Source organism: Rana temporaria, chromosome 2, assembly GCF_905171775.1.
Source record: "Rana temporaria chromosome 2, aRanTem1.1, whole genome shotgun sequence".
NCBI classification, from domain to species: Eukaryota; Metazoa; Chordata; class Amphibia; order Anura; family Ranidae; genus Rana; species Rana temporaria.
Window position 1 is genome coordinate 189,676,792 of NC_053490.1, and position 807,500 is coordinate 190,484,291.

The 807,500-nt window shown below is 42.2% G+C and overlaps 4 protein-coding genes and 1 long non-coding RNA gene across 9 annotated transcripts in view; 3 read left to right on the forward strand and 2 right to left on the reverse strand.

Moving 5' to 3' along the window:
* Positions 1 to 60,449: 60,449 nt before the first annotated feature.
* Positions 60,450 to 551,738, reverse strand: CLYBL (citramalyl-CoA lyase). The gene is made up of 8 exons (XM_040336168.1): positions 551,598 to 551,738; positions 254,016 to 254,223; positions 174,377 to 174,565; positions 154,352 to 154,453; positions 137,279 to 137,372; positions 125,072 to 125,239; positions 96,626 to 96,750; positions 60,450 to 60,720 (listed from the first exon to the last, which is right to left on the reverse strand). The coding sequence occupies exons 1-8, from the start codon at positions 551,639 to 551,641 to the stop codon at positions 60,625 to 60,627; spliced, it is 1,026 nt and encodes a 341-aa protein (XP_040192102.1). The 5' UTR covers positions 551,642 to 551,738; the 3' UTR covers positions 60,450 to 60,624.
* Positions 118,476 to 118,815, forward strand: LOC120926339 (small EDRK-rich factor 2-like). The gene has a single exon (XM_040336169.1). The coding sequence runs from the start codon at positions 118,553 to 118,555 to the stop codon at positions 118,724 to 118,726; it is 174 nt and encodes a 57-aa protein (XP_040192103.1). The 5' UTR covers positions 118,476 to 118,552; the 3' UTR covers positions 118,727 to 118,815.
* LOC120926340 lies at positions 205,013 to 205,883 on the forward strand. Its single transcript, XR_005746944.1, has 3 exons — positions 205,013 to 205,111; positions 205,368 to 205,463; positions 205,600 to 205,883. It is a non-coding gene; the product is annotated as an uncharacterized LOC120926340 (long non-coding RNA).
* A 20,169-nt stretch (positions 551,739 to 571,907) lies between the features above and the next one.
* On the reverse strand, positions 571,908 to 631,930 carry TM9SF2 (transmembrane 9 superfamily member 2). The gene is made up of 17 exons (XM_040336170.1): positions 631,664 to 631,930; positions 621,443 to 621,510; positions 615,914 to 616,007; positions 613,874 to 613,998; positions 611,859 to 611,988; positions 609,802 to 609,926; positions 603,123 to 603,231; positions 601,300 to 601,379; positions 598,655 to 598,763; positions 594,614 to 594,746; positions 594,210 to 594,329; positions 592,753 to 592,810; positions 591,248 to 591,407; positions 582,495 to 582,646; positions 574,928 to 575,039; positions 573,939 to 574,110; positions 571,908 to 572,554 (listed from the first exon to the last, which is right to left on the reverse strand). Exons 1-17 carry the CDS (start codon positions 631,805 to 631,807, stop codon positions 572,487 to 572,489), a joined length of 1,959 nt encoding a protein of 652 aa, XP_040192104.1. The 5' UTR covers positions 631,808 to 631,930; the 3' UTR covers positions 571,908 to 572,486.
* Positions 631,931 to 717,395: 85,465 nt separating this feature from the next.
* Positions 717,396 to 807,500, forward strand: part of TPP2 (tripeptidyl peptidase 2) — a 94,973-nt gene continuing 4,868 nt past the window's right edge. Inside the window, exons 1-28 of one of the 5 annotated variants that reach the window (XM_040336175.1) lie at positions 717,396 to 717,674; positions 721,530 to 721,658; positions 727,282 to 727,377; positions 728,267 to 728,371; positions 730,898 to 731,022; positions 731,113 to 731,276; positions 733,333 to 733,487; positions 735,937 to 736,013; positions 738,458 to 738,585; positions 739,200 to 739,299; positions 743,019 to 743,167; positions 744,102 to 744,217; positions 747,249 to 747,417; positions 750,417 to 750,574; positions 752,720 to 752,796; positions 755,905 to 756,011; positions 756,956 to 757,110; positions 757,931 to 758,047; positions 759,284 to 759,384; positions 764,993 to 765,089; positions 767,672 to 767,809; positions 769,642 to 769,886; positions 771,879 to 771,957; positions 780,146 to 780,184; positions 785,873 to 786,024; positions 788,519 to 788,633; positions 800,510 to 800,651; positions 802,920 to 803,045. In XM_040336175.1, coding sequence (XP_040192109.1) covers positions 717,513 to 717,674; positions 721,530 to 721,658; positions 727,282 to 727,377; positions 728,267 to 728,371; positions 730,898 to 731,022; positions 731,113 to 731,276; positions 733,333 to 733,487; positions 735,937 to 736,013; positions 738,458 to 738,585; positions 739,200 to 739,299; positions 743,019 to 743,167; positions 744,102 to 744,217; positions 747,249 to 747,417; positions 750,417 to 750,574; positions 752,720 to 752,796; positions 755,905 to 756,011; positions 756,956 to 757,110; positions 757,931 to 758,047; positions 759,284 to 759,384; positions 764,993 to 765,089; positions 767,672 to 767,809; positions 769,642 to 769,886; positions 771,879 to 771,957; positions 780,146 to 780,184; positions 785,873 to 786,024; positions 788,519 to 788,633; positions 800,510 to 800,651; positions 802,920 to 802,948 — 3,426 coding nt within the window. In that variant the 5' untranslated portion in view covers positions 717,396 to 717,512 and the 3' untranslated portion in view covers positions 802,949 to 803,045. Of the gene's footprint in view, positions 717,675 to 721,529; positions 721,659 to 727,281; positions 727,378 to 728,266; positions 728,372 to 730,897; positions 731,023 to 731,112; positions 731,277 to 733,332; positions 733,488 to 735,936; positions 736,014 to 738,457; positions 738,586 to 739,199; positions 739,300 to 743,018; positions 743,168 to 744,101; positions 744,218 to 747,248; positions 747,418 to 750,416; positions 750,575 to 752,719; positions 752,797 to 755,904; positions 756,012 to 756,955; positions 757,111 to 757,930; positions 758,048 to 759,283; positions 759,385 to 764,992; positions 765,090 to 767,671; positions 767,810 to 769,641; positions 769,887 to 771,878; positions 771,958 to 780,145; positions 780,185 to 785,872; positions 786,025 to 788,518; positions 788,634 to 800,509; positions 800,652 to 802,919; positions 803,137 to 807,500 lie in introns of those variants that run through there. The other 4 variants (XM_040336171.1, XM_040336172.1, XM_040336173.1 and 1 more) reach the window with 4 other exon arrangements.

The following is an 807,500-nucleotide window of genomic DNA, read 5'->3' on the forward strand; positions in this document are numbered from 1 at the left end:
GACGTCATTTGCTTCAAAGTGAATGGCGTCCAGCGCCATTCACGAATCACTTACGCAAACTACGTAAATTTGAAATTTCGCGACGCTGGGGAACGACGGGTATACGTAACATTGGCTGCCCCTGCTAATAGCAGGGGCAGCCTTACGCGAAAAACGCCGTACGGAAACGACGTAAACTGCGTACGCAGGGCTCGCGTAACGTTGTGAATCGGCGTTAGTATGCAATTTGCATACTATATGCTGAGCACAACGGGAACGCCACCTAGCGGCCATCGCAAGAATGCAGCCTAAGATATGCGGGCATAAGAGCCTTATGCCGCGCATATCTTAGGCTGCAGTCGGCGTAACGAGGTTCCTGAATCAGGAGCATTCATTACGCCGGGGCAAGTAAGCAATTGCGCTGTGTAACTATGGTTACACAGGCGCAATTGCTTCTTGAATCCGGGCCCATGTCTTTATGGATCTTGCTTTGTGCACTGGTCCAAATCATTTGGTGGAGGGGGGGATTATGGTGTGGGGTTGTTTTTCAGGGCGGTATTACCGCAGTATTACAGCGGTTTTCCCTTTGATTTCAATGGGAAGGCGCCGTATAGGAGCGGTAAACACCCGCTCCTATACCGCTCCAAAGATGCGGCTAGCAGGACTTTTGGAGCGGTCCTGTTACCGCACCGTTTCAGTGTGAAAGCCTTCGGGCTTTCACATTGAAGTCTGCAAGGCATGATTTTTTCATGCGGTATAGCAGCGCTATTTTTAGCGCTGTACCGCATGAAAAACGCCTCAATGTGAAAGGGGCCTTAAGGTGTCGGCATACCAAGACATTTTGGACAATTTCATGCTCCCAACTTTGTAAGAACAGTTTGGGGACGGCCCCTTCCTGTTCCAACATGACTGCCCACCAGTCCACAAACCAAGGTCCATAAAGACATGGATGAGCGCGTTTGGGGTGGAGGAACTTGAATGGCCTCAACCGTTAAACATTTTTGGGATGAATTAGGAGCAGAGACTGCAAGCCGGGTCTTCTCTTCCAACATCAGTGCCTGACCTCACAAATGCACTTCTGGAAGAATGGTCAAACATTCCATAGAGAGAAATAGGTGAACACATTTGTTGTCGGAAAATTTGAGAGGATGGCTATCCCACATTTGTTGTCGGAAATTCGACAAGAATTGTCCGATGGAGCCGACAAAAACCCTGCCATCACACAATTGTTGTCGGAAAATCTGATCGTGTGTACAGGCCTTTACAGTGGAGTTCCACCCAAAAATGAAACTTCCACTTTTTGGAACCCACCCCCCCCCCCTCCGGTGTCACATTTGGCACCTTTCGGGGGGGGGGCAGATAGCTGTCTAATACAGGTATTTGCTCCCACTTCCTGGCGTAGATCACCTCGGTGATCTACGCCACTTCCGGCGCCTACTCTGTACCCCGCTGTCTTCTGGGAGACACACAGCTCCCATAACACAGAGGGGACCAGTGAAGACGGGCAGTGCAACTCGCGCATGCGCAGTAGGGAACCCGGGAAGTGAAGCCGCAACGCTTCATTTCCTGATTCCCTCACCGAGGATGGCGGCGGGAGCAGCTGAGAGCTGAGCAATTGTTCGGCTTTGGCTGCCGACATCGCGGGCACCATGGACAGGTAAGTGTCCATATATTAAAAGTCAGCAGCTGCTGGTTTTAAAATTTTTTTTTTAAGTGGGACCTCCGCTTTAAGGTAGACGTCCCAATACTATTGATAATACAGTGTATATGCGGCCTCACAAAAGTGGGTCTTTATCCATGGGGCTGCATAGATGCGCCGCTGTGTTTGTGCTGAGAGGGCGCTGCACTAGGGTGACCACATTTCCAAACTACCATTCAGGGATTACCCCCCTTCCCAAAAATCAGCTTGTGCTGTAACGAATCACAGCACAGTGATTGGACACAAGAGGTGGGATTTATGATTTCTCCAATCACAAGCAGGGGGCGGGGACTGTGCTCCTCCAGGCATTCCTGGCCAGGACAAGTACTGTCAGTGAGTAAAGTGGTGAGGTGGCGGCCTTTTTTGGGGGCATTAGTTTGGCCCGGGGGGTGGCTGTGTCAGTTTCATTCCGGGACACTGTATTGTCCTGGAATGAAGGTGCCCGGGACAGACCTGCAAAATGACGGACTGTCCCGGGCAATCCGGGACACGTGGTCACCCTACGCTGCACAGCTTCTGCAGTGGTGCTGATAGCTTGTCTGGGGGTAGGGACAGGGTCGATCCTAGGCAGGGTGCACAGGGTGCTATGCACCCAGGAGCTTGCAGAGGTGGGGGCGCTAAAGTGCAAGAGTTCTCCCCTCCCTCCTTGTTTGTGTCCATCCAGAACTAGTGTTCTGAGCATAGGTGTGTGTCCGTCCAGAACTGGTGTGTGAGCATAGGGCAGCCCGTCCAGCGTGGCAGTGCTCGGGGGAGGGGCCGCTCCTTCCTGACATAAGGGTTCTAGTTTTCAGTGGCTGCTGAGTGCTGATGTGCAGGAATACATGTGCTCTGGGCTGCCCCTGCTCTAGATGTTTTATGGCATGATAGATTGCATAGGATACACAGCTCATGTCCCTTTCTGCGCCTCAGTAGTCTGTCTACAGATGTGATGTATAATGAGATGTACCAAGAGCCCATTTCACACTGACAGTGCGGGGGCGTCTGCAGTAAAGCGCGGCTAGTTTTAGCCCTCCAGGTCCCAATAAAGTACTCTGCTTCTCTTCCTGTATTTTGTTTATTGTTAAGAGATCATGTAAGGATCCCAGAGTAAAATATACTTTGTGGGGGATTATCCCTGTGGTTGAGTCGTTGCCATATAAACATTTGTAAAGGGGAGGAGTTAGTAAAATGACCATGCCCATGTGGGGGCGCTAGAAATATTTCTGTACCCAGGCACCTGTGACCCTAGGATCGGCCCTGGGTAGGGAGGTTGTCCGGTGTTAGTTTATCTTAAAAAAAAAAATCTGTGAAGTGAACTAACACTTTAATGGTTTATTGCAGAGACCAAGAGGGAGCACTAAACAGACGTTCATTGTTAGGGGTCTCCATATACTTTAATTGTATTATTAATTAGCGGAAAGGGACGTCGGGACTCCGGGACTCCTCCCTGGCTGGTGAAATGGTTTTGTTCTTTTCTTGCAGACAATGGGAACAATGCCAGATATTACTGACCGATCTTCAGAAGTTTTTCTTTAAAGTGGAGTTCCACCCATAAATATAACATTACATCAGTAGTTTTAAAAAAATGTCATTAATCCTTTACGAAAATTTTTGTTTTTTTTAGATGCCTTCAAAGTGTTGTTGCTAGGCAGAATAGTTAATCTTCCCTCTTCCTGCACCTAGGTGCTTAATGCTTCCTAACCTACACCGCACAGACTCCTGGGAATGTAGTGGGTGTAACTTTCCAGGAGTCTGTGCACTCCCCAGTCTCAAAGAATCATGTGACTTGGACAGTACAGGTGCTGAAACCTGATCTGACACTGCTTGTGCAGCACTGAGCATGTGCAGGATCTGCAAGGCTGAAATCCAGGAAGTCATACAGTCTGGCTTCATGATGCCCACACTTAAGATGGCCCCAGTCAATTTCTATTTTATAAAGTGTCTAAATGCTGCAACAACCTAACAAAACGGACCTTAGTTTACAGACTAACTTTACTAGAATACATTAAGCTTGTGTATTACAGGGATATTTATATTTAAAAAGTGAAATTGTGGCCGGAACTCCGCTTTAAAAGTTTCCACAATGGTCGAGTATTCCGGTTCTAGTCCCCGGTGCGTCCAGATCTCGTATGAACCAATTTTCCGCCTTTGCCTGTATTGTACGGGGAAGTTATTTCTGTCATACGATATCTGCATAACACTCCATATTGTATTTGCCAAAAGATAATGGAGTTGTGAAAACATTTCATGCCAAGACTCTCCAAGGTGTCACATTGTTCATAGGCAGTATAATTACAGCTTGTAAAGAAATGACAATAAACTGGATTGGAAACGTTGATCCACCCAATCCTCTTTGCATAATTCTACAACAAATATTATTACTAATAACAGCAATCAATAGAAGCAGAAGGTTCCAACACTACTTTGCCTTAACCACTTGTCTACCACGGAATTTCTTTATTTTTTTTTTGCTTGAAGTTACCTTAAACCCCCAAACAGTTATATATTCCCTGAATGCAGAGGCCCTGAAGAATAAAATGGTGGTCGTTGCAATTTTTGTTGCACAGTATTTCTGAAATGGATTAATGCAGGTTTTCAGGAAAAATACACTGCCAACAAACACAATATACCATATATACTCGAGTCTAATGCAAGGGCGGATCCAGAGTCTAGTCTCGGGAGGGGCACTGCCAGAAAATAAGTTGTTGCTTACAGAACTCAATTAGGTGTCCGGTGTGTCCGCTGCAATGTTGTAGTACCGCTAAAAAATCAATGATCGCCGCAATTACTAGTAAAAAATATTTAAATATAAATGCCATAAATCTATCCCATAGTTTGTAGACGATTGTCAGAGACTGCAGACATGGTACAAGAGATGGTCAGAGACTGCAGACATGATACAGGAGATGGTCAGAGACTGCAGACATGGTACAAGAGATGGTCAGAGACTGCAGACATGATACAGGAGATGGTCAGAGACTGCAGACATGGTACAAGAGATGGTCAGAGACTGCAGACATGGTACAAGAGATGGTCAGAGACTGCAGACATGATACAGGAGATGGTCAGAGACTGCAGACATGGTACAAGAGATGGTCAGAGACTGCAGACATGGTACAAGAGATGGTCAGAGACTGCAGACGTTGTACAAGGGATGGTTAGAGACTGAAACGTGGTACAAGGGATGGTCATGGTACAAGGGATAATCAGAGACTGGAGACATGGTACAAGGGATGGTCAGAGACTGAAGACATGGTACAAGAGATCAATGCAGCCTCATCAGTGCCCATCATTGCAGCCTCACTGTACATATGAATGCAGACCCACTGTATATATGAACGCAGCCCCACTTTTGTATATAAATGCAGCCCCACTTTTGTATATGAATGCAGTCCCACTTTTGTATATGAATGCAGTCCCACTTTTGTATATAAATGCAGCCCCATTTTTGTATATAAATGCAGCCCCACTTTTGTATATAAATGCAGCCCCACTTTGTATATGAATGCAGCCCCACTTTGTATATGAATGCAGCCCCACTTTGTATATGAATGCAGCCCCACTTTTGTATATGAATGAAGCCCCACTGTGCATGGCACTCACCATGGCATTGCCTGGATCACAAACAGCAGGTATCTCTCTCCCGGCGTGTGTCATGGAACAAACAGGAGCTGTAGGTCTGTGTTCGACAGGGCAGTGTGCTCTAGCAAGGTCCCCCCCTAGACGGGCTTGTGTGATAGACAAAACACTGATTCAATCAGTGTTCCATCTCCATCACACAAGCAGGTCTAGCACCGGCAGCATAGCCGAACACAGACCCAGCTCTCACACACAGCGAGAGATGCCTGGTGTCATACACGCAGGAGAGAGGGGGAACGCTGCAGTCAGCTACAGCTCAAAGCAGCCTCAGGACAGGCAGCCTACCGGGCTGGGCCAGTCTGGCCCTGGTGATGAGAGAGAGAGTGAGAGACTCGGCAGCAGGTGCTGCAGGCACCGCAAAGCAGTTTAAAAAAAATGATATAAAAAATGTTTTTAAAAGCCAATGTGACATGATTGTCTCGGAGGGGGGGGGCAATTGCCCTGTTGCCCCCCCCTGGATCCACCGTTGGTCTAATGCCACATACACACGGTCAGACTTTTGACCGGGCAAACCTCCGTCGGAAATTTCCAACCGATAAATAGAGAACCTGCTTTCTATCTAAGTCTGTCAGAAATTCCAACAGAAAAAGTTTGATGGGGCGTACACACGGTCAGAATATCCGTCGAAAAGCTCCCATCTGACTTTTTCCATCTGAAATTCCGACCGTGTGTATGCGGCATTAGCCGAGTTTTTCAGCACATTTTTTTTTAAAATGGTCACAGTGAGGCTGAAAATGGGCACAGTGAGGCTGCATATGGACACAGTGAGGCTGCAAATGGGCACAGTGAGGTTGCAAATGGGCACAGTGAGGCTGCAAATGGGCACAGTGAGGCTGCAAATGGGCACAGTGAGGCTGCAAATGAGCACAGTGAGGCTGCAACTAGGCACAGTGAGGCTGCATATGGGCACAGTGAGGCTGCATATGGGCACAGTGAGGCAGCAAATGGGCACAGTGAGGCTGTATATGGGCACAGTGAGGCAGCAAATGGGCACAGTGAGGCGGCATATGGGCACAGTGAGGCTGAAAATGGGCACATTGAGGCGGCAAATGGGCATTGTTGACCCTCTTTTCCACTTAAAGTAGCTGCTGCATTTCCCACCCTAGGCTTATACTCGAGTCTGTACGGTTTTTTGTGGTAAAATTAGGTGCCTCGGCTTATATTCGGGTCGGCTTATAATCGAGTATATACGGTAATACTGAAATATGAGGTTGTGGTGAGTATAGATCGCAAACAAGGCTTAAAATTGTGTGCGCCCGTGAAGCTTTAACCAGACACTGATAGAAGCCACAAGACTGCTATATACTGCTGATAAGAAAAGGCATTTGGCAGTTTATATTTACTAAAATAATTTCATTTCCATGTTCTGTGTTCTGTGGGAGAGCAGATATAGTGAATACAGGCTCCTGGGTTTAGTAACACTTAACTTTATTGCCATCACATGAGAACTAACAAGCCCACTATGTGATAACATTGGGTAAGTGACAGGTCCTTTTTATAGGAGACATCGGGGTCTTCTATATGTCCAATGTCTCCCCTGCCTCCACTGCAGCTAATCAAGCACAGATCGTACTTGATTAGCTGCCTCCCATTCTATAGTAACTGAGGAATGACAGCTGTGAACTTGGAAGTGACATAAAACTAGCCATGTCCGGGTTCATTAGTTGCAGGGCATCGGATCATGGATGTTCCCTGATCACCTCCAGCTCTTGATGTAGGAAACATTTATTGCGGTCAGGGGGCCGGATTCAGAAAGAAGATACGACGGCGTATCTCCTGATCCGCCGTCGTATCTCTGAGTTCCGTCCGTCGTATCTATGCGCCTGATTCATAGAATCAGTTTCACATAGATATGCCTAAGATCCGACAGGTGTAAGTGACTTACACTGTCGGATCTTAGGATGCAATTCCAGGCCGCCGCTAGGTGGCGCTTCCGTGTCTTTTACGCGCCGAATATGCAAATGAGCATTTACGCCGATTCAGAAACGAACAACCGCCTGGCGCTTTTTTTTTACGTTGTTTGCGTTCGGCTTTTTCCGGCGGAAAGTTACCCCGGCTAGAGCAGGGGTAAGTGCGGCGTATCCTATGTTAAGTATGGCCGTCGTTCCCGCGCCGAGTTTTGAATTTTTTACGTCGTTTGCGTAAGTCGTTCGCGAATACGGCCGGACGTAATTTACGTTAACGTCGAAACCAATGACGTCCTTGCGACGTCTTTTGGAGCAATGCACGCTGGGAAAATTTGCGGACGGCGCATGCGCTGTTGGATCGGCGCGGGGACGCGCCTGATTTAAATACTACACGCCCCCTAGCCGCAGAGTTTGAATTCCGCCGGGGGATTTACGATACGCCGCCGCAACTTTAGAGGCAAGTGCTTTCTGAATAAAGCACTTGCCTCAAAAAATAGCGGCGGCGTAACGTAAATCAGATAGGTTACGCGGATCTAAAGATCCGCTAACCTATCTGAATCTAGCCCACAGACTACAGGGAGGGCAGCACCTTTGGAGCCCTGTGGAAAGTGATCAGGAGGATCTAGACCCAATTAAAATCAGTGAGAGAGAGGGGGGCGGGGCCAGGTCGCATCTAACTGGACTCAGGTGTCGCCATAGCTTGCTGTGGGGGCAACCAACAAGAGGGAGGGGCCAGGAGTACCGAAGAGGGACCTGAGAAGAGGAGGATCTGGGCTGATCTGTGCAAAATCACTGCACAGAGCAGGTAAGTATAACATGTTTGTTATTTGTATATATAAAAAAAAATAGAATTTACAATCACTTTAACTGCTGAAAGGGGAGTAAGATTTTCAAGGCAGGTAAATATTTGCTTGTGGTAGGTGGGAATGTAATACGGATATACTAGATGTGGTCGGGCACAGTTGCTGTAAATTGACGCGTCGGTCGCAGTAAGCATATTAGGATGTTGGTAAAATATGATAGCTGCTAATTCCATCCCAGAGCTCCGCTCTCAGCAACCCCCACCCAGAGCTGACATTAACCCCGGACACAAGGGTCAGGCTGCATATCCTTAGCTGCTTGCTGTCCGGCTCAAACTTCATCATTGCTTCTATAGAAAATAATCTATTCCCAGCAGAAGCACCAAAATCCAAATCCACTGTACTAACATTTAAATGACGTTTACTTTTTAGATAAACTTTAAATTCTAAGGACAATATGGAATCACCCACCTGGCTTCTCACATCTTTGATGGCACACCATCTTACCACAAAAAAAATGGGAAAAAGTATTGACTCGAGTATAAGCCTAGGATGAGAAATGCAGCAGCTACTCTAAGCGTAAAAGAGGGTCAACAATGCCCATTTGCACGCCTCACTGTGCCCATTTGAATACCTCACTGTGCCCAACCTCACTGTGCCCATCCTCACTGTGCCCATTGCAACCTCACTGTGCCCATCCTCACTGTGCACAATGCAGCGTACCTTAAATACTTGACAGGCTGCGCTGCGGGTGTCCATTTTTTTTTAGAACTCTGGGCTTCCTCCTGGTCCCGTTCTGTGATAGGCGTTTTGACACTGTGTTAAGTGTTCCGCCAATCACGGATGTTCTTTCATCCTCGGACAAGAGAAGGTCCGCGATAGGCGGAACACTGAACACGGTGTCAACCGCCTATGACGGAACGGGGTGGGACCAAGGGGAAGCTGCGAGTTTTAAAAAATGGACGCCCAAGGTACACTGACTCGAGTATAAGCCGAGGGGGGTATTTTCAGCCCTAAAAAAAGGGCTGAAAAACTTGGCTTATACTCGAGTATATACGGTAATAAAATATTTACAAAAATGTGAGGGGCATACTCACTTTTGTGAGATACTGTGTGCATGGGCGTCCGCTAAAATTTTTCAGGGGGGGGGCGCTTCGGCAGGGCGATACACAGTCGCATTTAACCCTTTCTTCAAACGCTAGCAGGGGTTAAAAGCGCGTTACCGATAATGCGGCCAGCTGGCAGTGTGAAATAGCTCTTGAGATAATTCAGCTTCACGCCTTGCCCATATAAATATAGCTTAGAGAATGTACAGACCCCCCTTCAGCACAGACTTCCCCATTCTGCACAGACCCCTCCTTCAGTACAGATGGACCCCCTTTAAGCACAGACCCCCCTTCAGAACAGATCGACCCCCCCATTCAGCACAAACCCCCCCCTTTAGCACAGACGGACCCACCCTCCCCCCATCCCATTCAGTACCTCACATCAGCCATCAGCGCGGCACAGGCAGCAGGTTCCCTCCCCCTGTGTACACGTAAACACTGGAGGGGGAGGCGGCTCCACTCTGCTCGCTGCGCCTGTGTGACATCCGGCCCGGGACTGCTCAGACAGCCTGCAGCCGCAAAACTCTTCAACACCTTCTCGATTTTCCAGGGGGGTCAATTGCCCCCCTTGCCCTATGGAGCGGATGCCCATGACTGTGTGTTTATATATATATATATATATATACACACACTGTTGTACGCCATGCAATAATATATATACACTCTATTGTACCCTATAATAGAGGCTTATCTGACTGTTGCAAATGAATATGTACAAAATCTAGAAATTATATTCCTTACAACACACACATAGGGCCAGATCCACATACCTTTACACTTGCGCCGCGTATCAGAGATATGCTACGCCGCCGTACCTTACCTGGCGTACTTTCAAATCCTCAAAGATTTTGCGCCGTAAGTTACAGCGGCGTAGTGTATTTCTGGCGGCGGAATTCAAATCTGCGGGTAGGGGGTGTGATTCATTTAAATGAAGCCTGTCCCTGCGCCGATTGAACTGCGCATGCTCCGTTTAGAAATTTCCCGCCGTGCTTTGCACGAAATGACGTCGCCACAAAGTCATTTTTTGAACTTAGACGTGACTTACGTCCATTCCTATTCACAGACGACTTACGCGAAAAAAAAAATTCAAATTTTGACGCGGAACGACGGCCATACTTTAACATTGCAAGTCTATCTATACACCGGATAATACCAGCTTTAACTATACACCGGAAAAAGCCGACTACAGACGACTTTAGAAAATGCGACGGCCGCGCGTACGTTCGTGGATCGTCGTAAATCGCTAATTTGCATACCCGACGCGGAAAACGACGCAAACTCCACCCAGTGGGCGCCGAAGTATTGCACCTACGACCCGAAGGCGTACGAAGCTGTACGCCTGTCGGATCGAACCCAGAAGCCGTCATATCTTGGTTTGAGGATTCAAACTAAAGATATGACGTGGGTAATTTGAAAGTAAGCCGGCGTATCAGTAGATACTCCGGCGTACTCCCTATGTGGATCTGGCCCATAGTGGTCATTGATGCTCCATCCACAGAAGTTATTCCGTTGACCTTCTGCCAGGCTGTGATTTAACTGAAACCAGGTGGCTTGGTGTCCTGTGAATGCCTTTTGCAGCGTTGAGAAAAATCCTACGATTGACATTTAGTAACACAATGACCTCGGTCTGTGGCGGTCCGTCACCCTGGTGCTGTTGACCTAACCTATTTGTAGGAAGGAGGGGCGGCTTCGTTGCGATGTCATAATGCACCTGTTGCCATAACTCTCCCTATATAATGTTTGTATTTTATGTTTACTCTCTTGTCAGAGAGAAGTTATAATAGGAAACTATTTGCACCAATGTTACTAAAGGTAACAATGTAGTAACTTGAGATCTTAAAGTGCACCAGTCACAACCACAACCTACTTTGCACATGAAAACTAGGCAATACCAGCTTTAGGAGCCATTGGCACAGCACCCGGAGTTCTCAGAACCCTCCACCTGTGGTACGCAACAGTTGACAATGAGGAGACTCTCCAGAGCGCCCTACAATACACTGCAGGTTTTCGGGCACCTGAAAATAAAAAGCACGCCAGATTGGGACATGTGAGGGCGTCACTTAAATCCATTGTGACTTTATAAGCCCAAATGTAAAATGCTCCTTACTGCAAAAGCTTTAACCACTTCCATACAGGGAATTTTCACCCCCTTCCTGCCCAGACCAATCGCACTGTCGCACTTTGAATGACAATTGCGTGGTTGTGCAACGTGGCTCCCAAACAAAATTGACGTCCTTTTTTTCCCCACAAATAGAGCTTTCATTTGGTGGTATCGATGGTGGCCATCGGGTCCGCGGGTCCCGCGGGCAGGGTCACGGAGCTTCGGACGGGATCACGTGCGCGTGCTGGCGGCGCTCGACCCCACGGCTGGGCTTAAAGAGACACGTACATGTACGTGATTGTGCCCAGCCGTGCCATTCTGCTGATGTATATCGGCGTGAATGGGTCCTTAAGTGGTTAAAGGGGGCTCCCAGATTCCGATAAGCCCCCACGCCCGCAGACCCCGACAACCAACGGCCAGGGTTGTCGGGAAGAGGCCCTGTCCTCATCAACATGGGGACAGGGTGCTTTGGGGTGGGGGGGGTCGCAGGGCGCCCCCCTGCCCCAAAGCACTCACCCCCCCATGTTGAGGGCATGCGCGGCCTGGTACGGTTCAGGAAGGGGGGGCGCTCGCTCGTCCCCACCCCCTTTCCTGACCGACCGGGCTGCATGCTCGGATAAGGGTCTGGTGTGGATTTTGGGGTTCCCCTTTAAATCCGTACTTTACGTTTTTTTAATTTAAAATTTGGCATGGAGTTCCCCTCAAGATCAGCAGAGTACAAGTCGCATGCCAAAGTCGGATCATGCAAGACAGCGTGCCGACTTTGATCCGACTTCAATGATATTCAATGGGCCTGAAGTAGGATCAAAGTCGGACCAAAGTAGTGCAGGGAGCATTTTCAAAGTCGGTACGACTTGTGTTGGACCAGTTAAGACGGCACCCATAGGGAAACATTGATTTTCACACGTCATGCCGCATGAGCTCCCAATGTCGGAGCGTTTGTCGGGCCAGTGTGAACCCGGCCTCAAGGCCCATACACGCGATCAGATATTCTGACAACAATTGTCTGATGGACGTGTTTTGTCAGATAATCCAAACGTCTGTATGCTCCATCGGACAATTGTCAGAATTTCTGACAACAAATGTGGGATAGCCGTGCTTTCAATTTGTCCGTCAACAAATGTGTTCCGTCAGACTAAAATCCATAGTACAAACACGCATGCTCCGATCCAATGCTAACCATCAGACAACATTAGCAGAAGTTGCCCAAAGGGTGGCGCCAAAGAGCTGAAAAACCACATAGTTTGGTGTATGTAGAACAAGTTCACGGCCAACACCCATCGGACAAAAATCCACGAATTTGTCTGATGGAAATCTGATCGTGTGTACGAGGCTTTAGACCCCATGCACACTATACATCTTGGGCCAGATTCACAAAGAAATACGCCGACGTAACTCCGAATCTAAGCCCGTTGTATGTCTAAATGTATTCTCAAACTGAGATACACTTAAACATGCCTAAGATACGACGGCCTGCGCCATCGTATCTTAGGGTGCAATATTTACGTTGACCGCTAGGTGGCGCGTCCACTGAGGTAGGCGTAGAATATGCTAATGAGTAGTTACGCCGATTCACGAACGTACGCTTGCCCTTCGCAGTAAAGATACGCCGTTTCCGTAAGCGATACGTGGCGTAAAGATAGACATGCCCTCTAGGTGGCGTATCCTATGTTAAGTATGGCCGTCGTTCCCGCGTCGAAATTTTGAAATTTAACGTCGTTTGCGTAACTCATCCGTGAATAGGGCTGGACGTCAATTACGTTCAGGTCGAAACCAATGACGTCCTTGCGACGTCATTTAGCGCAATGCACGTCGGGAAATTTTAGTGACGGCGCATGCGCATTAGGTTCGGCGCGGGAACGAGCCTAATTTAAATGATCTACGCCCCTACCCGGCTGATTTGAATTACGCGGGCTTGCGCCGGGGGATTTACGCTACGCCGCCGCAACTTTACAGGCAAGTGCTTTGTGAATCAAGCACTTGCCCGTAAAACTTGCGGTGGCGTAACGTAAATGCTATATGTTACGCCGCCGCAGATCTACGTGAATCTGGCCCCTTTTGTTTAGCTAGATTCAGAGAGGTTTACACCGGCATATCAGTAGATACGCCGTCGTAACTCTAAATCTAAGCCGTCGTACATTTAAGTGTATTCTCAAATTGAGATACACTTAAATGTAGCTAAGATACGACCTCCTACGCCGTCGTATATTAGCTGTCTAGTTCCGCCGGCCGCTAGGGCGTGAAAGCCTTTATTAAGCCTAGAATGCGTAAATCAGCGAGATACGCATATTCACGAACGTACGCTTGCCCGTTGCAGTAAAGATACGCCGTTTACGTAAGGCATTTTCCGGCGTAAAGTTAGTCGAACAAAAAGCTGGCCTAGCCAATGTTAAGTATGGACGTCGTTCCCGCGTCGAATTTTGAAATTTTTATGTCGTTTGCGTAAGTCGTTCGTGAATGGGGCTGGACGTAATTTATGTTCACGTCGAAACCAATACGTCCTTGCGGCGTACTTTGGAGCAATGCACACTGGGATATGTCCACGGACGGCGCATGCGCCGTTCGTTAAAAACGTCAATCACGTTGGGTCACGAGTCATTAACATAAAACACGAGTCATCCTCATTTGAATTAGGCGCGCTTAGGCCGGCCCATTTACGCTACGCCGCCGTAACTTAGGAGGCAAGTGCTTTGTGAATACAGCACTTGCCTCTCTGACTTACGGCGGCGTAGCGTATATGTGATACGCTACGCCGCCTCAAAGTTAAGCCAGTCTTTCTGAATCTGGCTATATACATCTTTTGTTGTCTGATTTCCTTTAGATTTACCAAAACCATGTAGTGCAAGGGCATGTCTGATTGCATAAAGTATATATGCGTATAGTGACACCTATCTGTGAAACAGTGTATCAATAAATATATAAAGCAGCGCTTAAAATAAATAAATAAAAATGCACATATAAAATTAAATAAGTAAATTGGTGAATATACACCCTATATGTGAATCCAAAAACATACAGTGATAAATAGGACGGTTATATCTATAACCAGTGAACTAAATGAATGTTAGTGAAACTAAAGTTCATAAATGTTGGTTTTTATTTAGGATCTTCAAAGAATCTTCCACCACACCAGGGCTCAAGTCCTGCGGGAACGCGTGGGAACGGAGTTCCTGCACTTTTTACACAGCAGGAACGCCCGAGCCCATCCTTCACTAAGCGGCGATGCCCAGCTCGAGTCGCTGTCAGGGGCAGGCGAACCTTAGTAATCCTTTATGTTACTGGCCGCTTCCTGTATATGGATTCATCAGGTAGTGTGCGGACTCACCACAACAATAGGCCTCACACTCACACGCTTTGGCATAAAAGCATAGACAGGACCACTCAGATCAATTGATAGGAATCCGTTCCAAACAGTGTAATCCAAGAATGTTTCCACATACCGTATTTATCAGCGTAAACCGCGCACTTTTTTGCCCTGAAATTCAGGGCAAAATCGTGGGTGCGCGATATACGGCAATACCCGCTTCCCGCAAAGAGTTTGAACTACTGCGCCGGCATATACCGAGCGCAGTACACTCGTGTATAGTCGGGCAGGCTCAGGTTCTCTCGCAGTCACGTCCTGGACATACAGGATGTGACCGCGAGAGGAGCCGTGCCTGCCTGACTATACACGAGTGTACTGCGCTCGGTATATGCCGGCGCAGTAGTTCAAACTCAGCGCGGGAAGCGGAGATCGAGCGGGGAGGACACCGCAGAAGGACGCCGGACCCGACGAGGAGGACACCACCGAAGACGCAGACGGACGCCGCGCAAGACACCAAAACTGTAAGTACTAAAATCTTTTTTTTACAGGAATTGCGGGTCCACTTTAGGGGTGCGCGCTATACGCCGGAGAGCGCAATACCCCGATAAATACGGTAAATGATGAAGAAAAAGGTGCACAATAGTGTAATACCGTAAAAAGCAGTTTTAATAAAACACCATGCAAAAAACTCTTCAAAATATGCACTCACAAACAAACTCTTTAAACAAGCGGTGAATCACTCCAAATCAAAAAAAAATAATTGCTATTGCTCATTTTTTTCTCCAGCTGAGCGCAGTGGGGGTAGTTAAGCAGGCGGCCTTTTTCTTTACTACCAATTTGTTCATGTCTGATTGCATACAAATTGAAACTCTTAAAGGGGTTGTAAAGGTACAATTTTTTTTCCTAAATAGCTTCCTTTAGTCCTCCTTCACTTACCTCATCCTTCCATTTTGCTTTTAAATGTCCTTATTTCTTCTGAGAAATCCTCACTTCCTGTTCTTCTGTCTGTAACTCCACACAGTAATGCAAGGCTTTCTACCTGGTGTGGAGTGTCGTGCTCGCCCCCTCCCTTGGACAACAGGAGAGTCAGGACGCTCTCTACGTTGCAGATAGAGAAATGAGCTGTGTGTTAGTGGGCGTCCTGACTCTCCTGTAGCCCAAGGGAGGGGGCGAGCACGACACTCCACCCCAGGGAGAAAGCCTTGCATTACTGGGTGGAGTTACAGACAGAAGAACAGGAAGTGAGGATTTCTCAGAAGAAATAAGGACATTTAAAAGCAAAATGGAAGGATGAGGTAAGTAAAGGAGGACTGCACTAAGGTAAAGGAAGCTATTTAGGGGGGAAACAAATTACCTTTACAACCCCTTTAACATAATAAGACTTATACAAGATTTTAGTGATTGGGGTAAGTCTACTTCAAAATGTCACCAGAGCATTAATGTTATGTACTGGAATGTACCTTGTAGCCAGAGCCTAGTGTGCAGGAGGAGGCCTCTCTTACAGCCCCGGCTCTGGAGCTGCTGGAGTGGGGACAGCAAGCTGAGTCAGAGCAAGCCAGGGGTCAGATCGGAGATGTTCGGGTGGTCAGACAGAGCCGGGTCAGAGTGTCACTACTGCTGCTGTTTTTTTAAGGCAGAGTGGCGCCAATCGCGCGTTAACGAGCACGCGCGTGTTCCCGCCGCGCGTGCAATCGTCGTACACGTGCGCGTGTATTTGGCGCATGCGCGCGCGCACATTTGGCGCACAGATGCAAGCATTTGGTGCACAGATGCGAGCATTTGCCGCGCGCCTGCGCACAGGCACAGATGACTGCTGCTGGTTCTGGCCATTAATATGCATGCACATGCGTGCGCGCCGGAGCCTATTGGCAGGTCCCTGACAATTAATGTCTACAAAAATCTTCCCTTAATATAAGAAGTGCCTTTAATGTATTTAATGGATGTTATTTACCTGTAAAAGCCTCCCTTGTGTAGGCATCTATAAGCCCCGAGAAGGCTGCTGGATACCACCATCTTGGATGTGATATCCACCGCCCCAGCAGACTTCATGCTGTCATTCAAGTATAGTATTTCTTTTTACTTTTCCTCTTGCATAAAAGCATATGTAGAGAGGTGAAGGGGTGGGTGGGGCAGAGGAGCTGGGCCAGCACAGATAGACACTCCCAGAGGAGAAGAGGGCTATGACATGCAAAGAGGGAGGGAGCTGTGCTACGGAAGAGGTTTTCTAGCAAATACAAATGCACATTATACATAAATAAAAAATATTTTATGGAAAGGTTAAACAATGCAAGCGGGAGTTCAACCAATTCTTTTTTTTTTATATTTTCCCCTTAGCTTCATGCTCGTTCGGTCTAGGGGAATCGGCTAGTTGTTTTAAAATATGTGCAGTACTTACCCGTTTTCGAGATGCATCTTCTCCGCCGCTTCCGGGTATGGGTCTTCGGGAGCGGGCGTTCCTTCTTGATTGACAGTCTTCCGAGAGGCTTCCGACGGTCGCATCCATCGCGTCACTCGTAGCCGAAAGAAGCCGAACGTCGGTGCGGCTCTATACTGCGCCTGCCCACCGACGTTCGGCTTCTTTCGGAAAATCGTGACGCGATGGATGCGACCGTCGGAAGCCTCTCGGAAGACTGTCAATCAAGAAGGAACGCCCAGTCCCGCAGCCCATACCCGGAAGCGGCGGAGAAGATGCATCTCGTAAACGGTAAGTACTGCACATATTTTAAAACAAATAGCCGATTCCCCTAGACAAAACGAGCATGAAGCTAAGGGGAAAATGTGTTCGCTATGGGTGAACCTCCGCTTTAAAATCCTTTTTTCTTTCTTTTTTTTTTATGCTTTTTTTTAAGTTGATGACAGGGTCTCTTAAAGCCAGGGAATGACCTTGTGGTGAATGATAGAACAAACTAAACAAAGAAAAAAACGTATCTGATTTTTGTTGGGATACAGTTCCCTCTCCGGTGCCCCATCTCTTGAAACATCCTTATAATATAATATCCCATCACCAGTTTTCTTTTCCTGTTTAACTTCACTTATTGTTTCAACACGCACACAATCTGTATTTAAAACACATAATTTGTAATAAGGCGACACTTCCACATTCCTCAGCTATTCCTGTCACTTCTGAGAATCTGGGATGGTGCTCCGAAGAAACCAGAGAAGACAAACTTCTTCCTAGAGTGGGAAAAAGAGAGAGAAAAAATAAAAAGACCTGCAAGCAAAAGTAAAATGTAAAGCCTCTAGGACAGGGGTGTCCAAACTTTTTTCAAAGAGGGCCAGATTTGATGAAGTGAACATGCGTGAGTGCCGACCATTTTGCCTGAAATTATTTCAACCATTAAAATTCGGTCTAAGGGGCAGATTCACAAAGATCTGCCCCGGCGCAACGTATCTGAGATACGCTACGCCGCCGTAACTTACTTTTTTAGTTTTGAATCCTGGAAGAATTTACGGTGGTGTAGCATATCTCTCGCGGCGTAACGGCGCCTAATTCAAATCGGCGAGTAGGGGGCCGTGTTTCATTTAAATGAAGCGCGTCCCCGCGCCGAACGAACTGCGCATGTGCCGTCCCTAAATTTCCCGCCGTGCATTGCGCTAAATGACGTCGCAAGGACGTAATTTTTTTGGACGTGGACGTAAATTACGTCCATCCCGATTCACGGACGACTTACGCAAACGAAAAAAATAAATTCTAATTAAAAGCGGGAACGACGGCCATACTTAACATGGCAGGTTTAACTATACGCCACAAAACAGCAGCTTTAACTATACGCCGGAAAAAGCCAACTAGAGACGGCGTAACAGAATGCGATGGCCGCACGTACGTTCGTGGATCGTCGGAAATAGCTAATTTGCATACCCGACGCGGAAAACGACGGGAACTCCACCCAGCGGACGCCGAAGTATTGCATCTAAGATCCGAAGCCGTATGCCTGTCGGATCTAATCCAGATGCCGTTGTATCTACGACGCGGGAAATTTGAAAGTACGCCGGTGTATCAGTATATATACGCCGGCGTACTCTCTTTGTGGATCTGCCCCAATGTGTGTTCCTCCGAGCACTAATACACGGCCCAACAAGAATTCTCTTGCCTTTGTGGATGTGTGTGGTGAAGGGATGAGCTTGGGCGTGTTATTTGGATATACCGTATTTATCAGCATATAACACGCACCTTCACTTTAAGAGGTAAGTTTCAGACAAAAAAATATATATATTAAATTAAGAACTGTGAAGCAAAATAAGTGTCAGTGCCCATGAATGCAGCCTAATCAGTGCCCATGAATGCAGCCTTGAATGCAACCATTGCCATGAATGCAGCCTCACTATTGCCATGAATGCAACCTCACAAGTGCCATGAATGCAGCCTCACCATTGCCATCAGTGCAGCCTGATCAATGCCCATCTGCAGCCTCCGATGGGACGAGCCCCAACAGATTGCATACAGGAGAATCTCCTGTTTACATGGCAGCTTCTTTAATACAAAGTCCCGCCTCCTATGATAGACAAAACAGTCATCCAATGGCAGCCCAGGACACGGGACTTCCTATTACAGACAGCACAGAGTAAACAGATTCTCCTGTATGTAATCTGACTGCACTCATCCCACACCCCTCCCTATCCGAGACAGTGCCGATAAATACAGGGCTAGATTCAGGTACGAGATACGACAGGGTATCTACAGATACGCCGTCGTATGTCTGAGTTGCGGCGTCGTATCTATGCGCCTAATTCTTAGAATCAGTTACGCATAGATTTGACTAAGATACGACGGGCGTAAGTCCCTTACGCCGTCGTATCTTAGTAGCAATTTTACACTGGCCGCTAGGTGGCGCTTCCGTCGATTTACGCTAGGAATATGCTAATTAGGTAGATACACCGATTCACAAACATACGCACGCCGGCGCATTTTTTTACGTTAGGCTTTTTCCGGCGTAAAGTTACCCCTGCTATATGAGGCGTACGCAATGTTAAGTATGGACGTCGTTCCCGCGTCAAATTTTGAAATTTTTACGTCGTTTGCGTAAGTCGTTCGCGAATAGGGCTGTACGTAAGTTACGTTCAGGTCCAAAGCATTGACGATTTGCGGTGGAATTTCGAGCATGCGCACTGGGATTCTTTTACGAACGGCGCATGCACCGTTCGTAAAAAAAAGTCAAATACGTGGGGTCACATGTAATTTAGATAAAACACGCCCACATCATCCAAATTTGAATTAGGCGGGCTTACCCCGGAGCACATACGTTACGCCGCCGTAACTTAGGGCGCAAGTTCTTTCTGAATACGGAACTTGCGCCCTAATTTACGGCGGGGTAACGTATTGGAGATACGTTACGCCCGCACAACATTACGCAGGGCTATCTGAATCTAGCCCATTGTATTTATCATTTGTGACCCTGGGGGCCACAAAACATATATATATCCAAATTACCAGGGGGGCCACATTAAACCAGAACACGGGCCGCAATTGGCCCCCGGGCCGGACTTTGGACGTGCCTGCTCTAGGAGAATCCTTTCATCTCTGCAATATCCTTGTTCTCCTCCATGGCAGGCACTTCCATCCTATCCCGTCTTCTTCCATGTCTGGCATTTTCAGCCACTTTGATTGGCTGGGCTGGATGATTTTGTATCTCGTCTACAAATTTTTTGGAATGTATCTATATATAATGCAAATCAATATATTGATTCTAGATGGATCAGACCCTTGAAATGGACCTACTTTGTACAGCTTACAGGCCCTGTCCCAAAGAAGTGGACCCAGCCGTCAAATACCTTAACCAATGCGGCAGTTGCACAATATTGTCCTAATCTCTACAAGGTAGGTGTGTGTGTATTGCAGTATATACCTGTAGATCCAGTACAATTGTTTTCAAATGAAATTTTGGAATGTATTTTATGTATAAAACAATTATTAAATTAATATAATTTTTTTTTTATACACATTGTTGACTGTATGAGTCCTTTGTGTTGCAATACAAATCTATTTTGTGTTCTGGATGTGTGTGTGTGTGTGTGTATATCCACTTAAGACCCGGACCAAAATGCAGCTAAAGGACCTTGCCCCTTTTTTACGATTTGGCACTGTGTTTTAACTGACAATTGCGCGGTCGTGCGACGTGGCTCCCAAACAAAATTGGCGTCTTTTTTTTCCCCACAAAGAGAGCTTTCTTTTGGTGGTATTTGATCACCTCTGCGGTTTTTAGTTTTTGCGCTATAAACAAAAATAGAGCGACACTTTTGAAAAAAATGCAATATTTTTTACTTTTTGCTGTAATAAATATCCCCCAAAAATATGTATATAAAAATATTTTTTTTCCTCAGTTTAGGCCGATACGTATTCTTCTACCTATTTTTGGTAAAAAAAAAAATCGCAATAAGCGTTTATCGGTTGGTTTGCGCAAAATTTATAGCGTTTACAAAATAGGGGAAAGTTTTATTGCATGTTTATTAATTTTTTATTTTTTTACTACTAATGGCAGCGATCTTTTTTCGTGACTGCGACATTATGGCGGACACTTCGGACAATTTTTGGGACCATTGTCATTTTCACAGCAAAAAATGCATTGTTTATTGTGAAAATGACAGTTGCAGTTTGGGAGTTAACCACAAGGGGGCGCTAAAGGGGTTATGTGTGACCTAATATGTGTTTCTAACTGTAGGGGGGTGTGGCTGTAGGTGTGACGTCATCGATTGTGTCCCCCTATAAAAGGGATGACACGATCGATGCCGCCACAGTGAAGCTGTTCTGTATGAACAGAAGATCAGTCATTTCCCCTAGTGAGGCCACCCCCCCTACAGTTAGAACACACCCAGGGAACATACTTAACCCCTTCCCCGCCCCCTAGTGTTAACCCCTTCCCTGCCAGTGGCATTTTTATAGTAATCCAATACATTTTTATAGCACTGATCGCTATAAAAATGCCAATGGTCCCAAAAATGTGTCAAAAATGTCTGAAGTGTCTGAAGTGTCCGCCAAAATGTCGCAGTACCGGGAAAAAAAATCGCTGATCTCCGCCATTACTAGTAAAAAAAAATATATTAACAAAGATGCCATAAAAATATCCCTTATTTTGTAAACGCTATAACTTTTGCTCAAACCAATCAATAAACGCGTATTGCGATTTTTTTTTACGAAAAATAAGTAGAAGAATACGTATCGGCCTAAACTGAGGGAAAAATATATATTTTTTTATATATATTTTGGGGGATATTTATTATAGCAAAATGTTAAAAATATTATTTTTTTTCAAAATTGTCTCTCTATTTTTAATTATAGCGTAAAAACTAAAAGCCGCAGAGGTGATCAAGTACCACCAAAAGAAAGCTCTATTTGTGGGGGGAAAAAGGACGCCAATTTTGTTTGGGAGCCACGTCGCACGACCGCGCAATTGTCAGTTAAAGCGACGCAGTCCCGAATCGCAAAAAGTACTCTGGTCTTTGGGCAGCAATATGGTCCGGGGGGTAAGTGGTTAAGCTGTTGCATTGTTGGTTCACTTACCTTTTCCTTTCATTTCCCTTCTAAAAAATTTTTTTTCTTTGTCTGAATTTCTCACTTCCTATTCCTCCTCAGTAAGCTTGCCCCCATCATCCGAGCCGTTCTGGGTGGGGGTTAGTTAGCGTGCTCGCCCCCTCCCTTGGGACTACATCCCTACAGAGAGACGCTGTGAATTTACAAAGAAATTAAGGGTCTATAGCAGGGATATGCAATTAGCGGACCATCAGTTGTTGAAAAACTACAAGTCCCATCATGCCTCTGCCTCATGGTACTTGTAGTTCTGCAACAGCTGGAGGTCCAATCATTGCATATCCCTGGGCTATAGTTTTTATCATAGGTGTATTTTAAATGATAGAGACAGAAAAAAACAATATAAATGGAGTTGCAGTTAAGCAAGTAAAATAAGTATTTGCTCCCCTACCAACCAACAATAATTCTGGCTCCAGTATGTCCTCATGTGGCACACAGATTAGTCCTGTTAATATAAGAAGGTGTTCCTAACGACAACTCGTTATGTGTACAAAAGGTTTGGGTAGAGCAATTGTCAGTTAAAGTAACGCAGTGGCGTATCGCAAAAAATGGCTCGGTCATGAAGGGGGGTAAATCTTCCGGCGCTGAAGTGGTTAAACAACCATGTGTGAAAAAGGGATGCATTATCCAAGGTTTCTCTTTTTAGCCTCCATTCTTACGCCTGATGTTCTCCACAGAATGCCATAGTTGACTAGATATATAAACCGGGACACGGGAAACGCTCCCACAATGCAATAGTAGGATCTGCGCAATTATTCAGCACGATGCAAAACTGATACAGCCGCTGATTCTATTTAGTGATCATAAGAACTTCTCACATCCATTTTTTTTAGCTAGACTGGAGTTCTACTTTAATAAGTCAATACACTTTGCGCTCTCTGATTGGTGGAGGACGGGGAAATTAGTCCCTGGTGTACCGAGAGCCAGCTCAGTGACAGCTGCAGGATTCCAGGCCTGAGCTTCTTAGTGGAAGGACTTGGCGTCCTAGGGACTCCCGAGTGACACCCCAGCTGTGAAAGCGCCAGGATAGAAGGGGGGAGGGGGGAAGCTCTGTCTAATTTTGGTCTCTGCTAAATATTGTCAAGGCAGGACCCATTCCTTAACCTGTTCACTGCCCACCCCCCGGCGTGGCTTCAAACCGGTGTAGCAGTAAGATCGGCATCCCAAGAAAATTGGCATCCCTTGTAGCAACTGAGCATGTGCCGATTTCAGTCCATTGAAATCGAGCGCAGAGCTGCTGCACTACAACACAGCTGAGTGAGATTAACTCTGCACGCGCCGAGAGCTATTGCCGAGGAACACTGCATCAGGATGACCGCGGGGGACACAGACTTGTATAGGCTACCTGCTACCTACGGGGGGGGTCAGTCTGTATGTCACAAGGGGGGGTCAGTCTGTATGTCACAAGGGGGGGTCAGTCTGTATGTCACAAGGGGGGGGTCAGTATGTATGTCACATGGGGGGTCAATCTGTATGTCACAAGGGGGGGGGTCAGTCTGTATGTCACAAGGGGGGGTCAGTCTGTATGTCACAAGGGGGGGGTCAGTCTGTATGTCACAAGGGGGGTCAGTCTGTATGTCACAAGGGGGGGTCAGTCTGTCGCAAGGGGGATCAGTCTGTATGTCGCATGGGGGGTCAATCTGTATGTCACAAGGGGGGGGTCAGTCTGTATGTCACAAGGGGGGGTCAGTCTGTCGCAAGGGGGATCAGTCTGTATGTCGCATGGGGGGTCAGTCTGTATTTCATGGGGGGGTCAGTCTGTATGTCACAAGGGGGGGTCAGTCTGTCGCAAGGGGGATCAGTCTGTATGTCGCATGGGGGGTCAATCTGTATGTCACGGTGGGGGTCAGTCTGTATTTCATGGGGGGGGCAGTCTGTATGTCACGGAGGGGGGGGATCAGTCTGTCGCAAGGGGGGGCAGTCTGTATGTCACAAGGGGGGGTCAGTCTGTATGTCACAAGGGGGGGTCAGTCTGTCGCAAGGGGGATCAGTCTGTATGTCGCATGGGGGGTCAGTCTGTATTTCATGGGGGGGGGCAGTCTGTATGTCACGGGGGGGGGGATCAGTCTGTCGCATGGGGGGTCAGTCTGTATGTCACGGTGGGGGTCAGTCTGTATTTCAGGGGGGGGGCAGTCTGTATGTCACGGGGGGGGGATCAGTCTGTCGCAAGGGGGGGCAGTCTGTATGTCACAAGGGGGGGTCAGTCTGTATGTGACGGGAGTCAGTCTGTATGTCACGGAGGGGGGGGTCAGTCTGTCTGTCACGGGGGTCAGTTTGTATTTCACAGGGGGGGCCACAGTCAGCATGTCACGACCAGACCACATGTCCCGGGGGGGGGGGGGGGCAGACTGCATGTCACAGGGTGGTGGCTGGAGCCCAGGGGTCATAAGTTGAGAGGTGACAAACTATCAGAGGTGTCGCTCTCTTGTTGGGGAATGGGGGTATTTCAGTATTTTAAAGAGGAGATGCAGATTTTCATGGCCTGTAATATTATAAGAGGAGATGCAGATTTTCATGGCCTGTAATATTATAAGAGGAGATGCAGATTTTCATGGCCTGTAATATTATAAGAGGAGATGCAGATTTTCATGGCCTGTAATATTATAAGGGAGATGCAGATTTTCATGGCCTGTAATATTATAAAGGAGATGCAGATTTTCATGGCCTGTAATATTATAAGAGGAGATGCAGATTTTCATGGCCTGTAATATTATAAGAGGAGATGCAGATTTTCATGGCCTGTAATATTATATAAGAGATGCAGATTTTCATGGCCTGTAATATTATAAGAGGAGATGCAGATTTTCATGGCCTGTAATATTATAAGAGGAGATGCAGATTTTCATGGCCTGTAATATTATAAGAGGGAGATGCAGATTTTCATGGCCTGTAATATTATAAGAGGGAGATGCAGATTTTCATGGCCTGTAATATTATAAGAGGAGATGCAGATTTTCATGGCCTGTAATATTATAAGAGGGAGATGCAGATTTTCATGGCCTGTAATATTATAAGAGGGAGATGCAGATTTTCATGGCCTGTAATATTATAAGAGGAGATGCAGATTTTCATGGCCTGTAATATTATAAGAGGGAGATGCAGATTTTCATGGCCTGTAATATTATAAGGGGGATGCAGATTTTCATGGCCTGTAATATTATAAGAGGGGGATGCAGATTTTCATGGCCTGTAATATTATAAGGGAGATGCAGATTTTCATGGCCTGTAATATTATAAGAGGGGATGCAGATTTTCATGGCCTGTAATATTAAAAGGGGGCAGATTTTCATGGCCTGTAATATTATAAGAGGGGATGCAGATTTTCATGGCCTGTAATATTATAAGAGGAGATGCAGATTTTCATGGCCTGTAATATTATAAGAGGGGGATGCAGATTTTCATGGTCAGGGGGTCACCTTTCTTCAAAGTGGAAGTTCCATTTTTCGGTTGAACTCCACTTTAAATGCTTAAATGGACTATTGTTGTATAGGTTGAGTCTTGCTGTCTGAGATTTGGTGTCGGTTATTTATTTACTTTTATTTTTCATGCCCTGTTTTTTTTTTAAATAAAATTCCCTGTTTTGAAAAGTTTATAAATCATATGTTTCAACATCAATAAAATGGTCGGTGCCTATTTTTGCTCATACGCTTGCCTTGTTGCCTTTTTCCTTAACTTTTGTCTTTCAGTTTGTTGTTTGTTTTTGACCTCCGGAAGCTTTTACCCCCTTTATGACCATAGTATTGTTTGCTATCCAGCACTGTGCTACTTTTACACTGGGGCGCTATGGGCGTCGGCGGTAAAGCGCGATATTTATAGCAGCGCTTTACCGTAATTTTTGTGGCTTTTAAATACCGCCACTAGCGGAGCGGCCGAATAAGTGCTTTTTCAGCGGCGCTGCCCATTGATTTCATGGGCAGGAGCACTTAGGAGAGGTGTATTCACCGCTCCTACAGTGCCTCAAAGTATGCAGCTAGCAGGACTTTTTTTCTGTCCTGCCAGCGCACCACTCCAGTGTGAAAGCCCAAATGGAACGAAGAACTTCTTTCTAGGCGCATTGCAGGCGCTATTTTTAGCGCTATAATAATCCTGCAAAGCTCCTCAGTGTAAACGTAGCCTTAGGGGCTGGGTTCACACGTGTCCTACAAACGGTCCTACATTGGAGCTCATGTAGCATGACGTGTGAAAATAAATGTTTCCCTATGAGAGACGTCTTAACTGGTCCTACACAAGTCGGTCCGACTTTGAAAAATGCTCCCTGTACTACTTTTGGTCCTACATTGATCCTACTTCAGGCCCATTGAATTATCATTGAAGTCGGACCAAAGTAGTATCCTGTTCATGGATGTAGGATCAATGTAGGATAATGTAGGACCAATGTAGCAGAGCAAAGTAGGATGAAAGTAGTGAGTAGTGTGACCCAGCCTGAGGCTGGGTTCACACTGCACACTGGAGCGGCTCACAGCAGGGGGTCCAGTGAGTCCTGTTCACCGTTTCAGGTCTGAATTTTGGGCTGAAACAGGACAAAAGACGCACATAGAGATCCGGTCACGATCTCCTGACATGCGAATTGGATGCAGAGAAATCCTCATCCAATTCGCACTAATGTGAACCCAGCCTTAATTGGAAATTACTCGGTCATGCAATACTTTACCCAAATGTCTGGGTCCCAAATTTGGCAGAGATAGGAAAGGTCTACCTCTGGGGGCCACTAGTATCCCTGTACCAAGTTTGCCTGTACCTAGCACTTCTGGGTTTTTGGTCAGCTTGGTGTAGTATGGGAAGCTTAGAGTGGGCACAGCTTTGGCCATGAACATGTACCGGGGTCCAAATTTGGCACAGCGTTAGGGGAGGACCTAGCCCGAATTGTTCTGGTCAACTTTTTCATGGGCCACTTGGGAGTGTGTGGCCCTTGGGCAGTATCACGGCGCAGGGAGTGCTGAGTACTCCAGGAATCTCTGGACTCTTAACTATTTAACAGTACCTGCAGAGCGGGGCTCCTCAATGCCTAGAAAACTTCATATTCCAAGTGCACACTTTCCTGGATAAGCTCTCAAAGTTTTGGTTCTGCAGCAACAACCAGCTGGATATTGGTTCAAGTCAAAAAATTGATATTTGCCAGCACCACCATGGATTGACAAAAAAGTAGCATGCAAATAGGTTAATTTATTGCATGATCACAACATAAGAAGAGTTCACTCTCCTCAATGCCTGTGTCCACAGCTCAAGCCCCTGGACATGTTTGGGGCCCAAGCTGTGGCCCCTCAAAGTTCTTGATAGTGTGCGATAGATTAAAATAGTGGGCCAAGCTAGCCTAAATTTAGGGCCCCCTTGGTAGCCAAACCACGTAGCCCAGGGGCACCAAACTTGGTACCACACACACATTTTTGGTCCAATGCTTCATTTTCAGGTGGACCTGCATTGGGGTAGAATTTGCCCGGACCATTGTGGGACACAGGAATTGTATCCATAAATTCGGTCCATAAATGTATATATTCTCAATGCACAACTCTTTCATCCGCTTTGGTTGCAGGGATCTGTCACTGGTTGCGACTGACCCTTTAACATAATCTCCCTATGCAATCAAGCTTACCCCGTGTCCTTGACACCATTGCTTCTGGTTCTTTAACTCTGATCCCCGGGTGTTCCACGTATGTGATTAATTATGGGGGGTTTGGTTATCTGATTAGGGACAGATGTACCATATATACTGGAGTATAAGCCGAGGCACCCGATTCTACCACAAAAAAAAAAACTGGGAAAACGCATTGACTCGAGTATAAGCCTAGGGTGTCCATGTGCATTCCTCACTGTGCCCAATCTCCCTACCTGATCTCCGGTGATGTGTGACTAGACTGACGTTTAACATAGGAGTCTATGGAAGGGGTGCCCGGGTTTGAAAAATCGGTGCTCCCCATCCGTAGGTCCTCCGTACAACAAACTTTGCACACTTGTAGATGAAGAGTTGGGGCTACATGTGTGCCAAGATTGGTGTCCAGGGGACCTATGGCAAAAGTTGAAGATGGACACAGACTCGAGTATAAGCCGAGGGGGGAATTTTCAGCATAAAAAAATTGTGCTGAAAAACTCGCTTATACTCGAGTATATACGGTATGTCTTTTTTCTATATGTGTATTTATATATTTACCTAGTGATTCTTTTTTTCTTCTCTTTTATTCATCCCCACTTATCCTTTTTTGTTCATCTCTTCTCTCCTTCCCTTCCTCCCCACGTCCACCCCTTCCCCCCCTTTTACTTAATTTATTTCCCCTTTTTTACCTTCCCTCCCTCCCTCTTCCCCCCCCCCCCCTTTCCTTTTTTGCCTTCCGCCCCGTTTCCTCCTTTTGTTGTTTATTGACATATGTTCTTGTCCATAGACCTCCAGTTATACCCACTGCTAGAAAATTGCATTTTTTATTTTATTTACTGCACCATGAAGTGCCTCCCGTGTCTGCTGTGGGGGGATTTACCTGTATTGGGTGCCTCTTCTTTTGTGTTTTTTGATGTTCCATTGGGCTTTCATTTGTAAGCCATGCATGCCTATATAAATCTCTAACATTATTTATCCTGAAGAAGCGGCCAAAGCCACAAAACATGCAGAGGAATACGTCAGGACATACATCTCCATTCCTCACAATACTTGTGAGGTTTACCTGTTCTTTGTGAACCATTTATATCAATTTTGCAACAACTGTTTATGTTCTGCTGTACAAAATGTTTTTAATTATGTTTACCTTCTTAATAAATTTAAATTTTATACTTACTTACTTTGGCCTAATCCTTGGGTACCGAGATCGTCCTCAACTTTCACAGTACCGCGGGGCAAATTTGAAGCAGCCCCTGGCACACCCCCTTTCCAATATCCTAATACAAAGGATGATGGTAGCCACCTCTATCCCTAGACGTAACTAATTGAGGCAATATTCTATATTGTACGCTGAATAAGGGTACATTTTCACTGTACACAACAATGAAAATGACATGATCACTAACACACAGATAAACAAACAACACACAGAGTTTTTAGAGGTGAAAATGTTTTTATTGGCAGAATAAACAGTACATCAGAAATACATTTGACATATCACTTATAAGAAAGCGGTAATGAGCGCGCCAAATAGCCATCGCCTACAGCGGCACTTGCACCCAAAGGTTTAATGAATAGGCTTGGATCAGAAGATCAGGAGGTAAAGAAAAAGGGGGAAGAAAGATAAAGGCAGAAAGGGTTGGAGAGGGGGGAAATTGGGGGGGGGGGGGGGGGGGGGGGGGGGTCTGCAGGGAAAGCCTGGGGTGGAAACAGTAACTTGGTAAATGAGGGGTATCCCTACATTTTTAAGGAAAGGTACACACAGAGTTTAAAAAAAAAAAAATTATTTAAATATTATAAGCACTCTAAGGAATGAGGAAGCCTACTTACTCCAAACCAAAAAATAATTAGGAAACCCCACCGCTGGCTACACAGACGGATAGACCCCCCCATGGACTGAAAACCCACAAAACAAAATACTGACACCTCAGATTGACCCCCCCCCCAAACTGAAAGACCAGACTGAACCCCCCCCCGCCACTAATACATGTCACCCCCCAAAATAAAGACAATGATAATTGCTTTCTAGCGGCTTGCTTTTCCACCTCTATGGCAGTTTGATGGGTTAAAATGGTGGTCCTCCCACAATATTAAAGCGGATGAGCGCTGAAAAAAATATATAAAAGTCAGCAGCTACAAATACTGCAGCTGCTGACTTATAATATCAGCACACTTACCTGTCCTGGAGTCCAGCGCCATCCGCAGCAGAGGAGGAGCGATCACCGCCATCCATGGTGAGGGAACCAGGAAGTGAAGCGCTCCGGCTTCACTGCCCGGTTCCCTACGGCGCATGCGCGAGTCGCGCTGCGCCTGCCGATTGGCTCCGCTGTGTGCTGGGAGCTGAGTGTTCCCAGAACACAACTGGGGGTGGGAGGTGTCTTTAGACAGGTATCTGCACCCCCCTCCCCCCTGAAAGGTGTCAAATGTGACACCGGAGGGGGGAGGGTTCCAATCAGGCGTAAGTTCCACTTTAGGGTGGAGCTCCGCTTTAATAATCCAGACTGTGAAATGGTGTATCCTCCCTAATATTACAGCCTAATATTACAGCCTCTAATAGGCATATAATCTGCACATAATATAAGGCATGAAAATCTGCATCCCCCTCTTAAAAATATTACAGGCCATGAAAATCTGCATCCCCCCTCTTATAATATTACAGGCCATGAAAATCTGCATCTCCTCTTATAATATTACAGGCCATGAAAATCTGCATCTCCTCTTATAATATTACAGGCCATGAAAATCTGCATCCCCCTCTTATAATATTACAGGCCATGAAAATCTGCATCTCCTCTTATAATATTACAGGCCATGAAAATCTGCATCCCCCTCTTATAATATTACAGGCCATGAAAATCTGCATCCCCCTCTTATAATATTACAGGCCATGAAAATCTGCATCTCCCTCTTATAATATTACAGGCCATGAAAATCTGCCATCCCCCCTCTTATAATATTACAGGCCATGAAAATCTGCATCCCCCTCTTATAATATTACAGGCCATGAAAATCTGCATTTCCTCTTATAATATTACAGGCCATGAAAAATCTGCATTCCCTCTTATAATATTACAGGCCATGAAAATCTGCATCCCTCTTATAATATTACAGGCCATGAAAATCTGCATCCCCTCTTATAATATTACAGGCCATGAAAAATCTGCATCCCCTCTTAGAATATTACAGGCCATGAAAATCTGCATCCCCTCTTAGAATATTACAGGCCATGAAAATCTGCATCCCCCTCTTATAATATTACAGGCCATGAAAATCTGCATCCCCCTCTTATAATATTACAGGCCATGAAAATCTGCATCCCCCTCTTATAATATTACAGGCCATGAAATCTGCATCCCCCTCTTATAATATTACAGGCCATGAAAATCTGCATCCTCCTCTTATAATATTACAGGCCATGAAATCTGCATCCCCTCTTATAATATTACAGGCCATGAAAATCTGCATCCCCCTCTTATAATATTACAGGCCATGAAAATCTGCATCCCCTCTTATAATATTACAGGCCATGAAAATCTGCATCTCCTCTTATAATATTACAGGCCATGAAAATCTGCATCCCTCTTATAATATTACAGGCCATGAAAATCTGCATCCCCTCTTATAATATTACAGGCCATGAAAATCTGCATCCCCTCTTATAATATTACAGGCCATGAAAATCTGCATCTCCCTCTTATAATATTACAGGCCATGAAAATCTGCATCCCCTCTTATAATATTACAGGCCATGAAAATCTGCATCCCCCCTCTTATAATATTACAGGCCATGAAAATCTGCATCCCCCTCTTATAATATTACAGGCCATGAAAATCTGCATCCCCTCTTATAATATTACAGGCCATGAAAATCTGCATCCCCTCTTATAATATTACAGGCCATGAAAATCTGCATCCCCTCTTATAATATTACAGGCCATGAAAATCTGCATCCCCTCTTATAATATTACAGGCCATGAAAATCTGCATCCCCTCTTATAATATTACAGGCCATGAAAATCTGCATTCCCTCTTATAATATTACAGGCCATGAAAATCTGCATCCCTCTTATAATATTACAGGCCATGAAAATCTGCATCTCCTCTTATAATATTACAGGCCATGAAAATCTGCATCCCCTCTTATAATATTACAGGCCATGAAAATCTGCATCCCCCTCTTATAATATTACAGGCCATGAAAATCTGCATCCCCTCTTATAATATTACAGGCCATGAAAATCTGCATCTCCTCTTATAATATTACAGGCCATGAAAATCTGTACCCCCTCTTATAATATTACAGGCCATGAAAATCTGCATCTCCCTCTTATAATATTACAGGCCATGAAAATCTGCATCTCCTCTTATAATATTACAGGCCATGAAAATCTGCATCTCCTCTTATAATATTACAGGCCATTGAAAATCTGCATCCCCTCTTATAATATTACAGGCCATGAAAATCTGCATCTCCTCTTATAATATTACAGGCCATGAAAATCTGCATCCCCTCTTAGAATATTACAGGCCATGAAAATCTGCATCCCCTCTTAGAATATTACAGGCCATGAAAATCTGTACCCCCTCTTATAATATTACAGGCCATGAAAATCTGCATCCCCTCTTATAATATTACAGGCCATGAAAATCTGCATCCCCCTCTTATAATATTACAGGCCATGAAAATCTGTACCCCCTCTTATAATATTACAGGCCATGAAAATCTGCATCCCCTCTTATAATATTACAGGCCATGAAAATCTGCATCCCCTCTTATAATATTACAGGCCATGGAAATCTGCATCCCCCCTCTTATAATATTACAGGCCATGAAAATCTGCATCTCCTCTTATAATATTACAGGCCATGAAAATCTGCATCTCCTCTTATAATATTACAGGCCATGAAAATCTGCATCCCCTCTTATAATATTACAGGCCATGAAAATCTGCATCCCCTCTTATAATATTACAGGCCATGAAAATCTGCATCCCCTCTTATAATATTACAGGCCATGAAAATCTGCATCCCCTCTTATAATATTACAGGCCATGAAAATCTGCATCCCCTCTTATAATATTACAGGCCATGAAAATCTGCATCCCCCCTCTTATAATATTACAGGCCATGAAAATCTGCATCTCCCTCTTATAATATTACAGGCCATGAAAATCTGCATCCCCTCTTATAATATTACAGGCCATGAAAATCTGCATCCCCTCTTATAATATTACAGGCCATGAAAATCTGCATCCCCTCTTATAATATTACAGGCCATGAAAATCTGCATCCCCTCTTATAATATTACAGGCCATGAAAATCTGCATCCCCTCTTATAATATTACAGGCCATGAAAATCTGCATTTCCCTCTTATAATATTACAGGCCATGAAAATCTGCATCCCCTCTTATAATATTACAGGCCATGAAAATCTGCATCTCCTCTTATAATATTACAGGCCATGAAAATCTGCATCCCCTCTTATAATATTACAGGCCATGAAAATCTGCATCCCCCTCTTATAATATTACAGGCATGAAAATCTGCATCCCCCTCTTATAATATTACAGGCCATGAAAATCTGCATCTCCTCTTATAATATTACAGGCCATGAAAATCTGTACCCCCTCTTATAATATTACAGGCCATGAAAATCTGCATCTCCCTCTTATAATATTACAGGCCATGAAAATCTGCATCTCCTCTTATAATATTACAGGCCATGAAAATCTGCATCTCCTCTTATAATATTACAGGCCATGAAAATCTGCATCCCCTCTTATAATATTACAGGCCATGAAAATCTGCATCCCCTCTTATAATATTACAGGCCATGAAAATCTGCATCCCCTCTTATAATATTACAGGCCATGAAAATCTGCATCCCCTCTTATAATATTACAGGCCATGAAAATCTGCATCCCCTCTTATAATATTACAGGCCATGAAAATCTGCATTTCCCTCTTATAATATTACAGGCCATGAAAATCTGCATCCCCTCTTATAATATTACAGGCCATGAAAATCTGCATCTCCTCTTATAATATTACAGGCCATGAAAATCTGCATCCCCTCTTATAATATTACAGGCCATGAAAATCTGCATCCCCCTCTTATAATATTACAGGCCATGAAAATCTGCATCCCCTCTTATAATATTACAGGCCATGAAAATCTGCATCTCCCTCTTATAATATTACAGGCCATGAAAATCTGCATCCCCTCTTATAATATTACAGGCCATGAAAATCTGCATCTCCTCTTATAATATTACAGGCCATGAAAATCTGTACCCCCTCTATAATATTACAGGCCATGAAAATCTGCATCTCCCTCTTATAATATTACAGGCCATGAAAATCTGCATCTCCTCTTATAATATTACAGGCCATGAAAATCTGCATCTCCTCTTATAATATTACAGGCCATGAAAATCTGCATCCCCTCTTATAATATTACAGGCCATGAAAATCTGCATCCCCTCTTATAATATTACAGGCCATGAAAATCTGCATCCCCTCTTATAATATTACAGGCCATGAAAATCTGCATCTCCTCTTATAATATTACAGGCCATGAAAATCTGTACCCCCTCTTATAATATTACAGGCCATGAAAATCTGCATCTCCTCTTATAATATTACAGGCCATGAAAATCTGCATCTCCTCTTATAATATTACAGGCCATGAAAATCTGCATCTCCTCTTATAATATTACAGGCCATGAAAATCTGCATCTCCTCTTATAATATTACAGGCCATGAAAATCTGCACCCCCTCTTATAATATTACAGGCCATGAAAATCTGCATCTCCTCTTATAATATTACAGGCCATGAAAATCTGCATCTCCTCTTATAATATTACAGGCCATGAAAATCTGCATCCCCTCTTTAAAATACTGAAATACCCCCATTCCCCAACAAGAGAGCGACACCTCTGATAGATTGTCACCTCTCAACTTATGACCCCTGGGCTCCAGCCACCACCCCGTGACATGCAGTCTGCCCCCCCCCCCCCCCCGGGACATGTGGTCTGGCCGTGACATACAGACTGACCCCCCCGGGACATGTGGTCTGGTCGTGACATGCTGACTGTGGCCCCCCCTGTGAAATACAAACTGACCCCCTGTGACAGACAGACTGACCCCCCCCCTCCGTGACATACAGACTGCCCCCCATGACATACAGACTGACCCCCCCTTGCGACAGACTGACCCCCCCCCCCTCCGTGACATACAGACTGCCCCCCCATGACATACAGACTGCCCCCCCCCCATGAAATACAGACTGACCCCCTCCATGACATACAGACTGCCCCCCCCCATGAAATACAGACTGACCCCCACCGTGACATACAGACTGACCCCCTCTGTGACATACAGACTGCCCCCCCCCCATGACATACAGACTCCCCCCCCCCCCATGAAATACAGACTGACCCCCACCGTGACATACAGACTGACCCCCACCGTGACATACAGACTGACCCCCACCGTGACATACAGACTGACCCCCACCGTGACATACAGACTGACCCCCACCGTGACATACAGACTGACCCCCTCTGTGACATACAGACTGACCCCCCCCTCTGTGACATACAGACTGCCCCCCCCCATGACATACAGACTGACCCCCCCTTGTGACATACAGATTGACCCCCCATGCGACATACAGACTGACCCCCCCTGGACATACAGACTGACCCCCGTGACATACAGACTGACGCCCCCTTGTGACACAGACTGCCCCCCCCCCTGTGACATACAGACTGATCCCCCCCGTAGGTAGCCTATACAAGCCTGTGTCATCCTGATGCAGTGTTCCTCGGCAATAGCTCTCGGCGCGTGCAGAGTTAATCTGACTCAGCTGTGTTGTAGTGCAGCAGCTCTGCGCTCGATTTCAATGGACTGAAATCGGCACATGCTCAGTTGCTACAAGGGATGCCAATTTTCTTGGGATGCCGATCTTACTGCTACACCGGTTCTTTCCACCTAACTACAGTAAATTGAATCTTTTTGATACTGTACTGTTCCAACAGTCACTTCACATAGATACTCAAAAAAGACCACTATTCTTGCTTCAATCCTTATACAATAATTATCGGATTAATTAAGTGTGGCAGATTGCAGTAACTGGAAACTGTCATAATTAGGGTCTCTGAACACTGTCACTTGGTCCCACCTCCTACCCACCTCCCAGTACCACCCTCTTTAGAGCATACAGAATCAAGTAGAATTTTGTGATGCTAAGTAATTTGTATAATTTGTTGATGATAACAAAAAAGGCAGTAAATTACATTACCTGTAGACTTTACCAGTGCCTGTCCTGTTCATGGATGCCCTTCTCCTGATATATGCCTGGGGCTGTGCCACCCTTGGCCTCCCCATCGGCATGCCACTGCTCCCATCATGCTTTGTGGTGCAGATTCATGTGTTTTCTTATGCATGTGGTACCCAAATAGCTGGTGGTTTTACCATGGCTAATGCACTACAGGCAAACACTGCAGACCACAATGGTGCTGTCCAAAGCAGATGTGTTTAAAAATGTCCAAACTGCAGATCTCTGTGGATAAGCTCTGGGGATATCAGTGGCTTGTACTTGTCAGGCAGTGTCATTTGGTGGAAAAGATATAAAAACACAAACATTTTTATAAAAAACCCTAACAAAACAAGGGTGGAAGGTTTAACAATAATATGTAGCCCACTGCACTGAAAATTACAGTAATGAAGCACAATATAGCACTACATGGCAGCAACCAACTCTCCCCAATCACAGTTCTTTCTACTACTCCAACACATGCTAACAAAATGGCTACTGGGAAGAACTGTGGCTAGGTTATGGGTATTTAAATATTTACAAATCCTTAAGAGGCAATAAATAAGCTTTAACTATTTTTCTATCAAGGTACATTTATAAATGCCCTGGTATCAAGTCATTAAATCAGGGTCACGGCTGCTGCAGTTTCCAATAAAAGTGATTGGGAAGCTCTAGAGTTGTTTGATCAAAGTTGTGCCACCCCACTGGCAGTGATGTCAGCACCCGCAGTGGAAAGTACTGCTTCCCTGGGGAAAGCAGGAGGAACTCGGGGAACATCCATTTCCCAATAAGTGACTCCAGAAGCTATATGTATTAATTGTCTCTTCTGGGGTCACAGCTGTAATTCCTTTGCTAATGTAGCTGAGGATACAGCTAATTCAGCACGATGGCTGCGGAGATATTGGGGGTCTAATAGTCACCTGCCAATGCTAACACATCACAGGCTAATAAACGCCATACGTGATGGCAATAAAATAAATTAAGATTTTTTTTTTTTTAAATTGTATAAAATAAATAAAAAATTAAAGCACCCCGTCATCCTCACACACACTGCATAACATAAGTGCAGAGTAGGCAAGCACATGTATGTATTGCAGCACACATAAGAGGTATTGTTACGAACGTCAGGGTGAGAGCAATAATTCTACATCTCTAGTTCAAGGTCAACTCTAAACTGATGACCTGTAAAGGATTGGGAGAACAGGAAACTGCTTCCCTAGTGAAAGCAGGAGGAACTTTGGGAACAACCATTTTCCAAAGAAGGGACAGAACACACGGAGTGGAGAGAAAAATGCTGCTCACCCCGTTATAGTACAAAAGAGAAAATTTCCCAAGTGGGGTTTTTATGCAGCTCAATTAGACAAATGGGATACAATGTGGTAAAAATGTATTTATTCACATATATCAAAGTTATCATATTCTATTTATGATCCCACAATTTTCCCCTTTTTTGATAACTTTGAAATATGTGAATAAATACATTTTTACCACATTGTATCCCATTCGTCTAATTGAGCTACCTAAAAACCCCACTTGGGAAATTTTCTCTTTTGCAACCATTTTCCAATACTTTCTGTGACTGATGACCTCAGAATCGACATGTATTATGTCACTTCCAGGGTCACAACTGTCATGTGATCTGCGCTGGAATAGTTGCATTGGAGGACAGGGAAGACATTGGGCACATCGGGGGTATAATAAACCCCCAATGTCTTTATAAAGAGGACCTGTCACCTGCCCATGCTATCACATTACGGGCAAACAAGCCTCCTACAGTATGGCGGATAGAATAGCAATATTTGCCCCCGGGAGACAGCCTGTGCTGTACAATTCCGACAGTGCGTAGGCCCCATCGGACTTTTTCTGTTGGAATTTCCGACAGCAAAAATTTGAGAGCTGGTTCTCAAATTTTCCTTTAAAAGTTCTCGTCGGAAATTCCGATCGTCTGTATGCAATTCTGACGCGCAAGAAAACACGCATGCTCGAAATTCAACGCATACTCGAAATCATTGAACTTCATTTTTCTCGGCTCGTTGTAGTGTTGTTCGTCAACGCGTTCTTGACGGTCGGAACTTTGTGTGACTGTGTGTATGCAACACAAGTTTGAGCCAAAATACAGTCGGAAAAAAATCCACTGTTTTCTTGTCGGAATTTTCCGATCGTGTGTATACGGCAAACCCCTCTGCTACCAAATAAACATTGCACATGCGCAGTTCCAGATGTAGTCAATTCAAGTTCACACTAGCTTTGTTCAACTACAGTTTAGATTTTTACATGGTTGCATATCAATATCTTGTAATTTGTGCCATGAAACACAACAGGATATTTCACATGGAGTCCATTAATGGAAAAACAACGAACACTGCAGTGTGCTTTAAGTCCATCTAAATCTGCATGTAAATCAAACACTAACCTCTGCCCAGATTGACAAATGTTCTTGTAGCTCATCAGTTGATCCTTCATCCAGAGTGGAGATACCCTAAAACAGGAAGTGTGTTACTGGATGGACCGCCAGGAAAAATGAAGGTTAAAAAAAACTAAAAAAAATAAGAAGATAAATGCAGCCACTACATTTAAGGATTGCTAAATAAATAAAAATATTATGTTATTTTCATGTTGAACACTGCATTAAAACTGAATTATTAGATTTTTTTTTAAAGTGTCAATTCATGCAAACTGATAAATGGTAGTTTGCTTATCAGACTATCCAGACTTCAACTCCCCATACCATAATCTAGCTTGACCCAGATTCCCAGTGATAGAGCCTATCAGCTTTGGTGGGATTATCCATTTTTGTTTATGAGATTATAAACGCATGTGTAAGTAATGAAAGCCTAGTACACATGGGCCAAATGCCAGGTGACATCAGCCGATTCAATAAAAACCCACCAACATTCGGCCGTGTGTAGGGCAGCCGTTCCGCCAGTTTCTATCAGACAAGCTTGCTGGAAAACAAGCAGTCGACTGGCTCCTCATCAGCTGACCAGAGGGTTCTGGCGGGGGGGGGGTCGCCCCCCTGTCAGAACCCAATAGCTCAGCAGGGGAGAATGCTGTACTGACATCAGATTGTTAGTTCAGTGGCTCTGATGTTAGCTGGCAGTTTTTTTTTGTTCAACCACTGGGTTGAATGAAAAAAAGCTGATAGTGTGTACTAGACTTTATGCTGTCAATAAATGGTGTGTACTTCTTTCCTGCAGCCACTGGCTGCAGGAAAGAAATTTGCATGATTCCCCCATCAGCACAGACAGCCATGCAGGGAAAGGCATGCAGCAAGACACCACATGTGTAGGAATGCTGTCTCCTATGGCAACAGTCTTAGAACAGTTCCCAACACAAGTTGTAACAAACTCCTTCACTCTTTCCACAATCACTTCCTGTTGATTCTCAACCCACTGAGCTCCCAGTCTCTCTCAATAGACTTGCTAATTCACTGCCACAGAATCCCTTGACCTCTTCCAAACTTCACTTAAGTATCTTCCTCAAGTGTCACCCCCACTTCTCTGCTGGGCCCCTAGCTTGGCACTCCCGACACTACTTAAGCCACACCCTACTGACCTACTCGGTCCCTGGCTTGACACACAAGGCTGCTCTGCAAGCGTCACCTCTGTTGGCTGGGTCCCTGGCTTGACACCTGCTGAAGTTTCCAAATTCTTCACCGTCCCCGTTTAGTGAGAATACTTCTCCAGGGCTTGCTTCAGCTACTCACTGTGGTGCCTGGTAATATGGTGGTTGGTCCCTTAGTGGCGACAGTTTACCCTTTACCTCTGACCACAACCAGCCTAGCAGCCAGATGTGCCTGGAATAGGCCGAAACTCCAGCCTAGCAGCCCGGGCAATACCACACACGTCCACCCAGACAGCCGTCCAGGTAGCACAGAACACTGATCACCTGAGTCCATCGAAAAATATAGAGGTTCTCCCAGCAGGCCAAGGGATTTAAGAAAACCCCTGCTTATTGGCTGAGATACACCTATATACGCCAAGGTAAACTACACCTGGCAGATACATGTAGGAACAGCCCTGCCTAAACATCAGGGAGCTACAATAGCTATTCCTATAAAATGTTACAAAAAAATATGGCTGTGAGGGATTTCCTTTCTACCATAATTCTACTGGACTTACAATTGCAGCACCTATTTCAAAGCACTTCATCTTTCCACTGAGTGTGTTCCACTTGTAACTGCATGCATGGGTTTAACCTAAGATCAAATTAGTGCAAGTTGCATTATATTAGCAGCAAAGTGGCTGCCATTTCCCAACAAAGGATGTATTATTCATCTGCAATTATAGGAATGTTATTGTTCACAGCAATAATGTACAATAATGCAGACACAGGCCCCCTTTGTTCAAGGCAACTACCGTTTAGATTATTACATGGTTGCATATCAATATCCTGAAATTTGTGCCGTAAAACACAACAGGATATTTCACATGGAGTCCATTAATGGAAAAACAACGAACACTGCAGTGTGCTTCAAAAACAAAGAATATCTTATCCAATAAGGGAATCTGAGCAGCCACACTAGTGACAGGTTTCTTCCTGAATCCAACACTTGCAAATAGCTTTAAATTATATTTTATGGTCTTAAATAATTGAGTAAAAACATTTCTAATTTTAAAGGATTCTGGAAATGATGATATTCACTGGCAGATGAATAAAAAATAAAGATGAAATGTAATTAAATTGCTATGTGCTAATATGACAACACAGTGTGACATAGGAAAAAAGTAAATGTTGTGTGTGTTGACTGTGGTGCTTTTGTTTATTTGCCTTTACCAAAGTAAATTACCATTATACACAGCATTTTCTTTGTATGCAAAAAAAACATTAATGGTAACATTGCTCAAAAGATGCTTCAGCTTACTATAGAACTCTAGATCATTAGATGGTACAGATATAGGTGTTTGCATAAATTATACTTGTGGACGATTTACTGTTACATTGCTGTGCTGGAATACTTCCTAACATGAAATTATTAATTTTCCAAAGAGCAAGACTGCAAATTAAGTGTGCAACATGAATCTATGAGACGTACAGAAGGGGTTTATTAGGTATTTGTCGGCACTCTTTTCTGAGCCTGCCTCGCTCAAGAACTGTAGTGCAACCTTGTCCCAGTTATAAGTCACAGGAAAGCATTAGTTTACATGGCACCCTGTTCAAAATTTCAGTAGATGTCTTCATTGTAAAAGAAAGGTGACCTTGTTCACTGTTGCCCACTCTTGCTGCTGAAGTGAAATTTCTTTCTGACCTCCCATGACACATTTTATGTTATCTGCATTATGCATAGTATCAGCTTCCAGTGCAGTATGCATTTTATTTTTTTTTATTTTTTTTGCGAAGCAGAGAAAATTAGGAATTAAATGGAGGGGATCAGGTGTCACAGCTAGGAATCACATGGAGTTACTAGCACTGTGCCTATTAAATACATTTTAATAACTGACTTAAAGAGGTGAAAATGTAGCACTCGTGGATCACACAGATTGAACATAGTTTAGGGGCCAAATGCTGCATATGTGGTTTCTAGGGTAATATGTTGCGTTCTGGTAAACCTATTGCATTCATGCTCTCTGGTACCTTCATGTACATGGCTTCTTTACCAGGGTCTTCCCCACATTCTCACTCAGCAAAGGACATTTTTTGAATGCAGCAAAGAAACTATTTTCACTTTAGAATATAAATATGGGAACAAAGGGTTAATATACATTCACCACAGAAAAAAGCTGTAGCAGACATTTTGGTATGTGCAGCCGGTAAAATCAGTATTGAACACATCACCATTTTTTGAGATAAATATATTTCTAAAGGTGCTATTGAAATGAAATTTTCATCACATGTTGGTAACAACCCATGCAATCCATACATACAAAGAAACGAAAACAAATAAGTTCAGAAATTAAGTTATGTGTAACAATAGGAAAGAACACAGGGAAAAAGTATTGAACATGATGCAGGGGGTTGATGCAGGCAGGTGGTGCCTGTGCAATCTAGCAGGTAACTAGGGTCACTGAGACAGTGGGTAGTAGGTTCAAGCCAAGGTTTGGTGCCAGGTGGGTTGCAGATGAGACAAGGTCAGGTGGGAGCCGAGGTCAAGACAGGTAGCAGGCAGAGGAGATTCTTTAAACAAGGTCAAGGTCAGGTGGTGGGCAGGAGACAGGTCTGGAATAAGCCAGGTCAGTAATCAAGAATCACAGGAAACACAGGAATGTTGGTAACAGCTGAGGATCAAACAACACTTCAGCCAATGGTTGGCTTGCTTATAAAGGCCCATGTAACGTGCTTGCGGAGATACAGGGTCCTAGAGCCCTTCTCCTGCCCTAACAGATGCTGGATGTCCTTGATAGTGCACCCCCAAAGGGCAGCCTCCGGATACCCAACTGGGCCAGCTTTCTTGGATATCTGGCATGGAATTCCCGTAAGAGTCTAGGAGCATGGATGTTGATCTTTGGTTCCCAGGAGATTTCTTCAGATGAAGATATTGGATTTGCCTGCTTTGCTTTCTTCAATCCAATACTGACTCCACCTGGGTAAATAAGAAAGTGGTTTCCGCGCCAAAAATAATTTAAAACTAAAAATGTGGAATAAAATAAAATATGTCAAAAAGCTGCTCCCCTAGAAAAAAAGAGAATAAATAAATCTCTTGATTCAGTGAATATTTTGGTGATAGGGGGCGCTATACCAATAAAATTGACCTTAGTCAGGTGTATCAAAAAAAGATGTGCACCGATAAAGACGCACAAAAATGTGAATAAAAAAGTGCAATTGTAACACTCACAGTAGAAATTGCAAATAGGGTGATTTATACAAAACTAAAATATAAATAAACAGTGCCAAAACCCATGGGTAGGTGTAATGGTGACCAATTTATAAACAAAACACAAGAGACAAAAATAGTCCAAAGGAAAAAATTATAAACACTGTCCATGTAATCCTAAAGTGATGGTTAACACTTTCCCAAATGGTAACAATTCAGCTTGAGTGAGGAAAACAGAGGAACATGCAATCTTCTTAAATCATGTGCATATAATTAGATTCTTCCACCACTTAAAAGATGACACCCAGGAAGTGCTGGTAAAAATGGACTCTTACCAGAGCGATTGGGCTTGCTTAATTAAAAGGAAGCCAAAATCGCTTATGCAGATATATGCCTGCAAGCATATGAAGCGTCATCCACTGCTGTCACAGACTATCTCTCTCCAGGAGGTTTACAGATGGGACATGAAAATACAAAGACAGCTCATAGTGCAACCGGTTTTATTTAAAAAAATAGTTTAAAACAAAGCAGGGCCAAGTGGCCACTTACGCTAACAAGTGCCCATCCCGGCACTGGGTCTGCAGGCTTAAATAGGAGGCGACAGCCTCAACTTGCGTGTCGGCGTGTGTCCTTAGGATTTCCTCGCTAGAGCCAAATGCGGATGGGGGATCGTATTCAAAGCGTGACCAGGCTACGCCGCCGACGATCGTTTCGTGATTACGTCTTCAGGGGGGCGTCCTCTGTTTTCCTCACTCAAGCTGAATTGTTACCATTTGGGAAAGTGTTAACCATCACTTTAGGATTACATGGACAGTGTTTATAATTTTTGTCCTTTGGACTATTTTTGTCTCTTGGCTTTGGGAGCACCTTTTTTCTATTGTGTTTTGTTTATAAATTGGTCACCATTACACCTACCCATGGGTTTTGGCACTGTTTATTTATATTTTAGTTTTGTATATATCACCCTATTTGCAATTTCTACTGTGAGTGTTACAATTGCACTTTTTTATTCACATTTTTGTGCGTCTTTATCGGTGCACATCTTTTTTTGATACACCTGACTAAGGTCAATTTTATTGGTATAGCGCCCCCTATCACCCAAATATCCACCTGGGTAAAGCTGTAGTCATAAAGGGATGGACATGGTCAGCAACAATACCTTAGGTAGGCCATGGTATTTAAACAATGCTTAATTGGTACTAAAGGGCTCAAAGTGGGCCAAGAAAATATCCCCCACACCATTACACCACCAGCCTGAACTGTTAATACAAGGCAGGATAGATCCATGCTTTCATGTTGTTCATAATGTTGTTCATAATGTCGCAGGTGAAATCGAGACTCAGACTAGGTAACTTTTTCTAATCTTCTATTCTCCAATTTTGGTGAGCCTGTGCTATTGTAGCATCAGTTTCCTGTTCTTAGCTGACAGAAGTGGCACCCGGTGTGGTCTTCAGCTATGGTAGTTCATCTGCCTCAAGGTTCAATGTGTTGTGTGTTCAGAGATGGTATTCTGCATACCTTGGTTGTAATGAGTGGTTGGCCTTTCTATCACCTCAAACTGCCCATTCACCTCTGACATCAACAAGGCATTTTCGTCCACATAACTGCTGATCACTGGATAATTTTTATTTTTCGGACCAGTCTCTGTAATTCCTAGGGATGGTTGTGCATGAAAATCAGTAGATAAACAGTTTTTGAAATACTCAGACCAGCCCGTCTGCCACCAACAACAATGCCACATGCAAAGTTACGTAAATCCCCTTTCTTCCCTATTCTGATGCTCGGTTTGAACTTCGGCAAGTCATCTTCACCACGTCTAGATGCCTAAATGCATTAAATTGCTGCCATGTGATTGACTGATTAGCAATTTGTGTTACCAAGCAATTGAACAAGTGTACCTAAAAAGTGGCTGGTGAGTGTATATTTACCTAGAAAAATAGTAACGTGTTTTGTACACATCAACAGTCAATATACTATCAAATATTTCTTAAAGGGGTTGTAAAGGTAAATGTTTTTCACCCCAATGCATCCTATGCTTTAAGGTGAAAAAACATCCAACAGTAAAGCCCCCCCCGAGCCCGTTTTACTTACCTGACCCCTCGAAAAGTCCCGCGCTTGCCCCCGTCATCCTCCTCGGTTCTCAGCCTGGGCGTTGATTGGCTACACTGGATTGGTTGAAAGCAGCGTAGCCATTGGCTGGCGCTGCTGTCAATCACATCCAATGACGCGGCGCGCTGGGGGGCGGGGCCAAGTGATACAGTCGGCGGCTAAGGCTCGCTCGCATGTAGGTGGAAAGCTCTTGGGGGGGGGGAGCCGAGACAGCCGCCAAGGGACCCCAGAAGACCAGGTTCGGGGACACTCTGCGCAAAACAAGCTGCACAGTAGAGGTAAGTATAACATGTTTGTTATTTTTTTTTTATCTTTACGGATCCTTTAAAGCTGAACTCCATGCAATAGGTTTTAATTTATGTTACACATTACCCTAAAAACATAATTCTTGTATCCAAGTTTTTTGTATCCAAGAATACCAAGTTTGGTAGAGTTTGCAATGCCCGTTTTATAGAAATAGAACAAGATTTCCATTAACATGATTTTGTTTATTTTTGAAAACTACAAGGTTAGGGAGACTGCGCATTATTGTTTTTAGAGTTGTGGTATACACAGTCTGCATTTAATACATATAATAATTGTGATTATTTGAATATTCTTTTAGATAAGTAATTGAGCTGAAGGAGAAGAGCTGTAGGGTGGTGTCTGTGGTTTTGTAGGTAATGCCTCTCCTCACAAAGCTCCAGCAGCAGACAGTCCCAAAATACATAGAATAGGGTGTCAGGGGTCTGATTGAGTCCTTAGCACAATAGTGAGGAGTCCAGGAAATTCCTGGACAACTTTTGGAATGTTATACCATTTGAAGAGAAGTTGCTCACCATTACATATAAATAATCTTTGTTTTCCAAGTATTCATTTAATACATATTATCTTTCTGTTGAGTTTTGCTCTGTTTTGGAGTATACCAGCTTCCAGACAATCCAGTCTCAGCACATGTCCCTAGCCACTTTTCTGCTTCATATTGTGTAATAAAACTTTTGGCTTTACACTACATGACCTAATTATCACTGCCCACAGCTGCTGTGTTTGAGTGCCAGTAGGCACACTGAACCTAATGGCACTGGTAGCTGCTAAATATGGGGAATACTGCTGAGCGCCAGAAACTGGTACTGGAATAAATTACACTCATGCCTCGTACACACAACCCAGTTTTCCTGGCAGGAAAACTGCCATGAGAGCTTTTGGTCGGGAATCCCGGCCGTGTGTATGCTCCATCGCAGTTTTCCCGACAGGAAAACCGATGGAAAAAAAAGAGAACATGTTCTTTTTTTTTTCCGCCGGGATTCTCATCGGTTTTTAAGCCGGCAGTTTCCCTATGGGGAAAACCTGTGATGGAGCATACACATGGCTGGGTTTCCCAACCAAGGCTCTCATGGCAGTTTTCCTGTCGGGAAACCCGGCCGTGTGTAGGGGGAAAAAGCTACCGAGCAGGTTCTCGCTTTTCCCCTCGGTTTTCCCCGATGGACTTTTTACCGCCGGGAAAACCAATCATGTGTACAAGGCATCAGTGTCATTATAAAACCCATCAAAGCCACACCCCTTACATGTTTTCTTTTAATTATACAAACCTGTTTGCAAATCTGTACTTCAAGGAAATCTTTCAAAAAACAAAACATCCAAATGATCAGGTTTGGATTAAAGCAGCCTTATCTGAGCTATAAGTAGAACATAGCACAAGACAATAATGGCTGCTTCTATGGACACTATGCACAAAAACACTTTACTGAGAGGGACATTACCTCTTAATTCCAAGTAATACCTTATTTTTTATTAAAGCTGCAAACACCCCGATGTGTGGCATAGCAACTTTGCCGAAGTGATTCATGACCCCCATATGTCTGCCATTGGAGCATAGTTGTTACTTATGAGCTTCTATATATGGACAGAAAAGTCATAAAGAGGTTGCAAACCCCCCCCCCCCAAAAAAAAGAAAACCTGTAAGACAAAGGCATAATGAGCCAGTATGCATTGCATACTAGCTCATTTTGAAATACTTACATTAGAATGAAGGCCCCACAGCGGCACCTGCACCTGCACACCGCTGAGATGGCTGACACCTTCACCGATGTTTCCACGGGGTTCACAGGCTCCAGTGCTGTGAGTGTCTGGAGCTGCGATGACGGGACATGGCTCACAGCTCTGAAGAAACAGCACAGGTGGCCGTCCCTTCAGAGCGCATGCTCCAATGACGTCATCGCAGGGTATACAGTAAATAGCTCCTAAACGGTGCAAGTTTTGGAGAAATTTACAGTACCCATAGGTAAACCATATTATGTGCATACCTATAGGTACAAACAAATCAGGGTAGTTTACTTCCTTATTAATCTAATATTATAGTTGTGCACATCCATTATTCAACTATGATCTAACAAAAGTAGCAAGAAGGAAAGTTGTGTGATGCATAGTGTAAAGCATATGATGTATAACAAGAAAAATAAAGCATTTGATACCACATCAGGCTTGGATCTTCCTATAGATATGGCTGATTAACTCAATGGGGGGATTCAATACAGCTAATTTAAATAGATATTCATCAATATGTAAACAAATAAATGGCTGCTGTGATAATGTGTGCTTCTCACTTGGCTAACAACTGGATCATGCATGTTTGAAAGTAACAACAATTTGAAGGAAACTACTGTTAATCAGTTGTCATGTCCTTCTATTTGTCATTAACTCATTAAACACAATTTTGCTTCCATTTTACAGATGAATAAAGCACTGCATTTCCTCAGTGAAAATATTGTTGGGGGATATGTGTGTGAGAGCTGCAAGAGATTTTATTGATAATAAAAACATGTTATCTCCTGATAATAATGTTAATGTGATATCTAGTGCAAACATATTTACATTTGCAGAATACCCACACAAAATACAAGATAATTCTCACTTAATATATATGACTCCATTAAATTAGTTGTTGTCTGGGTATTCTATAAAATTTCCTTCAATGTCTATTAAATATAGAAACATTGACGCGCGATGGCAGAAAAAAGAACTAGTGGTTCATTAAGTCGGCCCCCTTTTTTATTTAGTTTTTCTTCGCTTTCTTTATGCTTTATTTAACCATTTTGTCTGAGCATAGATCTATGTTTGTCCCAGGCAAACACTCAAGCCCCATACACACTATCAGTTTTCCTTCAGGTTTTTCTCTTTAGGTTTACCAAAACCATGTAGTGCAAGGGCCGGCCTGATTGCATACAAATTAAAACTCTTGAGGTTTGACCTCATATTAGATGGTTTTGGTAAACCTGAAGAGAAAAACCTGCAGGAAAACTGATAGTGTGTATGAGGCTTTACTGTTAACTTACTCTCTTCCTCTGCTGCAAGTCTGTTCCAAGCGTCAACTCTTTTGGTCTAAAAGATAGTTTTAAACTTTCATCCATTTGAAGTGGAACTAAATCCTCATTACCTTTTCAGCTAGGGAAGCTGCCATTTTAGCCTCTGTTTGATCTGCAACTGCCATGGTGCTGCACATGTATAAATTATGACTCAAACCATTTGATGATTCAAAAGTTTGGTTGCAAGCACAAGCAAATTGGGGAATCAATGACCTCTATGTGTGTATATATATATATATATATATATAATATATATATATATATATATATATATATATATATATATATATATATATATCTTTGAAAGCTGAGTGAACCATATATACAGACTAAGATGATGAAAGTCCAATATAGATGGATTAGTCTCTTCCAGTGCCTAGAAGGTAAACACATTTCACCAAATGTTTGGTTTCTTCAGGACCCAGACAAATTAAGTAACTATGTAAAACAACACATGCAGTGTATTAATGAACAATATGGAAAAATTTGTATCGTGAACAATGTCATTAAATTATTAATTATTATATTAAATATGCATGCTCACACAGGTTGATCTATATGGGATATATAGATCAACCTGTGTGAGCATGCATATTTAATATATTATGTGATTGTTCGGTATAAAAATATTTTCATATTGTTCATTAACCACTTCCTTACTGGGCACTGTAACTGTACTATTGACACTGGCTGGGAAGGGGTTAAACATCTAGGGCAATCAAAGGGCTAAATGTGTGCCTATCCAGTGTTTATGTGTACTGTGTCTGGTGCTTTTACTAGGGGAAGTAATAGATTTTATTCCCTGCTTTGCGGGGAAAGAAAATATATTACTTCATCGCTTACAGGACATGGCTCTGTGTAAATTCATGATGATCGGGTGCCGGCGGTAATTCATTGAAGCTGATTGGTTTCTATGCAGAGCTGCACCAGATTTTGCACAGCTTTAGTAAATCCCCCACATGAGTTAGCCAGACTCCTGTCCTGTCCTGTCCTGTCCAGCCAGCATTGCAGGAAACACTGGATAGACTTAGAGGAGCTTGAGCGGAGACCTATCTGTAAGTTTTATGAGGTTACATGAGTTTTTACCTGCATTTTGTATGCACAGGACAGTGGCTGCTAATCAAAGCTCCCTGCTCTTAGCTGCAGATGGAGTTGGCTTGCTCGAGCAGGTGGGAATTGTATGGCCTTGCAGAGGCTGTCAATCTATCCCTACTGCTGGAAAAAAAAAATGGGGAACGCAAAGTGCTGAACACGTTTAAAAAAAATAAACACAAGATTCTATACAATTTAATGTGATTTAAAGTAATGGTTTTAAATACCTTTATCTGTGTACTAAATCCCATTCATATCTGTGCAGTGTGCTGCAGTGTGTTACCACATTCAAGGTATATGTTTATCTATTTTTTTTATATATCTGTTGTGTATTTGGAATTTAACATTTTATTGTATGGTCCTTTGGACAAATCAGGGGCTGCACTTTGGGGGGGGGGCCTTCTGTATTTACTAGATTGACCACCACTAATTTTAACAATAGAAAAAACAGGAACAGAAACTCGGTAGCCTAATGAACTTGTGTTTACTTCAGCTATGCAGAGTGCAGATACATTTCCTATCATATTATATTCCCCTGCTTGGTGGAAGGGACCTCTGGGCCAATCTACAAATTACTCCTTTTGTAAAACCTGTGGTCATTGTTTACAGTGTTTAGTGTCAACAGTTGTTGGTTTAACCTTTTTAAAAATAGATGTACAAACTCAATTTCATAATGGGCCGCATGAGCATTATGATTGTCCGCAAAAGGGCCGGATGTATCTGTAAGATTAGATGTCCAGCGCATCACCTCCTCTTACATTAGATGTCAAGAGCCACCCCACCATCAGAAGTTGAGGCTCCCACCCTCCCTTACATTACAAGAAGCTGAATGCATTGCCTGAAAGCAGAAAGTAAAGGTCTATAGGAGGACCAGAGGAGGGCTTGAGCTCTCCTGCAGCTGCAGGAGAGGTGCGAGGGCCACATGAAATGGCATGGAGTAATGTTCTAGAGTAATGCTAATCCTAGAAGCAATGGCCCGGATTCATAAAGAAGTTACGCTGGCGTATCTATTGATACGCCGCGTAACTTCTAGTATGCTCCGGCGTTTTTACGTTGTTTACGTTAGGCTTTTTCCGGTGTAAAGTTACCCCTCATAAAGCAGGGGTAAGTCATGTTAAGTATGGACGTCGGAAACGACCGAACAGCGTCGTATTTTACGTCGTTTGCGCAAGTCGTTCGCGAATAGGGCTGTACGCAAGTTACGTTCACGTCGAAGGCATTGACAGTTTGCGGCGTAATTCGGAGCATGCGCACTTGGAAACGTTCACGGACGGCGCATTCGCCGTTCATAAAAAAATGTCAAATACGTGGGGTTACAATTAATTTTGGTTGTTTTTGGTTCTCAAGGAACCTTTAAGCCTAGTTAGTACACATGGACAAAATGTGAGGCGACATCGGCTGGTTAAATAGAAACCAACCGACATTTGGCCTGTGTGTACGGCAGTCAGGCTGGTTTCTGTTGAAGGGTCATAAATGGAAAAAAGCTCTGCTAACTGGCTCCCAATTGGCACTCTCATCCTATGGCTGAGAGCACTGATCGGAGTATTCTGGCAGGGGGGGCGTTTCCCTGTCAGAACACAATAGCATAGCAGGGCAGATTGATGTACTAACATCGGATTGTTAGTACAGCGCTTCCGATCTAAGCTGATGTTTTTTTTTTCCATCAACCTACTAGTTTGAACAGAAAAAAAAAATATTAGTGTGTACAAAGCTTTACTCTTCATGCCAGAATACAATAGGGGGGAATTCAATAAAGCGGCTGCACCACTTTTCTGCCATTAATCCTTCTTGTTAATGTATTGCGCCAAATTCATGAAGCATTTGTGACACATTTGATTCTGACAGCGACTCATGTACCTAATTCAGGTAGTTCTAAAATGTGCCACTTTTACACTGTGTCACATTAAAGGCGCCAAATGTAAAAGTGGTGCTTATTAAGACCAACTCTCTTGTGGCGTACAGAAAAAAAAACAGGCTTTGCAAAAGTGTCTTTCTTGCATTCCAAAAGTGGCGCAGTATGTGTCAAATTCAAGTACAAGATTTAGACAGGTATATCAGTTTGGCACATTCTTCACCACTTTTAGAATGCATAACACTTTGGCAAAATCTGTCTGCACCAGTCTTTATGAATTGCAGGGAATATGTGTTCAAAAACAAAAGTTCTTAATAATGAGGTGGCTTTAGCAGTATTACTGTGCTTGCAAACTGTATTAGTATTGCATGGACCTTGAAGGAGGGTACAAAAGCTAGTCCAGAAAATGTGGATGTTAGCTCAAATAAAAACAATTATCACAGACAGTACTCATTAATAAAAAAAAAAATGATGCACTGCATATACTCCTAAAATTGTGCCTGTAAATCATTATTGGCCTCATCATACAAAATATATATATAACACCTAAGATCTAAAGTTTTACATACAAATATTTTTTTTTAAAACAATTCAAATTTTTTTAATTATAGAAAATATTTGTTGTGCCAATAAACATTTAATACAGGGTTCTCCTCTGACACAGAATCCACTAAGCAATATGGGTTTCTAAGGAGCAAGCACAGCAGAAGCTCTTTTCTTTCATACAGACTGTCCCTAATATACATTTTGCAGGATTCCCTTTTGAAGTATACATTTATACTAGCTTTGACTTATTGATATGTTTGAACATTTTAGTTAGAGATTTTTTTTCAGCAAAGTGCACACGTGAGAAGAAGACTAAAGCCGTGTACACACGATCAGTTTGTCCGATGAAAAAAGACCGATGGACCGTTTTCATCGGACAAACCGATTGTGTGTGGGCCCCATCGGTCTTTTTTCCCCATCGGTGTAAAAAAATAGAACATGTTTTATATTTTTCTATGGTTAAAAAAACAATAGGAAATTCCGATCGTCTGTGTGGAACTCCATCGGAGAAAAATCCACGCATTCTCAGAATCAAGTCGAAGCATTGAACATTATTTTCGGCTCGTCGTAGTGTTTTACGTCACAGTGTTTTGGCACGGTCAGAATTTAGTCTCATGGTGTGTAGGCACGACTGATGAAAGTCAGCTTCATTGGATATCCGACGAAAAAATCCATCGGATTAGATTCCATTAGAAATCTGAATGTGTGTACAGGGCATAAAAATATAGATACTGTCTGAAATTAAAAAATACATTTTTTATATGCAGGAATTCATTCAGCCCCCCCAAATATAAAATATTTTATTTACCATCTATTTTTTTAAGCCCTGACCACAAAAACAAAAAAAATATACAGATTCTCTATAGCAATATCAGGGCATAAGCTGAAGACAGTGAGGTACAAGTGCTTTTAAGTAAACTCTGCACTATACTAAAATAGGAAAATTCTGTCAGTTTACCTGCACTGTATCCATATTTCACAGACCATCTAACACGCTCAGTAGCAGGTGCACAGCTTGTTCAGTGTAATGTCCTCTCTCTGTTTTCTGCATTTCCAATCACATTTGCACCTTCAAGGCTGGTTTCAATCAGATTGGTGGCTATAAGAAATTTCTTAAAACTACCTTTTTTTATGTGTAAAAGATGTAGGAAGGAACCCGCAGGGATGTTTTAATATCAGAAGCAGGTGGGTTTCAAGAGGCTGGATAGCTTTCTATAATACAGCAATACCCATGCTTTTTAGTGTACCCATTTGTGTGTGTGTGTATATATATATATATATATATATATATATATATATATATATATATACACACACACACATTCAGCATTTATAGGATATAATTACATATTTATTTCTAGTTTATGAAGAATCAAGTAAATATTGAACTTTCTAAATTGGTAATGATACATTTATAGGCTTAAATATTTAAAAAAGGAAAAAACAAACACTAACATTACAGTTAAACATTAACAAAATAAGATTTTTTTTTTTTTTACTTTTAAACTTCCTGCTGTCCTGTTCTTGTAAGGCAAGAAATATGTGACTGGAAACAGGCAATTACCACCATGGGGATATGTGCTGGAGCTTAGTAAATATGTGCATTTTCTAAAGCTTATAATCCCATACATATCATTGACAGCAATGTCCAAAGCTGCTCATAGACAGGACAATTTTAAAAACAGTTGATGAAGATTCAACAGATATTCAAAACCTCAAATTACATTGCAGCATGCTGGACCCAAAAGCAATAACTGACAACAAATAAATAGACATCTATCAAACTTATGTTTGAAAATTATTTTCTGTAGGCAACTGATTTTGATAAATATCAGTGTAAATGAACATTTAGCATGCAGAGCAGGTATAGTCTAAAAGCTATTCTTAAAGCCCTACTATAGCGAAAAATATTGTATTCTGGTAACTGTAAAAAATACCTATAATTAAAGTAGTCGGTATATGCTTTTTTTTTTTTATTCCACATGCCTTTATTTATATATTTGGCCACATTCACATCTATACCAAGCTGCCCGGCAAAATAATAGCTACAGGGGTTATGGCAACCTTTAACCTTGCCATGGGTGCTTACAATGATCAGTTTTTACTCAGGAACAGGGCTTTAAATTGTTTTCTGTTTCTGTCCATCTAAAAATACATGTCTATAAAAGACTACCCTGTCAACAGGGTGACAACCCTGCTGTGCATTTTACCAAAGAACTATGTTGCAGGGGAGATTTAGAGGAACAAAAACTGCTGTAAAAAAAAGCTTTGACAGACTTTAGCATTCATGTCATTTTTTATTTTGCTTTTACTTTAATCATTTTAACTGTCATACTTGTATATCCCCTATGGACCTGAGCAATTTTTACAATACTGCTATGAGACTATTTATTTTGCAGCAACTTTGTCATTACATAAAACAACAAAGTATATATATATATTTTTTTAGGACAAACGGTATCTTTGAATGTTGCAAAATGTTTGTTATCTTTTATGCAATCCTTAAACAAAAAACATAACAAAAATAACAAAAAAGGTTGATATATATATATATATATATATATCAACCTTTTTTGTTATTTTTGTTATGTTTTTTGTATAAGGATATTATATATATACACACACACACATTTTATTGTATAATTTGTCCCTTTTAAAATGACACAAATTATGATTTTGTACAAAGCAAAACATTTTCACATATAAAATAAAGGCTTTTTTTCAATATTGTCTCTTTTCACACTAAAAAATTAACAAAACGAATTAAAAAAAAACAAGTAAATAGTTGTTTAAAAAAAAAAAGAAATAAAAAATCTACAGGAAAATAAATTTCAACGGAAGAAGGGGAAATAAAAGATATTTAGCACTGATTGGAGTAAAGTAAGTGGTCATTTTTTGTTTAATTTTTAACTTGTAAGGTTACGTTACCTCCTTTGCTCCTTAGATACAGTAAACGAAACAGTGGAAATACCAATTAAAAATAATATTACATTCGCCCTATGTATTTCAGTTACGTTTTTTGGGTGTACGCCTAATGTCCTCAACTGGTTAAAGTTATCTGAGAATGTGCAAAGTGCAATCATTAAGAAAGAACAACTAGTTACCCTAAAAACATACATGTCACAAAAGAAGGTGGCAAAAAGCATTCTTGTTTGTATACTTACAATTGTATCCAAAAAGACTGTTTATGGAATCTTCCCATCTATGGACAGCTTTAGAATGGTGGCCCATTAAACAAATCTACATTGTAATAAACTTAAAAAATAAATAAAAATCTTTATGTGGAGGGGAAAAAACCCCATTAAACTACTGCATGAATGATTAACAACAACAACAAAAATCTTCACTGAATTTTAGTTTTACATTGTAGACTGCAAACCTTTTTTCCTTTTTTTTTGTAGCAATTAATCAGAAGAATTATATAATAAAGGCAGCAGATTAATTGCAGTAAGAAATCAATGTATAAAGTGCATTTACAGAAGGTGGCCCTACATGAATACTTTGAAGTACAAGGCTCATTGTGCTAGAAACAAACTTACACTTTGGGCTATAAAAGAAGGGAAGAGAGTGACGGCAGTGCAGAGACACAACCACAGACATTATTGTTGCACTGTAACCATCTGATTAACATGCCCCGGACACTTTTTCTTAGTTTACCGGCATCCTAGCAACTGCTAACAAAGAGCCTGGATTGTCCTGGGCGCCAAGGGACAAGGATCAGGCTTTGATCTGTGCCACCGTTTACAGTGATCAGGAAGCACGTGGAATGGTGGGGGTAGGCTAGGACCCCAGCACCAGGTACAATATACTGACTACACCAGCATAATCATAGATCGGTGCTATCCTGATCACAGATCAGCATTACACTTTCCTGATCACAGACAAGTGATGCAGTTGCCTAATCACAGACCAATGTCACTCCTTCACAACTGTCACTTTCAATATATAAGGACGTTGATGTGCTTTATACCCAAAACACAAATTTTGTGATAGAGAACTTGCACGCACCAAGTGCATAGATCCCACACATGGCAAGCTCACAAGGGCCACTTGTGTTTACAAGACAAGCAAAAATGATTTGTTTAAAGAATGATTTGGTATGTGATATAGGAGTACTGGAATGGCAGTGAGTGCAATGTCACACTAGAATGCTGTACAAATCTCTGTATGAAGTGATTCTATACAACACACATTACATGCACTTCATATATGCATCTCTAACTAGAGGCAAACCTATCCCTTCCACTCTTACAAATTCCCTGAGAATATTATGTGCAAGTTTCTTTGTTGCAAATTATCTGCAAACAAAATGTTTAATCATAGGTTCACCTATTTAATTAATTGTAAGATGTTTTGTTTGGACAAAAGAAATTACAAACAGTACACCAAAGCTACAATAACGAATATTAAATAAAAAATGAATATGTTACTAGAAATTACAATGTATTTTTTTTAAATGATTAGATCAAATATTACACGTTTTTTTGTATGTTTTCAGTCTGTCAATGAGTTTTGACATTTACAGTGAACCTTATTTGGTGCTCTAATGGTAACTATAATTTGATCTTACTATCATTAATTCTGTAAATTGTTATGAGATTGTCAAATTTTATGGAACATTTACACATTTTACAAGCAATCCAGGCAACAATCTCAGTACATGTTAGCACCAGTGCACATCAATACACATGTAGACACAAGACAACAAAGAATTGGTATAAAGCTGCAAGGAAGGTAAGAAACTGTGTGTGCATAAATCTCCACTCAAGGTGTTCTCTTTCATTAGGTACATTAGAATACAGTCTGCATTGTGTAGAATAGCAGGAGAGGGGTTCAGGAACTGTAATAATTACACCGCACTTTCCCCCCAAGTTCCCTGGAAAAAGCTCACGGGGGGGTCTTTGGACTAAAATGACTTCAGTGCTCCACAACTGCAATTACAGACCCATTAGGTGGCTCTTCACCACCATTAATATGCACAAAATCCCTGTGCTAATCTCATAATCTGTTTTGTTTCATCAATTGTCTCTTCAGAAATGCTGCCGAAAAAGACAAAACCTGAAAAAGCTTCCTAATGAAAATTGTAAATAGAGGGGTGGAAGAATCCTAAAAAGAGTCCTTAGTCACCTATACAAAACAGTCCTCATTAGAGAAAGAGTATAAGGAACATTAGAATTCCCATTAACACTGCTGATAGGAGAAACACATTGCTGAAGCTTCTCCAGCACACAACTTTACTGCAGGATGTAATGTCCTACACAGATTGTGTCACACAAGATAAATTAAGACATTACTGGCAGCCCCCCGGCATTGCATTAGACAATACAACAAACTGCACCATATGTGTCCTATAGAGAATCATCAAAGAATACATATATGTAAAATCATCTCATAAACAGGCTTAGTTTAATTCTCCTGTGTACACACAGGATAAAGTGTTATGTACCTAGGATTTATTAAACCAATATACAAGATCAGCCTCACTGTGCCTCACTCCATCATGTCTCAGCTCATTTCCTAAGTAATTGTTTCTCATTAGAATGTTTTAATAGTGTTAACGGTAATTTGGTCACCTGGGATCCAGTACCATGTTGAGCACAAAAGTGATGATGGGCTATGTAGGCTTAAACTATGTAGTCATCACATGGGAGATGACCTCATAGAGAAAAAGCTGTGACTAGATAAATTGTCAATAGACAGACAGACAAACCGATAGACAGATAGATAGATAGATAGAAAGATAGATGTCCTCAAAGACAAAATGCTGTGACTAGATACATTGTCAATACATAGATAGATAGATAGATAAATAGATAGATAGATAGATAGATAGATAGATAGATAGATAGATAGATAGATAGATAGATAGATGGATAGATAGATGGATAGATAGATAGACAGACAGACAGACAGACAGATAGATGACCTCATAGAGACAATTCAGAATTCAGGGTCAACTCTCCACATACAGAAACTGATGATGGATGGGTGAATGGAGCAGGTAGACTCAGAGACAAGGCTGTGCAAATGGAATCTCTACATACTGGAACTGATCATAGATAGAAAGATAGATTCTTGGATAGTTAGAATCATGCAATTTTATTTTACATCACATGGACAAATTTACAAAAGCAGCTATTTCCCTCCTATCCTGTGTTTACTACAAATATTCAGATTCAAGAGAACTTGGAAAGTATACTTTTTCCAAAACCTGAACGCAAGTTAAGCAAAAGCCCCTTTAGTAAATAACCCCTAGACTTGTCTTTACCATGGTAAAAGCTATGTATACATGAATGCCCAGGGTTGAGAAGTGGAGCTTTGTCCATTAACTGTTGATGAATGAGCTCTCTGTAATCAGTCGCTGAACGTCCCTCCTGTGTTCGCTGTCTAATCGTTGAAATATTTAATACACTGTTAATTGTCTCTTTCAGTGCGATGAAGGATCAGTGACAAGCGCTTATATAAGACTGGGTGCCCCTATTCAGGCTGTGGGAAGAGAGGATTATTTGGGAAAAGTCAATTTAAGATTATTCCAAGCAGATTTCATATGTATTTATTCTCAGTCAAATCAGGAGTGTCCAGCGCTCAGGACTATAATCTGCTTGCAATCCTGTGTAATCGAGATGAGCATAGGCTGTACAAAGACTGCTCTTACAGAAGTAGAGAAAAGGAGGAATCCCACACAATACTGCTGAAGGAACGGTGCCATGCATATACTGGTGACTTATTACATACCTATAAGGGAACCTGTCATACTTAACCATGCAGGAGTTTATTAATCAGACATAGTTTGCAAAGATTGTCATATTATTGTTACAAAGTAATCATGAATTAACATTAGGAGTTACTACTTTGAGCAGTCTCATGATGCTTCTGTGCAGTTCACTGTGATCTGTATAAAGCACTGATGTTTGAAATAAAACCACCAATTTATAACATTGATGGCTCAGCAAAGAGAACAAGCAATTAAAAAGTAAAACCTGTTTCTGAAATATCTCAGGTGTATGGGAAGTGATAGATTTGCTGTAAAAGGGGGGCAATATGTTACAGAAAATAATACAACTGTCTATATTTGATATGGATAGGCCCATACATATTACAGGGCATATCATCTACGAATACTGCTTGTTTGTAGCAAGTACCCCCATCAGTAAGCACAGCAGAAGAAAATCACTGACAGCACACCGATAGTCATAGGTTGGGCGGCCGGAACAATCAGCACATTTTGCACTTCGTTTTTTAAACATTAAATTTTTTTTACAGATACAGCAATGTTATGGCAAAATATTATATGTCATAAGGACAGAAAATGCAGAGGGACAAGTAAAGAAAAAATAGCTAGTCATATGAAAAAATGTCAAAGTGCATCTATAAAACAGAAATACACAAAGAGACTGGAAGGAACGACAATACAGTGAAAAGAGGGAAAAAGGATCTCTCATGCTCCAAAAAATGTAATTTGTGGGATAAATTCTTGTAAACGTTTGTTTAAATCTTTCCAGCAAGATCATGCCTGATTATATTTATCCATTTTACTCATCATAGAGTTCTGTTTTATAAATGTAATTTATCCATTACAGTAAACTAGGAGTTTCAGGCTAATCCAAACATTTAGGGATATGTTTTATGTCATGAGAACCTATGATAAATGATCTTCCTTTTAATCGATGTGTAACTAATTCCTGCCAATGCTACCTTGGCTGCTGTTAGATTTCGCTTTCCATAAACACACGTGCCTCTGGGGATAAATATGTACAGATCCAATGATGATTAAACCTGTCAGCTAAAGGTCTTCTCTAGCTAAAAACTTGCTGACAGTTTGAAAAGCTTAGACATGTCAACCTTGACCTGAAGTAATCTTTGATCTGGAGAGACCGGTCACTAATTACCAAAGGCCCAACCAGCACTTTTCGCACATTCACACCTTAGGGTGTCTCTCTCAATTTGTTACAATAAAATAAATCTTTCATATATTACACAATCTGTAATGGTACAAATGAGGTAACGCCATTGAAATTGTGAGGACTCGGATCACTGACTTGTTCAAATAAATTGGGCACAGATGTTAGCAGCTCTTTTTTAAATGTGTAGCTGGCCATCCTAATACCCCAGCTACTTACTGTACACCCCGATTGTATTCCGAGGAAGGATTCCTTTGCTAGCAGCACCTATAGAGGGGCATGCATGCTTCTTAGGAAGGGTTACAACTGTTTTCTATTTACATGTTTAAATAAACAGAACAGCCTTCCTGTGGAGTGTGTGTAAGGACAGCAGCACTGCCTCTATGTAGGTCATAGAAAGGTTGGTGCATGGTTTAAAACTTTCCATTCTGTTAATTTCTTAAAGAACAGTCCTTGGTGGCTGGGGGTACAAAGGCTCGTGATTTAATGAGGGACAGAAACAAAATCTCTGATTGTTGCTGTTTGAAACTTCATTCGAGTCCTTTGGCAACCACAAGTTGATCCTCTGCAGCTTCAATACCCTTTAGCCCTGAATATAAGAGTACACGCTGAATAGGGGACAATGGCTGGTTGTTATGTTTATTTACCCTTGCTACAAGCTAGGTTAACCTCTCCAAAACAGCTTTGCTAAGCCAGTTAACAACAAGAAGCATATGACCTGTAGCAGTATCTCCAGTGTCATGTAAATCTGCCTGGAGAGCCTAGAAGTAGAAGCTTGTCCTGCTTTGTTACCCTTATAACTCTACAAGTTTATTGCAGTTCAGCCCTTGTCACACTCTCTTAAAGGCATTTTTACATGTTTATAAGGGAAAAACTAATGAATGGCAGTGCTAGGGAATGCAAGGAGAAAAAAAATACTGGATTTGACATTTATTTTAATGAATGGTATACATGTACAGAAAATAAATGCATAACTATTCTGATATCAATAGACTGAAGCATCCCTGGTCGCATTTCTCAAGTCTCCCTCTTGGCATGGAAGACAAGTGCTGTATGGAGCGGACTCCTGGCGAGAGCTTCATTTAACACATCATTCGTTCTTGATGGCTCTGGCAAGCGTAACGATGTTCTGTGCCTGCTTAAGCAAGGGCATGTCTATCATGCTCCCATGGAAAGTGAATGCACCCTGCAACACATCAAAAGAAGACATCCACAGATCAGAGCTTAATATGTCTCTTTCTTTACACATAACAACAGCTTACAGGTGATCACAAAGTGCTTTGGGTTTTAAGCACTCACTAGAGCCAGGCCTGCAGGAGAAGGACACTATACACAAGTGACATTCATAGACCGCTGCAGAAATCCACATCTGCATGAAGACAATTCTTTGTGCAGATGTAAAAGGGTAGAGAGCTATCCACAGACATTGAGACAGTGATCTGAATGAACATTTCTTCATCTTCAAATTTAGAAAGTTCATGTGCATGTCTGTTTTTCATCTTCAGAAAATGAAACAACCACACACAATACACATGCAAACTCCTAAAACATAATTTCTATATTATCTGATAGCATTATATTTTCAAAGTATGAACTATAATTTAGGTGGATAAAATGATAACGGCATACAGAATGATCTTTGAATCTGACAGGCACGGTCTTATGTCTATGGTGAGCCTAGAAGGATAATACAAATCAAATTTGTAAACCCAACTTTAAAGATTAGGTTTGCAGGCGTTTTTAATGGAAATAAATGTATTTAGCAACGAAAACCTATGTACATTTTTAGTTATAGTTATATACATAAAAAAAAATGTCCATAAAACACAAATCTGCACCACTAACCATAAAATAGACAATATATATAAAAAAATGAAAATGGCTCTACTGTATAAACAGAGAAATTCTAAGAAACCAAATAATAAAATGACAATACAAAAACACAAAATAAACCCTTATAAAGAAATTATCCCATACACATTAAAAACAATTAAAATATAAAAACCCCAATACAACAGAGGGCCAGGCCAAATGTGTCAAATATTTTGCAAAAAAAGTGAACACCTCAAACTATCATAGACGTAGATAGCTTATCAACACCTAGACTACATAAGAAAGTGTAGATCTATAAAAGCCTATGTCAGGAGGAGTGATGTGTGAGCCTTGAATCAGTAAAAAATAGGTTGCTGCAACAGGACAAAGGCAGGGATGGCCAATGAATGCTGGGTGTGCATTGAGAGTGAACTGCTTCATTAGGAAGCTGTGCTTTTCCATGTTTCTAGCTTTTTTTTAGGTTGTATACTTTAATACAATAGGGCCATGTTTTGTACTTTTTTTTTTATTGTCTGCTGTATGGGTATTGGTACAGATTTGTTTCAGTGACACATTTGAAAAAAATAATAATAATAACAACAAAATAATAATAATAATTATATATATAAATATATATATATATATATATATATATATATATATATATATATATATATATATATATACATATATATATATATATACAAATACATACACGCATACACACATAGCCTGCATGCTGGGTGGTACAGGCTCCAGGTGATAAAGCATTAATAGTTATATAACACGGAAAAATAAAAATCGGTCTTACATTTTATGGCTGTTATGTTCTATCCTATGTAGCTTTAGACTACGGGCTTTCTTTAGTGTACCATCAGTTAACAGCAAAATCTGTGTGTTAATTTGTGTTGCATTACTGTGCGCTGACATTCATTAAAGATTGTTTCTTTGTTTAAGCATTTTACTCTGATGACCAAAATGGTAAATTACAGGTTTATTCTCCCAAAATACAGGACTTTTCACAACACATTGGTGGGAACAGGACTTAACTGGGAACAGAGTTAAAAAAACTTTGGGCAATAAATTGTGTTAAAATTAACTTCAATGTTTATTTATTTCACCTCCACATAATTTGATATAAAAAGTGAATATTTGAGAAGAGCAAACATAAGGAAAAAGGATTTTAAATGTACCATTCTTAACCCCAAGGAAGGGAATACTTAGTTTAATTTAAAATACCAAATGAATATATACACAGTTTATCCTAAGAAGATTCTCAACTTTAAATTAACCAAAACATATGTTCTCTAATTTTCAAGCAGCATGCAAAAGTTTAGCGACACTTGGCTCAAAGTTACAAATATAAAAGCAAGGAAAAAAAAGGTAACCTGAGTGATATGTATAATATATTATTTATTTTTTATTGTCATTTACTTTTATTTTATATTTATTGAGCTATTAAAATAAAATAAATTGACAAATCACACAAAAAAAACCCAGCAACAATATACAAAAGTACAAAACAACAAAGCTTGTAGATGACAAACAATAGTAATGCAGCATTTCACAAATGTTGGCCAGGTCCTAAAAACTGGAGTTAATTTATATAGAAAATAATGTGTAATTTTGTGTAAAGATTAAGATGTTAAGGTAAAATCTATAATTTTAAATATATCCAGTCTTGTCAGATATTATTATTATTATTTTGTAGTTCTTCTGCAGATGACCAGATACTGTTTTCTCACTCAGGCCAGCAGTCTGTTTATCTATATCATTCAGAAAATATAAAAATATGACTAGATTTCCATTGTCTGGATTTTTTTTTTTAGCTGCACTGAGTAGAAAGAAGTAAGATAATAAGGGTCACAATATGTGTTGTTACCTGGCTATACAATCAACTTTCAATTTACAAAATGTATGAAAAATGAGGCCCTAACCAATCTATGTAAAATGTTTGTACCTGATCAGACAGGCCCTTGCACTATGTAGTTGTTGGTAGAGCTATAAGAGATCCTACAATCAGATTGTACCGTGTAGTGATCTAAAATGTTTGCAATGGGATTGTTCCAAGTTAATTGTACAGTATATATTCCAGATTAATTGAAGTCTAGATTTTGGCTGTTATATGGGTTCCCCTAACAATTTATGTTCAAATATTTGAAGTAGTAATACCAAATGTGTGTACAAATATCCAGTTATATATTACATCTGCAACATATTGAACAGATTTTTGGATTAAAAAGTTGTATGTCTGTTGTATTTTCTTTATATTACTTCTATTTTACTGTTATCTATATTTAATAGTAAATTGAATGATTTAGAAAACATTTCTTAGTCTAATTCTAACACGTTTAATGAGATATCTTTATTGAAAATGTTTCAGTTAAAATTTCAACTGGAATAAAATATTACTAGTGGAGTTAACAAAAACCTTCAATATGAACACTTGTTAGCTAATGAACTCTTTATATACTTCTTATTATGTTCTATTCTCTGCCAGTCAATACTGTATTTCTATTGATGTTCTTTGTGTATGAACATGCTGTAATCTCATGTCTATCTCCATGTTGATTTGTGGTTTCAGCCTTAATACTGAGAAAAGTAGTAAAATACAGACAACCTATTTGATTACAGGTGTAGATGGATTCCAGGATTTTTAGGCCAAACTCAACAGCCAATTCACTTTGAACACTGAATATTCATTGAGCTTAGCAAATAACTTCAAACATCCAATAAAATGCAAGAAAAAGATCCTGATTTTTATTTACTATTGTACATGATTGGGTATCCAACGTGAACATCGCTTTACTTTACTTATTAAGAATTCACTTTCCTAAGTGAACAATCTCTTCTTTAATACATCAGCCTCACTATGTACTACACTTGTCAGCAGCCAATGTTAGATATTAACTTGAAGAAAGGTGACTAAAAGGTATGTTGTTAGTCTTTGCTTTCTCAGAGCCTTCCAAGGACTTTATAGACAAAAACCATCAGCTTGTAGATAAAGTAGAGATTGCAGCATTATTTCCGAACCTTGTAACTTCTCCCAGCAACCTCATCCCTACAGATCTTAATTCAGTTTTTTCTTTATTACCGACACATGTCCAGTTGTGACCAGACGAGCAAAAATAAAAGAAAACAATATAGCCAGAAATTAGAAGAGTTTTGTGTTCCTACTGACCCCACTTACCCTGCTGCCATTAGGCACTGACCCATAAGCTCTTGCTGAATTGTACTTTACATCAAGCGCAAGATAATACCATAAATTCATACCAAGGAATGCTTAGTTAAGTGTTAACTTCACTTTGCTCTGTGCTGTGTAAGAAACAATAGTGCCCGTGCTCTCATGCTCTTCAAGTGTGAGACACTGACAAAGAACAAACTAGTGGTGATTTAGTAAGGTAATGAGTCTGAAGGGAAGTTACAAATACAAATATAGTGCTTTGATGGATGAACAAGACTTGCTTTTAAGAGTATTGTCTTGCAAATATTAGTCAACATTCTATATATGCTATAGATATAAAATTGTAAAAAAAAACAAAGTATATTCTGCAAAAGAGCGAGATCATACTTACCTTGATTTGAACTGCATTGCAAAAAACAGCTGCTGAAAAATCTTCATAATCTGATAAACGTTCGGTTGCCTGGGATGCCTGCTGTTCTCAGTGATTTAATCAGACAGCCCTTATATCCCTACTGCGTTTACCCGAAAATAAGACCGGGTCTTATATTAATTTTAGTCACAAAAAACACACTAGGGCTTATTTTCAGGGTAGGGCTTATTTATTTACGGTATGTACATTAAACAACATTTAAAAACATTCCTTTAAAGCATACCGTAATAGACAACACAGTGTTTGTGCTGTATCATTTATCCCTCTTTTTTTCTAAAAAACCTGTTAAAATCTAAAAATTCTGTGTACTCTGTCTTCCAATCAAGTCTCTCCCCCCACCCCCCATTGTCAGGTCAGGAGTCAGTTTTTTACATCATCATGAAACTATTATAATATTTTACAGGTACAGTATGAGGTTCAGTGCAGTTTTATAAAAAAAAGTGCCTGTTTAACCCATTTTATTCTTCTCTAAGAATCTCTGAGGTGATGAGAAGAGAAGTGCCGTGATTGTGGTGACGTCAACACTGGCCAACATTTAAAAAGGGTTTTTAATGAGATTTACTAGGGCATATTTTTGGGGTAGGGCTTATATTGCAGCCCGCCCCGATAATCCAGATAGGGCTTACTTTCGGGGTAGGACTTACTTTCGGGAAACCACTGTATGTAGCGTTCAGCAGGAGGAACCACAGAGTAAAACGGAGGTCAAGGAATCCAACACTCCCAGAAATGTCTGATTCTGAAGATTCTTTAATACAGTGGAGATCGACAGCAGTGGTAGGGGAAATATGAATACGTTTTTGCAGGTGGCCCTTTGTTTTTAATTATTATTCCTTTTCTACTGACAGTTGATTTAAAACAATAACGTTAAAGATAAAAAGTGTGAATGTTATGATGTAGTTTGTCCTATTACCAGTACTATACAAAGCATGGGAAGTCAAAGGCATTCCTTTTACTATGTTTTTTTATTTATTTTATTATATTTACATTTTTAAAACACATTTTGCAATTTTTCAAGCCTTAAAGTTTTATACCTTAAAGAGAGAAAAAAGGGGTCACCTTTTCCTTGCTTTTTAGTAGACTGTGGAAGGATTTAGGCGGAACCAGCATATCACTGCAGTAGGGTCCACTCAAAAGTGGTTGACACAGCTTTGCCTAAATGTAAACTTTAAAAGAAAGGATAAATAGATGCTGTGTGCTGTATGTTTTTGCAGTCCAGATCACACTATACAACATAAGATAATAGTTTGAGCTCTTGTATAAGTGAATAATTCAGCACACATTATCACCTAATACAATAAAGAACATGCAAGTCAGTTCTACTCACTGAAAAATAACAATGTATTTACAAAGCGAGCAAGAAAGAAATTTACAGTACAGTTAGCTGCAGTTCCCAAGCCCTAGGATTCAGTGTGCACAGTGAATTGGCTCTGCAGCAACTCTTTCTTGTCTAGATGAAACTGGCTCTATGGAAGTTGGGTGCACCACATATGACAGAGCAGGAGTGTCTAGCACCTCCTGAAGCTCAGGGGGCACATCTAAGACAATCAGTTGGTCTTGTGGGAAAATGTGCCTGCTGCAATTCACTTCAAGGAATATTCAGATGCACACGGTGAGAAGGGGATAAAATTCAAAAGCAGCATAGTTTTCCACCAAGTACCAGAGACAGAAGGAGATAGGACAGAAATGTGTGAGGCTGGAATCCTGTTTGAATTGAGACTTTAGTTAAAAAACACTGCCTTCAAATTCCACTACAGAGTTATTTTTGAAAAATGCAATGCATCTAATTTACACAAGGTGTGCACATATCAAACTAAAGAACATTGGGCCAGATTCACAGAAGAGATACGACGGCGTATCTCTGATACGCCGTCGTATCTCTCAGAGTATCTATGCAACTGATTCATAGAATCAGTTACGCATAGATAGCCCTAAGATCCGACAGGTGTAATTGACTTACACCGTCGGATCTTAGGATGCAGTACCTCGGCCGCCGCTGGGTGGAGTTTGCGTCATTTTCTTGCGTCAGGTATGCTAATGAGCATTTACGGCGATCCACAATGGTTTTCTCGTTCGTTACATCGTCGCTAGTAATTTTTTCCCGTCGCAAATTTACACCTGCTTTAACATGGCTTAACTTTAGTCGAGCCATGTTAAAGTATGGCCGTCGTTCCTGGGTTGAATTAAAATTTTTTTTTGTTTTGGCGTAAGACGTTCGGGAATACGAATGGATGCTACGCACGTCGCTGTTCTAAAAAATGACGTCACATCGCGCAAAGCACGGCGGGAATTTCTAAACTGAGCATGCGCAGTACGTACAGCGCGGGCGCGCGCCTAATTTAAATGGTACACGCCCCATTTGAATTGGGCGGGCTTGCGTCGGACGTGTTTACGATACAGCGCCGCAAGTTTGCAGGTAAGTGCTTTGTGGATCAGGCACTTGCACTGAAAACTTGCGGCGGTGTAATGTAAACGGGTTACGTTGTGACGCCGCAAATGTACGAGAATCTGGCCCATTGTTTTTCCAGTATCTTTTAAAGATTTATAAAGATTAAGAGTTTAAACAATAGTTGTTTACCATGACACTCGAAAAATATTTTCATGACTAAAATTTTAAAAATTATGGAAAAATTAGATCAGCAAAAGTGCTGACGACAAACTCTGGAATATGTTTTTGTAACGCCATTAATTAGCCTGGATTTTTGTAATGCTGGTACAGTGTTCTAAAAACTATCCATCTTGATTCAGAGAAGCCGTACGAGATCGAATATTCATGCCCTGAAAGTTCCTTGTAACCAGCATTCAGCCTGGTGATCAGGTTTTAGGATGAAGATGTGGGGGAGCATATGTTTCCATGCGATAACCGTCTTTGATCTGTCTTTTTGCTTTTTTCTCTCTCCTAATGCAGCAAGCCAGTTAGTGAACAGGCTTTAAGCAATCTAAAATCTTCTTAATTGTGCTTGTCAAAGAAAAAGGTATACCACATATCCATTATTACAAGGAACTAATTTTATTCATTTTCAAAGTGGGTTCTCTGCTAAATACCAGTATATCTAAATCCAGCTTGTCAGTCGGATGATGGAAAAATTAAACAAAATGTGTGAATTGGATCTACAATGATTCTATGTGAATTCAAGCTGGCTGAGGAACAGGGCTTTCAGGATACAGAAGACATTAGATGTGGGATGTACCATAAACCTCTCACAGTGAATGCCTTGACTAACTGTAAAAACAGCTAGAAACTACATAGACAAAGACCAGGATATACGCCAACATGCTGAGAGTAATAGGAAGTTTATACCTAGTATCTAATGAAAAAGTTGTAGAAGGCTTAAACACAATACAAAGCAAAGTAGAAGGAAAGTTTTGGGGGTCTGTACACTATAGGGTCTGAAGGTTTTGTACTCATTACCATGAAATAATTCTAATGAAAATATGGTGGAATTCAAACAGTGACTGAAAAGATGAATAAATTAAGCCTGAAAACAATATAGAAAAAGATTTCTATTTCTCCATGGCCATTTGATTATATAAACAGATTTCATTATTATACACAAAATAGCTAATCTTGATTGCTTACCAACCAGCCGCTGTCATTATACTGCGGCAGGTCGACATGTTCCCGCAAGCCGTCGTAGCTGTACGCTGGCCCTTTAAGCGGGGATAGCAGGCTCACGCGCCAGTTGCACTTCGGGGGACCTAATGCCAGCCACACACAAATCCCTGTTCTGTGAGGAGAGGAGAGACAGATCGTGTGTTCCTACTAGCTAAAATGTGTCAAAAGTGTACGTTCTGTCCGCCATAATGTCGCAGTGCCGATAAAAATCTCAGATCACTGCTATTACTAGTAAAAAAAAATAATAATAAAAATGGCATAAATCTTTCCCATAGTCTGTAGATACTATGGGGCAGATCCACAGACAGAGTACGCCGGCGTATCTACTGATACGCCGGCGTACTTTCAAATTACCCACGTCGTATCTTTAGTTTGAATCCTCAAACCAAGATACGACGGCATCTGGGTTTGATCCGACAGGCATAGGGCTTCGTACGCCTTCGGATCGTAGATGCAATACTTTGGCGTCCGCTGGGTGGAGTTTGCGTCGTTTTCCGCGTCGGGTATGCAAATTAGCTATTTCCGACGATCCACGAACGTACGCGCGGCCGTCGCATTCTCTTACGTCGTCTCTAGTCGGCTTTTTCCGGCGTATAGTTAAAGCTGCTTTTTTGCGGCGTATAGTTAGATTTGCCATGTTAAGTATGGCCGTCGTTCCCGCGTCGAAATTTGCATTTTTTTCTTTTTTTTGCGTAAGTCGTCCGTGAATCGGGATGGACGTAAGTCACGTCTAAGTTTAAGAAATTACGTCTTTGCGACGTCATTTCGCGCAATGCACGGCGGGAAATTTAGAAACGGAGCATGCGCAGGTTATTCGGCGCAGGGACGCGCTTCATTTAAACGAAACACGCCCCCTAATCGCCAATTTGAATTACGCGCCGTTACACCGCCAGAGATAGACTACGCCGCCGTAACTTTTGGTGTGCAATCTTTCAGGATTCTAACCAAAGCCGGGAAAGTTACGGCGGCATAGCGTATCTCTGATACGCTGCGCGGGTGCAGATCTCTGTGGATCTGCCCCTCTGACTTTTGCACAAACCAATTAATATACACTTATTGCAATTTTTATTACCAAAAATATGTAGAATACACATCGGCCTAAACTGAGGAAAAAATAAATTGCGGATATTTATTATAACAAAAAGTACAAAATATTGTGTTTAATTTTTTTTCAAAGAAGTGCTGTAACACAAAAAATGGCCTGGTCATTAAGCAGGCAAATCTTCCAGGGCTGAAGGGGTTAAATTGTATAGCACCAACTAGTGCGCAACAACATATAGAGATCAAAAGTTTTATGTATACAAATCATGAAGTACACATCTTTAACCTTTCTTAGGACTTTTTTTGTGTGTTCTTATAAGTTCAATTTCCTGTGAAATCATTTGTAGCTTTATTTTATGCCAAATGCCTATGCCAAACAAATATAAAGCTCCTAACTGTCCCTGATTTTGAGGAACTGTTCCCCTGTCCATCTCTCCTCCTCATGTGTCCCTCATTTTCATTTGATTCATAAAATTGTATAAAAAAAAAACACTTTATTTCTTTCAAAACGTTTTTTTGAGCTATAAACAAAACAAAGAGCGACACATTTGAAAAAAAAAAAACACAATATTTTTTACTTTTTGCTATAATAAATATCCAATTTAAAAAAAAAATCCTCAGTTTTGGACGATATATATTCGTCTACATATTTTTGGTAAAAAAAATAAAATAAATCGCAATAAGCGTATATTGATTGGTTTGCGCAAAAGTCATAGCTTCTACAAAATAGGGCATAGATTTATGACATTTTTATAATTTTATTTCACTAGTAATGGTGGCGAGCTGCAATTTTTATTGCAACTGTGACATTGTGGCGGACACATCGGACACTTTTGACACTATTTTGGGACCATTCACAATTATACAGCAATCAGTGCTATAAAAATTTACCGATTACTGTATAAATGTGACTGGCAGGGAAGGAGTTAATACTAGGGGGCGATCAAGGGGTTAAATGTGTATCTTTAACGGCTCTGGTGAACGAAGTGAACCACAACTGCGGTTAGCAAGGATTTCGATGCACTTCTCTATGTGAGAATTCAGTATTGGACCCCAGGCGTCACTCACAGGAGTTTGGGGGTTCTCTACATCATCTCTCTCTAACCTAAAGATAGGCGTTTGAGCTACTAAGGATGGACACATTACAACATGCGACCAGAGCTTAGCGTTTAAAATTATAATATACACTTTAAGGACTCCAATGCACCTCTATATGCAAGTGATTATCAGTACGGGACCCCAGGCGTCACTCCACCTAAACAGGAGTTTAGGGGTTCTCTACATCATATCAATTTAACGTAGAGAATGCATTAGTTCGCTAAGGGAGTAAGTATGAAATACCTCAACCCTTAGCATAGAAAAGTTAGGGCGAACATGTTCAGCAACTTAGGGCATAGGCCCATAAAAAAGTAAGAACTTATGTCAAGCATGTAGTAAATATGGTTAGTTATAGCAACTAGTAATTGCATAAGAGAGGCATTTATAGCACAGTTAATTTGAGAGTTTATGTCCCTTTAAGATGCTCTACAGCGACAGCTAAAGACACACCAGTCAATCCCAAGAGGTATCTTAATAGTTAGCAAGCCAGAGTAATTACAATAAATGTTTAAGAGTAATTATATGTAGCAGGTTTTCCTGTAGAACTACAAGTGAAAGAATTGCTACTTATCCGTTTGCAGGTCTCTGCTTTCGTGGCTGTTTGGAACAAGGAACATATATACACATGTGGTGGAATTGTTAGATTATAAAAAAAATCTGGAAAAGGGTATTTTTACTTGCTTCAGAAATGTTTGAAATGACAATAATGCCAGATCCAGAAATTGTCCTTTTAAATATAAAACCTGATTTCTTGACTGGTAAACAATTCAAGCTATTCATACAACTTATGACGGCCGCAAAACAGACCATAACTAAAGCATGGAAAACTCCCTTACTAAACATAACAAAAATCAAACACAGAATGAATCAGTCATTGTTGCCTTTTCTTCTGCACCCCCCCCCCACCTTTCCTTCTGTCCCCCACAACTTTCCTTATCCTTATTTTATTTTTTTCCCTTTTTCTTCTCTTACTTATTTCTCTCTTATTATCATGTCATAAGGTACCTAACAGCAACAGGTGATATGGAATATATTTAAAATATCACACTCAGTAGTTTGATGCATATACTTTATTCAAGCGTTTAACACACATGAAAACACAAATACAGTAAAACCTTGGTTTGAGAGTATCTTGGTTTGAGTGCGTTTTGCAAGACAAGGATTTTTTTTTAATAAATTTTGACTTGATATAAAAGCGATGTCTTGATATACAAGTAGTGTCATGTCACAACTGAGTATAAAAGAGAAGAGAGGAGCCTCTGAGTGTAGCAATACAGTTACATTAAATGAAGGTACAACATTTAGAAACTCACATGTTTGATGATTAAAACAGGCACATCTAAGTATGGAGGCATCCGGGGTAAAGCTGTTCACATAGACCATCCTCCTCACCACCACTGATGTCGTCCTTTCCATGCTGCGCTCCACAAGTGGTTCAAGCCTCGCTTTCAGATCGCTCTACTGCAGGGTAGTCTTTCCTGTCACTATTGCAGACTGACTGTGAACAGCTTTACCCTGGATGCTTGCATACTTAGATGTGCCTCTTTTAATCATCAGCCATGTGAGTTGCTAAATGTTGTACTTTCATTAACCTCCTGGGCGGTGTTCCCGAGTCTGACTCGGGGTGAGATTTTTGGGCTAGGATCGGTAACCCCGAGTCAGACTCGGGCTCGCCTCGCTGGATGTACAGGGAGTTTTACTTACCTTGTCCCTGGATCCAGCGATGCCACCGCGCTGTGTGAGCGAGCAGGACCTCGCTCGATTCACACAGTGCCTCTGTGTGACGCCGATCTCCGTTCCCTGCGACGTTACGACGCACGGGGACGGAGAACGGCGCCAAATTCAAAAAAGTAAACAAACACTATACATACAGTATACTGTAATCTTATAGATTACAGTACTGTATGTAAAAAAAACACACCCCCCTTGTCCCTAGTGGTCTGTCCTGTGTCATGCATGTCATTTTATATAATAAAAACGTTTCTTTCTCCCTGCAAACTGTAGATTGTCCATAGCAACCAAAAGTGTCCCTTTATGTCAAAAATAGTTTTAGATCAGCTAAAAAACAGCGATAATAAATTATAATCACTTGCAGAATTGTGCGATAGCGATTTGTGGGGAAATTCGTCATAAAAAAAAAAAATAATGACAGCAACAATTCTGCAACTGAGCAAATTTCAGTGATTTTGATTTGATTACATTATTGAATAATTTTTATTATAATTATATTATTTGTTATAATTATTTATAATTATTTATTATATTATAATTTATCATTTTGTTTTTAAAAAATGTCATACCCGGGATGCCTATTAGAAGCTTGTTTGGTCAGATTTAAGTGAGTTATTTCTAAAAATGACAGACCTACAATATAAAACGCCAAATTTCCTTGCAAATAATGGTACCGCTTTCAGCATGTTTTTTCTGAAAGAATCATACCGCCAGGGAGGTTAAATGCAACCATATTACTACACTTAGAGGCGCCTCTGTTCTCTTTTATACTGTGGAGCTCCTGCTGGATTTTGCTTCTAATCCGCTTGTGGAGGTTTCCATTTGTGGTTGGACATTATGGCTACACAACATATCACATTGCTATAATCTTTTTATATGGACTATAAACTGAAGGAACAAATCATTTGAGTTTCCATTATTTCTCATGGACAATTTCGCTTTGATATACAAGTGCTTTGGATTACAAGAATGCTTCGCAATCCCAGGTTTTACTGTAGACCTAATTTGCTTTCATTGACTGATAATGATCCTCTAAATATTGATGTAAGCTAATATTGAAACAGTCTAAAAACTCTGTATCATTTTGATAAATAGAGAACGTATCCAACATTAATTTTACCATCTGCAATCTATATTAATACAATGCCGTAACCTGTTTATTTTACATGTACATACTAAAATACCTTTAATTGATACATTTTATTTGTTATCATATATTGATCTTTCAATAAAAACCTTTGAATGGGAAAATCTGAATCAGATGTCAAAAGTGGTGTACACACTATACAAAAATCAAACAATTGTTCCTTGTACCAATTTTTTTTTTTTTTACAATTTTGTCATAGTGTGTACCCCACTTAAGAGTTCCTGACTAGTGGAACTCTGCAAATCACATAACTCACATATTCAAATTGATTCAAACATTTTCCTAAAATGAGAGTGTCTGCACAATTTGCAAACATACACTCATCTATGCTCCTGACCTTTGTCAATTAGTGATTACAATCATATGGTTTTCACAAACCTGCTTCATCTAACTACAGTTTTTCCTGTATCCATAAGGCCCTGTTCACACATGCGGACAATTTGCCTGTTTTTCATCCATCCATTGACGGATGAAAAACAGTCATCAATGCATCTCTATGAAAACACTGATGTAAATGGATGATCATTCATTTACATCAGTTTACATCAGTTTCTGCCTGTTTTTTGGAATGGATCAAAGCCCTATTTTTCTTCTGTTAAAAAAACAGATCGGACGAAAAACGGATGTAAATGGACAAACGGTTCGTTTTTGCATGAACAAAAACGAATGAAAAACAGATGACTAACTGAAAAAAATGAATGACAAACTGATATGAACTTCATCCAATTTTTTCTTTGAAAAAACGTGACTGAACTGATAAAACTAATTGTCTGCATGTGTGAAAAGGGCCTAAATAAATGTTCTTGAGCTTCATTCCTCAAGTTATGAAAGGACTTCTGGTGTGCTAAAGTGGCCTCTCAAGCAATACACATGGGATAATTAGTGATGAGCAAAGTGCCCTGAATTCAGTTTGAGAAGGGTTGGCCGAACTTTAAAAAAGTTCAGATGTTGAACCCAAAATCAATAGGAGCCAAATCTGCCAAATTAAAAAATGACCATTTCCTGTGGTAATAGGCACTAGACCATGTACCAATGCAAATACATTTTTTTTTAATTCCACGTGGCCGGAAGCAATGATGTTTTTCGCAGTGACACCTACAAAGAGAAAAAATTGTTTTAAATTCATGGAAAATGAAAAATTACCCCAGAGGTTCCGCAAAATACAGAGCAGACCCCCTAGGGAGGTCTGTTTTTTTTTTTAAGAAGCCAGCAATACATTTTTATTGCCAGCAATTTGTGTCATTTATTTATTTGTAAATGTCACTTTTGCTGTAGCACATCTTACAGCAAAAATTAAACTTTTGCATAGAGACCCCCTTAAAATACATTCTATACAAAGAGAAAAATGTGGGAAGTTCCCCTAAAAATTCATACCCTTAAGGGAGCCCCCAGATACCATCCATTCCCCTACTGTAGATCTATCGTCCACCATAACACCACACCCCCGCCGGACCCGATGAAAGAAAAAAAATCTCATTCCACTACGAAGGCTAACCACCATCTGCCTACTCTGCCATCTGACAGTTCTTAAATAGGTAAGGGGCGGAGCCACCTGGCAATGTCACCTAGGGGCACTGTCCCAAGTGACATCACCAATTGGTGCATGCTGGGTTGGTGACATCAGGTGATGATGCCAGTTGACCCCACCCCTTACCTATTTAAGAACTGTCAGATGCTGGAGCAGGCAGATGGTAGTTAGCTTTTGTTGCGGGCGGAGTGTTTTTTTTTCTTTTTTCGGGTACGGTGGCGTCAGCATCGTGATTGACAATTGATATCGAGGGACATTGTAAACCTTTCCGGGGCTGAAGTGGTTAAGCATGCCTTAAAGGTTTACACTGTCTTTGTACCTGTTTTTACTATATATATATTGTAGGCTGGGCCAACAAAACAAGAATTGTGTCTATCCTATACTCTAACTGATACAATGCCTTGCAAAAGTTCTCATCCCCCTTGGCATGTTTTGTGTTTTGTTGCCTCACAACCTGGAATTAACATGGATTGTTTGAGGATTTGCACCATTTAACTTACAGAACATGCCCACAACTTTGAAGATGTTTTTTTATTATTATTAGTATGAAGCAAACCACAAATAGGACAAAATAACAGAAAAAGTAAATATAAAATAACTCTTCACCCCCCCTAAAGTCAATACTTTGCAGAGCCACCTTTTGTGGCTATTACAGCTCCAAGTCGCTTTGGATAAGTCTCTATGAGCTTGCCACATCTTACCACTGGGAGTTTTGCATTCCTCCTTGCAAAACTGCTCCAGCTCCTTCAAGTTGGATGGTTTGCGCTTGAACAGCAATCTAAGTCTGATCACAGATTTTCTATTGGATTGAGGTCTGGGCTTTGACTATGCCATGCCAACACATTTACATGTTTCCCCTTAGCTGTTTCTTTAGCTGTGTGTTTGGGGTCATTGTCCTGCTGGAAGGTGAACCTCCGTCTTAGCCTTAAATCACACACAGAGTGGTACAGGTTTTGCTCAAGAATATCCCAGTATTTAGCAGCATCCATCTTTCCCTCAACTCTGACCAGTTTCCGAGTCTGACTGGTGTTCTTTGGGTGATGTGATGTGTTGGGTTTGCGCAAGACATAGTGTTTTCTTTGATGTCCAACAAGTTCAATTTTAGTCTCATCAGACCAGAGCACCTTCCTCCAAATATTTTGGGAATCTCCCATATGCCTTTTCGAAAACTCAAAATGTGCCTTTTTTTTTTTTTTGCTGAAAGTAATGGCTTTCTTCTGGCTACTCTGCCATTAAGCCCAACTCTATGGAGCGTACGGCTTATTGTTGTCCTATGTACAGATATTCCAGTCTCTGCTGTGGAACGTTGCAGCTCCTCCAGGGTTACCTTAGGTCTCTGTGCTGCCTCTCTGATTAATGCCCTTCTTGCCTGGTCCATGAGTTTCAGTGTGCGGCCATCTCCTGGCAGGTTTGCAGTTGTGCCATGTTCTTTATGATAGATTTGATGGTGCTCCTAGGGATCACCACTACAATTTATATGCCTATTACACCCAAATCCATCTCTCTGCCCCTCAGCTCACCCCATCACCCATCAGTCTCCTCACGCATCACTAAGTTACTAACAGACATATCAGCCTGGATGTCACACCACTTCCTTAAACTGAATCTATCTAAAACCGAGCTCTTAATAATTCCTTCCCCAAGTGCCACTTTCCCTGACTTCTCTGTCAAGATTAATGGCACATCTATCAGTCCGTCAGCAGATGCCAGGGCAACCTTAGACTCTGAACTGTCCTTCCTGGCCCACATTCAATCCCTGTCCAAATCATGCCGCATTAGCCTCTGCAACATTTCTAGAATACACCCCTTTTTAACTAATGACACCACCAAGCTTCTAATTCACTCCCTGGTCATCTCTCGCCTCGACTATTGCAACTCCCTCTTCATTGGATTACCTTTAGATAGACTATCCCCCCTTCAACCATTCAGTGTTCTACACCCCTCTCTGCCAATCCTTCCACTGGTTTCCACTCACCCAATGAAAAAAAACCCGATAACAATAATTTACAAAGCTATCCCTAACTCTGCCCCCAGCTACATCACTAACCTAGACTCAAATCACCAACCAAGCAGCTGTCTTCAGTACTCCCAAGACCTCCTGCTCTCTAGCTCCCTTGTCAAGTCTTCCCATGCTCGCCTGCAGGATTACTCCAGAGCTTCTCCCATCCCTTAGAACTCCCTACCCCAATCTGTCCAGCTGTCCGCTAATCTATCCATCTATAGACGATCCCTGAAAACCCTTCTCTTTAAAGAAGCCTATCCACATTAAGATAAAAAGCCTTCTGTGTGCAGCAGCCCCCCTTAGCCCCCTTAATACTTACCTGAGCCCCCTCTCTATTCAGCGATGTCCACGAGTCTCTAGGCCGTCCGGGACTCTCCCTCCTTATTGGCTGAGAACAGCAGCACCATTGGCTCCCACTGCTGTCAAAGTCAGTTAGCCAATCAGGAGAGAGAAGGGACGGAACCCAACCGCAGCTCCATATCTGAATGGACACATGGAGCTGCTGCTCGGCTCAGATGCCCCCATAGCAAGCTGCTTGCTATGGGGGCACTCAACAGAAGGGAGGGGACAGAAACAGCGAAGAGGGACCAGAGAGGAGGAGGATATAGGCTGCTCTGTGCAAATCCACTTTAGCAAAGCAGGTAAGTATAACATATTTGTTATTTAAAAAAAAAAAGACTTTACAATCACTTTAAATGAAGGTCCAGCATATCAAAAACATTGTTATACTTATACTAAAGATAAGTAATAAAAAAAATCCTGTTTTATCACTTATAATGTAAGCAAACATTGTAAATCCAAGGAAATAGAAGCTGTCTCCTCTGAACTCCCGGAACCAAAAACAGATTTCCCCTTGCACCCCTTGTAGTTCAGTCACATCTTGAAACTACGGCTTATTGACTCACCAGGTTATTAGCAGTTCTGGCAACACATGACAATATTGAGAAATAATTGACTAAAGATCTGAATACACAACAATTTGTAATGAAACCAAACTTGCAGCATGCAAACTACATAGCCATCAGCAGTGGAAAATCATGAGTACCTGATTATTTAAAAAGGGTACCTAACAATGGGCTCCTGCAGTTACAACACACAAGAAGTGTTTACTAGCAAAATATCTTTATTTTTAAGATCATTAAGCCCCCTTAATATCATAGACCAAGAGTTCATCTTTAAGCCTCTATTCTTTGCAATAATGAGAAGTGTTTCTGGAAAATATTAATTTTAAAGTATCAGGTCTAGGACTAAGCACTGGGATTGATACCTGCACAAGGACAACAAAAGTGTGATCTCATGTAGCAGCAATGATTTTGCAAAGGCAGTTGTAAACCCCCCCTCCTATCATTTTCAGCCAAGAAAGCTGCCATCTTTGCCTATTTGTTTAATCTACAACTGCCATGATGCTGCACATGTGATCAGTTATGACACCAGCCATTGGATGGTTTGACAGTTTGGTTGAGAGCAAAACCAATGGGAGTGTTACATTTCCAGTACGTTCCAGAAATGAAACAGTATTATGAATGGAAAAAAAACACAAAAACTGCGCTACAACACAGTGATTTCAAGGCAGCAGCTATCGTGCGAGATACACAATCAACATAAATAAACAAAAAGCCGTGCCAAGTAGATATAAAACAAACCTCTCCTATAAAGAGAGAGGTTACCAAAAAAAAAAAAAAAGAGAGAGTCCTTGTATTGATAAGCAGAAGCTCCCAGTAAAGTATTCAACAAATGTAGTTCCTTAGGGGTTGCTCGTGTTAGAATAATGGATCTTTCAATCACCCGGTGACATATCATACAAATCGTGAGATCCCTCCACCGAGAATAATAAGCCTCTTACCAGATGGCAAATAACTAGAGCAATTGGCTATAGCCCAGCCACGGCCTTTGGATTTCCCAGAAGTCACAGGACAAGGCTGACAGCGTCACGACCTTAGCTAAAAACGATCGCTCCAATGCAGGGAGTATATAGAAGAAAAGACGCATATAGCGTAATACCGCTGGGTAACAGATTTTATTTAAAAAAGTATTGTACTTACAGCAATTCGAAGTAAAAACAGCATGTGTTTAAAATATAAATGCCGGCCGGCATGCAGGAGCCCTCCTCCCGAGCGTGGTGACGTCACTGGCGTAGCCTCCCAAACGCGTTTTGTCACAAGGGGACGTTCTCAAAGGGGACCCCCATTGAGAACGTCCCCTTGTGACGAAACGCGTTTGGGAGGCTACGCCAGTGACGTCACCACGCTCGGGAGGAGGGCTCCTGCATGCCGGCCGTCATTTATATTTTAAACACACGCTGTTTTTACTTCGAATTGCTGTAAGTACAATACTTTTTTAAATAAAATCTGTTACCCAGCGGTATTACGCTATATGCGTCTTTTCTTCTATATACTCCCTGCATTGGAGCGATCGTTTTTAGCTAAGGTCGTGATGCTGTCAGCCTTGTCCTGTGACTTCTGGGAAATCCAAAGGCCGTGGCTGGGCTATAGCCAATTGCTCTAGTTATTTGCCATCTGGTAAGAGGCTTATTATTCTCGGTGGAGGGATCTCACGATTTGTATGATATGTCACCGGGTGATTGAAAGATCCATTATTCTAACACGAGCAACCCCTAAGGAACTACATTTGTTGAATACTTTACTGGGAGCTTCTGCTTATCAATACAAGGACTCTCTCTTTTTTTTTTTTTTTTTTTGGTAACCTCTCTCTTTATAGGAGAGGTTTGTTTTATATCTACTTGGCGCGGCTTTTTGTTTATTTATAGTATTATGAATGGGTTTACTTCCTTTTAATCTTTTAGTGGTGACCTAGAACAGTGCTGTATTCATCTTTATACCAATAACTTACAGGTCTATTTTCTAAATGATTTCTCCCATGATTCATATAAATTTCTCCTAGGATTCACATATTTTCCTGTGAATACAATTTAAAAAAAATATTTGAATTGTGAAAGTTGTGTGAAAAAAATTTACATAACAAAACAATGCTGGAACAGCCCCATCTGGTTCTCCCTACATTTTTGTAGAATTCCCTTTAAATTTAATAGTTCCCTTTCCTTGTCAAATATATTTTTAAAATCCAGGTTTTAATATCCTAGACACAATGTTCTCAATCCACAACAATCTGACAAAAGCAGGAGACAAATATTAATAATTTCTGAAAGAAACAGCTGGCTATTTAACAAATAATATAGTTATGACCAAATGGTTATAACACTTTGCTCAACTAACTACTAATTTTTAATTGCACAAATACAAATATTTAGAAAAAATTTACATTTAGTCCTAAACAGATAAATGTTTTTTCACGTCTCTTACAAACCTTACATCTAACCTGTTAAATCCCACCAACATAAGCTTTTTGATGCCCAATTTTCAGAGCAAAATGTACTAAAACCTTGCTTAAAAAAGATACCCCTTGATAGAATTGTTCAGTATGTGGGAAAGTTAAGTCAACATTCTAAAACTGTCCACAAGAAACAAGTTATGAACTATGGAAAATTGAAATGGTATACTGAGAGAACAATAAATAATGATCTGCCAACACTACAACGTCTTCTGACTTAGAATAAAAGGTATTTCAACATAGGGATCAAGATAAAGACAAGAAAATCTTATATTTCCTCTATCTGGCCCTAATCTAAGAGATCCTATCACCTAAATTTGTATTTTATGTGAACTATCTTCTAAAACATTATCTCGCCAAATAACTTTAATATGCAATTTGCAAAACACTATTTTTACAAACATCTCTATAACTTTAAAAAATATTTTTTTTGAACGTAAACATTCATGTTTTTCTGTTTGGAAAATGCCAGTGAACATATAAAAGTGTAGTGGCAGCTTAACTACTGCTTTGTTTCTTTCCACAAAACATTTAAAGAAAACCAAAAATTAAATGCGAATCAAGGCAAATTATCAGGAACAAAATAAGAACAGCATCCTTGTACTATAAAACCTTTCTCCCCAATTCCCTTCTAGCAAGAGACAAACATCCTACTGAGAGAACGCAGGTGTGCACAGTAGCTAATACATATTTTGGCTAGAAAAAACTCTTCGCTCTAAAATTTAGCCAGAATATAATCACACTGTGACCCAGATACATTCTGAGCAGTCTAGATTAGATACCTTATCATGTCAATGAAAAACTACAACGTACTTTAAAATGCAGAACATTCAGACAAAGAGAAAAATATAATTTCTCAACAATTCTACAGAGCCTTTGAAGAAAAGAACAGTCACAGAAGGTATATATATTATCTAAGACTGAAAGGTAAAGGTTGCATTGTCATCAAGAGGTAGCATAGATCGTAGCAAAATAATAGAAAAAAGACATGCTAAATTTAAACAAAAGGGTATTATAGATTAAACTAATAATAATGCATTATACATATATATGTTACATTTTATTTTTATTTTAATAGAACAAAGTCTTCTTTAAACAGCAAGGGTAGGTTTATTCTAAGTGAAGGATTATGATGAATGGTACGTAGCTGCCTGCAACTTATACAATTGTTCTCATAAGTTTACATACCCTGGCAGAATTTATGATTTCTTGGCCATTTTTAAGAGAATATGAATGATAACACAAAAAACATTTCTTTCACTCTTGGTGTTTGGCTGAACCCAATTATCAATCAACTCTGTTTACGCTTTTTAAATCATGATGGCAGCAGAAACTACCCAAATGACCGTGATTAAAAGTTTACATACCCTGGTGATTTTGGCCTGATAACATGCACACAAGTTGACACAAAGGGGTTTGAATGGCTATTAAAGGCAACCATCCTCACATGTGATCTGTTTGCTTGTAATTAGTGTGTGTATAAAAGGTCAATGAGTTTCTGGACTCCTGACAGACCCTTGCATCTTTCATCCAGTGCTGCACTGACGTTTCTGGATTCTGAGTCATGGGAAAAGCAAAAAAATTGTCAAAAGATCTGCAAGAAAAGGTAGTTGAACTGTATAAAACAGGAAAGGGATACACAAAGATATCAAATGAATTGAGAATGCCAATCAGCAGGGTTCAAACTCTAATCAAGAAGTGGAAAATGAGAGATTCTGTTGAAACTAAACCACAGTCAGGTAGACCAACTAAAATTTAGGCCAGAACTGCTAGGAAAATTGTTCAGGATGCAAAGAAAAACCCACAAATAACTGTGAAATACAGGAATCTGAAAACATGTGGTGTGGCTGTTTCAAGATGCACAATAAGGAGGCACTTGACGAAAGATGGGCTGCATGGTCGAGTCACTAGAAGAAAGCCATTCCTATGCAAATGCCACAAAGTATGCCGCTTACAATACGCCAAAGAGCACAGAGACGAGCCTCAAACCTTCTGGCACAAAGTCATTTGGAGTGATGAGACCAAAATTTAGCTTTTTGGCCACAACCATAAATGCTTCATTTGGAGAGGAGTCAACAAAGCCTATGATGGGGAATTGAGTAATTTTAAAGTTAATTATGATAAATCTGAAATGCTAAATGTATCACCAACAGAAAAAACACAGATATTATTACAAAAAGACTTTCCGTTTAAATGGCAACAAGATTTAAATAAGTTACAAGAATTGAACTACAATGTGACAATCCGAAAAGTAATACAATTATTACAAAAATATGAAAAAACAACACACTCATGGATGGGAAGAATTAATATAATAAAAATTGATATATTACCAAAATGATTATATATATATTTCAAATGGTTTCTTTTGGCCGTTCCAAAGAAACCCATGATGGAACTAAGGAGAGCAATAGGAAGCTTTATTTGGGCCCATAAGACACCACAAATTGTAATTAGAACTAAGGAAAAGGGAGGACAAGCACAACCTGATTTTTCAAAATACTTACAAGCAGCCTCTCTGATTAGGATAGTAGACTGGTATCAAAGTATGGAGGACTAGCAATGGGTTAAATTAGAAGAAGACATTATAGATATTCAACTCAAAGCGCTTGCATGGATAAAACCTCACTTAAGACCTGGAAATAAAATATTACCAATATTTGTAAGAGCCACATTAAAAATATGGGACGCAGAACTAAAAAAACGGGAACCTATCCACTATGATGGGGCCAATGACCCCATTGTTCTCCAATCCAGAATTTCCAACAGCTCTAGCAACTACAAAGTACTTAAAATGGAATATATTGGAGAACGCAAGGGTGGCCCAGACCCTAGTGGAAGGGAAAATACCAAAAATGCAAGATCTTGGACCTGAATATAAACATAAATGGATGCATTACCAACAATTAAAAACATATATTGCAACAAATATAGTATTAACTTGAATAAATAGACCAAAAACCAAATTTTAACAAATTTTAATAGACGAACAAAAAACAACTAAAAAAATATCCAAGATATACGGTTTGTTACTCCCTTCTGGACCCCTTAGATAATTAATAGGAATGAAAAAATGGGAAAAGGAAATAGGGAGATCAATATCAGAGACAGAATGGGAAAAAATATTTTTAATAATTCATAAAACATCTTTAGCGAGTAAATACCAAGAAAGAAACTACAAAATAGCAATGAGATGGTTTTGGAGCACAGTAGCGTTAAATAAAATAAATAGTGGTCAAACGGATATCTGTTGGAGATGTGAGGTCGAAAGGGGGACTATGGACCATATTTGGTATAGTTGTCACTTGGTGAGAAGTTTCTGGGAAAAGGTTCACAAGATATATTGGAAAGTGTAGGGAGTAGAGAGGAATTTAAATATAGATATTTCCATGCTATCTTTAATTCCAGACACTATAAAGAGCATTAAGAAAGATATTTTTCACCATATGACAACAGCAGCTAAAACAATATTAGCTCGTAACTGAAGAAATAATAAAAACCAAATATAGTAAAGTGGATATGTGAAATTAATGAAATACAACATATGGAAAGACAGATCAGAGAAGAAGGATATATAAATAGTCAAATGCCAGTAATATGGCAAAATGGGATGAATTTCGGCTCTCAGAAGGAATGAAACAATATATATAAAGGGAAAATTAGGAGAAAACATTTAGGGGACAGGTAAAAGAAGTGGAAGATGAAATAGAAATAAGGGGGGTGCTTTTTTTTTTTTTTGAATAGTAATTGTGATGAGTGTATGTGGAGGATGGTGGAAATGGGTGTGGGTGAATGCTGAAGGGTATTGTGTTTTAATGACAAAGTAACTCGTACTCATCAAGATTCGGTATATTGAATAATTTATGTGAACAATGTATATTGTAAGTGAATCTTGTACAAATGTAAAAGTTTTATATCTGAGGAAAAGTTTAATAAAAAGAAAATAAATGAAAAACAAGGCCTATGATGAAAGGTACACCATTCCTACTGTAAAACACAGAGGTGGATCGCTGATGTTTTGGGGATGTGTGAGCTACAAAGGCACCGGAAATTTGGGCAAAATTGATGACAAGATGAATGCAGTATATTATCAAAAAATACTGGAGGAAGATTTGCATTCACCAGCCAGGAAGATGCACATGGGATGTACTTGGACATTCCAACATTACAATGATCCAAAACACAAGGCCAAGTCGACCTGTCATTGGCTACAGCAGAATAAAGTGAAGGTTCTGGAGTGGCTATCTCAGTCTCATGACCTCAATATCTCAAAACGTGTAGTTCATGCAAGACAGCAAAGAATTTAGAGGAACTGGAGGCTTTTTGCCAAGAGTAATGGGCAGCTTTACCATCTGAGAAGATAAAGAGCCTCATCCACAAATACCACAAAAGACTTCAAGCTGTTATTGATGTTAAAGGGGGCAATACACGGTATTAAGAAATGGGGTATGTAAACTTTTGATCAGGGTCATTTAGGTAGTTCAGGCACATTTAAACCTTTTGGGCCTATTCAGACCTTGGACTTTTGGTGCATTGTGATACCACATGCTGTGGCACATGGCAGCACATGTGCATTGGTGAACTGAGGATTCCATTCAAAATGAATGGCAATGTAACGCGCTAATGCAAGTCATGTGCATCACTTTGCGTTAAAATGTGTTGTGGTAATGCACATATTAATGTGCATAATAAAGCAAAGCAATGTACTGGAAAGGTGTGAGTATGCCCTTAAGAAAGTTCTAAATGGCTGAGAGAGTGGAAAGTTCACCAGAAATAAGGACACAAATTGTTATGCCCATGCAATACTTCTTGTAATGCAATTCATTAGCCATTTTGCAGGAGAACTGCTCAATTTTGTTTTCTCTGATGTTTCCAACTTACAAGAGGACGGGCAAGTATACCTAAATCTTATATATTCTGATAAGAGGAAATGCGTTGGCCGAGAGTGTTGATCAGGAGGTTGTCAGCTGCTGGTTTTCGAGCATGCTCCTCCGACAGAAGCCAACCAAACAGCCAGCTTCTATCGAACCGGCTGCCATACACATGGGCCAAATTTTGGATGTTTTTTATTGAACTGGCCCATGTCTCCCGACATTTGGCCAGTGTGTACGATGCTTATCTATGGCTAATTTGCCAGCCACCTAAATAATTTTGAAATGGTTTGTTAGGTTTTTTTGTTACTATTCTAAACCTGACATATCAATGCATTTTTTGTAATTTTATGCATGAAAGTTTTAAACCAAACTAATAGACCTGTTTCGCACAGCCACCTACAGGCTAAACAGCCAGCGTAGGATGTTCACATTGCTGCCTTTTGTTCACAGCACACCTTTGCGTCATCTGAAAAACCATTGTGCACTTAATCATTTCACATTCTTTCACTCGCATTTACCACACCCCTTATCCCCATTATATCATTAAAGTTCAGTATTCACCAGTTAGGCCTATTTTACCTGATTACAACTGTCCTGCCATTTTCCATTTTACACTGCTTTATTATCTGCAGTCTCTTAATACTTTGATGAATACATCCGACTATGCCCTGTGTATCTTGCAAATTTCAGCCTAATCTTGCTCTTTAAAACTGTTTTGCGACTAGCCAGTTTTTATACTACTTCCTCATCTTTGACCTCTTTATTGTTAATGAGAATTGGAGACAGTTCAACAGTAGGACAGTTTTACATCAGAGAGAAAAGGGACAACCTCAGTGATTTAGCCCCCTCTTCTCTCTCAGTCAAAGTGAATATTAACATGCAATGTAAACATACATTTTGTATGGTGAACATTCACTTCCCACAGTGCACATTCACTTCCCACAGTGAACAGTCTCTATTACTTTAATACAGTGGTCTCCAAACTGTGGCCCTTTGCTTGCCTATATCTCCTATATCACCATTCTTCCCAATGACACCATCAATGGCCCTATACTTCCTATTGATACAAACAATGGGGCCTTCTTTCCCCATTATAACCAAAGATGGGGCACCGTTTATGCCTACTGATGCTCAGGCATTTTCTACTCCCACTGGGCACAGTCCAGCCTCCCTAAAGCCTGAAGGACAGTAAACTGGCCCGTTGCTTAGAAAGTGTGTTGACCCCTGCTTTAATAAATCAACGCTAATGTTTGATACAGTGTTTACGACATGGCGATAACATAAAATTTACACTACACTTAACGTCACTGACTAAATACATTAGCAGGTGCTGTCAGTATGCATACAACCATATATTTTGCTTGTCAGGCTCCACAAAAAACGACTGTATATGTTTTGCAGTAAGTATTACTTTAATGTACGTTGGTGTAATAGTTTGGTTGTTTTGCTGCCACACTACCAGTGCACCATTAAATTATATAGGTAGACAAAAATCCTCAAAGAAGCCAACATCACAAAGGGTGACAAAAGGTGGTCAAACTTCTGTCCTAAATTTTTGCTAAATATTGTGGCAAGATCAAAAACAGGAACTTTTTTTCACACAGGGATGCAACTATTTAAAACAGTTCTCCATGTAGAAGAGGGCCCACGTTTCTGAACTGAGATTCTGGTCACTGGCTATAGAGAGCTTTGAAAGCTGGAGCTAACAGTTATCAACTCTGAAGAAACAAACTTTTTTTTCCTCAACAATGACAACACCTTTTATGATCTTTTATGCCAATGAAATGACATAGTAACAGTATTGCTGAAATTTGTGTTTATTGACATAATACTAGAACTAACTCAAACATTAAATTAAATGTGAAAAAACAATCCAAAGGGACAGGAAGAACTAATTTCTACAGCACTGTATATTTAGAAAAATTACTAGTACAATATTATATGAAATTATTCTTCAGAATGTATAACTTGAATTTATTCATCTTGTCAATTTTAAATCTGCGGTCAGTAAAGCACATACAGTATATTAAAAACAAAAAGTGACCCTGTTAGGAGTCTACAAATTCATGAAAAGGACCAAAAGGTAGGAAAACTGTTCTATACATACCTGTTTGTTGGCCCGCTAAAATTCTGTAGCAGAGCTTTCACTGCCATTCCGATTCCACACTTCTGGGTGTGTGGAATAGCATCTCCCTGTGGCCAATATGGTTGCTTCAGTTGTGTCCTGCAGCAACTAGGGGTACACAGTAGGCAGCTGGGGAACCCACTATTCAACCAGCCAATTGAATCAGATCAGTGCCATGACCTCTGCTACTGTATGGAGTTTTAGTAAATAGGCTGATGGACAGCTATGTAAAAAATATATTTTCCCTCTAAGTCAGTTCTTTGTGATGTTGTAGACACCCCACCTGGACAGGTTCACTTTAGGGATCTAATGGAGGCAAAAATGATATACAACTCCTTACTGCAGTTCACCATTAATAAATTAAAAACAAATCTGAAAGTTCAGTTTGCCAAAATTCTAACATTTAAAGGAAATAACATATACACTACTGTCTAGCAACAAGATAAACCTTGATTCAAAAATGTCTTTTAAGCTGGCCATGTACTGTATGAATTTCAGCCAGACAAAATTCACTTAGCAGACAGCCCTGTCAGCATTCTCTCACCCAACATACTTTGATTGATGGATTGAAGGGGTTGAGTGGAAAATTATCAGCTGAACAGTGGCTGCATCCAAACAGATACAGAGCTGGTTGTCAAAAGGTCAATAGCTGCAGAGGGATATTTGTTCATCTGTGCTAAATTGCGTGGATGGGGAAATGTGTTTGATTTTTTAATTTATCACACAAGCTTAACGAAAAAAAAAAAGATTTTAATAATAAGCCGACCCTTCTCAATGCAAGTTTGGTAGGGGGCGACTTACACTCACCTCCTGACACATTTAGGTGGGCCATCCCATTCATACATCAATGAGAACTATTTAGGCCAGGGGTGCTCAACCTATGGTCCGCAATGTCTTTTGATTTGGCCTTCAACCTCAAACCAAGAAAGCTTATGGCCATGCTTTGGGATGGCAGGTTGGCATGCTTAGATTGTGATCAATGGGTTGCTGTCCCGCTATCTCAGAGCATCTCAGAGCATCAGAGTCCCTGGCCTGGAGAAGGAAGCAGGAGCCGCATAAGAAGATGCTTCCTGTATACTGCCGGCTCCTGTCCCAGGCTGAGTGCTACCAGGTGCTCTAGGATCTTTCTAGCATTCTGAAGAGCGATGCCAGCAGAAGCTAAAAGAGGAAAAGGTCAATGTATGAAATATCACATACTCTACACTTTTGCAATGGGCATATTAGCACCTATAAAAAAAATTTTTAGGCTGCTTTCACACTGATCTGCAGATGCAGCGCAGTGCACCTGCGTTTTTCCTGTTGGTTAGCAGCACTGTGCCATAGACTTATTATATCCTCCTGGTTTGATTTGCTTTCTGAAAGCGCACCAACATTTCTGAATGCAGGGGTTTTGGTGCGTTTTCAGAAAGTGCACCACACCCACAGGTTGTAATTAGTGATGAGTTTCGAGTTCGAGTTAAATCATGTTCGACTTGAACATTGCCTGTTCGCCCGTTCCCTGAACAGCGAAGAATTTGGGGTGTTCGCGGCAAATTCGAAAAGCTGCGAAAACCCTGTAAAAGTCTATGGGAGAAATCTAAAGTGCTAATTTTAAAGGCTTATATGCAAGTTATTGTCATAAAAAGTGTTTGGGGACCCGGGTCCTGTCCCAGGGGACATGTATCAATGCAAAAAAAAGTTTTAAAAACTGTCATTTTTTCGGGAGCAGTGATTTTAATAATGCTTAAAGTGAAACAATAAAAGTAAAAATTTCGTACCTGGGGGGTGTGTATAGTATGCCTGTAAAGTAGCGCTTGTTTCCCGTGCTTAGAACTGTCCCTGCACAAAATGTCATTTCTGAAGGAAAAAAAGTAATTTAAAAGTACTCACGGCTATAATGAATTGCCGGCTTCCGGCAATACAGAGAAAAGTCATTGAAAGTCATTGATGAAAAAAAATGCATGGGGGTCCCCCCAAATTTAATTACCAAGCCCTTTAGGTCTGGTATGGATACTAAGGGGAACACTGTGTCAAATGTACAAAAAAAAATGTCGCAGAGTTCCCCCCACAAATCCACACCAGACCCTTTACCTGAGCATGCAACCTGGCAGGCTGCAGGAAAAGAGTGGGGGACGAGAGAGCGCCCCCCTCCTGAACCGTACCAGGCTACATGCCCTCAACTTGGGGAGGATGATTTGGGGGTCTGTGACCCCTCAAAGCACCATGTCCCCATGTTGATGGAGACAAGGGCCTCATCCCCACAACCCTTGTCCGGTGGTTGTGGGGGTCTGCGAGCGGGGGGGCTTATCGGAATCTGGAAGACCCCTTTAACAAAGGGGACACCCAGATCCGGCCCCGCCTATGTGAATTGGTAAGGGGTACCCTTACAAAGAAAGTGTAAAAATTAGTAAAAAAAAAACCACACATACACAGTTGGGATAAGTCCTTTATTAAAAAAAAAAAAAAAAAAATTCCAGTGGTGGTAATCCATTCTCAGTCTCCACTCCAGCGCTGTCAGTATCCTGCGATGCATGATCTGCTCTCCAGGCTCCAGCCATGATGTTAAGCGCAGCGAGTAACAGCATTCTGTCTCCACCGGAGAGACCCCGGGAATGACGTTGCGGCAGCCTGACAGGTCTTATGTGGCTGAGGACGGGGCCACCTGTCACGTGAACCTGTCCCCCTCTGACTCAAGGGGAAACCCGGGCTCTCACAGTGACATAACGGGTAGCCCCGCCCCCCACTCTGATGGAACGCAAGTTTCATGCAAACCGAACTGGGGGGTGTTCGGCTCATCCCTAGTTGTAATGGAAGTTTGTGGCTCAGTGCAGCTAACCAGCAAGAAAACCACAGGTGCACTGCACTGCATCCGCAAATCAGTATGAAAGCAGCCTAATAACCCTTTTTTATTGGTGCTAATATGCCCATTGCAAAAGTGCAGTATATGTGATGTTTAATACACTGACCTTTTTAAGCTTCTGCTGGCATCGCTCTGTTTGCACTGTTAATTTATATTGCTGCTTCATAACCAGCCATATCAGGTGACAATATATTAAGTTTGCCTTTACTAACTGGTTAATTGCCTGTTTTCTTTTATGTAATACTTCCACTGGGTACTAAGTATTACTTTCAGTGATTTTCTATGATATTTCATGCTTTGTATACTCAACCTAGTATGTCAGAGGGACTGAAGTTCTTAAAAAGGTTGAGGGAAAGAACAGAAACCTGTCAGGGAAGGCTTGCCCATAGTACTGACAATGCTTCTAGGTGCATACAGTACACGTGTGTGCAGGCACAGGCTGGCAAGTGTCCAGGTATATGTGCATAGGCATGTACACACACGTGTGCGTGCGTCTGTCACTAATACTGGAGCCAAACAGGCGATTTAAACTAGACTGCAGCACTGGCTCATTGCTGTTTGGTCTACAGCATTCTTTGTACGTTGTCGCTTGTTCCTGTGCCTGACTTATGATCCTGACCCGGCTTGCCTCTGACCATGTTTGAATAATACCTGCCCTGACCTCGGCTTGTTCTTTGAATCTGCTTTTGTCTCCTCTTTTTGCCTGATCTGCTTCACCATTGCTGACCTTGGCCTTTGTTCCGACTATTCTTCTGCCTGCCATTTATACCTGATTTGACTGTTACCGACTCGGGTTACCTAACCCTGGTTCCTGTTCATCCAGTCTGCCACAGCATCTCTGGTCCATTAAGCTCTCGTCTGGTCCTGGCTAACTTGCTAAGCATCTGCAGCTTGTTGCCAGCCAGCCAAGCACCTGCCAGCTTGCTACCAGCCAGCCCTGTGTCTGCTGCATCTATATGTTGTCAGCTGCCCCATGTCTCCTTGTTCCTTTCCTGTGAAACATTGGCTGCTTTCCTGTGTAGACTACAGGACTTACTACAGGCACTCCTACCTCACCATGCTCTTGAAGCCACTGTCTCACTCCCAGTAAATCCTGAGCCGAAGCTGTAAAAGAGGCCTCCCTCTTCACATCAGGATCAATAACCAAGTACATGACAGGAAACTTTGTAGCTTGTTTTAAAAAGACTTAATGTCTTGTTAAACATGCAAAATAAAACTAGTTATCAATATTTATAAGAAATAACATCATTGTTGATTCTATTCAGTTGATTCAATTGTTGATTCAATTGTTGATAGTATTAAAATATATTGTATTTATTGGTATCAAAAAAGTATTTAAAAGAAATTAACAGTATAAAACATACATACAAAAGTCATGAAACATGTGGTCTGTGGCCACAAGGCAAAAAAACACTAAATGAGAATACAATTGTTGTATATAAACCAATCGCCAACACATTTTTTGAGTCCCTAAAGCTCCTTCTTCAGGGAAGGTTTTAACAATCGTAGTTAAATAGTGATGAAAATAGTCAACACACAGTCAACAATGGGATAAAAACAGTGGAAACGGTAGAAGTCAGTCAATGAAAAGTAATGAGTATGTGAAGCAAAGGAAAAAGACAGAAAGACCTCCCCAGTCTTCAGGGTGAATCAAGGGGGAGGTGCTGGGATCACCTATAAGATGAAAAAATCTGCAGCCTAAGGGATAGCCTTTAGATCTTTTAAAGAGACCCTTATGGAACATCAATCCTATATAGCATAGCCTTGCTCAAAGCATATTCAAAATGGACTAGAAAAGCCTGAGCAGTATGATTGCAGATTACAGTATGATTGCAGGATAGTCATGTAACAGTGTTTCTCCGGATCCAACTGCTAAGATGATCCACACAGCTTTTCACGCTCTACTCATCTAAGACCAGACTGATTTTCTCTTTAATCATCTGCAGCTTTAGGCTCTGAGGAAGAAGGCATTCCTTCGAAACGCATCAGCCAGCAGAGGCCCTGATGTCTTCTCCTTTGTCATCTGAAGACTGTGGGGTTCAGGACCGATTGCCATTATTAGGTGGCCTTTACAAGCAACATTTCTCCACATGTTTGTGAGTAGCTTTTAACTGTTTTTTATCAATAAATATACTTGGGATAATGCACTAGGCTGGTGCACCCTCTTTTCTTATTTTTTTTCTGTGACTATTAGGATATTCCCTATCCTGGAGGGCTGTAAGGCCAGAGAGACCATCCCTTGAGCAATAGACCACCTGGACATCACACTAATGCGCAAGAGTGTTTGTTTGTTATTATCTGCAGCCTTAGGCCTCTTTCACATACGCCCTTCAGTTTTTTTAGGCAGACCCGATCGGACCATACATTGCATGTATGTTGACACTCGCTGACATCCGGTCCGATCCTATCTGCTAAAAACAGATGGATGGGGATCCTTTCCCAATCCGTTTATCGCATAGAATCAGATGGCTATTGGGTGTAAACGGACAGGCAGTCAGTTTACAGGCATAAGCGGAATGGACACGGACAAGCAGTTTGCCTGCTCAATGGGGATCAGCAGACAGATTTCCCACTAAGATGGAGGCGTTCGCCTCATGTGAGAGGTGCCTTAGGGTCTTGAGGATTTTAAATTAATTTAATTTTTTTATTTCCATGGACGTGTGTCTTTTTTTAACCTGACTAAATATGTAACTTTATAACTATTTCTTAGGCACTGAGGTTCTATTTAAACAAGACAAACCTGCATTAGGAACAGACCAGTCTGCCAGAAAAGAATTACTTCTATAAGATATATTCCAATTGAATAGATTTTTTTTTTTAGCAACCCTGGGAATTGTTTAAGCTATTAGGCAAGTGGTTTGATATGCTTTCTACATTCAATTCAGATTGCATGTGATCATATCAGGCAGACAGATGCCTGAAGGTAGATATAAAAATGTCAGTGTTTACCTCTTCAGAGTGTCAAGAGTTAATATGTTCACGGTGGATTTAAAAAAAAGAAAGGTAGAACTTAAATACTGTATATACTCGAGTATAAGCCGACCCGAGAATAAGTAGAGGATCTAATTTTACCACAAAAAACAGGGAAAACTTATTGACTCGAGTATAAGCTGAGGGTGAGAATGCAGCAGGTACTGTAAGCGGAAATAAGGGTCAACAATGCCCATTTGCAGCCTGACCTCACTGTGCCCATTTGCAGCCTGACCTCACCGTGCCCATTTGCAGCCTGACCTCACCGTGCCCATTTGCAGCCTGACCTCACCTTGCCCATTTGCAGCCTGACCTCACCTTGCCCATTTGCAGTCTGACCTCACCTTGCCCATTTGCAGTCTGACCTCACCTTGCCCATTTGCAGCCTGACCTCACCTTGCCCATTTGCAGCCTGACCTCACCTTGCCCATTTGCAGCCTGACCTCACCTTGCCCATTTGCAGCCTGACCTCACCGTGCCCATTGCAGCCTGACCTTACCGTGCCCATTGCAGAATCCGATCTTGGTTTCCCAGAAAACACTGTGTTCAGTGTTCCGCCTATCACGATCGCCCTCTCGTTTGTGATAGATGAGAGGACGAGAGGGCGATCGTGATAGGCGGAACACTGAACACAGTGTTTGCTGGGAAACCGAGTGTTCCACCTATCACGAAACAGCACAAGGAGGGGCACGATTTTTTAAAACTGCACGGCCGTCATCTATGTCACAGACTCAGGTACATAGACCGGATTCTGCAATGGGCAAGGTACTGACTCGAGTATAAGCTGAGGGGGTCATTTTCAGCCCAAAAAAAAAGGGCTGAAAAACGCTTATACTCGAGTATATACACTTATATTATGTTATTATTATATTTTCATATATACTAAACTGTTTCTGAATTGCGCATACAATATTTAAATCTTTGTTCAGCATGTAATCCCTGACTAACCAAAAAAACAAAATAACAGTCTACGGAACTTAAAAGGTGCAATGACTGGTTGTAGGAACAGTTAGCTTTTAAAGGGATTGTGTTTTACTTTAGTGTTGTATTAATCACTTCGGCCCCGAACCATTTGGCTGCAAAACGACCAGGCCACTTTTGGCGACTCAGCACTGCGTTGATTAAACTGACAATTTTTTTTGCGCTATAAACAAAAATAGAGCAACAATTTTGGAAAAAAAAGCAATATTTTGTACTTTTTGCTATAATAAATATCCCCATTTTTTTTAAAAAAAAGCTAATTTTTTCTCAGTTTAGGCCGATACGTACTCTTCTACATATTTTTGGTAAAACAAATTGCAATAAGCGTACGTTGATTGGTTTGCGCAAAAGTTATAGCGTGTACAAAATAGGGGGCATTTTTATCATTTTTTTACTAGTTATGGCAGCGATCTGTGATTTTTATCGTGACTGCGACATTATGGAGGACACATCAAACACTTTTGATGCTATTTTGGGACCATTCACATTTATACAACGATCAGTGCTATAAAAATGCATTGATTACTGTATAAATGTGACTGGCAGGGAAGGGGTTAACCAGTAGGGGGCGGGGAAGGAGTTAAGTGTGTCCTAGGGAGTGATTCTCACTGTGTGGGGGCATGGCTTACTGTTACACATCAATGATCGCTGCTCCTGATGAGAGAGAACAGGGAGATGCCTTGTTTACAAAGGCATCCACCCCGTTCTGCTGTTCCATGACCTGATCGCGGGACACCGTCGGTCATCGAGTATATGTGTATATACGTTGCTTTGCCTGCCCGTGCCATTCTGCCAACGTAAATGTGCGTGAGGCAGTCCGCAAGCGGTTAAATCAATGCAATCCAAAAATCTAAAATTTGACTAGCATTAGGTCCACAAGTAAATAACAGACACTGATATGCAAGCAGCTTGCTGATAGTATTTTCTGTGGCCAGGATACTTCATTTTTGAACAGTGACGCTCAATTTACCTAAATAGAAGACAGTTTACCAGTATACCTAATAGCTTTACATGATCATATATATTTTTAGGAATTTTAATATACAGGACATCCTAATTGCCCTGCAATCCTTAACAATAGCACCTTTTGTCCTCAAGCGTGTCCCTTATGCGCCGTCTCTCCTTTTGCCTTATTTGGGTTCTATCTGCTGCCATGATTGACGTCGTGTTCGAGTCTTATGCCAGTGCTCAGGCAGCCTAGCTTGAGTGAATGCTGCAGTGTATTCTTATTTTTTTTTATAGAAACCCACTACTGTGAATGCAAAGAGTTGATGTATTGTGCACAAGGAAATTACACATGTAGACAAAATTGTGATTCTTTTGAAATGATAGAAAATTGTAAAATAAAAAAAAAGTGCACTTAAGCTTTGTGAAAAACAAGATTGTTATCTGGGACAACTAGACAGTCTTTTGAGTATACTCTTTGCAAATAAGACCCCATATGCAACTAATTACTATACACAGCATGACGATACACAGTTCTGAGCAATTTCTGTTTAACGATTTAAGGTATGAGGTAAGGTACACTATGATACGCATTTAAAAAAAAATATGTCATTTTCCTTGTTTTTGTAGAGGGTAGAAAACGGGATTATTTCAAATAAACTAAGAGATAATTAGTAGACAATGCTAAAACTGGCATAAAACCTTCCTTCAGGCAACTCCTAATTTAAGTGTTACTGGCACAAAGTGGCGACAGATTGTGCTTCACTACTGCAATATTTACATAGCAGAAACCCACAGTGCAGAAAACGTGAGGCTCAATGATGCAGTAAATTAGCAACAACCATTTTCCAGTGTTAATTTGCTTCCTTGTATATATCCAAATCTTTGACTTCCAAACTGATATTCCACACAGAGTTATTTCTTAATCATTACAATTAAAAAGAATTATACGGCCATCAAATCCTGACCTGGCATAACACAGGCTTAATACTGCTAACCATCTCAAATGTTCTTTTCTTCAATCTGACTTGATTAGAATTTTACAAGTTGAATACACGGCTAATTTTGGTTAGAAACCACACATGCCGCCTGCTCGACAAGTAAGCCTTAAATAGAAATCTACTCTTTGTGTTTATACTAAGCATATGTGGAAATTTTCCAAGGCAGAAAGGAGAAAAAAATGGAAGCAGAAAGGAGAACATATAAGTGCCAAAGAACTCACGAAGGCAAAGTTGGTCAAGAAAAAAAGGTTAAAAATTGTCAAACGATGGGACATATTGGTGTTTTATCTAGATACAAAAAGAAAGCTAACCTAAAAAAAAAAGAATGGTGCATACTAAAAAAGAAAAAGAAAAACTTTATCACTTTTTCATAAAAATCACATGTAAAAACAGTGAGACACCGGACTATATATTTTTTTTACCTTTCCTAATCTTTGATGCTCTTCGAAAGCAGAAATCAATTCCTGGGCCCATTTTATTTTGTCAGCACTCGGAGTAAACTGCTCCTGGACAATAGGAATCTGGCTTGGGTGAATCACCTGCTTACCTACAAGAAGATTAATAACACCAGAAACATGAATCAACAACAGATGTTCACGCAAAATGTGTCAAACATTCAAAGATGGAGAATGCCTCCCGGACTAGACATTAAATAATAACAAATAATTACTGTAATAGCGTTCTTTTTTTATCCCTGGCACTCCAAAGCAGCATGAATCCTTTCCTTGTGCTCAGGAGGCATGGAAGGATAAATGCAGCCTTGGCTCAATTCAGTGCGCTTTAAAAGAATACAAATAATCAGTTCTGTTTTAAAGCAAACAAAAAAGGAGCCCCATTTTTTTGGTTTATTGTCTAGCTAGCAAAAAAGGGGCTGTGGCTGGAATAAACTCTGTTAGACGCAGAGGGACACTGTGCTTTTAAACAGGTTAAATGTGAAGCCTGTAAGGGGAAAAAACATTATGTACTCCTAATAAAAAATATACAAAGTCATGAAAACACAATATGTAGTTAAATGATACAGATCTCCTTTTCTTACTATTCACACCAAAGATCCAATGAACAACAGTTACAATTTTCATGGTAATGGTGAAACACATATCCTAATACTTTATTAGGGTTCTTGTTTTTTTTTGACCAAAGGGTTTAAATGTGTACAGCCATTGTACACAAGACCAAACTGTGTCCCAGCATATTAGCACTGTACAATGTATTGCGATGTGAATGCAAGGCAAAGCTTAATAATTGTAAAAAAAACAATCACTATTTTAAAAAAAATGCAATCTCAGGTTTAAAACATATATTTCTAGTACAAAATATTTCTGCCAGCTAGTGAACGCTAAATATTACTGTATTGTAGCCCAAAATTAAAAACATAACAAATCTGCATGCATTGATACTACTCAGTACAAACATTGACACATTGCCTGTGCTGCTGTTTGTCTTTTTAATTTATCATAATCCGTCTTTAAACTATGAGATCTTCATTTGGTCGCAAGAGGTAATTTTAAGTCCTTGAAAGCATCAAGTATTAATGCTGACTTTGATAATCATTTAATCCATTATTTAAAAAAAAAATTGCATGTAGTATAGCTTAGTAACCCTGTGTGCGCAGGAGATCCAACAATTTGCAAGAGTGTGTTTAATATATATATTTTTAAATACAATGGTCTAGAATCTAGACAGAAAATAATAAAAGCTAATAACAATTTTGTTTTTGTACCCTGTTAAAATAAATATATTATTAACAGTTGGATAGTAAATTAGAATATCTCTGGGCTTGAACGACATCAGATGTGAATATCATTCAGAATATCTATATATCTATATATATATATAAATATATATCTATATATATATATATATATATATATATATATATATATATATATACACATACACACACACACATATACATAAATACACACATATATAAATATACAGTATATATAGATCTATATATAGATTTATATATACTTTATCACACAATTTTCTTTTAAATCTCTTCAGGAAATGATTTAACATGTAAAGGAGCTAGGTGAAATGTGACACTACACTGGAGCTCTCTAATCTGTTCAAGCTCAAAGACTTCATTGTCTGCTCAGGTATCGAACACTACTTGACATATTGTTCTAGGTCAATTTGTCAGCTACAACAGGATTACAATATTTCTAACTCTTCGTATAAGGGTATTTAGCTGTAACAAAGCAAGGCATGCTTGTATGTAGCTCAGCATCATGCTCAGTAAATAATGTCTAAAATTTGCCGTGCTAAGCAGCTGCATTGTTTAATGGGATCCTGTAAATAAAACATGAATGATTTCTCACTTCTTCTGTTTTTATTTACAGCAAGGTAGGGATTTTTTTTCAAGGATAATCATGACAAATTAGTAGTAAAGTTGGATTCAAAGAGCATTATACATTTGTATAAGAGGATTAAACTTTCTCAGTGTTAGGTACAACTGTGCCCATTATTTCTAATGCACCTTGACCAGTTCTTATCAGAATTGCGCTAACAGATGGTAGTGTGCTGTGCTTCCTATTGTTGGCTTTACACAACATCAACTGACCTGTTAACTTGAACAGCTGTGGCAGACCACCTGAGTTAAGGGTATGCAGTACAGCTCAATAGGGAGAAGCTCTGCTCTTCTTATCAGCACAACACACCAATTCTCTTGCTATGTTCTTCATCCTTATGTGTTAGACATGGTTTGGCATATATCATATAGCACTTGGAGATGTAAAACCATTCCTGGCAAGGTTAAAGTGCCTTGCCATTATTAATTAACTTTTAGTAAATTGTAACTTGAAACACAGACATTTTCTCTTTATATACTATCATTTAAAGATAGCCTTGGCTTAATTCCTGTGCATCTAATGGTGGCAGCCATACTGCGAAAGTGCTGTAGGCAGCGTGTAGCCCTAATACTGTCATAGGAGTGTAGGGATCTGTTTCCCTTTACTGTTAGCTACTAATATCACAGTGTTATTTAAAATGATATATTAGCAGTTCCTGTCTCTGGGGGCATTACTAAAACGATAAGTTCACCTTTTGGGATAAAATAATAAATGCACATATTTTTGCAGGAAAAAAATGTGCAGGTATTATTGTTTTCCTAAGGAGCCTGGAAAGCATTGCACCAGTGATCAGTGGATCAGGGGTGCAATGCCAGAATCCTGAAAACAAGCCCTGTATCTTACAAGCCAAAGGGCTTATGAATGGACGATGAAGCCGATCATCAGCAACCTTGCAGTCCATTCAGAACTACAATCTGTCAGGCACAAAGGTTGATAGTACTTGTAGTTCAAGTAATTCATAGAAAACTGTGAATGAATGACCCGGCCATGTGGGAAGAGCCCCACATGGCTGCATTTGTTTCAAATAGCGACAGCGGGTGCCAGGAGAGGTTCCCGGTTTGCTGTCACTGGAAGGGGGGGGGGGGATGGTGCAGCTACTGAAACTTGCGACGGGTTCCACTTCCACCCTGAAACCTGCAACATGCTTCAAAAGTTGAACTTATTCTTAAAAAAAAAAAAAAACAGCAGGAAGAAGTACAGGAGATACATTACTGGAATATTGTATTTTTACCCAGATCAGAGGCAGAGACTATTAGGAAATTGTTACTGACTGTTTACCTGTAGCCACCCATAACTCCTTAATCTGAATCTTTGTGACAGACAAGTCTCTGTCCTACAATTATTATATCACATGCACAATGCCAGAAAGCTAGATCTGTGCTAATGTATGTGTTTGGTGGTCACCATCCAGAATCTTACTAGGTGAATCTGTTTATTGCAATAGAGTTTATAAGCAGCTCCTTTTATTTTGGTTAACCCGGTCTCTTCTGGTCTAGGATTCTATAGCTAGTTTTCGCTTAGTGCTCAATAACCAGCACAGGCTAGAGCCAGATTAGGCATTCGATGATCACTTCTGGTTGCATAACATTTTAAAAACTACTAGTGAGGGACTAAAGCTTAGAGTAGACAGGACGACTCTGAGCTCCAGTGCCACTCCACAGTTTCTGCATGTGAATAGTTGCGTTCAAGGCTGATTGGACAGTTAGAGGATCTTCTCACCACTGATCTCATCTTAAGGTCTCCAACACAAACACAGATACCACATCATGATTATCCTCAAGGGCCCCTGCAACTGAACTTTGCTGCAACAGTTATTTGGAGGTATCTCTATTAATAACTATATTTATACACTCCGGCATATGTGCATAATACCAACATGACTCCTACCAGTTCCTGCAGACTCTCAGCATAGCTATTTGCCCGTGCCCAAGAGCTAGAGGATCAATTAACTACGAGACAGTTCACCAGAACCCTCGCAGTTCATTGAAAACTGCAAGCTGTCAGCCAGTCATTCAATCACAGGAAACTGTAAATAATTGATGAGGCCATGTAGGTGGAGCCTCGCACGGCCATGCGGGTTTCAGTTAGTCTCAGTGGGTGTGGTGAGAAGATATCTGGCCTGCTGTCACAGGGACACAGGGAATCCAGCTATTACTTTTTCAGAAATTTTCCCTATCACATTCTACAGACAGAACAATAAAGTGAGAGAAATCTCAAAACAAAGAGAGATGCCATCTTTGACAGCTGCCTCCAAAATGGATGTCCGAATTTTTTCCTCACTTCCTGTTCCAGTGAACTGTCAACCACAGGGTTTTTTATTACTTTCTGGCCTGGAGACAAATGTCATGAAGGGAGGATGAAAGCCCCCTAGAGAAAAAAACAGTAATACAAATCTCAGTTTAAAGCCCTTTCTCATTCTAGCCAAAACTTAAAAAGTTTTGTCTAGAATGGGAAAAGAAAATGGCTGGAGTTCTACTTTAACCGTCTATCCCTGCATTAATTTGCAGCTAAAAGTATGTTTTATTTCACAGGAAATGCAGAGATGTAAAGTAGCTCTCATAGGTGTCCGTTTATGAAGCAGTGAATTCTATTCACTGCTTCGTTCTCCGGCTATCACAGTGAAGATTTTTCTCCTCTGTGTGCCGGTTTATCAAGCGGAGAAGATCGCTTCACCCTCGGAGGAGTGAAGTGATCTTCCAACGCTTCTAACACTGGAGAACGGCCCCTGATACTGGAATCTCGTGAGACTCTACGAGATTACAGTACCAGAAATTCACAGAAACACCGAGATGTCAGTTTATTGAGCGGTAATAAATTATCACCGCTCATTACACTGACAGACCGCGTGGTCAATGGAATTAAAATAACGAGTCCCCCTACATAATATATATATGTATACACACACATACACTATATATACATGTATATACACACACATTATATATATGTATGTATATATATGTATACACATAAATATTACAGGGGGACATGGTTACAGTGTTGGGGGGTCTGAACGAGGTAGAAGGAAATTAAAAATCTTCCTCCTTCCTCCTCAGAACCCCCGGGATTTCCTCTTCACTCCCCGCTTCACCAGCTCTGAGATGGTGAATCGGGGAGTGTGAATACTGACACAGATCACCAGTGAAGAGCTCAGATCACAGCTTCATAAACTGGCCGTTTCTGTGTCAGTCAATGAGACTTCACTGTGTGTAGAGATAATCGGCGGGAGAACAAATTCAAACACCTCTCCCCTGATTATCACTGTTTCATAAACTGTTTATGGGCTGTGATCACTGGTGATCCCTGGGATCACCGCTCTTCACTGCTTCATAAACGGACACCAAAGTAAGGAAAGCTATGTTTAGCCAACTTTATGGGTTCACCAGTTGTAGGTTACTCACAGAGGTAATGAACAGAGCAATGGAGAAATAATTAGTCCTTATTAGCTGCTCATAGTACGTGAATGTCAGAGCTAAGACTTCATGTATTGTAAGTATGGAGTTAGCTATGCTCAGGGTTGCCAACCGTCCGTTTTAGGGACAGTTTGTAAGTTTCAGGTGATTTACAAACTGTTTGTAAATGTATGTTATGGACAGTGGCCGCCGCCCATCAAAAAATATGGCCACAGGCCAGCTTCGGAACTGCGCATGTACAGTTCCAAAGCTAGCCTGCCTTGGCCATGCTCGGATTGGGGGGGGGGGGTGTCTGTTGCCCAGCGACTTCATGGAGCCCTTGGTGCCTTTTATGAATGAGAACGGAGTCAAGGCCACAGGACAGAGGAGCCCAGAGTGGGAGATTGGAGTTGAGATGTGATGGTAGAATACACACAGAAGATGGAGAGTGGGAGAATACAGAGAATGGAGTGGAGATGATGGTATAATACACAAATAGGATGGAGATAATGGTAGAATACACATGGAGAATGGAGATGATGGTAGAAAACAGAGGATCGAGATGATGGTAAAATACAGAGGATTGAGATGCTGAAATATATCTGCAGTACTGTAGGAGGACGGGTTGGGTGATGGGACATATTTTGGGGTAGGCAGGCAGCTCCAGCAACCACACAAAGCCTGGGGGGTGGGTCACTGATGTTACACAGCCGTTGCACGCCCGCGGGGGCGCGCAGCGATCGGAGGTGCTGTGTGCCAGTCTGACACACAGCAACTCTGATCGTGGTATGAAGCCTCTGACAGAGGCTTCTTACCACATGATCAGCTGTGACCAATCACAGCTGATCATCGCGTGAACCAGGAAGTGCCAGTAAATGGCTTTCCTTGGTTCACGCTGACAGGGAGAGCCGATTGGCAGTTCTATCTGTCAGAGGGGGGGGGGGTCTGTGCTGATAATCAGCACATTGATTATCAGCACAGCCCCCATCAAAAGGTGGCAATCAGTGCCCAACACCTGCCACCCTGCCCACTAATAAATGTCTGTCAGTGCACACATCAGTCCCCACAACAGTGCCCAAAAAAAGTGCCAATCAGTGCCCTATCAGTAATGCCTGTCAGTCCCCCAAAGTGCCACTCATTAATGCCTGTAAGTAGCTCCTCATCAATGCTGCCTATCCTGTGCCACCTATCAGTGCCACCTATCAGTGCCCATAAGTTTTTTTCTTTAAATTGTCAGTATTTTTTGTTAATAGCGCAAAAACTAAAAACCGCAGAGGTGATCAAATACCACCAAAAGAAAGCTTTTAGTTTAGTTTGGGTACAGTGTTGCATGATCGCGCAATTGTCATTTAAAGTGCGACAGCGCTAAATGCTAAAAATTGTCATGGGCTGGAAGGGGGATGCCTGGTATGGAAGTGGTTAAAAATTTATATTTATAATGTTTTTCACTGAAAATGGTAATTTTATGTACTTTTTGAAGTGTCAGTAAAAAAAAATGAGTGTTGCAAGTACATTTTTGTCATTCTGTCAGTAAATTTCACCTTTAGAAGTTGGCCATGCTTAGCTGATTTCGTACCAGTGAGGATGAGCAAAACATAGCCAAAAGTGTTCAGACACTGGGCTATTTATAACACATTTGAAGCTTAAAGTTGGAGAGCTTCACCATACTAAATATGCACATTTCAGTCACAGAACTGACCTCTGCTTGCTGCTTCAAAATTGTCTTCATGAGAAAATGTAGCCATGCTTATCATATATTTAGATGGTCAAGACAAGACCCTGCTTGGATCCTCCCACTCTGATGAATCAGAATAGGAGGATTCAGGCAGGGATCTGGTCTTCACCATCTGGATCAATAAAGCTTTTTAAGGACATTGGATATATACTGTGTACAGCAAATAAAAAATCATGTCTATTATAGATATTTGGAGAACTAAAAGCTAAAGAGTAGAAACGGCACCTGTCTGATGATGACAGGAGCCATTTGAGGTCTGAGAGTGATAACACTTTTTGCCTTAAAATTGTAAGTCATGGGAGCTGCGGTGGCTCAACGCGATTGGCACTGTGCTGACAAGCCATTCACCTCTGCAGCTAGAGGTTCGGATCCCGGTCTCGGCTTCATGTGAATTGAGTTTGGTGGTCTCAGCCCGGCTCCCGGTGGGTGTGCTATGCAAGGTAAGCCTGTGCTTAGTACGCCCACCCCCCTCCCACAAAAACCACCACACCTACACACGCACTCTAAATTGGGTTAACACACGCACTTTGACCACGCGGTCTCTAAAAGAGAGGCGAAGGACTAATGGGGCTGGTTGAGCGGGCTAATCCTCTCACTCCCTTATAGGGAGTCCCTCTGCCCCGTTGGGCTTCAAAGCGGAGCAGGTAGGGCGGGCTGTGTGGGAGGACCCCCTCACGCACCCGCCATTGCCACCCGGGGCATGGAGAAAGATGGCAGATTGCCTCTGGGGGAGGCCTGCCTACTCCCAACTCCTGCAGTCCGGCTCCTCTCTCGAGTACACGCACAAAAATACACAAAAAAAAAAGAAAAAAAAAAAAAAAAAAAAAAAAAATTGTAAGTCATATGATGGCTTTTCTATAAGTTGTAGTTCACATCACAGGGAGACCTATGCTGTACAGTTATGTGTGCTTATATGTACTTATATCTACTTTTCTATATACTGTAGTTCTATAACACTCTTATATCAGATAGCCGTGCTAGTAAGCTTCTTTTAAATCTCTGTACTTTCTGTCAATACGTTTTTACTTGTCACAATAAAATAATTACAAGGTTAACAGAATAACTGTCACATTTGCATATAATGATTAACATGTGGAAGAGCAGGCTTGTATATGCATAAAACAATGGAGACAAATGTTTAAACAGGAGAGTGATGCTCAGGAGTGACTTCAACTGTGGAAAGTTGTGCTGGGGGTCAACTTGCCTATTGTGAGACATTCCATGACAAAAAGTGCCAGAGACAGGCTGTAGCAGGGAGCGGGACAGTCACTGTGATTGTGGAAGTCTCTGTACTTTCAACTACCAATATGCACCATTGACATATCTCATTCGGTCCCAATATGCCCTGCGTGTCTCACTCTTTAAACTGTACAATTATATCTTTGAGCACGCTCCATTGGTTTCTTTTCTAGATCGGTAGGACTAAAAGTACAAGCATATGGTATCTTTAAACTTTAAACAAATCCTAGCATGTCCATTGGTGATTAAATTAATTGAAAACAAGCCCTCATTCATCTCTGACATTGGGAGCTCATGTCACATGCAGGCCCGGATTTCCCACAAGGCCACCGAGACCAGGCAGAGGGGCAGCAGGGCAGAGGGGCGGCAGCGGCATGGAGTACCCTGACGGCCGGAACATACAGTTAAGGGTGGTAAGTTGCTTTCTAGCAGGGCTAAATGTAGTGTGGGGAAATCCGCTCGCTCGTTAACAAGTGATTGTGGCGATGTAGCCGAAATCACTTGTAAAATGTGTGCTGCCGTCCGTCTTCCCCTTCCCCCCCACATACCTCTCTCTGCTGGCTCTGTCTTCGGGACTCTGTTCTCCCCCTAGCTGCCGAGTCCATCTCCTGTCCCTCCCCCGATGTACACAGTGAGAGGGGTGAGCTGTGCTCTTCCCATCTCAGCTGTGACAGGAGTTCTAGCACAGTGCTAGGACTCCTGTTTTGGAGGTGACAGGGTCAATAAAGAGAACATGTCACCTCCAATTGCTATCACACAGGGAATTGTTTTCTCCTGTGTGATAGCAATAAAGTTAGGTGGAAAAAAAATAAGAAATAATAATTCAATTAATAAAATAAAAAAGTAATTAAAAAGTAAAGAATAAGAAAAATAATATATATATATATATATATATATATATATATATATATATATATATATATATATATATATATATATAAAAGAAAAGTATACAAAAAAAAAGTAAACGACAAGCTACAAAAAAAAAAAGTAAAAAAAAAATATTTAAACTACCCGCGCCGCCCCTGCCATCCGGATACCATTCTCCGTTGATTTGGGGGGGGTACATTGCGGAACCTGGCCTTGGGGCGGCAGGGAGAGCAAATCCGGCCCTGGTCACATGATGTGTGCAAATCAATGTTTCCCTATGAGAGCCGTCTTAACCGGTCCGACACAAGTTGGTCTGACTTTGAAAATGCTCCCTGCACTACTTTGGTCTGACTTTGATCCTACTTCAGCCCATTGAATATCACTGAAGTCGGATTAAAGTCAGATCACCATCTTAACTGATCCGACTTTGGCATGTGACTTGTGCTCTGAAGATCTTGAGGGGGAACCCCATGCCAAATAAAAAAAATGGCATGGGGTTCCCCCTCCAAGAGCATACCAGGCCCTTTGGTCTGGTATGGATTGTAAGTGGAGCCCTCACGAAAAAAAACAGCGTGGGGTCCCGCCAAAATTCACACCAGACCCTTATGTAGCTCAGCAGGTCAGGAAAGGGGGTGGAGACGAGCGAGCGCAAGCAAGAAAATAATGCTGGTAACATCTTTTTGTAGTAGCGTTTTTGCATTTTTAGTTTTTTTTTAGCGTTTTTCAGTAAAAGGGGAAAAAAGCTCAAAAAACGCTATTAGTAGCGTTTAGTAACATTTAGGAACGTTTCAGCTGGAAAAACTCTCCAAAAAAATTCTACAAAATGTTTTATGCTCCGAGATGCTGAAGCTCAAAAAACGCCAATAGCCTTAAGTAATGTGCATGGACACATAGGATACCACTATTTAGCTTCTAGGAGCAGAAAAAAAAGTCTAAAAGCAGCTAGAGAGGTTATTGATGGCTTGTTTTAAAATTATTTTACAGATTTTTAAGTATGTGTAAATATTTTAATGTCCACAGCCTGGGCACGGGTACCCTTTATGGGTCTGTTTAAAGGATTCATGTATAATATTGCTTTTTTAACCACTTCCCGCCCGGCCTATGGCCGATTTACGTCCGGGAAGTGGTTATGAAATCCTGACAGGACGTTCTAGAACGTCCTGCAGGATTTCATGCCGCGGCGCCCGTGGGGGCGCGCATCGCGGCGATCGGTGATGCGGGGTGTCAGTCTGACACCCTGCATCTCCGATCTCGGTAAAGAGCCTCCGGCGGAGACTCTTTACCACGTGATCAGCCGTGTCCAACCACGGCTGATCACGATGTAAACAGGAAGAGCCGCCGATGGCTCTTCCTCACTCGCGTCTGACAGACGCGAGTAGAGGATAGCCGATCGGCGGCTCTCCTGACAGGGGGGGTTAGCGCTGATTGTTTATCAGCGCAGCCCCCCCTCGGATCGCCACACTGGACCACCAGGGATGCCCACACTGGACCACCAGGGATGCCCACCCTGGAGCACCAGGGTGGGAAAAAAAAAAAAAAAAGCCAAAAAAAAAAAAAAAGTCTAAAAAATAAATAAAAAAAAAAAACATAAAGAAAAAAGATGCCAGTCAGTGCCCACAAATGGGCACTGACTGGCAACAATCAGTGCTGCCACCCCAGTGTCCATCAGCGCCACCCCAGTGTCCATCAGCGCCACCCCAGTGTCCATCAGTGCCACCCCACAGTGCCCATCCATGCCCAGTGCCCACCTAGCAGTGCCCATCTGTGCCACCCATAAGTATCCATCAGTGCCGCCCATGAGTGCCCATCTGTGCCGCCTATGAGTGCCCAGTGCCGCCCATGAGTGCCGATCAGTGCCGCCTATGTGTGCCCATCAGTGCCGCCTATGTGTGCCCATCAGTGCCGCCTATGTGTGCCCATCAGTGCCGCCTATGTGTGCCCATCAGTGCCGCCTATGTGTGCCCATCAGTGTCGCATACCAGCGCCGCCAATCAGTGCCACCTCATCTGTGCCCGTCAGTACTACCTCATCGATGTCCATCAGTGCCATCTCATCGGTGCCCATTAGTGCCGCCATATCAGTGCCCGTAATTGAAAGAGAAAACTTATTTACAAAAAAATTAACAGAAAAAAATAAAAACGTAATTTTTTTTCCAAATTTTCAGCCTTTTTTTAGTTGTTGCGCAAAAAAAAAAAATCGCAGAGGTGATCAAATACCACCAAAAGAAAGCTCTATTTGTGGGGAAAAAAGGACGCCAATTTTGTTTGGGTACAGTGTAGCATGACCGCGCAATTGCCATTCAAAGTGCGACAGTGCTGAAAGCTGAAAATTGGCTTGGGCGGGAAGCTGCGTAAGTACCTGGTATGGAAGTGGTTAAGTCATCTAGAATAATCTTTCTAGTACATTATAAAAACAATAGCTGATAAATATCCAGACTCCCAGCTTACCTACTATTTACAAAGGTTGCCAATCTCCCGCAACTCTTTTTACTGACAAAACATGGAAAATTTAATGACATTACAATTGTTTTTTTACTGATAACTTGAAAAAGGACAGATCTCCGATTAGAAACTAAAACAATCAATGTTGAAACAGTATAGGCACAATGTGAAAACACTAACAATACCCATAAGTCATTTACCTAGTTTTCACTTAAAAAAGTCAGAGTGGTAAAATATCAATCACCCTGAGAAACATTCAAAAAACAAGTTCTGCTATGCATGCCACAGAGAGCAATGGGCATGACTTCATTGTGTCTAATAGTGTCAGTGGCTTAAAAGAGGAGGATTAAACAAACAGAACTCCCTCTGACCACCAACATCTAGCTGTTTGTGTGAGTACACGTTGCCATGACCTTGATGCTTAGCTTTATGGTAAAAAAGTTTTAACTGATGTCAAGTTTCACAGGAGGCACTGCCTATCAGGAAGGGGCAGCAGCATGTGTGAAAGAGGCCTTCATGGTGAAAGATCCACTTTAAGCCACAATTGGCTTGTTCTGACTTTTATACACGCCATTTATTTTGTGGATATATAGCTTGGTTCTGAGACTGCATCCCAGTGATGGTCAACTGATGAGCTTTCGGTGGCCTGAACTGCAGTACCTGACACACCGAAGGGCTGTGCATATTATTTAGTATTAGACATAGTACAGAAGATGATCAGAGACTGCAGACATCATATAAAGAGATCTAAACAGTATAGAAATGAATCGTCACAACCCCATCAGAGTGAAAATATAAAATATTGGCAAAATCATTAATCACTTGCCCAATAAAAATTGCGTACCTGTATGTCATTTGGCTTCAAGTGCTTGTACCAGAGTGATGCCTGCAGCTGGCATCACCCCAGTACCGTTTTTTAGAGCCGACGGTCAGCTCTCTTGCAATTACAACTGATGCTGCTTGGCTGCTATTACAAGCAGCGCCTCTTGCCGCCTTCCACCGATTCCCCCGGACTCTCTCATCCCACGGGGAGGCCGGAGCGACCAGCCAGCATGTCTGCCAGCTGGCCAGAGACCGGAACAAAGCCGGAATTGGAGCTATGGCCAACGGGCGTGCGCAATTTTATTGTATGACATGTTAGGTATCTATATACTTGGTGCAACATCATCTTTCACATTATACAAAAAAATTGGGCTAGCTTTGTTGTTTTTTTTTATTTTATTTATTAATTCAATGTATTTTAAAAAAAATGCGTTTTAAAGACCACTGCACAAACGCAGTGTGACATAAAATATTGCAACAACTGCTGTTTTATTCTTTAGGGTCTCTGCTAAAAAAATATATGTATAATGTTTGGGGATTCTAAGTAATTTTCTAGCAAAAAATACAGATTTTAACTTGTAAGCAACAAATGATAGAAAAAGGCCTGGTCTTTAAGTGGTTAAATTATACCCAGGATGCAATTTTAGTTCCAAGATAATCTGTTTCAAATGGGAAGAGAATAAATGGACTTTAATTTCGGCAAGGGCAATTTGTCATTATAAATACAACTAGTAAATATAAAAGTTACATTTTATATATTGCAAGAATCATGTAAAACACAAAATGCAACTCTTTAAAAATAAAAAGGGCCCTATTTATGCACACTGATGTCACAGCTATAAAAATTATTCTTGTCACTTATATTCGATATCACATAAATCACAAGCAGCGCACAATACAGATCATGAAGCACTCTAAATGAGTCAAAACTCATATATTGTTCATAGTAATGGGCAACTTAATAGAGGGGTAAAGACCAATCTCTAATGCGCATTAATCAGCAGTGCGCTACGTACAGAGTTCAGGAATGCGCCGAGTGCAGCGTTTCGGAGTGTGCGACATACAGAGTGCAGAGTTCAGAAGTGCACCAATAGTTTTACTCAGTACTTTGCACACTTCTGAACTCTGCACTCTCTACATAGCAAAATACTTTGTAGAGAGTGCAGAGTTCAGTTGTGTGCCAAGTACAGACAAAAGATCTCACTGGCCACTTCTTCCAAATCCCTCTCCTTAACAGTACCATGTAAAAAATGCTAAGCAGGAACAAAAATGGTCTCTGGACAGCCACACTCTGAACAAATTGTAGCCTTTATTAAAAGGACAGCACTACAATGCACAGCAAAATAAAATAAAACCTGACAGCTGACGCATTTCGCACTGAAACTAGTGCTTAGTCTCAGCTATGACTAAGTACTAGTTTCAGTGCAAAACGCGTCAGCAGTCGGGTTTTATTTTATTTTGCTGTGACTTGTAGTGCTGTCCTACTTTTAATAAAGGCTACAATTTGTTCAGAGTGCGGCTGTCCAGAGACCATTTTTGTTCCTGCTTTGCTAAGTGCGTTGCCTGCACCTGAGTTGTCTGCAGCGGAGGATATTCAACTGGGTTGCCACCTGGAGCGGCTACTCCCTTTTCCCATGTAAAAAATGCTGTTGCAGCTACAGATTACCCCAGGAGGAGAACAGAGAGTCCTGGCTGCTTCAACAGCTCCTGCTACCAGAGAAGTGCACATGGTATTGTCCCAATCTAACAACCTGGCATGTTACCATTTTCTGTTTTGAGCATCTCTACAGTTATATACTGTACCAAAATATAAATTTGCATATATACAGTATTTGTAATCATATACTGTGCCAAGTATAAATTAGTTTTATTATAAGTGTGTCTGTGTTCTAGGGTCCCATGCATGCAGCTAATTTGAAATACTGGCATACTGCAAATCACCTTGGATCTTAATGATCAGCACAGAAGGACTTGGCCTGATGCCATGTTATTTCATATGGCCATATACCTCTGTGATCTCTTCCAGTGTCACAAAGGTGCTGTATTATTGCACATATGAATATTTTAGTGTATTCACCTCTCTTCAACTTGCATCGCTTGACTGGCAGGAATGTACTATGTGATCATGCTGTGAGTCTGTCCGATATCAGCATCAGTTGATATACCTCCCAATGTTAAACAGCTGATCTAACATAGCAAAAATGTATTAATAGTGAAATCTGTATTTTCCTAGGAAAAAAATCTGCCCTTTTAAACTTTTCCTTGTATATAGTCATTCTGTAAATTAAACCAACCAAACTAACCATTATGTCTTACGGCATCAAGCAAATGCTTAGTTGTGACCTTCCATCAGTCTCTGCATTTGCCATCTGTCTATAAACCTTGCTATCTTGTTTTAAAATATCGGAATATAAATTGTGCATGTTTAACCCAATGTCTTAATCTGTAAGATGATGTGGGACTTATCATTAGCTAGTTTCTTTTCATCGAAAAATGACAGCACAGGACAAAAAAAACAAAAAAAAAACAAGAATAATTCCTGGTCCTCTAATCATTAACATACACTATATTGCCAAAAATATTGGGACAACCGCCTTTACATGAACTTTAATGGCATACCAGTCTTAGTCCATTGGGTTCAATATACCTTTGCAGGTATAACAGTTTCAACTCTTCTGGGAAGGCTGTCCACAAAGTTTAGGAGTATGTCTATGGGAATGTTTACCCATTCTTCCAAAAGCGCATTTGTGAGGTCAGACACTGATGGTGGACAAAAAGGCCTGGCTCGCACTCTCCGCTCTAATTCATTCCAAAGGTGTTCTATCGGGTTGAGGTCAGGACTGATAGAACACTGGCTCCATAGCTGCCAACCAGATTTACACTGCCAGCCACACTGCCCCCTCCCACTGGTGGCCCGTCCTTCTTCTGTGGTTCCTGCGCTGTCCCGTGCTTACTGAAGCCCAGGAACACATCCCCTGGCAGAGGGAGAGAGACTGCAGTGAGACTGAGGCAAATCCATGCCTCGATCTTATATGCAAACAATGAAACCGTAAGTGATGTCACTTCCGGTTTCATATGCACCATTTCCTGGCCAGTACAGCCAGGAGATACATTTGACCAAGCAAATCTGTGTTTGGTTAGATGGTGTGAAGGGCACGGGAGACATTGGGGTCAATTAGACCCCTAATGTTTACAAAAAAAACGATAATAAAATATATATATAAAAACAATTTTCCAAAGCCCCCGTTGCTCCGCACACCTGCGCAAACGCAAGACCATGATGCATACGCAGGCCTTTTTTTCAGCTGGAACTTGGTGGAACTCAGTTCCACCACCTCTGGCTCAGGCCATCTGCCCCTTGCTCACCACTATCACTTGTAAACACAGAAGTCCAGCTTCTGTGTTTACAAGTGACAGCTTGTCTCCCAATGGCTCCAACAGATCTGATCTCCTGAGCGGCTAACATTGAGTGTAGGTTGGGGGCAAGGAAGATATAGGTGCCTGGGGTGCAGTGCAGATCCCGACACCCCTTCTGGATGATCTCCCTGCAAGTGAGGAGGCAGAGCCATCTACAGTGTGTGTGGGGAGGTACTAGAGCCGCCTGGGTGCTTCAGCGTAATACAGCAACATAAGTAAGACATGTGGAGCTTTTAAGGAGGGAGGGAGAAGATCAGAGCAGTGGAAGGGGAGTTGCATACAGAGGTGTGAAAGTGAGATGTGGATGGGGAGGCAGAGGTAAGCAGCTGTGGAAGAAGGTTGAACTCTGCACTCTGTTTATAATGACCTGATCATCTCTGCTCTCTGTATAAAGCACACCTTTGAATTATGCACTCTGTATGCAGCACACCTCTGAATAATTCACTATGTACATAGGACCCCTGAACTCTTCAAGTAACGCACCTCTGAACTCTGCATGTAAAGCACTCCCGGTATAAGACCCTTCCACAGTTGGTGAAATTTGACCACATTTGATACGGTTCGTGTGTGTGGGTGGGGGGGTGGCTTTGGGGGGGGTCATCTCCTGTTGAGTACCTGCACCTATTTTCTGAGAAAAAAAGCCCTGTGCATATGTGTATGTAAACCGCAGTTGTACCACACATGTGACATATCGCTGTGAATGTCAGATTGAGAACAATAATTCAAGTACAAGAGCTCCTAGTTGGCTCTAAATTGATGAGCTTTTAAAGCGCCACCTATGGTGATTTTTGGGCACCATCGTTTTTGGCGCTATCCTGGGCGCACGCAATTTTAAAACATGGAATGTTAGGTGTCCATTTACTTGATGCAACCTCATCTTTTCTATTTTAAACAAAATATTATATGATGTGGTTTTGCACTGAAACTCATTTTGTTATATTTTTTGGGGGGAAAATTTGTGTTTAATAAACAGTTGTGCAAGTATCATGTGAAACAAAAATTTGCAACTATCACCTTTTTATTCTAGAGGGCCACTGCTTTCAGAAAATATATAGACCCAGATTCTCGTAGATCGGCGTAAAACTCGGCGGGCGCAACGTATCTCATTTACGTTACGCCGCCGCAAGTTTTACAGGCAAGTGCTTTATTCACAAAGAACTTGCCTGTAAAGTTGCGGCGGCATAGCGTAAATCACCCGGCGCAAGCCCGCCTAATTCAAATTAGCCGGGTAGGGGCGTGGAGCATTTAAATTAAGCGTGTTCTCGCGCCGAACGTACTGCGCATGCGCCGTCTGAAAAATATCCCAGGGTGCATTGTTCCAAATGACGTCGCAAGGACGTCATTGGTTTCAACGTGAACGTAAATGGCGTCCAGCCCCATTCACGGATGACTTACGCAAACAACCTAAATTTACAAATTTCGACACGGGAACGACGGCCATACTTAACATTGATTGCGCCTCATATACCCAGGGGCAACTTTATGCCGGGACAATCCTAACGTAAACGTCGTAACTTTACTGTGTCGGCCGCGCGTACGTTCAGGAATTCAAGTAACTAGCTAATTTGCATACTCGAGGGGTAAAACGACGGAGGCGACACCTAGCGGCCAAAAAAAAATTACATTTAAGATCCGACAGCGTAAGAGCCTTATGCCTGTCGGATCTAATGGATATCTATGCGTAACTGATTCTAAGAATCAGTCGCATAGATTCGACGGCCCAGATTAGGACTTACGACGGCGTACATGGCGTTGCACCGTCGTAAGCCCTTTGAGAATCTGGCCCATAATGTTCTAGGGGTTTATCTAATTTCATTTTATTGACAAAAATTATGATTTTTACATGTATGCGACAAAGAAAAAAAATTGCTCTGGAGCCAAACTGGATATATTGTGCTATATTTTCATTATATCGCACCATTGGGTTTACTTTATTCTACCTGTAACTTTACATTAAGACTTTGGAGAACAAATAAGGGAAGGGCTGGAATTGCCCAGGCTGGAGGAGGCAAATACCACTTATGTGAATGTCTCTCTACCCTCTGTAAAGTGGTCTAACACATAGGGGCACTATTTAAAAAGGGGGAATAAATTAATTAAATAAATAGTTACATCAAGAATTCTGTGCTCACTGCAGGTCATGTAGAGCAGAGCAGCTTCACAAGAGTTTTTCCCCTTGCATGTGAAACGGTGTTCTTGTATCCACCACCAGAGAAGCTACAACAGTTTTCCTGATAGAAACATAGGGCCAGATTCAGATACAAGATACGACAACGTATCTCCTGATACGCCGTCGTATCTCTGATTGCGGGCCGTCGTATTTATGCGCCTGATTCAGAGAATCAGTTACGCATAGATATCCCTAAGATCCGACTGGTGTAAGTGTCTTACACCGTCGTATCTTAGGCTGCATATTCACGCTGGCCGCTAGGTGGCGCTTCCGTATAGTTACGCGAGGAATATGCAAATTAGGTATTTACGCCGATTCAGAAACGTACGTCCCGCCGGCGAATTTTTTTTACATCGTTTACGTTAGGCTTTTTTCGGCGTATAGTTACCCCTGCTATATGAGGCGTAGCTAATGTTAAGTATGGCCGTCGTTCCCGCGCCGAGTTTTGAAATTTTACGTAGTTTGCGTAAGTCGTTCGCGAATAGGGCTGTACGTCATTTACGCACACGTCGAATCCAATACGTCCTTGCAGCGTACTTTAGAGCAATGCACACTGGGATATTTTACCGACGGCGCATGCGTTGTTCAAAAAAACCCGTCAAAAACGTGGGGTCAAGTAAAATTTAAATAAAACACGCCCCCAACATCCCCATTTGAATTAGGCGGGCTTACGCCTCCACACATACGTTACGCCGCCGTAACTAAGGGCGCAAGTTCTTTCTGAATACAGAACTTGCGCCCAAAGTTACAGCGGCGTAACGTATCAGAGATACGTTACACCAGCAGAAAGATCCACTGATCTTTCTGAATCCAGCCCATAATCTGTATATGTATTACTTAGCATTATTACAACTTCAGCTTGGACATACAATTTCTGTTTAATGGAATGTTTTATGTTTTATTAATTTAGAAAGAATGCTACCAAAGAAAAATCACAACCATGATAATTATATTTAGTTATGGTATGCAGAGATATGCTGCCCTCTATTGTCTGTATTTGTGAATACCTGTGATCTTAGTGCTGGTTCACACTAGTGCAATTTCTGATGCGACTTGAGTTGCAGAGAATCGCATGTCAAAGAAAATCACATTATATTCAATGGTGGCTGTAATCATCAATGCCACACAGCATGATGCAATTTTGAAAAAAGGTTCCTGTGCTACTTTGGTTAGATTTACAGTGCAACATGGCATATAGAAAATGCAAACAAGCAGCCAAGTTGCATCAGATTCACAGTACATAATCACACTGAAAATCGCAGGATAATCGCATCACAGTGGTGTGAGCTAAGCCTTAATATTACACAGACAATTATGTATGCAAATCCTGTCTCTGGGAGACTGGGTTAAAAAAAAACCCAGAGAGGTTTTTAGAGACCACACATACAGGAGCTGCTGCTGCATTTTATCGAGGCCATAATCAGAGACTATTAGGTAATTGTTCCTGTGTTTTGGTGGATTAACTGGAGCTTCCCATACGCTCTTGATTTGAACAACAGACAAGTCTCTGTCCTATCGTTATCTCACATACACAGTGCCAGAGAGCTAGGTCTGTGCTACTGTGTGTACAGTTTCTCACAAAAGTGAGTACACCCCTCACATTTTTGTAAATATTTTATTATATCTTTTCATGTGACAACATTGAAGAAATTACACTTTGGTACAATGTAAAAAAGTGAGTGTACAGCTTGTATAACAGTGTCAATTTTCTGTCCCCTCAAAATAAATCAACACACAGCCATTAATGTCTAAACCGCTGGCAAAAAAAGTGAGTACAAACATAAGAAAAAATGTCCAAATTTGGTACCAATTAGCCATTTTCCCTCCCCGGTGTCATGTGAATGATTAGTGTTACAAGGTCTCAGGTGTGAATGGGGAGCAGGTGTGTTAAATTTGGTGTTATTGCTCTCACTCTCTCATACTGGTCACTGAAAGTTCAACATGGCACCTCATGGCAAAGAACTCTCTGGAGATCTGGAAAAAAAGAATTGTTACTCTACATAAAGGTGGCCTAGGGCAGGGCTCAAAATTTCAAGTCCTGAGCCACTAGCCAGGCCTCAAGAGTTACTCTCCACCAGTTGCCCCACCCAATTCATACACTGCCCTGCACCTAATTGCACCCGTAAACACGCCCTCGTAGATTATCTCATGGAATGACAATGTTTTATGCAGAATCAAGTTACAAAATTAAATATTACCAACAACAACTTTAACAAAATGGGACAGGGCACTGGGGGCAGACCAGAGGGACAGGGCACTGGGGGCAGACCAGAGGGACAGGGCACTAGAACTGGGTCTCTTCCCCATTCTCTTGCTGTCTCCTCTGCAACTCCCATCCATCCTCTCTCTCTCTCCCATTCATCTCATCATCAGGAGCCTGTGTGTGCGGCTCCACGCTTGCATGTCCCCACTTTTTATTCAGGCTGGCAGAGAGGAGAGGAGCTGCAGCACAGCGGGAGGGAGTACAATCCAGCGCTGAGATCCACACAACTGCACAGCCATTGACACTATAGCACAGCGCACACTGACAGCACAGCGGGAGGGGGTACAATCCAGCGCTGAGATCCACACAACTGCACAGCCATTGACACCATAGCACAGCGCACACTGACAGCGCACAGCACACATTGAGACCAGTCTGTTCACAGTGCTCAGGCTAAACTTACATAGAGCACAAGGAGAAGAAAACTGCACAAACTAGAAGGCTGCCGCTCTCATGTCAGGGCAACTTTCAGTGAGCGCTGCACCGGAGTGGTAATTTTTGCAATCCTCCACCTCACTCATTACTTTCTGCTCTCCAGCTACATTGGTCGGGGCCCGGGGGAGGGGGGCAGGCTCAGAGAGGTCATACTGTTAGGTCCCATGGCTTAATGAGAATTGTAAGGAGAGCACCTGTGTACTGCTCTGCCTGTGCGCGGCTCAACAGACTACTTTTCCCGAGCATGCACCTTTCCTCTTCGGCCGCCAATCTCATCGGGACTCTAAGTGTAGGCACAGATTGGAGGGAGATTGGTCATGCAGCCCTGTCATCACTCGCCCCCAGCTTAAATCCACTCGCCAAAAGATAGTAGGCGAGTGGAAATTTTGGAAATTTTGAGGGCTGGCCTAGGGTATAAGAAGATTGCCAAGACCCTGAAACTGAGCTGCAGCATGGTGGCCAAGACCATACAGTGGTTTCACAGGACAGGTTCCACTCAGAACAGGCCTCACCATGGTCGACCAAAGAAGTTAAGTGCACATGCTCAGCATCATATCCAGAGGTTGTCTTTGGGAAATAGACGTATGAGTGCTGCCAGCATTGCTGCAGAGGTTGAAGGGGTGGGGGGGGGGGCAGCCTGTTAGCGCTCAGACCATATGCCGTACACTACATCAACGTGGTCTGCATGGCTGTCGTCCCAGAAGAAAGCCTATTCTAAAGATGATGCACATGAAAGCCCACAAACAGTTTGCTGAAGACAAACAGACTACAGACATGGATTACTGGAACCATGTCCTGTGGTGAGATGAGACCAAACTAAACGTATTTGGTTCAGATGGTGTCAAGCGTGTGTGGCGGCAACCAGGTAAGGAGTACAAAGACAAGTGTGTCTTGCCTACAGTCAAGCATGGTGATGGGAGTGTCATGGTCTGGGGCTGCATGAGTGCTGCAGGCACTGGGGAGCTACAGTTCATTGAAAGAACCATGAATGCCAACATGCACTGTCACATCACGAAGCAGAGCATGATCCCCCTACCTACGGAGATTGGTCCAACATGATAACAACCTCAAACACACCTCCAAGATGACCAATGCCTTGCTAAAGAATCTGAGGATAAAGATGATGGACTGGAGTAGACGGCGAGCTAGCTACCGCACGGAGGAGGAAGTTGTTGGAGCGGAGGGCGAGCGAGCGACGGGAGAGCTGAACGATGACTCGTGGAAACCAGCGTGAGCTTGCTCGAGCAAAGAATCTAAAGAAAACTCAGGATAAGATGAAGAAGTCTGAGGATGGATTATCCGCTGCTGCACGGAAGGAGAGAGATGCTCAGATAATGCAGCAAAAACAGAAAAAGGCTACGGAGAAAAAAGACGAGCCAAAATAGCATCTGTGGATGGCTGCGTGACTAAAGGCAGAAGACGATGACCTGAAGATCTATCATTTAGAACGTGAAAATAAAAACATTTGGCTAAAAAAAAAAAAAAAGATGATGGACTGACCAAGCATTTCTCCAGACCTAAAGTCCAGTGGCGGCCCGTCCATAGGAGGCGCCCGGCCCTGCCCCCCCTCCCAAAGTCAGTAAAGGAAAAAAAAAAAGGTCCTTAGGTGCACTGTGTCCGAGCGCCGGGCACAGTGAGGTGTGGGTAGCGCCACGTCTGTACAATCACGGGATTGCAGACGAGGCGCTACATTGGCAGCCAAAAAATGCCTTTGTGGCGCTCTCCATCGCACCACTGCTTCCGGCGCGATGGACTGTATTGTTATGGCTGGGCGGGTGCACACTTTCTGTGTGCACCCGCCCGTCTCTGTGCTAGTCCTGACGTCACTTCCTGTTTTTCCTGTGACGTCGGGACTCTCGAGCCCCCCCCCCCCTGCTTATTCAAATGTTTTTTTTATTTTATTTAATTGGTGGAAATAGCAGCAGGAAGGGAATCCCCCCCCCCCCCTGCTTATTCAAATGTTTTTTTATTTTCAATTGGTGGAAATAGCGGCCAGAATGGAATGCCCCCACCCCCCACCCTGCTTATTCAAATGTTTTTCTTTTTATTTAATTGGTGGAAATAGAGGCAGGAATGGAATCCCTCCCCCCCCCCCCTGCTTATTCAATTTTTTTTTATATTTAATTGGTGGAAATAGCGTCCGGAATGGAACCCCCTCGCGCTTATTCATAGTTTTTTATATTTAACTTTGGGTGGAAAATGCGTCTGGACTCTAATCCACCCCTCCGCCTATTCAAAGTTTTAACGCTTTTTTTTCATATCTAATATTCAGGGGCTACTTTGAAGTCGCTGTGACTTGAAGTCGCACAGATATGAACGTCTCTCATTGGAAATCATGGGGTACGACTTGTCATGCAACGTTGAAGTCCCAAGTCGCAGGACAAGTAATGCAGTATGTCCGCAGTCTCTGGTAATCTCGTTCAGTATGTCCGCAGTATCTGGTAATCTTGTGCAGTATGTGCGCAGTCTCTGGTAATCTTGTGCAGTATGTCCGCAGTCTTTGGTAATCTTGTGCAGTATGTCCGCAGTCTCTGGTAATCTTGTGCAGTATGTCCCCAGTCTCTGGTAATCTTGTGCAGTATGTCCCCAGTCTCTGGTAATCTCGTGCAGTATGTCCGCAGTCTCTGGTAATCTCGTGCAGTATGTCCGCAGTCTCTGGTAATCTCGTGCAGTATGTCCGCAGTCTATGATAATCTCGTGCCCATTTATAGTCCTTCATAACTAACAGTGTAATTTTGTTAGTTTGTTTGCGCCGATCTGTAAGGCTGCGCTATATACCATGATTTGTGATGCTGGGGCTATATACTCTGTGCTGTGATGCTGAGCTATATACTCCTGACACTATGAGTGGAAGCAAGTGGAATACAGGGGACGGAGTGGGTGTATTCTATATGGGGTGTGGCTTATGAGAAGTGGGAGGGGTCTTGCGCCCCCCCCATCCTATAACTTCACCAGTCGCCACTGCTAAAGCCTATTGGGCATCTGTGGGGAATTCTGAATTGGTAGGTAGAGGAGCGCAAGGTCTCCAAAATTCACCAGCCTGGAAGAGGACTCCAGTGGCAACCTGTGAAGCTCTGGTGAACTTCATGCCCAAGAGGCTTAAGACAGTGCTGGAAAATAATGGTGGGCACACAAAATGTTGTCACTTTGGGCCCAATTTGGACATTTTCCCTTAAGGGTGTACTCACGTTTGTTGCCAGCGGTTAAGAAATTAATGGCTGTATGTTGAGTTATTGTGAGGGGACAGCAAATTTACACTGTTATACAAGCTGTACACTCACTACTTTACATTGTAGCAAAGTGTAATTTCTTCAGTGTTGTCACATGAAAATATATAATAAAATATTTACAAAAATGTGAGGGTTATACTCATTTTTGTGAGATACTGTGTGTAGTGGTCACCTTCCAGTATATTAGCAGGTGAACGAGTTTATATGCAATAAAAAATATTTTAAGTTACCCTGTCCCTTCTGGTCTGGGATTCTTTAGCTAATTTTAGCTTAGGGCTCAATAACCAGAATAGGCTACAGCCAGGTTAGACATCCAATGGCCCAGTAGATAAAGGTACGATTGCATGTCAGATTAGAAGTTTTTAGGGACAAAAAAAGCAGAGTAGATAAGCTAATCCTGAGTTGCAGTACCACACCACAGTTTCTGCTGGTGAGAAGCTATGTTCCAGATCGGTTCAACAATGATTGGAGAGGCTTCCCGTCGTCACTGACTCAGTGTCTTCAGCTCTTCTAAACCAAGTCAGATGCTGCATACTGATCATCCTCAGGTGCCCCTGTGACATACATCTGAAAGTATCTCTGTTAATAACTATATATTATATACCCAGGTATATGTGCGCAATTTCACCAGGACTGCTGTCGGACCCTTTGTGGATATTACCTGTTTTTACATTAGATGTATGTACTGTTGATTATAGAAAGTGTATATTCTTCCTATACTGGCATGTACATTTGGAGATCAAAGTGGGAATAACAGTAGTATGGAGGAGCAATATAATCGAGAGCAGCATCCTCAACCTTCTCCTAAAATGCATAACTCCCTTCTAGATGCAATGGTAGACTGATCCTGAACCTTTTTACAGGCTAATGTAAAAAGAAAAAACCCTGTATTAGCTAGCTCATCTAACAGGGTGGACAATGATAGTGTTCACGTACTAGACTGGGAAGCCCAAGATAATAAGGGTGGACTATTGTGCAATTCCTGTCCAAACATTCCTGGTGGAGACTCCAAGGGCAGCAAAACGATACAGGTGCCAGGAAGCTGGAGCATTGCATTTGAGCTTTGAAACACAGGAATCTTCTCAGTGGCATTAAAGTGTCATGTCACAAGCTATGTTTGGCAACACCCAGAAAGACAGGTGCAGAAACACAATCAAGTTCAGGGTCAGGAACAAGATAAAGTCGGCTGGTGGTGAGGTACCAAGTCAGGAGGCAGAAGTGTGGTCAGAAGTCCAAGCCAGGGTTAATAACCCAGAGCACAGACATAACAGGCAAGGGTGATCCAAAGAGAGGTGTGAGGCATAGCTGGGTCAGTAACAAGGTAAGCAGTCCAGGAACAATCCAGCAATGAGGCTAGGCAGATCTCAGGTTTAAATAGGCTGCTGGGTTGCCAGAATCGGTGGGCACCTGCTGCACGGGAGTTAGCACTTTCTGTATGAGATTCCTGACAGTTCGTGAACACCCTAGTGATAATACAAGTGGTACTTTAGCTAAACTGACTGAAATGTTACATGCAGTACATTACAGAAAATTAAACGTGTTTCCTGGTAATGTCCCTGTGCCACACGGAGAAGAAAGTTTTGGAGTCTGTAAAAACACTCCTCAATGTCTAGTCTTGTTCAGAAGAAGGTAAGAAGGCAGTGTGCCACTGAAAGTCTACAGCCCCCAGCTGTGGAAATAATTCACCTGTACCAATACACTCATGAGGAAGTGCAGCGGACTACATACAGGTACTGTATTATCACTTTGAGCCACTGTATATCACACTGTTATACCTCCATTAGCAGTGGACTAGATAAGGACCAGTCAAGTAAGAGGCTTGCTACCTCATCATCCTCTTACACAGCTCCTCAAAATGAGGTTACCGTATTTATCGGCGTATACCGCGCACTATTTTGCCCTGAAAATCAGGGCAAAATCGTGGGTGCGCGGTATACGCTGATACCCGCTTTCCCGCGCCGAGTTTGAATACTGCGCCGGCATATACCGAGCGCAGTACACTCGTGTATCTTCGGGCAGTCTCGGCGCCTCTCACGCTGACGTCCTGAGCGTACAGGACGTCAGCGCGAGAGTTGCCGAGCCTGCCCGACGATACACGAGTGTACTGCGCTCGGTATATGTCGGCGCAGTATTCAAACTCGGCGCGGGAAACGAGCGGGGAGGACGCGAGGATGCCGCAGAAGGACGCCGGACCCGGCGAAGAGGACACCTGAAGCCGCAGACGGACGCCGGACCCGACGAGGCCGCCGATGGACGCCGCGCAAGACACCAAAACTGTAAGTACAAAAAACTTTTTTCCACAGGAATTCGGGCAACTTTAGGGGTGCGCGCTATACGCGGGAGCGCGCTATACCCGATAAATACGGTATCTGACTGAATTCCTTTTTTCCATGACTTAATAAAGTTAGTGAATAAATACAAGTCTGTCTTGACACAGCTACGGTATTACTGGACACTAATTGTATAGCAGTACATAGTGCTTTCCAGAAGTTTCTTGAAAAAGGTCAGACAGTTTCTTCTGAGCACATTGATATGCACAAGGGCAATTTTTGACAAGTCTTAAAAAAACAAAAATAAAAAAAATGTCCCCCAGTGTACATTCATTGTCAACCACGATGCCCACCACCACCACCGTTTCGAAGAAGAAACAAAATCTTCGCCTGGACAAATGCTCCTGCCGCCTGACAGCTCCATCACCTTCCACTGCTAAATAAAGTAAGGGACGGGGCCACTCGGCGATGTCTCTGGGTGGCCCCGCACCTTGGTTTATTTAGTGGCAGGAGGCGGCAAAGATGTCAGATGGTGGGAGCAGCGGGCATCATGATTGATGATGGATCTACACTGGGGGGACATCAAAAACTGCCTCCAGTGTTTTTTGGGATAAGGGGTCGCTCGCTCGTGCCCGCCCCCTCCTGACCGGAAGGAGGTGAGGTAAATCTTCAAACTCTTGGAAGAGTTCCAGCCTCTGCTTCATGCCTCCCTTGCTCAGCACTGCAGTTCCTGCTGCTGAACTCCATGTCACTATTGTGTTCTATAGTGACAAGAACTACAATGTCAAATAAGGGACAAGCTGTCTAAAAGGGTTGAATAAAAGTGGTGCCCTGAGCTCTGCAAACGAGTGAAAATTGACTTTTGCCATCCACACATAAGTGAGGATAAAGCTTCTTCAACAAAGCACTTTTACTTTTAACTTTTAAGCTGGCTATAAGCTGTTTTTTTTTTTTTTACAGATTTCACCATTAATACTAGGGTTGTCCAGATACCGATACTAGTATCGGTATCGGGACCGATACCGAGTATTTGCAGGAGTACTCGTACTCGCGCAAATGCTCCCGATACCTAAATAGAATACTTTTTTTGTATTTATCAACATGTTCTACGAAAATTCTTTGAGTTTTTTACTACTGCGTGACAAGCAAATAAAACATTTTTATTCATTTTTACTCATTTTTATTCTTTTATAATGTCTTGAGTTAGAGTTCTTCATAATTCTAAAGAAAATATCCTTAGTCTGTATTGTGGTTTGAAAACTGTCACATGACATTTAAAAAAAGTATCGGTATTCGGTATCGGCGACTACATGAAAAAAAGTATCGGTACTTGTACTCGGTCCTAAAAAAGTGGTATCGGGACAACCCTAATTAATACCATACAACAGTGATGGATGAATCTCACGCTACAGCTATTGACAGCCACTGGCACTGATTGGATGCTTGGATTGGTCCATGATTTTCCACCTGAATCCTTCAATTGTTAGGTGGGAGAGGGCTGACAGCTCCACCTACTATGCAAATTACTCATGACTCGGCTAAACTTTGTACAGTACATGGCCAACTTTAATCTAAAGTATCAAGTATTACATTAGGTAAGGCTAAATAAGGTTAAAATCAAAATTTTCATAAGTAAATCTGCACAATTATGAAAGACTAAATTTTCATAAGCCAAAATGTGAATGATTCACTGCTCTTCACTTTATGTAATACATGTTCTTGAAGGGGTATAACTTCTTAAATTTGAATAATGACATTAAAACATACAGCACAAAATAACTCATAAACCATGTGGGGGTGCCACTTTTCTGGCATTAATCCTGCTGGTTAATGTACCACAACAAATTCATGAAGCATATGCAGCACTTTTAGCTCTGACAGCAACTCCTCCAAATTCCAAAATGTGTCACAGAGCTTGCCAAAGTGTCTTGCTTGCATTTTAACAGTGGTGAAGCATAAGTCAAATTGAAGTACAAGTTCTAGACGGGTACATGAATCATGCTGCACCACTTTTACAACTTATGAGAGACATTTTTGCAAAATTTGTCTGTGCCAATCTTTATGAACTCCTGGGGTGGTTTTCATATTTAACAATTGGACAATCCCCTAATATGATTCTCAGGATGCCACATTTTACTTTGGTTTGCTATTTCATTATTACTGTTATCCCCACAGGTCATTAAACAATGAAAATACTTCTTACGTTAATACAATTATAAGGAATACATACCAGAAAACCCCATCAGGGCTCCTTCCCTTGCTTGTCTCTGAAGTCCTTCTCCATCCTTGTAGTCTATGTAAACAAGATCAATGGCTTGCAGTCCAAATGCTTTCGCAACAACAATAATCTTCTGTCTGGCATACAGAACATCATGAGTGTCTTTGCTGCTTGTTGCACCTTTAAAATATGGATATGCAAGCATTAAGGATCAGCATCAAATATACTTTACTTGGAAGGTACATTTTATAATACACAACACTAATCTCAAAATAGCTGATGTGATAAAAGTAAGCAAACTTCAGTCAACCTTAAAACAACTGATTTCAAATGGATTTACTAAATACACAAGCATACATTTTGTCTATTCTGTATTTTTTACATTGATAATGGTTAATAATACTCATCTCACATGTACCCGACATATCATAGCTGAATGTCTATGAGTGAGCTCTCCATCATCACAAACATAAATTAGTACTAAAGTAAAAAATAGTTCAAACTACAGTATTTATGACACAAATTGAGAAGAATCAGCAGGTGCTTTGGATAACGTGCTCAGTGTGTGCTTGCAGGGCGCACATTTTAATCCATCATTCCTATATACTGATCAGCATATGTCTCGAATTCCTCACAATCACTCATTTCACAGAAAACAAGGCAAACAGCAGCAAAATACAAGTAATAAATAGAATGACATTACAGCACTGTTTACTTAATTGGCATTAATATAAACAAGAAAACATCATTAGATATTATGTTTGACAACTAAAGATGGAGGATCTAACTTAAAACTATTTGCACATATGAACTGAAAGGAATATTGTTTTGTCTAATGAAACAGTGTAGACCAAGGGTGTCAAACCCAATTTCATTGTGGGCCGCATCAGCATTGCGATTGCCCTCAAAAGGGCCGGTTGTATCTGTAAGATTAGAGGTCCAGCGCATCCCCTCCCCTTACATTAGATGTCAAGAGCCACCCCACCATCAGAAATTGAGTCCCCCACTCTTCCTTACATCACAGTGCACCCCCTTTCCTTATGCTGCTGGGAAAAAACTGGATGCATTGCTTAAAAGCAGAAAGTAAGGGTCCAGAGGAGAGCTGGAGGTGCGAGGGCCACATAAAATGGCCTGGAGGGCCGGATTCGGCCCGCGGGCCTTGTGTTTGATACCTATGGTGTAGACAGTGGTGGCAAAGCTTACTGTACAGACATGAGATAACAATAATCTTATCTAGATAGATCCCCTATCCATAGGCCTTCTGAATGGCAGTTCTTGGGAGGAAACAATGGATTAAACAAGTTAAAAAAACTATTTAAATCCTTTTTCTGGGATAAGGGGCACTGGCTGTGCTGCTCTACTCCTCCCCTCTACTATGTTATTTGAAACAAATCAGTAAGGTTGGCAGAGCAGATCTTGCAAGTTTAAAGAGCACTTTGCAGCTCTAATACTTATACTGTACACAGCCTTAGCTTTAGGGAAAAGCTTATCGCTCTGAAATCGGCAAACTACATATGTTTGAACACCAAAAACAGGTAACAGGTTGTGGCTCATGATGCCCAAATATATTTTTACCTGCAATGGAGGATATTCTACAAAGCAAGAAAGCTCAATAAGACTACCCACTTCTATAGAACAGCCAATAACTTATGCCCTGTACATACGAGCAGAATTCCCATCGGAAAAAAGTTGCATGGTTTTTCCGACGGAATTCCGCTCAAGCCTGCCTTGCATACACACGGTCACACAAAAGTTTGGTGAACTTTGAGACTGCCAAGAACGTGGTGATGTAAAAGACTACAACGAGCCGAGAAAATGAGCATGCGTCGATTTGTTTCCGGGAAAATAGACAACCTGCTCTTTATCTTTTTCCAGCAGTTTTTCTGTTGGAAAAAGTCTGATGGAGCATACAAATGGTTGGGATTCCCGACCAAAAGCTCTCATCTGACTTTTTCCATCGTGTGTACGGGGCATCATGATCCTCTTAGTTCTCTAATATGATTATGAATGAGGATCACCCTTTCAGTCCAGATAAGTGGCAAGATGTTGGGGCATTTTTATGGCTCAGCTGACTGCTTTGCACATTCAATAGGCAACCTAGTAACAAGAATTTGTTACTATTTTCCACTTAAATAAATTAATTTATTGAAATGACAGAATGTAAAATAGACTGTGGAGTCTTCTGATATCTCATAGCCCAGGACCTATAATGAAATGTTGCTGAGATTACAATGATGCTGGACTCAGCCCCGCTTAAGGTCTAGGGGGCTTTTTCTCTCAACTTTAACCCCTGTGAGGCCCCGTACACACGATAGAATCCATCCGCTGAAAAATCCCAGCAAATGGGTTTCAGCGGATAGATCCTATGGTGTGTACACTCCAGCGGATCTGTTTCTGCGGATATTTCTCCCCTGGGATGGATTCCAGCAGATCGAATATTTGCTGACATGCCAAACAAATCCATCTGCTGGAATCCATCCCAACGGATGGATCCGCTGGTCTGTATAGACTCACCGGATCCATCCGTCCAAAGGGATCCCCCGCATGCGTCGTAATGATTCGACGCATGCGTGGAATTCCTTATATGACAGCGTCGCGCACGTCGCCGCGTCATAATCGCGGCGACGGCGCGACACGTCATCGCCAGAGGATTTCGGCGCGCATTTCAATGCGATGGTGTGTACACGCCATCGCATAGAAATCCGCGGAAATCCTCGAGAGGATTTATCCGTGGAGGCCCTTGGACTGTCTTGTCACCGATGTGCGGAGCTTGTTGTCAGGATTCTGCCCTTTGCTCGGTGCGAAAAGTGCCGAGAGTATTTGTTCCATGTTGAGCAACCGACGGAATCTCCCTGTGAGTACCGGGGTGGATTGGGTCGCCGGAACAGTGACCACAGAAGAAGAGCTTCCTTGGCCTGCATCTACATCCACTACTACTGCAGCTGATGCTGATGTTGTGACTAGCTCTTCTACAACAATCATGCCATCGGCTGTTACTCCGATCATGTCACCCGAAGTAAGTGACTCTGAGGCTAAAGAAAGAAGAAAGTTTGCCTGCTGTGAAGGTGTATGCTGCCATCGAAACCGTATGCATGGCGGTGGTCCCTGCTTGGCTCACCTATGGAAAAATGTGCCCTGTCAAGGTCTCACACGGCTGTGGTCGAGCCCTACCTATGTGTGGACATGATAAGGTCAGTGTATCTGTAGCAGAACGTGTTTGTTTGCCTGCAGAAGAATATAACACTTCTGAACTTAATTCGTCCTCTGATGTGGGGGATGACCGGTGGTTTGACCCGGAGCTGCCCGAGTCACAATGGGGCAGAAACTCCCGTGCTTCCCAACCCCGCAAATCTAAGAGACGTTCCAGGGATGCCGCGCCACGAGCGGATGTCCCGCTGTTAACCTGGGGAGTGATGGGGGAGCCAAGCACCTGTGTTGTTAAAGAGATTGCTCCCATACCAGCTGCACTGCCTGTTGTGAAAAGAGCACCTGATGCAATTGTTATGCCAGGACTTGGACACCCCCGTACCCTGCCCGAAATTGGAGCCTCTTCAACGCATTGTGATGAAGAAGGTGGCCCAGGACTATGGGTGGGATTTCCCCTATGCGCCCCCATCTCTCATGACACTGATTGAGGAAATGAGGGAGGAGTGGTGCAAGGATGCTATCTGGGAGTACTTGGAAGTACCAAAGGCTGATCGCGGCACCGAGTATGCTTTTCTTTGTACTGGCCACCGGTTTGAAGGCTGCCTGAAAGAATGTAGCCCTGGTCGGTACATCTACAATGACAGAGTGGTCATCAAGAGTCCCGGAAAGGGGGATCGGGTCTATTAAGTTACTACAGTGAATGACCAAGGGGACGTTATTACTCCCGATCCCAGATTTTACCTGTAGGACCAATGCCTATGGTGTCACTTTTGTTTCTGCTGCTGCTTGAAGGAATCAAGGACAGGAGCGATCACCCCTTTTCATTTTTTTTTGTTTCCTTCACCTGATCCACATTTTGCGGTAATGTGAAGAACTTCGGGGGGAGGGAATGATAAGTTAGTAAGATTAGGGTCTTGCGGATTTCACCACGGCAAGAAAAAAAAAAAAGAAGAAACTTTTTTTTTTCTCCGATTGCTCTATATTTGAGCCTGGACTGCACTATACTGGTAGTACCAGCGCACTGATCACTAGGGGCAGTGTTCTGCAGCTTCTACCACTGCAGAAAGACAATCTTATATATATTTTCTCTTAGGCCCTTGCAGTTTGAGAAAATCTCAGCACTTATTTCTATAAGTGTCTCTTGGGAGGAAAGGAGGCTTCACCTTAGTTGGCAGAGGTGCAGCTTAATTTCACCCTCAGTGACTGTAATGTGTATTTTTGTGTGTGTTCTTTCATTTTTGTTTTGCAGGATTGTTGATCATCTATCAAGACTGTCGAAGGATGGGGCAGGATAGAAAGACAGGAATGTTTGATGTCAAGATGTACCACTGTGAATATTGTACAAAGTAATGGTTCATATTTTTTTTTATTTCTCTATCTTTTCTATTTCTCCACTTTACTGTTAAAGCAGATTCAGGTCAGGTGTTCAGGCTTGAACACCATTTGTTCGGACACTGAGGACAGTGTCTATTTAAGTGGGGGGAGTGTGTAGCGCCTGGTTACTTCTAAGAACCGGTGCCAATTTAAATTTAGAGGGGGTCAGAGAGTTAGTTGGCTCTGACCAGGCTGATTTGTTTAAGTTTGGGTCTCTGTCTCAGCTTGGCTGTGCTGTGAGCTCATTCTGTCGCTTCTGGGGTGCTAATCTCACCCCAGGATGACAGGTGGCAGCAGTGGAGTTGAGGTTTGGATGCTTTTCCCTAGCAGCCTATCAGGAGGGTTTTCCTTGCTGTGCATGCTGGGGGCGAGTATTTATGAGACAGACGCCATTGGTCTGGGTCTTCTTCCAGTGTGGCGCCCACTTTCAGGGTGACCATACCACGCGGCCCCGGCGAAATTGCCTTCCAGGCCAGGGTGCGCCTGCCACGCGGTGTTCCTGGTTCCGGAACCATGTTGGCCCGTTAACTCTGAGCTGTGATGTGGGCCGCTACTCCTAAGAAGATCCCAAGCCTTGTTCCTTTGAGGAAGCTGTTCGGTGGGGAGTCCGCCTGAGGAGAGCCAAGAGAGGCTGGCAATCCAATATGGCCTCAACCATCCACCGGGGATCAAGGTAACTGGGTACTGAGAGGCTGGACGTCGGTCACCTATCAATCGGTAACCTAACTGCAAACTACCTGAAGGAGATCCAGGTGTAAAGTCTATCAAGGAGGATTATCAACGCTATCTCAATTCTAAGGAGGGTCTGTGGCAGAGACTTTTTTTTCCTATGTTCCGAGTGATACTCTGGCTGCCAGGTCAGTGAGAGAGGCCTGTCCAGGTACACTAAGCCCACTCTGGCTAGAGTGGTGAAGAAGAAAGTTTTGTTGGGAGCAGGACTGTTTCCCTATTGCTACGCCTGAATCTGCAATTTCTCCTTCTCCTGAATCTTTACTCTTCACCACAAGTTTTATTTGGTACTAAAGAGCACAAAAAAAGACACTCCGTTACTACTACTTTCACCATACACCCCTTAGACGGCGGAGGAGCCACGAGGTAACATGCCACCCAAAACAAACCAGCAGCTCCTTCGGGGGTAGTGCTACATATACTGTATATATATATATATATATATATTACACACACATACACACACACACACTATATATATATAACTATATATATATATATATATATATATATATATATATATATATATATATATATATATATACATATACACATACACACACAGTCCAGTATATATATATATATAAAATATATACTCTGCATTCAGTGTAGCCTATATATATATATATAGTGCATTCATTCATTCAACAGTGGTGGTTGTGGGGCACGCTTGTCCTTTCTTTCTTCTGCTGGCCGTGTTATTGAGACACAACATGCAGAAGAGTCAGTGAAGTGGATAACAAAGCTGTCCTAATCCTTCTCATCCTCTGTCACCCAGGCTCAGAGTAGTTTGCCTTCCAACGCAGCTGCCAAAGCGGCCTATTCCACCAGCTCCTTGTCCACAGTCACTCCTTCCGTAGCCCTACCATCATGCACGGAGGAGTCCCCAAAAATTTTCAACCAGTGTCGGTTACATGCAGTGATTTGAAGGCTCCGATGTTGATTTCCAGGTTGAAGAAGGGAGTAACATGAGACTAGAGAGAGGGGGTGCCACAAAAGGGACAATAAACTGTCAGTCATGTTCCCCCAGCTGCAGCATACTGCCAAGTTTGCTCCAGTGATGAGGAGGGAGGGTATGATGAGGTCACTGACTGTACTTGGGTGCCTGAGAGAAGAGAGAGGGAAAGTGAGGAGGAGGAGGAGGCACAACTCCAATGAGGCAGGATGTCCTCCAGGGGGCAGCTTAATGGCAACCATCCTATTGCATCACACCACAGAGCTGCTGCTGACTCCCCATTGACTTTAAAAATTCCTTGGTGTAGGCCTTTTTTTGACACGTATGCAGCAGATTGCACTGTTGTCTGAACTATGTCTGAAGCAGATCAAGCATGGCCAGAACAACAGCCGCTTGGGCACCACATGCTTGACCAGACATTAGATGACCTGCCATGCAGTCCATTGGCAACAGCACTTGAAAGACCCACATCATAGAAAAAGGCAGTCTTCTCCTTGCTCCTTATCTGGGATCTTCAACCATACTATACCTGCAGTCCTCTCAAAAACCAGCACTGAGACCATAAAAAGAAATTCGGTCCCAGCCATCCACATGCTCAGCCTCTAAATGCTAGGCTGCCACATTGCTAGCACTGCAACTGCTGCCTTTTCAGATGGTAGACTCTGCCCCCATTTGTGAATTTGTGGAATGTGCTGCACCACAGTGGCAGGTTCCAAAACAGCATTTCTTTTTTTCACGCAAACCATTCCAGCTCTCTACCGGCATGTGGAAGGCAATGTTTTGGCCTTGTTGGACAGGGCATTCAGCAGTAAGGTTCATATTACCACTTACTCATGGTCCAGCAGGCATGGGCAGGAATGCTACTTTCCTTCACGGTGCAGCAGTAACCTCTGCTGGCAGCTGGGAAGGATGCAGGACAGGGTTCAGTGTTGGAGCTTGCATGCCTCCAAAAAGTTAATTGGTGATTCTGCCACGTCTGTATCCTCCCCTCCCCCCTCTTCTTCTTCCTCTATGGCTTCTTCTGCAGAATTGTCCTCTGAACCAGCAGTGCTCCCTAAGCGCTCTAGAGGCTACGCAAGCAGTCAGGCTAAAAGATGCCATGCGGTGCTTCAGTTGGTCTTCCTAGGGGACAGGAGCCACACTGGGGCAGAGATTCAGTCCGCTTTGCAGGGGCAGGCTCAGAGGTGGTTGACGCCACCCAGCTTCAGCCAGGAATATTTGTGTGCGACAATGACTCCAACCTTCTCTCCGCCCTCTGATGGGGACACTTGACCCATGTTTGGCACAAATCCTGAAGTTGGTGGTGCAGCGTTTCTTGACCAGGTACCCAGGCTTACAAGATCTCCTTAGTCAGGTCAGAAAAGTCTGCTCATTTACACCGGTCATACAATGCCAGTGCTCGGCTGGCTGACAGGGAATGCAATCTGCCCACCAACTGCCTTATTTGTGACACCAGAACGCAACGTTGGCAATGCTGCAGTGGCTTCACACATAGCAGAGGGCCATCAATGAGTACCTGTGCAAGTATGGTACCAGTAACAGGGTCAGGGGAGCTTGGCTTCTTTTTGCCACACCAGTGGCTACAGATAAAGGATGCATGCACTGTTCTGTCACCATCTGAGGAGGCCACAAGGATAGTGAGCAGCAAAAATGCATGCATCAGTGACACTGTCCCTCTAGTATTCCTGCTGGATCACACACATCCTGGAATCATGGACAGAGCGCTGGAGGCAGAACAGTGGGAGGATGAGGAGGACTTCCTTTACTCTCAAGTCCCCCTTTTATCCAGATAGCATTCCTGCGGGGTCGCCAAACACACAGGAAAAAAGAGGAGGTGGAGGGTGAGGATTGAGTCAGCATGGATGTAGAGGATAAAACGCAGCAGTCTTCAAGGGATGGTTTTCATTCCCCAGAAACCCAAGGAGTTGTATGTGGCTGGGAGGAGGTAGTTATGTATAATGTGATCCTTAGGCCTTGTACAGACGAGCAAACATGTACGATAAAACCGGTCCGCCGGACCGTTTTCACCGTCCATGTCTTCCCGGGGATTTCTGTATAATGGCTGTACTCACCATCATACAGAAATCCGCGCGTAAACAATACGCGGGGCGTGGCTGCACCGTCGCCGCGACGATGACGCGGTGACGTGGGCGGCCCTGCCAGTTCAATGCTTCCACGCATGCGTCGAAGTCATTCGACGCATGCGAGGGATGGCGGGCGCTCGGACATGTACGGTAGGTCTGTACAGACGACCGAACATGTCCGAGCGGACAGGATTCCAGCGGGCTGTTTCTAAACAAGTTTGGAAATATTTGCCCACTGGAAAAAGGCCCGGCGGGCAAATGTACGCTGGAATCCTGTCCGCTCAGGCCTACACACGACCGAACATGTCTGCTGAAACTGGTCCGCGGACCAGTTTCAGCAGACATGTTCGGTCGTGTGTACGGGGCCTTAGTGACCCAGAATCGAATGCCGCTGCAAACTTACGCTGCATGGCCTCCCTGATTCTGCAAAGCCTGTGAAAGGACCCTAGGATTCGTGGTATCAAGCAGAGGGATCATTACTGGCTGGAAACCCTTCTTGATCCACGTTACAAGAGGAAAGTTGAAGAACTCATCCTGCCTTCGCAGAGGGAGCACATGAAACATCTTCGGGAGGCCTTGAAGAAAAGTTTGCGTAACACATTTTCAGACCCTGGGAGGTTACCATTTCATGGTGCTTTGTTCAGTCAGAGGAAGAACGGCGGAGAAGGTGGCCGGCTGACCAATGCCTTTAAACAATTTTTCAGTCCTCAGCGCCAAGGTCTGATAGGTTCAAGCAGCCAGCGTCTGCATTATATAGGAATATCTAGGGGTAAGAGCAGACTTGGTAATACATTACAACCGCGAGCAGTTTTAAATGAAGATTTTTCCTTTAAAAATTTGATTTTGCTGCAGGACTGAACACAGGAACGTTGCACTACTTTACAGGCAGACTAAGGTGACCCCCCAGGCATGATGTTTAAATGAATACATAATTTTTATTGTTTCACTTTAACCACTTAAGCCCCGGACCATTTTGCAGCTAAATGCCCAGGCCAGGTTTTGCGATTCGGCACTGCGTCGCTTTAACAGACAATTGCGCGGTCGTGCGACATGGCTCCCAAACAAAATTGGCGTCCTTTTTTCACCACAAATAGAGCTTTCTTTTGGTGGTATTTGATCACCTCTGCGGTTTTTATTTTTTGCGCTATAAACAAAAATAGAGCGACAATTTTGAAAAAAATGCAATATTTTTTACTTTTTGCTATAATAAATATCCCCCAAAAACATATATATATATATATATATAAAAAAAAAATTTCCCTCAGTTTAGGCCGATACGTATTCTTCTACCTATTTTTGGTAAAAGAAATCGCAATAAGCATTTATCGATTGGTTTGCGCAAAATTTATAGCGTTTACAAAATAGGGGATAGTTTTATTGCATTTTTATTAATTATTTTTTTTTTACTACTATTGGCGGCGATCAGCGATTTTTTTTCGTGACTGCGACATTATGGCGGACACTTCGGACAATTTTGACACATTTTTGGGACCATTGTCATTTTCACAGCAAAAAATGCATTTAAATTGCATCGTTTATTGTGAAAATGACAGTTGCAGTTTGGGAGTTAACCACAGGGGGCGCTGTAGGAGTTAGGGTTCACCTAGTGTGTGTTTACAACTGTAGGGGGGTGTGGCTGTAGAACTGACGTCATCGATCGAGTCTCCCTTATAAAAAGGATCACTCGATCGATACGCCGCCACAGTGAAGCACGGGGAAGCCATGTTTACATACGGCTCTCCCCGTTCTTCAGCTCCGGGGAGCGATCGCGACGGAGCGGCTATAAACGAATAGCCGCGCCGTCGTCCCGGATCGCTCCCTGAGGGAATCCGCCCGCCGCCCGCAGCGGGGGGGGGGGGCCCCGATCAGATCCCCCACCCGCTAGAAGGTAGGGACGTATATATACGCCCATCTGCCTGTCCGTGCCATTTTGCGGACGTATATAGTCGTGCGACGGGCATTAAGGGGTTAAGCACTTAAAATCACTGCTGCTGAAAAAACTTCCATTTCCAAAACTTTTTTTTGCATTGATACATGTCCCCATACACTTTTAATGGCAATAACTTGCATATACGCCTTTAACCAATTCAATACCGGGCACTTTAACCCCCTTCCTTCCCAGATCAATTTTCAGGTTTCATCGCTGTTGCACTTTAAATGACAAATAAAAAAAGACCGAAAATTTTCAAAAAAAAAATTGAATTTTCTTAGTTTCTATTATAACATTTTGCAAATAAGTAGAAAAAAAATTATGCTTCTACATTTCTTTGGTAAAAATAACCTAAATCAGTGTTTATTTGGTGTTGGCAGTTATGGGGGGCAGTCAGATGTTTTATGGGGACACTGACATGTATTTGGGGACAGGGGTATCAGTGGTGCTTGGTGTACTGCTTGTGGTGTGATCTGTAACAGCTCTCTGTGTAAAATCATCCGCACACAGAGAGCTGTCACAGATCTGCAGATTCCCCCTCTCTCCCTGAGCTTGGCTGGAAGAACTGTCACAGAGACACGCGTCTGTGTTTACATTGTGACGCAGCCATCATGTGATCCCGAGGGCCAATCACAGCACCCATATCCCGATCTCTGCTCAGCTGGATTCTGTGATCATAATGATTACAGAATCGAGCCACAGTGCGCCTCGTGGCCACGCTGCGAGCACTCGTTCTGAGGGACGTAACTGAACATCCACTCAGAACGAGGAAAGGACCACCCAGCCATTTATGTACAGTGGCCGGGTGGGAGACGGTTAAAATTAGCACTTTTGATTTTTCATGTTCGTATCCCATAGACTTTAACGGTGTTTGCAAATTGTTGTTTGCCTGTTCGCATGTTCTGCTGCGAACTGAACCGGGGGGTGTTAGGCTCATCCATAGTTATTTTGTTTTAAGAAATTAAAAGCCCAATCACACGTGTGTGCATATTCATGTGCGTCACACACAATGTATTTTGGCAATGAAGGTTGTGGTACCTCTGCATGGGTCCTTAACAGGCATCTACACAACTTAAAGGAACTTAAAGGAACACTAAAGGCAGATTTTTTTTTTTTTTAAATAACAAACATGTTATACTTACCTCCACTGTACAGCTCGTTTTGCACAGAGTGGCCCCGAATCCTGTCTTCTGGGGTCCCTCACTGGCTGTCTCAGCTCCTCCTTGCAAAAGCTTTCTACCTTCATGCGAGCGAGCTCGCATGGTGGAAAGCTTTTGCGAGCGCGCTCCCGTGATACAGCGGCGGCCATAGCCGCCGACTGTATCACTCGGTCCCGCCCCCGGCGCGCTGCGTCATCCGCTGTGATTGACAGCAGCGCCAGCCAATGGCTGCGCTGCTATCAATCCGCCCAGCCTAGCCAATCAACGGCCATGCTGGGAACCGAACAGGATGACAAGCACGCGCCATAGGATGCATTAAGGTAAAAAAACTTTTACCTTTACAACCCCTTTAATGCAGATGTTCTTTTTTTCCCAATCTACAGGTATATGTGTGTATTGTGGTTTATCTGAGATATGTTTTACTAGATGGATGCAGGTTGGTGGCCTTTTAAAAATGAATAAGAGCACCCAAAAAATACATGCATAACACCTGTGTTTATGTAATACAGGGGCACTGGATACAGTGCAGTAATGCGCATTTTATCGAGGGGGTTACAAGGGAGATCTATTCAAGTGACAATGTACATTCCAAAGAAAGCCAACAACAATGTTATTTCTGATACAAGGCTGTATGAAGAAAAGCTGGCCCTTCATAGGCTTGTGTGTACAGTGCAACTGGACAGTAAACTTTTTCCCATCTCATCCAGTCATACTCCACCTGCCATATTTATTTTTTCATCCCATATGGCAAAGTGGGATGATTATAACAGTAGTATGATATAACATTGTGCAACATATCTACATTCCATATGTCCTATCGCAGAATTCATTAGCACAAACCTATACTGGCTCTAAAATCTTCTGCTCCAAATACGACTCCGTCTAGGTGAAGGCCAGCTTGAGGTCCTCTCCGCAATGCTTCTTCACAAACACTCTAAATGTAAGCAAAATTATAAATAACATTTTGCATAGCACAAACAGCACACTGATTTATTTTTATGTTTTCTAATTTGCAACTATATATGTAATAACGATTATGTTATGTAAAGCAAATCAACAATAATATACATATTCAGTTATTACATGTATATTTTCCATCACATTACCATTACATTGGTTGTCTCCATAGATTCATACAGAGCATATACTAAAGACGCACCTCAATTTTCAAGTAAGACTAATGCCTTGTACGCACGATCAGGAAGTCGGACGAAAAATACAGATTTCGAGAGCGGTTCATGACAGTTCCTGAGAAATTATATGAAGGGACAAAACACAAAAAAAAATCTCATATGATATCAGAACATATGATTTTCGTATAATCAGTACAAAATTAGTCGGAAAAAAACTGAAAAACCAAGACCACGCATGCTCAGAAATGACAGAATACATTATAATATAATACAATACAACACAACACATTGGGGGTTATTTATTAAAGGCAAATCCACTTTGCACTGTTATACAATACATGCATAACACCTGTGTTTATGTGATACAGGGGCACTGGATACTTGTGTTAACAAAGAATGGCACCACAGTGCAGAAATTCACATTATATCGAGGGGGTTACAAGGGAGATCTATTCAAGTGACAAACAAGGTACATTCCACATTGCCCTTAGTAAATAACCCCCAATGTATTGTATTATAATGTATTCTGTCATTTCTGAGCATGCATGATCTTGGTCTTTCCATTTTTTTCCGACTAATACTGTACTGATTATACGAAAATCCGATGTTCTGATATTGTATGAGAAAAAAAATTGTGTTTGTCCCTTCATATAATTTCTCATGAACTGTCATGAACAGCTCTTGAAACCTGTATTTTTCATCCGTCATCCTGATCGTGTGTACAAGGCATTAGTCTTACTTGAAAATTGCAGTTCGTCTTTAGTATATGCTCTGTTTCAAGTGCAAAGTGCACTTGAAATTGCACTGAAGGTGCACTTGGAAGTGCAGTCGCTGTAGATCTGAGGGGGACATGCAAGGAAAATAAAAAACAGCATTTTAGCTTGCACATGATTGGATAATAAAACCAGCGGAGCTTCCCCTCATTTCAGATCTACCCCTCAGATTTACAGTGACTGCACTTCCAAGTGCACTTTCAGTGCAATTTCAAGTGCAATTTGTACTTGTAGTTTGCACTTGTAGTGCAAAGTGGATTTGCCTTCAGTAAATAACCCCCATTATATCATTTCTGAAGTTGTATTGCAAAATAATTTTCACTATGAAACTAGCATGCAAAAAAAATGGACGATCATTTGTCCGATATTCTCATTGTTTGTTTGCTTAATGCTAAAGCTGATCAGCTAATTTTGTGGCAATTAAAGCTGACTTTTAATCATGAAAAAAAACAGAAGGATAAAGGCAACCTACCCCCAAACAACTTCTAGAGACACAGAAATAACCTAAAACTATTGGTAGTGGGTTGCCTAAATATATTTGATTTGTTTTTGGTCTCAGCAAAAGACAAAACATTTTTTAAATGTTGTCTACTGTATGGCCTTCCCAAAAGTTTAAAGTTACGCTGTGGTTGTTCTATGAATATTTGAGTATTTACAGATTCTTTCTAATCAGTAAATAAGCTTTAAAGCTGGCCCAAATATTATCATTGTCCTTCAGGTGTCCACATCACTACCTATGTAATGTAGACATTTCCTATTGCATGTCTGGCTGTGGAGTTCTCTCAGGAGAGAGAAGAGGACTGACACCATCACATGGGGACGGCAGGGGACTGGTGTTCTTGGGGTGCCATTTCATCACTGGATTAGCAATACTCAAACATCAGAACCATCTACGACAAAAGGACCTGGATGAGGCACTTATGGGAGTATAGCTTTCTTCACAAGTTAAAGTGAAAAAGAAAAGCTTGTCAGGAAAGGTTTGAGGTGGAATGCAGGTGTGGCAAAATAAACATGGAGAATGAACGTAGTCAGCCTCTAGGAAGTCAGATTCCAATTGCAGAAAAGGCATTTAGAGGAGGTTACGAGCAATAGAAGGTACCCTTTTGAGCTGAGAATATATACTTGAATATCATTTTTTATTTATTTTATCAGTTTGGTGTCACTTTAAGAAGAAATGATTTCTTGTTTTTTGGAACTGGTTTTCTGTATTGTTCATATTATGGTTTTGGAAAAATGTTATTACAAATGTGATTATTTGTATGAGAAGTGTTGCTTACTGACTCACATCAATAAAAGTGTTGTGTACACATTCATTTCACACATTTGTTTTTATTTGCACATTTGGATTGTATACTTTGTTAGGTGTAAAAACACACAAAGTCAAAGACACACTTGTCTGCTGACAGTTCACACCCCTTATGTCAAGCCAAATTGTAGTGGATCTATGACAGTTTTCTATATCGAAATTTGCCATGAGTCCCTCTGATAATTAGATAATCTGTTTGGTAAACTGCTGCATACCATATATAAGACAATATTGCTGTTTCAATACCAGAAAAACACTACACAATCTCTAATGTAAATATAGAACAGGTGCTCTGAGAGGCATAAGCAAGGGGAAATGCAAATTTGAGAGAAGGACTTCAGTGCTTTGACTGTGAACTTTGAGAAAACTAGATACATTGGGCCAGATCCACAGAGCAAGTACGCCGGTGCATCTACTGATACGCCGTTGTGCTTTCAAATTTCCCGCGTCGTATCGTTGTTTTGAATCCTCAAAACAAGATACAACGGCATCTGGGTTAGATCCGACAGGTGTACGTCTTCGGCTTTTTTCGGCGTATAGTTAAAGCTGCTATTTTTTCGCGTATAGTTAGACTTGCCATGTTAAGTATGGCCGCCGTTCCCGCGTTTAATTTGAATTTTTTTTTGCGCAAGTCGTCCGTGAATCGGAATGTACGTTAGGCCCCGTACACACGACCGAACATGTCTGCTGAAACTGGTCCGCGGACCATTTCCAGCAGACATGTTCGGTCGTGTGTACGGCCGACCGGACAGGTTTCCAGTGGACATTTGTCCAGCCGACCGTCTTCCAGCGGACAAATGTTTCTTAGCATGCTAAGAAACATGTCCGCTGGAAGCCTGTCCGTCGGACATGTTCGGTCGTCTGTACAGACTCACCGTACATGTCCGCTCGGCCGCCATCCCTCGCATGCGTCAAAGTGATTCGACGCATGCGTGGAAGCATTGACCTTCCAGGGCCGCGCACGTCGCCGCATAATCGTCGCGTAATCGTCGCGGCGACGGTGCGGCCACGTCACCGCGTATCGTGTATGCGCGGATTTCTGTCTGATGGTGTGTACAACCATTAGACAGAAATCTCCGGGCGGACATGTCCGCTGAAAACGGTCCGGTGGACTGATTTCAGCGGACAGTCCGTCCGTGTGTACGAGGCCTAAGTCACGTCTATGTTAAAAAAATTACGTCCTCGCGACATCATTTAGCACGGCGGCAAATTTTGGGACGGCGCATGCGCAGTTCATTCGGCGCGGGGACGTGCTTCATTTAAATGAAACACGCCCCCTTATCGCCGATTTGCTTTCCGCGCCCTTACGCCGCTTGAGATACACTACGCCGCCGTAACTTACAGCGCAAATTCTTTGGGGATTCGAACCGGCCTAATGTAAGTTACAGCGGCGTAGCATATCTCACATATGCTGCGCCGATCTATTTGTATGTGAATCTACCCCCTTGTTTCAAAGCTCATTTACCGCTTGTTTAAAATATGTAAATATTTTTTTTATTTTTATATATATATATATATATATATATATATATATATATATATATATATATATATATATATATTTACATTTACATTTGTAAATATAGCCTGGCCACAGGTTCACTTTTAGATGGTGATAATACCAAGTAAAGAAAACTCTATGGCCTCGTACACACGGCCGAGGAACTCGACGTGCCAAACACATCGAGTTCCTCGGCCAGTTCAGCCCTGAAGCCGCCGAGGACCTCGGCGGGGCGAGAGCTCCCAAAGAACAACGAGGAAATAGAGAACATGTTCTCTATTTCCTCGCCGAGCTCCTCGTCGGCTTCCTCGGCCGAAAGTGTACACACGACCAGTTTCCTCGGCAGAATTCAGCCAGAAACTCGGTCGGAAGCTGAATTCTGCCGAGGAAACTGGTCGTGTGTACGGGGCCTATGACTCAAATACTTTAAGTCACTGACCCAGAACAAGCATGCAAATCAGAGAATTCAGAGAAAAGTTAGAAGTTCTTAGTGCTATAACCCTTTATGATGCACCAGTTTAACATAAACATCTCAATACTAACTGCTCATCGTGACCTGCTCTACCCCGGGGTATTCCCTCAAAATTAACCTGTAAAGCAGATTTAACTTTTAGAAGTAAATGTCCTCCCTAAGAGCAGACAATGCAAAGTATCAGCTGTTATCTTGGCCAGTCAGAGAACATCTCTTGTTGGATGGATCTAATTACTGATTGGGGAGCATATGACTGATGCTCTGCCTTTTGGATAAGCTCAAGTATAGTATTTGTTCTTAACAGTGTCTATTAGGGGTACTTTGTTATAATTTTGGACTTTTGGCTGGGATAGCTGGCTGTATAGTATCTATGCTGGTATTATGGGAGTCCTAAAAGATCTTCCTCATGGGAAAGAAACCAAATTAAGCACCCACTGGTTAAGGTGGGGGTTGGAAGAACCTACCTGGTATGAAGGACTCCGAAGGGGCCCAGTGCCTCCACTGGTGACTCAGGGATGTCAGATTAACACTACGAGTTTTGAACCCCATTCTGCGAAATGGCACCTAACCCACAATACACATTTTTTCTCTGCACAGCTACTCGTGGGCTAGGCTTATTGGCCAAGACCAGGGCAATTTTTGTTACCAGGCCACAGGGCCTAGCCATTGTATTATATACTGTCACTTTTTATTTTCCTTCACTTTTATGTTTATTTTTTGCACACTGCACTGCAAGTGAAAAAAAAATCTGACTGATTCTAATCTATTTTAAAAGGTGGACCATGAAACCTTGCTGAAAAGCAACAATGGAGGGGGTGTGATGCCTACCACCCATGATGCAAAATGCTATCCAAACTGCCTGCAAAGATGTAGATCTAACCAGTCCAGCACTACTTTTGGCAGTATGTTAAAGTATGATGATTTGCATCAAATTAAGCTGAATATATATTTTTTTATCATTAAATAATTTTGATTGAAATTTCCAAATAACAGAAAAAATAAAGGCAGCTGGTAGTGGTATATATCAATCAGGTATAACAGTAAAATATTTACATACAAATCTCAATTAAAGTAATTGACAATAGTCATACAAATGATAAAATGAAGCATACATAAACAGTATAGTAAAATAACTGTTTACCCCATTGGGTTCAAGCTGTAAACATGCTCTAGCTAATATAATGACAACATTATCATGGATAATTCAAGAAATTTGAAAAATAATTGTGAAACCTTGATGTTACTCCTGGAATAATACTGAAATATGGTTTAAGAACTGCAGCTCATGTTTTTGAGGGAGGTAGAAGCTCTAGGATGACTAGTTCACATTTACCAGAGTTTTTCAAACTTGACCACGTTGTAATTTTTATACGCCAACGTCAACTCATATTGAGCTTGTGTATTCAACCGTATAACATCATCAGATAAGTTCGGTGCTTTGTTGGACTTCCATAGTTTTGTTATAGTCAACCTTACTGCTATTAATTTGTTTACTACTACTGTTCTATACTTTACAGAGTAAATATCCAAATTTATTCCTAGAAGGGCCATGCAGGAGTAAGGGGAAGTAAACTACCAGTGAGGTAAGCAATACATGTTGAAACTGATAAAGGAACTAGTTTGTTCATTGCATCACCAGCAAGTTGGGATGAGTGATGGGTAGATTTCGGAAAGTTTATATGGTGTAAGGTACCATCTGTTTAATATCTTTTGGGCATTATACCAAGGTTCAATGCAGGATGATGTCTTAGTACTCTGAATTATGGCCTTATTCCATTGTTCCCGAGAAATAGATAGGGAAAGATCCTTTTCCCAATTTAGCATATTATTGGTTTTAGTAGATTTTGAGTGAAGCACCTACACAGGAATGTGACAAAACTCAGACAAACGTGGATGGTAATGTAGCTCTACGTGTGAGCCAAAAAGCAATGGCTGTATACACCTAATGGGGTGTGACCATATATTGTGACACAAAGGATGTAATGGCAAAAATTGCACAACAACAAAATGTGAAATTAAAATCAATAAAGTGAACAATATAAACAACAATGTAATGTAGTGTCCATAAACAATAAAACGATGAAGATGTCATGAGATGCTGAGGAACTTTCCAACAGAAATCTTCAAATATGAGGTGGAATACATATGCGCTTACCGCAACTGTTGGACCCAAATGTTGTACGACAGTGGATCGATCGAGCTTGGAATGTCCCACAGAGATGTCACCGGAAGTCCAGAAGGAAATGGAGTCTACCTCCAAGCATCCAAACACGATCTGGTTCAGGTAAGTGAGAACCCTGGCATGGGTACTGGAAACCAACTAAAGAAGGCTCAAAAAAACCTTATCTTCCACAAATTCATGTAAAGAGAAGAAAAAACCGGGGGCTCCAATTGGGGTAGGTCATAAAGAGGTTTTAATGAAAAAAACAATATACATAATAAAATATAAAAAAAGTGATCACAATTCATAAGTACAGTATTAAAAGCAATTTAATACTTATGAATTGTGATCACCTTTTTTTATATTTTATCTCATGATATCTTCATCGTTTTATTGTTTATGGACACTACATTACATTGTTGTTTATATTGTTCACTTTATTGATTTTAATTTCACATTTTGTTGTGGTGCAATTTTTGCCATTACATCCTTTGTGTTACAATATATGGTCACACCCCATTAGGTGTATACAGCCATTGCTTTTTGGCTCACACGTAGCGCTACATTACCATCCACAGCTCCAGATTATTGATGGGATATTCATGCTTCTTTCTGGGTCAAATTCGATTACATTTTCAAAATGTAATTTTTATTTAGCACCAACTCTTTATAGGCTAGGGGTAGGTTGACATAGTAGTTAAACTCCTGTGAAATCTGATTATTCACGAGATACGGGCTTTACAGTAGTTCAGCACTCTTAAGGGCACAGGGAAATGATTTAGTTCACCTAGTTCGTTTGATTTAGAGAATATGGCCCGGATTCACATATATTGGCACATATTTATGCCGGCGTAGCGTATCTAATATACGCTACGCCGACGTCGCGCAGAGAGGCAAGCACCGAATTCTCAAAGCACTTGCCTCCCAAACTGCGCTGGATTCCCTTGGCGTAAGTTGTCGTAGGTGGAAGTGGGCGTGAGCCATGCTAATGGGGCGTGACCCCATACAAATAATGGGCCGAGTGCCATACAAGTACTTAAAACGAACGGCGCATGCGCCGTCCCGTGGACGTATCCCAGTGCGCATGCCCTATTCACGTACTACGTAAACAACATAAAATACGACGGCTGTGTTCCCTGGTCCATACCTTTGCATGGGTTGCGCCTCATATATGGGGAATAACTTTACGCCGGGCATACGACTTACGCAAACCGCGTATATTATGCGCCGGGCGCAAGTATGTTCATGAATCGGCATATCTCCCTCATTTGCATATGTGCATAGCAAATCAATAGGAGCGGCAAATGCGCCGATCGTAAATATGCGCCCATAATACGACGACGTAGGCAAGTTACGTCGGTCGTAGGAAGCCTATTTTTAGGCATATCTCAGATTGTTGGCACGGCGCATAGATACGACGGCGCATAGTTAGACTTACGTGGCGTATCTCGAGATACGTCGGTGTAAGTGCTTTGTGAATCCGGGCCAATGTGTTTTCAAGCTAGATTTTCTGCTCGGGTGCCGACGTCTTCCCCCATCAATGACTAGCCTATGTGACTGTTGGTGGTGAACCATTGGTCACAGTGGAGTTTATAACTCCTCATCCCAGGAATGGGTTATCCTATCTGGCTCGCACTTCTGGGCAATCACACACATTTTGGAACAAGTTTTTACATAGAGACCCCAGGTAATGTTGATGGTAGTCCTTTTTATCCCTCACGTTTTTTTTTCCCTGGTGTTCAGCTTTCTTTTACTTGTGCAACCGCTTAGCCAAACTACTTTGGTTTGGCTTTACTACATTGGATTTGATACACTCACCATCATATCACTTTTTACTTTACACATTATTACCCTATAGGACCAATACAGGGCTCATCAGGCATCCAACTCAATCCCCTAATATTAATACACTTAATTATATATTTATTCACAGATGTTTTGGGATGATCAACTTTGGATTGTCTGGTGGGAACCGGCTTTTCAGTCACATTTTAATAGTTATATGTTTATTCTCCTGTTCCTCTTTGCTGTGCCTTGTGCACCACCTCAGCTCCCATACTAGACGATGTCCTAAGCCTCTAAAATGTAAAGTAAAATAAGTAATACAATTCTTATTAATTACTACAGCAGTGCTAGTGGTCACTACAAGATTGTGACTCCTCTTTCCTATGACCATGCATAGAAGGAAATGTTTTTAAGATGAAGGGATATAAGCAAGAGTCCAGTGAAGAAAGTGCTCTATAAAGAATGGTGAGCTCTCTGCTGCAGGTGACATCAAACGTGCACACTCCACCCTTTAGGCTTCTCCCGTGTCATTCTCCCCTCAAGGGTATCTACTCACCAAAAGGCAGAGTTCAACAAGCTCTGAACCTCTGGTCCATCCAACTTCCTCCAACTACAAATCCAGCAGTTGATCAGCACGCTATGCTCCTAATATCCACCGGTTATAAAAGCACAAAAAGACTAGAGATGGTGTAATACCACTTTAAGTCTTTATTCCACAAGCTGTATCATTCAGCGTCTTGACATTATTAGCAGCAGTAATTAAAAGATCGTTTAAACAACAATCAAACGACCGGGCTGTTTCCTGGCTCACAGTGGGATATCCTGCATGTGTCAGTCCCGTCCACCGTGGATAGACACAGCTCTGTTTCCGCACACTGGAGTGCAGCTGTAACGCAGTGCACAGTACAATGCTTCCTGTGTGTCGTGGGGTCACGCCCTGATGTTTCGTCCTTCCGACTTCCTCTGAGGGTGTCCTAAGCCTACCTTCAGTGGTTGTTGCCACACTCCATACTCATGGTCAGCTTGTAAGTATGGGTGGACGTTTCATCATTCCCCCTCAATCTCCTACCTTTGCACTCAGTCTGACTTATTGTTTATACCTTTTGGACACCCTCTCCGCATCTGCTCCTGATGAGTGGTTTTAATATCAAAATGCGTCGAGATATTGATGCAATAACATGTATTCTGCAATTCAGAGTTTCATCAAGATATCTGTAACAATATGTCTGACCACACTTTTGTACTAGATACAAATCTTTCTACTATGCCAATTAGGATTCAAGGATTTTAGAAATTGATATGTTGCTAGCTACCATGAAATACTGTGCCCTGCCCTTGTATGTATGTGTATATGAGTTTACCATGTGTATATATATATATATATCCAATATCATACCCACATTTTATGTATATGTTGTTTTTGGTAATATCTGTGTATATATGCAATAAACCTTTTAAAGATTTACAATCCTTTACCTGTTTTCTAATTGCATGCTTCAAGTCCCAAACCCTCTCGTTTCTTTTTCAGAAACAGAGATGGAGGTAAGTTTGACCTACACGTCAGACCTCATTCAAAGTCCTGAAACCCCCCCCCCTCTTCAATTATATTAGGGATGGAGGCATGCATTCCTAGATGGCCCATTCTGACATGTGTCAGAACTTTCCTTTGCATGTCTAGGAATTTATTGATTTATAATCATTAACACATTTTCCTCAAGGTCCAGTATCCCTTTGTATGTTGGCCATGACTGTATGGTGGTGCTGTTGTCTCTCTAGCATTCGAGAGCTGTGGTGTGCAATGTGGGACCCTCCTCCCTCTTCATACTGGGTGGCTGAGGGCTTGGGTAGACGTCCCGCTGCGTATCGATGTCACGTGTCTGGCTCTCTTGGTTTTTTTTTACATATCAAATGTTTAAACTGCGAAAATTTAAATTTTTAGGGGAAAAATAAGTTATTTAGAAAATGATAGCAGCTGTACATCTCCACAAAGTTGGGACAGGACCATGCTTACCATGGAGTAGCATCCTCTCTTCTTTTAACAACACTCTCGAAACATCTGGGAACCAAAACCAGTTGCTGGAGTTTTGAAATAGGAAAAGGAGAGGTTTGATATATGATTCTAGCTGTTTAACAGACCTGGGTCTTCTTTGTAAAATGTTTCAAATTTTGCCAAAAAAGAATGTCAAATTTTGATTTGACTGACGACAGAACAGTTTTCCACTTTGCAACAGACCATTTTAAATGAGCTTAGGCCCAGAGAAGATGGCAGCGTTTGTGGATCATGTTCAGATATGTTGTTTTTTTTTTTTTGCATTATAGAGCTTTAACCTGCATTTTTGGACAGCATGGCGAACTGTGTTCACAGACAGTGATTTTTGGAAGTATTTCTGAGCTCATGCAGTGATGTCCATCATAGAATATTGCCTGTTTTTATTGCAGTGCCCTCTGATATCACCGAAGATCAGGCATCCAATATTGCATTTTAGCCTTGCCCTTAGCGCACAGAAATTTCTCCAGATTCTCTAAATTTTTATGATAGTACGTACTGTGGATGGTGATATATTTAAAGCCTTTGCAATTTTACATTGAGGAACATTATTCTGAAAATATTCAACAATTTTTAAATGCAGTTTTTTTACAGATTGGAGAAACCTCTGCCCGTCTTTACTTCTGAAACTCTCTGAAACTCTGAGACCTCGTACACACCGGTCAAAACCGATCGTGTGTGGGCCCCATAGGTTATTTAACCATCGGTTAAAAAAAAGCCAACTTGCTTTAAATTTAACCGATGGATTCCTAACCGATAGGTCAAAACCGATCGTTAGTAGGCACGACCATCAGTTAAAAATCCAGGCATGCTCAGAATCAAGTTGACGCATGCTTGGAAGCATTGAACTTCATTTTTTTCAGCATGTCGTTGTGTTTTACATCACCGCGTTCTGACACGATCGGTTATTTAACCGATGGTGTCTGGGCGCGACGGACCATCAGTCAGCTTCATCGGTTAACCGATGAGAACGGTCCTTCAGACCGTTCTCATCGGATGGACTGATCGTGGCTTAAGATGTTTTTTTTTATGACCAATCACGTTACTGACTGATCGTCAGTTAACTTAATTTTTAATAAATTATGCTTCATAATTTTTATTGTGGATAAAATATTTCTTCATGAAATTTGCAGATCATTGCATTCTGTTTTTACACAGCATCCTAACATTTATAGTATTGTTTATCTATCTATCTATCTACTGTATATATCTAATCTATCTACTGTATCTGTCCATCTAATCTACTGTATATATCTCATCTATCTACTGTATCTGAGAGTGAGTGAGTAACTTGTATAGCGCTACAAATGCAAACCAAATCGCCTCAAGGCGCTGTATCCAATGTCGTCGTCCAGCCACACTTCAGAATAGATGTGTCTTAAGTTTTTTTTTGAAGGCCTGATGGTTCACTTTTATCCGAATGTCTATAGGTAGAGCGTTCCATAGCCGTGGTCCTTGGACTGCAAATCTTCGTTCTCCTTTATCTATCTATCTCATCTATTTATCTATCTATCTCATCTATCTAATAACTGTACTTGGCAGTGGTTTAAAGGGTAGGTTGCTGGAAATTTAGCATAGGGGCCCTGTTGGTATGTATGTCCATCACTGCTTCAAAAAGACATAAATCATACTTAAAGTAAAATTTCGGGATCAATCTAACTAATCTAACACATATACTAATTTACTCTGTGGAAGAAAGATGCATATACTTACTGTGGCAGGTTGGGCCCATGCCACTGTTTAACCACTTAAGGACCGGAAAAATGTGCCCCCTCAATGGCCAGGCCATTTTTTGCGATACCGCTATGCCATGCTTTAACTGACAATTGTGAAGTTGTGCGACATTGTACCTAAACAAACTTGATTTTCCTTTTTTTCCCACAAATAGAGCTTTCTTTTGGTGGTATGTAATCATCTCTGTGGTTTTAATTTTTTGCGCTATAAGCAATTTTGAAAAGAAAAAAAAAATATATATATATATATATATAAACATTTTTGCTATAATAAATATTCCCAAAAATTGTAAAAAACAAAATGTCTTCATCAGTTTAGGCCAATATGGATTCTTCTACATAGTTTTGGTAAACAAAATCGCAATAAGCGTATATTGATTGGTTTGCGCAAAAGTTATAGCGTCTACAAAATAGGGGATTTTACTAATAATGGCAGTGATCAGCAATTTTTAGCGGGACTACGACATTACAGCGGACAATTCGGACACATTTTTATAGTGATCAGAGCTAAAAATAGCCATTGATCACTGTATAAATGACACTGGCAGGAAAGGGGTTAACACTAGGAGGCGATCAAGGGGTTAAGTGTCCTAGGGAGGAGTTTCTAACTGTGGGGGGAGGGAACTGACTGGGGATAAAGAGAGATTGCCATTTCTGATCACTAGAAACAGACAATTACACTGTACTCTGTCAGAATGGTGATCTGCTTTGTTTACTTTGGCAGATCCCCATTCTGTCTCTGAGGAGTGATCGCAGGTGGCCAGCAGACATCGCGGCCGCTGAACCCGCACATTGGCTCCCCCAGTATGCAGCAGGTGTGTGTGCCAACAGTGACTTTTGCACAAAACAATGTACGGGTATGTCATTAGGGCAGCCCTGCTGCAGTATATATGCGGTGGGCGGACTGGCTCAAATGGCGGCCTGGGCCAGGTTTTTCAAAAAACAGGCACACTGATGATGCAGGTGTGTGCTGGCTTTATGTTAGACCCAGAGTTAGAGGTCAGTGACCCCACCCTCCCGACGGGGTCAGTGTGTGAAGGGAGCTGTGAGGTGCAGGTCAGGACAGACAAAGGCCTAAGCCTGTATGGGTGTAGCAGCTGAGAGCTGCACGAGAAACAGTCAAGCAGACAAAAGGTACAGTGTTTTGTGCAGGAGCACTGGAACTGTGATGGTCTGGAGAACCAATGTAAGAGGCCCGAGCAGGGAAGCTGCAAAGAGAGCCACAAGGCTAAATTATATGTTTTGTTGCATTGATGGTGAGAACCCCCTGCGTGGGAAACTATTCATGTGTAAACTTTTTGCTTTGTTTTAAACAAAAGTGGTCCTCTCACTTGAACCAACTGCTAGCTAACAAAGGGAAGCCAATCACGTGACCAGACAGGAGTGGCTTGAAAATAGGTAAGTACTGTATATACATCTTTCTTCTACAGGGTAGTTAGTATAGGCATAGAAGGGAGTGGGAGCAGTTTTAAGATTAGTTCGATTGATCCCAGATTTCCATATTAATCTATACGAGGGGTTTATGCTACTGTATTCCTATTCTCTGTGTTTTCTGATTTACCTTATTAGAAACTGTATTTCTTGCTTTGGGCCTTGCATTGTTGCTTGGTAACCTGTAAGCAGTTATTTCTAGATATTACTTAAGCAGTGAAAGAAGCCTAAGACAGTGGAATTGTGATAATGTTTCACCCAGACTCAAGTGTAGATGAAAGTCAGTGCACACCATAAGCTGTTGGAAGGGGGGAGGAATGGAAGGGGTAAAAGTACAGCTAAATTGAGGGGTTTTACAGCCCCAACCACTATTGTGAATAAGTCCTAATACACATTGCTATAAGTTCTCCCTTTTTGGCAACCTTTGTGGCTATGTAGGCTTCATAAAGACAATATAAAAGCTGTATGCTTTGTTACTTATTTTTTTTCTTTTCCAGGGGAGAAAATAAGTGACCAAACCTGGCCATCTACTATTAAATCTTTAAAGGAACATTCCTGGAAAAATAAATACTGTCAGTACATTCGAAGACCTGTGTTGATAGGGTAATCAAGTGATTTTATTTCCTGCAACAGTGTTTGCAGGAAAGAAAATCACAGCATCTATGGCTGGCTTTAAAAAATTAAGGGAATATTCTTAAAATTTTAATATTCTAACAAAATAGTGTATTTGCAGCTTAAGTGTGAGCCTGGAAGCCCCCAATATAGGCTGCCTGTGTATGCTCAGGTCTAATGTACTGATAAACTCTTTCCAGGCTGCTGGATGGGGTAAAACAGTTTGTTAACAAAACATTTAGTTTTCTTTCATGTAATCCTGACAACACCTTAGTTATGTGAGAGCTTTACGAGTGTCTCTTATTAATATTGAGCTCAGGCAGAAGGCTAGAAACCCTCTATGGGAACCTTACAACCTGACATGTCTGATCTAACAAGGAAAGAATGCAAGCAAAGAATCAGTCACATATTTCCATGAGAACTAGAGCTGAACTGTTATAAGGATTTCTACAAATACGCATTAATGACTTGTTCATTATAGGGTAGCCATAGACATGAGGCATGCCTAGGATAACAGTAAAAAGCACTTTTACTTACCATACATTTTGTTCCACCAGCAGCCAGTGCTCACCTCATCTCTTTGATGCTCTGGTTTGTGGACAGGCCCTTGTTGTACTCACTTACAATGCAGGACTGATGGTCTTGCATTATATGTGCTGAGAGAAGTGGTTGGGGATATGATTCACTCCACAATGAGTCCAAGGAGGTACATGACATCTCCTAAACATATCGCTATTATTTATATCTGAAAGGTTACTTATACTGACTCACTATGCTATGAGATGGGAAAGAGAACACACAGGGAAGCTATGCCCTGTATCTAAAAGGTGGCTTACACTGACACTTGGGGCTGTGAGAGAGGAGAGAGAGAGTCACACAGGGCAGATTTTACCGCCCCTTCCTTTCTGATGCCCATTCAGAGAAGCCTTTGTATTTTGTTAATGAGTACATGGAGCCCTCGGATTCCTTCTGTATTGAATTGTATTGTAATTTTACTGTCTGTCCAACTGTTGTAAAACTCTGCTCAAACTGTTGACGCTATATAAATCCTGTATGATAATAATTATTATAGGATGGAGAGGGGCAGGCATAGGAGCTGCACTGACTCAAATATTGAATATGCTTAGACCTGAACCATCAGTGTAGGGCGCCCACAAAACTACAGTGATAGCCATCTTTAGGGAGCGCAGTAACACTGTCAGATCTAAATAATATAGATAAGTCCAGGGAATATCATGAATTTCCTTGGCCTTACCTCAGTGTGCCTTCACTTTTTACAAAGAAGCTCAATTCAGGCAATTCAGCTTTAAGGCCGTGTTCACACTGTCGCCACATGCGGCGCACAGCAGGGGTCCGGTGCGTGCTGGTTCACCGGTTCAGGTTAGATTTTAGCCCGCATTTTGATCTGAAATCTAACCTGAAACGCACCAAAAAAGGCACATGTTTTCCAGCACACCGCACCGGACCCGCTGTGGAGATATGTGAACCGGCTCAATAAAGAGACAGTCACATTCTCCTGCAATGCGAATTTGCATAGGTGTGAACCCGGCCTCAAAGGTAAAGTTATCAATAGATAGAATGCACATTTCATGCATGAAAATAAGCATACATTTTGCAATGTTGATGTTTCAGTTGCAGTCGGCACACCTTAGTAAGGTAATTCAATTAAAACATTGTTATTAATGAACAAATAACACTTTTTACAAATAAAAATCCCTGTATGCACTAGGTTGATTAGTAGAGATTATATATACCTAGAACCTATGCAAGATCCTCAGATATCAATAAGCAGAAAAAAATTGCTTATTTTAACATTTCCATTAGAGCTAAGAAACCACAATAGGTTCACTTTATAGGGACACCTACATGCACTATACTGATGTCTCACATACTCTGAAAATATAATTTAATGTGGTCCTTCTATAGCTTAATGTAAGTAAGATACAAGTATGAGGCAAATGTCCTGGTGAGGCAAGCCAAACTATTAAAATGAGCTTCAAGCAGTGGGGACTGTGTCTGGAGTATTATCAGTTTAACAGGTGCCAGCAGAGCTTTAGGGCTTGTAGACAGCAGTATTGTTTAATGCATGGACACTTAGGGAAATGGTTACTATGCTTTACTGCAATGAACACAGACTGCATTGTGTGGTTACTTTTATTCAACAGTCCTAGTTCACTTCAATGATTTCAACCTATTAGCACTGTGTCTACAATTATTAATAAAAATAATCGCTTACACAGCCCTAGAATTAAAAAAAGGAATATTCAGTTTGTAAGTGAAAAACATAAGAGTGTACATCTCTGAATTATAACATGCTGAATATAAAATATATTGCTACAAAAGGGTTTGACTACAATTTTTGCACATGTACTGTACACCATGGTTATCAAACATTTGATGCAGCATGCACATGCAGTGTTACAATAAGCCAAATGAGATGATTTACTAAAGGCTAATATGCTGTTTACATTCCAAGAGAATTTTCCCTTAGCACAGGGAATGTAAAAACTAATTTTGTAAAGACTACCCAAACACGTGCAAGAAACACAAAAACAGTATATTTGCTTACACATGATTGAAGGCATTACTAAAATCCAGAGGTAGCCATACCGGTACCTCTACTTCTAGAGCTTCATTTAATTCACTATGCTAAGTGAACAGCCTATTTACCTTTAGTAAATCAACCCAAAAAGTGAATGCAAGTTGAAATGTGGTAGGACACACATTAATGTGCAATGTAAAGTACATGCAATGAGTGATAAAAATGCATGGTAATGAATGTTGACATGTACTTTGATGTGTTATCATCCATTTCAATAGAAATTGCACCAGGTAAAGAACCCCCCCCCCCCCCCCAAATGCATATATAAATGGGCCCTAAAGGGTTTTGCAGTAACTACAGCAACCAATAAGAATTCATATTGCAGCGTTAATGGTATATTTTCTTTTGTACACTTACCTTAAAGTTGAGTAGTCCTATGGCAGTTTCCACAAAAGTGACCAAATAAATTGGCTGTGAAAGCTTTCGACATTTTAAATGGTGTAGATACTTTTCTGTAAACTGAAATGAAAAATAAATTAATTCCTTTATTATTTTCTAAAAAATAAAGATGTAATTTAGGAGTAATAGAAAGTGTAAAGCAGCTGGGCAATTATATCAGAATAAAAATAAAACTCACTATAATATCATGTACATTGATTCACAATAAATGAATTTTAGCAAATCACAGTAAAGGCCAACTACAGTACAATGATGGTATTCTTTAACACCTTTAGCTCTGGAGGTAATGTATACCTTGGTGCCAAGAACACTTGACCGTTTTTTCCTTTGTTAGATCAGCTTGGAAATTTCTAAGCACCTCTCTGTATCAAAGAAAATTTCACTTCGATTTTTTAAAAGGACAGGCGGTAATTTATTATACCTGAAAATAGTTATATACTCTTTTTTTGCATATCGTTTGACAATTTTAAGTGCTAACCCCTAAATTTAGCCATTAAAAACATTTACTAACCATCTATTAACCATTTACTTTAAACATTACTTTGTTTTTATCCAAACAACAACAACTTTAGTCTTCGGTGTCGATTAAAATAGCAGCATTGGCACATCTAGCTTTAAAGCATAATTCTGGCAACAAAAATTTACATTTTGGATAGAGAGTACACATTTGACAGTTTTTTTTTTCTGTCTGTGATCCCAATGGGTTGATAATCCCTCCCTGCCTGTTCCTGTAAAGCCCCTACACAAATTGTAGGGTGGCATCAACACCAGGACAGGAAGGCATGGACTGCAATAAAACACCATCAGATGCTCCATTCCACACAATAGAATTTTTTTTTCTAGTTTTGTCTATGTTCCTATTAAAGAGATTATCTATCACTTTCTGTCTTGACAGAGAAAACATTTAAACCTGAGCTAGAATGGCAGCTGATATGGCAAACACAAAACTGGCACTATGGTGCATGAATATGCACTACCTGGCAGAGGTAATATGAAATGTGTCCTTCTTCTTTTGTATTGTAACACATTTATGTATTAAAACACATGAATTAAAATAAAGTCTTGTAGAAACAGGGAGTTTAATTTACTAAAGGTTTTTTGTACTGTGCACTGCAAGTTGCTCTAGGTCTGAGGGGAAGATCTGAAATGAGGGGAAGTTCTGCTGATTTCTAGCATCCAATCATTTTCAAGCAAAAACGCTGTTTTTTATTTTCCTTGCATGTGATTGAGTATTCTTTGCAAAGTGATGCTTAACCTAATTTACTAAGCTCTGGAGCAAGTGCACTTGCAGAGTATATATTTTTTTAGTAAACCAACCCCAAAGTCTACTTAATTTGGGTGCAAAGTTACAGACTGAAGTTACAAAGGAGTAAAAGTAGACATGGGGTACCCAGAATTTTGAAGAGTAACGACCACTTAAGTGATTTGGTAACCGGTCACAGGACACAATGAACTATGGGGTTTTACCAACCCCCAAATGTAAATGTGCCCTTTCTGTCCTGAGCCCCCTATAAGGCTGCGTTCACACTGATGCGCTTCAGTTTGCCATGAATGTGGGTGTAGCACAGTGCACCTGTGTGACTTTCCTGTTTGCTAGCTGCACTGAGCCAGACTTCTATTACATCTTGCAGGTGGGGTGCACCTTCTGAAAATGCAACAAAACTCCCGCATTCAGGATTTTTGGTGTGCTTTCAGAAGGAACACCAATCCTATAGGAGGTAATAGAAATCTATGGCTCTAACTCACATGAAAGACGCAGGTGTTATATGTTTATTGCAAATGTGCAGTGTATGTGATGTTTAATACATTGACCTTTTCCTCCTTCTCTTCCAGCTTCTGCTAGCATTGCTCTAAGGCTGATAGAAAGGTCCCTTGGTATCACTCTGCTTGGGACAGGAACTGGTGCTACAGAGGAAGCATTGGCTTAGGCAACTCCTGCTCCCTCAGTGCCTGCCTGCTTTCTCCGTTGCTAGTGCCTGCTCCATGCACTCTGATGCTCTGAGAAGGGGGTTCAGCAACCTGTTGATCATGACCTGCCATCCCAGAGCATGGGCAGGAGCTTACTTGGTATGCGGTTGCAAGCCACTTTAGAGGGCTCCACAGGCCACGAGTTAAACACCCCTGAAGTAGACATTTACTAAGAGAAACATAAATGCTGCCATTGTTGACTTCTCATTTTGCAAATGCTATTTGCCTGACTGTCATGCAGAACCTCAGATTTTAATTGCGTAAACTTTGATCTGGAACAAGTATACAGATAATGACAAAATTTAAAAATTTTCTGACTTTTATGTCCTTTTCCAGGTCTACGCCTCATCAATGATTGAAACCAGAGGGTTAACATTAGAGCCAGGAAACTACTATTTTCAGAGAGAGGTCAGCATGGGCAGCCTTCATTTCTCTTGCAGTCATTTACTTTAAAGAGGAAATGAACTGTGGAAAATATGCCCCAATAAATGCAAGCCGATGATAAAGATTGTCGCCATTATTGACTGTGTTCTTTCTGCAGTGGATCATTTCCCGATTACTGACTTACCATGCCTTGTCTGCATTGTGTCTGTGCATGGAGGCAGCCATCTTCGTAGAGGCAGAGTTTTGCTTCTTCATGTAAGAGCCTCCAACAAGGAAAACAGGGAGAAGCACAGTAATGGCATCACCAAATCCCCAAGACCCAGAAGCAGCAGTGCCTTAGATCTCACACTGCAGCTATGAGGACCAAGGCACAGGAGCACCAATGCACCCATGCATATCAGGAAATGCACTGTTACATTTTATAGGAAATTCATGACAAAAGGTTGATATTATTATAGGCCATTGCTTAGGCACAATAAACATTTCTAAAAGTTTCCTATAAAAAACAAGTCAGGTCCACCTTAAGACTTTCTGCACATTAGCAGCTACATAGAAAATATACATAATGCAACAGAATGCCTGCACTTGTAATGTAATCTTTATATTGCGTGAAGTCAGAGCAGATTAAAGTGTCATGCCAAGTAAAGTCATGCATCCATGCAATCTTCTAAGTGGTATGTTTAGTGATTATCAGATATGAGGAGTACATGGAGTTTAAAGAGCCCCTATCCTTCCAGTACCTCTATCATTACTGATACTATTTTCTGCACAGTGATAGGACTAGAGTGAATATAGCAATATTGTATGCAGGGCATCTTAATATATTAGGTATATATTTATTTTTCACATCAAGGTACTGTATAAGCGATAGCCTACCTGTAGTAAAACTTAAAAATAGACAATTTCAGCTGCTGGAAGTGGAGTTTGTTCACATTAATAATTATTTAATAATAATTAATAACGGGAATAAACAACAATAATAATAACAATAGTACTTAATCACAGTACACAGCAAAGTATAGAGAAATGACCAACAAAAATAAAGCAACGCCCATACTACATCATAATACATTATCAATGGGAATTGTCCTATTTACTGGTAGATAAGAAATGTCTACAGGTACAATAAAGTTCCTTGTAAAAAAAAAAAAAAAAAAAAAATCACAGGTTTGTCCAATTCATTTTTTTCAAGAAATATGCAGCCATTGATGGATATCAAAGGAACTGAGAATTTTAATCATCTCTCTATTCAATCTCAGTTGGGTAAATCATATCTAAGAGATTTGCATAAATATAAACCATCAAAGACTTTTCATCTTCAAAGGGGGTTTCAAGACCCTATAAGCTTTGTACTGTAATCATCACAGGTCACAACCCTGCAGGAACAGGGCTGCTATGGCAACATAAAAAACTAATGCTTAAGGCTTAGCATAATATTCTGACTAATAGAAAGGAAACTCATTCTAAAAGCTGGCAGCCTATTTACCAGAAGCTGGATTAGAGGTGTTAGTTCTTCCCCTTTTAGCTTTTTCCCCACAGCCCCCCTTCTCAATCACTTGAACCATCCCCTCTTTCACCAAATCAAAACATCACATCTCTGAAATACGTAAAATATCCATCCTCTAAAATACAAGCTAATTAAAAAAAACACACAGGAACAAAAATGAATAACGCCAACTTAAAAAAGAAGACATATAAACTGCTACAATAAATATTGCACAACATTCTTACAATAATTCCTTTTTTTTTTTTTTTACCTCAGTCGACATAACTGATAAACACAGCACATGTTACGCTGGGGCTTGGGACTTTTGTTCTATGGTAGAAGGTCTTAGCACAGAAGAAAATGGTCTCCTCCCTGCTGATTTTAAGCCTGTACAACATACATTATCATACCACCTGGAAATATGAGAGCAGCTTACAGAAGAGAACATCTAAAATGTTACATTAGCCTTTCCACCAAAAAAAAATCTTTAAATCTTACAAAGAATTTAACTCGTTCTTCCCTGACACATAATATTTACTTAGTGATAAAACTTAAAAGGTGAGCTTCAGGGCACCTTTCAATTAATATTTTTTTTCTCTGCAAAAAGGGGACAATTAAATGTTTCCGGCCAGGCAAAGTGAGGAGGTGTTGGGGAGGGGGTGATAGAAGAAGAAAAAAAAACACAAAGAGATTGGGGAGGGGATGAAGTAGCAGCCTTCAGCACTTCTTTCAATTCCAGTGCACACCCAATAGTGTGCGAGGAAGAATGCCCACTGTTCAAGATTTGTGGGAGAATTGTCCCATGACAAAAGAGGTAGAGTTACGCTTGTTATTCTCCAATAAGCCATGCCAGTCAAACAAGTACCCATACTTAGGACAAAAGGAAAGCAAGGGATTGTAGCACAAAAGAAAACAAGTAAGCCCATCTTTCAGTTGTGCATCAGCTTCCAGGTTTTATGCTTTGCATAAATAAAAATGAGAGAATAAAAAAAAAGGATGTCTGGTGTAATAAAAAAAAAATCTCTTTACTTCAATAAAAAAAGAATTAGTTTAAAAAAAGGTGTTAAAATGTGTAACACATTCTTTAGATGAAAGGCTTTTCAGTGAATTGAGTGGCGGAAAGAGTAAGGGGAGAGTGCGGAGAGGAGGAGGCAGGCACCCAAAGCTGATTTTGAAAAATTTTCTTTGCTAAAATTATCTTAGGCATAAAGGTTAACCAAGAGAAAGGAGGGGAATGTGTTTTTCCTGGCTAGAAAAGGGTGAGGAGGAAAAGCTTAGAAGGGGCGGCCAATTTTTAGATATATTAAATTAATTCCTTAACCCCTAACTGAAAGAAGAGGAATGAAAGCCATTGCAAGGCAGACTGAAGCTCGGACGTAACTGACAGAACACGGCTTTGGAAAATGAGCAATCGTAGCAAACTCTGCCCAGGTGAAAAGTCTAAAGGCAGTCTGGGAGTGTCTGCACTGAGTTAGTAAGTAACCCCATGTAATGATTTGTAATAACTATAAAGCAAATCTTCTAAGCTCTCGCGAGCAGCTCTTTTTTATACATCTACTGTATGTATATACTGTATGTTATGTTCTTAATTTAACCAGCTAATTTTTGAAGACATTGTTACTAGAGTAAAATTAAACAATAGCGGTTAAAATGTAGTACAGACAATATACTGTTAAAAGGCCATAATGTCATCTAACATGTTACTGTAACCAAAATGTGAACGACTAACTGATTGAGCCAAGCCTCGATGAAACTGAATATAGAACATATTACATAAGCCTGGTTGGTTTACAGTACTGGTGGTAGAAATATGGCCTTTGAATTTTTTTTTTTATTCATGGCTTGTTCCTTTTAATCAGCATTGCTTTCCCTGCAATAGTTAGTAAAGGGCTAACCAAGAATGCCTAAACTCTAATACGCATAACTAAATAGAATAACCATGTTATTTAATTCAGAGATCAGTGTATAATGTTCCCTGGAACCTGTATGAATGTATTCAGCAATCATTTACCTTTGGGAAACAGAAATTCATTTTGCCCAATGGGGTAATGGCAATGCTGTAAGAATTACTACCAAATATGTAAAATAGTTTGTAGAATGCTTTTTGAGGATACTGTAAAATCCAATCTGCAATTGCAACCCCTTTTATAGCAAGTACATAAAAGTAAAAAATGTCTTTATAGCGATGGAAAATATGTATCCTGCTAGAGTATTATACTGTTGATATGTGTACTTGTTGGGAAAAAAAATGAATCCCGAAAATGCAAAAAAAGAAAACTCTGATGTATTAGTTTATTGAGATATTCCGCATAAAACATAACAATATTCTGATATAAAACATCATAAAGGTTCAACTGCTAGATTTTTTTTTTTAAACCAAAAGCAAAAAAACACCCTCATAACACAAATACCTTAAACTCCTAACACTCCTAAATTTTAAGGCTTCTGTTGACACTCCGCTACATGATGTAGTTTATATATTTGAAAGTAATATATAAATAATAACGTATAATAATTGTGATAATGAATCGATAATTGTGAATATTTAGGCAACCTTTTCTCCTGCGCCAAGTTTTAAATTATTAGGCCATAACACTTTTTACAGTCCAGGCTGTCATATTATGCCATGTGTGTAGATATAAACATATTAGGATTGGTTCTATATGTTTTGAACCAACCAATAACATAAAAGCCAAGCCAATGCAAATAATTTACTAACAAAGGCACAAAAAACTACATTGCCTTCTGGAAAATCTGGCATCACTAACAGATTAGCAAACCACTAGTGCACATTGCAGGCGATTGGCTAGTGACTAATGTAAAACACAGCAGGTTCTTATTCTGCTGAACTCAGACACAGTGCTGTGACCTGCAAAATATAATTCAAGACTAGAGAAATAATATGAAGCTGTAGGTTATACGTAACACTATACAATATTAAAATATTTAGACAGATTAAAAAGGGGGTAATATGTCCAATGTCTGCACATAGTAAACATTGCAATGTGGCACATTCAGGCTTGTGGCCCACTGAAAAATCACGTGACAATGGCAATCGCTATCTGTTTGTATTTGCAATGAAATGCAAGGAAAACAATGTTTTTATATTACAATGACTTTCTTTTAAAAAGGGAATATTTTTGTATAAGATACATCTGTTGCCCCAAAACAAAATTCACATATCATTGTCTAGTTTTAGGGTTCACCAGATTTTGACAACAGTACCAGAAAAAGATGGAAAAATTTGGTTAAACTGGAAACTGAAAAAACAAAGTATGTATCTAACTTCTATTAGTAACAGGTAAACCCCAAAATAATTAATTTTATTTTACGTTTACGCAACCTTTCTTAGATTAATGGCTGAGAGAATCTTGCAATTATTTCTCAATGTAGAGTACCGTAGTAATTTTTGTGGTGCTGCATGCACCTGGCTACTTATATCTGTATAGAAGATACCTGAAATGCACTATATTTAAATGTAATGTACCAATGGTACATAGGATGCCTTTATATTCTTTACATGGCATCATAAAAATTACATGATGCAATTAATTTGCTAGTTATAATTTCTTTTGTGCAATTAGATTATTTACACATTTTGTAAAGACATTTGACATGCCACTTAACATTTCCAGGATTTTATTGGCTGAAAACGCAGTCATGAAACACAAACACACCTGTCAGCAATTAAAAAAAGAAGAAGTAGGGAACAGTTCAGGAAATAATATCTGTGCTAATTAAAACACTAGTTAAAAGCTTCCTGTTTGCTCTCCCAGGTGCCCTGAGAAGTGACCCTGTCCCTTTTTTTTCTTTATAGCCATTTTGCCTCTAATGTTGATGTGTTCTTTTGACTATATTGATGTATGATATTGAACCTCTTTAAGAAGACATATTACAAGGTCTTGAACTGACTTTTAATTCATTGAGTAGCTGTGATAATGAAAATTAATAACTGGTCAGTTTGACAGACTTTTTGACATAATGATTAATACAGCAAATATGTATTAAAATGTTTTTTAATTTTTATGTGTGTCAAAGGAAAGCTGTCTAAATAGTTTATTCACCATGTCAATTCAAATCATTGTCCCACAAAAAAAGGTTAATAATTAGATAAGAGTAACGTGTTTCTGTGTCTGGATTAATATTACAAAAATCACACTGGATGTGACCATGTTGAATAATTATCTGTAACACCCAGACAGTGCTGCTCCATGCTGCTACTTTGCAGATATTCACAAAAGGGAGTTAAAAATAAAAGAAAAAAGCGTATTATTAATATTCAGAAATGGTAGCATGGATTTCAATTGTAAAATGATTTATTAATTATTGTTTTTGTTCTTACATGGGACAGATTTGGATAAAAAGGTGTTACGATGTTACATTTATTTCCCCCCATTTCACATACTATAATGCAGTAGACAATCTGCTGCTTACAGGGTTTGTTGGGATTTCTAGTTCCTCAACAGCTTTTAAAATGCTTAAGTTTGCTATATCATCTATTAATTAAAGCTACTGGCTAGCAATAGTTATTCAATGATACATTGCCTAACACGATGGACTTGGCAATTAAATGGCGGAAAGTGCAGTGAAGCCTAGTAACCAATGGCAACCAGAGGATCTCTTTAGTGGTGAGATGGTTTATTTGTTGGAGCTCGCTTTTACAGCATCTGACACATTAACTTGCTCTTTTGGGTTGCCATTTCAATAGCAGATTGTTATGCAATGACAGGCCATAAGGTGTGGGATATTGCCTACTCTATAGTAATTGCATTATAACTTACCTATTAGTTCTATATCTGGACAAGTGATACACATTGGGGTAAACCGTGGATCTATGAAATGACTGCATATAACCTTATAGATTATTTCCTATAAATTGTTGTGTAATTTTGTCAATTAAAATAAATATTATAGTTCATATTCGTTAAAACACTGAACAAAAAACACTGAATGGCTCATAAATGCAAATTCAAACAATGAAAACTGCTGCTCATATTCATACTTGAGATTCAAATTTCAGCAAAACTTTGTGTGTGTATATAAAGCCAGAACCCACTATGCTCTTTTTGGTGTCTAACACGCTTGAGGTCAGCACTGTGTTTTGATAAAAGCTCAACTATACTCGCCATTGTATATTAAAAGAAAATAATTATATAGTTTTGTAATACATCTTTATTAAACAAGTGACATTGTGGATTAAATGGTACTTTTTTCCAACGTGCACAATGTGCTACATTGTTATACTGTACTTATTTAAATAATTATGAAATGTACATTCTTATATGGCCACCCGATTCTTTAGTTCATACTTCATAAAATATTGACATGAAACGTGACCAGCAAAAGTATTCGTAATATATCATTTGGTAAAATTAATACATAATTATAGAGAGATATTTAAAAAAAAAAATGGTACTTTCTAGCAAACCAAAGCAAGTAAAATTATTTGTAAGCTTGGTCCAAAGAAATTTAGGGGTACATTTATATGTAGCAACATGAATAATAATATTGTTTCATGTTCAAGTTATACATGTATACCATGTCTGACCTCTCTTATGAAGTGGTATACATTCAGTTCTTGTTCCTTTTGAAAGGAATTTTATACTAAAAAAAATAAAATTGCTATTAGTGACCTCCTTCTAAAAATGCTAGATAACCGGCTGCCTCTGGGCCTCAATACTTTCTAAGTTATTGACCAGGAACACGCACTATATAAAGTCACAATTCCTTATCTATATATGTTTCTGGGTCAGCGACTTAGAAAGTATGGAATAACAGCCAGGTCATTTTATGGGTTTTCTTTAACATAGATGCAGTGACAATTTATGTTAGGTAAAAATATAGGGGCAGATCCACGTACAGCCGCGCATCTCTCCGCCGGGTGCAGCGTATCTAAGATACACTACGCCGCCGTAACTTTTTTTTTTTCGAATCCTCAAAGAATTTGCACCGTAAGTTACGGCGGCGTAGTGTATCTTTGGCGGCGTAATGGCGTGGCATTCAAATCTCTGTGATGGGGGCGTGTTTTATGTAAATACGTCGTGACCCGTAACCCGGAACAAGCCAATGCTCACAACGGTGACGTCATTCTACGCAAATTCCTATTCGTGAACGACTTACGCAAACAACGTAAAAAATTAAAAATGCGAGGCGGGAACGACGGCCATACTTAACATTGAGTACGCCACCATATAGCAGCTTTAACTATACGCCGGAAAAAGCCGAACGCAAACGATGTAAAAAAATGCGCCGGCCGGATGTACGTTCGTGGATCGCCGTAACTAGCTAATTTGCATACTCGACGCGGAATTAGACGGAAACGCCACCTAGCGGTCGCCGAAAAGTTGCATCTAAGATCCGACGGCGTACTAAGACGTACGCCTGTCGGATCGATCCGAGATGCCGTCGTATCTGGTTTTGTAGATACAAAACAAAGATACGACGCGCAAAATTTGAAATTACGCGGCATATCAAGAGATACGCCGGCGTAATTCTTTTGTGGATCTGCCCCATAATGTTTTGACTGTTATAGCACTTAGCTTGGGCTACATATGTTTAATTTTTTTTTATTGATTTCTATATTAAAAGGTGTAAATTCTTATATGGAAATATGTACTGCACAAGGGTAAGTGCACCTTAAATAACTATTTTAATTATTGGTGGAGTGTAGTGGGTTGAGTCACCCAAAAGCTTATTTTTCACTTGTGGGCTTCACACATCCTGGCCTGTTTTGATTACCTTGGAAAGCTGAGTTTCCTACACCTCATGTTGCAATAAATAAACTCAACAGTCCAACAACGCAAGTGGTGCCCCTCTTGTAGTGTCCAAGGAATATGGACAAGGATATGCAGGCCTGAGAGCCTAAACATACAGGGCTGCTACAGAAGGCCCTAATGAACTGTACACACGATCGGTTCATGCGATAAAAAAAGGTCTGATGGATTTTTTCATCAGATATCCGATGAAGCGGACTTTCATCAGTCTTGCCTACACACCATCAGTTAAAAAACCGATCGTGTCAGAACACGGTGACGTAAAACACAACGACGCGCTGAGAAAAATGAAGTTCGATGCTTCCGAGCATGCTTCTGAGCATGCGTTGATTTTTAACCAATGGAGTTCCACGCACGCTCCGGAGACCAACAGAGCACACAGCTCACAGCGCTCAGGATCCTTCATAGCTGACCCTACACTACTAAGCCTCGGTGCCGGGTTTGAGGCACCTCAAAAGTAAGCGGCCACTTGGCTCCCCTTGTACATATTTTATTGATCTATTAAAACAAGTTACACTATGTTTGGCCACATTTTATTTTACATGCACGCATCGGAAAATCATTGATTGCAATCATCACTGCTTTTTAGGACGCATCAAACTATAACACAGGTGATCCTGTTACAAGCTTTATTTGTCCTCCCTTTTTGGTATCAAAATTGGGGGCAATTCCATCTGGTAAGGAGCCTATATATCCATGGGCTAGTACAGAGGTATTGAATAAGGAGACCAAACAACAATTTGATACAACATTTTTATTTAACTTTGGTAAAATTGGCCACGGTGTCATCCATAAAATGTGGGGGCGGGGTTACAAAAATTTTCTCAATAAATAAATTAAATTACAAAAGGCCAAATTGGCTAAACTTAAAACTTTAAAATCAAATTAATTTCTGTCCATCCAGCAAAAGCTGGACGACTACTCCCCACCGGCCGGGGCCAACCGCGAAGCTGTTGGCCGAGGCCCCCCCACCACCGTGGCTGATTCGATCATGGACTGGATACCCATATTAAAAATGTCCAGGCCAATGCCTGACAGATGAATTTGGTCAACCCGAAACAACCCAGGCAAAAAACCCTCTAACTCGGAATGACGAAAGGAAGAGCCACCAATTGAAGGCATAAAACTATGAATCGTCCTATTTAGCCGTCTGCGGATTCTATCCACGTAGAAAAGGGTGCCGTGCGGCGACCATAACAGCCTGGGAACCATCTCAGAATATACTAACACTGAACCTGGGAACATTTGAGTTATGGAATAGAGATCCCTTTTCATTTCACATAACAAGTCCCATGTGTTGAATTTACCCAAGTCATTAGCCCCCACGTGGATAACTATCACTTGGGGTTGAGGCCAGACAGAAGACAAATAAGCTAGGTGGTCTTTTAAATTGCGCCACCGCATACCTCTAACACCTGACCATAAAATTAAAAATAAATCAGGATCAAGCCCCAGGTTAGCAGAGTATGATCTGGATCCGGAGTGCTTGTAAGCCCAGAACACGTAGGAGTGACCTATGACCCAAGCGATATTCCTGGATAAATCTGAAAGAGAATCATAAAGTTAGAAGACTGGGACGAACATATAACTTATATCTATTGCTGCCCCACCTGCCCACTTTTTTAACCTTACTCTCTGAAAAACCTATAGAATCAGCTGTGGTGGCAGCGCCAATTCGGAAAGAATGGGAAGAAAATTGGTACCCAGATAAATTCAAGCGCTTCAAACAGGAGGCCAAAACAGCTGAGAACTGGTACCTAGTTAGAGAGGACAAGTCTTCATGAATAAAAAAGGAATCGTTACTCAATGGTCTGACCAAAAGATAATTACGAACATGAAACACGGGACAGATAGCCTCATTAGGAGAACTGGATAAAGAAAACCACTGGCCAACCTGAGAGGACTTTGATCTGGACAAAAACAGACGGACAGAACCGACGTCAAACTGAACATGAGAAAAACGGAGAAATGAAAAAGCGTTTCTATTTGCTGCAGTAAACTCACCTAACCGAAGGGCTCCAAAGAATGCTATAGAGAAAGCAGCCTTAAAAAGCAAAGATTCGAAATTGGATGAGCAGACATCTTGAAGGATCTGAAGAAGATCGATCAAAATGGGGATAGATATGGGACGCCTATTATCTAAAGAGGGCCTAGACTTTTTGAGGCCCTTCAAAACCTGAGTGACCTGAAAGAAAGAGGTAAGAGCAGGAAGGCCTGCAAACTTAAGGAAAAAAGAAACTCCAGCCAATATTTTACCTATGGAAGCCGGGGACAGATTAGACTGAATGAGAAAGGACAAAAAAGACAAAGCCACGTAAGAAGATACATCTAGTGGATCCAAACCCAATGGTTGACAGAAAGAGCACCATTTGTGCCATGAAAGCCTATAATCCCTCCAGGTGTTTTCCGCTACTGAAGCCTTGAGATTCCGGAATATTATTCCCAAATTAAGCCCCAGAGGAAGTCTGGGCAAGGGGTGCCATGTTGATCCGCTGATGGCGCCAACTCTCGGAATCTCTTGAACTGTGAACGAGATAAAGAATCTGCTATGTTATTTTCTTTACCTGCAATATGCTCAGCTCTCAACCATATATTACAGTTCATACAATGAAGTACAAGGAAACGCAATAACCTCAGAACGGGATCAGACTTAGAGGACAGAGTATTGATGGCAAAAAAGACACCTTTATTATCCGTATGAACTAAGATTCTACGATTCCTAAAGATGTCTTCCCACACAACCACCGACACAATCACTGGAAAGAGCTCCAACAGAACTAGATTTTGAAGTATCTCCTTCTGGAGCCAATCAGGGTGCCAGGACTGGGCGCACCAGCGCCCATCCAAGAAAGCCCCGAACCCAGCAGAGCCAGCTGCATCGGTGAAGAATTCCAACTGAGAACTATTAATAAAGTCCATTTGCCAGGCCGAGGAACCATTAAACTCATTTAAAAAAGCATCCCAAATTCTTAGATCATCCTTGATGCTTTTTGAAATTCGGAAATGAGCGTAAGGGTTCACCATACCTTTTATGGCTAACGAGAACCTGCGCGAAAATACCCTCGCCATAGGGATGACTCTGGCTGCAAAAGCAAAAAGACCCAGCAAAGATTGTGCCTCCTTTAAGCACACCTTCTTACTGACAAGAAAGGTTGCAATCATAGACTTCATTTTATGTATCTTCTGTTGTGGCAATCTGAATTCCATTCGTTCGGAGTCAACCGTGATCCCCAAAAATTCAATAACTGACGTGGGAAAAACTGTTTTCTCCTGGGCCAGAGGCACGCCAAAGTCATGACAAACGTCAAAGAAAACCTGTAAAGCTTCCATACACACTGATGACCCCCGGGGACCTAAAAACAAGAAGTCATCTAGATAATGTAGGATAAGGCCTTGAGGGATGACGTCTGACACGACCCAATGTAAGAAGGAGGAAAAAGCCTCGAAATAAAAGCATGACATAGAAAACCCCATTGGCATGCATTTATCAAAATAATATTTATTCAAAAATTGAAAACCCAAAGAATTGAAGCCTTGTGGATGCACGGGAAGAAGGCGGAAAGCCGACTTAATATCAGCCTTTGCTAGCACAGCCCCTTGCCCTGCTTGCCTCAAAAGACACAAAGCCTCATCAAATGAGGCGTAGCAGACTGGAGCCTCCACAGAGGCAACTTCGTCATTGAGTGACGAATGCGGTGGGTAAGATAGGTGGTGGATCAGTCTGAACGCACCCAGCTCTTTCTTGGGTACGATGCCCAAAGGGGACAACCGGAAATTAGAGAATGGCGGGTCATTAAAGGGGCCAGCCACCCTACCCTCAGACAATTCTTTGCAAATTTTCTCAAGCACTAAGTTAGAGTGCATGGATACCGATAGTAAATTTTTAACTGGTGTACACCCTGAACCAGTAAAGGATGGCACTAAGAAACCATTGGCAAAACCTTCAGTTAGCAGAGCCGCCATCCTGTGGTCTGGATAGCGCTCGAGCCATGGGCGCATTCTTGCCAGGCTCACCGGAGTCGGGGCCTTTCCCATGTGTGTCCTTGGGTCCTGAATGAGAGGAACTAGCGGCAGCTTTACGAAAACATCTGCTCGCCGCGTGAGTACCGCCACAATAAGAACACTCATGTTTGTATCTACAATTCAATAAGAATTTACATTGACCCTCATTGAATGCAAAGCATACACCCTTCCTGACTGGACTCTGACCATTTGAAGCGGGGCGAGGGGTGAACTGGGGCCTAGGTGGCAGCATAAGGTTTAACCATAAACCAACGTCCTTAGCCCCCCAATGCAGCGATGGGTGCACAGCTAGTTTTTGACGGAAATTCTCGTCATATGAGAACCATGCGGAGCCGCCAAAGTGGCGAAAGGCCTCCGCAATAATATCCAGGTGTTGGAATAAACCTGAGCACTTCCCCGGGAAGCGTTCTCCCATAACTGCTGAATAGATACAGAACGCTTGCAGCCAGTTTTGAAATGTCTTAGGAACCGCTCTCCTCCTATCTTCCTCTGTTCTTACGCTGGACTGCCTGTCAGATTTAGCCAAAAACTCCTTAGAAGCAGGGAGAAGTGATAATATATCGAGATATTCACCCCTCCAAATTTTTTCTTTGACCGACTTAGACAGATGAAAACCCAGCGGGGATAAACTGCAAGGGAGGGGTTCCTTAAAGGAAGACTCGCTGACCATAGCAGCCGAGGATCTGAGGGGTAAAGTATTATAAACAGCAGGACACCTCACACTCGATCTGACAGTAACATCCTTATTTAGCAGAGAGGGATGACCAGCCTCATGCCACACCACACCAACCTCCTCCATATCAATAGCATTATCGCTATTTCCAGCACCAGTCTCCTGTGCACTCTGACTTACTGTGCATGCCTGAGTACTCAGACTCCCACCTGGTTGCACATACATATTTACATTTTGTGAGGTAAAATCCGCATCATGTATACCTTTGAACTGCTGCACAATGACAGACAAAGATTCAATTAGACTAGAAAATGCAGATAACTGGTTAACATTACTGAAAACAACTTCAGGTAAAACATGCTCACCCAAGTCCCCAGGAGGGGGGGAAGAGGCAGCGCTGCTCCCTTGCTGGCAAGAAGCACCTCTTGTTGCAGCTCCCTCAGCTTGAGGAGCTAAATTATTGGTCTTACATTTCTTTTTTCTTCCAGGCTGTTTCCTGGGGGCGCCCACGCTCATCTCTGGTACTGCAGCTGGGCTGACAGATAAAACAGAGCCACTCTCCTCAGACAGGCAACGCTTCAGCCACTCTTCACCTCCCCTGCTCTCCGCCTTCTCTAGGAGTCTACATAAGAGCTCCTCACGGCTGTCCTGCACAGCGCGCTTCATCCTGAGAGAGAGGGAGAGGCGGGCGATGCTGCTTGTCAGGAGATGTGACTGAGCAAATCGCCTCAGCCTCTCCCTTATATAGGCTCGTCCAGTGCAGGTTTTACCTCACGCGAACGGACCTATCAGAGAAGGGGGCTGCCGCAGCTGACCAATCAGAGGCTGTTACTACCCCAGAGCGCGGCAGCCCACTTCTCCCTCTGCTCTATCCCATGCAGGCTCAGCATACTGCCGTAGCCTCACATTCACATTGGGTGCTTGATAACGTTATGGTGAAGGTGGATCACAACTTTGATTGGAAGCACACTATATCTTTCAACTAAGAATTATCTATGGGAAGCATCTTTCCAGCCATTTATGTTTTCACTGGACTTCTTTATAGCAGTTTCACGTTTGATATATTAACACTATTGCTGCTAGCATTTTAGTGTTTCTGGATTTTCCGGCTTGATTCACATATATTTTTCTTTAGATGGTTTTTTTCTATCGGTTTTTTAACCATCAGATAACAGGTTCCACGTTTTTTCACCGATGGGAAAAAAACGATGGGGCCCACACACGATCGGTTCGTCTGATGAAAACGGTCCACCAGACAAACCGATCGTGTGTACGCTGCATTAGAGACATTAAACTCATCAGATGGTCTAAATGTTAACTGTGATAGGTCAGTTTTAGAGCTCTAAATAATGCAGTATGTGTGTGAACGAACATACCATGTTATTCCTTCAGATGAAGATGGCAGTGTAAATATACATTGATATATCAAATGTATTAAGGGATCCAAGGTGGAAACACAGTAGGTGAATGGACTGACACATAAAATCCTAAGTACTGCTGAGGTAATATGGGTGAGAGTGTAGATTACAGAAAATAAACATGGAATAGAAAAGAAAAAAAAACACTTTGCTTTAGCTTAGCAAAAGATTAGGACTGGAAAAATCTATAGTTTTTTATTTATAAATTCAGATACAAAATATAATATAATCTATTTTAATGATTGCTGGTACATTTAAAGTGTTTGTTACCCCGGAATTTCATATTCCATACCATGTGCTTGTATGAGAAAGCATCCTGTTTTCTTTGTATTGCTTCCTTTGTGTGAAATCCCCCTGGTGTTACTGCCAGTCCATTTGCTTTCCTATTAGGAACTGACCACACTAAGCAGGAGAGCACATTGTAGTCAGTTCTCTGGCTATGCTGGGAACTGAGATTGCTTTTCTCCACCAATGATCAGACTTGTCCTGATACATCCCCCCCCCCTTACTGCACAGCCTTTCATTGGCAAGCTCAGTGTACTGCTGTTTCTCTTCCCCCAGCTATTATGCAGCAGAGAACCGAGGGATTATGATCACTTTAAAAAAAGGCATTTATAGTGTTTTTTAATATCTATACACAGATGTTTTGCCTTTCATTTCAATTTTAAACTGAATGAGTTGTTTTACAAAGTGATTGTTTACAAATTATTCTAAAGAGGTTGTAAAGGCAGAAGTTTTTTTTATCTTAATGCATTCTATGCATTAAAATAAAAAGCCTTCTGTGTGTAGCAGCCCCCCTCACCCCCTAATACTTACCCAAGATCCCTCTCTGTCCAGTGATGTCCACGAGTGTCTCAGCCATCCAATATTCCCCCACCTTGATTGGCTGAGACACAGCAGAGGCACCATTGGCTGCCACTGCTGTCAATCAGAGTCAACTAGCCATCAGGGGAGAGAGGGGCGGGGCTCCGTGTCTGAATGGTCACAGGGAGCTATGACTCGGCTCAGGTGCCCCCATAGCAAGCTGCTTGCTGTGGGGGCACTCAACAGTAGGGAGGGGCCAGGGGAGCCTAAGAGGGACCCGAGAAGAGGAGGATCCGGGCCTCTCTGTGCAGAACCCCTGCAACAGAGCAGGTAAGTATAACAAGTTTGTTATTTTTATATGGAAAAATAGCCATCACTAGTGTGATGGCTTTCTGGCACCAACTGACATTTTTAACACTGCATAGGGGTGTCGCTGTGAATGCTTAACCAAAGGAGGGTAGCGCCCACATTTTCAAACTTCCATGTTCACACTGTATAAACAAATTCCTTTGTTATAGTTTAAGTAAACTCATTACATATTTGGGATAGTCTTGCTCCTGGATATGACCTGCTGGCTGTTGGTCCTGTATAATCTAGACATGGTTGCCAAAGTACGTAGAAATTTTGGGGACAGACTGTACTGTTTTGATGCATATATTTAAATTAGAAGCAATATAAATACAATAACTTTGTTATATCCCAGTAAATATTTTATGATGGTATTGTAGCATGCCATGGCTTACCATAACTAGCCAAAGTGCATTGGTTTAACAACTTTATGTCCCTGTAAACCATAGGTGGCAAACACAAGGACCGCTATGCAACACTCCCTCACTTTCAGGGGCCACCCTGGAGGCCCAGTGGCCGAGATCGGGCTCCAGGGGCCAAGTGAGAACCCTTCCGCACCTTTTGGGGCCAACCGCGAGGTTCCTGGGCTAAGATATGGCTTCTGGGGGCAACCAGGACCTTGCGCGGGTCTTACCGGGTCGAACCGCGTGGGTGTGACCGAGATCGGGCTCCAGGCGGCTAGTGGGAACCCTTCCGCACTTGTAGGGGCCAACCGCGAGGTTCTAAGTCCGAGAATTAGTTCCAGGAGAATAGCATTGTGGTTCCGCGGTCTATTGCCAAAAATGGGAGTCTCATATATCCGCAGCAACCTTTCCCGGTCGTACTGGTGTGCGGAGGGGTGACCAGGGGAAGAGGGGGGCCTAGAGGTAATGGGGTCCGGGTCCATGGAACCCCATCATGGACTCAGGAGGCAAATACAACCCCATATTCGACTTCCACGATTTTCCCTCCAAAAAAAGACAAAGACTTACTCGGCCAGCTTGAGATTGGCCAGCCTGCCGCGCAAGGCTCAAAAAATGACTAAGTCCTAGCTGGCCAGCTTGCATCCTCTTAGAAAATCAGTCGCTTAAAAAGTACCCGCGGAGGTTCATGCTTTCCGCATGGAACTAATTCTCGGATTGGGGACCTCGCGGTTGGCCCCTACAAGTGCGGAAGAGCTTTCAAACCGCGAAAAAGACTAAGTCCAGCTGGCCAGCTTGGTTTCACATTAGAAAATCAGTCGCGAAAATGACTAAGTACCCGCGGATGGTCATGCTTGCCGCATGGAAGTGATTTTGGCTTAGGAACCTCGCGGTTGACCCCAAAAGGTGCGGAAGGCTCCCCACTTGCCCCCTGGAGCCCGATCTCGGCCAAACCTTCGCGGTTAGACCCGGTAAGGCCGAATGCGGCCCTCCAGGCCATTTCATGTGGCCCTCGCACCTCTCCTGCAGCTGCAGCCCTCCTCTGGTCCTCCTCAACCCTTACTTTCTGCTTTTAAGCAATACATCCAGCTTCTTCCCAGCAGCAGCATAAGGAGAGGGGGTGCACTGTGATGTAAGGGACTCAACTTATGATGGTGGGTTAGCTTCTTGGCATCTAATGTAAGGAGAGGGGATGCGCTGGACATCTAATCTTACAGATACAACCGGCCCTTTTGAGGACAATCATAATGCTGATGTGGCCCACGATGAAATTGAGTTTGACACCCCTGCTGTAAACGAACATGTTTACAACTTACAACCATTTTTTTTAAGTTGTTGACTATTAATTTTTTTATCTCTAAAGTGTAATCTTGGCACAAATCTCAAAGTACACAAAAAGCCTATCCCCCTTATTTTTGTATTGTGTATGTAAAAATATCACAACTGCAAATAGATAATAAGGCTCATTTACTAAGGGATTTGAAAATGTTCACACAATAGATTGTGTGTTTACTTCAATGATCTAATCATGTTCCAATGAAATAAGTAATTCTCACATGACTGGATAATTGAAGAAAACCGTTACACAGTTTATAATGTGAACATTTTCAAATCCTTTATTAAATCAGGCTCAGTGTTTACTTAGCAAGGTTTGCTAGGTTAGAAAATATTGCAAACAACTGAATGAAGGGGCTGTGGAACTCACCCAATTTATGTCTTCAGCAGACTCCACCTTGGGGAGCATGATACAGGAGGGCAAGACTTTTGACTGCAAGATGACTTCCAGATCTTCTTCTGCAAGGCCGCTGGTCACAGAGTTAATCCGGACACACTTTTCAGAGTTCCCAAGATCACATTCTTCAAGTGTTTTAACAATATTCTTCCGTGCTTCAACCTAATAGTCATAAAAACACAGCTTTAGGTTTCTTAAAGTGTTAATTTTAGAAATGTTTGGCAGATAATACCAGTTCACTGACTCATGTATGTTTTAAGGTAAGTTTGTAATGGGTACACCAGCAGGCAGTGCATTAAAACCCTGTGCTACTAATCGGTTACCTGCTATTTTAATTTATAAAGGAGAAAAATAGAAAATAAGTGTAGACTATGTATGTACTTTTTATATTATTACTACTACTAGTAGTAAAAAAAGATATCCTTTCATTTTGCCAGATTGGTTCTACCAATATAGTTCTATGAATAGATATTCTATTATCACTACTACTGTTTATAATAATAACAGTTATTATTATTTTACCAAATGCAGAAAGAAATTCAAGAAAGAGTAAGCAGGTACATTGCACAATACATGTTGTTTCTATTTTTGTTAGTCTGAAAAAAAGCACACACATTATCCTAAATGTAATGTTTGGCACGTATAGAATTTGCAAACTCAAGCAATGGTTGATTAATTATTAGCAAATAGGCTGTTAGCTTTGCAAGGGAATTTTCTCTTAGCTTGGTGAATACAATGAAAATTTACTTTGCAAAGAATACCCAATCAAGTGCAAGGAAAAGAAAGAAAAAGCAGTTTTGTTTGCACAATTGGATGATGCAGGTCAGCAGAGCTTCATCTCATTCGCCAAGGGAAAATTCAGTGGAGTCAACACTCTACACAGGAGAAAGCTAGTAATCTCAGCACTGTAATAATAAAGGAATACACTGCCCAATATGTATATTTTATAAAAGCAGTTATCCAGTCAGGTTACCAGATATCCTTCCTAAAGGAAGCCTTAAAAATATAATACTTACTATTCATTCCACATTATGGTCAGTGGACATATTCATTTCAAACTATGAAAGTTTCTTATGTAATATCAGAAATTTCCAAATGTGAGTAGATAAAACATTATTCCCCAGATATTAATTGTATTTTTTTTGCGTGTGTTCATGTCGGATTACCTCTTAATATAATATAATATAGAATATTACTACATAAGATATATTAGATGCTTTATAAACTTAATTTCTATTTTTACCTAGAATTTGCCAGGCATTATAAACTTGATGAGCATAAGTGTTAAGTAAACATTACATATCAACAAGAATCCTTAACAGCATGTTGAAATTGGTGGACTGTCAAAAACCTAAACCCATGTAGGAAGCTAGACAGGGAATAGTAAGGGCAAAATGAGAGCAAAAGAAATAACATTCTACTGCCATACCAATCATCAGGACAACTGAAGTCAGCAGATGTTAAACAGATGAACATAAAACTAGGCAGAAATGCTTTAAAATGTGGCCCCAGTTATGAAGAGTGAGGAAACAGTAGCTTAAAATTGTCAAGCTGGATCTCCCAGATCAGGATCACAGAAAACAGCAGCCTGCGGAGCAATGATTTACAAGGCTAAACTTGCTAGCTAAAACAATACGTTGCTAAACAAAGCTTGGGTTTACCATTTTTTGGCAGACCGTAAGGATATCTGGCCAAAGAAACATTATTATTGTGTACCAAGAATTATATCAATGCATTGCTCCAAATGTGTAAAATATTGTATTAAAAAATTGCTGTGCAAGAGAAAATAATAACATGGTATTAAAACTCTCAATTTTTAAGCACTTTCAGCAGCTGATTTAATCACTTACTGAGTTTGAACCTTCTTTATCTTTTAATCCTATGGTTCCAGTTTAGGCTGGTGCTGTGACTGCTGCCCCAGGTTTTCCATTTCAGGGTGGCTCTTCTCTCTTGCAGCATTCCTATGGAGTCACCCTTGCATGAAGGGACTAAAGTTGTGGCTTCCTACACTGTGTGCATCAATAGAAACACACAGCCCCATACCTTAAGATGACAAGGAACTCAATTGCTCCTCCATCCTCCCTTCTCCAAGCTATCAAGACTGGCTGGAGACTGCACTTTCCACGCTTTCATGTGAAGACTTGAAGTTTGGAGAAACAGTACTAAAGAGCAGGAGTTAGCAGGATTTTTAAGTTATAAACTGCAAATACTAGATAAGAATTGTAACAATAGTTTACTGGGAAATGTTTAATTTTATTGGGCTCAGTCTGTTAACCACTTCAGCCCCAGAGGTTTTTACCCCTTAATACGGCCCTGCTTCGCTTTAACTGACAATTGATTAAATTGACAATTGACGCTGTACCCAAACAAAATTGACGTCCTTTTTTCCCCTACAAATAAAGTGATCTTTTTATTTGATCACCTCTGCAGTTTTTATTTTTTAGGGGTTTAAACAAAAAAGAGCGACAATTTTGAAAAAAAAAACATTTTTTTTACTTTTTTCTATAATAAATATCCCCAAAAAACATCGGTTTAGGCTAATATGTATTCTTCTACATATTTTTGGTAAACAAAAAATCACAATAAGCGTATACTGATTGGTTTACGCAAAAAAAAGTATAGTGTCTTCAAAATAGAGGATAGATTTATGGCATTTTTATTATAATTTTTTTTTACTAGTAATGGCGGTGATCAGGGATTTTTTGCGGGACTGCGACATTGCGGCAGACAGATGGGACACTTGTAACATTTTTTTGGGACCAGTGACATTTATAGAGAGATTAGTGCTATAAAAATTTGCTGATTACTGTATAAATTACACTGGCAGGGAATGGGGTTAACACTAGGTGGCGATCAAGTGGTAAAATGTGTTCCCTGGGAAGTGTTTCTAACTGGTGGGGGGGACTGACTGGGAGTACAGAGAGATTGCATTTTCTAATCACTAGGAACAGACGATCACTCTGTACTTCCTTGTCAGAATTTAAATCTGTTTACATTGACAGATTCCCATTCTGGCTCTCTGGGGAGCGATCACGGGTAGCTGGTGGACATCGTGGCTGACAGCCACACGCATCAGCCACCCCCCCCCCCCTGCACCAGCAATAGCTGTTAAAAGGGACCAACGTACAGCCACGGCGATTAGCATAAAAGAGCCAACCTGCCGCAGTATTATGATGGCGGCTGGTTGGCAATCGGTTAAACTATGCAACACTAAGGGCCAGATCCACAAAGAGCCGGCGTAACGTAAAAATTCCCATTTAAGTTACACTGCCTTCAAATTTCTACCTAAGTGCCCGATCCACAAAGCACTTACCTAGAAATTTTCGGCTGTGTAACTTAAATTCCGCCGGCGCAAGGCGTTCCAGTTTAAATGGGGGCGATTCCCATTTAAATTAGGCGCGCTCCCGCGCCGGCCGTACTGCGCATGCTCGTGATGTCATTTTCCCGACGTGCATAGCGCGAAATTACGTTACGCCGAGCTTTTTGGATTGCGCAGGGTCAATAAAGTTGCGACGGGAAAAAAAAAAGTTACGGCGAAAAAAAAAAAAATTTAAACAAAAAAAAAACCGCGTCGCTGGACAGAAGGGTCTACTTTTACAAGGTGTAAACAGTTTACACGTTGTAAAAGCAGCCCTAATTTTACGATTGCAAACAAAAACTTACGGAGAAAAAACGAAGCTGAAAAGCTTCGTGGATCTCTGTAAGTGCTAATTTGCATACCCGAGGCGGCATTTCGACGCAAAATGCCCCCAGCGGCGGATGCGGTACTGCATCCTAAGATCCGGCAGTGTAAGTCCCTTACACATGTCGGATCTTTTGTCTATCTCTTGGAAAACTGATTCTGTGGATCAGTTCCAAAGATAGAAACAGGGATACGACGGCGTATCAGTAGATACGCCGGCGTATCCCTTTTGAGGATCTGGCTTTAAGTGTTTAATATTACTTTATCTTTACTTTATTACTTTATGCTTTGATACCAAACATTTGATTGTTCACATTTAAATACCATAACTAACATTATCATCAGATCATAAAATCCCAATAGGTAAATCTAAATGTATTTTTATAACCAGAAGTGAGTCATAAAATAGAATGGTATTACATAAATACCTGTAATACTAGATAATTCTATGGAGGGAAAAAACATGCACGGATAACATTAGAACGCAAAAACCAAGGGGAAAAAATCCTCAGCTTTTTAAACTTTGAGGCATGACAATACAAAAGTCAACACAGTACTGTGAAATAATGCAATTTGATTTGTAGACATGTATTCATTGACATTTCTTAATGGCCAACTTTTCTTGTGTAGTAGTAACAACGGTGTAACGGTATTACAGTGTTGGATAAAAAGTTTTATGAAAGTGTTTTTATCTGTGTTGTTATTTATCGGTCTATAAAAAAAAAAAAAAGAGTATTTCCCCTGCAGCAAACATCAGACATTTTGTAGCTGAGGTCCACCTGCGGAAACATTTACAGAGCTAGAGCAAATGGAATAGGCTGTATATGTTGAGCTTTACAAGATTCACACTGCAGCAAACATTTGAAACTGGCAGCTGAGTTCCAGCTGTGGCAACATTGTGTGGAACCTATACAGTGCTAGAGCACCAGAGTAGGCTGCAAACTAAACACTAGAAATCTGGCATATATGGCCACCTGTGTGGCATGTTTACAGTGTTGGGAGCATGGGGATAGTCCAGGAGATTTGGCAGGAACTGGTAATAGTGGCTGGTATTTCTTCAGGGGGGGTGGGGGTGCAGCTCAGATGACAATTAAGTGTTTAGTCTGTATCTGCAATAAGGGGTATTGAAGTCTTGGTAAAAAAAACACTTGTTTGTTTAATAAAAATTAGCTGGTACACAGTGTCAGGGGACAGATGAATTTGTGTCTCCATAATGGAATTGTCTATGAGTGTTGCCTACAGCCAGGTCTGGCTGCTGTGGTTTTGGCATTGACAGTAGACCAGCCAGAACACCTTTGTAACAGGCATCTGGTAGAATGGCTACCCAACAACAGACCCTCTATTTGTTTACTCAAATCCTAGGGTTCTTGTACAGGCATTTGAGCATAAAAGACAGAACTTGCCACAAAACCCTTTTTGACATGAAACCTCTTGTGAGTCTTCCCTCCCTGTCACTAGAGGCCAAAGATGTTGTGGTGGATGTAGAAATAGCTTGTTTTGGAGAGGGAAGAGATGTGGACAGTGGAAGATGAGAAAAGTAGTAGGGACCCTTTGATGCCATATTGGGGGTTATTTACGAAAAGCAAATCCACTTTGCACTGAAAGTGCACTTGGAAGTGCAGTTGCTGTAACTCTGAGGGGAAGATCTGAAATGAGGGGAAGCTCTGCTGATTTTATCATCCAAGCTAAAATGTCGTTTTTTTTTATTTTCCTTGCATTTCTCCCTCAGATCCACAGGGCCTGCACTTCCAAGTGCACTTTCAGTGCAAAGTGGATTTCCTTTATTAAATAACCCCCATTGTCTCATACAGGTGCTGCTCCCAGTGAGCTCTGTGGTGCAGAGCCCTATGTTTTTCTCATGCATGTGGTACCCAAAAAGTAGGTACTTGCTCATACATTCCAGACACAGGCTGCAGACCACAACAGTGCTGTCTTCACCAGATACATTAAAAAAGGCCCACACTGCAAAGCTCTGTGGACTATCCTTGGATATAGGGGAAGTACTATAGGGGCAAATAATTAGGCTGGCTGATCCCACCAGTCCTCTGCAACCTGCCTCTCCCTTCCTTTCCAATGGCATCCATGAACAGTCTGCCACCTCATCATTTATCCCCTCCTCATCGCTAAAGTGAGGGTTGAGAGAGAGAAATGCAGGCCTTTTGCTGCCAACTTGTCTCATTGAGGTGTGGCATCCACTGAGCTCAGTGATGCAGTCACATGATGTCTCATAAATGTGATACCCAAACAGCTGGTAATTTTATCATGGCTGTTGTGCTGCTGGCAGAGGCTGTAGACCACTATCCACTGCAGAAAGGCCCAGAATGCAAAGCATTGTATGGTGGCCCTGGGCATAGAAGTGGCCTGCACCTTTAGGGCAATGCTGGCAGATAGATTAGAATAGCCGCTCCCTTCAGTCCTCTACAAGCTGCATCTGCCCTTGGAGAAAATCCACCCTCACTGTTCTTCTGCCTCCCCCTTTTTCCTCATTTCCAATGGCAACCACATTAGGTCTGGTCAGTCTGGTTATCCACCCCTTCCATTATCACTGGAGTCAACACTGCAGTAAGCTCCAGCTGCTGGAACAGTATTCCCTCTTTCTCCTCCCTGCCTGATATCCCCTCATTCTATGGTCATGGCCCCATCTTCCTCATCCCCAATGGCCCTATCTTCTACATCCCCAATATCTGAATTGAGCAATGCTTGTGTATGACCAAGATCACCGGCCTGCATTAAGTGAATGACCCTGTGATAAATCAATTCACCCAATTTTTTACTGCCAGTTTGAGAGGAGATCATATTATTAGCAGGAGGAGGAGAAAGAGTAAAAAGAAACATATGGAGTTTTAGCAGCAGTTGCAGTCAACTGACCATTCTTAAAGCTGGCATCTTTGCTTCTATTTAATCTACAACTACCATGATACTGCACATGTGATCAGTTATGACACCATGCATTGGATGGTTTGACAGTTTGGTTGAGATCACACCCAATGTGAGTGTTACAATTCTGGCACGTGCCAGAAATTAAACTTTTTTGAAACAGTTAAATGGATGGGTTTACTTCTGCTTTAACCTGGGAGGTGAAGAAGGCTTTGCAGCCACTATACCACCTCCTTTGCATGCTGTGGCTACATAGCATGGCCATTCTGCAGAAATGCCCTGCCTCTAGATGGTGAGTTCCGACAGCTGCTTTATCCTGCAGAACCTGCTTGCCCTCACTTTCTCTATGTGTCTCTCACTTTAGGCCTGCCTGACATTTTTTTTTTTTAAAAGGCGATTACCTAAACTAAATGTGGTATGGCAATGATATAGCAATAGAGGTCATTTGGTGCACGCTACTTTACCACAAAAAGTATGCAGTGTTGTGTTGCAAACAAAAGGCAGCTTAAGTGCCTAAGGCCCCGTACACACGTCCGAGGAACTCGACGGGCAAAACACATCGTTTTGCCCGTCGAGTTCCTTGTGAAGCCGCCGAGGATCTCGGCGAGCCGAAATTTCCCATTGAACAACGAGGAAATAGAGAACATGTTCTCTATTTCCTCGCCGAGATCCTCGTCGGCTTCCTCGGCCGAAAGTGTACACACGGCAGGGTTTCTCGGCAGAATCCAGCTCCGACCGAGTTTCTGGCTGAATTCTGCCGAGAAACTCGGTCGTGTGTACGGGGCCTTAGTCACAACATGTGTACAATGCGCACCCTGAAATTTAAAAAAAAGGCCCTAGCAACAGATAATACAAAATATTCACCTAAATAGTTTAATAAATGTGAATAAATGTGACATAAAAAAAGGGATTTTTAATACAGCTTACCTGTAAAATCCTTTTCTTGGAGTACATCACGGGACACAGAGCGGCATATTCATTACTATATGGGTTATATGGAGTACCTTCAGGTGTTGACACTGGCAATCTCAAACAGGAAATGCCCCTCCCTATATAACCCCCTCCCATAGGAGGAGTACCTCAGTTTTGTAGCAAGCAGTATGCCTCCCAAAATGGTCCCCAAAAAGAGGGGTGGGAGCTCTGTGTCCCGTGATGTACTCCAAGAAAAGGATTTTACAGGTAAGCTGTATTAAAAATCCCTTTTTCTTTATCGTACATCACGGGACACAGAGCGGCATATTCATTACTATATGGGATGTCCCAAAGCAATGCTCACAATGAGGGGAGGGAGAACATCTCCAAGACAAAAGGATTTAATTTAGAGAAATACTCAAATCATAATAAATCCAACTTAGTTGAGAAAAATAATCTTAAATTTTAAATTTAACTCAAAAAAGAGGAGCCCCCGGAATCCGAGGGTCTCAAACTGCAGCCTGCAGCACTGCCTGCCCAAAGGCTGTATCAGTATTCCTTCTTACGTCCAACTGGTAGAATTTTGTAAACGTGTGGACAGAAGACCAGGTTGCCGCCTTGCAAACTTGAGCCATAGAGATCTGGTGGTGTGCTGCCCAGGAGGCGCCCATGGCCCTAGTAGAATGAGCCTTTAATGATACTGGAGGAGGCAACCCTTTCAAGCCGTAGGCCTGAGTGATTAATTGCTTAATCCACCTAGAAATGGTGGACTTTGCAGCTGCCTGCCCCTTCTTGGGCCCATCCGGTAATATGAACAGCACATCTGTTTTCCGGATCTTCTTTGTAGCTTTAAGATAGGCCTTCATGGCCCTGACGATATCCAAGGTATGCAGCAACCCTTCCTTTCTGGAAGTAGGTTTAGGGAAGAAGGATGGTAATACCAAATCCTGGTTCAAATGAAAACTGGATATAACCTTCGGTAGGAAGGAAGGATGAGGGCGGAGAACGACCCTGTCCTTGTGAAAAATAAGATATGGTTCCTTACAGGATAAGGCCGCCAGTTCCGATACTCTTCTTGCGGAAACTATGGCGACCAAAAATACTAACTTCCTTGTCAGTAAAACCAAAGGAATTTCAGCCAACGGCTCAAACGGTTGTTTCTGTAAACTTGACAGAACAAGGTTTAAATCCCACGGGCAAAGCGGGGATTTAACTGGAGGTTTAATACGTAAGACCCCTTGAAGGAAGGTCTTAACCAGCGAGTGGGTGGCCAGCGGCCGCTGAAACCACACTGACAGAGCAGAAATCTGTCCTTTGATTGTGCTTAATGCCAATCCTTTATCCACTCCTAGCTGGAGAAAACTTAAAACTCTATCAATGGTGAATTTGCGAGAAAGCCATCGCTTGGACTCACACCAGCCTACATAGGCCTTCCAGACCCTGTAATAAATCACCCTAGAGACCGGTTTCCTGGCTCTGATTAGGGTAGAGATTACTTTCTGAGACAGACCTCTACCCCTGAGAATCAGGGATTCAGCTTCCAGGCCGTCAAATTTAGATGCCGTAAGGCAGGGTGGAGGATCGGACCTTGCGATAGCAGGTCTGGCCGTAGAGGAAGAGTCCAAGGGTCTCCCACTACCATCCTTAAGATTAGTGAGTACCATGCCCTTCTGGGCCATGCTGGAGCTACCAGGATGACTGGTATGTGCTCCACCCGGATCCTGCGCAGCAGGCGGGGTAGTAACTGGAGCGGGGGAAACGCATAAAGAAGTTTGAACTGATGCCAAGGGCAAACCAACGCATCGGTTCCGCAGGCCATCGGATCCCTTGAGCGGGACATGAACCTGTCTAGCTTCTTGTTGAGTCTCGATGCCATGATATCCACGTCCGGCACTCCCCATCTTTGGCAGAGTGCTTGAAAGGTTTGTGGATGCAGAGACCATTCCCCCGGCAATAGAGTCTGGCGGCTTAAGAAGTCCGCCTGAAAGTTGTCCACTCCTGGAATGAATATTGCCGATATGCAGGGCACATGAGCCTCTGCCCATAGGAGAATCAAGCTCACCTCTCTCTGAGCGGCTTGACTCCTGGTTCCCCCTTGGTGATTTATGTATGCCACGGCCGTGGCATTGTCTGATTGAATTCTCACCGGGAACCCCTGCAATTTTGACGTCCAAGCCCTGAGGGCTAGTCGAGCAGCTCTGAGCTCCAAGATGTTGATGGGCAACTGCTTCTCTGGCGTTGCCCAAGTACCTTGGCGAGTGCAACCATCCAAAATTGCTCCCCAGCCCGTCAGGCTGGCGTCTGTGGTCACTATCTTCCAAGCCACTGGGCTGAAAGACTTCCCCTTCAGTAGATTCTGAGGGTCTAACCACCAACACAGACTTTGTCGGACTCTTGATGAGAGCGGCAACGGGATATCCAAGGCCTGTGGCCTTCTGCTCCATGCTGACAGGATGGCTGCCTGCAGGATGCGAGTGTGACTCTGGGCGTATGGTACCGCCTCGAATGTGGCCACCATCTTGCCTAGTAACCTCATACATAGGCGAATAGTCGGTTCCTTCTTGCTTAGAACCAGTAGGATTAATTCCTTGATGGCTTTGACCTTCCTCAGAGGTAGAAACACTCTTTGTTGTTCTGTGTCTAATCTCATGCCGAGATATTCCAACTGCCTTGTGGGCAGGAAAGCTGACTTTTCTCGATTTAGGACCCAGCCGAACCTCTCGAGGTATTGGACCGTGAGGGCCACTGCTCGCTCCAAGCCAGGAGACGAGTGATCTATGACTAGGAGGTCGTCCAGGTATGCTAGGATCGTGACCCCTTGGATCCTTAGTTTGGCTAGGATTGGAGCTAGGACCTTCGTGAACACCCGGGGGGCCGTAGCCAACCCGAAGGGAAGCGCCACGAATTGGAAGTGACGCGAAGCCACCATGAAGCGTAGATATTTTTGATGTGGCTGATAAATTGGAAGATGAAGGTAGGCATCCTTTATGTCTATGGACGCCATGAAGTCGTCCTTTTGGAGTGTGGTAGCTGCTGACCGCACGGATTCCATCCGAAATGAGCGGATCTTTAGGTATGTATTTACCATCTTTAGGTCCAAAATTGGCCTGACATCTCCATTGGACTTCGGGATGATGAATAGGTTGGAGTAGAAACCTAGCCCCTGTTCCAGGACTGGTACCTCTACTATTACTTCCTGGGAAAGTAGATGATTTAATGCCAACATTAATGCGGCTCCTTTCTCCGGATCGTTTGGAATCCTCGACTCCTGGAAATGAAGAGGAGGAAACCTTAGGAAATCTAATTTGTAGCCCGTGGCCACGGAAGACCGTACCCACTCGTCGGGAATGCTGGCTTCCCAAACCTCTGAAAAGAGTCGCAGCCTTCCCCCCACCTTCGTGGGTGGGGGCGCCCCTTCATAAGGTCGGCTTGGGGGCTGGTTTTGCTGGTTTGCGAACCCACTGCTTTCTGCCTCTAGCAGCCTGTCCTTGTGATTTGCTGTTGAAGCCGAAGTTTGCTTTCGCAGGAGGCCGTCGATACTGTTTGGCCTTAGAGGGCCCCTGCCCAGGGGAGTACTGTCGTTTAAACGCAGGCCCCTGAAACTTCCTCTTAGTTGGCAAGAGAGTACTTTTGCCATTTGAAATGGTTTGAATGCATTTATCTAGGTCCTCTCCGAAGAGTCGTCCTCCATGGAAGGGGAACCCTACCAGGAGCTTCTTGCATGGGGGCTCGGCCTCCCAGCTTTTTAACCATAAGAGTCTTCTCATATGGATAAGGGATAACGATAAACGTGACGCTTGCTGGATAGAATCCTTAATTGCGTCTACTGTAAAACATATGGCCCTAGGGACATCCGAAAATTCTTCTGCCTGCTGGGCAGGAATAAGTTTAAGCATCTGCTTAACTTGATCCGATAATGCTTGAGCAACCCCAATCGCAGCCACAGCTGGCTGTACTACTGCCCCAGCAGTAGTGAAGGAGTTCTTAAGTAGTGCTTCCAAGCGTTTATCAACTGGATCCTTGAATACCTGTATGTTTTCTACAGGGCATGTTAATGATTTGTTAATACATGAGATGGCTGCGTCCACTGCCGGAGTAGCCCATTTCTTGGAAAATTTATCTTCCATAGGATATAGGGCAGAGAATCTTTTAGGTGGTAAGAAGATTTTATCTGGCTTGTTCCAATCTTGGAACAAAACTCCCTCTAGTAGAGGGTGGATCGGAAATACTGCATTGCTTTGAGGCGCCCTCAGTGAGCCCAAAGCTGAAACCGTAGATACCTGGAGATCTGGTACAGGCAAGTTGAATGCATTATGGACCAAGTCCGTTAAGGCTTGAATCCACCAGCTCTCCCCTTGGGAGACTGCTCCAGACTCCTCTGTATCCGGATCCTCGATCCCTGAACCTGCTTGGTCCTTGTCCAAGAGGTCGTCCAATTCCCCTGAGGAAAGGACCTCCTCTTCTGAGGGTCCGCGCTCGGGCGACGGAGATCTATTCCGCTTACTGCCCCGCATAGCTGCGGCTATCATTTTTCCCATGCTTTTCTGCATCTCTTTTAAAGAGGTGAGTAATACCTCCTCCGTGACCATCTTAGGGTTGGACTGACCCGCGCCAGCTCCAGCCCCAGATCCCGATGGCCCCAAGGCTCCCTGTGGGGAAAGCAGCGGCATAGCTTTGTCCGAGACCTCAGACTCTCTGGGGGAATCCCCCTGCCCAGGGGAGTCCCATCCAGGTACTAACCAGGCCCGACCCTGCTTAGCCTCCGAGATCAGACGAGATTGGGTGCTTTCAGGGTGATGTGGCCGTAGGCAAGCCTACAGCACCTGGTATTCCCAGGCGGTCTAGCTAGCCTATTGGTACCTGGGACTATAAATAGTTAAATGCCCAAACACCTGTTTGGGGGATAAAAAATGCTTCCTCTCCCCTAGATGACACTTTTTTTCTTTTTTTTTTTTTTTTCAATCTAGGAAAGAAAAAACATTCTGTCCCCCTGAGTAGTATTGCAAGAAAAACTATGAGATGGAAAAGAAACAGCCTATTCCTAGGCTTGAAAACAGTTTTCTGAAGACTGCAATATTCTTTCTGGCCACTGTGTGTCCTCGGCGCCCCGTGCTGCCGTTCTGGTCTTTCCTCCCTAGTTCCAAAGTATTGAATGGAACAAACAAGGAAGGGCCGCCCCTTCCTTAAGCCACTGACCCGCCCTTCCCCCCCCAGCAATCTCAAACAGGAAATGCCCCTCCCGACAGGGGGGGGGGGGGGTTGGGGGGAAGGGACCTCTCAGCTCCAGCAAACTGCAGCCTGCAGCCTGGAACCACGAGGAGGTCAGCGTTTTGCCTGCTTTGCAGGCTCTGAGGAGGAAGACTGAATGGAGCATCGCCTGGAGGCTTGCAGGTAAGCATAGCTCTCTGACACACACATATACTTTTATATCACACAGGCCCCACTCAATGCTTTTCCAACACTACAAGGGAGGTCACATCTTATGGGGAATAATACATATAGAGCCATCCTATCTTTATGATATGTGACTAGTTTGCCAGATGCAGTGCATAACTTTAGGCATGTCCCCTGTGACCCCCCAGAAAAAACCTGCTAAGAACCAAGTTCCGCAAGTTTTCCCCTCACTTACCTGCTCCATGCCGCAGGACTTTGCCAAGCAAGAGGCCCAATCTTCCCCCATCTCGGTGGGGATGTCTAGACCTTCAGGCCCTGGGTTCCTATGAAGGATCCACTGTCCTGGGCCCATATAGCACTCTGGCAACAGAAACATTAGGCACCCAAGGTTTCTAAGTTCTGGGCCCAGGGTCCAGCTCTCTAAAAAGAAAAGCATTATGGGCTATACCCCAAGGGTTTGGGGTCCGGTTACTGACCACTTTAGCGCTGAGGCTTTTTTGGACAGAACCGGTTAGCTCACCTAATCCCAAGGATGCGGAGGCAAGCTAAACCATGACTAACACCTAAGACACTGGCGTAAAAACTGAGGTACTCCTCCTATGGGAGGGGGTTATATAGGGAGGGGCATTTCCTGTTTGAGATTGCCAGTGTCAACACCTGAAGGTACTCCATATAACCCATATAGTAATGAATATGCCGCTCTGTGTCCCGTGATGTACGATAAAGAAAAAAATATAACAGCAAAAGAAACTACAAGGACAGTTTGGTTGGTCAACAGCTAAACAAACTACAGTTGTTGACACACACAGAAAAATAGTCCTAAAAAATAAATGTTGGGTCTCTGGGATTTGAACACAGGTGGGGGTGTATACAAGACTAGACAGCCTACCACAGTGAAATCCAAAGTAATTTAGTGCAATATAGCACAGCATACTGTAGCAACCAACTCTCCCTACAAAGACTGTCCACTCTCTCTAAAGCTTTCCAATCCCCTAAAGACTAAATTATGCTTATTTCATTGATAATTATTTGGAAAATTTGAAAGCATGCCAGTAAGACACCTTTACGACATATGGCCTTTTGATAGTAGTTAATCTATATTGGGTGCCCTTTTTTGTAGATTGATGATAAACAGGGCTATATAGAATATTGTAACAGGTCACTGCTCTTGGAAATCACATACAAGAAGATTTTTTTCTGGGATTACTATGCCCACGCAGTGGAAAAGTGGATTTTTATTCCTGTATAATGGCAATCTACAGTATACTGAAAACATTTTGCCTTGCATTGAACAAAAACTATCTGATATATACCATACCCATCTGCTTACTGGGAATATATCTTTGTGCTTGTTTGATGGTCATAAATTGATGGCTTTATGCCAATTTATCTCCACCTGGCACATAAGTACAGGATATATACCTAAAACCACAGGGTGGAAGTGCACTTAGACAGTGACTGAAGTATGGACCTTGATGAATGCATCTGGATGCTTGGATATAACACTAATTTCGAAGAGCACAGTCTATTTCCAAGCTGGGAAAACGCAGTAATTTGCTAGTGACAAAAGTAGTGGATTTACCATTGTTCCCATACTTCATGATATGAATTGCCAGATAGGATACATTTGAAAGTCACGTGGCTCTTTGCTAGCTAAAGCATAGTGTGATAATTGGGTATTGACTGAATTGATTTTGAATTTATACTATTATGTAACATGCTGCCTACGACCATTTAATTATTTTTGGATAATATGAATGCGTCTCACATTGACTATCTATGTACAGTTTACTGATTTTTTTGACACCCATATACAGATGTTCCTTTTTCTACATCTATGCTGATATGATTGTTTGAAATATATTATTCAAAATAGAACCATGGGCAAAACTTTTTATTTTGGATAGAGTAAGGGAGGGTTCATAACCCCTGTCAGTTTATTTTTTGCCACCTGTGTCCCATTGGAGAGACTTCCCTTCACTCATAGACAGGAAGTGAGTAGACAATCCTGCGAATTAAAGGAGTTGTAAAGGAAAAACATTTTTTGCCTAAAATTAATGTCTGCAAGGTAGACAGACAGAATAGTGTAATGATTCTGTTAAAAAAACGAATATATACCTATTAAATTCCTTCATCTACATCACCTCTGGCGTTCTAGTTTCTGTTCTCTCATTCACTTCCTGGTTTACATCGCTCGTTCATGTAAGAACTACATTTCCCAGTATGAATTGCGGCACGCCCAGTAATTCACACCTCCTTGAAGTCTCTAACACGTAGAGAGCATACTGCCACACAGATATAGTTCCCAGGAGGGGGGGTGAGCACGTTACTGACCACCGCAGTAAAGCCTACCTTCACGGTGGTCAGTAAAATCAGACAAGCAGGAAGTGAACAGAACAGAGAAGAAATAGAACAACTTCTGAGCAAGGGAAGCATTTTTTCCCTTTACAACCCCTTTAAAGAAATCCCTTGGGACACCCAGGTCACCAGAAATAGTGTCCCCATTGGAGGATTTCCCCTCTACTACTTTTCTGGGGACAACACAAAATGGGGGATTTTCTTTTACTTTCACCTTTCAAATGATGATAGTAAACAGGACATATAAAGAGGGTGAACTGACAGGTGTTCTAATCAATGTACACTCGGTCCAAAACAATTTTTTTTTTTACCTTTAGCTATACTTTAAGGTGGGATTAAAGGCTATTTTTTTTAATAAAATAATAAAACAGGTTTATATATACCTGCACTATGCAATTATATCCTTTTCTTGGGTACCCAGCCAGTGCTGTCTGCTCCTCCTCTTGTATGCATGCCCCTATAGCAAGCTGTGTGCTATGGGGGGTGCACACATGAGGATGTGCTCCCTAGTCGGGTTGTGTGTGTTCATAGACACACAGTACAGCTTGAATAGGGTATGAATGTAGGAGTGGCACTACCTTAAGAGTGCCTAAATAGTGAATGGTAAAATGTGCATTCAAAAAAATTATGCTTTTTAGTGTCTAAAAACAGTGTGCCAACCTGCAATTTGTGCAATGAATGGATGATGAAAGTATGTGCATAAAATGTGAATTAAATAAATAAAAAAATTAGATATAAATAAGATATTGTTACAAAGTGCTCAAGTATTAATACATGTGCTGAATGTCCATAATCAATAGGTGAATTGCTGTGCTCTCTGTGTCACAATTCAAAAGTGCTTATGCCAAGTGAACTTCTGTTCCAATGTTCCACTCAGTGACCACCTCAAACAGTGCTCTTATGTGGCCCGCACTTACCGGATACTTCACCCCCTCCTCCTGGGGTTTAAAGCGTTCACAGTGTGTGCCACTGTGCAGCACTCTGGCAGTTATCCGTCCTACTATAATCCTGGAGGTGCTTCCAATGATTACCCCATATGCAGGAGAGAAAAGGTCCCAATATAGTGTGATACCGTATGTACAAATAGTTTTTATTAAGTAAAATAGGGTACTCACATTTAGGCAGTAAAAACAAGCATTTCATGCAAAAGGGACGTGTTGTGATGTTCTGTCAAAACATTCGACCGGTTTCGTCGACCCGACGTCCTCTGGAGCGTGCAGAACATCACTATCACTTCCAATTTATAAAAAAAATACACACAGTGTCATATTCCGCCTTCTCAGAAGAAATAAGGACATTTAAAAGCAAAATCGAAGGATGAGGTAAGTAAAGGAGGACTGCACTTAGGGAAAAAAATTGTACCTTTACAACCCCTTTAAATATTTTCAAAGAATAGTATTTTAATAAATGGTGAGTGATAGGGGGCACTATGTGATAAATAAATAAATATGTGCTAGTCACTGTTGAATGGCAAATCTGGTGACTATATGACAATAGTAGTAGATGTATGTGGTAAACTAGTGTATGAACTAATTGGTCCCAAACAATATTCCAAACAAATGGTCTGTTTCTTGCTACCAGTGAAAAAAATAAATGTGAATAGAAAAAATAAAAATACATTTCACCACTATTGTGAGTGCTAATTAGTCAATAGTGTCGAATCCAATAGCTAGATGGCACCGTTGATTAGTGTATGTGGTAGACCTGGTATGTCACAAATTAACAAAAATTGCAAACAAAGGATCCCCAAAAAAAATCAATCTCTGTGTTTCTATCGAAGATACATAGATGATGTGATACTATTCTGGGAAGGCACAGCAACTAGTTTGGAAACATTCTTGGTGCATATGAACACAAATAAATATGGCCTGAAGTTTACAGCCGAAACTAGCCTGAGGGCAGTCAACTATCTAGATCTCACTATCAGCAAAAAGGGAACAAAATTTGAGACCAAAACATACTTCAAAACTACAGACAGAACTAGTTGCCATCATCCTCGATGGATAGGAGCCATTCCCAAAGGCCAATATATGCGGCTTAGGCGCAATTGTGCAACGAGTGAAGATTTCACTGCCCAAGCTGACATGTTAAACTAATTTTTGGAAAAGGGGTATTCCATAGAAACTCTACACAAAGTGGTAACCCAAGTTTCCCAAATGGAAAGGGAGTCTTTGCTAACAACTAAGCCAAACAAAACATTTGAAGGCCAAGTGGCCTTTATCACAGGCTTCCATCGACAGTTTCGACAGGTAGAAACCATTTTTAAGAAACATTGGCCGCTTCTGCTTAAAGATCCAGATTTAAAATCTACCATTACATCAAAACCAAAGTTTATCTATAGGAGGGCCCCAGGACTGAGAAACCGAATAGCTCGGAATGTACCGGATCCCCCCGGAAAGCTAAGTACTTTCCTAGATGGGCCCGGTTTTCATCATTGTACACGGTGCAAAGCGTGTCAAACTACTAGAAAACCAGGAGCTCCCAAAAAAAGACACATTTTCAGTCTAATGTCACCAGGGAACAGTTCAAAATTAAACCTTTGATAACATGCAATTCAGACCACGTGACATACGTTTTGGAGTGCCCATGTTCACTCCAATACGTGGGTCGAACCACACGGAAACTCAGAGTGAGAATCAATGAACATCTTGCAAACATTAAAAAAGGGTTTCCAAATCATAGTGTGTCCAGACACTTTAAAAGGTACCATCAAAGTGATCCAAGTCTATGTAAGTTTTATGGAATAGACAAAATTTCCAAATCATTGGAGAGGGACTCACATGAGAAGAGCCATCTCCCAAAACGAAACCATGTGGCTGTATAAATTGAAAAGTATGTAGCCACATGGTTTAAACATAGAATTGGATCTAAACTGCTATTTGTCTAACGATTGAATTGAAGGGATTGATTTTTTGGCATCTAAAAGTCGAACGATGAGGAATGTGCTAATGGCACGGCACAAACCCCAAGATAGCCAAACCATTGTGATCGCATCTCCCTGTCTACCATCAATGGTTTTCTCTACCTTTATCCAACACGTTCAATATTAGTACCAGTAATCCCACCCATTCTCTCCATTTGTGGTTCCCTCTACCTCTGTCCTAGCCATCTAATGAATTATAAATATCTACCTTCTAATATCCACTGGATGGAGGGATCATTATATTGAACATTATTCTCCAATAGGGAGATAATCTTACACGGTTGTCGCGAGTGATCGATTTGTTATACAAATCGATCACCTATTCTCATAATTATTATCAATATTTGCCTTTACATATAAAACCAATATACATTCCAATTATGGTGAAAAGCCTTAGAGTACCATCCACCTTGTCATTGCCTCGTTTTCCCTTTAGGGGCAACCACGGGAATGGCCTTAATGGTATCAAGGTATCTGACTCAAAGTAGGGATATATGTATTGCTGCACATAATAATTTGACACAGTGACAGAAAATTCCAGACAGGAAAGAGGAGGCCTGGGTGGAAGACAGGCCAATAGAATGGCTAGAAGAAGAGGGTACTAGGGCCCTAAGTATAAAAACTTCCACATCCACTGGACTGAAGTGCTGAGTCTGAGCTAGCAAATTTATTTGCCTTTTTCCTTGCATTTGTGATCTGCCATGATTGTGAAATATTGTACCTTAAGGCAGTGGTCATCAACCCTGTCCTCAGGGCCCACTAACAGGCCAGGTTTTATGTATTACCTTGGGGAGATGCAGTCTAGAATACTGCAATCACTGAGGAGCAAATGATATCAGCTGTGATGTATTTCAGTTATCTTGCAAACCTGGCCTGTTAGTGGGCCCTGCAGGACAAGGTTGGTGACCACTGCCTTAAGGGGTACTCGCAACCTCCACTACTGTGGAGAAGGAAGGAAAAGTCTCAGTAAAGGCATGAAAAGGCATACCCCTGCAGAGATCTTCATGAACAGGGCTAATTTGCAGGCAGACATCCCTGCACCTGTAAAGCACTCTGAAGTCAAAACCATGCATTGCACTGCATACCAAGGGAAGTACCTACAGCAGGATCCAGTGTATTTCAGCAACATTACAAGATGACCCTGCTTCTGCAATCCACTGAAGTCCGGGTATGGTCCCCTAAGCTCTGCTGAGGAGTCAACCAGTTGAGAAGCTGCAGCGGGAGCTGCAATAGCTATGGCACAGCAGGAATCACCCTTGTTGAAGAATAATTATCATGGAGAGAAAGAGAAAAAAAAATAAAAAACAGGAAAAAGGTACGCTTCTTTAAATATAGAAGCCATCACCTAAGGACACTAGCAAAAACTGAGACTAGGTAAGAGTTAGAGGGATTATATAGGGGGATGTCTTTGCAACCTTCTAATTTTGCCAGTACTCAATCACCTGAAGGTAGCTGCATACAGTCCAATGCAAATAATTACAGATCCTATGTCCCATACTGTATGACTAAGAAAAATAAACTTTTTTACATTTTTTTTTGTCTTAAACTTAACAACTAAGAGAGATATAGAAAAAATTATATAATCCCCTTAAAGTGTATCCTAAACCCCAAAATATTTATTTTTTTTATACTGCAGCTTACCAATCTCTAAACGTGGTGGCTGGAATAGTTTTTTTTCATGCTTTTTTCTTCACCTGGAAATGCTGTAGATACAACACTTCTTCTCCTTTTGTGTTTACAAGAGATGGGGTTCAAACTCTTGCTGTTTTTATGCCAAACAGGCAAAATGGGCACTTGCTGAATGAGCAAACTAAATAGTCTGTTCGCCCACCTGCGGAAGTGAAGTCCCTGTTGCTACAAATTTTTCAGTAGTATTACTTTTGTAACTACATTTGACAGCTTTCTGCTTAGGACCATGCATCAGCAACTGCCTGGATCTTAGCAACCTAGAAGGTCACCCATCTGTATCCTTGTAACCAATTATGTAATTTTTGCTAGGATGCTGATATTGGCACAGTTACTGGCTGTTATCTTATATTGCTCCATAAAATCCAATGATGCTGTCCAAAAAAAAAAAAAAAAAAAAAGCATTACATTGTTAATTCTTATTACGTGGTAGTAGGATGGGACGGATAGCTTATAAAAGAGATATAACATATATGCTGTTTTGAGCTCACAGGAACGGACAAGCATACTGCATTTTTGGCAAAGTTACCAGGTATTTTCTATACTTAGCCTGAAAAAAAAAAAAACGAAATTCAGCCACCACATCGAAGGAATGGAAAGCTGCAAAATATTCCATTATTGTGTTTGGGTTTAGATACACTTTAATTTGCTTAGAAACAGATTGGGTATTGGGTGTTTGAAGTGAACATAGGTTTACTTACTCAGCTAATTAACCCCATTGTCATTGTATCTGAAGTGCATTCAGAGAATTGTTAATTGTAATACATCTGAATTACAATGTACTGTAGTTTGTGAAAAAATTAAACCCCAGGCAAACATCCAATTACACAGATGAAAAGGTAGCTGTGTTAACGTCCTGCAGCAGTAGAGCAATATTAATACATACACTAGTCTCTTGCTGCTCTTTAAAACATTCTTCCCACATTTTGCCTCATTACTGAGGAGCACTCAGGAGAGGTGAATTGTATCCACTCTGACTTTGTTTACATTTACTCAGTCATGTAACCCCTAACCACTGAGTAAATATAAACAAAGTCAGAGTGGAGAAAGTTCTCTCTGAGGCCCCATTCACACCACAGTGTTTTGTAAGGACTTCCCATCGCATATATACTGCGGCAGGGTTTTTCTGCTCACATTATAAAACATAAAATAGCAATAATATATGAATAAATAAATGTAAACTAAATTCACAAATTAAATAACAATGGCCTCTTATAACAAAAAGTCCCTCCTATTATCATTAGTCAATCAACTCTCACAGGGTGCGCTTGCCCATGCACCCGGAAACCTAGGGAGGACGCCTAAAGATGTTTAGGACTATATTAAAGTAAATATGTTTGATGTGTGTTTTTTACTTTTAGGAAGGGTAAGATACATCTCTATCTCAATTTACCATTGAACCCTATCTCCTCTTAGTGCAGTGGTTCTCAACCTGGGGGTCGGGACTCCCTCGGGGGTCAAATGATGATTTTCCAGGGGTCCCCACATCCTGGGCTGTTCCTGAAGCCCACACCGCTCTCCCAGCCTTTTTGACTGATCAGAACTCTCCCCAGCATTGCCACTCATCCCAATTTCCCGCCATCACTGCCACTCATCCCATCCCCACCCCCCCCACAAGGAGCAAGAGAAGTAATAATAATAATAATTTATTTATTTGTTGTTGGGGCGTTTAGTTATTTATTATTATTATTTTATTCAATTTTTTTTAAGGGTTAGTGGTGGTTAGGGAAAAGCTAAAAATGCTGAAATACCTAGCAACAAATGATGCAACGGATTAAAAATGTCTATTGGCAAAAAAAAACATCAATAGCTCAAAAACGCATGGAAGTCATGCATAAAACGTGCCAAAATTGCGCATAAAAGTGAGCGAAAGAAGCTACACTAAGGTGTAAATTCAGTGCTGATTTAAAGACAATAGCTGTTGTTGGCTGTCCTGTGTACAAGGTAATGCACTGTGATTCAGCCTGAGGCTGTGTGTGAAACCTTAGGGCAAGTAGCAGATTACTTTTAGGAAGGGTAAGATACATCTCTATCTCAATTTACCATTGAACCCTATCTCCTCTTAGTGCAGTGGTTCTCAACCTGGGGGTCGGGACTCCCTCGGGGGTCAAATGATGATTTTCCAGGGGTCCCCACATCCTGGGCTGTTCCTGAAGCCCACACCGCTCTCCCAGCCTTTTTGACTGATCAGAACTCTCCCCAGCATTGCCACTCATCCCAATTTCCCGCCATCACTGCCACTCATCCCATCCCCACCCCCCCCACAAGGAGCAAGAGAAGTAATAAAAATAGAAAATACATGGAATATAGAGGAAAAGAGCGGGATGAAAGAAAGAAAAAGGGAGAAAAAGAACAAGAAAGACGGCTGAAGAGGGATGGAAAAAAAAAAGAAATTTGAATAAAGAGAGATAAAAAAGAAAGAAAGGAGAACAGAGAGAAAGAGTTGTACATCCTAAAATGTACCATAGGGGTTTTAATACTGTATGAGTGGAAGGGACTCAGGGAGTGCAAAATGTCCGTGGGTTTGTGGGTGCAAATTACTTGTCTTGCCTTGGGTGCTGACAACCCATGCTACATAAATGTATTTTTATTTTCTTAGTGAGTTTGGGTGCACTACCACATTTAGATATGGTATTATGGTTGATGGGAGGGGTTTTATTTATATATTGCTCTCATATCTTAGTTATTAGCAGCCCAGAGTCAGTATCTTATTGCCGTCAGGACGCTTTAATAAGTCCAGGAAGAATGGAATTACATTTAGAAGCATAGAGTAGGCTGATTTCTTATCCGTTGATTAGAACCCCTATACTTCCTTTATGTATTTCCTTCAGTTGTTTACTGCAGTATAGACTGAGCCACTAAGACAGTGGTTCTCAACCTTCTAGTGCCGTGACCCCTTGATAACATTTTCCAAGTTGTGGGGACCCCTAACAGTAAAATTATGTTTCACTCTAAGAATAAGCTTTGTTGGGGGTGTATAAAATAAAATAAGTGCTCAAAATGAAAAGTGCTGTAACCACCACATGGCAAATGACCCTAGGTCTCCTGGTGTGTGGACAGATGCACCCTGTGAAAGTTGATAAATTCACAAAATAACTAAAAATCATCATAAAAAATTTAATAAATTATTAATATGTAATAATACAGAAATAAATGATAATTAACCCCTAATCTTAAAAAAAATATTGCATTATTATAAATAATAATAATAATTTATTTATTTGTTGTTGGGGCGTTTAGTTATTTATTATTATTATTTTATTCAATTTTTTTTAAGGGTTAGTGGTGGTTAGGGAAAAGCTAAAAATGCTGAAATACCTAGCAACAAATGATGCAACGGATTAAAAATGTCTATTGGCAAAAAAAAACATCAATAGCTCAAAAACGCATGGAAGTCATGCATAAAACGTGCCAAAATTGCGCATAAAAGTGAGCGAAAGAAGCTACACTAAGGTGTAAATTCAGTGCTGATTTAAAGACAATAGCTGTTGTTGGCTGTCCTGTGTACAAGGTAATGCACTGTGATTCAGCCTGAGGCTGTGTGTGAAACCTTAGGGCAAGTAGCAGATGGCAGAGGAGCAACATTACCTAGGACCAGCACAGTCAAGGATCTGACACTCCTAGAAAAGGCAGGTTCCTATGAAACTTGCATCACTTAAAACTTCATGAAATAAACCGCTTTAAAGAGCAAAAAGCAAAAACTGAAAAGTATTAACTGTGCTCTTCAACTACAAGGTCTTAGATTAAAAAGTTAGATCTTGTAAGATGGCTTCTCTTTAAAAAAAAAAAAAAAATAAGACTTGCCCCTATAGCAGCCGCTAGCAATAATTGCAAGAGAATCTGTCAGGCTGGTTGTATCCAAGTTGATTGATCAACTTGGTACATTCAGCCTGCCCATTAACAGTTAGAATTTTGTCTGGTTCTGCTATTTTGCAAAGAAGAATGGGCAAAATGTCACCCTCTAGATGTGTAAAGCTGGTAGAGACATACTCCTCCAAAAATTGCAGCAAATGGTGGTTCTATAAAGTATTGACTCAAGGTGGCTGAATACAAATGCATGCCACACTTTTCAGTGGGCTACCCTCACGGGCCACTAACAGTCTAACACTCCATCTCCAGCTTGCAGCCGAATGGCAATGCCCCAGCTGGGCTGACCCCGAGTATTTGAGGAGTCCTGCTCCCTGCCAACCCATCTGTTGGGGATTGGTCAGGGCTCTCAGAATACTGCAGGCAGCTCCTTCTAACCTTCACTCCCATACTTCTAAGATCTTCTACCAGTTTCTAGAATTAGAGGGAAGGTCTCAGAGATGTTGCCTGTGAGTCATCCAGCCAACCCCCCCCCCCCCGAGTCACTCACCCAACCCAGATTAAAACACACAGACTTGGCTGCCACCCAAGCCTGAATTTTACCTACACTAACAAAACAAAAAGCCTAGCACTCTAGCAACCGAGCTAGGGGGTGCTACATAAAGATAAGGAGTTGTTAGTGCTCTGCAACCCACAGAGGGAAATTGAAATATTTTTAACGTATTTGAATTATATTAGATGGCTGAAGTGAAAACTATTTTACCTTATCCACTAGGTGAATATGTAGTTTCTAAAATGAACAGTCTCTATTAATTTTGTAAAAAAAACAAAACAAAAAAAAACAATATGTCTGTGCTAAACTGAACTGTGCTCACTTGTTCTGTGGACATTCTGATGGTGATCATGGGCATCAAGAGTGGCCAATTGTGGTGTCCTTTAGCTGCAGTGACACAATTGAATGCCAAAAAACTTCAACGAAAAGGAATCCCAAACTGAAGTTTTTAAATCAAGAGAGATAATTGAGAATAATGGTGTGGTATTTGTAATATACTAGAAATATAATAGGCGTATGGCAAACTCCAAACAAAATGTTTGCATTAAAGCCGTAATTGTTACCACTTCTGCTGTAACATTTGGATAATGTCAGTATTGTGGTCCTTGTTCTTTTCAAATCATGAAAAACAAACTTTATTTTGGAAGCAGGCAGGGTCCATCACTGTTGTGGGCTTCTGAAGCCCGCTTGTCTTCGTATTCGGAATTCGGTGCAGCTGGCTACCCAGCATGCACCTCCCAATCTTGCACCTGTGCAGTAATCTTGACAGGTTGAAAACTCCTCTCGTTCATAATTTCCAGTTAGAAATCACACAAGATTTCATTATTGGGCGATTCCCATGGACTCCAGGGATAGATGACGCCAATATCCCAATAGTCCATGGAAATCGCCTTGTGATGAGATTTACTAATTGCAAAACAGGTATTTAGAAAAAAACAAATAAAATAATTGCCATTTCAAATTGTATTGTGAATGGGCATGGGAATGATTGGACATTAAAAAAATGGTTGGAACTGCGCTTTAAGTTCTGTTCATGCTACAGTTAGGTCCACATATATTTGGACACAGGCACAATTTTCATGCTTTTGGCTTTGTATGCCACCAGAATTAAATTAAAACAAAACAATCCAAATTAATTTAAAGTACAGACTTTCAGCTTTAATTCGAGGGTTTGAACATAAATATCAAGTACACATTTTAGGACCTGCAACCACTTTTAAAACACAGTCCCCCCATTTTCAGGGGCTTAAATGTAATTGGACAAATGAATATAATCATAAATAAAATGTTAATTTTTTATATTTGGTTGAGAATCCTTTACTGGCAATGACTGCTTGAAGTCTGGAACCCATTGACATTACCAAAGACTGTGTTTCCACCTTTCCGAATGCTTTGACAGGCTCTACCTGCAGCTGTCTTCAGTTGTTCTTTGTTTGTGGGTCTTTCTGCCTTTAGTTTTGCCTTCAGAAAGGGAAATGCATGCTCAATTGGGTTGAGATCGGGTGTTTGACATTGCAGAATATTCCACTACCATTCCTGCAAAAGCTCATAGGTTGGTTTTGTAGTGTGTTTTGGATCATTGTCCATCTGTACTGGGTAAGCGCTGTCCAATCAACTTTGCTGCATTTGGCTAAATCTGAACTGACAGTATCTCTCTAAACACCGCAGAATTCATCCGGCTGCTTCTGTCTTCTGTCACATCATTAATAAACACCAATGACCCAGTGCTACTTGAAGCCATTCATGCCCATGCCATAACACTGCCTCCACCATGTTTTACAGATGATGTTGTGTGCTTTGGATCATGAGCTGTTCCAAGCCTTCTCCATAATTTTTTCTTCCCATCATTCTGAACTGGTCTTGCATTTTTTTTTGGGCAAAATCCAATCTGACGTTTCTATTGTTCAGGCTTATGAATGGTTTGCACCTTGTGGTGAACCCTCTGGATTTGCTCTTGTGAAGTCTTCTCTTGATTGTAGACTTTGAAAATGATACTCCCACCTCCTGGAGAGGGTCCTTCACTTGTCTGGATGTTGTGAATGGGGTTTTCTTTACCATAGAGAGGATCCTGCGATCATCCACCACTGTTGTCCATGGAATTCCAGACCTTTTTATGTTGCTGAGATCACCAGCACATTCTTCTTTTCTCAGACTGTACCAAACTGTTGATTTGGCCACTCCTAATGTTGCTGCTATCCCTCTGATCGATATTTTTTTTTAAAGCCTTACATAGGCCCGTTTCACTTGCATGGATAACTCCTTTGAACGCATGATGTAGGTTCACAGCAATAGATTTCAAATGAAAATACCACACTTAGAATCAACTCCAGACCTTTTAGATGCTTAATTGATGAAGAAATAATGAAGGAGTAGCCCACACCTGGCCATGAAACAGCTTTTGATTTAATTGTCCAATTACCTTTGCTCCATTGAAAAAAAGGAGGAGTGGCTATTCTTAAGAGCTGTAATTTCTAAACCCTTTCTCCAATTTGGATGTACACATCCTCAAATTAAACCTGACAGTGTGCACTTTCAGCCCATATCTATATATAACTATAGCTTGAATATGTTTTCGTAAATACCCGACTAAAACTAAAATTGTGCCTGTGTCCAAATATATATGGACCTAACTGTATATGCTGTTCAGGTGTTCTGAAGACTTAGATAGAAAATTTGATTTGGAAGACTGTATGGGCATTGATGCCAATCATGATGAAAATTAAAGGGCTTAATAACAACTTAGGGGCGCAACCGTGAACTGCAGGATAACTGTCTATAAGAACTAGACCATGTTATTCAATGATTGGATATGCCGTGCGCAGTGTATTCCAAAACTCATACATAAGTGTGGATGCACTTTACATGCAATACAAAAATAGGCATATGTTTATGGACGGACACCTTTAGAACATACTACTCTGAACACAAAGTATAAGGCAAAACTTTTTTTGTTAGGATAGAGCAGAGAGGAATTAGAAAGCTTGTCAGTTTTTATTGCTGTCAGTGATTCCGTTAAGGAGATTCACCTTCTTTGTTTACCATTATAATGGAAAGTGAACGTAAAAAACCCCCACAAATTTTGGGATGTCCCCAGAAAACTAATAGAGGGGAAATCTTCCAATAGGACACTAGTACTGGTGACCTGGGGGAATTACCTGAATTTCCAGGGATTTCCTCTCACTTCTAATTTGGCTATGGGAAAGGGGTTATAACCCTCCCTTACTCTATCCAAATAAAAAAAAAAGTTTTGTCTATAGTTTTACTTTAATAAAAAAACAAAGGTTGCATCATTGGTGTACTGTGCCCACATTAGAGTCAAAGGCTTCCTAAAAAGGATGACTATTACATGACTATCACATCTGAAATGTACAGGTTAAGTACAAAAACACTCCTTGATTTCAAGTAGTTACAATATCAAAACGTATTAGAGTATGTTTACAAACTTGGTGACCACAGATACATTAACTCTAAAAATGTGATCTCCGTGTACACCTCCCACTGCCAGAGGGCAGTGAAATCCAACATGGTGCTCACCCCAAACCAACACAGCTGGTGCCTGTTGACATTTGCTAAAACGGTGTTGTGACTGTACAGTATTCTTTCAAAACACATATTTTATGTGGATCCGCCTACTAACAAGTCCATTTTGAAGTGGTACAACAATTTCATTGAGAAAGGATGCATGTGATGTGATCAAAGGGACATTAAGTCCGACCATTGGTCTCTGAGAAAGTTGTTGATCGCATCAGAGAAGCCTTTCTGCGCTGCTCCAAGACATCAATGTGCAAGGCTAGCCGAGAGTTGCACATCCCGCAAAGCATGGTAAGCAAGTTAACTTTTAGTTTAGCTTTTTTAAGTGAAACCTGTAGTGATAAAATATATCCCAGCAGGGAGTCAGGTCCTTACTCCTACACTAGCAGAATGAACTGAGCTGCCTATTGCAGAGAGGGGGTTAACTACCAGCTAGGACTGCCCAAACATTGTAGTGATGTGTCTGTTTTTTTCTGCCTAGTGTCCTACTCCTAAAGGTGGTGATATAACCCTTCTATCAAGAATATGGAGAGCTGTGTCCATCAATGAACGATAGAGGAAATATGTAGGTTGTTACTGCTGTACTCTGAAAATTACAGTTGTCTGGCCTAGTGGTTTTGGGTCAGCGCCAAAAAAAAAAAAAAAAAGACAGCCAGGAAACTAGCATTTTAGAAGACCAGCAATAGCAGCATTCTTAATTCTTTCAGTACAGGTTTTATTTAACTGTCTACTGCATTGACATCCTGTTACAGGGGCTTCAGATGGAATTTACAAGTGGCTGTTTCAATACCCAAGATATGGGCATGTGGTCCACAGCTGTCGCCATCAGGAAACAAGCAGACAAAGGTCATACAAGCCATCACTGGTGTGCATGCATGCAAGAGCACAAATTTGCAGTGTGAGATTAAAAAATGTAACTTATAATTTTCTTTTAACAAATTGAGTGTTTATGTGCTAATTAATAATCTCTCCTTCATAACCAGTTCCTGACCAGCCTATTTGCTGTTCCAGGTGGTAGTCATATGACATCCTCCTGGAATGGGTCACAGTCTGCTGCTGCCGGAACCATGTGATCTATCAGACCAATCACAGATAGCATTGTATACAATGAATGGCTTTCATTTATTGTTTACAATTGTATTGATCTCTGTGATTGATCTCTGTGATTGATCACATACAGGGTACAGACAGGGCTAATCACAGCCCAACTGTACCATGTGATTAGCGGTGGCCAATCACAGCTAACTACAATAGTAAACACTGAATTAATAAAAAGGGTTGCTTATAAAGCAATCATAATGTATAAAACAAAATCCTGATCACTTCCCCAGAGTAGTACAGTGTTACCATTTGTTATTACGGTAACACTGTATTGTTCTGGTAACAATGTGTTAAAAAAAATCTTAACAATAAATAAATAAAGAAAAATAATATAAAATAAAAATAAATGTAACCACTTCCCGCCCAGCCTATAGCAGAATGACGGGCAGGCAGTGATTCAGTTATCCTGACTTGGCATCATATGACATCGGGCAGGATAACATGCCAGCGCGCGCCCACAGCGCAGCGATCAGTGGTGCTGTGTGTCACTCTGACACATTGCATCTCCGTTCGTGGTAAAGAGCCTCTGATGGAGGCGCCTTACCACATGATCAGCTGTGATCAATCACAGCTGATCACAGCGTGAACCAAGAAGTGTTGGTAAATGGCTTTCCTTGGTTTGCGCTGACAGGGAGAGCCGATCTGCAGCTCTCCGTCGGGGGGGTGGGGGGTTCTGTGCATTTATTATCGGCACAGCCCTATCAGATCTGGCAACAACAATGCCAATCAGTACCCATCAAAGTGCCCCATCAGGAACGCCTGCCAGTGCCCAAAGTGCCAATCAGTACTGGGAAAGTGTGGTGTAGACTCCCTCCAGAGGTCAGAGATGGTTCTGGCCAGCTCAGTAGATTGCTTTATAAAAGGCCTGGATTCTTTCCTAGCTGTACATAATATAACTGGGTACTAACATTTATAGGTAAAGTTGATCCAGGGAATATCTGATTGCCTCTGTAGCAAATCGGATCATGCTTTTCTGGGATTTTTTGCCTACGTCTTCCGCTGGATCAACTGTGGGTATATGATTGTGTATATGGTATTGTTTGGTTTTATTTTTTTGATTGAACTTGATGGACTTGTGTCTTTTTTTCAACCTGACTATGTATTTTCGGGGCGGAAGAAATGAGAAAGGAAAAAGAGAGATACCCCCCAGATGGGACTTTAAAGGCCAAACCACAGTATAGGTATAAAAAATATGTTTTATTCGGACAAAGTGAACCTGTTGACATTGGCTCAGAACGCACATAGAGAACCTAAGTACATAAAAACATAAAAAGCATATTCCATATCCATATGGAATCACCAAAAAATATATTAAAGCGTGTGCCGAGTGGCAAAGAGAAAAAACATAGCACAATACAATACACAACAAAGAACTGTAACATCAAATACACTCTCCGACTGGTAGATAATGCCCGACACGTTTCTGATTCTTATCAAACCATCATCAGGGGCTTCAGGAGTGGGTATTATGCGAGATTTGGCATTCTGTGTGGAAATAAAGGACAATATAGAAAAAATGACAGGAAACACAATGAGACATTGTATACATGAAAAGGGCACTCAGAATACAAAATAGTAAATACTCACGAATGCTGTGACACCTGGTGACTGGACAACATACCGCTGATAAGGTAGGTGTAGGTCTCCCCAATGTTGTTCATGTGCATGGATTAAATGCACGAGAAGGTACATAGTGGTAGCTTCACATGGAACACTCCTGGTGATGAACAAGGGTAGAAGGAAATATGAGAAAACTAGACTTAAAAAAACTTTGACCAACACAGAAATTGTGTCCTAGGATTTCCATGGACATCTGAATAACTACCTGTCTGTATACCAATCAGCAGGGCTTGGACCTTACCCTAGCTCCATATATTCTTTTGGGTAACTATATATATTTTTTGTAATATGGCCTACTTTTTTACTTAGTGTATTGCTTACCAGCACAATTCAGTGCCATCTTAGCCCCCATTTAGGTGCTTGCACTACTACCCCGCTGGGCCATCTCTGCCCTCCTCATTGTCCTGTATCAAGAGCATAGATCCCACCCTCTTCATTTTCTTTCCCACCCACAGTCTGCCTTTTATTTTTTTATAAGTCTAGTTTTCTCATATTTCCTTCTACCCTTGTTCATCACCAGGAGTGTTCCATGTGAAGCTACCACTATTTACCTTCTCGTGCATTTAATCCATGCACATGAACAACATTGGGGAGACCTACACCTACCTTATCAGCGGTATGTTGTCCAGTCACCAGGTGTCACAGCATTCGTGAGCATGTACTATTTTGTATTCTGAGTGCCTTTTTCATGTATACAATGTCTCATTGTGTTTCCTGTCATTTTTTCTATATTGTCCTTTATTTCCACACAGAATGCCAAATCTTGCATAATACCCACTCCTGAAGCCCCTGATGATGGTTTGATAAGAATCAGAAACGCGTCAGGCATTATCTACCAGTCGGAGAGTGTATTTGATGTTACAGTTCTTGTATTGTGTTGTTTTTTCTCTTTGCCACTCGGCACACGCTTTAATATATTTTTTGGTGATTCCATATGGATATGGAATATGCTTTTTATGTTTTTATGTACTTAGGTGCTCTATGTGCGTTCTGAGCCAATGTCAACAGGTTCACTTTGTCCGAATAAAACATATTTTTTATACCTATACTGTGATTTGGCCTTTAAAGTCCCATCTGGGGGGTATCTCTCTTTTTCCTATACACCAGGGATGCGGCCAACACCACTACTATTGGATCCAGCAGCACCTCCTCCTATAGCCGAAGAAATGAGAAAGGCCGCCAATACACCAGGATTTTCATATTATATATATATATCAGTTTGTGGACTCTATAACTTTCCTACAGACTAAATAATAAAAACTGATTTGGGTTATTTTCTCGAAAGAAATGTAGCAAAATACAGTTTGGCCTAAAATTATGAAGAAAGATTATTTCTTTGCAAAATTTTATAACAGAAAGAAAAAAAAACATTATTTTAATTTTTTCCAAAATTTTCAGTCTTTTTTATTTATCAAAAAACCCAGTGGTGTTTTTAATTCCACCAAAATAAGACTCTATTTGTGTGGGAAAAAAAACATTTCATATGGGTACAGTGTTGCATGACCGCACAATTGCCATTGCTGAAAGCTGAAAATTGGCCTGGGCAGGAATATGCACTATATTGAACTGGTTAAAGAATGCATACAGGTTATAGGAATGAGTGACACTTATAATGACAGAACATTACATGTAAAATGGCAATTTCTTTAAACACATATATTTTTCTTGTGTACATATTTTGCTTTAGATCTAAAGCCTAAAAAGGTATCCTTACCAAAATCCTGATACATTATCACTAAGAAAGAATCTCTAAGGCTCATTCTCTGCAAATAAATAAAACATAATAAAAAAAAAATGGACACTTTTTCTAACATATATAAGCGACATAAATAATAATCAAACGCATTTGTTTATCCAACAAGGACCATGTGTTGAATTGTGAATATATTTACTATAATAAATTGGCATCACATTGATCAGAAACAAGGGCATATTATTACACATTAGTTACCATAAGCTACTACCACCTAGGGAAGACAATGGGTATAGTGACGTACAAATGCACATAGCCTACCCTCCCCCATCTCTGAGCCACAGACCTGGCCAGGCACTGAAATTAGTGGAGAAAATATGCGTGCAGTTTGTTCAATTGGCGCTCATTATAGCTAATAACTAATCATCGTCACAAGATCTGAGCTCTGAATGATGCGATCTGCTAGGAAAACAACATCCGTCCACTTTCACACTCCACTGAAAGAGGTGGTCCCTCACGGCAGGGCTGCACGGTCTCACCATCTGGAGATTAAATCGAGTGTGAAGTACAGTATAGTGTAGGACCAGGCTCCGTGGCGGCAGCTCAGCAGTTACTTCATTAATTCCAAACTTCTAGGGATTACAGTGGCATCGGTTTGATTGTCATATGGGATAAAAAAAAACAAAGATGAGACTTGGGAAGAGATGTGATAACTAAAAACGAATACCATGAGTCTAAGCAGAGTGTTGCAAACATCAACAAATTCTGAAACTTGCACAGTTGCCTACATGTAGACAAAACGAGGCCATGCTTTAAAAAATGAAAAATAAATAAAAAAGAATCTGATTTGCAATATCATATGTTAACTAAACTAATTATTTAAAGAAGAATATTAATTAAGAAAACAAATATATTATATAACTTAAATTTTTAACCAGTTGTTATCTGCTTGGTGACTATTCTGATGAGATGGTAAATTCTGTCCTATGATAATTGCATTGCATGTATGTATTGCCATCTATTAAAAACCAAGTCATGAAAATAAAGCCAGACTTAGGTTAGAATCTTTGCATTTGGAGCGAACTTTACATCTAAAAAGGATCAGCAAGCTGCCTGTATGAAAGTGTGTGAAAGAAAACTAGATCTAGTTATCCACAGCAACTAAAATTCTTCCTTTTGTTTTTAAGCTGCACTTGGAAAATTTAATTCAAAGCTGGTTCACTGCTAAAGGCAATCACTTTTTCTTAGAGCAGACATAAAACAAAACTTTCTCTTATGTGAAGTGCTAGTAGAGAGATTATTACACAATGAACCTAAAGCACTTCTTTTCCATCAGTCATGCAGATATTATGGGGAACGACGTCTTTGCAGATGGCTTGAAAGGTGTGATGGAAATGAGAGAGAAAGCAAGGTGGTGTGCAACATACAAAATTCTCTGTATGTACATTGCTCTTGCCCTTCAAAATTAGGCTACCTTCATATTAATTGTATGAAGTGTATCTAAAACCCAAAGATAAATGTGTAATATATTGACGTTTGCCAGTCATTAGATGTGGTTGCTGCATTTGTATTTATTTTTTCCCTTTAAATTCACAAAGTGATCTTGTCAAAAATAGAGGGGTGGTGCTCTTCGGTTCATAGAGAGTACTGGGAACAATGTTAACTGATAACAGTGCAGAGCAGGCAGAGAGAGAACAGGGTTTTATTAGCTCAACAGATTTCTGCCAGGATCCACAGTATTTTTAAATCTAATCGACTGATACAACCAAACACTTTAACCCCTTCAGATCTGCGCTATAGCCAAATAAAGGATGCAGCGCGAACCTACTTTGCCTACTCAGCAGGTCCGTCAATAGACGTCCTCCCCTTTGCACGCTCCCCGCACGCCCCCTGCAGGGTGCCAAGTCAATGAGACTCAGGTGATCACAGATCGGAGTAAGGGGCGCTGTCGCGCCGACATCGGTCCCGAAGAGGAAAGATGCATAACCATCTCATCTGTGCCCAGCAGTACCACCTGCCAGTGCCACGAATCAGTGCCCACCAGTGCATAACAGTGCCAGCAATCAGTGCCACCTATCAATGCCCACGAGTGCCACCTATTAATGCCCACCAGTGGTGCCAATCAGTGCCTCATCAGTGCCATTTAGCAGTGCTGCCTATCAATGGCACCTACCAGTGCCGATCAGTGCCCATCACTGCCATCCATCAGTGCCCATCACTGCCACCTATCAATGCCCATCACTGCCACCTATCAGTGCCCATCACTGCCACCTATTAGTGCCACCTATTAGTGCCATGTCTCAGTGCCCACCAGTGCCTCCTATCAATGCCCTTCAGTGCCACCTTAGTGCCACCAATCAGTGCCCATCAATGACACCCATCAGTGCCCACCAGAGCCGCTTATCAGTGCCGCCTTATTAGTGCCCATCAATGCAGCCTATCGGTGCCCATCAGTACAGCCCCACCAGCGCACATCAATGAAGGAGAAAAATTACCTGTTTGCAAACTTTATAACAAAATATAAAATGGTTTTGTATATTTTTTTTTTAATGTGGGATTTTTTTATTTATTTTTTAATAAAAAATAAAAACCACAGAGGTGATAAAATACCACCAAAAGAAAGTTCTATTTGTGGGAAAAAAATATATAAAAATTTTATTTGGGTACAGCGTTGAATAATCGCTCAATTGTCGTTCAAAGAGTGACAGCGCGCAAAGCTGAAAATTGGTCTGGGCAGAAGGGGGTTTTAAGTGCCCAGTAAGCAAGTGGTTAACATATTCAAAAGACCAAAAGGGAGCAAATACAAAAATATAATGCACCAGCCATGTGCAACGCCTTCTGCAATATAATTTGGAATATTATTTCTTCAAATACTCAAAAAAGTACTAACTAGCATATAAAATATAGCACCTACCCAGTGTGAATCACTTCCAGTCTCCAAAATACAAATGACCAACTTAAAGCGATATAAAAGCCTTGTTTTTTTTTTTAAATAGCAAACATGTTTTACTTACCTGCTCTGTGGTTTTGCACAGAGCAGCCTGGATCCTTCTCTTCTCGTGTCCCACACGGCGCTCCTAGCTTCTCCCTCCTGTTGGGTGCCCCCACAGCAAGTGGCTTGCTGTGGGGGCACCAAAGCAGGCACACTCTTGAGTCGCAACTCTGTGTCCATTCACACATGGAGCCGCAGCTTGGCCCCACCCTACCCGTCTCCTGATTGGCTCACTGGCTGTGATTAAAAGCAGCGGGAGCCAATGGCTCACACTGCTGCCAAAAGCCAATCAGGAGTGCGAGTTGGAGAAGCAAGGCTCTTGTGAACATCGCTGGATCAAGAGGGGGCTCAAGAAAGTATTGGAGGAGGGCTGAGGCTGCTGCACACAGAAGGTTTTAGCTTCATGCATAGAATGCATGAAGGTAAAAAACTTGGCCCTTTGCAACCACTTTAACAACTTGCCCACCGCCCTACATACATATACTGCCAAGCGGCAGTTCCTACAGGCGAAATCACGTAGCTGTACGTGATTGCCTCTTCTGGCTTTGTTGTGCACAATGTGCCACCTAGCGACCACCTCTCGCTGTGTTTGGACACAGCAGGAGCCAATCAGCAGACCCCATGTGCATTAGGGCCCACTGATCATTCCTGACAGAGGCAGATTAAGGCAAGGCAGATCATCGTTCTGTGACAAAGGAAAACAGCACCCCACACATTTAGAAAGTACTCCCTAGGGACACACTTAACCCTTTAATCACCCCTGATGTTAACCCATTCCTTGTCAGTGTAATTAGTACAGTGAAAGTGCATATTTTTTAGCACTGATCACTGTTTTGGTGTCACTTGTCCCCAAAAAGTGTCACTTAGTGTCCAATTTGTCTGCCACAATGTTGCAGTTCCCTTATATGTCAAGTATATATAAATCCATAAAAATATCCCATAGTTTGTAGACGCTATAACTTTTGTGCAAACCAATGCATATACGCTTATTGGGACTTTTTATACCAAAAACATGTAGCAGAATACACTTGAGGATGGATTGTGAGAAATTTCATGAAAGGTTTTTAGAATTTACATACACCTTTAGCAGTATGTTGGTGATTCAAATAATTTCCCCTACAGATAAACATAATCTCCAGAGCAGACAGAGCAGACACTACTTGGCATTTCAAAACAATGCAATACAAGGGTAAAAAATATAAAACACATTCTCCTGAAATATAGGAGTAACAATGCTTGTTACATGGGACATTGTGCAAAATTATTAAGCAAAGCAAAATTTATGGTCCAGCTGCTTATCAAATAAATCCATTCAATACGGTCTTTAGAATTGGCTTTTTTTATCCTGATTCCTCTAAAAAATGTAAATAAATACATGGGCACACCTGTCAAATCCCATTAGCTTCTCTGGCTGATCATTCACCAACAACCTCTACACTACTGAGGCTGCGTGCACATCTAAACAGTTCCTAGTTGTATAACGCAGTTAGTACGAGGAGACCGCAGCAAGCAGAAATGTCAAACACATCAGGCTCTTTTTTTTAACTGTATATGGCAGTATGTTACTGAAAATTCAGTCTACGTGAATTTTTATGTATTAATGTGCATTTTAGAGATCCGCAAAAATCAATAGTAGCCCAGTAAAACACACACATTTTCATGCAGTATGAACGGCAAAATTAATGCAGTGAAATGCAGTGAAATGCAGCAAATCCAACTCAGGGCTTGTGTCGAAAGGATGACAAAGAACCCCTCAGGGATTGAGAAAAACAGTTCCATATCAAAAAAGACATGCACAGATACAAAAATGCAGTTCCCCTATAATAATATTACATACAATCACATGTCTTCACTCTAAAAGAAAAATGGCCCAAAGCAATGAAGATCTTAGGTATAGATCAAGTGAAAATAATTTGCGATGAAAAAGAGTGAGAGCTCTAGAGCAAAAGACATACAGGCAAACCCCCCTCCCCCACCTAGTCAATTAGAGCATGAGTACAAGTACCATGTATATTATTAGGCAATAGCAGTAGGACTATCCAACCAGATCTACCAGCCTTTTTCAAATTTCTTTGGGCAACCCCTGCTCAAGTATGTGGCTTTATACAGCGGTATCACTTTATTCACTAGCCCTTTCCAGTAGAGTATAGAGGGTGTCATGGACTTCTTCCAATATAGGATTAATGCCTTGTGGGCATAAAATAGCAACAAACTATATAAGGTACGTGGAACCCTAGTGGCTGCCAAGCCTTCCACTAGGTCAAGAATGCAGACTGCCACCGTCATAGGTACAGGAGACCACTGTTATACAGCAGAGGATTGAAGTCCAAAATTCGCTGACTACCTGACAATGCCAAAACACATGTCCAAACGTAGCTGGGGAGTGAGGGCAGCGCCAACACTCCCCTGGGTAGATTCTAGCCAGAGTATAGTATATCCTATGTAGGAATTTGAAGTGGATTAGCTGATCCCTCGCTGACACTAGGTGAATAAAAGGGAAACTCCACATATCATCCTAGTCCTCCCCTCCTAGCTCCTAGAAAGGGGTGGGGGAACAGGGCTGAGTTCTTTGTACAACTCGGAAAGCGTTTTTTTCATGGACTTGTCAAGTAAGATATTCTCCAAACTTGAGAGCTTGGTTCCCACCTTGGTGGAGCCAAATTGAGAGATAAATGTGTGTGGCCACTGTAGGTATCTAAAGACGTAAGGGTTAGGTAAATGAAATCTCTGTTTGAGGTCTGCGAAGGATAATAGTTTGCCCCCTCTAGTGACATTCCCTAATGATTTAATCCTTTTAGTTGCCCATATAATGGGATCTGGAATAGTAAGGAAAATAGAAAATTGGGGGTAAGTCCACAGTGGGGAGGCCGGTGAGAAGGAGTCACAGGCAGGCTTCAGCATGGCTTGAATACTGTCCCACACTTTGAGTGTGGCTCGCATTGCAACTGTATTTGACCTCTCCTGACCTGCATTTGGTTAGCTTTAAACAGGTTTTGTATTCCCATAGACTTAACCACTTCCCATTCCGCCCATGTACACATGACATCCACAGGATGGATATCCCATCCTGGGTGGATGTCACATGACGTCCTGGGCTTCCCCCTAGTGTTAACCCCTTCCCTGTCAGTCACATTTACACAGTAATCAGTGCAATTTTATAGCACTGATCGCTGTATAAATGTGAATGCCCCAAAAATGTGTCAAAGGTGTCCGATATGTCTGTTGCAACGTCAAGGTCACAATAAAAGTCGCAGATCGCCGCCATTACTAGTAAAAAAATGTAAATAAATAAAAATGCCATAAATCCCCTATTTTGTAGACGCTATAACTTTTGCGCAAACCAATCAATATATGCTTATTGCGATTTTTTTTTACCAAAAATATGTAGAATACATATTGGCCTAAAGGAAGGAAAAAAAAGCTTTATTTAAAAAAAAAATATGATATTTATTAAATCATAAAGTAACAAATATTGTGTTTTTTTTCCGAATTTGTCGCTCTTCTTTTGTTTACAGCGCAAAAAATAAAAACCGCAGAGGTGGTCAAATACCACCAAACGAAATCTCTATTTGTGGGGAAAAATTTGGGTACAGTGTTGTATGACTGCGCAATTGTCATTCAAGTGTGACAGTGCTGAAAACTAAAAATTCGTCTGGGCAGGAAGGGGGTGAAAATACCCTGTATTGAAGTGGTTAAAGGAGGAGATAAGTTCAGACAGAAACAAAAACCCACTGATACAGGCCCTTAAATACATAAACATGCATGCCATAGCGGGTGTTAGAAACACACAAAACTGCATGCATTTTCACAATAAGCATGAATTCAGCCTTAAAATATGTAGTTGCACCAGGAAAGTGCAGTGTAGTTCCTACCAAAAATGTTCATATTTACCAGTGAAAGGATAAAAACAGACATTCATGCTTTGAGGGTAACTCACACTAGGGAGAACAAGTAGCAAGACATATAATATCATGTTTTTTTAGGAAAAATAAAAAATTTTAACCACTATATATGCAATATGGCAATATACATAACATTGTGCGTCCATGTGGGCAGAATATATGTGTATATGTGTGGACAAAGATCAGCATAAAGGAATCAGGCAATCAATCATCCAGCATAAGCCTTGTGCAATGTTAGACTTACACAGTGTGGTGAACATAGCTAACTGAAATTTTACTTTGCAAAGAATACCCAGTCCTACGTATGCAAAGAAATAAAATAGTTTTCACTTGTACATAACTGGATGATTAAAGTCAGCACCGTTGCAACTTGCAACCTATTCATGGTGCCATCTCACTCTGCAAAGTGAGCATGTAAATGGACATATCAATGCGAGTAATCCAGAATATGTTGATATGTACAGTGCCTTGAAAAAGTATTCATACCCCTTGACATTTTCTACATTTTGTCATGTTACATCCAAAAATTTTATGTGATGGCCAACACAAAGTTGCACATAATTGTTAAGTGGAAGGAAAATGGTAGACGGTTCCAAAATGTCTTATAGATAAACATGTGAAAAGTGTGGGGTGCATTTGTATTCAGCCTCCCCTGTATTCAGTCAATACTTTGTAGAACCACCTTTCGCTGCAATTACAGCCGCAAGTCTTTTTGGGGATGTCGCTACCAGTTTTGCACATGTAGAGTGACATTTTTGCTATTCTTCTTTGCAAAATAGCTCAAGCTCTGTCAGATTGGTTTGTGAACAGCAATTTTCAAGTTTGCCACAGATTCTCATTGGGATTTAAGTCTATGCTTTGATCCAACCATTCCATTTTTGTCAGATTAGACCAGAACACCTTCTACCACATATTTGCTGTGTCCCCCACATGGATTATTGAAAACTTCAAACGGGACTTTAGATTAGATTTGTGGAGTGCACGACTTAAAGCCTTCCTGTGGACAGAATCTCCCACCTGAGCTGTGGATCTCTGTAGCTCCTCCAGAGTTACCATGGGTCTTGGCTGCTTCTCTGATTAATGCTCTCCTTGCCTGGCCTGTCAGTTTAGGTGGACGGCCATGTCTTGGTAGGTTTGCAGTTGTGCCATACTCTTTCCATTTTCAGATGATGGATTCAACAGTGCTCTGTGAGATGTTCAAAGCTTGGGATATTTATCTATAACTAATCCTGCTTTAACTTCTTCACAACTGTATCCCTGACCTGTCTGGTGTGTTCCTTGGCCTTCATGATGCTGTTTGTTCACCAAGGTTCTCTAACAAACCTCAGAGGGCTTCACAGAACAGCTTTATTTATGCTGAGATTAAATTACACACAGTAAAACTCTATTTACCAATTAGGTGACTTGTGAAGGCAACTGGTTCCACTAGATTTTACTTAGGGGTGTTAGAGTAAAGGGGGCTGAATAAAAATGCACGCCACACTTTTCAGATATTTATTTGTAAAACATTTGGAAAACCATTTATCATTTTCCTTCCACTTTGTGTTGGTCTATTACATAAAATCCCAAAAAAATATATTTACAATTTTGGTTGTAACATGACAAAATTGGAAAAATTAATACTTTTTCAAGGCCCTGAAAGAAAGTTGAGGTGACAATGTTTCCTTCTTTTACTGAAATCATTAAGTCCAAAAAATGAATTTCTACCGGACTTATCTCATGACTAAGGACACTATACCTCTGTTATTATTTAGATAGGCCAAAAACGCATTAACAGATTCAAGGTCACCATCCCATATGAAGAGGACATCATCAATGAATCTTTTCCACATAACAAGCTCTAATTGCTTGCTATGTAGAACTATGTCCTCTTCCCATTTCGACATGAAAAAGTTGGCCATGTTTGGAGCAAGCTTTGCCCCCATGGCCACTCCCTTTATTTGCAGATAGTATGCCCCATCATGCCAAAAATTATTATGTGTCAATAAAAACTCCAGCAGTTCCAAAATAAAATTGCTCTGTGTGATTGAAATAGTGGAGTCACGAAGAAGGAAGTGTTGTACCACCTCATATTCTGATTGCTGTATACAAAGATGCAACATCTGCAGTTACCAGTAAATATGTTGGTTTCCACTCAACAGTATCTAGTATATTAATGACATGTTTGGTGTCTTTGTGAGTATGTTTCCTTATCCATGATCACAGTAGCTTCTCCTTTATCTGCTGGGCGGACAATATCCCTCCTATTACACAGTATATACAATCCTTTCTTTATGTTGCGTTGAGGTTGCACAGGCCTCAATCTGAGGTTTCCCAAACCTTTTGTAACCAAATCACGAAAAACATTAACATTGGGAGCTGTGTTTCCAGGAGGATTAAAGAGTGATGCTTTAGACAAGCACGAATGGGCAATGACAGATGCATCCCTAACTAGCTGCCCATGCTTTTGTGTGGATGCAGGAATATTTTTTTTCATTCAGCCTGCTGGCTAAACGCAAAATAAAACAAAACGTCTATAGTTTTAGTGAGGAGCCAGTGAAGAACTCGCAGCATTCCAAAGAGCCTACATGGCAATGCAACCTGTCAGAAGCAGACAGGTCACTGAAGCCAATAACCACACTAGAAACAGCAACAAAAAAAAAAAATCAGACTTCCGACATTTACCATGAGTATTTTGCTTCTATTTATTAATGCTGGATAATAATTTTCTTAATTTATGACAATTGCTGAGAAAGTATTATGCTAGTTGCAAACACTGTCATGCCCAAAATCTGTACAGGTGCATTTTCTTGATACATTCATAGGTGCTTCTCACTACAGGATAAATATTTGGCACAAGTATCATATATTAAACAAGGGGATGGAAATCTGCTAAGATTACTGAAAATTGCAGAGGCAGATGGTAAACCAAAAAAGACACTTAATTGGCTGTTTAGAGACCAGCATTTTCTTTCTAGACACAGCAGAGGTTTTCATTTTACGTGCACAACTAAAGAGCTGTATTAAGACGACTATAGCAAGGGCAGTATACATCAAACACTTTCATTACAGAAAATACAAAGTTTTGCAAGTCCATCAGTTTTCAGTTTTAGTGAATTAAAAAGAGATACCAGTTCCTTCTAAAATCATACCTGCAAAGAAATCGCATTTGTCAGCATTAATCATCGTGATGTGAGACTGGGTTGTTTGACCATACAATTATTTTCTCTATCGGAAAATAAACGTTACTCCTTGATAAGCATTTACTTCTAATATTTTTAGTTTTCTAGTACTTGCTTAATATACAAAACTTTCACTTTTATGACTTTTTTTTAGAGTCAAATATATTTTTATTATGTTTGACAAAAAATAATAGTACAAACAAGGTTCAAACGTCCGCGAGATAAGAAAATACAATGCAAATCCCACGGTCTACCCTCAGCAGGGAACATTATTAACATAAACTCAGAGGCTCCACCGCCTACTTATGAATTTTTTTAGTAATAAAATTACACCGTGCTCAAATTTAAATTTAGACTTTTTTTGCTGTTATTTCAATTTTATCATTAAATGGTGTGATTTTTATCTTCTGTAAAAAAAAAGGTGTTATTTTTATATATCTTTATATATCTCAGTGGCATTTCAATAAAACATTTACTTTCTTGATGGGTTTATGTCTAGAGAATACCTGAGCAGATTGGACTTTTCTTTGGCTGGCGACCAGTAGTACACAAGGTGGGCGACAATCTAGATTGGTAACAATCTACACTGCTGGTAGTTAATACACATCAAACATTGTGTTGCACAATAATTACATTTTTCAGTATAGTAACCCCTCCCCAATGGGAGGGGTTATATATATATATATATATATATATATATATATATATATATATATATATATATATATATATATATATATATATATATATATAAATATTTAAATGCAGTTCTTCCACTGGTGAAGAATGATGAAAAAATATGCTTTTAAATATGTCTTAAACCATTGTTTTGATTAAAAAAAGAATATGTTCCAATAACACAACTTTATAAAAAAAGATTTTCACAGCAATTCAGTATTTTCAGAAAAGTAACTAATTATGCACAGTATAAAATAAATGAACCAAGATCAGATTTTTTCACTGTAAAATGATTGTCTCTGCATTCATTGTCCTGATTAACTGAATTTAAAAGGAATACAAATTTAAATTGTAATTTGAAGTACTATATTCAAATAAATCATGTCCTTTATATTCATTTTTGTACATGAACATTTAAAATATGTTAAGATCTCCCTAATTCATTGAAGGACACAGCCCTGCTTTATATACTTGCCAACTGGGCATAGTGCCACCTATAGGAGTAGGACATTATGTGCAACTGATAAACAAAATACAGCCCAGGGGGCCAACCACCCCCTACCCTTCCCCACAATGCGGAAGAAACGCAGTCAAATATAGCAGTGCAAACCAAAAAGTGATACAAAAAATCCTGTTTTCTCATTTATTCATTCATTCGAAGATGCAGATCTGGTTTAGATATCACCAGTAGGGTGGTCCCAATTCTGTGCCACCACGAGGCATGCAAAAAAAGAACAGACAAAAAGACTAATGCCTTAACCACTTAAGACCCGGACCTTTAGGCAGCTAAAGAACCTGGCCAGTTTTTGCAATTCGGCACTGCGTCGCTTTAACTGACAATTGCGTGGTCGTGCGAAGTGGCTCCCAAACAAAATTGGCGTCCTTTTTTTCCCACAAATAGAGCTTTCTTTTGGTGGTATTTGATCACCTCTGCGGTTTTTATTTTTTGCGCTAAAAAAAAAAATAGAGTGACATTTATTGAAAAAAATGCAATATTTTTTACTTTTTGCTATAATAAATACCCCCCAAAAATATATAAAAAAACAATATTTTTTCCTCAGTTTAGGCCGATACGTATTCTTCTACCTATTTTTGGTAAAAAAAAAAAAGCAATAAGCGTTTATCGTTTGGTTTGCGCAAAATTTATAGCGTTTACAATATAGGGGATAGTTTTGTTGCATTTTTATATAAAAGCATTTTTTTACTACCGTATTTGCCGGTGTATAAGACGACTGGGCGTATAAGACGACCCTCTAATTTTCCAGCAAAAATGTTGGTTTTGGGATATACTCACTGTATAAGACGATCCCTCACTGTGTCATTATACATGCCTCACTGTGCCATCTATACATGCCTCACTGTGCCATCTATACATGCCTCACTGTGCCATCTATACATGCCTCACATGCTTCAGTGTGCCGCCTATCACAGATGTGTGTGATGTCTGAGAAGGCATCCGTGATAGGCGGAATACTGAACAGAGGCTCTGCTGGGAAAATTAGTGTTCCGGGTATCACGGAACAGTCAGAGGAGGAGGTGCGGCTTTTGAATACTGTATGGCCGCCATCTGACAGACAGGTACCCGGCGTATAAGACGACCCCCGACTTTTGGGGCATGATTTTAGATGCAAAAAGTCATCTTATACGCCAGAAAATACGGTACTAATGGCGATCATCGATTTTTTTCGTGACTGTGACATTATGGTGGACACATCGGACAATTTTGACACATTTTTGGGACCATTGTCATTTTCACAGCAAAAAATGCATTAAAAATGCATTGTTTACTGTGAAAATGACAATTGCAGTTTGGGAGTTAACCACTAGGGGGCGCGGAAGGGGTTAAGTGTGACCTCATCTGTGTTTCTAACTGTAGGGGGGTGGGGCTGGACGTGTGACGTCATTGATCGTGTTTCCCTATATCAGGGAACACACGATCAATGACAGTGCCACAGTGAAGAACAGGGAAGCTGTGTTTACACACAGAGGAGGAGGTGCGGCTTTTGAATACTGTATGGCCGCCGTCTGACAGACAGGTACGCGGCGTATAAGACGACCCCCGACTTTTGGGGCATGATTTTAGATGCAAAAAGTCATCTTATACGCCAGAAAATACGGTACTAATGGCGATCATCGATTTTTTTCGTGACTGTGACATTATGGTGGACACATCGGACAATTTTGACACATTTTTGGGACCATTGTCATTTTCACAGCAAAAAATGCATTAAAAATGCATTGTTTACTGTGAAAATGACAATTGCAGTTTGGGAGTTAACCACTAGGGGGCGCGGAAGGGGTTAAGTGTGACCTCATCTGTGTTTTTAACTGTAGGGGGGTGGGGCTGGACGTGTGACGTCATTGATCGTGTTTCCCTATATCAGGGAACACACGATCAATGACAGCGCCACAGTGAAGAACAGGGAAGCTGTGTTTACACACAGCTCTCCCCGTTCTTCAGCTCCAGGGACCAATCGCGGGATTCCAGCGGCAATCGGGTCCGCGGGTGCCGCGGCCGCGTCACGGAGCTTCGGACCGGGTCGCAGCTGGGCACTTAAAGAGGACGTACAGGTACGTGCTTGTCCCCAGCCGTGCCATTCTGCTGACGTATATCTGCAGGAGGAGGTCCTTAAGTGGTTAAAGAAACATTCCCGTCAAACTGCCAATTGCAAGACATTATGCCCCAAATAGGCACTGGCTGATGCTGCCATGTTCACCCTGTAAAACTTGATCAATGTATAAACTGATGACCAAGTGGTCACTTTGCAAACCTAAGAAATTGATGCCTGATGGTGAAAATTACGGGATGTGCTTACCGCTCTCATAGAGTGCCCTGTAACCAGAAATGTTGGTCATAAGTGCTTGATGGCATACACATTGTAAGAAAACCTTTCGCTTCCATCAGGTGCGCACTCATGCACAAGCGCACACGCACGGGCGTCTGCAGATGCCTAGGTGTGCCAATGCGTATTCACATGCTCAGCGGACTGCATGCACGTGCAGGAACATGTCCCTAGCGCAAAGTGGCGCCAGGCGGCCTACTTAAGGAAGTGCCCTGACACCAGACGGTTGCTGACTGGTCTTCAGCTGTTCCCTTGCTACCCAGTATCCTGATTATCCTGTCTGATACCCGTTGCTGAACCTGGCTTGCCTTGACCTTGTCGCTGGACTCTGTGTTGATTACTTGTTCCTGATCCTGGCTTCCCATTGACCCTGCTTCTGCCTGCTACTTTGTACCCTGCTGCCCGCCTGCTACTGAACCCGGCTCTCCTCGAGACCCTGCTTCTGTCTGCTGCCTTGGACCTTGCTGCCCGCCTGTTACCGAACCCGGCTATCTTAGTGACCCTGCTCCAGCTTCCTGCTTGGCTCCTTACCACCACCCGAGTGTCTGCGACTACGGTCTTGTGACCTGCTGCAACTTCTTGCTGTAAGCCTGCCAGGAACTCTACATCATCTGATGTTCCAGTGTCACTGTTCAAAGGAAGACATGGAACTGGGTTTGGGACTTTGAATGAGGCATGTGAATAACACATGCCTCCATCCCTAAAAGTTGAAAGAAAGAAAGAAAGAAAGGGTTGGGACTTTAAATGAGATGTGTGTTGATGCAAACAGTAATTGTTAATTTGGTTGGTAAGTTTGAGCCTGGTTATTACGCTATACAATTTTACTTATTTACTTATACATACTGTTTGCATCAACACGCATTTCATTTAAAGCCCCAACCCTTTCTTTCTTTCAACTTTTAGGGATGGAGGCATGTGTTATTCACATGCCTCATTCAAAGTCCCAAACCCAGTTCCATGTTTACCAATAGGGATGGAGATGCGATTTTGATGCTTATACATTTAACCTTATGCGTTTTTTCCAGTGCTTTTTATTGCCATACCTATTTTAGATGGAGGTTGGCAGGTGACACACACCCCTAGTCACCTGCTCTCCATCTACTCATTAGCACTTGTATGCCTCATTGAGGAAACTAGAAAAGTTTAGTTAGGACCACAGTAATGCAGAGAGCCTTGTAAGCGGCCTGTGGCTTATCCATATATTTGCAAATGTGTGCAACCAATCCTCTGCTTTTAACATACGAAGTTAGACAGTTGAATTCGGCTTGTAATTTGGTTGGTAAGTTTGAGCCTGGTTATTTCGCTATACAATTTTACTTATTTACTTATACATACTGTTTGCATCAACACACATCTCATTTAAAGTCCCAACCCTTTCTTTCTGTTCAAAGGAAGTGCCTCTTATACCCCAGCTGGTCCTTGGTGCACGGCTGCCTTCCTGCACCTGATGGTTCTCCCGCTCTCCAGAAGTCGCATCCTCGGATACAAGTTTCCAGGTCTACAACTGCAGGCACTTGTGTTCCTCCTGTCCCTTGGTTCCCTCTGTTCCACTCCCAGCGGGACCATGACTGGATTTACAAGAGAGGCCGACCTTGTCCTTTCAGTCTCCCTTCAGGTACGTGACTCGCATGGACAGTGATTTGCCGGATCCAGCATGGGCCGGCCCTCTGTAACTTGGACATGATGTTCAAATACATCTAATCACCCTGACTACATCCAAAGAGTATAAGGCAACTTCCTTAGAGAGGACTGGCTTGGGTCAAAGTGATGGAAGCACAATGTCATCATTCCAGTGGAAAGCTTAGCACCTTCTGCATGAAAGAGTTTTGATTGCAGGATGACCTTATCTTGTGAAAGAGAAACATGGAGGCTAGCAAGACAACACTGCCAGTTCAAAGACTCTATGCACTAAAAGGCTACTAGGAATTTAATTTCCTGAGAAAGTGGTAGCAGCGGGATCTCTCTAATATCATTGAAAGGTGGTTTTCTGCAACACTGACAATTCCATGTAAGGTTGCATGGTGACAACAGTGGCCTGACTGGAATGGTCACATGTGTAACACTCTGGATAAATGTGAAGCAAAGTGTAAGCAATGCCAAATGATGCTGAAATAAAACCCCCAAAACTGACCTGAAGCTACCAATTCACAATTCCATTTGCTGGACACATGGGTTATCCAACAGTCCACAAGCAGTAGAAACATACTTTAAGCCTTGTACCAGCTGCTCTGCTAAGTCCCGATGCTAAAACTGCACGCAGCAAGAATACTGCAACTGTGTAAAGAGGTCTAGTGACTGCTTTCTCTTTCTGACGTTGTTTTAAGTATATTCCTGACCTAGCGCCGACACCAACTCCTTCTTTCGGAGTAAAGTTAAGGTGGTCTCCTCTTCCTCGCTTCCTGAGGAGGCAAACCCTGTATCTGTCCTCTCAGACGCTGAGATTGCTTTCTCTTTCCTATCTGTAGGATCTTTTAAGGATGGAGCATCCACCACCAGAATAACTGTGATTAGAATCTGGGGGATTTACCACATTTAGAGACACCAACTATTTTGTACACTCCTCCTCAAAGGCATAATGCACGGAAAGTGTCTTGGAAAAATAAACAGCTGCGTCAGTCGCTTCCACTCCATGTAGTTTATAGTCTGCAAAAAAACAAAAAAAAGAGTGGCAGGGAAAAACTTTGGTGGAACATTTAAACTCATGCATCCCAGAAGATGTATCAGGCCTCGTACACACGACCGGATCGGTCCGTTGGGATTTATCCGCGGATCAGTTCCAGCAGACAAATCCGGTCGTGTGTACGGCCTAGCGGACATTTTTCGGCGGAGATTTCTCCAGCCGACGGTTTTCAAGCGGATAAAAATTTCTTAGCATGCTAAGAAATCTATCCGCTGGAAACCTGTCCGTTGGACTGATCCGGTCGTCTGTACAGACTCACCGGATAAGTCCAAGCGATCCCCATCCCTCGCATGCGTCGAAGTGATTTGACGCATGCGTGGAAGTATTTACCTGCCAGGGTCGCGCACGTCGCCGCGTATGTTTTCAGCAGGGATTTTGATCTGATGGTGTGCATCAGATCAAAATTGGAAGCAGAAACGGCGGACCGTTTCCAGCAGATATCCTCTCGTCTGTACGAGGCCTTCGACACTGTTTTAGGTACTTTCTTGACCTAGTGCTGACACCATCTCCTTCTTTCGGAGTAAAGTTAAGATGGACTCCTCTTTCTTGCTTCCTGAGGAGGCCAACCCTGTATCTGTACCCTCATTAGATGCTGAGATTGCACTCATTGGCAGAAAAACTCCTTCTCTGAATCCTCGGAAGGTACAGAGGGAAAATGCAGTGCTTCTTACTCTGTCAGAGCTGAGCACAAACAAATTTTTCCTAAGAAACAAAACCTTCAAAAATGTACACCAAGGAGTCCAAGGATGTGGATGGCCCCTGAAATACCCAAGGCTAAGAGGGGGAACCAAAGGGTGGGAGAGATACTTCTGGTGAGGGTTTGCAGGACTCTTTGATTAAGCCCAATGTGGGTGAAACATGTCAGAGTGGTGTAACTGATGGGTGGGGACTTCAATTGAAGCCTGCCTTATTTACTTTACAACATAGTTGAATACAAGCACACTCCCACACCACAGGTTGAACTGGATGGACTGGTGTCTTTTTTCAACCTTAACAACAATGTAACTATGTAACTGTGTTACATGTATGCTACATTGTACCTGAGTAGAGTGCAAACCTGGGAGACTGATACAGATGGCTTGGAGCAGCACCAGTTTGTTATGGTAATGCACTATCAAAAAGGATGGGATTAGGTGTGCTTTTTTTGTCCTCTTAACCCACAAAACTGTAGCAGTGTGGGGTAAGGCACTTACAGATGTGAGGGTATGCAGTCCTGGTTGCAGCAGCTGGCAAACATCCAGTGGAACTAGCAGCTTGCAAAATCCCTGGAACAATAAGCAGAAATGTGTAGCCACATGTGGAGCATTGTGTAAAAAAAGTGTCATTCGCGCTACTAAAGTTAATCGTGAAATATAACAAAGTAATAAAAAGTGATACTGTGATCTCGCACAGTAATGTATTATCACTTTGCCAAAATGATCAAAATCACAAAAAAACTTGAATGAAATTCAAAAAATGTGTTATATAAAAAAGTCGTAGAAAATAAATATATAACTCTTCAATAAAAAGTTTAAACCAGTGTTCAAAAATAAATATAAGATTAGGAGAAAACTAATCCATATAATTGATACGGGTTTCTTCATATATATGAGGTGAGAGTTCTATGAGACTATCTCTATTGGATATTAAGGAATTTATATCGCAGACGGGGGATTATATGGATTTATACCACTATATTCTAGTTTTCTTCTATTTATTTTTGAACATCGATTTAGACTTTTTCTTGAAGAGTTATATATTTATTTTTTTGCACTTTTTTATATAACAATTTTTTTGAATTTCATTTAAGTTTTTGTGATTTTGATCATTTATTGGCAAAAGTGATAATACATTACTGCGCGAGATCACCTCTTTTATTGATCTCACATGTGGAGCATTACCAGCAGGCTTGAAGATACCTTGACTGGTAAAAACAGTCGCACACACAAAGCCTCCACAGGCAGCTGTATGCTGTAGACTGCCCCTTACTCAGCCTCCTTTCAGCTTACATAGGCACTCAGGGCAGAAGCCCTGCACAACAGCAGCCGCAGCTTTCTTTACCCCCACAGGAAACACGACACTCACTGTCACCCCACAAAGAGTATTTTTAGTGCCCAACCACTGCTCCTACACCTCTTGCATGAGTCATTATCACTCCTCCTGCACTACCATCAAACAGGGCAAATTGCCCTAAACTAAGGACTCAGCCACAGCTTCATCTGCATCCATACATCTGTATCCTAAAGGGGAAGATATCCTAAAGCACAATGCCCATATCTTCTGCCCCAGCAGTAAATCCACTAAGGGGACCCTGGAACCTACATTCACTCTAATACAATTACCACCTGCACAATAAAGAGAGGGAAAGAGGGAGGAGCTTGGACATGAGGAAAATGGGCTGTTGCAGTCAAACTTGCATGCAACAAGGAACTGCATGTGCTTGATAGCTGCAACTGAGGAGACTATCATGATCTGTATGATCTGGCCTATTGGCTTGCCCTCAAGCGTCTTTTGTTTTATACTTACATCCAATGTAATACTACTGCAGGTGGCACTATATCAGGTTGGTGATTATCTAAACAGAGTTGTGCCCTCCAAAGAACAAAAGAGAACTCAACATATTTTAAATGTCCATGTACAAAAATGGAAATTACATGTTTATTTGAATAAAGTACTTCAAAATTATGGATTTAAATTTCTATTATATCCAGTTATCCATGTCAGTTTTACTAAACAACGTTATACTAAAAAAAATAAAAATAAAAACACTACAGGACTTCTGAAAGTTCATGAAATTTCATGCATGATTCAGACTGGAATTGCACAAAATCATGGCCATATAAGTGGCAAACAACAGCCTTTGTAAACCCCATACAAATGGCAGACAGGCTGTAAAATGTTAAGCTTAATCCCTGGATCTTAAGCCAGAGTCATGTATATTGATCAATGGGCACAAGGTATATATGGCTAATCATTCATGTTGTATAAAAAAAAGAAAAACATGGTTATTGAAGTTCAATCCTGATTGTAGATTGCATTAGCTAGACCCATTCTTTCATCATATTTTAGCAATGCTTATTTAGAAACTACCTAAAAGATAAATCCACTAAGCATTGTATCCAACTGTTGCACAAATCCCACATAAAATTACTATTTTAGAAATGAAACAATGGAAAATATAATTTGAACACATGCATATAGCTACAAATTAGGGAAAATGGCAAACGCACAATAATCGTTATAATTTCTAACCTAAATAAGACATGACAGTGAAAGTCCCCAAATGAATCAAAATCTGATTTTCTAAGAGGGTAGCCTGGAGGAAGTGACTGCATGCATGACGATGATATGATCAGTAACAAGAGAGTAGCCTTGATCAACACTTCGGTCAGAGCTTTCAGGTTTAGTGCTTGATCAAGGATGAATCCCAAGCCACACACTTTATACACTCCCTTTGGTTGTGTTCCTTTAATTAAAGAGACAATGACCCTAGAGGCATACTCTACCAGACATCTTCTGTGTACAATTATGGAAGCCTGAAAGTAAGATGTATCTACTGATGACGTGCTGTATATATTTATTTACAATAGTGTTTTTCTAGTGAAAGCACAAAAAAAACTAAACTATATATGTAGTTTTCTTTCAATAGACCATATAGTGGCTTTGTAAATGATTTAATTTATTTAAAGTCAGGACTAAAACAATAACTTTAAAATATTTTTCCTTTTCATGGCATGTACATATTAGGTATTGCATATTAATAGTTAGCAGTCATTTTTTAACATAGGTGGATGTTTAGGATCATTTCCATGTTTTTTTAGGATCTTGCTGTAAATCCTGTTAATAAATGGATGACTTATCCACAGTGACTCATCCCTTATCAGGTAGCTTAGTCCCAAGTTTTAATCAAAGTAAGACAAAAGCCAGAAAGCTCTGGGAATCCTTTTGCATGTATTAAATGAAATGACAATTGCATTTAGACAGTTATATTTAGATACAATATAACTATTGTTTTTGGTATTCAATTAGAAGGTAATAGGTTAGGGGGGTTAAAGTAGATATACCTGTCTGCCTGCCCTAACTGAATATTTTATTTATCATAAACTGTTGTCATTATTTTAACGCATTAGCTGCCAGAATATATATTTTTTATTTTACGTACATGTTAAAACAAGCATTTAAGGTATGTATTTAATAGATAGGAAGGAAAATCATACCCTTTTGAAATTCTGTGTCAGTGCTGGCAGACAGTTGATCTCCAGACATTGGAGATCTGCTGTCCCCCCGACTCTGGTTGAATGGGTAAGCGAGATGAATAATATTATGCTCATGGAGGAAATGCATGCCAAATCTCTTGACATCCAGGCTGGATTTCTCTCTACTTGGAATGTATGGAAACAATACAGTACCTCGGATAGATTAAAATCTAGGCTGAGCTCACCTTAACTCTTTGTGAATTATTAAAAAAAAAAAAGTCGCCCTACACACCATTTCATTAGGTTGAAAGGTAGTCTTGAACCGGAAGATGCCGACTCCTTCTCCCCCTCCCCTCCCCTTCCCTACCCTCCCCCTCTCTTTTTTTCTATTTTCTTTTCTCTTTTCTTTTCTTGCTTTCCTTTTTAGCCTTTTCTTTTTGACTCTAGCACATATTATTAGTTCTGTTCTATTTTTTGCTATGTGGCCTCTACTTAGAGTTAATTAAACTAAATTGACCACTTTTTTTGTTTTCTCTTATCTGTTGTCTGCGGGCTTGGTATTTTGACCTGGTTCCCAGACAACGATGTATTTGTTTCTTGGTTTTCTCTCCGAGTCATGACTATATAAATAATATAGATATTGCCGCCCCAGTCTCGGCTGCAGTAGGTTCCCAGAGGGGCAGTCGGGACTCGGATGGCCTTAATTTCAATTTCATGTTTGGCTAGAATTTACCAGGTATTATCCATATATGTGCCTATTTAACATTTATTTCTATGTATCTTTCTTCTCCAAACATTGCTACGGTAATTTGAACGTAATTCATAACATTTATAACAAACATTTTCTTTTTTTTTCTCTTTTTCTATCGGGTAAACCTATGTTGGGTTTAAGACTCGGCTGTTGACGTTGTTATGTTTGTTAAATTTGAAAATAAAAATAAAAATATATTGAACTCTAATAGATAGGAAGGTATGTGCCATTTACTTGTTTTTAACTTTTTCTTTTTACATTTCTTAACCACTTCAGCCCCGGAAAAATTGGCTGCTCAATGACCAGTACATTTTTTTGCGATACAGCACTGCGTCACTTTAACTGACAATTGTTTGGTCGTGCAACGCTGCACCCAAACAAAACGTATGTCCTTTTTTTCCCCACAGATAGAGATTTTGGTGGTATTTGATCACCTCTGTGGTTTTTATTGTTTGCGCTATAGACAAAAAAAGGGCGACAATTTTGAAAAAAACACAGGCCCAGATTCTCAAAAGTTACGCCGGCATATCTCGAGATGCGCGGCGTAAGTGTATATATACGCCGGCGTATCTATGCGTCGTACCCACAGAACCAAATACGCCTGAAAATAGGCTTCATCCGATCGACATAACTTTTCTACGCCGGCGTAGCCTGGGCGCATAATTACGCTGGCCGCATCTTGCGCTCCCATTGATTTCCTATTCAAATATGCAAATGAGGGAGATACGCCGATTCCCGAACGTACGTCCGCCCGCGGTGCGCGTAAGCTGTACGTCCGGCCTAAAGTTACCCCTCATAAAGCAGGGGTAACTTTGCACCAGACATGTGCAGGTCAGCTGGAGAGCAGCTTCAGCAGCACCGTTACGGACGAGCTGAGCAACCACACTTGCAGGACAACACATCTGTATGCCAACATGCCAGGGGCAGGGATGGTCATAGCACTACTAGTGTGTGCCCAGGCACGTAGAAGGAGGAGGGCGCGGAAGAGGATATACCGAACGAGCATGAACGTCTTTGGCATGGGTGATTTGGAGGTGTATCGCATCTTCAGATTCAACACTGATGCCATCCTGGAACTAGCCACAACCCTGCAGGATGACATCACCAGCCAGACACACCGCTCACATGCAGTGCAGCCACTGGTCAAGGTACTGGCAACACTCCATTTCCTCGCCAGTGGATCTTTTCAGCGTACAAGTGGAGTTGTGGCTGGGATGTCACAAACCAGCATGAGCAGATGTGTGCACCAGGTTGTCCCCACAATCCTCAGACGCATGTCCCACCACATCATCAGACCCACCCAGGAGCACCTGTGGAATAAGGCAATGGCGGATTTTGTCAGAATTGCAGGATTCCCACGCACCGTGGGGGCCATTGATTGAATGAATGAATGAATGAAAACTTATATAGCGCAGCACATGCGAATTTAATCGCCTCTGGGCACTACGGCCCCCCGTGCCACAGAGCACATATACCACAATCGTAAGCACTGGCATTCCATCAACGTACAGGTGATAGTCGATGGCCAAGGCCTCATATGGCACGTCCGTGCCAAACACCTGCCTGAGGCTACCCCGTCTGCTGAGGGAACAGCAGTTAGGAGATGCCTCGTGGAACGCATCTTTGCACATTAAACACACACATTCATCATGGCACAAGGAGAATGCACGCATGCACACCACTGTGGTCCCTAGCTCACACACACCACATCCACATCACATTGGATTAGCCCAAGTCCAACATGCAGGACTTGGGAGCAGCAACGCCACGCCAAGGCTCCAATTATGTCGCTGACCATTCATACCACATTCACACGGGTCGTGGGGATAACTTCTCCCCAACGACCGAGGGTGACACCCCTTTGCTGGCAGGAGTGTCACCCCCCATTCACACACCAGTCACACTATAATCTGCACGCCTCACCGTGTGCAGTAATTGAAACAAAACAAAAACGCTCTTCACCAGAGCACAAAATAAATAAAAACGCTCTTCACCAGAGCACAAAATAAATAAAAACGCTCTTCACCAGAGCACAAAATAAATAAAACGCTCTTCACCAGAGCACAAAATAAATAAAAATGCTCTTCACCAGAGCACAAAAAAAGGCAAACCCAAAAAATCAGTTGTCCTGTCGTGGGCCAAGCCTGCTGCCACGGCCACGGCTCCGTAAGTGCCTGGTAGAAGGCTCAGGTGGGGGGGCATCAGGTGGAGGAGCATCCACCGGTCTCTCCATGGCTGGAGGCCTGCCCTCTAAAGCCACGGCAATGCGGGTGAGGATGGTGTTAGTCTCTGACTGCACCTGCCGTGACTGTCTCCCCTCCGCCTCAATGGCAGCTGTGTTGCCCTGACAGCCTCAGTCAGGGACCTCACCTCTGCCACAAGGGTAGCCGTTGTGGCCTGCAGCTCCCCAGGCAGGTGATCACAGCTGCAGTGTTGCCAGACACATCTTGTAGGGCGTCATTGATGTGTCCCGTGGAGGCCAGGCTGTCTGCCACTCGCCTCATCTCCACGGCCATCTCACCCATATGGCGGGTCTGAGAGTCCTGGCCCTGGTTAGATTTTCAGGCAGGAAGTCAGGAAGCCCCCTGATCTTCCTGGTTGCCTTCCTGGGGCCAGGAGAGGCTTGAGGCCTGGCATAGGAGGAGGGACTTGAGGGAGTGGGTGGGTTGGGGATGGATCCAGAGGGGCTGGATGAGATGAGGCTTGACGTCCGGGATGGATCAGCTGAGAGGGAGGACTCTTCCAGATACAGGGACACTTCACTCACCCAGATGTTTCGCATCCTCCTCAATCACCTCTTCAGTGGAGGTCTGGGCACCACTCCCCTCCACCAATGCCTCTTGGCTTCCCAGGGGGTCAGGGGCATGATGATCAGGGGGTGAAGGTGTGGGACAGGCAGAGGCACCAGATGGCCCAGCTCCCTCCTGGACATCTGCGGATGACACAAAACATTCACATGTTGGTGGACCCACACACTCACACATTCACATGTTCCCTTCCACCCCCTCACATGCTACACACCAGATAGGAGAAAAAACACAGTTACTTGTCCTCAAGGCTGGCTAGACTGAGTCATAGCTCTCAAATCCCTCCACTTGCTCCCTCTCAATGCAGCGGGCAACCACCTGCTCCTCAGAAGTCAGCCGAATAGTTGAGGCTGGTCCACCACCAGTGCCCCTGGCATGCCTTCTCATATTGGCCAGCTTCTCCTTGACCTTCCTGGGCAGATCATTCATTTTCTTGGCAATGTCCTGGGGCCTCCTCACCTCATTCCCTAGGGCAGTGGTCGTCAACCCCCGGGCCGCGGCGCCTCTACAGCTAGGTCGCAGCGGGCAGCATGACATTTTAAGGCGGCAGGTGAGAGCCCGGTGGATCTGACAGGCGGGCTGCGGGCGGATGAGAGAAGCGTTCTGCGAGCAGAGATGACCTCTCTCTCCACCCCCATCTAACGTCACTGCTCTTCCTCTACAGCGTGCGGAATGTCGTAGGTGCGGCAGGGAGAAGAGAGATTACATCATCTCTCTCCGCCCGCCTAGCATCAGCGCTCCAACGCCCTCACTCACAGCATGTTGAATGTCGGAGGTGCAGTGAGGAGCAGAGAGGGTACATCTCTCACCGCCCGCCCTGCATCTCCGTTCTCCCGCCCTCACTCAAAGACCACTGAACCAGTGCCACAAATGCAGTGACAATCCACACCTGGTGGCACTGGCAGGTGATGTGGCAAGTGGCATTCCTTATCTGGTGGCAGGCAGTGGACGTGGCAAGTGGCATTCCTCATCTGGTGGCACAGGCAGGTGACGTGGCATTCCTCATCTGGTGGCACTGGCAGGTGACGTGGCAAGTGACATTTCTCATCTGGTGGCAGGCGATGTGTAAAGTGACAAGCTGCATCTGGTGGCAGGCAACATGGCAAGTGACACGCTCATGGCTCCCACAGATTCTGCATTATGGTGAGTTGAACTATTTCATTTATATTACAATGTACTATAAGAAATAATGCGCTTTAATCATTCTGACACCATACCAACCATGGTGCTGTGATGATTGAAGCGCCAACAGCAGAACACCAGCTATTGCCCTGATAAATTGCCCGCGAAAAATCGCTTACCCCCCACATATGTGTGCATCCCCCCCCCCTCGCCAGGCCTTGGCACAATTTTTTTCCATGCCGCCGGTCCCCGGTGCCAAAAAGGTTGGGGACCACTGCCCTAGGGCATTCACCTGGGTGGTTATCCGCATCAGGATCTCATCCCTCTTCCCCTTGCTGGTGTTCTTACTCTGTGCCCCATGGAGGCGAGCATCATATCTCTCCATGGCCGCTATTATGATGGCCCTCTCCTCTGGGGAGAAGTTCTTCTTCCTACTCCCACTACGCCAAGCAGACATGGTCAACAGGAAGAGAGCAAAAGTACTTACACCACTAACCACCAGACGGGTGTACTTTTGCACTCGACGGGCGCATGTCTGGGCATATTTATGCCCTGGGCGTAAACGGTGGGTTGGCTTATCTCAGGATTTACGCCGGGCGTAGTTGTGAACATGGGCAGAGGGGCGCGGGACATACGATCACGTCACGGCGCATGCGCCGTTCGTTCGGCCCTTCATTTGCATGGGGTCACGGTTCATTTAAATGGATCACGCCCACTTCCTTCCTACTTTAAATTACGCCGGCTTACGCCAACGATTTTACGTTATGCCGACACAAATGCTTTGAGACAATGGAGCTTGCCTCTCTAAGTTATGTTGGCGTAACGCATATGAGATGCGCTACGCCGGCATAAAGATGCGCCAATCTACGTGAATCTGGGCCACAGTATTTTGTATATTTTGCTCTAATAAATAGCCCCATTTTATTTTATTTTTTAAAAAAGCTATTTTTTTCCTCAATTTAGGCTGATATGTTTTCTTCTTCATATTTTTAGTAATCAAAAACCCAATAAGAGTAAATTGATTGGTTTACGCAAAAGTTATAGTGTCTACAATATAAGGGGATAGATTTATGGCATTTTTATTATTTTTACTAGTAATGGTGGCGATTTTTATATCGGGACTGTGACATTATGGCGGACATATCAGACACTTTTGACACATTTTTGGGATCATTGGCATTTATACAGCGATCAGTGCTATAAAAATGCACTGATTACTGTGTAAATGTCACTGGCAAGGAAGGGGTTAACACTAGGGGCGATCAAGGGGTTAACTGTGTTCCCTATGTGTGTGTTTTAACTGTGGGGATGGGACTAACTCTATAGGAGATGAGAGATCGTGGTTCTCAGCTTGTAGGAACTCATAATCTCTCTCTCTCCTCAGAGAACTGTTACACGTCCCTGTTTTGCCTCTCGTGCCCGTGATCACATGTGGCCGGTGGTCATCACGACCGCCGCCCACAAGCATCAGCGGGCGTGTGCGTGCCTGCCATCCCGCTTAAAGGCACAGACATACAGCTACGGCGGTTCACGGGAATTTGGTGGTCGGCAATCGGTTACGTTGCTCCCTGGTTTCTGGCATAAGCCAAAATAATGTCATACATTCCAGGAGTCTTCATGGGCATTTTTTTCTTTCATCTGAAAGAGGGGCTTTCTCAGCTAAGCACACCTCCTGCCTACATGCCTAAACTAAGGGCAATAGATTTCAGGAGGTAAATAATACATGAGTCATCTGCCCTTACTCAAGGTGGCTATGGCTAAAAATGTTAGGTGATTTTAAAATTGATTTCTCAACAAATGAAAGCATGGAGGCATGGATGAATGCGTGAATTTGCATTCAAAGGCTAAATTCCATTCATCCCACCCTCCAACCTGCCTCCGAGGCTGCTCAGATAAAGGCATGCACCTCCAAATTTGGTGGACCTGTCAACTAGCTCAATTGTTTTGGGCTGACATTTTTGTATTCTTTCCTCCCTTTTGGGCAATACTTTAGACTCTGACCCAACCGCGGCCTTACTCAATAAAAAACCTTTAGACCTGACACAACTACAAGTTACCACTGCTGCCAAGCAAACTATTGTAACTGCCTGGAAAACTCCCCATCTCAATGTCACAGAAACTAAAAATAGAATTTCGGAGCAATGATACATGCCAAGGATTGAAGTAGTTCTCCTAGATAGGGTTAAAAAATATGAATGCTTGTGGAAACCATGGGTAGATCATTTCCTTCCTGCTGACTTTGATACCATCTTACTTTCTTCCTGAATTGTGTCATCACAGTCTCTGATAGCCCCAAAGTAAGGGCTCACCAACCCCCTCTCCCCTGGTGTTCTCCTCCCCCTTCTGTTCTGTCTGACCTTCTTTTCATTCACCTTCTTCTCTTTTTCTCTTTCCTTTTATTTTTTATTAAACTTGGTTTGTTTTCCTATGGGTCTTCCTTAAAGGTACTGACCCGCCTACATGTTCTGCACTGACAGGTCGCCAGCCACTTATGATAAGTCTCTTCAGACCCGAGATTTGAAGGCACGCCATAGTCACATCTTTTGTTTTTTTTTCCTTTATACCAGGACACTTTCACCCTGAGTTTCTCACTATTCATCAATATTTCATGGTTTGGATACTATGCTGCTTCTTTGATATACCACATTGTTGGACATCTGTGCTATTTTGTGTATATGAACCCTGTGCCTTTTCCTAGCTCTAACTGGTATGTCTTGTTAATGCCTGTTAGTGTTAGTTAGTGTCCCTGTCATTGTTTCATTGTACATCATATCTTGTTCCCTTTCTCTTGGGGATAATGATCGTTTGATTTTTTGCTATGTATGACTTCTTACTACCTTCAATAAAATATTTGAACAAGAATTTGCTTTCAATGAATTAAATAGTATTTTTGGTTTGTGGTGCTCAGATACATGTGGGGTAAAATTTTAAAGATAAACCTATTTTATGTAAATAGATACCAAACATGTTAAGCCCTGAAATTGTATGTTGTCGCATAATGGCAAAAAATTACAATACCCCAAATTTTTCATAGGTGACTCTTTCAAAACATTTCTAGCTCATCAATTTTAAAGTGGTTCTAAAACGCAGAAGGTTTTTTATGCATTAGGATAAAAAACATTCTGTGTGCAGCAGCCCCCCTCAGCCCCTTGATACTTACCTGAGCCCCATCTCAATCCAGCAATGTTGCTAAAGTGTTGTCTGTCCGGGGACTCTCCCTCCTCATTGGCTGAGACAGCAGCGGGCACCATTGGCTCTCGCTGCTGTCAATAAAAGTCAGCTGGTAGAGCCAAACTACGGTTCAGTGTTTGAATGAACACACAGAGCAGCAGCTTGGCTCGGGAGCCCCCATAGCAAGCTGCATGCTATGAGGACATTTGGCAGGAGGAAGGGGTCAGGAAGGCCGACACGTGACCCGAGAAGAGAAGGATCTGGGCTGCTCTGTGCAAAACCACTGCACAGAGCAGGCAAGTATAACATGTTTGTTATTTTTAAAACAAACAAAAAAAATACTTTAGTATTACTTTAAAGATAGCCATAACTAATAGTCATAGAATTATTCCTCTCACTCTGGCATGCGTAGCAATACTTTGTGATACCCGATCACTGTTCATGTACAAATGTGCATCCTAGGTGTGCGTATGCATGCATTAGGAATGAGCCGAACACCCCCCAGTTTGGTTCGCATCAGAACATGCGAACAGGCAATAAATTAGTTTGAACATCCAAACACCGTTAAAGTCTATGGGACACGAACATGAAAAATCTAAAGTGCTAATTTTAAAGGCTTATATGCAAGTTATTTTCATAAAAAGTGTTTGGGGACCCGTGTCATGCCCCAGGGGACATGTATCAATGTAAAAAAAAGTTTTAAAAACAGAATTTTTCGGGAGCAGTGATTTTAATAATGCTTAAAGTAAAACAATAAAAGTGAAATATTCATTTAAATTTCGTACCTGGTGGGTGTGTATAGTATGCCTGTAAAGTAGTGCTTGTTTCTTGTGCTTAGAACTGTCCCTGCACAACATGTCATTTCTGAAGAAAAAAAAGTAATTTAAAAGTACTCACAGCTGTAATGAATTGTCGGCTCCTGGCAATACAGTGAAAAGTCATTGAAAGTCATTGATAAAAAAAAAATGTGTGGGGGTCCCTCCAAATTCAATTACCAGGCTCTTCAGGTCTGGTATGGATAGACCTGAAGACCCTTTATCCAAGCACACAACCTGGCAGGCCGCAGAAAAAGAGGGGGTATGAGAGAGCGCCTCCCCTTCTGAACTGTATCGGGCCACATGCCCTCAACATGGGGTCTGCAATATTTTTTACTTTTTGCTATAATAAATATCCCCCAAAAATATATCCTCAGCTTACGCCGATATGTATTTCCCTTGAAGCCGACGTAACGCAAATATGCAGCCTTCGGCTTCAAAGGGTTGTACCGGGGTGATGCCTTTTTGCAAGCAGCGAAAGGGGACGCCCCCCGCTGCCTTCCATGGCTTGCCTAAGCTCTCACTGGGAGGCCCCAGTGACCCGCTGGCACGTCTGCTGGCTGACCGGAGACCTGAACAAAGCTGAAATCAGTTTTGATCGGGTCTCGGATCTAGAAACCCGGAAGCAATGTCATGATCTCACTTCCAGTTTACTGAAGACTTAAAGACCCCAGATTTTTTTTAAATTACAGCATTCAAAACAGCCAAACTTGGTGTTTTGAATGCTTTTAAGTGCAAACCCTAGATCCCTCCATAAAGAGTACCTGTCACTGCTTATTACTGTCACAAAGTATGTTTACATCCCTTGTAACAGCAATAAAAGTGATCAAAAATAAAAAGTTTAAAAGGGACAGTGTAAAAATAAAATAACAATTAAAGAGCCCCATCCCTCCGTGCTCACGCGCAGAAGCAACCGCATACATTAAGTCACGCCCACAAATGTAAACAGTGTTCAAAACACACATGTGAGGCATCGCTGAGCAAGAGCAATAATTTTAGTGCAAGACTTCCATATAACTCTAAACAGGTAACCTGTAGAAATTTGGATATGGAGATTTTTAAGTACCACAGTTTGTCGCCATTCTGCGAGTGTGCGCAATTTTAAAGCACGACATGTTAGGTATCTATTTAGTTGGCGTAACATCATCTTTCACATTATTCAAAAAAATTAGGCTAACTTTACAGTTTTGTTTTGAAATTTAGTAAAGTGTGTTTATTCCCAAAAAAATTGCGTTTGAAAGACTACTTTTTTTGCAACGATCACCATTTTATTCTCTAGGGTCTCTGCTATATATATATATTACAGTTGCAATAAAAAGTATGTGAACCCTTTTGGAATGATATGAATTTCTGCACAAATTGGTCATAAAATGTGATCTGATCTTCATCTAAGTCACAAAAATAGACAATCACAGTCTGCTTAATCTAATAACACACAAAGAATTAAATGTTGCCATGTTTTTATTGAACACACCATGTAAACATTCACAGTGCAGGTGGAAAAAGTATGTGAACCCCTAGACTAATGACATCTGCAAGAGCTAATTGGAGTGAGGTGTCAGCCATTGCCTGATGTGAATGATGCCTCGCACAAAAGAGCTCTCAGAAGACCTACGATTAAGAATTGTTGACTTGCATAAAGCTGGAAAGGGTTATAAAAGTATCTCCAAAAGCCTTGCTGTTCATCAGTCCACGGTAAGACAAATTGTCTATAAATTGAGAAAGTTCAGCACTGCTGCTACTCTCCCTAGGAGTGGCCGTCCTGTAAAGATGACTGCAAGAGCACAGCGCAGACTGCTCAATGAGGTGAAGAAGAATCCTAGAGTGTCAGCTAAAGACTTACAAAAGTCTCTGGCATATGCTAACATCCCTTTTAGCAAATCTACGATACGTAAAACACTAAACAAGAATGGATTTCATGGGAGGATACAACAGAGGAAGCCACTGCTGTCCAAAAAAAAAATTGCTGCACGTTTACAGTTTGCACAAGAGCACCTGGATGTTCCACAGCAGTACTGGCAAAATATTCTGTGGACAGATGAAACCAAAGTTGAGTTGTTTGGAAGAAACACACAACACTATGTGTGGATAAAAAGAGGCACAGCACACCAACATCAAAACCTCATCCCAACTGTAAAGTATGGTGGTGGGGGCATCATGGTTTGGGGCTGCTTTGCTGCGTCAGGGCCTGGACAGTTTTCTATCATCGAAGGTAAAATTAATTCCCAAGTTTATCAAGACATTTTGCAGGAGAACTTAAGGCCATCTGTTCACCAGTTGAAGCTCAACAGAAGATGGGTGTTGCAACAGGACAACGACCCAGAGCATATAAGAAAATCAACAACAGAATGGCTTAAACAAAAGAAAATACGCTTTTTGGAGTGGCCCAGTCAGAGTCCTGACCTCAACCCGATTGAGATGCTGTGGCATGACCTCAAGAAAGCGATTCACACCAGACATCAGGATATTTGCTGAACTGAAACAGTCCTCCAAAGAGGAATGGTCAAGAATTACTCCTGACCGTTGTGCACGTCTGATCTGCAACTACAGGAAACGTTTGGTTGAAGTTATTGCTGCCAAAGGAGGTTCAACCAGTTATTAAATCCAAGAGTTCACATACTTTTTCCACCTGCACTGTGAATGTTTACATAGTGTGTTCAATAAAAACATGGTAACATTTAATTCTTTGTGTGTTATTAGTTTAAGCAGACTGTGATTGTCTATTGTTGTGACTTAGATGAAGATCAGATCACATTTTATGACCAATTTGTGCAGAAATCCATATAATTCCAAAGGGTTCACATACTTTTATTGCAACTGTATATATAGGGGTTAAGTATAAATAATTTTTGTTCCTGATTTTAATGAATGAAATGTTAAACAATTGAATGTGAAAAAGAAAAAAGATAAATAAAGAATCAGAAAAAAAAGTCAGGGGAGGGCTAGACCAGGGGGCAGGGTGGCAATTGCCTCCCAGGCCACCCTAACTTATGTTTAAAACAGAGCAGCGCAGAGGAAACTATAACTCCCTGGGACTGGATTCTTGGAAGCAGGCAGAGGCAGGGCATGCCAGGGAGTCAGGATGCAGGGCTGCGCGCTGGCTGTAACTTGACCCCAGGACCAGGAACATTACCCCCCAGGAGGCCCTGGCGTGCAAGGACCTACTGAGCTGAGATAACTGAGGTGAGGGACCCTGACACTCCTAGCTGACCCCCATCCCCCCCCCATACACCCCATGTAACCTGCCCCAGTGATCAGGCTGCATTGATGGGCACTGGAAAAAAAATATATAGGGGTTAAGTAATTTTTAGCAAAAAATACTGATTTTGAATTGTAAGCAACAAGTGTCAGAGAAAGGCTTATACATGAAGAGGTTAAATAGTAATTAGAGATTAGAGACAAAGTAAAATGAGGCCAAAGAACCAGAATTAATGAAAAACAGTGAGCAAAAATCCAAGTGTAAATAATCTGGTTTCTGGTATTGAGTTATTACTAGTCATCAACACATATGGCTCTGTAAAAGCTTCCAAGAATGATTATCTCATCACTCCTCTTCAACAAACATCTATCTGCCACAGATAGCCTTTTTACTACAAGGGGATTAAATGACTATTGCATAGAAAGACAAATCAGTAAAACCAGAGAAAGTAAAACAAGGAAATGGTGAAATGTAAGATATGATTGTGTGATGCATTAGTATAGGGAATTAAGATATACGAGAATGAAATGACAGCTCTTATAACCTAGTCTATGTTGGAACACTTCCTAAAAGACCTGTTTACAAAAGGTTACTCTTAGCGTACTGCTCCTTGAAAAAAAAGCCTCCTGAATAGGTAGTGTTCATACAGAAACATCTATTGTACTATTTTCAGCTGGTAACAATTCGACAAGAGTTTGACTGTGTCCTACAGCTGTATCACAAAATGACAAACCAAACACGTAATCCTTCTTAACACTTTTGTGTTGAGTAATCATTTGTTCTGACCATCAACATTGTCAATGGCTTTCCTCACTCAAACAGGATAATCCAAAGAGCTCACACGGAACATGAAAAGGGAAGAGCAGGCGTGTTCGTTTGTATGTTTGATTCCCTTCCTATGGATTAAGTGCTTTTACCGACAGCTTTTTATGTTTGACCACCACACATATCTTTCTAAGCACACAAAAGACTAATCATTTTAGGAACACCAACCTAATGAGAAGAAATTTTGGATATTGCATTTTTAAATAAGAAAAGTGATCACTTAATGACCCTTTTAACTGTAAGCTGCAACACACCAACTCTTTTTTGAATATGTACCTTTATTATCATCAAAGCTTCTATAGATGATGGTGCTTTAACAAAAGAACAACAATAGCGGCAACACACTTTCATTCAACTTCAAACCAAACATTACCTTTGCATTTAAAATGCCTATACCAATCCACAGAAACTAGACAATTGTTTTCTCAGACAGATGTATGGGCTCTTACTTTTGTCTATGGTGAGAAAAACCTTTAGACCAATTACTGTTATGTGTGACCATATCCATTTAGCCATGATTGGCAATGGGTTAATAAGGCACTGTTGACATTTCTTGGACAATCAATTACCACTTTGTAAAAAAAAAGACACTGTGGTTGATTTTCACAATCAAAATAGCGATGCTTTGTGTTTTTTTTGTTTTAAGTGAACCAGAACAATGCAGAAATATATAATAAATAAAACAATGGCAAATTAGATCATTTAACCACTTGACAACTGGGCACTTAAACCCCCTTATCAACCAGACCAATTTTCAGCTTTTGGTGCTCTCACATTTTGAATGACAATTACTCAGTCATACAACACTGTACCCAAATGAAATTTTTGCTCTTTTTTCCCACAAATGGAGCTTTCTTTTGGTGGTATTTAATCACCGTTGTTTTTTTTATTTTATTTATTTTTATTTTTTGCGCTATAAAAGAAAAAAGACTCAAAATTCTGTATAAAATTGAGCAAATTTGTAATTTTTCTTCATAAATTTTGGCCAAAATTTATACTGCTACATATCTTTGGTAAAAATAAGTACAAATTGGTGGATATTATTTGGTCTTTGTGAAAGTTATAGCGTCCACAAGCTATGGTGCCAATATCTGAAAATTGATCACACCTGAAGTCCTGACGGCCTAGCTCATTCCCGTGTGCGTGCCCCAGGGGGCGCGCGGGAGCGTGATTCTGGGAGGACGTCAATGTACGCCCTCCCAGAGTTAACGACCCGCCCATAGACAAAATACGTCTACAGGGCGGTTTGTTAAGTGGTTAAGGTACATATTGTTTAGCATGAAAATAACAGTTTGATTTGGGATTCATAAAGTGATAAGCAGATATTCACCAGTGTAGCTCTAAAAATCATTATTTTGACAGATCAAATTATTATCTGCCAGCACCTGAATCCTCAAAAAAAGTGTTATGAATGTACATTCATCACAACATAATTGATATGCACGACTATATCACTGCATTACAATTAAAGATTTATCAAATGTACTAATATTATGACAACTATACAAAATGCTGCCATTTATTTTTATAAGAATAAAGCAGTATTATACCCAAAACCAAAAATGTAATATATTGCAACACACCAATCATTAGATGTAGTGACTGCATGTTTTATAGAAGCGTGAAGAAAACTCATCTGGGCCAGGACTCTTGCCATTTTTGAGGCCTTTAATGGCTTGTAGGAAGTCAGTTTCCAATAACGAAGACTCTAATGCCACGTACACACGATCGGTCCATCCGATGAGAACGGTCTGATTGACCGTTGAACGGTCCAAACCGATCGTGTGTGGGCGCCATCGGTTATTTATCCATCGGTTAAAAAAAAGCCAACTTGTTAAAAATGTTACAGATGGATTTCTAACTGATGGGAAAAAAACGATCGTTAGTAGGCACAACCATCGGTTAAAAATCCACGCATGCTCAGAATCAAGTCGACGCATGCTTGGAAGCATTGAACTTCGTTTTTTCAGCACGTCGTTGTGTTTTACGTCACCGCGTTCTGACACAATCGTTTTTTTAACTGATGGTGTGTAGGCACGACTGACCATCAGTCAGCTTCTAACTGATGAAAACGGTCCATCAGATCATTCTCATCAGATGGACCGATCGTGTGTACACGGCATAAGTCCTCAGTATCCGGTGCTGGAATGGTCTGAAGGGCCGTTTCTTGGATATAGGATAATAAGTCTTGTGTTGGTTCACCAACTTGGGGGGAGGAAGGTACTGCCTGAGGAGTAACATTATATAAGGTGGAATAATTTTGCCGTAATTCTTTGGCTATTGCTGAGTTAGTAAATAGAGTACCCTTGGATGGAGAGTGGATGAAGGGGATGGACTTGCGCGTGTGTCTGGGGCTTAGGACATGTGCCAGGTGTCTACCACATTTATTGGCTTGAGAATAGTGGGTGAAGCGTACCTTATCTCTTGCCACCAAGGAGTGTTCCATGAGGATTCATAGTAAGTCCCTCCTGGTATTGGCTGGGTCGTGAGGTCAGGGGAGCGTTTATGGGATCCTTCTAAGGATGCTCCTCCTGTATAAGGCCTCATGCACACTGGTTTCTTGTAACTGTTTATCCTGACAGGAGAAAATAAGCATTATAAACTCACCTAAGCTCAATTTTTGCAAAACAGTTTAGGCGAGTTTAGCAGAGTTTGGAGTTTGGGTATTTATTTATTTCTGGCCATTGAAATAAATAAACACTGAAGTGCTAACTGTGCCTAGAGTTTATGCGTGTTTAACAGCGTTCAGCATTTTTTACGGTCAGAATTCCCTCTCCTGAAGGGCGTTCAGAAAACAGCTTATGAACTCCTCTGCTGATAAACTGCTAAAAACGTCCATGTGTCCATGGATACATTGGATAACATAGAGGGGAGTCTAAGGGCAGGAAAAAAATACCCAAATTCACAAAAATTTGAGTTTAACAGCAGCAGTGTGCATGAGGCCTTAATGTGCTCCCACTCGGGATGAAGGAGCACAGCAGACAGCAGCATTGTCACTCCGAGGGAGGGGAGTCAAAAGCTGATAATTGTAAGCACCCCTGTCAGTAGTAAATGGTTTCTGTCATCCCTGTAAATGTATACATCTGGAAGAATGCTTGCTCTGTTTAAAACAAACAGATATACTATCTGGATCACCAAAAAATAGAAGAAAGCCTAAAAAATTAAAACCAATGGAGCCACTACATCTAAGAAGTGGTAAGTTCCAATATAATAAATGTTTGCTTTTGAGTTCAATACAACTTTAATATCTATAAAAAGAAGCCCACTGTTCAGTTTATATTAGTAACAAATTACAACATATACTGTAGTGTCATAAGATTTAGGCTGCTGGGTGTTGTAGCGATCCCCAGCTGGATACTGGAATTTATACGATATGTAGATATTCGCCAGCATACCAAGGATCATCAATTTCATCCAAATGTTTTTTTTTATTCAAGAAAGATCACATCACAAAGCAGTGTAGTGCAACGTTTCGGAGCCACGTAGGACCCCTTCATCAGGCATGTGAGGGTGCCTGTGTGGCTCTGAAACATTGCACTATACTGCTTTGTGATATGATCTTTCTTGCATAAAGAAAACGTTTGGATAAAATTGATGATCCTTGGTGTGCTGGCGGATATCTACGTATTAGATAAAAGGCACACGTTAAGGTTGTACAACCCAACACTTTTAGTAGCAGAGGACTTTAGGAGGACATATAGACAATAGCACCACAAAAATAATTACTATAAATTATTTTTGGATCCAACATGCTGCTCCTTTCAACGGAGTCCACCAGACTCCTCTGGACTGTGTTGGTGGGAGCAGCATATTAGGTTTTTGTTTGATATCATTATATATATATATATATATATATATATATATATATATATATATATATATATATATATATATATATATACATATACACACACACACACACTGGACATAAAAATCCACACACCCCTGTTAAAATGTCAGGTTTCTGTGATGTAAAAAAAAGAGACAAAGATAAATTATTTCAGAACTATTTCCACCTTTTATGTGAAATATAAACTGTACAACTCAGTTGAACAACATACTGAAATCTTTTAGGTAGAGGGAAATGAAAATAAAAAACTAAAATAATATGGTTGCATAAATGTGCACACCTTTAATTTAATATATTGCTGAAGCACCCTTTGAGTTTATTACAGCACTCAGTCTTTTTGGGTATGAGTTTTAGCATGGAACATCTTGACTTGGCAATATTTGCCCACTTTTCTTCTTTGCAAAAACACTCCACATCTGTCAGCTTACGAGGGCATCTCCTGTGCACAGCTCTCTTCAGATCACCCCACAGATTTTCAATTGGATGCAGGTCTGGGCTGTGGCTGGGCCATTCCAAAACTGTAATCTTCTTCTGGTAAAGCCATACCTTTGTTAATTTGGATGTATGCTTTGGGTCGTTGTCATGCTGAAAGATGAAGTTCTACTTCATGTTCAGCTTTCTAGCAGAAGTCAAAATGTTTTGTACCAATATTGACTGGTATTTGGAACTTTTCATACTTCCCTCTACCTTGACTAAGGCCCCTGTTCCGTCTGAAGAAAAACGGCCCAAAAACACAATGCTGCCATCACCATGCTTCACTGTGGGTATGGTGTTTTTTTGGTGATGTTGTTTTTGTGCCAAACATATCTTTTGGAATTATGGACAAAAAGTTTAACCTTGGTTTCCTCAGACCATAATACATTTTCCCACATACTTGTGGGAGACTTCAGATGTGTTTTTGCAAAATTTAGTCAGGCTTGGATGTTTTGCTTCTTACCCCACTCTACCCCATAGCTCAGACAGATGAAGAATACGGGAGATTGTTGTCACATGTACTGTACAGTACTTGCCAGTTATTCCTGCAGCTCCTTTAATGTTGCTGTAGGCCTCTTGGCAGCCTCCCTGACCAGTTTTCTTTTTGTCTTTTCATACATTTTGAGTGGACGTCCAGTTCTTACGGTAGTAATGTCACTGTTGTGCCACATTTTATCCACTTGATGATGACTGTCTTCACTGTGTTCCATGGTATATCTAATGCCTTGGAAATTCTATTGTACCCCTCTCCTGACTGATACCCTTTAACAATGATATCCCTATGGTGCTTTGGAAGCTCTCTGCGGACCATGGCTAGAACAGCTGAACTTTATTTGGGGTTAATCATAGGCACTTTAAATGCTGGCAGGTGTGTACTGACTCCTATTTAACATGAGTTTGAATGGGATTGCTTAATTATGAACATCCCCAGTTATAAGAGGGTGTGCACACTTATGTAACCACACTATTTTATTTTTTTATTTTTACTTCTCCCCTTAAAGATTTCAGTTTGTTTTTAAACTGAGTTGTACAGTTTATAGGTCATATTAAACGTGAAAAAAGTTCTGAAATTATTTATCCTTGTCTAATTTTTTTACATCATAGAAACTTGACACTTTAACCACCTATTTTGCAGACACTATAACTTTTGCGCAAACCAATCAATAAACGCTTATTGCGATTTTTTTTTACCAAAAATATGTAGAAGAATACGTGTCGGCCTAAACTGTGAAATTTTTTTAATATATATATTTTTTGGGGATATTTATTATGGCAAAAAATAAAAAATATTGAATTATTTTCAAAATTGTCGCTCTTTTTTTGTTAATAGCACAAAAAAAAAAAAATTGCAGAGGTGATCAAATACCACCAAAAGAAAGCTCTATTTGTGGGGAAAAAAGGACATAAATTTTGTTTGGGAGCCACGTTGCACGACCGCGCAATTGTCAGTTAAAGTGACGCAGTGCAGAATCGCAAAAAGTGGCCTGGTCTTTAATCACCAAAATGGTCCGGGGATGAAGCGGTTAACAGGGGTGTGTAGACTTTTTATATTTACTGTATATACCGTATTTTCCAACGTATAAGACGACCTTTTACACAGGAATTACACAGCCAAAAACCGGGGGTAATAACCTCTGCCAATCCGGACTGGAGTAATAACCTCTGCCATTTCGAGCAGGCTACATTATGTAGCCTGCTTGGATTGGCAGAGGTTGTTACTCCAATCCGAGCAGGCTTAGCATGCTTTGTCATCAACAGAGTGCATCGGGATTGGCTGAGCGGCGCATATACAGAATACATACAGCCTTACAGAGCACCCGGCGGGCTGCTGCCTCTTCGTTTTATAAAAATGCATTACTACCGCACAAGGGGGTCATCTTATACGGTGAGTAGACCAAAAAAACTCAGTTTTCAGCTGAATATTAGGGGGTCGTCTAATATGCCGAGCCGTCTTATACGCCGGCAAATGCGATATATATATATATATATATATATATATATATAAATATAAATATATTTTGCTAGAAAATTTTAGAACCCCCAAACATTATATATCTTTTTTAGCAGAGACTCTAGAGAATAAAATGGCAGTTGTAATATTTTATGTCACACTGTATTTGCACAGCGGTCTTTCAAACGCAATTTTTTGGGAAAAAACACACTTTAATGAATTTAAAAATAGGAAAAAACTAAACAGTAAAGTTAACCCAATTTTCTTGCATAATGTGCAAGATGATGTTACACTGCAAGAATTGTGATCTTTATTCTACTCTGCACAACAGAGCTCAGACTGGGGGAGAGAGGATTAGCACAAGAATTCAATCAGTTGTCTGGGGATAAATGGAGACCGTTAAAATAGAAGTATGGCCAAAGCTTCTTTGGCCTTACTTCTCTTCTAAGTTACAGATGTGCACTTTTGCTCTCCTGTAACCCAGAATAAGCCAGTCGATTTTGGCTGACAGCATAGAGCCAGTCCAGGATCTAGAAGGATCTCAACAATAATGTCAGGATCCATCCACCTGACTGACAGCTGGCTCAGGCAATCAGTGTACCATTCCCACCCCCTCCCCAGCCTGGCTCTCCAGTAAATGCTGGAGGGGCAGAAAAGAGAGCAGCAACTGACAGTACCTGCTCTCTGCTCAAAGCTGACTGAAAACTGAGTGATCAGTGGTAATGTGATCACTCAGTTCTCAGGCTTAGAGCAGGGAACAGCTGCAGCATCACACCGGTATATAAGCGTTTTTTTTTGTTTTTTTTTAGAATACCACACTTCTCCTTTAAAGCTGAAGTATGGGCAATTTTTGTTTTTCAAGCAAAGTCTATGCAAAAATCTTAATTAAGGTTAATTTACTTTTTCAGATTTAAATGACATGAGAACGTGGTTGGAGTAAGGGCTATTTTAGTACATTGTGACACTTTATTCTTCTTTCTTATTTTATGCAGCAAAAAAATAAAATGAAAAATTATACAGGTATTTTTGAAAAATAATATCACAAATGATGTATCAAAGCAACTAAATGTGTTTCTTTGTAGAGGTTTTATTGTATGACTAATGTTTTGCTTGTGGCAGTGATGGCAGCTTGTGGCAGTCTTTTTTTCTTTTACTCCGTCTTCTATTTCCATAATTGTAATACAATATTATGTCCCCTGAGTTTAGGTTTTTCGGGTGGAAAGCACAGGGCCATTTCACTGTGCTGCCAACTAAGAGAATCCATGTATTGTAGTACATTGTGTCAATTACTGTCACTTTTGAAGGGCTAATAGAAAACAGTCATTATTAATACATTTGCAGTTAATCCATAAAAATGTGTAAGATGTAATGTCATTGCATCTATCAACATAGTAATAGGATTATGTTTTCAGTGATCTAAAATCTTATTTGGCAGTAGGGAAAATATACATTTTACCAAGAGCTATAAACTCTAATTTAATCCCTGTTGGTTTTAACTAAACAGCCAAGAAACAAAATTCCATCTAGCTACACTTAACACCCTCTATAAATATATAACTTTCACTTTGAAGTTGTGAAATGAAAATGTTGAACAGGATAAGTAGTGTCTCAGGAGTCCAATCATTTTCCATCTCAAAGGCATCGCAAATGTTGTTTACATTTGAGGAAGATTAAGCAAAATTTAAACAGATTAAGCCATGTTTGCATTTATTAATCCCAATTTGAAGCGCTCATCATTGAAGGCAAATGAAGGAAGATAATTTATATAGTTTAGTATAGTTACTGCTTCTCTTACATCTATAATACTTTTTTCCACACTAACAAGTTGTGCTAGTTTGGCACTAAAAAGAATAAACATTGCGTGTTCGTGACCATCAAGCTTGCACTCTAGTATCTGACTTTATGACCAAATGAATGCACAGCATTATAGATACCGAGGTTGTATTAGGCCCCGTACACACGACCGAGGAACTCGACGTGCCAAACACATCGAGTTCCTCGTCGAGTTCAGTGTGGAAGCCGCCGAGGAACTCGGCGGGCCGACTTTTGCCATTGAACAACGAGGAAATAGAGAACATGTTCTCTATTTCCTCGCCGAGGTCCTCGTTGGCTTCCTCAGCCGAAAGTGTACACACGGCCGGGTTTCTCGGCAGAATTCAGCTCTGAACCGAGTTTCTGGCTGAATTCTGCAGAGAAACTCAGTCGTGTGTACGGGGCCTCAGGCTTACAATCAAGAATGCTGACATTTTCCAAAATGAACTTTCACAGATTTTTTTGGATAAGAAGTCTGTGTTTGCTGTACTGAGTAAACAGTCTTACAGTATTGATACATTCTGAAAAAAAAATGTATTTTTTTGATTTCCACACCTCTTTAAAGTCCCTGGCCCGGATTCAGAAACAAGATACGACAGCGTATCTCCTGATACGCCGTCGTATCTCTGAGATCCGATGGTCGGATCTATGCGACTGATTCATAAGAATCCGTTACGCATAGATCTCCCTTAGATCCGCCAGGTGTAAGTGACTTACACCGTCGGATCTTAGGCTGCAATCTCCCGCCGGCCGCTAGGTGGCGCTTCCATTTGTATACGCGACGAATATGCAAATGAGGAGATCCGCCGATTCAGAAACGAACGCCTGCCGCTTTTTTTTTACGTCGTTTGCGTTCGGCTTTTTCCGGTGGAAAGTTACCCCTGCGGTAAGTGCAGTGTATCCTATGTTAAGTATGGCCGTCGTCCCCGCGCCGAGTTTTGAATTTTTTACGTCGTTTGCGTAAGTCGTTTGCGAATACGGCCGGATGTAATTTACGTTAACGTCGAAACCAATGACGTCCTTACGACGTAATTTGGAGCAATGCACGCCGGGTAAATTTGCGGACGGCGCATGCACAGTTAAATTGGCGCGGCGACGCGCCTGATTTAAATACTACATTCCCCCTAGCCGCGGAATTTGAATTCCGCCAGGGGAGTTACGATACGCCGCCGCAAGTTGCGGCGGCGTAACGTAAATCAGATAGGTTACGCGGATCTAAAGATCCGCTAACCTATCTGAATCTAGCCCCCTGAGTTTAGTACAACTCCAGATTGGAAAGGGTAATTAATGCAGCTATGCATTCATTCATTGAAAATCAGTGAATGTATATTTAAAGTGGAGGTTCACCCTAAAAACGATTTTTTTTACATTAATAGTACAATAGTAATGACATTTCATTTTAGCAGGTTTTTTTTTCGCTGTACTTACCTTTATATCCGGATTTTGTCCAGGGCTTCCACGTTCTGATGACTCCGGGACTGGGCGTTCCTATCCCAGCCTCAGGGTTCCGATGACTGCGGGACTGGGCGTTCCTATCCTTCCGTTCGATGATTGACGTCTTGTGAAACAGGTGACCTGTCGCACAACGCGCGTCACCAGATTTCCGGAAATAGCCGAGCTGCGAGTCGGCACTATACGGCGCCTGCGCCCGCCGTGTAGAGCTGACTGCGCAGGTGCCGTATAGTGCCGACTCACAGCTCAGCTATTTCCAGACATCTGGTGACGCGCATTGTGCGACAGGTCACCTGTTTCACAAGACGTCAATCATCGAACGGAAGGATAGGAACGCCCAGTCCTGCAGTCATCGGAACCCGGAAACCCTGGACAACATCAGGATATAAAGGTATGTACCAAGAGAAAAAAAAATGACCTGCCGAAATGTAATGTCCTTAGTATGCTGGCTCTGCTAGATGTCATTTAAAAAAAAAATTTGGGGTGAACCCCCGCTTTAAGTACAGCCAGTGCAGGTTTATAATATTGGCTTGGTACTTCATTTTCACCTTCTTCTAAGAGTGTGCTTTTACCCTTCTGGATGAAGGTATCAAACAGTCCAAACAAGCACTTGCCCTCAAAGGGATTTCACAAAAATTCCACTGACCAGCACTTAAATCATGAGATCCTTCAAATATGGCACTCAACTGGGAAAGCTGTCTAATGGAGTCTTTAAAGACATTCAACAAAAAATTCAAGGTCCTCACAAAATCTTCCAGAAACTGCCATATGGCAGGATACCATGGGTCTGATTTTCTGGAATAAAGCATACGTTTTGCCCAAGATTTGAGAGCTTGGCCAACGCCTATTGCAGAGCTGCTCCTACTAGAGGAAAGCATGTCTTAAAAAAGTCCACTTATCTGTGGCATCTCCAGAGACCAGGATTCAGGAATGTCAGGGTCCTATTCAAGTAAAAAAATAGCTGGTTCAACAGCTGGAGAATCAAACTTCCTCCTCCTCCTCCATGGGGTACTGCTGAGTGAAACACTTTGTTAGTGAGAACACCTTCTCTGTGTCAGCATATCATAATGCATCACTTCCTTCCTTGAGGATGCTCAGAAAAGGATTTGGGATTTTTAGGAAGCTGCTAGGACCCAAATCCTGTGACTTTGGAAGAAGATGACTCCAGAAGAGGCAACCTCAAATTTGCAAGCACTGTGTTTGCCAGGAAGCCTACCATACTCTTCTGCGTCTGAGACAGCTGTGAGGACTCATTCACAGGGATTCCTGATTCACAATGGCTTCCTCCTCCTCATCCAGAGGATGTTGCTTTGACATCTCATCCCACCAGCGGAGAGTGCCCATGTTTGTGTCTCAGGTGTTCTAAACTTGTGAGGACCCACTTAGAGCCGATCCTGCAAACCAGAAAAGACTGCAGAAAATGATTGTGCCCCTAAAACAGTTGAAATACCAAACAAGGGCAGGGATTTCAATCTCAACTGACCCTTAAGGGAGCCATTCCAGCAAGGTTACAGGAGCGATGTCCACTAAATAAAATCCTAAGAGAAGCTCCACAGGCTCATTCATTACCTACGGACACTAGCAAAAAAAATAATAATGGTGCTTTGCCGAGCTGGGAGGGGATATGCCTGAGCTGGGGATCCTGACTTTTTTTTTTGACCAGTGTCCATTCACTTGAAGGTGATAGCATAACCCAAGTAGTCACAAATATAAAAATACCCTGTGTCCTGTGATGCAAGATTAAGAAAAATACTTTTTCTTTGCATTTTTACAAAATATGTAAAAAAATTTATACATTTCCTTATACTTTTCGTTAACCAGCCTTTTCGAGACTCAAGTGCTGCATCCCTATTCCAAAGTAATAAATAAGCGATCATTTAACCTCACTGCCCCATGTCTAAAACCAAGCAAATCAAATAGGGAATGACTGCTAACATAACCCTTCTTTGCTACTGCTGGCTGAGAGAGCTCTACTAGCACTTTACCACAGGTTATACTTACTTTCCTGCCCATGATGGGGAAATGCAAGCAACAGAAACCTTTTGTGTACACCTTAAGACAACAGATTTTAACCCACAGCGGTATCTAACACTTTTATTCACCCTCCCCTCTACTGTGCACAAGCTAGTGGTTGCCTCTTCACTTCCCAGGAGCCTCTGTACTACACTTCAGAATCACATGTGGGATCATCTCTGGACCTCACTGCAATGGCTTCTCTGGACTTACAAGCCTACAGTCACTTACTACCTACCATAAATGAACGTTATGGGCAACTATCGGACACCCAAAAATGAATTTCTTCTCTGGAAAGCCAGTATCCCCAACTGGTGACTGCAATGTAGACTCAGGTGAATGCAACCAAGTCAATGCCTGCAGAACAGATTATGCTATATAGGCTATTGATTATTATGAAAATTGTAACTGCAAAAAACATATCAGCATTCTGGGCCTTTCAGAGGCCAAAGGCCAGTAGAAGCTCATTCCCACATTTCAGGGTATTTTCAATTTCCTATTCTCCAACTACTAAGCTTCTTACTGAAAGGGCCTTTAGGGTTCTTGGAACCAAGAGCCCAGACCTCTTTAGGCCCCATGCACACGAGAAGCAAATGCAAACACATGTAAACTCAAGTTTTCAAAGGCAAAAACCGGCGTTTAAAACGCCCGTTTTTGCCGTGAATTTTGTGGCGTTTTGCCGCGTTTAGCGGCTGTCAGCTTTTACAACAAAGACATTGTAGACCTCTCCCAAAGCTTTGAAACGCAAAAACGTTTGCGTCTGAACCCAAAATTTTGCTTCTGAAAAAACGAGCCTAAACCCAACTGCTTTAAAACGCAAAAAAACGTGAATGTGTGCATGGACACATAGGATAACATTAAATGCCCAAATGCCTCTGAACTTGAGTTTACCAAGACTGTTATAAAGAGATTAGTTAGATACAAGGTAAACTGCTGAGAGGAAATCAAGGAAATCCTTGATGGCAAAAAATATATGCATGTGAATCTGTATATTCCTAACCAAGACCACTTTCAGATATTCAATATCTTACAAATCATATGAGCTTTGCAGAGGGTGTTTTATCATATTAGGAAAGGATTTGACTGGTGTGATGGACCCTTACCTAGACTCCTTAGTGGGAAGGGCTCTCTCCCCAGATCCCAAATGAAGAGACTTAAATATGTTCTGTGCCATCATCATTTGGACTTCTGGAGGATCGCTCATTCCACTGAAAGGGATGATAACCCCACCCCCGCCTGACATTCCAACCAATCTTTTCTATAGGCAATATCTTATGGTCCGACCATGCTCCTCTTTATTTGATCCTTATTCTATCTTAACTTAAGAAGCAAGCATGGTCTTGTAAACTAAAGGATGATCCCTTGCAGGATGTGGTGTCTTGTACCTCAAAAATATTTGAGATATATAATGTATAACACGGTACAAGGATGAACAAAAATCCTGCCTGGCTTAGATACATGGCGTCCTACACCAAATTGCAAATCTAAAAGAATTCCAGAAAAAAAACCTGATCCTGACACTCTCCTTCAACTATGTGCTAACATACAGACCCTGCCTTAAAAATGACGTATTTTTCTATAACCTCTATTCTATTGCTGAATGACCCGAAATGTCACACTACCCATAATCTTATCAAAACAACCTAACTCCTTTATTGTTTTTTTTTTTTTAAACGATAAAACATCCCAGGTAATTTTAGGGATGTGGACTCCTTATCTGTTACAGCTAAGATTAAGGACAATATAGAAGATACTGCCTTCCCCAATATAACACCAAATGTGGAAATGCTGGAAAAACCCTTTCTAGAGGAAGAAATTACATTACAAACCTGGATCCAAGTGAATTTTCTTTCCGATTTTACCATTTTTGTTCAGGATGCCCTTACCTACTTTCTCACTAAAACATTCTGTGCCATATCACCCTCATACCCATTTCCCACTCAAGCCCCAGGGGCTCATGTTGTAGTTATTCCAAACCTTGGTAAAGATTTCTCTTCCTGCAGTGGTTGTAAACCCATCTTTATCAAAAACATTGAGATATGAGTAAACTCCAAAATAATTGCGAATAGGCTCAAAACACTTATTCCTGATCTCATTCACCTAGATTAAGTAGGTTATCAAACATTATCTTTGATTGAACATGCCCAAAGCTGGAAGATCACTGCCTGATATATTTCTAATGATGCCAAACAAGGATTGGAGATTTGGGATTTTGAGTATGGACCCCAATTTTCTCCAAAAAAATACTAGCCCTTTGGCACAAATTCCAGCAGAGGGATTGTGACAATCAACTCCTTTTAGAGTCTATACAGATCTGCTATGGCATCTGCCAAGGCTGCCCTTATCTCCCCTGCTATACATTCTCACCATGGAGCATCTGGCCCATGTACTACATGATCATTTTAACATACCAGAGATCCAGCTTGCTAATAATTATTATAAATTGCCCATATGCTGATGATCTTGTCAAAGAATTTGCCAAATTTGGTTTGAACAATTTCAAGGGTGATTACGATAAGAAGCCTTGAACATTTCTATATACCAGCAAGACCCGTCCTCTGTGAAATTCGACTTCCCTTTCACTTGCAAAGTAAAATTATCAATATTCTTTAAACAAATTCCCCATACAGGCCATGCCATTGCAGACCCTTGAATTGCACGATAGCTTCTGGTGGAAAATGCTAGGCTTAACCATTTAGCACCTTTTCTACAACACTGAAGTTACTATAAAGCAACTGATTTTTTTTTTTTATAATTAGATTTGACATTTGGCAAAGATCTTTTTCTATTTAAAGTACATACCTTTTTATTGATGGCTACACCATCTTCACAGTCTAGCACTGCACAGTCTACATTGAGAGTAGCTATTTTTTTGATTTTTCTTTCATCATTTCCAGGTATATATAGTACAGCTCTTCGAGGTATGTACTTGTGAACTGTACGAATGTGGGAGTACAGACAGCTGGTTCTTTGTTTTCTCAGGAATCCACTTGCAAACACAGAACACTTTCTGTAGAAAAAAAACACATCTTGATAAACCTGAATCTCAATATGAAATCATAAAATTATGTAATAGGTCCAGCATTGTGATGTAAAACATATATATATATGGTAAAAAGTCTATATTTTTATAAAACAAAGAACATAGTAATTCATTGATTTTATGTTCACGCTATTACAGCCAGAAATAAAAGACCATGTTTTCCTAGTAGACAGATTAAAAATTAATGTGTTCTGTAATATTTTTGTATTATAATAACTATGTTTATTTGATACATGTTACACTTTTATTAGGAGTGTCAATAAAAAAAAACCAATACATTTCACTTTTATTGGTTGGCTCCCTTATACATTGACCTCCTATTTCCCCTATATCTTAAAACTTAGTATGATGCACATTGGCAAATCTGGCTCGTTAGCATGCTCAAACTAAGCGGTATTAAACCCAAAATCAAAAATGCATTATATTGCAGCTTACCAATCATTAGATGTGGTGGCCGCATCAGTTTTATTTTCTTTGGGCCAGATTCACATACATTTGCGGCCGTGTAACATAACACGTTTACGTTACACCGCCGCAAGTTTCCAGTTTTAGTGCCCGATCCACAAAGCACTTACCTGGAAACTTGCGGCGGTGTATCGTAAATACGTCCGGCGCAAGGCGGGCCAATTCAAATGGGCGTGTGCCATTTAAATTAGGCGCACTCCCTCCTAAGATCCGACAGTGTAAAACAATTACACCTGTCAGATCTTATGGATATCTATGCGCAACTGATTCATAGAATCAGTCACATAGATAGAAACAGAGATACGACGGCGTATCAGGAGATACGCCGTCATATCTCTTTTGTGAATCTGGCCCTTTGTTTTTTTCCCTGCTCTGTTTTTACCTGGTGATCAGGCCAGTAACACACCTCCTGTATTAGTGAGACACAACTCTGGAGGAATGAAAATAGGAGGCACAGCAGACAGCAGCAATGTCAGTCTGTTAAATGTGCAGTCATGCAGCACTGTACCCAAATAAAGTTTATGTGAATTTTTCCCCCACAAATAGAGCTTTATTTTAGTGGTATTTGAAAAAAAAAATATTTTAAACTTTTTGCTATAAAACATACCTAATAATTTTTTTTAAATCTAATTTGTTTATAAATTTAGGCCAATATGTATTGTGCTCCATTATTTTTGGTAAAATATTTTATTTTATTTTATTTTTTATACTAGTAATGGTGGCAATATTGCAGTGGACATTCTGACACTAAGGGATTTAATTACTAAAGCTGGAGAGTGCAAAATCACCAATCGGCTTCCAGATTTTATTGCCAAAGCTTAATTGAACCAGCTGCAGTTAGAAGCCGATTGGTTTCTCTGCAGTAGTGAGATTGATTTTACACTCACCAGCTTTAGTAAATAAACCCCTAAGGCCCCTTTCACACTTGTGCAACTTGTCCTGCGAATTGGGACTGCAAAGTCGCATGACAAGTCATACCCCATGATTTCCAATGAGTACCGTTCATATCTGCGACTTCAGGTCGCAGTGACTTCAAAGTCACGCGGCAAGGTTGTGTCAAAGTCGCGCAACTTTCAGGTCGTACAAGTGTGAAGGGGCCTAACTGACACGTTTTGGAGACCAGTGACACTAATACAGTGATCAATGCTAAAAATATGCACTGTCACTGTACTACTGACACTAGCTGGGAAGGGGTTAAACATCTAGGGTGATCGCATCCTACCCAGCAGTGAAGATTCACATATATATGCGATTATGGCCACCCTGTAGCACTAAATCTGCTATGGGGCAGTCGGCAAGTGGTTAAAAAGAGTTCTTGCTCAAACAAATGTGACTATTTTTGATACCAACACTTATGGCATCATTGAAAAGAAACATAAGAAGCTAGTTTGTTGTTAGACTTCCTTTCACTCATCTTTTCATCTTCCTCCCCTACTACCTTTAATCAACTATATGTTCTGCTTTCTCAGCACCAGAGTACAAAGTCTCTGGGAGATTAGTCTATTGTTACACATATGCAGTTTAACAGTGATGCAGCACCAGGGGAGTATCAAAGTCTGGGCAGCTGTAGTATGAAAATTCCTACCTAGGCTACATGGTCCCCCTATAATCACTCTATTGGCCATTGAATTGGATAGACAACATCACTAGGAAAACCAACATTTTAGCTGGAAAATTAGGGGGGTTGTCTTATACACCCAGTCGTCTTATACGCCTGCAAATACGGTAGTGTAGGAAGAAATAACAGAACTTTATTTCCATTTTAGCCAAATCGTATCCAATTATTCTGTATACTCCAACTAATCCAATTTGTTAAAGTGGTTGTAAGTTGTACGTTATTTTTTTTATTTTAGAGCCTTCTGTGTGCAGCAGCCCCCCTCATACTTACCTAAGCCCATCTCAATCCAGCGATGTTGCACAAGAGACTCAGCATATTTTTTTTTTGCACGGGTTTAAAATATAATTTTGGGCCTGATTATTACATAAAACTCCTAATTTTTATTTCACATGATATTACCGCAAAGTCTAGGCAATGCAAAGTTTCAGTAAAACATACACTAATGTAAATTTTAGGGCACACAAATGCAAATAAATTACACACTTTGTTTGTAAAATATAAAATAGGAGGTTGTACCGGGTAAATAGATGCCCAAGATTTAAAACTTCAATTTGCATGCACCTGGGAAATAGCGAAATACTTCAGTACCCTATATTTTCCATTTTGCAACATTTTAAAACCTATTTAGGTAATCAGTTTAGGATTATGAAGGAGGTCTCGTGCTAGAGATATTGCTCTCACTCCGGGGTGTACGACAATATAGTATTTATAGTAGGTGAGGTTGAAAAAAGACACAAAGTCCATTAAGACCAACCTATGTGTGTGATTATATGTCAGTATTACATTGTATATCCCTGTATGTTGCGGTTGTTTAGGTGCTTATTTAATAGTTTTTTAAAAGCATCAATTTCCCCCGCTGAAACCACCACCTGTGGAACGGAATTCCTCATCCTTCCTGCTCTTACAGTAAAGACCCCTCCATGCAGTTTAAGGTTAAACCTCTTTTCGTCTAATTTTAATGAGTGGCCACGTGTCTTTTTTTTTTAAAGATATTTATTAGGTTTAAGACAAACCAACAAACAGAAAAACATACAAAAAAAAACCACCAGACAACCTGGTCAAACATTAGGCAATACACTCAAACATAGAAAAATAAACTGACATCAGTGCAAAATGTGGCCACGTGTCTTATTAAACGCCCTACAAGTTCAGTGCTCGCAAACTTTCTTCATAACTAATATCCTCCAGACCCTTTATTAACTCTGTTGCCCTTCTTTGTACTTGCTCCATTTCCAATACATCCTTCCTGAGGACTGGTGCCCAGAACTGGACAGCTTACTCCAGGTGAGGCCGGACCAAAGTCTTGTAGAGTGGGAGAATTATCGTTTTATCCCTGAAGTTAATCCCCTTTTAAATGCATGCCAATATTCTGTTTGCTTTGTTTGCAGCAGCTTGGCATTGCATGCTATTGCTGAGCCTATCATCGGCTAGGACCCCCAGGTCTTTTTCAATCCTATATTCCCCCAAAGGTTCACCCCCTAGTGAGTAGATTGCATTCATTCTTTTGCCACCCAAATGCATTATTTTAAATTTTTCTACATTAAACCTAATTTTCCATGTAGTTGCCCACCCCATTAATTTGTTCATCTTCTTGCAAGGTTTCCACATTCTATGCAGAAGTTATTGCCCTGCTTAGCTTAGTGTCACCCGCAAATACAGAAATTGAACTGTTTACCCCATCCTTCAGGTCGTTTATGAACAAATTAAACAGGATTGATTCCAGCACAAAACCCTGGGGGACCCCACTTCCCCACCCCTGACCATTCTAAGTATTCCCCATTTATCACCACCCTCTGAACTCGCCCTTGTAGCCAGTTTTCAATCCATGGACTCACCCTATGGTCAATGCCAACGGACCTTATTTCGTACAATAAACGTTTATGGGGAATGGTGTCAAATGCTTTTTCAAAATCCAGATACACCACGTCTACAGGCCTTCCTTTATCTAGATGGCAGCTCACCTCCTCATAGAAGGTTAATAGATTGGTTTGGCAAGAACGATTCTTCATAAATCCATGCTGATTACTGCTAATGATACTGTTGTCATTACTAAAATCTTGTATATAGTCCTTTATCATCCCCTCCAAGAGCTTACATACTATTGATGTTAGGCTAACTGGTCTATAATTCCCAGGATGTATTTTGGCCCTTTTTTAAATATTGGTGTTACATTGGCTTTTCTCCAATCAGTAGACTGTCAGTAAAAATTAGGAACAATGGTCTGGCAATTACTTGATCGAGTTCCCTAAGTACCCTTGGGTGCAAGCCACGTGGTTCTGGGGATTTAGTAATGTTAAGTTTCCCAAGTCTATTTCTAATTCTGTCATCTGTTAGCCACAAGGGGGCTTCCTGTGATGTGTCATGAGGACAAACACTGCGGTTTTGGTTACTGAAGCCCCCCGATTCCCTTGTGCAGACTGAGGAGAAGAATTCCAGACCTTCGCCATCCCCCTATCCTTTGTAACCAGATGTTCTTCCTCATATGTAACATGTGTATCGCTATCAAAATTTTCAGGCGTAGGTGCCCCTGCTGTGGATGTTTACTTTTGTATGTGTGTATATCTGGGGGTGGGGTACTCAACATTTTTTGCAACTACAAATTCATTTATTTTAATTTTATTACATCACATAGAGGACACAAAGTCCCCTATGTGATGATTTGTTGGTGATAGGTTCACTTTAAGGAGACATCCGGGGTCTAAAAGACCCTGGAAGTCTCCCCTGTGTTCCATTGCATTTCCCAACCATGCTGGCCGGGGACACTGACAGGGTCCCAGAAGTGACTTGAAAACATGTTGCTTCCGAATCAGCAACAAAAAGGGGATACATAGTGGGGTGCGCACTGGGGGCACGTTACCGGGGGGGTGGAAGCGATTGGGTGACAGCGCAGCCACCAAGATGTTTCCATCTGACAGACAGCAAAAACATGCTAGATAGAAAAGGTGTGAACCAACTGCACTTCACACCCATAGCTCATTTATACAAACCCTTTATCCAGGGCATGTTGCTGTGAAGAACAGGTAAAGATCACAACCACTGGTTACAAAAGTTTAAAAAGAAAAATGACTTTGCTTAAAAAAGTGATTTAGAATTAAATCTTTGACTCCAGGATTATTGAGTAAATAGTCCGTTTTTCTTTATTTAACTGAAAAACCTTTACTTGTATTAAACTAACCCTATTAAAGAAATGATTGTCAAAAGAACCAACTGCCTAACAAAAATGTTCCAGAACAATTGTGGCATAAACACTCATATGGAGCTGAGCATGCATGTTTTGCTCTGAACAGACACACCTATTGCTGTCATAGTGAAATGAGACAGCTAGCCAATAAACATCTAACAAAGCCATACTTCCAGGGTTACATGAGATGACCAGACATGAAAATATTATCGCATCCATGTGGAGTCCTTAACCACTTGCTTTATTAACCTTAGAGTTAAAAACAGAACATAGCATACAAATGTGTTTATAAAAATTATTTTTAGATGACTAATTTTATCCTGTACAACAGTAGTCAAGACAAGAAATGCCTAAAGATGTTAAATGGTGTAGGTAAACAGCCCAACCATAATAGACAATCATCCTATGTCTATGGTAGCTTATGGCTTTCCTAACAATAATACAGTGATGGTTATGTTTGGGTATAATCTTGAATTTATTTTATTTGGATGGAAGGTTAGTTTATAATCTGACCGGAGATAAGAACCAATTAGTCTTCCAATTTAGGCAGTCTACTTTTAACGGCAGACATCTATAAATCCTTAGGCTTATTTCAGTTCAAGAATAGCCTTATCTATCCCAGATGTTTTTCACTCTTTCTTCTAGCAGGATTAAAGCCTGACCTTTTTTTAGTATTTCACTTTCTATGAAACTAGCTTCCTTACAAACTTTGCTGGACTCTCTTAATGCATTTGAAAGTTTCTATAACAGTCCCCCCAGTTACTCATTCAAGCTATACATATTAAGGCTTTAAATCTTTTGTGATAAGGTATATCCTGGGGCACTTTAAAAGGTTAAGCTGAACAAGCTTGGGATCTTTACACCATAACTAAAGGGATAAATACATAAAAAGTCCACAAAAAGAGTTTTTATAGCTTGTCATGGCCCCAGGTAAAAAAAAGGTACCTCCTATGTATGCTGACAACAAGACTGAATTTTTATTGAAGTAACTCATGGGGCTGAATTGTTTAAACACACATTTACACAGGCATATGTACACAAACCAGATTAAACAGTTGTAAAAATGGATAGAGTCAAATGAAAATTACTGAACATTTAAAACAATTTAGTTAAATTACTCAATATTAATGAATACAAATAAAAAAACATAAAAGGTGTAAAGAAGAAACTGACTAGTTGTCACAGGCATTACAGCCAGTTTTGTTTCTGTCACTTTAGGCCTGAGGCCCATTAAACTCTTTCTCCATGAAAATATCCCTAATATAACTACAGTGCCTTGAAAAAGTATTCATACCCCTTGAAATGTTCCACATTTTGTCATGTTACAACCAAAACGAAAATGTATTTTATTTGGATTTTATGTGATAGAACACAAAGTGGCACATAGTTGTGAAGTGGAAGGTAAATATTAAACAGTTTTATTTATTTTTTACAAATAAATATCTGAAAAGTGTGGCATGCATTTGTATACAGCCCCCTTTACTCCGATACCCCTAACTAAAATGTAGTGGAACCAATAGCCTTCAGAAGTCACCTAATTAGTAAATAGAGTATACCTGTGTATAATTGAATCTCAGTATAAATACAGCTGTTCTGTGAAGCCCTCTGAGGTTTGTTAGAGAACCTCAGGGAACAAACAGCATCATGAAGGCCAAGGAACACACCAGACAGGTCAGGGATACAGTTGGGAGAAGTTTAAAGCAGGCATAGGTTATACAAAAATATTCCAAGCTTTGAACACCTCATGGTCAATCCATCATTCAAAAATGGAAAGAGTATGGCACAACTGCAAATCCTACCAAGACATGGCCGTCTCCCTACACTTACAGGCAGGGCAAGGAGAGCATTAATCAGAGAAGCAGCCAAGAGGCCCATGGTAACTCTGGAGGAGCTGCAGAGATCCACAGCTTAGATGGGAGAATCTGTCCACTATTAGTGGTGCATTCCACAAATCTGGCCTTTCTGGAAGGGTGGCAAGAAGAAAGCCATTGTTGAAAAAAAGCCATAAGAATCCCATTTGCAGTTTGGCAGAAGCCATGTGGGGGACACAGCAAACATGTGGAAGAAGGTGCTCTGGTCAGATGAGACCAAAATGTAACTTTTTGGTCTAAAAGCAATGTGTGGTGGAAAACACTGCACATTGCCCTGAACACACCATCCCCACAGTGAAAGTGGTGTGGCAGAATCATGTTGTGGAGACCAGGAAGCCAGTTAGAGTTGATGGAAAGATGGATGGAGGTAAATACAGGGAAATCTAAGAAGAAAACATTTTAGAGTCTGCAAAAGACTGGAGACTGGGGCGAAGGCTCACCTTCCAGCAGGACAAGGACCCTAAACATACAGCAATACAGCCAGAGCTAAAATGGAATGGTTTATATCAAAGCATATTCATGTGTTAGAATGGCCCAGTCAAAGTCCACACCTAAATCCAATTGAGAATCTGTGGCACGACTTGAAAATTGCTGTTCACAGACGTTCTCCATCCAATCTAACAGAGCTTGAGCTATTTTGCAAAGAAGAATGGGCAAATATTTACATGTGCAAAGCTGGTAGAGACACACCCAAAAAGACTTGCAGCTGTAATTGCAGCAAGAGCTGGTTCTTCAAAGTATTGACTCAGGGGGGCTGAATACAAATGCACGCCACACTTTTCACATTTATTTAAAAAAAAATTGGAAAACCATGTATCATTTTCCTTCCACTTCACAAGTATGTGCCACTTTGTGTTGGTCTATCACAAAAAATATATTTATGTTTTTGGTTGTAACATGACAAAATGTGGAAAATGTCAAGGGGTATGAATACTTGTTCAAGGCCCTGTAAATAATAGTAGACATAGGGGTTGATTTACTAAAACTGGAGAGTGTAAAATCTGATGCAGCTGTGTGTGTGTGTGTGTGTGTATGTGCGTATGTGTAGCTAATCAGCTTCCAACTTCAGCTTGTTCAATTAAGCTTTAACAAAAAACACCCCCATAGTGTCTTTAAACAAAATGAAACACTTGGGTGAAACAGATAAGAATTATATTCAGGAAAACTCAGAATCAAAGCCTGGGGTTGGTTTACTAAAAGCAAAAACATTTTCACTTTGCAAGGAAATTAGTTTAGTGAATTTGGTGAAAATGTACTTTGCTAAGAAATCATTTATGAATCCGATTATGCTACATAACATCAACACACGAAAAAGGGAAATAATATATTATATTATACTAAAGCTTAGTAAAATGTGTAAGTGAATAAATCGGCATTTGTTCCAAAACCAACTGGGCAAAACACACGTCTTGATGCATGCACATTGACATGCAATGCCATGCATTTTTTTTTTACCGCACTGAACTGCATTTTTACATTTATTATAAGGAGTCTTCATTTAATAAGTAGTCTTCAGTTAAACAAGCCACTTCCTTCTTTTACAGGCGGCTTCTCATTGTTTGTTGTGTGGCATCCTTTTGTTAACAATGCTCTTGCATGCATTATTATAGTGCTGTCCATTTCCATGTTAAGATGTTCTAACTGGCTGAGGCATTTTTTCTCGATGCATCCTCTGATGACAGGGAGAAAAGGGGACAATTTTGGACCCTGTATACTTCCCTTAATTTACACCTAGACAAGTTTTTATTTTATTTTTTTATCTACACCTGCATGTTAATTGAAAGGTAAAGCAATAACTGCAATATGATGAATTTTGTTAGTATGAATGTGTTTACATGGATTTTTACGTGTGGCTTGTTATTTTTTTTTGCATGTGGCAGCAGGGAAGTGGGCCTTTGAGCCTTTATTCCACAATGCCACATATATTCATGGCTGTTTCTTTCAGAGTTTTTCCCAGTTTCCAAGTGCTTTTGGATGCTGATAGAAGCTGTACTAACTGACACCTTACCTTGGCTTTCTATTCTTTGTGGTAACCTAAATTATTATCATTATTTTTTTTTTACTTCTGGCATTTAACTGCTTACCTTTGTACTATTTCAGGTTATTCCCTGGACTTGAACTTCTTAAGTTTCTTTAGTGGTTATGTACATTTTTTGTTTTTATATCATGCTTAAAACCAAAAAATTACATTTGTGTATAAATTGACTACATTGAGAAGGTGGAGATTAAAAGTTGGTCATACATTATGCAATTTTCTTATTCAATTTCCATTTAGATTTACCTTCACCCATATAGTACGAGGGCCTGCTTGATTGCATACAAATTGAAAGCGTTTAGGTTTGAGTTAAACGTATATGTTTTTTGTAAAATTGTACAAGAAAATTGTATAATGAATGGCTGGCCTTATTCTTCCTTTTCTGTGTCCTTAGTTCCTTTGTTGAAAAAGCCTGAGTTCAGTAGCTGAATATATGATTTACAGTCAGAAGTGAGTGGCAGCAGTGACTTATCCTTATCAGAAGTTTCAGTTACTAGCAGTATACCTGAAAAGGAGGTAATGTAGGTTGTGCTTTATTGCTTTTTTTTAACCCAGAGTGCTCTGAGAACCCTGTGTCATGTAATAAATGCTTGTTAAACAATACAGAAAGAAATGAAAGAAAACGATGAGATATAAAACATTTGTTTAAAAAAACATACACACTAAATATTTACCTTACTTTATGTAAAAGTTAACATTAGATCCTACTGTAAATTTTTCATTTTGCTAGTTATTAAAAAATTCCCGGTACAGTATACAAAATAGTTGAGGTTTGTTCTGTCCTGAACCGCTTGCCGACTGCGGCACGACTATTTACGTCGTAAGAATGACACGGCTGCGCATATGGACGTACCTGCACATCCCCTTTAGGACGTGTGACCAGGGGATTGCAAAGGAAATATGAATTGCCCCAATCTACCTTTTATAGGTAGCTACAACTTAGACATGTGCTACATATTCAATTTAGTACTTGTGACACTGACTTCTTTTCTCTGAATACCTACTAATAAGAGTGCTTTGATTCTCGGGGCCCTAGGGGAGTTATCTCAACTCTGTATCTACATTTATTCTCTGCTATGACTAGTGGGGGTCCACTGGAGGTGCGCACCAAGTGGCAACAACTTGTCCTCGCTTTATCTGATGAGGATTGGGAGGAGGCCTGCTCCACCCATTTATTTGCATCTCCAGAGGTCAACAATAAATTAATCCACCTTTATACGATACATCAAACATACACGACCCCAGTCAGACTGCACACAATTCACCATATACCTACCTCTGCCTGCACTAGGTGCACCTGTCCACGTGCAGATTTTGATATGGCTCTGTCCAGTTATAGTGAGATACTGGCAACAGGTGACGGAGATACTGGCTGCGGTCTTATCAATGCCTGTTCCATGTACCCCACTGGTGTGTCTGCTGGGGATCCTTGACGAGGAGCAATGGCCAAGACATATTAGGACCATGCTACTGGAAACATTATTTATGGCCTGTAAAGCTGTAGCACTTAAGTGATCCAGGCCACACCTCCATCCATTGTGTAAGGGGTTTGCTCGGTAGCGGGGTGTGTGACCCCTTGGATGGGTTCACTACACACTGAATTTATACAGACAGGCAGTCGAAGACGGTTGAAAACAAAGATTTTGGTTTATTCTTCCATCTTGCTGGAAACAAGTGCAAGCATCCAAACAGCATAAACAAAATCAAACATAAAATAAACCCTGGCCACTTGGGGCGTCTATCTTCACCACACAGGAACCTATCTATGGAGTCTGGCACAGCCTAGTGCTGGGCAGACACTGCTGGTCATACAGCAGAAAAACAATAGTCTTTTGATTTTTATCACACAGAAAAAATCAATCACCTCCTCACCTTCTCAGAAAACTTTCAGTACACTGCTCTCCTTCCTCACAAAGCCTCATGATGCAGCAATTCAGTGGTAATCCTCTGGATTACTTATAGAGGCCTTAATTGCCTCATTCTGAACAGCTGACGTTTTCCAACGCCCTTAGACCTTTTCTGGCTAGTTTTGCAGCCAACGCCAATAACAATTGTGTCTAAACAAGGCAGAAATGTATGTCCCATCTGTGACAACACCCACAGATTTACCTGACTTCCTGTCACATACCCCCCCTCTTGTTTCAACCCTAGGGTTGGGACACAGGTTGCCAGGCAGGCATGCACTCAGGACAACCCATCTGCATTCCCCATTTTAGCACCGAGGCGATGCGTTACCACAAAACTAAATTCCTGGAGGGCCAGGAACCACCTATTTATTCTCCTATTGGTCTCTTTGTTCTGTGTCATCCACTTCAATGGGGCATGATCCGTCACCAGTTCAAACTGTCTACCCACGAGGTAGTACCGGAGAGAATCCAAAGCCCATTTCACCGCCAAACATTCTTTCTCAATGGTGGCATAATTCTCCTCATGGGCCTTCAACTTTCGGCTGAGGTACATAACAGGGTGTTCCTCCTCCTTGATAATCTGAGACAGTACAACTCCTAAGCCCACATTTGACGCATCTGTCTGAACCACAAAGTCCCGTGAAAAATCAGGCGAATTTAAAACTGGCTGACTACATAAGACCTGTTTTAAAGCCTGAAAAGCTGTTTCTGCTTCGGGAGTCCATTTGGTCATGACAGACTCCTTCTCTTTGGTGAAATTGGTCAGGGGAGCAGCCTGTGAGGCAAAATGGGGGATAAAGGGGCGATAATAGCCCGCGATCCCCAAAAATGCACGAACCTGTTTCTTGTTGGTGGGACGTGGTTAATCCTGAATAGCCTCAACGTTGTTTATTTGGGGCTTGATTAGACCTCTTCCAATGGTATACCCCAGATACTTCGCCTCTTCTAGCCCAAGGGTAAATTTTTTTGGATTGGCTGTAAACCCGGCTTTCCAGATGGAATCCAACACAGCCTGAACTTTTGGCAAGTGTGATTCCCAATCCTCACTGTGGATGACAACGTCATCGAGGTATGCAGCAGCATAGGCTCGATGAGGCCAAAGGGTCTTATCCATGGTGCGTTGAAATGTGGCGGGAGCATTCTGTAACCCAAAAAGCATCCTCCGATATTGGAAAGATCCGTCTGGAGTTACAAATGCTGTTTTTTCGCTGGCCGACTCCGAGAGAGGAATTTGCCAATAACCCTTGGTTAGGTCTAACGTTGTCATGTACCAGGCAGTGCCTAGGCGATCAATCAGTTCATCTATGCAGGGCAAAGGATAGGTGTCAAACTTAGTGATTTTATTCAGGTGGCGAAAGTCATTACAAAACCGCCAACTTGCATCTGGTTTGGGCACTAAGACAATGGGACTGGACCAATCACTATTTGACTCTATCACCCCCAGCTCAAGCATTTTTTTTACTTCCTGGCGAATTGCCTCTCGCCGGGCTTTTGGAATTCTATAAGGCTTCAACTTGACCTTATCCCCTGGTGTGGTGATAATGTCATGTTCAACTCCGGAGACCCAACCTGGCAGGTCTGAAAACTTCTTATTACGGAGCACAAATTCTTTAACCTCCTGTTTGAGTTTTGGATAGAGTCTCCGCTATCCCAACTTCAGGGACAGCCAGGTTAAATGGAGCAGAAAATCGGGTAGTCTTAGCGACCAAGGACTCTCTATCCTTCCATGGTTTCAGCAAGTTCACGTGATAGAGCTGCTCAGGTTTTCGTCTTCCCGGTTGGCTAATTTTATAATTCACCACTCCCATTTTTTCCAACAATTCATATGGACCCTGCCATTTGGCTAGGAATTTATTTTCGACTGTGGGGACCAGCACCAACACCCTATATCACCAGGTGCAAAGGAACGGACCTGGGCCCCACGATTGTAAATCCTTTGTTGAGCCAATTGGGCTTGGGCCAAATGTTCCTTCACAATCGGCATCACTTGGGCAATTCTATCTTGCATTTGGGCCACATGTTAAATCACACGTCGATGAGGGGAACTCTCACTCTCCCATGTTTCCCTGGCAATGTCCAGTAGGCCCCGGGGGTGCCTCCCATACAGTAGCTCAAACGGAGAGAACCCTGTGGACGATTGGGGAACCTCTCTTATTGCAAATATCAAATAAGGGAGCAGATAATCCCAATTCTTTCCGTCTTTATCCACCACCTTCCTCAACATTTGTTTTAAGGTTTTATTAAACCTTTCCACTAACCCGTCTGTTTGAGGGTGATATACTGATGTAAGTAATTGGGTAACTTTCAGGAGTTTACGAAGTTCTTTGGTCACCCTAGACATAAACGGGGTGCCCTGGTCAGTTAGGACTTCCTTAGGAAGACCCACACAGCTGGAAACCTGAAACAACTCTTTGGCGATGGTTTTAGCAGAGGTGTTTCGGAGAGGAATCGCTTCTGGGTACCGGGTGGCATATTCCATTATTACCAAGATGTGCTGGTGTCCTCTAGTGGACTTCAGTAAGGGGCCAACCAAGTCCATGGCGATCCTCTCAAAAGGGACCTCGATAATGGGCAGGGGTACCAACGGACTGCGGAAATGTGGCATGGGTGCAGTAATCTGACACACTGGACAGGAATAGCAGTACAATTCCACTTCTTTAGTGATCCCAGGCCAATAAAACCTCTGGGTGATCCTCTCCCGGGTTTTTTTCCACTCCCAAATGTCCCCCAAGAATGTGCCCATGGGCCAGTTCCAAAACCATCTTGCGGTACGGTTTAGGCACTACCAGTTGCTCAATGGTGTCCTCTATCCTCTGTGACACTCGATATAACAGGTCCCTTTCAATAATGAAGTAAGAGAGGGCAACCCTCTCGTCAGGGTTAACTAACTCCCCATCTATCTTCACTACATTCTCCTGGGCTCTTAGCAATGTGGGGTCCCTCAATTGCTCAGTGACAACATTTTCTCTGTGCACCTCGAGGTCATCAAACCCTATTGGTCGCTGTTCCTCTTCTGAGGTAGCAGGCTCCTCCCTAGGGACTGGTGTTTCCCCTGCCAATACTGAGAATGGAAATTCAGGAGAATCCTCACAGTTATAGGTTTCTGGAGTAGATGGTTCAGACTCAGAAGAACCACCTACTGGGGAATCTGGGCAGTCCCAGAGTTCCCAGAATTTTGGGAAATCCCTTCCCACAATGGCGTCATGTGGCAGTTTGGGAACTAAACCCACCTGGTGACACAAGTTACCAAGGGAGGTTTCAAAGGAAACCGTAGTCACCGGATATTCTCGAGTGTCCCCATGTACACAAACTCCAGCCATTTTCCTAGGATGTAAGGTTTTTCCCACCACTAGATCACTTTTCACTAAGGTGACCAGACTACCTGAATCCAACAATTTTTACCATCTAAGCACATTCTATATAAAGGTTTCTCATTTCCCTTTACTGCAGTGCATGTGGTTGCAAAAAGGGACTGTCGTCTCTCTGTCAGAAAGTCACACTGCATGGGTTCATCACCCGCTGGGCAAACCGCTGCTACATGTCCCTCTTCCCGGCAACGGTAACAAATCAACATTCTGGTCCTCTCCTGTGGGATGGGTCTTCCAGGCCGCTCTCGCCAAACATTAGCATTAGCATTAATTCCTCTAGCTGCTCCTTGTTACCTCTCTCCACCCCCATCCCTTGATGCAGTCTTACCTATAGGTGGGGAGGGTCTGGTCTTGGGGTGAAAAGTCTGTGCGTCTCTGGTGGAAGAGGACAAATTCTCTGTTGTTAGGTACCTTTCGACCAGGTCTACAAGTTTGTCTGCAGTTTCCGGACCACCATGGTTCACCCATTTCTGTAGGGTGTTAGGAAGAGACCTAAGAAATTTGTCCATGACTACTCGCTCCAAAATTTTTGGTCCGGACAGAGGTTCTGACTGCAGCCATTTCCTAGCCAAATGGATGAGGTCATACATCTGCGACCGCGGTGGCTTCCTCTGCTGATAACTCCAATTGTGGACCCGGTGAGCACGGACATCCAGGGTTACACCGAAACGTGCCAATATTTCCTCTTTTAATCGATCATAGTTTTTTGCGTCTACAAGCTCCAAATCAAAATATGCCTTTTGGGCTTCTCCAGATAATAGGGGGGCCACTAGTCCAGCCCACTGTTCTTTAGGCCAACTCTCTTTCCGCTGCTCTCTCAAATGTGGTCAGAAACATCTCAGGGTCCTCATCTGCAGTCATCTTTGGCAATAAGTGTCTTACCCGAAAAGTCGGTATGTTACTGGCCTGACTCCCAGCCTCGGTCTGCTGTCTCTGAAGCGGTTTCACGATGGCCTCCATTTGCTGCTGGTGTCTCTGTTCCAAGCCTGCAATGCTCTCTCGGTGAGCTGCAAGGCTCTCTTGGTGAACCTGTTGTTGAGCTGCCATGCTCTCTTGGTGAGCCTGTTGTTGAGCTGCGTGAGCCTGTTGTTGAGCTGCAAGGCTCCACTGCAAACCTACATTCATCTGCTGTTGATTTGCATTTGCTATAGCCAGCTGTTTCAGTATCTCCTCCATGTTGGGTTTACTTTAACTGCCCGCATTCTCCACTATGTGTAAGGGGTTTGCTCCTTAGCGGGGTGTGTGACCTTTTGAATGGGTTCACTACACACTGAATTTATACAGACAGGCAGTCGAAGACGGTTGAAAACAGAATTTGGTTTATTCTTCCATCTTGCTGGAAACCAGTGCAAGCATCCAAACAGCATAAACAAAATCAAACATAAAATAAACCCTGTCCACTTGGGGCGTCTATCTTCACCACACAGGAACCTATCTATGGAGTCTGGCACAGCCTAGTGCTGGGCAGACACTGCTGGTCATACAGCAGAAAAACAATAGTCTTTTGATTTTTATCACACAGAAAAAATCTATCTCCTCACCTCCTCAGAAGACTTTCAGTACACTGCCATCCTTCCTCACAAAGCCTCAGGATGCAGCAATTCAGTGGTAATCCTCTGGATTACTTATAGAGGCCTTAATTGCCTCATTCTGAACAGCTGACGTTTTCCAACGCCCTTAGACCTTTTCTGGCTAGTTTTGCAGCCAACGCCTAATAACAATAGGTGTATTGTCTAAACAAGGCAGAAATGTATGTCCCGTCTGACAACACCCACAGATTTACCTGACTTCCTGTCACAATACATACAATAAATGGCGTTGGCTAGTGAATCAGGTATTACCCTATGAAAAAAAAATTTGAACACAGGGGTTGCCCAACTAAGTATAATAAAGTGTGGGATGCTTGGTGTTCTTTTGCCGTTACTGTAACCAACACTTAACAATATCACTAAAAGATTTGAGAAATAGCTATGAATACTTTTGTGTTTCTTTGGTGTTTTCTATAACATGTGTATATGGATCAATATGCTGAGAAATGCAGTGTACTTGTAAAGATATAATGTAAAGATGTAAAGATATAAAGATGTAAGACAAAGAAATGTTTGCACTGTAAGATTTACCGTACTGTTTTAATACACTTATGTTGAGCGCATTTGATAACTGTCATTGTCGTGTACCTTTTTCAATAAAAAGAGTTACAAAATTATTATTTAAAAAAAAAAAAAGATCAGTAATGGGTGTTAGTGAAGATAATGACAGTTGCAGGTATGCAAAGGAGCATGATATTGGCTGAAGAGTAGGGATGCACCGATAACAATTTTTTAAGATGTTTTTGAGTATGAGTACCGATACTTTTTCTCAAGTACCAGCCAATACCAATCTTTGTTTTTATTATTGATGTATTCTACTTTCTGCTAGATTTAATTTTAATGGTGTTAGGGTATGCAAGAACCGCCACATGTCACATTTAACTTACCACAGCACAATCCATTAATTCAAACTGCTTAAAGGGGTTGTAAAGGTAAAAGTTTTTTTCGATAAATAGGTTTCTTTACATTAGTGTAGTCCTCCTTCACTTACCTCATCCTTCGATTTTGCTTTTAAATGTCCTTATTTCTTCTTAGAAATCCTCACTTCCTGTTCTTTTTTCAGTAGTTTCACACAGTAATGCAAGGCTTTCTCCCTGGTGTGGAGTGTCGTGCTCGCCCCTCCCTTGAGGAGAGAGTCAGGATGCTCTCTACGTTGCAGATAGAGAAAGGAGCTGTGTGTTAGTGGGCGTCTTGACTCTCCTGCTTGTCCCCTCCCCCCTCAAGGGAGGGGGCGAGCACGACACTCCACACCAGGGAGAAAGCCTTGCATTACTGTGTGGAGTTACAGACAGAAGAACAGGAAGTGAGGATTTCTCAGAAGAAATAAGGACATTTAAAAGCAAAATTGAAGGATGAGGTAAGTGAAGGAGGACTGCACTAAGGTAAAGGAAGCTATTTAGGGGATTTTTTTTACCTTTGCAACCCATTTAATATTAAAACAAAATGTTCTTATAATTTATACAGTATATATATATTTCAAAAGCACTTTAGTATTTTAGGAGTGTACACCTTATTCAGGTGACTGGTGCCAGGATGAAACCTCTTTTTTGGCAACTTAGGGGTGCAAAAATGTAGTACAACCACACACAGGTCTTTGTGTTAAAAGCTTTCAATACAGATAATGACCTGTGTGCAGATGCGCTATTTTTTTTAATACATTGTACTGCCAAAGATTTTTGTGTTTTCAACCATAGATAAAGATATATAAACAGTTGCACAATTAGTGCGATGGATTAAAGCTTAGGCACAGAAATATGCATGACGTTATTACTTCTAAATAAGTCCTAAAGCTTTTTAGTTTCTAAATATTTTTATCTTTCAGCATATTTGTTATCTTAATCTTCAAATACTATCATTTAATCAGTATAAATATTTCATTCATTATTGGAAATAATTTTTCTTGCAACCTCGTCCTCATTTTCCAGTTGCTCTACTCAGATTAGAAAATATACTAGCAAATAAGGGAGTCAACAGGAAGCTGAATATTCAAGACTTTGCAAATTTGATAGATATAACCAGAAATAAAGTTGACTAATAGCCAACTTCTCAGCCTTGCAAAAACGTATTTAGCTGTAAAGCCATTAAAATACCCAATGGTACGCTTATGTTAAACCACTGAAACATGAAATATTTGGAGTCAAGCAGAGTACACGGTAAGGGACATATTACTTGTCAGCATTTGCACATGATATCTTGCTAAGCTGAGGTTGAGTCCAAATGCTACAGAATAAATCAATGTCCTGATGTACTGAAAGATGCTGTTCAATGGTACTCAGCACAGCTAAAATGTATATTGCTAAACATATACGGTTCTTCATACAGAGATAGCTAGACATAAATAAGAAGCTGGAAATTTATTTGGTAATTTTACCAAATGCAATTTAAAAAATTGCTCAACTCCAAATTCTTCCAGATTAATGCCTTGCTTATTTCAGAGAACAACCACCCTGAAGCTCAGATGCAACTTCAAATATACTGTATGTTAAGCTTATTTTGAAAAAAAAAAAAAAAATTGGCTAAGGATTAAATACAATAATGTCCATATACTTCGAAGAATGAGTTATTCTGGAGTTATACAATTTGCAATTCAGCAACTGGTTAACAAATCATTTTAAACAATTAGAATAGAAAATTAATTAAAATGGTGTGTTTAGCTGTTAAAAAAAAGTAATTTGTAATTGATAATAAAGTATTAGCAAAAACTAAATACACTCCGACAATGGAATAAAAAAAAAAAAACAGTAATGCAACGAATGTTAAATGCTAAACATTGCCAAAAATACAACAATGATTGTCAAAGAAAAAGTATCAGCAGAAGATATATAAAAAGCTTTTTAACCCCTTTTACAAAGGGTGAGCTTTAAAACCACACTTTGCACATATGCCTCGCAGGACCAATTTTCGCCCCCCAATATCTATGCGAAAAATTAAAATGTCACAAACCCCAATCGCGTTCTGCGATCCACCAACCAAAATCTACTCCAGATACCCAAAGCCAGATATAAGTCCAAAGGAGAATGAAGATTTGGAATCCAAGGACCTAGACTATGGAATGCTCTACCAACCAGCATCCGGTTGGAGGTGAATCACCTGGCCTTCAAAAAAAAACTCAAAACCCATCTTTTCTGAGGGCAACAGTACAGTAGGGAAAGGATACTAAGCACCCAGAGGCGATTCAGTTTGCATGTGTTGCGCTATATAAGTTTCTCACTCACTCACTCACTCACTCAGGACAGTCAAGTTTAAGTGCTGAGAGCGCACACACAGCTCTTGGTCCAGACTAAAGATTGGTGGCTACCAGGACCAGCTCCTGATCATGATTGACGATCCTTTCTGCCCCCCAGTAGTTTAAAATTGTTTAAAAGGGACACCTGTGTGGGCAGGAAGAGGTAAATCCCCCATGGGACCATGTGCACAGTATATGTCCCTGTTCAAATCTGTGCTGTGGATTTTAAATTGAAGAAATGTAAAAAATATTGCGCAAACAATAAGAGTGATGAACGAAGTGAAAACCCAGAATTGTGTGAAAAGCTGCTACATATGAATGTGACAAATATTCAGATGTAATGGTGGAAAAAATTTAGCGCTAAAACTATGTGAAAATAGGAGTACACATATATAAAAAACATTTAGATGACCAATCAAATCAAATCTAAAGTCCGATGTGTCAATAAACATTCAATGTGGAAATATTAAATAATTAATCTAACGTGACATAAGGATATAGATGGATCTAATCCAGTAACCCTAACCGGGTCCTAAAACAAAACGTAAAGGATAAGTCCACAAAAATGAAGTGGTGATCGTCAAGTATAAAGAAACTGATGTAAGGGCATCCAGAAATAAATCTTCTCTAGACAAGTAGAAATGGGTACCCATACCGCAACTGGTGGACCTGTATGTCAACGACAACAGATCATAGTCTCATCAAAGTCTCATCAAAATTTACCAATGGCAATGTAAATGGTAAATGACCAAAGATCAACTGCCACAGGTAGTGAATAAACATGGTACATATGATATGTGGAGGTGGATACATAGATGAATAATGCAATAGAAATTGACATCCACAATATGCAAATAAACCTAACAACTAAAACAGATACATATTGAAATGTGACTGTATAAAAGAAAAACGAAAAAAGAGAATGAGTGGAAAACCATATACCCAAATGTGGACTGGTAAAGAGAAATAATGAAAATTGAAAGTTATGCCTGATTAATGTGGGGGAGCAGTTAGATGCCCCTGTTGATGTCCCCAAGGACGAAATGCATAGGTAAAGGTTCATTGCTCCCCACATTGCGTAATTTTTATGTGATCACTTTTATCATTTGTATGTTGGTATTAATAAACCTACTCGTTTGACCTATACCATTGGAGCCCCCCTCTCCTTTCTCCACATATCGTGTTGGGGTCACAGCCAGTGTGACGACTCCATTCAGTTGTCCACCCTTCCAGTTCGGTTGGGGTGTTGTGAGGTGCATTTGGAGGTTTCCATTGGAGATTCTGGGTCCATTCCACTGTTCTGGCTACAGCTCGGTCGGAATGTCACATGGTCAATAGAGAGTTTTCATCCGAGAGTCCGAGTCCTGTTCACCATCAGGGCTACATACTGATTTGGATATCCACGTTCATATTATCTGTTATCGTCAACATACAGGTCCACCGGTTGCGGTAAGAGTACCCATTTCTACTTGTCTAGAGAAGATTTATTTCTGGATGCCCTTACATCAGTTTCTTTATACTTGACGATCACCACTTAATTTTTGTGGACTTATCCTTTACGTTTTGTTTTAGGACCCGGTTAGGGTTACTGGATTAGATCCATCTATATCCTTATGTCACGTTAGATTAATTATTTAATATTTCCACATTGAATGTTTATTGACACATAGGACTTTAGATTTAATTTGATTGGTCATCTAAATGTTTTTTACATATGTGTACCCCTGTGGATTTTAAATGTCATGATTATTTTATTTCTGCCAGTGCTGGCTGTAGCTCGACATCCCGAAAGTCTGAAACATGGGTGTTCCTATGATTTAGTTACAGCCAACACTGAGCCTCACACCCTCTCTGTTTTGGAATCCCTGTCTCCTCATCTCTCACAGGGACTGTTCACACTGGGACATTGTGCTTAGGCATGTTCTGAAAATCTCCTACATGCAGCATTGTCCTGGCATATCCAAGTATTCACCTTCCTGTGTGGTATATGAAAATTCCCCTACTTTACAAATACTTACTAGTGCTGACTGTCAGCATGTGTTGCCAGAGACCAGTCTCTTTGGCAGTAGGGAGACAATCACCGACCAGCAGGATAGGTACACAAGCAGTCACCCTGGCAAATAACGTAGGGTCATCTGAGGTGAGGAGTCCTAAAAGTACTAAACAATGTTCACCAGAGCTCCTAAAGGTGGAGATGGGTTTAGCTGCATGTTAGACCTCAGGGTCGCCCTATCAGGAGGTGAGCAAGCCGGGTTCCAGATATAGCCAGGTAAAGATTAAACAAAAGCATAGTCTGTAAACAAGCCAAAGGTCAGTAAAAAGTAGTTGCAGGTTGGAATCAAGCTGAAGCATAGTCGAGGGACATGAAAAGGGTCAGTAACGAGTGGAAGCCAAGATCTGAATGGCAGCATTAAAGAAAAAATGTGAGATACTGTCTGGAGAGAGCACAATAATCCGGGAAACAGGAAGTACAGAGACATGGCTTAAAACAGGAAGTTTATCAGAGGAGCAAAGAGTTTAAGGTGCAAGAAAAACAAAGTTCATGGGCAGGATTGTTTAAAGGAATTATCCAGGGAACTGTCCAGCATTCCTGGTGGCTCAGCAAGAAGAGACATTGCCTGACACAGCAGAGGTTTCCTGGTACAAATCCAGGCCCTGACAAAAATATAACATAAGCCAATCACAACACAAGCTAGGTATTACACTTGCTTAAGAGAGACTAGTGCAGTAGCTTGTGTGTTTTGTTGTCTGCTTGTGTTTTTTTTAATGAAAGCACTCCTCTCCAGCCCCAATCATTCACAACAACTGTTGACAGTTTAGACTCTTCTTCTGCCCTGAATAGCTGTCGGCCAGTGGCAGGTCCAGATGGGCTCAGTCAGCATTAAGAATGACTTGAGCATTTCCAAGAAAGATCATTTTCATACAAATATTTATTTGTTTGAAATATTTATTTTTAAAATGCATTTAAGCACAGTGCCCTAGTGTAGGATGAGGGGACAGAGTTGAATATCCTGTCTGGCAACTTAGGAAGAGGAAATGGAGGGAGTTGTCACACTCATTCTCCCCCCTGTGCTGGACTCCATCTCCGTTGTTCAGTGTTGTCAGATAGCATGGGCCAACTATCTGACAATATGGTACAGATCCAAACAGGGACAAGTGCCATGTGCACCAGGTCACCTGGGGGAATTAAAACATTGTTTTGTCTTCTTCTTTATCTTCTTCTTATTATCTAATTATTATTTTAAATAAATATATAATATTATTTTAAAACACATTGATACTATACAGTTCATATTTTACTACTTCCCTTTTTTTACACTAATATTTAGGAAAGTGTCTATAACTTTATACTGACACTATCACCACAAAGTAGATCCGAGGTAACCATTTTGGACCTCTGCATCCTATATTCTATTTCTCTAATTTTTCTGTCATCTCACTGCTAGAGATAAAATAGAACTGGTAACAGTAATGCTCAACAGTTCTTAAATGTTGACACTGAGATAAATTTTTGTGTATGTATAGCCCAATTTTGGTTTTAGTTTTGGATAGAGTGGGGAAAGGTTAAAACCTATCATGGTTTTTTTTTTTTATAAATCTCTACAGAGTAATGAAAATAACCTGTCATATACATGTCACAGTAACATTTTAGATTTAACAACTCTGTCTGTCCCAGTGGCAATTATAATCACCCAGACAAATGTTATATTCAGCAAAACACAGCAACACAATCTTACAGAGGTTCTAATATGTATCTACTCCATCCAAAAAAAAAAAGAAGCTAAACAAACACTTTAATGTCTCGTACACACGGCCGGTGTTTCCGAGAAAAAAAGTCAGACGGGCTTTTTTTCTCGGAAAGTCTGGCCGTGTGTTGCCTCCGTCTGACTTTAGATAGAGAACCTGTTCTCTATCTTTCCGTCAGACTTCCGACGGACTCACGGCGGACTTTTGCATGGTCAAAAGTCTGACATGTGTACGAGGCATAAGGCTCTGTTCACAATGTCACATGGTAATGCACTTTATGTGCATTGGGGCTATGCGGTGCCATTCATTTTGAATGGCAACGCAATGCACCTTCTCAACACACTTGCATTGCAGTGCAGCACAGCACAAAATGTGGGCAAAAATGCTATATGCACCTTTGTTAGTGTGTTAGACAGTCCCCTAATTAAGTGCATGTTAGGATGTGAGGTAGTGAATTTAGCCAACAAGACGGTTCTACATTTGTGAATGGGCCAAAAAGGATTTATTTTCAGTGTGCAGACCTTCACATTTGTACATGTTTGGTCTTTAAGAAGTGTATATGTTTTTTATAATAATTAAACCGTTTCCCGACTGGCTCACGCAGATCTACTGCGGCAGAATGGCTCTCCTGGGCAAAATCCCATACATATAGCGCTTTGCCCAGGAGAGCCACCAGATGACACATGAGCGCCGCCAGAGTCACGTGTGTGCACCCTCTGCACAGTGGGAAACCCGATGCGCGTGGCTGGCAGGCGCGATCACCACCGGCCACATGCAATCGCATGCGTGTGTACAAAGTAGAAACGGCAATCTGTCATCTCTCCTAGTTAGTCCCATCCTCCTACAGTTAGAACACACACATAGGGAACACAGTTAACGCCTTGATCACACCCTAGTGTTAACCCCTTCCCTGCCAGTGACATTTACATAATAATCAGTGCATATTTATAGCACTGATCGCTCTGTAATTGTCAGTGGTCCCAAAAAATGTGTCAAAAGTGTCTGACCTCTCCGCCATACCTCTAAAAATTGCAGATCAACGGTCATTACTAGTAAAAAAATAATAATAATAAAAACGCCATATAAATGCCATACATTTTTCCTATAGTTTGTAGTTATAACTTTTGCGCCAAACCAATCAATATACGTACGCTTATTGTGATTTTTGTTTTACCAAAAATATGTAGAAGAATACATATTGGCCTAAATTGAGGATTTTGTTTGGGTACAAATTGCACGACCGCGCAATTGTCAGTTAAATCGGCACAGTGCTGTATCGCAAAAAATGGCCCGGTCATTGAGCAGCCAAATCTTGCGGGGCTGAAGTGGTTAAATACAGGCAATTGTAGATGTAGTCTCTCAGTAGCTCAGTGCCATCACAAATGTGGATATAAGATATAAGCTACAGAGTGTCTTCAGTAGGTCAGCAAATTCCAAGATATGTTAGATATAACATCATTTTATTTATTTTTTTAATTAGCCACTAATAAGATTATTTCCATAAATGTGTTTCACAAACTGGCGAATAAGGTATTTTTAGATATTGGACATCCAGTGTACAATAATACATTTTATACGGACAATATCTTTGTATATCATGAAACTGTATTTATTTCAGGTACGTATAAAGCACTGTCAGTTTACACAGCGTTTATATATATATATATATATATATATATATATATATATTATATATATATATATATATATATTATACATTCACATGAGTCCCTGCTCTCAAAGAGCTTATCTAAAGTCTCTAACTCACATTCACACATACTTGGGCCAATTTAGACAGGAGCCAATTAACACACCAATGTGTCTTTGGAGTGTGGGAGGAAACCAAAGGAGTACCTGGAGGAATTCCACGTAGGCACAGAGAAGAACATGCAAACTCTGTGCAGGAAGTGCCGTGGTTGGGATTTGAACCGATGACTCTAGTGCTGCTAGGCAGAAGTACTAAGAACTTAGCCTCTGTGATGTACATTTGATGTTTCACAAAGGGAAGCAAACACATTACGTAATAGTGTAAGAGAACACATTTATAAAGATGAACTTCTACGTAAAGCCTACCAATGAGTGTTACAACATCAGATAAATTACCACAGGGAACAGTCCAGACAGGTTGAATCTCATACTTCATTAACTAGATCCAGTACTACAAATTCCAGACAACATGCTACCATTAGGAAAATCCTAATGAGACATTGGCATTGGCTGCAGTCTGATGCACAAATTAATTCCACTTACACTACTAATTAAATTTAAATGGGCCACCTCCTTGAGTGATCGTTCAATACATAATCAAAAAAGAAAGATACATTTTGAGGCACATTTGAATGCAACAATTGCACAGGTTTGTAGAAAATAGTTTTCCAGCTTCCCAATGGCAAATTCCTAAAACCTCAAAATGTTGTTAATTGTGAAACTACAGAGGTTGTGTACTTTCTGAAAATGTGATTGCGGTAGGTACTATATTGGGAAAAACTAAAAGACAATCTAAGATCTGTTTAAATGATCATGTGATGGACATAACATTATATAACTTGCACTGCTGTCATCATTTACAAACACAACAAACCACAAAGCATAAATAACATGTCATTTGTTAGGTGATTTACTATTGAATACTTAAAGCGGAGGTTCACCCTAAAACAATTATATACCATTACATCCAGCATACTTCTGACATCTACAGTATGCTGTTTTTTTGCCGTACATACCGTTTTATTGTCATTTTTCCCCCGTCTTCTGAGTTCTGGCTCCCGCAGGAGTGGGCGTTTCTATCCAGAGGTTAGATGATTGACGTCTGGTGAAAAACTTCCCCTGGCGCATAAGGCGCGTCACCAGTTTTCCTTAACTAGCCGACCTGTAAAGCGGCTCTATATGGCGCCTGCGCAGTCAGCTCTACACGGCGGGTGCAGGCGCCGTATAGCGCCGTATAGAGCCGACTCGCAGGTCGGCTAGTTACAGAAAACTGGTGACGCGCCTTATGCGCCAGGGGAAGATTTTCACCAGAAGTCAATCATCTAACCTCTGAATAGGAACGCCCACTCCCGCGGGAGCCAGAACCCAGAAGACGGGGGGAAATTAACAATAAAACGGTAAGTACGGCAACAAAAAAAAAACAGCATACTGTAGATGTCGGAAGTATGCTGGATGTAATGGTATATAATTGTTTTAGGGTGAACCTCCGCTTTAAAGGGTAACTCCACTTTAAGTGTTACTAAAACCAGGACCCTGCATTCACTATATCTGGTCTCCCACAGTACACCGAACATGGAAATGCAATTATTTTAGTACACATAAACTGTTGAATACCGTTTATCACCAGTTAGAACAGTCTTTTCACATCCATCAGTCTCTGGCTAAGGCTGGGTTCACACTATCTTTTCATATGACTCACAGCAGGGGTCCAGTGGGTCCCTGTTCACAGTTTCAGGTCAGATTTCAGCCCAAATTTCTGGCTCAAACAGACTAAAAGATGCACAAGGCTCCTGTGCAAATTCGTACCAGAGCCGCAGCGGAGAGATGTGAACTGCTAATTTGCAATAGTGTGAACCCAGCCTAAAGACTGTAGGAGGAGTTTACATTCTCCCCTTACTGTCCTATAAGACTGCCAGACCCCTGACTCTCTGCCTGGAGTGCTGATTGGCCCTGTGCTGATCACATGCACTAACCCAAGACGAAGAAAAAACTCTCTAGCAATACACACCAAACTGGGCATGTGCAGCTTGTCCCCTAGACTCCATTCTATCAGGAGATGCTTTGGGGACTGTGGGAGGAACATAGAAGACAGAAGCAAACATCTTTTACATAATGCAGAAGATTAACCCCTTAGGTTACACAGTGAGTATAACAAGCATGATTTACTGCATATACAGACTGATTTTACTGTTGTGAGTTTAGTAACACTTTAATATAGCATATACTATTGCTACACATACCATATTGTAATCGAATGCTAATAACGATTATCTTTCCTTTTTATTTTGCAACGCTGCAGTTTTCTGTAAGATTCAACACAATATGGCAACCTGCAGGATATCTGTACACAGCTGGTTTCCTTTACAGCAAAAAATGTAATTTTGGCGAGATATTCTCAAAGAGTAAATTATTTCTAAAGGGATTCAGACCCTGCAACCTTCCTCATTAGAACACTTCAAGTGCACAGCTGATTAATAAAAAAGTCACTACCATTCAGATTCAACAGGTTTTTATTCAGAGCAGAGACAGGTACAAATCTGCAACAACGTTTGTTAAACTCCTTGCAATGTACATTGATCACCCGGGGTTAGTTTTCTTCCTCAACAAAAGAGCTTTTCTTGCACTAAAGAAACCGATAATGGCCAACAATAAATTCATATTCATTTAAATTCATGGTATTAAAGGAGTTGTAAAGGAAAATGTTTTTTCACCTTAATGCAATCTATGCATTAGGGTGAAAAAACATCGGATACTGCCGGCCGCCCCCGAGCCCCCCTTATACTTACCTGACCCCTCGAAAGTCCCGCGCGCAGTCCCGCGATCCTCTTCACCGCTCAGCCTGGCGGCTGATCGGCTAGCGCTGCTGTCAACCACATCCAGTGATGCGGCACACCGAGGGGCGGGGCCGAGTGATACAGTGAGCGGCTATGGCCGCTCGCTGTATCACGGGAGCGCGCCCGCAATAAGTGACCACCATGCGAGCTCTCGCATGACTGTGGTGACTAATTGCGGGGGAGGACCAGAGACAGCCACTGAGGGACCCCCAGAAGACATGGATCGGGGCCACTCTGTGCAAAACAAACTGCACAGTGGAGGTAAGTATGACATGTTTGTTATTTAAAACTCTTTAAGTAAAAAGTCAAATATAATAGAATATTATATAAATATATACATTTTAAAACTGTCATTTTTGGTTTCAGTTTCAGTCAAGTGCATCCTGAATTTTCGGTAACCAAATTTCCATTCGGTGCACCTCTATTTTCGGGGTGGAGTGACGTGCTGCCATCACTGTGCTTCTTTGATCGCGCAAAGACAGACGTTTGTGTACTAGTCGGTCAGCTTATATTTTTCTACTGCATTTTTAATGCTTCCTATATGCAAGTGCCATTTGTATTTTTTTTTTTAAGTTTTACGCTATGGCAAACCTTATATTTTTTGGGGGGAAACTTTGATGAGTGTAATATCCTGAGGGTGGATTCTATGTCATATGGACTCTGTGCAGGGTTCCAACCGAAATTGAGCCAAGATCGTTGCTGACCCTTATGCCTTGGGAATCCACGTATGAGCGGAGTTGCCATCTCCATATCCCTCCTGGATGGATAAAGGCCATGTCTAGGTGTAAGCCACAATTGTTTCTGACCTCCCGTTACCGGAGGTCCATAGCCAGATACCAAAGATAACTTTCCACAAATTTGTGGCAGTGTTGAATTGTAAGTTTGTTAACTTGCTGCACATTTTCACTGGCAAGTTGCACCTTCGCAGAGCACTTTAAGCACAAATTGTAGTTGATGCTTTTCCAATTTGTAGCAAATTTGCATGGCAAGTCTCTAGCAGTCTGTAGTGGCTAGTCTACAGCAAGAGCTTTGCAAGTGTTGCAGCATGAAAATTCAGTAACAGTGACCCCTGTGGTGGGATGACCAACAAAACTGAATCAGAACTTGCAGCAGACTTGCAGAATGTTTGCAAAGAAAGTTGATCTGGGGTCATGCAATGTGGAATTGCAGCAATTATGCAACAAACTTGTGAAGTCTGGCAAGTCTAGCAATAGCTTAGTAAGTCATTTTTAAACTTGCTATCTGGGTATAAGCTGGTAAGGGAGCACTTTATCTGGTGAAGGTCACATTTCAATTTGGGGTGTTTGATGGTGCCAATATCATTGGAAGGACTTCTCTCATCATAACTTGGATTTCACATCTCTCTATTATTTTTCACTATTTGCACTGGTGATTTAGCAATTAATGATAGCCCAACAGGGCTGGTCATTTCACACGAGAACAATTTTTTCCATCATTTGGACTATTTCTTGAATCATATATTATAATTTTTTTGGGAATTTTAGCGCCGCTCTATTTATAACTGTACCTCTAATTTGTTAAAGGACAGCCTAACTGCTATGTTTGCGCAGAAACAATATGACTGACATATGCTTATGATTGTGTTTTGCAATCAGCAGATACATAAATACAGCTTTTGTGTGGAATAGAAGACAAGGCAAGGAAAAAAAGCAAAGAAAAGCACAGCTAGGGAGCAGCATCCAAAATTACAAAACACCAGGATTTGCACAATAATGGTGCCTAATTAAGAAAAGAAGATATAAGTTGTTTGTTATAAACAACAGCAGGTCTTGTGCAAACACTGACAGCTCACAACAGAGTCTAAACACAACATTTGCTTAATAAAAATATACCTTCTAATGTGCTGAACTGCTACGCCTGCAGTTCATGCATTTGATCATACATGCTAACAAACGCAGTTATGGTCCTAATTTTAATCGTTTCTTCTGTGGCTAGTTTCTTGAACAATTAACATCAATGAATGGCCAAAATAGCTTGGATCATATATGTCTAATTGCAGTGAAGAGCAGTTCTCATTTGAATGTACATTTCAATTTCCTCTATGGGTAATGCTTGTTAATTGTATTTCTTTATATAGCAAGTGAAAAAGGCAGCTTGTTCAAAAAAAATAAAAGGAGAGACTGAGTGTTCTCTTCTTTTCCTTTGTTCCGACAAAAAGCTAAAGTCACTTCAAGAGCACTTAATCCCATCATCTGCGGTTACAACTGCCTTACAGCATCAATCAAAAGGAATCTGAAGTAAGATGATGCAGCTATATTGTGTAATTAAAAGCAATTCAGGTAGTTATTGCTTGGGGCACTTTGCAGGTCCAAGTACTTAAAATGGCACTGCAGGGTTCCTAAATACGGCAGTGTTTTAAAGTTGGTCAGCAACAACAACTCAAAGAGAAAGGGGAGGAATATGCAAAAATCCTCCTTTCCAAGTGCTCATTGTGTAGTGAAAGAAAAGGAGGAGGATCAGCTGATGAATTCATGACAAAAACCTACAACAGCCTTATTGATGAGCAAAAGGGAAAAAGAAAACAGAAAGACAAATGTTGGGGAAATGTACTATAGAGACAGATGTGGACCACTCATCTCAATTACACTTCTCTTCTTTGTATTCTACAGTAATTAAAGCAAAGTGTTTGTAAACATATGTACGTTCTTTGTCATCTTTGAGTAAAATGTGTATTTCTGGGATAAAGACTATTCTGATACATATTTACAAAGCAGGGGAAGACATATATATTACTTTCCTGTTAACCTGAATGACAATATTTCCATCAAAGAATTAAATTCTATTTAAAGCAAGCACGCATTTTGTCCATCCTTACCAAACAAACATGCTCTATAGGAGACACTGAGGGGAGTATTTACTAAGGGAAAATAGGCTGTACACTGCTAGTGCACTTGCTCCAGAGCTTAGTAAATGTGGCAATGCTTCAATTTGCACAGATTACCCAATCACATGCAGGGGGAATAACAAAAAAAATTTGCTTGCACTTAATTGGATGATGGAAGTCAGCAGAGCTTTTGCTCATTTACTAAGTTCTGGCGCAACTGCTCTTGCAGAGTGGAACAGCATTTTGCATGGTGCAAAGTCTATTTGCCTTTAGTAAATCAACCTATAGCCTAAAACCTACTGTACTTAGCTTACCTGCACTTCTCTATTACATTACAAGAAAATTCTGGTACATATTTAGACTTTTTTATTTATTTTTTTAAAGCCAAAATTTACTTAGGGATATAGAGCTATGTGCCTAGCCCATTGGCCTCTCAAGCATCAAGTTCGGCATTGTGGGGAAAAGAGAAAGTATGACATTTCCCCCCATATCAAGCAGCACTGAATATTTCTCATGGCTCTGGCAACAGATTGGGGTGAAACGTGTGTTAACAGGTTTTACTGTTTTTCCCTGTAAACAAAAAACAAAAAAACAGGTTTTACAGTAACTATTATTAGAAACGTTTAATCTAATACAGTAAATGAGTGATTTATGGTCCTGCTGGTCCATATTTTGACATTTCAACATGTAAAAAAAAAAAACACACATGATATTTTACTGCATGGCAAACTATTAAAAAGTGCAAGCAGCTTTTTACTAATTCAAGTTAGTGAAAACAGTTATATTCCTGACATTAAAAATATTCACAATTCTTGGACAGCCAGCAAAATTATAGTTGTCAGTTTCTATGGAGCATACAGCTGATTTGTATATCGAACTTAAAAAAATGTCCAAATAACTTTTAATTCTAGTACTATTTAGGGAGGTAGGAAACAATAAAATATTTCAAATACATAAAAAAAAAATGAAAAGCATCTACCAGTAACATTTAAAAAAAAGAGTTGCAAAAATTTACAATTTTTGCACGTGGACCAGTGAAAAGCACACTATTGTAGTAGCCATTGTAGTAGCCAAGTACCATGCAATAGGATTAACTTACTAAAACTGGAGTGTGCAAAATCTGGTGCAGCTCTGCATAGTAACAAATCAGCTTTCATTTTTTTGTCAAATCTTAAAGGAAAAAGCTAAAGTTAGAAGTTGATTGGCTACCATGCATAGCTGTACTAGATTTTGCACTCTCCAGTATAAGTAAATCAATCCCAATGTAATTAAAAATGGGCAGTGAACCGAAAAACATCTGGAACTGAATTTCATAAAAGTACTATGGATAGTACAAAGTTGCTAATTTTACACACTGTAAGCAAGTCAAGTGATTACAATTTTGTCAAAAAGTTTATATTTTACTTTTGCAACAAAATATCTAGAAAAATATACAGTATGTGAGGATTATTTCCAAACCCAACATTACGTTATCGACTATCTCAACACATTTTGTTCTGGAAGAGGCAGCTGATTTACTTGGAAAGCTCAACTTGTTGTAGGGTTTTTTCAGTTCGTGTCATATTCTGTACAAATAGAGACTCTTATGCGCAGTTTTATCTATAGCAGCCATCTTTCCCTTAAGGCTAGTATGCCTACTGGTTGTCCCTAGGCCCCCAAGATGCAGTGCAATGTTCACAGAAACAAGACACTCCTAAACAACCATCAGGGAGAGAGAGTTCACTTACAGTGCCATTTTAAGGCAGTTACTGTACTGCAATTACTGAACGAGTAACTAGGACTAGTAAATGGCTGAATGCCAAGTGTTCAGTGGTCAGAACTGGCTAAAATCAGGCAGAGTTTATTATCCAAGCAAGACTCGGAAAGTGGGAATCAATAGCCTATTGACTCAGATAGCAAACAAGTTTGAAAATGACTTGCTAAGCTATTGCTCGACTTGCCATGCGTCACAAGTTTGTTGCATAATTGCAGCAAGTCTGCATTGCATGACTCAAGATCAAAATTCTTTGCAAAAATTCTACAAGTCTGCTGCAAGTTCTGGTTCAGTTGTGTTGTGCAATGGTCATCCCACCACAGGGGTCACTGTGGCAAAATTTTCATGCTGTGGACTTGCAAAGCTCTTGCTGTAGACTCGTCACTGCAACTTTGCTCTTGCTAGTGATTTGCCATGCAAATTTGCAACAAATTGGAAAAGTGTCAACTACAATTTGTGCTTCAAGTGCTCTGCAAGTGTACAACTTGCCAGTGAAAATGTGCAGCAAGTTAACAGACTTACAATTCAATACTGCCACAATTATGTGGCAAGTTTTCCTTGCTATATGGGCAATATCCAGGCAAGGGTCAGGTCAGGTGGCACTCAGTATCATATCTGTTATCCAGGTAAGGGTGGCATTCAATAGAATAATCCATATCTAGCCAAGAGGTCAGGGCCGGCAGCAATCAGTAAAATAATCTGTATAAGGCAAGGGTCAGGCATGGGGTTAACAAGAGTAGCAATCCAAGACAAGGCAAGGCATGGGTACAGGAGCTATGAAGCACAATTTTATCATAAGCTCAGACCCTTGGGCTAGTAAAATGAGAGCAGGGGGTGCATAGATGCGCAGTTTAGGAGCACGTCCCATGCACCCAATCCTTTTACTATTAATACTGAGCTTGCCTCCTTTCCCCCCGAATCCTACCTGTAGATCCCTAAATGTCATGAGCTGGCCAAACATGGATTACAAAATTGGATGGTTCAGCAGGGACTAGCCAAATTTTGATCTAAGTATGGGCACCCTGGTTGTACAGAAAATAATCTACCGATGAACTTCTGTACAACTAGCCTGTTGGGTTTTTCCTGATCAATCAGTGCCACCGGCCATAAGCGGCAGCACTGATAATTGTATTCTGTCCACTGTCAGAACACAATAGCACAGCGGGAGGATTCACTCAACAAATGTGTGAATGGAAGAATTGTAAAAAAAAATTCTGCATTCAACCCACTGGTTAAAAAAAAAAAAAAAAAATCGATGAATTCCCCAATCCACGCTAACAGATCCAAATGATAAGCCAGCAGCATAAAGAGACACTTTATACATTATTGTCTGTTTTCTTCTACATGTGAAATCATACGCTCAAAGTCTAGGAAAGTCTTGGAAAAAGATATAAACTTCCTCAAAGGAACACAAGTCAAACATTTTTTTTCCATTTACTCTCCTGTGGTCCCTGACCCCGATGGATGAAGGACAATTTTTTTTTTTTTTTATTAAATCAGCCCTTTTTGCACCTGTCATTTAGTCTATATCTACTGTGGAGGGTTTCTGACATGTTGTCATTTCTCTTTTTTACTTTGACAGCAAATAAAAGCCCACTTAGTTGTCCCTTGTTACAGACTACAGCTATGGTCTGTTGTTGATATGTTATCCACTTCCCGACCTCCTCATGTACATATACGTCAGCAGAATGGCACGGACAGGCACATCCACGTACCTGTACGTCCTCTGCTAGACGTGGGTGGGGGGTCCGATCGGGACCCCCCCGGTACATGCGGAGGTCGGGTCCGCTCGGGGAGCGATCCGGGACGACGGCGCGGCTATTTGTTTTTAGCCGCGCTGTCGCGATCGCTCCCCGGAGCTGAAGAACGGGGAGAGCCGTGTGTAAACACGGCTTCCCCGTGCTTCACTGTGTCGGCGCATCGATCGCGTCATTCCCTTTATAGGGAAGACACGATCGATGACGTCATTCCTACAGCCACACCCCCCTACACTAGGAAACACACACAAAGTAAACCCTAACTCCTACAGCGCCCCCTGTGGTTAACTCCCAAACTGCAACTGTCATTTTCACAATAAACAATGCAATTTAAATGCATTTTTTGCTGTGAAAATGACAATGGTCCCAAAAATGTGTCAAAATTGTCCGAAGTGTCCGCCATAATGTTGCAGTCACGAAAAAAATCGCTGATCGCCGCCATTAGTAGTAAAAAAAATAAAAAAAATAAAAATGCAAAAAAACTATCCCCTATTTTGTAAACGCTATAAATTTTGCGCAAACCAACCGATAAATGATTATTGCGATTTTTTTTACCAAAAATAGGTAGAAGAATACGTATCGGCCTAAACTGAGGAAAAAAAAAAATTTATATATGTTTTTGGGGGATATTTATTACAGCAAAAAGTAAAAAATATTGCATTTTTTTCAAAATTGTCGCTCTATTTTTGTTTATAGCGCAAAAAATTAAAACAGCAGAGGTGATCAAATACCACCAAAAGAAAGCTCTATTTGTGGGGAAAAAAGGACGCCAATTTTGTTTGGGAGCCACGTCGCACGACCGCACAATTGTCTGTTAAAGCGACGCAGTCCCGAACTGTAAAAACCCCTTGGGTCTTTAGGCAGCAATATGGTCCGGGGCTTAAGTGGTTATAGATGCTTAGGGCTCATTCACACAGTAACATGCATTTTCATGATATGCATTGTACTGTAGTTTTAAAAGGCCTGATTACACAGACTTAACAATATGACACTTTACTGGTAGTGCAAATGAGTCCAGTAGAAAAAAATACATTTTTTGTTTTAACCACTTAAGCCCCGGACCTTTAGGCAGCTAAATGCCCAGGCCAGGTTTTGCGATTCGGCACTGCGTCGCTTTAACAGACAATTGCGAGGTCGTGCAACGTGGCTCCCAAACAAAATTGGCGTCCTTTTTTCCCCACAAATAGAGCTTTCTTTTGGTGGTATTTGATCACCTCTGCGGTTTTTATTTTTTGTGCTATAAACAAAAATAGAGCGACAATTTTGAAAAAAATGCAATATTTTTTACTTTTTGCTATAATAAATATTCCCCAAAAACATATATAACATTTTTTTTTCCTCAGTTTAGGCCGATACGTATTCTTCTACCTATTTTTGGTAAAAAAAAATCGCAATAAGTGTTCATCGATTGGTTTGCGCAAAATTTATAGCGTTTACAAAATAGGGGATAGTTTTATTGCATTTTTATAAAAAAAAATTTTTACTACTATTGGCGGTGATCAGCGATTTTTTTCGTGACTGCGACATTATGGCGGACACTTCGGACAATTTTTACACATTTTTGGGACCATTGTAATTTTCACAGCAAAAAATGCATTTAAATTGCATTGTTTATTGTGAAAATGACAGTTGCAGTTTGGGAGTTAACCACAAGGGGGCGCTGTAGGAGTTAGGGTTCACCTAGTGTGTGTTTACAACTGTAGGGGGGTGTGGCTGTAGGACTGACGTCATCGATTGAGTTTCCCTATAAAAGGGATCACTCGATCGATACGCCGCCACAGTGAAGCACGGGGAAGCCGTGTTTACATACGGCTCTCCCCGTTCTTCAGCTCCGGGGAGCGATAGTGACGGAGCGGCTATAAACGAATAGCCGCGCCGTCGTCCCGGATTGCTCCCCGAGGTAAGCCGCCCGCAGCGGGGGGGGTCCCGATCGGACCCCCCAACCGCTAGAAGGCAAGGACGTATATATACGCCCATCTGCCTGTACGTGCCATTCTGTGGACGTAAATAGGCGTGCGGCGGGCGTTAAGTGGTTAATGCATCTTGCTTCAACTGTAAGATGCATGTAAATTATACAAACCAAAAAATGTCACCCAAGGAAATTGTCTTTTCTGCCTACCAATCTCTAGATTAAGAAATCATTTTAATGTTAAATTTTGTTTAGAGTGAACTTCAAGAAAACCCAACATAACCCTAGACTCTGACCTCTCCTTCATTCAGCTCGCACATCCAATCACTGGCTACATCTTGCCACCTTAACCCCAATTCCACCTAAAAACTGTACCCGAGTCACCTCCATCAGACCATCCCACACAGCCATTACCTTTTGTACCACCTCCCTCTCCCTATAGATTGTAAGCTCCATGAGCAGTGCCCTCCTATTCCTCCTGTACTGAATTGTGTTGGAATTTTACTTCCCCCCCTGTACATTGTAAAGCACTGCATAAACTGTTAGCGCTATATAAATCCTGTAAAATACAGAGCATCAAAACTGCTTTGGGTGAAAATACCAGTTTATTTTAACCACTTGCCACCCGCCCACCTTCAAATGACGGCTGGGCAGTGAGGCTCCCCTTCTGGACGGGCGTAATGTGACGTCCCCGGCTTCCCGGACCTCTAGGGGGAGCGCGTGCACCTGCTGCATTACTCGGGAGCCGATGCGCGCGCCCAGCAATGTCTGCCGGGCACCCACGATTGCCCAGTAAAAGAGCAAGACCATGGATCTGTGTGTGTAAACACACAGATCCACATCCTGTCAGGTGAGAGGAAACCGATGGTGTGTTCCTTGTACAGAGAAACACCGTTCTGTCTCCTCCCCTTGTGAGTCCCCTCCCCCTACAGTTAGAATCACTCCCTAGGTAACACATTTAACCCCTTGATCGCCCCCTAGTGTTAACTCCTTCCCTGCCAGTGACATTTATACAGTAATTAGTGCATTTTTATAGCACCGATCGCTGTATAAATGTGAATGGTCCCAAAATAGTGTCAAAAGTGTCCGATATGTCCCCTATTTTGTAGACGCTATAACTTTTGAGTAAACCAATCAATATACGCTTAGTGCGATTATTTTACCAAAAATGTGTAGAAGAATACATATCGGCCTAAACTGAGGAAAAACATATTTTTTTAAAAAATTGGATATTTATTATAGCAAAAAGTAAAAAATATTGTGTTTTTTTCAAACTAGTCACTCTTCTTTTGTTTATAGCACAATAAATAAAAACAGCAAATGTGATCAAATACCACCAAAAGAAAGATATATTTGGGGAAAAAAATTATAAAAATGTTATTTGGGTACAGTGTTGCATGACCGCGCAACTATCATTCAAATTTTGAAAGCTGAAAAATGGCTTGGGCAGGAAGGGGGTTTAAGTGCCCTGTATTGAGGTTGAAAAAATATATATAATAACTATTTTTCGACTTTTTTTTGTTCTAAATTGTTTTTATTACACAAAATAAATTGTAATCAAATATATTTTAAAAGGTTTTTGGATTTTTTCATACACATATTATCATACTCTTATGTTGGTGCTCAGTTGAAATCACTTTTGCATGTTTGCACTTTATTACGGAAGGATTGCAGTTTAATCAATTTAGTATTGATTTCTATTCATATGTTTTAAAAGGTGCAAATCTCAGGTTTGCCCCATTGACAGCAGTTGACTATATGATTACAGAAGACAGGAGAAAAGGAAATGGCAGCCATTGGCTGCATGAGTTAATTAAGTGACATTTTTTTAACAGTGTCGTTTGAGAGAAGCAAATCATTAGATCAACTTCTCTGGAGCAAGAGCAGCCATAGATGGATCGAAATCCGGCCGTTCCCTGCTGAACTAGTCAAATTTCCGATCCATCTTTAGCCAGCTTACGTAGTAAAGCGGGGGATTGGCATGATAACTAGACACCTTGCAATGTCCACAAAAAGGTCTAAAATGGAAGTACCCATATTTCTATGGTAACAATTTATTTAATTCTAATAGAAAAACAGCTAGGTATGTATTGGAGTATGTAACAAAGTGCAGAAAGGAAACTGAGAATGTGTATGATATATGTAGGAGTGCATCGAATGTACCTGGGTTTGGATCATCGCACAACATGACTACAGTTCAGGTGTCATATCCAGGAGCCAACTGTTAAAATAAAAAAGTAATGGCCATTTTCTGGGCTAATGGGCAAGGGATAGTTAAACAAATGGCTGGGTGCTGCACTGGGGGGACACAGACAAAACAAATGTTAAAATCAAGTTTGGCAAGTAGAAGCTATTTTATTAACATTTTAAGGTCAAAATTTAAAATGTAAAACTACTTTAAATAACATGCCTGGCACCCCCTTAACCCCCCTGGCGGTATGATTATCTCAGATTTTAGGTGCTGAAAGCGGTACCATTATTTTGCATGGAAATTTGGCGTTTTATATTGTAGGCCTGTAATTCTTAGGAATAACTCACTTAAATCTGTACAAAGAGTCTAGTAGACATCCCGGGTATGATAAAGTTTGAAACACAAAATCATAAATTATAATATAATAAATAACTATAAATAATTTCAAATAATAATACAAAAACAATGAAATTTGCTCATTTGCAGAATTGTCGCTGTCATTACTTTCAGTGTCTGAAGACAAATTTCCCCACAAATCGCTATCGCTCAATTCTGCAAGTGATTCTATTTTTTTTCAAGAACATTTCTTTTTATAGAAAATAAGTAAAACAACTGTTAAAAATATCTTTAACAACGGTTCGATTCTAATTTATTATCGCCGTTTTCTAGCTGGTCTAAAACCACTTTTGAAATAAAGGGACACTTTTTGGTTGCTATGGACATTCTCCAGTTTCCAGGCAGAAAGAACAGTTTTTATTATATAAAAGTGCATGCAGGACACTGGGCAGACCACTAGGGACAAAGGGGATGTGTAATTATTTTATACAGTACTGTAATCTATAAGATTACAGTATACTGTATGTATTGTGTATTTTTACTTTTTTGAATTTGGCGCCGATCTCTGCCCCCGTGCGTCGCAACGTCGCAGGGAACGGAGCTCGGCGGCACTCTGGCACTGTGTGAATTGAGCGAGGAGACAGCTAGCTCACACAGCGGGTAGACATTGCAGGATCTAGGGACAAGGTAAATAACTCTGCCTGGATCCTGCAATGCGATCCCGAGTCTGGCTCGGGGGATACCGCTAATGGTACTGAAATTACACCCCGAGCCAGACTCAGGAATCCCGCTAGGCAGGTTAACCTGCCTCCAAATCTGTACATAACCTACTACAGAAAAACTGACATTTACAAAAAAAAAGGGGATTTTTAATACAGCTTACCTGTAAAATCCTTTTCTTGGAGTACATCACGGGACACAGAGCGGCATATTCATTACTATGTGGGTTATATGGAGTACCTTCAGGTGATGGACACTGGCAATCTCAAACAGGAAGTCCCCTCCCTATATAACCCCCTCCCATAGGAGGAGTACCTCAGTTTTGTAGCAAGCAGTATGCCACCCAAAATGTTCCCCATAAGAGGGGTGGGAGCTCTGTGTCCCGTGATGTACTCCAAGAAAAGGATTTTACAGGTAAGCTGTATTAAAAATCCCCTTTTCTTTTCCGTACATCACGGGACACAGAGCGGCATATTCATTACTATGTGGGATGTCCGAAAGCAATGCTTCCAATGAGGGGAGGGAGACATCTCAGCCAGGAGATTTAATTCAGAAAGTATTCTTTAAATCATAATAAATCCAAATTAAATCCAACAAAAAATAATTATTCTGATTAATTTAATTAATTCATTAATCAATCAAGGGTGCCCCGAGTCTAGAGGATCTCAAATCGCAGCCTGCAGCACTGCCTGTCCAAAGGCTGCATCGGCCCTTCGTCTCACGTCCAATTGGTAAAATTTTGTGAACGTGTGGACCGATGACCAGGTTGCCGCTTTGCAAACCTGAGCCATAGAGATCTGGTGGTGTGCTGCCCAGGAGGCGCTCATGGCCCTAGTAGAATGGGCTTTAACTGATAAAGGAGGGGGCAACCCCTTCAAGCCATAGGCTTGACCGATTACTTGCTTAATCCATCTAGAGATGGTAGCTTTAGCTGCTGCCTGACCTCTTTTAGGCCCTTCCGGCAGAATGAACAATGTATCCGTCTCTCGAATCTCTTCTGTAGCTTTGAGATAGGCCTTCATGGCCCTGACAACATCCAAGGTGTGCAGTAACCCTTCCTTTCTAGAAGAGGGCTTTGGAAAAAAGGATGGTAGGACCAAATCCTGGTTCAAGTGAAAACTGGACACCACCTTGGGCAGAAAAGACGGATGTGGACGGAGAACCACCCTATCCTTATGTAGAATGAGGTAAGGTTCTCTACAAGACAAGGCTGCCAGCTCTGAAACTCTTCTAGCGGAAGCCATAGCGACCAAAAATACCAATTTCCGAGTCAGTAAAACTAACGGAACTTCCGCCAGAGGTTCAAATGGCTGTTTCTGCAGTGCTGACAACACAAGATTCAAATCCCACGGACAAACCGGAGACTTGATGGGGGGATTAATGCGTAGGACCCCCTGAAAAAAGGTTTTAACTAAAGAGTGCGTGGCTAACGGCCTCTGAAACCATACTGATAAGGCAGAAATCTGTCCTTTAATAGTACTTAAGGCCAAACCCTTATCTACCCCTATCTGGAGGAAACGCAATACCCTGTCAATGGTGTATTTGCGTGGAAGCCATCTCTGGGACTCACACCAGCTTACGTAGGCCCTCCAGACCCTGTAATAAATTACTCTGGAGACTGGTTTTCTAGCCTTAATCAGAGTAGTAATAACTTGGCTAGATAGGCCCCTACCCCTGAGGATCAGGGATTCAGCCGCCAAGCCGTCAAATTTAGATGCCGTAAGGCAGGGTGGAGTATCGGGCCTTGAGAGAGTAGGTCTGGCCGAAGCGGAAGGGTCCATGGTTCGCCCACTGACATTCTCACGATCAGTGAGTACCACGACCTCCGGGGCCATGCGGGGGCTATCAGAATGATTGGTTTGTTTTCCACCCTGATCCTGCGCAGCAGGCGGGGCAGCATCTGTAACGGGGGGAAGGCGTACAGCAGATTGAACGGATGCCAAGGGCAAACCAACGCATCGGTTCCACAGGCCAGAGGGTCCCTTGATCGGGACATGAATTTGCTCAGTTTCCTGTTGAACCTTGATGCCATGATGTCCACATCCGGAGATCCCCATTTCTGGCAGATCTCCTGAAAGACCTGGGGATGGAGAGACCACTCCCCTGAAACCAGCTGCTGGCGACTTAAGAAGTCCGCCTGTAAATTGTCCACCCCTGGAATAAAGATCGCCGAGATGCATGGTACATGCAACTCTGCCCACAGGAAAATTAAGCTCACTTCCCTTTGGGCGGCTCGACTTTTCGTGCCCCCCTGGTGATTTATATATGCTACAGCCGTGGCATTGTCGGACTGCACTCTCACTGGAAACCCTAGAAGTTTGGACGTCCAGGCCTTTAAGGCTAAACGGGCCGCCCTGATCTCCAGGACATTGATTGGCAGCCCCCTTTCTGACTCTGTCCAAACTCCCTGCTGGACTTGCCCATCCAGGACCGCTCCCCAGCCCTTCAGGCTGGCATCTGTGGTTACCAGTTTCCAGATGATGGGACTGAATGACTTCCCTTTTAGGAGGTTCTGAGGCTTTAGCCACCAGTAGAGACTTTGCCGGACCCTTGATGGGAGGATCAACGGAAGATCCAGGCGTTGCGGATCTTTGTTCCATGCAGACAGGATGGTAGCCTGTAGGATTCGAGTATGCGCCTGAGCGTATGGCACTGCCTCGAAAGCGGCCACCATCTTTCCCAGTAATCTCATGCACAATCGTATAGTTGGCTGCCTTTTGCTTAGCACCAACTGAATCAATTCTTTGATCCCTTTGAACTTCTTTAAAGGAAGAAACACTCTTTGCTGCTCCGTGTCTAGCAGCATGCCGAGGTATTCCAATCGTTTTGTGGGCTGCAAAGCCGACTTTTCTTGGTTTAACACCCAACCGAATACCTCGAGGTACTGAACTGAAAGGGCTACCGCTCGACACAGGCCCGGAGCAGAGTGATCTATGATCAGGAGGTCGTCCAAATAGGCCAGGATCAAGATTCCCTGGGTCCTTAGATTGGCCAAGATGGGGGCCAGGACCTTTGTAAACACACGGGGGGCAGTAGCCAACCCGAAAGGAAGAGCCACAAATTGATAGTGGCGCCCTGCGATAGCAAAGCGTAGGAATTTTTGATGACCCTGAAAAATTGGGACATGAAGATACGCGTCTCTTATGTCTATTGAGGCCAAGAAATCGTTTCGCTGCAAGGCTGCGGAGGCAGACCGTATGGATTCCATCCGAAAGGACCGAATCCTCAGGTAAGAATTTAGAATCTTTAGATCTAGGATGGGCCTTACATCGCCGTTGGGCTTTGGCACGACGAACAGATTGGAGTAAAAGCCTAGCTTGTGCTCCTGAACTGGTACCTCTACGATTACCCCTTGGTTTAGAAGACGATCCAAGGCTGTTAGCAAGGCAGCCCTCCTTTCCGGATCGCTTGGAATTCTTGATTCCTGAAAATGCGGAGGGGGAAACTCCCGAAATTCTATTTTGTAACCAGTCGCCACCAGTGAAAGAACCCACTTGTCGGGGATCTTGGCTTCCCAAACCTTTGCAAAGAATCGAAGCCTGCCCCCCACCCGATTGAGTGGGGGCGCCCCTTCACAACGCTGACTTTGGAGCAGGTTTAACTGGCTTGCGGACCCATGGTCGCTTGCCACCCGCGGCCTGCCCTTGCGACTTATTACCAAAGTTTGACCGTGCAGGAGGCCGTCGATACTGCCTGGGGGCCGAGGGCCCTGGGGCTGGGGATTGCTGCCGCTTAAACGCTGGACCCCGAAATCTCCTTTTGACTGGTAAAAGAGTACTCTTGCCACTAGATATCGTCTGTATATATTTATCCAGATCTTCCCCAAAGAGCCTTCCTCCGTGGAAGGGAAAACCCGCCAACAGCTTTTTACACGGAGTCTCTGCCGACCAATTCTTTAGCCACAGGAGCCTTCGCATATGCACCAAGAACAGCGATAGACGGGAAGCTTGTTGGATGGAGTCCTTTATGGCATCCACCGCGAAACATAGAGCCCTGGGAAGGTCGGCCAGATCCTGTGCCTGCTGAGCCGGGAGCTCTTTTAGCATCTGCTTAGTCTGGTCTTTTAACGCCTGACAAACGCCAATTGCAGCCACGGCCGGTTGCACCACTGCCCCTGCAGTAGAAAAGGATGCCTTCAAAAGGGTTTCCAACCGCTTATCAACCGGATCCTTGAACATCTGTATGTTTTCTACTGGGCAAGTTAAAGATTTGTTTACGCAGGAGACCGCTGCATCCACAGCGGGAAGCACCCATTTCTTTGAAAAATTTTCCTCCATGGGGTACAAAACAGAAAACCTTTTAGGAGGCACAAAAATTTTATCGGGCCGGGCCCAATCTTGAAAGATCAGGTCTTCCAATAATGGGTGAACCGGAAACACTGCGTTACTTAATGGTGCTTTTAAGGAGCCCAAAGAGGATACGGCAGGAATCTGAGGCCCTGGCGAGGGCAGCTTAAAAGCCGAGCGGACCATGTCCGTTAAAGAGCAGCCCCCCTGTACCCACAGATTCTCTGCTTGAGATACCGAAAAAGGTTCCTCAATAGTGGACTCCTCAATGTCTGAACCTTCTAGGCCCTGCTCCGTTTGGTCCTCCTGGGATTCTAAATCCTCTGGGGAGAGAATCTCAGCATCAGAGGACACCAATTTAGGGGACGGAGATCTAGTCCGCTTTTTGGCTGTCAAAGAATTAGTAAGCAAAGTTGTCAGCCTCTGTTCTAACCCCTGCAGGGAGACAGATAACATATCCTGTGTGACAAACACTGGGTCGGGCAGAATGGGGCCAGCCACAGCACCCACCACATCTAATGGCTCCTCAAGGGCGGTATTTTCTAGCTTACTAGGAGAGGACAGAACCGGCATAGATAGATTAAGATCCTCAGAGCTAGAGGGGGAACCCTTCTGTTTCTTTGCCTGTTTAGCACCTTTAGTCCCCGAACCTTTAGGGCCCATGATACAATACCGAGGCACTCCGCTACTAACAACTGACTGTTGTAGCAAGGAGAATAAACCAAAAATATACAAGTAGCTTAAGGCACGAAACCTTATAAGCTTATGGGAAGGTAGTGCACACCTTTCCCCTGAAAGAAAACCTCTTTCCTTTTTTTTTTTTTTTTTTTTTTTTTTTGTCTTGTTGTTTTTTTTTTTTTTTTTTTTTAAATAGTTAAACAACCTTTTTTTTTTTTTTTTTTGCACTTTTTAAAGGGACTGTGTAAATTGCCAGACTGCTGTCAAAGACCCTTTGGCTAATAGAGAAAATTAGGGAAAACTTCCTATTTCCTCCCTTAATCAGTGAGGAGCTTAGCTCCAGACCTATACAGGTCTCTTTACCGCCACCAGGTGTCACCCTTTCCTCCGCTCTGTCCACGCTCTGTGTCCCTCCGGTCAGCAGACGAATCCCACACTGACCGGAGGACAGAACTGCTGCTGATACCAGCGAGGGGGGAACGCCCCCCTCTCCCCGCCGACGTCGCGACGCTCCCCGCCCCCTCAGCGCGCATCTACATCATGCGCGCGCGCGCGCGTTCCAGAGGGGAAGCATCCATGAGGAGAGGAGCAGCACGCCGGCGGCGCAAGAGGACCCAGAGCTGCAGGGGAACTCAATACAGGCAAGTCCCTGGTCTTTAAGCCGGGAGATAACGGGGGGTGGGCCTGCCCTGCTTTCCCTAGAACCAGGCAAAGGAGCCTCTACCCCCCAAAACCATGCGGGACAGCCACAAGCAGACACAGTCCGTGGGGGAGGGGGGTACACTAGTAAATGGGAGGTGACCATCCTGTCTAGCAGACATAGTGGTAGAAGTTGCCCATGCAGAGCATCCCAGGCTAAACCCAACTAGTCTTCCCCCTGAGGGACCTGCCAATGAACCAAGTTCCGCAGGCCCCCCTCTTACCTGCTCCACGCTGCAGGGCTTTGCAAAAAGCAAGAGGCCCAATCTTCCCCCATCTCCGTGGGGTCTGTACTAGACCTTCAGGGACCCGGGTCCGGTGGAACACCACTGCCCTGGACCTATATAGCATCCTGGCAACAGTGCCTTTTGGGCTTTTTGGAAAGCTCAAAGTTCTGGGCCCAGGATCCAGCCCCTTAGTGAAGGGGCATTATAGGCGAAACCCCACGACTTGGGGCCCGGGTACTGTCCACTTTGGCTCTGAGGCACTTTGGACAGATCCGGTATAGTCTGCCTAGTCTCAAAGACCTGGAGGCAAACTTCTCTGTGACCAACACCTAAGACACTGGCGAAAAAACTGAGGTACTCCTCCTATGGGAGGGGGTTATATAGGGAGGGGACTTCCTGTTTGAGATTGCCAGTGTCCATCACCTGAAGGTACTCCATATAACCCACATAGTAATGAATATGCCGCTCTGTGTCCCGTGATGTACGGAAAAGAAAATTGAATTTAAATTGCCAGCAAATGACAAGTTTGGCCATTACTTAAAACAAGCATGGGGTGCTCCCAAATCCATACCATTCCTGAAGGCAAAGTGTTAAGGGGGACCCTATACAAATAAACAGGAAACAAATAGGGAAATTACATAACAGATCGTGAACCAAGTATGCAAGCCTGGCAGGACACACGGAGACCCATGGCAAAGCATCTTTTCCCCATGTTTATGAGGACAAAGGCCTCTTACCCCACGATCCTGGCGCAGGGTACTTTTTGGAATTTGGAAGTCCACTTTACAAAAAAAATCAGGCTATTCCTACCCCAATGTATCTCTTGTTCCAAAGACATATGCATTTCCTATGCACCATCTAGTGGCAATAATGCAGTCTTTGAAAAGGGAGAGAGACACCGACACAGGCTGCAGGCTACATTAACGAATGCCCATATTAATAAAAGAACATTAAAAAATACTCCTTGTTGTCCAATTCACACAGAACAAATGTACATGCAGATTCAATGGATGAATAACTATGCAATCTTTTATTTTATTTTTATAACTAAACCCTTTGTTCTCTGCCATTACTACAGCACACCTAAACGTTCATCATCTTTCCTTAATTCACAGTTAGTAATGAGAAGCTCTGATACACGTTTGAAAGCAGAATCCATAATTAAGACACAGCGTATATGGAGGAAATTAGCCCCAAACACTTGCTAGTAGATCTAAAGGCAAAGCAAAGTACTCAATATTTGCAATGCAAATTCCACCTTCTTACACTTTAAAATTGTACTGTTTTTTTTAACAGAAAATTATATCTTCAACTCCATCAAAGATAATTATTTTACAGCCAGAATATCACACCAAAACAGATGGATGACTACATGCACAAACAACATTTCACAAGAATGTATGGAAGAGCTTCAACAAAAATCAAAGCAATATGATTTCTGTAAAAATAATAGCAACATATGGATCAACAATAAAAAACATTTGTCGACTGATAATATGGTGAACTATCCAACGGAAACTAAGAGAGAGCTTGGCCCTTTGCCATGTTTTTGTGCCAGCTATGAAAATGTTAGATTTTGAGCTCCAAGAGTATTTTTTGTGTCTTTAACCACTTCAGCCCCAGACCATTTCGCTGGTCATAGACCAGGCCACTTTTTGCGATTCAGCACTGCGTCACTTTAACTGACAATTGCGCTGTCGTGCGACGTGGCTCCTAAACAAATTTGACGTCCTTTTTTCCCCACAAATGGAGCCATTTTTTGGTGGCATTTGATCACCTCTGCTGTGTTTATTTTTTGTGCTACAAACAAAATAGAGCAACAATTTTGAAAAAAAATACAATATTTTTACTTTTTGCTATAATAAATATCCCCAAAAAATATATAAAAAAATATTTTTTTCCTCAATTTAGGCCGATACGTATTCTTCTACATATTTTTGGTAAAAAAATAAATAAATCGCAATAAGCATTTATTGATCGGTTTGCGCAAAAGTTATAGCGTCTACAAAATAGGGGATAGTTTTATGGCATTTTTAGCAATATTTTTTTTTTTTACTAGTAATGGCGGCGATCAGCGATTTTTATTGTGACGCAACATTATGGCGGAAACATCGGACACTTTTGACACATTTTTAGGACCATTGTAAATTTTACAGCGATCAGTGCTATAAAAATGCACAGATTACTGTGAAAATGACAATGGCAGTGAAGGTATTAACCATTAGATGGCGCTGTAGGGGGTAAGTGTGCCCTGATGAGTGTTTCTAACTGTACAGGGATGGGCTGTTTGTGACATGACACTGATCTCCGCTCCGATTACAGGAAGCAGTAATCACTGTCATTGTCACTAGGCAGAGCGGGGAGATGCTTGCTTATATAAGCATCTCCCCGCTCTATCTCTCCGTGAGATGTTCGCGGGTATCCCCACGACGATCGAGTCCGCGGGACCCGCGGTCAGACTCACGGAGAGGGCGGCAGGGTCGCGAGCGCGCCACCACATGGCGGCATCTTAAAGGGGACGTATCTATGCCTGTCCGTGCCATGCGGACGACGTAAAAAGTCATGAGATGGTTCTTAAGTGGTTAATGACTAGTGATATAGTTACTGCCTCATTTACCATCACTTTTAACATATGCACTTTTCTTTTTTTAATACATTTTTTACAAATAATTAACAATAAAAAAGGAATATGTTTTTATAAATTTGGATTTTGAATTCATGTGGAAATATGCGCATCTTGTGTGCTTACACCTAGCTTGCCATACTATCACATTATAGGATAAACCTGCAGGGGTAAAAAAAAAATAGTTGGGCTGTTTACTACATGCTACTACATGCTCCCTCTGGATAGGAACGGCCATTCCCCGCGGGGAGTCGGAATCGTCTCGCTAGGATTGCACTGTGAGTACCAGACTAAAAAAATAAATACAGGCATACTGTAGCTCGCGCTACTATGCCTCATTTTATGATGGAAAGTTGTCAATAAGGGTGAACCACCGCTTTAAGATGGCCATAGATGGTTAGGGAGGTGGCGACTAAATGAAAAAGAGAGATGCATCTATCCACACAAACAAGGTGTATGGAGGAATCCCCTCTGCAGGACCCGCCCCTTATCAGAATACACTGAGCAGCAGCTGAAGTCAAATAAACAGTGGGTGAGGAAAGGCGCAAGGCGCATTACAACAGCTGTGCAGGTGTGACACGTTAACCACTTAAGCCCCGGACCAAAATGCAGCTAAAGGCCCAGGCCAGACAATTGCGCGGTCGTGCGACGTGGCTCCCAAACAAAATTGACGTCCTTTTTTCCCCACAAATAGAGCTTTCTTTTGGTGGTATTTGATCACCTCTGCGGTTTTAATTTTGTGCGCTATAAACAAAAATAGAGCGACAATTTTGAAAAAAATGCAATATTTTTAACTTTTTGCTATAATAAATATCCCCCAAAAACATATATACATTTTTTTTTTCCTCAGTTTAGGCCGATACATATTCTTCTACCTATTTTTGGTAAAAAAAATCGCAATAAGCGCTTATCAATTGGTTTGCGCAAAATTTATAGCGTTTACAAAATAGGGGATAGTTTTATTGCATTTTTATTAATTTTTTTTTCTACTACTAATGGTAGCGATCAGCGATTTTTTTCGTGACTGCGACATTATGGCGGACACTTCGGACAATTTTGACACATTTTTGGGACCATTGACATTTAAATTGCATTGTTTATTGTGAAAATGCAGTTGCAGTTTGGGAGTTAACCACAGGGGGCGCTGAAGGAGTTATGTTTCACCTAGTGTGTGTTTACAACTGTAGGGGGTGTGGCTGTAGGTCTGATGTCATCGGTTGTGTCTCCCTATAGAGGGATCACACGATCGATGCAGCCGCCACAGTGAAGCACGGGGAAGCCGTGTTTACATACGGCTCTCCCCGTTCTTCAGCTCCGGGGAGCGATCGCGAGGGGGCGGCTAGAAACGAATAGCCGCGCGCTCATCCCGGATCGCTCCCAGACGATTTCCGACTGCCACATGTACCGGGGGGGGGGTCCCGATCAGACCCCCGACCCGTGGAAAAGCAGGGACGTACATGTACGCCCATCTGCCTGTACGTGCCATTCTGTGGACGTATATGTACATGCGGCGGTCGTTAAGTGGTTAATCCTTCAGTATTTAAACATCAAAAAAAGCAAAGCCCACTCTTTGGATAATTTTTGTGATTGGCTCACAGATTTTCTCAGAACTCTGCAAGATATAAGTTAGATTTTGCAATATAAAAATTAAGTGAGATATTCCCAAAGGGTTATTTACTTCTAAAGGGACGCAGACCTCACTCATTTCCTCATTAGAACACTGAAAGTGCATCAGCTGAATAATAATGACAAAGTCACTCCCATTCAGATTCACACTGCACAAAACATCCAGATATTTCCTCAGAGCAGAAGTAGGTAGGACTCTGCAACACAGTTTGTTAAAATCCCTGCAATGAATCACCCAAAGAGAATTGTTTTATTTTTTTTACAACGAAAATGAAGCTACGCCTTGAACTTGCTTTTATTGCTTTGTATTAAATATATTTGCTTAAAGGGAACATGAAGCCTTTATAATGTAGAATTGAATTTGTACATGGGGTAGCCATATTTGCTAATTACATATGCAGATTCCGTCTCCTGCATTGCAATCTTATAAAACAGTTGTGCTTTACAGTTATATTTCACAATACAAGTTTGAGACAACTGACCCACTGAAGTCTTTAAAAAGCATACTTATCCACCCAGCGAATTCAACACTGTCCAACTGAGTTCCACTGCATACTGGAGCTTTCTCTTCATGGTCTTAGCAGCCAGCCCTATGATACTTCACTGCACATACATACACTGTGCTCTACATAGCTATGACGCCTCCCAGAATGCATGATGTGGTATCCCAGGAGACTGAGCAGGGATGCTATGTTCCACGCAATAGGTTATCCGCCCCGCCCCCCAAAAAAATAATTTTGTGATTTACTGAAAGGGGGGAGAAGGAGTAAGGTGCAATAAAGTAGTAACAGTGAGTGAAGTTCTGGTAAAAGCAGAGGAAGAGTGATTTCACAGAGAGTTTCTTCTTGTGGTTAACCTACAAATCTCCATACCTAATATAACCATAAAAATAAAACTATCACATCAGAATTACTGTCCGCTAAAACTTCAATACCAACTCAAAATATATTTACACTTTATTCATTCATCCTCCAATCCTTTCTGTCTTGAATGTTCTTACATTTATTAATGCTCCAATTTTAATTTGTATTCAGTATTTACACTTTTGTTTAATGAAAACAAGCTAAAACAGTACCGATATAGAGAGATACAAACTTTCACAATTGCAGCCATTTTGTACATTCAAGTATGGTTCTTAACTGTCCATCTGTAACAATATGACTACAGTGTTTTACAAAAATAACTACCACTATTGAGATTAGGATTTGCAGACCCACAGGCTTAGTAAAGCAAGGATGGTGTACAGAGTGATATAATATAGAGCAATCGGAAAATATTAATTGACTATATTGGGCTAAAGGTAAGGTAAGGTAAAATGTAAGTGAAGATTGAGGCTGGGTTCGCACTGCAGCACGCTCCGGCTCACAGCAGTTTCCAGTCACCATTTTGGGTGGATGGCGATTGCTTGCATTTCACTAATGCCACTAGTCAAGCTATCCAATGTCAAGGTAAACATGAAAGTTTTGCATTAACTACCAAATTTTTCAGTTTGAGAGAGAATATATTGAAGATGCATATACAGTCATGCTCAAAAGTTTGCATACCCTGGCAGAAATTGTGACATTTAAGGACCACATCGTTTTTTGGATCCCTTTTAAGTCATAATGATAACAGAAATCACCCAAATGGCCCTGATAAATAGTTTACATACCCTGGAATGTTTGGCCTTGGTACAGACACAGAAGGTGGCACGCACAGGTTAAAATTGCCATTAAAGGCTAATTTTCCACATTTGTGGCTTTTTAAATCACAATTATTGTCTGTGCATAAATAGTCAATGAGTTTGTTAGCTCTCACATGGATGCACTAAGCAGGCTAGACACTGAGCCATGAGGAGGTAGAAAAGAACAGTCAAAATACCTGCATAACAAGGTAATGAAACTTTACAAAGACAGAAAAAATATATAAAAAGATATCCAAAGCCTTGAATATGCCAGTCAGTACCGTTTAATCACTTATTAAGAAGTGGAAAATTAGGGGCTCTTTTGATACCAGGCCAAGGTCAGGTCGACCAAGAAACATTGCCACCACAACTGGCAGAAGAATTGCTCAGGATACAAAGAAAAACCCACAGGTAACCTGCAGAAGAAATACACGCTGCTCTCTAAAAATATGGCGTGCTTGTATTTAACCACTTCATTACTGGGCACTTAAACCCCCTTCGTGCCCAGACCAATTTTCAGCTTTCAGCGCTGACGCATTTTGAATGACAATTGCGCGGTCATATAACACTGTACCCAAATTATATTTTTATAATTTTTCCCCACAAATAGAGCTTTCTTTTGGTGGTATTTGATCATCTCTGCGATTTTTATTTTTTGCGCTATAAACAAAAAAAGACAGAACATTTTGAAAAAAAAAAACACAATATTTTTTACTTTTTGTTATAATAACATCCCAATTTTTTTTTAAATAAAAAATTTCCTCGGTTTGGCCGATACGTATTCTTCTACATATTTTTGTTAAAAAAATCGCAATAAGCACATATTAATTGGTTTGCGCAAAATTTATAGCGCTTACAAAATAGGGGATAGATTTATGATTTTTTATTTTTTTACTAGTAATGGCGGCGATCTGCGATTTTTTTGTCAGGCCTGCGATATTACGGCAGATGTGACACTTTTGACACAATTTTGGTACCATTCACATTTATACAGCGATCAGTGCTATAAAAATGCACTAATTACTGTATAAATGTGACTGGCAGGGAAGGGGTTAACACTAGGGGGTGAGGAAGGGGTTAAATGTATTCCCTGGGTGTGTTCTTACTGTGTGTGGAGGGGGACTGACTGGGGGAGGTGACCGATGCTGTGTCCCTATGTACAAGGAACACAGCATCGGTCTCCTCTCTCCCTGACAGGACGTGGAGCTCTGTGTTTACTGTCCCCGCCGATCGCGGGTACCTGGTGGACAACGCGGCCGCCAGGCACACGCATCGGCTCCCTAGCGATGCGCCGGGCACAGTGTTTCCCCGCTGCGCGCCCCCAGCGGCGCGCACGGGGAATGTAAACAAACAGGACGTCCAAAGACGTCCACCCGGCACTTTAGAGCCGCGCTGTGGACGTCTTTCATCTATAGCGCAGATCCCAAGTGGTTAAGGAGCACAATTCAACGATACTTGAACAAAAAAACGCGCCAATGTCACAAAAATGTCAATGAGGCATGTCAAGGTGTTGTTGAGCATATTGTAACCAGGCTTTTTTGTGGAACTTGTACAGTAAAGGTTTCTTTCTGGCAACATGACCATGCCGCTCTTTTTTGTTGAAGTATCATCATATTGTGCTCCTTTTTCCAGAGCAGCCTTTATTTCTCCTGAGGTTACCTGTGGGTTTTTCTTTGTATCCCGAACAGTTCCTGTGGCAGTTGTGACTGAAATCTTTCTTGCTCTACCTGACCTTGGCTTGGTATCAAGAGATCCCCAAATTTTCCACTTCTTATTAAGTGATTGAACAGCACTGACTGGCATATTCAAGGCTTTTGATATCTTTTTATATCCTTTTCCATCTTTGTAAAGTTTCATTACCTTGTTACGCAGGTCTTTTGACCTTTTCTACCTTCTCATGGCTCAGTGTCCAGCCTACTTCGTGCATCCATGTGAGAGCTGACAAACTCATTGACTATTTATACACAGACACTAATTGTGATTTAAAAAGCCACAAATGTGGGAAATTGACTATTAATTGCCATTTTAACCTGTGTATCACCTACTGTGTTTGTACCAAGGCAAACATTCCAGTGTATGTAATCTTTTCATCAGGACCATTTGGGTGATTTCTGTTATGATTTAAAAAAAGATCCATGTGATAATATGTGATAATAAATGGCTTCATGTGATTGCTATCCTTAAATAAAAGACAGTTTTTTGGCACGATCAGTCATATTTTCAATGTCAATGCCAACATTTCACAATTTCTGCCAGGGTATGCAAACTTTTGAACACAACTGTATATTTATATGAAAAAACAGCCCCCTTTTAAATGCCAAAATAATATAATGGCAAACTTGTAAAACTTACAAATGATCCAACTTTGTTGCAACTGAAACTCTTCCTTAAAGCGGGAGTTCACCCTAAAATCGGGGAATCGGGTAGTTTTTTTTAAAAAACAAAGCAGTACTTACCGTTTTAGAGAGCGATCTTCTCCGCCGCTTCCGGGTATGGTCTTCGGGACTGGGCGTTCCTTCTTGATTGACAGTCTTCCCACAGGCTTCCGATGGTCGCCTCAATCGCGTCACGAGTAGCCGAAAGAAGCCGAACGTCGGTGCGGCTCTGTACGGCGCCTGCGCACTGACGTTCGGCTACTTTCGGAAAATCGTGATGCGATAGATGCGACCGTCGGAAGCCTGTCGGAAGACTGTCAATCAAGAAGGAACGCCCAGTCCCGCAGCCCATACCCGGAAGCGGCGGAGAAGATGTATGTCTAAAACGGTAAGTACAGCTTCGATTTAAAAAAAACTACCCGATTCCCCTTGAAAAAATGAGCATGAATCTAATCTTAAAAATTGTCATTTCCGGGTGAACCTCCACTTTAAGCACTATAAAATCCAATAGCTTAATACCAGGTAAAACCACTTTAAAAACCTAAATGTCACTAAATTCGCATAACATGTTAATTTGATGTATGCAAAATCTCAAGCACGAACTTTGGCATGCAAAAAAAAGAAAATAGGGTAAGGGTTAATAAGGCGCTATCATCAACCTTATATTATTGCACAGTGATCCAATAAATACTGAATAAACAAATATAATACATGAATGTCCAGTAAATCCTACACTAAATAATAATAATTAATGAAGTTCTTCCCAAATAAATAAGTAAAGTGCTTGCAAGATTTCTGACAATATTGAGAAAATGTCAGACACCACTCCTTAATAAGATTAAAATCTGAAGTACAACGATACCCAGATGATCAGGTTAAAAGTCTCTGATAATGTTCACATGTGATGGATTACTTTCAAGCCGTCATTGCTTTCAAGCATTCATAGATCCATGTTGCTCAAAAAGAAAAAGTGACATAACTCATTGCGCAGATAAATAAACTGGGAACAACATATGTGTGATAAAAAACACAGTTGCACTTACACATGCCCCGCAAAATGATTGCATATATGAAGGTCAGTTGCATATAAACAAAACAATCTCCTCACTTAGCTTTCAAGGGAAAAAGTCACGGGTCCAGTGACGCAACGCGTCGGGAGCAGGAGCCAGTAACTTCAGTGCTGTGTGAGCACGGAAAGCTATTATATTTGTTTATTCAGTGTTTATTGGATCACTGTGCAATAATTTAAGGTTGATGATAGCGCTTTATTAACCCTTACCCTAGTTTATTTTTTGTGATATCAGTACACAACACAATTATAGCTGCAATCATCATTTCATTATCTTATCAATTTTTGTTTCCCACTTATGTATTCACTTCAGTGCTTTAGTAACTCCAACACACAAAAAAAAAAAGAAATGACATCTTATGTCTCAGGAGCAAAAAAAATAATATAAAATGAATAGGGTTTAAAGGATTAAAAAAAAGTGTCACGTAAAAACATGCCAAAATAATAAGTGCAAACCTTTAGGGATGTTAATATCTTTAATAATGGAATGCTATCAAGTCTGAAGACATTTACAGTAAATACATATTGGGCAATCGCAGGAGCCTATTATGTTACTCAAACATGTTTCTCTTCAAAAGGGCTGTATTCCTATGCCTTTATTTTACAAATGTTTTACTGTATACTACAGAAGATAGAATTATTTACTTTTTAGATCATTTAATTTTTTTTCAATGATAACACTTCTTGCGACAGTGCAACAGGAGGCTCATGCTTGGCATTGATCGAAACAATATCATTTGCCCACCAACTGGTTAGAAAAATACAAAAGCAATGAAAAAGAAAAAAGCAGAAAGGTGGTAGATAGACAGATAATTTGTTTTGCTTGCTGCACACTTCCAAAAGTATATGGATATGTTATTTCTAGGTAGGTTTAGATTGTATATTTTTCCAAACAACAAAATGTATTCATGCATCTTTTTGTAAAACATCAACAAAACAAATGATGTGAATATCGTTATAAAAATACTGACTTAAAAGTAAACGTAATAGCGAGGACTTATGCCTACTTTCATGAGTTACAGATCAGTGGTTGTGCTTAGCACTGCATGGAGAGTTATGGATTTTTGTCATGTGAGATCAATTTATTACCCCTGAATCTATGGATCTAAGCAAACTAACAAAACACTATACTAAATACAGATCATGCTCTTTACGCCCAATCTTACAACTGGCAACCATGGCAACTGGCACATGCTGGTAACTATGCCACTCTGAACATGGCAGGGGCCAGAAGGCAGAAAAACCAACCTGCATTCTTTGCAGTGTTTTACTTGTGAATGGAACTCCTGACTGGAAAACTTTCAAATAGCTGTCTGGGAACGTTTCCAAATTAAGCTTACAACATTAAAAGGGCATGGTGAGGATGAAGAGCTACTCTTGCACCTCTAGCTATATAGCATACTAAAAAAAAAAAATCACCTGAAAACCAATTTTTTTGGCGGATACAACAAATAACTGCTGTGAGGTTTCACTCAGATTTCTAGTCCCCCTCCTTCATCCTCATGAATGAGAAAAATGTGTAAATAAATAATGCAAAAATTAGACCTCACATAGCAAATAAATTGGATGGAAATTACATGTTAATATAGCGACTGTACTTTTTTTCAGTGAACTAGAAACCTGAAAAAAACAAAAAAACTGTCCTTGTTCATCAAAGTAATTCAAGAATGGTCAGTTTTGGCTCAGGAGCACTTATCCGATAGCTCAACAAATGATCATAGAATGTGATTTGGTGTTCTGCCATGGACAGTTCTTACTTTAAAATCTTTGTAAATGAGGCCTATTCTCAGTTGTATACCGATATCAATACCACACAGTTCTTATTTTTAAAAATTACAGCATTTCTGAAAGAGTGTTCACATGCGAAATGGGCATAACACAGAACACATGGCTTTCCATGAAACAGAAAATCCAATCTATCAGTTTATAGATTTGTTTGGATAAATTGTCCAAATGACTAATTAACAATTAATCAAAAAGCCATCTGATGGCTGCTGTCAAAAATCGATTAGAGACGTTGTTGCAAAATCAACAGCCTGCTAATTTCTTCATGCCGAGGCCCCCTCCATGAACTCTATGCATACTAAGATTGTCAAATTAAAACCTTCCAAAAACTTAATTCAACACAATGTTCTGAAATTTGCTGAATATAAAAAAACACAAAAAGTATGCAGATATGTATTTAGTCCTAATAGATGCATTCATTCTAAAACCTAAAAATTCATAAATTTTACATACAGCTAGGACAAAATGAAATGTTAAAGGACTCCACTGTCTTCAATATGTAACACTTGTACATTCCAAGAAAGTTGTTGAGATTTTTATTGCCTGTGGAAAGATTTGTTTTGTTAAGTATGCCTTGATTGCCTCTGTACACCAATTCAAACCAGGTTCACAGCTGGAATGTAATGAATTGACTTTTTTTTCTGAATTCTCAACAAAGTGAAAAAATGCTTGCACAGGAGGGAACAAGCTAATGAGGATTGTTGTGTCTGCCCCTTGCACCCAAACATCTATCTCTGCACTTTTCATCACTTCAACAAGTTTGCCTTCAAATAAGTAAGGGAACATATTTGTTTACTAAGAGCTGTACTAAGCAGCTCCTACTCTACTCTACTATCTCTACTCTGCTATCTGTAGAATACGGTAGCAGAGTACGCACTTAGAGGTAAGACAATCACATGCTAGTTAGAGGAAGTGGAATACAATTTTCTGTATTACACAAACAAAGGAATACAATTTATGAGGTTAGTAACATACATCCCTTTAAGCAACTGATTAATGTTCAAAAATCACCATCTAATATTCTCTGTTCTTACATGAATTGATTTAATTAGCTTATGAAGAAGCTCACTAGTTCAAGGTCTATAGCTTTTCTGCATGTCATTAGACATTTGACTATTCAAATTAGTAACAGTGTCATACCGTGTAAGAACTTCATTAAGCTTAAGCTCCTATTACTTATCACAATAATCAGGAGTCTACACAGTCTTTCAATTATTTTTGCATGTTTTTCACACAGTGGTGCAAGTATGGTGGATTGATTTGTAATAGAAAATGTAAAGAATATAAAGCAAAAAAAGATAATTTTACATGGATGGAAGTTCAGTATTCTGGATATCTATATCTATATATATATATATATATCTATATATATATATATATATATCTATATATATATATATATATATATATATATATATATATATATATATATACATATGAGATAGATAGATAGATAGATATACACACACATATACATATACTTACAGTATATCTTAAATACATATTATTTACAGTACATTTCCCAAAATCGCTGATTCGATTTCCTGTACACAAAGTAATTGTACGTGTACAGAATTGTTCAGTCTGTCCCCAGTACACACAGTTCATATCTTTGTTTGTATAGCATTTGCAAGTACTGCTCCCTAAAACAGGTGACTCCTTTTCCACTATCCATGTCACCAGTGTGAATTGAACTTTAGCACATAGAGCTCACACCTCATTGTCCATGTCACCAGAGATATCTCTTCTCCAGCACACAGTGCTCAATTCCTAGTATCCATGCCACCAGCAAGATCCACACTTCATCACACAACATCTCATCCTCAAATTTCTTTGCCAATAATTAAGATGCAATCAAAATGCGGTCATGCATTCATTCAGCAGACTACCAATCACCGTCCACAAAAATTAAGGGCTATCCAAAGATAAGCACCTGGACTTGGTGAGATGAGAACAATCATGAGAACTTTAGAACTAGGAAGGTAGCTATATGACAGTACATAAAGTTAGAAAATCCTGTTTTCTGATTGGAAAAAAACAATGAAAGATGAACAATGGTAATGTTCACCTATTAAAAATACCTTATATGAACAATCTAGATGTGCATTAAACTTGGCTGCTCTGGCCAGAGCACTGAATTCCAGGTACGTCTCATTGCTCTTGCAGACTAATAGAATATCAGTGAGTGGGGGTGCCCTAAAAAGAAAAATCACTTTGCCATGAAAAGGCATTTTGACAGATTCCCTTTAGACCCTACACCGTCAGCCCAATTTGTTCATTTTTTTGTACACGTTAAAATGTGCATTTTTAGCTGAAAATATACTTAAACCTTTCCAAGCCATTATATATTTTCTAAAATGTTAATATTTTTGAAAGTGTGTGTGAGGCCGTGTACACACGATCGGTCAAAACTGATGAAAACGGACTGAAGGACCTTTTCATCGGTCCAAACCGATCATGTGTGGGCCCCATCGGTCGGTTAAACTTCGGTTAAAAAATTTAGAACTTATTTTAAAATTTAACCGATGGACTGATAACCGATAGGTCAAAACCGATCGTTAGTATGCAAAAGTATCGGTTAAAAACCCGCGCATGCTCAGAATCAAGTCGACGCATGCTTGGAAGCGTTTTTTCAGCACGCCGTTTTACGTCACCGTGTTCTGACACGATCGTTTTTTTAACTGATGGTGTGTAGGTACATCAGACCATCAGTCAGCTTCATCGGTTAACCGATGAGAACGGTCATCGGATGGACCGATCGTGTGTACGTGGCCTGAAACCTATTTTTTCTGTAAAAATACACTGGAAATAATTTTAGCACACACAAAACCAATATCCATTTTTTCTTAAAATAAAAAAAAAGGTCAGATTGTGTAAAGTAAATAAATATCAAATATGTCAAGTTTCAAATTGCGTACACCGACAAAATGGTACAAAAATACCCCAAATTATCAGTAACCAATGCTTTAAGAATCTTTCCAGCTCATCAATTTAAAGTTAGTTACAAATTGGGGTCTTAAAATGATTCCTCTTAGTCTGATATGCGGGGAGTTGAAACCATTGACTGCCATTAGGTGTTGGGAGGCACATAGCTTCCCAACAGGTGCTGGTAATCAATGAACAATTATACTAAAACTGGGAGGTTGTGGTAGACGTGGAGGTTTAGCTTTAAGGGCCAGTTCACACCAGATGCAGTTCCATACAGTTTTGTGTGCATTTTCTGCACTAAAAATGCATACACAGTGTTTTCCATGTATTCCAATGGCTCTAGTTCACACCGTGCAGTCAGTTTTCCATGCAGAAAATGACTGGAAACTGACTGCATGGTGTGAACATGGTGTGCAGAAAAAAAGCACATGGAACTGAACGGAACTGCGTCTGGTGTGAACTGGCCCTTCAATAAGATACCATGACAGAAGTGTGCATAGCAACAATACACACAGTAGCCATATTGCATTGGCATAGTCTCTTTCATGCAAAAATCTTAAAGCAGACAATGGTTTCCAGATGTGCTGTCCAAGCTTTTTCTACAGAAGAACATGCAGTGATCGGGCATGGAAACCCAGTGCAACAGAGTAAGGCCCCTTACACACGGTCGTTCAAAAACGATGAGAATGGTCAGACGGTCGTTTTCATCGGTTCACCGCTGAAGTGGCCTGACGGCCTGATATGCGTACACACCATCGTTCCAAAAACTGATCGGGTCAGAACGTGGTGACATCAAACACACGACGTGCTGAATAAAACGAAGTTCAATGCTTCCAAGCATGTGTCAACTTGATTCTGAGCATGCGCGGGTTTTGAACCGATGCTTTTCTGTACTAACCATCGGTTTGGACCGATCGGGCAGCGGTCCATCGGTTCGGTTTTGAAGCATGTTTTAAAATTTTGGACTGAAGGAAAACAGACCGATGGGCTATACACACGGTCGGTTTGGACTAGGGTTGCCACCTCATCCCTTTAAAACAGAACACATATGAATTACACAGGTTCTGAGGCTAATTTAATGCAGGTAAGGCACCAAATGAGTCTAATTACCACCTTAATTAGCCACAGAACCTGTGTAATTAATATGTGTTCTGTTTTAAAGTGATGAGGTGGCAACCCTAGTTTGGACCGATGAAACTGAACCTCGGTCCATTCTCATCGGTTTTGTCCGACCGTGTGTACGGGGCCTTATATATCAGGCTTACTTCCCTTCAAAACTGGAAATATCATCTCCGAAGTAGCAGAGGACATTGTCAGATAACGTTTTTATTAGAAATTTGTAATCAAAAAGCCATTCCTCTGGAGGTGAAAGCAATGTCAAACAGCTTACCTATACACAAAAACTCGAAGACTGGAATGCAGAAAAAAAGAGCAGCAGGTGCTCTGGACTGCTTAGTCAAATTGTAACATATTGGTATCTTTTTGGGGCTTGAGAACAGTAAATTGATGAATATATGCAGGTAATTGTGAAGCATGATGGAGGTTCTTTGCAGATGAATCTGACATTGAAGCAAGAATTATTCATCCAGATAAAATAAATAAATAAAAACAAGATTGTTGTAGCATGCCAATTCCAACCCTTAATCCAAAGTCTCTACTTCTAAAACATGAGAAAACACCTTGTCACATGGGTCAGGGAACACCCCTTTCACTAGGTGTTAAAGTAAGCGAATATGTATTGGACTAAATACAAAGTTTATGGTAGTTAAACTGGATAGATGCTGATCGACAAAGTCTGTCACCAGCTGGTTTAGTCAGCCAAAAGAAGACCGTTTGTGGTTTGAGAACAGTAGACAGATGATTGTCTGCAGACAACTGTGAAGAATGATTGAGTTTATTACAGGTTAGGGGCTGACTGTCTTCAGATGGAGTGACCCAAATACATGACCAAAGCCATAAAGAACCGTCTTTAGCAAAAAGAAGAACAAAGAATTGTGCTTGTGCAATAGATGGTATTTTCCGCCAGAGAGCCCTGGTCTCAAACTAATTGGACCATTATGGTATTAATTACAGAAATTAAAAGAAAACAACAGCCAAAGTTTACAGCAAAAAATATTGGACATTTCAAGTGGTCAGTCCACTTACCTATACCTATAAGCAGCCTTTAGAGTTCTTAAGCCTCATACACAGGATCGGACTTCCATCGGACAAATCCATGGATTTTTGTCCGAAGGGCGTTGTCAGTGAACTTGATCTGCATACAGACTGCAGAACATTTTCAACCAACATACACCAAACCACATGGTTTTCCAGCTCTTTACTGTCACCCTTTGGGCAATTTCTGCTATTGTTGTCTGATGTTTAGCATTGGTTCGGAGCATGCATGTTTGTACTTTGGATTTTAGTTTGATGGATTCGTGTACACATGATCGGATAATCCGACGGAACACATTTGTTGGCGGACAATTTGAGAGCATGCAAAGCCAATATTTGTTGTCGGAAATTCCGACAACAATTGTCCAATGGAGCATACAGACTCTTAACCACTTAAGACCCAGACCTTTAGGCAGCTAAAGGACCTGGCCAGTTTTTGCGATTCGGCACTGCGTCGCTTTAACGGACAATTGCGCGGTCGTGCGACGTGGCTCCCAAACAAAATTGGCGTCCTTTTTTTTCCAACAAATAGAGATTTCTTTTGGTGGTATTTGATCACCTCTGTGGTTTTTATTTTTTGCGCTATAAACAAAAATAGATCGACAATTTTGAAAAAAATGCAATATTTTTTACTTTTTGCTATAATAAATGTCCCCCAAAAATATATATATAAAAAAAATATTTTTTCCTCAGTTTAGGCCGATAAGTATTCTTCTACCTATTTTTGGTTAAAAAAAAAAAAAATCGCAATAAGTATTTATCGATTGGTTTGCGCAAAATTTATAGCGTTTACAAAATAGGGGATAGTTTTATTGCATTTTTTTTTTTTTTTTTTTACTACTAATGGCAGCGATCAGCGATTTTTTTCGTGACTGCGACATTATGGCAGACACTTCGGACAATTTTGACACATTTTTGGGACCATTGTCATTTTCACAGCAAAAAATGCATTAAAAATGCATTGTTTACTGTGAAAATGACAATTGCAGCTTGGGAATTAACCACAAGGGGGCATTGAAGGGGTTAAGTGTGACCTCATTTGTGTTTCTAACTGTAGGGGGGTGTGGCTGTAGGTGTGACATCATTGATTGTGTTTCCCTATAAAAGGGAACACACGATCAATGACGACGCCACAGTGAAGAACGGGGAAGCTGTGTTTACACACAGCTCTCCCCGTTCTTCAGCTCCGGGGACCGATCGCGGGACTCCATTGGCGAACGGGTCCGCGGGTCCCGCGGTCACGGAGCTTCGGACCGGGTCGCATGCGCGTGCCCGCGACCCACGGCTGGGCACTTAAAGAGGACGTACCTCTACGTGCTTGTGCCCAGCCGTGCCATTTTGCCGATGTATATGTGCAGGAAGCGGTCCTTAAGTGGTTAAAGGACTGTTTAACTTGTTTATTTTTTAAACTTGATTTATTTTGTGCACAATCATTTTACAGAAATACTACAGGAAGAGCTACTCAGCACATTGGGGGGGCACAGGAAATAGACACTTAAAAAAATGTCCTTTTTAGCAGATTTCAGGGGAAGTATTTATTTATTCCACATATAAACAGAAGCGAAAAGGGTGTTTTTTTTACTATGTACACATTTGGGTTATATGCAATTCTTTAAATATGCTCACAATATACCTTCTCATGTTTAGGGTCTCTTAACAATCAGGCCAGCCATTAGTACGAAGAGTAAAGAAGACACAACACTAGAAGGGTAGTCATCAAATGAATACAAGCAGATGTCTTCCTGTCTATGGTCAGCCTTAGTTAACCCCTTGGAGCCACCGCCTACTGGCATTTTAAGGGGTTTATGATGCTGGAAGTCGGGCAGGGGTTTATGATCATGTAACCGCCATTAGCCACCAGTAACTGTCAGGAGCACACATGGTGCAAGCTCTCAGCACAGCTGTTTTTGCACTAATGCACACAAATATGCGCCGCCTATTTGCGTACGGCTGGCACCAAGAGGCTTTAACTAACCTTTGACCTGGTTTTGGGCACTAAGTTTTTGTTATTTCCAGTTTGGTAAACATTTACTGAGTAATAACTTCAATACAACAAGTTCAAAAACTCATTTAAATGTACCAGAGCGAGTAAACTACACATTTAATAAAGTTACATTGCACCAGATTACCTAAATGTATCAAAAATTTAGACTTTAAATACACTATAATAAAGAGCAAGTGACCCGTTTAGACCCAAACGCAACATAAACCATGCCTCCAGCCCTGTAAAAAAGAAATGGGATTTTGGGACTTTAAATGAGCCATGGATACGGTATGTGTTTGTGGAATTATCTAGGATGCCTAAAATAGGTTGACTGTCACATTACCATAAAGAAATGCTGAAGAATCAACCCAATAAATGAAATTCAATTGATAAATGTGAATAATAATGTATCATAATATATAATACATAGATCATGCAAGAAAAGCATAATAAATAGTAGTAATCATGTTGACATATTTAATATTCATATTGGATAGATATAATTAGTACAAACAATTACAATTGCTAAATTGAATGGACATACAGATCAAGTGAACATACAGTAATTGTCCTAATAAATATAGGTATTGAATACATTTATTGGGGTAGGATGGTGGCCTTGAATGAGCTGTCTCCCCCCAGGGTTGAGGCTGGGACAAACCCCTCCAACTCTCCAGCAAGATAGAAGAATCAGAGAATGGGTAGCGGTAAACAAAGGCCATGGGGAGAATCGGACAGCCACCACACAATATCAGAGTGTGAGGTACACACATATGGGACACACATCAGGTTCTGGAAAAAAAGTAAAAAGATGTGGATAGAAATTGGCAATAACTAAAAGGCCACAAAAAAGAAATATAAATATGAAATGTTGGTCAAAAAGTCAGTGTATGTACTCACAGTAAATGTGTGTGAATATGAATAAAGTATGTGTAGTTGTACCATTGGCTGCACTGGGGCTAGTAAAAAATATTTGCCAATAAGTGATGGAAATTAAGTAAAATGCAAAAATATTACCAATGTGCTGGTATGTATGTGATGTAATGAGGTGTGTGTTAAGAGTGTGTGTACACCCTAATGATGGGATGTAGGTGTGTGCATGTGCGTGCGTATGTGTTATGTTGGTCCCAGAACTAGGACCTTCTAATTACCTGGAGTGTGGAAAAGGAAACAAAGAACCTCTCCTCATGTTTCACTGTGTGGAGTGAACTGCTGCCTCATCCCGGCCTAAGTATCCACAGCCAGGGGCGTGTCCCCGCCTACGTCATGCATCAATGCGTTGGCCATGTATTTGGACAACTGTGGTGTCTGCTCCATCCAAACATATGGCCAACGCATTGATGCATGATGTTGGCGGGGACACGCCCCTGTCTGTGCATACTTAGGCCGGGATGAGGCCTTTTAGTTATGGCCAATTTCTATCCACTTCTTATTACTTTTTTCCAGAACCTGATGTGTGTCCCATATGTGTGTACCTCACACTCTGGTATTGTGCGGTGGCTGTCCAATTCTCTCCATGGCCTTTGTTTCCCGCTACCCCTTCTCCGGTTCTTCTATCTTGCTGGAGAGTTGGGGGGGGATGTTTGTCCCAGCCTCAACCCCTGGGGGAGACAGCTCATTCAGGGCTACCATCCTACCCCAATATGGGGACTACTGGGTTATCTACCTGGGCTCTGCCATAGGTAATGTATAAATCTTCAAACTCTGCTCTCTTTTTATAAACATGACATATCATCTGAGACTTTATTGACCTATTTATCTATCCATTTATTCCACTTTTTAGCCAACATATATGCATTCCACTCCTGATGATTGGCTTTAAACGCCATGAAACGCATTGAGTCTACACTCCGGGATGCCAAGTCAAGTTTGTCCAAAATCATGAATTTTAAATACTTATATTTATTAAGACAATTATGTTCACTTGATCTGTATGTCCATTCAATTTATCAATTGTAATCGATTGTACTAATGTCTACCCAATATGAATATTAAATATGTCAACATGATTACTACTATTATGCTTTTCTTGCATGATCTATGTATTATATATTATGGTACATTATTATTCACATTTATCAACTGAATTTAATTTATTGGGTTGATTCTTCAGCATTTTTTTATGATTATATAGATCTCCCAAAAGGGACTGACAGTCAACCTATTTTAAGTATCCTAGATAATTTCACACACACATATCCATGCCTCATTTAAAGTCCCAAAATCGCTTTTCAATACACTATATCAAAGCTCCATTTTCCACCTATTCTAATGGGAACATGGGGGTTAATTTACTAAACTTGAAGAATTGAAAATTTGGTGCAGCTCTGCATAGAAACCAATTAGCTTCACGGTTATTAGGTAAATCTTAATTAAACAAGCTGCCGTTAGTAGCTGATTGGCTACCATGCACAGCTGCACCAGATATTACACTCTCCAGTTTAAGTCAATCAACCTCATAGTGTCAAAGCTTGTAAGCTTATCCCCCCTATTCTGCCCCTCTAGATGGCTGCACGTTATATCTGGTAGCAGGTTTTTTTTGTTTTGTTTTTTATATTGTTTGGTTTGAGAGCTGAGGTCCAATAGACATAAAAAGTACCTCTTGCTCCATTGTGTTTTTTCTTTATCACTTTATTAAAAGGAAAGAACTAGATAAAGTTCTTACATATAATATGAAAGTAGCTCCCGGCTCTTGTCTGTTGGCTATTTTCTAACGATCATAAGCTTGGCATCTAAAAACTCTTGAATGAAAAGTGTAAACTAAATACATTCAGCCTCTTTTTTGAGAGCACTAAAAAAAGTTTTGCCAAAACAAATCCAAGATCACAGATCACTCCCACCCCCCCACACACTCCACATTAATTAGATCTGGCTGAGACTTCACACTCTTATGACTGGTAGACTGCCAAGTCTTGTGGTGTGAAAATAGTCAAATGCCAGCTCCACTGAACTAACTACAAGTTAACTAAATCCCTGAAATTCATTTTAAAATTCATACCGCTTAAACTGAAACTAACAGATTTATGTCTCATGATAAATAGCAAGTAACGGAAGACCAAATGTAGAGGTTTTATTGACTTCTTTGAGACAAAATAACCTGGTATATTAGTGTGTGCATTCTGCAACAGACATTCAAATCCATTGTACTGCTCAGAAGAGTGTAAAAAGAAACCCTACTGTTTGAAATCCAGCGGAACATCCCCACAACAGAGCACAACTGTTCCCTCATGCATGAATGGGAAGGAGATGAAAGGAAAGATGGACTTCTGAGGTACAGCAAAAACAAAGACAACAAAAGTGCTGATCATGAGGGAATGACACAACTCATTGCTGAAAAAAAGAATGAGAGAAAGGAGCACAGACAATGGGGTAGACAGCTAAATGACACGGATAAGAATTGAAAAATCTACAGAAGTGTCCTTTCTCTATACACTTGATGAAAAACAATTAGATGTTGGTACATCTGTCATAAAGAGATCACTGAAACCTGTTACCATCATCCAATATACAGGAGGTGATCTGCAATAGCTTCCCCTAATTAAATTATTCTATCCACTATTTACACCTCCTAATAAAATATAAAAAAAAAGTCTGACTTGTCTGTTTTCATTTGTAGGATATCTTACAATGTATCTGCAAAGCTACATTAACCAACCTAGCACCCCATTTGATGTATTGACTGTAGTAAACAACTGCATAGACACCACTGACAAAGCAAAACCAGGAATTGAAAAGTTTTTGAAAATGTTCCAAAATATTGGCTTAATCAATGAGTGATTTCAATATATAACAGGGCTTAGTAATGAACTCCAGGAGAAAGGAAGAATACACTGCTATTTGTAACACAACCAATCAGGTGTTATCTTGAACGCCAGATAGTTATAAAAGATGCAAATGAATGCAACTCAGTAGTCAATAATACATCAATAAATGAGTTTATTCTTTTAAAATAAATCTAACCTGGTATCAGCCTCTTGAACTCCCTGTACAGCAGAGCTCAATTGTGAGAGAAAGCAACAGCACAAGGAGCCAATCAACGAATGTGCTGACAAGACGCATGCTGACAGGGGAACAAAGTAGTGCGACAAAGATCATAACTGTGCTGCTTCTCCATTAATTTTCTAGTTACAGGTGAGCGGCATCCAGGATGACCTAGATTCAGAGAAAACGGGGGTGAATGATGCTGGCCATCAGATTGAGGACATGCAGCAGTTGAAAAAAGTGCAAACTGCAAAGGTAATCTCTGAATTTGCTTAATAATGCAGCAAAAGCCGGTTTTGTTATTTTATCTTTTAATGAACTATCCACTTTTATATTGTTATTTTTGTCTTGAATATTGCTTTAAAGTGTAAGTTCAGACAAAAACAAACTAAATCTAAACCTGCTCTTTGCCACATTATAAACCTAATCTATCTAATCCTGTAAAGCAGTGGTCATCAACCCTGTCATCAGGGCCCACTAACAGGCCAGGTTTGCAAGATAACTAAAATACATCACAGGTGATATCATTTGCTGCTCAGTGATTTCAGTATTCTAGTCTGCATCTCCCCAAGGTAATACATAAAATATGGCCTGTTAGTAGGCCCTGAGGACAGGGTTGATGACCACTGTTGTAAAGAAAAAATTCCCATACTTACCTATTCTACAACCGATCAGGTCCGGTTTGGTTTCCAGTGTCAGAAGTTGTGTGCAGGAGAGGACGGACAATGGCTGTGAAATAGCAGGGAAGTGACATCACCCATAGACTTATTATGAGGGTTCCATTGTTGGCTGCCTCTCCTGTACCCATCTCCCCACTGAAGCCGCAGCTGACGGCTGATGCTGGGACCGGACCGAATTTATTGCAGAACAGGTAAATATAGAGATTTTTGCTTTATTGGATTAGATAGATTAGGTTTAGAATGTGGCAGAGAGCAGGTTTAGCGTTAGTTTTGCCTAAACTTACACTTTAAATCCGAACGGTGAAACTAAAAATTTGATTGGTGGCTATAACCAACGCTTCCTTTTTTTATTTGCTTCGCTTTTTTATAAATCTGCCCAACTTTTTAGAGTAAAAGAATACGTTTTACACAGAGCATATTGAATTTTATAAATATGCATCACCATGCATGGAAAAGGTATTAAATGCAACTAGTACCTTTTCCTTTATTAGCCTGAGAAAAAAAAAATGCTACTCTATTGACTGTTATTATTTACGGAGTAACACGGAAAAAGATCACAAAAGTGAAAAACACTTATTGACCCTGTCAAAATACCTGATTAATGGATAAACGCTGTAATTGATTAGCAGAGATGTGTGAATTAAAACAGAACTTAGCATCAATAATGAGTCTCTTACAAAGGTAGCTGACATAAAATGTAAAACGATAGCCTGCAGCTATATCTCATCAAAGACAAGCTTCCTTAAAAGGCAAATGGGGAAAACTGCCTCAGTGCCTTGTCCTCTGCAATTCTTTTGGTCCTTTCTTTTGGTAATGATGCTATGTATTAAACCACCAGCAAAATGTTATGGGAATTACTCATCAATCCACCTTCATACATCAAGCAAAGTGAAGCTGTTAAATGGATCCATTATCTTCCCACGTCTTTATCATTTAAAGAATCCCAAGCTTTCCTTTTAAATGAACTCACTGCAATTCCCAGAAAACTCAGAAAGCATTTCCTCTAAACTCTACATTTTCAATGTTAACTAGTCTATATAGTCAACAGTGACAGGGTTCTCAAACTGTAAAGCGTTCTTTAATACAGCAGCAAATCACATTTAATTTTCCAGCTGTATTCATTAATATAATTATTACCACATTATACGAAAATGTTATGATCCTATCGTCAATAATTTTAAAACTAGAGACAAAAGCACTCAAAAATATTTATGTTTTTAGACAAAAAGCCACGATGAACCGATGTTGTAATTTCAGTTTTACATTTGTCTATGCTTAGATTTCCGTTTTAGTGATATGAAAAATACAATCAATAATTTACAGAAAGCAAGCTCCTTATTTAATACAGTAAATAACGATGCATTGCCAACTAAGAAGTTCAGCCTACTTGCTGCACCATAAATGTTATTTATCATGGAATACAAGCTCCAAATGACTGATCAGAGCACAGTTACAAAATTGGCAGTACTTGCTTCCATCATTTTTACATACATTCACTTTTTATTTTCATCTTATGAGAATAAATTACCATTTGTATATTTTTGTACCTTATTTTTAAATTGCCACCATTCTCAGTCATGTAAGAACTGAGTAAAATTTTCAGAGAGGAAAAAAAAAAAATCAATGCTGCAAAGGTTAAAAATCCATCCACCCATATTACTTGAAGCACAAGGACACGTCTCCTAAGACATCTCTCTTGCCATATTTACTTGTTTTATTGCCAAACTGAGCGCACGTTCGATTTCCCTGCTCGAGAGGCAGCTGCTGATGGACATGAGAGATTGTGTTTAGTAGAGAAAAAACACAGTATTCATTCTGGTGCCTCCACAGCATGTATACCTGTCTAATTAGCAGCAGTGTTCATGTTGGACCTGCTGCACATGTTCAGCCTCTAGTGGGGTTGCTGGCTCATTTAGTTATTAAAGCTGATGACACTGCTAAACTGGTAACACAAGATGAGTGAAAGATAACACTGTGCAGGGACATAAAGAAGGAAGTTAGACTATTTGGGAAATCATAGTTATGATAGAGGTCAAAAACAAATAACAGAAAGGAAAATATTTGTCGTAAAATATGCATAGTTAACAGATTCTCAATGAAAATTATGATTCATTTTTTTGTTCGGTGTCTAAGATCTAGCATTCAGTAGTGTGATTTTAACATGGTTCCTAATGACTTTGCACCTCCTCCACAAAGCAGCACTTTTGCTGTACAATACAGAGAAGCCCTAAAAAATGTAAACTGTATAATTGTTGTCTATGTAAATCTTTGCAGGAAAATAAACTGCCATTTTGTATGTCCAGGAGATGGATTGAAACGCATTAGCTCCTAATTTTTGTAATTTATGTTGCCCTAACCAATCCCCCCATCTCACCACCTTACATGATCATGTGACATGTTACATACTTGAGAAGAGGGGTTTCCACCACTCCCCTCCAGTAGGTTCCCAAGCTGTTTTCTTCTAATACAACAATTATATGCAGGGAGAGAATTTGGTGTTAAACAATGGAAATGTGTTTTTTTCAGTGCCGTTTCCGGGTGGTTGATGTGCATTGAGTTCTAACTGCTTGCCTGTTTGATGTGTAATATTTACTTCACTAGGTAATGCATGCAATGTACACATTCCACAGATCCATGTATATGTCAGAAACATATTCATGAATTTTCAGGTTGGAGAAGTGGGCACAGCACTGAGGCTGGAGTGTCTTTACTGCATACACTCCTTTATCCTCAGTGCAACTCAGTAACACTGGGCCTGATAAAATCACAGGCTCAACATTACAGAGTTCCCTACCCTGAGAGACACAGCACGCAAGCATCTTCAGTGACTGGAAAGCCTGCCAGTAGAGTTGAGCTGTTGAGTGGATGGAGTCTCATAGGAAAGTTGAGAGACTAGTTCCCCATCAGGTTGGCCTTTCTAGTGATTGAAAGACGATGGAAGTGGGCAGATTTCATAGCCAAGGAATCCACCGATTGTTGTCTGTTGTCAATCATAGGGAATCACCTCATGGGGAACTAACCTCTCAACATCCATTAGGCTCTGTCCACTGTCAATGTTTAGCCTCACATCATTTATTGCTAGAATGCTAGCGCTCTAGCAACCAAAGGAGATAATCAGCCAACAGTCTATAAAGTTCTAGCAACCAATGACAAGTGGGGGTAGGTGGCGCATCCAAACATGCCCTGTTCTTTTTTTTTTTTTACAGAGAAAACATGTCCTGCTCTTTACTACACAGTTGCCCAATTCTGAGCACTCTGGTCTATCTCTATATGTCAACTTATGCCTCGTACACACACACGGACAGACTTTCCGAGAAAAAAAGTCAAACAGGCTTTTTTTCTCTTTCTGTCGGTCTTCCCACAGACTCACTGCAGACTTTTGCACAGTCAAAAGTCCGACCATGTGAACAAAGCATTAGGGTTGCTCTTATTTACCTCCAGTTTCTTCATCTACAAACTGGCAGTCATTTTTTTTTATTTGTTGCAGCCATAGCAAGACATTGTGAAAGTGGTGCAAAAAAGAGCTATTTGAATCTGTTGCATGTGTTAGAACTGTTAATGAAACTGTCGCAATGCTTTCATGAACTGGGTGCAAGATTTCTAATATGCTGACATCAGGGCCGTTTGAAGGAATTTGGGGGCCCCAAGCATAGAAAAGAAAATGTGGGACATTTTCAAGTTGAGAAGCGGGGGGGCTTACTGAATTTTGAGGCCTGGGGGGGATTGCTGCTGAAAACATTACTTCAGTTGTTAGGATTTCTTACAATCTCTAGCCTAGCCTGCATACACGTGTATGGGCAGCACTCCTCTCCCCACCAGCCAGAATACCGCTATACCCCCGCACAAGACACTCTACCTCTATCCTCTGCAGAGCCTCACAAGAGTGAATTTCACACGCCGGCATATGTTGGCATCCGCGCTGCAAGAGATTCAGTTTGCTGTTCCCGGGCCGGACTGAAAGGAAGTGAAGACTCAGTGTGTGCACTTCCTGTCAGTCCGGCCGGGAACAGGAAACTGAATCTCCTGTACCGCGCGGTTATGGTACCCAGCCAACCAGACTGCAGGAGAAAGCAGCGGTGCGACAAGGGCCCGCCGTGCTGGGGCCCCTGGCCAGCTCGGGGCCCCAAGCAGTTGTTTGGTTTGCCTGTCGTGTTCCGACGGGCCTGGCTGACACTACCAAAGCAAATGCTTTAAAAAAATTGCCCCAAATAAATATTATTACTATATGTGTTTCGTACTTGTTCAAAATTATTTCACACTTTCCAGATCTTCTGGGATGCTCAAGCTATCAAATTCTAATTATGCCGCAAAATGACTAAATGTTAACTGCACAGTGCTGTCTCTAAACTTCATATCATGGTTCCAAACAAAATATTAAATTAATTTAGAAAATGTGTATACATTCTGTTGGATCCTCTATGAAAATCTGAAAAATTTAATTTGTTTACATCAAGTTTCCCACATCATGCATGACAAGGAGGACAGCATATCCTGCACAAATAAAAATGCAAAAAGAAACTGAAATTCCTTAATAGCTTTCTTGACTTGCAGGTGGCCATCAGATGTCAAGAAAAATACGTAATTAAAGTCTATCCAACATTGTTTTCTATTTCAAACTTACTGCCAAGAATTCTTGAGCTTTGCTTTTAATACTTTGCTCTAAATGGGAAGTGCGAAGTCTGTCATCCTACTGGAAAACAAAGCTTCCTCAGTTTTGAGTACATTATTTATGTAAAAGAAACAAAGTTAAAAAGAATAATGATTTTAATTTACTTTATATAAATATGTGAAAATAGTAAGCCAAATGGAAATAATCTTAAAGTGGAACTTTAGTCAGAAAATTAAGTCCTGTTAGATCAGTTCAGGCTGGCTCCTTTTGCAGGTAAAGCTAGGTTAAACATTAAAAACAAGTGTCTATAGTGTTTAAAAAACAATAATGTATTGGTTTGTATCACCCTGCTCTGCACATGCTCAGTTTCTCTCTATTTTTAGGCACTGCTGAGTTTGTAGAGGCCAATCTGCTGATAGCCTTAACGTGGACTTAAATCATTCTATCCTTTACAGTAGGGGTGCAACGGATCACAATTGATCCGTGATCCGAACGGGTCACCCCCTTCGGATCGGAACAGACTGTGATCCGCGGATTGCCGCGGCTCCGGAGCTAGGCCGAAGCAGCGGCCTTTCCTAATGTTATGTCCGCGGCTCTGGAGCTAGGCCGAAGCCACGGTCTTTCCTAACGCTAGGAAAGGCTGCGGCTTCGGCCTAGCTCCGGAGCCGCAGGAATAACATTAGGAAAGGCCGCGGCTTTGGCCTAGCTCCGGAGCCGTGGCCATCTTGGTACACCCGGTGGCCCTCCTCTGTTTACACCCACAGAGGAGGAGCCCGCACTCGTGGGGAAGAAGCACACGCTGGGAGTATCTGTACTGCCCGAGGGGGGTCTCTTGCCCCTAGAGGAGGTGGGGGTCTCTTGCCCCTAGAGGAGGGGGGGTCTTTTGCCCCTAGAGGAGGGGGGGTCTCTTGTACTGAGAGGAGGGGGGTGTTTGCACCGAGGGGGTACTATAGTTGGTGGGGGGAGGTGAACAGTGGGGGGGAGATGTGTATATTACAGTGGAGGGAGATGTGTATATTACAGTTGGGGGGGAGATGTGTATATTACAGTGGGGGGGAATTTTTTATTTTATTTGCGGATCCGAAAAATGATCCGATCCGTGACTCCTAACCTGAGGAACGATCCGAACCGTGAGTTTTTTGATCCGTTGCACCCCTACTTTACAGTCAAGGAAGCTGCTTCTGCTTGATCTGCAACGGCCATTCTGTTGCACATGTAATTAGTTAGGACACCAGCCATTTGATGGTTTCACAGTTTGGTTGAAGACACAAGCACATGTGACAGTTAGCAATTCTGGCATTCCCAGAATGCAACTGTTTTTTTAAACCATTAAATCAATGGGTTTAATTCCGCTTTATGGATTTACGGCTGTTCAGGGGCTCTGAGCTTCAGCAAACTGGCAGCCTCCAGCAAGAAGAGACAGGAATGCTGGAGGTAATTTATAGCAACATACTAATTATAGCATAATTAGTCATGTGGAATGTATGTTCTTTCCTAAAGAACATTATTGTTTATCAAGTAGTTATGGGTAAAGTTCCTCTTTAAGAACACTGGGCCAGATTCACAGAAGAAATACGACAGCGTATCTCCTGATACACCGTCGTATGTCTTGTCGTATCTATGCTGCTGATTCATAGAATCAGTTCCGCATAGATAGCCCTAAGATCCGACAGGTGTAATTGACTTACACCGTCGGATCTTAGGATGCAATACTTCGGCCGCCGCTGGGTGGAGTTTGCGTTGTTTTCCTGCGTCGGGTATGCTAATGAGCATTTACGGCGATCCACGACGGTTTTCGCGTTCGTTACGTCGTCGCTATTAATTTTTTCCCGTCGCAAAGTTAGTCATGCTTTAACATGCCTTAACTTTACACGAGCCATGTTAAAGTATGGCCGTCGTTCCCGCTTCGAATTTCAAATTTTTTTGTTTTTGCGTAAGACGTCCGGGAATACGAAACACCGTAACTCACGTCGCCGTTCAAAAAAATGGCGTCACATCGCGCAAATCACGTCAGGAATTTCAAAACTGAGCATGCGCAGTACGTCCGGCGCGGAAGCGCGCCTAATTTAAATGGTACACGCCCCCCTTTTGAATTGGGCGGGCTTGCGCCGGACGTGTTTACAAAATACACCGCCGCAAGTTTACAGGTAAGTGCTTTGTGGATCAGGCACTTAAACTTGCGGCGGTGTAACTTAAACAGGTTACGTTGCGCCGCCGCAAATGTACGAGAATCTGGCCCACTATTTCTGTTAGTTTTAAAATAACCAGGAATATCACAATGTCACTATAAAATCTCCTTTAGATGAGCAATTACACTGTGTGAGGGCCTACCTGGTGTAAGGTGATTGATTTCAGTGGGCCCTCAATGTGCATCAGCAAACAAGTGCTTACAAAGTTTTCAGCAATAATTAACCAACATTTCACCAGTGGATCTGGCATCTGGCAGGTATTTGTTAACCTTTCAAACAGAACACAACAACCATGTCAATGCTTTCATCCTCAGGGTATACACATTAATGTAAATCCTTTTGCCACGCAGATACGTCTTTAAAGCAGAGTTCCACCCATTTAAAAGTCAGCAGCTACAAAAAGTAGCTGCAGACTTTTAATAATCAGACATTTACCTGTCCTATGGTCCAAAAATGCGGTCTCCCCCTCCTCTCTGCGGCACCAGCATCACTACTGTGTGCACTGCCCTGTGCACTGTGAATGGCCGGGCAATCTTCTGGGACCTGTGATGTGTCCCAGATTTCAGGAAGGAAGAGGGAGAGGTGATCTTCCTTCTGGTGTCACAGAGCCAGGGGAGGAAGTGGGAGCTGGGTGCCTGTAAAAAGGGGGGACCCGCCCCCACGAAAAAAATGACACGCCAAATGTGCAGTGTCAGGGGGTCACCAACACTTAAAGCGGAAGTTCTACTTTTGGGTGGAACTCCACTTTAAGTTCTTGACTGTGGGTATAACATCTTACACAGCTCAGCCTCATATTACATTATAGTTTTCCCCCTCCTAGGCAGCCATTGACCTATCTGGATGGATAGTCACATTCAAAAATGTAACTGAGGGTTTGCCAGACAGATTCCTGATCTTTGCCTATGGTAAATGAACATGATAGTGTGGAGTCCATTTTCTTGAAGGATGCACCTCTATTAGCAGGACAATGGTGCTTGGCTGCTCTGGAGGGCAACAGCATGAAAGAGTCAGTACAAGGATGCAAGGGGATATGGAGGACCAACCCTCCCTCTAAGAGCATCATTTAATGGCAAGAAAGGTCAGCTAGAAAGTCCCAGCCAACAGATGTTGCTTCCCCACAAAAAGTGAAAATGAACTGCAGTAGACAGCCTTAATCTAATACCTATTCAAGGTTTAGCCTCTTCATTATGAACACGCTAAGCCTGGGATATGTACTCAAGTGAAGTGGCCTACTTAATATGTCTGAGTGGTGCACATTGTAAATATCAGTGAAAAAAGATGGCAAACAAGCTTGTGATCCCCAAGTGGTAATTTCGACTCAATAATACTATCACACAAAGATCACACTATCCATGTTTTTCAAAAGGTATAAAAATGGAGAGTTGTAAAGTAAAGAAACTTATCGGGTTGTGATCTAATATAAAACAATATTTTATTATCAATGCAAATAGGATCAGATTTGTATATCCCCCGACTCTCCATGTATTAAGAAAATCCAAACAGCTTACGGACAAAGTATGGACAGTATTTTCTATATGATGGAACAATATTTTCTAGGAGATTTTATGTACTTATGTATATGTATTAATTATATTTGTACCTAGTTCATTAGATACTGTATAGGTCATGCCAGTTTTTCCAATATGGAGGTTTCCAATTATAGTTTACATGTCCTTTTCACTCTGTACACTGGGCTGTAAATGACAATCTCCTGGCCACTGCACGGTTTATGCTATATTACACAACAGTTGCTGGTTGCCAAGTAGTCATTATGTTAATGAAGTTCCTCTTAAAAAAAAAATGCATATGTAATTCAACAGTTTGATATTTTTTGTAACACATGATTGTGTTGAGGTTTATATGTTTGTTAGATTTTTACCTGTGGCACAATAATTACAGAATATTTTGGGGATACAAAGACTTTGGCACATGATGCTGTGTACGCAGTAAGAAGGCTCAAGTTTAGGACACATCTATAGGTAGATTCAGTAAGAGTTAGGCCGGCTTATCAGTAGATAAGCCGACCTAACTCAGAATCTACGCCGACTTATGTTTAAGCGTATGCTCAAACAGAGATACGCTTAAACATATCTAAGATACGACCGCTTGCGCTGTCCTATCTTAGATTGCAATATTTCGGATGGCCGCTAGGTGGCGCTTCCATTGCGGTCGGCGTAGAATATGTAAATGAGTAGATACGCCGATTCACTAACGTACGCCCGGCCGACGCAGTACTTTTACGCCGTTTACGTTAGAGATAGGCCGCCTAAAGTTAGAGCTTAGCCCTACATGGAATAGTAATGTTAAGTATGGCCACCGTTCCCGTGTCGAAATTCGAAATTTTTACGTCGTTTGCGCAAGTCGTCCGTGAATCGGGATTTACGTTGTTTACGTCCACGTCAAAATCAATAGGCCCGTGCGGCGTACTTAGCCACAATGCACACTGGGAAATGTGGGCGCCCAGCGCATGCGCAGTAAAAAAAAACGTCAAAAACGTAAGGTCAAGCCTTATTAACATAAAACATGCCCCCCTTACACACATTTGAATTCGGCGCCCTTACGCCCGCCCGCTTTAGGCTACTCCGCCGTAACATAGCAGGCAAGTACATTGTGAATCATGTACTTGCCTAGCTAACTTACGGCGGCGTAGCCTAAACACGCTAAGCTACGCCGCCACAAAGTTAGGGCAATGTTACTGAATCTAGCTACTAGTCTAGAATCTGGATAAGTATTGAAGCAAATGCAGAATAATCAAGAGCACAGAATTTCAAATGTAAAGAATGTCTACTCCTACATTGCTTGTGAAAAATGGATCTATTCATCCGATAATAATAAAAACTTATAAAAACGTACTTACTATTTTTTAGAAAATATTAGGTAAACATAGGTAAACAAAGAAGTATTTTATTCACAAACATATAAGCAAGAGTTGATACACTGTTGTAAAAATACAATAAGAATTAGTTTTAAATGTATACATTTGCTACATTAATACACAATCATCTTTTTTTATTATGCATTGTTATATAAGGATATTAACAGAACAATAAAGAGTATAGCTAATATCTCTACTGAAGATTAAATAAAAAAATTGAGGCATGGCAACAAACCTTTTATTGGATTTAAATATCAATATGCCTTTAATAATATACATTTAAACTCCCACTTTGGCTTACAGTAAAGAGTATCAGGGTTAGTTTCTGAGTGGCATACTTTATAAACATTTAAACAGCAATTTGAGTGTACGCTAACACCTTCTGGTGTTGTGCTATAAAATGGAGACTTGTTAGAAGAAACATAAAAAAAAGCATCATAACTCAGACACAAAGCTGATATTTTAACACAGTGAAACAATAGAATTTAAATAGAACCTTTAGAGGTTGTTCAGGAATCTACATTATTATTGGCGTATTTGTACTTACTTATACATATTTGCATTCTTTTTACTCAATGTCTGAAACTCTAGCTTGGTTAAGCCGGCCAAAGAAGGCTCGAATCATGTATGGGCAGGCTGAGTGTGATCGATGGATACAACCAGCCTGCCAGATTTGACATGCTATTATTGCTAGCAGCTGTTATAGCCACCAGTGATAATTACTGTGTTCTCCTGGTGGGAATGGCTTCCCTTACTGGGAGAACACAATGGCTCCTCTGGAGGGATTCCCCTGCCAACGCTGTCTGTGGTTGCAGGAAAGAAATTTGCTCCGTCTATGGCCGGCCTTAGAGTGTTAGCAGGTCAAATGAAACGTAACGGTTGCTGCCTTACAAATGCTTGACCTTACAAACTGAACAACAGCATAGCTGATTTACGAAAGGAGTAGAGTATGTTCACTATGCAAAGTGAATTTCCACTTAGCTTAGTGAATGAGACAAAGCTGTGCCGACTATATTCATCCAAGATGCATTAAAAAAACCTCAGTTACAGCATGTGAGGTCATGCAGTCCTTCATTTTCCTTCCCTCCTACTCTAGTTCTCTATGTTTGCATACATAAGAAACAAAATACACACGCAAGCATTGGTGTCCTCACACTGATCTCTATTTCAGAGGAAAAGAGAAGCCTATCAAACCAGGTCTTGGCAAGTCATGATTACCTGGTGCACTAGGTCCAATTGTAGTGTAGTTATTAATACTGTATAACAGGAAAGCATAGAGAACATTATAAAAAGGGTGATTAATAATACAATGTCTAATTGGCTGCATATATTTGATCTGTCATTGCTATTTAAGCTATTAAGCTTTAAATAGAGGGGTTCAAAAAGGTGACCATACACAAATCATCCGTCCATGCATATCGCTAACATGGCTCACAGAGCAGAGAACAGAAGAAGAGGACAGAAGAGAAGCCTCCTGCATAGAGCATATACATATTACAACGCTTACATTTACCTACCATCTGGTAAGCCTCTGTCCGTGTGGTGGTGGCTCACTATCAATATCGGTGCACCGGGTGTTGTTTGTCACAAGAACTTCATTAATTTTTGGACTTTTTTATTCACTTTTTTATTCATTTATTTGTGTTGTTCACAATGGACTTGAATGTTATTAATTAGTGGCGCAAAATTTTCTTTTCCATATATACTGGTGCTTTGTCACGTTTTTTGCTGCCTTTTCACATATTTATTTATTTTGTTTACAATTGGTGTGGTTAGCGCGATTTTTCTTTTTCCATCTACACTTTATTATCATTGCAGCTTACCATAATCCTTGATATGGATATTTTTGAATTCCGGGCCTCTAATACGGTCAAATTGGATGGGGTCTTTGAGGTATTTAAGGAGGATGAAGGTGACCTTGGCGGTATTTTCACCAGATTAAAAAACCTCCTAATATCAGAGAACCATACCAAATGGGATATTGCCTACTTGGAGACCTATATTAAGATACAGATGGTCCCTCGTAGTCTCCGTTGGGATGTGGCCCCCCAAAAGGGGGACATGGACCTCGAAGAGTGGTATAAATACTTTAACCAAGCTGGGGTATCATTCCTCAAATTTTTGGTCACTAGGAAGACCAGTAAATTACTTAAAATTGATGAGGAGGTTAAAAGTATTAAAGAGAAACTTGTTCCCTTTATCACTAGTGAGGATTATAAAGAAAAATCTCTGTCCCTTTCGAAAATTCTTGAAAAAGAAGACAAGGACCAGAGATCTAAGAAAAAGAAGAAATATAATAGGGACATTGGTGACTACCAGGGACATATAGTTTTTAACTGGCAGAAAAAGCTTTTGGAGGAGGCGGCCAAAATGGCATCCAATGAGATGGATATTTCTGCACCACCACCTGTGGGGGGTGTTATAGGCTTCTCGCAGGTCCCTCTTGGGGTTCCTAAAAAGAATCCTACTACTAATAGGGGGAGAGGTGGTTCCCTTTATCAATCTCCCAGGAGAGCTGCTAATGCTCCCAGGGGGGGTTCTACTCAACAGTATTATAGCCGTCCAACGGCTCCCCTTGGTGTACCTTACCATCAGGGTTTAGGCCCAATGTATCAAGGCACCCAATTTAAACCGAGGGGACATAACCCTCGAGGTAGAGGGTGGAATCATAATCCCCCTAGAGGAAGAGGGTCCTTTGTCGACCAGCCTGTGAGTTGGAGACCCAGTCAGGGGTCTGATTGGGGCCCTTACTCTCCATCCGCCTATCAGACAGTGGGGGCCTCTGGTTGGGACTACAATGTGCCAGTCCAGAATTCCTTTTTCCCACTACGTGATGGGGAGAGTCCAGACAATTATTGGGGATATGATCCTGCCCCCTCTTTCTTACAATATCCCAATACCAATAATTTTTCCAGCAATTCCGTCAACCCCCTGGTTCCACGGTCGTCTAACGATCAAGCCAGCTGGGGTTTTCACAAACCTCCCCAAGGCACAAAAAGACAGGGAGAAAGAGGAGAGGAACCAGAGGGGGGAGGCGTCTTAGAATTGCCAAAGCGGCCAAAAATGTAAAAGTAGGACAGGGTATTTTCAATCTGAGTTCTAAGGTTCTAACTAAACCCGAACAACTTATTTTAGATCAGGGTCTCAAGTTCGCACCCCCTAAGGGTCTGGACAAATTCCATACGTTCATGGACATACACAAATTTGTCAGAAAATTAAATATTAAGAGGTATATGGCCACAAATACTTTCTCTAATACTGTTGCCCCTAGTATTTATTCCCATTCAGGTTTATCCAATGCATCCCTATTCAACCCCCCAGGGAATTTGGCACCCTCTCTCAAAGTATTTCGTGACGTCCTACTTAGAGATTTGGACCTAATGGAAGTTAAAAAGGCACGTTTAAATAAAACTCTACAGGAGGGCCTGGACCAACTCTGTCAAGACAAGGAGTTGGTGGTACGACCCGCCGATAAGGGTGGAGGGATCGTGATACTCGATAGATCCGATTACCTGAAGGAGATGAATAACATCTTGGGGGATTCCAACACCTATTCAGTGTTGCAGTCAGACCCTAAAAATAAATATAAAAGGGAATTGGAGGCATTAGTGGCTAGGGGTTTTTATGAGGGGATACTTACCTCCAAGGAGAGATTCTATCTGGTCCCACTGGCACCTCGTACGCCAACTATATATTATTTGCCCAAGCTTCATAAGGATCCTGTCTGCCCCCCGGGGCGTCCCATTGTCAGTGGTATTGACTCGGTGACGTCTCGGGTGGGCAGATATGTTGATTTCTTTTTGCAACCATTGGTTAAGGGGATGCCATCATACATTAAGGATTCTAGGCATATCATTAACCTCCTGTCAGCTCTTTCACCTAGAAGTGGTATGTGGATGGTGACTATAGACGTAACGTCCCTTTATACCATTATACCCCATGAGTTGGGTTTCGAGGCTGTGCTTTTGTATTTGGGAAGAGATTCTGGCCTTCCTGCTAAGCAGGTGGAGTTTATTATGCTTCTTTTAAGGTTTGCCACATCCTCGAACTATTTTTGGTTCGAGGGGAAGTTTTACAAACAGGAAACGGGTGTGGCCATGGGGGCTAAATATGCCCCCAGTTTGGCCAACCTGTTCATGGCAAAGTGGGAGGAGGATGTCATCTATGGTGCTAGTGTGCCTGAGCTCATGTTATGGGCCAGGTACATTGATGACATCCTCCTCCTATGGGATGGCCCTCTGGACAGGTTGGAAGATTTCATGCTTGGATTGAACCAGAATCAGAGAGGTATTCAATTGAAGTTTGAAGCCAGCCAAACAGAGGTACACTATCTCGACCTTAATGTCCGGATCAAAGGTAATGAGTTCAATACCTCCACCTTTTTCAAGGTGACGGACCGCAACTCCTTTATACCGCTGGGAAGTTGTCACCATGACCAGTGGCTTAGATCGGTTCCGAAGAGCCAATACCTTAGGCTCCGTAGGAACTGCTCTGATCCCATTGAATTCTCAGAGCAGGCTAAGGTGCTGACTAGCCGCTTTTTAGAGAAAGGGTATGATATTAACTCTTTAGAGGAAACTTTGGGGTCTGTTAGATCTATTCCGAGAGAGGAACTTTTGGTTGAGCGACCCCGAGAGCATTGTGAGCAATTTCAGGGTTGTGCCCCGTTTATTACTACATTTTCCATTCAGCATGGAGGTGTCAAACAATTAATAAATAAACACTGGCACCTGGCGAAAAATGACCCTGTTCTCAAAGAACTTTTGCCAGATAGACCGAGGGTCATCTTTAGAGGAGCACCCTCTCTACGCAATCGCATTGCTCCTAATATCCTAAATCCTCCTTGTAGGATTTCAAGTTTTTTTGACCAGTTGACGGGTTTTTACAGATGTAATCGGTGCAGGGTTTGTTCCAACAATTCCTGCAGAAGTAGACGTACCACTACTTTTGTATCCACTGCCACTGGCAGTGAGCATTGTATAAAGCCGTTTATTACTTGTGGGACTACAGGCGTGGTGTATTTGTTGCAGTGCCCATGTGGCCTGCAATATGTAGGCCGGACTAAGCGTCCACTACGTGTTCGTTTGAACGAACACATCACCAATATTATGTCGGGCTTCAAAAATCATTCAGTGTCGAAACACTACCTCCTAAAACATAATAAAGATCCATCAAACACTCTATTTCTAGGCATAGACACATATAAGCCCAATTGGAGGGGTAGTTCTTTGGTGAGGGAAATATCAAAGTTAGAAATGGCCTGGATACACCGCCTTAAGTGCTATACGCCCTATGGTCTTAATGTGGATACCGATGTTAATGCGTTCATTAACAATGCTTGAATGTTTAAATGTTTTATCCATTTGTAATAATATTTTATTTAAAGTGTTCTAGCCTTGCTTTGATCCCACCAGGATAGAGCCTGTTTTTTTTAATATACAAAGCACGTTTTATTACGCACATGATTTTTGTAATTTACACATTTTTGCCCCTGTTTGGGTGGGGGCCGATTTAGGGGCATATATATACACGTTTATATTTAATATATATTTTTCTTCTATATTTATCTATATATATTTAAGTTTGGGAATGATGATTCATTTACTATTCCCTTAATTTATTTAGTTATAAATATTAATATTTTTATAACCAACTATATGTGGCACTTATTCACTTTCTATATCCTAGGCGTATTAATTAGGCCTTTGGATCACTGTAAATGTTTTGATATGAATATTTTCTTTTTTTTGAATAAAGGCTTATTATCCATCGAATTAGATGTTTATGGCATGTGATTCTCCGCTTTTTCCAGAAGGGGGAGTGACTGCCTCTTGTCTGTTATCGTCACAGACATATATTTACATTTTTGGCCGCACTAAAAAATTTTTAATAAAAAAAAAATAAAATAATTTTTAATGTTATTTGTGATAAGTCACATTAAGATTTATTTTTATTTTTTGATATGCACACCTGCAATTTAAATAATTCTATGGAATATTCACATGTTTTTTCCGTATAGATACATTTTTCCCTGCTGCCACTATGAGACCTCCAGTCTCAATCGCTGTTACAATACAGTTTCCCATTTCCAAAATGGCGTTTTCGCCACTTCCGGTTCCTGGCGATCAAAGCGAGGCCTGGCTATTTAATGCGATGCATCACTGCAGAGCCCATCCCATTGAAAAAGTTATTGTATAACGAAACGCGTCTGGGTACGGCGTGCAGTGACGTCATCGCGTGTTTACGAGGAGGAAGGGCTCCTATTCATGCCGGCCGGCATTTCTTTTATGCTGCTATTACATTTTATGGATGTAAGTAGATTTTAATCGGTTTTAAATAAACTACGTTGGACGTATTACACCATGTGCGGCTTTCCTTTTTACATGATATGCTGCTGAGTTCCCTGGAAAGGTCTTAGAGGTTTTTGTCTGTGCTGATCCAACCACATCCCTCCGTGGATGAGCTGTATCCCTGATCCCAACCTGTGTGTGTTCATGCTATCTGGATATCCTGCTGTGGATTGTATTACAACGCTTACATTTACCTACCATCTGGTAAGCCTCTGTCCGTGTGGTGGTGGCTCACTATCAATATCGGTGCACCGGGTGTTGTTTGTCACAAGAACTTCATTAATTTTTGGACTTTTTTATTCACTTTTTTATTCATTTATTTGTGTTGTTCACAATGGACTTGAATGTTATTAATTAGTGGCGCAACATTTTCTTTTCCATAGAGCATATACAGCTGGAAAGGTCAAATAGTTCAGCTTCGAGAAAACCAAAAAGAAGATATCCATGTATTGCTATAAAGTGTAAACGAAAGATCTTGCGAACTACCAATATTATATGTGTTTAAATCCTAGATGTTCAGCTGCTGGCATTGATCACATCCCATATGTTTGTGCTGTGAAAATTTCAATAAATATAAATGCTGCTCTATACTAATATTCATTAATTAAATTTGTATTAATAAATTGATATTATATAACAACAAATAAAGTGAGAATTGTGAATAAAGTGCTACAGTTCATATGACACAATTAAAAAATAATAATCAAATAGATAAAAACTGCATTATTAAATCATAAAGTCCATTTAAACATGATCCAAATCTTGCAATGGTGTTCCAAACGTGTTCTCGTGACAACACACTTGTGCTCCCCCATGTGTGAATCTGCCAACGGGACAGGACGGTGTAGGAGGCAAGAGCTGGTCTGTTTTAAAAACGGAGGGATACACAATCTCAGTGTTTTTCTGCTTGTACTAGAGTGGTGCACTGAAACACCTATACCATGTGAGTACCCTGGTTAAGGGGCTGTGGTTTAATAAATGCTTTTACAAAACGTTATCACACTATCCAGACCTGATCTTTTATATGTGTGTGGAGACAACGCTGCTGGACATCTCAGGATCCCACAGTTCTATCTTCACAGAACTCAGAGGTGGTTCGTTTGCGCGTTTAGACCAAACTCAATTGTGAGGTCACACGCCCTGAGGTGAGCAGATTCACACAGGGGGGGAGCACAAGTGTGTTGTCATGAGAACACGTTTGAAACACCATTACAAGATTTCGGTTTAATTGGACTTTATGATTTAATAATGCAGTTTTGATCTATTTGAAAATGATTATTGAATTGTGTCACATGCACTGTAGCACTTTATTTGTTACATAATATCAATTTATTAACATATATTTAAAAAATGAATATTAGTATAGCACGGTATTTATATATATTTAAATATTGCTATAAAGTACCATACTATTTTGTTATCATTCATGCAAATTGGTTTATTATAGTAAGGGGTCCACACCTAAGGTCGAATTAGCATACTTGCACATTCCATCTATGGCAAATGGATCCCCTCCATCTGCTGCCCATCACTTTCCGCTACTTTATTCAACTCACCGTCTTCTCTCTTCCTCTGGGTGGAGACTGATAATGTGCCTCCTGTCTATGTGCCCTGGAGTTACATTGTGCCAGCACCTTCTCCCAATCTTGGCATCCTATTGATGCTGAGTGGGCTAAAAGTGTATATGCAAAGTCTCTTCTGCCAAAAAATCCCTAAATACTACCAATTTTTTTTTAGTGTGTGTGTGTGTGTGTGTGTGTGTGGGGGGGGGGGGGGGTTTAAGTCCCCTAGGTGGATGTCATATGACATCCTGGGCTTCCAGTGGTTATACCGGGACGTGTACCTGCAGGCATCATCCAGGCATTAACCTCCCTGGCGGTATGATTATGTCAGATTTGTAGGCCTGTAATTCTTAGTAATTACACACTTAAATCTGTCCAAACAAGAGTTTAGTAGACATGACGTGATGAAGTTTGAAACACAAAATCATAAATTATAATATAATAAATAACTATAAATAGGGATGTCCCGATACCGATACTAGTGTCGGTACCGATACCAATGTCTTCTCCCCCTCCGTGCCGCTCTCCCCCGTGCAGTCTTCTCCCCCCTCCGTGCCGCTCTCCCCCCATGATGTCTTCTCCCCATCCGTGCCGCTCTCCCCCCGTGATATCTTCTCCCCCTCTGTGCTGCTCTCCCCCCGTGATATCTTCTCCCCCTCCGTGCTGCTCTCCCCCGTGCAGTCTTCTCCCCCCTCCGTGCCGCTCTCCCCCCATGATGTCTTCTCCCCATCCGTGCCGCTCTCCCCCCGTGATATCTTCTCCCCCTCTGTGCCGCTCTCCCCCCGTGCCACTCTCCCCCGTGCCGTTCTCCCCCGTGATGTCTTCTGCCCCTCCGTGCTGCTCTCCCCCCGTGATGTCTTCTCCCCCTCCATGCTGCTCTCCCCCCGTGATGTCTTCTCCCCCTCCGTGCCGCTCTCCCCCTGTTCCGTCTTCTCCCCCTCCGTGCCGCTCTCCCCCGTGATGTCTTCTCCCCCTCCGTGCCGTCTTCTCCCCGTCCGTGCCGCTCTCCCCATCCATGCCGCTCCCCCTCAGTGCCGCTCTCCCCCCTCAATTTGTCAGGATGGAGAGCAGAGGTAAACCCAGCTCCTACCTTTACCGAATGGACAGAGTCTGTGATCACGGACTCTGTCCATTCACATAAATGAGCATCGTAACCTGTGTTTACGATGCTTCAGTTTATGAATGGAGAGGAGCTTCTCTCCATTCATTTCAGCTGAGGCTGCAGAGAACGGGACTGGGGAATATGTGTCCTTAGTCCCTCTCTCTGTCTTAAAGGGGAGATGTCAGAGGTCTGTTAAGACCCCTGATATCTCACCAAAGCCCCCCCAACAGGGCTAATTAAAAAAAAGGAAAATGTTTTTTGCAATAAATAATTTAAAAAATAAAATGTAAATAATAATAATAATAAAAAAAATAAAAAAAAACACACACTGACAATCCACTACCCACCCTCTAAAAAAAAAAAATCACTGTAAAAAATGTTTGTAAAAACTAAAAATTGTGTAAAAAAAATAAAAAAATAAATACTGTCACATGACATTAAAAAAAAAGTATCGGTATTCGGTATCGGCGGGTAATTTAAAAAAATATCGGTACTTGTACTCGGTCTCAAAAAAGTGGTATCGGGACAACCCTAATAACAAGTATTAATATAATAATACATTTTATTCAATAATGTAATTAAATCAAAAACACTAAAATTTGCTTAGTTGCAGAATTGACGCGGTCGTCACTTTCAGTGTTTGATGACGAATTTCCCTACTATTCACTATTGCTCAATCCCGCAAGTGAACCTAATTTATTATCGCTGTTTTCTAGCTGGTCTAAAACCACTTTTGATGTAAAAGGGACGCTTTTTGGATGACATGGACAATTCTCAATCTCCAGGCATTTTACAGGCAGAAAGAACAGTATATGTGTAGCGCCCTGCCTGCTACTTTCATAGCTGGTGTTTAGAGGGTAGTCAGAGATTTAGTTACCTCTGACAATGTAATTTTTGCCAAGATTGGGCCTCTGTTCCAGCTATGGCTGTACTGTGAGTGACCACTATTGCTGCCTGAGGTGCCTGTACCACCCCAGGCCAAGGGTGGCAGCAGTCAAGTCAGGGTGTATTGGATGTTTTTCCTCAGCAGCCAATCAGTGGGGGTTGGTCGCCCTGCTGTGCATGCTGGGGGAGAGTACTTAAGGGACAGACGTCATTAGTCAACTTCGTGTTGAGGCCCGTCCCTGGATGTTGTCCCACCACCCCCCGTGTGTGGCCCTCATGGCCAGGGGTGCGTGTTCAAGTGTTCCAGGCTCCGGGACCACGTTGGTCCAGAGTGGTAATCTACCTTGTAGGCCCGGTAGTCAGACTGGGTCTACAGTTGCAGAGTGGTCCTATGCTGTCCGTCCTGAGGGAGGAAGCCCCCCGATGAAGAACCTGTCTGGGGGAATACCGAGCACAAGGCTGGTATCTCAGGAGAGGCCTTAGACTTCATCGAAGGACGCACCATTACCGAGAGGCTGGATGATGGTCGCCTGTCAGTCCTGAATTCAAGAAAGTTTATTCAGGGGAGATCCGGGTGCTTAATCCTGAGTTGAGAAGGATTCTGGACCAACAATATCTCCATCTTTGGGAAGGTCTGTGGCAGAGACTTTGCTATAGTTCCGTGTGACACTCTGGCTGCTAGGCTGGTGAAAGAGGCCTATCCAGGTGCACTATACCCACTCTGGCTAGAGTGGTGACAAGAGTTTATGACTGGAAGCAGGATTGTTTCCAAACCAAGTTATACGCCTGAACCTACTACTTACTATCCCTTCTACTATTTCAACTACTACCACTTTTATCATTTTACCCGTTGGGTAATAAAGCACAGAAAAAGACATCTAAAGTGTTTCTTCTCAGCTCTCATCGTGTACCTAAGGCCTCGTACAGACGAGAGGACAGTCCGCTGAAAACGGTCCGCCGGACCGTTTTCAGCGGACATGTCCCCTCGGAGATTTCTGTCTGATGGTTGTACACACCATCAGACAGAAATCCCTGCGTACACGATACGCGGGGACGTGGCCGCGACGATGACGCTGCGACGTGTGCGGCCCTGGAAGTTCAAAGCTTCCATGCATGCATCGAATCACTTTCACGCATGCGAGGGATGGCGGCCGATCGGACATGTACGGTGAGTCTGTACAGACGACCGAACATGTCCGACGGACAGGCTTCCAGCGGACATGTTTCTTAGCATGCTAAGAAACATTTGTCCGCTCGAAAACGGTCGGGTGGACAAATGTCCGCTGGAAACCTGTCCGGTTGGCCGTACACACGACCGAACATGTCTGCTGAAACTGGTCAGCGGACCAGTTTCAGCAGACATGTTCGGTCGTCTGTACGAGGCCTTAGACGGCGGAGGAATAGAGGTAACATGCTACCGAAAACTAACCAGCAGCTCCTTCGGGGGTAGTGCTACATATATAATATAAAACTGCAGGCAGGGGACTGGGCAAAGCACTAGGGACAAAAGGGAGGTGAAATGATTTGATAAAGTAATCTTACAGATTACACTGCGCTATGTGCGTTATGTATTTTTTTTTTCTTTTTGAATTTGCTGCTGGGCTCCACCCTTGTGGATCGCGACGCTTGCAGGGAACGGAGCTCAGAACAATGATGAATCAGGCAGATGATCCGGTACAGGACACAGCAGGGGGACCACGGTACAAGGTAAGTAAGCTGTACATGGATCGGGGTTTACCGCTTTTGGTAGTAAAAATTCACCCTGAGCCACCCTCGGGAATACCGCCAGGGAGGTTAAAACTTACAGCAGCTGATGCCCTGTTAAGCAGAAGTAAATCGAGTGGGTATCTAGTCACTCAATCTTTTCTGCAGGTGGCAGTAAGATGTCCCCTCTCCTGCCACTGTTGTTGTATTTCCTGGTGTCCCTGATCAGAAGGGAGAGCCCAGGACTGCTTCAACTGGCAGCACCAGCATCATTACACAGAGTGAGAGAGGAAGGGACATAGTTCCTCCCTCTCTGTGACCCTAGAAACCAGAAGTGACAAGGATTTCATCACTTCCGGTTATGTTTTATTGTTCACCTACCTCTAATAGACCCCAGTTCTCTTCATAAATAGGACCCGTCATGACCCATGCCATCACAAGGGATGTTGTTCTTCCTATGTGATAGCAATAAAGTTGATCATGGAGCTCCAGAACTCCTGTTGAACGCTAAACTGCTATCCTGTTTAAAGCATTGCCTATGGAGATATTTACCTTATATGTACCTTAGTTTGGCTCCATTCTATGGGAGTATGAAATTTTAAAGAGTGACATGTTAGGTATCTATTTAGTCGGTGTAACACCATCTTTCATATTTTACTCAAAAAATGTGGTATTTATCTAGTAAATGTGTGCAATAACTATCATTCAAGTGTATTCTTCCCCAAAAATTTGGATATACGGACCTGTTGGATGCCATCGGAGATTTCTTCAGAATTGAACTGTAGCTAAGACCCTTGTTTTATATAGCGCTAGTTGACCAAGATATAGCTGCTACCAGCCAGGGGCATTATAAATGTATTCAGCTGCTGTGGGAGTGAATTGTGTGCTTGGTAACACTGGACCAGTTCACTGCTCCCTCAACAAGGAAGGGGAAGTGTACTTTTTTTATGCATAGAGTCCCGATTAAAAAAATGTACCAGGCACCTTCCTAAAATAAAGATCCGATTTGGACTTTGAGGGGGGCCCCACTTTTTTTATTGCTTTTTTTCTTTGCAGAGCGTGTGACCTGTTATGTTTAAGGAAGGGGTGCACACTCACTACACTCCATTTCCTGACCTCCAAGGCTGCATGCATAGATAAGGGTCTGGCATGTATTATTAGGGGGCCTGACACAAAAAAACATTGGGCCAGATTCAAGAAGCAATTGCGCCCGTGTAATCATAGGTTACACGGCGCAATTGCTTACTTGCTCCGGCGTAGCGAATGCTCCTGATTCAGGAACATCGCTACGCCGACTGCAGCCTAAAACCTGCGCGGCATAAGGCTCTTATGCCACGCAGATTTTAGGCTGCATTCTAGCGAAAACCGCTAGGGGGCGCTCCCATTGTGATCTGTGTATAGTATGTATATTAGGTAATTTGTGTACGTCGGGGTTCCGCGCAACGTTACACATCCTAATAGCAGTCGCATCCAATGCTATAGGATGGCCACGTTCCCGCGTCGCGACGTTCAAATTTTACGTCGTTTGCGTAAGTGGATCGTGAATGGCGCTGGACGCCATTCACGTTCACTTCAAAGCAAATGACGTCCTTGCGACGTCATTTGCCGCAATGCACGTCGGGAAAGTTTCCCGGAGCATGCGCTCTACGCTCGGCGCGCCTAATTTAAATGATTCCCGCCCCCGGCGGGATCATTTACATTAGGCGCCCATACGCCGGGCAAGTTAACACAGCGCCCCCGCAATCTGCTCCGTGAATCGCAGGCAGCACAGAAAATTTGCACGGGCGCAGGGCAAAAACGCTGCCCTGTGCCTGCGTAAGAAAGGCGCAGATTCTTATTGAATCTGGGCCATTGTATACATGTATACAAAACCAGGCATGTACCCTGGCTAGCCAGGAGAGGGCACCCCTTTCTCTTGAATCATACCAGGCCACATGCCCTCAGCATTAACTTGGCAGAGGGGGCAAAAAAGCAAAGCACCTTGTCCCGAGGTTGAGAGGAGCAAATGCCTTGTTCCTACATGGTTTCATTTATTTTATTTATTTTTTAACTTTAGTTAATAAGTAAAAAGGTAGAGATTCACCAAAATTTCAGCAGCAGAAACATATCAGGCGAAAATGGTGTTATCAGCATCTTGTCCATAAGAGAAAAAGGTGCATATAATGGCACCAAAAATGCATGTGATTTTGCAGCGACTTTACCGCAATTTTGCAGCAATTTTACTATGCTTATGTTGCGTTTTTCATAGGTCATGTGACTCAAAAAACGCATAAAAACAAAGCACAAGTGCATTATTGATGCATTATCGCTGTGTTTTCAATGCATTTCAACTTTAGGTGCATTTTTTTACCTGACCAAAATTACAGCAAGCAGGATTTTTAACACCACAATGGAAGCGCAACATACCAGTGTGAAGACTTTAGAATTTAGAAGGATGCATTTTTCTTGAACTTTTCTTACACTAAAGGTGGCAGTAATGGCCGACAATTAATATTAATTTTAATTCATGATATTAACGAAAAAGTCGACTATAATAATACAATTCTATATAAAAATAACAGTTTTTAAAAAATATACATATTTTCGGTTTTCGGCCAAGTGCATCCTGCATTTTCGGTTTCGGCACCAAAATTTCCATACGGTGCACCGCTAGTAAAAGGAATACTGTGTATCCTTTACTTATTCACATGTGGTAAGGTTGAATATATGAAGGGCTCCATATTTTAAAGGGGTTTCCAAAAAGTCTCTCTCACAATCACTTGACCAGGAACCTGGTGAGAAGGCCAGTCTATTGTTAATATCAAAGATGGGGACAAGGTGCCTTACGGGGAGGCTTTCCACCTGGTATTGTTCAAGGTAGGGGTATACTCGATGACCGCCACCCCTTCCTGACAAACCAGCTGCACACATGGACAAGGGTCTGGTATGAATTTTGAAAAGTACCTATGCCATTGTTTTTTTCTTAAAAGGACAGTAAACATTGCTGTAGACAATGTATACTGGCTTGTTGGGGGGGGGGGGGGGAACAGTGTGGGGTACCCCCAGTATTTTTTTCTAAATGGCACTTTTGTAGGATTACATAATACAGATGTGAAACTTCACCTGCATTTTTAAGGCTCCTCTAAGCATGTTGTAATCGTGTATTAATAATGTTGATTTTTAATCCATATTATCCTCTTCAGACCTGGGTCATAGTAAAAAGATGGCCACAAGGTGGAATGCTGGAAGGCTGTCTTTTTACGGCCTCGGGTCCTCCAGCCACTGGAGGGCACGCACGCATGCCTGGCGCGTCACTGAGATGCCGATGCGCCCGCTTGGCGGCCGTGATGTCCGCCATGTACCCGCGATCGGCAGTGACAGAGCAGGGACGTGGATCTCTGTGTGTAAAGACAGAGATCCACGTCCTGTCAGGGAGAGAGGAGACCAATGCTGTGTCCCTTGTATATAGGGACACAGATCGGTCACATCCCCCAGTCAGTCCCCTCCCCCCACAGTTAGAATCACTAGTAGGGAACACATTTAACCCCTTCCTCGTCCCTAGTGTTAACCCCTTCCCTGCTAGTAACATTTATACAGTAATCAGTGCATATTTATAGCACTGTTCGCTGTATAAATGTGAATGGTCCCAAAAATGTATAAAAAGTGTACGATGTGTCCGCCGCAATATCGTGGTCCTGACAAAAATCGCAGATCCCCTCCATTATTAGTAAAAAAAATAATAAAAATAAATGTGAGAATTCTATCCCCTATTTTGCAGCCACTATAACTTTTGCGCAAACCAATCACTATACGCTTATTACGATTTTTCCCCCCCAAAATATAAAAAATACGGATCGGGCTAAACTGAGATAAATATATATATATATTTTTTTTAAATTGGGATATTTATTATAGCAAAAAGTAAAAAATATTGTGTTTTTTTTAAAAATGGCGTTTTTTTTTTGTTCTTAGTGCAAAAAAAATGAAAACTGCAGAGGTGATCAAATACCACCAAAAGAAAGCTCTATTTGTGGGGAAAAAAAGGGCGTCAATTTTGTTTGGGAGCCACGTTGCACGACTACGCAATTTTCATTTAAAAACATTAAAGCGTGAAAGCTGAAATTTCGCCTGGGCAAGAAGGGGGTATATGTGCCCAGTAAGCAAGTGGTTAAAAGACCTGCATGCCGCTAAACTGTGTTTTGTTTTTTTTGTTGTTTTTAATTGGCTCCTGTTCCCAATGGCAGTGCCTAGCTACCCCTGCTTTTTAACATGGGATTGATAATTGACCCCATTCACACCTGAGCATAGCGTTTTCAGGCAGAAAGTCGCGCAATTTTACCACGATTTTGCCGCAATTGTTTACAGCGTTTTTTACCTCGTTTTTGCAGTGATTTTGTACAGGTCAAAAGGTCACCAATGTAAAAAGCAGAAAAACTGCCTAAAAAAAAAAATCTACCTAAAAAAAAAGTCCCAGAACTTGTTTGAGCTTCAGGCGTTTTGGAGCTTCTGGCTTCAGGCGTTATGGAGTGGAGATGTCAACCATCTACATAGAGAATAATAGATTTTTTCCCCTCCAGCATTTTGTAGCTTCAGGCTTCAAGCTACAAAATGCCCAGGTGTGAATGAGGTCTAAAAAGCACGAAAAATATTGCAGGATTTGCCTCCAATAGACTTTATTGGGGTTTGGGCACTATGTTTGAGGTTCACATATTTCTTGCTTGGTTCCAGTCAGGCCAAATAACAGATGCACTTAACTGCTGTGCTCCACTGCTGAACATTACCTTCCCCTTTCTCCCATGGGCTCAGATCATCCACTGGGAGAAAATGTACCTGGTAATTCTGGGTATGAGGTATATGCGATTCACTCCCCATTCTTCACTTTGTAACTAGCCACAAAACTACTCAGTGTTGTCTCTTGGGGGTGGGTAGAGAGGAGTTTACACAGGTCTTTTTTCCCTTCCATGGAGCCACAATGAGCAGTGGGGGAGCTTAAGGAAACTATACTTTACAATGGAATCCAAGCATAAAAACAATAATTTTATATATTACAGTTTACCAGTCCATTGATGTGGTAGCTGCAAAAGTTTTCATGCATTTTTTTAGTTTATTTTACCTGGTCATTCTGCCAGTGACACACTTTTAGTTCTAGAATGATAGGAATCTTGAAACCTGCCCCTCCTCTACTGTCTATAGCACAGGGGGCCATGGTTCGGTTATCCTCAGAGAACAATGTAACGGAAACAGTCAGCACAAAGTTACCAGCTTTCAAGATTTCTATCAAGAACAACAGGTACTGCATTTTTTGAGCTTAGCAGACAGATATAACAAAACACTTTTATTGGTAATCCTAAAGCAGGGTATTTTTTGTTTAATCATATTTTATTAAAGGATTTTTTTTTAAATTTACATACAGATACCACTCATATCACAGAGATAAAGTAATGTAATTTGCCTGAAAATGTATGTTATCTTCCTGTATTGTTGCTTCAGTTAAGACATTGATCCGACTTCTGAGGCGACTTCCATTGAAATCAATGTGTACAAGTTGCCTAGAAGTCGGATTGAAGTAGTACAGGAACCTTTTCTGAAGTCGGAGCGACTTCAGTAGTGTACATTAAGGCGGCTCCCTTTCACTTCCATTGATTTTCTCGACCGCGCAACTTGGGGTGACTTGAAGTCGGATCCCAGGTTGCCCCAGTGTGAACCGGCTCTAAATAATTAAAGATTTTTATTTTTATCCAATCCTCCATAGTGATTTTTTAGTGCCATCAAGTGGTCCTGAAACATATCTGCTCAAGCACACAAAACCAAAAACACATACACAACTACAGATATAAACGTAGACATACCTACACATTCCTCTGGGAATCCCCCTCACCTACCTAGCTCAGTCAGATCCAAATCATACTAATTTTCACAAATAGAATCTCAGGGTGTCAGAGTTTAAGAACTCGATCCAAGGTGACCACATTTCCATAAACTTGTGATAGTGTCCCTGATTACTTGCTGTTATTTCCTCCATTATTTTTATTTGGTTAATTTCGGCTACCCACTCTTGGATAGTGGGGGCAACTCTTGTATTCCAATATCTGGGTATAATTATTCGCGCGGCAGATATTAGATTAGGAAACAATCCCTTTGTAACATCTTGCAAGGCCCCTGGATATATGGATAGTAAGGCTATTTCTGGAGATTTATGATAAGATTCACCGGCTAAAGCAGGGTATACATGCACATTTTTTTGTTCAACCACAAATTATATTCGTAAAGGGATCTCTCCTGCTGCGCTATGGTATTCTGACAGGGGGGACGCCCCCCCCTGCCAGAATACAAAGATCAGCACTTGCAGCCATTGGCTGCAAGCTCTGATCAAATTTTGGGTTTCCAGCATGACCATTTGACAGAAGCTGATCATTAGACTGGCTTCTGTTGAGCAGTTAGCAGTAAACACTGACTGAAATGCAGCCTGTTCCTGCTGAAATCGCCAAATTCCAATATGTGTGTAATGTGCAATTTAAAAAAATATATATTTTAGATATGTTTTTAATAAAAACACAGTTATTCCTACCATTAGCAGCACAATAAGAGCAGTAGTGTATTTAGGTTTTGTGCTGCCCTAGGCCTGACAAAACTTCTGCACCTCCTAATTTAAATATGACCCACCTCTTCCTGCCAAAGCCACACCCTGTTTTTGTAAGACCCGCCCTGAAATTTTCGGGGGGGGGGCACTAGTTCTGAGGGCCCTGGGGGTGGGGAATGTATTCCCTTAATTTGCATAGTTTTTCTTTCACTTCCTGTTTGGCTATGGGGCAGGAAGTGAAGGGAAATCGCCGCAAATTGGACAGGGATGGTAAAACATAAACTGACACGGGCTATTTTCCCCCTCTCCTCCCCCCCTTTCTCTATCCAAAATGAAAAAAAATTGTTGATTATAGTTCTACTTTAAGCACAATTTCTGATAATTTTATTGAGAGGACTAAGAAAATATAACCATGCCAATGCTGCAACAGAAACATAGCACAGTAAGGAAGGTTTGTGGTCCAGGATGATAGGACAGTCAAACTTAGAAGTGCCCCCCCACACACACAGTTGCGGAATGCCGAACGAAAGCAGAGCGTCCGCTTTATGGGGGCGCTAGACTAATTTGCCTAACAGTGTAGTGCAAGCCGGCATGGGACTCTTTTTGTGCTGCCCCCCTGCAAAGTGCTGCCCTAGGCCTGGGCCTTGTTGGCCTTAGCAGGATACAGCGTTGAATAAGAGCACACAGTCCATTAATCTATAGAATACATATTGCATATAGGATAAGAAATGCAAAAACTTTTGCTCTACTGTATAAGCATCACTAAAAATGTTGGGTACAATTCTAAGCAAGTAGGAATTACAACATAACACAAAGAAATGATATGAATTACATTGCTAATAATCAAAATATCCCCTATAGCAGTGATGGCGAACCTTGGCACCCCAAATATTTTGGAGCAACATTTCCTATGATGCTCATTCACTCTGCAGTGTAGCTGAGCATCATGGGAAATGTAGTTCCAAAACATCTGGGGTGACAAGGCTCACCATCACTGCCCTATAGCATGATACCATGACCTCCTACTATGCCCAATAATACTTTGATGTTGAAATATAGTACATAAACATAATATCAGGCTTGTTAGTCATCTCTAGGGGGTAGGTCATTAAACATCTCTTTTTCACAATCCAGTAATAGGACCAGTAGATGATAGTCACAGATGCATAACAGGGCGACACCCAAAGTAATGTGCATGCCACCATGAAAAACAGAGAATAGGGTACTATCCTAGCAGCCCGGTTAAAATGTGACGGATCCACTTTGGGTGTCCAGTCCTCCTATTTCTTTTCTTTTTTTTTCCCATACAAAAAAAAATACATACATATACAAATACATTTCACATTTTACATTTATCTGCTCTCTTCTAGAGCCTCCATAAAATTCCACTTAAACATAAATTTCACCCGACACAAATACCTTTTATACACTCATCTCCCTCCCTTTATTCAATGGTGTGGTTGACCTCTCCTTATACCCTATTTATCCTGAAACTGTCATAGGACGTTCTATCCAACTTGCCCATACTTTCTTGTATTTCTCCCCATGTCCTCTATTGCAGTATGTCTCCCTGTACAATGACAGCTTATCATTTACTAGATTTTTCCAATGTGCTACCAAGGGAGCTGCTACTTTTTTCCAATTTAAGACCATCGTCTTTCTAGCATAGAATAATAGGCCCACCTGTGTGCACCTTTCCATGAGACGATATTCCTCCCTACCAATCCTAGCAGACAGATCTCCACCTCCTGTTCCAAAACTATTGATGTTACTATAGCAATTATTCTTAGGACCTCCCTCCAAAATACCACTATATTCGGGCATGACCAAAATATATGCATGAAATTTCCTGGAATGTCTGCACATCTTCAGCAGTTCTGAGTTTGATGGGGAAATCTTATATAACGTATATGGTGTGTAGTGGCTCCTATGTATTATTTTAAATTGTATTAATTTATCTCGAAGTGATACCAATATCTGAAATGGGGATCTCCATACTTCCTCCCAATTCTCCTCCACCAAGTTTGGAACATCCCTTCTCCAATATTCACTTAATTTACTTATATCTGGCGATGTAGTCCTTAATAAATACGTATACAGGGTTGAAGTTGGCAGTTTTTCCGCTTTTTTCCCCATTTGCTCCAAACCTAGTTCCATTAATTGTGCCCCCCCAGGAAACTGTGCTGATAAGGCATGGATACGTTGCATATATCTGAAAGTATGACTCTCATGGATATTCCAAAATTGCCTAATTTCTGCAAATGAGAAAGATCTTTTCCCCTGTAATATTTGCGATAATTTTTTCACCCCATATTTAGTCCATGCCCCTGGATCCTGGATGGAATCTAGATGTGGAAATTCAGGATTTCTCTACAATGGGGTATTTGGGGATAGGTCGGTTTCTCAATATCCCTTTTTTACTATGGCAGCTTTCCATATTTTAACTGTTGTTATCATTGAAGGGGTTATATCTCGCCTAGATAGCCCCCTATACAGAAATCTCTTCAATGCCTCCACCGATTGGACTGCTGCTGCATCCAGCATAGTAACAGAGTCAAACTCATCAGGGTTCAAATATCTCCCCACCGTCACCAACTGTGTAGCTAAATAGTACTTTTAAAAATCTGGAAAGGCCAGCCCCCCCTGTACTGCCGGTCTCATAAGTGTACTCAATTTAATTCTAGCTGGTTTATTTGCCCATATAAAATGTGGAGAGAATTCCATGTAGCTGTACAAAAAAGCTTTTTGGCAAACATTATTGAGAATTCCTGAATATGTACAGAAACTTAGGTAGAATCTTCATCTTCGCCAGATTTATACGTCCTAATAACGACAGAGGCAACGTTACCCTTATCTTTAGTTTTCTCCCAAGCTCCCATATCACTGGATCCAGATTCAATGCTCGAAAATCCTCAACCTGTCTAGATATTATTATGCCAAGATATTTAAATTCCGTCACCTATTTCAATGGTATATTCGGGACAGAGGTATCCTGTGCTCCCTGATCAATAGGGAATAATAGGGACTTACCCCAGTTTACTTTAAGCCCTGTAAAGAGTGAAAAGGTATTTAGTAATTCTAAAGCTCCCTCTAAAGATGAACCCACGTCTCTCAAAAACAACAGCAAATCATCGGCATACAGGGCTACCTTCTCCTCCAGCCCCCCCACTCAAAGTCCTTAAATGTTTGGCAAAGTCCTAAGAGCCTCTGCCACTGGCTCTATTGCTATTGTGAAGAGTGCTGGGGAGAGAGGGCAACCCTGCCTCCTACCTCTGTATAACTGAAGAAAATATGATAGCTTTCCTCCCAATTTAACCGCTGACATGGGTCTCCCATATATTATTTGGTTCCACTTAATGAATGCTAGTGGGAATCCCATCCTTCTGAGTATTTCACCTTAGAAAAGGCCAATCAATTGTATCGAATGCCTTCTCTATATCTAGAGGCCACCATCCTGGATCCCTCCTGAATATGATGGGTATGTATATTTGTATATAGCCTATGTAAATTAACATCTCTTGTTCTCTGTGGCATAAATCCTGTCTGGTCTGAATCTATAATATTTCTGAGCAGGGATTGTAGTCTTAATGTTAATATCTTTGTCAGTATTTTAAGATCTATATTTAATAATGCTATTGGCCTGTATGAGGAACATCATTTTGGATCCTTTGTTTCTTTATATATTAATGTTATATATGCCTCTCTCATTGAGTCTGGGAGGGCCCCTTTCGAAATCCGCTTGTAAATACTTCTGCTAGTTTGGGGACTATTAAAGCTCCATATTTTTTATAAAATTCCACTGGAATTCCATCTGGAGCTTGTGCCTTTTCCCCCGGAAATGTACGTATAACCTCCATAATCTCCTCGGTCGTAATGGGACAGACCAATGCCCTCCTCTCCCTATCCGACAACCACCCGAGGGCTACCCGGTCTAAAAGATCTGTCATAGCATTCCGCCGGAAGTTGGAGGGGAGAGAAGAGGCATACAACAAACTATAGTACTCTCTGAAGGCCTCCAATATCTCCTCAGGTTCTTTTACTCTCTGTCCGTTTAAAGTCTCAATTTCTGGTATAATTGTGGCTTGGTATTCTTGTTGTGCTAATCTCGCCAAAAATCTCCCACCTTTATCCCCCTGCTCAAAGATATTCTGTCTATTTCTATGTAATACATGCCTTGTTATTTCCTCCATATGCAGATGTAAATCTCTTGTGTGGCCATCATTAGATTAAAGTTAATGCCACTGGGATCTTGACCATATTTTTCCTTCTGAAGTTCTATCTGAATTTTTAACTCCTGTATCTTAACCTTCTGTTTTTTATTAACCGCCAAAATATTTGAGATAAATTGTCCCTGCAAATACGCTTTGAACGCATCCCAAACCATATCCACGAGGACGATCCCGCATTATTCTCCCAGTATTCCATTATTATAGATGTAATTTTTTCCGGTATTTCCAGATATAACACCCACCATTTCTCAGGGTAAGAATGCGTATTGACAGAAATAGAGGGGAATGGTCTGAAACACCACTCGGTAGATATGTGGCTTCAGCAATGTCTGCTAACATTGCGGGATCCGCAAATGCTGAATCTATCCTAGACACCTTTTTTTTTAGGAGGATAGAGAAACAGGAGTACATTATTTTTCCAGGGTTCTTCCATCTCCAAATCTCTGTTACCCCCATCGCCTGCACCCAATTATACAAGTCTGCTGAGTGTTGTTTAGGAGGTTCTGGTCTATTCAACTCTTGCGATAAAACCAAATTAAAATCTCCAATAAGCAATAACTTTGCTGGGAGATATTGAATGATTTTTTCCATTATCTCATTCAAAACTCCCACCGAAAACGGAGGTGGAATATACACTGCCACTGTAATATACCTCTGTTGTCCAATCGCATAACAAAATAACATATTTTCTATTTATATCTGTGTAGGCCTTCTCTATTTCTCCAGGAAATTTACCAGAATCGATACCCCCCTCGCATAGGAAGAATAGGTGGAATGATATGTTTTTTGTATCCAAGCTTTTTCTAACGTTGTTAATTTTTTTCTATTGAATGTGTCTCCTGCAGTATAATCAATTGTGGGGTATATTTTCTTATATATTGAAACATTAATGCTTGTTTAAACTTAGAGTTTAATCCTCGAACATTCCAGGATAGTACAGAACAGCAATTTATTTTTTTTACTTGACATTATACCTAGCGTATAGGAGGAATAGATACCTCCATTTTTTAGGTTGCATCCATAGGGTAACTTAATCCAGACCATTAAAAATCCCATATACTGTATACTCCTTCCTTGCACTCACTTCGCCTTCCCCCTCCCATCCCACACTATCCATTTCCACTCCCCTCTCCATTGTACAACCCCATCCATTCATGGATGGGAGTGGAGAGGGACTTCTTCTATCCCCTTTTTTTACTGACCATAGTATCTGTTCTATACTCAGTGCCCATCATAACCCAACTCATATCCCAAAAGAAAAACAAAACAAACACTCTTTTATTCCATTGTGTGGTGGGCTCTCGACTATAAATCTTATCAGAATCTATATCAATATATGATACTTATCAAAACGAAAAAAAAAAAAAAAAGAATAAATTACTTGATTCCTCCCTCTTTTCTCCCTCCCTAAACATTCAACCCCTCTTCATCACCTAGAGCAGTGGTTCTCAACCTTCTACTGCCATAACCCCTTGATAAAATTTCTTGCATCAGTGACACCTATGCAGAAATCAGGAGATGGGGGGTCTCCTCCAGCCCATCCCACTTCACATTCCTCCTCAGTCAGCTGACCTCTGGTCTCTGCCCCCAGCCACAGGCTCCAGAGACAGCGCTGCTGGGTGGCCGCAAAAAGGCTGGGAGAGAGGTGCAGGCTTCAGGAATAGCCCAAGATTCGGTGACCCCTGGCAAATTATCATTTGACCCCCAGGTTGAGAACCACTGACCTAGAGGGAGAAAAAAAAAACACCTTTATCCTGCATTTTACATCATTGATATAAACCATCGATATATATATATTTATTTAATTATCAGGGTTTTATACCACCATATATATCCCCCCCCCCCCCAAAAAAAGGGAGAAAGAAAAAAGAACCAAGAACAGTCCATCTATTCAGTGTCCACCCACTCTGTCGCTAAGATTAGTGTTTAAAAAAAAAAAAGGGGTGTGTGTCCCGTCAATCACTCGTAATTTACTGGGGTATAACAGACTATACTTTAACCCCTTCTCTCTCAGTCTTTCATATTTCTGTATAGGCTCTTCTTTGCTGATATATCTCCAATGGATAGTCAGGAAAAAATTACAACTTAGCATTTTCATATTGTATATCTGCCCTTGACCCGGCTGTTGATAGAATTTGATCCCGGTCTCTATAACTCAAGGAAATCCTATGTGCTCTCTCCACCACAAATGTTGAGGATACTTCTGTTAAATCCAGTACTTCTGTCAACAATATTTCTGAAAATTTGGTTCCACACACACTCTGGCAAACCGAGAAGTCAAACGTTATTTCATCCTGGCGACTTTCTGTGTCTATTGCTCTGTCCTGTAGCGCTTATTTGTTTTTTCAATATATGTCATTCTCTATTATCTGTTTTTAATTTATCTTCTACTTTTAAGACATGGGTTTCTATTTCTGCAGTCCTTTGCTGAATTTTATCAAACTCATGCCTTATTGAGCAAACATCTACTGCCAGGGCATCAATTTTATTTGTCAGTACCTCACTGCTTGCTTTGATCGCCTTCATGATATCTTTCCCAGAGGGAGCATACTCTACCTCTGCTTCTATCCCAGACTGGGTCTCTACTGTTGTTCCTTTTGGTGGAGATTGTGGAGATTTCCCTGTTGTCTTTGCTGCCTTTGCAGCCATGGCTGAAGGGGGGAGCAAGGAGTTTGTGGTTTTCCACAGGGTCTATTGAGGGCCATTTAGCCACACAGTACAAACTATTTATTGTTTATCTATATTTTCTGCTTGTCCACTGTACTCTACTCCTATTCCACTTTCTGCCTGTCCCCTTATTTCTCTGTCAGGGCAATAAACAGCAAAAATAAGGAAAGATAAGGACTTACTGTTTAATTGTTTCCATCTACTCTGCTGTGGAATCGCTCCAATGAGGTCATTTTTCTGTCTCTCTGGCTATCTCTGCCAGTAGCTGATATCTGGTAATCGGGAACCAAAGAGACCAGATGCCAATAGCCAAGAGCCAGGAGCCAAGGACCAGAAAGCTGGAGAGGCCTGGAGCCAAGGGCCAAAGTCCTAGTGTTAAGGAGCCAGGAACCAAAAGCCATGAACCAGGAGTCAGGAGGAGCCAGGATCCCAAGGCCAGGGGGTAAAAGCCAAGAGCCAGGAGTCAGGGAACCGGGAGTCAAAGTCCATGCCCTATCCCCCCTGCTGCTCTGCTGTCCACACTGGTGTCTATAGTGAAATAGACTGGCGTCGGGAGCTGCCGGTGATCTTATCTCTCCTCCTACTGCTCTGCCACTCTGATCCCTTTGCCACTTCGTCCTTGGCAGTAAACCCCCAGATCCACCACAGAAAAGAGAGAACCATTCCACGGGGGGGAGAGAGTCATTCAGCAGCTCCGCGGTACGGCTAGAGCTGGCGTCTCACAACGCTAAAAACTTCACAAAGACGGATACCGCCCAGCACATCTCACATCACACGCTCACACCATCAAGCCCCGCCAATCCTCCTAACTATATATTATATATATTTTTTAAATGTATTATTTTTGATACATATATTTCTCCAGCCTGAGACAGAAATTTACCTTTATCCACAAATCAACTGTGGGTGCTGTTGGAGAGAGACACTTTTTTTGCCACCAACTTTCTAGAGATAAATATACAGTATTTCTTACTTTTACCTTTAGACCTCTTTCACACCGAGGAGTTTTCCAGGCACTAAAGGGCTAATAATAGCGCCTGCAAAACGCCCCCCCCCCTGCAGCCTCAGTGTGAAAGCCCGAGTGCTTTTACACTGGAGCGGTGCGCTTGCAGGAGGTTAGAAAAAGTCCTGTTAAAACTAGTGGCGCTTTACAATCAACGCCCGCACCGCCCCATTGTGAAAGAAGCCTAAGTCTGAATGAACTATCGTATTTATCGGCGTATAACACGCACCTTTTTCCTCTGAAAACAAAGGGTAAACAGTGCCTGCATGTTAGGCCTACCGTTTTCCTCGACAGAATCCATCAAGAGACTTGGTGGCAGAGCTTTTTTTTGCCAAGGAAAACGGTCGTGTGTATGTTTTTCATTGAGAAAACTGTCGAGGAACTCAACGAGAAAAAAAGACTACAAGTTCTCTTTTTCCTCGACGAGAGTCTCAATTTCCTCGTCGTGTTCCTCGTCGGGCTGGTTTTCGACGAGAAACACGTTCCAGTGTATGCTTAGAAACCCACGCATGCTCAGAATAAAGTATGAGACGGGAGCGCACCTTCGGTAAAAGTAGCGTTCGTAATGGAGATAGCACATTTATCACGCTGTAACAGACTGAAAAGTGCAAATCGTCTCTTTCCAAACTTTTACTTAACACGCAGTAACATGAGATTAGCAAAAGCAGCCCCAAGGGTTGTGCCAGTGAAATCGAACTTCCCCTACCGTCGTATGTGTTGTACGTCACCGCATTTGAGAACGACAAGATTTGGTCTTGACAGTGTGAACGCAAAGAAAGCTCGTCAAGTTTCTCGACAAGCCTAACAAGGAACTCGTCAAGGAAAACGATGTTTCATTTACAACGAGTTCCTCGGTCGTGTGTACGAGGCCTCATACACTGATATCATGTTTTACCAATAGGGGGCGGGAATCGGGCGGTCCGCCTCCCATGGCCCTGGAACAGCGCTCACTGCATAGTCTACAGTTGAGAAAAAAAAGGTCACTTGTCAGCCCCTTCTACACCGCTCCTCCTATGTCAGTGTCATTGTAAAACAAAGCTTAGGGTTAGGGGTTAGGGTTAGGATTAGAGGGTTAGGGTTTCCCATTGAAGAATATGGTTATTACTCAGAAATTGGAACAGGGACCTCCCCCAGAGGTCAAAGGTCAGAAGGCGGGTTCTAAGAGGTCAAAGGTCACAGTTCCGTTTTTTTCTGGCTGCTCTCCTCCTCCGAGTGTAGCTTTGATTGGAGGAGGAGAGCGGTCACATGACCATCTGTGTAACATCAGAGGAGAGCAGTCATGTGACCAGGTCAGTGAAAAAAAAACGGAGCCATTGAGGTATATGGAAGCTTCGTTTTGCAATGGGAGTTAACATGAGGAGCAGTGTGGAAGGGGCTGACAGTGAATTTTTTTTTTTACTTAACTGTAGAGAATGCTGGCAGCACTGTCCCGGGAGACTGGGGGTCTTCTGGGAGTGCAGGGGGGCTGTGTACTGGATGGGAGGGATGTATAATGGATGGGGGGATGTATAATGGATGGGGGATGTATAATGGATGGGGGGCTGTGTACTGGGGAGGGGGGCTGTATAATAGATGGGGGCTGTATAATGGATGGGGGGCTGAGTACTGGATAGGGGGATGTGTACTGCATGGGGGAATGTATAATGGAATGGGAGCTGTATACTGGGAAGGGGGGCTTTATAATGGATGGGGTGTGTGTACTGGATGGGGGGGTGGGCGTATAATGAATGGGGGGGCTGGGTACTGGGGAGGTGGGCTGTGTACTGTAAAGAGGGCTGTGAATTATTTTTTCCTTAAACTCCCCTCTTAAAATTGGGGTGTGTGTTATATGCCTGTGCGTGTTATAAGCCGATAAATACGGTAATTCAATTAAATCACAAACATGAAAATACTTTTATCACAAATACATACTACTGCCATGCCAATAATCCTGTCAATAACCACATTTTCTTGTACTGAAACCCACAATACTCAAAACTTCATAAACAAAAACTATGCTCCAAAATATGCTATGGCTACCAGGGAAAACAGAGCAAAAGCAAGCTAGGATAGTTGTTACAGGATAAATATTGTTTGACCTACGTCAAGTGCAAAGTTGCTGCAGCCTGGAGGTATTACATTATAAAACGCACAAACTTTTAAAAAAATAAATATGTCAGCAATTCCTCGATTTAATTAATTTGGTTATTTAGTAAATGATAGAACAATACCAATGTTGAAATAAAAAAAAAATCACTGTACTGTATTTATTGGCGTATAACACTCACTTTTTTACCCTGAAAATAGAGGGTAAACTGTGCCTGCGTGTTATACGCAGGGGGCTGTGGAAAGTTTATTTCCTGAAACTTCCCTCTTAAAGTTAGGGTGCGTTTTATACACCGATAAATACGGTATTCAAACACCAAAAATTTAACAAAAGCAAAAATTCAATTACATTGTCCCATCATGATCACTACTAATGTTGTCTTTTCTACTGCCAGCAGGAATAGCATTTGGGCGGATTTATTAACCACTTGCCGTCGCCGCACCGTCGAAATACGTCCACAAGGTGGCTCTCCTAGGCGAGATCACGTTATATGACGTCCTGCCTATTAGCCGCCACTAGGGGCGCACGCGCGCCGCCGGAGGCGCGCGCGCGCTCGCCCCCGACTCCCGTGCGTGTGCCCGGCGGGCGCGATCGCCGCCGGGCACACGCGATCGCTCGGTACAGAGCGGGGAACGGGAGCTGTGTGTGTAAACACACAGCTCTCGTTCCTGTCAGCAGGGGAAATGCTGATTTTCTGTTCATACAATGTATGAACAGAAGATCAGTGTTTCCCCTAGTGAGGCCACCCCCCCCCCCCACAGTAAGAACACACCCAGGCATACTTAACCCCTTCCCCGCCCCCTAGTGTTAACCTCTTCACTGCCAGTGGCATTTTTATAGTAATCTAATGCATTTTTATAGCACTGATCGCTATAAAAATGCCAATGGTCCCAAAAATGTGTCAAAAATGTCCGAAGTGTCCGCCATAATGTCGCAATACCGAAAAAAAAATCGCTGATCGCCGCCATTACTAGTAAAAAAAAATATTAATAAAAATGCCATAAAAATACCCCCTATTTTGTAAACGCTATAACTTTTGCGCAAACCAATCAATAAACGCTTATTGCGATTTTTTTTTACGAAAAATATGTAGAAGAATACGTATCGGCCTAAACTGAGGAAAAAAAAAGTTTTTTTATATATTTTTGGGGGATATTTATTACAGCAAAAAGTAAAAAATATTCATTTTTTTCAAAATTGTCGTTCTATTTTTGTTTATAGCGCAAAAAATAAAAAACGCAGAGGTGATCAAATACCACCAAAAGAAAGCTCTATTTGTGGGAAAAAAAGGACGCCAATTTTGTTTGGGAGCCACGTCGCACGACCGCGCAATTGTATGTTAAAGCGACGCAGTCCCGAATCGCAAAAAGTACTCTGGTCTTTGGGCAGCAATATGGTCCGGGGGGTAAGTGGTTAAAGAGTTCACGCAGTAAATTTTATTAATAGTCACTTTCGTTACAAGGTCGGGTGCAGAAGAAGTTAGTAAGAAGAAATTAGGTTTTCATAGAATTTAATTTTAAATATCTACCAAAAAAGATTCCATTATTTTATGCTGAGAAATATATAACATGTATCTAAACCCAAGAACAAAAATGTATTATATTGCCATCTTACTAGTCCTAAGATGTGGTGGCTGTTCTTTTCGTTTTCTGGCTTTTTTCACCTGGTGTTTAAGCCTCTTAAACACTTATCCTAATGATGTTTGCTCAGTGTACAGTTTCTCTGGAGGAGCAGCACTGTCACCTTATGCTGCGTACACACGATCGAACATTCCAATATCAAACCCGTGGATTTTTTTTCCAACGGATGTTCGCTCAAACTTGTCTTGCATACACACAGTCACACAAATGTTGTCTGAAATTGCGAATGTCAAGAACGCGGTGGCATACAACACTACGACGAGCCAAGAAAAATGAAGTTCAATGATTCCGAGCATGCATCAAATTGATTCTGAGCATGTGTAGGATTTTTATGCGTTGAATTGTGTACACACGGTCAGACTTTCCAACAAGAACTTTTATTGTCGTAAAAATTGAGAACCAACTCTCAAACATTTGTTGTCGGAAACTCCGACAGCAAATGTCCAATGGAGCATACACGGTCAGATTTTCCGACAACAAATGTTCGATGTGAGCTTGTTGTCGGAAATTCTGACCATGTGTATGCGACAGAGTGCTTTCTCCCTATTTTGACAATATATATACACATGTATTTCTGGGCAGGGCTGATAAGACTGCTTGGGAGTGCACAGGAAGTTAGAAGCCAATTGAATTTCTTGCTGGATTAACGGCATTTTTGAACTTCAAACAACTTTGAATCAGATACTGCATAACAAAACATTTCAAAGTGGAGTTCATTGTTAAGCCTCGTAAACACGACCGGTTTTCTCTGCAAAAACCAGCAAGAAAACTGCTTCTTGCCGAGAAAACCGTTCGTGTGTATGAGGCTTTCAGGTTTCTCGTCTAGAAATCTGCCAGAATCTCGACGAGAAAAAAAAGAGAACCTGCTCTCTTTTTTCTCATCGAGATTCTTGTCGGCCTGTTTCCCGACGAGAAACCCGAGAGTGTGTATACTTGCTTGTCGCCGTGGAAACCAGCGCATGCTCGAAATGACTTTGACGCATGCGCGGTAGCTTCCACGGCATAGGTAGGGTGAAGCAAGATGGCGGCGACGGCATCAAATGTGACGAGCGCATGCTTGTCGTACGCAATGACGTCACCGCGTTCTTGCCTTTCAAGAGAACCGTGGTTCTTTTGAAAGGTCAGTGTGTACACTTGGGTGGCAAGAGATTCTTGCCAAGAATCTCATCAGGGAAAACAACGTTTTTTCCCTGACGAGATTCTTGCCCATGTGTACGAGGCCTTAGGCCCTGTACACACGATCAGTCTAAACCATAGGTGGCAAACACAAGGCCCGTGGGCCGAATCCGGCCCTCCAGGCCATTTTGTGTGGCCCTCGCACCTCTCCTGCAACTGCAGGAGAGCTCCAGCCCTCCTCTGGTCCTACTCCAGACCCTTACTTTTTGCTTTCAAGCAATGCATCCAGCTTCTTCCCAGCAGCAGCATAAGGAAAGGGGGGTGCATTGTGATGTAAGGGAGAGTGGGGGACTCAACTTCTGATGGTGGGGTGGCTCTTGACATCTTATGTAAAGGGGAGGGGATGCGCTGGACATCTAATCTTACAGATACAACCGGCCCTTTTGAGAGCAATCATAATGCTAATGCGGCCCACGATGAAATTGAGTTTGACACCCCTGGTCTAAACCGAAGAGAACGGACTGAAGTTCAGTTTCATCGGTTAACCGATGAAGCTGACTGATGGTCTGATGTGCCTACACACCATCAGTTAAAAAAACGATCGAGTCCAACGCGGTGACGTAAAACACAACAACGTGCTGAAAAAAAACGAGGTTCAATGCTTCCAAGCATGCGTCGACTTGATTCTGAGGTTTTGAACCGATGCTTTTGCATACTAACCGTCGGTTTTGACCTATCGGTTACCAGTCCATCAGTTCAATTTTAAAGCAAGTTCTAAATTTCTGGACTGAAGAATAACTGACTGATGGGGCCCACACACGGTCGGTTTGGACCGATGAAACTGAACTTCAGTCCGTTCTTATCGGTTTAGACTGATCGTGTGTACAGGGCCTCAGTGTTATATTCACTTTAAGCACTTATCGGCCATGGCAATTTATTGTTTTACATATTACTTATTAAAAGCAGAGATCATGGAGAATAAATTAGTGGCAGTTTTGTTTGCCACAAAATATTTGCACATCCTTTTTATCAAATGTATATTTTCAATAAAAAAATATTAAAATGAATTGTACTGCAAATAACCAAAATATATTACCCAATTTTTGTGTGTCCGTAAAATCATGAAAAAAACAATTGTATCCAAATACTCCATATTCAGTGCTTTAACCACTTAAGCCCTGGAATGTTATACCCCCTTAATGACCAAAGAACTTTTTACAATTTGGCACTGCGCCATTTTAACTGGTAATTGTGCGGTCATGCAATTCTGTACACAAACAAAATTTGAGTCCTTTTTTTCCCACAAATAGAGCTTTATTTTGGTGGTATTTGATAACCTCTGGGATTTTTATTTTTTGAGACCTAAATAAAAAAAGATCAAAAAGTTTTAAACAAAAAATATTTTCTACTTTTTGTTATAAATAAAAAACCAATAAACTTAAGTCATACATTTAGGCCAAAATGTATTCAGCCACAAACTATGGTATATTTCCTGAAACATAAGCTTTTAGTTTATGACTGCGTATCACATTTGAGGTGCTATAATGGCAGGGCAGTACAACCCCCCCCCCCCCCCAATTACCCCTTTTTTGTAAAGTAGACAACCCAAGGAATGTGCTGAGAGCCATGTTGAGCCCATTCAATAATTAGTTTTTTTGTCATAAGTGATTGCTTCTACTGGAATACCACATGTGTGAGACTTTTTGGGAGCCTGACCACGTACAGGACCCCGAAAACCAATCACTGCCTTCAGGATTACTAAGGGAGTAAATTTAGAATTTCACTCCCCACTAACTGTGGTGCATGGCACTGCAGAAATGTCAATCAGCCCTAGCACCACCAGAGGGAACACACCAATTAGTACGCCACTGCCAGGTAACAACAGTTTTTGTTTTTCTAAGGCTCCCTGTAAGATCTTCTGTTTGTGACTGGTCGTATGGTTCCACATGCCTTAAATAATTATTGAACTTTCAGTCTTCCTAATAAGTTTTTACCTTTAATCACAAGGTCTAAAAACTATCTTAAGCAGATTTTTTTCTTATATTACGGTCTTATAATGTCTTTTACAATTCTGCATTTCGAAATGTATTCTCTTTGACTCATGTGCCTCTGTACAAACTTTGTGAGATATTGTACTCCTATTATTCCCCAAAAAAGTCAATAAACATATGAAAATGAACAAACGACAAACATAATTACCCTTCACTGTCCCCCAGGCTACAGATCGACAATACTAGTTATTACATAGATTCTGTACTTAGATATATATTTATTCCACGCTTTTGAGAGTTGTTACCCTACTTATTCATCTCAGGTACTTATATAGCGCCGTCAATTTACGCAGCGCTTTTATATATACATTGTACATTCACATCAGTCCCTTCCCTCAAGGAGTTTACACTCCAAGGTCCCTAACTCACAATCATACATACACATACTAGGGGAAATTTAGAATGGATCCAATTAACCTACCAGCATGTCTTTGGAGTGTGGAAGGAAACCAGAGTACCCAGAGGAAACCCACGCAAGCACAGTGAGCACATGCAAACTCCTGACAGGTAGGATCGTCGTTGGGATTCGAATCAGCAACCCTTTTTACTGCTAGGCGAAAGTGCTATCCACTACACCACTGTGCCTACTTGATTTTCTGTGCCTATATCTCTCATTTAATTAATACAAAATTCACAAAACCACTGTTACTATAGAGGCGAGCAGTTTTCTTCACCTGCTCCGATCAGTTGTCCTGCTGTCATGGATATTGTAGAAAATCTATAGAGTAAGGCAGCTCCACAAGCATGGAAACCAATCATCAAATAAAACACACAATGAATAAGTCATAGTCCTTTAAGGCCCCGTACTCACGACCAAACATGTCTGCTGAAACTGGTCCGCGGACCAGTTTCAGCAGACATGTTTGGCCGTGTGTAGGCCCGAGCGGACCATTTTCGGGCGGATCGGACAGGTTTCCAGCGGACAACTGTTTCCTGGACTTGCTTTAAAACAGTCCGCTTGAAACCTGTCCCCCCGACATGTACGGTCGTCTGTACAGACCTACCGTACATGTCCGGCCGCCCGCCATCCCTCGCATGCGTCGAATGACTTCGACGCATGCGTATTGTTTACGCGCGGAATTCTGTCCGATGGTGTGTACAGCCATCGAACAGAAGTCCCCGGGCAGACATGTCCGATGAAAACGGTCCGCGGACCGGTTTCATCGGACATGTCTGCTCGTGAGTACTCGGCCTAACAGAACCTTTACTGGCTACTTTTGATCTGGAATTGGACTACTAAATGTTAGTGGAACTTGGCACTGAAATTAGGTCTTAGTGCTTATTTAATAAAAAAATCAAGACCCGGTATACATAATAGGCCTAGAAATCAAGTGTTCCAAGCAGATAAAGGAATTGTCTTGAGGATTATCATAGGTGCATTCAGTCACCACAAGCAGATGCCTGCATTTCAGCAATATTGTTAGCTCAGACAGTTTTTATGAGCTGACAGGTTTACTTTATTCAAATTTTGAAATGTTCATAAACATATAATGTATTTCTTACAATGCAAACTGTGAAATGAAGCAACAATTTTCAGAAATGTAGTTGAAAGAGACTTAAAGGGAAACCAGACAGCCAGCCTTTATCATAAGATTGAAGAATGTGTAAAAGTAAACCTCAGTCAGTTCTTGGTAAGTGCATTGTATTAGTTTCATCTCTCACAGGATAGGTGTCCAAAAACCAAGATAATACTTTAAATAAACAGCAAAATGCATCCTTTATTCTTGATATGATCCAGCTTATTTATAATCAAAATAAATGAGAGTGCCTATGATTAAATAAAGTAAACTGATTCTATATACAGGACCTAATAGAAATGTAATAGAAAGACAGGGTGTGTTCTAGTTTCCGGGTCAACAACCAGACAAAAAGCTAGTTTGTGCCAACTTCATCCTATGTGCCACCAGCTGGACAGTCCTGACCTTTGCTACTTCACCAAGATAAAAAAGTTGGCAGCATGTTGTAGACCAAGTGACAGAGAACAGCATCTGTTAAAATGCTTTGTGGTGAAAGAGAAATTATTAGCAAGGTTTTAATTAGTGAAATACAGTATAAAGGATAGCAATAAGGCAGTGATGACTCTAGTAGATGAAATCTGCGAAGAAATAAAAAGATCTAATGAATAACTTAAGGGAACAGTTGTATGATGATTTGCTTCCCCACAGCTATGAACAAACATATGATCAAATATCTTGGAAAAACGTAATACCACAATGTATCCTTCTGTGTGACCGTTATATGCATGCTTTCATATATCTGGAAAACAATACAGCCCTCAGAAGTCTACATTTTCCACCTTCCACTACATCATCCAAATGCAAACCACTTCATATAGCAATCTATGCAATCTGCCAAATAACCACTGTACAGTATATACAGAATGAACCCTGAATTTCACAATAATATAGCACAGGCAATTTTATATTAATAACTCTTTAGTACATTTTGCATTTGCTTTTAGTTAGCAGTCATGTGACAAATTTTTTAGTGTTTCCACCCTGAAAGGCCAGGGCTGTGGGAGATGAGAAGCTGCTTGAAGCCAATTTCAGATGCTAAATGGTCAGTGAAGATGTTAATCAATCAGCAGAGGACATTGACTGAAGACTGGATAAAAGCATGACTACCTGTAGATTACACAGAAGGATGACAGCACTACCACAGCACTGGCTCTCATGGGATAGTATAGTTGCCTGGCCCTGGCAGCCCTTGGACAATATCTCTAGGAATAAGAGTTTCTCAAATCTCTCAAGATTACACTAGAGCACAGCAGGGTATTATATATTTCTGAGCTGTGTGCTACTCTGCATTTATAGGCATATCTGCCAAAAGCTACTGACACCACCTTCTCTTTGGTGCTGCGGGAGAACTTTGTTTTTTTCCCCCAATAGGTTTTGGCTTAACTTTTTTTTTTTTGCAGAGTTTTGAGATGCTGTAGAAGGGCCTAACTAAATAAACACATTTAGATTTTTCCCTGCAAAATCCGCTTTAAAAGCAAGGCCTCAAAGAAAGCAGAAATTGTCAGGGTCAGCAGGTAAGGTATTTAATAAACATATATTCACAACAATATTAAAACCTTACACATCTACATTTATTTTCAAGGTAAATAGGAAGCTATTTAAAATTAGTATTTTAGTTTACATACTGTTCAACCACTTCAATACTGGGTGCTTTCCCCCCTTCCTGCCCAGGACAAATTTCAGCTTTCAGAGCTATCACACTTTGAATGACAATTTAGCAGTCATGCAACACTGTACTACATTTTTATAGTTTTCTTCCCACAAATAGAGCTTTCTTTTGGTGGTATTTGTTCACCACTGGGGTTTTTATTTTTTGGTAAACAAACTAAAAAAGACCAAAATATTTGAAAACAAAAAAGTTTTTCTTTGTTTGTTATAAAATTTTGTTTTCTGCTTCACTGACGGGCACTGATGAGGCACCAACATGTAGAATTGATGGGCACTAATAGGCAGCACTAATATGCTGCACTGATAGACACCAATAGGTGGCACTGATATGCAGCACTGATGGGCATTAATAGATGGCACTGACCAGCAGCACTGATGATGAGGTACTGACAGTCATTACTGATGGGCACTGATTGGCACTGACTGGCAGCTGTGGTGGGTACCTCTGATGGGGCTGCATTGATAATAAATGCACTGAATATCAATGCACAACCCCCTCCCTCTTACAGGAGAGCTGATAATCATCTTTCTGTGAGGGCAAGCCGAGGAAAGCCATTTACCGGTACTTTCTGGTTACACGCTGTGATTGGTTACTACTGATCATGTGGTAAATGGCCTACGTCATAGACTCTTTGCCACGATCAGAGTTACGGTGTGTTAGAGTGGCACACCACAGACCGCTGTGATCGCGGATCCTGCTGGACGCCATATGATGCCCAATCAGAATAACAGAGCCCCATTGCTGATGTCAATCAGCAAAGAGGCGGGCGGGAAGTGGTTAAATACGTTCTTTTAATAGAGAACAGTTAATTCTTTAAACTTTCTAATATATGATCTACTTCCTGCAATGCTGAAGTTCCAAGTGTAATTTTTGAAATTATATGTGCTTTGTACATTGGTGGTATCTCGTTAAACTGGTGGCCCAGTTAAATATTCTGTAAGAATACTGCTCTCTGTTAGGCTTCATGTACACGGGACGTTTTTACAACCTCTCCTGAACAATTTAACTCGACAGATAGTAACCCACGTTTAAAACGTCCGTTTTGATTTGTTTAATTTTTTTTTAAATAACCAAAAACGAATAGTGCCTGTAAACGAAACGTGGCTAAATGCGAGATACCGCATTTAGTAGTATTTTGGTGCTTGAAATGCCTCTAAACTCTTCTTCTGAACCAATTTTTTTGCGTTCCAAAAAAAAGCCTCTAAACTCAACTGCCTAGAAAAGACTGTAAATGACCCTGTGTACATGTACTGATAAGATAACAGAGGAGAGTTCAGGAGCAGTTAAAAAAAATGTCCATTTGACAGCAGCAGTGTACATGAGGCCTTACTCCCCAATTCTATGGTGCCATGTGGTTTAATCTTCTAAACATGACCCGTAACACATTTATATTAGATGAATATTAAGGATTTGCTTAGGATTTAATAAACAAAAAAAATGTAATTACACAGTATGTCATTTTGTTTTACAAGAAAATATTTCATATATGACAGAGAATTCTTTGAACATTGCGGGTTAGCAAAGAGCACAGATGTAACAACCAAAAAAAAAATAGTTCATGGGGACACACCCTAAACATACATTTCTAAGGTTGGTGCTGCTATAAAGACCAATATACAAATAGAACCACAGAGAGTAGCACACACATACACAAAAAAATGGGGTACTTTGACCCAGTGGTGGACTTAAACACGGTATGGCCATATGGTGTGACTGAATCCCCATATTTACTTATTAAGATCGGGTGTTTCCAAATAGCCTTGCAAGATTTGAAAGCAACTTTTTTTTGTGAATGTGTGCCCTATTCTCTGTGATCCACAAAATGAAATAAATATAGCAATGTGTGTATGGCAAAGATTTTCACACTAATGCCTTTAATATATAGTATACATAATCCCACTTACAATTTAGTTTGACATAAATACCTTCATGTTTAAACCTAATAGATTAAAAAGAAAAACGACAATAAATGCTTTGGTAAATACAATGATAAGCATCTTTCCGATCATCAGAAATATTGATTCAAGATTTAGACAGCTTTGGGAAACAAATCTACAAGAAAAAAAGCAGAATGCGATGGAATTACTTATTGGGTATTACAGGAAGGTTAAATTAGAGGAGTTATTAAATACTGATCAAGAAGTACAAAAGCTACAGTATATTCACAGAATGCAACTTTGCCAACCCCTCCATTTGTTTGGTATTCAAGAGAAAGAACTTAGGGAACATCTGTAAAGATTTATTAAGGATTTAATTGCAAAAGAGGGAATGAATATGGCTCTAAAGCTCTCGCCCTGTTCTTGCAGGCTTTGCGGTCAGTCAAATCCTGGGATGAGGGCACATGGGGCGGGGCCAAGCCACGCTGTCTGTGTTTATGAAAGTAGGCAGCGTAGCTTAGGATCGGGAAGTGGCTATGGGGGCATTTGGAGAAAAGGAGGAAGCCAGAAGCATTGGCGGGGACCTAAGAAGATGATGTTCAGGGCACTCTGTAATTACACTGTACAGAGCATTTTTTTTAATTGTTGGCAATCTCCTGGGCAGTAAACTTGTGGGTGGAATCAGTGGGCAACAAAGTAGAGAGTTAAAAGGTAGACTGGATGAATGGGTGTTAATGAGATTGAGGTAGTAGGTTTTGTTTTGCAACATGGAGGCTCGAGTTGTGTTTTAGAAGAGCAGAGTTGTACATGCCGAGATTTAGTTTTATGCCACAGTTGCTAAAGAGTATGGTTGTGCCATCTGTTTACCAGGGTTGTAGCAGAGAGGGGAGTGTAGTGCCTTAAGGGAGGAAGAGCATGAGCTGTTGCAGACAGCAATGGCCAGGTCATGACAGAGGGGAGATTTTATTGTAAAGGAAGTCAGTATCAGAATGGAGAAGGGAAGTGGTGAAGTTTCATATGGTTAACTTTTCTGTTTGGGGAGGGATAAGACGTTGGACACGGGTAGAGTAAAAAACTAAAGAAATTTTGATCAGAGAGAGAAAAATAAATGTTTAAAGTGTGCAGAGGCAGAAGAATATGAGGCTGAGTAGGTTGGCATCAGAGTGAGTAGTAGTGTGTGTCCAATGCATTAAGGTAAAAGAAGAGGTTAGGTTGAGAAGTTCAGAGGTAGCTGAGGTGTTGACATTGACTGGACTGAGGATCATGGTCAGTATGTCAGAGCAGAAAAAGTAGGGTAGCCAGGCAAAGACGTTGCCAAGGAAGCATAACACTGGACCAGGGGGCTGATATATCACTGCAAACCTGAAAATGGAGAAAAAGCTTGCGCACAGTGAGTTTCAAAAGAGGACAGGGAGGGAGGTGTAGGAAGAACTTGAAAAGGTCCAACTTTACTGCCTTTTCATTTGCTTGGTCTTGGCATGTAAATGTAGCGGAGACCACAATGGGAGAAGGCAGCTGGAGAGGCAGAGTCAAATTCTTGAATTCAGGTTTTAGCAACAGCAAGTAGGGTAAAGAAGTAGGAGATTGAAAGGGTAATTGACAGAGCTGAGGTTGTTACAGACATAGCAGTCATTTCAGAAGGCACACAAGAAGGGGGGGGGGCTGGCTCATGGTAGCAGAGGAATAGAAATTAGAGTGTGAGGGTTGTGGTTACTGGCAGAAAAAGGATGCAAGTTCAGGGGGTAATAGCTAAATGGTGGAGGGCCAGGGTTAGGTTGTATTAGGGCACATGTCCCAGTGCCTTGGAGGTTATGACATGTGTATGTTCAGAAAGCACAATAGTTGATGATTGCAATAATAGTGGGAGGACAGGAATGAAGATGATATGTACAGGCTATGGGAAGGTATAAGAGTTACACAAGTATGTTTGCAGACTGTTTGGAGTGGAGCACTGTTTGTATTTGCCTTCTTGCCTTAGTAAAAGTGCCAAACACGTAAAAATTGTTATCCAGAGTATGTTAGTATTTGAAAGACGACTGAAGTCACTGGTTACCAGAGCAACAGCAAGGGGGATTTCACTTTCAGTCATGCACAGTAGATTAGAGTTTGAAAGATGACAGAGTTTGTGGTTACCTGAAGGAGCATTGTAAAGAAGACATGATGATAAGAGGAGGATGAGGCTTTACGATGTTAAATGTTCCACACAAAGCAGAAAATGTGACTTTAGATACAAAAATGGCTATGCCTGCCCCTCACTAATTCATGAACACTCTCCATAAATTGATCTTGAAAAAGAGATATTAGATGGAAACTAACACTAAAAGCCAAACTGATACAAGGCAATAATGAAGCGTTTAGTTATAAATCCTTCTGTTAATAGTATCTCAAGTAGATATGAGGGATATGATAGGAGTGAATTTGTACATGATTGGGGTGATCATTTCAACATCAGTGTAGTAGTCTATATTTTGTACATTATTTTGTGATTTATATAATATTGATAATCATGTTTATAGGTGATTTTATTCTACTTTGTTAAAATATATGCGGTTTTATTTGCTTTTGTATTGTAGTATTTTTGGTTAGCCATACAGGCTGGTTCTGCTGGATGCAAATTACTTCTTGTTTTTTGGAAAGTGGCTTTCCCAGGGGTGTGCCTGTTTTGCCACTCCTGGTCCGCCCCTGTTGCCCCCCGTCAGTGGGTCTTAAAGCGGTGGTTCCCCTAAAAATAAAATGTTGACATCGCATTTAGCAAATAAATTACAGTTAGAATCGGGTTGTTTTATTTAAAAAATACCTCCGTACGTATCGTTTCCATTATTCGGTCCCACCGCCACTTCCGGGTACGATGCAGGTGGTGGGCGTTCCTAATTGATTGACAGGCATCCGAACGACGCATCCATCGCGTCACGAGATGCCGAAAAAAGCCGAACGTCGGTGCGGCTCTATACGGCGCATGCGCACCGACGTTCGGCTTTTTCCGGCATCTCGTGACGCGATGGATGCGTCGTTCGGATGCCTGTCAATCAATTAGGAACGCCCACCGCCTGCATCGTACCCGGAAGTGGCGGTGGGACCGAATAATGGAAACGATACGTACGGAGGTATTTTTTAAATAAAACAACCCGATTCTAACTGTAATTTATTTGCTAAATGCGATGTCAACATTTTATTTTTAGGGGAACCACCGCTTTAAGTGTGTGCTGAGCCATTTGGCTTACCTCTTAGCTTGGAGGGCATGGCTAGGCCATTCGCCTTGTTATAGGTTTCGGCAAACACTGGTAACATCCTGCTGGGCTGAGACATTGAATGGGGGTGGATTATCCATCGATGGTCTTGGCTGATGCATCTGTGTTTCCCGATGTGCTCAAACTTGGAATACACATAAGGGAGCCATGTCTGCCCTGCTGCAAAGAAACTTACGATGTCCGTTTGGCAGGCGTGGTGCACATATGACATGGGATATGAAAGGAGCCCAGGTTCTCTCTGTTGATTGAGAGGGACTTCCTGCCCCAATTTGTCTTCTGGAGGAGGCTTTGTGAATTTCATTTAGGACAGTGTGTAGGTAAGAGCATCATAGTGTGGATGGAAAGTTGTGTTTTTCATTTATAGCAGGAGAAAATTTGGTAAATGCTGATATTATTCTCTATTCAGATACTTATTTACCAACAGTAGTATGTTTACACCATTACATCGATAATGACTTTTGAGTTTTGAACCATCTTTAACTGATCTGGGCAGCAGTAATAACTTAACAATATGGATGTTTATTGATATTGCAGCCCTCAGAAAGAGAACCTTCTGCTCATTTTAGTATGTGTAAGTTTGAGGGCATTTGGAGCCAGTTATTATAAAAAAATATGTATACAGTATTGCTTATTTTGGGTACCAACATGGAGGCCATGAAGATTCTAATATCCCCTTCAGTATTGTTGGATTGTGTGCCTGGTCTGGCTAATTCCGCGTACACACGATTGGATTTTCCATCAGAAAAAACATCCGCTCAAGCTTGGCTTGCATACACACTGTCACACAAAAGTTCTCTGAACTTTCATCCATCAAGAACGCGGTGACGTATAACATTATGATGAGCCGAGAAAATGAAGTTCAAATTGTTTCCGAGCATGCGTCGGAATTGCTAGAGACGATCGGATTTTCGGATAGGAATTTTTTTCCGTCTGAAAATTTTAGTACAAGCTTTTGTTGGCGGAAATTCCGACAGCAAAAGTCCAATGGAGCATACACACGGTCGGAATTTCCGTTCAAAAGCTCACATCGGACTTTTGCGGTCGTAATTTACGATCATGTGTACGGGGCATTAGTGTAAAAACAAAACTTTAATTTAATTGTATATCATTTATATAAGCTCAACAGGAGGTTTTGGGACAGTTAAAAGTTACTGCCTTAAGAGATAAATGAGCATATAGAGAACAAACACTATAATAACATCCAATCTTGTGAAATGTGATTTTAAATTTTTTTTAACATGAGCAGGAACTAAAGTATATAGAATTTTTAAAGAATATGGTCTTCAAAAATCCCATGTTTTTAATGGTATGTTTGCATTACGATATAATTGGGGATGCGGTACTGTGACCATAAATCATTCCCTTTATATTGTGAAATAAAAAATGCTTTTCTAACCCTGCTGTTAGAACCTGCTACCAATGACATAATTACTATAAGTAAAATCATATACATATTTTAATTGTGCCACGCTTGTACCCTCTGAGTAAAAAAAAATTAACTCCCTTCATCAGCGTTGAATACATATGATAATAACATACACTGTATTGTCAAAAGTATTGGGATGTTTGCCTTTACACGCACATGAACTTTAATGGCATCCCAGAGTTATGCCACGTACACATGATCGGAAATTCCGACAAGAAAATTTCCGAATTCCGTTTCAATTCTGAATTCAGCACAAAATTCGGGCGAACATCTGATCTGAAATGGTGAATGGAGACATACCGGACTCCTGCTGTCAGATGCTGCATGTTCCAGTGTGAACCCAGTCTTAAGAGTTTCTTTCATTGGCACTAAGGGGCCAGGCTCAACCCTTGAAAATCAACGCCACAACATTATCCCCCTCTCCACCAAATGATTTGGACCAGTGCACAAAGCAAGGTCCATAAAGTCATGGATGAGTGAGTTTGGGGTGGAGGAACTTGACTGGACTGCACAGGGTCCTGACCTCAACCCAATAAAACACCTTTGGTATGAACTAAAGTGGAAACTGCAAGCCTGGCCTTCTCATTCAACATAAGTGCCTGACCTCACAAATGTGCTTCTGGAAGAATGATCAAACATTCCCATAGACACACTCCTAAACCTTTTGGACAGCATTTCCAGAAGAGTTGAAGCTGTTATAACTGCAAAGGGGCGGGTCAACTCAATATTGAACCCTACGGACTAAGACTGGGGTGCCATTAAAGTTCATTTGTGTGTAAACGCTGGTGTCCCAATACTTTTGACAATAAAGTGTGTGTATATATTACATATACACACACACACACACACACAAACATATATATATATTTATTTATATATATATATATATATATATATATATATATATATATATATATATATATATATATATATATATATATATATACATATACACACATACACACACACACATGTACATATATATATTGCGCCATGAAAAAGTATTCATACAACTTGAAATTTTCCAAAATCTGTCATGTTACAAACAAAAACGTAAATGTATTTTATTGGGATTTTATGTTGGACCAACACAAAGTGCCACATAATTTTGAAGTGGAAGGAAAATTATAAATGGTTTTCAAATTTGTTTACAAATAATTATGTGAAAAGTGTGGTGTGCATTTGTATTCAGCCCCCTTTACTCTGATACCCTTTACTAAAATCTAGTAAACCCAATTGCCTTCAGACGTCTCCTAAATACTAAATAGAGTCCACCTGTGCGTAATGTAACCTCAGTATAAATACAGCTGGTCTGTGAAGCCCTCAGAGGTTTGTTATGCCTCGTTTCCACTGAGCGGATCGGTTCGGTACGGTACGGTACGCTTTTTTGGGTGTTTCCATTATGAAAGCGTGCCATAAAAGCGAACCGTACCGGACCATTCTGGGTCCTGCTTCAGATGTGGGGCCATAGAGAATGGAACGGTTCCATTAGGGCGGACCTACAAATACATCTCACTGATTGGTGGACGTGCTAGGCTTTTTTTCTAAACCTTGCATGGTCCCGGATGGTCCGATTTGCAGTGGAAATGCTCTGCAGAATAGACCGATCCCATTCTAACCGCTCCATTCTTTCTGACCCGAACCGATCCGTGCAGTGGAAACAAGGCATTAGAGAACCTTAGTGAACAAACGGAATTATGAAGATAAAGAAAAACACCAGACAGGTCAGGGATAAAATTGTGGAGAAGTTTAAAGCAGGGTTAGGTTATAAAAAAATATTCCAAGCTTTGAACATCTCATGGAGCACTGTTCAATCCATCATCCAAAAATGGAAAGAGTATGGCACAACTGTAAACCTATAAAGACATGGCCGTCCACCTAAACTGAGAGGCCAGGGAAGGAGAGCATTAATCAGAGAACCAGCCAAGAGGCCGATGGTAACTCTGGAGGAGCTGCAGAGATCCGCAGCTCAGGTGGGAGAATCTGTCTACAGGACAACTACTAGTCGTGCACTTCACAAATCTGGCCTTTATGGAAGAGTGCCAAGAAGAAAGCCATTGTTGGGAAAAAAAGCCATAAACAGTCCTGTTTGCAGTTTGTGAGAAGCCATGTGGGGGACACAACAAACATGTGGAAGAAAGTGTTCTGTTCAAATGAGACAAAAATTAAACTTTTTGGCCTAAAAGCAAATTGCTTTGTGTGGTGGAAAACTAACACTGCACATTACCCTCAACACACCATCCCCACTGTGAAACATGGTGGGTATGCTTTTCTTCAGCTGGTCAGAGTTGATGGGAAGATGGATGGAAGCAAATACAGGACAATCATAGAAGAAAACCTGTAATGCCGCGTACACACAATCGGTCTGATGGACCGTTTTCATCAGACCAAACCGATCGTGTGTGGGCTCCATCGGTTATTTATTCATAGCAATCTTGTTTTAAATTAAACCGATGGATACCTAACCGATAGAAAAAAACGATCGTTTGTAGGCACGTCCATCGGTTAAAAATCCACGCATGCTCAGAATCAAGTCAACGCATGCTTGGAAGCATTGAACTTCTTTTTTTCAGCACGTCATTGTGTTTTACGTCACCGCGTTCTGACACAATCGTTTTTTTAACTGATGGTGTGTAAGCACGACTGATCATCAGTCAGCTTCATAGGTTAACCGATGAAAACGGTCCATATACATACACACACACACACACACATACATACACACACACACAGTAGTATATTTAAAAAATGTTAAATGTGAATATTGATATTGTCACTTATGCTAGGAATAGATGTTATAATTACAAATAATAAATGCAGTTTTACATTTAACAAATTCAAAACGTGATAGAAAATATGTCAGTATATTTTTTTTTGACTAAGGGCAATAGTTTCTCTTCAGTAATATCCAACATGTATAAGATCATCAAAGTGTGGCAAGAATTGTTTAAATGAGGAATTAAAGCTAATTACTACAGAGTACTAAACCACCAAACTTTATTAACCAATATAACAAACTCTACATGCATTTACAATTATTTAATTCTCCTCACACCTGCACCTACAAGTATTATATTACACTGACTAGAAATTAAATTATTTGTACATTTTAGATACAAGTCCAATAATTGTAGAAACATTTCTTTACAGCAGCTCAAAATGGAAACGGATATAATTAAGAAACATTGCCTCCAACAGATTGACTGTCTTTAACAAGTTTCTCTCTTTCTTGCTACTCAAATATGCTATATTTCCTAATTATCACCTTTTAAGGGCCATCTGGTTCCCATTCCTTACCATCAGGGGGCAATTCCATTTGCATTGTTCATAAGCTTACTCATGATCAAATAGTCTGGTTGTAAAGTTCATTAGAATGGGGAAGAGACATTAAAATAAAGCAAATATCTACAGATATACATGCACAGTCCTAAACAGCAAAACTATTTGTTTTGTTTTTATTTCAGAAATACAAAATAATAAGTACTGGTATTTATTCATATACATGGCAAGTAAACAGTTTGGTTATTCTGAATGTCTTAAGCAAAAGACCTATATTAAAGCATTTTGAGGAGAACTGTTTTACAAAACAAAAAAGGAACAAAAATAAGTTCTGGAAAATATGCTAAAATGGTCAAATCTTGAAACTGTATTTTTTTTTAACACAAGGTGTTATACATTTCAATTTAAAAAAATATTAGTTTCTTCGAAACAATGGTGAACTGAGTACAAAAATAGTGAGTGTAGTATCACAATGTTTACTTAGGTTATGTAGCACAACATATTGGATATTTCACACCAGATAGGATGCCAAGGTTTATAATGCTTTAAACTATGAAAAAAATAAAGAGAAAAATAATCCAAGCAGAGTAGACAGGCTTTTTTCCCTAATGGTACATTAATTTTAGTTCTTCAGAAGGTCTCCAGCCAGCAGCACAGATGGGTGTTAAGAGAGATGGTACCAACTTCTTCTAGGATTGCCGCAGTGCAGCAAAACCTGAGATTCCACTAATGCAATCAATAGCACTGGCAGCTTTTCCTACCATAAAAACATGGTGAGCTTGCTAGCTTCAACATCTTTCTTTATTCTCAATTGTAACTCAAGTTATAAAAAGCTAAAGAGTTTGAATACTTACACCCATAGTGGAACAGGCTAAGATATATCAGTATGCTGTCTATGTTTGTTTCCATACGATTGTGGATTTTTTTCAAATTCTGTTAAAAAAAAAAAATCTAATTCAAGTTCTGCAAGATGTATAGTGTGCCTAGGCTTCCTATGCATTATGAGCGCTTAACATTTGTGCCTATCTACATATCTTGCCTCTTTGCAGATTTAGCAATTTTGTAGAACTGTCCTCAATTTCAGAAAAAAAAAAACAACGTTAATCAGATATCTACAGAACTAGGGATGCACCGATACCACTTTTTTGACACCGAGTACCGATACTTGACATCATGTACTCGCCGATACCAATTACGATACCTATCGCCTAGGAAAAGGTGATGTTTGGGAGGTTGCGGTAGTTGAGGGTGGGGTGAAATAGTGATTGTGGCGGGAGAGTTGGGATAGAAAGGGATGTGATCGCTGGGGGGGGGGGAGAGGATGGGAATAGGAGGGTTATTGGGAAACATGGGGGCAGGGGTGACAGCTGGTAGAGGGAAGGAGGAGGCAACAGGCATAAGTGACTGCAGGCATGGTACAGGAGACAGTCAGAGACTGCAGGCATGGTACAGGAGACATTTAGGGGCTGCAGGCATGGTACAGGAGACAGTTAGGGGCTGCAGGCAATGGCATGGTACAGGAGACAGTTAGGGGCTGCAGGCAATGGCATGGTACAGGAGACAGTTAGGGGCTGCAGGCAATGGAATGGTACAGGAGACAGTTAGGGGCTGCAGGCAATGGAATGGTACAGGAGACAGTTAGGGGCTGCAGGCATGGTACATGAGATATTTAGGTGCTGCAAGCATGGTACAAGAGACAGTTATGGGCTGCAGGCATGGTACAAAAGACAGATAGGGACTGCAATGAGGAGGGAGAGAGCCCTGCTGCTCAGTACAACAGGATAGGATGTACAGTGTCTTCACATACCTGTTCTTTGCCTCAGCTTCAGGGAGAGCCGCAGCGTCAGGGAGAGCCCGGATCCAGTGCTCTGTGTGGCCGGGAGCTGGAGGAGGGAGGTGTGCAGTGCAGAGACAGGCTGGTGGGCTGTTAGGACAGGAAGCCCGACGGGCCTGCACCACGCAATGACAATAGGAAGCAGCGGGGATAGCATGGCACTGTCCGGAGGGGAGGAGGAGGCGATCCGCTCCCACGCGACGTCACTTCCGGTATCGGCTCTCGGTAATTGAGCATTTTTGCGAGTAAACGATGCCCACGAAAATGCCTAGTATCGGCACTGATACCAGTATCGGTGTCGGTGCATCCCTACACAGAACTTATGTATAAAGGATTCTACGGTCTTGGCTGGGCAGGGGCATGGTATTTGGTGGGGTGTATGTGCCACCCAGAGTCCTGTCCTTTTTAGGTAGGCAGGTCAAAACCCAGAAGAAAGCAGTCAGTGCCAGCCCAGTCAGCCTCAGCCGGGGCATTCCAAACCCTGCAGTTGCACATACAGAAAAGGGCAAAATGCTGGCACTGGCCCTGGCACAAACATCTTCCTTACAGATTCAGACAGGCCCAAGCTCATCCCTAGTAGTAAGAAGCTGGAGAATGTGCTTCCAGACTGTAAGAGGTAGCAAGGCACGTGCTTATTTGTGTCAAAAAAACTATTTAGCCATACATATCTATAGGGAATTGTTAAAACCAGTGGCCCAAGCTCAGACTGAAAACAGCCACAAGACTTTTAGCTGGAGGGTCTGGCTGTAAATATTTTCAACGCTGAAATGCTGTATGGAGCATGGAGGTGAGGCAGATTAGTACAACCAATTCTCTCACTACCCCTCCATCTACATTACATTCCCAATCAGTTTTAAAGAAATCATTGTTACCAATAGAGTTGGGCCGAACACCCCCCGTTAGGTTTGTGCCAGAACACTCGAACATCGCAAAAGTTTGAGAGTTATGGGGGTCGGACCCAAACTCCGAAACCCATTAAAATCTATGGAACCCAAACTTGAAAAATCAAAAGTGCCTATTTTAAAGACTTATATGCAAGTTATTGTCCACAAAAAGGGTATGGGGGCCTGGGAACTGCCCTGGGGGACATGTATCAATGCAAACATTTTTTTAAAAAAAGATACTTTTTTAAAGGAGTAGTGATTTTAATGATGCATAAAGTGAAACAATAAAAATAAAAAGGTCCTTTAAATATAGTGCCTGGGGGGTCCCCTTAGTCTGCCTGTAAAGTGGGGCATCTGTACTGTATATAGAACTTGCTGCAGCAAAACTGATTATATATATATATATATATATATATATATATATATATATATATATATATATATATATATATATATATATATATATATATATATATATATATACATATATATATACATATATATATAAAGAAAAAAGGACATTTTCATAGAATTTTCTATAGAATAGCTTTCTTTATTTTGTACACAACGGCTTGGGGTGGGGCATGTATGATGAGGCCACAATTTAGTGCACTCGCAACAAGATTAGAGATTTTTTGGATAAATTCCGGTCTCTCTTTGGCAGACTTTGTATGGAAATAAAAAAAAAATTGCACCACAGTGCGCAAACCTTAAATGAGGAAGCCAAATTATTATATACAATTACTGAAATCACTCCATTGCCACAACTGTACACTCTAATTTGAAAACGAGAACGAAAGCAAATTGGACCACAACAAAATTATAAAAATTCTATATTTTATTATACATAGAAGACATAAAAGAAGATTTTTTCCACATGAATAGACACAATTAAAAACGTATTTACATCTGTACAAAGTTTGGCGCATCATGGCCAATTATTTGCAAATTTGTTGTACAAAGTAACATAGTTACATAGTTACATAGTTACATAGTTAGTCAGGTTGAAAAAAGACACAAGTCCATCCAGTTCAACCACAAAAAATAAAAAATAAAAATAAAAAACACAGTACAATCCTATACACCCAACTCCATACCCACAGTTGATCCAGAGGAAGGTAAAAAACCCCAGCAGAGCATGATCCAATTTGCTACAGCAGGGGAAAAAATTCCTTCCTGATCCCCCGAGAGGCAATCGGATTTACCCTGGATCAACTTTACCTACAAATCTTAGTACTCAGTTATATTCTGTACAATTGGGAAAGAATCCAAGCCTTTCTTAAAGCAATCTACTGAGCTGGCCAGAACCACCTCTGGAGGGAGTCTGTTCCACATTTTAACAGCTCTTACTGTGAAAAAACCTTTCCGTATTTGGAGGTGAAATCTCTTTTCCTCTAGACGTAAAGAGTGCCCCATTGTCCTCAGTGTTGACTGTAAAGTGAATAACTCAACACCAAGTTCACTGTATGGACCTCTTATATATTTGTACATGTTGATCCTATACCCCCTTATTCTTCTCTTCTCAAGAGTGAATACATTTAGTTCTTCTAATCTTTCCTCATAGCTGAGCTCCTCCATTCCTCTTATCAGTTTGGTTGCCCTTCTCTGCACTTTCTCCAGTTCTCCGATATCAAAATAAGTGAACATCTGTGTGTCAATGCATTTTGCTGAATTGCTTCCTCAGGACACACAAAAGGGTGATACAGAATAAGACACCATATACAGTGCCTTGCGAAAGTATTCGGCCCCCTTGAACTTTGCGACCTTTTGCCACATTTCAGTCTTCAAACATAAAGATATAAAACTGTATTTTTTTTTGAAGAATCAACAACAAGTGGGACACAATCATGAAGTGGAACAAAATGTATTGGATATTTCAAACTTTAACAAATAAAAACTGAAAAATTGGGCGTGCAAAATTATTCAGCCCCTTTACTTTCAGTGCAGCAAACTCTCTCCAGAAGTTCAGTGAGGATCTCTGAATGATCCAATGTTGACCAAAATGACTAAATGATGATAAATAGAATCCACCTGTGTGTAATCAAGTCTCCGTTTAAATGCACCTGCACTGTGATAGTCTCAGAGGTCCGTTTAAAGCGCAGAGAGCATCATGAAGAACAAGGAACACACCAGGCAGGTCCGAGATACTGTTGTGAAGTTTAAAGCCGGTTTGGATACAAAAAGATTTCCCAAGGAGCACTGTGCAAGCCATAATATTGAAATGGAAGGAGTATCAGACCACTGCAAATCTACGAAGACCTGGCCGTCCCTCTAAACTTTCAGCTCATACAAGGAGAAGACTGATCAGAGATGCAGCCAAGAGGCCCATGATCACTCTGGATGAACTGCAGAGACCTACAGCTGAGGTGGGAGACTCTGTCCATAGGACAACAATCAGTCGTATACTGCACAAATCTGGCCTTTATGGAAGAGTGGCAAGAAGAAAGCCATTTCTTAAAGATATCCATAACAAGTGTTGTTTAAAGTTTGCCACAAGCCACCTGGGAGACACACCAAACATGTGGAAGAAGGTGCTCTGGTCAGATGAAACCAAAATCGAACTTTTTGGCAACAATGCAAAACGTTATGTTTGGCGTAAAAGCAACACAGCTCATCACCCTGAACACACCATCCCCACTGTCAAACATGGTGGTGGCAGCATCATGGTTTGGCCTGCTTTTTCTTCAGCAGGGACAGGGAAGATGGTTAAAATTGATGGGAAGATGGATGGAGCCAAATACAGGACCAGTTTGGAAGAAAACCTGATGGAGGCTGCAAAAGACCTGAGACTGGGACAGAGATTTGTCTTCCAACAAGACAATGATTCAAAACATAAAGCAAAATCTACAATGGAGTGGTTCACAAATAAACATATCCAGGTGTTAGAATGGCCAAGTCAAAGTCCAGACCTGAATCCAATCGAGAATCTGTGGAAAGAACTGAAAACTGCTGTTCACAAATGCTCTCCATCCAACCTCACTGAGCTCGAGCTGTTTTGCAAGGAGGAATGGGCAAAAATTTCAGTCTCTCGATGAGCAAAACTGATAGAGACATACCCCAAGCGACTTACAGCTGTAATCACAGCAAAAGGTGGCACTACAAAGTATTAACTTAAGGGGGCTGAATAATTTTGCACGCCCAATTTTTCAGTTTTTTATTTGTTAAAAAAGTTTAAAATATCCAATAAATTTCGTTCTACTTCATGATTGTGTCCCACTTGTTGATTCTTCAAAAAAAAAAAACAGTTTTATATCTTTATGTTTGAAGCCTGAAATGTGGCAAAAGGTCGCAAAGTTCAAGGGGGCCGAATACTTTCGCAAGGCACTGTAGATAAAAAAAAATACAGCATATTTCAGAATGTCTATTTATTACATATATATATAATACTCTACATCAGTGGTTCTCAACCTTCTAGCGCCGTGACCCATTGATAAAATTTCCCAAGTTGTGGGGACCCCTAACAGTAAAGTTATTTGCGTGGCAAGACAAGCAATTTGCGCCCCTAACCCACAGACATATAGCGCTCCCTGAGTCCCTTCTACTCGTACAGTGTTAAAACCCCTTCTGGTACATTTTAGGATGTACCACTCTTTCTTTGTTCTCCTTTCTTTCCCTTGTATCTCTCTCTATCTCAATTCTTGTTTTTTTTCCCCCGATTCCTCTCTCTAGCTGTGTTTATTGTTATTTCTCTTATTCTTTCTCTCCCTTTTTCTTGGTTCCTCCCCCTTTTTCTCTCCCTTCCATCTATTCTCTATTTTTATTCCTTCACTTACTCCTTGGTGGGAGGACGCAGGAACATACCAGCTGGGCGGCCACAGGCTCCAAGGACAGCCCTGCCGGGGGGCAGCAAAAGGCTGGGAGAGCAGTGTGGGCTTCAGGAACAGCCCAGGATTCGGTGACCCCTGGAAAATCATAATTTGACTCCCGAGAGGGTCCCGACCCCCAGGTTGAGAACCACTGCTCTACATTGTACATACATCATAAACAATGCAATCAATTACATTTCCGTTGTCACCTTGTCTAGATGTAAGCATGCATACATATATGGGCGGGCAGTGGGGCAACAGGACAGATCAAATAGTCTGACCCTCACATGGTCTAGTATACTCAAAAATCTAAAAAATAGAAAACTGAAAATTACCATAATTAATCTAGTTATGGTCATTTTCCATTTTCTATATTATTTTAGCATTTTTTGTACACTAGACCACATGGGGGTCAGGGTGTTTTATCTGTCCTGCTGCTACAGTGCCCACCCAGTTGAGACACACTGTATGTATGCTCACATCCAGACAAGGTTAATATGAAAATGTAATTGATTCCATTGTTTATGATGTATGTACAAAGTGTGGCAATATATATATATGCAACAGACATTCTGAAATATGCTGTATTTTTCTATCTATATAATGGGGCCTGTCTTATCCTGTGTCGCCCTTTTGTGTGTCCTGAGGAAGCGAATCAGCGAAGAGCGTTGATGCACAGGGGCTCACTTATCCGTTACTACGCAATATCAAATTTGCAAATTGGCCATGGTGGGCTGATCTTTGTCTATTCATGTGGGAAAAAAATATTTTATGTTGTTTTCTATGTATAATAAAATATAGAACTTTTATAATTTGTTGTGGTCCAATTGGCCTATAAAGTCTGATCTAAGGGGTTTGTTCTGTTTTTTAAAGAAAAATTATAGTACACTCAGGCCAAGATTAAATTTTTTTTTAGATAAAGTCAGTGACCTCGTCATCATCATCCCCTCCATTCTCATTGTCACTGGAGCCAACCTGGCAATATGCTGCGGCTGGAGGAACATGATTGACAATTTGTTTATCAGTGTTCTCTCCTCTCTATAGGCTCATGTTACTACCTTCCTCAACCTCAGAACATCAGAATCAAGAAATGCCTATGCATAATCAAGAAGCAAATGGGTGATGCTATGTTCAAAAAATTCAGCTGACTCCTCCATGCATGATGCTGGGGCTATGGCAGAAGTAGCTCTGGACAAGGAGGCAGAATAAGCCACTCTGGCAGCTGCGGTGGACTGCGCACTAGCCTCAGCTTGGGTGATAGAGGATAAGGATGGTTTAGTAAGCCAGTTCAATACCTTCTCTGCATGCTGTGGTTGGATAGCACGGGCAACATTACGAAAGAGTGAAAACTATGACCTGTCTGAAGACAGACCATGTTCACCTTTGCCTGTGGACACAGATGCTGCTGGCCCCCTCATAGTGACATGGGAACGTCTGCTTCTTCTTGATGGCCTCCCAGACATGATGAGGGGCTGATTACCCAAATGTAACTGCTTGCCGACCAGTCGCCACAGTTATACGGCAAGTCAGCTCTGCTGGGCGAGAGGACGTAGTATAACGTCACCTCGCCCAGCAGCCAATAAAAGTGTCCGCCATAATGTTTATAGTGCAAAAACTAAAAACCGCACAGGTGATCAAATATCACCAAAAGAAAGCTCTATTTGTGGGAAAAAAAGGACGCCAATTTTGTTTGGGAGCCACGTCGCACGACCTCGCAATTGTCAGTTAAATGGACGCAGTGCCGAATTGCAAAAAGTGCTCTGGTCTTTGACCAGCAATATGGTTCGGGGGTTAAGTGGTTAATAGATGCTTGAAATGATGCACTTTATTCAATGAAAAGTGTTGTTTGGTGTACTTTAAATTGAGGACTGCCACTGACAGAAATGTCAAAACTATAAAAAATAAAAAGAAGTAAAAAAAAAGGGGAACAACAGTGTCGCAGCCAGAAAAACTGCGGGCAGGGGGCAAAAAACACAAAAATGCAGCAACCCAAAAAAAAAAAAAAAAGAGGGGGTATACAGTACTGTATACAGCAATAGATGTTTTGTAATGCTGTGTTTAACACACTACACTATACTCACGCTATACTGACACTCTACATTAAGAGTCACAATAACACACTAACACACTAGTAGCAAACTGAGCATTGCTCTAGCTATCTCCACTTCAATAAAAGATTGCAAAAGGTTCTTGTGGGAAGGAACCTTTTATAGTGTGGGTGGGACTATGAGCACTGAGCCATGATTGGGCAAAGTCATTGTAATTTTGTCCAATCATAGCTCGGACAGTGCTCTGTGCCGTGATTGGGCAAAGCCTTGCACCTGACCACCTTCATCTGAATAGGGGCCCTAGAAAGCACAATGCAGCGTGTCCCGTTGAACACCCCGCAAATTCAAACTAGTTACCAATCTTCCTATTTTCCTTTCTACAGTTACCAAAAGCACTTCTACAAAATGACACTAGGTAAAAAAAACATTTGGAAATACAGAGATTAGCACAGAAACTAAAAGCCTCATTCCACTGCCTTAAAGTGTGTTTCCACTTTTATAGTCAAATTGGGATAACATCAACTTTATACTATATTTATAATTTTATTCTCACTGCATAACTTTAAAAATTTAAAAATTAGCTTTTTACTTTCTTACAATTTATTTTACTTTTTACTACATCAAAGATTCTTGTGGAGAGCAAGTGGGTTGGGAAGTTAAAGTTTACCAAACTGGATTTGAACATCATATTAACAAAGGGTTACAGTAATAGAATCTGGACTCCTGCATTGTGGTATGTTAATGAGGGATACCTCAGTATGTTCCCAGTCTATGTGGGGACAGAGACACTGCAAGAATGTTCAGAAATGTTTGCAATATGCCAAGAGGTCTTCTCAGAAACATCTGAAAAGTAATATTTTTAAATTTTTAGGTATGCTTTTTAAATAGGATCACATAAGACCTCCAATAGGGGTACCTTATTGTACTGTAGGTGTTAACGGTTAATATTAACACCATCCATGCCCTCCATGTTATGCACTGGGTGCATAAAGGACCAAACCAGAAACAGAGTGTAGTAATCTCAATGGATGCAGAAAAAGCATTCGACAGAGTGGGCTGGGGGTTCATGGTCGGAGTTCTGAGGAAGATGGGCCTGAAAGAAAGCATGATGGGATGGGTGATGGCATTGTATGCAAACCCCAGAGCAAGGGTAAAGGTAAACAGGAGACTATCAGACTATTTTGAGATATGGAATGGGACTAGGCAGGGGTGCCCCCTGTCCCCACTGTTATTTGCTCTGGTGTTGGAGCCCTTTTTATGTACAATCAGGGGAAATAGGGAGATCAAGGGGATAGAAATTGGATCTACAGAACATAAGATATCAGCGTACGCAGACGATTTATTACTGTACCTTTTCTCACCTCAGGAATCCATGATGGAATTAATGAAGGAGATAGAGAAATTTGGTCTCCTATCAAATTTCAAAATAAATAGAGTTGGTAGTTATGCCAATTCATGTATCCCTGAGGTTGAGAAAAAAGTTACAGAGAGCTTTCCCCTTTGAATGGCGTACAGGCGCTCTATCATACCTTGGGACCTATATAACTCTGTTTGTAAAAGCCTTATATGATTTAAATTATGGTCCATTGGTAGTTTCGATAATACAAGATATGAAGAAATGGAGAGGCCACACTCTGACATGGTTTGGGAGGGTAAATGCGCTTAAAATGAACATAATCCCTAGGCTTATCTATGTCCTGCATGCCATTCCGATAACTCTGCCACAGAATTTTTTAAGCAAATAAGGAGTGCGCTCACGACCTATGTATGGGGAGATAAACACCCCAGACTGGCATATGAGATACTGAGAAGACCAAAGGGGGAGGGAGGGGTAGGCCTCCCGGATATAGGGATTTACTACAGAGCCATAGCCCTGGTTCATATTATGAACTGGTGCCATGATACAGATAGTAATAGAGAAAATATTGTCAGGAAGGAATTTGGCAGGGGCACCATGGATTCCAGCCGCTTATAGGGGACTATCAGAATATGTATCACCCGTGACCAAAACAACACTTACAATATGGGACAGAATGAATAAGACAGGAAGATTTGCCCCTCCGATATCACCCTTGACACCCCTGGAAGGTTTCCCCCAGGGGAAGAAAGAGGGAGTTTAGGGTGCTGGGGTAGGGAGGGGAAAAGGAACTGTGCGGGGGTGGCACCACAAGGGAAATTTCTTCCACTAGGGGATTTAGTAACGAACATGGAGGAGGTAGTAATGGCGGAATGGAAATATGGTCAGTTGAGGGATTGGTTTAATATATGGAAACATCAGGTTAGACCCGCCAATCCCCTGAAAATTTTTGAGGAGTGGTGTGTTAATTTACCAGAGCCGGGCCATATGTTTTTTCGTATGTATAAGTTGGTGTTGAGTACTCACGCCCATACTACTCCCTATTACATTCGTGAGTGAGAAAAGGAACTGGGCCACAATTTTACAATAGAACAAGTGGATAGATTGATGGAGACAACACACCATTCCTCAATTAGTTCTTATATACAAGAAATGTCCTCTAAATTTCTCACTAGATGGTACCGGAATCCGACTCGCCTGGGGCAGATGTACCCGTCCGCAGATATCAACTGCTGGAGGGGATGCAACCAGGAGGGGTCATTTTTACACTTATGGTGGTACTGTCCCGGAATTAAGACATTTTGGGAGGAGATAACACCCTGGATGAAAAAGCTAACACCTAGAGCTATAGAGCCCTCCTACTACATTTCCTTTTTCATGGGATGCCATCATCTATTACATTTTACAAAAGAAGTGTCTCTCCACACTTGCTAAATGCAGCTAAGGCACTAATTTCTAGATTCTGGAAACAATCAAGATGCCCCACGATAAGGGAGTGGAAGGGGGAGGTAGAGAGGATTATGGAAGCGGAGAGATGGGTACATACGGTGAGAGACCAACAGGACAAATTTAAGGATACATGGGCAGGATGGTTATACTACTCCTCCGAAATAGGGGCGGACTGACCCAGGGGGTGGGGGGGAGGAGAGCCAAGCCAATGTTTTTTTAATTTCTTGTTGGGGTTTGTTTTGTTTGGTGGTTGTTTCTCCCTTCTTCTTTTTGGAGAGTGGAGGACAAGGTGTGGATGTGAATGTTCCCCGCCGCCCAAGGGCGCCCTGGAGTGAAGAAATAGAAGGAAAAAAAGTAAAATAGGAGAATAGAGCCAGAGAAACCCTAGGGGAAAGGGGGATGAGTGTTATATGTTAAAAAGATCTTTATAAGGGTAAATTGTAAGCATTTTATTTGTCTGTCTTAGTTCAATGCTTTATATTTTTAATATTTGATTGTAAAGTGAGATTTATTATAATAAAGGAAAAAAAGTGATTATAAAAAAAACTGTTAATATTAGGACTAGGGATAAGCCGATCTTCAAGTCGTCCTGAAGGGCCTAGTATGGAATTTGGGGGGACCCCCACACAGTTTTTTTTTCCTTCAGAAATGTTATTTTGTGCAGGGACTGTTCTAAACACGGGAAAAATGTGCCACTTTACAGGCATACTATAGACACACCCCAGGTACAAAATTTAAAGGAATATTTCACTTTTATTGTTTCACTTTAAACTTTTTTTGCATCGATACATGTCCTCTGGGGCAGGACCCAGGTCTCCAAACACTTTTTATGACATTGGAAAGGATACTAAAATTGGAGATCATTGGGAAGTAGATGGCTTTTGTGTGTAAAAAGGTCTACCTCTGAAGAGCAGAAAATCTAAGTGATCTTCCTGAATATCTCTTTACAGAGACACCACTTTCCTCATTAAAGACCTCAACGGCTTTTTAAAATGTCAGTCACCCTTAATTTTGGAAAATATGAAAGACACTCCATACTGCCAGGAACTCTTGGTTATAGGAAATTAAGCCAAAAAGACCTAGAGACAGACTTACCTGGACTATAAGCTCTCCAAAAAAAAGCCTCCCAACCATTTGCTTTGGCACCTGTTGTAATCAAATGTTTTTACAAAGTCACCCCATGTAAGGGAAAAGTGTTAACATGAATTTGGAAGAATTTCCAACAAAATCCTTTCTCTGACATGAGATTGGATTTTTATAATTGATTATTTAACACAGTTTCCCCACAAAAAAAAGAATTACTATCAGTAGCAGGTCATCTGTCTGATGACTCAACTTTTGAGCAGGAATTTTTTTTTTTCATAATAAGCATCCTTTACCTGCAGACATTCCTCTTTTCACTTCCTCGTTGTTCGTTTTTGCTCAAAAGTTGCTCTATTTCTTCTCTGTTCTGTTCACTTTCTGCTTGTCCGATTTTACTGACCACCGTGATGGGAAGCTTTACTGCGGTGGTCAGTAACGTGCTCACCTCCTCCTGGGAACTACATCTGTGTGGCAGGACGCTCTCTCGTGTTAGAGACTTCAAGGAGGTGTGAATTACTGGGCGTACCGCAATTCATACTGGGAAATGTAGTTCTTACATAAACAAACGATGCAAACCAGGAAGTGAATGAGAGAACAGAAACTAGAATGCCGGAGGTGATATAGATGAAGGAATTTAATAGGTTTTTACTCATTTTTTTACAGAATCATTACACTATTCTGTCTATCTACCTTGCAGACATTAATTTTAGGCACATTTTTTTTTCCTTTAGTGACCCTTTAAACTACCATATCAACAGTCTCCATATTTCTTAGCACAGCACGCATGGTAGCTAGTAAAAAAAATAGGCAAACACAAGTAGAGGAATCTACCACTCAGACATCTCTCCCTTATGTTCAAAAAGCATCACATGTCTAAATAGCCTCCTAACAGGTTGGTGCTCTGAGGCCTCGTACACACGACCGGTCGTGTGTACATTTTTCATCGAGGAAACTGTCGAGGAACTCGTCGAGCCAAAAAGAGAGCATGTTCTTTTTTTCCTCAACGGGAATGGAGAAAATTGGCTCGTCGAGTTCCTCGACAAGCCTAACAAGAACTCGACGAGGAAAACGATGTGTTTCGCCCACTGAGTTACTCAGTCATGTGTACGAGGCCCAAGCCTAGCAACAGCCAAGAGGTACAATCTGGAGGAGATGGAAACTCAAATTATGCTTGGCAGTTTTTGTACTTGCACATAATAGATAGGGCTATTTGCATGTGTCAGTGTGGGACCTAAAATAATCCTAGTCCAGCACTGCCAGTGGTGCATGAGCATTTCTTCTGATTCTTCGCTTTTCTTCATGAAAAGTGACTGGAACTCATTAGCACCCTTTTGCAGTATAGAAACTGTCCAATAATTGCAAGTGATGTTCAGTATGATGTAATATTAACCAAGCCTAGATGAAATAGACAAAATGTAAATATACTAGTATAGCTTTAAAAAAAAAAAAACACATTAGATGCCTTTTTGAAGATTTATGCTACTTGATAGTTGTTGGCCAGGACTAAATAAAGATGCCTACAGACATGAAATCAGGATACAGTAATCTCATATTTACAAGTACCTTTAGGCATACCTCAGCAACTTTTGAAGTTGAGAATTAGGGACACTTCAGGGGGGGCAGCAGTGAAAAGTGTGTATGGTCTAAAAGTGGGTTTGGTTGAATTATGAAAGCCAGGAGGGGACAATGTGGCTCCCTCTAGGTGCCTAGACCGCTACTTCCTTCAACTGCAGAGGCAGAACCTGAGGTGTACAGTTTACTATGTTTCACTTATTAATGCACACAGGAGTGATCGTTAGCGATTGCTCGACGTGTTCATTCAGGAAAGGAACTGAATAGAACATATTTAACTCCCCCTCCCCCCGCTGTCTATCCTGAACCCTTTTCTGATTTGTTCTCCAGTAACTGACGAGAGAGAGAGAGAAGGAGAGATGGCAACGCTACAGAGGAGGCACACAGGGAGATTAGAGATGCAAGGGGGGGCTAAAGTGAAGTGGGGGAGAAGGATGGCACAACTGCAGCTGATCCCCCTGTGTGGCTCTATCTGCAGCAGCTGTAGGGAAGGAAAGGAGGAGAAGCCAGCAGCCTTGTGGTGGGGAATGGGAATTGGAGCAATGGGGGGTGGCGCTAATTAGAGCGATGAGGAAAGGGGTTGCTGGGTGCAGATATTGTAACCAATCCCCATGTAGCGGAGCTCATTGGAGGGATAGGAGGACAGGCAACTGTGTTGCAGGGGGATCTGGGATTTAGCCTGAATCGGCATGGTGAAGGGGTTTTAATGAAATCTTGGGATAGCTGGGAGGTATGGCTTTAGGCACCTGATGACACATCACGTGTGATGATCAGGCTGTGTTTCACCTTCTTCAGCATGAAAACAAGCACATACAGTGGTCAAGTGCACAAATCTCAATATGGACAGGAGGGACTGTGGATGGTATAGGCATTTAAGTACAGTAAGATATCTATTGAGCTTGGCAACTTTTGTTATTTATTACAAAAAAAGCAAACTGCTGTAAGTGTTATAATCATAAATGTAAAACTATTTTATTTGTCCAGCAATTAGCCCTTCTAATCCATTTTGAAAACATTACGTGGAGGTGCATAGATATGCAAATGAGTAATCAAGGTAAGCAAGATAAAATGGCCCCTGTTTGTTTTTATGTAAGCAAGAAGAGAAATCAATCCATAATTAACCGTTTTTTTCTGAGCACTTTTTCCAGCTTTTAATAAACCTTAATTAAATCGGAACAAGAAATCTTTTATGTTGCCTTTCTTAATCCAAAGTAATTCCCCCAGCAGGACATCAAAGATTCCAGTTAATTAAACTTCCTAAATGAGTGGCTAAAATTGTGCTCAAATTTTAACATGTAAAAATCAAATAAAGGTGTTTTGGCAGTTTAAAAAACAGACCTAGTAGCAAAAGAGATTTCATCTATGTTTAGAAAATGTATTTGTAATAAGTATGTGTATATATATATATATATATATATATATATATATATATATATATATATACACACATACACACACACACACACACACACACACACACACACACATATATATATATATATTTAGAGCTTAAATTCTCTATTGTACAAAAAGATATTGCAGCTAAATCATTTTCAAAGATACTTAAAAGAATGGCCAAAATGTCCCCTTTGTCTTTGTGTAGAAAGTGGTTCCTATATCATTTGGATTTTATGCCCAAGTTATACACAGCCTAACCTTCTTTCCGAGTCAAGCTTGCAGCCCTGAATTCTTGCTGAAAAGCCATACCCCTTTCATTCACATGCCAAAGATTTAATAAGCAGTAACAGCTTAGGCCCCTTTCACACTGGGCATGGGAGGTGCGGTGGCGGTACAGCGGCACGATTTTTAGCGCCGCTAAACCGTCATATTTGCTGTGATATTCGGCCACTGGCGGTGCGGTTTTAACTCCCCCCAGTGGCCAAAAAAGGATCAATACCGCCGGCAATGCGCCTCCGCAGAGACGCATTGCCGGCAGTATTACCGCGGTTTCCCATTGATTTCAATGGGAAGGAGTGGTGTAGGAGCGGTAAGCACCCCACTCCTTCACCGCTCCAAAGATGCTGGGGCTTTCCTCGGGCTTTCACATTGAGAATGCTGGGGCAGGATTATTTCAGGCGTTTTTTACGCACTATTTTTAGCGCTAAAACGCCTGAAATATGCTTCAGTGTGAAAGGGGCCTTAGTGTTTTACTGCTGAATGACAGGTGCTGAGCCAAGTACCAAGAGGGGGTGGGGCTTAATCTATACTTACAAAAAAAGTCAAAGCCATTAGTACAGCTTGAACCTAGATTTTAAGGGGTTTTATTTGGACAACGAGAACAATATACCGAATATCATAGATACTTTCAGGCACCAAAACTTGCTTGCAAGTCAACCTTTGGGCATTGTTTACACCCCATGCTGCCAGACTCTCTCTGTTGGCTGCCCCAGTGCAATACACTCCCATAGACATTTATAAGGCCATCAATCTGGCCAGCAGGTGAACTTGGACAAGCATGGCCAAGATAGGAAAACTTGCGGCATGAGATGTAAACAATCCATGAGAGCTGCAGGCAACAGAACTTGCCAATTATGGATTTGTGGAGGGTTGGGGGGGGGGGGGGACTTGCAGCATAGGCTCATTTAAAAAGAAGAAGTTTGGCCACACTGCAAATAATGCACATTTATAAAGCACAGTGACCTGCTTTACAAATATGCACCCCAAGCTTCAAAAGTCTGAGGCTGGAGGGAGGGGACAATGGAAATCAGTGTTTGCTTACAAGTTGTTTAAAAAAATTATGTGAGGCCATACAGTATAACAAGTATAATGGAGAACATGCTCTCTATTTTTAACACCTTCCCACCCGGCCTATAGCAGAATAATGGCTGAGTGGTGGCTTTAGGATCCTGACTGGACGTCATATGATGTCCTCTCAGAAAGTGCCATTAGCGGGGTGGCGAATTCACTGCTATAAGCCAGTGGTCTCCAAACTGCGGCCCGAGGGCCAGATGTGGCCCTTTGCTAGCCTTTATCCGGCCCTTGGGGCATTATTCCTCCCAATGACACCAATAATGGGATAATATTCCTCCTACTGATAGGGACACTATTCCTACTCCTCCTATTGACCATTAACCCTGAGGCCATATTTATTCTCTGGCCACAATCCGACCCTCCTAAGTGCCATTAGCGGGGTGTCGAATTCACTGCTATAAGCCAGTGGTCTCCAAACTGCGGCCCAAGGGCCAGATGTGGCCCTTTGTTTGAAAAGTTTGGAGACCCCTGCTATAAGCAATCGTAAAAATATATATATATATATATATATATATATATATATATATATATATATATATATATATATATATATATATATATATATATATACACACACAGGTGGTTCTCAAAAAATTAGCATATTGTGATAAAGTTCATTATTTTCTGTAATGCACTGATAAACATTAGACTTTCATATATTTTAGATTCATTACACACAACTGAAGTAGTTCAAGCCTTTTTATTGTTTTAATATTGATGATTTTGGCATACAGCTCATGAAAACCCCAAATTCCTATCTCAAAAAATTAGCATATCATGAAAAGGTTCTCTAAACAAGCTCTTAACCTAATCATCTGAATCAACTAATTAACTCTAAACACCTGCAAAAGATTCCTGAGGCTTTTAAAAACTCCCAGCCTGGTTCATTACTCCAAACCGCAATCATGGGTAAGACTGCCAACCTGACTGCTGTCCAGAAGGCCATCATTGACACCCTCAAGCAAGAGAGTAAGACACAGAAGGAAATTTCTGAACGAATAGGCTGTTCCCAGAGTGCTGTATCAAGGCACCTCAGTGGGAAGTCTGTGGGAAGGAAAAAGTGTGGCAGAAAACGCTGCACAACGAGAAGAGGTGACCGGACCCTGAGGAAGATTGTAGAGAAGGACCGATTCCAGACCTTGGGGGACCTGCGGAAGCAGTGGACTGAGTCTGGAGTAGAAACATCCAGAGCCACCGTGTACAGGCGTGTGCAGGAAATGGGCTACAGGTGCCGCATTCCCCAGGTCAAGCCACTTTTGAACCAGAAACAGCGGCAGAAGCGCCTGACCTGGGCTACAGAGAAGCAACACTCGACTGTTGCTCAGTGGTACAAAGTACTTTTTTCGGATGAAAGCAAATTTTGCATGTCATTCGGTAATCAAGGTGCCAGAGTCTGGAGGAAGACTGGGGAGAGGGAAATGCCAAAATGCCTGAAGTCCAGTGTCAAGTACCCACAGTCAGTGATGGTCTGCCATGTCAGCTGCTGGTGTTGGTCCACTGTGTTTTATCAAGGGCAGGGTGAATACAGCTAGCTATCAGGAGATTTTGGAGCACTTCATGCTTCCATCTGCTGAAAAGCTTTATGGAGATGAAGATTTCATTTTTCAGCACGACCTGGCACCTGCTCACAGTGCCAAAACCACTGGTAAATGGTTTACTGACCATAGTATTACTGTGCTCAATTGGCCTGCCAACTCTCCTGACCTGAACCCCATAGAGAATCTGTGGGATATTGGGAAGAGAAAGATGAGACGCAAGACCCAACACTCTGGATGAGCTTAAGGCCGCTACCGAAGCATCCTGGGCCTCCATAACACCTCAGCAGTGCCACAGGCTGATTGCCTCCATGCCACGCCGCATTGAAGCAGTCATTTCTGCAAAAGGATTCCCGACCAAGTATTGAGTGCATAACTCAACATAATTATTTGAAGGTTGACTTTTTTAAATTAAAAACACTTTTCTTTTATTGGTCGGATGAAATATGCTAATTTTTTGAGATAGGAATTTGGGGTTTTCATGAGCTGTATGCCAAAATCATCAATATTAAAACAATAAAAAAGGCTTGAACTACTTCAGTTGTGTGTAATGAATCTAAAATATATGAAAGTCTAATGTTTATCAGTACATTACAGAAAATAATGAACTTTATCACAATATGCAAATTTTTTGAGAACCACCTGTATATATATTATATATATATATATATAAAATGATAAAAGAATAGAAACAAAATATATATATATATATATATATATATATATATATATATATATATATATATATATATATTTTTTTTTTATTTTTTTTTCGTACTGTCATCCAGTCAGTGTCCCTGACGACCACCACCACACCAGTTATATGATGACTTTGTAGTGCACTGGTCATAGCATTTAAAAAAAAAAAGTTTTTTTTTTAATTATTTCTGCATTTTCCCAAAAAGTTATGACAAGAAATTACATCTTCAAAAACTCGCCATGCCTCTCTTACTAAATACCTTGGGCTGTCTACTTTCCAAAAAGGAGTAATTTGGGGGGTATTTGTACTGTCCTGGCATTTTAGGGTCTTATGAAATGTCAGTCTGTCAGTACATCAGGGTTGATCAATTTTTAGGTATACTGTATACCATAGTTTGTGGACTCTCTAACTTTCCTACAGGCTAAATAATATACACCCATTTGGGTTATTTTTACCAACAAAAATGTAGAAGAATATGTTTTGGCCTAAATTTATGAAGAACAATATTTTATTTGCAAAATCTTATAACAAAAACCAAGAAAAACATGTTTTTTTTTCTAAAAAAATAAATAAAAAAAATAACAACAGATGCAAAGGTGCTCTGTGGAAAACATAATCAAACTCTTGGCATCAAAAGCTGGTATTGTTCTCTGTAGCATGAACTACCATATTTTCCGGCGTATAAGACGACCCCCTAATTTTCCAGGAAAAATTTTGGTTTTGGGATATACTCACTGTATAAGACTACCCCCTTCTTACTAGTCTTTTTGGAAGCTGAGGGGTAGCCAGAACCGCTGACAGAAACAGGCTTTTTCAAATCTCACTGCACTGTGCCATTACAGTACTCACTGTGCCATTACATTACATGCCCCCACTGTGCCATGTCTTGCCCCTCACTGTGCCTGAACTTGCCCCTCACTGTGCCTGAACTTGCCCCTCACTGTGCCTGAACTTGCCCCTCACTGTGCCTGAACTTGTTGCCCCCCAGTGCAATCACCGCAAACACTCACTTTTTTTGCCGGCGGTGACAGTCTCCGTACTGCGAGCACGAGCGTCAATGATTTGGAAAACCGCGCCTTCTCTTCAGAGTGTTCTGTGATAGGCGGAACACAAATTTTCCCAGCAGCGCCTCTGTTCTGTGTTCCGCCTATCATGGACGTCTTCTCATCTCGTCCGAGGATGAGAAGGCATCTGTGATAGGAGGAACACAGAACAGAGGCGCTGCTGGGAAGATTTGTGTTCCTCCTATCACAGAACACTCTGAGGAGAAGGAGCGTCTTTTAAATCATTGACGCTCTCAGCACGGAGACGGTCACCGCCGGCAAAAAAAGTGAGCACGGAGAGCGTACCCGGCATATAAGACGACCCCCGACTTTGGATGCATGTTTTTGCATCCAGAAAGTCGTCTTATACGCCGGAAAATACAATACTTTTTTTGTGGGCATTTTTGTATAACTGCCCAAAGGTCTCAGACATGGACTCATGACACTGAAATTTTGACCACTTGTCAATGAAAATTTCCTTCAGTTGCAAGATGTTTGTGCTTTTCCTTGTATAAATTGCCTGTTTCAAAACCCCATAAAAAAATGTTAATGGTAAATAAATCTGAGCTTAGACTTGTCAGTCCATAAATGTATTTATTCTTTTCTCAGCCAGTCCATGGTGGGTTTGCTGGTGTGCTGCAGATCATTATCATTTTGAAAGACAAATTTCTGGTACATCTTCAAGTTTTGAAAATATGACCTCAGATTCTTAATAAGCACGCTTTAATATGATGCAAAATGTATTTTAAAATTAAAGTGTGATGACTGATTTACTAAAACTGGAGCACTCAGAATCTGGTGCAGCCGTCCATGGTAACCACTAATCTTCTCAATTCAGCTTGTTCAAATAAGCTTTGACCATACCACCTGGAACCTGCTTCTGTTTTAGTAAATCACCCCCAATAAGTGTGAGTTGCCCAGGGCCTGAAGCAGTAAATCTGTCCCAAACCATAACATTTCCATCACCATGTTTCACAGTTATAAGGTTTTGCTCCTGAAAGACCATCTTCAGATTGTGGCAAACATGTTTACTGTTACAGTGCCCAAACCATTTTTTAATGTTCAGCCCTCAGCACATTATTTCAGATGGCCTGGTCTTTGCCTTTGTGTTCAATGCCAATTTGTAATCTTGCGCTCATGTTTTTTTTTGCACAACAAGGGCTTATTCTTAACACACCACTCATGCAAATTAAATTGATGCAATTTCTTTCTGATTATAGATGCATGCACGTTAACCCCAACTGTTGCCAGAGTTACTTAAACACCCCACAATGACATTTTGGGATTTTTTTTTTATCAAAGTTAAGCCCTTGGTTGAATTTGCTAGGCTGGCCAGTCCTGGTCAAACTAGCAGTTGTTTAAAATCTACACCACTTGTAGATTATTTTTACTGAAAAAAAATGATTAATTTAAAATCTTTTGGCTGTCTTTTTAAACTCCTTGACAAACTCATAGGCATCCACAACCTTCTTAGAAAGCTCCACTGATCTTGGCATGATGACACCATGTGCCAACAACAAACAGAAACCAGGTCCTAGATGTTTAAATACAACTCCCTAAAAAAGTCATGATCATTAAAACCTAATCTGGAAAATCTAATGCAAATTCTAATACGAATGGCAAAGTCTATGGGAGCCTAACAGGAAATTTCAAAAGTCCCCATTTTGAAGGCTTATATGCAATTAAAGTGATAGGGGGTCTGGGTACTGCCCTGGGGGACATGCATCAATGCAATTATTTATTTATTTTTAAAACAAGTGTTTTTTCAGGAACAGTGATTTTAATGATGCTTAAAGTGCAACATTAAAAATTAAAAATTCCTTAAATATAGTACCTGGGGTTACCTTGCAGGGCTTTTGGTGGGGTGAACAGTCAATGGTCGGCCCAAACTCGTTTGCGGGCTGAACCATTCGCCCAACACTATTCAACAACATCAACTTTATTGGTATACACAATTCTTATCAAAATTCAATGTTTGCCTGTTCAAATATGTTGAACAATAAATTCTATGGGGTGTACTTTTGCACATTGGCTGTATGTTGTGCAAAAGGCAAGATGGCAGAACCTAATGGAGAAATTATGAAGTCTTTAGGGACATGGAGCTTTTGCTTACCGATTTTGCACCAGTGATATATTTGAAAGCTGTACAATTTAGATTTGAAAGCAGTTTCTTTGACCACTAACAAATTAAGGATTGCTTTAATATTACCGAGCCAATGTAAGCTCAGTAGAAGTAATTTTCAATACAATTTTAGGAATTTAAAGGAAACCAGCACATGGTCATGCAGTAGTTGGCCAACACATTTTATCCAAGTCATAGTATGGTTAATTGCTATAAAATAACACTAAATTATAGATAGAGGCATACTAAATAGTTATCTACAGTATCCATGCAAATGGCTCTTCACATTTAATAGAGCTTTCTACTACAAAATGATATTAAATAAATGTAAATAAGTTACAAATCAAAGAAATGCAAACAGTTTATAGGTTTAAAAAATCAGAGGTTACCTTGAGTGAAACCTGAAAACAATCTGCGCACACAGACAACTAAAGTTAGAAGAAAACGTTCTCTGTTATTAAATGTAATGAATATACTGTACAGTATACAGTGGGGATCGAAAGTTTGGGCACCCCAGGTAAAATTTGTATTAATGTGCATAACGAAGCCAAGGAAAGATGGAAAAATCTCCAAAAAATCTCCAAAAAATCTCCAAAGGGCAGTAGTTTTTCAGTAAACCGAGCGTGTGTACGAGGCTTTCAGGTTTCTCGACAAGAAAACTGGCCAGAATCTAGATGAGAAAAATAGAGAACATGTTCTCTATTTTCTCGTTGTAAGATTCTCGGCAGTTTTCTTGCCGAGAAACCCGAGAGTGTGTATACTTACCTGGTCGCCGTGGAAACCCACGCATGCTCGAAATGCTTTGACGCATGCGCAGTAGCTTCCTAGGCATAGGTAGGGTGCAGCAAGATGGCGGCGACGGCATCAAATGTGAAAAGCGCATGCTCGTCGTATGCGATGAATAACCGCGTTCTTTCCGTTCAAGAGAACCGCGGTTCTTTTGAAAGGAGAGTCTGTACACTCGGGCGGCAAGAGATTCTTGCCAAGAATCTCGTCATGAAAAAAAACTTTTTTTTCCTGATGAGATTCTTGCCCGGGTGTACAGGGCTTATGTCTCTTAGGCCTCATGCACACAGGATTTTTTTTCCCCTTTCCTGGACACCTTTGCTCCTGCCAGGAAAAGGGCAGCTTATAAAATGCTCCTAAAGCTGCGTTTTGCACACAGGTTTAGATGCAATATGCATTTCAGTGCTCATTGCTTCCTTTGGCCAAAATATTATTTTATTCTGCCCATTGGAATGAATGAATAAAAACTGAAACGCTAAGCACGCCTAGCATTTAGGCACATTGACATGCATTTATGCGCATAGAGAAATATAACGGTATTGAGCGGGTGTTTAAATCCACCCAGAATTATGAAAATAGAGAAATATGCATTTATGCGCGTTTAGCGTTTTTTCTGCCCTCCTGAATGTGTTGTGGTACATTTATTTTTTATCCTCTAAATCAGGGATATGCAATTAGTGGACCTCCAGCTGTTGCAGAACTACAAGTCCCATGAAGCATTGCAAGACTGACAGCCACAAGCATGACATCCAGAGGCAGAGGCATGTTGGGACTTGTAGTTTTACAACAGCTGGAGGTCCGCTAATTGCATATCCCTGCTCTAAATGCTTCTCTTATAATATGCCTGTGAATGCCCACATAGGCTATCACTGAAGTGTGTTTACAGGCTGAACACAAATATCAAACGCCTGGTGTTAGTTTTAAGGTATGAGGCCTAAAATTTCATTTAAGCAAAGAACAGCTTGAGTGACATTTTTACATGACAAAAATGTCCAAGAAATGAGCGACCTGCTCTGACAAACACCACTCGACTGAAGTTTCTTCTGAAACTGACACTCCCAGGAGTATCAATAACCTTGTTACCCCACTCAGTGCTGGATTTAAACCATGGGGGGCTTGGGGCACTTCAAGTTCGAGGCCCCTCAACATAGAAATGAAATTATCTGACAAATAAAAAAGTGAACTTAATAATAATAATAATTATCAAAGAAGAAAAGGCGCTGCTCACCAACCCAGTGCATTAGTATGTAGATGAATGTGGCCTCAGCCAGCGCCGCTCCAGCCACGCCCCCCCTGACATGTTTCGCCAAATTCACCAGTCTTGGTTACAGAGGTGGCTTTGAAATGAACGATAAACCACATTTGTTTTAAAAAAATATATATTAGCTAGGTTCCAAAGAAGACACTTGCCTGATTTTTGTTCCCCTTTTTCTTTTTTTGACTGAAAGGATACACATTACACAGGCAAGTAATATATCACAGTTATTCATCACACATATTTACAAAAATGATTTTCTTCCTGCACTTGGCATCTGAAAAATCTTTTCCTAGCTCATTAAACTATTATCTTGAGGACACTGCTCTTGACAGCCAGATTAGGCACAGAGCACTTAGTCTTTCAAAGGTGATCGTGCTTCTCCGCTAATTCTTTATCAGTGCCAATTCATTTAACAACCTTTTTCCTGAACAACTAATGAGCATCATGCTCAAATATATTCTAAGAGCTACATTAGCACCTGGAAAGGTATCAACAAGCCCTTCATTATGCAATAAAACTGCCTGTTGAGAGTGAGAAATGACCAGAGCTTGGCAAAGGCTGCAAACTGGACAACTTCCTCAAAGGACACACTATTGAAGCTTCATGGCAATTTTCTCTTTTTGCACCCTTATAAATCTGGCACTGACCCCTCTGTATTCACTGGTTCCCTCCACTGACTCCAGCTGAAGCTGGGCTTCAAAGCAAAGTTTCAGGCAAACCAAGGGATTTCACACTGCAGCGGTGCGCTGGCAGGACGGAAAAAAAAGTCCTGCTAGCCGCATCGGTGAAGGAGCGGTGTATATCGCTCCTGCCCATTGCAAGCAATGGGACACCGCCGCTATACCACCGGAAAAGAGCCTCTGCAGAGTTGATTTGCGGTGGTTTTTAACACTTTTTCGGCCACTAGCGGGGGGTAAAACCACCCCGCTAGCAGCCGAATAGCGACGCAAAATTAGCAGTAAAGCCCTGCTAAAAATAGCGGCGCTTTACTGCCACCGCACCTCCGACCCCAGTGTGAAAGGGGCCTTAGTGACTTTAGACCATGCAATTTATGTAACAAATTTATTTTTACTGAAGTTTAACAAAACAGATGAAAAATTCTCATAGACATATTCCAGACACATTCCTAAACAAAGTGTCTTTCTAGTTGTGCCTGTGGTGCTTCCTTTAGCCCCTTGAGGTAGTCATAAGTTAAATAAGACTTTTAGTCCATTAGCCCATCTGTTTCAGCAGCAGAAGTCCATTCCCCTGAAACCTGACCTGGCTCGCACAAGGGGTGGTAAGGCAGTGAAGTGACAATTGCATCCTCAGCAGCAGTCTCATCTTCCCATTCCGAGAGCAAACAAGAGTGACATTTTACCTAGTGGAAATTCCCCTTTTATCTGTGTTGTCCAACAGAGGGCAGTACTTTCTGGCTAGCAGAGTTAAACCTTACCCATCAAGCAGCACCACCTCTGCTGGGCAACATTAAGGCGATTGTAAAATTATTATTCTTCGTGTGCCACCATTGGAATCCACTTCAAATGGTGGCACATATGTGCTTGATCCCAAGCCGTGCTGTGTGTTGATTCACACATACAGTGCAGCTCAGCCCCTCTCCCCAGACTCCATGTCACTAGATATGATTGACATAACAGGGAGTGAGTGCTCTCAGCCACAACACTAGATGGAGATCAGGCTCGGGTAAATATTTGGGGGGACTTGGGGGGGTGGGGCTGACAATAGAAGGTTTGCTGTGCAGTTAACAGCATTTAATAGAGAACCTAACTCAGCAAAAAAGACAACTAAACACAGGTAACACAGCAGTACCTCATTAGCCAACACAGCAGTACCTCATTAGGCACCTGCTTACAAACTGGTGCCCAAAACTAAACTGCATATTGCAGATGAGGTCTTACTCATGATTTGTACAGTGTGTCTCTCTTTCTAGTTTTCCAAGTCTTTTAATACAAGAAAGTATTTTTCCTGCTTCAGAAACTGCAGCTTGATATTGAATGCTATTACTCAACTCAGATACTTCTCAACCAATGCCTCCCCCAAGTGTACTCTCCTAGAAGGCATGATGCATGCACCTTTTTAGCCCCCCAAGTGCATACGTTTAAATTAATCAGCATTAAACCTAATTTGCTACATGGTTGCCCAATCAAACAGTAGATACAGGTCTGACTGTAATTTGGAGACATAATGTGAGGATGTTATTCCCATATATAGCATTCTGTCATCCGCAATCACAAAAACAATACTATTAATGCCAAACTCGATATCATTTATAAAAAGGTTAAAAAAGTAAAAGGTCCCAAAACCAAACCTTGAGATACACCACTAATAACCTTCGACCATTCAGAGCATGAATCCTTAATCACTTGGCTTTGTTTGTTTTTGCAAAGTTCAAGTATACTATATTCACAGTAACTCCTTTGTTGAGGTTTTTGCTTTCTCATGAAAAGAAAGCAGATTTGTTTGACAACTTCTGTACATTCTGAATTCATGCGGTTTAAAATATTGTTTTCTAGTGAAATGTCCTGACTACAGAAGTTAAATAACCAGTCGGTACTTGGTAAAGAATTTGGTTCCATACCCCTATATTGGCACAAGGCCAATGTGGTGCCTATATTTAAAAAAGGGATTAGACATTAAAACAATGGCTTTAAAATAACAGAGATCAGCTCTTTGAAGACACATGGCTGTATACAATCTGGTCCAGTTAGTTGTCTTATTTGCCTATTTTTTTCCAAATGTTTCTGGACTATATAAATTTTGATCTCCTGCAGGGCAGTGATGCTGATATACAGCTGATAACCAGGTAACTCTCCCACTCGGTAGTTGTAACAATTTGAGAAAGTCTGTGCTGACAAAATGCCTCAGGGTCGGGGCTAGTGGTGTCAGAGCTTGTCAATCCAATTGTTCTGACTGACGAATATGAGAGTTACTTGGTTAGTGGCCATATCTCAGGATCTCCACCTGGTGGTCGTTGCACATACAATACAGCGTATTTCTTGATCTGTGTAAGTACATGTCTATTATTAAAATAGCAATTTTGAAAAGGTATTACACTTTTGAGCTTTCTTTTTTTATTTTACTATTATGGATACTGCCAAGACCAATTTTAGTGATTGAAGAACTAAGTGGAGCTGGAGAGATGGATGGTCCTGGAAGGAAAATCTGTGCACGCCTATCTTTATTTAAAAAAAGGAATAGTGGTTTGGTGAGTGTCTAATTTTTAGTGGAGACACTTCAGGCACTGATAGTGAAAATTGGTCTGAAGATTCGATTTTGAAAAAAATAGCTGATCTTTTGCACTACACTGGGTGCTATTGCTATTTTTCCTTGAATAAATGAATTGGCAGAATTGGCATCTGAATGTTATTATTTTGAGGGCATAATTATTACTTTGTATTCACGGATGTATTACACTGTTCGCACAGCACTGCTTATATGATTTAGTGTGAACTGGATTGTTTCATATTTATGGGTAGAATTTAGTGCAGCAGCGTCACAGATAAATTTGGAGAATTGGATTTGTATTCACCTTTATTTATTACTGAAATATTTTCTGTCACAGAGCACTTTGTTCTAAACACAGAGAGGGACTTAAATAATTGTAATAAATTTGCATTCTCTTTTTACCAGTCACAAACTCTGAGTTATCTTAAAAAAGGGACTACATGCTCAGATGTGACCTTTGTTCTATTATTATATTTGAAGAATTTTGTGAGGTTTGTCCTTTATTTCACAACCCCTTATTCGTTTTGAAATCTTAAGACCTTGATTTCATTTTTTACATACTATGTTATATTCTTTGTGGCTTTTAAATGATGATAGTGTTCCTTTGATTTAACTTTTCAAGTCAGTCCATCTTTAAAAAGGCTTTTAAATTGTGATAGCTTTGAGAATGTTAGGGAGTTTGTACTATTGTACACAAATTTCTGATTTGGAAAAGGTGATTTAGATATTAAAGAGAATGTATGATGAAGGAATTGGAATGGCAACGACGTTCTATCATATTTGTAATATCTGTGAAATGGAATAATGATTTTAAAAGCCGGGCATGTGAGGTTGTATAAGAAATGCTGTTTTGAGGCGCATGCATGGGGGCTCCTAAGATGGAGGCTTAGGACCTGAGCTCTGCACAGCGCCGGGTATACAGCACTAATTGCATCGGGCAGAGGATCCCCGGTCTCATAAAAACAATGGGGAAAGGCAGCGGACACCCCCAGGCATCTACCTATGCCCGGAAAATATAATAAAAAAGCCCTGGGACCGAAGGACGAACCCTGGAAAAACGCAATATTCCCAAAATGGTGGCTGCGCCTCAGACAAGAGCACGGACCGCAGCCGATGTCTCCTCCACAGGCAAGCAGGTTATACATCCTGCTACTCTCTCTTATAATACTCAGTCACAGGGCTCGGACTTTTACCTCACAGTCCCCTGAATCTAATAGCGAATTCTATGGAGCCTATGGGACCGTCCTCACATGAAGTATCCCTACCTCACCAAGGCTCTTTAATTACACAAAAGGAACAGGCACTTGATGTGACTTTTAATGTGACTGAATTATTTGCCAGAATTTCTGACATGCTGGACAAAAGGTTAGCTCAAAATGCTGACAGGATTACAGGATAAACCAGAGCAGACTTCTATAGCCAGGGAAGCAGGATAGAACACATTAAACATAAGCTGGATATCACTAAGGCAAACCAGAATACTGATCATTTACAGTTTTTGCAGGATCAGCTTGATACTGCTCAGGCAAGGATCGATGATCTCAAGAATCGGTCGAGAAGAGACAATTTTTGGATCAGAGGACTACCAGAATCCATTACTGATATACAAACTGCAGTACAAGAGGTTATTAAAACCTTGCTCACTTCAATTCCGGCTCATAAATTAGAACTGTTCCAAGTTCCAAGGCTCATTTGTTCAAATTTTCTCTGATATCTCTGCTTATACTTTCCAAAAGAGAAGAGCACTGAAACCCCTCCTAGCAGCACTCACCAAAAAATAAATAAAATATCGTTAGGCCTTCCCTTTCGCCCTGAAATTTACCTATAAAAAGGTAAACAACATGTTTTTCACAATTTTACGGAGGGCGAACGCCTGTTACTAGACTTGAAACTCATTACTCTTGATTTGGACATTGATACAACACCCACTCAACAGGGCTCAACAAAAAGCCAAGAAAGTCAAGGATAACCTACCACCCTGAGGAGGGTTCGCATATCTTTAATGTGTAACATCTTACACTTTTTTTTGTCCAAGCTTGTTTTTCTGGAGGAAACGGATTTCTATGCACTAACTCTGAAATTTTTTTTTTTCGTTTTTTATTTAACCACTTGCCGCCCGCCAATTGCAGATTGACGTTGGCAAAGTGGTTTCAATATCCTGAGTGGACGTCATATGACGTCCTCAGGATATTGAGCCGCTGCGCGCCCCCGGGGGCACGCATCGCGGCGATCGTTGTTGCAGGGTGTCAGTTTGACACCCCGCAACACCGATCTAGGTAAAAAGTCTCCTACGGAGACTCTTTACCAAGTGATCAGCCATGTCCAATCACGGCTGATCACGATGTAAAACAGCAAAAGCCGGCGCTCCTCTGACAGTGGGGGTTTGTGCTGATCGATTATCAGCACAGCCCCCCCCCCCCGATGATGCCCACACTGGACCACCAGGGATGCCACTAGACCACCAGGGATGCAAAACACAAGGATGCAAAACACACACTAGACCACCAGGGATGACAGAAATGATGGATGCCAATCAGTGCCCGCAATGGATGCCAATCAGTGCCAACAATGGGCATCACTGATTGGCAGGCATTGTTTGGCACTGATTAGCATCCATTAGTAAAACACATACGTTAGTGCCATCTATCAGTGCCCATCTATGCCCATCCGTGCCACCTATCAGTGCCCATCCATGTCGCCTATCAGTGCCCATCCATGCCGCCTATCAGTGCCCATCCGTGCCGCCTATCTGCGCCCATCCGTGCGGCCTATCCGTGCCACCTGATCAGTGCCCGTCAGTGCAGTACCATCAGTGCCCATCAGTGAAGGAGAAAACTTATTTACAATGTTTTATAACAGAAACCAAAACAAATGTTTGTTTTTTTCTAAATTTTCGGTAATTTTTTTTGCAAAAATAAAAATCCCAGAGGTGATCAAATACCACCAAAAGAAGACGTTTGGGTACAGTGTAGCACGACCGCGCAATTGTCATTCAAAGTGCAACAGCACTGAAAGCTAAAAATTGGTCTGGGCGGGAAGTTGTATAAGTGCCCTGTATGGAAGTGGTTAAAGATTAGACACAGAAACAAGCATAAAAGCAACTTCACATTACCAATAAATTGCAATGAACATATGAGATATCATGACCATACAAAACCGTTGCATGTGGGTAAGGATCACCATTCAGTCAGAGTCCTACTACTCGCTGAAGTCTAATACAGGGTAAACAAACATCTGTGCTCATCACATTTTGTTTCTTTTTTGCATTGAGAGAAACTATAAGAAAGAAAGAAGAAAAGAAAGGAAAGGAGAAAAAAAAAACAGGGGAGGGGCAATTCCCCCCCGGGAGCCCAGATCGGTAACGCTGAACTGACGCTGGGGATCCTATACGGTGGATCCAGCCATGTATTGGGTGAATTCGCCAGAGAAGAGAAAGAGGTTCCAGTGAATCTGGACTTATGTTGCTCCAACTTGTCTCGCAGCGCAGAGGTCAGGTCTTTCATTTGCTCAATGTTCCACACCCTTGCGAACCATTGGGCCATCGTGGGCGCAGACTGTTGCTTCCAAAGAGGTGGGATGCTGGCCCGGACAGCATTAAGGAGATGTTTGAGGAGGGATTTATGGTAACTTTTCCTTGATAGGGGGGTAAGGTTAAGGAGAACCGAAGCCGGGTTATCCTGAAGGGGGACATCCGTGAGTTTCTGTATGAGCTTAACCAGTTAAGCCCCGGACCAATATGCAGCCTAAAGACCCAAGGTGTTTTTACAGTTCGGGACTGCGTTGCTTTAACAGACAATTGCGCGGTCGTGCGACGTGGCTCCCAAACAAAATTGGCATCCTTTTTCCCCCCACAAATAGAGCTTTCTTTTGGTGGTATTTGATCACATCTGCGGTTTTTAGTTTTTGCGCTATAAACAAAAATAGAGCGACAATTTTGAAAAAAATGCAATATTTTTTACTTTTTGCTGTAATAAATATCCCCCAAAAACATATATAAAAACATTTTTTTTCCTCAGTTTAGGCCGATACGTATTCTTCTACCTATTTTTAGTAAAAAAAATCGCAATAAGCGTTTATCGATTGGTTTGCGCAAAATTTATAGTGTTTACAAAATAGGGGATAGTTTTATTGCATTTTTATTAATTTTTTTTTTTTACTACTAATGGCGGCGATCAGCAATTTTTTTCGTGACTGCGACATTATGGCGGACACTTCGGACAATTTTGACACATTTTTGGGACCATTGTCATTTTCACAGCAAAAAATGCATTTAAATTGCATTCTTTATTGTGAAAATGACAGTTGCAGTTTGGGAGTTAACCACAGGTGGCGCTGTAGGAGTTAGGGTGCACCTAGTATGTGTTTACAACTGTAGGGGGGTGTGGCTGTAGGAATGACGTCATCGATCGTGTCTTCCCTATAAAGGGAATGACGCGATCGATGCGCCGCCATAGTGAAGGACGGGGAAGCCGTGTTTACATAAGGCTCTCCCCGTTCTTCAGCTCCGGGGAGCGATCGCGACGGAGCGGCTATAAACAAACAGCCGCGCCGTGGTCCCGGATCGCTCCCCGAGCGGACCCGACCTCCGCATGTAGCGGGGGGGGTCCCGATCGGACCCCCCACCCGCTAATAGGCGAGGACGTACGTGTACGCCCATGTGCCTGTACGTGCCATATTGTGGACGTATATGTACATGCGGGGGTCGGGAACTGGTTAAAGTACCGGTCGCCAAAAAGTTTGGAGCACAGGGCAGTCCCAAAAAATATGCAATAGCATGCCTGGGTGTAGGCTGCAATGCCAGCATCGGTCAGATTGTAGAGGAAATATCTGAGCCAGTACAGAAGGGGTCCTGTACCAGCGTGTCACTATTTTATATGTGGTCTCTTGATATTTGCTGCATAGAAGAAGATTTCTGTGCGAAAAAGAGTATGTGGTCTTTTTGGGGTTCTGTGAAGGTGACATGCAAGTCTCTTTCCCATTTAGCTAAGAATGGGGGGGTCTTCAATGGTGTGGAGATCTAACAAGGATTTGTAGGAGGTAGATAAGGACCTCTGGATCAGACCCTCACCCGTACAGAGTTCCTGGAAAGGGTGAAGCTTTCTGAGGAAATGGGCTGACTTGGGCAGTGAACTGAGAAAGTGAGATAGTTGGTTGACCCTCCAGCGGTCTATTGAAAGTGGGGCCTGGCCCGAGAACAAGTTCTCCGTAAAACCCACCGCAACCACCAAAATTCACTCTAAAACCCATCTCCATCAATGCCACTAAAAACATCATCGGGACTCTGCGTAACAGCACAGGACCCAATGACATCATTCCCACTAAACTGCTGAAAGAAAGTGCCGATATACTGGCACCAGCTTTCACGCAGCTCATTAAACAATCATTCAAGGAGGGCATGGTGCCCACCCTGCTGAAACAAGGTACAATAAAACCTATCTTAAAAAACCTACCCTCGACCCCAAAGACCCAAACAACTGGAGGCCCATAACAGGTTTAAATGTTTTCTCCAAGGTAATGGAGAAAGAAGTTGTACAACAGCTGCAACTGCTTTTAGACACCCATAAATTACTCGACACGTTCCAATCAGGCTTCCGTCCGGGTCACGGAACAGAAACTGCGCTGCTCAAAATATGGGACGACGTTCTAGAGGCTGCAGATGAAGGAGAATCTCCTAGCTGAAGTGGCCAAAGTCGCGGAAGGTGATTTACCTTGGTTCTCCTCCTTCTTGGAAAACCGATCACAAACAGTGAAACTGGGACCGTTCACTTCTGAAAAACGTACGGTATTATGCAGAGTCCCTCAGGGGTCTCCCTTGTCACCCGTTTTGTTTAATATCTATCTTCTCCCTTTATTTGAAATCATCAGGAACCAGAAGCTACTTTACCACTCCTATGCAGACGACACTCAACTGTATTTCCGCATCTGCAAAAACAAGGATGTTTTTCTTGGACTAGAGAAACCCCTCGCTCTAATAGATAACTGGATTACATCCAGTTATCTTAAACTCAACGGTTCAAAAACAGAACTTCTTCTGTTTCACGCCAACCGGAAAAATCACCCCGTGCCAACTTGGACCCTCCCGCCCATTCTGGGAAAAACTATCACCCCCAGCACCAAAGTCAAAAGTCTGAGTCATTTTTGACTCCTACATGACAATAGATGCACAAATAGGGTCTGTAGTCAGCGGATCCTATCATCTGCTGCGCCTACTACGCCGACTCGCCCCCTTTATCCCGAAAGAGGACATTGCAGTCGTAGTGGGAACAATCATCAATTCCAAAAAATAAGTGAAGAACTATGGATAAATAAATGAATATAATTAGACCACAGTAGCACGTGAATGAGTGCTTCCATTGATTGACAATGGAAGCACCAAGACAAACAAAAGTCCGTCAGTAGAAAATATGAGACCACATCATCATCATGGAGGAGACATTCTGCACGGAAATAACAGGAGTAGATGGAATACTCTTACCGAATGACGTGGATCTGCTTGTCAGCGACAACAGATCATATGCGCATGGAAGGACTCCACTCGAATCAGCTAAGCTGGATGTAGGCCCAATGGTAGACTCCCCGCAGGATATCGAGATATGAGGCTGTAGTCCTGGACTGGAACTTCACCATGGGTGGATTCACTCAGACTCGGATTCGAAGGCAAAGACAGAAGTCTGCTTATTCCAAAGCGGCAATCGATGATGACAAACTGGTATCCACTCAGAAACAGTGGGCACAATCTTGGAGTATGAAAAACTTAGTAGCCAAGCAGGACATGCAGGAGAAAGAAAAAACACAGCTCCGGATGGTGCAGATAAAAGAGGGTGAGGTTTCATTGTAATAAAACCAATATACATAAAAGTGATCACTATAGCATAAAAAAGATAAAAGCAATATGGAGAGCAGGTGTACCAAGCCCAACGCGTTTCGTCCAACTGGACTTCAACTGATGCCCCAGTTGAAGTCCAGTTGGACTTCAACACCTGCTCTCCATATTGCGTTTATCTTTTTTTATGCTATAGTGATCACTTTTATCTATATTGGTTTTATTACAATAAAACCTCACCCTCTTTTATCTGCACCATCCGGAGCTGTGTTTTTTCTTTCTCCTGCATGTCCTGCTTGGCTACTAAGTTTTTCATACTCCAAGATTGTGCCCACTGTTTGAGTGGATACCACTTTGTCATCATCGATTGCCGCTTTGGAATAAGCAGACTTCTGTCTTTGCCTTCGAATCCGAGTCTGAGTGAATCCACCCATGGTGAAGTTCCAGTCCAGGACTACAGCCTCATATTTGGATATCCTGCGGGGAGTCTACCATTGGGCCTACATCCAGCTTAGCTGATTTGAGTGGAGTCCTTCCATGCGCATATGATCTGTTGTCGCTGACAAGCAGATCCACCTCATTCAGTAAGAGTATTCCATCTACTCCTGTTTTTTCCGTGCAGAATGTCTCCTCCATGATGATGATGTGGTCTCATATTTTCTACTGATGGACTTTTGTTTGTCTTGGTGCTTCCATTATCAACCAATGGGCACTCATTCATGTGCTACTGTGGTCTAATTATATTCATTTATTTATCCATGGTTCTTCACTTATTTTTTGTTTATAAGTGTTTCTACTAGCGCTACATATTTTTTCTTTCCAATTTTTGTCACATTGCTTGTGTAGCTGCTCACTTTTTATATTTTATATTTTTTATTTTCAGATTAGCGCATTTTTTTCCTTTTTTCACATTAATCATCAATTCCAGACTAGACTACGCAAATGCTTTCTACCTAGGACTCCCCAAATACCAAATCACTCGTCTGCAAGTCGTTTAAAACACGGCCGATCGATTAGTTACTGGCAATAAACCATGGGAATCAATCTCCCCTTCGCTGAGAGCCCTTCATTGGTTACCAGTAAAAGATAGAATCACTTTCAAGGCGCTCTCCCTAACGCATAAGTGTATTCACGGAAATGCCCCCCAATATCTATGCGAAAAAATAAAAGCCCATAACCCAAATCGCATTCTGCGATCCACAAATCAAAACCTACTCCAAATACCCAAAGCCAGATACAAGTCCAAAGGAGATCGAAGATTTGCAGTCCAAGGTTCTCGGCTGTGGACTGCGCTAACTACCATCCGACTGGAGTCGGACCACTTGGCCTTCAGGAGAAAGATTAAAACCCATCTCTTCCGAGGTTAAAAGGTCTCCTTACCCTTGGAATTGGAAACAGCGCCCAGAGGCGATTCAATGATCGTGCCTGCTTGCTCCCGAAGTCCTGCCTCCCGATGTGCGTCTCCTGAGGGCTCATCTGCCAGGATCATACTATCACAGCCCAGGAGTTTCAAAGGCCCAGGCTAGGGTTTTAGCCACTCGCTGATTTATTTACATGTTCTGGTAAGCCTCCTACTTATAGGGTGCTGGTGGTGGTGGTTCCTTAAGTCACTTTATACCTCATGTGTGTGCTGGTTATGACATACTTCACCATTGAGTGTTTTTTTCTGTGACACGCTTCAAAAAATCGTGGTTTCGCTAAAGGCTTCAACAATCATCTTCCCCTTCAACCCCCCCTGTGAGGATCGCCTAAAGGCCCTGGCTGGGGTTTGCAGCCGCAAGCATATATTGCTTGCCATGTGGTAAGCCTCCAATTTTTTACTGGTTCGTGGTGGTGGTTTTCATATTTGCTCCTCAACATCTGTCCACCTTCATATGAACTTAACTATTGTGGACACATTGGGACCGAGTTCTTCCTTTTCTAGTCCCCCATTGATTTGGGTTTACTGGCTTCATCAATTATTACACATCAATTTTATTGTTTAGATTTATTTAAGTTATTAGCGCAACATCTCCTTCTTGATACAGTTCGCATGTGCTTGCGCTTTATGCGTTTTTCACTCATTCAGCCAACTGGTGCGACGCAGACATGAGGAAGCCCATATGAGACCCTGTGGGGCTTGTGAGATAAAAGATGGATCGGTAAGGCCTGGTACAAAATCCGGATGACCAATAATTGGCGTCAGTGGGGATGGAATTTTTTTCAATGAGGCTAAGCGAAAAAACCTTTTCAGTTCCATGAGAGTAGTCCCAATCAGTGGGTGGGTAGTAAGGTGCGTGGCAGGAGTATTCCCTGCCCATGGAAGTCCCACAAGGGGTGCCCTGGCTGCCTCTTTTTCCAGCAACACCCAGAGCTTCAAATCACTGTGACAACACCAATCCATGACCCTGGTCATGTGAGCCGCCGTATAGTACAGGGCTGGTTCTGGGAATCTGAGACCGCCTTTGATCTTTGGTCGTAGTAGGAGTGCTCTGCCAAGACGCGGATGTTTGCCATATGAATCTGATGAATATGGAATGTACGCTGTGGAAAAATGTCTGAGGGATCTTGATGGGCAGCGCCTGCAATAAATACAGAAGTCTGGGCATTGCATTCATTTTTAGCACATTGCAACGGCTGAACCAGGAGAGGGCCAGAGAGTCCCATCTCCCAAAATCAGCCGCAAGAGTAGATAAAAGGGGCTGGAAGTTGAGGGCCTAAATGTCTTTTCAGTTAGCAGAGATTTTCGTTCCCAGGTATGGGATTGAGCGGGCAGCCCACCTGAATGGGAAGAAAGGGCGTAGGTTAGAAATGGTAGAATCCGACAAAAACACTTAGGGCCTCTGTTTTTTGTAAGTTTACCTTAAAATTAGACAGGGTACCGTAACGCTTCAGCTCCTGTAACAGAGAAGGTAAAGAGGTGAGGGGCTTGGTAATGTAAAATAAAAGATCATCAGCATATGCCGCAACTTTGTGGTGACATTGGCCCGACTGGATGCTTCTGATAGACTGATTGCCTCTGACGCAGGAAAGGTTCCAGGGAAAGGACGAACAACAGTGGGGAAAGGGGGCAGCCCTGTCTGGTGCCGTTCGAGATATGAAAAGGACTGGAATCGTAGCCATTTACCCGAACAGTCGCTGAGGGATTATCATAGATGGCCGATATCCATGACAGGATGGAGTCTGGCATACCCACAAATTTAAGTGTTTCCCGGAGGAAAGAGCAGTCCACCCTGTCAAAAGCCTTCTCGGCATCCGTTGACAGGAGCAGCAGGGGCAATCTGGAACGCTTTGCTTAATCGATGATGTTCAGTGTCCGTATAGTGTTGTCCCTGGCCTCTGGACTGGATAAAGCCGACTTGGTCTGTTCCAATTAGTTGTGAAAGCAAAGTATTCATCGTAGAGGCAAGGATTTTAGTGAATAGCTTCATATCACAATTCAAAGGCGAAATGGGCCTGTAACTGGTACATAATAGTGGGTCTTTACCCGGCTTAGGGATCACAGATATAGAGAAGCACAGCATGTCTGCCGGGAGGTTGTGTCCGTCGCTCGCAGCATTAGAGGCCGCAAGAAAGAAAGGTGCCAAAGTGTCCTGATACATTTTGTAGTAGGGGAGGGTGAATCCGTCCGGACCGGGTGCCTTACAAGGCTGGGTGTGAGCTATTGCGGCTACGAATTCCTCTGCGGTAATGGGTTTAGACAAGTCCTCTCATTCCTCTGTCAGTTTCTCGCAGATACTTGCGAATATCTAGGGCGTTTTGGGATAATGACTGAGATGCGGAAATTGGATCCAAGTTATACAATTTGGAGTAGAAAGTACGGAAAGTATCCACTAGTTCTGGAGATAAATGGACTCTGGAGCCCGAGGACGAGAGGAGAGCGGGTACACACATTTGGGAGCACTTGGCACGTAAGGCGTTGGCCAATAGCCGACCGCATTTGTCACTGTATTCATAAAAAGAGCGACAGGCCTTCAGCAGCACATGTTTTGCCTCGTACATAGAATGATCCCGTATAGCTTCCCGAAGATGTAGCAATTCTGCTTCAGTAGCCCCATGTGGCCGATTCTTATGTTGGCGTTCCAACGCGTGAAGTTGTGCTAGAAGGTCATTCAAGGTTTTAACGCAATTTGTTTGGCCGCGTGACCGTGTTTGATTAGTATGCCTCTGATGAAGCACTTGTGTGCCGACCATACCGTGGCAGGGTTGTCCACCGAGTCAGTATTGACAGAAAGGTAGGACTTAAGTTCCCTGAGGACATTTGCGGCAATTTCAGGATCTTTAAGGAGCGCCTCGTTCAGTCGCCACGTGGATGTTCTGGGAGATGCTTGCGAGATAGCCAGTTTCAATAGAATCAGGGCATGATCAGATAGTGCTATGTGGACTAAAACTGTCTTAGTAACCATGGGAATAGCTGAGTGCTTTAGGAAAAAAAGGTCAATTCTGGAGTAGAACCCATGAATGGCAGAATAGAAGGTATAATCCCGTTCTTGTGGGTGAACTATTCTCCAGATATCGACTAGTTGATGTGAGTGTAGAAGATCTTTTAAATGAAGTCTGGTTCCCCTTGGGAGGGAAGACAGGTTTGACAAGGAGTCTTTGTGAGGATCCAATATTAAGTTGAAATCCTCTCCCAAAACTAGGGTTCCTTCGAGAAAGGAGTCGAGGGTGGACAGGAAGGCCTCAAGGGTGGGGAGAGGGTTGGCATTCGGAAGGCAGATGTTCGCAAGTATGAAGGTCTGAGAATATATCTTTCCCTTTATGAGCAGGAATCTGCCCTCCTGGTCGCGGCACTCATGGAGAAATTGCCAGTGGAGGGACTTAGAAATAAGTATACTAGTTCCTTTGGATTTAGAGGATAAGGACGGACTATGATAGGCCCTTGGAAAGTGTTTGTTCATTAGTTTGGGTATCTTGTCTGCTCTAAAGTGAGTCTCTTGGAGAAATGCAATTTGAGCCCTCTCTCTCCATAGCTGGGCGAGACAACTAGTGCGCTTCTCCGGGGAATTCAGTCTTTATGTTCCACGAGAGGATCTCAACAGACATGTTATCCGATTTCAGTGTCAACTTGCGTTGACTCCCGGGTTGTAAAGGAGGGAGGTAAGGGGAGGGAGAAGGAGAAAAAATAGAAAGAGGAAAAAATGTAAAAGAGAGAAAAAGGAAAGAGAAGAAGAGATCTAGGCAAAAATATAGACTCCGCAGAGAGGAGCTACTGCCACCAGGGCAGAGTGTGCCTAGTGCGGGGAGTAGTAAGGCACAGCTAAGTTCCGGGCCCCGACCATTGGAGCCCCCGCAGCCTTTGTGGTCGTGTAAGTAAGGCATCATTATTGCCCGGCAAATGATAACAAAAGATACAAAGCATACATATAAAAAAAGAAAAAACATAAAAAATAAACAGTAAAAGTAAAACTTGGTAATGGCGGACCCACAGTCCGTAGTCATAAAGTAGCGGCCCAGTATTGAGTCATAGCCATAGACATCACCGGTCCCGTGTCCCAATCCCGGGGCGGCCCAGCTGCACGGCGCCCAAATCTAGGCACGGCGGGCCAGCCAGTTCTACCCCAAGGCAAGGCCACTGCATCTCGCCAGCACCTGGAAGATCGTAAACAAAATGTATAACCCACAACAAGTTAAAGGCAAGGTTATAGTTAGTTAAGGGATTACATATGTATGCAATCATTTAAGTACCCCTACAAATATATATATATATATATATATATATATATATATATATATATATATATCACTAAACATATACAAATGCGCAACATCATAAAGAATCAGTACCACTACAACAGATCCCTGAGGCAGGTAATGAGATGTTAGTCCGCGGAACCATCCACAGGCAGCCGCTGCCTCCTCACCGTTCCCACCCTCCAAGCCCGGCTGTGGTCAGCCATAGACCACCCCAAAAAAAAAAAAAGAGAAGATGGGGGGAAGCAATTGCTCCTGTGCATAGTCTGAGGACCAGTGTTCTATCAGGACATTTGGGGTATACCAATGTGGAGGTAATAGGTCAAAGTTAACAGCAGTAAGCATTGTACTGGGACTGAGAAGAGTAGGAGGCCCGTCATCATTTGTGTGAGGTGGTTGGTGCATATAAGAGGCCGTCAGTCATCCGCAGACCAGGAAAACAAACTAAATGGCAAAACAAAAAGGCCCCCAGGTTATAGGCCAGACACATATTGTTCCCAGTATATCTCCCATGGATAACAATAAGAATAAGTAAACAAAAAACAACCTAGAAAACAGGAAAAGAGTAATGCTTATCTGGTAGAAGTCCGCAGTCTGCGTATGTAGTACAGTATCAGCCAGCCGCCTCCTCATTCGGGGGATGTGGGCGGGGGTTGCCCGCCCGCCTAGCTTGAGACTGGTTCCCACGGCCACTATAGTGAGCCCTCTGTGGTCTACCCGGGGGAGCTTGGCGCAGTGGATCCCTGGAGATGACCGTCAGCAGCCAGTTGGGTACTGGAAACGGATCCAGATCGGCAAAGATGAACAAGCCTGGAAGCTCCGAGGGGTGGCGCAAAGAAAAGGTATCTGGGCCCCTGCGGACTATGATGTGAAATGGGTGTCCCCACTTGTACTTGAGACCTTTCTCCCCAAGACCATCTAGAAGTGGTTTGAGCGATCGTCACATTAGGAGAGTCTTCTTGGAGACATCTGGTAGTAGGTGAACAGCTGTGCCATCAAATTCCAGGACTCCCACCTGCCATGCCCGCTGCAGTATGTTTACCTTGAGGGTGAAGGAGTGTAAACAGCAGAGGACGTCTCTTGGTCTGTCAAACGGCTCAGGGTCCTATGAACTCTGTCAACGATAATCTCGGAGTCCGGCGGTCGGTCCAGGTACCGATTAAAGACATTAGTCACCGTGGAATGCAGCTCTGAGTGTGGGACACTCTCAGGCACCCTCCGCAGCCTGATGTTTTGCCTGCGACCGCGATTCTCCAGGTCATCCTGAAGTAAGTGCAGCTGTATGATTTGGTCAGTAAGTTCGGATTGGGAAGTATGCAGGGTTTGTACAGACTGAGATACTATGACTTGTTCCTGCTCTACTACAGTGACCCGGGAGTCTAGTGCTTCTACATCCTTTCTGACAGATTGTATCTCACCCTTCAAGGCCATCTCTATTCTCTGAACAAGTGACTAAGTCATTTCTTGTGGGCAGCTGCTGTAAAAAAGCCCACAGTCTTAGTTCAGATGAGGCATGGAGAGGGAGACCCTGTGGTTGCTGTATACAATTGGGTGTACTCACTGTGGTCTGATGCATGGGTGTTTGTCTCTGCTCCTCCATGTCCCCTGGGCTGAAGCACAGAGCGCTGGATGGGGTGGGGGCTGGGGGTGAAGCCACGAGTGAGGAGCCGTGCAGTGTCTTCCCTGTCTGGAGAGGCTGCCAGGGATCTGGGGAGACAGGACGAGAGGTCGCTGGGTGGTGAGAAGGGCGGCATGCAGTGATCATCCGCGATCTGTAGTGGGGGGGTCAGTCTCCCTCGGGACCTCCGCTGTGTCCTGGGCAGCATGGCGAGCCGGCGCCATCTTGGCTGTTGCAGGTGTGGAGGCCACCGGCTGAAGCAGGCGCAGGTAACGGTCCATGCCGGTTTTCAGAGCGGTGCTCCTCGGGTGTCTGAGGCTGTGGGTGGATGCCAGTAATGTGCAGTAGTATGCCGGTTATTTGCTGCGAGGGAGCCACCGGCCGGGAGCCCTGTGAAGAAACGTCTTCACGCCGCCATGCCTAGGCCATGCCCCCCTAACTCTGAATTTAATCTGACTTGTTCCATATTAAAACAGAACTATTGCAGAGTTACCATTCAATAGTTTTTGGATTGCTTTTTCTTTTTTTAGGATACAGAATACTACAAGTATCCAGAAACTATAGTCAGGCTGGTTTTATTTCTATTTTTTATATTTCTACCAGCTAAAATAGCCTAACTGACTAAAACATTTGGACTCCCTAGATAGTAGGTCTCGCTCTTTAAACATTTTATGCTTTCATTAGGTGCTGTCAGTGGCCGGTGCTGTTGCATTGCACCTCCACCTGCTACTCAGTCCGGTTTATTGCCTTACTGGGTGGTAGGTATTTAGCCCTAAAAATGGGCTGTACTAATAATTTTGTTCTGAATGAGGGGAGGGAGTCTTACTCCTCCTCTCATTCTGGGACAGATTTTGGCCTTTTGTTATACTACATATTACAGTTGTTATTATGTATACTTTTTTTTTCTTCTTCATTTCTAACTCCTTTTCTCTTCTAGCCTACCTGCCAATGAGATATCCCTATGAGGTGTTTTTGAAATTGTCGCTCCCAAAAATAGTCAACGACCTTATCTTATATGACCTTTATTCTTCATGGAGAGAGGTAGGCGACTGTGGGTTAATCAGAGCTTCTCCCTTTTGGCTTCATGTTATTAGTCTTGCCAAATCTAAACCTTTAAGGGCACAATTAGTTCGGCCAAACAAAGCTAGTGTACAGATTGCTCAGTTGATTTTTCAGTCTAGATTAACGGATATCTAGAGGGAACTTAATAAAAAAAAATTGATTTTACACACTACTTTACACATTTTGGTCTTTATGCATCATATTCCTTTGGCCCTATTTCCCTCTATTGTTGATGCTGCTTGGTCAGACCATTCAATGGTTCTATTAACAATTAGAAGAGACACTCCTAGTTAACAGGTCTCTCATTGGACTCTCAGATTTTATTAAAAGATCCCATAGTAGTAACTGAAATTCAGGAAGCATTGAAGGATTATTTACACTTTAAAGATGTAGGTGATGTTTCTTCAGAAACTTTATGGGCAGCCCATAAAGTAACCATCAGAGGTAAATTGATACAAATAGCAGCCAGTAAGAAGAGAGAGGATCTTGGAAATGGAGAGACTGCAGAGAGACTTTACTCATTTAAGCAAACAACATAAAAGAAGTCCTTCCAGTTTCCCTGTTTCCAAGTTAGATGCTGTGCGAGTAGCTCTCAATTTGGCTCTCACAGTGAAAGCTGAAAAATCTATTAAATGGTCCGGGGCATTATTACCATTAGAAAACCGGTGTCGTGCAGGCTGAGGAGGGAGGAGTCTGGTAATGGCGCAGTCCGTGTGCCGGAACAGCAAGATGGGAGCTCTCGGTCTCCACCCCAGCTTCAGGGAATGATCTCCCCGGCCTGTCCGCCCTGTGCCTGACCTCCCTCCCTGCTCCCCCACGGTCCTCTCTCCTCCCCCGGACTGAACCCGCAGATACCGCAGACGCAACTCCAGGGAAGCTGCATGCCTATGGGAGAAGCAGGTGGCTCCCCGGCTATCTGGCTCCACGGGGCAACGAGCGGACGATCCATCCCACACGGAAGGCGAGCAGTGGGGGTCCCAGGCAATCCGAGATTACCGCACACATCAGCGGCGCTGGTGTTGAGGATTAGTGGAGGTGGGCGATGAGTGCGGGGGGTCTCTGAATAGAACAGAGACCGTAGCTCTGGGTACGGAGCGCCCGCCGGGAAGACTGTTAGCAGCGGTGAAACCGGCACGGGATGTGTGGGTGGTAGCTGTCTACAACAGTTTGTATACCTCACTCCTCGCACCCCCTCCTCTTACAAGCATACACAATCTTGGTCCTTGTTCCAGCCAGTCAGATCAAATTCCCCTCCGTAGAAGCAACAAAGCGGTGAGTACCATATTGATCAATGGAAAACTGTCTGGAGGATATCAATCGTTCAGCAGGAAGACAGAGCAAAACAATCTGATCACAGACATTTTTGCTTTAAACTGCCTGGGACGCTCTCTCCTTTTTTTTCACAAATCAAAACAAATTGAATACAAATGTAGGACTTAGCCCGTTTTTTTTTTTGTTGTTTAACTGGCCTTTTCCGCTATTTGCTGGAAGCTCTTGCACACAGGAATTTAATATTGACCTTGTATTGAACTTGTATTGAATCAGTATTGAACTTTGTATTAGAGAAGGATATATAGTGTGGGAGCTACTACCAAAAGCAGCTGAATATCCGTCTTCCCTTTCCTTTTCCTGCAGAGCAATTTCATTTTCAGGGGGAAAAAAAGGGACAATGGACAACTAATTAAAGAGTAAACTTGAAAAAAAGTAAAAGATCTTCCCAGGATATGGTATTGCCCATGTGATCTATAGAAAATTAAATGGTATAATAGTGAATGATTAGTTATGAGTTGCGAACTGCTTGTGACCTTATAATATAAGACATTATAACAGAGGGGGACAACACGAGAAATTAGGTCAACGACCAATACAAAGAGTTTCTGGTGATGGTGCCCTTCCCATGGATCTTGGTTGTTTAAATCAAAGTTAACAGAGTGCTCCTTTTTTTTCCTCTCTCTCCCCCTAGAGATCCACCATTCCTTTATTTAGGACAAGGAATGTAAATTGAAAATAAAGCACGGAAATTGTGCTGTATGAAAGGGAGAAAAGGGTTATATAAGGCCAGTCCTCCCAGTATGGTAATTTTCAATATTGGTAGCTATACCCCCTCATTTAAGGACCTTAGCAGTAGGAGTTTGCTGATAGTCCTTTAAGTCCTAACCGGGCCTACTGATTATTAAGTAATTCAGTAGCATAAAGGCGAGTGAACGATAAGCCCCCAAAATGACTACAAGAGTAATGGGAGCTAGAGGGGCAGCAACTGCAAAAATTCCCTGATTAAGCCAGAGCCCAGGCCCTGGCCCGCTAAGTAAATTTGTGATCTACGGAGGAAATAGGGACAAACTGGCAGCGGAAAAACAAGGTACTAAAGCTAACCAGACAGAATAAGAGAAGAAAAAAAGAGAAAAAAAAACTGCTCCTAAAAACCTTGCAGAACAGGATACACATTCTAAAGTCTAGGTTGGATCAGGAGGAGGAAATAGACCCTGAACCAACAATGGAGACAGAACAGCAAGATATGACGCTACTACCAACAAAAATTGAAATACAAAGCATGTTTGCCGCACTAGAAAAATCACTTAAATCACAAATGGAGAGAATGGAGAGAAACATGGGGCACATACTGGAAAGATTGGAAGAAGTAGAAAAAAAACAGACTGCAATACAATCACCATTAGAAATTTAGAGGCAGAGATTAAATCTCTAAAACGGGATCAACAGGAACAAGCGTACAAATTAGAAGACCAAGAAAATAGGGACAGGAGGAAAAACATCAGAATACGCGGAGTCTCAGATTTATTGCAACCCGAAAATCTACCAGAAATAAAAATAAAAATTTGTAACCCACTATTAGATAGAGAAATATTCTCCCCACTAAGAATAGAACGGGCACACAGGATAAGAAGACCAAGAGAAATACCACAAGATAACCCCAGAGACATTATTGTGCAATTCGAATGCAGGGAAGAGAAAAATCAATTATGGAAAAACTTGAGAAGAAAGTCGTCAATAAAAACAATATTCAAACATACCAAGACCTGTCCCAAGAGACGTTGAGAAGAAGAAATTTAAAACCATTACTAAGAGCACTACAGGAGCAAGAAATCCAGTACAACTGGGGTTTCCCAGCGTGTCTGATTGGCAGGAAAAATGGGGTCACGGCAAGATTAAGATTTTTGGAGGTCTACAGGGGGAGGAGTGGGGAAGGGAGACCGAGGACTTGGGGAGTGTTCTGGTGCTAACTCCCTAGTAAGGGAGTAGGGATCGGGAAATTTAGAATCCACCTTAGAACTAAGGGCGCCAAGAGATGCGCAACAGAAAATGCCCTATATTAAGAGCATATGGTTAAGGTTTAACCATGGGAGGAGGGAGGGACGGGGGATGGGTAAGGGATTAGGATCTGTATACTACATAACAAAAAGTAAACACCTGCTGGGGAAAAAAAAAAGATAAGGGATATGTCTGACGTAAAATTTTATTACATATAATGTAAGAAGCCTCAGCTCCCCAGAAAAAAAGACATATGGTCTTAAAAGAGATAGAAATGTATTCTGCAGAAATAGTCTTTCTGCAGGAGACACATATAACATTGGATTCCAACGTTAGACTCTATTCTCGGGCAGTCCAAACCTGGTACTATGGAGATTCCCCATAGAAAAGAGCAAAGGGGGTTGCCATAGGAATAGGGAAAAATATTGGTTTCAAGGTGGAAGAAAGGAAAATCGACCCAGAGGGGCCCTCCAAGGGAAAAAATACACGCTTGCAAATATATACTGTCCTAATAGACACCCCCTCTTGATAGTACGTCTGGTGCACAGATGCGAGACTCCAAGCAACTGTGACTATTAAAAAAAAAATGTTTAGTCAGCAGTTAATAGACCCGTGGAGAATTACACATCCTAACAAAAAGGACTATACATATCATTCATTAGTGCACGATACGTTTTCAAGATTGGACTATCTAATGGTAGATCATGGAGTATTGGAATATGTAATTAAAACTTCAATAGGTATAATATCAATTTCTGACCATGCTCTGGTAATAGTTAAGATACGGTTTAACGAGATAGAACAAAGAAAAGGGATGTGGAATCTGAACGAAGAACTCATAGACGACATGGAGGTATGTAGTGTAGTAAAAAAAAAAAAAAAAAAAAAAAAGAGATAGAGCAATATTTTTTGACAAACAATACACCCGATGTTAGCACTGCAACAATATGGGAAGCTCATAAGGCGTGTATTAGGGGCAAGTTAATCTCCATAGGGGCAGGGAAAAAGAAGGCAAGAGAAGCAAATAGAAAAAATATAATAAGGGAGTTACAGGACCTCGAACAAAAACATAAAGACCAAGGAGAAAGCAGCAAATACCAGAAAATAGTGATAGAGGGCCCAACTTAGAGACGTGATGGAACTTGAAACCAGAAACATATTTAAGAATGTTGTAAAAGAAAGATATAAATGGGGGAACAAACCAGGGAAATATCTGGCCAGAATATCCAAAGGAAAAAAAATATATAAACTATATTGAAAAAATAAAGAACCAGGCAGGACAGATAAAATATAAGACTTCTGAAATTGCAGGGGGCTTTCAGACATTTTATAGTGCACTGTATTACATTAGAAAGGGAGAAACTCAGGGGCAGAAAGAAAAAACATAAAAATAAAAATTAAGGAATACTTAGAGGAAGCTAATTTACCAAGGATGTCGCTAGAAAATGCAGAATCCCTAGAAGATCCAATAACTCAGGAGAAAATCTATAAAGCCATTCAAGAAAATTGCTGGAGGTAAGAGTCCAGGCCCAGATGGGATACCGATTAAGTATTACAAAAAATTTAAAGAACTTCTGGTCCCAGAGCTATGCAACTATTTTAACAGATTGGGAGAAGAGGAAGAAATAAGAAAATAATCTCTCCTTGCCAACATTTCGATTATCCCTAAAACTGGAAAAGATGGAACCCTTTGTTCCAATTATCGCCCAATAGCACTATTGAATGCTGACAAAGGTGTATGCAAAAATATTGGCATTGAGGATAAAGTCATTAATGCCGGACTTGATTTAACGTAGATCAGGCGGGATTTGTAAAAGGGAGAGAAGGGAGGAATAACAGTCTAAGAACCATACTGTTACTACAGGAGGACGATAAGAAGAAACCCCCAGTCGTACTCATGTCAATAGATGCTGAAAAAGCATTTGACAGAGTCGACTGGGCGTTTATGATGGAAACCTTGCGAAGTATAGGTTTGGGGCCCAGATTTATGAAATGGGTTGAAAACCTGTATAAACACCCGACGGCAAGGGTGAAGGTCAACGGGAGTGTGTCGTCTGTGTTTGAAATGATGAATGGAACCAGACAGGGTTGCCCACTCTCACCCCTCCTGTATGTAATATCGCTGGAACCATTATTGGCTAAAATTTAAAAAAAAACACAGATATAGGGGGGGTGAGAGTGGGGAAAGACGAGTATAAGGTGGCGGCGTACGCAGACGACATACTCCTATATGTGACCAAACCTAGACTCTCTCTTCCCAACGTAATGAAAGAAATAAAAAAATACGGGGAACTCTCTAATTTTAAAATAAATCCTATAAAAATGGTAATCTTGAACCTAGGAATTGATATAAAAGAAGAAAAAGATCTACAGAAAGAATTTCCATTTACTTGGGAAAAAAAAACTTTAACATACTTGGGAATAAAGATTTCCCCCTAGAGTAGAAAAACTATATCTGGCCAATTATATCCCCTTAGTTAATGAAATAAAACAAGATATGAAAAACTTGGCAAAGAAACCGATATCCTGGATAGGTAGGATCAATGCATTTAAAATGATATTACCGAAAATAATCTATAAATTTCAAATGCTTCCTATAAGAATTCCACAAAGCTTTTTTAAGATAATTAAAACTCTCATTTTAAAATATATATGGCAGGGTAAAAAGGCCAGAGTAAATTATACTTTTCTAAGTCGGGAAAAAAAAAATGGGGGGTTGGCGCTCCCAGATATAAAGAGATACTATTACGCTGTAATATTAGCAAGGTTAGCAGAATGGACAAACATATATACTAAAAAGAAGTGGGTACAGATGGAAGACACAATAAGTATGACACAATTAAATAAGAATGTATGGATACCACTTAAAGTCAGGAATATAGGCATGGGCACGGACACTCATAGTATAACGAAGAATGTATTTAAAATATGGGGCACATTATATAGGCGGGAAAAATGGGAATATAACTCCCCATTAATCCCATTAGCAGGTACAACGTTTTTTTCACCAGGCAATAAGACACGAATGGGAAGACAACTGGGCACTAAAAAAATTAGGTGATATTGTCACACAAGGTAAAATAAGGTCAAGAAATAATTTACAAGCACCAGAAGGGGTTCAACATTTGAGTGAATGGGAGTATTTTCAGTTAAAGCATTTTGTGAGTGAGTGAGAAACTTGTAAAGCGCAACACATGCAAACTGAATCGCCTCTGGGCGCTGTTTCCATTTCATGGGTAAGGAAACCCCTTGACCTCAGAAGACTTGGGTTTTAATCTTTCTCCTGAAGGCCAAGTGGTCTGACTCCAGTCGGATGTTAGTTGGTAGCGCATTCCATAGCCGAGGTCCCTGGACTGCGAATCTTCGATCTCCTCTGGACTTGTATTTGGTTTTGGGTATTTGAAGTAGGTTTTGATTGGTGGATCGCAGAATGCGATTGGGGTTATTTTTTTTTATTTTTTCGCATAGATATTGGGGGGCGTTTCCTTGAATACACTTATGTGTTAGGCAGAGTGCCTTGAAAGTGATTCTGTCTTTTACTGGCAAACAATGAAGGGATCTCAGCGAAGGTGAGATTGACTCCCATGGTTTTTTGCCAGTCACTAATCGAGCGGCCGTATTTTGAACGACTTGCAGACGAGTGATTTGGTATTTGGGGAGTCCTAGATAGAGGGCATTTGCGTAGTCAAGTCTGGAATTGATGATTGTTCCCACCACGACTGCAATGTCCTCTTTCAGGATGAAGGGGGTGAGATGGCGTAGTAGGCGCAGCAGATGATGGGATCTGCTGACTACAGACCCCATTTGTGCATCCATTGTCATGTAGGTGTCAAAAATGACTCAGAGACTTTTGACTTTGGTGCTAGGGGTGATGGTTTTGCCCAGAATGGGCGGGGGGGTCCACGTTGATGCGGGGTGACTTTTCCGGTTTGCGTGAAACAGAAGAAGAAGTTCTGTTTTTGAACCATTGAGTTTAAGATAACTGGATGTAATCCAGTTATCTATTAGAGAGAGGGATTTCTCTAGTCCAAGAGAATGATCCTTTTTGTTGCAGATACGGAAATACAGTTGTGTGTCACCTGCATAGGAGTGGTAGAGTAACTTCTCGTTACTGATGATTTCAAAGAGGGGGCGGAGATAGATATTGAACAATACGGGCGACAAGGGAGATCCCTGAGGGACTCCGCATGATACCGTACGTTTTTCAGAAGTGAAAGGTCCCAGTTTCACGGTTTGTGATCGGTTTTCCAAGAAGGAGGAAAACCGGAGTAAATCACCTTCCGCGACGCCGGCCACTTCAGCTAGTCTAGCTAGTAGTAGTCTGTGGTCTACAGTGTCGAAAGCCGCGCTTAGGTCCAGCAGGGTCGAGTAATTTATTGGTGTCCAAATGCAGTTGCAGCTGTTGTACAACTACTTTCTCCATTACCTTGGAGAAGGTATTTAGACCTGTTATGGGCCTCCGGGCATTTGGGTCTTTGGGGTCAAGGGTGAGCACTTTACCACAGCCGATTAGAGACGACAAAACATTAAACCCAATAGAAATGCTATGTTCCATTGGAAAACCACTAAAACACGGAATAACGTTACTATATGGAATATTAACAGACTTAGAGACGCAGGGAGCACTGACGTGTAGAAAAGTGGGGACACGACATTGGTAAAAAGCTAGAGGATTCCCAAATGATAGGTGCAGTGTTCAAGTTTGCCTTCGGATATCACCACTATTGAAGTAAATGTATGGTATGCTGGCATTTGACCCCTGAGAGAATGAGTAAAATACATCCAAATAATTCTGCATTGTGTTGGAGGGAGTGTAAACAAATAGGAACGACAGTGCATATCTGGTGGGACTGCTCGAGAATACAAGAGTACTGGGAAGAAGTTCTAGAATATATAGAAGAAATAACAACAGGAGAAAGGATTTTGTGGAATCCCTTGACTTGTCTGTTTCATGGAACAGATAGGCCAAAAAAACAGTATGGAATGACTTTAGTTGCAGTGTTGCTAAATGCAGCAAAGGGCCTAATCCCAAAGAACTGGTTACACTCAAAGAGGCCATCCATAAAAGAGTGGATTCAACAAGTGGATTTTATAGCAGAAATGGAATATTTGGGACGAGGAGAACTGGGAGGTGAGGCCAGATGTAGAGCAGTCTGGGAGAAATGGAGAGCTTTCAGAAAAATTCGCGCAGGCATTGATAGAAACAGACAGGTGAAGATACAGAAATAAATAGGCAGGTTGAATGTCAACGTTATAGACAGATCCGTGGGGGGGAGGGGGGTGGTGGGGGGAGGACTAGGATTGGGGGGGCAATAGAAGTAAGGGACAGGGGAACACTCGATGTGAGGGTTGCCCTCGGGGATGATGCTAAAGCTAATTTTGGTTGTTCATTTGTGAATGACTATTTCTTTATATATAAGAGAGAATGAAAAAGAAGAAAAATGTATGGAAAAAAAAAAAAAGAAAAAAGTCAATAATAAATATATATATATATATATATATATATATATATATATATATATATATATATATATATATATATATATATATATATATATATATATATATATATAGAAAATAAATAATAAATAAATAAATGACGGGAAAAACCACACATGATGCAAAACCATAGAAGAGATGTAATGGGCAAAGTAACCGTGAGCAAGTCTTGCTGTCCTTTTTGGTTAAGTCAGAAGTGGTATAAAAAAAATGGTCCGGGGCCAAATTTTACCAGATGAGAGACAGAATGGGATCCATGCTAGCACGGAAATTATCACCCACACTCAGTTCTCATGTCATTCCCAAAAACAAACCGGAAGACGGTTCCTTTACTTTGAACTCACAACGCATAATGAAGGCATTCCAAGACATTTATTCTACGTTATATAAGGCAGAGGATCACTCTGTCTCTACTGGGATAGAGGAATTCCTGGATGCCTTACATTTACCAACATTGACAAATATCCACAGAACTGAAATGGGCGCTCCTATTTCAATTGAGGATGTGTCGGATGTCAAAAAGGCTTTTAAGGGGGGTACGGCACCTGGTCCTGATGGCTTCTCCTCGCCATACTATAAAACATTTTCAGATATATTAACTCGCTATCTTACTCGATTTTTTTATTCCATGACTAAGGGTTCTCCGATAGGTAATCAACTCAATATGGCTTATATCTCTGTAATCCCAAAACCAGTCAGATTGAAAATTATAGACCAATCTCTTTGATCAATGAGCAAAAAATATTAACCAAATTATTAGCTAACAGATTGGCTACTTTTATAGGACTTTATATTCAAAAAGATCAGGTCGGGTTTATACCCGATAGGCAAGGTCCTGACAAAGTGCGAAGAACAGTGGATCTTGTCTCAATATTGCAGTCGGATTGGGTAGGAGGACACAAACAAGAATGCATGCTATTATCGTTGGAACTCCAGAAGGCCTTTGATTCGGTTTCATGGCCATATTTGTTTGCGGTCCTTAAGCATTGGGGATATAGAAAGAATATGCTGGGAATTTTAGAAACCCTTTATTCCACACGAATGGCTAGAATCCGATTACAGGGAATCTTTTCTGACCCTATTAAGATTGGCAGGGGTACACTGATATTCGCTATTATGATGGAATCTTTGGCAATAGCCATTCCTAGGAATCTGAATATCAGGGAGGTTCAGTGGTGTGGTCCAGATATTCACAAATGCGCTTTGTTTGCAGACGATATATTACTTTTTGTAACTTCCCCAATGTCCTCCTTACCCGAGATATGTTCATTGCTCAACAAATTTTCGACACCATCAGGACTTAAAGTTAAGAACTTGAGATTTAGACATATTAATGTATCTCTCCCAGATTCTATAGTTTCCCTCTTACAGGAAACCTACGATTTTTGTTGGAGTAGCTCATCCATTAAATACTTGGGTATTAATGTTACTTCAAAGATCGAAAACTTGCATCAAGCCAACTACCCTTCTATGCACGAGAAACTAGAAGCTGATCTTAAAGACTGGGAGTCGCACAGAATTTCTTGGATAGGCAGAATTAACTCAGTCAAGATGACCCTTTTACCCCGATTTTTGGATTTGTTTCGTTCACTTCCTATTCCAATTAAAAGGGATCATCTGAAATCCTTTCAAGATAAACTCACTAAATTTATATGGAATAAGAAAGGTCCACGCCTATTTAACCTTACTAAACAAGGAGGGCTAGGTCTTCCGAATCTTTTATGGTATTATCAAGCAGCACAACTGGCACAATTGACCGTTATATACTTTAAAACAGAGCAACCAGACTGGGTGTTAACTGAAAATCAAGCAGCTCCCTCTTTCTCTTTGGAACATTTACTATGGTGTCCTCCCAAGAGCAGACCTCCCATCATGTCGCCATTCCTCACCCAATCTCTCGCTTTGTAGGACTCGCTTTGGAAGCTTCCTTCTCTGGTCTCTAAAATCCAACCACTGGCTCCTCTACTCCAGAATCCTCTTTTTCAACAAGGTATGGATGTTGAAGCCTTTAAATGGTGGCATGACAAGGGGGTGTACCGCATTGGCCACTTTCTTTTCCCCACAGGCCTTTTGTCTCTTAAATATTTCATAGACAAACTAGATCTCCCTTCTACAGGAAAGTTGAGATTTCATCAGATCTCTAGTTTTGTCCAAACTCTATGGAAAACTGGGTAACAATTCAATTTTTCCTCCAGTTGATATTTGGTAGTGTCGATTGCAGAAAACCGTTTGCTCAGTTGCTAATGGAACCGTCTAGTACAAAAGGGTTGCAGCTGAACTGATAAAGTTATGGGTGCATTATCTGACCATATAGTAGATTTGATATTCGAGAACACTGTACACTGCAATTTAGATACTGTATGTTAAATATAGAAGCCCATAGGCGATTTGATTTTCTTTCCCTCTGAAAATCCCTCCCACAGCTCTATTGTGTTCTGCAAGCTGGAGGGGGGCACAGGGAGCCTTTCCAGCTGTCAGAACACAATGATTACTGCTTGCTATTATATCCACCTGCAGTAATCGCATGTAAAAAAAACAGGCTTATTGTACCCAAGTTTATGGATGGATCGACTTGGGTACAGTCAGCCCGACTATAAAGGGATCGAATCTTGGCTGGTCCCTGCTGAAACAGCCGAATTTCGATGCATGTATGGCTGGCTTAAGAAGTGAAATAAAAAAATAAAAAAACATATTTTGCTTTTTGCTATAATACATATCCCCAAATATTAAAAAAAAAATGTATTCCTCAGTTTAGGTCGATGTCTATTCTACATATTTTTTTAAAAGAAAAAAAATTGCAATAAGCGTATATTGATTGGTTTGCGCAAAAGTTATAGCGTCTACAAAATAGGGGATAGAATGATCATTTTTTTTTTAACTAGTAATGGCAGTGATCCTGTGTTTTGGATCATTGTCATGTTGGAATGTCCAAGTACGTCCCATGCGCAGCTTACTGGCTGATGAATGCAAATGTTCCTCTCAGTATTTTTTTATGATATATTGCATTCATCTTGCCATCAATTTTGATCAAATTTCCTGTGCCTTTGTAGCTCACACATCCCCAAAACATCAGCAATCCACCTCTGTGTTTCACAGTAGGAATGGTGTACCTTTCCTCATAGTCCTTGTTGACTTCACTCCAAATGTAGTGTTTATGGTTGTGGCCAAAAATCTAAATTTTAGTCTCATCACTCCAAATGACTTTTTGCCAGAATGTTTGAGGCTTATCTCTGTGCCGTTTGGCATATTGTAATCATGAAACTTTGTGGCATTTCGACTCGAACATGCAGCCCGCCTTTCTTCAAGTGCCTCTTTATTGTGCATCACATGTTTTCAGAGAGCCCTGTATTTCACCTGAAGTTATTTGTCGGTTTTTCTTTGCATCCCGAACAATTTTCCTGGCAGTTGTGGCTGAAATTTGAGTTGGTCTACCTGACCGTGGTTTGGTTTCAACAGAACCCCTCATTTTCCACTTTTTGATTAGAGTTTGAACACTGCTGATAGACACTCAATTCCTTGGATATCTTGTTATATCCCTTTCCTGTTTTATACAGTTCAATTACCCTTTCAAATCCCTTTGTGTCAACTTGCATGCATGTTATCAGGCCTTAATCACCAGGGTATGTAAACTTTTGATCAGAGTCATTTAGGTAGTTTCTGTTGTGATTAGGATTTAAAAAAGAGTAAACACAGTTGATTGATAATAAATGGCTTCAGCCAAATACTAACCATGAGTGAAAAAAAAGTTGTTGTGTTATCATTCATATTCTCTGAAAAATGGCCAAGAAATCATAAATTCTGCCAGGGTATGTAAACTTATGAGCACAACTGTAAGTCACAATAGGCAAACAACGTGCTTAACCATCTCAATACTGAGTACAACTGTAGATAAGGATCAAATCACATTTTATGGCAAATTACTGCAGAAAACCAGTTCATTCTTGCCACTGTAAATTTTCTGAAGCTCTCTTTTATATTTAAATTGAAAGTTGAAATCAGTTAAACACACTAATGTTATGCATAGATGATGTGACAGTCACCAAGATTATCACCACACGTACCAACCAAAATCCATGCATGACAGCAGAGGTTCGTGGGCTGCTAAAGACCAGAGATGAGGTATTCATATCAGGAGACAAAGCAGCTCTCAAAATGGCAAGAGCCAACCTTTCTCATGGCATCAAGAAGGCAAAACAACAATATGCTCAAAAAATAAATCAATAAACACTTTAGCGACAGCAAAGATAAACAGACCCTGTGACAAGCCATGCAAACCATCACACACTACAAGCTCCTGCCACAGGCCAGTGACAATGATACTTCCCTCCCGAATGCACTCAACCACTTTTATGCAGTTTGAGATACAGAACCAAACACCTTCACAAAAACTACCCATATCCTGAAACGACTGGGCACTCTGCTTTTCTCCAGCCAACGTAAGAAAGATCCTGTTCAAGTTCAACCAATGGAAGGCTACCGGCCCTGATGACATACCTGGACTTGTACTGAGAGACTGTGCTGTACAGCTGACAGGTGCCCTACAGATTTCTTTAACATTTTGCTGAGCCAGGTAGTTGTCCCTACATGTCCTCAATCCACCACCATAATTCCAGTGCCAGTGTCTTGTTTGAATGACCATTGTCCCGTGGCACTAACTCCAATAAAATGATGAAGTGCTTTGCGAGGTTAGTTATGCATCACATTATGTCCAGTCTTCCATACACACTGGACCCATATCAGTTTGCATACTGTCAAAACCGTTCCACGAACAATGCAGTATCCTCTACCCTCCACCTGACCCTTACCCACTTAAAACAGAAAGACGCTTATGTTAGAATGTTGTTCATTGACTTTAACTCAGCATTTAATACAATAATTCCTCAACAACGTATAACTAAATTGAACCCGGACTGCCAGACTGCTCAACAGAGCAGCCCTCAACTCCAATTCTCTTTGAAACCTCCTTTACAACCTATATATTCTAACCAGGACCAGTTTCCCCTGCTTTTTACTCTTAAATATGCACTAGACACTTTTATAAAACACTTGCTGCTACTAAGACACAGTATACACAGTATATGTATAGTTATGCAATTCCCAGATGTCCATAGGTTTATCATTTTTATTTTAAAGTTCTTCTCTGTGTTTTATTCTTTGTATATTTATAATTATGTTTAATTAGTATGTAGTAACATGGTCCTGCGAGATACGACATTTTGTTCTACCGTATGTCCTCACGTGTGGTAGAATGACAATAAAGCTTGACTTGACGTTATCTGCCAAAGTCATTATATACACCTCTACCACACAGTGCAGCCAGACAGTGGGGTCACCTCCTAATCCGCAGCCTGTTGACTGGACAATGTAAAGGCAGAAACACACTGATCATCAACTCTGCTCACTAAGCTCTCTCTTTCAGCCAGTACACGTGCAAACAGCAGAGCCTAATTAGCTTCTCATGCTCCCTCTCTAGTTTGAGTGCTGCAGTACAGTGTGCAAATATAAAGATAGATAGTACAGTTCTCAAATTTTCCACTTGCCTACTCACAATTTGCGAGTGGAAAATTAGGGCTGGCAAGGAGCTGGGCTGCTTGGTAGCGGGGGGCGAGCACCGCCTATAGGCGGGGATGAATGAATGAATAAATAAGAGCCATTCCCCCAGAGGAAGAGAGCATGGAGAAAGAGGGGGCAACCAGATCATCATAGCTTGATCAGAGAGGGTTAGAGAAGAGGGGAAAATAAAATTGGGACTTTCCCTGGCATATTAGGACAAAGGGGGGAGGTTGGTGGGACTTTAAATGAAGCACACTGCTAAAAATGAAAATAACAATGCATTTATGTTTATTGATTCCTAATACATAATTGTATACTGGTAATACCTGTAATAACAATAACATTGGGTAACAGGTTATACACATAGATTCCAACATAGTTGAGAATGGTGAACACATACATATAACCATATATTGCCGTAAACCCTATAAACAGTTGAATCTTGAGACATAATTTTGCAATGGAATAGCATGTAACAATCGTTGAGTAGCTCTACGCATTTCATGGGTTTTCCCAATCATCAGGAGCGATTAAAAACAAGTTATCTATAATAAAACAAGATGCCGAGAGTAAGTGCAAGATACTTTCATGGATGGGACAAGGGGGAATAGTTGGAAGAGGGGGAATGAAACATTTCCCAAACACTCTTACCTGGGGGTAATAAAATGATGCATATAGTGATGTTGATAGCTGGAGGAACCATGGATGTAACATCCCCCCGCAGCTGAGGCAAACATAGTCCTAGTCTGCGCTGGCCGACTAAACATATTGTGGCCACATAACAGTGAGTGTCACGGAGCAGGGTACATAGTATGGGTAAGTATTGGATATGTTTCACAGAAAGTTTCTGTGGAGGAGACCATGTAAAAATAACTAATACAGCCTGATATATGGGTGGGGAGATAGAAGATGAGCCAGAGGGCATAAAAAAAGTGAGAGAGCCTGTGATGGGGTAACACCACTGTGCAGTGACATGTGTGTGATGGCACATGGACTGCAATTCTACTGTAAGCTATTACAGCGGGCAAACCCTGCTCTGTAATCAAGCTGGCTCTCCTCTTCCTCCACTCTCTCTTCCACTATGATGATTCGGCTGCCCCCTCTGCATAGGTAAGGCTACAACGATGGACACAGTTGAGGCTGCACTGGTGAGGCTGCAATTATGGACACAGGTGAGGGTGCAATGATGGACACGGGTGAGGCTGCATTGGTGGGCACTGATGATAAAGCTAATATTTATTTGTATAACTTAATTCTGCATAAAACATTTAGGTATCATTTCATGAAAATTTACAGTATGAGGGCATATATATAGGGGCAGGATAAGGGGAGGGGCATGGTAGGGGTTGAGTGGGGCAGCTGGTGGCGAGTAACCCTTAAGGCCTGGCTAGTAGCTCTGGACTATAAATTGTGAGCCATGGAGAGTATATATGCTTTTTGTATGTAAAAACTATTTATTTTTCATTCATTTTTTAAAAGGAGTATTCAACTGAATTAAATGGTATCCTATTATCTGCCTGGCGTTCTGCTTCAGCCAACTTATGCCATGTTGCTCTTGAAAAACAAAATTCTTTGCGAAGAAAAAAAAAAGCCTTTGTTCCGAACCCCCTTTTTTTTTTTCAGAACAGCCAACAGTCTATAACATGTTGAGAATCATTTGTGTTTCCAATAAGGAAAAAAAGAAATCCAACATAGCTCCCCTGGAACAATAAGCAATGTTTAATATTGTGGATAAACCACATAATACATACAGTACATTTAAAAACTGCAGTTGATGTGCATGATGGAAGGCAACCGAAATAAAAGGAAATATTGCCTAGACTATTGCAGGGTAGATGTTTCATATATTCAGAAGCAATATATTCACATGGAACACATCAAATAAAAATTTAAAAGGGTTTACAATGCACAAAAGGCTGAGAAAATAATATTTGTAATTTTCATAGGTAGGCTATTCACTGAAAAACAGGCTGCTTATGGTTGAATTTAAATGTCTTTTGCAGAACCAACCATTAAATGTTTTATGTACACATAAAACAGGAGCAAATACAGCCACTAAATTGTAATTTTCTCACAGGCATTCCGGACAACATAATTATGATAAACAACTGTAGACCATCTTGCCAAACATATCATGATCAAATGCAATTAGACTCAATAATAGTCTTTAATGAATGGCATACAATAAACATACAGGAGCAGACGGTCCCAAAAACACTTTAGGCAGAGGACCAAGAAAACCATTTAGTCTCTCTTTGGAGACATGTATGCCAAAGAAATTCAAACACATGAGTCTTAATATCCTCAGCCAAAGTGTATTTGAGCACTCATTAGAAGCACAATCAGAACTTTATTTTTTAATGGGTCTTTGAACTGTGGCATATCATAGAAATTATGCCACTTTTAGTTAGATTCCTTTATTATAGCAGATGAGGGGCCTGGACCTACTACAATCTGTAATGTTTATGAAGGGTGCATATGAAAAGTGTATCTTTCCAACTGATAAAGAGCGCTGATTCAAATGGTTAACCAAATACCATCTGCTACACAATAAAATACACAAACAGATTTGTATGCAACCTATTCAACTCATCATCAGCACACTGCACAGTACTCCTTCTGCTCTTACTTTTAATTTGTAATGGCTATCCATCAGGAGTTTTCACTATTTTGTAGAGCATATCCTTCAGCAGTTCTCTCCTTTATATTTCCATACCCTTCTTAATTTTTATGATTCAACTATGCTGTGTTTTCACAATTATTAAAACTAGAAAATTGCCTGCTGTGTTCATAATAACCAATAAGATTCCACCAATACTTTTTTCACAAAGGATTAGAAAATTAAATCTTGACTGGTTGCTCCAACCAATTATTCTTTCCTCCACCTTTTCAACAATTGGCTTACTCTATTGTTACTCTAAAAAATGGGGAAGCATTGCAACTTTAGTCTTGCATAAAAAAAATTCCACTATTGTTACTTGCGCGTACATGTTTACTTGCCATGGTACCACATGGCCAATATATATTGGCTTCAGAAAAAAAAAAACAATGTACTTGTAGCATCAATGTAATATAAATTGATAATGTTATGTTTTTAAGAATACTGATGCAAAATAAATATAAATTTATCAGAATGCACCAGGACCCTGTGTTTTGTCAAGTTAGAATTTTATGTCCATGTCTTGTACTAGCAGGCCAGGCAAGGGAGGAGTAACAAATTAGGCTCAATATCTAAAATATCTAAGGCCTTGTACTCACGAGCAGACATGTCCGATGAAACCGGTCCGCGGACCGTTTTCATCGGACATGTCTGCCCGGGGACTTCTGTTCGATGGCTGTACACACCATCGAACAGAAGTCCGCGCGTAAACAATACGCAGGGCGTGTCCGCGCCGTCGCCGCGACGATGACGCGGCCTGCCTTTTAAATGCTTCCACGCATGCGTCGAAGTCATTCGACGCATGCGAGGGACGGCGGACGCTCGGACATGTACGGTAGGTCTGTACAGACGACCGTACATGTCCGGGCGGACAGGTTTCCAGCGGACTGTTTTAAAGCAAGTCCAGGAAACAGTTGTCCACTGGAAACCTGTCCGATCCGCCCGAAAATGGTCCGCTCGTGCCTACACACGGCCAAACATGTCTGCTGAAACTGGTCCGCGGACCAGTTTCAGCAGACATGTTCTGTCGTGTGTACGGGGCCTAAAAGTGGTTAAAGTTTTCTTTGGTACACTCCATTCATTCCAGAATTGAATGTTAAAAATTAAATTTTGAAGTACTTTGGCATGACATCTCAGTGACTACAGTTGCAAACATAAGGTTCATGGAAGTGTAGGCAACCACCCCAGGCATGGACCCAAGAGAAAAATCTTTAAAAGGAAACATCAGTCTTTAGCTGTCAGCACTTGCCCAAGGAAAAATCCAGCAAGTGTAATGCACAGGAATGCGAAGAGGGTATGTCTTACCACCCTTAGCATTTCCCCTTCCGGTGTTGTCTTAAACATGTGCTGTGAGCTGTAGACAGGTATATACCATCAAAGCAGCCTCCTTGCTAGTTGTGGTGTCAGACAGCCATACACAAGGGAGGGGGCATCCTGTCTGTCATTGCAGCTAGTGCAGAGCACTTAAGAAGATGGAACAAAATACTATGTCCCATCAGAAACTGAATAATGCAAAAAAATATAAATATTAATAATTTGTCTTTAAAATACTTATAAATGTCTGGTTGATACAAAATGTTACATTCGGATAAGGCCTTGTGCACAAATAGAAAATATTCTACTTAAAAAATGATTTATAATGCAATATACTGTATCCAACAGTAATGTATTGTAAACTGTATACACCATTTTCTTTTATGTATGTTATTTGAAGTGTATGCACTTACATTGTAGCTGAATATACACCATTTTATGTGAGGTGCATGTGCAGTTGCCATGCAGTATTCATAGATCTTGATAATAAAAAGTTCATTTATTATGGAGCTAAAGTAATATCAGCAAAAACATATTTTTCAGATTTAAGAGTCTAATATATGTATATGGATATTAAAGCTTATGCGTGTGGAAGGGCGTTAACATTTTAGCCTGAAACTGTTGGATGATAGAGCGCTTTTGATATTTACAACAAAACTGGAAACAGAAATATTGAAAAGGTCTAAGTTTTAAAATTTTGCTGAAGCTATTGTCGTCCTAGCAAAAGAGAAATCAGTACCTGGACTGCAAACCATTGGCCAATCAACAGTCAGTGGTTCTTGGTATAAGATATTCTCAAAATGTATGCCATACCTGTCCATACATAATCACAAACATTAACATTATTAACATATCGTATTTGACGGCGATAACGTGGCTAGGCATATTAAACAACCCCTTAACGTTCAGTTTAAAAACGGTGGCGAGTGCTCTAACAGTATAGGCAGCAGGAGTTAGAGTCTGGCAAAGACATACCACCACTGCAACATGAGGAGGTACAGTGTATCCTCAGTGAGGTCCAGTTCACACCATAGAAACGTGGCGTTCCGGATACTTTTTGAATGCGCGTTTTTGATGCATTCCAGTGCTTTTTTTCTCCCCCTCGTTTTCTTACCTTAAATAAGGATGTGTGTTACAGTGCATTTTTGGTGCTTTCCAGTGCATTTCAGTGCAGAAAAAATGCAGCATGTTTTACTTTTTTTGTTTATTTGCCCATAATCCCATGTTTTTCCTCACATAGTTCAGAGGTAGAATGAATATCTGCTGCCTGCTCAAAAAGGTACTGTTTTAATCAAGCTAAATCAAATGTTTATATGCTATATGTTATAACATAATAAATAATAAATTATATATTTAATGTAAAATTACTGGTTTGAAGTTATAACTTCAAAGTTCAGTAATTTGTGCTTTAAATCACCTGCTTGAGTACAGTTTTTGAAACTATAGTAAATTACCTTAAAAACATTATATAATAATAATTATTATTTATATATTACTTACTTATGGTAATTAACCACTTGCCACCCAGGCCAATTCTGACGCTCCTCTCCCACATGTAAAAATCATAATTAAAAAAAAAAAAATTACTCAGAACCCCCAAACATTATTAATAATTTTATAGCAGACACCCTAGGAAATAAAATGGTGGTCGTTGCAATTTCTTATAGAACATGGTCTGTGCGCACTAATTTTTGATACGTGTTTTTTTGGGAAAAAAAAAACATTCATGAATTAAAAAAAAAAATAGGTTAGCCTGATTTTTTTTGTATAATGCAAAAGATGTCACGCAAAGTAAATCAGGGCTCGACAAACCCGGGCGCCAGGTCGTAATTGCGAATAGAATTAGCGACCTGGCGCGGCACAGCTAGGCTAACCTGTGTGCACCCGCGGCGGCGGGTATTTGAGGCCGCGGCTTTGCGACCTTCTGCAGGCCTATGCTTCTTTCTGGAATCTGGCGCCTTCTTGTGGTGGCCGTTGGTATTACAAGACAACCAGCAATGTTAATGGAGCTTCCCTGCCCGTTTTCATTGCTCCTTCTCTTTGAACCCCCAAACATTATATATATTTTTTATTCTAACACCCTAGAAAATAAAATGGCGGTTGTTGCAATACTCTGTCACACCGTATTTGCGCAGCGGTCTTACAAGTGCACTGCTTTGGGACAAAATACACTTTTTTTCATTAAAAAATAAGACAGCAGTAAAGTTAGCCCAATTTGTTTTATATTGTGAAAAATAATGTTACGCTGAGTAAATGGATACCCAACATGTCACGCTTCAAAATTGCATTCATTGAATGGCGATAAACTTTTACCCTTTAAAATCCCCATATAAGACGTTTAAAAAATTCTACAGGTTATGTTTTGAGTGGTAGAGGAGGTCTAGGGCTAGAATTATTGCTCTCGCTCTACCAATCACGGGCCATACCTCACATGTGTGGTTTGAACACCGCTTTCATATGCGGGCGCTGCTCAAGTATGCGTTCGCTTCTGCACGCGAGCTTGACGGGGCAAGTTCCTGGCTCCAAATTTTTTTAGCTGGTACCTAGATTCCAAGCAAATTTGTCAAGCCCTGAAGTAAATAGATACCAAACATGTCACTTCAAAATTTCACACACTCATAGAATGGGGCCAAACTTCAGCACTTAAAAATCTCCATAGGCGAAGCTTTAATTTTTTTTTTTACAGGTTACATGTTTAGAGATAAAGAGGAGGTCTTGTGCTAGAATTATTGCTCTCGCTCTAACATTTGCAGCGTATGTAACTTGTGTGAATCTGGCTCTGGTACTAGCCAGTGCCTCACCAGCCACTGACCTCACTGCACGTCCCTGGTGTGGACAGACAGAGGTAGTCACAGGAGACTTTATACATTTCAGCTGCAAATCCCCATCTATTGCAAGCAATAAAGAGCTGCTCCTGTTCCACCAACTATGTCTGCTTCTCTACACTTCGCCACTGACATGAGACTGGAAACACAATTCCTGCCTAACTCATCAATATGCACTGCCTGCACTTCCCAAAGCAGTAACTACCAAGCAAAGCCAGTCCTTTGTGTCCATGAGTCAAAATGTCCTGACTACCCAGCCCATAGGTAGAAACTTTAGGTCTTTCCACACCTCTTTAGCGTCAATCACCACATCACTATGATTCTGGATGAAGTAGTGCCTGGACATTAGGATTTCTGCATAAAATTTAGGGGTATGGAGCACACCCTGGTTGTCTGGGCCTTTATCCTGTTTTCTAACTTAGGCCCTGTACACACAATCAGTCCAAACTGATAAAAACGGACTGAAGGACCGTTCTCATCGGTTAACCGATGAAGCTGACTGATGGTCTGATGTGCCTACACACCATCAGTTAAAAAACCGATCGAGTCCAACGCGGTGAAACACAACGACGTGCTGAAAAAAACGAAGTTCAATGCCTCCAAGCATGCGTCGACTTGATTCTGAGCATGAGTGGGTTTTGAACCGATGCTTTTACGTACTAACCATTGGTTTTGACCTATCGGTTATCAGTCCATCAGTTCAATTTTAAAGCAAGTTCTAAATTTTTGGACTGAAGGATAACTGACTGATGGGGCCCACACACGGTCGGTTTGGACCGATGAAACTGAACTTCAGTCCGTTTTCATCAGTTTGGACTGATCGTGTGTACAGGGCCTAAGATTTGTACGACCACATTCTCTCTAGTTGCATTTTCGCTAACAATAGCTATGCTTAAGTTTTTATCACAAATACATCCAAAATAATTTAATGCCACAATCTTCGAAGCAACCTTTTCTATTGCCAATGTTTACAGAAACCACTGCCAAATATTAAATATTCAGCTTGCAAACTGACAAGTAATGAACAAAAACTCTGCTAAAATGTGTCCTCCAAGACCCAGTAATTTCCCTGCTGTGTGCAAATATCTTATGTTTTGCACAGTTTAAAGAAGGTAAAGCCAAGTGGTCAATCACAGCCTACAGTACATGTCGATACCGCTGCTCTTTCTGTGTTGGTCACTTGGTCATTGCTCTCTACAGGTTTGTATACAAACATTAGAACCAAGAAATATATATCCAAAAAAGAAAAACTATAGTGGGTGTATGGGACTTTTAAGGCACCAACATGCTTAAGGCGATTGTATCCGCATTAGTGCATTTGCAACAAGAACAACTGAGCGCTGTCCAGTAATAAGTTTTTTTTATTTTCACTAATATCCACATTTTCAGAACAAGCTTTCAGGTTCTTCAAAGGTCCAAGCAGTACTAATACCCAACATTTTAGCAGAATGGCAAGACAATCTCTGAGCAATTAATTGGGTAGTTGGAGATGAGGCAGGAAGAGGGTTATAGACTGGCAGGTGGAGTAACAGTCACAGAGGTGAGGATTGTCATAAAAACTGTTGGATGATGATTTACAAAACGGAGGTCCACATTTAGTCCATTATCCTTTGTGTCGAATAGAATTATCATTCTTAGTTAAAATGTTTTCTATTCTTGAGTAGTTTTGAAGATCCCTTTAAGAACCAAAACATTAATGTCTTCCATGGTGTGGGCTGGTGTGCATAAATCATCTTCATTATGTTCTTTAATGGGGAATCTGTGTAAATTAAGGTTTTGTGTGTGTGACACTTTTTAATTTATAGATTTGGCTGCAAAGTGTGTTGTGTACCTTATCCAATGCAACAAAGGATTACTGTATGTTACAAAAACAGGACAGAAATTACAAACAAGAATTAATTTACAAAGACACACCATTAGAGTCGGTTCACACTGGGGCGACACGACTTCCAGCACGACTTTCAGAGGCAACTCCAACACGACTTCAGCATGAACCACAGGGCAACCTGGGGCCACTTACAACACAACTTGAAGTTGCCTCCAGGACAGAAAATGTCAGAAGTGGCCAATCGGAGCTTCTAAGCTCTTTTGACATCCTTCTTCCTGTTTCATTTCTTCTTCCCTGTTCCCTGTTTTTCTGTGTCCAAAATGCTCTCTGTGCGTTACGTAATGCTGTTGCTGGGAAATAATCCACTGGTGTGTTCTATTGTTCCTGTCAGTGATCTACTGTTATAAGGCGATCTATTGTTACTGTCAGCGATCTATTGTTAACAGGGAACTATTGTTCCTGTCAGGAATCTACTCTTGTCAGGGATATATTGTTGTCAGGGGAACTAGTGTTCCTGTTAGGGATCTACTGTTGTTTTAAGGGGATCTATTTTTGTCAGGGGAACTAGTGTTCCTGTTAGGGATCTACTGTTGTTTCCGGGGGATCTATTTTTTTCAGGGGAACTAGTTTTCCCGTTAGGGATCTACTGTTGTCAGGGATCTATTGTTGTCACAGGAACTATTGTTCCTGTCAGGGATCTATTGTTGTCACAGGAACTATTGTTCCCGTTAGGGATCTACTGTTGTCAGGGATCTATTGTTGTCAGGGGATATATTGTTCCTGTCAGAGATCTACTGTTGTCGTCAGGGGAACTAGTGTTCCTGTTAGGGATCTACTGTTGTTGTAAGTGGATCTATTCTTCATGTCATGGATCTATTGTTCCTGTCAGGGATATACTCTTGTCAGGGATCTATTGTTGTCATCTGTTGCTGGTGTGTTCTATTGTTGCTGTCTGCAAGGTATCTATTATACTGCTTGTCTTGGTAAAAAGTTCTATACAAAACTGTTAGTACCACAAATGGCCAGAAGGGGTAGTCTTTGGAGGTGAGTAGGGGTTGGAAACAAGGCATGGTGCTCACAGCTGGGTAGGGATGTAGTCAAGGGACGACTTGAAAAGGGGGAGTTCATGCACCCATTCTCTGTGAAAACAAGTGGCCTGTATGGAACTACAACCATCATGCCTAGTGAAGGAAAACAGACATATAATAAAAGGTTAAACTTACATTTGGCAGTGCGGTCGGTCTGGGACAATACATCAAAATCCTCAAAGGACAGGCGACAGATATCCAGCCAGGCATTGTCCCTCTTCAGTTGGTCCTTGTAATGTCTGTCTGTCTTGTCATACAGACACGGTCTCTCCTTGATGAACCTTATAAGAGACTCATTATCCACAGCCTCTCTTCTATTCCCTTCCCTGACTCTGGTAGACATGGTGTATAGAGGTATACAGAGACAACGTCTAAACTGAAAGTAATCAGTGTCTAGGAAGGTGGGGGCTGCCTGGGGACAGGGGAGTACCTGGGTGCTTCTGGGTAAATTCCTCTCTGCTTCCTGCAAAGTTGCCTCTAAGTTGCCTCATTATGTACAGGGATCAGACTTGGAGACGACTTTTTCTGAAGTCGGAGCGACTTCAGTAGTGTGTATTAAGACGGCTCCCATTCACTTCCATTGCTTTTCTTGACAGCGCGACTTGGGGAGACTTGAGGCGACCTGAAGTCTGATCGCAAGTCGCCCCAGTGTGAACCGGCTCTTAGGCATCATTTCCCACAACCAGACCATACTATGAGAGACATGGACGATTTGGTTCTTAAAGAAGACTTCAAAACTACTCAGGAAAGGAAAACTGTTGAACTAAGAATGATAATTCTGTTTTACAAAACCAAGGTCCACATTCATTATCTTTCATTTCAAAAATGAATATAAGTATACAGGGAATGCATTAAGAAAATAAATGTCTAGACTTTAGAACCACTTTAACATCCAACTATAATTATACTTATATAATGTCAATACCACAGTGATGTAGAAGAGAACTTAAAGCGGATGTAAACCCAATTTTTTTTTTTTTTTGCTGTCACAATGTAGAGGATACAATTTCCTATAATCTCTGCCCAGTCTTGCCACAAAGAGTTAATCCAGCTCTGAGCAATCCTCTTTTCTTTTTTCAGTGAGATAAACAGATAAACAGGAGAAAGCGTTTGTCCGTTCTTCCCCTTGGCTGTGAATGACAGGTTATTTACATATCTCATGCACTAGCCTGAGACAGGCATTCTTTTTTTAAATTCTCACCCCCACTCCTTTTCTGAAGGCATGTGGTTACTTTTCTGGATTTTGACTGGATGTTAGTGATCATGGCAGAAGTTAGTGTAAGGAATACACAGGAGAAAATGCATGTTGACAAGGGGAGTGTAGAGGTGGGCGAGGAGTCTACTGACATCACGACTCCACCCACCGAGCTCCAGACAACAGATCCACCCACAGAATCTGCAGTTTTTCAGTTCTTATAAACAGACAGAGGGGAGACATTTGACAGGTAAAGTGTTTGATTATTTACTTACTTGTGGTAAAAGGCAATTACACTGACTTCATCACAAACAAGGATATCAAAAAAGAAAATATTGGGATAAAAACAATGATGCAAAAACAGGGAGGGTCCAGTAAGGGGATTTGTCACATATTGAAGCTACTGCACATGAATCTACTGCATTATACATGGGGAGGCTCCTCCTACCAATGATGTGCATACATATTTAAACAACTTAACCACTTGCTGACGGCCGTACGACTTTGTACGGCCTCAGCGCGGCTCCCAATCTCTAACAGGCCGTGTTTTTACGGCCTCTCCTTTACACGTTCCCCGCGCGCGCTCCCGAGCGCGCGGCGGGGAACTTCTGTACTGGCCGTGTCCCTTGGACACAGCCAGTCACAGATCGCCGTGAACGGCCAATCGGAGCGGCCGTTTCCTAGGCGATCTGTGCGGCCAATGAGAGATGATCTCATATGTTTACATATGAGATCATCTCTCATTCCCGGCTCTCGCAGACAGCGGTGCTGTCAGGGGAGAGAGGAGACGGATCTGTGTCTCTTGTACATAGAGACATAGATCGGTCACCCCCCCCCCCAGTCACCCCCCCTCCCCCACAGTTAGAACACTAATTAGGGTACACATTTAACCCCTTCCTCACCCCCTAGTGTTAACCCTTCCCTGCCAGTCACATTTATACAGTAATTAGTGCATATTTATAGCACTGATTGCAGTATAAATGTGAATGGCGCCAAAAATGTGTCAAAAGTGTCCGATGTGTCCGCCATAACGGCGCAGTCCCAATAAAAATCGCAGATCGCCGCCATTTCTAGTAAAAAAAAAGCATTTATACAGTAATTAGTGCATATTTATAGCACTGATTGCAGTATAAATGTGAATGGCGCCAAAAATGTGTCAAAAGTGTCCGATGTGTCCGCCATAACGGCGCAGTCCCAATAAAAATCGCAGATCGCCGCCATTTCTAGTAAAAAAAAAGCATTTATACAGTAATTAGTGCATATTTATAGCACTGATTGCAGTATAAATGTGAATGGCGCCAAAAATGTGTCAAAAGTGTCCGATGTGTCCGCCATAACGTCGCAGTCCCAATAAAAATCGCAGATCGCCGCCATTTCTAGTAAAAAAAAAAATTTATACAGTAATTAGTGCATATTTATAGCACTGATTGCAGTATAAATGTGAATGGCGCCAAAAATGTGTCAAAAGTGTCCGATGTGTCCGCCATAACGTCACAGTCCCAATAAAAATCGCAGATCGCCGCCATTTCTAGTAAAAAAAAAAAAAAAAAATAATAATAATTCTGTCCCTTATTTTGTAGGCGCTATAACTTTTGCGCAAACCAGTCGCTTATTGCGATTTTTTTTTTTTTTACTAAAAATATGTAGAATACGTATCGGCCTAGACTGAGGATAAAAAAAAACCGTAAAAAAAAAAATTGAGCCATTTATTATAGCAACAAAGTAAAAATATTTTATTTTTTTTCAAAATTGTCGCTCTATTTTTGTTTATAGCGCAAAAAATAAAAACCGCAGAGGTGATCAAATACCACCAAAAGAAAGCTCTATTTGTGGGGAAAAAAGGACGTTAATTTTGTTTGGGAGCCACGTCGCACGACCGCGCAATTGTCAGTTAAAGCGACGCAGTGCCGAATCGCAAAAAGTCCTCTGGTCAGGAAGGGGTTTAAGTGCCCAGTAAGGAAGTGGTTAAAGGGGTTGTAAAGGAAAAAAATATTTTCATAATAAGCATCCTTTACCTGCAGACATTCCTCTTTTCACTTCCTCATTGTTCGTTTTTGCTCAGAAGTTGCTCTATTTCTTCTCTGTTCTGTTCACTTCCTGCTTGTCCGATTTTACTGACCATTGTGAAGGGAGGCTTTACTGCGGGGGTCAGTAACGTGCTCGCCCCCTCCTGGGAACTACATCTGTGCGGCAGGACGCTCTCTACGTGTTAGAGACCTCAAGGAGGTATGAATTACTGGGCGTGCCGCAATTCATACTGGGAAATTTAGTTCTTACATGAACAAACAATGCAAACCAGGAAGTGAATGAGAGAACAGAAACTAGAATGCCGGAGGTGATATAGATAAAGAAATTTAATAGGTATTTACTTGTTTTTTAACAGAATCATTACACTATTCTGTCTGTCTACCTTGCAGACATTAATTTTAGGCAAACATTTTTTTTTCCTTTACAACTCCTTTAAGTTAGAACCAGATAATGGCTACATATAATTAGTGTTTTATACTTAACACCAGGATGAAACCAGCAGGCTTATCTGGATGAAACCATCAACCTGCCAAATTGCAATGAGCAAGTTTCTGCATTTGCCAATAAGCATGCCACATCTAGGGCAAGCCTACACTCAAATTCTCAGTGCAATTATAAAGCTACGTTTATTTATTACAAGTCCTATATAGCACCGTCAATGATCGCTTTACACATATATTGTACATTGACATCAGTCCCTGCTTTCCAGCCCATTGTCAAAATACGTCCTGTTTTTAAAGATGGATATCTCAGTAACGGCAGCAGCTGCTGTCACAACTGAGGTATCCATCTTTAGTGCAGACGGTCCTGTACACGATAACGGTGGTCTCCGCGGCGGATTCGCCGCGAGTTCGCCGTTATCGGTGGCGGGAGAGGGGCCCCCCCCCTTCCGCCGCTGTCCCGCGCCCTCCGCCGCTTACCGGAGCCGTCGGTAGCGGCGGAGGGGATCGCGACCATCCGGCAGCTGAGCGGGGACGAGACTGAAGGAAAAATCTCCTTCGCCCGTCCCCCATAGCTCTGCTGGGCGGAAGTGACGTCAAAACGTCAGTCCCGCCCAGCCTCTTAAAGAGACATTTTTTTTTTTGTCATTTGAAAAAATTACATTTCCAAATTTTTTTTTTTTTTTTGCATTTAAGCCCAAATATCAGATCTGAGGTCTTTTTGACCCCAGATCTCATATTTAAGAGGACCTGTCATGCTTTTTTCTATTACAAGGGATGTTTACATTCCTTGTAATAGGAATAAAAGTGATAATTTTTTTTTTTTTATTTCACTGTTAAAAATTGTAAATAAAGTAAAAATAAATGCGAAAAGCAAAAAAAAAAATTTTTAAAGCGCCCCGTCCCGACGAGCTCGCGCGTAGAAGCGAACGTATACGCGAGTAGCGCCGACATATGAAAACGGTATTCAAACCACACAAGTGAGGCATCGCCGCGATCGTTAGAGCGAGAGCAATAAGTTTAGCCTTAGGCCTACTCCGTAACTCAAAAAATGCAACCTGTAGAATTTTTTAAACGTCGCCTATCAAGAATTTTAAGGGTAAAAGTTTGACGCCATGCCACGAGCGGGCGCAATTTTTAAGCGTGACATGTTGGGTATCATTTTACTCGGCGTAACATTATCTTTCACAATATATAAAAAAATTGGGCCAAATTTATTGTTGTGTTATTTTTTAATTTAAAAAAGTGAATTTTTTCCAAAAAAAGTGCGCTTGTAAGACCGCTGTGCAAATACGGTGTGACAAAAAGTATTGCAATGACTGCCATTTTATTCTCTAGGGTGTTAGAAAAAAATATATATATAATGTTTGGGGGTTTTAAAGCGGGGGTTCGCCCTGTTAAAAAAAAAAAAAAAGTTTTTTTTTATTAGACAATTAAATTCGGCATCGTAGCGCGAGCTACGGTATGCCGGTCTTACATTTTTTATGCCCGTACTCACCGTGCTATCGTTGATTGAAGAATCCGGGGAATGGGCGTTCCTATGGTGAGAGAAGGTGATTGACGGCCGGCCCTGGCACGTCACGCTTCTCCGGAAATAGCCGAAATAGGCTTGGCTATTCACGGCGCCTGCGCATAGCCTGTGCGCAGGCGCTGTGAATAGCCGAGACCTACTCCGGCTGTCTTCGGGGAGCGTGACGTGCCAGAGCCGGCCGTCAATCATCCTCCCTCTCCATAGGCACGCCCATTCCCCGCGGGAGTCGGATTCTTCAATCAACAATAGCACAGTGAGTACGGGGATTAAAAATTTAAGACCGGCATACCGTAGCTCGCGCTACGATGCCGAAAGTAATGGAATAATGGGGTGAAGGAGGGTGAACTACCGCTTTAAGTAATATTCTAGCAAAAAAAAACTGTTTTAGTCTCGTAAACACTGAATCTGAAAAACAGGCTTAGTAATGAAGTGGTTAAGGAGCTTACAATGTAAGGTTTACAACAATTATTTATTCTCATTTGTATCAATATTATATTAGCAAAACAAAGCAAATGCAAAAGCAAACTACAAATATGGCAAATATGTCTTGAGCTTGAACTGATGCTAACCTAAACCCCCAAGCCCACCTAAGCTGAACTGCTCTAGCAAACCTCAATCCCACACCAGCTTATTACTGATATAACCGATTGCTGATTTGTACCAATAATTTGTTTGGTCAACGTGGTCCACAGCTAGGTACAGACACCTGTGTATGGCCCTAGTTGTCAAATGAGGAATGTAGATGGGTACTCATGCCTAGAAATGCTCATCTACAGACTGAGGAAGGAAAGTGGTTACCCAAAACAATACATTTTTGCCTTATGGCCAATTTTAATGCCCTTTCTGGCAAGAAAGGGAAAAAACAGCAAAAAACTATTTAGTGTTAAACAGCAAGTAATCTTTTTGGTATTGTATTGTTTTATTTTGCTTTCTAGTTTGCAGCAGCTACTTTCAATTACATACTCCCTTAAAGATGTAAAGCTGAAGCGTATTTATTTATTTTTTATTAAAAGGTGGGGGGAAAAAAGAGAAAAAAAAGAGGAGGTTAAAACTCCTACCAGGTTATTTTTTGCTGTCTATGCTTCACTGATGAGATTTCCCTTTACTTCTTGACCAGGAATGCAAAAGTAAGCAAGAGGAAATTTCTTTACAGTAAGGCCAATTCCCATTGTGTAGAGTTGTCACAGGAACAGGCATCCCAGTTAGAGAATTTTCACTAGCTTCCTGCTCTAGAGACAACGTTCTGTCTTGATGACAATGGAGTGAGGGATAAATCTCCCCAATGATGACACCGTTATACAAGCTTGACAAAGGGTGTAACCCATCCCTACTAGGGATGTCCCGATACCGATACTAGTATCGTTACCGATACCAAGTATTTCCCCCGAGTACTTGTACTTGGGAGAAATGCTCCGATGCCTCACCCGATACCTGGGCAGACAGGGGAGTTGCAAGTCTTCTCCCCCTGTGCTGTCTTTCCCCCTGCTCCGTGCTCGTATTTCCCCCATGCTCCGTGCCCATCTTTCCCCCATGCTCGTCTTCTCTCCCCCAGCTCCGTGCCCATCTTCTCTTCCCCCTCTCCGTGCCTGTCTTCTCTCCCCCCGCTCCGTGCCCGTCTTCTCTCCCCCCGCTCCGTGCCCGTCTTCTCTCCCCCCGCTCCGTGCCCGTCTTCTCTCCCCTCAATCTGTCAGGATGGAGAGCGGAGGTAGGAGCCGCTAAACCCGGCTCCTACCTTTTCAGAATGAACAGAGTCAGTGATCACTGTGTTTACGATGCTTCAGTTTATGAATGGAGAGGAGCTTCCCTCCATTCATTTCAGCTGAGGCTGCACAGAAAGGGACTGGGGAATCTGTGTCCTTAGCCCCTTTCTCTGTCTTAAAGGGGAGATGTCAGAGGTCTGTTAATACCCCTGATATCTCTCCAAAGACCCAAAACAGGGCCGATTTAAAAATAAATAAAAAAATTGCAATAAATATATTTTTTTTAAATAAAAATAAAATGTAAAAAAAAACAATAAAACACACATTGACAATCCACTCACCCCCCCCCCCCCCCTGAAAAAAAATCACTGAAAAAAAAAATACTGCCACATGACATAAAACAAAAAGTATCAGTAATCGGTACCGGCGAGTACTTGGAAAAAAAAGTATCGGTACTTGTACTCGGTCTCAAAAAACCCTGGTATCCCTGGTAAAAAAAACTGGTATCGGGACAACCCTAATCCCTACTCTATCTAAACCCCAAAAAATGCATTTCCATACACTTTAAATCAAGAAGGAATACTTTTTAAACTACAGTCTGTACACAAACCCTGCTGGGACTGTTGTGTAAAATGTCTGTGAACCCTGTTTTAAGCCATTTGTTCAATAAAAAAACATAGCAATGCAAAAAGTTGTGCATGCTTGTTTGATTGTATTTATCATTATGACTGATAATCAATTGTTTTTTAGGCATCTATGTTAAAATGCAGAACATATCTATGTGTTTACAGAATCTTCTCACGGTTGTAATAATCTTTAAAAACTAGAAGTGTATTACATTTTTCTCTTTTCAGCAATTTGTGTGGATAGAGAACTGGAGGCAGCCTACGACTATCAGCATGCCATCTTATTATCTATTTGGCCAGCATGACAGCCCTGTTTAGATTATACCTATTAATTTGTGCGTATTACACATATGGCTTGATTGTAGATAGCTCCATAGTAATATCTATATTTTGGATGCAACACTGGAGGCTTGAAGGGTAGTGTTCAAATTTGACACATCTAGATATAAACATATGACACGTTGTCAATGAATGGTGTACCACCTGTGGCTGTAGACCTACGAGTTGGTGTATCTTACATTTATAGATAATTTACTGCTGAATGCATTAGCCTACACTTCCAAAGTTCATATCCTATGACAATGTTTATAAAATCTATTTTTCTATTTTGTATTGTATTAAAGAGTGGATTTAAAACACACATATACACCTATACTGTTCTAAAAAGCAATAAAACTTATCTGTATATTCTCTTATTGCTTTTAAATGCAATATACTTGAATAAAAACGTACAGCTTTTATGTGTTATCCATAGGAAAAGATTATGTGAATTAGACTTGGCTTGTAATATGCTTTTCCAACTCCACAGATGTTCCAATCATCATTTAGACCCCTTTCACACTGAAGCATTTTAGCGTTAAAAATAGCGCTATTAAAACGCTCATAAAACTCTCTCCAAAGATGCAAGCAGCATCTTTGGAGCAGCTTTTCCAAAAACGCCCCTCTCCACTGAAATTAATTGAAAGTGCTGTAAAAACGCCTTACCCTTTCACACTGAGGCGTTGCACTGGCGGGCATTGAGAAAAGTCCTGCAAGCAGCATCTCTGGAGCTGCTTTTGGGCGCTGAAAAAAACGCTTCAAAAACGCCCATCTCCATTGAAATGAATTAAAAGCGCTGTAAAAACGCCTTACCCTTTCACACTAAGGCGTTGCACTGGCGGGCATTGAGAAAAGTCCTGCAAGCAGCATCTCTGGAGCTGCTTTTGGGCGCTGAAAAAAACGCTTCAAAAACGCCCATCTCCATTGAAATGAATTAAAAGCGCTGTAAAAACGCCTTACCCTTTCACACTGAGGCATTGCAAAAACGCCCTAAAACTTTCGGGTCTTAGCGGTGCTTTACCAGCACATTGGGATTGCAAATGAGGCTTCGCTCGAATAACGCTCGAAAAACGCACAAAAAACGCCCCAGTGTGAAAGGGGCCTTAGGAGGACAACTTCAAATATCAGGAAAAAATTGCAATAACTCAGGCCTCGACTTGAACTGGTTTTACAACCTGGGTACTTTTCAGTGTTAATATTGCAGGTCTCACAAACGCTGAGAAGAACTATCCCTTGAGCAACGGCAAACCATATGGCCCCAAACAGCAAAAAGCTCTATTTGAACCCTCTACAAGGAAAGTACCTACAAAGCACTATTTCTTTGGTATATGTCACCCTCCTGTCTACATGTTATATATCCATTGGCTTTGAACCGCTGCTGGAGGTGCTGCAAAGATCAGGGCACTATACTGCATATTTACTGGCAATGCCCATCCTTGCAGTCATACTGGCACTTGGTTCAGGACCTCCATCGATTATTCAAGGTTGATATTCCTTTCCATTCCAAAACTATCCTAAAATTGCCAGGTTTAGCAAAAAAAATTGACCACCCACATCTTAACGGCGGCCAGATCTCTGGTAGCCCTCCAATGAAAGAGACAAACGCCAACGCCAACCGACCTTTATGCTAGGATTAAGGAGGTGGAGATCATGGAGTCTCTGACAGCCCGACTGGCTGACAGGGTTGATTGCCACCCTGCGATCTGGGAACCCTGAAATGACCAGCCCTGTTTTTCTACTCCCAATTCTCTTTTTGTTCCTTCTTTCTTACTTCATATAAGCCCAATGGGCACTTGCCGTACTCCTTGGGTTCGGAATCTCTGTCTAAGCTACTTCAAAAACTCATTGTATTGATTCCACACAACTGGTTTGCCTGACTCTTCAGTATTATAAGCAATATCTGGTTACAGAACTGTGTAACAATTTTATTGGTTTTACTCAAGACCCACGTGTATTGTGATGTGTGCATTCTATGTCGGGTCGCTATTGGAAGTATGCATGATTTTTAGTGATCGTTACCCTTTTAAATTTTTGTATTGTAAAACATAAAACTTATATAAAAATTGTCAATTAAAAAAGTATGTATATTGCAGGTCCCTTTTCCCCCCTAAGGCTTAGAAGGGGAAACTGCAGACATTCTAAAAGGGTTAAGGGAAAATTAGTAAACGCAAATTAATATACTACTGCCAAGCAGGGAAAAGCCAAGGCCCCTGCCGTGTCCTGGCCCACAGTGGACTCTGCAGGTGCAGACTGTTTTATGCAATTACTGCTGTACAATTGAGGCATGACTATTCTCTCATCCCAGCTTTATAAAACAGGGCCCAACAGCACAACTCACACTTAAAAGGAAAATCCAAGGATATCAGAGAATAGGAGCGGTGAAGGACTCATAATTTAACATCTCCACATACTGAGCAGATGTCTTCACATTTTGGAGCATGTGAGAATTAGAACAATGAGCAATAATGGACTTTCATATCTTTCTAAAAATTATATTATTGTATTATTTCCTACAGTCATTAGTTACAGCTGCTGCAGATAGGAGTGTGTCTCAATGAAGTCAGCATCAGTATCTTCTGCTAGGTTTATCATTTTCCAATTATATAGCCATGTAATTTAAACAATCAGAGAATAATTTATTTGGAACAGCTTTAAATATTAGGATGTTTCATAGATCATAGCTTGATATTCATTAAGAAAAATGCAATTGCTAAATACATCCAAATGTATTAAATACAGGATATTTGTTTTTAAATGTTGATATGTTTAAATTGCTAAATACAAATATGTTTTACCAGTATGCTTATGGCATTTTACACAAGTACTTTTGGTGGTGCTTCTTTAAAGGGGTTATAAAGAAACACGTTTTTTTCACCTTAATGCATTCCACCTTCATGCTGGCTCGCATGAAGGTGGTTAGTTCTTGCAGGGAGGAGCCGAGACAGCTGCCGAGGGACCCCAGAAGACCAGGTTCGGGGCCCACTCTTTGCAAAAGGGGCTGCACAGTGCAGGCAAGTATGACATGTTATTAATTTTTTTTTTTTTTTTTTTTTACCTTTACAACCCCTTTAAAGAAGAAGATCTAAACCCAATGACTAAAATCATGTTCATCATAATAATTCGATTTCTAAAGTCATTTTTTAAATCTACAGCTTTCGATAACCACTTGAGCTCCAGACGGTTTTACCCCCTTCATAACCAGAGCATTTTTTGCTATTCAGCACGAAATTATCATTTTTTTTTTCACAAATAGAGCTTTCTTTTTGGGTAATTTGATCACCACTGGGCTTTTTATATTTTTTTGCAATATAAACTAAAAAAAATAAAAAAATAAATGAAAAAACAATATTTTCTACTTTTTGTTATAAAACAAATCCAATAGGAAAAAAAAAAATCGAAAAATCAAATTTCTTCATCAATGTAGGTCAATATGTATTCTGCTACATGTCTTTGGTAAACAAAAAAAAATCCCAACAAATGTATATTAATTGGTTTGTGCAAAAGTTATAGCGTCTACAAACTATGGTATATATACTGAAATCTATGCAGCCATGACACTATACTGTAATGCCGGTTATCAGTAACTTATAGTGGGACTAAAATAGTGTAGTGGACAATCTGGCACTAGCTGATGCTGGCTGGGAGGTACACTAACTGACTGACACTGACGCCATTGGCAACACTAATACAGTGATCAGTGCCAATACTGTACACTACTATCTGTCTGTTTTAGCCAGATCGCTGTTTACAGTACACAGATTTCTGTGTTTTCGTAAACACAGAACTCTGTGGGGGAGATTTACTAAAACTGGAGAGTGCAAAATCAGGTCCAGCGCTGCATAGAAAGAAACCATCTTCCAGGTTTTATTTCCAAAGCTTAATTGAACAAGCTGAAGCTAGAAGCTGATTGGCTGCACCAGATTTTGCACTCTCCTGTATTAGTAAATAAACCCCGGTGTGTTATTGGCCACAGCCAATCAGCTGACTTAAGCCAAAATCACTGATTGAAATCATCTGCCAAATTTGTGCTGTATATGAACATGGAAGAAAGGCAGCGATGCATCGACCAGCCTGGAGCTGCTGCCCATTCACAGTACAACTACTGTAGGTGGGCGGCAAGCAGTTAATAACTTACTATCTGACCATTGAACATAAACAGTTCGACAGCTGTCTTCTGTGGGCAGGAGGCTGTTTCAAAATGGCCTGCCCTCTCTCTCTCTTGCAGTGCGTGTCCTCTTTTGTGCATGTACAAGATCCTAGAACAGGGTACATCCTCTGCAGTGTCACAAACTACGGTGAATGAGAGTGAACCAGAACTGCGGTTAAGGAAAGATTTCAATGCACGTCTGAATGCCAAGTGATTATCAGTATTGGACCCCAGGCGTCGCTCTAAATCAGAAAATAAGAGTTTGGGGGTTCTCTACATCATATCACTCACATACAGGAATGCATTGAGCTACTAAGGGTGGAGGTATTACAACATACCTTCAACCCCTAGCCTAGAAAGGTTACGGTGAGAGAAGCACAACTGCATCAAGGAAAAGGTTTCAATGAACTTCAGTATGCCAAGTGATTATCAGTACTGGACCCCATGCGTCACTCTAATCAGAGAATAAGAGTTGGGGGTTCTCTACATCATATCAATCACATACAGGAATGCATTGAGCTACTAAGGGAGGAGGTATAACACACCTTCTATCCTTAGCCAAAAAGAAGGTATAACAAACGTGTTCAGTATTTTAGGGCAGAAGCCCGTATACAAGTAACAACGAATGTCAAGCACGTAGCATTTGAAAATACTGTATGCAATTAACAATTTACTTAAGAGGGGTAACTTTAGCTTAATTGATCTGAGAGTGTATGTCGCTTAAGATATTCCATAGCGGTCAGCTGAAGGCACACTAAGTCATCCAAAGCAGCAGGATAGTATTAAATAAGCCAGATTCAAATACAGTACTTTGTAACGGCTATATGTGAAGCGGATAATTCTAGAGCAGTATTTGTAACGTAGTGATGGTACTTATCCGTTTGCAGAGGCTGAGTGTTGTCCAGTAAGCAGAGTATCGTAGTAGTAATGGAATTCTGTAGTGCAGGGTCTCCTGGAGGAAGATATCTTAGGGTGTCCCCACCAATGGCAGCGTGGATCCAGGTAGGGGATTAGCTTGATTGTGGCAGGGATCCAGCGTGGGATGCTTTCCAGCCCAGGGACACCCAGCACCAGTAGTTTTGTAGCGTGGTCCGGCTACGGATGACAAAAATAGAACGCTGTTTGAATGTGAGCTGGATGCATTTATAGGCAGCAGACAGGTGCAAGGGAAAACAGCGGTGATCATACGGCGATGACGTCATTGGGCGGTCGCCGTATGCGTTCCAGCGTGGAACGCAATACGGCGACAGAAGAGCCGATTACATGCAAACAATTGCACTTCTGGATTCACCGGGTATAACACTGACAAGGTTGTATAAAAAAAATGTCATTATCTTTCCAAATGTTCTAAAAATGTGTGGCAAAAAAATGATATATTCAAAGGACTCACTATGCCTCCTAAAAAATACTTTTGTGACTTGCTTTCCAAAATGTGGTTGTGTTGTGGCCTCCAAAAATGTGTTAGGTAGTCAGGAAATTAGATGTACAATGTATATGCCTTTCCTAATAATTGACAAGTTTGTGTAACTAAATACATTTTAATTTTTCCCATGCCTCCAAGTAAATGCGTTGGAGAGTCCACTTTGGAAAATATGTTCATTTTGTGGGTGTTTCTCCTGTCCTAGCACTTCAGGTTATCAATAAACGTGATAGGTTATCAGGAAAGCTGATGCATAATTTATGCCCTATGAAAGCTTGAAGGTACTCCTTGGATTTTGGGCCCCTTTATGCAGTGGAAAAGTTTCACACAAGGGGTTTTGCTATACCCGAGAGGAGTAAAAGAACGTGTTTTAGGGTAAAATTTTAATTATGCCTATGTTGTATGTGAGAAATAACTTAAATGGAAACTTTGTGAAAAAAAAAATGTTGTTACTTTCTGCATTTTCCAAAAATTGGAGCAAAAAATGACAAAAAAAAAAAAAACACATTGCGGTTACAAAATAATGGGCCAGATTCACATAGAGATACGACAGTGTATCTCCTGATACACCGTTGTATCTCAGAGTTGCGTCGGTCGTATCTATGCGACTGATTCATAGAATCAGTTACGCATAGATATGCCCAAGATACGACAGGTGTAACTGTGTTACACCGTCGGATCTTAACTGCAATTTTAAAATGGCCGCTGGGGGCGTTCTCGCTGATTTAAGCCGAGAATATGTAAATCAGCGAGATACGCCAATTCACGAACGTACGCGGGCCCGACGCAGTCACTTTACGCCGTTTACGTAAGGGTTTTCCTGGCATATAGTTACCCCTGCTTCTATGAGGCGCAGCCAATGTTAAGTATGGCCGTCGTTCCCGCGACAAAATTTTATTTTTTTACGTCGTTTGCGTAAGTCGATCGCGAATACGGATGGACGAAATTTCAGTAAACGTTGAAACCAATGACGTCCTTGCGACGTCATTTGGAGCAATGCACGCTGGGAAAATTTCCGGACGGCGCATGCGCTATTCGATCGGCGCGGGGACACGCCTGATTTGAATAGTACACTCCCCCTAGCCGCGGAATTTGAATTCCGCCGGGGGATTTCCGATACGCCGCCGCAAGTTTTGAGGTAAGTGTTTTGTGAATGAAAAAAGGAAGGGTTCCCCAGTGGGGTTTTTAGGCAGCAAAAATTATATAAACAATTATAAAGACGTACCAATTTGTTGTAAAAAAGTAAAAAAATGTATTTAATAAGTACAAAGTCGTAAAATAATGAACTCTGGTACAGTTTATGCTGAGGACACATACATATGAGAATATAGCACCAAAATTACATGACACTGATCAACATGAATGGCTGATCTTCAGGTCAAGTTGTTCCTGACGCGTTTCGACCCCCACATATGGGTCTTCTTCGGAGGAAAGGGTATATGATGCAAACTATAACAGAGAGTAAATATATGGTAATAAAATACATAGATACATAGTACAATTTAAGTAAAAAATTAATTTAAAGTATATAGTTATCAACTCACAGATTGTGTTTCTCAGTTCTATTTGGACCAGAGTAAGGTTATAATCCTGAGGATCCCTAGTTACTTTTCTCCATACGGGTGGTTAGCACCCCCAAAAAGGCCTCAACGATGCCCCACAAGAGTGGCCTGCAGGGACCCACAGTATAACTGGGAAAAAATCCAAAAGTCCAGTCAGAGAGTGCGGGCCGGACAGGTGGAGGGGGAGCCCAGCAAAGCAATTGCCAGAGTGATGCCTATTAAGAAATTCAAATATAAAATAGTTTTAATACCAAAACCTATATGTTTAAAGTATAAAGATTGATTGACTTGTTGTACAAGTAGATGGCGCTAGACATGCACATTATGCTCATTATAATGATGCATATATAAAATGGGACTGTGATATGTCATAGGAATTTTAAATTAATATAGATATGCACAGGATATTTTAAATGTTATATGAAATCATGAATTAAGATTAATAACAATATCAAAATTATATAGAATGGTGAATTCAAAGAGAATTATATGTGTAACAGGGCGATAAAGATTACAATATAGGACTAATAGTGGGTTGAGGTGCCAAAAAATATATGATAATTATAATTGAATAGTGAAAGATATATATATATAATTAGTATAATATAGTGAATATAAATAGTTAATTCGTTGAATAAAAAAAAAAAAAAAAAAAAAAAAAATAATAATAATAGTGTGTAATGGATGGGTGTGAGTAAGCATGTGCTAAAATAATTAAATTCATGTGAAAATAATTGTATATAATGTGATAAAATAGTAAGGATATTGGGATTAGTGCCAATGGGGTGAATAATGTTAGAAAAAGACAATGCAAAGGATAGTAAAAAATACCTTATTGAATGTTTAGAATATGAGTATGGAAGCGATCTCCAGAGAGAGCAAGAAAAAGCGTATCTGGAGGGGAAATATTATTATTGATTAGATTTAGTAGGCATAGGAAGGATAACTTTGTGCAGGATTTGAAAGTGCAGCCTTACCCTATGTGTGGTGTGTCCAGCATAGTATTAAGATAGGATCACAGGCAGGTGTCAGGTATACACCCAGTCTATTTAAATATGTGCATGTCAGGTGTCAAGGATTTGGCAATCACTAATTGGCAAATGAATGCTTTGCTTGGGACATCCCCTCCCACATCTAGAAGTCCGCCCCCCCTATCCCAGCTGGAGCAAAGAATTAAGGTCAGATGACCCTCCCAGCTGTGGGTTCCTCAGCGTCAGCGAGGGAAAAAAAAAAAAAAAAAAAAAAAAAAACCCCAGCCCTCTGCTGCGGTCGCGAGTGCCGCAGCAGCGTCACAAGCGCGCGCAATGCGCATGCACGCGCGGGACGCCCACGGCACCAGGGAACGTCACTGACGCCGTCAGTGGGGAGGAAACATCTCCACAGTGGCGAGAGTGTCGCCATCTTGTGGAGGGTAAAGAGAACACAGAGCCCTGAGTCTCCCCCTCCCCACTGAGAGGCCATAGAGGGAGCATGATAAAGAGGTACCTAGCGGGGAAGCGCCACCCAGCGGAGCTGTAACAAGGTCCTACAGGATAAAAGGATTAAACAAAAGATAAATAATAAAAATTGGTATATATAAAGGTGGAATATAAGTAATGCTAGAAATGGACATATATATGCCCATTAGAGCAAAAAGTGTATATATAATTGTTTATAACCAAGCAAACAATTGATAACAATAAATACCAAAAGGTATATATGGAACCCATGTTGGATATATGGTTATAGAGATTTCATGAGTATTTGGCAGTGCAGCAGTGGGTAGATACGCAATATGCGTAAATATTTTGTTACGGGCATTTGTCAAACCCGCATGAACAAAAACAAGCAAATGCTAAGTACAGCCACACAGTGCCAATGCTCATATATTATACTTTCCTATGTCCATAGGGGGGATAGAATAGGTGTTTAACCACCGGAAAATTATGTAAATGAAGGACGGACACAAAGGGGGTAGGGAAAGTGCTGCTCACCCCTGTAAAGGTAATGAAAAAAGGAAGGGTTCCCCAGTGGGGTTTTTAGGCAGCAAAAATTATATAAACAATTATAAAGACGTACCAATTTGTTGTAAAAAAGTAAAAAAATGTATTTAATAAGTACAAAGTCGTAAAATAATGAACTCTGGTACAGTTTATGCTGAGGACACATACATATGAGAATATAGCACCAAAATTACATGACACTGATCAACATGAATGGCTGATCTTCAGGTCAAGTTGTTCCTGACGCGTTTCGACCCCCACATATGGGTCTTCTTCGGAGGAAAGGGTATATGATGCAAACTATAACAGAGAGTAAATATATGGTAATAAAATACATAGATACATAGTACAATTTAAGTAAAAAATTAATTTAAAGTATATAGTTATCAACTCACAGATTGTGTTTCTCAGTTCTATTTGGACCAGAGTAAGGTTATAATCCTGAGGATCCCTAGTTACTTTTCTCCATACGGGTGGTTAGCACCCCCAAAAAGGCCTCAACGATGCCCCACAAGAGTGGCCTGCAGGGACCCACAGTATAACTGGGAAAAAATCCAAAAGTCCAGTCAGAGAGTGCGGGCCGGACAGGTGGAGGGGGAGCCCAGCAAAGCAATTGCCAGAGTGATGCCTATTAAGAAATTCAAATATAAAGTAGTTTTAATACCAAAACCTATATGTTTAAAGTATAAAGATTGATTGACTTGTTGTACAAGTAGATGGCGCTAGACATGCACATTATGCTCATTATAATGATGCATATATAATGGGACTGTGATATGTCATAGGAATTTTAAATTAATATAGATATGCACAGGATATTTTAAATGTTATATGAAATCATGAATTAAGATTAATAACAATATCAAAATTATATAGAATGGTGAATTCAAAGAGAATTATATGTGTAACAGGGCGATAAAGATTACAATATAGGACTAATATTCTATATAATTTTGATATTGTTATTAATCTTAATTCATGATTTCATATAACATTTAAAATATCCTGTGCATATCTATATTAATTTAAAATTCCTATGACATATCACAGTCCCATTTTATATATGCATCATTATAATGAGCATAATGTGCATGTCTAGCGCCATCTACTTGTACAACAAGTCAATCAATCTTTATACTTTAAACATATAGGTTTTGGTATTAAAACTACTTTATATTTGAATTTCTTAATAGGCATCACTCTGGCAATTGCTTTGCTGGGCTCCCCCTCCACCTGTCCGGCCCGCACTCTCTGACTGGACTTTTGGATTTTTTCCCAGTTATACTGTGGGTCCCTGCAGGCCACTCTTGTGGGGCATCGTTGAGGCCTTTTTGGGGGTGCTAACCACCCGTATGGAGAAAAGTAACTAGGGATCCTCAGGATTATAACCTTACTCTGGTCCAAATAGAACTGAGAAACACAATCTGTGAGTTGATAACTATATACTTTAAATTAATTTTTTACTTAAATTGTACTATGTATCTATGTATTTTATTACCATATATTTACTCTCTGTTATAGTTTGCATCATATACCCTTTCCTCCGAAGAAGACCCATATGTGGGGGTCGAAACGCGTCAGGAACAACTTGACCTGAAGATCAGCCATTCATGTTGATCAGTGTCATGTAATTTTGGTGCTATATTCTCATATGTATGTGTCCTCAGCATAAACTGTACCAGAGTTCATTATTTTACGACTTTGTACTTATTAAATACATTTTTTTACTTTTTTACAACAAATTGGTACGTCTTTATAATTGTTTATATAATTTTTGCTGCCTAAAAACCCCACTGGGGAACCCTTCCTTTTTTCATTACCTTTACAGGGGTGAGCAGCACTTTCCCTACCCCCTTTGTGTCCGTCCTTCATTTACAGTGTTTTGTGAATTACCCACTTGCCTCAAAAACTTGCGGCGGCGGATCTTAAATCACATAGGTTAGCGGATCTTTAGATGTGAATGTGGCCCAATGTGTATACTTTGCAAAAAGGTGTCATTTTGGGGTGTGTGTATTATCAATGCATTTTAGTACTTCAAGGAATTAGATTGGCAGTCAGAACATCAGGGTTGATAATACTGTACAACAAAAGATTTTGCATTCTGAGCATTAAGTGTATCATATATTTTATTTCATAACATTTTTATAACTGGTCCAGTTTGGGAATGCCTAGGCATGCTTAAGTTAGATGGCTGCTGCCTGGAAAGGCTTAGGCCGGAATCACACTAGTGCGTTGCTTTTTTGAGCTGCGTTGTCGTTGCAGATTTCTCTAGAGGGTGTTCTGCAGATCAACTGCGGTTTAGCTGCAGATCAGGTGCGAATTTGGAGACCTGGGAGAACTTCCGGGTGAGAGGAGAGTGGGGGAGAATTGTATTGAGCTGAATGAGAGAAACTCCTGCAGAGAACTGAACACATGTGCGAATTAGATGCGTACCCATAGAAGATAATGGGACTGAATTCGCACCTGAGCCGCACCGCAAGACATAAAAACCGCATGCGGTTTGGAGGCAATACGCAGTGCGAATGCATCGCACATATGTGAACCAGCCTCATTGAAAACAATGTATTTTGAAATGTCCTGCGAATTAGATGCGGTTTAAACCGCACTCAATTCGCATAGGTGTGAACCTAGCCTAAAAAAGCAGCTTGCATGCACAGATGCTATTCATTTTGTTGATTTTAGCTTCCATGTAGGTTGATGTGATTGTCAACGTATATGTCATTTACATAATGAGTAAGCCATTTGTAGACTTGCTACAGGATGATTGGTGACAGTAGAAATGTTTTACCAATGCTGAAAGAGAAGAAGAAAATAGGGGGCTCCGATGGTGTAGGTCAAAAGGAGGTTTTAAGAATAAAAACCAACAAACATAATAAAAAAGTGATCACAGTTCATAATTCTAAAAGCAATATGGAAAGCAGAAAGCAAAGCCCTAGCTTTTCTTTCTGCTTCCCATGTGAATGACCTGCAGAGAGCTGGGTCCAACGTAACAAAGGCTACCATCAGTAACACACTACGCTGCCAGGGACTCAGATCTGCAGTGCCAGACGGCTTTTCTGGGGGTCTATGCCAGCTAGGACTGCCCAAAGGCGGTGAGGTCTTCTTTTTCTGTTTAGTGTCCTACTCCTGTAGCTTGGGCTGTGCTTTCTGATTTCCATATTGCTTTTAGAATTATAAACTGTGATCACTTTATTATGTTTGTTGGTTTTTATTATTAAAACCTCCTTTTGATCTACACCATCGGAGCCCCCTATTTTTTTCTTCTCTTTACATGCATTTGTGGAAGATGAGTTTTTTTAGGTCTTTCCAGGTGGTTTCTAAACCCTTTCTAGGGTTGCTGCCTGCCTAAACCGGATACACGTTGAGGCTTGGTGAATCACTACAATTGCCATACCAACAACTCAGTCGGGTCTTCCATACCAGAGAGTTATCTGTAGCTGAGGAACATCGATACATCCGTCCCTCTTGGTCTGGTCGCCAATGAGGTAGACTCCATTCCTCTCTGGATCATCACTGATACGTTCGTGGAACAGCCGTCTGTGATACCCTAAGCTCGATTGATCCGTTGTTGTATGGACAGTTGGGTCCAACGCGTCCAGTAAGCGCATATGCATTTCATCATTTAACTGAAGATTTTTGTTGGGATGTTTTTTGCTATCTCATGACATCTTCCTGATTTTATTGATTTATGATGGACATTATATTTTGATTACATTTGACACTTTTGTGGATTGTTTTTCACGTTTTCTGTTCACTTTGCTGGGTATTTATTGCGTTGCATTCTTCACTTTATTATATGGTCACACCCATATGGGTATACATAGTTTAGTGTTACTATGGTCCACGTGTAGCGCTACATTTTTACTCTCATACACACTGTCAGACCAAATTCCGACCATCCAAAACGCGGTGACGTAAAACACTACGACGAGCCAAGAAAAATTAAGTTCAATGCTTCCGAGCATGCGTCGACTTGATTCTGAGCATGCAGAATTTCCGATCAGAAAAAAATAAAACATGTTTTATTTCTAAACTCCGATGGAAGAAAGTCCGATGGGCCCACACACGGTCGGAATATCCGATGAAAAAATTCCGTCTGACTTTTTTCATCGGAAATTCTGATCGTGTGTACAAGGCATTAGTCACATGGAATTAGTTTAAAGTGGTAATAAACCCAAAAGCAAGCATTTTATAGATTTTGCAGCATACCAATTCTTAGATATGTTGGCTGCATTTTTTTAGGCTGCCTTTCTTTTTTCATCTGGTGATCTGGCCAGCAAGTCTGTTGTTTTCCAACAAAACAAGCTCACCTGCAAATGTATCTGTTAAAGTGATTCTAAAGCATAAACATTTTTTACCTTAATACATTCCTTGTAAAAAATATTTAGGCACCGGCATCAGCATAAGCATCACCCCCCCCCCCCCCACATACCTGAGCCCTCATTCGATCCAGTGCTGTGCACGTCTGCAGGTCTTGCTGGCTTTGCTGGGACACCGGAAGCCATAGGGGGTCTATGCCAGCTAAGACTGCCCGAAGGCGGTGATGTCTTCTTTTTCTGCTTAGTGTCCTACTCCTGTAGGTGGTGCAATATACCCTATGGTCAAGAAGAGCTGTGCCCTCAATGAATGCAAGAGAAATATTTTAATATTTCAAAGCTCATAATCTATTTCAGAGAACAGTTAGCGGAATGCAGTTTTAGCATCCATATGCACATTCAATCTGTCTTGACATATGTGAATTATTTTCCCCATAAATGCCCAAGACAACTTTTACATGAACATTGTGCTTTCGCTTTGAAAAAAACAACATCATATTCCTGAGCCCCTAAAGTCAGAATCAAGCATGTAAGTAACATTTTCAAAAAAGAGGCTCAGCAATTGCGACCAACATATTTCTCCCATTACAGTTTTCCTTTATACAACTTCTGCACTACATTATCTTCTGCTGATCCCTAAGTGATTAATTTACCAGGATTACTATTTCTCAATTTTTTTTGTTGCAGTTTAGGGCTCAAAAACATTCCTTTTATACGCATTTGATCTTTTTTTTTTTTTTTTTACAAAAAAACTGAAATGGAAGGCGCACACACCTAGTGCATTACAAGAGATAATTTCAATACGATTTTTTTTTGTATAAAAGTGGGTACTCACAAAATGCAACCGACAAAAGGCCATAAGCACAGTGCATGGACATGCACAGAACACGGGGTACAGCTAACGTGTTTTGGGGCACACCCCATTCCTCAGAGCTAGGAAGACAGCAGCCACCTAGTTTTGGGATACCATATACAGTATGCCTTTCACACCATCATTTTATCTGACGACATCTGTTACACCACACCTTGGAAGATCAATTAGCGCTGGAAGTGACTGTTTTTTTTAATCTCCAAATGCCCCATGTTAGCCTATGTGTCCATGCACACTATAAGCATTTACAGGAGTTTGGAGGGAGAACCCCCCCCCCCCACACAAAGTCACGCTCAGGAGAGGAGTGCCTAACATATAAACGCATGTTAACGCTAGGTGTGTTTATGCATGTTAATACATTCTAATGGACAAAATGCATTAACATTCTAGCCAATAATATGCATTAATATCAGACATGTGAATGTACATGCAAAAATATGGCTTTTTACTGTATGTTCTGCTGCTAAACTCCTGTAAGAGAAAACGTGTCAGGATACAGAATGCATTTGGCCTTAAAGTGGATGTAAACCTTCACATATACCCAGTGAAGTGAACAGCCTTGGATGATACACAGGGATTAAACAATTACCCCTACTTAAGTTTTACATGTATATCTGCTGTTTTCAGCTTTATATATTCTGTATAAAGTTCAGATTGTGTTTGTTGAATAGTTCAGCACTCTGCTAATCTATTTATACCATCCTCCCCAACACAATACTCAGGCTGCTTTTATCTCAGTTAACAGACAACTTGTCAGAAGTTGATCAGGCTTATAACAGAAGAACAGAGTTGGAGACCGCTACAGGACATAGTGCTTTGAAGACAGATAAAAAAAACACTGCAGATATATGTGCTCCGCTCAAATTTCATGAATTGTGTTTACATCCACTTTAAGGTTATTTTCCACAAAATAATTTGGAAAGCAAATTTTAACAAAATAGAGAACTAGTAACACTTTCACACCCACACCATTTTTTCTATTTATCAAGTATATTTATATGCATGTTGGCTTGAAAAACGTACCAATAGTTTCCTGAAAGCAGAGATTATACAGATTGAAAAGATTGTAGATTGTAAAAATTGTATATCATTGCATGTTGCATGATATATGCGCAAATATTTACAAAAGCTGTATTTTCAGATTAAAATACAGTAAATTATTTTAGAGCACACAAATGCATTAAGGGTCCATGCACACTGGGTTAAAAAAACAAAAAACGGCAGACCTTTTGCCAGAAAAAAGATGCTCATATAGAAAAATTGTTGTAGGGGCATTTAGGAGTATAACATTTTTCTGCCAGAAAATTCCTCTCAAAAAATGCAAACCATGAAGGTTTTATTTTTAAAATCTAAGCTCAAGATATGGCTTTAAATGTCCTAATGTGCAATGGATAACATTGAGCTCCTTCAACAGGCAAAACGCAAACTTGTGTAGAAGCAGCGTTTTTTTAAGCCCAGTGTGCAGGGAACCTTATTCTACAAATGATTTACTGGATGATAAAAGATAAAAACTGGCAGGTTAAACAATAAAAAATATATCTAACCTCAAATTTGAGCATGCTTGTAAACTGTACCCAAAATTGTAAATAGACAATGCTATACAATTCTTGAAAATATTTTCCTGTAAATGCATATACAGTGGAACCTCGGATTGCGAGTAACGCGGTTAAAGAGTGTTTTGCAATACGAGCACTGCATTTTCAAAAATCCTAACTCGGTTTGTGAGTGTTGTGTCGTAAAATGAGCAGGATTCAGGCCAAGCGGTGTGCAGTACCACGTTTTTCCTGAGGTGGGGGGGCACGGTTCCGAAATGCTCGGAAAGACATGGAAATGCTCTGTTCCTGAGCCTTTCCAAGGTTTGCGAGCGGTCTCGGGCCTTTCCAGCTGTTTCCAAGGCTCTCCGGCACCCCCCCCCCACCTCTGACCGCATGCGGTATTGCATGCCATTGAAGTCAATGCGGAACAAATTATTTTCGTTTCCATTGACTTCAATGGGGAAACTCGCTTTGATATGCGAGTACTTTGGATTACAAGCATTCTCCTGAAATAGATTATGCTTGTAATCTGAGGCTCCACTGTAATGTAATAACATAATGTAAAAGGCATAACATTTTTATGAACACTGTGCTTCAACTTTGTAAATTCCACCTGCTTCCCTTGATATTGTAGTCTTACTTTAAGCAAATAGGGTTAAATTCAAGTCTCTGGAGCATCACCATCAGCTGTCTTCAAGGAACTGTCATAGAGTCGTCGTCGTCGTCCCCCCCCCCCCCCCCCGTAGCGCTAAAAAATTATAATAGGAGTTCTACTTCCTAGCAGTAAGCATTCCATTAGTTAATTTAGAGCAAAAACCAAATGCAGCATCAGTTATCACCTAATGTGATGAAAAATATTCCGATTAGGTAAATTCCCTTAGGTTGTCATTGGGTAGTAGTAAATATCACAGTATTTGGAATTTCATCAAAATAATTTTCAAATAAAAAATATTTACTCAAATACTTTTCTGTATTAATAATCACTTTGTTGGACAAGCTGGAAAACATGATGTCAAATTATGATTTCGAGTTTTCTAATGGGATTGAAGATTTTCGATACTTTACTTTAAACATTAGATCAAGTTTAGCCTCCATTGGCTCACCAATAAACAACCATTTAACAAAACTTTAATCTCTATTATGGCTGGGGACATTGATCTCTATCATGGCTGGGGACATTGATCTCTATCATGGCTGGGGACATTGATCTCTATCATGGCTGGGGACATTTGATGTCTTCACTGACAATAGTTTTAGTGGGCTTTGTAATTTTTTTCCCTCAGTCCACGACAAAGTGCTGCATTAGACTTTCTTTCTCACATTCTCTTTTTTCATGATAAAGTATTGTTTTTTCCAACAATGCTTTTGTCAGATATTTGCTGGAATATGACAGAAACCAGTAGCTGGTATTTGATGTGTTCAGTTTATAGCACCTTTAGGCTAGGGCTACACAGGTGCTTTTTAATCTCAGAGAATAAAAAAAAGTCTCTTAGGGATAAAAATAACCATTTCATGCTACTGCAGGAGTTTTAGGGCGACTGCTGAGGGATTATTCTCATGAGATAAATCTCACAGGGGTATAAAATGGCAACAATTTTGTGTCCCACAAATGAAGGATTGCTGAGCAGTTTGTTCTCTTTTCCATAAGTGAAGGAGAGGAGATTATTTAGTAATACTTTCTGACACATGATTGAATTGTACCTTGAATTAAATTGCAGGGGATTGGTCTTTTGGTCGCACAATTGAAAGTCTCTTGTGTAGCAGCTCTCATGAAAGCTAATGTGACTGAAAAAAGGGATTTCCATGTAGATTTTAATAGTGCAATTGAGAGACAAATGATTTGAGATTCTAAAAGGCAAATAGGTTGTTTGTTTTGCAGAATTTTAACTATGCAAATGAAATGTATTTTATAGAATGTGGTATTTTTTATGCACATGATCGGATAATAGCAGTCAGCAGAGCTTCACCTCATTCACTGAACTAAAGGAAAATTCCTTTGCAAACAGAACAGACTATTTGCCTTTAGTAAATCAACCTTAGTCCTACCGCCACCAAATTAAAATTAAGTGGGCCCCCTGCAGGGTTAAGTCATAATGTACCAGTATGCACCACATACTAGAACATTATGACAAGCTTACCTGTAAAGTGGATCCCTCCCACAAATCGCCGCCTCAGTTCCCCGGCACTGCCATCTTCATCTGACCTTCCTTCAGGGTTCACGGGCTCCGCCTGTATGAATGGCCAGAGCCGTGGTGACGTCACTCCAGGGCATGAGCACGGGAGCCCCCGGCTCCGGCACAGAGCTCTGAAGGTAGGGCATTGGTATGCTGTCTCTTCAAAGCACATGCACAGCTGATGTCTCCAGCAGCATCGCATGTAAATATCTCTTAAACAGTGCAAGTTTAGGAGAGATTTACTGTAACTACAGGTGAGCCTTATTATAGGCTTACTTGTAAGTACAAGTTCAAAAGTGAAGTTTACCTACACTTTAACACTGGCAGGGGTGATTAAAATGATCAGCTTTTATTTATTCATACAAAACCTTTATCCCAAAAGGGGGAAAAAACGGTTTGCTGTAACTGATTATAAAGTGTGAGCTTGAGTTTGGCTTCAATGTGCATCTAAATCTGCTAATATATTGAACATCACCCTCCCCCATGACTGATGATGCTGCTGTCTGCTGTACCTCCTATGCTCATTCCTCCAAAGTATCACTAATACAGGAAGTGTGTTACTGACCAGATTAAAAAGGCGAAAACAATAGGGAAAAAGCCAAAGAAAAGAAAACTGATTCGGCCACAATATCCAATGATTGGTAAGCTGCAATATATATTTTTGTTTAATACCACTTTAATTATATTTTTAATTATTATAGGTCGCTATTACTTTTTTCATTGTTTACCTTTTCCTTTTTTTCTAAATACACTTTACTAGCTTAAAGTTTTACTGAAGACCCTATATTTACATAACGCAAAGAAGACCCCAGAAGAGATGGATTGGGACTGCTCTGTGCAAAACCATTGTGCAGAGCAGGAAAGTATGACATGTTTATTATTATAGAAAAAGAGATTTACAATCAATTAAAGCTTTTTCTGGTGCAGATAATGGTCATGTCTACAATCTGCAAGAGAAAGCTTGTACCAGCAAAAAAAAAAAAAAACATTAATACCAACACATCTTTGTTGAAACTTGAATGCTAGTAGGTTTGAAAGCTGAGGACATGAAACATGCTATAAAAGTATATTAATTGAACAACACACTCTCAATCTAGCGTCAAAGAGAACTGTTAAATCTACATGGGATATTGTAGACATAACCTTGACCAACTTTGCAATGCAATCCCTTGGGGAACACAAAAACAATGAATTGTTAAGTATAGCTGCCGTAACATGTATTAGGGGCACAACTAAAAGATACATTTTTTGTTAGCTTTTAGATATAGATCAGAGGCTGTGTGGATAAAAAATGTAATTAAATATATTCAAACATTTCAAGCAAATAGTACAGTGCAACGAACGCTTCCATCAACTGGGGGTGGTGTCGTCAGCCTCTATTTAGACCTGCAGGTACCATGGTGCTGCGCATATGATTAGCTATGACAACAGGTATTTGAGGGCTTGAAAGATCAATTGAGAGGTAACAAAACACACTAGTAACTGTGATCATTATCAAAAAGGGCATGCCTTAAATGCAGAATAGACTAGAACTAGACGAGGGTGTGCTTCCCTACGCACCAAAAGGCCATTTAACCAAAACGTAACCTTTTTTATAAAAAAGTATGTAAATGACCATATTAGGAATACCTATAGGATGAGGTCAATGCCATTATATATAAAAATAAACGTTCTATCTCTATGTGGTAATATTAACATCTACCAAGTTTAAATGGTGAAAAGGTCTCTTGCATATACACGTATAGACAATATGAGGGTTATAATTTCCTCCTATATTCAATATAAAGGCTCCAGGCTGTATTAGAGTATATGTAAATTAATGGTCTGCTCACCAACACCACCTGGTATCAAGAGATGGGGGTATATCTGTCTATCCTCCCATCTGTTGTCCACATATAAAATTGAGATGAACAGAAAAAGAGAAGGTATGCTAGTAAATATTGTCTTACTGAAGATACAGGCTATCTTCTGCCCTATGAAATTATCTATCTCTCAGAAATGCGATACGTGTAAACTCATCCATGTGGACACAAATAACCACTAATGTACGAGCCCCATAGATCAAAAATACCAAAAAAAGCTTTTCTAAGCGCTTGCTGCCCACAGATATACGACTGCAGCATGGCACGCACAGGTAAAAGGATGTGTATATATACGCCCCAAGCTCAGTGACTCCGGTGGCGGGTCCCGCGGATTCGATGTCCGCAGGCATACCTGCGATTGTGTCACAGTGATGAAGAACGGGGAAATGCTGATGTAAACAAGCATTTCCCCAGTCTTACTAGTGACAGGACAGTGATCACAGCTGTGATCACTGTCGTGTCACACATAGCCCATCCCCCTACAGTTGGAAGCACTCCCTAGGGCACCCCTAACCCCTTCAGTGCCACCTAGTGGTTAACCCCTTCACTGCTAGTGTAATTTTCACAGTAATCATTGCATTTTTATAGCACTGATCGCTGTAAAAATGACAATGGTTCCAAAAATGTGTCAAAAGTGTCCGATGTGTCCGCTAAAAAAGTCGCAATCACGATAAAAATTGCAGATCGCCACCATTACTAGTTAAAAAATTATAATAAAAATGCCATAATTCTATCCCCTATTTTGTAGACGCTATAACTTTTGCGCAAACCAATCAATATACGCATATTGCAATTTTTTTAACCAAAATATGTAGAAGAATATGTATCGGCCTAAACTGTGGAAAAAAATATATTTTTTGGGGGGATATTTATTATAGCAAAAAGTAAAAAATATTGAATTTCTTTCAAAATGGTCGCTTTATTTTTGTTTATGGCGCAAAAAAAAAACGCAGAGGTGATCAAATACCACCAAAATAAAGCTCTATTTGTGGGGAAAAAAGGACGTTAATTTTGTTTGGGAGCCATGTTGCACGACCGCGCAATTGTCAGTTAAAGCGACGCAAGAAGTGGCCTGGTCTTTGGCCAACAAAATAAAATGGTCCAGGGCTTAATGGGTTAATCAAGACTGCATCGACACAAGGCATATCTCAACCCACAAAAAAGAAAAATGGAGAGGAGGGGGGAAAAGAATGTGTCAGGACAAAAATTAAATCATGTGAACCAAAATTAAAATAAAATCAGAAGGTGCTCCTAAAATCAAATCATCCAAACCTAATATGTTTCACTCTTCAAATAGAGCGCTCTGACCTACAATTGAAAAATTATTGTTTTATATATAATGGCATCGACCTCATTCTATAGGTATACCCGATATGGTCACTTACATACTTTTTATGATTTAAAATACATGTTACATTTTAGTTAAGTGGCCTTTTGGTGCGTAGGTAAGCGCATCCTCGTCCAGTTTTAGTCTAATTTTTCCACAGTTAAGTGTTATCAATATCACAGGCATGTGTATATGTAATTTGTTAAATGTAGAAAACACAGAGCATGTGCTAGTTGGTAGAGAACAAAAAAAAAACTTGGGTTTAATTCTGATATAATATGTTATAAATATTAAATAAAGTAAAAAATAAATAAGCATTTACAGTATAAACTAAAGTAAATAGTAGCACTAAACAGTATAAATAAACCCAGTGACAGGTGATAGTGATCAACACTAATACATACAGTAAATATACAATTAATAATTAAATAGTCCATACATGAGACTGGATTGTCTCAAAACAAGGAAAGCTGAATATATCCCGATGTGAAATTTTCAAAACTTTCACCACACCACATGTACTCGGTGTCCCCTTTGGTTAAACACTCACTGAATGGCAATGCCTTGCACTCTCATGCTTGGAAAAACAGCATCAACCCTTACAAGGTTAAATATCCACCGATATCCAGACGTGACACCCAATATCATGGACTCTCCACATATAATGAAACAAAGTGCTCCAATAGTGCAGTATCGCTATCAAAAGTTTATTTTATTAAAAACAGCTTCAAACATTGCACTCACATAACCTTTAATCAATAAAGCCTAGGAGGCATCCACTTGCAGCAGCAAGTACTGGTGTAATGAATAAATAGAGAGCTCCGCGCTATGGTACAGTAATAAAAATATAAATATATCAAAGAAGCTGCTCCATTAAAGTGGTATGAAAACAACTTTAGCAATGTGGGGGGTGTATAATAATAATAAGGGGGCGCTAATAGTAGGTGATAAATAAATGCCAAATTCTAGCTTGAAACAATATATTAACTATAAGGTCAACAATAATGGTGTTATGTAGTCTCAGCGGACACGGCATAGGTAAACTGAATCTCACCAGCGAACGATTGTGATCCTCTGAGCGTCACTTACAGTATATCGTCAAATGTAAAAAGCTGGTTGCCGTACAGCCACATAACACCAGCATCACCGCTCGGTGAGTGTTTAACCAAAGTTTAACCAAAGTTTTGAAGATTTTACATCTGGATACATTCAGCTTTTCTTGTTTGAGAGAATGTATGTACATGTATGTACATGTATGTACTATTTTTGCACAAACTATTATTATTATAATTTTTTATGTATGAGGCCTCATACACACACGACTGTTTTCCTCGACAGAATCCATAAAGAAACTTGGTGGCAGAGCTTTTTTGCCGAGGAAAACGGTCGTGTGTATGTTTTTCATCGAGAAAACTGTCGAGGAACTTGACGAGAAAAAAAAAGAGAGAACAAGTTCTCTTTTTCCTCGATGGGAGTCTCAATTTCCTCGTCGTGTTGCTCGTCGGGCTGGTTTTCGATGAGAAACACGTTTGTGTGTATGAATAAAGAATGATGAGCGCAAACTGAAAATCTAAAAGTGAATATAAAGACAGTCCATAGGGGACTGATAACAATCAATAAAGATATGCAGTGAATTCAAAATTAGTGAAATAACCCAAAACTGATAATAAATCCAAAAATAAAAGTCCAAATATATAAATCAAAGTTTGGATAAATCAATCTAGTGTGCCAGTGATAAACAAAACTTCTGCACTTCGGGCATCAATGTGGACAATCTTGATAATTCTTTGCTTAGCCTGGGCTCGCAATGCGCTTACCTCCAGACACTAGGTCATGCGTGTCAACGAAATCCTCCCAAAACTGGAACAGAATCCAAACAGTGGGTAACACGTGTTGCACGGAATCTTCCCAGTGCTGAGGTAGAATCGAGGGGCGTTCTCTGTATCCAATACCAGTATAGGTCCAGGCGCAGCGAAGTCGACTCCACAGGATAGCCACAAGGTGTATCAGGAGCAAATGTAGAAATAAAAAGCTCTCATGGTGAAGTATGCAAGCACTTTAAAATTTAATAAAGGTAAAAATGTGCTTACATTGAAAAAACGAATAAAACGCCAAACAGCGGCACTTCCGGTGGACGGTCAGGGTGTCACGTCACTTCCGGTCACATCTAACCTTATGCATTACGTCACGACACGTGACTTCATCGGAGGTTACTGAGTGACTAATGGATACTGCCTTATATTGATACATATACATATACATATTGATCAATATATTGATATTGAATATTAGCACATTTTAGATTTGAGCAGCATTTTGTTTTTCACTGGTCACTTTTAATTTTCACTGTTGGCTAGCGCTTTAGTCACCCACTTGTCTATTCCACGTTTGTGTGTATGCTAAGAAACCCGTGCAAGCTCAGAATAAAGTATGAGACGGGAGCGCACCTTCGGTAAAAGTAGCGTTTGTAATGGAGATAGCACATTTGTCACGCTGTAACAGACAGAAAAGTGCAAATCATCTTTTTCCAAACTTTTACTTAACACGCAGTAACATGAGATTAGCAAAAGCAGCCCCAAGGGTTGTGCCAGTGGAATCAAACTTCCCCTGCCGTCGTATGTGTTGTACGTCACCGCGTTTGAGAACGACGAGATTTGGTCTTGACAGTGTGTACGCAAAGCAAGCTTGTCAAGTTTCTCCACAAGCCTGACAAGGAACTCGTCGAGGAAAACGATGTTTCATTTACGACGAGTTCCCCGGTCGTGTGTACGAGGCCTTAGTGTTAATCACTATTACCTGTCACTGGGTTTATTTATACCGTTTAGCACTACTATTTACTTTAGTTTGTACTGTAAATGCTTATTTATATTTATTTTATTTAAAGTAGCAGCTGTTACACATTTGGGCCCCTTTTACACTTGTACAACTTGTCCCACAATTTATGACTGTAAAGTAGCATGACAAGTTGTTCCCCATGATTTCCAAGGACAACCATTCATATTAGTACGACTTCAAGTGGTTCTAACTTCAAAAGTAGTCCCTGCACTACTTTGGTCCAACTTTGATGCCAGTTACACAGGCATTACCTGAAATCACGGCAAAATCTCAGCCGCGAATCGCAGCAAAATCGTGATAAAAATGTGAGACTTTGAAGTAGTAGTAGTGTGGAAGGGGCCTATGGTTGCATTTGGCGCACTGGTGGTATTTGAAGAGTGGTGTACGGATCATTTTGGAACATTTTTTAGTAAATAGAAGTTAGCCTGAATACACGTTATGCCGATTTCACATCAACGAAAAACACCTCGGGATAGCTACAGTATGATGTACATATTCAGCATTATCTGAATAATATAATGACACAAGGAAAGAATATCTGTAAATTTTGCACCTCAATAACGCATCATACACATTTGAAAACACAGCAGTGTTACATAATCTTCTAGCTACCAAAGGCCATTGCCTTCATAAACAGAACAGGTAACAAGAGTTTAAATGATCTGCAACAGTTTTTTTTATCAGCAATTGTGATTTTTTTTTTTATAACAAAAATGTCGATTTTATCTCCTTCATGAAGATGCATTTTTTCTCCTCCATGCATGGGTTTCCTGTCATTTCCACAACGGTTCTCTAAGAAATTAGAGCTTCCTTCTCCTTTGAACTTTCTATGGGTTCCATGGGAGCCTGCTTTTAAGCATAGGTGGAACCTTGCTATAATTACTGCTGTCTCATGAAGCACCTTTTGTTTATCCACAGAGGTGCTTATGTAACATTTGGAAATCAAATCCAAAAAAAAAAACACATACTTTCCTATCTGGGTCCTGACGAAACGTGTTGACACCATGTGTAGCCACCTGCCACCTCCAGGAGATTGGCCAGTTGACCAGGTGTCGGGATATACAAAACAGTGGAGATCCGCCATACATGAATATGAGGATATAGCTTGCTGCATTATATGAGCACAATCACGTGCACTACATCTTCATATATGAAGATCACACTGACCATACTGACATGGCAACTATGAATCTACCAACAGCTCTGTTTGAGAGAGGATTATTTCCAGCAGTAGTGGACATTGATGCGAATATGCTGGCGAGACAGCTTAAACACGCAGCCATACTAATGGCTTGTATTGTGTCTACAAGCTGCATCGCCCAGCTTGGATAGATAGAGGTCTCATATGCAGTAATTAGTGCTGATATTCCCAAAACAGAGGCGGTGGATATGTGTGTGTCTCCCTGCTGTTAATTAACAGCGAACCTAACTGAACATTTCAGCCAACCATCTCACATACTGAGATACTGATGCATGTACTCATATGTACCGCAGTCTGTCATGAGGCAGCAATCTGTTGAATAATTTGGATGGACATTATTATGGCTGTATGATCTATGCTTATGCATTTTTCATAAAAGGACTGCAATTACTAAATACTCTGGTTGAGTATGATCCATACTCATGCACCTTGTGTGAAAGGACTGTAGTTGCCTTATGGTTACCATCTGCAGCACCTATACATATATTGATCCTTCTACCTCAATACACCCCTGATCTACTAGATGTAGGCACCAATAGCACCTTTTTCTAGGCACTGACCTTCACTCATATCTCTGAAAAATACATAGGATGACTGACAAGTTTAGCGAAGGCCACTTCAGTGGCCACTTGTAATGTTTGTTAAAAATATATTACGTTCGTCTTAGACAATATTGTCTCTGGGTTGGTGATGGTTGTTGTGTACAATACTTTTTTTTTGAGATGTACATGTACAGTAAGTGACAATTTTAGATGTTGATTGAAATACTGTAAATACATTTTGTACTTAGTCTGGATATATACAGCATTAGCCCAAAAATGTAACCACTTCTTTAGGAAGAACCCCCCCCCCCCATCATTGCATATTTAACCCATTTGCATCAACAGTACGCCTATAGGAGGTTTTTTGGTGGATGGGCCTTCACGTCGAGCGGAAGCATATATGTGTGAACAACTAACCGCGCTGAGAGTGTGCTCCCTGCATGCGCCCAGCACGATAGTCAGTGGGGATCAGTAAGCTCCTGATGCATACCTGCAAACAAGAGTTTTCCGATCATGTGACTTCTGTAACAGCCATTCACAGCAGCCTCCACCTCCTGACTTTTGGAATTCTTAAAAGGGTCAGCGGGAAGGGGTTAAAAAACAGTTGTATGTTTAAATTACAGTCAAGAAGTTGTAAGGATATAATTATTTTTTCTGAATAATAATAAAAAAACATAATAATTATACCGTACTACAATACACAACCCCGAACCTCCTCCTCTGGGGTCCCCCATTGGTCCTCTTTTCTCCTCCTCTTGTCCAATTGCCCCCATAGCAAGCCGCTTGTTATGAGCCAATAATGTGGGCTTGCTCCCTCCTCTCAGGATTCGACTGACAGCAGTGGGGGCTAATGGTTCCCGTTGCAATCTCTGTGCCTGTGAAAGAGAGGGAGAGAAGACAAGCTCTTCTGCAGACAGGCACAGCACTGGGTCGAAACAGGAGCCAGGTAAATATTTAAAGTGTGTGGGGGAGAAGTGGATCATGGTAGGTGGCAGTTTTCGGAAAGGTGTATTATTAAAGTTTATCTTAAAAAAATCTTCAAGAATTCTCTTGCTAGCACTTGAGTTAAGTGTAATCATCTAATAAAGCCTTTTTCAACCAGGGTGCCCAGGCACTCTTAAGATTTCTTCAGGGGTGCCTTGGCAAAGGTAAGCAGGTTATCAAGCCTGCCTTTTAGTTACACAAAGTCACAGGTTTTAATTGTGCACCATTACAACCTTCTAGTTACCAGTGTTCCAACAACCAATGATCTCATTGGTTGATAAGGAGGACGTCAGGCACATGCACAACATCCTTGTTTGTCCCTACCATGCTTTGCTGTATTTGCTTTGAAAGAATAAAACACCTCTAACATTGAGTGTCCTATGTGTGTGGATGTTGCTGCATTATATATATAAAAAAAGCTACTAGTTTGTTGTTTACATTTTAGAAAGGGGTGCCTCGAGATTGTGCATAACATTAAAGGATGCCTTGACTGAAAACAGGTTGAGAAACACTGATCTAACAATTAAATCACTGATTGACACAACCTTTTGTAATATTGGATTATAGATTGACCTTTCCCACACACAGCACCATCATGATTAAATTGACAGTTGGTCAAAAAAAGGGAATTCTGACTTACCTGTGAAATCCATATCTTGGAGTACAGGACTGGCTGGATATTCTTAGACCCTGGGATATATATGCTGCTACCTTCAGGTAACTGGACACTGACAAAATCTTTGCTGACCATGTCTAGGTGTACTTCTAGAACCCCATCACACTCTGAGTTTTCCCTTTTTTTCAGAAATCAATGTAAAGTAACCCAGACACAAAGGGGAGGGTGGACTATGTCCAGTACTGTAGTCCAAGATAAGGAATTTACGGGCAAGTTAAAATTAATTTTATCTTAATCCTGCAGGACAAGACACAAGATGGCTATGCATAGGCCCTGGGATGTCCCCAAGCAATAAAGCATAAGGATGGACAATAACAAGGCAAACAGAGCAGTGGTAACAGGGTCAACAAATCAAGCAAACTTATTTATACCTTGCCTCTATTTCATGGAGCAATTAAGATTGAATCAGAACTGGGGGGGGGGGGGGGCATATATTACCTGCCCATAACATAAAACAGCTCCCATACAACAAGAATACCAAACTGTACAGCACAACGTTAACATGCTCTCTGTCATAAAGTGGGAAAAATGTAACATGTCGAAAAGATGCTGATGACTAAATATAAAATATTTGTACTCCAGGTCAAGTGTTCCAATATAATATATATATATATATATATATATATATACACACATACATTACACACACACACACACACACACACACACACACACATATATATAAAATGTAACATGTCGAAAAGATGCTGATGACTAAATATAAAATATTTGTACTCCAGGTCAAGTGTTCCAATATAATATATATATATATATATATATATATATATACACACATACATTACACACACACACACACACACACACACACACACACACACACACACACACACACACACACACACACACATATATATATATATACCATATTTATCGGCGTATACCACGCACTTTTTTGCCCTGAAAATCAGGGCAAAATCGTGGGTGCGCAGTATACGCCGATACCCGCTTTCTCGCGTCGAGTTTGAATACTGCGCCGACATATACCGAGCGCAGTACACTCGGGTATAGTCTGGCAGTCTCGGCTCCTTCCGCGCTCACATCCTGGACGTACAGGACGTCAGAGCGAGAGTTGCCGAGCCTGCCCGACAATACACGAGTGTACTGCGCTCTGTATATGTCGGCGCAGTATTCAAACTCGGCGCGGGAAACGAGCGGGGAGGACGCGAGGACGCCACAGAAGGACGCCGGACCCGACGAAGACGACACCCGAAGCCGCAGACGGACCCGACGAGGCCGCCGCACAAGACACCAAAACTGTGTACAAAAAAACTTTTTTCCACAGGAATCCGCTGCAACTTTAGGCGTGTGCGCGATATACGCGAGAGTGCGCTATACCCCAATAAATATGATATATATATATATATATATATATATATATATATATATATCCGCCTCGAATGTGTGGATCCGAGTATCAGTTATCAGCTATTTTTGGTTCAGCACTATGGTTGAATGAAAAGAATGAACAATATATGGCCACCTTTATTATAATCCCATACCATTTTTTCAAAACATTTCATGATTACCGGTGTAAGCACGATGAACCTTCTTGACCAAATATAAAATATTTGTACTTAATACTGACCCTGACCTTGAACATTAACATTAACCTTGACACAAACACTAACCCTGGCATTGACCTTGATCAAACCCTCATCTAGGTATTTTTTTTAATATAAAAAAAAAAGTGATATATATTTCTATTTCTGCAAGGACAGAGATACAATATATACAATATACAGTGCATTGAAAAAGTATTCATACCACTTGAAATTTTGCAAATTTTTTCATGTTACAACCAAAAACGTAATTTTTTTTGGGGGGATTTAATATTACAGACCAACACAAAGTGGCACAGAATTGTGAAATGGAAGGCAAATGATAAATGTTTTTCAATAAAAAAATATATATATCTGAAGTGTGTGGAACCAATTGCCTTCAAAAGTCACCGAATTCATAACTAGAGTCCACCTGTGTATAATTTAATCTCAGTATAATTACAGCTGTTCTGTGAAGCCCTCATAGGTTTGTTAGAGAATCTTAGTGAATAAACAGGATCATGAAGGCCAAGGAACACACCAGACAGGTCAGGTATAAAGTTTGAGACGTTTAAAGCAAAGTTGGGTTATAAAAAAAATATCCCAGGCGTTAAACATCTCATGGAGCACTGTTTAATCCATCATCCGAAATTGGAAAAAGTATGGCACAACTGCAAACCTACCAAGACATGGCCTAAACTGAAGGGCTGGTCAAGGAGAGCATTAATCAGAGAAGCATCCAAGAGGCCCATGGTAACTCTGGAGTAACTGCAGAGATTCATAGCTCAGGCAGGAGAATCTGTCCACAGGACAACGATTATTAGTGCACTCCATAAATCTGGCCTTTATGGAAGATTGGCAAAAAGAAAGCCACTGTTGAGAGAAAGCCATAAAAAGTCCAGTTTGCAGTTTGCAAGAAGCCATGTAGGGGACACGTGAAAACATGTGGAAAGAAGGTGCTCTGATCAGATGAGACCAAAAATCAAACTTTCTGGCCTAAAAGCAAAACGCTGTGGTAGAAAACGAACACTGCACATCACCCTAATCACACCATCCCCATTGTGAAACATGTTGGGGACAGCATCATGTTGTGGGGGCAGGGACAAGGAAGCTGGTCAGAGTTGATGGGAAGATAGATGGAGCCAAATACAGGGCAATCTTAGAAAACCTGCTAGAGTCCACAAACGACCTGAGACTAGGGTGGAGGCTCAACTTCCAGCAGGACAATGACCCTAAAAATACAACCAGAGCTGGAATAAAATGGTTTCGATCAAAGCATATTCATGTGTTAAAAAGGCCCAGTCAAAGACCAGACCTGTATACAATTGAGAATCTGTGGCAAGACTTGAAAATTGCTATTCACAGATGCTCTCCATCCAATCTGACAGAGTTTGAGCTATTTTGCCAAGAATGGGCAAAAATGTCACTCTAGATGTGCAAAGCTGTTTGAGACATACCCAAAAAGATTACAAATGCACACCACACTTTTCACATATTTATTTGTAAAAAAAATGAAAACAATTTATATGTTTCCTTCCACTTCACAATTACAATATGTGCCACTTTGTGTTGGTCTATCAAATGAAATCCAAATAAAATAAATTTACATTTTTGGTTGTAACATGACAAAATGTGGAAAATGCCAAGGGAGTATGAATACTTTTTCCAAGGCACTGTATCTGTCTCATCTATTCACAGAGACAGAAAACACAGGGGCGGGCTTCACAGTGACTGATCACTGCAATAGCCAAATAAAGTCTATCACAGCGATCAGGTGACCCAGAATTTTAAGTTCCCGTTCCCGATCATTAGAAAGTGACCCAGGTCTCTCGGTCACGCACATGCCGCACCCTCCCAGCACAGGGACCAGAGTTTCGCCGAGAGCCCCGGGCCCCGTTCTAACAATCGGGACCCGGAACATCCGATTCCGAGTCACACTTTCGTGCGGCATGCTCCCAACATAAAAGGGAGATATGCAAATATGCAGCCCACAAAAAAAAAAGCCCAGTCCAGTGAGGCTGCATTTTATGTTACATCGGCACCAAGGGGGTAAACATTTGATACGTTCTCTATTAGATATTGTGAATAAAATATGGGTTTATGAGATTTGCAAGTCATTGCATTCTGTTTCTATGTAGATTGTACACAGCGTCCCAACATTTTGGGATTGTACTTCCAACTTTTTCACCCACTTCATCTACTGTAAATAAAGTATGCAATATTTGTCTAAGTGGTAGACAGAATATTAACAAGCTTTAATATAAAATCACATATATATGACCTTACTTTGGCTTCCTCACAGTTGAAGGCATTACATTCAATATGCAAGCTCTGTTATTTTTGGAAGCTGTAAGCATGCCTGACTTACTGATCAAACAGATGTTGGGAGCTGAAAACAATAAATTACATTCAAAAGCATTTTCATTACAAATCAGATTTTTGTTCCAGGATTTCAAATATATTATACAATGATATACAACAGATGACCTAAAGATTACAAAAATAAATATATGCCGTGAAGTGAGATATATCTATGACCATTAATAGAAAGACGCACATACAGTACATAATAACTATGTATATATTATGTCTAATAGTATATGTAGCGAAACCGTTTATGGGGAGGGCCACATGAATATCATTTTGAACCCAACATTGAATCTATCTTTGAGGCAGGAAAAGGAATCAAGAAATAGGTAAAATAAACCAGCTGTGCATACAAGGTAAAAGCAGATTTGGAACTAAATGCAGGGACAAGTTCCTGGACAACTAAAGCTAAGTTGGGAGAAAAAACTGTTGCTACTCTATAAATAGGCTGTAACAGGACAAATGACTATAGGGTTGATTTACTAAAACTGGAGAGTGCAAAATGCAGCTCTGCATAGAAACCAATCAGCGTCCATCTTTTGTCAATGCTTAATTGAAGAAACTGTAGTTAGGAGCCGATTGGCTACCATGTACAACTGCACCACAATTTGCACATCACATTCACTGTGAATTGGCAAATCTGTCAATATCACATTCCCCTGAGGTAGTAGCCACTAGTAACATATAGCCAGATTCAGAGAGAGTTATGCCGGCGTATCAGTATATACGCCGACATAACTCTGAATCTGCGCCGTCGTAAGTTTAAGTGTATTCTCAAACCGAGATACACTTAAACCTAGTTAAGATACCACAGCCTGCGCCATCGTATCTTAGGGTGCAATATTTAGGCTGGCCGCTAGGTGGCGCTTCCGTTGAGTTCGGCGTAGAATATGTAAATGCCTAGATACGCCGATTCACGAACGTACGTAGGCCGTCGCAGTAAAGATACGCCGTTTACATAAGGCGTTTTCCGGCATAAAGTTATTCCATCAAATAGCTGGCCAAGTCAATGTTAAGTATGGCTGTCGTTCCTGCGTCGAAATTTGAAAATTTTACGCAGTTTGCGCAAGTCGTCCGTGAATAGGGCTGGACGTAATTTACGTTCATGTCGAAATCAATACGTCCTTGTGGCGTACTTTGGAGAAATGCACACTGGGATATGTACACGGACGGCGCAAGCGCCGTTCGTAAAAAAATGTCAATCACGTCGGGTCACCAAACATTAACATAAAACACGCCCCCATCCTCATTTGAATTAGGCACGCTTACGCCTGCCCCATTTACGCTACGCCGCCGTAAGTTAGGAGGCAAGTGCTTTTGTGAATACAGTACTTGCCTCTCTGACTTAAGGCGGCGTAGCGTAAATACGATGCGCTACGCCACCTTAAAGATGCGGCGACCTACTTGAATGTGGCTAATAGTATTCTCTGGAACCTTACAGACATAGTATTCTTAAATAGTGTAGTAGGAGAAAGTTATGTGATGTCCTGACACCTGTAAGATACGGATTATCCTGATCTGCATGGCTCCCAGCTACCGAGGGGTTTTGAGTACCCTATGCTGTGCGATTTCTGGCTTCCAAAAGGGCCCTTGCTTATCCTGTGCTTTGTGGCTCCAAATCCTGTGGTGCTTTGAGCATCTTGTGCTGGGTTTGGGACTGTATAGAAGTATTAATAATGTTACCAGTGCAACCCAGCCTACATTGGAGCAATACTGGTACCAACATAGACCAGTACCCTGCAAAAAAGCACTTTAAAAGTACCATTGCAGCCCAGTACCCTCTACAGAAACCTTATTGACACCAGCACAGCCTTGCATCTTGTATAGAGCACTACAAGTACCAGCATAACCCGGCAAAGGAGCACTACTGGTATCAGCACATCCCTGTACTCTGCAAGGGAGCATTACTGGCACAAGCATAGTCCAGTTAATTTCTTCCTCGTCTGTGGGAAAGCATTTTGTTGCAATCAAAGATATCAAAAAGGCCAAAAGAAATAAATGCACACACCAGTAAGAGTACTACAGGATTATGCAGGAATGCTGAACAGCAAAAAAAAGAGAAAGGGAAATACCTCCTCTGAAATACCCACTATCATTCTCGGGGGACTTCAACATCCCATGTTAACAGCCCAGCTGAAGCTCAACTTAACTTCATACCTTGACCTAACCCAATGGAAACACACTTCCACTCACTCCAATCGCCATAATCTTGACGTTGTATTCTCCCATCTCTGCCCTCCTGGCAACCTCACCAACACCCCCTTTCATATCTCTGATCATAACCTCATCAGTTTCACAGTATCCTTATCTCCAACCACCTAGCCATCCAAGCAGCAAATGATTACTTGTAGAAACCTTCGCCAGTTTAACCCTTCTCGTCTCTATTCTGCTACTGACCTCCTCTATGACATAACCTCTCCCTGGATCTGACCTGGCCACCTCTGTCTACAGCAGTTCACTCTCATCCTCACTGGATGCACTTGCTCCTCTAGCTACATGCAGAATCATGCCCCGAATATTACAACCCTGGCAAACTGACACCAGAAATCTCAAGACACATTGCTGTGCTCTTGAATGACTGTGGCATGACACCAAATCCCTGCTGGACTTCACCCTATATAAATCTGCACTCCTAAAATACAATTCCTGCCTACATTCTGGGGTTATTGTACTGTCTTTCTGTTTTGGGGCCTCAAGAAATTAGATGGCAGACAATACATTAGGACTGATCAATTTTCAAATACATACATACACCATAGATGGAAGATACTGTAACTTTCACACAGACTAAAGAATATATTGTACTCTAATTTGTTGTTATTTATATGAAAATTACAAGATCATTTATTCACAAAATTCTATAACAGAAACTATTAAAAAAAACATTTTTGTTCAACATTATCAGTATTTTGTCAGTTTTATAGCAAAGGTACGTAGCATTCATTGTGTTATGATTAAATACCAAAGGAAATAGCTATTTTATTTTCTAGGGTGTCCCTTTTCAGAAAATATATGTTTTGGGGATTTTATACAATCTTCAGGACTACTGGGCACTATTTAGCTTTCAGTGCCGTTGCACTTTGAGTGACAATTGCGCAGTCATGTAACACTGTAACCAAACAAATTTTTCATACAAATAGAACTTTCTTTTGGTGGTGGCATCCCCCTGAGGAAGATACGTCATATCCCTGTATTGACACACGTTGGGGAGGGGACAGGATGGTGCAGGAGACAACTTGTCTGTCTCAGAGCAGAGGGACCTACGACCTCAGTACGACTTCAGAATTTATGCTGGTGATAGACAGGCCCGGATTTACTCCCTTTGCCGCCCCAAGGCCGGGTCCTTTAATGCCGCCCCCCCCCCCATCACATGGGGGGGGGGGCGATGCGAGGGGGTGAGCGATTTTTCGCAGACAATGACTGGTGTTAGCGCTTCAATCATTCCAGCACCATGGTTGTTATGGTGTCAGAATAATTGAAATGCATTATTTCTATCATCACATAGTAATATAAAATGAAATAGCTCAACTCACCATAAAGCAGAATGAGTGGGAGCCTTGAGCGTGTCACTTGCCACCGTCGCTTGTCACCAGATGGGAATTTCACTTGCCACACTGCCTGCCACCAGATGGGGGTGTAACTTGCAAAGCTGCCTGCCACCAGATGGGCATGTCACATGCCACGCTGCCTGCCACCAGATGGGAATGTCACTTGCCACGCTGCCTGCCACCAGATGGGAATGTCACTTGCCACGCTGCCTGCCACCAGATGGGGATGTCACTTGCCATGATGCCTGCCACCAGATGGGGATGTCACTTGCCACACTGCCTGCCACCAGATGGGGATGTCACTTGCCACGCTGCCTGACACCAGATGGGGATGTCACTTGCCACGCTGCCTGACACCAGATGGGGATATCACTTGCCACACTGCCTGCCACCAGATGGGGATGTCACTTGCCACACTGCCTGCTAGCAGAATAGGGATTGCCACAGTTACCCGACTGCCACCCAAAAAGTACCAGTTTGTCACTAATTGCATGTAAAATCAAGTCCCCCCCAGCATTGCAGAGTACTTGCAGCCAGGTACAATGCTGTCAGCCTCTCCTCTCCCGCGCGAGGAAACTAGCTGCAGGTGAATGGTAAAACAGAGGCACATGAGATGAGAGTGAGAGATGAGAGTGAGGGCGGGTGGGCGGTGAGAGATGACGTCGTTCTCTCTCTTCTGTTTCACGCAGCCTGTAAGTAAGGGCGGAAGTTGTAAGAGCATTGCGGGCGTTGAGAGAATCTCTCTACGCCGCACGGCCCGCACCGCTGAAAAATTACTTGCCTCCTCCGCCGCGCGGCGCCGCCCCTGCACACAGTGCCGCCCCGAGGCCTGGCCTTGTTGGCCTTGTGGGAAATCCGGCCCTGGTGATAGACTGGTGCACTGAAGCATTAGGTCCATATGAGTACCCCACATTGGGGCTTTTTTGTCCAAAAAAATTGGTGGTCTTAAAAACGAGATCTAGCCTTCTTTCTTACTATATGTGTGTGAGGAAACTGTGCTATTGGGCAGCCCAGAATACCATAGCAATCACAGAACCCAGAGGTGGTTTGCATGCGTGATTTGACCAAACCTAAATGTGAGATCACACGCTAATGCTGCGTACACACAATAGGTTAGTTTGATGAAAACGGTCTGATGGACCGTTTTCATCAGACCAAACCGATCGTGTGTGGGCTCCATCGGTTATTTATCCATTGGTTAAAAAAAATAGGAACTTGTTTTAAAATTATCTGATGGATAAAAAACCTATAGAAAAAAAATGATTGTCTGTGGGTACGTCCATCGGTTAACAATCCACGCATGCTCAGAATCAAGTCGACGCATGCTTGGAAGCATTGAACTTCATTTTTTTCAGCACGTCGTCGTGTTTTACGTCACCGGGTTCTGACACAATTGTTTTTTGAAACTGATGGTGTGTAGGCACGACTGATCATCAGTCAGCTTCATCGGATAACTGATGGAAAAATCCATCAGACCGTTTTCATCAGACTAACCTCACCTGTGTACATGGCATTAGAGGTAAGCGGCTATTACCTAAGTGGGGGAGCACCAGAGTGTGGACATCTTAACACATGTGGATCACCTCAACAAAAGGATCCATTTTATGTTTGATAAGGACTTTATGATATTTATGTTACACTGACCCATGAGGCATAGGGTCTGTGTAACACATTTTAGCACTATATTGTCACAATTTGTCACTTTGTAGTACTCAGGATCCACTATAATGAATTTATGATTTAATCCTGTCAGTTTGCATTTGATTATCTCAACCATGTCAGTTTAAATTATGTGATTTTTGTATTTATACACTACAGTATTATATAGCACTATTGTCAATGTATTTATCCACTGTTTATATCATTTATATAATTTTGCATAGGAGTAATCTATACACTATAGAAGTATATTGCACTATTGTCACTTTATTCATTGCGTTGCAATCCTTTGAGACATTTATTCACTATACACACATATAAACACACACACACAAGTATATGGGACGTGATTATTGCCAGCAGCTGTCCGTATAGTTTTAATTACAATTGGTAGCTCGCAAGATTTTCTCAAATTTAGTTATTTAACCACTTCAATCCAGGAAGAATTTACCCCCTTCCTTACCAGAGCCCTTTTTGCGATTCGGCACTGCGTCGCTTTAACTGACAATTGCGCGGTCGTGCGACATGGTTTCCAAACAAAAATTTACGTCCTTTTTTCCCCCCACAAATAGAGCTTTCTTTTTGGTGGTATTTGATCACCTCTGCGTTTTTTATTTTTTGCGCTATAAACAAAAATAGAGCGACAATTTTGAAAAAAAAAAAAAAATTTTTTACTTTTCGCTATAATAAATATCCCCAAAAATCTATAAAAAAAAAAAAAAAAAAAAAAAACATAATTTTTCCACAGTTTAGGCCGATATGTATTCTATGTAGTTATAGCGTCTACAAAATAGGGGATAGATTTATTGCATTTTTATTTATTTTTATACTAGTAATGGCGGCGATCTGCGATTTTTATAGTGACCGTGACATTGCGACGGACATATCGGACACTTTGGACACATTTTTGGGACCATTCACATGTATACAGCGATCAGTGCTATAAAACTGCACCAATTACTGTGTAAATGTGACTGGCAGGGACGGGTCAACACTAGGGGGTGCTGAAGGGGTTAATATGTTCCCTAATGTGGGATTCTAACTGTAGGGGAGGGGACTCACAAGGGGAGGAGAACGATGTGTTTCTCTGTACTGGGAACAATAATCAACTCCAGAATCGACTATGCAAACGGCCTTTACCTCGGACTCCCAAAATAACAAATTGCTCGTTTACAAGTCATCCAGAATACGGCGGCATGACTTGTAACAGGGAAAAAAAAAAATGGGAATCAATCTCTCCCTCAGGTCCCTCCACTGGTTGCCCGTAAAAGATCGAATTGCGTTAAAATCGCTCTGCCTGACGCACAAATGTGTACAAGGAAGTGCGCCCCAATATCTATGTGAAAAATTTAAATGTCACAACCCAAATCGCGTACTCCGATCGACCAACCAAAATCTACTCAAAATACCCAAAGGCCCACTACAAGTCCAAAGGAGAACGAAGATTTGCAGTCCAAGGACCTCGACTGTGGAACGCTTTACCAACCAGTATCCGAATGGATGGGAATCACCAGGCCTTCAGAAAAAAAAAACGCAAAACCCATCTATTCTGAAGGAAAAAAAAATAGTAGGAAATGGATACAAAGCGCCTTGAGGCCATTCAGTTTGCATGTGTATCGCTATACAAGTTTATCACTCACGCACTCACCTCTGACAGGACATGGATCTGTGTGTTTACACACACAGATCCATGGTCCTGCCGTGATTGCGGGTGCCCAGAGGACATCGCGGCCACCAGGCACGCACGCCGGGTCCCGAGCGATGCCTCGCGCGCCCCCTCGATGGCCGGGAAGCCCAGGACGTCATATGACAGACCTCAATTGGTTAATCACCACAGTTTTTTTTCTTTTGCTAAATAAACTAATAAAAGACAGAAAAAAAAACTTTAGGTTTGTTAAAAAAAACAGGTAATTTTTCTATTTCACTGATGAGGATGTACTAATGGGCACTGATAAGGCTGCAATGATAGGTAGAACTGATAGGCAGAACTGATGGGCGGCACTGATAAGTGACACTGATTGGCAACACTGGTGGGACTGCACTGATAATCAGTGTCCTGATTATCAGTGTAGATGTCACTTTTCGAGAAGCTGGTTATTGTCTCTCTTCTCCTCTTTTCATACTGTTAATATGAGGAAAGGAGTGCCTCAGCTGGGAATGTGGTAATGCGCCGTTGATTGGAGGACACTACATTCACGTGACGGAGTCCCAGAACTAGCCGATTGCGCTGTAGCCGTCATTTGGCTATCGCTAGGTCGATAAGTGGTTAGACGTGTGCAAAAAAAAATTACAAACTTGGCTCTGGCAGCGAAAAGGATAAAACTGAACTCCAGGCAGATATAACAGACACATTGGTGCATCAATTATTGTATCCTTATTTTTTTTTAATCCAAACAGTGAAAATACCTGAACTTGACTTGGTACCAGCCTCTTGCAGTTACAGTTCTTTAGTACTAGAGAAGGAGATGTAGCACAAACAGCCAACCAGTTGGGAAAGAAGCAAGCTCATAGGAGGAAAGTGCAAAGTGACACAGAGATGAAATCATAAGAGTGCTGCTTCTCCTTTTACGGTTTAATCAAAGGATGAGGTTGGGACAGAGTCCTGTAAGTTTTAATAAATTGAGGCAGAGAAAAAAAAACAGTTCAGACAGCACTGTGTGGTGTGAAAGAGCGTGTAAACCGCAGAACTGGATGGACAGAAATACAAATCAATCGTTTGCTAGGAAAAACAGCAAAATTTTTGCATTTTATGTATATATGTAATGGTATGCCTGGAGTCCATTTCATTTATTTATTTTTGCATAAAAAAATGCATTCATTTGTGTTTTTGACAGAGTTCAGGTGAGCAAAGAAATGTTAACTTTCCCTCCAATTTTAGTTTTTGGTTGGGGAAAAAAACACATAGAGAACACACCAACTTCATGCAGATGGAGCCTTCGTTGAAAATTGAACCCTAGATGCCAGATTTGTAAGGCAGAACAACTAACCTACTGTCGACTTTGCAGTCTAACATAAAGTAAAGGATCACTGTAATGGGAATTAACAAATTTTACATAGATAAACAGTGATAAGAGTCGACAAGAAAAGTAATTGCTCTGTTGATTTCATAGTTTCAGGAATGTACAATCTTAATCTGACACCCCAATGGTCACCTTAGTCAAAAATATATACATATTCTTCTGCTTTACAGTTATACTAAGCCACACTATCATTTGCAAATTTTTGGACATGAATACTGTTATTTCATATGGACGAAAAATATACTGAGGTACAGAAAATTAAGTCTCAATCTAGTGCACTTTACAATCTGTCCTCAATACAGTCACACAACCACATGCTCACTTGCCAATTTAGGTAAAAGTCAATTAACCTACCTGCTGGTTTTTGGACTGTAGAAGAGAACTAGGGCAAACTATTCAAGCTGCCATTTTTCTGTGTTGGTTAGGAGAGCAGAGCAAGGTGCCAAATACTTAGCACAAAATCGGATGGTACATTTCATGTTGTGTGTCCAAATCCGCTAGTATTTATGTACTATTGCAAAACCACTGACTTTTCTGTCTCGTTAATATTCACATACGTTGTAGTAAAAGCTCTTGAAATGGTAGTTTCCTGCCAACAATCCACTGGCAATTTTCTACTTTTACATAATATATATATTATTGTTGTCCTTTTCTGCTTATGAACTCCGGAGTTCGTTTTTTTGCTGATATATATGAACATTTTTAGATCTTGCCTTTTACTTACACGGATTATAGCTTTTGAAAAAAGAGTGGTTTAACGTTTAACAATATGTATTACAATAGTAAAGGTTCAAATTAATTATCTTCACTTCTTAACAGCAAAATAGAAAAAGCACATTCTCATGGAGGAGTTGGGGTTATCACTAATCGAAAGCCTCATGGTTCAATTCTAGAAAATACCATTATTGCAGCAAATAAATTACTTGGGCTATGCTACATATAAAGTGACTGTAGATAAAATCTATATGTATACATATATGTATAAAGGCGTCCCCGAATCTATATAAATCTTCATTGTAGTGAATAAAACTAAAAACATTGTGGCCTTGGTAGAATGTCTGACTTTCCAGAGTATCAGCAATGTAGTTAAAAAATAAAAAATAAACTTTGGGAAATCAAATTCAAGGCCCATTTACACAAGAAACTGCAGGTTTACTGCACATTTGCATGCATTTCCAATGCATTTTTCAGAAGCTTACATTTCCTTTGAAGTCATTATGGTATTCTTTGGGATTTTATGGGCAGTGCATGTTTGTGCATTTACATGCAATGTGTGAATTTCTGTGCATTTGCAGTACAGAAAACTTCAGCACACTGTACCTTCTTTTATGGCAATAGCGTGAACTTTGCCCAAGATCCTTAGGCTGACAGTTTAAATATAACACATATAAAAAAAAACAGTAGTACTGCAATCTGTTTTTTATTTTTATCAGCCTCTTCTAGTCTCCTGCATTGCAGGACAAAGACCAGGAGAGAAAGTGAAAGCACTGTAAGCCAGTGATCAGACCTTGTTGCGGTACATGTTGGTGTCAATCTAACAAAGGATGCTCACTGGCAGGATAAAAGGCCACACACTTGACCTCATCATTAAGCTGATGCCTGTTTACTATCCAATTACAGTCTAATGAAGTCCTGGCCAAGCCACATTGTGCAACATATTTTTGAAGGTAAGGCAGTTATCACAAAATCACTGGATTTAGCGGTTAGCATATTGCCATTTGCCAACCATTTCTTTATAAGTTTTGTCATAATGAACCTCTCCTCAATTTTCTTTTTTTTTAATAAAACAAGTGTGACTACATCCAAAGAGCATGCACGGCTTGTTCTGTCTAGTTGATAAGAGTACTTCCTTCAGTAATCAGCATGCAATATAAAAAAAAAACAACACACAAAAGGAGAAATTTCAAAAGTGCCATAGCTTAGTTATCGTATAGTGTGGGGAAGGCAATAAGTTGGATTTCCTGTTTTCCTCAAAGATCTGATGAAGAAACAGTAACCTGAAACAAGTCGTATGCATTCATGTTTTTTCACATCTTGTGTAATGTATGCCAACAACTTACCTATTAAAAAAATGATTACTAGCATTGCATAGCACATAACCAATTTATAATCATCTGAGTGTCAATTAGAACTTCTACAAAAAAATCTACACTCAGTAGCACAAGGTATTCCTGATATAGTCTCCAAAACAATAAACAAGGTAACTGCATTTCTTTTTATATGACTAAATACGTTGTTCTGTAGATTGAGGTGCCCAAATTTTGGTAGGTCACCCACATCAAAGCGCAATGAAGTAGTGACTTATAATGCTATAAAAACGTATATATAGAGTTACTTTCCCACATTCAAATCTAACAGGCTAATCTGAGGTCTTGGTTAATCTAGAAAAATTTCTAGCACAGCAATACACATTATTGAAAAAAAAATTATGTTTTTGTTTGCAGTGGGACATGCTGACACTAGTTTGTTATATTGAGTTGAATTTTGAATTTTTATATGCACACCACACAATAAGATACATTTTGCTAATATTTGTTGGCAAAATATAAAACAATTATGTCCATTTATTCACTAACATTAGGCCTCTCTAAACATGGCAAAAGCCATTATTTTGAAAAGGAGGGGAGTTGAAGAAGGAAATGCCCTCATGCAGTGCATTGTTTCCATTTCTGCTGCATTGTCCTTGCTTTTGCTGATTTTCACTATTTATTTACACTTCACCACTGCAATTTTCAATGGCCAACACTAATACATTAGGAGAAAAGGTAGACAAAGTCTTGCAGTGAAATGAATGAAGTGTGGAAAAACAATTATTTTACAGAATCTTGTCCTCTAACATCTGTTATGAGCTATCCTGCTTTCTAAACAAGTTCAGAGAATCTTCTATGTAACCTTACACAGGAAACCTTTGTAATAAAAATGATATACTGTATAATATAAATGCTTTCCTGATGAAATTCAGATTCAAGTGCATGATACGATCCGAAACACAATTCAATAGAACTGAACATTAGCAGATTACTGACATTCTGCAATTTTCATGCTTTATTACAAATCCTAAAATGCAGCTCATGGTTACTGTTATCAGTTAACAGAACATTTGCTTTATCTGCGTAACTGTCATCAACATCAAGCAGTGCTTCTGACAACCGTAATCTGACATGACAGTAATACTTAGCGTAGTTCCCTGTGTTACAGATGTTAATGTGCCAGGATATGTCATATTCTGTAACACGCCAAAGATTTTGTTTTCTCTGTTAACTTTGCTGTGTACAAAACGGTCACTTTCACAATCATCCACATTTTAGGAGTACCTACAGCACTTTCTTCAATACATTTTAGAATTTCATAAATCTGGAAAATTCTTTTTTTCAGGGTTATGAAAATGTTCAACTAACCAGAATATATGTGTAAGCAGATTTCTATAATCTACAGAGAACAATGTTTATGACTAGATCTAATCAAATTTCATACAGTCATACAAACCCGTGTACATATTCAGGTGACACTTTCACAAAATTTGTTGAAAAGGTGAGTTTTCACAAAATTTGCTTCTTAAATTAACTTCCTGATCTCAAAAATCTGTATTTTATTTTTCCTCTTACAGATTTTTTTGGGGTGAAAAAATAAAACAAATGTGAAGCATTATTGGTATTAAATATGTAATCTATAGCACAGATATGCAATGAAGGGTACATTATTTAAAGATTTATTTCAAATATTGTAAATTATATTAGAATTTCACATAAACTATTAAAAGTGGCAAATCATTTATTCCAAAGATTTAGAAATTATACTATTTTAGACTCCCAGTGATTTAAAACAAATGCACTTGTATTATGTTTGTTTACTGTTGAATACCAAGCAATAACAGCATATTGTACATTATTTATTATTCAATGTACATTATTTAATACTTATTGTGCTTCATATGTAAAAGCTTAAGGGAATGTTTATATATATATATATATATATATATATATATGTGTGTGTGTTTCTGCTGAGTTTGTTAGCATCCACATTAATGGTAAAGTGTGATACCAAATTCACTGTGAGCATAGCCAATATGTATAGATGATATCTCCAGAAAGTGGGCACAGAGCAGTTTTAAGAGCTTCTGATTCTGTGCAGACTGTTGAGAGTCAGGCATTTTAAGCAAATGCTCCAAAAATACTTGTGCAGTGTGGTTGATTATGCAGCAACCACTTTACAGAATATTTAAAAAAAATACAACATTTCTACAATGCTGAGATTATGTTTTATGTGTGACAGGTTCGCTTTAGCTGTTTGAAAATTTGAAATGTGCTTCTTTAACATATAATGTAGCCAAATAGACTAATTAATGTGCTTACAAAACTACAATGTGATGAACCAAAATGATGCCACCTTTATTCCAGAACAGGAACTGCTGATAAAACAGGTGCGCCATTTCAATAGAGCTTCTATACTATAGTGTATTAGGACCAACGTATTCAAAGAATCTTGATTTGCAGAACATACAGTCAATATCAGCACCCTTTGTAACTTTGTTTTTATTCTGTACATTATAAATAGAGTGTTTTTAATTAAACATATTTTTTTCTTTTTATAAACAGTAGAGCTCAAACCTATTCTAGGTTGCTAGTACTAGCTTGTTTTATCTATTTAAATTTAGCATTACAATTGTGTTCCAAATTAGCTTGATTATATATTTATAATATAAACTATATATTATATATAGAATCAGAAAACTTTCTACATTTAAAGTATTAAATCTACAGCCTGTGCTAAATTTACATCATACATTGTCATATATAAAAAAAATCATTCTCTTAAAATTTTCTTAGGGAAATAATAAAGAGATTAAGCCAAAAATAAATATTTTTGTTACATGTCTGTATGTGGTACACGTACAGGATATGAGGATAATATAACTGTAGTGTCTTTTATAGCCTTATTGTGGTATAGCTAGGAAGTTTTTTACATATACAAAGGTTAGAGTGACCCCCTCTGATCACTTATCAAAATGCACCGTGCATTCATGGGAAAAGCTCACTACAGAGTACTGCCCTTCCCTGTTAAAAGCAGTAAAAACAGTCAATATGATTTAATAAAATACTGGGGAATTGGAGAAAGTACGAACACACTTAGGTCATTCAAATAACTTTTTACAGTCGTACTTGGCAGAGTTACTACTTTTCAATGAGTTAACATTCACTAAAGTCTATGTATAGTGCAATGCAAATTCTAAAGCTCAAACATTCTTAATGGAACCGATTTTTCTTAAAGGGGAAGTAATCTTTTTTAAAAAAAAATTAAATATATCTATAAAGACCACCAATCTAATCTAAGCAATAATAATGCATTAAAATAATAATAATGCATATTAAACTACTGAAAACGTATTCCATGTATAGTTTGTAATTATCTATGTACATGTAGGGGGCAGATTCTGCAGTAATGAATAAAAGCTAGAGACCATGTGACCAAGACCACCTAGGCTGGGGTATTTTTTTGATTGATTAAAAGAATGTGGTTACTATTTAAACCATAATAATATTAAATGATGCTATTCAGTAATGGCGATGGGCACTATGTTTTTATGCAACGTGTTAATCTTCAAGATATGGCCAAAAGAATAGGAACCTGTCACAGTTTATGTTCCCGTTAACTACTGAAATCCGCTGCTACATTTTTTCTCAGAATCAGTGATAGTTCTGGGACAAGGATGAATGATAACTCATAAGGTCTGCTTTGTTTCATAACTAGCGCCACTTCTTAGATAGGATAATGGCAGTCTTCATTGCCAGAAGGCCACCTTGCCTGGTCTATTTAGTTAACAAACTATATTACATCATTTATGTTTCGTATTATAAAAGTTTACCGTTTATAGTTTATTAGTAAATCAGATCTCATGCTGAAAAAACTGATGAAAACCTAAATATTTGGAAACTGTTCAGAGCAGGGGTGTCCAAACATTTAACCTTCCTAGGCCACATTGGAAGAAGAGGAAGTGTCTTGGGCCACACATATAATACAATAAAAATAAGGATATCTGATGAGCAGAAAAAGTTGAGCAGATCATAGGTTAACAATCACGGATATAGATACTGTACCTATATAGTAATAAAACTATTTTTAATCTATAATAAAAAATATTTAAGTAAAAAAGGGCAACATAAAAACGAGTGTGATATTTGACACTCTTGCGCATCAGTATCTGGTTGGATGGATGTAGTAGCAATTCTCAACTTTTCAAGGTGTTCATCAGATATTTTGGTTCAATTTTTTTTCTTTTGTGTGCTTCATTCTTGAAAATAGTTGTACACAAATATAGGCGTTGCGGAAAAATGACGACATGAATTAGGCTCGATTGTGAAAAGAGGGATATTTTTCTTTGGCAAGATATAAATAAAAAATAAAACATATAAAAGCCCAGGAAAGAAACACTGTAAATGTTTTAGTCAGTCACATCTGTTCATAACATGTAAAAAAAAATTTTTTAAGCGAGTTTACATGTTGGACTGCATTCATAGCCATCCTGGGTCACCGGTTGGACACCCCTGGTTTAGATTATAAAATAACATTCTGCATGATGCCGCTTTTGACTTTTCTTAAAAGCAGGTTGGATTCACGTGCAGCTTTTAACAAATTTAGTACAGCAATGACAAGTGTGAACACACATGCAGATAGCGCATATATAGAGGTTTTTTAATTTGGGAGGGTCCTATTTAAGCCTAATGTCCCCATCCCCCCCATGCAATACAGTTTGGTCCTCTCCTTGTCTGAAACACATTTCCTACATCATTATCTGTAGTATTTATACCAAGCATTGAATAGAGAAAATACTCCGGGGGATCCATTGCCGCTTTATGGTAATACCAACCCATACATGCATTCCTCAAAAAATAATATTGACTGTTACATCAAATGATGCAGAATTTATCTTTAGAAAAACAATTCTGAGACCATACTACTTTACCTTTATTATCATGCCACCACCCCAGCACACAACTCCCACAAAATACACTAGTTCTTATGGACAGCCCCAGGCAACACATGAAATAATCAGTAAGCTAATAATGCTATCCTTCAAACATTTGCAAATTTGCTAAGATTTAAAAGAAATGTTTTACAAAGTTTAAAATGATCAGAGTTTTCTGAATTTCACTACAAACCAAATTCAGAACACGCCATGTGGTTATTTAGGGTGTACTTCCTGAAGAGTATGTTGTATACCGTACTCCCCCTTTGTTTCCTGTATCGCCAATTATATCCACACCGCCACTGCAAGTTTGTTTGCAATTGGAGAGTGTGGGGGACTTCATACAAAAACTAAAGTAGATGTAAAATCCAACTAAATGACATTTCATTTCCCAAACTGTGTCTCAAACAATTGCCGTTTTTTTACATAAAATATTCTTCACCGTTTATTTATCTCAGTGCTGCTGATCCCCAGCAGACTTTTTTCAGCAAGTTTCTGTCTACATACAAGTACTTTAGTGATGGCTGCACTGCATTTTTCAGGGTGACTTTCCTAATGGAGAGTATGCTTATATAATAATAATGTGTGTTGAAATGGCCAGAGGTTCCTTAAAGTGGGGGTTCACCCGAAAACAATTTTTTAACATTAGATTGAGGCTAATTACTGGAGGCAGAATCAGGTGTTTTTTTTTTTAAATCAGTGCAGTACTTACCGTTTTAGAGATAGATGTTCTCCGCCGCTTCCGGGTATGCTCTTCGGGACTGGGCGTTCCTATTTGATTGACAGCCTTCCGACGGTCGCATACAGCGCGTCACGAGTTGCCGAACGTCGGTGCGGCTCTATACGGCGCCTGCGCACCGACGTTCGGCTACTTTCGGAAACTGGTGATGCGCTGTATGCGACGGTCGGAAGGCTGTCAATCAAATAGGAACGCTCAGTCCCGCAGCCCATACCCGGAAGCGGCTGAGAACATCCATCTCTAAAACGGTAAGTACTGCATTGATTTTAAACAAAACACCCGATTCTGCCTCCAGTAATTAGCCTCAATCTAATGTTAAAAATTTATTTTTTGGGTGAACCTCCACTTTAAAAAGTTCTTGTAACAGGGTGACAATGGAAAAGGACCATTGGTAGACAGGCAGAAAAGTGTTGTCATCTCTGTAACCGGATGTGTGGACCTTCATAGCAAAATCAACAGATATTATTTTAATGAAGGCTGCAAACTAAAAGACATTGAAAATCACTGTTGAAATTACATTAAAGCTTATGTAGGATTTCAGTAATTATGTTTACAATTTCTTTAATTTAAACAAAATGTCAGCCTGCAGGTAGTATGCATGGTTAACCCTCTGTATGGGTTTCCCGGGAAAATTGATTAAATTAAGTGGTTGATTACAACAAAGCTTTGATAAAAATAAATAACATGGTAACAATCATATAGGCTGTGTTTCCTCTCAAATCTTCAATTTCCAGTTTGGGCAGAGAGTACATTTAGACTCCATTCAAACTTGCGTGGCTTCAAAGTCGCACAATTTCCATTGCAACTTTGATGCAACTTTGATCTGACTACACTATCAGGATCAATATTGTACCAAAAGCCGCATCTAAGTAGTGCAGGCACCTTTTCAAAGTCGCACCAATTTAAACTGGTGCCATTGAAATAGAATGGGCTGCGACTTGTCATGGGACTGATGTCCAAAGTCACATGACAAGTCGCACGAGTGTAAATGGAGCCTTAGACAAAATAAAAAATGCTGTCCTTCAGCCACCATTCACATCTGAGCATTGTGTTGCTCATTTTCATGCAATTCCCAATATGCAACAATGCTCAACATCAAGAATCCCATTCTCATCTCTTATGGCTGTTCACATCTTTGTGCACAGTTGCTTTAATTTTGGAGCTGTGGAGAGTTTTGGGCCCCATTGGTTTTATTGAAAGCACCTGTAAACACGTGACAATTCTTTTTTGTTTTTGCATGTTTATCCCTGCATTTTTTATTTTATTTTTTACACCTGAACAACTATTCTCCTTAGCTCTCCTCCCTAACAAAAACAAAATAATTTCTGTGAATATGCATAAAAAAAATAAAACAGCAAAACATGCTTAAAAGCAGTAAACTTTATACTACAAAGCATACTACAACTCACTTTTTTATAAAGCTATATGTGACTACTGTCTTGGGTGTGATTACTCTATGACAGTGGTCATCAACCCTGTCCTCAGGGCCCACTAACAGGCCAGGTTTGCAAGAGAACTGAAATACAGGCAAAATAATTTTCTGCTCAGTGATTGCAGTATTCTAGTCTGCATCTCCCCAAGGTAATACATAAAACCTGGCCTGTTAGTGGGCCCTGAGGACAGGGTTGATGGCCACTGCTCTATGAGATCCTTAAAATTTGGGGTTTATATCTGATTATAAGAGCCAACAGAAGGAAGACTAGCATGGTGATTCCAATGTGATATGTGTAGAACAGAGTAAGTATTTTTAAGGTTGCATATATAATTCCTCCGTTATTCCTGAAATACCTCTTCAAATTTTACCCAATCTGGTTCATTATGTACCCATAAATGAACAGGTTTTCAACAAACAAAAGCAATACCTGCCCATTTACCCAATTAAGCTGTAAAAATTACGAGTAGTTTTCAGCACCAAGCAACCATCTTGGAAGTATTTTGACAGAATTTTTCACAAGACCCATAAGCATTGTTTTTTTTTTAAGCTGAACTCCAAGATATCAGCTAAATGCACAGTTGAAATACATACATTTGTACAACATTGGCCCGGAAGCAAACCTCTGCCTGTTGACTGGACAATGAAGAAACACAAGTACATTAAGGAGGTCATCCCTGTGCTCTCTACTCCTGAAAGAATGTTGACAATGTAAGAATGACAGCATTGTGAAAGCTGAAGAGCCCTAATGGGCTCAAGGTGCTGCCTCTTCAGCACTGAGTCCTGTTGTGCAGAGCAATAAAGCTGGCCAATACAAGGAGAGACATTTTGCCAGTTCAGCAGAGACCACCCAAATTTTGATTTATGTATGGGCAGGGTGGTTGCCCAAGTGCCCTGATGGATTTTTGCCAATCGATCAGCAGCAACAGCGCTGATCAGTGTAAGTCTCCCCGCTGTCAGAATACAATAGCTCAACAGGGATGATTCCCCTGTCTACCTCAAAATGTGTGGATTGGGGAAATCAAGAGATTTATTTACTTTTGTTTAACCCGCTGGTTGAATGAAAAAATTTGTTAAATCATCTATGGACTGCTTAAAAGGAGGTCAAAATAAAAAGATGCCTATGATAAAGATGCAAATGCCTATGCTGCATGTATTTACAAAATATATTTAGGCCACCATTAGACCTATGCATTTTGGCAATGCCTGGTAAAACACAGTGAAACATACATTTTACTTCCCGTTACTACACACTCATTATGGGTAAGGCATATACACTGCTGCGCAGCACAATACACATACCAGTGTTACAAAAAAAGGCCATGTGTAAATGGCACCTTTTTGACCCATGCATTACAGTAACATGCAGTAAAACATGCATTTCATTGTGTGTTAACACATGGCAGTGTGTGGAACATTGCAGTTTCATTAATTTCAAACAATTTCAGCAGCAGACAATGCGCTCACACTGCAGTACAGCACAGCACATGCATGTTGTGGTTAGTTGCATTACAAAAAATTTGGTTTGTTGGTAGCCGATCTAAACAAATGGGCTGCGTTAATTCAATGCATGTTGACACCTGTGTATTAACACATCACAAAATACCACAAAGAACTGAAGGCGGCCTTCATTTTTTTTTTTTTAAACAAATCGCATTACTGCCTAAGCACTGTTAATAAAATATCTGCCTGGAGTTGATTAGGAAACGAACAATGAAAAGATTGATTGCAAGCTCATCCTTCTCTACTTCATGAATACTTTATAACATAGGCTGGGGATATGGCACTGGCAAGAAATGGTGGGAACTAATTGAAAATTATCAATATTGTTGATCTACAGTATTTTTCACATAATTTTGGTGTCTAAGCCAACAAGTCACACATGCTAGTAATGATTGAGAAAGCTTTGGTTCTATGCATACCATTATTCTTACAGGGATATTAATGCAAGATCCCATACAAAATAGTTACTCCTTGTGCATGAGCAGCACAGACATTAAGAGAAAAATTACTACAGCAACCTGGTCTGTTGCCATGTATATGCAAGTGGAAAAACATGACTGCTTAAAAGGAGAAATATAGCCAAAGCTTGTTTGGCTGTTTTTCTCCTGTGTATCACAGGAGTGCAGTTCTTTCTGCACTTCTGTGACCAGCTTTCTGAAGCTCGCTGTCGCCTGATGCCACAGGGCTGCTCCAGGCTCGGGAAAGATTGCGACAATATAGTTGGGATCCACCCATATGCCTGGACCAGTACCTGGGGGGGGGGGGTAGAGAAGAGAGCAGTTACTTACAGTCACCAGCTCTCTGCTCAGGAAGCTGTGAGAACCAAGCAATCAGCGGTGTTTAATCACTCGGTTCTAAGTCTTAAAGCCGGCGGAGGACAGATGCAGCATTGGAGTGAAGATGCATTCACCTAGGTAAGTTATGATTAAAAAAAAAAAATTCTCTTTTAGCACACACCGAGATTAATTTACTGAAGGAAAATGGGCTGTTCACTTTGCAAGGGTATGTTCCATTTGCTTAGTGAATGTTCACATTGAAAATAATACCCAACCAAGTGCAAGGAAAATAAAAAATAAAAAGAAGTATTTTTGTTTGCACGTGATTGGCTAATGAAAGTCAGCAGAGCTTTGCCTCATTCACTAAACTAAAATGAGAATTCTATTCCAAAGTGAATATCAGATTTAGTTAAACCCTATAAATACACACTTGCAAAGTCATAATTTAGTAAACATATAGGGTTATTAAAAAGAAAAAAAAAAACTGTCAGTACAATTGGTGCCAATATGTTCAGTGCTAAAGGATAATCTTGTTAAATGGAATTAAAGAATAAGCACATGCTCACAGGCCAGAATGCTATCCTAGGATGACACATATGGGTTTAATTCCCCACATGTACGGTTCAAAAATAAGGAGGAACTTCAGTAAACAAGGGTATAAATTAGGAGTCTGAAATATCTATCAAAAGACAATATTTTGTGAACTGGCTGCAATACTGACACAGCAAAGCCATTGTACTTTTGTTTTTCTATATACAGCTGTGTTTTCACAGATGCAGTGCCATGTGTCTTCACCAAAAGATGTGTCCTTCCTTCAGATGTGACTACAGATCAAAGCATCAAATCCAGAAATACAACATGCTCTGTGAGGAAGTTACATTTTTTGCAGTCACCAAGAAACCAACATTCCATCTGCTGTCCTTATGTATGGTGCCCAGGTTATCTGTACTGGAGCCAGTCTGACTAAATAATTAGGGCAGTTACACAAAAATCACCATAACTGACAGTACACTACAACTAAATTATTATACAAAATGCACAGATGACAGTTATGCATCATGAACATTAGAAACCTATTTATACCAGAATACAGTGCATTGCCATCCATTGGGCAGACCGTTCAAAATACACTTCAATGCACAAAGAACAAACAAACAAAAACGTCCTGTTACATTTGTTTTGTATAGCAATGCACATCCTATGCTGTAATAAAGCTACACTCTGGAGATGCACTAGGGTGCCATTTAAAATGAGTGGCACTGCAAAACACAAATGCCAGCATGGGGCAGTACTGTGTGTTGTGGCTCATTTTATCACAGAATTTTGTACTTTGTATAGGCCATAAGTGCTAACAGTAGGAAAACTAACCGTTTAGGGCCACTCTTTTTTTCAAAAAAGTGTATAAACTGATGGCAAATATTGTTTTACCATTTTTACTGATTCTATATTTGATAATTAAATACTAAATACAGTGTGTCGCAATGGCACTGGTTCTGCAACACATTGCGACTTTGCTAAAGAGGCCAGCAGTAGCTCATTTCTTTAACTACCTTGGCGATATGATTATGTCAGATTTTTCATGCTCTAATCGGTACATTGTTTTGCATGGAAATTTGGCATTTTATATTGTAGGCCTACAATTCTTAGAAATAACTCACTTAAATCTGACCAAACAAGATTCTAGTAGATATCCCGGGTATGATAAACTTTGAAACATGAAATCATAAAATTATAATAACTATAAATAATTATAACAAATAATAATATAATAATAAGAACAACATTTATTCAATAATGTAATCAAATCAAAAACACAGAAATCTGCCCAGTTGCAGAATTGTCACTGTCATTACTTTCAGTGTTTGATGACGAATTTCCCCACAAATCACTACCGCTCAATTCTGCAAGTGATTCCAATTCATTATCACTGTTTTCTAGCTGATCTAAAACCACTTTTGATGTAAAAAGGACACTTTTTATAATATAACAATGCATGTAGAGCACTGGACAAAGCACTAGGGACAAAGAGAATGTGAAATGATTTGATACAGTAATGCAAGATTACAGTGTACTGTATGTGTTCTGCGTTTTTCACTTTTAGAATTTTGCGCCAGGCTCTGTTCCCATGCATCTTGATGCTCGCAGGGAACGGAGCCCGGCACTGTGATAGATCGAGCGGAGTACACAGCCCGTGGACACAGCAGGGAGACATCGCAGGATCCTGGGGACAAGGCAAGTAACTTTGCCTGGATCCTTCAATGCAATTCTAAGTGTGGCTCGGGGTTACCGCTTTTGGTAATGAGAATTCACCCCGAGCCACACTCGGGATTACCGCCAGGGAGGTTAAGACCAACTCTCTTTATCTAAACTTACGTTCACACCTGTGCATTGTGGGAATGTGAAAATCACGGAATTTCCTGAAAAGCACAAAGGTGAGTTTCCCTTTTGCTTGTGGGTTTGTTATTAATGGCACCCACAAGCATTTTGCCAACGCATGCTGTACCATGCATTTTGGTGTACCGTAATTTTTAAAACGAGTCAGGAACTTCTTTTGCGTATTTCTTATGTTGTAGGCAGCACGTTTAAATTAATAGACAGTCCAAAACGTGAAAAAGAAAAAACGCATGTGCTCCATCACACCTTCAAGTCGAAAACTATATATATTAAAGTGTTATTAAAAGGCAAAACTTTTTTTTTTTTTTGGATAGGGAGGGTTATACAACCCATGTCAGTTTTTTTTTTTTTTTTTTTTTGTCATCTTGTACCATTGAGGAGATTTTCATTCACTTCCTGTACCATTTCATATCTACTTTTTTTAAAATTAGCAATAGTGGGGATTTCTCTTTTTTAATTAATTCTGATCTGAAGAACAAAAATTTGTATGTGCTCTGTATAAGAGGTGACAATAGATATGTTACAAAAGCACAACTACTGCATTTGTACACTACATAAACAGTACTAAAAGTCCCTTTCCTCATATACATTTAGCATGCACCAAGTAAGCACTTCATAAGCATGCATGGAAATTGTTTCAGTCATCTAAAAATCTAAAAGCTTAGCACTGTCCTCGATCTATGATGATTGCTATAATGCCATCTTGTGTCAAATGCAATATATCATTTCTTTAATTTTGTTGACATTTAGAATTCATAACCCTAAAACAAGATGATAAGTCAATATGTAATGCATGACTGCAGACGTTGCTGCCGTTTGTGTGGATTCGTTTTACGTAGTTTTTCTGGAGGAAGATACATTTTAGGGACTATTCACCATGGTGTTTTGCTCTGGAAAAATGCAGTTCATATGTAAAAGGTATTCATAACTCTGGAACCTGTTCAAAACAATGTGCTGCAGTATGCTGGAATTTCTGTGCTCAACAACTGGAATCAATAATATCCATCATACTCATGAGATGATGATGATGTGTGTGTCATGAGATTTTTATGCATTTGTCTTTATAAATAATTCTCTGTCCCCGATTATTACTACTTTGCATCACTCATGAAAAATTGATTGATATTTGTGCAGGTCATTGAGATCACTCTACTGTATTGTAGTGCATTGAAAAAATAATGAAGGATATCAACATCAATTGGTCACTAAATAATATGATTAGATGACTATACAATGCAAAACTGATAGCACATATCTCAAATCAGAAACAGAATTTCGGACTTGTTTTTGAAGGTTCAAGTCCCAGGCTCTCATTCTTCTTCTAAGCCTGAGAACACACCACACACAAAACTGAAAACATGGCAACTTTCTGACAGATAAAGCACCCCACAATCCACGCAAGGAACAAAGGGGTGGGGGGGTGTATGCAACACTGCTTCATGTTACACCCTAAATATGGGTGTAGCATAAAACCTGGTCAAAATCATAGCTTTAGCTTTTAACCACCTGGTGAGTGAAATTACCTGGAATAGTGAAATGAATGTCAACATCATGTACACACTTATTCAAAAACTCACTTAATAGTTTATCAGGGATAAGAATGATAACTTTAGAGCTTGCACCTTCAAAGACAAAGCCAGCACTGGCAGTTCCTATATTCCTATTGTGACAAATTCCATTCAATCGGCTGAGTGCCATGGAGTGCCTGTGCCTTTAAATAAAACTAATTATTTCATTAGTGACAACCCCAATAGAATAGTGGTATATCAGTAGACTGTTCGGTTTGGTCCCTACCATGTAGAACAGCCTCTCAACTGGGGATTAATGAAACATTAGGGTTTTAAATGTCACTAAAGGTTTGTGGTCATTTCTCCCCTTATTGCCTAGTTTCAGTTCAGTCAATATGCTCATAGCTGAGGTCTTTGATGTCCTTTTTTTAAATTTACCTGCCGTGCTTTGCTCGCTTTCCAGCTCTGCAAAATTATTTTCATGTACTTGTGTCCAAAAGCTGAACTTCAACATTCAAGATGACAAGCACCTCATGCTAGGCTGATACCATCATTAAACCTTTTAATGTCAGCAGTAGTCAAGCAGAACTAGAAAATCTGGTGGAGATCTACAAACACTTATGGTATGTGTGAAGTCAGTGAAAGAAAAGGACAGTATGATATTCAAATTCACCTTCTAGAGCTCTATAAAATGTATTTTATTTTTAAATAATGTGTGCTTCTTATTTTTTGGGTTTTATTCCACGGTCGCCAACTCCATGGCTTCCCTTCCTGTCCCTTTTCCCAAGTATAGGGTGTGTTCCTCAACCGAGGATGGGAAACCGAATAAAGCCAAAGACCACCTGTTTACTTATCTCCACTGCTCAGAATGGGCAATGCACAGCGGGTTGTGACAGCGAGCCTGCTGCTAGTAGCTGCTGTCATTCAAGCAATGCAGGGCTGGGCAGGGGATGTGGCGGTAAAGCTGACTACAGAGACGTTAAGCTTCACTCTGTAGCTCTAAACAGCAAGGTCAGTAGGGGAAAACTGATCGCACTAGCATGCATATGCTTGGTCAGGAAGAGGGAATACTGAAATATCACCAGGTATGTGCTAGCAAAAGAGAGTATTAGAAGAAAAGAAAAAAATAACACTGGTGCAATATAATTCATTACTACTTAAATATAAACCAAATATCAATTTTAGGGTTAACACACTTAAGTTCCAGAGAGACAGAATTTGCCATCTTCTGTTCAAAAAATGTCCTCAAACTTTATATCATTTGCATCTGTCAAATGAAAAAATGGAACCAAAAGATATTGTTTCTTTCAAGATTAAAGCTATGGGGGGTAGGGTGACCACTTTTCCAAACTACCATTCAGGGACACCCTCCTTCCCAAAAATCAGCTTGTGCTGTAACGAATCACAGCACAGTGATTGGACACAAGAGACAGGATTTATGATTTCTCCAATCACAAGCAGGGCACAGGGATTGTGCTCTTCCAGACATTCCCAGCCAGGACAAGTACTGTCAGTGAGTAAAGTGGTGATGTGGCGGCCTTTTTTTGGGGGCATCAGATCGGCCCGGTCAGTTTAATTCCAGCACACTGTATTGTCCTGGAATAAAAGGTACCCGGGACAGACCTGCAAAATGTGGGACTATCCCGGGCAATCCGGAACACGTGGTCACCCTAATGGGGGGGGGGGGTGATTTAAATCAGTTCTTGAGTACTTTGCAGACATATAAATGGACATGTCCTAGCATTTCTCAAGCAGTGGAAGTCTGTCACGAATCCAGCACAGGAACTTAAAATTGGAAGACCAAATTCAAGACAGTGGTCGAAAGTATGCCAGGGTCTTCCGAAGAACCATCAGCTATGTAGTGGAGAGCTATTTAATGTGCAAAGGTATATATTTGAAAAGTGGCAATTTTGGTAGTTTACTGTAAGAAAATCTGTTTAACAGAACTTAAACCGTGCGCTGCACAAAAGCAAGATGGTATGGTGGTCACGTGCATGCATGGTAGCTAAGCAGCGTTTTTACATTAGCTTTTTGTTCACCTGTGCCATGGTAGCTGAATATTTTGGGAAACGAGTATCATGATCTCATCTTAAGTCAACCAACACTGGTTAAAAGATGGCTTATTTTTAGAAGATTTTGTTCTAACAGCTAGAAAAACAAAGAAAAGCAAAGGGCAAACCTAATTACCAATGTTAACAACAACAGAAGTGAAAAAGAATAGTATACCACTAGGGCCGAAACAACTAATCCATTAATCGACAACTAATCGATTATGAAATTAATCGATTACCATTTTCATAATCGATTAATCGGCCAGTAACATAATGGGGTTAAAACAAAATAGCCCTTTATAGTACAAAAAGAGCAAATCGCAACTGTAAATATTACTTTCACTGTCCAACAGTAAAAAATGAACCCCTTACAGTAGCGATTATTTGCTCTTTTTGTACTAATGCTAGTAATACTTTTTTATACTCTACTAATGCTTTTTTAACCCCATTATGTTACAAAACATCTCAGGCCTGGGTCACACCTCTGTTTTCTGGTGTTTTGTGCAGAAACACATTACAGTTCATTTACATGGTTTCCTATGGGACACGTTCACATCCATGATTTTTTCAGCTGCTGCGTATTTGAAAAGGGCAAGGACTTTTTTTTTTTTTTTTTAAAGCAAAACGTTGTTTTTTTGGTTCAATATACTTCAACGAAGAAGCTACAGAAAAGCATGCAATGCATTTTTGCAGCAACTTGTGTTTTTTAATCTGCCCAACAACAAATTGGCCCAAATTCTTTTTTTAAATGCAAATTGCCGCAAAATTCCTTTTTTTTCTAAGATCATTAACCGATTAATCGAAACAATAAATCGGTCAACTAATCGATTATGAAAATAATCGTTAGTTGAAGCCCTATATACCACGTCTTCTATTTCTATTACTTAATGAAATGTTAATACATATACCACAAGGTATATTAAACATTAGGATATAGGAAGGAACAAATTGGTTACTTTTAGCATGCACGTAGCCAAATTATGCAATTTTTTGGAAGCGCACATAATATTACCAACATGACCCTTTTTAGAGGCATAAAAAATTCCAAGAAAGCACCTTCATCCAGTCTTTATGTTACCCGATTGTGGTGTGTAATTCAAGTTATATCATTTTAGATTTTTTTTATCCCCTATCTGGCTTTATTAAGTCTGGGAACATGCATAAAAATATGACATGCCACCCAATTCTCTCTAAATCAACATTTAACACCTTAAATTCCATCATCGCTACATCCAGACAGACCTCTCCAGTGATGATCAAATATAACCTAAGTTTCAAATGCAATTAAAACTATTTACACATGAATACAGTATGTGCACAACTATAATAATCGGTTGTATTTGTTTAGTACCAAAAAAATGTGTCAGCTGTGTGATATCTCATGTTAGTTTTTCATGCAAGCCTGCCAACTATTTGATAAATGCAGAACTTGCTAAAATACACATTTTCTCTATTTACTCTGGCCACGGGAAAAATATGTGACAACCCATAGGGAATGAGAGATACTGTTTCCTTCTTTCATTATTTTGTGAGTAAGCCTGCCCTGGGGCTATTAAAAATAAAATCAGTGCACTGTTATCATTAGAGATAAAACAGCATCAAAGCTTGCTAGAAAGGATCAAGAACATTTTCAAGGACTTTGCTTGGAGTTTTCTGCAGGACCTGATGTGTATTAATGTACCAGTGCCATCTAGTGGTAATAAAGAACACTGCAATTAGTTGCCAAAATATATTGGGTAAGCCGAACAGTTTAAGAAATCAAAAAGCACAATAAGCCACTTACTTTCTACTTACAGGGAAAATAAGATCACAAACTCGGCAGTAGACATTCAAGTCCTGAGTCATAGTAAGCAATGAAAAATAGTGTAATTTTGCAAACCGGTTTACAATTGGCTGAGGATTTTTATTTACAAATTTAGTGATTTTTAATAATGCGGTATTGTGGCCTTGCCGTTCAATATGAACAGATGGTACACTATTCAGCTGCTTCCTGTCTAATTAAAGTCGCTGTCCCACTGCCTGCTCTTTCAATTTATGGCCCTATTTAAATGACGGTAGTACCCAAGCCAATCCACAATACTGGCATCTTGTATGTACACTGCAGAATACAGATAAATATTACCGTACCACAAAATGGGCAGCTACTGCAACTGCACCCTGCTGGTAAATGTTGGCTAGTAAAAAAAGTCGCACGAACATTGTCTGAAAGATTACCTTCTTTTTAAGCAGGATATTTTCTAACATTTGATAGACCAGCAAATTATGTTTATGGATGTATCCCCATAAAGATAGTCATAAATGGCTGTACATTCTAAACCACCAGAATAGGGTGCAAGAAATAGTAACTAAAAGAGGGTATCTCTGCTCCTATGTATCAAGCAGACAGGCTTTTGCCGTAGAAAAAAAAAAGTCAAATATAACAATTAAAAAAATAGTTTGTACGCTGAAAAAAAAAAATTTTGTAGGGAGGCAAGTGTATCAGGTCAAAGAAGGGTCTCTCCAGTGGCCATTGGTTTTTCGCTAGATATTTACAGCTGATCACAAAAAACTGGAGCCTGGTGTTTATTTCTTCAAGTAGAACTCCAAGGATTAATTTTTCGACACTTTTTTTTTTTTATATCTGGAGAGCTCCCAAGATCACTGGATACCACTGTAGTAGACAGCGCTAAAAGCTTGGCACCCTGGCATTCAGAGAATGCCTTGTATGTTTTTTTAATGAATACAAGGCGTTTTCATTTTTTCTTTTTTTTATCAGTTAATTTTTATTGAAAATATTTTTAATTAGTCATAAACAAACTACAAGGCTTTTTCGGATTGGACGAGGTAGAGATTGTAACATCATCCACCCCTCCTCACCACCTAGTCCAAGCAGAGAATGCTTTATTTTATAAAAAAAAAAAAAAAAAAAATACAAGACAAAACATTCTCTGAATGGCTTTATATGCACCATACAGTAGTACCCAAAAAAAGGGATTTACAAAATAAATATTTCATACTATAACATACATATACATACTATAAAAAGGAAGAGCGTTAAATCAAAAAAAATCCTGATTTATTAAACTGTATTGTAATTGCACTGTTTGCCCTTGTAAGGCGTTGCGTAAACTGTTGGCACTATATAAATCCTGTATAAAAATAATGAATCCTGTATAATAATAATCAATAGCCATATAAAAAATGTTTTAATAATTAATGACAAATGCTGTGCGAACCAATAAAGGTGCATCAAATCAATACATCAATAGACCATCCAACACATAATGCATCTAACTGTATAGGTTTTAAAATAAATCAATTGAAAGTCCATAAAGCATGTAGTGTTTAAACAAACATCAGCCACAAAGTGAGAAATGTGTTCGCAAATCTTCAAAGTGGTCAAGTGCCTGAGCTTCACAGCCTTCACTATGCACACCATTGGTATAACTAAATTTTTATTAATTATTCAAATATTTATACAGAAGCTTGGGTTATGGGGGTTTAGGGTGAGCACAGATATGTTTGTATTTGCTTTCTCTAAAAGACACCAGTGCCAAGCGAGCGCCCCCGTGTTCAGAACAAAAATGCAGGAGCACCACCCAAAAGATCAAGGCTATCATTGTATGGAATGTGGACTACTACAGTGATTTACACTATTGCCCTTCGGATATCATATATGGATACTTGCTGTACAACAAGGTCAAGCTGGACCAATGCAAGTCTGCACAATAGTTAATTCCTGGAGTTTCACTTGAACCACTGTATCTACCTATACCACATATACCAATTTATTCAACAAGGCTACTAGTAAATAATAGTTCAGGTTCTAGGTAACAATGAGGCCCCGTACACACGGTCGGACTGAACCGATGAGAATGAACCGAAGTAAAGTTTAATCGGACCAAACCGACCGTGTTTATAGGCCATCGGTCTGTTTTCCTTCGGTCCAAAATTTTAAAACATGCTTCAAAACCGAACCGATGGACCGCTGCCCCATCGGACCAAACCGATGGTTAGTACAGAAAAGCATCTGTTCAAAACCCGAGCATGCTCAGAATCAAGTCAACGCATGCTTGGAAGCATTGAACTTCGTTTTATTCAGCACGTCGTGTGTTTGACGTCACCGCGTTCTGACCCGATCAGATTTTGGACTGACGGTGTGTACACATATCAGAGGTGAACCGATGAAAACGGTCCGACGGACCAGTCACATCGGTTTGGTCCGACCGTCTGTACAAGGGCTCATAGTTTATTCACAATCGGATTAAAAATGGTTGAAACATCAAGGATACGCAGCTAGTTCTTTCTAAACAAACTTGTGGCCCATAGTTTTTTTTAACGTGGATAATGGTAAATATGCCATTGTTTTTAGTACTCTAAAGCGGTAACTACATCTCTGTGAAGTGCATATTAGCAGCAGACCCCATATAGGTTTCAAACGTAATAAAATAACTACATATGGTTAGCTGCATTATTGGAGATTTAATAAACATGTCACTTAATTACACAAACTTTACTAAGCAGAGGTTTATAAAGTGAATTAATTATTGTCTCATGGCCATACACTGTCTGGCTGGCTTTGTAAGGGATACTAATAATATCACCACAGCAGCAGGGTATATTGGATCGACTTTTATAGGTCAAGTTTAAGTTTACTAAGCCATGTGCTACATGTCATTCTGTACAAGACGGGTCTATTCGCTGAATTTTCAGAGCGCTCCGGCTTTAAATAGCCACTTACACAATGCATACCCGAGGCCTTTTTTCCAATGTTTACCAAGTACACTAGTTAGAAAACACCAAATAGTCACAATACAATAGGGAAACTGGACTCATGGTTCAAACACGCTGAAATTCTCTTTCAACCAGTAAATAACTGAACTTATATTTTGGTAAAAAATTAATGTACCATGTCCAAATGTATCTCATTCATCTTTTTTTTATCAATGTCCCCATTTTTTTACAACCAGTATTTGTATATTCAGGCGAACAGAATAATTATTATAAAAAGTATGTTATTATATGTATACAATAGTTTATCTGAACAAGTCTTTTTTATATGCACATAATATAACTGGGTACTGACATTTATAGGTAAAGTTGATCCAGGGAAAATCAGATTACCTCTTGGGGGTCAGGAAGGAATTCCCCCCCCCCCCCAGAAAATTGGATCATGCTCTGCTGGGGTTTTCCTCTGGATCAACTGGGGGTATAGAATTGGGTATATGGGATGGCTTGATATATATATTTTTTTTATATGGTTGAACTAGAGGGACTTGTGTCTTTTTCAACCTGACCAACTATGCAACTATATATATTGAATATACTCTTGTACCACCAATTTTTCCTTTAAATAAAAAAAGTTAATTGGTATGGTCTGATGAAACCAAAGGTGGAACTTTTTGGCCTTAATTCCAAAAGATGTGTTTGGCGCAAAAACACTGCACATCACCAAAAGAACACCATGCCCACTTTGAAGCATGGTGGTGGCAGCATCATGCTTTGGGGCTGTTTTTCTTCAGCTGGAACAGGGGCCTTAGTCAAGATAGAGGGGATTATGACAGTTCCGAATACCAGTCAATATTGGCACAAAACCTTCAGGCTTCTGTTAGAAAGCTAGACATGAAGAGGAACTTCATCTTTCAGCAGGACAACGACCCAAAACATACATCCAAATCAACAAAAGAATGTTAAAGTTAAAGTTTTTGAATGGACCAGCAAGAGTCCGGACCTGATTTTGATTGCAAATCTGTGGGGTGATCTGAAGAGGGCTAAGCACAGGAGATGCCCTCACAATCTGACAGATTTGGAGTGTTTTTGCAAAGAAGAGTGGGCAAATATTGCCAAGTCAAGATGTGCCATGCTGGTATAGCCCATACTCAAAAAGACTGAGTGCAGTAGTAAAATCAAAAGGTGCTTCAACAAAGTATTAGCGCATGTATGGTGCACACTTATGCATTCATATTATTTTATTTTATTATTTTTACTTCCCTCCCCCTAAAAGATTTCTGAGTTGTACAGTTTATAGGTCACATTAAAGGTGGAAAAAATTCTGAAACGATTTATTCTAGTCTCATTTTTTTATATCACAGAAACCTGACATTTTAAACAGGGGTGTGTGGACTTTGTATATGCACTGTAAATGAGGTTTTCTCTACAATTTCTGCCTCTTTAGGAATAAATACAGGGTTAGATTGATAGGTTTTGTTTGAAGCAATACAGTGATATGAACACTTCTGTGCAGAGAACCCTAGGAAGGAACATAAGTTAGATTTAGCTATTAGAAATGAGGCTTGGACAAGACTTCCAAGAACAAAGGAGACATCAACAAACTGGGTTTGAACCAACGTATACAATTCTAATCTCCGCTGCGGCAAAATATACGGTTCTCTTCCTTCACAACAACCATAAACATTGCCTATAAGAGTATACGTAAAAAGTAGAAACATGCATCTTTTGTCACTTAACCTATGACAAAATCATCAGGTAATTTTTCAATCAAGCCTTTCTCAGCACAAAAGCCCTGAATAGGAGCAACAAATAACATTTACATTGGGAATGTCACGTAAAAACACAATTAATTTCGCTCTCTTTTCAGCACATGATGGATCAGGACCACAACTGGTGTTGGGGATAGTAATTGATCATATATCTGCCTGGGATTGACCAGCTGAAGTCTGAAACACATAAAGATTAATTGGAGCAGGGGACACGGCTCCGTGCTTTAGTTAGCCCACACAGTACTCATACAGGCTATGCAGATTGGCATGAGCTGCATGTGTTAAACCTCATATACAAAAATATAGTTGGTAAAGTGCATTTTCACAATGCAATAAACATCTCAGTAAGTATAAAACCCTGTGTAGTAAATGTACTGATGATGAACTTTTACTGCATAAAAATCCATCATGCAGTATATATAAAAAAACTGGAGCCTGTACTGCTAATGACAGAAACTCACTGGTGCCTTTTACAAAGAACTTTATTAGAGAATGAAAAAGTAACCACAAATAGGGTAGAAAATAATGATATAGTACATCAGTTAACAGAGAATATAGGCATGGTTATAGATTGTTCTTTTCCAGATTGTGGAGTAAAGTCAATCGATAAAGAAATGGGAAAAATTAACAAAAACAATTATGTTCTATTTAAAAACAGGGTCAAAACTGGAACTTTTAGGCTTTTTTCTCCAATAATAACCATGTTGCATGTCAGCTTAGTTAAAAGGAGTTGTAAAGTCAGAAGGTTTATCTTAAAAAGAGAAGAAAGGTTGTTTTTTTGGCCATTTATACTTGCCTCAGTGGATACAGCATCGGTCCGCCAGTGTCTCTGCACTGAGAACCGATCGATCGAACATCGCCAATGGCTTGGTTCTCACAGATCCCCATGCAGAGAGCTGCTGACTATCAATCAGCAGCTCTCCACTCTGCTACTCCACGCTCACTGGAGCGCTGAGTTGTGGAGGGATGGGGAGCGGCCGTCTCAGGCTCTCAGCGGCTCGCTGAGAGGCAGAGACAGGCATCAGTCCAGGCACCTGGTGGATCCAGACTTGATTGTCGCAATGACGCAGTGCCTGGACTGATTCAAGTGACGTCAGCAGAGAGCGGACTTCAGACCACTCTGCTGAAAATGGGTCAAAACGAATAGCACTCCTGTGACCCATAGGAGAAGCCCAGCCTAAAGAGCTCAGGCTGGACTTCTCCTTTAAAGCATAAAATGCATTAATAACATTGTTTATCAAAAGCCAGATCGGGGCTCCGTGTCTGAATGGAAACATGTAGCTCTGAGTCCGCTCATGTGCCGCCATAGAAAGCTGCTTGCTAGGCACTCGACAGGAGGGAGGAGCCAGAAGCACAGAAAAGGGACCAGAGAAGAGGAGGATCCGGGCTGCTCTGTGCAAATCCACTGCAACAGAGTAGGCAAGTATAACATTTTCTTTTTCAATAAAAATAACACACGAGACATTACAATCATTTTAAACAAAAAAACAGAAAAAATGATTGGACTCTTAAACCCTTTATTCAGCTTGTTTAGATTCCACAAGTTTTAGGGTCCATTCGCACATAAGAGCGCTTTGATGCTTTACCACACGTACTTCGACACTTGACAGTAGTAATTACATATACCGAACACATTACTTACACAGGTTAACCAACTTAAAGAATATGTAAAGCCAACATACTTTTACGAGATAGTATCATGTTCTCTTTGTATTGCTTCCTTTGTGTAAAATCCCTGGTGTCCCTGTCAGTCCCTCTGCTTTCCTTTTAAAAACTGACCACACTAGGCATAAGAACAAAGGATGTTGAATTCTCTAGCTATGCTGGGAACTCAGCCTGCTCTTCTCAAATGATCAGATTTGTATCTCCACGCCTCCCCCCCCCCCCCCACACACAGCCTTTCACTGGGAAAGTGTACTACCGTTTCTCCTCCCTGAGCTTCTCATGCAGCTGAAAACAGAAGGAACAGATGGTATGTGATCACTTATAAAAGAAGGGTAAAGTGGTATTTAAATATTTTTTTATATTTATACACAAATTGTTATTTTAAACTGAATGGCAGAACCTGTGAAATTATTATGTGTTCAGTTTTAATGGGATAAGATAGCAACTTTACCTGACTGTAGTATCACAAAGTACATGAGCTTCTTTTGGGGTAGAGTTGCCGTCTTATCCCCAATGGACTTCAAAAGGAGCTTCCTAAAAATGCCCGAATCATGTGTTGTCTTACCTAGTAAATGCTTTCTATTGGCAAAAAAAAGCTTAAACAAGCACAAAAAACGCCTGAACTGATGCTCAAAAAACAACCAAAGAAGCTCATCTCAAGTGTGCATGGAGCCTTGCAAAGTCTTTATAAACAAACAGGTTAGTCTGGGCATGTGCGACACTATAGGGGTAATTTACCATAGCGCCACGCACTAATTAGAGCCAATTACCACTAATTAGCGCTAAAACTGTATTCACCACAGCGCTGGTGCAAAAAATACTCAAAAAAAGAATTTCCTATAGCGCCCCAAAAACAAATAGCACGCAAACCTTGACTCTGGTTAGGACCACGACTATTGCACATGGAAATTATGTTTAGAGCATGATAGAATTTCCTAAATAGTACTGAAATATGCTGTATATTGTTTAAAGATAATGTGCTTTTAAACTGTGTGAAAAGGTGATTTCTGTTTTAATGGTTATTATTAATCGTTTACGTAGAAAGTTAAAGAACCGTAAGTAGAACAGTCCTCGCTTGCTCCATTTGTATCGAAAAAAAATTATTCTGTTGAACATGAAAACAAGCATCCAAGCATGGAAACAGTACAACAATTGAATTTTAGGCTTAATACAGACAAATATGGACCCGACTCGTGGGTTAGGTCCTTTATTGCGCCCCCACAATGATTAACTAGTACGAGAAGCAGGACAGTGTCTAGTGTCGAGATATTGGAGTAACAAGGAATCTATCTGTACTCTGTGGTAAAGTCATTCTATCAGCCATCCAGTACATGGGCCCGGATTCACATACATCGGCGCATATTTATGCCGGCGTAGCGTATCGAATATATGCTACGCCGACGCAGCGCAGAGAGGCAACCACAGTATTCACAAAGCACTCGCTCTCAAATCTACGCTGGGTTTCCTCTGCGTAAGCCAGCGTAGGTGGAAGTGGGCGTGAGCCATGCTAATGAGGCGTGATCCCATGCAAATGATGGGCCAAGCGCCATAGAAGTACTTAAAATGAACGGCGCATGTGCCAACCCGTGGCCGCATCCCAGTGCGCATGCGCAGAATCACGTCAAAACATCAGCCGAAGATACGTCAAATCACTGCCTGCGACGTGAACGTAACCTACGCCTAGCCATATTCACGTACTACGTAAACTACATAAAATACGACGGCTCTGTTCCCTGGTCCATACCTTTGCATGAGTTGCGCCTCCTATATGGGGAATAACTTTACGCCGGAGGACGTACGACTTACGCAAACCACGTATATTATGCGCCGTGCGCAACTACGTTCGTGAATCGGCGTATCTCCCTCATTTGCATATGTGCATAGAAAATGGGAGCAGAAAATGCGCCCAGCGTAAATATGCGCCCACGATACGACGGCGTAGGCAAGTTACATCAGTCGTAGGAAGCCTATTTTTAGGCGTATCTCAGATTGTGGGCACGGCGCACAGATACGACGGCGCATAGTTACACTTACGCGGCGTATCTCGAGATACGTTGGTGTAAGTGCTTTGTGAATCCGGGCCATTGTGTGTATGTAGGATAAGTTGGTCTCTGTGAGACATCCCAGCTAGAGTAACATCACAGCAATATAGTCTGGGCGGCTTGATACCGTAGCAGGGAAGATTCATTCAACAACTGTTTAACCTAACTGTCCCCTACAGGGGAACCTATGATCAACAATATTCCTAGGGGAGTCTAGGGTAACAAAGAAGAAGAAAAAAAATGGAAGATCGTGTAAGCATAATGCCAGAGGCAAGCATGAGATAAAGCTATGGTGGAAGAGAAAAGGAGAGAAAAGAGGAAAAGGTGGGTCCATCCGGGAATCCATGGTCGGCCATCGGAGTGGATAGCCTTATGGATAGTGGATGTCTCAGGGGCATGTATGCAAGTGAACTATGGGGACCATATTTTCTCGAAGAGGGGTTGTTTGTCATTTAGAAAGTTCACTATATTGTTGTTTAACATGATGCAATTTCATTTGCGTTTCATCAATGCTATGTCTACAATGGCGCTTTTCCAGACTGATGCAATGGCTATTTTTGCCGCTAAGAATATGTAATATATTAAAGTCTGAATGTGTCTGGGGATATTGTCTACTTGTTTGTTTAGGAGGGCGACTGAGGCATCAATAATATTCACTATTGCGATCAATATTATGAGCGAGTGGACCATGATCCAGAAGCGAAGTACCTTGGGGCACGTCCACCATACATGGAGTGGAGAACCCACCGGTCCACAACCCCTGAAGCAGAAGGCTCCTGGGTTTTGGAAAGGTGTTCTGGTACCAGGTACCACCTGGCGTGTACCTTGTATCCCACCTAAATCAGGGCTACATTGAGGATGCCTTGGTGGGTGAAAAAGTGATTGACACTAAATTATCTTTAAAATTCTGAGAAGAGTCCGATAAGAGATAAATTGCTCAGACCTGCAAACACGTCTCATTTTAACTCCTATGGATTTTTTACCAAGAATTATAGTAAATACCAAAATGAGCGCTGGGTTATAAAGCGTTTTCTGGGAGTGAAAATTAGAGAGTTATGTAGCCCAATGCAAGTTTCATCCATTGATTCTAATGGTACAATTGTAGCCCAATTAAATCCTTTTCATGTTGAGATGAAATCTATCTTTCTCTCAAAGAAATTGTCTTTGCAACAATGTTTGTTCATCTATTTTGTTTTTAAGAATGCTAGAATGTGTAAAGTTTTGATAAAATATTTTTTTCTCTGCCACTTTTACTTGTCCATCTCATAAAAAATGTACCCAAACTCACACAGGTGTCTTTACAAACCACAAACAATACCATTGCTGATGCAAATGTATTATTTCCAAATGATCATAATTTGAGCCCAAAAAAATGTGATACGTGTACCAACATCAGAAATAAAAAATGGCATTCCCAAAAGTCGGAGGGTAATATCACTATTCTACACTCACACAAAGCACCAAATATCACAGAATAAATGAAGCATAATAACTCTGGCTAATTTAATTTCACCACCTATATGTCCAAAGAAATGCAGTATTTATGTGTAGGAGGGTTCAACGTGTGGCAGAAGTAAGGATTTCCAATTACCAGGACTGGAGTTTCTGGGTTGGCATCCCCAACATGCCACTTCATGTAAAGAAGTTCTGTTCTTCCTATGTTGATAAACATATCTCTTAAATGCAGGGACCTGTCTAAATGTAGTATTTATGTGTAGGAGGGTTCCACCACCATTGCAAATTGCGTCATATGTTTTCCATGGGCAAGGGCTATAATTAGCCTTAACATTTCCCCACCACCAATAATTGCAGCCTCTTAGAAAGCCAAAACCCACAAAATGACATCTGTTTATCTCTCAGCATGCTGACAGAAATCACCCAGCCTTCAAAAGAGATGGCATATGCCAGAAACAGGTTGTTCACTGGCTTTCTGGTCTTCCACAGTACATCTACATTGATTAACTTCTTGCACCCCGGGAATAAGGACAGTTTGACACCACAGAGATACAGCCAAAAAACATGGAACGTGGTTCACAGTCTAGAGCATCAGTCTTGCAGCTGTGAGTTTTTGGGTTCAATTCCCAATCCTGCTAGTTGTCTAGAGGTTTATATGTTGTGGTGTTAAACTTTTTTTTACCAGCGCTAACATTTTTGATGGGTTTCACATAATGGAACCCCAAAAAAATCACATAATAAATCAAGCAAGCGTGGGTTTATACCAAATCTAGAACAGTTTGTTTTTTTAGCCCAGATATGGATGTATACGTCTGGTGTGATGCGGCACACATATTTTAATGTTGTATGCTTATGATGAATGACAAATGCGCTGTCACCAATTTGTGTGAAGCACCCCTCACAAAGTTGTCATTACCCCTTTTACCCTGCTAAAGGCATTTTTGTAATTTCCTCAAGAGGCAGAATCAATTACACTGGTGGGTGTGTCCTTTACTGAGTGGGTGTAGGTAAGCAAGCTTAGGTTATTTAAAGGCCAGCATTTGTGGTGGCTGTTTGGCCTAAGAACAGGCCTGAATTTTTCTTGTGGCCTGCTATGGTTCAGGAGAAGGGAGGGGCGCTCGCTCATCACCCCCCTATCGTGACCTTCAGGCTGCATGCTTGGATAAGGGGGCTGGTATGCATTTTTGGGGGGGGGAGACATGCCAACATTTTATTTGGCACAAATTTCCCCTTAAAATCCATACCAGACCCAAAGGACCAGGTATGGATTTTGGGGGACCCCATGCAAAATTGTATTTCCATTTTGGGTGGAGTTCCCCTTAAAATCCATACCAGACCCTAAGGCCTGGTATGGATTTTGGGGGGAGCCCATGCCAATTGTTTTTTAAATGTTGGCGTGGGGGGGGGGGGTCCCTTTCGAATCCATACTAGACCCGAAGGGCCCGGTATAGACCTGGGGGGCACCTACACCTTTTTTCTCTGTTTCAGCTATGCAAAAATAAAAACCGCAAAGCTTACATCTTAATCAGCAGCATATGCTGACAATAGGCAAATGCCTAACAGCCAATGCCACATGAGCATGGTTGGTACAGTAATATAAATGCCTGAAATGCAAAACATTATTGTATAGAAAGAAAATACAATTACCAATGTTTGATTATCTTCAAGGTATAATTGTGCTCAGCTCCGTAGCGCAGTGGTATGCCCTGCTACCTTCATGAGGTTCAAGCCACGGATTTGAATCCCACTGATGGCATCACCTCCTGAAAACTTACATTGTACTCGGCACCATAATTAGCCAATGCACTTTATTCCATAATTTTGACCCTTCAAATGCATGCAATGGTATGTAAATTATTCAATAATATTATGGTGTGGAATTCCAAAAATCCGGCCTGATGTTATGTTATTACATGTATACAATAGTTGCATCCATAGCAGACCGAAACTTTAACCACTAAAGGACCCCTTCACGCAGATATACGTCGGCAAAATGGCACGGCTGGGCACAATCATGTACCTGTACGTGTCTCTTTAAGCCCAGCCGTGGGGTCGCGAGCGCGCCACCGGCGGCGCGCTTGCGACCCGGTCCTAAGCTCCGTGACCGCGCCCGCGGGACCCGCGGACCTGATAGCCGTCGGTGTCCCACGATCGGTCACCGGAGCTGAAGAACGGGGAGAGGTGTGTGTAAACACACCTTCCCTGTTCTTCACTGTGGCAGTGTCATTGATCGTCTGTTCCCCGATATAGGGAAAGACGATCAATGACGTCACACGTCCAGTCCCGCCCCCCTACAGTTAGAAACACATATGAGGTCACACTTAACCCCTACAGTACCCCCTAGTGGTTAACAGGTAAACTGCAATTGTCATTTTCACAGTTAACAGTGCATTTTTATAGCACTTTTTGCTGTGAAAATTACAATGGTCCCAAAAATGTGTCAAAATTGTCCGATGTGTCCGCCATAATGTCGCAGTCACGAAAAAAAACGCTGATCGCCGCCATTAGTAGTGAAAAATAAAATTATTAATAAAAATGCAATAAAACTATCCCATATTTTGTAAACGCTATAAATTTTGTGCAAACCAATCGATAAACGCTTATTGCGATTTTTTTAACCAAAAATATGTAGAATACGTATCGGCCTAAACTGAGAAAAAATAACTTTTTTTTTATATATTTTTGGGGGATATTTATTATAGCAAAAAGTTAAAAATATTGAATTTTTTTTCAAAATTGACGTTTTATTTTGGTTTATAGCGCAAAAAATAAAAACCGCAGAGGTATCAAATACCAAATTTTGTTTGGGAGCCACATCGCACGACCACGCAATTGTCAGTTAAAGCGACGCAGTGCCGAATTGCAAAAAGGGGCAAGGTCCTTAACCTGCATAATGGTCCGGGTCTTAAGTGGTTAAGGGGAACTTTAAGGGGAACCCCACGCCAAAATAAAAAAAAAATAAAAAAAAAGGAAAAGAAATTGACGTGGGGTCCCCTCCAAAATCCATACCAGACCCTTATCCGAGCATGCAGCATGGTGGTCAGGAAAAGGGGGGGGGGGACAAGCGGGCGCCCCCCTCCCTCCTGAACCATACCAGGCTACATGCCCTTGACATGGCGAGGGTGCTTTTTATTTTATAATATTATAAATGGTACAAAATTAGAGGCGTGCCCAAATTTTGACCGTCGCAACTTATCGACCAAAAATATTTTTTTTTTGCATTTGGCCAAAAGAGAAAAAGGTGCCGATAATGACACCCCGGGTGTCGCACATTGTGGGGTGTTATTCTGGCGCGCCCCAGTCCTCCCCTTCCATCTCCTCTTCTTGTCACGCAAATCAGCGATCTCCTTCTGTGTCAAGAAGCTGTATTGTTCGTCAGCCGCTGTAACAGTCTCCTGTGATAGACGGCACACTAATCCAATGCTGAGAAATTGAATCAGTGGGACTTTGTTACTGTGGCTACCTGGGCAATTCAAATCCATCTCTGTGACACAGCGAGATTGCCGCTCTGTGTGATCCAGGCACTGGTAGGCGGCACTTGATGGGCACTGGCGAGGCTGCATCTGATCTCTTGTATCATGTCTGCAGTCACTGATCATTTCCTCTACTGTGTGTGCAGTCTCTGACCATCTCCAGTATCATGTCTACTAAAAGTGCACCAAATGGAGATTTTGCTAATACTCATAGGTGTGCGCAGCCTATTACATTAGGGTGTGCACCCCAAAGCATATGGCAGTAGGGCACTGTGCGCACGCCTATGCTAATACTATTAGCAATGTGTTTAAGTGAGAGATTGTAGACACTGAGATTGTAGACACGATACAAGATATGGTTAGAGACTGAGTACATGATACAAGAGATGGTTATAGACCGAGGACATGATACAAGAGATGGTTAGTGCCTGAGGACATGATACAAGAGATGGTCAGAGACTGAGGACATGTGTCATGAAGATCCTGCCAGAAACAGGCGCCTCAGACTCTGCGGTTCCCGATCACAGCTGCAACTGCGCATGCATGCGCGTGTGCACACCCCTGTTGGAGCCAGGCGGGTTATTTAAGCTGGCCTCTCACACACCATCCCTGATGTCTGCTCTACAGCGTTTGTGTATCTGAAACCTGATCTGCGACTTGACCTGTGAAAGACCCAGGCTTACCTGTGATTATTCCAGCCATCCGCCTGCACCTGATCCTTGGCCTGTTCCAACTACCCTTCTGTCTGCACCTCTGTACCTCGCCGACCGCCTGATAACCGACCCGGCCTGTCTGACCATCCAGTCTGCTGAACGGTTCCTGTCTGTTCCTAGTTCCAGTCCGCTGAACGGTTCCAGTCTGTTCCTAGTTCCAGTCCAGTCCAGCTGAACGGTTCCAGTCTGTTCCTAGTTCCAGTCCAGCTGAACGGTTCCAGTCTGTTCCTAGTTGAAGCCCAGTCAGCTGAACAGTTCCAGTCTGTTCCTAGTTCCAGTCCAGTCCAGCTGAACGGTTCCAGTCTGTTCCTAGTTCCAGTCCAGCTGAACGGTTCCAGTCTGTTCCTAGTTGAAGCCCAGTCAGCTGAACAGTTCCAGTCTGTTCCTAGTTCCAGTGCAGTCTGCTGAACGATTCCTGTCTGTCCTGGTTCCAGTCCAAGCTGTTTCAGTCTGCTGAATTGAGCCTGTTTGTTCCTGGTTCCGGTCCAGTGATCCAGCTCCTGTCTGCCCAACCTGTCAGCTGCTTCAGCTTCCCAGTTCCTGAACGTCCGGATTACCTCTACCTCCGTTGATCCTGCCAGGCACTCGTACCACTCCTCACTCCTGCGCCTCCTGTTACTTTACCAGGGGCAGAGAGTACGAGCTGTAAGGGAGACCTCCCTCTGCTATATCAGGCTCATCACCATCATGTACATGACAACATGATACAAGAGATGGTCAGAGACTGCATTTTTCCTTGAGCTTTTCTTGAACTAAAAGGTGCCAATAATGGCCAACAGTAAATTCATATTAATTTAAATTAATGGTATTACCGTATTTATCTGAAAACAGAGGGTAAACAGTGCCTGCGTGTTATACGCCAATATCATGTTTTACCAATAGGGGGCAGGGATCAGGAAGTCCGCTCCAGGAGCCACCCATTAGATAGGGGGATGTATAATGGATAGGGGGGGGGGATGTGTACTGGATGGGGGGGGCTGTGAAAAAAATGTTCTCCTTAAACTCCCCTCTTAAAATTGGGGTGCGTGTTATACGCCGATAAATACGGTAATTAAAAAGTCTAATATAATAGAATTATATATAAAAATAAAGTAATTGTTCGGTTTCAATTTCTAGCCAAGTGCATCCTGCATTTTTAATTTCTGTTTTGGCACCAAAATTTTCATTCAGTGAACCTCTATACATGATAGAATTTTTGAAAACAGAATTGGGCCGATTTAAACCAGCAGCTGTGCCGTATGCTGGTGTGTGTTTGTAGGACCAAGTGACATTAATTTCTATTCACACATTGGTGTTGGGATAAAGTGTTTTTTGCTGCAGCATTCTGCGCCGATATAGCATGCAGTACTCCTTTTCAGCACACACCACCCCAACACAGTGGTGTGAATGGACATTGTAGGAAATAAGGCAAATAAACTGGTCTTTATATTAGGACTGCACTGGGCAACACATTCCAATGCAAATCAAGTAAATGGGCCCTTCAAAACAGGCTACTGCTTGAACCTATAATATGTTGTAAAATGTAGACAGAACTACTGATATCCAAAATAGTTGTGTATACCAAGTTTTCAAGATTGCTTTTCCATTTTTGTGTGTATAAAAGTAGTGATGTACAATGCAGTCTACTGATGACATCAACTAAAGCAGAATTTGCATGAATATAATATTTCTGAATCAAGCATTACATAGTGTGACATCTTGTTAGTGTTAAAAATATATAAGCTCTTTGTAATTGTGCTCCTGGAATGTCATCTGTCTTGAGTTATGCCCACCTGGGATCATGTTGTGATCAGCAATGTGGACAGATTACTGGAACTGTAAAAGCCTTACTTTCTTTGTAATTGACATGTAAACTGTTTGAAGTTTCTCATTAAGTCCTTTAAACAAATGAGGTGCAGATGTGCCAAGCTCAAAGTACAGTATAAGGGAAATTAGGTCACCAAAAAAACCACCTCAATCTAAATGTTATCTAATATAAAATGCAGGAACTGTTAAAAATGCAACTCTATATATTCTGCAACCTTTGTACACTTCATTTCCCTCTGGAGCCTCCCTAAGAGATCACTTTCAAGAAAAAAGGGAAATTTTATCTAGTAAAATGTAAAAATGTAAACCATTTCCCCCTAAAGAAGCTGAGTAAACATTGAGCTGTTTGATTATTTTAAGGCAACAAAATAGAAGTATGGACCAATTGGTTATATAATTTATTAAGTAGAACCTAAGTTCCACATTAAGGTATAACTTAAGAAAACATTTTTTTTTCCAGTTTTTTTTTTCCAGTTTTTTTTTTGTTTAGATTTCAATAGATGGATGAAGGGTTAAACCACAGTCAGGTTTTTATTGCTGCCAGGGTCCCTGTTAGGGACATTCACTCACTTATTGCCCTGATCCCCAATGTCACCAGGAATTAAGGCAAGTGTAAATCCAACATTTTGAGTTGTCCACAGAATAAAAGGGAAATCTTCAAAGAGACAATGGCAAAATCTAACTATACAATCTTCGTACAATTAACTTTAGATTTACACAAACTAGTAATTTAACTTTGGGACTAATACGTTTTTCGGAATCTGAACTTGTAAAATGGGGACCTACCTTATCTATACAAATCGGTTTGCATTTAATCATATTACATAAATACCACATAATTGTTTGTAGACCTACACACTACATAATTGTTGGTAGACCTAAAGGAGATTGCCCAGATTGTAAAGTATGTGGTGATATTAAAAGGGAAAATCCCTCAAATTGGAAAGATATCCTCCCGTTTCCTGTTGAGTCTACTTGGCAGGAAGTGAGGGGGAATCTCCCTAATGAGACACACAGGGCAACAATGTGTTTACAAAAAAACACCTAGCTGGCTGCAGCATTGAGCCAATGCTATAGCTGTCCCTTGCGGACTCTTCATAGAGAACTGAGCACTTGGTTCTCGACCTTGCCAGGCACTGTCAATCACCGGCTCTCTGCTCTGCACCTCCAGCACTCACTGGAGCACCAGGCTGTGCAGGGGGGGACATCACAGAGAGCCTGAGCCAGCTCCATGTGGACATTAAAGTCGGGAGGAGCGAGCTCTGAGAAAGATGTGCATGTACAGAGCTCCGCCGGCCCTGCTTGCAATCCATGGCCATCCGTGCCGAATCAGAGCCCTGAAGCTGTGACATTCTGCCCTATTCCTACCTGGGCATCTCCTGCCCCAACTCCAGCCGAAATCCTGGGGTTTGGACATCCCAACGCGGCCTATAGTGACCTCGACCTTGACTAGGCAGCGGTCCGCCACCATCTTAGGGCCTAGGTTATCTTCTACACCCTCCACACTTGGGTGCTGGGAGCGGTGCGATCCATCCTCCTCGAGGAGCGGCATTGGTGCACCGGACGAGAAACACTCAGGAACGGTCGCGGGGGGACCTCGAAATCCCAGCCCCTCATCCCCGAGGCCAGACGCTGGCTTGATTGCTACGGAACTCTTTCTCGAGGTACAGTACCTCCCCTGTCTCTCCTCACTCATACCCTCGGGCGGCCGAACTGTCACACCCTGCGGCTGCTGAGGTCTGCTTTCTGACCGTGGAAATGGCAGCAGAGGTCTCGAACGGCCTAGTCACGGAGGCCGGCAGCCATCTTCCTACACCTAGCCTCTAAATCTGCACCCAGTTCCCTCCCCCCAATGCCCGATTCTCTTCCCATCTTACCGCGACATCACTAGAGGGGACAGAGGATCTGAATACTTCTGGGAGTCTGCCTGCGAACCCCCCTGGGAGCCTGCTCTACACATCGCTGGCTTACAGCCTATGGAGACTGCCTCATCATCCATCTGCAGGTACTTTTATCCACACTAGCCTCCCCCACGGCCAGGATTCTATGCTTATCCCCAGAGAGGAAGTCTCCTAGTTGCACCAGCACCAGCTGCCTGGTCCCAAGCCTTACAGCCCCATTTCCACAGTGCCTTTTCGCAGATCCTTAAAGGGCCATACACCCCCCTCCATCTTGAGGTATCCAGATGCCCCTATACTGCGCAAAATAGAGTGACACGTGCACGGCTAGCAATAGTGATGGACATGTTTTGTACTGATCCCAGCACCTTTTCTACAGGATCCTGCTCCGCTTCAAAAGCTTTCTCAGCCACAGGATCAAAACTAGCTGCCTCCGGACACCTTTGGGCACTACACGGGCAAAGTAGGATTTCAGAAGAATATATATCAAGGTTTTATCCCGCCAGTGTCTACGTGACCTGCGCAAACCATGGAGCGATTCTTGTATAGATCGCAATCCCCAGCTCCAAATACTCCCACAGAGCGGGCAGATGATGCAGACCTCATGGCCTCTGCGCCAGGCATTTTTCATGCAGGTAATACGTCCCAACCGCCGAGTCCTGCTAAAGTAGTTACGGTAACAGTACTAGACCTGAAACTGCAGGCACTGTTACAGGATCTGACACACCACATAACTAAAGAAGTTGGAAAGCTCGCTCAAGAGCTCAGGGGAGAGATCGATCAGCTCGGAGAGCGCACGGCCACTTTGGAAAATAAATTTGATGAGACTGTACAGTATATATACATGCTCTGGAAGAGGAAAATGCCTATCTTAAGCACACAGCTTCCCAAATTCAACTCCAGCAAGAAGATTTGGAGAACAGAGAGCGTCGTTCAAACGTAAGGATCCGTGGGGTCCCTGAAACTGTCAATAATAAAGACCTACGGGTATATTTACTAGATCCGTTTGTCACGCTGGCCCCTCACATACCCGACATAGACTGGCGCTTAGATAGAGCCCATAGATCCTTGGCCCCCAAACCCCCTCCGGATCCAACCCGAGAGACATAATAGTCAGTTTTCACCATTATGATAGCAAGGAAGCCTTAACAACAGCTACACGCAACAAGTATTACATTGACTTCAAAGGTTCCAAAATCCAGCTCTTCAGTGATCTCTCTCCCATTACCCTGGCTAAAAGGCGCAACCTTCACCCAATCACAGTGCACCTCCAACAAAATCAAGTCCCCTACAGATGGGGTTTCCCATTCCGACTTTCAGCTTCCAAAGATGGCACACAATATTTCATTCGCAACCTGGGCTTACCACCTGTTTCGGAGGAGGAACTTCAGCTCCCCCCGCCTGCTCTGGCCACCAGACCCCTTCAGGACCCCGCTTCTATTTGGACCCCAGTTCAGCGAAGACAACAGAAGGCTCTCTACTCCGCAATGCTCTAATTTGCCTAGACCCCCCACTTGAAGGCCGAGACCTCCTTGATTTACACCTCCTTGTTTTTTGATTCCCAGACACCTAGGATCCCGGCCATCTTCTTCTGGTATCTGCGGGGAGTGTTCTCCCCTACAACCCATCCACACATTTTTTTTTTTTTTGGATGGGCTCATTTAGCTTCGTTACGAGTGTGTGTGCCCATTTTCCACACATATTGGTGGGCCAATGTTCTCTTGCTGGCCCCTTTTTTGCAGTTTCAGTTTGAGGAGCTATGTTCTGCACAACGTTAACTGTCACTACGTCCGAGGACAATAACTTCCTGCAGGAGCGGGCCACAGTCCGTCGTTCTTGCTGACCGTCATGTTCTTCTACATGTCGAAGGTGTTCCACCTTGGTCCCCCTCAAGGACTTTCTTCCTTCAGGCTTTCAAAACATGTTTTATTTATTTTTTTGTATGTATCCTATTCTCCTTGCTTTTTGTTTTTTGCCAAACCTCTTAATTTTGTATCAGGTCCTTTTTTGACCTGTTGTTCTTTCTTTTTTTTAGATTGTGACGTCGTCATGTCTTATTGCTCAGAAATGCTGATGTGTATATGTTTCTTTCAGATATCATTGGGTTGGACTATGTCCTACCCGTGAGTTGTCTTCAAATATCTTCTGCTTCTTTACCCATGTATGTACTATGGCTTTAAAGATTTTTTTCTTGTAATGTCAAGGGCTTGAATTCCTTACGAAAACACTAGCTGGCCCTAAAGGAATTCAAATCCTCTGGAGCTGATGTGGTGATGGTTCAGGAGACGCATTTCCGCCCAGGGGGTTCCTTTAAATTTGCATCTAGATTGTTTCCCACAGTTTATATGGCCTCAGATCCGACTGGGAAGCCTGGAGTGGCCATATTGATTAAACGTTCATGCACCTTACGGATTCTTGCTTCAGCTCTAGACCCCAGGGGTCGGTATGTCCTCCTGAGCTGTACCCATCTGAATACCTCCTTTACCTTAGCTAATATTTATGCACCCAACACAGGGCAGATTGACTTTCTCACCGGAGTTCTTGATCGGCTGTGTTCCTTTTCTCAGCCTTTCACGATCATAAGTGGGGACTTCAATATGTCTGTTCAGTATGTCTCCTAGTAGAGATAGACGTGTTCTATTTCACCAGACCCCATCTCTTGAGGTTCTTAAATTATCCACCTCCTTCCATAAATTGATTAGATCCCATAATCTTTTTGATGCGTGGAAAGTGAAGCACCCTACTCAATGTCAATATACCTTCTTTTCCCCTCCGCATAAGCTATATTCTCGCCTAGACCATTTTCTGGTAACCACTTCCCTGCTACCCAACAGTCTCCTCTGAAATAGATCCTATAAACGTGGTCTGATCATGCCCCCATTACCCTGAGCCTAGCGCTCCAAACGGCTTCACCTAAGACTTGGAGGCTCAACGAGTCTTTTGCGGCATGCTGAAACTAAAGATAGGCTTCTCTGGAATTTGGAAGAGTTTTTTGATTTAAATGTGGGCTTAGGCCCCGATATATCTACTGTATGGGAGGCTCATAAGGCTTTTTTTAGGGGCGAATGCATCTCAGTCGGCTCACGCCTGAAACAAGATTCTATTAAGCTGAGGTCGGAGCTTGAGGTCCAGCTGCGGACGGCGGAGGCACAGTTACTCCGCTCTCCTACAGTGGGTCGCTTGTGTATGGTAATTGCTATTCGCAATCGCATTAAAGGGTTGGTTCACCCTAAAAACTACTTTTTCTTATTCCACTGCCCCCCCACATTACAATCCGATTAAGGCTCTTATTTTTTTCATGCTGTACATACCTTAGTACAGCATATTCACCCGTGCATCCGGGTTGCGAGTCCCGCGGGAGTGGGCGTTCCTCACGTGTGTGATTGACGTTTTGCCCAAAAACGAGCTCCCCCCGTCGCGTAAGCCGCGTCACTGTTGCCGAAAGGAGCCGAACGGCGAGTCGGCGCATGCGCATCGCCGTTCGGCTCCTTTCGCCAATCGTGACGTGGCTTACGCGACGGGGGGGGTGGGGGCTCGTTTTTGGGCAAAACGTCAATCACACACATGTGAGGAACGCCCACTCCCGCGGGACTCGCAACCCGGATAAATATGCTGTACTAAGGTATGTACAGCATGAAAAAAATAATAAGAGCCTTAATCGGATTGTAATGTGGGGGGGGCAGTGGAATAAGAAAAAGTAGTTTTTAGGGTGAACCACCGCTTTAAGTCTGTGGATGCGAACAAAATGTTTAAGTCAATATTAATGGTCCAAGCAAAGTTTTAGGAGTATGCAGATAAGCCACATAGGATGCTCGTCCATAAGCTTAAACCCAGCCCTTTTCTAAATATCCCTGATCATATAGTGCAACCGGATGGCTTGCCTACATATTGTCCCCGGACCATTTTTGGAGAATATTACAATAAACTTTACAATTGCCTGAGCACTGACCCGCAGACCCATTTCTCACAAGACGGACTAGACGCTTTCCTGTCATCTGTACATCTCCCAAGACTGTCACTAGACTGTCCACTGAGGAACTAACTGAAGTAATTAAACACCTCCCCTCACATAAAGCCCCGGGCCCAGACGGTCTTCCTTATTCCTATTACAAGGCATTTTTGCAGACCCTCACTCCACATATGCTAACCCTGTTCGCTTCGCTACTTCAGGGCAAATCACTGCACTCATTGTTTTTGCACGCTTCTGTAACCGTGATCTCTAAGCCGGGTAAAGATCCATCCTCCCCCGATAATTATCGTCCCATCGCCCTACTAAATTCGGACTACAACATTTTCACCAAGATTTTAGCAAATAGGCTCTCTATAATTCTACCAGCACTAATTCATAGAGACCAAGTGGGATTCGTCCCCATGCGACATGCAGGTGACAACACACTGTGTTGATCTACTGAATAGAACAAAAAATCCTGCTTTTATTCTTAGTTTAGACGCCCAAAAAACGCTCGATCGCCTTAGTTGGCCATTCATGTTTGCAATCCTATGCCGTTAAGGATTCTCAGGTCCCTTTGTCCAAGCTCTTCGAGCCTTGTACTCGAAGCCCACATCACAAGTGCAACTTTCCTCACATTTATCACGTCCATTTTCCCTTAGCAATGGTACAAGACAGGGCTGTCCTTTATCGCCACTGCTCTTTAATTCTAATTTAGAACCCCTGGCTGCGGTTATACGGGAATGTCCGGATATTAGAGGCGTACGTATTCGACACACGAAATATAAATTATCCCTATTTGCAGACGACGTTCTCCTCACTCTCACACACCCGCACTCTTCCTTGCCACATCTACAAGATTTACTAGATGCCTTCAGATGCCTTTCAGAATTTAAAATGAATGCTGCTAAAACAGAAGCGTTACCTATAAACATTCCTCTGTCTCTCCTCAGTCTGTATGAGCTGAAAGTTGAGGGACGGCCAGGTCTTCGTAGATTTGCAGTGGTCTGATACTCCTTCCATTTCAATATTATCGCTTGCACAGTGCTCCTTGGGATGTTTAAAGCTTGGGAAATCTTTTTGTATTCAAATCTGGCTTTAAACTTCTCCACAACACTATCTCGGACCTGCCTGGTGTGTTCCTTGTTCTTCATGATGCTCTCTGCGCTTTAAACGGACCTCTGAGACTATCACAGTGCAGGTGCATTTATACGGAGACTTGATTACACACAGGTGGATTCTATACATCATCATTAGTCATTCAGGTCAACATTGGATCATTCAGAGATCCTCACTGAACTTCTGGAGAGAGTTTGCTGCACTGAAAGTAAAGGGGCTGAATAATTTTGCACGCCCAATTTTTCAGTTTTTTATATTTGTTAAAAAAAGTTTGAAATATCCAATTAATTTCGTTCCACTTCATGATTGTGTCCCACTTGTTGTCAATTCTTCAAAAAAAAAAAATTACAGTTTTATATCTTTATGTTTGAGGCCTGAAATGTGGCAAAAGGTCGCAAAGTTCAAGGGGGCCGAATACTTTTGCAAGGCACTGTACCTCCACTTTCTCTGGGTTCAGATGCTGATCTTTCCTGCACAGAGTCTTTAACGTTTTTTTCTTTTAAACAAACTTGTTATACTTACCTGCTCTGTGTAATGGTTTTGTACAGAGCATCCCAGATCCTCCACTTCTGGGGTCCCTCACCGATGCTTCTGGCTCCTCCTGCCTTCAGAGTGCCTCAATAGCAAGCTGCAAAGTATAGTATAGAGCGCCCGCTATAGCAAGGTTTAAGAAAAAAAAAAAAAAAACTTCTGCCTTTAGAACCACTCACTTCCTGCCCAGGACTACATGTCCCATGAGGCATTGCTCCTCACACTTGCACATTCACAAATTCTCAGGCACTTAGTGACATGTATGGATGGTGTACTGAGCTGTATGTGTGCTGCACTGTATTCCCTGATATGAAAACGAGTAATGTATTCTACATGCAGGCCAACTAATCAATTGGCTGATTAATCGATTATGAAAATAGTTGACAACTATTTTCATAATCGATTAGTTGTCGATTAATCGATTAGTTGTTTCAGCCCTACTCTGTTGTTCACAGTAATACCTCACGTTTGTGATGCAATCATCATTTATACAAGTGCACATTTGCATGTGTGTGCGGACACAGGAGCGCTTTATTGTTACATTTTTTTAAACTTAAAAAAAAAAATAATAATAATAATAATAATAATTCACTTAAAAGGAACACTAAAGGTACAATTATTTTTTTTTTTAATAACATACATGTTTTACTTACCTCGGCTGTGCAGATCGTTTTGCACAGAGTGACCCGGATCCGTGTCTTCTGGGGTCCCTCGGCGGCTGTCTCGGCTCCTCCTCGCAAAAGCTTTCCACGTTCATGCGAGCTCCCTCGCATGGTGGAAAGCTTTTGCGAGCGCGCTCCCGTGATACAGCAGCGGCCATAGCCACCGACTGTATCACTCGGCCCCGCCCCCCGGCGCGCCGCGTCATCCGCTGTGATTGACAGCAGCGCCAGCCAATGGCTGCGCTGCTATCAATCCGCCCAGCCTAGCCAATCAACGGCCAGGCTGGGAACCGAGCAGGATGACAAGCACGCGCCCGGGACTTTCGAACGGTGAGGTAAGTAAAACGGGGGCTCGGGGGGGGGGGGGCGGTGCTGTCAGATGTTTTTTTACCTTAATGCATAGGATGCATTAAGGTAAAAAAACTTTTACCTTTACAACTCCTTTAACTTTATTGCTATCAGAAGGGGTAAACAAGCCTCTTGTGATAGCTTTGGGCAGCGACAGGTATTCTTAATGGAGACATTGGGAGTCCAGACACAGATCAGTTGATCAGATGCTTCCCTGGCTTACGCGGCCCTTCAGAGCGCTGTGAAAGTGATCCCTTTTACTGAAAAGCTAACCACTGCCTGTAATATTAATTATACCAGGATCATGGATGCAGCTGCAAGACCACATATATACGGTCTCTGAGCAGCAAACGGTTAAAGGGCAAAAATCTGTAGCAGCAAATATTCTGATTCTGAAATGGCCATGTGAATGTAGCCTCACCCACCGTGTGCCTCTATAGTTAGTATTACAGACACGGATCTTGCTGTCAAACAGCAATGTACACAGATGGTGAAAGCGATTCCCTGCTGCAGGTGATGTCACCAATATCCTGGAATGCAGAAGCATCACTCTTTTGTAGAGCAATGTAAAAAGATGGGAGAAAACCTCTCATGCTGTGTGTGTTTGAGCTCACAGCCTGCACACTTACAGAACTGACATTGAACATATGAAAGGCTGTGCAGTCATGAGACTGTTAACTAAAAGACCAGAAAAAAAAGGTAATAGACTTTTTAAATACATATATGTAATTTTGGGACCCACATTATATTTGCTTTATATTAGTATCCTTTAGGTCAAGTGCAATAACATATGCCTTTAATAAAAGTCTCATATTGCTTTACCAAGCAGGGCACTATTGCCATAGCAGCTCACATCGTTATGCTACACAGACAAAAATCTGGTAGGATCAGTTCCCAATAATACTTTCTTTTCTTAACAGTGAAATTTTTTTCAACCAATCTCTGAGAATTGCCTCATTCAATTCTTGGCTACCCCTCTCCACAGTCCAGCCAAGGTAAGTTCACACATGACGTACAAACCAATTGTAGACAGCAGCATCACTGTAGTTACTACAATTAAAGGCAACAACTTCCTTAGACGCAGCTAAGGCCTTCGATAGCATTGAGTGGCCATACCTATGGAAGGTATTAGAAAGCTTTGGATTTGGCCCCTTGTTTATCAAGTGGGTTCAACTCTTATATAGCGAACCACGAGCAAAAATCAAAATTAACGGTGGAGTCTCAGACACATTTAAGCTCGAGAGAGGGACGAGACAGGGTTGCCCCCTTTCACCGCTCCTGTTCGCACTTGCCATGGAACCTCTTGCCATCAAAACTAGACTAAATAAAGACATACAGGGGTTTAGAAGGGGTTCAGAGGAAGACAAGATATCGCTCTTCGCGGACGATGTCCTGTTCTTTATAGGGAATGTGGATAGCTCGTTGACCACAGTGGTCCAAATGGTCGGGGAGTTTGGAAAGTTTTCGGGACTAGTGGTTAATTGGGATAAGTCGGCCCTACTCCCGATAGATCCGTTGGGGGACCAGACAATAGCCGAAATGCCCCAGCTGAAAATTACAACAAAATTGAAATACTTGGGGGTCTGGATCACTAACGAGGTCAAGGAGTACACCAGTAACAACATTGCTCCACTATTGTTAAAATTGAAACTAAAAAAAGATATCTGGAGCCGCCTCCCCCTCTCGGTAGCCGGCAGATGCAATTTGATAAAAATGATCTGGCTTCCCCAGTTATTATATGCCCTTCACAACTCTCCAGTCTGGGTGAACCAAATATGGTTTAAACGAATGGAGACACTGTTTAGGGAGTTGTTGTGGAAGGGAGGACAGGCCAGAATCAGACTTCAGACTATGCAACTGCCGGTGAAGGAGGGGGGGATGGCGGTCCCACACCCGAGAACATATTTCTTGGCATGCCAACTACAGCACATAGTGGGGTGTGGCTCTCAAAACCTGGGTAATAATAGTTTTAAATTAATGTTATCAAGGGCTCCACATACGATCCTAATAGAAGCCCTAGAGGCAAACTCATTTCACTATCAATGCCCAACTGTAAAGCTAATTAATAAAGTATGGCAGACTACGAAAGCTTTGTTGGGATATACTGGTGTAACTGAGTTTGCCCCCCTCTGGCATAATAAGAACCTAACAGAACTTAGGGACATAGAAATTCCTAAAATTTGGGAGACCCAGGGGATAACACGGCTATTACACATGTATGAGGGAAACCTTATTAAAACTCTCGGAATTGAGAGATGAATTTAACATACCAAATAAGACATTCTTTATTTACAGGTTAGGCATGCTCTCCAGACTCAGTTCAAGACCTATCCGATGGTTAGGACTCATACCCCTGCACTTCTCAAAATGATCCAGACTAACATTACAAAAGGTCAAATCTCTGTACTATACGACAAATTGGGGGCCAAATCCATAAGTCAAATCGGGGTGTCTAAGAGCCGAGAAAAGTGGGAAAGAGACATTGGGCTATTGACCCCGGAGAAGTGGAATGAAATCTTATATAGAGGAACATTGGTGTCAATTGCCCCAGCTCAGAGATTGTCCCACTTATTTCTACTCCACCGGGTCTATAATACCCCTAAAAAAATGTTTGCACTAGGTTGGAAGCAAAGCGATGAATGCCCCAGGTGTAGGGCAACAGGGGACCTTATACATATGTTCTGGAGATGCCCCAAGCTCTTTAGATATTGGACAGCAGTGATAATCAGGATCAATAAAATCTTCAAGACCTCTTTAGAGCCGGAGGCTAGAACATGCCTGCTGGGTGATATGGAAGACCATAGAATCCACGCAGGAGCCATGGAAAGTGTGCTTAGGTGCCTATTCCAAGCTCGGAAGCTAATTGCACAGAGATGGCAAGCGCATGTACCTCCAACAGTTGAGAATTGGGTTGAAACAATCAATGCTCTGATTTGGTGCGAGAGGGTAGCCTTTATTAAACAAGGAAACTACAACAGATTTAGAAGAGTGTGGGAGCCTTGGCTGATAGAAATGGGAGTCCCCTTTGAGAGATAGTGGTATTTACACACTCTATACATAGGCTATCTCAGAGGCTGGTAAAGCTCTCTAACGACAAAGAGAAATTAAGGACATCTCTGCACTCTCTGCCTTCCGATCGACTGGATTCTCTTTTATCTGCCTCTGGGACTCCACTTCCTCTTTTTGCCCTCTCTCCTTCAACCAACTAAAAATTAATTAGGATGAAGATACCTACTCCTATCTCTCTATAACATTGGCGGGGGGGGGGGGGGGGGGGGGGGGAGGGGGGAGAAGAGAGGGAGGGGTGGGGGTAAATCAATGAATTTGAATTTAAATAATGCATGTTTGTTTATTTGAACTAATGTAACTAGATTAAGCAATTTTATACTACAGATATGTAAGCATATAAACTTGTATTTATGTATATATTTTTTTGAAAACAATAAAGAGAAATTAAGATAAAAAAAAAAAAAGGCAACAACTTAGGCTGTTACTTTATACATGTGAAGAAGCTATACAGTAATAGAGTATGTATCAATGTAAACATCATTAAAGGGGTTGTAAAAAAAAAAAAAAAAAAGTATGTGGGCAATATCTGATATATATGCTATATAGATCATGAATCTAGATGTTATTTGTGCCTAAATTATTTATTTACCTGTTGGATAAGTACGCTTTAACACTACTTCATTCTTTCCTCTGTTTCTTCGCCTCAACTCCCAGTTTTCCGAAGCGCTTCCTGCAGCTACGTCACAGCTTCAAAGGAACTACAATTCCCTTGAAGCTTAGCGGCATCGCACATGCGCAGTGCCACTTTTCCGCCGTGTTAGATAACGAGAACGAGCCTGAGCCACACTTTCGCGTCAGCAAAAAAGGGGGCGGGGTAAAGGTGGGGCTGTGCTGCTGAGATGGTCATTCAATACAACAAGGCATGGGAGGCGGAGCTACAGCGTCTTAGACACACCTGCGGCACTCCTGCCTCTGTGCCTGTGAACGCACACAGCGTCTCCCCACAGGGATGTAGTCCCAAGGGAGGGGGGAGCACGCATAGTAATCCCCAGGCAGAACGGCTGCAGGGGCAAGCTTACAGAGGAGGAATAGGAAGTTACAAATTCACACACCGAAAAAAAGCATTTACAAGGAAAAATGAAGGAAAGGGTAAGTGAACCAACATTACACTAGCTTAAAGGAACATATTTAGAAAATAAAAAGTTAACCTTTAGTATCACTTTAAAGTTAAACAATTACAATTTCTCTTTTAAACCAGGATACATAATCACTTTGCAAAAATAAATCCTGTTTTTTTAAATGTTCTACAGAGAACCTCAATGGAAAATGGAGCAACATTAGGGAAAGTTGTCAAAGTCCTTCCCCAAGTGCTTGAATAGGTTCAGAAGTTCCTATACATTTGCATATCAGGTTGTTATGGACAGCAGATCTGGTGGGACTGCGTTGGGTATTCCAGCAAAGTCCCACTGCATTAAAGGCAAAATGCCTTGTCTCCTTCTCTGCCCGGTTCACACCACTGCGTTGTGGTGGTGTGCACTGAAAAAAAAAGTACTACATGAAGGCAATTGAACTTTACGAGATGTCTGTGTGACACCTCAACGTTTGTTTTTATTTTTTTATTAAGTTTTGCAGAGACAGTACAAAAGACATACAATACAGGCAGAGCTTGCATAGCATAGTCAGGGGCTGCTACCCCAAAACACATAGTGTACAACCAGTATTGTACAACAACTAAAGAAAAAGAATAGGAAAAAAAATGGTGGTGCAAAGCTCAAGCACTGATAAAAATATACATGAAAATCAATATTTTGATGCCCACGTCACTCAAGATAATGCCTTGTTGACTTTTAGGAATCTAGTGCAGTGTCAATTGAGGTGTTACCAAACCAACGTGACCAAATTTTATTAAACTTGGTCCATTACAGTAAATATATTGATCCAAGGTTAAATTGGAATTAACCAAATTCATCAAAAAGCAGATCAAGGGAGGGGAAGACTTTGTTCCAATGAAGTGTAATGGCTTTCCTAGCATTAAAAAGTAGTAGGCTTAAAAGAGTTTTCAGTGCCACCTTGTGAGCTAATTCTTCGACCAGGCCTTGCAGACAAAACCTAGGTGTTAAAGCCATAGGATGATGAACCACTGAGGCGTTAACATCAAGATCATTCTGCCAATAAGAGGCTATTGGAGGGCATAACCAGAATATATGTATGAAATCTACCACTGGGTGAGAGCACCTCCAGCAAGATGAAGATCCATCTTATGAAGCCTGTAGAAGGCAACATAGGATCTGTGAAAATGTTTGAATTGGATCAATTTATCACGAACGAAGAGGAACATCCATAACTCAGATCAGGAGGCTTCTCACAGGCATCAATAAAGTTTGTTAAAAAAAAAAAAAAAATGCACAATGCGTTGATAAGATCGGACGCTGCTGCACAACGCAGCGGCTGGTGTGAACATACCCTTCATGACCCTGTGCATGAGATAAAACGCTGTCCTGTACCTTGGAGCTGGAGTTGAACGGTTACCGAGTTACATCCACTTAGTAGCTGTCTTAAATGTAAAATCCAGCCATTTAATGACCGCGCCTGTCAGCGTATTCAGAATCTTCACCCACAAGCCAAAATGTCCAGATATTTCAGATATGTTTCCCCAAAAGTATAGGCAAATGTATAAAAAAAAATAGACTTACACAAACCCACAAGTAAACTAGGTAAAACGCATAGATCCTCTGGTGTATGGGTAAAGGCTCAGAGAAGTACAGTACATATATATTTTTAAAATGTTACAACTATTTTTATTTCTGTTTGTAGCTGTTATGGTGCTAACACACCTACACCCACACACAAACTATATTAATACTTAAGAGTCAAATATTAGAAAGTGAAAATAGAGAATACTGAACAACAAATGCTTAAAAATTAAGCATACAAATCAATTTCAATGCCCTCTCATATTCTTCATTTCCATACTGCAAAGAAATTAAGTGTACTTCACCTTTAGGTTGCTATTACTATTATTTAATAAAAGTGACAAGAAACATAATCAAATCTGTTTCAGTGCTAAAAAAAAATGCTGCAAAGAATAAGAAAAAAAAAAGAAGGAGGAAGAGCGAGGAGAATCAATTTCAAACAGTTTTCTTGAAATAAAAAGGTTAAATAATTTATCAAATATAGCTCAGGCAAAAGGGAAGACTAATAAATGTGAAATGCTATTCAAAGAGCTACGAGCTCACAGCTTGAAATGTTTACCTTGTCCTAATGTTTTCTCCTGGTAGTCTTATCAATTTTCCTCACCTCCAGAGTCGCCGAATTATGACATAAAATTGAAGGTAGCACAGCAGAATTCGAAGCACCCATTATAAGCGCTAATCTTGCACTATTACCTTATTCCCAATTGTGGATCTTCCACTTATCAGCACTTGAGTGAGTTACCACTAGATACCTCCCTGGCATGCAGATGTAAAATGTAGGCAGCTTAGTACTGATCCGCACCATGCTGGGAGGCCTTCGGAGTGGACTAAGCTACACTTTAGCCCTTTGATGGAGCTACCAAATACTTGATCTTCAGGTTATTTTCTATGGTTTTCCTATCCTATTATCCACTGCAGTCTGTCTTTCATAAAATAGCAATGTTGAATTTAAAGAACCTGCTCAATCTTTAGCTAATAAACCCTACATCATTATTTAGAGAGAAAAAAAAGTTGTGTACACCTCAGCAATTATAAACAAATACAATTGAGGGTTAGATTAGAAGACAATCATTCTTGTCAGGTTTTATTTTGTACAATCAATAAATAAAAAATGTAATTAAAATTACAAAAGAATACCGTAAAGCAAGTCAATCAGTAGTACATGTTATTTTTTTCAGGGCTAATGGATTTTATTTTGTTTAGATTTACACACATTGGGCCAGATTCATAAAGAATTGCCCTGGCGCAATGTATCAGAGATACGCTACGCCACCGTATCTTACCTGGCGGAATTTCGAATCCAGGAAGATTTTGCGCCGTAAGTTACTATTTCTCGACGCGTATTTCAAATTGGACGGGTAGGGGGCGTGATTCATTTAAATGAAGCGCGTCCCCGCACCGATTGAAATGCCCATGCTCCGTTTTGAAAATTCCTGCCGTGTTTTGCGCGAAATGACGTCGCACCGACGTCATTTTTTGAACGTAGACGTGAGTTACGTCCTTTCCTATTCGCGGACGACTTACGCAAAAAAAAATTAAAAATTCGACGCGGGAACGACGGCCATACTTTAACATGGCAAGTCTATCTATACTCCACGAAATAGCAGCTTTAACTATACGCCGGAAAAAGCCGACTAGCGACGACGGAAGAGAATGCGACGGCCGCGCATACCTTCGTGGATCGCCGGAAAAAGCTAATTAGCATACCAAACGCTGAAAACGACGCAAACTCCACCCAGCGGGCGCCAAAGTATTGCACCTACGATCCGAAGGCGTACGAAGCCGTACGAATGTCGGATCGAAGCCAAAAGCCATCGTATCTTGGTTTGAGGATTCAAACTAAAGATACGACGCGGCAAATTTGAAAGTACGCCGGTGTATCAGTAGATACGCCGGCGTACTTGCACTGTGAATCTGGCCCATTGTTTATACATAGAGATAGGTCCCCAATTAACCACTTGGGATCCGCCTGCCGTCAATTGACGGCTACAGTGCGGATCCCAATCTCCAAACTGCCGTCAATTGACGTCCGCCCCTTAGGGCGGTCCCCGCGCGCGCTCCAGAGCGCGCTGCGGGGAAAATCTGTGTTGGCCGTGTCCCTCGGACACAGCCAATTACAGATCGCCGCGAACGGCCAATCAGAGTGGCCGTTCGCGAGGCGATCTGTGCGGCCAATGAGAGAGGATCTCATATGTAAACATATGAGATCATCTCTCATTGCCGTTTTACACAGAGACAGCGGTGCTGTCTCTGGAGAGGAGACGGATCTGTGTCTCTTGTACATAGAGACACAGATCGGTCACCCCCCCAGTCACCCCCCCCTCCACCTACAGTTAGAACACTAAGCAGGGATACATTTAACCCCTTCCTCACCCCCTAGTGTTAACCCCTTCAATGCCAGTCACATTTATACTGTAATTAGTGCATATTTATAGCACTGATCGCAGTATAAATGTGAATGGCGCCAAAAATGTGTCAAAAGTGTCCGATGTGTCCGCCATAACGTCGCAGTCCCATTAAAAATCGCAGATCGCCGCCATTTCTAGTAAAAAAAAATAATTAAAAAATAATAATTCTGTCCCCTATTTTGTAAGCGCTATAACTTTTGCGCAAACCAGTCGCTTATTGCGATTTTTTTTTTTTTTACCAAAAATATGTAGAAGAATACGTATCGGCCTAAACTGAGAAAAAAAATTTTTTTTTTTTTTTAAATTGGGATATTTATTATAGCAAGAAGTAAAAAATATTGTATTTTTTTCAAAATTGTCTCACTTTTTTGTTTATAGCGCAAAAAATAAAAACCGCACAGGCGATCAAATACCACCAAAAGAAAGCTCTACTTGTGGGGAAAAAAGGACGTCAATTTTGTTTGGGAGCCACGTCGCACGACCGCGCAATTGTTAGTTAAAGCGATGCAGTGCCGAAAGCTGAAATTTCACCTGGGCAGGAGGGGGATATAACTGTTAACCACAGTAAGCAAGTGGTTAAACAAAGTTATTGGTTTTACCAGAACTCTAGATTTTACTTGCAGCACCATCTGCTGGTCAAAATTATCATGTTTCATAGAGGTAGAAGAAAAACAGGGCACTGAAATATGTATACAAGTTTTTTGCATACCACAAAGTCATTTTCCATTAGATTGTTAGACAATCAAGCAGCTAAACGGTTTGATCGAAAAATGGTAACTTTTTTTTTTTTTAAGTTGCGTTAATTGAAAAATGGCAATCATAGTTGTTGAACTAAAACACGCAGACAGAGGAAGAAGGAAAGGCATATTATATGTAATTGGGTAATCATTACTTTTGTGCAGGACCAGCCACCCAAAGTCCATTTATGACTCATGATAAATGTGATATTCTTCAATAAATACAGCCAAGATGAGTAAAAACTGTTGACAAACTGTTAAAACGGCAATATCTGTTATCTGATAAAACTACCTGCCAAACAAAAACAGTCAAATGTTTAAAAAAAAAAAAAAAAAAAAAAGACAACAGCTTTTCACCTCTTTTAGATAAACATAATGCATTCATTCAGTACATTTTATTCAATTTTTTATGCCTAGAGTGTTACTAAACCCAGGACCCTGCATTCACTATATCTGGTCTCCCACAGTACATGAAAATGTAGTAGTTTTAGTAAATATTAACAGCTAAATATGTGTTATCATCAGCAGTATATAGCACTCGTGTGACTTCTATCATTGACTGGTTAAAGCTTGTAGAAGAAGTTTTCATTCCGCTCCTATAGGGCTGCAAGACCCCTAACCCTCTGTCTGGACAGTGCTGATTGGCCCTGTGCTGATCACCTGCATTCTCCCAAGAAAAAAAAATCTACCTAGCAATACACACCAAACAGAGCATGTGCAGCTTGTCCCCTAGCCTCTGATCTATCAGGAGATAGTTTGGGGGCTGTGGAAAAAGGGGAGAAACAGAGAAGGACAGTAGAGCTGCACGATTCTGGAAAAAAATGAGAATCACAATTTTTTGCTTAGAATAAAGATCACCTTTTACATTATATAAAAAAAATTGGGCCAACTTTACTGTTTATTTAAACAACTATGTGATCATAAATTGCTTCATATGATCCCTATCCTTAAAGCGGGAGTTCACCCAATTCTTTTTTTTTTCTCTTCTCCCCTTAGCTTCATGCTCGTTTTGTCTAGGGGAATCGGCTATTTGTTTTAAAATATGATCCGTACTCACTCGTAGCCGAAAGAAGCCGAACGTCGGTGCGGCTCTATACCGGGCCTGCGCACCGACGTTCGGCTTCTTTCGGAAAATCGTGACACGATGGATGCGACCGTCGGAAGCCTCTCGGAAGACTGTCAATCAAGAAGGAACGCCCAGTCCCGCAGCCCATACCCGGAAGTGGCGGAGAAGATGCATCTCGAAAACGGGTAAGTACGGATCATATTTTAAAACAAATTGCGATTCCCCTAGACCAGGGGTGTCCAAACTTTTTTCAAAGAGGGCCAGATTTGATGAAGTGAACATGCTCGAGGGCCGACCATTTTCCCTATCATTTTTTGAACCATTAAAATTCAGTCTAAGTGTGTTCGTTTGAGCAACCAATACACTGCCCAACAATAATTCTCTTGCCTTTGTGGCTGTGTGTGAGTAAAGAGATGAGCTCAGGCGTGTTATTTGGATATACCGTATTTATTGGCGTATAACACAAGCCTTCACTTTAAGAGGGAAGTTTCAGGAAAAAAAACTTAAATTTTAACTAAAGATCTGTGAAGCAGATCCCCAGTCCTTCACAGATCCCCCCCCCCCCCCATTACAGACCCACTCCATCACAAATCCCCAGTCCATGACAGATCCCCCAGTCCATGACAGATCCCCCAGTCCATGACAGATCCCCCAGTCCATGACAGATCCCCCAGTCCATGACAGATCCCCCAGTCCATGACAGATCCCCCAGTCCATGACAGATCCCCCAGTCCATGACAGATCCCCCAGTCCATCACAGATCTGTGATGGACTGGGGATCTGTCATGGACTGGGGATCTGTCATGGACTGGGGGATCTGTCATGGACTGGGGGATCTGTCATGGACTGGGGGATCTGTCATGGACTGGGGGATCTGTCATGGACTGGGGGATCTGTCATGGACTGGGGGATCTGTCATGGACTGGGGGATCTGTCATGGACTGGGGAACTCCCCAGTCCATGACAGATCCCCAGTCCATACCCAGTCTATGACAGATCCCCAGTCCATCACATAATTCCCCAGTCCATCACAGAATTCACCAGTCCATTCCCAGTCTATGACAGATCCCCAGTCCATCACAGAAATTCCCAGTCCATCACAGAATTCCCCAGTCCATCACAGAATTCCCCAGTCCATCACAGAATTCCCCACTCCATCACAGATCCCTAGTCCATCACAGAATTCCCCAGTCCATCACAGAATTCCCCAGTCCATCCCCAGTCCATTACAGATCCCTAGTCCATCCCCAGTCCATTACAGAATTCCAATCCATCCCAGATCCCCAGTCCATCACAGATCCGCCCCCTCATTACAGAGCCCACTTCATAGACCCCACTACATCTTAGACTCCCTCCCCATTACAGACTCCCTCCCCATTACAGACTCCCTCCCCATTACAGACTCCCTCCCCATTACAGACTCCCTCCCCATTACAGACTCCCTCCCCATTACAGACTCCCTCCCCATTACAGACTCCCTCCCCATTACAGACTCCCTCCCCATTACAGTCCTCCCTCGATATTGGAGTCAGACTGTGCCTTTCATCCACACAGCATTCCCCCTCCCCACACTGCCCTACCTTAATCACACAAGCCGGGAAGCACGCATGGCAGGTCCAGACAAAGGGGGCGGGACTTTTCAAGTTAAAGGCTGGAGATGGGTTGCTGGGACCGCCCCACTGTCTAACAACCAATCACCTGCTTTGTAACTTGATAGATCCCGTCCTTTGTCCGTACCTTCAGAGTTTCCAGGCTTGTGTGAATAAGGAGTGTGGGGAGGGGGAGGAAGGGGGAGTGATGCGATGATGTAGGAGAGACCTGCCGCGCCTCCCATGTAATAAATTATGTTAGCGGTGGGCAGGATTCAGCCAGCGATGCACCATTTAGTGATACAAGTTATATATCTTTTGTGGCCTCAGTGCTGGGAGATCGTTGGGGGCCACAAAAGATATATATGTCCAGACAACCAGGCGGGCCGCTCAAAACCGGAACGCGGGCCGCGATTGGCCCGCGGGCCGGACTTTGGACATGCCTGCCCTAGACAAAACAAGCATGAAGCTAAGGGGAAAAGGTGTTGGCTATGGGTGAACCTCCGCTTTAAATAAAAGACAGTTTTTAGCATTATCAGTCATATTTTCAATATCAATGCCAAAATTTCATGATTTCTGCCAGGGTATGCAAACTTTTGAGCACAACTGTACATGTGCACCAAACGCATTTTCAAAGACAGATATCACCTTGTAAAAGTAGCAGTGACCATGGCCCCCCCCCCCCCAACTTTCCCTTCTTTGCCCTCCCCTCTGTACTTTTTCCCTACTTTGTTTTACCCCCCCCCTTTTTATAACTTTTGATTATTAGGGTGCAATTTTTGTTTTATTTGTTATATTGTTTTTCTCATTCCTCATTCACCCTCGGCAAACCATTGTCTGCTTGGGCTATGGAGGGAGTCCCACGCATGACCGGGGGAACCAGACTCCCCCGATAGTTAGATGGGGAGTTGGTTCTTCCCAGCGGGAGGAACATACTCTAAGGCCTAGGATAGAGAACATGGCTTTAGATCATGGACACGGTGGTACTATATACAGCGTAAGATTCTCGGTTGAGAAAGGCATAAATATCACAATTACTTGAGCGAATAGGGTACAGTCAACATCGGGATGATAATAATGGTCCATGCATGCTAAAAACAGGAGGATTCCTCAAGTATATTAGAATATTCAATGTATGACTCCCTAAATACCTTGTATACTGCACAATGAAAAGCCGAGAACTATGTTCCTTGTATTGTAAAACTTTAATAAAAATGATTGAAACATAAAAAGTAGCAGTGACATCATCACTGTGCTGTAGGTAGCCTGTGCAGAAAGCAGAGTTGTGGGAGGGGTCCAACAGGTCCCACCCACTGCAGGATGCCTGCAGAAAACTACAGGAGGAGGCAGAGACACGACCGGTCACCCTGTACATGGAAACACAGCTACAGCGATCAGTCTATATAATAAGAAGCTCCTGCACAAAGGCAAAGCTTCACAGATATGGAAGAAATATACAAAGACACCAAGGTTCAAGTAAGAATACACATGACCAATGTATTTAGACAATACAGTGCCTTGAAAAAGTATTCAAACCCCTTGAAATTTTCCACATTCTGTCACATTGTTACAATCAAAAACGTAAATGTTATTTATTGGGATTTTATGTAAAAGACCAAACGCAAAGTGGGACATAATTGTGAAGTGGGAAGAAAATGTTAAATAGTTTGAGATTTTTTACAAATAACTAACTATCTGAGTATGTTTTTTTTATTTTGTAGCTTTGCACATCTAGAGAGTGAAATTATTTGCCAATTCTTCATTGCAAAAATAGCTCAAGCTCTGTCAGATTGGATCGAGAGCATCTGTGAACAGCGATTTTCAAGTCTTGCCACAGATTCTCAATTGGATTTAGGTCTGGACTTTGACTGGGCCATTCTATCACATGAATATGCTTTGATCTAAGCCATTCCATTGTAGGGTCTCTGGCCTGCTGGAAGGTGACCCTCCACCCCAGTGTCAAGTGTTTTGCAGACTCTAACAGGTTTTCTTCTACAAATTGCCCCGTTTTTGGCTCCATCCATCTTTCCATCAACTCTGGCCAGCTTCCCTGTTCCTGCTGAAGAAAAGCATCCCCACAACAAGAAGCTTCCACCGCCATGTTTCACGGTGGAGATGTGGTGATCAGAGTGATGTGCAGTGTTAGTTTTCCGCCACACCGCTCAATTTTGGTCTCATTTGACCAGAGCACCTTCTTCCCCATGTTTGCTGTGTCCTCCACATGGCTTCTCGCAAACTGCAAGCAGGACTTCTTATGGCTTTGTTTCCAACAATAGCTTTCTTTTTGCCACGCTTTCATAAAGGCCAGATTTGTGGAGTCCAAGACTAATAGTTGTCCTGTGAACAGATTTTTCCACCAGAGCTGTGGATCTCTGCGGCTCCTCTAGAGTTATCATTGGCCTCTTGGTTGCTTCTCTTATTAATGATCTCCTTGCCTGGCCTGTCAGTTTAGGTGGACAGTCGTGTCTTGGTTAGTTTGCAGTTGTGTAATACTCTTTGCATTTTCGGATAATGAATTGAACAGTGCTTCATGAGATGTTCAAAGTTTGGGATATTTTTTTTACAACCTAACCCCGCTTTAAACTTCTCCACAACTTTATCCCTGACCTGTCTGGTGTGTTCCTTGGCCTTCATGATGCCGTTTGTCTACTCCAACAAACCTCTGAGGGCTTCACAGAACAGTTGTATTTATACTGAGATTAAAATACACGCAGGTGGACTCTATTTACTAATTAGGTGACTTCTGAAGGCAATTGTTTCCACTAGATTTTAGTTAGGGGGTATCAGAGTAAAAGGGGCTGAATACAAGTACACGCCACACTTTTCAGATATTTATAAAAATAAATGGAAAACCATTTATCATTTTCCTTCCAATTATGTAGCACTTTGTGTTGGTCTATCACAGTGGTTCTCAACCTGGGGTCGGGACCCCCTTGGGGGTCGAATGATGATTTGCCAGGGGTTACCGAATCCTGGACTGTTCCTGAAGCCCACATCACTCTCCCAGCCTTCTTGCGGCCGCCCAGCAGAGCTGTCCCTGGAGCCTGTGGCCGCCCAGCTGGGCTGTTCCTGGAGCCTGCGGACGCCCACTCAGTCTTGTCGCAGCCGCCCATTCAGTTCACTGCATGGCTGGGGGGGGCAGAGACTAGAGGTGCTGACTAGTGCTGAAGGAGACCCTATTTCCTGATTTTGGCATAGGTGTCACTGCTAGGAGACACCACAAAGTCGGAGACACCACAAAGTCGGAGACACAGTGAGTAACACTACCTGTGATTATAGTTGCCATTAAAATTCCCCACTACAGTTCTCAGATCAGCAGATAACCTTGATCAAGAGCACCTAAGTTGGCTGATCAGAGCTCCCCGCCAGCACTGCCATTCATCCCATGGGTTAAGGGCGTAAATTACATGTCTTGTTACTTGTCTTGCCTTGGGTGCTGACAACCCATGCTACAAAAATAATTTTACTGTAAGGGGTCCCCAAAACCTGGGAAATTTTATTAAGGGGTCACGGTACTAGAATGTTGAGAACCACTGGTCTATCACATAAAATCCCAATAAAATACATTAACGTTTTTGGTTATAACATGACAGAATGTGGAACATTTCAAAGAGTATGAATACATTTTCAAGGCTGTGTGTGTGTGTGTGTGTGTGTGTGTGTGTGTGTGTGTAAAAATGAGCAAGAAATGAAAGTGAACTCCAGTAAAAAAAAAAAAAAGGGGGGGGGGGCAAAATATGACCAATTGTAACAGGTATAGAGATTTTATTTTGAAGCACTCTATATGCTTATCCTGGGGTTCAGCTTTAAAATGTGTTTCCTTCATTACAGATATATTGCTGTGTAAATGGGGTACACTCACCTGTTTTCTCACCTGCATGTTCCCAGAACACGTGTTGTGCTTGTGGTGCCAGCAATTGTCAACGACACCCCACATGCATCTAGGAAATGTGCATTTTGTCATGAGACAAATGTGCGAAGCTCACCATCTGAAAAGTGTGGTAACTTCTTTTGGGCGCACCAGCCGTGTGTAGGTGAATGGGCTACCCTAGGCTGCCGCATGAAAAACGTGCCAAGAAAACAGCATTAGTATGGCACACAGGTGTGAATGGAGCCTTAGGCCCCTTTCACATTGAGGCGGTTTTCATGCGGTACATCGCTAAAAATAGCGCTGCTATACCGCATGAAAAAACCTGCCCTGTAGTGTTCAATGTGAAAGCCCGAAGGCTTTCACATTGAAGTGGTGCGCTAGCAGGAGTGCTCCAAAAGTCCTGCTAGCCGCATCTTTACCGCGGTATAGGAGTGGTGTGTTCACCGCTCCTATACCGCGCCTTCCCATTGAAATCAACGCGGGCGTATTAACCCTTTTTCGGCCGCTAGCGGGGGTTAAAACCTCACCGCTAACGCCTCAATGTGAAAGAGGCTTTACTGTAGCAGAACTGAATGTGACCAAATACAGGTAAAGTGAATCCCACCATAGAAGACTGCTGTGTTTATCCATAGAGGAGTGTCTATCAAATGTTGGCAACTATAATGTGCTGTCAGTGTGAAGGAGGACTATACCCGGAAATAAACACAGAGTACACTGTTCATGGCTGAGCACTGCTCCTCATACACATCCATACTTATAGGACACGGAGCTGGAAGTCATAGCTGACTTATTTATTACACCTTCCTAATAAACGCTCTGCCAGGAACCACACACTGAACTCATCCAGTCCTGAGCTCTCCTAAGCTAGCGCTGTCATTATGTCACTTCCGCTCCACCAATAGAAAGCTACTTACAGTGTCACCTTCCAGGGGAGCCCCAGACTCTGCAGGAACGCCATCTTCCGCCTTCCGAGAGCCGCTCACATTGATTGGGGAAGGGCCGTGAGAAGAGTAGGCGGGGTCCCGCACACCTCGGGGTTATATAAAGAGCCGCTGCTGTAGATGAAAGGTTATCTGAGGCGCTCTCTTTCGCCGTAGTGTAGAGCGGTGTGGCGGTAAATGCTGGGATCCTTCCTTGCGCTATTACTGACTGAAGCTGCCCGCTTACATTACACATTGACACTACCACAGATATCAGGCTGGCGCTGGAGTCGCACTATTGCATTGTAATAACGCACGGTAAAGGATTATACCACACGTTATGCTTGTCTTGCCCACACCAACTTGCCTACTAGGCACTTTTACCCCGATCAATTTATATATTTCAGCGCTGTCACATTTTGAATGACATTTGCGGAATCATGCAATACTGTACCCATATAACATTTCTATCATTTTCTTTCACACAAATAGAGCTTTCTATTGGTGGTATTTAGTCCCCCGGGATTTTTATTTCTTGCTAAACAAAAGAAAACTGAAAATTGAAAAAACAAAAAAAAGTTTTTCTTATATATATAAAAATTTCAAACAGGTAATTTTTAATAAAAAAATAGGACAACAGTTAGCCCAATTTTTTTTATATTGCGAAAGATGATGTTACGCCGAGCAAATTGATACCTAACATGTCACGCTTCAAAGATACGCCCGCTCGTGGAATGGCGACAAACTTTTACCCTTAAAAATCTCCATAGGCGACATTTAAAGAATTCTACAGGTTGCATGTTTTGAGTTACAGAGGAGGTCTAGGGCTAGAATTATTGCTCTCACTCGAACGATCGCGGCGATACGTCACATGTGTGGTTTGAACACCGTTTTCATATGCGGGCGCTGCTCATGTATGTGTTCATTTCTGCACGTGAGCTCAGTGGGACAGGGCGTGTTTACATTTTTTTTTTTCTTATTTATTTTACCTTTTATTTTAAATTTTCACACTGTTCTTTTAAAAAAAAACACTTTTAATCCTATTACAAGGAATGTAAACATCCCTTGAAATAGGAAAAAAGTATGACAGGACCTCCTAAATATGAGATCTGGGGTCCAAAAGACCTTAGATCTCATATTTACACTAAAATGCAATAAAAACTTTTTTTATGTAATTTTAACCACTTGCTTACTGGGCACATATACCCCCCTCCTGCCCAGGTGAAATTTCAGCTTTCGGCACTGCATCGCTTTAACTAACAATTGCGCGGTCGTGCGACGTGGCTCCCAAACAAAATTGACGTCCTTTTTTCCCCACAAGTAGAGCTTTCTTTTGGTGGTATTTGATCGCCTGTGCGGTTTTTATTTTTTGCGCTATAAACAAAAAAGTGAGACAATTTTGAAAAAAATACAATATTTTTTACTTCTTGCTATAATAAATATCCCAATTTAAAAAAAAAAAAACATTTTTTTTTCTCAGTTTAGGCCGATACGTATTCTTCTACATATTTTTGGTAAAAAAAAAAAAAAAAAATCGCAATAAGCGACTGGTTTGCGCAAAAGTTATAGCGCTTACAAAATAGGGGACAGAATTATTATTTTTTAATTATTTTTTTTTACTAGAAATGGCGGCGATCTGCGATTTTTATTGGGACTGCGACGTTATGGCGGACACATCGGACACTTTTGACACATTTTTGGCGCCATTCACATTTATACTGCGATCAGTGCTATAAATATGCACTAATTACAGTATAAATGTGACTGGCATTGAAGGGGTTAACACTAGGGGGTGAGGAAGGGGTTAAATGTGTGTCCTATATAGTGTTCTAACTGTAGGTGGAGGGGGGGGTGACTGGGGGGGTGACCGATCTGTGTCTCTATGTACAAGAGACACAGATCGGTCTCCTCTCCAGAGACAGCATTGCTGTCTCTGTGTAAAACGGCAATGAGAGATGATCTCATATGTTTACATATGAGATCATCTCTCATTGGCCGCACAGATCGCATCGCGAACGGCCACTCTGATTGGCCGTTCGCGGCGATCTGTAATTGGCTGTGTCCGAGGGACACGGCCAACACAGATTTTCCCCGCAGCGCGCTCTGGAGCGCGGGCGGGGACCGCCCTAAGGGGCGGACGTCAATTGACGGCAGCTTGGCGATTGGGATCCGCACTGTAGCCGTCAATTGACGGCAGGCGGATCCCAAGTGGTTAAGAAATGTCTCTTTAAGAGCTATGGGCAAAAGTGACGTTTTGACATCACTTCTGAACTGCAATAATATGGAGACGTGTGGGGGCCATCTTCCCCTCACTCGTCTCCATACCTAACAGGGGCAAGAAGCCAATCACCCCGCTGCTACCAATGGCTCCAGTAAGCGATGGAGGGCACCGGAGATAAATGTGATCTTGCGGCTAATCCACCGCAGAGACCACTTTTTTCTTCTTATACCGGACCACCCTCTCTTGAAGAGGATACTGGGGTTATGGTAGCTAGCTGCTACCATAATAACGGTATTCCTCTTCAAAGTAGTGACGTAAAACAACGGCAGTCGGTCTGGAAGTGATTAAAGGCTGCACTGATGAGGCAGCACTGGTGGGGCTCCAATGATAGGCTGAACTGATGAGGTGGCACTGGTGGGGCTCCAATAATAGGCTGCACTGGTGTGCACTGATGAGGCAGCACTGGTTTGCACTGATGAGGTGGCACTGGTGGGGCTCCAATGATAGGCTGCACTGATGAGGCGGCATTGGTGTGCACTGATGAGGGGGCACTGGTAGGGCTTCAATTATAGGCTGCACTGATGAGGCAGCACTGGTTTGACTTCAATGGTAGGCTGCACTGATGAGGCGGCACTGGTGTGCACCGATGAGGCGGCACTGGTGTGTACCGATGAGGAGGCACTGGGGTGCAACGATGAGGCGGCACTGGTGGGTATTCAATGATAGGCTGCACTAATGAGGCAGCACCGGTGGGGCTTCAATGATAGGCTGCACTGATGAGGCAGCACTGGTGGGGCTTCAATGATAGGCTGCACTGATGAGGTGGCACTGGTGGGGCTCCAATGATAGGCTGCACTGGTGTGCACTGATGAGGTGGCACTGGTGGGACTTCAATGATAGGCTGCACTGATGAGGCGGAACTGGTGGGGCTCCAATGATAGGCTGCACTGGTGTGCACTGATGAGGCGGCACTGGTGTGCACTGATGAGGTGGCACTGGTGAGGTGGTAGGGCTTCAATGATAGGCTGCACATATGAGGCAGCACTGGTGGGGCTTCAAAGATAGGCGGCACTGATGAGGTGGCACTGGTTGGGCTTCAATTATAGGCTGCACTGGTGTAAACTGATGAGGCTGCACTGGTGTACTCTGATGAGGCGGCACTGGTGTGCACCAATGAGGCGGCGCTGGTGTGCACCGATGAGGCGGCGCTGGTGTGCAACGATGAGGTGGCACTGGTGGGGCTACAGTGATTGGCTGCACTGATGAGGTGGCACTGGTGGGGCTTCAATGATAGGCTGCACCGATGATATGGCACTGGTGGGGCTTCAATGATAGGCTGCACTGATGAGGCGGCACTGGTGGAGCTGCACTTGTGTGCACTAATGAGGCTTCAATGATAGGCAGCATTGATGTGCACTGATAAGGCGGCACTGGTGGGGCTTTAGTGATAGGCTGCACTGATGAGGCAGCACTGATGTGTACTGATGGTGGGGTTGCACTGGTGTGTACGGATGAGGCTTCAATGATAGGCTGCACTGATGAGAAGGCACTGGCTTCCATTGATGAGGTGGTACTATTGGGGCTTCAATGATAGGCTGCACTGATGAGGCGGCACTGATGAGGCTGCACTGGTGTGCACTGATGAGGCTTCAATGATAGGCTGCGCTGATGAGGCGGAATTGGTGTGCACTGAAGAGGCGGCACTGGTGGGGCTTCAGTGATAGGCTGCACTGATGATGCAACACTGATGAAGCTACAATGGTGTGTGTGATACATTTGCCTATATGTCTCAGTGTACTGCTCCCTGCTAGCCATGGGTAGAGGTAGAAAGGAATTTCATGTGTGATTCATTCCTCTGACAGGTTATTGACGTGCTAATGTCCCCTCACTATTCTAAAGGTTAATTGATCTATTGTGTTGTGTAAAGAAGATCTGTGTTTACCCTTAAAAGATGTGTATTGTATCATCAGGCTAAATGATTAGAGAAGTAGTATGTTAATTATTCTGATTGCTTCAGTGTAGTAATTAACTCCAGTGATGTCTTTATCTAAAGAAACGTGTCTGCATGGTCGGCTCCGACTTGTCTCCTATAATCTGTATGGGAAACCCCACTGTGTGAGGCGGGCGTTCCTAACAGGCTGTAACCACATATAAGCTGAGTTTTTGTGTCAATAAAGTGTCTTGGTTCCAGCATCCAGTCTTGACTCATGTGTGGGGAATCCTGTGATGTTCTTGTATGGAGAGGAGGGAATGCTTGACGGGGATATCATACCGATACCGTCACAAATTGGTTGGCAGCAGCGGGATCTTCCCTTCTACTCTCCTTCACACCCGGATTCCAAGCAGACACTGGAAGAACTACTGGAAGGATTGCTAGCAACAAAACCAAGCGGGTCATCATAGCGGAATCAATGGAGATAGACCAGGAGGATGGGATTGCAGCAACGCCAGCAGTACAAGAGATGGATACACCAGTGATTCAGGAGGAGGAATCGCCAGCCAACAAGCTAATGAGAGAGAAGCTAGCGTGGTTCGGCCCGAACCCAACGCCGGATGTGGTGCTGAAAGTGATGGACCTGTTAGCGGAGGAGGCTAAACAAATAAGGGACGCAGAGCTACAGGAGGCTAAACAAATAAGAGACGCAGAGCTACAGAAGGCTAAACAAATAAGAGACACAGAACTACAGAAGGCTAAACAAATAAGGGACGCAGAACTACAGGAGGCTAAAGAAATAAGAGACGCAGAGCTACAGGAGGCTAAAGAAATAAGAGACGCAGAGCTACAGGAGGCTAAAGAAATAAGGGACGCAGAACTACAGAAGGATAAACAAATAAGGGACGCAGAACTACAGTTAAAACTGGCAGCAGTCCAACAAGCAGCCGCACCTTCTCCGAACAGTGAGTACAGCACAGCAGACGCAAGGAAGATTCCGTTTAGCGCTTTTAAAGCTTTTGATGAAAAGGACTGTGAAATTGATAACTACCTGGCGGATTTTGAGCGACAATGTAACCTGCACCGAATAGCTAGAAGAGAGTGGGTTGCAATATTGTCAGGCAAACTGTCAGGCAAAGCTTCTGATGCTTTCCGGACCGTGCCAGATCAGGATATCCATAGCTACGCCCGGGTTAAAGAAGTGCTCCTGGCTCGTTATGCACTAACCCCAGAGTCCCACCGACAGAAGTTCAGGGACTCACGCAAAACCACGAAAGACTCTTACGCAGAATGGGCATGCCAGCTGTCCCTGTCGGCCTCTAACTGGGTTAACAGCAGCCAGGCCACCACCGCAGAGGACATTTTGCAACTAATGCTCCTGGAGCAATTTTACAATCACATCCAGACGGACGTCAAAGACTGGGTGAGAGATCGCAGGCCCATGACTCTACCAGAGGCCGCGAAGTTGGCGGATGAATATGCGGATACTCGCAAGACAAACCAGGTCACACCACGGGTACAACCTCCACGACCAACGGCGCCCTCACACCCACCAGCTGCTAGATACCAACCTCCTAACAGACCGGTGACATCTAGCCCTCGCTATCCACGCCAGGAGGACAACGAACAACGCTGCTTCCGGTGCAAACAGTTGGGTCACTTCAAGCAGAATTGCCCCATGAATGACAACACCAGGTCAAATTGGTCTCAACCTGGGTACCGCCCACCAGCAGCAGCCCATTGTGTAGACTCGGCTTGGGATCCCCAGGAGCGGGGTCGGGAAGAACCATTGGGCACCCCTTACGAAGCCCTCATGGTACAATCTGCTATTACGGACAACAGGGAACACCATTGTCAGCTGGTCATGGGCTCCAGCCCTGAGCCGGAGGGGCCCTGGAGGGAGCTGGGCAGAAAGAGGCACCGCCGGCCATCCTTCAAGAAGAAGAGGTCCTGGAAGTCATATAACCAGCGGACCTGGGAGGAGAAGAAGCGACTGGAGGAGAGGGAGTCGCAGCGGGCGTCCCAGATGCGGGCCGAGATGTTCGCCAAGGGCCCACCGGTGGCCCCTTACACCACCACCCAGTTCCTGATGATGAAGGACCACGTGGAGAGCCTGCAGGACATGAGCAAGCAGGATCTGATCCGTGAGTACATAGAGCTGGAGGAGTGCATAAGCCGCATGGAGGAGGAGAACAACCACCTGAGGTCACAGCAGGCTGACCCCCCCAGGCTCCATGAACTGGAGATGGAGCTGGAGAAGCTCCAAGAGGAGAACCGGCGGCTGCGGAGGGAGCAGGGGGTGGCTGACCTTATGGGGCTCTGAGTCCCCTCTCTCCCCCCCCCCCCGGACTCTGAGCACCAGTGCTACAACAAATATAACTTTTCCTTTTTATGAATCTCCTGTGATTGTCACTTCAGAGCCATAACCTGCCCCCTCCCATAGCGGGACACCTAGACGGCGGCGCACAGACCCATTCGCTGTCTTCACACTGACTTCTGGTGACTTTGCAGATCGCACAAAGACTTGGGGACTGACCGGCGTGTGATCTGACGACCCGGTGACATACCTGAGTCTGAAGCAGTTGTCAAGGGAGGTCAGTCATGCCAAACGGAGTTAACCTCGGACTAAAAGCTCTGAACCCGTCAACCCTACTGGACCAGGGAAGGTCCAACCAGATTTGCCGGAGCAGGGAGCAAAAGGGGGGCCATTGTGATACATTTGCCTATATGTCTCAGTGTACTGCTCCCTGCTAGCCATGGGTAGAGGTAGAAAGGAATTTCATGTGTGATTCATTCCTCTGACAGGTTATTGACGTGCTAATGTCCCCTCACTATTCTAAACGTTAATTGATCTATTGTGTTGTGTAAAGAAGATCTGTGTTTACCCTTAAAAGATGTGTATTGTATCATCAGGCTAAATGATTAGAGAAGTAGTATGTTAATTATTCTGATTGCTTCAGTGTAGTAATTAACTCCAGTGATGTCTTTATCTAAAGAAACGTGTCTGCATGGTCGGCTCCGACTTGTCTCCTATAATCTGTATGGGAAACCCCACTGTGTGAGGGGGGCGTTCCTAACAGGCTGTAACCACATATAAGCTGAGTTTTTGTGTCAATAAAGTGTCTTGGTTCCAGCATCCAGTCTTGACTCATGTGTGGGGAATCCTGTGATGTTCTTGTATGGAGAGGAGGGAATGCTTGACGGGGATATCATACCGATACCGTTACAGTGTGCACTGATGAGGCTTCAAACATAGGCTGCACTGGTGGAGCTTCAGTGATAGGCTGCACTGTTGAGGCTGCATTGATGAGGCTTCAATGATAGGATGCACTGATGTGGCGCCACTGATGGGCACTAATAGACAGAACGGATTGGCATCATTCGTGGGCAGTGTTGGGGCTGCACTGATCATTAGGATGCTGACAATCAGTGCAGGTGTTCCCTTTCACACTAGCCAGTTACCGTCTCTCTCCTCTGCTCATGCTGTGACAGCGTGAGGAAAGAAATTACAATAAACGACAAGTGTGTTTACATCATGATCAGCTGTCATTGGACACAGCTGATCACGTGATTGGCCCTTTACCACAATCTGTGATCAGCTGTGTCCGTATGTATATTCAGGGATCGATATGTTGTTTATAATCGATCAATATTATCTGAATTATGTAAATTCATCAACTATTAAATCAATCACTATGTCAGACCATGCTCCAATAAGTTTAACGCTATGTCCGGCATTAATTGGGAGCCTGGAAAGAACATGGCGAACGAATGAATCTATTTTGGATGATAAACAGAATGTGGAATCCTTGTCCCGCACACTAGCACTATACTTTGAGACCAATATATCAGAGGAGGTGTCTGACCAAGTGGTATGGGAAGCCCACAAGGCGGTCAGAGTGGAGTTGATTTTAATGAGTTCACTTATTAAAAAAGAGAGACAGAAGGAAATGGTCATGCTCTCAGGGGAAATACATGAACTTGAAATTACCGTATTTTTCTGCGTATATCGCGCACTTTTTCCCCCTTAAAATAAGGGGAAAATCGTGGGTGCGCGATATACGCCGATAGCCACTTCCCACGCTCAGTTTGAATTCCTGCGCCGACATATACCGGGTGCAGTACACTCGGGTACATTCGGCTAGGCTCTGCTTCGCTCGTGCTCACGCATAAACGTCACAGAGCGTGAGCGCGAGCGAAGCCCAGCCTTGCCGAATGTACCCGAGTGTACTGCACTCGGTATATGTCGGCGGAGGCGTTCGAACTGAGCGCGGGAAGCGGGGACTCGACTTGAGGCGCGCGCTGGAGAAGCCGGGAGGACACCACCGAGGCCGCAGACGGACGCCGGACCGGACAATGGACGCTGGGAAGACACCAAAACTGTAAGTAATAAAATCATATAACTTTTTTTTACAGGAATTTCGGGGGCAACTTTAGGGGTGCGCGGTATACGTGGGAGCGAGCTATACCGCGATAAATACGGTAAACATAAGGCCCATTTAAAACCCGGGGACACGCAGAGACTGGAGAAACAGCAGGCAGACTTAAAACAGCTTCTCGATCGAAAAGTTCAAAATAAACACAGATATTTTGCCCACCGATTCTATGAACAGGGGAATAAGGGTGGGAGACTATTGGCTAGACAACTAAAGAAACAACAGGATTCACACCATGTTCACACTATAAAGACAGGCGATAAGCAGATAGTGGGCTCCCGAGCAATAGCAGCTTAGTTTCATCGCTTTTAATGCCTGTCTATATAACATAGACTCAGTTCCTGTGGGGGTCGAAGAGGGTGGATGTTTAGATGGAATTCGGGAGTATCTCGAGGCCTCAGGGCTCCATCTGCGGCCTTGGAGGAAATGGAAAAAGCAATCTCCATTGAAGAGCTGGGCGGAGCGGTTGCGGCTTTGCCATTAGGTAAAAGCCCGGGACCTGATGGTTTCACAAATATGTATTATAAAAAGTTTTCCTCAATCCTGTTGGTTCCTCTTTGCAGTTACCTTAATTCCATCTCGGTCTTTAACCCATTGCCTTTGGAGGCACTGTTGACTTATGTGACAGTTCTCCCGATGATGGGGAAGGACCCCCAGTGCTGTGCCAGCTACAGACCTATCTCTCTCCTTAACTCTAACACTAAGCTCCTGGCTAAAATTCTGGTCCTAAGGTTACAAGAACATATAGTTAAATTGATTCACTCAGACCAAACAGGGTTTATGAAGGGCTGAGAGGCTAGAGATAATACTGTTCGGGCCCTGCATGTATTGCATTGGATGCATAATGGACTTCACTGAACCAGACCCTGAGTGTAATAGTTTCAATGGATGCTGAAAAAGCATTCGATAGGGTGGGGTGGGATTTTATGGTCAGAGTTTGGAGGGAGATGGGTCTGAGAGAGCGGATGATGGGATGGGTGACGGCACTGTATGAAGATCCTAGAGCAAGGGTTAAAGTTAATGGTAGACTATGGGATTATTTTGAGATACAGAATGGAACTAGGCAGGGATGCCCACTGTCCCCATTGTTATTTGCCATGGTGCTGGAGAAAAAGGAAGATCAGGGATTTGTATTGGGTGAGTGAGTGAGAAACTTATATAGCGCAGCACATGCGAACTGAATCGCCTCTGGGCTCTTGGTGTCCATTCCCTGGGCTCTCAGAAAAGATAGGTTTTGATCTTTCTCCTGAATGCCAGGTGGTTTACCTCCAGCCGGATACTGGTTGGTAGAGCGTTCCATAGTCTGGGTCCTTGGACCCCGAATTTTCGTTCTCCTTTGGACTTGTATCTTATTTTGGGTATCTGGAGTAGATTTTGATTGGTGGATCGCAGAATGCGATTGGTGTTGTGAGCTTTTAGTTTTTCGCATGGGTATTGGGGGGGCATTTCCCAGAATACACTTATGCGTTAGACAGAGAGCTTTGAAAGTGATTCTATCTTTTACTGGCAACCAATGAAGGGATCTCAGTGAAGGTGAGATTGATTCCCATGGTTTTTTCCCAGTCACAAGTCGAGCGGCCGTATTTTGAACGACTTGCAGACGAGTGATTTGGTACTTTGGGAGTCCAAGATAGAGGGCATTTGCATAGTCAAGTCTGGAGTTGATAATTGTTCCCACTAATTGCAGCCACTGTGCCCATCAATTGCCGTCATTGTGCCCATCAAACGCGGCCACTGTGCCCATCAATTGCAGCCACTGTACCCATAAATTGCCGCTACTGTGGCCCTTAATTGCTGCCAGTGTGCTCATCAATTGCCGCTACTGTGCCCATCAAATGCTGCCAGTGTGCCCAATTGGTTGAAACAACAGGAGCTGTGATTGGACACCTATCAGGTGGCAGGTAACAGACCCGAGCACCTGATTGGCTGAGAGGCTGTTCAGTGTTAGGAAAGCGAATATTCATTCGCTTTCCTAACACAATGCTGAGAGAACAGCGAGCGCCTACTGTTCACCTTTTTGGACGCCTATCAGAGCCTATGGCTCTAATCAGCTGCCTCCAAAAAAAATACCCCGCCGCTGTAATTCAGGTGCCTGGCGCCCGAAATGGGGCCGAGCACCTGAATAGGGGGTGGCAGCGGCGACCATAGATAGATTCATGCAATGAATGCTAGTTCTGGGAGGCCATCATATGATAATCTGCTTTTCAAAAAGGGACATGTACACGGATTATCAGTACAGTTCAATCATTGCCCATCAGTTTCTCCTCATCAGTGTGCAATGAATGCTCAATCAGTGTAGTCTATCAGCGCACATCGGTGAAGGAGAAAAATTACCCGTTTCCAAAATGTTATAACAAACTATGAAAACATTTTTTGTTTTTCAAAATTATTAGCTTTTTTAATTTATTTAGCAAAAAATAAAAACAAGTGCTAAAAGGACATCTTGATGTGCATTTCTTCTCATAATACTCTTCCCAATCTCTTTAACCTCTTAAATGATTTTAGCCAATTTTTCTCCTTGTGTCAATGAAACTAAATCTAAGGCCCTTAATCTTATCTTAGCTTACATGTAACCCAACTCCAAACTAATTATCATTTTGCCTGACTAGAGTCTTTACTTGGGTATTAAACTGACTTTGTCCTTCGATTCAATGTATGAAGCCAATTACCCTTTATTTTCATCTTGTCCTCTATCCTCTCCATAGGAATCACTTTCTCTTTCTTCGTTTGGCAAAAAAACATGCAATTAAAATTACTTAGTCTTGAAAAAAGTATTCATACTCCTCAAAATTTTCCACATTTTATCATGTTACAGCCAAAAACTTAAATGTATTTTATTGAGCTATTATGTGACAGACCAAGACAAAGTGGGACATAATTGTGAAGTGGAGGGAAAATGATAAATGGTTTTACAAATAAATATCTGAAAAGTGTGGCTTGGATTTGTATTCAGTCTCCTCTACTCTGATACCCCTCTAGTGGAACCAATTGTCTGCAGAAGTCATCTAATTAGTAAAATAGAGTTTACCTGTGTGTAATTTAATCTCATAAATATTAGTTGTTCTGTGAAACCTTCATAGGTGTGTTACAGAACCTTAGTAAACAAACAGCATCATGAAAGCCAAGGAACAAACCAGACAGGTCAGGGATAAAGTTGTGGAGAAGTTTAAAAGCAGGGTTAGGTTATGAAAAGAAATATCCTAAGCTTTAAACATCTTACAGAGCACTGTTTAATCCATCATCCAAAAATGGAAAAAATAAAAAAGGGGAGTATGGCACAACTGCAAACCTACATGGCCATGGCCATCCACATAAATTGACAGGCCGGGCAAGGAGAAAATTAATGAGAGAGAGAGCCAAGAGCCCCTTGAGACCAAAAAAGAACTTTCTGGCCTAAAAAGTAAAACGATATGTGTGGTGGAAAAGAACACTGCACATCACCCTGAATACACCAGGCCTACCGTGGAACATATCGGTGGCAGCATCATGTTGTGGGGATGCTTTTATTCAGCAGGGAAGTTGGTCAGAGTTGACGGGAAGATGAATGGAACCAAATACAGGGCAATCTTCGACGAAAACCTGTCTGCAAAAGACTGGGGCGGAGTTTCAGCTTCCAGCAGGACAACGACCCTAAACATACAGCCAGAGCTACAATGGAATGGTTTAAATCAGGGATCTCTAAACTACGGCCCTCCAGCTGTTGAGGCATTGTAAAACTGACATTCACAGCCATGACAAGGCATAATAGGAATTGTAGTTCCTTAACAACTGGAGGGTCATAGTTTGGAGACCCCTGGTTTATATCAAAGCATATTCATGTGTTAGAATGGCCCAAAGTCCGACCTAAATCCAATTGAGAATCTGTGGTAAGACTTAAAAATTGCTGTTCACAGACGCTCTTCATCCAATCTGACAGAGCTTGAGCTGGTAGAGGCATACCCAAAAAGACTTGCAGCTGTAATTGCAGCTAAAAGTTAGTTCTACAAAAGAATCAGGGGGGCTGAATTCCATTTTTTTTTACAAATATCTGAAAAGTGTGGCATGCATTTGTAAACCATTTATAATTTGTCTTCCACTTCACAATTATGTGCCACTTTGTGTTTGTCTATCACAGAAAAATACATTTATATGCTTTTGGTAGTAACATGACAAAAAATTGAAAAAGTTCAAGAGGTATGAATACTTTAAGGCACTTTTTTTTTATAGTATTACCTGTTTTCAAGACTACAAAGAAAAAAATTGTTACAATTCATTTGGAGACATTGTAATCAGACTCCCTGTTTGAACAAACCACAGGTGGCTTAGCAGTCTCATATCTCAAACACTACTACTTAGCAGCCCAAATATCTCCTTTAGCCTCTTTTCATATCATTGACGATTGCCCTATTTGAACTCATTTAGTTCAAGAGGCTTGCTACCCTCTGCCCACATGATTTGGACACCCCCACCCTCAAGACCCAAATTCCAGGGCTGTGGAGTCGGAGGAAATTTTGGGTACCTGGAGTTGGAGTCGGAGTCAGCAAACAATGCACCGACTCCTACTAAATTTAGATTGTCAGAACATTTAGGAGTCGAAACATTTATCTACCGACTCCACAGCCCTGCCAAATTCATCAATCTTTCTTTGCGTCATACTCTTAAACAATGGGACATAAATATTCTGGCAACCTTAGTTCTCACCTACCACTGTCAGGGATATTTGGCACTCCTTTTGCCCCTGCCTACGATGATCGTCACGGCGTATCAATGGTCCCCGATATATATATATATTTTCTTTGGACGCTATTAAATCATTAACTCAACTTAGTTAACATTTTACTATACCTATGAAAGAAAGATTTGGTTTTCCTCAGATACATTTCCTCCAAGATCTCATTACTGGCCACACACAATCACTACTACATCAAACTCCCTTTAAAATCAAATGTAAAAATGACCCACTCTCTAAAAGGGTCTAAATATCTGTCCTTTATTCATCACTTACAGAATCCACTCCCTTCTAAAAACATACCTAAGTGGGAGAAAGGAAGATGATCCATTTTCTATGTTAACTTAACTGAACAAAACATTTGGTTAGCTACCTCTAAATGTTCACTTAACATATTGGCACAGGAAAACAATTAAAAAAAATATTGTCCCGCTGGTATATGACCCCGGATCGTCATAATTTATCCCCAACGCTACTTCAGAATGTTCCCTGGAATATTTTGATCAGGGGACCTTAGTTCATATTTGGGGTACGTACTTATCCTGTAGCTTCTCACTTTTGGATTAAGGTTTATAATTTACTAAAATTCAGTTCTCCATGTCACTCTCCTACAAGACCATTGGGAAGCTCTCCATCTCACATCTCAAACTTCAGCAGAACTTGGCGGGATAGGTTTGTCTGGTGGCTAGGCAAATCTTAGCTAACGTTTGGAAGCAAACCCTTTGCTGAAGTCAAACAATGTCTTCTTGAAAACATGACAAATGAAAAATTCATCAACATCCTTAATAAAACATGCCAAATACCTTCAAATTTGGAGTCCATTGTTAGATTATGTTAATGATCTAAATATCAACCGTACCCTCCTCTCCCTGTACTTGTTGCCATTTAATATCACTTTTGTCATCTTGCCTCTGCATCTAGAACACATGTGATACCTCCTTCACCTCAAATCCCCCCCCCTTTTTTTTTCTGTCATTTATCTTACATCATTATATTTCTAATATTTTATCTCCTTCTTTTGTCTTTATTTTTTATATTTTATCAGACAAAAGGAGAAATCTTTATGGGCCTATCTGAATTAAACATATTGAAAGTGTTTATATTAACTCGGGTATTTTATTCCATCTAGTAAGCTTTTTTTCTCAATCATTTGCTTACGTAGTCCTTTTAATTTTCTGTGGACAATGGCACCAGTTGAGATAGAACTTGTCCCAGACACTATTATTCACCCACTGTCTGTCCAAACTTCCTTTTCCAGAAATCAGGTATTCTGCAGTTGACCAAATGGCCTTTCTATTGGACATGGAATGTCTATTTGCCAATTTGCTTTGTCTTTACTTCATCTGGACTTTGATTCAGATACTCCTTTGTAGAATAAATTCCACATCCGTCAGACCTCACGCTGGTCATTTCTCACACTCAGTTGGACAGCATTTGGAAATCCTATTTAAAAATAATTTTGTACTGGCTGCAATTTTTTCCCCCAATGTGCAGTGAGGGACATAGAGCCTGTCCCTCTTAATGTGCACCACTTTCTCACAGAAATGGGGCATGATGGTTAGAGACAGGGGGATGCCTTCTATGTTTTTTTTTTTGCTAAAGTTCCAACCTCCTGTGGGTGGCAGTATAACTTGTTTATGAATTACAGAGTCCCTCAATAGACTTCAAGAAAAGTTTTATAGTACAAAAAAAAAAAAAAAAAAAAAAGGGGGAACAAGAGCAGTTACTACCCATTTTACTGAATTTCCAAGAATCTTTCATGTATGTGAAAACTAGATCAGCAGTTGCAGAAGTACTCAAACAGCCAATCCGTCATCAACAGTTGTGCCAATTTCAAAGCCAATTGCATAGGGCACAATAGCATGTGTTATTTTCCAGTAAATCTGGGAGGATAGAGATATGTGCACAGATATAGTGATAAACTCTTAAATCGCTACAATGACCTTTATAGAATTTAAGATTTTCCATTTTGAATTATAGCTTAACATTAAGTCTAAAGGTTAAAGGCTTTTTATGGTAAGAGCTGTCCACAAAATTGTTGAGTTTCAAAACAAGGTGCAAGAAAAAAAAAAAAAGTGTAAAAGAAAGTGCGTGTGTGTTTTACAGTATATATTTGTCATGGATCTTAAGATATTAAAGTGTTTCTACTTGACATCTGTTACACAGGAGAGGGACATTCAATGCAAGGACACCGGCTATTGAAATGCTAAGTGGAACCAGCTAGAGAAATACCTTTTATTGTGCTCTGCAGGCTAAGAGCGGGTGTCGGAGACACTCCGTCTGGCTAAAAAACTATGGATTGAAGGTTAATTGAATCTAGAATGTATGTGTGAAGATGTATGTGTTTATTGTTCTAAAGGTCAGAAGCCTCCTGTCAGCTGTATTGAATTAGCATTCTATTGTCTAAAGCAATGTAACCTCTCAGAGGTAGTAATTAAGTAGCCCGGGTTATTGTGTACATTGATTACCCCCTGGGGCTTCTGTCTCAATACACAAGTCTTTCTATCCAAGCTATTGGACCAATCCCTGTTGACAATTTCAAGTCCTCATTTGCATGGTCAAGGAGGACTTGAGTGAAGACTGGATATACTTTACAATTGACCAATAGGAAAGCGGTTGTTGGGAGTGGGATGTTCCAAAATTCTGTATAAAAGTGTGCTGTGTACTTGAAATAGAGAGTCCTGCTTGAACTTACATACAGCCTGCCTGGTGTTTGTTCTTAATGGGTCTGAATGGCACATAGCTGTAGTTCGGACCCCGGAACCTTGGATGACTGGACCATCAGACGCTGCAATCTGCAAGCTGACTCACTGGTAGCAGAGGAGTGTCGGGAGAGCAGGACCTGGGCGAGCAAGGATCTCGTCACATTGGTTGGCAGCGGTGGGATTTGCTCTCCAGTTACTGGGACAACTCCAAACCACCACCATGAATGACCAGCTATGCAGCCTGGAGGAGAACCATGCTAAAAGACTTGCTTGAGAGCCGTGGAGGGACCGGTGGGAAGAACAAGGCCACCCTGATCGTTGCGCTAGCCGAGATGGATCAGAGGGATGGTGATGCAGGACCCCGGTCAGTTGAAGACTTGTTCCAGCAGCGAGTTCAACAGCGGTTGGCATTATATGGTGCGAACCCATCAGAGACCGCCATACAGAATACCATTAGAGACCTCCAGCGGCAGGATGAGAGAGAACGAGAGCGACAACAGAGAGAACGAGAGCGGCAACAGGAGCTGAGAATTGCAGAAATACGGCGATCGGTGACAGCGCCTAAAGAAGCAGCACCAAATGAAAGAAGAGGAGAGGTACAGATATCAGTAACCATGGAAGAGAAATTCAGAAGGAGGTTGCGAGAGAAGCAGATACAGCGCAGAGGACCAGTATCAGAGGAGGTCCTGCTTGGATGGTCTGATTCGATCCGCTGCGAACTCTGGAAAGAAGCGCTAGCCCGCGAGCAGCGACACCAGGGAAAAGCTCTCCCCTCCATCCATGTAAGGTACTGGTCACAGTATGAAGTACGGATGCTGTTATTGGGGGAACAACCAAAGCAGGAGTGGACAGCAGAGTTAAGCAGGCTGATCCGGGAAGAGATGCGGTTGGACGAGAGCTACAGAGCCCTCCGGTGGTATGTAGTCCAAGAGTGCCCGTGGTCAGCGGATGACAGCCCCACGGAAGGCTTTGACTATGATGGCCTGGGATTGTTGTATTGGAGGATGTCCAGGGATCCCAACTTTGGGAGCGATCGGGAGTGGCGTTGGGAGGAAATAATGGAGCACAGAGAGCGAAGACTGAATGTCCCGGAAGTGCACTGGTTACAGGAAGATTTGGAATTCCTGGCCGCTCAGGAATGGGAACTGGAAATCGCCTACAAACAGCTGCTAGACTCCGCTCAGCAGCAGGGTGAGGTTCCCTTTACCTGGGACTATGAGGAAATATCAGCTGACAGTGATGAAATCCTGGCTGATGAATCAGCAGTGGAAAATCGGGAGCTTGCCATTCCCAAAGCTGAAGTGCTGACCGCAGGGCCGAGCTCTGCTAACCTCTGCTCAGTACCCATAGCATCTTCTGGGTTCCATGGACAGGAGATGGTGAACCTCTATCCCCAGACACCAGTTGTAGAGACAGGGGATTTGATAGACTTTTCTGCTGAGGAAGAACAACCTGGGGAGCCTCCAACAGAAGAGCTGGTATCAGGGCCAAACTTCACTGTGCTCTGCCCAGCACCAAGTACAGTATTTGTGGAGTTACAAGGAACTTCCCCAGCTGAAGCGCTGGTCACCGGACAGAGGGATCAAGACCTCTGCCCCACCCCTGTGGCAGTTCCGGAGGCTCAGGGTGAGAAGATGGCGATCACTCCCCAGCCACAGATTACAGAGTGTATGGACTGTTCAGAGGATGTTATGGATTATGCACCCCCAGCAGAAGTGCTGGCAACAGGGCAGAATGCTAGCCATCTCTGGCCAGCACTGGGACCAACTGTGGAGTTCCAGGGAGCCGGGGCGGTTGGCCCCCCTCCCCAGCAACAAGCTGAGGTGGTAAAGCTCGTATTCCCAGCTGAATCACTGGCAGCAGGACAGGATGCTACTGGCGGCTGCACCCCACTACAGCTTGAGCGGATATCGGTGGATGGGACTGTGGTCTCCACTCACAGCAACCCAGCGGAAGAGCTGGCAACAGAGCAGAGTGCCCCAGGCCTCTGCTCTCAACTAACAGGAGAGGGGGTTCCTGTGGTAGTGGATGGGACTCCGATCTACATGGACACAACCCCAGAACATGGTGCGGCACTGAGACAGGAGGATGTCGGCTTTGCTTTGCAACCCCCGGGGGATTTTTACATAGCATCAGTGGATGGGACTGCAGTCTCCACTGGTATACCCCAGGAATGGTGGCCAGTTGGCCCAGATTCCCAACGGCATGATGAACTGAGCCCAGCCACCCTGTCTTCTCTCCAGCGGCTGAAAGGACTCCAGGGAGAAGGGCCAGTCCAGGCCTCTCCCCAGCGGCAGGCGTGTTCTCTGAGAGAGGCAGAGATTGGCTGGGTGAGTAATGCTCTGTTTGGGACAAGTTATCTGGGGTACTGGAATTGGGGTCTCTCCCAGTGTTAGTCTCCTGCCAAAGGGGGAGATGTGTGACAGACCTAGCCGGGACAGGGGCTTTTGGAGAGGACTGAATGCAAGCCTCTTGCCGTCCGATTATGGGCCAGGACCTCAAAACAGGAAGGCAGATGGGTCATCCCAGCAGACAGTCCTGGAACTTTAAGACTACTTTTCCAACATCCTCGAGTTGACCCGTTTGGGTCCCACTGCGGCTGTTGGACTGTTTCCCAGGGGAAGTAATGTCATGGATCTTAAGATATTAAAGTGTTTCTACTTGACATCTGTTACACAGGAGAGGGACATTCAATGCAAGGACACCGGCTATTGAAATGCTAAGTGGAACCAGCTAGAGAAATACCTTTTATTGTGCTCTGCAGGCTAAGAGCGGGTGTCGGAGACACTCCGTCTGGCTAAAAAACTATGGATTGAAGGTTAATTGAATCTAGAATGTATGTGTGAAGATGTATGTGTTTATTGTTCTAAAGGTCAGAAGCCTCCTGTCAGCTGTATTGAATTAGCATTCTATTGTCTAAAGCAATGTAACCTCTCAGAGGTAGTAATTAAGTAGCCCGGGTTATTGTGTACATTGATTACCCCCTGGGGCTTCTGTCTCAATACACAAGTCTTTCTATCCAAGCTATTGGACCAATCCCTGTTGACAATTTCAAGTCCTCATTTGCATGGTCAAGGAGGACTTGAGTGAAGACTGGATATACTTTACAATTGACCAATAGGAAAGCGGTTGTTGGGAGTGGGATGTTCCAAAATTCTGTATAAAAGTGTGCTGTGTACTTGAAATAGAGAGTCCTGCTTGAACTTACATACAGCCTGCCTGGTGTTTGTTCTTAATGGGTCTGAATGGCACATAGCTGTAGTTCGGACCCCGGAACCTTGGATGACTGGACCATCAGACGCTGCAATCTGCAAGCTGACTCACTGGTAGCAGAGGAGTGTCGGGAGAGCAGGACCTGGGCGAGCAAGGATCTCGTCACAATATTTTTTTGTAAACGAGGAGATAAAACATGCACACATTACATCGCCACATGTGGCCCACGACCTCCTGCTCTGTGATGGTGGGTTGGCAAGCCCAGATCTTAGGTTCCCAATCCTTTATCTCAGAGCATTAGTGTTGTGAATGAAACGAGAAGTAGAGGAACCAAAGGGCTGCGGAGCAGAGACGCATAAGCCAATGCTTCCTGCCTAGCACTGGCTCCTGTCACAGGCAGAGTGATACCAAATGTGCTCTGCCCGACTTATTTTCAGTTATTATAGGTCAGTTCATTACTAAAATCACAGTGTATATATGGGCATATCTTCTGCATTGGTTACTGGGCTGCTTTTAAATTGATCCGCAGGTGTAGTGCAGCGTGCCTGTGGGTTACCTGCACTGAGCCATAGACTTCTGTAATTACCTGCAGGTTTGGTTCGCTTTCTGAAAGTGCACCACACCTGCAGGATATTATAGAAATCAATAGAAAAGTGCAGCTAAGCCACAGGTGCACTGCACCCAGAGTGTGGGTAAACTGCAGCACATCAGTGTGAAAGCAGCCTTAGGCCCCTTTCACATGATCAGTTGGACCCTCCATTCACCTCTATGGAGCTGCAGATGAAAACAAACTTGTGTCCATTTTACACCCGCCTACCTCCAATTTGATCCTCTAAAAAAAGTAGAAGGGGGATCCATCCCCTTCCATCTGGGCAGATCAGATCCGAGGGCCCAAGACTAGAGTGGGCTGCGTCTGTGTCCGCTCTGCAGTATGCATGTTATCCGCCCGCTCCACTCATTGTGGCCCGCGACCAGTTACCAAGACGCTTAAATGGCCCTCTCTTCAAAAGTTTGGGCACCCCTGCTGTACAGCATATACTGTACGTTCTAGACTATGCTGTATTCCAGATATACCATGAAAAAAACACTTACATTTTTACAGTATTTATTAAGATTATAAATTTAAAAATCCAAAGACCTGGAGGCACATAGTTTTAAAGGCTTCAAATCACTAATTGGAATATGAACAGTAAAAGAAACCAAAAGGACATTTAACCCAGTATAAAAAATAATATTCAACCAGAAATAAAAAGGACATTAGGAGGAAAGTTTAACACATTCTGTAGCAACCTGTTTCAAGAACAACTCATCTCAGCTAGAAGTCTAAAAGCAAAATTGTATTTACAGATATTTTATTAATAGTACGGATATTTGTGTATTGCACACATTTTTCTTCTGTTAGAAGTGTCAATCTCAATTACCGCATAGTTATTATATTTACAAAAGCTTACATTTTAAGTAGTTTTCTTTTTCAAACAGGAACATCACAATGCAATAGAACCAAATTAAAGGAAGTTACATTTGAAAACAAAAATGCTTCTGTTGGAGAGATTGCTGCTTTTATGCCACAAGTAGATGACAATACTGTAAAAGGAAATAATTTTCCACGGGTTTAAAGATTTTAAAGTAAAAGTTCTTCTTGCATTCTTTACACACAGTTGTGATACTCAGTCCACTTTCACAACACTATAGATCTTTGTCACAAACCAAAAGCAGGCAAAGAATCCGATTGTACCTGAAAGTAAAAAAATAAAAAAAAGGTAAAAAACTCAGTTATATCACAGAATGAACATGCGTCAGTGAACATATGTTTGAATAAGTACTGAAAGATGGCAGACAGTTTCTGGTAAAACTGTCTAAAACATAATATAGCATTTAGAAAAACCTAATCTGCTTAGGTAGCTTCACATTAACCTGTCAAAATCAGTATAAAATTTCAGAAAAATGCAAAGGGCCTCATGCACACAGGACTTTTTTTTTTTTTAATGCCTGGCAGGAAAAAAAAGCAGCCACATGTTTAGGCACATTTAGGTGCATCAAGTGTGCGCACGTTTATTTCATTGGCCAGAATATGAATTTATTCTGGCCAATGGAATGAGCCGAGAGGCTGAGCCAGGTGCTGGTCCAGGCATGTGGGCAGATCTAGACTAGGGAAGACTTGCCTCATCCCTCAATCCTCTTTCAGTCAATGCTCAACTCGTCTCTCCCTTTGCTCTGGGTTGTGGACAGGCCCTTCGTGTGCACACTTTTAATGCTTGACTGTTGGTCCTGCAATGTACATGAGGACATCACAGCTACAACTGCTGAATGCAGTGCCAAACTGGCTTAAAGGAACTTGTATTGAAGAAGCTCGCAAGAGTTCGTGATAAGGCAAGCAAAAAGTGTTTTTTACTGGTATAGGCAAAAATAAGCATTTAACTCTTTAGTGCTGTAGAAGACGCACTGCAAGGGTAGTTTTTCCATCTCCTACCTCCCAGAGTAAATCTTTATGTTGGCAAAAGTAAAGTTTTGCATTTCCTTTCCATTCCATTCTTGTCCCAGCAACACTTAACAGGACAAACAGGGTAAACCCCCCAAGCAGCAAGAAAGATTTGACAGGTGTTCTTAGCCTCCCCTATTAGAAATATTTTTGGATGGATTTCAACCTTGCTTTAAAAAGGACCAAGTCACACTGTGCAGTGAGCAAATTTTTACTGAACTGTAAAATGTTGGTCACCGCAAGGACACCCATAAAAACAATTGCAAACAAATGCTGCATTTTATCGCAGTGCGCTGTACAGAATCAAATGTCGCTGTACAGCAGCACACAGTGATACGAATGAAGTGTTACTTTCGTACACATACAACAAAAGTTCAGTGTAAGAAAAAAACACACACACACACACACACACACACCTACTGCAGTTGGAATAGACAGCTACCAGATAGGTAAACGGTTGCAGTTTCCATCTCCAGCAGATGTCTGTCTGCTCGGTGTGATCAGGCCCCAAGACTATTTTAGCAGCAACAAACTGCACTGAGCACAGCAAAAAAAATAAAAGCACACAGGAAGTGTTTGCCCGTCACCACTAGGGATATAGCTTTCTACTGTACAAAAGAAAAAATAAACAGCATCTTACCAGTAAAAAGGAAAAATATGTGAACCATTATCATAGTGTAGCCAAAATATAAGAAGGTGCTTGCAGTTCCTGTAATTTGCAGTTTCGAGTAAAAGTAATGCACCGCATACACCAGGAAGTAAACCGCTGTAAAGCCACTTGTGAGGAATGAGCGCCACTGCCAATGGTAGTCCTGAGAAAGAGAGAAGGGGGATAAAACAAATGCTGGAAATTGAGAAAAAAAACAGATCATCCCAAAGAGTGATGTGAAAACTATAACTCAAAGCAACTAATAATTTAATATAAGTTCACCTTCACCTGTATCTAGGGTGGAACATGCAACACGTTCCAGCAGCTGCAGCCACCTACCACCCACATCCGCTCTCAATATTTGAAAATAATGTGGCCGTGTGGGGCTCCGCCCACACAGCTGCATCAATTATTCATTTTCTAGTGAATTCACAAACTACAACTACTATCAGCCATTGCGACTGATGGCTTGCAGTTCTGAATGAACTGTGAGGTCGCTGATGAGCAGTTTCGTAGTTCATTCACAGCTTGTAAACAGCAAGCCCCGTAATGCAGCTACCGACTGAAACTGCATGGCTTGTCTGCAGGAGTCTGGCATTACACCCCAGATCCACTGATCACAGGTGCAATGCCTTCCAGGCTTCTAACGGGTAAAATAAAAAATTACTTTCTTAAACCCCCCCCCCCACAAAAATGTGTGCATTATGTTTTCCCCAAAAGGTAAACTTATTCTTTAAGCAACAGAACTAAGCACACCGAAATTCGGTAATTATAAATATGTGTACTTTGCTCGTCTTAGTCTCATTTAGTTAATTAGCAATATGCAAAGAACTTTTTCATCCCAGTACATGGCTAATAAGAATTGTATGTATTCAAAAATGTGTTCCTATACCAATATGTAATGCAGAAGCAGTAATGCAACATCTAGCCATTACTTTCAGACATGCCCATATCACCACAGTGAAAAAGAAAATTCATACCTCAGCACACAGATGAAAGTAGCAAAGTAATATCGTGGCTTCGGAGCATGTGATGACCAAAATGATGAATACGAGAAACAAGAATCCGAACATATAATACATCTGATGGGACCTTAAAAATAAAAATGTAAGCCAGTTACAGTCCCATAGCAAATCACTGTAGAGCATATGAAGCTACATAAAACACTTTTTACCAATTATTGTCACACTTCAACAACTTCTTCCAGGCTGCTGAGAGGAATTTTACAAGTTTGGAGAAAGTTTTACAACACACTGCATGAGCATGCCATAAAATCCAGTCAACTACATGTTATTAGCATGTGGTAAGAATATAAAGTTTAGATTCAAAGCGCTGCGCAAACTGTTGGCGCTATATAAATCCTGTATAATAATAATAATAATAATAATAATAATAATAATAATAATAATAATTTTTAGTGTCCATGTAAAGCTAAATTTACTTTCAAAACAAACTTAGTTTAAAGGGCAAAAAAGAGATTTTTAATACAGCTTACCTGTAAAATCTTTTTCTTGGAGTACATCACGGGACACAGAGCGGCATTCATTACTATATGGGTTATATGGAGTACCTTCAGGTGTAGACACTGGCAATCTTCAAACAGGAAATGCCCCTCCCTATATAACCCCCTCCCATAGGAGGAGTACCTCAGTTTTGTAGCAAGCAGTATGCCTCCCAAAATGGTCCTCAAAAGAGGGGTGGGAGCTCTGTGTCCCGTGATGTACTCCAAGAAAAAGATTTTACAGGTAAGCTGTATTAAAAATCTCTTTTTCTTTATCGTTACATCACGGGACACAGAGCGGCATTCATTACTATATGGGATGTCCCAAAGCAATGCTTACAATGAGGGGAGGGAGAACATCTCCAAGACAAAAGGATTTAATTTAGAGATATACTCAAATCATAATAAATCCAACTTAGAGAAAAATAATCTTAAATTTTAAATTTAACTCAAAAAAAGAGGAGCCCCCGGAATCCGAGGGTCTCAAACTGCAGCCTGCAGCACTGCCTGCCCGAAGGCAGTATCAGTATTCCTTCTTACGTCCAACTTGTAGAATTTTGTAAATGTGTGGACAGAAGACCAGGTTGCCGCCTTGCAAACTTGAGCCATAGAGATCTGGTGGTGTGCTGCCCAGGAGGCGCCCATGGCTCTAGTAGAATGAGCCTTTAATGATACTGGAGGAGGCAACCCTTTCAAGCCGTAGGCCTGAGTGATCAATTGCTTAATCCACCTAGAAATGGTGGACTTTGCAGCTGCCTGCCCCTTCTTGGGCCCATCCGGCAGAATAAACAGCACATCTGTTTTCCGGATCTTCTCTGTAGCTTTAAGATAGGCCTTCATGGCCCTGACAATATCCAAGGTATGCAGCAACCATTCCTTTCTGGAAGTAGGTTTAGGGAAGAAGGATGGTAATACCAAATCCTGGTTCAAATGAAAACTGGATATGACCTTCGGTAAGAAGGAAGGATGAGGGCGGAGAACGACCTTGTCCTTATGAAATATAAGATATGGTTCCTTACAGGATAAGGCTGCCAGTTCCGAAACTCTTCTTGCGGAAACTATGGCAACCAAAAACACCAACTTCCTTGTCAGTAGAACCAAAGGAACTTCAGCCAACGGCTCAAACGGTTGTTTCTGTAAACTCGACAGAACAAGATTTAAATCCCACGGGCAAAGCGGGGATTTAACTGGAGGTTTAATACGTAAGACCCCTTGAAGGAAGGTCTTAACCAGCGAGTGGGTGGCCAGTGGCCGCTGAAACCACACTGACAGGGCAGAAATCTGTCCTTTGATTGTGCTTAATGCCAATCCTTTATCCACTCCTAGCTGGAGAAAACTTAAAACTCTATCTATGGTGAACTTGCGAGGAAGCCATAGCTTGGACTCGCACCAGCCTATATAGGCCTTCCAGACCCTGTGATAAATCACCCTAGAGACCGGTTTCCTGGCTCTGATTAGGGTAGAGATTACTTTCTGAGACAGACCTCTACCCCTGAGAATCAAGGATTCAGCTTCCAGGCCGTCAAATTTAGATGCCGTAAGGCAGGGTGGAGGATCGGACCTTGCGATAGCAGGTCTGGCCTTAGAGGCAGAGTCCAAGGGTTTCCCACTACCATCCTTAGGATTAGTGAGTACCAAGCCCTTCTGGGCCATGCTGGAGCTACCAGGATAACTGGTATGTGCTCCACCCGGATCCTGCGCAGCAGGCGGGGTAGTAACTGGAGCGGGGGAAACGCATAAAGAAGCTTGAACTGATGCCAAGGGCAAACCAGAGCATCGGTTCCGCAGGCCATCGGATCCCTTGAGCGGGACATGAACCTGTCTAGCTTCTTGTTGAGTCTCGATGCCATGATATCCACGTCCGGCACTCCCCATCTTTGGCAGAGTGCTTGAAAGACTTGTGGATGCAGAGACCATTCCCCCGGCCATAGAGTCTGGCGGCTTAAGAAGTCCGCCTGAAAGTTGTCCACTCCGGGAATGAATATTGCCGATATGCAGGGCACATGAGCCTCTGCCCATAGGAGAATCAAGCTCACTTCTCTCTGAGTGGCCTGACTCCTGGTCCCCCCTTGGTGATTTATGTATGCCACTGCCGTGGCATTGTCTGATTGAATTCTCACCGGGAGCCCCTGCAATTTCGACGTCCAAGCCCTGAGGGCTAGTCGAACAGCTCTGAGCTCCAAGATGTTGATGGGTAAAAGCTTCTCTAGCTTTGTCCAAATACCTTGGCGAGTGGAACCATCCACAATCGCTCCCCAGCCCGTCAGGCTGGCGTCTGTGGTCACTATCTTCCAAGCCACTGGGCTGAAAGACCTCCCCTTCAGTAGATTCTGAGGGTCTAACCACCAACACAGACTTTGTCGGACTCTTGATGAGAGAGGCAACGGGATATCCAAGGCCTGTGGCCTTCTGCTCCATGCTGACAGGATGGCTGCCTGCAGGATGCGAGTGTGGCTCTGGGCGTATGGCACCGCCTCGAAAGTAGCCACCATCTTGCCTAGTAATCTCATACATAGGCGAATAGTCGGTTCTTTCTTGCTTAGAACCAGTAGGATTAATTCCTTGATGGCTTTGACCTTCCTCAGAGGTAGGAACACCCCTTGTTGTTCTGTGTCTAATCTCATGCCGAGATATTCCAACTGCCTTGTGGGCTGGAATGCTGACTTCTCTCGATTTAGGACCCAGCCGAACCTCTCGAGGTATTGGACCGTGAGGGCCACTGCTCGTTCCAAGCCGGGAGACGAGTGGTCTATGACTAGGAGGTCGTCCAGGTATGCTAGGATCGTGACCCCTTGGATCCTTAGCTTGGCTAGGATTGGAGCTAGAACCTTCGTGAACACCCGGGGGGCCGTAGCCAACCCGAAGGGAAGCGTCACGAATTGGAAATGACGCGAAGCCACCATAAAGCGTAGATATCTTTGATGTGGCTGATAAATTGGAACATGAAGGTAGGCATCCTTTATGTCTATGGACGCCATGAAGTCGTCCTTTTGGAGTGTGGCAGCTGCTGACCGCACGGATTCCATCCGAAATGAGCGGACTTTTAAGTATGCATTTACCATCTTTAGGTCCAAAATTGGCCTGACATCTCCATTGGGCTTTGGGATGATGAATAGGTTGGAGTAGAAACCCAGCCCCTGTTCCAGGACTGGTACCTCTACTATCACTTCCTGGGAAAGTAGATGATCTAGAGCCGACTTTAATGCGGCTCCTTTCTCCAGATCGTTTGGAATCCTCGACTCCTGGAAATGAGGAGGAGGAAACCTTAGGAATTCTAGCTTGTAGCCTGTGGCCACGGAAGACCGTACCCACTCGTCGGGAATGCTGGCTTCCCAAATCTCCGAAAAGAGTCGCAGCCTTCCCCCCACCTTCGTGGGTGGGGGCGCCCCTTCATGAGGTAGACTTGGGGGCTGGTTTTGCCGGCTTGCGAAACCACTGCCTCTTGCCCCTAACAGCCTGTCCTCTTGATCTGCTGTTGAAGCCGAAGTTTGTTCTTGCAGGAGGCCGTCGATACTGCTTGGCATTAGAGGGCCCCTGCCCAGGGGAGGACTGTCGTTTAAACGCAGGCCCCTGAACCCTCTTCTTAGTTGGCAAGAGAGTACTCTTGCCGTTTGAAATGGTCTGAATGTATTTATCTAAGTCCTCTCCGAAGAGCCGTCCTCCATGGAAGGGAAACCCTGCCAGGAGCTTCTTGCATGGGGGCTCAGCCTCCCAGCTTTTTAACCATAAGAGTCTTCTCATATGGATAAGGGATAATGATAAACGTGACGCTTGTTGGATAGAATCCTTGATTGCGTCTACCGTAAAACATATGGCTTTAGGGACATCCGAAAATTCTTCTGCCTGCTCGGCAGGAATAAATTCAAGCATTTGTTTAAATTGATCCGATAAAGCTTGAGCGACTCCAATCGCAGCCACGGCTGGCTGTACTACTGCCCCTGCAGAAGTGAAGGAGTTCTTAAGTAGGGCTTCCAAGCGTCTATCAACTGGATCTTTGAAAACCTGTACGTTTTCTACAGGACATGTTAACGATTTGTTAACACATGAGATGGCTGCGTCTACTGCAGGAGAAGCCCATCTCTTGGAAAACTTTTCTTCCATAGGATATAAGACAGAAAATTTCTTAGGTGGAAAGAAAACCTTGTCTGGTTTGTTCCACTCTTGGAACAAGACTCCCTCTAAGAGAGGATGGATCGGAAACACAGCCCTGCTTTGAGGCGCCCTCAGTGAGCCCAAAGCTGAAACCGTCGATACCTGGAGATCTGGTACAGGCAGGTTGAATGCCTTATGGACCAAGTCCGTCAAGCCCTGAATCCACCAGCTCTCCCTCAGGGAGACTGCCCCAGACTCCTCTGTATCCGGATCTTCGATCCCTGAACCTACTTGGTCTCTGTCCAATAGGTCGTCCAATTCCCCAGAGGAAAGGACCTCCTCTTCCGAGGGTCCGCGCACGGGTGACGGAGATCTATTCCGCTTACTACCCCGCATGGCTGCGGCTATCATTTCTCCCATGCTTCTCCGCATCTCATTTAAAGAGGCGAGTAACACCTCCTCCGTGACCACCTTAGGGTTGGGTTGACTCGCGTCAGCTCTAGCCCCAGACCCCGATGGCCCAACGGCTCCCTGTGGGGAAAGCAGCGGCATAGCTCTATCCGAGACCTCAGACTCTGCGGGGGAATCCCCACCTTTTGTACCCTCTGATCTTGATGCCATGGTACAATACCGAGGTACACCTGCTACTTATTGGTACCTGGGACTTATAATAGTTAAATGCCCAAACACCTGTTTGGGGGAAAAAAAAAAAAAAATGTTTCCTCTACCCTAGATGACACTTTTTTTTTTTTTTTTTTTCAATCTAGGCAAGAAAAAACATTCTATCCCCCTGAGTAGTATTGCCAAAGAAAAGACTATGAGATGGAAAAGAAAACCAGCCTATTCCTAGGCTAAACCACAATCTTCTGAAGACTGTAGTATTCTTTCTGGCCACTGTGTGTCCTCAGCGCCCCGTGCTTCCCTCCAGTCCTTCCTCCCTTAAGCCAGAGAAATGAATGAGCTGTGGCATCTAAGGAAGGGCCGCCCCTTCCTTTAAACCACTGACCCGCCCTTCCCCCCCCAGCTAAAACGGCGCCAAATGCGTCTATAACACGTGCACGCGCACCGCGCGCGCGCCCGCGACGGGGGGGGGGGTTGGGAGGAAGGGCCTCTCTGTTCCTGCAGCCGCAGGCCTGTGAACACACGAGGAGGTCAGCGTTTTGCCTGCCTTGCAGGCATGAGGGAGAGGACTGGATAGAGCATCGCCTGGAGGCTTGCAGGTAAGCATAGCTCTCTGACACACACATACACTTGTACATAAAAGGCCCCACTCACAGCTTTTCCAACACTACCAGGGAGGTCACCTTTTATGGGGAAATATAACATATAGAGCCATCCTATCTTCATGATATGTGACTGGTTTGCCAGATGCAATGCATAACCTTAGGCATGTCCCCTGTGACCTCCCAGAAAAACTTGCTAAGAGCCAAGCCCCGCAGGTTTTTCCCCTTACTTACCTGCTCCATGCCGCAGGACTTTGCCAAGCAAGAGGTCCAATCTTCCCCCATCTCCGTGGGGATGTCTAGACCTTCAGGCCCTGGGAACCTTCTTCTTCCATGAAGGATCCACTGTCCTGGGCCCATACAGCACCCTGGCAAACAGAAAACATTAGGCGCCCCAAAGGTTTCTAAGTTCTGGGCCCAGGGTCCAGCTCTCTTTAAAAAGAAAGCATTATGGGCTATACCCCAAGGGTTTGGGGTCCGGTTACTGACCACTTTAGCGCGCAGGCTTTTTTGGACAGAACCGGTAGCTCACCTAATCCCAAGGATGCGGAGGCAAGCTAAACCATGACTAACACCTAAGACACTGGCGTAAAAACTGAGGTACTCCTCCTATGGGAGGGGGTTATATAGGGAGGGGCATTTCCTGTTTGAAGATTGCCAGTGTCTACACCTGAAGGTACTCCATATAACCCATATAGTAATGAATGCCGCTCTGTGTCCCGTGATGTAACGATAAAGAAAATAAAAAATCTTCAGTTAGAGCAAGGCCCCAACTCTCCTTGCTGTAGCCAAAGCAAAATTAAAAGTCTGGCTGGAGTTAGACTTTAACCACTTCAGCCCCCAATTGATTTGCCCTCTTAAGGCCCAGTTCACAATGAATATGATGCATCAAAAACATTCTAAATTCGCATGTCATCCATAAAGTCATTGTTTTCAATGACGGACGTTCACATACATGCGTTGCGATATATAAAAATAAAAAAATAAAGTCTTGTGTGAGTTTACAGCGTTGCGTTGCAAATTTAATCTCCATAGACATCAGTGTAAATCGTTCTGAAGTGCATTGATGGTTCACATATGTGCGAATTCCACCACATTACTGTACTCTCCACAAAAACCAGGAAGTACACAGGAAGTTAACACTTTTTTTTTTACATTATGATTCCATTGGCTAGATCAATCGCAGCCATGTCCAACTCCTGAAATTTGTGGTAAAATTGCACCTCACACAGGACAAAAAAAAAAACTGAACAAATTCACAGCGCAGCAGTGTGAGCCGAGCCTTAATGACCACGTCATTTTTAACTGACAATTGTGTGGTCGTGTGACACTGTACCCAAACAAAATCAATGTTCTTTTCCCACAAATAGAGTTTTTTTGTGGTATTTGATCACCCCTGCAATTTTTTGCTTCCTGCTATAATACATGTCCATTTAAAAAAAAAAAAAAAAAAAAATGTATAGGCCAATATACATTTAAAAAAAAAAAAAAAAAAAAAAAAAAAAAAAGGAGTGTATTCCCTGGGTGTGTTCCAACTATGGGGGGGGCACACACTGGGACATGACAGATCACTGCTCCCGTTTACTAGGAACAAAAGATAGGACATGTCATTTAGGCAGAGGGGGGAAATCACATTGATCGCAGGTGGCCGGCGGACATCGAGGAAACATGGAGTGTCGTCATAACAGCTATAGGAGACAGCAACTAAAAACAAAAAGGATATCTTCTTACCAGATACTATTAAGAATGAAGAAAAGTTGTATGAAGATACAGCCAAAGGGCAAAATTCCTCCCATTATAATACCAGGTAATGGTTTTGTGTAAAATGATTGTTCAGGAATTTGACGAGGGATCTGATTGGTGCGGACAGGGTGTTCAATAGCCTACAAAAAAAAAAAAAAAAAAAAAAAAAGCATGGTTACATAGCTATCTACAATTTTTTTATTTTCAATGGAAATCTAAAAACACACCACACATACACACAAAAATAGCAACCTCTATCCAAAAAGGAGAGGATAAAAATAGGATTGTAAAATCCTTTTCTCTGAAGTCCATGGACGGACACAGCTCCTTAAATCTTGACAATTGGGTTATGTTCCCTGTTTACAGGAGAGGACTAGGCATGTTAAATACATGTTACATTAACAGAGTTGAACAGCCCCGCCCAGGGGGTGGTCCCTCCAGACATAACCCTCCTCACTGCAGCATGCAGCCTCAGTTCGTAACAAGCAGTACAAACCTAAAAAGGAGGGGTGGGAGCTGTGTCCGTCCATGGACTCAGAGAAAATAATTTTACAGGGAGTACAAAAAAAAATCCTATTTTCTCTTATCGTCCATGGACGGACACACAGCTCCTTAAATCTTGACAAGTGGGACGTCCCCAAGCAGTGTCAAAAACGAGGGGTGGGAAATATATCAGTAAAACCAATTTTAACTTCACCCCAAAACAAGCAGAGCTCCTCAACGGAGGAGGTGCAACTTTAAACAGCCGCCTGCAAAAACTAGTGGCCCAAAGAAGCATCAGAAGATGCACTCACAGCAACCATGTAAATTCTGGAAAAAGCGCGAACGGACACCAAGTCGCCGCTTCGCATACCTGTGAGACCGACGCATGATGTGGGAAAAAAACCCAGGAAGCACCAATTGCCCTGGTCGAAAGTGCCGTGACCGGAAAGGGAGCCCGCCCCTTAAGAGTATTGGCCTGTATGACAAACATTGCTTTAAGCAATTTTTAGATCCACTCCAAGCTGTAAAAACAGCAGGACCCTGGACACCGAGTACGTCCGTGGATGTCACTCCATCTCTTCGCACCAAGAGATGCAAGTCTGCCAGGCGCGACGGTAGATCCTCCGGAAGATTACAATGCCCTCAGCATTGTTGAGATGACCGAGTCTGACAGACCCCGGGCTCTTAAAGTCCGGCTTCCAATAGCCATGTTGATCAAGTCAGTGATTGTACAACAGGATGAAAACATGGGACCTCGAGACAGAGGTACCTCCCGCCCTGGCAACCGTCAGGGTAGACGAACCAAGGACGCAGAGGCCAAGCTGGAGCGATTAGAAGCATCGCGCTCTCCTAAGACTCCACTCTGTGGAGCAGCCGAGGAAGCACTACAATGGCGGAACGGCAAAAAATTGCCGATACAGACCCCACAGGGCCACCAGCGCGACTGACGCGTCTGTACCAGATCACTAGACCTGGCCACTAGCCTTGACACCCTTGCGGTGGAGACGAGCGGCCAGGTGATCCATGCCCTGTGAGGGTCACCTGCAAGGGAGCCCAGCACCCTTGTCCAGCATCTGGCGACTCCAAAAGCCTCGCTGTCTCAACAAAGTTAGGATAAGTGCGAGCTCCTAGCTGGAAACCCATGGTGCAGACGACAAGGAGGGCCACATGACAGAGACCCTCTCTCACCATAAAGCACAGAAAGAACACCGAAATGCGCAAAACGGGACATGCATGTATGCGTCCCTGCAAAAAGAAAAAACTGCGCTAAACAATGAAAAAAATAATTATAGCTCATCAATGAAGATCAAAGGCAGCAATTTGATGGGTTAAACACAAAACAGTTTAATAGAAAATGAAACTGAGCCAATACAAGCCAACAACCAAATGTTGGCATTAAATATCAAGGAAAAAATCCTGTTAGAGTCCCAGATCTAAATGAATGGATATGGTAGCAGATGTAAAAAAGTCCAAACAATGTAGAAATCGGAGCCCATAGACAGGACAGAACCACACCACCGTGAATAGGACTTCTAAGTGGAAACCACCACCTTATGGAAAGCCACTTACCGGAACCAACAGGCAAATGAGCATTGAGCATGAATTTCATCTATGGATTGAAACACCAGCCAGCAGGGATTCAGTTGGTAGTCGTTTGTTGGCGAGCTTAGAAACTCGAAGATACAAGGTCCCGGTTCATATATGCAGAGAAGAGACGGACCATATCATAATTCTGTATAAAAGGTTTAATATGAATAAAAGAATCCTCTTACAAACGAATGTATTTTAAAAGCAAGAAATGCCGGCCGGCACTATAGGAGCCCTTCCTCCTCACGTTGAGCGCGGTGACGTCAGTGTACGCCGTCCCAGAGTAGCGGCCACAATAGGCCGCCAGTCAGACCCCAGCATGGAAACATGGAAAGGGTCAATACTTCGGATCTGCCATCAGTCAGATCCCCGCAATAGGAAGAATGGTCACCTGGAGGGTCCACCACCGGAGAAGAAGCCCACCTCTTGAAAGGGCTCTCGTCAAAGGGGCACTGAACTGCCCGGCGGTGAGGGACTACAAAAGCCCTCAGCGGCTTTTCTCATTCCGCATTTAAGAAATTATCAAAGAAGGGCACAGAAGGAAAAAACCTGCCTCTGCAGAAACCCAGCTGCACTAACCAGCTGAAGAGAGTCCCATAGCGGAGGAGACTGCTGCCCGTGTCCCGCACACCTGCTGTGTGTGTGTGTGTGTGTGTGGAGAAAACCGTGAGGAAGTTGTAAGGTGCTGTGCGAGGAGAACGGCGCTGCGCGCCGTAGGAAACACTAGAGGCCGAGGACTCTGGCAAGATGGCCGCCGAGCGCAGCATATGGAGCCTGGCGTGGCCACAGGAAAATGGCCCATTATCAGTGTCCCCAGCATAGTTCTCCCCCCCCCCCATTATCAGTGTCCCCAGCATAGTTCCCCCCCCCCCATTATCAGTGGCCCCAGCATAGTTTCTCCCCCCCCCCCATTATCAGTGGCCCCAGCATAGTTTCCCCCCCCCATTATCAGTGGCCCCAGCATAGTTCCCCCCCCCATTATCAGTGGCCCCAGCATAGTTTCCCCCCCCCCATTATCAGTGGCCCCAGCATAGTTCCCCCCCCCCCATTATCAGTGGCCCCAGCATAGTTCCCCCCCCCCCCCATTATCAGTGGCCCCAGCATAGTTCCCCCCCCCATTATCAGTGGCCCCAGCATAGTTCCCCCCCCCCCATTATCAGTGGCCCCAGCATAGTTCCCCCCCCATTATCAGTGGCCCCAGCATAGTTTCTCCCCCCCCCCCATTATCAGTGTCCCCAGCTTAGTTCCTCCCCCATTATCATTGTCCCCAGCATAGATTTCCCCATTATCAATGTCCCCATCAGAGTCTCCTGTATATGTATGTGTGCAGATTTATGCCCATTTGACGCTTGACTGTACAAGCTGACTTCTTTCATTGTAGGAGCCGACTTCAGCTCTCCTGCACCTCCCGACTTCCACCCACTGCTACACACGCAGGCTGCAAGGTGGAAGAATGCCTAATGTAAACAGCAGGCAGTAAGTCGGGAGGTGCCACGCTGATGACATCACCTCCTACCAGACAATCCTCAGCTCAGCACAGCAGCCAATCCTCTGGCAGCATGGGAGGGTGTGCGGGGAGCGGCTTTTTGTCCTGGACCGGCCAGACATATACTGCCAATAACAGCAGCTGCTTCTAAAAGCCAGCAGGTCGGCAGTGCTGGGTTGGCAGAGTCTGGACAAGCTGGGGGCCAGACAAAACACACCTGTGGGCTTGGAGTTTGGAGACCCCTGCTTTAAAAAGCATCAACAACCAAACACAGCGCTCAAGGTAAATCTGCTTTGATCTCGGCAGAATCGTCCTCTTGGTTAGTACCGTCAGGCCCGTCTGACCCAATCCTTTAAGGACTGGCAGACTCTAATTGCTGCGACAGCTGTCTGAATAGCTGAACTTGCCAAAGAAAAGGAAGCCTTCAATAGTGACTCCGACGCCCTCTGTGCGTTACCAACCGGACAAGTTCTTGTTTAAGGAAGACTGCCGCATCTATGGCTGCAATGCTCCACATAGAAAAAAAAAAAAACACTTTTCCTCCATGGGATATAAACAAGGGAAAACCTTTTAAAAAGAGAAAATGAAAATCCTGTCAGCATGTTCCCAATCAGCATACACCACCTGTTCCAAAAGTGGGTGCAAGGGGAAAGCCTGTGCAGCCTCAGGAACCCCAAAGAGGACCAGGGGGGCTCAAGAAAACTTTGCAGGAGGCAACTTAAGGCAGAAAAAAAACCTCTCCGCAAGAGTCTGGATCAAAAGCCTCTGCGACTGAGAGGAACATACCAACTGGACATCTTCTGGCCCAGATTGCTCAGAAGCAGACTCATCTGCCAGGACCTCCACAGAATCAGTGGCATTTAGCTCTTCCCCATCCTCAACCCATTCCTAAATTTTAAGAAAAGGTCAGATCATATTGGTCCCATAAAGAATGATGAAGGGAACCTGGTTACTAAGGATGGAGAGATGGCGAAGGAATTGAATTTATTCTTCTCAGTCTTAACGAGGGAATCGGGGGGGCTTCAGTAACCAAAACTGCAAGGTTTATTTTCATGACACATCACAGGAAGCATGCTCATGGCTTACAGAAGACAGAATTATAAATGGGCTTGAAAAACTTAACACCAACAAGTCACCTGGACCAGATGGCTTGCACCCAAGGGTCCTTAAGGAAATCGGTCAAGTAATTGCCAGACCACTGTTCAATTCTTTAGAACAGTCTACCGACTGGAATGGTACCAGTCGACTGGCTTTTCTCCAATGTAGCACCAATATGTAAAAACAGGGCCAAGATACATCCCTGGGAATTACAGACCAGTTAGTCGAACATCAATAGTATGCAAGCTCCTGGAGGGGATAAGGGACCATATATAAGATTTTAGTAATGACAACAGTATCATTAGCAGTAATCAGCATGGGTTCATGAAGAATCATTCTTGCCAACCCAATTTATTAAACCTTCTATGAGGAGGTGAGCTGCCATCTAGATAAAGAAAGGCCTGTAGACGTGACGTATCTGGATTTTGCAAAAGCATTTGATACAGTTCCCCATAAATGTCTACTGTACAAGGTAAGGTTTGTTGGCATGGAACTTAGGGTGAATACATGGACTGAAAACTGGCTACAGGGGCAAGTTCAGAGGGTGGTGATAAATGGGGAGTACTCTGAAGCGTCGGGGGTGGAAAGTGGGGTCCCCCAGGGTTCTGTCCTGGGACCTTACCCATTTAATTTATTCATAAACGATCTGGGAGGATGGGATAAACAGCTCAATCACAGTATTTGCGGACGACACAAAGTTAAGAAGGGGAAGAACTTCTTCACAGGATGTGGAAACTTTGCAAGAAGATCTGAACAAATTAATGGGGTGGGCAACTACATGGCAAATGAGGTTTAATGTAGAAAAATGTAAAAATAATGTAATTGCAACATGTCTGTTTACCACCCAAATAATGCATTTGGGTGGCAAAAATATGGATGCAATTTACTCACTAGGGGGGAGAACATCTGTGGGGAATCTAAGATGGAAGAGGACCTAGGGGTCCTAGTTAGACCTTTCTCTAAAAAGAAAAGATGTTTATCCTTCCAAGACACTAGCAAAAAAAAAAAAAAAAAAAATAATGGAGGCATGCTGGATAGAGCAGGGGGTTCATCCTGGACTGGCGTACAATTTCTGTTTGTCCAATCATCCTGTAGGAGACAGTATAAAAAGGGCAAGGATGATGGGCTTTGAGTGTGCATCTTCAAACACAAGAGAGACACACATTTTTTTATCCTAACACCCTAGAGAATAAAATGGCGATCGTTGCAATATTTTCTGTCACGCCGTATTTGCGCAGCGGTCTTACAAGCGCACTTTTTTGGGAAAAAATTACCACTTTTTTTAATTAAAAAAAATAAGACAACAGTAAAGTTATCCCCATTTTTTTATTATTATGAAAGATAATGTTACGCCGAGTAAATTGATACCAAACATGTCACGCTTCAAAATTACGTCCGCTTGTGGAATGGCGACAAACTTTTACCCTTTAAAATCTCCATAGGCGTTGTTTAAAAAATTCTACAGGTTGCATGTTTTGAGTTACAGAGGAGGTCTAGGGCTAGAATTATTGCTCACGCTCTACCAATCACGGCGATACCTCACATGTGTGGTTTGAACACCGTTTACATATGCGGGCGCTGCTCACGTGTATAATATATATATATATATATATATATATATATATATATATATATACACACACACACACACACATACATACACACACAAAAACACATTATATATATATATATATATATATATATATATATATATATATATATATATATATATATATATATATATATATATATATATATATATATATATATACACACACACACACACACACACACACACACACACACATACACTGGACAGCTCTGACTAAAGTTGTATAATGTCCTTGCTATAGGTGTGGGCCAATTACATACAGTACCTCCCAAATCCTGAATGAAATACTCCCAGGATGCTGCCAAGTGAAGCCTAGTCATTACTGCTCACCTCCATCACAGGATTGAGCTCTTTCTCCGATTCACGTGCTCTCACTCTCCTCCAATGCAGTAGCTCTGAGTTCATCATTTGAGAGTTCACTCCTGTGATGGTAGAGGTGAGCAGTGATGACTAGGCCTCACTTAAATTCCAGGAAGTAGTCCAGCCAGACTTCAGAAGGTTAATGGCCTATACCAAGGTATAGCAAGGGCATTACTCAACTTTAGTCAGAGCTGCAGTTTGTTTGCAGACAGCCCTTACGTGCACAGGAAGTTTTTTTGGAAAAGGCGACACAACTCTTCAAAATTACTTTAAATTATTTTAATTAAAATCTATGAAAAATATAAATCAGGTGTGTTTATATCATTGGCAATTTTGCTTTTTTACAACAAAAACTAATAATGTAGGTTTAGAAAAATATAAAAAAAACTAGGGGATGTTTGAGTGTCAAGCATACCAGCATTGAGGCGTCTTAAAATATAAAAATTAGAGGGGGGCTGTAGAGCAGCAAACATGATTACCGTATTTTTCACCCCATAGGACGCACCTAGGTTTTAGAGGAGGAAAACCAGAAAAAATATATTCTTGAACCCCTCTTGAAAACTTTCTACAATTAAAAAGTACTGATTTTTATATTACCAGTACCTCATCTTTTTGGAGCTCATTCCCTTAAAAGTTCCATTAGAGGTTTTTTTCTATAGCTTGTTTTAATTGGGGATGTGAGCATCCTCCCCTGTACTCCAAAACAGAGTGCTCGCTTACATTAAAAAGTGGTAGAATTATAACAGTTTGTTTTTTGTTTTTGCACAGGACCAAATACACCAGCGTGTATGCGCCATTTTTTGGATATAGTTATCCGGCCCTCCTATAGAGAACAAGGGGTGGAAATTCCACAGGAACAAGGGGACCACCTCACTACTGTCATGGGGAATGTATCTGCTTTCAGGATATTTGAAACCTGAAAAAATGGTGATACAACAATATCCCAGATGAAGAATGTTTTAAATTTGACTACTTGAAACGCGTTGGACTGTCACCGCCAGTTATCTGGAGGTTTCTGAATTAGATGGTGGATAGTATCACTTCAATCTGTTTCATCCAAATCCTCATGTGTTTAATGTCTAAATAGGATATATTGAAATTTCAATGAATTTATTTATAAATCTTTTTTGTATAATACATTTTTTCACTAAATAATTTGATTTTGTTGCCTTAAAAATCCCACAATTAGAGGTTTTCCAATACTTTTTCAGTTCATAAGGGATGATGGCAACCACATGTTCTCATATATGAGTCACCTTTATTGAAACATTAAAAAGTGCCCTTCCAATCACTAGGACAACTCGCATGCAGGCTGAGGAGACAATAGCCACCCAGCTCGCGCTGACAAAATGGCGTGCGTTTCACCGTCCTTTGCGAGCAACCAGAAACCAGGATGTGTGGTGACCAGAATGTACCTTACATCTGGTCCTCCTCTCTTCTGCCACAGAGTCGTCAAACGACTGGCCCGGTCTTGCAACACAGTGGCAGCAATCAATATTTGCCCCATAAGACGCACAGACATTTCTTATGAAGCGAAAAATACAGTATACTGCATTTTGCATTGGTCTAGATCTGGAGGAGGAGTACTCCAAACAGGCCCAATAATAATCTACTGGTATCAATACACCTAAAGGAAGCAGTCCATATTCAAGGTGTAACATGTAATTAATGCAACAGACAGACAGACAGACAGACAGACAGACAGACAGACAGACAGACAGACAGACAGACAGACAGACAGACAGACAGACAGACAGACAGACTTCATGGATTCTTCCTGCTCTACACTGTCTACCCAGAAGTCTACATGAGCCTTCCATTGCAGTAGATCACAGAATTTGTAGGCTCCATTGTTAAAAAAAAAAAAATGGTGAACGAAGTCTTTAAATCAGACACATACATCACAGAGTGTTAAAATTGTCTACCTGCATCGCTGGCAGTAACAGACTATCACAGCTGCAACAATGTGCTGTTATCAGAACCAACAATCTAAGCCAGCATTCAGCCTCCCAAGCTCAAACTAGAAAACCCTCATGATTGTATGTGGAGGAAAACTCTTGAGCTAATAATTTATTAAGTATGATCCTTGGAGCAATAATGTTGTGAAATACTTACATTCTTTTTAAATCCAAAATAGGCTCCAATGAAGGTAAGAGGGACAGAGATACAAAACCACAATGCCAGGATAGCCACAAGTGTACCAAATGGAATGGCTGCTGAGGATCCTTCTCCCCAAAGAATTAAGTTCATCAGGAAGAAATCAGCAAATACAATCCTGCATAAACAAAAAAAGAAAAATAAATACATTTCCCTAAGCTGTAGAACTATGAAGTAAGCATTTTTTAATCTAAAGGCTGAAAACTATTTGACAGACACTTGGCAAAAATTAGAACTGAAAAGAATTTACGCATGTTTGTGCTCATTAAAAGCGGTGTTGCACCCAATGCTGCAAAAATTAAAAGCCAGCAGCTACACATACTGCAGCTGCTGGCTTTTAATAGGACACTTACCTGTCCTGGAGTCTAGCAATATCGGCACCACAGCTGTTACTATCAGCTGTCGGGTGCATGCTGCCGCCATTGCGAGTAAGGGAACCCGACAATGTAGCCTTATGGCTTCACGCCGGGAACCCCAATGCAAATGCGCGAGGCTCCGCTCCTCTCTCCTACTAATCCGGCACCAGGGAGAGGAGGAGGGAACAGAGTGGTGATCCGCTCCCCGCCAAAAGGTGCCAAATATGGGGGGACAAAATCAGCACAAGTTCCACTTTTGGGTGGCACTCCGCTTTAATGCCTTGGTCACACTATGTGCACAGATGTCAGTTTTTCTGCACACATTCTGCAAAGGCACAAAAAACAGACACACACACTATTGTGCTCCATGTGTGCTGTTCAAACCACAACACTGGTATCACATACATGCAGTTCTCTACACAAAAAAAAAAAAAAAAAAAATTGCATGGACATCAACATAGTGGTTTGGACAGGACAAATATGACGTGCATTTAAATTCATGTCAACATGCAAAAAAAAAAAAAAAACTCACTGAAACACGCATGAAAATTGATGTAAATTTATGTGTCCGTCAGTGAAATCTGCACAATTTTCCCATCAGTTGTCATGCACGTATGGTGTGAACAAGCCCTAAAGAATATTTAGCAGGAATTCTTAAAGTGGAAATAAACCCTCCTCCTGACACGCTAGAAATGTAATGGTTGGTTGAAACTGTTGAAATAATGGGTTTAGTTTTAAGTGGTTTTAAAGTGAAACTTGAGGCCAGAATTAAAGATGGGCGAAAAGGCAGGTTTTTCTAATGCAGAAGAGACATGTTTAGTCTCTTCTGCATTAAAGTTTCTTACCTGTCTGTCCTCCCTTGTAGAGTGAGCCGAGCATGTGCAGCTCACTGTACAAATTTAGCAATGCAGATTCTGACTTAACTCACACACATGCAGGAGAGTGACGCCATCCCTGCCCGGCCAATGACAGCAACCAGAGATTGAGACCCGAAAGCCAGCGGCTGGGCAGGGAGCTCAGGGACGTCACAGTCCCAGCAAACTATTAGCTGTGATATTTTATGCAATTTTTACTAAATGAAAAGCCCAAGTAAAAATATATATATACCCAGGACACAGGAATGCTGTCAACAGAACATTTGTTTTCCACTTCTCACCACCAAATGCTGCATTTAAAAAAGACAAAACATGGAATGTGTTAGAAAACATGTATATTCAAAACATTTTACATTCAAGCAAAAACCTACATAAAAATTTTAAATCACATTTTATTTTTACAGCTCCAAAAGCATCTCTGTTGTAGTATAGTTTTACAGTCCAATGTCCCTATAAAAACTATGTATACATAAGTGGTCATTCAGAAACACCCGATTCAAAGTGATGTTTATTCTTCTAAATAAGGGGAATATGCATAAACATTGTATTTCCCTTTAAAACTATGTTCTGAGTGACAAAATCAAGCCAACAGATCTTAGAAGATGATCTTAGTAAATTATAGTTATACCATCCAATCGCTGTTATTTTTTCCAAGATTTGCTTAGAGCCAGCAATGCAAAGTGAAAAGCCATGAGCACTCTATGTTGAATACAAATAAATGCATGGGGGTAGGATCTCTCATTTCACCAGTATCTTGCCAACTGATGTCTTTGAATACCTTTGTGATCGCGTTGTAATCCGATGGGCTTTTACAAAGCATTTGACAAGCTTACAGAAAGTTACATAAGTTTTGATAAAATATTTCAATAACCTCTCAAGTTCTGTTTGGAAATGTTAAACATATCTTAATGGGAGTGCCGGATTGTTGACAGCCCCACATTAAAATCTGAATTTCACATTTCCAAATTAAAACAGATTTTTTTTTTAAAGAATTCAACAAAATCTGCTCGCCAGGAGCTTTGCTACAACTTTCTGTATACACTGCTCTAACACACTATGAAGAATGATTGAGGCCTAAAAAAAAAAAAAAGGTTATTTATGGCTTACACTGGCGATTAAATCTACAGAGATTGTACAACTAGTAGCACATGTATTTAAGTGGGTTGCAAACAACATCTCCAAGAAGTTAAAACCCGAAGTAGCAGAGATTTATTCAAGAGTGCAGCCCTAGCCTAAAATATTTTATTGGGTTTGTAAAATTCCATAATTGGTTAACATTCAAAATGTTAGTTCCTCGTGGTTTCTGCCTAAGATCACGTAATATCCAAGTTGGGGGATTCATGTATACCCACACTTCCGATAACGTGACATTAATCACCATTTAATTACAACTGATGTAACATTAGTTATTTTGTTTATACAGATAAAGTTGTGTCTTCATCTGTGCTAAAACACATCATGAATAAATGTAATACTTCAGAATACAAGGCAATTCTATGCTTACACCAATACCAACAGTAACCAAGGACTAAGCAAAAACTTCAAGTAACAAAAAGTTTGAACAGCTTTTTATCATTAATTTGGTACATTAAAAAAAAAAAAAATCTATATATGGGTGCACAACATCTTCATATTAAAACATCCAAAAAACAAACTGGTTGCTTTTTAATGCCTTATATCTGAACTTACATTTGTAGAACCTGGAAGCCACATAACCCGCTGGAGTACCAAGCAGCACCCACAGAACTACGGCACATGTCATCAAAGCTCCTCTGTTTGCAGGAGACAAAAATCCAAGGCATGCAAAAACTGAAAAGAGTGTAAATGTACATAATTATTGATCACATTTATGCAGTCCTAATACTAGATGTGACAGTATGTTTTTTCTTCATACAGAAAGTGCTTTCACCATCTTTTTCAAAACAGATTTATACCACACCTTACTGTAAACATGTAGCCAAGCATATCATTTACATGTACTGAATATTCTTTAACAGAAATATTTGAAATCAATCCGTTATGAAATAGGTTTACTGCATTTGTTTAATTGGTATTAGTGCACTTTGTTTTTGTCAAACTCTAGGGATACTTACATAAAGTGACAAATGTCATAATCAAGATCTGAGTGCCTGAACCAAGGAAAACGGAGAGCAGCATGCCCTTTCTTGGAGGCCTGAAAATATCACCATGCACCAGTTTCCAACCAAACTCTTCCTGAGCATCTTCCTGAAAGACATGCCAACAGAACATAAGGATGAAGTCATATACAATGCGATAGTTTCAGAGGCTACATGATCTCACTACACAACATGCTAAAAAGTTATAGTACATGCAACCGATTTAAATATTGTATGCAACACGATGGCTGGCTTTTGCACCGAAGTTATCGGAGGAGCTGTGACAGGAGGTGCTTGATACTTACCTCACCGCTGTTCTCTCCTAAACAGACAGAATGTTTCAGTTACAGTTCTTACATCAAATGCACTATACACCTGTACGTTTATTCCGTATATTAATCAATGCTGATATTGTGCACGTGGTTCCCCTAAGAGGTTTAGGAAGGTATGGTTTTGCTGGGTGGGCTCTAATTCTACCCTGGAGGGAGAGGTAGATAATTGAAATACATTCATGGGGGGGGGGGGCTATTAATATATCTTTTGATCGGATCTTTCTAGGGGTATGGTACTACACACTTGTTGGAACTCAGGGGCTTTGGTTTGATTGCCCTGGTTTACATTTGTCCAAAGGTTGCGTTTTGTTTCTTTTTTTACATGCAGAAGATAAGGCCCGTTTCTTTTTGTTATCTCACGGGATTGGAATAAAAAAAAAAAAAAAATGGGGGGGGGGGGATATATCAGACTTTGAGGGATAAGGCGTCTAGTATTTTGCCTTTGATGGAGAGATACATGTACAGTTGATTTCCTGTATAAACAATATTGGCCTTCGTGCTGGCCTTCCGTATATTTAATGTAGATGTGCCTTAGTCCCCTGTCACACTGCTGAGACTTGAAAGTCGCGCGATTTCAGGGAATGGCTGTGTAAACGAGGTCTATGGACCTCAACTCACGTTAAAGTCGGACCAAAGTAGTACAGGGACTACTTTGCAGTCACACAGATATGAATGGTACTCATTAAAAATCAAGGGGTACGACTTGTCATGCTACTTTGCCATCACTAGTGGCAGGACAAGTCGCACAAGTGTGAAAGGGGCCTTATGTGAAACGCTGTGACACTTTTTGTAATTCTTATTGTCTGATAAACTAAAAAAAAAAAAAAAAAAAAAAAAAAATTGTTATGCAATGTATAATAAAGTAGTGCAACAGAAATTATGCAATAGTGGCATCTAAACACTGGCTATTACACAAAGCATTCAATTGCATTTAAACCCAAGAACAAAAATGCAACATAATGCAGATTACCAGTCCTTTGATGTGGTGGATGCCTTAGTTTACATCTTTTCCCATATTTTCACCTGGTGATCCTGCCATTAACATATTTGCTGGCTTAGGGTGACAGTGCTCACTCCTTGTACTGTATATATTGAGAACCAGCATTGTCACCATAGGGCACTCACTTTAGAATTGTGCTACAGATCATCTCCATAACTTCAGTGGTGTCCTGAAGATCAAGGAGAGAATGGAAAAGGGCACACTTGAAAACTGCATCCACTTTGTTAGTAATCTTTAAAAAAACGCCTTATACAGCAACAGCATATAGACAACACGTTTCATGCTGAGAGCTCTTATTCATAAATAGTCATGAACAAGCGTTAGCAGCACAAAATGCACCGTAGGGACTACTGTTGCCGAATATGGCATTCTAACCACTTAAGCCCTGGACCATATTGCTGGTCAAAGACCAGGCCACTTTTTGCGATTCGGCACTGCATCGCTTTAACTGACAATTGCGCGGTCGTGCGACGTGGCTCCCAAACAAAATTGGCGTCCTTTTTTTCCCACAAAGAGCTTTTTTTGTGGTATTTGATCACCGCTGCGGTTTTTAGTTTTTGCGCTATAAACAAAAATAGAGCAACAATTTTGAAAAAAAAAAATGAATATTTACTTTTTGCTATAATAAAAATACCCCAAAAATATATATAAAAAAAAAAAAATTTCTTTCCTCAGTTTAGGCCGATACGTATTCTTCTACATATTTTTCGTAAAAACAAAAAAAAATTGCAATAAGCTTTTATTAATTGGTTTGCGCAAAAGTTATAGCGTTTACAAAATAGGGGATAGTTTTATGGCATTTTTATTAATTTATTTTTTTTACTAGTAATGGCGGCGATCAGCGATTTTTATCGGTACTGCGACCTTATGGCGGACACTTGATACTTTTGACATTTTTGGGACCATTGGCATTTTTATAGCGATCAGTGCTATAAAAATGAATTGATTACTATAAAAACGCCACTGGCAGGGAAGGGGTTAACACTAGGGGGCGAGGAAGGGGTTAAGTATGTTCCCTGGGTGTGTTCTAACTGAAGGGGGGGGTGGACTGACTTGGGGAAATGACTGATCGCTGTTCATACATTGGCAGGAGCTGTGTGTTTACACACACACACACACACACAGCTCCCGGTTCTCCTTCTGTAACAAGCGATCGCGGGTAATCACGTGTCAGGGGCGAGCGGGGGGGCGTGTGTGCGCCCCTATTGGCTGAACGGCGACATGACGTAGATCTACGTGATCTCGCCCAGCAGAGTGTTTTTTAAAGTATTGTCTAGTTTTTAATAGTTTAGTGCAGGGCTCAAAATTTCAAGTCCTGAGCTACTAGCCAGGCCTCAAGAGTTACTCGCCACCAGTTGCCCCACCTAATTCATACACTGCCCTGCGCCTAATTGCACCCGTAAACACGCCCTCGTAGATTATCTCATGGAATGACAATGTTTTATGCAGAATCAAGTTACAAAATTAAATATTACCAACAACAACTTTAACAAAATGGGACAGGGCACTGGGGGCAGACCAGAGGGACAGGGCACTATAACTGGGTCTCTTCCCCATTCTCTTGCTGTCTCCTCTGCAACTCCCATTCATTCTCTCTCTCTCTCCCATTCATCTCATCATCAGGAGCCTGTGTGTGCGGCTCCACGCTTGCATGTCCCCACTTCCCCCTTTTATTCAGGCTGGCAGAGAGGAGAGGAGCTGCAGCACAGCGGGAGGGAGTACAATCCAGCGCTGAGATCCACACAACTGCACAGCCATTGACATCATAGCACAGCGCAAAGCACACATTGAGACCAGTCTGTTCACAGTGCTCAGGCTAAACTGTTGGACACTTACATAGCGCACAAGGAGAAGAAAACTGCACAAACTAGAAGGCTGCCGCTCTCATGTCAGGGCAACTTTCAGTGAGCGCTGCACCAGAGTGATAATTTTTGCAATCCTCCACCTCACTCATTACTTTCTGCTCTCCAGCTACATTGGTCGGGGCCCGGGGGAGGGGGGAAGGCTCAGAGAGGTCATACTGTTGGGTCCCATGGCTTAATGAGAATTGTAAGGAGAGCACCTGTGTACTGCTCTGCCTGTGCGCGGCTCACCAGACTACTTTTCCCAAGCATGCACCTTTCCTCTTCGGCCGCCAATCTCATCGGGACTCTAAGTGTAGGCACAGATTGGAGGGAGATTGGTCATGCAGCCCTGTCATCACTCGCCCCCAGCTTAAATCCACTCGCCAAATGCTAGTAGGCGAGTGGAAATTTTGAGGGCTGGTTTAGTGTTCCAAATTCAAACACCATTAGATTTTTGTACACAAAAAAAAAAAAAAAAAGTAAAAAATTTTAAATTCTTATTACATAGCTTTTCATATCTACCAACAATTAAATAGTGCACTGGTCTAAAATGACAAAATGAAAGTTTTGTTCATGCAGGCCCTTACATTACAATATTTCGAAAGATTTAAAAAGGAGATTGTACAAATCGCTTGTATAGTGGGTTTTACACAGGCAAAGGGTATCTTTACTTAGATTTGAAAAAAAAAAAAAAAAAAACACACACACCTTATCAAAACATGCAAGTGTAAAGCTAATGAAAACCAAATGCCAATACTCTGTACTAAAAGTATAAAAAAATATGCCCGTTTCAAAAGATGTGAAACAGTATTTGCAATATTTTTGGGCTCCAGTTACTTACGGCTGAATCCATCTGGTTATATCTTGCAATATCTTTATGCAGCGTTCTCAGCATGATCATAGCAACCATGCCAGACAGGAAGAGCACAATCACTAAGGAGTTCATTATACTGTAAGGAAAAAAAAAAAAAAACACAATCCTTTAGGATTTATAATGGTTTATGGGAAAAAGTAACCCGTCTGCAAGATGCCATTCATTTAGAAAAGTAAATTCTGCAACTCAATATGTCCAATTTCACTTTAGAACTTGTGCAAATCAAGCACACGAGACAAAAATATGCGAATCCATCGCGTGATACTGCTTTTTTTATTTAAAAAAAAAAAATAAGGTATAAAAAACGCCCGATTGGCCTCTTACATTAAAATGCGTCTGTCACGGCACCAAGGCTGCTAGCTCGTCTGTTTACGCTTGTCCTCCACCTCCGTGGTGGCATGCGTTCCACCCAGCGGAACAACCAGGTGTCTGGAACTTGAGTTGAATACCACGTGACCAGGTCCGCCGCCGACGTACGTTTCGTTCTTTACGTCTTTTAATGTATGAGGACAATCAGCGTTTTTTTATACCTTATTTTTTTAAATAAAAAAGCAGTATCACGCGATGGATTTTCATATTCTTTTTTGCATATCCTATTCATAAACTCCGAGCAAGAGGTTGGAATTTCTCCGGTCTGATTGATGTGTATGCGGGCACTATCCTGCAAATGCTAGATCTGACTTTCTTTCTCACCAAAGAAGTCAGACACATCTGGTAAGCGCATTAACCTTTTGAGCACTTTGGGTGATCGCAGAGATTCGCGTTTGTGAAGGATTTTTCACTTTAAGCAAAATTTGGGACAGTCTTTTCAAAGTTTGGATGACTGGACTGATTGGAATTTTAATTAAATATTGGGACTACACATTTGAATGTACACCGAGTACACTTTGTGATATATTTGGAATTTGGACTCACCAATATATATTGATATCACATATGTACTTATATATATTTTAATTTATAGGACAGAGTAATATAGCACGTTTAATTACAAATTAGCGCCCTCAATTATTGACAACTATTCTAAACAAGTATCACTTGAGGAGCAGCTCAAGTCACTGTGTATATATATTTCTTACATTTATATTTTAAATATTTTAAGTTTTACACCATTTGATTGTTTGGCATGGAATCATCACCGCCTATCTCCGTTCCAGTGACAAAAAATAAATAAAATCAGGATATTTCCTCTTGTTGCGTTTCCAGTGAAAATGGTTCCCTGGGCAGGGATGAAGAATGTCACTAGTGGGGACACAGAAAGCAATAAACATGTGACATCAAACCCTTAACTACTCATAAAAAAATAAAGTTTTACCTTTAAAATACACTTTAAACCTTCAGGAAAGGTCACTGGAGCTTAAATGTACAGGCCAATTTAGCGGCAACAGTATAAAAGCAGGCTTTTTTAATTGCAGAAATAACATACTATATTTCTTTTGCAAATAAAGAGTTCTTACCTGCCTATTATTCACATTCTCATTGCCAATGCACACAGAGCTGCACATGCGCAGCTCAATGCACAATTCCTGCATCTGCCGGAATGAATGAGCTGCTGCGCATGCACAATGTTATGTAATTTTTCCGCAGCTAATCAAGATGGCCAAAGATCCTGAACCCAGACAACTGAGCAGAGGCCAGGCGAGGGCCACTGCAGTGTTTGTAGGGGAGGAGAGTACAGTTCCATTTTCACTTTAATTATGGACTAAATTTCTCAATTTTTTTTTTTTTTTTTTTTACACATAAAAAAAAAAAAAAGATTTCTTTCATCATGTTGTACCTCATGCTGTCATTATATTGACATAGTCATGAACCACATTCATTGGTGTAAACAAGCAGTTAGTGTGGATTAAGGTTAAAGTGTTAAATAGACTATGCTTGAAGAGCGCTCTACAAGTTTAGTAAGTTTAGAGTACATGGCACCTGTGCAGTGTGCCATGTCCACGGCCTATTACCCACCAGGAGTCTACCCAATAATTTTACACCTTCTAGATTTAGCTACAAAGTGGATAGCAAGATACTGGATGGCCCCCCACCATCCTGACAGTTAAACAATGAATAGACTAGGCTAATTATTACTGAGAAAGCAACCTGCCTAAAGCCACCACAGTACCATACGCAAGTTTCAGCTGGTTTGGCAGGGGTGGCTAGACTCAACTAGTAATAGGCTGCTGTAGCCATCATCATTTATGACATTGTTTTTTGACTCAAGTCCAGAGGAATCCTCTGGAGTTTTAGTAATAGATTCAAAGTTATTGACTGACACAGACACACAGACACACACCTCCTGGCCAATGAAATTAATGATTAAAGGTTTGACACACCTAAAAGCGCATTCAATACGTGGCTGTTCCTGTGTTTTTAAGCAGTTTTTCAGAGTTCTGGCATTCAGATAGGCTAAACAGATACCGCTCTGTGCATTAAGGAATGATATTAAAAATGGGGAGACTCAGCTCCTTTTACCCTAGGGTAGACCAAACAGAGTGGAAACAGAATAGGGTTTTGAAATTAACTTTAATAAGGACTCCAGAGGCTGAAATACTATCCATACCCGACGCAAAAATTAATACCTGCATAAAATAAATGTATAGAGAAAACCAAAATCATATGCTCACCTAAACCACTGAATGTGTGTATGTGGCATTGACTCAAGAATGTAATCCCATCTTGAAGCCCATCGGATTTCTTTTTCTTCCTATATAGCAAAGGGACAAAACAAAAAAAAATAAACACCTTAAAAGCTGATCTCTAGGTATGATTTCGGACCAATGCAAGTATGCATATTAAATACCTAAAGGATTGCCAAGGAAGCTTCCTTTCTGCATAGTAACCACAGAATTTAAAGAACATTGTGCATTCCCCCCCCCCCCCAAAAAAAAATTACAAGGAATGTGTTTTCTCACTTGATTAGGTTGAGAGGTGGGGCAGTGATGTCACAGTCTCCACCTTACCCAATCAGTGAATTCCTTGTTAAAAATACAAGGTATTCTGTAAATGGAGGCAGTGCTGAGCAAGCAAACCTCTATGGTTACTATGCAAAAGGTAAGCACAGGACCCAGAATATCGCATACATCACGTTCACATCTATGCCTTTTCAGCTGCTGCGTTTTTGGAAAGTGTCAGTGACTTTTTAAATGCAAGAGTACTTTTTTGCTTTTTTTGGTTCCATAGACTTCAATGTAGCTGCATAAAAGCATGTAGTTCGTTTTTGGACGCAATTTTACAACAATTTGCATACAAAAAAATATAATGAAAATAATAATAAACCCTTTCCAAAAATGCAGCGGCTGAAAAAAGCATAGATGTGAACGTGTCCCATAGGAAACCATGTTAAAAGGACTGTAGTGCATTTCTGCAAAAAGGCATAGGTGTGAATCAGGCCTTTGGGAAAAATTGTAGCAAAAGTTAGGGAGGTGTGTAAAAAAATACTCGCTGTGCATCTTAAAGTGGATGTAAACCATCACATATGACATACCCAGTGAAATGAACAGCCTCAGATGATACACAGGGATGAAACAAATCTCCCTACATATGTTTTACATGAATATCTGCTGTCTTCAGCTTGCTATATTCTTTAGAAAGTGCACCTTGTGTTAGAAATGTTTCTTCCTGTTCCAGCACTGGGAGTGTAGTCTTGGCATACACTGTGAGCCAATTGGAGGAAAGGTACAGCCCCCCCCCCTCCCCCCCATAGGCAGAGGAACCAAGTTACTAAGGAACGAAGATACTTGCAAAGCTGTGAACTGACCAGCTCTCTGCTAATAGCATCCAACCCGACACAAATTTTCAGCTGCTTTCATCTCCTGTGTCTGAGAACTTGTCAGACATTATTATGCTGAGAACAGAAGAACAGGGCAGCAAAGACACCAGGACTTAGGGCTTTGGAGAGAGATAGTTAAACACTATAGATATATGTGCTTGGGTCAAATTTCATGAATCGGGTTTACAACCACTTTAAGGCTGACCATACACTATAGAATTTTCTTGTTCAACTTTCCTTTAGATTTATAATAAGAGGTCAAACCTAAAAACACTTTCAATTTGTATGCAATCGGGCAGGCCCTTGCACTACACAGTTGATGGTAAATCTAAAAAGGAAATTGAATAGTATATGTCCAGCTTAATTTGAAACAAACTTGGGACTTTGATCACTGTGTGTGGGAAGAAGTCCCCATGAAACTTTAATCAGGCCAACAGTTCGTGAAGGGAGGAGATCTAAAAATCACACTGGGATGCTATACACAAGAACACTTACTGTCCCACAACTTACTGATCATCATTCAGTAAAAGTACACTTAACTAAACTAAAATATATTGTACAAAAGCTTCTAGAACCTATGACTGTTGTGAGTAAAAAAAGAAAAGCGTTTAAACCCGAGCCATGACATTCCTGTCTGGATCCACCTAAAGCTAGGTCTCAAAAATATGTAACACTTACCTCAAAAGTAACAGAGTAGGTGTATCGGATGTCAACATCAAATTGGTTATTCTTAATTTCCATAGGAGGCCCAGAACAATCCGCTTTGTCAGCATGAGTATGCTTGTAGCTATATTACATCACACAAAAGGAAATAATATTCAAAAAACCACAATTATACAAATATTACAAAATAGACAAATCAGCTTTAGGGAGCCAGCAGTTTATTTTAAAAAGACAGACAACCACCCCACCAAAACCAAACCACAGCCTCCAATTCCCACAGCCAACGATTGTACAGTTACTTAACCACTTAAGCCCTGGACCAAAATGCAGGTAAAAGACCAGGGCCCTTTTTGCCATTCGGCACTGCATCGCTTTAACTGACAATTGCGCAGTTGTGTGACGTGGCTCCCAAACAAAATTGGCGTCCTTTTTTTCCCCACAAATAGAGCTTTCTATTGGTGATATTTAATCACCTCTGCGGTTTTTATTTTTTGTGCTATAAACAAAAATATAGCAACAATTTTGAAAAAAAATGCAATATTTTTTTCTTTTTGCTATAATAAATATCCCCCAAAAACATATCTAAAAATAATTTTTTCCTCAGTTTAGGCCGATACGTATTCTACCTATTTTTAGTAAAAAAAAAAAAAAAAAATTGCAATAAAGCGTTTATCGATTTGTAAACGCTGTACATTTTGCACAAACCAAATAGGGGATAGTTTTATTGCATTTTTATTAATTTTTTTTTTTTTTACTACTAATGGCGGCGATCAGCGATTTTTTTCGTGACTGCGACATTATCGCAGACAATTCCGACAATTTTGACACATTTTTGGGACCATTGTCATTTTCACAGCAAAAAATGCATTTAAAATGCATTCTGTATTGTGAAAATGACAGTTGCAGTTTGGGACTTAACCACTAGGGGGCGCTGTTGGGGTTATGTGTTCCCTGAAGTGTGTTTACAACTGTAGGGGGGGTGTGGCTGTAGGATTGACATCATCGATTGTGTCTCCCTATAAAAAGGGATAAAGCGATCGATGCAGCCGCCACAGTGAAGAACGGGGAAGCCATGTTTACATACGGCTCTCCCCGTTCTTCAGCTCCGGGGACCGATCGCGGACGTACATCTGCCCAGCCGTGCCATTCTGCTGACGTACATAAGCAGGAGGCGGTCCTTAAGTGGTTAAGGTAGTTGTAAACCCTCACATAAACCCAGTGAAGATAAACAGCCTCAGATGATACAAATCTCCCTACATACAGTGGATATAAAAAGTCTACACACCCGTTAAAATGTCAGGTTTCTGTGATGTAAAAAATAAAATAAAATATGAGACAAAGATAAATCATTTGTGACCTATAAACTGGAGGGAAGTAAACATAAAATATGGTTGCAGAAGTGTGCACACCCTTAAATATTATACTTTGTTGAAACACCTTTTGATTTTATAACAGCACTCAGTCATTTCGGGTACGAGTATCAGCATGGCACATCTTGACTTGGCAATATTTACCCACTCTTATTCTTTGCAAAAACACTTCAAATCTGTCAGATTGCGAGGGCATCTCTTGTGCTCTTCAGATTACCCCACAGATTTTTCAATTGGATTCATGTCTGGGCTCTGGCTGGGCCATTCCAAAACTTTAATCTTCTTCTGGTGAAGCCATTCTTTTGTTGATTTGGATGTGTGCTTTGGGTCGTTGTCATGCTGAAAGATGAAGTTCCTCTTCTAGCAGAACCCTGAAGGTTTGTGCCAATATTGACTGGTATTGTATTCTGAACTGTTCATAATTCCCTCTACCTTGACTAAGAGCCCCTGTTCCAGCTAAAGAAAAACAGCCCCAAAGCATGATGCTTCAGTCGTTATGGTGTTCTTTTGGCGATGTGCAGAGTTTTTGCGCCAAACATCTCTTTTGGAATTCTGTGCAAAAAGTTCAACCTTGGTTTCATCAGACCATAACACATTTTCCCACATGCTTTTAGGAGACAAAATGTAGCCGGGCTTGGAGGTTTTTCTCTGCAAAAAAAGGCTTCCATCTTGCCACTCTACCCCATAGCCCAGACATATGGAGAATATGAGAGATTGTTGTAGCTGGAGGCCGCGTGGCAGACTCCCTGACCAGTTTTCTACTCGTCTTTTCATCAATTTTGGAGGGAAGGCCAGTTCTTGGTAAGGTCACGGTTGGGTCATATTTTCTTTACTTGACGACTGTTTTACAGTTTACATTAAAAAGGTGGGAAAAGTTTGGAAATTATCTGTCTTTTTTATATCACAAAAACCTGACATTTTAACAGGGATGTGTAGACTTTTTACATCCATTGTAAGTTGTACATCTGCTGTGAGCTGATTGAAGGAAAGGCACCATCCCTCCCTCCATTTAGGCAGAGGAACAAAACGAACATGCAGAGCTGTAGTCTGAATTGACAAGCTCTCTGCTTATCCATTGCCAAGCACCCTCCCCACACAAATTTTCAGCTGCTGTTATCTAGAGATAAACACTACAGATGTATGTCCTTAGGTCAAATTTCAGGAATGGGGTTTAAAAATCACTTTAACGCTTCATTACCAGGCACTTTTACCCCCTTCCTCCCCAGGCCAATTTTCAGCGGTCACATTTTGAATGACGTGTAAGCAATGCTGTACCCAAATAACATTTTTATCATTCTTTTCACACAAATAGAGCTTTATTTTGGTGGTACTTAATCACCGCTGGGTTTTGTTTTAGCAAAAAAAGGCAAAAAGACCAAAGATTTTGAAAAAATAAATGTTTTAGTTTGTCAGATGTTGTAAATAAATACATTTTTCTCCTTCACGGATATGCACTGATGAGGTGGCACTGACGTGGAGGCACCAATATGCAGCACTGATTGGCAGCAATGATGGTCACTGACTGGCATCACTCATGGGCAGACTGGGGCTGCACTGATGATCAGTGTCCCGATTACCTGGACAGATCTCCCCTCAGTGTGAGCAGAGCTGATAAACGGCACTTCTGTGTTTACATGTGATCAGCTATGATTTGACACAGCCAATCACATGGTTAACCACTTAAGGACCGCCTCCTGCACATATACGTCGGCAGAATGGCACGGCTGGGCACATGTACGGACAGGTACGTCCTGTACTAGTACCCAGCCATGGGTCGTGGGCGTGCTCCCGCGACCCGGTCCGAAGCTCCGGGACCGCAGGACCCAATCACCGCTGGAGTCCCGCGATCGGTCCCCGGATCTGAAGAACGAGGAGAGCCGTTTGTAAACACGGTTTCCCCGTTCTTCACTGTGGCGGCAGCATCGATCGTGTCATCCCTTTTATAGGGGGACACAATCGATGACATCATACCTACAGCCACACCCCCCTACAGTTGTAAACACACTTCAGGTCACACAACCCCATCAGCGCCCCCTGTGGTTAACTCCCAAACTGCAATTGTCAATTTCACAATAAACAATGCATTTTAAATGCATTTTTTGCTGTAAAAATGACAATGGTCCCAAAAAGGTGTCAAAATTGTCCAATGTGTCCGCCATAATGTCGCAGTCACTAAAAAAAAAAAAAAAAAAAAAAAAACGCTGATCGCCGCCATTAGTAGTAAAAAAATAAAATAAATAAAAATGCAATAAAACTATCCCCTATTTTGTAAACACTATAAATTTAGCGCAAACCAACCGATAAACGCTTATTGCGATTTTTTTTTACCAAAAATAGGTAGAAGAATACGTATCAGCCTAAACTGAGGAAATTTTTTTTTTTATATATATATATTTTTGGGGGATATTTATTATAGCAAAAAGTAAAAAATATCGATTTTTTTTTCAAAATTGTCGCCCTATTTTTGTTTATAGCGCAAAAACTAAAAACCGCAGAGGTGATCAAATACCACCAAAAGAAAGCTCCATTTGTGGGGAAAAAAGGACGTCAATTTTGTTTGGGAGCCACGTCGCATGACCGCGCAATTGTCAGTTAAAGCGACGCAGTGCCGAATCGCAAAAAGAGGCAAGGTCCTTTAGCTGCATTTTGGTCCGGGTCTTAAGTGGTTAAAGAGCCGCGTCATCGGCTTTTTACCAAGATCGGGGTCGCGCCGTGTCACTAGGACATTTGCAAGAGCGGTGACACTGGGACGATGTCATATGACGTTGTCCCAGAACCAAGGGGGAACCCGCCTGCCATTTTACTATACGGCAAGCGAGACGAGGTTAAGTTACCTGGCCCCAAAAAGGTGCACAGCCCTAAAATTGACTAGTGAATGCCAATCTCTAGAAATCTACATTTTCACATTTACCATCAAAGCAACTTATTGTCGGATGCTTCAGTGAAACACCTGTTGATTTCAACCTCATACTATACACGCCAATCCCACAATTTACTTGGACTAACCACTGCAGTATTATAAAAGGAACATATTAAAAAATTTTATGTGCAACTGTAATTCAGAAAGTCAAAATAATTAAACAAGCATGCTTCCTTTGGTTCCCTTGCTTAGAACTATTACATTTTGGTGGCAGCACGAACAAAACAAAAAACAGTGCTGTTTAAAGAGACCCTTTCACTGGGGGAAGGGAACTGCTACAACGTGCAGGCGGCCATACTTTCAGAAGTCTGCCAAACCTTCCAGTAAGGGACAAACTTCCGGTCAGTCTGACAGGCAAACCTTAAGCACTTCCTGATAGCTTGAAGCCTGCCCAATCCATCCTCCCTTACACACCAAAATGAATGTGATGGGGCAGAGTTCATCAACAAGCTCAACATTATCATAGCTTTGCATGTGGCTTGTGCCCCTTTCAGGAGCGTATGGGAAGCTGCTGCAGGCAAGAAGGTTCCTGCACAGTTTGCTTGACTACCACCTTCTCAGTGACAACATACAGGATATCTGATACACTCTCCAGTCAACTGTCTTCATAGAAGTCCGCAGGCAGTCAATGGCCATTTTCAGTGTGAGTACACTAAAGTAGTTAATATGCCAATTCTAAAGGCCCCTTTAAGACAGAGCATAATTAGTCAAGTGGTTCCACTTCAGCAGAGTGGGATCTCTCTGCTGAGCAGGCGCATGACAGGTCTGCATAGCGGAGAGTGACAGCCCGCTGTTCTCTATTGGGCAGTCAGATGGAAACGTACTAGCGGTTGGATCGGATCCCGGCAGGTGTCAGTGTCAATCCATAGATAATGGGTGGTCCGATCAAGTCCACCTGAAGAACGAAAAGGCGGACCCCAATGATCCGCTGGTTTGTAAGGGGCCCAAGAATGTATATCCGAGTATCTTAAAGCGGAGGTTCACCCAAATAACATTTTTCTCAGAACAACTTCTTTAGACTTCTAACATGAACAATCTGCAATTTTTATTTTATTTTTTACGCTGTACATACCTTATAATCAAATATTTTCATTCCGGCTTCTTCTCCCCGCGGGAGTAGGCGTTTCCAAGCTGAGGAGGCAACGCCGGAAACGCTGTGACTCGGACGCGCCTATGCAATACAGGGGGCGGGGCCTTATCCGCCGGGGGGGAGCTTTTGCTGAAAAGACGTCAATCATCTGGGTGACCTTCCAGATGACATGCCTCCTCAGCTTGGAAACGCCTACTCCCGCGGGGAGAAGTACCCGGAAGCCGGAATGAAAAGATAGATTATAAAGTATGTACAGGGTAAAAAAATATATAATAATTTGTAGACTGTACATGTTAGAAGTCTAAAGAAGTTCTGAGAAAAATGTTATTTGGGTGAACCTCTGCTTTAAGTTTGTACAATAACCCATACTTTTTTTTTGTGAACAGTTAAAAGATTAAAGTACATCTAAACCAACCCAACAAAGAAAAATGTTGTTATGTTGTAGCTTATAAGTCCTTATATGCGGTGGCAGCATTGTTTTTATTATTTATGTTTTATAACTACTTCCCAATTTGGATAACGGCGCCCATATGAAATTTGTATAACTTTTTCTTTACACAAATAAGAGCTTTAGTTTCGGGGTATTCCATCACTACTAGGGGTTTTCAATTTTGTGGCAAACAAAAAAAGACCGACAATTAAATAAAAAAAAACTTTTCGTAGTTTGTTATAAAATTTTGATCATTATTTTGAGTTTTGGGGTTTAAGTATGAGCGGTGAAACTTAAAGTGGAGGTTCACCGGTAAATTGCTATTTTTACCCTTAGATGGATGCTCATTTTGTCTAGGGGAATCGGCTAGTTGTTTTAAAATCCGAGCAGTACTTACCATTGTAGAGGGCGATCTTCTCCGCCACTTCCAGGTATGGGTCTTCGGGACTGGGTGTTCCTTCTTGATTGGCAGTCTTCCGACAGGCTTCCGACGGTCGCATCCATCGCGTCACGATTTTCCGAAAGTAGCCGAACGTCGGGGCGCAGTATAGAGCCGCACCGACGTTCGGCTTCTTTCGGCTACTCGTGACGCGATGGATGCGACCGTCGGAAGCCTGTCAAATCAAGAAGGAACGCCCACTCCTGAAGACCCATACCCGGAAGTGGCGGAGAAGATCGCCCTCTACAACGGTAAGTACTGCTCGGATTTTAAAACTAGCCGATTCCCCTAGACTAAATGAGCATCCATCTAAGGTTAAAAAAACATTTATGGGTGAACTCCCGCTTTAAATAAGCACACAAAAATATATTGTTCTGTGCCTCTTTTACATGTTTGGTCTCCTTTTTTGGCTGCACAAGAAATATAATTGGTACGATAAACTTACCTTCTAGGTTCAAGTTTGGCTGCAACCAGCCGTGACCCCTTTGCTTCATCTTCTACCACATGGTAATATATAGTTATGTCCACATGGTTAAAGATATAATATGTATCTCTCTCGTGAAATTCAGACTGTAAATTAAAGAAAATTCACATTTAAAAATGATAAATTCTTTAGAAAGAAATTACATTTAGGCTGGGTGCACACATATGCGGCAGAGGTTTCAGTGCGGCAGTCTGGTGCATTTCTGTTCACCGGCTCAGGTGCACATTTTAACCTGAAAAGGAAAAAAAAAAAAAAAACACCCGAAACGGACCTAAAAATGCATAGGACGCTTCTTCGCCTCAGATACCCTCACGAATATGGAGTCGACCGACAAGATCATTCAAACACACAGCCTAACCATGGGGTGGGTTAAAGCATCTACCCACTGGTCCCCCACCCCTCCACCCCATGTCTAATAAGCAGCCCTTTCGCTCTTCTATGACTTTTACCCCCCCCCCCCCAAACTTTGTTTTCCCTTTTTATTTTCTAACAACTTACATATATAAATTTTATTATGAACAACGCTCTTCAGCCAGAATTACTCCTTGTAACAGGTGACATAAAATATACTAAACTAATTAGAGAGTGATAAAATGATGTATGTATGTATGTGTATATATATATATATATATATATATATATATATATATATATATATATATATATATATATATATATATATATATATATATATATATATATATATATATATATATATATATATATATATATATATATATATATAAAAATATGTTTAAAATTTATATAAAAATATTTGTATAAAAATTAGTATTACCCAAATGTATAATAAAATACATATAAAATCAGGAAAAATATAGAAAAATATGAAAATTCCTAAATATTAAAAATTGTTTAAAAAGCAGTTAAGATCGAATTCTACATTCAATCCGTCTGGGACTAGAGTGTGTAGAGAGTGTTCAAAACAGACGCCCACACAAGCTGACATGCTGTTCGGGAGAGGACAACTTTACACTGCTCTGAGCTACTGCCCTGAGGGGCTAAGGTAAGCGCTCTGTGAGCCCAGTATCAGGAAGAAAGAAGATTTTCCATTATAGGAATTACTTTGAGCATATGAAATACACCAGTTTCTGAACTTTACCTTAATGAATTGTTTCTTGCTTATATGGCATTGGATACATTAAGCATCATCTCTCATTCACTAGTACTTGAACTTTATTGTTACAGCACTTTATTGTTATCAGCACTTTATTAGCCCTGTGCACATTGGCACATAATAGGCAGGATTGCCTATTCAGCACATTTTAGTTTGTGCTACAGCATTTATTGAATTCGTCTTATTTTTTGTTTTATTGTCATTTTGATTCCCTGGCATTTATTCTTGATTATTCAGCACTGTATCACTAATATATATATATATATATATATATTTTTTTTATTTATACGGCATTTTATCACTCTAATTAGTTTAGTATATTTTATTTAATTTATTTGCGCTCATCACTTCCCTATATTTCTTACAGTGAGTTGTCTCCACTTTAGATTGAGCTGCATTTACTTGTTCACACCTATTAGTTTATTCATCTAATTTACTTTGACCAGCGCATAAAGATCATTGTACATTCACCAATTCTAGCACTGTATTGTTTGACAGTAGGAGTCAAGCTATGGGCGAAAGCCATTGGGCCGACTCATTACCCATGTTTACTTACGACTGTCACTAGATTGTAACTGCTCATGTTGTTCACTGTGATATATGGAAAATTTACAAAAAAACAAATTTTCAACTCTAAAAATGCACAGGACACTTCTTGAACATCACACCGCAGCCACCCCGCACATGTGTGAACCGGCTGCATTGAAAGCTGTTCACATGTTATACAAATTGGATGCAGTTAAGAACGCATCCAATTCCTATCATATGTGAACCAAGCCTAAAATAAGGTTTGTTTTATTAATTTTGGCAATTAAAAACAAACAGCTCTGTGTCTATAGAGACAAAACTCAGGGTGAAGCACAATCACTGTTGAAATGCTCACATTTATTACACATGCATCTTTAGGGTGACCATCTTCTGTAATGTAGCAGCCAATTGGAAAGCCAGGATTGCAAAATTTCTGTTTCTCTTCTACGTCATAACACCATGTAACAGGCATATTGTCAATGATCCTGAAATAAAGAGATATATAGTGAATTATTTTGAAATTAAGGATGCAAGAAATTATAAAATAAAATGGGTAAAGCCCATATTCCTGTATGAAGCAAATTTTATTTATCCCCCCCCCCCCCAATAGACCATAGCATCTATTTGAAGTGCGTAAACAGACTCCTGTGCCTTATCCTGTTATCAAAGCAGTCATTTTACACGAATGCTGCACACACTGCTTGATAAACAAATAGTCACTAAAAAGGGAGAATCTACAAATCTATACAGGGATTGCAATTACTGTATTTATTGGCGTATAACACTCACTTTTTTACCCTGAAAATAGAGGGTAAACTGTGCCTGCGTGTTATACGCAGGGGTCTGTGGAAAGTTTTTTCCCTGAAACTTCCATCTTAAAGTTAGGGTGCGTGTTATACGCCGATAAATACAGTATATAAAATTGCTTCCAGTAGGAAAATAAGAGTTGAAAATACGGCTTTGCATGAGGACAAAAGGGTCAGATATCCACTTCTCTTCATACATTTCTTTACTAGATCCAGCAATTAGAACCAGCAGAAAAGGGTACTAGTCTTACTTCATACCTTGACAATTAGATCAGCAGAGAAGGTTGGAAATATTACATTTATTAGTTTGTACTTATTGGAATGCCGGGGACCATTAATTGACACTGCAACAAAACTAAATATTGGATCCATCAAAAAAATATTAAAACCAACAAAAGAAGTGATGAATTGGTTGTTTGATAAAAGAGCACTAGGAAAGCATTTCCGTAAACCAGTGAGATACAGTTTAGATATCATTGCACACCTCTGCAATTAATAATACGCACATTGACAAACGCTTTACCGATATTTAAAGCTTAGGTTTCACCTCTGCCGAAGTCTATGGTCACGTGTATAAAGGACACAATAAGAGGTACTAAATCTTAAAAATTGTAGTGAGTGATTGATGTAAGCACCTGGAATTGTCCAATATCAATGCAATATTACTTTACAGTTCTATTTGACTGATGTATTACAAGCTGTGGTTTACTTTCTTCAGTCTCTGCAGTCAGCCATGAAAATTATCTTATGAAGGGTCCGGAGTTTGTGCTCACCAGCAACATGTTACTTTTAAACCCCCTTCCTGCCCAGGCTAATTTTTCAGCTTTCAGCGCTGTCGTACTTTGAATGACAATTGCACGGTCATGCCACAAAGTACCTAAACTAAATCTCCATAGTTCTTTTTTTTTTTACTGAGAGAACAGAATCCATACAAAAGAACAAAAAAAAAAAAAAAAAAGCGACAAAAATTATTTTATATAGATTTATTGTACAAAGTTCATTTTAACAGCACCGACCTTCTAAAATGAATCCTCTCCTCCATCTTCTGCATCGTTGAGAATATTATCTGTCTTTCTGGGAAGATTCCTAGAAAACGCAGAACAAATGAAATCTTGCGAGAAGACACTCCAGTGCACTGCAAAGAGTGTTTTCTCATGAGATTTTGTATGCTCTGTATTTCTCAAGAACTAGTCAGGAGTGTGAAATCATCCTTGCTTTGGTACTGCGTGTGAAAGACAGGGGTAAGGAGAAGTATAAACCCAAACCTTTCTTAATAAAATACATTTTACACGCACTTTTATTAAAGGAATTAGTGCGGGGGGGGGGGGGAGCCTCAGGCAACATAAAAAAAACATTGCATTTTACTGCCAAGTCCACTTCAAATGCACACAGTGAGATTTTTTTTTTTTTTTTTAAATAGAGTTGATGCCACTGCTGATTTTTAGTTTGTTTGATGCACTTTCCAGAGCAAATGAATATGCCACAGAAATAAAAAAATAAAAATAAAGCACATTTGTCATTGACTACTTAAATTACAGTAAAAATGCTGAACAAATATACTTACCAGTGGTGCTGGTAGTTAAGCAGCATACTCTTCTTTAAGAATTCCAACTTCTGTTTACTTTGTTGATCTGAATTGTATTTTTTAACACAAACATCTTCACATTTTTTATTTTCTTTAAATTTAAACTGCACAAGAAAAAAAATAAAAATAGGGGTAAAGCCCAGGTTAAACAGACATCAGCTGTAAATACTGAAGTCAAAATTAAGCATTTCTAGAACATTTCTCCCAAAATTGAAAGTAGGGAGGGTGGGTGAGTCATACAAGCATGGAAAATAATTCCACAAATATATGCGCTATTGTAATACAAGGTGAGCCATTACTGTCTCCTCTTGCCTTTAGAGAGTCCCAATAGCAAGGTAAAGAAAACTTCTGCCTTTATAACCAGTCACTTCCAGCCCAGGACTACATGTCCCATGAAGCATTGCTGCTCACACATTCACAAGTTCTCAGGCACTGACATGTATGGACGGTGTACTGAGCTGTATGTGTGCTGCAATGCAATACCTGATATGTAAACAAATAATGCATTCTGTATGCGGGCCAACTAATCGGCTGGTCAATCGATTATGAAAATAGTAATCAATTAATTTAATAATCGATTAGTAGTTTCTGCCTCATTTAAAACAGATTTCTGGTTTCCTGATAATAGTATGCATTTAAGTGTTACAACTAAGGATGCACCGTGTAAAGCAAGCCAGATATTCTGCCTCAGGCTCCATGCACACTAGGAGCAGAAAAAACGTCAACGTTTTTAGCTTGAAAAACGTGGCATAAAAGACGCAAAATGAAAGCATATTGTACAAAGTTTAGGCGAGTCTATGAGAGTTTAGGCAAGTCTATGAGAGTTTAGTTTATAGACGTTTTTTGCACTACACTCCCCTCTGCAAAAGTTTTTACTCCCACAACACACCTAAAAAAACGTTGGCACTTGACGTTCAGAAGAGATGAGGAGTTTAGGAGAGACTGACGTTTTTACAGCTCCTAAACACGATAGAGAAGGGTTTTTTTCCCTGACAGAAAACGCCTGTAGCAGTCAATAATGTGCAAAGACACAGAGCACAATAGAAGTGCTTCTAGGGGCAGGAGAAAAAAACGTCAAACGCCTGTAGAATCAACGTTTTTTAAGTCCAGTGTGCATGGAGCCTCATACTTGATGGGAGACTGCAGTAAAGATTAGAAAAGAAAAAAAAAAAAAGAAGAAGGTTTAACCTGTCCATGTCCCCATATAGGTTTTGCCAGTCAAGGAGGGCCATACCACCATAGTGGTCTTCAGATTCTGGGTTCCAAAGGGAAGGACCAAGGCATTGGATCTGTATAGCACCCTTCCACCAACTACACACATTGCACCAAGTGCTGAGGTAAGTGCCCTGCAGGATCAAGTGCCTGACGCAACGTTACAGGCCATCCCAACAGCAGAGGGTCTGGGCACAGCCCCTAAGGTTGGATGCTCTCTTTCTATTGTTGTATCAGAAGCCAAAAGAGTTAATTGAGAAACCTGAAGTAAATTATTACACAAATTAAGCCAATGTCTCTGAAGGGGTGAAACGCTTCATCATCTTGGGAGACTAGCAAAAAAAGCTGGGGACTCAAGAATGAGGCAGGGTTCTACGAGGATGCCAAAAAGCTTTGCCAGTGCCAAATCACCTATCTATACCAGTCTACCAGTCTATAACCCAGTCTAATAGCAAGCCTGTTTCATGTACTGTTAAAAAAAAATAAAAAAAATAAAAAGAGCTTTAGTACTACTTAAAGCTAGCTATAAGCTTAATCAAAGCTACAGACAACATTCCAATTAAGCTTTGGTTTCAACCCTTGCACACAGAAGCTTTAAAAAAAGGACCCTATAGAAAAGGTGAATATTTTCAAACAGTTTCTCTACATTACATTTTTCAGACGTACATTTACAAGCTAAACCCTGTAGTAATCAGGCATTAATCAAGCGTGTAAAAAATATTCAGTGGTGCTCAATACAACACAAGCACAGCAAGTTATCAGTACTAGGCCGGAAAAAGTTTACTACTTCTTAAAATAAGCACAAACCTTGTATGGAGAGGGTTCAATTCGTTCACCAAACAACACCTGACCAAGGTTTTCAGATGGACGCTTTCCTTCCTTTGCCGGACAAAAATCAAACCTTAAATAAAAAATAGAAAAAAATAAAGATTTCTCAAATAAATTGAAATACTTATTGAATGATTCTCAAAATGTGTTGTATACTGCTTCATGTGAATCTTTGTTTTTTTATTACTTTTTGTAATGTAAAACTTCAACACTATTGAAAACTTCAACACTATTGAAACATAAAAATAAAAAAGTATAATTAACAAGTAAAAAGACAGTTGTGCGAGATGGTAAAAATCAAGTAAGCCTTTATGACTCACTATAATGAAAAATGTATTTTATCATTTGTTTTCCTTTTCACTCACCTTTATTTATATTTTTACTACATACGTTTCAAGCTTTCCAACAACTAGACCATTGCAAAAGTTGGGACAAAAAAAAAAAAAAATACTTTCCTGACCAAAACGATTTAGATAGCGGATCTGTGTCATCTACTTAAAGGGGTTGCAAGTGTTACATTTTTTTTTTTTAAATAACAAACATTCCATACTTACCTCCACTGTGCAGTTCTTTCTGCACAGAGTGGCCCCAATCCTCGTCTCCTGGGGTCCCTCTGCAGCTGTCTCGGCTCCACCCTGCAAGAGCTGGGAAGCGCTCTCCCAGGGGGGTTAGCTTGTGAGTGCACTCCCGTGTGATACAGTGGCAGCCATAGCCGCCAAGTGTATATCACTTGGCCCCGCGCCGCATCATTGATTTGATTGACAGCAGCGGGAGCCAATGGCTGCTCTGCCATCAAGCTCCAATGAAGAACCGCCTCAAGCTGGGGGAAAGCATCGCGCCCACTGAGTTTTGTGGCCCAGTTAAGTAAAACGAGAGCACAAGGTGTTTTTTCACCTTAATGCATAGGATGGACAGGCACAGCTCCTTAAAGCAGGGGTTCCGCGGGAATTTTTTATTTTATATATCTACCTGCCGCTCTTAATATAGTTAATATGGTACCAACGTGTCCAAATTTCATAGCCCCCCCCGCACTGTCATTCTTCTGCAAAAGATATTTTATAAAAATATATGCACTTTAAATCTTGACATTTGGGTTATGTTCCTGTTCATAGGAAAGGACTAGGCAGTAGGGGTGTCAAATTTAATCGCTGCATTGCGATGCGGGTGGCAACGATGCATGCGACCCCAATAATAAATGTTTAGCCCCGCGTTCAGATGTTACCTTGTGTGCAGGGCCGGATTTCAGGCTAGGCCTCGGGGTGGGTGAAGGGGCGGCGCAGCGGGTGAAAAAAATTCAGTCATCCCGGCCTATTGTCGAACCACACTTCTTATGGGCAGAGTAAAGGGTGTAACTTATCTGGAGCCATTCGTATTCATGCAATGTGCATTCCTGACCCGCCCCCTTTTGAGGCATCAGCAAGATATCATTGGCGGGCGGGAGAGATCACAGCCAATAGGCTCCAGCGCTGAGAGAGAGAGTTGGAGGCGGGCACTTTGAATACTGCTTTATGGAGGAGTGGAACTAAGCTGTGTGTCAAGAGAGAGCGAGGTGGGCACCGGGAAATATATATCACCCAAGGACCAACCTATCGGGGAGAAGGAGAGGGGGCCATACTTGGGATGGGAAGGACAGTGTATGGAGGAGGAGGACAACATGACGGAGAGGAAGAAGGAAGGAGGAAGGAGGGAGGAGATGGGACTGGAGGAGAAGGAGGAGGATGTGCAGAGCTGATAACTTGGCTGTGCTTTTAGTCCAGTGTTCATTTGTCTCCACATCTTCCAGGCAGCTATGATTCTCCCATCACCACTGCTCTGCCTCTGGGCCCCCTCCAGGATGAGATTACAGTGTCAAGCAGAATATTTTACTCAAGGTATTTAATTCCTTGCTGGGTATGCTGCATAATGCATGAATTTACAGTTATTATTGTCTATATGTCCGCAGTCTCTTATCTCCTGTACTATGTCCGCAGTCTCTGATCATCTCCTGTACTATGTCCACCGTCTCTGATCCTCTCCTGTACTATGTCCGCAGTCTCTGATCCTCTCCTGTACTATGTCCGCAGTCTCTGATCATCCCCTTTAGTATTTTGGGGGGAGAGCCATGCGCACTTGCACTGCAATCGTGATGCATCGCATCGAATCGTGAGACAGGCAGAACATGTTAGTTATCTTAAAACATGTAACTTTATCAGAGTTTAACAGGCCCCGCCCAGGGGGCGGTCCCTCTGGTCATAAACCCTCACCCTGCAGCTCAGTTCGTCAAAAAGCAGTAATAACTTAGAAAGGGAGGTGGGTGCAGTAGCCGTCCATGGACAGAGAAAGGGATTTTACGGTGAGTACAAAAAACAAAAAAAAACAAAAAAATCATATTTTCTCTTTTCGTCCATGGACGGACACAGCTCCTTAAATCTTGACATTTGGGATGTCCCCAATCAGTGTCAGAAAAAACAGAGCTCCTCAATGGAAGAGTTGCAATCTCAAACAGCCGCATGCAAAACCTTGCGGCCAAAGGAAGCATCCGAAGATGCACTCGCATCAACCTTGTAAAACTTTGAAAACGTGTGAACAGACGACCAGGTTGCCGCCTTACACACCTGTGAGACCGATGCTTGATGTCGGAAAGCCCAGAAGGCACCAATTGCCCTGGTTGAATGCGCCGTGACAGAAAAGGGAGGCATAGGCCTGGGTGACGGTGTGCCTGATCCACCTACAAATGGTGGCTGACGAGAACGCCAGGCCCTTCTGCGGACCAGACACTGCCACAAACAGTGAGTCTGACCTCCAGAACGGAGCCGTAGCAGACAGGTACACCCGTAGAGCACGTACCACGTCCAAAGTATGGAGCGCAGCCTCTTTGAGATGCGACGATCGCAGACACAAGAAAGGAAGTACAATGTCCTCATTAAGGTGAAAAGCTTAAACTACCTTCGGAAAGAAAGGAAAATTGCGGGCGTAGCACCACTTTATCCTTATGAAGGACCAAGGAGACTTGCAAGACAAGGCTACCAACTCAGAAACATGTCTGACCGATGTAATGGCCACTAGAAAGGCCACCTTCTGAGACAGCGTCAAGAGAGGAATTTCTCTGATGTTCTCAAAGGGAGGTTCCTGGAGAACCGAGAGCACCAGATTCAAATCCCATGGAGGAAGCGGTGGTCTAATTGGGGGGAATCACATGTCAAACCCCCTCTACAAACGTACCCACCAGTGAGTGGGTCGCCAAGGGACATTGAAAGAAATCGGCCAAAGCTGAAATCTGTCCCTTAATGGTGCTTAAGGCAAGTTTCTGATCCACTCCTCGCTGCAAAAACAGCAGGACCTTGGAAATAGAATATGCCCGTGGACGCCACTCCCATCTCCTCGCACATAGAGATGTAGGCCTTCCAAGTGCGATGGTAGATCTTCCGAGAAGATGACTTGCGCACCCTCAGCATGGTTGAGATGACCGAATCCGACAGACTGTGGTCCCTTAGGCTTTCAATAGACATGCCGTCTATTTTTAATCCAGAGAATGCATTAGGGTTAAAAACCTTAAGCCTTTACACTTGACTGTCTGGGTATTTGTACCTTGTGCGTGTCCATTCTGTGACTTATTAGCATGTGTTTTTTTTATTTTTCTTTGTCATGTGAACCTGTGATTTAACCAAGTGTACTTGTTGCTTTTGAGCATGTGTGGTTAAATCACAGGTTCACAAAACAAACAAAAAAAACAAAAAATAAAATAAAAAACTCCCAATGGTCGTCTACTTCCCCAGTAAATACCTACCTGAGCCGGATCTCGATTTGGTGGCACTCTCTCCCCTCACTGGACATAGAGGCTATCAAATCCTGTGAGGTGGGAAAAGGGGACGGGGCCAAGCCACGATGTGTGCGTCAAGATGACACACGCAGAACAGCTCAGGATTGAGCCTGCGTATCTGCCCTCCTAGCAAGCAGTATATTAGTTAGGCAGACACTGAAGAGAAGGAGTGGCCAGCACCGGTGGGGGTTCGGGGCACCAGGAGAAAAAAAAAAGGATGCCTGCTTTAAAACAAGCGATGTTGAGAAGGGATCTTTCCCTGGCTTTCTGACAGAGGTACTGCTCTATTCCTCTTCTTACAGAACACACTAAGAGCAGTGGGAGCCACAGGCCCCTGCTGCCATCAGTTAAATCCTGTGAGGAAGTAGGGGGCGTGGTCAGGCTGAGCTGGAAGCATGCCTGCACCCTCAGCTTGCTGAAGGGTCAATTCCAGTAAGAGGAGGAGCGAAGAGCACTGCCAGGGGATTGAAAAAAGGAGAGTTAAGGGACCCCTCCTTGCAATACCATTGCGCAAAGCAGGTAAATTATACCATCTTTCTTATTTTAGGAGAAAAAAAATAAAAACTTTACTACTACTTTAAAGGATTTAAAATTATAAATAGAGAGCTCCATTAAAATTGTGTCTTTCATATCTGCCCATTGGTCAGTTTTAACTTTAGGTTGTGATTCATAGCTGTAATTTTTTGAGCCTTTTATAATGAGTTTCCACATTTATGTAGTATATCAATAAATGTTCTTTATTAAACCACGTTTTACCTTTAATGAAAAACAAATAAAAAAAATCATAAAATTAAAATGCACATATTTTTGCAGAACAAAAAAAAAAATATTTAAAAAATTGTTCACTTTTTTTTTCCTACAAGTGCCTGCAAAACATTGCTCCCACAATCGGTGGATCGGGCTAGCAATGGTCAGGCTTCTGGAGACTCTGCCTCCAGTATTGCACATGTACCTCTGTATGGGCTTTCAGTTACAAAGCGTGTGAATGGACTGCCAACATGCTTATATTCCATTGAAAGCTACAAGACAACTACTGCGGAGGTAAAACGGGACTTAAAGTCTCTGCATTCACAGATCCCTGTGAATGAATAACACGGCTGTGCAGGAGGTGCTCCGCAAAGCCACGACAATTTTAAATTAAAGTGGTTGTAAACCCACTCTTGCACCTACAGGTAAGCCTAAATTAAGGCTTACCTGTAGGTGCAAGAAATCTCATTAACCTACACGGTTAAGGAGAAATTTTCACAGGAACGGGCACCGCTGTCAACAGCGAATGCGCGCCGTAGACAATGCTGCAGGAGCACTAAGCGGTGCCGTTTTTGTGAATGGCATTAACTGGGTTAATGCCCTTTTTCGTGCATGCGCGGGGACTTGCCAGTCCCGCGCAGGAGTGACATCATTGCCGCTCCGGCCAATCTCAGCGCAGATAACAGGAAATAGCGATGAGACGACATGTCGGCAGACGGGACCGAGACAGACTACGATCTTGGGTGCACACTAGCTCATTAGGACTTTCTCTTGCAGGGGTATTTAAAAATATATAGTGGGGGAACCCCTAAATACAGGTGTAACATGTTCCAAAGGTGAACTTATGCTTTAATGCAGAGAGAAGACTTCTCTTGCGGTATACCCGGGAAAGCCAAAACGTGTTAATCATGTTTTTGAATTTGATACCATTTATGCACACATATATAAAACTTAAGACTTACGCAGTATATTCATATGGAAGCACTGATTCCACAGAGTCAAGTCTGTTCACGAATAGCTCTATCTCAAACTGGGGAGAAAAAAAGACAAACATGTAAGTAGGAAAATTTTGTGCACATAACGCCATTGTCACATAAGAGGAACTGCATACCTAATTGGAATATAACTAACTATCAAAATGCAATCATTTACAGTTTCATATCTGTTCAGTGCCTGGCAAAAACAGACACTGCAGTAATTGATTTGTACAGCAAGTATATAAAAAGAACACAAGTCTACTTTTTACTGCTTATTTGAACCCAACTGGAGAGACCTTCCCTTTCTTCCTGTCGCATATGAGGTTGTCAGATTACAGGACGACTGCCTAGGATTGCTCAGAGACCGAGGACACGAGACGGCTAGAGACCGAGGACACGAGACGGCTAGAGACCGAGGACACGAGACGGCTAGAGACCGAGGACACGAGACGGCTAGAGACCGAGGACACGAGACGGCTAGAGACCGAGGACACGAGACGGCTAGAGACCGAGGACACGAGACGGCTAGAGACCGAGGACACGAGACGGCTAGAGACCGAGGACACGAGACGGCTAGAGACCGAGGACACGAGACGGCTAGAGACCGAGGACACGAGACGGCTAGAGACCGAGGACACGAGACGGCTAGAGACCGAGGACACGAGACGGCTAGAGACCGAGGACACGAGACGGCTAGAGACCGAGGACACGAGACGGCTAGAGACCGAGGACACGAGACGGCTAGAGACCGAGGACACGAGACGGCTAGAGACCGAGGACACGAGACGGCTAGAGACCGAGGACACGAGACGGCTAGAGACCGAGGACACGAGACGGCTAGAGACCGAGGACACGAGACGGCTAGAGACCGAGGACACGAGACGGCTAGAGACCGAGGACACGAGACGGCTAGAGACCGAGGACACGAGACAAGAGATGGCTAGAGACTGAGGAGGTCTCACAGCAGGGGTTTCACAGCCGATAGTGTAACTGCGTGAAACTGAATTCTCTCTGCAGCGCCGGTGTGCGAAACTGTATGGAGAGAGGAGCTGACAAATTCAGCGTGATGTCGGAGGTGGGCGGGACCCAGCAGCTATCCAGTCAATGATTGGGCCAATTAAGAAACAGGCGGGCCACATGTAGCGGGCCTGCCCAGATCCCATCCCATTGGCTGGTGTTGGATAGCTGTGCCACCTCCAACCTCAATTTTGACAGCTCCTCTCTCTATACAGTTTCACACACTGCGGCGCTGCTCTGCCAACAGAGTGTGGAGAAGGGAGGAGGAACCCCACGTTCCTTCTGCACACTCTGCTGGCAGAGGTGCAGTCAGTGTTCAATATCGGTCTAATTTGGATAATAATGGGCTGATGCAAATTTCTCCAAAATGGCCAAATATCGGCCGATTTATCAGTCGACCTCTACTGAGGACATGACACAAGTGATGGCTAGAGACTGAGGACATGACAATAGATGGCGGGAGACTGCAGACTGCATTTTCTTGCACTAAAAGCTGCCAATAATGGTCAACAATAAATTCATATTAATTTAAATTGATATTAATTAAAAAGTCAAATATTATTATATATATAAAAAAAAAAAAAAAAAAAAAAAAAAAAAAAAAAACTGTCATTTTTGGTTTTGGGACCAAAATTTCCATTCAGTGCACCCCTAGCTTGTGAAAAAGTTGTAGTGTATACATACTATTAGATATTTTTATTCATCAATTCTTTTTTTGCTAGCAATGACAGCGATCAGCGACTTATAGCGGGACTGCAATATTGAGGAGGACAAATCCAACACCTGACACTTGACTCTTTTTGGGGACCAGTGACACCAATACAGTGATCAGTGCTAAAAATATACACTGTACTAATGACACTGGCAGGAACGTGGTTAACATCAGGGGCATTCAAAGGGTTAACTGTATGCCTAGGTTGTGTTTACTTACTGTGGAAGAGGTCCTTTGACTAGGGCAGGGGTCTCCAAACTTTTTTTATGTTTATTAAAAGTCAGCAGCTACAAAAAGTGTAGCTGCTGGCTTTTAATAAACAGACACTCACCTACTCCATGGTCCAGAGACGCGCCGGCCGGAGCTCCTCTCCTCAAACCCCCCTCTCTCCGGCCGGCGTCTTCATTCTTATTGCGGGCACCCGGCCGTGACAGCTTTTGGCTTCACGGCCAGGAACTCACTGCGCAATCACTGTGATTGGTCAGGCGATCGCCTGGGACCTGTCATGTGTCCCAGGCGATCGCCTACAGGGAGGGGCCGCTGTAGGCGATATGACGTATCGCTTAAGTGGTCCCTGGGCAGACAAAGTGGGAAAGACCTGGGTCATGTGACAGCTGTATAATGATTGATTAGGAAAAAAAGGTAGACCTTTTATTAAAATAATAATTACAGTGCCATCGTCTTAATACAGAAATAGAAGGGACATTTAGACAATGTGCTTTTAGTATCACTTTAAAGAGGAAGTAAACCCTATTTTTCCCTGAAAAAATAAAATAACTCGCAAGAGAAAGGCATAATGAGCTAGTATGCATAGTATACTAGCTCATTATGAATGACTTACCCATGATTGAAGCCCCTGAAGCGCTTCTCGTTCCCCTCCTCCGCCGCCATGTCCCCTCCGAGCACCTTCCGAGTATCACTGCTCCGGCGCCGTGACTAGCCGAAGCAGCGATGACGTCACTCCCGCGCATGCGTGCGGGACCGGCATGATCCCATTCATAAAACCGGGACGCTCAGTGCGCCTGCGCTGTAGACATCGGTGCAGTGTTTTCTGCAAATATCTCCTTAAACGAGTGGGTTAAGGAGATATTTCTTGCACCTAGAGGTAAGCCTTAATTTAGGCTTACCTGTAGGTGCAAGTTGTCAGTGGGAATACAACCACTTTGAAGTTCAGACTGGATTCAAACTGTTCTGTATGCATGGTAAGGAAAAAAAACACATAAGTGTGACTGGACCAATCATAGGTTCCTTTACCTTCCACATAAAACTGCAGTGCATACATGTAAACCAACCCCATAGAAAAGAACAGGGATTCTACTTTAAATGCTTCTTTATGCAGTAAAATGCATGACTTTTGCTGCAACAAAAGCAGGCAAGTGGCACTAGGCCCTTAGGAGCAACACAGAATCCCATGTACTTTGACGAGTCAGAACAATCTGCCCATTATTACCAATTTATATAGGCAAACACAAAGATAAAGATCAACAAAAGTCAGAGCTGCCTCAAGAAGTAGGCAACAGGTTTATCAGGTTCCAGTAACTGGGGCAGGTCCTTGTATACATTTATATACTACCTCAGTAACAGCATGGGTGTGAACAGCACTTTGATCCCCACAAAATTGCATCTCATAAATATTTAAACACAAGAGTTCTAAGGAGATATCTATATAGATCCATCTAGATATATATCGTATGTTAGGGGTTTAAAATTAACTGCTTTTCATACTGCAGTTTAATAACTAAAAACATTTATGAAATCTACGGTATACAAAATTCTAAGAGCCAGTTCACACTGGGGAGACTTGGGATCCGACTTCATGTCGCCTCAAGTCGTCCCAAGTCACGCTGTAGAGAAAAACAATGGAAGTGAATGGGAGCGGTGTTAATACACACGACTCAAGGCGATCTGACTTCAGAAAAGGTTCCTGTACTACTTCAATCTGACTTGTAGGCGATTTGTACCCATTGATTTCAATGGAAATCGCCTCAGAAGTCGGATCACTGTCTTAACTGAAGCGACTTTCCAGGAAGATAACATACATTTCTCAGGCAAACCCCTCCCTCCCCTCCCTCTCCCAGAGCTGATTGTTGTTTGATTGGCCACTGGAAAGTCTCCTGTCCTGGAGACGACTTCAAGTTGTGTTGTAAATCGCCCCAGATCGCCCTGTGGTTCAAGTCGTGTCGGAGTCGCCTCTGAAAGTCGCGCTGGAAGTCGTGTCGCCCTAGTGTGAACCGACTCTTAATGGAAAAGCTCCAATAAAGAACAATTGTGACTAGTAGGAACGGAGAGGAAAAAATTATCAAGATTGATTGGAAAATCTTTAAATTAAGCCCATCTTTTATAGGAACATGCGAGAAGAAAAAACGCACAAACATTACTGAATTGTCTCCAGGGGTGACCTACTGAGACATGCATCAGGTGAGTCAGTGACCTCCAACAGTCATGCATTATGAGAGTTTAGACTTTACTGTCTGCATGTCTGTTCCTGGTCCATTATTCACTACGGAGTGAAGCCATGATGCTAGTAAAAGACTATCCTAATTTTGGAGGTGATATCTATAATACAGATACAATTTAACATTTTATAAACCTGCAATGTCTTCTCAGGGACATACAGGAGGAGATTTACTAAAACTGGAGCAGCTGTGTACGGTAGCTGTAACGGGAGTCACTTTAGGGGCACAAGGTGAATGAGAACCCCACTATGGTCTGTGCTAGTCACATTTAATGCGGTCAGATATTGTATATATATTGTGTGTTGGCTGATGTATACTAGTAAGCTTGCTGTGATGAAAGGGGTGGGGTGTGATTGCATTCCATTGTCTATTGTGGTAATTAAGTCTGCTATGTGGATTGGAGCTTGGTAGGCAGTCTGCATACCTATTATGGGATGTTAAAGCGTCTTGCTGTGAGGAAAGGGGGGAATCACTCCAGCAGCCCCCCCCTGCTGGGACTGTTTACTGAAGAAGTTTGAACACACCTGACCTGTATCACCATTGTCATTGGACAATTTAACCTACCCTGTTTCCCAAGGGTGGGAGGGATGTATTTTGAAGAGGAATGTGTTACCATGTGCAGAAAATAAAGATTCATTCCCTGTTTTGAACCTCAAACAAGAGCTGTGTGTCTCGTTTCTGGGGGGGATTATTAGCGGTCGTGTTCGTTTGCCTGATTGTGGAGTGTCGATAAGCTGTCTTGGATGGGATGGAAGGTCGTAAACGGTGGTGACCGTTACAGTGGTGGCAGCAGTGGGATAATTCCATCGCTTAAAGGACAGCTACAAGGACACAGGACAATGGAGTCTCAGTATGCACGGCTGAAGCGCTCCACCCTCAAGGACTTACTGGAGAGCCGGGGCAGACCGGCCAGCAACCATAAAAAGATGGACATGATCACAGAACTTGTCCAAATGGATGGAGCGGAAAGACCCAACATAACGGAAAGGCCCAGCGTAACAGACAGGACCCCGGAGGAGGCAAGCTTTGATCGGGCTGTCAAACTAAGACTGGCACACTATGGTCCTAACCCTCCACCGGAGATCATAGACCGGGTTATAGCTGCTGTGGATGCAAATTGGCTACGGCAAAGAGGTTCCGCAGCAGCAGAAGTCACAGCAGCACCAGCTGAAAGGAGAAGGATAAATTTTGCTGCTTTTAAGAACTTCATTGAAACTGAAGGGGAGATTGATGGGTACCTTGCTGATTTTGAACGGCAATGTGCCCTACACCGGGTGCCCACAGAGGAATGGGTTACCATTTTGTCTGGGAAATTGTCCGGCCGGGCCAGTGAAGCGTTCAGGGCCATCCCAGACAAGGATATTATGAACTATGGACTGGTTAAAGAAGCACTTTTGGCCAGGTATGCCGTCACACCGGAGGCATACGGGAAGGGGGTTCCGAGAGACGAGCAAGCAGACTGGAGACTCATATACCGAGTGGGCATGCCGCCTACACCGCACAGCATCCCACTGGGTCGATGGATGCCAAGCAGAATCCGGGGAAGAGGTGCTGCAGGTGTTCCTGCTGGAGCACTTCTTTGACAAACTGTCCCGGGAAGTCAGAGAATGGGTCCGGGACAGAAACCCTTTCTCCTTGTCTGAAGCAGCTCGCCTGGCGGACGAATACACAGATGCCCGCAAACTGGACAACTCTGTGGTCAAGACCACAGCTCGGGTGGATCATCGATCAGCGGCACCCCTGCCGGCTATTGCCTACAAACCCCAGTCGGACCGTCCTACAACACCACCTCCAGCGGCCACTTATCCTCAGAAGCCTAGGTTCAACTCCCAGGACAACTCACAGTCCATCAGGTGTTTTGGGTGTAAACAGCTAGGACACAGAAAGCTAGACTGTCCATTGAATTCACCCAGGCAGTCACAGTCATGGAGACAGCCAGAAAGGGGGAACCCCCGCACATCCATGCCTGCGGCCCACTGCGTTGAGGAGGAAGAACATTGGGGCGTTCTGCACGAGGCAGATCCGATACAAGCAGCTAACCAGGACAACAGGCAGCAACACAGGCAGACTGTCTGGGTCAATGGAAAGGTAGCCAATGGACTACGCGATTCTGGGGCCACGATGACCCTGCTACAGAAGAAACTCATCCCAGAGAGCCAGCACACCGGAGACACTGTAGCCGTAAGAGTAGCGGGAGGCACCGTCTTCCGGCTACCCGTTGCCCGGGTTCACCTGGATTGGGGGGTTGGTTCGGGACATGTGAATGTGGGGGTGATGAAGGATTTGCCAGCAGATGTACTACTGGGGAATGATTTGGCCCCCCTTGTTTCTGCGTACGCCCCGATGTGCCCCGCTGAAGCCCACACAGTGACTACCTGTGCCCAGACCCGCGTTGCTGGAACCAACTTGCTTGCTGCTGAGACCCGGGTAAGACTACCTTCCCCAACATGTACTGTAGATCCGGCACAATATCACAGTCTAAAATGGGAATGTGACAAGTTGGCCAGTGAGAAATCAGAGATGCAACGACACTATGTCATGTATTATGAGATGTCCCGTGGCTTGAACATTGAAATGCACAAACAGGCTGAAATTGTCAAAAGATTAAATGGGATTTGCATCCAGGTTGTGCCTTATCTGTCCCAAGAGCATCAGCAACAGGTTTTGGGAGCCATTGAGAGAGCAAAGCAAGTGACTTTTCCTGAACTGAATTCCATTATTCACCTTCACCATCAGCTACAGACCTGGTAAGCCAAATGGCAATGCTGATGGGTTATCCCGGCAAACAGACGTTATCCCAGCCTCCTAGTTCCGGACATCCCCAAGTTGACCCGAAAAGGATCAAGCCGGGTCTGCCAGAGTGTTCCACAAGGGGGGAGCCATGTAACGGGAGTCACTTTAGGGGCACAAGGTGAATGAGAACCCCACTATGGTCTGTGCTAGTCACATTTAATGCGGTCAGATATTGTATATATATTGTGTGTTGGCTGATGTATACTAGTAAGCTTGCTGTGATGAAAGGGGTGGGGTGTGATTGCATTCCATTGTCTATTGTGGTAATTAAGTCTGCTATGTGGATTGGAGCTTGGTAGGCAGTCTGCATACCTATTATGGGATGTTAAAGCGTCTTGCTGTGAGGAAAGGGGGGGAATCACTCCAGCAGCCCCCCCCCCCTGCTGGGACTGTTTACTGAAGGAGAAGTTTGAACACACCTGACCTGTATCACCATTGTCATTGGACAATTTAACCTACCCTGTTTCCCAAGGGTGGGAGGGATGTATTTTGAAGAGGAATGTGTTACCATGTGCAGAAAATAAAGATTCATTCCCTGTTTTGAACCTCAAACAAGAGCTGTGTGTCTCGTTTCTGGGGGGGATTATTAGCGGTCGTGTTCGTTTGCCTGATTGTGGAGTGTCGATAAGCTGTCTTGGATGGGATGGAAGGTCGTAAACGGTGGTGACCGTTACAGTAGCCAATTAGCTTCTAACTTCAGCTTGTTCAGTTAAGCTTTAACAATCCGCCCTCATTTACATTGAAGTGACAAGTCGCAGCCTATTGCTGGCAATGGCACCATTGCAATTGGTGTGATGCTGACTTTGCCGCACTGCACCCATTTGCAAAAGTAGTTCCTGCACTACTTTTGCCGATTTTGGGTCCGACTTGAAAGACATTTGTTCGGCTTCTTGCACAGATGTCTTTCAAGTCGCATGGACATGCGGCTTTGAAATTGTGCAGCTTTAGATAAAGTCACACAACTTTAAAGCCGTGTTCAATGTGGACAAAAGCTAAAACCTGGAAGCCGATTGGCTTCTATGCAGAGCTGCACCAAATTTTACACTCTCCAGTTTTAGTAAAGATCTCCCAACAGGCACCAAAGCCTTGATGGCTCCAACCAGTGAAGTATTGTTAAAGTGATACTATGGGTTCACTTTTAAAGAAAAACTTACCTCCACTGTGCAGTTCGTTTTGCACAGAGTAGCATCGATCTTCTTGTTCTGGGGTCCCACGGCGGCTCCTCCCCGCAATAGTTAACCCCTCTGGGAAGCTCTCTCCCGAGGGAGGTTACCTTGCGGGCACGCTCCTGTGTTATACAGTCGGGGTACATAGCCGCCAAGTGCAAGACTCTGCCCCACCCCCGCGTCATTGGATTTGATTGACAGCAGCAGGAGACAATGGCTGTGCTGCCATCAATCTATCCAATGGAGAGCCGAGAAGCCGTGGGGATAACGTGGGATTGTCCCCACGAAGTTCGGGGCTCAGATAAGTAAAACGGGGGCTTGGGGGGGGGGGTGCAAGGTGTTTTTTCACCTTAATGCATAGGATGCATTAAGGTGAAAAAACACAAGGCTTTACAACCCCTATAAGAAGAAATACTTAGTTACTTGTTTTTTTTACAGGTTCCCATTCCCACTTCTGGCCAGATCCCTGTGGCAATCTGAGCAGATGTTCAGCCCACCCGCAGCATGTGGGATGCATCACAGGTCCCAGAAGACTGTGGGAATATTCACAAAGCACAGCATGGCTCGCGCATGCACAGTAGGAAGACTTCACTTCCTGTTTCCTTTACTTAAAAGTAGGGAGTAAACTCCCACGTATGAGGTTTACCTATAAGTAAGCCTTAAAGCGGAGTTCCACCCACATTTTGTACTCCTCACCATCCTGCACTAAATGTGTCCAGATGTAATGAATTGGCATTTTTTTTGCAGGAACACTTTATTGTAGACAATTTATTTTTCCACTTCCTCCTTCATGGCCACGTGCGTCATTTCCGGCTTTGCATTGTCTCCTGGGATGTGTGTCATCAATCCCAGAAGGCAATAGGCATCACGAGTACTAGCATTGCGTTATGTGCACAGCAGTTGCTATGGAAACCCTACCTGGACTGCTCACAAAGCCCTGCGCAAGGCGCGAGAGCGGCAGGAGCATGCTGGGTAGCCAGCATGCACAGAAAACAGGAAGAAATACTATCTGGCTTCAGATGCCCACATAGGAGATGGCCACGGTCTGCTTGGAATTTATAAAGTAAGAAAACACTGCTGCAAAAATGCTAAACGGACATTTATATACAGAATAACTTTAATAGAATACAGGAAGAATGAGTTATGTGGTATTTTTAACTAAAAACTAAGATTTTGTCAGGAACATCGCTTTAAATAAGGCTTACCTATAGGTGCAGTAAATACCATATTTTTCGGCATATAACATGCACCCTAACGTTAAGAGGACATCACTGGATCCCTGCACAGGTAAGTGTCCTTATATTTAAAAAATAAGTCAGCAGCTGCAGGATTTGTAGCCGACTTAATTTTTTTTGGTGGGGGGGGGAGCTTCTCTTTAAAGAGTATCTTCAGGATGTATGAAATAAAAAAAATAAAAAATAAAAGTCAACAGCAACTATAGCTGCTGTATGTTAATAGAAAGGACACATACCTGACCAAAGATCCAGCTACGCCCTCACCTGGGTCGGCTGCGACTCCTTGTTGCTTCCTACTGCGCATGCACAAGCGGATCTGTGCTGCAAGAATGGTCTTGCAGTCTTCTGGCACCTGTGATGGGTATCTGAAGACTGCAGGGGAGGCAAACTTTCACTCAGACCACCTAGGAGATCCAAATGGAAGTTGGAGCGGGTACTTGTCAAAGCCAAGTGCACACTCCCCCCCCCCCCCCCATGCAAAAGGAGGGGGGGGGCAGAATAATAGAACTAACCCTTTTGGGTGAAGCACCGCTTTACGAAGTGGTAAACAAAATGATGAATTCCTATAGAAACGGCTGAAGATTACATTCCCACCACAGAGCCTTTACTACCTTCTATTAGACAATAAATGCTGCTAAACAGAACATATCCCTAGTGAAAGAAGTGTGAAAGCTAGCATTGGAAGAGCATGCCACCAGGAAGATAATAAAGAAGTGATAGATAGAGCGGTGCTCTGTGTAGAGGCTGAGGCCCCGTCCCACAGGTCAGCAGTGAGGTGTCTATCTATAAGGAAGTGTTGTGGGGAGGCCTCGGATGTCACAGCTCACCTTACAGTCCGTTGTCTCTTTTCCCGGCTCACAGAAACTCACAGGGGCGAGGCCAGGTAGGTAGAAGGCTGCCCCGGGACTTGGGAGACAGGCGCTAAGTGCCAGCAATAGCACGAGCACACCGCTGTGCTCATAACTCGCCATTATCGGCTCCTTCTCAGAGCTCAATAGCAGAAACCTTCACTCCACAAAGATATCACTTCCTGCTTCCCCGTCTCAGACACGTCACCCGCTCTGACATCACCGAACATGCGCGTCCCGCTACCAACTGCCTCACTCCGCGTATTCTCACCGAGCTGCCGGATGTGGCGTGTCACGGATAGGGGGCGTGAGGAACAGTCAGGTTCCCATGGTAGCGGCATGCGAAAGTATAGAGCCTGTTCTATCAGTTCATCAGAAACCAAATAACGTCTTTAGAACTTTGTGTAACACTTTGAGCTTGTAGAAAGTGAAACGCACCTACATTTTTAAAGCCAGTCACTATACATGAGCCGAATTCTAAAATAATTTTCTTTCAAAAATCAGAAATTTAGTGGCCCGGATTCAGTAACAATTGCGCTTTTTTTACGGAGGCGCAGGGCAACGTTTTTGCCCTGCGCCCCCGCAATTTTTTTGCGCTGCCCTCGATTCACGGAGCAGAAGCTCCGTAAATTGCGCGGGCGCGCCGGCAAAATGCCCGGCGTAAGCGCGCGCAATTTAAATGATCCCGTAGGGGGCGGGAATCATTTAAATTAGGCGCGTTCCCACGCCGATCGTAGAGCGCATGCTCCGTCGGGAAACTTTCCCGACGTGCATTGCGGCAAATGACGTCGCAAGGACGTCATTTGCTTCAAAGTGAACGTGAATGGCGTCCAGCGCCATTCACGAATCACTTACGCAAAGTACGTAAATTTCAAATTTCGCGACGCGGGAACGACGGGTATACGTAACATTGGCTGCGCCTGCTAATAGCAGGGGCAGCCTTACGCGAAAACCGCCGTACGGAAACGACGTAAACTGCGTACGCAAGGCTCGCGCAACGTTGTGAATCGGTGTTAGTATGCAATTTGCATACTATACGCTGAGCACAACGGGAACGCCACCTAGCGGCCATCGCAAGAATGCAGCCTAAGATATGCGGGCATAAGAGCCTTATGCCGCGCATATCTTAGGCTGCAGTCGGCGTAACGAGGTTCCTGAATCAGGAGCATTCGTTACGCCGGGGCAAGTAAGCAATTGCGCTGTGTAACTTATGGTTACACAGGCGCAATTGCTTCTTGAATCCAGGCCAGTGTGTTTTTGATCTGATGATGTCAAATTCGACCGACCAAGCCTTCGATTTCACCTCATGTTGCTACAGAAAAAAACGTTCCTGACGCCAAAATGGCAGCATACATATGATATTGCTCCTCACCTATATTCACCCATGGTAAGGTGACCAGCTTTTTAAAATGAAATCCGAGGACATATTTTTTATTTTTTTTTACTAGTAAAGGTGGCAGTCAGCGACTCCGTGTCAAGTCTCACTCTCCGGGCCCCGCCTACCACTGGGTGGGGAGAGGAGAAAGATGACTGTGTTTTAAATTGCCCCAGCCCCTCTACAAATCCAATCGGGGGACAAAACTGGGGACAGACTTGGTCCTCCATTTCGGGGACTGTCCCTGGAAACCAGGGATGTCTGGTCACCCTAACCCACAGGACCTGTTTAGCTCTATAAAAGTCTGACTGAGAGCTACCTCCCCCATTCTCCTTTTTGTACCTCAAAGATCAACACCTACAGACCGTTACACTCAACCAGAGGGGCGTCAAACAGGTACGGAAGTTTTCATCCGTCCAAGGATTCACTACGGTACACAATGACTTGGCTGTTTTCACAGAACACCAGGAGCGTATACACTACGGTAGGGTGACCAGACATCCCCAGTTTCCGGGGACAGTCCCCAGGTTGAGAACACTGTCCCCGGAGACAGTCTGTCCCCAGATTTGTCCCCAGATTGCAGTGGCATGGGGGGAATCTGGTACTCTTGCCCCGGGTGCAACATGTAGGGGGGGCACAAAATCATTACTGTGCCCCCCCCCACCCCAAGTGTGCTGTGTTGCCCACCCAGGGACTCCTGTGGGCAGTGAATTGCATATGAGGCAGTGCAGAGCGTATGGCGGCTATTGGAGAAGCTCTTGGCAGGGGATACTGAGAAGAGGCTAGGTGTTGGGAACATTACCTGGTGCTGGGGAGAGCCTTGCTCCGATGGATTATCATCGAGGCCATGGAGAGGTGAGCAAAATCAACCGATCTACACTGTTCATGTAAGGGGGGGTGTGAGTAGTGCAGGGATCAGGTAGGTCAGTGTAGTGGTCATTATAGGAATCGGGTAGGTCAGTGTAGGAATCAGGTAGTTTAGTGTAGTAGTCTGTATAGGAATCAGGTAGGTCAGTGTAGTGGTCAGTATAGAAATCAGGTAGGTCTGTGTAGTGGTCAGTGTAGGGATCAGGTAGATCAGTGTAGGAATCAGATAGGTTAGTGTAGTGGATAGTGTAGGAATCAGATAGGTCAGTGTAGGGATAGGGTAGGTCAGTGTGGTAGTCAGTGTAGGACTCAGGTAGGTCAGTGTAGGAATCAGAAAGGTCAGTGTAGGGATAATGTAGGTCAGTGTAGGAATCGGGTAGGTCAGTGTAGGAATCAGGTAGGTCAGTGTAGGAATCAGGTAGGTCAGTGTAAAGGTCAGTGTGGGAATCAGGTAGGTCAGTGTAGGAATCAGGTAGGTCAGTGTAGGAATCAGGTAGGTCAGTATAGTGATCAGTGTAGGAATCAGGTAGGTCAGTGTCAAGATGGTCAGTACTACTGTACTAGTGAAAGGGACTCAGGGAATGCTAAAAGTCTGCCCGGTGGTGCAAATTTCTTGCCTTGTCCCGGGCGTTAACAACCCACGCTACATCACTGACTGCATATATAAATTGAGGAAACAAAGCGTGTAAAACAGAAAATTGTACCATACTTACCGTAATTTTATTTTCCTGGTGCCTATCCATGGCAGCATACCTGTGACAAGCTCCACCTTGGCTCCTCCCTCAGGACTAGTGAATATCATAAAATAGGTTAGTGCAGTCCCCACATTCTCCGTAAGATAGAATACCGAGGGTGGGTTGGTATGCTGCCATGGATAGGCACCAGGAAAAGAAAATTATGGTAAGTATAGTACAATTTTCTGTTTTCCTGGTACCTCCATGGCAGCATACCTGTGACAAATAAATAGCTGAGACGGGTGGGATAATGCTTATAACGAGGTTTTATTCAGAGAAGATATTATCTAGAGGAAGAAACAAAGGCCGACTTTATCGCCTGTCTGCCAAACTCCACGGATGAGAGAGCTCCTGGATCCACCCTATAGTGTTTTAGGAAGGTATGTTGTGACCAGGTTGCTGCCCTACAGATGGTTTCAATTGACACGTTGGCTCTGGCCGCCCAAGAGGTCGAAACTGATCTGGTGGAGTGCACCCTGATGGTCGAAGGTGGTTCCAGACCTCTTGCCCTGTACACCTTTTGAATGAGTTTCATGATCCATGAGGCGATTGTTCTTGGTGAGGCCTCCTTACCCCTGTGTTTGCCCCAGGGGATTATGAGTAGCCTGGTTGAACTTCTGAATGATTCTGTGGCCTGTAGGTAGCATCTCAGGGTGGAGGCGATATCTAGCTCGTGAAGAGAGCCTGGATCCTGGCCCGTGGAAGTGTCCAAGGTTCTGACATACTTTCTGCTGAAGCGACTTTGGGGATAAACCCCGGAACTGTCCAAAGTTCGACTCTATCAGAAAAGAATAGGACATGATCATGATCTGCTCCCAGGGCTTGGAGCTCTGAAACTCTCCTGCCGGAGGTTATGGCTATTAGAAAGGTCAGCTTCAGGGTTAGATTCCACAGGTGTGTAGACTCTGAAGGAGCAAAAGGATGGTTGGCAAGAGAATCTAGGATGAGAGAGAGGTCCCAGGTGGGAACGATTCTCTTAGCTGGTGGGCGAATCTTTTTAACAGCCTTGAAGAATTGTATAATTAAAGGGTCCTCGGCCCACCGTTTACTGGTTGTTGCTGAAATTGTCGCTACTTGCACTTTCAGTGTACTTAGTCCCAGGCCTAAGTCAAGACCTGCTTGCAGAAAATCGAGAAGCTCAGAGGGTAGTGAAAGTTCCGGATTGAAGCCTCTGCCTACCGCAAATGATCTGAATTTGTTGCACACTCTACCGTAAATAGTATTCGTTTGCAGCTTCCTTGCCCTGAGCAGGGTTGCGATAACTTCGGCGGAGCAGCCTAAAGATTGGAACCTCTGCCTCTCAGCCGCCAGATGTGAAGATTCAGCTTGTGGGGATCTGGATGGGTGTGACATCCCTGTGATAGGAGAAAAGGTATTATTGGGATCTTGATATTACTATTGTGGTTTCCATCATCAGCCTCCATCTAGACGCCGAGGGGCAGAGAAAAATGACAGAGAGGAAGAGATCAAACTAACCAGGGGACAGGGACGCAATGGGCAGGGGAGGAAAGGACAGGGGATGAATGGATACCAGGAGAGGGAGAGGAGAAAAAAAAAGAGGTCAAAAGAATAAGGAAAAAGAGGGGGAACCCACGTGATAGCTGCTTGCTCTGGTGACACCCTGAGCCAATGCCTGGAAAAGATACATATGCAGGAAAATAAAGCTCTTAAGAGAAAAAACTGCTCGTCCCAAAAGATCCTACAGAAGGGACTTCCCACCTTATAAGCACGTTTAGTTGCCCAAGAGAAGGGACCGCGTCCGGGAGAGGCTTGAACCCAGACAGAAGCTGCCAGGTGCAGAAGGTAAAGACGTTCGTTCCCAGAATTCACTGCCATGAGGTATGAGGAAAAAAAGGAGAATGTGGGGACTGCACTAACCTATTCTTTTATGATATTCACTAGTCCTGAGGGAGGAGCCAAGGCAGAGCTTGTCACAGGTATGCTGCCATGGATAGGCACCAGGAAAATAGTTTACCATTTGCCAATAAAAGAAAATATGTCTCCGGATTTCATTTAAAAAATCTGGTCACCTTACACTATGGTGCACGATGACTTGACTGTTTTCACAGAACACCAGCAGCATATATACTACGGTACACAACGACCTGGCTGTTTTGACAGAACACCAGCTAAGGAGTAAAAAAGTTGTTGCCGTCTTGGAGGCGAACATGTTGTTAGTTACTACAATATCCACTCATTATATAGTGTACCATAATGCAGGGTTTGACAAATTTGCTTGGAATCTAGGAGCCAGCTAAAAAAGTTAGGTGCCAGAAAACGCCCCCCGTCCCGACGAGCTCGCGCGCAGAAGCGAACACATACGTGAGTAGCGCCCGCATAAGTAAACAGTATTAAAATCACACGTGAGGTATTGCCACGGTCGTTAGAGCGAGAGCAATAATTCTAGCTCTAGACCTCCTCTGTAACTCAAAACATGCAACCTGTAGATTGTTTTTAAACGTCGCCTATGGAGATTTTAAAGGGTAAAAGTTTGTCGGCATTCCACGAGCGGACGCAATTTTGAAGCATGACATGTTGGGTATCAATTTACTCGGCGTAACATTATCTTTCACAATATAAAAAAAAATTGGGATAACTTTACCGTTGTCTTATTTTTTTATTAAAAAAATGTGTATTTTTTCCCAAAAAAGTGCGCTTGTAAGACCGCTGCGCAAATACGGCGTGACAGAAAGTATTGCAATGATCGCCATTTTATTCTCTAGGGTGTTAGAATAAAAAATATATATAATGTTTGGGGTTTCTAATTAGAGGGAAGGAGATGGCAGTGAAAATAGTAAAAAAAATTACACTTTTAGAATAGCGGTTAAACTTGTAATGCCAAAGGCCACCACCAAATGGCGCCAGCTCACAGAAGGACACAGAGGGACTTCACAAGGCCGCAAAGCCGCGGCCTCAATTACCGGCTGTCGCGGGAGGATCCTGTGCTTCCGTGCGCCCCCACCTCCCCCGCCGCGGCTGGTAATTAAGACGGCGGCTTCACGGCCTTGTAGGCCACGAAGCCGCGGCCACAATTACCGGCCGCCAGGTCACAATTTCTTGTCGCAATTGCAACCTGGCGCCCGGGGATTGTCGACCCCTGCCATAGTGCATACGCTGCCGGGATGTCGATTTTTCTTCTTTTTTTTGTGTGATTGATATCCCATTGGAGAGATTTCCCTCCACTTCTTGTCCCATAGCTAAAACCAGAAGTGAGAGGAAATCCCTCTAAAGTGAAGCAGTGCTTGGTTGTCACCAGAACAAGTGTCTCAATAGGAAGATTTTCCCTATTTTCCTGTTCTGATGACAATCCACAATTTGGAATTTCCTTTCAATTTGATAATAGTAAACTGGACAAATAAAGGTCAATCTCCCTGACAGAAAACAGACAGCAATAAAAAACCTGACAGCGGCTCTAAGCAACGGTGCTATATAAGTACCTGTAATAAAATAAATATTGTCTAAAGGGACTCTTGCCTTAAAGTGGATTGCTTTATGGACTTGCCTTTTGCTTAAGATGTGCACACTTTATGGGGCACTAGAAGAGCTTTGTATAGGAACTGTGATGAGAATGTCCTTTGAGAACTGTTACTGTTATCTGCAACTACCTCAGTAAGGCCCCTTTCACAATGAGGAGTTTTTCAGGCGTTTTAGCGCTAAAAATAGCGCCTAAATACTAAAAAACTCTTTCCCTGCAGTCTCAATGTGAAAGCCTGAGGGCTTTCACACTGGAGCGGTGCGCTAGCAGGACCGCTCCAAAAGTCCTGCTAGCAGCATCTTTGGTGTGGTGAAGGAGCCGTGTGTATACCGTCCCTCCATCGCTCCTTCCCATTGAAAGCAATGGAAAACAGCGATGATACCGCCGGCAATGTGCCTCTGCAGAGGCGCATTGCCGGCGGTATTAACCCTTTTTCAGCCGCTAACGGAGATTAAAACCGCACCGCTAGAGGCCGAATACCGCTATTCCGCTGCAATTCCAACGGTATAGCGCCGCTATACCGTCAGCGCACCTCCCGCCCCATTGTGAAAGGGGTTTTAAGGATCTTTATTTGTTCATTTGCTTTGCATGGTGAAGTTAATTAAAGTAAGGTGACCAGATTTTTAAAATGAAATCCCGGGACATATTTTTTTTTTACTAGTAATGGGGGCAATTATTGACTCTCTTGGCCGTCGCGGCCGCCGCCCGCCACACGACCTCTTAAGTCTTACTCTCCGGGCCCGGAGGGAGGAAGATCACTCTGCCAAGGAAGGCAAGGTGATAGGCAGGCGGTGACTGGGACTTGAGCCAAGGCAGAAGAACATGCGTGCGGAGCTGAATGGGCATGTGCCCGAAACTGAAGAAATATTCCCTCTGCTCTGACCAGCACACGATCATCAGAAAGGGGCACAGATAATGGAAAAAATACTAATGTGTCGTTGATAAGGACTACTGTGTCTGTGTCACATGCAAGGCAGCCAATCAGCCAGGAGACAGGTGACATAGCAAAGGTGATGGTCACTCTGGCAGTGGAGGGTGTTAAGAGATTGGTAGTTCACTAGCTGACAGTTCCTTGCATTCTGAGACCAGACCCTCGGCACAAAGTGCCTATGTGTCATGGAAGCATGAATCAGACGTACAAAACAGATAAATGAATAAGAGGATCGTTATTGGAAACCAAACAGCAAGGTCAAAGTCCACACTGATGATTGAAACAGCCAGAAGAGTCGTCCAACGGTGCCAGGGTCGATAGCCAGGAATGAGAGTCAGCCGACCCGGGGTCTGTAGCCAGAGACGGGGAGAACAAGCCGGAATCAGGAACCAGAGGGAACGTCCGTAGCCGGGTCGGTAACCAGGAGCAGACAGCACGATCACAGAAGGGTGTCAGACGAAGAGGCCCAAGCAAGGAAATGCTGCAGCTGCCGTCCTATATATATGTTGAGCAGCCAGCTCCTCCCAGTGGAAAGGAGGAGCCGCAGGGTGTTGCAGGTTACAAGAACCCCATGAAGCAAGATGGCTGCCAGCACATGTCAGTGATGAGGAGCCTGCAAAGAGGTAAGACCATGACAGTACCTCCCCCTCAAGGGCCCCTCCTCCGTGGCGCAAAATACGGCTTCTGAGGAAAGCGCGCATGAAAGGCTCGGAGGAGGACAGGAGCATGGACATCTGCAGAGGGAACCCAGGAACGCTCCTCTGGACCATAACCACGCCAGTGGACCAAGAACTGCAACCGGCCACGGACCAAGCGTGGGTCCAGGATATCGCTCACCTAGTATTCTTCATGATCACCTACCTGGACAGGGCGAGGCCGAGGAACCGAGGAGGTGAAACGATTGCAAACTAGTGGTTTCAACAGGGAAACGTGAAACACATTGGAAACCCGCATACCAGGTGGGAGCGCGAGGGCATAGGCAACCGGGTTCACCCTGTGGAGCACACGGAAGGGACCAACAAAGCGAGGAGCCAGCTTAGGAGTGGGCGCTCGGAGGTTGAGATTGCGAGTGGACAACCATACCCGATCTCCGACCTGGTAGGAAGGAGCAGGCAACCGTCTGCGATCAGCCTGGAGCTTCTGGCGCTGCACAGAGACCCTGAGGGACCTCTGAATCTGTACCCATGAAGCACGTAGAGCAGAAAGATGGTTCTCCACAGCTGGAACATCTTGGGGAGAGAATGACTCCGGTAATACAGCAGGTTGAAACCCATAATTGGCCATGAAGGCAGACATCCCAGAGGAAGAGTTGGCAGCCGTGTTCCTGGCAAACTCAGCCCATGGCAGAAGGTCAACCCAATTGTCCTGATGATCGGAGACATAGCAGCGAAGAAATTGCTCCAGAGCTTGATTGGATCGTTCTGCGGCCCCATTGGACTGAGGGTGGTAAGCCGAAGAGAAAGAGAGTCGAATACCCAACTGAGAGCAAAAAGCGCGCCAGAACCTGGACACAAACTGACTCCCTCGATCCGAAACTATCTCTTTGGGCAAACCGTGCAACCGGAAGACCTCCCTGGCAAAAACCGTGGCCAACTCCTATGCAGTGGGTAACTTCTTGAGTGGAACACAGTGGCACATTTTGGAGAACCGATCCACAATCATGAGAATGACCTATGGCCTCGGGACACAGGGAGGTCCACAATTAAGTCCATCCCCAGGTGTGACCATGGGCGCTCCCCATTGGGAATGGGTTGTAGAAGTCCCAACGGAAGATGCCGAGGGGATTTATTCTGGGCACAAACAGAGCATGCCGCTACATATGCGGAAATGTCGGACCGTAGAGAAGGCCACCAGAATAAGCGTGAGACGGTCCAGGACAGCTGATTCTTTCCAGGATGCCCCGCGGTCTTGGAGTTATGGTAGGTTCGCAACAGCCGGGTGCGCAACTCCTCAGGCACGAAGCACCTACCATCCGGTCTCCCAGAGGGAGCACCAGATTGGGCCACCAGAATCTGCTCTCCAAGGGGAGAGGTTAAATTGGTACGGATGGCGGCCAAGATCTGATTTGGAGGTATGACCGAAGTCGGTATTGAATCCTCCCTAGACAGCTCGGAGAATTGACGTGATAAGGCATCCGCCCTGACGTTCTTGGAACCGGGTAAGTAGGAGACCACGTAATTAAAGCGTGACAGGAACAGAGCCCATCTGGCCTGACGGGGTGTCAATCTCTTGGCCTCCGAAAGGTACGTCAGATTATTGTGGTCTGTCAGGATGAGAACCGGAACCACAGAACCCTCGAGCAAGTGCCTCCATTCTTTGAGAGCCTGCACGATAGCTAACAGCTCTCTGTCACCAATCTGGTAGTTGCATTCCGCGGGAGACAGTTTCCTGGAGTAGAACCCACAGGGAAGCAGGGGTCCCTCTGGTGTCTGACACTGAGACAGAAGGGCGCCTACTCCCGTCTCAGACGCATCCACCTCAAGGACGAAGGGCAACCCAGGATTGGGATGAGACAGTATAGGAGCCGAAGCAAAGGCTGATTTTAGAGCCTCAAAAGCCAGGATGGCCTCGGCCGGCCAATCATGGGAATTACTGCCCTTCCTGGTCAGATCCGTGAGAAGCTTGGCCAGCATGGAAAAATCCCTGATGAACTCCCGATAATAATTGGCGAAGCCCAAAAAGTGCTGCAGGGAACGAAGACCAGTGGGCTGTGGCCACTGTAGGACTGCCGAAACCTTCTCAGGGTCCATGGAGAACCCCTCCGCGGAAATGATGTAACCTAAGAAGGTTACCTGGGACTGGTGAAATTCACATTTCTCAAGCTTACAGAAAAGCTCATTCTCTTGTAACCGTTGCAACACTCGCTTGACGTCCAGAATGTGGGCCTCCATGGATTCAGAATATACCAAGATGTCATCCAAGTAGACCACTACACACTGCTGCAAGAGGTCACGAAAAACATAATTGATAAATTCCTGAAAGACTGCGGGAGCATTGCACAATCCCAAAGGGCATAACCAGGGATTCGTAATGACCGGTCCTAGTGTTGAACGCGGTCATCCATTCATCACCCTCCCTGATCCTTACAAGGTTGTACGCAGCCCTCAGGTCGAGTTTGGTAAAGACCGTTGCCCCCTTGAGACGGTCGAACAACTCGGAAATCAACGGAATCGGGTATGCATTCTTAATCGTGATGCGATTTAGGCCCCTATAGTCGATGCAAGGCTTCCACTCTCCGCCCTTTTTCTTTACAAAGAAAAATCCAGCCCCCGCTGGGGAAGAGGATTTGCGAATGTGCCCCCGGGAAAGCGCCTCCCTCACGTACTCCTCCTTGGCTTCTGTGACGAGATCCTTTGCTCGCCCGGTTCTGCTCTCCCGACACTCCTCTGCTACCAGTGAGTCAGCTTGCAGATTGCAACGTCTGATGGTCCAGTCATCCAAGGTTCCGGGATCCGAATTACAGCTATGTGCCATTCGGACCCATAAAGAACAAACACCAGGCAGGCTGTATGTATGTTCAAGCAGGACTCTCTATTTTCAAGTACACAGCACACTTTTATACAGAATTTGGAACATCCCACTCCCAACAACCGCTTTCCTATTGGTCAATTGTAAAGTATGCAGTCTTCACTCAGGTCCTCCTTGACCATGCAAATGAGGACTTGAAATAGTCAACAGGGATTGGTCCAATAGCTTGGATAGAAAGACTTGTGTATTGAGACAGAAGCCACAGGGGGTAATCAATGTACACAATAACCCGGTCTACTTAATTACTACCTCTGAGAGGTTACATTCCTTTTAGACAATATAATGCTAATTCAATACAGCTGACAGGCTTCTAACCTTTAGAACAATACAAAGTCCCTTAGCGTAAATACATACATCTTCAAACATACATAATAGATTCAATTAACCTTCAATCCCCAATTCTAGCCAGACGGACTGGCTCCGACACCCGCTCTTAACCTGCAGAACACAATAAAAGGTATTTCACAAGCTGGTTCCACTTAGCATTTCAAAAGCCGGTGTCCTTACATTGAATGTCCCTCTCCTGTGTAACAGATGTCAAGTAGAAACACTTTAATATCTCAAGATCCATGGCAGCTTCATTCTCCGCAACCAACAGTGGATATACCCTGCCACGAGGAGGAATGGCACCAGGCTGTAAATCAATGGCACAATCATGCGGGCGGTGCGGAGGCAGGGCAACAGCGCGCACCTTATCGAATTCATCCAAGTATTCCCTGTATTTAGAGGGCAACACGGAGTCCGAGGAGGCACACAACACCTTGACAGGCCCACGGATGCAACTAGCCCCACACTGTGGGGACCACGAGAGGATCTCAGCCGATCTCCAATCGAAAGTCGGGTTATGCCTCTGGAGCCAGGGGTACCCCAAGACCACCGAGTAGTGAGGAGACGAAATGACCTGAAGACAGACCGACTCCCTGTGAACGGCCCCAATGGCTATCTCCACTGGTAGGGTCTCATGAGTCACCTGCGGCGGCCGAAGGGGTCTGCCGTCAATCGCCTCAAGAACCAGCGGAGAAACTCGAGCCTGCAGAGGAATGGAGTTTGCGGCAGCAAATTTACTGTCGATTAAAAAAACTCCAGCACCAGAATCCACCAACGCCTGGGCCGCCACCGAGCCCCCGGCCCAGGAGAGGACGACGGTGAGCAGTGGCTTATAACCACGGAAAACCGGGGACGAAGAAACTCCACCCAAGATCTGTCCCGACAGGATCTCAGGTGCGAGCGTTTCCCGGACGGTTCGGACATGACAACCGAAGATGCCCACTGAGAACACAGTACATGCAACGACCCTCACGTCTCTGAAGTGCTCTCTCCCCCTCAGACAGGCGAGCAAACCCCAGCTGCATGGGTTCACCCCCAGGCCCGTCAACGCCAGGAGGCGTGGGAGGATAGGGAGGCACGGGTGGGACAGTAAACGTAGGCGCCAATCTGTTGGAAGGCCTCCGCAGGCTCTCCTTAAAGGAAGGTCTCTCCCTGAGTCTGGTGTCAATCAATATCAGGAAAGAAATGAGAGCCTCGAACTCCACGGGTAGGTCTTTACCCGCAGTCTCATCTTTCAGGGTGTCAGAGAGACCATGGGAGAAGACAGCCACCAGGGCCTCATTATTCCAGCCCACCTCTGCTGCCAGGGTACGAAACTCAATGGCGTATTCGGCTACCGATCGTGAACCCTGTCTGATGGACATGAGGAGCTTCGTAGCAGAGGCAGAGCGAGCCGGCACATTGAAAGACCTCCGAAGAGAAGCAACAAAACCGGAAAACTCGGCCACCACCGGATTGTTGTTCTCCCATAAGGGACTCGCCCAGGCCAAGGCCTTGTCCGAGAGCAGCGAGATCAGGAAGCCCACCTTCGATCTCTCAGTAGGAAAAGCATGTGGCAGCAACTCTAAATAAATGCCCACTTGGTTAAGGAAGCCTTGGCACTGAGTTGGTTCGCCCCCAAAGCGCTGTGGGAGAGGGGCAGAACCGGTCATGCCCCAAGACACCGCAGGCGCAACAACCGGAGCGACAGAGGGAGCGGAAACAGGAGCGACAACCGACCTATCAGAAGCTAGATGAGCAGTGCGTGCAAGCAAGGTTTGCAACGCCTGAGCAAACTGACCCAGCAGGTGATCCTGCTGATCAAGTCTGGCGACCAGCATGGGTAGTGTGGATGGCCCTGTACCGTCAGGATTCATGGCTTGGGCCTAATGTCATGGAAGCATGAATCAGACGTACAAACAGATAAATGAATAAGAGGATCTTTATTGGAAACCAAACAGCAAGGTCAAAGTCCACACTGATGATTGAAGAGTCGTCCAACGGTGCCAGGGTCGATAGCCAGGAATGAGAGTCAGCCGAGCCGGGGTCTGTAGCCAGAGACGGGGAGAACAAGCCGGAATCAGGAACCAGAGGGAACGTCCGTAGCCGGGTCGGTAACCAGGAGCAGACAGCATGATCACAGAAGGGTGTCAGACGAAGAGGCCCAAGCAAGGAAATGATGCAGCTGTCGTCCTATATATATGTTGAGCAGCCAGCTCCTCCCAGTGGAAAGGAGGACCTGCAGGGTGTTGCAGGTTACAAGAACCCCATGAAGCAAGATGGCTGCCAGCACATGTCAGTGATGAGGAGCCTGCAAAGAGGTAAGACCATGACAGTACCTCCCCCTCAAGGGCCCCTCCTCCGCGGCGCAAAATACGGCTTCTGAGGAAAGCACGCGTGAAAGGCTCGGAGGAGGACAGGAGCATGGACATCTGCAGAGGGAACCCAGGAACGCTCCTCTGGACAATAACCACGCCAGTGGACCAAGAACTGCAACCGGCCACGGACCAAGCGTGAGTCCAGGATATGCGCCTCTATGGACCTGGCCGGCAAGTACATTCAAACCTGCGGGAGGTTTATTTGTGTACTGCGCATGCACGAGTGGGAATTTTCGGGCACTTACGCACGCCGCTTCACTATGCCGACCCCCAGATGCCGGCCCCCTACCCTATGTGAATGAGTATGGGGTACATGGTACCCCTACCCATTCACCTGGGGGAAAAGTGTTAAGTAAAAAAAACACACTACACAGATTTTTTTTCTTTTACAAGGGGGGGTAGGCCTGGTCTTTTCTGCGTTTTCTGCCGGGGGGGAGCCAGTCTTCTCCGCTATGTTCTCTGTTCCCTCTTCTGCCGGGCTCCACCGCGGGGCCCGGTCTTCTCCTCTATCTTCTCTGTTCACTCTTCTGCCTGGCTCCACCGCGGGGGCCCGGTCTTCTCTTCTAGCGATGTTGACACGACGAGCTCTCCCGCTGTAATGCCGTGTGAGCGTTGCGCAAATACTTATATAGGCATGGGGCGTGGACACTGGTTGATGCCACCCGGTGACCCCACCCTTTGTTACATCACATTCCCATCATACGGGAATCTGATGTAACAAGGGGTGGGGTCACCGGGTGGCATCACCCGGTGACCATGCCCCATGCCTATATAAGTCGTTGCGCAACGCTCACGCGGCATTACAGCGGGAGAGCTCGTCGTGTCAACATCGCTAGAAAAGAAGACCGGGCCTCTGCGGTGGAGCCCGGCAGAAGAGGGAACAGAGAAGACAGCGGAGAAGACCGGCTCCCCCCCCCCGGCAGAAAACAACAGAGAAGACCGGGCGCACTCCCCCAATGTAAAAGAGCTTAAAGGGGGCCCTGGCAGAAGACAGCAGAGAAGACCGGCTCCCCCCCAGCAGAAAATGGCAGAGAAGACCGGGCGCACCCCCCAATGTAAAAAAGCTTAAAGGGGGAGGGGCCCCCGGCAGAAGACATCGGAGAAGACCGGCTCCCCCCCCGGCTGTAATGCCGTGTGAGCGTTGCGCAAATACTTATATAGGCATGGGGCGTGGACACCGGGTGATGCCACCCGGCGACCCCACCCTTTGTTACATCACATTTCCATAATGCCCCGGGAATCTGATGTAACAAGGGGTGGGGTCGCCGGGTGGCATCACCCGGTGACCATGCCCCATGCCTATAGAAGTCATTGCGCAGCGCTCACACGGCATTACAGCGGGAGAGCTCGTCGTGTCAACATCGCGGTGGAGCCCGGCAGAAGAAGGAACAGAGAAGATAGCGGAGAAGACCGGGCCCCGCGGTGGAGCCCGGCAGAAGAGGGAACAGAGAAGATAGATCAGAAGACCGTGCCCAGCGGTGGAGCCCGGCAGAAGAGGGAACAGAGAAGACAGCGGAGAAGACCGGCTCCCCCCCGGCAGAAAACGACAGAGAAGACCGGGTGCACCCCCCCAATGTAAAAGAGCTTAAAGGGGGAGGGGGCCCTGGCAGAAGACAGCAGAGAAGACCGGCTCCCCCCAGCAGAAAACGGCAGAGAAGACCGGGCGCACCCCCCAATGTAAAAAAGCTTAAAGGGGGAGGGGCCCCCGGCAGAAGCTTAAAGGGGGAGGGGGCCCCGGCAGAAGACAGCGGAGAAGACCAGCTCCCCCCCCCCCCGGCAGAAATGATGGAGAAGACCGGGCCTACCCCCCCATGTAAAAGAGCATAAAGGGGTAGGGGGCCCGGCAGAAGACCCCCCAGCTGACTAATAAATTACTTCAAAAATCTGTGTAGTGTGTTTTTTTAACTTAACATTTTTCCCCCAGGTGAATGGGTAGGGGTACGATGTACCCCATACTCATTCACATAGGGTGGGGGCCGGTATTTTGGGGCCACCTTATTAAAGGGGGCTCCCAGATTCCGATAAGCCCCCGCCCGCAGACCCCGACAACCAACGGCCAGGGTAGAGGCCCTTGTCCTTATCAACATGTTTAGGGCATGTGGTCTGGTACGGCTCAGGAGGGGGGGGGGGCGCTCGCTCATCATCCCCACCCCTATTCCTGTCCGGCCAGGCAGCGTGCTCGGATAAGGGTTTGGTATGGATCTTGGGGGGAACCCCCACGCCGTTTTTTCGGTGTAGGTGTTCCCCCTTACAATGCATACCAAACCTAAGGGCCTGATATGCTCCTGAAGGCTCCATTCACACTAAGGCCCCTTTACACGGAGCGGATCAGTAATGATCCGCTACGCGTGTCCGCTTTGCTCAGCGGGGATCCTCCGTAAAATCCTCGCTGAGCTGGCAGCTGACAGGGCGGTCCCCGCACACTGTGTTTCCTCCGCTCTCCCCTATGGGGGATCGGACGAACACGGACCGTATGTCCGTGTTCATCCGATCCGGCAGACGGAAGAAAAATAGGATTTCTTCCGTCTGCAAATGCGGATCTTTGCGGAGGCAGACAAATTACGGGTGTCAGCGGATGTTCATCCGCTGACACCCGTAATCACATAGGGACCCATGTATGTCCCGTTTTCACCCGCAAACGGACGGATGAAAATGCGGACATACGGTCCGCTAGTGTGAAAGGGCCCTAATGCTTTTTTTGGTGCATTTTGCATTTTGCAGAAATGCAAGGACATTTTTTAACATGGTTTCCTATGGAACATGTTCACATGAATACTTTTTTGTGCCTCTGCGTTTTTGGAAAGGGTCAGGGACTTTTTTTCCAGCAAAAAGCAGCGTTTTGTATGCAATAGAATTCAATGGACCTGCATCCAAAACGCAATTTGCCGCGATTTTGCCGCGATTTGAGTTTTTTTTTCAACCTGTTCATAGCTGGTTGTTAAAGGAAATGTAAAAAATTACTGGCAAAAAAACCTCACAATTTGCGGTAAAATCGCGGTAAAACCGCATGTCAAAAAATGCAGCAAGCACCGCAAAAAGCATTGCAAAAACGCTCAAAAGCAACATGCATAGGTGTGAATCGAGCCGAAGGGGAACCCACGCCGTTTTTTTTTTTATTTGGTATTCATGATCAGCGTAACAAAAACCCATGCCGGTATTTTATTTAACCACTTCCATACCGCGCCTATTCTAGAACTTCTCTCCATGTAAAAATCATCATATTTTTTTACTAGGAAATAACTCAGAACCCCCAAACATTATATATATTTTTTTTTAGAAGACACCCTAGGGAATAAAGTGGCGGTCATTGCAACGTTTTATCTCCAATGGTATTTGCGCAATAATTCTTAAAACACCTTTTTTTTTGCCAAAAAAAACAGTTTCATGAATTAAAAAATAACAAAACAGTAAAGTTAGCCCAATTTTTGGGGATAATGTGAAAGATGTTGTTACACCGAGTAAATAGATACCTAACTTGTCACGCTTTAATATTGCACACACTCATGGAAATGCCGCCAAACTTCGGGATTTAAAAATCTCCATAGGTGACGCTCGTTTTTTTTTTTTTACAGGTTACCAGTTTAGAGTTACAGAGGAGGTCCAGTGCTAACATTATTGCTCTCGCTCTAACGCACGGGTCAATACCTCACATGTGTGGTTTAAACGGCGTTTACATATGTGGGTGGGGCTTACATGCGTGTTCGCTTCTGAGTGCGAGCTACTGCGTTTTAATATATATTTTTTTTTTACGTAATATTTTTTCTTTTTGCACTTTTTTTTTATTTTTTTTGATCACTTTTATTCCTATTACAAGGAACCTAAACATCCCTTGTAATAGGAATAGTGTGTGTCAGGTCCTCTTTATGGAGAGAGGCGGGGTCAATAAGACCCCACATCTGTCCTCCAGGCTGGAAAGCATGAGATCGGGAAAAAAAACATTGATCTCATGCTTTCAGCCGCGATTGCAGCTTTGTTTATGTTTTTAAATCTCTATGCTCCTCATTTCGGCGGCAGACGATTAGTTCTCCGGGCCTCCGATGGCACAGGAGAGCCCGGAGAAGCACCGGATGGCGGTGGGAGGGGGGATGTCCCCTCCCGTCGCCTGTAAGAATGATCAAGTGGCGGAACTGCCGCTATGATCGTTCTTATGGTGCGAACAATCGCCGCCTGTAAAGGATATCTGAATGATGCCTGTAGCTGCACCCATCATTCAGATATCCCCCACTGAAGTCCAGGACGTCATATGACATCCTACCGTACGGAAGTGGTTAAAATTGGCCTTGGGCGCACTGGAGAGAGGCGGGGGCACTACCACCCAGGGCGCCCGGCCACCGGTGATCCTACTCCCTCTTAGCAACTAACTCAAAAGGCAGCCGCTCCACTCTAGAGTCTAGAGTCCCTCCGTACAGTGTTAGAGGCGCTGGCACAGCAGCGGCGCCTAGGATGAGGAGGGGAGGAGCTGCAAGCCGCCATGGAGGTGAGGACCCGGCCAACTGGCAAACAGCGGGGGGTAGTGCCACTCAGGAGGGGGGGGTGGATGGGTGGTTGTTTGCCACCCCCCCCCCAAAACACCAAACGCCACTAGTTGAAATATTGGTGAAGAAGCGCATTGGACGTCTTTGCTGCCATAGTGCTATGTACTGGGTGTCCTGTGTGCCCCTGTGCCTTTAAGGAGGGTGGGCTTCCTCCTGGCTCACCTACCCTCTACCTATTCATAAAAATGCATGTGCTTCCATTGTGAAGACTCTCCAAATTTTTAGTTAGGACTACAGAAAATACTGGGGTGCCTTGATTGGGCTCTGTAGAAACCCCATGCCAACTTTTTTTCCTGTGAGGGTTGCCCTTCAAGATCCTTAGGGCACAAGCCGCTCCGCAAGTCGGATCATTATGATCCGACTTGTGGTGCGAATTTTATGCAAATCAATGGGCTCTCATAGGGAACCACTGATTTTAAATAAAGGCAGAGAAATGCTGCTAAAGCCGTGTACACACGACCATTTTTAATGTCCTAGAAAAAACAAAGTTTTTTTCGAAGTGATTCTTGTCAAGCCTGCCTTGCGTACACACGATCGTGGAAAAAAAATGCTCGAGCAAAGCGCGGTGACGTACGACGGCACTATAATGGGGAAATTCATTCAGATGGCGTCACCCTTTGGGCTGCTTTTGCTGATTTCGTGTTAGTAAAAGGTTGGTGAGAGACGATTCATGCTTTTTAGTCTTCGTGCTTTTCAGTCTGTTACAGCGTGACGAATGTGCTATCTCCATTACAAACGCTAGTTTTACCAGAACGAGTGCTCCCGTCTCATAACTTGCTTCTGAGCATGCACGTTTTTTTCACGTCGTTAAAGCCTACACACGACCGTTTTTTCACAACGTGGAAAACGACAACGTGAAAAACGACGTGAAAATTTAGAGCATGTTCTAAATTTTTTATGGGCAAAATGCTATTGAGCCTACACACGATCGTTTTTAATGACCATTTAAAAAAATTGCATTTTTCACGTCATGAAAAACGGTCGTGTGTACGCCGCATAAGAGCTAGCACAGCTAAACATGTAGGCAAGCATAAATGTTATCCACTAGGGGAGTAGACGGGGCTGAAGACGTAGAGGCATATCTAGCACAGAGTGTGGACATAAGGTGGAATATTTCAGGATCCTCCACCCTGACATCATCCTCTTTTTCCTTCTTCTCTATGGGGCCCTCCACTGGCACCCCCTGGCCTCACCCACCCTGCATGCCACCATTCCTGACAGCACAGAGCCTGCTCTCCTCTGCATTCTGGCAGATCTAATGTCTTAGGAGAATTTTCCTTACTTTAGTAACCTATTGGTTTTCGATACGAGACTAGCATGCGAAAAAACAATAACGAACAAATATTCTTATTGTGTAAACTAGGAATCATAGTGCCTGTATATAGATTGTGCCCTCCTCCTGGTATAAAATCTGATAAGGGCATTGTCAGTGGAAATGCAGTGATCTCTGTTAAATGTAAAAAATAACTATGAGTTTACAATGACTCATTACCTAATATGTATTGAACATAAAAATACACATATATATATATATACATAATGCTGCTAAATCAACTTTAATGCATACACTATGTATATTCCAGGATTATTCAGTGGAACATGGGAGATTCTGCAAATAGGAGCTGTAATAAATTTCTATATTCTGTGATTATCAGGTTGTGTACATACTGTAAACATTTATAAAATTTCATATAATGTCTTTCTATTACAGCAATTACATCAGGCAAGATAATGAACGTATCAATTAATTATGTTCTCTGGCGTCCTCCAATTAATTTTTTTTTTTTAATTAAATGTGACCAGTAAACTGATCTTCCTTTATTCATTTACCAATACCAATTACTGCTCTTTAACACCCTAATAGAGTTATGCTAAAAAAAAAGAATAAATTAATTTTGGACCCTGTTATGGACAATTTATACCTATTAGGAGGATGATAGATAATGAATTGAATGTGGTTTTAATAGCTCATATTAGCATTATTCATAATATGAACATCAATATGTAAATTGCCATTGGAGAGAAATTAATGTATCTTATATTCTTCAGGGCTCTATTGAGATGTTTTCTTTTAGCTGCATATGTATTTGATAATTTCGAAAACTGCAATTTAGTAATCGACATATCATAAACCTTTTTGTTTTCTATGTCTTGAATGAAAAAAAAAAAAAAAAAACTAAAATGTACTGTGTGAATCAGAAGCGCTTTTATGCAAATCTTTCCTAAGGCTCTATTCATATTTCCGTAGGGGGAACACATAGTCCTGTTCAAATTTTTTATGCCTTTTTACACACTTGTTGTACATATGGCAGCCCATTTACTTGAATAGTCTGCCCTATGCACGACAAACACGCCAAAGTAGTGAGCCAAATATTGGCACCAAACCATGCATGTTTGGTGACATACACTTTTCTGCGCAACAAACGCGGCAAAATAGCACTGCATTTGGGATACCATTAAGAAATAATGGCACCGCAGGTCCTTTGGGTGTTTTTGAAAATGTGGGCAGAATTAGCGTGGCATAGCGTGAATAGCGGGAAGCTGGTCGGAGTTGATGGGAAGATGGATGGAGCCAAATACAGGACAATCTTAGAAGAAAACCTGTTAGAGTCTGCAAAAGACTTTAGACTGGGTTCACCTTCCAGCAGGACAACGACCTTAAACAAACAGCCAGAGCCAGAGCTCCAATGAAATGGTTTAGATGAAAGCATATTCATGTGTTAGAATGGCCCAGTCAATTGCCACAGATTCTCAATTTGATTTAGTTCTGTGGCATCTTGAATCTGTGCCATCTGTGGCAAGACTTGAAAATTGCTGTTCACAGACTCTCTCCATCTAATCTGACAAAGCTTGAGCTATTTTGCAAGGAAGAATGGTCAAAACGTTCACTCTCTAGATGTGCAAAGCTGGTAGAGACATCTCCAAAAAGACTTTCAGCTGTAATTGAAGCTCAAGATGGTTCTACAGAGTATTGACTGGGGCTGAATACAAATGCACGCTATACATTTTAGATATTTAGTTGTTAAAAAAATCTGAAAACATTTATCATTTCCCTTCCACTTCACAATGATGTACCACTTTGTTTGTTGTTGGTCTAAAATCCCAATAAAATACATTTATGTTTTTGGTTGTAACATGACAAAATGTGGACAATTTCAAGGGGTATGAATACTTTAAGGCCCTGTATATACTTATATACATATATATATATATATATATATCAGGGAGGTGCGGTGAGTTCAGTGGCTGGTGAGTCACTGGTTAGAATCAGAGCCAGATACCCACAGGTTACATACACCGCGAACGTTAGAGCGAGAGCAATAATTCTAGTACTAGACCTCCTCTGTAATTCTATACATGTAACCTGTAAAAAAAATGTAAAGCGTTGCCTATGGAGATTTTTAAATACTGAAGATTGGCGTCATTCCACAAGTGTGCACAATTTTAAAGCGTGACATGTTAGAAATCTATTTACTCTGCATAACATCATCTTTCACAGTATATATATATATATATATATATATATATATATATATATATATATATATATATATATATATATATATAATGTTTGGGGGTTCTAAATATTTTACAAATGATGATTTTTACATGTAGGAAAGTGTCAGAATTGGCCTGGGTGGCAAGAGGTTAATTACCATAAGTAATATACAAATAATTATTATATTATTTTTAAGGTAATTTACTATATTTTCAAAAACTGTACTCAAGCAGGTGGTTTAACGGACAAATTATTGAAGTTATAACTTCAAACCAGTAATTTCACAGTAAACAGATAAATAACAAATTATCTTATAACATAAAGCATATTAATATATGATTTAGCTTGATTTTAACAGAATTTTTTTCAGCAGCAGCAGATTCTCATTCTCCCTCTTAACTGTGTGAGAAAAACATGGGATTGTGGGTAAATCTTATACACATAAACCCATGTTTTTCGTTCTAGTTAAAAACGGAGGTTCACCCTAAAAACAAGTATATACCATTCAATTCAAACTGCCGACATGTACAGTATGCTGTTTTTTTTTTTTTTCGGTTTACATACCGTAGTATAGGTATTTTCCCCCCGGCTTCCGGGTAGTGAATCCCGCGGGAGTGGGCGTTCCTATTCAGAGACTAAGTGATTGATGTATGACAAAAGCTTCCCCCACGGCGCATAATGCGCGTCACCAGTTTCCGAAAGAAGCCGAACTACGAGTCGGCTCTATACGGCGCCTGCGCACCTACGTTCGGCTTTTTTCGGAAACTGGTGACGCGCCTTTTGCGCCGGGGGGGAAGCTTTTGTCATACGTCAATCACTTAGTCTCTGAATAGGAACACCCACTCCCACGGGATTCACTACCCGGAAGCCGGGGGAGAAAATACCTATACTACGGTATGTAAACGGAAAAAAAAAACAGCATACTGTACATGTCGGCAGTATGCTGGATTGAATGGTATATACTTGTTTTTAGGGTGAACCTCCGCTTTAAGAGGGCTGGGCTAGAAGGGAGTATTTGTCATTTAGACACATTCCCCTTCCATGACACGCCTCTCATGATAGCATTTTATATTGGATAGCTTGGGCCAATGGTACTACTTTACCATTGGTCTAAGACTCCAAGCTGTCCATTGACAAGCTCAGTGCCTCTGACAAGAAGTGAGGAGAGGAATTGTGAGCTCATCCTCTCAGTCTGCTCCAAACAGAGTGTGCCAGCTTGTAATTAAACTGGCTGCTCAGTATGTATCTTCTGACAGGCTGCGCAAGGAACCATAGATGATAGGAGCAATGGTGGGGTCTATAGACACACACACAGCAAAGGGAGCATTGGGGAGCCAATCAGATGTGCTGCATACAAATGACTGGAGAGAAACACGATGATAAGAAAAGATAAACAGGGTAAGCAGAAAGATTACCTTTTTGGTCTGCTTTTGTTCTTTCTGTACAGTCAGCAAGCTTGGGGCAGAGAGATGACACCAATATATTTCTTAACTGTTTTAGAAAGTGGGGTCATCTGCCTGGATGAGGCTATGTGCATCTGGACTGAATGTGCAGAAATACAAATTCTTTGACAGTTGTCTTCTTTATTATAAATCTGTGTGTTTAGCTGTTTGCATGGAGTCCGGTTTTGGGCCCCAATCACATCTGAGTATTTTGGAATCCTTTTAAAATAGCGCTAAAATCACGACAAACCGCGCAACTCACATTTGGTGCCATTTATTCATAATGGCACCCCAAATGGGAAGCAACGAATGCAGCTTAATACTTACCTTTGTGGTGGATGGTGTGTTAAATCTTCACCCTATTGAAGAGATCCCATTCCCAGCGCCGCTGTATCAGATAGGGTGCCTGCCACTGGGTGCTGGGGTTCTTTCCACCATCTCCTACATCGCTACATAGGACAGTGGCACTGTAAGGGGTCAGCAGGAGGAACCACAGCATTCGATGGAATACACACTATCCAATACACTCGAAAGTATTGAATATCCTCAACTCCTGTACCTTTTCAAAAGAATGAAGATTTAACACACTGCTGCTGGAAAGGTTACTAGTAAGCTGCTTCTTTTATAGGGTAACAAAGAGAACTGCTGTACAAAGCACACAATCCACCCATCTCTGTGGTTTAAGGTGTCGCTCAATGGAGCTTGTCAATGGAACAAACAAGTCAGCCTTAAGCCCTGTACACACGATCGGTTTGTCCGATGAAAACAGACCGATGGACTGTTTGTGGGCCCCATTGGTTTGTTTTCCACTGGTGAAAAAAATAGAACATGTTTTACATTTTTCCTATGGATAAAAAAACGATAGAAAAAAACGATCGCCTGTGTGGAAGTCCATCGGTCAAAAATCCACGCATGCTCAGAATCAAGTCGACACATGCTCAGAAGCATTAAACTTCATTTTTTCAGCACGTCGTAGTGTTTTACGTCACCGTGTTTTGCCACGGTCAGATTTTTGACTGATGGTGTGTAGGCAAGACTGATGAAAGTCAGCTTCATCGCATATCCGACGAAAAAATCAATCGGATTAGATTCGATTCCATCAGATATCCGATACTCCAATGACATCACCTTTCACAAAACTTTATTATTCCAGGACTAGATCACAGGAGACTTTACCCATATAAATAGGCACGAATGGTTGAAAGTTGCCAGAGTGACGTCATGGGTCAGAGCTTTGTGAAGACTGATGTCATTGGATTGAAACCAATTTGTTTGTTAATTCATTTATAGGATGCTACTAGTTTATTTTGTTTCACTATGCTTGGTTTTAAATTTATTTTTATAAAATTATTGTACAAATACAAAATCTCACATACTTTCCAAAAACAATTATACATTACATTCATAAAAACACAAAAAAGCACAATAAAAACACAAAACATACACAAGAATGAATCCATCCCATAACATTTACTCCTAGTTTTGAAAGGTGAAAAATGAAGAAAGACCATAGAGCAGAAACAACAATACCAAATAGAGACGAGAGTCAGAGCACCCCCGCCATCCGTGGAAAAATATATATAAATATATAAGAATGGTGATTATTTAACCTTCTTGTATACATTTTATTTATTTTATAAAGAGGGGGAGGGGGAAATCACATCCCACTACCCCCAAACTACCCCTCAGCAAATCGTGCATTGTAAAAAAATTAAAATAAATGTTTCCTTTAATTTTTCTCCCTCCTTCCTTTCTTCCCTTTATTAACCCTCAACTGCTTCCAACCCCCTCCCCATGCAAATAAATATTGTCAAGTGAATACAACACACACCACCCTACTGTGTGATTTGTTGCAAAAAAAAAATATTCATGTAACTTTAAAAGTGGAACTGAAAAAAAAAAAATGCTATAAGGGAAAGTTTTTGGTAGAGGAGACTCTTAGGCCCCTTTCACACGGACGGCTGTTTTGCCGCAGTTAAAAGCACTACAAATGTTTTGTGAAATTCAAGGCTCCAGGCACTGCGATTAGCTGCATTTGCACATTGTGATTACATGCGTTTACGTGCGTTTAATTGCGGCCGCGTTTAGCTGCGGTATTCATTTCCATAGCAACCCTTTTTATTTTTTTTGTTTTTGTTTGGGTCCCTTGAATTCTAAAACGCTGCTCTTCGCAGTTGACAAAAAAGACTGCGATTACCTGCGGTTATGTGCATATAGCTGCGCTACATCGCACCTGGACGCATTCAATTCTATTTGTTCTATTCGCACCAAACCGCATGTAACGTAATCGCACGCAAACGCTGTGTGTGAATGGGGCCATAGGAAAGCATTGTGTGCTTTTAGCTGCGGTAGAAAAATAGAAAATCCGCAGCTAAAAGCACCATTCTATCCGTCCGTGTGAAAGGGGCCTAACATTTCTCCCCTGGTCCCAGCAATCTTATTTTTTGTTTTTTGTAAACTGCCTGGAGTGCATAAGTTATAACCCTCATCTGTAAAATGCCAAGAGTGGAGTTGTGTGGCAGGATAATGTACGGTAATTCCATTTCATAGGAGTTACATCATCATTGGCCACCCAATAAGCAATGAACTAAAATATTAAATGTAGAAGAAAAGGAGAACATGGCAGCAATAACAGTAGGGAGCATGGCCCTGTCCACACTGGAGGAGGGAAAACTAAGGCCCTGTACACACGGTCGGTCCATCTGATGAGAGCGGTCCGAAGGACCGTTCGCATCGGTTAACCGATGAAGCTGACTGATGGTCTGATGTGCCTACACACCATCAGTTTAAAAACCGATCGAGTCCAACGCGGTGACGTAAAACACAACGACGTGCTGAGAAAAATTAAGTTCAATTCTTCCAAGCATGCGTCGACTTGATTCTGAGCATGCGTGGGTTTTGAACCGATGCTTTTGCGTACTAACCGTTGGTTTTGACCGATCGGTTAGGCGTCCATCAGTTCAATTTTAACTACTTAACCCCCGGACCATATTGCTGGTCAAAGACCAGAGCACTTTTTGCGATTCGGGACTGCGACGCTTTAACTGACAATTGCGCGGTCGTGCGACGTGGCTCCCAAAACAAAATTTGCGTCCTTTTTTTCCCACAAATAGAGCTTTCTTTTGGTGGTATTTGATCACCTCTGCGGTTTTTATTTTTTGCGCCATAAACAAAAATAGAGCGACAATTTTGAAAAAAAATAATATTTTTTACATTTTGCTGTAATAAATATCCCCCAAAAATATATAAAAAAAAATGTTTTTCCTTAGTTTAGGCCGATACGTATTCTTCTACATATTTTTCGTAAAAAAAAAACGCAATAAGCGTTTATTGATTGGTTTGCGCAAAAGTTATAGCGTTTACAAAATAGGGGGTATTTTTATGGCATTTTTATTAATATATTTTTTTTACTAGTAATGGCGGTGATCAGCGATTTTTTTTCGTTACTGCGACATTATGGCGGACACTTCGGACACTTTTGACAAATTTTTGGCACCAAGTATGTTCCCTGGGCGTGTTCTTACTGTGGGGGGGGGTGGCCTCACTAGGGGAAACACTGATCTTCTGTTCATACATTGTATGAACAGAAAATCAGCATTCCCCCCCTGACAGGACCGGGAGCTGTGTGTTTACACACACAGCTCCCGTTCCCTGCTCTGTACCGAGCGATCGCGTGTGCCCGACGGCGATCGCGCCTGCCGGGCACACGCACGGGAGTCGGGGGCGAGCGGGGGGCGCGCACGCGCCCCCTAGTGGCCGCTCGAAGAGCGGACGTATAGCTACGGGCTCTCGCCCAGGAGAGCCGACCTGCCGCCGTATAATGACGGTGGCTGGTCGGCTAGTGGTTAAAGCAAGTTCTAAATTTTTCGACCAAAGGATAACGGACCGATGGGGCCCACACACGGTCGGTTTGGACAGATGAAACTGAACTTCAGTCCGTTTTCATCGGTTTTCTCCGATCGTGTGTACAGGGCCTAAGAGGTCCCTGCACATGCGTAATTCTGCTTTAGAAAATGAAATATTCTTTGTTGGCTGTCAGGGCTGTTAGTAATCTGACAAGCAGCTCAATGTAAAACCTGTTATATACTGTATGCAACAAGTGCATTTCCACATCCATCCCTAACCTTTCACAGACAGTGACTACTATTTCACAAACATTTACTACTATTTATAGGGCAAGGTGTACCATTTGGCAGGCTATTTCTAGGAAAACCAGTTCTACAAGGGCTGTTACAGGAAACCTGTCATTGGAGAAATGTATAGGCTGTCAATGACATACTTCTCAGCTTCCTTAGATGTGAAGTAGAGACTGCTTGGTGTAAGGTATGTAGACGAAGTACACCCCCTGTGATGCACCGAGTTGCACAGACCATGAAGAAATAATACGCAAAAAATTAGTGATATTTTTTTCACCACTACATTTTCTTTATACTTACATTCCAAACAAATGTAATAATCTAGAGCAGTGGGCCTTAAAGCGGATGTCTGCTGAAAAAAAAAAATATAAAAAGCCAGCAGCTACAAATACTGCAGCTACTGACTTTTAGACAGGTATCTGCACCCCCCTCCCCCTGAAAGGTGTCAAATGTGACACCGGAGGGGGGGAGGGTTCCGATCAGCGGGAGTTACACTTTAGGGTGGAGCTCCGCTTTAAAGAGGTGGAGATGTATCTGAACAACATGGGAGAAGTCAGAGATCACCGGGCACAGTGCCACCTTGTCACACCTAATTTAAAGCTCTAATTGCCGTATTAATCATGTGCATTGCACGGCAATCATGGGTTTAAAGGGGTTGTAAAGGGACAATTTTTTTACCTTAGTGCAGTCCTCCCTTACTTACCTCATCCTTCGATTTTGCTTTTAAATGTCCTTATTTATTCTGAGATATCCTCACTTCCTGTTCCTCTGTCTGTAACTCCACACAGTAATGCAAGGCTTTCTCCCTGGTGTGGAGTGTCGTGCTCGCTCCCTCCCTTTGGACTACCGGAGAGTCAGGATGCCCACAAACACAAAGGCTCCTTTATCTACAATGTAGAGAGCGTCCTGACTCTCCTGTAGTCCAAGGAAGGGGGCGAGCACGACACTCCACACCAGGGAGAAAGCCTCACATTACTGTGTGGAGTTACAGACAGAAGAACAATAAGTGAGGATTTCTCAGAAGAAATAAGGACATTTAAAAGCAAAATCGAAGGATGAGGTAAGTGAAGGAGGACTGCACTAAGGTAAAGGAAGCTATTTAGGAAAAAAAAATTGTACCCTTACAACCCCTTTAAGCCAGGTGGTGAGGCAACATATCGCCTCCTAACCACCTGTCAAACACGTGTAGCTCTACCCCGAAGTAGCTGCTGGTTTAGATTTGGGCCTGCACTCTGCCTTTTAACCCCCCAGAATTTGTCTCGATCCCCCCTTGGCACAAATGGGCAATAATGAAATTGTGAACCCCAATGGCTATAAGAGACCACAATGATACCACATAGTAATTAATACAGTCAGATATTATTACCTTGGCGTTGTTCACCTGCCTCACAGCTGCAAAAGACAGAGTCCCACACAAGATGTAGCTTAACCAGTGGTAAGATGTTTACTTGGCAAAAGAATGGAACAATGGTTATGTAATCAACATTTAAATACATACAGCTCCCTGTATAAGTCAATGGAGTTCCACTGGTTCAGAATATACCTGCAGTCAGACCCAAATAACTTAACCTAAGGGCCAGGCCTGAATGAGAGTATGGTGGAGGAATCTCTCAGTGAAATGACATCAACACTGAGGCACCTCTCCACCAAGTCTCACATAAACAGCTATAGCAGTACATAAGCTTACAACAGTAAGGCTCCCACTAGTGAACAGTTTAACGGTTGCGTGTTCTGTGATGACCAATTGCAAGAATGGAGGAACAGGTGACTGTAGTAGATCTTCAGCTAGCCACGTTGTTGCACTTACTTATTTGTACTCCAATGGATAGGATGAAAGGAACAATAAAGCAACCAATTGAAACACGCGGGTTAACAGTAAAGTGGATGCTAATTTCCCCCCAGACACTGTATTGCTCCCAGAAGGTGATGTGTCCCCACTTGCGGCGCTGCAGACACCAACAAGCAAAGTCTGTGATAATCATCCTCCTGCCAGTCAGTTAACTATGTTGATGGGCAAGTGCCCGCTCACCAAACGAGGCCTTGTTTCGGAGGTTTCTCTCAGTCTGGAACTCTCCCTCGATGGTCTCTGGCCCTCCGCATGGCTGCTCTCGGAATATCAGCGAATGGGTGACTTCAGATGATGCGAGCTGTAGACCGATCCTCCTCTAGTCTGACCAGCAACTGTCTGTAAGGATCCCTCTCTGGCTAGGCGATCCGCTCTCGGTAACTTTAGGCCCAGGCCTCTCAGGCCTAGGTGCACCTTCCACAGGCCTCAACACAGGCCTCCTGCCGGCTTGAAGATGATGTCCCGAGGAAGCCGGCTTCCCTTAGAAAGGTCCTCCCATCAGGCTATGCGCGGCACACTGCCATTTGGCCGTACAGTGGCCTTGTGGGTAATGTAGTCTCTGTTCTACCCACGGTAATAGAGTCTTTATCTCTGGTACCACAATACCCATAATGCTTTGTCCATGGATAACTGAACCACAAAAGTTGTAACAATCTAGCATAAAGTAAACACCAGAGGGAGCCAAATTTATAGTCAACTACAAATTGCAGTCCGTTAAGATGCATGCAATTGTAACACCATGCTACACACACTTGGATCGCTTTTCAGAGGAACATCAGTCCCTGGTGCACTTGTGAATCCGCCCTTAGTTGTATTCCACAGCGGCACCTTTAGTTCTGGTTTACACATAAAGTTGGGAGGTGGTAAAACCCTTCCGATGAGTTTCCTGCCCCCAATCCCTACCCCCTTTTGTGTACACACCGCAGCAGGAATTAAGCCCCCTGTTTCTTTTGGTGGGTGTTACCGCCTGCCAATCGCAACCCATTCAAGTAAAAGGGGCCACTGCAAGCGCCCTGCTACTGCATGCTTTTGCGGGGTCCAAGGGGTTAAAGTAGGTGGTGAGAAAGTAACGCAACACTGCCTTCTTTAACCCCTTGTTTGCTTTATTGCACAAGGTTGCATGGCACTTGCAAAGTGGCCTCATTCACTTAAACGGGTCTTGCTTGGCACATTCTACACCCACCAACCATGACAGGGCGTAAAACTATAGACTTCTATTATATCCTAGAGGTGTGGTGCACTTTCTAAAATGGACCAAACCCCAGGATATAATAGAAGTCTATATCTAATCACAGCAAATCCGCAGGAAAGCTGCAGGTACACTGCACTGCACCCACTGTGTGGGTAAACAGCAGGGCATCAGTGTGAAAGCAGCCCTATACTATTATTCCCAGCGTATTGCTTTACACAGACCTGAAGATCTACTTTCCTGCTGCTGGCACCACTCTGGAGACTGCTAGCTGGGATAAGAGATAACGTGCAATTGGTATGACTCTGCATGGCACAGGAACCAGCACTACAGAGGAGGCATCGGCTTATGCCCCTCTTCCACCCTACTACAGCTCCAACGTTTCAAGTATTCCCTCTGCATTGCACTCAATGCTCATTCATGTTCTGGAATGGCGGGTCAGCAAGCCCAGACCGCAATCTACTGGTAGATCACTATCTACAGATTGCTGACCTCCGATCTAGGGGTTGGTTATATGGTTTACTGCAGTATAATATTGCTAGTAAGTACTAAGTACTTAGTACCGGTACTAAGTACCGGTAGTCTTTTTTTTTTTTAATGAGGCCTAGTATGTACCAGACCAAAAATAAGGATTATTGAGGGGGACAAAGGCAGGGATGTGGTTCCAAGGAGGTACAGTCCCTCAAAGTCATTGTCAACTGGGAGCTATGCATTCATGACCTCCTTCTAAATGTACTAGTTGCATACCTGTTATGCTATTTCTAATCATCTGAATCGGTTTGAAGCAAGTGAAACCAGAACTTCTGGTCTCCGTAAAGCTTGTAGGTGACTAAGAGCATCTGCTGTGAAAAGTCAACTGTTTTTACACAACAAAATATACATTTTTTAAAGTGGTTGTAAACCCAACCATACATCTTGTACCTACAGGTAAGCCTAGATTAAGGCTTACCTGTAGGTGCAAGAAATATCTCCTAAACCTACACGGTTTAGGAGATATTTACAATTGAGACGAGCGCCGATGTCTACGGCGCATGCGCACCGTAGATAACGGCGCAGGCGCACTGAGCGTGCCGTTTTTCTTAATGGGGTTTCCCATATTTCCACGCATGCGTGGGGATCTGCCGGTCCCACGCGCATGCGCGGGAGTGACGTCATTGCTGCTCCGGCCAATCACAGTGCCGGATCGGCGATAACAGGAAGAAGCGACGAGGGGACATGGCGGCGGAAGTTGACGGGATGGAGGAGGACTTCGGGGGCTTCAATCGCAGGTAAGGGACACATAATGAGCTAGTATGGTGTGCATACTAGCTCATTATGCCTTTCTCTTGCAGGTTTTTTTTTGAAGGGTGAAGTGAAGGGTTTACTTCCTCTTTAAGGAGGAATCTATGATCATCCCAGCATTCTTCACCACATTTGATGGGAAAGTTCTGACAGAATGACTCATTTGTTTTAATATGGAGGGCAAATCAACAGGTTTTGCTTTAGAACCCATCCCCTGCCCTAGCAGTGGCGCATGCAGCAGGGGTGCCTCCGGTGCGTCCCTGTTTTTTGTTTCAGGTGCGAATCAGGGCCATATGTTCTGCATTCAGCCCTGAAACGGAGCCAAAAATGCACAGAACTTCTGTGCAATCCGCTCCGCAACTGCCCCAGAGATATGTGAACCAGCTCCATAGAGAGCCCGTCGAGTTGGATGTGGAGAAACACGTATCCAATTCGCACTAATGTGAACCTAGCCTCTATCACACAACTCCATTGCAGCTCCGAAAGACGGCTCTAGCGTGGGCCTAAATTGCTGGGAGAGCGTCCATGTACGTCCTCCCATGCATGTGCTGCCTGCATGCGCCCTGCGGGGAACGGGTGGCGCACTCTGTGATCAGCAAGTCCGCAATACTCAGTTAATCACAGATCGGAGTAAGGGGCTGATCCCGGCCCTTTACCACGTGATCAGCTGTCAGCCAATGACAGCTGATCACGTAATGTAAACAGAAGCTGGTAATCTACTTTTTTTTCCTCACACTGACAGCGCAAGGAGAAAAAATAAGTTGATTACCGGCTTGTGTAAATGGGACATTGGTTCCACACACGGACACCCACTGCTGCTAAGCTGTGCCCACCAGTGCCACCTACCAGTGCCGACAAATGTCACCTATCAATGCCCACTTGTGCCACCTATCAGTGCTGCCTATCAGTGCCCACCAGTGCCGCTTATCAGTATCATCAGTGCTGCTTTATCAGTGCCCATCAGTGCAGCCTCCTCTGCATAAGTGCAGGAGAAAAATTACCTGTTTGCTAAGTTTTATAACAGACTATGAAAACCTTTTTTTCTTTCCAAATTTTTTGCTAGCAAAAAATAAAAGCCCCCGTGGTGATTAAATACCACCAAAAGAAAGCTCTATTTGTGTGAATTTTTTTTATAACAATTTCATATGGGTACAGTGTAACATGACCGCGCAATTGTTATTCAAAGAGTGACAGCGCTGAAAGCTGAAAATTGGCCTGGGCAGGAAGGGGGTTAAAGTGCCCAGTAAGTAAGTGGTTAAGCTACTCTTTGTCCATAGCACTCCTCCTATTTTGCAATAATAGGGGATAATTCGAGAAATGATTTAAAACTTTTTCTATAGAATGCTGCATATGGATTAAAGTATAATTACAGGCAATATCAGAAATCACATATTACAGCAGGTTTACCTTTTCTGAGTTCCCCTTTAACATAGTTTTATTGCCTGTTGAACCTGCCAGTAGATTTGTTGATTTTTCCACCTCCTCAACAGGGTCATAAAACTGTTAGTTTAACAATAAAACTTGCACAGCAGAATCGTCATACTCCTGACAGGATAGTCTTAAATAGACTTGCAGTTTTTATTGAGTTTAATAGACATACAAATGATATTGGAACCAAACCTGCAGTAAAAAAAAAATGTGAGAAGGCAGCTTTTTATTTCACAAGAGACATGCTTGCTATGTCTCCTCTTCAAGATTTACCTGCCTGTTTTTATTGTTCTATTGAATGTACACTGAGTTACAAATGCGGAACACAGCATACATTCTCAGCATGGTGACAGTGTGCTGGGATGAATGAATCCTGTGTACATGCATGAGCCCCCGTACACACGACCGAGTTTCTCGGCAGAATTCAGCCAGAAACTCGGTCGGAGCTGGATTCTGGCGAGAAACTCGGTCGTGTGTACACTTTTCAGCGAGGAACCCGTCGAGGAACTCGTCGGGCCGAAAAGAGAACATGTTCTCTATTTCCTCGTTGTTCAATGAGGAAAGTCGGCCCGCCGAGCTCCTCGGCGGCTTCCACACTGAACTCGCCGAGGAACTCGATGTGTTTGGCACGTCGAGTTCCTCGGTCGTGTGTACGGGGCCTGAGAGTTGTGTCATCTCTGCTGACCAATCAAGAGGCCAAAAACCTAACACCCGGAAGAAGCCTAGGGAGAAGATGTCAGCGGACAGGAAGGGATGAAAAGATCACAGTTGGAAGAATTTTGCAGATTGTAGTCCTGTTTTTTAGAGACCAAATGTAATTAACACTTTTTAAGGAGTTACAAAAACATTTTTTTTTCTTAAAAAAAAAATAAAAAAAGGTCTAAGCAATATAAATAACAGCTGACTATTGTAAGCCTCCTTGTCCCATTCCCTGTAACTGTCACTTTTGCTGGACAGCGTGACCCGTTACAAGAAGTGGAAAATCAATGAATCCATTGGCAGGACTGTCAATAAAACTATATTATAGTAGGCACTCCAAAAAACTGCCCTGTTTATACTCAAAGCATACAGTATATGTTATTGTTTTCATTTTGCCCATCGTTCAACTTTAACTGCTTCAGCCCTGGAATAATTTACCCCCTTCCTGACCAGAGCACTTTTTGCGATTCTGCACTGCGTCGCTTTAACTGACAATTGTGCGGTCGTGCGACGTTGCACCCAAACAAAATTGCCGTCCTTTTTTTCCCCACAAGCTTTCTTTTGGTGGTATTTGATCACCTCTGCGGTTTTTATTTTTTGCGCTATAAACAAAAAAAGAGTGACAATTTTGAAAAAAACTAGCCAGATTCAGTAAGACTTACGACGGCGTATCAGTAGATACGCCATCATAAGTCCAAATCTGCGCCGTTGTATCTTTAAGCGTATTCTCGAACTGAGATACGCTTAAATGTTGCTAAGATACGACCGGCGTAAGTCTCCTGCATATTTACGCTGGCCGCTAGGGGCGTGTACGTGGATTTACGCCTAGAATATGTAAATTAGCAAGATACGCCGATTCACGAACGTACTTGCGCCCGATACGCTGTTTACGTAAGGCGTTTTTCAGGCGTAAAGATAAACCACCAAAAAGATGGCGCAGCCCATGCAAGGTATGGACGACGGAACAGACGTCGTATTTTACGTCGTTTGCGTAAGCGTACGTGAATGGGGATGGGCGTAGGGGACGTTCACGTCGAAAGCATTGAGTATTTCCATGGAGCACGCCCCCTACCTGCCTATTTTGAATTAGGCGGGGTTACGCCGGCCCATTTGCGCTACGCCGGCGTAACTTAGGAGGCAAGTGCTTTGTGAATACAGTACTTGCCTCACTATGTTACGTCGTCGTAGTGCAAATGGGATGCGCTACGCCGAACTAAAGATGCGCCCGTCTTACTGAATCTGGCTAAATATCTTTTACTTTTTGCTATAATAAATATCCCACATTTTTTTCCCCAAATTTTTTTTTCCTCAGCTTAGGCCGATATGTAATCTTATACATAATTTTGGTAAAAAAATTGCAATGAGCGTATATTATTTGGTTTGCGCAAAAGTTATAGCAAAATAGGGGATACAATTATGGCATTTTCTTTATTATTATTTATTTTTTACTAGTAATGGCGGCGATCTTCGATTTTTATTGGGTCTGCAACATTATGGCGGACACTTTTGGCATTATTTTGCGACCATTGTCATTTATACAGCGATCAGTGCTATAAAAATGCACTGATTACTGTGTAAATGACACTGGCAGGGGAGGGGTTAAACACTAGGGGGAGATGAAGGGTTTAAGTGTGTCCTAGGGAGTGATTCTAACTGTAGCTGGGGTGGGCTACAAGTGACACGACATTGATCACTGCTCCCGATGACAGGGAGCAGTAGATCACTGTCCTGTCACTAGGCAGAACAGGGAAATGCCTTGTTTACATAGACAATCGAGGGCACCCGGCGGACATGCTTTGCGCAGCCGTGCCATTCTGCCGACGTATATCTACATGCGGCGGTCGGCAAGTGGTTAAAGCCCAATGCCATATTTTGGAGATTAAAGTTATAGTAAACTCAGTTCTTCCACTTGTATTTACTGTATTTACAGGCAAGCCTATAGTAAGGTTTACTTGTAGATACTGTGAATATATCCTAAACAGCATGCGCTCTGAAGGTCTGGCATACATTCTGAGCCCATGTCGTAATCAGCGAGTGACGTTATCGTGCCCCCGGCCACTCATGTAGCCAGAGAACGCAAACCCAGAAGGAAGACAGGGGAAGATGTCAGCACTCCCAACTGTGACAGCACGGCGCTAAAGGGCTGAAGTCTCTCATAATGTGCTAGTATGCAATGCATACTAGCACACTATGACATTGCCTTGCTGGAAAAAAAAATTGTTTCAACAACTGTGTTTTACTACCGCTTTAATAAAAAATATAGGGCCAGATTCTCGTAGATCGGCGTATTGCTGTGCGGGCGTAACGTATCCTATTTACGTTACGCCTCCGCAACTTAGACGGGCAAGTGCTGTATTCTCAAAGCACTTGCTCCGTAAGTTGCGGCGGCGTAGCGTAAATAGGCCGGCGTAAGCCCGCCTAATTCAAATTTGGAACAGGGGGGCGTGTTTTATGCAAATAACTTGTGACCCGACGTCCGTGGAATATCCCAGTGTGCATTGCTCTAAAGTACGCCGCAAGGACGTATTGGTTTCGACGTGAACGTAAATGACGTCCAGCCCCAGTCACGGACGACTTACGCAAACGACGTAAAATATTAAAAATTCGACGCGGGAACGACGTCCATACTTAACATTGGTACGCCGCATGCATGCCACCATATAGCAGGGGTATCTTTACGCCGGGAAAAGCCTAACGTAAACGGCGTATCTGTACTGCGTCGGCCGGGCGTACGTTCGTGAATTCGCGTATCTAGCTGATTTACATATTTCTAGGCGTAAATCAGCATACACGCCCCTATCGGCCAGCGTAAATATGCAGTCAAGATCCGACGGCGTAACAGACTTACGCCGGTCGGATCTAATAGAAATCTATGCGTAACTGATTCTAAGAATCAGGCGCATAGATACGACCGCCCAGATACGACGGCGTATCTGGATATACGCCGTCGTATCTCTTTTGAGAATCTGGCCCATAGTCCTCTAGCAGCTTTCGAAATGAAAAAAGCAGCTCCAGCTGCAATATTTACCTCCTCTATGGAGTTGGCCCCTAAAAATTCACGGCTTCTGCACCTGGCTGCAACTCTTCTTCTAGGTTGAATGATGGCCAGGATCATCCAACCCACTAAAGCTTGCCATAGATGGTATGTTTTTTCGTTCAGTAGGCAGGCTGAATGAAAAAAAATTGAACAGACTCCTCTGTCCACACAAATGAGGTGGATGGAGGAATCCCTCCTGCTGGGACATTGTATTCTGACAACGGCAGTGAATACACTTGTGACGGTATTGGTATGATATCCCCGTCAACGTTCCCTTCTTCCCATAACGAAAATCACCCCAATATTCCACGAGAAGGAATATCCCTGGAGTCGCCCAGAAAGCCACACATGCCAAGCTTACTGCTGGAACAACACAGAGTTTAATGTTATACACACACAGCTTATATGTCATTTCCAAAACTGTTACAATGACAAATCTCCGCCCCCCTCTTACACAGTGGGGGGTCTTCACTACAGCTCCTTTGAAATAAAGATATTTCTTTGAACTAATCAGTATCTAGCCGGTTCGGCACCGCATATAGAGAGATAATTACCACAATGAAGCAATCAGCATAATTAACACAAGCCACTTAAACACAGATCTCCTTCACACAACACAATAGATCAATTAACCTTTAGAAATAGTGAGGGGACATTAGCACTTCAATAACCGGATGGTAATCACAATGGCAAGCAGGGAGAATTAGACTGAGACATATAGGCAAATGTATCACAATGGCCCCCCTTTTTCTCCCTGCTCCGGAAAACCCGGTTGGACCTTCCCTGGTCCAGTAGGGTTGACGGGTTTAGAGCTTTTAGTCCGAGGTTAACTCCGTTTGGCATGACTGACCTCCCTTGGCAACTGCTTTAGACTCAGGTATGCCACCGGTTCGTCAGATCACACGCCGGTCAGTCCCCAAGTCTTTGTGCGATCTGCAAAGTCACCAGAAGTCAGTGTGAAGACGGCGAATGGGTCTGTGCACCGCCATCTAGGTGTCCCGCTATGGGAGGGGCAGGTTATGGCTCTGAAGTGACAGTCACAGGAGACTGAAAAAGAAAAAGTTATATTTGTTGAAATGCTGTAGCACTGGTGCTCAGAGTCCGGGAAGGGGGGGGGGAGGGGACTCAGAGCCCCATAAGGTCAGCCACCCCCTGCTCCCTCCGCAGCCGCCGGTTCTCCTCTTTGAGCTTCTCCAGCTCCATCTCCAGTTCATGGAGCCTGGGGGGGTCAGCCCGCTGTGACCTCAGGTGGTTGTTCTCCTCCTCCATGCGGCTTATGCACTCCTCCAGCTCTATGTACTCACGGATCAGATCCTGCTTGCTCATGTCCTGCAGGCTTTCCACGTGGTCCTTCATCATCAGGAACTGGGTGGTGGTGTAAGGGGCCACCGGTGGGCCCTTGGCGAACATCTCGGCCCGCATCTGGGGCGCCCGCTGCGATTCCATCTCCTCCAGTCGCTTCTTCTCCTCCCAGGTCCGCTGGTTATATGACTTCCAGGACCTCTTCTTCTTGGAGGGTAGCTGGCGGTGCCTCTTTCTGCCCAGCTCCCTCCAAGGCCCCTCCGGCTCATGGCTGTCGCCCATGACCAGCTGACAATGGTGTTCCCTGTTGTCCTTAATAACAGATTGTACCATGAGGGCTTCGTAAGGGGTGCCCAATGGTTCTTCCTGACCCAGCTCCTGGGGATCCCAAGCCGAGTCTACACAATGGGCTGCTGCTGGTGGGCGGTACCCAGGTTGAGACCAATTTGACCTGGTGTTGTCATTCATGGGGCAATTCTGCTTGAAGTGACCCAACTGTTTGCACCGGAAGCAGCGTTGTTCGTTGTCCTCCTGGCGTGGGTAGCGAGGGCTAGATGTCATCGGTCTGTTAGGCGGTTGGTATCTAGCGGCTGGTGGTGTCAGGGACTCACCTTCCAAAATCGTCAGCCCAACATTGGGCTGAGACAGCGGCGTGCATCAGCGGGACGTGCGCGTGCGTCAGCGGCGCGCGCACGTGCGCAGCGGGAGCGCGCGCGTGCACGTGAACCCTCCTTGGCGCCAAAACGCCTTTAAAAGCTCAGTCCTTGCTTCCTGCAAGTTGCTGTCTGATCTGCAGTCCCTGATTGAACTTGAACCTGAGAACCTGCTTACCTGATTTGAACTTCTGATTGAACTTGTGACCCGGCTTGTTTGACCATCCGTACCTCTCCGATCCTGACCCCGGCTTCCATTGACCACCTCTTCAGATTGACCTACCATTGCCAGACCTTCCTGCTTGTACCCTGATTACTCTTCTGCCTGCTGCATCTGATTACCTGAACCATCTGTTGTGACCCGGCTTACCTGGCTCTGCTTCCGTCTGCTGTCATTGATCCAATCATCTTCCAGCCTACCCGTCCAGAGGAAGTCAGCACCTGCTTCACCTACCCAGCACGCCGGCACTCCTACCCCGCCAGGCTCCTGAGTCTGCTGTTCCCAATCCGGCAGCTCACGAGCCGGAGCTGTAAGAGAGGCCTCCTCCTACCATCGGGCTCTGGCTACCAGGTACGTGATACATAACAGGTGGGTGTGAGGGCGCCGTTGGTTGTGGAGGTTGTACCCGTGGTGTGAGCTGGTTTGTCTTGCGAGTATCCGCATATTCATCCGCCAACTCTGCGACACCAGTTCCGCCTGGGACTTTCAGAGGCCTTAAAAGATGAACTGGCTCGCATCGGGGTTCCTGATACCTTAGAAGATTTGATCGACAAGGCTATTCAGATTGATCGACGTCTACGAGAACGACGGGCCGAACGTTCTTCTCATCTAAGTCGTCCAGTTTGGGTCACTACCAAAGCACCCATGCCTGCATCCCGATATCAACCACCTGTCTGCCCAAGTCCTGCCAGCTCTCCTCCACATACTTCTGAGCCTATGCAACTCGGAGTCATGCGACCCACATTGCCTCCAGAAGAACGAGCACGCCGTCGTCAACTGAATCTATGCCTATACTGCGGTGAGCCCGGTCATTATGTCGCCAACTGCCCCACCAAGATGCGTAAGTGCCGTTCCTCTGTTTCTCTCAACGTTTCCGCTCTCCCAGTCAATACAAACCACCTTGCTCTCTCTCTGTCTTTACAGCTCCAAGGAAGAACGATTCCGGTCAACGCAATTATTGACTCCGGGGCCTGCAGCTGCTTCATTGATGCCGCCTTTGCCAACCTACACAATATTCCTCTTCGAAGAAAGAACTTCAGACTTTCCGTTTTTCTAGCTGATGGATCCCACATTAAATCAGGACAAGTAACACAAGAAACCCTTCCTCTACCTGCTACTACTTCCGCTGATCATAAAGAATTATTAATTTTGGATGTGATCTCCTCTCCTCTATTTCCTGTGATTCTTGGCATTCCCTGGCTCCGGATTCATAACCCTCAGGTTGATTGGTCCTCTGGAACTTTACGATTTCCTTCTCGGTACTGTCAAGAATATTGTTTACCTAAAGTACCTAGTTTTTCTCCCACTCTGCTATGCCTGAACACCGATCCCAGTTTACTCCAGTCCGTCCTGGAACATTATCACGAGTTCCTCGATGTGTTCAGCAAAAAGGGGGCCGACTCCCTACCACCTCACCGTCCTTATGACTGCCCGATAGAACTGCTTCCTGGGGCTGAGATCCCTTTTGGGCGCATCTTTCCATTATCCGAGAAAGAACAAGATGCTCTGAAAATTTACATTGACGAAAATCTAAACAAGGGATTCATTCGGCCGTCCACCTCACCGGCGGGTGCTGGAATATTTTTTGTTGCCAAAAAGGATCAAACCCTTCGCCCATGCATCGACTATCGGGAACTCAACAACATCACGGTTAAAAACCGATACCCGTTGCCCCTAATACCTGAATTATTCCAAAAACTAAGATCCGCCACTATTTTCACCAAGCTGGACCTGAGGGGGGCTTATAATTTAATTCGCATGAGAGACGGTGATGAGTGGAAAACTGCCTTTCGCACTCGGTATGGCCACTACGAGTACCTCGTCATGCCTTTTGGGTTATGCAACGCTCCTGCTACCTTTCAGCATTTCGTCAACGACGTGTTTAGAGACTTTTTAGACATCTTCGTCATCGTCTACCTGGATGATATACTGGTTTTCTCTGGCTCGTTAGACAAACATCGGGAGCATGTCTGCAGAGTTTTAAACCGGCTCCGCCTGCATGGCTTATACGCAAAGGCAGAAAAATGCGAATTTGAGTTACACACCATTCAGTTCCTGGGTCTGGTGATCTCCCCGACGGGAATCGAGATGGACCCAAAGAAAGTGTCTGCCATTCTGGACTGGCCAGTACCTCTAGATAAAAAGGGGGTACAAAGATTTATAGGATTCGCAAATTTCTATAGACGCTTTATTAAAGGTTTTTCTTCCATCGTTGCTCCCATTACACAGCTCACCAGACAAAATTTCCGTTTCCACTGGAACTCCGAGGCTCAGAAGGCCTTCGACACCTTGAAGGGACTCTTCACTTCTGCTCCGATCCTCAGTCACCCCAACCTGGTTCTACCTTTTCTCCTTGAGGTGGATGCTTCTGAAGTCGCTGTAGGGGCCGTTATATCTCAACGACTTGGGAACAAGGACTTAGTACACCCGGTGGGCTTCTTCTCCCGAAAACTCTCCCCTGCGGAGAGAAATTACGACGTAGGTGATCGTGAATTATTGGCCATCAAGGCCGCATTAGAAGAGTGGAGATACCTGTTGGAAGGTGCTGCACATCCAGTGCTAATTTATACGGACCATAAAAACCTAGAATATTTAAGAACTGCTAAACGATTGAAACCTCGACAGGCCCGCTGGGCTCTCTTCTTCTCCCGTTTCTGTTTCCACATCACCTACCGTCCTGGATCAAAGAATGTCAAGCCAGACGCTCTGTCCCGAATGTTTGACAACCCAAAGGACACCTCTACCCCTGACACCATTCTTCCAGAAAACAGCTTTCTGCTATTACATGCCGATCTTATATCATTACTTAGAGGAGCGTCTTCTGAATCTTCAAAACCTCCCAATATTTCTCTAGAGTCCAGAGATGGATTATTTTGGAAAGGAAGCCAAATTTTTGTACCTGAAAAGACCCGAGTCGAAGTTTTAAAACATCTGCACGATCACCCACTGGCAGGACATTTTGGGGTTCGCAAAACCCTGGAACTAGTACGCCGCACCTTCTGGTGGCCCGGCTTGGAGGATTTTTGCAAGTCCTATATCAGATCTTGCCCTATCTGTAACCGGAACAAGACACCCCGAAACCAAGCTTGGGGCCTACTGAAACCACTACCTGTGCCCGATCGACCATGGAAAATGATCGCCATGGATTTTATTGTAGAACTTCCCTGCTCTGAGGGTTGTTCTGTCATTTTTGTGATTGTGGACCGTTTGACCAAAATGGCCCATTTTCTTCCTTTAAAGAATACACCTTCTGCCATTGAGACTGCTCGTGTATTCATTAAAGAAATCGTCAGACTACATGGGGTGCCCTCCAACATCGTGTCAGATAGAGGAGTTCAATTTACCTCTCGGTTCTGGAAAGCTCTTTGCAAGACGCTACAGATTGAACTTGCTCTATCCTCGGCCTATCATCCTCAGACCAATGGGCAAACTGAAAGAACCAATCAGACTTTGGAACAGTACATCAGGTGTTTTACAACGTTCTCCCAAGATGACTGGGTGTCTCTGTTACCCCTAGCAGAATTTGCGTACAATAACGCCAGTCATTCTGCTACGGGGCAATCTCCCTTTTTTGCCAATTATGGTTTCAACTTAACCTTTTTACCAGACTTTCTTTCAGAGTCCTCAGTTCCGGCTGTACAGAGCACTATGGAGTTCCTCAACCGCAATAACCAACTGTTACGGGAGACGGTGACCAAGGCCCAGGCTGACAGTAAGAGGTTCTTTGACAGAAAAAGGAGAGGTGAGCTAGATCTGAGACCAGGAGACCAGGTATGGCTTTCTACGAACAATCTTAGACTAGCCTGTCCGTCCAAGAAATTGGGACCAAAATTTTTGGGACCCTTTCCGGTCAAGAGAAAGATCAATACAGTTTCATATGAACTATCCTTATCTGATTCTCTTAAAGTGCATCCTGTGTTCCATGTCTCTTTGTTAAAACCCGCAGTTCCGGATCCTTTTCCTAATATGGGGTCCAAACCTCCCGAACCGATCCATGTCGATGGCAACGAGGAATTTGTGGTAGAGACTATCCTGGATTGTAGGAAAAGACAAGGACAAAACCAATTCCTGATCAAGTGGAAAGGTTATGGACCAGAAGACAATTCCTGGGAACCCGAAGGTAATATCCATGCCAAAAGACTAATACGTGCATTTTTTCTCGCTCACCCTGACAAAGTGGCCCGACTGGGCATCCGGAGGTTGCCCCTTGGGGGGGGCAATGTCAGGGACTCACCTTCCAAAATCGTCAGCCCAGCATTGGGCTGAGACAGCGGCGTGCATCAGCGGGACGTGCGCGTGCGTCAGCGGCGCGCGCGCACGTGCGCAGCGGGAGCGCGCGCGTGCACGTGAACCCTCCTTGGCGCCAAAACGCCTTTAAAAGCTCAGTCCTTGCTTCCTGCAAGTTGCTGTCTGATCTGCAGTCCCTGATTGAACTTGAACCTGAGAACCTGCTTACCTGATTTGAACTTCTGATTGAACTTGTGACCCGGCTTGTTTGACCATCCGTACCTCTCCGATCCTGACCCTGGCTTCCATTGACCACCTCTTCAGATTGACCTACCATTGCCAGACCTTCCTGCTTGTACCCTGATTACTCTTCTGCCTGCTGCATCTGATTACCTGAACCATCTGTTGTGACCCGGCTTACCTGGCTCTGCTTCCGTCTGCTGTCATTGATCCAATCATCTTCCAGCCTACCCGTCCAGAGGAAGTCAGCACCTGCTTCACCTACCCAGCACGCCGGCACTCCTACCCCGCCAGGCTCCTGAGTCTGCTGTTCCCAATCCGGCAGCTCACGAGCCGGAGCTGTAAGAGAGGCCTCCTCCTACCATCGGGCTCTGGCTACCAGGTACGTGATACATAACAGGTGGGTGTGAGGGCGCCGTTGGTTGTGGAGGTTGTACCCGTGGTGTGAGCTGGTTTGTCTTGCGAGTATCCGCATATTCATCCGCCAACTTCGCGGCCTCTGGTAGAGTCATGGGCCTGCGATCTCTCACCCAATCCTTGACGTCCGTCTGGATGTGATTGTAAAATTGCTCCAGGAGCATTAGTTGCAAAATGTCCTCTGCGGTGGTGGCCTGGCTGCTGTTAACCCAGTTAGAGGCCGACAGGGACAACTGGCATGCCCATTCCGCGTAAGAGTCTTTCGTGGTTTTGCGTGAGTCCCTGAACTTCTGTCGGTGGGACTCTGGGGTTACTGCATAACAAGCCAGGAGCACTTCTTTAACCCTGGCGTAGCTATGGATATCCTGATCTGGCACGGTCCGGAAAGCATCAGAAGCTTTGCCTGACAGTTTGCCTGACAATATTGCAACCCACTCTCTTCTAGCTATTCGGTGCAGGTTACATTGTCGCTCAAAATCCGCCAGGTAGTTATCAATTTCACAGTCCTTTTCATCAAAAGCTTTAAAAGCGCTAAACGGAATCTTCCTTGTGTCTGCTGTGCTGTACTCACTGTTCGGAGAAGGTGCGGCTGCTTGTTGGACTGCTGCCAGTTTTAACTGTAGTTCTGCGTCCCTTATTTCTTTAGCCTCTTGTAGTTCTGCGTCTCTTATTTGTTTGTCTCTTATTTCTTTAGCCTCCTGTAGCTCCATCACTCTCAGCACCACATCTGCCGTTGGGTTCGGGCCGAACCATGCTAGCTTCTCTCTCATTAGCTTGTTGGCTGGCGATTCCTCCTCCTGAATCACTGGTGTCTCCATCTCTTGTACTGCTGGCGTTGCTGCAATCCCATCCTCCTGGTCTAGCTCCATTGATTCTGCTATGATGACCCGCTTGGTTTTGTTGCTAGCAATCCTTCCACAAACTTCCAGTAGTTCTTCCAGTGTCTGCTTGGAATCCGGGTGTGAAGGGGAATAGAAGGGAAAAATCCCACAGCTGCCAACCAATTGTGACGGTATTGGTATGATATCCCCGTCAACGTTCCCTTCTTCCCATAACGAAAATCACCCCAATATTCCACGAGAAGGAATATCCCTGGAGTCGCCCAGAAAGCCACACATGCCAAGCTTACTGCTGGAACAACACAGAGTTTAATGTTATACACACACAGCTTATATGTCATTTCCAAAACTGTTACAATGACAAATCTCCGCCCCCCTCTTACACAGTGGGGGGTCTTCACTACAGCTCCTTTGAAATAAAGATATTTCTTTGAACTAATCAGTATCTAGCCGGTTCGGCACCGCATATAGAGAGATAATTACCACAATGAAGCAATCAGCATAATTAACACAAGCCACTTAAACACAGATCTCCTTCACACAACACAATAGATCAATTAACCTTTAGAAATAGTGAGGGGACATTAGCACTTCAATAACCGGATGGTAATCACAATGGCAAGCAGGGAGAATTAGACTGAGACATATAGGCAAATGTATCACAACACTTATCAGTGGCTGCAGCCACTAATCAACAAATGTTTTCCATCTAGCCTATTCCATCTAGCCTACACTGGTTGGGGCTCACAGAATTCTTGGACAGTACAGCACTCACAGGTCATTACACATACCTGCCAACATTTAGAAAATACAATGCGGGACATCTTGTTAAGCGGGGGGGGGTGCAAAGTTGTTGAGCGGGGTGGGGGTGGGGCAGGGATCAAAGTTGTTGAGCGGGGGGGGATCAAAGTTGTTCAAGGGGGGGGGGGGTTCTTATACCTGTGCATATTCCTCTGTCCCGACACCACGCATGCGCTATTCGACTGTAGGCCGCTCCGTATTTCCCGCCGCACTGTGATTGGGCGTATAGCGGCCATGTGCGGAGGCGGAACTTCTAGACGATCAATGACATGCAGGCCAGCCCCACGCCGCACATGACCACCATACGCCCAATCACAGGGTACCGGAAATCAAACATGGCGGTGGAACACAAACATGGAGGTGGAGCGCAAACATGGAGGCACGGATTGTCGCGCCCGGGCCCTGTTTTGCGGGATCCTAGTCTAGTCCGCGGGACCCCGGGACAGACATTGAATTGCAGGAGGATCCCGCGGAATCCGGGACAGTTGGGAGGTATGCATTACATCCTTGAGGAAGGATCGTCCACTCACATCGGAGAAAAGGAGGAACCTGTAGTGTCACTTGACCAGTATAAGGGTAGAACAGGTTTAAAGTACAAAGCTACGTTCCCACCATATGCACCCCACCCTATATCATTTCTATCTGCTCCACTCACACCAGACTGAATTGTGTTGCTGGAATGTCAAAACCTGTTTGCACACTCTTCTGACATATGAGTGTCTCCATGGTAATATTATCCTTCCATATACACCAAAGTGTAGGGAAGGAATAGGACAAGCAAACAAAAAAATGTTTCTAGCCCAGAGGGGCTTATTATTGTAACCATGGTCAAAAAAAGCCCTGCAAACAATGCGTGTAAAAAGGAAGAATTGTTTGCCTAAATAGGGCTGCTTAAGGCCATACCCTCAACTTATTACAGTTTATCTATTCTCACAGTTGCCTTATCAGCAGAGCAACTGTTCATTTTCTGTGCAGAAAGTTCTTTCAGATCTCCTTATCTCTCATACATAACAATAGGACAGCAGCAGTACAATACAGTCTTAAAACTCTGGGCCATGTGTACGCAAATATACATTCCCACGTCAGCGAGAAGCAAACAATCGTTAAACATGGAAAATCTTGAACTTGTGCTGTCTATTTTACCTTTTTTTTGCCTGACTTGCTATCATTGTGCTGTACACACCTTTTATATCCTGAGTCTTTGTTGACAGTAACATACCTATATGTATCCTATCCTTTCTGGCCTCGGGTTCCCCTTTTGCTTGGTCTAATACTCCCTGCTGAATGTTCACACTGGGCTAAATATTACCTTTGGAGGGATCTATGGGCCAGATTCACGTTGAAGTGCGGCGGCGTAACGTATCGTACATACGTTGCACCGCCGCAAGTTTTTATCGCAAGTGCCTGATTCACAAAGCACTTGCAGTGAAAACCTACGCTGGCGGCCTTCGGCGTAAGCCCGCGTAATTAAAATGGGCGTGTGCCATTTAAATTAGGCGCGCTCCCGCTCCGGACCTACTGCGCATGCTCCGTTTCGAAATTCCCGCCGTGCTTTGCGCGAAGTGACGTCATTTTTTCGAACGGCAACGTGTGTAGCGTACTTCAGTATTCCCGGACGTCTTACGCAAACGACGTGAATTTTCAAATTTTGATGCGGGAACGACGGCCATACTTTATACAGCACATACGTGTGCTGTGTAAAGTTAGGGCACCCAAAACGACGACTAACTTTGCGACGGGAAACTAGACTAGCAGTGACGTAGCGAACGCGAAAAACCGTCGTGGATCGCCGTAACTCCTAATTTGCATACCCGACGCTGGTTTACGACGCGTACTCCCCCCAGCGGTGGCCGCGGTACTGCATCCTAAGATCCGACAGTGTAAAACAATTACACCTGTCGGATCTTAGGGCCATCTATGCGTAACTGATTCTATGGGCCAGATTCACAAAGAGATACGGCGGTGTATCTACAGATACACCATCGTATCTCTGACGTAAACTGGTCCTATCTATGCGCCTGATTCATAGAATCAGTTACGCATAGATAGGGCTAGATCCGACAGTGTTACAATGTGTTACACTGTCGGATCTTTTTTTCAATTTAAAAATGGCGTTCCCGCTGATTTACGATAAATAATATGTAAATCAACGAGATACGCAAATTTACGAACGTACGCGGACCCGACGCAGTCTTCTTACGACGTTTCCGTAGCGGCGTACCCGTCGTATACCCCTACTTTCATCAGGCGCAGCCAATGTTAAGTATAGCCGACGTTCCCGCGTCGAATTTAAATTTTTTAACGTCGTTTGCGTAAGTCGTTCTAGAATACGGATGGACGTCGTTTACGTAAGCGTCGCAAGCACTGACGTCCTAGCGACGTCAGTGGGAGCAATGCACGCCGGGAAATTCCCCGGACAGCGCATGCGCATTTAAATTGGCGCGGGGATGCGCCTGATTTAAATAGTACACTCCCCTAGCCGCGGAATTTGAATTCCGCCGGGGGATTTAGGATCCGCCGTCGCAAGTTTGGAGGTAAGTGGTTTGTGAATTAGCCACTTGCCTCCTAAACTTGCTAGAGCGGATCTTAATTCACGTAGAACGAGCGGATCTATAGATCCGCTGCGCTACGTGAATCTGGCCCACTGAATCAGTCGCATAGATACTCTGAGAGATACGACGGAGTATCTGAGATACTCCGTCGTATCTTCTTTGTGAATCTGGCCCTATATATCTGGTTGTATTTAGACTCATCTGTATTGCTACACCACTTTTTTTCTCTCCCAGCCTACTTGAATTGCTCTTTATTATAATATATTCCTTTCTACAATGTCCTCCATACGACGGTGTAATATTTTCACCTCGCAGTTTGGCTCCCCTGTACCCACATTTTCCCATAGCAGAGTTTATGTACTGGAATGTATAATTGATGTTAGCCCACAACATTGGACTGTGTTATGTCCAATAATACACACTATGGACCAGATTCTCAAAAGAGATACGCCAGCGTATCGCCTGATACGCCGTTGTATCTCTGAGTCCGCCCGTCGTATCTATGCGCCTGATTCATAGAATCAGTTATGCATAGATAACCATTAGATCCGACAGGCGTAAGGCTCTTACGCTGTCGGATCTTAAATGCAATTTTTTTTTCCGCCGCTAGGTGTCGCCGACGGCGTTTTCCCGATCGAGTATGCAAATTAGCTAAATACGCGAATTCCCGAACGTACGCCCGACCGACGCAGTGAAGTTACGACGTTTACGTAAGATTTGCGACACGTAAAGTTGCCCCTGCTATATGAGGCGCAGCCAATGTTAAGTATGGCCGTCGTTCCCGCGTCGAAATTCAAAAATTTACGTTGTTTGTGTAAGTCGTCCGTGAATAGGGCTGGACGCCATTTACGTTCACGTCGAAACCAATGACGTCCTTGCGACGTCATTTAGCGCAATGCACGTCGGGAAATTTTTGTGAATCAAGCACTTGCCCGTAAAACTTGCGGCGGCGTAACGTAAATCAGATACGCCGAGTTTTACGCCGTTATACAAGAATCTGGCCCTATCTCTTTTTTTTCTTTAAAGATTTTAATACAGCCTGGCCCCTGTATGCCCCCTGTGGCCACACAGAACCCCCCTTGCTGCAGTTTTTTGGACTGTTTGGGTGCGTACCCTCTGCTGGTGGTCTTTCTGGTAAGTTGGGAGGAACTGATAGGGTGGGAGATTATTGAACCATGACACATGATTTGTTACTATTATATTTAGGTTATATACATGAATGTTGATGTCTTGTTTATGCATTTATTATTATTAGAGACACTTTTGAACACTGGTGACCATATAAACCCCTGAAGAAGCCATTGATGGCGAAACATGTAGGGAAGTGATATTTATCAGTGATTACTTCATGTATACAGATACCTTGGCCAGTATAAAAGTCTGTATATTTACTCTGCTAATTTTTATGCACTTTATTTTTGTATTGTACTTTGTAATAAAATTGATATCTTTTAAGTAAAACTGTATTCTCTTCTATATTTGGGCACCGTTATAATCCCCAACAAATCCCTTTCCATTAATTCTACATGGAAAATCTTTTGTGAGCCGTAACAAGTACTCTGACTATTATTCAGGCATTTTATTTTTACACAGTTCTGTTGCTCTCCTAAATCGGGTCACTTCCAAAACCTAAAGTGTATGTTTGGCATTATGCTTTACTGCATACAGATTTCTTAAGCAAATCATTTTACGGAGTCTATTGCAAACTTTCCTACCTGGAGATCCTGCTGGTAACAGAGCAACAGCACTTCTAGTTGAAAATGTAAAATGTACAATTAGCGGCAGCAAGGTCAACCTGCCCTTCTAACTCCTTCAGTTGGCCATTGTCATTGAGCTGATTATGAGATCTGAGAATGGGAGACATTGTAGCACCTTCTGACAACTAGAGTTGGGCAAACGTTTCGAACCAAGTAAAATGCCTGTTCGCCCGTACATCCGTTCAACAAACACATGCATTTTCAGGGCTTTTAGTGGGTGTTTGCCCCACCGAACATCCTGCAATGTACTGTGCGCTGTGCATTGTAAGCCCTAAATTGAGCACAGCTTTGCCCAATCATGGCGTAGTGAATAGCTGGTTGTTAAGGAGCGGTGCCAGGATGCCTACTGCAGCGTCCTTAACAACCAATGAGTCGTCAGCTGTTAATGGGCATCCCCTGCTGACAGCTGAATGTAAAAAAAACCATTGCGGGCGATAAAAGACCTTCAGGTCTGGTATGGATTTTAGGGGAAACCCTACGCCAAAAAAATATAAAAAAAACTACATACCATACCCTTATCTGAGCATGCAGCCTCAAAGGCCAGGAAAGGAGAGACGGCGAGCGAGCCCATACTCATTCACATAGGAGAGGCTGGGATCTGGGGGCCCCCATGTTAAAGGGGCTTCCAGAGTCCGATAAGCCCCCACCTGCAGACCACTACAACCACCGCCAAGGTTTGAGGGGAAGAGGCCCTTGTCCCCTTTAACATGGCCCCATGTTGAGGGCATGCAGCCTGGTATGGTTTAAGAAGAGGGAGGCACTCGCTCATCCCCACCTATATTTTGGCGTGGGGTCCCCCCAATTCCATACCAGACCCTTATCAGAACATGCAGCTCGGCAGGCCAGGAAAGGGGGGATGAGCGAGCACCCCCTCCCACCTCCTAAACCAGACCAGGCCACATGGGACTTCTACCCAACAACCCTGGGCAGTGATTGTGGGGGTCTGCAGGTGGGGGGCTTATTGGACAGTTTTTAACAGTTCCTTTATTAAAAAATAAAAAAAACGGTGTTCCCCCATGTAGACCATTTTCAATTATGAGGACGCCACCACCGCCAACCCGGAAAAAAATAAAAACGCAAACCCCTGAATGCCTGGCTGGCCGTTTTACAGTTCTTATATAGGTAAGGGGCAAAGCCACCTGGCAATGTCACCTGGTGGCACCGCCACCTTGTGACATTACTGACTGGTGCATGCTGAGTTGGTGACGCCCCAAGGGGCGATGCAAACCGATGATGTTGCCAGATGGCCCCACCCTTACCTATATAAGAACTGTCAAACAGCAAGCCAGGCATGCTCAAATAAGGGTCTGGCATGGATTTTGGGGGGGGGCACGCATTTTTAAATTTTTATGTTGGTGTGGGGGGACCCCCACACCGTTTTTTTTACTTTTTCTATTGCTGGCAAGGGTATTGTATTTCCAGCAATTTAAAGTGGATGTAAACCTGATTAACTAAATTTCACCTAGGCACATATATCTGTAGTATTTACTTATCTCTCTCTGAAGCACTAAGTCTGTGTCTTTCTGCTGTTTGGTTCCTCTGTTATCAGCATGATAACTTCTGACAAGCTCTCAGAGACGGGAGATAAAACCAGCCTAAGGCCTCGTACACACGGCCGAGGAACTCGACGTGCCAAACACGTCGAGTTCCTCGTCAAGTTCAGGGATGAAGCCGCCGAGGAGTTCGGCGGGCCGCCTTCTCCCATAGAACAACGAGAAAATAGAGAACATGTTCTCTATTTTCTCGACGAGTTCCTCGGCGGCTCCATCGGGCCAAAAGTGTACAGACGACAGAGTTTCTCGGCAGAATCCGGGTTTGACCGAGTTTCTCGGTGAATTCTGCCGAGAAACTCTGTCGTGTGTACGAGGCCTAAGATTTGTGTCGCGGAGGGTGCTATAAATAGAGAGCTTGTCTTGTAATAGCACAGCTCTGAAAGTATCTTTGTTCTTCTGCCTATGCGGAGCGGGGGAGTGTGCCTTTCCTCCAATCATCTCACACAGTATAAGCCCAGATACCACTCCTACTGCACAATGAGGAAGTAAAAATATTTTTTTATTTTCTTTACAAATGTCAGTTTTGCTGCAGTAGGTTCTATCCATAGTACAGATGTTCCACTTTACAAGCAGACTAAGGCACTATATTTAACCACTTCAGCCCCGGACCATTTTGCTGGTCAATGACTGGGCAACTTTTTGCAATTCGGCACTGCATCGCTTTAACTGACAATTGCGCAGTCGTGCGATGTGGCTCCCAAACAAAATTGGCGTCTTTTTTTTCCCCACAAATAATGCTTTTATTTGGTGGTATTTGATTACCTCTACGGTTTTTATTTTTTGCGCTATAAACAAAAATAGAGCGACAATTTTGAAAAAAAAATGAATATTTTTTACTTTTTGCTATAATAAATATCCCCCAAAAATATATAAAAAACATTTTTGTTCCTCAGTTTAGGCCGATACGTATTCTTCTACATAGTTTTCGTAAAAAAAATTGCAATAAGCGTTTATTGATTGGTTTGTGCAAAAGTTATAGCGTCTACAAAATAGGGGATAGATTTATGGCATTTTTATTAATAATTTTTTTTTACTAGTAATGGCGGCGATCTGCAATTTTTATCGGTACTGCGACCTTATAGCGGACACTTCGGACACTTTTGACACATTTTTGGGACCATTGGCATTTTTATAGCGATCAGTGCTATAAAAATGCATTGATTACTGTAAAAATTTCACTGGCAGGGAAGGGGTTAACACTAGGGGGCGAAGGGGTTAATTATGTTCCCTCATTGTGTTCTAACTGAAGGGGGGGTGGGACTGACTAGGTGAAATGACAGATTGTTGTTTATACATTGTATGAACATGCGATCAGTCATTTCTCCCCTCATTTACACACACAGCTCCCGGTTCTCGCTCTGTAACGAGCGATCGCGCGTGCCCGGCAGTGATCGCGCCCGTCAGGCACTCGCATCGGCACCGGGGGCGAGCAGGAGACGCGCGGGTGCCCCTAGTGGCTGCAATGCTAAATCACATTATATTACGTGATTTTGCGCAGCCGAGCCAACCTGCCGCCGTAAAACTACGGTGGGCGGTCGGCAAGCGGTTAAAGGAATTTTTCATTTTTATTGTTTCACGTTAAGGATCGTTAAAATCACTGCTCCTGAAAAAAAAAATATTTGGATAGATTTTTTTGCATTGATACATGTCCCAAAGGACAGTACCCAGGCCCTCATACCCTTTTTATGGCCAATAACTTGCATATCAGCCTTCAAAATTGGGGCTTTTGAATATTCACATTCGGGTCCCATGAACTTCAATAGGGTTCGCCGTTCAAGTCAGAACTTTTTCTCTGTTCTGGTGCGAAGCGAACGGGGGGTGTTCGACCCATCTCTACCGACAACCTAGAATGCCAGTGGTTTCACCCAGTGCTGGAATACAGGGATTATAGCAGTACTCTGAGAAGTTTTTGTAAATTATCAAAAAAATTAAAAGGAAACATATATGTCTTAAGATAAGCAACATAAAATGCTTACCCACTACATTACCGAGCCTATTTCTGAGATTTGGTGTTTACAAGTTAAAAATTGTTTTTTTTTTTTTTGCTAGAAAACCCAAACATTTATATATATATATATATATATATATATATATATATATATATATATATATATATATATATATTTCTAACACCGTAGAGAATAAAATTAGCTGTCTTACGAGTGCACTTTTTTGAAAAAAAATACACTTTTTTTAATAAAAAAAATAAGACAGCAGTGAAGTTAGCCCAATTTTTTTTAAATTGTGAAAGATAATGATACGCCGAGTAAATTGATACCCAACATGTCACGCTTCAAAATTGCGCCCGCTCGTGGAATGGCGACAAACTTTTACCCTTTAAAATCTCCAAATTCTACAGGTTGCATGTTTTGAGTTACAGAGGAGGTCTAGGGCTAGAATTATTGCTCTCGCTCCACCGATCGCGGCAATACCTCACATGTGTGGTTTAAACACCGTTTTCATAAGAGGGCGCTACTCACGTAAGCGTTCGCTTCTGCACACGAGCTTGGCGGGACGGGGCGCGTTTAAGATTTTTTTTTTCCTTATTTATTTTACCTTTTATTTTTTATTTTTTCACTGTTCTTTAAAAAAAAAATTGTGTCACCTTTATTCCTATGACAAGGAATGTAAACATCCCTTGTAATAGTAAAAAACATGACAGGTCCTCTTAAATATGAGATCTGGGGCTCAATAGACCTCAGGTCTCATATTTACACTAAAATGCAATAAAAAAAAAAAAAAATGTTGTCATTTGAAAAAAATAATAAAATGTCCCTTTAAGAGCTATGGGCGGAAGTGACGTTTTGACGTCACTTCCGCCCTGCAATGACTTGAAGACGGGTAGGGGGCCATCTTCCCCTCACTCGTCTCCATGTCAAGCTAGGGGCAGGTCCGGGTCGCCTCCGCCGTTACTGATGGCCACGGTAAGCGGCAGAGGGCACCGGAGCGCAGGGGGCCCTCTCCCGCCCTGGTAAAAGTGATCTTGCGACAAATCTGCCGCAGAAACCACTTTTAACTGAAAGAAAACCACCGGCTCTTGAAGAGAATACCAGGGTTATGGTAGCTAGCTGCTACCATAACAACAGTATTCCTCTTCAAAGACAGGACGTTTATAGTCGTCCTGCGGGAAGCAAGCGGTTACCATATTTGAAAAACATTCTCTTATAAAAAATAATAGCCAAAATGTCATGCTTTGTTAAGAAGGGTATAGCTATGACCCCATTGTGAGTTTTTTTTTCTTTCTGCTCTATGTCCTATTGGGGGATTTTCCAATCCCTTCCTGCCCCAGGGACAGCGCTGGAAATAGGAGGAGATCTTTTCAAAGCGAGCAGATATCCCTCGTTAACAGAATTAGTGTCTTCATTAGAACATTTCCTTTTACCTCCTGTTTTTGTTCCAAATCAAAAAGTTTGAATTTCCCATCAGCCTATAATCCATAGACAATGTTCACCAGGGCCAGTGAGGGCACAGACAGCAATGAAAAGCTAACAGGGATTCTAATCCTTCCACATTTGATGCAAAAAAAATGTTGGCTTTGGATACGCTTTAATTCTGTAATGTACAACATTGGCAGCCTTCCATAGCATTCCCACCAGTCTGGCAGAGGGCAAACTGAGGCCTAAGAGGTTCTTGTGTACATCTGTCCTGTTCATCCAAGATTTATGACAGGATAGGAGAGGACACAGAGTTGCATGAGCAGCTATAAATCCTGGTCAGCAGAAGAACTGGATCTTGCAATGGAGTGGAAGCTGAAGAACAAGAACTTTTGCTGGATGTTGTCTCAGGGCTTGCAGAAGCAGGAGGCAGAAACGTGGTTAGACAGGCAGAAGTTGACAGTGGGCAGACCGCAGAGATACAAGTTTGGAAGACGGAAGGGTAAACAAGGGCAAGGTGTAGAGTCAAGAATCAAGCCAGAGATCAGATACTGGAGGATTGGAGACCAAGCATAGTCAGAGGGCAAACTGGGTATATCACAGTAAAAAGTAGGGTCTGCTCACAGGCCACAGGAGCTGATGGCCACACAGCAAAGATCTTGGGCCAGATCCACGAAGCAGTTACGCTGGCGTATCTATTGATACGCCGCGTAACTTCTAGTTTGCTGGGCTAGATCCGACTGGCGTACGTCTTAGTACGCCGTCGGATCTAAGGTGCATATTTACGCTGGCCGCTAGGTGGTGTTTCCGTCGATTTCCGCGTCGAGTATGCAAATTAGCTAGATACGGCGATCCACGAACGTACGCCTGGCTGGCACATTTTTTTACGTTGTTTCCGTAAAAGGCTTTTTTCCGCGTATAGTTACCCCTGCTATATGAGGCGTATCCTATGTTAAGTATGGCCGTCGTTCTCGCGTCGAATTTTGAAAATTTTATGTCGTTTGCGTAAGTCTTTCGCTAATAGGGCTTTGCGTAGAATGACATTCACGTCGTAAGCATTGGCTTGTTGCGGGTTAATTTCGAGCATGCGCACTGGGATACCCCCACGGACGGCGCATGCGCCGTTCAGAAAAAAAACATCATTTACGTCGGGTCACGATGTATTAGCATAAAACACGCCCCCATCTCATCCATTTGAATTGCGTGCCCTTACGCCGACACAGATACACTATGCCGCCGTAACTTACGGCGCAAATTCTTTGAGAATACGGGAAATACGCTGTAAGTTACGGCGGCGTAGTGTATCTGAGATACACTACGCCGGCCGTAAAGAAGCACCGCGCTTCGTGAATCTGGCCCCTTGAGTCTTGCAGTGCTTTAAATAGGCCACTGGGCGCCAAAGCCAATTCAAATGTTCATGGCACACTTCCCTCCTGCAGTGCTGTCCGATCAGGCCCTCGCCACTCCCGGTTCTGCCACCACAATGTTCTCCTCTTCTTTCAAAGCCCCATCACTTCTCGGCAGCCATTTATGGATATTAATTGTGTAAACCCAGTTAACTCTTGAGCATACCTCCCACCATTTTAAGATGGGAATGAGGAACGCCTATTAGCAAAAGCATGTATGCATAGGACACACCCCCTTAAAGGAGAATTATACATATTCTTCTGAGAAATCCTCACTTCCTGTTCTTCTGTCTGTAACTCCACACAGTAATGCAAGGCTTTCTCCCTGGTGTGGAGTGTCGTGCTCGCCCCCTCCCTTGGACTGCAGGAGAGTCAGGACGCTCTCTACGTTGCAGATAGAGAAAGGAGCTGTGTGTTAGTGGGCGTCCTGACTCTCCCGTAGTCCAAGGGAGGGGGCGAGCACGACACTCCACACCAGGGAGAAAGCCTTGCATTACTGTGTGGAGTTACAGACAGAAGAACAGGAAGTGAGGATTTCTCAGAAGAAATAAGGACACTGAAAAGCAAAATGGAAGGATGAGGTAAGTGAAGGAGGACTGCACTAAGGTAAAGGAAGCTATTTAGGGGAAAAAAATTGTACCTTTACAACCCCTTTAAGATTAGTACATTTTGACCACTTCCATAAGTAACAGAACATGCATAAAAAGTTAATATGATGATAAAAATAGAACGAAAAGCATCTCAAATATAATATGACCAGAAAGAGAAGAGGTGGGAGAACAAAATAATTGGATTGTTGTTTCATAGTCAGAAAATGGTTTAACAGTTTCTGACTATGAAACAGCAATACAGCTTTTAAGTTTGACTGACTGAGCTCTGTGTTTTTTTTTTTTTTTTTGATAACATAACTAACACAGGCAAGCAAACACTAAAAATATGCTATAATTTTACCTAACATTGAAAGAAACTGCGTTTTCTTTTTAGATGCACAGATCAGCCTTGGAGTTTGGCCCATTGTGTTCATCATCGTTCAACTATGACATGCGGTGCAGTGATTACAGAATATAGGACTTAATTACCTGAGCTGTTCTGAAAACTGGGTAATTATTCCACCAGTGCAAGAGCCAATGAAATACAGCTATCCCCATGAATGCAAGAGCTTCCAGCAGCAGGGAATGAGCTTCAGATCAGTGAATTAGAAGCACATCACAAAGTTGTAAGTCAAATTACAGCCAGTAATGTGAGCTTCCTGGCTTTTTGAGAACGTCCTATGGAGAAGATAGAAGAAAGACAAACTTGATTGGCTGCGGGGAATTGCTCAAACAACGGGGTATTCATTAAATGTTATCAGAGATGTGAGGATGCTGTTTATTAGGCCTATCATCAAACCTCTAGCACATTAACATGCACCTTTTCCTAATGAGTCATAAAATTAATATCTTGATTTTCATTTACACTGATAGTGAAAAGCAGACATGCTAGACACTTTTCATGAGAGTTTAAGCTGTATGGTGTCTTAGTTGTAATTTTGTAGGTAAAACGTAATCCCACTGTGATTATAGCTTTATTGGTTACTCAGACAAAGCATCATTAAGTATTTCTGATGTTCATAAATATTCCTTTTAGTTTGTCTTTAGAAAACACAGTGAATGTTCAGCTTTACAATAAGCTCTCTGCAGCTATCCCCATATGGGACTGCATAGTGTGCTAAACCTACCTACCAGCCAGGGCTCCCTGTATATTTAAACAACTGCATTTAGAAGAAGCTTCATTGAATACTCTGCAGCCAGTGATGGCTCCGTCCTAAGCAGGGGAGGGCTGGCAGGATGGAAATCTCCCCCCGGGCTGGTGACACTATGCACAGCCACCGGTCGCCACTACCAAATGCTGTTTTTGCAGAGCAGGAATATGCCTGCTGGAGCTCTGTTAACACAGGTCACGGCCGCTGCTCACCTCCCACTGTGCAGCCGTGCCTGTGTTAGCTCCGAGGTAGATGGCTGCAGAGCTAAGCTATGTCTCATCTCACACATAGCTCAGCCTCAGCACACACCAGCGCTGACATCCCCTTCTCTCTCTGCACAGACACGAGGACTCTGATGTAAAGGGAGGCTCTGTGCGGACTCTGATGTAAGGGGGGCCTCTGTGCGGACTCTGATGTAAGGGGGGCCTCTGTGCGGACTCTGATGTAAGGGGGGCCTCTGTGCGGACTCTGATGTAAGGGGGGCCTCTGTGCGGACTCTGATGTAAGGGGGGCCTCTGTGCGGACTCTGATGTAAGGGGGGCCTATGTGCGGACTCTGATGTAAGGGGGGCCTCTGTGCGGACTCTGATGTAAGGGGGGCCTCTGTGCGGACTCTGATGTAAGGGGGCATCTGTGCGGACTCTGATGTAAGGGGGGCCTCTGTGTGGACTCTGATGTAAGGGGGGCCTCTGTGTGGACTCTGATGTAAGGGGGGCCTCTGTGTGGACTCTGATGTAAGGGGGGCCTCTGTGTGGACTCTGATGTAAGGGGGGCCTCTGTGCAGACTCTGATGTAAGGGGGGCCTCTGTGCGGACTCTGATGTAAGGGGGGCCTCTGTGCGGACTCTGATGTAAGGGGGCCTCTGTGCGGACTCTGATGTAAGGGGGGCCTCTGTGCGGACTCTGATGTAAGGGGGGCCTCTTGTGATCATGAAAAATCTTAGAATGTTTTCCTCGATCAATCACTTGTCCACACTCTATGGGCCACTTGACTGGACTTGCCCCCCCAGGCCTAAGTCTGCCAGCCCTCCCCTGGTCCTAAGTTACTGTAGATCGCAGCAGCCCTTGTGACCAGCATTCCCCATTGGCACAGGAAGGGGGAGCCATCCTATTTTTTTGGGCTGCACATGCAGTGTACTCTGCATGTGCAGCCGATCTACTGAGCTCATCATAGGTAACAGGGAGCCCTGGTTGGTAGGTAGGTTTTATTACACTAGGCTGCTATACCCACATGGGACAGCATAGTGTGCTTTTTTTGAAAAGCTAAACGTACACTTTAACCGCTTGACGACTGCCTCACGTAGATATACGTTAGTAGAAGGGCACGTGCAGACAAAGCAACGCATATATACGTTGCTTTAAACCATGCCCCCTATCGGGCGCGCGTGCCCGCCGCGGTCTCTGTGACTGTGCCCGCGGGACCCGCGGACTTGATTTCCGCCGCTGTCCCGCGATCGGGTCACGGAACGGCAGAACGGGGGGGATGCCTTTGAAAAAACAAGGCATCTCCCTGTTCTGCCTGGTGACATATCACTGATCGTCTGCTTCCTCCCATCGGGAACAGCGATCAGTGACATGTCACAGTAAGCCACGCCCCCTAAAAGTTAGAATCACTCCCTAGGACACACTTAACCCCCTTCCCGCCCCCTAGTTATTTAACCCCTTTACTGCCAGTTACATTTATACAGCAATCAGTGTATTTTTATAGCACTGATCGCTGTTATAAATGTGAATGGTCGCAAAATAGTGTCAAAAGTGTCCAATATGTCCGCCATAATGTCTCAGTCAGGAAAAAAAATCGCAGATCGACGCCATAACAAGATATAAAAATATAATAATAAAAATGCCATAAAACCACCCCCTATTTTGTAGACGTTATAACTTTTGCGCAAACCAATCAATATACGCTTATTGCTATTTTTTTACCAACAATATGTAGAAGAATACGTATCGGCCTAAACTGAGAAAAAATAGGATTTTCCTTCGTCTGCAGAATCGGAGGATTGCGGACACTGATGAGATCGGATGTCAGTAGACGGAGGGATGAAAAAGCGGACATACGGTCCGCATGTGTGAATAAGTTGCTAAATGCTGTACCTTCATTAAATGTAACCATATTGCTACACTTAGAGGCTCCTCTCTTCTTTTTTATACTCAGTTGTGACATGACGCTACTCTTATATCAAGACATCGCTTGTATATCAAGTCAAAATTTATTAAAAACAATTATTGTCTTGCAAAACGCTCTCAAACCAAGTTACTCTCAAATCAAGGTTTTACTGTACCACCAAAAGAAAGCTCTATTTGTGGGAAAAAAATACGTCAATTTTGTTTGGGAGACACGTCGCACGACCGCGCAATTGTCAGTTAAAGCGACGCAGTGCCGAATCGCAAAAAGTGCTCTGGTCTTTGGCCAGCCAAATGGTCCGGGGCTGAAGTTGTTAAAGTAAGACAAAGTAGCCATTTAGTCAGTTGTTACAACATACACATATTAGAACTCTCAGGATATTTCTGAACTACTGGCTTCCAAAATAAAATATTATCAAACTTTAATGGCATCCCAGTCTTAGTCCGTAGAGTTCAATATTGAGTTGACCCAAATTAGCAGCTATAACAGCTTTAACTCTTCTGGGAAGGCTGTCCACAAGGTTTAGGAGTGCGTCTATGGGAATGTTTGGTCAGGCACCGACAAAGTCTGGTTTGCAGTCTCTGCTATAATTCATCCCAAAGGTGTTCTATCGGGTTGAGATCAGGACTCTGTGCAGGCCAGTCAAGTCCCTCCACCCCAAACTTGCTCATCCATGTCTTCATGGACCTTGCTTTGTGCACTGGTCTAAATCATTTGGTGGAGGGGGGATTATGGTGTGGGGTTGTTTTTCAGGGGTTGGGCTTGGCCACTTAGTTCCAGTTAAGGAAACTCTTAAGGCGTCTGTGTACCAAGACATTTTGGACAATTTCATGCTTCCAATTTTGTGGGAACAGTTTAGGGATGGCCCCCTTCCTGTTTCAACATGACTGTGCACCAGTACACAAAGCAAGGTCCATAAAGACATGGATGAGCGAGTTTGGGGTGGAGAAACTTGACTGGCCTGCACACAGTCCTGACTAGGGTTGCCACCTCATCCCTTTAAAAAGGAACACATCTGAATTACACAGGTTCTGAGGCTAATTTAATGCAGATAAGGCACCAAGTGAGTTTAATTACCACCTTAATCAGCCACAGAACCTGTGTAATTCAGATGTGTTCCTTTTTAAAGGGATGAGGTGGCAACCCTAGTCCTGACCTCAAACTGATAGAAGACCTTTGGAATGAATTAGAGTGGAGACTGCAAGCCAGACCTTGTTGTCCAACATCAGTGCCTAACCTCACAAATGTGCTTCTAGTAGAATGGTCAAACATTCCCATAGACACACACCAAAACCTTGTGGACAGCCTTCCCAGAAGAGTTGAAGCTGTTATAGCTGCAAAGGTTGGGACAACTCAATATTGAACCCTACGGACTAAGACTGGGATGCCATTAAAGTTGATGTGTGTGTAAAGGCAGGTGTCACAATACTTTTGACAATATAGTGTAAGTGTGACAGCTCCAGTACTACACTGTACTAACAAATCATAAGTAAACCTAACAAACCTGGGAAACATTAAGCGGTTGTAAACCCTCACATATACCCAGTGAATTGAACAACCTCAGATGATACAAAGAGATGAAACAAATCTTTCTACATACATTTTACATGTATATCTGCTGTCTTCAGCTTTCTAGAAGCTTTAAAAAGTGCACATCGTGTTAGAAATTTGTCTTCCTGTTTCAGCAGTGGGAGGGGCCACTGTTAATTGTGTCTGCACATTTTGATTCAGTTTTAGTCTTTTTACTTAATTGCCATTTTAGTTTTAGTTGTATTTTTTTTTAATTTAATTCTCTTTATTAAGTTTTTTTCATCATGTATAAAAACAGGTTACATTCACAATAATCCTTTTACAAAGTATTTCTCATTCCCGGCATGTCATAACCTTGTGTGTTTCCCCCATTGATTTGTTTAGCCTACCACCCCCCGCCCTCCTCCCACCCTTATTGTCCAGTTTAATAAACATTATTTTATACAGGGTATCCTATTCTAAGCAGCCACGGTTTCCAGATTTGATCAAATTCCTTGATATTTCTTCTTTTTTTTTGTAAAATTATTTTTATTGATTTTGACAATTATAGATAACAAAACAACAACAAAAAAAGAAAAGGGCAGCCGACCCAGCATAACACTGGGCAGGTGAGAGGCCAACATGGCCTAAGTACACAACCCGTAAATTAAAATAAACCAAACAACCTAAAAGTGCATCTCCAGCATTCAGCAGGCACCGATGGGTAAATAGTCACCAGCCTGGCTGGCGTATAGTAGATCCTATGCAGAAACTTAAAATGGATTAACCTGTCCCTGGCTGCCACCAGATGTTGGAATGGATGTGTCCACATTTCATCCCAGTCCTCCCCCTGAATATCGGGTACCTCAGCCGCCCACTTGTCCCTGCACCTGGCAACCGCCCCTGGACTGGTGGCGAACAGCTTTTTATATGAAACCGAAAGAGTCTTGGGAAGATCTTCTGTGGAGAGTAACTCCTCCAAACTCGATGGAACCGACTCTATGGACATTAATTAAAATTGAGATTTGAACGCATGCCGCAATTGAATATAGCGAAAAAACTGATTGTTTGGCAGATCGTGTCTAGCTTTAAGTTGGTCAAAAGTTAGCAACTCTCCATCCATCGTGACATCTTTGAGTGTCTTGATACCCCTTGTCGCCCAGCCCATAGGGTCTTCAAAAGAATAGAAGTGCAACAGTTTAGGATTCATCCACAGTGGGGTGGATGGAGACAAACCCCTATAACTGGAGTTTGCTAGAGCAAGATATTTCTTCTTTTAACATAAACTGCTTTCTCTTTCCATACTGTTGCTGTCACTTCATAAGTTCACTCACTTATTGTTGGTGGGTTTACTGCTTGCCATCTTTGAGCGATTCGTTTTCTTGCCTGAAAGAGGCACCTTAACACTGCTTTTATGGTGCTCGCCACCCCACCAGTTTTAGTTGTATTTTGTCGACTAAATCTGCAGTACATTGTAGTCGACTAAAATGCCCTACATTTTAGTTGACTAAAATCAATTTAGTAGACTAAAATCGAATGGGTTTTGTCAAATTGTAATGCATTAAGCAATTCTCTAGAATTTACAAACTTATTATATACTCTGGAGTTAAAAATTCTATTCTATTTATGGTATGAAGGTTTGAACAAACTCACAGATACAGATTTAGCTGCTCTGGATAGTCTGAGAAGGCCTGTAATGCTGCAAAGTGCTCTGGACATTGGCCTGAAGAGGCCTGTAATGCACACAGTGCTCTGGACAGTAGTCTGAGGAGGCCTGTAATGCACACAGTGCTCTGGACAGTAGTCTGAGGAGGCCTGTAATGCACAAAGAGATCTGGGCGGTGGTCTGAGGAGGCCTGTAATGCACACAGTGCTCTGGACAGTAGTCTGAGGAGGCCTGTAATGCACACAGTGCTCTGGACAGTAGTCTGAGGAGGCCTGTAATGCACAAAGAGCTCTGGGCGGTGGTCTGAGGAGGCCTGTAATGCACACAGTGCTCTGGACAGTAGTCTGAGGAGGCCTGAAATGCACACAGTGCTCTGGACAGTAGTCTGAGGAGGCCTGTAATGCACACAGTGCTCTGGACAGTAGTCTGAGGAGGCCTGTAATGCACACAGTGCTCTGGACAGTAGTCTGAGGAGGCCTGAAATGCACACAGTGCTCTGGACAGTAGTCTGAGGAGGCCTGTAATGCACACAGTGCTCTGGACAGTAGTCTGAGGAGGCCTGAAATGCACACAGTGCTCTGGACAGTAGTCTGAGGAGGCCTGTAATGCACACAGTGCTCTGGACAGTAGTCTGAGGAGGCCTGAAATGCACACAGTGCTCTGGACAGTAGTCTGAGGAGGCCTGTAATGCACACAGTGCTCTGGACAGTAGTCTGAGGAGGCCTGAAATGCACAAAGAGCTCTGGGCGGTGGTCTAAGGAGGCCTGTAATTCACACAGTGCTCTGGACAGTAGTCTGAGGGGGCCTGAAATGCACACAGTGCTCTGGACAGTAGTCTGAGGAGGCCTGTAATGCACAAAGAGCTCTGGGCGGTGGTCTGAGGAGGCCTGTAATGCACACAGTGCTCTGGGCAGTGGTCTGAGGAGGCCTGTAATGATGCACAGTGCTCTGGATGATGGTCTGAGGAGGCCTGTAATCCACACAGTGGTCTGGGCAGTGGTCTGAGGAGGCCTGTAATACTGCACAGTGCTCTGGGATGGTTTGCCACAATACACACAATAAAAATACATTTTGTCATGCTCCTTGTGATCCCCTCTCCACCAAACTCATGTTTTTTTAGGTCACCTGTAGTAGAATACAGTAGACAACATAGAATTCTGGCAGCATTTCAAATCAGCACAATTTGGCAGTAAGAAAATTTGAAGTCTCTAGTGACCTCTGGTGAATAAAAACTAGTATTTCAGCATTCAAGATTTGGAAAAAGAAACTAGGTAATTAGTTATTAATAATACAGTAAAACCTTGGTTTGCGAGCATAATTCATTCCAGAAACATGCTTGTAATCCAAAGCACTTGTATATCAAAGCATTTTTTTTACAGGGTATAAAAGAGAAGAGAGGCATCTCTAAGTGTAGCAATAAGTTGCTAAATGTTGTACCTTCATTAAATGTAACCATATTGCTACACTTAGAGGGGCCTCTCTTTTCTTTTATACCCAGTTGTGACGTGATGCTACTTGTATATCAAGACATCGCTTGTATATCAAGTCAAAATGTATTAAAAAATTTAGCTTGTCTTGCAAAACGCTCTCAAACCAAGTTACTCTCAAACCAAGGTTTTACTGTAGTTAAAATATAAATTAAAAAGTTTAATTTTGTGCTTTTGAAGTACCCCCCTCTTCACAAAAACAGTGGTGAGATTGAGTAAAGCATCACATGTGTGAGGGGAATATGAAATTGTTTTAACCACTTCAGTACCTTGGGTGTTTTTCAGATTTGGTGTTTGCAAGACTAAAACATTTTTTTTTGCTAGAAAATTACTTAAAACCCCCAAACATTATATATATTTTTTTCTAACACCCTAGAGAATAAAATGGCGATCATTGCAATACTTTTTGTCACACCATATTTGTGCAGCGGTCTTACAAGCGCACTTTTTGGGGAAAAAATTCACTTTTTTTAATTAAAAAATAAGACAGCAATGAATTTGGCCCAATTTTTTTATATATTGTGAAAGATAATGTTACGCCGAGAAAAATGATACTTAACATGTCAAGCTTAATTGTGCCCGCTCGTGGCATGGCGACAAACTTTTACCCTTAAAAATCTCGACAGGCGACGTTTAAAAAATTCTATAGGTTGCATTTTTTGAGCTACAGAGGAGGTCTAGGGCTTTAATTATTGCTCTCGCTCTAGCGATCGCCACGATACCTCACTTGTGTGGTTTGAACACCGTTTTCATATGCGGACGCTACTCACGTATGCGTTCGCTTCTGCGCGCGAGCTCGTCGAGACGGGGCGCTTTAAACATTTTATTTTTTTATTTTTATTTTATTCTTTTTTACACTGGAAAAAAAAATGTTATCACTTTTATTCCTATAACAAGGAATGTAAACATCCCTTGTAATAGAAAAAAGCATGACAGGCCCTCTTAAATATGAGATCTGGGGTCAAAAAGACCTCAGATCTCATATTTAGACTTAAATGCAAAAAAAAAAAAAATGGAAATTTTGTCATTTGAAAAAATGACAACAAAAAAATGTGCCTTTAAGACGCATGGGCGGGACTGACGTTTTGACGTCACTTCCGCCCTGCTATGCTATGGGGACGGGTGGAGGCCCCCACACAGCACGTGAAAGGACCCGATCGCCTCCGCCACTACCGACAGCTCCAGTAAGCAGCGGAGGGCGCGGGAGAGCGGCGGGAGGGGGGCCCTCTCCCACCGCCGATAGCGGTGATCTTGCGGCGAATCCGCCACGGAGACCACCATTATCTTTTACAGGACCGCTCACACTAAAGATGGATATCTCGGTTGTGGCAGCAGCTGCTGCCGTTACCGAGATATCCATCTTTAATGTGCCGCCGTATATAGTGGTAAGGCGGTCGGGAAGTGGTTAAAGTAAATACTGTATTTATCGCGGTATAACGCGCTCCCGCGTATACCGCGCACCCCTAAAGTGGCCCCCAATCCTGTGGAAAAAAAGTTTTTTTTGTACTTACAGTTTTGGTGTCTTGCGCGGCGTCCATCGGCGGCCTCGTCGGGTCTGGCGTCCTTCTGCGGCTTTGGGTGTCCTCTTCAGCGGGTCCGGCGCCCTTCTGCGGCTTCGGGTGTCCTTCTGCGGCTTCGGGTGTCCTCCTGCAGCGTGTCCGGTGTCCTCTTCGGCGAGTCCGGCGTCCTTCTGCGGCGTCCTCCCCGCGCCGAGTTTGAATACTGCGCCGACATATACAGAGCGCAGTACACTCGTGTATTGTCGGCAATGCTCGGCTACCCGCGCTGACGTCCTGTACGTCCAGGACGTAAGCGCGGAAGGAGCCGAGACTGGCCAACTATACCCGAGTGTACTGCGCTCGGTATATGTCGGCGCAGTATTCAAAACTCGGCGCGGGAAAGCGGGTATCGGCGTATACCGCGCACCCACGATTTTGCCCTGATTTTCAGGGCAAAAAGGTGCGCGGTATACACCGATAAATACGATACTGTAAATATATTCCAGAATTTGTCCACTCTTTGTGTCTAATAAATAGCTTAGGATCTTCGCAGGTGGGAACCCAGTCACTCACTGGGTCCCTGTCGCTGTTCAGATGCTCTGGGCCAGCATGGCTCCGGAACAAGGAACACTGCATGGCACGCACGCCCTGGCCAGGTAGGCCATAACGCCGGGGCTCCGTGGTGTGGTAACCCTAAAGGTGGGTGCCACACTGGACGAAAAAAGACCCAGAACCAATGGCGCCTGCCTCATAAATACCCCTCCCCAGCATGCACAGCGAGGTCAAACCCTCCTGATTGGCTGCTGGGAAAGAGCACCCAAACCTTGACTCCACAGAATGGGCCCACAGCATAGCCGAGCTGAGACATAAACCCTATTTTACAACTAACAATTTTGGATCAGAGTTTAACTACACTCTGATCTACCCTTAAATTTAACTAGCACCAGTACCATAAAGTACATAGGAGCTACATACACTACTACACAAACAAACAGTGTGACATGCATTTGTATTCAACTCCACTGTGTCAATAATTTGTAGAACTACATTTCACTGGAATTTCAGCTGCTAGGCTTTTTGGGGATGTCTTTACGAGCTTTGCACATCTAGAGAGTGAGATTTTTGCCCATTCTTCTTTGCAAAATAGCTCAAGCTCTGTCAGATTGGATCAAGAGCATCTTTGAACAGCAATTTTAAAGTCTTGCCACAGATTCTCAATTGGATTTAGGTCTGGACTTTGACTGGACCATTCTAACACATGAATATGCTTTGATCTAATTCTAAACCATTTCATTGGAGCTCTGGCTGTATGTTTAGGGTCGTTATCCTGCTGGAAGGAGAACCTCTGTGCCAGGCTCAAGTCTTTTCCAGACTCTAATGCCCTGTACACACGATCGGTCAATCCGATGAAAACGGTCTGATGGATTTTTCTATCAGTTAACCGATGAAGCTGACTGATGATCAGTCGTGCCTACACACCATCAGTTAAAAAAAACTGAACGTGTCAGAACGCGGTGATGTAAAACACAACGACGTGCTGAAAAAAATGAAGTTCAATGATTCCAAGCATGCGTCGACTTGATTCTGAGCATGCGTGGATTTTTAACCGATTGACGTGCCTACTAACGATCGTTTTTTTCTATCGGTTAGGTTTTCAATCGGTTAATTTTAAAACAAGTTTCAATTTTTTTAACCGATGGATAAATAACTGATGGGGCCTACACACGATCGGTTTGGTCTGATGAAAACGGTCCATTAGACCGCTCTCATCGGATTGACCGATCGTGTGTACGCGGCATAACAGGTTTTCTTCTAAGATTGCCCTGTATCCATCCATCATCTTCCTATCAACTCCTACCAGCTTCTCTGTCCCTGCTGAAGAAAAGCATCCCCACAACATGATGCTGCCACCACCATATTTCACAGTAGGGATCGGGTGTTCAGGGTGATGTGCCATGTTAGTTTTCCACCACACATAGCGTTTTACTTTTAGGCCCAAAAATGTTGGTCTCAACTGACCAGAGTACCTTCTTCCACATGTTCCCCCACATGGCTTCTTTAACCACTTCAGTCCCGGACCATTTTGCTGGTCAATGACTGGGACACTTTTTGCGATTTGGCACTGCGCGTTTTAACTGACAATTGCGCGGTCGTGCGACGTGGCTCCCAAACAAAATTGGCGTCCTTTTTTCCCCACAAATAGAGTTTTCATTTGGTGGTATTTGATCACCTCTGCGTTTTTTTTTTTTTTGCGTTATAAACAAAAATAGAGCGACGATTTTGAAAAAAAATGAATATTTTTTACTTTTTGCTGTAATAAATATCCCCCAAAAATAGGCCGATACGTATTCTTCTACATATTTTTTGTAAAAAAAAAAAAATCGCAATAAGCGTTTATTGATTTGTTTGCGCAAAAATTATAGCGTCTACAAAATAGGGGACAGTTTTATGGCATTTTTATAAATATTTTTTTTTTTACTAGTAATGGCAACGATCAGTGATTTTTATCGGTACTGCGACCTTATGGTGGACACATCGGACACTTTTGACACATTTTTGGGACCATTGGCATTTTTATAGCGATCAGTGCTATAAAAATGCATTGATTACTGTAAAAATGCCACTGGCAGGGAAGGGGTTAACACTAGGGGACGAGGAAGGGGTTAATTATGTTCCCTAGGTGTGTTCTAACTGAAGGGGGGGTGGGACTGACTAGGGGAAATGACCGATCGCTATTCATACATACGAACAGTCATTTCTCCCCCTGACAGGATCGGGGGCTGTGTGTTTACACACACAGCTCCCGGTTCTCGCTCTGTAACGAACGATCGCGGGTGCCCGGCGGGTGATCACGCTTCGGCACCAGGGGCAAGCAGGCTGGAATGCGAAATGACGTATAGCTACGTGATTTCGCTCAGCCGAGCCGGCGGATGGTCGGCTAGTGGTTAAAACTGCAAACAGGACTTCTTATGGCTTTCTTTCAACAATGGCTTCCTTCTTTCATAAAGGCCATAAACTCTTTCATAAAGCCTAGATTTGTGGAGTGCACGACTAATAGTTGTCTGTGTACAGATTCTCCCACCAGAGCTGTGGATCTTTGCAGCTCCTCCAGAGTTACCATGAGCCTCTTGGCTGCTTCTCTGATTAATGCTTTCCTTGCCTGGCCTGTCAGTTTAGGTGGAGGACCGGTTTGCAGTTGTGCCATACTCTTTCCATTTTCAGATGATGGATTGAACAGTGCTCTGTGAGATGTTTAAAGCTTAGGATATTTTTTTATAACCTAACTCTGCTTTAAACTTTTCCACAACTTTATCCTTCACCTGTCTGGAGTGTTCCTTGGCCTTCATGATGCTGCGTGTTCACTATGGTTCTCTTACAAACTTCTGAGGGCTTCACAGAACAGCGGTATTAATACTGAGATTAAATTACACACAGGTGGACTCTATTTACTAATTAGGTGATTTTGCAAGCCAATTGGTTCCACTAGATTTTAGTTAGGAGTATCAGAGTAAAGGGGGCTGAATACAAATGCACGCCACACTTTTTAAATATTTATTTGTAAAAAATTTAGAAAACCATTTATCATTTTCCTTCCACTTCACAATTATGTGACACTTTGTGTTTGTCAATCAGATAAAATCCCAATAAAATAAATTTAAGGTTTTGGTTGTAACATGACAAAATGTGAAACATTTCAAGGGCTATGAATACTTTTTCAAGGCACTGTATGTCACATTATGTCCATATTTTATAGTGTGTATCTAACATGTTATAAAGTACCGTATTTATCGGGGTATTGCGCGCTCCGGCGTATAGCGCGCACCCCTAAAGTGGACCCGCATTCCTGTGGATAAAAGATTTTTGTACTTACAGTTTTGGTGTCTTGCGTGGCGTCCATTGGCGGCCTTGTCGGGTCCGGCATCCGTCTGCGGCTTCGGGTGTCCTCTTCGTCGGGTCCGGCGTCCTCCCCGCTCGATCCCCGCGCCGAGTTTGAATACTGCGCCGGCATATACCGAGCGCAGTACACTCGTGTATAGTCGGGCAGGCTCGGCTACTCTATGATATTGCTTTAGAGTTTAGACTATTTGCACTATAAAACAGAAAAAAAAAATACATAATGTATAATTTAAACTCGAAAATGATTACTCGTTTATTCTCCTAAAACCCCAACTGTAAATGTTCTTGCCATCATTGCCCAAAAAAAGCCATAGCACATATTACAAGCATGGAGCTTTCCTAGCAGTACTTAAAGTGGAGTTCCACCCATAAAAAAAAATATATATATATCATTAGTGTGCAGTATATAATATAATAAAAGACATTTGGAGATTTTTTTTTTTTAACTTACGTTTTCTTGCCTGTTGCTATTTGGTCCCTTCAAATCTTCCCCTTCCTCACCACGGCCCCTTACGTCACTTCCATCGGCGCCTCCGCTTGCTACTACTCCTGGGAGATGTGTGTCATCATTTCCCAGGAGTCAGTGGGCAGCACCGAGGGCTTAGTTGTCATCACAACGGGGCGGTCACTTCCGCCACCACCGCCTGTTGTGATGGCAACCTGAGTAATTGACAGCGCAATGATGCTGTTGGAAAGCGTGTGCGCGAGAACGGTCAGTGCATGCTGATCGCTCAGCTGCACCGTATCCCGGAACTTTATGCTTGTGGGCTTCACATGCTCACAAGAAATATGACAATGGCCAGGAAGCTATTTTAATACGTTTTTTTTTTTTTATATGAAACCGGAAAATCGGGGAACATATTTTATAAATGACGTAAGTGTTAAATGTCTATCTTAAAACCATAAGACTTCCTTATACTATTTGATACAGTTTGTCATATGACTGTTATGTCATCTGCTGTCCCCAAACATTCAGCAGGCTCAGCGCAACTCGCGCATTCGCCGTAGGGAACCGGGCAGTGAAGCCGGAGCGCTTCACTTCCTGGTTCCCTCACCGAGGATGGCGGGGGGAGCAGCAGAGTGACGAGCGATCACTCGTCCTCTGCTGCGGACGGCGCTGGACTCCAGGACAGGTAAGTGTCCTAATATTAAAAGTCAGCAGCTGCAGTATTTGTAGCTGCTGGCTTTTAATATTTTTTTTTCAGCGGACATCCGCTTTAACTAAAAGCACGTTGTGCAATGTTATAATCCTTTCAGTAAGCAAGATAATTTACAAAATACTGTACCTTTACGTAATGTGAACCTGCAGCTGATGCTTTGCCAATAAACTATTGTATTTAATTAAGCTACATGTAGCACTGCTAAATATCAGCCTCTGTTTATTGATAATAATGTCTGCTTCTTAGGCACAAAGGTGTTATTTATTCCGACACACCGGACAGATTTATTTTTTTCTTCTCAATGCACATAATTGACAATCTTACACTTTTTTGCAAAAAAACTTTTCATACATGACCATGACAGTGTATTGCCAAAGAACCATAGGTTAGCTAAAGAAGTGTCACAGCAGATGTTATACCATTACTGTGATGGCTCAACGTGTTCTTTAAAGAAAGAGCTTCTTTTTAGCATAGGTGATATTGATTCAGTACTTCATATGCTTAAAAGAGACTAGAGCACCACCTGCTGTTTGGATGAAATAGTACACAATTTAACAGAAGATCTGTAGTCAAAAATAAAATAAGTAGTCCATTTAACCACCTCAATACCGCACGCCGTCATATGACGTCCTGGTAGGGGGGGGGGGGATATCTGAATGATGCCTGCAGCTATATGTGTTGCCTTCTAGATATTTATATGGTAGCAGAGAGAGTAGGTATAAAATGTATCGGTATGAGATCAAATGTCATTGTACAGGGCCCAAATCTGTCTCTACTTTTCTCTTTCTGTCATCAGAGGATACACCGAGAAAAGATGTCTCTGACTAGTACTGTACATCATGTTAAAATGGTAAGTAATGATAATGCCTGTAAATGCAGACACCGTAAACCAACTAAGCAGATTCTCAAAATTAATTCCACACAGCTTGCAATGATATATCCCTTGAAGAGGGCAGGGCCGGCGCTAGCGCAAGGCAACATGGGCACTTGCCTTAAGGCGCCAGGGAACAGGGCGGAAAATTGACAGTGTCACTGTGTCAGTGTCTCTCTAGTCACTGTGAGTCCCAGGATTACACACAGCAGGCATCTCCCGCTGTGTGTATTGGAGCTTAGTGTGTTAACTTTGGCCGCGCTGTGAGAAAAGTCCAGCCCTCCTCCTAGATCAGCTCGTGTGATAGGCAGAACAATGCGTCTATCACACAAGCTGATCTAGGAGAAGAGCGGGACTTTTCTCACAGCGCGGCCAAAGTTTTCACACTAAGCTCTGATACACACAGTGGGAGATGCCTGCTGTGTGTGAAGTGTAGAGGAAGAGGGAGGCGAGCGCTGCAGCCACACTGGCAGTGTGTGTGATAAATTCTCTCTCATGTCACGCAGCCCCGGCGGCCCCTCCTCTCTTTTCGTCCATCCCTTTACAGGTAAACGCTGTGCCCCAATATGCCCCGATGTGTGCCAATATGCCCTCATGTGCACCAAGTGCCCCGATGTGCCATGTGTCCTTATGTCCCGTGCCCTGATGTCCTGTGCCCCAGTCTGCTGTGCCTCAATGTCATGTGCCCTAATGTGCTGTGCCCTGATGTACTGTCACCTGTGCCCTGATGTGCTGTGCCCTTTACCCTGATGTGGCCTGGTGTGCTGTACCCTGATGTGCTATGCCCTGATGTTTACTGTGCTGTGCCCTCATGTGCCCTGATGTGATGTGCCCTCAAATTCCCTGTTTGCAGGGATTTCCTCTCACTTCCTGTTTGGCTATGGGACAGGAAGTGAAGGGAAATCTCTGCAATCGGACACAGATGGCGAAAAAAAAAATCTGACTGGAGTTCTAAACCTCTGTTATGCTGCGTACACACGATCATTTTTCGGGTTGTAAAAAACAAAGTTTTTTAAAAATGTAATTTAAAACGATCGTGTGGGGGCTTCAGAGCATTTTTCGGGTTCTGAAAAACAACAAAAATAAAAATTCGAACATGCTCTATTTTTTCACAACATTTTAAACAATGTCGTTTTTCGGGTTGTAAAAAACGATCGTGTGTGGGCTTTAACGACGTGAAAAACCCACGCATGCTCAGAAGCAAGTTATGAGACGGGAGCGCTCGTTCTGATAAAACTACCGTTCGTAATGGAGATAGCACATTCATCACGCTGTAACAGACAGAAAAACGCAAATCGTCTTTTACGAACACGAAATCAGCAAAAGCAGCCCGAAGGGTGGCGTCATCCGAATGGAACTTCCCCTTTATAGTGCCGTCGTACGTGTTGTACGTCACCGCGCTTTGCTAGAGCATTTTTTTTTTCACTATCGTGTGCAGGCAACGTCGTTTTAATGATGAAGTTGAAAAAAACTTTTTTTTTTTCTAGAGGCTGAAAAACTTTGTTTTTTACAACCAGAAAAATGATCGTGTGTACATGGCATTACTGTATCTAAAATGATAACAAAAGTTTTGCTTTTAGTAATACTTTAATGCTTTTTAATTCCATTTAATTTATGTCAGATAACCACTGATGTTAATGTAGAACAACGGTCCAAAAAATAGGATTTTTGTACTCACCGTAAAATCAGTTCATGGACGGACACAGCAGCAATTGACCTTAGGGGTTATCTACCTTCCTTTCAGGAGATGACAAGGCAGAAAAAAACAGCACTTCAAGTGTTAAAACACTTCTCAGTATAGCACCTCCCAGGGGGCGGGTCCCTCTCTCTGCATCATGCAGCGTACAAAAATCCTATTTTCTCTTCCGTTCATGAACGTACACAGCAGCAATTGACCTTAGGGATGTCCCCAAGCAGTGTCAAAAAATTTCGAGGCGTGGGAAAAACACAGTAAACCAAACTTCACCCCAAACAACCCAGAGTTCCTCAATGGAGGAAACTCAACCTTAAACAGCCGTCTGTAAAACCTTGCGGCCAAAGGAGGCATCCGAAGATGCACTCACATCCACCTTGTAAAACTTTGAGAAGGTGTGGACTGACGACCAGGTCGCTGCCTTACACTTGGCTCTTGGCTTGGCCACGAACTGTGACACCTTCCGATTGAGACGGGACGCCAGAAGATCCACGTCTGGAGTGCCCCATTTTTGGCACAGACTCTGAAACACTTCCGGGTGTAGTGACCATTCTCCGTGGTCTAGCATCTGGTGACTTAGGTAGTCGGCCTGCCAGTTCTGCACCCCCGGAATGTACACGGCCGACAGAGCCAAAACGCATCTTTCGGCCCACCGGAGAATGTGCGCGACTTCCGTCGCTGCAGTCGAGCTCCGTGTGCCCCCTTGATGATTGACATACGCCACCCCCGTGGCGTTGTCGGACTGGATCCTGACCGGTCGGTCCTGCAGATCCCAAAACCACTTGGAGAGGCACAGCCAGATCGCTCGGAGCTCCAGGACATTGATCAGCAGGCGGGACTCCTCCTGAGTCCAGCGCCCCTGGGCTGACTGGACACCCCCCCAGCCTGAGAGGCTGGCATCCGTCGTGACCACTGTCCAATGGCACGGCAGAAACGATTTTCCAGTCCAAAGTACCGGGGATGTCAGCCACCACACTAGGGAGGACCTGACCAGGTGACTCACCCGAATCTGGTAATACAGAGACGAGGGGAGCTTGTACCAACGTGACAGAATCTCTTTCTGCAACACTCGAGTGTGGAATTGAGCATACGGAACTGCCTCGAACGAGGCCACCATTAGACCCAGAACTCGCATGCAAAAGCAAAGCGACGACCACTTCTGGGTCGCCAACCGCTGCACCGCAGATTGCAGCGTCTGCAATTTCTCCGTTGGGAGAAAAACCCTTGCCTCTGAGGAATCCAGGACCAACCCCAGGTATTCCAACCGCTGAGCCGGTACCAGAACCGACTTCTGGACATTCAATAGCCAACCGAACTCGGAGGGCCTGACAGGTGATAGACACGTCCTCTTCTAACTCTGAGCTTGAGGAAGCTCTCAGAAGAAGGTCGTCCAGGTATCCCGCGATCCCGCGCTGCCTTAGCAGGGCCAGAATAGGAGCGAGCACCTTGGTAAAAAATTGGGGTGCCGAGGCCAGGCCAAACGGGAGGGCCACAAATTGAAAGTGGTCCTCTCTGACTGCAAAACGCAAAAATCTCTGGTGTTTTGCGGGACGAGAGTCTGCTATATGGATTTACCATTGCAGCCATTGATTCTTGAGCTCATACACTCATGCAGACTGACTCCCGATATATACACACACCTCCTGGCGCTTGTCGCCAATGTGGCAACTTTAGAGACGGCACCTCACCATCCATACATTTATATTTACTCTTATTTCACACTCACAATGAATCTAATTCTTTGTTATACCTATATTGATATATATTGTTTTGTATAAGTGTTTGATGGTATTTAATTGCACTATGTTTGTTTATTCACTTAAACATACCTAGTCCAGATATATATTTATGTGGATTATGTTTGTACTTTGGCACCTTGGATTTTGGTTTATTTATATTTTGTTTTTCTTTTTAAAAAAATGTTTTCCTTTTTTCCCTTTTGGTATGCACCAGCAGTCTGTGACCTGATATTGGCTTCTGGTGTGTCCAGTGATTGCGGGCCACCCCCAGCCAATCATTCAATCAGGTCACATGCCAGCTTTTGATCTCTATATATACTAAACAGTCTTAATGCATGTTAGCCATGAATAAGCACTAAGTCAGTGCGAAACGTCGGTTATCCTCCTGTTTCTGTTGCTGTGATCTGGTATGTTTTTGCTGTTCGTTTAAATAAAGACAACCTGTTTGGTTTGGAGTGCGGCCATCCATCCTTCATTTTACGCCAATAAAGGTAGAAGTAGTGGTAATTAGAGGTCGACAGATATATCGGCCGGCCGATATATCGGGCCGATATTCAGTCATTTTGGAGAAATCGGCATCGGCCGATTATCCAAATGTGGCCGATATTTAGCAGATCTGCATCAGCAGAGTGTGGAGAAGGAAGGAGGAACATGGGGTTCCCCCTCCCTTCTCCACACTGTCTGCAGAGCAGTGCCGTGTGTGTGAAACACTAAGGAGATAGAGAATGGAGCTGTCAGACTGATGTCGGGGTGGGCAGGACCCGGGGTGGGCGGGACTCAGCTGTCCAACACCAGCCAATGGGATGAGATCATTGGCTGGATAGCTGCTGAGTCCCGCCCACCTTCAACATCACGAGGACTCTGAGCTCCTCTCTCTCTCTGCTCTCACAGTTTCACAGCACATAATGTAGCTGATGTGTGAAACTCTCTCTCTTCATACAGTTTCACATGGTGCTGCAGAGAGAGAGGAGCTCAGATTCATCGTGATGTTGAAGGTGGGCGGGACCCGGGGTGGGCGGGACTCAGCAGCTATCCAGCCAATGATCTCATCCCATTGGCTGGTGGACAGCTGAGCCCCGCCCAACCCGGGTCCCGCCCACCTTCAACATCACAATGAATCTGAGCTCCTCTCTCTGCAGCACCATGTGAAACTGTATAGAGAGAGTTTCACACATTATCCGCTACATTATGTGCTGTGAAACCTGCCAGTGCCATCTGCTAATGCCAACCAGCCAGTGCCACCTGCCAATGCCATGCCAACTAGTGCCACCTGCCAATGCCAACTAGTGCCATCTGTTAATGCCATCCAGTGCCACCTGTCAATGCCATCCAGTGCCACCTGCCAGTGGCAACGCCATCCAGTGCCACCTGCCAATACCATCCAGTGCCACCTGCCAATGCCATCTAGTGCCACCTGGCATTGCCAATGCCATCCAGTGCCACCTGCCAATGCCATCCAGTGCCACCTGCCAATGCCATCCAGTGCCACCTGCCAATGCCCTCCAGTGCCAACTAGTGCCATCTGCCAGTGCCAACTAGTGCCATCTGCCAGTGCTAACTATTGCCAATTAGTGCCACCTGCCAGTGCCAACCAGTGCCATCTGCCAGTGCTAACTATTGCCAATTAGTGCCACCTGCCAGTGCCAATAGTGCCACCTGCCAGTGCCAATTAGTGCCACCTGCCAGTGTCACCTTAGTGCCACGTGCCAACCAGTGCCACCTGCCAATCAGTGCCATCTGCTATTGCCAATTGGTTCAATCCAGTGCAACCTGCCAGTGCCAATTAGCGCCACCTGCCAAAAAATAAAAATCGGCTGCAAAAATCGGCATCATATATCGGCCATCGGCCGCCCCAAATTCTAAATATCGGCATCGGTATCGGCCAGAGAAAAACCCATATCGGTCGACCTCTAGTGGTAATGGACAAGAAGATAGGGAGTGATTGCACCTCAGAAAGGTGCCACATGCTGAATTGGCCTTTAATTCCATGACCAGAATGACTGATCAATTCAGCCACAGCACAGAAATGTGATTGAGTGGCTAACAAAGACTACTAAACTAGTAAAAAAGGCGCAAAACACAGGTACCTCAAGTAGTGGTACCCAATAGTCCAAGGGCAAAGGTAAGAAGGTGTGTGTATATACACATATATATGCACACATAGAACTATATGGCAGGGTATCAGTCAGGGCAGCCACCAAGAAAACCAAAAGCCGGTTCTGGTATACTAGGAAAAAAACAAGAAGAGGGGCGCCTCTGAGTATGTATCATAAGAATAATTTAATAAACAACAACATCCACTCACATGGAGAACAGGTAAGTTGCATTCAAATCCGGTTGCTGGGCTGAAGAGATGAAAGTGGGACTGCAAGTCGCAGCAAGCCCTGTAAAGCTGGCACCACATCAGATCCATGCAGGATGGAGTGGGATGGCTAAGCACAGCGTGGTTTTCTTCAGAGATCCAGACTTGGGCATATCTTAGTCTATCAGGAAAAATCCATCTGATAAGAATATGGGTTCCAGGTAAAAGGTGTAGTGGAGAGTGACAAGAGTCAGTGGTTATGGCAAGCCGCACTGTGGCTTTGGTGTGTACTCTGTCTCTGTAGATTGAAAAGTAAACACCGCCGTGTATTCAGAGTGAGACTAGAGGAGCATCACAGCACGGCGCCCGGCAATGACATCACACACATGCGACATGTTTCGAAGCTAGCAAGCCATTGATGGAAAAAAGGCCGCACCTCTTTTTCAAGCATAGAGTGTGTGAGAGCTGGGTGGGACATTTATAGGCTGACAGGGGGTGTGGCCATTATGGAGATTAAAAAAAAAAAAGGGGTCAGCAAAGCTAGGGGAAAAAAAGAACATTAAGCAGACACAATGCAAGTGGAATGAATATAACATAGAATGAAAAATAATGTATAAAAATTCAGGGGGAAGTTAACATTTAGAAGATAAATATGATGAAAAAATGCTGGGTAAAAGGGTTCATCTAAAATTTAAGTTGTATGAAGGAAAATAAATGCAGGGAAACCAGATGGTGGGAAAATTATAAAAAATACTATATATTATGAAGGATAGTGATACGATATAAATCAGTATCATTGTGAGGTAAGTTATTAATGATTAGTGGTGCAACGGATTGTCATTGATCCGTGATCCGCACGGATCAATGACTACGGATCGGCACACACATGATCCGCGGCGCTGTATAGGCTAATACTGAAATAGTCTCAGCTCTGCTTGCACAGCCCCGCCTCCTCCCTACCCCGCGCTTGTATACACAGATTGTGCGCCGCAGCCAATCACTTTCTGGTGTGTCCGGCCACTCCCCCAGCGTGGATAACTGCTGAGTGAGTGATGGACGCCGCTGCAGGTGAGCGGCTGTCCCGCGGTAAACAGAGAGAAGCGGGCGGGGACGGTGCGGTGCATGGCGGCAGGTGAGGCTCCATGTGTGGGGGGTCGCGTAGGTATGGAAGAATTTACCTCCCAGGGGGGATTGTTTACCCCACTAGGAAGGAGAGGAGGAGCGGAGGGCACATGACACCAGCCTGGTGGTGAGGTTCAGCTGATGTCTGGGGCTGCATGAGTGTGACAGACATATGGAGGGAATATAGAGGTATAGACCCGACTGTCCACCACCACCTGGGGGGAGACATGCCCATGGGCTAAGGAAGGTCAGGGGAGGAGATGAGCATCGGGCGAGAAGGTGGAGGAAGAGAGGAGCGTCAGGTAGAGGTGAGAGTGAAGCTGCAATGGGGGCACAGTGAGGCTACAATTATTTTTTTTGCTGATCCGTAAAATGATCCGATCCGTGGCTCTGATCCGAGGATCGATCCGATCCGTGAGTTTTTTGATCCGTTGCACCCCTATTAATGATGATAATGCATCTCAGGTAAACCAATGACATATTAAATCAATTAATTCATTAGTTAATAAACTAGATTAATACTATGTAGGTGAGCTATAAATTAGGAGCAATATTTATGGACATGGGGTGAAAAAAAAAAAAAAAAACGCAGGGATAAAAATAGAGAAAAAAACGCATGGAAAAAAATAGAGAAAAAAATAAAATAAAATAAAATAAAGGAGAGGGTGGGGAGGGGGAGCAGAAGGGCTGGGTATATGTTAACCTCTAAGGTTAACATATACTCCATTATAAAAAAAACAAATATATAAATATATATATGTAGACATGCAGTAAAAAAAAAGACAAAAATGTATAAATAAGTGAATCGATAGATAAAACAGTAATCCCATATAAAATCCAATTATGAGTAGTAATGACTAGTTTATAATGCTATAATACAGTCACTATTTCTATCCCTTCTTTTAGGCCACCAGGCGAGAGAACGTCAAGGCAATAAATCCAAAATGTCTCACGGGCACATCATTTTTTTAAGCGTTCAGCCTCAGTCATCGTATTAGGAATTTGCTCGATGACCCAGACTGAAAGACCAGTGGTAGATTTTTTATGGTGATTGGCAAAATGCCAGGGGAAGCTGTGCATATCCTTACCACCCTCGATAAGTCGTCGATGCTGGCCAAAACGTTGCCTAAGAGGGCAAATAGTTTGTCCGACATAAATCAACCCACAAGGGCAGATAAGACCATATACAACAAAGTTGGATGAGCAATTGTAGAAGTGGTCCAGTGGATAAGTTCTGCCCTTGGAGCAAAAGGATTTTTTGCCGTGTTGGACAAAAAGACAAGTTTTGCAGCAGGCTTTTTTGCATTGGAACATGCCAACTAGGGGTATGAGCAGGGTGGGATTGGGGGTGATCTGGTTACTTTTGAGTTTGCTCTGTGCGATTGAATTTTTTAGGCTGGGAGCTTTGCGATAAGTAATTCTGGGTGCTGATGGAAGAATGGTTTTGAGAAGCGGGTCCTGTTGTAGAATATTCCAGTGGGTGCTTAGTATGTTTTCCATTTTTTTGTATTGGAAATTAAAGGTAGTGATAAATCGCATAGAATGGTCTATTTTGTCTTTATCTTTTTTGACTGGTTTGCCTTTTGAGTAGTAGTTGCATGCTTGGTCTACCAATTCTGTCGGATATTCTTTATCTGCAAATTTCTTTTTAAGGGGAATGCTTAAAGTATTATAGTCAGTATCTAAGGTGCAGTTCTGCCGTAGACGACCGAACTGACCCTTTGGTATGTTTTGTGTCCATTTAGGGTAATGGCAACTCTTATAATGAAGGAAAGAGTTGCCAGCCTTAGGTTTGGTGTAACTCTTGGCAGTGATGGTCTCCCCAGCATGACCCAATTCTAGGTCTCTATTTTTATCCGTGCGTTTTTTTTCTCTATTTGTATCCCTGCGTTTTTTGTTTTTTTCAAATCTCCATAATGGCCACGCCCCCTGTCAGCCTATAAATGTCCCACCCAGCTCTCACACACTCTATGCTTGAAAAAGAGGTGCGGCCTTTATCCATCAATGGCTTGCTAGCTTCGAAACATGTCGATTGTGTGTGATGTCATTGCCGGGCACCGTGCTGTGATGCTCCTCTAGTCTCCTCTGCAGTCTCTTGTACCATGCTCCTCGTCTATGACCCTCTCCGGTAACAGGAACAGCTGGGTTTCAAATAGGATATACAGTAATACCTTGGATTGTGAGTACCGCGGTTAACGAGCGGTATGCAATACAAGCACTCGGTTTCTGAGCGTTGGCTTTTTAAAACAAGCAGAATTCAAGCCTCTGTGGTGTGAAGTACCGCATTTGGCCAGAGGTGACGGGGCGCCGGTGACAGTCAGAGCCGCTCGGATGTACTTGGAGCCCCTCGGAAACATTACGCTCCCAAGTGTTTCCAAACCTCTCCGAGCCGTTTCCGAGCCTCTCCAAGGCGTTTCCGACTGTTTCCAGTGCCCTGCCACCTCTGGCCACATGCGGTACTGCATACAATCGAAGTCAATATGTAACAAATTATCTTTGTTTCCATTGACTTCTATGGGGAAACTCACATTGATATGCGAGTGCTTTGGATTACACAAGCATTCTCCTGGAATGGATAATGCTTGTAATCCAACGTTCCACCGTATATGTGTTTCTGAAACCCTACACAACTGGATTCACCCACTGTTCAACTATCTGAATTTGTATATCCAAACAAAAGAACTCGCTGATCCAGTGAGACAGAAAGCCTAGTGATTTCACGGGTGCCCACCCCCGGCTCGCCTCCATACACGATCAAAAATTAAGAAATGGCTGCACTCCGCGATCCATCAAAATTCTTTAATATCCGAACATCCCAAATGTTACAAACAGATAATATGGTAGAAGTGTTTCACACACTAACAGGTGCGCTTATTCATTACCATTATGATGGACAACACAGCTGATCACATGGTAAAGGGCCGCTGTAATTGGCCCTTTACCCCGATCTGTGATCAGCTGTCTATAGGACACATCGGTCACAGAGCGAGCCACAGGGGGTGGGGTTCTGAAAGGAGGCCTATGGATGCCCTTGCAGAACTATAGTACTGTGAACTATAGAACTATAGTACTGTGCTGTAGCCATATTTTGGCTACAGCGCAGCACTATATCAAGTGTGAGAGGTGTATGTGCATATTTGCGAGTAAAGAAAATCATATTATTTAGACTGTTCTAGTAGTCAAGTGGTTTGGTTTATTTGTTTCATCTCTGGTAACATGTCTGCAGTCTCTTGTACCATGCTCCTAGTCTATGACCATCTCTGGTAACATGTCTGCAGTCTCTTGTACCATGTTCATAGTCTATGACCATCTCCGGTAACATGTCTGCAGTCTCTTGTACCATGCTCCTAGTCTATGACCATCTCCGGTAACATGTCTGCAGTCTCTTGTACCATGCTCCTAGTCTATGACAATCTCTGGTAACATGTCTGCAGTCTCTTGTACCATGCTCCCACTCTATGACCATCTCCGGTAACATGTCTGCAGTCTCTTGTACCATGCCCATCTCCGGTAACATGTCTGCAGTCTCTTGTACCATGTTCCTAGTCTATGACCATCTCCGGTAACATGTCTGCAGTCTCTTGTACCATGTTCCTAGTCTATGACCATCTCCGGTAACATGTCTGCAGTCTCTTGTACCATGCTCCTAGTCTATGACCATCTCCGGTAACATGTCTGCAGTCTCTTGTACCATGTTCCTAGTCTATGACCATCTCCGGTAACATGTCTGCAGTCTCTTGTACCATGTTCCTAGTCTATGACCATCTCCGGTAACATGTCTGCAGTCTCTTGTACCATGTTCCTAGTCTATGACCATCTCCGGTAACATGTCTGCAGTCTCTTGTACCATGCTCCTAGTCTATGACCATCTCCGGTAACATGTCTGCAGTCTCTTGTACCATGCTCCTAGTCTATGACAATCTCTGGTAACATGTCTGCAGTCTCTTGTACCATGCTCCCACTCTATGACCATCTCCGGTAACATGTCTGCAGTCTCTTGTACCATGCCCATCTCCGGTAACATGTCTGCAGTCTCTTGTACCATGTTCCTAGTCTATGACCATCTCCGGTAACATGTCTGCAGTCTCTTGTACCATGTTCCTAGTCTATGACCATCTCCGGTAACATGTCTGCAGTCTCTTGTACCATGCTCCTAGTCTATGACCATCTCCGGTAACATGTCTGCAGTCTCTTGTACCATGCTCCTAGTCTATGACCATCTCCGGTAACATGTCTGCAGTCTCTTGTACCATGTTCCTAGTCTATGACCATCTCCGGTAACATGTCTGCAGTCTCTTGTACCATGTTCCTAGTCTATGACCATCTCCGGTAACATGTCTGCAGTCTCTTGTACCATGTTCCTAGTCTATGACCATCTCCGGTAACATGTCTGCAGTCTCTTGTACCATGTTCCTAGTCTATGACCATCTCCGGTAACATGTCTGCAGTCTCTTGTACCATGTTCCTAGTCTATGACCATCTCCTGTTACATGTCTGCAGTCTCTTGTACCATGCTCCCACTCTATGACCATCTCCGGTAACATGTCTGCAGTCTCTTGTACCATGCTCCTAGTCTATGACCATCTCCGGTAACATGTCTGCAGTCTCTTGTACCATGCCCATCTCCGGTAACATGTCTGCAGTCTCTTGTACCATGTTCCTAGTCTATGACCATCTCCGGTAACATGTCTGCAGTCTCTTGTACCATGTTCCTAGTCTATGACCATCTCCGGTAACATGTCTGCAGTCTCTTGTACCATGCTCCTAGTCTATGACCATCTCCGGTAACATGTCTGCAGTCTCTTGTACCATGCTCCCAATCTATGACCATCTCTGGTAACATGTCTGCAGTCTCTTGTACCATGCTCATAGTCTATGACCATCTCCGGTAACATGTCTGCAGTCTCTTGTACCATGTTCCTAGTCTATGACCATCTCCGGTAACATGTCTGCAGTCTCTTGTACCATGTTCCTAGTCTATGACCATCTCCGGTAACATGTCTGCAGTCTCTTGTACCATGTTCCTAGTCTATGACCATCTCCGGTAACATGTCTGCAGTCTCTTGTACCATGTTCCTAGTCTATGACCATCTCCGGTAACATGTCTGCAGTCTCTTGTACCATGTTCCTAGTCTATGACCATCTCCGGTAACATGTCTGCAGTCTCTTGTACCATGCTCCTAATTTATGACCATCTCCTGTTACATGTCTGCAGTCTCTTGTACCATGCTCCTAGTCTATGACAATCTCTGGTAACATGTCTGCAGTCTCTTGTACCATGCTCCCACTCTATGACCATCTCCGGTAACATGTCTGCAGTCTCTTGTACCATGCTCCTAGTCTATGACCATCTCCGGTAACATGTCTGCAGTCTCTTGTACCATGCCCATCTCCGGTAACATGTCTGCAGTCTCTTGTACCATGTTCCTAGTCTATGACCATCTCCGGTAACATGTCTGCAGTCTCTTGTACCATGCTCCTAGTCTATGACCATCTCCGGTAACATGTCTGCAGTCTCTTGTACCATGTTCCTAGTCTATGACCATCTCCGGTAACATGTCTGCAGTCTCTTGTACCATGCTCCTAATTTATGACCATCTCCTGTTACATGTCTGCAGTCTCTTGTACCATGCTCCTAGTCTATGACAATCTCTGGTAACATGTCTGCAGTCTCTTGTACCATGCTCCCACTCTATGACCATCTCCGGTAACATGTCTGCAGTCTCTTGTACCATGCTCCTAGTCTATGACCATCTCCGGTAACATGTCTGCAGTCTCTTGTACCATGCCCATCTCCGGTAACATGTCTGCAGTCTCTTGTACCATGTTCCTAGTCTATGACCATCTCCGGTAACATGTCTGCAGTCTCTTGTACCATGCTCCTAGTCTATGACCATCTCCGGTAACATGTCTGCAGTCTCTTGTACCATGTTCCTAGTCTATGACCATCTCCGGTAACATGTCTGCAGTCTCTTGTACCATGTTCCTAGTCTATGACCATCTCCGGTAACATGTCTGCAGTCTCTTGTACCATGCTCCTAGTCTATGACCATCTCCGGTAACATGTCTGCAGTCTCTTGTACCATGTTCCTAGTCTATGACCATCTCCGGTAACATGTCTGCAGTCTCTTGTACCATGTTCCTAGTCTATGACCATCTCCGGTAACATGTCTGCAGTCTCTTGTACCATGTTCCTAGTCTATGACCATCTCCTGTTACATGTCTGCAGTCTTTTGTACCATGCTCCTAGTCTATGACCATCTCTGGTAACATGTCTGCAGTCTCTTGTACCATGTTCCTAGTCTATGACCATCTCCTGTTACATGTCTGCAGTCTTTTGTACCATTCTCCTCGTCTATGACCATCTCCGGTAACATGTCTGCAGTCTCTTGTACCATGTTCCTAGTCTATGACCATCTCCTGTTACATGTCTGCAGTCTTTTGTACCATTCTCCTCGTCTATGACCATCTCCGGTAACATGTCTGCAGTCTCTTGTACCATTCTCCTAGTCTATGACCATCTCCGGTAACATGTCTGCAGTCTCTTGTACCATGCTCCCAGTCTATACCTCCTATTACATATCTGCATGCTCCTAGTCCCTATGTTAGTAGCATGTCTGCAGTGTGAGAGCTCCCCTGTAGTATGACATTAGTAGACTATTGTATGCATCCATTGGAGCGGTCAGTAGTCGCCCTGGAGTCCCCCTCTCCCAGCACTGCTCTATACAGTACGGTGATAACCATAGAGTACTCCTACTGCCTTCCTCTCCATAGAGCCGCCCTGTGTACTTCCTTCTCTCGGCACTACTTCCGCCTTAGACCGGGGGGCGGAGCCGATGACGCCGCTCGCTGTGTCCGTCCATCTGTTTGGTCGTAAGGAAGAGGCGTGGTCACATTGCCTTACGTCTCCCTGGAAGGCAGCCCTGCTGAAGGTTGCTGCTATCTATTCGCCTTAACTGCCATCGGCCCTCTTCCTTGTCGTCATCATCATGGCTGCCGGTACCGAAGAGCCTTTCCCCTTCCATGGCCTGCTACCCAAGAAGGAGACCGGAGCAGCGTCCTTCCTCACTCGGTACCCCCAGTACGATGGGCGCGGGGTGCTGATTGCTGTGCTGGATACCGGGGTGGACCCGGGGGCTCCGGGGATGCAGGTATAGTGGGGGAGGGGAGGGTGTCATGGTGTGGGGGTGTACGTATACACCATTGGAGGAAGTACACTCTACACAGGAGGACTCTATCATTTCCTCCTCTGATTCCAGTCACATATCCGTTACAGTGCATGCCTCGCCACACATAAACATATCCGTTACAATGCATGCCTGGCCAGACATAACTAGACTGAGCCTACAGGAGGTGCAACCATTGGAGGGACCCCACTGACACCACCCTCCATTGTCTGCTCTGATGGATCCACATATCCATCCATTTGTGACTGGTCTTCTTACATGAGGTGACCTACTGATCAACTTCTCTACAACAGGGATGTTGGCAAATTTGTGTCTGATCAGCACAGGCAGCCAATCAGCTGCAGCGCTGATCAGTGTATTCTGACACAGGGGAGTCATTACTGTCAGAATACAATAGCGCAGCACAGAGGATCCCTCTATCACCTCACTTCTGTGAATGGAAAGATCTGTGACTTTTTTTTATCCGTGGGCTGATCAAAAAGAAACACGAGTCGATGCGTCTAAATCTCTCTTGCCTCTGAAGTGCGATCTGCATTCGGATCACACATTGGGGCTACTGACAAGCGATGTGATGCCTCCTCACCACCTGTCTTACCCAGGGGTCAAGTCCTGGGGGAAAAAAGTGTGGGAACTCCCACCCAAGATCCACTCCCCCACCAAAAAAAAAAAAATTATACGCTCATATGCATAATTACTAAACTGCATGTTTTTTTTCCCGAAATCTTTCTAAATCCCACGATAACTCGCGGCAGACCTCCGCAATGTCTCCTGGGAACAATGACAAAAGCTCCCAGGAGACATTGCGGCATCGAGGAAGTGACGGAATACCCGCACACTACCTGATGAATCCATATACAGGAAGCGGCCAGTAACATAAAGGATTACTAAGGTTCGCCTGCCCCTGACAGTGACTCGAGCTGGGCATCGCCGCTTAGTGAAGGATTGGCTCGGGTGCTCTAGTCCTGCAAAGGGAACTGCGTTCCTGCTGTGAAAAAAGTGCAGGAACTCCGTTCCCGCAGGACTTGAGCCCTGGTCTTACCCCATTTTTTTTTTTGCTGTTTGTGCTGCACGCGGTTGCGTCGTGTTTGCCACATTTCCCTTATTTATTTTTTTTGTATATTTGAATCTGTAGACAGGCTTTTGGCCCAGCGATCTGTTCATGACGGGTGACCTTTGCCATAGGCGTTAAGCATTGTGCCCGTAGCATGCCTTTTGCATGTTAATGAGGCGGCTTTTATCTACAGACCCCCTTTATTAGTATAGGCAGTTTCCTGGTAAGGCCCCTTTCACACTGCCGCGACATGAAAGTTGCGCAATTTCACGACCGCAATTTTTTAATATTTTTTACAAGATCCCTGTGTGAATTTGAGGTCTACGGACCTCAACTCGCATTGAAGTCCGTGTGACTTGAAGTTGCACGGATATGATTAGTACTCATTGAAAATCATGGGGTACAACTTGTCATGCAGTGTTGCAGGACAAGTCGCATAAGTGTGAAAGGGGTCTAAAGGTAAGATGCAGTGCATTGTGGGGAATAGAGTTGAATGAAATGTGTTTTTTTTTTTTTGTCCTCAAAGTTTTAAAAAAAATAAACAAACCATGCAATGTGTTGTAACAACACAACACACTGCCCCTGCATATCACACACCAGTGGATGTGCATTATACAGAAGTCAATGGCAGCACCTCAAAATGCATATAATTATTGTGTTATTTTGGCAACAGGTATTAACTACTTGCTGACTGCCCACAGTAATCTTACTGTAAGTGGCTGGCACAGGCAAGCTGGATCATGTATATGTGCGTGATCCAGGTTAGAGGCTCGCAGTGTGCTGCTCAGTTTGACTATGCGATCACAATGTGAACAAAGCTGTTATGAATTTTTTTTTTTTCAGAACAGCTGTGTGTCCTGTCATGCTACCTGGGCCAATCACAGCACCCTGTGCCATGGCTAACCACAGATCACTAGTAATTACATTATAATGCAACCCATTCACAACAGTAGAACATTGCTCTTACATTGATTATAATTGTAACAGCAATTAACGTGTTAAAAAAAAAAGCTCCCTGTTCACCCCCTCCCCCGAGTAGTAGTGTTACTATGGTGACACCGAACTACTCTGAGAGTAGGGCTGCATGATTCTGGCTAAAATGAAAATCACAATTTTTTTTATTTAAATTTTTTGCTTGGAATAAAAATCATGATTCTGGCGATCCAACATCCTCTTTCGCATTATTCCAAAAAATTGGACTTGCTTTACTGTTTTAGGTTTCTTCCCCCTTTTTTTTTTTTCTTCATTAAAGTTAAATTTTTTCCCCCAAAAAATTGCGTTTGAAAGACCACTGCGCAAATACAAGGTGACATAAACAATTGCAACAACCATATTTTTATTCTCTAGGGTCTCTGTAAAAATAATAATAAAAAAAAATAGTGATTTTCTAGCAAAAAATACAGATTTTTAACTTGTGAGCAAGTGTCAAAAAAGGTTTAGTCCTTTTGTGGTTAAACTGACCTCATTTAGGCCCAGTACACACTAGTGCGATGCCAGACATCGCATGTGATTCGCATTGCTGTGCAGATCACATGCGATGTCTGTGTGATGTAATTTCAGCCATATAAACTGTATGGCTGAAATCGCATCACATTCGCACCAAAATGGCACAGGACACTTTTTTTTCTAGGTCCGTACTGCAATTGGATTGCATGGGTGTTAACACTTGTGGGTGTTCACACTTGTGTTCACACTTATGTAATCCGATTCCTGCACCATTTCACAGTTCACACTGCGAACCGATCTGTGGGTGTCATTACCTTTACATTGACACCCGCAGGGTTCTCGCATCGCACTGGTGTGAACCGGGCAGTTCATTCCTTTTTTGGTCTAAGAACTATCTGCTCTAAATCGAGGAAATGCTTTTTTAAGATCAGGAGGGGGGTAGAATTGAGATCGATTCTTTAGTGATTAATCATGCAGCTCTTTTTTGTTTTTTTGTTTTTTTTCTTTTCATTACCACTGTCACTAGTCAGTATCAATGATCTCTGTCACACCAGTCATCTAATATGTTAAATACGTTTGTACTGTCCTGACATTTTAGGTCCTCAAGAAATGAGAGGCCATCAATGCATCAGGATTGATAATTTTTCAAATATACTGTATATACCATAGTTTGTAGGTGCTATATCATCCCCACAAACCAATTAATATACACATTGGGATTATTTTTTTTTAAGCAAAGACATATATTTTGGCCTAAATGTAATTTTATTGGAGATTTTTTAAAACAGGGAGTAGAAAATATATAAAAAAAAAATCTCTTTTCTTCTTTTTAATTTTTTATTTATTTTTGTATAGCAAAAAATAAAAAAACAGTGGTGATCACATACACCAATGTGATCCGATTCTGGTGTGGATCAAAAAAAGGGTCCTGTATGACTTTGGTCCAAATGCAGTGCGATTTCAGCAATACAATCTGGCTGAATTTGCATCGCATATGATTTGCACAGCATTGCGGTGTGACTCCCATGCGATGTCATGCAGCAGTGTGAACCCAGCCTAATGGTATATTGGTACATAGGTAAACTGGAATTTAGAAAAATAAAAAGATGCACATAGCCTTCAAATTTTTAGCTAGACCTTCGTCATTGGGAACCTGTATACAATATTCGAAGGCATTATGTTATTATCTGTCAAAGCTACTTCCCAGTTTTAAGCAGGATTACATTTTCTTCAAAGGAAACCTGCAAAAGGGTTGTGTTAAGAGATCTAGAAATAATCCATTCCTTATTAAAGTTGCCAATGCTATTTATTTTTCCCCTTAGCAAACAACAGATGGAAAACCCAAGATTATTGACATCATTGATACAACTGGAAGTGGTGATGTGTGCACTAGTACTGTGGTTGAACCAAAAGATGGTATCATAGCTGGCCTTTCCGGGAGGACTTTAAAGGTAAGAACCCATGCAACTTATCTTAGATGGTGCACAAGTGCATTTGTTTGCTTGGTGGGTTATTGTGTAATCTAGAGCATCAAAATGGCCAGCAGATTTGCCAGCTAGTTAGCTAAAATTGCACTGTATGTGTTAAAAACAGAGGTTTTAATGGCACAATATTTGCAAGTATACGTGGAAGCCACATTGCCTCATCTAGGCCCCTCCATAAAGTGCAGTCCCAACTCTCATATGAGTTTCCATGTAGAGTATATTTAGCAATGGATACATTAAGTGTAGTTATCCATTGATGCATCCTATTCCTCCCTAAGGAAAGTGCAGGGACACACCAGACACCCAGCACAAAACAATGGCAGCTGAAGGTTACCAATGTGTCCCCCCCAAGCCAATTCCTGCAAACAAAACAAAAATGGCAACCAATGGCCTAGTAAACATGTGAATAGCACTAGAAGGTTTGCTACATTCTTGTGCGATTCTGCAGCTCAATTTTTTGAATGGGCTGCAGAACGCAGAAAAATTTGTTCATGCACTACTTTGTAAAAAACATGTTGCACCAAATCGCTTGGTACTGCAGTACCATGCGATTTGGTGCCCACAAGTGTACTGTGCTTATGATCTGCATTTGGGGTGCTGTTAACATACATTGGCACCTGAAGCAGATCGCAAAGACTGTGTGTTTCGGCACAGTGCAGGAAACGTGCATATAACACGCATTTCCAGCATTGTGTTCTGTTGTAAACTGTCCCCTAGAGCAAGGCATACATGAGATCTATCTATCATACATACATACCATGTAAATTTGCGGTTTCCTCAAAATAACTCCACACACAGCTATCAATGTCTAAACCGCTGGCAACAAAAGCGAGTACACCCTTCAGTGAAAATGTCCAAATTGGGCCCAATTAGCCATTTTTCCTCTCCCTGGCGTCATGTGACTCGTTTAGTGTTACAAGGTCTCAGATGTGAATGGGGAGCAGGTGTGTTAAAATTTGGTCTCTTCGCTCTCACTCTCTCATACTGGTCACTGGAAGTTCATCATATCACCCGCCTGACGAAAAGGTCCTGTGTGACCTCGAAACGTTGCACTATTGTGATGTTTGTTTTGCATTACATTTTTGCACGAAATCCTACGATCCATGGTGTGCTGGTGAAAATGTTTGTTTGGAAGTTCATCATGGCACCTCATGGCAAAGAACTCAACAAAAATTGAATTGTTGCTCTACATAAAGATGGCCTAGGCCAGTGATGGCTAACCTTGGCACCAGATGTTTTGGAACTCCATTTCCCAGGATGCTCGAGTACAACGCAGAGTGCATGAGCATCATGGGAAATGTAGTTCCAAAACATCTGGGGTGCCAAGGTTCACCATCACTGGCCTAGGCTATAAGAAGATTGCCAAGACCCTGAAACTGAGCTGCAGCAAGGTGGTCAAGACCATACAGCGGTTTAACAGGACAGGTTCCACTCAGAACAGGCCTTGTCATGGTCCACCAAAGAAGAGTGCACTTGCTCAGCATCATATCCAGAGGTTGGGAAATAGACATATGAGTGCTGACAGCATTGCTGCAGAGGTTGAAGGGGTGGGGGGGGGGGGGGTCAGCCTGTCAGTGCTCAGACCATGCGCCGCATGCTGAATTAAATTGGTCTGCATGGCTGTCGTCCCAGAAGGAAGCCTCTTCTAAAGATGATGCACAAGAAGGCCCGCAAAGTTTACTGAAGACAAGCAGACTAAGGACATGGATGCGGGAACCATGTCCTGTGGTCTGACGAGACCAAGATAAACTTATTTGGTTCAGATGGTGTCAAGCGTGTGTGGTGGCAACCAGGTGAGGAGTACAAAGACAAGTGTGTTTCGCCTACAGTCAAGCATGGTGGTGGGAGTGCCATGGTCTGGGGCTGCATGAATGCTGCCAGCACTGAGGAACTACAGTTCATTGAGGGAACCATGAATGCCAACATGTACTGTGACATAGTGAAGCAGAGCATGATCCCCTCCCTTATGAGACTGGGAAGCAGGGCAGTATTCCAACATAATGACCCCAAACACACCTCCAAGATTACCACTGCCTTGCTAAAGAAGCAGAAGGTAAAGGGTGATGGACTGACCAAGCATGTCTCTAGTCCTAAACCACATTGAGCATCTGTAGGACATCCTCATATTGAAGGTGGAGGAGCGCAAGGTCTCTATCATCCACCAGCTCTGTGGTGTCGTCATGGAGGAGTGGAAGAGGACTTTGTTGACAACCTGTGAAGCTCTGGTGAACTCCATACCCAAGAGAGTTAAGGCAGTGCTGGAAAATAAGTGGGCACACAAAATATTGACATTTTGGACATTTTCACTTATGACTCGTATACACGATCTGAAAATCGGAAGACAGATCGTAATCATTGAATAGGTTACTAAAGTCACAAATGTCATGTCGTGTATTTGTATTGTATTTTGGACAACTGTACTGACTAAATGAAAATCGTATGATCTGGATATGTTACGAGGAAAATTTTTCGTGTTTGTGCGATTTAAATAATATTGGATGAACTATCGTGATTGGCTCTCAAACTCTGTACTAATGATTATCGTATGACCACATCGAAAGCGGTATTTTTTTGCCTTTTTTTCAGATAGTGTGTGCTGGCCATTTGGGGTGTACTCTTTTTTTTGTTGTTGGCAGTTTAGACATTAATATCTGTGCGAGTTATTTTGAGGGGACAGCAAATTTACACTGTTATACAAGCTATGCACTCACTACTTAGATATTTACACAAATGTGAGGGGGGTTTTACTCGCTTTTGTGAAATATTGTGTGTATAAAAATATAATATATTGTGATGTGTAAAAAAAAAAAAAAAAGACGAGACAAAGATAAATTATTTAAGAACTTTTTCCACGTTTTTATTGTGATCTATAAACTGTACAACTCGGTTGAACAACAAACTGAAATCTTTTAGGTGGAGGGAAGTAAAAATAATATAGTTGCATAAGTGTCCACACCCTTAAAATAATTTATTGAAGCACCTTTTTGATTTTTACTACAGCACTCAGTCTTTTTGTGTATGAGTATCAGCACCACTCTTCTTATTTGCAAAAACACTCCAAATCTGTCAGATTGCGAGGGCATCTCCTGTGCACAGCCCTCTTCAGATTACCCCACAGATTTTCAATCAGATTCATGTCTGGGCTCTGGCTGGGCCGTTCTCAAACTTTAATCTTCTTCTGGTGAAGCCATTCCTTTGTTGATTTGGATGTATGCTTTGGGTCATTTTCATGCTGAAAAGATGAAGTCCCTCTTCATGTTCAGCTTTCTAGCAGAAGCCTGAAGGTTTTGTGCCAATATTGACTGGTATATGGAACTGTTAATTCCCTCTACCTTGACTAAGGCCCCTGTTCCAGCTGAAGAAACGGGCTCAAAGCATTATGCTGCCATCACCACCATGCTTCACTGTGGGTATGGGTTATTTTGGTGATATGCAGTGTTGTGTTTGCGCCAAACATATCTTTTGGAATTATGCCCAAAATGTTCAACCTTGGTTTCATCAGACCATAACACATTTTCCCACATGCTTTTTTTGGAGACATCCGATGTATTTTTGCAAAATTTAGTCGGGCTTGGATGTTTTTCTTAAGAAAAAGAAAAGTCTTTCCGTATTGCCACTCTACCCCATAGCCCAGACATATGAAGAATAGAGGAGTTTGTTGTCGCATGTACCACACAGCCAGTACTTGCCAAATATTCCTGTAGCTCATTATCTTGCTGTAGTCCTCTTGGCAGCCACCGTAACCAGTTTTTCGATTAGTTGGCCGATTTATTGTTTTTCGATTAATTGGATAATAGCCTTAAAAAAAAAAAAAATTAGCATTTTTACCTTTTTTATTTTATTTTTTTTAATTTTTTTTTTTTGGGGCCAATTTGTTGTTGGGCAGATTACAAAACACAAATTGCCGCAAAAACACATGACATGCTTTTCTGCAGCTTCTCCATTGACGTATATTGAACCAAAAAAAACCAAAATGGCACCGTTTTGCGTTAAGGCCTTGCCCTTTCCAAATACGCAGCAGCTGAAAAAAATCATGGATGTGAATGTGTCCCATAGGAAACCATGTAAATGAACTGTAGTAGTGTGTTTCTGCAGAAAGCACCAAAAAACAGGTGTGACCCCGGCCTGAGATGTTTAGTAATGTAATGGGGTTAAAAAAACAAAAATAAGTACAAAAAGGGCGAATCGCTACTGTAAGGGGTTCATTATTTTTTTTTTACTGTGGGTCAGTGAAAGTAATATTTACAGTAGCGATTTGCTTTTTTGTACTATAAAGGGCTAATTATTTTTTTTTTTTTATTTTTTTTTTTTAGCCCCATTATGTTACTGGCCGATTAATCGATTATGAAAATCGTAATGGATTAGTTGTTGATTAATCGATTAGTTGTTTCGGCCCTAAATATAGTAAGGGAAAAGCGGCATCTAGTGTGCAGTTGATTAAAAAAACTTTAGAACTCCCAGTATATCTGCCCAAAAACAAAATCTGCATAGGTCCTGCAGATGATGGCAAACTACGGGCGCTGGAGGTGCTAACAGGGCTGCAGGAGATGTAGAGGTGGTACACCCCCAAGCTGAATCACTTCTGCCCTATACCCACCTGGTTCTGAAACTTCTCCAGCCCTGTGAGCAGCACCAGTGGCCGGGATTTAATATTATTGACGGGACCAGGACACCTATGTAGATTTTGCATTAGGCCAGATGCGTACTGTGAGTTCTAACATATTTAATTGCCCACTAGATAGCACTTATCCCTTTCTACACACACAGGAGCAGTGGGGGAATACAATGTGATTTGGACAGGAATCGCATTGCGATTTTTTTTTTTTTTTTTTTGCTCTGCGATTTGTGACAATTTTTTTTGTGTGTATGTATATTTTTTGTATTGACGCAAATTGCACCACAAAGTATCGGTACTCCGTATTGGTGAGTACTTAAAGGGTCACTAAAGGAATTTTTTATTTTTTTTAAGCTAAATAGCTTCCTTTACCTTACTGCAGTCCTGGTTTCATGTCCTCATTGTTCGTTTTTGCTCTGATGTTGCTGTAATCCTTCTCTGTTCTGGACACTTCCTGATTGTCTGTTTCCTGTCTGTTTTCCTGATGACCACAGTACTGGGAGATTCTAGTTTCCTTTTCCAAACCATCACTGCTCTATGGCTCTGTCTAGCACACAGGCAGGATTATATGCAAAAACGAAACTAGATGCAAAAATGAAACTAGAGGTACATTATATAATTGATTTGTATCTATTTTTAATCAATTTTAAAAGTAATCAGTTAACTATTATGTCTCCATACCCTGTAAACAGTAATTTCAGCAAAATTTTTTTTCCTTTAACCAAAAGTATCTGTACTCATACTTGCCGACTTAAAAAAAACAAGCAAACGGTATCGGTACATCCTTACTATTTATAGCTGCCATTTGTTGATGCCACTCTATATTGACATATAAGTAGACTGATTTGTTCTTTTTGGCCATCTGGGTAATCCAGGAGCCATAATTTTATACTATGATGTCCATGTATATAAGTTGTAGCATTATTTTTGGTGGTTTTTCATAGATGATTGCTAGTTATGTTTTTCCTCTTGTAGATTCCCACAAGCTGGAAAAATCCTTCGGGTAGATATCATATCGGTGAAAAGAATGGCTTTGACTTTTATCCAAAGGCCCTCAAAGAGCGACTGCAGGTAATAGTAATTTATATATATATATATATTGTACATTAACATCTTCATAACCTAGGGGTATTTTGTGTCTGGAGTAACCCCAGTGGACTTGTGTTTTGATATGTTTCTTTTCACTGCAGGTAAAATTGCAACCAATTGTGGGTCCTTGGTGCCGGTTTACATAGGGGTGACTTGTCAACCTGACAAGTCGCACTCCATTCAGTACAATGGAACTGTTCTAATAGGAGCGAATTAGAAAAGGGTTGGGGTGACTTTGGAGCGGCTTGCATTGACTTGTATTAAAGAAGTAATTTTCCAGGTGCGCTGAGGTCACGCTGTGCGGGGTGGCTTCAGAGTCGGACAAATTTGAAGCCGACCCTGTGTGAACTGTCGCTTAAGGGGAAAAAAAGTAGCTTTTTAAGAAAAAACACTCCGAGCGCCGCAATGCTTGGAAACTGAAGTTCTCCTATTCTCCCTGCGGTATTCTGGGACACCAAGAGGTCCCAAAAAAATGCATCCACCACTCGCAATGCGCAGCACGATATGCGCAGTGGGTACCCGGCTGTGAAGCCGCAAGCTGTCACAGCCGGGTGCTCATAGTGAAGATGCCAGGGACCGAAGACAGCGGGTGAGACTGACTGGGGTGAGCACACAGCTGGACCGTGGGACAGGTGAGTTGCTGTTTTTTAAAAGTCAGCAGCTACAGTTTTTGTAGCTGTTGACTTTTTTTTAAATGTATTTTACAGGTGGCTGGAACTCCACTTAAACGTGTTGCAACCATCAAACCATAGACCCCTAACCTTTAGCAGAATTTAGATTTTATTTTTATTACATTTTTTTATTATTGTGATTTAAATTTTTATGTTTGGCACTGTTTATTGTTTAACTTTTTTTTTTTTTTCTGTTCTAGAAAGAGCGAAAAGAAAAGTTGTGGGATCCCACCCATCGAGCCATACTAGCAGACGCATGCAGAAAGCAGGAGGAGATTGACACAGGCTCAAACAGTCAAACCCAGGTTAGAAATAAACTTGCGTTAAGGAAGCCCCTATGATGCGGTAATGTGTTGTAGCTTCTTATAGCAGTTGTCTGCCAAGGGCTTTTAATTAAAACGGTAAGCAATATTGTTTACCTTATTCTGGCATTTCAATCCTGGAATATTCTTCAGTGTGCCAGTGTAGCCCTTACGATGTTGATATCTTGGTCTCTCTCGTAACAGTATGTAATTTACTCGTTCAATCCACTGTTGTATCATGGGAGCATGAGAAGGCAGCCCAAAACAAAACAAGCGATTTTTGTTTACGGGTGAAAAGACGTGATTTAGCAGTGGGTACAGGAGGTGTAAGCATTTCCTCATTTAGAGCACTCAGGCGACAAACCTGAAGGATATTGTGGTAAAGAGATATCCTATATAGAGCAGGGCTCAAATTTTGAATTCCTGAGCTACTAGCCAGGCCTTAAGGGGTACTTGCCACCAGTTGCCCCTACTCTGCCCCACCCCTAAACACGCCCTCATAAATTGTCTCAACTTTAAACTGTGTTTAACTACTTAACCCCCGGACCATATTGCTGCCCAAAGACCAGAGGACTTTTTGCGATTCGGGACTGCGCTGCTTTAACTGACAATTGCGCGGTCGTGCGACGTGGCTCCCAAACAAAATTGGCGTCCTTTTTTTCCCACAAATAGAGCTTTCTTTTGGTGGTATTTGATCACCTCTGCGGTTTTTATTTTTTGCGCTATAAACAAAAATAGAGCGACAATTTAAAAAAAATAATATTTTTTACTTTTTGCTGTAATAAATATCCCCCAAAAATATATAAAAAAACATTTTTCTTCCTCAGTTTAGGCCGATACGTATTCGTCTACATATTTTTCGTAAAAAAAATCGCAATAAGCGTTTATTGATTGGTTTGCGCAAAAGTTATAGCGTTTACAAAATAGGGGGTATTTTTATGATATTTTAATTAATATATTTTTTTTTACTAGTAATGGCGGCGATCAGCGATTTTTTTTTTTTTTTTCGGTACTGTGACATTATGGCGGACACTTCGGACACTTTTGACACATTTTTGGGACCATTGGCATTTTTATAGCGATCCGTGCTATAAAAATGCATTGGATTAATATAAAAATGCCACTGGCAGTGAAGGGGTTAACACTAGGGGGCGGGGAAGGGGTTAAGTATGCCTGGGTGTTATCTTACTGTGGGGGGGGGGGGGGTGGCCTCACTAGGGGAAACACTGATCCACTGTTCATACATTGTATGAACAGAAAATCAGCATTTCCCCCGCTGACAGGAACGAGAGCTGTGTGTTTACACACACAGCTCCCGTTCCCCGCTCTGTAACGAGCGATCGCGTGTGCCCGGCGGCGATCGCGCCCGCCGGGCACACGCACGGGAGTCGGGGGCGCGCGCGCCTCCGGCGGCGCGCACGCGCCCCCTAGTGGCGGCTCAAAGAGCCGCCGTATAGCTACGGGCTCTCGCCCAGGAGAGCCGACCTGCCGCCGTATAATGACGGTGCGCGGTCGGCTAGTGGTTAAAAGTTTTATGCAGAATTAAGTTATTAAAATATTTACAACATCTTTTAACATTGGAGCCTCACCTGTGCCCAACAATGCAGCCTACCTGTGCAGGGGAGGATAGGAGAGGATTGTCGGCTGGATAATCGGAGCGGCAAGGAACATCGCTGTAACATCTTTCATTTGATTTGCAGAGTGTTACCGCCACTCTCACATACAACCCCCAAATCCTGGCCCTTGTACTTTGATATACGTCACACGTTCCGGCATTGGACAGGTGATCTGTCTATCAAAGGAAAAAGCTCATCACACCAGCCAGTAAAATATGCTCATAGTGTAATATTTATTTAAGAGTGCCAGCGAACATCCATTACATAAGTCCAAAGAAAAACAAACTCCCATATCAAGCCGCTGCACAGAATCCAGTGGCGTTGCGTCGGCGCTACATCTCCCCTCTACATACGTTTCATTAGTCCGATCTGTAATGGCAGTGTTGGCTCATGAGCAGTTTTATCCTGCTGTGCAATGGGCACCATGTCAGAGTTCTAAGCATGTGTACTCAGTTCCACATTCTGAAGAGCCACTTGATTCCTCCTCCATGAGCATGGTATCTTCGCTTTCCACATCTACCAGGTTTGGCTCCTCTGTTCCACTGCGGAGTGTTTTAGCAAAACATTTCTGGGCAACTTCCTTATACTACTCTTCACTGGCCAGGGTTGGGGCCCACCATCTTGGAATACTGGATCCGCTGCTGATCTGGTATCTTTGCTGTTTAGACATGTCTGAGAGGAATTAAGGCTAGACCAGAGAATAGTGAGAAACCCAGCAAAGTGTAGTGTGCCTGAGATCCGAGTACTGGATAAGCGCCAACAGGATAAGACTGGAGCCTTGGCAGAGAAGGCAGACTGCTCATCCTGGTGCTAAGCTTTAATTGCATAACTGGTTTATGGTATACACCGGTTTTAGACCTGTGAATTATTTATACTTTGTAATGAAGTTTGTGTGTTTTTTTGTTTTATATAGTTGGGAAAACTGATCAAAGAAGATGTTCAAAATCAAGTAGAACTGCTGAATTCATTTGAGAAGAAGTATAGTGATCCGGGTCCAGTGTATGACTGTTTGGTGTGGCATGATGGGGAAATGTGGCGGTAAGTCCTCAGTGGGTTACTGAAAAATCGGTTCTCTATTTGACGATGCGAAAGGATAAGAGTTGCTGAATTTACGTGTTTTTCTCCTAGTGCCTGCATGGACACAAGTGAATGTGGGGATCTTGAAACTTGCACTGTATTAGGAAATTACAGAGAAATGCAAGAATATGCCTCGTTTGGTACATCAGAAATGCTGAATTACTCAGTAAACATTTACGATGAAGGGAATTTGCTGTCTATTGTAACAAGTGGAGGTAAGGTCTCAGTCTTGATACTCTGTCCAACCTCATTTACTGACCAACATAACTACTATGACCATAATAGTAATATTTATTATTAACCACTTAAGACCCGGACCTTTAGGCAGGTAAAGGACCCGGACAGTTTTTGCGATTCGGCACTGCGTCGCTTTAACTGACAATTGCGCGGTCATGCGACGTGGCTCCCAAACAAAACTGGCGTCTTTTTTTTTTTTTTTTTTTTTTTCACAAATGGAGCTTTCTTTTGGTGGTATTTGATCACCTCTGCGGTTTTTATTTTTTGCGCTATAAACAAAAATAGAGCGTTAATTTTGAAAAAAATGCAATATTTTTTACTCTTTGCTATAATAAATATCCCCCAAAAATATATATAAAAAAAAATATTTTTTCCTCAGTTTAGGCCGATACGTATTCTACCTAATTTTTGGTAAAAAAAAATTGCAATAAGCGTTTATCGATTGGTTTGCGCAAAATTTATAGCGTTTACAAAATAGGGGATAGTTTTATTGCATTTTTATTACTACTATCGGCAGCGATCAGCGTTTTTTTTCGTGACTGCGACATTATGGCGCACACATCGGACAATTTTGACACATTTTTGGGACTATTGTAATTTTCACAGCAAAAAAATGCATTAAAAATGCATTGTTTACTGTGAAAATGACAATTGCAGTTTGGGAGTTTACCACTAGGGGGCGCTGAAGGGGTTGTGTGTGACCTTATCTGTGTTTCTAACTGTAGGGGGGGCAGGGCTGGACGTGTGACCTCATTGATCGTGGTTTCCTATATTGGGGAACACACGATCAATGACAGCGCCACAGTGAAGGAACGGGGAAGCTGTGTTTACACACAGCTCTCCCCGTTCGCGGGTCACGGAGCATCGGACCGGGTCGCAGGTGCACGCCCGCGACCCACAGCTGGGACGTACAGGTACGTGCTTGTGCCCAGCCGTGCCATTCTGCCGACGTATATCTGCAGGAGACGTTCCTTAAGTGGTTAATATACATTGAGTTGTTTTGTTATAGCATGTTTACTTATCCTAACTTGACATTTAATTCTGTAATTATTGCTGATCTTTTTGTATCTGCCATCCTATGGCTCACACCACTTAAATGCGCTTTACCCTTTTGAGGTTCAAGTTAATACTGGCTCAATGAGCCACTATGATTGTAGCATATTCAGCAGCTTGTATGCTCAATGATGTGCTTCCACTGTATCTTTTGGGTTGTTCAGAGAAATAGATAGAGCTATGTGTGTGATAAGCACTTTCATACCGGGCCTATTCTGGCACTCCTCTCCTACATGTAAAAATCATCTTTTTTTTTTTTTTTTTTTTTTTTGATGGAAGATTACTCAGAATCCCCAAACACTATATATTTAATTTTTTTTTTAGCAGACAGCCTAGGGAATAAAATGGTGGTCGTTGTCGTACGGTATTTGCGCAACAATTTTTCAAACTTTTTTGGGGGAAATTTTCATGAATTAAAAAAAATAACAAAACCGTAAAGTTGGCCCAATATTTTTGTATAATGTAAAAGATGTTTTACATCGAGTAAATAGATAGATGTCGCGCTTCAAAATTGCGCACACTAATGGAATGGTGCCAAACATCGGTACTTAAAAATGTCCATAGGCGGCGCTTTATTTTTATTGTTTTACAGGTTACCAGTTGCAGAGGAGGTCTAGTGCTAGATTTGTTGCTCAAGCTCTAACCTCACATGTGTGGTTTAAACAGCGTTTACATATGTGGGCAGGAATTGCTTGTGCGTTCCCTTCTAAAAGCGAAAAGCGAGCTTCCGGGGACAGGGGCGTTTTTTAATATTTTTTTTTTTTTTTTTTTTATGACTTTTATTCCAATTAGAAGGCATGTAAACTTCCTGTGGGGGCACTCGGTAGCAGGGAGGGGCCAGGCGCACGAGAAGAGGAGGATCTGGGCTGCTCTGTGCAATATCAGTGCACAGAGCAGGTAAGTATAACATGTTTGTTTAAAAATAACAAAAACAAGTCTTTTTAATATCCTTTTTTATTGTAATATTTGTGTATGTTACAGGTGCTCATGGGACACACGTTGCTAGCATTGCTGCGGGTCACTTTCCTGATGAACCTGAAAGAAATGGTGTAGCTCCAGGGGCCCAGATCCTAGCCATAAAGATCGGTGATACTAGGCTCAGCACAATGGAGACTGGCACAGGACTGATTAGAGCGGTATGTCATACTACTTTGTCTTGGGAGTCTAAAATAAGATCTATTTTCTTCATGTTCCTGTCATTATGGATGCTGCACCCCTGATGCCCGTCCCTGCCCTCTTCTACCTCTTGCATCCCATGACAGCCCACGTTCATGCTGGGTAGCCCCGTCTTATGTCAAAACCCCCTGGCATGCTCTGTAGTATTGACAAGCCCACCATTAAGTCTGTTGCTTTTTTTATTTTTTTCCAATTTTCCTTTTACAGACCAAACTGTCCAGTAAAAGAGTATATTGGAGGGTTGAAACAAACCATTTACAACTGACAGGGATACTTTTATACATTTGTATATAAAACCTTTATTCCAAAAGGAAAAGGTTCCTGTAAATGGTTAAAAAGTGTTGTCTGGAGTTCAGCTTTAATTTGTCACTTTTGTAAAGTCAATCTAAAGCCTTCTACACACAAAGCATGCCATCCAACATTTGTCTGGGGAAAATCCGAAAACAATTGTCCGATGGAGCGTACAGACAGTCGAGTTTTCCTTCAACAGCCTGTCATTGCACAATTCCCATCGGAATATTTGATCGTGTGTACAAGGCTTAACACTAGACTTTCCAGACAATGCTGCTATCCATGGGTATCTCAGTTGTTCCTTTGTAGATGATCCACCCTAAAACAGGTGTGTTACCGGCTGGAACACCAAGTAAAGATTTTTTTTTTTTATTAACATATATATATTTATACTTTTTTTTTTTTTGTTAGATTTGCCTGCTCTGTGCTATGATATTGCACTGAGTGATCCCTTACCACCTCTTAGGTGGTCCCTGGCCAGTGCTGTCTGCTGCTCTTCTGTGTGCCCCTATAGCACGTTTTCTGCACATCTACGCAATTTGTCAACTTAATCTGTTCCCAACAATGACTTTTGGCTTGTTACACTTTGCCTTAACCCCTTCCTGTCCAGCTCTGGCACCCCTTTAGCTGGGTTTATACTCCCAGGGGGCAGGGGATTACTGTGATTTGGCTGTCAAAAGTGGTTACATGATCAGTAGTCAGTCCCTCCAGCTTCTGATCACTTTACCAGAGACCAGGAGCTGTCTTTGACTACTCAGTCACTGTGCCGTGAGCATGCTGTCGGCACAGAAAACGGTCCCCCATAGATGCATATGTACGGTGTGGGGGCTTTAAAGCCCACCCTCTGTCACAGAACATATGCATTACATGTGGCCTATTGCACGTGGTGTAAATTAGATCTTTATGTATGCTCTGAGAATTTGCCCATCATCCTTTACTAGTAGACTTTAGCTAACTCAATGGATGGGACTTGTGCTCATGATTGGGCTACAGAAAATCCAGGCAGCTTGACTTGTCTGTGTGTGGCCATCCTAATAACTGTTCTACGTCTATCTTTATGATCATGGCTGCACAGCCTCTAACTGATCAATGTTGTCTCAGTTGCATAGCTTGTGGTATTTTTTTTCAGAGCAGAGTGGTAACCAATTTTGCCTTGCAGTGCCAGGATCCCTGGTTCAGTTTTTACTAGAGACACTAAAGCCTTGTATACATGATCAGATTTTCCGCAGGCAAAGCCTCAGATTTTTGTCCGAAGGACATTTCGCCAGAAACTTGTCTTGCACACAATTGACGGCCAACAAATGCGAACGTAGTTGCATATCACGTGGTTTTTAAGCTCTTTAGCGCCACCCTTTGGGCACCTTCTGCTAATGCTTCCGAACATGCCTGTTTGTACTTTGGACTTTTGTCCGGACTTGTGTACACACGATACACAGACCGTTGTCCACAGAAAATTTTAAAGCCTGACATCCAACATTTGTCCATGGAAAATCCGATAACAATTGTCCGATGGAGCGTACGAACTGTCAGGTTTTCCGACAAAGGTTGTCAACGCACAACTCCCATCGGAAAATCCGATCGTGTGTACTAGGCTTGCGTGTGAATGTTCTGTACCTGTTGGCATTGGTCTCTTCTTATAACCCAGAAACTTGTAGGTCATCTGCCTTCTGGGTTATTGCTGTTAATAAGGCACATTAGATTGTAGGCTCTTCTGGCACAGAGACTTTTTGAGGATGGCCAAATATTACTGCAGTTCCTGCCCAATTACATATACTGAACCTGCCCAATCTCCTGGCTGCCAAATGGTTACCCTATATTTTTAGTTAGACGGCTGCATCAGGACTTTTTGCAAGTGGTCTTCCTTTTAGTACTCAAACTGCTCAGGATCGCTTTGGAATCTGCAATTCATTATTTGCTGTTGAAGTTTTAGTTTTAAATGGTGATAAAGCTTTCCCTGTGGGGATTACTACAAACTGACCTTTGTCACTGTCTATCCTTATTGATCAGGTTGTCTTAGATGGTGGCTTGCTTTGTAAAAGGGATGTCTGTTTACTTTGAAATGTGTGGCTGGTACTCCTTTTGTGCTATGACACTTTTTTTTTAATTATTTTTTTACAGATGATTGAAGCAATAAAGTATAAATGTGACCTGGTCAATTACAGTTATGGTGAAGCAACGCACTGGCCGAATTCTGGGTATGTTTCTGAGCCTAAGTATCAAGAATAAAAAACTGCACACAGGACAATTGGCTGTTGGGCCTCTTTCAGACTGGGGCGCGAGCTGCGGTGGCGGTATAACGCCGCTAAAAATAGCGGCGCTATACCGCAGGGATTGCCGCGGGAATCAGCCGCGTGCGGTATTAACCCCCGCTAGCGGCCGAAAAAGGGTTAATACCGCCCGCAATGCGCCTCTATAGAGGCGCATTGCGGGTGGTATTGCCGCGGTTTCCCATTGTTTTCAATGGGAAGGAGCGGTATACATGCCGCTCCTCTCACCGCTCCAAAGATGCTGCTGACAGGAGATTTTTTTGTCTCCCGCCAGCGCATCGCCTCAGTGTGAAAGCCCTCGGGCTTTCACATTGAGTCTGCAGTGAAGGAGTTATTCAGGCGGGATAGCAGCGCTATTTTTAGCGCTGTACCGTCTGAAAAACTCCTCAATGTGAAAGGGGCCTTATAAAGGCTGACTGATTTGGTCAAATTATGACTACTGCCCATTCAGAAGGCAGTTAATTATATGCTATGTAAAATAGCCCTTTAGTCAGAAAATAAAATCCTGCTAGATCACTTCAGGCTGGTTCATTTTGCAGGTATAGCTATGTAAAACATTAAAACTAAGTGTCTGTACTGTTTAAAGTCCAATAATACACTCTCGCATATTCACAGTTGCTCTCCATTTTTATGGGCAAAAAAAAAAAAAATCAATAGTGCAGCGCTACAGTGAAATAATATAATAAAATAGTGTCCAAATGAGTATAATCTTCAAAGTGTTGAAACGAAGAACCTCCACCAAGATTTCAGTGTGCAAATATGGAAACACACCACACCCTGTGCAGTCAAACTGCTTACCAGAAAGACATCATTATAGGCATGTAGGATTAGATAATGCAGGGATCAATGGCAGTCACACCTCCAATCGGATGTATGGATGGAAAGTATTAATCCACAAACCACACCAAGGATAAGGAAGCATCCAAAACTCGTATGGATCCACAGATAAATTGCGTTCACCGGCAAAGGAAAATCCCCCAAAAATTGCAGAGAGGAAGCACAATAGTGAAGCCCTTAGGTCTAAGCAACATGCAATTTATTGTATTGTACTTACAAACAAGACAGGTTAACAGGCATCAAAAAACATAAAAGGTTCCTTGGATCATAGCGTACATGTGTCAGGCCAGCCTCCATTTTTATGAACTGACAAATTTGTAGAGGTAGATCTGCTGACCGCCTTTAAAGCAGAATTAAACCCTCTTATCCATTCAGCCAAGGCAGCTGCTTCTGTTTGATCTGCAACTGCCATGGTGCTGCACAAGTGATCAGTTATGACACCGGCCATTTGATGGTTTGGTTGAGGAAACGAGGCAATGTGGCAGTTGGTAATCCTGGCTTTCCAGGAATGTAACTTTTAATTTAACAGTTAAAAAAAAAAAAAATCAATGGGTTTAGTTCCACTTATAATTTACTTCTGCTCAGGGGCTCTGGGCTTCAGAAAAATGGCAGCCTCCAGCAAGAAGACATTTTAGAACACACACAAATCTTGGTAGCATTATTTATTAATGTGGAATATATAACATTTACTTTTTTTTTTATCAAGTTATGATTAAAGTTCCACTTCAAGCTAGCCACACATGGCTCAATAAATTACTTCCTCCATGCTCAACGGTGTGGTTGGAGGTATTTCCACAGCCATTTATTGTGTTCAGCCAGGGCACCCATGACCGCCTGTATAGTGTCACTGGTTAACAGTAATTTGATAGGGACGCAGTCATTGTTTGGGTAATTTTATTTTTTACCGGGCCCTATCAACTTTTGTCGTGCTGGGGAGTGCTCTGGAGCAACCCACAGCTCCCATTTTGGCCAATTCACAATTGGTTCTGGATGCTGAACTGCTTTCTGAGGAGCAAGGAGGACTGTAATGCCGCGTACACCTGGTCGGAATTTCCGTCAAAAAAACTGTGGCTTTTTTTTTCTCCCCCCCCGATGGAATGTTGCCTCCAACTTGTGTTGTATACACACGGTCACACAAATGTCGGAAATTCCAAACATCAAGAACGCGATCACGTACAACACTACGACGAGCTGAGAAAAATGAAGTTTAATGATTCCGAGCATGCGTAGGATTTTTCGTGCGTCGGACTGCATACAGATGATCTGAATTTCCGACGACCTTTTTGCTGTGGAAATTCCGACAGAAAATGTTCACTGGAGCCTACACACGGTCTGAATTTCCGACTAAAAGCTCACATCAAACTTTTCTTGTCGGAAATTCCGATCTTGTGTACGCGGCATTAGTCATCTGGAAAAAGAAGGTTTTCGACCTAAATTTGCTTAGCTAATTTAAATATGTAGTCCTTTCTGAATTATTGAATAGGCTGCTTATTATAAATGTCCAATTCTCGCTCACATAATTTGTCATTATACAGGAGAATATGTGAGGCAATAAATGAAGCCGTGTGGAAGCATAACGTCATTTATGTGTCAAGTGCTGGAAATAATGGTCCATGTCTTTCCACTGTTGGCTGTCCAGGTGGAACTACCTCCAGTGTCATTGGTAAGTTTGGTGATTTTCAGGAAAATGGCAATTCCCTTTTTTAAATTGTGGCCCCAATTGCTCACCCATAAAATAATTTTGAGACTTGAGGTCAAAATACAAGAACACAAATGCAGTACAAAATACAGGAAAAAGCCTAGGACAGAAGTAGACACGTAATGCTCTTAGGCTGACTTCATATTGTTGCATTGCAGCAACCCTCATTCATTTAGGATTGCACTCCAATCGTAAGTACTGTAGATCCTATTGTCCTCCCACCAGAATGCACATATGGATGTTCACTGACTTACAGTGTTTGTTTCACATTGCTGCTTGTACAATTTTATATTGTGGAGTTTAACTTGTACAGCTATCGTGTCAAATACATTTTTTTTTTTTTTTTTTTTTTTTTTGTTCACTGACAAAGTAATATTAAGTTGCTCAAACAACCACTTTCAGCTGAAAATAAGTTATGTGGCTGAAAATAATAATCGCTGTGGTACATGGGTTTGGTGACTTGGGCCCACTGTCTATTATCTTTTACTTTTTGTAATATTTGTGATGACTGGCCCTGTTACAGAAGCAAATAGACTGAGCAGGCTGAAAAATCTTAGTATTGTGTTTGTTGCCTATAGGTGTGGGTGCCTATGTATCGCCAGACATGATGGTTGCAGAATATTCCCTCCGTGAAAAACTTCCTGCCAATCAGTACACATGGTCTTCAAGAGGTCCTAGGTATGTCTTCATTTAAGATTTGTACTAATCTTAGGAGGTCATAGATTGTGCTAAGGCAAAGTAAGTGGTTTTAGGTTAAAAGTTGGGCAACTCTTCTAAATAACAGGCATTAAACAGTTATACGTATTTTACTGTGTACTTTTTTTTTTCTTTGTTAGCTGAAGGTACGCACATGGTAAGCTGACATCACTGCTATTGAGAGCCAATGATTTAGCATGAGTGCAAGACAATATATTTGTGAGAAATGATTTCTATAATAAGGCACATTCAAGACAGGAAATGCTATAGACCATAAACAATACTATTAAAACTTAAAGTCCATTGAATAGAATAATGGTGGCAGCTATCCTCAGAAAAAGCCACCTCTATGGAATGAAGCCAAGGAGAGAAAGACGGGAAGCGCCACCTGAGTGTAGTATTGGTGTAAGATTCAGAGAGATCGGCGTATCTTTAGAGCGGAGTAGTGCATCTGATATGCGCTACGCCGACGTAACCTAGAGAGGCTCGTACTGTATTCACAAAGCACTTGCTCCCTTTCTTGCGCTGGCGTAACGTAAAATGGCCGGCGTAAGCCCGCCTAATTCAAAGTAGCAAGGCAGTGGGCGTGTAGTATTATAATGAAGCGTGACCCCATGTAAATGCATGGCCGAACGAACGGCGCATGCTCAGAATCATAAGATACGACGGCTCAATGTATACGACACCTACGCCCAGCCCCATTCACGTACGACTTGCGTAAACAACGTAAAATACGACGCTGTTCCCGTGCCCATACCTTAACATGACTTACCCCTGCTTTAGGTGGGATAACTTTACGCCGGACGTATGCCTTATGTAAACGACGTAGCTTACTGCGACGGGCGCAAGTACGTTTGTGAATCGGCGTATCTAGGTCATTTACATATTCAACGCGTTAATCAACGGAAGCGCCCCTAGCGGCCAGCGTAAATATGCACCCAAGATACGACGGCGTAAGGAGACTTGCGTCGGTCGGATCAAGCAGAAATTCAGGCGTATATGGTTTCCTGAATACAGAGCATAGATACGACGGCACATACTACAAATTACGCGGCGTATCAACAGATACGTCGGCGTAAGTTGTCCGTGAATCCGGCCCTCTCAGTATATGAGTTAAACTATGCTCACCCAGAGGTAGAGGAGAGGACACAGAACCTACAGTGCTGAGACGGACCTAATGCTACTAAAAATCGGACCGTTATTCCATTATTATCCTTTTATTTATTTATGTGTGTGTGTGTGTATATATATATATATATATATATATATAAAAAAAAAAAGTTTGGTCTGAATAAAAAAATTCAGCCATAATCTGCATAGACATTCATCTTCAGGCCAGTAGAAGGAGCTGATGCTCGGAACGCGTAGCCTATCCAGTGCAGCGTTCCCGGTCGTCTCCTTGCTTCCAGTGATGTCATTTCCCTGGGTTCCATGCTAGTTCTGTTTGGTGGCCACAGGCTACAAACCTCTCTACCACAGCAGCCCATGGATACAGTGTGAGGATGACAGAGACCGGAGTGACATTTTACTACAGATGAGCATATTTTAGCTGATATATATCGTGAGTGATTTGTATGTTTGCTATTAAACTGGCAGGAGTTCCAGGTAAGAAACTTTTTTGCAATAGATTCACAAAAAAATTATTTGCTTAACCACTTCGTTACCGGGCCTATTTTGGCACTGTTCTCCTTTATGTAAAAATCACAATTTTTTTGCTAGAAAATTAATCAGAACCCCCAAACATTATATATTTTTATTTTTTTAGCAGACACCCTAGGGAATAAAATGGCGGTCATTGCAACTTTTTTTCTCGCACGGTATTTGCGCAATAATTTTTCAAACGCCTTTTTTAGGGAAAAAAACAGTTTCATGAATTAAAAAATAACAAAACAGTAAAGTTAGCCCAATTTTTTTGTATAATGTGAAAGACGATGTTACGCCGAGTAAATAGATACCTAACATGTCACGCTTTAAAATTGCGCACACTCATGGAATGGCGCCAAACTTCGGTACTTAAAAATCTCCATAGGCGACGCTTTAAATTTTTTTACAGGTTACTATTTTTGAGTTACACAGTAGCTCTAGTGATAGAATTGTTGCACACGCTCTAACGCACGCGATGATACCTCACATGTGGGGTTTGAACGGTGTTTACATATGTGGGCGGGACTTGCATGCGCGTTTGCTTCTGCACGCGAGCGACCGGGACAGGGGCGTTTTAAATTTTTGTTTTTATTATTTTATTTTATTTTTTTACTTCATTTTTTTATTATGACACTTTTTTTTTTACTTTTTTTTTTTTTGATCACTTTTATTCCTATTACAAGGAATGTACACATCCCTTGTAATAGGAATCACTGTGTCAGGTCCTCTTTATGGAGAGATGTGGGGTCAATAAGACCCCACATCTCTCCTACAGGCTTACAAGCATGAAATCGGTGAAAAACATTTCACCGATTACATGCCGACAGCAGCGATTGCGGCTTTGTTTACTTCCGGGTACTGGGCGTGACGTCATAACGTCGCGCCCGGCCCTCCGACGGTCATAGAGATGACTGTGACCGTCTGGTCACCAGTCATCTCTATGGTTCAGCAACGCGCGCCGGCCGATTCGCTCTCCGGGCCCCCGATGGCACGGGAGAGCCCGGAGAAGCACCGGATGGCGGCGGGAGGGGGGGGGGACGTCCCCTCCCGCTGCCTAGAAGAACGATCGAGCGGCGGAACCGCCGCTTTGATCGTTCTTCTGGTGCACAGAATCGCCTGCTGAAGACAGAGATATCTGAATGATGCCTGCAGCTGCAGGCATCATTCAGATATCACCACTCAAAGTCCAGGACGTCCTACGGATCTGAAGTGGTTAAATAAGTGCAGCCAAAGCTTGCTTGGCTGTACTTCTATGGATCACAGGAGTGCAGTTAGTTTTGCACTCCTGTGACCTGTTTTAAGCAGGGAGTGGACTGAAGTCTGCTCTCTGCTGACGTCACGGATATTGCGACAATGGGATACGCCAGGTCCCTGGACTGACACCTGGCTCAGCCTCTCAGTGAGCCGCTGAGAGCCTGAGATGGCTGCCCTCTCCACAGCCCAGCATTCCAGTGAGCAAGGAGAGGGTAGAGCAGAGAGCCGTGACTGACAGGCTACAGCTCTCTGCTCACGGAGCTCTGAAAACCGAGCGATCTGCAATGTTTGAATCACTCAGTTTTCAGTGCAGGGGCGCTGGGGGGACAGATGCTGCATCCACCTAGGTAAGTATGAATTAAACGAGAAGTAAGGGTTTCTTGGAGCGCTTTCTTTAAAAAAACTAAAAAAAAAACTGTGTACGGTGAGGCACAACGCCAATCATTCCATAACACAGGTTTTGGGTTTACATTTGTCTTTAAACAATGAGACCTTTTGTTGAGTCCATATAACAAAGGGCCCTAGTATCTGTGTTCAGCAGAAATTGAAAGTGGTATTTGAAAAAACCGGTATGATAATTTTATAGGAAACTTTTGTGCCTTTCTCATTACAGCTGACATATGATCAGCCTGGATGCTGGCTGATTCCTATAGGCTTAGTTTCCTTTTTGTCACACTGAGTGGTATCTGTAATTCCTAATCTAAACTTTAGTAGTATTTCCAAAAATGTTACCTGTACAAGAATCATTGTGTCCTATTCATTCTTTTTAATAAGTGTTCTATTTTTTATTTTGACATTATCAGCACTGATGGAGCTCTTGGAGTTAGTATTAGTGCTCCAGGAGGAGCTATTGCATCCGTGCCAAACTGGACATTGCGGGGTACTCAGCTAATGAATGGAACATCCATGTCTTCTCCGAATGCTTGTGGAGGCATTGCACTAGTATTATCAGGTTAGCATAACTTTCACACGTCTAGTAGAAGTTTCTTCTACTAAAGGTGTCCACTATGTATATTGTGAAATGCATAATTGCTCCCTTGGGCCCCTTGTTTACATATTGACTTTTACCTTCAGTGTTTGTGTGTGATATATAACCACTTATGTAAATGTACTGTGGACGGGCGACCTGCACAGGCAAAGCCATATACTGGTACGTCGCTACTTGTTTCCGGGTTTAGGGCACGTGCATGCAAAGCAGGGATAAAAAAAACTGATATTTAGTAAAAAGCGGCACACGTTACACTAATTAACACTTGTTAGGCACACATTTAACCCCTTGATTACCTTAATTGTTAACCCCCTTCCCAGCCAGTATTGTTCGTGCAGTGACCATGTATAGTATAATCACTGACCACTGTATTATTGTCAGTTGGTCAGTCCCCACCGAGTGTAAGTTGGTGCCAGATTGTTTGCCGCACCATCACAGTCCCACTAGAAGTCACTTTGTAGTATATTGTATATAGTGTATAAATGCATAGTTTGGAGATGCTATAACTTTCACGCAAACCAATCAGTATACACTGATTGGGTTTTTTTTTTTTTTATCGAAAGGCATAGCAGAATACATGTGTTTACATTTATGAAGAATTATTTTTTTTCTTTTGCTGGATATGTTTTATAGTCAAAAGTAATTTTTTATTATTATTTCAGTATTTTTTTTTTTTTATATGACAAAAAAAATAAACCCATTGGCAACCAAAAAAGAACCTTTTGCATAAAAGTTTATATAAAAGTTTGCGTACAGCGTTGCATGACTGCGCAATTACCAGTTAAAGTAGCACAGTGCTAAATCGCAAAAAAAAAATGGCCTGGTCATGAAGGGGGTAAAACCTTCCAGAGCTTAAGTGGTTAAATAGTGTGTTCATACTTCTTTTTTTTTTTATTAGGTCTTAAAGCAAATGATGTTGCTTACACTGTGCATTCAGTGAGAAGAGCGTTGGAGAATACTGCTTTAAAAGCTGAAAACATTGAAGTTTTTGCCCAAGGGCATGGCATTATTCAGGTATTTCTTTGTTTAGAAACACAAATATGCCCTCTCGTATAAAATATGCTGTATATGTGATGATAAATGCTTTTTAAAAAATTATGTATTTTGGATCACCAACCGCATGTAGGCCACTGCCGTCTTAATTTCTCAGCGTAAGACTTTCTCCTGTTAAAGCGGGGGTTCACCCTATTAAAAAAAATAAAATAAATTTATTCTAGCATAAAATTGACGATTCCGACTGCCCACGGGGAATGGGCGTTCCAATCCAGACGGAAAGTGATTGACGGCCGGCTCTGGCGCGCCACGCTTCTCCGGAAATAGCCGAAATAGGCTTGGCTCTTCACGGCGCCTGTGCATAGCCTGTGCGCAGGCGCCGTGAAGAGCCGAGACCTACTCCGGCTGTCTTCGGGGAGCGTGACGTGCCAGAGTCGGCCGTCAATCACCCTCCCTCTTGCTAGGAACGCCCATTCCCCGCGGCAGACGGAATCGTCTAGGTACGATTAAACAGTGAGTAAGGGGATAAAAAAATGTAAGACCGGCATACTGTAGCTCGCGCTACGATGCCGAATTGTATGCTGAAATGTTGTTCAGCAGGGTGAACCACCGCTTTAAGGGGGCAGTTGGCACAGATCCATGCCAACAATATTGATTGAACTTTCCAGACCTTGCAAAGTTTGTTTTCATCTGACACCGAAGGTTGGCTTGGCATTGATGCTTATAAATCCTGTGCTGAAGTTGGGAAAGTGCTTCCTTCCAATTTCCTGGAAGATCTTCATGACGCATGCCAGTTTGTCGGGCTCGGAAGGAGACCTCGATACCCTGTCCCTGCAAGGGAATTGAACATCAAATGGATCTTGGCATGTACAGTTGGCGGGCAGACTGCATTAGCCAGTAGTGCCTGGATCAGGGAAAATGATGACACCCCTTCCTCTGAAAATCTTTTCTAGTCTACCCCATAAAATCAAAATGGGGGCTTTTCAGTGATCTGCAGTTCCTAGCAGTTTGGTTGAGGCAGATGTGGTACTCTGACATGACCAGACTTCTGGAAGACTCTACTTAGGCTTTTCCAGATCACTTGGATCTTCTGTCCAGGGACTAGTTTACCATACTGCTTTAAGGATACTGGCTTTAATGGCATTGCTGTAGAGGCCCCAGGTTCTTGGAAACAATGACTTCTCTGAATCTGTGATTCCTACACTAAAAGCTATGAAAGGGTTTGTAAAGGTTCGTTTTTATTTGATAAATAGGCTGCTTTAAGCTAGTGCATTGTTGGTTCACTTATCTTTTCCTTCGATTTCCCTTCTAAATGTTTTTTGTCTTTGTCTGAATTTCTCTCATACTGTTCCTCCTCAGTGAACTTGCCCCCATCATTCGAGCCAGTCTGGCTGGTGGTTAGTCAGCGTGCTCTCCCCCCTCCCTTGGACCTACATCCCTGCGGGGAGATGCTGTTCACATCGTCTCCCCACAGGCATGTGGTCCCAAGCAAGCTGACTAACCCCCAGCCAGACCGGCTTGGATGACGGGGGCAAGTTCACTGAGGAACAGGAAGAGAGAAATTCAGACAAAGAAAAAACATTTAGAAAGGAAATCAAAGGAAAAGGTAAGTGAACCAACAATGCACTAGCTCAAGACTCCTTTCACACTGGGTGCTGCCCATAGTGTCGGTGGTAAAACGCTGCTTTTTAACCGTCGGATTTGCGGCACATTTCGGCTGCTAGCGGGGTGCTTTTAACCCCTGCTAGCACCAAGAAAGGGTTAATACTGCCCACAATGCGCCCCTACAGCGGCGTATTGCCGACGGTATGGCAGCGCTGCCCATTGATTTCAATGGGCAGGAGCGCATTAGCAGTGGTGAGTTCACCGCTGCTAATGTGCTCCAAAGAAGCTGCTGGCAGGACTTTTTCTGACGCCCTACCAGTGCACCACTCCAGTGTGAGGAGCAGCTGTTTATGGCAGATTGCAGGCGCCATTTTTTTTTTTTTTTCCATCAAAAAGCTTTTATTGAGCAAAACAATAATGTACATGGTATACAAATGACGTATAGTTACAGCAAACATGAAGTGGTCACGAATAGAATGCTTAGAGGGAAAATAACAAAAATAAATTAAAAAAAACCAGAAGAGCAGATACTGCGACAATGCTTACACTCAAATGTCCCCGGGTGCTAACATGTTGCATCGGATCAGCCATCCATTCACCCCCAGTACCCCCCCCCCCCCCCCCCCCCCCCCCCGCTCCCATGGGCAAGAGATCCCTAGATACAGGTTGCAGGTGATTTCAGCCATTTGTCCCATATTTTTTCATATTTAGTTGGGCAGCCCCTATGCGATTAAACCATTTTTTTTGTACGGAAAAACATTGTTGACTTCTGTGCAGGCGCCATTTTTAATGCTATAGCACCTGCAAAACGCCCTCAGTGTGAAAGGGTCTTAAGGAACCTATTTAGAAAATAAAAACCTTTACAACCCCTTGAAGTTCATCTTCTGCCAGGTCTACATTCTTTTGATTCCCATTCTTTGTTTAAAGTTCTTTTACTTGGCTCTCAGTAGTAGTATTTCCCTTCCTACTCTCTTACATGACTGTGTTTCTTGTTGCCATCACCTCTGCAAGGTGGGTTCTTGAACTGCCAGTCTTATGCAAAACCAGAAGTGGTTCTTTACAGGATAAGGACTAGGTGGTGTTGAGACCCAGAACCTCCTTCCACCTGTCTGTCCCCAACCAGAACATCAGTCTTCAATCCGTCTTGTCCGGCTTAAGTTCCCGTTTTATTGCCTAGATGTAGTGCGTACTTTGCATATCATTAATATAGCCCCTGAAACTTTTAGACTGGTTTTTAGATTCTTATAAACCCCAATAAAATACATTTACGTTTTTGATTGTAACATGACAAAAATGTGGAAAATTTCAAGGGGTATGCATACTTTTTCAAGGCATCTTGCTAGTGTCTTAAATGGGGTGATCCAGTGCCCCTTCACTCTTCATGTACATTGTTTTGATTGCAAGGCAGACGCATTTTATTGATCCTTTTTTCCGTTTTTAATTGTAGGTCGACAAAGCCTATGACTACCTCATGCAGAACACCTCATTAATCAATAAAATAGGTTTTACCATTTCTGTTGGAAACGGCCGTGGAATTTATCTCAGGGATCCAGTTCAGGTTTCTGCACCCTCAGACTATGGTGTAGGCATTGAACCAACGTTCCCCGAAAATACAGGTAATCTGCAGTGATGCAGTAGAAGGGTGGTATTTAAAAAGAAATGCATATATTTTAATGCAGTAAGTTTTACTTTAGTCATACAGGTACGTAGGCTGCTTTAAATCTTTACCATTGGTTCTATGCTGCCACATTCATGTGAGGACACTAGCAAACAAAGTTTAAGGCATTACATATAATGTAACCCCTCCTGCTGTCAGTAACTCTCCAGTTTCTTTTATTTTTATTTTCTTTATTTCTGGTGAACTCGGTTCACACTAGATGCCGTGCAAATTCATTGCGGATTCTGCACCTTGTCAAAATCACAACCTGTTAATGCAAACGGATTGTGGAGTGTATTTAAACGACACCCCAAAATCGGTTTGCAAAATGCAGTGCAATTTACAGAATCAGATTGCATGGGAGTTCACATGCGATTTTGTTTCTAGTGCAGACAAAAAAAGACCTTCACGAATGTGGTGTGATTTTTAGCCATACAAATTAATGGCTCAAATCGCACCTAGAGACAACGCATATAATTCGCACAAGAATGTGCTGTGATTCCTGTGCGAATTGCATGCAGTGTCTTGCACCGCATCGGTGTGAGCCCGGTCATAGGCGATAGAAGACCTCTCTCTTTGAGCAGGTTTCTCAACTGGGAATGCTATATATATATATATATATATATATATATATATATATATATATATATATATATATATATATATATATATATATATATATATATATATATATATATATATATATATATATATAAAGGTTGGAGAATCTGTTTGGATCTGCAAATGTAGAAATCCCTCCTCCCACTGTGGCAATAAGACTGGAGCTTCCATTTTGGCCCGGTACAATCGACCACCCCCCTTGGCAATGCCTCAGGGAACCATACCTGGAATGGTTCCATTCATTTAGAAAATGCCTGTCTATTTAGAAGTGGAGAGCAGCGTGATATTACCCCGCTGCTTCTACAGAGAATGCTTTGCTTTTCATTCAGAAGATGCATCTCTAAATGGCACCTGTGTGGAGCAGCCTGTGTTCAGAATGCAACATGCCCAACTACTGAGCATGGGACCCCTCTAAGAAAGTGGAATTACATAGCGTGTCTACTAAATTGATTTAGCCAGGCATGGCATAATACATGGTTACCCTGGTCCAAGTATATCCTGGTATTGTATAACCGTACCTGGAATTGTTTTTTTTTTTTATATTGTCCTCTAAAGCATCACAAAGGGATATATGTACATTGTTTAGCTTTAGTATGCGCAGTGCGAGTTTGTCAGTCACTGCATCAATCCGAATGTTGGATTCTTAGTTTTTCTTGCCTGCGGGCTCTCGCAAAGTGGTGTCCCGCATCTCTGTTTCACTATCTCTAGATTAATTGGGCATCTTATCACCAAGACTTGTACCTTGGTGGATAGGAATCCTCCTCCTTTCCCTGTTGAGGCTCACTAAGCCTAGGAACAAGTCTTGGTGATAAGATGCCTAATCCATCTATAGATGGTGAAACGAGATGCAGAGCACCCCTTTGCGAGAGCCCACAGGCAGGACCGAGAATCCAACATTTAGATTCATGCAGTGACTGAGATAAACCCTAGGGCTTTTCTGCACAGGCATCAGTTTCTAAAGCCTCATACACACGATCGGACTTCCATCTGACTTTTCCGTGGCTTTTTGGCCGTGAACTTGTTTTGCATACGCACGGCAGAACTTTTTTAGCCAACCTTCACCAAATCACGTGTTTTTTCAGCCTTTGGGAAACTTCTGCTATTGTTGTCTGAAGTTTTGGATTGGTTCTGAGCATGCGTGTTTAGTACTTTTGGAAGATGGACTTGTGTACACACGATCAGATTATCCTCCATCGGACATTTGTTGTCAAAGTTTGAGAGCATGCACAGTGAACATTTTGTCAGTTGAAAAACCGAAAACAATTGTCCGATGGCGCATACACGTGGCCAGATTGTCCGATAACACGTCAGTCGGACCTTTGTGGTCAAAAAGTCTGATCGTCTGTATGGGATTTAAGATTTGCAAGACCTGACGTTTATCAGGACGGATGTACAAGCCTCTGCTGATGCCAACTTTGGCCGTAAGAAGCTTCAAACCACTCTTTGAGTTTGTAACCTGGTTGCCTTGATTTGAGCCCACCACTTGGCCATTAACCATAGTATGCCCTCAAGAAATAAAACAAAGTGTGTGTCCTGTACTGATGATTGAGAAATTTTTAGTATTTTAATTTTTTTTTTTTTTTTACCTGAAAATCTTTTTCTTGAAATACATGGCGGTTGTGTGGTCTTTCCGAACAACCTTTTTCGCACCTGAAGGTGGCAGCCTGTATACACTGCTTCATACATTTTAAAGGATCCCGTGTCCTGTACTGTTGTCATCCAAGAAAAGGATTTTAAAGGCCAGTCAAAAATCCTTAAATTCCTGCCAAGTCTTTAAAGGGGCTGTAAAGGGAATAACATTGTTTTCATAATAAGCATCCTTTACCTGCAGACATTCCTCTTTTCACTTCCGCATTGTTAGTTTTTGCTCAGAAGTTGCTCTATTTCTTCTCTGTTCTGTTCACTTCCTGCTTGTCTGATTGTTACTCGCCACCGTGACGGGAGGCTTTACTGCGGTGGTGAGTAACATGCTCACCCCCTCCTGGGAACTACATCTGTGTGGCAGGACGCTCTCTACGTGTTAGAGACTTCAAGGAGGTGTGAATTACTGGGCGTGCTGCAATTCATACTGGGAAATGTAGTACTTACATGAACGAGCGCCGCAAACCATGAAGTGAATGAGAGAACAGAAACTAGAATGCCGGAGATGATATAGATGAAGGAATTTAATAGGTATTTACTCGTTTTTTTAACAGAATCATTAAACTATTCTGTCTGTCTACCTTGCAGACATTAATTTTAGGCCAAAAAATGTTTTCCTTTACAACTCCTTTAATCTTCTTGTAAAATGACCACGTGTCCCTGAAATGACTCATTATATATTGTGTGTTTTATCAGATAATGTTGAGAGAATTTCCCTCCAACTTCACTTGGCTCTTACATCCAATGCCACCTGGATTCAGTATCCTAGCCACCTGGAGCTGATGAACCAATGTAGACACATAAACGTCCGTGTGGATCCCCGGGGTCTGAGAGAAGGGGTGCATTATACAGAGGTGGGCATTTTACACATCTCTGTGAATGTTTTCTTGACTACAGTGTTTGAAAATAATTGTTAAAAATGTCATAGGATATTGTATTAAAACTGTTTTCACTTTAGGGCTTGTGCATATGTTTTTCCCTTTTTAAAGTACAAACCTTGCCAGTAAGGGAAAACCTGACCCAACCATAAATTTGTAGATGGAATGCAGCCCATAAGGACATCATTAATGCTGACCATACACTATACGAAAAATCGTGTGAAATTTGGTCCTTTAGATCATTCGTTTTTCGGGCCAGTAATCGGTTGAGGCGTATTTGGTGTGAAAAAACTAAGGACAAGTTTGGAAATTTTCTGCCAAACAAATTAAAAGGTTACAGTGTTTTCTGTCCAAACTGTTTTGCACTAGGTATATGTGAAAAAATTTACAGAAAAATTATTCTTTTTATGTCCATTAAGCGATTTATTGGCCATTACATGATGGTGGTACTATCGTTGGCTCTCACGGCTGGCCGTTCGTTTTTTGAAAATGGGTTTTGAACGATTTTTTGGATAGTGTATTGGCCAGCATTAGGCCCCTTTAACGCATGCCTTCAGTTTTGTTTGATTAGTTCAGTCACATTTTTTTCAAAGAGAAAACAAATCAGTTTCCATCCAGGGCTTTTTTTTTTTTTGTATATACACCCACTTAACCACTTGAGTCAAATGTGTGGTTTACATTAGAGCTGCACGATTCTGGATAAAATGAGAATCTCAATTTTTTTTTTAGCTTAGAATAAAGATCACAATTTTCACGGCGTAACATTTTTTCACGTTGTACAAAAAAATTGGGTTAACTTTTTTTACTGTTTTAGTTTTCTTTTAAATTTATGAAAGTGTGGTGTGTGTGCGTGTTTGTTTGTTTTTTTTGCCAAAAAATTGAGTTTTGAAAGACCGCTGCACAAATACAGCGTGACATAAAATATTGCAACAACTGCCATTTTAGCCTTTAGGGGTTTCAACTAATTTTCTAACAAAAAGAACTGTTTTTAACTCGTAAGCAACAAATGTCAGAAAAAAGTTTGGTCTTTTTAAGTGCCTAAACTGCCCTCATCTACAGACCGAAGTTCATTCCTTTTGATCTAAAGAACCAAGGCATTGGATCTCTTCTCTGTGCTGAGGAAGGTGTTTGTGTTTTTTTTTTTTTTTTTTTTTAATCTAGCTCTGCACTGTTTATGTAGCATGGAAGGGGAAATGTCAGTTCAGTTCTTCCTTTTTTTTTAATCGTGTAGCTCTAGTATGACTGTGTGTGGGGAGGCGCAATATAATTATTTATTTTAAGATTTTATTTCTATCACATAGGGGACTAATGGTCCTATATGTGATGGCAGGTACTTGACAGGTCCTCTTTGGGGGAGGGGGCAGTATTTGCAAGGAGAGGAGAGGTGAAGAGCAGTATACACATTGAGGGAGCAGTCTGTACAGACAGGCTCCCTCACTTGCTGATGTTGACTGGCACTGTCAGCTTTTAAATGTCTCTGCTGTCCCGAATGACCCCGCCTTTCTGTTTAATTTAGCAGCGGGCCCGAATGTCCAATTCCCATTAAGTATATTGGAAAAAGAAAATTGCATTTAAAAGCTTACATTGACCGTCAGCATTGGCACTTGAGGGATCCTGTCTGTACAGTCTGCTCCCTCACTGTGTATACTGTCCTGCCCGGTCCTACACACATTGCCCCCGCCCCCAAATGACCGCTCCAAAATCGAAGGGGGAAAAAATAAAAGCCAGCTATTGCAGTTAAAAGCCAAAATTGACAGTCAACGCCAGTCTGTCTGCATAGACTGCCTCCTTACTATGTATACTGCTCTCCTTCCTTTCTCCACCACAAGAACAGCCCCAAGTGACTGGTTGCTCCTAACAACCAATTCAAGTACGTCCAAGTACTTGTGTATTGAAAACCCTCAAAGGTAAGACAGCCAGAACAGTCTACAGAGCAACAAACACTGAGTAGTGCCGTATGCCCCGGGGGATAGCACAGGCTCTTTTGTAATATTTAAAATATTTACAGATCACTAATATTTTTAATATGCATTACCTCATGTAAACCTACTTTGACACTGTCCAAGAATACAGTTACCCATGCAATTTAAATGTAATAATAAATTATGTAAATGTTTGCAGATATGTGGATATGATATATGTGCCCCTACTTCTGGTCCATTATTCAGAGTTCCTGTAACTGTTGTCATACCAGCAAGGTAAGTAATGGCAGAACAAGAATATCGATTTTATATATTGATTTATTTTGTGCGTGAAAGGCAGAGAAAATCACTAACCTACCACAAGCAAGTAGATCAGGAAAGTCAGTGAATTTGGTCCTGATCTACATATTTGTTCTGGATCAGTGACTCAGCGGATACCAGGTGTCCTGTCCCCATTTCCAGGAGAACGGGCTGCTGCGCATTACATCAGCAGCTTGGTTCCCCCCCCCGCTGCCGGGCTAGTAGGAGAGCGCAGCCCTGACTCACACATGCGCAGGAGGGACCCAGCGTGAAGCGGTAATGCTTCACTACCGGCACCCGACCGCTGCCGTGCTGACATCGCTGGACTCCAGGACAGGTAAGTGTCCTATTATTTAAAAGCAGCTTCAGTATGTGTAGCTGCTGGCTTTTAATTTTTGCAGGGGTGGTGGACCTCCACTTTAATTAGAAGTAAAGAAATTATATATATATAGAGATAGATATATAGAGATAGATATATAGAGATAGATATATAGAGATAGATATATAGAGATAGAGATATAGAGATAGAGATATAGAGATAGAGATATATATATATATATATATATATATATATATATATATATATATATATATCTCTCTATCTCTATCTCTATCTCTATATATCTATCTATCTATCTATATCTGCAGACTGTCTGTCACTGCTCTGCTCTGCCCTCTCCTCACAGCTCGCGGAGAGGCTGAGCCTGGTGTCAGTCCATGCACCTGGTGGATCCAGACTTTGTCAGGGATGACGCGGTGCCTGAACTGAAATTGGTGACGTCAGCAGAAAGCGGACTTCAGCTCGGTCTCTGCTGAAAACGGGTCACAGGAGTGCAAAACGAATTTTGCTCCTGTGATCCATGGGAGAAGCCCAGCCAAACAAGCTTTTGCTGGACTCTTTCCTTTAACCGCTTGCCGACCAGCTACCGCAGTTATTCTGCAGCAGGTTGGTATGGCTGTAGCTAAAGGTCAGCTTCTTAAGACGCTACAGCAGGCACGTGCGTGCCTGCAGCGTGTCCCCAGAGCTGATGTGGGTGTGATGGTCACCTGCGATCGCTCATGACAGAACGAGAATTGTGTGTGTGTGTGTGTGTGTGTGTGTGTGTATAAACGCATAAATCCTGGTTCTGTCGCGAGTAGAGACAGATTGTGTGTTCCTGCTAAGTAGGATCAATGATATGTCTCCTCCCCCAGTCACTTCCATACCCCACAGTTAGAAACACACATAGGGGACACCATTAACTCCTTGAACGCTCCCCTAGTGTTAACCCCTTTCCCTGCCAATGACAATCGTACAGTAATCGGCGGCTATCTTTAGCTCTGATAGCTTAATAAATGTCAAGGGTCCCAAAAAAGTGTCAAGTGTCCGATCTGTCCGCCACAATGTCGCAGTTCTGATAAAAATTGCAGATCGGCGCCATTGCTGGTAAAAAAAAAGATGATACAAATTACAAAACTTTTGAACAATCCAATCAATACACGCTTATTGCTATATATTTTTTTTTTTCCAAAAATATGTAGAATATATATCGGCCTACACTGATGAAGACTTTTTTTTTTATTTTTTTTTACATTTTGAAAGTTGAATACCCTTGCTATAGGTTTAGGCCATTTACATGCCTTTTATGAAGTCTGACTGAAGGCCTAGTCATGCCTACTCACCTTCACTATCACAGGAGTGAGCACTTCAATGCTGATCTCAGAGCTACAGCATCAGGGGAGAGTGAGTATGTGAGGCGGTTTGAATTGGAAAAAGGGGCTCACTCCTGTGATGGTGGAGGTGAGCAAGGATGACACTTGGTAAGATCCTGTGAGTATTTCAGTCGGACTTCATGTATGTAAATGGCCTACACCTATAGCAAGGGTATTTATTCATCTTTAGCCAGAGCGCTGCAGTTGGTTATAATCTACAAACATCCCTTACCTTCATAGGCAGGTTTTTGTAAAGGCGAACTTTCCTTTTGGGCTGGGTTCAAACTAGTGCGAATTGGAAGCAAGTTTCAGGTCCAAATTCAGCCACAAATTTGGGCTGAAATTGGACCTGAAACTGTGAACGCGGGACCCACCCGACCCCTGCTGTGAGCGGCTCCATGCTGCAGTGTGAGCCCAGCCTCAAGTTAACACTAACCTAACCTTAATGTTACAAACGTTACTTTTAGTTTTGTAAAAACTGTCCCGTACCAATTGGGGCTCTTTCACACGGGTGGATCAGTAATGATCCGCTCAGCGGGGATCCTCTGTAAAATCCCCGCTGAGCTGGCAGCTGACAGGGCGGTCCCCGCACACTGTGCAGGGACTGCCCTGTCTTTCCTCTGCTCTCCCCTATGGAGGATCGGATGAACACGGACCGTGTGTCCGTGTTCATCCGATCCGATCCGGCAGACGGAAGAAAAATAGGATTTTCTTCCGTCCGCAAATGCGGATCTTTGCGGAGGCGGACAATTACGGGTGTTGGCGGATGGTCATCCGCTGACACCCGTAGTCACATAGGGACCCATGTATGTCCCGTTTTCATCCGCAAACGGACGGATGAAAATGCGGACATACGGTCTGTACGTGTGAAAGGGCCCTTACTAAGAGATTTTAGTAGGCTGCTTTGACCTTTGCCATAGAAATGCCTTTGCAGGGATGGAGGCTCCTTAGAAGCCCCATCACTGGATTTCTTCGGTCTCCAACAGGGAGCTCCTGTGATGGCGGGAGCAGGTAGTAATAGCTAGGAGCATATTTGCAACATCACTAGGAGTCTGTTCAGCCTGGCTTTGGGATGTATGTACAGTATATAGCTCACACATATAGCAAGGGCATCATGCAACTTTTGTCGTTTTTGTATTTATCTAGACCTGCTCCTTGCCTGCATAGAAATGCTATTGTTAAAGGTGAACCAACCCTTTTTAATTGATATTTTTGGTCAGCACTGAAATTATTCAGAAAAGAGTATTCTATCCAAACATTATCTTGCATCACCTACTTCAGCAAATGTATATTCATACATATTGATTTGAATGGTAATATATATATATTTTTTTTCTATTAGATTTTTTTCCAAGTGTATTTAATGTTATTTTTATTTTTTCTACTATATAGGCTCAGTGAGTCTGCGTCATATGATTTGGAGTGTAAAGATGTACTTTTCAAATCTGGGCAAATAAAGCGTCATTTTATAGAAGTTCCTCAAGGTGCAACCTGGGCTGGTAAGATAAATGATGATTGATGGCCATGTGGACATGATTATGTTGTTCTTTAACATACATTTTTCTTGCTGAGCTGCATGTTGGTGGTACGCTCATCAATACTTCACCCCCATGCATTGTCTGTGTAGCCCAACAATGCAATGCTGGTACATTTAGGAAATGTAGAGAAACACTACACTATTCAGTGTGCGTTTTCCTGTGTTTTTTTTATTTCTTTGTTAATTTTTATTTTATATTATTACAAAGTTTAATTGCTTAAAACAGTGTTCATCAAACAGGTCAAGTTTTCAGGATAACTGAAATACATCACAGGTTATATAATTTGCTGATCAGTGATTGCAGTATTCTAGTCTGCATCTCCCCATGGTAATACATAAAATCTGGCCTGTTAGTGGGTCCTGAGGACAGGGTTTTTCTCACATGCTGTCTGGCTAGGGGGCTGAAAGTGAAAAGCAGTCTCCCCAATGGACACAGATGGCAAAAATAAAACTTACAATGGTTCTAAACCTCCCTTACTCTCTACCCATAATGGGATAAAGTTTTGCCTTTTTAGTTCTACTTTGTTTTATTAGGTGGATGTTCAGGCTTCGGCAGCACAGGCTTTGACCTGAAGGTGCTTCAAGCTGTCGTCCAAGTGTTTTGTTGGTGTTCTTAACACTCTAATGAATGGGGGTGAGTTAGAGTGGCCTATTAGGGGTGGCCCTATTCTCAGTTAGCTAAAGGTAGCCTGCATGTAACTCATGATCTATGAATACATGTACTGTTCTCGAAGATATGGAATTTACAGATTCATTCATCCTGTTTTTGTTTTGTTTTTGTTTGTTTTTTGTTATTTGTGCACTTCAAATGTGATTCCACAATATATAAAAAAAAAAGATACTGTAAAACACTGCAGGTTATATGATTTTGAATGAGTGTTCTTTTGTCAACTTTCTGCTTTCCAGAGGTTAATGTGACCTCCCGCTCTTCTGATGTGGCCTCCAAGTTTGTTCTGCATGCTGTTCAGCTGGTTAAGCAGAAAGCTTACCGAAGTCACGAGTTTTACAAATTCACTTCTCTACCTGAAAATGGCGCTGTGACGGAAGCATTTCCTGTTCTGGTGAGACGTGCTTGTATTTTTTTATTTATTACATCTAAGGCTTTAGAAATGGTAAAATCTTTTGCTGAAGCACCTATACCTTTTATAAAGGCCTCAAGTTTTATACTGGCCATGGCTATGTCATATGGGATTAACGGGCAATATAATGGCAATGAGCAGTGTTGAAAAGTGAGTCAGATTGAACCAGTGACTTTGTAGAAAAAGACTGCAGGTTTTAAAAGTTGTAGACCTTTTTTTTTTTTTCTTCCCCCCCCACCTATTTTAAACTTTTTATCTTGATTTAGGGCCCATTCACACCAGAACATTTCCAGCACCAAACGCACTGTCCCTGCGAGATGTGCACGGTGCAAAAACATGACACCCCAGGCGCAGCTCTCAGATGCAGTATATTTGTGGCCACCAAGCCCAATGGTACCTTAGTACCATAGGGTTTGTTGTGTGGTTGCAAAAGTAGTGCTTAAACGACTTTTTGTGCATTTGCTGTGTTTGTCACAGTCCATTGAATTGAATGGCTTGTCCAAACAAACATGTGGGACCACACAGAAACATGCACATTAGTGGGAACTGAGCCTTAAAGTTTTATATAAATGTTTGGGAATGGGATGTAGCAGACGATCACAGTAGGCTCTAATGATATGCATATCAACCATGTTTGATATATGTATATGCCCCTTTAGTGTGCGTGTATATTGTATATCATTGCAACACACGATATATTGTATGTTAGTCCTTTCTTCGGCTTACATTTTTTTCTTGTTTTTTTTTTTTTTTGGTAGAATTTAACTGTTTCTTTGTTCTTCTTTGCTTTTTTATATTGCAGAGTGGCAAAACCATTGAATTTTGCATTGCACGTTGGTGGGCAAGTCTCAGTGATGTGAATATTAATTACTCGATTTCCTTTCATGGGCTTGTTTGTGGCCAATCTCAACTGAACATTGTGAGTTTCCTTTTTACATTCATCATAAAATATCAGCAGATAAAAGCTGTAAGTTGGGGTCATATGGGAAGACATTTCAGGTTGTCTTGGTGCTTGTGATATTCTATATATTGCTGCTGCACACAGGTTTGTTTTACCTTCATGCATGAAGGTTAAAAAAAAAAAAAAAAAAAAAACCTTGTGCCTTTTACAACCACTTTAAAACCTATACCAAAAATATTGGTTGCAGAATTTAAATTAAAACTCTTTTGTCACATCTTGTTTCCTCACCATGGACAGAGGATCGTGTTTTTTTTTTTTATATATATATATAAACCCTAGAGAAGTGATGGCGAACCCTGGCACCCCAGATGTTTTGGAACTACCTTTCCCATGATGCTAAACTACACTGCAGAGTGCATGAGCATCATGGAAAATGTAGTGCCAAAACTTTTGGGGTGCCAAGGTTCGCCATCACTGATCTAGAGAGTTAAATGGTCGTTTTGAATTTATCTTTTTCAACTTTTACACTGTCCCTTTTTTAAAAGACATTTTTTTGATCACTTGTATTTCTCTCGCAAGGAAAGTAAACATCCCTTGCAATAACAAAATAGCATGGCCAAAACCAAAAGTGACGTCGCTCAGCTCCTTTTAGGGCATGGAGCTGAGCGGAGGCCATCTTTCCTTGGCTCATTTATGTGCCCAGGCGCCGCCAGCCCCAAATCGGTCTTCAGGCTTCCTGATCAGCCAGGTAAGCCCGAAAACCACTGGAAAGTGAGGGGATGGGAGGGGGTGATCCAGCGGCAAAACTACCGCTCAAACCACTTTTATGAGACCAGCATCTGAGGGAAAAATAATACTGGGACTATGACATCTAGCTGCAGCCATAATCCTGGTATTAAATGTCAAAATCACGACTTCTTTCCCTAGTTAGGCGGTCGTCAAGTAGGCTGTAGTATTTCTATGTATTTCAGACAACTGTTTCACTGTATTTTGGAACAAGTGCTGTTCAATGTAGTTTTCATTTATATAGTAGTGTAAATTGAAACGGCTACTTTTGGGTTTTGTTGTGTTATTTAAATTCACTATTTTTAGCAGAGCCGTGTCATTGCAACACATTTTAATGCATATTTACTGGTCTGTGATCAGCCTATATTTTCCTTGGGATGTTCGAATAGCTATATGGGATTATCATGTTGGCTTTGCTTTTTCTTGTTTAATTGTATATAAAATAATATATATTTTTAATTTTTACAGCATGCATCTGAAGGCACGGCTCGTTTTGATGTATCCTCTACTTTAAAGTATGAGGATTTGTCTCCTAGCATTAGTTTGAAAAATTGGGTGCAAACTTTAAGGTATTATGCCTGTTATCATTCTTGTTTTCTTTAAACATGCTTACACAGGTTATACCGATTTCAACAAATGTTCAGTGCAGGCTGAAAATGGTGACTAAATATTGACAATTTGTGGGGAATTTATATGCTATTTTCTTTGCAGTCCGTGCACAGGTTCTGTATCTTCTCTCAAGCACAGCACAGTACTGTAGTGTACTACTATTTGCATTGAGATGTGTTGCTCCTTGGGGTATTGGCAACTAATCCTGACTTAAAGGGGTTGTAAAGGTTTGTTTTTTATTTTCTAAATGGGTTATTTTAAGCTAGTGCATTGTTGGTTCACTTACCTTTTCCTTCCATTTCCCTTCTAAATGTTTTTTTTTCTTCTTTGTTTTCTTTGTCTGAATTTCTCACTTCCTGTTCTTCCTCAGTAAGCTGTTCTGTCTGACTTTCCCCCGCTCGGATGATGGTGGAAAGCTTACTGAGGAGAAACAGGAAGTGAGAAATTCTAAATGTTTTTTTCCTTTGTTTGAAGGGAAATCGAAGGAAAAGGTAAGTGAACCAACAATGCTCTAGCTTAACCACTTAAGGACAGCCTCCTGCACATATACGTCGGCAGAATGGCACGACTGGGCACAAGCACGTACCTGTACGTCCTCTTTTAGTGCCCAGCCGCGGGCGCGCGACCCGGTCCGAAACACCGTAACCGCAGGACCCGCGGACCTGATCGCCGCTGGAGTCCCGCGAACGGTACCCGGAGCTGAAGAACGAGGAAAAGGGGGGGTGTGTGTGTGTGTGTGTGTGTGTGTGTGTGTGTGTGTATAAACACAGCTTCCTCCGGTCTTCACTGTGGCGCTGTCATTGATCGTGTGTTGCCTGATATAGGGAAGCACGATCAATGACGTCACACGTCCAGCCCCGCCCCCCTACAGTTAGAAACACATATGAGGTCACACTTAACCCCTTCAGCGCCCCCTAGTGGTTAACTCCCAAACTGCATTTGTAATTTTCACAGTAAACCAATACATTTTTTATAGCACTTTTTGCTGTGAAAATGACAATTGTCCCAAAAATGTGTCAAAATTGTCCGATGTGTCCGCCATAATGTCGCGGTCACGAAAAGAAACGCTGATCGCCGCCATTAGTAGTAAAAAATATTTTTTCTAAAAACGCAATAAATCTATCTCGTATTTTGTAAACACTATAAATTTTGTGCAAACCAATCGATAAACACTTATTGCGATTTTTTTTTTTTTTTTTTTAACCAAAAATAGGTAGAAGAATACGTATCGGCCTAAAGTGAGGGAATATTATATATTTTTGGGGGATATTTATTATAGAAAAAATATTTGTTTTTTTTCCAAAATTGTCGCTCTATTTTTGTTTATAGCGCAAAAAATAAAAACCGCAGAGGTGATCAAATACCACCAAAAGAAAGCTCTATTTGTGGGGAAAAAAGGACGCCAATTTTGTTTGGGAGCCACGTCGCACGACCGTGCAATTGTCGGTTAAATCGCCGCAGTGCCGAATCGCAAAAACTGGCCAGGTCCTTTATCTGCATTTTGGTCCAAGTCTTAAAGCGGTGGTTCACCCATAAAAACGACTTTCCCCTATTACACTGCCCCCCCCGCATTACAATACAATTATGCCGTTAATTTTTTTTTGGCTGCTGTACATACCTGGGTACAGCTATTCACCCGTGTCCTCCGGGTTGCGAGTCCCGCGGGAGTGGGCGTTCCTAACATGGCGGTGATTGACGTTTTGACAAAAAAATGAGCTCCCCCCGTCGCGTAAGCCGCGTCACGACTGGCGAAAGGAGCCGAACGGCGATGCGCAGTATAGCGCCGACTCGCCGTTCGGCTCCTTCCGCCAATCGTGACGCTGCTTACGCGACGGGGGGAGCTCGTTTTTTAGTCAAAACGTCAATCACCGCCATGTTAGGAACGCCCACTCCCGCGGGACTCGCAACCCGGAGGACACGGGTGAATAGCTGTACCCAGGTATGTACAGCAGCCAAAAAAAAATTAAAGGCATAATCGTATTGTAATGCGGGGGGGCAGTGTAATAGGGGAAAGTCGTTTTTATGGGTGAACCACCGCTTTTAAGTGGTTAAAGGAACCAATTTAGAAAATAAAAGACGAACCTTTACAACCCCTTTAAGTTGTTTTACTTCAATGCATTTTTAAAGTGATCCTAAAGGTTCCCTTTTTTTTATTCATTTTTAAATAACATGTCATACTTAAATGTTTTTGCACAGGGCAGCACTGATCCCCCCTTTTCTGTGGTCTCCTGCCAGCGCTGCATTTACTCATAGACACAAGTCCAAAGCCTGTTTTACACAGTTCCAAATTGTAGTTCTCTTTTTTTTGAATATGGCTTATATAGAATTGTATAGCTCATTTAATTTGTCTAATTTTATATATCCTGTTTCGGGTGTTGCAGATGTATGGCTTTGGCCCCCGTGCTGTAGCATGGATAAAACGCCTTTTTATACCTCCCCTGTAGCTCGAGTGCGGGTCAAGTCCTCTTTCACTGGCCCCTTTCCGATTACTAGGGGCACACGATAGGGGTGCCTGTTGTCACCCCTCTTGTTTGCCTTGGAGCCGCTTGCGGTTCGCATTCGCTCCTCCCCCTCGATTAAAGGACTCCCAATTGCTAATATAGAGGAGCGCATTTCACTTTATGCGGATGACACATTGGTGTATCTGGCTGATACTAATGAATCACTTCAGGCCCTGTTGGTGGAGATTAATACATTTGGAGACTATTCTGGCTTCCGGGTGAATTGGGATAAGTCTAGTCTTTTCCTCCTAGATGTGGCTGAGCCTCCCCTGATTCACCCGGATTCCAAGCTTCAAGTGGTATCCTACTTTAAGTACCTTGGGGTTCTGGTGCAGACCCCTTTTATCTTCATATGTCGCCAATGACTTGGATCCTCTATTGGTCCGCCTTCAGGAGCAGACCAAGCAGTGGATGGATCTACCTCTGGATCTTATGGGGAGGGCCAACGTCCTCAAAACGATCTACCTACCGAGATTACTCTATATCCTTGCCAATTCCCCTTGCAAAATACCTAAATCTATTTTTAAATGCATAGATTCAATATGTACTATTTTCCTTTGGAAGGGTGGCTCCCCCAAGGTAGCACTTGAAACACTACAATTGCCAGCGCACTTGGCAGGCCTGGCATTTCCCAACTTCTTTCTATATTATTTGGCATCCCAGTTGGTGCACATCCACGATTGGCTGTGCCCGGTTCCGGCCAATGCCTGTACCTCCACGGAGGGAGCCATCGCATCTTCTCTGGAAACCCTACATAATAGTATCTACAGAGGCCGGGTCCCTAATCGCCCCGGAACCTCCCTACTTGCCACTTCTTTCCTCTTTTCGTTAGATTGTCACTAAAATATCCAGGCACACCTGGCTGAAATCTCCCAACAGCCCCCTGTGGTTTAACCCCAATCTGCAGGAACTATACTCCCTTCCTGATCCCAATCGCTGGTACTCCAAGGGGGTTAAATATTTATGCCACCTGTACAACACTCGGGGCTTTAAATCTTTTTCTCAGCTGCGTTTAGACTTTGATTTACCAATTTCAGACCTATTTTATTATTACCAGCTCAGGCACGCTATTCGTACCCAGTTTGGCTCCCTGGATGATCCCACTGACCTGCCCCCATTGGAAAAACTGCTCAGACAGCCAGATCCCACTAAACTTGTCTCCACCTATTATGCAGCCCTAATGACTGACTTTAACCCCAGATTTCACAAAGCGCAGGTAAAATGGACCTCTCTGGACATATCCCTGATAGACGAGGACTGGTCAGAATTTAGTGATACGTATAAAACCTCTGTTATTGCTTCCCGGGACCGCATCATACAGATCAAAATTTTCCATCAAACCCACCTCACTCCGGCTAGGTTACACAAGATGGGTCTCCTGCCCTCCGCTGCCTGTTTCCGCGGCTGTGGCCGGGAGGCCGATTTCTTACACTGCTTCTTGACATGCCCGGTAGTCCGGGACTTCTGGGAAGAAGTGGGTGCTTTCATCTCATCGGGGCTAGGCCTCCCAAACATAATCCACCCCAAGAACTGCCTATTGGGCATTTTTGGCTAATTGCACCTATCACATGCCAAGAGACTGCTCCGTAAACTCTTCTATTTAAAAAAAGCTATTTTACTGTCCTGGAAGGGCACACAGACCTCTGAAATCCCTCAAAATTTGGGGTAGATGGTTGGCTAGTCCTCTTACCCTCTCCCAGCACTGATTGTACTACTCTTGTTTTAAAATTTGCAGGCACCAAGATGAGGACTAAGGTGACAGCCCAGAAGCCTGCACCTTCAAAAACTAGTCCAAGGGCAGCTGCCATTTCTATCCTGCTAGTTTCCATAAAGGGTGGGGTAATTCTCTGTGCAAACAAAAACAACAATATGAAAAGCGCTATGATGGGGTCAAGTCTTGTGTGGACAGAATGGAAAGGCAACAAATCAATAAATAATCAATAAAATGTCAGTTTATTGTTGCCATAAAATAACATGTAAAAACAATACAGTCCTCCGTTGCATGGATGGTAAAAAACAATCAACACTCAGCTTGCTTGACAATATGATGGTAATACCTTATGAAGGCGTGCAGCACGCCGAATGGCGAGAAGGTATGCTGCAGTGGATAGAAACCTTGTGGGTTTTCTTTAATGTACTCACAGATGGAACGAGAAGGGGAATCCAATCCAATTGGAATGTGGAGAGGAAGCCAAATCAAGCAGGTGGATGACCAGTAGGTCAGCCGGCTTACCATGGGAAGAAGAGGGACCCGGCCGTCAATGTGAGCGTGCTCCGATGTTGACACAAACATGTGGCGCTTTCCAGGCGTGACGTCAGACGACACCAGGAAACCAAAACGAGGCTTGGAGCTAGAAGTGGTGATAGGCTCAACAGGACCGATGTCGAGGCGAAGCTTGAGGCTCTATATGCAAGGCAAGCCGAGGGAAGCAGGATGGAGGAATGTTAGAGGTGTATGGCTGTGGTCAAGAGCCATTCAAAGCATTGTCAAACGCTGGCATATCTTATATCTGGATCCGAGATTGGCACCCGTCTTCCCTCCCAGCTCCACAGGTCACTTTCAAAAAAAGTCGGACTCTGAAAAACATTGTAGCTCCCAGTAAGTTAAGTGTTGATTGTTTTTTACCATCCATGCAACGGAGGACTGTATAGTTTTTACATATTATTTTATGGCAACAATAAACTGACATTTTATTGATTTATTTTTCTTGATTTTTTGCCTTCCCATTCTGTCCGCACAAGACTTGACCCCATCATAGCGCCTTTCATATGGTTGTTTTTATTTGCATATAGTTCTATCACATCTCTCCTGATGTGTCCTCCCATACAGCTGCATATTGGGTTCATGTAGGACTTTTAGTGTCTCTCTCATTGTCATAAATATTCCCTTCTTCTGGCACCAGACTTTTTTGTTGTTTTTCTAATTCTCTGTGCAGGCTTTGAAGTCTTGTCCAGTTCGCAAAAAATAATAGAACCCCAAATGCTTATGTAGGGTGAACCCATGTAAAAGAGAACATAACTGTGTAAATATTCATATTTTGTATCTAAATATTAACTATGTTTACAGGCCTGTCAGCGCCAAGACGAGACCTTTGGGAGTTCGTGATATTTTGCCAAACAACCGTCATCTATACGAGATAGCTTTAACTTATAATTTCCATCAGGTGAGTAGTGAAATATTTATATATATATATATATATATATATATATATATATATATATATATACATATATATACATACATACATACATACATACATACATACATACATACACACACACACACACACATACACTATTGCCTGCCGTGGCTTTGCGTCGCTTTTGCACTGTTGTATAGGGGGCAATGGGATCCTTGGCAATTTACATGCGAGGAACCAACAGGGATTCCTGCCGATTTTAAGTCCAATTGAAAGCAGTGGGAGGCTGACATTTCCCTCTACTAATCACGGCCATTTACATGTAAACACCTGTGGAGCAATTGCCTTCAAATGGTCGACACTGGACGCAGACGTTATTTTTTTTTTGCTATTAAAAAAAAAATAATCATTTTTGGCCAAAAATAAAATGGCAGAAGAGTACGAAAACTCTAAATATTACAATTTCTTGGTAAAGTAGACACCCCCCCCCCCCTTTTTTTTTTAACCACAATTTTTTGGACGTGATGAAACATGCCAGTACTGAAGGGATTGAACTTGGAGCTTGAGAATGGGGCATTGGGTACATTCATTTTAAGGTCGTACACCTGAAGTGAGCGAGGTTAATGTATTAGTCACTGTGGCAGGATGGCGTTGGAAGGGGGTTAATGTTCATATGGACAAGATGAGAAAGGTGAGGGGTTAATTTACAGTTAGTATGTGTAGGAAAGAAGGGGGGCATGGAAGTATTACACTGGGCCAGTTCTGACATTTCTCAGTGCATGTAAAAATCTAAAAAAAATATTTTTTTTTGCTGTAAAATTACCTAGAACAGCCAAACTGTCCTGGACAGTAAGTCGTGTAAATTTTTTTTTTGTTTTCATGACACGATATTTGCAGCAGTTTATCAAACAGAAATTTTCAGGAAAAAATACACTTTAGTGAATTTTGAGCTCAAACACTATATAATACCACATTTTTGGTAAAAATATGTTACCCTAAGTTAATGGATACCAAATATGTAATGCGTGAAAATTCTGCTGGCCCTTGTGGCAAAATATAGTAGGCGACACCCTAAAAATATATATCCTGTGTAGCTTACTGACTGGAATGGTACCAGCTGATTGCTATGAAGCCAACGTTGTACCAATATGCAAAAAAAGGGCCAGGATACCTGGAAACCGCAGACTAGTCAGCCTAACATCATTAGTATGTAAACTATTGGAGAGTATCATAAGGGAGTTGGAATGGTAAGGATGTGGAACTTCCTCCCACAGTTGGCTGTGTCAGCAGAGAGTGTGGATAATTAAAAAAAAAAAAAAAAAAAAAAACAGTTTGGGATGGGCATCTCGGCGAATGCAATATAAAGGGATATGGTAAATGGAAGTGGACTGGTGTCTTTACTCCACCTTACCAACTTTGTAACATCCCTTGTGATTGTGACCATGACAGGTCCTCTTTATGGCGAGATTTGGGGTCTATTGAACCCCAGATCATTTCTCCTCTAAAGTAGTTGTGTAAACCAAGATAAGTTTGATTGGTAATGTCTTGTTGGCAAAAAAAATCAAAAGCTGAGGTGATTAAATCCTGGTCTCTTCTGGTTTCTGATATCACAGAAAAGGGGAAAGGAACCTCTGTTACTTTCACTCTTTTCAGTGCATCTGATGCGACTGGTCCTGGTGGGACAGGAGAGCAGCCTGGAAAAGGGGGGGGGGGAATGGGGTGGCCAAGCAGCTGTATAGACGCTCTGATCACTTTTTAAGGCAAGTCACCAGATGAAAATAATTCTATCAGGATTGTGGATGTGGCTGAAGCCATGATTCTGTCATAACCATCCCATTATACAAATGTGTGTGTTATTGATATATATGTATACACACACAAAAAAATATCCCTTCAGCAGAATGAATGGAGCTGCTGATTCATTCATTCTGTGCCCATTCATAAGTACTAATCTCTTTCTTTTCTCTGTTGTGAAGGGAGGGATCAGCAGTGTAACTAGTACAATGCGATTGCTGTGATGACAAAGCACTGTGATCACATGGTACCCAGCCCCTCCAATCGCCGATCTGCTGTTGAAAATGACCAGTAGCTATTGGTTACTAAGCAAAGTGGTTTAAACCTTCATTTCTTGAATTTGGCTTAAAAATGGATAGCTTATCCAAAATTAAAAAAAAAAGCTTTTGCTGTAATGATTTCTTTATACTGGAGCTGCTTCCATCAATTTAATTTGCACCACAACCTTCTGGGTTAAATTAATGGCCATGTTTGTGAGTTCTTCTCTATATAATTAATTAAAATGGAAATCCAGCCAAATGGTTAAATGTTTGACTGGAAAAGCTGTCCTGCACTTTTACACAGGATAGCTCCATGGTTGGTTATTTTTATGTATACTCAGAACTTTAATAATAAATTTGCAAGAATTCTGTATGTGCAGTGTCTTTCAGCTCTACATGTCCAAGCAAGCCAACTATATTGTCTTGTCTTGTATGTGAATTGTTGGAATGATTGGTTGGTCTGTATAGTAATTTTATATGCAGAGGCATTCATTTTATTATTTACTATTTTATTTTTCAAAATTAAGTAGTGTTTGTGTGTTTTAATTTAAGCCCAAAAGTGGAGAAGTGACGCCTAGCTGCCCGCTGCTTTGTGATTTGTTGTATGAATCGGAGTATGATAGCCAGTTATGGATGCTCTACGACCAGAACAAAAGACAGATGGGAGCAGGAGATGCCTACCCACACCAGGTATTGTATAAGAGAAAGATTTGTGACACTTAATGTATATTGTGCTGAATTTTATATTCATTTTTCCTGTGTTTCTGATCTAATATTTAAAGGATTCCTTATTTTTCTCTCAGTGGAGAGAGGCAAGCTGATGGTTGAAGGGGTGGTTCTGTTTTGCTTTCTACACTTTGTAACAGACTGCTACTGTGTGGTGTTTGGGTGTGGGGTTTTTTCTTTTTTTTTTTTATCTACGGATAGTGATTGCAGCTGCCAGCAAAGGGGTGGTGGTGCCTTGTGTTTTTATAATACATGGTGCAGGTTTCCCCTTTCTATACATGGAAGCACAGCTGCTCTGCATAAAAAAAAAAAAACAGGGTTGCACAGAGAGCTGTGGCAAAATGTTAACGTATTACATTTTTCCCACTCTGCTCTGCAGCTGACGGCTGCAAGAAAGTGAGAACAAGGCACACAGAAAACCATTATTTTCTATGTGATTTTGTGGAGAGTCAAGACTTTCTTATGCAGAAAAATTAAGCTCTCAACTGAAATGTGAACCACCCCTTAAAGTGATTTTAAAGCCTTGTTTAAAAACAAAAACAAACATGTTCTACTTGCATGCTCCGTGCAGTGGTTTTGCACAGAGCAGGCCACATCATCCTCCTCCTCCAGGCCCAACCGGCGCTCTTTCTCCCTCCCGCAGAGTGTCCCACAACAAGCCGCTTGCTGTGGGGGACACCCAAGAATGAGCACTCCCGAACTGCGGATCTGTGTGTCAATTCACACACTGAGCCATGGCCTGGCCCCACACTCTGTCTTCTGATTGGCTTTCGGCAATCACAGGCAGTGAGCCAATTGGAAGTGTGAGTACCCGGAGAGACAAGGCTCTCATGGACATCGCTTGACCCTCTGGTTGATCTATGTACATTGCAGGGATTTTAAGAAACGTTCCTGGAGATTCCTACCTTTTTTGTTTCTCAGTTTGTTTCCATGTGCAAAATGAATGTGAACGGGAGTGGTTTGATAATTATCAGCTGCTGCACTTGCCGGGTTCTAATGAGAAAATTGACAAGGTCTGCATGATTTCCCTTTGCCCGTATTTTTAGTACAGACTTCTGGGCAAATCCGTAAACCAATCACACAAGCAATTAATTACATATCTGGGGGGCGTTCCATATACCATGTGTGTGCAAAACGCCTTCAAGTAGCCATATCGCATTTTACAGAAAACGGCGCTGCAGATTAAAAGGGAACAGTAATTTTTGATAACATTCAATTACAATATGACTTGTGTAGCAATTGTATACGCTATATTAATTTTTTATTTTTTGCCACACACAAGTGGGTACCCTTTTAAGCACACGTGAGTTTCAGCAGTGCACTGATGAAAGCAAGGATATGCAGTAACCTATAACAAAGAAACTGTAGTTTTCTAGTGGTCATGTAAATTGACGGATCATTCCTGATTTTGTTACTGCACTTTACTCTTTCCTACCTGTTAGGAAGGGACAATAAGGTCTCTAGTTTGGTTACTACTCTGTATGCAGAACGATGTGTGAACTGTTGACATTGCCTTTGATTATTCCCCCCCCCCATTTAACTTGTGCTTAATGTATCTGAATGTCTACACGTCCTATTCAGGTATGATGTAACACAAATATATCTATTTTTCTTATTAAAAAAAAAAAACACGTCTACAATTGGTGTTAATAATCCTATGGTAGCTGGAAGTACTGTATAATTTGAGGATGGTGGTAGGGTTAACATTGACTACGTAATAAAACAGTCAATGGGTTGTCTACAGAGTGGTGTACTATTACATGATGTTTGATCTTCTGTATGGTCTTTCGTTTCAGTATGCTGTGAAACTTGAAAAAGGAGATTATACAATTCGAATGCAGGTCCGCCATGAGCAGATGTCTGAATTGGAACGATTGAAAGACCTTCCTTTTGTGGTTTCTCATAGAATGTCAAACACTTTGAGTTTGGATGTTTTTGAAAGTCACAGTTTGGCTCTTTTGGGAAAGAAAAAGGTCAATACAATAACTTTGCCACCAAAACACAGCCAGCCTTTCTTCGTTACAATGTTGCCTGATGATAAGTAAGTAGTCGGTGAGCAAACCATGCATTTTTATATAAAACATTTTTTTTCTTTCACCCATTGAGGGGTACAACTTGGTAATGAGCAACCTAGGGTTATAATGCTGCCTAAAGCACATAGAAAACTGAAGGCCTGCTGCCTTAACCGCTTAGCGACCGCCCCACACAGATATACTGTGGCAGGGCGGCCGCCTTGTGCCATATCAGGTACTTAGTATGTGATCTGATACTTGCGAATCTGGGCTGTGCGCCGCTGGCGACCTGCTCCCACTGTGATTGGACACAGCGGGAGCCAATCAGCGGGTCTGGCAGACTCGATATCCACCATGATCCGCTGATCATTCCAGAGATCAGCAGAGCGACAGTCTACCTGTGTAAACAAGGCATATCATCGTTCTTTGAGAAGGCCAGACAGTTCTTGTTTCTGCCAAGCAGGAACACCGATTTTCTGTCTTTCCACAGTAAATGCACAGGTAAAAAACACTTCCAGGGAACACAGTTAACTCTTTGATTGCCACTGAAGTTAACCCCCTTCCCATGTCATTATTACAGTCACAGTGCATTCTTTTAGCACTGATCACTGTATTGGTGTCGCTGGTCCCCAAAAGTGTCACTTGATTTTTCTACTGCAATGTCGCAGTCCTGCTAAAAATCGCCCCCATTATTAGTAAAACTAGTCCAATATTTTTCCTCCTGTTCTTTCAGTGTCATAGTCAGATCTTCCATTTGTTGAATTTCCCAAACCCTTGCCGTCCACTGTAATCTCGTTGGGGATACATTACTTTTCCACAATACAAGCCTTTGCTGCAGTAAGCAAATGTTTTAACAGTGAGTTTTTATATTTTTCATTTGACAATGGGGTGTCATGCAAGAGAAATGCTGCCGGATTCACAGAAACACACCTGTAATCGTTTTCACGGTTTCCTCAACCATCTTCCAGAATTCCCTCAACATTAGACATTCCCAAAAAATATGTTTTGTGGTGCCTTCCGATTCCTGACATCTCCAGCATACATCCGCTACTTGAGGAAATATCCGATGCAATGCTGCAGGTGTTCTATACCACCTCATAAAGATTTTATCGCAACCTTCTTGATATCTATGCGCCAGTGAGGCTTTGTGAGCAGAAAATAGAATCCTATCTTTTTGTGCCTGTGAGAAAGATGCCTCCAGATCTCTTTCCCAACATTGCAGAAAAGGCAATTCATGTGGGGCCTCTATTTCAATTAGCAGGCAGGAATATGTCTTAAAGGGGTTGTAAATGCTTGTGGCAGTCACCGGCCCCCCCCCTGAGCCCCTTCATCTCTTCGGCGGGGACCCGCTCTTCCTCTCTCCCTGGGTTCCCGGCTCTTGATTGGGTAGATTCATAGCAGCGCAGCCATGAGCTCCCGCTGCTGTCGATCAAATCCAATGACACGGGCGCCGGGACCGAGGACACAAATGCTGGACTCGGGAGCGTGCCTGCAAGGTAACCCCCTCGGAAGAGCGCTACTCCTAGGGGGTTATCTGATGCAGGGAGGAGCAGCCGAGGGACCCCAGAATGGATGATCGGGGGCCACTCTGTGCAAAACTAACTGCACAGTGGAGGCAAGTATGACATGCATGTTATGTAAGAAAAAAAAACTATCCTTTTACAATCACTTTAAAGTCACTGTCTGTGAATACATTTTTTCATGCCATCCTAAAAATCGAATTAAAGTTCCGTCAAAGAAGCCAAATCTGAACATGATCCAGAAACGCTGTCTTATCTGGTCCAAAGGCCATTTAAAATGGCCTGTTGTAAAGTTGTAAACTATTCTGTGGTTGGATGAATTGAAAAATGTACATTGTTTTTAGAAACTATGGTTACTGCGTCCTCCCGACTAGGTATGTTTTCCATTTGCTTTTGAGAATAAAACACAAGTTTTGAGATTTGCAAATCATTGAATTCAGTCATATGTATATATTGCACAGGTGTATCTGGATATTTCATATTTTGTCTTCTTTTGAACAGAATACCTAAAGGTGCTGGGCCAGGCTGCTACCTCAGTGGCACTCTGACGCTGTCCAAGACAGAACTTGGCAAAAAAGCGGTGAGTAGAGTTTTTTTTTTTTTTTTTTTTTTACATTTTTCTTTTCTAATTTGATCACAAATTTTATGACCATTACCACAATATAGCTAACTGTTCTATTATTTGTCATGTAGCTTACAGATTTTAAAATGTAATCTGCCTTTTTTTTTTTTTTTTCCTCATCTGTTTGGTTAAAATGACTAGAATTATATTAAAGTTACTAAAGTATCTATGTCCACAGGCTTGTAGATAGACAAATGCTTTAGCATGCGTTCTGCTTTTACTTTAAATCAGTCTAAGGCCCCTTTCACACGAACGGCTGTTTTGCCGCAGATAAAAGCATGTTTATGTTTTGCTGGAATTCAAGACTCCAGGCACAGCGATCAGCTGCATTTGTACAGTGCTTTTAGCTGTGGTTGCGTTTAGCCGCGGCTCGATATTGAACGGGGATCTGACTTGGATCCCTGCCAATACCAAGCACTGTGTCTGGTATGAATCTTGAGGGGGAACTCCACGCCAAATTTCAAATAAAAAAACCGGCATTGGTTCCCCCTCCAAGAGCATACCAGGCCCTTGGGTCTGCTATGGATTTTAAGGGGAACCCCCGTACGCTGAAAAAATGGCGTGGGGGTCCCCCCAAAATCCTTACCAGACCCATATCCGAGCAGCAGGCCTGTCAGGAAAGGGGATGGGGACGAGCGAGCGCTCCCCCCCCCCCCTTAACCGTGAAAGGCCGCATGCCCACAACAAGGGGAGGTAGGTGCTTTGGGGCAGGGGGGCGCCCTGAGGCCCATCCCCCAGGGCACCCTGTCCCCATGTTGATAAGGACAGGGCCTCTTCCCGACAACCCTGGGTGTTGGTTGTCAGGGTCTGCGGGCGGGGAGTGTTCTTGTAGTCCTGTGTTTTTTGGGCAATTGAGTGATCATTTATTTCGTTTTTCTGATAGATGTTAGTTGGCTAGAGTTCTTAGGCCAGTGTTATAACTTTGAACCATAGTCTGGCCACTCTCTTTTGATGGCAGAGAAGACTGTTCTACTGTGTGCATTTTCTCTGTCCTGTCTTTTCGTCTTTCTTTCCTGTGCTGGACCTAAAGAGATGTGAATGGAAGCAGAGATGATTCTGGCCAAGTTCCCACCTCACATATGCTGTCATCGCTGACTCCTAAACATGTATTTTGCCTGGCTAAATCTTTGACTTGGGACAAGTATAATAAGTCAGTTAGCCTAAAGTCCTTATCTGTACACTTGTTCTGGGTCAGTTACCTAGAAAAAAGGATTGTATGACAGCCAGACAACTTACATTTTTAGGAGGGGTTGGTAGTGAGACCGTTTTGACTCTTGGCGGCTTTGCTTTAAAGGCCTGTCGATGGGTTTTTGTTCACTTCAAACAGGTTTTACATGCCCGTACAAGTCTATAGGACTAATGTGTTAACTAACCACCTGCGTTTAGCGTCAAACGATTCTCTTCTGTGTAGACTGCAACAATCCAGTATTTGTATAGCCAATATACCAAAGCTGAATTAAAAATGCACGAGTTATCTCTAAATGTGTTTGTGCATCAAATCCTTAATAAAACAAAATCCTATGCAATAATCAAATTTTATTATTCAATGTGAATCCAAATTTGTTTATAGATTTATATAGAGATATATAGATATGTATTTATATCTAGGATTAAATAAAAAAAAATATCAAATGGCCTTATTCAAATTTCATACATCTTCTATAAGTGCAATCATGTAAAATAAAAAATTGTCCAAAAAATGTAATGGGATGTCCCAAACCAGTATCTGGACAGACCAAATTAATCTAACAATGTTTTTTGTACCATACCCCAAACCACTGCACCACCTTCAAGTTTACAAAAGCACCTTCCCAGAAATATCAGACCTCTATACTATGTCAATCTAGAATGGACGAAAGGGACCAAGGACTCTGCAGCATCAGCCTGTCAAGTGTCACCAGCAGCTCATACCACTATTGAGCTCCTGCGCTTTCCAAGAACTCCCAACAGACCACCCCATTGATCTTGTATATGCCACTTGTCAATTTTGTATATGGCTCAATATAGCATAAAAAGGAAATATTAAGTAAAATTACTTGCAAGCATGAAGGAATAATCTACGTGATGCATCATACATAGTAATTGCACCGCCACCCAAGCTGCAGCGTGCGTGATGTCACAAGTTGTCTCTTCCCAACGCATTTCTTGTCAGAACATAAGATTAGTTTGGTATAGCCTGAAATTCCACTTTAATTTAAAAATGACTATCAATTGAAAATACCCCTAGAATGTAATAAGCGATTTAGGGTTATACTGCCACATGCAGGAGAAACACATTCGGCACATAAAACAAAAAAGCTAAGCTATTGGCCAGCCCTCCTCTGATCTCACACCTGCTCAGTTTCACTTTATGTCCCTAGAAGAATGAATGTCCCATTTCTTTCTGCCACATTATTTGCTTAAATTATATTATCGTGTTTCCCCGAAAATAAGCACGGGTCTTATATTAATTTGGGCAATCAAAAGCACAGTAGGGCTTATTTTCGGGGTAGGGCTTACCATTTCACGTGCGGTCTTCTTGCCCCCTCTCCCTGCCTGCCTGGCAGGAATCCCCAGTGTGAAGTGAATCAAACACGGTTGTAAACTCCAAGAATCCTTTCTTTTACAGTAGAATATCATGAAAAAGGTGTGCATTTCTGTGTCACATACCTTCTTACAGCGCCACTCGGCGCTTCCATAGACGGCTGGAGCTCTCTCCCACGATCCAAGCATTGCACAGGGAGGGGGGGCAGACATCCCCCACCGACAGTCAGGAAAATAAAACATCAGCTAAGCGCCCCTTGGTGCCTTCCATAGCCCGCTGCGATCCAGCTTTGCAGAGGGAGGGGGGCCCAAGATCCCTGCTGACAAGCAGGAGAAGAAAACATCATCTGAGTGCCCCTCAGCGCTTCCATAGCCCGCCGTGAACCAGCATTGCAGAGAGAAGGGGGCGGAGATCCCCCCCGCTGACAAGCAGGAGATCAGCCGAGTGCTCCTCTGCACTTTCATAGCCTGCGGCGATCTGAGCATTGTAGAGGAAGGGCGAGATCCCCCGCTGACAGGAAGGGGAAGAGGAGGAGATAAGCTGAACGCCGAGTGTCGCTGTATACCAAAGGTATTTGACTACAGATTAGATTACAGAAACACATGCTAGGGCTTATTTTCGGGGTAGGTCTTACTTTCGGGGAAACACGGTATTTACATTTTTTTTCTACTATAAACGGCTATTGGATTCATGCTGGTTTACGGGAATCCTGGAAGTCTCTCCAGGAAGCCAAGGGGCACAGATTTTCCTATTTAATGAAGTATACTGTTGGTCTCTCTGTGACAGTCCTGCAGTTGGCAGCAACTACCCTTGTGTTTTGATTAGCACAGTACTCTGATGGTCAGGCCAGAATATGAGGATTACTTGCTTAGGTATTGGGGCCAGAGCTGCAGCATTTCACCTATTACCGAAGACTTGTGAGGCATTGGCAGGATATTTCTGTGCTGAGGATTTTTTTTCTGTTTTTGTACCTAGACTGTCCTTTGTGTAATGCTTCTACTGTTAATAGCCAATCGGTATGCTAGGGTAAACTTAATGTCCCCTTTTCTTAGGGGTGCAATGTCGGGCTTCTGCAGACAATTCCTGCAGCTTTCTGCCCATACCTACATACAATCTCTCTATGGAAAACTGCAGGGCTTGTGAATGAACTACGAGATCACTCATCCGGTGCAGTGGCTGATGATAGTTGTCCATTTGTTCACAAAAAACTGAATGAATGAATAAAGCAGCCATGTGGAGAGTGCCTACTACCACACCAAGAGGTGGGATCAGGAGAACTGGTGGAAGAGGCTTGATCTTGTTACATGTTCCACTCTAAATATGGGTGGAACATGTAACATGCTCCAAAGGGTGAACTTTGCCTTTAGGTCTATTGAGGGACACTGCTGCTTCTTCTCCTCTGATGTTTTCTTTGGACTGCCTGCTACAACAAAGAAGGTGTAAGGTAGGAGAGGTCATAGGCTCAAGAGGGTTATGTGCCTGTAAACGGCAGTATAACCCTAGGTTGCTTACTTAAAGATGTGTGTCTCAATGGACCCTGAGAAAGGTATTTTATGGTGACTACAGAAACGCTATTTATATGCTTTTAGAGTTGTGAAACACCTAATTAAATATACAAATGGGTCATAGTGTCCCACTTCGCTGCAAAATATGATTTAGTATCATTCCCAGGAGATCTCTGCATATATTTTTTTCACAGATTGGCAACCTGGACACTGCCAAAGGCTTTTTGATGTGTTGGTCACAGCCTTCAAAAGGAATTTTAGATGCTTTTCTAACACTTTATTACATCTTTACTGTGTGGAGCTTCAGACAGCTTTTTCCTTTTTTTTTCATGTATGCCATGAATTTACAATGTATGTACATGTTGTGAAACAAATGGCAATGGTTGGTTAAGTCTGTAATCATAAACCCTCAACTTCCCCTATCCCCAGGTTTATAGTTCCATTCTAGCTATTAGGATATCCATTGCATCGCTTGAACAGAGTGCAGATTTCATTAGGATGTTTTACATTAGGATACTTGGAAAGCATTCAGCCTTGCTATTCAGGAGTATGTACCTGACAATTTAGAAGCTTCTCTGTGTGCCATGCATTCATTTCTTTGCAAATTCTTTATATATATGTTTTTTTCAGACATACTGTGCCTTGAAAAAGTATTCATACCCCTTGAAATTTTCCACATTTTGTCACGTTGCAACCAAAAACATAAAATGTATTTTATTGGGATTTTATGTGATGGACCAATGTAAAAGTGGGACATAATTGTGAAGTGGAAGGAAAATGAGAAATGGTTTTCAAAATGATTTACAAATATCTGAAATGTGTGGCATGCATTTGTATTTAGCCCACTTTAATCTGATACCCCTAATTAAAATCTAGTACCAATTATCTTCAGATGTCGCCTAATTCGTAAATGAAGTCCACCTGCGTGTAAATTAATCTCTGTATAAATACAGCTGTTATGTCCCCAGAGGTTTGTTAGAGAACCTTGGTAAACAAACGGCATCGTGAAGGCCAAGGAACACACCAGACAGGTCAGGGTTAAAGTTGTGGAGAAGTTTAAAGCAGAATTGGGTTTTATACAAATATCCCAAGCTTTGAACATCTCGTGGCACTCTTTTCGAATCCATCATTCAAAAATGGAAAGAGTATGGCACAACTGCAAACCTACCAAGACATGGCCGTCCACCTAAACAGACAGGCCAGGCAATGAGCATTAATCAGAGAAGCAGCCAATGGGCCCATGCCAACTCTGGAGGAGCTGTCTCTGCTATGGTGGGAGAATCTGTCCACAGGACAACTATTAGTCGTGCACTACACAAATCTGACCTTTATGGTAGAGTGGCAATAAGAAAGCCATAAGAAGTCCCGTTTGCTGTTTGCAAGAAGCCATGTGGGGAACACGGCAATCACGTGGAAGAAGGTGCTCTGGTCAGATGAGACCAAAATTGAACTTTGGCCTAAAAACAAAACACTGTGTGGCAGAAAACTGCACATTACCTTGAACACACCATCCCCATCGTGAAACATGGTGGTGGCAGCATCATGTTGTAGGGATGCTTTTCTTCAGCAGGGACAGGGAAGCTGGTCAGAGTTGATGGGAAATGGGTGGAGCCAAATACAGGGCATTTTTAGAAGGAAACCCGTTAGTCTGCAAAAGGCTTGAAACTGGGGCTGAGATTCATCTTTCAGCAGGGCAACGACCCTAAACATACAGCCATAGCTACACTGGAATCGTTTAGATCAAAGCATATTCATGTGTTAGAATGGCCCAATCAAAGTCTAGAATTAAATCCAATTGAGAATGTGTGGCAAGATTTGAAAATTGCTGTTCAGACACTTGACACTCAAGCTCTATCTGATAGAGCTTGATCTATTTTGCAAAGAAGCTAGATGTGCAAAGCTGGTAGTGACTTACCCAAAAAGACAGCTGTAATGGGATAACCGAGAGGAAGGCAGCTTACCAAAAAAGAATACACCAGACACAGATTTTGGATAATAGCTGGCCACGGCCATTTAGTGGTTTAAAATAATATATTTTGAATACATAATAACGTAAGTATTTTACACACTCTCAAAAGGTGACACTCGAAAAATTTGAATATCGTGCAAAAGTTCATTTATTTCACTAATGCAACTTAAAAGATGAAACTAATATAGGATGGACTCATTACATGCAAAGCAAGATAGCTCAAGCAGTGATTATTCATAAATGTCATCATTATGGTTTACAGCTCATGAAAACCCCAAATCCCAGAAAATTTGAATATTGTGAAAAGGTGCAATATTCTAGGCTCAAAGTGTCCAGTGTGGAAACTTCACACTGGACTTCAAGCATCTTGCAGTGTGTGCCTTTCCATTCTTTCTCCATACTCTGGGTCCTTGGTTTCCAAATGAGATGCAAAATGTGCTCTCATCAGAAAAGAGGACCACTGAGCAACAGACCAGGTCTGTTTTTCTTTAGCCCAGGTAAGACACTTCTGACGTGGTTTGTTGTAAAGGAGTGGCTTGACAAGAGGAATACGACATTTGAAGCCCATGTCCAGGATCCGTCTGTGTGTGATGGCTCTTGATGTACTGACTCCAGCCTCAGTCCACGCCTTGTGAAAGTCCTCAACACTTTTGAATGGCCTTTTCCTGAAAATCCTCCTCAGGCTGCGGTCATCCCTGCTGCTTGTGCACCTTTTTCTTCCACATATTTCCCTTCCATATAACTTTCTATTAATGTGCTTTGATACAGCACTTTGGGAAACATCCCACTTCTTTTGCAATTGCCTTTTTTGAGGCTTTCCCTCCTTATGGAGGGTGTCATTGATGGTTTTCTGCACAACTGTCAGGTCAGCAGTCTTTCCCATGATTGTGATTGCTACTGAACCAGACTGATAGACCATTTAAAGGCTCAGGAACCCTTTGCAGGTGTTATGGCTTAATTAGCTGCTTAGAGTTGGACATTTTGAGCCTAGAATATTGCACCTTTTCACAATATTCAAATTTTATGAGATTATGGATTTGGGGTTTTCATGAGCTGTAAGCCATAATCGTCACAATTATGACAAATCACGGCTTGAACTATCTCATATATTAGTTTCACCTTTTAAGTTGCATTAGTGAAATTTAAAATTTTAAAATATTCTCATTTTTCGAGTTTCACCTGTATTTTCTCTAAAATTTAGCCTTTGTGTTTGATTGCATTTCAACCTATTCAGTTTCCTTTACCTGATAGTTGACCTATTGGTTATATGGAAGGGTGTTCTTTAACATCTGGTGAACGAGTAAGCCTAGAACTATAAAGTGTAAAAAGTCTAATTGTTTGTTGCATTGCCTTATACAGAAATGTCCTATATAGTGTGGGGCAACTAGGGCATCTGACTAGTTGTCCTCAATCTTTGATGTTCCTGGACAATCTAGCTTAAATTTTGTCTGTCCCCCAAGAGAAACAAATTCAGATTTCTGTTTCGTACAGTAAAGAACAGTTAAGTTCTTCATCATTCTTAAAATAGTGGATAGAGTAATTATCTTACAGATTTTATAAATGGTAGTTCATCACTAGAACCAAATGCCACAAAGGATTCATTTTATGAACTGAATAAAAAAAACAATGTGACCGCTGTTATGTGGTAAGCAGACCTCCTTATTACCCAATAAAGTCTCTTTTGGTAAAATTATCATTTTCTTGATGATTATTCATCCTGCTACAAATGGCATATGATTCCTTGTCTAGTGCCTAGTCTTTTGAGCAGCATATTACATTTGTAGACTACATGGGACAATGGCACAGTTCACAATGCCCTGTTTTTCATGGAAAGTTGAAACTTGGGACTACATTCACACCTCTGTCTTAGTGTTGTGCACTTAAAAAATATCTTATTGCCGCAAACTTGGTATGTTTTATACTAACAAACTGTAATGCATGTAAAGGGTGTCTAAGGTGCACCACGCTGGAACTGCACAACATGAATATCTCAGAAGTGAATGAATGCAATTCCTAATTTTCAGTCTTTAAAATTTTAAAGTTCTCGCATGAGCAGACCATATGTGTTGCCAGTTAATGATAGGGAGACAGTTTATCCATTCCATGTAGAGTACATGTGTTCTTACAGTATGTTGTTCTAACTCCCAGGGGCAGTCTGCAGCAAAGCGACAAGGAAAATATAAAAAGGTACTTTTGTCAGTTACTCTAACCTCATATTATCTGCATATGTTCATCTGAATCTGTCACCAAAACCTTTTTGAAGACAGATTTGCAGCGGAGAAAGTAACTTTTGTCTTTGATTTGCTCACTTAGATACAGTCAATAAGTTCCTGTATGTAGCCCTAGCATAAGACATAAGGTTATTGGGTGGATAAGGTGGATTTGCTAGGTAGATTGTAGTCCAATGTGTTTATAAATTACAACCTGGAAAAAAAAAGTTTTGATTTGTTTTCTATAACATAAATGCAGTTTTATTTTTGTGACATATTCACTTTAATTCAGCTTTGCTTTTATTGATGATTGAAACTGCTATTTGAATATTTACAAATGTAACTGCCTGGTGTGGTAATTTCGTAGACCAAAGACATTACATGATCATTACTTTTATGACCATCTTGAGATTAAAGGAGGAATCCAGGCATGTATATGCACATATTATAGGCAATTTGTCTAATCACCAGAATGCTATCTTATGTCTAAAGATGGCTGCACACAGGAAGAAGTGTTGAGAATGATGGCTGGTGGGGTATCTACCTATTTTTAAACAAGGGGTCCTACTACTGCTTTCTTCCCAATACAGTCAATGTAGAATGTGTTGGGTTAAACCTTTTCTACATTAGACATGGAATGATTAGGGGCTAGTCACAAAGATTGTGATAGAAAGAAAAGTTCTTTGCGTTCTAATGTTCTTTTCTGGCAATTGATCACATTGTTTAATTTTATAACCAGCCTGCAAGGGTTTATTTATTTTTGCAGACTGACTTATTTGAGAACCAGTTTGCATAAATAAGCCATCTTATGTATACCTGCACTTGGGAAACTTCTTTCTGACAATAAAAATTTACAGATTTGGGGATTCTCCATTTATAGCCTTACTAAAGTGCAGAGTTTCGCTAGCCATCGTTTTGCAGGGGAGTAGCCTCTGCAGTATGCATTGGGCATGGAGTACTTTCCCAGGCTCTGATGTACAGACTGTACATTTTTTCCAAGTCCGTCCTAGCAGACTTCCTGGAAATTTTGAGTCAATAACTATACACCCGTTCTAGAGCTTAAAGGGGTTGTAAAAGTAAAATTTTTGTTTTTTCTAAATTGCTTCCTTTACCTTAGTGCAGTCCTCCTTCACTTACCTCATCCTTTGATTTTGTTTTAAATGTCCTTATTTCTTCTGAGAAATCCTCACTTCCTGTTCTTCTGTTTGTAACTCCACACAGTAATGTGAGGCTTTCTCCCTGGTGTGGAATGTCGTGCTCGCCACCTCCCTTGGACTACAGGGGAGTGTGTACGCTCTCTACGTTGCAGATAAAGGAGCTGTGTGTTAGTGTAAAAGAAGCTATTTAGGAAAACAAAAATGGTACCTTTACAACCTCTTTAAAAGGAGTGTGGAATTTTTACGTCAGTTTCTTTTTAAGTGTTACTAAAAATTACATTTCACTTTTTGTATAGAATGGTACAATAGGTAATATTGGGCCTCGTTCACACATGTAATGAGGCCCATATACTATGAACAGGCCTTTTTTTTTTTTTCTTTTAGTCTCTCTAAGCTCCAGGTGTTACGTACAAGGCAGCGCATTCAAGTCTGTAAGGACACAGCCACTTGTCCTAATGGGATAATGTCACGTTAGACAAACAAATACACTGTCACATTAGGACATGCTAACCTTTGGACGACTAGCCTATTTATTTATTTTTCTAATAGTCTTCTGCCAAACAGGGACAATGACAGACTGATCGAAATTCAGCCGGTCCCTGCTGAACCGACCAAATTTTGATTCATCTAGTGCCAGCCTTAGTTGTGCCTAGCTTAGAGAGGCTTTACAAGGAAATTATTGTGGCAGGTACAGCAGAGAACCCCTGACATTGATACAGTAGTTCAGTATGCAGCTTTTGCATGGTCTAAAATGTCGAAACGATTATCTCTAAACTAGCAAGAATTTCAAACTTACACTTTCCACAGTGGGGGAAGAACATCTGCACATCTATTCACAAGTATTTCCCAAAAACTACTATGTAAAATGTACTTTGTCTATTTTATCTACATCTGTTTGCTATGTCTTGTAGCACTGCTGTATTTTATTTTTACAGAAAATGTGCCTTTTTTATATTTTTATTAAAGCAAAGTAATGTAAATTGGTAAATGAGCATTACATGTAATTACAGCATTTTATGTAAACCCCATACAAACCTTGACAATTAAAACTAAAACTGAAGAAAATTAGTAAGCAGAGGTTGTACTTGGTAAAAAAAAACACATGTCACTTGTTCCCTCCCCTCACACATCCAGAACCCTCATTGGTGATCTTGGTGTCTACATATTTTCTGTTTGTCCATTCAGGGGACACTAAAGTTCATTAGAATTCACTGCCTACAGAGAGTAGAAACGGGCGAGCAAAAAAATAAATCTAGGCCAAACCAGGATAACCCCTACTACCAGCATGCCTTATTATTATTAATAATATTAATCCCTAGTATCCTAGGAGGAGGGATGTCTTTTCTCTCCATCTTTGTTGTGTAATAATCATTGCTAGAGCTAGTCTTTGATTGCAGCTATTTGCGTCATGCCCATCCTAAGCCTGGCTCTTTGAGTGCAGCATCCAGATCATGGTGAATTGTACATTGCAGGGATAAATAGCCTGTTGGTGTCCTTTTAAGCTATGGATTCTTCTTAGGGCATTCTGGTAACAAATCTGCAGTCCAGAGATGCCAGCATTGCCTCAGCTCATGAAGAATCTCTCAGTGAATAGGCCAGTTGAGCTGGGCACTGGGGGGCTATCTCAATTACTGGGTGCCTTTTTTAAATTCTCTGCTTCTTGGCATTTCCAAACACAAATACTGAGACTGAGCACTGACGTCATTCGCTAGGTGGAGTGTTGAACACATGTTTTCTTTTCTGTCTTGCTATTGGCTGCTCCTGCTTGCATAGAGCCACATGAAACTCTGATCTTCCGTTCATTCCTGTTGCCCGCCTATACAGTTGTATGCAAAAGTTTAGGAACCCCTGACAATTTTCATGATTGTCATTTATAAATATTTGGATGTTTGGATCAGCAATTTTCATTTTGATCAAATAACTGAAGGCCACAGTTATATTTCAGTGGTGAAATTAGGTTTATTGGATTAACAGAAAATGTGCAATATGCATCAAAACGAAATTAGACAGGTGCATAAATTTGGGCACCCCAACAGAAAAATCACATCAATATTTAGTAGAGCAGAAACGTCTCGACGCATCATATAGCCTGTAATGAGTGTCTGGATTCTGGATGAATGTATTTGGGACCATTACTCTTTACAAAACATCTCCCAGTTCAGTTAGGTTTGATGGTTGCCGAGCATGGACAGCCCCCTTCAAATCACCCCACTGATATTCAGGTCTGGGGACTGGGATGGCCATTCCAGAACATTGTACTTGTTCCTCTGCATAAATGCCAGAGTAGATTGTTGTCTTGTTGAAATATCCAGCACCGGCATAACTTCAACTTTGTGACCTATTCCTCAACATTATTCTCAATCTGCTGATATTGAGTGGAATCCATGCGACCCTCAAATTTAACCAGATTCCCAGTACCGGCACTGGCCACACAGCCCCACAGCATGCTGCAACCTCCACCAAATTTTACTGTGGGTAGCAAGTGTTTTTCTTGGAATGCTGTGTTCTTTTGCCGCCATGCATAACGCCCCTTGTTATGACCAAACAAACAAGTCCTAAAATAAAACTGGCCCTTCTCTACCTTATCCAAAATTAGGGTTAGAGGTGGGGGGGGGGGGGCTAAATTTGACTGTTACAAGAAAATTCTTCTGCTTACAGCTTCAGTTGCCTGTATCTTTAGATCTCCACATCATTGTGACATGCAGTCTTTTTACTGAAGGTAACCTCTGCTTTTGATCCTTTGTATTATGCTCAGTTTGCATTTTCCAGATTTTTCACATGTTAAAGCTGAGCTCAAGGCAAATGGTTAAATACACTACTGTTCTTATACATATAATGTGAACGGTTTACCTGAGATCGTATTTGTTTTTACCATTCTTGTAATATAAGCACTGCTGCCAGATGGCACTGCCTGGGTGGAGACTATAATGCTGTAAAGGTAATATGTCCAGGGCCTGCCTGATCAATTTGATTGGACAATAACGTAGCAGCAACAAATTGATTCAGTCCTGTCTGTGGTCTTTCCTTCCTGTAAGCTTGTGTTTGTGCATTTAATCCTTAAATATTTTATCTCAGTTTTGAGTGCTGTTTGAAGTGTATTTCCAGTTTTTTGCTGTTTTTCCAATTTTGCAGCCAGATTGGGATAACAACTGTTTTGATTGACGTAGCATAACTTGTAAAATTTACAAATTACAGCTTACCTTTTTTAGATGCTCCCTTCAGATCTTCATTATCAGCTCTAACTAAATTCTGAACACCATCTGTCCTAACAATGGGTTAAAGGTTTAGACACCGGGACTTTTGCATTGTAGATGACATACTTAGGCAGGCCATAGATGATGCAAACTTTGCAAAATCACTAAATTTCCCCCATCAACTCTGATGGCAATCTCTCCCGCAGGAGAACAGTTAGTATTGCTAGCAGCCAAAGCCGCTTGCAATAATTGCATGTAAAAATCTGACTTGCTGGTTGTACCCAAGTCCATGGTTGGTTTGACTTGGGTACAATCAGCCTGCCCATGGATGGTTTGAATCTCAGCTGGTCCCTGCTGAATCGACCTAGATTATAACCATCTATGGTTGGCTTAAGACTCGCTTTGACATTTAAATTGTTTCAGTCAGTCATGACTCCTTTTCCTGAGAAACATAGGTAAGGCAGGAAATGGATGATTTTTTCTTTTTTAAATTTTTTATTAAAAAGATAAGTGTAATGCCACTGTACACACGATTGGGATTCCCGGCGGTTAAAAGTGTACACACCAGAGTTTTTCCCGTCGGGAAAACTGCGGTGAGAGCTTTGGCCAGGAATCCCGGCTGTGTGTACGCTCCACCACAATGTTTCCTATAGGTAAACTTCCGGGAAAAAGACCGCCGGGAATCGCGGCAGGAAAAAAGAGAACATGTTCTAATTTTTCATGGCAGTTTTCCCCCGACAGGGAGCATACACACGGCCAGTTTTCCCGGCCAAAAGCTGTCATGGCAGTTTTCCAGACGGGAAAACTGGTCGTGTGTACGATGCATAACAGTCAAGACTTGGTACAAGACAGAGTTTTGTACATGCAGTCTGTAAGGAAGGCCACAATTATTTTTACTGATGTCGAGGTAGTACTGGTCAAGTCAGTAAGTTAACAACCAGACAACATGTATGGGAGTTACATTAATTACAACTGTATAAAATGTTCATTTTTTTTTATTTTTCTTTAGGCATGTTATGGGAAATGCACAACAAAATTTATAGTCGGGTTTTGACTGCAAAAGTGGAAATACTCTTTAAAGTACTTCTGGTTCTGGCTACCTTTTAACTACTTTCAGAGTTCAGCTGTTCTCGGTTTTTAGCATTCAAATTAACAATCTTATCCAATCTTGTTTTAATCTTGTTTTATCATTTATTTACAGTTGGGTACTTTGCAGTCTTTTGTATGTTTTTTGGTTGTTTCACTTGGAAACTTTTTAACACGTGTTTTTGTTATTTTGTTTTTTTTTCCCTTTTCGTTTAATTTTCTTTACAGGATGTGATTTCTGTGCATTACCATTTGATACCAGCATCAACAAAACCTAAGAACGGCAGCAAGGACAAAGAGAAAGAAGCTGAAAAGGAGAAAGATGTGAAAGAAGAATTTTCAGATGCTCTCAGAGACTTAAAGATTACGTGGATGCCAAAGTATGTCAGCAGAGGGATGGAATTAATTTCAATGGCATTTTATCAAACAGTAGCCGTAGAAAACGTAACATTGTTAGAAATGTTTTACAAGCTATTTTTTTTATGCCACAAGAATTGAGGAAGAAGTTGAAAGTATGTAAACAGACTTTATAATTTTATTAAACTGTTCAATGACAATTTACATATGAAGTTAAACATGTCAATGTGGTAAAAAAAGGCCCATCTTAGTGAACACATTGGAGTCTTTGGTTATTTTTAAATTGGGCCAGAGGCTGTGAATGTCTCATTTAGTAGATGACTTAAATGTACTGCTGATGCCCATTACAATCCTTTCTCAGCCATGTTCTTGCTCCCTCTTTCCATGAGAAAGGATGTAATCTCACTGAAATACTTTCTCAAAATCTCTGCATATAACCAGTGCTGTGGAGTCGGAGATTTTGGGTACCTGGAGTCGGCAAACAATGCACCAACTCCTACTAAATTTAGATTGGAATTAAAAAAGCAAATTTAAATGTCCCAATTCTCAAAAAGTTATAATTAATGACTTCTCTACTGTAAGAATAAAGACCAATGCATGCAGTGCCTCACGTAACAGCAAAACAAACACGCTAAGTGACCGTGAAGAAGCATGCTTTTTCATGTGCTTCACTATATGGCACGCAACGCACAATTTGGAGCGGTGCATTGCCACAAAATGAGATTTGCCATCGGATGAGATGGTCCGCCTCCATCACATCCTATTGGCTCACTCCTGTCACGTGACATATTTAAACGTCAAGTATCGACGCAAACATCAGTCTCAGCTAGGCTATCATAGGGAGAGGATCTCCTCTCCCTGTGATAGCTGAAGCTGCACGGAGCTGGTGCACGGAGCTATTTGCGTAGTGCTGCGCCTGCGCACTACTACTTTACCTGCACCCGATGCTCTACTTTCTGTTCCCCGTTCCCTGAGCCTTAACGGGGGACGGGGAGTAGAGCTGCGGGCGCGGGGTGTAGTTAGCGCTGTCAGCGTGCCTCCCGCCAGTGCTATCGGGCAGAGGGATTCCGATATCGCTGTAGATCCCGAAGTGACATTGTAATGAAGGAGAACATTTATTAGCCTGACATTGTAATAAAGGAGAACATTTATTAGCCTAGTAAATGTATGAGCTTCTGTGGCCCGATTCCGCTCTCGGAATCGGGCCACAGAGGCCATGTGAGCTCCGTGCACCAGCTCCGTGCAGCTTCAGCTATCACAGGGAGAGGAGATCCTCTCCCTATGATAGCCTAGCTGAGACTGATGTTCGCGTCGATACTTGACGTTTAAATATTTCACGTGACAGGAGTGAGCCAATAGGATGTGATGGAGGCGGACCATCTCATTCCATGGCAAGTCTCATTTCGTGGCAATGCAGCGGCAATACTTATACATTCGCATATTAATACAGAGGAGTCGGAAGTACAAAAAACTGAAGAGTCGTTACATTTATCTACCGACTCCACAGCCCTGCATATAACACTGCCCGCAGGAGGTTGGGTTCTCTTGGAAAAATCCTTTACAGGCTAGACCTGCTTAATAATTAAAAGCAGGACTCCAATAATATTTCTACAACTGCAGTCTAGCATGTTTAGCAGCCAACGCTGCCATAAACTTGAGTGCTACGCTGGGTGTTCCTGTTTTATTATCATGGAGCGATTTGAAGGGCTGGATCGAAAAAAAAAAACTGTTGGGTCTCCTTTTTTTATTGTAGAAAGCATATCCCTGTCGAGTCAGCTTCAAATACATGACTGAGGTCACAAAGGGGTGCTTTGGGTGAAACACACATGGAATAAAGAATGAAGTGCCACACCAAGTCCAAGGCTAGAGTATTTATTTTCCCATGTAAGGCCCCTTTTACACTGCCCCACTGTGTTTCCCTGCAGTGCAGTGTACTCACGGTTTTCATGCAGGTTACCTGTGCTTTCCCATAGACTTTTTAGATCGGGTGTTTTTGGTACATTTTCTGAAAGTGCACCAAAAGTCCCACATGTTGCAACTTTGGTGTGCTTTCAGAAAGGCACCAAAAACTTCCAATCTAAGTCTATGGGAAAGTGCGGGTAACCTGCATGAAAACTGTGAGTACGCTGCACTACACCCACGCTCTGGGGAAATCGCAGCAGAGCAGTGTGGAAGGGGCCTAATTTAAACAAATGCTTTTCAAGGTCATCTTTAAATGGCCCTCTTCATCAGCACTGATGAGGGAGAATTTGTAGGGCAAGAAAACCGGTTGGCCTAAAATATATTTGTAGAAAATTCTGTTTTTTGGAATTTTTTCAAATGGTGTGGCTCTCTGTCGTTTTGCCTTTTTGTATCAACATAAAGCAAGCAGGAGGCGAGTGTTTTAGGAGAATTGTTTCTCAGGCAGCTAGTACAAGTTTCGGGGTGTGGGTGGGGGCTAAGGGGGGACAATACTAGTATCCTTCTGATACTTCTGGTTTTATGCGCAATTAAACTTTTGACATCTTTTTATTGAAGGCTTGAAAGCAATGATATCTTCAATGAATTGAAGGAAGCCTTTCCAAACCATCTTCCCCTGTATGTTGCAAGGCTTCATCAGCTGGATTCCGAAAAGGTAACATTCATTTTTGAGGTAAAAAAAAAAAAAATGTTGCATTTTTTAAAAACATATGTGTGTTCGGTCAGGCCAATTTACACCAATGCACCTACCATACATGTGGTACGCTCAGTGCCGATCCTGACCTCCCTGGGGCCCTAAGCAAAATGACATGGCACATTAAAAATGAGAAGCGGGGGGCGCTGACGACAGTGACATGTCACATTAAAGAAAGTTGAGAAGCGGGGGGAGGGGGGGGGTGTTCTGCTGTCGGACTTCTTACCTCTTCTCCCCTTTGCAGCTTTGCGGGGCCCTAAGCGGCTTGCATATTGAGCCTATAGGGCGGATCGGCCATGGGTACGCTGTGCTAGCCATACTTAGAACAGGGGCTTTTTTTTGGTTCATTTTAGTGTGGTGTATTGTGCACCAACAGACCACCTTGATATGAATGCAGGGGTCAAGTCCTGGAGAAAAAAGTGTGGGAACTCCCACTCAAGATTCACTCCCCCACAAAAAAAAAATATAAGCTCATATGCATATTTACTAAACCGCATGTTTTTTTTTTTTTTTTTCGATCCACTGTACCTTAGTAATCTTTTATGTTACTGGCCGCTTCCTGTATATGGATTCATCGGGTATTGTGCGGGTATTCCGTCACTTCCTCGATGCCGCAATGTCTATTGAGTCGCGGCAGACCTCCGCAATGTCTCCTGGGAACAATGACAAAAGCTCCCAGGAGACATTGCGGCATTGAGGAAGTGACAGAATACCCGCACACTACCCGATTAATCCATATACAGGAAACGGCCAGTAACATAAAGGATTACTTAGGTTCGCCTGCCCCTGACAGTGACTCGAGCTGGGCATCGCCGCTTAGTGAAGGATTGGCTCGGCTGCTCAAAGCTGCTCTAGTCCTGCAAAGGGAACTGCATTCCTGCTGTGAAAAAAGTGCAGGAACTCCGTTCCCACGCGTTCCCGCAGGACTTGAGCCCTGTATGAATGGGTACTCCGACCAGGTAGTAGGCTGCTGGGTGTAGTATTAACAAAATTGCATTAACATTATTGTTTTTTTCTCTAGTCGTCTTCCAGGACGGCACCCTGAGAGATGACTGGCTTCTCCTGACAGGAAACACAATCAAAAAGAGGTTAAAAACCCCGCCCCTTCCCGTGCTCCTCAGTTCTTGATTGTGTTTCCCCACAGCGAAACGTTTATTTTTTTCTGACCTAAGGCCTGGGGCTGGTGGTCCCCCCCTGGGAACTGAACCGCAGGCACTGGGTAGCCTTTGGGTTCAGCGAATACTTCCACTCCTAGGGGGTCCCTTCTTGCTCAGGGGGGCCTCACTATGTGAGCAGAAGAACCCCCCTGAGTGCTGGAGTCTCCTGGGGATAGGTGTCTATTCTGGAGCTCCAGGGGCTGATCCTCTCTCTCCCTGAGCCTTCCCCTTACCTTGGAGGTTTTTGGGTCGAGCTCTCTCCGGGGGTGGGGGCCTTCTGTGCGCTCTGGGGCTGCGGCCGGGTCGTCCTGGATCCCTGGGCGTTCATTGCCGTTCGAATTTTGGCGCCAAACCGGCGTCTCTCAGAGCCGGCGGCGCGGGGCAAGGACGTCACACACACAGGCGCGTGCGTGTGTGTCACTTCCGGGTCGGCCTGGTAAAGATGGCGCAGCGCAGCTCCAGCACGCCAGTCCCGGCTTACCACTACACCGGAGACACACGGTACGTCCTACCGGAAGGAGGACAGCAGCAGCGGAGAGAGAGCAGAGCCATCATCCTCCCGCGATGGAGCGAGAGGGCCGGTCATCTTCGACCCTGGCTGCAGAGGAGACCACAGGGGGTGAGTCTTCTTGAATACAGGTATGGTGGGCTAAAATCCAATGTGATTTCTCAGCATTTACATACATGCCTGTGTACCTTTTCCTTTTTAGGGGAGGATTGCACTGCCCAGGGGGGGGCTAGTCGTTCAAGCAGCTCTAGTCGTTCCAAGAAATGTGGCTACTGTAGTTGCAAATTACCCTCAGATTATTTCAAACCCTTTTGTGCTAAGTGTATTGTTAAGCTAGCAGGGAAGGAGACCTCTGAGATTCTGAAGGGGTTTCTTGAGGTACAGTCAGAAATGCTCTCTACGCTCAAGGAATTTCATGTGTCTTTAAAGAGCAAAGAGCCTGAACCCCCCATCGCAGGGCCCTCTTCTCAGGAGAGTTCCTCTTCACAGATCTTTAGAGTCCGCCAGGAATCCCTTGGTTCCTTAGTATCTGACTCCGAGGACTCAGAGATTCCCCCTCAGGAGGGTGGCTCTCTTGGTCAGGCAGAGGAAGAGAGCGAGGATACTAGGGCAGGCAGGTATGTCTTTGCTGCGGACGATATGGAAGGCCTCCTAGAGGCAGTATATGCCTCTGAAGAGATCCCTCAACCTGCGGAAGTAATTTCCACTCAGGATAGGCTATACCAGGGCCTGCTAAAACCTCAGGCCAAGGCTATTCCGGTACACCAGTCCCTAAAGGATATTATCCTCAGGGAATGGGCAGAGCCAGAGAAGAAGCTTTTAAGGTACAAGACCTGGAAACGACGTTGCCCCTTTAAGGAGGAGGAGGAATCAACTTTTTTTAAGATTCCTAGACTAGACGCTCCGCTCGCGCAAGTTTCCAAGCAATCGGATCTCTCTTTTGAGGACACAGGCAATTTGAGGGATCCTATGGATCGGCGGGCAGAGACCTCCTTGCGTAGGGCCTGGGAGGCTAACGCGGCTGCCTTGGGCCCCGCCTTAGCCTCGGCCTGTGTTGCAAGAAATGCCAATTCCTGGATCTCAAAATTGCAGGAACATGTGTCCCAGGGGTCAGATTCTAAGGAAATTTTAGAATCCCTTCAACTCTTAGGGAGCGCAGTAGCATATTTAGCAGACGCCTCTGTAGAGACTGTGCGTTCTACTGCAAAAACAGGAGCCCTCCTCAATTCTGCCAGAAGGGCAGTGTGGGTCAAAATGTGGAACGGGGACCTTGCGTCCAAAAACCGCCTTTGTGGTCTTCCCTTTGAGGGCTCCCTGCTCTTTGGTTCAGGCCTGGATCAGGCCCTGACTAGATCCTCAGAGAAAGGGGTTCGCTTTCCTGCTAAGCCTAGACAAAACAAGAAAAAGTTTTTTCGAGGCCCCCAGGGTGGATTTGGAGGTAAGAACCGTCCCTCAGAGAAAAAGCCCCCTTACAACAGGCGTTGGGGTACTGGGAAGGAAAAGCAAAAAGGAGGTATCCTCTTTTCCAATCCCAAGCCCAGCGACAAGGACTCCAAATGACGGGAAGGTCGGGGGAAGACTCTCCCAGTTCCTTCCCAGATGGGAGAGTATTACTCAAAGTCCACATATTCTCCAGATTGTAAGGGAAGGTTACAAGCTAGAGTTCCGTCAGCTTCCCCCTCAAAACTTTATTTTGACGCATTTACCCAGGGACCCTCTCAAATCAGCAGCCCTTCTACAAAATGTTGCAGAACTGGCACATCAGGGGGTCATAGTCCCAGTCCCGGTGTACCAGAGAGGGTTGGGTGTGTACTCCCACATCTTTATGGTTCCCAAACCTTCAGGGAAATTTCGTCTGATAATAAATCTGAAGCCCCTGAATACCTCCCTCCTCCACAAGAAGTTTCGTATGGAGAGCATTTACAGCCTCAGGAGGCTCCTACTGAGGGAGGTATTCATGGTCACCATCGATTTACGAGACGCATACCTCCATGTCCCGATTTTCTTGGGGCATCAGAGGTTCCTCAGGTTCGCGATCGCCTCCGTCCAGGGAGTGCAGCATTGGCAATTTGCTGCCCTTCCTTTCGGATTGGCCTCCAGTCCAAGGGTCTTTACCAAGGTCCTGGCGGAGGCGATCGCTTTCCTGCACCTACAAGGGATAGCGATAGTTCCCTATCTCGACGACTTGATACTATACAATCAAAGTCGGGATCTCCTTCTTGCGGATCTGGCCACTGCAATGACTACCCTCGAGTCCTTGGGGTGGATCATCAACAGGGAGAAGTCCTCTCTCCTTCCAGAACAGCAGAAACTCTATCTAGGGTTTCTGATAGACTCCCTGGGAGGGAAGCTCCTTTTACCCAGCGACAAGATCCGAGGTCTCATGTCAGTGGTCAGATCAACGTTGGAAAGAGCAGAGTCCTCCTTCAGGGACATCATGAGAGTCTTAGGTCTAATGACTTCCTGTATTCCAGCAGTCCCGTGGGCTCAGCTCCACTCCAGACCCCTACAATTTTTCCTTCTCTCCTCCTGGGACGGAAAAAGGGAATCCCTAGAGCTCAGTGTCAGTCTCCCAGAACCAGTGAAACTCTCACTGGGTTGGTGGCTCATCCCACAGAACCTACAGCAAGGTCTGTCGTGGGGCCAGACCAATCCGGTCAGGATCACCACGGACGCCAGCTCATGGGGGTGGGGCGCACATCTGGACGATCTCCGTGCCCAGGGTACCTGGGGGCAACGACAGAAGGGGGCCTCTTCAAATTACCGCGAGCTATTAGCGGTCGGAGAGGCTCTGAAGGCATTCGAGGACAGAGTCTTGGACCAGGAGGTCCAGATCATTTCCGACAATGCGACCGCGGTGGCCTTCCTCAACCATCAGGGGGGCACCAGATCTCGCACCCTTCTAGACTTGTCCTTAGAGATCCTGGGCTGGGCCGAGCAGAGAATTCTCTCGCTCTCGGCGGTTCACCTGAAAGGGACCCTCAATCTGGAGGCAGACTATTTAAGTCGCCATCCCATTCTCCAGGGGGAATGGGAACTAAATACAGAGATTTTCAGTCTAATATGCCAGCACTTTGGCAGCCCAGAGATAGATCTCTTCGCCCGCAGGGCAAACCGGAAGGTGAAGAGATTCTTCTCTCTCTCCCGAGAACACGGCTCGGAGGGGGTGGATGCACTGGCACAGGTGTGGAGGTTTCAGCTAGCCTATGCCTTCCCTCCTTTGAGCCTAATTCCGAGAGTCCTGCAGAAGGTAAATCTAGCAGTAGGGAAGTTCATTCTCGTCACACCCTGGTGGCCCAAGAGGGCCTGGTTTCCCGCTCTAGAGCGAGGGTCAGTGTTGCCTCCCCTTCTTCTCCCTGTCCGGGCGGACCTTCTTCGTCAGGGTCCGATTTTTCACCCAGAACCCGGCTTCTTCAAGCTGACGGCCTGGTGCTTGAGAGGCGGAGCCTGAGGGAGAAGGGCTGCTCAGAGAGAGTTATTGACACGCTTCTAGCCAGTAGGAAGGTAGTCACTAGGCGTATATATGCCAAAACCTGGGGTATCTTCTCTCGCTGGTGCTCAGAGAGACATGTTTCTCAGCAGGAGACCTCGGTCATCTTAGATTTTCTCCAAGATGGAGTAGACAAGGGGTTAGCCACGAGAACACTAAGGGTTCAGGTAGCAGCCTTGTCATATTTTTTGGATAGACGTTTATCCCTGGACCCCCTGGTTAAGAGGTTTCTTATAGCCAGAGACAGGTTGTCCCCAGTTCAGATCTCTAGGGTTCCACCCTGGGATCTTTCGTTAGTGTTAAACCAACTTACCAAGGCTCCGTTTGAGCCAATCGACACTATCCCCATCAGGTTACTCACCTTTAAATTCGCCTTCCTCTTGGCAATCACAACGGCCAAGAGGATAGGTGATATGCAGGCGCTCTCCATTAAAGAGCCATTTTTTCGCTTATTTGAGGACAGGGTCGTTCTAAGTCAGGACCCCCTTTACCTTCCTAAGGTAGTGACAAAGTTCCACAGGTCACAGGAGGTAATCCTCCCTTCTTTTTGTTCAAATCCCCAGAATGAAGGAGAAGCTTCCTTTCATTGTCTGGATGTTAGACGATGTCTATTAGCTTACTTAGAAAGAGTTACAGTCTTTAGACGTTCTACTCATCTATTAATTTGTTTTTCGGGTCAGAAAAGAGGCCTTCAAGCGTCCAGAGCCTCTATTTCCAGATGGATTAGGCAGACAATTTCCTTAGCTTATGTACAAGCCGGTAAGGTAGCTCCTAATGTTAAAGCACACTCCACACGATCACTAGCAACCTCCTGGGCAGAAAGGGCCGGAGCTTCGGTGGAGCAGATTTGCAGAGCAGCGACGTGGTCAAGCCAGAACACGTTCCTGAAACATTATAGAGTTGACCTACTGTCACCTCAGGACTTGGTTTTCGGGAGAAAGGTCCTGCAAGCAGTGGTCCCGCCCTAAGGTAGGCCTGAAGCTACTTGCTTCTCTCTCAGGGTGCCGTCCTGGAAGACGACTAGAGAAATGACCAGTTACACTTACCGGTAGCTGTATTTCTGGTAAGTCTTACAGGACGGCAGGCCTACTTCCCACCCTTGGGATACATTATTGGTTTGTATTATATTTTTTTGTGGTGTTTTTTCCGTGCACTGGTGGGTTCATACTTTATCTCAAACTGAGGAGCACGGGAAGGGGCGGGGTTTTTAACCTCTTTTTGATTGTGTTTCCTGTCAGGAGAAGCCAGTCATCTCTCAGGGTGCCGTCCTGTAAGACTTACCAGAAATACAGCTACCGGTAAGTGTAACTGGTCATTTTTTTTTTTATATAAACGTGACTTGTATTTACATGGATTGTCATAGAATTAGTTCGGTTTCCCTCTATAGCTTTGTTTTAAAATTACATGCATTGGCATCACAAAAGCAGTTATGCCTTGCAGCTCCATGGTCATGGACTTTGCTCACTCCAGAGACCCTGCATGGTATTTAAGTCAGGGTTTGACAAATTTGCTTGGAATCTAGGAGCCAGCTAAAAAAGTTAAAAGCCAGAAAACGCGCCCCGTCCCGCCAAGCTCGCACGCAGAAGCCAATGCATACGTGAGTAGCGTATGTAAACAGTATTCAAACGACACATGTGAGGTATCGCTGCGATTGGTAGAGTAAGCACAATAATTCTAGCCCTAGACCTCCTCTGTAACTCAAAACATGCAACCTGTAGAATTTTTTTAAATGTCGCCTGTGGAGATTTTAAAGGGTAAAAGTTTGTCGCCATTCCACAAGCGGACGCAATTTTGAAGCGTGACATGGGTATCAATTTACTCAGCGTAACAGTATCTTTCACAATATAAAAAAAATTGGGCTAACTTTACTGCTGTCTTATTTTTTAATTAAAAAAAAGTGTATTTTTTCCCAAAAAAAGTGCGCTTGTAAGACCGCTGCGCAAATACTGTGTGACAGAAAGTATTGCAACGACTGCCAATTTATTCCCTAGGGTGTTAGAATTAAAAAAATATATATATATATATATATATATATATAATATAATGTTTGGGGGTTCTAATTGGAGGGAAAGCGATGGCAGTGAAAAACACATTAGAACTGCTGTTTCACTTGTAGTGCCAACGGCCACCACAAGATGGCGCCTAGATCACAGAAGGAAGCTAAGGCCGCAAAGCTGCCGCGGCTTTGCGGCCTTTTGCAGGCCTATGCTTCCTCGGGCGCCAGGTCACAATTTCTTGTCGCAATTGCGACCGGGCACCCCGGATTTTGTCGAGGCCTGATTTAAGCTCCCCTCTTATGCGTTTCCACACTGCTCTAAGAGATAGAGAGAGATATGCATGCGCAAAGTGATATATGCGCACATAAGGAATGAAAACCAGTTCAGGAGGCCAAAAATTCAGGAATTGCAAGTTCCTCACCCACCTTGGCACCATCCGATATCCATTACCACCTTTTTAAATGGGTCTTGGGTGCTTTAAGAGTTTATCTTCCCTCCAGCAGCTTTATCCAGGTTCGCTCCCCAGGTCCACTTCATAAACTTTCCTCCTATTTGTATATGTAAAAGGCAAAAAAACTGAGGCAACCTCCAATAGTGCAATTCCGCATTTGTTGGCAATTTAAAACCAAAGAATTATATTCACAGGCTACAGCGCATGTAAAACCACTTCCTGGAGTGACGTTGTTTTATCACACTAACTTCAAGTGGAAGTCCATGCTAAAACTAAAATCCCTCCATCTATAAACACCAACATTCTAACACTAACCTATCTAGCTCTGTACAGAAAAAAATCAATATACATTTTCTTCAAGCAATCCGACCCGATCTCCAGCGGCAGAAGCTCTGCAGAGGACAATGGCTGTGAAATGAATGGAGAGTTACTATGGGGCCTTCATTGTCTGATGTGACCACTGCACCTGCCCACACAGCGAGACTGCGTGTGACGGCTCGGCATGGGTGTCAGACCGACTGTAGAAGAGTTATGTGCTAATTTTTTTCTTTACAGGGCAAGATGGGTTAGTGTTAGAATGTTAATGTCTATAGATCAGGGATCTGCAATTAGCGGACCTCCAGCTGTTGCAAAACTACAAGTACCATCATGCCTCTGGGGATCATGCTGGTGGCTGTCAGAGTCTTGCTGTGCCTCATGGGATTTGTAGTTCTGCAACAGCTGGAGGTCCGCTACTTGCCTATCCCTGCTATAGATGAAGGGATTTTAGTTTTAGCATGGACTTCCACTTTGGAGGCAGCCTCTTTTTGTATTATTTTTTCCTTTGCATATACAAACTGGAGGAAAGTTTTTGAAGAAGTGATCCTGGGGCAAGAATCTGGATAAAGCTGTTGGAGCGAATATATGCTCTTAATGCGGATAAGACCCATTTATAGCAGATCATGGCGATTTATAATGATACGGGGGATCCCAGTGTGTTTTCCCGCTGCTGAACCCCCCCACATTGCTCGGAGCGGGTCATGGAAGCGCCGTTCAGCTGATCTTTATATCTCTCCCCTTCTCTTCTGGCTGTCAGGGGGGGATCTCGGCCCCCCTTCTGCAGTGCTCTGTGCAAGGAAGACAGCTCAGGCAAGTCATGGAAGCATCGAGCAATGCTATAGGAAGACAAGACATCTACCTTTTGCATTGTATATTGCTGTAGTGGCAAGGATCCTGGCAGTTTACAAGCACTTTTGCTATTATTCACACTTGGCACATTGCATAGCAAGCCCTACCTCGAAAATTAGCCCTACTGTGTTTTTGGTGGGCAAAATTAATACAAGACCCTGGCTTTTTTTGGGGGGGAAACATGGTGTATATGTATGTGTATGTATATATATATATATATATATATATAATATATATATATATATATATATATATATATATATATATATATATATATATATATATATATATATATATATATAATTGGGTAGCTTTTTACTATGTTTCTTTGGGACATTTCTCATCACCTTCTGTCTAGTTGACAGAACCCATGTTTCTTGTTAGAATGTCTGTGCCCAATTAGATGATTGGCCATTGCTTCCTATGTAGGGCTTCAAACTTGTCTGTGCAGTGTTCAAAATAATAAAACCAAAATGGGCTAGAGTTGATCTGAAGAAGATAAATGCAAGACATGCTCGATGACTAGATTAGGGTATGCCATCAGAACAGTTTACATACTACTTTAGGACTCGAGTAGTTGGTGTACACAGACCAATGCAGTTCTTATCAGCTGTTGGTGTGTAGTGTCATTGCTGGATGTATGTGCTGTCAGATTCAGTGATTTCTAACTTGCTGCTTGGTAAGTTTCCCCTTTTCTCCTGGGACAATTCAGAATATAAACGCTTCAGTTTTAAAGTGTAGCATTATCTGGATCAACTATATAACTAATAATTTAAAACGCCCACTATGTGTTCCCTTGCAAATTGCCAGAGGAAGAGCACTTCTAAATCAAAAGTAAGTAATTCATACTTTAACACAAGCTTTCTTCATTTACAAGTTTCAGTTGCAATGCCCCCCCCCCCATTTTACCAGTAGCAGCATGGTAAACAATCTATGTAATTGGAAATTTTCAGGAAAACGTTTTTTTCACAGGTCTTCCCTTTTTAGATTATAAAGATTGGGTTAAAGTGACGTTCTGCCAAAAAAAATAAAAAATACTGCAGCTGCTGACTTTTAATATTGGGACACTCACCTGTCCAGGGCGCCCGTGATGTCCTCACCCAAAGCTGATCTGTCCCTTTTTGGCTCCGGGTGGAGGCGCCAGCATCTTCAGTAAGGGAATCGATAAGTGAAGCCTTGCAGCTTCACAGCCTGGTTCCCTACTGCGCATGTGCGAGTCACTGGTCCCTGCTGTCTTCTGGAACCTGTGTGTCTCCCAGAAGACAGCGGGGGGGGGGGGCAGAAGAGGCGCCGAACATGGTGTAGATCAAAGTGGAATCTGCGCTGATCTAGAGTAAGTGAGTGAGAAACTTGTATAGCGCGACACATGCAAACTGAATCACCTCAGGGCGCTTGGTGTCCCATTTCCTACTATATTTTGCCTTCAGAATAGATGGGTTTTGAGTTTTTTCCTGAAGGCATGGTAATTCACTTCCGTTCGGATGCTGGTCAGTAGAGTGTTCCACAGTCTAGGTCCTTGAACTGCAAATCTTCGTTCTTCTTTGGACTTGTATCTGGCCTTGGGTATCTGGAGTAGATTTTGGAATCTGTGGCGATCTACTGCCGGAAGTGGGAGAAAATGTCTGTATTAGACAGGTATCTGCCCCCGCACCCAAACCCCCCCCCCCCCCCCATAAAGGTGCCAAATGTGACACTGGAGGGGGACCAGAAAGGGGAAAATGGTTCAATTTTTGGGTGGAACTCTGTTTAAAGGGAAAGTGGATATTTTGCCTTTAGCAAACTAGTTGTCGTCCATTCTATTATGGATTGGAAAATTGGTCATTTTTTTATTTATTTTCACTACAAAAAGTGAGACATTAAAACCAGCTACTATATTCTTCAGGTGCCTTTTTATATACTGTACATTTTAAAGATTATAGCAAACTTTCACACTTTTTTTTATTCTGAAGTAAGCCTCGCCAGCACCTGTCCTGTGATGGCATCTGCCATCATTATTACCACCTGATCATTCTCGGTGTTGCAGCAAGAAAAGCAGCAGTGTCTGCATCTCTGTTGTGTGCATAATTCTAAAAGGCAAAACTGAAAACCCACATTGCAGGGGAAATGAGAATAACGGCAGTAGAGTGAAATGGCAAGGTCATTGGACTAGCTTTGCATTCTAAAATGACTTGTGTAGGAATTAAATATGTATAACTTTTCATTCTTTAAGTTAGGTTTTCCTTTAGGAACCATTGATCCACAGGGTGGAGATCTTCCTAAACCCTTTGCAGCTAAACTTGTTATTGCTAGACAGCAGAAGGTACCCAACCTGACTCTCCAGTGTATGAACAAAGGTTCATTTTGTAGCCTAAATATCAAATACCACACAACGTAGTATGGTCATATTGATTTGCTATGGATGATATTCAGTAGAATGTGCTTGCTGCCACTGTCAGCTGGCTTAGAGGGTATGCTAACTAATGAGTAATGGTTCCAAAAGTTGTGTTTTTTTTTTTTTTGAGTGCATCAAATAAAAGGCATAATACTCAAATGTTAACAAAGTTGTAAGGAATTAATCGGGATAAATAAAAGAAATATAACACTTTGCATGGAGCAAATTCCGTTCCGTAGTAAAGGCTGGGGTGTTTGGTTCCGTGATCCATTCTGACTAGAAGGCTTAGTCAGTTTAAACTCTGTTACCTGAGCTTGAGGGCCAGAAGCAGCATATGCACGGTAAATTTCAAAGCCCTTCTGGTACTTTTCTTTTATGTAATCGAATAGTCCATTTTTATGCATTTCAAGAAGACCATTTAACATAGCATTGTGGTAATATAATTTTAATGAACCTGCATTTAACGCTCAAGCTCTGGTAATAAAAACCTCTTCTCCCTTGTATGGATAGTTGTAAACGAAATCTGGAATTTTACCCTCTTGTCTTTGCTTTATTATTACGCATATTAGTTTTTTTTTTTTTTTTTTTTTTACTTGCTCGAAACTAATATGAAAATTGCCTGTCAATCTTTGGAATGCAGCCCTTGCTTGCTATTATAAGGTCTGTGATGATATTGGTTTAGCTTGCTTCTAATGTGGCATCTTTTTATTCCAGGAAAGAATCAAGCTCATAAATGAAATAATTGCAGCTGCTGAGGAAGTCATTTCTAGAATTGATCAGACCGCTCTTGCCTTGTTTTTTGCCATGAAATCCGATCCAAGACCTGACGCAGCCACTATAAAAAAGTACCTAACCAGTAAATATTTTCTTTTCTGACCCTTTTCCAGATATATTTTATGTACAGATCGCAGTCCTTGTGATGACAAAAATGTGCTTCTAGGGCTTTGCAAGTGATGCCTTCTCACAGTTTGTATGTATATTATACTGTATATAGGGACTTTATTTTTATTCTCAGACCCCTTTTGCGTTAAGGTTACCCAAAGCCATAAGATGACAGTCCAAACAAACGGCAAGTGCCGCAACCTATAACCGGCCCAAACAGCAAGGAGCACATGTAAGGCCGACGTCTCAAACCAAAATTCCCAGCTTAACTTGCCAGCCTGCAATAAACCTGATTGTCATGTCTAACAGTGGTTTGGTTTGCACACAATTTCAAATACATACGTAAGCTGCAGAGGGAGCAACAAGGCACCCCAGTATTATATGCAATGCTAACTCTACTGTATATGTACTCCTACTATGTAGGTTCTCAAAATTTTATAAAGGATAGATTGGAGGCAGGTTTGCCTGGAGGAAGCCCCCTCCTCTAAAGGCGCTGGGGCGCAATGGATACCCAGCAAAGATAAGACGCCTGATCCAGCTATGTGTGTGTTTTTTTTTTTTTTTCACCAATTCCGTATTTTTTATTGACTATTCACACATTTATAACCAAAAACAGTATCAAGCTTTGTAGATATACACTGCCTTGAAAAAGTATTCATGCCCCTTGAAATTTTCCAAATTTTTGTGAAGTTACAACCAAAAATGTAAATGTATTTTATTGGGATTTTATGTGATGAGCCAACACAAAGTGGCACATAATTGTGAAGTGAAAGGAAAATTATGGTTTTCAATTTATTTATTTTTTTAACAAATATCCGAGAAGTTTGCCATGCATTTGCATTCGTCCCCACTTTACTCTGATACCCCCAACTAATATCTAGTGGAACCAACTGCCTTCAGAAGTCACATACCGTATTTATCTGCGTATACCGCGCACTTTTTTGCCCTGAAAATCAGGGCAAAATCGTGGGTGCGCGGTATACGCCGATACCCGCTTTCCCACGCCGAATTTGAATACTGCGCCGACATATACCGAGCGCAGTACACTCGTGTATTGTCGGGCAGTCTCGGCTCCTCCCGCACTGACGTCCTGGACGTACAGGACGTCAGCGCGAGCGTAGCCGAGCATTGCCGACAATACACGAGTGTACTGCGCTCTGTATATGTCGGCGCAGTATTCAAACTCAGCGCGGGAAACGAGCGGGGAGGAGGCGAGAACGCCGCAGAAGAATGCCGGACCCGACAAAGAGGACACCCGAAGCCGCAGACGGACGCCGGACCCGACGATGGACTCCGCGCAAGACACCAAAACTGTAAGTACAAAAAAAACTTTTTTCCACAGGATTTGGGGCAACTTTAGGGGTGCGCGGTATACGCGGGAGCGCGCTATACCGCTATAAATACAGTAATCATCTAGGGTATCACCAATTTCATAATATAATCATGATGATCCATATTGGTAATGCCTCACAAGAGGGTGCCAGTCATTCTCCTTTCAAATAGACTTAATCATTCTCCAGCAGCCGAGACCCAGAAGTAATATAGTAATCCAGAATAGTGTAATACTGTTTATTAAAAAGCCAAATATCACAGTTAAACAACCAATTTTGCACTTGCATTTAGAGGTGCTATGGTCCAGTACCAACACAAACAGCCTGATAGTAATGGATCCCCCAAGCCGCTCTGCCTAAGCTGGTGTGCGTTTAAACGATCGGGATTACTAGCCAATCCCCAACAGAAAGTGACTTCATGAATGGCGGACGCGCAGCCTTGGTGCATCATTAGGAAGCGCACTGTGGTGAGCTTCCTGATGACGCTGGTATGCAAAATGCATTGAGGCTTCACAATTGTGCCACTTTATGTTGGTCTATCGCATAAAATCCCAATAAAATACATTTGTGTTTTTGGTTGTAACATGACAAAATGTGGAAAATTTCAATAGGTATGGATATTTTTTTCAAGGCACTGTAACCCATGGTCTAAGAATTAACGCCAGTGGTCCTGCACTCTTTCTTCTCCTTTGTGTTTGGCGAATTTAATCTTGTGTATTTGCAATCAATTTAATGGTCAGTACATAGCTTTCCACTTGCTAAAAATGTTAATAGATTGACTATACAATTTTAATGGATGGGTCCCTCTGCCTCGTGACTAAAATTTGGTACTGTTCTAAAAGTTTGGAGATTGTTTTAAGTTGCTGTGTATGCTTTTGTAGCTAATCGTATCTCACTGTATATTTACTCAGTGACATGGAGAAGCAGAAGGGCACCCTGATTGATGCTCTGTGTCGAAAAGGCTGTGGCTTGGCAGACAAGGTACTCCACCTCCAGTCCAAAGATGGTGCTGCATCATGCGACGATGGGAGAGAAGATGACCAAGAGGCCGCTCTCGAGGCTGCTCTAGAGGCCTTAAATGAAACTTACTGGGAAATTGCAAAATGGATTGATGTTTATGACTCGAAGGTAAAATATTGCTTTATCTAGTTAAACCAATGGTAATATTTTTTGGTATGTGTGTGTATGTATATATATGTGTGTGTGTGTGTGTGTGTGTGTGTATGTGTGTGTGTGTGTGTGTGTGTGTGTGTGTATATATGTATATATTTCTCGACCTCTGTATGTACAGTGGGGAAAATTTATTATTTGATCCCCTGCAGATTTTTCAAGTTTGCCCACTTGCAAAGAAATGAAGGGTCTATAAGAGACAGAATACCCCCACAGCAGCGGCAGAACGCCAAGGCCTAGTTGCAAGTGCAACTGCAGCAACTCTGGTAGTTCCGCCACTGCCAGGAAGAATTATCTGACCTGACTTCAGCTTTAGAAGTTTCTGAGCCATCAGCAAACCAGTCCTCTTCAGCATGAAGGGGCTCCCTAATATCCAAAGTGGGGACGTAGTTTATCCTTTAGACACCTGGACAGACAAAAGCTAAAATGCCTAGCTACAGGATGTAGTTTTTGTGGGCTACAACCCGCTTCATGTCTTTCAATATTCCAGTGTCCGATTAGAAAACCTTCATATAGCCTTTGCGGGTCTTATGGAGTAAGGGGGTTATCGACCCAGTTCATGTGGCAGAAAGGTTTTGAGTTTTTTATTAACATTTTCACAGTTCCAAAGCTTAAAAGGGCATCCACCCCATCTCGACTCTCAAGGCCCTGAATGCTTTAATTTGTTCCAACCCCATATGTTTGCCTTGTTATGCTCCTAGGGCATCCCCATTTGGGCTATCTGGATGACCTCCTGTTGAGATTTTAACTGACCATTTGGCATAGACGGTTCAGGTTTGTTTTGATCCTAGGCACTTTATCAATGTAGGGGGCTTTCACGCTGGCGATTCTCCTGCTCCACTTTCCATTCATCTTTCTGCTACTTAAAGTGATTGTAAATGCTCTGATTTTTAAATTAAGATAAAAAACTTCATACTTTACCTGCTCTGTGTAATAGGTTTGAACAGAGAAGCCCCGATCCTCCTCTTCTCGGGTCTCCCATTGGCACTCCTGGCTTCTCCCCTCTGTGCAGTGCCCCCGTAGCAAGCCACTTGCTATGGGGGCACTGGTGCCTGCTGCTCAGCCCTGCTCCTGTCTCACTGATTGACAGGAGCCAATGGCTCCCGTTTGTTTTTTCTGAGCCAATAAGGAGGGAAAAAACGTTTGCTCTCCTTCACATCGCTGGATCAAGATCAGCTCAGAAAAGTACTGGGGGGGGGGGGGTTTGAGTTGTGGTTTCAAAGGGGTACGGAATGGAGTTCGTGCCAGAGGGGACAGCGGTAACATTGCAGGCTTTGGTTTCAGGTAAGTAAGGTAGTAGCCCATTATGCTTTACCTTTGTAGAGAAGTAAAACCCATCGGGAATAATGAACTTTCAGCAATCTGCTCTCCAGCTTTCCCCCCTGGCTGAAATACTTGGGCCTCATTTTTATACACATCCCAAGCAAGGGTTCTTCCAGAAAAAAAGTGGTCTACACTCGGGCCTTAAGGTCAAAGAGACAGTCTTCTGAGATTCTCCATGAGCGTTCTGGGCCTCCATAGTGGCCTCCGTCAAGGCTATTCTATTTGTACAATACCATTCAAGGCCTCCTCAATACAACATGTTGGCATAAAACAAGCATGCATGAGCTTTCAACTGCCCTTTCCTTCTATCAGCAAGTAACATCCTAGACTGGTGGATTTCCAACACAAGCTTGACCATGAGGAAATCATTTTTGTCAGTGGAAAGTCATTACAGATGCCAGCCACTGGGGGAGGAGTGTTCTCTCACCATTCAGGGAATATAGTCACCCAAGTAAGTCCAGCTTGACCCTCTTTCAGGGACATATGGTCAAGTTGCAGACATACAAGGCCATGGAATTGGCCTACATCGGCCATGAGTGGATTTCCAGGAGTCATGCTGCATTGAAGAAAGCCTGATTTATCTTATGGACAGAGGTACTGTCCAGCAATCTTTTCTGTTCTCATCTCTGGGGTGGTCATATTGAATGGTTGATTATTTCAGTTGTCACTGCCTGGACCAAGGGAAATGGCCTTTCACCCTGTCATCAATCTAATAAGTCAGATGAGGGACTCCAGATGTGGAATCCTGGCCACCAGGAGTGCAGGCTAAACAAGTTACTTATTTTTGTGGCCAGGACTAGGAATCCTCTAGCACTGGCATTGGTTGCTCTGATTTCCTGGACTCCATTTGGGCCAATGTATGCCTTCCTTCCTGTGCAAAATTTATTTTGAAACCTTTGACTGCACCAAACAGGTACACAGACATACTCGGACTTCTAGAAGACATCCCTTGGCCTCTTCCATCCTGCTTCGGTCACTGGCTTTAATGGGGCTCTTTAGGGACTGAGGGGTTTCTGATTCTGTCATTCCAAATTTGCTATAAAAGCAACGTGCTTCCAGAAAGAATCCTTCATTGCCTGGTGTGAACACACACGTCAACCCCAGAAATTCCTGTGTGTCATTCTGGCTTTCCTGTAATCGGGACATGACCAAAACTTGTCATTTTGATAAAACACAAAGGTTTATAATCACTTTAAGGCCAAATATGTTATACTTGCCTGCTCTCTGCAATGGTTTTGCACAGAGCAGCCCTGATCCTCCTTTTCTGGGGTCTACTGCCGGCTCTCCAGACCCCTCCTCTTCAAGTTTCCCCTAGGAAAAGCCACTTTTCCTGGGGCACCCATGTGTGCTTACTCCCGAGCCGCCCAGCCTGTGTCAATGCTCTCTTGTCATGGCATTTGACAGCAATGGGAGCCAATGGCTGCTATCAATCTGCCCAATGAGGGAGACTGCGGTCAGAGCCTCTGCTCTCATGCATGTTGCTGGGCTGGATCGGATCGGGCTCGGATAATAATAAACATGGGTGGGGGGGGGGCTCCTGCAGCACAAAGTTTTTTTTTTTACCTTAATACATAGAATGCATTAAGGTAAAAAGCCTTGAGGATTTAGGGCACCTCTTCTTGTATTTTCCAAGGGCTGACAAGCTCTCTATTTCTATCCTCCTTCTCTACTATTGTTCTCTGGATAAAGTTGAAAAATTAAGGGGTATGGGCCTATGAGGCCATGGCAACCGACCTGACCTTCGCACACGTGAGCTTACCAGCTGTCCCGGTGGGCATTTAACCATGCCCTTGGACGGCTGAAGGAACATAGAACCCCTGGGGGCGATATCGGGTGCTAGCCGGCAATGTAATGGCCAACCTGTTATTGTGAGTACTTGTACTAAACATATTGCTGTATTGCCTTCCTGATTGTTGATGTAATGCCTTGATGTAATGCCTTGGTGGTTCTTGTTCCCTGTTTATAAATAAAGAAATTAAAAAAAAAAAAAAAAAAAGCCTTGAGGATTTAGAACCACTCCAAGTACTCCTTAACCACTTACCCCCCGGACCATATTGCTGCCCAAAGACCAGAGTACTTTTTGCGATTCGGGACTGCGTCGCTTTAACAGACAATTGCGCGGTCGTGCGACGTGGCTCCCAAATAAAATTGGCGTCCTTTTTTTCCCACAAATAGAGCTTACTTTTGGTGGTATTTGATCACCTCTGCGGTTTTTAGTTTTTGCGCTATAAACAAAAATAGAGAGCCAATTTTGAAAAAAATGAATATTTTTTACATTTTGCTATAATAAATATCCCCCAAAAATATATAAAAAAACATTTTTTTTCCTCAGTTTAGGCCGATACGTTTTCTTCTACATATTTTTCGTAAAAAAAAATCGCAATAAGCGTTTATTGATTGGTTTGCGCAAAAGTTATAGCGTTTACAAAATAGGGGATAGTTTTATGGCATTTTTATTATATTTTTTTTACTAGTAATGTCGGCGATCAGCGATTTTTTTTTTCGGTATTGCGACATTATGGCGGACACTTCGGACACTTTTGACACATTTTTGGGACCATTGGCATTTTTATAGCGATCAGTGCTATAAAAATGCATTGGATTACTATAAAAATGCCACTGGCAGTGAAGGGGTTAACACTAGGGGGCGGGGAAGGGGTTAAGTATGCCTGGGTGTGTTCTTACTGTGGGGGGGGGGGGGGGTGGCCTCACTAGGGGAAACACTGATCCTCGGTTCATACATTGTATGAACCGAAGATCAGCATTTCCCCTGCTGACAGGACCGGGAGCTGTGTGTTTACACACACAGCTCCCGGTCCCCGCTCTGTAACGAGCGATCGCGTGTGCCCGGCGGCGATCGCGCCCGCCGGGCACACACACGGGAGTCGGGGGGGCGCGCGCGCCCCTAGTGGCGGCTGGGAGAGAGGACGTCATATTACGTGCTCTCGCCCAGCCGTGCCACCTTGTGGCCGTATAACGACGGTGCGCGGTCGGTAAGT

Coding starts and splice junctions, on each gene's coding strand:
- CLYBL (XM_040336168.1), bottom strand. CDS start 551,641: ATGGCGTTCCTGCAGAGTCTGGGGCTCCCCTGGAAGGTGACACT. Junction 174,566..254,015: donor GTGTAGCCATCAATAAAAAG/GTATGTACTTTA, acceptor TATGACTATTAG/GTTGAAGCACGGAAGAATAT. Junction 60,721..96,625: donor AGCATCAAAGATTAGGAAAG/GTAAAAAAAATA, acceptor GATGTGTTGCAG/GGTGCATTCACTTTCCATGG.
- LOC120926339 (XM_040336169.1), top strand. CDS start 118,553: ATGACTCGTGGAAACCAGCGTGAGCTTGCTCGAGCAAAGAATCTAAAG.
- TM9SF2 (XM_040336170.1), bottom strand. CDS start 631,807: ATGGCGAGTTATGAGCACAGCGGTGTGCTCGTGCTATTGCTGGCACTT. Junction 616,008..621,442: donor CTTCCATATGAATATACTGC/GTAAGTCTTAAG, acceptor TTTTTATTTAAG/GTTTGATTTTTGTCCGGCAA. Junction 592,811..594,209: donor GGCTTCCAGGTTCTACAAAT/GTAAGTTCAGAT, acceptor TTTTAAATGCAG/CATTTGGTGGTGAGAAGTGG.